Here is a 1,153,433-nt window from a genome sequence, read left to right on the forward strand (position 1 = left end):
AGGGCCGAGGGTGTCGGGTTAGTGGTTGAGGGAATCTCAACATTCGGAGGGGGGGACGGGGGTGATCTCCATAAATTGGAGATCAGTTCAGTTCAGGGTGTGGGTAGGTGGGTGAACTGCCATTACAGCACACGTCTAGAAATTTGGTATGAAAACGCAAACACCCATCAAATTAGTCCTTTAAAAGGTAACCCACATAAGAAAACAAGGAATAGTTAAGCCTACGTATCTGCCTGGAGCCACATTTAAAAGAGGCAGACTATTCTAGGTGCATGACTAATATATATCAAAAAGATTCTGTTCTAGAACTGTTTTGTTTCATGATATATTGCTTCTAAGTGGCTGCTTGGAGTTAGCATTAAAAGAAACATGCATAATAGTAGCCTTTGGTCTTGTAATGAAATCCCGGGAGCTGGCTGGTTCCAGCCCTGTGACCCACGTGATTCTCCTTACCATCAATATGTACCCTTCATCTCGGTGAGAGAAGCCAGAATGGGCACACAGCCAATGTAAAGTTTTGTTCCTTAGTTGTGCAAACGTGTTCTCATCTCCCTCGGCTAGATAGGGCATGTTGGATAAAATTGCAACGTAAGGACAAGCGACAGGAGGCAGGTTCAAGGTGTCTTATTGCACCCCATACTAGGACCCTAGATGAGCATTGTACTTCTTTCACCCCTCCACCTCCCTCCTCAGCGCCCACCTCTAGTCCTGATAGCATTGCTCAGCCCCTCCTTGCACACTGGACAAAGAATGAATAATCATGACAGGTGATTGTAGGCTATGAGGCAACTGTGGGCACATGGCCCCCCTCTTGGAGTTATTTGCCCTAGTGTCAAATGGCACTATGGAGGTTACAATTGAGTCCTGCTTGCCATTCACTGCGAACGTCATGCTCCTTAATGCAGATTCAATCATGCCCAGGCATGGTAGATAGGTTCCAGGCTTTCCCTTGCCAATGGCATACGTTTGTCACGCAAGTCATGAGTATCTTCACACATCATGGCCCACCCCCCAGTGCTCCCACCTTCCCCAGGCTTGCGGGACATAATCTTTTGGCTTTAGGGATCGGTGCCACCCTTTTCCTTTTGCTCTCTGTTCCTTCTGCTTTTGTACGGGTTCCATTGCCCGGTGGGGGGCTGGGTAAGTGCACTGACCCCTCTTCCACTTGCTCAGCTGGCTGGGGCTTGCTATGCTCTGTTCTCAAGTTGGGGCGGGATACATCAGGCCCCAGTGAGTGCTCTGGCTCTGGACTTGTCAGCGACCTAACCTCACATGGGGTTGGCCCAGAGTGGGACAGAGTTAGAGAAATTCAGTGTTCTACTACATCGATTTCCTTTTTTACTGGTACCACTGCTCTCTTGATGAACCAATCCAAGGCGGCACCCGGCAGAATTATGGCTCCAGGATCTGCTGCTTCCCCATATTAGTCACAACAGACCAGTGCACTGAGAAAGCAGATGGTAGAAAACAAGGAGGTTTCTAGGGGAACAGTACCTTCATGCTGAGCCAGTTAGGGCAAGGGAAGGGAGGGCTGCGAAGAGATCGAAAGCCCAAGGGAGGTGGTCCTGCCCTGCCTCTTTCTGATGCTGATGGGCACAGGATTGGCCCGTGCTTGGGCGAACACGGCCTACGAGGCAGGGGAAGCAGCCGTGCTTTATATAATATTTCGTCCCAGACCTAAAAATAATAATAAAAAATATATATTTATTCAACTGGTCACACATGCTATAATTAAATTATGTCCAGTCTGGAAATAATCTTGCTTTGTGCGTAAGTCTTTCACATACTAAATAAAATAAGACCCTTATTTATACCTAAGTAGACAGAGACTCTGTCACAAATTTGCTAATATCTCGTCCTCCTCATTACAAGTGCTATTGACTAAAATGCCTTTTTAATATGGTAGAAGGGACATCCCTTATGTTTGTGACACAGTACCATGTCCAGCAAACGTATTCTAAATAAGGGACAGTGTTTTATATTTATATATGTAAGAGCCCTCAAATTCATTAGTCTAAATTTGCCATGATGCACAGCCAGGTTGCATGTGGGTGATTTAACCACATATGTCAAAGTTTCATTTGTTTTAAATAAAAAAAAACGCACACACACACATATATAACTATGGGCTATATGTGGGAACAATACTAATAGCGATTACCAAACAGCGATTTTTTGCCAATCGCTATTTGGTAACCAATCAATCAAAAATAATGTTTATTTAGACCGATTATGGAACCCATTTTCCTTGAAGGAAAACTAGATGCATTTAAAATTATAAAAGTGAAAAGTGTCATTTCTATTTTTGAAGTGTAGGCAGTGATTCATGGGTCCACTGCCTACTCTTAAAAAATATGTATTCAACTATTCTCAAACTTAGAAATGGCTGTAAAGTATGAATGTTTTGCGGCCACATTTTGGTCACAAAACATCCGTACATACTAATGCAAATCTGTATTTGGAAGGAATGCTCTTCCAAATACCGATTTGCAAACCCAATTGTGATTTATCAACAGGTTACCGAATCACAGCTTGAGCTTTGTACAATTAGAAAAGGCATTTTTACATTTGCAACCAGCCCGATTTTGCAAAAAATGTTTCTTACATCTAGCCCCACGTGCCTTATTTAGCCCTTAGCCGGCAGCCTACTGTTCTGCCATGTGGCGAGAGGTCATGGCTTCTAGTATCCTGGCAGAGGATTGTGCACATATTAATAGATAACCGCCTGGCCAATGGGTATTGCCTTGCTGTGGATGGTGCTGCAGCCACACACTACTTTCACTGTAGTGAAGTATTTTAAGTGTGAACCAAGCTTAAAACACACTCTTTTCATATATATTTTTAATGGCAAGAAATAAACTTTCTAAAGCGTGAAAAAGATAATTTAATTAAGATGAAAATTAATTAAAATAACAGTTATATTTCAAAGATTTCCATGAAACTTAAAACAATGAGATGAAAATGACACGCATTTTAATAGTGGAAGCTGCACTAGGCAGCCATAGTTATTAGTGTAGGCTGCCAAAGTTTTCTTTTAGCTAGAAGTGAACTCAACAATGTTGAAATGTGCACAAAACAATTTAGAAACTTGGCCTTAATGTGACATGCTTAGAAATGTTCCTCATAACAGTTAAACCAGAACATTCTGCAAATGTATTACATTTTGCTGATAAACATCTGATTGAGATAACTAAACTTCCTATTTACCCCTTATTTCACATAATGATTGAATAGAATAGTGGCACATTTTAAAACAGTATTTCTTGTTTCGTGTTAATGAAATGCATTACTAAGCAGTATTTAGGAAGCTGACATTTCTCTTCTTTAGCATAGTTCATTATGTTCACGATAAAACTTTAACATTAGAAGGTTAAACTGTGTTCGATGCCAATGGCAACTGAGGTCTAGGAACCAAGAAGGTACGTACGTAAGATGTCTGTAACAATCTTTGTGATGAAACTTTGCAAGCCTGATGTTATTTCTAAGGGTGGGCGTAGTTCGCGAAGTAGCACTTCGCGAAGCTACGCAAAGTGCAGTTCGCACTACGCGAGCTACGCGTAGCACTTCGCGAACTGCGAAGTAACATGTTCGCACTGTGCAAGATGTTGTTTTCAATGATTGCACAGTGCGGACAAGCAACCGGCACTGTGCAATCATTGAAAATGGCATCTTGCACAGTGCGAGCTGTAGTTTTCTGCTGCTCGAGTAGATTTTTCCTCGAGCTGCAGCTTTCTCAACGCGAACTGGTAGTTTCTCATCGCGAGCGGTCGCGAGCATACGCGACCCCTCGCAATGAGAAACCTGACCTTCTCGCGGTGGGAATCTCGCCGGGAGGTTTATTTTCCATGCTCGCGATCGCGAACAAGGAAAAAGTCTCGCCAGGATGTCATTTTGCTTGCTCGCGGTCGCCAACTTGACGTTGAGGACCGCGAGCAAGCAAAAAATGACCGCAGCACTACGCAACACTACGCTACGCGTGTTCGCACTGTGCTACGTGCAGTTCGCGTAGTGCGAAGTAGCGCGAACTTCGCAAACTACGCGAGCGTAGCGTAGTGCTTCGCCCAGGCCTAGTTATTTCATGGGAAAGGAAGAGCTGAACTCACTCTCAGACGAACACTGTTACCAAATTGGATCTGAGGAGGAGAAAGCTGATACACAATTTGCAACCTTATTTTTTACCTTTTATATTAGTGCATGTTCCTAGTTAGAAGAGGGGCATTTTTTTTAGAATGCTCAATGCTTTTCCACACAGCTATTCCCAGAGACCCATTCCCTTTTTGACAGTTGTGGCTACCGCTGCTGCTGTTTCTCCTTTGCATTATTATTGGTGCTCAATTTTGACAGATTGCTACTGCAATTGTATGCTTCTGCTCAACTTATTGAAACTCGCCTGAGTTTCATGTGCTACTCTTTATAGGAAGTTCTGCTGCTTTAATTTGATTTTGAGCTTTATGCTGTCACATCTCACTCTTTTCCTTTGAATTCAAAGTCTTCATGGGTTCCACTAACTTTAAATTCGGATTCTGTTTTATAGAAAATGAATTTCAGTCCTTTCTATAACAAGCTTAATGCATAAATTGATTATTTGTTCTAACCATTCTTTTGATGAGATTTCTGTAAATTTACTTTATTGACAAATTTGAATAAAAAGATACTTACTAATCTCTTCATGAGAAATAAAACGTTTCAAACTATTTCAAACTCTTATCATTGACTGAACTTAGAACTGTTATTGTGATCTAATTTTATGCTGATGAAATAGCTCCTGGTTCAAAATATGGTGGCAAAGATCTGTCACCTGAAGCGAGTGCTACTTTGAAGCTAGCACGTGAACAGAGCTTAACCCTGAAATTGATGGTAAGACAAGGTTGAATCATATCATTTAAATTTTGCCCCATCTCCACGCTGTCAGTTTCCTGGTAGCAGAGATATGGTTCACACGACAAGGAGCTGTAAAATAATTGCCCAAGTTACAATCAAATACCCGAAATCCAGTGTCCAAAGCTTGAAAAACTGACAAGGGGCAATTTTCAAAAGTGGTTGATGTAGCGTTGTCTATTGTAATTGTGTTTACTGGGGTATTTTTGAGTTGAGAGAGAATGGTTGGATGAATGGAGATGTTTAATGTTTATATGTAAAGGAGTTTCAGGTTGGATATATCCCGGAATAGATATATAGCGAGGCAAGTGTGGAAAGCTCTTAGGTAGCCATTGTCGAATGGTATTTCTTGATTGCAGGGGTTTGTGGTGTAGAGTGTGAGGTACGATCACCTACACAATTAAGATAGGGACACTAATGGGCTGTTGTGATTGTTCTAATAGTGATTGATGTTAGTAGAACCTGTAAAATAAATCTGATGTTTTAAAAACAGAATCAAAATATTGAATTGCAATTGTTTTACCATTTGAAATTGTGAGAATCATGGAATGCTTTAAGGAATTTAGGAGTTATGTGAAGGGTGATGTTACAATTCCACTATGGGAAGGTGAAGAGGCACCTGCTGAGGGTACGCTTGCACATTACATGACAACTGTATTTGGAATATACATGTTTATGGCTTCGTCAATGGTGCAAAATTACTGAGAAGGAAGGTTCATTAACATTTTTTAAATATGGTAGCTTTGAGATTAGAATTTTTGAGAGATTAAAAGAGAAATTATATCAAATTAAACCACCCCCTAGACCCACTTAACATGAAGATTTTGGATATGTGGGGGAAAGTTGCACGAGAGAAACAAAGGGAAAACTATCAGAACAATAAAATAAAGAGCAATCCGAAATTATGCAGCTGCTCGTGGGATGAAGAACAGCAGAGACGGAGGAAAGCAATAGTAGAAGGGACTAGATTGTATACAGCTATTTCCACATAAGTACCAGAGAAGGTGAAGAAGACAAAGACCCCGGAAAAAGATAAAGAGAAAAGTGAAAAAGAAAACGCGATAGATAGTTAGTGTTGCCCCCTAGGTTTTGGGGGTCAAGTAGTCTTATAGAGACAGAAATAACTTCTCAGAGCAACCCTTCTGCTATTTTCAAAAATGATGGTTATAATTGATGAACACGAGACATATATAGAAATGAAACAAATAATAATGTTTTCTAATCCTTTTATGTATACACCAAACAATGTTTATGATCTGAATATGAAAAAAAACAAAATGTTTAGCACTCCTGTTTTAGACACATTTTCATAGTTCACTTTATTTATTTGTTTCAGCAATCATTCGTGGTACATTTGCAGAATGTTGAACATTTAAGAAGAGCATTTCGACAAGAACATCTTTTTGTAGTTTTGGAAGTACATGGACGTATAAGTTCTGTTGGTAGAGGCTTTAGAAATTTTGTAGATTTTAGCATCCCATCAATTTCTTACCAACCAAAATCACATAGATCTTTCCCTACATATGCATGATCCAAAACATTTACACATCTTCTGATCAAGTAGAATGCTCTTTTACTATGCCCACGCAGAGAATATGACATCGTTGGAAGGTCACTTAGCGGGACTGATCTTTTGAACACACTGTAGCAAAGATTGTCAAATGTGTGAAAATCAAAACTTGTTTTCCACACACACTAGGTATTATTCTATGTCTTTAAAGTCACATTCTTCTTCTTTCTCAGCAAATCCATTTAGAAACTTCACAGGTTCAGCAGTTATAGCTCCAAGCTTTGTTCCAATTTTGCTCCAAGTATCACCACCCATAAAAATATGTGCCTTGATAAGAACACTGGGTATCTTAGGTCAAGTTTCTTATACAAAATATGAAGCTGGATTAATTGTCTTTTATTGTCTGCTCCATAACATATCCATAACTCTGACAATCCTTAATTTATGAAAATTGCAACAAATCTAAGTAGCATAATAATATATATGAGTCATTTGACAGTACAATGACTCGATTGGAACCATTTCAAACAGCCCAGTCAACATTTGGCACAATACGAAGGTCAGCTTCCTCCAGTTTTCTGTTAAGTTCTTGAACAATATGACCTGTACATTTTAAATATATCTCTGCAGGCACCAACATTGACAATCATTCCACTTGCCATAATATAAAATTCAGTGTTCACTGAAGCATCAGCAATGTTTTTGCGAGTTAACATCTCCAAGTTCATCTTGTTCAATGTTGATGACCAGAATTTATCAAGTTACACAGGTATAGGTGTTGAATTTTTGATGCAAGCAAGGTCAGTTGTTCCACTTGTAGACATTTGTCTGATTCACTCACATTCTTTGACAGATAGTTCAAAATAACTGTCAAGGACAATGTGCAGTTCTTGCAGGAAGGTGTCCCTTCCTGCACATAAACAATCATCCTTGCAAAGCAGGCAACCTTGCATCATGGTGCAAGGCTGCCTGTGTTGGCGCACAGCTGTTCTCTTTGCACCAGCGCTGGGGTGAGTTCAGGGGTGCCCTGTATGCCTGTAAATATGGCGCATCCCTTCTGCACATAAGCAGGCATTAATGGCATTCTATGTGTGCTACAGAATGCAGCACACATACAGAAAGCAAAATAACGGTTAGAAATAAAAGTATTTCTCCTAGTTGGCTCACGCTAAAGCCTACTTTTGAAAGGTGTTAGTTTTTGGCGCAGCCTCAGATTTACTACTACTTGTGAATCTCGGGTAGTGCTAAAAAGCAATGGGTGTTGCATGGGAACGCCTACAGCAACACACATTGCACTCCCCTTTGATGGAGAAATCTGTGTCAAAGGGTGCGATATTTACCAGGTGGTGTTAAGCCATGCAAAGTGGCTTAGTACCACCTCGTAAAATGGAGCAGGATATTGCATGAATGGAGCATCGTAAGAAGTGACGCTCTGATAGCGCAATGCCATTGTAAATATGCCCCATGTGCATAAAAACAAATGATGGTGTGTGGCCATGGTGGGTCCTGCTAGTGTAGTGCCTTGTAGGTGCTTGATATGAATGTCGAACTGCCACTCTGTCTGAATCGGGAGATATTGGATTGCAATGCAGTGAGACACGTCTTCACACAAGGACAACAGACACTACACCTAAACATCAACTAGCTACACATTAAATTCTTAACAATCATAATTGTTTTGGTATTTTTGGAAATGTTGTATTTTTTTTCTTAACACATATGTAACACATCAACTCCACACCCCAAAAAACACACGTTGCCCCTACCCCCAATTGTTTTCCCCACCTCTACAAAACCCCTAAAACTACTACCCCTGCATGATAACTACACTAACTACCCTAAACTAAGCTATAAAAACATTAAGACTATGCACGGGAGAAGGATAGAAAGGCTCCCTTCTGCTGAAATGTGGCTAGGATCTTTCCAGTATCTGATGACTTCCTGGAGCAGTGTAATTGCTTGGTCCATCTTGTGCTCAAGCACCGTGGCCCTCAACATTAAGTGTGACAGGTCCTTCTTAATGACCTGTGGGCTGAGGTGTAGGGGCTAATGGTTGTGAGGGTTTGCTGGTGGAGTTGCAAGGTAGGGACTGGTGGTTGTGATGGTTTGCTGGTGGAGGTGCTGAGTACCGGTTCTTTGGAGGTACCTTGGCCTGCCTGACCATCTTTTCCCATGGTTGCCTTTTCCAAGATCGGTGGCCCCTGAGGGAAGAATTTCCATTTGCTAAGAGCCTTCTCCTCCTCATGTTGCTTCCTCATTGCCCTGTCAGCCTTTGTGGCTCGTAGTATGTGGTGGTACCAGTGCTTCCTGAGGTTGTGTTGCCTCAACTGCTCTGGGATCATAGTGTCTGTTTAAGCAAAAAAGGAAAACTGTGAGTCAAAGAGTGACACAGAACTGTGGTGCAAGGAGCCGGTAACGTGATCTTCCTACGTCCCCACTAATTGGGAAACCCAAAAACACAGAGAACAAGCTGGCTCAGCACACAATTATTATAATGCACAGTTTTAAAAGTTTACAGTAGTACACAGAAGTCAATATTTGAGCATTAACACGGCGTCTTCCAAATGAGTCAAATAAGCCATTGGGTTAATAGAGACATATTCTTCTTTTATCCTTTTATACTTTTGTTTATGATTCTTTTGTTAAAAAACCCAACACAGAAGTCATAGCCGACGCGGCGCGTTTTGTTCCAACTTGACTTCTTCAAGGCTATAAAAATGCATACGAAACAAACATTAATATATAGATTTAAAAACACAATATTTACAAAATATTAACAAACAAATTGTTTCATGATTCTTTTGTGAAAAAACACAACACAGAAATCATAGCCGAGGCGGCGCGTTTCATCACAATGGGGCTTCTTCAAGGCTATAAAATGCATACGAAACAAACATTAATATATAAATTGAAAAACACAATATTTACAAAATATTAACAAACAAATTGTTAAAAAACACAACACAGAATTCATAGCCGACATGGCGCGTTTCGTCCCAACGGGATTTCTTCAAGGCTATAAAAATGCATATGAAATAAACATTAATATATAAATTTAAAAATACAATATTTACAAAACATTAACAAAGAAATTGTGTTTAGTACATGCATGGGAATTTTCTGTTAATATTAGGTTTTCTGTAAATCTTTTTATATTTAGCTTTTGATATATGTAGCTGATTTACACTATTATATTCGTATTGGGTGACGTGGCTTTTAATTTCAAATGTGAATGATGAGCTATATGCCATATTGTAGGTGCACTTAATTTTCTTGAGGATAGCACAGCCACAACATTGTAATGGAGGAAACAAAAACAATCAATTTCTAGATTTGTGGAATGATGTAAAATGATATAACATAAAAGGGATTGTGATGCTGTTGTTAAACATGTCTGGCTGCCTCTTCTTTCTGCATGTGGAAATGTCAATCATTAATGTGACTTGTGTAGCATGTTGATCAATTGTATGTTTGTAGGTATAGAGTTTCTGACAAACGTAAAAAGAAGTAATAGGTTTGAAAAGATTTGCTTTGCACAAATATCTGACAAAATGGTAAGTTATGCCCTAACTATACATTAGTTGATGAGGCAAAGTACATGTGGCATAAGATATAATAATTTTTTAAAGATGATATGATCTTAAAGGTGACATAGCAAGTGGTGCAATATTGTGTCAAATGTTATATATATGATTTTTAAATGTGGTACTGTTCAGCACTGGAATTATTTTTTAGGTATGAAGTAAAGCGGTCAATAGATTTCCTACACCTATTTAAGTCCTGGTTGTAAGTGATTTAACCAACAGCATTATGCTAGTTATAGCTATAAATATAGAAATTAAATTCTACATAAAAACGGGTTGAGACAGAGGTTTGTTGGTAATTATTTCATGGCTAGAAGCTCTTGGTGGTATTTGGAGTTTGACAGCAGGTCCACTGGTCCCTTTGAATACGGACTGTATTAAGTCAGCTAACCTTGTGGAACACATACATCCATATTTATAGGTCTGCACCTTCCTGCCAAAGATCACCGTAGTTTAGTTTGGGGCATTTCCAATGCAGGACCTCAGAAGTCAAAGGAACTTTCTTGAGCAGTGACTGTGTTCACTGTGGGCACTCATTACCTTTTTTTCTTAAAAAAAGATTGAAAATACAAATGTATTTTAGAATTAAGCCAAATAATACTTTGAAAACTTCAGACACCCTTGGAGTGCTGACCCAGTATGTGCCATGTTTTGAAATGATCTTGTTTGCGTGCGATAGTCTTTTCTCAACCAGTCCCAAACATGTTAATTATTTATTTAAACATATGCAATGAAAGTGTAGAACTGGGTGCCCATACTGAAGCCCAGACTTGAAAAACTTTCTGCTAATAAGTGCTCTTAGTATTGAGAGGAGACTGGACCTACCTACTGGCCGATCTGTCCAAGGTGCTTCGCCAGTCATCCTGACTTCGCGGCAACTAGTTTCTTCCACGCAGCAGCAAATTCTGTTCACTGGGTCCTTTTCAGAAGGGTATCCCTTCTCGTGAAGCTCTCATCAGATACTGCCTGCAAATTCATCTCGATGGAGATTTTTGACTTTCAGAAAAGTCAGAACGTGGACGTTTTTTATTGAAATTTCTTTTAAGTACGAAGGTAAGCGGAAACTGGGCCCAATCCATTTTATGTATCCAAACGTGCTCCATCGCGTTCGGCCATAACGTTCAACTTTACCCCGGTCTCACATAACAGGATGCCCACGGTTGGCGCTTTGATCTTTTAGGTGTTAGATTTACTAAAACTTTAAAATTCTTAACTGGTTCTGCTGATTGGATTGTTGTCGTTTTGTTGTTAAATAATTGATTATAATGTACACTGTTTTTTTTTTGATTTTTGTGGGATTCCTTTTGTGTTGTGTTTTCACTTTATTACTGTTTAAGTGCTGCATAAATACATGCTAACTTAGTAACTTTTGTGGTTCATCTTCACAAGGATTGTGACTGTTGCTTGAGAATGGCCCACACCCCCCTCAACCAAAAACCAAATTTCTTACTGCTTATTTTTTAGGCAACGCTGCAAGTGTTTATAGATGGTGAATGCACATCAGGTGTGTTTTGATGGATCATCTGCTTCATTTTGACTGGCATTTGCCATACATTTTGCTTTCAAGTTGCCGTCCTCTGGCACTGTTGTTCATCTGTCACACCATGGTGGTGGACAACTCTTTATATGGTTACATAACTTTGACAGACATATGACCGCCAATAGAGGGAGTTTTGTTTTTACAATCTTCATTTTTGCATTTTATTGCATAGTAATAAATAAAGACAAACACAGCAGCCCGTTAAACAAAATAACTTGATGGGTCTTTCATATGCAGTGATATCATTCAATATACCAGACACTAGTATATTTATGTTCTCAAAGTGCTAGTGCTAGGGTCACTTCTAAAGTCACCCAGTCCCCCCCACAAGTGGAGGGAGGTTGAACCTCTGATGGAGGAGGGAAGAACCACTGACAGACCTTCCTCTGTCATGATGGACAAAACCCTAATTCGGGTAACGCTCATCCACCAATCTGATAGACAACAGCATTCCACGAATGTGGAGAAACATAATCCATCTGAAAAACTCTAAATAAGGCCCTGAGTCTTACTTGATCTTTTCCAAAAGTTATTGCTACAATAATTAAAGATAACAAAACCAAAAGGTGTCTTGCACAGCAAATGTTTACTTTGTAGACTACAATTAAAACTACTCAGATTAAGGAGTCTTTTATAGATGTGCGCATTTATGGTTGGATTTTATGCTTTTTAAGTGTTAGCATCCATGTTTGCAAAAGTCCAGCGTGCAGAAAAGTGTTGTTGTCTAATAAGCAAAAATCACGTATTTGGATTTACTACACTGAGTCAATGTTAAATGAACCATGTCTCTGAGTTACCAAAGGGTACAGAGTTAAGCAATTGGTCCTATACACAAACTATGTATACAGGCACTAAAATTATAATGTAATAAATAAGATCCTTGAAAAATGCTTGAACGCTCACACACCTCTGTTAAAACAATTAGTACTTAAGATCAGTACTAACTACTTTCACAGAGAATTTGTATATGGTGGACAGTGCATATTACCTTAACCTTGTTTTAAATATATAGTATTCACTTTTCTCGTATGTATTAACCTTGCCATCGGTCATTTCACTTCTCCACCAATAATCCAGGATACTGCATATTGTAATGGTAGTATGATCTGAAATGTGCTACCTAGTGTCTTCCCAATCCGTTAGCAATGTCTGGCTTTGTGTTATCCCATCACAGTGTTTGATGCAAGTATCTAACTGTTGAAAACAAGTCTCGAGGATTAGCACTAGCATACACTTTAGTATATGATTCACTCTGAGCACTAATGTCGTCTTGCGCAGAGCAAAGGGACCCATTAATGGTATCATGGAATTCAGATGTTTTTTAAGTATTGTCTTCATATTTATTCTATTTATGCTAATATTCTATGTCAGAAGAGTATCCCTAAATATTTGAAAGCAGTGCACTCAACTACCAACAGCAATGAATTTAATTGCATCGAGTCTACACTCATTGTTGTGTATAAATTCGAAATGGGATGGTTTAACTTGAATCCTGAAACATGACCCATCGCTTTAGTATGCAGCCTACATTGTGAACTGTTTCAACTGGATTCCACAGCTATAGTAGCATGTCATCAGCATACTCTGAAAATATATGAGTTATGCTCTTGATCGTCATCCTATCTCTACAGTGTCTGCATCTCCCCCACTTGCCCCATCACCAAAGCAATAATCCGTGAAGGTAGGGGACATCCGTGTTGTGCCTTCTAGGCACTCAATATGATGATTTGAGTTTTCACTCTGGCTTTCACTGCAATATACAGTTGGTTCCCAGTCGGATACATAGGTCTGTTTAGCCAAATAGTACAGGGCTACATTCATATTATGCTAATAAGCTTTGTCAACAACTTTGTCAGCGTCTAATTTACCACCTCAAACAGGATCTGATGCATATATTCCATCAGTAGGAAGGACTTCCTGATACTCGATGAGCTGTTCTGGCCTCCCACAAACCCAGATGTATCAACAAGTATCAGTTCCCCAAGAACTATTTAGAGCTTCGCACCAAGATCTTCCCCAGTATTTTATCGTCCACATTTATGATGAGCAATGGTCTATACAAGTCATACTCGTCTACATCTTTTCCCATTTTAGATAGAACCGGTAATGTTGCGTCTCTCAATGTGTCAGGCAGTACACCTGTCTCTAGATCTTCATTTTACATTCTAGTAGCAGTTTTTAACTACTGAAACCCCATAATCCTTGTACAATTTCACCGGTAAGCCACAGCAGCGTCCAGCATGGATAGGGGGTGTGGCGGGGTTGGGGGCAAGGGGGAGAGGTCAGAAGGGTTAAAGAGATATATAAAAAAAAGAAAAAAAGTACCTTACCGCCACGTCACTTTGTCGTCTCTCCTCGCGTCAGGAATGAAACAGTATGCAGGCAGCCAGGTTCCCCTGACCAATCACAACGCTGCAATGCAGTATTGTGATTGGTCTGAGCGCCATGGTTCAGCGCTCAGCCAGGGACTGGGGGTCTGGGCATGTTCTCCATGCAGGCTGCCTGCATGGAGAACATTACTGTTTGGCCGGCCCGAGAGAGACGGGCAAATAGTCATTGTGCACTTAGGAGGGTGGCACAATAAGTGCGGCAGCCGTATTAGTGGCATTTTTTTTTTGTTTAGAGTTTTATATAGAGCAAACTAGACCCAAAGATATCGGGTATCAGAGCGCTTTACATAGGATCAGTTTCGTTGCACAGAAGACACATTCATTTTCGTTAGACACGGGGAGATTAAGTGATTTGCCCAGAATCACAGGATGTTGAGCGTCGTTGCCGAGACTTGAACGCGGTTCCCCAGCTTCGACGTTGACTGCTCCAGCCGTAAGGCTACTTCCTCTCCCCATTTAATTTTCAGGCCTTGGTTACATGTAGTACCATTTACTAGGGATATACAAGTAAATTATATGTGTCAATCAGGTGTAAGATACTTTTTCTATCTTTGAGACAGAGGGCACAATCATTTTAGCACTGGTTAAAAGTGGTAAAGAGCACAGAATACTAAAGCCAACAAAAACCAATCCAGCAAAACAAGAGGGATGAAGGCAAAATAGGAGAATACCATACCAAGGATGTCAGGTCTAACAATTGAAAAATGTGAATGGCCGAATAATTGATCACTGACTGAAGGGGGTTCACCCATTGCCCGATGATGTTTGCCATGCTGGGTAAATGTAACTTCTGAATGGCACAACAACTGATCCATTGCTGAAGTGCACTTTCCAGTTTTCACATGATATATGTTGAAGTTGGTGGAATTAAAATGTGAATGGCACAATAACTGATCAGTGGCTGAAGTGGGCTGACTTAGTGCCCTGTGATGTGTGTTGTGCTGAGTAGAAGTAAAATATGAATGGCACAATTACTGATCAGTGACTGACGTTGGCTGTCACATTACTGAATGCTATGGCGGCACAAGCTGCAAATGGCTGACTTCATTGTGTCACCAGCATTCAGCTCCTTCTTGTCACACAAGCACTTTCTCCTGGCATCGAGTACATAATGTGCTTTTGCCTTATTGGGTGTATTGCAACTTAAACTATTTTTTTGTTCATTTTTTCATACCTTTTTCGGAAAGGTTCTCTGCGGCATTCAGTTAGAAAATTGCCTTTTCCATGTTGAGACTTTTGGGGCTGTATTAAGTATTGGCATGCGCAACGCCCTTTAATAAGGTGCACCGGGCACACACAATGCCAATGTGCCCCATTATGGTGAATGCGCTGCCCTGGGGGCAGCGCATTCATGTGAATGCGCTGCTCTGTGTTTTCACAGTGTAGGCGGCACCCGCCTGTACTTTCAAAGGGGATTAGAGATCCCTTTGTAGGCGGGTGCAGTCAGTGACTGTAACTGCCTGCAAGGGGATGTCTGGGGGGTCCGTGGGACCCCGTTTACACCCTGCATAGGGCTGCTCTCTCTGGGCTGCTCTCAGGATGTGCACTGACAGTATGCCACCTTTTAAAAGGCGCACTGTCAGTGTGCCTTCTAAGGGCTTCTTTGACTCTATGCAAATGAGGGAACACCCTCTGTTGATAGCGCTGGCGCTTTAAGTGCGCCAGCACTATCGGTATTATAGAAGGGGATGCACAAGCGCCTGCACCCCCTTCTATAATACCAAAGTGCCGCGGGGGTGTGCAAAACAGGTGCAAACGCCTGTTGCGCCCCGGGCTCCCTTATGTAATACGGCCCTTGTTGTTGATCTCACTTTATTGCACTCTCACTCTTATAGCTTTGGATTCCCTTCTTCCAGTTCATAGCACCCACACAACGTTCTTGTTGAAGAGTATTCCTCCATCTTCCTAGGTTAGAAAGTTTTAGATAGAAAACATAGATGGCATCTCATTGGATGACTGGTTCTGGGGCACTAATTCAGATAATGGAGGACAGCTCTGATATTGAGACAGCATCTGAAGGGGTGGGTCAGGGAGCAGCATCTGGAAGTGTTTTTTCAGTCGGCAGTACTTCCAATGATAATTCATCAGACTTATAGTGATTTTGAGGAACATGTCCATGGCAGTTGTGATGTCCCTTTTCAAACACAATCAGCGCAGGAGAAAGCTAGCTACAGGGTAGTCCAATCCAAAGTGCACACAAGTACTGCATAGCATAGGCAGAATGCTCACCTGGCAGCCTCTTAAAATAGTTCAGCATTGTGCTTTATTTGTAAAAAAAAGTAAGTACTAGGGTCCTTATCAGGAGGCTACTGCAGCTTACACAACCGATTGTTCTTGCCGGCGTTACCAATGACAGTGCTACAATTCCTAACCATCACACTCCTAAATGTGACAGTTCAGACTATTCCAGGCCCCCAAAGCTATAAGAATGGCTTGGGGGGCAGGTATAGATAATTTTTAATGTACATTGATTTAATAAACAACAGTTATTTTGTTCATCTCTGAAGTTGATAGATAGCGCCACCATGTGGCAGACTGTCATAGGTGCTGGTGGTGACAATTGATTAGTAGTGCCGTGTACTAGAAACCACTGGCTCAAATTAAGCACTGGGTCAGCCAAAAATTCCCCCATTCATTGCAGATGCTGGATAAAAGGCCAATTCTGCAATTATTTTGCTTATTGACTACTTCATTTTTTTCCAGATGAAGACTTCCTTCAGGAAATTGTACACCAAACACATTTGCATGCAGATCAGTTTTTGATGAAGCATGGGGCTCTTTGGCACCTAACTCTAGAGCACATCTGTAGTTCCCCACTTCACTTGGAGAGTTGAAAGTGTTCTGGGTCTAACATGGTAATAGTGCCCGAACCAACTGTACACTCCTAGCGGTCTACTTGTATGGTATGGTCAACAACCTGGTTCACACTGGTCATGAGCAGGGACATGTTTTTGATTATGCATTATATGCTGTACTTCAATGATAATTCTGCTGCATTGCCCTGGAACCACTCTTAACATAACAGGTTGTTCAAAATTCAGCCAGTCTTGGAACATTTTTCTGTGGAGTTTCTAGAGATTTATACTCTGGTAATGATTATAGTGGTTGACAACTCCTTGATCTTGTACGAAGGCTGACTGCTGTTCAGGCAGTACATACCAAGCAAAACAACTTGTTATGGCATCAAGATGTATGTGTTGTGCAAGAGTGCTACTAGTTATGGGTACAGCTTGAGAGTATCTATAGGGAAGACTCCACAATAAATCCTGCAGGATTCCATTCCATCTTAGGAGTCGGTGAGCACATCGCATGGGAGCTTGCCAAATATCTTCTAAATAAAAGCTTTTATGTAGATAACTTCTTTTCCGGAGGCCAGCTGTTTAATTAACTGTATAAAGCTGGTACTGTGACTTGCGATACAATTAGAAATCACCGCAAAGGAATCCCTCAGGAGCTTGTTTGTAAGAAGCTCCAAAAAAGCCTAGCAGTGCATTGAGTTGCAATTAACTGCTCGCTGACAAATTCTCAGACAGACGTGAAATATACTTGCTCACTACACTTTTTTAAAAAACTTTATTATTTTATCTCAACAAAATTGCAATAATCAGTACAACAGTGCTCATTTTCCCAGTATTCATAACGTTGTCAGTTTCATCATACTTATTATTATTCAACATAGTGTAATATTTTGCGCTCACATACTACGGTGTGAAAAACAGGTTATATAACTAGATAATTTTCCACTTCTTTCAGCTCCACTCAGGTGCATATGGTACTTAATAGTTACCTTGTCCCTACCTTTTCCCACGCATTGTGTCTATTGTCCAATCTAATTCTACCATTTTTGTACGTGGAGCTCATTGACTGTTCTCTGCTGTTACCCTATCTCTCAGATAATCTCTCAGAGGCTGCCATATATCCCTAAACCTAGGTATACTGTGGGTTGTAATTCAGTATATAATTTGCTGTTTGTATTGCAATACATTACGTTTTTAAGCCTCTTTTCGAGTGTTGGCTTGCTCCTGCGACCCCAGTGAATTAATTATCAGAGATTATAAAGGAGAACTTTGCCAGACGCATATACCAAAAGTTCCTGATGCATTTGCCTTGTTTACAAGAAGGCAATGGTGCTCTGTTGTAGACATTTGAAGTGGATATTACCAAATGCCAATGAGTCCACAAGCAGAAGAGAAAATTATTTGTCTGATCACTTGGTTTCTATTAATACACAGCTGTGCCCCAAGGCATATCTGGTGCCCCTTCTTAACTACTGCCTTTTTTAGGAGTGACTGTCAGAGACACATATATTTTGGAAGCACTAGTACATGTTGATTGTTGGACTATGCCCTCTCAGCGGGGTCATCCCTAAACCTTTTGCCTATACCCTCCACTTTTTTGCTTAACTTTCTTTTTGTTTGCTTTAGGACTCTGTGCAGTTTACCCCTGCTAACCAGTGCTAATGTGCTTGTGCTCTCTCCTTTAAACATTGTAAAATTGGCTTACACCTGTTTAACATATTTAATTTACTTAAATGTCCCTTGTAGAGTAGTATACCATATACCCGGGCCTGTAAATTAAATTCTGCTAGTGGGTCTGCAGCACTTATTGTGCCACCCACTTAAGTAGCCCCTTAAAACATGTTCCAGGTTTGCCGTTGCAGCCTAAATGCTGTTTTAAACTGCCAAATCGACTTGGCAATATAACCCCCATGCCAAGTCTTGAACGCTGCTTTTATTTCATATAAGTCACTACTAAGGTAACCCTAGGTATCCCATAGGGCAAGATGCATTGTAATTAAAAGGTTGGACAGAGATACACTTTGACCAACATGAACCCTGCCTCATTCAGACCCTGCAGACCCAGCCGATGACCCGACCGGGAGTCAGCACACTGCCGGAGGTGGTGGGGATCGCTGTGACCCCTCCTGGAGCCATACTGGAGGAGAGGTGGTGACACGAGGCCAGATCAGCACTGGTGTCATGCAGCCTAACACATCGTGCAGAGTACTGAGGGAAACATCGAGTGGTGCCCACAGTTGATCCTCCCTGTGGCTGGGGACCCAGAGGGCTTCCACAAACACTGAACTGGTCTCCTTAATGGACTACACTGGACCTGAGCCGTGGCTGCTGTGCCGGGACCGACATACGGCCGGGGCGTGGTTGAAGCTCTACAGCTCTGCGGTCAGAAAGTGCATAGAGGCCGCATCACACGTTGCATTGTGGCCTAAATACAGTGCTCTTCTCCCTCTGAGAAAGACACAGAGAAGTGAGGGGTACTTAGATGATGACCTCCTGAGCACCTGAGACTGGGGCAGAATTGAGTCTTGGGGCCTACCCAATCTGGGAGACCTGACCCTCTTGCTGTATCTAACACCTGGGGCCTGTGCTGTGAAAGGAAGGGGATGCTTTTCCCCAAGACTCAGGTGAGGCCCTAGGTGGCCCCTGCCATCAATAGTTGAGCTCTGGTGAATTACCCCTCTACCATGCTACTGAGCCTCAGCTTTGATGTGGAAGGGAACCCATGACATCGCCAGCGACAGTACAGTATGTATACCCCTCTGCAGCCCAGCATGCTTCTACCTCCTGGGGGGAGGCTACCGCAGAGCGTGGTTCAGGGGGTCTGGACAGGCATTTGTGCAGGTTTTTCTGGGCGTGGACCCACCACACTTGCAGCTGTTGAACCTCTGCTAGCCTTCTGATGCAGAGGGACCCAGTTGAGAGGCGCTAGAGAAACATTTTTGGGCCAAACTGGGGGGGGAGCAGCTGAGCCTTTTGCTCCCTCTCCTCTCACAGCCCTCCGTTTTTCGTCCATGGGACGCACTAAGGGCTGACACAATGTGTCGCACCAAATCAATGAGGGACCTGGATGGGGGCACCCAGTCTGTCACAGATGCCAAGTCACCCTATGTAGAGGAAACTCAGTTTGAGGGCGATGAGCCTCCAGCCCCTCGCGGAGCACCTGACAAGTTGGACTGCATCCTGGAAGCCATTGCAGCAAAACGCAAAGTGCTCTAATCTAAAATTGACAATGTGGCAATCGACATGAACATCATGCACGACAATCACCGCAAATTGGTGGACAAAGTGAAATCCAATGAGGCTGTTCTACAGGAAGTGCACCTCAACATGAATGAGCTTCAAAAGCAGGTGGCATCTCTCACACAAAGATCACACTGCTGGATTAACGGGCGGAGAATGCGGAGGGCTGCACCCGGTGCAATAACATTAGACTAGTGGGCCCACCCGAGGGCTCAGAAGGATCTGATGTGGTGGAAAGTTTGGAACATTGGCACCGCACTGTGGTAGTATCTTCTGGCCTGTCCCAATTCTTTGTACTGTAGAGGGCCCACCGGGTGCCAGTGTGTCCAACCCCCTGGGGGCCCAACCACGCTCAGTGGTGGTTCCTACTCAACTATAGAGACAGGAATACACTGTTGTTGGTGGCCCGCTCAAACGGCCCCTTGCACATTGATAATGCCAAAACGCCCTCTTCCTGGACTACATCTTGGCGGTTCAACAACGGAGAGCTTCTTACTCAATGGTGAAACATTCACTCCGCGGCCTGGGCCTCCTGTACATGTTACTGTTTCTGGCCTGACTCAAGAATATCACAGAAGGCAACGATTACTTATGTGAAACCTTAACAGAGGCTTGGGCCTGGGTCGATTCCCATGCAGTGGGGGGAGAACGGGCCCCAGGTCTTCAGGTCTTCCAAGCATGCCCACAATGATGCAAGAGAAGGTGCAAAGCTCACTCCTTAGAGGGTCAACCGACATGACACCAAATGGACCTAGCCAGAGAGGGCACTCTGGAAGTGGCCAGCCAGCTCATCGGCACATACAGCCTGACACTGAGGGGTCAACACTCTGGCTCCTCTTGTGAAGGATCTGACTCTGACTCGGCACTGGCCTAGTCCACTTGGGGTCTGCTCTTGCTGCCTCGCTAGGACTTATGTTGTAACACTCTGGCTATCATTACTGAATTAGGCCTTCGAGACTGCTCCTGATCTATCACTGGATGGGGTGCCCCTAGGGCTAGGAAGTGTCTATGCACCCACTATTAATCACTTTGCATTACTGGAGTGTCTAACACCATTACTGGGGGCATCTCTGCCGACTGCTAGGCTGATAGGTGGGGATTTTAACAGTGTAGCAGATGTGGCTTTCGAGAGGTCCATCCCTGTCATTCCTAGACTCTCCCGCCCGGAGATTAGATACTTCTTTTCAGCAGTGGATGACGAATTGGGACCACGGGGCATCCCCATCGGTGGCCGACCCAGTCATGTACCCGGAATACTTAGCCCGTATGTACTCCGATCACAGCCCACTCATGGCGTGCCTGTGCTGGGCAAAGAGGCTAGCCCCTATCCCCACATGGCAACTCTGCCCGGAGTTACCACGACACCCTACGGCATGCGATCATTAACTTCTTCCCAAGTAACCAAGGCACGGCAAGCCGTCTGGGCCTTTTCTCTTATAATGAGCATGTGCATCAATCGCATGTAGAGGGGAGCAAGGCTGGGAGATTGCTAGCCTGGCTGGTCTCCTCGGAGTGGCGTTTGCTGGTCACACATGCACGCCAGGCTGCAGATGGTACAGTATTGCACACCCAATCGGACATCCACCGGAAATCTGTGTGGGGGCTCGGACGTTGAGACTGAAAACACGATTGATGGTTTTTTAGCCAGAGTGACCCTGCCATGCCTCCTTGACACTGTCTGACAGGACCCGGGCCAGCCTATCTCAGAACCTGAGATTGGGGAGGCTATTGAGACCCTGGCAATGGGGAAGATTCCCAGAGTGGATGGTCTCCCTGCAGAATTTTACCGGGCTTTAGCTCACTGTTGGTGCCCCAGTTATCGACCCTCTATTACGCTGCATGATAGGCGGACATTCTGCCATTCACCTGCCGGAAGGCTCTTCTGATCTCTCAGTTGAAACAGAGGAAGGACATGGAGGACACTTCCTCACACTGGCCTTTGTCAGTGGTCACCATCTACTACAAAATCTTCAGCAGGATTCTTGGCAATCCGTCCACAGCCCCACATGCATCACCTGGTTCACTGGGATCATAACAGCTTTATCCCCCACCCCAACACATCTTTGAACATTTGACGCCTCAATAGGGTACTAAATGAGTCTCCCCGTGATGTCGCCACAGGAACAGTGGTTTTGTTGGCAGACCTGCGCAAAGCCTTTGACACCCTGCAGTAATGCGCCGCATGCACACGGGCCCTGAGTGGGCTAGGTGGGTTACACTGTTGTATGCTGGAGCCAGAACCCGAGTAAAAACTGGGCTGAACATCCCTGACCCACTCAAGATTAACACTGCTTCATAGTTGGGTTTCCCGCCTACCCCCTTGCTGTTTGCATTAGCCATTTGCGGGGACTGTCCGACAGCAGGGACAAGGTATGGGCATAAGATTCCATGATGGGGAGCAGAACATCTCCCTATACGTGGAAGACATGCACCTCTTTCTAAGAGATGCCCACACTGGGATACCTTAGGGGGGAGCTCAATGCTTCAGCGGCTGGGGAGGCGACGGGATTATGCACCAGTTGTGTGTCTTCATGGTTAGTGAGGACACCATGGTTCCACCGAACATAGTACGGGGTAGTGGTATACTCTGGGAGCCTCGATTGTTCAGATATCTTGGGATGTGAACATTCCACAACAATTTTGACAGCCTTGGGAGCAACTTAGAAGGGGTGTTTTGATTGCAGAGGGGAAAAGTGGCATTCTGGCGCACATTGAGACTTCCCTTGAGGGTGCGAGTGACACTCACAAAATGTATAGATTTACCCAGATTGATTTACTTTTTTGTCAACCTACCCCTTGTATACCTCGCTCTTGGTTCCACTCCCTGGATACCCTGATGAGGGTGCTAGTCGAGGATGGGGACGTTGTAGGGACGTTGTAGGGCATTGCTACCACCATTCAGTGCTCAATGAGGGTAGGCAGATTGGGTATTCCTAATTTTGAACTATATCACTTAGTGGTGCAAATTACAATTCCTGACCCGCCGGTTCACGGGCTGCCACTAAACAAAGTTGAGACCCTACGGAACGGACCTGCGCCACGGCTGGCTGATACCACTCATACTGGGGGAGTGGCCTACTTGTGGACGTCTCCTAAAACTACTGAGGATCACACTGTGATGCTGGACGAAGTTTACTAAGCTCTCAGATCAAGCGCGACCCCATTCCTGTCACTGGTGGGGCTTCTGACACTTGAGGGGTGCCTGCTCACAGTCTCTATGTTGTGAATCTGGGCCGCAGCAGACATTCTCACTGTGGCGTACTGTTATGAAGAGGGCAGATTGAGATTCCTGGACGACAAGGTGGTGAACGCAGAGTTCCCCATGTGGCGTCCTCCCCAGCCTGGCTACTCGCCAATGACTACCCCAAGGACGAAGCTTAGTATAACGCTTCTTTATTCTTCTGCATGTAACTGTGAACCCAACATTCTAAACCTGCATTCAATTAACTACGGTCTAATGCTTACAGTTCTAAGGAGTCCACAAGGAGCCACAAAGGCTCCATCATTACATATTCACACAGCACTACAACCCCCTCACAGTTCCTTACACATGCCAAAGTGATGGGAAAGATTCAAGCCTTGTGGAAACATGGACAGGTTAAACTGCCGGCACACAAGGATCTTTATAGTCAGTCGCTGCCAGTATGACTGATAGGTGGAGGGGAGCGGGTCGCACGGGAAGGGAGTTGTTTAAAAATAAATAAAACTTAAGTTAACTTTCCTTTGCGTTTGCCGGCCCGTCCAGCATCGTCCGTCTGAACAGGAAGCAGCCACAAGCAGCTTCCCTCCCCTCCCCTAAGCCAATCACAACGCTACAATGGCAGCGTTGTGATTCGCTGGGATGCTGACCCCTCAAGCATCTACGGGGAGGCCATTTTCTCTATGTCGGCTGCATACAGCCGGCATAGAGAAAATGCAGAGTGCGTATGACTGGTTTGGGCGGCCCTGGAGCCGACCAAACAGTCAGAGCACTCAGAGTGGGCAAGTCACTCCTCCCCTGGACTCTAGCAGATCCGCCCGCCCCCAACCAAGCATACCCTTCTGCTTTCTCGCAGTGCAAGAAGCAGAAACATAAAATGGTATTTAAAATACCATTTTATGTTTCTGCTTTTCACACCGTGAGAAAGCAGTGGGGCGATGCTGCTTTGACATTCGGGGAGGGCCGTAGGGTTGCCGCTTGGCTTTATAAATCTGCGCTTTTTCGGACAAGGCTGGACCACACACGGCTCAGGGGCAGGTGGAAGACAGTTTTAGGCTGGGAGATGCATTATGGTGAGTGGGTTCGAGCACGGCTGTATGATAGAAGCACACATGGTTTAACCATGTGTGCCTCTACCACGCAGCCCAGCCACAAATGCGTCTTAACCACGCATTCCTTTACCACGCATTCCTTTTACCACAAAATTTCGTGGTATAGGCATAAATGGTAAAGGGGTATTTTTTAAATTTTTTATTTTATTTTATTTTACAGAGTTTTATATAGCACGAACTTGACTCAAATCGGGAATCAGAGCGCTTTACATAGCACCAGTTACATGAGGACATATTTATTTTTGTTAGGCAGGGGGAGATTAAGTGATTTGCCCAGAATCACAGGATGTTCACCGTCAGTGCAGAGACTCAAACCCAGTTCCTCAGATTCCAGGTCGACCGCCCTAGCCGTTAGGCCAACTCCTAGTATAGAATATGTGGCTAAGGTAGCCACTACCCCACCTCCCCAGACCACCCCCAACCCTGCCCCCCTGCGCTGTCCCTTAAACTTCCACAACCCCTTCCACTGCCCTCAATCCTACCAGACCCCCAACACTAAGCACTACCCCAACTACCCGTTCTCCTCCCACCGCACTAAGTCCTCCAACCCTACACTACCCCACCCCCTGCCATCCCTTATACTACCCCAATCGCTTCCACTGCCCTAAAACCTACCCTACCCCTGCCCTAAAAATGAACCCAACTACCCATTCCCCTAAGGCCTAAAACCTTGAACCCTAACTTACAGTACCCTGCCCCGCCAACTCCCCTGTGCTGTCCCTTAAACTACATCAACCCCTTCCACTGCCCTAAAACCTACCCTAACCCCCTCCCAGCCCTAAAAACGACCCAACTACCCATTCCCCTCCCACTGCCCTAAGGCCTAAAGCACTACACTACCGTGCCCCACCACCCCGTGCTGTCCCTTACACTACCCCAACCCCTTCTACTACCCTAAAACCTACCCCGTCCTAAAAACTAACCCAACTACCCATTCCCCTCCTACTGTCCTAAGGCCTAAAACCCTGCACCCTAACTTACACTACCCTGACCCCCTGTCCCCCCTGTGCTGTCCCTTAAACTACTCCAACCCCTTACCCCTTACACTGCTCTAAAACATACTGCGACCCCCTCCTAGCCCTAAAAAAACCCACTTATCTCACCTCAGCATCATCCTCCTTCCATCTTCCAGAAGCTAGACTGCATACTGCCTTAACTACACATATGCGTGGTTACGGAATATGGGGGTTAAGGCAAGAGTGGTAGAGCTTGCATAGCCAGAATGTGAGTAGTTCAGACTGTGGTGTTCTGACTGTTTCCCCTCGAGCACTGGAAAGGGTTCACACGGTGTCTCGAAACACGTGTTTCCGTTACACATAGTTCAACTTCCTGCATATGACATACCTGACACCACACCATCTTAACACAGTCAAGGGCACAGAGGATCAGTGGTGTCCCCGCTGCCAGGCACCTGATACTGATTTCATACAGATGACCTGGTCATGCCAGAGAGCTGTGAGATGCTGCCAGGGAGTGGTGTCTGACCTGCAACATGTCTTGTGTCGCATCGACTTGGGGGGACTGGCGGTCTGCCTCCTCAGCCTGTCACCATCTTCATAAATGCCCATAGGTATTCGCTAGATTTCCACACCTGTCACTAGTCTTGGCCTGATGTGCCTGGCCATGCACTGGAAGTCTACAGAGGGGCCTCTCCATGGCAGGTGGCGATCTGAGGTAGAGAACTCGGCTCAGAGACTTAGTTAAAGGCAGAGAACAGTAGGGGTCTGCGACGGCATCCTGTATCTAATGACTGGGTGGCCATCCTCACTGACTTCAAGGAGACAGAATGGGAGAATCAGGCTCAGGTCACAAGCATAAACATAACGGGATCACAGCAAGCGCACATGGGGCAGATGTGGATAGAACAAAGAACCTTGCAAAAGTGCATACATGCTGCAGCTGAGCAATAGCCCATTGCACACTCACCCCTCCCGTAAACTGATGGAGCTCCATACACTTTGCCATGTCCATTGTAGAGGGGGAGTATGAATATATAATATTGGTATGATGGGGAGACTTTCCATGGTGGATCGAGGAGCCAATATGTAATACCCGAGGACATATGCAACCACACATTTATATAACATCTGTAAATTGCTGAGTAACCTAGAGGTGGACCTCAATACTTCCTGTGCTCCTTTACTTCCTAAGAGATGCTATTACTATGTTATACTTGATGTAAAACTTCATAAAGAATCTTATAAAAACATAATTAAAAGGTTGGACATGTACGTTTAAGTTTTACTTGTCCTTGTAATGAAAAACGTCTAAATTAGTCTTTTGCTACTACAATGCCTGCCGCTTCCACAGGGTAACATTGGGTTGCCTTATTAAATTTGCTAAGTGCTAACTTTTGATTGGTAACAGGTAAACATTTTGTGTTTGGTGTCTGAGATGTAATTTAATAACCGCTTTAATGGTAAGATCTGATTTTAAGTTATCATTTTTAATGGCACTTTTCCCTAGCTATTTGGTGCTTGCACCCTGTTCCTGGGTCACATGACTGGGTGTTGTTGACAGTTGGACTTTGTTTATTCCTCCCAGACAGCCACACAATAGAGAGATTAGGTGTGCCATGATGGGCCATCAACTGGCAGGATTGGGAACGAGGACCTGGGCACAGCCCCACTTGCAAATGGAGAGGATGTGCTCTGCCTTCACACAAAGGAATTTTCACCACTTCATTGTTCATGCAGTAAGCTTGGAGCCAGGGCAGGGGAGGCAGAAAGCCTCAATAATTCAAAGGGAATCCTCTAGAAACTCCTCCTACTTCAAAGAAGGCATCAGGAACTGCAGAAGGATCCCAGAGGACTGCATGCTACTATGGCCTGCTGTGTACTTCAGAAGACTGCTTTGCTGCACCTTAAAGGACTGCTTTGCTTCCTGGAGCCCTTTTTGAACCCTAAGACCTGCCCTGCTGCTTGAACACTGTTTTACCACTGGAACCAAGGACTACCAGAGTGACTCTAAGGGCTAGTTGGCTGGTCTCTTGATCAGAGCCCCAGGGACAGAAATGGCTCCAACTATCTTGAACCCGCACCTGGACCCAGCATCAGTGAGTCCTAACACACCAAAAGGTACCCCTCCAGTCCTGGATGCTTTTTCCGCGCTTTCGAAATGTTGATTGATTGAAAGGTGCCAAGATAGCTGAAATCCAAAACGTGTCTCTTACAAACTTTTTTGTTCAAAACTGCGCGTCTATCCGCCTAAGGTGCATAGCCAGTCGGCCTGACTTTGCGACAGCTCTCACTACATTATTGTCCGCAGTAGAAAATCCTGTTCAGCAGTCCTTTGCCAAAGGGATATCCAGTTTGTTGTAACTCACACTCCACTGCAGTCAGTCATATTTTTTTTACTTTGACCTGGTCTCACGCGACTAGATGTTCACAGTTGAGGCTTTGATCTTTTAGGAGCTATTGTTTACCATACACTTTAAAAATTCATAACTCCAGTTCTACTAATTGTATTTGTGTGGGATTTTGCTTGTGATGTGTTCTCACCTTATTACTGTTTGGGTGCTGCATAAGAATTTTACTTAAGTTAAACATGGCTACTTTTGTGCCAAGCTACCAGAGGCTTAAGTAAAGGTTAATTTAGTGACCTTTGTGGTTCACCCTAAGTGGGAGTCTGGCTGTTGCCTGAACAGGGTTAACACCCCATTCATCCAACAATCCCAATTCAAACATTGATGATATCTTTGGGTTGTGCAGGACTTTGTAAGGACATAACAACCGATTACTGAAGGTGCTATGGAGATTTTAAAAAACACAAAGGATCAATTTCTCCTTGAACAAGTGCCAAATTAGTGTGAAGTATGGTGCGCATATCATACCAGCAGAAGGTGCAGTTGGTGACATTTCGATATAGGTGTCGGAGGGTGCTGACGCCAATATGGCAGTAAGATTTTATAGTATTTCTATACTGGCAAAATCCACTGGCACAAGTTGAGCTCAAGAAACAGAATCCACAATAAAATATTTTTCTCTCTCTTTTATATATACAATCCTTAAAATCTGTATTGCTGCTAAAATATTCTTGGTGATTTAATTTTACTCTTACATTTATGTATTATTTATTTTTCTATTACAGGTTTATCATTTACTTCCAGTTTTTAATTGTTTACAGGAGCGTTCCTCTGCAATTCATTTGCTATGGACTGTTAGCAACACTTCGGTAAGCAGCATGTATTTAGTTGACAATGAAGAATAACAATTTTGCTCATTATGATAAATTGAACATGTTTTTCCACTCCCTTTTGTGTAGATTTGTTAAATATGTAGCTTAGGCCACAAGTCTAACTACCCACGGCAACAGTAAATCACCTCTTATACATGCCATTTTTTAAACTTACTGTGGCATTTTATTTTGCCCTTAATGAACTTTTCCCATCAATTTTGCGAAGTTGAATTTGAATAATAATGTGTGTCCTGATGATGATCCACAGACTAATTGCCCAGTATCCGTTGACATATCATCTTATTAAGAGTGGACTAATGAGCAGTCAAAACTATGTCATTGTTAAACATTACCCTTCTTGTAACAAGAAGTTTTTTTTATCACATATCTAGATGTGTTGTACAATTTTTTTTTTCACAGCACAAATAATAATACATCTTTTTCACATAAAAAAGTACTACACAAGATGGTCTTTTTGGACAATATATGGCCCAAATAAGTATACCATTGACTTAGCCTGTATACGCTTATCATTTGAATGTTATTTAACTTTCAATAGTTCCATATGAAGCATTGTTTTTTCATATACCTTAGTTCAGTTCTATTAATGCGAAGCCCAGATTTTGAGGGACCAATGCTAATCCTTGCCCTCTGAATTCATAGAAGAGGCTTGATGAGCAGATAAGCATCTAGCACTGTGTTTCAAAATTTAGTTGCACTGTGAGACAAACTCAATTATGCTTATCGGACTTGCAAAGTTAGAGAAAGAGAGGAGGCCTTGCTTTCTTTCCTTGTAAGAGTATGAATTGAGAACAAGATCAGAATCAATTGGATAAACACTGAAGTTCTGTGTAATATATGTGGAACATTTTATTATTGTATTTTCTTCCATTTGCTCAAGTAACAGGTACATACACTTTTATGCATTGTGTAGTGTGTGATCATGTGCAGTAGGACCCTTGGGGTCCTAAGCGGACTCCTTACCAAGTTACATAATCAGTTGGAGGTATTTGGGTGTGGTCAACAAAATTTATGGGCCTCATTACCAGTTTGGTGGTGCAAAAGCGAGGCGGTTCACCACAGCCCCACTCCCGCATCGCACAAAGCCGAACACTGCCCGCTTGCCAAATTATGATACAAATCATAGTCTGGCAGGCGGGCAGTGCAGCGGTCCCGCAGCGGTGCAGTAAATAGGCTCAATGAGCCTTAAATTCTGCCCCGCCGTGGGACTGAAACTGCATGTTCCAGCACGGCATAGACTGTAAAGTCCGTGCCGTGGTGGACCTGGGGGTGTGCTTGCACACAGGGGGGCACATGTGGTGCCCCCCTGCATGCACCTACCAGCACGGTGCAAGGGAGGCTCTGTAGGGCCCCCTTTGTTTCCCCACTGCCAGCTTTTTCATGGCGGTGCTGACCGCCATGTTAGGCTGGCAGTCGGGAAACGCAATATATATTCATGGCGGTGCTGCAGCAGCACCACCAGCATATTCTGAGCCCCTGACTGCCATGCCACCACCAGGGAATGCGGTTCCCAGGCGGTTGCGGTGGTCCAACAGCCAAACTTATAATATGGCGGTAGCGGTGACCCAGCAAGTCTGGTGGTCCAGAGACCGCCAGACTCTTAATACGGCCCTATGACATAGTACGTTCAGTTAACTGTTGTATGCCGAAGAATAAAGACATGCATTACCGAGCTTTTTGTGTGGCATAGTCATTTGCGTACTCCAGAGTTGAGATGGATGATACACTTTGCATAAGCCCTTCCCCTGTTCAGTTTTATTTTCATGGTAGCTGCACTTCAAGAGTTAATGAATTTTAAAGGTAAATTCAATGAACTAAAAGTATACTATTTTCAAGAGCAGATTTTTTATATTTATCATTAGTAGTCACCATCAGTATTGATACAGACTTTTAGGTGAATATTTACAAAGCCCATCAAATACAGTCATAATTTTAATGTGTTAATTGATAACATCTTGAATACTCATTGGATTATTGTTTCACAGTCATCAGTTGATGTTGGTATATTTATTCGAGTGCACAGAAGCTTTCATTGTCAGAATCAACATTATGCCAACCAAGGTGTATTTAATTTCTTTTTTTAGCAGGTAGGAAAGAAAGAATTTAATAACTGTTTGTTTATGCACCAGCAGGTTTTTGCATTTAATATTTATGCATATAGGTACATTAGGAATTCTATGCAAATTAGTACATGTAATTGTGTAATATTTTTTTCGTTAAACTAAAATAGAGCAGAGGCAGATAAGTGATATGTTATTTACTTATTTTGGATATAGATATGGGATAGTTTTGGAAATTATAGCGAATAAGTGTTTGTGTAATGTATTACACAAACAGTTGGCCAATCACATTGCCAACTGCCAATCACATGGCCTTCCGTAAAAAACTAAAGACTCTGCTATTTCCCTAAATTCGTCTCCTGGTCCTTGATCAGACCCATAGCACTGGGACACTCCCGGGTAGCCATGCGCTCTACAAGTGTCCTTTCATTCAATCATTCATTCATTATAGCTGTGTATGATTGCCTATGACAACATGTTGTAGTTGGGAACTTGTTCTTATTACATTTTGTAATTTTTCATCTATTTTGCGAGTAAGACGTACATTTTCTTTTCATAATTTCAGATGAAGATCACTGTCTTTCCAGAACATTTTTGAGCATGATTCTATATACCTAGTGGGTTGTTAATGTCATACATGCATAGGATGTCAGTTATTTCATTATCTGCCAAAACACAGTGTTGACATATTTTGTAACACAACCTTACACTTTACACACCTCAGTTTAATTAAAAGCAGTTTGTTAGGATTAAGAGTAACCAAATAAGTAGGAGTGAATTTGTGATTCAAAGGTATTTTAAGGTAGATTGTTTTTTCTATTTTTGTATTGTGTGTACGCAACTTTCTGTATAAACTTAGTCTATTTCTTTGTGTTATAGTATTTATAATACAATAAAATATTTTACCTGGATTATTGTGTTTATAATAGAATAAAATATTTAGTCTTGAAATATTATGATGTTTTTAGTACACTTTCTACTTATTATGAGATTGTATGTGCATATGTAATTAATGACATGTATTATTATGTATGTGAGAGTCTCGAAGTAGAAGTTTTTTATTTAGTCTAGGTCGCTGGGTATTTGATGTGTAAAGCCTAGTCAGAAATTCTTATTGACTGCCCACCTGCCCGGCCCAACTAATCCTCTTCAGAGTTTCCACCTTTCATGTACTTTGGCAATGTGGGTATAACGCAGGAGGAAAAGGCCTCTTTTTCACACCTTTTCCTAAGGGAATGTTGATCTGAGTACTTTATGGAGAGATATGTAATGTACATCTACATGCATAGTTTGAATATTAATAAAACATTTAACTTCTTAGTTCTACAATTATATTTAATAAATAGGTCTATATTGTTTCCTAAATAAATATTAGCTCTAAAGAAATTATTTCATAACATAGGGCTTCATTGGGATGGCTCATCCATTCAGAAAAGGGATCGCCTGGGATCGCAATGTCTATTATATGTATTGTGGCGGGTGCTGCGGGCTGCAGCACCTGCCACAGGCATAAAATATACCTGAAACATATCCCTGCACTACGTGGCAGGCACCATGCAATGCCTGCCACATGGTGCAGGGATATGTAGGGGGCACCATAGGTGTCCCCAAAACAGAGGCCCGTGGGGTCAGGGGGCCCGTAGCTTCTGTCTTTTCATGGCAGGTTTACAGTTGTGAAAAGGCCGGCAGAAAGGAATGTCGTAATGCCTACGGCGATGCCTGGCAGGCACCGTCACCATTGTAGGCATTACTCCTCCTCCAACGGCCCGTTGGATCCGTGGTGGTCAGTTTTTCCGACTGCCACACATCCACCCACCATTATAATGTGGCGGGCAGGTCGGAGGTTACAGATGGCTGAGGCACCGCCACTGACGGCCTGTCAGTGGAGGTCCCTCTACCATCCTAATGAGGACCTTAGTTCTAAAATGTGCACAAATTTGAAATTCTAAAATGAATAACTAATTCATGTAACTTATTTCAATTGCAGTCTTTTGGTGAACTATGTAGTCTCATGAAAGCTTCTGTTTAGGCCTGTGTCCTTTGCCTTTCAGTTAACTGTATAAACAAATGATTTTAGCATTCACTTCCAATATTTTTAATAAAATCATATGTTCAGAGTTTGATTTAAATTATTGAGCAGTATTATGAGTGCATACAATAATTATTACATTATTTCCAAGGTGATTGCGTTCTTTCTAATCAATGAATTCTCTTATGAATGAGCGATGTGCCTTTTAACTGTCTCTACTTGCAACATCTGCATGTTAATCACAGTTTCAGTTAATACAGAATGTGCAGCCAAACCACAATCTGATTATACCATTAAATCTATGAGTCCAGCAAATTTTGTAGGAGGATTCACAGGTAGTTATGTTATACAGATTTGTAGAGTGCACTATCACCAGGGAGGGTATTCTGGCGCTGAGCAATGTAAGTCTAGCCAAACCCAGGGCCTAGTGGGACTACTCACAAAGCCAGGTCTTCAACATTTTGTAGAATTTAAGAAACTCTTATGAGTAGCAACTGCTCATAGCATGCTTTAGGAGTGATGTAGGAGAAGGCTTGACCACAGGATCTAGATTTCTATATGCGTGGGATGTGTTCAAATAGGAATCAGGATAAGCTGAGGTGTCTGGAAGGCTGGTGCTAATGTATTGCCATTCATTTTTAACCCGTTATTAAAAAAGAGTAAAAAAGCCTCTCTCTGGGTGCTAATGGTATGACAAGTTGTACTTGTTGGAATAAATGCATATAAGACTTTGAGGCCCTTACTGGGGTGGTAATGTTGGAGAACTAGAGGCCTTAGATTCTGTGATCAATGGAATTGGCTGTAACCCACATTGTAAAATCTTCTTTTATTTTGTCACACTAACTATATATTGTTACTTCGTAACTACGCTTGCAGTTTGAGCAACTTCTGGATCCATCACTTGGGTTGGAATTATAATGTAGGGTAGTCCATCTACCATGTTTGCACTAATCTGGCTGTCCAGATCCAGCTGGAGCAATTCTGTTATCCCCACTTCCTTGAAACCACTGACGGTCATGCAGGGAATATCAGTGCTGGTCAGCAGTAGATTGAGGGAGGGTGAATGAGAATGATACAAATGAGAGAGAAACAGAGACGTCAGATATCTTCACCTCTACTGTTCATACTGCATGAGCCAACTTGCACTATTGAGTCATTTATATGTACAACATGAAATCATTCTTTTAGTAGTTGGTTAATGATATTATAGTTAATTAATCCACTATGATATATGATATACCTTGAGCCAATCTGTGTATAACCCACTCTCTGTTACTGCTGATAACTCTATGACGTCCTAGAGCTCAAAGATAGAAATCATTTTTTTAATAAATGCATGAAATAACCTGAACTGTACTATATGTACTCATATCTATAACTACCTTCAGTGAGCTAGAAGTCAATTCTGTTATCTGAATGATTCTCAATACAACATATAGAGTATTCATTAGTATTGCGCTTTCACTGTCAGCAATACAGTTCCTTTCTCCACCACTGGCAATACCTTAACACCATACACGATTCAAGTGATTAAAACATTTATGTTTCCACACTGACAATACCCTAGTGTCATGCATAATTCAAGTGATTTAAACAAAGTATGAACAATACAGAGGATTCACTAACACCTCCATGAACAGGTGCAATATAGTTCATAATCCAAGAAAGGATCACTCCGGTGTATAGAGTTCTTAATCTTTGAAAGTGCAAATCAAAGACTAAATCCTTGGTTTTAAATGTTTATCAAGAATACGTATCTGAGAACAAGGTTTTTGACAACTCTTGAAGAAAGTTTCGATGTCAGTATAAGAGGCTTGAAATGAGAGTCTTTCATGATTGCGGCATTGCCCCCCTCAATGCTCCTGATCTCATCTGATCTTGCAAGCTAATTAGTGGGAGCCGGATTAGTAGTTGGATGGGAGACATTGTGAGTAGATTGTGACTAAATGTACTTTATCACCCACTTTATCCCCAAGTCCTGCAACTTCTTCCTAAGAGTTAGTGCTCGGGGTTCCATTGGAAGTGCAAACAGCAGCGGTGAAAGAGGACATCTCACCCTAGTGCCCCACCTTATATTCTATGTTTTCCAAGATAATTCCCCTGGTTTGCACCCTTGTTGTGGATTCTATATATAGTAGTTGGAACCAGCCTAGGATCTTGAGGCCAAACTCGGTGAACTCCAACACTGTCATCATGTACTGTCATTCTGTCATTAAATTACTGAGTTGCATCCTGCAATAAAAATACATTCCTCATACCTCAGCTATTCCACTACTCTGCAGAATCTGTTTGCTAGGGCTTTAAATAGGATTTTGACATCAGTGTTTATCATAGATCGTAGATATTGGCCTATGTAATGCAGGACCCCTTGAGTCTTTATAAGGCTTTGGTATCACATCAAAAACAACCTCTTTCATTGTATTAGGTAACCTGCTGAGTCGTTTCAACTCTACATATACTTCTATTAACTTATACACTAGCTGCGATTTATATGCTTGATACAAGTCTGCGGAGCAACCATGTCCTCTCTCTGATTTTCCCCATTACATCTCCTTGATTCCTTAAAGTATTTTATCTTTCATAAGGTCTGGTTCTAGGCTTACCATCTGCTCACCTGTGTATCTGAGTAGATGCCAAGTGCATCTTCATTGTTTTATTTATGTCAGCCTATGTGATCCCCAGGGTCCAATTAGGTTTGGTTAAGGATAGTATGAGCTGGGTCAGCTTCTCTCTCTTTAGCAACCAGGATAACAATTTGCCCTAATTGTCCCCCTCCCAGTTATTTTAAGGTGAGTTTATTTTGAGTATCTCACGTTTTACCAAACTCCCTTTTCCCTATCACATATTCAAGTTTGCTTTGAGGGTGCATGGACTCCATCTTCTGCAAGTGACCAAACCCCCTCTCTTACACTGTTGAACTGTGTTGAAATTACCTTATGTGTCCATATAGTCTATTCATGCAACCACCACACAACATAAGTATCATGGCTTCCCACTCATGTGCCATTGTGTCTGCAGTATCCAAGTCGTCCTGCTAGTATTTATTTCGTAATTGATATGCATATGCTTGCTAAGGAAGCTGAGTCAAGCATTCCATCAGGATTTAGTAGTTTCCATGTATGGATTCTGGCGGGTGTCCTATTAGTTTCATATTCTGCTAATTGAGGAGAATGCTCAGAGGGATATCTATTTAGGGATCGGATGTCTTTCATTTTTGCACCAATGTTTGTCCAGTCTACTGTAAGTAGTATGTGTTACTGAATGACATGAGCTTTCCCTATCTTTGGGGTGAATTAGGCTCCAGATGTCCAGGCATCCCTGTTTGTTCATAACTTCAGTGGCAGTAGCCACCATAGCTGGTTTTGTATGCAGTCTATGAGGATTCTTGTCTAAATCGCTATTGAGAATATACTTAAAATCACCTGCCCAAAGCAATGTAGCATCTCTATATGGGGCCCTTAACTCCAATCTCCAGAATAGTCAGAAGACGTATTTATCATCCTGGTTTCATGAATATATATTTATGTGACGAACTTCCCTTCCATTTAGTGGTCCATCAATGATCTCCCCTCTATGTCAGCTTCAGAGTAATGTAGCTGAAATGCCATTACTAGTGCCATCCATATCAAATCCTCTTAAACAAAGTCAGAATATGTGGCTAAGAACAACTGGCTCCCTCTTTTTTCCTGTACTGTGAACTCCACTACATCCGTTGGGCTATTCCCACTGTACATGTCCTGTGGTAAGTGTGCTCCATATACCTTTTCATTCAACCCTTGCGGCCCGGTATATTCCATGTGATCATATTAATGGTCTTAGCCATCACTCTGCATGTTGCTCGACTCCCATGATCCTGTGTGTGCTTGATGACTCACCAATAATACATGCACAATTTCCATTTTTCCAGTCACAGCTGATGGCTGCTTCTTCTGCTGCCTATCCTAAGAAATCCCAATCTATTCATTTAAATGATGTGAACTATCTCTCCCACTAAACTGTGATTGGATCCCCACTCTATAACTGGCAGTCAGAATAGCGAAACTTAACAATTAATTCTTCACTTTCTGCACCACCATTAAGCTTAACAATGTAAACTTAAACCTTAACTATATGATGTTTTGTTGCAGAGGATTTCAAACCCTGCGCCTCTGTTGAAACCTGATCAGGGGCCAGATGGTTGAAACAGAGTGTGCCTTGCCTTGCACTCCTTTCTTGTTGGTGTGTGCTCAGGTCTCCCCCTCTTCCATTGAGGAATGTTTCAAACCCCAAAGGGGTATAGTCTCCAAAAGCTCATGTCCCTCAGCAGACCCCTTTATCCAATTGTTACTTCTTCTCTTATCGAGTATTTGAAGCATGACAAATCTGGTTTATTCAAAATTACATTCCAATATGGTACTACATATTTAGTCTGCATCGAAGTTTCCATCAGTGTCAGTTCCAATCCATTGTATGCCAGGTGATGTTGCAAACAATTCTGTATGTATGATTCCAGTTCCATTAGTGATCTTTAGGTCCCCAGCCATTTTGCAAGCTGCTATGGCGGTGTCCACCTGAGTCGCCTGGCCTAGCATGCCAACAGCCCTAGTCACCAATCTTGAATCTTTGTAAGCATATGTTCTTTTGTGCACTTCTATTAGTTTGGTTGGTAAGTCCAATGTTTTTGCTGGAACCCAAAACTCTTACCCATTGGGGATTCCTCCTGCCCATTCTGCCCAGATCCAACCAGTCCCACATCTCCTCCATTGAAGTATAAAAATGTATCCTTTGTAGCTTTGCAGAGAACAGTAACATATATTAAATGTCCATGGCTCTAAGTTTTTGTTTCACAGATTGATAAGATTTCCTACATTTCTGAACCTTCTGCATATAATCTAGGAATATTCTTATTGTGCAGCCTTCATATTTCATATAACCCAATGACCTCGGGTCTTTATAAGGCTTTACTACACGTCTCTGTCTGTAAAATTAAGAATTTTGGCAATGATATCTCAAGGTAAGGCCCTGGGCAGTGGCAATGAAGTCAAGACTCTGTGGACTGTTTCCACCATGAGGCTGCTCGAAAGGCCAAGTGTGTCACTGATCCACTAATAGATTATTTCTGTATGATATTTGATATACCTTTTTACATCCTCAACTCTGAAGACAAGAAGGTGTACAAATTCAGGCAAGGATTTGACTTTTGACTTCCGTTCTGTGTCTTCTGTTTTCAGTTCATCAACTGTCTTCTTTGTCGCTATACATCTCTTTTTTACTTTACGCAGATCTGCTCATAGCAAGTTCACTTCTAGGAAGATAGTGAGGAACTTCGATTTTCGATTGAGATCGTATCGACCCGCCATTTTGTGCTCCGCCGCCATCTTGTGTTGCTCTCACTCAGGCAGCACGACGGTCGAAGTCTTTTTCTGCTTTTTCTGCAAGCTTTGTGTCAAAATTAACCTTCTGCATCTATTTGCAAAGCTGGTGTTAGGTTTGGCCGAGTACACTAATCCCTGTCTGTTTTTTCTAATCCCCGTCTCAACTATCTGTTGGTTCACACTATTCTCCTTTGACTTTATCTTATCGTCTGGCCTTCGCTGTCCTCTGCTAGCATTCTCTCGTTTCTCAACTGTCCTCCAATACACACAAACGTATCTCGCCACCTGCAAGTTAGTTGTAGATCCGTTAATGAATTAGTTTGAAGGAGGGGTGACAAACACAGTTGAAGGAAAGGCTTCTTCGAGTCATCTGACACTTGTTTTTAAACTTTTCCTATTGGTTCTGTCCTGTTCTCCAACTTTCCTTATTGGCTCTTTCTTATGTACTCTGGGTGTGTATTTGGTTAATGTATATTTTTCATATATGCTATAAAAGGTTGTACGCCACGGAGTGAAGTGGCAGTCTCCTGAGAACCTACCTCGTGTACTTCTGGGACAACTGTACTAGCTGCAGCTAAATAAATCTGATCTTTAACGCCGACAGAGTGTCCCCGTGTCTCTGTGTAGCTAAGCAGGAGAACCCAGGAGATTAAGGCGTACCCTGCGCCGCCAGGTCCAAAAGGTTCTGGTTCTTCAATAGCATCTATTTTGTTCTTTAGGGTTTGCATGGAGTTTTCAATATGTGCTAGGATCTGACCTCCCCTTGGATCTGGTATCAAAGGCAAGCCCTGGGACTCCATTCCATCCTCCATTCTACCCCTCGCCCCGGTTGAATCCTCAATCAACTTTGTTTGCTGCAAGCTCACGTGTGCCCTGTCTCTACCCATATTGACATTCATGCTCCACAGAAGTGAAGCGTATGCATAATGCGTGCGTAGCTGCACCTTCTACCCTCCTTTGTTGCACTTCAGACTGACTAAGGGTGGAGCCACACAGTGATGTTCTTATAGCCAAGTTAGATGGAGCCCAACGTCAGAAATCCCACTTCAAGAGTAGTTCTCAAATATTCTCTGGGCATAGGGTAACCCTGGCACACTAATAAGGGAACCGACTTACAATTGTTCAGGTATCTCCAAGGGCATGCCCAAGGGCAATGACGTTTATTATAAATACAGTCCCAACCCACCCTGGTAAGAAAAATACAGCTTAATTTAATGAACAAAAGAACAACAAAAATCCAATAAGTATAACCACAGTTATGAGTTTTTAGAGAATAGACTGAAATGTAGTGCTTAAAAGCATAAAGTGCCAACCAGGGCTATCTGGTCACGCTAGACTGGGTCAAACTAAAATGTTCAGCCAGCTGCAATGGAGCGTGGTTTGGATACAGGGACCAACCTTGTCCAGCTGAAATGTACCTTGTTTGTGTCGTCGATGAAGAACCGATGTGTGGAGCAGAGGAAGCGATGGGTCATTGTCGATCCTTAGGATGAAGGCTTGTAGACATAGGTTTGTGCCGAAATGGTGTGCCTTCCTGGCATAACAAGGAGAAACATCTTTATTTCTCCTCGTTATTTTCTTGTTGCATTTGTTCTGCATTATGCAGCACACATACAGAGAGGGAAAAGCCACAAAGGATCGTTTTTTTGCACTAAGGTATCCCTTCCTGCACAAACCTATCCTGACCTTAACAAAGAGATGCCAGTTCAAGATACTGGTCCATGCCTTCGAAGCCCTCCACAACCATGGACCAGCATATGTCAACAACCGACTGAACTTCCACCTTCTCTCCAGACACCTGAGCTCCTCCTCTCTCTGCCTCACCCACACACCCCCTATCCACCGCAGCAACAGTGGACGCTGCTCCTTTTCCTACCTCGTCATAAAGTCTTGGAACTACCTCCCACTTCACCTACGGACCTCATCCTCTCTGCTGGAATTCTGTAAAAGACTCAAGACCTGATTGTTCAACCTAGCCAACTGCAGCATTACTCTCAGCACTTCGATACCCTCACTGGTTAGTAGCCACGCTTTAGAAATCCAGATTGATTAATTGATTGATTGAACGCAGGCACTCTTGCATTATGGCGTAAGGATGCCTACATTGGCGCTGGGTAGCCGCAAGTGCACCCGAGCATGGAGAGAGCAGAACTGCATCATGTCTTTGAAAATATGGTGCAGTACTGCTTCCTCCCATTAATGCAAAGCAGTGCAGCACCTTCACTTGCTGCGCTGCATTGCATGAACTTTTTGAAAATATGCCCCTGTTTTTTTTCCCTATGGCTCCAGCTGGCCTGCAGTTTACCACCTGTTGTCCACCAACCTGTATGCCACAAATCCTGCTCGTGATGGGTGTACCCGCTGTACCCTCAGGCACACATGCACTGCTCACACTAGAGCTTTCCTCACTCTCAGCCAGTGAAACTGAAACCAAAATGGCAACATTTGAAAATTATGTTTCCTTCAACACATATGTTTACTGCTCCAGGCTCTTGATCAAGTCTCTAATTCGATCTGGTGACTCCACCTGTACATTAGCTATAGATCTATATACACATGGTGGATGTGTGAGCTCAAAGTAACTCAACAGAACGTGCTAAAGCTTATAAGATTCTCGCCGGGCGCTGTGGCACGGGCCCTGTGTCCCCGCCACTGTGGTTGGCTGGGCTGGTGACTTACTGAGGTAGGCGGTTTGAGACCCCTGAGGTCAATGATGGTGTCATAATGCCTATAGGTGACTCCCTGACACTGATGTTGTCTCTGTGCTGTCCCCTCTTCAGCTATCACTCGACACAGTAAGTGGACAGCTTCTGTGATATTTGTAACACAATGGGTAATGGGGTCAAAACTATTTGGACTGTTATCTGTAGGCTTCTTACCTTGCAAGTCAGATCACATATAGTATTTTTATTTTTTGGCTCTCTCCAGGTTTTTTAATGCTTGTTCCGATGTTGCACTATCCCCACCAAGGACACTGTGGAAACTAGCCGCAGGGTAGACAGTCATGAAGGTGTTATATGACCACAGCAGGAGGATGTGTAGGTGTAGCAGTGATAATGGCACTTGTAATTAGTGTTTGAGCATTTTTCCTCCTGTGCCTTTGTTGCACCAGCAGAATCCGTTCCTGTACCAGCAGCAGTTTCTCCACCTATCTGGGAGGGTGAACTGATCTTTGCCCCCTGCCTTCTGCTCTCTGCTATGTGTCTGTCCATATGGACTCTTTGAGTACTTGGATGTGTAGGGAGACAGAGTTGTGACGTGTGTGATCACCTGACCCATGCAATAGTTGTTTTCTACTTCTGTCATGCTCACTTTGCAGTTTACTTGTGTCTTTGCCCTATAGGGGATTTCACTTATTCATGTGTTCTACATTGTTATGTTGTGCATGTATGACTGTTGACATATTGCTTGTGCAACCCTATTTTGTCACTCTTTTCTTATGCGAAGTGGGAATGCACACATGCACTGCAAGTCCCATGATGCATTGTGTGTGAACATTGTGACTCCAGCCATGAAGTACACGTTGCATGTGAGTTGTTTGTGAGATGTGTGTAGGTATATCCAGGTGTGCATGATTGTGTGACCTCTCATGTTTGTTTGTAATTGTCTACTTGGTACTTAACAGCCAGACACGCTCTAACGGGCACTTACTTGGTGGAGGTATCAGTATGTCAATAGTACTGGCACCTGTTACTGCTTCTTATTGGAGTTTGCTGGCAATCATCTCCTCCGCTGGTGTGTGTAGAGCTTGGTTTATCTGCTAGGACCACTTCCAAAACAATAAGCCTCCACTCTCCCGCCTGCAAGTTTCTTCTTGATGAGAATCCTCAATTCGTAAGAATGCTTGTGTGTTACCTCTGTGGTCCTGTTGGTCACTCCTACAGCACTGATTCTTTCTCTGACATAGTCTTGGACTAACAATTTGGTGGCCTCAGGTATAGCAAGGAATGGCTTCCTAGAGAGCGACACACTGCTCCACGAAGATTTCAAGCTCTGTATTCTAAACCTGAATTTTCATTCACACTTTTCCTTAGGTAAATCTTGATGGTTGTGGGCAAAGCAGAGAACCTTTGATCCACTCCTCTCTAGTGGCCTAACACAAAATGATGGGACTAACTGCAGAATGTGATGATCAGCTCCTGAGTCTCCTGTGTGTCCTGGTTTTGGAATGTTCTCACTGTTGCTATGTTAGAAACATGGAATGTGGAATATGAAGGGTCATAGAATGTGAGCAACTGTTCAGTTGACAGTTGCAGGGCTTGATGTTGGATGGGGTCGTTACAGCTGTACTCAATAAATCCTTCTTGAGCTTACCTCACGCTGCTGCCTTCTTTCTCTTTTATCGCCACTCCGATCTTACATTTGGTGATGAGGATGGGATTCATAGTCAAGTTTTTGAGAATGCCGTTTGGCCTTATCTCAGCAGCCTCAGTCTTCCAGAGGGTCATGGAACGCATTCTCAAGGGTGTTGAAGGAGATAAAATATATCAGGACGATGTCCTGGTGTTTGGTGTGGACTCTCAAGAGCATGATGTTAGGTTGAGATTAGTACTGAAGAAGTTGAGTGATGCTGGATTAACTTTACGGGCCAATAAGTGTAAATTTGATCAAGCTGAAATCGAATATTTGGGTCACCAAGTCTCTGCGAGTGGAATTAAGCCTAAGGCTGCATTTGTTGACACCATTTGCAATCTCAGATCTCCCCAAACTAAAGACAAACTCGTGAAATTCCTGGGAATGGCGGAATTTTATCACAAGTTTGTGCCTAATTTCGCAGGGGTCACAACAAATTTAAGAGATCTTCTAAAAAAAAGATGTGACTTTGCTTGGTTGAATGTGTGTGATGAGGAGTTCTTACATCTCAAGAAATGTCTTAGTAATGCACAAGATACAGGGAGTTTTGATCCGAGAAAGGAGTCTTATTTGATGGCGGATGCCAGCTCTAAAGGTTTGGGTGTGGTCTTGTTTCAGAAATCAGAGGGAGTAGACAAAGTTGTGTTATTCTTGTCCAGACCTTTGAGAGGGGCAGAGTTCAACTACTCCGTTGTGGAAAGAGAGGCCCTAGTTATTTATTGTGGTGTCCGCAACTTGCATACATTTCTTTGGGGAAGCAAATTTGAAGTTCTCACGGATCATAAACCATTGAAAGAAGTTTTTGCAAAGAAAATTGATTTTGTTTCGCATCGAATTCGAAAGTGGGTTGTTGCGTTGCAGGAGTTTGATTTTGTTGTCTCATATCTTCCTGGTGTATGTAACATTCTTGCTGATTGTTTGTCAAGGTTGGGAAATGATCATGAAGATGTGGTATACAGTGATAGTTTTGGTGGTGAAGAACTCGAAGAAGAAGTTGATGTGTGTTTGATTGGTGATGGTATTGTTTCTGAAAGTGATTGGAGAGAGGATTTAGTGAAGGATGTCCTTTTACAAAATGTGTTGACTATGGTTTCAAAGGGTTGGTGTGAAAAGAAAGTTTGTGATGAAGAGTTGATGGGTTTTTGGCAGGTTAAGGATGAATTGTCGGTTGTGGATAGTCTGCTCATGAGAGGTAGCAGATTGATTCCTTCGCGTACCTTACGGGATAAATGATTGAAGAGTGCCCATGCCAGCCATATGGTTATAGTTAAGACCAAGGAGAGGCTAAGAGAGGCTTATTGGTGGCCAGCAATGGATGTCTGGATTGAAAGAGAGGTTAGAAAGTGCACAGAATGTGCATGCAGCGATAAGGTTTTATGTTTAAAACTTTTTATTGAGACAAAACAAACCATGGGGGAGGGGGATAGGAGGCAGGATACATGGAATACAGTCAAAGAAGAGGGGGTGCATCTCCAGAGGGTTGGCAATAGGTGGCGCGGTGGCTCAGAGGGAAGAACACAGTAACTGAACGCTAGAATTGCAAGCTGTGGAATCCCACGCGCGTATCCGAGACCCCAAAGCTGAGCAAGAGCATCCCCCCCCATCAACACCTCAACAGAACACAATCCCCCCCCCTCCCATCCCCCATCCTCCCAGTAACAAAACAACAACCCTCCCCCCTCCCCCCCGTCCTATGGTCCCGCATCAAAGCAGCCCTAGCCAGGAAGCCCCGCACCCCCCCCCCTCCCCGGGGGTCCCCATCTCACATGTAAGCTAGTCCGCCGGGGTCACCGGCGGCCTCAGCCTGAGAAGCCTAAGGTACCTCGGGCAGGTGAGCTCCCGGAATTCAGTGGACAGCAGCGCTAGAAAGGGTTGCCATAGCTCTTCAAATTGGTCTATCTCCCCCGCTACCGTAAGCGACAGCTTCTCCATCCCCAGCACGTGCCAGAGCCTATGCAACCAACCGGTGATGGAGGGGACGGTGGATGTGCGCCAGTGGATCAGAATGTTCTGAACCGCAGACCCCAGCGCTATTGCAATCTGCCTACCCCTGCGGGACTTCAGTGGATACATGAGGGCATTGGGGAGGCCCAGCAGGACATACGCCGGGAGACGCGGCAGCTCTATCCCAAAGTGCTCATCCACCTCGTCCAAGACTTCTTTCCAGTAGGCGGTCAGCACTGGGCAATCCCATAGAATGTGTGTAAGGGTACCTTCCTGCCCGCAGCTCCGCCAGCACCCCTTGTCAGTGTGTTTATGCATTTCATACAGTCTCTCCGGGGTGTAGTACCAGTATGTGGACACCTTAGTGAATGTTTCCGTAAGGCCCGTGTGATATGCAGAGTGCCGAGCCCGATACGCAATTTGGTCCCATTCCTTGTGGCTGAGTGTCCTACCCAATTCCCTGTGCCAGCGCTCCCTCCCCGGGTTGTAGTAGTGAAACGGCGGGGGTTGTAGGTGTTTATACAGATCAGTGATCAGTTTAGCGTCGGAGGTCCGAGTAGCCAACCACCGCTCGTACGGTGTAATTGGACGGGCAGCGGTGGCACGTACCTGAGGCTGGAGGGCCCAATGCCGAACTTGCATGTAGCGCAATCTGTCCAGCTCCGTCAGGCCGAACTCCTGGCGGAGTTGCTGAAAAGGAACCACGCCTTCCGGACCATAGATCTGGAAGAGTGCCCTGCAGCCCGCCCGTACCCAGTGGGAGAAAACCCCCGGCTCCATCCCTGGGGAGAAGTCCGGGTTGCCCGCAATGGGCGAGAGCGGCGAGGGGAAGGTGGTGAGGCCCCGGGTTTCGCAGACCGCGTCCCACACACGCAGGGGGACCCGCGTAACAAAGGAGGCGTAAAGATTAGGGGGGCGGTGCGTGCGGCGCAAGAATGGGACCTCTTGTAAGGTGCGGCCCGCCACTGCCTGGTCTTGAAAAAGCCAATGTTTGTCGGACTCCCACCTGCTCCACTCCACCAGATAGCGAAGCTGTGCCGCCTGAAAGTACTTACGGAGGTCCGGAATGCCGAGACCCCCCGCTTCCGGAGCGAGCGTGGAGAGGACTCTCTTCATGCGTGGCCTGCAGCCCTGCCAGACAAAGCGGGAGATGTCAGCCTGCATTTGTCGGATCCAGCCCACCGGGGGCTGGAGCGGAAGGGCTCGGAAAAGATATAGTATCTGGGGCAGCACCGTCATTTTGACCGCCGCGATTCGCCCCAGCCAGGACAGCAGGCCTTTATTCCATCGGCCAAGCTCGTCCTTGATCTTCCTGCTGAGGGAGGCATAATTGGCCGTAACCATCTCCGATAATGTAGGCGCCAGCAAAATCCCCAGATACGGCACCGTGGACGAGGACCACTGCATGGGGAAGAGCCGTTGAAGATCCCTCCTGGTGTCCGCAGCCAGGGACACGTCTAATGCCATCGACTTGCTCATATTCATTTTGAAGCCGGCCACCCCCGCAAAGGCGTCCAACTCTCGGAGGCAAGCAGGTAGCGACCTCCTAGGGTCATCCAAAGTCAGCAGGACATCATCCGCGTAGAGACTGACGGTGTGGACGTACCGGCCCATCCGGACCCCGACAGCATCCGGATTATTACGGATCCTCTGAGCAAACGGCTCCATGTAGAGGGCAAACAGGAGCGGCGAGAGAGGGCAGCCCTGCCGCGTGCCGCGCTCGATGGCGAAGCCACCAGAGCTACACCCGTTTACCCGCACCGACGCTGAAGGATGCTTATAGCAATTAAATACCATGGTGCGGAACTTATCGCCGATTCCCAGTTTCGTGAGGACCCGCTCAAGATACGGCCAGTGAACTCTGTCGAAGGCCTTCTCCGCATCAACGGACAACAACATCCGCTCCCCCGAGATCCTCGAGGCCTTCTCCAGAACATGCGCCACTCTCTTGGTGTTGTCAACCGTCTGTCTACCGGGCACAAAACCAGCCTGGTCCGCCTCCACCAAGTCGGGGAGGTGTGGACCCAGCCTGGATGCGAGAATCCCCGTGTACAACTTGAGGTCGACATTTAGGAGCGAGATGGGCCGGTACGAGCCGCAGAGGGCCCGGTCCTTCCCAGGCTTCGGGATTACCGCGACCGTCGCCCTCAGGAGATCCGGAGGGATGGCTCCCGGTTCGGAGAAGGAGTTAAACAGCCGCGTAAGGACAGGGGCCACGGTCGTGCAAAAAGTCTTGTAGAATAGCGACGTGTACCCGTCCGGGCCCGGGGCCTTGCCATGTTTCAGCCGCGCGATAGCCGAAATCACCTCCTCCACATGGATGTCCCGCTCCAGGTGGTCAACCTGAGCCGGGTCCAGTACCGGGAGGGTCACCGACTCCAAATAGCTATCGGCATCCCGTGGCGAGGAGGGCTCCTCAGCATACAGCGCCTCGTAGAAGCCGCGGAAAGTCTCCGCTACCTCCGCGTCCCCGGAGACAACCCCCCCGTCCGCACCCACCAGTTCTTTCACCACGCTGCGCTGTTGCGCGACCCGGAGCCGGTGTGCTAGGAGCTTGCCACATCTGTCCCCCCCAGTGTTACTACACTGGGGGGGACAGATGTGGCAAGCTCCTAGCACACCGGCTCCGGGTCGCGCAACAGCGCAGCGTGGTGAAAGAACTGGTGGGTGCGGACGGGGGGGCATGTTTCAAGCGTAAGGCGGCGTACTCCGCCCTATCAAGATCCAGAGCCGAGAGGAGCTTCCTCGCTGCCTGCAACTGCCTCCATACCCTCGGCGCTCCCGTACGGCGGTGGACCTGCTCAAGCTCCCGGACTTGGGCTGTCAACTCATCCCTCTTCAGTTGCCGCTCCTTATTCTCGGCTGCAGAGATAGAGATGAATTCCCCCCGTAAGACGGCCTTCAGTGCCGCCCACTGTGTCGCCTGCGAAGTGTCAGTGTTGCTGTTGTGAGTGAGGTAGTCCCGTATGACCTCCCCGACGCGTTGTACCACCGATTTTTAGCGATAAGGTTTTGAAGTGTAGAACTCAACCCATGGTTTTGAAAGAGAGATCAGATGGGCCTTGGTTGGACGTTGCATTAGATATTTTGGGGCCTGTTAAAATAAGGTATTGTGATCTGTATGTCTTGGTGTGTGTGGATATGTACTCACGCTGGCCAGAAGTTAAGGTGGTGGGTTCAGTTGAATCTTTTGTTGTGATGGAATTTTTGGATGGTCTTTTCGAAAGGGAAGGTTTTCCTTTTTCTTTGCTTTCCGACAATGGTGTACAATTCACCTCAATGTGGTGGAAGAGTTCCTGTCCTCTAGGGACATTTCAACACAAGAAAGCAGCTCTCTATCATCCTGAAAGTAATGGGATTGTTGAGAGGTTTGTGAAGGTGTTGAAAGAAAACATACAACAGGCCGTAGCGAATGGAATTGATTGGGAGGAAGCCATAAAAAAAAAGTGAGAGAGTACAGATTTACCCCACACTCTTCTACGGGTGTGTCCCCTTTTCACTTGTTCAAAAAGAGGGTGGCGAATATGGAAGTTTGTCCCTCTTCGGTTTCCTCTAAGAGACTATTGGTTGATGAAAAGTATGATTGTGTGGAAGGCTGGAGAGAAAGAGAGGGTGCACTTAAGGAGAAAAGGATTAGATGGTATGATGAAAGGAAGGCGGTGAAGCGCACACTTGTTTCTGTGGGTGATTGGGTGAAAATAAAATCTCCTCGCTTGGGCAAATGTAGCTTGAAATTTGGTGTACCTTTTAAAGTAATAAAGATTTTCAAGAACGCCATTAAAACCAGCGACCATAGAGTTTGAACTTAAACAAAGTGGCTAAGTGTCAACCAACAGAAGAGTCTGTAAGTTCTAGTGTTGTTCCACAATAAATGTCTCTCAGGCCACGCCGCAGAATACTTCAACGGCCAGCCAAACTTCAAGATTATGTTTAGACATCTTGACATTGTGCAGAACATTATTTAGTTTGTTTAAGGTTTATTTTGTTATTCTTGTTTTCATTGAGAAGGGGGAGATGATGTAGTGTCCTGATTTTAGAATGTTCTCACTGTTGCTATGTTAGACACATGGAATGTGGAATACGAAGGGTCATAGAATGTGAGCAACTGTTCAGTTGGCAGGTGCAGGGCTTGATGTTGGATGGGGTTGTTACAGCTGTACTCAATAGATCCTTATTGAGCTTACCTCACGCTGCTGCATCTTTCTCTTTTATCGCCACTCCACTCTTACATCTCCCATATCTCACAGATATTCGCAGAGGTGTAACGGAACTTGAGGGGGCCCCACTGCAAAGTACTTGGAGGGGGCCCCTCAGAGAGTAAAGAGCTCTCAGTCCCACCCGTGCACAGGGTGGAGTGGCCCCCCTGGAGCTCAGGTCCGCCCTCACTGAAGGGTCTGCAGGGGCTTTTGTTACGCTACAGGATATTCATTGACTCTGGTATGAATGGAGTCTCATTGAAGGGTTGGGGGCCGTCTGTATGTCACGCCCCCTGCTCCTCTCTTTACTCACACTTCACCTGCCTCATTTTCTGGTTTACTGATAGCGACAGTTACTCCCAGTGGGACATATGGAGTTTCTTAATTTTATCAATTCGATAATAGCTACACCTTATTTTGCTAACATGAATCACTACGAATAGTTTTTCCAGTCCACGGTGGGGTGCCATATTACAATTTGCGACTGATATTATACGAGTTCCTAATTTCTGCAATATCTCAATTGCTAAATTTGATGTTTATACTCAGACCATCAATCGTTTTTGAGAGCATATTCATGTTATGAAGATACCAATCGTGGATTTAAATTTTGTGAAAGAAACAAAAGAGGTGCCACCTTTAAAAAAATACCAACTGAACCCAATAACTGGTGTCAGAGTACAATTGCAATCAAACAGACTTTTCTTCATCACCAAGCATAAACCATTTGTAACTGGACAACTACCAGAGGCTACTCCCATGATTTAAACGGTGTACTTTCCAGTGGTGACCACTGTGTTCGGGTGGGGAACCGTTCCCCACCCCACCACAGTGGTCTCCCCTGGTTTTTAGTGTGCACTGATTTATGTTCATTTTGGATTTTTACCTGTTGAAGGAAACATCTGCGACAGTCCACTCATGTTCTGAATGAGCTCGGCTGCATTGCCCATGATGGAATAAACACCTCTTCATCAGCTTGGCTGTGCGCTCACCAAATTCACATTTTGACTCCACTCATCTCACACAAGCTCAGTGGCTTTTATCCTCCATTTCCAGAAGAAATTTGCTCCAGTGTCCACAAAAGGGAAGCCAGGCATGCTAATTGCTTCGAGATCTTGACCTGTGCTTCAAGCAGGCATAATTTTATGTGTCAATGTCTCTTTTGCTTTTCATTGTATGGCTGACTCGGTTGTAGATAAACACAAGCAAATCATAACAGGAAATAAACAAACTACTGTCTGCGGGGGCTTTTTTTGTTGTTAGGGTCTGCAGGGGACATTTGAAAGCATTGACAGTATTTAATTCACTAATCCACAATATGGTGTTATATACACATTCAACTCTCTTTAAGCAGAGCAGCAGCCTTGAAAAAAACATTTGTTTTGAAAGCCAGCCCCATGGGAGATGCAATAATTAAATCCTTTTTTGGGATTATTCTCCATGAGAACCCATGACAAGTAAATGATGGTAAACAGTGCTTGGAGCACGATCTTCAGACTGATCCCTGGGAGCATGCCTTCTGTCCAGAACCTCTAATTACCAGCACTTAGAAATAATATATTTATTGGAAGATAGGAAGCTGCCTCATGCCATGTATAGTATAGTAAGTTTAGCCTGTGGTTGTTTGCTAGCTTGACACCTTCAGTGCCCTCCTGGTTCCCCTGGCAGCGGTGTAAATGAAACATTTCTCATAATAGCTCGGATCAGCTTTGCGGATGTATAGGGAGAGCTCTGGTTTAGAATAAAGGCACAAATGAAGCAGTTGGATTGGCTGGCTAATATTCCCAAAGTCTCTTGTTTGTTTTTCGGAAGCCATTTAAAATGCATTACAGTGGGTGTGCACTGTGCTTTGATTAAGCCTCTGTTGCATGTCTTGATAAGAAAGATTTCTTTTGGCATGTGAGGAGTTTCTCTGGCTGTGTCGCAAGACACGGTTTCAGGTGTCTGTAATGTATTTGACCCATCCCTAAATACGAGGTTTGGCACACGATGGAAATTTCTAGAATTTTCCATCGAAAAATGGGAACTATGAAATTGACAATTCACAAGGGATTTCAGCGGTTACCACCAGGGAATTTCAAAGTTACTTACCTGAGAATACCTAATGACCTGAAGAAGTCCACTTTGTGGACGAAATGCATTGGCTGTACCACCTGGATTATGGAAATAAAAGAAAAAAAAAATAAAGTAAAAAATACAGAAAATGGAAGGAATTAAGCGAACTTTGTTTCATTTATGTAGACAACAGAGGGGTATGAAGAGCTATATTTCTAACGAGGTCCTACACCTGTGCTCCTCCTAGGCGAATGTACTGTAATGTCACATCTTAGCGACCTCACACACCCAGTAGAGTGTCATGCTTCATCATGGGGCGCTCCTCATGAGGCTGGCACTACAATGCTTGACGGGCCTGGGAGCTCTTTATCGGAGATCTTTTGATCTGTAACGCTGTTTAGATGAATGCAAGTGGAGGGGTCGCAAAAACGAGGGTGGTGACAAAGTGAAAGACAAGAATAAAAGAGTCTAAGGGAACCAGGTGGAAGTTTTATGGGGTAGTGGTCCCTTGACCCAGTAAAAACGATGGTGGTATCCTAATTCGGCAAGCTACCCTGATAGTTAGAATGTTAACTCCTACGGTGCTCATGACGAGCCCAACTCATCATGAGTCACAGTGGAGCTGTGCTCATGACGAGCTGGGCTCGTCATAACGGCTGCGCTCCGCCCACGCGCGATTGATTCCCCACCTGTGCGGGCGAATTAATGAGTGGGCGGAGTCGTGACGAGCCCAGCTCGTCATGAGCACAGCTCCACTGTGACTCATGACGAGCTAGGCTCGTCACAAGCACGGCGGCGCCGTGCTCACCCCCCCTGCCCCCCCGCACCGTGGGGTTAAAAGTAAGGTGGGGTCGACATGTTTCATACCTATGTTGCTAGGAGGGTTAGTAGGCATTTCATCAGGAACTAAATTAACTAAATCCTACCATATATAAATCTGTGGGCCCAACTCAAGGTCACGGCCACACACATGAGCAATACATACTGCACCTGAATCAATGCAGTTGGGCAGATTCCACCTAAAAGAAACAATAGATGAGAGTGGAAAGTCATGTAATGCTTTTTGAGGGGAAGTTACCTTCAGTCTTCTAACAATCGTTAACCCGCTAGTAATCGTGGTCATTATGTCAGCCTGCCCCCCTGTCTAGTGAGCATATTCTCCTAATTGGGGTTTCAATCAATACAAACATTATGCCACACATCTCAGATAACATCTCGCGTTAGCCAAATATATTTAATAGTGTAGACAAGGGTACAAAAGAGAGATGCACAGAAAATGAAGGTAATACATTTCAATTTAAAGTGTATAGTCGATGCATGTTAAAGAGGAGCATTTCATTGCAAGTGGTCAGAGACTGTTTACCAATAGGGGCAACCTTTACATCCCTAAGAAAGGAATTGTGTTGTGACAGTAAGTGTAATTTGTGAACAACAGTAAGGGGAATATTCACAACATTCGGCGTACACTAACGCTAACCTCAGTTAGCATTAGTTTTTTTATCGCGTGAACCGCGGAAATTTATCGCCGTGTTATTCACAACATGCCTCTAACAGGCGATCATTTCCACTACCGGGTCAAATGTACGGCGTTAAGGTTAGCATCACGGCAATAAAAATCCTGACGCTAACGTGAAAAAAGTGGCGATGGGCCAATTAGCGACCAGGAACGGCACACTAATCAGCGTCAGCGCACCTTTTTTCACGTTCGGCACGCAAAACCACCATAAAACGCCCGCTATGCAGCCCAAACACACACACACACAAAAAAAAGGAAACAGGAAACATATCAGAAGAACCATGGAGGAGCCTGGACACAGCACAGAGGCCAACAACAACCCCACAAACACCCAGGAGGACCAGCCAGAGACCATGGGGAAGGCCAAGGAGAAGAGGAAGAGGAAGACGCGGTTCAGTCAGCAGGAAAACCAGGTCCCGATTGCGGAGGTGACCGAACACCAACAACTGTTTGTCAGCTTCACTGTGAAATTGGCAACCAAAAGCGCAATATGGCAGTCCATCGAGGCCAAGGTGAATGCTGTCGGAGAGGTCAGGAGGACAGTGGACGACTGTAAAAAGCACTGGCATGATGCCAAGTGCAAGACCATGCTGAAATTTGCAGCCAACCTGAAAGCAGAAATGCAGACTGGAGGTGGGAGTCCAGCTCCACAGGTGGAGGTGGGAGTCCAGCTCCAAAGGAGGAGCTTCATCCGTTGGAGGAACAGGTGTCCCAAGTCATTAGTGAGAAGACGGTGGTCGGAGTTCCGGGACAGGATACTGATTAACACGACTAGACACAACAGCAACAGGGTGAGTACCAACCAGGGACTGGGGGGGTGGGGGGAGATGGGCCCAATGGCATTCATGCACATGATCAGTCACACACACATCCACATGTCAAGTATCAGCGAGATGAGGCCCTGTGCAGATGATTTGAAATTGTTTGATGTTGAGGCAAGGGGGCCATGTAGACATCCTGCCACATCTCCAGTAAATGTGTCCCCCCTGCATGTCCATGAAATGCAGTCCTGTGTACACATTGATGGCTCGCAGCGGGAGCCCTATGGGGCGATGGTGCATGGCAGTTGTGCTGTTTGGAGGGCAGGATGGAGGGGAGTGGATTTGGAGATACGACGTGCTGGAGTTAGGTAAGTAAAAAATACATACTACCATTTACCTTGTGCTTACTGCATAGCTAACTTAGCGTAGCAGAAAGTGCAAGTTAAATAGTAGGATTCATGAATTACTTACCTAACTCAAGCACGTCGTGTCTCCAACTCCACTACCCCCCATCCTGCCCCTCACCTGCCCTACATCAGCACCAAGCACCACCGCCCTGCAGAACTTCCACTAACACATGCAGCGTCAGATTCACAAGGATGTGGCAGAGAGAGGCGTTAGCCTACAAAACGTCATTTAAAAATGAAGGTTGGTTCGTGTACAGGAAGCTGTCCCTTCCTGGACATAAACAAACCATGGCATTTAGCTTTTCCCATGTGTGCTGCACAAGGCAGCACACATGGACAATGCAATAACAAGGAGAAATTAAGCAGTTCACCTCTGATTGCCAACTTGAGACAAAGGTTTTCCTGGTCTTAAGGGTTGTGTTGGCTCCAATTTAGGCTGCCCTTGTGAATAGGGGGCAGTGCAAATATCAATGTGTGTTGCGGGGGAACGCCCACCACAACACCCACTGCATGCCCCTTTCACGATAAACACAGCGTGAAAGGGGGCCTATTCACAAGGCAGCGTTAAGCCCCGTTAAGTGGTTTAACGCTGCCTTTTGATTAAGGCGAGGCCCTTATCGCCACCACAACGTCACTGAAAGTGACGTTGTGGTGGTGATAGGAACCTGTGAATATGGCCGGCAATGTCACAACAAACTGATCATGCAGCCAAATGTCTCAAACGTGCATATCCCACAATGCACACAAACAGCATACTTCACTCAAAAGGTGATGTAATACAATGAGCAGGGGGGCTATGCCTACAACGCCACAGGGAGGGGACAATGCATATGAGGAATGTGCAAACCAAATATGTACTGCATTACTTGTCTGTGTGCCAGACTCACAGAACTACAATGTCCTTGCAAAGAAGTAAGACAACTAAAGCATGACAACAAGCAAGGATGGCAAAGTAGCGACAAATGAAGACAAGTAGCAACATGGCACACACACCCCTTAGGTAGAATTGCTCACCTCCACCCCAAGTGTACCCATCTGCCATAAAGATAACACCATTCCACATCAGTCCTGGTGTCAGTTGCTCATGACACCATTATGTACATGTAAACCTAGCTGTTTGTTAAGTCAACTGTGTCATTGACCAAATATGCAGTCATGGTTGTTATCAGCCACACGCAAATCCATGCATTGAATATCCGTAACCAGGACAGCATCTATCATCCATGTGACCAGCTGTGTGTCACATACACAAACATCACCCTGCCATTTGCTTCTGTTGGCAGGGTGGTGGTGACAAGACCTGAGCACCACACAAATGCAATGGAATTCTACATCCATCTAATCCCGGCCGACTTACACATCACACGTGTGGTCAACTTAGGGGGCTATTGTTGCTGACACTGTTTGTCCAGCCAGGAACAACAATAGAAACTCACGCAGCACCATACTCATAACGGGTAAGCCAACAAGAGGGCAGTAAGCAATGCACACAAGACAAATCACAATAGACAAAGCTGCCTGGATGCACATGTATACAGCATAGTGCAGCTCACATTGAAACAACAAGTAGGCCTTAGTAGCCAATGCGCCTTAAGGGGGCCCTCCTCACAATTCACTAATCTTGCAATCAACCGATGCACATGTGTAGTACAGAAAAGGTGCGTGTCTGTAAACCACACAGACAATGCAAGTGACAGTGCATGATGAATACCATGCTTACAACCCAAACATCTCCACATGGTGCAGGCCACATCACAGAAGTGGCTGAGTGTGGCCCACATCTTTAAAGGAGCAGCTTACACTCTGACACATCCACGTGTACACAACAACCCTGACGTAACAAAAACCTCTACTTAAAAACAATGCACAATTGTCACAACTCTGACCATGACACATATTTAGCCCACCTTGCAACATCTCAGCGTTGGAAATGTACAGACGTAGAGGCCCACTGCCTGAAAGGGATAAGGGGCAGAAAAACAAAAGCTGCATGGGAGAGTATCCCACAATGCAGCACACACATACAAATTGGAGTACAACCACATTGACTACACTGTGGGACAAACTGCATCACTTTCACAACTGAACACATGACACAACTAGTGCTGCCTGTGTGTATAAACTGCCCAATCACATTAGTCATAGCTGTAAATTGTGACATGACAATGTACAAGTACAACCTCATACCTGTGATGTAGTCCAATAACCCAACATCCAGCAAGAAATAGGCAGACCCTCCCAAACAGTCACAATGTATATTGTCATGTAGATTGTCATGAAATCGGCCTGTAAACTCATCCAATGCATGATCATCCATGAAACACACAGTTAAAATGCTTCTCCCATTTACATTGAAGAGGGACATACATCACCCCCTTAAACAGCAGCCTGTCCCACTCTTCACTGATGAAGAGGATGAATTCTCCACCATCAACACGGACACCGTCCAACAGCAGCTAGACTCCATCAGCACCCCACCTCCAGGAGCAGGGCAACCCAGCTTCATCGTGCAAACCGCACCCCCTGCACAAACCACACAGCAGCAAGCACCTACCACCACGGCTGTCTCCTAGGACCTCCCGGACCCAAATCTTGAATTCCAACGCCGTGTGTTAGAGGTCCAGCAGGAGATGGCCCATCAGGTGCGGTTGGGGTTTGACAGCCTGGCGGCCAAAATTGATTCAGCTTGTGGATGTCTGAGTTCCATCCGGGACCACGTACAAAACATCACGGACACCCACAGTCCTGCTCAATGCTCTCCAAAACTCCTTGGCTGACATCGCTGGAGTCATGACTCAGTGACAGGAACAACTGTCCAGTCAAAGTGGTTCCAGCGATGGCAGCCAGGAGTTGGGCCGCATGCTGAGGATAATGGAGAACATGGAGCGGATGCAGGTGGAACAAATGGCTGCCACAGCTGCACACCAGCGAGATGTAGCAGGCATCTTCCATTCCCTGCAGATCATCATCACTGCATTGCTGCAGCAAGGTCTGGCGCAGATGAATGATGCTACTGCTGCTTCTACATACACATCTCTGCTCCCTGATGTTCCTCACAGTGCTGCAGCCAATAAACCACCACCCACATGTGAGGCACACAACACCTCAGAGGACGAAGATGAGGATGAGTCTGCCTTGTTGCAAAGAAGGAAGCGGTAGCATTCATATAGGCAAAATGGCCAGTTTCTACTTGGTTCTGGGCTAAGCATCATGCCACGGAATATCACCTTCCACTGTCTCCCAATACACTCTGTGACACTCACCTTGGACCTCGACATGGACTGTCATATTTCATTTGGTTATCAATGACACAACAATCAGACTGCTGACTGAACTATTCCTCATCCTTTGGACTTGCCAGCCATAAAGGACTCTGTCTGGCCATCCACTGGGCATCAATGTAATGTGGGGATTGTATGGCCAAGTACTGGTCCAGTCTCCAACTATGTCAACAGACATGTGAATAAATATCTTACAATCACACAGATGTCTGTTGTCCATGATCAATCCAGTATAGCAGTCTCGTAAAATGTAGAAGCAGTGAATCCACCAAAGGGAACACCCAGGGAAATAATACAAAAGTCACTCTTTTACTATGATCCTGATAGGCAGTGAGAGGACTGGGTAAGTGTGGACCAGCTGTGCTCCCATTGCTCCAATACACCAATCAAGCAATATCCCAAGTTAGCCCCACACCCATGAAGGAAATAGGATTGGTTTTAAAAAGGCAAAATCTGTTGCAGGCCACACGTAGCATCAGCCTTTATAGTTGCTGAGAGAAAAGCTCATGGCATATCTACTCACACAGGCTGGACGAAGCCTGTTGTGAATGTGCACATGGCATTTCATATCCCCAGATGGTGCACACCATATACACATTGATGAAGAGACGGAAGGGCAATAGTCTACCAGCCACTAATGGAACCACAATGTCTGCCTCAGTGAAGTAGAGTTGGCAAAAGGGACTCACCCCAAAGTGTAATGCGTCAGTCAGCCCCTTCCTGTTGACAAACAAACAATGCTTACTGACTTTGGAACCCTCACATGGTGTGACCACTGTGAGCGGCTAGGGCAATGTGACAAAGGATGCGTGGTGCTCTGCACTGAGCGTATAGTGAGAAGCAGTGCAACCATTTCAAGGGTGGCATCACTATGAGCCAAAAGGTTACAGCTGTGAGAATATGCCATGACACTGGCACAAGAGGGAGCAATGCAACATTTCACCTTTTGTGGCCAGCAAAACTGTGTGCATGCCCAAAAACGTAAAAGGTGAGAAATTCATGACTTCACAACTTCAAGGATTCTCAAAAGACATATAGGAGAAGTCAAGTCATTACATCTAACTGTACTATACCTAAATGCCTGTTGTGAATACCGGAAAACTTAAACTCATGACTTATTCACAGATGACTTCTTAGTGAATCCGGACCACTGTTCTGCCATATGCATTTCCCAATGGACACACAGAAAGCCTACTACTTGCATGGCACGGAGGTTCTGCCTCCATGCACAGGAGCATATAATCCAGAAGAATCTGACACACTTGCACGACACAGCAAGTGTGCCAAGGTCTGTGCAATGTAGATGGACTCTGCGCAAGGAGCATGTGAGATGCAGGGCTATGATGCAATCTGTGGTACCCGGCGCATACATCCATCTCCATGATGGATAACAGTAGCTACTAAAATTTCCTCTCAATGCCATGTCCCGACCTGTGTTGTAAATGCACAACAATGTGGTGGCCAATTCTGTGAGTCACACTTAAGATGTAGAACTTTCCAAATGACTGCCCCTAGGCTAGGCTGCAAATCCTACTTGCCACCCTGTTAACCATGCAAGTTTACTGTGCTAACATCTAAGGTATCCTGACACAATCCATCCTGCTAAGTTACATGTCATGACCACACTTACACATTCAACGGAGAGTCCATTGACGATATGAGATGCATACAAGGTAAAAAAACACTCCACCACATCACCCCTGACATAAGTACAAGCCAAAATCCAAACTATTAACCATTTATTGTGAACATTAAACAATTTCCCTATCCAACACTAACTATAATCATTGCTAATGCTATTCTAAAATAAACTAACTTAAATTAAGAGAAAAAGTACCTAAACTATCAACCCTAACTAATCATAAACACGCAAAACAAATCTAAGACATCAACCCCCCTCCCACCCTCAAGGCACATCATGAGACAAGACAAAGACATCTAGGCTATACATGAACTAACTACACATTTAACCTAAACAAAGATATATATATTTTAAATTTGTTTTTCCAAAAAAGACATCAACCCCCACCCAAAGGAAAAGGAAACTTATCCCCAAATACTATACTGTATAAAAAGAGTAAAACTACCTTCAAATCTAACACTAACTATGCCTACACTTAAAACTACACTACCTAACACCAAAATAACTTACCTAACAATACCTAAAATACAAGTGCAAACATTGGGGGAAGGGAGAAGAGGGGGATTGGGCAGAACATGTCCAGACATCATGGTAGTCCCAGTTGTTTTTTAATGTCCTCAAGGTGCCTTGTCTGCTCGGCCATTTACCGCCTCATCTCAGCCAGCATGACATTGTTGTCCATTATGAGCCTGCAGTGCCAGACAGTAAATGGAATCACCTGTGCCAGGTGGGATTGTCCCTTGGGTGGGGGTTGTTTTAGGGGTATGGGACACTGACTGTCCACGTTGGGACCCACCACTGACACCAGAGGGGCCTGAGGTGGCTTGTGTGCCACTGCCTTTGCCATGTGTTGCCACATGGGTCACAGATTTCCACTTGACAGCCGCACGGTCCTCCTGGTACCTCCGCGCCATGTTGCGGTAGCCTTTTGCAACCTTCTTGATATGCTGGTACCGCTCCTTCCTCACCTGGAATGTGTGTGACTCAGCTGGCTTCATGTTGTCTGTAAAATGTGAACAATGGGAAATTGTGAGTCCTTTAGACTATGTCAATGTTCTCTATTCAAATCTATAATACAAGATCACTTCAACATGGGAGCCCACACTCTAGCGTAACTATGTGAAGTCAAAGAGTGATGTGGACAAAAAACTTTGGAATCCTGGATCACTGACTACATGGTGTGGAGACTGACATGACAGTGCATGACATGGGACATGTTCTGTCACAACCAAATTATGCTGACAGTGTCAAATGATGTTGCATGACATTCCATGACTGAGGGTGATAGGTACAGGTACAAGGAATCGGAGGAGGAGGCATTATCCCTCGGTGTGTAGCACTACCCTCATCCTCTCCTGTGACACATTGCTGCATCATATGTACAATGCTCATGTGCAGCCCTGTGTGTCCCCCAGCAACTGTGTGCAGTTCATCTAGTCCGCTCTAACATAGGCACTCTTGCACAAGAGTGCAAGGGTGTCTGTGTGCAGGGGGGCTTGTTAATGTGTAGGAAAGTTACCCTATCTGCATAGGAGCAATCCTGGGACAGCCCTACTCAAACTTTCATCTGTGCTGCATAATGCAGCACACGTGTAAACAGGTTGGGTGGCTGAACACTGACTTGTACATGATGCACTGTCCCTCTCTCCACCACTACTTCACAATAGGTGACACGTTGCAGCTAGAAAGGGGGAAACATCCTTTCCTTAAATTTGTCACTCATGCATGTCTTCGATCCACTAATATCACTCCGTATTAAAGCCAAAAATGCGTCCCTTTACAACGCAAACTGTTACAATGCATTCACCATTGTAACAGCACCCTGTAGTCATGATGGTTATATTGTTGTTATGGGTAATACTTTCTCACAGATAGCGTTCTTGAGGTCTGCATTTTATTAAATATGGCACTGCAATAAATGCTGAGCTAAAGCACGCAGGGTAAATGCATGCAGAGTAATGTTAAATTGTGATAGAGGAGCTTGTACACCTGATCCAGATTTGGTCTGGGAATGACCCCAAGGAGACTGCTTGACAACACCATTGCAGTGGCCAAACATGCCAGTGAGATTCATAGGGCCATCCTTGCTAGGTGTTTGTGCGACATGCCATTGATATGCTTGGCTCATAGCTATGCACTGCCACGTCTGTGAAACTGGCATGCAGCATACCTATGAAATCACAGTGTAGACCTGTGTCTGAGCAAGCACGTCATGAAAACCACTGCCTCCTTGTGCATGATAGGGCACATTTGCACAGTCAACTCAGTCAAGGATGAACATGCATTCCATGTCTGATGATACTCATCGGCAACAACGCTTACATGTCTCCTCTCCTATCAGTGCACTCTGTAATCTACATGCATGTGCTGCGGTGACAGAATCCATAGACCTTGTTTCCATGTGTAGTACTGACTGGGGATGTGCAAAGTTACAACTGGGAGACAGATGCATTGCTTCTCCTTTACTTGCAGATTTATACACACTTCTGACTTCTACAATACATCATCACACTGTACATGGTACATGTGATACACACCCATACTGCATACTACAACGTAGATCATTTGACACAGACATTCATCACACCGCACTGTGCCACTATATGATGTCCAAACTCACCTGTGGTGTGTGGGTCCTTGAATCTGTCAATGTCCCCCTGTGTGATGATATTTCGTCCAGCTGTGAGACAACAAAAGTAATTAGTGTTAGTACCAGACGTTAAATCACATGTTGCATATTCATCATACAAATCTTCACCATAACTGAAAATGCTACGTAACTGTAGTGTTGCATTTCATGTTGGCTACATGATTGGGTCTACTTTGCCTGCCATTCACACAAGACCTGTGAATGCTGAGTCTGGCCAAACAAGACAATAATGCAAGCAAAAATGCACATACTAATTGTGTGACACATTCACAAGGCCCCATTTCTACAGGCAACAGGATGTAATACATGCTCTGTGTACAAATGCAGCGCTGCTGATCGCACACGGCACTTTCGCAGATGTTGGTGGTGTAAGTCACTCTGGAGATCTCCTATTTCATATGAGCATTTGTACAGATCTCATAGATTGTCACACTGAGACTATGTACAGGGGCAGCATAGCTAACGTACCACAATTTATGAGGGCAGCATTTTTACACTTCATTTTGGCCAGCACACAGGTCACAGACCAATGCTTTGTATTGTTCATGTACAGTCACCCTTCCTGTACACAAACAATATTTATCCTGCACCCATTTTTGCATAGGTGTGCCAGCTTTGGCACAACACTGCTAAGTGTTGCTCCAGCGCAGTGGGTAACACAAACTTGCACCCTATTATTGTCAATTTGATATCGCCTTGTGTCTCTGATGTGCCATCATTATGCGTTAACGCATTACGTCTCCCGCCTCACGCTGCAACATTTTTGCACTTGGACACCAGTGTGTCCCACATGGCATATTTTGTTTTTCTTCACAGTTTTCGTGAATAAATTTAAATGTAGAACTTACCACACTCTAGGCCACCGATGAGTTCCACGTAGTCCAGGAGGTCACCCTCCCGGGCCAGGCTATCCTGCCAGCGGTGCTTCCACTGGCGCACAGTGCGGTCAACTCCAAATACGCGCAGCATCTGCGCACGCACACACTCCCACCTCTGCTTGCGCACACTCACTGGGTATCCGGTGAGGATACAGCCTCCCCTCTCCACCATCAAGGGCAGGAAAAACTTTATGAGCCATAGGAAGCCCCCCAAAGCCCGCTTTGACATCCTGCCCTCCCTGCCCACACCCACCATCTCCTTGCACACACCTAACACCACTGCCAAAAATAAAGAAACCCTACTTAATACCCCCATCAACTACAAATAACTTTACCTACCCCAAGACAAACACCCGACAAGATTGAGGACAGGAGACAATAAAACACGTAAATACAAGGACACCACACTTCACAAGGACACAATCGACAGGACATAGCAACACTCTCAAACTCTCAAATCTGCAGCACACACCACTAAACACCTCCAACACTCTCCACAATCACCAGCAATCTGCTTAAAAGAGAAACTGAAAGTGCACAGCACTCCTCCAGGAAACAGGAAGAATGCTGACATCACTTCCTGTGCAAATGCGGCCCGTTTTTTTACTTAGCGATGAAAATCTGCACGCAAGAAGCCTTTGGGGTGACATTTCATATGTATCAATGTGTTTAGCGATGTATTTCCCATTGCTAGTATGAAAAAAACATCACATTTTCGGAAAGTGCGCAGTTTTGCACGCTAAGTGCAACTTCTTACACAGATGAACCTTATTTAATGAAATGTCATTATTTTAAAGATAATTATGACATTTTAATTTTGATTGGACTCCAAATGACACCCTAAATTTCATAATTTACCCCAAATGACACCCTAAATTTCATAATTTACCCTAAATGACACCCTGATATTCATAGTAGACCACTATTGACATCCTATATGTGATTAGAATCCCCATATGACACGCTGAACAGTAGATTTCAAAAACACATTTGACACCATAACATGTCTAGTTTAGAAATAATGTCACACTGAACAGCATTCAGATATTGTGACCACTTAATGTTACACTTACACGTGTCAGAGTGATGTACTCATGCAGATGATAAACATGCACACATGATATGTGTGAAGGGTTTTATTTTTACATATACTGTGCTTAGGGTCATTTGGAACAGATATTTGATTGGTAAGGACAGTCACAATGTGACCTGCTCATGTGAAGAAATTGTCTATGATTCTGCTCCTTCGTGCTGTTCTTGCTGCATAAGCTGTGGGGTGTGCTCCACCTGCCTCATCTTCCTCATCATCCGGAATATCGCCCGGTGCATCCGGCACTTTGATCCATGGTGCATTGGTATTTACACATATATTGTACAATATACAATACAATACACAACATGTTATGATCATCTTGCACTCTATTTCTGGGCTGTACAACAGTCATCCACCTGTGATGTAAAGGCACCGGAAACGTGACTTTAGCACGCGAAATGTGCGCTCCACAATGCCCCTAGTGCATCCATGGGCAGAATTATACTGCCACTGGGCCTGGGTGTTGGTGGCTCGCAGGGGTTTCATCATCCATATGGTGAGTGCATATCCTTGATCACCTGTAACATGTGATGGAGAGATGTGTCCATTAATAGTTATGCATGCTGTGTGGGTACTGTTGATAGTTTTGTGGTGTGTGATTGGTGCTACTTTGTGGTTAATGATTGCCATGTGTAGCTTCTGGCCAATTGACCAGCATCAATGCAAATTACATTGCCTCACAGATGCTCGTACCTCCCCCCAAGCATATTCACTTGTGTGCGCTGCGCGGTTGCATTACTAGCACTGCAACAGTGCACCGATGTCAGGCCTGTCTGCACATGTCCGCAAACATAACACCTACACAAGCCGGGTCCCTGGCTCTCATTACGTCTGACGCTGCCTCCCATCTGCACTACTCGCAGTCAATGCCAGGAGAATATTTAGGTGCCAATGGGCCACACCAGACACGGCTCACGTTCTGTTCAGCTCTTGCCGCTGCAGCTGCTAGACATTCCCCACCCCCAACACCTGCAGTTTTTGGTCCAGACCTGCCACAAAGCAACAGTCAGCGGCACCCTCAGCTGCAGTGCCCACAGAGGGCGGAAACACTTAGGATTCACCGTCAACATCATCACACACCACGTCATCTCTTCCATGGGCTCAGCCATGATCAGAGACTCCACCTCACATACCACAAGTACTCCAAATCCATTACCCTCTGGCAGATGCTTGCTAACATCGAACTGAGACAAATCTTCTCGACACTGATGCACAATGCAAGGCACACCTTTAACTCCATCTTCACATGTGGAAACTGCGTCCACTTCATCAACACCACTCAACGCCCATGGTGTGACCAGCACAGGGTACAGTTCCTCGTCATGAAACCCCATGACACACAAACCCACAACAGGTGTCATACAGACCTACAGGAGCAGAGTCAACGGGGATCTGGTACATTCCAGCATCAACAGCAACACCCACACTTCTGCAGGCAACATCAACAGCCCAGGACAGATTTTTGAACCATGTATCTCCAACTGCACAAACACACTTGCCCCAATATGCAACTCCAACATGCAGCGTGCTATGAATGCCACATCGTTCACATGTTATGTTATGTTATTTGGTATTTTTATAGCGCACAGCTGCCCCAGCAAAGGTGCGTCCTGGCGCTTTGACAGATGCTATAACATAACACACAATAAAAGGAAGAAATTAACTAGATACCGGGAACAGGAAGGTTTTAATCGCCTGCCTGAAGGTGAGTAGATCTTCAAGAGCACGAATGTGTACAGGGAGCGAATTCCATAGGCCTGCCGCTAGCACCCTAAAGGAGCGGCCACCCATTCTGCTCAGCTTGGAGCGTGGACAGATGGCCAGATGAAGCCCCTCCGATCTCAAGGATCTCGAAGGCATATAGGGTGTAAGAAGAGGAACAAGTGCCGGCGGCGAAAAAGATTTCATAATTTTAAAGGCCAGGCACAGCGCCTTGAACTTAATTCGCTGTCTGACCGGAAGCCAGTGCAAGGCCGTGATGGTGCCAGACACTGAACAATGTCTGGGAAGGCCCACAATGGCACGTGCCGTGGCATTTTCTTACTCTTTGGAGCCTAGAGGCCTCCGCTTGATTCACCCCTAACAGCAATGAGCTGCCGTAGTCCAGCCGAGAAAGTATTGAGGCCTGGACTACAAGCTGTCTGGTAGGGGGATCAAAGTACTTTAAGACCGGCCTAGTACCACGTAGAATTCCGTAACAAGTAGCAGCCACCTTCTTGGTGTGATCTCTGAAGGTCAGCGCAGAATCTACCCATACTCCTAAATTTCTCAGTCCAGCGGCTGGAATAGGAGTGACACCAAGCTCCGGTGGCCACCACTGATTTCCCCATAACTCCGCATGCTTACCTAGAACCAACACCTCCGTTTTGGCGGCATTCAACTGAAGGCAGTTGGTGCGAAGCCAACCGGCTACTGCCAAGAGACCCGCACGGAATCTGGGGGCCTCCACCTCAGGGTCTTCACTAAGTGTCACCGCTAGCTGTGTGTCGTCCGCATATGAGGCCATCGTGAGACCCCACTGTTTGACGACACCAGCCAACGGTTTCACATAGAGGTTGAACATTGTCGGGCTCAACGAAGATCCCTGTGGTACCCCGAGCTTCAAGGGATAGGTGGCAGATTGACCAGGTGGTATAGCCACTTTAAAGGAGCGGTCTGCCAGAAAAGACCGAAACCACTGGAGAGCGACATCCGTCACTCCCGCCTCCTGTAAGCGTTGGATAAGTATATGGTGGGACACAGTATCGAAGGCAGCGCTTAGATCTAATAATATAAGCGGTGCAGTATGACCTGAGTCAAGTACCTGGCGAAGATGTTCCGTGATGTAAAGTAATGCCGTCTCGGTACTGTGTCCTGACCGGAAGCCGTTCTGACTGGAATCCAGAATCTGGTTACGAACCAGATGCTCGGACAGAACAGAGTTGACATGGGCTTCTGTTACTTTAGCAATCCAAGGCAACAGGGAGATAGGTCGATAGTTTTCTGGCAATCGGGGGTCAGAGTTGTTTTTTTTTAATATCGGAGTGACCACTGCCTGTTTCCATGCCGCGGGTACCGTTCCACAAGACAATGACATATTGATGAGATTCAATATGGGGTCACGGCACAGCGGGGAAAGTGTGTTAATGAAGGCTGGCTTTAACGGGTCCATAGGAGAGCCTGACTTGACCTTAAGGCTGAACCTGTCAAAGGCCTCAATAGACAGTTCAGGTAAAATGGCCAAAGGCTCAAGATCTGTCGTGACAGAGGTAGAAGCCAGTCGATCCTGGTGGAGTGTGTCGAACCCATGATAGATTTTTGCCACCTTCTCCACAAAAAAGGAGGCCAATTTATCACAGTGCGAATCTGTGCAAATCACCTCTGATGAAGATCTGTTTTTCATAAGGTGCTTCAGTACCTTGAAAAATAAATTTTGAAGGATTGGGGCTGGTAGCAAATTCATGAGCGTAAAATGCAGCTCTTGCTCTGCAGATAGCTCTATGATAGAGCTTCAACTCAGTGAAATACCGAGTTTTCAGCGCAGGGTCATAGGAACGTCTCCATTCCCTCTCTGTTTTTCGGCAGGATTTCTTCAGTTCTGCGAGAGACTCATTATACCAGGGGCTCGGTGTTTTTGTCCGGCCTTTCGACCACCGCAGAGGTATGAGAGAATCCAAGGCATCTGTGATCCAAGCGCAGAACTGTTGATATCCTTGATCCACATTAGTAAAGGTACTCAGAGGTTTTCGCTCTAATATGCCGTAGAATTCTTCCAACGTAAGCTTATGCCAAGGCCTTTTAAGAATAGGCCTGTCTGTGGGTATAAAAGGCTTATCAAGGACCGGACAGAAAGCTTCTACTAACAAGTGATCAGTCCACCCCATCAACCTCGGTTCTGACAGCCTTAACCCATCTAGTGTGGAAAAGAAGGGGTCAAGAATATGGCCTCCCGAGTGGGTTGGAAGGGTAACGAGCTGAATCAGTTGGAGAGCTTCCAAATCCGCCAACAAGGAACTCACGGTAGTGGAAGACCCATTATCAAAATGGATGTTGAGGTCACCCAAAATATTAAAATTGGCACAGCCGAGTGCTATAGGACTGACCATATCGGCCAGCGCAGACCTAAAGACCGAGTCATTGCCGGGGGGACGGTATACAAGTAGGCCACTGAAAGTAAATTGATGGGAGAAGGCGACTTTAAAAATAGCGCTTTCACATGCGGGTAATTCTGACGGCTTCCATTCCGCCGGAAAACAGGACTTGACTGCCATAGCAATACCACCACCTCTTGTGGTCCTGTTAGAAGTGAAGATGGTATAGTTCTGGGGGAATGCAAGATTCAATATGGCGGAGTCGGAGTCCTGAAGCCAGGTTTCTGTCATTAAAAAAACATCGGGATCCTCTTTCTCTATCAGGTCGTAAATAGACAAATGATGCTTTACAAGTGATCTAACATTAAGGCACCAGATACGAAGATCTCGCGATGCAACATGTAAACGTGTGACTGGGATGGTATCGTCCAAGGAGCGTATTTTAGTAGGGCTCATCAGAGACCAGCTTTTACAGGCGCAGCTGTATGGGCCAATTAAAGGGTCCACAACATGAAAGATGACAGATGCATCTGCAGACGTCTGGAGTAGAACTTGAGCTACATGAATGGAAACACCATCAGCATTTGGCAACACCTGGTGTGCCACCGCCTTTGCCAGCCCAACACACAACAACTCTAGATACCTAGGCATCATACTCGACTCCTCACTCTCCATGTATAGACAGGTCTACGCATTGGCCAGCAGCTGCTTCGACAGGCTCTGCATCCTACATGCTGCCTTCACATGTTTCCCACCCCCGTCATGTAGGACAGTCAACAATGCTGTCGTTGCTATCCGGCTGGACAAAGGAAACACACTATATGCCCACTTGGACATGTCTGTGCTCTGCACAATCAAGACTGTCCAGCACACCACTGCCACACTCGGCCTTGTGCACATTCTTTCTTCGTAGGTCGAGTGCCTACTATGCACATACTTGGTTGCCACCTCTCACCACATTTGGTAATGTGTGGCAGAGGGCCTATGGCTTTGGTGATGGTTTGTCTACATGGGTGACCCCAGTTACCAGAGTTACTTGTGTTGTTGTGTCTGGTAGGTGGGCATGTAGATTGGCATGTTGTATGTGAGTTTGTAACATGTGCATTCACACAGTTGTGTGTTCCATGATTGTGGAGTTGAGGTGTGTTTTGTGTTCAGTTAGTACTTACCAACAAGCAGTGCATTTCCATATGAGCCATCCTCAAAGCGCTGATTGATGATGGACTGGCGGAAAATGTAGGAATCATGCACACTGCCTGGGAACTTGGCTATGACATTTGTGAACAGGCCCCGGTGAGCCACTATTGCCTACACATTGATGGAATGTGTGTGATTTCTGTTGCGGTATATGTGTGCAGTGTCAGCAGGAGGGACAAGTAGGACATGTGTGCAGTCAATTGCACCCAGCACATGCGGGAAGCGAGCTATGGCGTAGAACCCTTGCTTGGTCTCAAGCTGTTCCTGCGCAGTATTGGGGAAGTGAAGGTGCTGGGGTATCAGGCTGATGATGCCATCCAAAACTGTTGTGAGGAACTTTGATAGGGCTGGCTGTGAGACTCCTCCGACTCAGGCTGTTGGTTGGAAGTTACCAGAGGCCAACAGGTGCAGCACAGCCAGCAGCTTTGTTTGCAGAGGGATGTTGGTTATCCGCTGTGTTGGTGCCATCAGCCTGTGGGCTGTCTGTGTCAGGATGCAGAGGATGGCTGTCCTTTTGAGCCTGTAGTGGGCAATGACATCCTCTGGCGTTAGATCTGTGAGGCAGATGCGTCGGCGATGGACACGCTGTCTTAATCTGCGCAGCCTGTGTGGTGGGCCAGGGGGAGGTGGCAGTGGCGGTGGTTGTTGTGGCCTTCTTGGGGCTCCAAGCTGTATGATTAGTACCTCCATGGCATCAGTGGGTGTTGAGATGAGGCTCTGGGATAGTCTCCCTTATGTACAGCTATTTTTCACAATTTTTAAGACCTCCTTTTTTCTGGTCTTAAGTTCCTGCAGCTAATGGCCCTTAGCAGCTGTTTTTTTATAGGATCGCCGGCCCGGGCCATCGTTGTGACTAGGGCGATATGAGGTTAGCGTGCCTACATAGCATATCATTAGTGATAATTATCGCTAACATGATATGCGCTGTTGTAAGCGGTTGCTAACGGCAGAAATCTGTCGCTAACGGCTGTTATCGACAGCTTGAGAATAAGGCGATATAAATATCGCCGCTTTAGTGGCAGAAAAGTGGCGCTAATGCGCCGATATCGCCTTGAGAATATGCCCCAAAATGTTTACCCAGAAGTCTTATCCGACAATCTGGATAGAAAAACCCCTCTGGTAAGGCAGAGGTCCTCCAGCTACACTAAGGGAGAGACTGGTGGGAATCAAACAAAACAGACAGTAATAAACTATCAACTTAAAACATAAAAAACCGGACAAAGAAGGATATTTATAGACCTACTCTAGCATTGAGTACAACTCATATGAAAGTTGTGGGAGAGTGTCCCGGGACCTACCCTCCTCTGCCGGCATTTAGGTGCAGAAGGAACAGATGCCAGGGGATTATATGGCATGTGAAAGAACATCACATGATGCGATAGTAAGGAGTGACCCAGTGATTGTGGGCCCTATGGGTTGTAGATGGGATGTAGATGACTGTGAGCCCTTATGAGTGCCATATTCAAGAGAATTTATTTTGTTGATTAGAGGAGGAAGGGGAGGAGTGACCCGGTCCTCTTGAACTCCGTAGGTGGGATTTTACAGAGTGGCTTAACTTTGGGCTTCTGATGACTATGAGCCCAAATGGGGGTGCATATAATAGGAGTGAAGACCGTTTTATACTGTTAGATGCAAACTGCTCTATGATGACTGTTGTAATGTAAAAGGTTGTTGCAGTCTGTAGGTTTCTTAAAAGTGGTGGTGGTTAGGTGTCCGTCATTGATTGTGATCAGGAGGTCTAAAAAGGTTACCTCTTTGTCAGAGACTTCTTTTGTAATTTTTAGGAAAGGATTAAGGGAATTTACCCACTTATACAAAGCTTCAGAGGTACTGTGGTCACAACTCCAGAAGACCAGGATGTTGTCTATGTAACATCGCCACGTTTTGATGATAGCCAAAAATGGGTTAGTTATGTTGTTAATGTATATATGTTCAAATAAAGCCACGCACAGGCATGCTAAACTTGGGGCAAATGTACTGCCCATGGAAGTCCCCTGCATCTGATGGAATAGTACGTTTTGAAATTGGAAGAAGTTTTCTCTCATGGCACTTATTGCACATTCTATTATGAAATTCACTGGGGTCGGTGAGGTCCACGTTTCAGCCAGTAAACATTACTCAATCACATTGAGTGTGGCCTCCTGTGGGATGTTTGTGTATAAGGCCTCCACATCCAAGGTCATCAGCAAGGTAATATAATCAATGGTGTCCATCTCATCGATCAGATTCAAAACATCTTTAGTAACCTGTAAGCAGGAAGGGATCTTCTTTACCAGGAGCTCTAAGAAGTGTTTGCAAAATTTGCTCAGTGGTTCTAAAAGGGATCCCCTACCTGACACAATTGGTCTCCCTGGAGGGGGAAGCACACCTTTGTGTATTTATCGGTAGGATGTAGCAGTAGGGTGTTTTGGGGTCGGTGTTTACCAGAAAGTCTGCTTTGCTGTGAGAAATCCATCCTTGTGATACAGCCAAACTCACAAGGGATTGAATCCTGATCAAAAGGGCTGCTGTGGGGTCAGGCGGTTACAGTATTTTCCATCAGAAAGTTGGCGGAGGAATTCTTGATTGTAGTCGGTATTTTGAAGGATCACAATGGCTCCCCCTTCATCCGCGGGCTTAATCATGATTGAGTTGTCATTGGACAAGGTCTTGACAGTCTGGGTCTCCTGAGACGTCATATTATGGAAAGGATTGTTGTTTTCCAGATAGTGTATGTTTTTATGAGGTTTTTTTCAAAAGTGAAGATTTCACATGGTGTGACCCCCTCATGGGAAGTGAATCTGGAAGGTGGTCTTAGGCCAGAATCCTCTGTGTTGGGCAATGTCTTGTCCTTAATGTACGCTCTGAGTCAGAGTTTTCTGAAAAAGCTGTGTAGTTCCTTATTCAAATGGAATGAATACTCATGCGAAGTAGGTACAAAGCCTAGTTCCTTTTCCAATACTTTGTGTTCCAATGGTGTGAGGGTTCTAGATGATAAGTTGACCACTAGTTGCGTTGGTTTGTCTTACATCTGTAATGACGTCTGAGGTTCCAGTGATTCTTGCCACTGGACTCGCTTTTGTCCTCCCCTTCTTTTGCCTCTGGCCCTGCCCCAACCTCTTCCTAAAAAAGGTGGTTGGGCCATGTTATGTTGATAGAAAGAGGGGTATTGTTGTTGGGGGGTATGGTGAATTCACACCTCCTCCAGAGACAACAGACTATTTAGAACGCCGCAGTTTGACTCGACCTCCCCGATGGACCCACATTACTCCTCATCTCAAAGAACTCAACTAGCTCCCAGTACAGAAAAGATGATAATTCAAGCTGCTGACCCACGCATACAAGGCCCTACGCAACCAAGGACCCGCCTACATCAACCACTGCCTGACCTTCCACCAACCAGCCATACAACTATGCTCTGCGTCCCACTCGCGGAGTGGAGGACGCTCCTTCTACCTCTCAGCGAAGACATGGAATGCACTCCCGCCTGCAGCTCTGGACCTCCCCTTCTCTACCGGAATTCCAAAAGGTGCTTAAGACTTGGATATTCAACTGAGCCCCTCTGACCCTCCAAGTATACCCTCTTGGGTGATAAGCTACGCTATACAAATCAGCTGATGTATTGATTGATGAGTACAACACTACCTATTAGTGTGACATTTTCTACAATCTTTTGAACCATGTGAAAAAAGTATTCAACAAACACTGGAAATCATGGTCATAATCAAGTGACATTATGGGGTTTACCATTTGTCACAGATGATTACCCAGGCAGAGCCTGCAGTGTGTATCAACACATAGAGGCTTCCAACACTACAGACTAATTAGAAACGCTTAGGAGCAATAAACACACACCAATTGTAACAATGAGAACTTTATCTGTACCATAACATGTACCTGTGGCCTTTGGTATATAGGCCTGACCACAAGAAGAGTTAGAATTAGAATACATATAGCAGAGCACCTGGGGTAGGATTCAGTATTCCTGTTTGACAACAAAATTTGGGGAGAAAAGGCCCACATGGGATAACATAAAATGGACAGTCATATTAAAAATGAGACCCGTTGTTACCATAGAATCAACAACACATGATTTACAAGTGAAACAACTATGCTGCGTGTACAAATTATGGACACCCACATAACCGGTCTCAATGATGAGGCCAAACGTATTTTTTCACAAGAGGTAGACCATAGAGCAAATCGTTTACCCTTTATTTAGGCACATCATAGCATCTATGTATCCTATTTTTAAAAAATGAGAAAGCAGCTGCTGCAACAGTGTATATATATCATACCCCTTGTGATGGCCTGATTGAAATGAGATGCAATGTGATTCCCATCAGCCCAAACCAGAAAGAAATGACATTTGAGTGGTTCATAAAACCATTAGTAATATAAGATAACAAAGAAAATGTAATGTACTGTGGCATTAAAAACAGAAACTAATCCAAATAAAAACAAGTCAATCAGACTAATAAACAATCAGCCTTACACTTACACATACAACAAGACAACTTTAATTATTAAGTAAACCGTTTTAAAACATGGTCCACAAACACCACAAAGCACCCTATAAACGGAGAATCATTTTATACGCTCCCTGACACCTTCTTCAAATTTTCTTAATGCCCTGCAGTTAAACATTGCTGGCATGTAACAGCTAATGCGGGACAAAGGCAAATATTATGAGAAAGAGTTTCAGACTTATATCCAGATAGCAGCATGAAGCACTGTCATTGACTTTGCAACTAGCTTGGAACTCTTGCAGCGAGTTATGAGTGAGGTGCCAAAGAGGGCAGCCTTCAATTATCTCATATGTGATACATACTGGTTTATATCAATCACTGTGATTCACTTCGCATTTACATTGGTTTAAGTATGAATCATATTGGATGTGTCTTTGTGTTTACTGCACTGGTTCACACACATTTTATTGATTTTCATTCACTATATAGGTTGGTATACAAAAACATTTGATTGAGAAAGCAATATGTTGGTTAATGCAAAGCTAATCTACTGAAACACCAATAAAGCACATTAGTTTATGTGAAAAAGTATATGGATTAAATAAGGTGTGCATTTTTTAAACACAACAAATCGTTTTATGTTCCCAATAAACAGCTTTATACCAGGAGCACACTGCTGTTTGAGTTCAGTTCAAAACGAAGTTTATTTGGACTATACAGTCCTTAAACATATACAAATCTTTATAAAATACAATTCACTCCTGTGTCTGATAAGTGCATTAGTGTATGTACAGCAACAAAATGTATGCATAACACAATGGTCTGCTTGACCAATGTATTTGTATTGATTTGTAGGCAAAGCCTACTGGTTTGCCTTTATAATGAATTGGTGCCCTACATTTGTGCATACATAACATTCTGGTTCACATGTGTGATGTATTCATTGGGATGCACATTGACACACATGCCTATTGTACTGATTGTAGGAGTAATACATGGGTGCCAATGTGTAATGTACTGATTGATATCAAACTATTGGTTAGAAAGCATTATATATTGGCTTGCATTCATAATTTACTGGTAGACATGCAGAATTGCTTGGTTCGGATACATAATATATTGAGTCACTCTTGCAATATACTAGTTTGTTCATGCATTATATTACTTGCAATGCACCACCTATTGGTTTGAAAGTATTATATGCTAGTTTTATACTTTTGTATGCTCCCTAAACAACAGGATTTGATGTTCTAGCCCCCTGGCACGAAGTTCTCAGTCAATGTGCCAAACTGAACCAGAAAATAAGTTGGTCTGCAGCCAATACACAACCCACTGAGTAATGCTTGCATAAGATTTGTTTCTGGTAATGATCACTCCCACGAGACAAGACAGGGACAATCAGTGAAACCCCAAATCCTCTTTCATAAGAGAATCACACCAAAGGAACAATAAAAACAGAATATGCATTAGAATGTTCATATTAAAAGCCCAGTTGAGTGCATACCAGTAACGCATACAATAAATGATTCAGCACTGTGAAATGCAAGAAGTAGTCTAATGTTGTCATTATATCTCTAGCAGTAACATCCTTGTTTGCTAGTTCTAGGCTAGCTCTAGCAGATTAGTAACAAGCATACCGTGAGTTTCAAAGATGGTGTGGACTCTCAAACCCGGTTCACATCAACAGGACAATAAAATCCCACCACTTCCAGGTGAGATTTTTTCCTCTAATTAAAACTTTACTCCACTTTCTTGTAAAAATTGCACACTTTCCGGTCAGGAACACAATGGATTGAAACCTATTCTGAATTTTAATAATACATTTCTCATCTCTGGGTTCTTCATTGCCCTGTAGATCAAATGTATTTTCCTAGATTCCGCTTCACCCAGAGCACGCAATTCCTTTTTGATAAAATAAAGGAGAGTCTATGATAGATACATTTAAATTAAATTAAAGTACCTACCCATCACAGACACTAACGTTCTTAGCACCTTAGCCCACCCATATTCACTTTTAATTATTTCAACTTGGCAGAGGATGGCTATGTTATGCTGGTCGGAAATTATAAGCTTATTCCAAAAAGTTCACATTTATAACATGGCTCTACGACATAACATCACATTGACTTCCACCCTCACAGCTTTCAATATAAAACATTTGGGTAAATGCAGATTTTTTAAACAATGACATTCAGTTTTATCTCAGTCATGTTCCCCACTTAAAAGAATGTCTGAGCCATATAGTAATTATGGTGGTTCCAAAGCTTTTTAATCTGTTAGCACCGGCTTTAGAGAGGACCCTCAAAATCTCCTCTGAATTTCTTTTGCCCTGCAATTGTTGACAATGCACAAGATTTTAAAGAGTCTAAGTGAATTGTAATCTAATTTATTATTAAAATTCATACCTAAGTGTCTGTAGAAAGAAACATGAATCTCACCAATGAGCCAAGAAAAGGGCTATGTCTGAGAACCAAATACCAAACCTTTATTTTTGTACATATTAATTTAAAAAAATGTATGTTGTTCATAATATTTAGAACATTCAGTTAGTGTTCTTTGAACTTCAATTTGTGCTATATCCCTTATGAACAAGTCAATTCCTTAAAGAAGACATAGACCATAGATGACAACCACACCATCCTTGGAGAAAATGAGGGTATTTTTAGCAAGGAAAGTGGAGATCTGCGACATATAGTGCAAATGGTGTGGGGGCTTGCCCTTCCCAAATGCTCAGGTCTTTTACTGCCTAAGGAGCAAGATGGGGCCCATGTTTGCAACTCTTGCATTTGCAACACAGTCTAGAAACAATGCTTTTATTAGTTTAATAAGAAGCACACATACACCACAATTATTTTTTTTATCCACTACAGTGTGATTATCCCACCAGAAAGAGAATTTGCACACGTTCAAATCTGCAAACTTAGTTTTTGCAGCAGTGAAATCTACAGCAGAGAATGGATGAATTCTTATCTGCTTATAACAACTCGAGCAGTAGAAAAGTATGTGGCAGTTTAGCAGTGACAATTTAGCAATGTAGTTGTTTCTTGTGAAGCTGATGGTAACTCATAACTACAACATTTACTTTCTTCATTCACAGTTACTATGTAATTGATCCATGATTTTAAAGAACAACTTGGTTCTGCAAACTAGATTACATATTATCCATTCCTTAAAAGTGTATTTTATTCAGAAATGGTTTGCTTTTGCAACATAATCAATGAGCATTGCACTCCGGAAATACCGCATTACATTCTGAGTATGTTTTTGTTTGGAAATTAATAACGTTCCTAATGGGCTACTGCATTTGGCTGTGCTCAAAAATACAGGCTGATCTTCTAACAAACAGTGTACAGACATATAATGTGCCATTGAAAATACATGCCATAGGAAATGATACCACTGCATTTCCTTTCATTATGTACAATCTTTGAATCTTTGTACATTTATTGGTAATGAACTGACTCTATAGATGAGCCAGGTTATACTTAACATGCCATATGGAGAAAGGGGAAAGAGTGCATGTCCTTAGTCTGAGATCAAAGAATATATGGCACGCTGTTTAAAATGTACCCAATAAGGCTAAAATGAACTATGAACCGGTGTTTTTATTAAGGTTCAATGGTACCCGATGTGCCTTCAATGCTTGTAATGTAGTAGTGATCTTGTTCTTTTGCATGACTCTAAGCTTCTCATTCACAATCTTAAATGCAGATGATGTGAGTTCTGAAACAGAGTACAGCAGATATACCTAGCTGTTTCTCTTGAAGTATATGAGGATTTTTGCAAAAGGGACAGTACTACAAGTGTAATCAAATTTCTCTTAGATCTAGTTTATCTCCTTAGGAAAACATCACATTTGTATTTTCCTAGAAATATTTAATTCTTTGTGCAGTTCTAATTAGGGCATGATCATGAGACCACATTTGGCATCATTTACCCACACTATATCATGCAACTTAAATCTTACCACATCTTTTTCTGCCTTGTTGCCAAATGGACCTGCAACCCATTTGGAAAATTGTTGGTGTAAAATTCAAATACATGTTGTCTTAGATTTATCAGTTACTGTGTGACACATACAATGTGCTAGTAATGCTTTTACCTTTGATGCTCTTACATAGCTTCCTGTGTTCAATTAGGAAAATATGAGTAACTTTGGCTAAGGGGAAGGTAAGGTTGCTAAGTAGTAAAACAAAAGAATGTAGACTGTTGTTTGGTGTCCTTCAAAAACACATACTCTCTTTGGAAAAAAACATGCAGGAAAAAGAGTATCCCCAAATCTTATGTATAGGAAAAATTTTGTTTTAAATGCTTAGTCCTTTTATATATAAATACCAAGAAATGAAGTCACACATTATTTTATACCTATTAAAAATACGGAGATCAAAATTGCTACTTTTGGTTAAAATAGTACTGTTAGGGTTCAATTGATATTTTGATGATGCTTCAAAATAGGAAAGTGTTGACATGAACTCAGGTAAACTTTCCCAACTTGGAATCAACAGTGCTCCAACTGCAAACATGGAAACACTACCCTGTGGATATCTAATATGTGTTAGAAGCACTCTGCATACCTATTGCAACTAAACCTATCTTTGTTGTTATCCGTGTTCGAATACAGATCAGCATCATATAAAGGATAGGACTGTAGATAGAGGGAGATTTCGGACTGTATCTCTATTCTATTTGCTGCCAAAAGGTCCTTGTGAGACAATTTAATTAAGGTTGAGACAAAATGTTTGGGAACCAGAACTCTCTCTGCTGGTCCTAGAATTAGATATCATTGCGTTGCACAAAGGGCACCATCTTGCAATTGGATCGCTGTCAGGGTAACAGCAGAAGCACTCTTTCTAGATTGAAGAAACATGGCTTATTTTCCTGTTTGTGATGTAACTGGACTTGGCTTTTCCACATCTGGCAAGGTCCTTCCATGCATCACTTGAACAAAAAATACCATAATTGTGATCCATATAGCAAATGTGATAATTTTAAGAACTAGTCAAATACAAGTCCACGGGGCTGTATGTATCAACCAATTGTATGCATGTACATAGCCCACCTGATTCATCAATTTAGATTCAGGCATATCCCAATTGAATATGTATGACTGCAAGCTTTTATCTTCAGCTTGTTGGTCTATGAAAGACACTTCACACTCAATCAGAATCTGCACCTGGTGTATTTCTCAAACATTAATCATTAAATTCAGTTTTTTCAAAGTAACTTGCAGCTCCAGCAAAGGTGACGTAGGTGGTGCAGACATCATTACAAAGGTAAACACCACACCATGTTTTGTTTCACTTTCACCCACCACAGTGTTAACTGTTTGCTGAGCTGTGTTCTGACTCATTTGCAATTCACAGGGAGAGTTTTCTGGCTCTGACAAAGTCTGTGGTGTTTGCGGCAGTAGCATTTGACAACTGTGCAAGATGAATCATTTGGAATAACTTCCGGATCTTGAAATGAACCGTGTCATTATCCGCGATTGTCTTACACTTGATCTAGCAAGCAGCATACCGTGGCTAAACTATGTTAAAAAATCTGCAATTTACTTGGGGAGATCTGAACTATTTACTGCCCCAGAAAAGCTCCTAAAAGAAGATATGGTCTGGGCCAAAAGTACTTATCTTAAGATATCACAATTTGAAAGAGAGGCCAAGGAATTAAATAAACCCCTTGTGCATGCTCATCAATTGCTATGTACATCACAAACGATTGAGCCATATCTCACTACCGTAACTTATCAGCATCATCGTTTTCTCTTGGTCCGATTCAGATTGAATCAGCTGCATTTAATTTTTTCTGAATCAAGGGGATGGAAAAAGCTGGAGGATATGGCAGTATGTACATGCGACAATTTTTCTACCCAAGACTCGATGCACCTTGTTTTATTTTGTGATCACTTTTTGCATATCAGAAAACGGTTTATATTACCTATTTTAAAAGGCAAAGGTTTCACTCAGGCCAGACCGGCTTTTATGTATTTACAAATGTTAAACAATGTCTGGGAAACTTTTAAAATAGCTAGTTTTTTAACCACAGCTGTCAGGCTAAGGAGGAAAGGAAAATTAGTACCCCTGTTAGAAATTGTATGAAATTTTTATTTATCTTTTTATCAAGTGTAAATTGATGAATTAGATCAGGTCTTTGATATTTTGTGATGCATCTGATACTGTAATACCAAGGAAAAATTGTATTGTGTATTTATTTATTCTTAGTATGCTTTTATGGTTTTAATTAACCGAATAAAGGGAATTTGACTGACATGGAATGACTTGACAGAGTCTATCAACACCCTTCACCTCTTCTTAGATCCAGGCAATTTTGCTAAAATTCCCCCTTCTTACACCATCTGTAGCTATTTGTGGCATGGACTGTCTGCAGATGTGTGCAAATATCTATTTTTTAGCCAATTATTTTGCAAGAATTTTCATGTACGTAATAACCAGCTGACAGCATCAGAGGTGGAGGGGACAGAAGGCTTAGCTTAAAACAAAAATGTGGGGATTTTTAGCAAAACCTGTAATAGTTCCGCACAAGATTGATCACAAAGACGTCCACCCTCTGGAAGGTCAAGAATGTACATCATCATTCCAACTAGCATTTTACAAGGTATGTGGTTTAACATATGCTCGCTGAGCTATGTTTTTTGTTTACCCCAAGATGAACTATTACTTGATAAAGGCTTATAGGATCTTTTTATTATACTGTTCAAATTAGGTTAAAATAGAATACTTCTACCTTGGTAAGTGCCTCTAATAATACTTAACAGGCTGCTGTCCAAGTAAAGGTATGCAGCTCACCCATTGCTACTAAGGACAAGTCTTTTGTGCCTGTACGAACTATGACTTGATACTGTTACCAAGTGACTGCAGGAGTGTGCCACTTCCAGTATATATTTATATTTTATTACTGGATGAAATGGAGTGATGTGATTGATATAAATTATTTAAAGGAGTTTGGTGCCTTTGTAAGCTGCAATTATGGTCATGTTATTGTAGAAGGGTTAAGTTACCTGATTTAGTCTATGCTGTAGTACATGTTGTCTGTTTGCTTTCGGCATTAATGGCTTTCAACCACATTCTTGGAATGGTGGCAGAGTGGCTGAGACTCTGACACGTGCTGACCCTGTCCCTTCATGAGGTACTCGGTATAGATCATGTCAGGTAGATCAATTTGATCTGTTCCATCCACCAACTTTTGGTATTGTGACTTTAAGAAACAGATCATTTCTAAGAAAGTAAACATACTTCACAGTGAAGCCAGTTGGTACTGTTGTTTTATTGTATGACTGCAGTGCCGACAATATTTTTGTATCAATTTTAGTGTGTGACCACATTTCTACTGCTAATTTACATATCTGAATTGCAGATTTTGCAGCTTGCTCAGCAGCTGTGTTACGTTTAGAGTGGATTACTTCATTCTGGTCAGAAACTGTATGTGGCTGCCAATAGACATTAACGTTTTAAGGCAACCATCTGTACCCACAGCTTCTAAGCATTAATCATTGCCCCTCATGAGTTTATGTGATAATTGGATTCCCAGTGTGTCAAACCTATTATAACATTATAACCATACACACAGAATAATGAGTCAGAAACAATCAGCGTTGGAACTAAAAGGCCTGTTTTTTGTAAAGGCAGATGTAGTGCATTTAATTCTGCAGCTTGTGTAGGACAATCTCCTGAGGGTTCTGCTCTGCCGTGCTCAAGATCAAGACAGGACGCTGCCGCTCGCTCCTTCAGGATTACATCCCTGTAACCACTAAGGATAAACACGTGCAAAGACTTTCTTAGTCTGTGGGAACATAGATACCCTGAATTCCATTCGCCCTACATAATTTCTCTATTTTTGTTTCTTTACCTGCAATATCCCAAGGAAAGGCTCCTCTTTCTTTATTTTGGGTATTCTGACTGGGTTTTTCATCATATTCTGGCTGGAGCACCTGGTGCTCTCTACCTGTGATTTGTCTATGTAGGATAGCCATTCCAAGTATCCAAAATTCCCATATAACCATGTAAAAATAGGATAGGGACTCCCTGAATGCTCTGCTCTCTCAGCTTGGATGGCTTATGCCACCACATAAATACTACGTTCAGTGTCCTGAGGAAGGTGGCACAACTATTTCAGTTTTTCTTCTCACCGACACGCGCATCGGAGAAACTCTTTATAACAATTGTTCAAGATTCAATTCAAGATAAGCTTTATTCGGTTGGGACATACAACCATAAAAGCACAATGTATAGCACGTAACATACCAAAATACCATGGTACAGATCCACATACAATATTAAAACATATACAGTTATCATTTTACAGTATCCGACAGACTATGGTTATCTTCTCTTAAAATAAATAGTAAGCACAAAATAGCATTGCATATTTACATTCGGGGGAACCATCGGGACTTTTCAATGTCCGGTATATAGTACGCAAGTTAAAGCAGAGCTCCAGATGTAAACAATGGACTCGTAGCAGCGTAACCTAGTATTAAAAGCAATAGCGAAGGATCAACTTGCAAAAGCTTAAGAAGTACAATAACTAAAGTGCAAGGTGCGTAGCAACATGATACAGAAAAAGGAAAAAAAAAGTGCAAATGCTAAAGTGCAAAGTGCAGGAGCAATAGGACTGTCCCTAACTTAATAAAGGATAAAGGTTCACATTAGAACAGCATACTCTTTCTTATTTTAATTGCACTTAAAATAAATGTAGCAGTATAAAAACATACATCAGGGTCGTTGAGTGCAAAAAGTAAGGTCATAGGAGCATTGATGGTATTGATTTCATACTTTTTAAACAGGGGCTTGAGATAGACAATCCTTAAAGGCAGAAAAAGTTCACATAAAAACAGAAAGGGCAAAGTGCTTTGTTTTGTGGACCCGTCACAAGGACAAGGGGTAACTGGGTGCTGGTTCACCACAGGGAAGGCAACCAGATGGTGCACAAGGCCTAATCTCAATCTGGTTAATACATAACGATGGGGAGATCTTGTGACTAAAGAGAGGTAGGATTGGAAACCCAGCGTATCCATATATTGGTGGTAAAACTGGTACGTGGTTTGTTTCTTGATTAATTCCCTCCTACATGCGCTCTTATGTGACAAAAAGATGTTCTTTAACTCCTGTTTAGATGTAACTGGTGTCTCGTTATGCTTACCCAGAACAGATAGATTAAAAATGTCCCCATAAGTTTGAGTTAAATATCTCAACCATGGTATCTGTAAATAATTTTCCAGGCATAGACAGTCGTTTATAATGGACTTAGTAAAAGTTGTCTCATCTTTAGACCATATTGAACGCCAAAGCTGAAGCGGTCTCAATGCTATTAAATCACTCAAAGAGTTAAGACCAACCTCGCAATGAATAGGTTCAGAGGGGGCAGAGACGGGGAGACATAAAAGCTTTTTTAAAAAGGAGTTCTCTTCCACCTGTAGTTCATGGCAAGGTTCTGATCCCCAAATCCCGGCCCCGTAAAGGGCGACCGATGTACATCTAGCTTTAAAGATATCAATCATGTCTTTAATACGACGATCCCCCAAATTAATGGCAAATTTAAAAACACCATATATACTTTTCTTCAATTTGGCCCGGACCTGTGATATTTCATAATTCCATTTCCCTTCCGATGAGAAAGAGATACCCAAATAACAGAACTTATCCACATTTTCTATTTTATTACCCTCGATAAAAAACAGTTTCGAGCTTTTATATTTTGGGCCACATACCATTGTGAAAGTTTTGGTTTTGTTTATTACCAGCTTCCTCTGGTTGGTAAAAGCTCCGAACCCATCTATTAACCTCTGGAGGCCAACCGGTGTTCTTGATAACAGCACGGCATCGTCCGCGTAAAGCAGGACTGGTACTTCTTTTCCTTCCACTAGCGGTGAATCCGCCTGTATCCTCTTAAGTATAGCATCAACTTCGTTAATAAACAGAGTAAAGAGTAGTGGGGCTAGTTCACAGCCTTGGCGAATGCCGCGTTTTACGTTAAAATTAGGGGTACATTCGCCTTTCTGGCCATATCTAACTTTGGTTGAAAGATTTTCGTACATCCTGGCCAAGAAATAAATAATCGATTTCGGGGCCCCCAGATTGAGTAAAACGGACCATAAAATTCCATGATCAACCAAATCAAAAGCACTACTTAAATCAATAAAACATAAAAAATCCGACCCTGCTTGGCTTTGGTATATTTACCAATTAAAAGCTCCAAATTGATACATTTTTCCAACGTGCCTAACCCTTTTCTGAAACCATATTGCGCCTGTGACTTAATTTCCAAAACCCACTCCTCCAGTCTTAACAATAAAACCCTACTCATGATTTTTACTGAGGAGTCGAGTAGGGAGATTGGACGGTAGTTCTTTGCTTCTGATTTGTTACCTTTTTTATAAATAGGGATGATAACGGATTCCCCCCAAGAAGAAGGGAAACCCTCGGTTACCGCTGCGTTAAAAACTCTGGTAAGTATTGGTCCCCATAGTTCTGGTATTGATTGGTACACATCAATAGGGACACCGTCAACACCCGGTGCTTTGTCTCCTTTACTATTTCCTATTCCTATCAATAACAATTGTTAACAACAATAGATTGGTTATATCGATACATGTATAAGACATGTACTGATTGATTAATGAAGAGCTACATTATATGTATATCAATGGATACTTATGCCAACTTATAATTGGCCAAATAATGTTGTATAATGAATGTTTAGGACTCTGAACAATGTTTAATGCATGGATTGGATAGTTTTCCTAAGCATGATTGTGTATAGCTGGCTTGATGTGTGTGTGTGTATGTTTTGTTTTGAAAGGGAGCCTAAAAGAATTTAAAATTGAAGAATTGTTTAATATAAATGAGAATGTAATAAGCTATAAAATATAATTTGAGTAGGTCTGTTTCATGACGTTGATTATTTACTGATCCATACCTTTTTGAAAATTAATGGAGAAGCGTGTTTTCCTTGTTGCCACTTGATTAATTATCCCCTGGTGTTGTCTTCTCCTATTATCAGTGGTCAGGGGCCCTCTTGTTTTCTAGATTTAGTTCCATATATATGACCGTTTTTCATGGTCGCAAACGGGAAAAGCGCAAAATAGGTCTGGCCCATGTACAAACCCTATTTTGCGATAGGCATTGAAAATATTTTTTAAGAGCAGGCCTTTAAGGAAAACGGACTGCATTTAAAAAAAAAAAACTGCTTTATTTGAAAAGCCGTCGCAGACTTTGTGGTCTGCTGACCCCAGCAGGCCACCATCACTGGGAGTGCTAGCTATTCCTAATGGAGTCGCAAATTGCACCTGCCTCATGAATATTAATGAGACAGGCAATTTGCGACCCCATTAGGAATCGCAAACAGTGTCTGAGACACTGTTATACATTCCTATTTGCTAGTCGCAAATTGCGAGCCGCAAAACGATGCAATTTGCGACTCGCAAATTGGTAGGGCGATACATCTGGCTCTTAGTCTCCTAAGGGTTTCAGGTCTATGTGTGTAACTTTATTCTCCTGGTCTTCAAATACTCTCTCTACCAATGCTGATGTACCTATCAGTACCTCATGGCCCAATCAGGCTGCTCTAATCTAAAACTGTGTGATTTTCATTTAAAGGTCGACACATGGGGCCCGATTCACAATAGTACTTACATGTAGTTCAGTCACGAGTATGGAGTCTCTGCAATTGTAGCAGAGACTCCGCACTTGGGGCGTACTCTCCGCACTCGGGGCAGAATCTCTACACTGCAGTTCTAAGTGCGGATATTCCATCCCAAGTGCGAAGATTCCATCTCAAGTGCGAAGATTCCGCCCCAAGTGCGAAGATTCAGGGATAGTGACATGTGTGAGGTCCTGTTTTGATCTAAAAGAAACTATATTTATGAAACATAGGTACATTTCTCTGCTTAATGCCTGTAATAGACTCTCACACATCACACACATTATAAATAAATGAAAGCAAAACGACATTTAAAACAATCTATTTAAGAATTATTAAAGTCCACAAGGGCAGACATTCTACAGAACAGAGATGTCTCTATCAGGGAGCCCCCTGAAAGATTGGGGCCCTGGGCCAGAGCCCACTTTGCCCATGCCTTAAAATGCTTCTGATCCCAGCATCCAGTGCCTCTGTGTACATTTCTAATAGATGCTGCACTATCAAGTCTTTATACTCCTTGTAAATTTCATCTGTAGGCCCATCAAAACCTGGGGCCTTACCAACATCTAAACTCTCTATGGCTGTGGTAATTCCCTCAAGATTAAGTGATTCCAATAAAGGTGGTCTATATCCATTGTCCACCCCTTCTAAGGCTATTTCACCTAGACAGTTTTTAATAGGGTTGCAGTCAGGATCTATCTAGCCCTATAGAAGTCCATGTAAAATCTGATAGGTTCTTGCAGTATCCTTTCTCTGGAGCAAGTCTGGTAATTGCCTGTTGTTTGTATAATTCGCCCTGCATCCTGGTGAATGAAGTAGCAATGCTGTGTCCTGCTCGTTCTTTCCTTGTCTCCATATCTATTACCATTTTGTGTGCTAAAGCTTCTAGGCCACTAGTGAAGAGAAAGTTCCCATTATTACTTCTTCCCTGAGTGGAGCTTCAATTACAGTCTGTGGGGCCAGTCTTACTCAGGTAGTATTATATAACAGGAATGCATTTTTGAGCCCAGAAAATAACTGTGCTCTTCCATCCAAATGTATGTTTTATTAATTAAATCTGGTTCACTTACTGCCCATCTGGAGTTTCAACCTAAATAAAGGTATTTGTTTACCCCAAGTCCTGGAGGGGTTTGAGTTTTAGATGAGGATTTGTCATTTCTGAGTATACATTTCAAATTTGTTAGGGGTCAAAAAAATCAAAACGATAAAAACAACAATATATTATCAAATTGTGGCCATCCATCTGAATTTAAATGTAGTAGTGTGTGTAGTTAGTTTCTATAACAACATTGAAAGGGGACATATAGGTGATATTTTAAATTCACTCAGCGATGAATTAAGTAAAATAAAGGTCCCAAATGGTGTTGATATGATTACTCTTTGGGGTGTTGATTTTAATGCTAGTATGTGTTCACATGCTGAATGTGGGCGATGTGGTGTACATGAGGAAGAAAAAGATCCTATGTTACATTTTGTGCATTCTGAGAGGGGGAGAAGTTTAATGACTTAATGGCTCTACATGACCTGGGCTTTTGCAAATATGTTGTGTTCCCCGCCTGTCAATTTCACTCATACATTTATTGGCAGAGGATTCAAATCATTCATTGATTTTATAATTGTACCCAATCGCTATGCATCATGGATTAATAGTTTTAAAATCCATTCTAATGTTTTGATCAACCATTTGCCCTTGATTATTGATTTAGTTATTCCGAAGCAAGTTAATCATCTTAAAAATAACACTATAGCATGGATGCAAAACATTGCCCTGGCTCGTCAAAATGGGTACTCCCTGCGATGGGGTAAGATAAACCCGAGGAGGTCAATAAACGTATAGTTGTTAATGCTTATGAACATATAGTAGCATGTTTACAAGATAGTATAGATTATGATGACACCTTGAGGGCCTTTTCCCTTATTACGCTAGAGATTCAAAACTCCCTGAGAGCCCAAAATAAGGTACCCCTGGTTCGGATTAATGGCTGGTTCGATTAAAAATGCACCAAAGCCTATACCCAACTGAAAGCAGCATTACATAAGACAGAGAAAAACCAAGAAGAAATTAATGGGTGTTAGGAAGGCGTATAATTTAGCCAGAAAAAATAGGAAAAAAAGAACTGAAAGACCAGGCATGGGACACGCTGTATGAAGCATCATTGAGGAAGGATTGCACTTCATTCTGGCAGGCAGTTAATGGCCCATTTCTTTCTAATAATGACGATGCTAGGGTTGAAGTTGCAATTGATGAAAAAGTATGGATTTGCTTTATTTCTAATGTATACGGTATCAAGGGGATTAAAGAATTATCTACTGATGCGGAACTAATAGAACAGGAAGGCGCGGTAGGCTTTACCCCTATTGAGTTACATATAACAATGGATGAAGTTACAGCGGCAATTAATGCTAGCAAAGGAGGTAAAGCCCTGGGGCCAGACGGTGTACCGATGGATTTATTTAAATCCATCTCATCATTGTGGTCCCCGCTGTTGACTCGGGTTTTAGAGGCTTGCTGCGCGAAGGGCTTCATAAAGTCCTGGTCAGAATCGGTGATTATTCCGATTTTTAAAAAAGGGGAACGTGACAATCCTGCCTACTACCGACCTATTTCTCTTTTAGATTCTCTAGTTAAGGTAGCAGGCAGGATTGTTCTGAATAGATAAAAAATATCTGGGCTGAGGACAATAGCATTTTAAGCACGGTACAATATGGTTTTAGACAGGGGTAAGGGACAATCGAGCAGGTTTTACATTTTATTGTTTTAATGGGAAAGTATACTCAAGCCAAGGAGGGCAAACTGTATGTGGCATTTGTGGACCATTCGGCCGCATTTGACTGCGTTATACATAATAGACTCTGGGAAATCCTTTCGGATCTAAATGTTGATCCACTATTAGTGCAATTTTTGAGACAGATGTATTCTGGGGCATCTGCTAAGGTGAGGTATGGATTGAAGGGCGAATGCACTGCGCCGTTCCCCGTGGAGAAGGGAGTGAGGCAGGGCTGCGTCCTGGCCCCATTTTTGTTCTCCTTATATACTAACGCCTTAGAAGAGAAACTGGTGGCCAGGACACGAGATCCTCTACAGTATAAAAACAAGTCAATTGTGTCCCTGCTCTATGCGGACGACGCAGTGCTTAAGGCCAGGACGAAGATGGGCCTACGGAGTGCTCTTGCGGCATATATTGGTTTCATGGATGGTCGGGAGTTAAAACTTAATATTAAGAAAACCTTTGTAATGACATGTGGAAAGGGGAGAAACAAATGTAAAAGTTTGGTACTGGGGAACGACAGGATAGATGCAACTGATAGATTCTCCTATTTAGGTGTTTTATTGGAACACACTGGCTCCTGGCACCCGGCGGTCAAAAGTAGGACTCTCCTTTTGAAGAGGTCAATTGGAGCTGTGGTTAACTTTGCAAAAAAAAGGCAAGTATCGCGATGTATGGGGCAGGAGTCTGGGGTCACCATGATGTATCCCCAATACAAATTGTGGAAAATATTTTCTTAAGATTTATTTTAGCAGTTCCGCAGAGCGCTTCAGTTTTGAATTGCCACAATTAATTGGGGATCCCCTATATTTCTGACATGATTAAAATGCAACCCTTGCTATTATGGCATAGAGTCTGGACGTTCACAAATACAGGGTTGAATAGGGAAATTATTGGAGACTCCATGAGTCTATGCTATGCAAATAAGATCACCTGGTTGAATTATATTAGAAGATTTTTAAGAGATTTGGATAGACTTGATTATTATATTCATCCTGATACTATGAGCTCCATTTCCAGGAAGGACTTTAAATTGTTATGCCAGTCACACTGAGAATCCTTAAGAGCTGGAATGGAAATCAAGAAAGGTACTGTGATTCAGCACCAGCTAACCATGGCAACTTTTAGTATACAACTATATTTGGCTTGGTGGACAGGAGGGTATGACAGGTATTTCCTTACCAGATTTAGGTTTGATAGTTTTCATCGGTTAGTTAGTTTCCCCATAGTAAAAGATTGGACTAGAGATTTATGTCAATGCCCATGCGATGAGATGTCTACCCAATCAACAATACATGTGATTTTATTTTGTACATTTTACTACAGCGAAAGAGTAATATGGATTTTACCAGTGTTAAAGAGAGATGGGTGGAAGCAATGTCGTCACGCTTTTTTATACTTACAAAAGTTGGAAAATGTTTACTGTGTGGGAGTTATGGCTGGATTTCTGAAAAGTGTATTTAGGAAAAGTATAACTGCCTAAACAGGAAGTTGGTCAATATAGATTATTACTTCTATTTCCTATAGACTGATAGGATCGAGATCTCTGTATACATGGAACTATTTGTATGTATATGCCTGAAAGTATTTTTTAACTATGTTACCTTTATGATTTTTTAATTTGAAAAATCGAATAAAGTATATATTTGACTTGATTTGCATTTTTGAGCCATGGTCCAGGACCACCAATGTTCTTCAAAAGGATCCTTTATTTCTGAAGCATCTTGTCACTTAGTATTGTCAGTCTTTTTTCATTTGGAAGTTTTGCTTCTGTTCTCATACTTTTCGTTCCCTTTTTCCTTGATGATAGGAGCATCCACATTCATGTGTCTTGGATGAAAGGGCACAAGTATGTGAATCAGGCGTCCAATACTCCAATGCAACAGAGAATGTTCATCAGAGGACTGATATCTTTTTAGGGCTCTGATATCTTTTATCTCTTCCAAATCATAATCGCATTGGTCTTCTTCCCTGTAGTAGTATCAAACCTTTACATATGCAGGTTTTTGAGCCAGCACCCTGATATCTCCGTGTACCTTTGATGCACACTTCATTATTAGGTTTAGGTTCAATTGGGGGTTTTTTGTGGCTTAGTTCACAGATTGAAACATATATGTGAAAGACATTATAACCTGTTGGTTCGATGCTAATGTCAACACGTGGAGAGGCATCATGCCCCTCTCGAATCTGCTTCCGGGACTTTGGCACTACTGCTATTTAAGCAATACCATGTGGTGTTGTATATAGAATGGCAAAAATACTTCCCAAAGACTGTGATTATTGGAGATTAGGCACCATCCTTGTAGGGAGGCACATATTCATTAGGATGTATTCATCTTGTGGTGTGGAATGGGAATACAATTCTTCTAGCTGGTGTATTTTCCTGGTAACCCAAAATGTAGTCTTATTCCTCTTAGCTGGGAAATACCCTATTATAGCATTAATAATTTGCAGATTAATGGCATGTGCTTGGACATGTGTTGGTTGTGTTGGAAGTATACTGGCCTCCACTGTGCCATGGTGTTGCAAGACTTGTTGTCTTAGTAGCTGATAAATCCCTGTCACTTCACTTAACATGTCTATTGTTACATCTACGTTTTGTTGATTGCTGGCTCAATGTGATGCATTTATGACTGTTGTTGGCGATGTTTGTTTGAGTAATGCTAGGGGTCGCAATGTACAGCCTGTGTGAAATGTGAAAGTCATCCCTTACACAGGGTCAGATGCTTAGTGTATGTTATTGCCACTTCTATGTACCCAGAAGGATTGTATCATGCTGAGGATTTTATTGTATCATACTAAGTAAAAGCTTGCTGCATTAGCAGCTTTTATTGCAGTCCAGGCATAAAACGCTTTAGTTGTAGAAAGCACCTCTGATCCAGGGGGGCGTGGCTTGGACGGCAGTGGTAATGGCTGCCTGATCGGTGCACGGGGGAACAACCTTTACAACGCAACTTTTACAACGCACTACACTTACAACGCATTTTTTACAACGCACAATCCATTACAACGCATGACATTACAACGCATGACACTACAACGCATTTTTAAAAACTACCTTTACAACGCATTCCATTACAACGCATACTACCATTACAACGCATACCATTACAACGCATAATATTACACTACACTATCCAACACTTTCCCTACTGTTGCCCCCCCTGGAGTTAGAATAGTAATTTTTACCCCTATACTATCCAACACTTACCCTACTGTTGCACCCCCTGGAGTTAGAATAGTAATTTTTACCCCTTTACTATCCAACACTTACCCTACTGTTGCACCCCCTGGAGTTAGAATAGTAATTTTTACCCCTATACTATCCAACACTTACCCTACTGTTGCACCCCCTGGAGTTAGAATAGTAATTTTTACCCCTATACTATCCAACACTTACCCTACTGTTGCACCCCCTGGAGTTAGAATAGTAATTTTTACCCCTATACTATCCAACACTTACCCTACTGTTGCACCCCCTGGAGTTAGAATAGTAATTTTAACCCCTATACTATCCAACACTTACCCTACTGTTGCACCCCCTGGAGTTAGAATAGTAATTTTAACCCCTATACTATCCAAAACTTTCCCTACTGTTGCACCCCCTGGAGTTAGAATAGTAATTTTTACCCCTATACTATCCAACACTTACCCTACTGTTGCACCCCCTGGAGTTAGAAAAGTAATTTTTACCCCTATACTATCTAATACTTACCTTAAATGCAATTTAATATTATGCGTTGTAATGGTATGCGTTGTAATGGTAGTATGCGTTGTAATGGAATGCGTTGTAAAGGTAGTTTTTAAAAATGCGTTGTAGTGTCATGCGTTGTAATGTCATGCGTTGTAATGGATTGTGCGTTGTAAAAAATGCGTTGTAAGTGCATGCGTTGTAAAAGTGTGCGTTGTAACAACATACATCCGTGCACGGAGGAGCAACCTCACTGCAAAATCTGGAGCTAAAGCGACGGTTCGAGGATGCGGAGACCAGATTTCAATCCATGAATGTATGCGGCGTAAACTGCGGCAGGAAGAACCGATGGTTATTGCCCTGGAAGTCTGCAAATCGCTAATAAAGATAGCGGGACCTGTCGACTTGAAACCCACAAAATGGCGGTGCTTGGACATCGGCATAATGCAGGAGAATAGGGGATATTAAGACTGTGCGGCAAAATCCTTCTGCCCTGATACAACCCCGACCCCAGAAGGTGGGTGATTACAACTAGCGGTGCATAAATTGTGAGATTTTAAGGATCCAGTCTGCTAAAACAAGCCGCTTATGTCTGCACTGCCTCACCCTGCTATGGCGCCGAATGTTTCACTAAGCCCGTACTTTATAACACCTCCGGCGCTGCATTCCAGAATTAGATCGTAAAGATCTGCTCTTGCCTGCATCCACATATCCTACAGCTCCTACTTCTGCCGGCACGGAAAGTGAGCACTGCACCCATACCCACTGACTACAGGGAAGAGGAACGCCTGAGCTTAAGATGGCGGTGATGCTTCAGTGATCGGGATCGGAAGAGAAGACAAACGCACGTGTGCTGTTGCTTGTGTGCTCCTGCAGTTACTTCTCTGCTCTACTGCGCTGCCTAACTTTTAAATGCAAGCGCGCCACGGAGAAGTTTGTAGACCTGTTCTCCTGATACCCGGTCTCTGTTCAAATGCGCTGAACTATTCCCAGAGGCAAAGTGCTCATGTGGAGCTAAGGAAGTCCAGACTGATAATCACGGCACTACGGAGGTCTCTGTGCTTTCAGAAGTGTGCTGAAAGGCGAGGCTTGACCCCATAGGTAGCATTGGTCAATCTTTTTTTGTTCTGCCGCCTTTGCCTTTGCCAGTATTGCCGGGCCGCTTATGTGGCCAGTATATTGCCAGTGTTTTACCAATGATGATTAGACACCGTTGTTGCTGATCAAACATACTAGCCTTGTTGTCCACCATTGACATTGCCACATGAATTGCCATCCACATTACCTTCAATTTCAATTTCATATACCTCAAACTCCTTTGGTAGTCAGGATGGCGTCCACCACCAGGCAGCCTGAATAGCCAGTATTACCTTTCCGATACATGTTTGGTCTCGTCTGATAAGATGGAATAACGAAGGCCTCATTCGGGGGTGACCTCTCTGAGAGATAATATCTGTATAGGAGGCTCATGTGCACTGGGGATACTGCTGGGTCCTCTTGATCATCTGCTCCCACTTACATGCGTACTGGAGGGGATAAATCCCATACCAGCCGTCTCCAGATTCTCCACAGGTCCCAGGTTCCAGCGCAAGATGGCTGACAAAGAAGCTAGAGCGCTAGTCAAAAAGTCAAAAGCCGAACCGACGGTCTGAGACTCTCCAATCAAAGCCAAATCAGATATAAGTAGTACAATGGACATGATCTTAAGGAAATTGGCTGAAGTATATGACTTAGCAAAATCTACTAAACAAAACACAGACTCCATGCAACTTGAGCTCACCGCCATCAGAGCAGACATGAGCACAATCAATTCAAAAATTACCGATGCAGAGCAGAGAATTATTGATGTGGAAGATATAGCCTCCCAGACTAGCAAAGAAGTAATGTACCTCCGTGATATCACATGCAAGCTTAAAAGACAGGCAGCTGAGTTGGAAGACCACAATAGAAGAGGCAATATACACATTTTTGGACTTCCGGAGGGCTCAGAGGGTGCAGCGGGATCTTGCAGAGCATTTTTAGAATGCTGGATACCCATGGTTATTGGCATAAAATTCCCTCAGCATTTAGAAATGGACAGGGCACATAGGATCCCAACGTTCAACTCCTCAAACAGGAAAATGACTCGTTCAATGATATGCAAACCTTTGCGTTTTCAACACATGGAGGCCATCCTTAACTTCGTAGGAAGAACCACCAAGTTTCCTGGGAAGGCCACCGGATAAACTTCTCGCAGGATTATTCAAAACAAACAATGGACACAAGGAAGGGGTTTCTTCTACTGAGAGACAAATTGAGAGACAAAAATGTCCAATTTTACTTTGCAGGCCCAGCAAAATGTAGTATTTTTGAAAATGGCAAGCCAAACTTCTTCCTGAACCCTAAGGATCTGGCAAGACATTTGTAAGCTTCCCCGGTACAAGAAATGGAACTCGCTGCTGGGGCCTCAAACAAACAGAAGTCATGATATCCTTTGATCTAGAATAGCTGTTTTATTCTACTCTTACTTACGTAAATGTAATGGGTGTCTAGTGCTCTTTGCCTATAGTAACGTTTTTTTTATACTGGGCTCATTGACTGGGCATACTGACATAAATGTTCATGTTTGTGCGCACTGGAACCCTAGTGTGCTTAGGTAGATTGTAACTTAGTATGCAATGTACCCGTGGGAACAAGTTGTTGAGTACGGGTGGTGTGTTGTTCACCATTACTACATGCGCTTCAGCTTCCTAGTTTGATGGTTATAAATATCTCTGTTTACGTATTGACGATATAATCAGTAACAATGGTTGGCTCCACAGTCTATGTTTTTTACAAAATATTGAAATATCAATATTTTAATATATATGAAATTTCACAAACATATTGAAATGTCAAGTTTTGCTTTATTGCTCTCCGAATAAGATTGGAGCCTGTTACTATGGTTCTATTGGTTAACACGATTTATATGATTGAATATTATGTACAGGTTGCATTTTCTAAGGTTAAATAGTAAGACCCCGGCGCTATTTTAGTTTGCATTAATCCAGATTAGATCAAATCTAGTTTAGACCCTCCTGGCTACCAGTTGACGGACCTGCCGTCGCAGCTCCTACTTCCAAATTCTTTAGGTAGGGGTGGGTGGGAGGCAGGGGAGAGGAGGGACTGGGGGAAAATGTGTGGTTGTTTTCTTTTTATTGTATGTCCTCTTTTTCTTTTCTTTTTCTAAATATATTTTGAAATGACAGGTATGCTCTACTCTAGGTACAAGCTCAGGGTCAGGGCCCTTATGGTCCGCAAAGATAGAATCCCCTGCCGGCTGACTGCCCCCATGACATTAAGTGCGCTACAGAGGGGTTTACGAGAGTTGTCTCACACTCACACTAGCGATATGTAGCCAATAATAGACCAAGTGATGGTTCAGAATAAAAATATAGTAGAAGATCTCAACATAGTCTCTCTGAATGTGAAGGGGATCAACCACCCTATTAAGTGTAGGAAAATCTTCGACTACCTGGCCAAAACCAAGGGAGATATTATTCTTCTCCAGGAAATGAAACTCTCGGAGGAGGATGTTAGTTTTATCAAACACAACTGGATTTTCCATATTTTCTGTTCACCAGCAGATCATAAGAAGAAAGGTGTTATTCCTCTCATAGCCAGGAAATCAAATATTGCTAATATATCACACACAAATGATGATGAAGGGAGAGTGTTAGACACACACTTAAAAAAAGTGGAGGATGTAATTCATGTTCTCAATATTTATGTCCCTAACTCTGATGAGCCCATCTTCTGGGAAAAGATCGCGAATACCATTGGAAGTTTCCTCCAAGTTGAACTCGTCATAGTAGGTGGGTATTTCAATTTGCCTCTAGATCCCCTAATTGACCGCCAATCTAAATGTAGATACCAAACCACCTGTTCCCATGAGGGTCTTCATAAAATATGCTTCAAATTCAACCTCAAGGACGCATGGTGCCTTCAGCACCCAGACACGCGAGCTATATTTTAATATCAGGCTCCTATACCCATCTTATTGACCAAACGGGCATTGCCTCTATACTAGTGTCAGACCACTCCTGTATTAGTCTCAAACTAGCAGGTACTCACCCCACACTTCCCCCTAAACGGTGGCGCTTTAAAGAGGAGGTACTTTCCGACCCAGCGGATAGAGAGAAGTTAGAGAATGCCATCCATGACTACATTAAGCACAATGACCTCCCAGATACAGACACATTCACCTTGTGGGACGCGCTTAAGGCAACCATTGGGGGGTACTCATTGGGATTAAAGCAAAAATTAATAAGAAACTAAATTCAGAATTAAGCGCTCTGAAAAAAGAGATTAAACTCTTAGAAACCTCACATGCCTATGCGATAGATAATAAGGATTTATTGGACCGACTAGTAAAGAAAGAATATGAATATGTTAAAATTGTAAGTAAGCGGGTGGGGGTGTGGATCAACAAATTCAAAGCCCTCAAACTCTGCGACGGAAACAGAGCGGGGAAATTATTAGCCTCTTACCTGAAGTACAAGCAGAGACAGTTTACTATCTCTTCGATAAAAGATTCCACCAACACCATCCAAACTAAACAAAAAGAGATCCTGAACGCATTTAAAACCTTCTATGAGGACCTTTATAAGAACAAACAAACAGTAAACTCGGCAGAGTGTACCAGATATCTAAAATCTCTAAATCTACAAAGTCTATCAGAGTCAAATGGCGAAGCTTTGAGTAAGCCCATCTCAGTAACAGAATTAAATAACGCTATCAGATCCCTGAAAAGTATCAAGGCCCGTATGGCTTCTCAGCTTTCTTTTATAAAGCATTCGGAGAGTCTGTACAACCAACCCTGTTAAAAGTTTTTAATACCATTGCCAAGGAGGGACGCAAGCCCAAGTCAATGAAAGAAGCCAATATCATTGTCATACCCAAAGAAGGGAAGGATCCCTTATTACCTAAAAACTATAGGCCAATTTCACTGATTAACGTGGACTGCAAAATCTATGCAAAATTTTTAGCAATAAGACTGAATGGGGTTCTCCCAAAGTTAATCAGTAATTCCCAAGTTGAATTCCTCAGAAACCGAATGTCTAATGACAACACCCGCTTATCGTGTCATATACTTGAGCAAGCAAAGATGAAACCTGATCCTTCTATAGCCGTCACTCTTGACCAAGAAAAGGCGTTTGATAGAGTTTTGTGGTCATTTCTGAGACATTGCATTCTGTCTTTTAACCTAGGTAGTCCATTCATTAATATGGTTATGGCGATGTATTCAGCACCCACCGCATGCATCGCGATCAATGGAACATTATTCGATGCCTTTACACTCGAACAAGGTACTAGACAAGGCTGTCCCCTCTCCTCTTCCCTCTTTCTCCTAGCTCTTGAGCCATTAATCCAGGACATTAAACATAACCATGAAATAAAAGGAGTAAGCATTAAGGATTTCCAGGTGAAATTGACAGCCTACGCAGACGACATTCTCATAGTCACAGAGGATCCCGGATCGTCCATTACAGCCCTGATGCGAACCATAGATACCTATTCGTCCCATTCCGGATATAAGCTGAACAGAGACAAATAAGAAGTTAAGCCTCTCAACGCCCATTGCACTAGAGAGATACTAGGTTACTCGGGCCTTGCCTGGCAGCCGGGATTTATTAAATAGTTAGGGATAGAATTCGGCAGTAATATCCTTGAGACTCTACATCAGAATGAATCCACCACTCTGGGGGAAATTACAGACCTTTTAGACGCATGGTCTCCAAGATTCATCACATGGTGGGGTACAATTGAGACCATCAAGATGATGATCACGCTATTAGTGAACTACCTAATAGGCATGCTTCCTCTTACATTGACGGAGGAGTTCCACCATAAGCTAGACATTCTTATCTCCAAGTTTCTATGGCAAGGAAAAAGGCCAGGATTGGTCTGAAAAAACTCAGACTAGACAAGTCACTTGGGGGGGTAAACCTAGCAGACTTTAAGCTTTACCAAACAGCATTGTTAGCTAAACAGGGCTCGTACTGGTTCGCTCCACCCGTGGGATATACTCCAGTCTGGCTAGATATTGAGAAATCAGATATTACATCACTGTATTTAGACACTTATTTACCCATGTCTTCTTCCATTAATCTTTAGCTATACATATATTACAAATATTTATTTTTCATAAAGACACATATGTCATCAGTGATGTAATATCTGACGTCATCAGCAGAGGATTGCGGTCGCGTGAGTTATAGTTGCCTGCACTAACTATAACGGGGGAATTTCATTGGTTTTTTACGAGGGAAATGTCCAGCTAACTATAACATGTGTGAAACCTATGGTTTTTTAAGTGAATTTGCAAGGTTTTTTAAATGCTAATTCATAACTATAACGTGTGTGAAACCTATGGTTTTTTCAGTGAATTTGTACGTTTTTTAAAATGCTAAGTTATGTATTTATTAATGTTTTTAAATCGCGAGGTGCGCGCACCGTGCGCGCACGGTGCGCTTCGCACACTGTGCGAGCGCTGTGGGCGCTCGGTGCACTTCGCGCACCGAGCACCCGCGGTCCGCAGTGTGTGCAGTACACACGCGGTGCGCGCACCTCGCAATTTAAAAAACAAAAAAATATGTTTTTCTCCCTTGGGGGTCCTTCTGTGACCCCCTGACCAAGGCTAGGGGGTCAGGAACTGTCCACTCTGCCCCCTTTTCACGTTCTCCACCTTTTTTTTTCACCCCCTCAGACTGCGAGAGACAAAATGGCGGCCGGCACTTCCTGGTTTCGACCGATTCGAATGTTTACCGACATCTAACAACCAATCAGAATTGCGCTTGCGCACGGCAGGGTGCGCGCACAGTGCGCGCACGGTGCGCGCGTATAGATATTGATATGCTTTTAAATGCTATTTTCTCAGGAAATACTGAACAGATTTATACCAGACCTGCAAAAGGCACTTCCTTTACCTTATGTCTACCTCTCTGCCAAATTTCACGTAATTCTGTTCAGCCGTTAGGGCTGTAGCTGCGAATAAAGGTCCTATGGAAAAATGCATGGGGAAAACGCGTTTTGGGACCCCCCCTTTTTCTCGGCCCCCGCTTGACGAATCACCCCGAGACTTTCAGGGTAGGAGCTGAGCGGAGCGCCCCATTAGTTTTGAAAATTTCGCGAGGATTCGTCAACCGGCGCCAAAGTTATTCAAAATAGAATTTTGAGATTTCCTATGGAAACTAGGTTGTAACTATAACTATCTACTGGCGACCGCCAGTAGATAATATATATAGGAAGTCATGATGACAACAATATTTCATCCATCATTGTATCGTGTTTCGTATTTAATTTTTTGGGAGCATTGTGTTTATATTTGTGTATGTTATGTGCATTCATTTGTATTGAAAATAACCAATAAAAACTTTTGAACACAAAAAAAAGCACCTCTGATCCTTAGTTGAGTGTGATTTAACCTTCTATTAGTGCAATTCCACTTCTTGTTAAATGTGCAGTAAGGGTGTTTTGCACACTCTCTGCAATGTCTACTTCATTGGCCATTGCTTACAAAAACGAAATCGGTACTAACAATGTTGGTACTATCTTTTGTACCCGTTAAGTGCCTAGCAAACCTCAAGTGGCCAAGGGAACACCTTTTCTAAATCTGACGAGAATTTTAAAATACCTTCTTATTAGTTTGTGCACCACTATATTTTTTGGGGTACAAAGTCCACAGGGCCCTATAGGAGACAGGCTAGATGCTGGGTGCCATGTTGTGATGCCCTGATAATTTAGAGGGGACATGCCCTATAGATTTCCTGAGCTCCAAAAAGGAATCTGTGGCCATTTCGGAGCATAAAAAAACTGTTGTGTGTCACTCAAAGTCACTGTTCACACAAATGTTAATATTTAACAGTAATTTCGAATTTAATATGTTCTATCCTTTTACAAATCATCATAATAATTTGGGTCCTAATAATAAAGATCTAAGTAATTAAATATACGAATTACAGTGACAACCCCAAGCACCGATAATCACACATCCATAACCTTTTAATCCAAATTCCCCTAAAGTAGTATCTTTACCTGCTTTACAACTCCTTGTATTAATTCATACTGTTGGTTGAGTCATGTAAAGGCCTGCTTACCTGTTTGCCAGTAGGCTTCAAATTGGGTCCCAGTTTGACAACATCTCTCCCCAGCAACCTATCAGTCCACTTGCCCTGTCCAAATGCTAAGGGTTTTAACGCTCCTTTTGTCTACTATAGTCTTTAGAGCAAGTGGAAGCCCATCACACTCAGATCCACCATCTGCAGCGAAGGATTAAAACAATGTTTCTATTACTTCATTAGGAAAAACGCAGATGCTACATTTCATGTATCTCTTCAATTCCAGCAGCAGGGAACGTGCACAATGTCAACCCTGCAAGCAGACTTTTAGCCACTGGGAATTTTGCATCAGAGTATGGAAAAAACATTTTCTGGCAATTACAATATGAGTAGCAGAAAATGTGACAATTAAAACTTAACAAACTGTTACCTCCTAAAAAAAAAACATATTAGCATAGTCAAAAATTCTGGCTGAGCAGACTTTATTATCTAAAATCAAGCGATCCCCAATTGATCATGCACAAACATAGACCATGGTATCATACTTCAAGACCTGTGACACATGTAGCATCATCAACATGTATGAAAATGAAGACTCACACTTGTGAAACTACTTGTGAGAACAGAGCTCTTAACAATTGTGTATTGGAATTGAGAATACTCCAAGAGACAAATGCTGGCCTGCAGGTCTTTGTGTGACTCCCTCCATTGCACCCACGCTAACCTTTAGTCATGCCCTTGCCTGCCCTCTGATATTTTTAACCAGTCTAAGCCCTACAGTCAGACTTCTGCTGAAGTAGATAGCTGATAACAGAGGTTTGACCCACGTATGGGGGCTCTTCATGGTTCATAACTGGTGCATAGCTTGTATGGCAGCAGTTTGAGCACCGGCAGAGTCGTTTCCATGTCTGCTGTTAGCTTGTATTAGGCTATCAACTGCAGATCTTTTCCTTTCCACTGTTCTTGCTCTCTTCTAAGGAGTTGGGCGTGGGTCGACTGGGTAGCAGGGCAAGGTAAGCCTGCCCTGATGGTGACCACCCTGGTGTTGGGTACAGCTGCAATTTTTTAGGAAACCTGCTCAGCATTGGTTGGAAGAAGGGTGGAGCGATGGCTTGGCGGTCTGGAGTATTTGTGGGATAAGTGTTGGGATGGAAGAAAGTAAAGACATCTATTCATACTTTGTGACTCCTGCTGCTTGGAACTGTTTAGAATCTTGTGATATAAAGACTTACAGATGCCATACTCTCATAGAATAGGTTCTGGCTTCTTTGGTCATCATCCATGCACTTTAACATCTGTACCATTTAATCAACTGTTATTCACTATTTTTTTCAATGGTATTACTTTGTGAAAAATACTCACTAATTAATAGAAGTTTAAAGATTGAACCCTTTAAATGTTATCTTTTAAACCCATGGCTGAAGATACCAATTATCTACTTACTGAAATGGGCACAGTGCACCAGTGGGCTCCAGTTGGCATGAAGCTGATTAAACCAAGCAGTTAATCTTATTAAGGGAAAGTGTAATCATTTCAAAGATAAAAAGTATGCATTCTCATAATACTCTTTCCCTTCCAACTCCTGAGATCTGGGAGAAGCCAGGATTTTAGTGAGAAAAAAAGAGGAAACGAATAGTGAGAAAACGTGGAGAGCAGATTAGCTTTTAAAGGGCTTCCTTTGTGGAAGTCTCAAATAGATCTGACTCAAAACCTTTCACATCTAGCCATGCCTATACAAAGCGCTGAGTCAAAACGCCAGCCAGGCCCAGAGAGATTATAAAAATGTAAATTTGGCGTCCAGTGAAGCAGTGAGTGAAGCTGTTGGAATCAGTGAATTAGCTGCTGAACACAGTGAAAGAAATTGTGGTAGTGTAAGCCGCATAAATGTGCCACTCATGTCCCCCTTAAAACAAGGCCCTGCCTTCATCAGAAAGAAGTAGCTAGAAAAATAAAATAACCCTCACTAAGAACTCTATTCCCAGTGACTCTGAGTGAGAGAGTAAGGCAACAAAGCCCAGCACTCATTAATTTCCCTCAGGAAATTCTGGACACACAGTGGCCAAATTGTGCACTTTCAACCTACATTGTCAGTGAATTTACTCAGCAATCCATCTGTTCCTATTCCTCTCTGTCTCCCCTTTCCTCATCCATCTTTCATTCACTTCATCCACTCTTTATTTCCTTCATTGACACACCAATTCCATCCGTCCATCCATCCATCCATCTTCTCATTCTTCCTTCTCTCTATATACTCCTCCATCCATTCATCCCTACGTCTCTACATCCATCCATCCTTACTTCTATGCTACCATCCCTACTTCTCTCATCAATCCATCATCAATCACCCTTATTTCTCTTATTTATCTCATCTAGCCATAATCATAACTCCTCTCCTCTCCATTCATCCATCATCTTTACTTCAAATCATCTTTCTTTCTATCATTTCGTCATTTAATCCATCTAACTACCTTTCATCCACTAGTCCGCCCCTTTATCCTTCCACTTCTCACAAATAATCCATCCTTCCATCCACTCATCCATATTTGCATTAATTCCTCCCTTTGTTCTTTCCTTCATTGTGTGCTCTCTGGTTGCATTTGTTCCCCCTCCCCACAGTCCATCATGCTGTTACCATCAGCATCTCCAATCATTATAAAAGTAAACATTAGTGTTATTTTAAACCTTTTAAGTCAGACACACTGCCCAGTAGCATCCCCCATGCCGTTGATCCCCCACTTCATTACCTTGCTTAAATAGTTTAATGAATGAGGCTGATTTGATGGATGGTCAAACAAAGGTGGTGAAATTTAGGCAACCTCTGTATCCAGTATTGGTAAAGAACAACCACAGGTTAGCCTTCAAGTTAAATAAACGATGAATGATATAAGTGAATCTTTTTTAACCATCTGAACCTCAAATACGAATTTTGCCCCCTCCTCCTCTCATCATCTTCTTCACTACAAGATAAACTCTTTTTAATGCAAGGGAAACTTCAAGGTATTCTGGAAGCCATAGTTGTAGTGAATACAAATATGTTGGAATTACTAAAGGATATCTCTTGAGAGCTACAGAATTAACAACAATTCAAGGTAGAGGAAGGGAAATTGATGGAAGAAATACGAAGATGAGCAAAAAAAGTTCAGCTTAAATGAAAGACACCTTGCATGACCCAGCAATGGATTCATCTCCTTCAGACTCTTGGATGTCAATGCTAGTTTAAAGAAGATGTTGAATATATGAGTGCTTAATATTTTTCTCTCGTTTAAACCAAATAATGTATACTACTTGGAAGAGGAACCTGCGCTCTGCCGACCTCGCCATGGCAGAGGCCCCCTGCATCCAGCAGACACAGAACTGGCGGGAGAGCTTTCTCCTACATCGCAGCCAAGACATGGAACGAGCTCCCTGTGAACATCAGATGCTCCCCGACTCTGCACACGTTCAGGAAAGACCTCAAGACCTGGCCCTTCAACTCATTCCAGAGCCGCCGCCCCCCCCCCCCAGCGCCTTGAGACCCTCACGGGTGAGTAGCGCGCTATACAAGCCCCCGGATTGATTGATTGATTGATTGATTGGATATGGCTGCAAAAGTGAGAAGAAAAAACACTACGAAAAAGGTGAGAAGAAAAAACGACTGTGACCTTGGGTGAAAGCACAGTATAAGAAGGTGTTATAATGAGCATGTTTTTTGCATGTGCTGGATCTTTAGACATAAGTGTTGAGTATAAGATGCACATTTATTCGTGTCAATATTCATTGCAATTTGATATTCAACCTTGCTTTAATTTATTCATGTTATTTTGTATAAATCGAGCTCTCCATTCTAATGTTTTCAAATAATGAACAAAGTTTAATGGAGCTGACCATTTAATTTGACATTTTTCGTTTTAAAACAATAAGCACAATTTCCTAGGATGTGAGTCAATGTAAGTAAGTGAAAGGGTGTCAAGGTCTTTTCTACAACTCGTTTATTCTGAAAGTTTCTAAAGTGATCAGATATGTTATGTAAACTAAGAACAATGTGTGATGAGATAGAGAGAAACTTGGACCTGGAGACTGAAGGCAGAGGCCATACAGAACTGTATTACCTTCCTTTGCTGATGGTTAACAAGAAACACATTTAGCCTTCACTCAGTGGGCTTATCAGCCAGCTTGCCAAAAAAGATGTGAATAGCAGATGCTGCTATTTTACTGCACATTGGTTTATTGTTCAGACAGGTATGTGGGTGTGAACCATCTTTGAAACTCAAATTAGGCCCCTGTTTTGGCACTAAGTTTAGCTTAGTTAGTTCAGTAATGATAGCGTGGTTGTAGATATTAACGTAAAGAAAGCTTTATGATATTGCCTACATGTTACAATACTATTTGTTATTTACAGATTTGTTTAATATTATAGCCACTATTTTACTGATTTTTATAATAGTTCCTATTTATATTGTATGCAGTAGGCTAGGGAGGTTATTTAAAAAATACATCTTTGAAGTATATCCCTGGTCCCCTAGTATTCATAAGTTTGCCTTTCAATGACGGAAGAGGGTTCAATTTGATTAACCCTGTGATATCTCAGGGGATTGATTAATTGTTACCTAGAATTCATCTCACTCAAATGGTGCTCAGTGGATTGTGGGGTGGTTGCAGTCCAGTTGTTTTTTTCTTTCGGGTTGGCACGTTGGTAAAGTCCTTAGTGCCAGGGGGCCTGGAAAGCTTATTTCCAGGTTGTGTTCTGGAAAATCCAGAAAATGTACCAGGAGGGCCAAAAGTGGAATGGACTGTTTGAATATGCAAATCCTATTTGACTACCTGGCAATCCAGACCTTCTGTTTTGGCAATCAAAGCTTACCAATTTTTTATATATTTGTCTCAACATGATAGTTAAGGTCAATCAAACCAACTTTATTCGGTTTTCACATATAAAACCATAAAAGTACTCTGATATTTAAAAAATAATGCATGGTATTAAAAAATTCATAACATAATTACACAATTCATCACATGATGGACCAGACTCCCTGAAAATCTCTTATAATATATAGCCAAAATACAATATAAAGTGCATATTCCCTTGAACATAAAAGTAAAAGCAAACCATTAGAAGGATGAGTCCCGAGGCCTTATTTGATCTATATGTATCATCAGGGTGACCAGAATAAGAACAAACCCTAACAGCTACTGACATTCAATCAAGGCTGGCTCTAAGCTTCACTGCAGATTTTAGGAAATTAAGGACAAATGGAATAGAATCTCAATGCAACAGCTGTAATTAGATAAGAGCTGGACGGGCCTGCTTAAATCCAACCTCCTTAAAATAGGGGTAATACAAACTTTCTGGGGGATCACATATTCTGTCCTCTACTGCTCCCCCAGTGGCGAGGCCAACAAGAGGTGAAAGAGATCCAGCTGAAACCTGGTCAGTAAAAAGCATTCGTAAGTGCTAAAAGATCCCAGGAGAAATGGCTCAGTCTATAGTGTTGTTTTCAATATTAAAATTTTTCGAATACTAGGTTTCCTCAATTCCAGCTCTTCCCTCTCTAATTTCCTAAGCCTGCAGAAGGACTCCCTTGTCCCCCCAGGTCCTTTTTAGTTACAGATTTAGGGTTTGCATATAATTCTACTCTTCCTAATCTTTCAAAACTATTCTTTATGTATCTGAGCCAGGGTATTTGATGGGCATAGTCAAGGGTCATACACTCCTTCAATATCAATCGACTCAAAGTCGATCCTTCATTCAGCCAATTTCTCAACCAAAATATTAGTGGGCGGAGAGCCAATATGTCACACAGATAGGGCACCCCCAGTTATTCATGTACCACCATGTTGGACATTCCATGGGGCACACCTAACAAACACTTCTCAGCTACTTGTAGCTCGTCCACAGTGACATACCCCCATATTTCACTGCCAAAAGAGGCTTTTGCGACACACTTAGCCTGATATATCTTTAAAATAGTTAAGTTATATTTTGGAATTTAAGTAATAACCACAAAGGGTAGCAATTATTGGCGATACAGGAGTACTTCCATTATTAGTAGAGTACCCTCAAGGATTTCCAACCAGATTAAATTAAATTAATTAACCAACACTAACTGGCGATGCTGTAGCATGCTTGGAAATCTTGTTAAGAACTGGGGTAAGAAAAAAGAATAATTAAGTATCATTGCCAGTGTCAAAAGGTTTTGATGTGTCTTGTCAGCAACTGCAAAGCAAAACTTCGAAAATGAAAAATGTATCCAGGCGTAGATCGGCAAAAGTCACTTTTCACAAAATAATATTATCTAAACAATAATATAAGAGGCTCATCAAAAATTAAAAAGAATGTTTACTGAAGTAGTAAATGGGAGACAATGACAGAAGTAATACTGGAAGGCACCCAACAATAATTATAGAGATCAGTGAATAATAAATACAATACAAATGCATGCCACTACCACACATATTAATGGAGGAAAATTGGATTACCAACCAAAATAACCTTCATGGGAGGCCTAATATATGAGTTCCATCCTTATTGCATGTAATGGATGCCTCCATTTGTAACTATTTTCCATGAAGGAAATGAAGAACGCCCCTTAATCAATGAAGTTGAGCCAAGCAGGTGGTCTTGATAACTGTCAAGCAGCCATACTTAACATATATAGATTGTTGCAGTGAAATCTTAGCGATTGTTTTCACTTGACAGCCCATTTGGGGCAAATTCCATTCTCTTGAAGAAGAGCTGTAGTGAAACACATTTTGGCAAAGCAATAAAAGACTGATTAGTCGCACTGGTGTAAACTTAAAGGTAGCTGCATACATAATTTTATCTCACTTAGAGGAGTACATTAGTAACAAGGACGTTTTAACAATCGAGCTGGGAGACTTCTAGGAAGGCCACTTCATGGTTCATCATAGTTTTGCTCTTTGAAAACCAGTTGAGGTAAATAAAAGATTATGTTGTTGCTTTGTTGACTTCTGAATGTCATTTAATTTGGTTGTTCATGGACTTCTTTGGGATAATTTAGGTGCCTGGAAGATTCAGGTAGGCATATTATCTATCATCAAGACACTCCATACTCTCAATTGGGCACAAGTAGAAATAGATCATGCTGATCTCTCAAAAGAATTGCAATATACCATGGACTCCACCAAGAAAGTGTGATTGCCCCAGCTCTCTTTGAGTTATATCTGTTAGATTTAACAACCGCCTTAAAATAAACAAATTTTCTTTCCCGAGAGATGGGGGAGTCCACATCCTGTCTCATTTGTATGTATATAGCCTGCTTTTATTACCCATCATTTGCAGTGGAATTGCAAAGGAACCTTTATGCAGTTTGTTACAATTGTAAAGTAAATTGAGTGTAAATGTAAAAAACAAACCAAGCTAATGTTTTTTGGGAAAATCATATTTATTGCAGATTTTTGTAAATTAAAGTAAATTGAGTGTAAATGTAAAAAAACAAACCAAGCTAATGTTTTTTGGAAAAATCATATTTATTGCAGATTTTAGTAGATGATAGAATGCAAGAAGTAAATTCATATGAGTATTTAGGATTGTGCTTTATGAGGAGCCTAAAGTGGAGTGAACATTGAGGATCCCTTAAAATTAGAGAATCACTCTCTCTCTTCAGGAGCATTAGTTAAATGTAATCATGAGTATAGTGGGTATTCTCTTGCCACATTACTTAAAGCTTATGTTTGCAAGATATGCACTTTGATTCTAAACAGCTCTTAACTATTGTCTTTACCCCAAAGTTTCATGGGACGCTATAGAAAGTAGCTATTAAATTTTCTCTCAAGGTCAATGATATAGACAATGAGATGTGAATTAAATCTCACTCCTGGGTGGAAATGACATGGGTATGCATGTTATGCTTTCTTGATAAATTAACTTTAAATGAAAATGCTAATAAAAGCATGTGCTTATGCTGGAGGGAGGCCCAATCCAGGGAAAGGAAATGTGAAAAAACGAGTAAGCCACATAAATAACTAAAAAAATAAGCATGTGCTGTTTGGCAACATAGATAATTCTGAACCTTTCCCAACCAAAGTAGCTCGGATTTATGTACACCCCTCAGAAATGAAAATGCATTTTTAATAAAGGAATGATCAATCACCTTAACTTCAACATACTTAAGGTTTGAAGAATTCTTACGTTAAATCCATTGTTACATTTTGTGTTGTTGACACAGCTTTTTCAACAGATGGGGCAGGCAAAACGTGGCTGCTAACATGAGGTAAGACTTTGTAAATTAGAATGCCCTTAATTATGCTACTGTTCCTTCTTTACATGTGCTTTGTGTTTTCATATTTACCATTTTAAGAAGTCTTATCTAAATTCATTATAGCACATGATTCACAAGCTGTATCACATAAAGTGAGCACTGGGAGCACTAAGTTAAGGAATGGGTCTGGATCACGCAACATTTTAACTGATGCTAGTTTATCTGCTTGTCTGTATGTTAAGGCGGTGCTTGCTTAAAACCCCTTTTTACCACTGTATTACGAAAACAGGCTTCCAGAGGTGGTAATGCTTGACAAGAACAATTGTGCATATTTGTTGCATGATATTTTGTTGTGGTGGTGAGGTGCTCTGTTGTTTTTTGTGCTGCTCTGTTTTTTGTGCTGTGTTGTTGCCTTGGAATTTTGAGTTATGCATTCTGTTTTGACTGTTGCGAGATGCCATGCTATGTTTTAATTGTGTTTTAACCTCTTTAGTTGGGCCATCAACCAGTTGCCTATCACCACACTAACTTTACAGTGCAGCAGTTAGCAAAGGGTCAAAGGCTGCTCAAGAAAGAAAATGCTTCTGTTTAAAACACCAGAAGCCTCCCTTGTACGCCAAGTCTGATTTTGATTTGTTACTTACACATTTGATCAGTGCTGTGGGGCATAATTATTCCCCTAAGCACTGATATGTACAGGAGAGGCAGGGCTGGAAAGGAGACAATGCCTCATTTTCCAGTACTGTTTTTCCCCAGTAAATCCCTGCTTGGGAGAGAGATCGCCAATGGACACCAGGGAGTTGATCTTTTTGGGGGGAGCAGGCCCTTGACGTCAGATATTACATCACTGATGACATATGTGTCTTTCTGAAAAATAAATATTTGTAATATATGTATAGCTAAAGATTAATGGAAGAAGACATGGGTAAATAAGTGTCTAAATACAGTGATGTAATATCTGACGTCATCAGCAGAGGATTGCGGTCGCGTGAGTTATGGTTGCCTGCACTAACTATAACGGGGGAATTTCATTGGTTTTTTACGAGTGAAATGTCCAGCTAACTATAACATGTGTGAAACCTATGGTTTTTTAAGTGAATTTGCAAGGTTTTTTAAATGCTAATTCGTAACTATAACGTGTGTGAAACCTATGGTTTTTTCAGTGAATACATATATATATATATATATGTATATATTATCTACTGGCGGTCGCCAGTAGATAGTTATAGTTAGGACCGTGTTTCCATAGGAAATCCGCAACATTCTATTTGGAATAACTTTGGCGCCGGGTGACGAATACTCGCGAAATTTTCAAAATAGGTGGGGCGCTCCGCTCCGCTCCTACCCTGAAAGTCTCGGGGGGATTCGTCAAGCGGGGGCTGAGAAAAAAGGGGGGTCCTAAAACGCGTTTTCCCCATGCAATTTTCCATAGGGACCTTTAGTCCAAGGTACAGCCTGAACGGCTGAACAGAATTACTTGAAATTTGGCAGAGAGGTAATCCTCAGGTCAGGGATGTGCCTTTTGCAGGTCTGGTGTCAATCTGTTCAGTAGTTCCTGAGAAAATCAAAAGTAAAATCATATATATATGTGGGCGGAGCCTAACCACACATCTCATCCTGAGATCTGATTGGCTGTCAGCACTTCATCCAAGAAGTGTTGGCAGCCATCTTGGGACCAATATACATGATAGCACCTCATTAAAAAGCATTGCAGTTAATAGAAGGTTTTAAGACTTTAGTTACATTATAAATCATTTGTTGATGGTACCATACTCATTTTAGGAATTGTGGTATGTTCTAAGGTGATTTCACCATGTGAAAAAGCCTTCTGCTGGGATATCATGATTGAGAGAAAAATATTTTCTCATGCTTTTCCCACAGAGGTTTGGAAGGTGATCTATAAGCTAAACTGAGAGCTTATTTTCTGTAAATTCACATTATCTTTCTCAGTCATGTGAGAATGAAGTCTGACATTCTCAGTAAAACATGTACATCCAACAAGGGCAGAGACTGTCAGTTGATTCCTTTGTGTTCTACTGCAGCTTCCCAGAGTGTTCCAAAGAACAACTAGAGCGCTAACAGTCCTACTTATGATAAACGTATGGCACACCTGAAGCCATCTTGCTTGGATTAAAGTGGTAACTCTTAAAACATTTAATTTAAAAAGGAACAAAATGAGGGGGTTCATTTTTCCATAAAAAGTATGATCAGTGCTGCAGAAAGAAAAATGAGGGCACATTTTGAGTGACTTCTCAAATCCTCTTCTATTTCATTAAAAAATTCTGACATGCAGACTGAAACATGCACTTTCAATACCAGCAGCAGTTTTCCCTGGTGAGCAGTAGCTGTACTACAGTGATCTAATGAGCAAAAAGAGTGCTAACATTCTGAATTTATGGCAAATGTGTGACACATCTGAATGCCTTCTTGATGGAATCAAAGTAAAAAACTGAAAGTATTTCCTACTGAGGAGACTGCAGTAAATGAGGAAATTAGGAAACTTCATTACAAATAAGTCTGCTGCCAAGATGGCCACCAGAGACAAAAGAGCCCAGATGTAGCCCAAGTATAGCCCAATGACAGAATATCCCAGAGTGTTCTTAAAAACAACTAGAGCGCTTACTGTCTTCATTATGACAAAAGTATGGCACACCTGAAGCCATCTTGATTGGAATAAACTGGTAACACTTAAAACATTTAATTTAAAAAGGAACACAATGAGGGGGTTCATTTTGCCATAGAAATTATGATTAATGCTGAAGAAAGAAAATGAGGGCACATTTTGAGTGACTTCTCAAATCCTCTTCTATTTCATTAAAAAATTCTGACATGCAGACTGAAACATGCACTTTTAATACCAGGAGCAGACTTCCATGGTGAACAGTAGTTTTACTACAGTGATCTAATGAGCAACTAGAGTGCTAACATTCAGAATTTATGGCAAATGTGTGACATATCTGAATACCTTCATGATGGAATCAAAGTAAAAAACTGAAAGCATTTCCTACTGAGGAGACTGCAGTACATGAGGAAATTAGGAAACTTCATAACAAATAAATCTCCCAAGATGGCCACCGGAGACAAAAGAGCCCAAATGTAGCCCAAAATCACCCAGATGTAGCTCAAATATAGCCCAATGACAGAAGTGTGCAAAACACTTATTATTTTGTGTTTTTGCAGTGTTATATAGTGCAGACTTGTCAGGTATTGGAGTGCTTTACATGAGCATTGGTTACATCACACAAGAACAAATTCATTTTGGTTGTAGACATGGGGAGACTAAGTGATTTGACTAGAATCACAGAATGTCGAGCTGAAGCAGAAACTCCAACCTGGTTCCCCAGTTGCAAAGTCTGCAGTTCTGGAAGTAACACCACATCCTCTCCCCTAAGTCCAACATTTAATCAAGTGCTCAACTGGATAAAAAAACATAAAGGTAACAAATAATTTAAAAGTGCTTTCTCGCTATTTGAAAACTCAGAAAATATGTCCTTATTATAGTCTTTTAGAGCACTAACCATAATTTTGATGCCAATAAGACCCTCTCATATATGTAATTTCTAAAGGAAATGCTCTAGGTATTACAGTTTTGATTACATCAAGATGACGTCAGGCGTTCCACACTTTTGTAATAAATATAGAATGTTAGCAATCTAGTTGTTCATTAGGATACTTTTGAGAGGCAGAGGCCAGGGCACAGACTCTGAAAATTTAACCACACTGAGCAGGCAGGAAGGGCCGTGGCAGCACAACAGACTATGGAGGGCAGTGGAAAGGGGGGCAGGGGCAACAAGCCAACAATACAGGACTTGCAAGAGAGGCTGTGGCAATGTAATAGACCGTTGTGGGCAGAAGGAAGAGGCAATGGTAATACAACCATACATGCCAACAGACCCGATTCAGCCAGGAATCGTCCAATGTTTTTAATCTCAAATGGGCTTTATTTTATCTGTCTCCTGTCTACAATCTCCTCTTTTTCAATGTAACTCAAAGGGGAATATCAATACCCCAGTTTTTTTCCCAAAATCTCCCTCTTACCAAGTTCAAAATGTTTGCAAGTAGGGTACATTGGATCATGGAAGGAAATGGGGTAGGGACATGGACTTGGATAACAGAGGACAGGAGGGACATGGAGAGGTGCACCAAACTGACCCTGCAGGGCAGGCATCAGGGTTGCAGCAGCACAATACACCACACAGGGCATGCGGGACGGGAGTGCAGCACAACAATCCATAGAAAGCAAGAGGGAGGGGACAGGACCATGCACATGGACAACAGAGAACAGAGAGGCAAGAGGCAGGACCATAATGGACAGACAGGAGAGAAAGCTGCAGCATAACAGACCATAAAGGGCAGGAGGGATGGATCAGGGGCATTACAATGGAACAGACAAGCCAGGAGGGAGGGAGTAGGGGTCTGCACATGTAAACAGAGGGCTGGGGGCAAGGGGGCAGGGCAGGAGCAGCAAGATAGCCATGGAGGTCAGGCAGGATGGGCACTAGAAGCAAGACACACCATGAAGAGCAACAGTGAGACTGTGATGGCATACACACAGACCATGGAGGGAAGGTGGGAGGGGTTCAGGGGCAGCTAACTGACCACACAGGGAAGGTGGGAGGGGCCATGGCAGCACAGAAGACCATGCATGGCACGTGGGAGGGTTAGTGGTAGCACAATGGCTATGATGGGCAAGAAGGAGGGTGCAGGGGCATGCACAAAGGACGATGGAGGTTAGAAGGGAGGGTCAGGACCTGTGCACAGACAAGAAAGTTCAGGGGAAGGGGCCTCACAACAGACCGCACGGGGCAGGCAGGAGGAGCAGTTGCAGCACAACAGACCAGGGAGGGCAGAAGGGTGTGGCAGTACAATGGACCATGTAGGACAGGAGGAAGAGGATAGGGGCATGGCATGTGGACAGGCAGGGTGGAGGTGGCAGGGACAGGTTACAGTCATCTGACAATGCTAGGCAGGTGGGAGGGGAGTGGCAGCTCAACAGAACACTCAGAGTAGATAGGAGTGGCAGGTCCATGGAACATGGTGGGCAAAAAGGATGGAGCAGGAGCACGCACAAAGACATCGGAGGGCAGGGGGAAGGAGAATAGGGGCAGCAAGCTAAGCACAGAGTTTAAGCAGGAGGTCAATGATGGGGCATAGAATTGGGCAATGGAGGGCAGGAGGAGTGGACTGGTACATCATACTAAATTGAGGGCAGTGGCAGCACATCAGACCATGCATGGCAGGAGGGAGGAGGCTAGTCCATGGATTCACACAACAGAGGATAGGGAGGAGGGGGATGGGGCAGCAAGCTAACTTGTTCAGAGAAGGCGGGTATTAGGAACTTTATTGTTTTTAAAACGTGTGTCTGTGCGAACTACTTAAAATATGAACAAGTATGCAGCATAATCTCACTTTTATTCAGGAAGAAGAGGACGTTTGTGACTGTGACTCCGGGCTCACTTGGCAGAAACACCCCCTGACCCTCCACCCCCTATCGCAAAATGTAATGCCCGTAAAAAGGGTAGGTGAACACAGTGTTATATAGAACATAGTCCTGGGAGCATGATTGAAAATGAAAACTAGATATAGTGTATGGTATAAACTATGCACCAAAAAGTGTGATATAAGATGAACCGGGCGTGAAATATAATATGCAATACATTGTGCGCAATGTCAGATTCATTAGAGAGCGCGAGATAGCACAGGCACTAGCGCGTGCTATGCGATATGCGCCTTGGAGTGTAATATGCACAGGGCAGTGTTGTGTAACCTAACTAGTCTCTAAAGTTGTAATATAAAATATGTGCTGGGGAGTGTAACGTTGCATATGCACTGTGACAAAGATATGGATCCCAGATTGTAATATGTATGGCATAGCACTGTGCATTATAACATAGGCATCGAGGAAGGCACGTTAGATGGGGCAATATAACCCGTGCGAAGACAAGTGTGGCATGACATATTCACGGGGTGGTGTTACAGTGCACATGGGCTAGAGAGTGTCATAGCATATGCACTAGCTAGTGGAATACAACACAGAGGTGTGTGGCACTCAGCAGGCAATGGTGGGTGTAACACAGCATTGGGCTCTGCCAGGAGCGCGCTGTGACTCTCAAGTGATGTTCGTCCCCTTTCCAGAGAGTAAAATAAAAAGTATTACACATCCGGCAGTGGATGTGTGTTTTATTAACTGTGAGGGGGGTTTCTTGCATAGTTTGTCGAATCTTTGTCAAATCCCCTTTGAATGGCTTGGTGTGCATGTGTATTAAATGTGCCCGTCAATAGCTACCCATGTTTGTATAAATAAACGACAAGGGTGTCTACCGGGATTAGGCACGGTAGGGCATCAGACATGTCAGAGCTTCACTAGTGGTGTGAATACATTCCACGTGGATTCATTGTATGCATAGTCGCCTTTTAATGAATATCACGCAAATCGTCATGGTGATAGGTACGTACTGTTTGTCCAGCATGTCCTAGGTGTGTCTATAAATATATATTTTTTTAAAATAGTAAAAAACAGTGGCCGGCCCTGGGGATTGGGGTCAAAAAAATATTATTAGGAGACAGGCCCTGGGGGATGGGGTCATCAGGGCCAATAAATTAGAATAAGAAGGGGAACCACACAGCCCCCCTTCTTAAAAAATTTAAATAAATAAAAGACTGGCATCGTGCCAGAGGCCACGCCCCCTCCTTGCAGCACTCTGCAAACGCGCCCTCTGGCGAGTTGTAAGTTGGGGAATTAATTCCTCTTCAATACTGAGGGTCCCTGAGGGCCAACTAGCCCAACAGGCATCTCCAGTATGCACCAGGGAGCTGCGCTGCAGACAGGTGTTCTGAGGCCAAGCCCCTTTTTACACCTCTCTGCAACGCAGCTCTATGGCGCTTACTGGAGGTACCTAGTGGTCTAGTTTGACCCTAGGGACCCTTAGGATTCAAGGGGACTTAATCTCTCAACTTAGAACAGCCACAGGGCGCGTTTTAAATTGGGGATATAATTTCCCTTCAATACTGAGGGCCCCTGGGGGCTAACTAGCCCACCAAGTGCTTCCAGTAAGCGCCACTGAGCTGCATTGCAGAGAGGTGGTCCAGGCTGTGCCACTTTTTACACCTCTCTGCAACGCAGCTCTGTGGCACTTACTGGAGGTACCTAGTGGGCTAGTTGGACCCTAGGGACCCTCAGGATTCAAATGAACTTAATCTCCCAACTAAAAACGGACACAGGGCGTGTTTACACAGTGGTGAAGGGAGGGGACGGGGCCTGAGTTAACGTGTGCAAAAATGCCCTGTGGCCTGTTTTAAGAGGTAGTTTTTATCCCCCTGCCCTATTATATACTAGGGGCTTACAGAGGAGGTCATGCTAATCACAGGGGGACCCCAACGCATAATGTTCCCTAGTGTATGTAGGTGTTTTCACTGTATTCTAAGTGTCTTTTAACATAGCACTGGCTCAAGGACTGGTTAGTCAGACTCAGTTACCACCAGTATCCGTCTGAAAAAGTTGAGGGTACAGGATGATTTTGCAACAATTCTTCTTTCTGCTCTTCTTTTTGTTCTTTCTGCACGTTATCCTTCTTCCTGCACTTTTCTTCGTCTTTGAGGACTTCTGTTGCTTCTTTCTGCACTTCTTTTTTTTCTTTCTGTGCATTTTTCTTCTTTCTTCACATGTCCTATCTCTGTAGGCATAGTTAGAAATTAGCATTTCAAAAACCTGTGAAATTCACAGAAAAAAACATAGGTTTCAGGCACGTTATAGTTAGGAATTAGCATTTAAAAAACCTCAGAAATTCACTGAAAAAACCATAGGTTTCAGGGGTGTTATAGTTAGCTGGACTTTTCACTTGTACAAAACCATTGAAATTCCCCCGTTATAGTTAGTTCAGCTAACCATAACTCGCGCGCCCGCAATGCACTGCTGATGACGTCACATATTACATCACTCATGACATGATCAGTGACATCACTCATGACATCACTGATGACATCTCAAATGACATCACTGATGACATCATCCTTGTGAAAGAGTGGCAGACCTCCTCTCACCCTAATATAACCTTTGATACACACATTCAAAAATAGAGACTAAACTTTTCAAAACAATGGACATACCAATACCAGTTACAACAACCTCTTCAGTAATTCTAAGATCCACATACACATCCACTCATTCACCAACAGTCCTATACAGTCACTCATACATGTATTCACTCATCATATGTACGCATACACCTATACATCCTGTTACACAATGCCACTCATCCATAGTGTTACTCACACACATAGTCACTCATGCTAATAAAGAATCAAACATACATTTATTTGCATATACAGTTATACACACACCACCACACTTACTTCTACGGAAACTTACACATACTTAGTCTTTTAAACAATCACTTATAGAAACACATACTTATTCATACAGGAACTCTTTCAATCTCTCACTCTCACATATACTTTCTTATATACACCAATAGTCACATATACTAGTTTAAAACATATGTAGTTACTCATAAAGACACTATTGAGACAGTCATTCACTCACTAACACACCCATGCACACACTCATACACCCATACAGTCCTGCACACATGCTGTCTTCAACAGATACAAAGAGTGAGTCACTCATTCCTGCACCTATGCACTACGTAATACCCCCACCGAACCATGCAGACACTCAGACTGATACTCAAAAAACCAACTAATAACCTATATAGACACCCATGTAGCTACTCACCAACCCATGCAGCCACTTATACACAAAGTGAGAGACTGATACAGATATTTACATATTTAAACATTACTCACTAAGCCATGTATTCACTATGATACACTTAATCAGTCAGTTACACAATCAATTTTTCAAAAACAAATCATCAATTTAGACACTTATATACCCATTTATTCTTCCATCGACCTTGAGATATACATATATAAAAAATTTAATTTTCAGAAAAACACACATTCACTGGATGATGTCATCAGTGATGTCGTTTGAGATGTCATCAGTGATGTCATGAGTGATGTCACTGACCATGTCATGAGTGATGTAATATGTGACGTCATCAGCAGTGCATTGCGGGCGCGCGAGTTATAGTTAGCTGAACTAACTATAACGGGGGAATTTCAATGGTTTTGTACAAGTGAAAAGTCCAGCTAACTATAACACACCTGAAACCTATGGTTTTTTCAGTGAATATATATATATATATATATATATATTACCTACTGGCGGTCGCCAGTAGGTAGTTATAGTTAGGACCCTGTTTCCATAGGAAATCCGCAACATTCTATTTTGAATAACTTTGGCGCCGGTCGACGAATCCTCGCGAATTTCTCAAAATAGGTGGGGCGCTACGCTCTGCTCCTACCCTGAAAGTCTCAGGGGGATTCGTCAAGCGGGGGCTGAGATAAAAGGGGGGTCCCAAAACGCGTTTTTCCCATGCATTTTTCCATAGGACCTTTAGACAGGGCTACAGCCCGAACGGCTGAACAGAATTACTAGAAATTTGGCAGAGAGGTAGTCCTCAGGTCAAGGAAGTGCCTTTTGTAGGTTTTCTGTAAATCTGTTCAGTAGATTCTGAGAAAATAGCCTTTAAATTAATATATATATCTGAGCCAGCTTACGGTACGCTTACCGTAAGCTTACCGTACGCGTACGGTGGCGTGCGCGAGCGCGATTCTGATTGGCTGTTACATCTAAGTAAACATTCGAATCGGTCGAAACCAGGAAGCGGCGGCCGCCATTTTCTCTCTCGCACTCTGAGGGGGGGGCTGTAAACAAAGGCAAAAAACATATAAAGGGGCTGTTTAGACAGCGCCCATGCACATAGCCATGTTAGTTGAGTCCTCAAAGATCCCCCAAGGCCAAAAACGGTAAATTTTTATTTTTTGAAAATTTCGCCGATTACGCTTACCGTACGCGTACGGTGCGCTTACGCTAAAAATTTTAATAAAAAAACACTCTCTGTGCATGGCGTATTATTGTCATCACTTACAAATTAAATTTAACAGATTACCTATCACAAGGAAGCGCATAATATGTCCTCCATGTGCGCACGGTGCGCTCCGCGCACCGCGTGCCCACCTTGCGTGTACGGCACTAACTGCGTAAAGTGGGCGCGCGGTGCGCGAAGCGCACCGCGTGCTCACTGTGCGCGCACGGTGCGCGAAGCGCACCGTGCGCGCACGGAACGAACTGCGTTAAGTGGGCGTGCACGCCACGAATGGCGTAAAGTAACTTAGCATTTAAAAAACCGTACAAATTCACTGAAAAAACCATAGGTTTCACACACGTTATAGTTAGGAATTAGCATTTAAAAAACCTTGCAAATTCACTGAAAAAACCATAGGTTTCACACATGTTATAGTTAGCGGAAATTTTACTGATAAAAAACCAATGAAATTCCCCCGTTATAGTTAGTGCAGGCAACTATAACTCACGCGACCGCAATCTTCTGCTGATGACATATGTGTCTTTATGAAAAAAAAATATTTGTAATATATGTATAGCTAAAAATGTATGGAAGAAGACATGGGCAAATAAGTGTCTAAATACAGTATTAGCATCAGCAGAGGATTGCGGTCGCGTGAGTTATAGTTGCCTGCACTAACTATAACGGGGGAATTTCATTGGTTTTTTATCAGTAAAATTTCCGCTAACTATAACATGTGTGAAACCTATGGTTTTTTCAGTGAATTTGCAAGGTTTTTAAAATGCTAATTCCTAACTATAACGTGTGTGAAACCTATGGTTTTTTCAGTGAATATATATATATATATATATACTACCTACTGGCGGTCGCCAGTAGGTAGTTATAGTTATGACCTATCATCCATAGGAAAAGCGTTTTTGGATTTGCCAATATCTTTGGTGCCGGTTAAAGAATCTTTGCGAAATTTTCAAAACAAATGGCCTGCTCATGCCAGCTCCTGTCTTGAAATGTTCGGGGCTGAGAAAAAATGGGGGTCGCAAAACGCATTTTCCCCATGTTAATTTCCATATGAAAAATTGGAACAGGCTACAGCCCGAACTGCTGAATGGAATTACACCAAATTTGGCAAAAAGGTAGGTCTAGGTCTAGAAAGCGACCTTTTTTTTTAAATAGTGTAAATCCGTTCAGTAGTTGCTGAAAAATTCAAGAAATAAAAATATCGATATCTGAGCACCCAGGAGGGTTCGCGAACCCACCCAGGCACGAGCTTCACTCTGATTGGCTGCCAAAACTCCAAACCGGGAAGTGTTATCAGCCATCTTGTGACTCGGTAACCGAGTCATAAGAAAAAGGGTGAAAAAGAGATGAAAAACAAGAAAAGGGGACAGGGTAGAAACACTGTGACCCCCTAGGCCTGCTCAGGGGGTCACACCAGCGCCCGAGGTCCCAAAAAAGCATTAAAAAAAAAACAATTGGCAGAATTTGCGCAGGGTGTGCGAATCCTGCAGAGAAAAAAAGAAAATGAAACGCACTTAATTTTAGTGAGCCACCGGGTGGGCCCGGTCCTTGCGGCAATGCCAAAATTAACTAGCGAGGCCCCCGCAGCCCCAGCTATGCTAATTATATGTGGGGGGCACGCAGCCCCCCTCAGCCCCAGGGACCGCCACCTCCCCGAGGCTTCTTTAATTGGATGTAGGGGGCTCCCTTCTAGTGGGGCGATGTGGTCCTCTTGTGTCCTGAGGATCTCAGGACACAAGTGGGCTTCGTTCCACGAGCAGCAGTGTGCCAAGAGGCGCGTTTGTAGAGTGGTGCAAAAAGGGGTGTGGCCTCGGACCACCTCTCTGCAATCCAACGGTGTGGCGCTTACTGGAGGTACCTGGTAGGCTAGTTGGCCCCCAGGGACCCTCAGTATTCAAGGGGACTTAATCCCCCAACTTAGAACGCTCCAGGAGGTGCTGTTTGCAGAGTGGTGGAGAAAGGGGTTGTGGCCTGTGTCCCCCTCTCAGCAATCCCACTGTGTGGGACTTACTGGAAGTAAGAGGTAGGCTGGTTGGCCCCTAAATGACCCCCAGCAGCGAAGGGGACTTCAATCCCCATCCAAGAGCGCGCCAGGGAGGGCGCTTGCAGAGTGGTGGGCAAATGGGGCTGGCCAGTTATGAGAACCCAGCAATCCTGCTGTGGGGTACTTACTGGAGGTAATAGGAGGGGTAGTTGGCCCCCAAGGATGTCCTTGGGGGCCAAGTACCCCGCTTGTTACCTCCAGTAAGTCCCACACAATGGGATTGCTAAGAAGTCTTCGGAGGCCATGCCCCCCTTTCTCCACCACTCTGCAAACGTGCCTCCCGGCAGACTACAGGATGGGGGATGAAGTCCAATTTACTCCTGAGGGGGAGAGGAGTTGGCCTAACAGCCAGGGCAGTCGACCACAAATCTGGGGAACTGGGTTCGAGTTTCGGCAATGACGCTGAACATCCTGTGATTCTGGGCAAATCACTTAATCTCCTTTTGCCGAACAAAAAAAATGAATGTGTTCTCATGTAATGCAACTGGTGCTATGTAGAGCGCTCTGATACTCGATTCAAGTCAAGTTCGCGCTATATAAAACTGTAAAACAAAAAGGGAAAAAAGCCCTCCTGATACCTCCTGTAAGTCCTAGGCAGCGGAATTCCTGAGCGCTGGTCGGAGGCCCAGCACACTTTCTCTACCACTCTGCAAACGTGACTACTACTTAAAGAAGTATTTTTCTGCACCTCTGACTTAGAGGTAGTTTTAATCTCCCTGCCCTATTATGTACTAGGGCCTTACAGAGGAGGTCATGCCAATCACAGGGGTACCCCAACACATAGTCTTCCCTAGTGTATGTAGGTGTTTTCACTGTATTCTAAGTGTCTTTTAGCATAGCACTGGCTCTAGGCCTGGTTAAGCCGAGTCAGTTACCACCAGTACCAGTCAGTAAAAAGTTGGGGGCACAGAATGACTTTGAAACAAGGCCTCTTTCTGCACCACTGTTGGTTCTTTCTGCATATCTCTTATCTCTTTCTGCACTTTTCTTCGTCTTTCTGGACAACTGTTGCTTACCCACTCACTGATTCCTAGGTCCACACACACATCCACTCATTCACCCATACAGTCACTCATACATGCAGTCGCTCATCATTAGAGCACTATTATTTGCACTCATACACCTATACAGACACTCACACATCGCCACTCATCCATAGAGTTACTCACATACCTAGTCAATCACGCAAATAATCATTCACACTCCCATTTACTCACCTATACAGTTATACACTCACCACCTCACTTATTCATACAGATACTAACACATACTCTCTTATACAATCACTGATACAAGCACACACTCATCCATACAACCACTCTCACAATCACTCACTCTCACATATAGTGATTTATATACTCCAACACTCACATATACTGACTTTCACATATGTAGTTACTCACACATGTACCACTGAGACATCCATTCACTCACCAACACACCCATACACACACTCACCCACCCACCCATACAGCCCTTCACAGATGCACTCTTGAACCCATACACCCAGTGAATTACCTACTCACACATCTATGCACAGGGTCACACCTTCCCACCCACCCACACAGACACTCAGGCACCCATACAGATACTCAGACAACCAATCAACAATCCATATAGACACTCATGTAGCTACTCACCAGCCCATGCAGCTTCTTACACACCAACTGACGGACTAATACAGACATTTACACAGTTTACTCACTAACCCATGCATTCAGTAAGACACGTTTAATCACTCACTTATACAGTCAGTCATGCACCTACTAAATCATCCATTCAGACACTCATACAGTCACTCATACTTCAATACACCTTAGCATCAATATATATAAAACATATTTTAACTTTATAGAAACACACAGTCACTGGATTATGTCATCAGTGATGTCATCAGTGATGTCATTTGAGATGTCATCAGTGAATTCCCTGACCATATCATGAATGATGTAATATGTGATGTCATCAGCAGTGCATTGCAGGGGTGCAAGTTATAGTTAGCTCAACTAACTATAACGGACACATTTCTCTGGTTTTGTACGAGTGATATGTCCAACTAACTATAACGTCCCTGAAACCTATGGTTTTTTCAGTAAATTTCTATGGTTTTGCAAATGCTCATTTCTAACTATAACGTCCCTGAAACCTATGTTTTTTTTGTGAATTTATATATATATATATATGCACACACACACACACGCACGCACACACACAACATCTAGGGCACAAACAACTTGATAGTAAATGTCCTTTTAATAGCAATTGTCATTTTAATTAAACAGCTTTACAGTACGTCTTTACATTGATTTTCACACGAGTGATCAGTCACAGAGTACAGCATATGGGTACCATAAAGCACTGTTGTTTCACACAACAACCCATGTGTTCTTTGACATTGTTACAGTCTGAGCAAAGGCAGTTACTTTTTCAGACCTGTGCTCCACCTTTTTGCCTTCTACCATAGATTTTAATAAATGTAAATGTGTTCTCTTTTAGGTTTAAATCTTTTATTGGCATTTCAAAAATACACTAAAGAAAAAACTTCAACAAAAGGAAAGAACAGCACCGTGTTCAGTTTCAGGTTGATGCGTGAGTCTCACAGTTCTGTACTGCACACTTGGACAAGCTACAACCAATTTGGGAAATGTGTTCTATTTTAAATTAATTTGCTATATGCTAACTCTGAAGAGGTATGACATGCTTTGAAACTCAAAACAAAAGCTTACTTAACTGTGGCCACTGACACGGCCAGGGATCAACATAGGGCTACACTCAGTAAAGCAAAATGATTATGCTTCAAATTAGAACACCAGGGGCCCTATTACATATAGAGCGCACTTTCCCTGTGTGCTCCATGGCGCACCTTCAAACAGGTGCATCATGCACAAATAGGGAAAGTGCGCCCTATTATGTTGAATGTGCTGCCCTAGGAATAGTGCATTCAAGTGAAATACGAAGCAGCTGTTTTAAAGCTGCTCCGTGTTTTCACTGTGCTGGGGGCAACCTGCCTGCACTTTTAAGAGGAGAGAGGAGGAGGAGTGAGTTACTGCACTCACCTGCAAAGGGATGTCTGGGGGGTACAGAGGACCTCCTTACTCCCTCCAGAAGGCTGCAATTGGAGGGTCACTGACAGTGTGCCACCTTTATGTGGTGCACTGTTAGTGCACCTCCAGACAGCTTCTTTGCTTTTGCGCCTGTGTCCATAATGCGGTGCGGGCGCAGAGCAAAGTGATTGCTCATTTGCATGTGACAAAGGCCCATGCAAATGAGGGAAGGCCCTCTTGTTGTAGCGCTGGCTCTACATGGCGGCAGTGCTATCTGTATCACAGAAGGGGCCACACAAGCGTAAGCGACCACTTGTGTAATACCAAAGTGCCCCGGGGGCCCAACAGGCATGTGTGCCCGCTGTGTGAACATCCTATTATACTGCCCTAGAGGCTGAATAATCAATTCACATTTCCTAGATGAGTCAGGGTTGTCTACTCAACTTTATATCAGGGCATTAGATATTGACACCAAATTTAGTAATCCCGTGCTTTGTGTTTCATACTGCAGAGACTGACGGTGATCGCACGCTTTTGTGAATGGAAGAAAAAGTCACAGAGAATCAGTGTTACTAATTTCAAAACCTGGAAGACATTTCTCAAACAAGATATCTGGATTGTAGTTCTCCTTCGCATTAGTGAGTCCATGAACCATTTAGCCAAAATATCACTCACAAACTGTGTGTATTTGTTTCTCTCTTCATTACCTTTTCCAACTTTATTTTTTCTCTCCGGCTGTCATTCTTAGTTTCTTGTATTTCTGGCAGTTTTGGGAGAATGCATTGGTTAAAAAATATACATCTCTAAAGAAATTGAGCATTTCTAAATCAGAAATTAAGCCCATATATGCTTCCTCACTTATGTTATATTTTTCATTTACAAAATATGATCTGGAGTAATGTCTGTTTTCTACTAGGGCGCTACAGCTATAGGTGCGGGCAGGTGCTCCAGCAGCCCCTCACCTGGAGGTAATTCAGAAAGATAATGGAAACTGATGGGGCTTTTCGATCAGTTTGCTTTTCACAGTAGCATTAGCTGTTTGTCCAAAAGTCCTTGGCAACTAAAACAGAAAACAACTTTAAACAAACCATTGCACATTTGATTACCATCTATATCTACGTTTACAGTATGTGGCTTCAAAGCAATGGTATTAATAACTTTTGTCACTCTTGTGATTAGGTCTCATGGAGGATGAAATAATTTTGCATGTGAAAGGCACCAATGCTAAGAATGGCTCATTTTTTAAATATAAAAATACTTAAACTGAGTCTCATTTAAGGATTTAATTGTGAAATGTCGTGGAAGGTAAGTTTCAAAATGGGATGAGAAAACAAACCAATACACATTTATTTGCTACAACCACTCTGATTTCATAATGACCTATTTTTAATTACTCACTTTGAATAAAAATGGGTAACGTTAATTCAGATATTGAGGAATATTGCATCATAATGTGCCATTGAAACACATTTTTCAATAATGCCTCAGACTACCATCTCTTCTGTTTCCTTCCTTCCCATGAACATACGCTTCCCAGTTAAAGTTTTCATTCATTTACTAGCCAGCACCCAAACTCAGATATCTTTCCTACAAGAGAAAAAATACATTTTGAAATTCAAGAATGTAAATTTTGTACTTTTATTCACACTGTATTTTTCTTTTACCTACATTTCCTACTGGCGGTGGGAAGTGATTATTCCAGGGAACTTTATGAATATTAACAAACATACACATCTGTGGTTATTTACAAACAACATTCCATCTTCCTTGACCCTTAAAATGGTTGAAAATGTACCCTCAAGGGCAGCAGGAAATTCCTTTCCAGGCTGGAAGGTAGACGGGACCACTAGCCACAGATGGTGGTGGTGCAATGGAAGGGAATGAATTATCTATCCCAGGGATAATATTATCTCTGTTGTGAAAGAACAAGACAAATATTTTGCAAGTGTGTTTGCACTTGTTCTGTTTCGTTCACAGAATCAAACATGGACACTTTGTGGATACTTTTGCATGTGAAAAGGGGTTTTGCAAAACTTTTCCAGCATTATACATGGGAATCTGTGGATATTGTAGGTTTCCAGGACTAACCTGGAAAGGTTTCGGGCATTACATACGCTTGCAAATATGCACCCATGTGATTTTGAGGTCTTGCAGGTACAGGTTTCCTTCCATTTATATAAATTGTACCATAAACTTAATTGAAAGTCCTATTCATTTTTGGTCTTCTGTGCATAAATATCTTGTTGAAAAATGACACCCACATTTCATGCATGCCTTGTCACCAAAAGTGCAGAATGAACACATTTCTTGTGATTGCTTTCATCCCACTTACTACAAGACAATCTATGTCTGCCTGGAAATCTGGATAACTGACCCATGCTGTATGCATATAAACTGTCTCCTAAATTTAATTCAAAGGTTAATAGTTGAAGACTCTTTGTACCAATGAGCAAATCTATTTATAAAACTGACACTCTATTTGATGTAAGTATAGAAAGTCTATAAAACTATTTGCAGTCCTTATACATTCCTTTGACAAAGAATTCCAGACTTTATGTAGCATGGTAGTTGGTTTTTTACTTCTTCTGGATACAGTCACACAGTCAATACAGTGGTGCCAGTAATGATAAATATCAGATGATGTAGCTCAGTAATGACAAATAACAGATGATTCAGCCAACACATATTTCATCCAAATCTTTGGACTTTTTCAAGGCTTTGTCTGGGAGGGTATTAACATCCCAAAAGTATATTAATAATAAGTAAAAGAGATTCTTCAGGACAGTAGATCAAATTTAGTTTGGAACAGATAGACCTGTTATCACCATGAATCTCCAAACCTGGGAAAAGTAGAACCGCTAAACAGCATGAAATATTCCCATTATGTTTGGGCAACACAGGCTAGATTTCCAAATTTGGCTATCTATCCCGAAATCAAATTATGCCAAGGATCTGCCCCACAATGATAAGGGAGAACACATCCAAAGTAGCAAGTGTCCAAGTGATCTACAGCAAAAGCAAAATCCTCTGGACCTTGATAAGTCCCAATGTACACCGTATATAGTGTGGCGTGCCACAGTAGTTGGCGTCCACACGTAGAAGTAACTTAAATATTAAAGTATCTAAGATATAGCGACCTGAGATTAACAATGCCCTGGAGGCTGAAACACTTAACAAAATCCAACTCTAACAATGTAATCTATGTCCTGAATTGCCCTTGTAATCTTCTATACAAAGGCATGATGACTGGGAAAATGCTCAGACGAATAACTGAACATAGAAATACCATAAGGTGCAGAAAAGGTAACTTCGAACTTACCAAGCATTTCATTGAACACAAACGTACTGCTGATAACATTGAATGGTATGTAATTGAGAAACCTGACCCAAGAAACACAAATATGGACAAGGCTCTTCTGAAGTATGAGCAACATTGGGTGTATTGACTTCACACTGGCACCCAAGGACTTAATGATGAAATTACTTGGGTTGATCTCAGAAGATAAATAATGCATGAGGCAAATGAGTATACATCCTAATTTGTATAGAGCTGCATATCCCATTACATTCATTAGAAGGGTTTACAAGCAAGTAATTCCCTCCTATGGCCTAAGAACATAATTGATGTGTCTTTCCTCTCTGGACAACTTGTAGGAGCTCAAACTAAATTGTTAACATAGATCATTGAAGTATGATAAAAAGAAAGGGAGTTGTCAGTAAGTGAACCTACAACTTCCATAATCATTCACCATTAACAATGATGCGAAACCGTGATGGATGGTATGGGGTCACGTGGATTGAGAGGAGCATACTAAAGGGGTGTGGATTTATTGGGCACTACATTTCCCACCCTCCCCTTCTCCTTAAAGGTTGATGAAAACCTGTGTGTCTCTCAAAAATACTCAGAGATCAGATACGGTTTATTACAGGCTGAGCAGTTCATTTCTTGACATTTTAAAGAAATATGATCCCCTCAGGATCAAACAGGGGGTCACAGTGAGATCCCCTGGTCTCAATCATGTAATACCAAACCCATAGATATGGGTTGGCCACTGCATACATGTGACAGCTAGACATGCCCCCTAATAGTGGCAGCTAACAATGAGATAAAAATGCCACCAGTATCTCTATAGCCTCCTACCCAATGGCTTTACTCTGGGGCCAGGTAGGACTACATAGGGCAAACCTTTTTGATGAAATAAGAACTACCACAATCAAAACACGAAATCAGATTTCTGATTGGGCCAGGCAGCACTACCTTAAGATAACAAGCATATCCAAGTCCCCTAATAGTCATTGTGTGCTGGGGCTGTTTAATAAATCACAGTCCTAACCCTACTAGGAATGCAGATTTTTGCTGTATTGTGAAATATATCTAACACATATATTCTGCAGTGTGTCACTATAGGAGTCACCCGCCCCTAAACAGACCATGAGGCACAGGGTCTCATTTCACTAGGTAAAATTACCTTGTGACTCTTAAGAAGAGGTAGGTCCCCTCATTCATTCCTTAAAATGTTAGCACTATAGGTATCCATATAAGATGCCTGATGAGTGCCCAAGACCAAGCTAGGGACATGTTGGCACTACAGAGGTACGTAATGGTCATGGTACCCAATAATGTTCTTGAGTATACATTTAATCATTTATATATATATATATATCCCCTGCTTACTACCTAATAAAGTATTCTTTGTGGTTTACCCTGAGGTATTTTAGCTGATGGAAAATGGATCCCAGGTAAATTGTCCAGAATAACTAATTTCAAAGAGCTCCCTCAAGATAGTTCCCATTGAGGTTGAGTCTGCTCTGGTAGTACTATCTTACCATGGTGGGGTAAGATGGTCTATGATGAAGTATGCCACATCAAGTGGGTGAGACCACCTCATCCAACTCCACTCTCTGGGGGGAAAAAGTTCTAAATTAAAAAGTTCGAAACAGAAATAGAAATATTGGAATATTGCAGGCACAATTCTGTCCCATCTATTATTGCCCCTGGAGCTCGGTGTTGTCTTCAATGTTCTAATATTAATTATGTCATCTCAGTTTTTTAGTCTTCTTATTTCTTTTACATGATTCACAAAATTTCAACTAAATGCACATTTCATTCCATTTAATTGGAAACTGTATTCTATTTCTTCATAATCAGTTATGATCTAGTTTAAATAAAGACATTTACAATGTAAAAAGTGTTTTTTCGTTACAAGTATCTAACGAAAAAGCTAGACATATAAAATCCATGTAAAATGTATCCTTCTTGGGGCTTGCATTTACAAATGATGATTGTAAAAAATGTCATTAAAAAACTGACATTTTTTTACAAGCGGTCTTGCTATGTATTTAATTATTTTATTGCATAGTTGTTCTCTCGTAGAAAGATCAGTGGTCCAGTGTATAAGTTTAGATGCTTCTGAAGCATTCTTATCAACAGTCAATAATGTTAGTATATGTTTTAATTATGTATTTGTTTAAATTGATATCCCATTTATATGTGTTTTGTGAATTAGAACAGGAAAGTGTGGATAAGTTTCATAATAGGAAAAAAAAATAGGGGATTACAATTTGGAATAGCTATGCATACTTACATTTTAAGTGGAAAACCTTACTGACTGTAATATGTTTTCTGACAATTTCACCAAGTTACTGAAGGAGTCTGGATTTTCGACTGTCTATTCTTAGCAACCCAGTAGAAAATACTTTTACTTCTGCTTGGATCCTTGCCTATGTATTAAACAGTTTTGACATTCGCCTCTTGGAGCCTTATCTAAAGCATTTTTTTTTAGGTTTGATGTGTAATCACATTCGCGCCATAAATGAACATATAAGGCACAATTTACAAAGGTAAATATACAGGGACATTTACGCCAACGAGTAAATCTCTTCCGAAAGCAATGCAGCAAATCTACACAGCAATTTACACCAACTAGTAGCACCAGCTGTAAACTTCCTTTTCATAAAGCTAATATTGTGCACTTCTTCTATCATTTTTGCAAGGCAAAGGTGAGGGGGGAATAAACATATTTGCAGTATTTATGAAATCTTGCCTCAAGGTGTGGTTGTTTATTTCACACTTACCCTACCCCCTTACATGACAGAGTGAGGACATGTAGAACTCAAAACTGAACTGTAATGTTAATACAAGTAACTTACAAGAGTATTTTTGCAGTACATTTACTTCTACTAGCATTGGTGAATAGGAAAATAGACATCTCTTGAGGAACACAATACACACTTGCCAAACATTGCCCATACCCTGGGTTCTGCCCTCTTCCCCTCGTACTGTAAAATATATTGAAGCCAGACATCAGTTAACACTGCATTGTGTGTCATTGTGTGTGTGCGACATGTGAAATGTTGGAGAGGTAGGCTTGTGACATATATATTTGGCTTGTTAGTCTTTATGTGTGAAGGTGTTTGCACCATTCATGGGAAATATATTGTATTTCATATGTCTTCTAAAGAGGTTTGGATCAGCCTCCTTCAGCAATTTGCTTCTTTGACTTCTATGAAGAATGATTAAAGAAATATTAAACCAATTGGTTTTGCTACTCCCTATTTTCGTTGAAAATTGGTTGGATCTAGTAATTGCTATCTAATCCTTACCATATTATACAACCTGGATTTAAAAAAATTGGGGACCTATTTAATCTATAGATTACTTATGTGAAATGGTGGTAGAAGTGAAAGTCTGAAAACGTATCTGGGATTCATAAGTACCAGCTAATTATTACTCAATAGCTTATACCATGAGTTGCAGGGAGGATGTTGGTGTTGATAATCTGCTGCTATTTTTGTTTTTCAGGATTATCATAAAGCCTGGAATCCCAAAATGATGTACATACTCAGGGCCTTATTATGAGTTGGGTGGTGCATAAAATCACCAAGCCCGTGGGAGCAGGACTACCACCGCCACACTGCAGGCCCACCAGTCGGATTAAATGTTTGGCGGTTGCAAAACCACAGGACTACTGCACTCACCAGGGATCCAGGATCCTGCGGGGTAGCAGTGGCGGTCAGGCTGAGTAATATGCTGGGGGTGCTGCTCCGGCACCGCTGAGTATATTACGAGTTGCCTCACCGCCACAATTTCTATGGCAGTGAGCCCGCCATGAAAAGGGTGGTGTTGAGCCAACTAAGGGGGCCCTAACAGGGCCACCTGCCGTTCCTGGGCCTTAGACAGGCATTGCTGTGACACCGCCGCAGCACTGCCTGCCCGCCACTATGGGCTTGGCGGTCCTCCCGCGGAGTGCTGCCATGACGGTCCCCAGGAGGATCGCCAAACTCATAATAAGGCCCTTAGACCGTTATTCAGATTTGGGCAGACAAAATACACCATCCCAAACATGTTGGTTGTCCTGTTCATCATATTACAAGTGCATTTTATCCTATCTTACTTAAAAATATGGCAGACAAGATATCTGCCATGTTTGGATGGAGTATCCTGTCAATAAATCTCTTAATAAGGCTCTTGGTCTAAATGGTCTGGCCTTTTTAAAAAAATGGAAATGAAGCCTTTTGAAAATTTAATTTACCTCAGAAATGAATCAATCTTCCTCATTGTAGTGCAGAGTTCAAGCACCAGCAGCCTCAATTAATCTAAAACCCAGATGCTAGCTTCCATGGTCTTTTGTGAGCACAACCCACATGCACAAAATAATAGGCAGTAATGTTTTGCCAAAATGATTGCTGATGAACAATGCAGCTCATTTAGGGTTCGGTGAAACACTTTGGGAACCTAATAAGCACAGCACTCTGCTCATTCAGTAATTTGGCATGGGGCTATAGTCACTCTGTTGAATGTACAGTCTATGGATCTGGGCAGGTAAATGTCTTTTTGCCATAGCTTCTTCAATGATGCTGCAGAAACTAGCATTGCACACCTTTGTTGGCCACATGATGTATGCTACTCAAGGCATGGGTTTATGTGCAGGTTGAGGAGGTCAATTAATTGAGTGTTAGTTACTAGGGGTCAAATACAAGGGGAAAAGGAAAGCCTGTTTCAGGTGTTGCCGGTGCAGTTACTTATTGTCTCATGGTTTTGAGTTCATAAGTTCTTATTTGTATGTTCCGACAGATTGTGTCTAATCACAAAGGTGAATCTGTATGACATTTTGTACTTCAGTTTATTCATTTAGGCTGCTTTGGAAAATACTGAATTTTGGGATTATTAATTTCCTTTCTCTTTTAGAAAGGTTTCAATGTTTTTTCTCTTGGGGTATTATTATTTATATGTTACAAGTTATAGTGGCGATTCACAAAGATAAGTACCACTTGTGAGTAATTTATATGTGCAGCTTTACTCTTACACTTTTGAGTAACTTTATTGCTTTGATATTCACAAAATCTGAGTGTAAAGTTTCTCAAAAGTGTTGACTTACATGTCTCCACCCCCTCAGAAAGGGGCTAAGTCAAAAGTATAAGTTACTACTAGGGTGCCGATTCCGATCCTGTAAAACCCGGGTACAAATGGTCGTACGGAGCGTTTTCTCCGTACGACTCGTACAAACCAGCAAGTACGATTCGTACAGAAATACCATTTCTGTACGAATCGTAAAAAACACCGTACGGCTAAAAAATACATACAATTCCGATCCTGGACAGCACGTATGCGACATCCGCACTGAGTCAGGCAGCGTTTTACGGACCAGCAAGTACGATTCGTACCCACAGCACTTCGCACGGCTATATTTTTACAGGACCCAAAAAGTGCCAGAAAAGCTAAGTACGCTGCGATGCACAAGGAAAAGGGGGCCCGCTACGCGCCGTACACGCCATCACCCACATCGTACGTGTCATCATGTACGGTGCGAAACCCAACATTGCATATGTATGGACCGTACCCCCAGACCCCCCGTATGTACGCGCCGTACCCCCAGCCCCATATGTACGCGCCGTACCCCCAGCCCCCCGTATGTACGGGCCGTACCCCCAGCCCCATATGTACGCGCCATACCCCCAGCCCCCCGTATGTACGCGCCGTACCCCCAGCCCCGTATGTACGTGCCGTACCCCTAGCCCCCCCTGTATGTACGCGCTGTACCCCCAGCCCCGTATATACGCACCGTACCCCCAGCCCCGTCTGTACATGCCGTACCCCCAGCCCCCCGTATGTACGCGCCGTACCCCCAGCCCCCCGTATGTATGTGCCATACCCCCAGCCCCGTATGTACACGCCGTACCCGCAGCGTGTAGCACTGGGGGTACGGCACGTACATACGGGGCTGGGGGTACGGCGCGTACATACGGGGCTGGGGGTACGGCGCGTACATACGGGGCTGGGGGTATGGCGCATACATACGGGGCTGGGGGTACGGCACGTACATACAAGGGGGCTGGGGGTACGGCGTGTTCATACGGAGGGGTGCTGGGGGTACGGCGTGTGCATACGGGGCTGGGGGTACAGCATGTACATACAGGGCTGGGGGTACGGTGCATACATACGGGGGGCTGGGGGTACGGCGTGTACATACGGGGCTGGGGTTACGGCGCGTACATACGGGGGCTGGGGGTACGGCACGTACATACGGGGCTGGGGGTACGGTGCGTACATACGGGGCTGGGGGTACGGCGCGTACATACGGGGGTGGGGGGTACGCGCCGTACATATGGGGGATGGGGGGTACGCGCCGTACATACGGGGGTGGGGGTATGGCACGTACATGCGGGGGGTACACGCCGTACATACGGGGGTGGGGGTATGGCGCGTACATTCGGGGGGTCGGGGGTACATGCCATACATACGGGGGGTGGGGGGTACAGTGCGGACATACGCGGGAGGGGTGGGAGGCTGGGGGGGGCCGTATGACTCATACTCCGGGCACAAGTGTACCCGGGGTAGGTTGTCGTGCAAAGTTCGCTCCGTACGGGACGCTTGTGTATTCGGGACGCCGGTACGGATCGGACTTGTGCGCTCGGACTTCAGTTTTATGACTCGTACATAAAACTGTCCGGAGACGTCTCGTAAACTTTTCCCGAGGTCATTCGTATGTATTTTTCACGTACGAATCGTAGTTCGCCGTTTGTACGGGACTTGTGCGATTCGTACGTAAATAAATACGGTTACGAATCGGACGGTAAATTTTTTTAACGGATCGGAATCGGCACCTAGATGTCGTCTAGAACCACACATGGTCAGCCCGTGGCACTACAACACCTTCCCATAGGAAATAATGGACATATTTTTTATTTAAATTAAATAATTTAAAATAGTTAAAAATATGTATTTTTATATTCATTGTTGAAAAATATATAGAAATTGTAGATTTTTGTATGGAATTATCGAATTAATGTAACAGTACATTGTATTATATATAATTGAATAACTTTGAATTAATTTATACACCTCTTTTAATATTTATTAATGCATAACATACAAAGTTTTTTTTAATTGGAGTTGGGAATATAATTTTTTTAATTGAAGCGTGAGAAAAGTAATTTAATGTAATTAATATATTTTTAAATAATGTAATTTGTAATCCAATTTTAGTTATTACTGCTGTAACTTTTTTCCTTAGTTCTACAGCTGAAACAAATATATAACTCTAATTTACAATAATGTAAATATGTTCACAAACTTAATACACTTTTTTAGGTCGAGCTTAGGCAGGGCGCATGCGCCGACTGCAAGTCCTGGTGTTTTCAGTAAAATGACTTTTATCCCACCTGCTGCTTGCTGTAGGTTGACTCCAGCGTTGCTCTTTTTTGCAACCTCATAATTAATTCACACACCCAATACCTCACTTCCATTGGAGGCAGAGGAGCACCAGCCAAGTACAGTTTTACTCCTCTTTCATTCTTTATTTGGTGTTTTTCGAGAACTTCTCTTTTTTAATTGTTACTTGCCCATCGCAATTAGCACCTCTGCATGAACAGAGTGGAAACGTGCACTGTTAACGTTCAGTACGAGACGCTGTGTTTTCTTTTAGATATGCCACTTCATCTACATTCACCGACTTCTTGGGGCTTTGATTCCCCTCTTTCACGGACAGTAACACTTTGCAAGTTGAGAGCGGCCGTAGTAGGGGGTGTATGGAGTTGGGAAATGTTGTGCCTTGTTTACTGTGCGGTGTTTGCAAGGAGAGGAAAGGCTGTCCACTCATGAAATGAGACTCTTTCCTGTTGCAATTAGCACTTATGCATGGGGCGTGGCTTGAACGCCGAAGCGTAATGGCGGACCCGATGTAGGCTCTGCAGCGACGTGGGACTTTTATCATCTTAAGAGCCTCATTTGAATGTTGTTCCTGTTTACGGAGGGCGGACATGGTATGGTGACGATGCTGTGAGTCCTGATACCGCTTTAATATCGGCCCTTAACAACGAGTGAACCCATATGCTGCGGAGGTGATTTCACCTCAATGAGTCGCGGGCGCCCGCCATTTTGTATTGCGGCGCCCGCGTTCTTCTTTTTCCGCTCATTTCATGCGTTATGTGTCCGATCCTCGCATATTGCCTCCAATTTAGTGCAAATATGTAAAAGTTATGAGTGCTCACCCCAGTCTCTTTTTTGGTGTGTCACTTTGTTCCAACATATAAATACGAAGTGCTGCCTGTGGTCTGTCAGAAGCAAGGATGATTTCAGTGTATTTTTCTGCATAAGTGGATGTTATGGCAGCTTATAACAGAAAACACCTAAAGAAAGACATTTTCTTAGCCACTAATGTCACTCAGCGCTCCTCCCACTTTATGTCATGACAAATTCTTCTTTTTTCTGCCAACTGTTCGCTTTATGTCCGGGCTTATATATTGTTTTTTTTTTCTTTTTTTTTGCTTCACCTGGAGCGGCATTTTCTCATCAACGTATGCCTGCTGAGATGTTTTTGCTATGTTCTTCTGGAGACTCTGATGTCATTATTGTTCATTCATATTTTTACACTACAATGTGACACCTGTCGAGTTCCATGACACTATACATTTCTTATTAATATAAGAAATATTTTCACTTTATTTTTTAGATACATTTTTCTAACGCTGAGCAGCTTAAGTTGATTTTTTCACTATCGTCACAATGGCCAGTGATACCCATGCTGTTCGTTCTTCCTCCTCCGGTACAAAGCCAAAAAGACATAAAAATGATCCACCGTCTCCTATTCTCTCCTCCCAAAATCCAGTCCTGGACTCTATATTAGATGAGGTACGTGGTCTTCAACCCTTTATGTCCACGACTAATGAAAAGTTAAAGCAAATTGAGGAGAGATGGATTGCTATGGAGGGAAAAGTTTTGGAACTCGAACAGCGTGTAAGCGATCTACAAGACATTTCTTCAAAGATTCCAACATTGGAACAAGAAATCCATAAGTTAAAAATCCACACAGAGGATCTTGAAAATAGTAATCGGAGAAATCATCTGCGCCTTTATGGACTTCCGGAGAATGTTGAAGGTCCTGATTTGGTAGCCTTTCTACAGAAATTCCTTCCGGAACTTCTGGATCTTCAACCATCGTCAAGCCTCCTTAATATACAAAGAGCTCACCGACTGGGTCGTCTTCACCCTAATGTCAATAAACCACATGGAATCATAATGCTTTTCTTGGAATTCACCGAGCTCATGCAAGTTTTGAAGGCTGTAAGACTTAAACGCTGTCTTATCTGGTCAGGCCATAATCTCTTCATATCTCAAGATATTTCCAATGCAACAAATGCCCGACGCAAAGAATTTCTTGCTTTACGAACTCAGATGAGACAACTTAACATTCAATATGGAATTCTCCATCCATGCCTTTGTAAAATTACACATGATGGTCGGTCACGCTCCCTTGATGATCCGGATAAACTTAAACTCTTTCTTCATAATCTTTCCTCCCAGGGCATGGATACAAATACTTGACTTTTCTTATATTTTAGGATTGCTAATTTGATTATGAAAGGTTTTGCCTGTTGGTTATCTTCTGATTATCTGTTCTTATTGTTTTTATGAGGTTCTTATTATTTCTTGTACTTATTTCTGTGGTCCGTGTCCTTTGGTGTCACAATGCTCCTCTTTTCTCGGTTCTCCTTCCTTTACAGATTTGGATGTCAATCCTTGATCTGTTTACTTGCCTCTCTCTTCTGTTTCTTTTCTTTCCTTTCTTTCTTTTTCTTTCCCCTCTTTACTGTTTCTTTTTACGTTTAGTTATATTTTTTGGTACATGTTTTCATTCTAACGTAGCTACTTCACTATCACGTATTAAACGATGTCTTTCTTCTTCTTTTTCTGTTGTTTATGCAGCTGCGTATTCCTGTTTCCTTATGTACCCCCAAATCCAACAACATGGTTAATGTGGTTTCGTGGAATGTACGTGGTCTTGGTTATCCTGTTAAACGTCAAAAGGTATTGTCTCATTTAGCTAAACTTAACGCCCAAGTTGCTTTTTTACAGGAAACCACTGTAATGATGTCGAATCTCTCAAGCTAAAACGCCAATGGGTTAATCAAATCGTTTTTTCTCCTGCTACTGAACGTCATGGTGGTGTTGCTATATTGTTTCATAAATCTATTAATGCCCAAATATTATCGTCAGATTGTGATTCTAATGGTCGTTGGGTGCTGGTTGATGCTATCATTAATAAATTGCAAATTACGTTTTTCAACATTTATGGTCCTGTTAAACCAGATCCGGATTTTTGGCATTCTATAAAATCAAAACTAGTATCTATATCTAATTCTAATGTGGTGATTGGTAGTGATATTCAACAATTGGCTGGATCCTTTTTCAGACAGAAAATCCAATTGTAAATTTAAACCAGATAAAACCCACAAATCATTACAATCTGCCATTTCTTCCCGCCCTTTATTTGACGTATGGAAAACATGTAACCCAGATGTCTCAGAATTTACTTTTTTTTCTCCTGTTCACCATACAAGGTCTCGTATTGACTATATCTTAATTTCCAAATCACTTTTACCCTGCCTCCATTCATCTGAAATTGGTTCTATTTTTATTTCTGACCATGCTCCCGTTTCCACCTCTATTGACCTATCCACCACCATTTGCAAGCAAGGACGCTGGCGTTTTAATAATCACCTTTTATCAGATCGTATTTTTATTTCAGAAGCGACTTCTTTTATTAATGAATTTTTTGTTCATAACAATGCTTTAGATCCCTCAATTCACAATAATTGGGATGCGTTTAAAGCATCATTTAGAGCCTTCACAATTGCCTATTCCTCTAAGAAAAAAAGCAAATGAGTGCTAAATATAAAGAAACCTTATTACTAATCAAAACTTTGGAACATAAGTACTTTTCATCCAAATCCTCCAACTCACTCCAAGAGTTGATTAAAGCTAAATCTACCATAAACAAAATTGCCACTAAGGATGCATGTAACATCCTTCTTAAGGTTAGATCAAAATACCATGGAGGCCAAAACAAAGCAGGGAAAATGTTAGCGAACTACTTAAAAATCAAATCTGAACATAAAAATATTGGCCCTATTTGATCAGAAACGAACAATAAACTTCTCTCATCCGATTCTGATATTATTGATACATTTCAATCATACTATAATTTTTTATACACAGAAACTACTAATCCCTCTGAGGAAGATTTTATATCCTTCTTTCAAACTATTCCTAAACCTAAAGCTCTCCCTGATCACTCGAGGAGGATATCTCCCTGCAGGAAATTTCCAATGCTCTCAAGTCCTTGAAAAAATCTAAGGCTCCTGGTCCTGATGGTTTCCCAGTCTAAATATTTTTAGCCTTTTCTTCAATTTTTGCTCCCAATTTATTATAACTTTTTAATTCATTTTTATCCAATTCTAAAGCCTGTGGTTCTTTTTAAGAGGCCCTTATTATTGTTATCCCTAAACCAGACAAAGACCCCTCCTTTTGTAAAAATTTTCGCCCCATATCACTAATTAATTATGATTGTAAAATGTATGCAAAACTTTTAGCTACCCGCCTGGAGAAAGCCATTCCTTTACTCATTAACAATGATCAAGCTGGTTTTGTCAAAGGACGTTTAGCTTCTGACAATGCCAGAATGTTCTCCAACATTCTCTCTCTTAGTAAAAAATTATCCCTCTCCCTTAGCCGCATTATCCTTTGATGCAGAAAAAGCTTTTGATCGAATAAACTGGGAATTCATGATTCACACTCTACAATGGTTTGGATTTGGTCCAAAATTGATTTCGTATATTAAACTATTATACACAGATCCAAAAACATGTGTTTTTGTTAATGGTCTCTTTTCTCCAAATTTTTTATTTGCAAAGAGGTACTCGCCAGGGTTGCCCTCTCTCCCCATTACTTTTTCTGTTGTGTTTGGAACCCTTTCTCAAACAAATTAGAAATAACGCCCTTATTACTGGTTTTACATTGCAATCCCACCAAATTAAACTGTCTGCATATGCAGATGATATTCTTATTTACATGTCTAACCCTATTTCTTCGTTACCCCCCTTTTTACATGAAATTTCATTGTTTTCTAGTGTTTCTGGCTATAAATTAAACTTCTCCAAGACTGAGATTTTACTTTTAAACTCCTCATGCTATCGACATATGTTTGATTCTACCAATTTTACATGGTGCCCTCAAAAAATTAGATATTTAGGAACATGGTTTTCCTCTAATATCCGTAACATTTTATCCCATAATTTTACTGCTTTAAAACTTAAAATTACTAATTTGTTGACTTCTTGGTCTCCTTTATTTTTATTTTGGTGGGGCAGACTAGATACAATTAAAATGATGATTGTTCCTCAGGTACTATTTATATTATCAATGTTGCCATTCAAAATTCCCATTTATTTTTTCACGCAGATAAATTCTATATGTTCTAAGTTCTTATGGTATAATAATAATGCATGCATTGCATTACCCAAATTAAATTGTCCCAAAACCGAGGGGGGGGGGGGTTCGATTTCCTGATTTTAGACTATATCATAGTGCTTTTTTGATTCAGCAATATTATGCTATGTCCAAAGATTATCAAGATTTACCTAAACCTTCTTGGGTTACTATTGAATGTTCATTATTAAATGAATTCTCCTTACAGGATGTTATATTTATGACCAATTGTACTTTTATTTCTAAATATCCAATTTTGAAATATTCTCACTACCTTTTACATACACTCTTTTTTTAAGTATTTTGACGCTTATCAATCTTTCCTAGCCTCCTCATTATGGTATAATAAATACATCAAATTTCGTCATAAATCTTTCTACTACAAACATTGGAAAGAAAAGGGCCTTTTTTATGTCAATCAGATGATTGTTAACAATGTAATTTTACCTTTTCATCAGTTGCAACAGACCTTTAATCTACCCGATTCATGTATTCAACAATATAACAATTTAGTTCCACCTCTCCAGAGATGTTTACAAAATTACATATCTCAGCCAACTCCCACTTCATTCACACCAGTCACACCCTTATACCAAGTACCTAATGATACTATTCCAAGTGCCTCGTTCATATATAGGTCTTTATCTTTACCCACTGGCGCACAAAATAAATCTAATGTTGAGATGGAATGGGAGCGGAATTTATCCCTAACTTTATCTATCTCTCAATGGGACAAATTATGGCAAAAACTCTTCAAGTCTTCTAAAGTTGCAAATATCACACAGTCCCTATATTTTATTTATAACAGAATTATTCTCACTCCCCTTCTCCTTCATAAATTTAACAAATCACTCTCACCTTCTTGTTGGTCATGTCCTAATGCTAAAGGTTCTTTAATACATTTACTTTATTACTGTCCTAAGGTTCATGTTTTTTGGAAAACTATTTGGTCAAAATGTCTAAAGATTTTTTCTTGTAATATTCAATTTAACATCCAAAATGTATTTTTAGGCTCTCTGTCTCCAGATTTTGAACATTCTCAATTTTATTTGACTTATTTATTGCTGTCGCTTTTAAAGTTATATTATCCTGCTGGAAAGACAATTCTAAACTATCCTTTCTACTTTGGTGGAATTTAATATGTGATAAACATAGAATTGCATCGATATCTTATGCCTCAATACATCTGCAGATTAAATCTGATTTACTATGGCTACCGTTTACAAATTATCTGTCATCAAATTCACCTTCTTTATAATTCTTTTTTCTCTATCCAATATTTTTTCCTTTTCTTTTTCCATTTTTCTTCCTACTTTCGTCTTTTTTCTAATCCTTTTCTTACTTCTTTTCTCTTTTCTAACAAAATGTTCTAAATATAGTCTTTTCACCCATTTTTTTACAGATATACAGTGTTCTCTTTTCTAGTTCACAGTTCAGGCTTGTAATGCATATGTGTAATTTTTTCATAGTTTATTTTGATTGTTATTCTGAATTCCTGTAATCGTATGTTCACATAATTTTCAATCTACCTGTTATACAAATGTTCTTATTATATAATTATATACTCATACCCTCATCTGAACGTTCATATCATATTTGTACCTCTGTGTTTGTTATTGTCAAATAAAAAAATTATTTAACTAAAAAAAAAAAGCACTTATGCATGAACAGAGCGAAAACGTGCACTGTTAAACGTACAGTACGAAATGCAGTATTTTTTAGTTGTGCCACTTCATCTACATCCACTGACCTCTTGGCACTTTGTTTGTCCTCTTTCAAGGACAGTAACACTTTGCAAGTTGAGATCAGCCATAGTAGGGGGGTGGCATGGAGTTGGGAAATGTTGTGCTTTGTTTAATGTGCGGCGTTTGTGAGGAGAGGTAATGATGCCCCTGAAAGAGAGAGGAATGCTACCATTATTGCATTGTATTTAGCCTTTATAGCGTGCTTAGCCTACAGATGTTGGTGAAGCTCAAAGCTCTACGCCTGAGCAGATTATTGGTAAAAAAGACACTTTGCACTGACCCCAACCCCCGTACTTCATGTCTTCATGATGAGAACATCACTTGATATGCATCATTGATTTCCAGAGGCAAAACAACTGACCTTGCTGCAATGTAGAGAAAATGAATCTGTCACCAAATGTAAATGTAAATGTAAATGTATGTGTCTTGTAAAGTGCACTGCTGCCCTGAGGCGTCCTGGCGCTGTAGACCGCTGGGGAACCCGTCCTGGCTATCCCTGTGAGATGGTCCCTCCAGGGTATCTCCAAGGTGAAACCAGGCATCCCCGGCGAATGTGGGGGGCCGTTGTGGAGATGAGGCAAGCTAATGCCCAAAGTCGCCGAGTGGGATCCCTGGTTAGAGTAGGCACCGAAGCGAGAATTATCGAGTCCGCTGGCCCTGGTCCACGACCCTGCCGCGTCAGGGATTGAACCCTGGTCCCTGGCCGTCCTCTGCTTCTGGGTCTGCTTCCTCTAACCAGTGAGCCACACCTCTCCATAATGCCTCAGGATCATGCACAGAGGCAGGGGAATATGTACCTGTTTGGAGAGTGAGTGACCAATATCTTCTTGCACTGTAGTAGAGAGGTGTAACATATGCTCCAACACTTTCTATTTTATCTGCTCCATGTTATGTCCTTATTTGTCTGAAAAGCTAATTGTCAGAAAACAAGTCCTGAACATCCTGTTTGTCCTTGTATTTCTTTCTGGCATTCCAACCATGCTCTTCTACAATGGAACACTGCACATACAGCCTACAAAGATTTTAAAGGCATAACATTGCACAGTAAACAGGCATAATAAACATACCACAATAAAGATCTCATTACTACAAGAGGTCAAATAGAAAGAAATAATGTCTGTTTTGTGTTTTTGGTCATGTAGAAAAGAAGCACTAAGATTAAATCAAAGCATTTCTTGGAATCATTACACGTGCAGTGAGGCTGCTACTAGGGGCAAATGCGTATGCCAACGTTTGCAATTATAATGCATTTTGGTAGTCGGTATTTTTTTTAATTGCAACTACATACAAACGAGTGTACTTTTTAGGCAACCCTGTGGAGGTGGGCATTCTTGAAACCTACTTTTCAAGGAATTGGTACTTGAAATCATGTTTTATCTCACGACATTAGATTTGTAGTACACTTATAATCTACTTTAACATATCAATATTTTATCTATTTGATATCTGAGATGCTGTGTTTAGTAATTTATTAACAACAATTCATACAACTTAATTTTATAAATGTTTTCCATGATTTTTCATTGACACGTGCCAGCATGAAGTCATTGGTTTTAAAAAAATATATATTTATTGGATTTTAACTATCTAGCTGACATGCGTAAGAGGAAGGGAAGTTTTGGTGGTCAGGTAAATGGTTCCATAGAGCAGAAATAAAAAGAGAGGCTCAATCTGAACAAAGTAAATTATTGACTGCTGCCTTTTTTGTATTCAAGATATTAGGTTGGAAACCAGAATTATCTTTCAAAATCTGGAGCATTTGGTAATATGAGCATGCCCCGCTACCTGTGTGGGGGAGCGAATCTGTGGGTTCAAGTGAGCTAACATTGTGCAAATGTCTGTGTTGATTTCAAATCTTACAGGTCATCTCTTTGAACATCTTTTTGACATCAGTTTCCTTGCCCCTGTGGGCGGAGCCAGCCAATAGCAATACGTCCCTTGCTAATCCTCCGTTCTTTTGTTTACCATCCATCAGTCTCAGAGGGTCAGGAAATCGTCGATCGTCTGTAATTAAGTGGTTTTCTGTACCATATCTGTGAAATCACTCGGGCAGATGTCTGGAGCACATTTTGCCCTTGCTCCATTCTGCCCCTCCAACACAAAATGGAAGCTGACTTCAGTCAATTCACTGAGGGTAATCAGGGGCATTGGTTCACATAAGGTAAAGAGTAGGAGGCCTTTCACCTACCCCTATTATGTCACAATTGAAGTATCTGAAGAGCCGGCGTTGTCCGTGTATCCTTTCTCAGATAGTTAATCACCCATTCCCATCACTCATCTCCAAAACGGCCGACTGAGTTCACGCCGCGCTAGTTCCTGCCGCGGACAGCAGACGATCGAGCAGTAGATTAAATCCTCCTTCCCCCTCCTTTGGAGATATTTCTCAGTATCCATTAACACTCGGAAAACCTCGTGGTTGTCCTGATTTCAGAAAGAAATACCTTCAGTCAACCCGACACCGTTCCACACACCCGGTTGGGCAGAGTTCCCCGTTCCTTAGATTAAGTCAAGTGTTGGTCCTGACGAGAATCCCCCCCAACAAAGGGATTCGAAACGCGTAGACCTTGGTTTTTTCTACTGCCAATCTTGCGACAAAACAGCATTAAGCCTCATTATTATGCACAGTAGTGATTTGATGCCCTTTTTGTAAAGATTTATTGAATGAAGATCTCTGTCTTATGTTGTACGTTAGTGTGGTTGTACGAGTAGTATGAGTAGTATGAATGCTGTCCTCATGGGTGAATGTACGAATGAATATAGTGGTGTCTAATTGTTTCTAATGATGTCATCATCAAGTTAAGTGTTTTCCATGTCTTTTGTAATGAATATGTATTGTTAAATTCAAAATGTTTCTAAACGTGAACTAAAAAATTTTTCACAGGATTAAATCCAACGGAACAATTGGTTGTCTGTGCCCCTGTTTTATTCCGGGAACAGAAAAATTTCAGGCAAATTCACACGCAGCATTGGCTTGTCTTTTTGTTCTTATATCATAATTGGTTTGGCCTTGCTGCCATACGAGCCAGAACCCCTTTTGGTTTTCTAGGTACTCTAATCTAGTCCATGCCACTCACAATTCTGTGTTGGAGTGGGTGCAGAAACCTAGGGTTACTAGTTAAGTAACTTTTTTTTTGTTCAACTCTTGCTGCCTTTTCTCCACACTGGACCTTCACCAAATAATTTCCATCACTTGAAATCTCATCCATATTTTCACTGCCTGTAACGTGGCATATTTTCCACATTCTAAAAGAGGCTTCTTTGTTTTATTTTCATTTATACCTGCTCTTCTTTCTTTGACTCTTCATTTGAGTTTTCTCATCTTGATTTGAGTTTCACATCAGCACCAATAACTCCACATTACTCTCCCAGCAAATCCCATTGCACCATATCTGGTGACATTTTCCTCACCCTGATCTCTGGTTCAGTGTCATCTGGCACAGGTGATGTTTCGTTTAGCCACTCTCCATTCCATTTACATTCAGGTGATGTTTTGTGTAGCCACTCTCCATTCCATTTACATTTTTTTCAAGCCCTATCCAACCTTCTACTCTTTCCCCCAAGTTATGGTAATCTGCAACTCCATTTGATTTTGTATGTTAATATATGTTAAGTATGCAGAATTATGTTTATTGTGTGCTCAATGATTTTACAACGAGTTTGCAAAATCATATTTAAAGTGAATACTTTAATATGTATGTGTCAGTAAATGCATAGGTGCACCTACGACATTTCTAAAAAGCCCACATCTGACATGATAACAGGAATTCAGAATTATATTGCTCATTACCCTATGTCTGCACAGCCATTGGACATCTGTGCGCAAAATGAGCACTACAAAATTTGACTGAAACCTGTTTGAACATCAACTTTACCTTTGGACACAGATGGTTAATGCAACACAAGTAGACCATTCCACTACAGAACCTTTGACCCTTCTTTGGATTACATGATAGCTGGCTTGCCTTAGACTGTTGTAAATTACAACATAATTTGCAGAATTTTCTATTTACTTGTAAAGGTCAGGAAATGTACCTTAAGAATAAAACCATCATTGACTCGGTCCTTTCCTAGGTAGGGAGAGAAAAGAAGTAGGTGATGAAAACCAAATTCTTATTATATAAACTAGGGTTTCCAGTTGACTTCATGTGATTAAGACCCCCTATTAAAGTCCTAGGCTTTCCTTTTACAACCTAGAGCATTTTGGAAGTTGCAGTCTTAGTTCATCTTTATTAAAACCCTTACACTAAGCTATCATATTGCAGTGGTTTGTTCGCACTAACGGAACATGGTGTGCATCCCAGATGATATGGAGCCACCCAGTAAATTGATCTGAGTTGTTTATTTCTTTAAAACCTGAAATCCACGATGATTCCAGTGCTGCAAGTTCCACAGATGTGTAGCACCATATTTGGCTACTAACTTATTATATCCTTTTTTCTATAAATACATTAGATCTAGATTATCCCCAGCATGAATAGCATGAGCCAAAAACAAGTGAACATGTGAATCATACAACAACACGCTATGGTGATATGAGAAAGTGGCATTAATAATATTTCACATAAGAATTACACTGCTTTAATGAAAATTGGTACAACATGTCCTTTACAAGTTTGTTGGTAATGATGACCTTAATAAATTGTTTTAAGTTAGACAATTTTCTTTCTTTTTGTTTATTCAATCAAGTCATCAAAAGTAAGTGTTTGGCTGAAGATGAAAACATCGTAAGACTGTTGTTAGACATTCCCTTACATTCACAAATACCTTAGAAATAACAGTGAACATTGAGCTTAAAGTCAACATTGTCAAATAAAATGACAACGCCTCCCTGCAAAATTTGCTGAGGAACCCTGAAAGATTGAGCATGTTATGCAATCTCACAGAAATACAAAGGCCCTGGTGAGCAGCAACCAGCAGAAGGATAAATCAGCACCACAGGAGGTTTAGCAGTCCATATTGTACTCTTCCTTAAACTCCAATAAACACCATGCCAACCCACCCTCTTATGAATATTATCAAAAATGTACACCATATAATTGCAATAGGACAATCCACAACTCACATCAGAAATATATTGTCAATGATGCTTATCTTTCTGGGCTCTGATGCTCTTGAAAGAAGTCATAGCTAAACTGTGACTTCTACTGCTTTAAATCTATTATTTATTCAATGTAATGCTAATTAAGTTAGATGTTTGCTAACATCTCAATATAATCCATTTGAATTCATATTTCTTGCCAAGTCCTAAAACTGGTGTTGAGCAAATCAAAGATATCCCCATTTCTTTACATTTTAAATGGCCTGAAGCTGAAGCTACTCCCCTTTGTTCTGTTCCACCTTCAGTCAGTGGTAAACAGCTGCAACATCAAAATGCCCCAAAACATGAACACAGAGATTTAACATTTCCAACAACATATTAAGCTCACAGGTCGGAAGAAAATATCTTCTGAATTTAACAACTATACAGTTTTTTTCTTAGACCAACAAACACTTGTACGTGAAGCAGATTGACAATGAAATGAATGGCATAAAGGATTGTCAACACCTTTAAGTACTGTCTTTTTAGAGCAGTTTTGCAGGCTCTGTTCCACAATCCCTCATTGTTAATACTGATCTGAGGTTCTCTAGTCTTATGTGTTCTTCATTCCACTCTTCTGTTGTACAAGCCTCTGATGAAAATCAGCATTCTTCCAAATCTGAAATGCTCACTTAAAATCCAGGCACTGTGAAAAAACACGAGACACATCTACAGAGTAAGCATTTGTAAAAGCAATTACAATAGCAGCATCTAAAAAATATAACAGTTAAAAAAGCTCTTGAATTGTGCTAGAGCTCTTTTTATGTCAAATATAGACTCACACATATGATTTAGAGCCATGTTTTTTAGAGTTTAGTTATCCTCAGTGCACAATCCTCAAACTAAATCCTATTTAATCTTTCTTCTGCAGTCCTTCAGAGTGCTTTCTAGAGTATTGATTGATCAATAAACAAATGTTGCTTAAACCACACAAAGACTATGCCATTGAAAGGTTCTGTATGCTGAATTGAACCACAACACCTTGAGGGGGCCACTCGAAGTGGAATTTACAGGTGACAAGTTTAACAGTATTTAATGCATTTCATGTCTTGATGTCGAGGTGTTCTCCTATTTCCACATAATGTGATTGATACTTTTAGAGGTTTCACATTTTGCTTCCATTCATAATGACTTGGCTAATGAATATATTTTGCCATTCTTGATATTGTAACCATCAACTTCATTGCTTAATGGTACTGAACGTTTGATCGTCCAAGAGAACCATTGGACTAAGAGGAAAACCCTGAAGTTCCCACTTGATATCTGTCCTTTCCTGCATATATCCTGGGTTCCTTTGTACCCATAGTAGTAATAAGGATATCCAATGCTTCTACTGTTGCTGAAGTGTGGGAAATGTATCAGATTGTGTGCTGCAGACCAGCTTTATATGGTCACAGCCACAAATTGAGCTTCACCAACTTAATCAATGAACCGATGCATAATATGCACATCTCCAAACATAGTCCTGGTTGAACATTCCTCATTCAATCCTCTGTTGAGAAGAATAGAGCATTGCTTATTGAATTAGGCCTTGTTTCACCTTGACAAGGACTTCACACATTAGTTGTTGAGTGTGTCATTGAAAAGTTCTCCATGCGAATTCTTACCACTTTCTCCTCAGGGGGTGGTCGTAACAAGAATTTACAGGTGAAAACTTGGTGGCATGCCTTACGAAAGTTCTCCGAAAGAAAAGCATAGATGATCGGGTTAATGCACGAATTACCATAAGCTAGGCAGTGGGAGATAATGCGAAAGATAAATGAGGCATCATTCAGTGGGAACTCCCTGAACACAACCCATAAAGAGATGATGTGGTGGGGCATCCACGATATCAAGAACACAGCAACCACAAGCAATACCGTCTGTGCTGTCTGGAAAAAAACAAAAATAGCACAATAAATTAGTGACTGTCTTGTTAGAAAAAATAAACAGATTTTCAGTACAGAGCGACAAGCAAGCCATGACATTTAAAATTGTCTACCATTTAAACATTTCAGTGACTGAATACATCTGGTGCATGCACTTTTCTTGAATGCCCAGAAAATAGTTTGAAACAATAACCTTCAAAGGATGTTGCAACTAACAACATTAAATTGACTGTCATGAATACATTTACTCTGTACATTGTAGGTTTGGAAGTATACACTTGAGTCGTTTACGTTCAAAACGTGGAGATGTGCTTCTTTAAGCTCAGATACATTTTGCAGTATAGATATTAAGCCTTTTCTGCAATTAAGTTTATGTTATACCAGTGAAATTAGATAATGCAATTATCTTGAGCAAGGATACTAATAAACACCTTTTATCATCACAGTGCATAGGTTAAACTGGTATGACCCAATTTAGGTTATGTTTCTTTGACTAATGGGCGTTCCTTGCATTTAACAATTGTAATAGCATATTACACAGTCCATCTGCATATATATCATGCATCAAACAAGCTTAGATTCTCCTTGCATACATGTTAGCATTAGCATCTGGCTAGAAACAGCTTATTTGTATAGACATCACATTGTTATCAATTGTTTAAAAATATACAGCGTGGAGTACAGGACAAGAGTGGGCTTTGCTTCAGCCTCCTTCAGACATTTGCTTTCATTTGTGTTTCGTAGTTTGCCATTAGTTAGATGGGCTGTCTATCAAGGTTAAGGCATTTTAAGGGTGGTTATAATGTCCTATTTCTGTTCAGATTAGGTTTTGGTGAGGGTGAATCACGTAATCTTTTTATTACATCACAGATGCAACATGAAGCTGATATTCTTCTGGATTCCATTCTAAAACATGGCCCGGAAATAGGTTGTCTAGACACCGTGCCACCAAGGACTAAGTCGATATGCCAACCTAAGACAGATAACCCGATGGATGGCAAGCACTCCACAACCCACTAAGCATTACTTGAGCGTGATGCGATCTGAGTAACGATAAATCCTGTGAGATATCACAGGGATAGTGAGTAGAACCCAAACCCTCTTTCATCATCATCATCATAAATCTTTGATTATTGTTAAATAATCATAAAAGCACATACAAAAACAGGTAGAATATACAAGTACAAATTAATGAAAAGCACATGTATTATAATTTAACACATAGGAACAGAAGAGAATTTAAAAATAATTAATTGAATTGCGTTGTACTGCACTTTTTAAAAAACACCCCACCTCATAGCAGGCCACTGAATTACTCAGTGTTTGCAGGAAATAAAATGCAGTTTTATACTTGAATTTGCCTAAATCACAAGAAGAAGATATTCAGCCTCATGCATCAACAAAGACTTTTGCGATTCCTTAATAGCGATTTTTAAGGAATCGCAATTAAGGAATTGCAAAAGCCTATGCATGTAGGAATCGCTATAAAAATAGCGATTCCTTAAAATTCCTTAATGGCTAGTCGCAAATAGCGAGTAGCAATTAAGGAAAGCCGTCCCATTCATTCCTATGGGCCTCAAGGCCCATAGGAATGACTTGGAGATTGCATGAGCAAATTGCGAGTACCAGTAGGTACTCGCAAATTGCTCATGCAATTTCAAAGGTGCAAGGGTGTCCAAATGACACCCTATTGCACCCCTGAAATTGTTCTGTGCACAAATGTTGCACACACACATGCTCTAAGGGCATGTGTGTGCGCAACATGAAACTTTGAAAAATGCACAAAAGTGCATTTTTCAAAGTTATTGCAAATTACCATGAAGTTCAACTTCATGGTAATTTGCTCCCCCTATTAGCAAAATCGCTAATTTTTTAACTTTAATGCATTGCATTTAAGGAATCTCAATTTGGGATTCCTTAAATGCAATCGCAATTTAAGGAATCGCTATTTACTGATTCCTTAAATTCCGATTTTTGCATTTGGTTGATGCATTGGGATTCGGTTTTTTTTACTCGCTAACGGGTGTTATTAGCGATTCGGTATTTTACCGACTGGATTTTGGCTTGATGCATGAGGCTGATTGTTGTTTAATAGGTTCATAGTATTGACAAAATAAACCAAAATTCATATCTGAGGGGAGATTTCATCAAACAAAGGCTGTGTAAAATAGATACTGAATCAAATTGATCCAGTGGGAAGAAAATGCAGAAGGCGCCTGTGCAGGTAAGAGTGGTGGGGCGGGGAGGGGATGTGGGGGTAAAGTCGAAAGTTGACGTTGAGGTAAAATACATTTTTTAAAAACCACTTACCTTGCGCATCACCGACTTCACGATGTGGTGAGCGCAAGGTAAGTGTTTTTATTTTTATTATATTTTACCTTGTTGGCAGTCGACTCCCCCTCAACCCCGCCCCACGGCTCTTACCTGCATGGGCCGCTCCTGAGAAAATGTAGATCCTAAACGTACCCAGGTGAAATTTAGTCACAAGCGACTTTTCCCAAATGTTTTTAAACAGGCTTAAATAGGGTTCTATGGCCTTACATGTTTGGGTGATGTCATAAACTCACATTGTACCTTTCTCCATCTACCTCCCCTCTCTATAAGCATTGGAGACCTCCATAAAAAAGTTTTTTTTGCGCTTGTGGCTTCCACGTTGATAGTAAACTCAGATAAATTATACCAATCTGATCAGCAGATGGCTTTAGTTATGTTCTCAATATATTGCAGCCAAGGGATCTTATAGCCGTGGTCAAATGCTAAACAGTCCAAAATCTCATTGTGGTTGAAGCTAGCATACAGATTTCCCCATAAAGAAATCCAGCAAGGGGGCTAATTTAATATGCTACACTTTGTAAGTAAAACCCAGTTCCTCATTGATGCAACAGTAGGGGCTTGATGGAGATAGACCTAGCAGGTGTCCATAGAAGCGGTTCTCCTCCTGTTGTAGTTTGAAACTGTTGCAATAATCCCATTTGGAGCTCAAGACTAGCAGACATTTGGGTTTAGAAATTTCAAGGATACATAAAGTGGGTTTACTCTCAATGTTCCTTGCCAAATCAAACAGAGTGCTTATAGAGTGGTTAAATTGAAGGGATCTGTTTGAGATACAAGGGCGCCATGTGCTGTTGGAGTTATAGGTAACTCCCACATAAGGAAAATAATAATCCTTCAATGTGTGCTTTCCTTTAATAGAGATAATCTAGTTTGGCAGGTTCGTTGAACACAGACCATATGATGAGTTTTCGAGATATTGGTCTTGAGATCCAAGTTGTCCATGAAAAAATTAAAATGATCAATTAACCCTCAAAGGGGTACTTTAGAGTAAGACTGCATCAAGGAAGATGTACCACAGCTTGGTTTGCTTAACCCAATCAAAGGCACTGCTGAGGCCCATAATTGAGAGATAAGTTGTCCCCCTCTTAGTGATTGTATATTTGTTAATCAACAAGTGTAAAATCAGACATTGCTCTTGTGTGCCAAGCCCCTCTCTGAACCCTTATGGAGCCATGCATATAGCATTCGTATTTGCTACCCAATCCTCAGGATTGTATGTCCCAATACTTTAGCTACTGAATCTAGCAATGATATAGGCCTATAGCAGAGGGGATACTGTATGTTTCCACCTTTGGTTACAGGTACAATTACTGTCGTCTGCCATGAGGTAGGTATCCCAAAAGTAGCTGCTGAATTAAAAAAATAAGTGATTATTGGGGACCGGAGGCCAATGGTTTCCTTATACAAATCCATAGGAACCCCATCTGGGCCATTGGCCTTATGTGTGGGACTAGCAGAGATGGCAGAAATAATATCTGGTAGCTCAAACCTAATACTTAATGGAAATGGCAGGGATGTATCCTGTGGAACAGCCCCACTGTCAGAACCAAATGAATATATAATTTTAAAATATTTTACTGAGCTGGCAGAATTTTTATTAGTTCCCAGCCCATCTGAATAGTTGAAATTATGTTTGCTCGAGTTAACTGTTTTCCAGTAATTACCAGTGTCATTGACTTGAGAGACTTTTTCCAAACTGGCCCAGGTTTCATCTTAATGGCTGCCTTCCTCTTCTTGAATTTAAATTTATACATTGTTCTTAATCTGACTATGAGGCCCTGGTCTCAATGTTTACAGTTAAGGATGGAGCACAGCCAATAGTTCACCTCCCTGCAATCTTTATTAAAGCAACTAAATTACGGGTTTCTATTGCTTTTGACAGCACATAGAAAGATAGTTTTACAATAGTAGGTAATGGTAAATTATCCAAGCCCTGAATACCAGAGGACTTGACTGCGGCAATGCACTCATGCAGGAAACACCTGTAAGCCCTTAAACAGGCTCCAAACCATTCAAAATGCTGCAGTGAGGCTCATCCTCAACCTATCTTCTCTCTCCTCTCTCTCTCCTCTCTCCTCTCTCCTCTCTCCTCTCTCCTCTCTCCTCTCTCCTCTCTCCTCTCTCCTCTCTCCTCTCTCCTCTCTCCTCTCTCCTCTATCTCTCCTCTCTCTCTCTCTCTCTCTCTCTCTCTCTCTCTCTCTCTCTCTCTCTCTCTCTCTCTCTCTCTCTCTCCCTCTCTCCCTCCCTCCCTCCCTCCCTATCTCTCTCCCTCTCTCCCTCTCTCCCTCTCCCCCCCCGCCCCTCCCCCCAAAGCTTCTTTCAACATGGAAAGGAACACTAGGAGTACAGGAATATATTCAATATCAACAGTAACGGTTATGAAAAAAAGTAAATAGTGACAAAAATACTCATCAGAAGTGTGAGTTATTTAAAATATTGTCACTGTGATTATATCATAAAGCTTCTGTATATTGATATGTCCAACCACAACTTCCTCTAGGATAACCAAACTAACCTTAGCACCAAAAGCGGCCTACTTTTAGTTTCAAATATAGGTCACACCTGCATACTTCTTCTGAACAATAGAAAAAATTGTAAGGAATTAATCTGCATCTGTTATTCTCATGTACAGGCAAGCAGATAAGCCCACATAGTGAAGGCTGGATGTGGCTTTCCCATAGCCTTCAGCAAAGGAAGGCAAATACAGCTTTTTATGACCATCAAGCTCATGTCCCAAACAAAGTTCTTTTCTATGTGATCACACTGTGTTCTAGGTTTATACCTTGTATCTGAACAATGTTGAACAATTTCAGAATAAACAATTAACAACTTTGGCAACCTTTTACTTACGTACATTCTGTGAAACCGTGTCTATTGTTTGAAAACAATAAGTGATAAGTGAAGTTATCAGCTTCTTTGAAACCCTATTCATTATTTAAAAACAATCTTTGGAAAAGCGAATTCAATGCATACAGAAAAACATGAATATATTCAAGCAAACTTAATTTTTAAGTTTTTATAAATAACAACATGAATACATCTTTATGTATATATAACGTCTAAACCTAATTAACCTGCATATATAATTCAATTAGGTGGATACCTTGAAGAAAAAATATATGGTTATTATAACAAAGCTCCTAATTGAGACTCAGTATGTGTTCTAGGATGTATTTACTTTGTTGATATGACAATAATTGAATTACTGATTTATGGCTTTTTTTGTTTAGCATGAGCAGACTTTTTAGATTAATTTTTTTGCTGTATTGATAACATGTTGTTAGATATATTTTTTTGTTAGCAAAGTAGTTCGCGGAAATAAGCTTTCTTGAAAATGCAATAAAAATGCAGTAAAAACGACGAATTTTTCAAAAGCATCTAATATGCAACATTTTGCTGCATATGCCTTTTAATTTCACCATGTGTATTGCAAACACCATATACCAACTCCTTTTCATAACATATCTTTTAGGGTACAGTTTATTAACTCAGCTAATGCAGTCTGTTCAGCAAAGGGGCTCTACTTCCAACTTTCATACTGATATAGTCGAAAATCTTAAGTATGGGATTTCCTTACTAGGACTAATGAGAGCAACACACACAAGGTCATCCAGCTATTATCTAACACTTACCCTAACAAAATGTCAGACTTCTTGGGTTTGCCAATGCTTGTTACAATAGAGTCTCCAACCATTATCCAGAATGTGTCTCTTGCCTAATGAGAACTGTGTTAAATTTTATAAGGAGAAAAGTGCACTAGTAAAACTATTTTGGATTTTTATATTGTTTTGCAACACTATATTATTCTGTGGACTCAGTATGTGTTGACCTGAAACATTGTAATTGTATTGGACAAATTGTCTTGATGCATTGTAGTATTTTCCACCTTGATGTAATTACCTGTTGCTTTATGTTTGTTTAAGCCCTGTTTTTTCATACACGGTAAACTTACTGCAGTGATAGTAAGTAATATTATGACTATAGCACTGTTACTATAGATAAAGCACTCTGTATAAAACTATTGAGGTCCCTCTGCCCTCCCAACGTTCAAATTAAAAAACAAAAGCAACCCATTTTATAGGTTCAACCAATCAGTTAACTTTGAGTTTGGGTAGCAGATTATCATCATTTTACCAATCGGGAAAGCTGAACTTGCAATCTCAAATAGAAGACTACCCCTTAGTCAGTCTTAATTTGTAAAAAAACAAAAATACAGAAGTGCAGAGGATCAACGTTTTTCTCAGACGCTTGCTATCAGCACTGCCATAAGCTGTAGATGCAGAGTAATATGGCTGCCTAGACTGATTCCACCTCATGCATTTGTCTTTAACCAAATTCCATGTGCTGTCTCTTTATTTGGCATTTGCTGTGTTTTATTTCATCCTCACTTTCTTTCTTTATCATTGTTTTCCCATCTTTCTCTTCCTTCTATACATGTTCTCCCGTGCTCTAGGTCAAAGTCTGATAAGTCCAAATTCCCAATAATGAGTGTCATGCCCATCAATTGCAACAAAATGACTCAAATTAAGCAGTACCCTTAGGAGACGCATTTTGAGTGAATTATTAAAATATGTAATTACCTGTTATAATGCTATATACTGTATTTAGGATCTAGTTTTGACTTTGTATCTCCCATTCATAGAGTACTATTGTGTCCCTGATAGTGCCCCATGATTGATACTTGATGGCAATTCCATGCATTGACTAGATTTAATGAGAAAGTCTTCTTAATGTTGCACCTCAAGCTCCCGCAATCAAATGTGAACTCATTACATATTATTTCTACAACCATCCCTCCCCTTGTATATTCGTGCTCCCTGTACTTAAGTTATGCCTCTATTCAAAAATTTTCAGATTGGCCTTGCACCGCTCTTATTTCGATTTCGAGTGAAAATAGTTTGCCATCTTGGGAGCTGTGCTCTGAGCTGTCTCTAATTGACCAAATTCCTTCTAGAAAGAAGGTTTGGAGCGCCAGGCCACTAAAAACCCCATTCTGCAAATGCTTGCTTCTGGAGATATTATTAGGAAACTGTCTGAGATTCTGCCACACTTTGCAGATGTAATAATAACAAGCATTTGGAAGCAATTGGTCTCGCCTTTGGGACCTTATATGTATTTAGCAATGCAGCATATTAGCCTGGGTGCTGAAACATCTACTGTTCTTTAACATGGAGGGAAAGTAAGCACCAAACTGCATGGCATGCCAGGTATGGGAACACATGGAGAGAAATATTGCCTTTCAGCTGGAAATGGTACAGTCCAAAGCTCTGTTTTTAATATAGAATCAGGGCCTTCGGTGGTCATATCACTGAAAACACAAGATTTAAAAAAAATATTATTTTCTACGGGTGCTCGTGGGAGAACATTTCTATGGAGTGGAATCTAGAGAATGCTAGAGTGATTCTAGTATTTTACAGACCTCTGCTGGTCGATTTCTATCAAGAAAATTAAATAGAGGCAGTTGCTTGAAAAATTTAAAAAATAAAGTCCCTAAGCAGAAAGCAATTCTGGTATTTTACTAACCTTTCCTGGTTGTTTTCTATCATGACAGTTAAAAAGAGGCAGTTGAACAAGCAGAACGCAATTCTGGTATTTTACTGACCGCTACTGGTCGTTTTCTATCAAGACAGTTAAATAGAGGCAGTTGAACAGAAAAAAAGTCTCTAAGCGGAAGCAGACAAGTCCTAGGGCTGATCACCAGAGCCCACAAAGTACATACACATATAAGTTTATATTAAAGTATATACAAGAGGTCTCGAATGCTCGACCTAAGAATGAGGACTTTCAATATAAATTGATAATTGCATTTACACTCCTGGATATCTATTGAGTCCGTTTTATTATTTTAAATTATTTTAACTCTAATACGCATTTTGTGGACAGCCCTTCCTTTTTTGAGCCAATTTGACTCATTCTGAGAGTAACAAAGGGGTAGAGAAATAAATTGAGAGGGAAATGCAATGTGAATGACAAAAAGACATATCCATGACATTTCCAAGACATATCCATGAGGTTGTCTGCCTCAATAGATTTTTTACTTCGTTTTTTTTGAGGGGGGGCAGGGAGGTTCATAGGAATGATAAAGGAATCCTCATGGTCAGGTTATGCAATTGATTTTTTGCAGGGCCATTTTCAGAAACCTTGCTCTTCTCTTCATCTAGTGTACTTTATGGCAATTGGTAGCATTATTTGCAGCACTTTGTGGTAGTAAGATGAGTTGCTGTACATTGTGGCACTCAGTTGGGTAGTGTGTGGTGATTTGTGATAGTCGATGCTATCTTGTGGTAAATAGTATATTGCTCCCCACTAGCCAGGACACTGAGTATTCATCTGAAATGGGCCATTTTGGCCATTTAATCCTCTTTGATTCTGGATAGCCCTGAACAAGCAGTCAAGGCTCATCTCAAAAGAGGTTTTATAAGGTTAAGCCATCATAAAGTACAACACAGTTATCGCAGTTGCAATAAAGATGTAAACATAGAGCATTCTAATATGTTCTAGCTCATTTTTAGACGGATTGGAGGTCAAATTGGAAACATATAGAGGTTACGAGCCCACTGCGCAGCCTGGTTAGCCACCACCTGTTTCTCTGCATCTCCCATATCAGACCGGATGAGCGTCCGCCCCATGTGCTCCTTAAATTTCGTCCAATCTCTATCCTCAGGGCCGCATACCGGTGTCCAACTACTTAATAATGCGGGCATTGAGAAACATGATGGGGGTAACAACAGAGGGAGCAGGCACTAGCGTCATTGTCGGCTGCGTCGTGGGGGTAAGAGCGGGAGAGAGAGAGAGACTGAAGCGATAGGCATTGCAGGAGTACTGACAGTCACAGTTGCCACCGATGGTGAAGGCAAGGAGATGACGGGAGGTGCCATAGCCAAGGCAGTCTGGTCAACAATAACAGACAGAAACAGCAGAGGCAGAAGGACCAGGCAGCCGGGAACCCTCTGTGGGGCATAAGGGGGTGGGGGTCAAGTATCTAACAATTGTTCCACAAATGTATCTTTCTCTTCTTGGGCTACGTAATACTTATCAATCTTCAACCGGAATCTTCAGTCCTCACATTCAATTCCTATCTCTTGCTTTTCCCTTTCATGCGCTACAGCCTTGTGAGTCAGTGTTTGCATTCTCCCTTTCTGGCCTCTTTCTCTCCTTTCATTTGTTCCTGTTTAACCTCCTTTTGCCACGTTCTGAGGGAATCAAACATAGACTGTCTACTTCTTTTTTGCAAACAGCTTCTCCTGTAAGAAAGCAATTTTTTGTTCATCAAAGGTGCCCGTCAAAGGCCACTGCAACTCGGCACTGTCCCTCGTATATTTGTGCCATAGTGTACTAAACAAAATAGGGCCAAGGCCATGCTTCACATACATTTCAAAATTCAGAGTGCCTTTCCGAGGCACTGGCCGACTCTCTTCCAATCGAGCATCAGCAGAACAACAACAACAACAAGAGACCCAAAATTTACTACACCCAGGCAAATATACCAAATCTGTTATGTTGCCAGGCAAAGTGTACACAGACACTTTGTGCCAAAAGCGGTCCTCAAACCCCACCAAATTCAAAGGCGGTCCTCAAACCGCACCAAATCCAAACCAAAATGGTACCATATTCACAAGGAACCAAAACAAACTCACCTGGTGCACAGAGGTCAAACAAATGTATTCTCCACTGCCGACTCTTTGGACCAAATGGTCAAATCCAAGGGTTTTGCAGTTCAGGACCCCAGCCGGAATGACCGCTGGGCGAGGCACCGACCTGTCAGACAGACGGAGCAGCTGCGAGTTCAAGCCTCTCCCGTGCAGGGATCCCTGGTCCGCCTGTCCGACCCGACAAAGGCCTGACCTCCCCACCTGTCCGCGGGCGAGGATGGGTCACCCAATGGGATCCCTTTTCGTGCGCCAACTGAAGGAAGTGACTGTAGGAGAGTAGAATCTGGCTCTTATGGTTACCCCCACTTTTTGCTGATGTATCACTGTTTTGGACTTAGACTGACTGCTATTCAGGACCCCAGTCTATCTGCTTTCTCCTGTAAATTGATTGCATGTACTTTAGGTACACTCCAGATTGGATTCTGGGCTACCCTTATCAGTCCCTAGTATATGCTATACCATGTACCCAGGGCAAAGTTACCCCAAAGGCCTCCCAGTGGCTGAAGCATGTATTGTGCCACCCCTGAGAGGCCATTCAAAATGACACCACAGGTCTGCTACTGCAGCCTGTGTAAGGATGTGCATGCACCCCTTACTTAGATATAGGTTCCCTATATCTATTCTAAATCACTACACATATAAACCTATCAGTCACCCCTATGGCAGGCCTTAACAATCCTGAAGGTAGGGTGCTGGGTTTTACGTGAGAGGGTGCCCCTGCATGAGCAGAGCCCCTCTGCAGCCATCGGAGACCATTCTCCAGGGTTGTCTGTGATGCAGCCAACTATATATATTTAAGTGCATTATAACCTTGCGGTAAAGGCTAACTTTAAAACGGCTGTTTAGAAACATGTCATGTTTGGTGTCAAACACCTTGGAATCATACCTCCCTGCCAGTAACTGACGGGGGAGGTATGATTCCACCCTCCTAGAGGGACTTATGTGGAACACCGGTATACCACATACCAGCTTTCTCGACCTGGGCATCACAAAATGGATGTTGCCAGCCACAGACACGAGTCTTCCCTCCTGCTGCCGAGCCGAGCTCGAGTAGGGGAAGGCCTGACAATAGGTTTCCTGTCACAGGGAGGTGTGACCACCTCCCAGACAGGCTTTAGTGTATTGGGGCTGGGTGGGTGCACCCTGAGAGTGCCAGAAAGTCTGCACTGGGGGCACATTTGGTGTCCCCATGCATAGTCCGGCTCAAACCAGTTGCAGGAGCCATTTTCTCCTGCTCTGGCGTGAAATTGAACAAAGGACATGGGTGTAGCCACCCCTCTGTCCTGCCCCTCCCCTAGGAGGGTCCTCAGAGTCCGTCCAACCCCTTCCCTGGGTATAAAGTGATAAACCAGATTACAGGACTTTGGATTTTACCTGGACTAAACTCTGCAAGCAGAAACCAAGTACTTCTACGGTCTACACTTCGCTGGACGACACAAGAATCTCCCTTGGAGTGAAGGAGTTACTCCCCTGCAGCAGCAGGCACCTAAACGCATCTGATCGGTTTGCATCTCCTAAGCTCCTGAGGACTCCGAAGATTTCTGCAACACAGGAGGTGGGTTCCCGAGCGTCTCTGAGGTTGATCTGCTCTCTCAGCAATCCTGAGACTAGTATCCCTCGTGGGGACCATGCAACCCGAACCCCTGTGCACTGTATACTTTTGCAGCAGCATATGCTTTTTGGCGATCCCTGAGGCTGTGCTTTGGACTACGTGTAGTCCCGACCCCTTAGTTCACTGGGGGCATGTGATTGCCAGGCAAAATCACCACTCAGCTCACTTGGGGGCCTATCATGAAGATGTACGTGCAAGATGAACGTGTAGTCCCGACCCCGAGCAGCATTTCCACTTAAGATCTCCAGCCTCCACTCCACGAGTGCTCTGTGGGCTGGTGCTTTGTGAATTTGCTTGAGGTACCCTCACGATCCCTGGTCTGCTGGCCTGTGGGTCCTGGCGAGGGTCACTTTGATTTCCCTTTGCTTCCCTGATTGCTCCAGATGTGCCCTGACTTCCCATAGTTTGGAGGGTCTCCTGGACCTTGCTGGTCCACACCGTAACCTGTTTCCTCTGCCCGAGTGGGTTGCCTTTGCCAAGGCCAATCCGGACACTGACCCCTCAGCACTCGACATCCTTCATGGGACAGCTCACCTCCGGACTTTGTCTCTTGTTCCCCGTGGCTGCAGAGTCAAGCATCCTATCTTCACACCTGAAGCACCCGACATCGGTGGGCATTCGTCTATTGAGCCCCTGGTCACCCTGAAGTGAACCTCTCTGCTTTCAGGTTCTTCTCACCTTGGATCCAGACTTGGATTCCACCGGACACTTTTCATATTCCCGGCAGCAGCACTTCTTCGCATCTTGTCACTGAAAACGATGAGTGTTTCCGACACCACTAGACCCCTATGCACCCGGCTCCTCTGGGATAGTTAACACGTGTACCTCAGTACTCACAAGGGTGCTGGCCTTAGAACCTTCTATGTTCCAAAGGGTTTTCTTGAAGCCCTCTCCGACGTGTCCTTAAACTGTTATTTTCCAACCACGACTTTCCCATAGAGTTGTATGGACCACACGTCTGTGTTCCCACACTGCACCCATCCTCTGTGGGCTTCCTGTGTCACTCCTTTGGGTGGTTCCTTGGCGTCCCAGCGATTCTACATGCTCTAGGCACTGTGTCTATTGAAGTTGTTGTAGTTATATCATTTTTTTAGTATATGGTTCGGTCTCCCCCTGGAGCCCGCCGTGTATTGTGCTATTTACTGTTGTTCTATTTATTAAGTATTGTGCGTTTTGTGCTCTAATCTCGTATAGAGATTAGTAGAGAATGTTTAGTTATTGATAAAAAAAAAATTATATAACACTTTTGCGGTTCTCCTTTCATTTGGTCACTCAGGAGGTTCTTTTCTGGTAAAACAAGCTGCTTTACATTCCTTCAAGACTTAGCCTTAAGGCTGCTCTCCATAGCTACAACTAGGATAGCTTTCTATAAAGGTTATCTTTGACCTAATCACCATAAGGGTCGTTTGGACTGGTGCAAGGTGCCCACTTTAATTAGTGGACAGCATATACCAGGCCAACTTCTCACAGTGACCCGACTAGAGCCACCCGGGTCACTGGCGACCACCTCTCAGCCTTCCAAACAAATGAAGAGTCGGTCAGACAGAGAATACAAACCAAGTATATTTATTTAGGTACACTAGAGCAGAGTCCAGTGTGGCCAGCCTCCTGGGATTGCTGCTGAGGGACTGACTTCAGCTAGCATGGTGATACATTATGTACAGTTCAGAATCAATGATGACACCCTCAAACTGGAAATTTCTAGCTCAAACCAGGTACAGAAAGATAAGCTTTGATCCTGAGATCGGGCACACACTATCTCGGTGCCAAGGTTGTTCTGCCTGTGCCCATTGCTGGACCAGTGGGGCCAGGCCTATATCTAGTGGGAAAGGTATGCACTAACAAGACAGTGTATTCATTAGTACAGCAGGGTCCAACCTTTAAGAAAACAAAACTCACCACAGCTGTTTCTAGTAGGGACAGAGAAAAGTTAACTTAGCAAAGCAACATGTTGCAACACAACAAAGGTATTTCATTTTATTCCGAGAACTACAAAGTAACAATGGCAATGCACCTCAAAACATTGATAAAACTAAGGACTCCGGCTGGGCAAAATATATAATGTTTGCAATCTTTAGATTACCCCAAACACAATTATGATCCTGAAAAAATAAAAGCACAACAAATACCATAGCATTGTTTGAATGCATGGTTCAAACAATGTTCACAGATGTCATGTGATCGCAAACAGTACACCGCATATTGTAGGATCAGAAAAAGTTATATTGTTTAAGATTCCAAACATTTACCATTTGTGTTCCAACTGATTGCAGTCTTTGAACACAATCTGAAACTGAGAACTAGGGTCTCAGTCCAAATACAGTGTCACAGCAACCTGCAAGTGCACTGATAAGTGTATCAAGTTCAGGATATCGAATTAATTGGGACTTTAAAGTAATCAGAATTACCAGTTTAGTATGAGAAGGTGTCAGGTTGACAAAAATAGGGACTTTCCCTCGCCATGCCTACACGCCCTAAACATATTCCAATGACCTAATGTGCCAACGCACATGATGGAAGAACTGTGGGTGTGTCTGGAAGAGATTTTCTTCAGCAACGTAGGTAAAACAAATTGCTGCTGCATCATGTGCAGAGTTGAACATTGGTTAGGTGAAAAGGGTGGGGGGATGGACAGGAGTTACGAAAGTTAGGCTTTATTCTTTAATCTGAAATGTTCTCCGTGCCTACTCAAATGTGAGACTGATCTATGTTTAATTATGGTATGTGAATCTGTGTCAGCATGGACGCCAATAAAAATCTTGTTTTAGTAAACATTGGGATATTCCATGACCTGGACGTCCTGGTCGGCAGCACCTTGCTCTGGGCAAGTGGTGGTGGGGGGAAATCCAACGTCGATGGTGAAGAAGGAAGACTACAGTCTGCCCCACAAGAACGACTATGTACAGACACAAAGGGTTCACTCTAGACGATTCAGGCCCTTCCAGTCTGTCTACAGGGCAATCCAACCGGGTGCCAGACTAGTGCAGCAGAGTAGGGTAAGTTGGAAAACAAAATAGTAAAAGTTAGTGCACTGAGGGCATGTGATTGCCAGGCAAAATCACCACTCATCTCACTTGGGGGCCTATCATGAAGGTGTACGTGCAAAATGAACATGGCTCAGAGCCTGATCCTATTCAACTGCAATTGTGTAAAGTGATTTTTTATTTATAACCATGATAGCGGAAATTGCATTTATGTCAAGATGGGAAAGTAAACAGTGGTCTGGGATAACCAATGAAATGCAAATTGTACGGGATTAGGAAGCTGTGACAGCTACCATGCCTGTGAATGGACCCCATGACAACACTTTCAGCTATAGTTGTGCGGTGTCATGCTACTGATATCTGGGGATGTCCACATCAGTCAAGCAATCTCCCTTACTGTGAGAAATTGGGTTGTATATTGAGGGGGATGAAACCCTACTCAGACAACAGCCACGATCCTCATCAGGGTGAACCACAAAAAAGTCAGTAAATTAACATGTGCTTAACCCATTGGTAGCTTGGCACAAAAGCAGTCAGGCTTAACTTAGAGGCAATGTGTGAAGTATGTATGAAGTGCACAAACAGTAATATAGTTAAAACATAATGCAAGAAAAATCACACACCAATTTAGAAAAACAGAGAAAATTGTATACATTATTTGACACCAAAACAAAAAAAATCCAATCAGTAGAACTGGAGAATTGCAATTATAAAGATTTAAGATAAGTATAGAGCCTAAAAGTACAAAGCAACACTCACAGTTATCTGATTGTGCGAGACTGGGTGAAAGCCACAAGTTCAGGCCAACCATGATAGAGTGCGGGAGGGATACACAAACAAGGTTAGTCCCACTAAAAGGTTGCCTTCTAAAGTCCAGCTCAAAGAGTTCAGTTTGTGATAGAGGAGGCTGCACGGAGCAGGGAGAGTGTTGTGGATGGTCATCACTATAGCACAGAGACCAGGCCGGTTGTCACAGATGTTTGTCGCTGTAGTACAAAGATTCTATCAGGGTCGCAGACAGTCGTTGCTGGAGATTCATATTAGCGGTCATTGAGGGGTGTCGACGTTGTAGTGTGAAGGGTGGATCTTGCAATGCCGGATGTCACTTTAGCGTGATGAGTCGGGTCACCGGAGCTTCACATTGGTGGTTGGTTTAAGCAGCAAGTTCTTGGTGAACGGGCCTGTTCATGCTCACATAAAGCCCAAAACGCCAGCATTTCTTCTTTTTGTTCATGAGGAGCTCAATGGATGCCACACCAAGGGTTCGGGACCTGGGAGGCATCTCTTGGGGATCAAGAACTCACTCCTGCAGAGGCCAGCAGGGCTCAGGCGGTTCCTGTTACAAGTCCAGTTGCAGTAGGTCAGCTGAGCAGTTGCAGAAAGGCCTGTTATGTCCTTGTAGCTCATAACAAGAGGTCATTCAGCTGACCCTTGCAGTTACTTCAGCCTGGGATGAAGGGTGCAGGTCCAGTCTTGCTTCTCAGCAAGCAGTACAGGCATCAAGCAGCAGGGCAACAGGGTGTACTTCTTCTCTAGTATCTACAAGTCCTGCAGCAAACTGAAGGGTCCCCTTTTTAGGTCTCGCCTGACCCAGCGCATGCGCTGGTCTGGCGAGACTTATTGTGAGGGCTCCAAAAAGTGCTACCAGGCCAGCCTGGAGCTACAGTGCATGTGCGGGGGTGCGCGTGCCACACTTTACCGCAATTACGTTCACTTTTGCGGCCGCTTTGATGTTTGATCGGGATCGCGATCACTTTAGCCAATAGGTCTCGCTTTTGGGACCTTATAAGTATTTAGTTATGCAACTGTTGCATGGCTAAACACTTATAAGGTCCCAAAGGCGAGACCTATTGGCTATGCCAATGCTTGTTATGCCTGTTGCCCACTCTGAAGTGCGAGAAGCTTTTGGAGTTTCCCCCTACAGAGGTGTCTGGAATTTCCTGCCTTCTAGTCCTGGTCCCAGTCTGTCATGGGGCACAATAGGTTAGTATGAAGTCGTTTGTATTTAAGCTGAACCGGTACCTTTAAAGTGAAAGTATGGTAGGTGACAGATAAGCTGCCTCCATCAAACCATAGATAGCCCATCCAAGCACACCTAGTTCTTCTATTGTGTGGCTTTCTGGGAGAAATACACATAGCCAACTGAAAACTTCACCTAGTTCAAATTATTATTGAATGTAATACAGTAACCCAATGTTATCCTATGAGAAGGGTGGGCCACACAGTTTTTCACTACCAGGACATGTAAAGCTTATAAGTACTTGTCCAAACTTTTAATTACAATGCATCTTGTCTAGGGCCTACATTGGGATGACATATGTATTAAAAGGGAGTTTCAAGGCTATTTTGTCAAGTTGAATTGACAGTTTAAAACTGGTATGAGATAAGTTTAAAAAGGCTACAAGTGGGTGGCACAATAATTGTTCAAGCCTATGAGTAACATTTAATTTACAAGGCCTGTGTATATATCATGCCTCTTTGCCAGGGATTGACAAGTACATTAAATAGGTCAACTGAGTGTAAGCCAGTTTCACCATGTTTAAAGGAGAGAGCACAAACACTTTAGCGCTGGTTACCAGTGGTAAAGTGCGCTGAGCCTAAGGTCAACAAAAACAAATTCAGCAAAACAGGAGTGAAGGCAAAAGGTTTTGTGGTGACCCTGCAGAGAGGGCCAAGTCCAACACTTTCTAAAAGTGTTTTATATCATTCTATGTAGAAGCACGAGGCAAACCCAGTGATGTATAGTTAAAATACCACCATGTCTAAATATGTATGTATATGCATTTGTTTAGTGCACATCTAGTCAAAAGACAGCAGAGCACTGAACAGGGTCAAAGTCCAGCATATAGTCAACGAGTGATAGGAGAGGTTGCTGGGTACTGGTAGCTGAAGTGTACCTCATTGCTTTGTGATATAGTGTTCTTCAAAGAGCCTTCACATCTTTCCTAAAATAAAAGAGTATTAGGGCAGTCCTGATGAATACTGTTTTGAAATCCAGTTCCTGGATGCATACAAGGAAAAAGCCTGTGGCCTTGTTTTTTTCTTTCTTGTAGTACTGGACCTCCAGTCTGATGGTGTCCTGGCTGGAAATGTGCCAAGAACCAAATGCACAAGCAAATATGGTTAGCTTGTCTGCAGTAAGCGGGGGTGTTGGTCATGATAGCTACTGTTTCTACTGTTTGAAACACAAACTGTCTCATTTTATGGTGTCCCCACTCACAATTGTTTACTAAGTATATGAGATGTAACACTTAATTTAAGGCACTTTTGGCCTGTACCTGGAGCTCTATAATTAGTGGTTAGTGACCAAAACGATTTAACATCTTTCTGCATCAATGCTTTCATTCATTAAAGGATGAGACAGTGCTCATTTAAAGAACCTTGCCTCTTTAAATAAGTTAAAGGAGGCAGAATTAATAGTGTCTGCAGAATTTTCATTTCAGGCCAGAGGAAACTTTGGTCTACTTCAGACAAATCAAGAGACTTGAACAAAAGGATGTTCCTTGTGAAATGTCACTTTGACATGCAGGGGTAATTAGCTTGACATTTTCTGTTGAAGTTCCAGACAACCTGTACAGCCACAGAAGAGACTCCGTTACAAACGTATTTCTTTTATTGCCAGGCTGAAGATAACATTTGTTTGATTATTAAAAACGTTACCATCTGTGCGCATTTTTGCTACAGTTACAAGTTAAAAAGAGACAAAATAAATGTCCTCAGTGCAACTCAAAAGTTAAAAACATCTTTACTAGCTTTATTATATTTACAGTTTCTAAAATTTCGGATGGGGGCACTTTCGGATGGGTGGGAACTTCAGTACAGAGCAGAAGAGGTACAATTTGATGTTTCATTCATTTTCTTTAGTCTTTGAGATGGAGTGTCTATTATTTTGCATTTGTCACTGATTGCCTTTACATGATAGACTAGGTGTATTATACTCTTTGAGATCTACCTAGTTGGGTTTTGGGGCGAGGTAGGCCTCCTTCAGGTGGTCATTAAGTCTAAACAGGCTTACCCCTCTCCTTTTCTGTTTTTATTATCCCCATTCACCCTACCAATAAAGGGGTACTGTGGGTGAACTAGGGAGTTTTATCTTAATGCTGAAAAATCCCCCTAAGAACAGTAAGACAACCTGTTTTTAAGTGCTCCCTGGAATACCGTTGAGCCCACCCTGACCTTCAGGAGTCATGGTGAACCCGATGATGAAGCATGCCACTATTAGAGTGGGTGAGGGTTATACATAAAAAAGAGGTTCTCTCCTCTTTCCACCTCTTTTAAGCGGTAACAACTCAGATACTTACTGTCCTTCTCTCTCCAGCATTCTCAAATTTCAGTGAGTGGATAGCCACTTTGTGCATTCAGGTTTTAGTTACAGGAGACAATTATTTCAGTAGCCTGTCAATTGTGGATCTACACCCTTTAAGTGCTAGTCCCCAGCTTTTGGCAAGTGCAGATCTTCAGTTTTAGTAGAATTGGTCATTGCAGGAATTTCCAGAGTGGTAGTAAATATTCGCAGACACAGAAGGTGTGGAGGAGAGGGTCTGAGGATGTGGCTCCACATAGTCTGCATGTGCGATCTAAGATGCAGAGGAGCCTGCTATAACAAAAGTCCCGGCTTCAGTCTAAATCTTCCATGCAAAAGCTCTCTTTTGTATTATAAGATAGTATTATAAGGTAGGGTCAGATATTATTTAGTGTTCAGTGAGTCATAAACCTTGGACACTGAACCTGTGCTAGCATTTTTTATTAAAATTGCCCATCTCCTCATTTATGGACAAGAATTTGATTTGCTTTTATATTATTTTATTTAGTTGCTTTACTGGGAGTCTCTTTTCTAAGATTTCAATGAAGAAGAGGTCATTAGAGTTCATAATAAATAGCTGTGCTATGGGATGGCTGCTCGTGATATTACTTGCCACAATGGGTCTTTGAAGAGTTCTGGTGATGCACTTCTCAATGCACACCTGCACAATTCGCAGGCACCATAGTAACTTATAGTTGAAAGAGCATCATAATAAGGGCCGTCATAATAAGAGCTTCTCGCGCTAAGACATTCCTAGCCCTATGAAAATCTTGCAACCTGTAGCTTGCATCCATTCTCTGAAGAGATACAGGGTAGCACATATCTGATTCCAACTCACCACTCTCCTCTACGAGCCTTGAAAACCAGACTAAAAATGTTAGTCTTCCAGAAATAAAAAGTACACCGATAACCCAAACAAGTGTGCAGTAAAATTATATATCTTGTAGAAAGAACCAAAACATGCATCATATCATGTGGGTGCTTTCTTAGGGAAGTTAAGAGAGTTTCTACTACAGTATCTGTGTCAGTGTATAGAAAAGAAGGCCCTTCATCTACCTAGATTGACCTCCAAGGACAACACTATTCTGAGTGTGTGGAAGTGAACATATCAAAAACAGCTGTGAGCAATAATCCTCTGAATATATAATCTGAAAGCATGCATTAACACTGCTGTATGTGTTCATACTGGATGTGGCATCCCCCCATCCATGGTGTTCTGTGACAAATGTGTCTTCAAGAGAAGTGCAGGTTCTCCTTGAGGCTGTTAGCTCTTGTATAAATGCTTTCATCTCGGGGCTGTGACTAAGCATGCTTCCATCATTGTACAATAAGAAGGTATTATATTTGGGCCCATGCCCAACAAGTATCATAGAACATATATTTTTTCGAGAAATGTAGAACATATAGATTGCATGAAGCAAATGCATTAGTACTTCTTAAAATGTTGTGCCTAATGTTTTAATTTATTCACTGGTTAGAATACTGATCCACTAGCTTTTTAAATCCACAAACAATTCCTAAGACCTCCAAATTCCCTCTGATCCCAATTGCATCACATTCACTCCAGCCATAACCATCAACATATTGTTTGTGTAAAGTTCATGATCCATTATATCTGATTCCTACTGTTATCAATACAATGGCAGTCCTGTTTTCCACAATCTCATTATATGCGATTGTGCAAATTCTAAACGCACTAAAACATACCTAACTCTATTTTTATATACCTCATACCTCAATCTTTATCCTCCAGCATGCAAGTGTAATGCCTTCTGATTGCTATTCTAATATGTTGAGATAAACCCCCTGATGATGGTTAATTCAGAACAGAATCACACCATGTGGTCACACATTCTCATTGCCTACTCACATCTGTGGTTTTAGGAGGCAATCTAAACATGTTGTTTAGTCTGTTGTGAAATATAAACAGTGCATACTAAAACAATATCTGACAAAGATTTTTCCTTCATAATGTGCCACAGTTAGGCATGCTTGTTATAAGCTAACCAGCATAATTAGTTTTAATATCTGGGTTACCAGCAGATGCAACTCTGATTTTAAAGTTATTATCTATTAATCTCCTGCATCACAAAATGCAAGCACAAGAGATTATCTTAAAATACTTTTGCATCTGAAGATATTTTAAAATAGCCTTTTAGTCTTACTGAACCAACAATTATGTGAAAGATTTATTAGGATTTCAGTTTGTCAATCGATTTATTGCCTAAATAGTAACACGTTTCTAACCTTAAAATATCCACCTCTAAATGTCTGAGGGGGCAGAGATGGATTTTTTCACAGAGGGGTGTATCCAGTCTTCCTTTCAATTTACATTAAACTGATTATAATTACATTTGCAAAGAATCTGAATAATCTAGGTTTTCTCATATCCTTAAAGACCTGTTAGAAGTCACAGTAGCAGGATCATTTAGGATCGTAGGAGAGTGAGTTCTACCTGTAAATAGACCTGTTTTTCTTGCTTTTGAGCCTCTGTTGTGGAGTGGGACTCCCAATGGAGTCTCACCCACAATAATTCTCTGTGTAAAATAGTTTTGATCTGTGATCTTCGGTGCCTACAGTTTAAAATAAGAGTATATGCTTTGGGCAGCTAGGGGAAAATAGGTTCTGAGCAGGTTGCACACATGTACCCTTAGTGAGGAAATTAATGTGTCACTTAGCCTCAACCCTGCACACAAGCAGCCCTGTGGCAGATGGGTCCCAATACAACTATTATGATTCAATTGGAGACCACAAGGAACTTCACCATTATGTTTGGGTAAAGTGTACACTATGTAATTTTCACTGTTGATTTACATGTAAATTGGGTTTTAACTGTAACTTCACAATGGGACATGATACAAGGATCAGTGTTGCTGCTCTGCACATATGTTATTGGGTCCAGTAAGTTAGTTATTTACTCGACTGCACCTGCTGGCAGAGCAAAGGCAATAGTAGACGCCAGGCCAATTCCATTAGGTATCTCCTGCTAGTGGAATCTGATGTGGTTGGAGTCTCCATAGTCCTTATCTAGCAATAACTTGCAAATGAAGTGGAGGGGTGAGAGAAGTTTAGAATAGAAGGACTCCGACTACTGTCTGTTAATTTCAGGAGTATGTCCCTTGAAGAGATCTGGAGAGAACAAGTGGGTCAGGGTGGGCAGGGGTTGGCTGAGAGGTAACTCTACCTCCATTTTGGCTTGAGTTGCCATTAGCTAACCTATCAAGAATGGAACATGGCTCAGGTACTGGGGTCATTCCTTTTAGTCACTGTAAGTGGTAGAAAGATGATGTGGCACAACAAGGCTGTGTGGATTCCCCACCAGTCAAAGGGAAACCCCATTTTTCCTTCTTAAGTTTCTGTGCAAGCTTAAAAGGTTGAGAAGGGGCATGGAAGAGTGAAGCAAGGACTAGTGTAGCTGGTGAACTTATGTCAGCAGTTTGGGGCTGCAGTCACTCCTGACATGTACTATGGACTTCGTCGGCTCTATCCATGGCATGTGATACTAGCTCCCTGACTCTCTCCCTTGCCCAATGGAGGACTGAATTGCCGAGCCCTTAAAGGAGGTGACCCCCCTCATGTCGGACTACTCCTGCTGTTGTCTTATTGTAGTGATTCAAGCATATAGAGTGCAGACTCTTGTTGGAGTACACAGTGACCCTATAAGTCATGTAGGACTTGGGTGGCACTGGCAGGGGAGTGCAGCAAGGAGAGTGGTCAGCTGTGCAGGACGTGGGGTTGCTGTGAGGAATACCCATGGTCAGACCAGAACAACAGTGGGACTAGTCAGGAGGGCAAATGTAGGGCTTTGTAGTTAAGCTGTTGCTAAGGAGGAAGAAATGATAGTGATAAATATTAGAAGAAGACTGACAGAAATGTCCTCATTAAGCAGTATATTCTAGGTTAGAAGTTCACTGGGGGTGGATCTGGTGACAGAAGTGTGCCACCAGGAACAGAATGCCACCAAAACTATGTCAAATGGTCCAGCAGGGAAGAAAATATTCTAATTGATATTTTTCACTCTTCTTGTGGCATTTTTAAGTCTGAAGTAGGAGCCGTAGGCCTGGGGGCACCCGATGTCACAGATATCTCCAGTGCAGCCATGTGTCCAACCAGGGACTCTCTGTTTGTCTTCATTCTCCCCAGGGGATCTCAGCTTGAGGCCACACTGTTTCAAAAGTTGGATTGTGTACTGATGTGTAAACGTTGCTTATGATCCATGCTTCAGAACTATCAGGAGATAATACTCCAGTAATTTATTGAAGTGTGGCTGCTAACCCCAATATTTTTCGTCGTGAACTTTGATCACGGGATCAAGGCTCATGCCGAAACACATCCGGAGTTAGCAGCCACACCTCAACGAATCACTGGAGGTGCTGCAATAATGTAGTGTAGGTGGAGTCTCTACCACATTGCACTTTCATTCTTTCATTATATATACCCTGTTAAACCTACTCGATAGTGCTAATGTACTACGAATACATGCAGATTAAATCTCTTCACAATGGGCTTTGCATTTAAAATGTCATTATTAATACACATTTTTGTATAAAACACATTTTAAATATTCATATTATCCCCAACTGGAATGCACATTTCTCCAAACATTGACAGACATGTGTACAGTCTCAAGCAAACAATGAATATTAAATAGACGATGCTCAAATGCTCTAATTCCTTCTGAAGAGTACTAAAATCAATTACTAAATCATGTTCCTGCCTCATAGTTTGTAAATGTCACCAGAACCCAGAACCCCACAATGGGGATGTAGGCCCCATAATACAGAATCACATAGTTAACCAATATGTGTGTGAGTGTGTGTATATATATATATATATATATATATATATATATATATATATATATATATATATATATATATATATTATCTATTGGCGGTCGCCAGTAGATAGTTATAGTTAGGACCGTGTTTCCATAGGAAATCCGCAACATTCTATTTGGAATAACTTTAATGCCGGTTGACGAATCCTCGCGAAACTTTCAAAATAGGTGGGGCGCTCCGCTCCGCTCCTACCCTGAAAGTTTCGGGGGGATTCGTCAAGCGGGGGCTGAGAAAAAAGGGGGGTCCCAAAACGCGTTTTTCCCATGCAATTTTCCATAGGGACCTTTAGTCCAAGGTACAGCCCGAACGGCTGAACAGAATTACTTGAAATTTGGCAGAGAGGTAGTCCTCAGCTCAGGGATGTGCCTTTTGCATATATGGTGTCAATCTGTTCAGTAGTTCCTGAGAAAATCAAAAGTAAAATCACATACATATCTGGGCGGAGCCTAACGACACATCTCATCGTGAGATCTAATTGGCTGTCAGTGCTTCATCCAAGAAGTGTTGGCAGCCATCTTGGGACCAATATACATGATAGCACCTCAATAAAAAGCATTGCAGTTAATAGAAGATTTTAAGACTTTAGTCACATTATAAATCATTTGTTGATGGTACCATACTCATTTTAGGAATTGTGGTGTGTTCAAAGGTGATTTTACCATGTGAAAAAGCATTCTGCTGTGATATCATGAACCATGTTTGAGAGAAAACTATTTTCTCATGCTTTTCCCACAGAGGTTTGGAAGGTGATCTATAAGCTAAAATGAGAGCATATTTTCTGTAAATACACATTATCTTTCTCAGTCATGTAAGAATGAAGTCTGACATTCTCAGTAAAACATGTACATCCAACAAGGGCAGAGACTGTCAGTTGATTCCTTTGTGTTCTACTGCAGCTTCCCAGAGTGCTCTAAAGAACAACTAGAGCGCTAACAGTCTTACTTATGACAAAAGTATGGCACACCTGAAGCCATCTTGATTGGAATAAAGTGGTAACACTTAAAACATTTATTTTACAAAGGAACAAAATGAGGGGGTTCATTTTGCCATATAAATTATGATTAGTGCTGCAGAAAGAAAAACTAGGGCACATTTTGACTTCTGAAATCCTCTTTTATTTCATAAAAAAATTCTGACATGCAGACTGAAACATGCACTTTGAATACCAGCAGCAGACTTGCCTGGTGAGCAGTAGCTTTACTACAGTGATCTAATGAGCAACTAGAGTGCTAACATTCAGAATTTATGGAAAATGTGTGACACATCTGAATGTCTTCTTGAGGGAATCAAAGTAAAAAACTGAAAGTATTTCCTACTGCGGAGACTGTAGTACATGAGGAAATTAGGAAACTTCATAACAAATAAATCTCCCAAGATGGCCACCAGAGACAAAAGAGCCCAAATGTAGCCCAAATATCACCCAGATGTAGCCCAAGTATAGCCCAATGACAGAATGTCCCAGAGTGTTCTTAAGAACAACTAGAGCGCTTACTGTCTTACTTATGACAAAAGTATGGCACACCTGAAATCATCTTGATTGGAATAAACTGGTAACACTTAAAACATTTAATTTAAAAGGAACACAATGAGAGGGTTCATTTTGCCATAGAAATTATGATTAGTGCTGAAGAAAGAAAAATTAGGGCACATTTTGAGTGACTTCTCAAATCCTCTTCTATTTCATTAAAAAATTCTGATATGCAGACTGAAACATGCACTTCTAATACTAGCAGCAGACTTCTGTGGTGAGCAGTAGCTTTACTACAGTGATCTAATGAGCAACTAGAGTGCTAACATTCAGAATTTGTGCCAAATGTGTGACATATCTGAATACCTTCTTGATGGAATCAAAGTAAAAAACTGAAAGCATTTCTTACTGAGGAGACTGCAGTAAATGAGGAAATTAGGAAACTTCATAACAAATAAATCTCCTAAAATGGCCACCAGAGACAAAAGAGCCCAAATGTAGCCCAAATGTAGCCCAAATATCACCCAGATGTAGCCCAAATGTAGCCCAATGACAGAAGTGTGCAAAACACTTATTTTTTGTGTATTTGCAGTTTTATATAGTGCAGACTTGTCAGGTATTGGAGTGCTTTACATGAGCATCGGTTGCATCACACAAGATCAAATTCATTTTGGTTGTAGACATGGGGAGATTAAGTGATTTGACCAGAATCATAGAATGTTGAGCTGAAGCAGAAACTCCAACCTGGTTCCCCAGTTGCAAAGTCTGCAGCTCTGGAAGTAACACCACACCCTCTCCCCATGGATGCAACATTTAATCAAGTGGTCAACTGGATAAAAAAACTAAGATTACAAATAATTTAAAAGTTCTTTGTCGCTATTTGAAAACTCAGAAAATATGTCCTCATTTTAGTTTTTTAGAGCACTAACCATAATTTTGATGCAAATAAGACCCTCTCATATATGTAATTTCTAAAGGAAATGCTCTAGGCATTACAGTTTTGATTACATCAAGATGACGTCAGGCGTCCCACACTTTTGTAATAAATATAGAATGTTAGCAATCTAGTTGTTCATTGGGATACTGTTGAGAGGCAGAGGTCAGGGGCACGGACTCTGAAAATTGAAGGCAGGTAGGAGAGTGCAGAGGCAACAATTTGACCACACTAGGCAGGCAGGAAGGGCAGTGGCAGCACAACAGACTATGGAGGGCAGTGGAAAGGGGGGCGGGGGCAACAAACCAACAATACAGGACTGGCAAGAGAGGCTGTGGCAATATAATAGACCATTGTGGGCAGAAGGAAGAGGCAGCAGTCATACAACCATACATGCCAACAGACCCGTTTCAGCCAGGAAACGTCCAATGTTTTTAAGCTCAAATGGGCTTTACTTGATCTGTTTCCTGTCTACAATCTTCTCTTTTTCAATGTAACTCAAAGGGGAAAATCAATACCCCAGTTTTATTTCAAAATCTCCCTCTTACCAAGTTCAAAATGTTCGCAAGTATGGTACATTGGATCATGGTAGGCAGGAGGAATTGGGGTAGGGGCATGGACTCGGATAACAGAGGACAGGAGGGACATTGAGAGGTGCACCAAACTGACCCTACAGGGCAGGCATCAGGGTTTGCAGCAGCACAATACACCACACAGGGCATGCGGGACAGGAGTGCAGCACAACAATCCATAGAAAGCAATAAGGAGGGGACAGGACCATGCACATGGACAACAGAGGGGAAAGAGGCAATGGTAGCTAGCTGACCATAATGGACAGACAGGAGAGAAAGCTGCAGCATAACAGACCATAAAGGGCAGGAGGGACGGATCAGTGGCATTACAATGGAACCGACAAGCCAGGAGGGAGGGAATAGGGGTCTGCACATGGAAACAGAGGGCTGGGGGCAAGGGGGCAGGGCAGGAGCAGCAAGATGACCATGGAGGTCAGGCAGGATGGGCACTAGAAACAAGACACCCCATGGAGAGCAACAGTGAGACTATGATGGCATACACACAGACCATGGAGGGAAGGTGGGAGGGGGTCAGGAGCAGCTAGCTGACCACACAGGGAAGGTGGGAGGGGCCATGGCAGCACAGAAGACCATGCATGGCAAGCGGGAGGGTAAGTGGCAGCACAATGGCTATGATGGGCAAGAAGGAGGGTGCAGGGGCATGCACAAAGGACCATGGAGGATAGAAAGGAGGGTCAGGACCTGGGCACAGACAAGAGAGTTCAGGGGAAGGGGCCTCACAACAGACCGCATGGGGCAGGCAGGAGGAGCAGTTGCAGCACAACAGACCAGGGAGGGCAGAAGGGTGTGGCAGTAAAATGGACAATGGAGGACAGGAGGAAGGGGATAGGGGCATGGCATGTGGACAGGCAGGGTGGAGGTGGCAGGGACAGGTTACAGTCATCTGACAATGCTAGGCAGGTGGGAGGGGAGCTCAACAGAACACTCAGAGTAGATAGGAGTGGCAGGTCCATGGAACATGGTGGTCAAAAAGGATGGAGCAGGGGCATGCACAAAGACATCGGAGGGCAGGGGGAAGGAGAATAGGGGCAGCAAGCTAAGCACAGAGTCTAAGCAGGAGGTCAATGATGGGCCATAGAATTGGGCAATGGAGGGCAGGAGGAGTGGACTGGTACATCATGCTAAATGGAGGGCAGTGGCAGCACATCAGACCATGCATGGCAGGAGGGAGGAGGCTAGTCCATGGATTCAGGCAACAGAGGATAGGGAGGAGGTGGATGGGGCAGCAAGCTAACTGTTCATAGAAGGTGGCTATTAGGAACTTTATTGTTTTTAAAATGTGTGTCTGTGCGAACTACTTAAAATATGAACAAGTATGCAGCATAATCTCAATTTTATTCAGGAAGAAGAGGACGTTTGGGACTGTGACTCCGGGCTCACTTGGCAGAAACATCCCCTGACCCTCCACCCCCCATCGCAAAATGTAATGCCCGTGAAAAGGGTAGGTGGACGCAGTGTTATATAGAACATAGTCCTGAGAGCACGATTGAAAATGAAAACTAGATATAGTATATGGTATAAACTATGCACCAAAAAGTGTGATATAAGATGAACCGGGCCTTGAAATATAATATGCAATACATTATGCGCAATGACAGATTCATTGGAGAGCGCGAGATAGCACAGGCACTAGCGCTTGCTATGTGATATGCGCCTTGGAGTGTAATATGCACAGGGCAGTGTTGTATAACCTAAGTAGTCTCTAAAGTTGTAATATAAAATATGTGCTGGGTAGTGTAACATTGCATATGCACTGTGACAAAGATATGGATCCCAGATTATAATATGTATGGCATAGCGCTGTGCTTTTAACATAGGCATCGAGGAAGGCACGTTAGATGGGGCAATATAACCCGTGCGAAGGCAAGTGTGGCATGACATATTCACGGGGTGGTGTTACAGTGCACATGGGCTAGAGAGTGTCATAGCATGCGCACTAGCTGGTGGAATACAACACAGAGGTGTGTGGCACTCGGCGGGCACTGGTGGGTGTAACACAGCATTGGGCTCAGCCAGGAGCACGCTGTGACTCTCAAGTGAGGTTTGTCTCCTTTCCAGAGAGTAAAATAAAAAGTATAACACATCCGGCGGTGGATGTGTGTTTTATTACCTGTCAGGGGGTTTCTTGCATAGTTTGGTCGAATTTTTGTCGAATCCCCTTTGAATGGCTTGGTGTGCATGTGTATTAAATGTGCCCGTCAATAGCTACCCATGTTTGTATAAATAAACGACAAGGGTGTCTACTTGGAGAGTACCCACCAGCGGGGGCGCCGGGATTAGGCACGGTAGGGTGTCAGACTTGTCAGAGCTTTACTAGCGGTGTGAATACATTCTATGTGGATTCATTGTATGCATGGTCGCCTTTTAATGAATATCACGCAAATCGTCATGGTGATAGGTACATACGGTTTGTCCAGCATGTCCTAGGTGTTTCTATAAATATATATTTTTTTAAATTAATAAAAATCAAAGGCCGGCCCGGGGGATGGGGTCCCCGGGGCCATAAGTGGCCTGAGGAGGGGGGCAACACAGCCCCCCTCCTAAAGAATAAAAAAAAAAAAATAGGCCATGACCCGGGGGTTGGGGTCCCCGGGGCCGATTAAGGCCTTGGGAGGGCCAAATTAATTTTTTTCAACAAAAAAATGAGGGTGCAGGCCCTGGGGGATGGGGTCTCCAGGGCTAATAAATTAGAAAAGGAAAGGGGGCCACACAGTTCTCCTTCTAAAAAAAAAAAAAGACCGCCATCGCGCCGGAGGCCACGCCCCCTCCTTGCAGCACTCTGCAAACACGCCCCCTGGCCAGTTGTAAGTTGAGGAATTAATTCCCCTTCAAGACTGAGGGTTCCTGAGGGCCAACTAGCCCAACAGGTATCTCCAGTATGCGCCAGGGAGCTGCGTTGCAGACAGGTGTTCTGAGGCCACGCCCCTTTTTACACCTCCATGCAACGCAGCTCTGTGGTGCTTACTGGAGGTACCTAGTGGGCTAGTTTGACCCTAGGGACCCTTAGGATTTAAGGGGACTTAATCTCTCAACTCAGAAAGGCCACAGGGCGCGTTTACACAGTGTTGAAGGGAGGGGACGGGGCCTGAGGTGACGTGTTCAAACACGCCCTGTGGTGCGTTTTAAGAGGTAGTTTTAATCCCCTGCCCTATTATATACTAGGGGCTTACAGAGGAGGTCATGTTAATCACAGGGGGACCCCAACGCATAGTGTGCCCTAGTGTATGTAGGTGTTTTCACTGTATTCTGAGTGTCTTTTAACATAGCACTGGCTCTAGGACTGGTTAGTCAGACTCAGTTACCACCAGTATCCGTCTGAAAAAGTTGAGGGTACAGGATGATTTTGCAACAAGGCTTGTTTCTGCTCTTCTGTTTGTTCTTTCTGCACGTTATACTTCTTCCTGCACTTTTCTTCGTCTTTGAGAACTTCTGTTGCTTCTTTCTGCATTTCTTTTTTTTCTTTCTGTGCGTTTTTCCTTCTTTCTTCACATGTCCTATCTCTGTAGGCATAGCTAGAAATTAGCATTTAAAAAACCTTTGAAATTCACTGAAAAAACCATAGGTTTCAGGGGCGTTATAGTTAGCTGGACTTTTCACTCGTACAAAACCATAGAAATTCCCCCGTTATAGTTAGTTCAGCTAACTATAACTCGCGCGCCCGCAATGCACTGCTGATGACGTCACATATTACATCACTCATGACATGGTCAGTGACAGCACTCATGACATCACTGATGACATCACTGATGACATCATCCTTGTGATAGAGTGGCAGACCTCCTCTCCCCCTAATATAACCTTTGATACACACATTCAAAAATAGAAATTAAAATTTTCAAAACAATGGACATACCAATACCAGTTACAACAACCTACTCAGTAATTGTAAGATCCACATCCACTCATTCACCAACAGTCCTATACAGTCACTCATACATGTACTCACTCATCATATGTACTCATACACCTATACATCCTGTTACACAACGCCACTCATCCATAAAGTTACTCACACACATAGTCACTCATGCTAATAAAGAATCAAACATCCGTTTACCTGCATATACAGTTATACACACACCACCACACTTACTTCTACAGAAAATTACACATACCTAGTCTTTTAAACAATCACTTATAGAAACACATACTTATTCATACAGGAACTCTTTCAATCTCTCACTCTCACATGTACTCACTTATATACACCAATAGTCACATATACTAGTTTAAAACATATGTAGTTACTCATAGATACACTATTGAGACAGTCATTCACTCACTAACACACCCATGCACACACTCATCCACCCATACAGTCCTGCACACATGCTGTCTTCAACACATACAAACAGTGAGTCACTAATTCATGCACCTATGCACTACGTAATACCCCCCACCGAACCATACAGACATCAGACACTTATACTGATACTCAAAAACCAACTAATAACCTATGTAGACACTCATGTAGCTACTCACCAACCCATGCAGCCACTTATACACAGAGTGAGAGACTGATACAGATATTTACATATTTAAACATTACTCACTAAGCATGTATTCACTAAGATACACTTAATCAGTCAGTCAGTCAGTCAGTCAAAGTACTTTATTTCGATAAATAAATATCATAAAAAGGCATAGAAACAGTACAATCGATATTACATAAACTCTAAAATTCATATTATCTAAAATGTTTAAGAGAGGGGTCAGTAAAATAAAAACATCATAAAAGCATCATTTAACATAAAACATTAATGTTCTCCCAAATACACCAATGTTACATTTCATATAGACAATTAAATAGTAGACCAATACATTATATTTAAAAGATCTGATTAATAGCAAACTTCGTTTTCTTAGCCCTGACAGCGCCCACTAAAAAACTGGCAACGTGGAACACAATCCTGGGGGTCTGCAGTAACTGTAAATACAAAAGGGCCGGTTTGACTTGTATAAACCCCGCCTCCTTTAAAATTGGGAACAAATATTTCTTTCTTAAGGCCGTGTAATGATCACAGAACATCAGGAAGTGCATTGTGTTCTGGATCGAAAAATCATCACAGTTACACGGCGTTCCATTTTCTGGGGGACACCAAGTTTGGAAGTGACCAAGAGTCAGATGAATCAGGTTAAACCGAAAACGTGTAAGTAGAAACCGGTGAAAAGGTTGATTAACAATGGACAAATATAATTCCGGCCCGCATGGGTGCTCAAAATAATACTGGCCCGCACCGAGGGTTTCTTGTATTCTACTTGTTCTCTTTCTAAACATAACAGATCTTTCAACATACTTTTGATCAGGCCAATATCTTTGACTGTAATTGATTCCGGGGAATAAAAAAGATCCAGTCTCCCCACTCTATCAAGGCAGTTTTTGATGTAGACTAGCCATGCTATTTTATTTACTTTGTCCAGCTGCAGGCAATCTTTTAGAATGGAATGGTTGAGCGGAATTTCTTGGTTCAACCAAGTCTTAAGCCAGGCTAGAACAGGGGCCAGTTTAATCAAATCAGAGATGTAACCCACACCCAGTTCAGTATGAACGATATGTGTGGAAGTAGACTGAGGGAGAGAGAGAACCGATCTTAAAAATTTGTTTTCCGTAATCTGTATACTCTCCACAGAGCAATGGCCCCATAACGCACTTCCGTACGTTGCCACTGTAAGGCATTTTGCTTCATAAATTTTTAACAGAGTAACAATTGGCCTAGCACCCAATTTGTTCATAAAACCCCGAACAGCAGAGGATGACTTTACTAGTGCGACATTTCTGTTTTTTATCTGGTGGCCCCAAGTGCCTTTCTCATCAAAGGTAATCCCTAGGTATGGAAATGTTGTTACTCTAAGCAATTCTTGCTTCCCACAGGTAAAAGTTTTGGGGGGTTTATTGTTATTACCCTTACCCATGGTCATAACCTGAGATTTTTTAGCATTGATCTTTAAATCCAAAGAGGTCATAAAGATCTCAAAGGCGTCCAGCAATCGTTGGAGGCCAACCCCAGTACGAGAGAGCAGGACCGCATCATCAGCGTATAGGAGAACCGGGATGCCAAGCTTTCCTATCCGTGGGATGTCCTGAGAAGCATCTTTTAATGTAGATTCCAGGGCATTTATGTAAATAGTAAAAAGAAGGGGAGCCAGGATGCATCCCTGCCTAACTCCCCTTTCTGAGTTAAAATGGCTAGTACATCGCCCCGCAGAGGTAACTCTAACTGCAGCTATTAGGTCAGTATGTAGATCAGCTAGGAGGTTAACTAGAGCCTTGTCCAAACCCAAGTCAAGTAAAATTTTCCACAGTTTAGATCGATTGACAAGGTCAAAGGCTGACGAGAGGTCCATGAACCCCAAATACATGGACCCCTCCTTCGCCTTCGTGTATTTCTCTATTAATAAATACAAGTTTAGGCCTTGATCTATAGTGCCTCTTTTCTGTCTAAAACCATATTGTACATCTGCAAGGACCCCTTTCTCTGTGAGCCAGTCATTTAGTTTAGTTAGAATAACACGACCCAAAATTTTCACAGATGAATCGATCAATGAGATCGGCCTATAACAGGAGGGGTCTTGCCTATTACCTTTTTTGAACACTGGAATAATAATAGATTTCTTCCAGGAAGACGGGATTTTATCAGATGCGAGAGTATTAAAAACCTTACATAAAACCTTAGACCAAAATTTAGGAAAACTTTTAAAAACGTCCCCTGGTACCCCATCTGGGCCCGGTGCTTTGTTTTTAATGGTCTGATCTATAGCCATTTCTACTTCTCTATCTTCAAATATCACTACATCCTTGATAGGGCGGGGTTCTCGGCCTTCGTCTTCTATAATTCTGTCATCAGGGCCAACAATCGAGTATATCTGACTAAAATGTTTAGTCCAGCCCTCATCTGGGATATTTGCCTCCAAAGGAGTGTTAGTTTCTCCAGAGAAAAAGGGTTGATTTATTACTTTCCAGAATAAACCACTGTTTTTTAAGGTTTCAGGATCTAGAAGTTGACTCAGGGCGTTATCTTTCAAGGTCTTTTTCCTTTCTAGGATAGTTTTTTTATACACTTTCCTAGCATTTGCGATAACTGCACGATCTTTAGGGGTAGTTTTTAAAGCATTTAATAGTACCCCATGCGCTTTAGAGCATTTTTTGTCAAACCATCTATTGCCCTCTGGTGCCTTCTGGCTGGATTTAACCTGGAGACTGCGGTTAATTTCTATGCAGATCTGGTCAAATGCCTGTATGACCTCCTTTGGATCAGGGCTTTCCGATAAGCATATAGAGACTTCATCGTCCACTTTAGCTAGGACCTCTTTATGAAATGTTTCAGGGACTATTTTAGTCCACTTCAGTCTTCGATTCTGGTCTTTTACTTTAAGGTTTAAGCCACCACTTATTATTAACGATTTGAGAGAAATTAATTCAGTATTCTTAAAAACAAGAACAACAGGGTTGTGATCACTAAAAACTGACACCTCAGTACGATAATTTAACACATAATTTAACAAAAAAGAGGACAAAAAAATATAATCTATAATAGTACCCTTTTCTTTGCCTTTAAACGTAGGGGACCTATTATACCCATCACCACAACTTGACTCGTATAAATTCCATTTTGCAAGAAAAAACTCGAGACTATCACCCTGCCTCGTATGTTCTGGGTGAACAGTTGAGGAGAGGGGGGGGCCTTCATCATCCCCCCTAATGCATGGTAAGGTACATGGGTGTATGTTAAAGTCCCCTAGTAACATTATCTCAAAACTATTAGCATTTCTACCATAGACTGACAAAAATGTGTCCAAAACATCCAGATTTTGACTGGTGCATTCACTAGCATGGGAATTATAAAAATTTATAAAAAGGATCTTGACCTTGTCATAAGAAGAAAGCTCAACAATTAGACAATTTGCTGAGCCCGAGGGGCACTGAGTGAGGGTGCCTTTAATATCCAATTTGAAAAGACTTAATAGGCCCCCCTTAGGTCTTCCTGCCATACTATTGGTGGCTGGGATACAAAAATGACAATAGCCATCCAACGAAAAACTGTTCTTTAAGTCCCAGGTCTCTTGTAAGGCAATGACATCAAAGGATTTTAGTGTCCTTTCCCATTCTGCTATCCCAGTCTTACTCTTTAGGCCAGCGATGTTCCATGAGGCGATCTTAAGGGACTGTACTGGAGACTGAGAAGAACTCTCCAAATCAATGGGCAGTCAATCATTTTCCTCCAGAGTAGATAGGGCAGCATACCGATTTTGAAGGGGGATGGTATTAATGAGCTCCCCGTTGATCAGCTGAGCACGATTTAAATCCCCACTGACTTGGGACCGGGACATATTCACAGAGATATTCTGGGTACGAGCAACCATTCCTCTACCCTTCTCATATAAAGGATGCCCCTGCACATTTAGCGGACGACGTTGGGTATTAACCACCTGATTATAAAAGAAGCCGAGAGGTCTAGCACAAACCGCATTTACTGTGGCTGGCAAGTTAGCAGCTCTGAGGAGAACTGTTGCCACGTGTTGCGGATGTCTAAAGTTTATGATGATACAGTCACCTCCTAGATTTTTAGGGCCATTTCCAATCCAACTAACTCTACGGGTAAATAGGATGTCGTTAGCAAAGGCACATGGGAATCCACAATTCTTGTTCAACCACGCAAGTGTCTTGTTTTTAAGAGCATGGTATGTTTCTACCCCTGGGCTATTCATACAAGGGTCATCCTCTGGGACATTTGTTAGAACCACAGTATATGGTGCGCACTCTGGCGGAAGATTGATAAAAATATGACTCTTAGAATTGCCTCTTCCCACAGAGAGTGCCCTTCTTGTAGTATCCCCAGTGCTCCTTTGTGTTAAATGTGGTAGACTAGATGTATTTTCAGCACCTGCTGGTGATATGAGCACAACTGGGACATTCGGCACAGGTATGGTTAATGGAGCCTGAGCAATAGGCCCCGTGCTCTCTACCCTGTTACTGACCCTGGGGGGTATGGCTGGGTCCGCTAGGCAATTAGCCATAGGGCCTGTTGAGACTCGCTGAGGGCCCGAAAAGACAGTGGACCGAGTCAGACAGGATTCGACAAGGCCTTCAAGGCTAGTGACTCTAAGGAGCACCGATTCAACCTTAGCCACCAGGGGACTAATCAATAGTTCCAATTTTGACTCTAGCATTTTAACTAAAAAATCAATTTGACTTGAGTGTAGGCTCGTACCCTCTATACTATTAATAGGCTCAGTAATGTTACCCCTATTTGTAGCTTGGTTAGTTTTTTTAGGCTTCCAACCCCCCACTTTCTTAACAGGCCCCTTCCTACAAGTACGCACAGCTCTCCTATAGGGAGATTGAGTTGGAGAGGACCTTGGTGATGGTGTCCGCTCTTGTACTTGACTAGATTCGGGACAACAAGCCTGCTCTGTCACAGGCACATCAGTGTTTAGATCCTGCTCGATATTAGATGTGGTCGGGGCACTATGTATCATTGGTGAGGGGGATAGACATTGCCTTATTGGTGATGTTACTGGACTAACCCTACTTAATGATAATCTCCTATCATTATTAATTTTGCTAACTACCTTGACAAGATAATTGTCCAATGTCCTTGGGTCCTTGGTAGTGACCGTTTTGGAGGACCTCAGCTTAGACATGGTAGTAACAACAGAGACACCAACTAACTGATAAAAAGATCCTCAATGAGTTAGCCGGTACCCAGATAATCAAAAGTCCAGGTTTCACTACCTTGAATGTCCGCAACGACAGACCTGTGGCCCAGCCCGGCCTCCTCCGGCCCGGACGGCCACAGACGGTCCCGCCCTTGTCCCGGGCTTCGCCCGGGCGCGGCCCGCGCGCGTCCCGCGCAGCGAGGCGGCTCCCCGCCTCAAATAGCGCCCCGGCGCCGCCTGATGACAGCGGCGGCAGGCGTCGGGCGCTGGGGATGCTGGGGATGGTAGTTTTCCAGGGCCGTTCCCCTCACGGCGAAGTCAGGAGCTGACAAGACGTTGCAGGTAAGGACCTGATGCTGGCCGTTCCCCTCACGGCGGGCTTGGATGAAGAGCAAGCGTGGCAAGGGCTGGTGGCGCGTCCCGCGCAGCGAGGCGGCTCCCCGCCTCAAATAGCGCCCCGGCGCCGCCTGATGACAGCGGCGGCAGGCGTCGGGCGCTGGGGATGCTGGGGATGGTAGTTTTCCAGGGCCGTTCCCCTCACGGCGAAGTCAGGAGCTGACAAGACGTTGCAGGTAAGGACCTGATGCTGGCCGTTCCCCTCACGGCGGGCTTGGATGAAGAGCAAGCGTGGCAAGGGCTGGTGGCGCGTATTAATCAGTCAGTTATACAATCAATTTTTCAAAAACAAATCATCCATTTAGACACTTATATACCCATTTATTCTTCCATCGACCTTGAGATATACATATATAAAACATATGTAATTTTCAGAAAAACACACATTCACTGGATGATGACATCAGTGATGTCATCAGTGATGTCATTTGAGATGTCATCAGTGATATCATGAGTGATGTAATATGTGACGTCATCAGCAGTGCATTGCGGGCGCGCGAGTTATAGTTAGCTGAACTAACTATAACAGGGGAATTTCTATGGTTTTGTACGAGTGAAAAGTCCAGCTAACTATAACGCCCCTGAAACCTATGGTTTTTTCAGTGAATATATATATATATTCACTGAAAAAACCATAGGTTTCAGGCACGTTATAGTTAGGAATTAGCATTTAAAAAACCTTAGAAATTCACTGAAAAAACCATAGGTTTCAGGGGCGTTATAGTTAGCTGGACTTTTCACTCGTACAAAACCATTGAAATTCCCCCGTTATAGTTAGTTCAGCTAACTATAACTCGCGTGCCCGCAATGCACTGCTGATGACGTCACATATTACATCACTCATGACATGGTCAGTGACATCACTCATGACATCACTGATGACATCTCAAATGACATCACTGATGACATCAATGATGACATCATCCAGTGAATGTGTGTTTTTCTGAAAATTACATATGTTTTATATATGTATATCTCAAGGTCGATGAAAGAATAAATGGGTATATAAGTGTCTAAAAGGATGATTTTTTTTGAAAAATTGATTGTCTGAGTGTCTGTATGGTTTGGTGGGGGTTATTACGTAGTGCATAGGTGCATGAATGAGTGACTCACTGTTTGTGTGTGTTGAAGACAGTATGTGTGCCGGACTGTATGGGTGGATGAGTGTGTGCATGGGTGTGTTAGTGAGTGAATGACTGTCTCAATAGTGTCTTTATGAGTAACTACATATGTTTTAAATTAGTACATGTGACTATTGGTGTATATAAGAGAGTATATGTGAGAGTGAGTGACTGAAAGAGTTCCTGTATGAATAAGTATGTGTTTCTATAAGTGATTGTTTAAAACACTAAGTATGTGTAAGTTTCTGTAGAAGTAAGTGTGGTGGTGTGTGTATAACTGTATATGCAAGTAAATGGATGTTTGATTCTTTATTAGCATGAGTGACTATGAGTGTGAGTAAGTCTATGGATAAGTGGCGTTGTGTAACAGAATGTATAGGTATATGAGTACATATGATGAGTGAGTACATGTATGAGTGACTGTATAGGACTGTTGGTGAATGAATGGATGTGTAAGTAGATCTTAGAATTACTGAATAAGTTGTAACTGATATTGGTATGTCCATTGTTTTAAAAATGTTAGTTTCAATTTTTGAATGTGTGTATCAAAGGTTATATTAGGGGGAGAGGAGGTCTGCCACTCTATCACAAGGATGATGTCATCAGTGATGTCATTTGAGATGTCATCAGTGATGTCATGAGTGATGTCACTGACCATGTCATGAGTGATGTAATATGTGACGTCATCAGAAGTGCATTGCGGGCGCGCGAGTTATAGGTAGCTGAACTAACTATAACGGGGGAATTTCAATGGTTTTGTACGAGTGAAAAGTCCAGCTAACTATAACGCCCCTGAAACCTATGGTTTTTTCAGTGAATTTCTAAGGTTTTTTAAATGCTAATTCCTAACTATAACGTGCCTGAAACCTATGGTTTTTTCAGTGAATTTCAAAGGTTTTTTAAATGCTAATTTCTAACTATGCCTACAGAGATAGGACATGTGAAGAAAGAAGAAAAAAAAAAGAAATGCAAAAAGGAGCAACAGAAGTACTCAAAGACGATGAAAAGTGCAGGAGGAAGGATAACGTGCAGAAAGAACAAACAGAAGAGCAGAAAGAAGCCTTGTTACAAAATCATCCTGTACCCTCAACTTTTTCAGATGGATACTGGTGGTAACTGAGTCTGACTAACCAGTCCTAGAGCCAGTGCTATGTTAAAAGACACTTAGAATACAGTGAAAACACCTACATACACTAGGGAACACTATGCGTTGGGGTCCCCCTGTGATCAGCATGACCTCCTCTGTAAGCCCCTAGTATATAATAGGGCATGGGATTAAAACTACCTCTTAAAACGTGCCACAGGGCGTGTTTGCACACGTCACCTCAGGCCCCATCCCCTCACTTCCCCACTGTGTAAACATGCCCTGTGGCTGTTTTAAGTTGGGAGATTAAGTCCCCTTGAATCCTGAGGGTCCCTAGGGTCCAACTAGACCACGAGGTACCTCCAGTAAGTGCCACAGAGCTGCGTTGCACAGAGATGTAAAAAGGGGCACGGCCTAGACCACCTCTCTGCAATGCAGCACAGTGGCGCTTACTGGAAGCACCTGGTGGGCTAGTTGGCCCCCAGGGTCCCTCAGGATTGAAGGGGAATTATTTCCCCAACTTAAAACGCACCACAGGGATGGTTTGCACGCGTTAACTCAGGCTCTGTCCCCTCCCTTCCCCACTGTGTAAACACTCCCTGTGGTAGTTTTTTAAGTTGGGAGATTAAGTCCCCTTGAATCTTGAGGAACCCTAGGGGCAAAATAGCCCACTAGGTACGTCCAGTAAGCACCATTGCAGAGAGGTGTAAAAAGGGGCACGGCCTGCACCACCTCTCTGCAACGCAGAGCAGTGGCGCTTACTGGAAGCACCTGGTGGGCTAGTTGGCCCCCAAGGTCCCTCAGGATTGAAAGGGAATTATTTCCCCAACTTAAAATGCGCCACAGGGCGTGTTTGCACACGTCACCTCAGGCCCCGTCCCCTCCCTTCACCACTGTGTAAACGCGCCCTGTGGCCGTTCTAAGTTGAGAGATTAAGTCCCCTTCAATCCTAAGGGTCCCTAGGGTCAAACTAGTCCACTAGGTACCTCCAGTAAGCGCCACAGAGCTGCGTTGCATAGAGGTGTAAAAAGGGGCGTGGCCTCAGAACACCTGTCTGCAACGCAGCTCCCTGGCGAATACTGGAGATACCTGTTGGGCTAGTTGGCCCTCAGGGACACTCAGTATGGAAGGGGAATTAATTCCCCAACTTACAACTGGCCAGGGGGCGCGTTTGCAGAGTGCTGCAAGGAGGGGGCGTGGCCTCCAGCGCGACGCCGGTCTTTTATTTATTTTATTTTTTTAAGAAGGAGGGCGGTGTGGCCCCCCTTCTTTTTCTAATTTACTGGCTCTGGGGACCCCATCCCCCAGGGCCTGCACCCTAATTTCTTTTGTTGAAAAAAATAAATTTGGCCCTCCCAAGGCCTTAATCGTCCCTGGGGACCCCAACCCCCGGGTCATGGCCTTTATTTTTTATTTTTTATTCTTTAGGAGGGGGCTGCGTTGCCCCCCTCCTCAGGCCACTTATGGCCCCGGGGACCCCATCCCCCGGGGCCGGCCTTTTTTATTATTTAAAAAATTATATATATCTATAGAAACACCTAGGACATGCTGGACAAACCGTATGTACCTATCACCATGACGATTTGCGTGATATTCATTAAAAGGCGACTATGCATACAATGAATCCACATGGAATGTATTTACACCGCTAGTGAAGCTCTGACGTGTCTGACGCCCTACCGTGCCTAATCCCGGCACCCCGCCAGTGGGTACTATCCAAGTAGACACCCTTGTTGTTTATTTATACAAACATGGGTAGCTATTGACGGGCACATTTAATATATATGCTGACGACACCCAGCTTCTATTCACCTGTCGTAAGAGCGAAGAGTTCGATGGAGAAAGGATCTGCGAGTGCCTTGGGGCTGTCTTTAGCTGGTTTTCACACAACAGCCTCAAATGCAACTCGGACAAATCCGAAATACTATTCTTCGGATGCCCATCAGAACCAGATTGGCAGGGATGGTGGCCTGCTGACATGTTCCCTCCCACTCAGTCCTCTAAGTGGGCTAAGAACCTGGGGGTTAAAATTGACAACGAGCTCTCGCTCAAATCCCAGGTTTCCACTCTTACGGGAACATGCTTTGGGATACTCAGAATGTTGCGCAAGTTCTTTCCCCTTCTCTCGGAGGAACATCGGAGGATCACTGTTCAGGCACTCATAGGGTCCAGATTGGACTATGCAAATGTCCTATATCTGGGTCTGCCTGAATACCTCCTCCAGCGTTTGCAGGTTACTCAGAACGCTGCTGCTCGTGCAATTTTTGGCCTGCACCGCCGCACCAGTGCCTCCAATCTCCTCGTATCCCTTCACTGGCTTCCGGTGCGGAAGAGGATACTTTTCAAGGCCATGACTCTCGCCTATAAGGCCTTGCATGGCAATGGTGCCAAATATCTTCAGAGGAGGCTGGACTTCTATCGACCTGTACGATCCCTCAGGTCAGAAGCTTTGGCTTTGGCTCGGGTACCACGCATCAAAAGGGCTCGGCTAGGCGGCCGGTCCTTTAGCTTTCTTGCTCCGCAGCTATGGAATTCCTTACCGGTGTCCTTGCGAAACACCGCTAACCTGCTTGCCTTCAGAAAAGACTTAAAAACCTGGCTGTTCACTGGATAATCTGCCCCCTCTTTAGGCCCCTGCTCTTTTCACTGTTATGTTTTCCAGCTCTTTCTTTGGTCTGGAGCACAAAAGCGCCGGGACACTCCTTTGGAGTAGCCGTTGCGCTATAAAAGTCCCATTTAACATAACATAACATAACATAACATAACATATACACGCACACCAAGCCATTCAAAGGGGATTCGACAAAAATTCGACCAAACTATGCAAGAAACCCCCCTCACGGTTAATAAAACACACAGCCACCGCCGGATGTGTAAAACTTTTTATTTTACTCTTTGGAAAGGAGAGAAACCTCACTTGAGAGTCACAGCGTGCTCCTGGCTGAGCCCAATGCTGTGTTACACCCACCAGTGCCCGCCGATTGCCTCACACCTCTCTGTTGTATTCCACCAGCTAGTGCATATGCTATGACACTCTCTAGCCCATGTGCACTGTAACACCACCCCGTGAATATGTCATGCCACATTTGCCTTCGCACGGGTCATATTGCCCCATCTAACGTGCCTTCCTCGATGCCTATGTTATAACGCACAGCGCTATGCCATACATATTACAATCTGGGATCCATATCTTTGTCACAGTGCATATGCAACGTTACACTCCCCAGCACATATTTTATATTACAACTTTAGAGACTAGTTAGGTTACACAACACTTCCCTGTGCATATTACACGCCAAGACGCATATCGCATGGCACGCGCTAGTGCCTGTGCTATCTTGCGCTCTCCAATGAATCTGTCAGTGCGCACAATGTATTGCATATTATATTTCACGCCCCGGTTCATCTTATATCACACTTTTTGGTGCATAGTTTATACCATATACTATATCTAGTTTTCATTTTCAATCGTGCTCTCAGGACTATGTTCTATATAACACTGCGTCCACCTACCCTTTTCACGGGGATTACATTTTGCGATGGGGGTGGAGGGTCAGGGGGTGTTTCTGCCAAGTGAGCCCGGAGTCAGAGTCACAAACGTCCTCTTCTTCCTGAATAAAAGTGAGATTATGCTGCATACTTGTTCATATTTTAAGTAGTTCGCACAGACAGACATTTTAAAAACAATAAAGTTCCTAATACCCACCTTCTCTGAACAGTTAGCTTGCTGCCCCATCCACCTCCTCCCTATCCTCTGTTGCCTGAATCCATGGACTAGCCTCCTCCCTCCTGCCATGCATGGTCTGATGTGCTGCCACTGCCCTCCATTTAGCACGATGTACCAGTCCACTCCTCCTGCCCTCCATTGCCCAATTCTATGGCCTATCATTGACCTCCTGCTTAGCCTCTGTGCATAGCTTGCTGCCCCTATTCTCCTTCCCCCTGCCCTCCGATGTCTTTGTGCATGCCCCTGCTCCATCCTTTTTGCCCACCATGTTCCATGGACCTGCCACTCCTATCTACTCTGAGTGTTCTGTTGAGCTGCCACTCCCCTCCCACCTGCCTAGCATTGTCAGATGACTGTAACCTGTCCCTGCCACCTCCACCCTGACTGTCCACATGCCATGCTCCTATCCCCTTCCTCCTGTCCTCCATGGTCCATTTTACTGCCACACCCTTCTGCCCTCCCTGGTGTGTTGTGCTGCAACTGCTCCTCCTGCCTGCCCCACGCGGTCTGTTGTGAGGCCCCTTCCCCTGAACTCTCTTGTCTGTGCCCAGGTCCTGACCCTCCCTTGTATCCTCCATGGTCCTTTGTGCATGCCCCTTCACCCTCCTTCTTGCCCATCATAGCCATTGTGCTGCTACTAACCCTCCCGCTTGCTATGCATGGTCTTCTGTGCTGCCATGGCCCCTCCCACCTTCCCTGTGTGGTCAGCTAGAACCCCTGACCCCCTCCCACCTTCCCTCCATGGTCTGTGTGTATGCCATCATAGTCTCATTGTTGCTCTCCATGGTGTGTCTTGTTTCTAGTGCCCATCCTGCCTGACCTCCATGGTCATCTTGCTGCTCCTGCCCTGCCCCCTTGCCCCCAGCCCTCTGTTTCCATGTGCAGACCCCTATTCCCTCCCTCCTGGCTTGTCTGTTCCATTGTAATGCCCCTGATCGGTCCCTCCTGCCCTTTATGGTCTGTTATGCTGCAGCTTTCTCTCCTGTCTGTCCATTATGGTCAGCTAGCTACCATTGCCTCTTTCCCCTCTGTTCTCTGTTGTCCATGTGCATGGTCCTGTCCCCTCCCTATTGCTTTCTATGGATTGTTGTGCTGCACTCCCGTCCCGCATGCGCTGTGTGGTGTATTGTGCTGCTGCAAACCCTGATGCCTGCCCTGTAGGGTCAGTTTGGTGCACCTCTCCATGTCCCTCCTGTCCTCTGTTATCCGAGTCCATGTCCCTACCCCAATTCCTCCTGCCTACCATGATCCAATGTACCATACTTGCGAACATTTTGAACTTGGTAAGAGGGAGATTTTGAAAAAAAACTGGGGTATTGATTTTCCCCTTTGAGTTACATTGAAAAAGAGGAGATTGTAGGCAGGAGACAGATCAAATAAAGCCCATTTGAGCTTAAAAACATTGGACGTTTCCTGGCTGAAACGGGTCTGTTGGCATATATGGTTGTACTACCACTGCCTCTTCCTTCTGCCCACAATGGTCTATTATATTGCCACAGCCTCTCTTGCCAGTCCTGTAGTGTTGGTTTGTTGCCCCTGCCCCCCTTTCCACTGCCCTCCATAGTCTGTTGTGCTGCCACTGCCCTTCCTGACTGCCCAGTGTGGTCAAATTGTTGCCTCTGCACTCTCCTACCTGCCTTCAATTTTCAGAGTCCGTGCCTCTGGCCTCTGCCTCTCAACAGTATCCCAATGAACAACTAGATTGCTAACATTCTATATTTATTAAAAAAGTGTGGAACGCCTGACGCCATCTTGATGTAATCAAAACTGTAATACCTAGAGTATTTCCTTTAGAAATTATATATATGAGAGGGTCTTATTTGCAACAAAATTATGGTTAGTGCTCTAAAAAACTAAAATGAGGACATATTTTCTGAGTTTTCAAATAGCGACAAAGAACTTTTAAATTATTTGTAATCTTTATGTTTTTTTATCCAGTTGACCACTTGATTAAATGTTGCACCTAGGGGAGAGGATGTGGTGTTACTTCCAGAGCTGCAGACTTTGCAACTGGGGAACCAGGTTGGAGTTTCTGCTTCAGCTCAACATACTGTGATTCTGGTCAAATCACTTAATCTCCCCATGTCTACAACCAAAATGAATTTGATCTTGTGTGATGTAACCAATGCTCATGTAAAGCACTCCAATACCTGACAAGTCTGCACTATATAAATCTGCAAATAAGTGTTTTGCACACTTCTGTCATTGGGCTACATGTGGGCTACATCTGGGTGATATTTGTGCTGCATTTGGGCTCTTTTGTCTCTGGTGGCCATCTTGGGTGATTTATTTGTCATGAAGTTTCCTAATTTCCTCATTTACTGCAGTCTCCTCAGTAGGAAATGCTTTCAGTTTTTTACTTTGATTCCATCAAGAAGGTATTCAGATATGTCACACATTTGCCATAAATTCTGAATGTTAGCACTCTAGTTGCTCATTAGATCACTGTAGTAAAGCTACTGCTCACCACGGAAGTCTGCTGCTGGTATTAAAAGTGCATGTTTCAGTCTGCATATCAGGATTTTTTAATGAAATAGAAGAGGATTTGAGAAGTCACTCAAAATGTGCCCTAATTTTTCTTTCTTCAGCACTAATCATAATTTCGATGGCAAAATGAACCCCCTCATTGTGTTCCTTTTTAAATTAAATGTTTTAAGTGTTACCAGTTTATTCCAATCAAGATGGCTTCAGGTGTGCCATACTTTTGTCATAAGTAAGACAGTAAGCGCTCTAGTTGTTCTTAAGAACACTCTGGAACATTTTGTCATTGGGCTATACTTGGGCTACATCTGGGTGATATTTGGGCTACATTTGGGCTCTTTTGTCTCTGGTGGCCATTTTGGGAGACTTATTTGTTATGATGTTTCCTAATTTCCTTATTTACTAGTCTCCTCAGTAGGAAATACTTTCAGTTTTTTACTTTGATTCCATCAAGAAGGCATTCAGATGTGTCACACATTTGCCATAAATTCAGAATGTTAGCACTCTAGTTGCTCATTAGATCACTGTAGTAATACTACTGCTCACCAGGGAAGTCTGCTGCTGGTATTCAAAGTGCATGTTTCAGTCTGCATGTCAGAATTTTTTTATGAAATAGAAGAGGATTTGAGAAGTCAAAATGTGCCCTAATTTTTCTTTCTGCAGCACTAATCATAATTTCTATGGCAAAATGAACCCCCTCGTTTTGTTCCTTTGTAAATTAAATGTTTTAAGTGTTACCACTTTATTCCATTCCAGATGGCTTCAGGTGTGCCATACTTTTGTCATAAGAAAGACTGTTAGCGCTTTAGTTGTTCGTTAGAACACTCTGGGACATTCTGTCATTGGGCTATACTTGGGCTACATCTGGGTGATATTTGGGCTACATTTGGGCCCTTTTGTCTCTGGTGGCCATTTTGGGAGACTTATTTGTTATGATGTTTCCTAATTTCCTTATTTACTACAGTCTCCTCAGTAGGAAATACTTTCAGTTTTTTACTTTGATTCCATCAAGAAGGCATTCAGATGTGTCACACATTTGCCATAAATTCAGAATGTTAGCACTCTAGTTGCTTATTAGATTACTGTAGTAAAGCTACTGCTCACCAGGGAAGTCTGCTGCTGGTATTGAAAGTGCATGTTTCAATCTGCATGTCAGAATTTGTTAATGAAATAGAGGAGGATTTGAGAAGTCACTCAAAATTTGCCCTAATTTTTCTTTCTGCAGCACTAATCATACTTTCTATGGCAAAATGAATCCCCTCATTTTGTTCCTTTTTAAATTAAATGTTTTAAGAGTTACCACTTTATTCCAACCAAGATGGCTTCAGGTGTGCCATACGTTTGTCATAAGTAGGACTGTTAGCGCTCTAGTTGTTCTTTAGAACACTCTGGGAAGCTGCAGTAGAACACAAAGGAATCAACTGACAGTCTCTGCCCTTGTTGGATGTACATGTTTTACTGAGAATGTCATACTTCATTCTCACATGACTGAGAAGGATAATGTGAATTTACAGAAAATATGCTCTCAGTTTAGCTTATAGATCACCTTCTAAACCTCTGTGGGAAAAGCATGAGAAAATAGTTTTCTCTCAAACATGATTCATGATATCACAGCAGAAGGCTTTTTCACATGGTAAAATCACCTTAGAACACACCACAATTCCTAAAATGAGTATGGGACATCAACAAATGATTTATAATGTAACTAAAGTCTTAAAACCTTCAATTAACTGCAATGCTTTTTAATGAGGTGCTATCATGTATATTGGTCCCAAGATGGCTGCCAACACTTCTTGGATGAAGTGCTGACAGCCAATCAGATCTCACGAGGAGATGTGTGGTTAGGCTCCGCCCAGATATATATGTGATTTTGCTTTTGATTTCCTCAGGAACTACTGAACGGATTTACACCATTTAAGCAAAAGGCACGAGTCTGAACTGAGGACTACCTCTTTGCCAAATTTGGTGTAATTCCATTCAGCACTTCGGGCTGTAGCTGCGTCAACAGGTCCTATGGGAAAATGCATTGGGAAAACGCGTTTTGGGACCCCCCTTTTTTTCGGCCCCCGCTTGACGAATCACTGTGAAATTTTCAGGATAGGAGCGTACCGGAGCTGGCCAAAAGTTTGGAAAATTTTGCGAAGATTCATCAATCGACGCCAACGTTATTCCAAATAGAATGTTGTGGATTTCCTATGGAAAATAGGTCCTAACTATAACTACCTACTGGCAACTGCCAGTAGGATATATATATATATATATATATATATATATATATATATATATATATATATATATGTATATATATATATATATATATATATATATATTTATATATATATATATATATATATATATATATATATATATATATATATATATATATATATATATATATATATATATATATATATATATATATAAATATATAATTCCAAAGAAGTCGTTATCCAAAACTCCTGAATAACTTCCAGCGGCACACCAGAGGACGAGTTCAATAAAGATTTATTGCCTCAAAAACAAAACAGTACGACGCGTTTCGGCGAAGCCTTTGTCAAGCAATTTGACCTGTGCCCAATTCCCCATAGAAATAGGGGTTACCGTTTGTAAACAGAAAAACAATACTTTCCACAGATCAACATGATTAGAAAACAGACTGAAAAATGCATTGCATGAACTTCAGCAATGTGATAATACAGGAAATCAAGAAAATGAGAGATCAACAACCAAGATCACAATTTGATAACCTATCTGGCCCTCAGAGGAATGCACTAAAGACGCTTATGGACGATAAGAGTATCATCATTAAACCCTCTGACAAGGGTGGAAATGTTGTCATTATGAATGTGGAACAATATAATCAAGAAGCATGTAGACAACTATCAGACACCCTATGCTATGAAGAAATCAGCTGGGACACATATAGAACATCGATTTCAAGATATCATGACATGTTAAAATCCTGGTGGGAAATAGGGATGCTAGACAGGGCTGAATATCTTTTTTTTAAAACTGACAACCCACGAATTCCCTGTTTTTATCTACTCCCTAAGATACACAAACATCCCACTAGACCACCAGGTAGACCTATAGTATCCTCTAATGGAGGTTTGCTAGAAAACACCTCAATTTTCCTGGATTATTTTCTGTCACCATTCGTAACCAGATTAAGATCCTACTGTCGCGACAGTACTGATTTTTTACGTCGCATTCACGACATAACGTGGGAGGAGAGCTATCATATGATAGCACTTGATGTGTGCTCACTCTACACCTGTATTGAACAATCGAAGGGAGTAGAAGCGTGCATGTATTTCCTGAGGGAGAGACACATCTCTCTATGGGACCACACACAAATGTTAAAAACAATGATGTTGTACTGCCTAAACGAAAATATCTTTCTCTTTGATAAGACACTTTACCGCCAGAAGGCAGGGACTGCCATGGGTACTTGTTTTGCCCCCAGTCTGGCCAATCTCTTCCTAGGCTGGTGGGAGGAGCAGATAGTCTGGGTTGAGGCCAATGACAGATACACTGAACACATCCCCATCTGGATCAGGTATATCGACGACCTGTTCCTGATCTGGGATGGTCCGGTGGATCTGGCATTGGAGTTCATACGGGAATTAGGCAACAATGACCTTAATCTCAAGTTCACTGAGTCCATCAGTCAGTCATATTGCGAATTTCTCGATGTTGCCATTACCATCGATAGAGGGAAAATGACCACGAACCTCTTCCGTAAGAAAACGGCTGGCAATACCTTATTGCACGCCCATAGCAACCATCCGGCCCCACTAAAAAACAGTATTCCCTATGGGGAATTCCTTCGGGCTCGAAGGAATTGCAGCACTGACAGTAATTTTGAAAAAGAACATACCATCATGATGGACAGATTTAGGCAGAGAGGTTACAAGGATGGGATCATTGAAGCCGCTAGCAAAAAAGTTAAAGCAATTACCCGTAATGAGGCACTTTTCTCAACCAAAGATAAGTCGAAAGACAGCAGTGGACCACCGAGATTCATTACCACTTTTAATGGCAGATCCAATCAGTTAAGGACAATTATGAAAAAGCACTGGGGACTCCTAGAGATGGATCCCATTATTGGGCAACACGTGGGGAAAGCTCCAGCTATAACCTATAGGAAACCCCAATCACTTCGAGATTGTTTGGTCCACAGCTACCAGCAAATACCCACCACCCCCACTTGGCTGGGAACGGCTAAGGGTTTCAAAAAATGCAATTCTTGCAAGGCCTGCAGGAATAGTACCAACAGAGACAGCTATTTCACCGGACAGGGTAGAAAAAAGAAGAAAAGAGTAATCAACAAATTCATAACTTGCACTAGTGAGTTCTGTGTCTATATCCTAGAATGTCCTTGCGGCCTACGATACGTAGGAAGCACAAAACTCCAACTCAAATTACGCGTGTTACAACACATGAGGGCAGTAACCAATGCCGATTTGAATTATCCTGTCGCTAGACATTTTCATGAAAAACATCAGGGTAATTCAAATCTTCTCCAATTCTTCGGCATTGACAGGACCCTGTCTCACCCTAGAGGTGGGGACCGGGAGAAACTCCTACGTATCATGGAATCCAAGTACATCATAGATCTGAATACAAAAATCCCACATGGCATGAATTATGGGGAAGAACTGGCAACCCACATAGGTCATAAATAATCTTTCCCTCATTTTTCTCGTTCTCCATTTCTGTATGTGTCAGCACTTTTGCTGTTACACTTCACTTGATTGCACTTTTATGAGGGGTAGTTTTGACAGTGATCGCATCATGGGGCAGTTTCGGATTAGTCCTATAATAGCGACCCAGATTCTGTGCCCTATGCACCATGAAGAGTGCAGTAGGCCTGTATACCGGTAATTTGGTTTTTCGGCCTTACTGCGATCACATTTCTCCTTACCCTTTAATCCTATCCTTTTTATACTTATTACACACTTATCACTCAACGATTCATATATCGTAGTATCACTGTAAATATTCTCATCACTAACAAATGTACACCTTTGCCCTTACAGAAAAACATACATGTCTATTTGAAAGGCAGTGGAATGCAATAGAAGTGGTCATGCCTTATACTAATATGTTATTGGTTATTAGGTACAGGGTACATTACCCCTGGTAATCTCTGGTCCACTATTTTATATGTTTGTTGTGTCCATATCCTGCTATATATGAAATGTCATAACGCTTCCCCTATCAACTGCAGATTTTATTGTATGATAAACATTTTGTTACTGCACGTCATGCGCTGGGTACATTACCCCTTGTTATGTTGCCATTGACGACTCACACAATATAATGGGTACATCACCATTACATGAGCTCGAATTAACCACGATGTATACATCCACGTTTATTTATTTAAGGCACGTGGGAGAGGGTTGCAAACATTTAATTTAATTTAATTGTATGTCGACATTTGCGACCGCAAGCTGAATAGTACTGAGTAGCTGTGAGCTCGGTGGTATTTTTTCCAACGCATTGTGTTTTCTGAGCACAATTCCGTGTTGTTGAAAAACATTGGCGCTTTAAGATGCAGTGCTAACGTATTATAGGATATTGTCCTTTGATTTCTTTATTTACAAAGTTCATGCAATGCATTTTTCAGTCTGTTTTCTAATCATGTTGATCTGTGGAAAGTATTGTTTTTCTGTTTACAAACGGTAACCCCCATTTCTATGGGGAATTGGGCACAGGTCAAATTGCTTGACAAAGGCTTCGCCGAAACGCGTCGTACTGTTTTGTTTTTGAGGCAATAAATCTTTATTGAACTCGTCCTCTGGTGTGCCGCTGGAAGTTATTCTGGAGTTTGGGATAACGACTTCTTTGGAATTATACATAGCGGGACTGTGCTCGCTGCAGGCACCGGCGTCGTCAGGAGGGTGAGCGGCTCTTCACAGTGACCTTTGAAAATATATATATATATATATATATATATATATATATATATATATATATATATATATATATATATATATATATATATATATATATATATATATATATATATATATATATATATATATATATATATATATATATTACCTACTGGCGGTCGCCAGTAGGTAGTTATAGTTAGGACCACGTTTCCATAGGAAATCCGCAACATTCTATTTTGAATAACTTTGGCACCGGTCGACGAATCCTCGCAAATTTTTCAAAATAGGTGGGGCGCTACGCTCCGCTCCTTCCCTGAAAGTCTCGGGGGGATTCGTCAAGCGGGGGCTGAGATAAAAGGGGGGTCCCAAAACGCGTTTTTCCCATGCATTTTTCCATAGGACCTTTAGACAGGGCTACAGCCCGAACGGCTGAACAGAATTACTAGAAATTTGGCAGAGAGGTAGTCCTCAGGTCAAGGAAGTGCCTTTTGTAGGTTTGGTGTAAATCTGTTCAGTAGATTCTGAGAAAATAGCCTTTAAATCAATATATATATCTGAGCCAGCTTACGGTGCGCTTACGGTACGCTTACCGTACGCGTACGGTGGCGTGCGCGAGCACGATTCTGATTGGCTCTTAGATCTTAGTAAACATTCGAATCGGCCGAAACCAGGAAGCGGCGGCCGCCATTTCGTGTGTTTCACTCAGAAAAAAAAGAGTGATAACAAGAAAAGGGGGCAAGGAGGAGAGTTACAGACCCCCTAACATTTGTAAGGGGGTCAAAGAAGGACAGAAAAGTACAAAGAAAACATTTATTGTTTTTAAAAAAAATCACGGGGTACGCGTACGGTAAGCTCACCGTACGCGTACGGTAGAAAAAATAAAATAAAAAAAGAAATGAAATGCAGATTTAAGTGTTTAGATATTAGGGGGCTCTAAAAAGAGCCGTTGTGTTTATGAAGTGATTTTTAAGTGGTACCTACAAGTAAGTACCGATGCAGAGTCTAAGGTTCAAGAGGAAGACTCTGTTCCCTTCATCATTGAAGTGCACACCATCTCCTCTATAAATGTCTTGCATGTCGTAACGCAAGTTGTTGTGGTAAATGGAACCCATACCATAGTCACGGAGGAAAGCAGAAACAGATTTGTTGACGTGCTTTCTTGCTTTGTCAATCTGCGGACAGAAATGATTGGACCAGTTCCATTTTTGCCTTTGGCATATGTTAGAAAACACAAAGGCAGTTTTAGGGAAAAGTGAAAACAGTTGTGCAAAGGTGTCCTTCATAAGCATTTCCAGACCTACCCCAGTCAAAGTGCCTAGGTCATTGCCACCACAGTGCACTATTATGAGGTCAGGGTGTTGGTTTTGCATGAAGGATTTCACCAATGGCATCAATTGGTGCCACTTTAACCCTCTCTGACCAATCCATTTAATGTCTACATTTGGCAAAGCAAGGTCTCTCACCATACCTGTTTTCTCTGCAAACTTTTCACTCCAGAAGACATAGCTGTGCCCTACAATCCACACTGTGAACATCTTCAAAGGAGAACTGGATGCACTCAGGAGGTGTAATTCAGTAGAATGGTAAAAAGAAATGAAAGACAGTTTGGAAATGGAGGCATACATATTTTTTTCATAAACAAAAGAACTGATTGGCTGTTTCATACCATTCTAGAATAAAAACTAGGCTGTATGTGTAAATTAATAGAAGCATGTTTTGTATTGGTACAGAAAAATGTGTTACCAAAGAACAGTACTATGGATTTGCTGTTAGGTTTGAAAAGTCAAGCACTCTTGCTCTGTGGAATTGAAACATTGTTTGGCGAACTTCTGACCTAACTCCACACAGCAGTGTTCCATGAGCTGTTGCTATGGTAGCAGGCAGAAGTCAAGTTGGGGCAAGGGTACTAGGCAGAAGTCAAGTTGGGGGAAGGGTACTTTTGGAAAACGGTTGGTTTTCAACCAATAGAAATGTGTGATTACATTTGAAAAAAAGGGGGAAGCACTGAGATTTGAAATTAACATGTATATATGTGGAAAAAGAGAGGGAAAGTTTGCCATTATCTGGTTCTGCTGAGAGGAGAGAGGTGTAAAGAACAGAGATCCTGGCTCTGATAATCTGCTGTTTGAGTGCCACATTTCTTTCACAACTAACTAATTTTAAAGGTCAGTTTAGAGTTTGAGAGGGGATGTATATGGTAAATTAAGAAATGAATAATAGAAATGCAATTCTTTTTGTTGAAGTTGTGTTTATTATTTTGTGTTTTGGGAGAAATTTAAATGTGAGGAACAAGTAAAATAATATGGACTATGTTTTCACAATAAATTAAGGTGTACTGGTATAAAAAAAGAATAGTTTAAGGGTTTGAGGTTGGACTCAGTAATGCAAATACATTCAGCATCACTAAGGCTGGTTGCCCTTGCTGGAGTGTAGGCAGTCACCCAGGTTACAAATGGTGCTGGTCTGAAAAAGCAGTTTGGACATGTGCTTTTTAAAAAATCTGAAAAGTGGATTCATAATGTGTCAGTCTGTAAAAGTGATTATCACTTGCCAAAAAAAAGAGCAGTAAGTGTGCTTTCAAATTGGCAAAGAAATTTCGTTTTGTGACTAATGTGAAAACATGACTCTGTGTGCAAAGAGGAATTATAGGCAGAGATTTATTGCGTATTGCTCTGGTGATTTCACAGTTGCATTAGATGGAAAGGGGGAGCCATTTTTTGGTGCAGAAGCAGACTCTTAGCACACAGCCAGCTGCTTACCATGTGGAATCATGCACAGTATTCACAAGCGAGTGGGGTTTGAGGTTTCAGTCAGTAATGCAAATACATTCAGCATCACTAAGGCTGGTTGCCCTTGCTGGAGTGTAGGCAGTCACCCAGGTTACAAATGGTGCTGGTCTGAAAAAGCAGTTTGGACATCTGCTTTTTAAAAAATCTGAAAAGTGGATTCATAATGTGTCAGTCTGTAAAAGTGTTTATCACTTGCCAAAAAAAAGAGCAGTAAGTGTGCTTTCAAATTGGCAAAGAAATTTCGTTTTGTGACTAATGTGAAAACATGACTCTGTGTGCAAATAGGAATTACAGGCAGAGATTTATTGCGTATTGCTCTGGTGATTTCACAGTTGCATTAGATGGAAAGGGGGAGCCATTTTTTGGTGCAGAAGCAGACTCTTAGCACACAGCCAGCTGCTTACCATGTGGAATCATGCACAGTATTCACAAGCGAGTGGGGTTTGAGGTTTCAGTCAGTAATGCAAATACATTCAGCATCACTAAGGCTGGTTGCCCTTGCTGGAGTGTAGGCAGTCACCCAGGTTACAAATGGTGCTGGTCTGAAAAAGCAGTTTGGACATCTGCTTTTTAAAAAATCTGAAAAGTGGATTCATAATGTGTCAGTCTGTAAAAGTGTTTATCACTTGCCAAAAAAAAGAGCAGTAAGTGTGCTTTCAAATTGGCAAAGAAATTTCGTTTTGTGACTAATGTGAAAACATGACTCTGTGTGCAAATAGGAATTACAGGCAGAGATTTATTGCGTATTGCTCTGGTGATTTCACAGTTGCATTAGATGGAAAGGGGGAGCCATTTTTTGGTGCAGAAGCAGACTCTTAGCACACACCCAGCTGCTTACCATGTGGAATCATGCACAGTATTCACAAGCGAGTGGGGTTTGAGGTTTCAGTCAGTAATGCAAATACATTCAGCATCACTAAGGCTGGTTGCCCTTGCTGGAGTGTAGGCAGTCACCCAGGTTACAAATGGTGCTGGTCTGAAAAAGCAGTTTGGACATGTGCTTTTTAAAAAATCTGAAAAGTGGATTCATAATGTGTCAGTCTGTAAAAATGTTTATCACTTGCCAAAAAAAAGAGCAGTAAGTGTTTTCAAATTGGCAAAGAAATTTCGTTTTGTGACTAATGTGAAAACATGACTGTGTGCAAATAGGAATTACAGGCAGAGATTTATTGCGTATTGCTCTGGTGATTTCACAGTTGCAGTAGATGGAAAGGGGGAGCCATTTTTTGGTGCAGAAGCAGACTCTTAGCACACACCCAGCTGCTTACCATGTGGAATCATGCACAGTATTCACAAGCGAGTGGGGTTTGAGGTTTCAGTCAGTAATGCAAATACATTCAGCATCACTAAGGCTGGTTGCCCTTGCTGGAGTGTAGGCAGTCACCCAGGTTACAAATGGTGCTGGTCTGAAAAAGCAGTTTCGATATGTGCTTTTTAAAAAATCTGAAAAGTGGATTCATAATGTGTCAGTCTGTAAAAGTGTTTATCACTTGCCAAAAAAAAGAGCAGTAAGTGTGCTTTCAAATTGGCAAACAAATTTCGTTTTGTGACTAATGTGAAAACATGACTCTGTGTGCAAATAGGAATTACAGGCAGAGATTTATTGCGTATTGCTCTGGTGATTTCACAGTTGCATTAGATGGAAAGGGGGAGGCATTTTTTGGTGCAGAAGCAGACTCTTAGCACACACCCAGCTGCTTACCATGTGGAATCATGCACAGTATTCACAAGCGAGTGGGGTTTGAGGTTTCAGTCAGTAATGCAAATACATTCAGCATCACTAAGGCTGGTTGCCCTTGCTGGAGTGTAGGCAGTCACCCAGGTTACAAATGGTGCTGGTCTGAAAAAGCAGTTTGGACATGTGCTTTTTAAAAAATCTGAAAAGTGGATTCATAATGTGTCAGTCTGTAAAAGTGTTTATCACTTGCCAAAAAAAAGAGCAGTAAGTGTGCTTTCAAATTGGCAAAGAAATTTCGTTTTGTGACTAATGTGAAAACATGACTCTGTGTGCAAATAGGAATTACAGGCAGAGATTTATTGCGTATTGCTCTGGTGATTTCACAGTTGCATTAGATGGAAAGGGGGAGCCATTTTTTGGTGCAGAAGCAGACTCTTAGCACACACCCAGCTGCTTACCATGTGGAATCATGCACAGTATTCACAAGCGAGTGGGGTTTGAGGTTTCAGTCAGTAATGCAAATACATTCAGCATCACTAAGGCTGGTTGCCCTTGCTGGAGTGTAGGCAGTCACCCAGGTTACAAATGGTGCTGGTCTGAAAAAGCAGTTTGGACATGTGTTTTTAAAAAAATCTGAAAAGTGGATTCATAATGTGTCAGTCTGTAAAAGTGTTTATCACTTGCCCAAAAAAAGAGCAGTAAGTGTGCTTTCAAATTGGCAAAGAAATTTCGTTTAAGGGCCTAATGTGAAAACATGACTCTGTGTGCAAATAGGAATTACAGGCAGAGATTTATTGCGTATTGCTCTGGTGATTTCACAGTTGCATTAGATGGAAAGGGGGAGCCATTTTTTGGTGCAGAAGCAGACTCTTAGCACACACCCAGCTGCTTACCATGTGGAATCCTGCACAGTATTTACAAGCGAGTGGGGTTTGAGGTTTCAGTCAGTAATGCAAACACATTCAGCATCACTAAGGCTGGTTGCCCTTGCTGGAGTGTAGGCAGTCACCCAGGTTACAAATGGTGCTGGTTTGAAAAAGCAGTTTGGACATGTGCTTTTTTAAAAATCTGAAAAGTGGATTCATAATGTGTCAGTCTGTAAAAGTGTTTATCACTTGCCAAAAAAAAGAGCAGTAAGTGTGCTTTCAAATTGGCAAAGAAATTTCGTTTAAGGGCCTAATGTGAAAACATGACTCTGTGTGCAAATAGGAATTACAGGCAGAGATTTATTGCGTATTGCTCTGGTGATTTCACAGTTGCATTAGATGGAAAGGGGGAGCCATTTTTTAGTGCAGAAGCAGACTCTTAGCACACAGCCAGCTGCTTACCATGTGGAATCATGCACAGTATTCACAAGCGAGTGGGGTTTGAGGTTTCAGTCAGTAATGCAAATACATTCAGCATCACTAAGGCTGGTTGCCCTTGCTGGAGTGTAGGCAGTCACCCAGGTTACAAATGGTGCTGGTCTGAAAAAGCAGTTTGGACATGTGCTTTTTAAAAAATCTGAAAAGTGGATTCATAATGTGTCAGTCTGTAAAAGTGATTATCACTTGCCAAAAAAAAGAGCAGTAAGTGTGCTTTCAAATTGGCAAAGAAATTTCGTTTTGTGACTAATGTGAAAACATGACTCTGTGTGCAAATAGGAATTACAGGCAGAGATTTATTGCGTATTGCTCTGGTGATTTCACAGTTGCATTAGATGGAAAGGGGGAGCCATTTTTTGGTGCAGAAGCAGACTCTTAGCACACACCCAGCTGCTTACCATGTGGAATCATGCACAGTATTCACAAGCGAGTGGGGTTTGAGGTTTCAGTCAGTAATGCAAATACATTCAGCATCACTAAGGCTGGTTGCCCTTGCTGGAGTGTAGGCAGTCACCCAGGTTACAAATGGTGCTGGTCTGAAAAAGCAGTTTGGACATGTGTTTTTAAAAAAATCTGAAAAGTGGATTCATAATGTGTCAGTCTGTAAAAGTGTTTATCACTTGCCCAAAAAAAGAGCAGTAAGTGTGCTTTCAAATTGGCAAAGAAATTTCGTTTAAGGGCCTAATGTGAAAACATGACTCTGTGTGCAAATAGGAATTACAGGCAGAGATTTATTGCGTATTGCTCTGGTGATTTCACAGTTGCATTAGATGGAAAGGGGGAGCCATTTTTTGGTGCAGAAGCAGACTCTTAGCACACACCCAGCTGCTTACCATGTGGAATCATGGACAGTATTCACAAGCGAGTGGGGTTTGAGGTTTCAGTCAGTAATGCAAATACATTCAGCATCACTAAGGCTGTTTGCCCTTGCTGGAGTGTAGGCAGTCACCCAGGTTACAAATGGTGCTGGTCTGAAAAAGCAGTTTGGACATGTGCTTTTTAAAAAATCTGAAAAGTGGATTCCTAATGTGTCAGTCTGTAAAAGTGTTTATCACTTGCCAAAAAAAAGAGCAGTAAGTGTGCTTTCAAATTGGCAAAGAAATTACGTTTTGTGACTAATGTGAAAACATGACTCTGTGTGCAAATAGGAATTACAGGCAGAGATTTATTGCGTATTGCTCTGGTGATTTCACAGTTGCATTAGATGGAAAGGGGGAGCCATTTTTTGGTGCAGAAGCAGACTCTTAGCACACACCCAGCTGCTTACCATGTGGAATCATGCACAGTATTCACAAGCGAGTGGGGTTTGAGGTTTCAGTCAGTAATGCAAATACATTCAGCATCACTAAGGCTGGTTGCCCTTGCTGGAGTGTAGGCAGTCACCCAGGTTACAAATGGTGCTGGTCTGAAAAAGCAGTTTGGACATGTGCTTTTAAAAAAATCTGAAATGTGGATTCATAATGTGTCAGTCTGTAAAAGTGATTATCACTTGCCAAAAAAAAGAGCAGTAAGTGTGCTTTCAAATTGGCAAAGAAATTTCGTTTTGTGACTAATGTGAAAACATGACTCTGTGTGCAAATAGGAATTACAGGCAGAGATGTATTGCTTATTGCTCTGGTGATTTCACAGTTGCATTAGATGGAAAGGGGGAGCCATTTTTTGGTGCAGAAGCAGACTCTTAGCACACACCCAGCTGCTTACCATGTGGAATCATGCACAGTATTCACAAGCGAGTGGGGTTTGAGGTTTCAGTCAGTAATGCAAATACATTCAGCATCACTAAGGCTGGTTGCCCTTGCTGGAGTGTAGGCAGTCACCCAGGTTACAAATGGTGCTGGTCTGAAAAAGCAGTTTGGACATGTGCTTTTTAAAAAATCTGAAAAGTGGATTCATAATGTGTCAGTCTGTAAAAGTGATTATCACTTGCCAAAAAAAAGAGTAGTAAGTGTGCTTTCAAATTGGCAAAGAAATTTCGTTTTGTGACTAATGTGAAAACAAATGTAGTAATATATTTAAATAAAATAAAGGAATTTTTTTTTAGTTTTTTTCAGGTATTGCTGAAGAGCAGTGAACAAAATTTAAGATGCCTACAAAATCCAGAGTAAAAAAAGACCACAAAAAAAACCTATATTTGAAGACAACTGGAGGACCTAAGTTAGTTGAAGATGCTCATGTTGGGAAAAAGAAAAAATCTTCTGGTAAGCAGACAAAACATTTTCTAAAGAACATATTCAAAAAAAGGAAAAATGTACAAAATGTCTGTACTGGAAAGAATGATTTCAATCGAAAAGGACAGGAAAAAATTGAGAATTTAGTTAATGCAAATATACCTTCTGCAACTAAAAAGATTAACTTAAACAGAAAAACAGCGTTTAAAGAGATACGTAGAAAAATGTTTCAGAGAAGAGTTATGTCCAATTTGATAAAGGATGTGAAGAAATATAAGCAAAAGGCTAAGTTTTATAAGAGAAAAAAAGAAATTGAAGCCATTGCAGCAAAGGCATTAGAATTAAAAAGGAAACTATTCATTTTAATTTTGAATAGGATGCGTACATTAGACAAAATGGTTAATGTACTGAAATCACATAGCAAAAGGAAAAGAGTAGTGAACAGAACAAACTTTTCTAAAGTGTTTTTAGGAAAATGGATGCATAGTTCAAGTAGTGAACCTTTTTTTAATGAAGAGAGTTATTTTCAAAGTAATAGTTTGCTGCATGTAGTTGACACCAGAGGTCGTGCTTATGAAGTGAAAAATGGTTGCATAATGGAGAAGGAGATAATGGTTCCAAGAGATGAGGTACAAGTGATGGCGGATGAGGCTATGGGGAGACGTCCTAAAGCCCCAGTGTACACTTGGAATTGTAGTAGTATTTGCACTGTGCGTCAGGAATCTATTGATAAATTTCGTGAGTTTCTAAGAGAATATAGTAAAAAAAGTGTAAAACAGAAGATTAAGGTGCTTCAAAGTTTGGATCCATGCAGAGTGAGAGAGAATACTGGTTTGCAGGGTCATTCTCTGGCTTGTCTATCTAGAAAAGTGTGTAATAGTGTTTTCCATCATTTTAGGATGCTGGCTGTTCATCATACTGAAATGAGAAAGTTTGTGAGACGGTTGTATTTTGCTAAAAGTCCAGCAATAAAGTTAGATGAATTGAATAGGGCTCTGTTCCGTGGAACGGTATCAGATGTAGAGAAGGTTGTTGATGAAATTCAGTTTTGTTACTTTGGTCCTGAACAAAACAGTGCAGAGAAGGACACAGTAAATGAGGAAGAAGTGGAAGAGAATGTAGAACCCTCTGTAAGTAAGACATTTAATGATCACATAACAAAATTTGCAATAATCTCTAATGAAAGACCAAATATTACTTGTATTTGTTGCCGCAGAACTCATTATAGAAAACAAACCAGGTATGTTGATCTCTACAGAAAGAGTGAAAATGAAGATAATTATAAGTGGAAGGATTTTGCCACATATATATTTCTTGAAAATTGTTTTGAATTGGGTGAAGTTCAGCGTATTTGTAAATACTGTTACAACAAGTTAGAGGAAAATAGAATGCCGACCAGAGCTGTACATAATAATTTAGAATTGGATGCTATTCCTGCTGAACTTTCTGAATTAAATACATATGAGTCTATACTCATTCAATGTGTTCATCCGTTCCAGACCATAGTACGTATGGAGCCCAAAACTGGTAAATTACTCCTTCAGATTTACTGAGAGGTTTAAAAGGTAGAGTGGTGTATTTGCCCTTGGATTTGAAAAAAAATATGGAAACTATTGATGCGGATACTTTGGAAACTGAACCATTCATTATTCTGGTTAATGGTGTACCTACAAAGAATAAGAAGATTTGGCAGGAGCTGGTAGATGTACGGAAAGTACAAAGAGCAAATTTGTATTTGAAAAGGAATAACAAATGGTATGAATCAATTTATATAGAAGAAGAAGAAGAAGAAGATTTACAAGAAGACACAGAAACACCAACTGGACAAATTGAAAAAGTGGACAAGTCAAAGGAAGAAGAAATTTATGAACATTTTAGCATACATCCTCTTCATTCAAAAGAAGTTATGGGAGACAATATTGATCTATTTCAGATGAAGAAAGCAAAAGGAACTCCCGTGAGTGTATGGGAGGAGAGCTTGGAAGCTCGATGTTTTCCCCAGCTGTTTCCTAAAGGAAAATGAGGACGATACGATGAACGTCCGGAACAGATTCCAGCTTCTGAGTATCGGACTACAAGACTATATGCTGAAGATCCCAGATTTCGACAAAGTATTCCTTATTTGTTCCATCTTTTATTTGAAAGCGACTTGTCTGCATTGTCTTATGCAGTAAATCACATTTTAAAAAGTGGAGTACATTTGCAAAATGTGTCTGCTAAGGATTTTATGGAGAAAGTGCAGCACCGAGATGATCATTTGGAAACACAACTGATCAATCTGATGGCTTGTCAGCGTGGGACAAATGAATATTGGTACCGACGCCATGGTGAATTAAAATGCATGTTACGGAATTTAGGAACACCAACATGGTTCGTTACCCTAAGCTGTGCGGAGTACGCTTGGGATGATTTACTGGATTTTCTACGAGAGGCAAATTCAAACATTAAAAACATCGAATACAAGACAGCAGGAGAACTGTGCTCATTGGATCCGGTTAATGTTTGCAGATATTTCAATCATAGATTTGAGGCTATGATGTCCTTCATCTGCAATAAAAAAAATCTACCTCTAGGAGAAGTAGTGGATTTCTTTTGGAGAAAAGAGTACCAGGCAAGAGGTGCTCCTCATATTCATATGCTGTTGTGGATCAAGGATGCCCCAAAGTTTGGAACAGATACTGATGAAGCAGTGTTATCTTACATTGAAGAATATGCAACATGTGCTATACCAAAAAGCACAGAAGAGAAAAAGTTAAAGGAGCAAGTTTTACGTTTCCAAAGTCATCGGTGTGGAAAATACTGTCGACGGAAATACAAGAGCAAAGATAAATACTACACTAAATGTCGATTTGGATTTCCTAGACCTGTTCTTTCAAATGGAAGAGTTAACAGTTTTATGTCATCTGTGAGACATACTATCACAAGAAAATCACCTAAGAATACCTACAACCTTAAAAGAAAAGAAGAATCAAAAAATATAAATGACTACAACCCAGTGATTTTATCCATGTGGAACGCTAACATGGATATAAAGTATGTAGCTGACAATTCCATTGCTGTTGCTCGATATGTAACGTCTTACATTACGAAATCAGAAAAAACAGAATTGAAGGAAATGTGGGAAGAGATTTCTCACGAGAAAACTGTCAGTAAGAAGCTGTACAGTTTCAGTTTGAAGATCTTATCGCATTGAGAAATTGGATCCTACGAATATTCAGATAGGTTATCTTCTGCAAGTCTCTACTCGAAATCAAGAAGAATAATTTGGGCAAGTTTAGGCCTTGCAGCAATGAGAAATCGGGTACTGAAATCTGTTGGAGAAATTGAATATTTGGCCGAGAATGACCCAGAAAGTACAGATATTTTGAAATCAAACATGTTGGACACATATTATCCCAAGAGAAGTCATCATCTGGAGAACATGTGTCTCTATGAAGTGCTGCAGAACTACATTTATTCACGGAAAGCCACAGAAGACATCAACAATGGAAAATATAAAGTCATTGGTGAGGAAGGATGTTTGGTGAAGCAAACAAAAGGAAGTTTGATAAATCACAGGAAGCTGAGTTGCGACACTACTGACAAAAAGGAATTTTACTACTTGGCTCTTTTACAGCTGTTTAAACCATGGCGTACAGAGGATGAACTACTGGGAGAATTTCAAAGCTATGAAGATTCTTTTAATGCTTGCAAAGACAGCATACAATGCAATACATTCACAACTTATCTGCAAATGTTAAATGAAGAAATTGAACAGGAAACTACAATTGCAGCAGAAATAGCTAGAGACAGTTCTCAGGACAGCCAAAGTTCAGGAACACTCAGTCAAGATCCCCTAGGACAACCAATCGTTGAAAATGAAGCATCAATAGCCATGAATGAAGTGGAAACGGCTATGAATCAAGCTCAAGGAGAATTTATAGACTTACAAAATTTGGAAAGACAACTGAACGAAGAGCAGCAACAAATTTATGAAGAGATCAGAAAAAAAATTGATCACGGATTTCTACAGGAAAAAAAAGAGTGCTCATGCACATCATTTCATCCAATCAGGATGTATGTAAGCGGACAAGCTGGAACTGGAAAAAGTTTCCTAATAAAAGTCATCAGAAGCTACCTACAGCAAAAAACGGATTCTACTTTGTCTTGTGTGGTTACTGCTCCAACTGGGTTAGCAGCAAATAACATAAAAGGAATCACTTTACATCGTTTGCTAATGTTACCAGTGGAGCATGAGAACAAAATACAATACAACAAGCTAACTGGAGAAGCATGTGTCATGCCTGTGCTCGAGAAGGAATCGACACCGCGAGTCTACTTCCGGATTCCACAGAATAAAAACCCTCATTTCGGGCAGCAGGACGCTTCGCGTTCTAGTGGTTGGAGTAATACGTCACTTCCGGGTATTCTCTTCCGCATACGGAGTCTGTCCGTTTTCAGAGTAGCATCGCACCGGATCTTCTGCTACCTCCGTCCTTGCATTCTTGTCGGAGCGTCAGGACCCGGAGTAGTTCAGCGTTTGTGGGACTGTGGGACCGATTCTTCGCAGGACACGGAAACACCCATTGCAGGCGGTAAAGCGCTCAGGCACAGTAGGCTTTATGGCAGCGTTTCCTAACGGGCTGCCTTCTTGACTTTTGTTTAGCTACCAGTCGCCTTCCTTGGGATTACAGCCTCGCAGAGTGGGAGTGAGGGGCTTGTTTTTACACGCTGCGACATCTGCACCTTCTTATATGTTTGTTTGCCACGATACCTCTAAGCTCGGCTGGGCTATCCTTTATGTTTTATGCTGTGTTATTCAGCATTTAACACATTATAGTTTGTGTTCTTGGAACATTTAGCATTGACAATAGTCAGTAACCATTATATGTGACCACCACTGAAAATTGTGCTGAGAATAAGCACCTGAAAGGATATTCATGGTTGTGCAGTTAACAACCAGAGATTATTTGCTGTTTGACAGTCCGTGTCACCGCTCTATCTATAGGGTAAGAAGTGTGGAGATACTATCTATATTTAGGACTAGCGGTTCTAGACCATATGCACTAAACCTTATTGTTTCTTTTTAGGAGCCTTACACAGATCGTTTACACTTGTTCCTATGTGTTTGCACGTCCAAGGAAGAGGGGAGTCTTACAGGTAGATCCTAGGTTCTTGGTAACAACATTACTGGGTTGCTTGTTTAACTGTTGGTCTGCTAACGTGCTCTTTTGTCTGCAGGACTTCATTTGGATCTCAGTGGTGACTCTCCGGGTTCTGAGCGTGTGCTGGGCCTGCCTCCTTTTCTTTCTTCCCTTGTCTCCCCTCTTCCCCTCTATCCACGGGTTCTGCTTTGACATTGTTGGGCAGGCCGGTGGTGGAGGGGCGTGGGGAATAGTCATCTGCTTCCTGCTTCCTGTCCCCGCAGAGACCTCAGGTGAGCCTGACAGAACGCGAAGCCCACGTGGATTCTCTGCCTGGGCAAGATGGAGGAAAACAAGATAACCCTCGGAGACCTGGCTCATATGATAGGAAACTTGCAGAAGGAAACACAGGCTCTGTCCCTTAGAGTAGATACGTTGCAGAGAAAAGTAGTCAGCGAGACAGTACAAGGAGCTGAGGGAGGCATTCCTGCCTCCTTCTCCCCTCAGGCGGGAGTTAGTAACCCAGTAATTCAGGTCACCACTCCTCCCACTATTCCATTAGCCCCACCTGAGAGATTCACGGGAGACCCTGCTCGTTTTGCGGCCTTTATCAATCAATGTCAACTGCACTTTATGTGCAAGGCTGCTTGTTTTCCCACCGAACAAGCCAAGGTGGCTTTTGTATTGTCCTATTTGGGGGGCGTCGCAGCTTCTTGGTCTATTCCTTTAGTAGAAAGGAACGATCCTCTTTTATATAATTATAATCTCTTTAAAGAGGAATTAAAGAAATTGTTCGACAGACATTCTTTTATACAATCTGTGGATTCCGAATTGTTAAACTTGAAGCAAGGTACCAAGGATTTGGTGACGTACATAGCTGAATTCAATCGGTTAGTAGTAGAAGCAGGGTGGCCTGAAGAAAAAAGAAGTGCCTTGTTCTACCGAGGACTAAAAGACGAATTAAAGGACGTGTTGTCCCAAGTAGTGGAACCCCCCCAAGAGTGTAAAGCTTTGATGGATTTAACGGTAAAATTGGATCATAGGTTGCATGAACGGAAGAGGGAGAAGGGGCGACCAGAGACACGGCTTTTGACCTATCGGGAGAAACGCACTGAGACCGAGAAGTCTGCTACAGAGGCAGAACCCATGCAGATCGGGAGTTTGAGAGGTCCTCTCAGTAATGAAGAGAGACAAAGACGTCGTGACCAGAAATTATGCCTCTATTGTGGTAAACAGGGACATTTTTTGAGAGATTGTTCAGTTAAACCCAAGAAAGCAAAGGAGCAGGGAAACTAGAGAGCCTGGGTTCTAGGGGGACAAGAATTTCGGGCGTTTCAGGGTTTATAGTCTCCCAACCTGTAGTGGTAGAATCCTCTTGTACCTTGCTCTCTCATTTTTTTTGTAGAAGCCTTGATGGAGTGGGGAAGCCACCAAACCACAGTACGCACTATGGTTGATTCTGGTGCTACAGGAAATTTTATGGATATCCAGTGGGCCGCTAAGAGAGGTATTCCTAGTAAAGCTAAAGCAGTTACAGAAGAAGTACGAACCATAGATGGGAGTTTTATTAAATCAGGCCCCATCACACACAACACCATTCCTGTTTACATGAGAATAAACGAGACACATACAGAAACTCTAACTTTTGATTTGATTGCCTCTCCACAGTTTCCTGTGGTGTTGGGGGTCCCTTGGTTAACACAACATAACCCCACAATTGATTGGAGTAAGAGAACTCTTTCCTTGGATTCACAGTTTTGCGAGGTACATTGCTTTAGGCCATGTAAACTCGCAGCTCCTTTGTCCAGTTCTTGTCCAACCAGTGAGCCTGAACTCCCTTCCTGTTATGCGGATTGGAAAGATGTGTTTGATAAACAAAAAGCCACAGCACTGCCACCCCATCGTCCATATGACTGCAGAATAGATCTAATACCAGGGGCTCAATTACCATGTAGTCGTATCTATGCGCTAACAGAAAAGGAGAACATTTACCTGCGTGAATATTTAGATGAGATGCTCCGCATAGGCTTTATCCGTCCCTCTAGGTCACCAGCATCCTCTCCTCTCTTTTTTATCCCCAAACGAGAGGGAGGCCTCAGATGTTGTATTGACTACCGCAATTTGAACACCAATACCATAAAAAACCGGTATCCCTTACCGCTGATCCCATCGTTGTTGGATCAAGTCAAAAACGCCAAGATTTATACAAAGCTGGACTTACGAGGGGCATACCACTTAGTGCGAGTCCAACAAGGGGACGAGTGGAAGACAGCTTTCCGCACTAAGTTTGGGCTGTATGAATACTTGGTTATGCCCTTCGGGCTTTGTAATGCCCCAGCCGCTTTTCAATACTTCATAAATGAGGTATTGAGAGACATGCTAGACGTCTATGTCATTGCTTACATAGACGATATTCTGGTGTATTCTTCTTCTGTGGAAGAACACATAGGTCATGTACAGTCAGTATTACAAAGGCTTCGAGATCACCAGTTGTTTGCTAAACTAGATAAATGCGAATTTCATTCCTCCAGGGTAGCCTTTTTGGGTTTCATTCTTACTCCTACAGGGGTATGTATGGACCCTAAGAAAGTCGAAGCGATAACACAATGGCCATCTCCCAAAACCGTGAAGGAAGTCCAGACGTTTTTGGGGTTCGCCAATTTTTATAGGCGATTTATTGACAAATTCTCTGACTTGGCCTCGCCTATTACCAGATTATTGAAGAAAAATGTGGAATTCCAATGGTCCCCTGCGGCGGAAGCCGCCTTTAACACTCTGAAGCACGCCTTTACGGCAGCTCCCATATTGAAACATCCAGACCCTTCTCGTCCTTTTTTAGTGGAAACGGATGCATCTCAGACTGCCATAGGAGGCATTTTGTCTCAGAGGGATGTTTCCTCGGGATATTTACATCCTGTTGCCTTCTTTTCACACAAGTTGTCTGCAGCAGAACAGAACTATTCTGTAGGAGACAGGGAACTCTTAGCCATAAAACGCGCTTTTGAAGAATGGAGGCAATATCTATTAGGAACCCTCCATAAAGTCACAGTACTCACAGATCATAGGAATTTATTGTTTTTGAAATCTGCAAGAGCCTTGTCCACACGACAACTACGATGGACATCGTTCTTTAGTGAATATGACTTTGTCATCCAATTTCAGGCTGGAAGGAAACACGGGAAAGCTGATGCCTTATCCCGTTTGGGGTTTGATACAGTCGAACCAACCCTTGACCCGCCTCCTATCATTACGGCAGATCGTATCATAGGGGCTTTAACGCCAGCAGAAGACTATATCCTGAAAGTGCGAGAAATCCAAGGCTTAGATGAGTTACGGGAATGGGAACAACAATATCAAGGGACGAGACTTGATGGATTGTTGTATGTACAAGATAAACTGGCCATCCCAACCGCTGAACTACAAGAGCAAGCTTTGGATTGGTGCCACAGACACATCCTGACAGGGCACCCAGGCTATAAGAAAACCCTTGATTTAGTACGTCGCTATTTTTGGTGGCCGTCATTAGCAACTGACGTACAGACTTATGTTCAACAATGTCATGTGTGTGCACAAGGCAAGAGTTCGCATCAACCTCCAGCCGGTCTTTTACGACCCCTGCCAACCCCACCTAGTCCCTGGCACACACTATCCATGGATTTTATAGTTGAGCTCCCTAAAACAGCACAAGGGCATACAGTGATTTGGGTGGTAGTGGATATGTTGACTAAGTTAACACACTTCATTCCTCTAAAACAGCTTCCCACATCTCAGGAACTGGCACAGTTAGTTGTGCAACATGTGGTCCGGTTGCATGGATTACCCTCTGTTTTAGTCACAGATAGAGGACCTCAGTTCATCTCAAAGTTTTGGAAAGGGTTGGGAAAGCTATTACACATTGACATGAGGTGTTCTTCGGGGTATCATCCACAGACAGATGGGCAGACAGAGAGGATGAACCAGTGTTTGGAACAGTACTTACGGTGTCAGATGTTGCAAACCTCAGATGATTGGGACTGTTTCCTATGGGCTGCTGAGTTCGCCATCAATAATAGTATTCATGCCTCCACCAAGTTCTCGCCATTTTTTACATCTTATGGTTTCCATCCCCGCTTTTTACCTACGCATGTTACTCTTACAGCCCCTGTCCCTGCTGTCAAAGAGTTCATCACACACATACAGGAGGTACATAAAACGGCAATAGGAAACATTGAAAGGGCTAAAGCAGCATATAAGGAGAGTGCAGACGCGCATCGTCGCCCCAGTCCTGAATACAGGGTAGGAGATAAGGTCTGGCTGTCCACCCGCCATGTTCCAATCAAAGGGGCCAATAAATTCACCCCACGATATATTGGACCTTACGCGGTTATTGAAATCATCAATCCGGTGGCTTTGAGATTGCAGCTTCCTGACACCATGAGGATCCACCGGGTATTTCATGTCTCTCAGCTGAAACCTGTCGTACCAGGTACTGAATTACCACTCCTTCCAGCCCCTCTCAGCATTGACGATGAACAAGAGTATGAAGTAGGGGCGATCTTGGACTCTAGAAGAGTACGTGGAAAACTACAGTACCTCATTCATTGGAAAGGGTATGGCCCTGCAGACAGAACTTGGGAACCTGTTGGTCATGTTAACGCTCCCCGTTTGTTACGTCTGTTTCATCGTAAACATCCTTGGAAACCCAAACCAGTGGGGGATTCCATAGGGGGGATATACTGTCATGCCTGTGCTCGAGAAGGAATCGACACCGCGAGTCTACTTCCGGATTCCACAGAATAAAAACCCTCATTTCGGGCAGCAGGACGCTTCGCGTTCTAGTGGTTGGAGTAATACGTCACTTCCGGGTATTCTCTTCCGCATACGGAGTCTGTCCGTTTTCAGAGTAGCATCGCACCGGATCTTCTGCTACCTCCGTCCTTGCATTCTTGTCGGAGCGTCAGGACCCGGAGTGCTTCAGCGTTTGTGGGACTGTGGGACCGATTCTTCGCAGGACACGGAAACACCCATTGCAGGCGGTAAAGCGCTCAGGCGCAGTAGGCTTTATGGCAGCGTTTCCTAACGGGCTGCCTTCTTGACTTTTGTTTAGCTACCAGTCGCCTTCCTTGGGATTACAGCCTCGCAGAGTGGGAGTGAGGGGCTTGTTTTTACACGCTGCGACATCTGCACCTTCTTATATGTTTGTTTGCCACGATACCTCTAAGCTCGGCTGGGCTATCCTTTATGTTTTATGCTGTGTTATTCAGCATTTAACACATTATAGTTTGTGTTCTTGGAACATTTAGCATTGACAATAGTCAGTAACCATTATATGTGACCACCACTGAAAATTGTGCTGAGAATAAGCACCTGAAAGGATATTCATGGTTGTGCAGTTAACAACCAGAGATTATTTGCTGTTTGACAGTCCGTGTCACCGCTCTATCTATAGGGTAAGAAGTGTGGAGATACTATCTATATTTAGGACTAGCGGTTCTAGACCATATGCACTAAACCTTATTGTTTCTTTTTAGGAGCCTTACACAGATCGTTTACACTTGTTCCTATGTGTTTGCACGTCCAAGGAAGAGGGGAGTCTTACAGGTAGATCCTAGGTTCTTGGTAACAACATTACTGGGTTGCTTGTTTAACTGTTGGTCTGCTAACGTGCTCTTTTGTCTGCAGGACTTCATTTGGATCTCAGTGGTGACTCTCCGGGTTCTGAGCGTGTGCTGGGCCTGCCTCCTTTTCTTTCTTCCCTTGTCTCCCCTCTTCCCCTCTATCCACGGGTTCTGCTTTGACATTGTTGGGCAGGCCGGTGGTGGAGGGGCGTGGGGAATAGTCATCTGCTTCCTGCTTCCTGTCCCCGCAGAGACCTCAGGTGAGCCTGACAGCATGCTTGGAAGTTTCAAGAGTATTGAAGAAGATGCAAGTTCTCATTATTGATGAGGTGAGCATGGTATCAAACTTAATGCTTGCCTTTGTGCATTTAAGAATGCAGCAAATTCTGAAGACAGACTATGACGTGTTATTTGGAGGAAAACACGTCATAGTTTTTGGAGATCTTTAGCAACTTACTCCAGTTAAAGGACAACCAGTGTTTAATACTGTGACACATGAAGACACGAAGAAGTCATTGGGAAGCATCGGTAATACAAATATTTGGTCCTTCTTTGAGTACAAGGAACTTACTACTAATATGAGGCAAGCAAACGATGAAGAATATGGAAGTATTCTGAAAGATATCAGAATTGGACTACTCACTGAAACTGGCAAAAAAGCATTACAGAGTCGGCTGCTACATAATTTATTTCCAAAGGAAGAAATAGTTGCAGAGAAGATATACAAGAACATTGCAGAAAACAAAAGTGTCATCTGCTTAATGCCAACTCTACGTGAATGCTCAATATTCAATGAGGAGCTTTTGAAATTGGAAAAGGAAGATATCAGGAAATTGGGAGCAGTGGACAAAATTGAGGATGGAAGAATTACTGTCACATTAACAGGCACACTGAAAAATAAATTGGATTCACTAGAGAAGAACATTTCCAAAACAGCTGGGTTAGAAAAAAATCTATATGTTTGCATGAACTGTAGAGTATTTTTAAGGAGAAATTTGGATGTTGAAAAAGGTTTAGTTAATGGAGCTATGGGAAGAGTTGTGGATTTTATTAATTATCAGAAAAAAGATGGAATTGAATGTTTAAAAATAAAATTTGATCAGATAGAAGAAGTTAAAGACATTTGTCGTTGTTCAGTTCGTTTCATGCTTGTGAAAGACTTATATGTACGTAGGAAGCAGTTTCCGTTTTCGCTAGCATATGCTGTAACTATTCACAAGTCTGACTTTTTTTTGACTGACTGACACAAGTCTCAAGGATTGACTGTAGATTGTGCATTTGTGAACATTGGTTCAACTGTGTTCAAAGAAGGTATGGCATATGTTGCTTTGTCACGAGTGAAAACATTATCAGGTTTATTCATGATAGACTTTGATGATTCAAAAGTTAGTGCTGATACAAATTGTGTAAAGGAGTATAATAGATTAAGAAGAAGCTATGCTCCTCATTTAGGTCAGTATCCTGTGTTGGAGAAACGTGTAGTTTCTCGTAAAAGGAGAAATGAGAATATCTGTAATGAAGATGTAGAGAGGAGGAAAAAAAAGAGGAGTGATGTAATTGCAAGCAAAAAGAATAAGGAAAATGAAGAACAGGTTGTAGGATGTTATTTTGAAAATAGCTCTGGTGTCAACTGCTACGCTAATGTAGTGCTGAATGTTGCATTTTATCTGGAAAGTTTGCAAGAGCAGATAATAGTAAATCAGGGAAAAAGATTCTGTTCTGTGCTGAGTCTCCTTTTTGAAAAGCTGAGTAATGATAAAACTCAAATAGAAAGTGCTACTGAAATTAGAAAACTTTTAGATGTATGTTCAGGACGAACACAGTTTTCTCAAAATGTACAGCAAGACGCACAGGAATTCTTGATTTATTTTCTTCAGGTACTGGAAGAAGAAGGGGTTCCCATTGAAAATGTATTTGGTCTCTCTTATAAAGGGGAACATAGTTGTGAAAACTGTTATAATATATGTGGCTCTAATGTTGATTCTGAAAGGTTTATTTATTTAACATTGCCAGAGAGTAAAACAGTCACTTTTGCTAAATTATTTAAAGATGCTAATCATAGCATGCAATGCGGTGAGTGTAAATCTGACATGTTTTCAACATTAATTTTAAAGGAATACAGACAGTATGTAATTTTAATGATGCAACGCTGTAAAGCTGATGGTTCAAAATTAGATACTTTAATAAAGAAGTTTACAGGACAGCAATTATCAATTTCAGGAAAAACTTTTGTAACAGTTGCAATAATTTTCCATGAAGGACCTACTGTTACTTCTGGACATTACACAGTTTATCTTAAATGTGAAAAAGGCTGGACACTGTGTAATGATTCCCAATTGATTTTTAAGCAACGTTTGCCTTTTGATTTAGCAAATTCCTATCTAATCTTCCTGAAACCTAAATTTTAGAGAGATTTGGCAACATCTGGACAAAACAATTTTACCATTTTATTGGATTACCATTTGGAATTTACAAATAAAAAGATTTAACAAATTATCATTTGGCCTAATGGAAAGGTAACCAATTGTAATGTGGAATTTTTCCATTTTTTAAGGAAGCTTTGGAAAACCAAAAATTTAGAAAAAATCAGTAACATCTGCACAATTTAGGAATGTTATTGGATTGCCATTGGAAATTTTTTTTAAAAAGATTTTTAAAATTACTATTTGGCCATGCGGAAAGGTAAACAATTCTATTGTGGACTTATTTAATTATTAATTAATCTTTCGGAAACCAAAATGTTACAGAGAATCGGTGACATCTGTACAATTTAAACTTTAGATTTTTATTGGATTACCATTGGAAATTTAACCAAAAAAGAATTTTAAAATTACTATTTGGCCTAAAGGAAATGGAACCCGATGTATTGTGGAGTTATTTGAGATATATTATTGTGATTATACTTCTGAAACAAAAATATCAGACGGTATTTTAAAGAAATAAGTATTGATATTAGATGATATTTTTTAAGAATTTTTTAAGAATATTATGCATTTCTATAAAGTTATGTTTATGCAAAAAGAGATTGTGGGCTTTTTTAAAACAATCTTTGAGATTGTTAAATTTTTTTTTGCCTGCTGTTAAATGATGAATGCAATTGCTTTCACAATTTATAGTGAAATGCAATATTTTCTGAAAACAGCAAAAAAAAGGCAAAAATATTTTTTGAAAAATATGTAAATATGTGTACTGTATTATAAAATGTTTTATTAAATATTAATACTTTTTTCTTTTTTTTCAGATTGAGATAGAACATTTTCGAAAACTAGAACCATTTTTAAAGCAATTAAAAAAAAATGTAAATGAATAAATCTTTTTTTGAGTGGGTATGGTAAGTCAATAATATCATGGTCCCTTTTTTCCACTTCTCTACAATCACATTTTCAGTTTTTAATTGTAGTCTCTCAAGGACCTTGTAATGTGATAATTGATTTTTAGTGTTTTTAAAAAAAAAAATAATAATTACGCGTACCGTATGCGTACGGTAAAAAAAAAAAAAAAAAAGTTTTTAAAAACATATATAAAAAATAGATGAAAGGTAAGGTTGGCTCTTAAAAGAGCCGTTGTGTTCATGCAGGGACAGAGGAAAGAAAGATTGGGAATATTAGATGGTACGACAAGTGTGCTGATCTATTTTACTGTTCACTAGGGAAATACTGGTCTCCCTATAAGTAATTAGATCATGACAAGTGGCGCACCGTACTTCAACCCTCGCAAACCGAGGGTTAGTTTCCAGAGGACCAGTAAAAGGAGATGCTCCCCCCACAGATGAAGGGCTCACCTGACCTGCAGAAGAAGGACTCGGCCCTGCAGATGATGGTCCAGGCTGAGCTGCTGTGGATGTGCTTGGTTGATTTACTGAAGGGTTACCTTCAGTAAGTCGAGCATGTGTCCTTCTGTGTACATCCTTAAGGTGTCTCATCATGGTGTGATTCCCAAAGGAATACTTCCTGTCAGGATTCCCTCTTGAAAGTACACGCTTACACAGCTTACAAGTCACTAAGGGTGTATTTACCTTTTGCTGGCCTTCTGGAAAAGTAAAATACTCCCATACGTAAGAGGTCTTTTGTTTCCTCGCTCTCTGCCTCAAGGTAGTGCTGCTAGCCTCACTCTCAGAAGAGCTCTGCTGTTCTGCCATCGTATCACAAAGACAACCCAGCTCCTTCTCCTAAGGGATCACAAGCAGAAATGAGGGGAATGGGTGTGGTGTAGGAGAGTTCTAGAACTGAAAGTAGTTTTAACCAATCAAAAGTTGTGTTTCATGATCACATGACCTACCGTACGCTTACGGTACGCTTACGGTGCGCTTACGGCAAAAGTACGCATGCGCGTAAAAAAGACACGCGCTCGCGCGCATGCGCATAACAGTCACTCCCCGACACTTCCGCGTAACGTGCGCGTGTAGCGTACACGCGTACGCGCCCCACGCGGAGTACGCGCGGCTACGCAAATTGCGTAACTATACGCAAACAGCGTAGATAAATTACGGACATTGCGTAAACCGTACGCTTACCGTAAGCTTACCGTACGCGCACTAAAAAAAAATAAAAAAAAAAAGGAAAAAATGTATTGCTAATAAATTTTACCTGTTTATTTTATAAAAAATGTAAAATAAAAACATATTGTATAATTTTAAAAATTTAACCATAGTCTTTAAAAAAGGATAGAAAATTAAAATAAAAATATGTAAAAAAAAAAGAAGAAAAAAAAAAAAATTAGCATTTAAAAAACCTTGCAAATTCACTGAAAAAACCATGGGTTTCACACACGTTATAGTTAGGAATTAGCATTTAAAAAACCTTTGAAATTCACTGAAAAAACCATGGGTTTCACACACGTTATAGTTAGGAATTAGCATTTAAAAAACCTTAGAAATTCAATGAAAAAACCAAAGGTTTCACACATGTTATAGTTAGCTGGATATTTCACTCGTAAAAAACCATTGAAATTCCCCCGTTATAGTTAGTTCAGCTAACTATAACTCGCGCGCCCGCAATGCACTACTGATGACGTCACATATTACATCACTCATGACATGGTCAGTGACATCACTCATGACATCACTGATGACATCTCAAATGACATCACTGATGACATCATCCTAGTGATAGAGTGCTAGACCTCCTCTCACCCTAATATAAACTTTGATACACACATTTAAAAATAGAGACTGAAATTTTCAAAAAAATGGACATACAAATAACAGTTACAACAACCTATTCAGTAATTCTAAGATCCACATACACATCCACTCATCCACCAACAATCCTATACAGTCACTCATACATGTACTCACACATCATATGTACTCATACACCTAAACATCCTGTAACACAATGCCACTCATTCATAGAGTTACTCACACATAGTCACTCATGCTAATAAAGAATCAAACATCCATTTACCTGCATATACAGTTATACACACACCACCACACTTACTTTTACAGAAACTTACACATACTTAGTCTTTTAAATAATCACTTATAGAAACACATACTTATTCATACAGGCACTCTTCCAATCTCTCACTCGCACATATACTTACTTATATACACCAATAGTCATATATACTAGTTTAAAAAATATGTAGTTACTCATAAAGACACTATTGAGACAGTCATTCACTCACTAACACACCCATACACACACTCATCCACCCATACGGTCCTACACACATGCTGTCTTCAACACATACAAACAGTGAGTCACTCATTCATGCACCTATGCAGTACATAATAACCCCCACCGAACCATGAAGACACTCAGACACTCATACTGATACTCAAAAAACCAACTAATAACCTATATAGACACTCATGTAGCTACTCACCAACCCATGCAGCCACTTATATACAAAGTGAGAGACTGATACAGGTATTTACACATTTAAACATTACTCACTTAGCCATGTATTCATAAAGATACACTTAATCAGTCAGTTACACAATCAATTTTTAAAAAACAAATCATCAATTTAGACACTTATATACTCATTTATTCTTCCATCTACCTTGAGATATACATATATTAAACATATTTAATTTTCAGAAAAACACACATTCACTGGATGATGTCATCAGTGATGTCATTTGAGATGTCATCAGTGATGTCATGAGTGATGTCACTGACCATGTCATGAGTGATGTAATATGTGACGTCATCAGTAGTGCATTGCGGGCGCGCGAGTTATAGTTAGCTGAACTAACTATAACGGGGGAATTTCAATGGTTTTTTACGAGTGAAATGTCCAGCTAACTATAACATGTGTGAAACCTTTGGTTTTTTCATTGAATTTCTAAGGTTTTTTAAATGCTAATTCCTAACTATAATGTGTGTGAAACCCATGGTTTTTTCAGTGAATATATATATATATATATATATATATATATATATATATATATATATATATATATATTCCAACTCAAATGCCAAACAAACTGTCGAACTCCTTACGTGACGGTGCCTCCTTCGTGCATTTGGCTTGCACGCAATTAATTATTCAGCAAAAGTCCCTTCTTCCAGGAACGTGACGAAGGAGGCACCGTCACGTAAGGAGTTCGACAGTTTGTTTGGCATTTGAGTTGGAACATTAAATGGAAACTGCCAGAACCGCCCCAGCCAAATGAATAATGTACCTGCTAACGATGGAGTTGGGACATGACTACATGGAAAAGCAGTGATTACTAAAATCGGCGCTTTCAGGTACAGAAATTCTGTTGTGCAATGAGTGGCTGACAAAAGGCAGACAATAATAGCATCACAAATAGAACTGCACCCTGAATAAAACGAACAGTGGCATCATCAAAGAAAAATGTGTGAGGCACGACCAGTTAACCCATTACGAAAATGGAAGCTTACTTTGAAGGGCAGTATATGAAGTAAAAACATCACCACTATGGGATTATAATGGAATCAACTCACACTCCATAATGGCGGCGAGAAAAACAACGAAGGGACTATGATGAGAATGCAGTCCTTTTTCCCTTGCCATGGTAAAAAGAGGGGGAGCATAGTGTGCTATTTAAACCTTAGAACATTATCGATCAGTTTCATCATACAAGCATTTGATAAAGGCCTGGCGGCTGAAACGCGTCATGCTGATGAAATAAATGTTTTAATACAAGCCTGTGAGTGCTCCTGTCACGTTCCTGGAAGAAGGGACTTTTGCTGAATAATATATATATATATATATATATATATATATATATATATATATATATATATATACACTCCACAACTCTCCACCAATCCAGGACGCTCAGAGTGCTGCAAATAATTTTAATGGCAGGGCAAAAAACTACGCGTTTCAGCTTTATGCCTTGTTCACGCTCGTATGTATACAAATTCACCATGTTTGAATACACTTCCTTGTTACATGTTCAAAAGACGGACTTATCGTACCAATGCCTCCACACCATTGTTAGTATAGCGGCCATCTTAGAAAGGTACAGATATCCTTATTGCTAATATATTTAACATCCTTAATGCAGTAAATATCAATAAAAGAATCACATACTCTTTTGAACTGAATACAAGTATCATCCTGTGTACGAGTCCACAATTTAAACCGCTTGTTGCATATGATGTTATAAATGTACGAATAATGATCACATGATGCCCAATTTTTCTTCTAACAGAGTCATATAGCTCAAGCTAGATTTAATATGCTGTATGTATAGCTAATTGAAAGTAGCGTTCTATATGCCTCCGTTGTCATTCGGTATACACCATCCAAGTATATTCACTGGCACGTGATAGGACCAGTTGTCTGAGCGGATGTCAATGTCAGCGAACAATAAAGATACACTATTCAATCTTAGTGTCTTAACCCTATTCCCCAAGTGGGTTATAGCATAAAAACAATATATCTACATACATCTCCATTTTTGCCCCAGTGGGCATATTGCACACATTTCCATTGTAAAGTCATTATTTCTATTAGACATACTAAAATTTCTCAATAAATACGGGCATCCATATGCGATCCAGTAGGTCAATTCCATTCATCAACGTAACTTCTCACACTGTGATATGACAGTAACAAAAGGAAGTGCAAACCTGGAAAAAAAAATATGTTAAAATTAATATTATAAACAAAACTGTCTGCGGACCAAAGTTCTTAGTAAATACTTAATCATATAAATGAATTGCCAATTCCTCACTTAAGTTTAACCCCTTTGGTGCCAAACTTTCCAAGTCGATAATGTACTTCAATTACAATTTTCTCAAGGACAACTCTCTATTGCCCCCTCTCAAACCCAGATTCACATTGTCAATGACCACCATGCGTACTAGTGTGTCATCTTGCATGTGGCTCTCATAAAAATGCCGAGCTATGGGGTATTGCCTGTTGTTATTTCTAATAGCCCACAGATGTTCCAATACTCGCTTTTTTGCTTGATGTTTGGTGCTACCCACATACCATCTATTACATGGGCACATCAAAACATATACACAGTATGTTGTGTGGCATGTGAGACTCTTCTTAAATCTAAACTCCCTCTTGGAGTTGGGTACTGTCAACGTGTCACAATCTATACTCCCTCTGCATGCTTTGCATTTATGACAACATCTGAAGCCAGGTCTCCCACTGAATTTGTCAAATTAAGTGACATAGTTCTGACTGAGCGCATCTCGAAGTGACCTTTCTAAGATGGCCGCTATAGTAACAATGGTGTGGAGGCATTGGTACGATAAGTCCGTCTTTTGAACATGTAACAAGGAAGTGTATTTAAACATGGTGAATTTGTATACATACGAGCGTGAACAAGGCATAAAGCTGAAACGCGTAGTTTTTTACCTTGCCATTAAAATTATTTGCAGCATTCTGAGCGTCCGAGTTTCTTCCTGGATTGGTGGAGAGTTGTGCAGTGCATTATAAGGAGTATCGGTATCCTACCTCGGACCGCCCACGACAGCCCGATTTATTGCACCGATATTTGTGGATTGTGGATTTATCTGATATCGGGCTGACCCCCTACGGTGGTGACATCGGTAACTGGACATTCGACTGAATGACCGTAGTACATGCGGAGACACTGGGCGAATGGTGAAATACGCGCCAATTACCGGTGAGCACGCATGAGCTGGGAACACGCTGGGAGTATACGCTATTGTGAGGGACTATCGCTCTGACACACGGGGTTAAGGAGCACACCTGTTTTGGTTGTTGCACCCGACTCCGTTGTTGAAGACTGTATCCCTCCGATACTTGCCTCCTTTGGTTAGCGTGTGTGCCGAGGGGAAGGGAGCGTGGTACAACTTGAGACAACGCAGTCTCAGTACCTGCACAGAGTACTGGCTGTAATATTTGAATATGGCAAGTGGTTTAGATGCTCGGAGGAAACAAACTGCGGACAATTTTTTTTTTGCTCAAATTGGATCTAGTGGCAATGAGTCTAATCTCACATCAAGTATAACTGAGGAAATTAATTTGCAAACTCTCTTTAATACTTTAGAAAAACTTCATAAAAAAGAACTATCAAAGTGGTGGGAAGCAGAATCATTACAACGATATATTGATGTTAAACGTGTACCGAGAGGTCTTCGCATTTTTACCATTTCCACGTATGAAGATCCGGATACGGATATGTTAGATGAGTGGTCCAACAATTCGTCTTCATGTTCAATGACAATGATGCAAATCTTGATCAAATATGCAAAAAAAGACCGTGCTAAATTAATTTTGGAAATTGACAAAAGTTTGCAAGAAATCAGTCAGCTCATCATGAAGGAAGCATTGGATGAACATATGAAAAATTTAATGGTGAAAATGGATAAATTAGAAGAAGAAATAACTGCCAAAAAGCAAAGAAAGTTTCTCCGTGATTATAAAGACTATGAATCTGGGCGGACATTAACGTTCCATAGGAAATATGATCATTTGTTTGAGAAAAAAACAGGAAAAATAGTTTTATCCAAAAGTGTGAGCAACACGATAGAAGTGAGTGAAAGTGATATCTTGGATGGGAGTCTATCGGATGAACCAATTTCAGCTATTAATCAAGAAACAACATATGATTCACTAAAGAAAACAAAGAATTTTTTATTACAATTCCAAGTGATGAGTCAGAACAGGACAGACCTTCATCAAGAAGGAGGGGCACAGAGGGGACGAGGACGAGGAAACAGAGGCAAAATAGGAGGAACAGACAGGCCAAAAAGAGGAGGAAGAAGCGGAGACAAAGCCCCGATGGGAATGGAAACAAGGGGCAGGAAACAAAAAACATGACCGTTATTAACCTCTCTCAACGGTCCCTTTCTAGGGAAGAAATGGAGACCTTATCTCTTGGACTATCCTTCTGCCCATCCCTCAATATGAATTTTGCTCAAACCAGGATAGATCTTTTTCTTTTTTCAAGAAAAGTCAAGTTGAAGAAGTGGTTTAATACTAAACCACAGAAACAGATGACTGAAATCAGCAGGGACAAAGTGAGTAATCTTGACATTGCTGATATTGAAATGTTACATGAACTACATTTATTGGCTAATGACGAACAAACTGCAGATATTTTGACCCCTGAATGGGATACTTTGGGGGAAGACTTGGGGAGTAATCCTGGGAGCAGATTCAAACCCAAATCAGTGTTTCTCCTAAATGTACAATGCGATGCAATTGATGTATTTGAGAGTATTACATGATTTGCATAAAATAAGATATAGGAAGATCCCATGCAACAAGAAAAATCTATCAGTAAGACAAATTACTGCTATTGATGATTTGAAAGCAGACAAGAGCATTGTGATCCGATAATCGGATAACGGGGGGGAACGTGGTTGTCCTGGACAAACAGTAATATCTTGTGGAAGGTCTGAGACAACTTAGTGATGAAAAATATTACTGTATGTCAAATATGACTGAAGTTTTGAAATCCTATACCATGTATAGAGAAAGTTTGAATGAGTGGAGAGACAGAGGTTTAATGGAATGGGAGGAGTACAATTATTTATATTGCGCTCATCCTAAGATTCCAATTCTCTATTTACTCCCTAAGTTACACAAGGACCTAAATAATCCTCCAGGGAGACCGTTTTTTACCCTGCCAATAAAATTATTTGCAGCATTCTGAGTGTCCGAGTTTCTTCCTGGATTGGTGGAGAGTTGTGGAGTGCATTATAAGGAGTATCGGTATCCTACCTCGGACCGCCCACGACAGCCCGATTTATTGCACCGATATTTGTGGAATATATATATATATATATATATATATATATATATATATATATATATATATATATATATATATACTTAGTATAGAATCTCAGCTGCTTCTGCTTCTTTTGCACATGTCCTAACTTTTTTTAAAAAGTTGTAGGGACTTTTTTAGGTGTTTCACTCACAATGGACAGTCCGTTTTCCGAAAGAGATGAATTTGAGGAAAGGGGATAAATTGCTATATTCTGCACATAGTTTATTGGCACTTTTATATTTAGTTCATTGATGCGTGTAGGAAAGTTATGATGATTGTTTTTTTTGATCACACGTTATTTGTCTTCTTTACTAGTCTGTTGCCTATGTCCATGATCACGTGACACAGGAAGTGAAACTCACTTGGCTTATTTAAAATTGTATTGGCAGCCGGTTACTAGTGTGTGATCAAGGGCACGGCTGTGCCCGAAACGCGTCACTAAGCGAAGGAAAAGAATAAAATCTTCCTGCCAGCAATCGGGGTCCGTTCTCCTTTGTTCGCCGCTGCTGCTGTGGTTTGACAGCGGAGGTTCGAGGAGTTTAAGCAGTTACGTATATATATATATCTGCAAGAGAGTGTTACTCCAGGTTATTAGATAGATACTCACTCACAGACACAACCTGCTAAAACCTAAAAGTCGGACATTTCTCAGAGACAGAAGATTCATACAGAGTTACTAGGGGTGCTTTTCAGCAGTACTTATATCAAATCATTCAGACTGTAGGTGGATTGACATTTCCTCATCCATGTTATGTCCATTAGGGAACTTAGTACACATCCATGTCTGAATCTCTCTTGCAGATTTTCTATAACGGTTCACAAAAAAACAAAAAAACTGTTTTATAATGTTTAATTGTGTTTTAAATGTCCAGAAAGTGAGAAACGATATCTTTCTTCTCTCTTCTTACCCCATTCTTTTTGTTCTTCTCTTTACAGGAGGAAAGGAAGGGACCATGTCTTGCAAGGGGCAACGGGGTCCCTACCCTTTTCTTCATTAGCCCTCCAGATATTGGTGTTTTGACTACTATCAAGTAATTTATTGAAGTTCCCAGTCTAGATTAACAAATGATTGTTTCATTGCTGTACAAAATAGGCATATAAGAGAATGTGATTTCTAATTCTGCCTAAACTTATTGAATAGAATATTAGGATCTCTTCCCTCTCCGTCTTCCAGATGAATTCTTCCTTTTATAATTATTTGATTTTCACTTATGGGTGGTGTACAGGAAGTTTGAATGAATAGGGTAAGCACAACATGCCACTTACGTAGTTCCGATGAAGACACTGGACGTTAATAGAATAGTTTTGAGTACCATCAACATAAGTAATAATCTTTACAAAAATCTTTTTCAAAAGGACTTCCATATAGAGCATTTGCGACCACGTTTGAAGCCACTTTCAAATTGTGATATCACTGGAAATTAATTTAACTAATGCTTTCTGCCACTATTAGGCGAGATTCTTCTGCTTGTGGTTTTTGTAATTACTTGACCGAATTAAGTTCCATGTTAATAAGAATTGAGGATTATTAATTACAATAAGATTTCTTTTCACTATTTATTCGTAAACATGACGGTGGTCACTTTAGAATTGTGATACTGTTCATAACGTGATACAAATGAGATATCAATTGACTATTGCCACTATTAGGCGTAATACTCTTGTTCGTGTATTCTCATGCTTGCGTAAAGTTATATTCAAAAGTCGTCTACCAAGCGTTATGAAGGACTATTCCTTAAAGCGTTACATCAACACTCGAGGTGCCATATCTTGAGCGCTATTTTTCCGAATCTAAACTACACTGTGCAGCTAAAATGATTTCAAGCTATTGTTTTACCATTTAAGATTTGTCTAATTCTTACATGCAACATGTGCAACAGATTTACATCGGGTGCGAATTTAGCGCAAGTAGACGGAAGAGTAACCAAACCACAATTGAGGTATATTCTACCATTAAGGGGAACCAGTAGAAACACCAATAAAGAGGTAACCTCATGAATGTATGTCATTTTACTGCACTTGTTATGACTGATAACACATTTCAAAATGGCGCTTAGTTGAATCTAACTTTGATGACACTATGTTTTTTCAAGAGTCCTTTGTTTATGTTATTGACACAGTAACGGAACAGTATGTATTGTGGCAAAGTTGGCTGACACGCTGTGTGAACAAGCCCGTTTGCGGGTGAAACGCGTCACAGCTGGTTTATGATGTGAATAAACCTACCTTTGTTGATGTGACCACCCGTTTCCCTGGTATGGATTTTTTTGCTCCACGAGCGCGTTTGGAACTCCGTTTGTGATTTTATATATATATATATATATATATATATATATATATATATATATATATATATATTTATATATATTTCAGCTGAGTCATTCTAAAATGAAAGCCTTTATTCTCAAACTGAGGTGAACCAAATAAACAGAAAACTTTGGTGTACCCAACTTCCTCCAATATACCAAAGACAATAACCGAACACTCGGCTCTTAAGTGCTTCAGGTGGTCAATAATTGTTAGACCTGGCATTCTTGGCGTGGTTTCCTCTAACATTTTGCCTTCAGAGATCCTTTTTAGCTAACTTCATTTACGGTGGACTCTGCACACTCTACCACTGCTAACCAGTGCTAAAGTGCTTGTGTTCCTTCCCTAAAAACATGGCAATATTGGCTTATCCCCAACTGCCATATTTCATTTACTTATGTCCCTAGTAAAGTGGCACTGCCTGTGCCCAGGGTCTGTAAATTAAATGCTACGAGTGGGCCTGCAGCACTGACTGTGCCACCCACTTAAGTAGCACTTTATACATATTTTCAGGCCTGCCATTGCAGACTGTGTGTGTGCTATCTGAACTGCCATTTGACCGGGCAAAAATAAACCTTTTGTCAGGCCCAAACCTTCCTTTTTAATAAATATATGTCATCCCTAAGATAGGCCCTGGACAGCCTCAAGGGCAGGGTGCAGTGTATTTAAAATGTTGGACATGTACTTTGAAATTTTACACGTCCTGGTAGTGAATTCGTTTTTCACTACCGCAAGGCCTACCTCTCCCATAGGATAACATTGGCATTTCCTTATTACGTTTTTCTAAGTGTAATTTCCAAATGGGAACAGGTAACCCCTTTATGTTTGGTGGAATTTAAAATCCTAACTTTTAGTGAAGTCAGATTTTAAATTGCAGTTCTGAAAATGCCACTTTTAGAAAGTTGGCATACTCTTGCCTTAGCCATTTGGTGCTTGCATCTTTCCTTTGGGTCACATGACTAGGTGTGGGTGACAGTTGGGCTTTGTGTATTCCTGCAAGACAGCCACACACAATGGGGTGCTTAGGTGTGACTGGATGGGCCATCACTGACAGGATGGGAGGGAGAAGCTGGACCCAGCCTAATTTACACTTGAGTAACTTGTGTCTGACTCTTTCACAAAGGACTGCATACCCAATTTTCTCAAGTGTTGTTTTATATTATGTGAATAAATCTTTAGCTGATTGAGCATAGCACAACATGACATAGTGTGTTATCCAAGGTCCTGTTAAAAAGCTGGCATATATGTTGATATTATGTTTCAAACAACTTTAATAATAATTTGCTTTTCATATAGTGTTCAATATGACAGCTTTTACCTTTAAAGGGTTTAGCTTGACCACACAGCGATCTGCATGGCGTATTTTGACAGTTTTAAAAAAATATGTATAGAGTGGGATTTGGATCCACTTAGATGAGCCTTACTCTCTCTCACAATTGGCTATTTGTTGTATTATTCTGCCTTCCAGGAAGTGCTTCCATTGAAATGCATGAGGGAATATTTTGCTTTTGAAAAGTACAATCATCGCGCTGTTTTTTGCTGTCAGTTCTTTATCCCATATATGCATTCTAAACAGAAAGAAATCCCTTTAACCTCTTCAGTGCCCATGACGAGATAGTCTCGTCCTGGAGCACGGTTGCGCTGTGCCCATGACGAGACTATCTCGTCATGAACCCCACCCACTAGTGCAACGCCCGGCACAGGAGGGGGAAAGGGCGTGGCACTGAAGGGGTTAAGCTAATTTTTCCCTAGTAGTGGCAAAGCCAATAGGGAATGTTTTAATGTGATAAACAGCATTTGTGCATGCTACACATATAAACAGCATTTATGAATGCACGTATTTACATATGTGGCTACATTGAAGCCAGCCCTACTGGATTTTCCAATATTTTTATTGACCCAATATATTGGTATTTGATTTGTCCACTTTGAAGAGAGGTGTTGGTGCAGCCTGATTCCAAGCTGTGGCCTACTGGTGACATACACGTCAGCATCAAGTATGTGAGCACTTTTGAGACTTTTGAAGAATTATGGTCTGTAACTTAAATCCTGATGAAAACATTTTTTTAAAACTATTTTCAAGTGATCAGTAGTGACTATAACCCTAATTGTGGTATGATTTGGGAAGAAATACATTTAGCACTGAAATCGAAGTTAAGCCTGTGCAAAATTATTCAACATACCAGACAGTTTTTTGTTCACACATTTTGGTACAGGCAAAAACACAATAATCCTTTTTTAAACTGGGAATGGGGAAAAATATGGTGGCATTTGATTATCCTCCATTTTGACCTAAAGAAATTGCAATGATGCAATAATATTGGACCCATGAAAACCGAATCCACAGTATTGGTATTTTTGTGTGCAGCAATACCACATGATTACCCTAGGCACTTGCAATTAGCACCTCAGGAGCAGTGGTGGCTCCTACGCTAAGGCGGAGGAGCGTCACCCCACTGCTTTATGCAGTGTAAAAAAGGAAAAATAAAATGAAAATGAGAATAGGTTATTATCATTTTATTTTTTCGGTTGTGGCATCTTTGTGAGACGGTTCTGCTCTCAGAACATGCCCACCCCTGCAGCTCCTGGCTGAGCACCTTGTCACGGCGCTCAGACCAATCACAACACTGCATTGCAGTGTTGTGATTGGCTGCGGGGAGCGCGGGAGCCCTGGTGCTTCCTGCTTCCTGTTTCCCCCAAGAAGCCAGGAAGAGGACGCAGGAGAGGTGGCCGGCCGGGATGTAAGTGATTTTTTTTAACCAGACCCCCCTGCCCCTTCCCACCCACCCTGCTCCACTGATGCCTCCAGGTAGCAGCTGCCACTGCTCAGGAGAGTATATAGCTCACAGTACAGAAATATTTTCTCTAGAGTACAGAAATCTCTTCTCTAGTGTGATTAAATCTTCTTTCCACTAGTGGTATGTAGGAACACTGTTGTTTTTTAGCCTCAGCAGACAAGGCTAGATTTATAGTCCATTTACTTTGTATGTTTATTTGACTCCTGTGAAAACAATTTGATCCTTTACAAATGTTTATTTGCTGTCACCAGTAGCATCAACCTTTTTATATTTTTAGTTTTGACTTGGGAGCTCACTTCTCTGCAAAATATACTTTGGGAGAGCTCTGCTCAGAGGTCTAATTCTCACTTACCTGATGCTAATTACTGTTTGGTGTATCATTCCATCTCCTATGGAAAGCTTGAGTAACAATGCACGAGGGGCTGTTTTACATGTCAAAAGTATAATATACTATCACACAGATGCACTGTATAATAAAACATTTTTTTTGCTTTGGTTTTTTCAGTGCAGCAGGCTTTTTTTTATTTTAGTAGGGATGCAAAATGCAAGTCAGAATTATTGCTTATGCCAATGCTTCTACAGGCCTAATTAAAGCCCACCATCCTCAAGTACAGTTTTAGGCCACCCCACGCATAGTCACATATCTAAATTTCATGGACCATGATCCCTCAACACTGCCACATAAAGATTCAGGTTTTTTTTATTCCTCTGGGATGTAACTCAAGGTGGGCAATACATATTTCATAGCCACCTGGCATAATGTAAGTTTTTTCTCACAACAAGGTCGTAGTTTAAAGTCTAAATATAGACATAATTAGTACCGCAGCATTGGAAAGTAAACCAATAGGCCTAGTTGGAAGTGCTTCTTCACTAATTGGGAATTTTGTATGGGTGTTTTTACGAAACGGTAACTAATTATTATAAATTCATGGATAAATAAATGGAGAGTGGCTAAATTCTTGGATACACAAATTACATTAATGTTTGTTTTAATTGCATTTCAATTCCAAATTGCAGCACCCCAAATCCCATGTTAATACTGGGTCTTTGACTGTTCCCAATACACATTTACTTTATATTTTAGTAGTGGTACATAACTAATTCCCTAATAATCTGCAAAATCAACAGAAGGGCACATCACCTCAACCCTAACATGCAGTATATAAAATATTTTACGTCTCAAAGTACTGCAAGCTGGCCTGATGCTTTGCAAATCGTATTCCACTTGATTGCATGATGTGATCCTGAGTAGATCACTTCCCCTATTATCAGTTCCCCGGCCATGACATTTAGGAGGTGGAAGAAGCAAGTTAATCCCCTTATATGGAAAAAATGGTTATTTAATAAATGTGGAAAGCAGAGAAGCAGTATGGGGGGGTCTATGGGATGGGACACCCCTTAATAAAATAATTACTTTCCTGTTCTTGACCTGGCAGTGTCAGTCAATAGGCTGTCTGCAGCAACAGTGAGATCAACTCATGCTTTTAACCCCTTGCATGCTGCGGACAGCCCCCAGCCGTCTGACGTCACGGTGGGCGTGTGCGGAGGACGGCCGGGGGCCTTCCGAATCCTGCCCACTAATTAATTTGCCCGCACTGCACGAAAATGTGCGCAGCGCGCAAGTGGTTAAAGGTACACTCATTTGTGATAACGAAGAAAAAGGAGGCTCAGTGAAATAAAATATTTCCCTATGATCACACAATTTGTTATAATGAGGAAGCAGGGATTGATTCCAGAATTTCATGGTTTCACATTGCGTAATTCAGCTACTAGAGAGGTATCTCTTTCCATGGCTCAATTAACATCAGAGGTCACTGCTTTGTTGTTAATTCTTGGTGTTTGAGCTTAGAACGTGGGGACGGGTAAAGGATATGAAAGCCTATTCATTTTAGGCTCGAAGGTCCAAGAGGTCCTCACGATCAGACAGGCATCTGGCTCAATTTTTCAGTAGCTCACACATCTTTAAGGCTAGGGCAGGGATTCCAGAGTGAGCTATGAAAATTTGTGTGATGCGCAGGCAGGGTCGAGGGCATAGATCCGATTGGTCCCCTGTCTGTCACTCACACCACAACAGTGTGACACCTGCAGGGTTTTAATTGTACTGGGTCTTCTCAGGTCTCAGAAGCAGCAGTTATTAATAAGTTCGAAATGGGTTCCTGTCTGGGTGTAAATTGGTCCTTTACAGCCATAAACAATGCTCAAATTCATGACGACTGTAGAAAACCTTGAGGCAATCCATAACAGTGATGCAGTACCTGTTTACATTACATTGTAACTTCATCTTGCATTTCCTAAGAGTATTTGTTTTTTCTCCATATTTTGTGTTTTTGTTTCTGTGGAGGAAGTGAATAGAGTAGACTACATGGTACAGACTGTTCCACAGTGGACCTAGACTGACTGGCTTTGCTTTTCCAAATAACCAAAAACTAACGCCCTTAATCCAGTCCATTATGCTTGTCCATTGTACAGTCGCGTTTTCTGTTGACCAGATTTCGATTGGGAACACTGCATTTTTTAGTGTTTAGTGGCCTATCCTAAACAGGCTGGCTGGTGTGAGAGACTAGCCCCCTGTCCTTGTAATAATCTGTCCAGACAGAGTACAATGCATTTTATGTTGTTCTGTTCCCTGTACAAATACCCTAGAGCACGTTTTTATTAAACCTATATTGAATGTTATTAGGCCCTGCTCTTATCAAGAGGGCATGCCTATTTAAGGGCACTATCTACGGCTGTAATTTCTAGTGCAGTACTACGTTTTATTGGAACTGCATTTATAATCAGGAAACGTTATGAAGTGTGAAAATGAATCTAATTTTATTCATTTTACTAAGAATCTTCTATTTAGTCAATTGTACAAACTGAGGTGGGGATAGCTATGATGATTTTAAAATTTATTAATTTTGCTGGTTTATTAAGATCTATGGAAGGGAATATGTGCGAATTTTGTAATTGTTTTTAGATGTTTTATTGTGTAAACTTTTATGATTCTAATGAATCAAATACATTTATTTGAATGAACGACTGTCCAGTGGCGCCAACCAAACCCTATTTTACTGGGGTACACCTTGTGGAGAAATCTCAGAATCACACCCCCTAACATTATTGACTAAACTACACCCCAAGCTGTAAGGAACCTGTGCTAATCCCCTTTTTTTCAAAACTTTTTGTGGAAGCTCCTGAATCCCCTAATCTTCATTATGCAGCAGGTCGAAAGCTGCACTGGACAGGAGTCCTGAGCTGTCTAGTTTAGCAGCAAATATTTAATTCAAAATCTCCGTATCGATTGCGGACGTTTTTATATATAAATATCATTTACAAATAACATAGTACTGAAATGATTGTTTTGTTCTCTCTTTCAGGACACATGAATTAAACGCCTCCGAGTTTTCGCTTCTTATCACTCACAGGTTCAGTCCTGAGCTAAGGTAATCATGTTTCCAAATTACTTGCATTTAGTGCAGAATGCAAAACACATGGAATACTCACCCTTACAGAAAACAGAGGAGCTCACAGCACCAGCTGCTTCAATTGATGGCTACAGTGTTACAGGTAGGGAAATTATACGCAAAGCTTTGTTACTCATTGAAACACATTTACAAAAAACCCGTTGAGTGTCCAACACACCGAAAAATAATGACGCATTTTAAAACACAACTGCAGTGTCAAGTTGGACAAAAACAAAGTTACTTATTGCAACTCTTACACGAAGCACGGTGTAAATAAATAGGGAGCATGCTGTTTATCGACACTGCCCTGCAAAAACGTGAAGGCCGAGTATTGTCAATCATGACAAGTTATAGGAGGATTGGAGTAGAAACAAACGAAGGACAAACGACTGGGCATCTTTAAATACCGTTAGTAAACATTGTATTGAAAAATCCAGATGCAAGACGAGCTAGGGAGAAAAATTTAGACCGACATGGAGGGTGGATTACTGCTTATAATGACCTCTTTGAAGGGTGGTGGTGGTGCAGAACTTGCTGCTTTCTCTCACTGTGGCCAGTCTGATACTGTTCTCCCCCCTGCTCGAACTAGCATATGTGCTCCTTTCATCTTCTCTATTGTTTCCTGGGTCCCTCCATGGGACACTATGATCCCCCATCACTGTTCATGGTAAACGTGACTCAAATTTTCACTGCCTTTATTATGGTTTGTCCCAGAGACCCGTCCAGTGTATGATCACACCTACATCTGATGTAAAACCTGAATGCATATAGATTGTTTCCACATCTTAAGCCATGGAGTGGCCATCTTAATTTCATTTGTACAGGAGGGTGGTTTTAGCCTTCATCCATGTGTTTGGCCCTACATATATGTGCCTTCAAAGAAATCCAGAATTATGATCCACATTTGCTGCCCAGTCTTGGAAGGTGTTGCTCAGGATCGAATGATGCCTACCTCCGGCTCACCCCAACTGAAAACACTTTTGGCATTGGGAACTCGCTAAGATCACATCTGCCTCATTGGGCGCACGCCGGGCTACTTGTGGGAATGTTTTGCATGGATTTATCAGTTACTTCTTATCAAAAGACACAGTGTCGACGAAAAATAGATATCACCAAAAATGTAGAGTCAATATCACAGCCTTTGGGTTAGTGAACCTTAAAGGAAATAAAAAGAAGTAAGAGCTTTATGTAGAGTTTGGTGGATAGGATACTCAATCGCTAACATGATAGATGTCCTTTCACTGAATTACAAGTGCATTGTAGCTTATTGCACTTGTAATATGGTGGATGGGATATCTCACATTTGATGGAACATTAAATCCGTCAAACTCTAAATAAGGCATTAGTATGTGCCTAGTCCAGTGTTTATTGAGCAGTCCTGCATAGTGTGATCAGCAGGCACTATGGGCATGCCTATTTGGTGCCTTGCAGTACTGCATACACAGAGTATGGCTGTAAGACATTCCTTAAATGCTGTGCACACCTTACTCAGAGATCATGAGTGCAGGCAACCCCTCTGTGTACTAGCTACTGTTTTGAAAGATCTTAAATTAGGAGGTGCATAGTAGATGTTAAAATGACACCATGGCCTGTAGTTCGACCTTTGAGGCTTTGCTTTTAAATACCAGCCATTCCCTGGAATAAAGATTATTTTAATGCTAATGAAAACAAAAAGTGTTTTCTCTGTTGAGAGATTCTGAAAGGACACTTCCAAACATTTTTCTTGAGCACACAGTCATCAGACAGAATTATTTCTTCCTGCATGTTTCAAATTTGGCAGAAGTTCCCCCAAGACAAAATCAGCCAATGTATGTGTGAGTAAATAGCTACTCAATGAGAAATAAAGGGTGAATTCCCGCTGACATGGTGTCATGACTCGGTCAGATATTTAGGTATACAAATACACAGAGAGGTGGAACAGATGCTGCCGCTAAATTATGGTTCGGCCATACACAACCTTGAAGCGCAGATTGAGCACTGGCTATGGCTCCCACTTTCTATGTCCAGCAGAATTGCACTAATGAAGATGGTTGTTCTCTCAAAATTCCTATACATGTTCCACAACATCCCAACTCCGCTCCCAGACAGTTTTTTTAAGACCCTCCGGTCACACCTTGTCCGGCTCGCGTAGGAGGGCAGACGGCCTAGGATACGATAGGGCACCATGACTTTGCCATATGAAAGGGGGGACTAGGGGCCCCGGACTTCAGATTGTATTATCTTGTTGCGCAAGCCAGCTTTGCCCATTCATGGTACCATCCAGATGCGTGCATCCTCTATGGGAAGCCGGAGTCTGACTTGGCACTTCTGCTTCTGCTCTCCGCCATTCTACCCCAGGGCTTACCTCGTGACCCTAGGGATATTCAGACTGTGTCTACTATGAGTTGGGCATGGCACGAACTCTCGCGGATCACAGGGCATGGCTCCCTGTACTCCGATATCCCTATAGCGCACAACCCATGGCTCCCTCTTACAGAAAAAAACTTGGTGTTGCAGGTACTTAAATCCCATTCCATGGTGAAGTTTGGCAACCTGTTCCCGGGTGGGCATATATTTGACAATGCTGGTAGAGATAGGGTGACTAGATTGACCTTTATGGACCAGTTTTTTTGGTGCACAGGGCGCTGTTTGCTAAAATATCAAAATTCTCGCTGGAGCCGCAATCCTTCGGACCTCTGTCCCTTGTTATAGCAAATTCCGATGGGGCTCGATTGATCTCGAAATTATACAGGGCCACCATGACCCTGATCCCGTGCCACGATACAAAGATTCGGGCTGCCTGGGAATTGGACTTAGGGCATCCCATCTTTGACAACCAATGGGCCTTCTGCTGTGCACAAATGACGGGAATCTCCCTCAATAGCAGGCAGAAATTGATACACTTTAAATACCTATGGAGGGCATACATGACCCCTGCCAAACTCCACGCTATTGATTCTTCCCGGCCTCACAACTGTAGAAAATGTAACAGCCCTTATGCCGACTTCCCCCATTTGGCATGGACTTGCCCCAAGATTGTGGAATTCTGGGTATCTGTCTTTGAAACACTATCGTGAAAGACACAGCTGGAAATAGCTCCCTACACGGAGGTTGCGCTCCTGGGATAGGTCTATAACATACCCAAGAAATTATGGATTTATTGCTCTCGCGCTGCTTTTAGCTAAATGCGAGATAGTGCTTCGATGGGGCAGTAAATTAATTCCTACTAAGAATGCGTGGCTGGCCAGTCTCACTTTTTGTAACACAAAATGCGAACTATATGCCACACTACTTCCACCCAAGTCCCGACCAAAAGATATCTGGGGCCCACTCAAGACGTATTTTCAGAATTTGGACCCTGGCGCCTCTTCCCAAACTCCTGATGGCATAGTTCCGACTGGCGTGGGTTGAATGGACTCCATGGATGTTTGCACGGTTTTCATTGCATTAGGTGGTGGGAGACTTGCTTGCTACTGGATAATGTGTCGAGAACAAAGATTAACATGTGATGGTCATATATTGAAACTTTGTGTTTTTCTTATTTTATTTCTGTGTACAAATATATATGATAGTGTCTTCTGAGTGAAACTGTTAACGTATTTCAGCAGGAACAACTGTTAAGACAACATTGACTGTATATGTCGTAATAATGATAAATAAAGATTTTTAAAAAAAAGAAATAAAGGGTGAGCCCAATTTAGATAATATCACATGCATCTGTGATGCTTGGCAGGACTAGTTCTTCTCAAACCTGTCAATTCATTTATGTAAACTCTGTTTTCAAAAGGCTATCAACAAACACAAATAGTACATACAGTCAAACTCTCAACTTCATACTGCCGATTAATCAGTGACGGCTTTTTCGCTAAGGCGGAGGAGCATTACTCCACTGCTAGGAGCAGCAAAGAAAGTAAAAAAACTGAAATTATAATAACGGAATGTTATTAACATTTTATTTTTTCCTCCTGCTGCGGCAGTCCATGAGGGGTGGGCGGAGCTGCAGGGAAGGAGTGGTAGACACTACTGTGAGCAATCACTGTTTGGTCGGCCCTCTCAGGCCGCCCAAAATAGTCATGCGCACTCCCATGTTCTCCATGCAGGCTGCATTGCAGCCTGCATGGAGAACATGCCCAACCCTACAGCCCGGCGCTCAGATCAATTAAAACGCTCCATTGGAGCGCTGTGATTGGCTTAGGGGTTAGAACATGACTGCCTGCTTCCTGTTCCGACCTGGAGTCGACATAGGTGAGCAGAAGAGAAGATGCGGGACCTGGCAGCGACAGCAAGGTATGTTTTAAAAACATACTTATTTTTTTAGCAGCCCCCAAGCCCCCCACACTCTAGCCTGCCACCCCAGCCACAACCGTGCCGGGCGCCCCTGCAATTAATCAACCTGTCTAAAGGCCATAATCTCCAGCCTCTTCTACATTGGGACTAATTCTACATCTTTTGTTGTTTTCAGACACGACCATGTACACCACCTCCCTCTCCAATAGTGCTGCTAGTCTGGACGCAATGTCTGAATTTACAGCTTCCACTTATAGAGACTCACTGAGACAAAGAATAACAATTGGAAACACTTGAGCCAAAGCATGTTAACTGTTGGGAATTTGTCTGGGCTGCATTCAATTTAATTTTATTTAGCTCATCTGTGCTCTGGCAGATGGAAACAAAAATAAGTAGTTCATCTTTGCCTGTACCTCAAGTTAAAATCTGGTCTGAATTGCTAGGCCTCCTTCCTCTGCATGGGAAGAAAGCAGCCCTAAATGTGTCTGTCTTACTGGGACTTAACTGTGGCATACAGATTGAGATTCTAGGCACACCTAATTTGGGACCTCTGTCAGCGCCCACAGATTAACATTAGGGACTCTCATTGAGATAACTAAAGATTAAAGAACAGAAGTGATTTGTTTAATAGTGACTGGGGATTCCTTCTGATTGCTTATTATTTTATTGCTTCTACCTCATACGTAAAATTACAGAAGTGACCAATCATATCATAATGAGTCTTGTCTCTGTCGCAAAGGAATAGCTTTTTGCTACTGACTAGGCCATGTCCCCGCTCCGCTGGAACACTACCAAGCTCAGATGCACTTAAGAGATTGGAGTATTAGTTGGGGGGAGGTGAATATCCACCTCAAATAATAACCACAACCCTAGTGAGGGTGAACCACAAAAGTGATTATATAAACCTGTGCTTAATTCACTGGTAGCGTAGCACAAAGGAGTCAGACTTAACTTAGAGGCAATGTTTAAAGTGTGTATGCAGTACTCAAACAGAAATTAAGCGAAAACACAAGACAAGAATAATCCAAAAGCAAGTTAGAAAAATAGAGAATATTTCATAATAAAATGAAAAAAACACAATACGTAGAACAGCAAATATGAGTTTTTAAAATTTGAAATAAAAACAGCAGCAAAAATGACAAAGCCCCAACAGCGGGGTCATGCTAAACTAGGTCAAAGTCATAAGTTAAGGCTCATCATAATGGAGCACGGGTCAGATAAATCAACAAGGTTTGTCCCCATGGAAAGTTTACCTTTCGATTTAAACATTTTTATAGAGAAAAAGTGGTCATCGGCAAGTTGTTGGCAGCGCAACTACAAGCTGGATCCAAAGTACAGATTGACGATGGTGTATTGCTGAAGAGCAGGGTCCCGGTGCTGTCATCAACAAAGGTAGGGAAGCTCAGAGTGGGCGCAGTCCAAAGTCTGTGCCCAGAAAGGCCTCGACGTTGATTGGCTTCGCCCTGGTGTTGGTATTGGTGAAGCCTCCTATGTACAGATGTAGTAACTTTTCTAAAAGTCAGATCTCCTTCAGCACGGCAAACCAGTAAGCTGAGTCTGACAACTGATTTGACGTCAAAGGCTGTGACTTCGCCAGTAATCCCGGTTTCCATTGGTTCTCCAGGTAGAAAGTTGGCAAAAGGTTTCTAAGTCACACATCTTTCAGTTTGGGGACAAGAGGGGTACAATTGAACACCAGCCACAGAGGCCAGCAGCAGGGTTCAGGGGAGGGTCAGTTGATACTGGTCAGCTTACTAGTTGCAGGAGGAGAGGTGTCTGGAAGCTTGTTGTTACATCCATGTAGAACAAAGAGGAGTTCACACAACTGACCCTTAGAGTTACATCTTGGGTCCTCGATTCAAGGCAAGCAGGTCCGGTATTCCTTCAGGTCTCAGACAGCAGTACAGACCTTCGTTGATCCTCATAGGTCCTGGAGTTTTCTGAGGAGGGTACTGGGGTTGCCACATTTATGCCTAATGCCAGCCTGTGTATGGGAGAAACTCCTGACCACACCCTAAACAATGAGGTAAAGGTTCTCTAGGGTGACTGTCGGAGGAAGGGTTGGAAATGAAAGTTAGGAGGCCGTATAGGGTGCGTAATGGTAATAAGAATTTATTAATACTCTTAGTCAGTATGGCTTGGATGGCTGATAAGAACGAACAGTTGAGACACGTTGGGATTTGAGACTGCTGCACCGTCCAAAATTAGGGTGGGGAGTTCCAATTGCTGGTCGAGAATGGAGTGCTTCTGTCGTTTGGGGTCTTGAATTCTTCTCTTGATCTCGGTGGTTCCCCAGGATACTCAAAAGGGAAGACAAGAAACAAAGTGGTGGTGAATTCTCAGGTTTTAAGTATTCTTGGTTCTACGATACCCTTCACCACTCCAGGTGCAGATAGTGCTATACAATAGCTGACGACGGTGTGATACGTGAGGTAGGTTGTGAGGGTTTTGAAAAGAAGGTTGTGAGGGGAAAAGTGGAGTTCTTTTAAGCAATCTCTAATGATAGCAGGGGTGTAGGAGGGGTTTGGTTTCATGCTGCTAGGACAATGAGGTATACGGCCCTTTCTTTCCTTCTGGCTAAAATTATTCAAGGCCCAAGCAAACAATAATGAAATATAATCCTCAAGGGAATGAATAAAAAAAAAAAAAGAAGTCGCAAACGCAAACTGACACAATAACCTAAAATAAAAGCGGGCTGGTCTGTTGCTAACAGACGTACGCCCCAGCTCCGACAACCATCTCTCTCCTCCCTCCCTGGTTTCCCTGTATCCTGCCACTCACCGCCAATGCCGTAACTCTCCTGAGTTACGGCGGTATACGCGTGTCTCCCGGGGACGTCCACCAGTCCTTGCTCCACGTCTCTGGCTCTTCGAGAGTTGCGGCGTGTTCCGTCCTCTGGGTCTCTGCTTCCGAATCGTCTGGATTCCCCAGCGTCCAGGGATCTTCCTCCTCGGCGTCTTCGGCTCCGCTGTCCCCGTCCTCCGCGACTTCCGCCTTCACCCCGTCTTCCCGCAAGAGGTCTCTTTTCCCTGCCTCTCTTGGCTCTGATTGGACGTTTTCACCGGCTATCTCCGCATCATCCTGTAGAGGAGAGGGCGTGAGGACTCTGTTAATCCTGTGTATGCCGGACCCTTTTCTCTCCGTGACCAAGGGCTGAGCACCGGGGTAGGCGTAACTTGATCCCCATCCGGGCTCTTTCTGACAGTGACCCCACTCACTTTTCAACACTTCCTGTGGGTTTTACTGTAAACTATCCCACCGTTCACCTGTTTGCCTCAAACCAACATGGTACAACATTCCCCCTGTGCAGAGCGCCCCATTATAACCCACAGGTGTGGCTTTGATAAAGACAAAACCATCCCTTGCAGTTATGCAAAAGTAGTTCTGGGGCATCTCCCCTCTCCCACTGGGTTTGGAACCAAGCTCATTAGGAAGACTCGGGAAGAGGCTGGGCACAGCCTTCAGGCCATCCTACTCAAGGAAGAAAAACACCTCCCCACTCCCAAGCCCTTTATCTTCTGTCTAAGAGCAATACACATCTCACCACAGGGGAGCCATCAGCAGTCAGGTGACACTGGACTCCGGAAGAAACACCCTTTTGTATTAGGCAGAAAAATGACAACTGTCTAAGAGTGTAATTTTTTTTTAAAGTAGCTAAAATCCAACTGGACTATTGAGTTGGATTTCAAATTACTATTGAAAAGAGTTACTGAACCATTTTTCTAGGCAGTCCCAAACTGTGTTTAGTAGTTAATAAGTGTAATAGTGTAAATCAGTGTTAGCTTATAGGTGAGACAGCCTTGCCACAGTGAAAAACAAGTTTGAGGCCTTTTTACTGCCAGGACATTGTGAAAAATGAAATAAGTGTGTCCTGCTTTTTAAATACCAGGCACCCTGTCCTACAGGAATGTAAGGCCTACCTTAAGGATGACTTGTCAGTATTAAAAAGTAAGGCTTAACCCTGACAAGAGGTTGATTTTGCCAGGTTGAATTTGTAGTTTAAAACTGCCCACCCAGGCTGTGGTGGAAGTTCTGGAGAAATGTTTTACAGCGCTACTTTAGTGGGTGGCACTATGAGTGCTGCAGCCTACTAGTAGCATTTAATTCACAGACTCTAGGTACATGTAGTACCATATATTACACGTAAATTAAAGGTGTCATTTAGGGGTAGGTATACTAGTTCTAACAGGTTTAGAGAGGAAAGAACAAGCAATTTACCATTGGTTAGCTGGGGAAAGTGCTATGGCTAGCAAAAACAGGTTCAGCAAAAGAAGGGAAAAAATCTGAAGGAAAGGCACTCAAAAGATAATCATCTCCAACACACCTGGCCTCATAGACAAGGCACAATTTGAATCTGTAGGCATAGCTAACTTTAGAGGTAATTCAGGACTTCTCTCTCCAACCTATGGAGTCTTATCGAGGCAACAAAACAAACAAGCATTTGCAATGCAATAGGTCTCGCATTTGCCAGAGTTTAAGCTATTGGCATTATAAATGACAATGCCTTTTATTGATCTGTTTTGCTGATTAACACATAAATAAAAGGCATTATCATTTACAATTTAAATAGCTCAAACTTTTGTAAATGCAAGACATATTCAAAGAAGCGGCCACCATTGTCCAGGGCTGCTCAGAAAGTGAAAGCGCAAATGCTGCAGGAAAGCATGTTTGTGCCTACAGTAGGAGAAACTCATTAAAGAAAATAGCGCTTACAGACTAAAAAAGATGAACTGTGTAACAACCAAAGTAAAAGGGCCAGTCCTCATGGGAGATTACAAATTAAGACAAGGTGGTACTAAGGAGGGACTAACAAGCCTATTAACAAATCAGAAGCCAGCATTACTTAGGACAATGACACAAGCCAATGACAAATATTGGCGGAGCTTCCATGCTATACTCCAATAAAATATGTTGCAGAGCAGCGCATGTGCTGCCCAGGCTCGACCTTAAAACCTTGGCATTTGTAATGCCAATTACTCATCTCCAACAAATGCGAGACCTGTTGCATTTGCAAAGCTTGTTAATGTACTTCCACCGCTGCATACAATCCTCACTTAGTGCATCTGTTGGACTACAGTTAACAAGCAAATCCTGGGACCTACCGAGACTATACAAGTACCGCCAATGTGTGCACACACGCTAAAAAACCAAAACTGTCAAAAGGTGTTGCAGGCCCTAGAGTGGTGTAACGCAAAATAATGGGCCCCCCTCAGTAGAATGTAATGAGGTGCTCCTGCGTCTCCCATAATTTACAGATTCATTAGCCTTGGGTTTAACGGGGGGCCCTGAAGTATTGGGGGGCCCCTGAAGGTCCGCCCGCCTGCATCGTTGGGGATTTAGGGGCCTGTGCTACGCCCCTTTGCTCATGGACACTGTTGATGATATTGCCTCTTTATATTACGGAAAAATAGACACGCCTATGTATATACTCAAAAGTGAAAATATGAGTTCAAATCACACACAAAATGCCAGAGTATCTGGAGATCTTTGTCATTAACCAGCCTTTGCCTCCCATCACCAATATTCTAATTCAGTATTCATTTTAAGGATGCTAAGTCTGCATGACAGCCTCCTTCCATATTGCTTTGCTCAATATTGTATATGGGGGAACGGGATGTGAATGCACACAGAGGCAGTCCGGGCTCCCCTGAACTCTATGCAGTCGCCATGTTTGAGGAACCATCTCTGGTGCAGATCTGTTGACCATAGAACTACTTGAAGTGGTTTCACTAGTTCACAGTTCCTTGAGCCACATTACAACTACACCAAGTACTTCAAACTGACTGACTATTGTAATCTCGAAGTGGATGAAAGTATTAATGAGGAAACATTGTGCTGAAAGAATCATGTAAAACATACCACATCTGAAGACCATCACAACCGATCACTTCCACTGCGCAGCCCCCAAGAGAAGACACAAATACACGCTTCTCTCCCAAAAGCTCTACGCAAATGGCTTTACCCAAATTGTTCCCAACTTGTGCTACTGAGGCATAGCTGGAAGTCAACCCCGCTGACATGTTCTGTTCTCATGTCAGTGGCATCACTTCACCACTAGCGCCATTACAGCAGCGCTGTGCTTCAGGAGGTAACGAAGAGCGCGACTCTGGTTGGACAATTGGACTCTAACAGAGAAAAGGGCTTAAACCAGCTGTATTAAGGGCACCTGGATATAGATTCGTCATTGCGTAATAAGTAAGCCACACTGGTCTCTTCTATAGCCCTTAGGCCATAATAAGGCTGCTTCAAAGCACTAGGTATTGGAGGAATGTGAGAGGGAGGATTAGGAGTCTTGCAGTACTCTGAAACAGGATTTGGGTGGCATAACCTTTGCAAGAACACCCAAAATGGCATTTTCCTATCTACCCTATTTCCTGTTCCTTCCTTAGAATGTCCGGTCTCTCCCAGTGCTTCGAGGCAGCTCAAGCACTATTTAACATTCAAAAGTGACAATGAGAAAGACTACCCGCAGTGAAATCTTCAAACAAATTAGATTCATAGGGTAGATGGGAAAAGCAACAAACTTCCAATGCATTATAATTATAGGGTTAAAAAACACTTAAAGCCATCTCCCATCCCATAATTGTAATGGGGCAGAGAATAATGGAAATATGCACAATGTTATGAGTTATGCTCTAAAGCCAGCATTAGTGAAGCCTGTTCAAATTCAACAATTGCCACAACGAGCCATGGTCCTGGTTAATAATAATAAAGAAATAAAGAACAACTCGGTGAAATGCCCCAACTAAAACGGCATAAACACAAAAGAAAGCAAGAGTGGCACAAAAACGAAAACATCTAAACACAAACTGCATCTTGTAAACTTTAATAAAACTCTTTCCTCATAGTTCGAGATGTCTGTTTCAAGGCGGATGTGACGCTATCAAGGTTACCTACCACATCTGAAAGACAGTGTGAGGTAGGCATTTATATTTTACACATTGAAGATAAATATGGCTGTTTTCAGCAGGAAATATGTAAATTCTGACAAACCAAAGGCCCCAGTGTCTACTAAAAGGTACAAAGGAGACCATAACAGACTCTAATCTGTAACAAGCTGCCAAACAACGGACAGCGGGAGGGGGGCGGCAACAAAGGGAACGGGGAAACAGACAGCGGGAGGGGGCGGGAACAAAGGGAACGGGGAAACAGACATCGGGAGGGGGCGGGAACAAAGGGAACAGGGGCACTGACAATGGGAAAGGAGGAGAGGATGGAGAACACACTCAACGGGAGGGGGGGCGGAACAAAGTGAACGGAGAAACGACAAAGTGAACGGAGAAACGGACAGCGGGAGGGGGGCGGGAACAAAGGGAACGGGGAAACAGACAGCGGGAGGGGGCGGGAGCAAAGGGAACGGGGGCACTGACAATGGGAAAGGGGCGGGAGGATGGAGAACACTCTCAACGGGAGGGGGGCGGAACAAAGTGAACGGGGAAACGGACAGCGGGAGGGGGGCGGGAACAAAGGGAACGGTGACACTGACAACGGGAAAGAGGGCGGGAGGATGGATAACACGACCAAAGGGAGGGGGGCGGAACAGGAAAAGAAAATGCCAACACTTCCAAACTCAGCAGCTAGTGGTGAACGGCGGTGGAAAATAAACAAGGAAGTAGTCCCAAATTGAGTAGATAATGCGGAGCAGCGGAACTAAACTGTAGTTGGTCAGTGCTGCTTCCTGCTCAAAGGAAGCAAAACGGAAGTGACGTTTCGGACCACCAGCCAATACATGAGCTACATAAAAAGAGCAATGCCAGATGTAACCAATGGCAAGTGACAAAACAAAGTGAGATGCAATGGGTGGAGTTTCAGTAGTAATACTTATTACTTAATGCCTCGCAGAGGCAGCGCATGCGCTGCTTTATGCGAGACCTAAAAATGGACTGATGTGCTTTAGCAAGCACATCCTAATCACTGGATACTCTTCATGGCAACATTCAGTTCTGTTGTTTGTATTTAAACTCATTCTGTGCCTTTAAAGAAGGGCAACAGCTGCATTGCTAGGTCACATCCGTTCAGCATGGGAATCCAAACCACTCCAGATATTTTTTAGTCCTCATTGGTCAAGTTCAGCTTACGTCCATGGGCACAGCAAGCTTTCAACTCAGGACTAGGCATACCCATCCTCCCAAAATAAATTCACTGTGATGACAAAACAGAGAGATGTATCAAATTAAGGCAACATTTATTCTGTAACCACTGAGAATGCTCCTTGAAATGTTTTACATTTTTCTGTGCCATTTCAGATGAGTAAACGTGAGCTAACATTTCTTCAGGAGCAGGTCGTCTAAACTGCTGAACTGCATCAATTTTTATAATCAAGTGCCTGTAGCCATATTTTCAGCATTAATGAGGTGCTATTTGAATCCCTTGGCACAGCGAGCATGCACCTCACACATAGACATATGTTTTCCTTTTAGAAAGACTCATTGAACAAAAAAAGTGATCTCTTCTAGAGACAATAAAAAGAGAAGGCCTGCCTAAATTACTAGTTTACAATTTAATGCAAAGCACTGTACGCTTTTCAAATCTAGAGGGTAATTTTGTGTTCGATCCATTTGGTGTGAATTTTATGTTAGTCTTTCACATTCTCAGGACCTGAACACAAGTAGTCTGCTGGGTTATCCAACAAAGTGGCCGAATGCTTATCACAATATAAACTATTGATGCTGGGAGATAATTCCACACTATGTTTACCTCAAAAGCCTATTTTTTACGAAAGTAGACATTCTACAATTGAGGTTTATTAAAGTCACAAAATATGCATCCTGCAGTAAGCACCTGGCAAAACTGGCAACTATCCACAGACATTGTGCCCCCACTTTTATTTCAATAATACAGATCAGGACCACAACTTGGCAGATCTTCCTATGGGTGTATTAGTGCAGTTGAAGTAACCCACCCAACTAGCCATCATTTCCCAACTCTTCTCTTGAGCGTCCTTGCAAGGGGTCTGAATGTTATCTTCTCTCCAGTAATCCTCTGAATAAACCCGGGTCATACTGTTTAAGAGAGTCTCAGGTTTGTCCTGGAAGTGCTCATAGAATTGTTTAATCAACAATTTCGTTTCTGTAATGTTTTCACAAAACCCACTTCTAGCATCAGTATTATTTGAAAAATAGACCATTATTTAAACTTGACACATATAATGAAATTATTTTCAAAACTTTATACAGCGTATGACTACTTTTACATTTTTATCACATTTCATCTTCACTTTTTTTGCAATTCCTTTTGGAGTTTTTTGTAGAAAACACCAGTACAGTCCAACAATAAGAAACATTCTATGACACATTGACAAAAATTAGCAAAGGACAGCCCCGTCTCTCCAGTGGTGAAAAATGGAAGAACAATATGGATGTCCGGGGGGTGTAGACCAATTCAAGCACTTGCCAGTACAATTGTCCATCTGAACAATGTAGAGTGGAGCAAAACATGGCAGAAAAAACAAACAAAAACACAACAATTCAAAACTTTAGTTCTCAGTACAGAGAGCAGGGGCATTCCGAAGAACAGGAAGGTGAAAAAAGGAAGAACTGGATGTGTGTGTGGGGGGAGTGGTCAGCAGCAGTTGAAGGCGGGGGGAGGAGGTATGGAAAGGGGTCCAGGTATGGTAGGGAAAAGTTGAGGAGACCGAAAATATGGAGGCCCATCACCCAAATGTCCAAGGGTGAGGGAGTGAGGCAGTCATCTGAAAAACTGTGGCAAGTTGCGATCTACTGTAGACAAGCAATCGTGAGCGTTTGTAAATAACAACAAGCCCTTGTGCTAGGGTCCAGTAGGAAAATGTGGGGCCACCATAGACCATTGAGATCTATTGGGTCATTGGGCTATTGAGTTGTCAGAGGCTGTTGCCGCTGGGGGTTGGCTTCATCGTCGCCCAAGAAGGGCGCCCATATGGGGCAGAAGACTTCTATATGATCTTGAAGCTGGTATATAATCGGCTCATACATTTCTACTTTCCATGTCTTGGTAATCTATTCATCACAAGTAAGCAGTCGTGGTGACCTCCAGTGCCATAGGATGCAAAGCTTAGCTGTAGCCGGTCAGTAGTCTGCGTGCATGGCCTTTAAGTCTAGAGTGGGCTTCGAGGTCATGCACCATGACCAGTGCTTGCGGAAGGGGTTGTTGCAGGTCATCGGAGCAGCTAAGTATGGAGCTGAATGGGACCATATCCAGAGTACAGCTGAGCAATCATAAAGGACGAGGGTGATGTCGCAGTCAGGAGTGGTACATCACCAAAATCTGGAGTGTTGGAGGAGACCTAAGGTCACCAGTTTCAGTGGCGTCCCATACCAGTCCTAGACTGTCTTAAAAAAGCAAAACTTCATCAGGGATTCACAAATCCTCCTGTCAAGGCTAAACCTTCCTTTTTAATACATATAAGTCACCCCTAGGGTAGGCCCTAAATAGCCCATCGGGCATGGTGCAGTATATTTAAAAAGTTGTAGAAGTATGTTTTAATTTTACATGTCCTGGTAGTGAAAAACTCTTACATTTATTTTTCACAGCTGCAAGGCCTGCCGCTCCTATAGGATAACATTGGGTTACCTTATTACCTTTAGTATGTGACATCGTTCAATTGCAAGCAGGCAGGAAAGTTGAGTTTGGTCTCTAAAGAATTGTAATTTAACACACTCTATTAATGGTGAAGTTGGATTTTAAGTCAAAATTTTGAAAATGACAATTCTAGAAAGTTGCCATTTTCTTGTCCGTACAATTTGACCTCTGCAGCCTGTTTCCTAGGACACATGACTAAATGAAGGTGGCAGATGATCTTTCTGTATTTCCACCAGACAGTGAAACAAAGGGAGAACATGCGTTGGCAGGATGGGCCATCCCTGACTTGATAGAGATGAGGATGTGTCACCTGTCACTATTGCACTTCAATGGCACTGGCTCAGCTCATACACCAAGGACTTCCCTAAAGCCTATTGTGCTCCCAGACAGGCTGAGATCAGGGCAGGGAGGCAGGAAATTCCAGACACATTTGTAGGGGGAAACTTTAGAATCTTCTCCCATTTCATAGTGAGCATCAGTTTAAATAGTAGACCCTCAGACCCAATTCTTCAAATCACATCTGGACCTGTGGAAGAATCAGAAGAAGGACAGCTTTGATGCCCTGCCACTCTGCTGCAAGAAAGACTGCTCGACTGCTCTGCTGCCTTGCCTGAAAGAAGGACTTCTCTGCTGCCCTTCTACCTGAGGAAGAATGTCTGGGCCTGCATCTTGAACCCAGAAAACCCCAGCGGGACTATAAGGGTTAGTTTACGGGCCCCCTGATAAGAGTCTTGGGGACAGAAGAGGCTCCAACCTCCTTGGATCCAGCGTGTCTGCTGCGAGTCCTGCCCCCAAGTGGTGCCACCCCAGTCCTGAACCCTTGGCAGTGGATCTGACGGTGCTCTGGCAGCCCGGCTGTTATACAAGCACAGGCTCTCACTAGAACCACTGCTGATGTGATGCAGTACCTCGTAGCTCTTCAGAACTGCCACTGCTTGATGCATCCTTGGAGAAGGACCTTGCATCGCAGCCCACCACTCCCCAGTAGCGCTGCTGTGCGACGCATCCTCGATTTCAAGGCCTCGCATTACAGCCCTGAATCACCACAGCCCGACACATCCTCTATGTGGCGGCACAATGTTCGGCAACCGGGATTTAAGGTACTTTGTTTAGCGGGCGTAACTTTATCCCTGTATCTGTTCGTGCTTCATTGCAGTTGGGCTGAACTTGTGACTTTTTCCCCATCCGGCAATGTAACACAGTTGGAGCTTTGTGCTTTTAAGCACTATTTCTAATTACATCTAAGCCTGGGCGGAACTAGCGGAACTCCGTGAAGTGCAAAAAAAAACTCCGCTGCACTACGCAGAGCTCCGCAAGCCGCGGAGTTAATTAGATAAATGCTGTTTGTGATGATTTTCAGCACCAGGTGTTTGTCCGCACTGTGCAAACATCGCGAACAGCACCATGCACAGTGCAAGTGGGCGCTGCTTCCTTTCGGCCGCTTGAGTAAATGAAAATCTCACGGGAGACAGATTTTCCTCGTTTGCGCTCAGCCATTTGACGTTGATGAATGCGAGAGAGGAAAAATCTCTGCTCCGCTGAGTTTTTCGGAACTCCGTGAGCTCCTCGTAACGCGGAGTGCAGAAAACTCCACAACTCCACGAGGGCAGCAGAGTTCACCGCCAAGACTTACTTAAATCTTTAAAATTGCAGATCTCCAGTTCCATTTATTGGATTTTTGTTGTTTTGGCGTTATTACTGTCTGAAGTGCTGAATAAATACCTTACATATTGCCTCTAAGTCAAGCCTGACTGCTTTTGTGCCAAGCTACCAGAGGGTTGAGCACAGGTTAATGTGGGGTTTGCTTGTGATTTCACCCTGACAGAAATTGTGGTTAGTGCTTGAGTAGGGTTTCAACCCCCTCAACTAGCAACCCAATTTCCTACACTCCTAATCACATTTCATCTTAAATGTTTCCAAAGAATTGTCAACACACAGCAGAAGGATTGTCAACAGGGTGAAACCACATAACTGACAGCAATACATTTTTAGGTTTGTGTTAGCCAAGACCATTTGATTATTTTACTAAAATTACATGTGTCAAAACTTACTTATGAGGGTTTTCAGCCAGCCCTCTCATCCAGTGGTCTGTTATTATGCCATTCACTTTTTTTCTTCTGCCCACTAAAGCAAACAGTGTGGCACAATGGGTCAACCCAATTCAGCAAATTGTTAACTTCCCTGTAACTGACAGAATTCTGCCCTTTCACAACACTCTACAAAAGAGCCTTTTCATACTTATGAATATCTGTTGGCTACGTTAGCACTTTAAAGAATGACCTATTGATTGGGGGCATGCCTTGATGCCGGATGAGATGGCAGTGTCCCGCTGAGCCTCCGTGGGTCAGTGCATGGAGCGGCATAACGGAGGCAGCTTCCCCCATTACAAATAACTCTCAATCATGTATAAGTGCCGGTAAAGTGTGGGGCAGATGCCGCATAACTATTTTCCTGTGCTTGGGGGCGCATAAATACCTGGTTTTTGCTGAAGCGCTAATTTTCCTAACAAGCAGCCCCCATTTCGTTTATGAACGACGCTTGCTGAATGTGAACAAGTTCATTTTTGTTTGCACGCTGAAGGAAGTGACCCGAAATGGGCCACCGAGTCACTCATGACCACCTCCCGGCCTTCCCAGAAATGAAGAGTCGAGTGGACAGTGGAAAATACAGTCTAACTCTTTTTTTAGTAAGTACACTGCAGTGGAGTCTGGTCTGACCAGCCTCATGGGATAGCTGTCTAGGAACTGACTTCAGAACACTTGGTAACACAGAATAAGCTTTCCAACACCTCCCAAGTCCTACCTCTGGTGGAAAAATACAGCTTGGGCTAAGGCTGAACAAAGAAGGCACAGAAGGATGAGCTACCACCTGCAGAATGGGTACACGTTATCAGACTACCAAGGTTGTCTTGCTTGGTGTGAGCTCTCTCTAGTGTGGGAGCATAACTGTGATCAGGGATAGGCATGCAAAAGAAGAATAAGCTATTCATTAGTACATCTGGGTTTTGACCTTAAATACGATAAGAAGAAATAACTGGACAGCAGCTTTCTGCTGAGGCATGCGGAGAGGGGCACAGAGGCTGGGTTTCGGTCACAGCGCAACATGGCGGTTACATGGCAGAAAATGGCGTCTTAGATGCTAACTTTAACCAGCACAATGGCAGAAGGGACTTGTCACACTCATTTGCAATAGCAGTCAATACAAAAAAAGCAACATGAATGCTAACATAACACAGTATACAGCATAAGTGATGGGGCAATGACACATTCAATTCCAATGAAGCCTCTCAGCCTCATTTGCCTGTACATCGTGAGGATAACAAAAATGAGGAAGAAAGAAGGAAATAGGTGCAGTGTTTTCTTCCAAGTAAAGCAGCCTGATGTCTAGCTGATAGAGGTAACGTATGTGTCTCCTCTGAAGGTTTCCATCTAAATGTGCATTTATTTCACTAAAATATAAGGACATATTAATATCTTCTCCTGCTGCATTGCTTCTTCCCTCAGTTTGACTGGCTTTATAATGTGAACCTGAGTTCCTGTGTTGGGGCACATACATGTGTTTACTTTATAACTCACTTATTCTGCCACTGACTTCAGTTTATGATAAGATTAAGGAATCTAAAAGAACCCCTCAAGCTCCCTACAGGCAGATTTCTCAAGCGCTCACCTGGGTTTTCACCGCATATTAAAATGGAAGATTCTTTATCGCAATAAAGCTCCACTTCCTCATCTTACTTGACCGCACCCGTCATTTCTGCGCAATCGAATCCTGTAAATCCTGTAAAGCCCTCAATTAAAAGACTTAAGAAGAACCCACCGTCCCCCACAAAAAGCCCTCCCAATGCCTCATTTGACTTACTGTTGGAGAAAAATGGGGCCCTACACCCCTTTATGGAGGAAACTAATGTCAGGTTACAGAACCTCAGCGATAGATGGTCTCATATGAATTATATTTTTTTCATGAGCAGGCAGCCACATTGCACAAATAGTTTAAGAGTAGAAGGAACAACCTTTGAATTTATGGTGTACCTGAGGGCATAGAAGGGACAAATCCTCTTTTATTCTTCAAAATTATTTTGCCTCACCTATTGAATTTACCTGAGGGCTTGCCACTCAACATCCAGTGGGCACATAGACTGGGTCATCCCTCTAAGGTTGCGACCACTGCTTTTTCCTTTGACTTTATAATGTTGTAATTTTGGATGATATTACATGGTATTTAAGTTAACTTACCCTAATGTTATTCTTAATGCAGGAGTGTTTTCTTGTCACCCCATGTTCCTGTCTCCTGTTTCATATTCTACTGCCCTTTGTGCACCTTGTTACCCTCTGAGATTTGGACATGTCGTCTTTTCCATGTGGTCTTCCTCCCATGCTCATCAAAGTACTTGTAGGTATGTTCACCTTTTTTTGTCCCCTTTTTGTTCTTTCCTTTTCTTTTCAGCCTCCCCGTACTTTAATTCTTTCCTTTTGCCTCATTTCTTTGATTACATTTTTTTCTTCTATATCTGTTTCTTTCATTGTACTGAACTTATTGCTGTATCCCATTCTTTTTATGACGTGCTAGACTCTTTTTTTATCCTTTTTATCTATTTCAAAAGTATGTCTGATTGTATTCTCCATTTTGTATCTTCTAAATGGTTTTGAATTCCCAATAAAAAGACAAAGATTCTTAACAATTCTTCCAATACTTAATGCTCATATTGCTTTCTTGCAAGAATCCCACGTCACAGAGAATTAATCTATGAAAGAATTCCTTTCTTTGTTAGGGATTTTTTTTTACCTTGAGTTTTTGAGGGAAATTCTGTCCCCGTGCTGCTGTTCCAGTTGGGCCCCTCTCCTTCACTGGAGGCTGTTATACTCACATCTGATTTCTCAGATTAATTAGTTAAGGAGTAAAATTTCTCATGGGTATCAGGAGATCTGGCCTTGAGTGGCGGGGTATTTACATCTTTATTTCCAGCATCCATACCCCCTGAGGAACTCTTATTTTCAGTTATTTCCAGGCTGTCCTTAGGTATTGTCTTATCATACTTGGGGCCTCGGATTGGGCTTGTGTGAGCAGGATCTTCAACAACTAGGGCCAGTTCTATGGTAGAGTTTGACTGGTGGTTAGGTCTGGTTTCCACAACAAAGGTATATGTAGCGCTACCAGTGGTTTGCTCCTCACTCCCCTTCTCCTTCTTCAGAGCCCTTTGTGAGCCTGCCTCTGTTGAACAGAAGATATTGGTAATTAAAGACTGACAAGCCACAAGATCCCGGAGGTTTTTCTGTGGAGCTTTCTTAATTGTCTCGCTTTTATCTGCCTTCACGATGTATTCCTTCCCCTTACCACTGCGGCCCTTTCTTTTTGCCCATATTATCTGAAGGCAGCACCCTCAGCGAGGTAGGCTGAATGGCTGCCACAGTTATGGCCATACATGGTTGAGTACTCCTTGTTTTAGCGAATTTCCCGCCACGTCCTGACATGCCTGATTGTGAGATGCAATGTCTTATAATTATTGAGGATTTGATACAAAGTTTCTTCCTCTGCGAACGGTGTTGGCACCGCAGTGCGGGGAAGTCTATTCCGGACAGCCGTTCCAGGGTCAGTGTGTGTTTTCTTTTTCTCCGCAGACCGATCAGGAACGCAGAGAGCGCTGGCATCAGCTGTTCCGTGACAGTCTGCCGGAGGACGCAGCAGATACCTGAGCGAGCAGTGCTGATGTTGGGAGCAGCCTCGCACACGTCACACCACTTGTCCCGTGGGCTCAGCGTAGAGACGGATCATATCCGTGTGCTACAGCTATCTCTACTACCGGGTAATCCAACAGTGGCATTTTAGTGCAGCATCAGGTAATTCTTGGTTGTATGAGGGTCCAACCGGAGGAGCGTCTCGAGTGAGACGTTACTCAGACACCATTTTGCCTCTCTATACCGGAGAGAATGTCTGGCAGCAAAAAAATTGTAAGGGCCCATCAGGAAAGTTGGCAGAACCTGTGAGGAAATAGAAGACAGAATGGCCTCTGTGGTAGCCAGGACCGAAAATTTGGAAAAGGATGTTGTCACTCTAAAGGCACAGAGTGACGCGCATGAGGGGATAGTGAAAGATCTAATGTGGAAAATGGAGGACCAAGAAAATAGGCAACGCCGTAATAACCTTTGTTTTTTAGGTATCCCAGAGGGAAGCAAAGGAAATGACCCCAGGAAATACATGGTCTCCCTCTTAAGAGGGGCTTTTCCAGAACTGAGTACACCTGGGACTGGGACAAAGAGATCCAGCGAACCACAGGTACCCCCATATGCCTCCAAAATGCCCCACACACACTCCAGAATGGCCCCGGGCGCTGCTCCTATACTTTGGAAACTTTTTACTGCAGCAGTCTCTCTACAACTTGGCTCAGCCAACAGCAAAAAATGAATTTGATGGAGTGAGCTTTTTCACCAGGCCAGACTTCGCTCGCGGCACCCTGAAACGCAGGTGGAGACTCCGACAGCTCTTTTCTCCTTTTCAGCAGCTGGGGGCAGAAGTCTATCTGCAGAACCCAGCGCAACAAAAATTGTCTTCAGGGGGATGACTCGCAGATTTATTTAAGAAATTCAGGCTCAAACATATTTTAAGGAGATTTCCGGCAGATTTGAGAATGGGGTCTAATGGAAGACAGATTCAAACATCAAGTCACCTAGGCTTTGCCTTTTTTTTCTTTTTTTCTTCTTGCCCATGGCTATGGTGGTTTTCAGTTTGTTGAAGCTTATTAATGTGGCTTACTTTAATAGAGAGTGACTTATTAGAGTGTTAAGATATAACTCACAGCTTTGAGGGTGGCTAGGGGGAAGACACGAGGAGCGACAAGGTCACGATTGCTTAGATGACATCATCCTGGCTTGGCCCGAACCAGGTCACCTTAGTTATAGGTGGTGGGAGGGGGAGGGGGGCTTCTGGAATGGGGGTTGACACGAGGGGGAGATGTCCTATAGGTATAGTCTTTTTTTTGCATCTCAGATGGGTAAAATATGTGTAGCCACCATCAACATTTGTGGTCTGAATGACCCCAAGAAGAGTCGCCATACAGCAGCAGGGCTTCGGCTACTGAAGGTAGATATTGTCTGTAAGCAGGAGACTCACATTGAAAGGACTCAACTTCACCTTTTGAACTAACTAGGAAATGGATTGGTTGGGGGGATGACACAAAACACCCGGACACGAGGGGTGGCGATCTTGACTTCCAACGCTACCTTACAATTATGGCGAACATCAGCTGACCAGCTAGAAAGATGGGTAATAACTAAATGTCATAAAAATAATGGGGAATCACTTACTATCTGCTCAATTTATGGTAGTATCCTGGATGATCTAGGAGTATTTGAACTAGTAAATAGCGAACTTGCCGCTTGCCCGCTCCCCGTTATTCTCTGTGGGGATTTCAATATAAATATACCTGCCAATAAAAAACTGAGCTCGGAAGGTAACTGGTCATATAGTGGCAGGAAACCTAAAGTGTTCAGGGCATTAAGGACACTATGTATAGACCATGGGCTGTGCGATGTCTGGAAATGGCAACATTCATTGAATCCTGGCTTTACCTATTTTTCTTTTCCACACAGTGTTCATGCTCTACTTCACTTCATACTGGTGTCCTACTCCCTGCTTCATGATTGCACAATTGAGACATTCTTTCTGACCATATCCTCTAGTGATTGAGATCAAGGGAAAGGTGCCCAAATCTAGGGATAAAATCTCTAGTTTTGAGCGAGCCTTTCTGGGGAATGAAGAATACTGTCACATGAGGAACTGGATCCCACTGTTCCTGAAGGAGAATCTAGGGAGCACTAGAATTGTATGGGATGCATTTAAAGCTGGACTATGGGGAGAAACCCTTAGATTCTCTCTGTCCTTATATAAAAAAAACGACAGCAATCATATGATATGCAAACTAGGCTGGCAGCGGCTGAAGAGGATTTGGTTAAAGTACTTTAATTGGGTGAAGATGTGGAGGAAGCGCAGGCAAAGGTGGTGGTTGCCAAATCGTCTATCATGGAAATAATTGCTAAAGAAGCCACAGATAGACTAACAGTGTGGAGAGAGAAAACATACGAGTGCAGTGAACAGGTAGGGCATCACTTGACGATAAGAGCTAGACAAAAAATGCCACAAAATTTAATACAAGAGATCAAAGATACAATCCTGGGAGTAGTTACGGATCCAGACGGTATTCAAAATGTGTTTTACTTATACTATTAAAACCTATATCAAGAGGATTCATTAGGGGATCCTAGAGAAATTAAGGCATATCTAAATTCAATTCCGGGAAAGCTATTCTCTCATGAAAATCAATTACTGTTAGATGAGCTCCCACAATGGATTGAGATACTACTGTGTATCAATAGCCTCCCCAACTGCAAGGCTACAGGTATGGATAGCATTCCCGCGGAATTTTACAAAAAATTCTTGCCGCAACTTAAAGATTGTATGACCCAGCTGTTTATACATGTATTTAAGGGGGGCAGACCTCCAAACTCCTGGTCTTCTGCAAAAATCATGATTTTTTCTTAAAAAAACAAACCTGTAAGCGAGCCCTGCTCATATCACCCTATAACACTTATCAGCAGCGATAGCAAGATATACTCCAAAGTCTAATTTCTATCCATCAGCATGGATTTCTTCCAGGGCGGGGGACGACTGCCCATATTAGGAGGGTTATCACACTTCTAGATGTCACTACTTTCCCAAGGACCCAATGGCGTTAATTCTACTAGATGCAGAAAAGGCCTTTGACAGGGTCTCCTGGCATTTACTATGGGAAGTCCTGTCAAGGGTAGGAGTTAGGGAAGGGCTATTGCAGGCTATTAAAATGCTTTATTACTGCCCTACATCTAGGCTTTTAGTTAATGGAGCACTCTTGGACCCATTTACCATAAAAAGAGGCACCCGACAAAGCTGTCCGAGCTCACCCTTGCTATTTGCGGTATATATCGACCCTTTTCTATGTCAGTGAGACCTATTGTGACACATGGTTGAAACAAAAGTTGTGGCATGTGCTGACGACATTGCCCTTGTGACCCCCGACCCAAATACCGCTTTATAGGAAACGGAAGAAAAAGCAGATAGGTATGGGAAACTCTCTGGGTATGCACTTAATCATAATAAAACGCAACTAGTGGTCAATGGGAATTTGATGATCTATTTTACCAGAGTGGCCAAGAACGCAACCTATCTAGGGTTACTATCTCAGCAAACATGGATCACATTGTCAAAGATAATGTAGATCCTCTATTAGTCAAAATTAAATAGGATTTGTTGAGACTACACAATCTTCATCTATCTATCATTGGAAGATGTAATGTCATCAAAATGTTATTCTTTCCTAAGTTTTGGGATTTTCTGCGAGCAATCCCATTGGAATTCTCAATTCATTGCCTGAAGAAAATAGAAGATCTATTTTCCCGATTCATCTGGGCATACACCAAACCAAGAAGGGCTTACAAATTCCTCACATTACCTAGGGTAAGAGGGGGATGGGCCTTACCGAACCTAACACTTTACTACTGGGCCAGCACATTGTTGTATTTTATATGCATCTTATTGTTCAAACCCATTCACTCCTCCTTTCTCTCCTTCATTGGTACCTTACTCTATCTTTCCTTCCCTCTCTCTTTCCCCCCTCCTTCCTTCCCAACTATTGGTACAACCCTACTGTTGGCCAAGAGGCTACCTTAGAATGTTCATGACAGAACCTGTTCATGCAGAGCAGCTGCTGGACGTGGATTTGTGGAGGTAAATTAAAGACGTAACTTACCTTCACCTGCTGCCTTCTTCCTCTTTGTAACACTGGCGACGATCACTCTGCGTAAGGGAGCAGCTTCTACCTCCTTCCCTTCTGCGTACATCCACAAGTCCTGTACTGCGCAAGAGAGAAGATTTACCTTGTGGCCCACAAGGTCAGGTACCTTTGATCCATTTGTTTGACACACCCGGCAGGATATTTGTGACAGACTTAGTCCGTGACTCAGTCTCTGCCTGTCGAGTTTGGAGCATTTCCACAATGGAACGGACTTTGTGGCAGTTGACTGGTACTCTGCTGTTCCTGGTGGAGTTTGCTGATCCTGTTTTTTGCCCCTTTTCGGTGCTGCCACGGGCGGAGAAGGGAGCTTCTAGTCTGTTCCTCCCTTGTCGGAACTTTGGAACTTTTTTCCCTTCATGCGCAGCTGTTTAACTGCTTTATCCTTCGTTTGGGGGCTATCGGATATCCGAGTAACTTATGGGAAACCTGTTGCAGCTCAAAAAAGAAACTTTTTGGGGCACGCATGTCTGGGAGCTCCGATCAGCACAGTAATTGCGGGCATACTTGTTCTCCGTCACCTTCCTGGATCTCACCGACGGAGAACAGGAGGTCGAAACACATTTCCGGGAGGCATCGGAGTTCATTGTGGCCTCGCCTCACCCACTGCCACGCCTTCAGTTCCAGTGGACAGTGTGGAGTATTCTGAGGGGGTGTTTCAGAGGCGTGTCTTACCTATGAATAGGCGTACTTCCGTCTGATCGGCCGCATCAGACTCTCGCTGTCCAGTTACGGACTGAGGAGAAAAGCGTATTGCTTTTCTAGTCAACGCTGTGCCGTCTGCTTGTGTTTTACAGCCTCATATTTTGCTTGCCTTGCCTGCATATCTGGGACACAACGGTGACAGGCACACCTCTTCATTTCTTGCACTGCCGGTCACGTCTTTTGGGAAGACTTTCCTGTGCTGGCATTTTGTCTTCAACACATTTGGCTGTCACACCTCCAGTGTTTTCAGTGACAGGCACACTTTTACAGCAAATTGATGGCAAGCCTGTCACCCTTATTTCAGTGATAGGCACACTAAAAATTGATCTCCAGCATATTACAGCTTCAGTGTTTCAGTGACAGGCACACTTCTACTACTTTATCCAGCTATTGGTTTGCAAGCCTGTCACCCTTACCACAGTGATAGGCTCACTACGAGTTTTGTTTATCTATTTTTACCTGCTCACACGGTGACACGCACATCCTGGCGTGTGCCACATCTGCCGCAGTGATAAGCACTAATTAAATTTTTAATATTTTCCTGAACTTTCAGCAACATCTGACATCCTCTAGCTTTTCCTATGATGGCCGCAAGTATGGCTCAACCCCCGCCATTTCTGAATGAGTTTGGGGAACCAAATAGCCCCTGGAAGGAATGGGTGAAAGTTTTCAACTCTTATTTATTAGCTATCGGGGGGAGGGAAGTTTGGCCCAATAAGGATTGCATACTAAAGGCACTCACGGCAGGAACATTTTTGACACACTACCAGACATACCCCAACGTTCAAATGTTACTGATGAAGAAATAGACCTTTACAATCTGGCCTTACTCAAGTTAAAATTACATTTCGGGGACAAGGTGAACATTGTCCTTGAACGACACAAGTTTTTTAGCAGGGTCCAAGGTAAGCAGGAGAGTGTTTCTAATGACATTGCTGTGCTAAGAGTGTTGAGTGAACTCTGCGAATTCGGAGAACTTAAGGATTCCCTTATTAGAGACCAAGTCGCTAGGTGTACTAACAAGCCTAGAATCCAAAAAAAACTGTTATGGAAGCAACCTAATCTACATGAAGCGATCGAACTAGCAAAATCAATAGAACACACAGCGTTATGCATAAAAGAAATGAAAACACCAACTAATAACAAACAAGTGTCAGAAACTGCTGATATATCTATAGAAGATACAGTTTGCAAGGTGAAAGAGAAAAGTCCTGATCACTCATGCACTCATGAATTGAGTAGACTCAAGTGTTATCGATGTGGCAGTAGCAACCACTTAGCTAACCACCCTAATTGCCAAGCAAGAACATAGACTTGCAGAGAGTGCAACAAGAAAGGGCACCTAGCTAGAGTATGCAGGAGTACTTTCAATAAACCATCTGTTGTTATCGACACGTCTGAAAACAAAATGCAGAAGTGTGAAGAAAATTGTTTTTCAGATTCATGAGTGCAATGGGGTAAATCAGATTAAGTACTTCCAATGTGAGATTGGTTTAGATGGAAAATGAATAAAGATGTTTGCGGACTCTTGCTCCCAGTAAGAGGCATGGTGAAATCTTGTATCACTTTCAAGGACCGTTCCACCACTGGCAAGATCTACATTGTGGAAGAAGGGTCTAACCTCCTGGCTTGGCAACACCAAAAGGAACCTGGTATCACTATGGACCCTAACGATCCAGAACAGGCAATTGTCATTGACCAAGAGGCAACAGGAACAGAGATTTGTAGGTAGTTCCCTGAAGTGTTTTCTAATAAGTTAGGGCTTCTCAAACATTTCCAACACCGCATCAAGCTAAAACATAATGCTAGACCTACAGTACACAAAACTAGGCCCATAGCACACCTCCTATGGGACCCACTTAAGCAGGAGTTGACCAAGTTACAGGAATTAGGCATCATCCAACCTGTCGACTAGTCCGAGTGGGTTGCCCCCATTGTCATTGCTAAGAAGGCGTATGGGGAAGATATCAGACTTCGCATTGATCTTGGAGATCTTAATGACAGCATACTTATTGAGAGACACCCTTTGCCCCGCATGCACAAAATCCTTAGCACAATGGGTGGAGCAACATGCTTTAGTGTCCTGGAGCTGTCTATGGCATACCACCAGGTGTAATTCTAGGGAAGTTACTGCACTCACCACCACCATAGGCACATTCATGTTCCACAGGATGCCATTTTTTTTGGGCCTCAGTGGCTGCTGTATTTCAGAAGATCATGCAGCACATTCTAGAGGGATGACGTTTTGATTTATGGTGCCACCACAGAAGAACACAATAAGTATCTTCTCCAAGTACTTTCAAAATTTAAAGAAGCAGGTCTTACTCTCAAAAGAGAAAAATGCCAAATAGGAGTAGATGCTGTTGATTATCTTGGACACACTATTACCAAGGAAGGTTTCAAACCACAAATGTGCCTTGTGGAAGCAGTAAAGAATGCCCCTGCTCCCACCACAAAACAGGAACTGTTGTCCTTCTTAGGGCTGGCAGAGTACATGGCTAAAGACGTCAAAAATATTACTGACTTAACAAGTAATCTCAGAGATCTGACAGAAAACCACATACAATTCAATTGGCTAGAGGAGCACCAAGTAAGTTTTGAAAAAACTAAATGTGCCATACTCTCCACTCCATACCTTTGGAATTTTGACCCTAATAGAAAGACCATTCTCACCACTGACGCCAGCAATAAGGGTCTTGGAGTCACTCTATCACAGATCATTGAGGGCAAGGAACGTATTTGCTTCATGCACCCTTCATGCACCCTTAACAAGTCAGAAAAAATTACTCTGTACTCGAGAAAGAGGCACTCTCATGCTTCCGGGCTATCAAGCATTTTACATTTTATTTATGGGGCATCAAATTTACAGTGCGTACATATCACAAACCCCTCATATTTATGTTCAACCCTAAAGGAACTTTTAACAGCACCCCCAGGGTGGCAACATGGGTGCTGGGTCTAGAAGGGTTCTGTTTCAAGGTTGAATACGTGGTGGGTGAATACAACACAGCTGCTGACTTCATTTCATTTTTTTGTTCATATCCAATTTGGTATAAGGGACCACTGTTTTCTGAAATAGACTTCCTTTCAAGAGCACCCCTCAATGTAGAGGAACAATATGAAACCACAGAGTACCCAATCTTAGAAATTCAATTGTCCAGCATTAGTCCTGCTGAATGGTCTGCTTGCCAAAGCCAAGATTCTGTCCTGACCCATTTGGAAAACTACACATTGCAAGGGTGGCCTAACAAGCGCAACAAAGTAGATCAGGAATTAAGTAAATTCTGGGAGGTCAGGCACGAAATAAGTCTGCATCAAGACCGCATGTAGCGAAACGACAAGATAATACCACCGGCAGGATTAAGGAGCAAAATCATTGACCTCGTTCATGAAGGTCACCTCGGGTGTACTCAGACCAAATCCAGACTCAGAGAACGCTATTGGTTTCCTGGTATGGATTCATTAGTGGAATCAAAGTAAAGGACAGTTATGTATGCACAAACAGTGACAAATCTAATGTTACCCAAAAACACAATTGTCTCCAGTATTGATTCCATGTAAACCATGGGACAAGCTAGCTCTTGATATTATAGGTCCCATAAACAAAAAAGGAGTTACAAAACACTTTACATTTGTGTTAACTGATTATCAATTTCACTGGGTGGTCATCAGGATGGTTAAACTTACAACTACAGAGACACTCATAAACTTCTTAAGAGACACTTTCACATCAGACGGCATTCCCTCGAGTATAGTGATGGAAAACAGGGTGCAATTCACTTCAACATCTATGACTTTGTTCCTTGCTAACTTAGGCATCACTCAATTTAAGACAGCTCATTACTGTCCCAGGGCTAACGGCCTAGTGGAAAGGGTGAACCGTATGGTTAAAGAGCACATCCAACTTGCATGCATCAACCAGTTGCTAGTTGAAAGGGTTCTACAAGACATGTTATGGGCCTACCATACTACACCAAATCAAGTCACTGGCATCTCCCCATTTTTGTCCCTCAGAGGGAGACAACCTGGTACTAAGTTCTTCCCTAATTGGATAGATGGGGGGAAGCTGTGGAACACAATGTGAGTGTAACAGGCACAAAGGTCAATACTCACCAATCTAAATATAAACGTTACTATGATATCAAACATGGTACCAAGAAACAGGAGTGGGCGGTAGGTGACTGGGTATCTGTAAAAAGACCAACATGCAAGTGGGGAAAATGAATCCAAGTTTTTCGACCCTATGAAAATTGTGGAAGTAAAACAGAACACTGTTACTCTTGAGAACGGCCAAAGCTGGAGCATGGACAGATTATCAAGGTCCCCTGCCCCAGTCTTAGCCCTAGCAAGCACCTCCAGCTTTGCGGATTCAGTAATCGAGCTTCCGCAACACCGTAAAGAGACAATGTAAAACCCCAGTTCTCTCTATGGACCTTTTTATCAAGTGTCTCCTTTTCTTGTTGATTTTCCTATGCATAATTTTTCTCCTTTTCAACTTTGGAGGAAGATGCGTTTCCCCCTCTCCTTCCTTTCCCCACTATTGGTACAACCCTACTGTTGGCCGAGAGGCTACGTTAGAATGTTCATGACAGAACCTGTTCATGCAGAGCAGCTGCTGGATGTGGATTTGTGGAGGTAGAATAAAGACGTAAATACCTTCACCTGCTGGCTTCTTCGTTTTTGTAACACACACTTTTGCATAACCTAGTATTAGTACAAGAGAAATTTATTGGAGAGATACTGAAGAGGTCCCGACCCCCCCTTGAACTTATAATTGGGGAAGAAGCTTGGGGATGGTTGTGGCGCTACCTAAATGATAATCATTACAAAAAGGTTTGCTTTAAGACATTACAGGGTGGGTTCAAAGTTTGGAAAACTATTAGAAGATTAATAGTAATTGGTCGGCTCAATTTTTATACACCACTTACAAGCAATCCAAATCTACCTGAAATTTTTAAAGATGATACGATTAAAAGATGGGGAGAGCTGGGACTGACAAAACTCAGATTCTTTTTTTCTCTCAACGGTATTGTCTCCTTCGAAACTCTTAGAGAAATGTTTGAGATAGACCGGAGAGATTTCTTCAAATACCTCCAAGTAAGGAATTTTTTATATATGAAAGGTGGCAGACCAATAGGATTTTCCAGAAATAATATAGTTGAGAAACTGGCAGAGAACAGGGACTTGTCAGTACAGGTTATCTATAATTTTTTTAACTCACTGTTGAAAGATGATTTGGAACAGTGGTCGTTAAAATGGAAAGAGAAAATTGGGGTACCAGAAGATACATTCTTTCAATCATTTAAAATGGCATAGAGTATTCTAATTCCGGCCCGGCTACAGGCACAATATTACAAGACCTGCTTTTCACTATATTATACCTCAAATAAGATAGCTAAATGGGGGAGTGGAAAAGGGACATTCTGACTCCGGTACGCATTATTTCAGGCAGATCTGGTTCACATTTTTGCCTCCTGCAACACGTTTAGTAAATTAAAACAAATTAGTTAAGGAAACTTTAGGAATAGAATTTTCCCTGTCTCTGTGCTTGATACTGCTGGGGGTGGCTCAAACAATACGGGGGAAAGCTGGAGAATATTTGATGTTTATTGGTATGGCGATTATCTGTTTATGTCTGCGTGGCTGGTCTCCTATTCCCCTAGATTTCAGCAATGGCTTTCCTGCCTGCTGGCAAATTATAATCTAGAAAAGGTTGTCTATGCAAGGTGAGGGATAAACGCATGAATGAAACGCTTAAAAATGTGGGTGCCACTGACTAGATGGGTAGCAAAAAAACGGTAATCAATAAGAAGGAAGCTAAGATGGTGATGGTATGGCATATAGCCCTGTTTTTGGTCATGAAGCAAAGGAAGTTACATGAAATATATGAATTATTGGAATGTTTGGCTCTTCTCGGGCTTCTAAAATGGTAAATCTGAACTAGGAACACTATATAAGAAAATATATAGGACTGTGTAGATTGTATAGAAATAGAGTCCGAGGTTCTTGCCAACCCCTGGATGGCTGGTGGGTGGGATAAGGAAAAAACGCATAATTGTTTTTGATGATGAATTTCAATGTATGCTTAGATTTATCACATTATGCAAATAAAAAAAATGATAAAAAAAGAAGTTACATCTTATGCTTTAGTTTCTGGCTGTAAATTGGACCATGATGAATGTGAAATCTTACTCTTGAATAAGTTCACCTTTAAACAGAAGTTTTCTTCTTCTAATGTTAAGTGGCAATCCAAACAACTTGAGTACCTTGGCCTTCAATTCACCCAGTGCCTTAATACTTCTATTTCCATTAATATTGATGCTTGCATTAATAAATTCACATCTTTAACCAGTAGATGGCATCCTCTACCCTTATCCTGGTGGATTCGACTAGACACCATCAAGATGATGTTTATTCCCATTATTGTTTTCACTATATCCAACATTCCTTTGAATATTGCTCTTAAATCATCCAAGAAATGTACTCACTATTATCCTCGTTTCTCTGGAATAACAAAAAGCCTTGCATGTCTTTCCTTAAACTAAAGCGAACTAAGGCTGAGAGTGAAGTGAATTTTCCTGATTTCACTAAATACCATAAAGCATTCCTCTTAAAACAATCTGAGCATTTTTATTACGCCTTCTTTAACATACACTCCATTATTGGTAGATCTGGATGCGCATTCTTAGCGCCATTTCCTTTTATGAATTCTTTACCTTCATGCAAAAGCACCCAAAAAACTGATCTTTCTATCACTTCACTTCAATCTGGAAATAGGTGTGGATCAAAATTAGGAAATCCTTGTGGGCAGAAAACAATGCAAACACTCTTTTTCATTTACAATAGACTTTTTCAATCAATCAATCAATCAATCAATCAATATAAGCTTTATTTCGATAAAAAAAGAATATCTTAAAAGCTGAACAATCCCAAATAGGCAAATAAAATGTTCCAAAGTGCAATTTTTAGGTACAGTACACAATAAGACAATTGATTAAGAAAACTTTTTTTTAAAACAAGGTCTTTAAAAAGAATTAAAACTTGTATATACATTGTACATGTAGGGAGGAAAAAATGCTTATACTAAAAGACAAGCGCCACTATGGCGTTTAGGTTATTTAGGGATTGATGCTCAAACTTCTCGCTCTGATGCTCCATGCCCATCTAAGAAATTTGGCCGTTGCACAGGCATGGAGATCTCTTGAGTCAGTTCTTAAAATGCGTAATGCTGCTTGGTGACTGCGATAACTTAACTCCCTACAGAGTGGTTTCAGCCAACGCCCCCTTGGTGTTTTATAGGCCGGGCAAACAAACATAAAGTGTGGAATTGACTCTATGGCAGCCTCACAGCTTGGACAAGAGGGGAGAGTTTGGTAGGGTGGCTTCCACTGCGCAGTAAATTCACGCAAGGGGAGGATACCTGCCCTGAACTTGAAATACAAAGCTCTATCGTAGGGGCTTTGTATTAGGTCCATGTAAGGTTCAAAATGCATTATATGCTTATGCTGCATAAATTCATCTGTTAACCTTCCAACTCTAGGGTTAAGGAGGTCGTTCATGATAACCCACCACCAGTACGCCTTCTTGATTTCTGCCTTTGGTGGGGAGGTTCTATTGATCCAAGCCTCTTTGAGGCCAAGATCATATAGAAGCTTTTTCACACCTTTTAACCAATCAATCTTGTGCCACCCACCCATGTCCATTACCTCTCCAAGCCCTCCAGCATAATTAGCTAACTCAGGTGACTGCCACAAGCGGGCCCACAGCAAAAGGGGACGCAGTCTTGCTATGTCTCCGAACGAGTGGCAACCAAGGTCATATAGAAGGGGCTTCGTGGGTGTCATCTGGGGGAGAATCAATAGATCCTTCAGGAATTTGTTTTCTGATCTGCAGATTAGGTCTGTGTTAGATAGACCCCACCGTTCGGCACCGTAAAGTGACGATCTTACAGCTCTTGACTTGTAGATTGTTAGTGCAGGGGCAATTGGTTTAGTTAGTGAAGAACGATGTTCTTTAAGAATGGCCCCCACCACCCTTTTGTGGCTCAATAGCATTTTCTGCACATGTGATCTCCAAAGCATGGATTCAGAGATACGAATTCCCAGGTAATCGAATGTAGCAACTCTCTCCAGCAGGACGCTATTAAGTAAAGGAGGGTTCCTAATTTTTTTGGGTGGATTTAGGATTAGGAACTTTGTTTTCTGAGTATTAATGGCCAACCCTCTGATGTTGCAAAACTGGTCAAAGCTATTTAGAAGCGTCTGCAAGGGGAAACAGCGTTTACAACGCTGGTAATACCACGCGGGTAGGTTACAACGCGGACGTTACATCGTCCACGTTGTTACCACGCATGGCATTACATCGCAAGTCATTTCAACGACTTGCGCTAGATGGCGCACAACACCAGGGAATATGTTGGATTTTAAATCCAACACATTCCCTGCTGTTGCGCTAGCTGGAGTAGGAATAGTAATTTATACTATTCCTAAGTCCAGCGCGCCACCTAGCGCAAGTCGTAGAAACGACTTGCGATGTAAAGCCCTCCGTGGTAACAATGCAGACGATGTAACGTCCGCGTTGTAACCTACTGCGGGGTAATGGATGGCGTAGTAACGTCATACATCCATCTGCAAGCCCTTTGGGGTTTTTGAAATAAGAAGGGAATCGTCCGCGAACAGGAGAGTGGGGATTTTTTCCACCGCCAGTGCTGGTGCATCCGATGGTATTCGCTGTAAATACTCAACCACCCCATAAACATACAAGGAAAATAGGGTGGGAGCTAGCACACAGCCCTGGCGGACTCCCCTATTCACCGGTATCGGAGGTGTTATTTGCCCTTGTGAACCCCATCTTATTTGGTGCATAATTGTCTTCGTGCAGACGAATCAGAATATTAAGAATATATCTAGGCAGCCCCTGCTCTGACAGGACTTGCCACAGGCGCTCACGAGGGACCAGGTCAAAGGCAGTCCTTAGATCAATAAATGCGAGGTAAAGACTGCCTTTGCCTAGCTTGACCACCTTCCAATATAAAAGCAATAACCTGAATGCCTGTTCAATGGTTCCTGTGCCTGCTCTAAAACCAGCTTGATAGTCAGAAAGGATCCTGTTTTCGTCAGCCCATGCAAGGATCCTCTCTAGCAATACCCGGCCAACTATTTTCTGGGTTGTGTCTATCAAACTTATCGGATGGTAGTTGGCAGGGTCGTCCCTACCCCCTCTTTTAAAAATAGGTACAACTTCTGCTCCCTTCCAAGAGTCTGGGATAGGACACCCACGATCAATGGCATTGATTAAAAGTGCGATGAATTTTGCCCATTTCGCCGATTCTGCTCGGAAAAGGTCCTCTGGCAAGCCATCTGGTCCAGCTGCCTTAGCCGGGACTATTCGCTGAATAGCAGCTTCAACCTCCAAATCGAAGAAAGGATCTATATTCAGTTCCTGGCCCAGAGCCCAAGGATCGATAATTGGGCCAACTAAGGTGATTTCCTGTGGGCCAGAATATAGATTCAAGAAGTGGTCATACCATCTCTTACTCGGGATGTTATTTGTGATTAGCTCGCTATCAGGGCGAGCCTTTCTTCTAACCAAACTCCAAAAAAGGCTAGCATCCTTCCCTATGCTGGCTGCTTTTAATGCTTGCCAGTGCTGTTCCTCCCAATCTCACTTCGCTTTACGAACTGTCGTATTGTAGTCCTTTCTGGCAGTCTGAATCCTGCCAGGGGACTTGCCTTTAACGGCCAAGATTAGGGCGGATTTTTTCCGTCTACAAGTCCTCGTGTACCATGGGTTGGTGGTGTTCCTGCTCAAATTACAGGGTTTGCTGCCCGTAGTTGTACAAAATAGGAAACCCAAAATACTGACCAAACCCTCATAGATTGAGATTACCTTCTGTGTACCATCTAGATCTATACTGGTTTCTTGAAGGTCATTCGTGGCCTCTATCAGGGTCTCCTTTATGATAGATAATTTTCCCTCATCCATTGCTACCTTTTGCCATTTAAGGCGCATTCCACAATTCGAGGGGGTGACCTCCCTTGATGTCATGTGGTCCTCTCTACTCACGTTTTCTAAGTTAGAGAACCATAGGGGATCTAGCGTCAGGGACAGGAAGTTATGGTTGCTATCGGTAGTAGGTACGACCTCCATATCTATTAAATGTCTCCAAAGATTTTGGTTTAACAAAATGTAATCGATGCGTGAAGAGAAGCCCACCCTATTGTAAGTGTGTGCTCCTAAGGGGTCAGAGGGTGATCTTCCGTTAGTGGCCCTGAGACCATACTCTAAAGATATAGAGTTTAGCTGGATGGCTAACTGGGTCCACCTTTTTATCGGGGGTAGGCTCAGCAGGGGGAATCCCTGTTTCACATCGTCCTCCTCCGATCCCACCTACTTCAATCTGGAAATAGGTGTGGATCAAAATTAGGAAATCCTTGTGGGCAGAAAACAATGCAAACACTCTTTTTCATTTACAATAGACTTTTTCTAACTCCCACATTCTTACATAAGATTAACCCGGACACTCCAGATATTTGCAAGACATGTTCTGCACAACAAGCCAACCTGGAACAGTTAAAACAGTTGCTATTTACATGTCCTTATGTTTCCACTTTTTGGATACAAATTTGGGACCAAATCAAATCTATATTTAATTCCAGCATACCATATTCTATTACCAATGTGTTTTTGGGAAACATATCTGATGCATAGGCAAATGTTTCATTTAATGTGAAAATGCTGGACCTCTTGTTAGCAGTTACTTTTCAGCAAATAATTCGACACTTGAAGGATTTTATGCAATTGTCAACTGAAGTTTGGTGATACGCAATCTGCTACAATCATAGATTGGATGCTGCTTATAAGCATTCTATATCTCTTGTTTCTAATCAACACAGTTTCTTGATTACTCAGCCAATTTGTCGTTTGCCCCTCTACCTAGTGCTCAAGAAGTGCTTTAACCTCCCTGACTTCCTAGTCTGATAGTATTATTTTCTCTATATATAATGAGCCTCTTGTTAAATATTTCATTATTTATGCTCTGCTTACAATCAGACATGTGTTTGTTTTAAATGATTCATGTACATGCTCTCCCCTTTCTTTTCACCATCCATTAGTTACTTAGATTTTTGACTATTCAAATGTATTACTTTTTAAGTTTACTATGATTGTATCATTTATTTCAACAATCAACTTATTCTTTAAAAATGTCCAAATGATTATGTAGCTTATGTACTCACGCATGGATGTTCAAACCAATCTTGGCACATTCCCATGGAGCAAACCAACCTGAAATGCTAGGATTCATGCACAAGAACACAAGCAGCACCATGGGTTGAGGTATTTGAATTTGTCAGTGGTAAAACCTGTCAGTGGTGTTTTATTTGCCAACAGTAAAATATGCAGTGCTTTTTATGTTAGGATCATTTTGCACCAAATAATATTTTTGCATTGCTAAAGTGTTATTTCAATACATAAGATATGCAAAACCAATTAAGATAATCACTAACAGCTGATACCACCAATACTTTCTGATACTAGCAAGGCATACTGCTTGTAAATGTGACAGGGCCTATTCGGTGGCCTACAGCTTGCGATCACAGCCACAGAGAATTTGGGATCCTTCCTACCATCCCCCAATGGAGACTTGCTCTCAAGGGAATACTTACAATATAGTGTATTTTCCCAGTCTACCTTTCCTCAAAGACTGGTTAGGCTGAAATGTGTTCAGCTGCAGTATAATTTGACTTATCTGGTTATCTGGTTAAAACAAAACGTCCATCTTTTCCAGTTTTTACCCTTAAAAAATATGTACACATCCTTAAAACGTTATTACAAAGACATTCTCTTGAGTTTTAAAGGGCCATCCAGTATAGAAACAAAAAACATTTCTGCTTGCCCAGTCCTGTATTTCCAACAATCACCAACAGTAGACATTCTACAATGTGCGTTTGTTTGACGATGTTAGCTGTGCATTCGAGATCTGTTGTGAGATCTTTCACAGAAGGACTCCTTTAAAACAATGAAACCATTATTCATGGAGAATCATTAGAACCTTCAACACAATTAAAAGGAGATGGGCTTCATACATCATTTTGCAGGCCGATGAATATGGCCAAGTGGAGCATTGTGCCACGTCAAGGGGCTGACACATCAGCCACTCTTTCCACTCCTAGTCTGTACACCCGAGAGTTGCACACAGTGTTTCATTTGAGTCAGTGATTTCTATTAAGGGGCACTAGCACTTATTTTTGCAAACCAGCCTTTATTTTTCCACATCGCATATATTTACTAAGTGCAAGAAAGAGCAAACCACCCAGAACAGAAACCATCATAAATGTAGAAAGCAGGAACCTGCAACAGTGAGATAAAGGGGTAGGCAGTGTCTGCTGGTGGATTAAAGAAGCATGAGGTAGATGTAAGACTAGCAGGCTTGGTATTCGCTGCTGACAGTTAATTGCATCTGCCGCAGGATTCTGAGCAGATCTTTGGGACTCTTTCTTATACAAATTAAGGACTGGTCGCACAAGTACATCTTTCCATTTTAATCAGGATCTCCACCTGAAGTTTTACGAAAAGAAGCAATTTTACTTTAAAAATTGAGCTATGATTACACTTGTTAACTGAGATGTGTAGATTGAAAGCCCTTGTGCCATTGAGATGACACTCGGCTATGGGGCAGTAAGGGATTCACATTTGCAGATGTCTTCTCATCACAGTAATAGTGACAAACCTTTAACTAATGAAATTTCAGATAATAGTGTTCCAGATTTTTTGTCTGGGAAAATGAAATTGATTTCATTATGAAAAAACTATGTTTCAGCTCTCACACAATTTAATTCCTTCATTGTGATGCAGGCAGGGCTTTTGTATGGAAAAATAAGTCAGAGAGTGAGTTCTTTCTTTGAGTGTGTTTTCACTTTTTTTTTTTCGGTAAGGCCAAACACAATAGTGGAGCCCTCTTCTTTTCATGAGTGCTAATGAAAAACGTAACTGGTGTCAGCTGGGAAGGGTTTGGGAATAGAGTACCGCAGTCAGAGAGAAGATGGGAACAAATTAACTATGATTGCACATAATAAGTCTTCAGTAAGGCCCTTAATTCTAGAATGTTGTAATAAAATGATGTATTAATTTTATTATTTGTGTTTGTATAATGCATACCTAGCCACAGGAGACAGTTCATCGATTCACATGGGACAGGGATACCTGACAATGTGTGGTGAACAGAGATTGGAAGGAAACATATTTTAATGCATCAAAGGTATATATGTGCAGTAGAGGAATGCATGTATGGTGTGCATCTGTTGGTCCTGGCCCTTTTTGCAGGGTCTCCCCCAGATTTATGTCTTCCGTTGCTGAACCCATTTTAATGGGCATTATGACTTGTGCACTTTTTCCATGCTATCCAGAGATAACGTTCCTGTGCTCTCTCCATAAAACATGGTACAATTTGCATCTACCTGGTTGGTACATCTACTTTACTCGTAAGTCCCTATTAAATGGTACTGCATGTAATCAGAGCCTGTAAAATAAATGCCCTGGTGGACTTGCAGCACTCATTGTGCCACCGACTAAAAAAGCTCTCTAAAACATGTCTCATGCCTGTCACTGCAGTCTGTAGCGCAGTTTTAAACTGACATTTCAACCTGGTATAATAAAACTTTTGCCAGGCCTAATTCTTCTTTTTAATAGAGGTAGGCTCTTTAAAGCTCCTAGGGCAGGGTGCATGTTATTTAAAAAGTAGGAGATGTGCACTTAAGTTATGTCCTGCCAGTGAAAAACTCTTAAAGTTGTTCTTCACTGTTGTACGGCTTATTTTTCTCTCATTGTCTAACAGTGGGTTACTTTATTACATTTAATACGTGCTAACGTTGGATTGGGAGCAGATAGAGATATGCTGTTTAGACTCAAATGAACTGTAATTTGAATTCCTCCTAAATGGTAAAGTTAGATTTTAAATCACATTTCTGATACGGATACTTTTAGAAAGTTGCCATTGGTGCAGCGCAATTTTTACCCCACCCTTACCCGTCATAGATACAGAGCCTAAACTTGCACTTAGCACGTTTCCCGTGTGGCCTAATGACAATTAGCATGAAATGTGGCAAATGACATAATTATTGAAGTGCATTCAATGTAGAATGAGAGTATCCATACATAACATTGTATGTCTTAACCGTAATAATTGAGAGATAGACTTGATGAATAAACCATCCTCACATATTTAGAATGTGTTTACTTTAGAAACGATAATGGATTTATGTAATGTGTGCACTAATGTTTCACATATATTTTATATGAAATGTAGGTCTTAGCCATACTTACACATGTGTATTAAAGATTTACTGTATGTCACATGCAATTGTCATGTGTTTCCTTAAGGGCCCACTTTGTTTACTCATATTTTAGTTTGCTTGCACATTTAGGCTGCTTTGCCTTGCCACGCAACACTTGGCATATTTCTTTTTGTACCACAATAATATTTTAGAAAAGCACTGCACATATTTTTGTAATTGGTTCAGACTGTCTGAACATCTTGAACAAGGCCAAACCTCACTATACCCGGTCCTTTTGTGATCGGTTAGCAAACGTAGCTTGACACTTAGACACAACAAACATTCATATCTGCTGTTTTCAAGAAGACACCTTGTAACATATACACAGAGGCATGCCATTTTGAAAATAGAGAGAAGACATTCGAGCAGAACAGAGGTACAGAAGAGAGAGAGAGATCCACCGCATGATATACAGAACAAATACCTAAGCAAAGCAGGTATGGGGTTCATCACTAAATCCTGAGATCTATAATATAACACTGTGTTTCCATAGTGAGGGTATGCTGAGGCAGATAAATAATTCACCATGTTATGGCTTCTTAATTTTTATAGTTTACTTGTAATGCTTCTCACTCTGTTATGATGCATATGTTTTATTATTGTAGTGCAGATGTTTTATAATACAGTACAATACAGTCAATAAATATTGTAAACTTTTCTTGTGTCTTTTTGCTTATTATGGAAATGCATGAGTGAGAAAATGAAAGTTTGATGATCTGTTTCTATGATTCCCTGAGGGGACTAAAGTGTTATGTTATGGGGTGCTAACTTACCTGTTACTCTAGAAAGTTTAGAAAGGCAGGTAAAGCACTATAAGGTAGTCTGGAAATTTGCTAATAGGTACTGATGTGGTATGGTGACTCAGTCCCTAAATACTGACGTTCTGTGGTCCCAGGGACAGTTCTATTTATACAGAATCCCTGCAACACAATGTAAATCTAATGTACTGTTAAGTTATATTTATTTGTGTTTAAATGTGCACACACATATTAAATGGGCACCATTAATTTAATGTTCAAAATTTGCTTTAAGTAAGCCTCTCTTCCATTCTGCATAAAATACTGTTTTCCATTTCTGCTTGATTGACATTCCCCTTGCGGGTGCGTTCAAACAGATTGTTAGTTTGAGAATAGATACAACACTGTATTAGCGATAGAGAGTAAGCCTGAGGAGGAGACCTTGATGAAGGAACATGGAAAGCTAGAGCATTAACTAAAGTGTACTTTTCAGAAATGTTACAACATGGCTTGGTTGAGCAAGGACGATGTCGTTCCCATGTTCAGTGTGGGACATTTTCAAATGTTACAGCATACAATGTGGGAATGGAAAAGGACAAAGGAATCCCTGATGATGTAAACAGAGGGGTTGTACCTGATTGATTTTAGTGTGAATAATTGGAGTCTACACTGTCTGGTACACAAGCCACTTTTCCTTGGACTTTGAGAGGTTTTTACACATATGCTTATTCCCTATGATTCTTGCGCGGAGGCTTTTGGGAACATGATGTACACGGCAGCTCCAGCCGTGAGAGGTTGCACCGCCGATAATACCGGAGGAAGGTCTGTGTGGCTGTGCACCTTCACAGCCTGTTCCAGCACAAGAAAATATGCATTTTGGGGAAGCGGATTGACGGACCTGAAGCCCACCGGAGGGCTGTGAATAATTTTATTTCATGTTGGCAGATGAAGTAGTGCTGAAAAAACGGACCCCACCAAAGGGGAAGAATCAGGACTACCATTCCCGGCATGCTGTTCACTGGAGGACACGTGTCTGTAAGGGTCATATATATGGTAATCCAATGCCTGTTTTCCAGCTTGCCAAAATCCCATGATTAAGGTGCAGGTGGCACTGAAACGCGTAGGGATACCAATTGTTTGGGCTGTTGAAACCGTTTCCTGCAATAAAGGTTCAGGTGAACAATTTCTTGTGGAGTGCACTTCTAAAGCGCGGAGGCTTTTGGGAACATGATGTACACGGCAGCTCCAGCCGTGAGAGGTTGCACCGCCGATAATACCGGAGGAAGGTCTGTGTGGCTGTGCACCTTCACAGCCTGTTCCAGCACAAGAAAATATGCATTTTGGGGAAGCGGATTGACAGACCTGAAGCCCACCGGAGGGCTGTGAATAATTTTATTTCATATTGGCAGATGAAGTAGTGCTGAAAAAACGGACCCCACCAAAGGGGAAGAATCGGGACTACCATTCCCGGCATGCTGTTCACTGGAGGACACGTGTCTGTAAGGGTCATATATATGGTAATCCAATGCCTGTTTTCCAGCTTGTCAAAATCCCATGATTAAGGTGCAGATGGCACTGAAACGTGTAGGGATACCAATTGTTTGGGCTGTTGAAACCGTTTCCTGCAATAAAGGTTCAGGTGAACAATTTCTTGTGGAGTGCACTTCTAAAGCGCGGAGGCTTTTGGGAACACAATATATATATATATATATAATGCTCAAAGTGTTCCCACAAGTATATATATATATATATATATATATATATATATATATATATATATATATATATATATATATATATATATATATATATATATATATATGTGTGTATATATCTATATCTATATTCACTTAAAAAACCATAGGTTTCACACATGTTATAGTTAGGTGGATATTTCACTCGTAAAAAACCAATCAAATTCCCCTGTTATAGTTAGTTCAGATAACTATAACTCGCGCGCCCGCAATGCACTGCTGATGATGTCACATATTACATCACTCATGACATGGTCAGTGACATCACTCATGACATCACTGATGACATCATCCTTGTGATAGAGTGGCGGTCGCGCGAGTTATAGTTATCTGAACTAACTATAACGGGGGAATTTCATTGGTTTTTTACGAGTGAAATATCCACCTAACTATAACATGTGTGAAACCTATGGTTTTTTAAGTGAATTTGCAAGGTTTTTTAAATGCTAATTCCTAACTATAACGTGTATGAAACCTATGGTTTTTTCAGTGAATTTGTAAGTTTTTTTAAATGCTAAGTTATGTTTGTATTATTATTTTTTTTATATATTTATTTTACAATAAACTACATATTAAAAAAATTTTTTTGTTTGTTTTGGTTTTACGCCGTGCGCGCACGGTGCGCGCACCCCTGTGATTTTTAAATACACAGCGTTTTTCAAACCGCACCTTTATCCCTTATTCGCCAGCTGATTGGCCAATCGGTAAGCTTATATAAGCACTGTCCCAAGGTCTTCTGGGACTTGAAGTGCGGATTCATTCTCCCCATATGGGGGCTGTGTGGCCAGGTCCCCTAATCAACCCTCTATGGGTCCCGTGAAGTGTGAGTCCTGAAATTCTCAGTGCCGCTGTTCCCGGAAGACTTGGCGGGATGCCAAGCCTCGGCCCGCTGATTCTGCAGTGGTGCACGCTCCGCGGCTGGGAGGCCACGTGAAATATGATGCTCAAAGTGAACCAGCCTAGAAAAAGGAATCTTCCGAAGCGCGTCGGCTACAGCCTGTGACTTGAAGGACCTGCATGGATTTCCTGCTGTTGGAGTGCATGCTAAACTTGTGGGAACACTTTGAGCATCATATTTCACGTGGCCTCCCAGCCGCGGAGCGTGCACCACTGCAGAATCAGCAGGCCGAGGCTTGGCATCCCGCAAGTCCTTCGGGAACAGCGGCACGAGAATTTCAGGACTTACACTTCACGGGACCCATAGAGGGTTGATTAGGGGACCTGGCCACACAGCACCCATATGGGGAGAATGAATTCGCACTTCAAGGCCCAGAAGACCTTGGGACAGTGCTTATACAAGCTTACCGATTGGCCAATCAGCTGGCGAATAAGGGATAAAAGGTGCGGTTTTGAAAAACGCTGTGTATCCGGTGAACCAGCCTAGAAAAAGGAATCTTCCGAAACGCGTCGGCTACAGCCTGTGACTTGAAGGACCTGCGTGGATTTCCTGCTGTTGGAGTGCATGCTAAACTTGTGGGAACACTTTGAGCATCATATTTCACGTGGCCTCCCAGCCGCGGAGTGTGCACCACTGCAGAATCAGCAGGCCGAGGCTTGGCATCCCGCCAAGTCTTTCGGGAACAGCGGCACCGAGAATTTCAGGACTTACACTTCACGGGACCCATAGAGGGTTGATTAGGGGACCTGGCCACACAGCACCCATATGGGGAGAATGAATCCGCACTTCAAGTCCCAGAAGACCTTGGGACAGTGCTTATACAAGCTTACCAATCAGCTGGCGAATAAGGGATAAAAGGTGCGGTTTTGAAAAACGCTGTGTATCCGGTAAACCAGCCTAGAAAAAGGAATCTTCCGAAACGCGTCGGCTACAGCCTGTGACTTGAAGGACCTGCGTGGATTTCCTGCTGTTGGAGTGCATGCTAAACTTGTGGGAACACTTTGAGTATTATATATATATATATATATCCAAAAAAAAACAGAGAACTCTGGGTAGTTCTCAAGTTTTGGTGTAAAGCAGCTCCAATATAGAGCACTCTCAACACCAGTGTCACTCTTAATTTACTCACCTCAAATGTCTGCTTTTCTATCAAAGTCTTTAAGCGTAGGATTAGCACAGTGCCATCCACACCGAGATAGAAAGGGACAAAGTATTTTGCCATTTCTACAGAAAAGTCTTTAAGCATATGATTATCACAGTGCTATCCATGCCGAGCTGTAAAATGGCAAAAGCCTTTTACCACTCCAGGCACAGTATTACAGCTTTGTATTGATAAAATACCATCAAATCCAAACAGAAATGAATAAAAGCTACCCCTGACACGTGTTTTGCTCTCATTAGAGCTCTTCCGAGAGGTATAGCTTTGTCCAGACACAAAGGCGCACCCAGTATAAGTCTAAATAAAACCCTTTCAGACATAGAGTGATGCATAAATTATGCAAAACAAGAAACAGAGAACTCTGGGTAGTTCTCAAGCTATGTATAAATATATGCATATTTATATTTACTTTTTATTTTTTCACTGAAGAAAAGCAAAGGTTAGAGTGACGTTATAGTTATGTGGTGAAATAAAAAATTAAAGTTTAAAAACGACTGAAATTCACACCGGTTATAGTTTACTGAGCTAAATATAACTGTAAATTGTGCTCCTGCAATGCTCTGCCTATGACCTCACATATTACATCACTATACAAAGTACATATTAAATCACATCATTGATGACATCACTGGTGACATCTCAAATGACATCATTGATGGCATAATTTAGCTGTTGCTCTACAAATTGCTCTATAAACCGCTAGATCTTAGAACAAACACAAAGTCTGATTCAGTATGATAACAGTTATATGGTGCCCAGTTTAGCTATCAGTGAAGTTTTAATTGCAAGTTGTACATTGTACTTCATTTAAACAAGGTAGAAACTGAGAGCCATAAGTGTAATTTGCAGATGTATGTTTTGGGTTATTTCAAAGGTTAGTTGCCAAAACGGGCGAAAATCTAAAGCTTCTCCTTACATTTTTCACCTATGGGTTTCTACGCATAAATTAATGTTGAAGAGTTCTGATGTAGTGCCATTATAATTTCTATATATACAGGAGGTTTATAAAGTTTAGATATTTATTTCTATAGGTTCAGTAAAAATTCAAACAATTTACCCATTGTAAGATGTATAAGCTATGGGTAACTCACATACAGACAATTCTAGTTGTAGTATGATTCTTAGCGTAATTAAAGTAGTGTACGCAATTCTACTCATTTTAGAAATATGTGTAGGGCACTTTGAGATACTACAAAAGGTTGTCCAAAAGGCCTGTTTGTGCATGCTTCATCATTGTCTAATGTATTGATGTGAAGCAGTTTACCTTAAAATCTGTCAGATGAGGTACTAAACAGGCATATCTCATTAACATAAATAATGTCTGTTTTTCAATAGTATTCAAGGCTTAATAGGTTGCTTGTCTCGTTAAAGTCTACAGAGCCATTATGTTTCTTTCCCACCGAAACCAGTAAAGAAAGAGCATGACTTAATGTGGGTGATTTGACAGATATGCTTCATATGAATGTTGCAAATGGTAACGCCCCTTATTAATAAAGAGGTTATAGAAAATTGGGTCTATGTTTATCTGAATACCTTTCAGTATCCATTGGATGACGTCATCAGTGGTGTCATTTGAGATGCCATCAGTGAGTCACCAATGATATCATTTAATATGTCATGAGTGATGCACCACACCCTAACAAGTGGCCACCCCCGTCAATCATGGCCTTTGGCCTTGTGCAGAGTGGGGTTGGCCACATGGCCTGGCCTGCATACAGTCCCTGCTCTCAACGCACCACGGGTGGCCAACCCTCCAACAGGCACTGCCTTTTTTGAGGTTTGCCTCAGGGCCTATACTTTGGCCAGGCAATGCACCTACCCTTCAAGAGTGTCAAACCCCACCCCATCAAACATGGCCGTTGGCCATGCATGATGTGGGGTTGGCTTCAGTGCCTGGCCTGTGTGTTATCATTGATGTCATAGGAGATATCATCAATGTTGTCATGCAACATGTTATAAATGATGTAATATGTGAGATCATAAGCAGTGCATGGTGGGGAAGCAATTTATAGTTAGTTCACTGAACTATGACTGCTAAATTTAAATTTGTACGGATTTATATACATTTGTTTTTATCCCATTTCAACACCTAACTATAATGTCTCTAAATCTCTGCTTTTTTCAGTGAATTTCTGAAGTGTGTTGATCATACTCAGGCAACACTCCAACTGCACACGGCCTTCGGCCACGCGTAGGCCCACACTCCATAGGTGGCCAAGCAACAGCAGCCTGCCTTCCATGGTCAGCTTGCTGCCTCTGCCCCCCTCCTGCCTGCAGCCTGTTCTCCATCTTTGTGCCCCTGCTGCCTCCCCCTGCCCACCTGGTCAGCTTGTTGACCATGACCTGTCCTGAATTGCCAGCTTGCTGCTTCTGCTTCTCTCCAGCCTGCCCGCCATTCTCCGCCTGTCTGCCTACCCATCGTGGTCAGCTTGATGCAACTAACCATGCCAGCTTGCCCTTCATGGTCAGCTTGCTGCTCCTGCTTCCATCCTTCCTGCCCTACTTTCTAAGTGTGCATGTTCCCCTGTCTCCTCCCTCCTGCCCTCCATAGTCAGTTGTACTTCCACTGCCTATGCTGGCTGCCCTCAATGTTCAGATTGCTGCCCCAGGCTCCCTCCTGGACCTCTGTTCTCCATCTGCATGCCTCGGTCCCCTACCACCTGTTCTCTATGGTCAGCATGCTCCCTACGACCATGCTGGGCTCCCCATGTGGTCAGCTTGCTCTCTCTGCCACTGCCCCAGGTTTACTCCCTTCCCTAAATTCTCCATATGAGTGTGTAACGCCCTGAACGTCTCAGGATCGTTTAACAGACACGATAATGAGAACGCAACCACTTGTGAAGGTTTAGTTATTTTAATGAAGGCAAAAATAATACAAGGCATAAACAAAGGTTATAGTCACTGGAATCCTCCAGGCTAAGTACGTTACCAGCCCACAGCACGGATGGTCCTAACCGTCCTCTGCATTTACGCCGATCCCGGCGTATGCCAACAGAGGGCAGAAATGAAATGGCCGACAATGCCAATCGGTAGGCTGTGAGGGGGCACGAAGAGTGTTGGGGAGAATCGAGGAGTCAAGGAAACACCCAGCCGGGGTCTCTACCTGAAGGGAGCAGCCGCTCAACCTCTTCCTCAGACTGCACCGGGACGCGGAGTCACCTCCTGGTGATGCGTCACCGATACCCCAATCACAAGCAAAGAAGACTGAACCGAGAGCAGCCGCTCGATCGATCGATCCTGTGGACTTCCGAGTCTGTAACGCGGCAAACACCTCCTGGTGTGCGTTACAGCTGGCAGTCCCTGTATCTCTGGTCGGGCTGGGAGTTACAACTCCAACCAGCAAAAGCGCCACTGCGCTTTGACTCAGCCGAGTCAAAAAGCGAAGCTCAATGGTTATCCGGTAGAGCTTCCGGGTCCTTCACAGGTGACGATGGGGCAAGACACGGCCCAGGGAGTAACGACTCGACCTACCTCCGTTCTTGCCTTACTGGAGCTCCACTCCGGAACACTGCTCTTCACTAAGCAGGTACGTCGGTGTAAACACAATATCCGACAGCGTTGTACCTCCCGGTTCCTCCCTTTATAGGGCGTGTTTTCCTTGAGTTATGTAACAGCTCTCCTGTTTACATAAGGGCGTGTTTTCCTTGAGTTATGTAACAGCTCTCCTGTTTACATAAGGGCGTGTTTTCCTTGAGTTATGTAACAGCTCTCCTGTTTACATAAGGGCGTGTTTTCCTTGAGTTATGTAACAGCTCTCCTGTTTACATAACCTCTCAACCGCTAAGCATCCTGGGAGATGTAGTCCGTTTTCGCTGGTTACCGTTTTCCTCCCCTCGCATGACAGGAATTCTTGACAGAGTGCTTTTTAACCCCCCACCCCCGTTGCCCATTGTGCTGGCCCTTCCTATGCCAGCCTGCCTTGTATGCTCAGCTTACTTCCCATGCTCCTTCCCCCTGCCCTCTGTTGTCCGTGAAATTGCCCCTGCACCCTCCCTCCTGACCTCTGCAGCCCATTGTGATGCCTCAGCCCCTGCCACCTGCTTGTCTTTCTTTTAGCCTTTCGAAGCACCAAGCATCATTTTATGACAAAAAGAACATCCTAATTTCTAAACGAAATGATTTAGGTTTTCAGATTTGATTCCATCAAGATGGATTCAGGTGTGTCACAATTATGTCACAAATAGAATATTTAGCGCTCAAGTTGTTAATTACAGCATGGTGGGAAGCTGTAGTAGCACACTAAGAAAATAACTGATAGACTTCTGATGAGTTCAAAAGTAAATGTTTCAGTCTAAATGTTACAATGTGCTACTTACATGGATTAGAAATACATTTGAGAATTCATAGCAAATGTGTCTTCTTTTTAGCTTACTAGAGCCCCAACCATAATTTCTCTGACAATACAAACTGCCTCATTTTGTTAATTTCTAAAGAAAATCCTTTACATTTTTAAGTTTTGAATCCATTAAGATGGCTTCAGGTGTTCCACACCTCTGTCATGAATACAGAAAGTTAGCTCTCTTGTTTTTCATTATAACAGTGTGGGGATCTGCAGTAGAATACTGGGGAGATGACTGGCAGATTGTTGCTGGTGTTGAAAGTACATGTGTCAGTCTGCATGTCAATAGGTGTTACAGACATGAATGAGAAATATGCTTGGGAACTCATAGAAAATGCATCCTCATTTTAGCTTTCTAGAGCACTAACCATAATTTCAATGACAAAACAAAATCCCCTCAAATTGTTCATTTCTAACGGAAATGCTTGAATTTTTCCAGCTTTCACTCCTTGAAGATGGCTTCAGGTGTGCCACATGTCTATCAAAAATACAGAATGATAGTGCTCTGGTTGTGCATTAAAAAACTGTGGAAGAATGGGAAGGCAGCCCCGCTGCCCTGGTGCATAAGGAATGAAGACTGCACTTGCTTCTTGCTGAAGTGAATCCTAGCCCCCAAGTGGTGCCACCCAAGGTCCTGGACCCTTGGTGCTAAAGGGGCCTCCTCCTACCAAAATCCAATACTGGGAACTTAAAAAAATGTTTGGCAAAAACTGCCGATCCGATGAAGGTGCATCACCAGTGGGATTTGTTTTGCTGCTACTCCCTCATTGTTCCTTTCTACAGCAGCAAATCCCTTTCAGTGGGATCTTCCTACAACAGTATCCCACCTTGTGGAGACTTTTTCAGCTACGACCTCCAGACTTGTCCATCTGGGGTATTTCAAACTCCGGAAAAACTAAGGACGAAGGTAGAAATCTTTACCGGGCTTGACGATGACCAGCACCCCATTGATGATGATGACCTCCTTGACCTAAAAATCCAGCTTTTCCCGCTAAGAGCTTTTCCCGCCATCATCGATAGTCTCAAAGAGACTTCATCCAGTGGCTTTCCGCCATCGACAACTCATCCTTGGTGTCCTTCCCCGCTGAGACTCTACCTTTTCAACAACTTTTCTGAAATTTCTTCCAAGTCTGAGACTAGGCCCAATCCAACCCTTGTATACGACCCGCGCTTCATCACAATCAGCCTTAACGTTTGACTTTGCTCTGGTCTTGAGCGACCTGATACCATTAGTTGCCGCTTTCTTCTTTATATCATTAGATTTCACTAAGAACTTTAAAAAATCATAGCTTTGGTTCTACTAATTGGATTTTGCTAGTTTTTGTGTCATCTTATTTATTAAACTGTACTCTATTTTTCAAAAATGGTTTAGGATCACTTTTGTGTTGTATTTTCACTTTATTACTATTTGAGTGTTGTGTAAATACTTTACACATTGCCTCTAAGGTAAACCTAACTACTTTTGTGCCAAGCTACCGGAGGGTAAAGCACAGGTTAATTTAGTGACTTTTTGTGGTTCACCCTGAGAAGGATTGAGTATATTATCTGAGTAGAACTTCCAACCCTCTCAACTAATAACCCAATTTCTAACAGTGAAAATTTTGCGTTCCAGCTGCTTGGTGTGAATTTAACAAACTAAAGTAAAGTAGCTGGGAGGTGATTCCACACTATGGCTTTCCACAAAAGCCCAATTCATGTGAAAGAAGGCATTTTAATATTGAGGTTTATTTTGGCCACAACTTATGCATCCGCAGTAGGCAATTAGACAACTATTCACTAACACTGTGGGCCCACTTTTAACTCACTAATACAGAAGAGGACCACAACATGACATATCTCCTCAGGACTTATTATTGCGGAAGAAGTAACCCACCTAACTGGCCATGATTCCCCATCTCTTCTCCTAGGTTTCTTTGAAACGGGTTGTGATGGTGTCTTTTGACACTTTTAAAGACACTCCCTGGTTTATACTGGAAGATTACCTGGGAGAGCTGAATCAACCATTTATTATTAGCAGTGGAGGCTCCTCCTCTAAGGGGAAGGAGCGTTGCCCCACTGCTTTTAAGCAGTGTAAATAAAGCAAACATAAAATGATAATAACAACATTATTGTCATTTATGTTTCTGTGTTGCTTTGTGGGAGGGTGGGCAGGTCGGACTGCTCTACTCTCAGGGAAGGGAAGGAGTGGTTTGCTCACTCCAAGCGTGCAATGAATGCTTGGCCGGCCCTCTGGGGCGGGCCCAAACAGTCATGCGCACTTCTCATGTTCTCCATACAGGCTGCAGTACAACCTACATGGAGAACTTGCGCAGGCCCCCATTCCCTGGCTGAGCGCCGATCCACTGCGCTCATACCAATCACAACGCTGCATTGCAGCATTGCGATTGGTAAGGACAGCCTGGGTGCTTCCTGGTTCCTGTACCACGCCAGCGGACTCCTGAGAGGAAAGACGCAGCGGCAATAAGGTAAGTTTTTTTTTTTTACATCCCTTCCGCTTTTTTTTTTTACATCCCTTCCACGCTCCTCCCCCCGCCCCACCACCCCCGATCAGTGCTGTCCCCACTGATTATTAGTCTCTTTTAAAGGTCAAGATTATTATTGCTATCTTTCTCAAATGTTTTCACAAAATCTACTTTTAGCATCAGAATTACTTAAAAACAAGACAATTATATAAAATTGACACATATATGATATAATGAAATATTTTCAAACTTGTATACAATTTATGACAACTTTTACGTGTTTATTACATTTCGTCTTAAATGTTTCCCAAAGGAAGGTCACCACACAACATAAAGAGTCTGACACCACTACACTGCCAGCATTACATTTTTAAGTCTGGTGTTAGCCAAGACCTGTTATGATTTTACTAAAATTGTATGTATATCGCACACTTTATCCACTAATCTGTTGTTGAAATTCACATTCTTTTCCTCACACTGCAGCAAACAGCGTGAGGCAATGGGTCAGCCCATTTCAGTCATTGGTAACTTCACTGTAAGTGACAGCATTCTGCCCTTTCACAAAGAGCACCAGGGGGTAGACAGAAACATCCCAAAACAGACAGAAGAGTTTGTGCACACTTGAGAATGCTCGTTAGCACATTTAAGAAAGAACTATTGTTGTTCCAATTGATTCTATAGCTAGCTACTCACTCACAGACTGAAGCCCAATCAAATCTTGCCTCATTTCCATGGAGCAAATCAATCTGAAAAGCTAAGCCTTGTGCTCTCAAGACAAGAACACAAGCAACATCAGAGGCTGAGGCATTTGAAATTGTCAGTAGTAAAAGCTGTTAGTGGTTTGCCTACAGTAAGGTATGCAGTGTCACTTATGTTAAGGACCTGAATGCATGGCTTAATATTTTATTGCATTGCTAAATTGTTACTTCAGTACATAATATTATGCACAACAAATTAAAAATATCGTCACCAGTTCATACCACCGATACTTTCTGATACCAGCAACACACATCTCCTTGTAAATATGCCAGGGCCTATTCTGCGACGTACAGTTTGAGATCCCAGGCACAGAGAATTTGTTATCCATGCCTACCATCCCCAAATGGAGACTTGCTCAGAAGGGAATATGTTCAATATAGTGTATTTTCACAATCTACCTTTCCTCAGACAAAAACTGATTAAGTATATATGTGTTCAACAGCAGCATAGTGTGACATATCATCATATTAAAAGAAAAACGTCCATCCTTTCCAGCCTTTATCCTTACAACAGATCTACAAGTCCTCAAAACATTAAGACATTCTCTTGAAGTTCAAAGAGTCATCCATTGTAGAAAAAAACAGAACTTTTTTCCCAGTCTTGTATTTCTAACAATGACCAACAACTGGCATTCTTGAATGTTTGTTTGTTTGATGATGTCAGCTGTGTTTTGGAGATCTATATAGTGACATCTTTCATGCGATGACCCCTTTAAATCCACAAAACGATTTTTCATGGAGAATGATCATCTGAAATAAAAGGAGATGGCCTTTGAACATTATTTTAACAGGCCGGTGTGTCTGCCCAAGTGGAGTATTGTGCTACTGGACTGGGGCTTACGCACCTACCACTCTTTCCGGTCTGAGTCTGCACACTTGTGAGCAGTAGCGGCTTCTACTGGACCCGGGTGGTGAGTCGGGTGGGTGGGGAATTCAACGACTCAAAAAGAATGGGAAAAAACGTGCCTGTAAGGGCCGGCAGCCACCTCTCCTCTGTCCTCCATCATCTTCTTTCTTCCTGCAGTCCCGGCTGGAAGCACCCATATTCCAAGCTTTCTTGAGCCAATCACAACGCTGCAATGCAGCGTTGTGATTGGTCTGAACGCCGAACCGGGGAAGGAGAGTCTTTGCATGTTCCTTACCAGGCAGTTTAATGCAGCCTCGGTGGGATGATGTAAAGTGCGCAGGACTGTTTTGCTGGCCTTAGAGGGCCAGCCAAGCAGTTGTGCGCAGTTAGGGAGTGTAAACCACTCCTCCCCCTGCTTCTTGTCAACCTCGCCACGCCCCGAGAACCCCTGACTGAAATAGGATTATTAATATGAGAATAACGATAGTTATTATCATTTTATTTTTCCTTTTGTTTAGTGACACGGCGCTCCACCGCCTGAGCAGAGGAGCCGCCACTGCTCGTGAGAGTCACACAGATGGATTTATTTACAAGTCCCGTGCGCCGCCGGTGCCTCACTTTTAATATGAGAAAAAGTGATGTACCGGCAATGCAAGTGACTTGTAAATATGCTCCATAGTGTTTGATTTGAGCCAATGTTTGCTGGTGTGAACCATTGGTACTTACTTTTGGGACTGGCACTCATCATTCTACATCAGATATCTACTGAGCGCAAGACATGGAAACACACACAAATCAGAAAGAGAAAGAGGGCAAAACCATCACAAAATAAGAAAGCAGGAACCTGCAAGAGTGAGATAAAGGGACAGGGAGTGTCTGGTGGTGGATTAAAGAGGCATGAGGAGGATGTAAGACTACCAGCCTCTGCTATTCGGTTCAGGCTTCTGAGCAGAGCTTTGAACACCAGCACTCTTTCTTTTACTAATTAAGCACCGGTCGCACAGGGCCATCATTCCATGTTAATCAGATCCGCACTGGAAATTGCAAGAAAAGAAGCCATTTTACTTGGAAAATGGAGATATGATTACACTTGTTAACTGAAATATGTAGATTGAAAGCCTTTGCTGCACTGAGATGAACTCGACTAAGAGGCAGAAAGAGATTCACGTTTGCTGATGTATTCTGATTAGTACTAAGAGTGACAGACCACTACTTAATGACATTTCAGATAATAGTGCTCAAGCTTTTTTTCTGCCTTGATGGAATTGATTACAATTTATTTCCTTCATTTTTATGTGCTTTTTAGGCGGGAGAGTGAGTTCTTTCCTTGAGTGTTTTCTCGTGTTTTGTTCAGTAAGGCAAAACACTTTAGTGGAGCCCTCTTCTCTCCGTGAGTGCTAATGAAAAACACCATTCAAGTATGTGGAATGGAAAGGATTTATGAATACAGTAGGAACGCTCGCAGTCAGAGGGTAGATGGAAAAAAATGACCTGTGATTGCACAGAAGCAGTCCTCAGTAAGGGCCTTCTTTCTAGAATCCTGTAATGAAATTTTGTATTTATTTTATTATTTGTATTTGTGTAGCGATACTCATCATTTGGCGATGTAGCGCGTGCAACGAAATTCGTTTTATTGTATTTTTTCGTTACTTACCTGAAATCGGCCGTATGCCACATTTTACAACCCCCCACTCTGCCCCTCCCCGCTCTACATCACCGCCCCGGTAGCACGCCCTATATGGGCCGTGGCTGTGTGAGTGTAGACCTAGGAAATAGTGGGTGGTATGTAGTATCTGGCATTGTTGTATGTATGGTTTCAAAAATAGTAGTCTGTATTTTAGAGTGCGTGTATCAGTATGTGCATCAGATTATCAGGTGGATGATGTCATCAGTGATGTCATTTGAGATGTCATCAGTGATGTCACTTACCATGTCATGAGTGATGTAATATGTGACGTCATCACCAGTGCATTGCGGGCGCGCGAGTTATAGTTAGCTCAACTAACTATAACGGGTGAATTTCTCTGGTTTTATATGAGTCAAAGGTCCGACTAACTATAACGTCCCAGAAACCTATGGTTTTTTCAGTGAATTTCTGAGGTTTTTTAAATACTAATTCCTAACTATAACGTCTGTAAAACCTGTGTTTTTTTCAGTGAATTTCAAAGGTTTTTTAAATGTTAATTTAATATTTAAATATTTATAAGACCTATTTTTTTTGTAATATTTTCGAACTCTATAATCCTTTTTTGTTTTTAATTTGAAAAATATGTAATGTTTTATATCTTCCAAAAAAAAGTATGTATATCTATTTTGTTTTTTTGGGGAAAACTGAAGTCCAGTACCGGTAGTGTACCAAGCACCATCAGCACGCGAATCCTATCAGCCATATTGCTAAACTCGTAAATGATGCGCATTTCGTATCAGACGGGTTTGTGGCACCGCGTCCCGCGTAACATCATATACGTATGTGGTCGCGCCAGCTGCTACTTTGGTATGTGACGGGTACGCAGTACCAAGCCGCACCTTACATCATGTACGTATGGGGTCACGCTCGCTGCGCATTGCGTATGCGATGAGTGCACGCTGCCAGGCCCTGTGTTACGTCATAGACGTATGGTGTCGCGCCGGGAACGCAATTCCCTCATTTTTTTCATCTCAAAACTATATCTAAATAAGTTTAAAGTGTATATGAGAACAAGCGATAATCTAAAATATTTTAAACATTTATATATTTCTAACTGTAATAAATTTATATTATGGTAATATTTTCTCAAAATTGCATCGGGTGCGGCCTCCTTGCGCGCTCGCGGCGCCATTGCCATGTGACCTTAAAGAAGAGCATTTGATTGGTTCATAACATTTCCCATTGTAACAGTTGGAGGACCCCACCCATTTTCGCCATTCTCTCTACAGCGTTTGATGAGAGACTCCTTTTCTGCTTACAGAGCTTTTTTTAAAACGTTTTGCTTTGTACACATATCTGACAGTACACACAACATGCAACCATCATCTTCACCAATATTCATGCTCTGTAAAGCAGCTGTGATAACCATGCATCTAAAAACTACATAACAGAACTTTTCCCCACTGCCAGAGGTAACATGGTTGCATACGCTGTCCACAGCACAATGTAATGTGGTACGGCCCATGGGCAGTATCATGCATACATAATGAACACACGGACACAGATAGATAGTGGAAGTGGGTACGGGCACGTGAGCTCGACTCCTTTTTATTACCAGGGTCACATATCCAGTGAGGTCTGTGCTGGATGCGTGTGGGGTGAGTGTAAACCAGCCCTCAGGGAATGGTTGCTGCTAGCATCAACTACAACAGTAATCATTGGATCACACACAGAGATTCAGTGATAAAAGGGTCAATAGTTTGTGCTGCAGTAAGGTAGGGACACTAGATGTGAAATAATACAGAAAAGATTCTATCGTAAATCAACCATAACTTGTGGTATACTAAGATACAGGCAGTAGATCTGAAATAATACACAAAAAGATTGTATCATAAAGTGTCCATCAGGTCTAGTACACTTAGATAGCCACATCAAAAGCATTCAGCATGTGCACAGCCAGCGATGATGCGTGCTGCGGGCCGGCTGTACTAGGAGCAATGTCTGTTGCCTGCAACACTAAATCATCTGCAATAGCGACTCGATCTGAATTGTAAACACTGCTGTCTGCAGTGTAGGCCAGAGACCGGTCAGCAAGGGCCCACAGCCATGTGGCATTGACTTGAGCTGTCCTGTTTGTCGTTACCTAAGCACCAATAACCGTGTGTGGACCCTGTGATGAAGCGTATGCGTGGGGCAGACAGAGCGCACTGGAGCAATGTCTGTTGCCTACAACACTACATCATCTGCAATAGCGACTCAATCAGAATTGTAAACACTGCTGTCTGCAGTGTAGGCCAGAGAGCGGTCAACAAGGGCCCACAGACACGTGACGTTGACTTGAGCTGCCCAGTTTGCCGTTACAGAAGCAACAAAAAGCGTGTGCGGACCCTGTGATGATGCATATGCGTGGGGCGGACAGAGCGCACTGGAGCAATATCTGTTGCCTACAACACTACATCATCTGCAATAGCGACTCAATCAGAATTGTAAACACTGCTGTCTGCAGTGTAGGCCAGAGAGCAGTCAGCAAGGGCGCACAGCCACGTGGCGTTGACTTGAGCTGAACAGTTTGCCGCACGTGAAGCAACAAAAAACGTGTGCGGACCCTGTGATGATGCATATGCGTGGTGCGGACAGAGTGCACTGGAGCAATGTCTGTTGCCTACAACACTACATCATCTGCAATAGCGACTCAATCAAAATTGAAAACACTGCTGTCTGCAGTGTAGGCCAGAGAGCGGTCAGCAAGGGCCCACAGCCACGTGGTGTTGATTGAGCTGCCCAGTTTGCCGTACGCGAAGCAACAAAAACCGTGTGCGGACTCTGTGATGATGCGTATGCGTGGTGCAGAATGAGCGCACTGGAGAAATGTCTTTTGCCTACAGGACTGCGTCATCTACAATAGCGACTCGATCTGAATTGTGAACACTGCTGGTTGCAGTGTAAATTGAAGGCAGTAGTGAGCACAGTCTTCCATAAATATTTTTTCTCACGTCCTCTTCACAAAATACAACAACATAAATTAAACAAAACTCTGCAATAAATAAATCAAAACAATTTGAATTGCGATCTCTGCTGTCCACTGTGTACACTGTTATTAAGTGTTCTTTACCACTACCAAGAAGAATTTGGTCATTGTAGTAGACCTATAAGTCATCTTAAAAAACTTCTTCAAGCAAGTATACTAAAAGGCTATTGTGTATATTTCAATAGATGTTGTAGTTATTTGCCTACTGGAGTCAGTAATTAAACAATCACCACTCGATCTGAATTCTGAGCCCTGCTGACCGCACTGTAGGCCAGAGGCAGTGGTCATTAACGCCTCACAGCCATGTGCCGTTGGATTCGGAAGCATGCAGTTGGTTGCACCTGATCGGAGTGGGTACACAGAAATCATCACAAACGTTATCTTCTGACATCCTCAATCACAGAATCAAGACCCCGTTTCACTGTTCCGACCTGCTGTACCACGGTGTACTCCGTCGACTGCAGTCAACCAAGCCCAATAATCATGTGCAGCAGTTAGCTACGGAAGCACAGAGTCTGATGCACCTCAACGGAGGGAGTTCTGTCAAAACCAAGCAGCAAGTAATATCGGACATTGTCCATTTTGGGATCTAGACACCGTTCCACTGTTGGGACCTAGAGTTGGTTGCACCTGGTCGAAGGGACTACCTTCATCTCCACTCTCAGATACAGTTCTAACATCGTCCATTGTGGGATCAAGACACCGTTCCACTGTTGGGACCTAGAGTTGCTTGCACCTGGTCGCAGGGAGTACCTTCCTCTCCACTCTCAGATACAGTTCTAACATCATCCATTGTGGGATCAAGACCCCGTTCCACTGTTCGGACCTGCTGTACCGCGGTGTACTCCACCGACTGCAGTCACCCAACCCCAATAATCATGTGCAGCAATTAGCTACGGAAGCACAGAGTCTGATGCACCTCAACGGAGGGAGTTCTGTGAAAACCAAGCAGCACGTAATATCTTACATCGTCTATTTTGGGATCAAGACACCGTTCCACTGTTGGGACGTAGAGTTGGTTGCACCTGTTCGAAGGGAGTACCTTCATCTCCACTCTCAGATGCAGTTCTAACATCGTACATTGTAGGATCAAGACCCCGTTTCACGCTTCGGACCTGCTGTACCGCGATGTACTCCAGCGACTGCATTCAGCCAAGCCCAATGATCATGTGCAGCACTTAGCTACGGAAGTACAGTCTGATGCACCTCAACGGAGGGACTTCTGTGAAAACACACAAGCAGCAGGTAATATTGGACATCATCCATTCTGGGATCAAGACACCATTCCACTGTTTGGACCTAGAGTTGGTTACACCTGGTCGAAGGGAGTACCTTCATCTGCACTCTCAGATGCAGTTCTAACATCGTCCATTGTGGGATCAAGCCCCGTTCCACTGTTCGGACCTGCTGTACTGCGGTGTACTCCACCGACTGGTGTCAACCAAGCACAATAATCATGTGCAGCACTTAGCTACGGAAGCACAGAGTCTGATGCACGTCAACGCAGGGACTTCTGTGAAAACCCACAAGCAGCAGGTAATATCGGACATTGTCCATTCTGGGATCAAGACACCGTTCAACTGTTGGGACCTAGAGTTGCTTGCACCTGGTCGAAGGGAGTACCTTCAGCTCCACTCTCAGATGTAGTTCTAACATCGTCCATTGTGGGATCAAGACACCGTTCCACTGTTGGGACCTAAAGTTTGTTACAGCTGGTCGAAAGGAGTACCTTCATCTGCACTCTCAGATGCAGTTTTAACATCGTCCATTGTGGGATCAAGACACCGTTCCACTGTTGGTACCTCTTCGACTACTGTGTTAGTAGTATACAGAGCACTTCACGGTGCTGGGCCTCAGGCTGGGCGCTGTCTGCCTGTGTCGCGGTAGCCAGCGTTGATCTCAGGAGCCTTCCCAGCTCGCAGACTTTGGCCCAAAAGCTTCCGCCGGTACGTGGTGGGCCCTCTTTCACATACGACGGTGTCGAAAGGTGAACTGTGGGGCATATGTGTTTTGCAGTGGCCATGACGGTTTCTGGGTAGCAGCAGGCTGGGAGCATTATTCCCGCAGCCACCTTCGCTCATGGCATCAGCCTTGTGGCAGTGTAAGCTGCGCAGACCTGACAGACATGTTCGCCATTCCGGAAGAGAACCACACCCAGAGAAACGTGCCTTTTATTCATACCCCTACGCTAGCCTTGCGTACGCCGAGTAGGCCTGGGCTAAATTTCCGTTCCGCTCGCGGAAATTGCGATAATTTGACATTTTCGCGTTCCGCGGAGAGCGCGAAAATGTCAAAATTTCCGCATTCCGCAGCTTAGCGATAATTTGGTTCTTGCTCGCGCTGTAAAATAATACATTCTCGCGCGCGATCGCCTTACCTGAATCCCCGCGTTCGCCGACAAGTTTTCCCGATCCGGTCGCGTTCTCCACGAGATGTTGAATTGTTGGTAGACATTTGCGCTGTCTCGCGACAGTTCGCTCCCGCAGTAACGTCATGCGTTGCGCGATCATGTCTTTCTTCTCGCGATCATACACCGCGAGAAGAGTGAAAACCAGATGGCCGCGCCCGCAAGCAACCGCATGGGTAAGTTGGCGAGCCGTGACCATGCAGAAAATACCGCGAACGGGCGGGAAAAAAACTTCCGCATCTTCGTGATATTTCTGCGTGTTTGCGGAGATTTTAAACATTTTCGCGATAATTTGCGAAAGTCGCTTTCACAAATTCCGCCCACCCCTAACGCTGAGCCAGCCCACTACGCTAAAGATTTGGGGGGGAGGGGGCACGTACGCGCTATGTTTTCGTAATCTTCCCTACTAACTGTACTATCATGGTTGCGTCCACAGTCGACTTCACTCAATAGACCATCAGTGTATGCTGACGTGTAAATGTCTGTGCTCTGCATACTCAAGTCTGTCCGGCACATCCCCTCAATACTTTGCATTGTACACTTTTATAATCGAGAATTACTTGCCACCTTTGCACATACTTTGCTCCCATCTCTCCCCGCATTCTGCATTGTGTGGCAGAGGTGCCATGCCATGTTTGGTTTGTGTACATGGCTATCCACGGTTCCCACAGTACGTAGTGTCGTTGTGTCTGCTAGGTGTACATTTTGTTTGTCATGTTGTATGTGATTATATCAGGTAGCGCGTTTATTCACAAGCAGCGGCTTCTCCCATTTACATATCGCTGTCTTAAAGAGGATACCGAAGTTTTTCTCACAAGTGAAAAGTCGGACCACAATGGCAATCATTCTTTACTATGCAAGAATGTCCAACTGCACGACGCTTCTAAGCTTACAGCCCCCAATCGTGCGTGCTTTCTTAAAAGCACGCCAACTCCCACAATCAGACCAACATTCACACAGCTTTCTAACAGCAGTTATCTGCTTCGTAATAACATGGACTGCTACGCAATGTGAGCTGGCATACCGTATGTCCTTCCTGTTTCAAACCGGATAACTTCCTCTGGCAATCTCTATTCCCACCCACACAAAGTAACTCCCAAAGTTCAACTTGACCTTCAATACCTACTTTGAAAACAGATTTTATTAAACGGAGCAAATTGAAAGCGCTTTTGTTTCAAACAGAAGTGTCCCTCACTTCTCCAAAAGTAATTTATCGACTGCAGATAGCATGAACTTCAAGTAAAATACACTCCCTTTTAAATACGAACCTCCCATTACACTTTGTGAATTGTTACACAATTTTCAACACATCTGACATTTAAGGTCTGGCACACTTTTTTAACATTGTCTCCTCCGGCCTTCTCACAGGCTTTCAAACAGTTTTTAGTCTAATACCAGACTTTATTCATTCGATCATCTCTGGAATAACAGCAACAGTTCCCATAATTCTCACTCTGTTTGCGTCCATCCTACTACTATTTTAGCTTCTTAAAAATAGCTACGCTCCCTGTGTTAACAAGCATGTCTGACAGAATATGCCTCTACGCGAAGCTACATCAATACCGTGAAAAAATGGAACAACTTTTCGGCTGCCTGCCTCTATCTATTATCGGAGCCAGCTACAACATGACATTTATTTTTGCATACTGCGTGCAACCATCTTTTTATTGCAAAACCTGCCCAATTGACTGGCGAATGGATCTATGCCTTGCCAACATCCCAGAAAACGCTCCAGATATCCAGCAGGTAATGGAGTATCTTGAAAACCATGAACTTGATTGTTCGGGCAGTGGAGCAATGGCAGATGCAACGCAAAAAGGTATCCTGGCGGAATGGGATTTCTGCGCAGCCGCGAAAGTTCTCCTGAAACGTGCGATCTTTGACAACATCGCAGATTGCCTGCCAATTCAAATTGCCGCTCCAACATTCGAGGAACATTACTGTCCCTTCGAGGATATGAATTGGATCGCTTCGCTTTTCTCACACAATAGCAACAATCGCCTCTTGGAACATTTCGCATCTCAAGCCACTTAAGAACTTCCGGACTGCAATCTCCAAGACTTGTAAGAAATTCACTTTATTCTTGGATTTATTTTTTCCAACTTTTTTGACTTTTTTCTATTAAATTTTTTAATATACTTCAATTGAACTATTTTCATATAATAACTTTCTAAGTATGCTTAGGCATTTGAACTCTGTTTTCATTATTGGCCCTTACCTCTCCACACTAACCAGGGATGGATGATGTATGGCCTAAGCAAATACGCTATTTACTTGCTAAATTAGCCTAAACCCGACATCCATTTTGAAACCATATCTATTCTTTGTACACACGTCTCTCTGCCTGCCTCTTATCCAGGAAGCCCTTTCACACAAATTAGCTCAGCCTCTGCTCACGAACTGGCGATCAAGATAAAAAAACACGGCATTGTTTAGGAACTGGTTGGCACAGTGTGGTAATCGTATCCTACCTTTATTTTCATTCTACAATTTACAGTCATTCATGTCTAATAGGTATTGTTTATGTCACATGGAACTGTAACATGTAATGTGGAATTGACTGATCCAGAAGCTTAGCTTTGAATACAGCAGAAGCGGTTGGAGTTTGCCTCAGCTGGGTGCCTTAGCTCTTGCACCAGTGGTTCCATTTATGGCACTTACATAAAGACAATTTTATATAACTTGCAGATTCCATCGCTTTATCCCACACAGCCACTTTCTTAAACACACCTGATTTCACCATTTGTCTTCTGTGGCATTGCAACATTCTGCATGATATTCTTCACGATTATTTCTTTATTCCTGCATGCTAAAACACTCCATTCGAGTCTTCAGACCAGTAGGGGTGAGTAGTTTGCTTCCCACTATAGTCTAAATCCATATTAACACCACTTGCACAGCTATGCTACAGCGGCCAGTATGCTACAGCGCCAGGAGCACATCAGTTTACAGCAATCAGCTCACAGTTTCCTCCCCGAGTGTACTCGCACCTCACCTCAGGACCATCTCACTCTGGGCAAAACAGCACTTTCACACCGGTAGGGGTGAATACATCGCTTCACATTCCCTGTGTAACACACCCTAACCACCCCACAGACCTCCTACCCTCCTCTTTCCTACTCTTTTCGCCCTTTTTTCCCCTTACTCACTTCAACGGAATCACAAAATGGCGGCCAAAACTTAGTAGTTGCAACCGCTCGCAGCGCTCACAACCAATAAGCAGCAAGCTCGTGCTCGTAACGCCTAGGCCAATCAGATGGCAGAATTTCCAAATATCGATATCTGTACATTTCAATATTTCTCAAATACTACTTAACGGATTTACACCAAATAAACAAAAGCGTGCTTTCTAGACCAAGACCCTTCTCCCTGGCAAATTTGGGGTAATTCCGTTTACCCGTTCGACCTGTAGCCTTGTCTAAAGTTTCCTATGGAAATTAACATGGAGAAAACACGTTTTGGGACCCCCCTTTTTTCTTGCCCCCCCCTTGACGAATCACACCCAAACTTCCCAAATAGGAGCTGATATGAACAAAGAATTAGTTTGGAAAAGTTCATGAAGATTCATCAAACAACGCCAAAGTTATAAGCAAAACAAAAAATGCTTTGCCTATTTATTCTCTAAAAACAGCCATTACACAGTGACTTGTCATCGCCATGTACCATGGTACACTGTAAAGTTACAGCGGTATACCATGGCTCAAAATATAACTGAGGCATAGCTGTATTATTGGATTGTGGTACCCGTGTGTCACGCATGGTGTTGCATGGGCAAAGCAATACTTAAGTCAGATTTATGAAGCAATGCAAGGTCACCATGCGTGGCCCTGCGTTGAATGGTAAATCTGGATAAACGCAAGACAGCGCAATTTGCCGTTTTGAATTACTCTCAACACTATAATCTGCATTGCTGCTAAATTTCACATACATCCATACACCATGCTTTTAGACCTGACAGCCTTAGCGTAGTCTTCCTTCAAACCTTTTGCCTGTTTGCCTCATATTTTGCTGATTCCTTTTTGTTGGCTTTAGGACTCTAAGCACTTTACCACTGCTAACTAGCACTCTCTCCCCTAAACATAGTTTGATTGATGCAGCCACAATTGGCATAATTAATTTACTTATAAGTCCCTAATAAAGTGCATTACATGTGCCCAGGGCCTGTAAAATAAATGATGCTAGTGGGCCTGCAGCACTGATTGTGCTGTCCATTCAAGTAGCCCTTTAAACACGTTTCAGGCTTGCCACTGCAGGGCGTGTGTGTGCAGTGTACACTGCCATTTCGATGTGGCATTTAAAATCTCTTGCCAAGCCTTAAACTCCCCTTTTATGACATATAAGTCACCCCTAAGGTAGGACCTAGGTAGTCCATAGAGCAGGGTGCTGTGTAATAAAAGGGTAGGACATGTACTTTTATGTTTTGTTCTGGTAGTGAAAAACACCCAAATTAGTTTTCACTACAGTATGGTCTACCCCTTTCATAGTATAATATTGGGAATTCCTTAATACACATAATGAGCTGTCATTCCTGTTTGAGACGGAGTAGATCTATCATGCTTTATATCTATAGATTTGTAATGATAAATCCTCTATAATGGTAAAGTCAAATTTATCATTACAACTTCGAAAATGCCACTTTTAGAAAGTTGGTATTCTAAAGCTGTTAGCCTATTTTGTGCCTGCAGCCTGTCTCTGATCAGTCTGGGGTGGGTGACAGCTAGACTTTGTGTATTCCCACAAGACAGTCACACACAAAAGGAGCTTAGATGTGACTTGATGGATCTTCCTTGGAGGATGGGAGGGAGGAGCTGGGCATGGCCTCAGACTTAACTCTGAATAGGTTGGGTCCTGTCCACACACAAAGTGCTGTATACCCCTCTGTAGAGAGTCTGGAGCAAGGGCAGGAAGGGAGAACCACTGTGCACTTCAAAGACCCTTTGTTGAAGTCCCCCCCACTTTAAAGGCACAACTGAGCATAAGTACTGGGTCTCTGACCCCACCAAGATAGGACACTTCTGGACCTGAAGATACCTTGCAAGAAGGAGGACTGCTGTGCTGAAGGACTGGCACTTTGATGTAATTCTGCTTTCTGCTGTGCTGATCTTCTGCCTGCTGCCCTCTTCCCCTGGGTGAGAAGGACTGGACCTGTCTCTCTTGCCCCCAGAACCAAGGGCTAGCTGGATTGTCTCCTGATCCGAAGTCTCAGCGACATAACAAACTTCAATTCACTCTGCCCTTACACATAGGAAGCAGCGCATAGCCAGCGGAACTGCAGCATCTGAACCACCGCACCACTGCCACTGCAGAGAGAAGATCAAGCATGCCCTCGACTGCATGAAGAAGCTTGATGCATCGGCTTCTCTGTTCCGGCGTATTGTCTTCGGAACCGACTTATCCCCATTGTTGCATGGAGAAATATGACTCATCGCCTTGACTCAAGGATCAACACCGACGTATCGCTTAGCTGCACCCCGCATCTTCGCTGTTGTGACTAGGATCAAGGTATTTTTGTTCAGAGGGCCTTGCGGGGTCCCTGTATCTGGCCTGCACTCCATCACGGTCGGCATGAACGTTTGAATTTGTCCTGGTCCAGTGTGACCAGATATCCCAAATCGGCGCTTCTTTGCTTCTAATCAGTATTTTCACATTTAATCTCTAAAAATTCCTATCTCGACTTCTACTTTTAAGATTTTAATCGTTTTGGTCTTGTTTTATTTATAAACACGAGTTTTGGTTTTCTAACATGGTGTGGAGTCTTTTTGTGGTGTCTTCACTTTGTTACTGTTTGAAGTGTTGCACAAATACTTTACACATTGCCTCTTAAGTTTAGCCTGACTACTCTGTGTCAAGCTACCAGAGAGTGAGCACAAGTTAATTTAGGGTGTGTTGTGACTTACCTTGACTAGGATTGTGGTTCCTGGCTGGAAAAGGTGTATATCTCTGCCAAACAGAAACCCAATTTTTAACACATGCCTACCTTACTCCTCTCCACTATACCTTATTCCACTCTACGCCTCTCCACTGTACTAGATTCCACTCTATCCTATTACGCTGTACACAACTACACTGTACACCACTACGCTTTATGCTCTTATACTGTACACACCTCCACTGTATGCCACTCCAGTCTATGTCCCTCCACTGTAGCTACTCCACTGCACGCTACTCAACTGTACGCTATTCCGCTGTATGGCATTCCACTTTACGCCACTTTACGCCACTCCACTCTACGCTATTCCATTTTATGCCACTCCACTCTAGAACATTCCATTGTAAGCTATTTCACTGTCTGCAAGTCTAGTTTACCCTACTCCACTTTACACCATTCCAGTGCATGGCACTACACTCTACGCTTCATTCTACGCTATTCCATTTGAAGCCACTCCAATGTACGTCACTCCACTGCATGTGATTACACTCTACCCCACTCCACTGTTCGCCAATTCAGTTACACCACCGCACTGTGAGACATTCTGCTTTATGCTATTCCACTCTATGCTATTCTACTCTACGCCACTCCGTTGTGCTCCACACTATGCTATTCCACTGTACGCCACTCCACTCTACACTTTTATACTGTACGCAACTTCAATGTTGCCACTGTACTGTATGGTATTCAGCTCTACCCCCCCACTGTATGCCACTCCATTGCATGCTACTGCACTATACGCTATTACACTCTACACCACTCCACTCCAGTCTATGCTACTCCACTGTATACTACTCCACTATATGCTATTCCAGTCTACGCCACTCAACTCTACGCTATTCAACTTTATGCCACTCCATTGTCAGTTACTCCACTCTCCACCACTCCAGTGTACTTTCCTCCACTCTATAATCTCCATCACACTCTTTGCCACTCTATTAGACTCCATCCCCAGACACCCCACTGTCAAAATTTGTACTCAACTCTATGCCCCTATACTGTACTGTACAACACTGTACTCCACTACAACAGTTTCCAACACTGCACAACACAGCACTCCACTCTACTGTAGGAGCAGCCACTCCAATGTATAAAAGTTTCCTCGACTCCATGCTACGCCATTTCAATGTACACCACCCCACTCTACGCTAATCCATTGTACCCTACTCCACTCCACTCTACGCTATTCCACTCTATGCCACTCCACTCTTCTTACTAAACTGTATAGTATTCCACTGTATGTTATTTCACTGTAAGATATTCCACTTTACAGTAATCCACTCTGCACCACTACATTGTATGCCACTCTACGTTGCTCCACTATATGACACTCTCCTCCACTCTTTATAACTCCACTCTATAAAAGTCTACTACACTTATTGGTATTCTACACCATTCTATTCCCATACACTTCACTGTACAACTCTGTACTCCACTCTATGCCCGTACACTCCATTAAGCAACATGCTATTCCACAATTTGACACTTTTCTATACAACACAGCAATCCACACTACTGTATGAGACCCCATTCTAATTTGTAACAGTTCACTATCTACGCCACTCCACTCTACACTACTCCATACCACTCAACTCTATGATACATCGATTCACTCTATTGTACTTTACTCCATACTATGATACACCACTTCACTTGACTCTACTCCACTGTACAAGACTTTTCCTCATTCTATGCTACTATACAACAATCCACTCTACACAGCTCTACTGTTTGGCACACTACTGTACTCTGGCCAACTCCACTCTATTCCACTCTTCTACACTGTATGTCACTCTCTGAGACTTTGTGCCTGTCTTTACCCCTACATTCCACTGTATAACACTATATTATACTGTATGCCACTGTACAACACTCTACTCCACTTTGTGGCACTCTACAATACTCTAGTCCACTACACAACACTCTGCGCTACTCTTCATATGCCACTGCACCCACTTTACTCCACTGTACTCTATGACACAGTGCTACTCCACTACTTCACTGTAGACCACTCCACTCTACGCCACTTTATTCCACTATACTTTATAACACTGTATGCAAATCCACTATACCTAACTTTGCAGCACTGTACTGTTCACCACTCAACTCAACTCCACTCTACAAAACTCACCTGGTCTTTATGCCACTCTACTTTACTAAAGCCTACATCACTTTCCAATATGGCCTGACACACCACTGCACTCTACTGTACAACACAGTACTCCAGTTTATGACACTTTACTCAACTGTGTTCTACACCGCTTCACTCTTCTGCCCCAATACCACTATAGTCTATGACACTCCACTCTATGACACTTTACTTCACTCCACTCTACACTACCTCACTCAAATGCACTGCACTCCACTGTATTCCACTCTACTACTCTATATCCCACTCTATGCCCTTGTACTGTACTCTGCTCTATGTGGCTCCACTGTCCAACACTCTTCTCCACTATATGCAACTCCACTCTGCAACACTATACTACACTCTATGACACTCTACTCTATGCCCATCTACTTTAGGCCACTGAACTACACTGTATGACACTCCATGACACACCACTCAATTTCTCTCTTCACTATATAACACAGCAGTCCACTCTACAACACTCTCCCCATTGCACTCTACTTGATGATACTCCACTCTACAACACTATATTTCACTGTAGTCCACTCTAAAACACTCTACTCCACTATATGACAGTCTATGACACCCTACTGTACTGTTTGACATGCCAATTCACTGTACAACTCGCTGCTCTAGTCTACGATTCTTGACTCCAGCAAATGATCCTTTATTACACTGTACAATACACGACTACACTGAGCTCTACTCCACTGTATTCCAATCTACAATACTCCACTATATGACAATAGACTTTACAACACTCTTCCCCATTGTACTGTACAACACTCCACATGACAATTTTCCACTCTCGACACTGGACTTTATGATTTGAAACACATTTTTATTAATATTTTTCAAAAACATTAAAATTCAAGGAAAAAAACAAAGATTAAAGCTTAGTTATGGTTAGGAAAACTTTTTTCCCTGCACAAACCAAGCTTAAACTACACAAATGATAAAAATCTAGCCCACCCGAAGCCAAAACCACTTTAAATGTGGAAGGGCTACCCTACTGCCTGAGCCTTTCAAAGGCTCTGGGGACCCCATCCTCTCGGGCCAGTTTGTTTTATGTGTGTAAGGGGGGCCTCGCTACCTGAGCTGTAGTACGGCTCCGGGCATCCCATCCCCAGGGGTTGTATGTCTTGTGCCTTTAGCGGGAACCAGTAATGCTCCTGCGAGTGGGAGCAAATATTTCCTTTTTTCCCAGCCTGCGTTCGTTACAGGAGCAGAATTTTAATACACTCCTGCAAGGAGGAAGCATACTTGTTGTTGGCTACTGCTGCACTCAGGATGGGTGTTGGCTGGAGAGCCATCCGGGGCCACAGAGGCCTTGAAGCTCCCCTCGTGGACCTCAATGTATTTTAGAGATGTGGGGGCCCCGGGTGGGCACCGGGGCACCCACCAAAACAAAAAGCATTGGCAAAGCCAATCGGTCTTGGCGATTAGAGAGCTATTGGCTTTGCCAATGGACTATATATATATATATTTTTTCTCTTATTGTGCTTGGTTGAGTAAATTTGTGTTACTCATCAATTATAACATGAAGAATTGTTAAATAATATGGCTCCTCTTTAATAGATGTGTCTCAGGTGAGTGCATGTGTCTATGCAGCTCTTTTGCACAATGGAATGCGCACTTTACATCTAGACTGTGAAGGAATTCAAATGTCATGAGCTCGAGTTCCACCAACGTCACTTTTGAAAACAAAAGTTTTACAATATAAAAAAAATAGTGGTGCATGTCTTGACGTATGTATTTTGATTAATTTTTAGGTCTCGCGCCTAGCGTTGAAGTGCGCAGAACTGCTTGCGCAGCGAGAGTCCTTTTGTCTGCGGTTCCGAAACGGAGCCTGGAATTGCACACGCTCGTGCGTGTGTTTTTACTTTTCTGTCCTGCTATTGGCCATGGCGTGCGTGTTTTTTACTAAGACTGCACGCAATAGGCCAAAGGCGGGCGCATTTCTCCACCCATGGCCTATTGGTGTCTATTACGCGCACCAAAGGCCATGTGGTTTCAATTATCGTGCCCAGACTCGGACGCGATAATTGAAAGCACATGTCTCGCTGTGACGCGTGTGCACCACTCGCGGGATTGTTCTGTTTTGGATCCATTTCCCAGGGAAGCAAGTTGTACCGGCCTCTTCTCCGTCGCCACCAGGCTCCGTTCAGCAGACGCTCCGGCCCGTCAGGGGTCGGATGGTTCAGAGTGTGCCGGAACCTTCTAGACGTCAATCGGAGAACACATCAGCTCCACTCCAGGCCCCATAACTCAGCAGCAGGGTGGGCGAGGCTGCGAAGGGAGGGGAACTCCTTCACTTTCACTTGCCTTGATCGTAGCGCCCCTCTCCACTCTGCAACTTTGGCTGTGCCTTCTTAGGCCACCACTGCTCGCTCTGCCAGCCACCGGAATCCATCACTAGGCTCTGCACAGATCGCCCTGGACTTTTCTCCCGGGACCCATCAGAGGTGGGGGACCCGGTCACCGGCATTGCCTCAGCATTTGATCCCCAAAGCCGTCAGTCTATTGTGGGGAAGCTCACGGCTGATTCTCAGCTCGGTTACTGCTACCACGTAGGTGAAGGGCTCAGATCGGCTGCTGCTGCCATCTTAGGTCGCCGCAACTCAGCCCCAGCTTGCCTTCGCTGTTATCCTTGTTACTTGCAAATATCAGGGCCGGCCCGGTGGATGCACTCCTAGAGGCGAAACGGAAATGGACTGACTCACTGGGACATACGCTCACGGATAAAACCTGGGAATGTTGTTGTGCACAAGGTAATAAAATTTAAATACTTGCATAAATACTACTAGTATACCCTCCAGCGTATAGCGAGATTCGGTGTGGGCAGTGCTTTTAATGGGCCGGTACTCACCGGTACTGAGTACCGGCACTTCTCATTTTTACCGCTCCGAGTACCGGCACTTCTCTGCTGCCAAGGAGAGTACCGGTACTCATCAAAGGTAGGATCATTGTTGCTTTGGCTCAGGCGCACAAACGAGGCTGTCTGACAGCCAAAGCGCCTCTAGCCCAAGCTGAGCCACCTTAAAACAATTAAGCAGGGCTCACCTGCATAATGTCCTGTGTTCACCGCCACGCTGTGTTTGACAGAGTAGGGTCCATTCACGCCCTATGCTGTCAATCACATTCACACCATGGTGTGCATTTGTGCACACACTTGAATCCAGGCATCCCGCTGACAGCAGCAATTAAGAAAGCCATGGGAGATAACGGGTGTAAAATGGCCTTTATCCCACCTCAGTCTTTTGTGCAAGTGTCTATCTTTTGTGTGTGTGGGTGTTTGCCTGCTTGTGCGCGCATGTTTGTGTGGGTGTGAAAGAAAAACAAGTGAAAGAGGGAGGGAATCCAGACACTAGGGAGGTATTTTAAAGGACATTTTTGGAATGCTTTGTGTGAGCATTGCTGCTTGTTTCTGTGAGTGCGCACTCAAGAATATATAAGTATTCGGCCACAAAGTAGAAGTGTCTTATGTCTTGTCCTTAGCCCCGCCCCTAGCCCCGCCCACTTGCTACACTCACAGCTCATTTTAAGAGTACCTGCACTTATTTTTTCCCATTTCAAGCACTGGGTGTGGGGGAGGGGAGTAAATGTGTGAGGTGTGGAACTCAGTTGGCTGATTTCCTGCATGTGGTGTGAGCCTGTCCGCGCATACGTTGTACTGGCAGGAATTCATCCAAAGTGTGACAGACTTACTGGGTGTCGACGGCTTGCAACTATTTGTTTATGCAGGCTAAGAGGCTCGGCGTCATCCAATGAATGCAAACGTAGATACTACTGTCAAAATATTGACTTCGTAATGCAGCGTATTGCCAGGATATTACTGACCAATTAGCAGAGAAGACCCCCCCCCCCTCTGCCCGTCCCTAAGACATATGGTCTTGGTTTCGAACTTCCCTTTGCGGCACTGACAGGCTCTCCGTTCAGGCTGCACAACCTCCAGAGACTCCCAAGTGGTGCTGTTTGTTGCTTCACTGTGTAAAACGTATGTGTTAATCGGGGACTACTTGTTTCTTTAATTTAATACTAATGTGTGGCGCGGCGCGGCGCGCCGTCACTTTAGTATAGCTGCCGACCCGGCCGCTTTTATTTCTGTATGCATAGCGTGCTTTTACTCTGGGTGCGGCTGACTGCATTTGTTTCTTGTTTTAAAACCTGATTACAAGGGAACGTAATTGAAAGAGCAACAGAGCATAATTGTTATCGATGCCACGTGGCCAGTGTGCCCAATCAAGTGCCATGGTGTGTAAACACGGTGTAATGTGAAATTGGTCTCAGCCGGGTCCCTTGAGTTTAGCACCCGGAACTTTCGAGCTCAGTACATCTGTGAGGCGAGCAGAGATGGCGCTCTATTCTTGGGCACAGAGGGCCTCATGTAGGTAAATAAATTTTACCGGTTCGTAAATACCGAGCCGTACCGAATCGGTAAATTAGAATCGGTAAGTTATATGTAGGTAAAAATTCGGTAACAGTTACCGATTCGGTAACATTCGGTAATCACGAATCGGAATTCACCGAATCGGTAAATACCGAGGTGGTATTTACCGAATCGGAAAATACCGAGGTGGAAGTTACCGAATCGCAAAATACCGAGGTGGTAGTTACCGATTCGGAAAATACCGATTCGGTATGTACGGAGTCGGTAAAGAAAATCACATGACTTGACGAAACAGCGAATCCAGTGCAACGACAGCCCACCCAACCTGGAACTGCCCACACCCAGGCAGGTGTACTCAATTAGCCGAAGTGGCCACACCCAGGCAGGTGGACATAATTAGCCGACCCTGGAGAGGCTTGGAGTGCAGAGGAGAGGCAGGGAGCAGTTGCATGTGCGAGCGGGTAAACGAACAGCATGTCCAGCCAGAGAACACAGAAAGACGGAGGGGAAAGGAGGAGGAAGCTGAAATTTAGCCCCAAGGAACTCCAGGTGCTGGTGGAGGAGGTCGTGAAGCAGCACCAGAAGCTGTTCGGCAGGCAATCCCTGCAAGTGCCTGAGGTGGAAAAGCGCAACATATGGCTGGCCATCCAGGCGCAGGTCAATGCTGTGGGAGTGACCCACAGGGACATTGAGGTCCTCAAAAAGCGCTGGTATGACCTGAGGATTGTAACCAAGAGGAAGATGGGCGACATCCAGAAGGAGGCCAGCCAGACCGGAGGTGGAACCAACAGGGCACCTGCCCTCACCGAACTGGAGGAGCTGGTGGCGGCCACAATCGAGCAAGAGAGCGTCGTGGGTCTTGGGGACGCCGACAGCTCTGCCAGAGCCGCAACACACCAAGGTAAGACGAAAGCACAGCAATGTATCCCCCCCTACCCCATCCCACATCCCCCAAATGTGAAACGAGAATCACACTGCAGTCCACACGTGTCAGTGCAGACAGGCAATGCATTTCGGGAGATGTAGTCAGGGCAACACTAACCATGACGTAAATGTTACAGGGCAACAAGGCATGTCACGCACTCGAGGCACAAGGAGACAGGGGACATGTTGGAATGTGAAATTATTTATTGTGCCGCTTGCAATGCAGCCCTTCGGGGACACTGAGCCAATGTTGTATTTCTGTCCACAGATGTGACATCATGCAGGACAGGGCATGCTGCAGGAGAGACGGCACCACGGCAACATCAAACACCTCCAGCCAGCACAAGTACAGACCGGGGAGCAGGCCCACTGGCAGCCGCACCACCAACACAGCCAGCATCGCCGCACACAGAGCCAGCATCACCTCACCGTGAGCCAGCATCACCACCACCAGAGCCAGCCTCGCCACTCATGTTCGATTCACCGGCCACATCTCCGCTTGCATGCGTGAGACAGAGGAGGCGTCCAGCAGCCAGGCTACGAGCCTTGGACACCTCGTCAGACGACAGCATGGGCCCTGAAGACCGCACCGGGCCCCAGGAAGGGAGCCATGCCACTGTGCCCCACACCTCACAGGCAGCACAGACGGAAACAAGAGGGCGCCGCAGGTCGCGTGTCCAGAGTCCACCAGCACCCACTGACGGCCATGGTGTCTTCTTTGGGCTCGAGGGCCAAATGTTAAAGCAACAGCGCCTGCAATCAAAGGCAGTCATGTCAGTCCAGAGGCACATGCGGGTGATGAAGACAAGCATAGTCAACATGGACACAAACATTGGCGGCATGGCTGCGGGCATTCGGGACATGTCCCAGTCTATCCAGCAGTTGTGCAGCAAATTAGATGCTGACATCGAAGCACGGCGCCGGGAACGCCAGAGAAGGGACACTACCAGCAGGGCACTCAACCGTCTGGCAACTGCCACTTCCCTACTGTGCCGGCGCTCTGTGACGATGCAGGAGGGCCTAACACAGTGCTGCAGCGACCTGTCTCGGGGGATGGTGCAGGTGACAAGTGCACTAGGGGTGCTATTGACGAGTCAGGCGTCGACAACTGCTGCAGGGGATCCTGCGGAGAGCATCGACACCACCAGCAGCATCACACCCCCCGTCCCAGAAACACGCAGGAGCAGCAGGCGGCTTGGGGTTGGCTCTAGTGAGGATGCACAGGCCGTGCAATCCACCACTGCAGCGCGTATGCGCAAACATTGATGTCGCCCTGCCTAGCCACTTCACAATGGGTGACGTAACCCTGGACATACTCCTTGTATAGATGATATATTGCCAGATTGGCCTGATCATGTGTTCATGGCGTGGTGCCACATTAAACTACGTCATGACTGCTCACAACTCGCTGTGTCCCCTTACTTACTCAGAAATAGTTGGATGTGATCTCTGCCCGTCTCTCTCTCCCATCGATTGCAGTTGGCACTCTAGCCGCGTTGCCCTCTGGCTGGCCTGACTCATCCTCGTTGTCCTCAAAATATGTTAGTTCCACATCTGTACCTTTTTTCGTGGCAAGGTTGTGCAGCATTGCACAAGTGGCAATGATCTTGCAGCAGGTGATGGGTTTGTACTGGCGTGCGCCTCCGCTCTTGTGCAGGCAGCGGAACCTGCTCTTCAGTAGTCCAAACGTGCGCTCCACCACATTGCGTGTTGTTTTGTGTGCCACGTTGTATCGTCTCTCACTCTGGGTAGCTGGGTGTAGGTAGGGAGTGAGGATGAATGACCGGCATGCATATGCACTGTCGCCTGGATGGGTGAAAGGGAACCATCAGTAACATGCCTCTATACACTATGTTTGCATGTTTCAAGGGGCGTCACTGTTACTTACCTAGCAGGTATCCCTCTCCGAATTCTCCGGCACTCAGTCGTGTGTAAATCCCACTATTCTGGAAGATGTAAGAGTCGTGGGTGCTCCCAGGAAACTTTGCAACAATATCTGTGATGATGTTCCCTGCATCACAGATCACCTGCACGTTGATGGAGTGGGTGGACTTCCTGTTCCTGTAGATGTGCTCTGTATCTGCTGGTGGACAGATTGGGATGTGGGTACCATCAATACAGCCGAGGACATGGGGGAACTGTGCCATGTGATAAAAGTCAGTTTTTGTTTTCTGCAGTGCAGCCTGTGAGTTCGGGAAGCTTATGTAGTGGTGCATTCTCTGCATCATGGCATCCAGGAACTTCCTGAAGAAACGGGACAGGCAACTTTGGGATACCCCACCCACCGCAGCTATCACCACCTGATAACTGCCGGATGCCAACAGATGTAGGCTGCAGAGCACCTGCACATGTGGGGGTATGGCGTGCGCCCTTCTAACTGGCTGGTCCAGGAGTGGGTGTAGGTCCCTGATTAAGTCCATGATGGTTTCGGGGTGTAGCCTGTACCTCTCATGTATCTCTGCATCAGTCAGCTGGAATAGTGTGATGCGCTGTCTGTAGATTTGTTCCTCCCGTCGCCACACCCTCAGTCCTGCTGCCTGTAGACGTAGGCGCCTTGCAATGACGTACATAGCGGCCATGTTGTCCACGCTGTTGAATTTTGGGTTTGCTTTTATCCATTGTTGATGGTTACCACCTGCTTTTAGTCCGTGTTAATTACCGACTCTTAATTACCGATTTTAATGGATTTCTTAATTACCGACTGCTCCTACATGTCATTTTAAATTTTTACCACTTCATATTTACCACTTCATGTTTACCGATTCGTTAATTCTGTATTCGGTAAGTATGAATCGGTATTTTAGAATTCGGTAACTATGAATCGGTATTTACCGCCTCATATTTACCGAAAAGTGGTTTTTGGACTCCTACATCTCACTTGTCTGTATACCGGTCGGTAACGGCATATTTACCGAAAATCGGCCGTTACCGACCGGTATTTCGCTACCTACATGAGGCCCAGAGTGCGGTACGATCTGTTTGGAACACAAACGGGCCTTTTATAGCTGCACCTAAGAAAGGTACACTCGGATTAAGCAGTTTGAAGTGCAGGACGGAATGTGACCAAAGGTTTTGGTCTTAACCTAAACCGGAGGAGCAAACACTGTTCACGGAACGAGTCAAAGTCTGCAAGGAAATTAATATTACCTCTACCTCACCCTAGCCCTACCTCTGGCCTGGAGCTGTATTAATAAGGTCAGGATTGTAATTTGTACAGATTGGCATTTTTAACTTAATAGCACTGTGAGTAACACTTGTTACTATTATCCTTTGTAATGGGACTTAATTAACCGGCCATTTAATTATATACAGTCTGAATTGGCCATACTGGGACTCGAACTATCAACCTGCAGATGTCCGATGCGAGCATTTAACTCGTTGAGCCGCCTTGCTACTTGGTGTTTCACTGACCCACCCCCTCACCCATGCCCCCCCTGCACAGTGCTCCAATTTCTTGCCGCTGCTGTGTGTAGTTCTCATTTTCATACGTTTTATTGGTTATCATTAAAAATCTCTGCTTATTTACGGCCAAGCTCTGAGTACAAGGGATATATAGAAATTCCTGGCAAGGGGCTAAGAAGGCTTCGCCATATTCTACTCGAACATGAGCAGCACACAGAGGAAAGTTGTTTTGCACAGTACTAACAAACTAAGGATTAAGAAATGGACCGGGAAATAAATGTTCATTATAATCCGCTTAATTCGGTTTTAACTGCAGAAGTTGTCACCGCAGGTCACACTGGGCAATTATTAGCAGCAGCGAACTCAATGCAAATTACCATATACTATTAAAAATGCATAATCACCTTGTACAGCTGCTAAAATATTAATGTGATAATAGACAAGCTGTTAGTGCTTTTCCTAAAGTCATCTGCCTGATTTGTTATTTTTATTTTTGGCGTAGTCGGACATTAATGTCACTAGGGGTAAGTTTTGCATGGGTATTAGAGAAATTGAGAATGGCACAGACTTGCATAGTATTTTTACATTTTTGTGCCACATTCAGAGCGCCCATTATGCTGCACTTTGGTGCATGCATGGCAGACTCATTACATTTTAAGCAAATTGTTATTTCCCTCTGTAAACTGATAGTTGTTCATGCACAGTACAGTGGCACTGGGAGAGCTCTGCATCAGAGTCACACAAAACACATTTTTCACTCCACCAAGGACCAAACTATTGGCTTTGTCAGTGCTTGTTATGGAAGGGGAAGTTCTGGTATCCCGCTCACAGCTCTTACTTCGGGCCTCCCCCTGGCACTTGTTTAAACAATGCCGGTGATGTCACAGGGACATTTTAAGCTAGAGTAATATTGTGTAAATCGGAATTATTTGGCTGTATTACGTTGTTTATATTTTTTGTCTGATTTTCGTGTAACATTGGCAAGCAGCACACACACTCAAGGACACACATTCATGCATAATTGATATCCTCAATGTGTGCCACAGCCCTTATTGGACATTACATTTGTAAATAAGGGAACAACCCTCGGCAGGTCAGCAGAGAGAAACAAGCATTTGCAATGCAATAGGTCTCGCATTTGCGAGAGTTGGAGCTATTGGCATTGTAAATGACAATGCCTTTTACTCATATGTTTTTAAAACCTGCAATCGGTGCATAAACACGCAATTTGAACGTATAGTCGTTGCTTACGAGAAGCAAGGCTGGCAGTAAAAGAGACATGTCAGCCTTGCTTCGCATGGACTATAAGTACAAAGTGCTTGTTTACGCACAGCTTGCAGGTTTTCAAACACATAAATAAAAGGCATTGTCATTTACAATGTCAATAGCTCAAACTTTCGCAAATGCAAGACCTATTGTATTGCAAATGCTTGTTTAAATAAGTAATAGTTAAGAAAAATTGTTGGAACGTATGCAAACCTGCTCATGAACAGCACAAAGTTTGGAACTGTTTGGGATGAGTTCTCACATTCTACAGTGATGCTGGACAGGAGTCGTGCAGTATCACAGCTTTGATTTTCACAGACAGCTGGTGATGTCTATCAGGACAGCACATGGGCAAGTCTGTGTGGAGACTTGTCAGATTCTAATCACATGGAGACCCTTTGTCTAGGTTTATCATAAATTCATTTTGAACAGATCATTCAAAGAAAGTTCGGTACAAGCTTAATGACTTTCAGAAGAAGTCTCACATATGGTCTTTGTTGTTCAATTGACAAGTTGAATTTCTTCATTTTTCAGTGTGCTTATGGCTTTTTGGTGTTTTATGTGTGACTTTCTGAGTGCCCTTAATGGTGAGTAGTAGCAACACAGCAGTGGAACATGAAACGGGGGAGGAGGGCAGAGGATTGGCATAAAAAGCAACAGGGAGGAGGGGTGAGGGTGTTGTGGGATGGGAAGAAGCAACATATACATGGGGAGGTGGGAGGGGGTAGAAGGAACTAAAACAAGCAATGAAGCGGGAGGGGGTTAGAGCACAGAACAGGCGCCCTGTGAAAAAAGCGTCTAACATTTTATCTCGATCTTCAAATAAAGCCCGGCAACAACAGCTGCAAAGCCGTTAGTCTGATGCAAGCAGTCCCAGTAAGCAAAATGTAAATAAACAAGCAACTGCAATGCAATAGGTCTCGCATTTACGAGACTTTAAGCTATTGGCATTGTAAATGACTATGCCTTTTATTTAGTTTTTGAAAACAAAAATAAAAGCCATTATCATTTGCAATGTCAACAGCTCAAACTTGCGTACATGCGAGACCTATTGCACTGCAAATGCTTGTTCTGTCTGGGACTAGTAATCAGTGGGCAAAGGAAAGAGTGATAACTTCTGGCTGAGCAGCTTAAAGGAAGAAGATATGTTCTATCTTGTTTTGCAGCGTCTGTAGAGCGCAGCCCGATGGGAAGATCAGTTTGCTCCATTTATCTGCCCGAACAGTTCTAGACATTGCACATCAAACCGTTTATCACCCTCATGTGACACGTAATATTGATTGATTGATTGATTGATTGGAGTACTTATAGAGCGCAACTATCACCCTACGGGCATCTTGGCGCTTGCATTGGGAACCCGTCCTGGTTTTTCCCTGTAAGATAACCCGTACTGGGCATCCCCAAGGTGAAAGCCAGGCATCCCGCCGCGGGGGGCCGTTGTGGAGATTAAGCAGGCTTGTTGCCCAGAGCTGCATAGTGTGAACTCGTGCTTAGAGTGGGCACCGAAACGAGAATTATCGAGTCTGTGGACAATTGGGTTCTGGACCCTGCCGCGTCGGGAATCGAACCCAGGTCCCGGGCCTGATCTCTGCTTCAGGGTATGCCTCCTCTAACCAGTGAGCTACACTTCTCCACCAGAAGAATATTACCAGGGCAGGCACTTCTGTGGCACACGGCTGTAGTATGCGAGGCTAGCCAACGCTTTTTTTTTCCGAAGAAAACAGCTCAGCTGCACTGGTACATCACTTCACCCAAACAAGGAAATTACAAATAAATAAAACAAATAACTCAAATGCCAGTACAGTTAATCTTGTAAATCTCTCTCGCCATAAAGGGCGTACACGTGAAGGCTAGAAACGGTGACTTTCGCAGACACTTTCAGTCCGGGCAGGTTCGACTCAAAGCACTTGAAAAGCTCCTTCTACAACAAGCATTGGCCGCACGGCCGTGAAATTAACGCCGCGTGGCCATGAAAGAGAAAGTGAGCTACACGGGTAACATGGAAGGGGGGGGAGGGCGGTGAGTGCTAAAGCAACACAGGGGAGGCTGGCATATGGTGAGCACTATCGCGGCCGCTTTGATGTTCTCAGTGGCCGCGCGGCTCACTGAGAACATCAAAGCGGCCGCAAAATGATCACGCAGGCTGCCAAATGGTGCGTGCGCCCGGCGCACATGCACTGTAGTTGGCGGCCTGAAAAGCACTCGTTTGCACTTCCAAATCCCGCTTTCTATAGCTCTCGCCAGAGCAGCGCTAGAGCGCTGGCTCAGGCGAGACCTAAAAGCAGTTTTTAATCACCCACACCTTATTCAAGCAACGAAGCAGGAAGAGTTTGGAGACATTTAACCTCGGTTTTTGAATGCACAGCAAATGTAATGAAATAAGAACACGATTTACAAGCATGTAGGAGCAGCAGGTGAAAACATGCGTGCTTGTGGTTGGTGTTCTTTAATAAAGAAAGAAGTAGTTCCTGAGACAGATCCTAAAGTGAAAGCAGTGGAGGGATAGTGTGATTGGTCCCTGGTCTCAGGGAGGGGTAAACACTGCAAGAGGCATGACAAATGCATGCCATGGACCAACGGGGAGAAAGAATATGAAAGCGACGCTAAAGGCAGCCCTTGGGAAGCCTTTGGGCGGGCTGAGGCCCCAAAAATATATACATCTCTCAAAGAGACAGTGCAATGTTGTCTAGCTGAGACATAAAAATTGTCCAGCTTCTGCTGGCACCTGCAATGGGTGTTGGCCGGGGAGCCAGGTATTTCACATATATGGGTGCTCCATGTGGGCACTAGGGCACCCATAAAAAAAATAGTGCCTATCTCCCGCAGGCTTCCGCAATTGGTGCTGCCCAGGAACTTGGCAGGGGCCGATGGGACCTCGGGTGTGAAATATTTATATTTTGTTAGCTTTAATATCTCAAAAACTACTGATCGTATTTACAAAAAATCACAAAAAGCACACTTTCTGGTCCAAGATCTAGCTTTCCGTGGTGTAATTCCGTTCATCAGTTTTGCAGTATTCAATTTTCCTATAACAAAAATGAACGGGGAAAACGCAAATTGGGATCCCCTTTTTTTTCTCTCCCCCGCTCCCCACCCACCCCCCCACCCTCACCCCCAGTGGATCAACCTAAAACTTTCCGGGATGGAACTGAGGTGGATGAGACTTTTTTGGAAAGATTTTTGAAGATTTGTCAAACAGCACTTCAGTTATAACCAAATCAAAAAATGTTCTCCCAATGGAACCACTGATATATATATATATATATATATATATATCCATATGAAACTGCCCTAACATTGAAGTGCCACTCACAGACGTTCAACATCCTTTATTCCTTGACGGTAGCGGGGAAACAGCAACTTTCATTCAGCAAAGGCAAGGGTCCAAACACGTTTCAGGCTTTCACAGCCCTTGGTCACTGGTTGCAGTTGGAGGCGCTACTTACAGTTCCACGCCGTATTTGCAGCGCTTATGTACGATATCTGCCATAGTGGGCGTGGCTTTGTTGCATCTTGGTCTTAGTAGTCTCCATTTAACTTAAAATCCTACAGTAGGTATGCTGTTCAGGAAGGCACCACATCCTGTCACATCAGTTTGTGAGTGGCACTTCAATGTTAGGGCAGTTTCATATGGATATATTAGCGGCCCAGCTAGGGTCGCAAAGTGCCCCGCCACAGAAGAGTGGCTCCAGTATGCTGCGAAAGGTGCAGCGTCGAGAGGAACAGCGAGACCAACCTTGAAGGCAAATACAAGCTGGGATGTGGTGCCTTCCTGAACAGCATACCTACTATAGGATTTTAAGTTAAATGGAGACACTACGTGTAGAAACTACTAAGACCAAGAAGCTACAAAGCCACGCCCACTATGGCGGATATTGAACATAAGCGCTCCAAATACGGCACGGAACTGTGAGTAGCACCTTCACCTGCAACTGCAACCAGTGACCAAGGGCTGTGAAAGCCCGAAACGCGTTTGGACTCTTACCTTTGCTGAATGGAAGTTGCTGTTTCCCCGCTACCATCAAGGAATAAAGGTTGTTGAACGTCTGTGAGTGGCACTTCAATGTTAGGGCAGTTTCATATGGATATATATATATATATATATATATATATATATATATATATATATATATATATATATATATATATATATATATATATATATATATATATATATATATATATATATATATATATATATATATATATATATATATATATATATATATATATATATATATATATATATATATATATATATATATATATATATATATATATATATATATATATATATATATATATATATATATATATATATATATATATATATATATATATATATATATAATCTACTGGCAGTCGCCAGTAGATAGTTATAGTTACAACCTAGTTTCCATCGGAAATCTCAAAATTCTATTTTGAATAACTTTGGTGCCGGTTGACGAATCCTCGCGAAATTTTCAAAACTAATGGGGTGCTCCGTTCAGCTCCTACCCTGAAAGTCTCGGGGTGATTCGTCAAGCGGGCGCCGAGAAAAAGGGGGGGTCCCAAAACGCGTTTTCCCCATGCATTTTTCCGTAGGACCTTTAGTCGCAGCTACAGCCCGAACGGCTGAACAGAATTACGTGGAATTTGGCAGAGAGGTAGCCATAAGGTCAAGGAAGTGCCTTTTGCAGGTCTGGTGTAATTCTGTTCAGTATTTCCTGAGAAAATAGCATTTAAAAGCATATCAATATCTATACGCGCGCACCGTGCGCGCACTGTGTGCGCACCCTGCCGTGCGCGAGCACAATTCTGATTGGTTGTTAGATGTCGGTAAACATTCGAATCGGTCGAAACCAGGAAGTGTCGGCCGCCATTTTGTCTCTCGCAGTCTGGGGTGAAAAACAAAGGTGGAGAACGTAAAAAGGGGGCAGAGTGGACAGTTCCTGACCCCCTAGCCTTGGTCAGGGGGTCACAGACGGACCCCCAAGGGAGAAAAAAACATTTTTTTATTTTTTTTTTAAATCGCGAGGTGCGCGCACCCTGCGTGCACTGCGAACCTTGGGCGCTCGGTGCGCAAAGCGCACCGAGTGCCCACAGAGCGCGCACGGTGTAAAACCTGAAAAAAAAAAAAACCATAAAAACATAACTTAAAAAAACGTACAAATTCACTGAAAAAACCATAGGTTTCACACACGTTATAGTTACGAATTAGCATTTAAAAAACCTTGCAAATTCACTTAAAAAAACCATAGGTTTCACACATGTTATAGTTAGCTGGACATTTCACTCGTAAAAAACCAATGAAATTCCCCCGTTATAGTTACTGCAGGCAACTATAACTCACGCGACCGCAATCCTCTGCTGATGACGTCAGATATTACATCACTGATGACATATGTGTCTTTCTGAAAAATAAATATTTGTAATATATGTATAGCTAAAGATTAATGGAAGAAGACATGGGTAAATAAGTGTCTAAATACAGTGATGTAATATCTGACGTCATCAGCAGAGGATTGCGGTCGCATGAGTTATAGTTGCCTGCAGTAACTATAACGGGGGAATTTCATTGGTTTTTTACGAGTGAAATGCCCAGCTAACTATAACATGTGTGAAACCTATGGTTTTTTAAGTGAATATATATATATATATATATATATATTACGCTCCAAAAGTTCCACAACCAGAACAAAGGACCAGCACTCCGGTTAGATTCAATCCCAGTACGGATTTATTAGTGCAAACAGACGCGTTTCAGCCGTAGCTTTCGTCAGTGTCGGCTCGCGTTCAAAACGGAAATTGATTTTAACTCATTCTGTAAACATGAAAGAGGGACCAGTACTCTCTAACTTGGTCGCCATCTTTGAACATGCAAAATCACAATTCATTCATAATATACATTCTTTGTAATCAAATTAAACTTATAATTCATTAGATTTCTTAACTTTAAATTGCATGTTACACAATTGATAACTTATTTCTCAATGAGGCATCTCATTCCATCATATTAGGTGAAAATAAAGCCCTGTATGGGCATACTCTAAAATTATATGTTCACAATTTCATCAGTGCACTTCAAACGAGACATCTCATTACTTCATGGATCATACTTATACAATTTTTACAGTTGTTCCTTAAATTTCTGTTCAGCTCAAGTTTTGGACCACAGTGAAAAAGTAGTTTCTCATAAGTGGGTAATTAATTCCTCCCCTGAATTCAGTCCCTCAGGTGTTTTTGTTTGGAGTTCTATAATATACCTGGATTCCAGGCGTCTCAGAGCTTTCTCCCTTTCTCCACCTCTGATGTCTTTAGGTATACAGTCCAAACTGAAGAAACTGAGGAGAGTTCTATCGCTGTTGTGGTGAGAGGCAAAGTGTCTTGCAACTGGGTAGTTGACATCCCTATTTGCAATTGCCCTTTGGTGTTCTAGGATGCGCATCTTAACCGCATTGACCGTACTCCCGATATAGCGGTAGTTGCAGGGGCATTCTAGGCAATATACTACAAATGGTGTGGTGCAAGTTATAAATTTAGTAATCTTTTTTGGGATTTCACATCCCGGAATGGTGTACATGATAGTCTTCCTACTTGCTTGGCACGCCTTACATTTCCCGCAGGGAAACGAACCTTGAAGGTCCCTCGATCCCAAGGAGGAGACAGATGTTTTTTTTTAAATGACTCTGTACCAATAGATCTTTTAGGGATCTTGATTTCCTAAAAGTAATCTGAGGATAGTCAGTCAGAGAACTACCTATAGTAGTGTCCATTCTGAGAATCCTCCAGTGCCTTCGTAATATTTGTCTTATCCTCGTTGCTGATGAGGTATAGGTAGTAATTAATCTTAAGCTTCCTGCCTCATCTTTCTTTTTGGGACTGTCTTCTAACAAGGTTGGTCTTGTCACTTCTTTCACTTTTAGTTGTGCCTCATTCAATACCTTTTGTGAATACCCTCTAGCTTTAAAGCGTCTAACGCTATCATTAGCTGCTTGGTCAAAATCTTCATCCATTGAGCAATTCCTCTTGATACGTAGCAGCTCGCCATACGGTATGCTACCTATCAAGTTTCTCGGATGGCTGCTCTCGCCATGCAAAATGGAGTTGCCTGCTGTGGTCTTCCTATACAGTGATGTCTGGATCATTCCAGCCTTAACAAAGACCCTTATGTCTAAGAAGTGTATTTCCTTATCACTGATTTCATGGGTAAATCGTAAATTCAATCTGTTTACATTGAGAGCAGTATATATATATATTCACTGAAAAAACCATAGGTTTCACACACGTTATAGTTAGGAATTAGCATTTAAAAAACCTTGCAAATTCACTTAAAAACCGTAGGTTTCACACATGTTATAGTTAGCTGGACATTTCAGGAAGATTTACATGTACATTTGAAATAGAGGTATCCATCTCGATCATTTTTAGCTTTTTTTAAGCTTTTTTATTATATTTTAATTTGCATTAAGTCACAAATGAATAGATAGCTTCCTTTATCTATTAATTCGAAAAGTCATTGTCATAAGGAGATTTTCAAATATTGATAGGACACAAATAATAAGTTTATTATGGATTTCTCTATGGTAAAGTACTGTAATGCACTAGCACTTTGTTGTTATTATACTGCGGTCTTTGCACATAAGGAGGTATTTGCACTTTATTTAGCATTGTTTGCACGTAAGTTTGCACTGAGCAAAGCACTAGCACTTTATTATTATTATAACATCTATTGAAATGAAATTAATCTGTATTATGAAGTATGTGTCCTACAAAGATATTACTATGTGTCTCTTTTTCTCCTTTGATTTTGGATGTCAAGGTCCCAACAGTGGATTGACATGAAATAGTCATTGCGATTTGCCCGACCGAAACAATGAAAGATGAACAAATTGAATTTGGGATAGGGGCACTCGCCCAAGGAGATTCTATAATGACTTTGCAATGATTATGAACATTGGATTATACGAGCTTTGTACTGCTGAACCAATATTTTAATGCACTTGTGTTTCAAATAATGTCGCTCTCTCTATTCTCTTTAATTGAATGCTTTGATTAATAGTAAATATATGAAATATTGTGGGCTCTTTTATAATCAAATTTATTTGATTTTCTTGAATTAAAGCAAATCATGAAAAGAGAGAGCTTGGCACTATGCCAGGAAACAAACTATTGTGTTTTGAATCGGCATTACATGAAATAAGTAGTAGTCTGTTTTCCATGTTCATTTAGGAACCAATCATGTGACTCTGTGACTTAGGTTTAAATGTAATTGATTTGTTCGCGTTAAACTGTGTGAGCAAGGCAGTTGTGCCGAAACGCGTAGCGAAAAAGAATAAATACCCAAGCCGGATGGCTGAAAGCATCTCCAGTGTCGGTGTCCGATTTTTAAAGAAGTCTGGTTTGGTTGGAATATATATATATATATATATATATATATATATATATATATATATATATATATATATATATATATATATATATATATATATATATATATATATATATATATATATATATATATATATATATATATATATATATATATATATATATATATATATATATATATATATATATATATATATATATATATATATATATATATATATATATATATATATATATATATATATATATATATATATATATATATATATATATATATATATATATATATATATATATATATCTATCTATACTGGCGGTCGCCAGTAGATAGTTCTAGTTAGGACCGAGTTCCCATAAGAAATCTGAAAATTCTATTTTGAATAACTTTGGCGCCGGTTGACGAATCCTCGCAAAATTTTCAAAACTAATGGGGCGCTCCGCTCAGCTCCTACCCTGAAAGTCTCGGGGTGATTCGTCAAGTGGGGGCTGAGAAAAAAGGGGGTCCCAAAACGCGTTTTCCCCATGCATTTTCCCATAGGACCTTTAGTCGAAGGTACAGCCCGAACGGCTGAACAGAATTACTTGAAATTTGGCAAAGAGGTAGTCCTCAGGTCAGGGATGTGCCTTTTGCATATATGGTGGGATACCTTTCTTCTGCCGAGACACATCGTGAGAGTAATAGCCAAATCAGGACCTTGGAACAGGGGCTGATTTCTAAAAACCCCACTGGACGCCACAAGCAGCTACTCCTCGCGTTTCCTGCTTCGCGGGAAACGCTCGCACCGGGACCAGCGAGTAGTCATTCCCAAATTGACTACATCTCCCATAAGGCAGTGGGGCACCTTGAACATCGCCGGCAACGCCCAGAGCCGACCAGGTGCTTTAAATCTGCACCGGAGGAATATCCCTTGGGATACCTTTCTTCTGCCGAGACACATCGTGAGAGTAATAGCCAAAGCAGGACCTTGGAACAGGGGCTGATTTCTAAAAACCCCACTGGACGCCACAAGCAGCTACTCCTCGCGTTTGGGAAACGCTCGCACCGGGACCAGCGAGTAGTCATTCCCAAATTGACTACATCTCCCATAAGGCAGTGGGGCACCTTGAACATCGCCGGCAACGCCCAGAGCTGACCAGGTGCTTTAAATCTGCACCGGAGGAATATCCCTTGGGATACCTTTCTTCTGCCGAGACACATCGTGAGAGTAATAGCCAAAGCAGGACCTTGGAACAGGGGCTGATTTCTAAAAACCCCACTGGACGCCACAAGCAGCTACTCCTCGCGTTTCCCGCTTCGCGGGAAACGCTCGCACCGGGACCAGCGAGTAGTCATTTCCAAATTAACTACATCTCCCATAAGGCAGTGGGGCACCTTGAACATCGCCGGCAACGCCCAGAGCCGACCAGGTGCTTTAAATCTGCACCAGAGGAATATCCCTTGGGATACCTTTCTTCTGCCGAGACGCATCGTGAGAGTAATAGCCAAAGCAGGACCTTGGAACAGGGGCTGATTTCTAAAAACCCCACTGGACGCCACAAGCAGCTACTCCTCGCGTTTCCCGCTTTGCGGGAAACGCTCGCACCGGGACCAGCGAGTAGTCATTCCCAAATTGACTACATCTCCCATAAGGCAGTGGGGCACCTTGAACATCGCCGGCAACGCCCAGAGCCGACCAGGTGCTTTAAATCTGCACTGGAGGAATATCCCTTGGGATACCTTTCTTCTGCCGAGACACATCGTGAGAGTAATAGCCAAAGCAGGACCTTGGAACAGGGGCTGATTTCTAAAAACCCCACTGGACGCCACAAGCAGCTACTCCTCGCGTTTCCCGCTTTGCGGGAAACGCTCGCACCGGGACCAGCGAGTAGTCATTCCCAAATTGACTACATCTCCCATAAGGCAGTGGGGCACCTTGAACATCGCCGGCAACGCCCAGAGCCGACCAGGTGCTTTAAATCTGCACCGGAGGAATATCCCTTGGGATACCTTTCTTCTGCCGAGACACATCGTGAGAGTAATAGCCAAAGCAGAACCTTGGAACAGGGGCTGATTTCTAAAAACCCCACTGGACGCCACAAGCAGCTACTCCTCGCGTTTCCCGCTTCGCGGGAAACGCTCGCACCGGGACCAGCGAGTAGTAATTTCCAAATTGACTACATCTCCCATAAGGCAGTGGGGCACCTTGAACATCGCCGGCAATGCCCAGAGCCGATCAGGTGCTTTAAATCTGCACCGGAAACGCGCACCGCGGGACGCGCCGGGCAAAGGGCGGGCCCTCTTAGGCCCTCAGAGGCCTGAAGAGACTGGACTGGGCCAGGGATTCTGGTTGTTCCATCACATGATCATCAGTCACATTGCTACAGCTCGAACCCCAGTGCGAACCTCTGATAACACGTTAAGCAACTCTAACATTTTACACATAAATGCGGTGGTCCATAGTACTACTGGTGCACATTCTGAATTCCAAGACTGTAGTGTCCTTGACCCTCAGGGCTTGGTAACCATAGGAAGCACCTTGTTAGCCGCACAGCTAGATATTCAGGCAGATAGTAACAATATTCTAACAAGAAGGAAAAGGGAGGGAGCTATTCCCAAAAATAAAAGTAAGCGGACTTATAAAAAACATCCTTCTATTAAAACCGCCAAAGTTGTAGAGATAGGGGAGTGTAATGAAAATGATATAGTCAATGTAAGGGCTGCAAGGGAAAGTCAGGGTCATGAATCTGGGAAAGAAGGGGCTGGCCCCAAAATACTACCGTTGAATATTATAGATGATATTCTTATAGACAATTCCCTAGCTGACATTCTATCAGATAGCCCAACAGCTATAAGTATAGGGAATGAAGATCTACTCCTACCATCCCTGACAAAAATCTTTAAGACCCTACTCACTCCTATAGAAGTAAGATTAGATGGGATACAAAAACAACTTACAGAATTGAAGAAAGAGATAAAAAACCACTATACTAGCCAGTCAAAAAAGGTAATTCAGGTACCAGCCCCTATTAGTAAAGTGCAGACATTAAAAATACCTGATAATGAAAGGGAAAAAGGCAGAAAATCAGTACCTAAGGTCCCTACGCCTAATCTTACCAATATTGAAGTAGGTAAAACCAGTGCAAAGTCTCCCTTGGCACATGGAACAGTAGTTAAAAAACCGGCTCTTCACAGTATACCTACACATAATGCTGATAAAACGCATATAGAAAAGCGTAGGAACATTAATCTACCCCCAGAAGCGTGTGATTACGTAGTCATTCTGACTGGGGTTCTGGAATTAGCCCCTACAACTATAGAACCGTATGGGGCGCTCAAAAATAAAGTGTCACATTGGCTAAATACCAATTACCCATTACCACCAACAATAAGAAGTAATATTTTAATGGTAGAGAGGGCCCCCTGGGTAGGTTATAATAGAAAAAGAACACAAGGAGACTGCGTGGTCGTATCATTCGAAGACCCTCGGTCAGTGGGACACATTTGCTCGGGGGCGCCTAGAAAAAATGGTTCATTGATTGTGGCAAGACCCCTGGCTTATTTTTATACGCCAATGGAACAGCCCGATAATAGATGGAGCTGGACCAGGGACACAAACCAAGCTAGGGGTGGAATTGGGCGCGAGTTGTACAGGGACTCGAATTCTAATAGTTGGGAAGTGGGGGGGGATGACGGTTGGACTGTAATACAACGTAGGGCAGGGAGGCCTCAATACGGTAGTATGCAGTACCGTGGAGAATGGATGGGCCCGCAGTTTGCACAACCCTTCATCCCCTGTTACAATAGGTTCAGTGGATTGGAGGCTGTTGATTGACTCACAGTACATGGGGAGGAACATAAATTTATTCTCTGTCCATCTGTCTCACCGGTCACTTCTGTTATCAGTCCACCTAGGTCATTAGATCATTATGATAGCCCGCCTCGATTGCTGTCACCCGGTATTCAGGGGGAAAATAACTTATTTATAAAAGAGCTTAAGGAAGTTCCAGGGCCAATATTAGGAGCCGACCGAATAGACCAATTAGAGCTAGGTGAACAGAACCGTATTAGGCCAGGAGCATCTAGGAGGCCAAGTAAAATCTCACCAGCTGGTAGTAGCAGCCTAAATCATGGCCCCTCTTTAGTTAGGGCTGTTTCATGGAATGTTGCAGGAGTGGGCTCAAAAATAAGTGACCCTGATTGGAACCATTATATAAATTCTTTTGATATTTGTGTTCTACAAGAAACATGGGCTACAAAATCCATGCACAGGGTTGGGTATAGAACCTACCAGTTGGATGCAGTTCCATCAGTAAGAGGCCGTCCTTCAGGAGGGTTGATAATATGGGTTAGTGTGTCTATTAATATAGCCATCCAGCAGCTAAGAATTGACTCTTTAGATATACTCGGACTGGAAATTGTTACCGATGATAAACGGGTGATCCATCTTTTTAACGTATATAATAGACCGTGCCCATCTCATAAGGAGTCACCATGTATTGACAAACTAGAGTCAATACTGGATACTCTGGACCCGGAAACAAGTACGATCATATGTGGGGACATGAATTGCAACTTTGAGCCCATTGTAGGAATGAACAATTTGTATGAGGATGAAGAGAATGCTAATGGTATACCATCCTTATCTAGTAATGGGGTTGCTGCTGGTACTACCCTAGCTTTCCAAATCACAAGGGTATTGACAAGTCATGGATTGAGGGCATGAAATGGGCGTTTACCATCTGATAGTCCCAAGGCACCTACTTTTCTGAGACGCAACTGTCAATGTATAATTGACTATGTTATTGTTTCCTCGGACTTGTGGCCATATACAAAAGACCTGACGGTCAAAGCAAGATTTGACAGTGATCATCGTCCCCTCAAAATTAGTTTTGTAAAGAGTTTAATAATGGGGTTGGAAGCTAAAGAGGGAGGATACCAAGCAGCCCCAGATAATGTTCTACTAAGCAATAACCGACGGTCTGTTAAATGGGCATATATCCTAGAGCAAGAGGAGTTAATGGCGAATATTTATAGCTGCCTTACCAACATATTCGATACTTATAACCCCTCTAAAAGTGAACCTGGTCAATTTCTTAAATTACATAAAGCGTTCTTTAGTGAATTATTAGAACTCATGACAAAAAGACCAAAAAAAGGGACGGGTGTTGTGAATTTTCAGCCTGTAGGTAAATCATGGTTCAGTAAAGAATGCCGAATAGCAAAATCTACCTTGATTGAAACGGTTAAAACCAAAAACCCACTGGCAGTCAAAGAAAGCAGGAAATTATATAATAAGGTGCTGGCCAATGCAAAGTCTTTATGGGACGAGGAATTATGGTCCTGTGTGCTGTCGGCAGCCAAAATGAAGGACCAAAAGTTATTCTGGGAAACAGTGGCTAAGGGCAACAAAAGAGAGAAGGGCTCAAGAGAGGTCTTTCTTGATGAGGCAACTTGGATTGACCATTTTATGAATTTGTATGCCGCTCAAGGGGCCGAAGGTGTAGCGCAGGAAGAGTACGCTCTGTCGCTTGTAGATGCCGAATCCACACAAATAGTTTTTGACTTACAGGAAACAGAACTAGCTATTAATTCAGTCAAACATGGGAAGGCTCCAGGGCTTGACAAAGTAACAGGCGACCTATTCAAGCACGAATTGGACGTCTGGGTACCATATCTTAATCATTTGTGTAATACTGTTGCGGCTGGGGGAAGCAATCCCGGACACATGGAATGGAGCGGAAATTATTACTATTTTTAAAAAGGGCGATAGAAGTAATCCCGCCAACTACCGCCCTATAAGTCTTCTAGATATAACCCAAAAAATCTATGCTAGGCATATATTAAATCGCATCAACACATGGTTGGAAGATGAATCAATTTTTATAAAATATCAAGCTGGGTTGAGAGCAAAAATAGGAACCATTGACCAAGTCCTAAGGTTTTGTTGTTTGTATTGGAAATATGTCACCCTCCGCAAAGGCCACTTGTATGTGGCATTTGTTGATTTACGGGCGGCATTTGACCTTATCCCCCGAGAACTTCTGTGGGAATCATTGAAAACCCAGGGACTTTCAGTAGATTTATTAAAATTGGTCATGGGGCTACATACGGATAATTATGCCAAGGTCAGGTGGGGTCCAACTGGGGAACTCACAAAAGCTATTCCGATAAAGAGGGGAGTACGCCAGGGGTGTGTACTGGCCCCGACCCTATTCTCCCTGTATGTTAACGACATTCCGTCTTATATTGAGAATAGTGACAATGATTGAACGGGTTTCGTCCCTCCTTTTTGCGGATGATACCATCCTCATTTCCCAAACACCACGGGGTCTCCAGAAACTACTGGAAAGGTTTCAGTCCTATTGTATCTCGAAAGGTTTAGAAATTAATATTAAAAAAGCGAAATACATGGCTCTGAGCCCGCATAAAAATTTTAGGAAAAACGTAATGTTAAATGGACAGAAGCTTGATTATGTGCAGAATTTTACTTACTTGGGTGTATCTATAGATTCATCCCTAGCATGGAGACCACAGCTAGAAAGGACCAAGATAGTCTTTAAACAAAACTGTCTCCCAATCCTTAAGAGACACAATAAATGCTTGAACAAGGCAGTAACCCCTGCCCTAGAGATTTTTAAGTACAAGGTACAATCAGCGGTACTATATGGGGCAGAATTATGGGGACCCGCATGTAGAAGCACATTTGAAAACCTTGAGAACAAGTTCCTTAGGGGATTGTTAAAACTATCTACTAATACCACATTGACACCCCTCTTTCTGGACCTAAACATGAAACGAACAGACCAACACGCAATATTAAGACCACTATTGCTGTGGGTCAGACTGTGGACGACTTCAGAATTACTCGACTACAAGGAAGGCTTGAAAGAAGTTATGGAACTTGATAGCTGTAATAAAGTATATTGGTTTAAGCATGTTAGAACTTGTTTGGGTATGATAGGATTAGCCCATTTTTGGAATGATCCTGAGGCTATGAACCCGTGCTCTAGGAAAATTGTTAAACTGTCATTTTGGTCATACGTGAGCTACGCGCCAGTGTACATAAAAACCCATGGTCCATTGACTGATAATTTTTTATTGTTTAAAGATGCAGCACTTTTTGAATCCTTCTTAGATGAGATCCATCCGCCGTTATCAAAAACCTTGTACCTAAAATTTAGATATGGTACACTTAGAACCAAGGCACTTGAAAAAAGCTGGGCGAAGTTAAGTAGTGATCTCTGTACTTCATGTACTCATGATGCAAAGGAAGATGATTTACATATACTACTCTTTTGCTCCAGCTATGTAACACCAAGGAAAAAGTGGATAGTGCCGCTCTGTCTTAGAATTGGTTCGAGATCTTATAAAGAGGCTGGCAGAATCCTAAAGACTGACACCAGCCAGGTGATAGTATTCGGAGTCAGTAGATTTCTTCTTGCTGTTAACTTCATTAGAACAAAGTTGGGCCTACATTTTTAATATAAATGCACAACTATTGTTCATCCAACATCTCAAAATGAGTAGGATGATTATGTACTTAAATCGCATGTCTAATTATCCAACCTTGAGGAGTATTCAAAAGTTTTAAACTTTTTAAATTTGTTATTGGCAAAACTTTTTAAAATTATGCCCTAGTGGCTAGTGATTTAATTATTCTTTCTAATAGCTTTTAAATTGCATCTACTATTAATTGTATTACTAATTGTTGTATAATTTTCGCCCATGTAAATTTTGCCTCCTAAGAAATCTTGTAATTAGATATTGTGTACCCGGATGCAATGAATACACAAAGAAATAGGTTGGCTTATTTAATCCTGTTATCTTTTTTGTCTTAGGAAGTGTTAAATTGTAAGAGAAATGAATGTTTTTATTGTATCTTTTATGATGTTAATGCGTCGAAATAAAGATCTAAATGAAATATATGGTGTCAATCTGTTCAGTAGTTTCTGAGAAAATTGCAGTTAAAAGTACATAAATATCTATAGGCGCGCACGGTGCCGTGCGCGAGCGTAATTCTGATTGGTGGTTAGATGTCAGTCAACATTCGAATCGGTCGAAATCAGGAAGTGTCGGACGCCATTTTGTGTGTGGCAGTGAAAAACAAAGGTGGAGAACGTGAAAAGGGGGCAGGGTAGAGAGTTCCTGACCCCCTAGCCTTTGTCAGGGGGTCCCTGAAAGACCCCGAAGGGTGAAAAAAACATTTTATTTTTTTTTTCAAAAAATCGCGGGGAGCGCGCACCGTGCGAGCACCGTGCGCGCACCGTGAAATTTTTTTACAAAAAATAAAAAACATTTTAAACTGTTTATAAGTTTATAGAAGATATTAACTATGCTGTTCAACTTTATCTAAATTAAAAAAAAAGAGCTGAGCCATTCCATATTACAGGATACAGTCAATCTATAACTATATACATAGGTAGTTTATTGTAAAATAAATATATAAAAAATATAATAATAAATACATAAATTAGCATTTAAAAAACCTTACAAATTCACTTAAAAAACCATAGGTTTCACACACGTTATAGTTAGGAATTAGTATTTAAAAAACCTTGCAAATTCACTTAAAAAGCCATAGGTTTCACACATGTTATAGTTATCTGGACATTTCACTTGTAAAAAACCATTGAAATTCCCCCGTTATAGTTAGTTCAGATAACTATAACTCGCGCGACCGCCACTCTATCACAAGGATGATGTCATGAGTGATGTCACTGACCATGTCATGAGTGATGTAATATGTGACGTCATCAGCAGTGGATTGCGGTCGGGCGAGTTAGTTATCTGAACTAACTATGACGGGGGAATTTCAATGGTTTTTTACGAGTGAAATGTCCAGCTAACTATAACATGTGTGAAACCTATGGTTTTTTAAGTGAATATATATATATATATATATATATATATATATATATATAAAATTTAAAATAAAGTAATGTTATGGTTGAGTGAATGTGTCAGTGACATTAATGTTGAACTCGAAAAAAACACAAAACTTCACCAGTTATATTTAGCAGATCTAATTATATCTTGTACCCCCGCCATGCACAGCTTATGGCTCATTTAAAATGACATCACAGACGACATCTCAAATGTCATCACTGATGACATCATTCAGGCTTCTTCTGTACATATATCTCTATAAAAAGGTATGGCAATAGAGCTTTGAAAGTAAGATCTAAGTAGCTCAGAATAATATGAAACATCATTACTGCTATTACACATACAACCCTGATAGGTGAAGCAAGCTTGCATTACGCGCAACATTGACCCATTATCCTACACCTCGTGGGTAGCCGAGTTTATGTTCACTATGAACCACAGATAAAATGGGTAACCTGTATTGCACATGGTGTTCAATGTCCATGCAACTGTTCAGAGAAGTTTCTCAAGATACTCAAGCCCTGCTCGAAAACTAATATCTTGCTACAGAAAGTCTTTCTGTATCAAACCCCTTACAGTCAATGAACCAACATTGAGAAGTGAAGTTGATATGAGTAGAAAAGTGGGTACTGTAAACAGTGTTTACTCTATGGAGAGAGTTTACAGAGAAACTCACATGAGAAATACTCCACAAACTGTTAAAAGTATTTACTAAGAACATGGCTCACTATATGCAAACCATATCCAAAGAGACACTATTCATTAAAAAAATCCAAGGTCTGCAAGGTGGCGGACTGACCTTGATGGGGGTTGCTGCGGTTCCTCATCCTCCGTGCTCTTTGGCGTTGGCGGCGATGGCGCTGTAATTGGATGCTAAAACCTTGGTTTTTCTGTTTGAATCACCCCCGCTAATGGTATGAGGCTGGTCGACGCTAGAACTTTGCTGAAATCAACATTGGTGCCGGTCATATACCATGTAATGACCCGATACACTCACTGCTCTAGCTTCTTTGCTGGCGTATCTTTGGGGCAGCGTCAGTGTCAAAGTTTGAAGAAGAAGATCATGCCCCCTAAAGGAGAGAAACTGGGTAAAGGGGTGCATAAAGACCCCATGACCACAACCGTGAGCTCGAAGGGGGCCCGCGGAGCTCCTGATGTTAAAGCACTGGACATAGCCGCGTCTGGGCACGCATTGAATCCAGGACGGCGGGGTGCTCTGACGAAGAAAAAAAATGGCGTTTCCAAGGATGCCTGCGCAGCTGGTGGGACCCGGCTTCGAGCAACAGCGGCAGCTACGGAGGGGTCGCTGCACCAGCCAACATTAGTGGGGGCTTTTTCCCTGTCCTCGCCCATTCTTTCCCCAGCCCAGAGCAAAACAACAGCAAAAAAGAACTAAGTGGACATAGCGGATACAGGAGAAAAAGGAGAACTCACCCAATCTGGTTTGCTAGCAGGGCTGCAGGTAAAACAAGGAATGGAGCAAGATCTTCAGGTGAATCCGGAGCTACTCTTGGCTAATCAAACAGAAACACTGCCAGTAATACAGTCAGATTTAAATAAATCAAATGAGCCAAGAGGCCCAGTAGAGACAGTAGACACAGCAGATTTAGTGAAACTACCGGACCCCCTGCAAGCGACGCTTTCCCCACGGACGATCTCTGGGTCGTCAGATAGTACGGAGGCCATAACAGTGAATGACACAGTGGTAGAGGGGTCACCTGAGGCACAAGAAAAGAACAGGGCGGAATCTGAAGGAGTAAACTGCAATGGAGAAATCAATACTGGTGCTTTTTCGGGTGGCTAACACGCCATAATTTCTGTAGTCACTCTGGATAGTGACTCCAAACTATCACCATGCCTCCCGGCTATGACAGCGCATGGCTCCCCCGAGGCGGACAAATTCTTTTCCCTTAATGATGACTCTGATTCGCCAGTCCTTAGTGACTCCAGCATAACGGATGATACGGACTCGGGAGAATCCTCTACTGTTCAAAAAGCACTCCACAGTAAGCCAATCCCACAAAGGCGTAGAGTAAGATCTAAGGCAAGTCCCGCAAAAACTGAATCTACCACAGTGCGCAACTTGGAATGGGATTACTCAGCTACACGCTTGGTTTATGGGAATGGTGGGCAGGAGGCATCAGGGGGGTCAGGGGTATCCTCTGGTAGTGCTGCCATTCCGTCATTGGAGTTAGTATATATGACTTTAAAACAAATGCAGAATGAAGCCAGAACCGAGAGCAGGAAGTCGCTCCAGGCAACAAAGAAGCTGCAGGCCTCCATTCGCAAAGTAAACAAACTCTGCACTGAAATAGCTGAAAGGGTTACACATGTGGAGGACAGAACAGTTGCTTTGGAGGAGGTGGTGGAGAAGCTACAGGAATCTAAAGGACAGCAGGAAAAGCAAGCAATGGACATGTGTTGGAAGCTCGAGGATTTCGAGAATCGGTAATGAAGAAACAATGTCCGTTTACTTGGGATTGCCGAGAACGCAGAAGGAGGAAACATAATGCCCTTTGTTGTATCCTTGTTAAAAGGGGCATTCCCGGAACTTGCACATTGGAATTGGGACCTGGAGGTCCAACGTGCCCATCGATTTCCAATGATACAGAAGCGGAACCACCCAGCCAGGCAAGAAGATCGTCCAAGGGCAATATTGATTTATATTGGCAACTTTCTACTTTGGCAGGCCATAATAGACATCGCAAGACCAGATGCTAAGCGGTCCTGCGAAGGTCATACTTTTTTCGCACGCCCGGATTTCTGCCACGCTATGGTGGAGCGGAGGTGGAGGCTCCGATAGCTTATTTCTGCTTTTCAAGGACAGAAATGTGAGGCCTACCTGCTCTACCCCACTCGCCTTAAGGTCATAGCCAGGGGCTGAGTTCGTATATTTTTGTCAAAAATTAAAGCTCAAGAATTTTTCTCAGAACGGAAGAACTCTAGGGGAAGCGGGGATGTTGTCTGCGGAACCCTGTCTCTGCTGGTTAAATTTCTAGATATTAATGCTGAAAAGTTAGGGAGGGGTAATAGCAGAGTTAATTATTATTAATCAACATTATGCACACTGCCATATATTGATATTAGTTTTGCAAGGGGGGGGGTCTCCACAGGTGTCTTTTACTTTTGGTGGTAGTACATATGGGCATGGAGCGACGTTTAGCTGCCACACATAGGTCATGCCTGACCTATTTGCCTTAGTGGGAGGCAGGGGAGGAGGCGGTGGAGGGGGGTTTGGTGCAGGGGAGGGTTTGAGGTTTGGGGGGAGTCGGCCACAGCACAGTAGTATATAAGTGGAAATTTGGTAATAAAAGTTCAGGGAAACATTTAGGAGGGTTTTGTTTTGCAAGGAAGAGACGCTCAGGTCGGCATCTAGGGAAAGGTGACGCAACAAGTTTATACCTAAGGAAATCTACCCCAAAATTTTTTATGAGTCTTATTAACCTTAGAATCGTTACAATTAACATATGTGGGCTTAACGATCAGGCTAAGCGACAAAGGGCGGCTATTATTTTGAAATCTATGCACATTGATATTTTATGTGTCCAGGAGACTCATATAGAGGGTAGTAGAGGAGGGGTCTTAGAACAACTTGGGTTTCATTTACTGGGGGCCACCAAACAAGGCACTAAGACTAGAGGGGTCGCTATCCTTACTCCTAGGAATGATATAATTGTTAGAAAAAAGCTTTTAGATAAATGGGGTCGGTGAGTCATATTGGATTGCGATTTTGCCGGGGAGTCTTTCACCTTGTGTTTGGTGTACGGCTTCACTGCCGACTATTCAGAGGCTTTGGAATATTTAGATGCTGAGTTAGTTAATTAGCCGACCCCACTATTAATGTGCGGTGATTTTAATATTAACGGCTCGGTGGGCTGTGGGGCAGTATGAGAGATTTATATTCTGGCCGTAAAAAGAAGGTCTTCAAGGCTCTCACTAATATAGTTCGAAATCATGGTCTCATAGACCTTTGGTATTATTTAAATGGTCATGACCCAGGTAGTACTTTTTTTTCTGCCCCACATAAGGCAGTCTATAGACTTGATTATTTTTTTGCTTCACACTCTCTAGCGCACCGGGCCAAAATACAGAAATATCCTAGGAAAGAGGGCTTTTAACAGATCCTGATTACGTCTCCCATATGAAAGGCTGGATTAAAACTTATTGGGATCTACATAGATATAGTGCTAGCGCTGGGGTTGTTTGGGACGCTTTTAAAGCCGGGGTTAGAGGGGAGACACACAGTTTTAGCCTGTTTCGACAGAAGCGGGAAGCACAACAGGTGGAAGTATTATATAAAAACTTAACTAGAATTGAGGAGGAGTTGGAAGCAGCTGTAAATCTAGGAGTAGCAATGGAAGATATTTTGCTTAGGCTGGCCTGGGCCAAGGTGGAAATCGGAGATCATGCTGCCAAAAAAGCAGCAGAGCTTTTTTTTAGCAAAAAGAGAACACTGCCATGAATTTAGTGAACGGGTGGGCCATACGTTGGCAGCTAGAATTAGGCAAAGGAGTGTAGCCAGCGAGATAAATGAGATCAAGGACGTATGCTGAAAGTTGGTTACGGAGCCATTCGGTATCCAGGAAGTGTTTCGGAAGTTCTACCAATGATTATACGATGCAGGCCCCCAAGCACAGCAGATTCTAACCCAGGGCTATCTCAATAGTATACCATTGTGCAGTATTGACTCAGAGGATAGCATAAAACTTGAGGCCACCTTGACGCAAGATGAGATCTATTGCGCCCTGATGACCCCCCCCCCCCGCCTCTGGAAAGGCAGCCGGACCTGACCAGATTCCTTTGGAATTTTATAAAATCTCCTTGGAAGAAGTCGGGCCTAACCTGGTCGAATTATTATGTCTTGCACAATCCGGGGGCTCGGTTCCTGATTCCTGATCAGGAGCAGACATTCTCATAATTTAAAAAAAGGGTAAACCACCTCGGGAACCAGGGTCATACCGGCCAATTACCCTCATAAATTGTGATGTTAAGATCTCATCTTGGCAACTAGACTAAATACCATCATAGGGAAGGCGATCCATTCGTACCAACACGGGTTTATCCCGGGGAGAGGTACCACTCAGCACATTCATCGTGCAATAACTTTATTTGATGTGGCAGAAGTTTCAGGAGACCCTATGGCTATGCTGCTCTTGGATGCAGAAAAAGCCTTTGATAGGGTCTCTTGGAACTACCTCCTATGGGAGGCTATGAGATGGTTTGGCCTTGGGGAGGGGTTTATCAAAGCTATTAGTTGTTTGTATAAAGTACCTACCGCTCGTCTCCGAATTAATGGGAAACATACTGCACCATTTCGAATCAAAGGGGGTACTAGGCAGGGGTGCCCCTGTTCACCCCTTTTATTCGTTATCTACATTGACCCCCTAATTCGGCGATTTGAGTCCTGTCGGGAAATTGAGCCTGTTATTTATCATGAGATTGCGACAAAGGTTCTCGCATATGCGGACGACGTAGCCTTGGTCACCCCTAATCCTTTAGCAGCAATAACGGCAGTTGAGGAGTTAGCCTTAGCTTTTGGTGCGATCTCTGGCTACGCCCTGAATAATCAGAAGACCCAGATTGTAGTTAATGGTAAGGTCTCCCTCTCCGATCCGCAAATGGTAGTCTCAGCGGTATACCTTGGGATTACTATAACCAAAGATCTGAATAGTTTAGTTGATGTAAATATTGACCACGTGGTTCGGAAGGCTAAAAGTGATCTCGATAAATGTCATAATTTGCATTTATCGTTGGTTGGCCGGTGTAACGTGATTAAAATGGTATTCTTACCAAAAATATTGTATTTGTTCAGGGCAATACCTCTAGAATTTGGGAAGAAGTGGTTTACTGTGTTAGATAACATGGCTAACCGATTCATTTGGGCGCATGGTAAAACAAGGCGGGCCTTACGATTTATGACTCTGTCTCTAGATAGAGGGGGTTGGGCAGTCCCAGATTTTAAATTTTATTACTGGGCGGCGGCTCTTCAATGTATGTGCAGGATGTTGGGTGGCAGACTGGAGGACCCTACTTCCGAACTTAAGCCTCCTGATATATACAGTCTACATGTGGGGGAGGATGCAGCAAATTGTTTTTTGAAATTTAGCGAGCCCAGCTATTACAAGAGAACTACATTTAAGACTATGCAGGCAGCCTTTAAAATCTGGGCTGCCCTTAAGAAGAAGACAGGCCTTGGAAGGGTGAATTTCTATACCCAACTGTATGGTAACTCTACGATGCCAGAAATTGTTTCGGATTACATTATGGCAGAGTGGGCAGAGAGGGGTTTTTTGAAGTTTGGGGATATATTGTGCTCAGATGGCATTTGCCAATTTAAGGACATTCAGGATAAATTTGGCATTGACATTTTGGCATTTTTTTAAAATATCTCCAACTTAGGAGTTTTTTGAGTAAAAAGGTTGGCGGGGTTAACGGAGTCGGTAAGGTGAAAGCCATTGATGTAATAAGAAGCGGGGATGGCTGCTCTATTAAAGGGATTTACGCTGAACTAATAGCAAGTAAATCAGATGATTTAGAAAAGCATTGTAAAAAATGGGAAGACTGGTTGGGCATCGATTCGGATAATTTTACCCAGTCTTTAGAACTGGGGCAGACAGTTTTATGCTCCGCTGGGCTACAGGCCCAGCACTACAAAACAGTTTTTTCTCTATATTATACTCCGGCGAAAATTGCACAATGGGGAGAGCAGGAGGGCACTAGTTGCCCACGGTGTGAATCTGCAAACGCGGATCTTATCCATATGTTTTCCACTTGCCCTCGCCTTGATTTGCTAAAAACGTCTATCATGGGTTTCTTCGAATCTACCCTGGGTTTAAAAGTTAAGTTAACCCCAGCTTTAATGCTTCTCGGGTTGATAACAGACAGGGGTAAATCATGCCCTATGGTTTTCTTTTTTGGCTATGGCAGTATTACGAATCTGTGTAGCTGCAGGCTGGCTTGATCAAGCTGCCCCAACATTTCAGTTACGGCTCGCTCGGCTCCTCTCAGTATTTAACCTTGAGAGGGGAATATATGAAAGGAAGGGCAAAAGTTCGAAATCACTTGGTAGACGAATATGGGCTCCCATCTACAGCTGGAAGGAAGCCTTGTCTCACACAGGCCCATAGGTCTATGTATTAAAATGACAGGTATCTTGTAGTTGGGTTATAATTTTGTTGATAAATTTGTGCACTCGGAGTGTCTTTCCTATTAGTTATATGTTGGTAATTCTGTTTTTGATTTTTTCAGCTCTTGCTTCCTTTTTCATATTAAAGAAACTCTTTGGTTGGGGTTTATACCTGTTAAAATTTTCCAAAACGCAAGGTTGTTTTGTAAATTTGGTTTGATTATTCCTCATTCCTAACCGTAAATTGACATATGCTGTGCTTTATATTGTGAAATCAATAAAAATATTTAAAAAAAATTAAAATCCAAGGTCTGAAGGCACTAGAGGTCATACTACCTGCAGCCTTAATACTCTGGTGAAAACTTTACAGGTATCCTATCTTTTGAAGCAAAACAAGCAGATGATGTTGCCTAACGGCTAAAGTGTTCGGCCTCGGAGCTGGGCAACTGGGTTTGAGTCTCGGAAGGGACGCTCAACATCTTGTGATTCTGGGTGAATCATTTAATCTCCCTGTGCCTAACAAAAATGTATGTTTCCGTCTGTCATGCAACTGGTGCTCATGTAAAGCCCTCTGATACCTTTGGGACTAGATTGTGCTATATAAAACTCCCCCCCAAAAAAACATGCACATAGGTTGATACCTGTGCACACTATCTTCCATGTTATGTAAAAATGGTCATGCTGTGAGGATTCTGTTTAAAAACTCAAGACTGCTTACAATACTTAGTATGTAGTATGCAGAATCTTTGCCCTGATAAAAAACTTTTGGGCAGAGCGAAAAAACGTGTGTGTCACATACTGGACACAATTTGTTAACTGTTATCTGCACAGAGGTACTCTTCAATACTAAGATTTATTACATGTTCAGTACTTCTATACATCTATGATGCATTAGAAGCACATGCGTTTTGCAACCAATTACACTCATTAGCTGGACTCAGTCTGTAAAAAAGTAGGTAACAAAGTACTATGGTAGGTACCTGGCAGACAATCACAGTGCTCGCTTCTGCAAGACTCTCAGAGGATTGGTATGGCCCAAGGGAAAAAAGATCCCTGGGCAATTCAGAACTCTCTATTTTTAAACTAGTGCTCCCCGAGACTCTTACAAGCATTTTGCGGACCCAACCTTCCAGATATACAAATATTTTTAAACCTTAATTTCTCAAAAACTACTTAACAGATTCATACCAAGAGCACAGTCTGCGGACCATGATCTAGATTTCTGCCAAGTTTGGTGTAATTCCTTTCACCAGTTTTTGCTGTTTTCGTACCTAAGGAAGTCTGGAAAATTCATGGGGACTTTGCGTTTTGGAACACCCCTTTTTTCTTGTCTCCCACTTGACGGATCACCCCTAAACCCTAGAAGGCCAAGCTAGATAAAAAAATTGCACATTTTGGGAATGTTTTGTGAAGATTCATCAAACGGTGCAGAAGTTATTAGCAACACAAAAACGTGTTCCCTATGGAAACACTGACCTAATTATAACTTTTATAAATTAGCGATTGCAAGGCATCTGTTCTAAAGAAATTGAACAGGCAAAGGTAGGGAAAACCTCAAAAAAGGAACTTACATCACAACACCATAAAACAGATGTGTTTTAGGAGTGAGAATTTGGGAATAAATGCTGCAATTTGAGCAGAGCTTCAACATTTGAAATAGCTGATTAAGAAAATGTTTTGTGATTTTCTTTTATGTGTTCTCAAAAACATTGGGTTATAACGTATGGTTATAACGAACAACAAGAGGTGTTAGAGTATTTTGCAACTATTACATATATGTCTTTCTTGTTATTCCATAACTACTATAGAGGCTGTTGAAGAAGAGCAGTAACCCTAAAACCATCTACGAATATTCCTGCACACCTACACCCCACAATTCTGACTTTTTATTCAGACCTCAAGGTTTCAGCAGAATAAACACACCTAACCCTTCTAGGAATATTTCTGGACAACAAAAGCACCGTGCAACAGTGATCCAGAGTTAGAATCTTTTACCAGATCTGAAAACTACATTGTGTAAGTAATACACCTCACATGCTCACATCAACCTTGTGCGGTGTACTCAGAACCACACAACATTTCCAAAATCAAACTTCTTATTGAAGCAAAGTGCTCAAAAGAACCAAGAACTAATGGGATTGTGACTATAGCATTTAATTGTAGAGAGCTATAGTCTCTGGAGAATTCCCCAACACATAAAATCTATCCCCCCACGACTCAGACCTCAGGGTTTCAGCAGAGCCACACACCTAGTCCCCCAGGATTCATGTTAGTGAGTCCCAGCCAAGAGTCCCAGGACTAGTGGGTTTGGAGTAGGAGCAGAAATTAAAGGTTGTTTCCCATATATTGCTTTAACAGCATATCCTTTGGAGATTAGGATAATTAAATCACTTATCCTCTCGTCAAGAAATCACCAAAGCACAATTTATCTAAGCCCCCGATTATGGAGATTATTCCGCAATATATTGACAGATCAAGTGTTGCCAGCTGGTGATTCGAAAAATAATATAGTTGAGGCCACAAATATACAGCTGATGGTTCCCGTAGCAGAACCAAGTCCACAGATTATTCTACAGGTTTAGGATTTGAAGGATTGTGAGCTATGGAGGACCCCAAGGTTTTAGCTGAGGCATTAAATAGACCAGTTCTCTCGAAGCTTGCGACCAGTTTCAGTCTATCCCTTGCTGTGATCACATTATCCCAGAAGAAATTATTTTGGCTTTACAAACATAGTTCACTGCCAGCTTTAAAGAGATGTTAACGATCAAAAAGATAAAATGAAAATGTACTTCAAAAGCTTCAAAATTAAAATGATGAAGGGGTTCAAATAGTCTGAAATTGTAAAGAAACAGTTTAAAAAGCTATTGAGAATCAGCTGTGCTCACTGTGAAGCATAGTTTGGTATTATGCCAACATTGTAATCCTTTAAAGAAACAGTTCTCTAGTCTGGTTAGTAATGGTGTAAAAAGCATGCGATTCAAAGTTGCCATAGAAGGTAGTTTCTAAAGTCTGCCTTTTGTTATGAAAGTAAAAAAAAGAAACTACAACCACTGTTAGAAGTTTCAGTGTACCCAGACCAATCCTGCTCGTCTTTTATTCCCAGAATTAGCAATTTTGCATCTAGAATGACTTCCATCGCTACTATCCTTGTCATTATCGCTACCACCATTGCCCAGTATCCCTGAATCAAGGGGCAGTCCCAGGGGGTATGAATAAAGGACCCCTTGCTCCTGCAGCCCCTCCTGCACAGAGGGGACTCCGCTTTTCCTCTTCTTTGCAGGAATGCTTGTGCATAATAAACCCTGTGAAGTATTTTAAATTGGACAAGCAGGAATCACACCCTGATAGCCACCTCATAAGGACTCTGAAGGGCCTCCGCCCAGTCATCATCTTCAAGAACCCCCGGGTCTTCCTCCCATGTCATCTCAGGGAGCCCAGTAGATCGCTTGAATTATTTATTATTTTGCTATAGATCAACGACACTCCTTTGTGCGATACTACCTCAGTCAGTATTCGGTCCTCGAGCAGCGAGGGCTCAGGCAATTGTCCCCCATCCATCAGATGGCATCGCAGAGCGTGTCATAGCTGTAGATACCGGAATGGCTCAGTCTCCGCCAAGTCGAATTTCCCTTGGAGATCATCAAATGGTACGTAGGACCGATTCCTCCAAATATCCCCTGATATATATATACCTATGAGCTCACACATCCGGAACCCTGTCAGCCCCTCTATTTCCAATAGCAGTGTGCTGCACCAAAGAGGCGTCTGACCGATGAGTTTTCCCTTCCAGACCAATAACCGGTTAGCCTGCTTAAACACATCGAATACTACTTGTATATGGCATGGCCGGCAGCCATCTCCCACTGAACCATACAGGAGCCCCCCAAACCTGCCGTGACCCATGGCTGCTCTGCCTACCCTGTATGCCGGGTCTTGTTGGTTGGCAAACACCCAGTCATTCACGACCAGGAGTTGGGAGGCCCAATAATATTTTAAAATATCAGGGACTGCCAGTCCTCCATCGTATACCCCTTGCTGTAGTTCGGCCAATGCTATCCTGGGTGCTCCCCCTTTCACAACAGTTTATGATCCTCGGGATCAATGCCCCTAAATACAGCTGGTGGAATCCGGAAGGGCATATTCTGCATGATCTAGAGCAGTCTTGGCATACTCACCTTAAATAGGGCTGCTGTATCCATTAACATCAGTGGCAGGGATCCCCAGTGTGTCACATTTCCTCTAAGCCTTTCCAATTGTTGCTCAATGTTCTTCCTAAGGAACTCCAGTGGGTCCCGCGTTATGTAAATCATCAAATACCAGAACCCCTCCCGGCACACCAGATTTAGACAGTTCCAAGGCAGGTGGGTACACCATGGACTTGGACCAATTGATCGTATACCCAGAGTGATCATCAAAAATACGAAACACCTGTATAACCCGGACAATGGAAGAATGAGGACGTGCAATGTACAAAAGAACATCGTCTGCGTAAAGGGATATCTTTTCGTCCATCCCCCTGGTGCCTCTTTACCCCAGATCGATAGGTCCTGTCAAATCCATGTCGCACCCCTGTCTCATATGCCTCTGGAGTTTAAAGCTCCGTGAGAACGTGCCATTGACCTTGACCCTAGCCATGGGGGCCCAGAAGAGCAATCCGACCCACGCCCTAAATTTAGGGCAATACCACAAACATGTAATTTCACTCCACTGAGTCGAATGCCATTCTTACATCCAAAGCAATTGCCATTGCCAACAACTCTTTCTGACCCGGTGAGGTGTAGTACCCCATACAGGCACCTCAAGTTGAGCTGAGTGCTTCTGTTGAGGACAAACCCGACTTATCAGGGTGGACAAGTGAGGGCAGGATCCCCTGCAGTCTGGTAGTCAGGGCCTTGGCCAATACTTTGGCCTTCACATTCAGCAATGATATTGGTCAGTACAACCCACAGTCAGTCCGGGGCTTACCCTCCTTAGGTATGACTACAATCGTAGCCGTTCTTTGATCAATGGGGAGGCACCCCCTGGAGTTAGCTTCCTAGAACTTTGCTAATATTGGCCCAACCATCACTCTTGCTAAACTCTTGTACAATTTGACTGGTAGCCCATTACGACATTGAGCCTTGCCCAACTGAAGCTCAGTCAGTGCTCTTGCTATTTCTTCCTTGGTCAGGTCTACTTCCAAGGCCTTGCAGCCCTCCTCTGACAGCAGGAGAGAGCCATGTTTCGGAGAAAGTCCCTACTGTCTGCATCAGTCATGGATGTCCGGGAGGCGTATAACCCCTCGTAATAGGTAGCAAAGGCCTCCGCTATAGCTGCATTGACCCCCACATTGTATAATCTAAGTTGTGTTGCTAGCGCATGCTTTCTTGCAAGGTTCTCCACCAAGGTCAGTAGTTCCTCTTGGTGCAGTTGCAGTCGGTGTTTGTTCGACCCCCCCCTCTTCCTGTATCACCCTTTCCAATTCCAATATCTGTCTTTCAATCACTGCACACTGCAGCAGAGTGTCCATCTTCTTGCCCCCTATTATTGCCCGGGCCCCCCTCTAATTATAGGTTTAAAAGCCTCCCATGGAGTCACCACCGAGTTAACCAACCCCTGATTTTCTTTGAAGTGCAACTCAGAACAGTTCCATACTTTATTCCCTTTATCCTGTATCTCCCTTTCTGTCAGGTACCAATCATCAAGTCTTTTTTGTCCTCATATATGCCACCATTATATACTCTAGATAGGGACCCCATATGCCTTTCACATTGTCAAATTGATACCACCCTGGACTCAATGCGTAGCAGTCAGGGGTCACCCAGAGGTAGGCTGTTTCCTTATCCTACTCCCCTATCCTATGATGGAATACCTCGGACCAGGGGAGGACAGGACCAACACAGACCTCTGGCATAATCATCGGACCGTTATATCGACAACCAGGCCACCAATTCCGACCACACATTATCCGTATTCTCTGCTTGGCACGCCATGTCCATCTTACTGACTTCTATAATGTTTCGTAAACAATCAGTAAACCTGGGGGGGCAGCTGACTTTCATTCTTTACAGATCTCTCTCCTTGCTATACCATCACATAGAATATAAATTGTGAGGAATAGCTATTAACGTTATAGCCAGGTGGTAAGCCAAAAAAAACTAACCTCGGAGAACATGTAATAGTAGTTGTTAAAACCTTCCCCAGGAAGTCAACGCTCTCCTTCCAGTATTCAAGAATCTTTGGACATACTAAAAATATATGTATATCGTCGGCTGCCGGGAGTTTACAGCGCGGGCAACAATAACTCTCAAGTGTGACCTTGGACAGTTTAGCGGGAGTCCAATACACCCGATATACCGTGTACAGATGATTTCTCCTTAGATTGGCTGGTTTTATTAAGCTCAGAGACAAAGAGAAAGAATCTGTCCAGATCTTACTTATTGCTTCGGGGCTATCTGATATCAAATTACCCCAAAGACTCGCCAGCTCACAGTTTAACATTTCTGTTGCCCCCGTTAAAGCCCTATACCAAAATGAAACCTCTCGTTCAAGCATCAAGTCTTGGTAGCATCCGGTAGCCCGCGGATAGGCCCGACAAGCAGACCTCCACCGGGGAGTGGTCTGCTATTCCTCTTGCCAGGTGCATTGTGGCAAAGAACCACAGCACCTGGGTTCGGAGCATGAGCAAGTGATCTTTTCTTGTAAATCACCATGTTGTGCTGAGAAATAAGTGTATTGGCGGCCCTCTGGGTTGTATTCCCTCCATAAATCTGCCAACCTCATTATGGACACAAACTGAGCCAGGAGACCCACGCCTCCTCCCCCATAGTGCCACCTGTTTGATCCATACCCGCATTCATATCCCACCTATCCGCAGTATCCCAGGGGGGAGCTTCGACAATAGGCCTCCCAAGTCAGGAAGAGTGTTATGATTGGTACTGATGGAATTGTTGATGTAATGTGGAATCTTCTCTATGTCATGGAATGGTGTGATGCATGGTATGATGCATCACTCATTCCAAGTGGTGAAGGGGAGATTGAGACGGTTGGTGCTGCTTTATGGATCTCGCTGTACCACTTAATAAACCATCATCTTACTTTCTAAGCGGATCTTGACCATCATTACACTGGCGACGAGAAGACTATGCCTGATTGGGGACAGGTAGCACGGCGAAGCACCTATTCCCCTGCAATGACTGAATTTATGGATTGAATTTCTAACGTCTCATCATCAAGTTCTGTCGGAGCCGGAGTGGCAGAGACTCGTGTACGGCTTGTAATCGGCAGAGGAGGAGCGCACCACTTTCCGTGAGTTTACTGATCAAACTTGGACAATATTGGGTTATTTTACGTTGAAAAGGAAGAAAGTACCGTTATCTCCACGCGCCCGTCTTCGCGTGCTGGCTTGTATTCTGTCGGCTGGAACGCACGTCTTGGTACGCACGCTCCTGTGCGCCTCGTCATCACGTAGCTTCACGGCATCAGGGGTTACCTGGCAACGCCTCAACGCTCCCACGTAATTGGTCATTCTACAGTGTCGAGTGTTACCCTGGCAACGCCACAGACGGAGACACGAACGAAGCTTTAAGCAAAAGCACACGCGCAGTGAAATATTGCTGGAGAATAACAACAACGAGCTGTTGTATATCTTTATTGACAGTTGGCATATAAACAAGGAACATGGAGTTTATAATGGAGTTCTGACAGATCCTGATGGAATTTTGTAGAGAACAAGTGCATATTATTTCTTTAACAAATTTATTTTGACTAGTTCCAGTGTTCCTACTCATTAATAAAAATGGCGTTAGCCTCGTCTTCTAGTATGTCACAGCCACCACCCTTTTTGTCAGAAGAGGGTGATCCCATTCTTTCCTGGAAGAGGTGGAAAAACCTTTTTGACTCCTACATTGTGGCCATTGGTGGGGAGAAGTTTTCGGCTGTCAGGAAACAAGCTATCCTTCTTCATAACTTGGGCGTAGAAGGAAGAAATACTTACGACAGCATGGACATCATTCCAGTGGGTGAGGGTGATGGTGGTCCTAGTGATGTGTATGAGATGTCTCTGATTATGTTGGAAAAGTATTTCGGTCCCCGTATCAACGTGGTTCTGGAGAGACATAAATTCTTCACTAGGATCCAGGGTCCAGTAGAGCGTGTAGGCAGCTATGTGGCAGCTTTGAAAACTCTCGCACGCACGTGTGAGTTTGGTGATCTCTCGGATTCGCTAGTAAGAGACCAATTAGTGAGGTGCACCAACAGTGTTCGAGTCCAGGAGAAACTTCTATCGAAAAACCCCTCTTTGATTGAAGCTGTAGCCATTGTGGAGGGGATGGAGAACACTTCCAAGTGGGTTAAAGAGATTAGGAAGAACAAGGAGGAAAAAAGTCAGAAACCTAATGAAGTGCATGCCATAGAAGAAGAAGATAATTTCGAGACTTGCAACAGTTTGGCAAAGATTTCTGCTCCTAGTAGTAGCAAGACTATTGAGAAAGACACGCACGTGCGTGTTCCTTTGAGGAGCACTCAAAGCAGGGTGGAACGTGACAGTCACTCTGTTGGAGGGGGTAGTAGTTCTCCTCCTGATAAAGCTACATCTACTGTTACTAAACCTAAATGCATGAGGTGTGGAAGTTTTTCACACTTCTCTAATTACCCACATTGCTTTGCTAGAGAGGCGGTGTGTAACAAGTGTGGTGTTAAGGGGCATTACGCTAGAGTCTGCAGAGCTTCTGACAAAGCTCGTAACCCTCAGAAAAATGTGGAAGTAGTGCGCACCATTCTTTTGAGTGTTAGAGCTGATGATGGGAAAATAGATGCTTATAGCATAACTATGCCCAAGTGTAAAATAATGGTTGATGGGTTTAATTTTTCTGTTTTGGCTGATTCTGGATCACCTTTTACCATGATTGGTAACAAACAGTGGGATGAGTGTGTAGGTCTTAACAATGTAACATTGTCAAGGCCAGATATCAATCCTGTCAGCTATGGGGGTTCCAAGATCAATGTCCTAGGTTATGTTCAAGCATCTATCCAATTTAAAGACAGGTGTACCATGGGCAAGGTTTATGTGGCAGAAAGGGGTGACAACCTGCTTGGGTGGCGGCATCAGCGTGATCTTGGCATCATGCTTAACCCTTGTGCTAAGGATCCTGAAAATCAAGTTATGTTGGTAGATTCTTGGGATTCAAGCTGTGAATGCTTTGAGAAATTCCCCGAAGTATTTTCGGATAACCTGGGCTGTCTTAAGGGGTTTGAGCATCGCATTGTCCTTAAAGAGAAAGCTATCCCTTGTGTGCACAAGGTAAGGAGGGTACCGAACATGATGATTGAACCACTTAAAGTTGAGTTACAGAGATTGCTTAATTTAGGGGTTATTGAGGAGATTGAAGCCTCGGAGTGGCTTGCCCCCATTGTTCTTGCCCCTAAGGATGGGGGGGCAAGTGTCCGAATGTGTGTGGACTTGAGAGGGCTGAACGAATGGATTTGGGTAGATCGCCAACCTTTGCCCAATATAGCCGAGTCTCTTAGTGTTCTTTCTGGGGCCAAAATATTTAGTGTGTTGGATCTATCCTCGGCCTACCATCAAGTTGTATTGCATAAAGACTCAAGACACCTCACATCTTTTGTAACACCTATGGGAGCTTACCGTTTTTTGCGAATGCCCTTTGGGTTGGCGTCGGCTGCGGCATGCTTCCAGAGGGTCATGAAGATGGTATTAGGGAAAATACTTAATGTGATGTTCTTTCAAGATGATATCTTGATATATGGAGAAGATGAGAGAGAACATTGTACAACCCTTTACGCAGTATTGGAGAAACTGAGGGATGCAGGGCTCACAGTTAAGAGACAAAAGTGTCGTGTAGGAGTAAGTTCAGTAACATACTTGGGTCATGTAATCTCTGGGAAGGGGATACAACCGAAGTTGGAGCTAGCAGAGAGTGTAGTGAATGCTCCTGTTCCTCAGGACAAGGACCAAGTGAGGTCGTTTTTGGGACTCGCTGAGTTTTATTCCAAATTTATACATGGGTTTGCAAGTGTTGCTGAGCCAATCAGAGTCCTGCTTAAAAAGGGGACACAGTTTACCTGGTCTGATGAGTGTCAAAAAGCTTTTGATTGTATAAAAACTGGAATAGGTAAAATGCCTACCCTAGGACATTTCGATGTTAATCGGAAGACTATCCTTACAACTGATGCCAGTCTTAAAGGTTTAGGGGCTGTGTTGTCACAGGTTGTGGATGGGGAGGATAGGGCGATTGCTTTTGCCTCTAGAGCTCTTAAGGATGCAGAGGCAAACTATTTGTGTATTGAGAGGGAAGCCTTGAGTGTGTTCTGGGCGGTACAACATTTCAGGTTTTACCTTTGGGGAATTCCTTTTGTGGTACGAACGGATCATCGTCCTTTGGTGCAAGTTTTTTCGTGCAGGCATAATGAGAACATTACACCCAGGCTCAAACGCTGGAGTGAAGGCCTACAGGAATTCAACTTTGTTGTTCGGTATATACCTGACATGAACAATAAATCTGCGGATTGCCTCTCTCGTTTGCCAGTTGGCCAATCCACAGATTGCAGTGAAGTGGAGTGCATATCATGGGTTGCTGAGCCTGCTTTTTCATCTGAAGAGTGGTTGGAGGGCGTAAATAGTGACAAAGAATTTGCTTGTCTGAAAAGGTGGGTGAGTCATGGATGGCCTGATTACAGGGGTTTGGGTCAAGATATGAAATCTTATTGGGCTGTGAGAGAAGAGTTGTCGTTTTGATGTGATAACTTCATGAGAGGTGATAGAGTAGTTCCTCCTTGTGTGTTCAGAGACAAAATAATCAACCTTGCTCATGAGGGACATTTGGGCAGAAGCCTGACGAAAGCCCGCGTGAGGGAGAAAAACTGGTGGCCTGGTATGGATCGGATGATTGAAGGGGTGGTTAAAGATTGTACGTCTTGTGCCTCCAACGACAAGTCTCACATTCCTAGCAATGCTCCTCTGTCCCCTGTTGAGGTTCCTGACAAGGTGTGGTAGAAATTAGGTCTGGACATTGTTGGGCCGTTTGAGCTTTTACCTTCTTTTGAAAGGTTTGTTCTGGTCCTTGTGGACTACACCTCTAAGTGGGTAGTTACCAAATGTGTATCAGTGGCCAATACTAGGACGGTAATAGACTTCCTTAAGGATGTCTTTGTGTCTGAGGGAGTTCCTAGGTTCTTAATTGCTGATAATGGAGTGCAGTTAGTTTCCCATGAAATGTGCAGCTTTCTTAAAAGACTTTAACATTATCCATCAAAAGACAGCTTTATATTCGCCTCAGGCCAATGGTTTAGCTGAGAGGATGAACAGGGTGGTCAAGGGTTGTGCTCAACGGGCTCTTGAATCAAAGGTACATTTTAGCACTGTTTTGAGAGATACTTGGTGGGCTCACCGCACCACACCTAATGCTGTTACTTTAAAGTCTCCTTTTGAAGTTTTGAGAGGGAGGAAAGCTTCTTCCAAATTAAATCCTAGTTGGCTACCTTCTAGTTTGGGAAGGGAAATGTCTGCTGAAACTAGAAGAGCTAGGATTTCTGATTATCAGGACAAGTACAAGTCTAGTTATGATTCCAGAATGAATGTTAGGTACAAGAAATGGTGTGTAGGAGACCATGTGTTGGTGAAGAACCCTAGACATACTTTCAAAGGTAGAACGGGTTTTTTGGGTCCCTTTACCATTGTAGCCATCAAAAAAAATGTGGTAAAGGTTAACACGGGCTGCTGGTGGAGTATGTCTAGGTTGGTCAGGCACACTGGTGGTTCCCAGATTGTGGAGAGTTCTGATCCTTCCAAGACGGGTGGTAATCATTCAGAAGGGGAGGGTCTTGTGGTTGAAAGGGAATCTGATCAGTATCCTTCCAGGTGTAGGAGGGTGCCTGTTAAGATGAAGGACTATGTATTGTACTAATGTTACCTTTAGTTGAGTACTGTATCAAGACCTACTTTTATTTTGTATTTTCATTTGATGCTGTGTTCTTTTGTTGTTCCTTGGAAGGTTGTTTTAACTTTCATTGGAATAAGTTCTTAAGGTCTTTTGTATTCTCTTCATTTGGGTGGGAAGGGGATGTGTTATGATTGGTACTGATGGAATTGTTGATGTAATGTGGAATCTTCTCTATGTCATGGAATGGTGTGATGCATGGTATGATGCATCACTCATTCCAAGTGGTGAAGGGGAGATTGAGACGGTTGGTGCTGCTTTATGGATCTCGCTGTACCACTTAATAAACCATCATCTTACTTTCTAAGCGGATCTTGACCATCATTACAAAGAGTCATCCCCAGGAGCTGCGGTAGCACGTAGACCGAGCAGATATTTATAGCAGTCCCCTCCCAAGTCTCACTGAGGACCACAAATCAATCGTAATTAACATGCCGCACCTACTGAGGAACGAAGGGCAATGATTTCCTCACAAGGATACCCACCCCCTGGAATCCAAGGTATATCCTGCATGGGCCTTTAATACATATCCTATTCTATGTAAAGCTTTGTAGTGAAGGCCTCAGGAGGTGAGTCTCCTGCAACAGCACCACATCGGGGGTATGGCAAAGTAAATGTTGCAAAACTAGCATGCGTTTGATGCCACTCCCCAGCCTGTTAACAATCCAGGACCATATTTTCAGTTCCATGGAAGCATTATGTGGACCCCTTGATGACATCCTCTATAGAGTACCCCCTCAATCTCTGGCAAATGGCACCTCCCTCCTATGATACCCGGAGAACATGCTGTGGGTCGAGGGCCCTCCAGATTCACCATTACAAGAGTAAAAAGCACCATACTATGAAGCTTTTGTAAACCATAAACTAAACTATAAACCCCCTATCTCCCCCCGCTACCCTGCTTTGTGGACATCGAACTACCCTTATCCCCAACTCGCAGAGCGCCTGTCGCCTCAAACAGAACATCCTGTAGTGGGGTTGAGCCACAGTTGCCTGGTCAATGGCCTCACGGATAATCAATATTGTAGTTTGAAACATCCCCCATAAACCACGGTTTAAATGTGCACACCCCAACCCAGAGCAGGTCACACATTGCACTCCCAAAAGTTTGGTGGCCATTCATCCGGGATAGCCTCTTCCTGCACCCACCTGCCTTTAACCCATCTCGTACGGCACTCCCCGTTTTACATTACATGGCATTCTTTTCATAGTAGTCCACCCTCAGGTGTGCTCACAAGCCTTGCGAGGGAATTATCACGATTTTAAAGACAACTATGTGTACTTTGATTAAATTAAATGTCAGAGGTACCTTCCTAGGAGGCTTTATGTTCCTGAACTTCCACACAGGTTTGGGGAAAAACGAAACTAATGTTTCCCCTCTGCCAGTCACGTACAGATCAGAGAATGCAGACATGATAATGAAGAAAGGTGAATGACAATAACTTGAGGTAACACAGAGGTACAGGCAATCTTGGAGAAAGGCTAAAAGTTTGGAAAAATACTCAAGATTTGGCACTTTGAGCAGACTATGACTGAAATGTTTTGTGAGAGCATTAAATTATTTCTCAGAGATAAGAAGAAGGCTTTAGGATTTCCAAACCGATATATATCAACAATAAAGCAAAGCAAAAATATATTACCAATTATTTCATACACGAAGGTATTCAACTAAGACTGGAGCACATTGAAAGTTAACTCACTAGACGTCAGTTAGCTAAACTCTGTCTCAATTCTCTATGAGGAAAATCTGCCCAGCGTACAAACTTGGCAAACACTCAAATATTAACAGATCCTCATGAGCTGTAAAAATACCTTTTTGACTCATGTTATTTGTCTACGGTTGTGAGCTTATGAATGATAATATGGCTTCGGTGTGTTTAAAATGAACAAATGAGTACCTGATTACTATAACAATATAAAGTTGGTGATTACATGGTAGAATATAAATGAATTAGATCCTAGAGAACACAGTGATGTATTTGTGTCAGCACATCCTCAAATATACTATATTGAACATCCAAAAATGTACGGTGCAAAGGAATTACACTGAATAATAACAATAAGATAAAAATCTATTTTAAGTGACTAAAGGATCTGTTTTATAAGGTCAAGAGTAGCCATTCATCACTCATAGCTCACAGCACATCTTGTCTAGTGTTGTTTAAAAACCTTAGAGACAAACAAATGACAGTTATTTTATTGCCAAACAAATGTATCCTTGAATTGTCAGGTTTTTGTTGGCAGCCTTTAATGAAACGGAGGAACCCTACGATTACTTACTGGTAGGTTAAAAAACAACCAAATCTAGAAGACTACTGACATCAGACTGGAATATTTCCACCCTATCTCCCAGTTGCTAACAAACTCAAAAGTAAGTTTAAACCCTATAAAAAGAATCACTAGAGAGTCCCTGGTAGCATTTTACAATCTGAATGCTATAATATAAGTCACTATATCAGCACATCTACGTTGCAATATAGCCCTCTTATAATTATTAGTTAAGTCGAGCACACAGCAAAGAAAGGCAACTTTGTGCTCCACTTTTGACGATTTAGTGGCTGCTACTTCAGAGATTGCCCTAAACTATATAAAAAGGTAATGTTCTGATATCAGATCATTAGTATCAAGATCTGAAGAAGAAGAATTATCTTATTTAAAACCTTAGTAAAAAAGTCCTAGTTTTAATTTCAACCCCGATATTTTAACCTGGATATCTAAGAACTGTGGTACCTTGTGTTGGTTCTGTGGTTCGCTGGTGTAATGGAACCACAGCATGAAGCACAGACTTGTATGGGCTGTGAGTTTCACTCACCAGGGGCTGGTTTGCTATATACTCCTGGGTTCCTAGCTGTTGATCCTTGCTTATTCAGTTCCAAAATGGCAATTACCTGCTTGAGTATTTGCAGCTGCCTTTTAAAGCTTTTCCACAGCCTGTTTTATTTCCTGTTTATCTCCCTTTTATATCATGGCTGTTTCTTTCTTGATTCCTTTCTGGTTTTTCCAGCCATTTGTGTTTTCTGTGATGTGATGTTTGCTGATTTGAAGGTGTGTCTGACGGACCCTTGCTCCTGGACTCTTGGCCTTGGGCTGTTGTACTGTTTTTGAGCCCACTGTTCGCCGGACCCGCTTCGCGGGTCCCGCTTCATTGGAATTGCCGCTGGGGAATCTGTGGAGAGGCTGTGCAGTCTGTGTTGTGCTGGGGCTCTTGGGCAGGGCTGCGAGCGTTTTTGCAGGGACTTCGTCTCCCAGGAGTCCCTGCCTGGCCGATTGAGAACACCTGGCCCGCTCTCCCTGTCAGCCCCGCCCCCTGCGCGTCACGTCTGATCTATAACAGTGGAGCTTACTTCCGCTGCGCGGGAGCACGCGGGAGCGTCCCGGGAGAAGCCCGGGACAAGAGCGGGACAGTCTGTGGCCGTCAGGGGCTGAAGGAGGCTGGGCTAGGCCCGCTCTCTGACATTGCGCCCTCTGACCACTTGTTACAGTACGTTCCCTGTATCTAGAGACCTCTGGTGTTTGTTTATATAGTATTGTTCTTTTTAAAGCTCGTTGGCTGCAAAGTATGTCTTCTCCTTCAAATACCACTGCCCAGATCTCTACTCAGGCCGAGGTGGGGTCAGCCACTTTGGGTCCTCTAGACAAATACTTTAGTCGGGTAACCCTAGATATTGACAAAGAGATCGCTTTGGCGGAGAGGCGTGCCGAGCGTAGGTTATCTATTGAACTCCTTAAAATTCCTTTGGAGAAACGGCCACCTCAGGGTTTCCCGGCATTGGTTCCTCCCCTGTCATCCCTAACCCTGCCAGCTGTACTGGAAACGCCTTACGCCTTTCCCCCTTCACCAGAGTTGTTGGCTGGCTCGTCTGTGGGTCACGATGTGCCCATTTTGCCTTCTACCTCGTCCATTATACTAACTGGTTTACCTACAGGGCAGGTGACCACTGCCCAACCGAGTGTGTCAACTCACGTGGCTAAAACTAAACCAAGTAATAAAAGAAGCGCTGCCCCGAAGAAGTGCTATCTTCCTAAACATCCGAAAAAAATAAGGAAGGTTGGAATATGTCTACGCCCTTCCTGCGAGTCTATTAGGGCTGGCTCTGGTGGGGTTAAGATTGTCAAAGACGGAGTTGTTCCGGCTAGTCCTGTATCTAACACGAATGATCCCTCAGCGATGGTGTTGACTGAGACCTTATCTTCTGCTCCACCCCTGCTCCACGAGTTGGAGAGGCTGATGAGGTCTCTCTTGACTCCTATTGAGGAACGAGTTAAAAAATTGGCTGATCGGTTAGATCATTTCGAGCAGGCTACTCTAGATAACTTTTTTTCCACCAAATCCCTAATCAAGTCCCACCCTAGGATGGGGGACAGTATCAATCTTCCGAAACCAAATGGTCAGGCAAATGGTGTGTCCATCGCTGAGCCTCCTCCCCCCCCCGTAGTCAGCATTGCAAGTAGGCCTCAGTCGAAGGGACATATCCCCAAGACTAATTTAGATTTGTCGGACCGTCCAAGTAGTAATACCACTAAAAAAAACAAGCTGCCTGATACTGTGGCTATAGGTAATAAAGATAGCTTCAAAAGTGGCAATCCTGTATCTAATGGTTCCCAACCCTCACCAAGCATTTCAACACCTCGTCTTGGTGTTCCTGCTAGGGGTAACAATGACAGTTCCAAAACTAATAACACTGTATTGAATAGTTCCCAACTACCACCAAGTATTCCAACATCCGGTCCTGCTGCTCCTGCCATTATCCTGCCTAACACCCTCCCGATGAAGGCACCCCGTAGGATACCTCCTATGAATCTCACTCCAGATTCTTATCCTTTCGTGGCTGTCCTTACTAATGTACCACCTTTGTTGGCCGGGCAAAGAGAATCCTTCCAGATGCTAAAAAACAAGGTAATGCACTGGTTAAAGGTAAATAGACCACTGCCCGGGGAAGTGGACGGGCTGATTATTGGAGTGAGAAGGACAGACTGGATAGGTTGTACTCCTAAGCACTTGGGGGGGGGGGGGAGGGGGGAGTGTATAGTTGTTAATTTTCAAGATCCTAGGGTGGCACGTCTGATCACGAAGCAAAATTGGGGCACAAGCAGTGGTGGAATTGGTGTTGTTGATCTTACATTCTTTTATCCAAGACCAACAGGTGTTCAATTTGGTATGATCAGTGAACTAGGTTGCTATAACAATCTCCCCTCCCCCAGGGTTTGTTCCTTTCACTGTACCCATACAACGGGGCAACTTTTATAATGGACCAACGTACAATCGTTTTGAAGTGATGAAAGATCCGGGGTGGGTTTATTGACCAAATTCCGATTATTCCACGAACAGTAGGGAAGGTATGACCCGTTGGGATATATGTGGGAAGCCTGTGTTAACTGTTTTGACTAAAAATGTGGAACCAAATGAAATGAGAACTGGTTGGGAGACTGTGATTTTGGAGGAAATATGTGGGGAGTGTATTTCAATTTCTGGGGACTCTGAAAATGAGGAACTAATTACACTTAGCACTGTTGGCACCCAGGAGGTTGATCACAACACTGAGGATACCACCCGAGAGAGGGAGGGATATGACGGAATCTTAACAAACGACTTTGGGATGTCCTGTGTAGGAGCAGTACCCATAGACGGCTCCAGTCTAGGGAAGTTTTTTCATGGAACATCGCGGGGCTGAGTAGCAAGTTGATGTCCCAAAACTGGATGGATTTCGTCAATGGCTTTGAAGTTTGTTTATTCCAGGAGACATGGGCTTGTGACCCTATATTTCTTCCTGGTTACTTAAATTGTTCAATCCCGGCCAGTAGAGGCGCTAGGGGTCGACCGATGGGAGGCCTTACAATCTGGATAAGGCAATGTCTTCAAATAACAATCAAAGTGGTGGATTTGGGTTGTAAGGACATCCAAATGCTAAGAATAGCCTCAGAAAAGTGGGGAGGGATAGATATATACAACATCTATGCCAGGGGCAGTACCACTGGGAGTTCACCCATTCTAGAGGCTTTGTCCACTTTTTTGGAATCGCAGTCCCTGGGTAACAAAGTTGTAGTAGCTGGTGACCTAAATAGGACTTTCGAACCATTGGATAGTTCGGATGATCCCCTAGGGCAAGAGGAGGATACGCAATGGGGTGTTCCGACTTTAAATCTGGCTCCTGTTAAGCGGTGGACGAAAGATATATTACAACTGAATGCCATTTGCCTGGAACATGGGTGGAGAGCCCTAAATGGGAGGACGAAGGGCGATAGGGAAGGTGCCTGTACATTCGACAATGGTCATAACCAAAGTCGGATAGACTATGTCCTTTGCAGCCTCAATTTGTGGCAGTTCGTATGTGACATGAAAATCGAGGGTAGACTGGAAAGTGACCACAATCCCCTCTGTGTGACCCATAACTGGTGGATGGCCATATCAGGGAACCCTCAATTAAGTGACGGCCCAATGCCTATCATGGCTAATGACATGCGCAGACTTAACTGGCCGAGTGTATTGGTGAATGCAGAATCTATGGACTTTATAAGTTCCGAGGTGGATACTGCAATCGCTGCTATGGAGGCTGCAAACCCCGTAATCCCAGGTTCTAGGGAAATAACGGACATACACAATAAACTCTTTTCCCTTTTAAAACCGCATTTCTTGAGGTCCCGCAAGATAAATAGGAAACAACCACCCAAACCAGCTAGGTGGTTCAATCATCAGTGCAGGGAAGCCAGGCTAAGCTTGGGAAGAGCAATCAGGAATAGGGACAGGGCAGCGATTAGCGAGGCTAGGAAGCACTACAAGGTTAGCGTATCGCTAGCAAAAAAAACATGGGACGAAAAGTATTGGGTAGAACTAAAGGAGGCCTCGGGGGCTAAGGATTCCAGGTTATTTTGGAATATTGTCAAGTGGGGTAGAGGTGGAACTCCAAATAAACCCGACAATAATGTCGCGGAGGGTGCCTGGGTGGATTATTTCAAACCCCAATATGCTGAGATTACCGAGTTTAAGGATGTGGAAGTAATTTCAGCTGTATTCCCCACTGGGAATTTATTTTCCCTTAAAGAAACTGAAGTTGCAATATGCTCTGCCCAAGGGGGAAGGGCCCCGGGTCTAGATGGGATACCCTCTGATGTTTTTATAAACGATAAGGCGAGGTGGGCTAGGTATGTATTCCTTTTGGGAAATGCTATTGCGAAGGGAACGGCAGTCCCAGAGTTATGGAAGGGAGCAAATATTATACCCATATATAAAAAAGGGGATCGGTCCCTCCCGGCCAATTATAGGCCGATAAGTTTGATTGCCACTATCCAAAAAGTGGTAGGGAGAATGGTGGTAAATCGACTAATGGACTGGGTAGATGAGAACAACGCCCTGTCCCCTTATCAGGCTGGTTTTCGGCAGGCTACAAGCACAGTCGACCAGGTGTTTTGCTTTGCTCTGCTGCAGTGGGGGACGGTGGTGCTCGGCGAGGGCAGCCTGTATGTTGCCTTTGTCGACTTGCGGGCTGCCTTCGACCTGGTACCGAGGAGAAAGCTCTGGGCAGTTCTGAGCGAAATAGGCCTTCCGGCTGAGTTACTCACTCTGATAATGAGGCTGCATGAGTGTAATTTTGCCAAAGTTCAGTGGGGTATGAATGGTGAATCATCTGCCGACTTTCCGATTGAACGTGGAGTACGACAGGGGTGTGCTATGGCCCCCCTGCTTTTTTCCCTATTTATTAACGGAATTGTGGCTCGGATGCTGGATGCCAGTGTCGATGCACCCTCGTTGGCGGGCCTCAGGGTTCCGATCCGGATGTTCGCCGACGATACGCTAATTTTGTCTAAAACACCGGCTGGCTTGCAGCGAGCTTTAAACATCTTCGATCTTTTCTGTGGGGAACATGGCCTGGAAGTTAACGTGGGCAAGACCAAGCTGATGGCCTTCTCACCAAAACGTAGACTCCGGCCTAAAATACTTCTGAACAACTGTGAGCTTGAGGTGGTTACTGTATTTACCTACCTTGAGGTGCAGATAGCAAACAATCTAAAATGGTCTCAACATATAGAAAAGGCGCTCCTGAGGCATCAACAGATTTCGGGGGCACTTCGGGTGGAACACAAAAAGTCTAAATCAAAGCCTATAAAACCAGTCCTGGCAGTATATGATGCCAAGGCTATTGGGTCTGCCCTATATGGGGCTGAGCTGTGGGGTTTCGAGAGGATTCTCCCCTTGCAAATATCGGAGAATAGGTTCCTTAGGGGAATCACGGGTCTCCCTCAGAGTACACCATTAATCCCGCTTGGTCTTGATTTAGGGAGAAGATCAGTTAGTGACCGAGCGCGATTGCGCCCGATTCTCTATTGGAGACGCCTCTGGACTATCCCAGAGATACGGCATTATGCAGAGGGGTTCCTTGCCATAATTAAAGCTGACACCTTTCATAAAATAGTCTGGTTAAAAAATCTTAGGACTGCTGTAGGTGACCTCGGCCTCTCCAATCTATGGGATAATCCATCTGGGGAACCCTTTCCAAGTAAAAACATAATTAAAAGCTTATATTGGGACTGGATAGATGGCAGACTCTGGAGTAGAACGAGATCAGACACAATGGCGGGGCGTTTCTTAGAAATCAAACTGTGTCCTGTATTGGAACTATACTGGGACAGTATTACTAACCCAGGGGATAGGAAGCTTTTCTTCCAGTTAAGATCAGGTGCCCTTCCTCTGAGATCACTGACGGGTAGGTGGAGGAGTTCAACCACCTCGTGCTGCCCTGTTTGTGGTGCAACTGAGGAAAATATAGGTCACTTTCTATTCCTGTGTAAAGCTTATGCCACCCCGAGAAGAGTTTGGTTAGCTCCTGTTTGTAGAAATCTAGGGACAACCAGGGGAGTTGAGGCGCTACGAATTATGTGCACCACCACTGATATGCCTATTGTTCTGGGTACAGCAAAGTATCTGGGGTGGGCATGGTCCATTAGACGGAGGGCAATTTCTATTAATGTAATATAACTGGGGTAAAAAGTAATCTCTGTGTAAATGTACACCAAAGATTTTTAGTGTTTATGTATGCACAACTGTTTTAACAGTATGTATAAATAGGAACATTTTTAATGTGATGTATTTTAAATGTATGTTTGTGCTTTTATGAGTATATTCCTCGAATAAATCTTTGAATACGTAAATGTCCTTTTCCTATTATTTTACTATGTAAAGGCTTCAGTCAACTAAGCTGTGTTTCTTCATTTGTTTCCTAGCTCTCTCCAATTGCTGGTCCTGAATCCTCACTCCTATAGAATTCCACTATCAGAATCCAGATTTCTATTTTTTTCCCAATCCTATGAGGTTTTCGTCTAGCAGGAGGTTTTTTACACCTTTGGCTTTTTTCCTCCTGAGAAGGTGGAATCTTCTTAGCAGTCCCTTGCCAACCTATTTTCCAGTGTGTGGTGACATTGTGGCTTCTTGACAGTAGAAGACCTGGACCCGGATCACAGGTAAGCATCCAGATCTTAAAAGTTTCTAAAAAGAAACTCATTACTCAATTTGGAGGATTTAGAGTATCTGTGTTGGGTATAGCTATTCTGCTAATCATCATCCTTTTGCACATAGTTAGATAGAGTACATCCAAAAGATAGTGTCACAGCATCAGGTGCTAGAGTGGGGTCCACAACGCACGCAGACTGGGACATAAGGAAAAATCTAATCCAGAGAAGTAAACTCAGAACCATAAACATTTAACATACACAGCAAAGCCAAGCTGCATTTGACTGTTCTTCATGACCTTTCAACCTACTTTCTACGGGGATTGGAAGAAAGATCATAAACTTTATATACGTCTGACTCCAAAACTCTATGGCCACCAGCCCCTCAAGAACCCTTGCCATTCTGTGACCCTTTTGTTCACGAATTGTTGAAGAATATCTATCAGCGGTGCAGAAAAATACTGCACTGTTGTTGAATAAAATGGTCATCAAAAAGACACTGACTCATGGAATGAGAAAGGAGTTTATTTACTGTGCGCAACTAACAGATCAAACCTCTCTGACTTAATCTGTGTACCTACACACCCACAGGCTCTCATTCAGCAGAAACCCATGGAGGCTGGGAAGTTTTTATGCAGGCCATTATAAAAATCAACATTCCATTTTCCATTGTATGAAATGAGACCTACAGACAGGTTTTAGATCCTTTAAAAGATTCTAGCTCTCGCTCTTTTGTTAGCCCAAAGAGCCTGTACCACTTATTTTTCAACTTTACATCCGTCTCCACATCACTATTCTTTCCGTAAATAGCTCCACTAAGGATGGAGAAGAGTTGAACTCTGGGACCCAAGTAGAAAAGTTTCATGATGGAGATATGGCCACCTGTTTAATATTGCTTTAGATGACTCATCAGGTAGCAGACTTTAAATTTACATATCTACTGGCACACAGTGTACCAAGACAAAGAAAGAACATAAGTGTGCTATATTTTGGTAGATATGGCACTGTTCTGCTCTCTTCCTTTCATACAATGCCATGCAGCAATATGCCTTGCTGCGTGAAATATTGTATATCTGTCCACAGGTGTATATGCGATGCTCAGGAAAAGCTGCAAAACTGCCAAAGACAATTACCTTTTCTGACTTTAAAAACATATGTGCCCAATAATTTTCTTCCATATACTAGATATCTTCGTTAAAAACAAGAGTAATGTAATGTGATATTATGTAACATGGATTTATGGAGCGCAAACATTGTCACCAGTGAGAGAATCCAGGCACTGTAAGAGTAAAAGGCCTTTTTAAGACCAAGATCAGGAGGGAGCATGTCAATTGAAGTAATACCTAAAATGTCTTTACATTTATATGAATGCTTATGAAATAGAATATTTGAAAAGTGTCAATTTTTTCAGTTTTTAAAGATAATCAAACAAAATCTGTCTGTTAATTGATGTAAAGCACATTTTTAACAACAGAGAACGCCCCTGTATTTATGTTAACTTAAAGTGGTTGTTTTAATTCTATGTCAGCTTTCATATTTCCCTTTTTGATAAGGTTATAGTGACTGCTATCTTCTATTTTAGGACTCAGATCAAAAGCTAGCTACAAGAACGCCAGAAAACCATGCATTTTTTTCCAGTTATTTAAAGAACCCAAGATATTCACAAACAAAATTGTCATCTTTAAAGATTGGTGCATTGAACATCGCAGTAATCACAGCCCCATCATGAAACAACACTGCGTAGGTAATGACATGGTGTTTTAAATTGAAGCCCAATCGGAGGCCTTAAAAAAGAGGGTGATGGCGACAGCCGTGGCATTAAGAAATCTGAAATATAAGATCTCTGGCACAAGGTTCTCCTCGCTGTCTCGGGTGATACAGGCAAAACTCATACTGTCTATCACCTACGGAAGTGAGGCCATGAGAGGAAGAGATGCAGAAATATTGGATGGCACCATAGCAAGAGCACTACGAATGATTTACGGTTTGCCGAGATACACATCATCTGCACAATTGAGATTAGAGTTTGGGATTCAAAGACAAGAGCTGGCCCGCAAAGGAGCATACATTAAAAGCTGTTATAAAATTAGAAAGGGGACCCCAGAAACCCTTTATGCCTACTTATGGAAAGAACTGCAAGCTAAGGAGACAGGCTCAGCCAGACGCTACCTGGAAGACTCACTCGATCAACTAGGCCTATGTGGTCTCTGGGAAACATCTGGGACATACGTGAGCTTTAAAAAGCTAGTCAACAATACCACCAAAAGAGTGTCCCTTATAGAAGCTTAAAGCCATCCTGCGAGAGAGAGCACATGGCTGGTACACTATTCAGAGTTATACCAAAGCTATGCCCCAAACATACCTTCATATCTGCTTTTCCAAGGCCACCAAAGAGAAGTTCCTGAAATACCACCTAGGTATATCACCATCGGCGTTTCACTTGCCGTCGTGGCTTCACCCCCGATGCCAGCAACCTGTTGACTGTGCGGGGAGGAGGAGGAGGATATCCTGCACCTCCTGACTATCTGCAGGGAGCATCAAGTATTACTTAGACCATTTTTTAACAGGAAAAACATTTGGTCTTGCAGACAAGCAGTGATAGCAAGTTTCTCTAGAGAGGATGTCCAGCTGTGTTGCCGTCTGGTAAAATTCCTGACTATCGTGGACACAAAAAGACAAATTAATCAACACGCGACAACAGAGTAGCATGTCCAAACTAACTTAAAGGCTACCTCAGGCGGACGAGGATCTTATCAAAAGTGCAGTATATTATTAGCCAACTTAGCCACAAATTAAATGTTGTTGCTAATATTGTTTTCTAATTGTACAAGATGGCTCTTGAAATCCCACTACTGCTACTTTTGCACGCCCATTTTGACTATATGCGGGGGCCTCAGGCGACAATATCCTACTGACGTAATATCCTTGTGACGCTATATTTTTTAAATCTTAACCCATTCTTATCAATTTTTTATGCAAAACTATATTAGTGTAAAAACACAGAAATCTGACTTCTTTTCGAATTCATTCTACTTGTATGTAAATTATTGCAACAGTTTTAATTAATCATGCAAATAAAGAAATACTATTCAATTTTGTGGATTTGAGTCATACACCCCACTAAAGGCAGTTTAGTTAACAAATCAATAATTATGAACTTTAGAATTTGTTGTAAAATTTGTCAGGGAAATGGGCCCCTGCAGATATACTCAATATCCTCAAAGTTACTCATTTGACAGTTGCAGTTCTTCAAGGTGTGCCAACCTGATGATGATGGGCGACACTTTCAGTCTCTTTATGAATAAACTGGCTGAAAGTGTCACTAATATATTTGGCCAGCATCTCTGGTAAGATGGCAAAAGATATTTGTTGCTGGAAAGTGTCACCAAATTTCCATTGGTAATTATTTTATCTTGCAAAACTAGATCAGAATGTATATAGCTGAGGAGGTCAAACTGTTTACTTCTAGATGCAAAGGTATCTTTAAAAAAAACGTTATTGTCGCCTTCCAGTTCTAAATCTTCAAAATGGGAAAATGTGTCCTTTTAGAAGAGCCCTGCTGAAAGTTGGGTATCTAGGGCGTCATTGCTCTAATTTAGAATTCTCTTAACTTAGGCTCCAAAAGCATGAATATTATCGTTTTGGGTAGCAAGATGGTCAACAGGGAGGATACTTTGTTAAAAATAGTAGCAATGGGATAAATAATGGTTGGACCTTTGGCATCCACAGCTATATTAAGCACATCTGCTTTTGTGATTTTACAGATCAGGTGTAAAAGAGAATTGTTGAAATCTATACACATGTCTGAAGATCCAGATACAAAGACTCTATTGGTACCTGGGGATGTTACAGTTGTTAGAGGTGGGACTCCAGTGGAAAAACAACTGCTTTCAATACTGATCTCTGTGGGGTTGAGGGAAAACAAGTCTAACTCTGACTTGATACATTCTCCGGAGACTCAGTGTACAAAAGCCATTGAGATTGAATTTGACTTTAAAAAACATTTGTGCAGGAAGATGTTTTCCTCTTCTTTTAAGACTTCTTCTGCCTTGCAGATCTTAATTTGTGAGAAACGTTTGAAGTGTGCCCCATTTGCCTATGGGGCATGGGTCTCCTTCGGTGTGCTGCTTTTCCCTTCCTTTTCGTACCAATCTTGGGTTGGTACAGAAGCCCAGATCCTTCTTGGTAGTGTTGGTTCATGCACTCTGAAATGGTTTATGTAAACAATCCCACCATGTCCTGTACGGTTGTTAGATCTGGGGGTCTCTAGTTGGCAGAGGTAGGTACCTTTGACCAAATAGGGACCCTTGCTTTTAGTCAGGGTAAGGGGAATACACACCTTAGATAACTTCTGCTCACCCCCTGGGTAGCTTGGCACGAGCAGACCGGCTTATTCCAAAGGCAATGTGTAAAGTATTTGTACCAACACTCACAGTAACACAGTGAAAACACCACAAATGGACACCACACCAGTTTAGAAAAATAAAATATCTTTATCTAAACTCAACAAGACCAAAACGACAAAAATCCAATATACAGAACTCAGTAAAATGTCTTAAAAAAGGGTTGTTGCAAAAATAAACTTGTAGATCACAAATGCGACACTTTAGTCTCAATGTACCTGCGATGCGTAACGCAAAATAAACAAAAGGGTTGCAGGGAAGGCGATGCGTAGGTTCTTCCCGTGTTCCGGTTCTGACGCGTTAAGATGGCGCCTCGATGCTCGGTGACGATACGGTGCGATGAGACAAAATGGCGCTCTTGTGGCGATGCGACAACGTAGATGCGATGCGTGCACGCCCGACGGCCGTGCAGCGAACTCGGTGAACTTCTGAGCCGCAACAGGCCCTGTTACATGCTTCTCCGGTGATGTGACGACACCCTCAGTGACGGCGACAAGCTTCTCCGGTGTTGCGTCAGCGTTCAGCGATCAGCGGCACTGCGCTTTCACAGCGATGCGACGGCCCTGCGACACGCTTCTCCGGTGATGCGACGGCACCCTATGTGGCGGTGGTAGGCTTCTCCGGTGATGCAATGGCGAATAGTGGCGACATGCTTCTTGATGATGTGACAATGGCTGCTGCGGCGGCGTCACGTTTCTCTCCCATTGCGTCACGCTTCCAGCTCGCAACAGCACACAGATACAGGCCCTACTGGCAGACTGGAACTCCCAGCAAGGAAGTTCAGGGAAGCTGGGGGTGAAGACCTTTTGTGGCAGGCCCTTGGAGAATTTTCTTCAGATGGACACAGCACTCAGCAAAGTCCTTCTTCAAGCAGGAGACACAGCACACAGCAAAGTCCTTTAGATCTCTCCTCAGTAGAAACAGCAAACTGCAGGCCATCCCTATGTGGGAATCAAAAATAATTGTTGTTAGCATGAGCTGAAGCCATCTTGTTAGCAGCATCCATTTTGTTAGCCTTGTGATTCTTCCGTCTTCACTGTTGCTTGCTTCTCTATTCTGCTTGAGTCATCAGCTTTAGTTGACTCTTTCTGTACTGAGCCAAAGCAAGACGTGCTGAGAAAAGGCCTGTAGCTGCTAGAATGCACCTAGCTAAAAATGTAACTGTCTACCATTTCCTACTGATGTAAGCAGTTCTGTTCCCCCTCCCACTTTGCTGACTAAGTAATATCCATCTGCCCATGTTTGTTGGTAGTTATTCCTGTGTATGCTTGTACCTTCTATTTGTAACTACATGCTTACTCTGCAACAAAGGGTGTATAAAAGCACCATGGTCTGTGACTTCAATGTACTACCTCATACAGCACTTGAGCGTGCTGTATTGATGTAGTCCCACTCATGAGTGATTAATAAACGTGTTATTTGAATTCCAGCTTCAGTGCCAATCTCTTCTTTGTTAGTCTAAGGACCCGTGGACAAAGATAAGGGTGAACCCTGCACCGGTGTGCCCCTAAAAAGGCACATTTCCACACCTAGACACACTTGGGCAGCACTTCTCCTCAGTCTCTTCAGCTGATCTTCGTTGGCAGGGATTCCTCTTGATCAGTAAGTAGTAGTCTAAAGTTCTGGGGTTTCAGCTCTGATATCTATACCCCGAAAGTCTTTGTTCTCCATTTGTGAGGGGTCCTGGACCCAGTCCAAACCACTGCAGGGTGCCTTCTGCCAGTGCACCTTTTCTTCCTTTGTGAGTGTGGACCAGGGTCATCAGATACCAGAGGAGGTGGAGCTAACATTGTGGAAGGCAGGAACAGCCCTGTTCAGAACCCGGTGCTACTCCTCCCACCACTCCAAATGCAGATAGGTCTATTCAGTCTAGTGCTGACTCACCCAGCCTCCTGCAGCCACCCCAGCCCCTTTCACTCTCAAACCAGACAGTCAATCCACAAACAGGCAGAGGCACACAGAAAGGTTGAACAAGAAAATAGCCACTTTCTAAAAGTCCTATTTTCAAACACAGAATTAAAACCATCCTCCCTAAAAGATGTGTTATTAAATTCCGAGTTCAGGGATACCAGACTCCAATTTTCTATCTTGCTCCTATGGGAAGATATGCAGGTAAACATGATATATAGCCTTCCCCATTCTAGCCTATGGGCAAGATACCTTCCAATAGTGAAAACCAAAAATAGCTGTATTTCACTGTCAAGACATGTGACCCACACTAGTACTTGTCCTGCTTTCACGTTACACTGCACCCTGCCCAGGGGGTACCTTGGGCCTACCATAGGGGTGTCTGATGTGTAAGTAAAGGTAAGGGTCAGGCCTGGCAAGTGGGTACACTGGCCAGGACAACATGGCAGTTAGCAACTGCACACAGGCACTGCGGTGGCAGGCCTGAGACACCATCTTAGGGCTACTCCTGTGGGTGGCACAATCAGTGCTGCAGGCCCACTAGTAGCATTTGACTCACCAGCCCTGGCACACTCAGTGCATTTTACTTGGGACCTACTGGTCAAACAAATATGCCAATCATGGACAACCAATCACAATTACAATTTACAGAGAGAGCATATGCACTTTAACACTGATCAGCAGTGGTAAAGTGCCCAGAGTTCTATAGTCAACAACCACAGTTCAGGAAAAATAAAGGAGGAAGAAGCAAAAAGTTTGGGTATAACCATGCAAAAAGGGCCATTTTCGGTGTTTGCAGTAACTGCTTTAACATGGGGGTTTGGCGATTTCTAATTCTTTTCTTAAGAAGCAGTGCTCTTCTGAGCAAACTTTGAAAAAAGCCCCCCCCCCACCACCAGTCCAGCTCGACATATAATTGGGGCCTTTGAAAGAGAGGGGGCTCCGTATTTTGCCTGATTATATTCCCCATATAGGGATGGTTGTCTGTATGTTTTCATGAAAATTGTGTTAATATCCTTTCAATGCTCGCTGTTGTTTCATGGTATTAAATGAAGCTTGATAATCACTTCCTCATACGTCCTGCAACTGATTATCAAAACTAACAAAGGTTCAAAGTGACTCTAAGAAACTGGCACATAATCATGCTTAAAATACTGAGTATTGTCAGTTGTGTTATTGTCACGTTTGACCTGCCCACATCTAAGCAAAAGGCAATAGCGATCACCAACCCTCTGTGGTTCTATGATATCACTGCAAACATGGACAGTTTAGAAGTCACAGTTAACATCCGACCACGACGAATGTAATGGTACAGTGCTTTTTACACGGTGCACTGTTGCTAAACCCCTAATTAGCTTGCGAATGCAAATGCTGCAGCAAGGAGTGAATAAAGTGCTGCATAACTGTAAACTTAGTCTCAGCTCTAGTAAAGGTATTTTAGGTTCGGGGTTCTGGCTAGCCGCTACCCAAATGTTACATTGTCTCAGGCAATCCCATGAAAGATTGATTATTTGCACCTTTACCTGTCCATGTGGAAAGCATTTTCTACCCTACATAATCTTTGTGGATCATCAAGGACTTTTTGTAACTCCTGAAAAAACCACCTGAACATCTTCACCTTCATATTCTTTTAAATAGAAAACATAAAAGCCTTCTTTAAGCTCAACCTTTGCCAATATAAATGTTTAATTGCACAAAGACTGCTGATAACGTTCTGTAAATACATCTTTCAGCTTGCAGATCCCAACATGCTCATCTTCTTTAGAAGAGGTTTCTATACCTTTCCATCAATTGATCACCTTACAATGTCCTCCAAACATCTAAAGCATTCTGTGAAGTTACTTAATCAGGTGTGGTCTTGTTAGTCCTATGGTAACTAGCATTATAAACGTCTTTAAACGACTGTGATACATCCACGCAGCAAATTTAAATTATTTATTAGATCCACTTTCACTTCAGTACCAGTATTAAAATAATGGATTGAATGCTGTTCTTTTCCAGAAACCACTTCAAGTTTTTGAAGTGCTCCTCCTTTGCTAAACATGAAACTAAAGACTGCAGTAACACTTTTGTTTTAGCTTCTTTGCAAAGGTAAACTTAGATGGAACATATATGGCAGTGAATATGTATAATGCACCTTTATTATGATTAAGACAATTCTGAAGGCAAATTAGGTCTTCCTACCACTGAAAATCCATAGTCTGAGCAGCCTTATGTACAGAATGTGCATCATCTGTAGATTGACACTTCTTTGACAAAGTTCTCTCAATGGGCTCTTCTTCAGTCTCGACCCGTCTGTTCAGAGATTTAGTGATTCCCAAAACTTTCAAACACAATTTTATTATAATAAAGCTTCCTCAACAGTGCATCATCCGTGTTACTCTACTGTGCAGACCATAAAATGAAAATCAATTGTTTTGTGTAAGCTAATTAGTTAAAACATGATAAACAAAAAGTGGAAACACATAGTTTACATTGTTTAAAAAGGTTGTGGATAATAGAGGTGCGTCCGTATTCAGACAGCCTGCTACTTGGCCAATCACTTTGTATTCCGAGTAGGACATTGTTGCAATCTTAGTATAAGGTGTTATGTTATGGTATGTTCCACCTCCCCCTCCCTGCCTTCCAAGTGGTATAACCCAGGGGAGTTCAACTTAGAATGTTGGAGCTACTGTTGTCATTTCAGTGAGAGCGGATGGTCAGAATAAAGACTCTTGACTAACCTGTTGTGGAGTCGCAGTTTCTTTTGAATTCCAACATTGGCGACGAGCTGTGAAGGGGGCAGCTGACCATCTACCCTGTGTATTCTCTCCGGACTGAGGACTGGTTATGGCACCACTGCTGGGAATTTCTTCCACATTCCACCAGTGATCGTGCTGATCGCGCATCTGTGCTGTGCTGCTTGTTGAGCCAACTCGTTTTTCTACTGAGTAAGGAGCCTATTGCAGTTGGGGCTCGTTGGAACTTTCACCCTGTGAAGTTTGCGGATCTTTTGAAGAGATTCTGTACTCACATCCTACCGTGGGGGTGTGCGGCAAGCTAGCCATCCCTGCTCCAGTGGTGTGTGGAGTGTACATCAGCACGTCCCAGCCGGCTGATTTTCGAAGGACGGCGGAGTTTGGAGTGTGTGCAGACACGTCAGTCGGATCTTTCCTGCAGAAGTCAGGAGCTTCAGACGAGGTCGATTATTCCCTGACGGAGGAGTGTGGTGTGTGCGCTGCCACGTCCCAGTCAGAGCTTCCTTGCAGAGGTCTGGAGCTTAAGACTTGTGGAGAATACTGCCGGCGGCGGACGTCCTGTGAGGTAATTTCCTTCTCTGAGGGGCCGGCGCGCCAGCTACTGAGGGCCGTTCTGCCAAGCGGGAAGGTCTTAGTGCACTCTGGAGGTCCGGCGCCCTAGCCGTGTGTGGGCCGTCAACTTTACATTTCATCAGAGGAGTGAATGCGTCAAATGCTGTGGGCGATCATGTGGATGTCTCCCTCAGCGTGAGTTCCTGTCGGGAGCCTGGCGTTTCAACCGCCTCAGAGCGTTATCGTGTGTACATCTCTAGCGTTCACGCTACTAATCAGGTGTTACGGTGAGGAAACAGTCAACTTTACCATTTCATGCTGGTGGCACTACGAGGATTGCTGCAGCCATATGTAAGGTTATTTATTTGAGGGACATACAGGGCCATTAAAACTGAGACGAATCTGTGGTTTAGCAGTATTTCTGAGGAGTGCGTTTCGTGGGTGCTCACTTGAAAGACTGGTTACATGTCAGTGAGCTATCTGGGGTAGTCCAAGGAGTTGTTCTGTGTTCCTGCGCCTGTGTGTTGTAGGTTATTATATAGAGTGCTTCCTTTGACTGTTAAATTTTTACCGAGTTCAATTCCATTTTTGTGATGGGCACGCCGGGCATGAGTCAACCCCCATCTTTTTTAAATGACTGTGGGGATCCAGAGATTCACTGGAAAGATTGGGCTAAGCTATTCGAATAATATTTAATTGCAATGGGTGGTGAAAAGTTCTCAGCATTACGGAAACAGCACATTCTTCTGCATAATTTGGGTGTTCATGGGCGCAAAGTTTACAAAACTCTACCTGAACCCGAAGTGGAAGATGAGGACGAATGTGATGTGTTTGATATCACACTGATGAAACTTGAAACACATTTTGGAGATAAGGTTAACGTAGTTCTGGAACGTCATAAGTTTTTCAGCAGAGTACAAGGGAAGTGTGAGTCGATCAGTAACTACATTGCAGCTCTAAGGGGTCTTACTCAGCTATGTGAGTTTGGGGACCTAAATGACTCTCTCATACGAGACCAATTAGTTAGGTGTACAAACAATAGCAGGGTACAAGAAAAACTTCTGGCAAAAAATCCTACCTTGAAGGATGCAGTGGCGATTGCTCAATCTATTGAGCATACCGCGAAATGTGTAAAAGAGATGAAAGTTAGAGAAGAAGTTGTGGCATCAGTTCAAGTGGAGGAGCAGAGTAGCGAAGTGCTTAAGTTATCAGACAAATGGAGCAACAAAGATGTTCAAGTCTCTAAATTTAATAAGGAAGTGCATAATTTAAAATGTTTTAGATGTGGCAGTAGCAACCATCTTGCGAATAACCCGATGTGTACAGCGCGAAGTGTCCTGTGTAAAAAATGTAATAGGAGGGGGCATTTAGCAAGGGTGTGCAGAGAAGGGGTAAGCAACACTGTCAGTGTGGTTAGTACTGGTGAGGAATCTCATGCAAAATATGTGTTTCAAGTAAGAAATAGCGCTGCATGTGGGAAACAAAACTATCCTAAATGTGTTGTACTGTTCAATAGCAAACCGCTAGAGGTTTATGCAGATTCGTGTTCACCTTTCACGTTGGTAAATGTAAATGATTTTGAGGAGTCACTGGGTGGGTGTAAAGAAGTGTTAAAGTCTCCTGATATCTCACCAGAAGGTTACACTAGAGATCCTATTCCCCTGGTTGGCATGATGAGTAGCCAAATCGATTTCAAAGGAAGATCCACGGTGGGGAATGTGTACATCGTAGAGAGTGGTGCCAATCTTCTTGGGTGGCAACATCAGAGAGAGCTGGGAATTATTTTAGATCCCAACGAGGAGAACCAAGTCATTCTTGTTGATAGATCTAGCAGTGGGAAAACCTACAGGTTACGTTTCCTGAACTCTTCACTGAGAATCTAGGCAAGTTACGTGACTTCCAACATAAAATTAAAATCAGACAGGGTGCTAAACCGGTGGTTCACAAAACACGGTTGGTACCTTTCCACCTTAGAGAGACGCTGAAGATGGAGTTGGATAAACTGTGTGAGATAGGAGTCATACAACCCATTGAAGCAACAGAATGGCTTGCGCCTTTAGTTTTGGCGTCTAAGGTTAATGGGAAAGGTATTCGCCTATGTGTGGACCTTCATTCATTAAATGAAAATATTTGGGTAGAGAGATTTCCTCTCCCCAATATAAATGAAATGATAAGTACCATGGGCAAGGCTTATTTTTCTTCAGTCATAGATCTGTCCAGGGCCTACCAGCAGGTGGAGCTGCATCCTGAGTCGAGACCTTTGACGGCATTCACTTCGCCTTTTGGGGCATTTATGTTTGTAAGGATGCCGTTTGGCCTCTCCTCAGAGGCCTCCGTTTTTCAAAAAATAATGCAGCAAGTGCTTAAGGGTATGAAGAACACTCTCTGTTTCCAGGACGACATACTAATGTATGGGGAGACAGAGGAAGATCATGATGTTACCCTCAATACAGTGTGTCGTAGACTATCAGATGCTGGGTTAACGGTACAGCTAGACCAGTGTAGGATCAAGGTCACTTCAGTCGACTATTTGGGGCATACCATCTCCAAGGAAGGGTTTAGGCCCAAGCACAGCTTAATTCAGGCAGTCAGGGATGCCCCGCATCCATCGAACAAGGAGGAGCTTAAATCGTTCCTTGGGTTGGTGGAATACATGTCAAAATTTGTCAGAAATTTTGCGGACTTGTGTAATGGCTTACGTGATCTGCTAAAGAAAAACACTGCATTTGTTTGGGAGAAGGAACACAGCAAAATGGTTGAAGTGATAAAACAACGCATTTTGGATTCTCCAGCTCTGGGGTCGTTTGATCAAAAAAGAAAAAACATTTTAAACACGGATGCATTAAGCAAGGGGTTGGGTGCTATGTTATCCCAAAAAGGAGAGGGGGAAGAGAGAGTCATAGCATTTGCATCCCGTACCTTGAGTGATTCAGAACGCAACTACTCAGTCATTGAAAGGGAGGCGTTGGCATGCTTTTGGGCGGTGCATCATTTTCAATTTTTTCTGTGGGGAACAAAGTTTACTATTCATAGGGACCACAAACCCCTAACTTTCATGTTTTCGTCTAGACATGCACAAAATATGTCTCCCAGGATAAGCAAGTGGGTTCTAGGTTTAGAAAACTTCTGCTTCAAAGTTGAGTACTTACCAGGCCCAGAAAATGTCATCGCGGATTGCCTATCAATGTTACCACTCGAGGATACCCATGTTGAGGAAGCATTAGATGTACCCATTTTGTCAATGCATTTACCCTCTCTAACGGATGTAGAATGGGACAGGGGCATGAAGGAAGATAAGGCCATGGATACGTTAAAAGACCTCATCGTTAAAGGTTGGCCAGAGAAGATTTCAGAAGTTCCTGACCATGTTAGAGACTTTTGGGAGGTGAGATTTGAACTTTCTTTCATGTCTGGTCGCATGTATCGGGGGGACAAAATCATTCCACCCGAGGGTTTGAGGAACAAGATTATAGATTTGGCCCATGAAGGGCATTTGGGTAGGAGCCTCACTAAAAACAATGTGCGAAGCTTTTTTTGGTTTCCTAAAATGGATTCCAAGGTTGAATTGAAAGTTAAAGAGTGTGTCAGTTGTGCTAGAAGCGACAAAAGCAAAGTTAACCACAAAGCTCCGCTGGCTCCGGTCACTGTGCCAATGATTCCGTGGACTAAACTGGCTATGGACATCATTGGTCCTATGGTAGTTCTGGGTCCACAGAAGAGATTTATATTCGTTCTGGTGGATTACACCTCCCATTGGGTAAACTAAGTTCACGTCTTCCACCACAACGAACAGTCTTATCTCATTTCTGAAGAACATTTTTGTTTATGAAGGCATCCCTGCCACCCTGGTAACGGACAATGGAGTGCAGTTCGTTTCTGAGACAATGAGGGAATTCTTGGAGGAAAACAACATAAAGCATGAAAGAACTGCTCTCTATTGTCCCAAGGCTAATGGGTGGGTAGAAAGGGTGAATCGTATGATCAAGGAACACATACAGCTAGCCATCACTAATGGATTCAACGTAGAGGACTCATTGAGAGAGTCCATTTGGGCGTATCACACCACTCCCAATGGGGTCACGGGGATATCCCCTTTTCTATTTCTCAGAGGGAGGGAACCAAGTACCAAAATGAATCCAAGATGGTTGAGTGGGGGGAAAAGTGTGCTACCTGACTTAAGCCAAAGTGAAGAGAAAGTTGAATTACATCAACAGAAATACAAGTTATGGTATGACGAAAAACATGGAGCAAAGAATGTGGAGTTAAAAGAGAATTCTCCTGTTTTGATTAAAAAACCGGGTCATGTGCAACCAGGATTGAGCAAGTATGGTGTACCCCTAAGGGTGGACAAAGCAGGTAGAAATGTAGTCCGTTTGGAAAATGGACAAACATGGAGTAAGGACAGAGTTGTGAACACTGCTTGAAGTAATGTTTTTGTTTATATCCCTTCATGGGGAGATGTGTTGCAATCTTAGTATAAGGTGTTATGTTATGTTCCACCTCCCCCTCCCTGCCTTCCAAGTGGTATAACCCAGGGGAGTTCAACTTAGAATGTTGGAGCTACTGTTGTCATTTCAGTGAGAGCGGATGGTCAGAATAAAGACTCTTGACTAACCTGTTGTGGAGTCGCAGTTTCTTTTGAATTCCAACAGACATCTAGTGCATTCATCAGTGCACTGTTGATAGATGCTTTGAATGACAAATGTTGCTATTTGTGTTGGGTTAAAGTATTAATGTCATAAAATAAACTGCCCTTCTCTTTGTGCCCATAACTTTTGATAAAGAGTACACTAACAGCATTCATTAATTCATACATTTCACTGTCAAATAGTACATATCCCATATTATTGAAATAATCCTCAAGCAAATGCTGTAAGGCATGTTGCACTCTGACCGTGAGTCAATCCATTAATATGGTACTTGGACAATTACCAATATTGATCCTTTGTAAGTAATCAGGTGTTTACACGTACATTTGTCTATTACACTGTGGAAGATCTAGGGGAACACAACATTTCAAATACATGAAATCTGCATGTTGTATTTCTGCTGTTTTTTCTTTCAGCAGCAGGTATAGCAATTTTGCAATGTATATGTATCCAGGCCTTACATCAGAGTCAGACTGCTGCCAGCTGTTCTGCAACTTGTCCTAAAAGGTAAGCAAGTAATCATAAGCAACATTGACACATACCCATAGCAGTTTCCATAAAACAGCTTTTGGGAGGGATAAACAATTCAGAAAAAGGTCTATTTTAAAAAACAAAAACATCACACATGTTTTATCTATGACGTTTTATGACAAATCTTTTAACAAAAGTTGAACATCAACCTTGTATCTGCTCTAGTATTCTCTAAGGGTGGCACCGTGACCAGACCGAATCTCTCTAAGTGTTTTTGACAAGATCTGATTCATGTCGGAATGCATAATGGTCCGGACATATAATTCAACAGCCGTAGCAATATGTGAGGTTTTAACAAAAAATATATACAGCAATAGTTCCTGACGTGGATTTGTAGACATCATGTTCTTAACAGCCCATTTAAAAATTGCAAAACCTTTAACCTCCAAAATGTCATTGAGGGGTACAGCTAAAGCTTTTTTTTCAAAATTGCCAATATCATCAAAACAAACACATACCTCTGCTTTTGGTAGTGGAACTTTCATTGCGACTTGAACGGTGTAAGCAATAAAAATTAACAAATGTAACTTCTGGGTCAGTGATCGCTGGTGATGTCATTTACAAGGTGGGATTTCTGGGTCAGGTTTCATAGATAGTGTCATTTCAGGTAAAGGGGGGATTGGGGACATCATTCTCAATAGAATAGATGGGACATTGATAGCAGTGAGGCATCCCTGGCTGGATATTAGGGATGAATAGAGATACCAAACCTACTTTTGGCTCTGGGAAGAATGTTGCTGCTCCAGGTATCACTTGTAATGTAACAGACATGGGGACTGTATAAAGCATAGTTAGTAGGCATCCCAATTAATGTAATCAGTCATCACTCTATGGGGGCAAGATGAGTGTGAGTGGCATGTATGGGATATGCTCCTATATGTACAGGAGTAGATATGTGCTGGTTAAGGAAAGTGGCGTAATTGGGGAGTCATAATCTAGTCGAAAGTAAGAAGTGTTTTGTTTGTATCTGACTGAGTGTTGGTATTCCTTTGAACATGCAGGACATAGAACGGCTAAAGGTATATGGTGAGGAGAATATGCCCATTAAGGTTAGTGAGATGGAGGAATATCTTGGTCCGCCATCTGCCTGTATCCTTGAAAACCTCCTCTTTACCAGACTCCTCTCCTCCTGCTATATCTTTTTCAGACTCTTCCCATAGAGTACGTCCACCCCATCAAGTCCACCACTCAGCACGTGGATTCAGACTATGTAGTTCTCTATAGTGCTCCACTTCAAAGGTAACCAAATATTCTGTCTTGACCTCAGTGAAGTTTCTTCTGAATAAAATGGATAGCATCCTTGAGGGTATAGCTGTTCTCTTGCATCCATGCATCGTGCAAGAAGGATTGGGCTGAGCCCCTTGTGTGGACTGTCTTTTTATGATTCCAAAGGCAATGTTTATCAGGTGTGTGTGATGTGTGTAGGCGGTTTTCCTATTCTCTTCCATTCATAGTCCTATATAGTGTAGACATAGATCCATGCCTACATTATGTAGTACTAGCTTACAGTCTTACACCGAAAATACAAATGTAAAATTATGCTGACAACTCTTTCCAAGTGTTATTTCAGTTATACATGTCCCCACCCCTCATGTAGAGGGTGGAGACACATACCTCATTTACTGGATGTACACCTCTGCTCTGTGATGCTTAATTGCTTCTAGACAGAGATGTATTCTCAGGTTTAGGCTTAAACCTACAGGCTCCAATGTTTCTAGGGTAGGCCAAAGAACAGTTCACGGTGTTACATATGACCTACAGGCAGCAGCAGCCAGTACAGGTAAGTGCAGTGAGGCGGGGCAGGGGGGATGTCGAGAGACAAGGGAATAGGTAAAATTAAATAAATAAGTAAATCATATTCCTTCGTCTGTCAACATCCTCCCCCACTGTGTTTAACTGCTCCGGCTTATTCTGCCTACAGAACTGTTTATTTGAAGGCCCTCAGTTGAATGGGAAGTAAAATACACATTTATGGTACCTGGGGATCATCCAGAACAAGTACTGTTTGCTCCTGATAATCCCAAAATTTACAGAAAGGCAAACCAAGAATCAATATTTCTCAGGTGCGGTCCCTACTGCACTAATACATTCTGCCCCATCCCTCTGTGAGTTCAGAAAGACACTGAAAGCACACCTTTGTAAATGTGTTTTGGAGTACAATTTATTTCTCTTCTTGTTTGCCTGACCAATGGACTGTGTAAGTATCTCTAACAAATGAAAGGAAGGTTTCCTTTGTCGTTATAGCAATTGTTATATCTTTTATGTATTTGTCTTCATTTCTGCAGCTCTCTGCTGCCTCCTAGCCATTGTTTGCTTTTAATAACATTGTAATAGAAGTACAGAAATACACTGATACCCAAAACAAATAGAAAAATTCCTTGCCTGACAGGGTGGTAGACAATGTTTATTTTTTATATCCTTTTATTGAAAGCATATGCCTTATAAAATATGATTTTTAAAGTTAATCAACTTATTTTCAAAAATAATTAAGTGAAACATTTAATAAAAATAAACAATTATTATAAGTTCCTTTTAATGAAATGTTCTTCATAGTAATTAAATACTAATATGTTAGTCAGGATGTTCTAAATCTTTGATTGAATGTAATATTTATAAATTATATAAATACAGTTTAGTTATTTAATTATATAATAAACCTTTAATTTGATCAGATAATATTCTGCAACATTGTATTTTATTAGTTCTAAGTTCAACATTTTTATCTTATATAAAAAAATATATATTGAATCACTTTATTATTTTCACTATGCTTTACCATGAAGAGATCTCCATCCTAGATGGGAGATCTCCACATTGGTAAGAAAATGTACTTGTGGTAATTTTACGCAGGTAAATTCTGTCGAAGATGTCTCTACTCCCTTGTTCAGGTGCTGTAAATATGCAAGTCAAAGAAATTGGATGCAAGAGCAACCCTTAAACCCATGGGAACCTGGTTTACAGCTATCTTATGCTACAATGGTTCACATAGGTGTCACGTAGAAAAAGTTATAATGCAATAAGAAAGAACAAAAGAAGTCTCAAGAAAATAAAAAAATTGACACCTACCAGGCTCAAAGGGGAGAGAATGTAGCCTAATGACCTCGACACTGTGGAACCGGTTTCAAGTCTCGGTAGGGACGCGCAATATCCTGTGGTTCTGGGGAAATCACGTATTGTCCCTGTGCCTAACAAAATTAATGTGTCTGTCTGTAATGCAACTGGTGCTCAAGGAAAACACTTGGATACCTTTGGGTTGAGGTTGCTCTATATAAAACCTAAAACATTTCTTTTATAAGTTCTGGCACATTTATATAACAAAATAAAACAAAAACAACAAAAACACAAAGAACACCACTTTAAAACAAAAATAATTTTTATAAATCGGTGGATCAAAGGACGAAGCACGTGTCGGAGGAAACTGGTTGCGCCAGGATTTTCAAACAAGGTAGGGAAACGCCGAATGTTTTGAGAAGGAGTGTGCATGGTTTAGGCAAAGTAATTTGACGAACTGCTTAAACATCAAAAATTTAGCAACAAGACCCGCCCACACATTTGCACCATGTCAGCCGGCGCGCTGAGGAGTCGCGAGGCGCCGGCCACGGACATGTTTAATGACTTTCCCAGTGGGGAAACAATAACAACATTGAATTCGAATTCGGCACCTATAGCCAACCAAAGTGTTAAGGAGCTATTTAAAAAATTAGAGAAGCTCATGAGACTGGAGCAATTAAAATGGTGGGAGCATAAATCACTTACCCGGTACCTTGAAGTCGGAAGAGTCCCAACGGGGTTAAGAATAATGCTAGCCCCAAGCAACGAAAACCCAGACCCTCGAATGCTAGCAGAGTGGGCTGAAACTAATCTTGACTCTTCACGACGCCTGGTAGAAATCCTGGTAAAGTTTGCCGAAAGTGACCGATTGACCTTACAAACCAATATTGATGGGATCAATGAAGAAATCTCTAAGCTAGAAGAAACGGAAATAATACCTAAACTTCGTAATGAGATGCTTGTTAGATTACAGAAAGAAGAAGACGTAATAAAAAAGCGAAAGACCTTTAAATTCTATCGGGATAAATGCGACTATGAACAAGGACGTGTGTTCACATTTGCAAAAAAAATTGACAATGTAAAAACAACCAACATCACAGTCCCAATGAAAAATGTACAACCCAGTACTAGTGGCAATCCTAACTTGCAATCTTCAACATCGGAGCTAAGCTCTGCCATTAATAGCGAATCTGACAACGATCAGGCAAGGGCTTAAAAAACAATGGGGTTTCCAAAACCAACCCTGGCGCAGGAAGTCGATTACCTACGCCAGGACAGACGACAAACTCTCAGATCGAATGTGCAACATGCAAGCACATCACGAACAGGAACCAAAAGCGGAGAGCAAGACGCCGATGTTGCATCAAACGAAATGCCAAGCTACAAGAAGAAAAAAACAACCAAAAAATGGCAACGCAGATAGCGGCAAATGATGCTAAAGCAAGTACAATAATTAATCTAACAGGTACCAAACTAAGCAGTGATGAGATGAAAACGTTGTCACTAGGATTATCTTATAGCCCACAGGCAAATTTCAATTATGCGACCACAAGGATTGATGTATATAAGTTTATACGTAAACTCAAGCTGCGGAAATATCATACAATGCGAGGAAGTAATACAGATACCCAAGCGGATGTGCAAATACCACCTATAGATAATCCAAATGAATTATCAACACAGGAAGACATGTTACTGAGAAATTTAGAGGAACTACATGCGGAAAGTAACGTTTGTATGCAATCACCCCACCATGATGATTTAGTAAGAAGTGCAAGTGAACGCACTCCATTCAAGCCCACATCAACATTTTGCCCCATCATGCTGAGAGATAATTTGGACCTATTCAATGAAAAGGTCACAATGGAACTTAAATCCCTTTACCATAAAACAATGCACTCAGCGAGGAAGTTTAACAAGCAAAATAATGATTATCACAGACTGATAAAAAAACTTCAAGAACAAAAAAAGATCATTATTCGACAGTCTGACAAAGGGGGCAACATTGTGTTATGGCCATACGAAATGTATATGGAGGAAGCGCTTAACCAACTTAACAATGTGGATTGCTATAAACGAAGTAACCTACAAACAGTAACCACTGCACGTAATGAATTCTACAGAAAACTCGTGGCATGGAAATCAGCTGGTTTACTTTCTAATGATGAATTTACATTTTTTTTAAATGACCACCCAAAAATTCCAGCTATTTACTTTATCCCGAAAGTTCACAAGTGCATCACCAAACCTCCGGGCAGGCCATTTATATCAGCCTGCGGCGGTTTATTGGAGAATACCTCACGATATGTAGACTTTTTCCTGCAAAACCACGTTAAAAGTCTCCCATCGTACATACAGGACACTGGAGACTTTTTAAGAAAACTCAGTGGGGTTGAATGGAAAGACGACTATCTACTAATAACTTTAGATGTTACAACGCTCTATACCAGTATTAATCACCGCGATGGCATCAGGGCAGTTGAATACTATCTAAATACAAGATCTGAGGTTATGCACTTGCACAACAAAATGTTATCTACCATGATTTTAACCTGTCTTGAAAATATTTTATTTTTATTCAATAACCAGATTTTTAACCAAATCACAGGTGTTGCGATGGGGGCCTGTTTTTCTCCCAGTTATGCGGGTCTCCATATGGGATACTGGGAGGAACAGGTCCTGAGAACTGAATATTTGGAGATTTTAACAAGCCAGGTTTTATGTTGGTATAGATTTATTGATGATATCCTTTTGATCTGGAAGGGAACGGAAGTAAGTGCTCAGAGATTTGTGAACAACATCAACTGTAATAATTTTAATCTAGGTTTCACAGCACAAATGAGCAGCGATAAAATGTGTTTTCTGGATGTGGAAATATACATTGCAAAAAACAAGGTGGAAACGAGACTACACAGAAAAGTAACCGCTGGGAACTCATTCCTACATGCCACCAGCCATCATCCTGCCCATTTGATTAATAGCATCCCCTATGGGGAAATGCTCCGTATTCGTAGGATATGCAGCAATGACAATGAGTGCAGGGTAGCTCAATTGCAGAGTAGGAATAGGTTCCTGGACAGGGGCTATTCAGAAAATATACTTGACACTGCTATGGAAAAGACTGCTACCATTGATCAATCTAATGCACTGATAATACGTAATAAACCATCAAATACACCTGATGAGTCTTCAACAAGACTGATTTTAACCTATAGCCTACAACACAAAGCCATACGTAAGATCATGAACAAAAATTGGTCATTGGTAAAAAGTGACTCAATCTTGAGCAACCAAATTACCCGGTCACCATGTATAAAATTTAGGAAAGCTCAGTCCATGAGCAATTCCTTAGTAAAAAGTAGTCCGGAAGTACTGGTTGCCAAAACTTGGTTGAGTCAAAAAAATGGTTTTACACGCTGTAATACATGCAAAGCGTGTAGATATAGGGTTAATAAAACAAACTACATTACACCTTTTAAACCCAATCCAGTATCTATCACTAAAAATCTGAACTGCAGAACAGAATTTGCAGTCTATGTGCTGGAGTGCCCGTGTAACCTGCAATATGTAGGGAGTACGAAATTGCAGGTACATAAACGAGTACTCCAGCACCTAAGAGCAATTACAAATATTGATGTTACTTACCCGGTGGCTAGACATTTTAAAGAATATCATGACAGTAAATTGGATAATTTGAAATATTTTGTCATAGATACTATTCTCCCTCAAAAGTGAGGAGGCAACCGGGAGGCTTTGCTCCGCAAATTAGAAACACAATACATTTAAGAACTGGATAGGAAGATACCCCAAGGCCTGAATTCGAGTGAGGATTTTTATACATGTCTGTGATTGTATTTAATTCTTTTAAATGAGATTTTAAAAAAGATCTTAAATCCATTTAGCTGCTGCTTCACTGAAAATTTCTTTTATATCTTCCCATATTTCCACATAATTTTACTTTAGTATATCACGGCTGTGACTCCTAATAGGGGTTTATCAACACAGTTTACGGCACATGCACTTTAGGCAAATCTTAATATTGAAATCATCAGCAATTATGGCCACTTGGTCGACACTATCAGGAATTAATACATTGTTTACATTACCCATTTGCTAATTTGCACATATTTATGAACCAGACCTAATTTTACATTTTATTTGGTTTGTGTTATGGGTTGAAGGTCTTAATGTTTGAAACACATTATATTTGTTTTAAATGTTTTTACCATTAATATTGCTTTTAATATTATAGGATGGTTGATAATATTTATTTATTACCGTCTATGTTATTGAACAGTATTTAAAGAATGGTAAACGTATGTACCTGTTTATTTGTAACAAATTGCAGATGTTTTCTATATCTATGCCTCATGACGTGAGAAACTATGCACTGTCACTTTAAATTCTGGGAAGCACTCCACATGCGTGTCATGTGATCAAGGGCACTCTGCTGCCCGAAACGCGTCATGGAGGTGGTGCAGGTCGTTTAATTACAAATAAACCACAATATTGCACCGAATTTGGGTCTGCGATCGTCATTTGGATGGTACAACAGTGATACTAGACGAACAAACAAGCAATATATATATATATATATATATTACCTACTGGCAGTCGCCAGTAGGTAGTTATAGTTAGGACCTATTTTCCATAGGAAATCCGCGACATTCTATTTGGAATAACGTTGGCGTCGATTGATGAATCTTCGCGAAATTTTCCAAACTTTTGGCCAGCTCTGGTTCGCTCCTATCCTGAAAATTTCACGGTGATTCGTCAGGCGTCAGGCGCGGGCCGAGAAAAAAGGGGGGTCCCAAAACACGTTTTCCCCATGCATTTTCCCGTAGGACCTGTTGACGCAGCTACAGCCCAAAGTGCTGAACGGAATTACACCAAATTTGGCAAAGAGGTAGTCCTCAGTTCAGACTCGTGCCTTTTGCTTAAATGGTATAAATCGGTTCAGTAGTTCCTGAGAAAATCAAAAGTAAATTCACATATATAGCTGGGCGGAGCCTAACCACACATCTCATCGTGAGATCTGATTGGCTGTCAGCACTTCATCCAAGAAGTGTTGGCAGCCATCTTGGGACCAATATACATGATAGCACCTCATTAAAAAGCATTGCAGTTAATAGAAGGTTTAGTTACATTATAAATCATTTGTTGATGGTACCATACTCATTTTAGGAATTGTGGTGTGTTCTAAGGTGATTTTACCTTGTGAAAAAGCCTTCTGCTGTGATATCATGAATCATGTTTGAGAGAAAACTATTTTCTCATGCTTTTCCCACAGAGGTTTGGAAGGTGATCTATAAGCTAAACTGAGAGCATATTTTCTGTAAATTCACATTATCTTTCAAGCCTACTTGATGGAATCAAAGTAAAAAACTGTAAGTATTTCCTACTTAGGAGACTGTAGTAAATTAGGAAACATAACAAATAAGTCTCCCAAAATGGCCACCAGAGACAAAAGAGCCGAAATGTATCCCAAATATCACCCAGATGTAGCCCAAGTATAGCCCAATTACAGAATGTCCCATAGTGTTCTAACGAACAACTAGAGCGCTAACAGTCTTACTTATGACAAAAGTATGGCACACCTGAAGCCATCTAGATTGGAATAAAGTGGTAACACTTAAAACATTTAATTTACAAAGGAACAAAATGAGGGGGTTCATTTTGCCATAGAAATTATGATTCGTTCTGCAGAAAGAAAAATTAGGGCATATTTTGACTTCTCAAATCCTCTTCTATTTCATTAAAAAATTCTGACATGCAGACTGAAACATGCACTTTTAATACCAGCAGCAGACTTCCGTGGTGAGCAGTAGCTTTACTACAGTGATCTAATGAGCAACTAGAGTGCTAACATTCAGAATTTATGGCAAATGTGTGACATATCTGAATACCTTCTTGATGGAATCAAAGTAAAACACCGAAAGCATTTCCTGCTGAGGAGACTGCAATAAATGAGGAAATTAGGACACTTCATAACAAATAAATCTCCCAAGATGGCCACCAGAGACAAAAGAGCCCAAATGCAGGACAAATATCTCCCAGACGTAGCCCACATGAAGCCCAAACAGAAGTGTGCAAAACACTTATTTTTTGTTTTTTTGCAGTTTTATATAGTGCAGACTTGTCAGGTATTGGAGTGCTTTACATGAACATTGGTTACATCACACAAGATCAAATTCATTTTGGTTGTAGACATGGGGAGATTAAGTGATTTGACCAGAATCACAGAATGGTGAGCTGAAGCAGAAACTCCAACCTGGTTCCCCAGTTGCAAAGTCTGCAGCTCTGAAAGTAACACCACATCCTCTCCCCTAAGTGCAACATTTAATCAAGTGGTCAACTGGATAAAAAAACAATTAATTTAAAAGTGCTTTGTCGCTATCTGAAAACTCAGAAAATATGTCATTTTAGTTTTTTAGAGCACTAACCATAATTATGATACAAATAAGACCCTCTCATATATGTAATTTCTAAAGGAAATGCTCTAGGTATTACAGTTTTGATTACATCAAGATGACGTCAGGCGTTCTACACTTTTGCAATAAATATAGAATGTTAGCAATCTAGTTGTTCATTAGGATACTGTTGAGAGGCAGAGGCCAGGGGCACGGACTCTGAAAATTGAAGGCAGGTAGGAGGGTGCAGAGGCAACAATTTGACCACACTGGGCAGGCAGGAAGGGCAGTGGCAGCACAACAGACTATGGAGGGCAGTGGAAAGGGGGGCAGGGGCAACCAACCAACAATACAGGACTGGCAAGAGAGGCTGTGGCAATATAATAGACCATTGTGGGCAGAAGGAAGAGGCAGTGGTAGTTCAACCATACATGCCAACAGACCCGATTCAGCCAGGAAACGTTCAATGTTTTTAAGCTCAAATGGGCTTTATTTGATCTGTCTCCTGTCTACAATCTCTTTTTCAATGTAACTCAAAGGGGAAAATCAATACCCCATTTTTTTTTCAAAAATCTCCCTCTTACCAAGTTCAAAATGTTCACAAGTATGGTACATTGGATCATGGAAGGCAGGAGGAATTGGGGTAGGGACATGGACTCGGATAACAGAGGACAGGAGGGACATGGAGAGGTGCACCAAACTGACCCTACAGGGCAGGCATCAGGGTTTGCAGCCACACAATACACCACACAGGGCATGCGGGATGGGAGTGCAGCACAACAATCCATAGAAAGCAATAGGGAGGGGCCAGGACCATGCACATGGACAACAGGGAACAGAGAGGAAGGAGGCAATGGTAGCTAGCTGACCATAATGGACAGACTGGAGAGAAAGCTGCAACATAACAGGCCATAAAGGGCAGGAGGGACCCATCAGTGGCATTACAATGGAACAGACAAGCCAGGAGGGAGGGAATAGGGGTCTGCACATGGAAACAGAGGGCTGGGGGCAAGGGGGCAGGGTAGGAGCAGCAAGATGACCATGGAGGTCAGGCAGGATGGTTACTAGAAACAAGACACACCATGGAGAGCAACAGTGAGACTATGATGGCATACACACAGACCATGGAGGTAAGGTGGGAGGGGGTCAGGGGCAACTAGCTGACCACACAGGAAAGGTGGGAGGGGCCATGGCAGCACAGAAGATCATGCATGGCAAGCGGGAGGGTTAGTGACAGCACAATGGCTATGATGGTCAAGAAGGAGGGTGAAGGGGCATGCACAAAGGACGATGGAGGATAGAAGGGAGGGTCAGGACCTGGGCACAGACAAGAGAGTTCAGGGGAAGGGGCATCACAACAGACCACGCGGGGCAGGCAGGAGGAGCAGTTGCAGCACAACAGACCAGGGAGGGCAGAAGGGTGTGGCAGTAAAATGGACCATGGAGGACAGGAGGAAGGGGATAGGGGCATGGCGTGTGGACAGTCAGGGTGAAGGTGGCAGGGACAGGTTACAGTCATCTGACAATGCTAGGCAGGTGGGAGGGGAGTGGCAGCTCAACAGAGCAATCAGAGTAGATAGGAGTGGCAGGTCCATGGAACATGGTGGGCAAAAAGGATGGAGCAGGGGCATGCACAAAGACATCGAAGGGCAGGGGGAAGGAAAATAGGGGCAGCAAGCTAAGCACAGAGGCTAAGCAGGAGGTCAATGATGGGGCATAGAATTGGGCAATGGAGGGCAGGAGGAGTGGACTGGTACATCATGCGAAGTGGAGGGCAGTGGCAGCACATCAGACCATGCATGGCAGGAGGGAGGAGGCTAGTCCATGGATTCAGACAACAGAGGATAGGGAGGAGGTGGATGGTGCAGCAAGCTAACTGTTCAGAGAAGGTGGGTATTAGGAACTTTATTGTTTTTAAAATATGTGTCTGTGCGAACTACTTAAAATATGAATAAGTATGCAGCATAATCTCACTTTTATTCAGGAAGAAGAGGACGTTTGTGACACCCCCTGACCCTCCACCCCCATCACAAAATGTAATGACCGTGAAAAGGGTAGGTGAACGCAGTCTTATATAGAACATAGTTCTGAGAGCACGATTGAAAATTAAAACTAGATATAGTGTATGGTATAAACTATGCACCAAAAAGTGTGATATAAGAAGAACCGGGCGTGAAATATAATATGCAATATATTGTGCGCAATGACAGATTCATTGGAGAGTGCGAGATAGCACAGGCACCAGCGCGTGCTATGCGATATGCGCCTTGGAGTGTAATATGCACAGGGCAGTGTTGTGTAACCTAACTAGTCTCTAAAGTTGTAATATAAAATATGTGCTGGGGAGTGCAACGTTGCATATGCACTGTGACAAAAATATGGATCCCAGATTGTAATATGTATGGCATAGCGCTGTGCGTTATAACATAGGCGTCGAGGAAGGCACGTTAGATGGGGCAATATAACCCGTGAGACGGCAAGTGTGGCATGACATATTCACGGGGTGGTATTACAGTGCACATGGGCTAGAGAGTGTCATAGCATGCGCAACAGCTGGTGGAATACAACACAGAGGTGTGTGGCACTCGCCAGGCACTGGTGGGTGTAACACAGCATTGGGCTCAGCCAGGAGTGCGCTGTGACTCTCAAGTGAGGTTTGTCTCCTTTCCAGAGAGTAAAATAAAAAGAATTACACATCCGGCGGTGGATGTGTGTTTTATTAACCGTGAGGGGGGTTTCTTGCATAGTTTTGGTCGAATTTTTGTCGATTCCCCTTTGAATGGTTTGGTGTGCGTGTGTATTAAATGTGCCAGTCAATAGCTACCCATGTTTGTATAAATAAACGACAAGGGTGTCTACTTGGAGAGTACCCACCGGTGGGGGCACCGGGATTAGGCACGGTAGGGCGTCAGACACGTCAGAGCTTCACTAGCGGTGTAAATACATTCCACGTGGATTCATTGTATGCATGTAATGAATATCACACAAATCGTCATGGTGATAGGTACATACGGTTTGTCCAGCATGTCCTAAGTGTTTCTATAAATATATATATTTTTTCAAATAATAAAAAACAAAGGCGGCCCCGGGGGATGGGGTCCCTGGGGCCATAAGTGGCTGAGGAGGGGGGCAACGCAGCCCCCCTCCTAAAGAATAAAATAAAAAAAAAAGACCATGCCCCGGGGGTTGGGGTCGCCGGGGCCGAATAAGGCCTTGGGAGGGGGGCCACGCGGCCTCCTTCCAAATTTTTTTTTTCAAAAATAAAAATTAGGGGGCAGGGGCTGGGGGATGGGGTCCCCAGGGCCAATAAATTAGAAAAAGAAGGGGGGCCACACAGCCCTCCTTCTTAAAAAAATAAAATCAATAAAAGATCGGCATCGTGCCGGAGTCCACGCCCCCTCCTCGCAGCACTCTGCAAACGCACCCCCTGGCCAGTTGTAAGTTGGGGAATTAATTCCCCTTCAATACTGAGGGTCCTCGAGGGCCAACTAGCCCCACAGGTATCTCCAGGATGCGCCAGGGAGCTGTGTTGCAGACAGGTGTTCTGAGGCCATGCCCCTTTTTACACCTCTCTGCAACGCAGCTCTGTGGCGCTTACTGGAGGTACCTAGTGGGCTAGTTTGACCCTAGGGACCCTTAGGATTCAAGGGGACTTAATCTCTCAATTTAGAACGGCCACAGGGAGCGTTTACACAGTGGTGAATGGAGGGGACGGGGCCTGAGGTGACGTGTGCAAACATGCCCTATGGCTCCTTTTAAGTTGGGGAAATAATTCCCCTTCAATCCTGAGGGACCCTGGGGGCTAACTAGTCCACCAGGTGCTTCTAGTAAGCGCCACTGAGCTGCGTTGCAGAAAGGTGGTCCAGGCCGTGCCACTTTTTACACCTCTCTGCAACGCAGCTCTGTGGCGCTTACTGGAGGTACCTAGTGGGCTAGTTGGACCCTAGGGACACTCAGGATTCAAATGAACTTAATCTCCCAACTAAAAATGGCCACAGGTCGTGTGTACACAGTGGTGAAGGGAGGGGACGGGGCCTGAGTTAACGTGTGCAAACACGCCCTGTTGCACGTTGTAAGAGGTAGTTTTAATCCCCCTGCCCTATTATATACTAGGGGCTTACAGAGGAGGTCATGCTAATCACAGGGGGACCCCAACGCATAGTGTTCCCGAGTGTATGTAGGTGTTTTCACTGTATTCTGAGTGTCTTTTAACATAGCACTGGCTCTAGGACTGGTTAGTCAGACTCAGTTACCACCAGTATCCGTCTGAAAAAGTTGAGGGTGCAGGATGATTTTGCAACAAGGCTTCTCTCTGCTCGTCTGTTTGTTCTTTCTGCACGTTATCCTTCTTCCTGCACTTTTCTTTGTCTTTGAAGACGTCTGTTGCTTCTTTCTGCATTTCTTTTTTTTCTTTCTGTGCGTTTTTTCTTCTTTCTTCACATGTCCTATCTCTGTAGGCATAGTTAGAAATTAGCATTTAAAAAACCTCTGAAATTAACTGAAAAAACCATAGGTTTCAGGCATGTTATAGTTAGGAATTAGCATTTAAAAAACCTTAGAAATTCACTGAAAAAACCATAGGTTTCAGGGGCGTTATAGTTAGCTGGACTTTTCACTCGTACAAAACCATTGAAATTTCCCCGTTATAGTTAGTTCAGCTAACTATAACTCGCGCGCCCGCAATGCACTGCTGATGACGTCCATCACTCATGACATGGTCAGTGACATCACTCATGATATCAGTGATGACATCTCAAATGACATCACTGATGACATCATCCTTGTGATAGAGTGGCAGACCTCCTCTCACCCTAATATAACCTTTGATACACACATTCCAAAATAGAAACTAACATTTTCAAAACAATGGACATACCAATACCAGTTACAACAACCTATTCAGTAATTCTAAGATCCACATACACATCCACTCATTCACCAAAAGTCCTATACAGTCACTCATACATGTACTCACTCATCACATGTACTCATACACCTACACATCTTGTTACACAACGCCACTCATCCATAGAGTTACTCACACACATAGTCACTCATGCTAATAAAGAATCAAACATCCATTTACTTGCATATACAGTTGTACACACACCACCACACTTACTTCTATAGAAACTTACACATACTTAGTCTTTTAAACAATCACTTATAGAAACACATACTTATTCGTACAGGAACGCTTCCAATCTCTCACTTTCACATATACTCACTTATATACATCAATAGTCACATATACTAGTTTACAACATATGTAGTTACTCATAAAGACACTATTGAGACTGTCATTCACTCACTAGCATACACTCATCCACCCATACAGTCCTGCACACATGCTGTCTTCAACACATACAAACAGTGAGTCACTCATTCATGCCCCTATGCACTACGTAATACCCCCCACCGAACCATACAGACACTCAGACTGATACTCAAAAAACCAACTAATAACCTATATAGACACTCATGTAGCTACTCACCAACCCATGCAGCCACTTATACATAAAGTGAGAGACTGATACAGATATTCACATATTTAAACATTACTCACTAAGCCATGTATTCATACAGCATGCATACTCAACCGGCTGGATACACACTGAGTACACTTAGACAATAGTGTACAGTGAAAGCAGGCCTGTTGCTTAGAGTCGGCAAAAATGCAGCAAGCAGAGCTAAATAAAAAAAAGTCCTTTTTATTTGAATGCGCGCACATAACTTGTATCCACAAATTGGTGTGCTGATCTGCCCACGCAGAAGGTGCACAAGGCATCCAAGGAGACTATGGGTCTCAATGCAAAGCGGCTGGAGGTATCTGCACGGTCAGTCTTGAGGGCTAGAAATGTACAGGAAATGTACATTCCAAAGAGAGACAGGCTCTTGCACCCTGAGTCAACAGTGAAAACTAATTATGGGGAACAAAGAAAAATATATTGAATAACACTTTAAGACTATAGGATAGCTAAAATTCCTATCTGTGCGGGCACAGCTGAGATTTTCACAGAAAACCGAAGATTACAATACCAACAGTCTTCAACATTTCCAGCAAAGAGGTCATGTATTGAATGGGCTTGGAGCCTTGACCACAACATTTTGGTGGGGAGTTGAAAAGCTGGAATTGGTAGCTAGTGTGATTTGTTGGCACTGTTGGGTACTATATGGAACTCATACTGATGCTAAGAACTTCAGACCCGTAAGGTTCCTAATTCCGCATTTGTTAGCAAGACCAGATGCCCTCTGTGTAGCCACGCAGGGACCATGGTGCGTAAGTTCAGAGGGTACAACACACAGTAAAATAACATCACAGCAGTCTCTATCTATTTGGCAAATGTTTCCAGTACTTATATGCTGCCCCAGCCTTCCTTAACTCCTTGCGGATTTCTTAGAGAGTACAATTTGAATTCACCCAGAAACTGCAAAAGTGAGGACAGCTTTATAGAAGTCTACCTTGTAAACCATTCCCAGACTAGTCCATTCTCCTTGCTTTGGTGCCAGTGACCTCTATAGGAGACTCTTGGTGACAGCCAAGGTTCCCCCGACCTCCTCTACACACACTGCCAGTAATTATGCTAGTTTAAATGCTGTTTGAAAGCCTTTTTTACACAATAGTTGTTTGAGCAGCTTTCCACGAGTCACACTGCCTACCGTTTATTTTATCTTTATGCTGCACAATGGGCTGCTGTGCACCAACGCAGGCACCTTTGCACCATGGTGCAATGGTGCATGCATTGGCGCATGGAATCCCTTTGTGTACCAATGCAGGGGAGTGCTAATATTGTTGTGAATATGATGCATCTCTTTGCTTTGGTAGTAATGCACCGTGTCCCAGCCAAATGCCTTGTGGTGCTGTGCTGCATAGCTTGCTATTAAATGTGGGCCATTGTATTCAGATACTTGTAGATCTGGTTAATCCTGTTGTACATTCAACGACAGGAGTCAGTTCGCCAAGTGGAACGTGGACTGGTGGAAAAATTTAGACATGGCAGGTAGGGACAACATGGAGCTTAATTGGCCTGGGCAATGTCTAGTTGGCCTGTGCCATTTACTTTATGTGGGGTTTCATGGAACAAGACCCAGGTTGCAAAACATTAAGCTGCACACAGCACACTGGAGGACAGGTAAATAGCTGTCTGAAATCAACATCATGACCTATGATACACAGTCAGTCAGTCAAGTCAACTTTATTCGGCTAGTTAAAGCCATACAAGTGCAACATAAAACATCTATAAGCATTAAACATCATGTATGCATCATATAAGGCCATTAGTAATTCATATCTTTATGTATTTAAAATCCATTAAAAACATCATACAAAAGGTAATAAAAACCACAATTATGACTATTAAGCAGCATTAAATAATGGTCCGCGTAGACAAACTATCAACTTGTTCAGAGGGGTTAACTCTACGACATCCTGTTCCTACATCTAATTGCAGCAATTAAAAAATGTGCTACCCCAAGCAGATTATAGGAGAACTTAACATTTGCAAGTAAACCAAAGCTGGCCTTACTTGCACAATGTTTTGAACCCTAAGCAGCGGGAGGATGTACTTTCTGCGTAAGTGGTCATAGTGGGAGCAAAAGAACATATTGTGCAGAGTGTCTTGCTCTGAGAAGTTGTCACATGTGCACCTATTTGATTAATTTAATTTAAAATAACCTTTCGGAAAGGCCAATAGCCAGGGTACCATATTTAAGCGAAATCTTGTTAGAACAAAGAGATGGTAAACTTTATTTATATAGGTCAAATATGGTTGCATCTGCTGTCCCAGGCTCAGTATCACATACTTTCTCATCGAGGGCTTAATTAGTTCCTTTTCCTCCCTTAGACATTGACATCTGTCTAAAAACTTCAATTTAATCGCTCTGATAGCAGACTTAGTCAAAGGAGTAGGAGACATAAACAATTCAGGGCAGCCTAGCTTCTCCGTCTGATCTTTAATGTATTTAAGCCATGGGATTTTTAGTGCCTTCTCCAAGGCTAAGCAATCCTGGATTATTAATTGACTTAAGTTTGGGGTTGATTGAGCCCAAATTCTCATCCAGCGGAGAAGTGGGGCAACCGCAATCAAGTCTGAGATGTAACCCACTCCTATCTTCTCATGTACGTTAAAAATTGGAGTGGATGCTGGGACAGATGGTAGTTTGCGCATAAAGTTATTTTCTGCCCCTTTTTTTTTCCTTTGCGTCCTTGTAGCCCCAAATATCACTACCGTAGGTAGTCATAGGAATGCACTTAGCATTATAAATCTTTAAAATCGCTGGGAACGGCTTAGAACCTATTCTTTTTACGAAATCTAATGTTGCCCCTGCTGCTCTAGCTAAAACATTATTTTTGAGTGTGTGTTGTGCACACCTTGAGTGTGCGTTGTGCACATATTTACATATTTACATTCGTTGTGACTTATCCAAAGACTCTTGTTGGCTCTCATTTGCTTCACTGTCCTGTCCAGAGATTCCAGTCACCAACTCCACTGGGATGACAGCTGCCACCCACTCCTCCGGGGCATCCAGGGCATCCAACACCTCCTTGTCTGTTTGTCTTTCTCCTCCAGTCTGTAATGCTGCCTTGAGGTTTGACGCTAATTTGGCCTCCGTTCTGTGCTTATAATCATGCCATCGCTTCTTGCATTTGGTAACTGTCCTCTTTGATTGGTCGACACAGTTTATTTCCTGTTCGATGGACTACTATGTAACCTATTTTGTCCATAGTGGCAACTTGGAGCTCACAAACAGCTAAAGTTGATGATTGGTGACCTCAGTGACCAGTATCTCGTTTTCCTCCTCACAGGTTGACTTGCGGCTATTTTGCGGCACCTATTTCATTTTATATGACATAGGTTACTGCCTTACGCCACGGTCCGCCAAATTGTAAATATGGCGCAACAGTAGCGTTTTGCGCTGTCGCACGGCAGCGCATTACATTTTGACGCATCGCTGTGTTGCGGAAGAGATGCATCAAATCTTGTAAATACGGCTGCAGTTTTATCTATTTTTTGTATCAGGTTAAAAGATAAGGGCTGAAATTCATTTGACTGATGAGCCCGACTCCTCATCAGTTAACATGTTCTTAATATAGACCTCCATCCGAGTCATCCTTTTTTAATTTTCATGAAATTGCCTAAAATACGTTTTGCACCTATCTTACAACATAGCAACACATCCTCTTCACTAACTGATGACTCCAAAAAGGACACTCATTTATCAATATCTTACAGAGGTAATGCACTGTTACCACAAGACTGAGGAGCCTTTTATTGGCTTCATATGGTTTTTGGATAGATTTATTGCAAGCTCTTCCATCATTAAAGAAGTCATGATGAGGATTGTCTGCCAATAATTTCAAGGCCATTAGAAAATGGATGAGACTCGAAAGGTTTTACTTAGCTGTCAATATAGGTAGTGTAAAGCAAACCCAATTAATCCATGGGTGCAGAGGTCTCTGTTACTCAAGCAATTAAGGATCCAGACAATCATTCAAATTCAAATTTGTACATTTAAAATATTTGAAAAAGTTTGCTTTGAGATAAATCAAGTTTGAATACAAAATGTTGGGTTGGTGACAAAAATAAGAAAAATACCAAGGTCCCAGGCACAGCTCCTATCAGAATTATCAGAGGGTGGTAAAATAGGTGCCTTTAAGAGAATTAATCTTTTGAGTTAAATCTTTGTAGATGGATGGATTAGGCTTCCACTGAACTGCAGGAAAAACCAGCGGATGCATGTAGAAGTACTTATTATTCAGGAAATTATGTGTATGTGTTAGACCTGTCAGCCTTAGGGTAGTCTACTCCCAAACATTTTGACTATTTACCTCCAATTTTATCTGAAATCCGTTTTTGTTGGCCATAGGTCTCTGTGCAGTTGACCACTGCTAACCAGTGCTAAAATGCTTGTGCTCACTCCCCTAAACATGGTTTGATTGGCATACATCTAATTGCAGGGCTTAATTTGAGCCAGTGGTTTCTGGTGCTCGACACCAGCACTTAATTGCCAGCAACGGCACTTATGACAGCTGCCACATGGTGCTGCTGTTTATGTAATTTAAAGATGAGGGGAAAAACAGTTGTTCATTAAAAACAACTAACACCTGCTGCCCAAGCCATTCTTAAAGCTTTGGGGTCCTCAAACAGTCTCAAATATCACACTTGTAGCAGTGTGATGGTTAGTAGATGTGTAAGTACTGTCATTGGCAGTGCTGGCAGGGGCAATATGTGGTGCAAACTCGGGTGGCATCCTGATGAGGGCCCTGGCACTTATTCCTTTAGAAATTAAGCACTGCCTAATTGCCAACTTTAATTTACTTGTTAGTCCCTTGTAGAGAGGTATACCAATTAATCAGGTCTTGTAAATTGAATTCTACCAGTGGGACGTTAAGTAAGGTCTGCACATCTGCTCAGGTCCCCCTCCCAATCGCACTCCATCTCGGTGCTCAACCTCCGCTCCACGTTTAAAAACTTGATTACCCTCAAACCACCTGTGCGGCTGCATGCCACTCCCCCCATCACAGAGTCGTTAATCACAGCGTACCTTTGGACTGGGTGCTTGATATCGCAACCTACACCTTGCGCAAACCATGACCCACGTATTAGGCCTCCAGCCTATATACTTTTCAGTTCTAGGCTCTATGTTCTCCAAGCTTATGTTGGTTTTCAAACATTTTAACTCGCTCTCAAGCATACCACTTTGTGTCCCGATGATGATTCTTTGTTTTCTTAAGGATTGAAATGTCGTTGACTCTATTACCCAGATACGATTATAAAATGTTGATACTGTTGTACACATGAGCATTGGTACTCCAGAATTGTGACTACAACCATTGTGTTTAGTCTGGCACACATATGCCTGAGCCTTTAAAATTGACTGTCTTTTCGTTTTGGTTTTTGTTCCCATACAATTGTCTGATATTTATGCACAATAAATACATATGAACTGTCCATTGGGAAACATATATAGGTTAATTTGTATCTGTAAATACATGTATATATGTATATGCTTTGCATGAGGGACCCTTGTTCCTTTACAATCACCAGTAGGCCTGCAGCACTTATTGGGCTACCCACTTAAGTAGCACTATAAAACATGTTCCAGGCCTGCCATTGCAGCCGGAAAGCAGTTTTAAACTGCCATGCTGACTTAACATTTAAACCCTGTTGCCAAGCTGTAAACTCCCCTTTTATTACACGTCACCCCTAACATAAGCCCTAAGTAGCCATAGGGCAGAGTACTGTGTTGTTAATAGGTTGGGCATGTACTTTTAAGTTTTACTTGTCCTGGTAGGAAAACCCTGTCAAATTAGTTTTTCACAACAGTAAAGCCTGTCCCTCTCATAGGATAACATTGGGGATTCCTTATTACATTTAACACGATGTAATTCATAATTGGGAGAAGATGCATATATCATGTTTGGAACCTACAAAATTGCAATAATAAACCCTCTTTAACTGTAAAGTTGGGTTTTTCATTAACATTTTGAAAATCACACTTTTAGAAAGTTGGCATTTTCTTGCCCTTTGTGCCACTGTTGCTTGTTAGGGCTCACACCCCAGTCAGCCAACAACCCAATTTCTCACAGAATGCAAGTCAATAAACTTATGGGAGTCCATTTGAAAGGAAGATGCTATGCAAGGTGGTCAGAAAGACAAACTTGTTAGTAGTTTATGTGGAGCAGGCTGCCCCTCCCCTTTGGAATGTTGTTTGAGGTACAAGTATCAAATTGGAGGATAGACAATAACCAGGAAATAACTAACTGAACTATTTCTGAAAATGCATACAGTATTGCAAGGAAACCACTGTGCTTAGATCATTATATTGAACAATATTTCAACTGAATTACAACCCTACCAAATTACAAGGTTGGTTCCCTGATGCCAGTGAAAACCGCCAAAGATGCATAGACAAGTAGGTACATGGAGATGTGAAGTATGATTGTCCTGAATTGAAAATATTTTAGCATAGAACTGATAATATCCTGCATTGGGGGGGGGGGAAATGAAACACTAAAGGCAAAGGGGCAGAGAAGTGAACGATATTCATAGAACATCTTAGAAAGAGGGATGGCCACTTGCTCGAATGGAAGAGGATGCAACCCACTTTAGCAGTGAACCTATCACGCAGACTGCTCACAAGTGACATAGTCAACAAAAGCCTTTCTTTCTGCCCCTCAGCCACTTGTGAAATCATGCAACGAAAAGTGGAAATTAGAGCTCAAACAATTCTACACCAATGTATTAAAGAAACTATCCTCAGCATTCAAAAGAGTATTTTTGCAGCAGATGGACTTACCACATACTCATTGCTGGACTGGACCCTATCTGCATGGTTAGCCCAAACTTTTTACCTTCAGCCTTCCTGTTTTCTGAATTTGGTTTTGCTGGCATTAGATCTTTGTGAAGTTTACCACTGCTAACCAGAGCTAAAACATGGTGAAATTGGCTTACACCTGAAGGGAATATTTAATGTATTATAAGTCCCTAGTATATGGTACTACATGGTACCAGTGCCTCTAAATTAAATGCTAACATTCCATGAGACAGGGTGCATTCTATTTAAAAATTAGAACATGTGGGATTAAGTTTACATTCCTAAATTGATTTTTCACAACTGCAATGCCTACCTCTCCCATTGGTTAATAAATGAAAACAACGTCATTCAAATGGCTTAATGCCTGCAGATTCATTAAGCAACTTACTAAGAACTAGCCAGTTGCTCCAGTGCTTTTACGAATAAAGGTGAATCATCTCCACCACCTAGTTGCCCTACAGTACTTATAATAGGATTGATATCTTACTTCTCCCATTAGCACACATGCTACCAAAAAACTCTTGGCCATTTGTATGAGCTTTTTGGATTTCTCTTCAGCTCAGAATGAAAAGTTACTGCAATAGTTTTGCTCTGACTGGAAGAGCAACACATGCAATGTCTCATAATGTTTAAATGAATTGACTTAGCCAAATTCTAACTTCAGAAACAAAGTCAAAACAAACCAATGCAGATGTGCAATCACCATCCCATAGGTGCTATTAGGTTTCAGATAATTAAACATTTTTTTAAGGAGACAGGCTGCAACTGACCTGGCAGCCTGATTGTGACCACACCCAAAGGAAACATACTCACAGCTAGTGGGGCCACTGTTCTATACACTCAACTGCACTACTGAGCATCCCTGCAACTGGATGTAAAGGTTCTACTGCTGTAACAATTAGCTGTCATTGTCTCAGTTACTAATAGCCTGAAACCCAACGGTGCCTGCCAGTCCCACTGTAGTGGATGCTGCAGAGAGTGCTGAGAAAAGCACCTTTATTAAAACACATGGCCAAAGCCACAGTAGAGGCCAGAACTCCAGACATCCAAAGCAACCAATGGAGAACATTTCAGGGTACTCTAGGGCGACCCCCTACATATCATATTGTCAATGAGAAAGGCTTCAAAGTCGTGTATTAATGGCAGCTCTTGATCTGTTACATCAAGACCCTCTCAATGCGCTTTTATTCGCTTCTTGCTATGACAGAGCACCTCATGATTTTGTTTTTCAAATGACTGTCCAGCACAACAAATATCAGAGGTGTCCATTGAGGGATCAACAGGTAGGTCAGCAAGTCACAAAACAGCAATACTTCCTGCTTTAATGAAAAACTCAAGTAACATTGAGCTATCTTGAGTCAAAAGGTGCTCATTTACGTTCCTGTGACATTGTGAATCTTGAGTTTCTCTTCAGTAAGGTCGGACAGCAGTGGACATTACCGAGCCAATGTTAGAAATGCAGAGGACATTAGCACCATGGCAACCTACAGCCTTGTGCTGGAGCCCTTAGTTAGTCAATTTACTTGAAGCCACTTCACTATTGATTCATTGTACAAGGGAGGCCTGCAAGAACAGAAGTTTGTTGCAAATAAAATGCTTTGGTTATTGAAGATGCTGAACAGTGTGCAATAAACTGAAGGAACCAAGGCTCAGATTTACTATAATTTTGCGCTTGTGCAACACAAAGTGGGCACCAGGATAAACATTGGGCTAAAGAAAAAGCGTGCGATTTTTCTATGCATTATTCATGTCATTCCACTCATGCGATTTTCCCATGGGTGTTTATCTGCATGTAGAAATTTGCACTGGAGGATGTTCTTGAGTGCAAATCTCTCTTAAGATACCATTCTGTAAATTCTGTGCCATGGCGCAACAATTAGCGTTGCACAAAAACCATTTGTGGGGCATCAGTGTGGCCAATTACATAATCGGCCTATAACTCTGCAAATATGGTGCATTATAGGTTTTTAACCTTCATGCAATGGAGTGCAGCAGACTTTCACGCAGGGGTGTGCACACTTTAGTAAACCTGGGCCGAAGGCTGGAATACAGTGGAATCATCTGATAAAATACCTCTTAGGTGATACAACCATACTAATAACTACGCAAACCTACAACTTCATAAGATCCCTCTGTAGGGAAAAGTCCTAGAGAGGGTTAGGCAAACTAAGTTTTTCAACAGTGGTGCAAAACGATAGGTAGTCCCTTGGGGCGAATTTTGGGAAAGGGATCCTGTCTGGTGGGGTATTTTTCTGAGTTGCCCCCCTCAAGCTCCCCATGATGTCCCCGGTAGCAATGACAAACCCCAAAATATTCTTTATCACCTCTCATTATCAGAACTTTCAATCAGCCCTCCAGAGAATAGAGAAGGGAGCTCTTATCATTTGCCCCATGCCTTTCTCCGACAGCCAAGAGATCTTGTGATTTTCCTATCCAACAAGGGCCTATTATCAGACCCTCTCTCCTGTCTTTAACACTCACTTTATTCGATTAGTCCCACACCGGTTAAACATGACAGCTGAAGCTTGTTTCGTTATCTGACCCTTCCAAGAATGTCTCCTTGCTGGGCCAAATGTCTCATGGGCTCCCACATAGTTATGAACTCAGTCGATGAAGCCTCAATTATTCCACTACCCACTATGCACAAGAGTTGCAGGGGCTTGACACCTCCTCATCTTCCTACGCCCTGTCTCGGTCCCTTGATGTGGAGCTTCAGGCTGCAGCTTGACCCATCTGCCTGGGCAGGGCTGAAGGTGTCTGTAACCATCTACCATTGAGATAACTTCAGCCTTCCTAGGACAACCTCTTGAGTTCAGCTCCACTCTTTCTAATGGGAAGCAAGATAATAGATCATCTCAACCAACCATGCCAGATCCTCCGTGACTTCCGCATAACAGTTGGAGCAACCCTTGCGGGCTTTGGTGTGGCACTGTTAGAAATGGGATTTCTGGTTGGCTGAGGCTTGCGCCAAAGCCAGGCAGAAACCACCACTCTAGTCAGGGCAAGGAAGTTACACGCCAAAGATAACCCCTGCTCACCCCCTTGGTAGCTTGGCACGAGCAGTCAGGCTTATCTCTGAGGCGATGTGTAAAGCGTTTGCGCGCGCACCCAGCAACAACACCCAAGGCCCACCACAAAGGAAACTCCACACAAGGTATTCTATAAAAATAACCTTTGTATTATACACAACACATTAGATAAAAACACACACTCTACAATGTGCCAACAGGCACGGGCAGAATTTACAAGGGATTATATGTACAGGGGACAGGGCCACATGGACCACTGTCAGGAATTAGCACTCTTAGAACATAACACAAATTACCAAGTGTACATGTAGAACATAACCAGTATCCACTGGCGCAATAATGACCTCAGCGTCATCACACTAGCATCAGGTATAAAACCTATCCTGCATCTATCACAGGGGCATAAATCACATTATGCAATTCTCCTTGGTCTAACTCATTAGACCTAACCACCTAGCTATAACTATACTAGGGGCGCACCTCGCACAGGGAAGTACATTCTCCCTACCATCAACCTAAGCAGGTAAAACAACCTTCTAGGCAGAAATAACCACATTTAGAGGTATCAGACACAGGGTGCGCAAAACAGGCTATACACAATACATTTCCTAGCACCCAAAAGCACATTAGAGTCCAGGTTGCGCCAGAACCTAAACGTAGCAGCTGCCCACTACTTGCTGGGCAGCTGGGGACAAGCACAGGGCCTAAACGCTGCAGCTGGCACTAAGTGCTGCGCAGCTGTGGTAGGCAAATAGGGGCCTGGGCTCTCAAATGGCCCATGACACAATATCCAGCACGTTGGAGCCACCTAGGCTCTAAAGCAACATGTCCCCCTGGAGCACACAGGCTCCTGAAATAATTGTGTGCCAATATGGAACAGGAACTTGCCCCAAAGTACTGTGGAGCGCACTGGCGGCGAAATGGAAGGTGTCCCCAAACGCTGGAGCCCTCTCTGGGCTCTAGAATAATCGTGGCCGCCTCGTGGGAGCCTCGGGGCTCTAAACAACAACAAAAGCACCCTAGAGCCTCTGTGGCTCTGTAACTAATGTGGGAGTGGCCCGCTGCCATCTGGGGCCACTCAAAACACGGCAGAAATGCCCCGGTAACGTTGGAGCGGCCTGCTGCCTCCCGGGGCCGCTCTGAGTACCCAAACGAACTGCCCCCGTATGCGTTGGAGCCTCGTGGGCTCTCAGGCAGAGAATGCTGTCCCCTTTGGTGGAGCCTCCTCGTGGGGGGGGGCTCAGACACGCACAGAGACCACCCCGAGCCCTCTCCTTACCGGGGTCTCCTACGTGCCGGCTCTCCTGAGGCCGGGCAGCCGAGTCGCGCTGCCTGGCTCTCTCCACGGCCGGCTTGTGGGGCGTTGTCCAGAGCGGGGTAGGCTCCCGCCTGGCTTCGTGAGGCTGCGAGGCTTCCCAGCTCCCGGGTGCTTCTCGATGGAGCCTGCGAGGCTCCGGAGCTTCAATTTGCCGGCAATGGCTGCACTTCCCCTTCCGTCCCGCGGCCCCGCCCACAACCAGGCGGGCCGCGGGCTCGGCGATGCATTTCAAATGCAGCTCGGGCCGCGGCGGTGATTTCTTTTGCGGCGGCAAAGTGAGGGGTAGGCTCCCTCGGTTATTTAAATCGAGAGCGGGGTGGGCACCCGCGATTAAACTACAATAAGCGGGGTGGGCACCCGCATTAGTCATAAACTGGAAACGAAGACGCAGGGTGGGCACCTGCATAAAATTAGCGCAAAAGCAGCGGGGTGGGCACCCGCATTAGTCATAAACTGGAAACGAAGACGCAGGGTGGGCACCTGCATAAAATTAGCGCAAAAGCAGCGGGGTGGGCACCCGCGAGACCAGTATCACGGGGGAATCCCTACGTCGGGATTCCCTCGGCGGCGATCGCAGCCCAGCGCTGCCAAGGCCCACATGTTCCTCCTTCCTGGGGGAAAAGATAGCGCTTTTCAGGCGCTAGGTCAACAGAAGGTCCTGGAGGCATCAGGGGGGCAATGTAGGGCCCAGGGGCCAGCACACAGGGCCCTCCAGCAGGGAGGCAGCCCCCATGGCGGTCCCTCCTGGGCCCCACCAGCAGCAAGCCCCCTCCTGCCAGGAGCCAAAGCAGAACAAGCAATAAAGCGCTCACCAGGCGCTAGAAGTAAAGTCCTCCAGTGTCCAGGGCATCCAGGGGCTGGGCAGGGCCCAGGGAGGCAAGCCTTCCCCTGAGCCCCAGCAGCAGCACGCCCCTGGTAGATTCAAGTGCAGAACAAGAACATTTTGTAAGGGGACACAGCCCCTTTTTATACACCAAATCCCTTTGTTCTGGGTTCAGGGTGAGGGGGAAAACCAGTCGCAGCTGGTTGGGGAGCACCCTTGATGTGCTCAGCCCCTCACTCTATTCACTGGCAGGGCTAGGGTCATTAGACGCACCACAGGGGCCGGTGCCAGCATTGTGTGGGGGAGCCCTGTCCTATTCAGGACCCAGGTACACTCCTCCCCAGCCATCTACATGCTAACTCCCCATTCACCACTGGGTGACTCCTCCTGACTCTGGGGAATTCCCTAGTCCGTCACCTGACCTCACCAGCCAATCACCAGACACGCCACACATTTCAGACTGCACACTGAAGTGCCCACTTCTAGAAGTGGCACTTCCACACCAGGTACACGCACGCCGCACACATCAACGCGCAGCATTCACTCCCACGAGTCCGCACATACCAAACACGGGCCTGCCCACCCCACGCATCAGGAACTACCGGGACATCTACATTCCCCCATGCATTCCTATGGGAGGGCAGGCCAACCTCACAACACGCACGCACTTTACCCTGGGACACAGCGGTAAAGTGCGCAGAAACCCAAAATCACTACACCAAGTTACCAATTACAAGCAAAAAGTTTCGGGGGGAACCTGCCAGAAGGGCCAAGTCCAACACAACCCCCTTCCAGCCAAAACGCAGGGCAGACCAATCACCACCGTGATGGTCTTCCCTGCTTGGGGCGATAGAACACGGACGCAGGCCCGCACTGCAGGGACACTCTCCGGTTCTACGCCCTTCTCCATCAACATGGTTCCATCTGAAAAAAAACAACCGAAAAGAACTCAGGCCCAACTAGGCTACCCCACTGGTACTACCTAGTTGTCCACGGCCAGGACCAGGCCCTAGGCCACCCAGATACCACTGGTCCTTGCCAAACCCAGAGTGGGGGGTAGTAACCCCTGGCATACAAGCCCTTCTCCACTCTCCCTCTCAGTGTAGTTCCCAACTACCACTGATCCTTCAACCTAGGGTCCGCACCCTCAGGCTGACCAGAGGTCACGGGCAAGAATGCCCCACCCTACCTCTACTTCTGGGGTTCCGCACCCTCCCAGGGAAGCACCCACCAGAACACAACTCTCCCACCAGTTCAGGACCTCTCTCCACCAACTGGTCTACCACCTGGGATCCAAGGGGTCAGAGGCGAGGACTCCCTCCCTCTGCACCCCCTTCCACTGTAGAGCAGGGTCTCTTCACCTAAGATGAGCCCCACCTGCCCTCAGGACTACAGCTGCCCTTACGTCCAGATCCGGAAACACCGACTACTGGCTCCCCAACCGAGGGACGTACCCTTTGGTCAGATGCCTGGCGAACCAGGACTTAACGAGGGTGACACATACCTAATGGGTCGTGTGACAGTCTGCCTGGCGCTGATCTCACGACCTCCTGTCCATCTGACAGTGCGTGCAGACCCCCCAGGACAGAAGTGGCGACACCACGGTCACTCAGTGGCGACACAGCCCTCCCGGCTGGTCCCTGACCTACTGGTTCCCACTGGGGAATCCCTCCCCCTCTCACCCCTCCCTCTGGACTTCCGCACCCTCCCAACTGGAGCGGTACCGCCAGACACCAGGACTACTGGAGCTCTGATTACAGACGCTCCACGCCCTCTAGACACTGGGAGATCCTCCTCAAATGACCTATTGGTACAGCCTAGGCCCCCGACCTGATGTTCCCTAAAGAAACCATCCAGGCCCTGACACTGGGCTTCGGGCACCTGGAGACACGCAGTCCCACCCACTCCTTCTCCGCAGAGACAGGCCGTGAGCCCCTACACCGAGACCTAGCTGGGCTACTCTGAACCTCTTCCACCACGCTGGGCTGGAAGACACCTCAGCCACTACTTTTGGAATCACTCCCCAATGCAAGTTCCCAATCCCAGAGAACTCACACCCAATCAACCAGCAAGCTCCTTATTTCAGAGAACTCACACCAAAGTATTCAGCAAGCTCCTTATTTCAGAGAACTCACACCATTCATCCACACTCACACCCCCCAGACTAGTAAGACAGTTTCTACCGCCCCTGATTTTCTCAACCTGACCACCACGTGACACAGGTACTATTACTCTGGGAACTGGGAATGGGACATTCACATTCATCCAGCGCATTACACATTCATCCCCAAACCCCTCCCAAGACTGGTAAGACAGTTTCTACCGCCCCTGATTTCTCAACCTGACCACCACGTGACACAGGTACCACTACCCCGGGAACTGGGAATGGGAATACATACACTGGACACACATCTGCTGCCACCACTGGATCCCACCCTCTGGTGAATCCAGAAAACACAATGCACTAAGGGGGATGATCTACCCTCCCGAGCTAGGGACACCTAACTCACAGTGCACAAGAACACATTTCCAAAGAAATGACATTTAAAAGCAAACTTTAAAACAATAATCCCTATACCATGTGATTTATCTAAATGCAGAGTTTTGTAGTGCGGCCAGTTGCTGCTGCGGTACAGCGCAAACGCAAGTCCAAATCCCACCGCTGATCACCAATGTTAGAAATGGGATTTCTGGTTGGCTGAGGCTTGCGCCAAAGCCAGGCAGAAACCACCACTCTAGTCAGGGCAAGGAAGTTACACGCCAAAGATAACCCCTGCTCACCCCCTTGGTAGCTTGGCACGAGCAGTCAGGCTTATCTCTGAGGCGATGTGTAAAGCGTTTGCGCGCGCACCCAGCAACAACACCCAAGGCCCACCACAAAGGAAACTCCACACAAGGTATTCTATAAAAATAACCTTTGTATTATACACAACACATTAGATAAAAACACACACTCTACAATGTGCCAACAGGCACGGGCAGAATTTACAAGGGATTATATGTACAGGGGACAGGGCCACATGGACCACTGTCAGGAATTAGCACTCTTAGAACATAACACAAATTACCAAGTGTACATGTAGAACATAACCAGTATCCACTGGCGCAATAATGACCTCAGCGTCATCACACTAGCATCAGGTATAAAACCTATCCTGCATCTATCACAGGGGCATAAATCACATTATGCAATTCTCCTTGGTCTAACTCATTAGACCTAACCACCTAGCTATAACTATACTAGGGGCGCACCTCGCACGGGGAAGTACATTCTCCCTACCATCAACCTAAGCAGGTAAAACAACCTTCTAGGCAGAAATAACCACATTTAGAGGTATCAGACACAGGGTGCGCAAAACAGGCTATACACAATACATTTCCTAGCACCCAAAAGCACATTAGAGTCCAGGTTGCGCCAGAACCTAAACGTAGCAGCTGCCCACTACTTGCTGGGCAGCTGGGGACAAGCACAGGGCCTAAACGCTGCAGCTGGCACTAAGTGCTGCGCAGCTGTGGTAGGCAAATAGGGGCCTGGGCTCTCAAATGGCCCATGACACAATATCCAGCACGTTGGAGCCACCTAGGCTCTAAAGCAACATGTCCCCCTGGAGCACACAGGCTCCTGAAATAATTGTGTGCCAATATGGAACAGGAACTTGCCCCAAAGTACTGTGGAGCGCACTGGCGGCGAAATGGAAGGTGTCCCCAAACGCTGGAGCCCTCTCTGGGCTCTAGAATAATCGTGGCCGCCTCGTGGGAGCCTCGGGGCTCTAAACAACAACAAAAGCACCCTAGAGCCTCTGTGGCTCTGTAACTAATGTGGGAGTGGCCCGCTGCCATCTGGGGCCACTCAAAACACGGCAGAAATGCCCCGGTAACGTTGGAGCGGCCCGCTGCCTCCCGGGGCCGCTCTGAGTACCCAAACGAACTGCCCCCGTATGCGTTGGAGCCTCGTGGGCTCTCAGGCAGAGAATGCTGTCCCCTTTGGTGGAGCCTCCTCGTGGGGGGGGGCTCAGACACGCACAGAGACCACCCCGAGCCCTCTCCTTACCGGGGTCTCCTACGTGCCGGCTCTCCTGAGGCCGGGCAGCCGAGTCGCGCTGCCTGGCTCTCTCCACGGCCGGCTTGTGGGGCGTTGTCCAGAGCGGGGTAGGCTCCCGCCTGGCTTCGTGAGGCTGCGAGGCTTCCCAGCTCCCGGGTGCTTCTCGATGGAGCCTGCGAGGCTCCGGAGCTTCAATTTGCCGGCAATGGCTGCACTTCCCCTTCCGTCCCGCGGCCCCGCCCACAACCAGGCGGGCCGCGGGCTCGGCGATGCATTTCAAATGCAGCTCGGGCCGCGGCGGTGATTTCTTTTGCGGCGGCAAAGTGAGGGGTAGGCTCCCTCGGTTATTTAAATCGAGAGCGGGGTGGGCACCCGCGATTAAACTACAATAAGCGGGGTGGGCACCCGCATTAGTCATAAACTGGAAACGAAGACGCAGGGTGGGCACCTGCATAAAATTAGCGCAAAAGCAGCGGGGTGGGCACCCGCATTAGTCATAAACTGGAAACGAAGACGCAGGGTGGGCACCTGCATAAAATTAGCGCAAAAGCAGCGGGGTGGGCACCCGCGAGACCAGTATCACGGGGGAATCCCTACGTCGGGATTCCCTCGGCGGCGATCGCAGCCCAGCGCTGCCAAGGCCCACATGTTCCTCCTTCCTGGGGGAAAAGATAGCGCTTTTCAGGCGCTAGGTCAACAGAAGGTCCTGGAGGCATCAGGGGGGCAATGTAGGGCCCAGGGGCCAGCACACAGGGCCCTCCAGCAGGGAGGCAGCCCCCATGGCGGTCCCTCCTGGGCCCCACCAGCAGCAAGCCCCCTCCTGCCAGGAGCCAAAGCAGAACAAGCAATAAAGCGCTCACCAGGCGCTAGAAGTAAAGTCCTCCAGTGTCCAGGGCATCCAGGGGCTGGGCAGGGCCCAGGGAGGCAAGCCTTCCCCTGAGCCCCAGCAGCAGCACGCCCCTGGTAGATTCAAGTGCAGAACAAGAACATTTTGTAAGGGGACACAGCCCCTTTTTATACACCAAATCCCTTTGTTCTGGGTTCAGGGTGAGGGGGAAAACCAGTCGCAGCTGGTTGGGGAGCACCCTTGATGTGCTCAGCCCCTCACTCTATTCACTGGCAGGGCTAGGGTCATTAGACGCACCACAGGGGCCGGTGCCAGCATTGTGTGGGGGAGCCCTGTCCTATTCAGGACCCAGGTACACTCCTCCCCAGCCATCTACATGCTAACTCCCCATTCACCACTGGGTGACTCCTCCTGACTCTGGGGAATTCCCTAGTCCGTCACCTGACCTCACCAGCCAATCACCAGACACGCCACACATTTCAGACTGCACACTGAAGTGCCCACTTCTAGAAGTGGCACTTCCACACCAGGTACACGCACGCCGCACACATCAACGCGCAGCATTCACTCCCACGAGTCCGCACATACCAAACACGGGCCTGCCCACCCCACGCATCAGGAACTACCGGGACATCTACATTCCCCCATGCATTCCTATGGGAGGGCAGGCCAACCTCACAACACGCACGCACTTTACCCTGGGACACAGCGGTAAAGTGCGCAGAAACCCAAAATCACTACACCAAGTTACCAATTACAAGCAAAAAGTTTCGGGGGGAACCTGCCAGAAGGGCCAACTGTCCTCTAAGGAAACAAAGGTGCTTCAGGTATCCTAGCAGTGGGAGCTGCATTTCTGGCATCACCAGGGTCGTTTGAGATGAGTGGCAAGTTGGGTGGAGTGAAAAGCTCTCCAATCTTTTGTCAGGATTTAGAATGTTACTACCAGATTCCCTCTCGGTCTGGCCATTGCATTGATCAGCTTTCCATTGCTCAGAGACAGAGTACGTCCCCTCAAGACCCAGTCAGTAAATGTAGGTGTTGTGGGCATCTGAGGTCTTTGTTGGGCTCTGCCCTGCAAAAGGAGAGCTCCCTCCAACTTCTATTAGACAGGGTTTGTACAAGGACATTGCACACACTGTGCCCATCAGATCAAGTAGAATTGTGACTTGGGCGTTAGCCAATCGCAATGTAAAATCTAAATTACTGAGTAACTTCCTAGCAAAAATCTAAAGCTACAGGTAAAAAATGATTTGCTTGCTGGGGTTGATTGTGCAAAAATAACGATTTGTGTTTAGCTAGTCATTACTATAAGAATAACAGTACGTTTCTACACCGCATCTCTGGATGGAAAGGGTAAATAACCATACAGATACCTGCCTTTCAGACATGGAAAGATGATTTAATCTGTAGTCATTGTCAGAGATGGCTCAATCATTTGTGAATTTCAGACAAATAAGATATGTGGCATATGATTGCACTAATCACAATTTTAATCGAAAACCACCCTTAAAGGGTGACCAGCAAACATCTCTGTGGGAATCAAAACTTTTAAAATGGGCTGAGAAAGAGGGCAAAGCTCTCCATTCCTAGGAAGCCAGGGGAGGAAGCAATGTCCATGTCGACGAATGGGACACTATTTTGCCTACCCTGTCCAGAAATGATGATGGAAACCCCCTTTGGACTGCACTGCTTTTAGGAACACCCTTGCATGAGGTGATGAGAACACAAAGTCTCATCACATGTCTATGGCGGGTTGGCTGTCGTACAGTGGAGAGGCTTTGAAGCGATGGCAGTCGCCACCCAGGCCCTCACTATTCTACCCAGGCACTTCATCACTGTCATCGATAGGGACAGTAGAAGGGTCTCATAATGCACGGTTCTAATGTCGGGAATTCATGTAGTCAATTTACACAGATGGTTAATCTCTGGACCTCAGACAGTTGGATCAAGAATTGTCAATGCCACACGTCTGGCTGTTTTGTAAGTAAAAGTGTTTCACCATTGATTGGCGACTTTCTGAATATAGTTTTGTGGATGGACGAGTGGGTGAAAGCAGGAAGTACACAATGGCTGATGAATGAGTAGAAGAATGAACAGATGACTGAATGAAGGAGTGGGTCAATGTCTGGACAGGTGGCTTCCAAAACGGATTATTGCGGGACTGATGAATGAATGAGTGCATGGGAATGGGACTTGTTCCAAATCCGTACATAGCTTGGGATTTAGTAAGCCCACTCTCCATGTCCGACTCCACATTTTATCCCATCTAGACCCCATGGTGCACACTTTGTGCAGCCCTGATTCATATTCTGACTAAAAGGTATCACTTCCTCCTTCCCCGATAATCTCCTCCCCTTATTTTACCCTATTTATATCATTCTTCTGTTTCAGGTCTAGTTCTCCCTAGCATGAAAGTCTGTGACTCACTCCCTTCCACACTGAGCTCTAGTTTGGCATTATGGTGATAAGTATTTTCATAATGTGGGTATCCATAATGCTCACAATGACCAGGGGCATGATGTTGTTAATTCTTGGCATTCACTTACAGTACCAATGACTTTAGCAATGCAGGCACACAGGTAACTTCATTCATGGTAAGTGACTGTTACAACCACCAACTGGTTTAATTTGGGCCCATCCACATGTCCATGATATGTGCACCCATCAGTGGTTGTGGGAGGTGGTGTATTGCCCCTCCCTCTTTGAATGATGACATAAACCCTGCAAGCTTCCTCGAGCCAAGCTATCACCATGACATACTTAGTGAGCATCATCTTTTAATCACTACAGGTTCTGGCCATAACTCGGGCACAAGACATACAAAGTTAGTAGACTCATTGGAATAAGCAATGCAGAGTGACATCACAGGCCTTGATGTGTCGGAAAGTGATGCTGGAGTCCGAATCTCACCTCAATGATTCCATCTGCATGCTCAAGGCAAGCGATGGAGAAAAAAAGATGCCAGTAAATGAGGTCTCGCGACATTCCCTCCCTTTTGAACTTTATTCAGTCTGTCGCAGTTCAAGTTGTGTGCCTTTTTGGAGGTCGATAATTTAGGGATCTAATAGTATATCTTGTCTTTTATAAAACGGTAAAACTTGAGCATCTTGTGTTGTGAAAAGAAGTCCTTACTGTTCAGAATATGGTGCGCCTGCACTGCTCCCGCAGACCGACAAAGGAGAGAAGGCACACGGCAAGAAAACAAAGAACACGGTAAAATGTGTTTGTAAATGTTTAAATAGAAAAAGAAACGAAATGCCCATTCGTATGAGGTGTCTATTGCATCTGGACAAAGGTCTTGTCACACTGTTCCAGAAAAACAATTAAGAAAAGACCCTGGTTAACTCAACAGCACAGGCCTCTGCCCTTTGCCCCTATGCAGTACCGTAAAAACCAGCTGTTACTGTTACACAACTTACTGATGCTATTGTTAGTAACATTGGAAGAATCAACTATGTCAGGAATGCTCATGATGGAAGCGAATACCCAAGTGACTAAGATGCGTGCCCACATCTGCCCTCCCTATGAAAATGCCATCTGAACTGTAAGGCACAGTTGGTATGTACGCGTTATTGACTGGCTCACTTGCACTGTCAATGACAGCATATTGCCTGACCACACGTGCACATTCACAATAAAGAAGGGCACTTCATTGACATCACTGTTGGGCCAATACAACTCTGTGTCAATGCTTTCTTTTTGTATTCCCATTGTTTCTCTTTTATCATTTTGTTTAGCCATTCTCTTGTGTTTAATCTGTCTTCCCTTTTATTTGAGCAAATAAGAATCATATTTTCATGTGATGTGCATTAAACCTGAAAAGGGGTTCTGTTCCACCTCTAAGTACACCTGCCTGTAATGAAGCACCTGTACTGTTCTGTTCTGTTAAAATGATCTAGGAGGACTCTTTTCATTCTATATTTCATTGCCTGTATGTGGTTGACACCCTTAGGCACTGGCATGTTTTCTATTTGTTTTCCTTTTTTTAGTGGCATATATTTCCAGTATTTTCTCACACCCAGGACCATTTTGGGGGAGAAGGAATAATGCAGATTGTGATGCGATAAATATAAGTCATCTACTTGCATCCATATTTCTAATTTTCCTTACAATTGACCGATCTAGATGACAAGAAATTCGAGCCATCATTTTTAGATTTATAGAGGAACATACCTTTTGACACAGTAGGGACACACGATCTATGGTGGGACTAAAAGAAGGCCATACTTGCCTTTCCTTGACTCCAGGTTGTTCCTTATCTAGTCCTGACGAAGACCCTGTTAGACGCATAAAAGTTCACACTTCTAAGAGGGTCGAAACATTGATGGTTCATATGTGGCCTGTACCGAAACTCCAACTTTGTGGGCACTTAATGATAGATAAATATTAGCTAACTTATGAGAGACCAAATAATTTTGATATGATGGGCAGACCCATCGAATATTGTCAATTGTTCTTATTTTTTATATGTGTACAGTCCCTTATGTTTCTTTGAAGCATTGCATGAGCGCCTTATTTCCTTAGTAGGTATGGTGCTCCTTGTTGTTTGATCATATGATGTATTGTTACTCAGTGACTATAAAATACATGTCATGCATCTAATAACTGTGTTGCTTGGACCTATATGTTTATTGATTTGTTTTCAGATATGACTTAACTTCATGAGCCTTTGTGCAAATATTACTGGAGGAAATTGATGATGTATTTTGTCCGACAGAACCATCTTTGAAAATAAAATGCAAGTCGCAAAAAGCAACATATGAATTAAGTAGAATGATGGGAAGATTAGAGAGAGCCATTAAATAATGGAGTGAGGTTATGAAAATAGGCTTTGAAGACTTAACAAAGGCTATACAAGGTCTGGCCACTCACATGCTACTTCACACAGGCATCAACAGAGACACACACATATGTGTCTATATACATTTGGATGTTCTGTGGAAGGGTTGGGTATAGTGACAGCAATAATATGTAAGAGAACAGCACACATGCAGGTTGAGCTAGTACACCCCAGTAGTGATGTTGAAAAGAACCTAGCAATAATGCCTTAAACCCTTGAAGAATTAAAAACTACTAATACAGAAAATAGGCCTCTACGGTCTTTAGGTGAAACTAAGGAGGGCTCAAATGAGAGCAGTATATCTGTTGTTGAGTCTGCTATGTCTAGAAACACCAGAAGTCAAAATGTGGAAACATTAGGAAGGAAAAACCAGCTTTAATAACTACAAAGTACTGGACATGAAAGCAGTAAATACTTACAAAAAAGTTGACCACCCTTATACCAACATTACGCATTATTTGTTTATTTTATTTCTGTAAAATTTATGAACACATTTGTGATGAAAAATCAAAATTATATTGCATATATTCACCATTTTTATCAGAATCTGTGAAAAAAAACGGAATATCTTTTGTTTAGTAAGTATCGCATCTTGAGTTTTGTTTTTCTTTACATTTGGTAAAAATTGAATTTTTGTAAAATCATCTCGATGTCCACTTCCCCCAGTCACTCTTGCAGCATCCAGTCCTGGAGATGGCATGTGAGGGAGGATTTCTTCATTCTGTTTGCAATCATTACTTGGTGCTTCCATGGGTAGCTTCCTATGCACAGCTAAATTGTGTAAAATAACACATGTGGCTATAATCTTACAGCACATTGTAGGGTCATACTCAGGGGGAACCCCCAATTTTGATGGAGAGTTCTAAATCTGCCTTTAAGAATTTCAAAAGTTCTATCTATAACACTCCTTGTTTGTCAGGAAGAGGTGTGGTGCAGCGGCCAGGGCAGCTGACTCCAGAACAGGGGACTCACGGTTTGATCCCCGGCGCCAGCGGCAGGTTAGCCCAGCACCTTGTGACTCTGGACAATAGCTCGCTTAATCTTCCTGATGGCCCCCAGCGTCGGGACACCTCGCATGAGGTAGCTGTGCGCTTTACAAATGCTGGTATTATGCTGGTCTGTGAGCAGCATTGTATCTTCTTTTTCTAGGAATTCAGGTTGTAAGTATGGAGTCGTAAGCCAAGGCTTTAAGGAGTAGGACCTATCACCTGAAAATTAACAAAAGTGGTTTAGTGCCTGTACCCTAATACATTTGAAAAAATATATAAATATGTTCATAAAAATTACCCAACAATCAGCTGTCTCCAAACTCTCCTCTGGAGAGCCGCTCATATAGTACACAATGTCTAAATATATAGAAATCATAAGTGCTCCCATGGTATTGTGCATCTAGATCTATGATGAAGTATTTTTCATGTTATACTACTTATATGTGAAATAAATGCTAACTTTTATTTTTTTTACACACATACCTTGTGTCATAGGGTGGGCATGGGGTGAGCAAATTAAAATATGTGTAAAGTCTACACAACCAAGCACTCTATAAAATACAATTGTACTGCTTTCTAGCTCTGTAGTAATGCTAGGGAAAGAAATGTGGGAGCTAATTTGAGACAACATTGCCTCTAGAAATTCTTGAAAACCGTACATAAAGTACTGTGCGAAATCCCACCTGCAACAGCCACAGTCTATTGCTGGCTACCAGAATTTAACCGGTGTAAGCCACACATTACCTGAATGTGTTTAGTTATTGCTAGACTGTGCTTGGTAGGCCAGCTTAATACAGGGACCAGTTCATGATTGAAGTTCAGAAAAACCTGTTTGGTAAACCTGTATCTAGTATAAACATTCCCATCGATTTGTTCAAATTAATTCACGGTCTGCCTGAAAATCCTTTCTCTCCTCTGCCTCTGTAACTGTTGAGTACCCTGAAACTACAGACTAAAGTGTCATTATTGTGAAAGATTGGACGGCATTTTGGGACCCTTTTTAGGTAGAGCCTGAGCCAGTGCGCAAGCGCTGCTCTGGTGAAGATCTGTGGTAGTTCAGTACAGGAGAGAAGCCACGCCCACTCCCCCGTCCATATTTTTAATTGGCTTGTGTCTTTGTCCTTCGTAAATCCTGTCTTCTGATTCCTAAATAGGGTTGTTAGTCCCTCATTAGTACGACCATGTCTTCATATGTAACCTCCCATGGCTTCTGGCCCATTACTTGGTTGTTACACAGCACGTGTACTATTTCCTTTATTTCCCCAGGACTGCGATTTTCTGGCAGAGTGAAGTCACGAGCAGTGCCAGGAGCGGACTGCTCCGGTGAGTGGGGCAGCTCTTGTCTGTCAGATGCTCTGGAGTCTCGAAGGTTCCTTTGATGGGAGGCTGCTTCAAAGTGTCTGAATATCTTTGTCTGTTGGTGGTTTGGCCTTTATGTTGAGGATTTCGGCACATAGGTGTCGGCACGTGCACAGTGCCAGGCCCACATGCTGCATATGACAGCACACATGGCAAGTGAATGAGAGAACATGCCACTCACACGGAAGTGAAAAAGTGAATGCTTGGCCATCCTTGCGAGAGTGGGTTTCGCACACACAGTACAAGGGACAATTTCCCCCTCCCCCCTTCAAGGTGTCCTGGTGAGCTCTACCTGCTCGTAGGGCAGATCTCACATCATGGAGATGCAGGCAGGTGTTACCTTACCGATGGTGACCCAGGACGCTGGGGTGCTCAAGGTCTTCACCCCAACTTCACAGAAGCTGCTGGTCCAAGGCAAATGTGCACATCTGGTTTAGAGTCATTTGGGGGCCTACACCAGTGCTTTGACGCCTCGTCAGGGGCAGTAAGCGCTATATAAATGAATTACAATACAACACTTGTCACAAGGAAAAGGTTTGAATGAAGGCACTGTATGAGGGGTGGTCTAGAGATGAGCCAGTCTCGGTGCTGAGCCCTACTGCCCGAACCCCAAGAAGATATTGTGGGATTTAATACGCTTCAGAAAGCACTGTCAGCTCTGTGGAGCCCTAGAAACTCTAGCACATCATTCAGACATTCGTGGGTTCGTTGTACAGTCACCCCTAAACCATCCATCGCCAGTCCTCCTTCGAGTGAGCAGGGAATGTAAGGTTTATGGGGAGGCGCTCCTGAATATATTATTTATAAGTCCTATTTTTCACTAGCACGTGGTAGCTAGTAAGATGGATGTTTGTAGTATATTTTGTTGTAACAATGTACATTAACATTTCAAAACATTCAAATCGTAATGCCACAAAATATGTGGTAAATTCTTCTATACTTTGCCTGTCCTTGCTGCATAATTTAGTCAACCAAGTAATTCTGTTCCTTAAATGCCACATAATTCCAGTGAGCCTGCTCTCTGTCCCTTGGCCTGGTGGTGCCTGGTGGTCCATGGCTTGGCCTCTCCCAGCCAATACCTGGCCGTGCCCGCCCTTCTTGGCTCTTCCTGGACTGCTGATGTCATACATCTTTCATGCTCCCTCTTCTGTGCCTGCCTCTCTCTGACTTTGCATCTTCTTGTCTGTGACTGCCTAATAGCTCTCCTTGTATAATGCTTTCCATGGCAGTACCTGTCTCACCATCTGCGCCTGGTAGTGTCCGCCCCTCCTGGCTCCACCAGAACAGCCGACATCTTTCATCCTCTCTCTTGCTGTGCCTTCCTCTCTCTGGCTTTGCCTCTTCTTGTCTGTGACTGCCTCATAGCTCTGACTGTATGATGCTCTCCATGGCAAGACCTGTCTCAACGTCTGCTCCTGGCAGTGCCCGCACCTCTTGCCTCCCAGGACCGCTGACATAATTCATCCTCATTACTCCAATGATGTCACTGTGCAGTATATCAGCTAATTTGCCTCCCTTTTACTTTTCAAGTCGCTTGACAGAAAAGGTGTCAGAGCTAATCGGGGGTGGTTCCCCCGCTATGGCGGAGGAGTGTCACCCCACTCACTGCCTTTGAGCAGTGCAAAGTAAAGGAAATATAAAATGATAATAACTTTGAGGTATCATTTTAAGTTTCCTTTGCGGGTAGACGGATGGGTAGGGGTATGCTGCTCTCGGAGAAAAGCTGGGTAGGAGTATTTGCCTACTCCTAAGTGCGCAATGACTGTTTGGTCAGTACTCTCAGGCCGTCAAAAACAGTCATGTGCACTTTCACTGTTCTCCATGCAGGCTGCATTACAGCCTGCATGGAGAACATGCCCAGGCCCCCATTCCCTGTTTGAGCGTTGAACCAGGATGCTCAAAACCAATCACAATGCTGCATTGCAGCGTTCCGATTGGTCAGGGGAGTCTGGGTGCCAGGCAATCACAACGCTGCATTGCAGCATTGCGATTGGTCAGGGGAGCCTGGCTGTTCTTTCTCACTTCCTGTCCCACGAAGAGAGCAGGAGCAGAGACGCAGGACACAGCGGCAAGGTAAGTGTAAATATATATATTTTTCCATTGCGCAACCCCTGCAACCCCTGGGCCCCCTGCTCCTCACCCCTCCCTTCGCGTCCACCGGCCACCCGCGAGTCATGCCGGCTGCCCCTACCTTATGTGATCAAGGGAAATAAACAGAGTTTTTTAAGAAGCACCAGTGAGAGAGGAGATTAGGCTCCGCCCACATGTTGATCTTCCTCAAGTATTTGATTGGGCATGGGTGTGCTTCTTCGAAAGAGTCCTTGTTTTTCACGTTATGCCTTCTCAGTTCATTGTAGTAGCCCAGCATTGTTTATGGTGACAACCTATCAGGGTCGGGCTGTCCTATAGGTCAAACAGGAAGTGCCCGATGGGGTGGTCTGACAGGTCAGTGTGTGGGCTGAGCTTTTGTCTGTTTGTGGGCCTCTTTTGAGGGTTTTTCAGATGGTTTTTACTGTTCATTTTCTTGATATTAAAACAAATACTGCCTGCAGCAAGCTCAAATCCATGCAGTCTTCCTTTTTTTTATTAACGATTTCATTTTGATATTTCATAGTGCATTGAGAAAAGACCATCATTTTACCCCAATTTAAGAGCCCCCCACCCCTAACCCCCTATTCTACACATTTACAAACAATCATTTCATAACAGTGGTACAGATTATATTACTGGGTTAATAACACGCTACATATAAGGTGGTGAATAAAACCTCGGGCCAGTATACATAGGAAAGATCAGATACTACTAAAGTGAATAGTGCAAAACTGTCTCAGTTCCTTGATTATAGCTACTCAATAAGTGGTCTCCACCTCCTAAGGCCCTTCCATTTACTACGGACCCTTTTCCTTGAAAGAATTGCTTTTTCCAAGTTGTAAGTTGTTATCACTGGGTTTAACCACTGTTTAAAGATTGGTGGATTCTTATCTAACCATGCCGAAGGTATACTTAATCGAAAAATGGTCATGGCTACAAGAAAACCAGTTCCCTTCCTATTGACCCTCTACCTCCAGCAGAGACTCCCAGAAGTATCACAGCGGGGGTCAGGGATACTTGAATATTTAACATAAGCAATTGATTTTGTCTCCCAGCCACTACAAATCATGGAGGGGATGCTGACATTAAGCTCAAGCCTACGAATAAATGGATCAATGTAGAGGGCGAATAAGAGAGGGGAGCATGGGCACCGCTGTCTAGCCCCCCTTGAGATCTCAAATGGTTCAGAAAGCTCTCCTGCCACTAACACCTTGGCCTCTGGTTTAAAAAATAGGGCCTCTATAGCTAACTGAAACTCGGGTCCTATGTATACCCTCTCTAGCACTACCCACAGGTAGTGCCAGGAGACCCTATCAAAGGCTTTCTCGGCATCCAGCAGGATCAGAGCCATAGGGTCTCCAGTTACCTGGACTGCATCAAATAGAGTAATTACCTATCAGATGTGGTCCGTAGAGCTTCTCCCGGGTATAAACCCTTGTTACAGTTCGGTTACTACCTTGCTGATCACGGGGGACAGTTGAGAGACAAGGTTCTTTGAGTAGATTTTAGAGTCCCCATTAATCAAGGTAATTGGTCTAGAGGATCCGAGTCCTGTTGCCATTTTTTTTTTAAAGAAAGATCACAATCTTGGCATATGACCATGAAGGTGGGGGGTTATTTCCTTTAAAGACATGAGTGAAAAGGCTGGTTAGGCAATCCCTCAGTTCTGGCGCGAATAACTTGTAAAATGCCACGGGGATGCCATCTACCCCCACAGCCTTTCCTGTAGCCAGCAAGGAGATAGCAGTTAAAATCTCTTGCCAAGGGGGACTCCACTCTAGACCCTGCTGCTCTTCTTCACTAAATCTCGGGACATGTGTTGAATCCAGGAAATTACACACATCAGTCACCCCCCTTGCTTGGATTCTAAATATAACACCTTAAGAAAACTTTTAAATGCTAGCCTTATTCCTACCGTATCGGATATAATAACTTGTACTGGGTCACGTATTTCTCTTACTTGATTTTGGCCGCCTTTCTGTTTTGCCTTTATGGCAAGGGTACGTCCAACTTGCTCACTAGATTCGTAGGCTTGCTCCCTCCAGACTGTAAATTTGTCAGCTACTTTTGCTATTGTCATCTCATTAATGGCCGCCTTTACTATCATGACCCCCAACTGGGCCTCTTGAATATTCTTTCCCTGTTGCGTGGCACTTATTGATTTCCACTCTTCCATTGCTAGTGTGTTATAGCTCCAGTATTCTCTGTTTCTCCTGTTTCACCCAAGTTGAGGTGAACTGGAGTGTTTCTCCCCTAATCCCTGCTTTCAATGCATTCCAAACAAGTTTTCCTCAAGGAATAGTGCTATCCAGCTCCTCATATGGCATAAGTTTTCCCTACTGAGCAATAGTGCTCGCTCAAAGCTCCAGTTATTGCCTTTTTTAGGATACCCCCTTTTTGATTACCAAAACAAGGGGATTATGTTCCGACATGTTCGGTCATGACCCATGGATAGATCTCGATATCACAATATTGAATTATAGATACCAAAAAAAATCTAATCAAGCATGTGACTGATGACGCATGGAAAAAAAGTATAGCCCGGTTCCGAAGGTCTCTTTACTTGCCATACATCCATTAGGATGTGATCTTTGCAAAGGTTTTTTAAGGACTGAAAAACGTTGTGTTTCCTTCTGCCATATTTATACTGTTCCTTGCAAGACCAGTTAGTGGATAGGTTAATGTTTAGGTCCCCACACAAAACTATGGAAGATGGCCAGGACACCAATTCATAAGTCAGCCTATCATGTATACCCAATTCATCTAAAATAGGTCCACATATTGAGCACAAGGTAAATCTACTAGTGGGAGAGCAAAATTCCGTAATGACCCATCTTCCAATTCTATCTGTGTGTCTCTGCATGAAAAACTGCATAGATTTTCTTTTAGCAAAAACTGCCACCCCGTATGTCCATGTATCTTGTAGAGTCCCTCTGACCAGGTTGAATCCCAATGTATCAAATAAAGACAGTTGAGCTCCCTCAATATGGGTCTCTTGGAGACAGATAACGTCGGCCTCTAGGGCTTGTAATTCTAGAGCTACTTTAGCCCTCTTTTTTTTATCGTTGAGCTCACAGGTATTCACTGAGGAAATTCTTAATTTACTCATGGCCTCCTTTTTTAGGTTCATACGCATCAAATTGATGCTGATCTTCTATAAATCTGTACCTGTTGTCCCCTTGTGTAGCATCCACCCAAATCCACCTCCCATGCCCAACCATTCCCTTCCCCCCTCCCACTACCAAATGAGCAATCAGGCCGCAAGCCTGAATGATGACGCCAGTGAGAGCATGCGTCCTCCTGTCGCCCCTTGCCATGACCCAATAAGGAACAGGATTAAGAAGCAGAACAAGACACTTCAGACTGAGACAATATCTAACGTAAACCAAGAAATCAAAACATTAGGTTCAAGAAAAAAGATACTTTTGTCTGACTTGACAGCCTGTTCTTAGTTTGGACTCTACCTGGAGAGGCCTGCTACAACCTGGCATTAGGTTGCCTATAGTCGTGCTACAATCTTACTGCTGGACCCCCACTAATTTCTTTTAAATATTCATGGGCTACAATCTCAGATGTAAAGCTACGGGTACGTCTTTTATGTACCACTTTCAAACAGGCTGGATTTTGCAGATAGACCTCCGCCCCAATTTGCTGAAATGGATTATACAATTGCTGCAGCTGCCATCGTCTCTCTACCATGGCATATGCAAAATCTGGTCTAACAAAAAAACGTGACACCACCGAACTTCTTTCTAGCCTTAGGCCGGGCTTGTTTGAATATTTCTTGGTGCAACGAAATTCCCTAAGTAAAACTAGGATGGCCCTAGATCTTTCAACTTCATTAGGGCGAGTTTTTCTTAACATTTAGGGGAATCTATGGGCACGTTGCATATCTGCCTCCCAATCTCATGTTATTTTTTCTGGAAAGGCACCCTTTAACTGGTTGATAATGTGAGCTCTGGCGTCTGCGCCTTCGACTCCCTCAGGTACTCCCAAGACCCTGAGGTTATTACATCTCTGTCTATTCTCTTGATCCTCAAGTTTCCCAAAAAAATTGGACCTAGCTGCTTCATGCAAGGATTCCTGTAGTTTCAAAGCGTTGACTCCGGTTTCCAGGCTTTCAGTTCATTCCTTCACCATCGTGATTCTGCCAGCGATGTCTGAGCAGGTTTTATGAATCTTTTTGATAGTTCCATGTAGTTATTTTGTACCTAGTCTGGCCCGGCGGATCGAGTTTCTAGCTTCTTCCCGCACCTGTTTAATTGTTTGAAGAATTACTACCAACGAGCCTTCCTCAGTTGAAGATTGCAAGGGCAAGACCGCCTCTGTGCTATTAAAATCTTTTGGAGTGCCTCCAGGATCCTCCCCCGAAAAGGCCAGCTGTGTTGCCGAGTGTTCCCAATGTAAGTTCTCCGTAGAGGTCTCTTTTCTACTAGTGTTAGAATCTTCGCCTCCACCTCCCCTTTTATTCTTCTTCTTGTTTTTCCTCCGCACATCCTTCAACGAGACTCTGCGTTGGGTTGACAGGAGGTGTTATTCATAGCCTCACTGGATGAAGAATATGAGACTAGCTCATCACTCAGGGAAGATGACGATTCCTCCATATTGGACAGATCTGATTTGTCTATGAGTGAGAAGAACGTCTCCCCAATGTCAGGCAATTTTGCTGAAGATGTAGGAAGCTTGTCTTTGCTAGCCTTGCACTGTCCTGGAATGGTTGTATGTTCCCCCACTGTGGCGCCAATATCCAACGTTTCATTATGCGCCGTTATAACAGGTTGGTCTGCATGTGGGGATTTGAAACATAAATCCTCTAGCTGTGACAGTCTCCCCAGGTCACGGTTCTCCCCTTTATCGCTATATCCATCACCAGTGTCTCCTTCGTGATTAGTCGTTAGGAGTTGGGTAGCACCATTTGACAGATCATTACCAGGCTCTAGTGTTGTATGAGACTCCCTGATTAGGGGTACCACTTCACCCTGAGATATTTTGGTGTTGTTTGGAGCCTCTGTCTTCCTGTGTAACAGAGGGGAGGGAGACATCCGTCATTCCCTCCTTATGCCTGTTTGGATTCTGGCCTTTAAGATCCATGGGGGGATTTTTATCACTGCTTGAGAATAGGGTTGATATCAAAGACTGGGATCCCTTTGGATCGCCTGGTAGTCCAATCTTTTTTAGTCGTTTGGAGTTCCAGACTCCACTAGTTCTACTGTCCTAACTGTTTGATTTAACGTTCTCCCCGCCTTGTGTCCCTTCCTGGTTTTTCCCTCCCATCGTCACTTTACCAGCGTCCTGTGAGAAGGGAGGGAATCCACTCGAAGTGCTGGCAGCCGTGTCCATTTTCCTGGAGCCACGGCCCGGCATACTGTATTTTAAGATCCTTGCCACGTTGATCCAGACCCGCGGCAGAATTCGCGAAATCCGATGAAGCAGCCACAGGGTGTATCCGGGTGGACCTGCTGCTACCTGGAGCACTCGATGGGTCCGCGACTCAGCTCTGTGCACGTCCCGAATACAATGTTCATAGAGGTAGAAACCGGACTACATGCTCCGGTATCCGCTGCAGAGCCTCCTTCCACCTTGGGGGAATCACAGCAGGGAGTGACGCGAACCCACGTCCTACGCCAGCGCCATCTTGCCCTGCCAATGTAGTCTTCCATATCCTGCAAAACACCTACAATCAAAATTGCAAACATTGGCCATTTTTTAAACTGTCAAATTCACTAATGGGGCTACTATTATTCTGATGCTCAGACCTATTTTCTGCCCCAGTCCTAACTGCAATTTACGAAGCCTTATTTCAGATGTCAATGGTCTGACCTATCTATTATGGTGGTCTGACTTATTTATTGTGAAAAGCATATGTGAAAACCAATAGGCTGTTAATTATGGGTTGTTATTATGCAGTGTGAAAAACCTGGAGACAGATATTTTGTTACTTAGAATCTCTCAGATTATCCTATTAGGGTTTTGATGCTGGTTAACCTGTTCTTAAGGTTAGGAAAACCTCACCGTGATAATCTTTGTTAGGCCCTCTTAAGAGGAGTTGTATATTGTTTTGCCAACTGGCATTGTGTACATATTTGGGATTTTAAGACTGTATGCTTGCTGGTTACCTTGTTGAAAGGTTCTGCTCAATGCAGCAGGCCTTATTTGTCTGTGGTGACTTGCCACTGCTACAGGCTGGATTTTTTTGGGGGGAAAGGTCATGCAGGTGCAATAGGCCAGATCAATTTACTATGAAAAATGATGGGAAAGGCAGTAGGCCTGACCTATATGTTGTTAAAATCATTCTGTGAAGTGGATATGCCTTTGATGCTGGATTGTTATTACACTGTGCTAAAGCCTGTGTATTTGTTTACTGTTCCAAGTTGGCTGACATGTCATTCTAAATGTGTCAGCCATGTTGGAATTTTAAAACAATAATATAGTGTGTATAATAGCATTACAATAGGCCAGCACACTGTTATGTTTAATTTTGTATTTATTTGTCATCACAAGTACATGCACACTGTGGCTAAGCAGTAGCATTTTTCTTTTTCTACTTATAGTCTTTTAAATGTATCCTGCATTTATTTGTTGTGTTTGTGAGTATTTTTTTGTGGACATGTGAATGAGGAGTGAGTCAGTGTGGTGATGAATGGACGCACAAGTGAAAGGGTGAGTGCAGAGTGATTTTGAGACTTACCAGTGACTGAGGAGGCCCTTCCAGTTGTCTGATCTATTGGCATTGCCGTTGTTTGTTCGGGACTCGAGCCTTGGCCAAGGTCTATGCCGCAATAACTTATGTCCGAATGAAGAGATTTATGAGGTCCACTTAATGGATGTAAACATCGGTAAGCGCTAAGCAAGCAGTGAAACTATGTTCAGTAAGGTCATGGTCAGTATGCGTATATATGTGTGCAGTAGTATTTGTGAGATGTAATGTCTGCCATTCATCACTGAATACATGTGTTAACATACAAGTTACAAAATGCATATATGATATTGGAGACATGCATTTAATGAATGTCTGTGTGCAGTCTAGTGGTTAGTGTGCAGCTTAAACTGTGTGTGATTGTATTGGTTGTGTTTATTCACACAGTTGTTCAGTGATGGGCTTGTATTCATTTGTGTGATCGGCCTGCAGTCATGCAGCTTGTATGCAGCGGTGCAGTTGTGTGTATGCAGTATGCTGTCTGTGTGCATTATTGACTGTTTTAGGAGGTGCAAGCGCTTGCATTTAAATATTGTCCATCCACCATTTTGTATATGTCAATCTTCTTTATTTCAACAATTCATCAAGGTACTTTACTCGTTGATTCTAGCGAACATGTTTTGTCTTGGTCTGTTGAGACCTTACTTCTTCAGGGCTCTGATAATCAGTCTGAAATCTTAATTTCTTTAGTTAGTCAGTCAATAGTTAATTGTTGTTTTGAGTCTCCAGGTCATCAGTGTGATCTAGGCTTCCCATCATCTAACTGATTATTTAAAAGTATCCTTCCGGCTTCGACTCATGTGCTAAATACAAGAAGAAGGTACCCCCACCTAACCTTACTTATTAATCGTTTTACGTCTTCAATTTGACATGAATGTGGCAATGGCTCAAGTGGATCTTGTAATCTATTTTAAACAATTTTTATTGAGAGTACAACTTCCAATCAAAACATTTACAGAAGTACATTTCCATGAGACAGTAGTGTCCATCATATGACAGTGAGTACATAGGTTTACAACATTTCTGATGTACAATAGAGGCTTAACAATGAACAAATATTGTGCTATTAGTCATCATCGTCTGAGGAAGGATCTATGGTCGGGGGGAGTGCAGAGACCTCCTCTAAATGTGTTCCATTTACCCCACAATCGTTCCCATTTTTTGGGTCATCCCCTGTGGACATATGTGGCCCTTTCAGCCACCATGGCCATGTCCATATCCTTACACCAGTCCTGGAGGAGCGGTGCTGCACCAGCCCCCCAATATCTGGCAATACTCAGGGTTTTGCAATACTCAGGTTTGTCCAGGCTTGGGTGGTGTGATTCAGGTCCGTCGGCTCCCAGATGTTTAAGAGACAATGTTTAGGCTCAGGCGGTACCAGGTTCTCACTAACCTGTGTGATTGTTCCCATCACTGCTGCCCAGTATAATTTAATCACAGGACATTCCCATACTGTGTGGTAAAAGGTGCCTATGTCACCACATTGAGGCAAGCAGAATTGATCGTTGGACTTTCCTATCCTACCTAATGTTACTCTGGTAAAATATGTCCTGTGGAGCACTTTGAGTTGTAGACTGCCACCACCCTCGGGGATTCTAGTGCCTCCTGCCAGTCGGTTTCCTCCAATTTGCCCACATCAGTTTGCCATATTTCCCACAGCAATTGCGTAGGATCTAACTGTTTATAAATGATTTTTCGGTATGTGAGTGATATTACTTTTTTGTCAATGTATTCCGTGAGGAGTCTGTCTTCCAGTGCGGAAGACTCTGAAAGGGTCGTGTCTGGCGGGATAGTCGTTCTAATGCATGCCTAACCTGCAAGTATCGAAACATCTCAGTGGGTGCCATTTCGTATTGGGTTTGTAATTGGGCAAAGGTGAGGATTGTCCCATTTTTCCAGAGGTCACCCAATCGCAAGATCACTATTGTGTCCCATTGTCTAAACCCTTTACTCTTACCCAGGCTGCCTAGTTTGCCCATTTCCCATAGCGGGGTGTGTTACGTTAGTATTTCGTTCCAACCCATGTGTCATGTTACCATGTGCCATGTACAGACGGTATGTGCGGTCGGTCCTATAAGATCTGATTTTTTGCTTTTTATTTTCAGGTGATTCCTCCCATCCCTAGAGTATGTCTGTCTAGTCGATATGCAGGGTCAGTTTGGGGCGAATGAAGCCATTGATTTATTACTGGTAGTTGAGAACCCCAGTAATATGTTTGGATGTGTGGGAGTGCAAAATTGCAGTCACACCAGCTCCTAACTAGGCCTGGGCGGTAAATTTGTTCCGCTTGCGGAATTTGGGTAATTTTGCGTTCCGTGGAGAATGCGGAAATGCCAAAAATTCCACGATCCGCGGCTTCGTGGAATTTTTTGCTTGTTTCCGCTTTCAAACTGTGTGTTCACGAGATATTTCCCCCCGAGCACGCACTCAGTGTTCGCGAACAGGTAAAAGCATCGCGAATGGGCGGAACAATCAATTCCGCGTGTTCGCGGAATTATTGCATGCTCGCTGAGATTTTTTACCATTTCGAAGAGCTTTGCGTAGCGCGACTACGCAAATTCCGCCCACCCCTACTCCTAACCAGCTTCACTGCTGCTATTCTAGCTGGCTTGCCGTCCCACAGGAGGTTATTCACTTCTGAGTCTATTGCCTTAAAGTATGAGGGGGGGGACACTGAAGGGGGTATTTTGGAGGGCATATAGAAATCTGGGGAGCACCATCATTTTAAAAAGTGTTGCTCTGCCCAGTAGAGTGAGGGGCAAAGATTGCCAGTGTTTGGCGTCTCGCCGTAGTCTCTGCAGTGGTTCCTGAAAGTTTTTGGCTATGAAATCATCGGGATCGGACGTGACATGAATATCCAGGTATTTGAAACCATCCGTGACTATCCTTACCGCACAACCCCTCGGTAATATTGGAGGGGGCCCGTGTAGAGTATACAGCACTGACTTTCCTCACTTGATGGTGTATCCTGACACCGTACCATATACTTCGCATATGTTTAGGAGTCTATTCAGGGAGCGTCATGGGGACGCCATGTATATGGGGATGTCATCCGTAGAAAGGGATATGCGGTCTTCCCATCCCTCAGTCCAACAGAGCCCATGGATGATTGGGTCTTTCGTTATCCAGGCTGCCAGTGGCTCTAGTACCAAGGCAAAAAGGAGTGAGGACAGGAGGCAGCGCTGTCTTGTTCCGTGTCCCGGGGGGAAATCCGCGGAGATATGTCCGTTTTCCACCACATGACATAATGGATTAGTACATAGCAGTTCGGACTCATGAACATAATTTTGGTCCAAATCCTTGATGCTGGAGAACAGCATAAAAGAAATGGCCATTCAACCGAGTCGAAGGCCATACTTGTTTCAAGAGATAGTATGGCGGCCTCTTCTTGTATAGTATGTCTGCGGCTTAGAACATTATGTAGGCGTCTGAGATTTAATGCTGTATTTCTCCCTGGCATAAATCCGGATTGGTCCGGGTGGACCAGTTTTGAGAGGTGTGGAGTTAATCTGTTGGCCAGTGTTTTGGCCAGTATTTTGGCCTCTGCGTTAATCAAGGAGATGGGACAGTAGGAGGTGCTCTCAGTGGGAGGTTTACCCAGTTTATGGATGGCTACTATCGTGGCTATGCGTTTGTCTTTGGGGAGTTCTCTCTTTTCCAGGCTGGCTTCATACATCCTAAACAGGTGGGGGGCTAGTTTAGCAGCCACCTGCGTGTAAAGTTTGATGGGTTTGCCGTTAGGATCTGGGGCTTTTCCCGATTATATTTTTCCCATAGCGTGTGTTAGTTCATCCTTAGTTAGGTCTGTGTCTAGTAATTGGGTATCTTCCTGTGTGAGTGTGGGTAAGTGTATATCTCGTAGGAACACTATTGCATCTTGTAAGTCAGTGTTGGTCGTGAGTGTATAAATGCTCTCGTAGTGTGCTGCTAAGGCGTCTACTATTTATTGTGGGTCTGATGTATGTATCCCATCGTCTAAGCGGAGCTCTGTCACCCATCTATCTGCTCCTGTTTGTTTGTCTAGCCAGGCCAGAAGCTTGCCTGCCTTGTCCCCGGCCTCATAAACCCTGTGGCGAACGACTGTGAGTCTGGTTTTGGCGTCCTCCCATAAGTACTCCTTGTATTCTTGTTGGTTCGTGTGTAGCCTATGTGTGTTAGTGTCAGAGGGATCTTGGTCATGCAATGATTCTAGTTGAGTCACTTCCAATTCCAGGGTTTCTATTACCCTCTGCTTTTTTTTTAATGACCTGAGATTAAGGATATAGCCTGTCCCCGTAGGAGTGGTTTGTACGCTTCCCAGAGGGTCAAAGGAGAGGACGCTGATGGCTCATTTTGTAATCTTATATTTAGCTAGTGTTCCCTGCCCCAATGACTGATTTAAATCAGGAGGTCCTTTATAATCTCAATGATTTTAACTCATGTGCTTACATCAATGTTTCCGTATACTGTAAAGATTATTCTTCCACAGTTATTCGAATGAGAAGTCCATTGTCCAAAGTCCGGGGTGTGGAATCCAGGTATCTCCAACTGTCCGGGGCTCAGCTGGGTTCACTCAGTGGAGGATCTCTGTAGGGGCCTGTGAGTTGGGATTAAGTCTTTACGTAGGTTACTCTACGGAGTCACTTCTTCCTGTACCCCGGCCCAAGGAGTTGGATGGAAGCAGATAAATAGATATTGATAAATCAGTGGAGCAAAGTGTAGCTCTGTTGACTGCATTAAGTGAGAGATGGTTCTGCTGTATGTGGCAAGTGAGGGGCACTTCTTTGACTGTGGCAATTGAGGGGTAGTTTGGCTGTCTCTCGGCCGAGGAATCAATCAGCTGAGGAAAGGGTCTCTGATAAGACAGTGTTTGGTGACTTCTCAGTGTCTGGGGCAGTGTCTACCTTCTATCAGTGCTGGTATTCATCAAATCAATGTCCAGGAGGACTGGGGTCACAGCCTGCAGCCCTTCCTGCTTTCTTTCACTAATCAATACATTGACCAGCCAATCAATTATATATTTTTACTCCTCTCACTAATCGATCCATTTATCCCAGGAGCCCGGGGGTACCGAGATGGATGAAAGGAGGGAAGCTGGAGGAGTGCTGGAGAGGGACACAAACCCTTGAAAGGAAAACCATGGTCTGGATGTTGAGATGAGGGCCCTGTCACTGGGGGCCACAGGGCACTAGTGTCTGGGTGGCAGTGCTCTTAAGGGCTGGCAGTAGACTGCTGTTGAGCCAGGTCCGACCTGGGCTGTGTCAAAGATTAAGATTATGGACACACAACCCAAGAACACACTACTCCAGGACACACAGCCCTACCTGCTTCCTCAATGGACATCTGACAGCAGACAGAAGCCAGGATGAGCAAAGTGTCAGTCTCAAGGGCCACAGAGAGGCATGTTTTAGCCCATGGGCCAATGTCCTCCTGCCCTGAGTCTTTTACACTTGTGAGTTGGTCTTCGAGGCACCTGAAGAGATAAGAGCAAAATACACCCATAAACTTGTGACCATCGTGGGGAAGGGCTTTGGAAAGCGCCACGAAGACCAAGGCGCCGCTGCACCGAAGAACGGATCGCTAACCTGGAGACAGGGTGTCAGCCCTTCTCCTGATAACTGGGCACTAGTCACTCGAAGTGGAGGTGTGGGTGGTGCTGCAGCACCCTGGTGTTTGTATTTTTAGGGCGAGCCTGAGCCAGCGCCCAAGCGCTGCTCTGGTGAAGATCTGTTGCAGTTCAGTACAGGAGAGAAACTCCACCCACACCCCTGCCCATATTTTTCATTGGCTTGTATCTTTGTCCTTCGTAAATGCTGTCTTCTGATTCCTAAATAGGCTTGTTAGTCCCACCTTAGTACAGCCATGTCTTCATTTGTAACCTCCCATGGCTACTAGCCACTTTACTTGGTTGTTACACAGCACATGTACTATTTACTTTATTTAGTTTCTCCCACATTAGGCATGAGGACGTGCTTTGCTTACGAGGGCCATGCCCGCTTTCACTTTGAGAGGGAGTGCTTATCAGCTCTCTGCTTCTCATAACCAGGCCGCCGTGCTTAAGGTTTCAGGCCGGCTTTCATGTGAACAAGAAGACGGGGAATTTATTTTTACAGTAGGTGCATAGCTCATTTTATTTTCAATTCACATTAAATAATGTAGGCCGCATGTCTTATTTATTTACTTTTCAATGTATGCACAGTTTTACAGGCTGAGACTCGAATGGGCTTCTCCAGGTCCAAAGTTGGCAGCTCTAAGGGTAATTTTTTTAATGGTTGCTTTGCTCCCGTCGTTGTTTCCACCCTCCCACCATCCTCCAACACAAATTCAGGCTACGCAGAAATTTGAGAGGCAAGAAGCGGGTCTTTAAGGTAGGAGGCTGCACTACGGAGCTCAGTGTGCTGACTTTTTTGTAAAATGGTTTTGCTCCCAACGTTGCTTCTGTCCTTTACCACAAATGCCACGTTTTCTTTAAACAGAGGGTTCTCCCGCCGCCGCTTCTGCTATCCCCCCACACACAAATACAGCGAGTGATAACATCGAAGTTTAGTCAAAGGCATACTGCACATTCTCTCGCTTTCAGTAATTGTTTTTTCCTTGCATGCATACTTTGTTATATTTATTTTTAATTGTATTTGTTTGCGTTCGAGCCACTGCTTGTTCTGCTATTATGCTGAGCACCTTCTTTTCAGAGATACTACTGGTAGCTGGTGATGTGGAATTTACAGCAGAGTAGTAAACTTGTAATTTTATTTACTAAGCCTCCACATTCTGTGCATTATCGCAGAGAGCATCTGGGAAATAATCAGGGAGATGCAAGTAAAAAAAAGAACTGTTCTTGTGTAATGTAAGTGGTGCTCATGTACAGTGCTGCAATCCCTTCGGATCAAGTTAGCAATATATAAAACTGCATAAAAACTTGTGCTTCAAACAAGAAATGGTGAGAAGACTAAAATATCTTGTTAATAGTGATGACACCAAGCTTTGTCCGGAGAATGTTTTGCTTCATTGCCCCTTTCGTTAGGTGTAAGAGAGACCCTTCATGCCCGCAGTCTCCACTTGTCCCCGGAAGAGCAATTACCTTCAGTGGCAGGGTGCCATTCACTGCTACTTAAACGTGTCAGCTAGAGACCAACCCAAGCTCCTTTTGCTGGTAGGCATTCCTAAATTGTTTTTGCACAGTCATGCCATGTGTGTTATCTGCACCGTTAAGTCAGTGCAGCTTTGCTGCTTTCCACCCATGTGCCTTTGTAAATCATAAAAATCCAAAACAAATCCAGTAGATATTTGTGGCACAGCAAATAAAAAAGTATGGGCGGGCAATTCCCATTGCGGATATCAAAGTGGACTGAATTTCAACACTTCTACAATACATTGAAACCTGCAAAATGCTTCCTATATCTGTACCTCTGAACTGTTAATGCCCAGTGATGCCCATTGTGGTATAAATCAAAAAACGTATTTAATGGTTGTTTCCAATTTTCGCTCATCTCCTGGAACGTTTTTAAAAATTTTACAACTTCTATTTTATTTTAATCCATATATCTTCATATTGTTAGCCTTTCATCTTTCATTTTCTTTGCTTAAAAATCTTTTTCATGTAATTCATATATTGCACACAACTCTCTCTCTCTCTCACACTCACTCACACCACTATCTCGTTCTCTCTTGAACAACTACAGCATTTATACTATAAGTTCCCTTCATATCTTTCCACACACTTTTATTACCATAATTTTAAATTAATAACCAAACACATACTCTCCTCCTCTTCTTTTACTATCTTCTACATACACAACCACAGCCTCTTTATGCATCTGTAACATTATCTCCCCTTCTATCTCTCTTTCTAACACACTATTTATAATTGTTGTCTTCAGTTCATTTAACACTTCATACACAAACTACATATCCCTCTCATTCTTAATTTCTTATTTATACACCTCCCAAACTATCTAATCACTATACCACATATTTACAATACACATACACTGCACACCACACAATTCCATATCTGATAAGAATTCAAAGCACATAATTCCACAACAAACAACATACATCCACTCCACTGCAAAAAAATAAACATAAATAAGAAACAAAATAATTTACAATGCCAAAAAGTAAAAATTCACAAATGCGAGACCGATTACATTGAGAATGCTTGTTATACTTTGCACTTGGTTGCCAGCTGTTTCAAATCCGTGGTATTTTGCACATGCAAAACTCAGAGTCTTTATGAATTTCTTAACTGCGAATGCTTTTAAATCAAAATAGTGAATCACTTTTTGGAAATCGCTTTTAGTAATTCACTAATATCTATTGCTAAAATAAGAAACCATTATTTATTTGGCACGGTGTGCAATATTAAGAAACGATAATGTAGAGAGGCTACATACATTGCTAACAGCCTATTTAGCAGTCACCAACCAGTTTGTGACTGGTTGCCGACTCCAACGATTTCTGCTTGCAGATGACATAAGTATGACAGAAAAAGTACATAAAATGGGGTCTCTTCCTTTGAGATTGCTTAAAGTACATCACAGAACATTGGTGACTGGGCCTGATTTTCTTCTTTAGCCCACAGAAATGGCAGAGAATTAGGAGATTGCATAAAATTGTAGGTGTTCAACATAGGTACAGGAGGGCTGGATTATGCCGGTATTTTAAGCTATGCAGATAAAATACATGTGCATGCAACAAATCTAAATAGAACTCATTTAAACATTGAGTGGTATTTCTGAGTACATGGCATTGATCTGGCTCTTTTGGAACAAGTTTGTATGCCTTTGTCGGCATCTCTTTTGAAACTTAGATGGAGGCAGCTTTAGGACTAGGGGCCAGATGTTTCAAACCATTTATGGGTTTCAATCCCTGCATATCACTAAATCACAGGGTTTGCAACCCCTACATATATTAGAAATATGCACTAAACATATTTTGAAATTTGATGTTTACAGAATAGCAAAATATGTTAAGAAATGCATAGTGACTTGAAATTTGGAAGTGGCATGCTTAGTACATTCCCTTCTAAATTAGTATTCAGAATGCTCATTATCAATAGTTTACAACTGCAGTTTTGGTTGCAATCCATCGATAGGTTATCAACTCCTCAAGGAGAAAGAGGTTCCCTTGGTACCCATTGGGAAAGAGGTTCCCTTGGGACCCATTCTACTTTGTGAAAGTAAAAAGAAAGTTTGTTTGAAAGTAGTATTCTTGGGGACCACTGCCATCTCTTTAGCACACTTTTAAAAAAATAGTTTTTTCCCAATGTTAATATAGAAAGTGATGCCTTCATTGATAAAATTTAAATCTAAATAATAGAATTGCCCGTTCTGAACTCCATATCAACTTCGACTCGCAAATATGTGGTCAAGCAGGCCCTGAGACCTGGGCCCAGGATTACTGATGGATAGGTCACAGGTGGAAGGGTGTGAAGTTGGCAGGCAAACACTCAGGCAGGAAACTCTCTATCAATCCCACAGATAGGTGCAGCGACATTACAATGGTCAGAGGAGATGGTGCGAGGGGCTGCGTGTGCTCCTAAAAACAAAATAAAGTCAGATGTCATGTGAGATAGGAACACATTGCCAATCGTGACCTAGCACGCGTAGTGATCATGCGCTCCCCATGCTGGGCATCTGGACACGGTATCCACTGGCCACACTGTGTCCACGTGAGGTCCACACCCACCTGTAGTAACCATTTGACCGTTAATTTATGACTCCAAATGCAGCAGCCAACATTCCTCACCATATATGGTATGCCAGAAACTTTTTTTACCTGTCCTGTTTTGCAAATAAGAAGAACATCTACTGATTGTAAATTGAGACAATCCTCAGACCTCGTACCTGTAACTGTTGTCCCGGCCATAAAATTTAATTAAACAAACTGTTCCTGTTTTGCCAAACGACCCTTGTCGTCCGTTTTTTCTAAGGAGTTCTAAATAGAGCAATACCTTTAAGGAAAGAAGTGTTGCATTTGAAAAAAGTTTACTTTACTTAAATATAATCAAAGGCATGGGGGTCAGCTTACCCCAGCAGGCCACCATCCAAGTGATTGTATCCAATTGAAATGAGTCAGAATTTGCAACCTTATGTTTAGTAATGAGGTAGGTCGAAATGCGGCAAACACTGAATGGTGATTTTGAAAACTAACCTAATAGTAAATATGTCGATTTGCAAAATCCGAACTGATTGGGAAAACAGGTGGTGAACAATTTGCTTCCAATTTTGTGAATCGATTTTTACTACACCTGGCTCTAAATTTGTCTAGCTGTTTCTCTATGTTTTCTAAGGTACAATATAATATTTAGCACATCTTAAACTCTAAAATGGTTACAAAGCATACATTTTTGGGAAATCAAAAGCATATAATTAAGTTTTTGCAATCCATTTACCATCATCCTAGTAGGATTACAAAACACACAGGACTGTGAAAAATGTGATTACAGCCTTCTCCACCATTAAAGTTTAATACAAGTTCCAAATAAGCCATTTAATCCCATTTTAGATTCATACTACTTTTCTGCACTCAGCCATGATTACAAAGTACGTATTCCTGCTTTTAGTTTAGTAGATTATTCATCCCTTTGTAATATCACGTTATCAGAGAACAGAATGCACAGGAAAATGGTTCATAATTTGTTATTAGCAGAATGCAATGTGAAATGTGAGTCTTATACAAAGTGCAGCTTTAAAAATCTATAAAGCCACATTTCTTTATACTCTCAGCTCTGCCTTTCCCAGGTTTTCACTCTTGGTTTATACATTTTGCCCTACTCTTATATTCAGACACAATCCAAGAATCAATTTCAATATATGAAAATATCCCAGTTAGCAACTTCTCCTCGAGTCCACACATGAAAAAACAATTAATGTTCTGCCTTTATGTAAATGGGATTACTGCCTTGCATCTAAAGTACTTTTGCTGTACGTATTTCCAAAATATTCACTCGACCCATGCGGTACAATCTTATTTATTTCAGTTGATGGTGGAATGTGACAACCAAGACAAAAATGTACCTAGGTCACATTCTGACCTAATATGGCCCACTTTAGTCAATTAGTTTGAGAAGTGAATAGAGTGAAGACGTTCAAGTCCTTATTTCATATATTGGGTTGAAAGAGAATATTATACATATATTATCCCTCCTACCTACCGTTCAGTTGACCTCAAAGGATTGCCAGATGTCCTTTAAAGTTGAACAGAGACACATCTTCTTAATTCCGGTTACAGAAACTATTCTGTTTTATTATAAAGACAAATTGATTTTTGATGAAAATGATAATGGTAAGCTCTCCTGTTTGACATTAAGTTCCTGGCGAAAAATAACATGCTGATGTTTGGGGACAAACATATGTTTACTAAAAATTAAAATCTGGTATTTCAAGACACAATAATGTGTTTTCATGAAAATTACAGAATTCTGTTGGTACTGGAAATGTAAATGTTGTATTTCATGGTGAAATGTCTGTATTTTGAGAAACCGTGAGGCTTATAATTAAGGCAACATTAATCATTTTTAATTTAAAGCTAATATTTGAGGGATATATCTGCGTGTAGTAGGTTTGTAAGGGAGTTTGGCTTCTGAGTACCAAATGCCACTCACAGTTGTGAAAGTTATTTCTATACTTGTGCGAGTCATTCCTTTCTATATGTAGATAAACCTTTCCATAGAATTAATGCCGTGACTAACTGGCAATGGCGCATGAACGATTCTTAGAGTGGGGGTGCTGGACATCAACATCCTCACACCAAAGGCATTGTGTTTTTGGAGAAATTCAAGAGCTAGTTAGACGCAAGAGTACCAAACAGCCTAAACTAATTTAGGAGCAGAGTGCAGACAGTGGATTTTTGTACCCATTTAATCCAATATATAGCTAAACATGGTGTGGTGAATTAATGAAATTTGCAGACCGCTCACGCTCCATCACAATGGCCTATTTGTACAACTTAATAACCAAAACAACCAGGGGAATAGACACTGTATTTGGCCTGAGAGAAAGCACAGACTTAATTGATTTTAAAACAAAAATCTGTTTTATGAACAACAGGGTAATTATGTTTGGGTCCTCATTTACCTGGGGGAATGGCCCCATGCAAATAAGAAAATGGTTTGCTCTTCTGTGTGAGCTGTATTACAGATATGGGTGCAGAGGCAAAGGAGTTGTCAAGGGGTGCAATGACTGAGCGCCAGAGAGGTGTAGTGCACAATCAGTTCCCCCGACCTGAGTGTGCCCTGTGGAATGGGAAGAGAGGTGATGTGGACCTTCCTAAACATCCTCCTGCATTTGGCGCAGTCACTCATTGCACCTTCCCGCAGAGCAATCTCTGACTCCTTCGAAGTATAGTCCAGTCGCTGCCTACAAAGTGAAACACAGAGCAGCAACTTAACCCCTTGAGTGCCCCGCCCTTTCCACGCCCTGTGCCGGGCGTTTCATTAGCGGGCGGGTCTCATGACGAGATAGTCTCGTCATGGGCACAGCGCAACCGCGGCCCATGACGAGACCATCTCGTCATGGGCACTCAAGAAGTTAAAACAACGGTTCCACATTTCACTACTTCACTGCCCCTAGGGCAAGCGTAAGTTCATGACGTGCTGGGAGCAGTACATTCATTATTATATGGTGCAGTGAGCTGGTTTGCACCTGGTGCACCCAGTGAAAGGTGCTCCAAGGCACATATCAGGGGAGTGTACTTTATCAGTAATATGGCCATGGTAAGAAGGAACACAAAGGTCCCAAAAAGTAGAAAAAGATGGGACCTCAAATTCGCCATCAACATTCCACAATTCCAACAATAGTCAAGAGAATTTACCCTTCGATAGTTCCCAAAACGTATCATTTATACTTGCTTTAGAAACATTTTGTTCACATGACGTGTTAACCAGGCATTGTATCATTCTGTAAACACTGAACCAAAAATGAAATAATGCATCAGGAGAAATAGTGGACACCAAAAATATGGTATTGGAAAAGAAAACATAAGAACTCCTGTGACCAATAGAAATACTGCTGTTGGAAGTACTGTTCTCCAAGTAAAATAGTGTCCCATGGGTGGCTATGAATTTAGATAGCACCACCCAGCACAGTATCATGGATTTCTGATTCCCTGAATAGTGGGTCAAGAATTAGTATACAAAATATTGTGTCAGATGGAGGTTCTGACCTAGCAGATTTGGCCAACCCAAGACATTTTATGGTTTCTGCCTCGGCTTGCCTTGTTGCTCCATGTTGGCTTGGTACCATATTTCCAATCTTTTCCTTTCACAATTCATTCACAGGGTGGCTGCTCCAAGCGGTTCCACTGAAAGCAAATATTGAATACAATTCAAGAAATATACCGATTTCTTAAATGTAAGCTTAAGGACGTTTAATATGGTATCTTGTCAACATGAAGTGATTTGACAACCGTATCCTTAAAACTGTCAGAATTGGCAAGGCACTTGCAGTACATCACAATTGCTCAGCAGCACAATCATTTAATTTTTCCCACACTAACAAGAGCTGGCACTTGCAAATATGAGCGTATATATATAGGATGATGCAGACGCATGTGCTTTTAATATGAGTGTTAGACCTGACAGCCTTAAGGTGGTCTCCCTCCAACATTTTGCTTTTTCTCTTCCACTTTTCTGGCCTCGTTTTTTCAAGTGCTTGTGCGTTCTCCCCTCCCAATGGTATTGTTGGCTCATACCCAATTGACATATTTAATTTTTTTATACTTCCCTAGTAAAGTGCACCACATGTGCCCAGGGCCTGTAAACTAAGTGCTACTAGTGGGCCTGAAGCACTGCTTGTGCCAGCCACTTAAGTAGCCCTCTAACCATGTCACAGACCTGGCAAAATAAATCTTTTGCCAGGCTCACACGTTCCCTTTTTATACATATAAGTCACACCCAAGGAAGGCTCTGGACAACCCAGAGGGCAGGGTGCAATGTATTTAAAATGCAGGACATATACCTATAAGTTTTACATGTCCTGGTAGTGAAAAACTCTCAAAGTCGTTTTTCACTACTGCAAGGCCTATCTCTCCCATAGGATAACATTGGGGTTACCTTATTACATGTTATAAGTATAATGTCCAATTTGGAAGAGATACAGTCTTTAAGTCCAGTGTCTCTGGAATCACAATTTAAAATCCAAACTTGTGTTGAAGTTGGACTTTAAATTGCAGCTCTGAAAATGCCAATTTTAGAAAGTTTGCATTTGCTTGCTTTGGCCATTAGGTGTTGTAGACTGGTCTTTGATCACATGACTGCATGTAGTCGGCAGTTGGGCTTTGTGTATTCATCCTAGACAGCCACACACAATTGGAGCTTAGGTGTGTCTCAATGGTCCATCTCTGGTAGGATGCGAAGGAGGAGTTGGGTACAGCTCACTTCCAACTGAATAAGTGGTGTCCTGTCCACAAACAAAGGGCTGCATACCCTCCTGTAGTGAGATGGGAGTCAGAGCAAGAAGGGAGGAACTTTGTGCACTTCAAAAGCATGTCTTTGAAGTCTTCCCCACTTCAAAGACACCACTGGGTATAAGTACTGGACCTCAGACACCACCACAACAGCACACTTCTGGACCTGTGGATACTCCGCCAGAAAGAAGAACTGATGTGCTGCTGAAGGACTGCCACTCTGCTGGTCTCCTGCTTTGCTGTGCTGATTTGCTGCCCTGCTGCCCGTCTGTCTGGGTGAGAAGGACTGGACCTGCATCACTTGACCCCAGAACTCAGAGTGACTTTAAGGGCTAGTTGGCTGAAGCCTCATGGACATAACAGACTTCTAACCTCTACACCTGGACTCTGCCATTTGTCAGTCTACCCTGCCAGATGGTGCCACCTCAGGCCTGGACCCTTGGATGTGGGCCTAAGTAATTGCCAGTGGAACTGACGCATCTTCTGTACCTTCACCACTCATCGGATCTGATGCAACCGCTTAGCTGCGCCTCTCATCCATGACACCGGACTTCACATCACAAGCCCTGTCAACAGGATCCTTAATGTTGATGCATCAGGATCTCACACCGCAGTCTCGATGCATCTCGGAACTGATGCATTACCTCAGCTGCGTGACACATCTTCAACGCAGATCCACGCAATGCTCCACAACCAGGATTAAACCAGGATTAAAGGTACTTTGTTCAGCAGACCTAACTGGTTCCATGTTGCTGGCCGTGCTCCATCACAGTTTGTCTGAGGTTGTTACTTTGTCCCAGGTCAAGTATGACTAGATATCCCTCCATAGCTCTTTGTGCTTTTTAGTGCTAGTTTTGACTATAAACTTTAAAACTCAATAACTCTAGTTCTCATGATTTGATTATTGTAATTTTGTTCTTGTTTTATTTATTAACGTCAGTTCTATTTTTCTAACCTGTGGGGTCTTTTGTGTGGTGTTTTCACTGTTTTACTGTTTGAAGCGTTGCACAAATACTCTACGCATTGCCTATCAGTTAAGCCTGACTGCTCTGTGCCAAGCTACCAGAGGGTGACTGCAGGTTAATTTAGGGGTTGCCTGCCCCTTACCCTGACAAGGATTGTGGTTTCTGCTTGACTAAGGCTCATACCCCATTCAACCAGTAACCCAGTTTCAAACATTGAGCTGCTAAAGTAAGCTGCACCAAGCCTGTCACTTATCAATTTAGGGGGTCTTTCCATCTGCCATGTGAGTTTTGCTAAATGTATATTAATCAGTTGATACAGCGTTGTATGTTGAAATATCAATACTTGATTGTGTGCTATATATTATGTATTAATTTGTAATAAGCATTGGAAATTGTAGAGACCTAACAATTGTTTGTATGAATGTGGTCCTTAATTAAACAGTATGGTTTATGTCACGAAGAATCTCTTTAAATTACCATAAAATAATATTCAAATAGTAGCACTAATTAGTTTTGTTTTTGTAGCAGCAAACAGTGTACAGAGTTTGGTAAGCACTAGCAAAGGACTAAGGTCATCTAAACTGAGGATTAATGGACCAGAACATGACTATGAGTGCACGTTAATGGTAAAATAGTTTAGTGGGCTAATGCACCACATGAATGGTAGAATAGTTTGGTGGGTTTATGCACCTTATGAGCAGAATGTAGAATGAGCAGAGTACAACAAATAGAGGACAAACCAGATACCAGAGGTCAAAAACTTAAATTATAAGGTTTGTTCAGGAGCAGTCATGACTATTTAGTCTGTAGCCACACTGTAGGGAACACAGTTCTTTGGCCCGCCCTGACACCATTAGAGGGTATTTACCCCTTCACTTTTTAACATGCACATCACCTCACCTTGTTTTGTTTCAGTCCTGAAGAAGGGCCATGGATCCTTGAGACCATATAGGCGCGAAACATGTCAACCTTCTTACCGTTAAGTTACCTGGGCACATTAAGCCTCTTGTGGTAACACACAACATACAGGTTTTTTTTTACTCTGTCAGGGGTACCGCCACATAAAGAATTGTTTGGTAACTCTTAGACAGTTTTAACACACGTTGCATGCATTACACCACCCTCCAAGAGGACCCACCCGCATGCATCAAACGGTTGTTCTCGAAAAAGATCTCTGCTAAAGTGACCCTTCGGGGGACCCGTGGGGCATTGCAGCGCCGGCCTGATGAGGAACAAACGCCCGATGATGAAGCATGACATCCTTCGGGGTGTGTGAGGGCAACAAGAGGCAAGACTAGTTCTCCCCTCTCATAAGTGGGTGCCAACACCTAGGAGTATCTACACTATTCTTCTCTCCTCCTCTTCCTTACTCCTTCATTTTTTCCTCATAGCGAGTGGGTGACATACTGTACCCCCTGCCGAAACACTGCCCCTTTTTTGATTACACTCAGACCCTTAGACTACATGTCTAAAGTTAGACTTCAGGTCTGAACTTATACTTCAAGTTGAAAGTTAGACTTCAGGTGCAAAGTTAGACTGCAGGTGTAAAGTTAGACTCTAGTTCTAAACTGAGACTTCAGATCTAAACTTAAACTTTAGGTCTAAGTTTGCCTTTGTAAATCGGGCCCTGTGTTTTGTAGAGCAAAGGAAATGGTGGTCAGCCTACAGATCGATATGCAAGCCTTCAAAAATAAATACAGAGCATATTTGCACATGTGCATTCTAGCTTGCTGACCAGTTTATACCTTAAAATGTGTTGCATTATGTGCTTGCAATCTAGAAGTGGGTGAGCCATCATATTCAATGGAAGAGCCAAGCCACATCTGAGCCAAAGATTTGGTTCGGCTTGAGTAGCCCATGCATGAGTTGAGCCATGAAAAAGTATGGTATGCAAATCATATAACAAATATCATGTACAAATATGATACTCTTCAAAATTCAGGAAAGTGTATTTCTTTAACATGTAGAACCATTTCACCTTAGTACATCTGATCATATCATTGCATTGAGATCCATTTATTAAAATTTATAGTTTTTAAACATAGACCTAAAAACATCCATTCCCTCTCCTCTCCTGCAATGACAACAATGCTGTTAACATAGGTGCAGGAAGTAGCGGTGTGGGTGTGCTGCAGCACCTACAAAATAATCATGCTGGGGCTCAGAAGATGTATGAGCAATAAAGATGCCTTTAAATGTTGTTTTTTCTGGTCAGATTTGCTGTGCCTTCAAAGGCAGAGGTCAAATGTCAGGCTGTGTCTTCAGACAAATTGCTGCTTTATTTTTAGCATGGAGGTTGGTGTTTACCTTTCTTTCTTTGACTGGAAAGTTAGGGCATGTTGTAAAGTGAACTATTTGACAATCTGACCATTTTGCTAGGGGGGCAGGGGTGTGAAAGGAATGGTTGTAGCATGTTAGTTTTTTTATTAGTCTTTTTTTTGACAAACAACATTTAAGTGTCTGTAAATGAATGACACAAATATTTCAAAAGCACAAATCAAGCAATGTTTTTGTTTCTTATTTTTAAGGGTGATGGAAACAAGGTTTTTAATAGGATCAGACTAAATCAAGGCACTTTATCTTGTAATGTGCGAACTCTAAATATTTGCCCATTTCAACGGCAAATGTGCTCTCTGTAAAATACAGTGCACTTCCACAACATGCTTTAATAATATATTCCCGTCAATTTGCTCCACAATTCACCACCAGCTACATATTACACCCTTACCACTCTCCTGTTATATAGGCTTGGTTTATTTGCTACAAATGTTCTTTGTGTGACTGTAATGGGCACAGAGGGACAGAGAAGAATTTTTGGTCAAAACAAAAGCTTCTTTATTGATTCGGTTTCACACTAATAAACACAAGAGGTTATACAGCTTCCGTCTTCTTGTCAGGGGAAGTGATGTGGTCTTCTCTTCTCTGTTTCGTTTGATGGTTGAGGGACCTCTGGAATTAGCTCGGCGCAAAAACATGCATTTTAGGGAACCGAGGCGTTTTATGTAACAGACTCACGGGAAGAAGGGGAGTGAGGGAAGGACACCAGTATACCACCACAGCGTGCTTTCTTTAGTTCACACTGTTGCTTAAACCAAGCTACCGGTACTAAAAAAAAAAGAAAACTAGTTTGGGCGAGGACCAGTCACCCTTCTCCTCCCGTTTCACTGGAACCTCCACCCACAGCTCTCCCCTTCCCAAACCAGTCCCGCATACGGTTACGTACCTCGGGTAGCGACGCTCCTACAGGAGCGTGGCGGGTCAGCTGGTGATGCTGGAGAGGGTCCGGCTCCCTTCTCTGCACTACTGGATCACGGCGTCCTGTAGTCTCGAATGGCGTCTTCTCTTCACTCCCCACAGTTGGCATGAGAGGTTGCGTCGGGTACTCGCTGCTCCTCCACTCCGGATGTCCTCCGTTAGGACTCCCTCCTGCTTCAGCCTCGCGACGGACAGCCTCCTTCCACCGTGGGTCATTTAAAAAGTCTTACTCCTCTGTTACGGCGATGTCTATTGGAGCATGTGACCCTGTCACATGACTGGAGGTGTGATCCAGGAAGTGTGGGGAATTAAAGGGCTTAACACCATCTCCTGTCGCGGGTGACTGCAAATAGAACACAGGGGAAATGTAAGGAGGTAAGGGATCGCTATCTCCTTCTTCCATGTCCAGGGGTGTTCCATCGTGACAGTGACACTAGGATTTTTCACAATCCCTATGAAGTTACTGATTTAACATTGATCCCCCAATCTGAAAATTATGACAGGACCACTGGCTATAAGTGAACCAAGAGGGAAATCATTTGGTATGTACACCCTTTAAGTGGCCTAGATTTTTATTATACATAGGACATAATTATTGTCTAATTAATCAAACACAAGAGGTGTTTTTGTAGAGTACACATCCTAAACTCACATATTTCAAGATGCTTTCATGAAATATTTGCCTAGGATTGCACACTTTGGTCAAGCAGGAATCCGGGATTGATTCCGGTTTTCTGCTTTTACGTTGTGCAGATCAGCCACTAAATGGGTATCTCTTTCTCTCTCCTCTTTTACACCAAAGGTTTGCTTTGTCTTCAACTCTTGGAGCATGAGGTTAGAGTATGGGTGGCAGGAATGAACCTCATGAAAACTCAGCTTGTTTTGGGCTCGACGGACCACAAGGACCTCTAGCTGAGACAGAGCTAGGCATCTGACTCGATCCTGCCTTGAGCCTTCAGTGACTTGTCCACCCCTTTGCATCTCAATTTGCAGTAGGAAGGAAGCATGCAGTAGCAAAGACAACCACATGAAACACTTGGGGGGCATATCATCAAGGAGGCGATATAAAATTGTCGCTGCTTTTGAGTCCATTTTCGGCCGAAAAGCGGCGATAATTTTATCGCCTAATCAGCAAGGTCTCGCTATCGCGTGAATCCTTTCATTATCGCCCTTTTCCCCAGCGGCCATCTTTGCATCTCTAATGAGATGCAAAGTGGGCGTTCCTGCCCTGACATAAATGGAGAAATGTCGCTGAGCGACATTTCTTCAATTATCAATCGGCACGCTAACCTGCAGAGCGACAAGCAAAGTAGCGATAACCTCTGTTATCGCTACTTTCCTTATGCCTGCTTCAAAACTGACTTAGCCATGATATCCTATTTAAGGTGGATATCATGGCTAAGTCTGCCCTGCCCTATCAACAAGCTATCGCCAAACTTTGTGAGATTATCGCTGTATTTCCAGCGATAATCTCAAATTTGGCAGTTAGCGCTTGGAATTTTATCGCTTTTGAGATAAGCGTTGCTAATAGCACGCTATGTCAGCGCTAAAATTCCACGTTACCCGGCGATAATTATCCTAGCGCTAAGTGTGCTTAGTGATAATTATTGCCGGTCCTTGATGATATGCCCCTTGGCAAGTAAGCCAATGTTTGTCCTGCTCCTCTTAAGTAGGTGTATGTGTTCATTGGGTGCTGACATCTGACAGAGGGCTGTGTGTTACAGGAGAAACAATTAACAAGCAAATGTTCACCAGAAGAAAAAAATAGACATGAAAAGAAAGAACTTCTAAAAGCAATACAGTAAGCACAACGATTTTGTTGAAAATGCAATGATAATGATCCTTGAAAGGGAAAGCAGTATTCATTGTTGCCGGCAAGTAGCAGATGGGAGGGACCCTCTTACACTCTATGGACTATTAAAATTGGTTATTGGTTCCCATGACTGTTTGCCAATTTCTCCCCAAAGCCTTCGGGGACATGTAGTTTTTGCTGATCCATGGCCGCTCTTGTATTAAAGCAAGTAAAGTAAATTTCATATGAGCTTCTGATCTGTCATATAAATCATCATCGATTGTAGTCATTAGCAAAGCGCTCAGGATTGCATCTATTTACGTTCAGTGGCCGACCAAAATGGCTTTCAGCGACCTAAAACATACAAATTCCCAAAACAAGAAGTTTGCTGAAATGTATCTCCAGACCACCACCATCTTTAAGAGCAGGAGGAAGTTTAATTTGAGTAGGCCATTACCTTAAATTGCCCCTGTTTGCTCCTAGGTTTTTTGTCATCCCTTGCTAAGCATATTAAAAATTGGCCATTTGTGAGATCCAAATACTAAAGATGAGAATATTAATCATCGCCCGCCAGTGAAGGACATATCAGAACGGAGTATGGCTGCCACCTGCTCAGAAGAACAGCCAGTGATTAGAAAATAAACGTCCGGGAGACTACAGAGAGAAAGCAAACGTTCTCCCCTCAGACATGACCTTGTACCTTGCAGTATTCTGTATGCTGTACAATAGCATTAGGATGCATACATTGGGAAGCTGTGGCTTGTCTTCACATAGATGCCATTGCCCAGTGAGAGAGTCTGTAATTGTCCAGGGAATGTGTGTTGCACTGCCATATTGATGGATAGAATGCATGTCTTAATCTCAGCCACTGGCAATTACTCTGGCTGCATCCCAATCTATCATTATTTTCCACACCATATCACCCCAGTTAAGACCTCGCCATATGCAAATCAGTCTTGACCCTGCTCCAATGGGAACAGTCCAGCCAGAACTGCCAAGCCAGGTCCTCCCTGAACCGGAACACAAGCAAACCAGCGCCGGTTTCACCCTTAATAAGGGAGAGGGTGTTGCCATCTTAGCTGCCTCCCTAATGGGGTAAATTAACCACTAAGGGTACGAACAACTCTCATGTGTTTTGGAATATGAATTCTCTTCAGACCTTTTCAAAGCAGACTGACCTGTTTCTGTCGCTTGTCTGCGCGTGACACAAGTTGCTGGATCATGGGCTTCATACTGAAGTCCTAAGTCAGAGCTTGCATTAAGAAAGTATTTTCCAGAATATATCAGTATATCAAATGATAGCCATCACACTTATCTTCATCATCACAGAGCTTACGTCCTGGGGCGACTACTTTCAAATGGATGTTAGCCTCTTGGCATCCCAAAACATACTTTTCTTAGCCCATTATTATAAACCTCCCATTGACCCTCAATTCGAGGACTCTCTTAATTTCGAAGCGGCTAGAAACAGAAGGCGAGTTCTCATAACCATCCCACCGTAAAATATTTATCATGATCAAGATTTTCTTTTTCTTTAAAGTAAGCTATGAGGAAGTCGCTGAGAAAACAGATGAGTAAAGTTCTAAAAACCACTGAATGCCTGGGTTTTCAGAGCGCCCAAACTCACATATTCATAGACAAAGATGTGGATAGGCTCACTAAGTTCTCTTTGTAATCACCTAAGTAGCTTTTGTGAAGGCACGAAAGAAGCCAAATGCAAAAAGTGTTCAGCCACAAAAAATCTACAGCCAGTTATATGAACAGGATTGTTCGTTCGTGATATCTGAGCAGCCGCAAACACCAATTTTAGGTGTAATTAAAAGCAGAAAGGGTGGCTTTTGTATGCAGTGAGGCAGCAACGATAAAATAGGAACTATTAATTAAATAGTGGTTGCAGACAGACTTTGAATCTGGAAATTATAGCGATTACACCTAACTTGCATGAACCCATATGAAAAAAAATGAATACAATTGAATAGTAAGTACATTTTTATTGTTTAGTACCAGCAAAGAACAGGAACAAATATGTGCAATTTAACCTTTTCATCTTCACTCAATAACTTAGCCTACACATGCGTTCAAAGATGAAGTGCAATGTATGGACCACAATGGCAGGACAGAATGTTGTAGTCAAACAGTATTGTTTGTTGGTATCTGGAAATGATGACGCAAGCGGGAGGAGGGTTTCCAAGAAGAAAGATGATATTTAAAGGACACTGTTTCACAGAAATAATGCCGATTTTTGAAAGACAAAGTTTTCCTAAAAACTTTGTGTGTGGTCTGAATCTAGACATGATCCCAATTTTAGACTGGCAAACCGAGCCATGTCTGTCTGTCTGTCTGTGTGTCTGTTTTTTAATTCGCTGGCTTGTTTCAAGGGGTCATTTCCTCAGGAATCTACCAGCCCAGGCAGGAGTGTCTCTCTCAGAAAGTGCTGTGTCATGCTTCTTTCACACATATAAGAACAGCAGGGCATGAAAGTAGATTTGCAATTTTCCAAAACAAAGTTAGCATGATAAGTAGCACAAGCATCCAATGTGTCCACTATCTCCAAGTGCTATAAATACGGAGTGACGCCATTCTGTGAATTTGCAAGTCACGTTCAATGCCAAACTTGTTATGCTTGACATAGTAGCTAAATTCAGGGGGAATTCATATGAATTTAACTTTCGCCAATGCAGTGACATTAATTACAGAATTGCAAATGGGTTTCTAGATTGCTTAGTGAGTGTAGCTCATGCAGTACTGCTTGTTCTTAAGTACGCCATTTTGCATGTTATTGGACAACAGGGCATCAATTCTATGACACACGTTCAGTCCAGTATCCCTAGGCTGTACACCCCAAGAACTCAATCGAAAGAATGCACTAAAAGGCCCGCCATATATGCAAACTATTGTGGAGTAAACATTTACCAAGCTGAATTCATGCATCAAATGTCTTCACAGATAAAATGGGTCAGTACCACCATATGCTGCAAAGTCATCGCTGTTGCACAATATAGCCGTGTGCTGATACTTACTGCATGTGCTTTTGGACTGTGGTAACTCTTCAGATGAGTAACAGCCCCAGCCACCACCCACAGCTTGAAGATGACAGTACTGCCACAGTGTGCAGTGCACTGAGGCAGGACGTGGGGGATGACATTTTCTCAGGTTATTTTCAACCACATGTACACATGATTGAAGCCACATTGATGCAAACGTGTACCCATAATATGTTTGTAGCACTGAGCGCATTTTAAGCACCTGAAAGATGCTTAGTCAGGATGAGGTTTTGCAAACAAATGGATATGAAAACTGTTTTGTGTTTCATAGAAATTATAGTTTTCACTTTTGATTGGCATGATACACAGTACTCTAAAGACAATGTTAAAAAACACACTCTTTTTATCAGGTAGGTAATAAAAAGGATTATTTCACTAACACACACTGGGGCCCAGATTTATTAATGGCTTGCCATTGCATCATGCAAGGTGGTGCAAGGCAACACAAGCCCTTAAATTGGATTTACTAAGCAACGCAGTGCCACCTTGTGTGACTCCGTGTGACAGAGTAAATCTGGATTAACTCAAGGTGTCCTGCACAAGAACAATCCCACCTGTAACGCAGGCGCGCTTGCACAATGGCACGATGGGTGCCTATCATGGCGCTTGGCAGCCACAAGTTTGGCAGAGAAGAGAGAGAGCAGGACCGCGCCATATGTCAGTAATTATGGTGCATTCCAGCTCCCTCCATTAGACGCAACGCAGCAAGTTGCCGTGTTGCATTCCCCTGCGTCATATCTTAGTAACTCTGGGTCTATATGTATTGACACCACCCCGGCCAAGTTGACTAAGGTGATGAGCTATCTTACTAATCGGCAACTCTGACATGGCAGATGTGGCTGCTGCTGAAGTGTATCTGATGAGAGGGGGCGCTGGAGTCTATGTGCTCTGCGCGTTTGTTAAGTATGTTTGATATACCATATCTCACTTAAACTAATCCTCTCCTCATGTCTGTGGATGCAGGTACCATCTCCTCATGAAGGTGTGCTGTACATCGACTCAGCAAACTGTGACATTGGCAAGCCGTCCTACCTGGTATAGAACCCAGGTCCACATGTACTAACACATTTTCCAATGATGAAGAATGTGTGCTTTTTTAGATCAAAACATATATTTGTTTTCAGCCTGATTTGTTTTAGATGGATGCGAGGTTGACAGCTTCCCCAAGAAAAAAAGTTTTGCAAAACTATGACAAAAAAACACATGCTTTGGAAAAGCCAAAGGCTACCGGCCAACGTCTCGCCTATTGGCTTTGACAATGCATGTTTCTTCATGATTGGTAAAATACAACTTGCCCAGTTTTGGCATTTCTGGGTCACATCCATGAGTTATTAGAACATAATAGCAACTAAGTAGGCTTGTACTACGTTTTCTGAAATAGCAAAATTGCATTTTGACAAAAAGAAAAATGTGGGAGAACTTAAGACACAAATGGAAAACATGGTGAGATGCCACGGCTGCAGAGTGCTCCATGAAGCTTTGCACATACACAGTAGCTTTGCAAACTAGTTCCTGCTAACCTACATCTGACATTGACACTCCCTTTCAGTTTTTGTGAAGATGATCCATCGATTCATGTTCCCATACTGTTTCCCAAACTGGCTGCATTAAGCAGCACACATAGAAGTTACAAAACTGCATTTAAAGATTGTTTATGTGCAGGAAGGGGGACCTTCCTGCACATGAACAATCTTCCCCTACAAACAAAGACCCTTGCACTTTGGTGCAAGGGTGTTTGCGTTGGTGCTAGGTGGCTAAATTAGCACCAGCACAGGGTGAAACAGAGGGCTGCAGCGTATTCTTGTAAATACAGTGCAGCCTTGTGTTTCAGAAGTGGTGGAGCACGGCGTTAAGCCAAGGAGGCTAACGCCATGCTCCGCAACTTCCTCGAAAAATGCCCGTGTTTATATGTTTGTTAAAACAACCCTCTTTCTAGCAGCTATGTCTGTGCGCGTTGTATTAAAATAAACAGATGACTATATATAAGGGCTCATCTTATTAGAAGGGAAATTAAATACAAGTAGCACAATTCTTCAGTTATATCAAGGAACATTTTGTTGTCCCATTGCAATCTATCATACAATATTTTGGTATTTAATTAAGCAATATGGATATTTTTCATAATACATCAGTAACAACTTTAGCATTTCATTTGAGCAAACATATGGTATTCTGTGTCTGTGGCATTTGCTTTGTAATCCTCCCAGTCTATAGGGATTATCTTCCTAATACTGTGAAATAAATTAACTCTCATGAATAACTAGCACTTGAGTACATTTAGAAAGTCATAACACTCACAAAGCATGCATGCATCCTGGGACATTGCCATTTGCTGCAATTCATGCAGTCACTTGAAGTAAATACCAGGGTAATAAACGTCAATTTAAGTGACACATTTTCTGATGCCTCTGTAGAGACGCTCAGTATTGATATCATTGGAGCAAACTGCAAATTGTAAACTGTGATCTACACATTATCTCTGATGCATAGACCCATTACCTCAATGTCCCTCACCCTCGACCCAGTTCCTGTGGCGGCTCCTGGAGGGAGTGCTGCGGGGCGGGGTGTGGGAGGGGCATGGTGGGGGATAGTAAACTACAGCATACGGCCGAACCGAGGTAAGTACATAAATAAATAAATAAAACATGCCAAAGGGCGATGCAGCATGCGCAATGTGATTCTTTTATTTATTTATGTACTTGCCTCGGTTCGGCCGTATCCCGTAGTTTACTACCCCCCACCCTGCCCCTCCCCCACCCCGCCGCCCTTCCTCCAGGAGACGCTACTGCCCAGTTCTTACCTGAGGTTAGTTACCCAATCAGGACAGGAAACAAAACAGAAAATGCTACTAGGCCACACCCACCCTCAACTGGGAACTTCAAGAGTGTATCCCTCCCCTAGTACTTCCTGTTTTGTTTCCTGTACTTCAGACTCGGACACTGAATGCTATGGAGTTTTTGCTGAGATTAGCTTCATTGCAGGAGTCTATTTCTTCCTGCTTGGCTTGTGAATATTGATCCTATCAATGCTACACTAATGAGGAACTTGTGGAATAGATCCTCGGGCATTATGATCGGTTTATGGTGAGGTAGGGGCCTTCTGGGCTTAATTACTATTTCTTAAGCTTACCCGAGTAAGGGGCGGCTGAAACAGTGGGAAAATCAACCCTGTACTCGTTGCAGACAGGGGATCAGGGTCGTGCTTGTACAAATTTTTATTCTATGAACCTTGCGCTTATTAAGCCATTCTCTGAGCATGCGCAGCGTGTTAACTGCTCATGTTCTCTGCCGGATTGCTTTCCATTCGCACCTGCGCACAATCTGCTCGGTAGGAGCAGAGGTTAGCGCTCGTTGTTTTTCAGCTCCACTACCCCCTGGAGCTAGCACAGTTTGGGGCCATTTGAGAGAGGCGTGCGGTGGTATTGGGCACCCGCTTATAAGTAAAGGACCAATGAAAGGTATTGGCAGATATTTGATCTGCCTTCTGTAAGAAGACCAATTTAAAGTTGGTCATTTACGACACCTACAAAATATAAGTATGGTTTTTGTTTATTGTTTTTAAGCAGAGTGACAAGACAATGGTCCTGATGAATGCCATGAATTTGTATCATCTGGCAGAAACATGTTGACCTGACTTAGTCAGATAGGAAACATCCTTACTCCTATCGTCACACTACTTATTTTAATTCCATCCGTAAGGGAGAGTTAATAAATAAAAAATTCTCTGTTTTGCTATGGTTTTAACACGGGGAACAACCTTTACAACGCAACTTTTACAACGCACTACCATTACAACGCATTTTTTACAACGCATAATCCATTACAACGCATGATATTACAACGCATGACACTACAACGCATTTTTAAAAACTACCTTTACAACGCATTCCATTACAACGCATACTACCATTACAACGCATACCATTACAACGCATAATATTACACTATACTATCCAACACTTACCCTACTGATGCACCCCCTGGAGTTAGAATAGTAATTTTTACCCCTATACTATCCAACACTTACCCTACTGATGCACCCCCTGGAGTTAGAATAGTAATTTTTACCCCTATACTATCCAACACTTACCCTACTGATGCACCCCCTGGAGTTAGAATAGTAATTTTTACCCCTATACTATCCAACACTTACCCTACTGATGCACCCCCTGGAGTTAGAATAGTAATTTTTACCCCTATACTATCCAACACTTTCCCTACTGATGCACCCCCTGGAGTTAGAATAGTAATTTTTACCCCTATACTATCCAACACTTACCCTACTGATGCACCCCCTGGAGTTAGAATAGTAATTTTTACCCCTATACTATCCAACACTTACCCTACTGATGCACCCCCTGGAGTTAGAATAGTAATTTTTACCCCTATACTATCCAACACTTACCCTACTGATGCACCCCCTGGAGTTAGAATAGTAATTTTTACCCCTATACTATCCAACACTTACCCTACTGATGCACCCCCTGGAGTTAGAATAGTAATTTTTACCCCTATACTATCCAACACTTTCCCTACTGATGCACCCCCTGGAGTTAGAATAGTAATTTTTACCCCTATACTATCCAACACTTACCCTACTGATGCACCCCCTGGAGTTAGAATAGTAATTTTTACCCCTATACTATCCAACACTTACCCTACTTATGCACCCCCTGGAGTTAGAATAGTAATTTTTACCCCTATACTATCCAACACTTTCCCTACTGATGCACCCCCTGGAGTTAGAATAGTAATTTTTACCCCTATACTATCCAACACTTTCCCTACTGATGCACCCCCTGGAGTTAGAATAGTAATTTTTACCCCTATACTATCCAACACTTACCCTACTGATGCACCCCCTGGAGTTAGAATAGTAATTTTTACCCCTATACTATCCAACACTTTCCCTACTGTTGCACCCCCTGGAGTTAGAATAGTAATGTTTACCCCTACACTATCCAACACTTACCCTACTGTTGCACCCCCTGGAGTTAGAATAGTAATTTTTACCCCTACACTATCCAACACTTACCCTACTGTTGCACCCCCTGGAGTTAGAATAGTAATTTTTACCCCTATACTATCTAATACTTACCTTAAATGTAATTTAATATTATGCGTTGTAATGGTATGCGTTGTAAAGGTAGTATGCGTTGTAATGGTAGTGCGTTGTAAAGGTATTTTTTAAAAATGCGTTGTAGTGTCATGCGTTGTAATGTCATGCGTTGTAATGGATTATGCGTTGTAAAAAATGCGTTGTAAGTGCATGCGTTGTAATAGTGTGCGTTGTAACGTCATACATCCTTTTAACACACTTTTGATATTATTTTGCACTCTGCCCCTCATTCATAAACACACATTGGAGTGTAGAACACCTAAAGCTCCTCTCCAAAGGGAGAGTTGTAGCCCACACAGTGTACCTTGCGGATACTGTGTGCAAGAGGGGACCCAATGATGAAGCATGTCACCGTCATGGTGAGTGAGGGTTCTCGTCTTTAAAACTTACATTTTTCTATACACTTTTTAGGTGTAGTCTATGTGCACTTTGAATTTCATCTTTAGTATATTCCATTACGGTACTTTTTGTGAGTTTGATATAATGGAGTGGTACCGGTTGTGGTTATAAATTCTCCGATTGACCTTGTTGTGAGATAACATAACCTGAATTAATATCCAACATAAGGAGCATCATGGGTTTTCCTTCTGAGGATGTGGCAGAGACTTCCAAAGATGCTGTCCTACATCAGTTCAAGAAGCCGGTGAATATGGGTGTTACTATCCATCTACACGTCCTTGATGTGTCCTCAATGAGTGGAAGGACCCTGATAAGATTAATCTTCCTCACTTTGTTTGTCAAAATTGTATCCTTTGGAAGGGATGGAGGAGGAGGAGCTTTCTGACTCAATGTATGTGGATTCTGTCATGGCTAGCCTTGTGGGTTGATTCTCGATGGCAGCGGTTAGTGTTCTCAAGGATTCCACAGATAAGAAGGTTGATGGAGCCCATGAGATGTTTACTCTGGTTCCCACTTGACCCTTTGTAGTGGGATTTATGGGCATATGGAGCTTACATACCACAGTCTTTATTGTTCGACTTTAAAGAACTTTTCAGATCTATGCAGGAGGGTGTATAAGGTTTCAAACTGTTGAAAGAAATGGAGAAATAGGCCACGCTCTTATTCAATATCTCATTTGATGCTGTTCGTGCAGCTGCACTCTTGTTTGGAGCATCTGTGGCTGCGAGGACGAATTTGTTTTTGAGGGACTGGAATAAAGACTCTGCTCAAAAGTCTGTGGTCTTGAGAATGCCCTTTAAAGGTGATAAGTAATTTGGTTCTTTATTGGAGGAAAAGCTTCACAAGGTATTTAAAGAAAGGAAGCATTCCTTTTGCAAACAAACTGTCTAGAGGAACTCTTTCTAGTTTAAGTCATGATCTTTCAGATAGCCTTCAAGGAGACATCAGAACATGGAGCAGAGATCATGATTCCAACCCGGATTCTCCTTCATGAAGTTTCAGCGTAAGGGAAACCAGATCCACACAATACCAATCAGCGCACTTGGCTATTGCAGGTTGGGGGTAGGAGATGGCCCGAGTACGAGGTTGGTTGCAAAATTCAGTATTTACAGCAATCGCGGCACTCCACAACCTCAGACAAGTGGGTTTTGTAGGTATTACAGAGAGGATAGAATATCGATTTTATCTCCCCGCGAGCCCAATCAGGAACCATCGTCACTCCTGTTCCAGGATCCTTCGAGAAAAACGTGGCCTTGCAGGAAGGCATTCTTTCACTGTTCAGGAAGAGAGCTATAGAGCAAATTGTTCCCATTCCTAAAGCAGATGAGGGAGAAGGAACATACTCAATTGTGTTTCTAGTCCCCAAGGCCTATAGAGGTTTTCAGACTGGCATAGCCCTGAAATCATTGAACATTCTGTGAAGAAAAAACACTTAAAAATGGAAACTCTATAAAGTATGCTTACTTTGGTAGAACCGAAAGCCTGGTTGGCCACTCTGGATTGATGGACGCCTATCTACATATCCCGATGTGCACCAGACATCAGAGGTTCCTCTGGTTCTGGTTTTGGGGCAAGCAATGGCAGTAATGGGTACTTCCATTCAGACGTTGGTCCTCTCCAAGAAGATGGTGCCCCCCGGGTTGCGCATATTCATCACAAAGTGGACTGCAGTTTGAGTCTTTGGGCGGAAATTCATCTCCTCTCTTTGTCAGCTGTGCACATCAAGGGTCTAGATAATGTGGTGGCTGGCACTTTGAGTCAGAGGTTCCACCTTCCCAGAATCTACAACTTTGGGAAAGGCCATATTCAAGGCCATTTGCAGGAGGTTTTGTCTTCCCTTCCAGGATCTGTTTGAATCCAGACTCAGCGCTCTTTTGCAAAGTTTTGCTCTAGGTTCCCAGAGGAGGGAGCTGGGGGTGTGGATGCGCTAACTTTGAAATGGCCAGGAAACTTCTTTTTGCCTTCCTTCCAATTCCTTTGGTCCAGAGGCTATTGTGCAGGATTCAAAGCAAAGACAAGGAGATGATGGACAGAGTGCTGAAACTTTTCAGACACCCACCCCCAGTCACAGATCTGGGTTGAATCCATCATTGTTCTTTAGCTCACTTAGCCACCCCAGTTCAGACCCTGCTATATGCAAATCAGTCTTGACCCTGTGCCTCATGGGAACAGTCCTGCCCGAATTGCCAAGCCAGGTCTTCCCTGGACCAGAAACAAGCATCCTGGGACCGGGTTCAGGGTAACACCCTTCCTCAGCCAGGCTAACTTGATGTAGTGGCAAAGTGACCAAGGGACCCACATCTGGGCATACCCTGCCAACTTAGGGCGAACAAAGAAAACACAAGGAGATGATGGACAGAGCACTGAAACTTTTCAGACACTCACCTCCAGTCGCAGATCTGGGTTGAGCTTCGTCCATCATCTCCTTGTGTTTGCTTTGTTTGCCAAACAAAAAGGAAGTGGGTGCCCTCGGTGGGCTTCAGGGCACCCACCCATTACTGGCAGGGCCCCAGTTGATTGGGTCCCCAGGCCCGAAATCAGCCCAGAGGGGACGTGCAGCCTCACCATTTACAATTGCCCAGGCCCCAGGGGATGGGGTGCCGGGGACCAATATTGGTCTAGGGAGGGGGCTGCATGCCCCCTCCTCATTGATAATCTGTCCGGGCCCCAGGAGATGGGGTCCAGGAGCCGAAATCGAACCAGGGAGAGAGACCACACGGCTCCCTCTCCAAATACTAATTGAATAGGCCCTGGTGGATGGGGTCCCTACTGCCAATATTTTCCCAGGAAGGGAGACTGCATGCCTCCATCCCCCATTTAAATATGCAGTGGGTACCCTAAATGGGCTCCAGGGCACCCACTATTTACTGGCTGGGCCATGGAGGATGTTGTCCCCGGGGAGGGGGGCTGTGTGCCTCCCTCCCCCTTCAGAAGATGACCAGGAAATGTGGTCCCAGGGGCTAAAATGGCTCAGTGAGGGGGATTGTATCCCCCTCCCCATTTACAATAAGTACAGGCCCGGGAGATGTGGTCCATGGAGCTGAAATACGGCCCGGTGATGGGGCCACGTACCCCCTCAAAAATTATGGCCGGGGCCTCTGGGGCCAAAATCAGGCCAGCGAGGGGGGCTGTCTACCCTCCTTACTGGCTGGCCACCTTTGAGGGATTGGCCACAGAGGCCCTGCGCCCAACTGCCAACCACGCACTGCCAAAGGCCATGTGCGGCATGGGGTTGGCTGCATATGGGGTTTTACCACAGGACCCAAGGCCAACCTCTCGTTGCTTCAAAAAATGTAGAAATACACAGAAAAAAACTAAGGTTACAAGGACATTTTAGTTAGGAAATAGAATATAAAACACCTTATAAATTCACTAAATAAAACAAAGGTTACAGGGATGTTATAGTTAGGCTCAGATTACACTCATACAAAACCAGTGAATTCAGCAGGTATAGTTAGCTGAGCTAACTATAACTTATGCCCCCCACAATGACCTGCTTATGATCTCACATATTACATCACTTATAACCTGGTCAGTGACATCACTGATGACATCTCATATGACATCACTGATGACATCATCCAGTCAGTGTGAGTGTTTTCTAAAGGTTTACGAGTGTTAAACTTATATACTAAGGTACTACAAAAGTTAATATAGTATACTTTCTGTACTGCTAATGAGGCATTACATTTTTTAACATAGATTATGTGAGCGGCTGTGTGACTGTGTATCCATGTGTGAGTGGGTGTCTGTGGGTGTGTGAACAGGTGTGTGACTAAATATATGGGTGTCTATGTGGGTGTGTGAGTAGCTGTGTTAGTGTCTGTATTGGTGAGTGAGTGTCTGTATTGGTGAGTGAATGGGTGTGTCAGTGGCTTTATGGGTCAGTAAGTGGGTGTGTGAGTGGCTGTATGGGTAGTTGATTGGGTGTGCAGGTGACTGTATGGTTGAGTGAGTTGGGTGTCTGAATGGCTGTATAAGAGTTATTGGCTACATAAGTGGCTGGTTAAGTGAGGTGGTGTGTGAGTGGCTGTATTGTAGAGTAAGTGTCTATGTGAATGGATGTATGGGTGAGTGATCAGATGTGTGAGTGCTTGTATGGGTGTGCGAATGGGTATGTAAGTGGTTGTGTGTGTGAGTGAGTGAGTGAGTGAGTGAGTGTGTGACTGCTTGTATTTGTGAGCGAGGGGCTGTGTTAAGAGGCTGTATGGGTGAGTGAGTGGGTGAGTGAGTTGCTGTGTAGATAAATGACTGGTTGTATGAGTAGTTGTATTAATGAGTGAGTGGTTGTGTGAGTGGCTGTATGAGTGAGTGAGTGGGTGTGTGAGTGGCTCTATGGATGAGTGAGTGGTTGTGATATGGACGTTATAGCTAGGTTCAGAATTTTCTGACAAAAAAACATGTAAATTCGGCAGTTATAGTTAAAGTTATCTCAAGTAACTACTACTCGTGCCCTAAGGTAACTATAACTCGCACCCTCGCTATGTACTGCTAAATCCCCTACATATTAAATCAGTCATCACATCTTCTATGATATCATTGACAATTTCACTGCAACATTGCAATAAATTATTGATCAGAAAACTATGCATGGCGGGGGCAAGAATTTTAGTTACCTTACCTCATATAATTACTCAAAGAGCCAGGTCTTCAGGTTATTATGGAATTCAAAATGTTAGGGGGTGGTTCGGATGTGTAGCTGTAGGTCGTTTCATTCTTTAGGAGTGAAGTAGAAGCGTGGCGCCAGATCTGGTTTTCTGAATGTGTGAGATGTGTGCAAGTAGGAGTCTGACAAACAAGAGGTGTCTGGAGGGTTTGTGACAGCAGATGTGATTTTTGAGGTCTGCTGGGCCAGAGTCATGTAATGCTTTGAAAGTGTGGGTGAGCTTGGATTGTGCTTGGCTAAGTATAGGTAGCCAGTGTAGCTCCTTGAGGTGTGGTGTCAAGTGTATGTGGCACAGGAGGTTGATTCTGGCCCCCACATTCTAAATGCTCCCCAGCCTCCTGGGGAGTTGATTGTAGACCCCGGCATAGAGGGTGTTCCCATAGTCCTGCTTGCTGGTGACGAGAGCATGGGTGATGGTTCTTTGGGTGTTGGTTGGGAGCCATTTGAAAATATTCCTTTACATTTGCAGGGTACGGAAGCATGAGACAGTGGCAGCAGTGTCTTGGGCAGTCATGTTCAGGTTGCAGTTGATGATGATCCTGATGTTCTTGGCTCCGGTGATCGGGTTGACATTGTTTCCAGCTATGATACGGTGCTCACGGTGAGGAGCTCTTCACGAAGATCAAAACTTTGGTCTTGTCAGTGATAGCTACAGACAGTATGACTTCATCCAATGAGTAATTTTCATCTTACATGCTGTAAACTTGTTCAGGGTGCTGGCCGTCTTATCCTTGAGGAAGAGGGTAAGTTGCATGTCATCAGCGTAGTAGAGGATGTTGATGTCATGAGGGCAGATTATGCTGACCAGAGGGGATCATGTAAGCGTTGGACAAGGTTGGATTCAAGGAAAAGCCTTGCCCACCACAGCATACAGAATTTGGCAGTAGTGCAGCCACATCAGCCACTGACTCTGCTCATTGTGAGTGATAGCATATTGCTTGGACACAAGCAGACATCAGCCTACAATCTAATTCATTAATCACCAGGGATTTTTAGCTTAACACATTTGAGGAAGGAGAATGTCACCTTTATTTGACTGAACAACATCATGTTTTCACCAATGGTTACCATTAGGCGGGAAGAATACAGGATGTTGGCTTGAGCAGTTGTATTAAGGAACAACGCATGCTACTACCATCCATGCTTTTACTACGCCGTCAGTACAACTCATGCATCGTTACCACACATGCATGTACCACAGTAATATTTACAACTCATATGGCTTTAACCTGCATGCCTTTACCAAGAAAATGTCATTGTAAAGGCATGGTTGGTATAGACATATGTGTGCTTAAAATTAACACAAGCACACACGATCACCCACAGCTGAACATATATAACTACGATGCTGTTAGGTCCCTTTGTTGAGTTTCAATGTCACTGATTTCTTTTTTTCTCATTGATCATTGGGAGCAGAGGACGGAACAGGCCCTGCTGCGTGATTGCTCTGTGGGCTGAGGTAAATAGATCGACTAGCCTGTCCCCTGAACCCTACAACGAAGCAGGGACTGGCCAGAGGAGCTCCACACAAGGCCTGACTAGTTCTCGGCCAGTCAGAGAGTGGAGGGTGGAACCTCGAGACCAGGAGTCGCAGAGGTGGCTTACATGGCCCGGGTGGCGGGAAGACTGTCCTTCCAAGCAATTAGGCCTTTTGGGTGAAAAGGCAACCCCCATAAACCCACATCAGGCGCTTTGCTGGGTTGGTGCACCCAACAATGAAGGACTGAAACAGAGGCACGTGCGAGGAAAGACGGCCGGAGTAGAGTATCACATCATCCATGTGCAAGCCTCACAGACTGGGAGCAACCCTTCAATAGGCCCTCAAATACACACACCTACGCTACAACACAGAGCTGTTGATTCCTCTCGCCGAACCAGCGGTACAGCTAAAAAGTCCTCAGATGAAGATAAAGTAAGGTAAAGTTAGGGGAACAAATATGGGAATAGAAGTTGCATGACACCCCGAAACAGAAATTACAACGCAGTCATAACAACGCATGTTCATTACCATGAATCCTTAACAACGAACATGCCTTTACCACACATGCCTAATTTCTTTGTAATGGAATGCATGGTAAAGGCATATTCTTGGTCAATGATATGTAAGAATGGATATTGAGTATGACTACGTTGTAATGGCTGTTCCCCACTTTGAGCACCATAGGTGATGAACACTTTATGCAGCTCTGGTAACTGCATTCTTCACTAAGGAGTTGAGGGACAGACACACATAAAAAATATCAGTCCCTGACTTAGGCACCTCATGCTTCCTGCCTGTGTGTGATTCATCATTAAAAGTCATCAACACTGTGCCTCTGGTGCCCAACCTGCCTCTCGCAGGTACGCCTACTGCACATTCGAGGGATGTGGATAGGTGAATCTCCTTCAAATCCGCAGCCCTTTCAGGAAATACCCAGGAACAGTCTAACAAGCAGACACTGAATGCTCTGATTACATTCTACAGGTTTCCCAATCTATTCTCCTATTCACCACAGAGGCAGTCACACAGTGGTGAAATTCAGTAGCCTGACTATTTTTTACTTTTTGCTCTCTAATACAGGACTCAAATGTGTTGGTCGCTAATTCAACATTTGCTACCCAGGTGGATACTGCCTCTAGACACTGCCTCATTGTGTCATCTTAATGTTCATACCATCTATCATTTTATTGAGTGACTTGAGGCAAGTCATCAATGCCTTCTTGCCTCAGGAAAGATCAACTGCCTATCCATTTGTTGCACTGCCCTGTGCTCCAGAACTGTCCTTCGTTCTCCCAGTTTTGTGGAAATAAGCTGTCATCTGGACTGAACCCCCTGTGTTCGCAACAACTGACGATCCTGTCTTCAGTTCTTCCTCATTGCCTCTTCTGCACTTCCCCGAAATTATTAGAAGGCTCAATCTGCTGCCAGCCTGCCCTGCATCCCAGAGGCGAAATGGCAGGGCCTTCCAATGGATTAGGTATCAAATGGTACATCCAGCGGCAAGACTTAATCGCGAGGATATGGTTCCCCAGCTACCGGTCCAGATGCAGATACTGTCCAGGCAATGAGCCCTGGTGGTCTTGCACTTCCAACAAGGTTTTTCTGGTGTGTATTTGATGGCTCTCACCCCCATCTTGGATATGCTCTGATGGCTAATGAGGAAAACCAGCCAATAGCTTCCGACTCAGCATCTCTCTTTGCAAACCCTGTTAACTGCAAGGGGCGTCCTTACCTGGGACACACAGAAACGCTTTTCTTCAATTTCAGTTTCAGTTATTTATTTATTTTGGGAGGGGTCATTTTTACTCTTTTTTTTATTGCAATCATATGCACAACACCTTTAACCAGTGGCATTTTTACTTGTTATTGATCTGCACTTGTAATCCTTACTGCATATATTTGCAAAAATCACTGGCAAGCTAAATGCCAGACATATTGGCTTTGCCAGTGCTTGTTAATTATCTTTTCCCAATGGTCATATTCGAGAATCATGCTGTCATGAATAAAAGAAGGGTGTCGTTCCTTTTTAAGGTCACCTGAACTCATAACATTCTCTGATTTAGATGTTTGCCATATGGGGAGGAGAAATCATAAATATAACGAGAACATGACTCAGGTGTCAAACTTACTGGGACAAAAGTCAATAGAAGTACATTCATTTTCTCCTATTGTGTAAAGCAGAGGACAACATGGCTGCCCCGAATCGTCTTAAAAGATGAAATGAAGTCGAGTTGCCAAGTAATACATTCTTTTTTTCCAGGAATTACATCAGAAGTTACCTACAGAGTGGCACTAATCAAGGTGCATTGTATGAGAGGTTAAAAAGGGCAGTGAATTCTGTCCTTCAAGTACAACGGAGAAAAATTCCTTTAAATCGTTTCTTGGAGAATTTTGGCTAAAGGGAACAGTTCTTGGACATACATTGTATATTTAAATAGAGGGAAATGGGTGCAGTACATCAGAGGACGTGTCCTTTCCCCCACTTCAAATGATAGTAAAGACAACTTAAATATGTCAATGTGGTACTTATATGAGCAAAGCGAATGCTTGAATTATTGGACTTAAGACAACTACTCGTAGAGAAATATTGAATTATGTACATACATTATGTACATTTTGATAATTGGATTACCCAGAGTGTGCGGATTTTGGGCAATTGCGCACCGATATTTCCCACAAACGATTAGTGCAAATATTACATTATACATCAGTCATTCAGTTGCAGATGCCTTTTGCACCTGTCAATCAGTGAAAAAGATGGAGCAAAATTGTACTTGGATATTTGGAAAATTGCCTGGCACCACTGCAATCTATGCATTCTTTTCCGATTTCTAACAACAGCCGCACATGGCCATTGCCATGACCTAGAAATAAATGGTATGCAGTAGAGTTTTCTTGTCTATTGTCCGAAAAAAAACGAATGAAGTACTAGGGTTGCACTGTATGAGTGAAACTTTTTCAAATCCATGGTTGGCGAATGTGAAATGCATTTTAATACTTATTTATGTTTTTTTTATCATGGGTATTTTGTAAAGAGTTATAAACTTAACAATAGTGCCATTTCAAACTAGAGACTAGATAATGCATTCTGTACTAAGCCCCTTAAAATACTGGGTTTGTTTTGTGAGATTACCAGGAGACACAAGGGGCATAGAAAAAAAAAATTAGGACAACCATTCTGCTGCCCAGACTGTTTTATTTATGAGGTTTAGCAGATTATTGCAAGTTATCTTGAATTCTATAAAGTCATTAAAAAAAGTATATCATCTGTATTTTCTCTTATTTCGAGTGCTAGAGAAATTAAATTAGGAAAGATTTTCAGTTAAATTGTTTTTACATTATCTTCCTACTATTTTGACCTTAGACAGTCACACATTTCAAATGGGTTCATAGAGTCAAGAAGTTAAAAATCACTTGCCAGGCTTGCTATATACCTCATTACAAAGCAAAGGTCATGGGAATATGCATAGATGGAGAAACCTCTCCTTCTTGGGAGGAAGAGTGGGCCCTATCAAGATGAACATAGCCCTCCAAATGCAATATGTAGTTCAGTGCTGATCAATGTCCCTTACAGAAAGACACTGAATAGAAATAGAAAGGTACAGAGGCAAATATGACTAAAGATGGAGAAGTGAAAAACAAACGAGAGAGCAAGGACCAAGTAATGGGACCGTCCCTGTTCCTGGGTACTTAGACGAGACACTGAAAGTGTTGGAAATATTCCACAAATTGGAACTACAAGACCCCGAAATATTTGGTCCTCAAATGCGCAGAACTTGTTTTGAAACATAACTTCTTTGAGTTTGAAGGGGACCTATTTTAACAGAAGTACGGAACGTCTACGGGAAGCACTTTTGCCCCCAGTGTAACTGGATTGTATGTCCTCAATTACGAACAAACCCACCTCTTCAGCATCAATACTCCATTCTCTCCGAACATAACATTTTACAAGAGGTACATTGATGCCATTTTCCTCATTTGGGAAGGCCCAGAGGACTCTCTCCAGACTTTTCTTACATGGATCAATGCATGCTACCCTAACCTGAAGTTCATGCATAATGTGAGTAAAGAAAGCATCACAGGGCATATTATCAAGCAAGGAGTTAAAATTATCGCCGCTTTAGCGGCAGAAAACTGCTGCTAAAGCGGCGATAAAGGGCTTGATAATATGCCGCAGAGAATTCCAATAGAAGCCCATGTTGACACAAGAACATGAGCTTCTATGGGAATTCTCAAGGGCATATTATCAAGCCTATTATCGCCGCTTTAGCTGCAGTTTTCTGCCGCTAAAGCGGCGATAATTTTAAAGCAGTTTGTTGATAATATGCCCCTACATTCCTTGACCTGGATATAACAACTACAAATTGGAAACTCGAGACCAAAACCCATTTCAAGGCACCGGCAAAAAATTCTCTACTTCATTACACCAGTTTTCACCCGAGAACGCTAAGAGAGAACCTGCCATATCGTCAATCTTTACGATTACGTAGACATTGTAGTGACCTACAAGATTTCAGGAATCAAGCACAGATACTGACCACTAAACTAAAGGAACGTGGTTATCCGGAGAGGATCAACACAGCAAAGAAAAGGACTCACAACCAAAATAGAGAGGGCCTACTCGAACAGAAACAGCAGACGACGGCAACAATTCCTCTGACATTTGTCACCACCTATAATCCAGTATCCAATAAAGTTTCACGGATCATACAAAAACATTGGAAAATACTGAATACAGGAAAAATGCAGTGGGACAAGCCTCTATTTTCTTCCAAAAGAGGCAAAAGCATAAAAGATAGCCTGATATCAACACGTCCTCAGCAACACATCAGGCAACCCAACACTGTATTAAATGCTTGGAGACTTCTTAATGTGACAGGTCAATTTCCGTGCGGAAATGTTAGTGTCTGTCACTTGACCAAACCTACTAAGAGCCTTAACCTATAACCTGGCAAAACATGGCATATATAAAAACGTACAAACTGTAATTCAATGAACGCTATCTACCTTATCACATGCCCTTGTGGGTTGAGGTATGTAGGAATGACAAGCAGCAAAATAAAGACACGAATTTGCGAACACCAGAGTAACATCCGATGCAAACGCAACACTACATGGATGACCAACCACTTTCTAGAAGTGGGACACATGACCAATGATATGGACTGGGTGGTAATAGAACAACATGAGTCAAACACCACAAATATTCAAAATCGCCTTCTCGAAAAAGAACAACGATGGATTTATCGCTTATCCACCCATACACAAGGATTAAACGATAACATTCCATGGAATAGCCTAAATAAGTATCCATGATAATCCTTGGACTGCTAAAACATCTCTCTAGTATAAGGGTCAGTTATGATACCAACAGCACAAGAGCAGTTTAAACCTAGATTTGCCTGGCTATCCGCCCCTTCCTTTCTCAAGGATCTGTTCATAGCATTGTAACATATTATGCAATGCTGCACTATTGTCATGGTTCATTGACTTCATAACAACGCTATAACTTTTGGGCATTCTAATTTATGCAGTCTCGCTTCTTGCCTTCTCTTTGGTCAGTTGACATTGCATTGTAATCAATGCTGCACCATTTGTATTGTTTTATTGTTCTTCGTCTTCATAACAACCCATCACAACTATTTGTTGTTGTTATTTCACGTTCAAAAACCAAAGGAAATGATGGACGGAGTGTTGAACATTGCAAGCACTCACCCCCAGTCAACTGATCTGGGTTTAATCCATCACCATTCTTTAGCCCACTCTGCCACCCCAGTTCAGACATGGCCATATGCAAATCAGTCTGACCCTGTGCCTCATGGGAACAGTCCAGCCCGAACTGCCAAGCCATGTCTTCCCTGGACCAGAAACAAGCTTCCTAGGACCGGTTTCTGGCATTTCAGCCGTCTTCAGCCAGGCTTGCTTGAATCCAGTGGCAAAGTGAGCAAGGGACTCACGTCTGAGCATACCCTGCCAACTTATGGCGAACAAAGCAAAAACCAAAGGAAATGATGGACGGAGTGTTGAACATTGCAAGCACTCACCCCCAGTCAACTGATCTGGGTTTAATCCATCACCATTCTTTAGCCCACTCTGCCACCCCAGTTCAGACATGGCCATATGCAAATCAGTCTGACCCTGTGCCTCATGGGAACAGTCCAGCCCGAACTGCCAAGCCATGTCTTCCCTGGACAGGAAACAAGCTTCCTAGGACCGGTTTCTGGCATTTCAGCCGTCTTCAGCCAGGCTTGCTTGAATCCAGTGGCAAAGTGAGCAAGGGACTCACGTCTGAGCATACCCTGCCAACTTATGGCGAACAAAGCAAAAACCAAAGGAAATGATGGCCGGAGTGTTGAACATTGCAAGCACTCACCCCCAGTCAACTGATCTGGGTTTAATCCATCACCATTCTTTAGCCCACTCTGCCACCCCAGTTCAGACATGGCCATATGCAAATCAGTCTGACCCTGTGCCTCATGGGAACAGTCCAGCCCGAACTGCCAAGCCATGTCTTCCCTGGACCGGAAACAAGCTTCCTAGGACCGGTTTCTGGCATTTCAGCCGTCTTCAGCCAGGCTTGCTTGAATCCAGTGGCAAAGTGAGCAAGGGACTCACGTCTGAGCATACCCTGCCAACTTATGGCGAACAAAGCAAAAACCAAAGGAAATGATGGACGGAGTGTTGAACATTGCAAGCACTCACCCCCAGTCAACTGATCTGGGTTTAATCCATCACCATTCTTTAGCCCACTCTGCCACCCCAGTTCAGACATGGCCATATGCAAATCAGTCTGACCCTGTGCCTCATGGGAACAGTCCAGCCCGAACTGCCAAGCCATGTCTTCCCTGGACCGGAAACAAGCTTCCTAGGACCGGTTTCTGGCATTTCAGCCGTCTTCAGCCAGGCTTGCTTGAATCCAGTGGCAAAGTGAGCCATGTCTGAACTGGGGTGGCAGAGTGGGCTAAAGAACGCCATAAGTTGGCAGGGTATGCTCAGACGTGAGTCCCTTGCTCACTTTGCCACTGGATTCAAGCAAGCCTGGCTGAAGACGGCTGAAATGCCAGAAACCGGTCCTAGGAAGCTTGTTTCCGGTCCAGGGAAGACATGGCTTGGCAGTTCGGGCTGGACTGTTCCCATGAGGCACAGGGTCAGACTGATTTGCATATGGCCATGTCTGAACTGGGGTGGCAGAGTGGGCTAAAGAACGGTGATGGATTAAACCCAGATCAATTGACTGGGGGTGAGTGCTTGCAATGTTCAACACTCCGTCCATCATTTCCTATGGTTTTTGCTTTGTTCGCCATAAGTTGGCAGGGTATGCTCAGACGTGAGTCCCTTGCTCACTTTGCCACTGGATTCAAGCAAGCCTGGCTGAAGACGGCTGAAATGCCAGAAACCGGTCCTAGGAAGCTTGTTTCCGGTCCAGGGAAGACATGGCTTGGCAGTTCGGGCTGGACTGTTCCCATGAGGCACAGGGTCAGACTGATTTGCATATGGGCATGTCTGAACTGGGGTGGCAGAGTGGGCTAAAGAACGGTGATGGATTAAACCCAGATCAATTGACTGGGGGTGAGTGCTTGCAATGTTCAACACTCCGTCCATCATTTCCTTTGGTTTTTGCGTTATTTCACGTTCAGCAAGTTTACATTCTGTCTTCATAAAAATGTCCGGTCTGTCTTTACTGACGACCGCATACATACATATTCACGTCATCCTCAAACACTGTTGTCTTTGTAGATGGAACTCTCCCTTTGCCAATAACGCATACTAGCTTTTGACATGCGGGTCATCCCAGCATCACGCAACGCGGAAACCAACATGCCACGTCACGTTCATACACACTGACGTATGCGTGTGACATATGGAATTTCCTGTGACACTCACTTTAAAACAACGGTGGTTTCCCGCAACTGTATCATTGCGATCCCAAGGAGACCGGAATACGTGTGGCAGCGGGCGAACTACTTTGATGAAGTAAGGTTTTTTTATCCTTGTTTAAAGGGGTTTTATCCTTGTTTAGACGCTGGCAAACTTTATATGTGTTACTAGACAGGGGCTATGTGCCTCTTTCATATACCGAAAACCACTTGCTGACACTAAAAGTTGTATTTCGGTCTTAATTACTTTCTCAACAGTGTGTGATCAAAGGTGTATGCTCCTCCCGGATCTGACAAGCTACGAGAATCACGTAGCAAATGTAATTATAACTTTATGACAAAAGCATAATATATATGCATGCAAATAATTGTACTTGTGCACAACTCGTAACTATCACTGACACGACTGATAGTTCACGTTAATAGCCATGTTACACGCCGCATATGGCCATTTCAAGATAAATACAAACTGAGTGACACAGGTAGTAACCAGTCACTAATACGCCAAACAAATTTAGGCATGCATGTCCACTAGAAAGCACATGCATGATCTGCTGCATACCGAAAGTGTGCTGCATGTCTGACGTATGAATGTTGACATACGTGATTGATCGACTCAAACAAGTGCCCTTGGCCACCACGCATAGGGGCAAGTGCTGGACTACAGTATAGAAGAGTAAATGACACCAATCTTGTTTTTAATTGTCTCATTGTTTATCCTTTACTTTTCATTTTTGTCTTACAGGTTTATCCTAGCAGTGGGTACGTAAGTATGGTCTACTCACAGCATGCACAGCACACCTTAGCATGTGTGCTGCAAAAAGATACACTTGGCTTATTTTTGCCACTTGCACTTTTTTCACTTAACACTACTTCACTTTTATGTGGTCCTGAAGAAACCCTTAACAATTTTTCATATAGGCTGAAACATGTCGACCAGCAGGATAATGAATACCAATTGTTAATCTTCATGTTTATCCTTACCTTTGTTTTTAATATATCCTGGGCCTCTGGGAATAAAAAATTGATCAGTAAGGAATCTCAGAGATATTTTTAATCTCACCACTTCACCACACACAACCGCAAAATCCAGCTCCACTGTAATCAGGCATTGTAGCACAGCTGGGTAACATTCGGCTATTCAGCTGGGAACCCGAAGATGAAGCATGCCACCAACTAGGTTGGTGGGTGAGGGTTCTACTTACAAACCATTGTGGTGCCCAGCACTATAAGTGCTACAGAGTTGTCTGTATTGGGTTCGTCCTCGTTGTTTATAAAATAAAGATGAAGAATGCCAATGGTTGCTAGGAGTATATTATGTGTTTTAACTGAAGAGTGTCTCTCCCAGCATTACAACATATGGACAGGCCACACAAATCTTCTACAAAGCCAAGTGGCTTTAGAGATCTGTGAATTGGGGAATACAATCAAATGGAGAGCACCTTATACAGTCCATAACCTTATGGACTTCGGGGCTGTTGTAATTGGATTCCGCACATCCAGTAATAACGGGTTTTTTGCTTTTTGGATCACCCAGTTTTGGATTTTTTACTGTGGATGAGTCTCACTACATGTTTCTCATCCATGGTAATCACATGGCAAATGGATTGCGAATCTTTACCGCCGGTATTTTTTCCTTTTAAGACAAGGCAGCTGCAACGCATCAAGAGCAAGGGGCACTTGGCTGGTTACATATGAGCATGGGTGCGCACACACATGTGCACACTTGTACGGGCTGCGCATGGGAGACTACTGTTATGCGCAGCCTGGTAACTGCACACAGCCTGGCACAATGGGGACTCTGCAGGATTAGATATTGACCTGGAATAGGCCTTATAAAGTTAGTGTAAACTAATAGGGAAAGTCAGTGTGATTTACTGTTTTGCCTATAGTGACACTTTATTATACACATCGTATTGTATTGTATAAGTTTTTGTAAAGCGCGTCTGCCACCCTACGGGTATCCTGGCGCTGAGAGACTATGATGACAAGAAGCACGCAGAACGAATAGCCAGTGGTCAGGATCGATGCCACCTACTCCTGGCGAAACAACCATGTCTTAAGATCTTTCCTGAAGCCCACGAGTGTTTTTGCCTGGCGCAGCTCTTGGGGGATCTGATTCCAGAGGCGGGCTGCCGCCGTGCTGAAAGCCCTGCCTCCCATCTTGGCAAGTTTTACTCTGGCGACAGCTGCCAAGCTTTGGCTAGTGGACCGGAGGAGTCTTTTTGGTTCGTACTAGGCGAATCGATCGCGCAGAGGTACCGGGCCAGTGTTGTGTAGAGCTTTATAGACCATGACCAGCGACTTAAACATGATTCTGTCTTTAACAGTAAGCCAATGGAGGTCCCTTAATGCCAGCGTTACAGATGAGTCACGCTGTCTACCAAGGGCCAGTTTGGCTGCTGTAGACTGTATTCTTTGTAATCCCTGTACAATGTATTGGGGGCACCCAGGTACAGTGAATTACAATAGTCCAGTCTACTCAGGATCACACTCTGAACCACCAGGGGCCTGGCCTCATTCGGGAGTAGCGGGAGAATTTGGCGAAGAGCTCTCAGCAAGGCTATACAAGTACCGATTATTTTGTTAGCCTGAGATTGCAGCTGAAGGTCTTCGTCCATCATGACCCCCAGGTTACGGACTGTTTTTGCTGCAACTATGGGGGCGTCCTCCGGCCGAAGCCGGAACTCGCCCAAAAGGTGTGTAGACATTTTGGCTGCGCAGCAATGCAGTAGTTCTGTTTTCCCAGCATTCAGCTGTAATGAAACACATAGGGAAAGAACTGTCTTAAAGTGCAGTTTCTCTTCCCTTTGGCCTACAGAGACCATTAACGTCTTGATTTTGGATATAACCTGTGCAGGAAAATCAATTCTGTAATTCCCAAAATGATATCGGTACACGTTATGGGCCATCCAGACTTGTCATGTTTCTCTTGGTCAACTCAGGATTAGACCCGAGGCCAGGCCTTTTGTCATCTGGCTGTGCCCAGTTAATTACTTTTCTCTCCAGCAGCAGAAAAAAAAGCCTTCCCACACAAAGGGACCAATAAACAGAACTTCACCCAGGTCCTGAGGAGCAAAGGGGTGGGGAAGAATGATCTTCCTCAATCAATCAGCTGTCACACTGTACTAGGAATGGGCCTTCCCAAGCCCTCTGAACAAAGGAGGAATCCCAGACAACTGGAGCCAACCGAGGAGGCGTTTCTCTTGGAACTTTGGTGTGCAGGACCCTGGCAGTGATGTCAGTGAGAGGCGGAGCTGAGACCTTAGCAGCAGATGTGACCAGTGACTCCTGGATGATGCCATTTTGAATTGTCCCAGCATGCTGTGCAGGAGGGTTGGGGCAGGGATGGAGAGATGACGTGGCACTCTAGGATTGGCCAGGGGTGCCTGCCTTCTGGAACCTTCCTCTCCCTTTTAAAAACCCTTGCACTCTTGCCAGGTGATTTTTCTGCACTTCACTGCTGGACCTTCGGGTCACCATGGAGAACTGTAAGATGGAGCCCCCTGATGACCACACAGGACTTAGGACTGCCTAGTTGACCCCAGGACCCGTAGGTCTCTCTCAAGGGCCAGTGAGGCTAGCCCCGTCAAATTCCTTGAGGACCAGTTGGGGGACTGCCTGGACTTTTGTGCCCAGAGCTTAAGAACTGGACGAAGGCTGGTTCAGGAAACCAGGAGAACCAGCTACTTGAGGACTGCACCGCTTTGAAGGTCAAGAGGTCTCCTGCAACTGCCCCTGGTGTATAGTGAGGCCAAGATTGTCATAATCGGCCCAACTGGGCTGAGCTATGGCATTTTAAACCTTGGAGACCTTTTACTGGTGATAAAGTGCATGGGGCTCCACCACCATTTCTAACTCTACCCCAGGGTAGGCCAGGGCCTGGGAGTCAGCGCACAAACTATTTATTTAATTTTAGAACGAAGGGGGCATGCATGGAGCCCCCTCCCCATCCTCACTTTCGTCCCTGGTGGCCCAATCAACAATACTGGGTGTTGGACTTGGCCCTTATTGTCCTAAAATTTTTCGCTTTTTCCCCTAGCCTTTTTACTGGCATGGTGTGTCTGAACTGAAAATAATAAATGTTGTGCAATGTTGTACGCACCTTTATTTCCACCATTGTAGAAATGCACCTTTGTAAAATGTCACTTTTAAAATCGAAGCCATTTCTGTCTGCTTGTGCTGCCTGCCTGAGGTGGGTTGGCGGTCTAGTGTTTGAAGTGACAAGGTGCTCTACACTCCCCCCAGAGTGACAGTTGAGGCTGGAACTGCCAGGAACCTTCTAGAAGCTTCCAGCCCTTTCTGCGTAGGTGGGAGGAGGGGTGTATATGTAGAGCAGTAGCGATGCCATGTGCTCAGACTGAGGGTGGACTTCACTGAGAGGGGACACTCTGCCAGGAGGTACCGCCGCAAGGGCCTGTGTGCTGGCCCCTGTGCCCATCTGTACCCCTCTGCTGTCCACAGGGCCACTGAGAGACTCTACTGGAGTGGAGACTGCTGTGCTAGCAGGATTGCCATCGTAATGGAGGATGGCTGTTCCCAGGAACTGCTGCTTCATTTTTGGGTGAGCTGCCCTGCTGCTTGCTGATCTTGCCCTGCATTAACTGTCTCCTGGCCCCTAGCGCCTCATGAGCGCTACATTTCAAGTGACTGGGCACCTCCTGCTGTCTAGCGCCTTGTGAGTGCTGCAGCGCTATCCCAGCCCCCAAGGACTTTCCTGCTTCTTAGCGCCTCGTGGGCACTATTGTCTACATTGCCAGAGAAGGGGAGCACTGTCTGTTGTCCCTGGAGCTGTTGGGCCTCTCTAGTGCCTGGTGAGCGCTGCCTCCAGCACCTGCCCAAGAGAAGAAGGTGCGTGGGACCTGCTGCGCATGCTGCCAGGGAGAGCTGGTTATTTTCAATACAACGCTCTGCTGCTAAAGCACTATATATCCAATTCCCCGCATTTTTGCTGCAGCTTGATTCTGTGGGACCCTGACGGCATTCCTGGGACCTAGCGCCTCGTGGGCACTACTGTCTTGTGTGGGACTTGGGATCCTCGCCAGCTCCCTAGCGCCTTGAAGGCACTATTTTCTTGGTTGCCAGAGGAGTGACGCCTGCAGCGTTGTGCTGTCAAAGCGCTATATTTGGTGGCCTGTACTTCAAGGAGGTGAGGAGCTGAAGCCTGCAGCGCTGTGCTGCCAGAGCGCTACTTTATTCTGGGGGACCCTGGACTTGGGAGGACTCTAGCGCCTCGTGAGCGCTACAGCTGTGCCCCAGAAGGAGGTGAGGAGCGTGGGCGCTACTATCCTGTATGCTGTATTTCAACCCCCCCTAGGAGAAGGCCTGTGGGACTCCCCACGTTATTGCTAAAGAGAGCCCTGCAGCCACCGAAGAAGCGGGAGCAGTGCGTGCTCCATTCCGGCTGCCCCCATCGCCTGCCAGCAGGAAGGGGCCTATCGGGGCACAGTGCCGTTGCCCAGAGATTGCGCAAGGACTCCAGAGAGCCCGGTGAGTAGGGCTCAGTCCCAGCTTGGTGGGGATGGTGTCGGGGCACATTGTTGGTGCTCGTCTCCCCCCGGTGCTGCTCTGAGGGCACCGTGGTGCCCGTGCTGACCTTATAGCAGCCCCGTCTGACAGCGGGCAGCTGCAACCTTGGGCATCACTGTGAATTTCAGGGGTCCCGGATTTGGGCTCCCAACTGCGCAGTGGTGCCAGTGCTCGTTTTTGGGCCTGTCTCCCAGCTGCCCTGAGAGTGCACAGGCAGCTGCAACGTATTGGGGGGCATTGTACTCCTCAGGAGAAGAGAGAGAGGAGTGAGAAACACTCCTGCCCTGCCCCAGCGCTTTGCGCACTTTGCTTTTGCTGTTTTTGCAGCCAGCCCTGACTTTGCGGGACATAGGGCATTTGAGCCCCGGAGGGAGGCCAGTTGGCCTGGGGCCAGTTTCTGAGTGTTGTGCCCCCGATTGGGGAGAACTGTGTTTATGCAGGCGAGGCCTATTGCCCCATATGATTTATTGCATAATATTGTTGCCAATGCAAACCTGTTTAGGCCTAATGCAATTATGCTCATAAGGTTGATGCCTAATGTATTTCTCCCAATGCATTGATGCTAATAAGGTTTTTGGCATGCCCACTGCTGATGGTGTTTATGCAAATGTGTTGATGCTTATTGATAATGGCTCATGTGTCAAGCCTCATTTTAATATGACTATGCCTGATGCCTTACACTGTTGGTAGGCCTAATGCTCACAGGTTTATGCCGAGTGATAATGCTTTTCTTTCCCTAAGGCCTGCACTGCTGGTTTTATGCATACTGGGCCTAGGACTCATGCGTCATGCATTTATGCTCATGACGATGTCTCATATGATGCTTTATGTTTATGCTTAAGGCTAGTTGCACTGTGTCTAAGTGCCTGATCTGGCCAGGAGGTACTGGCTGCTGTATGTTTATTACTGAGACTCGCATTTATTCTCCCTGTGCTTGTGATGACTCTGGTAGCGGCCCGATTGGCACTGCCCTGTAAATAATCCCCATGTAAAGTACTACCCAGTGCCAGTTGGCACAATGTATATGCACCTGTGATGGTTCTACAACGTGTTCTGCATAATACATATGCTGTTTTTCTCACCTAAACTGGTGTGGTCTCTTTTTGTAGTGTGCCTCGTGTGTCGCCTGTGTGTGCTGCGTGGATGCTTTACACATTTCCTCCGGAGTTTGGCCCACCCGCTCTGCACCCCGCTACCCCGTGTCTAACACTGGGGGAGCGCCACTGCAACCCCCAATGGCAGTGGGGTCGGGGAGCGGGCTGCCCCCATGACCTGAGCATGGGGGGGGTGCCCAGGTGCATCTAGGCACCCCCAAAGGAAGAGGAAAGAGGCATGTGGTGCGAGACCGTGTGCCAGAAAAATGAATTAAAAAAAACACTGCGACTCTCCCAGCACAGCGGGAGAGCCGCTGCAAAAATATTCACTGACCCAGGAAGAGCGCCCCCTAATGCCTTCTAGGGCTCTTCCATTACACACGTTTTCACTCTTTTTTTGGTGGCCCCATGATAGCAGGGGCACCGCCAATGAATTACAGGAAGTGTGGGTGGGGGGCTGCAGGAGCACAGCAGCTCCCCCTGAACAATGATTTAAAAGCACTGACCCTAAGTTTGCAGGGTCAATAAACCCATGACCCCTCCAGGATTTTCCTAATATTTTCAAGCCCTTCCAAGGCTGGAGCTTTTGCTCTACAGCTGGTAGAGCTACATCCTTAAGGGGTTGTGTTTATTATAGCAGTTATTATGGCCTGAAAGGACTGGAAGTGGTTAAAGTAAATCTATGCTTTGAAGTGCTCTCTAGGGACCTAGTCTATGGCTGCAATGCAATGCCATTACAATATGATGCCGTCTAGGGGCTGCCTTTATAATTGCAGCTTTATGCTGAAAAATAGATAAGCAAAATACACAAATCCATGTTTTGCCTAATATAAATGCTTTACTGGTTTTACACAATGATGACAATGATTACAGCTCACAGTGTAGATATTTTATTAGCATTAATATGTGCATTTACACACGATTATCGGTTTGATGATTGCATTTATGTGCAAAATTATAATTTTAACAAGGGGATTCTTGCTCTTGAACCTTATAATACAACCAATAGACTCACTTGACATGTTTGTGTGACCCCGTTAGGGGGTCAAAGGTAGGTATACAATGTCATTGATTCTATTTTTCATCTGCCAATGTACATATTTGCCAATTATTGCGTAGTATTTAGCAGTGTGTAATAAATGTACTTCTCTTTTTCCTAAAGAAAAAGTACTGACTGGACAATCATTTATTAAGTGTTATTATTCTGTGCCAGTGAATGGTGATTACTAGCTTACACCACCTTCCCTAAGTAGGCCATGGAGTCAAGCGCTACCATGGGGTGCTTGGTTCCCTGTAAGAGGATTGTAGACTTATTACTGGTGCAGGCCACACAACAAATAACACAATTTCCTAAAGGGGCTGATTCTCAAAGTAGCAGAAATAGCTGTAGTGCATGTTTGTAACAACTACTGTTGGGATTCGTAATCTGCAGATCTTATTTGCAATTAACATCAATGCATTCATTTTTTGTGAGATCATTCATCACTACAATTTATATATAGTTGTTGAACTTATTTAATTAAATGTTATAAAGTTTGTGCATTTTGACAAATGAAAATGAGAAATTTTATCCTGCACCGAAGTAGTTAGCTTTTAAATTGAACCTCATTAGCCTTTATGGCTCCTTGATAGAAGAGACCTATTTTTCTCCTTTTTAAGACCCCTTCAAATAACTGCAAATGAATGGGTGAATCCCTTTGGCAGGTGCCTTATTACTTTCTCATTATGTTATAACCAATGACGGTGGAACAACTGATGGGAGTGAGCTATTCACTACTGAGGGACGTATGATGAATTTTCAGGTTCCTATTTGCATATTAACAGACTACAAGGTTAATAGTCGGACGGATGGACAAGACAATCACCATCAGAATCAACTTTACTAACTGCATGATCACTATAGCAGACTGGATTAGATCCAACTGACTGAAGCTCATCTCCAACAAGACAGAAGTCCTAATCTTCGGAAAAAAAACTCTCAGTGGGACTAACACCCACCCACCATACCAGAAACCTGGGAATCATCCTGAGAGACAAACCGAACATGACATGTCAATACAGTGAGTTAGTCCTGCTTTCACATCCTACGCATGTTACAAAAGATCTTCAAAAGGCTGCCCCAGAACATCAGACATACCGTCATGCAAGTATTCATCACAAGTAGATTCGACTACGACAACACACTCTACACCGGGATCTCCAAACAGCTCCTACACAGACTCCAGACCATCCAGAACACCGCTGAAAGAGTCATACTCATCCACCCACATCGCACCCACATCTCACCACACCTTAGAAAGCTCCACTGACTCCCTATTCACAAAAGCAGGCAATTCAAACTCCCCCGTACACATACAAAGCAGTACACAACATTGAACCTGCTTACCTGAATAGCCAAATACACTTTCATTAGCCTGCCAGGCACCAATGCTCAGTATCACTCTCACTTGCTCACAACCCCCGCTTTCACAAAAACAGAACAAGAGGTTGATCATGTTCTTATATTGCATCCAGAACCTGGAACGACATCGCATAACACATCAGAGCCTCCATCTTGCTTCTGGATTGCCACAACAAATTAAAGACCTTCCTCTTCGACTAACTCTGCGTGGCCTCGCACCTACACATCTGCTCAAGCACCTAGACACCCTCACGGGCGATTAGCGTACTATACAAATCCACATTAAACAACATGACATAATATACCATATCATGACATAACAATGGTGGAGAGAAGATCCCTCATAAAAAGCCTAGACTGAGTATCCATACCACACAAAGTGAATGTGTCTGCAATGTGCCAAATATTTGCAAGCTTTCTTGGCCTTCATAGGCCAGATAAAGTCAGAAGGCCAGAAACTCTGCCTCTCACAATACCGAGTCAAACAGTTATAGTGGTCGCTGGCCTGAACCACAAAGAAATAATTAGTATCACTCACTTCAAAACCAGGCACCTAAATTCAAAACCACAGCTTTCATCACTATGAGAATGGCAAATATTGGAGGGAGTAGAAGCTCAGTTGTTGTGGTAAGCTGTATGTGAAAAATCTAGCCTCTCTTTATTCTTTCCTGAGTTATGAAAATGTTCAAAAGTGTTTGTTGTATATAGAATAAATACTCAATTATTAACATGAATAGCGTTAGTACATCACAGCAATGGGTTACAAAAGTTGCTTACCCAAGTTATGATGTGTTATAGGTTAATCATGTTACTTTTAGCCACGTCGTCTGCCATTGTATGTACCGTTTTAATGACTATCACGCAAGGCAAATACTGCATACCTTCTTCAAAAGTCTCCGATTACATCCTTTGAAAGATTAATTGAAAGACCTAGTTATCAGCTCCGCCAAGTGCCACGCATCATGGGTTAGTATGATGCATTTTTGTGCTGGTGCTCCCATCGCCACACTAAAATGCTATGTTATGCCTAATGAAGTGCCTCAGAATTACAAAAGTCACTCTAAGGCTAAGAGAGGATATGGATAGCATGCACTTGCTTTGCAATTTGTTGTAGTGCGAACCGGGCCCAGGTCAAGGAGAGGTGACTGGTTGCCTTGGTTAAAAAGCCATCTCAGCCTGGGTCTGACTTGTTTATTTTAGTGTTTGGTGCTTCCGCTGAGTAAAATACAAAGTATCAAAGATAAGGTTGCCTCCTGACCCTCGTCTCACTCACCGATCCATTGTATTGTGAAGGGACCCCGGTCGGCTTTGTATGATAGATTCACTGCAAATGTCTTTTATGGCTGCAGTGTACACCTAAGCATCAGTCATGACGCGAACAATTTTGCATAATTTGAATATTCTACTGTTCCCGGTGATCAGACGGTTGTGCGGGTGTTTTCTTTGCATCACCGGCTCAGAGGGCAGTTGTAGGCTGTGATGGTGATGTGTTTGTACTCAGCTCTTGGGCCTGACATTTGTTAAAAGGAGCAGCTGTCTCAAGGTAATGTTTCAGCATTGCAATCATGTTTTACTTTATCTTGCATCCTCGAAAACTATTTGAATTTTCAAGATTGTTGTTTCTATATATTCTTCTCTTACTCGCATCAGATCGATGCACTGTATTGTAGGGTCTCGGTGCATGTGGGTAGGTGGGTGCCAGCTATCTTCAGGATACTCCACCTTGTCACCTATGCCACCCTGCTGAAGCTGCTGTGCAGAGGTTCCTCTCAAGGCACAGGCCTATGTTTGCTGTGGGCAAAGACGGAAGGGATGCTTGAGACATGCGCTGACACAAGGCAATGATAACTCTTCCCTTGTGTGAGGCAGCCCATACCATTCACACCCGCTGGCAATGGGTTTTGGTGCTATATAGAAATCGATATATCACAGTGCAAACCAGTGTCGTAACACAGGCCCCCACAGCCCCTGCAGTGCGGGGGCCCCAAGCTCCAGGGGGTTCCCTCAGGACAGTACCCTGGCCGGAGATCTCCCTCAAGTTTCGTTTTTCAGATGAAGTCATTTCGGTGGTGTTTTTGTAAAACATGACTTTTGTGCAGTACATACTGTGGACTGAGTCATCTATGCATGGCTGGTTAATTCAAAGGTTATGCTCCCAAATCGTAGTTATTACTATGATTTACTTGTGGGAAAGTGTCACTCAAAGAGTCACCCATTTCACAGTAGAATGTCACATATGTGCACCCTGAAACCACAGGAACGTCATACATAAGCAGTTTGAAAACTTGACAGCTATGCATCTGCTCATATATCTGGCTGCATCCGGGGTCTTGGCCACTGTAGAGTTAAAAAGCACCAGCAGATTTGCCTCTGAAAACTTGCAGTGAGTGCTAGCGAGAGCTGCAGCAGGATAAATGCGAGTCAAGGGAAGACTTTAGCAACTAAGAGGTCTTCTCACCTGCGTCCCTCGTGACTACAGACTGACTGCTGTTCCAGCGATTGATGAGACAGAGTGTCTGCTGGCGGCTGAGCCAGTGAGTGTGACAGACAGTGACTCGCAGAGACTTTTCTCACCAACGACAATAAGTACTGATTGAACTGGTGGTCTCTAGTTGGCTGAGGTGGGTACCCTAGTCCAAATAGGGACCCTTGCTTCTAGTCAGGGAAAGGAGGGACACCCTCTTAGATAACCCCTGCTCGTCCCCCGGTAGCTTGGCATGAGCAGCCAGGCTTATCTCCAAGGCAATATGTAAAGTATTTGCAACCACACTCCCAGTAACACAGTGATAACACCACAAATGGACACCACACTGATTTAGGAAAATAGCGGTATCTTTATCAAGAAGAAATATGATGAGACCAAACGATAAAAAATATCCAGCATATGCGTATTCGTAATATTTCACTGGGCCGGTTATTAGGCCCACAATCACTTGTAGGTTCTTGCGGTACTAATGAGCAGTTCACGATGATCTAATGCAGTCCTAATGCAATGCTATGCAGTTCGTAATGTAGAAATACGACAGTCCTTAATGCAAGTACTAATGCAGTTCGTAATGCAGAATAATGCAGTTTGTAATGCAAGAATAATGCAGTTCTTAATGCAAGAATAATGCTGTTCTTAATGCAAGAATGATTCAGTTCTTCATAGAGGAATAAGGCAGTTCTTTATGCAAGCATAAGGCAGTTCGTAATGCAAGGAATAATGCAATAATAATGCAATAAGCCATTCTGCACGGTCAGCTCGGGCACCACTAGGCCCCAACAACAGAGACAACGGTCATAAACTTAACGGGGCGGGCCCGGTACCGCTGGGCAGGTACGGGCCGCCCGGGAACTCAGCGCGTCTAACACGGTGCAGTGGGAGAGAGATCGGAGCACTCCTGTACTCCTCCTGCATGCCTCCCCAGGCCACACACGCTTGCGGCTCCCGACTGGAGTCCAAGCCTTACCTGGGGGGTGCGCTGCCTCACTCTCTCCCCACTCGTCGGACGTCCTGCTGAGCTGTCCTGATGACGTTGCAGCTCCGTTACTAGGCAACGCTGTAGCCGGACGGGTTATGGCGCTGCCTTCTCCTTCATTGACGATCTTGGGCAGATTCCTCTTGGCGAACAACGATCACAAACCCTTTCACCTTGCAGCTTCCTTAGCTTCAAGAAATCCTTTAGCACGTTGCGGCTCAGGCCGGCGGCGGCGATCCTTACTCACAGCCTCAGTTATGATGACAAGTTACTTCAGGACACAGCACACAGCAAAGTCCTTTCAAGCAGGGGGACACAGCACACAGCAAAGTCCCTTGTTCTGCGCGCATGCACTGCAGTGGCAACCCTCCATCTTATGCCTATGGGAAGATATGCTAGAAACATGTGAGACAGCATTCCCCATGCTGTCCTATGGGCAAGATGACCTTGCAACAGTGAAAAACGAATTTGGCAGTATTTCACTGTCAGGACATGGTACACACCTCAGTACATGTCCTACCTTTCACATATATTGCACCTTTCCCAGGGGGGTACCTTGGGCCTACTATAGGGGTGTCTGATGTGCATAAAAAGGGAAGGGTAAGGCCTGGCAAGTGAGTGCACTTGTCAGGACAACAAGGCAGTTAACAAACTGCGCGCATCTATTTTTTGGGCTACTTGTGTCAGTGGCACAATTAGTGCTGCAGGTCCACTAGTAGCATTTCCATTACCAGCCTTGGCACACATAGTGCACTTTACTAGGGAATTTACTAGTAAGAAAAACATACCAATTATGGACAACCAATTACCATAACACTTTATACAAGGGGCACTTGCACTTTGACACTGATCAGCAGTGGCAAAGTGCCCATAGCATCTAAGCCAGCAAAACGAAATCCATCACAGCATCAAAAATAGAGAAGGTAGAGGCAAAAAGTCAGGGATGACCATGCCAGGAAATGCCAGGTCTAACAAGTACCCTTCCATTTATAGTGCTTTGCAGCACTTTTAAGCTCTTCTTAGGGTTTCTTGTTGCTCAAATAGGTGTAATTTCTTTTTTTTTTCCCCACATTTTTTATTGAGTAAGGCATTAGGTACATAAAATACATAATCTACTTCAGATCATTAAAAATAAACATTTTAGTAAAACAAATACGATAACTTCTAATTAGCAATATGCAAACTAGGTAGCCTAAAGTGCGGCAACCCACATGGTTGCAAATGGTTCTGAAGTGCAATATCCATTAAAGTGCAAGTGCATTTGTATCACAAATAACAATTATCATTCCAACATCGAGATCGACTTTTTTTTTTGTTTTTTGTTTTTTAAACAATATAACTGAGAGGCTGTTACCCTCATGAATCCAAAATAACCGTAAGTCGATCATCTAATAAAGTGCAATAGCGAAGAAAGTGCAAATGCATCCAAAATACAATGCCAAATGGCTACAATATCCAAAATATAAAACCAGTGTTAAAGTCCCTCTTTTAAGTTTTCTAAATCCATAAAAAAGTTCCAATTTGTTTCAAATTTTCTAATGGCCCCGATCCGTCTAGCATAAGCTTCTTCAAATTTTCGAGACCTCTTCATTTTGTTGAACCATTTCAAATGAGAGGGGGCTTCACTAGATTTCCAATTCTGTAAAATTAAGGAACGGGCTACCGTACAAGAAATGAATAAAAAAGCTTTCTCGGCCCCTGTTAACCTCACTTTGTCCCCACAACATCCAAATAACGCTGCCTCGGCCTCTACCAAAACAGTCTTCCCGATTATTAACCTAATAGCTGCAAAAATCGCCTCCCAAAAGGGCCTCAACCGTGGACATGAAAAAAAGATATGGTGCCATCCGCCTTCCCCATCAGCCTGGCAACGGAAGCACTTATTCTCCACTCCTGGAAATCTTTTTTTTAAAGCAGCCGGAGTTAAGTATGAAAGCCACCGAGATAGGAAGGACATCCTTTTAAAATTTGCAGCACGCAATGATTTATTTCCTAGAAGACACAGAGCCTCCCAATCATTCAATGAAAAAGTACATCCTGTCTCACGATCTATTTTAGCCAAGTGGCTCTCTAGGGCAGACGCTTGACCCTGTTTATATAGCAACCGGTACCAGTTCCCCACACCACTCACTCTGGCCCCATAAAGGGCTACCACCAGTTGATTTGGAGCATCAAAAATGCCACTCGTGTTTTTTAGAAAGTGAGCAATTTGCAGATATTCAAAGAAGGAGGGTTTCAAATGGCTCTCTGCCCTACCCATTACCTCTAACCAGGAAATCGCCCTGTTTTGAATTATGAAATGTCTTAGCTCAGAAAGTCCACAACTTTCCCAATTATTAATGTGTCTTAATCGAAACTGAAGGCCATGACTAGAGGCTTCTCTCAACTTTAAATAATGGAGACCAGAAGAGCCCGTCTTTTTAAAAAACGACTGAAGTCTAAAAGCAAAATCCTTCAATGTCTTATACCTAGTTTTTTTAGGAAATTTGGAAGTTTTTAAAAACACTTGAGTTTGTGAATCCGATTCTTGAATCATACTATCTAGAAAGAAGCTATCTTTAGTACATTTAGATCCCATCAGTCCAGACACTAGGTCTAGAAAAGCTGCTTCATAGTAAGTTCTCAAATGAGGCAAAGCTAACCCCCCTTGTGCAATGGGTAATTGGACCACTGTCAACTTTACCCTTGGTACTTTCTTTCCCCAAACAAATTCTCTAAATAAAGTTTCTAATTCTCTAAAAAAAGACATATTTATTTTGATTGGGACATTAGAAAAAAGAAATATTAACAACGGAAGTATAGACATTTTAATTAAGGAAACTCTACCCACTATCGATAAGGGGAGTATCAACCATTGTTCCAAAAGTTTCTTGATTTTCTCCCTCATTCTTAAATAATTCAGTTTATGTAGCTGTTGATACTGGCTAGACACATATATCCCAAGATATCTGATGGGATCAAGATCAGTTGCTTGCCTTCTTAAACAAGTTGGAAAAGAATTTACATTTGTATTAAGGGCGAGAACTTCGGTTTTATCTGCATTTATTTTATAACCGCCAATTAACTCAAAGTTCTTGACTCCCTATTCACAAAAGCAGTCAATTCAAACTCCCCCGTACACATACAAAGCAGTACACAACATTGAACCTGCTTACCTGAATAGCCGAATACACTTTCATTAGCCTGCCAGGCACCAATGCTCAGTATCACTCTCACTTGCTCACAACCCCCGCTTTCACAAAAACAGAACAAGAGGTTGATCATGTTCTTATATTGCATCCAGAACCTGGAACGACATCGCATAACACATCAGAGCCTCCATCTTGCTTCTGGATTGCCACAACAAATTAAAGACCTTCCTCTTCGACTAACTCTGCGTGGCCTCGCACCTACACATCTGCTCAAGCACCTAGACACCCTCACGGGCGATTAGCGTACCCTACAAATCCACATTAAACAACATGACATAATATACCATATCATGACATAACAATGGTGGCGAGAAGATCCCTCATAAAAAGCCTAGACTGAGTATCCATACCACACAAAGTGAATGTGTCTGCAATGTGCCAAATATTTGCAAGCTTTCTTGGCCTTCATAGGCCAGATAAAGTCAGAAGGCCAGAAACTCTGCCTCTCACAATACCGAGTCAAACAGTTATAGTGGTCGCTGGCCTGAACCACAAAGAAATAATTAGTATCACTCACTTCAAAACCAGGCACCTAAATTCAAAACCACAGCTTTCATCACTATGAGAATGGCAAATATTGGAGGGAGTAGAAGCTCAGTTGTTGTGGTAAGCTGTATTTGAACAATCTAGCCTCTCTTTATTCTTTCCTGAGTTATGAAAATGTTCAAAAGTGTTTGTTGTATATAGAATAAATACTCAATTATTAACATGAATAGCGTTAGTACATCACAGCAATGGGTTACAAAAGTTGCTTACCCAAGTTATGATGTGTTATAGGTTAATCATGTTACTTTTAGCCACATCGTCTGCCATTGTATGTGCCGCTTCAATGACTATCACGCAAGGCAAATACTGCATACCTTCTTCAAAAGTCTCCGATTACATCCTTTGAAAGATTAATTGAAAGACCTAGTTATCAGCTCCGCTAAGTGCCACGCATCATGGGTTAGTATGATGCATTTTTGTGCTGGTGCTCGCATCGCCACACTAAAATGCTATGTCATGCCTAATGAAGTGCCTCAGAATTACAAAAGTCACTCTAAGGCTAAGAGAGGATATGGATAGCATGCACTTGCTTTGCAATTTGCTGTAGTGCGAACCGGGCCCAGGTCAAGGAGAGGTGACTGGTTGCCTTGGTTAAAAAGCCATCTCAGTCTGGGTCTGACTTTTTTTTTTAGTGTTTGGTGCTTCCGCTGAGTAAAATACAAAGTATCAAAGATGAAGTTGCCTCCTGACCCTCGTCTCACTCACCGATCCATTGTATTGTGAAGGGACCCCGGTCGGCTTTGTATGATAGATTCACTGCAAATGTCTTTTATGGCTGCAGTGTACACCTAGGCATCAGTCATGACGCGAACAATTTTGCATAATTTGAATATTCTACTGTTCCCGGTGATCAGACACTTGTGCGGGTGTTTTCTCTGCTTCACCGGCTCAGAGGGCAGTTGTAGGCTGTGATGGTGATGTGTTTGTACTCAGCTCTTGGGCCTGACATTTGTTAAAAGGAGCAGCTGTCTCAAGGTAATGTTTCAGCAATGCAATCATGTTTTACTTTATCTTGCATCCTCGAAAACTATTTGAATTTTCAAGATTGTTGTTTCAATATATTTTTCTCTTACTCGCCTCAGATCGATGCACTGTATTGTAGGGTCTCGGTGCATGTGGGTAGGTGGGTGCCAGCTATCTTCAGGATACTCCACCTTGTCACCTGTGCCACCCGGCTGAAGCTGCTATGCAGAGGTTCCTCTCAAGGCACAGGCCTATGTTTGCTGTGGGCAAAGACGGAAGGGATGCTTGAGACATGCGCTGACACAAGGCAATGATAACTCTTCCCTTGTGTGAGGCAGCCCATACCATTCACACCCGCTGGCAATGGGTTTTGGTGCTATATAGAAATCGATATATCACAGTGCAAACCAGTGTCGGAACACAGGCCCCCACAGCCCCTGCAGTGTGGGGGCCCCAAGCTCCAGGGGGCTCCCTCGGCACAGTACCCTGGCCGGAGATCTCCCTCAAGTTTAGTTTTTCAGATGAAGTCATTTCGGTGGTGTTTTTGTAAAACATGACTTTTGTGCAGTACATACTGTGGACTGAGTCATCTATGCATGGCTGGTTAATTCAAAGGTTATGCTCCCAAATCGTAGTTATTACTATGATTTACTTGTGGGAAAGTGTCACTCAAAGAGTCACCCATTTCACAGTAGAATGTCACATATGTGCACCCTGAAACCACAGGAACGTCATACATAAGCAGTTTGAAAACTTGACAGCTATGCATCTGCTCATATATCTGGCTGCATCCGGGGTCTTGGCCGCTGTAGAGTTAAAAAGCACCAGCAGATTTGCCTCTGAAAACTTGCAGTGAGTGCTAGCGAGAGCTGCAGCAGGATAAATGCGAGTCAAGGGAAGACTTTAGCAACTAAGAGGTCTTCTCACCTGCGTCCCTCGTGACTACAGACTGACTGCTGTTCCAGCGATTGATGAGACAGAGTGTCTGCTGGCGGCTGAGCCAGTGAGTGTGACAGACAGTGACTCGCAGAGACTTTTCTCACCAACGACAATAAGTACTGATTGAACTGGTGGTCTCTAGTTGGCTGAGGTGGGTACCTTAGTCCAAATAGGGACCCTTGCTTCTAGTCAGGGAAAGGAGGGACACCGTCTTAGATAACCCCTGCTCGTCCCCCGGTAGCTTGGCATGAGCAGCCAGGCTTATCTCCAAGGCAATATGTAAAGTATTTGCAACCACACTCCCAGTAACACAGTGATAACACCACAAATGGACACTACACTGATTTAGGAAAATAGAGGTATCTTTATCAAGAAGAAATATGATGAGACCAAACGATAAAAAATATCCAGCATATGCATATTCGTAATATTTCACTGGGCCGGTTATTAGGCCCACAATCACTTGTAGGTTCTTGCGGTACTAATGAGCAGTTCACGATGATCTAATGCAGTCCTAATGCAATGCTATGCAGTTCGTAATGTAGAAATACGACAGTCCTTAATGCAAGTACTAATGCAGTTCGTAATGCAGAATAATGCAGTTTGTAATGCAAGAATAATGCAGTTCTTAATGCAAGAATAATGCTGTTCTTAATGCAAGAATGATTCAGTTCTTCATAGAGGAATAAGGCAGTTCTTTATGCAAGCATAAGGCAGTTCGTAATGCAAGGAATAATGCAATAATAATGCAATAAGCCATTCTGCACAGTCAGCTCGGGCACCACTAGGCCCCAACAACAGAGACAACGGTCGTAAACTTAACGGGGCGGGCACGGTACCGCTGGGCAGGTACGGGCCGCCCGGGAACTCAGCGCGTCTAACACGGTGCAGTGGGAGAGAGATCGGAGCACTCCTGTACTCCTCCTGCATGCCTCCCCAGGCCACACACGCTTGCGGCTCCCGACTGGAGTCCAAGCCTTACCTGGGGGGTGCGCTGCCTCACTCTCTCCCCACTCGTCGGACGTCCTGCTGAGCTGTCCTGATGACGTTGCAGCTCCATGGCTAGGCGACGCTGTAGCCGGACGGGTTATGGCGCTGCCTTCTCCTTCATTGACGATCTTGGGCAGATTCCTCTTGGCGAACAAGGATCACAAACCCTTTCACCTTGCAGCTTCCTTAGCTTCAAGAAATCCTTTAGCACGTTGTGGCTCGGGCCGGTGGCGGCGATCCTTACTCACAGCCTCAGTTATGATGACAAGTTACTTCAGGACACAGCACACAGCAAAGTCCTTTCAAGCAGGGGGACAGAGCACACAGCAAAGTCCCTTGTTCTGCGCGTAGGCACTGCAGTGGCAACCCTCCATCTTATGCCTATGGGAAGATATGCTAGAAACATGTGAGACAGCATTCCCCATGCTGTCCTATGGGCAAGATGACCTTGCAACAGTGAAAAACAAATTTGGCAGTATTTCACTGTCAGGACATGGTACACACCTCAGTACATGTCCTACCTTTCACATATATTGCACCCTTCCCAGGGGGGTACCTTGGGCCTACTATAGGAGTGTCTGATGTGCATAAAAAGGGAAGGGTAAGGCCTGGCAAGTGAGTGCACTTGTCAGGACAACAAGGCAGTTAACAAACTGCGCGCATCTATTTTTTGGGCTACTTGTGTCAGTGGCACAATTAGTGCTGCAGGTCCACTAGTAGCATTTCCATTACCAGCCTTGGCACACATAGTGCACTTTACTAGGGAATTTACTAGTAAGAAAAACATACCAATTATGGACAGCCAATTACCATAACACTTTATACAAGGGGCACTTGCACTTTGACACTGATCAGCAGTGGCAAAGTGCCCAAAGCATCTAAGCCAGCAAAACGAAATCCATCACAGTATCAAAAATAGAGAAGGTAGAGGCAAAAAGTCAGGGATAACCATGCCAGGAAATGCCAGGTCTAACAAGTACCCTTCCATTTCTAGTGCTTTGCAGCACTTTTAAGCTCTTCTTAGGGTTTCTTGTTGCTCAAATAGTTGGAATTTTTTTTTTTTTTTCACATTTTTTATTGAGCAAGGCATTAGGTACATAAAATACATAATCAACTTCAGATCATTAAAAATAAACATTTTAGTAAAACAAATACGATAACTTCTAATTAGCAATATGCAAACTAGGTAGCCTAAAGTGCGGCAACCCACATGGTTGCAAATGGTTCTAAAGTGCAATATCCATTAAAGTGCAAGTGCATTTGTATCACAAATAACAATTATCATTCCAACATCGAGATCGACTTTTTTTTTTTTTTAAAACAATATAACTGAGAGGCTGTTACCCTCATTAATCCAAAATAACCGTAAGTCGATCATCTAATAAAGTGCAATAGCGAAGAAAGTACAAATGCATCCAAAATACAATGCCAAATGGCTACAATATCCAAAATATAAAACCAGTGTTAAGGTCCCTCTTTTAAGTTTTCTAAATCCATAAAAAACTTCCAATTTGTTTCAAATTTTCTAATGGCCCTGACCCGTCTAGCATAAGCTTCTTCAAATTTTCGAGACCTCTTCATTTTGTTGAACCATTTCAAATGAGAGGGGGCTTCACTAGATTTCCAATTCTGCAAAATTAAGGAACGGGCTACCGTACAAGAAATGAATAAAAAAGCTTTCTCGGCCCCTGTTAACCTCACTTTGTCCCCACAACATCCAAATAAAGCTGCCTCGACCTCTACCAAAACAGTCTTCCCGATTATTAACCTAATATCTGCAAAAATTGCCTCCCAAAAGGGCCTCAACCGTGGACATGAAAAAAAGATATGGTGCCATCCGCCTTCCCCATCAGCCTGGCAACGGAAGCACTTATTCTCCACTCCTGGAAATCTTTTTTTTAAAGCAGCCGGAGTTAAGTATGAAAGCCACCGAGATAGGAAGGACATCCTTTTAAAATGTGCAGCACACAATGATTTATTTCCTAGAAGACACAGAGCCTCCCAATCATTCAATGAAAAAGTACATCCTGTCTCACGATCTATTTTAGCCAAGTGGCTCTCTAGGACAGACGCTTGACCCTGTTTATATAGCAACCGGTACCAGTTCCCCATGCCACTTACTCTGGCCCCATAAAGGGCTACCACCAGTTGATTTGGAGCATCAAAAATGCCACCCGTGTTTTTTAGAAAGTGAGCAATTTGCAGATATTCAAAGAAGGAGGGTTTCAAATGGCTCTCTGCCCTACCCATTACCTCTAACCAGGAAATCACCCTGTTTTGAATTATGAAATGTCTTAGCTCAGAAAGTCCACAACTTTCCCAATTATTAATGTGTCTTAATCGAAACTGAAGGCCATGACTAGAGGCTTCTCTCAACTTTAAATAATGGAGACCAGAAGAGCCCGTCTTTTTAAAAAACGACTGAAGTCTAAAAGCAAAATCCTTCAATGTCTTATACCTAGTTTTTTTAGGAAATTTGGAAGTGTTTAAAAACACTTGAGTTTGTGAATCCGATTTTTGAATCATAATATCTAAAAAGAAGCTATCTTTAGTACATTTAGATCCCATCAGTCCAGACACTAGGTCTAGAAAAGCTGCTTCATAGTAAGTTCTCAAATGAGGCAAAGCTAACCCCCCTTGTGCAATGGGTAATTGGACCACTGTCAACTTTACCCTTGGTACTTTCTTTCCCCAAACAAATTCTCTAAATAAAGTTTCTAATTCTCTAAAAAAAGACATATTTATTTTGGTTGGGACATTAGAAAAGAGAAATATTAACAACGGAAGTATAGACATTTTAATAAAGGAAACTCTACCCACTATCGATAAGGGGAGTATCAACCATTGTTCCAAAAGTTTCTTGATTTTCTCCCTCATTCTTAAATAATTCAGTTTATGTAGCTGTTGATACTGGCTAGACACATATATCCCAAGATATCTGATGGGATCAAGATCAGTTGCTTGACTTCTTAAACAAGTTGGAAAAGAATTTACATTTGTATTAAGGGCGAAAACTTCGGTTTTATCTGCATTTATTTTATAACCGCCAATTAACTCAAAGTTCTTGAATTCCCTTAAAACAATTTCAAGGTTGTCTTTATCCAGAGACAAATATAAAATTATGTCATCTGCGAAAAGTTTCAACTTAGGCATGCCACAAATAGGTGTTTGAATAGCAGGATTGTTTCGTATTTTAATTGCAAGAGGCTCTATAAAAAAAGTAAAAAGCAAGGGCGACAGCGGACAACCCTGCCTGGTCCCACGTTTTATTTTTATAGTCCCTGCTTGTTTCGAATTTATAATTACCTGGGCCGTGGCCCCCTGATAAATATTGCGGAGCATGTTGACGACCTGTATATTCTGTTCTCATCCATATGGTTTAAAACACATTTCATGATCATAATTGCAAATTCTCCCTACTAGTGTGAAGAGCCAATGAGGAAATCCAAATGTTTATATAATTCTCCCCAAGAGTTATTGAAGTAACCTACAATTTCTTGTCCATACTGTATAAGTTTAAGTCATTATATACTTGATATGCTTTTGAAGACCTCAATAAATGTGTAGTATGATCAGCAATTAACATCTATGATCAGTCAACATCTGACAAATACAACAATCGGGGATCTTTCTAATTACACATTTGTTTTAATAACACTGTTCATTTTAAGATGCAAAGACTGTCCTGGTTACTTTCACAACCTCATAAGCCTCCACCACGATTTCTCAAATGGTTACTGCAAAAGACAGATTTTGATTGGTGGTTGAATACTATCTAATCCTTCAGACTTTAAGAATGGCCCCTGTGGGGATATAAATTGCCTGTATGAAATTGGATCTTGGTGTACTGTCTCAGAAACCTAATATACACAACAGTAATTGTAGCTTTTTCAGTCACTTTCTCGGGAAACATCAATGCCCATTCCAGTTTACTGGATTAACCTCTTCTACTGCCTTCTGCCATGTTAAACTGTTGCTTAAATAAATACCAGACACATTCAGCGACAGCAAAAAATACATTACCATTATGATTGATTTCTGTTAATACTAGGAAAATGCGGTCGATTTAGTATCGCCTTAGAAAAATAACTGGCCATTCAGAATAGATTCTGTAATTCATTGTAAAAAGAGGACAGGGGATCACACACGTGTCTATTAAACATCACAAGGGATTTGTAAATGCTTCACTATTCTACCACACAACTAAAAAGACGTGAATACAAAATTACAGTGCAAATGGAAGCCTTTGAATGCATTTTAGGAAAAATGAATTATATTTATATTTTCCTTGAACTCTCACTAGAGGGGTAGGAGTGGCATGATCTTCTGGATATATCTCTCAGAAATAAGCATGTATTAAATATTTTTAGTCCCATGTTTGAAATTCAATTACACTTATTGGCTGTTAAATATTTCACTTTTGGGTTTTGCCTTTTTGCATACTGTATAAAACTGAAAAACAGAGGCACTGTTGTAAACATCAATGACGGCAAAAACGTGCATAGAACTAATACGCAAATATTTTCTCACAGTGTTTCAAAAATATGAATATAATATATGTGCAACATTTATTGTTACATTGTGAGAATACTTTAGGAATTCATTAGCATATGTGGCAAAAAAGTGTACAAATATGTAACCTAGTGCTATTAATGACTGTGGGCCCTATTACGATGTCGGTCTGACGAGCGTCCAGCTAACACTGTAGGTAGATGGAATCTGCCTGACTATTAGTCGGCGGTTTCACCCGCAGTATTAGGATAGGGCAATCGGAAACATCCATTTTTCTATTGCGGGTGGAAAAGGACCGCAGCACAAGCTGCAATTGAAAAATGTATGCTTTCAAACATCCCTGCATCGTGTGGCAGGCACCATGCAGTGCCTGCCACATGGTGCAGGGATGTTTAGAGGAGCATCACAGGTGCCCCCCAGGCCCCATAGCGGAAGGCCAAGGGAGAAGGGGGCCCTGCTAGGGGCGCCCAAAGTCACTTTGAGCCTGCCTTTTCATGGTGGGTGGACCAATAGGAAAGGGCAGGCGGAAAGCGACATTGTAATCCCAGCGGCGGAGCCGAGGCTGGCGCCGCTGCCATTTTGGGATTACAATTCCACCTCCCTCTCCGACGGAGCCCGTCTGAAGCGGAGCGGAATTCCCCTGCGAGTTTTCCTCCAAATATCAGTATCCTAATACGGCAGTCGGGCGCAAACCTATGATGTCGGGTGGAAAGCCTCAGATGAGCTGTCGGGTGGCTTTCCGCCCAACATCATAATGAGGGCCAGTGTTGTTACAAAATATATTGTGCTGCAACAAATGTTTTTTTAAATCTGAGCAAATAAGATACACAGATTTATAATATTTCTACATTTGGCCAAATCACCTGCAACCACAAAAAATCCAGCCAGCAAAACTCTGAATCACAATTCTTCAATATGAACTATGATGTGCATTACCTGTGATATTGCAACACAACTAGGGGAGTGTGAATTGACAATGATAAGGTTATGTCTGGTGATCTCTAGGGACACTAAAAGGTCATATGTACCTGTAGATAAATTCCCTACTTGGATCTAACATTCCAACCTAAAGAAGAGAAATTCTGGCACCTCAATTTTAACACCAGCTGGGTAAGAAGTATCCTTACCCTTAGCAAGGTAACAATATTTCATGGGTGCATGAGTGTCTGATCTTACATGTTGCTGTTTTCTAGCTCGTAATATTTCCTGCCATCACCACTGTGTCACTTGCCTACTTTGGTATTTGTGGCACATGTCACTAAGGAGCTATGTTAGTGCTCCAAGCACGTTGTCAAGTGTTCAGTGTACAGAGCTTGGTAATTCGTACCTTTGTATGGTTCTTAAGGAGGTGCTCACTATGTACAGACTATATACATGTGATATTATCCTGTCTACATTTTCTTTTTTCTTCTTTAGGTTGGAGTATTAGATCCGAGTAAGGAATTTATCTACAGGTACATATTACCTTTTAGTATCCCTAGAGATCACCAGACATAACCTTGTCATTACCAATTCACACTCCCCACCCTGAGATGGGTAGGGACACTTTATTCAGTTGGTCCCGAAGAAACGCCACGGATCCCTCCTGGACCAGGCAGGTGTGAAACATGTCAATCTTTTGTTCACTTACCTAGTGAGGAGACCACTGATTAAAATTTAACGGTACCCTATAGGTAGTTTGAATACACTTTTCGTCTCACACACACCATTAAATCCCCACACATCGCACTCATCATTACAGCTAAAAAGAAAAGATCTACTCTAAAGGAGCCCACTTGTGGGGCCTGTGGGACATTGCAGCGCTGTCCGCACGAGGAGCTAAGCCTGATGATGAAGCATGACACCCACATGGGTGTGTGAGGGCTACATCTTCCAATAAGGAAGATCCCCTCACTTTTCATTCATTCCATTTGTACTTCTTCAGAGGAACAGCTACCCTGCTTTTGTTTGGATACTCCAAAATGGGAGCATGGGTGCTGGACCTTTAATTGCTCCTGGTCTCCCCACTCTTGTGATTGATTAAAGTAAGAAAATTATAACTTTCTAAAAGTGGCATTTTCAGAATTACAATTTAAAATCCAGCTTCACCAGCAGTTGTGATTTTAAATTGTGATCCCGAAAATATGGGCAAATTGGAAGTTACACTTATAAAATGTGATATGGCAATCCCAATGTTATTCTATGGGAAAGATAGGCCTTGCTGTAGTGAAAAACAAATATAAGAGTTTTTCACTACCAGGACATGTAGGACATGTCCTACATTTTAAGCACACTACACCATGCTCTTGGGCTGTCCAGGGCCTACCTTAGGTGTGACTTATACGTATTAAAAAGGAAGGTCTGGGCCTGACAGGAGGGTTAACTTGACAGGTCGATATGGTATTTTAAAACTGCACACTCAGGCTCTGCAATGGCAGCCTTGAGACATGTTTAAAGGGCTACTTAAGTGGGGGCACAATTAGCGCTGCTGGCCCACTAGTAGTATTTAATTTACAGGTCCTGGGCACATGCAGTGCACTTTATCAGGGACATATAAGTAAATAAAATATGCCAATTTTCGATATGCCAAAGTTACCATGTTTTAAGCAGAGGGCACATGCACTTTAGCACTGGCTAACAGTGGTAAGGTGCCCGGAGTCCTAAGGCCAGCAAAAATGAAGTCAGCAAAAACAGGAGGTCTGAAGGCCAAAATGTCAGGTGAATCCAAGCATGGGATGCCAGGGCTAGAAGATGGCACCATGACTTTGGTTCTCTTGGACCTAGTCAACAACTGCATCCTCGAGAACGAACTTCAAAGAGGTAGGATTGAGGGTGAAGCATTGACATAGATGTGGGCCATCTCGATGGATTGGTGTCAAACACGTTCATTTCATCCTTAACGGGCGAGCTCTGACTTCTGGAGTCCCACAGGAAACAGTTTGTATCACCCTGGTTGCTTTAGCTATAGTTGAACTCCATTATTGAAAATCTTAAAACGCAAGGGACGAAAGTAGTGCTGCAACTAGGAGTGACGGAGGTGCTGCAGCATCACAGTTAACCATGAAAGAGATGAGATGAACAATGAGCAACTAAGAAACCTTCCATGTGTTTTTCTTTTGAGAGCATTTGATGTATATGTGAAGACAGGTTTCAAATAACGGTTTCTCTGCAAACTGCCACTAATTATTTTAACATGAACATCGATGTTATTTTTCTATGACAGTGAAGTGAGGGAATTTTATAACTTGAACCTGGAGTACTGGAGTGTGAAAGGAGATGGCTTTCAAAAAACAGGGTCAAATAAAACATTCATTTCCATTTCAACCACAACTAAACCTAAACTTTACAATCCCAGAAGCTTCAAAGTGTACCTGAGGCAGCAATGACTCTTAGCACCTCATTATCTATTTCCATCCGCAAACCAAGGATGTGAAATTTCCAATGCGACTGGTTTGAGATTGGGAATGTAATTTGTAATGCGGCCAATGTACAACCAGGTTACACTACTATTTGTATATTTGTGCACGGTTGTGAAAGGACCTGTCTAATGGATATTACTGAGGCACGTCACAGTCAGCAACCAGTATGATTGACTGGAAATGCAGAAATGGATGCCTGAAAGGGACAGCAGACATCGATCGCTGCATTTGCATTCCCAACGGTCCATTAAAGCGGCCAATGCTGCTTTAAAACCAAAACAATCCTGGTTGGTCCCCGAATCTTTGCAAATCTGTTACCACCCCACCTCTGGCGTCTGTTGACTCACACAATGCTTTTCCCCCGCAATTTTGGTCAAAGACTATTGATACATTCCTCTAAGAATTGGAAATAAAAGTTTGATGCCCCTTTCACAACCTCAACTATTTGCGATACAGAATGGATCGCAAGGATCGCAAAAGCCCTTTTAGAAGTTGGAAAGAATTTTCCACCTCGTAAAAGGTCTTTTGTACATTAAGAAAAGCCCTCTTCTGGTCTCAAAGCTTGTGATTTTGCGAATCGCTGTGTTTGTAATCTTAAAAGGACTTTATACAGCAAGTCCATTATCTTGAAGAGAGATGGAGGCAAGATTTTGGTATGAATATAAGAAGATCATTGCCAAAATATTTGCCGACTTAAACTTTACCAATCTTCTGATTAATATGCAAACACGTGAAGTCCCACCTTCAAGTCAATTGTCAAAAAAAGTAAGATGTATGTCTGTTGAATATAATAAAAATATCATGTCATGTAATATTACTTTTGTTATAGTTTTAATGGCTCAAAACTCACCAGGTAGTGTCTTGTATATACCTATACATATTTTCCTGTGATGGTGTAAGGGCACATTTTTGGTGATATCACTTCCTGTGATATCAATGAGGTTAAAGGAAATATGATATAAGGAGCCAAGATGTCACCAGTTCCAACTTTGTGTGCTGCAAAATTCTAACTCTATGGGTGTCAAGAACAAATATATTTAATACATTTTCATGGTCAGAGTTTCTGAGGAGGTAGGCGCATGGTTTGAGCTTTATCGTTAAGGAATCTATATAGTCATTAATTGTCAAATTTAGTTTAAGGGTTGTAATGATACCATAAAAAACCACCAATCTCGAGTAACTGTAAGATTTTGGGATAGACACATTATGAACCTAATTACTTTTGTTCTCAGCCTAAACAATATTGACCTAACTATTTAGGTAAACCACTTTGTGGCCGACAGCAGCAGCCTGAATGCAAACACAAACCTCCACCTTTATCTTTCCACTGAAAATATATCTAGCTCTGTTGCCACTGTCAAGCATGTATAGAGAATGATATGCCGGGAAACCTCCTCCCACCAATTTCCGTTCAAATCATAAATAATTTTCATTATTCCAAAGCCTCTATTTTTGATAACATATTGTTCATAGACAAAAACTTCAAGCGGACTGTAACCTTTTAACATTTTCAGGCTTCTAATTTTTCTCTTCTATGCGGATTGGAAATAATTGTGTGTGTGTGCCATTTTCGTCCTTTTCCAATAAAATGTGTGCTGTGTAGTGCTTGAGCTGTTTTATTTATTTGTTTGCGGTTTTATATCGCGCTTACCTTCTCGAAGGCATTGGGGCGCTTTACATGAGCAAAAGTTACATTACACAAAGTCAGGTTCATTTTTTTCATTTTTCTTTTCACGGCCATATGTACTAAGGTAAGTTTTTGCAATTACCAAATAGCAAATTTTTGTGATTCACTACTTGGTAATCGCAAACAGTAACACACAATTGTGTGTTTAACACCTTTTGCGATTCCCAGTGTGTCGCAGATAGACCTACCTGATTAATATTCATGAGGTAGGTCTCGGTTTGCAACCTATTGAGAATCGCAAAAATCACAGGGATGGTGGCCTTCTGGGGTCAGCAGGCCACCATGACTTTGATTGTTTTTCAAAAAAGCAATTTTGTTTTTAAATGCTGCCCATTTTTTTTAAAGGGAAATGGGATGCGTGTCAAAATTAAATGTTTTTCCAAACATTCACAAAGTGGAAGGGGTCCCTTGGCGATGCCTTCCCTTTTGAGAATGGGTTGCCACCTACTTGCAGTAGGTGGTAACATTTGTATGTTTTACAACTGCATTATGGTTGCAAAACATTCACAGATACTATTGCAATTCAGTATTAGGAAGGGATGCCCTAAACACGTCCCTTCCAAATACCGAATCGCAAACTTAATTTGCTAACATATCGCAAACTTGGCCTTTGCACTTCAAAATAAAGCTTTTTAGAGGTTGCAAATGGCGACCTCAAAAAAGCTTCGTACATCTGGCTCTTAGTGATTTGCGCAGAATCAGAGGATGTTGAGCGGATGCTGTTACTTGAATGTGGTTCCAAAGTTTCAAAGTCAGCAGCTTGGGCCTACCGCCACACCCCTCCCCGCGGACGGGGATGCTTGTTTGACATTTTCTAAAAATACATGCAGGTACCAATAAAGGGGTCCTGTATCCTACAACCAGTTGGGTCATTTGGGGGTTTGCCACAATTCAGAGATCCATTAGCTATCAACTTAGGATTTCTGTTGATTAATCCTTATGTTCCAGGGAGTTAGGGGGCATTAGGAAATTGCCAATGGTCATGGCCTTGTGTACATGAGGAATGTCAACTTGGTCTAGGCGTTAAGACCCATATGCTCTGTTTGCTGAATTATGCATTGCCAGGTATATTGCATATGAGAGGGTTCTTCATTTGATCCCCAAAACGTTGCTGTTGGAAGAGTAATGAGAGATTTGATCATAATCTTAAACATGTAAATTGATATTAGATGATGTATAGCGAAAACTGTTAACTCCAAGACTTCCATAGTGGACATGACACACCGTGATCGCAGGTCTGCATATCATCTTATTTGCTAACAAAATATTACAATGATAAATGACCTTCGAAGCCTATGTATTCAGTGTTTGTAAGTGAACAGTGCTCCTGAAACGAATTGCAGCTAAAAATATAGCGAGATGTGACTTTCATTGAGTGGTGATGTTATTTATTACTCTCTGATGTATCCCCTCTTTTTCGTTTCCCCTTTTCCTCTCCTTTTCTTCTTCCCCTCCTCTCATACTTCTGAACGCTATTGCGTTTTTGAATATCGATGATTCTCATACTTTCAGATTATGTACCTGCTTAAAAACTCGATTTGTCTTGCTGTTGCTATATGCTACTAAATTCAAAAACAAATTAAAAAATATATATATATATATAAAAGCCTGCCGTTCAAGCTACACAGAGGGGCCGATTCCGATCCAGGTCGGAAGGGCACCGAACGCGATCCGGCTGTAAAAATTTTGAGCCGTACGCGGGTTTTCCGCCCGACTCGTACAGGCTGTACGAGCGAGCCAGTACGATGCGAGCTACATGAAATTCACCGTCCGAGTCGTTTCTGGGTCCGAACCGCTCCGTACGTCTCGGTCGTAAGCTAACCGTGGCGTGCAATGGATGCGATTCACGACCGAGCCAGTACGATGCACGCATCGGACAGCCTGTGCGAGCCGGAGTGTCCGGCTCGCAAAAGCTCCCAGAGTCGAACTTCGGGGGTCTGCGTCGGACCCCCCTTCACCCGTAGCCTTACGAGTCGATCACAGGGGGCCCCCTTCACATGCATGTGTGGTGTAGGTGACACAGACGCGTCCACACTACAGGGGGGCGCCCTTTTGCGCAACATACATTTTTCGTCAATGGGAGCCTATGTACACATTAGACACAGTCTCCCATTGACTTCAATGGTGCTCCGAGGGACCCGTGTCCGTCAGCGCTTGTTCGCATCGGGCGCTCGGAGCCCCGGAGGACGAGTCAGTCGGAAAACCCTCCAGATCCGAGTCGGACGGAGGCTTTTCCAGCGAGATCGGAATCGGCCCCAAAGTGTTAAGTTCTTGACCTTTCCATGAACATGTTTTTTATAAGTAATAGTTGTCTAAATGTTTTCATCTAAAATTTAGCAAAATGTTACCTAGTACACAAGGACTACTATTAGCACATGATTAGAAATTATCCTCTAATGAAGGAATGTAGAAAAGCTCACATAAAAATGAACCATTCAAATGTGAAATTGACCTTTTTAACTTACTTATATTTTACCAATGAATGGATTTATGCTGAATGTTTTCTTTTCATTAATCAGATGTTTCGATTTCTACATAGACCATTTTAATCATTTGAATGATTTGATATTTAGAAGGTTAGAGATGTAGGGGCATATTTATGAGAGGGTTGCATCACATTTGCACCAAGCAAAATAGTACATATGTGACGCAAACCTCTAAGTCAGATTTTTGAAGCAATACAAAGCCACTTTGCGTGGCTTTGAGTGTCTCCAAAAATCAGGAGTAATGCAGTGCAAATTGTGTTATTCTGCCCTGGGAAGGTGTTCTATGGGCGTAGCGTGGGTGTTCCCATGCAGCTCCCATGGTTTTTGACGCACTTCCAGATTTACAAGACCTTGCAAACCTGGGAATGCGGTAAAAAGATACACCTCTCCAGGGGAGGCGCAACGTGGATAAATATCTTTATTTTTCCTTGTTGCTTCCTATTCCTATGTGAATACACAAGCAAAGAGGTAAACACCTCTCATGATTGTTTTTGTGCAGGAAAGTGCCCCTTCCTGCACAAAAACAATCTTGCCTGCAATGCAGGCACCCTTGCACTATGTAGCAGGGGTGCCTGCGTTGGCACTAGGCATCCCATTGTGTGCCAGCGCAGGGGGAAGGGACAGGAATGCGATGTATGCCTTAAATACGGCACATTCCTGACGTTTCCCAATGATGCAGTGGAGCTGCTCCACTTTTTCATAAATTTGCCCCGTAGTTTATTATGTGGGAAAGCAGTCTTGAATGAGAAAATATCCCACATAAGTTTAGAATTGTTACACCGTAGTTTCAAACCTAACATTGCTGTCTGTGCACTATTGTATTTCCTTGAGAAGAAGATATCCATTGAACACAGATTGGCTGACGAAAGAAAAAGCAACATATTGCAAAGCTTTAGAATGTGATGCCTATTATAGTTTGTGTCCCTGGAGTAGGTTACCATTATTTCACAACCCACTTGTCATTATGACTTTCCCAGACCCACCTTTCCAGATCCTTTGTACCCTGCATCAGTCCATGTTACTCTGAGACTCTACTGAGTTTCCTGAACCTCTCTTCATGGGAATTTGACTTTGATTTATGTTTGATTTATTGAATGGCCTATATACCTGAGCTTTGTGCTTAAAACTCTCACTCTCTCAAACTAGAACCCTTTATGGACTTAGACCGACACCATTCTCACTGGATTCTTAGAATAGGGATTCTTTCCTTTATGAACACCTTTAGTGCTTTATTCGAATATATTTAATTGCTTATTGATGATAATTGACTATTGATTTTCTAATAAGAGTGTAATGACTCAAACTGATGAATTTACGTGTAATCTAATAAAGATGACTTACTGAAAGAGTTAAATTAAAACCCTTAACTCATATCAAACTCTCATTATTAGCTGAACTTGAATTAGATATTGTGATTTTAATTTATATGATGTTCAGCGCTCCTCTTCTCTAAAACAATGGTAAAGATCCTTTGCCCCGGATTCAGAGTAGGAGTTAGCCCGTGTGATGTGAACTGATTCCTGCTCCAGCAATTCCAATGTGATGGGTTGTACTATTGTTGTGTTTTGTTCCATTTGTACTGTTTTGTTGAGCTGTGCCCTGTAATTGTGCTATGCTACTTTGTTTATGTTATTTTGTTATGTTCCATTGTGTACTTTGAATATATATTAACACATGCTATAGATTTCCAGCCAAAAGATGCCCATGGCTTAAAAGTGCATGTGAGAAGCAATCATTGACCACTGTCTTTGGTGGTATAATAGCGCTGCTTCTGTTCTTCAACTAACTAGAACACCAGTCAGCCCTAAACCGTTGCAGCAACCTTTCTTAGCTTAGCACTTCCAGTGCTCGCTTAGGGCCTGATTACGAGTCTGGTAGTCCAAGGACCGCCAGACTTGTGATGGTGTGGCGGTCCAGCCACTGCCGCACCAGCAGTCTGACCGACCTATTACAAGCTGGGTAGTCAGACCACTGCCACCGCCAGGGAACCGCCGTTACCTGGAGGTGACACGGTGGTCAGAGGCCGCAATATGCCCCCCTGTGTGCATGCACAACAGTTCCTGCACAGCATGGACTTTTCAGTCCATGCCGTGGAGAAATCTTGTGAGGCGTTCCAATTGTGGTGCATTTTTCAAAGGCACCAAGGCCTTTGAAAGACGCAACGCCCTGGAAATGCCACGCCACCCGCCAGATTACAAATAACTTGTAATCTGCCAGGCAGGCTGCAGCGAGTTTCGGCAGTGCAGGGGCACAGTAGTGGAGTACCGCCCACTCTAGCACCTCCGAAACTCGTAATCAGGCCGTTAATGTGATGCAGCTCCTTTTGCTCACAAATCCTCACTTACTCTTTGTAAACATTTGTGTTTCAGTGTTGCAGACATGGCTAGCACTTTAATACAATGGGAAGCCATTTATGACCATGCATTTTTTCTTGATTAACAATGTAATAATAGTCACTTCTTTTCTTGTGAGACGTCTCAAGTTTGTTTTTCCATGGATAATGTAAAGATTTTGTACCATCAGTATTTGAATGTGTCTGAAGTAAAAGGTGCTGGCGTAATTTGAACCTGTCAGTGATAAAAGCTGCTAACACTATTTGTATTTGTCTTTTATGTGTATATGGGACCCCTTACTGTTGTCGTCACATCTTACAGCCTCAAAATTATCTCTTACGCCAAAGATACCTAGCTTATTATATCCATCTCTGACAACATCACGGCCACCCAAACCCTCTTCAATGACTGCATGTTTGAGTCTCAGAATGGATGCAAAACAATCACCTTAAACTAAACAGTAATAAAACCGAAGTGATGCGGTTTGGCAAAACTACATTTTATTGGGCTGAAGACAAGAGGACACCCCTTGTCCCACCAATACCACAAGGAAATCTAAGTATTGTACTACACAACTTCAATTTGGTTGTTGTGGCATTCTGAGAATGCTCTGTAAAGTTTTCAGATGGATCCTCATCAAATCATGTAAAACTAACTCAGGCCCTTGTCACCAGCTGACTTGATTACAGCAATTCGCTATATGTCGGCCCTTCATCTTACCTCACTAAAAGACTTTAAACTATCCATAATGCACTCGTCCTCAACCTGCCAGCGTGGACGTCTGCATCTCATTTCAAAGTCCCACTTTTGCTTCTTGTTCGGGAAAGCACCCTTTTAAGCTTCTAAGCCATGCTTATAAAGCACCTCACAACACTGGCCCATGATATCGCTCTAAAAGAATCTTCTTTGATCAACCAACTCAGCTCCTTTGCTCTTATCTACAGCACCTGGCTGCTATCCCCAGAATTCATTTCACCAGGTTTGGAGGTTTTTCATCGTATTATCTGACAGCCAACAGCTGGAACAATCTCCCAAAGGATGTAAAACTGATTGCCTCCTCTCAGTTTTCGAAAATAAACTAGAAAACCTGGCTATTCTAGCCCAGTTCCCCATCTCAGTTCTGTCTGGCAGCTATATCTTAGCGCTAGGATACCCAGAGGGTGAGTGAAAAAAAACAGTCATGGCCGTACTAGCCTATAGGGCAATGAGACAGTGCCCGAAGGTCTGGCTTGATAGATCAGTGTGTGAGCTGGTTTTTGTAATGCGTGTGGGCCTGTTTTATGGTATGGCTGGCTGGTTTCTACTGTGGATTCCCCTGATATTACCAAAAGCATTGCCTGCAGCAGACACAATGTCTCCCATACTGTGCAAAACACTTACAAAGTGTGTCTTTATAGGTTTAAAACTGCCCTGATTTGCAAATGTGGCCAACGTTTTTTAGCTATCTGATCAGTTAAAGAACACAACTTTTATTTTTGTGCCAGAGCCTATTTTCTGTCCCAGTCCAACCCTGAATCCAGTTAAAATGACATAACATGACATAATATGACATGACATAACATTTGCCTGTGGTAAATTTTGAACTGCTTGATGTTAGCACCGTATTGTTCCAAAAAATGCATTCAATTTTATTGCCAGAGGGGTGTTTGGAGAAAATATTAAATAAAAAATATTGTGTTGCAGAAATATCGTGTCAAGAATATCAGGATTTCAAAAATATCGTGGACGGGAATAGCAGAGGTAAAAATACTGTTTTAAGTGCTATTTTTAATATCACATTCAAAACTATTGATGTAGTAAATACCACTGGATATAATATTGTTTTTAGAGTTAAATAGTATGTAATGTGTTGTATTTTTATTATTCTATGTGTTTACATTTTGTTATATGTTTTCATTGTAGATTTTTTTATTTATTCGTTTTTTTATTTATTTTTGAACTATTTTTAGTAGCAGAATGTTGGGCTAATAGGGGATAAGGATAAGGAGATTATTAAACAAGGTGCATTTTATTTTTAATTTTTAATTTTAGAATTTGTAAGATATGCTTTTTTTATTAATTGTAAAATGCATTTTATCAAGTGACATTTTCTATTTTATTTTAAAATGTATGTAAAATAGGATATATTGTAATGTTTTTTTGAAGATAAAATATGAAATAGTTAAAAACATTCAAAATATTTTTATACATTTTTATAGATTAGATTTGTTTTTATATAGATGTGTAAATTAAAATTATCAAATGTGTTATATTAAATTGTTGTAATTAGATAACAGCATGAAGCTAATATTAAGAAAGAAAAATATAGTTTATAAATTGTTATAATGTAAAAAATGCAATACCCTTGTATAAATATATTTAGAAAGTTTGCTTATTTGAACCACAACGAATTGTAGTTTATTTTTAAATTTATGATTTGTATAAATTATTAATTACAATTTTGGAAATTATATTACTAAATAAAATAAACGTTTTACTTTTTAAATTAGATTTTTTATAAAAATAATAGCAGTTAAAATTAATGTTTTATAATCTAATGTTTTGACTATTATATTTATTACAAAAGTGTGATAATGTGTAGTATTAACCGTGTATTTTGTGTTTCTAAAATATAATAATTCGGGCTCCCGGTTTTATGGTATTTATTTTTTTAACATTTCCGTCTGTATTTATCCATATTTATTTTTTGGGAATTTTTTCTGTATTTATCCACATAAATGTCGCAAGCAAAAGAAGATGCTGCAGCTAATATTTTTCCACATTTATTTGAATAGGCACTGCACACTTGTACTCAGATGGTATAGGTTTAGATATATTTATATATACATCAAATTAAGTAAACACAATACATTCATCTGAAAACATTGCCAAAATAATTTATAGAGAACATGGGCCTAAACAGACCTTGAGTAACTTGCATGAGGAAACCTTTACTGTGGGGCTGTACACCCTAGGGATCTTTAAATCCTGTTCTTATCTTGTCACATTTGATGTGCATTCAAAGACAGATATCAAATGTCAAAGCTGCATCTTTGAGGGAGCAACCCATTCTTTTTTCTCATTGCTGAACAAATTCCCTAGGATTATTTAGACCAACATAGGAATTATTTTGACAGATTTTTATTCCATCTTTTTTTAAGCGGAGGAGATCATTTTCCAAAGTATACTACTATAAATATCTATTTATAACTTGCTAAACCGCAAGGTGAGTGTACATATTTTTGAGGAGAGGAGAGTGCGAAATGCTTTGTTTCAACATCGGAAGTATTCTTCACCCGAGCACAAAGTACAATGGAACTGGGCCCGGAGGTATTGGAGAGCTTTACCCGAGCATCAGTTAAATTTTATCTGTTCATATGCATTGGCTTCTTCTTCCTGGGCAGCCTTTGGTGCCATGTAACCCGAGAGCCCCTTCCGTCTGTTCCGCCCCGAAAGCAGCCAATGCAGGGTACAGTGAGATCTTCAGTATGCATGGCCACTGCATTCCTGGAGCTGAGGGGCGCTCTCCCTTATGAAGATGGGAGGAGGCAGGTAATAAGGGTAGGGGATTCTTCCCGGACATTGCGAATGACGAAAAGGGGGTGGCTTTGCATAAAGATGTAACAACCTGTTGAACCCCAGTTAGTACCAAACATGTTTTTTTGGGGCTGGGGCATTTTCCTTGTTTCCATAAGGTCAATGCAGCATGCCACACCACTGCTCGCCACTCTCCTGATTCTGTTCAGTGGCAGCGTTTTCAGCAGTGCTCTAATGAAGATTACCATGTTGTAATGAAGATTACGATAAGCAATTGAGTTGTTTCTTTGTTGCTCTCGTATTTAAGGCCACCTATTTCAGCTTCCCAGTAGTCCAAGTTTACGAACTGGGAGGGGAGTAGTTCCTGTAGACAAGATGCCGCTGAAAGCGCAGACCCAAGTAAAGGAATGCACATTTCAAAAGGGGAAGGCGCCCGGAGGCAGAAGCAACAGTCTTCAACACTGTCCGAGCTCACCTTGATAAAGGGAAGCCCTCTCAGACAATGAAACGCTTCACACACCCAGAAGTGATACGGGGAGAGCATGCCGGATGGTGATGACTACCCCACGCCCCCCATGGGGCCTAATGAGTGATGAATGACCTGTGAAGGGAGAGTGCCAAATGCTGCTCTAAGAGTCCGCCCTCTTAGCAAGGCGCCTTTCATGTGCAGAGAGCAGCCTGCATTCCTCGATGCATCAGAAAAGTCAACCCTGAGCTGAAGCCCCTAGTCTGGTTTGTCAGTATTTTTCCGTTTATATGTATAAATACAGACGAAAGAAAAAAAGATTTCCGTCTGCATTTATATGTATAAATCCGTTTAAACGGAAAACCGGGAGCCTTAATAATAATCAAGGAAAAAAGTTTTATTTTAAATTGAATAAATTTGCATCTTTAAGTTTTTTTACACCATCCTCACGTTTGTTTAGATTGGAGTGGGAATAGTAAATATCACCCCTTTAGTGTCAAACACCTTCCCTAAGTTGGCTTATATTGTAGTGCGAATTATACATTTCACCCCTTTAGTGTCCACCACCTTCCCCAAATTGGTTTATATTGGAGTGGAAATAGTAAATGTCATCCCTTTAGTGTCCAGCACTTTCCCTGAGTTGGTTTATATTGGCCTGGGACTAGTAAATGCCATCCTTTTAGTGTCTAACACCTTCCCCATATTGGTTTAGATTTGAGTGGGAATAGTAAATATCCCTCCTTTAGTGCTAAACAAAGTCCCCACATTGGTTTAGATTGGCTTGGGAATAGTACATTTCACCCCTTTACTCTCCAACTTCTTCTCGAGTTGGTTTAGATTGCAGTGGAAAGAGTAAATGCCACCCCTTTTGTGTCCAGCATCTTCCCTGAGTTAGTTTGGATTGGAGTTGAAAGGGTAAGTTTCACCCTTTTAGTGCCCAACACCCTCCTCACATTTGTTTAGATTGGAGTGAGAATAGTGAATGTCACCCCTTTAGTGTTTGTAGTGGGAATAGAGTGTCCAACACTTTCCTTGAGTTTGTTTATATTGGACTGGGATTAGTAAATGCTACCCCTGTAGTTTCCCACACCTTTCCTGAGTTGGTTTATATTGGACTGGAAAAAGTAAATGTCACCCTTTTAGTATCCAACACCTTCCCCAAATTGGTTTAGATTTGAGTGGGAATATTGAATGTTTCTCCTTTAGTGTTAATCACCTTCCAAATTGGTTTGGATTAGCTTCAGAACAGCACATTTCACTTCTTTAGTGTCCAATATCTTCCCTAAGTTTAAACTGGAATGGGAATAGTAAATGCCATCCCCTTTTGTATCCAACACCTTCCCTAAGCTGGTTTATATTGTAGTGGAAGTAGTAAGTTTCACCCCTTTAGGGGCTGATTACGATGCGTTGAGAAATGACTCCGACCACTGGTTGGATCCGTTTCCTAATGCATCATATTCAGTCAGTCGGATTCCTTTCCAACTGACCCATTTTTGATGGTGTCGGTCTGAAAGGAATCCGACCGGTCATTCCGACTGGCCTCCGACGGGCTTGGAGAGCCCGTCCGCCAGTCGTAATGACTTCAGTAATTCGAAGGGCTGCTCTTCCCACCCGAGGGATTACAATGTTGGATTCCAACAGCCTTTCTATGCCAGCCTTTCCGACACAGAAAAGCTGTCAGAAGTCGACTTTGGGGGCCCCAAGCACTGCCCCAATGGGTGCACAACCTCTCGTTGGTACCCCTGATGATCCCTGCACCCCGTGGCAGGCACCTTGAGATGCCTGCCGCGGGGTGCAGGGATGAACTGCCCCTCTCTGTTTTACAATAGGAGCATGCATTCTGGTCGGAATGCACGCTCCCATTGTAAAGAATAGAAGTGCTACCGAACACTGTTCGGTTGCATTCTAATTGGTCGGTCTGGACCGCCGACAGGAGGTCGGGCGGTCCCACAACAGAAACAATGTGGGGGCGGACGTAATTAGGCCCTTAGTGTCCTTCGTATCCAACACATTCTCAAATTTGGTTTAGATTGTAGTGTGAATAGTAAATGTCACACCTTTGGTGTCCAACGCCTTCCCCAAGTTTGTTTAGAATGGAGTGGTAATAGTAAATGTCACCCCTTTAGTGCACTTCATCTTCCCCTGGTTGGTTTAACTTGGACTGGGAATTGTAAATGACATCCATATAGAGTCTAAGATTTCCCCCATATTTTGTATAATAAAAAGATGTTACTCATATTTTTAAAATTAAATTTTTTGAAAATGTTAGATATAAATATTGGCAATTTTAAAGTGAAGTAAATAAAATATTTTCTTTCTGTAGCTGTGAAAAAGAAAAAAAATCAGATTTTATACATATTTGTATGATGTACATTTTCACCTGTTATTTTTCATTCATTATAATTTTTTAACATTTTTAAAGCTTTTTGTACATAATTGTTTTAATAATTGTATATATTTTATACTATTATTTAATTTATACTTTACAATTTTTGGAACATATTTTACAACATTGTTTAACATGTTTAACATCTTTAATAGTTTTTAAAAAGATTTTACCTTTTCTACACACATTTTTAAACATAATTCAACATTTATTTATTTTTATTTTTTTTTTTTTTTTGAAAACCTTTATTGACAGTTCAATAGAGAACAAGTATGGGCCTACAACCCCCCGGGGCCGGCCGCTAAGCAATCAGAGCAAAAAAAAAAAGGGCAAGTGTAAACACAGGCAGCACATCGGGGAGCAGAGTCGTGATGCTATTACTGTGAACAGCGTAGGTAGGGCACCAGGAGAAAAAGGTTTTCGTTTTATAATGAAACGAGGCAGAAGGATCAGGTGCCAGACAATTTTCAAACAGCAATTCCAGGTATGCAGAGTAATAGACGTAAACGATTTACAGCAATCTATTAGGTCAATAGCGCAAACACAAGAACATCAGGATGAGGAAGAGTATCATAAGCAGTTGCGCCTGCAGTCCCCCGCCAGAACTCCCGGAGAGCACCCCGGAAATTGTGGTACACATGGAGCGGCAACGAGTCATAGCAAAGGAGGTGTATCACGCTGATCCCAGAAAAAGAAAAACAAAAAGAATCAGAGAAGAAAAAGGAGGCCATGGAAAAAGAGATAAAAGACGAAAGAATCCCCTCCCCCAACCCCCCACCCTGCACCTCTGCAGATGAGTACGGCCCCCCCCCCAGCAGTGTGCCTGTCGCCCTGGAACCAGACCCGAAATATAGGAGAAGAGGGAAAAAGAAGTAGGAAAAGAACCCCACCAGACGGGGGGGTGGAGAACGTATTAATAAACTGGAGGAGGGCCTTCAAAACATACCCCCGGCTTCTCCCTCCCGCACGGTAAGTTTCCCCCAAAGTGAACAATAAACAGCACAAAAGCGATCTTCTCAAGAAAGATGGGGAGCACTATGCACCTATTATGCTGTTAGCTATGCCAGGAGAGCACGCAACCCCTGAGCCCGCCCGTCCACTAGATGACCACCCCTGAAGGATCAGCCTTATCCCTGACCACTCTTTGGAATTCTGCCCATGCCTACCCCTCGACCCAGCACCATATCCGACGTTACAAGGTAGAGGATTGTCCAAAAACGTCCGAGAAGCGACGCACACAGATGGGGTGGAAGTCTCTGAGCATCAACACAGTCCGCAGCGTGGAGAAACAGGCTTCCCAGTGCTGCCCCAGGATATGCACTGCACTCAAGGTCCAGGAAGGCAGAAGCAGCCAAAGCAGACAATAGTTGCTGGAGTTGTCCCTGGGTCGCAGGAGGGCACGTACGGGACGAGGCTACCACATCCCACTCAGGTCTAATGCCTCCGGGACAGATCAGGCCCTCAGCTGGACGAACACACTGTAGCATACTGGCCTGAGTGTCCAGCCGTGCACCAACCTCAGGGGTGGCCGCCAAAGTGTCCTCCTGTGCGCAGTGTGGGTAGTCCCTACGTACGTGCGGACAGGCGGGCCGCCATTGCCCCAACGCCGACGCCACACCGTCGAGCTTACTCCCCAAGACCCGGACACCATGAATCAAGGAGGAGTGAAGAGCACCAAGGGCCTCGAGGAGGTCGCCGTACCCCAGCACAGCTCTCTGCGATCGCGCCGCCACACTCCCAAAAGTCGCACTCTCACAAGCCCGCTGCGACCCAGCGGACAGGATGGTAGGCTTCATCGCAACAAGATGGCCGCCAAGTATGCCCGACCCTCACCGGGGCCGGGACCCTGGGACAAGCGTCTCGATGGCCACGTCGCTGGTGACCGGGTTCCGGGGGCAGGCGAAAAGTTATCCGTTGCGTGGTCACGGGCAACAGTCGTCCCCACTACGGACCCGCTCCCGTAAAAAGCCAGGGGCGGCCCGCAATGATCAGGGCAGGATACGGGCGGCAGCCGGGCAGCTCACCATCAAAGGCAGGGGCAGCCACCGGAGGATCTGAGAATTGCCCCCACGGGCATGCACTCGGACCGCTACACTTGACAGTAGAAACGACCACGACGAAATGTAGGCCGAGTTTGGCACCGCTCCGGCGGACCGCCTCCGCCCAGTCACAACAGGCCGCTGTTGTTGAACTGCCACCCGGCCACGGCGTCCACCTGAGGTCCCGGCTCCAGGGCAGCACAGGCCGCAAAGTTCAAATGCTCGTTTCTCCGGCGATACCGCAGCCAGAAACCTCGGAGTCACGCAGTCGGGTGCCACTCTCCTTCAGAAACACGACCGCGTAGCACAGGTTAAGGATCTCGTGCAGGATATCCGTGCGGGATGCGGAGGTTCACGGAGCCGGGAGTCTACGCTGCCGTCCCGGTCGCCATCTTGGCTCCTCCCATAATTCAACATTTATAATTAGTATATATTAATTAATTGTATATATTTTATTCTATTATTTAATTTATACTTTACAATTTTTCAAATATTTTGTACAACATTGTTTGACATGTTCAACATGTTTAATAATTGTTTTATTTTTTTAGCAGTTAACATACATTATTACTATTGTTTCCATTGATTTTTACGGGGAGATAGTCTTTTTTTTCATTTGGCGGCCATGTTATTTTACCGCTAGCTTCTATTTTGCAGTCTACCTATGTTATTTTAGGTATTTTTTTCCAGGAGCCCAGTCGTGGTTAGGTGCTGGTGTTCAATGGAACTGGTAAGTCCTTTTTTAGGGAGTTTTAAGGGTAGGGGGATGTGGGATGGATGTTTAAAAGTTTGCTATAGTGTTGCTTAAGGGTTTCTGGTATGTTTAGATGGGTTTTTGTTAGTGTTTTGCACTATTTTGTCATCGTGTTTTTTCAAATTGTATTTTTTTATATATGATTGTTATTTTAAAACATGGGATGTTACTTATGTTTTCATGATTAGGGACCCAGCGTCCCACTCCAGGAGTGGCAAACTTGATTGCCGCCCCCCAGATTACGAGTAATTTTGTTGTCTAGCGGGCAGGTGGCCTCACTGTCCCATGGCAGCCCAGTTTAAAGGCTCATAGTGAGTCTTAGAACTGCACTACCAAGGGACTGCCAATGGACGCTCCTACACAGCATGGACTGAGCAGTCCATGCCATACAGGAATGGGGTGCATTCACACAGCGGGGCACAAGATGTGCCCCCTTGCATGCACCTCCATGCACAGGGGCAACAGGGGGCCCTGTAGGGCCCCTATTGTTTCCTCACCACCAGCCTTTTCATGGTGAGCTCTCCTCCATGAATAGACTGGCGGTGGGGAAGCTCGTAATATGCATGGCAGTGTCGCACCGGCTCTTCTATGCATATTGCTTCCCCACACCGCCACACCACTGCCAGGGATCGAGGATCCCTGGTGGTTGCGGCGGTCCCAAAACACTCCGCCACTGCACATCCACCACTGTTCGGCAGTCCGATGGACTGCCGAACTCGTAATCAGGCCTAAGTGTAATGTATGTGTATATTTTGGACTGTACGAGTGGGTTTTTAATGTTTCTTCTACAGGTATTTGTCTACGAATGATTTCGATGGGAAGGTGGAGTTTATAATTATTTTTTAAAGGAAATATGTTTTGGTTTATTATAAACCAAATGTTTTTACTTAGAGTTCCTTTTTTTGGGTTTCCTGGAGTGCTTCTTTTCGTAAACATTTTTCCTGATTTTTTTTATGGAATCTTCAGACTCTGGATTGGTTTGAGGGATTTCAATTGGGTAGTTAATATTTTTGCATTTTTGGGGGGCTTTTTTTATTTGTTTTCTTCATTTTTTGGTGGATTACAATTTTTTGTTATGTGGCGATTGCAAGAGATCTGCAGCTACAAAACAGAAAGTTTTATATAAAACATTTTTGGGTGGGAAATGTGATATTGTATTGTTTATGTTAAGTTGATATTATTATATGGAAATGTTTACATTATATGGTGTACTTATTTGATGTGATGAATAAAAAGAATTTAAGTTGGTGAGCTGTCTAGTATGATATTTATATTGTATCAGTGATTATTCTGTTTTTGATTTTATATAACTTTTTCACTGATGTAATAAAATATTCATATCATTATTAAAAAGAACACATTTGGCTTGTTGTGTTTAGAGTATGTTGTAGTTTTTGAGGTTTCTGGAAGGTTAATATGTTATGTTGTCTAGTCATTTGTTATTTACGAAGATTTTGAATTTACATTGTAGCATGTGGTATATTTTTTAAAGTTTGTTTGTTAAACTTAGGGCCAATTTGGGTAACAGATTTTTCTATTCGCAGTTCTTGGTAGCTGTGTTCTTTTTGTATTGCTTTGATATATGCATATAATCTAGATTGAGTTCTGTTTAGTGTGGATTGGAAGGCATTGTGCCATCCTTCCACTGCATTGTTTGTTTTTGGTTCCAGTGCTTGGGCACTGTCATAGACTTTCCACTACGGTATCTGGAATTTGGATTGGAATCTGTGTTCTGACCGATGCAGTCTGCCAACCCAAGTGTCTTTGAAATAGTCCATCAGGACAGTAAGTTTGTCTTCATTTTGTTGGTAGAAAGGTCTTTCTATTAGTAAAATATAGTGGCTGACTACCTCTGTGACAGGGACATAGGCTAGTGCTATCAATTTTTTGACATCAAAGGCAATTTGGCTATTAGTGGACTATTTTACACTTAGACCATCATTATGATAGTAGTCGGCCAGACCGCCGACCACCATTATATCGGGCAGGTGACCGTCCGACAATGAGTAGGCAGTTCCACCTGCCCTATTATGATCAGACCACCATGTAGCCGGTCGGAAAGTGCCTTTTTCTACTGCAGCTTGTGCTGTTGCCCAGGAAAAGGTGGGACCGCCATGAAAAGGCAGTGGGAAAGGGACATTCCAAACACTGTCTCCAATGTAGGGTTAGGAATCCGACCGCCATCCCACCGGGATCTTGGACCCCGACCTCTGCGGTTCGCCCTCAATTGTAATGAGTGCCTTAGTTTAGATTTTTGTGGTGTCGCCATATACTTTGATTAACGTGATAGTAACAGCGTATTATGACTGTGTGGAGGCATATTTTAGTATTGTTTAAATCATGGCTTGTTCAAAGTCTATGATTATTTTTTGGGGGTAGCAATTATATGTTTGTTGTTGTTTGTTGTTTTATGTAGTTTAGGAGTTGATAGTAGGTACTGCTTTGTTTATTTGGGAGTAAAGCATATATTAAAGGGATATTGGTGGCTTGATATTCATCATCATCAAATCTGTTTAGTTCGGATTCACAATCCATAAAACATGCAACAATAAAAAACATACTGTCTTTAAAAGTGGCAAAACTTCACATTTGGTAAATAATTAACAGAGTAAAAAAAGATCTAAAATTGGGATGATGATTGATACTTCAGAGTACTTTGCAAAATAGCAAATTGAGAAATTCACACAGTGCAAATCGCACTAAAGATAACAAATAAAAAAAGTAAAAGATAAAGTGCATTGGGATAAAATTCGGGGAAGTGAAGGAGTCAGCATAAAACGGAGCACTACCTTGTGTAGCTAAAGCTGAAAATATATATAGGATAGCTTGGCTATGTAGAGTATACGAACAAGGTTGGTTCCTTGGGCCATTTGCATAAAAGGCTCACCAGTGCGTCAATTGCTACTAGAGAAGCTGCCATTAGTGCTCACAAGGTGTCTTTTTTGTAGGAGCCATGCAGCATGTAGGAGTTTGGCAACGCTAACAGCAATCACACCTCTAGCATTAGAACTCAAAATTCTTAGGTTAACCTCATATTATCTAAATCCTTGCAATTGGCACACTGGTTTGTTTCCACTTCTTGCATCGAGATGTATATGCACTACAAAAGAAAAGAAGATGTCAAGGTTTCGTACTCAAACTTGCATGCTGGATGTGGATAGGAAGAGTCCCATATCTGAATTTCAGATTCAGCTGCTTCGGTAAGAGGCCAAGGATATTGTCAAAGAATGCTTAATATCCAAGGGTGTTTATATTGTTCTAAAAATCCATCAGTCAAGGTGCCTACCTTGAAACTCTAGACTTCCTCCCTCCATAGCTATTCTCTTAACCTTTACTTAATAAATTGTTTGGATATTGCAGAAGCTTTTCGCGGGGCATCCCAAAAGAAGTGAACATCTAAGCTGTAGAGCATGTTTTAATGTAGGTTAACCAAGGAATTCTTAGATGACCCTCAATGCTTAGTAGTTACTTTAATGGTAATCCATAGGCCTTTAATTCCTCGGTGGACCTAAGCCTGTGCCAGAACAGCAAAGGTCTCAGTTTCACAGTAAAGGAAATCGGATACTGTCCCATAACTAAAAGCAATGGAATTTGAGGAGTGCTCTGTGGAAGGTTTAATAAGGACCCAAGGAACTTATTTTCCACCATGGCTAGTCCATTGTCTCTTACGCAGCTCCACAGTTCCGAGCCGTATAAGGCCAAGTTTTTAGCTTTGAGATTTTGAATTTCAATGGCTGGGGAAAGAATTCTAGAGTTCATTCTCTTTGCTAATTTAAGAATGGCCCCTGAATCCTGGTGCAGTTTCAGCGTGCTCTTTATGTGTGGTCTACAGCTAAGATTGTGTGTCAGATTCACTCCAAAGTAAACAAAGTCTTGGACCTGCTTGTGTGATGCACTCTGCTCTAAAATGCTAGTTCTCATAGCCTTATATGGGCTTAGCACCATAAACGTAGTTTTGCTGACATTTGACTCAAGCCCTCTATCAGCACAAAACACTAAAAAGTTGTCAAGTGAACCCTGAAGACCTACAGGAGTTTTGGATATAAGGAGAGTATCATCCGCGAATAGGAGCATGGGGATTTTAGAAACACCTATTTTTTGGGTCATCATTGATGGGGAAATCTAGAAACTGGACTAGATCACTAATATATAAAGAAAAGAAAAGTGGGATTAAAACACAGCCCTTCTGGACTCCTTTCTCAAGTCTAAAGGAATCCGATAGCTCTCCCTTGTCCCAGTACCTAACACATGCATAGTTGGCTTTATGGAGTCTGATTGATATCGCTAGAATGTGTTTTGGGACCCCAATGCAGTCCAGGACCTCCCACAACTTGCAGTGGGGAATAGAGTCAAATACTGATTTCAAATCAACAAAAAACACATACAATTGCCTCTTCCCCAGTACATCTGTTTTTCAGTACATAATACAAAAACGGAACTGTTGGTTTAGTGTGCTGGTTTTAATTCTGAAGCCCACTTGGAGGTCGGATAACATATGATTCTATGTAACCCAGTCAGAGAGTTTTCCCATTAATTGCCAATAGAATAGCTTCTGAAGACCATCAATAAGGATTATAGGTCTATAACTGCAGGTGTCGTCCTGCCGGACCTTCTTGTATATGGGGACAATCTTGGTGCTTTGCCATGATTTTGTTATAGGTCCGGCATTCAGGACTGCATGTGACAGGACATTGAGACAAGGGACCCATATACCTGGCTCAGCTCCGTATAGTTTACCCAAATAATATCTGGGCCAGGAGCCTTCCTTGGGGATATGGTCTTCAAGGTCTCAAGGGACTCCTTATTGAATACCTCAACTTGTTCTGGTTGTGAAATTCAGTGTTTAGGCCCCTCTCTTGTAGCCTCACTTCACATGGCTCCATTTTCAGAGAGTATCCCCTTGAAGCGCTCAACCAATACCTGTAGTTGAAGTTGGAAGTCCACTGGTGAAGCAGCATGGCAGCTGCCATGTGCCATTATACTCCAAAAGGTCTAGGAATCGACTGATTTGGCTACATGCATAGGTCATTTCAAAACTCACTCTCCCAGCTTAATTTAGCAAGGGCCATCACCTCCTTGCACTTACTCCATGCCATGGTGATCATTCCATGGTTTTGATCTTTTATGGACTATATAATCTATTCCTGCTGGATTGGTAATAACTCCTTGATCAGACAGGAATCTGCCAGTGCAGGCTCCAAGGCACCAGCTCAGAGTCAGGAATTAGTTTGATAAGGCAGAATATCTTTTAACTAGGGGAATATTTAGCTTTGGGAGGCACCATATTGCATCTTCTTCATCAGTTAGGTCTACTCCTGAATTGTCAAGGGGTTGGAATGTTACATTGAAGTAACCAGCTATTATTAATGACTCGCCTACTGGCCCCCCTCCCAGGCCACTTCTGGCCCCGGGAACCCCATCCCCCAGGGCCTGGCCTCTCCGTTGGGGACCGTGGGGAAGCCTCAATGCCCCACGGTCCCAGCCGGCTCCCCGCCTCCTGCGGGAGCCGGCATTGCTTTTGCACAAGGGGAGCTGCTAACATGCAGCTCCCCTTGTGCAAAAGCAATTCTGCTTAGTTTTTGGAAGCAGGAGCAGGTTTTCCTGCTCTCGCTTCCAAAAACCGATGCAGAGTTAGCTATGACAGGGGGGGAGACGTGCTCCCGCCCTGCTATAGCAAACAGCAATGTTCGGGGGGTGGGCACCCAGGGACATTGCAGGAGCCGGCCCAGGGGGGTGGCGGTCCCCAGGGCCATCAAGGGCTCCAGGAGGAGGCCGCGCGGCCCCCCTCCCATCGTTTGCAAAGCCCCGGGGAGGTGGTGGTCCCTAGGGCCCGGGGGTCCGTAACAGACCCCTGTATTTGCATACAAAGTGCCCGGGGAGGTGGTGGTCCCTGGGGCAGTGTGGGGGGGTTCAAGCCCCCCACACAATTATTTATTACAGCCCCGGGGACGGGTGGCGGTCCCCGGGGCCCCTCCACCCTTATTTCATAATGCCCCAGGAGGTGGCAGCCCCTTGGGCTTGAGTGAGCCATGGAGGCCCCCCACCTCATATTTGATAATGCCCAGGGGAGGTGGTGGTCTCTGGGGCTGTGGGGGGGCCTTATGCCCCCCGCACATCATAAATAATGCCCTGGGAAGGTGGCGGTCCTCAGAGCTGCGGGGCCCCCGCAACATATTTTGAAATGCCCCCGGGACCTGGCCCACCAAGGGGCTTAAATACAATGAAGTGCAGGAGCCCACGCTTCATTTTTTTTTTTGTCGGCCGGATTTGTGCACCCAGCGCGACTTCTGCCTTTTTTTCAATAAATAAAAATGCTTGTTTTGGCCCTGGGGGTCACTGTGGGTCCCCCTCAGCAGGCCTAGGAAAACAGGGTGTTTCTATCCTGCCCCATTTTCTTGTGTTTTCTTGTTTTTTCCACTGTTTTCTTGTGACTCAGTTACCGAGTCACAAGATGGCTGCCATCACTTCCTGGTTTGGAGTGTTGGCAGCCAATCAGAAGTCAGCTTGGTGCTCAGATATCGATATTTTTCTTCTTTCAATTTCTCAGGAACTACTAAACGAATTTACACCATTTTAAAAAAAGGGCTCTCTCTGAACCAAGACCTACCTTTTTGCTAAATTTGGTGTAATTCCATTCAGCAGTTAGGGCTGTAGCTTTGTCTAAATTTCCCATGGAAATTAACATGGGGAAAACGTGTTTTGGGACCCCCCTTTTTTCTCGACCCCTGCTTGATGAATCACCCCGAACCTTTCGAGACAGGAGCTGACCGAAGCGCCCAATTCGTTTTGAAATTTTCGCGAAGATTCGTCAAACGGCACCAAAGATATTGGCAAAAGAAAAAAAGCTTTTTGAATAGAAACGAGGTCCTAACTATAACTACCTACTGGTAACCGCCAGTAGGTAATATACATACATATATATATATATATATATATATATAGAGAGAGAGAGAGATAGATATAGATATAGATATAGATATAGATATATCAGTGCTAGGTGTGGCTGCATTAAAGTAGTTAGTAATCCAACGCATCCACCACCGTTAACATGGAAAATCTGTATTGATGAGACTGAGACCTACCCCTACGAAACTGGGATTGGTCAGCAAGCTATGTGTGGCAAGTAACTGAAACCATCATCAGACACTCAAAAGAAACACACTTAAATGTTGTGTCTAAAGTTGATTGTTCACCTTGAGTGTAACCCTTCAATACAAAATAAGTACACAATTAAGTTACTAAGCACAGAACGTGACCTGAACTGAGACATTTTAAAGTAGCATGTATATATTTTGCTGAGTTTTGTCCTCTCAAGATTTGAGCATGAACTGAGTGTGTACTTGTAAAACACAAATTGGGTGGCTGCGTTATAATTAAATGGCAATGCTTGATTTTTAGAAGCTATCTCAAAAACTAAAAATGCATGTTGTGTTCAATGCAAGTAAGGTGCAAGGCAGTGGCAGGGAGAACTACAGTAAAAAGTGGCAGCCTTCAACATTTTGAACAAGTGCAGCACCAAGGATAGGATTGCAGAGTGCCTGACGCACACCCATCCAAAATCTTTTCAACAAGGTTTCCCTGCCTAGAAGCATTATTACGTAGGGCCTGATTTAGAATTCGGTGGATGGGTTACCCCGTAACAACGGTGAAGGACAGCCCGTCCGCTGAATTCTAAATCCCATAGGATATAATGGGATTCAGATTTCGGCAGATGGGCTATACGTCATTGTTGTGAAGGAGTAACGCGCCCGCTGAAATCTTAATCAGGCCTTTACATATTCACTCACTCATCTACTTATCCGTACATGCTCTGTGAGTGATGGAAGCTTGTATTACCGTACTCTGCTGAATATGTCCTGCGGCAAATGGAAAATTGCAGTTGCTGGCTTCTGTGAGAGAGGGAATCTTGTTTTGCAACTGCCATTCGGTATCTATTCCCTGAGTGAGCAACACTTGGAATTCTGCTTCCCGATTTGCATGTGTCCTATGCTGGGGACAGCTTGTACTGCTGGTGCCCTGTCTGCCTTCTGAAGGAGGGAAGCTTGCACTGTTTCTGCCCAAGGTGTACCTGTTCTATTAAGACGAGGTGTTTCCACTGCTGTTGCCCCATCTTATAAAAAAAGAAAGGCTATATTGAATGTATAATATGTGCATTAACCAGAGACTATTTTTCAATATTTGATGTGTGATATCTAGAGTCCTGAGGAAGGCGTCTGACATAGGGGGAATGTTGGAGTGCTGAAACATGTTGACGGAAGAGCTAAGCATAGCTCATTGCTCTATTCTCCTGTTTTTAATATTGTGGTAGGTAGACACCAATAAAAATCATTTTAGCTCAAGCACACATTTTTAACAAAGGTCTAACAGTTTAACTAAGGGAGAACATTATTTTCAACATAAGGGGCATGCCTTCATCCATAACTAGAAGACTGTACAACCAGTGAATAATAGTACTTTCAGATGCTTCCCAGTGCTAGATGTGGAACCCACTAATTAACTATACACGCTATGTAGGTGAGCGTTAATCATCCTGTATAAGTATCTCAAAGTATGGGAGGTCAAAAAGATGTTTACCTGCTTCTTGTAGCCATTTTGAACTTCGTGTTTGTTTATATCTGTTCACGGAGAGCTTATAACTGTCCATTAACTCCTCTCACTTCTTCTTTAAGCTACCTGTACTATACCAGTCCTGTATGTGTGAAAGAATCATATGATGTCCCTCCTGCTACTGTCCCCAATCCTTTACTTTTTCTTTGTTTTACGGAAGGTTGTGCTGATGCTGTTCTCATTGTACCTTTGTTGTGAAGCTCAGTCTGATACTTTCCACTACACAAAAGACAAAACTATTCTCATTGGCAGTGCTTGTTTTAATGCATAATGTGAATGAAATGGTGGTCCCTCAAAAATGTGTGTACAGAGTTTACTTTTGGTTTTACGTATGAAGCAGGCAGTTTTTTAAATGACTATAATGCTTTGTATATTTCCAAGACATAGCTGATAAGTGGCCTTGTATTCTGGGGTTTTGAACCCATAATAGAAGAGCTGAAAGCAAAACTAAAGGCCACTACAATGCAAGATGCTGTCAATAGTGAAAGCTGATGGCATCATATGTCATAGTGCCTCTTTGGGAAATAAAAGTGTCTTTTTGTCATTTCTCTAATAGGCAATCAATGGTTAAACAGCCCAGTGGGGGACAGGATAGATATACCTTTCAAATTCAAATACAAGGGTCTCACATTAATGGGCTAACAGTAACACGCTTCCATAAAACAAACAGCATGTAAAAGAGTTGTTATTAACTTAAACAATGCGAGCAGCAGAAGCACAACGTGTTCTAAGAAACACTGAAAAAGGATACACAATGACCTGACACCCCTGTTCCCAAGCCTGTCCTTCACCTAGAGGTTGGCTATGCTGTAGGTGGAGTGCCTGCAAAACCACTGTGAGGATCCCTGCACATAACATGTGCAGCACAGACTGGAGATGCTGCCCTGCTAGGGCCAAAAGTCACAGTGAATAAAAATCATTGAAATATACAATATATTTGAGTTTGTAAGGTGCTTTATTGAGATGTGTCTAGCCTAAAAGAATCACTGTGCATTAGTAATTCACACCAATTGCGATGATCATTTAGTTGTAGTATTGGTGCAGTATTGGGGTCTGGTCTTTTAGTAAATGTAGTGTTGCAGTAGTAATTTTACTGTAATTGTTGTACAGATGTATTTAAGTTTGTACTTGTCAAGACGTAAAGCTTGTGTTGTCATAGTTTGCAAATGCAATTGTGTGGTCTACTGTGGTGCTGTAGATCCAATACTGTGTTGTAGTGGTATAAATGTAAAATTGTAGATGAAGACCTGTAGCTGTAGTTTTGTTGTAGTGCTGTAGTGGTGTGTTCTAGGTGAGATGTTTACACCATGCACTTTCCAGAGTCAGTACCATGATTCCCCTGCCCCGGCCCCGGCTCCTTTTGGGCTACTTATCTTTTCTTTGCATGGTGTAAATCTGTAATTTTACCATGTAGCCATTTTATGTGCATTCAGTGCCTGTAACTTTTATTTTATATCATTTACTTGGTTTATTTGTGACATCCATTTCATGTGAGATACTTACATTTTGATTTGTGGGTGAGATAAATTCCATTCTTAAAATTACATGCTGTTCAGTGAGTTTGGGGCTGGTAAAAGGTAATGGATATGGCAACATTCACTTTATTTTCTATTTGCAAAATTTTAAAGAAATCAACAAAAACAGTCAGAATCCCATCTAGGAACAACCTTTCAGGCATAGAATGCCCTTTTGCGGTTGCAATCCCCGCAAGTCACAAAACCACAGCGTTTGCAAATCTCAGTTAGGAGAGGGAATGATGGGGCGTCCACCTCCAAATTGTGAGTCTCAATGGTATGTATCAATCGTTTGTGTCAGCAATTGTGGTTGCAAATCATTGATCAGTTACAGTCCCCTCAACAGAGGTGGTAACTGATTTGCCAATGGGAAGATGTCCCACTGGGACACCTTGCCCCTCGTGAATTGTGTTGGCAGCCTTAGGGGGAGTTGGCAGAGATCCAGGGATAATTGTCTGCTGTACCTGATGTTTTCACAAATGGGATTTTATTTATTTAAGGAACATAGGCTGCTTTATAAAGGTTTCCCATTTGGGAATATAAGCACAGGGATGGTGGTCTGCTTTTTCTTTTCTGGGGTTGCTAAAAGGTAACCTGCCTTATTAATATTCATTAGGCAGGTTGTTATGTGATCTCCAGTGAATGGACATCATGCAATGCAATCTATCAGTACATAGGTTGCATTGCAAAATAAATACTGATTGCAAATATTTGGTGCGCAAGTTGCAATCACTTTTCATGACCAGCCGACTACATTAACAAATACAGTTTGTAACATCATAATATGTTTTGTGCTGAAAAGCAAACATTTTTCAAAACATCCATTTAACACATTGAATTCTTTACCACCCACTTCCTGAGCAAAACTTTAAGGATTGTTGATATGATGTGCGGTTTGCTTATTTCACCTAATTTGACGTGGATCTATTTTTTAAAAGTGGTGCTTCTTCATCTCTTGTTTAGGTCATGAATTGATGTGATATTTTTCTTTCCTTTGTAATTTTGTAGCATGCTTTTGTCATTACAGAGTTATGGTTGTAATTACTGTTTCATTGTTGCTGTTATAATGTAGTTTTATGATTGCTGTTTTCGTGGCCTTATTATGGTTATCATTATTAATAAAATGCATTGAAGAACACTAGCTCATTTTTCAATTATCCAACAGCACATCTTCATGCCTGGCTTTATTTGAGAGATTCAATTTAACAGGAAACTGCATCTAAGTATCCTACCTACTATTATGCCCACCTGACCATTGTCCCTTACTCATCTAATTAACTCAGACATTCCCAATTAATTTCTAAAAATATCCTTCAACACAAAATCTTATAGCAAGGCTGCCTATAAAATATTATGCAAGAAACCATTTTTTTCATACATCGCAATAACTTATAAAAGTTATGATTCTTCATCTCTTCAAGCCAATAACCTCTGTGCTAATCAGAAATTATTTTTTATTGTTAAATAAATGAATTTCACTTTAAGATTTCATTAATGATCATAACCTGACCCTAACTGGGAAAGGTTTCAGTTTATAATCCGAGTCATCAAAAATGCTAAATTAATTTTCTATTCCTGTGCAATTGGACAATATTTATTTTTTAACATTCTTGTCTGGCAATCAGATGCTCACTGCTATGTATATTTAAAGTGCCTTATAATATGATGAGCTTAAAAAACCTAAATAAAAACATATCACTATAAACTGTAGGCTACCTTACCTAACGGGCATAGTATATTGACAATCTATGGTATTTATGCATTTAATACAACGAATTCCACTCTAAAGCTTGTCAGGAATCAATAAAAAAAAATCATATCAATAAGTGTAAAAGCACTTTTTGGCCTATGCACGCAACCCATTGTTCTCAATTCTATTATTGCTTTTTTTAGGTTTTAACTCAGAGTTCTCTGCTGATGGTGTTTATTATATTTTTTAAAGACCATATAATAAAATAAATCGGTCTTAGCTGCATGATTGCCTTGTATATGGCAGTCAGTGCTTATTCCTGATCACCCTTATGCACTCTCTAATACAAATGTTCACACATATAATTTTGCGGCCAATATCGATGAGCTCATCCTGGAAAATCGGGGCATAAACAATGAAAGGTGACATGCAGAAAGTAAACATGTTGTCTCATAGTTTGTTCTGATGTATGCATTTACCAAGCACACTACACAATATGTAAATTTTCTGTTTGGTAATGTGGATTCTGATAATCCCATGTTTACTCGCTGGCAATTTTGAACATGTTAGATTTTGTTTCAGACACACATGAATTTACAATTCCTAAGCAGTGTTTAAGATTCTCTTTTGTGTCTAAGGACGTTGTTCAGTCATTTATCCGAAGTGCTATGGGTTTTGATGAATCTTAAATGCGAGTTCTGTTTCTCGACACTTTTCCTGCTGGATTGCACATTGTTATTGCAGAATCAATTAAATGAGAGGGATGCCCTTGTTTCAAAAATCGTGTCTCCATATCAGAAATCTGAATCCATGTAACAATTAAGTCTGACAAACGGTGCCTAATAAATAAATACATGGGTGTCAATTTGTTTTATGTAAAACAGGCCCAAATGGATGTTTAATATCAGAAAGGAAGTTTATCTATGTATTACTATTATTCAGATCCTCAAATTAAAATAACCAGTGATTGTTGTTACAGAAATGTGTGAACCTCAGATATATTTATAAAATGCTGCATCATATGAATGACATATAAGCAAGAGATAATCAGTGTAGTTGAGACAGACATAAAACTACATGGCTGCTTCAGTGTTCAAGTTGAGGTCCCCCAGATTGTAGCTCTTTCTCAAAAGCTTGTGTGCAAATTTGCATAAATGAGAGCTAAGAAGGTCCAATGACAGTTTCATGGGTTTGGAGGAAAAACACTGCATTAATCATGCATAACCTCCCCCTTAATAGAAATTGATAACATGCTGAAACGTAATTCAAGGAAAGTATTGTGGCATTAAAAACCCTCAATTTAATACTGGAGTTCGGTCAGTATTACCTAAATTAACCAAAGTGCATCTAGGCTTCCAGAGTACATTGTCCAATTTGTTTTGCCTATTTCTAGTAGCATCACTGGATGAACTGAAAACCTCTACATATGAAACCATAGAAGTGGTCCTATATGTAGACATGTGCTATCGGAAGGAGGCAATGCAAGAAAGTATTGGTTAGCTCTGAGAGCTGGAGGGTGTCTGTTGTTGATCTATGACTTTCAGTATCATTATCAATAATTGCATGACCTAGCCATTTATTCAACAGTAGTTCCAGTTTCAATAATATATTTTGGTTACTTGGTACACTATATAACATTGCTCATTTAGCAGCTTTCCATTTTCTGTAACACACATAAATATGTCTATAAACGCTATGTTGCCACCTTTACCTGATGGCACACATTTTTGATTGCATTCATTGAATTTCCAAATGCAAAGATTAGATTATAACATTTTCTGTACAGCCAGTTTTTGAACCAACTACTATCAACAAGACCTTTGTAGAATACAACATAGTTGTGCTCTCCGATGCTCTGGTTCAGAAGAAGGCTATGTCATTTGTGCCCCCCCCCCCCTTCTTTTGAAACAGTCTTCTGTCAGTTTCTTACATCATCCTTAAGATCGAAATAAACTGCTCCTGAATATAATTTTGCTTCACCCTTCACTTTACCAGCACCTACGTAAGAAACAAGGGGGGTGATGGAGAAAAAGATGGCAAAAAGGATCAGTGCAATAAAGGAGCTGAGAAGGAGGGAATTAAAATACCAAACAAATGCAGAAAAGCTGGGAGGAAAAGAGACTAGTAAAACTGCAAAACGTAATAAGCTGGAAAAGGAGGCTTGCAAAAGAGATAAAGGGAGATAAAATATATCAAGATGAAAAATAATTTTGAAAAAAATCTCTAAAGGCAGATCTAATATCATCATCCCGGGAGAGTGGGGAACCATTGACTCTAATCACCTCGATGTTATTCCGTGCTTGGTCCGTTTTGGTTTTCCAGGCCAATAGTTTCCCCGCTCCTTCTCCATATTGAAAGTGTGCAAGTTTGCTGGCCTCCCACCTTTCTTGAACCCGCTGATTTAGAATCGAAGCTAGATGGCCCCTTGAGGAAAGTAAACTCTCAGACAAAGAAGAGCGGACCGCTTCTGTGTTATAATTATCCACTTGATCTAATTGGGTCTGAATCTTAGCAATATTTGCTTCGGCTGACATAACGGCCTCCCTATATTCCTTCCTCCTGAAAGCCATTTTATTTGTAATGAGCCCTCTCAGAAATGCTTTCAGAGAGTCCCATACAATTCCGATGTCTGCCGAGCCAACATTTACCCTTAAAAAGAGGCTCACCTCAGACTTGAGAAAAAGAACGTCTTCTGAGTGGGAGAGTAAGGAACGATCAAAGGACCAACTCCTCGCCGGCGCCATCAATAATGATATAAGATCCAAAGCTATAGCCGAGTGGTCAGACAAGTGAATTGGAAGGTATTTAATATCTTTAACAAGATCTACTAAGGAATGGCTAATTAGTATAAAGTCAATTCTAGATTGATGGTTGTATTTGTGATTTCTATAGGAGACACCCTGTTGTTCCCCTGCCCTTAACCTCCAAATATCTGCATATCCAAACTGCTTCATAGCATTTAACAAAACGGACCTTGATTTAGATGAAGTTAGGGATCGACTGTTGCAAGATTTATCCAGCGAGGGATTTAGGACAATATTAAAATCACCAGCAAAAACTACAGGTTCTGGAAAGGTCAAGAGGTGAGATAGAATTACCTCTAATGAAGACGGGTCGTCCTGATTGGGACCGTAATACCCCACCAGAGTTATCTGGGTACCCGAGATGGAAAGCGCAGCGATTACCCATCTACCTGCAGGATCGACTTTGAAATCTAATACCCTAGCTCTGAGATACTTTTTGAAAATAATCGATACTCCTCTACAAGTCAAAGACTGTGAAGTAGAAATTGCAAAGTCGATCCACTTATTGCTTTTGACTACTGCGTCGATTTCATCCTGAGTCAAGTGCGTCTCCTGCAATAAAATGACCTGTGCGTCTGAGTCTCTAAGATATTGTAATATTTTCCTAGCCCTGGCTTTAGTACGCAGACCATTCACATTCCATGATAATATCTTTAAATTAGCCAAAGCCATGATGTTAGATAACTGACCCTAAGAATACAAAACCTTGCGTAGGTGCCCTCATTTGTCTGACCTAACTTTATAGCAGACAACAACATATCTAAGATTTTCATATTCAAAGCAAAATATAATAGAACACTAAGATGGCACAAGAGGATTTTTTTAATCGTTTTACCCCGTGACCCTCCCAAGCCCCCCACCCTCACCCCACCCACCCCCCCATGGAGAACCCGTGGTGTATCTAACCGGATCAAATCCAGCAGATGGCACCCCTAACTCAAGCTCCCATGCTTCCCACCAACCCCTGAACCGAGTTAAGCTCAAAAAAAAAAAGAGTCCAGAGTAACCGTTTATATAACCGGAAGGTAGTTAGGAAAGTACACAAAGAAATTTCTTGTCCACCCTCTTTTTTTTTTTTTTTGTTTGTTGTTTGTTGTTTTTTTTTTTTTGTTTTTTTCCCTTTATACTTTTCCTACCACCTCACTCCCCTTTTCCCTTATCATTTTCCCTTCCCCCCTCTCAAATAACAGCATTCAAGTGATTGTACCTAGCCTTCAGAATCAAAATCAATCCTTCCTTAATTCTAACTTAACCCGTTGTCTTATTGCCTAATTCTAAGAGGAGCTCATCAGCAGCTTGCACTGTACTTATGTTAGACATTTTGTTGTTGAACATCACCCTCAAGACGGCAGGGAAAACCAACTGGGCGGTGGCTCCCAACTTTCTGAATGCTTCAAGCCGCCTTCCAAACTCCCACTGTTTTTCTAACGTAGCCCTGGATAGATCAGACCTAATAAGAAAAGTAAATCCCTTTCCAGGAAGAGATTTTTGCTTCAAGGCTAAATTAAGAATCCGCTCTTTAAGGGCGTAGGTGTGGAAGTTGACGAGGATTTTGCGAGGCTTAGGTCTTTGCTGGTTCCTCCTAAATGGGTCCCTATGGACCCTTTGAATGTCAATGGCCAGTTCTTCTGAAGACTGATCTAGACCCAACGACTCCTTCAATAGCTGCACCACATAAGTTTTAACATCAGAACCTTCTGAGCCCTCTGGTACATTAAGTGTGAAGACAAGAATATTAGTTTGAATACCATCAAAGATTGGCTTAGCAAGATCACCCTTCCAGCACTTTCTGCTGAGCAGAGCGAAACATTAGATGGTGAAATTTCGGAGGAGGAAGTCATCAAGGCCTTACACAATGCCAAAAAGGGGAAGGCGTCTGGTACAGACGTCCTCCCGGCTGAATTATATAAAGTGCTCGAGCGGGAACTTGTCTCTTTTCTGGTTCTACTATTTAATAACATCTTACTGGCTGACGGGTCTCCCCCGAAGTCCTGGGACAGTGCGTCCATCACTGTAATTTTAAAACCGGGGAAATCACCAACGGCATGTAGTTCATATAGGCCTATTTCCATTCTGAACGCAGATTATAAACAATTTGCTTCAATTTTGGCCAATAGACTAGCTCTTGTTGCACCTAAAATCCTGCATCCCGATCAGAAAGGGTTTGTCAAAGGGCGCCAGTTATATGAATTGACATATGACTTAATTGGGGCAATAGATCTGGCAGTTTTGGAGCCTTCCCCCTTGGCGGTCCTTACCCTGGACGCTGCCAAGGCCTTCGACAGAGTGAATTGGTTGTATCTGTCGGAGGCCCTGGCGGGGTTCGGGGTGGGACCAGTGTTTCGTCGGACAATTGCCCTTTTATATCAGAACCCAAGTGCTTGTGTATTGGTGAATGGAAGTTTATCTGATCCCTTTAACATCTCGAGAGGTACAAGGCAGGGTTGCCCTCTCTCTCCGCTCCTATTTGATTTGTATGTTGAACCCTTTGCCCAAAGCCTGAGGGATAATGTTAACATCAAGGAGTTTGCGTGTAGGGGCTGGGAGAGAAAAGTGGCCCTGTACACGGATGACATCCTTATCTATACTTCCGATGCCCATATGGCTCTTCCAGAAATATTCAAGCTAGCCTCTGCATTTGGAGAAGTATCTGGATATGATATCAATGCCACAAAAACTGAGATGATGACTTGGAGTATGGACCAGAGTCCGAGTATTGCCGGTATTCAGCCAGGAAAGAAGTTGAGATACCTGGGCCTTGATATTGTTGAGGATTTAGACCAGATTGTCAATACCAACTTTTCAAAGATAGTTAAGGACTGTCGTAAGTTACTTCAGTCCTGGTCTTGTCTCCCTCTGTCGTCACTGGGACGGTCTAATCTGGTCAAGATGTCGGTTCTGCCAAAGCTTTCCTTTTTATTTAGTACTATTCCCCTGTACTTTGATCCAATCCTTATCAAAACATTCCAGGCCGAGATTAATACATTTATTTGGAATAAACATCTTCCAAGAATCTCGTGGAAAAAGATAAGGAGGCGTAGGGAAAAGGGGGGCTTGGCTGCTCCGGACATCCAGTTGTATGCATGGGCGTTCCAGCTTTCCCATGCCAGAATGCTGTTAAAAAAGCCATTAGAGTTTGGTGTGGGAACTTTATACGCGACCCTGCTTGATGGAGAGGGGGTTAGTCAGTCTGGATTCCTTTTGAAATTTGGGGATCCGAAGTACTTCAAAAAGATTAAGTTGAAGATCCTACTGGGGATGGCAAGGACCTGGGCCCAGGTTCTAAAAGCCACTAAAATAGGGTATTATGGCAGTAGGACTCCCTTATGGGATCTCCCCGATCCCCCGACCTGGTTGTGTGATGTGCTTGCATTACCCATCAGGGAGGCAGGGTTGGAGTGTTGGGGAGACCTATTTGTTGAGGGTGAATTGCTTTCTTGGGATTGCCTGAGTGGGAAGATTGGTTCTGGCCTATCTAGGCTAAAATATCTGCAGATGTCCAGTTGGTATAGATCTTATATAGCACAGCCCTCTCAGAGAAGTAAGCCCCCAATAGGTGGCTATAGTACTTTCATAAATTTGTTGATCGACAAACCCCCTGCCAGGAAAGAGATCTCTTTATGGTACAATTTGATTTTGGAGGAGTTAGACGGGGAATTTCTGCTACCTGATGAGCTTTGGGGGTCAGATATAAGCAATACCAACCTGCAAGAGTTATGGGGAAAATCATGTAGAATGATGTGGGATGTCGTGAAGCCAGCATGGTTGCGCAGGAACCACCTTTATACTATCCACAGAGCGTACTACTCTCCCCTTCGCCTGTCCAAATTCACTCAGGGGAACATGGTGAAGTGTGCTAGATGTGGTCTCTTGGCTGCCTCGGACATCCACATGTTTTACGAGTGTCCATCTATGTCGCAGTTCTGGGAAGCTATTTGTAAGATTCTGTCAACTTCTGTCGATTTCAACATAGTATTGGATTCTCAGTTAGTGATCTTTGGAATCCTAGAGGGGGTTTCCAATATGGCGAAAAAGTTAGTCTTCTATGCAATATTGCTTGCTAGAAGGGAGATATGCAAGAAGTGGAAGGACTGTTCACCTCCCTCTGTTATTGAATGGTTTGCTTCTGCTCTGCAAGTCTCCAAGCTGGACTTGGTCAGAATAGGGAATCCTGAGAAAAGATCTTTTTGGCGCCTCCTGAGATGGGATCATTGAGAGTCTGGCTTTTTTTTTTTTTTTTTTTTTCCCCAGGTCCAATGATTAAGCCATCTATCCTATGTCTGGGTATGAGTAATGTCCGGATACTCCTGTTCAGTATTCTGGTGGATTTTCAAAATCCTCTGTAAGGTTATGCTATGTTGATCGTTGGTATGTCAAGCTATACTGCTATGGGACGAGGTTCTCGCTCACCGTTTGGTCCCCTCCAGTTGCCGACTGAGGTAGCATTTTGTTTGCTAACCTATCGATCACGCACATAGAACCTTGGTGGCGCATGAGGTCAAAAAAAAAAAAAAAGATGAAAAATAATTAAAAACCACATGTTAACAGATGAAATGAGATTGAAGAAGTAAAACAAAGGCGATTGAGCTTGCACCTCTATTTGAATCCACAAAAAAAGGTTGCGGGCTAACCAGTCCACAGTGACAGACATTAAGGGCAGTCAGCAGCAGTTAAACAGGTGATTGAATAGACTGGCTAAGGGATGTGAAAAAGTAGTGGTAGGAGGTTACCAGAGATGGAAGGAGTTCCAGGACCTCAAGAAAAGCACAGGAAGAATTTGTGGGGGTAGAAGAGGAGACAACCTCAGGTAAATCGGATGGGAAGACTGCATTAGAGATACTGAATTACTGAGATTATAATGTCACCAGAGTGGAAGCAGGGAGATATAGTGTTAAAGAGTGTAGAGCCGCAAATTAAAGGACAGGCAAGAAAGGAGGATGGGGACAAAATAGTACAGGTGCATTGGAAGCAGCGGGATCTCTTTTAGACATGGCTAACTGGCCATGGTCAGCTCTCAGAGACAATATTGCATTATGCGCTATGTGAATATTTTGTCACTTAATTACCTGGAGGAGAATAGAGACCTCCGCAGAAATATTGTGAGAATGGCCATGGTAAAGTTGGTAACAGAATTGCAGGGTGGAGGTTAGGAAAATATGATCAGAGTGGTGCCAAAAGAGAGGGTAGGGGGCTAAGGGCAGAGTGATGGAAGGGAGCAAGTTGTGAAAAGGAAGTGAGAAGATTTGGGAAGGAAGGAAGTGGAGAATTGGCCACTTCTGAGGAGCATTAGGAAGAGGACTTCAAATAAAGGAGATGTGAGAATAGAGAGGAGGAGGAGGGACAAAGGAGAGAAGTAACACTGAATAAGGCCGTGGATTTCAAATGGGGAAAGAAGTAGTGGTTCCTGAGAGGAGAATGGGGCCAGGATGGCTCAGAAAGGGAAAGGAGTTAGGGGTAGGACGAATGAGAGTATTAGGGGTTACAACAAGGCAAATTTATATCAGGAGCATGAAAGGGGATCAGGAGGAGAAAGCATGGTTCAGGTAGGGACAGGAGGATTTGTTTAGGGCTACGGACATATTTGAGGTGGGGCAAGGGAAGTTGAGCATTAAAGTTAACACAGCAGGCCTAGACAAAGGAGTAAAGGGGGTAGGGAAGGAAAAGTTATCAACCGGTATATGATGGAGGCTATGGCAGTTGAGCAAGAGAGTGAAGGGGGTATATTGGCAGAAGTGCTGTTAGAAAAAAGGGCTTAAACCATACAGCACTTACCTGTGTTCACACTCTGTTGGGGGGAATGGGCAGACAAGACAGTGCCACATCTGGGGGACATATGAAAGGAACCAGACAGGAAACCTAATAGGCAGCGAATTTGTAGAACTAACACTTATAGAACAGTTCTTTGTGTAATCTGCAGGGTACTAGTTCCATTCATTGTGAGATAGTTTTGCGTATTAAAAACCAATGGCCTATGTGTAGACTACAGGTCATACTGTCAATTAAAGGAGCACAAAAGTTAATGCACAATTTGCCCAGGTTTGTCTACAATATATTGATCACAGGTTCTAATCCTGATAAGGTAGGTCAGTGAGTTAGGCACTTAGTGCAATACTCTGTGTGTAACCTGTATATCACAAATTCCAGTATTAGCTGAATCCAACGGTCAAAGAGAGAAAAATATAAAAGGTGGAAAATGTATTACAAATATTTTACAATGTTGCAGCCATCACAAACTTTGAGCACATGAAATTCTGGCCCTACCCCACAACCATACACACACACAGTGTCTTTTGTCTATTTTACCTACCAAGGTCTTTGCCTTAAGACTGCCATTGGCTTTCAGCAAACAATTGATCAGCATGGTGGCACTTGGTAAAGGCAAACTGTATAAACCATTCAACTTTAAAGATTAATCTATTTCATCGGTCATAACATGTCCTACATGCAGTTGATTCTCAAGTATAATGATTCATCTGGGATGATCCCATTCTGATACCTAGTAAATATTTGTGATTTTTGTAAACATAAACACTGACGTCTAGGCAAGTAATCTATGGACCATAAATCTAACTGACGGTGTATTAATTGACTACCATGGAGATGTTAAGAGTTTGCATACTGTAGTCCTAAATCCTTAAATGTTATAGGGGCATTACGTGAGATGATCATCGCAAAAGTAACTTAACGCAACCTACCTACTCTATCGTGGGAAATTTACGCCGTGTTAACCAGGCATTCACAACACGGTGGTACCATGCGATAGTCACCAGATAACGCGGCAACTGACCGCGATAAAATCAACGCCACGCCGCAAAAATGTGAAACACGAACACAAAAAAAGCTGCAATGAGAAAATTAGAAAAAAACTGACAAACAAATGCCAAACAAAAGCCAAGCACAATGGATGTTGCAGGAGCAAGTACGGAGGAGAACCAGGACCCCACAAGCCCCCCGAGGGATCTGCCTGGGACCTCGGTGTCAGGGAAGGGCAAGGAGAAGAAGAGTAGGACGAAGCGCTTCAGTCTGCAGGAGAACAGGATCCTGATAACGGAGGTGGTCAAACACCATCAACAACTGTTCGTCACCTCCACTGTCTCATTGGCAACAAAAAATGGACTATGGCAGGCCATCGTGGACAAGGTGAATGCAGTCGGAGTGCTGAAGAGGACAACGGATGAGGTCAAGAGGCGCTGTAATAACGTCAAGCTCAAAACCAAGCTTAAACTCGCCAACAACCGGAAGGCAGCAATGCAGACTGAAGGTGGGAGTCCAGCGCCACAGAAGGAGCTGGATGACATGGAGGAAATGGTGTCCACAGTCACCAGTGGGGAGACGGTGGCAGGAGTTGGGGGTCGGGACACTGCTCAACAGGACCAGACACAACAGCAAGAGGGTGAGTAACAAGCAGGGACTGGGGAGACGGGGGAGATGTGCACAAGGGCACACATGCACAAGTAAGTAGAGCACAGCTGTGGACAAATCATGCCCCAGACCCCAACTCCCACCAAGAGAACTAAGTACCCAAGTATGCAACATTTCAGCACTGTATGAGCACAGAAGTCAGAGGCCCACTGCATGTAAGGGATAAGGGGCAGGCAAATCAGCGCTGCAGGGGCGACTCCCCCAAAATGTGGCACACACACTTCACGTTCACAGCACATCAACATTGACAAATGAAGTGGCACAAACTGCAACACGATCACCACAGAACAGAGGACACAACTGGTGCCGAGTGGGTGTAGACACTGGCCAATCTCAAGTGGCATTGCAGGGAAATGTGAGTTGATAATGTACAAGTACAAACACACAGCCGTGATGTTGTCGAAATGTCCATTGTCCAGCAGCAAATGGGTAGCCCCTCCGAAACAGCCACCATGTACACAGTCATGCTGTCTGTATGTAAACATGTACAATGCGACAGAACACATGTGAACACATTGTTAAACTGCATCTCCCCTTCACATTGCAGAGGGACAATCACCACCTCCTGCAGAGCAGTCCCAACCTCTCTTCTCTGATGGTGAAGAGGACCACGACACCTTTGACTCTGAATCCCTCTGAGAGTTCATTGACAGTCTCCGCAGCACACCTCCAGGAGCAGGGCAGCCCAGCTGCAATGAGGAGAACCTCTTCTTAAAATTGCTATGGGCTTCGCTTTGTTTGATCACGAGAGAGGATTTAGTCCATAACTGGCCATCTACAACATGGCGCCACTTGCACCACAAATATCCCTGCGGATCTGAGGCATATGTGAAGGATATGCAGTCCAACTTGTTACAAGCGCATTATTATATCCTAAGGGCCTTGTAATAGGGAGGATAGGATAGCTGCCACTTTTGTGATGAAGTAACCCTCCCACCATCTCTAAATTAGTTTTAAAGCCAACACTTTGGAGCGCAGCAACAAAACAAAGCCTGGATTCAGCATTGATTACAACCCTTCTTTCTTATATTCTAATAGAATTTATGCAATTTACTGCACGTGAAACCACTTGATTGCCATTTTAGTAGCCTCTGAAGTTTCAGTTATAGATAAAGCACCACTAAATACACTCCTTGGTTTAAATCAGCTCTTGTGAAACTCAAAGGAGCAATCAAAACAAAAGGGTTGCATGAAAATGGTACTCTCAGTATGAGTCTGATACTAAATTATCTTATATTTATCAATGAACTCTGTATAAAAAGGCCATTTCACAGGCTTTTAAAGGCTACTATTAAACAAGCATTGGCATAGCCAATCGGTCTCGCCTTTGGGACCTTATAGGCTTTTAGCCATGCAGCACACTATCCTGGGTGCTGTTCCTCCAGGGTTTGAATAGCTATACAATTACTATACACTGGGACATGTAGTCTGATTTAGGAATACAAAGAGAGCCAGCAAATAGAAAGCCCAAAAATGTGATTGAGGTTGCAGGCCTACCCTTGGGCAATTTTCTCCATAATAGTGAGAATGCCTTTACTCATTACCTGTAGCAGTTCTGCAGCCAGGGTGTTTTCCCGCACAATTATAGATTTGCTGTATTTGCCACATAAACCATCATCTGCAGATTTTGATAAGAAATGTTTTGTTTCTAGTGCAAACGTAGTGTTTCCGCACAGTGGAAGGCCCTTCACAAAGGTTTACTGGTCCCCTTTCCGTAGCTTGTTTATGTACTTGGGTGTTAAACTGGTACTAATTAGGTGAAAGGTTTACTCAGAAAGTGTTAAAATGTGCAAAAATAATAAAATAACTAAGTAATACTAACTAAATCTGAGGAATTGTCTGCTTTTCTTGCTGCATAATATAGTCAATCCTCCGGCATAATGTGGTCATCTCCTGCTGCATAATTCCAACGCTCCTGCCTGTAGCCTAGGATATCCCACTGTAGCTTACAACTGAAAAATAAAAGAGTGATGGAGAACCATACTTCCCTGAAATCATGCTCGCTTTTTTCCACCATCTAGCTTTATTAGTAACAGGACAGAGAACAGAAGGCCTTGCCACAGTGCACGAATGGTAAAACAATGGTAGTTATATTACAATACCTAGGAAATAAAGGATTCACTACACTGTTTTAGAAACGGTATTGTGTTTAAATTGTGCGCACATTGGCTGCTGGGATGTCATCAATGGTGTCTAGATGTCTTCAGAAATGAAACTGAAAATGAAGAGAGAAAAATAATAGAAAAGCCTGAACAAGTCGAGGTGCTTGAGAAAACAATAACGCTCTGGCCGCTGTGCCTCAGGAGATTCAGTGTTCAGAACCTCAAAAACATTCAAGGATCAAAAGAAAGTAATAGGAACGACTATTGTTCCTAGATAAAAGCTTTCTGTAGACACTTTTATAAAAAATAATTTATCAATAGCATGATGCGTGGCAGCTTAACTCAGCAGGCGACCAACGCATGCAGAGACTGAGCCTGCCGGGACAGTAAAATGGTTGTGGATTCCTCTGCACATACCGAGAGTATTTTCGTCAAAAGAGTAAAGTAAGTAGAAGCTTGGTTTATTTATATTTCCCCGCGAAATGGTACAATGCACTTTTCGGGACAAATTGCATGCATCAAAATAACAAAAGGATAAAAAATATCAAAAAGTTTCCCCACTTCGAAAGATCGATGAAGCACATAATTTCTGTGACCTGTGCCTCTCCCACGCTCACAAGTTTTGGTAAATAAATGGGGGGCCAAGGGCCCTGCCCACGTCACTTGGACCCTGAAACTAAAATGCTTGCCTGCAAGACAGTAAAGACCAGAGGACATAAAGGGAGCGGGGATGGTTCTTGCTTACTTTATTATACATCCATATGTGCAGGACAACAGGAAAATGGTTGCTCAGTGAATTATTTTGCATCTGTGGTGGATTGTCACTCGGTTTTTCAGGTCATACCGTCCCTTACCTGATGAAGTGCGCTTATGCCATAAATGTTGGTGTTGTTTAGTAGGTCGTTCTCGCTTTTGCCCTGTAGCATAACTACGGCATCTTCCAGATCACCAGCTGCGCAAGCTGGCAGAAATTTTGCAGCCCAATGAAGCGAACAACCTGGGACTTAATATAGATAACGGGAGGGGGGCGGGAACAAAGTTAACACGGACAACGAGAGGGGGGCAGGAAAAAAGTTAACACGGACAACGGGAGGGAAGTGGGCAAAAAGTTAACACGGACAATGAGAGGGGTCCGGGGGAAAAGTTAACACGGACCACAAAGAAAGTTAACACTGACAACAGGTCTGGGACTAAAGGCAACAAAATCTAAGGCGGGAGGGGGGTGGCACTAAAGTCAACACCGATGGCCTCCATGATAGCAGCAGTGCTTGGAACATGAAAGCCGAGGCAAAAGAAAACAAGCATTTGTAATGCAATAGGACTCGCATTTACGCGAGACCTATTGCATTGGAAACAGGAGTGCTGGGGGGCAAGAAGGCACAACCAGGAGTGCGGAGGGGGGTCTGGGGGTCGAGAAGTCCCGGACTGCGGGAGGGGGTGGGGAAGCACAGGAAGAAAATAGTTTTTGAAGTAAAGGGGCCAGTAGCCATGGACGGATACAAATGACGACATGGCTGTCATGAGGAGGGACTAACACGCCTAAAGCCAATCGGAAGGCAGCATTTAGGACCTAAGCCAATGAAAAAGTGGGCAGAGAGTGGGCAGAGCTTCCACGCCATACTGAATACTGCATGCCTCGCAAAGCGAGCAGTGCTTATGAACTGCCGCTATAGGCTCGACCTAAAAATATCTTAGTTTCCAAAAACTAACGAGAGGAAATATTTCAAACAATAAAAGAGTAGTTACCTCCAATCTAAATCCAACCATCACTCCCTCTCAGATTTTATGTGGTGAATGTGTTAAATTTCTTATAGACAAAATTATTCATATTCATCAAACTAGTTTTGCAGCATATGAAAACACTTATCAGACACAATATCCACCAGATACAGCAATAAGTATGTTGTCCTTGTTTCAAGACATTTCCTGTTTAGAGCTTGATACGATCATTAATAGCTGTAAATCAGGCTCACATTTGGATCCTCTTCCCCTCTTCACAATATACAATGCACAAGAGTCATCCTCTTTAAAAATAGCTACAGGACAAAAAATTAATCTCTCTCCATAATCTAGCATTCTGCTCTCAGGCTTGAAATGAGGATTAGTCAAACCATCTCTTAAAAAGCAAACTTGGATCCCATTCTCATTCCAACTATAGATGTATTACCCTGATACCTGCAGTGGCCAAATTTCTTGAAACTGTTGTCACCAAGCAATTTGGAGTGCCTGATTGCAGACTAAAAATAGCATCAGTGCACTGATAAAACCTGACCTGTCAGCAACATTTGACACCGTAAACCATGATCTACTAATCTCATGCATTCATGATGTGGGCTTCTCTGGGTTTGTGCTCCACTGGCTTTGATCTGTCCTGAATGGAAGAACTAAGAAAGATGCTCTTTGTTTCTTCATAAATTCCTCTTTCACTCCTCCTTTTGGAATTCCACAGGGCTCTGCACGGTCGCATCTTCTTTTTAATAGCCAACTTCTAACTCTGGGTCATTTGATTGGAACCTTTAGAATTCAATTCCATTTCTATGCCAATGGCACACATCAAATATGCCACTTCAATTGTAAATCTCAAACTACATCAACTTTGAAGAATGCTTAGTTCAGATGCTCGATGAAGAAAAACAAGCTAAAAATAAATCTTGATTGAAACAGGGATTCTTGTTGGAGGAAGTTTTCTCCTTCTATGGTCCCTCCAGTTTTGGCCACTCAATCTTGGCCTAATACCTTCTCCTGCAGAATCAGTTAAGATTTTAGTGTGTTCAGCTAGACTGCAAACTTAAATTAGATGTGCTGGCTTCAGAGGGAGTCTGTGGGTGCTCTTTCGAGCTCTTTTAAATTTCGACCCAGTAATGCCTTACCTTACTACTAAAGGGAGGGAGGCAGCTGTATCAGCATTAATCGGGTTACAATCAGTCTACTGTTATTCTGTATGCCTAAACATCAGTAAACTATCATCTAGAGGTTTTTCAGAACCGAGCTGCAGGATTTGAACTCATTCTCCTATATTTAGTGAGGCATCATCAGTACTGCAACTACTTCACTGGCGTCCAATTGAATACAGAGTAAAATGTAAAGTTCAGTATCATACACAAATGCCTTCATGACACTGTCCCTTTGTTTTGTAAAGCTAGACTTTGGATATACACACCAAGTCACACCTTCATTCAATCATCTCCAGCTTCTTACAGCATGTCGTTTCCATAAATTCACCTACAGAGGTTGTCCTTGCAGGTGACTTCAGAAAATGTTTTAAGACTTTCCTATTCCTTAGGGAAATGATTGTCAAAGAGACCTGTTCTGTGACTTCTTTTTAGCCCAAAGCGACCTCGGAGTCAAATAGTGCTCTAGAAATTAGGATTGTTTTTAATTGTTATTTTGCTCCTCATTCCTTCCATCATTTCATGTTCATAACCATTGTTGATTTACTGCTATTTAATATTAGGGGTGTGCGAAACTCACCTACTTTTCTTTCATGTAGTTAATTGATATTTCTGAAAAGTTAGTGAAATTATGCACATTTTGTGAAATGCAAATCCATCATTTAGAGCTGTGTTTGAGCTCATAATTGGCGAGGTGTACGACCCTTTCTAGCGGTCGCAAACGGGAAATCGGCCCATTTGCAACCGCTAACAAGGGTTGTGGTATGTACAAACTCTATTTTGTGAGTCGGTAACCCATTACCGACTTGCAAAATAGGGTTTGCGAGTCCTATTAGGAAGGGGTGCGCCAAGGGTGTCGCTTCCTAATAGTGAGTCGCAGGGAGATGTATGATTGTTTTGTGACCGCAAATGCAGTCACAAAACAATCGCAGTTTCCACCTACTTCAAGTAGGTGGTAAGCCTGTCGCAAACGGAAAGTTGTCCCCAGGGGACCTCTTCTCCTTTGAGAATGGTTGCAAAAATATATTTTAAGTACAGGTAGTGGTTCTACAGACCACTGCCTGTCCTTAAAAGATGAAAAGAAAACTTAACATTTTTTTCTTTTCAACGCATCCCATTTTTCTTAATGGAATATGGGCTGCATTTGGAAAAAAAAACGTTGCTTTATTTAAAAAGCAATCACAGCAGACATGGTTGTCTGCTGTCCCCAGCAGGCCACCATCCCTGTGATATATGAGAATCCTAAGAGGCTGCAAATTGCAAACTACCTCATTAATATTAATGAGGTAGGTCTTTAGCAACCCCATTAGGAATCGCAAACAGTGTTTGAGACACTGTTGTACATTCCATTTTGTGAGTCACAAAACGTTGCAGTTTGCGAGTCGCAAAATGGAATGGTCATACATCTGGCCCAATGTGTTCCTACCTCAAAAGCTCTCTTGTCATGTACATCATGGGACATTTTCCCTGTGAATGGGCAGTGGAGTAATGGTGTTATTTAGAGAATTTCATGTATCAAGTGCAACAAAAAAATCCAGAAATTACACCTGTGCTATTTAAAGTTTGACAGCCCTATGTGATACCAGTTCGGAATGTTGAAGGTGCTGATGGCATAGCATCACCAACTGATGTTACCTAAGGAAAACACTGGACAGCATTTAAGTGGTGAGGATTCAGCTACGGCGTGATTGGTAGCGTTTTGGTTAGTTTCACAGCAAACACATTACTTCAGTGTGTTAAAGGTATAAATATTATTCACTTCCTGAGAAGTTGTCTAATTGATCTCCTCTGATGCTAAGGAAACATACATGTAACTAATTTAAGATTTGATAAACTTTGAATAGGAACAAAAGTTATACTGTTGTAACAGTATGCTTCCTAGACTGTCGCCTGGACACCCTACCGCATATTTTTAGTATTTCACAACATACTACGACTCAATCAACTAGTTTTACTTTGTAAGCAATGAGCAAAGAGGTCCATAGAAACGTTAGTACCGTAATTACACAGAGCATGCTCTGTTCTATAATTATCTCTTTTTCCTGAACCAGCCTAGTGACCTGATTGTTGATGCTTTTGTGACCTGGAATAGGAAAATTAGAAATTGCCTCCTGTGTAATGCAAAAGTGTAAACAAAGCCTAATTTTGGGTGGTTGACAGAGTACTATATAGGGTGGCTCACAAGAACCCTTGAGAGGCTTTAAACTGTACCCCAACTGACACTTTCCTAACAGCAGGGCGTAGGTCAGAAGAAGATTGTTTATAGCCAATAAGATTGCAGGCAAAAATGTGCTATGGTGGAGTGAATACAAGTCAAAGGGCCTGATAATGAGTTTAGCGGTGTTGCAGCGGGCTGCTATTCCGGCTCCCTGCTAGCACACTGCCAAATTTATCCGCACACTGTCCAGAAGATTATGAGTTTATTCGTGGTCTGGCGGGCAGTGCTTTGGTAGTCCTACAGGGTGCCTTTCAAATGCTTATATCTGAGCCTTAGAAAGGCACCGCAATGGGAGCATCAAAGCACATCCCTGCACGGCATGGACTGTGCAGTGCATGCCATGCAGGAACAGGGGATGCATACTGACGGGGGTCAGAACATGAGCCCCCCTGCATGCACCCCCAGGCCCTGAGGCAACAGGGGGCCTTAGTTTCCTCACCGTCACACTTTTCATGGCGAACTCACAGCCATGAAAACTGTGGCAGTGAGGAAACTGATACTTGGCGGTGCCGTTGCGGCATCGCCAGCATATTGTGGCCTCATACCACTGCACAACTGCCGCGGGATCATGAATCTACGGCAGTTGCAGCGTTCCTTTTGCGGTCTAACCACCCAAGTCGTAATAGGTCAGGTGGACTGCCAGTCTGGTGGTCCATGGATCACCACCGCGACAACTGCGGTCCTATGGACTGCTGTCGTTGTCATAAAGCCCAAAGACACCAAAGGTTTCTGGAAAAGAATTAATCAGTCATACCCGCTGGAAGAACAGACCAAGGGATTAGGGGCTAACATCAGTGCAGATTAATGGGCTGCACATCTTAAAACAATGTATTCTTATTTGGGTCCTTCCCTCACTTACCCCACCAAAATCCAACCTGTGTTTCCCTTGAAAATCAGGTTTAGCTTAGACGAGGTACGTCAGGCAATTAATGATAGCTCTTCACAGAAAGCCCCTGCGCCTGATGGAGTCCATATGGACTTGTATGAGGAGGATCCAGATCTATGGAACCCTACCCTTATGCACATTATAAACTGTTCTGTCACCCATGAGCTTCCTAGCTCTTGGCATACAGCTGCAATTGCTTCAGTGTTTAAATAGTGATCTAGGCACGGCCCATGTTATTACAGAGCAATTTCCCTTTTAGACTTCACAGTAAAAATCATCGGACAAATTGTCTTGAGTAGGTTTGAGAATTGGGCAGAGCAGGATGATGTTATCTCCCCTATCCAATATGGTTTCAGGGCAGGGCTTGGTACATTAGAACAGAGTTAAAACTTAGATTCTTTTAATTTAATATTTATAAGTGCATGACCACTGAAGGGGCAGGGTTGATACCTCTCCTTCATGGATTTGAGCAGTGCCTTTGACGGAGTAAATCGGAGTAAACTCTGGATCATCTTGCTAGAGCTGGGGTTAGATCAAGATCTGGTTGATTTCCTGAGGGATTTGCACAGGGGTATCTTCACCTCTGTAAGATTCGGATCAGGTGGGGAATGCACTGATTCTTTTACGTTGGAGCAGGGTGTGTGACAAGGCTGCATCCTTGCACCCATTTTATTTTTGCTTTATATTAATGTGCTAAATGCCTGCTTGCAAAACCTGAGAAAGGACATGCCAATGATAAATTCTGTCTGTTCTGGTTTTGCTTTATGCAGATGACAATGTCTACCTTCTCGGACTCCCTATGGCTTGAGAGTTTTAGTCAATAGTTTTGTGAAATTTGTGATCTAGACCTTGAGATGAACATCTAAAAAATAAAGGTTTATGGTGTTCAACCGAAAACATCCAAAATAGGCCCTGTCAATCTAAAAGGGAACCCTATTGAGAAGGGTGATTTCTTTCCATATCTGGGAATAATTTTTGATTCTTGGTGAACTTGGTTCGACTGCACCACACACAGATGCCAAAGTTATGATGAATGCCATGGAGGTGCTTTTTGATTTTTTTTAATAAAGTGGGAAACACACCCAGTGTGGAGCTTATAGAAGACTTTGAGGTCCAGTTTTAATGTACGGGCTGGGGTTTAGTGGTATAGGAATGTTTTCAATCTGCAAGTTGAAGAGAGTTGGTTCTGCCGGTGATTGCTATGCCTCCCCCAATCGACACTTAATTTTTCCTGCATGAGCAACTGCATATACCACACGTGCAGGGTCTAATCAAAGTAGCACCTCTGTCTGGGCTAAGAAACATACTAGTTTTAATTGGGCCATCATCTTAGATTGCTTGGCATGTGATAAATGCTACAAAATACTTTGGTTTAAACATATTGAGTCTTCTGGCAAAGCGAGTGGCAACCCATATCTGTTTACGTCTACTCATTTGTTAACTCAAACAGACATTACTCGGGTTAAAAAAATGATTCCTGTCATTTTGTGTGGCTTCCAGAGAAATGGAGGAGTTTCTAAAACTAATGTTGGTACTACCTCATCGTTCATACTTCTCCAAACTTAGAGCCGTATCTGGTGTGGCTCAAGAACCCCTGGGAAAGGCCACATTTGTGGTATTTCTGGCAGGGAATCATTATATCCCATCCCTGTTTTCCAATTAGACAATATGATGTTGTGTCCATCTTAATTAGCCCTTGCGGTGAGTGTTCCGTGCAAGCGCTAGAGTACTTTGTCTTTTTCTGCTCTTACTACAAATCATTGACAAGGACATTTGTAAGGCCTGTTCTTAAACTATAGGGTTTTAGTAAGTACAAATCATCACTGTACTTTTTGCGCATGCTTCCAAATCAATGTGTCTGTTTTAACTTAATATGTTTTTAGAAAAATGTCTGCTTGTAAGCGAAACTCGATGAATTTCTTAACGTATCCTTTTTCAAGGTTTTAATGTTTTTTTCAGTGTTGTATCTTTAACAATGATGGTTTCTTTATTTATGTAAATGATGCTTTTATGATTGTTTTTAGTAATCAATTAAGCTAATATTTTATTGATACATAGGGCATGACTTCTCAGAGAAATTTCCAGAATTAAATCAAAGCTATTTATAGAAGAAAGATTTGTGAACCTGAGCCCATAACCTTACACTTAACAAGAAGGAAACATGTTTAAACCGATGTTTAACTCATTAATATAACAGACTAAAGACATTTAAGCATTAATTATTAACAGTGGTTTCAATGTATGGCATGGCCCAAAGCTTTCTGCATAATACAATAAAAGTAACACATGAAAGTCATAAAAAATCTATCACTGCTTAGCTGCATATGCCTGTCATATGCTTGGAGAATAACAAGATTACATGATGATCATCTACAACAAATATTTTTTTTTTATGAATAGTAACGGGTTGACCATGAACTGGACTGGACTGTTCCCATGAGGCACAGGGTCAAGGCTGATTTGCATATAGCTAGGTCTGAACTGAGGTGGCCAGTGAGCTAAAGAATGATGGTGGATTCAACCCAGATCTGTGACTGGGGGTGAGTGTCTGAAAAGTTTCAGAGCTCCATCCATCGTCTCCTTGTGTTCGCTTCAGACTTCTGCGTAAGGCAGAAGAGACACTAGCCTTAACTCAAGGATCCCTATCACACAAAGTTACTACCTCCGAATATCTGGTTTCATAATTCAGTTTTAAAAGGTGTTTGTTCCCAGTACTGCTCAACGTATGGACAAGGACATTGAAGAGCACTGGGGCAAAAACATTCTGTGATACGACCATGGTAAAAGCAGGGGCAGTTCATTACAGTACAACTCTTTTAGATACTTTTGTATTTAAAAATAGGGCTTTCCATTGTTATTAGATTTATGAAGAGCTTATTTTGATAATCAGAACTGATAGAATGTTAAAATCATGTGCCTATGCAGCTTGATGCAGAAATATGCATTTAACCTGCTACAAAGGTTCCACTGAGCACTTCTTTCCTAAACTGATAAAAGCGCTCTAGATTGTTCTTGTAAACGTAGAGAGTTTGCACTCCATAGCTTCTCTTAGGTCATACTGTTGTCATATTATCTCTTTTTTCTAAATATAAATCACTTTATACAATGTAACACTTCTAAGAATTATGCATGGAATAAGGAAGCAGAAATAAAGCACCTACTTTACTAGAAAAAGCTACTTTCGCAGTTCTATTGGGTTTACGCCATATTGCGACGCTCAAAATGCATTCCGAATTTATGTGACCGCCATCTTCACATCCAACCATTCACAGGTAGGGCAGGAGGAGGAAAGGATGGGTAACAGCAAGATGGGGTAGGCAAAAGGTGGACAAAGATACATCATACTGTGGGAAAATGAACGTATACATCAGAGTGGGAAGGGCACCAAGATGGCTAGTGATGCCGTAGCGCAGTAGGGACACAGAGACAAGAGGCGAAGGAAAAGGTGAGAGGTGACAGGGAGTGGACAGGATATGGAGAGAAGGGAGTTCCACACAAGGAGACAGGGACGCCATAGCTCAGAGATAAGGTGTCCGACATATTTACCACCTGCTCCAAGTAGGCGGTAAATGTGTGCTGATTTGTACACATTGCTTCCAACGAAAAGGGAAAAACAAGAAAAATTGGAACCGGTCCATGTTTTACTCCCCATTCCAGTCACAATAACTTGTAAAGCCTGGATATAGGTGTGGGTATATTAGCTGGAATCAGAGATTCCTTCACCAAGGTATCGATGCACCTATATTTGGGAATTTGTAATGGGGCCCTTTGTTCAGTTTATTTTCCCTGTTGATTTGTTAACGTTTATAATCATGAGAGCTTTGTGCACTCTAAATTTCTCATCTATTTATTTGTCGTTCTATGTAGTTTCATTGCAGGTGATGTAGAAGTAGGGATACTCTGGACGACCTCCAGAACTTGCACACATTACCAAGAGGCTATCAGCATCAGGAGGGCAATGAGGTTTAGCTGTCCGGGGCCATCTTCTTAAAATCTATTTCAGAAACTACTACATTGATCTGCCTACCGCATTTGGTCATGTCTACCTCGAAGTAGTCACCTCAATCTCCATTTCTTGGCTCCCTTCCGAGGTTGCGGGTCTAAGTCCTATCCACTGGCCAATCGCAATACTTGAGTCCCCCATATCAAACCGATATTCATTGACCAGCAACTGAAAGGGGAGCCCTATGATGAGTTAGGGTGCCCCTGAACCATACCACAGGTACCTAAGGGCCTGCGTTACGCCCTTGGTCCTGTCCATCTTGCACGGTATATAGAAGTCCACTTGGGGAAAGACACCAACAGCAGTGTATTGTCTCTTTTAAGAAAATTGAGCCGCAGAGCATCCCAAGCAATGACAGCATCATCCTGTTTTACCACACTGTGCTCTGATTATTTTAGCTCCAGCTATCTCCGTGAGGTTGACATTCTTCTAAACATGTTCAAGCGACACACAGCTCGTAATATCAAGGGGGTCAAAACGCCTACGAAAATCACAACATAATGGTACCACACCCCCAGTAGCTTGCATAAATTCGCTCTATCCAGTCACCAAACTGTTGGCGACAAAGCGGCACCCCAGGCACGCTAACACATATACTGTGGGAATGCCCTATATTAACCACATATTGGTCCCAGGTCCTGGATGATATTGACACTCATCTTGACGCTGATCTCCCAAGATTCCCGGCTTCAATCCTTTTAGGGCTTCCTAACGCTCTTACCTTCCCGCTGCGGTCACGCAGAGATAGGCAGATAGGCCTCGCACTACTTAGCAGTGCTGCAGAATATTCTCATGCACTGGGGCACTCAAACTCATCCAACACACCTGGGCTGGCTGCAGGGGCTTTGGTACATAATGGGTATGGAGCGCATTAGTCTCACAATAAAAGATCAGAACTCGTCATTCCCCAAACTGTGTAAGCCCTTCTTGGCTCTATTGATGACAGAATTCCAAGAACTGACCTGTCCCAAGTACCTATGCCTACTTCGCTTGTCGGACCCCGACAGAGCAACAATACATAACCCCTAACGGGAACGAGAGAACTGGGCGGCAGGATTCTCTCTAGCATGTTCACCATCATGATTCTATTGGTGCAACCAGGTCCGGGAAGATTGGGTGGGGGGCGGAGGGAGTTTGGGGGATTTTTGAGTTTTGAATATTATTGCTGTTATCATAGAAGGTGGTACTTCCACTGGCTGTATATGTTGGTTATTTCTGAAAATAATAAAGACAATCTAAAACTAAACACGTTCAAGGTATTGACATATTTCCAGCACACCAGTATCTGCTGCTTAGTGATCAGTAGGTCAATGAACCTTCACTCGGGTTACATAAAGTAATCCTTCCCACGTATGTGATTAACATATCAGTTACAGCTTTCCAGAAACTAAATATTCTTGGCCACTCCAATATCATATGATGAAAGTTGGAATCATCTATACTGCACCTTAAGCATAAACAGGTGCTTTCAGTCGTATCTTGTTAAGGTGTTTTGAGGTCGTTAAGGTCTGATGCAAGCAGCTAAATTGTTTAAATTGATAATTTCTGGGCCCATATGCCTGTTGTAAAATTTATTTGTGACTGAAAATGTAATTGTGAATTATACTGCCTGTTCAAATGCCCAGAAATATTCTTTTTCGCCCCTCTGTGTAAAATTAGAGGCCTTTATGTCAAACCTGCCAGGCTCTGAGCACATGACCAATCAGGTCAATCACAGTACTTTTCCAGAAAGAGGCAAGGTTCAAGAAACAAGAGCGAGCTCTGGAATGCCATTAAACCAACCATACGAAAGCCTACTAGAAACTAGAGCGAGCTCTGGAAGGCCATTAAACCAACCATACGAAAGGTTACTAGGAACTAGAGCGAGCTCTGGAAGGCCATTAAACCAACCATACGAAAGGTTACTAGGAACTAGAGCGAGCTCTGGAAGGCCATTAAACCAACCATACGAAAGCCTACTAGAAACTAGAGCGAGCTCTGGAAGGCCATTAAACCAACCATACGAAAGGTTACTAGGAACTAGAGCGAGCTCTGGAAGGCCAATAAAAAGACTACTAGAAACTAGAGCGAGCTCTGGAAGGCCATTAAACCAACCATATGAAAGGCTACTAGAAACTAGAGCGAGCTCTGGAAGGCCATTAAACCAACCATACGAAAGGTTACTAGGAACTAGAGCGAGCTCTGGAAGGCCAATAAAAAGACTACTAGAAACTAGAGCGAGCTCTGGAAGGCCATTAAACCAACCATATGAAAGGCTACTAGAAACTAGAGCGAGCTCTGGAAGGCCATTAAACCAACCATACGAAAGGCTACTAGGAACTAGAGCGAGCTCTGGAAGGCCAATAAAAAGACTACTAGAAACTAGAGCGAGCTCTGGAAGGCCATTAAACCAACCATACGAAAGGCTACTAGGAACTAGTGCGAGCTCTGGAAGGCCGTTAAACCAACCATACGAAAGGCTACTAAAAACTAGAGCAAGCTCTGGAAGCCATTAAACCAACCATAGGAAAGGCTACTAGAAACTAGAGCGAGCTCTGGAAGGCCATTAAACCAACCATACGAAAGGCTACTAGAAACTAAAGAGAGCTCTGTAAGGCCAACAAACCAACCATACGAAAGACTACTAGAAACTAGAGCGAGCTCTGGAAGGCCAATTAACCAACCATACGAAAGGCTACTGAACCTAGAGCTGAGATGCTGATTCAGCAAAATGTCAAACAGCGAGAAGTGATAACATGCACTCTTTGACTAGCCTTCTGTTAGGAATACAAAAGATGCTTAGCCAGGTTGGCCTTTAGACGTTCTGAAACTGTATGGGAAGATAACATTTAAGAAGTATACTGTGCAGCATAATGGGACATCATGCAGCAACGGCAAGAATAGTAAACTATATTTATCTATATGTGAATACTTTTGCATCAAAAGCAATAGCTTATACTGATTGTTCCCATTATTCATTAGTTTCATGCCATGTATGAAATTTGGGAACACTGGTCGGATTTGTCAGACTGATAAAGTTTGTTTAATCATGATAAAACGCATAACATTAACTTCAGGACTAATTATATGTTATTATAGCACATGCTTATCCAAGTGAGGTTTGAAAAAGTAATGCAAATATATATTTCTTGTTTTAAATCCTCTCGCCCTTCTGAGTGTTGTACAAAACAAGCATTGGCCACTTCATTAGAACTGACTTGTATTTTAGTCGTAACTGGCTGCAGTAAAAAATTAAACAATATATGATTGCTATCTATATACAATACGTATATGAGATAAAGAAATTAATGTATGATGACTCCATGTACTTTTGAGATGAAAATGAGTCCCTCTTACACTGCAATGTAAGCACTTCATAGGAAGCTGAATAATACACGAAACAGCCAATAGCATGAGGAGAAAAGGTAATACTCCTACTGGGTGGAGGACAAGCCCTCTCTATATGTATGTTAAAAAATTTGCAACAATATGTTTAGCAGACAGCTGTATTGTCAAACTAGACCTAGCCATACTGTCATACCTGGCAAACGGATGATGCAGGTAGGCGTGGTGTACACTATCAGGACGAAACAAACCGTGCAACCCGCAGCCAAGAGTAAGGACTGTACAGAATCCATGAGGTATGTAAGACAGGGGGCATTGTAAATCCTGCATAGAATACAATTCCCTTGACTCTGCGCAAGCGCCTGCGTGCACGTAGTAATGACAATACAATGCACGAAGGGGTAAGCTGGACTATGAAAAGCGCTTCCGCCCTACCTTGTGCTGCCGATTATCCCTGTTTATGGCAGCATACAGAAGTCTTGAGTCCTGCTTGACAAATGGCCGGTGAGGTAAGGATGCTCTTGCACTGCTATTGTTTTACTGCACTTTTCATTTGGATACTGGTGGTGTCAACTTAGGGCCTGATTACGATGTGGTCAGAAAGGGCTCCGACCGTCGGTCAGATCCGTTTTGATCGCATCGTAATCAGACAGTTGGATTCCTTTTGGACCGACCCATTATGATGGAGTTGGTCGGAAAGGAATGCAACTGGTCATTCTGACTGGCTTCCGACGGACTCAGAGAGCCCGTCCGCCAGTCAGAATGCTTTCAGTAATCCCAAGGGCAGCTTTTTCCGCCCAAGGGATTACGATGTGGGAGTCCAATAGCCTTTCTGTGCTGTCCTTTCTGACACAGAAAGGCTATCGGAAGTCGACTTTGGAGTCGCCCAGCAGGGCCCCCATGGGTGCAAGGCCTCTGGATGGTGATCTATTGATCCCTGCATCCCATTGCAGGCACCTTGAGGTGCCTGTCAAGGGGTGCAGGTACGAACTGCACCTCTTCGTTTTACAATGAGAGCATGCATTCTGGTCGAAATGCACGCTCCCATTGGAAAGAATAGGAGTGCAACCGAACAGTGTTCGGTCGCATCCTAATTGGCTGGTCGGGACCGGCGGCAGGAGGTTGGTTGGAAATATTGGTACCCACAATCAGTTCCATACATAGATAGGTGGGGATACAAAGATTTATTTTAGACTATTCATACCCATTAAAAAACTCTTCGTAAAATATTCTGGGCATTCGGCATGTGAACCAAGTCCAAATGTTGAAATGTATTAATTGCCAGAGAAATCTGATCCTCGTGACTCAAACTCTTTTTCCCGCACAAGATGAACTTCCGCAATTCACAGTGAAATTGTATTTGTACAGTCCTTAAACCAAATAAAAGCACTCCTCTATTTTTGGAGGAATGCTGATGATTATTGTACCTGGCAGGTTATTATTGAATTTGAATATTGTGTTTACTGAAGGATATCTGCACACAATATCACCCCACCTTTCAATAAGGACTTTCTTTGATTGCAAATACACAGTGCCAATGTCATTGCTAGTCTCTGATCATCTCAATTGCAGTGCCACGAGAAGGGTGGGGGGAGTTTATTTATTTACAGATTTATACAGCGCATAGCTGCCCCAGAGGTGGGCCGCCTTGACCTTAAAAGAACGTCCACCAGCTCTGACTCTTTGAAAATGAGGGATACAAGCCAATCCCGAGTTGGCAGAACGAAGGGGGCGATTCTGGATGTACTGGGCTAACAGGTCCATTAAAATCTGAGGGCCTTGTTGTGTCAGAAGTTTGTGGGCTAAACACAAGGACTTAAACTGAATTCTTTTGGCTATAGGCAGTTGTAAGGGGGGTATTCTTCCCCAGGTCCTCTGCTCTGCTTTCCATAAAGTTGTTGAGTCCGACTCCGCATAAACTTGCTTGCACAGGTGTAATACTGGGATGAATGCCTTTTTGTACACCACCGGTCCTACAAAAGCAATTCAAGAAACTAATATTCTTGTAGTAGGTAAGCAAGTACGTAGGTAAAACATTTTTGTATTGAGTGACAGAAATATTTACAATAATTATAACAGAAGAAGGATTTACCTATTACAATATAAAAAACGTATTCATTCAGAAACCAGGTGAGCCTGAAGTTATAAAATATAAAAACCCTGATTAGTCTTGCCTGACTTATTTTTAATTAACATCACAGTAACACAGGTAGTTACAATTTTACAGAGAGTTTGTTTACTAACCATTGTCTGTTTCAGATATTCTGATCTTGTAATAAACTATTCCAACTCATTAAGCACAATTTCTACACAAACTGTCGAGCCACCCCTTAATATACTTTACTATACAGCAGTAGCATCATTTGAGTGTCACTTCAAGCAAACTTTGGGCATATGTACAAGGAAATGGCGCAGCGCGGTGGTAAATTTTGCAGCGCCATTTCTAAAATGCAGGTATGCGCCGTATTTATACGAATACGCTGCACCCGTGTGTTTTCCCTACTGCTGGTGCTAAAAATAGCTGCCTAGCGCTAACACAGACACCCTTGCGCCATAGTGCACGGGGCCTGCATTGCAGGGATGATTGTTTAGGTGCCGCAAGGTGTCCCTTCCTGCACATAAACAAATCAATAATGGCGATTTGCCACTTCTATGTGTGCTGCATTCTGCTGCACACATAGAAGTGGCAAATCACCATTATTTAATGATTGTTTTGCTCTTTCTATGTGCGCTGCAGAATGCAGGACACATAGGAAAAGCAAAAACAAGGAGAAATAAAAGTATTTCTCCTCATTGCACCATTTTAACGCCTGCTATTGCATGGTGTCAGTTTTCGGTGCTGCCTGAGAATTACAGATCCTTGTAAATCTGGGGAAGCGTCAAAAAGCAAAGGGTGTTGAGGTGGAATGCCCACAGCAACACCCATTCCAATGCCCCTTTCACAAAGATACCCACGTGAAAGGGTACCATATTTACAAAGTGGCGTTAAGCCACAAAAAGTGGTTTAACACCATTTTGTAAATATGGTGCAGGGCATTACGCCACCCGAACATCGGTAAAAGTGACGTTCCAGTGGCGCAATCCCCTTGTAAATATGCCCCTCTGACTGCTAAGTCAATAGTCCTGCAAGCAGTCTCTCATTAAAGGAGGGAAAATTAATTTTCCCTTAAGGTGTTTCAATACAAGGCAAGCACAAAGAATGTGATTAAAGGCATCCAAATATTTGTTACTGAGTTGGCATCCCCCATCATCCCTTGCAGTTTTACGCCAGGACCTTTAATATTCAAGACTCTAGCATATAGAATATAAAAAACCACAAAAACAGATGTTTAACTCGTGCTGGCATTGTGCTGCCAAGATAGACCCGCCTAGTATAACAGTCTGTGTGCAGCTGTGCTTGCCTGTGTTGGCATGCGTGAGCACACGGAAACCAGACCTAATGGCAACGACAGTGCCTCGTTTTATGCTCCTAAAAAGGCCTACGCAGCATCACGGTGGCAGAATTGGAGGAAAGCTGACTGTTCCTTTGAGCCTTATTGAAATGAATGCCAAGTGCCTCTCAGAATTCAAGAAAAGGCGACAACAGCAATCATGGCCCCACGAGGCCCTTGCTAGGATCAGACCTGTCTGGGCCAGTTTAAGTGGCCATAGAATATGGTAGAAATGAACTGATGGTTTCTTTAAGCAAGTGGGAGTCGATTTCAGCTCTGACATTTTCCAAAACATGACCAGTCCTAGCCAATCACTCTTTTGTGGGGCTTTGCTTGTGCCCTTTGTAAGGCCCCCCATGCATTAAAGCATGACTCCTGTTACTTTATGCACTTGAGCATGGTCTTTTATGTGACCTGAATGAGGGGTCTTGGTTTCTATGGCAACAAACAGCAGACATTAGCATCCACCGTGCTGTCGGGAGATGTATTATAATTCCTCCTACACATGCTTCCTTTCTCTTCATTAGCAGTGACTATTTTACAGAGATCACCAGCCTAGCTTTTCAGGAAGCAAAAAGAATGATACACTGGAAAATATGAACCCCAGCACCATGTGGGGGGAGGAGAGAAACTTACCAACATTATGTGGTCCACATGCAGTCTTTTAGCTTCCGCCTTTTCCTTCAGCAGTGTTAGGAATATGACATTTCAGATTGCAAAGGCGCCTGCTAGGGAATTGAAATTCGCGTTTATTGAGTGAATGTATCAAATTATTTCCGTATCACAAAACCAGGCCTGTCAACTCACATGGTGCGGTCGGTGCTACCGTATGACACACCTCGCCACAAAGTGATCCGAAAAGTGGCGCATTGAGCACTGGCAAACCTTTCATAGAATAGGTTTCCAGCCCAGGTGAGAATACTTTGTACGGTGGGGGTTCCACGTAAATCCTCTCCAGGAATACATGACTCCGTGTGATATAAATGTTACCCATTGAATTGGGGTTAATTAAAGGACATTGTTCGTTAAATGTTCTACGTAATATTTCAAAAATCGGATTGATACATTACAAAGATACAACGCGCTCCTGGTTCAGTTTTTTATAAAAAGTTTTGTGTGTATGATGATTCCTTGGCAGCGGGGTCCTAAACAGTTGTATTTTGAATGTGTATATTCATACTGGTGCGATAATAGGATAGCCTGTTCCTCCTGTTGCTAGCAACATAAAAAAACAAGCATTTGCAATGCAACAAGTCTCGCATTTACGCGAGTTTAAGCTATTGGCATTGTAAATCACAATGCCTATTATTTTTGTTTTTTAAAACCCACAAGCGTCAGACAATGTTCACAGCTGAAGTGGGACGTGTAGACGATTCATTTGGACATATCAAAGTTATTGCTCAGAGAAAGTGACTTTAAAAAAAAATAATTTTGTATTACTTTGTTCCTCCGAAACAACAGACAATATACAGAAACAATCATACATCTCGTCCACCTCAGCCGAGGTGGTGAACGTTTTAACAATGATACATGCCAGCAATTAAGCCTAAGGTCTCATCGGTGGAGGATTCTCCGTCTTCATTGTTCTCTTCATTTTTATGAGCTTCATCATAACTCAACTGTAATTAAACCCCCGCCTCCACCCTTCCAATCCACCCAGAAATCCCCCCTTTCAATACCCCCCTCCCCCCCTGCCGGGTCTGGATAACTTGAGGTCTATGCATCTTATCATTCATGCTGGGTCTCCTTGTGTCTCTCCCCTTTGACCTGGGCCCGTCTTCCCTATGGAAGGCGTCTCCTCTGAGGTTTCTTGTGTGGGTTGTGGGGTCTGTCCCGCTATCTCTTGAATCATCACTCCCCACGCCATTAGCACCTCGGGCAGTTTGTTATCTCTCCTGGTGCTACGCATGTGCCCTTCTTCTGCCAGAGCCCACTCCCTCAGATCTGTCCTCCATTTCGCCAATAGTGGCCCCTGCTGGGTTAACCAATGGATCGCGATACGCCGCTTGGCTATAACAAGGCCCACAACCAGGAACTGCCTACTTGTCTTTCATTTAGGATCTCGGGGAATCAAGCCTAAGAGCAAGGCGCGCGGGTCCAGGGCAATTGTCCACCCTGTTATCCTGATCAGGTCCTCTAGGACCACCATCCAGTACGTCTGGATCGTTGAGCATGTCCGCACCATGTGTGGAAAATCCGCCTGAGCGTTACGACATCTAGGACAGTGTGGATCCCTGGAACTATCGATGGCCTGAAGCCGCCTGGGTGAGAGGTAGGTCATATGTGTTATATTATACTGGATTTTTTTGAAGCGATTGCATACCAACACTTTCCGCACACTCGTGTATCTTTTCCCATTCCTGTGGTGTGATCTCCTGCGGACACACCTGCTGCCATTTGTCTTTTACTTTTAAGGGGCAATTCTTTTTATCGTCCCTCAGCGCCCTGTAGAGGTGAGTAACAAACTTCCACCCCCCAGCCATGGTGATTATAGTGACCAGGGTTTGGGTGTGCCCCGGAGCCTCTGGAAACGAGGGCCACAAGTGCCGCGCCGTTCCTGCTATTTTAGCATATTGCAAAAACTGCCCCTATCCCAGCTCAAAGGTGGTCACCGCCTCCTGATAAGTGATGAATTTATTGTCCGGGGAGAGGTCAGACAGCATCAGGCAGCCCCCATCTTTCCATTTATCTGTTGACATAATCTGGTCTATTTGAGCAAAGGGTGGCACTACCCAGAAGTTTGCCTCTGGGGCAAACTGCCGTTTCCGGATTAGTCTTCGTACCACTCGGTTCCATATTGCCGCTACGAGTCGCACCAATGTTCCCTTTGCCCCCCTGCCCTCCAGAGAAGCACTTCTAACTGTCGGTCCCCGTAAGTCACTGGTAAGTCGGTCACTGGTAGGGTCAAGAAGGCTAAGATGGGAGGTAGGGCCTTTAGTACAGTGGCCCCGCGACATTGGAATGAACTTCCTCTGAATATTAGACAGGCTAACTCCTTGATGGATTTCAGGCGAAGTTTGAAGACTTGGCTCTTTCCTAGGGAGGGGCACATGGCCTCCTAATTCTCCATCCTTTGATCGGCATCTGCTTTCTATCTCTCCTCTCTTCTTTCGTCTCTGATGTTACACACTCTGTTGGTTCAGAAGTTTCTCTCCATCACAGTCCGAGCGCCAAGATACCCGTTGGGTGATAGCTGCGCGATATAAGTACAAAATACAAATACAAATACAAGTGCCTGCCAGCAGGAACCTCTCCCAGGAGGGATCCGTGTCCAACCAGGCTATAGCATGTTGTAGTTGTGATGCGAAGTAATAAAGTTCTAAATCTGGAATCTCTAAACCCCCCTTGCCCCACCTACGCTTCATGACCTCTATACTAACCCGGCATCGCTTCCCATTCCATAATAATAAGACTAGCAGTGCAGAGAAAGTGACTTATTAGGTATGGGGCATCCTACTCTCATACACAATATGAATTTGTGAAACATCAACATGAGAAAAGCGATTAGATGGATCAATATTGCAATTGTAAATATTGTAATGCAAATTAAAACGGAAACAACATAACGTTCATAAAATAGCATGTATGTTCTAAACAACCTGAATGAGTGTTTGCACCCTTACCTGGTTTGATGGTCATGACGGTATTACATGTATAGTCCCTGGATTCAAAACAGAGTGCTCTACATTAAAAGTAATTGTTGGAGCGATTCTGCGTGCAGTTTGGTTAGCAACTCTAGCTACTATTGCAGTAGGGCCGAAGCGTGTGCCCAGTTGTCAACCAGTTCAAACGTGTGTAAGATCAAGAAAGGGGCACCGGAGCAGTGAAAAGCAAAGCGCTCCATAGTGCTGGAAATGCATCCGAGCTAAATGAGGTGATTTCGGTAGGAATGAGACGTCCCACACAGAGCACGCCAGTGAAACTATTCACACCAGAAAGCCGTGCATCCCGGGCACAAGTCCTAAAAAAAGTAGTGGGGGGGACTCTCCAAGTTAGGTGGTGTCACAGGAAATGACATCACGGCAGGAAGTGACATCACAACAGGAAGTGACATCACATGAGCAGCAGGCGCCCAACATCCTATTATTCTAGGCAAAACTCACTGATATGCCTCAGGCATCGATGGATGTACACATCTAACCTTCCCCGGTCTAACAAAATGAGTGTGTGCCTGTAAGGCAACTGGTACTCATGTAAAGCGCTCTGATACCTTCAGGTCTAGTGCGCGCTGTAGAAAGCTTCAAATAGCACAAAAAATACCTATTTCTATTATGATGGAATTGTCAGATCCAGACTGCTGTAAACAAGACATTACACCCTTACAGGCTCTATGTGACAGTTTGGCGGATTTCTCTAATAATAAGGTTCATGCAATCAACACTGATACACCAGCCTGCTCTGATTACGTGTAGTCCATCACAGAATGATCATCTTTCTCAATGAGGAATTTTAGCTGCTGGTCAAACAATCTAGACTCCTTCGGGATGATGACTATGGACTGTCTTGTTATGCCACGTTCTTCTTGTCGATGGTGACAGCCACCACTAAGGGTGACGTGACCGGTCCACACTTGGAGCATAAGAAGAGGGAGAGAGCCAATGACAGAGAGCTTCTGTGCAATGGACAAACAGACACACACAGCAAAAGATTGCAGCTCCCTACTGCAAAGCAAACAAGTGAGACAGAGTCTCCGCACAGCGCACTGATTAGCGGCGTGATCGTCGCTCTAATTGCAGCTCCATTTTGAGTGCGCATCATGGGCACGTCCAGGGTACAGTGTGTGACACCCCTGATGAGTGACCAATCAGTGGCTGCACACTGCAGCACTAACTCTGCGAAGCTTTCCCGGGCCGTGGGGGCACAGAAATGTTCACGGGCGCCATGGAACAGTTTACCCCCCCCCAAGTGCGGGCGGCTCGGCTGCAGGCGCGATCTGTACAGCCTCAGTGCTGGTGAAGCACCTCGGAGCCAGCCTGGGCCGAGCATGGTGCCCATGATTGCCGCGGCCTGCCCCGCCCCGCGAACGGGCAGTGAGCAGCCAGGGCTCTGCCGGCCAGCGTCCCAGACAGGACTTGTCCTCCGCTTCTTACATCACTCCCACGCTCAGGCAGGCAGCAGGACGTGAAGTCATGCCCCCTAACTTACGCAAGTAGGTGCAGGGGCGTGGTGACCAGAAGTCCAATAAATTTCTGGATTCAGCCGCAATCACCCGGAAATGCGTGGTTGCTGCGCGCTCATCTTCTCATGCTTTTGATGAGCAGGGCAGGGCGGATGGCGTTTTGATGAGTAGGGTGGACGGCGTCCACCCTGTAAAATAAGTGGGGAGACACCGTCCACCTGCGTGGTACCCCAACACGTGCCCTGTGTGCATCGTTCCATATTGCATCCATGAACATGTTTATACTATTTAAGAAAGGAATGACAAATTAATATATACTATATATGTGCTGATCACATTGTGCAAGCCCATATATCCAGCCCTGGAGTAGCAGCCAAAACTATTAACACTCATTTACCGCGGTTTCAAACATAAGCCTGTTCAGGATTATTATTACTTAGGAGAAATTACAGGATATAATAAACAAGGCACAACGGGGTGGTGCGGGAGAGACAGCATCGAAGCAGGAGGGGTTGGGAAGGGCAAGGTCAGTGAAGAAGTACTTGGGTGCAAGGGACGGCGCGGAAGGGGTGTGTTGGAGGAGGGAAGACCATCTGAAACACGGGCACTCTTAAATCATACTTCAGTCTTAAAAATTCAACACTCTCCTCTCCTACTTACTGAGGTGGAACCCTGCGCTCCTGCCGCTGCTCCACATCTCCCAACAGAAAAAAGTACTGTGTGTTCAACTTGCCCGTTGTTATTCCCATTAGTGACCACACCGTCATCCGCTTCAGTCAACACGCATACACAGACGTCACCCAATGATTACACTGACACTTTCTTTGTGGGTGAAGAACTGCTGCAGGTTTATTTCATACAACATAGTATGATAATAAAATTGGGTTATCTTACGGGCGATCCAGGGCAAGCAGCCCCTTGCTGCTCCGCCCGCCTGGTGAGCCAGCACACACGGTGGGTCGATGCCCGGCAGTGTGGCACATAATTATTTACAGATCATCCACTGGGTCACGTGATCTGTCTCCTACTCCCGCCCCTTCCGACAGGGGCGGAGCGTGTTGTGGCACACCCCCGGTTGGTCAGGCCCCCCAACCGCCCGAAGGACTAACGGGGCGCCGTCGCGGTCTTCCCAGAACCCCCTTCGGCTCCTGGACCTTGGCTCGGGCACCCTTACTGTGCCGGACAGGGGTACCCTTACTGTACCGCCTGTCGCAGAGGTACCCTTACTGTACCCGTCTGCCTCCAGATCGCCCTGTAACTCCGCCTGCAACGCAAAAAGAAAACATTAAAACATTCCAATAACGCGCTGTGTCTGACACGTAGGGTAAGTGGAAAGGGTGGGATTACGCGTGTCCAGGCTGGAGCGGCGCGCAGGGAACAGAGGAGGAACTGGGCGAGAGGGCCTCCTAAGTAGGGGGGCAAGCCTCGCCCCCACCCCCAACGGCCCGCCTCCACCTACACACTATTGGGAGGTCATAACCTTCGTGGGCGTAACCTCGCGCGCGAGGCAGAAAGGGGGAAGGCTCCGACGGGCGGCCACTAGAGGGCTGCCCTGCTGATGTCCCACTGCTTGGGACGCGGGCAGCGGCATAGTGACCACACCGTCATCCGCTTCAGTTAACACGCATACACAGACGTCACCCAATGATTACACTGACACTTTCTTTGTGGGTGAAGAACTGCTGCAGGTTTATTTCATACAACATAGTATGATAATAAAATTGGGTTATCTTATGGGCGATCCAGGGCAAGCAGCCCCTTGCTGCTCCGCCCGCCTGGTGAGCCAGCACACACAGTGGGTCGATGCCCGGCAGTGTGGCACATAATTATTTACAGATCATCCACTGGGTCACGTGATCTGTCTCCTACTCCCGCCTCTTCCGACAGGGGCGGAGCGTGTTGTGGCACACCCCCGGTTGGTCAGGCCCCCCAACCGCCCGAAGGACTAACGGGGCGCCGTCGCGGTCTTCCCAGAACCCCCTTCGGCTCCTGGACCTTGGCTCGGGCACCCTTACTGTGCCGGACAGGGGTACCCTTACTGTACCGCCTGTCGCAGAGGTACCCTTACTGTACCCGTCTGCCTCCAGATCGCCCTGTAACTCCGCCACAGCTCTGGGGAGGCTACCGTCGCTGCCAGAGCCCCCCTCTCCTAATAGGTGTTACTGATGTCCCTTGCTAGCCAGTGCCTCTTGTACGTCAAGCAGGAACATGTCCATCCCTACCCTGGACAGGTGCACCCCATCTGCCTCATAATACCCCTCAAACCTCTCCTGGATCAAAGCATGTCTGATGAAGCCCATGCCCCTGCGCTCCATAAATTTCTGCATGGACCTATTGAGCCTTCTACGGGACCGCTCTACTGCCGCCGGGGACCTGGCCCCTCTCCAAATCCTGCGGGGGACGATTTCAGACCACCAAACCTCGCATGACCCCCCGGCCTGGCTAATGGCCTGCAAGTCAGTTTGCATTGACAGGAGCAGAGCCCTCCTCCCCCTGGCAACCAGGTCATTACCCCCTAGGTGCAAGATGATAACAGAGGGCGGAACCCCTACGACTGTCAGGCGCTGTTCAATTGTGCCGCGGGCTTCACTCCATTTCATGCCCGGGGAACCCAACCACACAAGCTGTGTATTAGCAAAGTTCTGCGACCAGTTCCTGTGTGCTGCCCAGCGTTCCAGCCTCGTGATGTAGGAATGGCCCACCAACCAGACCTGGTGACCTGTCAATAAAACGATGAAACGGCTTTTAGGTAGTCGTATCTTTATTACACACAAAAAATTCGATACGTTCATCATAATGGACAAAACCCAGAGCGGGAACAAAAGTCGGGGCTGCACCACAGCATTAAGGGCGGACATACCTCTTAAAACAGTCCGACTCCCATCGCCCCACCCCTTTTACCCCTTCCGGGCCCAGGCCGGCTTTGGCCGCTGAAGTAGCGGCACCAATTCTAAAGGAGTGCGAGGAGAACCTGCGCCCACACCCCGCTAGACCAGCTTTAGCCAGCGAGGCTCCTAGTAGACGGTCGAACTGAAATTTGGTGAGGGGGGATCCGTCCGCATGAACCAGGAAGGGACCCGGGGATGCTGGACGCAAAGCCAGGTATTCCCTGACCATGTGAACCGGGCAGTACCTGTTGTCCCCTAGGGTCTGTAACACCACCGTTTTCCCCCTCCCTGCCTGGTCTGTCTTTGATCTGCGAATCCGTAGCTCCAGTGATGCTTTGAGGGCCACATCCGCAATCCCCAGCGCAGAATCAGACAGGTCAGCTTTTGACTTTGCCACTAGCTCGCTGACCCTGAAAGCGCCAAAGAATGCCAGGCAGAAGGCCGTTGAAAACAGCCTGGCTTCGAACGGGGAGAAAGTCACCAGGGGTACCGCGTCTAGGAGGAGCTGGAGGTCTCTGAATTCAATGGGTGCCCTGGTGTCAGGTTGTCTAACCTCCTCCCTGGCCCAGCCCTTCAGGGCCGCCCTAATCTTGGATGATCCCGTGGGGTCGCCACTACCATCTAGCCTGGCGTCGTGGCGCACTGCTGCCAGGTGACCACTAATCCAGGAGTGCGATCTGCCATTCTCCTTGGCCCACACAACAAAGGCCTCCACCTGTTCTTCCGCCCCCAAGGCTGAGGCACCCAGTGCCTCCCCTACCGCTCTGACCGTCGCTAGCTGCGAGTCGTACTTCCTCCGCGTCGCTGGCGCCAAGGACCTCTCCCCCATCTTCCTCAGTCTCTCCCCCACTGAAGCAAGCGCCAGAGGTGGTCCGGGAATGGTGTCATCTCCAGCCTTGCCCGCGGCCAGGCCTCCCGGAACCGGAGCCACTGAAAGCGAGAAAGAGCGTCAGCTGCCACATTCCGTACACACGCGATGTGCCGCGCCCTACACTCGACGTTGCTGCGCAGACCCTCCCTGACTAACTCCCTCAGCAGGCTCAGGACTAGCGGGCACGAGGCAGTCAGGCCATTAATGGCGTGCACCACCGCCATGTTGGCTGACCAGAAGACAACCTTCATGTTGCTCAGTGTGGCCCGCCAGAGATGCAGTGCTACTACAATTGGGAAGAGTTCCAACACTGCAACGTTCTGCGTCACCTTCTTCTTGCGCCATGCATTGGGCCATCGCATCGCACACCACTCTTCCCCCAGAATCACACCAAAACCTTCCCTTCCAGATGCATCAGAAAACAAGCAGAGCTCCTGACTGGCTATCCATGGGGCCCTCCAAATCACCGTCCCATTAAAGCCCGTGAGGAATTCCGCCCACATGGCAAGGTCAGCCTTCAAGCCGGCGGTCAGTCTTACAAAATGGTGCTTCTGAGTTACCTTTGCCGTGGCCCCCGCCAGTCTCCTTGAAAACACTCTGCCTGCTGGAATCACTCTTGTTGCAAAATTCAATTTGCCAATCAAGCTCTGGACAGCCCCGAGGGTCGCTTTGTCCTTGCCCAGCAGCGCCTGGATATCCTGTAACAAGCCCAGTACCTTCTCGGCGGGGAGCCTCGACTCGCCCTTTACCGTATCTACCTCCACGCCAAGAAAGGTCAGTACTTGCGCAGGCCCCTCGGTCTTACCTGGGGCAAGGGGAACCCCCAGAAACTCTGCCAGCTCCTCAAACCGACTCAAGCCTACTGCACACTCGTCCGTCCCACTTGCACCGAAAAATAGGAAGTCATCTAGATAGTGGGTCACCTGTGTGATCCCATGAAGTTCCCCCAAGGCCCACTGAAGGAACGAACTGAAGGCTTCGAAGTAGGCGCAGGAGACAGCACAGCCCATCGGCATGCAGCGATCATAAAAGAACTGCCCTGCCCACTTGAAGTCTAGCAGATGTTGACTAGCTGGATGAACCGGCAGCAGGCGGAACGCGGATTCAATGTCCGCCTTCGCCAGCCACGCCCCCTTCCCTACTCTCCTGACCATGTCAATGGCCATGTCCAGGGAGCAGTATACCACAGAACAAATACCCTCGTCCAACCAGTGGTTCACCGAATTTCCTTCAGGGTATGACAGGTGGTGGATTAGGCGGTAGGTGCCCTGTTGTTTTTTCGGCACAACTCCCAGTGGTGACACCAAAAAATGGTCCAAGGGCGGGCTGCTAAAAGGTCCAGCTACCCTTCCTGCTGACAACTCTTTCCTCACCTTTTGGTCCACCACCCCGGGCATATCCCTAGTGGATTTCAGGTTCCTCGCATCTCTGGACTCCAGCGGCCCGTTGTAGGGAATCCTAAAGCCATCGATGAACCCCCCCCGCCAGGAGCGGTCTGTCCCGGAGCAGTGGATACCGCCTAATGAGTGGGAGGATATTTCCAAGGATGATGGGTGAAGGACCTTTGACAGGGGCCGTGGCGCTCTGTGGTGCACCCAGAAATGCGGGGGGCGTGACTGGTGTGGGGGGGGGGGGACTGACGAAGGGGGGGGCCCATGTGTGGTCTCAGAGTCGGGCATCAGTCCTGGTGGGTGCTGTGGGCTGCGGTGCGCTCTGGCTGGAGGAGCAAGAAGTGGCAGGGTGCTGCGCGCCGCACTTGCTGCAGCTATGTGCGAACTTACATGACCTCCCCCAGGTGCAGTTTCCCCCATTGTAAAGGCGGCACGTCCCAGAATTGAATCGCTTGCCCTGCCGCTGCCCCCCCCCCCACTGCCACCCCGAAAAGGCTGCTTGAATGGGCGCTTGGGGAACTGGTCCTTCTTTTTATCAAATGCCTCCCCCTGCCCTTTATATGCCTGGTCCTTCTTCTCCCTGGTGGGGCGGCACATGTGTTCCACCCAAAGCTGAATTTCCTTCTGGTCCCACCCCAGGTCCGGGCATATGGCCATTCTTTTCCTGAAATCCTGGTCATAGTAGAACCAACCTAACCCCCCAGAGAGCCTAGCCTCCTCTTGTATCGTGCTGGCATACTGCATTAGAGCCTCACTCTGTTCCGGAAATTTCTGCACTATGACCGCTGCCAATATATTAAATGCAGATGTCCAATTTTCGATCGTCTTGTCCGGCCATCGCTGATACCTGACCCTTTCCTCTTCCTTGCGGCCAATCTTTCTCGTGTCCACCCCAGCCGACCCATGCATAAGCAATGTCAGGATGTCTATATACTCTCTCCTCCAAATCCCTTCTTTCGCGGCCTGCGGCACCAGCCATGCCAGGGAGCAGCGGCCTGATGCCAGCGGTGCTTGGGTGACAAGGGGCTTCGGGACCTGAGTTACACCCTCCCCTCCCGGCGCCGCAACACCCGTTGCTATGGCAGGCATAGACTCAGCAGCAGCAGGGATGGGGGGTGTGGCAATCGCCTGTGCGGGTGGCGGGGACGCCAGTGCGCCGGCCGGGGGGGTGCTCGCTGCAATACTTGTGAAGGGGCCAGCATCCCCTGGTGTTGACAACCCCAAGGCTCCCCCCAGCTCACCATTGCGCCGTTCAACGGTTGTACTCTGCCCAGCCCAGACTTGGAGCACGGGCGCCTGAGCGGGTGCGGGGGCCGACGCCGGGGGCAATTGTGGCGGTGCGGCCAGCGCGTCGAGGTGGCTCTGGAAGACAGACATGAGGCCAAGCATCTGGTCCATGGCTTTGCCCATCTGGGCCAAGTCAGTGAGTCCTGTGGCAGAATCGTGTACCGGTGTTGTTGCGACTGCCGGGAGGCCGGAACGTGTTGCGGTCGCCTGCCGTTTCCTGGCCGGCTGGGCCTCTGGCATGTCTTTTGACGTGGGCTTACGCACCCTGGTGGACCTCCCGGGCTCTGCCCCCGAAAGGCCTGGGGCGCCCTCGGAGGGGGGGGGAGTTACGACCACGCCCGAATCCTCCACCCTGCGGCCCTCCAGAAAACCTTGGGCCCACGCCGTGCCCTTCTCTCGGGCGAACGCCATAAAGTCCGCCCAAACGCCTTCCTGTGGTGCGCTCGACTGCGTCTCCTCGACCGACGTTTCTTGGGAGAACAGTGGACCCGGTGTCCCGATATTCTCCATGGCGGGTGGGCTACTCCGAAAGTACAGCTATGCGCGTCCCTTAGCGCCTTCGCCTCCGGTCCTAGCCCTATACTCGCGGGCGGTCCCTCACCGGATCTGAAATTGGGGAAAGGAGCGGAGTTAGTACAATGGAAAAGCATCTTTCTTACACACAGAAGCTTGGCAGGTACAGTGATTGAACCTGCGACCATGGGAAGTGATGCACTAGTTATCCCCTAACCCCACCGCTAGTACCCGATACGCACGGCTTGTCTTATGGCCATGCGCATCGCAAAATTACCCTCTCAGGGTACATGGCTAAACGCATCCGTGCATAACCAGTGCACCGCTTCAGGTCTGGCGGCCACCCTCAGGGTGGAGACAGTCATTGCATCTACTTGCATTGCCAATAGGGTCACTTGTATGTGCAAATACAGCGCCAAAGCGTGTTATCTTGGCTTTTATGAATGTACTGAATGTAATTAATTGATTACAAGTACCACAATGAGAAAACAAATCTGGAAAGAGCAGGGTACTCATACATAAAATTTGGAACTCTATAATTTCTCGTCCACATCCTGTGATTCTGGGCAAATCACTTAATCTCCCAGTGCCTGAATGTGTAATGTAAATACGGTGCTATGTAAAGCGCTCCAATACCTTCGGGTCAAGTTCGCGCTATATAAATATGCAACAAAACAAAATAAAAACTGTGCATTCGTGAAACGCGCAGCAACAATGTCATTCAAACTATATGGCCCTGGTAGCGTAACCAGGAGACGATTGAGAGAGGTCAGCAGCGAGACTTTCCAGATAAACAAGCCAGATCATGTGAAAGTTGTTCCTGCTGCCCTTGAGGCGGTAAAAGGTCGAAGAGGGGCGAAGTAGCATAACAACCGTAACAGGCTCTGCAGTGTTCCGTAACCAGACAGAGTGCAACAGCCCACCTGCGACCTACATACGCCAAACCTTTCGGAACCAATCAGATCAAAGAACAGAGGAGGAGGCTGGTTGGAGTGGTTGGAGCTGATTGCTTTACGGCGGGCGTGAACCAAGAGAAAGGCGGATACTCGAGAGCCAATAAGCGAATACTCTTTGTCCTTCAGGTACAATCAGTCTGTTTGCTCAAAAGTAGCAGCCATGTTAAAATGCTACTTAATTTCACAAAGGGCATAGTAATGTGAAGAAAAACATTGTGAACGCAAAACTCTTTAGAATCATTGCTTTTTTTTTTTTTTTTTTTAGTTTAGAGTTTCTAAAATGGAAGTATTTCTGAACATAATTCCAGTTAAAAAACGTTTTATTCTGAATCGCTTTTTGCCAATTAATATATGCAAGTGTATTGCTAACGTCTCGGAAATAACGCTCGATTGATTCCCTGTATACAGCTCAGGTGCTATTCTGAAAGCAAGCTTGGTACTGAAAGCGTGCCGTCCGAATATACTGAAGGGCGCGTTCACCTCTTTGCTGTGTCCTCGTTTTGTTTTGTGTGTCTTACTGCAAGTAACAGTGACGTAGTTCTAGGGGCCCAGTGCGAAGGGTGCCATAAAGCGATGACGCGTGGGGTGGGCGTGACTTAGTGAGCTGGTGGGCCGGGCGCAGAGTCTCAGCTAGACCCTCTGCCAACACTGGCTGATCGCGCTTGCTTTGGTTGTTGCCGCTGTGAGCACCTAACTGCTGCCGCCACAATGGCCGGAGTACTGGCCCGCAAGGGTATTGACTACATGAAGAGCAAGGACTTCAGGGACTATCTTATGAGGTATGTGTCCGGTTGTCCAGGCAGCTCCTGGTTGTGTGCCAACAGGCCGGTATACAGCCGAGTACCGCAGTCTGACAGCGTGAAGGTCAAAGGACGGCCATGCAAGACCTCCCCCAAATGACATATATGCGATCTAACTGTGGATGAGAGGGTGTGCACACTGTGTGCATGCGTGTGTCTACCCCCCCCAGTACATACTTACAAAGCCGCCAGACCCGCGTCGCCGCGGGACCAAAAAGGGGGGGGGAAGCCCCGTTTCTGCTGCGTATCGCAGAAAATAACAGTAGGCAGAAAGGGGGAACGATACCGTTGAACCGGGCTCCAACGTGCTCTTGCCTGCGGGCCTCTGCTCCCTGCGCGCCAAATATCTCCAAGGGCGCGACGGCCACGCCGATCCCAGACACCCCAAATGGTCGCCGTGATCCGATGGGGCCTAAACTCAAGCGATCGACCAGGCACGCGCCGCAACACGACTACACTCTAGTGCCCCCTAACTTCTGTTGCGCTTAAGAGGTAATCATGGCCCCCAGCCCCTACCATCTGTTCAGAACAAAGGCCGAGCGTGGATGCACGCTTGCACTCGGGACGGGAGCGTGCCGGGCCGGCACTCGAGTATGTGCCTTCCGTGCCTTACCCCACCCGCAATAGCCCCACGACCCGTGACCCCCTCGTCCAACACAACACCCGCCTTGCCCCGCAGGGGCGCGGGCCACGGCTTGCGCCCCCCACACCCATGGCCTCCCGGGCCACAGGGCCCTGTACACCTGGTCATGCCCAGGGACAGGGCCGGGGTGGGAGAGGTCAGCAAGACTCACCGGACGTAGAAGAATTCGCGGAAGCACGACGTCGCTGGAGGGGGCCTCAATCAGGTACCGCGGTGTGGGACGGTCGAAATTACGCGTGTCCAGGCTGGAGCGGCGCGCAGGGAACAGAGGAGGAACTGGGCGAGAGGGCCTCCTAAGTAGGGGGGCAAGCCTCGCCCCCACCCCCAACGGCCCGCCTCCACCTACACACTATTGGGAGGTCATAACCTTCGTGGGCGTAGCCTCGCGCGCGAGGCAGAAAGGGGGAAGGCTCCGACGGGCGGCCACTAGAGGGCTGCCCTGCTGATGTCCCACTGCTTGGGACGTGGGCAGCGGCAATCCTGGAGCTGATTGTTTCCCTACGGACAGCAGCAGGCTTGATATTTATTATCCGTGCCCCCATCATGGCACGACTGTGGCACAACCGCCTCACTAATGATTTTTTAGAAAGCCATGTGCTGGGTTTCTGGACAACATAGAGCCCTTTTTTTAAGAAACATTTTAGTGAACATTTTGTGAGATGCCTGTTCGCGGTTGGCGTGTATGAAAGAGCGCTTTGTTTTCCCTCTAATCAGCCTTTTGGTTGTAAACGGCGATAAACCCACCGGATGCCAAGCTGAAAAACAGTGTTTGTTGGTGGCGCACTGTAACCGATCAGATATTCTTCTCAGCCAGAGCTGACTAGTAAACTGTCACTGAGAGAGTACAGTATTAAGGTTGGCAAGCCATCACTGCTGCTGCTCCCTGCTGCCGCCTCCTTCGATCCCTGAAGCAGCCGCCGCCCGAGGGGTTTGTGTTCAAACAGTGGGCTGCAAGAGCACAATCTGCTTACTTCGCCAGAGCCCGCAGCTGTTTACAGCCACTTTCCATAGCCGAGCCTCTACTAAATGCTCAATATGGCTGCGGCGCTGCTACCTATGCAGCATGGAAAGCGCCTCATGCACATGTCACCAAGCGAGAAGCCCAGCTTGGAGACCGGCAGTTAAAACATAAAAGCTGTGCGTGCTGCGGTCCATGAAGTAGGCCTGTGATGAATAAACGCACAAATGAAAATAAAAGGCGCATCCTACTAAAAAAAGTCCTGTGGCCAGCACATGAATTAATAACAAGCGGACAACAGGGCGCTTGGTAAACAAGGAAGTAGTCCCTAAATAAAAAGATAACAGCCCAGCAGCGGAACTAAACTGTAGTTAGTCGGTGCTGCTTCCTGCAAAACGGAAGCAAAACGGAAGTGACTTATCGGATCGCAAGCCAAAGATAAGCTAGCTAACAAGAGCAATGCCACAGTTAACCAATGGCAAGCGGCAGGAGAAATTATTCTCGATATTCTATTTACTACTGGTCTTGCGACAGCACATGTGCTTTCTAGACTCGACCTAATAAAAAAAACGATCCAACCAAATATTATCTATGCTGCTACAATACAAAAGCTAAAATATCAATTTTATGGCCATTAAAATAAAAAATACTAGTAATTATAAAATACATTATATAAGTCCATGTTCGTAGTAGGCCATACATTAAAAAACAGAACAAAAAAAAACGACCAGTCAATTGACGGTCTTCACTACTCAAACAGAAAAGCAGTTTAGTTTCCTTTCCTGAGTTCTAAACTGTTAATAACAGGCCTCAAGAAATATTTACGATCATCTGCCTGTTTATGGCAAATACACAAAATGTGGACTATAGTTTCTCTCAAACCCCTCCCTCCTCCCATAGTCAACTGTGAGAAACACTGTTGCCCCCAAGGCCCCTTCTTCAATATTCCTGTAGAATGAAAAGGGAAAATCTTTTGCCCGTGACTTTGCACTAAGTTTAATTTGATACACCACCACCTTCATTCAGTCAAACACCCTATTATTTTTGGGGAGAGGAGTTGGGCTAGGGCGGTCAACCTCTAATCTGTTTAACTGGGTTCGAGTCTCGGCAATGAAGCTGAACATCCTGTGATTCTGGGCAAATCACCTAATCTCCCCGTGCCTAACAAAAATGAATGTGTTCTCATGTAACACAACTGGTGCTATGTAAAGTGCTCTGATACCTTCGGATCAAGTTCGCGCTATATAAAACTTCGTAAAAAAATGCGTTGTAATGGCATGCGTTGTAGTGACATGCGTTGTAATGCATGCGTTGTAATGGCATATGATGCAAAGGCAGTTGCGTTGTAACAGCTGTGTTGTAAAAGCAGTGCGATGTAATGACTGAATTGTAATGGATGTTTCCCGAACCAGGACCCATGAGACAGGACCCATGACCTAGGACCCATGACCCTGCCCCCAGCACCAATGTACCAGGACCCTGGACCAAGGCCCCAGGACCAAGGCCACAGGACCCAGGTCCAGGGTCAAGGACCGAGGCCCTGGGACATAAGTCCTGTGACCCAGGACTGGGGACTCCAGCACCAGGTCCCAGGACCCAAACCCCAGGACTCAGGACCCAGAACCCAGGACCCATGCACCAGGACCTGGGACCAGGGCCATGGGACCCAGGCTCTAGGCCCCAGGATCCAGGACCCAGGACCAAAATCCCAAGCCCAAGGAATCAGGACCCAAGACACAGGCACCAGGACCCAAGTCGTGGGCCGCAGGACCGAAGCCCTGCGACCCAGGCACTCTACCAAGCGGCAGGCCAAAGGACAGAGGTCAGATGGGGAGGAGGCTTGATCCTAGGCCATCTGGTCTCTTCCTGAGAACCACCAGACCATAAGGGGGTCGAAAGTACCCTGTCCCTAGTAATCCGGTGGAAGTCTACTCTCCTTTCTTGTAATCCTTGCACTCCGAGTGACAGCGGGGACCAAAGGTGCTAATGCACCTCACCTCGTGGAGCCCTGGCTGGGCAAGCAAATGAAACCTCATCTGGACATCCAGGGCAGCCAGGCCATCCGGTCGCCCCTGTGGAAAGCATGGCATGCAACCAAATAGTCAGGCTCAGGGGACCCCGCCGACCGGGTGCTCGGAGCCCCAGCTTAGTCTCAGGCACAGGGCTCAGAGAGGGATCCTGATGGAGCTCCGACCCGTGGCCCAAGGGCACCTGAGTGCCCAGGCGAAGCAGGGGACTAGATGGCCCGGGGCCCCGGACCCAGGCCACAGGGCTTGGGGACCTAGGACCCAGGCCTCAAGCCCTAGGACCCAGGACCCAAGACCCAGGCTCCAGGACCCAGGACCCAGCCTCCAGGACCCAGGCACCAGGATCAAGGCCACAGAACCCAGGACCAAGCCCCAGGCCCAAGGACTCAAGAGTCAGGCTCAAGAACTGAGGACCCATGACCCAGGCCCCAGGACCAAGGCCCGGGGACCCAAGGCGTAGGACTCAGAACCCAGACACCAAGACCCATGACCTAGGTCACGAGACCCAGGAACAGGCACCAGGTCTCAGCACCTAGTACCCAGGCTCCAGTACCCAGGTTCCAGGACCTGGCACCAGGAACAAGGTCCCACAACCAAGTCCCCAAGACTCTGGATGAAGGCACCAGGCTCATGGACTCAGGACTCAGGCCCCAGTACCCAGGCCCCAGGCTCTAAGCCCCATGCCCCAGGCCCCAGGACCCAGGTACCAGGCCCTAGGCCTCAGGACCTAGGACCCATGACACAGGACCCAGATCCCAGGACCCAGGCCCCATGACCTAATCACCAGGGACCAGGACCCTGGTCCATGGCCCTGGGACCCAGGTCCAGGGCCCAGGACCCAGACCCCGGCCCGTGACCAAGGCTACGGGACCCAGGCCCCAGGATCCAGGATCCAGGATCCAGGATCCAGGCCCCAGGATCCAGGCCCCGGCCCCAGACCCCAGGACCAAGGCCCCAGGCCAAAGGTCTCAGGACCCAGGAGACAGGCACCAGGATCCAAGCCCTGCAACCCTGGCCCCAGGACCCAGGCACTTTGCTACACCACAGACCTTAGGATGGAGATAAGATTAGGACGGGGGCAGTTCAGGGCCATTTGGTACCCTGTCCCTAGTAATTGGAAGTAAAAATACCTCCCTTTCTTGTAACCCATGTGCACCAGGTGACAGAGGGGACCGAAGGTGTGAATGCATCCGACGTCTTAGAGCCATTGCTGGGCTCAAAGAAGCAAATGAGCCCTCATCGTAACTACCACGGCAGCCCGGCCATCTGGTCACCCCAGTGGAAAGCATGGCATGCAACCAAATGGGCAGGTTCAGGGGAACCTGCTGCTCAGGTGCTCGGAGGCCAGCTGAGCTTCAGGCACGGGGCTGAGAGGATCACCCTCTGACCCAGGACCCGCGGGTACCCTAATGCACAGGCGAAGTGGGGGACCAGATGGCCCATGACCCAGGCCCCAAGACCCAGGACCCAGGTCCCAAGACCCAAGACCCGGGACTCAGGACCCAGGCGCCAAGACCGAGGCACCAGGATCTATGTGCTGGGCCCAGAACCTGGGACCCAGGACCCGGGCCCAACACCTGGGACCAAGGCCCCAGGTCCTGTGCCCATGACCTGGGACCCAGGCCCCAGGACTCAGGACCCAGGACCAAGTCCCCAGGACCCCATCCCAGGCCCTTGGTGGTGCAGCAGGCATAATCAGAGCTTCTGGACCCGGCCATACAGGGGAAGCCTCCCTGGACCCGGACAATTGGTAATAGCACTTATTCTACACATTTTCTTTTTGTCTAGATTTTGGACCCTAGCTCAGCCAGCACCTAGGGACCAGTAGCCAACCTAAGGCTATCCAGGGTGGGCTGACTTGCGTGGCTCTCACCTCATTTTATTACCCGGATTCCCTTGTACACTTCAAACTTTAACTATAAAAATACATTTTCCTCACATTTCAGTGATGGAAACTTCTGGAATCTGCAGGGCGTCATAAACGTCTTTGCACCCAGCATTCCACCAAGTCTCCTGATACAAATGATTCCTCACTTGTATGGGTAACCTAGTTACCATAACAGGATACGGCCCAAAACCCAACATGGACGCAGTGCTTTTTTCCACCAAAACCCCTTTTTTTTCCAATGAGCCGATCGGCTCATTTCAGTTTCATTGTAATGATGTCAGTGCAACATGGGCGCCAATCGTCATTATACTAAAAAAAAAGAAATTCCTCTGGCAGCAAGGAAAGCGCTTCCAAGGGTGCAAAGAGAAATCCTGAAAGTGCAGAGCATGGAACTTGTTACGTCCTCCACACATGACCTTCGTGGTGGACGACGTAACCGTTACGTCATTGGCACAGAAAGGTTTAACAATCCTGGCAGGTTGATATAAACATTAAGCAATAAATAGCCTATTCTTTTTGTTAGTAGTAATAGTTAGATTTATTGCCAATAAGAGACACCTCGGTGCTTGACTTTAAAGTCTACTGAATTGAGGATGTAAATAGTCAACACCTCCAGTCAACAACCGTTTTTTTTAAATAGTTTTATCATTTTTAGTATACTCGAGGGGCAATTCCTGTGTAGCTGAGGTTTCTTGCAAACAACTGATATCAGAGAACCTGATAAAATACAAGCAAGAGAGGTTCTCATGATCTTCTGCACACCACTAATTCTCCATTAACAGATGTTAATAGGTTGGGCAGAGTCTTTGACATATTTGGAGGTAGGAGCAAAAATCTGTTTTAGCTTTATTAACAACTGACTTAACCAGCTCTAGTCAAACTGGGTCTTAGAGTTGATTGTTCCTTTCAGTGTACTGGGCCTTCTGTCATGTCTAACTTTGATGGACAATTGTCCGTCAGATATTCCGTCAGAATGTTGGAGGTAATGTCCAACACCACATTGACGCTAAACCAGGCCTAAAGTCAGCAATTGTAGAATTTACCCTGATATCTTCTGTTAACTCCCATTTGTTGCCATCATTTCATGATCTAAATACAATCAAAGTTATGCCTTTTAATTCCATGTGGCCTAGACTGGGGTGAACCTTCAAGAGTCCAATCATGTTACCTCTACCCAAAACAATACATATTTTATAAATAAATATTTGCTGTGAAAGATTTGTTAATTTGATTTGATTGTTTGTTTAGAGCCAACATTGTTCCCATTTGCCCACTGAACATGTAACTCAGGGTAAGTGGCTTTGATGCTCTCAAGCTACTGTGAGTCAGGTGTGGAGCTTGTTGGGGTTACAGCCAGCAAAAGACCTGAACAGGGTATTAGTTGTGGGACGATTGTTGGGCTCTGAGTTTTTTTGAATCCCTAACATTTTTATAAGGGGCACTAAAGCAGTATTATTTAGTGAGGCATCTATGATTACATTTATGGTCTAGGGTTGAACAATGGGGCCGTTCGGGCCAGATAATCAGTACTATTCAATTCCTTTAAGCATGTCAGAGTGCTTTTGAGTGGTTTGTGTCCATGGTTTAGGAAGGATTGGCGTTCTTTAGGAACCCAATCATGGAATGGGAGCAAGGATGGAGATCACCCCTCCTTGGGTGTAGGGATGCTAGGGTTAAAGTGGTTTGAAATGTGCTTCATATGAATACTGGTCTCAAGTGCCATTACATAATGGTTTCTGAATCGAAATTTACTATTGGGCTACCTTTTCCCTACCATTCTGGGCTCTTTGTCTTGGTTTAGGGTTGCATGTTGGAGAAGCAATAGCTTCTTGGACCCTTTTGCTAGTCTCATAAACTAGGAAAACTTTCTCACAGTTGATTGGTTACTCACAACCTACTTCATATAATCCACTTTTGATAAGGAGGTAACTGAACTCAGTGGGGTGTCTTCGCTCTTGGTGGATGCTGGAACTATATTCAGTTGTGGTTGAAATGGTGGCATTCGGAGCGTGGTTAATGCTAAGGTCTTTGCAGCCTACACCTTTTGATTGCCGGAAGCCCCCACATTAAAAGGGCCGCAGCTGACCAATAGATCTTACTACGATGCACTTTGTGGTTTGCTACTAATATGCTGTTTAATAGCATCTAAAAATAACCCAACATTTCTGGGAAGAAGGATAATTTATCCAAGATAATAAAGCAGTGCAGTTTTTAGATTAGCTGTTTACATCCCCCTTTGCCAAGTACACCAGAGGATTCAAGCAACCCAGCTTAGAATCAATGGCTGAAATATAAATAGTCAGGACCTGTAGTAGGCCAACTTGGATCTCAAATGTATCTGCATGTAGAGCAATATCCTTGCTATGACATTAATTGTGCTTTCCACATAACCCAAGTCCGCAAAAAGGAACTAGCATCTTCCGTGGATGCTATTAGAAGGAATTCACTCTCCTTAAATATAACTTTGTCACTGCCCCCAGGTACTGATGAGGTAATGACGAGTTAATCTGGAGACTATTAGCACCAACCAGGGTTTCAAAGCTATGACTTGGAATGGATGGGTCTTGGGAGAGGCCCTTGCAAAGAATTACAGTAGGAGATAAAAGCACAGTGGGCCTCACTGATGGTTCTGACCCCAGTTAGTTAACTAGGGAGACCCCATTAAGCTATGGAACATGAACAGCAAAGATATAAAATAATCCATTAGAATGAGCACACTATTGCCCTCATTATGAGTAGCCCAGAGCAATATCCGTATGCAAAGATGGGGAAGAATATTCTCAGAGCAGTTTGTTGTTGTCTGTGTTTTCCAGGGAGCTGCCCAGCCCCTTCCACCACCTGCAACATCCAACCAGCAGACGTCTCCTGCCACCATTTAAAGCTGGTGGTAAATGGCACCAGAAAAGGGACCATCATTATTTGACTGAGAAGGGTGAACGTCATATGGAAACGGATTCTGTATTCCTGAGACAGCATGTAGTTTACCATTCTAGTGGAACAACATGACATACCCATTATTGTGTGTGCGTACACTAGCTGGAATTTGTGATTCAGGGCCTCGAAATCCCTTCACCAAATAATGGGCAACTTGTGTTCAGGATCTACAGGAGCATCCAGTAAAAAAACACTTTCTATAGAGAGTATGGGTCAGTCCACTTAGTTCCCCAACGCGTAACTTTACGAACTGTCCCATGCACTAGGCATTTTATGTCTTGTAACAAATTACTTGTTGAATTTCAGTCACCAAATTAATCCTAATGGAAATATCAGTGGCTTGACCTTCTGCTGCAGACACTACTATGTTGTATGCAAGTTATGAATTTGAAACTCAGCTGTTCATCTTGGTTTGTATTAGAACATTGGTATGCTGAGGGCTCCATTAAAGACAATGAAGTAGTACAGGGCCCATCATGGCTGGTATTGACCATCTGCCCCAACATTTCAATGTTTGCCTTTCTATTTCTACCTTTTTAATTTATAACATATAACCCCCAGTTGATAGAATGTTCTAATAGCTATATTGCTCTTCCGCCTTGGGCTGTGACGGTTGTTGCAGGCCCTCATCCTCAACCAATCGTTAGCAGTAGACTTAAATGACAGAAATTGATATAGCTAAACACAACGCATAAGTAAATGCTACACATAACATAACATAACATTTCGATTTTTTTATGGAAAATGGTAGAACAACAGCAATTAAGAAATTCTGCAAACTTTAGATTTCTTAGATAAGCACATATATCTAAAATTCGCCAGACCTATGAGCTTTCCTTTAATTTGTAGTGTTGAATTTGAATTTCCAAATCTAATACCATTTATAACTCATCTATAGTGACCAATGAGCAATCAGTAATAAAGCAAATTACCCAACAGACTCTTCCTGCCAAACGCCAAAGGAACCTGAGCTGGTAAATCTGGCTGGACCTAACAGAAATGTGGAACAAGAGGCTGTATCGTGATGTGCTGTGCTGGCTCAGAACGAAGCTGACAGTCTGTTTTTATGCACCTGCAGTGCTTAAACTGAATTCATTTTCCCTATTATTTCTATGGGGTAGAGCTTGGTCTTCAGATAGTGCAGCTTTGAAACAGTGAGCAAGGTGTCCTCCTCCTGCTGGTTCTGTGCTGTGCTGTCTTAAACAATGCACTAGCTTTGAGAAATATCAGGTTAAATAAATTGACTTTACGCACTGCAGACACATAAAAACATGTTCTTTGCTCTGCACTGCTACCGTTTTTCCAGGAGATAGATCTAGGTTACAATAATTCCATGTATCTTCAGTCATAACTTTTTGTTTGCTTTTTGATATTTTGTCTTCATCAAGGCAAATGGTGGCTGGCATCTATGGGGAGTGGGGGGCGGGATCTGCACGTGCAAAAATATTAAAACAAATAAAAAAACGTACATGAACATGACATCCTCTGCACCCGATGTCTTCTTTCTCCAAATGCAGCCCAGCCAACAGGAAACTCCCTTGGGCAACCTGACACTGCTCTCATGCAGCATGAGAGCAGCACTAAGATTGGTGGGAGAGGTCTTACTCGGCGCTCCACACTACTGTGGAGTCTTTGGCTTGCTGTAACCCATCTATCTTAAGACTGCTGGGTCCAAGCTGTTTAAAGTGCGCATGTGTGGCTGGCCGTCACAAGACGGCCAGCTAAAAACACATGCACACTTTAAACAGTGCTGTGCCAGCCAACCCTCCTCCCTACTGAGTGACATACTGTTGTCACTCAGCAGCGGCCCTGCCCCCTTCCTGACGCTCTGTTCGGGGCGGGGCATGAAAAATAAAAGTGGAATAACTTACCATTTTATTTTTTCTCTGGAGGTAATTTAGAGGGGCGACACTCCTCCACTGCAACGGAGGAGCCGCCCCTGAAGGCATCACATATAAAGTCTATCTTTCACCCTCTTTGTTCAGGTACGACTCATCCGGACATACGTTTTTTACATCTTTCATTTTAATCTTTTATTTCCGTGTCGAGATTGGCATGTCCTGTTATTTTTTGGGGACATATCACTGTGACCTTGAGTGCTGGCAAATGTGTCGCTTGATGATGATGATGGATGATGATTGATAATGACTGATGACTAGTGGTAGTAGTATTTGCACACTGGATAATTTCTGGGTGTTGATGCTCAAACTTAATTAACATAATGTAGGGCCAATTCCACGGACAGGCAGAATCCTTTCTCAAATAATCAGCCAAGGCCATTAAGGAAAAATGTGCACAAGGAGGCTTCTTCCAGTTCTCAGTTTGTAGATTTATTCAAATGGCATGTTAATCATTACCATAAGTAAAAGATTAGTTATATTGGAAGCCAAATTCATCAATAAATGCTATAATACAATGTGTCTTTAAGAAATTAAGTAGCAACAGCACATATGGAAATAGCTAAATTACTAATAACAAGCCCAAAAACACAAGAGCTATATAGTATCTAACCCTCTCTAAATAACATCCAATTCTTTCTAGTACAACAGAAGAATGACAAAGTAAGAGTGACAGAATAAATGAATGCCTGAACTCCTCTCCAAACAGCATATCTTTTATAATGTTTCAGACAACTAAAGCACATCATTTTATAGCATGACATTTTGTAAAAAGTTGGCTCAAAAATGTTACTTGCACAGCAAACCTATCAAACTACCAGCATCCAGTCCACCTCATAAAACACCTACTTGCACATACTTTTCATGGACTTTTAATTCGCACAATTTAGTTGCACAGAGGAAATCAACAAGAAAGTAAAATGAATACAACCATAGCGACAGAATTTGCATCCAAGATTCAGCACATAACCTTGTAATGTTTCAAAAAACATTCTTTGGACCAAAGAACCTCGAGAAAAATGTTCCTTTACATGCACTGAGACAGACCATGGCAGCAGCTGAAATTTTATGATTTTTTGAAAAGCTCATACACAACATTTAGACATGCACTTTAAATAATGTGGCCTAGTGCGGCCTAGTTGTGTCGAGTGAAATAAACCTATGTTAAGCATTAACTTTACATATGGGATTACACGATTATGTACACCATTGGTCTGGAAGGATCACTGACAGAATATTGACAGTCAGAATATCGAGGTACAAAAATATCAATGTCCAGAATGTCGAAGTCCTATCTACATAATGGTAAGTACAAAAATATCAACAACAAAATATTGTTGTTAAAAATATTGTTGTTAAAAATATCGTTTTTTTTAATGTTTGAAAAATAATGTAAAATAAAGTAAATAATACATATATTTTTAAAAAAATAGTTACAATTATTAGAAAATGTTTAAAATTATAAGTAATACATATAAGTGCCGATTCCGATTCTGTAAAACCCGGGTACGAATGGTCGTACGGAGCGTATTCTCCATACGACTCGTATCCGGGAAATCCACCTTACAAACCAGCAAGTACGATTTGTACAGAAATACCATTTCCGTACGAATCGTAAAAAACACCGTACGGCTAAAAACTACCTACTATTCTGATCCTGGACAGCCCGTACGCGACGCCCGCACAGAGTCAGGCAGCGTTTTACGGACCAGCAAGTACGAATCGTACCTACAGCACTCCGCACGGCTATTTTATTACGGGAGCCAAAAAGTGCCGGAAAAGCGAAGTACGCTGCGATGCACGACGAAAAGGGGGCCCGGTACGCGACGTACATGCCATCAACCACATCGTATGTGTCATCATGTATGGTGCGTGCCCCAACATTGCATATGTACGGTGTGTACATACGCGCTGTTGGGGTACGCACCGTACATAGGCCAACAGTGCGTATGTATGGTGCATATGTCCGCACCATACCCCCCCACCTGCGTATGTCCGCACCGTACCCCCACACCCGCGTATGTCCGCACCATATCCCAGGCGTACCCCAATCCTCGCGTATGTACGGACCGTACATACGTGAGGATTGGGGTACGCCTGGGGTATGGTGCGGACATACGAGGGTGGGGGGAGGCTGGGGGGGCCGTACGACTCGTACCCCGGGCACAAGTGTACCCGGGGTAGGGGTCGTACAAAGTTCGCTCAGTACGGGGCCTTTTCCATGCGCTTGTGTTTTCAGAAGGGCGGTACGGATCGTACTTGTGCGCTCGGACTTCAGTTTTACGATTTGTATGTAAAACTGTCTGGGTACGTCTTGTAGACTTTTCCCGAAGCGATTCGTATGTATTTTTCACGTACGAATCGTACTTCGCCGTTTGTACGGGACTTGTATGATTCGTACGTAAAAAAATACGGATACGAGTCGTACGGTAATTTTTTTGAACAGATCGGAATCGGCACCATAATGTAAAAATTAAACATATATATGTATAAAATATAATATATATACTTGCTCAATAATATTTATAAAATATTTTAATAACGTATACATTGTTAAAAAAACATTAAAAATTATAAATATATATATAATATAAATTAAAAATCAAAAACATATATAAAAATTTAAATATTCATTTTTTTAAACTCTTTTTAAATACATTTTACAGTACATTAACTAAAACAGTAGAGAAAATATTGGATAGCGTAGGGGTAAAAATTACTATTCCCACTCCAGTGAGTGCAACAGAAGGGAAAGTGTTGGATAATAGGGGTAAAAATTACTATTCCCACTCCAGTGAGTGCAACAGTAGGGAAAGTAATGGATAGTGGAGATGTACAAATTACTATTCCCACTCCAGAGAGTGCAAAAGTAGGGAAAGAGTTGGATAGCGTAGGGGTAAAAATTACTATTCCCACTCCAGTGAGTGCAACAGTAGGGAAAGTGTTGGATAGCGGAGGGGTAAAATTTACTATTCCCACTCCAGAGAGTGCAACAATACGGAAAGTGTTGGATAGCAGAGGGGTAAAAATGACTATTCCCACTCCAGTGAGTGCAACAGTAGGAAAGTTGTGGCTAGCGGAGGGGAAAAAATTTCTATTCCCACTCCAGTGAGTGCAACAGTAGGGAAAGTATTGGACAGCGGAGATGTACAAATTACCATTCCCACTCCAGAGAGTGCAAGAGTAGGGAAAGAGTTGGATAGCGTAGGAATAAAAATAACTATTCCCACTCCAGTGAGTGTAACAGTATGGAACGTGTTGGATAGCAGAGGGTTAAAATTAACATACTTATCAATTCAATAATTATTATAATTGAACAACCAAGTAACAATTAATTAATAAAAAATGAATTATAAATACTAATAAATACATATTAATAATTACTTTATTATAATTAAATTACTTCCCACCCTATTGCCCAATAAATCTACAACCCGCTCCTAACAAACACAATTAATATAATTATCAAATAATTGATTAATAAATATTACTAACCAATTAATAATTAATTAATTATAAATTACTTATAAATACTATTAAATAAACATTAACATTTACCTTTTTTATAATTAAATTACTTTCCACCCTATTCCACTATAAACCCACAACACGCTCCTAAAAAAATAACACAATTAATATGATTATCTGATTAATATGAATTAATAACCAATTATTTAATCAATTATTAATAAATTAATTATAAATAATAATAAATAAAAATGTATAATTATTATTTATAATTAATTTACTTCCCACCCTATCCCCCATAAACCCACAACCCAGCTCCTAAACAAAATAACACAATTAATATAATTATCTATTAATTAATTAATAACCAATTAATAATTAATTAATAAATTAGTTAGAAATGATAACAAAAATTAATATTTGCTTCATAATAATTAAATAACTTCCCACCCTATTACCCTATAAACCCACAGGCCGCTGCTGCTAAAAATGTAACACATACATTGAAAAAACGACACTTATACCAAAAAATTACATCACATACTTCTAACACACATACTAAAATACAGAACACTAATATGAATATCAATATTGTTAACAACGATATTTTTACAAACGATATTACTGTCTTTGATATTAAAAAAAAAAGATATTTCTTACCTTACTGTCGATATTCTGTGCAACAATATACTTGCTGTCGATATTCTTGCACCTCGATATTTCAAACTCGATATTGTTGTAGTTCGAAATAAACAACTCGATATTCTGTCTGTCCTCCCACAGGCAGCTTGGCTTCATTTTAAATGTCAAGGAGGCAAGAAGGATGACATCAGTGCCTATTTTTACTTTGCTGCCCCTTGCATATAACAGCTTATCAAATTCCCATTATACTCTTGCCAAGCCACACTAGTGCCAGTTGGATGGTTTCCAGGTTCCGTGTCATGATGAGTGTTAAATATTGATCCGTATTTGACCGGTTAAAGAGATGTCAGGTATCAGTTGCCTCCTAATAAATTAATATTTAATTTCTGATCATCAGAGCTATTACTATCTTGATTTCGCTGCTCTTAATTGTTGAGGACCAGTCCGTAAGAGGAAAACTAGACTTGAGTGATCTGTCACCTTCTGGTCTCAACTGATCTGGTCACCATAGAATAAATGATGCTCATTTCATATAGATGTGTCATCGTCATTAACAATACTGTCATTTACAAGCACTTCTTCCAGTGTTTTTGCTGATGAAGCAGTGTTAGCCACTTCATCACTTATAGACAAACCGAGTAACGCAGGTAAAGCAGGGATAGAATATTCAAGGAATTCCCATTTTTTTCTACCTATATTAGGTTTTGTGGTTATATTATGTCTAGAATGATGCACAGCAGGCCATAGATATATAATTACATTCTTGTTCATACTCCTCCTTTAAAGTACTCCCAAGGCTTTTTCTTTATAAGTTGAAGGAATCAAAATAGAACAAATGGAGAAAGATTGCGGCGAAGGGGAGATGATGAACTCTGTTTTCCAGCCACAGGTAGCCAATACCTCTATCAGCGCAGTATTAGAAGAGACTAATAAAAGACTCCTTAATAGTCTTACCAAAGGCATCTTTCAGGCTGCTTCTATTCTCCTTTCAGTGAGAGCGATTGAAAAAAGGAACATCTAGAACATCTAGTAGAACTGATAAACTCTATAGGTTTAAGAGCCACAATTATGGTTTTCTTATCTCAATTGAGCAGGCTGTAGTTTGGCACTCTCAATGGTGTTTCCTACGTTTCCACTACAGACAGCTGTAGCCATCTATCCCAGACCACTTGTTCTATACTTAGGGGCCTATTAGGATAGGCGGGCGGACTTTCGTCCGCCCGCCACCCTAGCGGTGCAGGGACTGGCCGCCAGTGGTGCAGCGGTCCTACACCGGCAAGTTGGATGCCACCGCCACCGTGGCGGTGGCATCCTCCATTCCCAGCATTGGGGCGGGCGGTGCTCACAGCTCCGCCTGCCACAATGCTGGGAATGCAGTTTGTGCATTGTCATGCACAAGGTGACAGGCACCGCGTGGTGCCTGCCACCTTGTCCGTGACAATGTAGGGGAGTACCATAGGTACCCCCATGTGCACCCCCCAGCCCCCCAATACCCTGGGGGCCCGCACCGCTGCCCATGCTAATATGGATGGCGGTGTCTAGCAGACACCGCCACCATATCCAGCCCCTTTTCTGCCCGGTCGACTGGTCGACCGGCAGAAAACCGGCGGACGGTATTTCCGTTCGCCGGGGTTCCCCCGCCATACTAATATGGCAGGAGGAAATGGGTGGCGGGTGGGGTATGATGTAGGGCGGATCACCACCACCATGCGGGCAGTGGCGAGCCACCCTACATCATAATAGACCCCATAGAGTGGACTCTGGGTCAGCCCTTTGGTCATTAATGGATTGTTTTGAAGTCTATCTCAGCATCTGCTCTTAATATAATGGCTTTTCTCCCTATTTTTGTGTTTGTCCTGCCCAGGAGCATTTTGGTCACACAACGTTCCAATTATCTGAGATAGGAAACTAATTTTATTTTTTAGGTTTCAATAAGACTCTACTTTAAACAATCATCGGGAGAACACATCCTTATCTACTTTCTTGTCTCTCACCTTGCTAATTCTCCCATGCCAGAGCTCTGCCCTCTTCAAACATTACTACTCTCTTCTCTCCTTCTTTGCCTTCTCGACATCTCGCCTCCTCCTTTTTCCTGCTCTCTCACCCTGTATCCCTTGCCAGTACTCAGCACGCTTCTACGTCTTCTTCCCCATCCTCGTCCAATTGTTTTGCTACAGGCAGATGACTAGAACTCTGGCAGATGCCACATTGTCATGTTAGCAATTGCAAACATGAGAATATAATTGTATTTATGTAGCGCTTACTACCCCTGGTGAGGTGTTAGCAGATTAGTAATATGAGCTTTCTTTTGTCTGTATGGATTAGTTGTGGTAAGTTTATGCTCTTGTGTGTTTAGTAGTGTTTTGAGAGGGGATACAATGATGGGAATGGATTAGAAAAGGGGAAGTTGTAAATTGCTATTAGGAGTAGTGGACATGTGCACCAGTTACCTGGGTGAATTGCGTAAAAAGGATGGGGACGTTTGAAAAGAATGTATGGGAGTAGTAGACTTGTACACCTGTTAATTGTTGGTTGGCTGAATTTGCTATAAAAGAGGGGAAAGTTTAAAAAGGGTGCTTGGGAGTTCTTAGTAGTCAGAAAGGTTTGCGATGGAGGAGGGATGGAACAAAGGTGGAAGGGAATAGATTATTTGTTGTCTTTTTAACAAATTGAAATGAACTTGTACAGACATATATACACATACCACTTAGTAATGTTTGAGTAGCTTAGTGCAGATTCTTCACCTAGAGGCTTCTTATAGAAATCACTGGAGGTGGACATTTTAGCAAGCTTCAGTTCTGACAAAAATAAGGATAGCAGATATTTGTAGTGAAGAATAAAAAGGTGCCAACTGAAGCAACAATAGTTGAGTGCACATCAAAAATCCACATAGATAATCTAATGTGATGCAGTTCAACACCATTTAGGTGGATACATTTCTAATGTCTAAAATTAGTTTGCTGAGTGGATGCCGACTTGACCACAATACAGAAATACTGCATGCCTATTTGTTGTACCAAATGCTGGTCTCTGTTTATTTGTTGTAACAAATGCTGGTCTTTGGTCTACTGCTTATACCCAAAGAAAGTTAAAATTGAAATGAAAGAGTTCTGGAGATTTACTGTGTGTTCATATTTAGACTTGGAGTAAGAACCAAAGCCTCACAATTACTGAGTATGATATCAAACACACAATGAGAAAATACATAAATGATATAAACTTGAATGTCTTTGTTGTGTTTGTCACTCAGTGTCTTCAGTTTAAGAAGCTGATTAATCTGTTTTTGAACAGGTACAGAGATTCTTGGTAACAATGTGGAAAAGCACTTAAGTTTTATGAGAAAAGAGAGAAGCATTGCTGTTGGAAATGGCCCTCTCTACTGGTCACCCCCGACTATTCACCTTCCTCCCCTTTTTGCTGAATTAGTTTTTGTTGGCCTTAGGGCTCCATGCATTTTACTATTGCTTACCAATGCTAAAGTGCTTGTGCTTTTTCCTCAAAATATGGTAGAATTGGCTCATACCCAATTGGCATATTTAATTTACTTATAAGTCACTAGTAAAGTGCACTACATGTGCCCAGGGCCTGTAAATTAAACACTACTTGTTGGCCTGCATCTCTGATTGTACCACCCACTTAAGTAGCCCTTGAAACATGTCTCAGGGCTGCCATTGCAGAGCCTGTGTGTGCAGTTAAACTGCCATTTCGATCTGGCAAAATAAACCGTTTGCCAGGCCCAAACCTTCCTTTTTTAATACATATAGGTCACCCCTAGGGTGGGCCCTAGACAGCCCAGAGGCAATGTATTTAAAAATCAGTACATGTACATTAAGGTTTACATGTCCTGATAATGTAAAACTCTTACATTCATTTTGCACTACTGCAAGGCCTATCTCTCCACATTGGGATTGCCTTATTACATTTTATAAGTGTAATTTCCAAATGGAAAGAGCTAAGCCCTTCACGTTTGGTGTCTCTGGAATAATAATTTAAAATACTAGCTTATTGTGATGTCGAATTTTCAATTGCAATTCTGAAAATGGCACTTTTACTGAGTTAATCAAAAAATATATAATGACAGCTGTAGTGCACTCAATGTGTTCAAAGTATCAATTTAAACATCGTGTGCATAAAAATACTAAAGTTGGTGTGCTCGCTTTGGGGTGGTTCCACCTAACCACCAGTTCAAAAGAAGCAGATAAACCAGGACCCAGTAGTTCTGGACAAAGTAAGCACAACCGGGGGTACTCAAACATGAGTATCCACAAATTGCTCATTCAATAGTCTAAACGATGGAGACCACAATTACATTTAAAACAATCTAGAATCATGTGTTTAGAAAGAACAGTGATGATGAAAACAATAATAACCGATGTTCTCCAATCCTTCTTTATTCAGAAGAGAGTTCATGAAATAATGAAGAAGTTTCAAATTGAAGATTTCAAGTGCTTGATTTATCAAAGCAAGATTATTCCCAATGCATTTCGGGTGTTCTAAGCATCCTTCCTCAGGGTAAATCTACAATAAATGAGTACAAACATATGTTGTAAAGAGATATGTATATACATGACTGTCTCATTCAAACATGTGATAATAAAGCGGCCTTACAATTGCCGGGAGAAAAGCATTTAATAGAGAAAAAGATTAACGTGAGATTCACAAAACGGCCACCAGATGCTGTAACCAGAAACACCAGATTATTTACATAAATGAATGCTGAAAGCGGCCTATTGATTGTATAGTGGAAAAGAACGTGATGAAAAAGAAAAAGAAAGGACAAACCCGTAGTGATGAAAGGCAGGTGACGGCCATTATCAAAAAAGTCAACGGTGGTTTAAAAATTCATAAGAGTGAAGGAAAAAGAAAAAGCGCGTCTATTGGATATGTCAGATAGATGTGTTGACATTACCTTGGGGTGACAGTCATGGTGATAAACCCGTGTGAAACTGAGCTGATAGCCAATGATGGATTACCCAATGAAGCGATCAGCAATCTCTCACTAGCGAAAATATTGTGTGTATTGTCCCGATAGCTGTAAAGTAATGTGAATTACCTAAGTTACTCACATAATGGGTATAACATAGTGATGCGCCAATTGTAATGCGGTGAAAGTGTGTTTCTCACCTGTATATGCATAAAGCGACGGGTGTCTTACTTGGGGCTTGACAGCAGGTAACGGCCAGAATCTATTCAAAATGAAACGTAAATGCAGAAAAAGTGGTTGTATTAAAGTAACCATGTGCGCGTAAAAGATGGGAAACGCTCTGTGAAAATGAACTTACTCGAGTAAAAGTCGTGAAAATCCTGTATCATTTTCCTCGGTGTACGCGCTGGCGAGATAGACTGTGTCTATTACGTGACAACGTGGTGACGCATATGATTCTTAAAGACCAGTGATATGACGCGACGCGTCGAGTGTAATTGAAGTGGAAATAGGACGGGTAACCAACAGAAAAAAAAAAAACTGTGCAGCCATCTTTATGTGATAACAAAAGTATAGTGAAGATTAAACCGTGTAACCACACACCTCAATCTCAAAGCAAAAGACAGTGAAATACATAGATTGCCTGTTTTTAGATTAGCAAATGAATACGTGCTGGAAACATACAGTAGCAAGCGCTGTTAACATCCTGATGCCCGCCTGATACCAAAATGCTATCAGAGCTCTGTCGTTTTTATGAAAAAAGCATACATGTAATCAACATAAAATAGAAAACAATTAGACTAGAGCTTCAAAATTATTGCTAACAACCACATTTTACAGAGATGATTCACATGGTTGATATAAAAATAACAGTATGTTGCTCATATTGAGCGTACAGCACATATAAATGTAAGTCATCATGTACAATCAACATAAAACATGTAATACTGGCATAATGAGTCTTAACAGCAGGTCTAAATTAAAACCAAGAGGAAACACGTATCCAAAGAAAAACTGAGAGAATGAGGTTACATGTGCAAGCTGATAACTGCTAATAGTACTGCAAAATAATGACTAAGAAACACCATGTAAAGCCTGATTGTAGGTGGTGTCCAGTCGTGCATCTGGGGTATGTCAAAACTGCGATAAGGGACTTCAGGTTAGTATACAAGGCTGCCCCTAGAGAAAGCAAGAAAGTTCCAATTTGTCATTGAGACCTTTTGGAACCATGGTATCAAGATACCTGATCCAAAAGGTTTCCCTTTGTGTGATGTATCTAGACATGTCTCTGTCGGTATGTTTAGTGATAATCTCTAACACAGAGAATCTGAGTTGTCCAATAGAGTGATGTGCTGATATCCAGTGACTGGCTAATGGAGAATTGAGTGAACTTGTCCTAATTCTACTTTTATGTTCCGTGATACGTGTTCTCAATGTCCTTTCTGTTTTACCAACATAATATAAAGCACATGGGCAACGGATCACATAAACCACATTCTGTGTATTACAGTTTGCAGTGAATTTTAGTTGTATTGATTTGCCAGACCATGGATGTGATATGTTATGCCCAACGAGAACATTGTTACAGTGAGAACAATTGTGACATTTTTGCATGCCTTTGTGTGGACCAGTATCAAAATTGGGTTTGCTCATCAAGAGTTCTTTTAAATTCCTGGATCTTTTGTAAGCAAAAATGGGAGGATTCTGAAAAAGATTATGAAAATCAGGTTCAGATTGTAACAAATCCCATCTGCGTAAGATGGTTTTCTTAATGATGGATGATTGAGTAGAAAATGTAGATACAAACACCTCTCTTGGGCATGAAGGTTTCTCCATTTTGTCAAGTAGTCGCTCTCTGGGAATATCATTTGCTCGTTTAACTGATGCCTCAACTACCATATTGGGATACCCTCGGTGTAAAAAATTCTTCTTGGAGGACAACAATGAAGTTGTATACAATTCTTGGTTGGAAGAAATGCGCTTAATTTGCAAAAATTGAGAATATGGAAGATGTCTCTTTAGAGTGTCAGGGTGAAAACTACTGTACAGTAATGTATTGTTACGGTCTGTGGCTTTTTTGAAAACTGAAAACTAAATTGGTGCCTTGCAATTCAATATTAACATCCAGGTAAGAGATCTTCTGTGTGTCTAGATTGTATGTGAATTGAATCCTGGGATTGATGGCGATCAAGCCACTGAGATTGGATGTCAGTAGACTTTTACTGCCCTGCCATATGATGAATATGTCGTCGATGTATCGACGATACATAATTAAATGATCAGTCCACCGTGAATCATTGAGTATGTTTTCTTGTTCAAATTTCATCATGAATGTGTTGGCATAACTAGGTGCCCCTGCAAAACCCATGGAAGTACCATTGGTCTGTAAGAAAAATGTGTCTTTCCATTTGAAATAACTGTGGAAAAGGCTGAATTGCAGGATTTCCAGAAGGAAAATCTTGTCGGCCTGAATGTTGTCCTGTTGTAGTAGTGCCCACTCTATAGCCTCGAGGACATCTGTGCACTTCAAATGCATACCTCTAGAAGCTTATCCCAATTTAAAAGAAGGACCTCAGACACACCACTTCAGTACACTTATGGACCTGCAGATATTCTGCAAGGAAGGACTGCTGTGTTACTGAAGGACTGCCACTCTGCTGGACTCCTGCTTTGCTCTGATGACCTGCTGCCTGCTGCCTTATTGTCTGGGTGGGGAGGAGTGGACATGCATCTCTTGAATTCCGAACCTAGAGTGACTCCAAAGGCTAGTTGGCTGTCCTCCTGATCTGAAGCATCAGGGACATACCAGGCTTCCAACAATCTTGCATCTCTACCTGGACTCTGCCAGCTATGAGTCTCCCCTGACAAGTGGTGCCACCCCAGTCCTAGACCCTTGGATGTGGGCTTAAGGTGCTTGCCAGCAGAACTGATGCAACTTCTCGGCTGAGCAGCCCATCCCCGAGCAGAACTGATGCATGTCCTTGGCTGAGCAGTGCATCCTCGAGCAGAACTGACGCATCGCTGCTATTACATAGTTTGGGCCCATCACAAAGGTATGCTTTGCCCCTTCAGTCTTCGGAACCGACGCATTAGCGATGGTGCAGCGCATCTCCAGCCCAGGTACTTGCATCTCTCAGAGATGGCAGCCTCGACGATGCTGGACTTCGCATCGCAGCCTCGGAACTCCTCAGAACCTATGCATCACCAGCTGTGCGCCACTGCCCTGATTCCAGGACTTCGCATCGCAAGCCCTGTTGACTAGATCCTCGATGTTGATGCAAAAGGACCTCACAATGCAGCCTCGCCGCATCTCGGAACAAATGCATCGCTTTGGCTGCACAACGCATCTTCGACATGGAGCCACCCAATGCTCCACAAATAGAATTTAAGGTATTTTGTTCAGTGGGCCTAACTGGATCTCTATAGCCGGCCAGCAGTCCACTGCGGTCAGGCTGAACTTGTGACTTTGACCCGGTCCAGTGTGACCAGATATCCCCAGTTGGTGCTTGTACATTTTGGAGCTATTTCTACCTAAAACTTTAAAACTGAATATATCTGGTGTTAATGGTCAGATCTTTGTCATTTTGGCCTTGTTCCATTTATTAAAAATCACTCTATTTTTCTAAACCTTATATGGGATCTTTTGTGTGGCGTTTTCACTGTTGTTCTCTTTGAAATGTTGCAAAAATGCTTTACTGACTGCTCTATGTCAAGCCACCAGGGGGTTAGGCACAGATTAATTTGGGGTTTTCTTGTGCCTTGTCTTGATGCCATGTTCACAATTGCAAACAAAAGTCTGGGACAGCTATCACATGCGCCACTGTTGTTTGGTTAGGGACTCCTTCCATACCGTTAGGGAAAGCACTGGGGTATACTGAGGCCAGTATCATGTGCCTCCTGCAAGAAAAGTAAGGTATCATATCTTGGAGAGTACTTGACAAAGGGAGGTGGATGCAGGGACACACCACCCCTGTCATTGGTCAAGGCTGGGGTGAAATGCATGTGTTTTATGATTGTGCATGGTTAAGCGCCGAGGGGGGATATTTGCAGTGACACAGTCCAACCCAGCTCCCAACTCCTGAGTAAAGCTGTAGGAGAATGTATACATGGGATAGAGACAAGCAGGACAACCGGGGGCATGACTTTCAATAAGGGCAAAAAACTCTTTCTGGCCCTCAGGCAAAGCAGGGATGGATAGGAGGAAGAGTGGGCGGTACTAAACAACTCTCTTTGGCCAATTGCTAGGTCCTATGACAGGAAGAGATAGTGCTTAAGGGGTTGGGCCAAAGGCCTACATCACTATAATTAAGGCTGAATCAAGCATTCTACAGTATACCTAACCCACCAGACACATTTAACACCACACTAAAACCAACGCACATTCTACTGAATAAAACTTACAGAATAGGGCCAACAATTACCCAAATCCTTTGCACGGTTTCTGCAAAAGGGAGCACACAAATGTTCTGGGTAATGGCAGATAAACAAGACTGTGACAGCTACTTCTGCTGCAATGTATCCGGATATTGACAGGCAAGGATTGCCCTCTTTTGGATAAAACTTGACATTAACTCACCACCAGGCACTCAAAGAACACATAAAAATCACCACATGCTAAAAGTTAATAACTTCATTACGACGGGGAGCCTGCCATTAAGTAAAAAGATAGAGACCAAGTAATTCTTTACATTAGCCACTGCTAAGCCTAGCCACACATGACTTACAGATGTGCAGACTACCTCACCAATTACATAAATACATAATAAAGACAGATCTTGAGAGCGTGGTGTTTGGAAAGTGGAAATCTAAAACCAACAACACAAAGTGAAGTGACAAGCCAGAGATGTGAGGCCCTGCAGCTAGTGCGACAGGTGAGAAAACACAAGCGGCATTTTGCACTGCACGCTCTAACATACAGCTGTATCAGGGCAACACATTCTCTGATGCTGCATGAAAAGGACAGACTTCTTTAAGAAGTAAAGACCCCCTTTGTATCATCCTAGGAGAGCAGAGAGACAAGGTAGAAATGCTTTTGCAATGTGTTTGAATTTGTAGTTGGAAGGAAAGGAATTCATTTGTGTTTCATTAGAAACATGAAACTTACCTGCGCTGCAGCTCCCGGGGAGGGGAGCCTCAGAGGTCTCAAGAGGGTTGGGGCTGCGGCAGCAGTCCCTCACTCGTCACGGAGTGGGATGGGGTCGGTGAGACTGCCAACCCGATCCCACTTTATGATGAGGTGACACTGGTTGGCACTCTGCCCTGTGCCCTTCAAGGATTCAAATTGAGGCACCCAGGTCCGAGGCCATCAGTGACGCCCCCCCCCCCCCTTGTTACTGGCATGAAGGCACTTTTACAGGCTGAGGAGGTCACGCCATAGGGCTGTGATATCCTCAGCCTGTCAAAGTCCAGCTCAGGTAGCCAGGAGCCTGTACATTTAGGGCATATCTAGCTCCTGGCTGCCTGACCTGAACAAAAATGCTGTCTGTCTGGCTGACCTTTGATCAGCCTGACAGACACTTTGCTTGTCGGGAAAAAGATGGGGGGTGGCCCCTCACCCATACGGACAGGCCGCGGCTGTGTATCCCCCAGACTACACAATCTTTTGCAATATTATTCTGTTGCTATGAAAATGGTTCTTGTGAAAATGTGTGTTCATTATTCGATAAATAAATGAAAAAAAGAAGAGACAAATAACTACATAAATAAACAAATGCAAGAATATAAGCTCCAAGAAGAAACACACTCAAGCGTTTTTGGCTTCCCAGGGGAGATGTGTTTCTCTTGGAAATAGGAAGCTTACTCTGCACTCTGGGCAACTACACATGAAACAACTTACCCACAAAGAGCCAAACAACAAGCGACAGCATTGCATCAACTCTTGCCGCATGCATTTCATGCCAGTATTAGAGAGAATCAGCTGCTCAGATTATGTGGTAGTCAGTCAGTACTGATTATCAAGTTCACCAGAGCAGAGAAGCCCACACCATGTGAGGCACAATGCAGTATGCCACAAGAGAGGGAGGAGTCAGAGGGGGCATGTGCCGTAGACACAGTGGTTCTGAAGGCCCCCACCCTCCTGCTTCAAAATATAGTTATAGATTTAAAAAGCAAGTCTGATGTGTTTTGTTATCAATGATGATACACAGCTGGCAAGGGAATGCCACTAGGAGGCGCCATACGTTGTATGAATAACTAGGACTACCTGTTCTCTTTCCCTGCAGGACATTTATACTTGGAATCGCAGACACCCGACATGCCTGGACTAATACCAATGTCTGAAAAATGTCTCTTGAGGCGGGTGTGAACTGTAAGACACAGACACCTCAGCGGCGCACGACACGCTTTAGTTAATTTAATCATATTCGTGTTCTATAGCAGCTAAGACCCACTGGGGTGAACCAGCACGAATTATTATTTAATTAAAGTCAACATCCCCATGACGTCAGTGGCGCTGATGGTGCTTTGTTTGAAACCACGGGTTTGGCTGTTCTCCGTCTGTGTGGGGGCCTCTGGTGTCTGCACCTAATTTGCTGCTCTTGCTATAAACACCTGCCACCCCCATGACAGCCAGACATGCAGAAACGGGTGTCTCTAAGTGAGTAAATATGAGATTTGATACAAATCTATCTTGAATTTGCAAAGGATTCATATTGCAAAAAAGAGTGGGGTGAGTGGGGGGCACGTGAATACTTAAATGCAGGCGTGAGCCCAGTAAGATAGGACATTTTCAAAATGAAGGCCTGGATTTCCAATGCTGATCTTTGCCATCTGCTTTAACCACACACATGGCTTGTAAGTCTGAGCCTTCTGATTGTCTAAGTGCGTTTGTGTCAAGGCATCTCGACTGGTAAGTGTGTCAGTGGTCGGCGCGCTCTCAATATGTGGAGAGGCCTCTGCGGTGCTTATTTTGAGCTGGTGGCTCTAGTGGGTCTGGGCGGCACTCAGTGTTGGGGACTGGTACTTATTTTTCTGCATCAAACTTTAACTCGGTGGAAGAGAGAGAAAAACACAAAAGGTGAATAAAGAAAGAGGAAGAGAAAGACCATTAAAATAGTGACAAACGGAGAAAGCAGAGATGAAAAAGAACCTGCAAGGGAGAGAGAAACAAGCCGGCCTGTTTGGTGGTGGAAGGAAGAGTCATGAGGAGGAGTCAAGAATACAAAGCTTTGCTATTCGGCACCCTATATTGGTAGGACCGACCGCAGGATTCTGAGCCAAACTTTGGGTCCTGGAACCTATTGTTTTACAAATTAACCTCTGAGCCACCGAGGTTTGATGCAAACTTTTCTTCCTTTGGTTAGGAGCTTAGCAACAGGGCACATACCACGTCCAGGAATGGGTACTCAGTGGTGCTAATCTTGTGAAAAGAAGTGCAGGGGCCCACAGTTTGTCCTTGCAGCCAGCTGCCAGAACTGCACAATGCCGTAGCTGCCAACTGCCTAGACCTGATTCCACATAAAGCCTCTTTTTTCCTCCGTTTGCCATTTCCTGTCCCTTCATCGCATTCGCAGGGTGACTGCTTTCTCCATTTAACACTGTTTTCGAACTTTTCACTTTCCTTTTTTTGCCTTTTTTTTATCTCCAGTCCCAAAAAATGAGTGCTGGTGCCCACCACCGGCACAAATTAACCACTAGACATGCAGAATGTAGCAGGTGATGAAATATATCAAGGCCTAAATTAGCTTTGTCTGTAAATCGAACTACGGAGAAAGGACCTTTCCATCACATGTTTGTCATTAAGACCATGACATCATTGATATATAACAAAAACGTATAGATGGCATACAAAGTGCACTTGACCCCCCTCTCACCATTCCCCACTCTCTCATAGAGACACCTGAGTCAGCTTTGGTCTTCACAGTGTGTACGTTTATTATATTACCTTTCTGGCCAATTACTCCATTGGCCTCTCTTATTTATTTGTAAAATCTTTTAAAATACTTTTCTTATAAACACCACAGCATTCAAATAAATCTCAAAATTACACATTGTCATTGTATTTACAACCCGCTCTCCAAGGGGCCTTTGCTTGACCTTCGGGCTGTGCCAGCAGGCCACAACCAAGATAGCCTGCTCTCCTTAAGTTGACCGCCCTCCGGTCAACAGAGCCGCAGGTAAATAATCTGCCACCACTTGTGACCACCAACGGCTTCCAGGGTAGAGCTAGATAATCCAGAGCCACCAGCAGGTCAGCCCCAAATCTCTCGCCAGCCCGGAGCTCATGATGATTTCCAAGACCTGTTCTGGGGTCAAAATGGCACCGACTAACGGAGTCCCTGTCATTCCTCTTGCCCAGCATCCCGCCTAACCTAGAACCTTATCCTCAGGGATGGGTGGGTGGGGAACTCCCAATGCGACCTCCGACCCCGGCAGGAGAGTGGACAAAAGAGGGGGCGTCTACTGGCTCGTTGGCTTTTCAAGCCTCGCGCCAAAGGTAAATTGCTTCCGGAGTCAGCCTGCCTTCCTCCCTCCCTACGCACTTCCGGTTTGTAGGTTAGCATCCCCTTCCGGGTTATGTGACCCGGAAGGGATCTCTACGCAGTCGTCGACCCTTTGTTGCCACTAACGGCGCCACGCCCCCTAGGAGGGGTGGCGCCCTTCAATTGTTTCGTTATCACTCACTGCTTAGTTTGTTAAAATACATAAATAAATACATAAATGAATAAATGAATAAATAAAGAAATAAGTGCAGGGGCCCAAAGGTTTCTTAGGGGCCTCTGGAATGCTGGGGTTGCTGAACAACAAAGGTGCCTCATCTTGGTTTTCTTCCTCCTAACACCTGATATTTCCTGCCTCTGTAGCTTACGCTGCCAGATTCTTGTTCATCCCTGCTTTCTTTCTTTATCCCTGTTTTCCTCTCGTTCTGTGCCTCGTTCTTTCCCCCAGTGCTGCCTTTCTTTCTCTATCAACGTCTGATGATGAAAAATAAATCCCGGTCCCCAAATATGAGTGCTGCTGCCTATCTCTGGCAACCACAAGAAGGAATCAAGCAGAGCATCGCAGACACAGTGGCCACACAGGCCCTGGACCACGTCCCTGTGCCTCTGGCCTTGTCCTTACTATGCCTGATCTTAGTAACTACAAAGGCAGTGACAGGAACATAAACTATACAGTGTTTATCTTCTGTAGTTTTGCCTAGTTGTTCTTTCATTGGCCCATTAGCAGCAAAGGAGGTGCTTTTAATGGTATTAAGGGGGGCGGGGGGCGAGAGGCTTTTGGTGGTCAAAGGGTGAAAAATGAAAATTCTGCTTCCCGTAGCTTTCCAGTGAATCCACATATTTGCCAGCACCCGCCACTCCCTCTCACGCTGGTCACGACATGTCACGATGCATCTTCTTTTGCCTGCATTAGATCAGAAATATCCAAAGCTGGTTCATCAAAGCCCGAGTCGTGCTGCTGGGCCCACTGAATCCACTTCTCTTCAAGTGCCTGTGCAGAGGAAATGCAGTTTCTGAGTGAATTTCTAGGGGACTATTATAGAACAAAGATGCAAGTGTTCAAGGCAGCAATGACTCATGACAGGTGTCAGGCTGCCCTCACCTGCAACTGGTCCCCCTGAGAGGCTATTTTTATGCCACATTCATTTAGCATTTCAAGAAGGTCTGCTTTACTGTCAGGCAGCACTGGTATCATAAGTCTACATTTTATATCCGAAGGGAAATGATTTTAACTATCACCACGAAGGCACATGGCCAGGGAAGTCTGCAGTTCCCCGGCTGTCCTTCTGCGTGGAAAGTGAACTTCTGAGGGATGGATTTAGAGGTGAATGGTAATGCTCTATTACTTACCGGTAATCTTCATTACTCCAGGTCCCGTTGTCCTCGTCCCATTCATTTACAAAGTGGAGATAACCATCTTCCGACAGAAAAAAGAGAAGAGGAATGCTGGGACCCTAATACTGCCCCTCCCACCGGGAGTACATAAGCAGTACTTACCCAGCATCCCGCCTGTACAACCAAGCCAACACAGGAAGGCTGGCCGCTCGGGAGAGAGGGAGGGGCGTATGAATGGGATGAGGACAACTGACCCGGAGTAATGAAGATAACCGGTAAGTAATAGAGCATTACCCCCAGTCCCTTATGTCCTCGTCCTTTTCAGTTACAAAGTGGAGAATACCAAAGCAGAAAACCGGCCTTCCAAACCCACAAGCGCACTCAGGAAACCACATCAAACGCAGCAACCAAAGGGAGCACAGAAAAGGTGGGAACCGCAGGAAGCAACCAGCCAGCAACCTAGAACAGGACCGCAGGGACACAAAAAAGGACCGGACACAACCAAGAAAAAAACAGAAGGCCAGAGCCATGACAAGGAGGCCGCCAACCAGAAAAAAAACAGAGACAGAGCACCCAGGCAAAAAAAACAAAAGGACACGGCCAAGGGAACCTCTGGACAAGGACGACCAGCCCAGAACCACCAGGAAGGCCCACAGGACCCGGCAGCTGCACAGACACCGAGCAAACCCCGACCACCCCGGAGAAGGCCAAAGAAAGAAGCCAAGGCCGGTCAACAGCGCACACAAGCACCCAGACCAACAAGGAAGGAGGGAAGCACAGACCAGACAGAGGCCCACCGCACCAAACCGAACGAACCGAGACCAGAGGACGAACCAAACCCGCAAAGGAGGCCCAGGCCCCAGGAAAGAAAGGACAGCACCAACAGGACCACCAAAGACCACCCCAGCCCAGAGGGAGGAGCCACAGCAAGAGCCCAGGAGCCGACCATGAGCTAGACCGTAACCAAAGGGATAAGGACCGGGAAGGAGCCAAAGACTAAAAACCCCAGGAGGCCAAAGGCTCCCAAAGGGAGGAAGGTCGCAAAACGAACCAGGACCGGACAAAACACCACAGCGACAGGGGCAGAGGAGGCCGACCCAAAGACCACAGGCCAGAGACGCCCCCAGAAAGACCCCACAGACAGCCGACCAAACCACCGAGGCCAGCAAAGACCGGGAAACAACAACCTTGAACCAAACCGGCACAACAAGGGCAGGGACAGGGGCAACGCCACAACCCCAAACCCCAACAGGAAGGAAAAACAAGGCAGGGCGCAAGCCCAGGGCAACAGGGAACCCCCAGCAGACCCCAAACCAGGAGCAACCAGGCACAAATCTGCCGTATCCAAGAGGGCAGACAAGAACAGGAGCCAACAAGGCAGAGGACCAGAAAGGACCAAAGCCGGGGCAGAAGCCAAAGGACCGCACAGGCACCCAACACCCAGGCCCACACGCAGCAAGGGCAGGAGCAGCGGAAAGGCCCCAGTGCACACATCTCCCCACCAGAACCCAGAAGGCCAAATCCCAGCCAACGCCGGAAAGGAGACAAGAAAACGGCCAGAACCAGAGCAACAAAGCAAAAGGAACCTGGAAGCCAGGACCGAAGCCAAGCAACCTGTCAACGCAGGAGAACCCCCAGGCCCAACCAGCCCCAGAAGGAGCTATGCAGCGCCCAGCAGGCCTAAGCTAAGGACAGGGAGGCCGACCAAGACCACCATCACCGCACCGCCAGAACACACAGGGGTCCGGAAGAAAAAACAAAACAGAGGAAACTGCCAAAGCGGAAACCGGAGGCAGCAAAGAAGCCAGAGGGCCAGGCAGCAGCAGACCCCGCATAACCAACAGCCAGGAGGGCGGACCCCACAGAGGCAAAACGAACACCATAGAACCGCACCCCAACCAGGGAAGACAAGAGCGAGCCAGGACACCAGAACCAGCAAAGAACCAGGAACTCCCCACAAAACACACCACAGAGCTGTCAGAAAAGAGACAGCAGAGCCAGCAAAACCAAGGAGGCATAGCCAGAGGCCACGCCGAGCCACCACAAAGCTGGCAGAGCAGGAGCAACAGGAGGCAACCCTGGACATGCCAACCCAGAAGCACCGAACACCAGGAGCCACATAGGCCCAAACAAGGCAGCCACAGCACAGGGGTAACAGGGAAGACGGCCAACAAAGAAGGAGCCCCGGGGCAATAGGGGAAACCCGAAACCTAACAGCACCCAACGGAAACCCCAGGACCAGGCAGAAACACGGACACCTAACCAGAGGCGAACCAAGTCCAGGAAGAGAACTGCGGGCAGGAGCAGGCCCAGAAGGACACAACAGGACACGGCATGAGACCAACGGAGCATCACGACAGGACAGCCCAAGCGTGCACAGGCAACGATGCAGGGCCAAAGAAGGCAACCAACAGACGCCGAAAACCGCAGGACCCGGAAAGCCCCAGCAGACCCCCAGCCAGACACCCATGACAGGGAACAGACGAGACCAGGACCCCCCAGGGAGCAACAGCCCCTGGAGCCCAGACGGACCCCCAACCGGGAAAACCGCAGGCCAGAAGATGGGAAAAACAGGCACCAATGCCAAGGACACAGCGGCAGCGAACACAGCTAGGCCCAAACAGCAGGAGCTCGAACCCCAGGGGCCAAACAGGCAAATCCCCACAGGGAAGCAAGGAAAGGAAGAGCAGGAGCCCAACCACACCAGCCAAACCCCAGAGACCAGGGGAGAGCGGGAGACACCAAGGAGGGGAAGGCCACAGGCCAGAAAAAAACAAAGCAAGCCACAGCACCCAGCAGGCCCACCAGACACCCCACTAGACCGAGCAGAACCAGCGGCAGAACCAGGAGGGGCGGCCAGGACCCACCGCAGCAAGCCCAAAGGCAAGCTCCAGAAACACAGGAGGTGCGCAGCAGAAGCAGGGGAACATAAGGGAACCCCAGAAGCCAGGAACAGCACAAAGAGAGCACCAGAGCCAGGAGCAACCAAAGACAACAGCACCCAGCATGGAAAAGGCAAGAAGCTGGAGATAGCAACAGCCAGCCAGCCCCCATGAAACAAACCAAGTACACAGGAAGACCTAGGACAAACACCGGCAGCCCCAGACAAGAAAAGAACAGCCGCAAAGAAGGCAGCACCCGGGAAAGACGCAGCCCAGCAATGCCAACCCAGGAAACACAGGGAGGCCAGCCCACAGAACGGGACGAAGGCAGGGAAAGAGCCCCACACCGGACCGAAGGCAGCGGGGTTAGAGCGCCGCACAGAGCAACAGGCACGACACCCGGAAGCCCCGAGAGGAACCATGCGCAGCCCACGGGAACCAGGAGGAAGCGGACACCGCACCCCAATGCGGATCCAGCCACCCAAGGCCAGACCACTGTACCCGCACCAGCAACACCCCGAGGAGCAGGACCGTGCAGGCACAACAGAAAAGAGCGGGACAGACCCCGGCAGGACCATAAGCCCAGGAGAGAGCAAGCACCAGCGAGGTGGAGAAGAACAGCCGCAGCCGAAGAACAACTGCCCACACCAGACAAAGTACGAGGAGAACAGCGGCCACACAGGCCCAAGAGGACCATGGACCCAACCGCACCACTCAGGGAGGGCACCAACCGGCAAGCACAGGGAACCCCGGGAGGATACAAGTGTTGCGGCCCCCTTGCCAAAAGGGAGGCATGAACACAGCACCACCCACCACGCCAGCCGAGCACCCCGGAACACCCCCAAGGGCTGTGAAAAAAAGAAAGAACCGCCACCGGGACAGGTGCGGTAGGTTCGGCGCTATGATGCACCATGCTCTATGTTGCAAAGAGGTGCCACGCTGCCAGGAACCAGGATTGGACAACACACACCACCTGGCACACAGCACCCCACAGCACAGCAAGAGAGAGAGAGCAAGGCCGGGAAGGAAGCGAGACGGGCTTGGGGGACCATGAAGACCATGACTAACGTTGCAGCGCGGCACCGCCTGCACCAGCCCCGATCCAGCAAAGGCACAACCTCCGCAATCACCCAGGGACAGTGTGCCAGTACTGGGAACGAAACAGCGAGCGATCTGCAGTGGAGGCGCAGAAAAGGAAACTCACCCACACACAACCTGACCGCCGCCTGGGCTCCACCCGGGCACCGCAAGCGTAGGGGAGGGCGCGAGCCGGGCCCTGCAAAGGAAAAATAGGGCGACTGCAGCGATGCCCACAACTGCAAGACAAGACCCCCACAAACAGCAACGTCCCGCACCACCACAATGGGGTAACCAGCGCTGGTCCAACCGCAGAGGAGCAGGCGGAGACGTACGGCAGCAGGCACACCCACAGGCAGCAGAGTGCGGTACAGGAGCACCAGCAGAAAGAACAAAAACCCACCAAGCGGAACTCACCCGGGGAGGGGGCCAACACCAGCACCAAGGCCCCACCCGCTAGCAGGAATCAAGGGGGAAACGGCAGTAACACCGCAAGCGAGGCACGTCTCACCCGGCCATCTTCGGAAAGACGCACCCGTGACCCGGAAGGAACCGGGATCCCATTACCCAGCTGCAAAGGGCTGGCCGGCCAGGCAGGATTCCGGCAGGAACAGACACTGACTCCCAGCAAGCCCGGCAGGCCGGGAGACAGCCCAGGAAACTCCGCGCCCGCACAGCCAGGCAGCCGGGCGGGGGGAAGAGAGAAGCACCGCAACTCCAGTCCAGCAGGAGCAGCACCAGCACATCCACGTCCAACCTGTCGACAGACAGAAAAAAGAACAGGCGGGATGCTGGGTAAGTACTACTTATGTACTCCCGGTGGGAGGGGCAGTATTAGGGTCCCAGCATTCCTCTTGTCTTTTTTCTGTCGGGAGATGGTTATCTCCACTCTGTAACTGAATGGGACGAGGACATAAGGGACCTGGGGGTAATGAATCTGATTTGTTGTCTGTAGAGGACGTGCTAATAGCACCGAAGGATCCTGCACCAGGGGACGTGGCATGATCCTGTTTTCTGCGGACGACGAAGGGATCTGTGCGCATTTCTTTTTGGTTTTGGCATCTTTTATGTCTACATTAACTCGAAATATATATCTGAATTAGTGCATGTTTTCCTGAGAACAAAGCTTAGAATCGCAGGGCAATAATTAACCGTATGTGTTTCCGAGCTCTGCAGCCATAAAAACATGCATTAACTTGGCTAAACTTTGAGTTAATGAATATGCCAAAAATGCTAAATGCTCTTCTGTGCAGACGCAGCTTAGAAAAGGGCATCACAATATGTTCCCAGCAAAGCACTTATATAAACATTAATTATAATTTTTAGCATTTTAAGAGTGTCTAAGTGGTTCCACTTCTGCGAGTTGATGCCTATTATGTAGTATTCATGTACAACCAGAAATAATGCAATAAGGATATATATGCCCAACAGCACTTTAAATTGTTAAAGCAATGATTTAGCAAAACACAAATATAATTAACGGGCTATTATGGTATGATTTTATATTTTAATCTGATGATTGTAAATTATTTTCCGATGAAATCAATAATTGAAGTAGTAAAGAAATTTCCTTGGAAATTGGCAAAACACGAATTTTTCTGTTTTCAATTGTAATATTTTGTATATTATTGTGACAGTTTTATTAACTTATATCAATAAATTGAATTAATTGACCAGTGAATGGTCTTCCAACTGAGGTTTGTCACTCTCAAGGGCTAGAGACATGGGAGATGGGGCTTCATGGGTGCGACCAGCCATCGTTTGAGGGTGGACCACGAGTGGCCAAGACAAAAGGCAATGCAGGCAGTTCAAAGCTGCGAGCTTCTCAGAATGAATGTAGCCCCTCAGAGCAAGCACATCTCGACACTGGCAATGAACTATTTCTAGGATAGAAACATTTTCTCTTTCTTTTAGCATGTGTTAGTAATTGTTAGAACATTGGAACAGCGGGAGCTCCATTGACCTCAATGAAGTGGCTCACGTGTAATTGGGGCTGGTAAATGATGTCATACAAAATAACGGGGCCACACTGCAGAATGATGAAAGGGGCCCTGGGTTTCCAAGTTCTCACAGATGCTCATTGGCCTTAAGCTGACTGGCCCGCCCGAAGAGATGGAGGGCCTCTGAAGGGTTCGGGCCACCCTGTGTTGCGTTGCAGTGCAGTACTGGCCTGTGTAATGTCCCTGTGGCTGGTATAAGCCTCTGTTCCAGCATTCCAATGTTTGTCTTTCTGTCTCTCCCTTTTAAATATAAACAATTCAGTGGATGCAATGTTAAACTAGCTATTCTGCCTGAGGCAATATCATTTGTTAATGGCCTTCTCCCTCATTATAGGCCCTGGTCTTCGGGTCGGGCCTCCAACTCAGGGTTCAGGGCCTTACACCACTATAGCAATCTGCAGCAGACTATAAGGCCATATCAAGGTTTCAACTGCATGGCCAAACATTAAAATACTGGTGAGAAGGAAATGTAAGCATGATAGTACAATAATATTTTGCACATGAGCAAAGTAGTCTTAATGCACTTTTTTCTGATTTACTTCAGAGCATTCACTGGTGAAAGCCTTTACTTGTGTCCGTACGATTGTGCTAGTTGTGCAACCATACCATAGGAATTGATCACAAATGCGCAAGTGTGCACAATTTACTTGCCCATGGACACATTATATGTGCATTGGACTCGATTCACACAGATCCTCAAAAACAGTGCTAAAGTAGTCGTTGTATGTTTCCTTTTTCAGTTTATGCACATTGCTGTGTTGTATGGGATTCTCTAAAACCGGAGTGGAATGCATAGAAATCTATGCAAGTCATATATTTAGATCTCTAGTTCGCTTACCTATTTGGAATGTCATCAGATAGTGGAGCCAAAAGTGTCCCACAAAATCGGATTTGCGAATGGAATCTTGAAAAAAAAACTTGCACAAGGAAAATATTCCTCCATGAGAAGAATTTCTTCACATATCACAAATGGAAAGCATGAAGAAGCTAGGGGAATTGAGCATCCATATTTGCACACTTACTCTATCTTGTTTAAGAGTTTACAGTAGTGTCAATTTGAAATTGATGCCTACTGATGACACATTGTGCCATCTGGGTCACAAAATGTTGTTTGTTTCTATGACCAGTAGAAATTGCAGCTTGACTATAGCTACCATGCAGCAAGAAATTGCATCTGGGCTTTAGGCTCTGTGCCAGAAGAATTGTGGCTTGATCTTACATGCCATAACAGTAGAAATGATGTCATGATCTGAGGCGCCCTGCCCCAGAGTAGTGAGGCAAGTGAGAGGCCTAGTTGTGCTGCTGAGATCAACCAGTGTGTGCCAACACTATCCTTAAAGTCAAGCCTGTGTGTTACCAGGACATGTTTGACCTGAGCGGGCCAAACCGATCGCCTGCCAACCTGTTCCATGTGTGATCCAGACTTCTGCGGGGAACAGCAACCTCACCAAAGACGCACCTGCGGAGTGGGTGCCCGCAGCCATAGGGGAGGCCGCATTGGAGCTTCCGGGTCAAGGAGAATCCCAGAAGCAAGAGGGACGAGGGACGGATATGTAACTGGGATGGCACAATTGTACTAACCAGGCCTCTCACAATCAGAACTATAAATGTTGAGCTTCAAAAGATTAAGCCCGCTTTACAATGGTGGTGGGGGGCGGGGGGGTTTAACTGTACCTGAGTCCAATAATGCTATGACTTTGACCTTGGGAGGGAACTGCCATACCATAAGGAAGGTCGGTGTAAATAGCAGATAGAGCTGCCTCCAGACCTTGGCACCCGGGACACTACTTTGCATCTTGTCCATATTGTATGTGCTGTATTTAGTTCTACTGCACATTAAAGTACTTTTCTTATTGAAAGTAAAACATTGTGTTGGACAACTAGTTATTGTGCTGCTGTGTGTTTGTTGAGTCATGAGCTCGAGCACCTCACATTACCCCCCCCCCCCACCCCCCGAAAAGCTTGTGACTTCTCGGCAACCCTATCACACTATCACACAGAGTCAAATGCTGACGAGTTTGTACTTGGCCCACTTTGCACAGACTTAGTAGGATAGACCCTGGAACCTAAGAGGAGTCCATGTCATCAAATTCAGCACTGTTTTTAAAGTGATTCATTCCAGATGACTCTATGTCATTAGGAAAGAAAAAAAACATGTGTGTGTATATAAAGGGAGTGGTTTAAAAATATCACCTCAACCACAAGACGGAAATATAGGATAAAATTACACCTTACTCGTTATGTATTTTTTATATTACATGATTTATTAACTGGTTTTAGTACTCTCTAGGGAAAATTAGAGCATTTGAGTGTCAACTATTTACTATTAATTGTTTGCCTGAGACTGCAGTTATGTCTTTAAATGTTTTGAGAATTGTGTGTTTTTGGTCAGAAAAATGCACTAATATTTTAAATGTCTTTTAGGCAACAATTTGTATTATTATAAATGACGTGATTCAATGCAAAGCAGATTGCAAGGAAATTAAAAACATTAATTCGAAAATGTACTTTTCTTTTGTACTTCAATAGCATGAGCAGGGTTGATTATATAAGGAAAGAAAATGTTTATTTTCACACACTGGGGGGGTTTCCTTGGTAGTTGCTTCCATCAAAGCTAGGCCTGGCAGGGTGAGCTTGTCAGGTGTGCTGATTACTTTTTTAAGAGCAGCACTGAAAGCGTTGTGTTACCACAAAATGAATTGTTTACCTTTTTTATGTATTTAGAAAAGCTAAATATCCTGCAAATGAATTCAGTACTGTGAATTACTGTAAATAGTTCACAGTTAGACCCCTTGTCTGTGAAATAAAAACTTTGAAAGGACTGCCAAATATTCAGAAAGAAAGGTAAACCATGCAATACATATATATATATTATATATGTATTGGGTGCTCGGCTTGCCTGGCTTTGCACTGTGCTTACTTTACTAGCTGCTAAATTTAATGCAGATTAATTGAAACCCAAAGTTATTAGTAAATACAACTCTGATTGCATATTTGACCTCAACAGACCAGCTCAAAACTTGACATACCCAACAGTAAGCTAAACCCTCTAATCGTGTGGCAAGTTTTGTGTGGGTTCATCAAGATAGCCAAAGGAACCCTCCTTTCAGTCCCCCCTTGAAATCTCCCCACGCGTTGATGGGTCTGCATGAAATTGAGAAAGTCAAGAGTAGGCTAAACATGTCAAGTCTCTAACAAAGGAATTCCAATCAATCTTAAAGTCACAGCAACTTGTGATTCCAGCAACATAATTTACCTTCTCAAATGTCCATGTGGGCTACCATACGTAGGCAAAACCGAAAGAAAAATGAAAACTAGACTGATTGAACACAAAAGCAATATACGAACCCTCAACACCAAGTCTACTGTTGCGAAACATTTCCTGGAGAATAGACATAATTGCAGCCAATTGAGATTTCTCATTTTGGAACAAGTTCCACTACTACGAGGAAGAGACAATAGCGCTTTTTTATTACAACGAGAAATGTTTTGGATAAATAGACTTAATTCCGTTCATCCATCTGGAATGAACGAACGTGTTGAATATAGTTGTTATCTGTAAAAGACTTCTCATTTATGTGTTCTGAAATCAGATTTATGATACTTATTTATAACTGATACTGATTTATTTTCCTTCCCGTTTATGCGGGTCACTGTTTATTCTTTTACGTTTTTTTTACGTTGCATTATGTACATGTTTCAACACATTCTTACGTGTAATTATTCATGATTATGATTCACTGATATTGTATTTATTGGGTTTATTTCTGGCCTATACTTTCAACGATTCCTATTTCCCATTTCTTCACATTAATTTTTTAATTTTTTTTCTTCTCTCTTTTCTTCCAATACACACGCACTTTTACTTGGAGTTACCCTGACTACCGTACACAGACTGAGTCTTTCTTTACTCTCTCTTAATGACAAGGCACTCTACGCAAGTTTACGTTCCTATCACTTCCGGGTTAACAGGCTTTTATTTTCGGCTGCTCTCCTTCGGATTTGCATCACCTTTCGATGAGACTTCATCTAAGAAGCTTCAGCGGTTTTTTTTCAGGTATTTCTCCACTGACTTACCCACATGTTCCTTTTTCTAAACTTTTCACTTTCGCTCGTACTTTATTTCACTGGTTTTCAACTATGTAACATATGGTTTACCTTTTGGTTTCCTGTCAAAACACCCCGTTACGTTATCTTTTCATGTAATTATATTGGGTACTTTTTTCCACCAGCCTCTTTCCGTTAGCCTACGGTCCACTGATCTACGCCTCCCTATCGTTTAACATTCACCAAGTGAACACTTTGCAACCCTAAATTCACTCCTGACAATTGACGCTTCGGCTCATTTCACTTTACTAAACCCCACTTGTTTCTTGTCCTGGACCTTTGCTCAATTCCCCTATATTTTTTCTTGTAGAAATACACCCCCCTGACGAAGGGCGAGTCCCGAAATGCATCGGGGATATCTGAAAAGACCAGTTTCAAACCAGTTGATTTTCTAACAGCGTTGTTCACCTATATGGAATTTATAGTTTGAGTATGAGATGTATCATACGTGACTACAGATGAATTAAAGTCACTACAAGCAACTATACAAAGTATATACCTCTTTCTTAAGCGGAGTTCCGCCATTTGAGTGCTGACGTGAGGTCGTCTTTTCCTTAAGACGCTGCTTCTACACTATTCCGTTCACACCTCTGAGGTTAGGAGGTGGACTCACTAGCACCTAAGTTTATTCACCAGGATCAACTATTATATTTCTACTTTACACCTGAGTGCAACCGTATACTCTATTTTCACTTTCTAATTGCCTGCCACATCTGATGCAGATTCGTCAAACAATGCTAAAGTTATTAGCAATTGAATATCTTATTGCTTCCTCTTTAAATTCTGCGAATTGGGCCGTTTGTGACCACAAAAATACTTTTTTTGTTGTACAAGCCTAGTTTGCGATTCGGTAACTTGTTGCTGAATCACAAATTGGATTTTACAATTCGGTATTTGGAAGGGGCATCCCTTACTAATACTGAAATGGAATGGTATGTGCAAATGTTTTGCGACCATAATGCAGGTGCAAAACATTCTAAATTTATCGCCAATTTAAAGTTGGTGGTACCCCATTTGCAAATAGGAAGGGGTCCCCAAGGGACCAAGCCCAAACAACCAAGCCCAGGCTGCTTATCAGGTATAATACCAATACAATGAGAGTCAAACACAGGGACAATCTACCACCAAAGCCCTTGGTCTAGACACAAGGTCGATAAATCCAGATATAGCCAGCAATGATGACCAGCAATTGCAGCCACCTTTCACATTCAGGTAAATAGAACAATGGATGTACTCGACAGCTCTAGAGACAGATAGTACATAAAGGATGGCAAATGCCTGGATATACATGTGTCTGTGTAGAATGAGTTCTGAACACTCCTATACACAATTGCGTAGATGTCCATTAGGATCAACTGTCCTATCAATGGTTAAGGATGTCGTATGTGATGGAGTATCTGATGGAGTATCTACGCACCAGTCGATTTCAGAAATAAGATGATCAGACAAGATTTCAGATAGAGGCCCATGGTATACTGTCATTGAGGCCATGTGTGTCTGTTTTCAATCTAAAAATCCACCTCTGTTCTTTAGAAAACAGAAATCTTGGAATATCTGTTACATGCTGGGGAATCAAAGGACGTTCCAGCACAAGCCACCTCAAATCATCGGCCTTATGTTGTTTGGCCAGAAAATGGTCTGTCAGACAAGTAGACTGTTTCATACATCGAATAGTACTCTTATGCTCACTTATGCGGAGCTTTACTTTGCGTGTGGTATACCCAATGTAATTTTTTCAAGACTATTTGTTTTTTTTAAATATGGCACCTGGACAATTCCTAATAAACATATTTTTTGCCCAGGTAGCCATTTTTAACTCACATTCACATTACATCACTAGAGTCTTTGTAGTTTGAACACACACCTTGGCAGGAGTCCTTCTTTTTTGGGAGTACCTGGTTGGGCACCCGGCAGGGCCTGCTGGCTCGACACTGTGGGCCTAGACCTTGACCCCCTAAAGTCTCAGATGACGAAGCTCCGCCAGTAAGGGTGGGCTGATGGACTCTTTACTCCCGCCAGATGATGAGCAAACTATCTGAGGAGGTTTCTTTACACTCTTTCACAGCGTTCAGTGGCTTTCTGTTCTTTTTGAATGGACTTAGCACCTCCTGTTAGTTGTTTAAGTGCTGATTGGGGATTAGAGGTGTGGTAGTCCTTAAATTAATTCCCCTGTGGCCCCTTTATATATCGTGTTTTTGGTCCCCAAGGGACCCCCTTCCTCATTGAGAATGATTGTAAATATATTTTTAAGAGCAGGTTATGGTCCAAGGAACCACTGCCTACTCTAAAAAATTGCAACTTCAAAGTCTAACTTTTTTTGTAAATGCATACAGTTTCCCTTAAAGGAAAATGGGCTGCTTTTTTTTAAAAAAAGAAAAAGAGTGCTTTATTTTAAAAGCGATCACAGAAATGGTGGTCTGCAAACCATAGTGGGTAACAAATTGTGACCTACCTAATTAATATTCATGAGGCAGGCCTATTTGTGACCCACTACGAATTGCTAATGAAACTCAAGAATTTCACACATTAGGAACAGCAATTTCCTAATTGTGAGGGCAAAAAATCGCAATTAGGAAATCGCCATTTCAAACATACATACAGTTGCCCTTAGTTAGTCGATTTTCAAATTTGATGCAAATCTGTTTTAGATATTCTTAAAGGCCTACTTGCACCAACCAAGATTGACAGTGGTACCTTTTTCTATAATATACTATATACTCACGTTCTGGCAACAACAATCCTTTTATTCATGGCTGTAACGAACCCTGACGCGTTTCGGTCTATTGAGACCTTGTTCACAGGTGACAATAATTACTTCACACAGTTCAATTAGCAAATGTTGCAGTTTTTTCCTTAAGTGGCTTCCCTCGTGGGTTTAAGTGCATGCTGGAACTTGTCGTGAAAAAGTAAATTGTATTTCAGCCCCAGTAGGCAAACAAATCTTAAGTCATGTACAGTCAAGCCACAGTGCATTTTAAAGATCATTACCAGTTCAACACTAGCAGCATGTGGTATACCACGGGACATCAATCAGGTGCCAATATAGTAGCTGGTGACGTCAGCATAGGTGTCCTACTGACCGCCCAAAACTCACAAAGGAGTATAAAGAAGGCAATTGCTACTTGCATTACACCATTCCTTGCTCATGATACCATCTATGTGTACCCAGCTTCAGTGGACAGGTTTTGCCTTTCATGCATTTTTATGGCCAGAACACAACATCGGTGCAGGCTCAGCTACTGCTAGACATTTAATTAGAAACACAATGCACTGTGTCACTACAAGCCTCTATATACAGTCATCTCAACTCCAACGTATGTGTGTGACTATAGCTTTAATGGCCTTGGAGAGCACCTTTCTACAGGATGAAGACTGCTTCTGCATATTTGTTGCTAAACTCCACCCAAGTATTTGTGTTTAGCCACCGGCAGGATACTGGCTCCCCTTTTTGATGCACACATATGACTACTTCCCCCACAGGCCTCTGTGTCCCACCACCTCCATGGTACAGGCTTATCTTGTAATGCAAACATAGAATAGTGTGTATCCATCTCAAGGGTGCAAAATCACCCTTTGGTACACAGGGGTCACCCAAGCGTCTGCAGACATCTGTGCACAGCAGCTCCAAGTGTTTACCATTTGGTGCACATATTTGGCCAGAACCCTGTTGAGAGCACTCTACCTCACAGAGTAGGCTAATGTATATGTGTAACATAAACCATGACAAACTCTTTTCAGCTACCTTCATGGTGCTAACTGAGCCTTAAGTGAATGTATGTGCTACCTGAAGCATCTGTGTGTAGCAACCCACAGTGTGCATGTTCATCCATTTGGTCCACCAAATCTTTACATACAGCTGCCTGTGTGTGCAGGTTCTCACTTTAGTGGATGTATATAACTTTATTTTGGGTAAGAAATTGTTTTTACATATGTGGCATAACACACTATTTTAATACCCAAGATCATACTTTTGACTCAATACAATTCTTAGCACTCTGTTTCTCTCATCTAAAACGCACATACAGAGGGACCTTTTGCAGTGGTGTGCACTCTATACATCTAATCAGTTTGTCAGACAGTAAGCCTGTACCTGGGGCCAGGAGTGAACATTCATCAATGGTAGAGTGGATCAGTGAGCTCATGGACCTGCTGTTCAAGCACCCATAAAAGTCTACAGAGTGGGGCAAATACTTGAGATGAAAGTTGGTTGCAGTGAAAGAAAACACTAAAGCATAGCATAACATAAAAAGCATTGAAAATGTAAAAGCTTCAGCATCAGCAATAAAAAGCTAATACAACATTTGAGTGTGTAGATAATTAACATTGGATGCCATAAATGCATGGGACCTGCCTAGGAGGGGATCCTATGATTGCATACATTTATATTGAAATAAAAATAGATAATTAAAGCAAGATCAATAATATATGGTGGCTGTGCTCTAGTGTATGCGATGGCTCAATGAGTGGAACATTTACGCATGAAGCTGTGATCTGCAAGGTTACAATGTCCACCCCCAGCAAAGTCCACCCAGCCTTTCATCCTTCTGAAGGTTGATAAACTGAGTACCATTAGATTGGATAATAGGACCACCTATTATTCACAGCGCTAAGAAACAGCACACAAATTGAATAAAAATCTATAAAACAATTACTATTATTACTATTATTACAAATTGTTGTTTCCATCACCCTTTGATTCTGACAAACAATTTGTACTCCTCGTTATGTTCAAATGTTTTGAAACATTTGTAACGTTTGGAATTTGTGTAAGAACAAGAATTTGTGTGTTTTGTATTAGGTGTTGACATGGCATCCTTCTTTCACCCTCTTCCTGGCCGTAGCAAGGTTGTCATTAATTTCAAGCTACACACACACATATCACTTTGAAGACAAAAGTCAACACAGGTTTGTAAATCAAAGAATAAGCAACAACATGAAGGGTGAAATTGTTCCCTAAAGTCTGCTGACTTGTGATTGTCTTTGAGATGACCTGGGGCTTTAAGTGGACCGGGTCTAACCGGTACTGAGCACCGGCAGGTTTTTTAAAGAGCGCTTCGAAACGGGTCCCTATGAGGCTCTGTTTTGAGTCCTGGAACAGGCGGTCAGTTTTTTCCCGGACTGCAGTGACAACAGGCACATCCATGTGCGCGTGCTCACACTGCTCACTTCTCACTAGGGGAGACGTTACGGCATGACGTCATGCCAGGTGAGTGTGGTAGGGGAAGGAAAATCCATTAAAGGAAGTCATTTTCTCTCTGGATTTCCCTTCTTATTTTGAAACTCAGGGGCAGCAACATTGTCGTGATGTCACCAGGGCTTTAAGTGGAGCTTTTTCAATATTATATACAAGCCATAGATGCTGCTTATTTATCTTATGCAACTAACAACCATTGACAAAGCCAATAGTCCTGAATTTTTGTAGGTATGTTACTTGTTGTATCATATATCTGGATGCAATGACAGAATCAGCAAAATACAAGTCGGGCGGCACTATATGCCTTTAATTACATTGGCCACGCCCCTAAGAGAGACCCCACAGTTTTTTCATCCCACTTAAAACCCTGCACATAGGAAATCTGGTAGTCTATAAGCGGTATAAACATGGGGCCTTTCGGCTCCTTGGGTTTGAACAACATAATATAAGGGTGGCCACCAGCATCTGTGAAAGACAGTCATTATGTTGTTTGGAGAGATGGGGGGCCAGGTGCACGAGAGCTATTTTAAAGATATACTCTCGCCCAGGGCTTTCAATGGGCCGGGTTCTGGCAGTGCTCAGCATCGGCAGTTTTTAAAAGCAGGTGCCGAGACGAGTCCCCATCGGGCTCTCCATTTTTACTCTCAGGTTTAAAAAACACAAACCTTAACTCTGCAATAGTACAACCCCTCACTGAAACTTCGGCTCGTTTTTCAGTTTTATATAGTGCAAGCTAGAGCAGTTTGCTCTATTCCTTGAGCTCCAGTTATATTACACAAAGGCATATTCATTTTTTGAATCACAGGACGTCAGGCTTAACCTGTTTTCTCTGCTCAGCTGCCCTAGCCTTGCGCCACAACCTCGCCCACAAGAGCCAGGAGCATTTTCAATATAATATACAACGAAGGGATTGTTGCTTATTTATCTTTTACAACTTACAACCATTGACAAAGCCAATAGTCCTAGTTTGTGGTAGGTGTAATGTTACTTGTTGTGTTATATATCTGGATGAATGGGCAGAAGCAGCGAAATACCAGTGGAGCGGCACACTATGCTAAGCACAGATTTTTAGCTTAAGTGTTTTAAGCCACGCCCTTAATTACAGCGGCCACGCCCCTATGGGAGACCCCCCAGTTTTTTCATCCCACTTAAAGCCCTGAGCTGCAGCAGCACCTGCTGTACCCCTAGTTCCAATGCCCCCGGGTGCCAGGTATGGTGTGAAAGCTTCATTTAAATACATATGCAAACAACAACTTTACTCTTCTCATTAAACCCAGTGAACTGATCTTTGGAACTCTCATTAGAGCGACTGGAATAATCTCTCTAATGTCTTAATTAATTAGAGGAAAACATTATTTTACAACTTAATTACCTTTTCCAGTAAATTATGCAGTGGAGGAGTTCATTATATAATTAAACAAAAATTACATAAAATGACCACATAATATTTCATGCTTTCAATTGAGTTTCATCGCTTTGCAAAAGGATGTCTGGAACAAAAGGGTAATGAACCCTGGCAGAGGCAATTCCAGCTTCACACAACTTAGCCCAGGCCTGAGCATCATATGACATGGTTACTTTTTGAAAGAAGGGAGAGAGCAAAGAGATTTAATGCAGCTTCGCTCCTATTCCTTTCATGTAACTCTAAGTTTTAAAAATGTTTCCTCTCACTGATTTTTACGGTTTAACTTTAACAGGCTGTGGTCTAAATTAATTTCGAAATCATTAAGATTGCTCTAATACTGCATTGCTGTGGTCCAGCTTTTAATAAATGGGTTATGTTCCCATAAAGACGAGCTCTATATATGTGATCTTGAATGAAAATATGTGCAAGCACACCATTGTTATTCAAAGTCAATCTTTATTATAAAAGAACCAGGGAAGCAATCTAATTTATGAGGATGAATAAGTCATTTAATAGTAGATATAGCGTGAATATTTTAAAGTCTGATTTATTTATTATAATATGGTGGACATAAGTATGCCATTATTTTCCGCCGTCATCTCAAAACTTTCTGGGGACATCTCCATCATTGATCACATTATTTTAACTGGGCTGCCCAAGTAAATACATTTAAATCAGGAAGTGTCCAGCCACATGCTAGTATTGGCCAATACAGCTTTCATCTGCTTCTGGAATTCCTATTTCCTTATTAACACAGTGGATGCTAGTTTGTGATTTAGAACAATATTGTCACACGTGGGTTAGGAGAAGGAGAGGGGCATTGTTACTCCCTCAGGACTTCGCCTATTGTGAGTCATGGACACTCCTCCTACTCAACAATGGTATAAACAGCATTGTATCTGCATCTCTCCTATGTGCATGATTCACAAATGCCATTTTGTAGTACATAAAGTAGTAGAACAAAATGCAATTCACAAACCTACTGGTGAAGTTCTCCATCTCCGCATCTCCTATCTTTGCTCTGTGGGGCTTTCGTCACAAAACCCTTTACTACTTGGGGGCCGATTCGGATCCGGGTCTGAAGGGCACCGAACGCGATCTGGCCGGGAAAACTGAGAGCCGTACATGTGTTTTCCGCCCGACTCGTACAGCTGTACGAGCGAGCAAGTACGATGCAAGCTATGTGAAATTCACCGACCGAGTCGTTTCCGGGTCTGAACCGCTCCGTACGTCTCAGTCGTAAGCTAACCGTGGCGTGCAATGGATGCAATTTACGACCGAGCCAGTAAGATGCACGCGTCGGACAGCCGGTGCGAGCCGGAGTGTCCGGCTCGCAAAACGTCCGCGTTGGATCCCCTGTCACCCGCAGCCCTACGACTCGGACACAGGGGGAAACCCAAGGGTTCCCCCAACACAGGCATGTACGGTGTGGATGGCACCGATGCGTACCCACTGTAGGGGGCGCCCTTGTGCGAGACGTACCCATTCAGTCAATGGAAGCCTATGTACGCGTCGTACGACGGGCTCCCATTGACTTCTATGGGAGTCCGACCGAACCGAGTCCGGCAGCATACGGCCGCATTGCAGTCGCTCGGTCAGACTGCAGGACTCCGGCTCGGTCGGAAAACACTCCGGATCCGGCTCGGTCGGAGTGCTTTCCGACTCGGATCGGAATCGGCACCTTGGTAGTAAATGTGAAAGGGACCGGCGGAATGGTTGAGAAATGAGGATTATCTTCTACTAAAGTGGAGGAGTTTAGGGAAATTTAAGGAAAGGCTTTGGGAGAGCCATGTTAACACAAACACCCACCCACAGAGTAAGACAGTTGCTATTTACAAACAACACTTCTAAATTTACTAAAAGTGCCAGAAGAGATACACATGTACCTAGCCCAGCGTTGCGGTAATCACACATCAATCAATCAGTAGATTTGTAGAGCACTTCTTGTCACCTGTGAGGGTATCCAGGCACTGGCAGGAGTCAGTTGATTACCCAAATGACCAGGTTTTCAGTGACTTTTGGAATTCTGAAAGAGATGAGGAGGTCTGTAGATGAAAGTATAGCTCATTCTGTGTTTTCACTGCTAGGTAGGAGAAGGAGCGGCCTCCGCATCTGCTACCTCTGATATGGGGGGGTGAGAGTTAAAGAAATGGATGCTCAGCTCAGGTGTCTGGTGCACTGATGAAAGTTTAGGTGGTGGTACAAGTAGGTGGGTCCTAGGGGTGGGCAGAATTTGCATAGTCGCGCTACGCAAAGCTCCGCGAAACGGTTAAAAATCTCCGCGAGCACGCAAAAGTTCTGCGAACACGCGGAATTGCTTGTTCCGCCCGTTCGCAATGCTTTTTTCCTGTTTACAAATGCTGTTTGTGTGCTAGGGGAGAAATATCTCGCGAACACGCATTTTGAAAGCGCGAACAAGCCCAAAATTACGTGAAGCGGCGGAATTTTTGGCAATTCCGCGTTCTCGGCGGAACACGAAATTACCCAAATTCCGAGAGCGGAACGGAATTTTCCGCCCAGGCCTAGTCCGCAGTTCTGTAGGGCCTTGTATGCATGGGTCAGGAGCGTAAACTAGCATCTTTTCTGTACAGGGAGCCAGTGAAGTTCCCTGAGGTAGTTTGTGATGTGGGTTCATCTAGGGAGATCCAGGACGAGTCTGGCTGTGCATTTTGTATGATCTGTAGTCAGAAGAGGTGAGCAGCGATTCCTGCGTAGAGAGCTGTGCCGTAGTCCAGTCGGCTGGAGGTGAGGGCATGGGTGATGGTGCAACTTGAGCTTTGGGGTAGCCATTTGAATATGTTCTGGAGCATGCAGAGGATGAAGAAGAATTTCCAACCACTGGTACAGCAACACATTCCCATACAAAATGATGGAAGCAGGAAAAAAAAATAACACCCCTAAGGGTAGTTTTTAAATTAATGAACCTACTTTGACGTTATATGTTTGTGTGCGTGTGTCTATATGTATATGAATACATATGGATATACTACATATAATTATTACACATTTATATGGATATATGTAAATAATATATGTGTATATATTTTATGTTAAAATATTAGATATATAATTATTTGCTTGTTTTTAAAATGAATTAAACTATCAAACTTTTATCAGAAAATAAAAATAATCTAAATTAATTCAACAAATAACTTTAAAAACATATTACTATATATCAAATACAAATAAACATATTAGTGGGGATTTTGAAAGCATATTATTTAAAAAGGATTTATAGATTAATTCAAATATTTAAATTCATTATTTAATATACATTTAATTTGATGAGTAAATGTGGTCTTTTATTTTATTAGATCTAGGTTAATAATATTTTTAATCAATTTACTTTTATATTATCCATTAAAACATTTCGATATTTTTTGAAGAATAATAACTTGCAAGTACGTTTCTCTATTCATTCCAGTAGATAGCTTTTTGCCTCAGTGATCAAAACCTCCACCTACGTGTAAAAGGTTACTAGTACATTTACAATTGTAAATCCTATTGTAGGAGGCTCATCCCTCCGGATGTGAGGGGGTGAATCAGGTAAATACATACCTAGGTATAAATTCACACTTTGACATGGTGAATAGCAAAAAAGCGTATATATTTACACCTCAGTGCAGGAGTGTATTTACATGTGAGTAAATCAACAGTGTATATGTATTTTTGTGAATCAAGTCCTATATAATTGGGATAAAGAATACTTCTATGCCGACTATTTAATAAGTGTATAAAAACATGTCATATATTGAATTAGCGCATTCATTATAATCTTTTTTTGCATCTAGAGGGCTACTTTGGTGCCTACTAATACAGCTGAAGCTCTCTCACAGTAAAACAACTGACCACTAAATGAAGCACAAGGTTGGTGTCACATTGCTGACACTGTGCTAACAGCACTGATGACTGAAGAGCAGGTCAATAATGCTAGTTATTGCCACTCTCCTGCTTATGTGCTCTCCATTAAGTCAACTAGGTAGCACCCCAACATAACCAAATATAAATGCACATGCTGGTTTTCTTTAAAACCAGCTTTGTGAGATCCTGCTTATAAATTATAAATATTGGCAGGTCCCCTTCAAAGACCAGTGAAATAATCCCATGTTTACCAAACGCGGAGGCCGGTGCAAACACCAGCCAATTACAAAGGAGAAGTAGGTATTTGTTCTAAACCCAATCCATGAGGTATGTGAAAGGCATCACTAGAGCAATAACTACTGGTTAATTTATTCAACATAATTCTGCACACAGACATAACCAGGCCTACGTACCCCCTGGTTCCTGGTTAGTTTTAGTTAGGATGAGACACTTATTTGGTCTTCACTGGCTCTGAAATTTTTCTTTAAACTATAATGCACACAAATTGCATGTGGAATGAGTGCTGTGTGATATGTTTGCTGTGGCAACTACAACTCACAATGGATACCAATGATATCCCATGGTTATTTAAAGAAACATTTGCTTGCATGCTGGGTGTTGGACTTGGCCCTTTTGACAGGTTCACCCCTAAACCTTTTGCCTGTCTCCTAGCCTTTTCCCTGTGTAGTGTTGGTGGTTTTAGGCCTTTGGGCACTTTAGCACTGTGGCCCAATGTAAAGTGCGTGCGCGTTCTGAGTGTGTGTGGTGAGATTGGCCTGCCCTCCCATAGGAATGCATGGGGGATAAGGTTGTCCATTGTAATTCCTGGTATGAGAGAAGTCCAGGACCGAGTTTAGTATATATGTTTGTGAGAATAAATGCTGCGCAACGGTGTGCGCAGATTTATGGTGACTGGTGGAGAAGTGCCACCTTTAGAAGTTGGCATTTCTGTGTGCTATATGTCTGTCTGCCTGATGTGGAGTGCAGGTCTGGCTTGTGAGTGACAGGAGCTGAGGGGTGTGGGTGGCTCCAAGAGACAGGGTGAGTCAGCCCAGTGGTGAATGGAGAGATCTGCATCTAGATGGGAGGGAGGAGTTGTACCTGGGACCTGAATAGGACTGTGCCTTCCCTCCACAATGCTGGCTCCGCCCCCTGTGGTGCGTCTGAGCACTGAGACCCCACCGGACAAAGGGGAAGAGGAGCTGGGTAAACAGAGTGCTCCAAACCCCCCCATAACCAGTTGCATCTGGTTTTTCCCCCAGCCCTGTGCTGCGTCACAAAGGAAAATGTTCCATAAAAGAAGGGGCTGTGACCCCATGAATATGTTGTGCTTTTTGGTGCTGTTCCTGACTTGGGGGGGCCTGCTGCTGCTGTTCTCCAGGAGGAACTGCCACTAGGGACTGCCTCCCTGCTGGAGGATCCTGTGAGCTGGCCTGCTTGGGCCCAGCCTTTGCCCCCATTTCATCCTAAAGGGCTTACTTTGGACTATAGCGCCTGTGAGCGCTTTATTTAGCATTGGGAAGAGTGCTTTATTTATCAGTTTGGAGAAGCGCCCGAGAGCGCTTTACTTTTATTTGGAAGAGCGCTCCTGTTGTTCATTTGCAGCGCTGGGCTGCTGCCTGGGAATTCAAACAGCGGGTGCCCACCCCGCTGTATGCTCATTTTTTGAGCGGGTGCCCACCCTGCATTTCTGTGTATCCCGCGGGTGCCCACCCTGCATCTTTGCCGTAGAAGTCACCGCCGCAGCCCAGAAGTGGCAGAAACATTGCCAGGCCGCTGCCGACGCGACCCGGAAGCCAGGCGGCCCTGCCTGGTTGTGGGCGGGGCTCGCGGGCTCCAGAACGAAGTCTAGGTCCCGAGGAGGGGGACCGGGTGAAGCGAGGCACATTGTAAGAGCAGGGCTCCCGTGAGTGAGGGAGACTCACCTGTGCTGGCCGCCTGTCCAGAAACCCTGAGGCCCGGGGAAGGAGGCAGTGCAACGCACGCAGGGCTCCGTGTGGTGAGAAAGCCCTTCAGGTTGAGGAGACGAGGCAAAGAGCAACGTTGCCGCCTGAGACCAGAGGAAAGGATCAGAGGTGCCTGTGAGCCCGGTGAGTGTGGCTCAGCTGCATGGTGGATTGGGGGGAGTGTTGGGGCACATTGTCTTTGCCCGCCCCCCTGGGCCAGTGTGTGGGTGATTCTTTTCAGCTGCCCCACCTGATAGCGGGCAGCTGCAACGTGGGGCATTTTTGGTGATAGAGTCCCACAGAGGGGCTCAGGAGGCACGCTGGTGCCCGGGCTCATTGTTACAGCTGCCCAGCAATTAGTGGGCAGCTGCTACGTTTAGGCAAGTTCATTGCGCACTTTGCTTTGCTGCTTTTGCAGCCAGCCCTGACATTGTTGGACATAGGGCATTGGAGCCCCTGAGAGAGGCCAGTTTGCCTGGGGCCAGGTTCCATCTGTTGTGCCCCCGATTGGGGCACACTGTGTTAATGCTAATTATTGCCTAAGGTGATCAGGCTTGCGATGCTCAATGCATCTTGCGATTTGATGCCTACTGTGGTTTATGCTTATGAGATCATTGCATAATATGTTTTATGCATATGCTGAGGTCATTATTGTGCCAGTAGTTACTGGTTGCACTACACTTACTATTTGTGCTCTACGTTTATGATAAATCTTACTTTGACTATTTCTACTAAATGATGGTTCTGACAGTGGTCCATGTGGCCCTGTCATGTGTATATAGTCGCCTGTAAATATTGCCCAGTGCCAGTTGGCACAGTATATATTGTGTGATTACCATCTAATGTGTTTTATGATAATACAAAGGCTATTTTTGATATAACCTTATGTGGAGTTCCTTTTGTGGTGTGCCTAGTGTGTTGCTGCTGTGTGTGTGTGTTGCGCAAACGCTTTACACATTGCCTCTGGGATAAGCCTGACTGCTTGTGCCAAGCTACCAATGGGGTGAGCAGGGGTTATCTTTGGCGTGTAACTCCCTTGCCCCGACTAGAGTGGTGGTCTCTGCCTGGCTTTGGCGCAAGCCTTAGCCAACCAGAGATCCCATTTCTAACACTTTTAAAAATGACAAGATATGTTTGTGGATATTGTTTTAATGTCTTTTTGTTTGTTATCTTTTTACAAGGCTATGCTCAGCTGCAGAACTGCATGTAAGTTATGTTTTGCGCTAACATGTTACACATGTCACAAACTGACACTATATTACAATTCCATTGCCAGTTGTAGATTAGGGCTTCAAATCGGTCCTCTTGAATGCCACTGACCCTACAGGCCATCAAGCTCAAGAAACATGTCATACCAATTGAGACTCTAAGGATTATTATGTTCATTGAGTCCCTATTTTGCTTTTAACCTTACCATGGACCCATTTGATGATAAATCCTCTCCTTTCACAAATTTGCATTGGTAATTTTAAGACTCATCTCTTGATTTTGCCCAATCACCCTTCACCATCCCTCTGTCCTCTGTATAGAAGAGACGGCCTCATATGGGGGGAGTTCTAATGGCCACCATAACTTGTTGAACTTAGGATAAAAGATCTCCATAAAGCGCTCCAAAAGGATCTCTGTTGGGTACTGTACTCCCACCCAATTAGGAGCAGGACCCATTGATGGAGCATGCCACTTTGGTGGGTGAGGGTCCTTGCATCCTTACAAGGGATGCCCCTAAATCATGGACCACATCTTAAGTAGCCAAAAAAAAGGCTGCTCAATTAAAAACTACCTATAAACGGATGCAGTTCCAGAACGGCATACCTTGGTTATATGCTTCAGGATTTGAGAGGATGTATGACACACCGGCTCTCGTCCCCCTCTGTTTGTGTGTGTAGCTTTCTGCCTCTTAGCCTGACAGATGGATTTCTTACAATCAGTCTGTAACTGATTTTCCAGTCCCAGGCCAACTAGACAAAAGATGGAGAAATTCCACAAATATAATCCTAAAAAAACAAAAATGTCAGGTTTTGAAAATAAAGCTTAGCATTAGGTAGGCAGTGATCTTGGCATTTAAGGGCAAACCTTAGGCAAATGCACCAAGAAGGCCAACAATTTGGTTTAAAAAAAGCACCATCTACTGTAACCGGATAACCTCTGTTACTCTGCAGGGATGCTGCCATGTATGAACACATTCTGGAAAGAAGAAAAGTTTGAATACATTGATCTGCCCGACACGAGCCTCTGTTAATCCTTAAAATGTGTCCATAAATAAGCTAAAAGTACTGCTGATAAATATGTTAATGAATCTGAAGTAAGGTCCTCTTAAAACTTGAAATGTTGTGTTTAATTAACAAGTACACTGTCACTCTGTGAAGAGCAGCATTTCCTGATTCAATCGTAAACAGAAATAATGATGACACTCATTGACGCTAATAGCTTTGAACTTATAGTATTCTTTTTATGCTAAGACTTGAATTTTGCTTTTAGCACATATATTGTAATTATTTTAAATAATTATACAATAAAGAGAGTTTTTAACTGACACACATTGACGCATTGTTAGATATATTGCCCCTTCAACACATGGCTGCCATAATGGCTAGAATCTAAGATGCACTTAGATCTACTTCGGGTACAATCAAGTCAAGAAATAAGAAGCAATATAAACCATTCTCCGAGAACTAATTTATTCTTTTTTTTCACAGAGGCCTTAGCTGAAGTCTTCACTATTTTCTAAAATAAGAATGTCCAGCATCCCTACCTGGTGGTCTGATCTATGCCAGACTTTCCTAAGAACCACTGATGTTGTAAATATGTTCCACTTCCATTCACTATAGGTAAATTTCTTTTTTGTAGATATTATGAAATTCTAACCATGATGCAATCATATAGGACCTACGTTGGACAACCCTTTCCTAAAAGAAGCACGCTTTGGCAATGCCATTGGGTCTGACTATCTTATGGTGTGTTGTTGTGTGAGTGGGTCAATGTGAAAATCGGTCAAAAGTTGGATAGATGAGTGAGTGCACGAATGATGTAGTGAATGTTCAAGTCCATGGATAATTAATATCTGAGTGAATGGGAGAATGTGAAAGTTCATGGATGGTCCATAAATGGAGTCTATGGATGAATGTCTGAATAACAGAATGCAAGGGACATGTCTTGTTATGAAACTACATTAAGAATGGCTGCTATGTTTTCCCTTTGTAAGTACTATACAAGGAATGATGAATCTTCTTGAAAATATATGTCTTCTGTTATACAGAAACAAACAAGACTTCTAGCGTTTGAATAGATAAATGTGGGGCACCTTTGCATTTTGAGCACATTGGAACTGACACTGTCACTGCTTCACAGGTCCAAGGTAATTAAAGTGGGCAATTAACCTTGCCAACCAAGCATGAACCCTAGAAAACAAGTCCTTATTATTACATGAGGCAAATAAGCACTGAGGCCATCTTGACCCATGGGAAATACAGACGAAGAAACAAACAAGAGGGCTACACAATAATGACCATAAACGAGAGAATAAGGCCAGAGGCTTTTTCAGGCATGGACAAAATGGGCAATTGCCACCTTCCAATGCTCCCTATGAAAGTGAACTTTGTCTCTGTTCGGCCTGTCTCTATTCTATGAATCTATCTTTAAACCTTAATCCTTCTGCCTACCACTACCCGACTCAGTCTCTCTAACCAGTGTGATGAAATCATAAGGAAAGACATATTTCAACTGTTATGTGACCCTGTTAAAGTTTCACATATAATTTCATATTGTTTGCCATCATAGAGGGTATGAATTATCAGGAAAATGGGTAGCTGTGAGAAACAGGGTTGTTGGTTGACTGGGGTGTGTGCCCTGGTCAAGCAGAAACCACAATCCCTGCCAGGGTAAGGCACAAGGAAACCTCAAATTGATCTGTGCTCAACCCTCTGGCAGCATGACATAGAGCAGTTAGGCTTAACATAGAGGAAATGTGAAAAAATGTTTGTGCAACACTTCAAACCAGGTTAGAAAATTAGAGCTTAATTTAATAAATGAAACAAGACAAAAACAACAAAAATCCAATCAGCAGAATCAGTTTTATGAATTTGTTGAGAAAAATACCACCTAAAAGCATAAAGCTCCAGTCAGGGATATCTGGTCGTGTTGGACCCTGTCAAAGTCAAACATTGAGGCCGATCGTGCCAAGAGTTCCGCTGACACTGGAGAGGGTCGCAGGGAGCAAGGAGAGTGTTGCGAGTGGTGGTAGTGTGTCATAAGAAGCAGGTCAGGCATTGCAGATGACCGGGCTCGAGCTTTGTGTTGGCGTTCCTCTGAGGGTGATCGATGCTTGCTTTGTGAAGAGATGGGCTGGTGGCAGCTTGCACTGAACTTAGGTATGAGCGTCACAGTCTCGGTGTGAATGGGACTGTACGCGGTTGCCAAGAGCCCCCATGCTTGATTTAAAGAGTCCGTGAGCCACACAAATCAGTATGGTCCTGAAAAGCACCACTTGGGGGTCTGGAACTTGCTGCAGCTGGGTCCAGGAGCTGTTTGGGAAGCCTTGTTTGTACCTGAGACTCAGATCAGGAGGCCAGCAGACTAGCCCTTGGAGTCATTCTGGGGTCCTGGGCCCAAGATGAAGTTGCAGGTCCAGTTCTTCTTTCCCGGGCAAGAGTGCAGCAAGTCAGCACAATGGGCAGCAGTTCCTTTAGAGCAGCAGTCCAGTAGAGTGTCAGTCCTTATGGCAGCACAAAAGTCATTCTTCCTGGCAGAGTATTCACAGGTCCAGAAGTGTACTGAAGAGTTGATGTATGAGGTCCTATTTTTATACCATGGTGCCCTGGTAATCGATGGTGGGAGAAGGTTCTAGACAGTGACATTGAAGTGCAATGAAACCCCTGCTTCCCCTGCCCTGGCTCCAATCTGCCTGCAGTAACAATGCAGGGTCTTTAGGCACTATGAAGGCAGAGCACAGGATACTCAGTTGTAAGTGGGGTTGTGCTAAGATCCGCCCCTCCATCCTGTAAACAGATTGCCCATCCATGCACACCTAATCCCTCTATTGTGTGCAAGTCTGGGAGGAATTCACAAAAACTGTCAGTTACACCTAGTCATGTGACCCAAGATAGGCTACAGGCACAACTTTCAAAAATGGCATTTCCAAAATTGTAATTTAAAATCCTACCATAAATCCTACCATAAGTTAGGATTTTAAATTCCAATTCCAGAGAAACCAAACATGAAAAGATTACCTGGTCCAATTTGGAAATTACACTTATATAATGTAAAATAAGGTACCTCCAAACTTATCCCATGGGAGAGGTAGGCATCACAGTAGTGAAAAACTACCAGGACATGTAAAACTTAAAAGTACATGTTCAACTTTTTCATTAAACAACAGTTTGCCCTTCGAGCTACTTAGGGTCTACCTAAGAGGTGACTTATATGTAATAAAAGGGGAGTTTAAGGCTTGGCAAGGGGGTGTATCGGTCAAGTCAACATGAGAGTCTAGAACGTAATTCAGGCTGCAATGGCATGCCTGGAACATGTGTAAAGGGTCACCATCTGCACCCATCTGCGCCTGTCCATGCCTGGACCGGGACCCCCTGAAGATACATCGAGCTCTACATCCTCGACCTCACACGCCGCAACAAACTGACACTGTGCCGACCCATATTCCACAGTGGTACCTTTCACCTACACCACTGCCATTTCACCTGCCACACCACACACACACACCAGCCTGCCAACCAGTCCTACCCCAAAAACATACCACAGACTTCACCTGAACAAAAACACCAACTCGCATGTGCAATTCTCAACACACGCTCACTATACAAGCATTCCACCGAATTATGGCACCTCTTCACCATCCTTGCACCCAAAATCCTCTTCTTCACTGAGATCCGTCTCAACCCCACATCTGCTCAAGACATTATCATGGCAATCCCCAACGGATATAAAATCACTCAAGAGGACTACATCAACAAGCTGGGACAAGGAACAGCCATCATCCCCAAAGAGATCATACAGAGCTCCACCACTACCGACAACACCTGCGCCCCCATGGAACATCTCAACTTCAAGCTCTACACGGATGACAAGACAACCATCAGAGGCACCCTTGCATACCTACCCCCAGGCCCGTGTTCCAGGTTCTGCAACACTATGGCAGACTTCATTGCACTCCTAGCCGTAGACTCCAAGGACTACATCGTCTTCAGTTACCTGAATTTCCACATCGACAACCCCAACGACAACAACAGTGCACTCCTCGACAGTATGAGCAGCCTCAGATTGACCCAGATCATCCGTGACCCTACACACACCACAGGACACACACTGAATCCCCTTTTCACCTCCAGCGACTGCATCAAATACAACATATCACAGAACTCACATGGACCGATCACTCCATCATCCACTTCAGCATCTCCTGCGCCCGCACGACCACCCCCAAGACGTCCAGCACCCTCAGCCGAGGCGGAACAAAATCTCAGAGACCAGTTGGACAGACGCCCTCAACACTTCCAACCCCACTACCGCCATCAATCTAAAACAGGGAGTGAAGAACTTTGACGCCTGGATCACCAATTGCCCCAACTGCATCTTCCCCATCAGGAGCAACATCCAGAGAAAATACACCAAAAAAGGCTAGCTGGTACACTCATGAACTCAGAACAGTAAACGAGACAGCAAACAGCTGGAGAGGAGATGGCGCAAAGGACACCTCTGATAGGGCAGCCTTCAAGACCTACCTCAACCTCTACCATCACCTGAAGAGGGCAAATATTAAGACAACCTTAGCTGCATGCATTGAAACCAGCGCTAACAATACCAAGGAACTTTTCAATATAGTTAAGGAATTCTGCAACCTGTCTGCCAACAGAAACAACATCACACCTTCACAGGAGCTGTGTGACAACGTGCTGACTTCTTCCATGACAAGATCACAACCATAGACAGAAACTTTGCACCCTAACCCAAACCTACAGACTTCCTCGAGAGACACACCACCACCGCAACCGCCACAACCAAAGACTGACCACGTGGAACCTCCTCTCATCTCATGACACCACCTCCATCATGAAATCCATCCTCTTGGGAGCTCCCACAGGCCCAAGCCTACACCACCTCTTTAACCTCGGAAACAATAGGATCGGCCAGGAACTTACCACCCTTCTCAACACCTCGATCACCACTGCAACATTTCCCGATGCCTGGAAACATGCTAAACTCAGACTACTACTCAAAAAACCCTCCACCGAACCCAGTGAACTCAAAAACTACCAGCCAATCTCTCTAATCCCATTCCTAGCAAAGGTTCATCAACAAGTGACTCATGGCCCACCTGGAGCAGAACCAGCTACTCAACGCTTCCTAATCCAGCTTCTGCAGCAATCACAGAACCAAAACAGCCCTGATCACAGCCACTGACGACATCCGAACCCTCCTCGACCGAGGAGAAACAGAAGCTCTGATCCTCCTCAACCTCTCGGCAGCCTTCAATACCGTATCCCACCACACACTGATCAAAAGATTCCAACCACATTGGCATCCAATGGGACACACTCAGATGGATCACCTCTTTCCTCACGAGAAGAACCCAGAGGATCCACCTCTTACCTTTCACCTCCAAACCCAAGCAGATCACCTGCAGCGTCCCCAAGAGTTCATCCCTCAGCCTCACTCTCTTCAACATATATATGACCCATTGGCCAGCATCGTCAGATGCCATGGTCTCAATATAACTTCCTACACAGATGACACCCAACTCATACTCCCACTCACCGACATCCCCACCTCCACCAGAACCAACTTCCACAGATGCATGACAAGTGTCGGCAACTGGATGAAGAACAACGTCCTGCAACTGAACACAGACAAGATGGAAGTACTGATATTCAGCAATGGCAGCAACACATGGAATGACTACTGGTGGCTATCAGACCGAGGACCCGCACCAACACCCTCCGACCACGCCAGAAACCCTGGAATCATCATTGACTACAAGCTCACCATGAAATCAAATATCAACGCCGTCTTCTTCGCCTGCTTCCTCACTCCGTGCATGCTACGTAAGACCTTTAAGCAGCTATCCCTACACACGAGACACACCATGACACAGACCCTCATCACCTGCCGGCTGAACTACCGTAACACCCTCTATGTAGGAATCACGCACACCTCCTACAGACGTCAGACCATACAGAATGCTGCTGCCAGACTCATCCTTGGCCTTCTCCGACAAACTCCCATCACATGCTGCTGCCAGACTCATCCTTGGCCTTCTCCGACAAACTCACATCACATCACACCCCAGCTCAGGCAATTCCATTAGCACCCTGTATAAAAGAGATACCAATTCAAGCTGCTGACCCATGAACACACAGCTCTATACAATCAAGGACCCGCCTATATTAATCACCCCCTCAACTGCCAACAACCGTCACAAAGATATGCTCTACCTCCCTTTCACTTACCCATACTGCATGCTTCTACCAAAACAAAGAACACTCCTTCTCCCACATCACAGCAAACACCTGTAACAGCTTCCCCACGCAACTCCGTACCATCACTCAACTTCCTGAATTCCAAATGGCTCTCAAGTCCCTGCAGTTCGAATAAGCTTCCGGGACCAGGAAGTGCCTGGATGCCCTATCAGATGATAAGTCACGCTTTATAAATCCTCATTGATGGATTGAACGCCCCTGATGGGCAATGAAGAAACATGTATACAATTATTCACCACGCAAACTTGAACAAGGACTACTTTAGCACGTTTGGAAAACACTCAATACCCACATTCTCGGAACTATCATGCGGTTTTCTTTGTTTCCAACTGGCCTGCATTAAAGCTGCTAATGGAAAGAGGTCACAAAAATCATTTTCCTAATCAATTGCTTTGTGCGCTGCCTTCTAAAAAAGTTGGGTATTATATACGTTCACTGTAAAGCAAAACAGTAGATATCTTTTCTACATTCAACCTCGTTAAAATGACATTTATACGAGTAGACCACCCCTTCTTTCTCAGACCCTGACCTTTCTCAGCAAGAGAAATATTGTTATTGTTATTTTAATTGGGTCACAAAATGACACCAAATCTTACGACTGTGGCAACGTCGAGGGTGAGGACGAGACAATACTGACCTTCTCTTCCTCCGTTGTTTTAGCAATATCTCCTAGTTGGTGGATGGCATGCAACATCCACAATTAAGGCTCACACTGCAAACACAAACTAGCATTAAACGTGTCAATTAGAACTGCGACTAAGTGCCCTCAAGGGCAATTCCAACAAACAATCAACAGGGGCAACTAATGGGAAAAAACGTGTGGATCTGACTTGCGGTGTGCACTCACCGCAAGAAAAAACACACTTCTGCATCAGACCACTTGACGTTTAAATGTGCCATAAAATAAAGTAGCATGAAAAAGATAAGGAGCATTGGCGTGATTTCTTTGCATCCCAAAGTATTCATTGCGTATACATACGCACCAAGAGGAGTGAAGGGGTTAATATTTGAGGGCATTCGTTCACTGGGGCTCAAATAGAATGCCTCCTTTGGACAGGGAATGGAAGAGCATGCAATGAAAATATTTGAGTGCTAATGGGGAGTGATCCCAACAAAACTCTAGCCTGTTCATGTATTTCAGTAGCTCTGTGCCATCATCTGACATTGTTTGTTTATCATTCGCATATTCCATCTTCAGGGGCAACATGACAAGCACTGAAAAAACAGAATGAGTGCTGCACTTCCTCTAAATTCTAATCTGTTGTGCCGGTTCTTGACCTCTCAGTAGGTGGATCACCTAAGGCACCAGAGAAATGAGCTGGGGGCTGGTGAACACAAAATGCCCCAGTGGACCGATCCAAGTTGGAAGTGACACTTTTCTCAACCTGTGGCTGCAAGAGCCTGCCCCAAACAAACCAATGAATGAAGGAGGGGGTTGTATGTCAGAATATCAATAATGGAAGTATCTTCTGACATAACAATCATGGTAAAAACATATTTTACAACAATATCACTCCACTGGGTGTAGATTTTCTATTCTTTACTCCAAGAGGCAAACATTTTGCAAACCATATTTAGAACACAATATTGTTGTCAGACGCTATTTAGACCATGATATTCTGGTACTATGCGAGAGGGGACTGACCAAAAGATAAGAAAGAACAGCTCCTGAGGATTTTTCTTACCTTCAATTATAACAACTTTGCTTGTGCTAGACCTAAACATACACGCTATCATTTCTTTCCTTAAACAGTTTTTCAAATAGTGAATGTTGGCTAGTTGAAGACATAATTTAAGAACTGCCCTGCTTTTCCCTCCCAACAGGAGATTTACGTGCCATTTCCACCTAGACATGCCATAAATGGGATCAGTCTAGAAGGAACACATTTGAAGCCTTTACATTGCTTTAAAAATAGCAGGTGCTAAAACTAACTCCTTAGCCCCAAGCAGCTTCCTTCCCCAGATGGCACGGAAGTAAGCCAGTGAGAGCTAGCTTCTATATCATCCACCACCCCCCCCCCCCCCCCGGACCATAACATTTCAGTATGGGTTGCCTACCTAGTGCCACTTGGAGAGCTTGCTGGACCCTTTGCTCCTATCTTGGACACTCCTTGGGCAGTTGAGGGGGGGCTCTGTCTTCCTAGTACAGTTAGTTCTGTCTTCCTCTTCAATTTGCACCGGCTTTCTGGAATCCAATGAGGAACTCCAGCAAGGCGTTGAGTGTTTACATACCCTTTCCCTCCCCCTTCATCCTGCCAGGGGGGCTACAAACAACCTTAAAAGTGGCCGGACATCGCCGGGGGTAGGTGAGAATTCTTCCTCTGCCTGGGGCCAACATGCCCACCTGGATGGCACAAGTTCTTCCTTATCTTAGGACAGCCCTGCCCCAATTTGCTAACACTAAAGTGCTAAGTGGTCTTCCCCATTGGCAACCCGCTAATACCCTGGCCCTGCAAGGGAGGGCCTGGGACATTGCTTTAAAAACAGCAGGCGCAGTTGAAAACTCAAATGCTTGGAAAGTGAAAGTTACTCTTTTTCCAAACATAGGCAATTTGTTCGCTTTATCTGAATCTAAATATTTAACTGGTCTCATGAAGGAGAAGGAAAGTAAGTATTCTGGGTGTCAGCCTGGGTTTTTATCCCCAGGAGATTTTGTATGGCTGAAAAAAAGCTGTTTTCCAATCAGACAAAACAACTACAAAGAGTTTTTATAGAGAATTTCCCTTTAAAAGTGTCAATTAGATCCCTCATAACACATTTCCTTCTCACCCAAAGTTGTTATAAAGATCAAAAACTGTGGTAAATGCTCTTCAGTATTGGTTGCTAACATGAGTCCAGGTTTATGGAAAATAAACTGTCTCTTGGTAAATTGCCAAAGGGCAATTTATTCAAGGCCAACATGTGTGAGTATGAGGGTGGCAATAGTAGTACATTTCGTGTAATTTAATATGAACAAGGTAAGTCATTTTTCATAAAATCTTTATGAGGCATGATGTCCACAAACCTAGAGATCTTTCCTGAGGTCTGTATGCTATATCGATGAAACACCCAGTTCCAGTCCTTTTTATAATACGAGGATGATAGAATCTCAATCTGGACATTTGGGGTAGCTAGGTAGGTGGCCACAAAACAGTTTTCTTAAGAGATACATTTATGTACTGCTATACCTCCAGACACACACCCTCATTATCCAAGACCATTTCCACTCTTATGAGGGTTTCCTTGACAAAATTTCCATTCATTGTAGAGATTACTCTCTCAGGGTTCAGAGAATTTGTTCTAGGTATGTTAGACACATAATTGTGGTGATCCCCAAGATGGGATGACAATGCCAAATAGCGGAGTGAAACAGGGGGCCAAGGACTGATGCCAAAAGGTCGCAGTCCACTTTTTGCCGTATGTATCGATCTATTTCTAGAATTGGGAACTGTTTTCTGCTGTAGAGATGGGCTACTGAAGAGGCCCTTTGTTAGATCTGGCATTGGAGACAGTTTTAGCAATTTCTTCAGACTATTGTTATTTTAAAAAAAAGATAGTACTCAAGATAATTACAAAAAGTGACATTTTGTCAGCAGACTTTATTCATTGGTCTGTTAACCTGTCATTGACATTTTGCTTCTGCCCACCAAAGCATCCCGCATGGGGCCAATGGGTCGGTTCACCTTAACCATTGGATTCCTTCACTTTGAGTGACTTCACGAAACCTGTGTGTGTTATTCACATCCACTAATCTTCAGATTTGAAGCAGGTTCAAAGTGACTATTTATTGTATTTATTCCTCTATGTTAACTTTAAGTACTGTCTATTTATTTTACTTGATCATTAAGTGCTCAGTTAATGGTGATTTATTTTCTGTTTACTTTTATTAAGAGCCACTATTTGGTATTTATGTAACATTCTAATGTAGCATGGAGCAACTGAAAAGAAAATAATTGTATTAAAATATATCAGTGGTAAAGCGGTAACATCAGTGAATGTTTTTTAAAATTGAACATTGTGAGCCTAAGTCCCACAGGGCCTCTGCAATCGTGGCGGATGCCCCAGAGAAGTAGGGGAGTCTGCGCTCGTGGCGGAGGGCCCGCAGCTGTAGGGGAGTCTCTCCACTTGTGGCGGAGGCCCTGCAGTCGAAGGAGAGTCTCTGCACTTGTGGCGGAGGCCCCCCCAGTCGTAGGGAAGTCTCTTCACTCGTGGCAGAGTCCCCATAGTCGTTGGTGAGTCTCTGCACTAATGGAGGAGGCCCTGCAGTCGTAGGGCAATCTCCGCACTCGGGGCGGAATCTCTGCAATGAGAATTCTCTTGCAGAGATTCAGCCCGAGTGCAGAGACTCCCCCACGACTGCGGAGCCTCCGCCACGAATGCGGAGGCCCTTTGTGAATCAGGCCCTTTAATTGGAAGCATATGATGATCATGCTTAGGTGGTCACAAGAATTAATGTTATCTTTTTGTGGCATACATTACCGTAAAAATAATAAATAATGTTAACCATCAGGCCAGCTTGCCAAGGCCAGACCTATTGGCTTTGCCAATGTTTGATTAAACTTTGGAAGCTCCTTGCAAACATTGAGACATTTGACAAATGTAAAGTTGCGATTTGGGAGACTTCAAACCCAACCAAGCCTTTCTAAATCTAACTATTGCGTTAAGATAATTCCCGTGTTGCATTGTACTATGTGGTACAGCCGTAAAGTCCACCATTGTAGTGCAACTAGTCCAACTATCTAACTTATTTCTAAAAATGTTCCTCTGGCTACACAACAAGAATCCGCAGGAAGCCTGCTCTGTGGAATAACTGTTTCAAGCTCAATGGATGTTGTCCTACCACTGTAAGTACCTCAGGCGGCTGGACTCCATAATGCAATCTAGACTTGTTGATTCACTGAATGGTGAGATCTTTGATTGGTTATTTCCCAGGTCTGTTTTCATTTGCTCTACTCTAAGCTGCAAAAGTGATATTGGATTAGACCTTAGGCAGTATAAAGGATTTAACCGACTGCACTGATTGTTGTCATCTCTTCAAGAAAATCATTACTAGACTCGGCATTTTGTATTTTCAATTTATTTGCAGATGGAACGCTTAGAAGATTAAGTTCTACCAGAAGAAATGATATTTATGAAACCTTTGGAGAATAAATCACGTTTATTGGCACGTGCTGGGATGCAGGTTTCAGTTATGTCATATAGCAGCCTCATCATGTCTTGCAATCCCACATTGCAATCAGCCCTCTGTGATCTCTTGACCTGTATATTACAGCTCTCCCCTAACCCCGCTGTGTTCATTTACCATGATGCTTCTGCCTTCCTAGAAAATGGACTGAGCTGGTCACCTCAATTGCTTTTAGTCTCCATACTTGAAGGAAACAGGAAGAGTTAACATACTCACACACCACATGCCATCATGAGCACCACAGCTTTCACGTGCAATAAACTCAAACTCTGACCTCACCATCGATAAATAAGAACTTTCTTCAGCTCATCCTGGACAAAAAATAATAGGAATGACACAAAAAGGCCATCAGTCGCCCCCAACCATTTCTATTATACCTGATGCACACCTATGGGAACTGCTGTTCATTGACCATGCTCTGCCGGGAAATGGATCAGCTCATTATGTTCACAATATAGTACACTGCCCATGGAGTCAATTTCATACAGTGACTGACTCACTGAGCTACATATTCATGTAGTTACCTTTTCATACAATTTGAGAGTCATGAAAACAAAAGAGGACCAGATTAAGCATGGAAGTTTAGCTTAGGCAAAGTTGAAGACTTACTGGTAGTAGTTCCTAGTATTAGTGCTAAAATATTAGTGTAAGTAGCATATGATTAGTTGTAGTAGTATAAGTATTATCGGTTGTTGTAGTTCACAGAGAGCATATGCAGTAGTACTAAAAATAGCGGTGGGAAATGAAGTATTACATCCGAATGAGTGTTTGTAGTATTACTAGTTGACTTAGCACGAGTGCATGTAGTGATATTAGTTATAGTTGTTTTGGGACTACTTGAGGTAGGGTAGTAGTACAGTCATAGTATTAGGACGTATTTTAAAGGTACCAGTAATAATAAAAGAAGAAGTAGTGATTATACTAGTTCCAGCAGTACTATAAATATGGGTGAGCATGTGTCGAGCTCAACTTTAAAGTTAAGAAAACAAATTGCACGGCTGAAGCAGTGAAAGGACAGGGATTTTTTTATACACTTGCTTCTTGAAATTGCACGGGAAGAGCAGTGAAAGGACTGGGATTTGTTTATACACCGCTTCTGGATATGCGACGGATGGGGGGAGGGCTTATACAGAAAAGAAAAACTGGGGAGGCACCCTTATAATCCAATCAGGGACAGGGTAAGTACATACAAGAAACACAAAAGGTCCCTACTTAAAATAAATTGAATTCTAAGGTTCTACACAGTGCTGGTGCTCAGAGTGAAATAACAAATCAATACAATCATATGATATTCAATAATAATAATAAGTCAGTGCAACACAGAAAAATAATAACACACTAATAGAAGCATGTAACATTTAATCCACATTGATGCATAATCAAGGTTAAAAACATTTCATATTAAAATACAATTACACTATCACAAGAAAACAGAATAGTCAACGCTGCGTTTCAGTGGGTAGTAAATCATTCACCTTCATCAGGACAGTTTTCTAAACAACAGAAACATTATATTATTATAATCATTCTCATGTGTTGCTGACATCATATTTATTTTTATTTATATTTAACCCCTTCGATGCTGATGACGGAGCGGTTCCGTCATGAGCATCCGTTGGGCTGCGCTCATGACGGAACCGCTCCGTCATGAGCACAACCCCTGGGGGAAGCGCTGGCCCCCACAGAAAGGGATGGCAGGGGAAGAGTTTCCGCTGCCACCCCCGACCCCCCCACGCTTCCCCGTGACGTCAGCATGCACAGTGCGACGTCATCAGGAAGCGCTGGGACGCCTGGAAGCCATTTGCTTCCAGGCGTCCCAGCAGGAGGAGGTAGGTTTTGCTCTCCGGTGGGGACGCGGGGGGATTTTTTAAAGTATTGAGGCATCGGGGGAGAGGAAAGAGTATTTCCTCTCCCCTGATGTCTCAATAAAGGGCATTCCTGCAGCACGATCGCGCACAGTGTCTCGATCGTGCTGCAGGAATGCCCCCACTAGGCACCAGGGATGCTTTTTTCTTTAAAAGGAAGCGACCCCTTGGGCAAGGGTAGCTTCCTTAAGGGGGCAAAGATTTTAAAGACTTTTCTGCCCCCCCGGGTCAGATCTCCCACTAGAGCCAGGGATCTTTATTCTTAAAAAACGGAAGCGAGCCCTTGGGGAAGGGTCACTTCCAGGCCTTTCATTTTTTTTAAATGTGTACTCTGCCCCCCCTGGGGGCAGATCAGTCCGTGTATATGGCTTTTCTGCCCCCAGGGGGGGCAGAATACCCCACTAGACACCAGGGAGTCCTTTTATTATCTAAAGGAAGCGACCCCTTGGGTAAGGGCCGCTTACTTAGGGGGCACATTTTTTAAAAGTCTTTTCTGCCCCCCCGGGGACTGTTTGCCTTGTTTTGTTTGGCATTTCTGGCCCAGGTGGGGCAGAAAAGCCCACTGGGGATCTTTTTTTTAAAAAATGGAAGCGTCCCCTTGCAGAAGGGTCGCTTCCAGGGGCCTCATTTTTTTTTAATGTGTATTCTGCCCCCCTTGGGGGCAGATCGGCCCGTGTATTTGGCTTCTACCCCCAGGGGGGCAGAATACCTCACTAGACACTAGGGATGTATTTGAAATTAAAATGGAAGCAACCCCTTTGGCAAGGTTCGCTCCCAGGGGGCAGATTTTTTTTATAAATGTGGTTATTGTTATTTCTGCCCCTCCTGTGGACAGATCTGCCCCTTTTTTTGTGGCCTTTTTGCCCTATGCGGGAGGGGGGGCAGAAAACCCTACTAGGCACCAGGGATTTATTTCTTCTGCAAGGGGGGCATATTTCTGTCTGCTGTTTTCTGCCCCGCCCTCAGACAAGCTCACCCGATCCCTTGGTCAAGTTCACCCCCATTTTTGCACAGTCCTATTAGAAGGCCCATCAGGCAGATTGACCAATTGGGTAGTGACAGTGTGTTATAATGTTAATTATTTTATTTTTTGTGAATTTCAATTGTAATGCTTTTGTTCTCCCTTTTTGTTCTAGTTGAAAGCTTTTGCTCTTTAGACAGTTCCAGGTGGCGGTTTCGTTACTTTTGGTTGTGCTGTTTGTGTAGTTGCTTGTGTTTGGTAAGAGACTTTTTTTGTACAATGTAAACCTTTTTCATTTCTCTGCATGAATGTGTTTTTTGTAAATGATGTAAGAATTGCAGTATTTTTGGCTTCTGTTTTTTGAGTGTCAAAACGTTTTGCATTTGTGCTCGATGTGTATTTTGTTGTTTTGTGAGTAATTGGTTTTGTTTTTTTTCTTTCTAGTGGGATATCGTTTTTGCTGTCTTTCTGCAGAGTAGGTGCTGGTGAGTGTAGCGGTCTCTTGCAAGTGAATCGTATAATTTTTGAGTATATTGATCTTTGTGATAAAAACATAAATTATTTTCACTTACTTATTTTGCACAGTGTTGGTTGTTGTTGACTTGTTTGTGCAGTTTCCTTTCTTAGTAAGGATAATGGCTAGCCGCAGGATTACTGCTCAGCAGGTTGTTGGTATGCTTTTTGAGTCTTCCTCTGACCATGGTCCAGAGACTGATTCTGATTCTGAGGCAGAGGTGGGAGGGGAAGGTTCAGGCAGTGAGTTTTCTCTCCACATGGCATCATCGGATGATGAAGCTACTCTCAGTACGGATGAAGCTACTCTTAGTGCGGATGAAGTGCCTGTGTTAGAGGAGGACATTGATGTGCCGATAGTGCGGCAAGAGGCATCTGGGCTACAGCTTGGGGCTGCAAGGCTTCCCGTTGGTGTAGTGCGGCAAGAGGCATCTGGGCTGCAGCCTGGGGCTGCAAGGCTTCCCGTTGGTGTAGTGCGGCAAGAAGGATCTGGGGCTGCAAGGGTTCCCGTTGGTATAGTGCGGCAAAAGGCATCTGGACTGCAGTCTGGGGCTGCAAGTCTTCCCGTTGAAAGTGTTGACGTCTGGGTTGCCCCAGGGATGGTGCAGCCAGCATTGCCAGACTTTACTGGTGTTCCAGGGTGTAGAGTGAATACTGAAAACTTTTTGCCAATACATTTTTTTCAGTTGTTTATGGGTGATGTATTTTTGGCAGAGATTGTTGAGCAGACTAATTTGTGTGCCAAACAGTTTTTGAGGGACAACAGTGCCAGCCTTAAGCCCCACTCTAGAGCTACCCAGTGGACTCCCACAAATCTGGATGAGATGAAGAAGTTCTTGGGTTTAACGTTTTTGATGGGCTTGCTAAGGAAGCCATCAATGTCTTCATATTGGTCTACTAGTCCCTTAATGGCAACTGCTATATTTCCGGCAGTCATGAGTCGTGATCAGTATTTGCTTCTGCTTCGGATGATGCATTTTGTTGATAATGGTTTAGCGTTGCCACGAGATCACCCTGATTGTGACCGTCTTTTTAAGATTCGGCCTGTCCTTGATCACTTTGTTGATCGATTTTCTGAGATCTATGCTCCAGGGAAAGAAATAGCAGTGGATGAGTCTTTGGTGTTGTTCAAGGGCCGCTTGGTTTTTAGGCAATACATTCCTAGTAAGAGGGCACGCTATGGAATTAAGCTGTATATGCTGTGTGACAGCAGGACTGGATAAGTCTCTAATTTCAGGGTGTACACCGGTAAGGAATCCAGGATTAACCCCCCTGGTTGTCCGTTCACTTTTGGAGTGACTGAGAAAATTGTGTGGGAACTTGGTTGAGGATTTTTTAACAAAGGCCACCATTTATATGTAGATAACTTCTACACTGGTGTGCGGTTGTTCAGGGAATTGGCCAAAGTGGACACTGTTGCTTGTGGCACAATCCGCTCTAACCGTAAAGGTTTCCCAAAAAACTTGTTTGTCAAAAGCTTGTGCGGGGACAGTGCAGTGCGTTGTGTTGCGAGGAGCTTCTAGCGGTGTAGTTTTCAGACAGGAGAGATGTCTACATGCTGACTACCATCCATGATGAAAGCACTTCATCTGTGACTGTTTGGGGTCAGGTTGCTGAAGTGCGCAAACCTGTGTGCAATTTTAGACTATAATAGGCAGATGGGTGGTGTTGACAGAGTAGATCAGAGGTTGGAACCTTACGCTGCTCTTCGTAAGGCTTACATTTGGTACAAGAAGTTGGCTATCCATCTTTTCAACTTGGCAACCTTTAATGCTTTTGTTGTGTTCCAGGATTCTTGTCCTGAGTCAAAGATGACTTTTGCTAAGTTTCAAGAGTCTGTAATAGGCAGCCTTGTTTTAGTGGAACAGGCAAGTGTTCCTAGAGTTGGAGTGGTGGAGGATGTTGCTAGATTGAAAGATCACCACTTTCCTGATCACATTCCTCCCACACCCTCAAAAGACTTTCCGAGTAGGAGATGTAGAGTCTCTTGGCGAAGAGGTATGCGGAAGGAGACTCGTATGTACTGCCCCGAGTGTCCTTCTAACCCTGGGCTGTGTGTGCCTGCTTGTTTTAGAATGTACCACAAGCAAAATAATTTTTGGGAGCACCCATGATTGGTAAAGTGACCTGCCTGGCCTCTATTGTTTAATATTTTTTGTTCAGTTTCAAGTTTGGCATTTGTGTAGTGTATTTAGTTTCAGTTTTTGTGTTAGTAGATTTGTATCTATTTGCAATTTGTTTGTGTTTTCTTATTTATATAAAAAAAAATCCTAAATGTGATGGCGGTATGCGTGTACTGGTGCTTGGCTGGTGGTGTGGTGTGCGTGGACTGGCGCATGGGTGACGGTGTGGTGTGCGTGGACTGGCACTTGGCTGGCAGTGTGCGTGGATTGGTGCTTGGCTGGCGGTGTGCGTGGACTGGCGCTTGGCTGGCGGTGTGTTTGTACTGGTGCTTGGCTGGTGGTGTGTGTGGACTGGCACTTGGCTGGTGGTGGCCGTGGACCGGTGCTTGGCTGGCGGTGTGGTGTGCATGGCCTGGCGCTTGGCTGGCGGTATGCATGGACTGGCGCTTGGCTGGTAGTGTGGTGTGCATGGCCTGGCACTTGGCTGGTGGTGTACGTGGACTGGCGCATGGCTGACAGTGTGGTGTGCGTGGACTGGCGCTTGGCTGACGGTATGTGTGGACTGTTGCTTGGCTGGCAGTGTGCGTGGACTGGCGCTTGGCTGGCGGTGTGTTTTTGTACTGGCACTTGGCTGGCGGTGTGTTTGGACTGGTGCTTGGCTGGTGGTGTGCGTGGACTAGCGCTTGGCTGGCGGTGTGTGAGTAGTGACTAGCTGCTGGTCACTACACACACTGCTAGCCAAACGCCACTCAACGCAATCCGTGAGCTAGTGTGGTTGCTGTGTCAGGAATGTGGGCATGTGAAATTGATGGGCCCTTGAATGGCGCTGTCTGCTGGTGTGAGTGTTGTAATGTGCTGGGCCCACGGCTGGCGTTGTGAATGGTTTTGTATGTGTCCCACGTATGAAAGGTGTATGAATGGTCTGTAAAGAGGTTGGTGCCTTATCGTGGCTTTACAGCTCACGAGTTGTGAGTCAATGGTTCAGTTTCTCGTCCTTTTAATTAACAGTGCATTTCATTTTTGTGAAATCTCTGGTTAATACAACTGTATATACTGAACCATCACTCACCCTCATGCCAAATCCAACCAGTATGTATGTGTGCCTGAGGAATTGGTGGTTGTGCATAAAAATGTGTCTTTTCTCTTTTTGACAATCAGGGTGTACCTTGTCCTTTTTTGTGAATGTTGTAATGTGTTGGTTTTGAGCCTGGTGGTGTAAATGGTCTTGTGTGTATCATGTATGAAAGGTGTGTGAATGGCCTGTAAAGCGGTTGATGCCTTGAAGTGGCTTTACAGCTCACGAGCTGCGAGTCACTGGTTTCGTTTTTTGTCCATTCAATTATTGACAGTGCATTTCATTTTTGTGAAATCTCTTGTTAATACAATTTTATATACTGAACCATCACTCGCACTCGTGCCAAATCCAACAAGTATGTGTGTGTGCTTGAGGAATAGATGGCTGTGCAGTAATCTTTGTCTGTTTTGTCTCTCTGCCAAGCTGTACATTTCATTTAAGAATAACCTAACAACTGTAGTTTTTGTCATAAACTAAACACGCATGGGAGTGCATGGTGATGTCTCTCTTGTGTATCCCAACAAGTTATCTTACCCACAATATCCTGCAAACCTCAAAATGTGACTGTGACATTTTCCTTGCATTATTGTGCCCAAATTTTCACACGGCGGAAATTAACAACAAATTTCCAACCCCCCTGCATTTCTCCAAGTATCCCAATAGAAATGGTGCCTCACTTGTATGGGTGGGCCAAGTACCCGCAGCAGGGAAGGGCCCAAAACCTATTGCTGTGACATCAAAATAACCTATCACAAACCAACCTGGTTTTGCAAAGGGGGTCCCATGAGTTTTTGGTCAGAGGCTCGGCGGCCATCTAGGGAAACCTACCAAACCCACACATTTCTGAAAAGTAGACACCCGGGGGCTTCCAGGGAGGTATGGCTTGAGTGGATCCCCCAAAGGTTTCTTACCCAGAATCCCCCGCAAACCTCAATTTTAGCTGAAAAAAATCACTTTTTTCACACATTTTTGTGGGGGAAAGTTGTGGCATCACTGGGCTCACACAAATTTCCCACCACCCAGCGCTCCCCCAGATCTCCCGATAAAAATGGTGCCTCCCTTGTGTGGGAGGCCCAAAAACCCGCGACAGGCAAGGGCCCAAAACGTAGTGTGGTGACATCAAAATTGCCTATCTCAAAACCACCTGGTTTTGCAAGGGGGGGTCACCTGGGTTTTTGGCCCCGTGCTCGGCAGCCATCTAGGGCAACCTACCAAACCCACACATTTCTGAAAACTAGACACCCGGGGGCTTCCAGTGAGTTATAGCTTGCATTGATCCCCCAACGTTTCCTTACAACTATCCCCTGCAAACCTCAATTTTAGCTGAAAAAAAATCACTTTTTCACACATTTTTGTGTGGGAAAGTTGTGGCATCACCGGGCTCACACAAATTTCCCACCACCCAGTGTTCCCCCAGGTCTCCCGATAAAAATGGTGGCTCTCTTGTGTGGGAGGCCCAAGTACCCGCAACTGGCAAGGACACAAAACGCGATAGGGAAGAGCCCAATTGATCGGCAATGTTGATGTTGCCTCAAAGCGTTTTGTGTCCTTGCCAGTTGCGGGTACTTGGGCCTCCCACACAAGTGAGGCACCATTTTTATAGGGAGACCTGGGGGAACGCTGGGTGGTGGGAAATTTGTGTGAGCCCGGTGATGCCACAACTTTCCCACTCAAAAATGTGTGAAAAAAGTGATTTATTCCGCAAAAAATGAGGTTTGCAGGGGATTCTAGGTTTCCCTAGATGGCCGCCGAGCACAGGGTCAAAAACCCAGGTGACCCCCCCTTGCAAAACCAGGTGGTTTTGAGAAAGGCAATTTTGATGTCGCCTCACTACGTTTTGGGCCCTTGCCTGTCGCGGGTACTTGGGCCTCCCACACAAGTGAGGCACTATTTTTATTGGGAGACCTGGGTGAACGCTGGGTGGTGGGAAATTGGTGGGAAATTGAGGTGTGACCACGTTGCGTTTTGCGCCGTTTCCTGTCGCGGACATTATGCCGACCCACACAAGTGAGGTACCATTTTTCTCGTAAGACTTTGGGGAACCTGGGGTGTGTGGAAATTTGTGGATCCACACAGATTCCAGAACTTTCCACCACAGAAATGTGGGGAAAATGTGGGTTTTTTGACAATGTTTTAGGTTTGCAAGGGATTCTGGGTAACTGAACCTGGTGGGGGGCAGTCAAGTCCCCCATCCTGGATTCCCCTGGGTGTCTAGTTTTCAAAAATGTATAGGTTTGCTAGGTTTCCCTAGGTGCCGGCAGAGCTAGGGTTAGAAAACAACAGCTAGGCACTTTGCCAAAAAAGGGTCATTTTTCACTGCGAAATTGAGGTGTGACCATGTTGCGTTTTGCGCCGTTTCCTGTCGCGGGCACTAGTCCGACCCACACAAGTGAGGTACCATTTTTCTCATAAGACTTTGGGGAATGCAGGGTGGGTGGAAATTTGTGGATCCATGCAGATTCCTGAACTTTCCACCACAGAAATGTGGGGAAAATGTGTTTTTTTGGAATTCTTTTTAGGTTTGCCAGGGATTCTGGGTAACAGACCCTGGTGGGAGGCAGTCAAGTCACCCCATCTTGGATTCCCCTGGGTGTCAAGATTTCAAAAATGTATAGGTTTGCTAGGTTTTCCTAGGTGCCGGCAGAGCTAGGGTTCAAAAACTACAGCTAGGCACTTTGCCAGCAAAGGGTCATTTTTCACTGCGAAATTGAAGTGCAACCACGTTGTGTTTTGCACCGTTTCCTGTCACGGGCACTAGACCGACCCACACAAGTGAGGTACCATTTTTCTCATAAGACTTTGGGGAACGCGGGGTGGGTGGAAATTTGTGGATCCACACTGATTCCAGAACTTTCCACCACAGAAATGTGGGGAAAATTAGTTTTTTTGACAATTTTTTAGGTTTGCAAGGGATTCTGGGTAACAGAACCTGGTGGGAGGCAGTCAAGTCACCCCATATTAGATTCCCCTGGGAGTCTAGTTTTCAAAAATGTATAGGTTTGCTAGGTGTTCCTAGGTGCCGGCAGAGCTAGGGTTCAAAAACTACAGCTAGGCACTTTGCCAACAACGGGTCATTTTTCACTGCGAAATTGAGGTGTGACCACGTTGCGTTTTGCTCCATTTCCTGTCGCAGGCACTAGGCCGACCCACACAAGTGAGGTACCATTTTTCTCGTAAGACTTTGGGGAATGCGCGGTGGGTGGAAATTTGTGGTTCCATGCAGATTCCAAAACTTTCCACCACAGAAATGTGGGGAAAATGTGGGTTTTTGACAATGTTTTAGGTTTGTAAGGGATTCTGGGTACCTGAACCTGGTAGGAGGCAGTCAAGTCACCCCATCTTGGATTCCGCTGGGTATCTAGTTTTCAAAAATATATAGGATTGCCAGGTTTCCCTAGGTGCCGGCAGAGGTAGGGTTCAAAAACTACAGCTAGGCACTTTGCAAAAAAAGGGTCATTTTTCACTGCGAAATTGAGATGTGACTACGTTGCGTTTTGCGCCGTTTCCTGTCGCGGGCACTATGCCGACCCACACAAGTGAGGTACCATTTTTCTCGGAAGACTTTGGGGAACACGTGGTCGATGGAAAATTGTGGATCCACGAAGATTCCAGAACTTTCCACGGCAGAAATGTGGGGAAAATGTGTTTTTTTGGACACTTTTTTAGGTTTGCAAGGGATTCTGGGTAACAGAACCTGGTGGGAGGCAGTCAAATCTCCCCATCCTGGATTTCCCTGGGTGTCTAGTTTTAAAAAATGTATAGGTTTGCTAGGTTTACCCAGGTGTCGGCAGAGCTAAGGTTAAAAAACTACAGCTAGACACTTTGCCAAAAAAGGGTCATTTTTCCCAGCAAAATTGAGGTGTGACCAAGTTGCGTTTTGCGCCGTTTCCGGTCGCGGACACTAGGCCGACCCACAGAAGTGAGGTACCATTTTTCTTGTAAGACTTTGAGGAACGCGGGGTGGGTAGAAATTTGTGGATCCACGCAGATTCCAGATCTTTCCACCACAGAAATGTGGGGAAAATGTGGTTTTTGTGACCATTTTTTAGGTTTGCAAGGGATTCTGGGTAACAGAACCTGGAGGGAGGCAGTCAAGTCCCGCCATCCTGGATTCCCCTGGGTGTCTAGTTTTAAAAAATGTATGTGCTTGCTAGTTTTCCCTAGGTGCCGGCAGAGCTAGTGTTCAAAAACTACAGCTAGACATTTCGCAAAAAAAGGGTAAATTTTCATTGTGAAAATGTGGTGTGTTCACGTTGGGTTTTGAGCCATTTCCTATCGTGGGCACTATGCCTACCCACACAAGTGAGGTACCATATTTATCGGGAGACATAGGGTAATTCAGATTTGTAAAGCAATTGTTATTACCTATTGATTTTTGATGCATTTCTGCCTTCCAAATGAAAGACATTGTGTAAAAAAGAAGTCATTTTGAAAAATGACCGATAATTCTCATGCTAGTATGAGTTTTCCCAATTTCGAAAATGTGCAAATATGTACTGTTTCTAAACTCTATAATTTGTTCCCATTTCAGAAATGCATAGGTGTCTTTCACACCGATTTTTCCATGTATACATTTTCCCACAATAATTGCTATATACCCGGAACATAATAAAAACCATTGCAAGTTGCTGCTCGATGTAACCGTATATTGCTTTCAAAGAGCGGGCATAATTAGAAGAAGTTACAGGTGAAAACGTTGACACAAAAGGCTGTTTTTTTCAACTAATTTTCAATTTTTCCTATATTTAACTGTTAGTTTCTATAAAGAAACCTTGATGGATCTACACAAATGACCACTTGCTGAATTCAGAATTTTGTCTACTTTTTGAAAATGTATAGCTTTCCAGGATCCATTATTACTTTCACACCCATTTCTACCATTAACTGGAAGGAGGTTGAAAGCACAAAAAATAGCAAAAATAGGCTATGTCCCAGAAAAATGCCAAAAATTGTGTAAAAAATGTTGGTTTTCTGACAAAAGTCTGTCATTCCCTAAAAGCTGGGAAATGGTGATTTCAGCCCCACAAACCCTTTTTTGATAAGATTTGTAGGTAAAAACCCAGACGCTTTCATTTGCAGCCCGTTTTTCCCATTTTTCCAAAAAAACACAAAATGTTGCTGTATTTTGGCTAATTTCTGGGACCCCTCCAGGGGAACCCACAAACCCTGGGTACCTTTAGAATCCCCATGATGTTGGAAGAAAAGGACGCACATTTGGCGTGGATACCTTATGTGGTCAAAAAGTTACAGGGGCCTAAGCGCGCACTACACCAAATAGCCAAAAAAAGGCATAGCACAGGGGGGGGGAAAGGCCTAGCAGCGAAGGGGTTAACAACCTAAAACGACTACAAACTTTTATTTACAAACTTAATTTTCACTTTGTCATCACTCAAGCTACCAGAACATTTAATTTTGTTACCCACAACATCAGCAATGTTTTCCAGCATGTTAATTCGAGCACTACCCATCATCTATCTTCATTACAATGAGAAGCAACATTTCGTTAAAAAACATACCTAGAAATTAGGACGTTGCTAGTATTCAGTTTCACTAGGCTTTTTGATGAAACAATATGCTTTAACAATGAGGGATTGAGGATGTTCCACTCATTTAAAACCTTTAGGAGTGAAGAAATACACAGAGTTGTTCTCAACGGTAGCTCCAAACCATATATTTTTTTATATATAAAATATCCTCCAAGTGCTTAAGCGTATCGTCAAGTAAAAAATCAAACAATGTTGGTTGTGTTTGTTGGTGCCACCGTTCTATTGTTGTTCACTAATTGTGCATAAGATCTATATGGGAAATTAACAGAGAGCATTCCCCTAAATTATTCTGTTATTGAACAATGTGCCCAAGTGTAGTTAACATCATAGGCAAGCTTACCAGAAGTAAAAACATATACTGGTACATCAATAACACCAGCTGATGAGCCGTGATTGGATACACAAATCCCAGAATCAGAAACTTCACCGTTGTTTTGAGAATATAGGGCAAATAGGCTATTATCAGGGAGAGATAAAGAGGAAATGAAATAAAGGCACTCCACGTTACTGGGGCATAAATATCCTATATCTCATAAGATTATTTCAGTTATTACCTGATTTGGTTGCTGTGATGAACGTGCATCCAATAGTTTAAAACCGATAAGGAAAAACGTCATGTTATTTTTAGGTCTCTACCAGGTCTAAATGGTCTATATTACTCCAGTTGTTATTATTGTGGCTTAATCCACCTTATTGTGGTATTGGACAGGCCCCTAAGTGTGTGATTGCCTTTATTATTAAAGAAACTGTATGCATGTGTGCACTAGATATTCCATATTTCCTCTGCGCACCTCGTCTTTTATCTGTCCATAATTATATTTTATGATGTGGCTCTAAATGTCCCACAAACGGTTGTTACTTGCTGTCTTAATCGTTTAGCTGATGTTTGCAGGCTACATGAATTATTTATTTAGAACCCACAAAAAATGAAAACAACAGAAGGACTTGCTGCTACTATGCCTTGGTTGCATAGCAGTTGATCATATTAACCATATTTAGCGGTGGACTGAGATATTGCCATTCATTTATCCGATAAAACTAGCAAGTATCTTGTTTTTGTCTCAATATCACTGCACTACCTATCCGATATTCTATCTAGATCACAACATAGCTGCCATGGCCTTACGCTCACGTTTTAAAAATGATACGGCCTCCTTGCAGCCAACAAACAGCTTCAGGGTCAGGATACATGGAAGTGTGTGACCCAGCACTCCTTTTTATACGTCATTTCCGAAAGTCACATGGCGTGTGTTAAGGTAATAGAATGCTAGTATTGCGCATACATTTTTAAAAAAAAATTCTTAAACCTTGTGTCTCATATTTTTCATAAGTTTGTGACTATTATTTAGAGACGAAAGATTTGAAAAAGCGTTTTCAGAAAAAATCGGGCATCAGTCTTTGTAAATATCCACAGAGGAAGACCGTAAATCGAGCGGCCATCTTGGAACGGGATACACACTACTAATTTAAAATGTAATTTCATGCCTCAAGGTATATTTGTGGACACACTAGTTTCTACAAAGACTGCACTATTGATACTAGTGGGGAGATCATCATTAGATAAGCGTCTCCCAATCTTTTTAATGTTTAATCCTTTTCTTTTCTAATGCTCTCATCTGCAACACTAAACATGTATTAAGCTTCGCTAAAGAAGATGGCATTATTTGCAATGATGAATTCAACTTTTTGTGCAATGCCAATTCTATTATTCCTGCACTATATGGTCTCCCGAAAGTGCATAAAAACATAGAAGATCCCCCCCATGAGACCTATTGTCTCTAGTATCAACTCCCTGACTGGGCCTCATAGTAAATAAGTAGATATTGTTTTACAGCCTCTGGTAGTACAACAAAAAGCATACGTAAAAGATACCACTGCTATGATTAAGAAGATTGAGAATTTGATTACAATCCTGACTTACAGTGCCTCGTGACTTTAGACATTGAGCCACTGTACACTAATATCCCTCAGGACAATACCATACGTATGATTGAGAACCTCCTTAGTATCGAGGACGAAGATTTGTCCCCACATGCGACCTTCAATGTTGAATGTGTGACTATAATATTAAAAAATAATATTTTCTTATTTGAAAACGACTTTTACAGACAGATCAAAGGGACCAGTATGGGAGCAACTTGTGCTTCCAGACTGGCCTGTCTCTACGTGGCGCTGTTTAAGGAGAGACACGTCTTCAATGTATCGGCACCATTCTTTGAAAACATCACTCACTGGTCCCGATACATTGACGATGTGTTTTTCATATGGACAGGTACTGGAGAAACTCTAGCAGAATTTATACCATGGATCAACCTTGGAGATGCCAATTTCAAATTCACTTCTACTGTGAACAAAGATGAATGTGAATTCTTGGACATAACAATTAAACATGTGGATGGGCTATTAAATATGGAACTATTCACGAAACCTACTGACCGGAACACTATGCTCCACTATAATAGTATTCACCCCATTTGTCAAAAGGACAACATTCTGTTTGGGCAATTTTTGCGTTTAAAATGCAATTGTACAAACATTAAAGATTACGATAAACATGCTGAAAAACTGACTAAAAAGATTTTGAACAGAGGTTATCCGAAGAGACTAGTGAAGCATGCATATAAAAGAGCCAAATATTTCAATAGGGACTCTTTTTTGGAGAGTAAGCCCAAGACAATGACCGTGGATAATCCACCTTTAATTTTTGTCACTAACTATAGTAATATCAGTAACAAAATTAAAATCATTGTGAATAACAATTGGCACCTGATCACTAACCACAAGAAAGAGATCTTACATAAACCTATGTTCTCCTTTAGACGCAATTGCACCATCAGGAATTGTTTGGTGCATACCTACAGAGACATTAAAGATAACTAACAACTCTATATACCCAATGCCCCCCTACCAACGGGGACTTCTGCATGTAGTGGGTGTAATAATTGTAACAATATTATGAAAGGACCATCAATGGTCCACAATGGTCTCACCCATAAATTTAACAACTTCATGAATTGTCGTACTACAAATTTGATATATTTCATCATGTGCCCATGTCTTTTAGGGTGTGTGGGTGAGACCTCAAGAGAGATAAGAATAAGGATTAACGAGCATAAGTCAGCAATAAGAACAAATACAAAAACTGCCCCATTAGTTGAACATTGGCTAAAAGAACAGCACAAAATTGAAGATCTGAGGTGGTGTGGTGTAGGAATTATCCACATGAACATTAGGGGTGGGGTTCCAACCATAAAAAGAAAAAAGCGGGAACAATTTTACATGTCCCGTTTTAACACCTTTAGAAAAGGATTAAACAGTAAAGAAGATTGGGAGAGGCTTATCTAATTATCTAATTATGGTCTCCCCGCTAGTATTACTAGTGCAGTCTTTGTAGAAACTAGTGTGTCCACAAATATACCTTGACGCATGAAATTACATTTTAAATGAGTATTGTGTATCCCGTTCCAAGATGGCCGCTCCATTTACGGTCTTCCTCTGTGGATATTTACAAAGACTGATGCCCGATTTTTTCCGAAATGCTTTTTCGAATCTTTCGTCTCTAAGTAATAGTCACAAACGTATGAAAAATATGAGACAAAAGGTTTAAGAATTTTTTTTAAACTTTTTATGCGCAATACTGGCGTTCTATTACCGTAACACACGCCATGTGACTTTTGGAAATCACGTATAAAAAGGAGTGCTGGGTCACACACTTCCGTGTATCCTGACCCAGAAGCTGTTCGTTGGCGGCAAGGAGGCCGTATCGTTTTTAAAAGGTGAGCGTAAGGCTATGGCAGCTATGTTGTGGTCTAGATAGAATATCGGATAGGTAGTGCAGTGATATTGTGACAAAACCAAGATACTTGCTAGTTTTATCGGATAAATGAGTGGCAATAGCTTAGTCCACCGCTAAATATGGTTAATATGAACAACTGCTATGCAATCAAGGCATACTAGCATCAATTCCTTCTGTTGGTTTCATTCTTTGTGGGTTCTAAATAAATAATTCATGTATCCTGCAAATATCAGCTAAACAATTAAGACAACAAGTAACAACAATTTGTGTGGACATTTAGAGCCACATCATAAAATATAATTATGTACAGATAAAAGACGAGGTGCGCAGAGGAAATATGGAATATCTAGTGCACACATGCATAACATTTCTTTAATTATAAAGGCAATCACACACTTAGGGGTCTGTCCAATATCGCAATAAGGCGGATTAAGCCAGAATGATAACAACTGGAGTAATATAGACCATTTAGACCTGGTAGAGACCTAAAAATAACATGACGTTTTTCCTTATTGGTTTTAAGCTATTGGATGCACGTTTATCACAGCAACCATATCAGGTAACAGCTGACATATTCCTATGATATACGGGATAATTATGCCCCAGTAACGTGGAGTGACTTTATTTCATTTCCTCTTTATCTCTCCTTGATAATAGCGTATTCGCCCTATATTCTCAAAACAACGGTGAAGTTTCTGATTCTGGGATTTGTGTATCCAATCATGGCACATCAGCTGGTGTCATTGATGTACCAGTATATGTTTTTACTTCTGATAAGCTTGCCTAAGATGTTAACTACACTTGGGCACATTGTTCAATTACAGAATAATTTAAGGTAATGCTCTCTGTTCATTTTCCATATAGATCTTACGCACAATTAGTGAACAACAATAGAACGGTGGCACCAACTAACACAACCAACATTGTTTTTTTTTTTTACTTGAAGGTACGCTTAAGCACTTGGAGGATATTTTATATATAAAAAAATATATTGTTTGGGGCTACCGTTGAGAACAACTCTTTGTGTTTTTCTTCACTCCTAAAGATTTTAAATGAGTGGAACATCCTCAATCCCTCATTGTTAAAGCATATTGTTTCATCAAAACGCCTAGTGAAACTGAATACTAGCAATGTCCTAATTTCTAGGTATGTTTTTTAACAAAATGTTGCTTCTCATTGTAATTAAGAAAGGTGATGGGTAGTGCTCGAATTACCATGTTAAGTTATGCTGGAAAACCATGCTTATGTTGTGGAAGCTTGAGTGATGATAAAGTGAAAATTAATTTTGTAAATAAAAAATTGTAGTCGTTTTAGGTTGTTAAATATGAATAAAAATAAATATGATGTCAGCAACACATGCAAATGATTATAATGATATAATGTTTCTGTTGTTTAGAAAACTGTCCTGAAGAAGGTGAATGATTTACTACCCACCGATACGCAGCGTCGACTATTCTGTTTTCTTGTGGTAGTGTCATTGTATTTTAATATGAAATGTTTTTAACCTTGATTATGCATCAATGTGGAATACATTTGATATGCTTCTATTAGTGTGTTATTAGTTTTCTGTGTTGCACTGACTTATTATTATTATTATTGAATATCATATGATTGTATTGATTTGTTATTTCACTCTAAGCACCAGCACTATGTAGAACCTTAGAATTAAATTTATTTAAAGTAGGGACCTTTTGTGTTTCTTGTTGGGAGGGCTTATAACACAATGCGGAGCAGAGAAGGCAAGCTATGCAAGCAGTGAGCGGCGGAAAGCAACGTCTTTAAAAAGAGTTCTTGCAAACAGCACATGAAGAATGATGGCGTATCGGAACTGTAATTGGCTGGTGCTCTTCTCCCTTAAACGGATGTGAGGTATCGGCTACAGGAACAAATTAGGATGCAGGAAAGAAGATCAATGCTGCACTGAGCCTATGGGCAAGCAGCAGGAGGGAATAGAGGAGTACAGCAGGTCTTGCAGCAGCGCAAGCGCGCTGATTCTCGACCTGAAAAGTGTGTGAGGAACTAGTACTCTAAGAGGGTGGCAAATCTATTGGTAATCCCACCGATATGGCACTAATGGAGGGCACTTTAATGGAGATGATGTTAGATTTGTATTTAGGTTTGAAGGTAAAGTAATGTGGAAGTGTTTAAACAACTTTCAGAGAACTATGTTAAGTTGTTCAGCACAAACAACAGAACTAAGGGTTATCGAGGAGAAATCATAAACCTGAAAGGGTATTTTCCCACTCTGATTGCGCTCAGAAGGGAACAGTGACAAGTAAAATCTATGTGTCTGTGAACGGTGACTACATATTGGGATGGCCTCACAGAAATGAATTGTGAGTATTTTTGATCTGAATGTTTAGCCTCAAGTATGTGTGGTATGTAAGTTGATGGAGGGATGGAATAATGTTGCATGTGGCTATCTTGATGTATTCAAGTCTGATCTAGACTGTCTAAAGAATTATGCACACATGATTAAGCAGAAAAAGGATGCTGTAGCTGTTTCAGATAGGAACACAACAATGCCATTGAATGTGCTGGAGGTGGTCAGGGTTGAATTGGATATATTGTGCGAAGTGAGGAAGATTGCTCCTGTGTAATTCACAGAGTGCTTGTCCCCAGTTGTTGTGGCCTGAAATGTGAATGGAGATATACAACTGGGTGTGTATCTCAGGGAATTGGTTGGGATGTGGAGTAGATAACTTCCGTCTGCCTAACAAAGTAGAACTGATGTCTACTATATCAGGTGGTAGGTATTTTATAATGCTAGATTAACACCCACATACAATCTGATTAAACTGCACTGCTATTCTCAGGCACCCACATTGTTTATTACACCCTTGGGGGCATATACATTCCTAGGGATGCCTCTTGATTTTGTATCTGTGGCATTCATGTCCCAGAGGGTTATGGATTCACTATTGGGGAATTTGGATGGTGTGGAATGTTTCCTGGACAATGTTCATATCGACTGGTACTCTTGGTCACAACATAATGAGAGGGTGCACAAGGATTTTAGGAGAATAAGGAGAGCTGGGCTCACGTTGAAAGTGTAGAAATGCAGTTTGGATAAGAAGACATGTTGTATATAGGGTAATACTGAGTCTCCAAAAGAGGGGTAAGAAAAACAAAGGTCTGGTGGATGTCATCTATAATTTGGAGGTACCTGAAAACTGAGTAAGTGGCTACTCCGTTCTTATTATTTGGATGGTACTACATTGCTCTTGAAGGACAAATGAAGCACTCTTTAGTTTCCTGAGTGCCTTTTTGGGTCATGGTTATAAGTGTGTTGGTTACAGTTGTTCTATAGAGGAGTTTTCTGCTGAATAGTTGCCTGAAAGGTAATATAAAGAAGGGCTTTAAACTTTTTTGCATTACTTTACGTCAAAGGGGGCACTCCATGGGTGGCACATGGATGTTTCTTTGCAACACCCATGGTTTTTGATGCAAACCCCAATCTACTAACAATAGTAGAGAGGGTTTTGCACTCAGTATACTGTCTCTTTGAGGCAGGTGTAAAATGGAGAAATGCTTTTATTTCTCCAAACATTTATGACCTTGTATATGTGCTGCAATATATAGCAAATATTCAAAGTCTGAAACGTTTTAAAGCATGTCTAGGCATAGTATTTTGTACTAGAGTGGCACTATTCCAATACAAAACCTATGCTAAACATGATGCAGAAACCTTTGCACTATCGTGGAAAAGGTGTGGGCATGGCTCTAGGCAGACTGATTGTGTGCCAGCACTAGGGAGAGAGAAGGACGGTGCCATATCTTAGTTGAAATAGTGATTCACTGTTATCTTCCTCTCACACAATGCAGGACCACATATTTGGGTGCTGTGCTGCATAACAAGACACTTTTATACATCTGGGCCTTTGTGTGCCAAGTGATTTGTTCCAGCTTCAGAAGAGAACAAATCTCATTGATGATTACGTCCAAAATGTGGTGGCCGCAATTGAACTCCGGATCACAGAGCATGCAGACGTGATGCTCAGATGGACCTCAGTTTCTTGCCAGTGTAAACCCTTATGAAAAGTAAGGCTTGTGACTGGGAAATATCTGACTGCCATGCCCTTCTCAATAGAGATGTGCATTTATTTTCATATGCTCACGACACTCTACATATCAAAAGCAGATATAACATCAGCAGCTCCACAACCTGAGCTCTGAAGCATCATCTGGTGGATCAACAAGCAAGGCACATAATCCTACATCATATCTGTTCAGCTGATGAGTCTTCAACTTCTATCCTGGGACTGTTGACCCATTCTTACAAAGCCCAAAATGCCTATCCAATTTTACAAAGTCATTAGCCATCTGGGCTGCAAAGTAATTGGTGAGAAGTCATCGCAACTATTTCACAGAAGTAGCTGCTCCAACAATTCTCTAGGAAGAGCTATACATACCTTGAACCTTAGGTTTGCGCCTTTATGTTTCCCCTTTTAATTAGAATGTCAAAGAACGTATGCAGATGCGCTCTCTCACTTTTGCAGCACTCAATCTACCATCTTCCCAGACGTTTTGCTTTTTTTATTTACCCCCAAAGCGTGCAATATCTTATCAATGCCAGATTCCTCAACATCTGTTGCAGGGTCAGCAGAACAGGTTTAGTGAGGTTCCCTGGGAAAAACCCAAGTGAATGGAACGCAGCTCAATTAGTAATCCAAATGCACTCCTCAGGGGTACCAAGTTGTGCGACTACATGTTTTGCACGAATATCCACCATTCACTTGCCCTCCATTTGCTTGTACCCTGAGCCTCTATTTATAATGTGGAATATTTCATTACATGACAGTCTATCTCTTGCTCGTATGTTCATAAATTTGCACATAATGCAGTTTTTTTATTGTTTTCTCGCGTGTATTCACACATATGACTGTACTGCCTTTCTATTGGTCACATGCTGCATCAGGTATCACAAGTGGCACCTTCTCAAAGCTGTCTTGTGAAACATTACAAATACGATGCTTTGTGCTGTCTTAGGCAGAGAAAAGCAAATGCTTGGATATGAAGGACACAATCTAATAAGGCAGGTGGGTTCACAAAGTCTGATCTGACCTTACGAGCAAGGAACAGCCCGCCCTTACCAAACAGGTGTGTAATGATGTAGCAGGTCTTTTAGATGCTAATTCTCATTAGTAGACAGTGGCGCCCCACCGCTTTAACGCAGTGCAATTGAAAAAAAAATGATAATAACAGAAGTTATTATCATTTTATTTTTTGTATTCTTGTTGTTGCCAGATTAGGGCGGGCTGGGCTGGGCTGGGGTCCTGTGACGTGGGAATGGCTGCTGCTGCATCTAAAGTGCACATGACTTTTTGCCCAGCCTTCTCGGCCGGCCAAAAAGTCATGCGCACTTTTCAAGTTTTCCACCCAGGCTGTATAACAGCCTGGGTGGAGAACATGTCCAGGCTCCCTTTTCCTCTCTGAGCACCGAACCACGGCGCTCAGACCAATCACAATTCTGCCATAAGCAGCGTCTTGATTGGTCAGGGGAGTCTGGAAGCCTGGGTGCTTCCTGTTCCTGCGAGGAGAGGCTTCGACTGGCGATGGCGACAGGGACCGGCAGGTGCATTTCTTCTTAACCTCCCCCCCACTACCTTCCCCCACTCGCCACCACGTCCCCTACCAGTCACCACTGTTAGTAGAGACTCCAGGAAGGGAAATTATCAAAAACTACAATGTACCTCTTTGCCTATTATTCGAGTACTGTTCATTCTACGCTGCCACAGAAATTGGGATATTTGTTACTATAATGTTATTCATTAATCTGACTCCTAAAAAAAGATTCAAATACTGCTACTGATTTAGACTCTTTGTGTGCGTTCTATCTCTGGAGAAAGGGTGAGAAGAACTCAAGAACGTACATACTGTTTGGGGCAGCTGTTGTCCATTGCTAAAATCCTTTTACAGGTAAATTATAGGTTCACAGGGCACATGTCTGTTGTCCACGTTCGTGGTAGCAAAATGGTATACCTATGCTACCTGGAGTAAGGGAAATGGAGCACGGGTAACCAAGATTACTCGACAATGCAAAACCTATTCCTCTCCTTTGATGTTAATACTATTGTTTGTGCCAAAACAAATCAAATCATTCTCTATTTGGTTATACAAATATAATCATAAAATAATAAAATATACAACACAATCTCTTGTGATAAATCCATGTCAGATATGAAAAACTCACGTAGGTATGTGTCATTTTCCTAAAAGAACCTGTTTAAAAGCACTAGACATATTCAAATACTTATAAAATAGCATGAGCTAAAATTGATTAAAAATACATCATCTAGGAAACATTTGATCAAGCCATAGCCTTCTACGGTTAAAATGTCCACCAATAAGATCATGTGTTTGACAGCAAATTGCAAGAGAGAAGATGGAGGCACAGACACATTAAGAAGCATCATTGGATGTTCATCAATTTCCTACTGCGCAGAGCCATTTTCAAGAAATCTCCCAAAGCATAACAAACATATGAACCAGACAACATACGAAGAAAGTAAAAAGCAGGTCTATATTGGTAAAATCCATGATTTTTTTAATTTACGCCTGTCTGTCTGATAAACGTTTCAGAAAAAATAGACGTGACCAAAATTCATCACATGGGCAGATCAAGATACATTTCATACCAAACTGACCTAGTAGAAAGCATAAGTAGCATCTAATGCAGCCGGAGCAAAAGTTGGCTAGAAGTGCCCCTTCACAATAGACAGGTACAGTTCAGTGCCAGTAGGCTTAGTCAGCTCTCTCTATTAACTACCCTAAGCTCAAGTACAGCTCCCTCACTGTGATTCGCTATCCTCATGTAATAGTGTGTGGTGATGCATGCAATTCAGGCCTGCCTAGGGCTTCCATAGTTTTCTTGACATAGCTCAGCCACGGCATCCGAATCCCAAAATCAGAAGCAAAATAATCAGTAACAACTTCATGGTTAAGTAAGGCTTTCTCATTGCTCCAAATCGAGGACCAATTGAGGAGTGGATCGATCCACCCAAGGTCAGCAACATAGGACAGGCCCAGTTCTTCATGTAAAAAATAATGTGGTCTACCTGGGCCTACTCCCAGCAGGTGCCTGCAAAAACGATCCTCTTCCTGTTAAATTGTAGTAGACTCCTGGAAGTCACATATTCCTGCCCCATAAGTCAGAGCAAATATTTCATTTGATATATTTCTAGAAGGGGTAAAAGGGGCTTCCCACCGACTTTTCGACAGACATCATACAAAGCAGCAAGTGAGCGGTTAAAATGAAAGCAGAGATTTGAGATGCAGGGTAAAAAACGACTTCCGGAATCAAAGGTCACTCCAAGATAAGGAAATTCAGTCCCCCTGGAAATTAGATTTTCCTTGATGAATATGGGTCTGAACTTGATATTTTGTTGCCCACACACCATATAGTGGGTTTTGGATATATTGGTTTCAAGGACTAAGTTGTCGATAAACAGGCAAAGTTCTTAACTAGCCCCGTAAAACACTGGGCGTGTGGGAAAGTAGAACTGCATCGTCTGCATAGAGCACAGCTGGAACAGGGGTCGAATTTACCTTTGGGAGGTCCAACCCCATAGCTGATAAAAAGGGTGTCAGACCGTTTCTGTACAAAGGAACAAAATTGGTGCCAAGACACAGCGCTTTGAGACAACTCAAAGGTATTGGTACACTCTCCCTCCACACCATACCTGACCTTAGCCGATACTCTGCAATGTAGAGCACGTAAGAAATCGATCAAAGACTGGGACAAACCCATCACAGCTAGTATATGCCACCATTTGGAGTGATTTACTCAATTGAAAGCACTACTTAGGTCCACGAATGCATGATAGGGAGAACCTTTTTCTCTGTTGTATACTTTCCAATCAGTAAGCTCAAATTGTGGCACTGTTCCTGTGCCCCCAAATCATATCTGAATCCATATTGTGCCCTATTGGTTGGGGTAATACCCCACACATACGTGCACTTCCAGGTGGCTGCGAGCCTCATTTGAGCCTGCTTCCGCTATGGCTCAAATGAGGACAGATCCTAGATAGTTATTCAACATCCTCGAGGCTTGTTAGGAGTGCAAAGCTGTTGGTGGTGGGGATATTTGTGTGGGATATTAATTCAAATTCAGAATGCTTAGGGGGCAAAACAGACCAAATGGGCTGAAGGAGAGAAAGGTGTCTATAAAAGCAGCCCAGCGGTAAATTCATAATGCGGTTGTTTTGGAGATTCACCTGCGCCCATGGAGCACATTGTGAGATAAGCCGGCCGGCTAAATATGGATTCCTGCAGTTAATCACCACAAAGTCCTGCTTGTTTGTTTGGTTAAGGGACCAATCCACCTGACTCTACAGACAATGAAGATGACTTTAAACTCTGCAAGACTGAAGTTAATGTTGCGTGCTAGCCAATGACATACCTTATTTTTCAGATCACTATCGAGTTCAGGGGCAGGTTTCAGCCAAACAGGGAACATTCGTGGAAGTTTAAGATGTAAATTAGAGGCATCCTTCATCAGAAGCGGCCCTCCTGTTGTAATGACAGGGCCAAAATTCCTGATTCCTGGAGCAGCTTGCTGGGTTTCCCCACCCCCAGTAGATGGGGTTCTGCTCATGGGGGCAATTGAACAAATAGATGGAATTTGAGGCACAATAGGTCCTGTTCCTGTACCCAAGTCGTCACATGTGCTACTGGTGTGGGGGTAGTGTTTTCTCCCAGCAGCCCCTTACACCTTTAGGGAGTGTGTTGATATGGTCAATTAACCTTACAATCATCATTTACAAATTGACAATTTCTCCACCTAGGGAGAGATTTAGGCATTAAGCACAGCTTCAAACATCTCCATTAATGGAATCCAATCGAAACTGTTCGTTGTCCAGTTTTGTTCACCAGTTCCAAAATATTGGTCCTAGGTCTGAGTCAATAAGACTTTGCATGAGGTATGCTTTGGTCTTGGTTAAATCCCTTGGTGCCCCTGTTCTGCCATTGGAAGCCCCCTTACCTTTGCGTTTTCGCTTAGCAGATGGGCGCCCTTCACTGATACATGAGGAGTCAGGATCAATAATCTCCGGTAGGGAGTTTATAAGTATAATAATGCTGGCCGAGTATCTGCTGGTGCACTTAGGGTGCCAATCGCACTGGGATTGGGAAGAGGAGCATGGTGGTGAGATAATCAGAAGGTCATCTCGGTCCATAGATAGCTGTCTTTCAGACAGATTAATCTCTTCAGTGATGACCCCAACAGCTCTGGCTAAAATAATGTCCAGTATGGAACCTACTGGGGCACCTGAGGTTTATGTTTTGTCTCCGCCTCCTGGCAGCTTTCGCTTCCCTATAGAGAAGAGAACACAATCCAAGCTGTGGGTCAGGAGCTGCTTGTTATCCGTACCATATGCCAGCAGGCAGCGTTTGAATGTTATTTGCACTGTTTTCAATTCATTATTCAAGATCGGTAATCCCAATCCAAGATGTCTGCGCTGGGTACTGAGGGAGAAGAAGGTCTTGCCTGATTATGTGGTACAGAGGTTGGGTAAATCAAAATACTCACTGCCACTGTGACCGCGCCAGTGATCATATCAGGTGGATGCACACCGCTAAGTTCCTTACCTCACAGGTGGCTCTTGTTCTGCAGCTGCTCTCCAGGGACATCTTTTAGGAGTCGCCAAGGGTCGCTGCTGAGACCCCTGGCATGCCCCTTATGACCCCTGGCACTGCCTTTGTGACCCCTAGAATCCGCAGTGGCATAATCATTGCTAGGGACAGAAGCAGCTCGTCCTTATGGACGTCAGTGGGGGATTCACTCTGCTTATTTTTTGTCAATTTTTTCTTATATTGATAGTGAATATTTTTACATTATTCTCTATTAGTTAAATACAAAAAGGAGTACAAGAAGTTGGAATATGACTTATCCTGGCAGCTGAGGCAAGTAAAAACAAAAATGCTTTTAAATGTATGTATGTTTTGTGCGTACTTGCTGTTTTAAGTGTGTTTATGTGAGAGAGAGTGTGTGAATGTGTGTGCATGGGTAGGCAGTGTGTATGTATATGTGAGTGTGTGTGCATGTGTGAATACTTGTATGTGTAAGTATGTGTATGAGTAAGCATGTGTATGTGTATGTGTGAGTGAAAGTGAAGGTCAAAGGGCATGTGAAGTCACTTCCGCTACGCCTGGCATTCTGGGAAATTGATGTTCATGCTGCTCCCTGAGAGTCTTGTCTCTGTCCAAGACGTGACTTTCTGCTACCACAGGTGAGGCTGCACCAGCAACTCTCACGAGTCCCGTGAGGTCTGAAGTGGCCCATAATGCCTGGGGTCACCACAGGTTGTCATGGAATGCTGTACTTCCGTCTCATGATGTCTCATTCTGTCTCACTGGTGCAGCAAGTCAACACTGGCGGACGGGACCTGATTCGACGGCAACTCTGGCTGCGGCACGCCAGCACGACACATAAATGTGCACACATGCCCCGGTCCTCTGCAAGCAATCCTTGTTTATAACCAAAACAGTACGGTGGCTTTTAGGAGAGAAAAGATGACACATGAAAAATATACCAAATAAAGCAAGAAACTGAGTTTATGGTTCGTATGCCACATCACTTTAATCACTTGTATAAAACACCACTATGTGTCTACAATAGTTTAAAAAAATATATTATTACTGGATAAAATGATTCTCAAGACCCAAAAATACAAAATGAGTTTTCATTTTGACCTAATAAACAATTACATAATATAATCATATTTATATATTTAAATAATTTTTTATCTATCTACCCATTTACAGATCCATTTCAGGAGTAATGAAACCGATCAACAGGCTCATATGTGCTACTAAGTGTGTGATAATCGATCAGTATTGCAAAGTACAGACAGTAAACAGGTCTCAGAGGCCATTTTCTTTCTGCTCTGTGCTAAGGACTGTAGTGGAGACAAGGTTTTGTGTGCATACATTGCTATGTTAGCATAAGCGTTTTAGATGTTAACGCCATCTTGCCACTTTGCTGCTTTCGCACACGACACTACAGGTAGTTGTTATTACAAGTAAAACTGCTTGCTTGCTTTTTCTTCACATGAGAATGGTCTGTTTTTCACATCCCTAGACATGCCCCGCGACCTTAGTCTGAACTTTGTGTGCAAAAACCGTCAAGGTCAAATAACAATGTATGCTGTTGAATTCAGGTTGATCGGCCCACGCTCTAGACACAACAAGCACACAGCTGTAAATATCTGAAACTCGGGTGCCATTAATATTGCATTTGCATGCATGATTCAGACACTTGGAGAAAAACCTTTCCAGACACAGAGAGCAGTGCTGATCCTGTGATGTGATTCAAACCTAGAGACCTTCTATTATTATATAAAACTAACTTACTAGCCAGGGGAGGGTGGTACACAAGGTATTATCGGACCAGTTTCCACTAACATTGTAATATGATTTCTACCTTTGTTTTCTATGGTATTGTAACAATGCTGATGGTTTTATTTCTAATCATTTGTCTGCTTATGTTAGCCAAAATACTGCACCTTCGAGCACGTAGTTAAACATTTTAAACTTTTCCGTGTCTCTGATTACTCACGTTGTGGACTGATATGAGAAAAATAACGAAAAGGTGTTTCTGATTCCCACCATTCCTGAGAGTACTCTAAGTCGCTTGTTCTGGGTTGTCTAATCATTGGTAGCTTCGAGATGATACGGAGAACGAATGAGACACTGATGCTAGTCGGATAGGGGCTCTGGGTACTGAGGTGAGTTTTTTGGTACACCACAATTCACTAAGGTCCTGGTTGCCTGCGCATACTTTTGTGCATGAGCAGAATCCCTGCAACAGGACCATGATGCAAAAGGTAGCAAACGCCATGCCATGGGTACCAACTGGCAAGCTAGGAGTACCAGCAGTTCACTAAAGCTACCTCTAATTGACATCTATGATCAGTGGGTCATAAGAAATACACAATTTGGGGTGCAGAAATAAGTATGAGCACTACAAATTACACTTAATGCATTGTTTAATGAAGGTTATCAACAGTTGTTTTGAGCCACACAGTTGAAAGTAGTGCTTCCAGTATTTTCTTCCTTTCACACCCTGTGAGTTAGGCACACTAGGATTGCTAGACTTCCCATATTGCTCAACCAGAACTCTATAATCTTGATAAAGCGTTCTAATCCTTACATTTGTACACATTTCACGCTGGAGATATGTCACAAAATGTCATTATCTGCTTATTTAAAATGATAGCACAATCAGTTTTTCAGGATATTTCCTTCCAACGCCCAACATTTCTGCCTCTCTACACTTGAACATTACAATATCACCCTCCTGAGAAGACCTTCAACAATTTGAAATGCTCTGCAGATTTCACTGGGCCATCTCTTTGGATGCATTATATTAGTAAAAGTGCCTTCTGATTGTGATTTATTTATACTGGTGTTCCACTAACCTCCAATATACATCCTGTTGTCGATCTTGAACCACAGTGCACAAAATGCTACGGCTTCTATTTGAGGTACAATGCTTTGGATTGTTACTCAGCTATGGTCTATACTCGGTAGAAATTTCACCTTGGGTTCTCTGGTTCTTCACATAGAATGTCATTAGTGTGAGGCACTTTGTCATGTTCCTGGGGCAGTGCCCGTGGTGGGCTCCATTTACATCCCTTCAGTTTAGATGCTGTTGCGCTTCAATGTTTTTGAATAAATACACCACTTACTCCCCAGCCCCAAGATCTGTCGGTAAGTCGACTTGTCAGGGTAACTCTAGAAGGTGGAAGTAAATTTCATACTCGGCTACAATCTGACACATTAATCACTCACAATAAAATCAATGTTTAGTTAAAGCTGTATCTTAAAAAAGACCAGTGGCCTGTCTTAGAGGAGAATGGTAACAATAAAACTGCCAAAATACAGATCCTACACACTAAATTTCAACAACCTTACATTCTAGTTGAGTTGATAGTGGAAATCTAATTAATGGATAACACTCCCAGTTTGAAGGGGATGGATGTGGCATCCATAATTCTTGGTTTGGGACTCACCCACCATGCTGCACCTCCCTAAATACAGCACGGTGACTTGCCTAAGAGGGGGCGTTAGGATTTTTATTTCATCAAGCCGCACACATGTAGCGGCCACTACCACGTGCAGTTGCAAACTCGTCTCAAAGACATGAACCCACTCACTCAACAGCGTGAAAACTCCGCTGTACCTTTGTCGACCTTTTCAATGGCCCTACCACAAGAGCCAATATTTGAAGACATCCTGTTTGGGGCTTGTGTGGCAGCCATTGGACTTCAGAGGCCCTTCCATGATTTTTAAAACCAATCCCATTGAGATAATAGACTTATGTTCCTCAACCTCCCTTCTTTAGCCTCACATCATGACCTCTATTTGTAGCAAAGGTCTTTTAATGGATACAAAGAAAATATTTCATGCTTAAACCAAAAGACTCTCATGCATTGGGATCACAATGGTACTCACAAAGGGAAAAAATACCTTTGCTAACTTTTTATGAATTGGTAATGTAGCTTTAATATAATGAGACAATAATGGTAGTGACCACTACTATATAGGTATCAAACATTATATTTCAAGGGCACATGTAACAGATGTTATTATACAATTCCCTAGTATTTATTTTATTGACATTGTCAGAATTAAAGATTATGTCAACCCACCATTGAAAATTATGTTGTGCACAGGGCTCCACAACAGTTGCATTAACCTACTGAGCTTTCCTAATGAGCTTCTGCATGATAACAGCAGCCTATGCAGTGAGTGTACTCTTTTTATAGAGACTAAACTGGGCCATTTAACACATGGCTGGTTGAAGTAAATCTATCTCTTTCTGCACCATACACTAGATGGAAGAGGCAGCGTTACCTGCACAAAGGGTTCAGTAATGAAAAGCTCTCAGACTGCAACCACATTTTCGAAATGTCAAGGCTGCTCTTTAAAGGAGATTAATATGAGCTCCCACTGGTCATGAGCCGCGGAACTCTGTCTTCGTGCGCGGTGTCATAATAACCTACCAAAGTACTTAATCCCACTAAAACCTCAGTTCATGCACTTATGGAAAAATGAGCGCCCTGTCTGGAGCTCCGTGACCCAGGACTTTCATCCCCTGGTGCACATGGCAAACCTTTCAGCCCTCTCTTCTTTGTGCTTTATCCAAACACTGCACACAGAAATCGCGACTTTCGGATTCAGACCAGAGTTCATAGCGAAATGACAATGTTGTGCGCCTCTCCGGGGGTCCCTAATTGGTCGGGACCCAGACAGTGGGCATGGCCATGCATGCCGCATGTGCAGAACAAATGCAGACACCAGAAACGTCAAATTAGTTTTTTCCCTGTCGGCGCATAACTGCGGCGCGGGCCGCTCCACCCGCCTCCCTTTAATATAAACCAAACCAGGCTTCTCCCAAGTGCAGCTCATCCTACTAAATGAGGAGCTTTACTTTGCTGAATACATTTATACCAAAATTGAAAAGAGTGTATTTGGATGAAAATGTGTGTAATGTCAGAACTCATAAGATGATGTTTGGAGAAAAATGCATGAATTCCCAAAATATTTGACACTGGTTTAAAAGGTTGCTGTAAGGCAATCAACAACTGACCAGAGGTATAATTCCTCAATATCCGCATACATTCCGCATAGCTTTCAAGAATTTTTCCACACACAACGCATTATTATTAGGAAATGCATGATACTCAATACACTTCGAAAAAGTTTTTGTCCTGCCAGTAACTGTAAAGGAAACTTCTTCAGGAGTAAATACTCTACCTGCATTGTCCAGAACTCTCACATCCGAAGTCCATCTACATGTGGTGAGACATGAGAGCATGGCTAGTTTAGCCCACAACAGTTTCCTAGGCAATTGAACCTTACCGGCTAGCTTTCAAAAAGACTTAAGACCAAATTCCTGGCAAACGCCACTGTTGCCAGAAAGCATCCAAGCCATCAGGGACAACTGCTCTGATACTACCATTGCATACAGTTCCCCCTGAGGGCCCTGGAGCTTCTTCTGAGACCAAGGAAGAAGGAGAGGGGATTGTATGTCAACTCCAAGAGGAATGGGAACCAAGGTTGCACTTTCCACACAGGGGCGACAAGCACCACCTCTGCTACCTGTCACTTGATCTGAGTTGCTACCCTGGGGATTATTGCGAAAAGGGAAAGGCATAATTTAGGTCCTTTGACCAATCTTGAGAGAAAGTGTCCATCGCCTTTACTAACGGATCCGGACTCCAACTGAACAACTCTTCCAGTTCAGTCTGGAGTCAAAGAGGTCTACCCTGAAGGGACCCCAGTCATCCTGGGTCATCTTGAAAAGATGCGAATGGAGCTTCCAATCGCTGTAGTCTACCAGGTATCTGGAGTTGCAATCCACCACTTTGTTGGATTGTCCTGGAATGTATTGGTGTACACCAGACATCCTGTGACTCATGCAATAATGCCAACATTCCTTGGCTATCTCCACCAACAGGGGTGATCTCATGCCCACCAACTTGTTGAAGTACCTCACCGCAGATATTTTGTCCATCCTGAGGAGGATGCAACAAGACATCTTCGGGGAGAGAGTCATGATGGCATAGAACCCTGCCAGGAGTTCCAGGCAAATGATGTGAAGTTCTAACTCTTGTTTTAATTTTTTATATTGCGCAGAGCAAGAAAGGCATAATATACACAGTAATCAACAGGAAATTTAACTAACACTTTTCGATCAAAAAAACTAATTCATTATAAAAAAGGTGTGGAAATATGGATTTTTCTGATCAGTTATGTCCCCTATCTTGGACCCCAACGGTTTCATGTATGAATCACAAGTACATGTATGCTCCCTCCAGTTCCAGTCATGAAGACGCAAACACATGTGCGTCCACCGTCAACATGTCCTCTTTCAGATCCGCCATGAATAGGCCGGATATTCCATTCCTAAGTATGAAAGGCCACCGGCTTTATAAGGTTCACTTATGCCATCTTACAGTCCAGGCAAGTAGGCCCGGATTCTGTCATCAAGCTTTTCTTGTTTTCTGCCTCTAAAGCTCCAGCCTGAGCCTGCATCTGTGACCATGAACTTTGTCTCATTCCCTGCGCGGCTCACGAAGCCTGACATCAGCCTGTTGCCTGCCAAGAAACTGTATTTCACCTTCGAAAATTATCTGCTCCACTCCCTATCCAATGCATTCCTGTCTAGTAGTTTAAGTAAACATCCTGCCAGCTACCGAGCAAAGGCCCGGCTTCTCCGTCTTTATGCAAGTAATTCATAGCCTTATTATTATGGAAGATTTCTGCCCTCGCATCTAGTGTAGACACTTAGACGCTTGTACACGCACTAACAGTCAGTATAGTCAGTATAGAATAAGATTCTACTCTAAGAGACCTCTCTTCTGGATAACATAGTTCTTTAAACATAGGATGTTAGATATGATTTGGGATTAGGTTGACTTGACCCTCCAGACTTCTGTCGCCACATGTAGAGCTAAATGTCAAGTCCCCTTCACCCCCTAGTCGCACGTCAACCATACGTCATGCTGCTGCGCGCGCATCTCTGCCAAGTATTTCTGCTGACATTGCGAAATTATTTTATAGGTCCACCCATATGTGACATCATAACCAATGACGTTTTCCTTGTTACACCCAATTACGCCTCCTTCAGCTACGCATGTGAAATGTTATCTTTGCTATCAATTGTTACGCCTCTTGCATTGGCCTCACTGTAATGCCTATTGTATAAAAGTGAATAATTATCAACAATGTATGTACTTCACTTCCTGAACCTTCGTGGTGATGGAACCTGGAGCAACCGATTATAATCGACCATTGGAATAAAGCCCATTCCGAACCTCTAATACCACGGATTCTGCCTCTTATTTACTGAGCTATTTTATTATGTTTCTGTATCAAATTAAGTCCCGGTAATTAAATTATTTACCACATGAATGGCGCCCGAACAGGGACACATTCTCATCTCACGCGCCGGTGGTGCGTTGCAGGCCCGGTCTCCTGCCACAGCTGGACGGACAACAACGCGTACCAGCAGGATTTCCTGTATCTGCCTCCGGTCAAGCGGGGGCGACTGAGGCTGCGATCAACACCCAGACGAGGCGGTGAGAAGTGCGAAGTATCCCGACCAGAGCCTAGCTGAGAGAGCAAGATCCGAGGTATACAGAGGCCCACCAGTTTCCGAAGTCCCGAGTCGAGTCCAGTTTCCGAAGTGTTCGAGTCGAGTCCAGTCCGGTTCAAGTTCAGTTCAGTTTCCGAGGCCTTCCGTTCCGAGCTACCCGGTGAGTACCATTACTGGGGAGGCGTTCTGGCGTGCACATAAGTTGTGCCGGTCCAGACGGGTTTGGGTACACAAATCCGGTCTGCACTGTTTCAGCAGTGTATCTGTACTGTTTAGCAGTATATCTAGTATATCTAGTATATAAATTCAGAATAACTCAGTTAATGCCGAGTATTATGTTTAGAGATTAAGTTTTCCTTAGATCGTTATCATCATTGTTTGCTCATTTAAATGTTAAATGTTAAATGTGTTAATACGTTCTGCATATTGTGGTATGAATGACTGTTCATTATCGTGTTTATTGTATTAAGTTTGTTCAAAATCAAGTATCAGATCAGTTCTCAAAATGCCGCTCTTTTCGAAATTAAGACAGATCACAACTAGAAAAGGGGTACTCGAAGAAGCTGTTCCTATTCCTCCTAGGGACACTCCAGGGTACTTCATGTATCATAAACACGGCTTAGACGCTATAATATTTCTTGATTTATGGGTAGACTACACTAAGGAATTACCAGAAAGTCAGAGGTGGCCCGCGGCTGGGACCTGGGATGCAGAGTGCATCGTGAAAGTAGAGGAAGAATTATGGAAAAAGAAAGCTAGACAATCACAGAAAGACGCCATTGAATTATGGCGTAAAGAATCGTATAGACGTACAGAAAAAGCACGTAGACAGGAAGAGAAGAGTAAAGAGAATTCAAATGAAGTCCGAGAAAATCTATTAATTGAAGAAGGTGCACGAGTGAAATCAGAACAAGTAGACAGACAAAGACATGCCCTTATGAAGGGTATGTATCCCCTTCTGGCCGAGGGATTACCTAAGGCTACTGCGGGGATATCAAAAGACTTGCCACCCCCATTATTTCCAATAAAGGTACATCCCAAGGGGCATCCTAGAACCGCAGAAGATGTTTTCCTTTCCTCATATTTAGATGACGCAGCTCCCGAGTACGCAAATTCCGCCCCACATAAACCACCTGCCAGGGAGGTTCAACACCGAGATCCAGTATCTGTATCTCTACAGCAACAAATTCCGACACAAGTTCCGGCAAGCACATCTGTTTCCACATCTGTTCCTACAGCTACTTCTATAGCTGTGTCCACACCTATAGTTGCTGTATCGCGTTCAACGAATCCTTTCACGCCCGATACCCCAGATGGGGCTACGGGAGGTGCTACCAACATTTTTTCTACGCCACCCAGAATAAATAAACTTACCTTTCAAGAATCTGCACATTCACGTACCCCCAAACTCATAAATGCCCGCACGCTTAAGGAACTTCTTATAGATTGTAGATATGACCCTGTGCCCGGCAAAGAGGACGAAATGATCCTGGCATCATTACGTATCAGACGAGCCGCGGTGTATTTAGGGAAGTTACCAGGAATGACTGCGCACCTAGATAATATATACCATTTTGTCCAAACAGGGCGAGATTCTGAATGTATTAACAGAGCTATGGAATACCAGAAAGTGGAAATACAGGGGGAACTGTTACGTTTCCTCATAAATTGTGTGATCAGAAATCAAGACCGACCGGGGGTAGACCCGGAAGCAATGCAAATTCTTACCAGATGGAGCCAGAACATATCAGAAGGGAGACATGATAAGCAAAACTGTATAATAGCCATGTGCCGAAAGATCCGTAAAGAAATAGAACGCCTACATGAAGAGAGATTAGCGGTAGACCAGTTTGAACAAAATGAGGAGGAGGAAGGATCAGGACTGCCCACAGGACAGTCAGAAACCATAGCCTATGTAGGTAGAGGAAGATCTTGTAATAGTACTAGATGTTTTACTGACCCGATACGTCCAATATGTCTAGAAAATAACAGGAATTTTCAAACACCTATAATAAATATAAGGTCCCCCGAGCATTCGTTCCAAGCCGCTGACAAATTACTGCGAGAACGAAGGGGTTATCATTTTCTCGATTCTATGGATGAACAAGAATTAGCCAGGTCAGCCGTTCATTGGGTTGACAGTCCCGGAAAGTATGATGATGATACAGTGGCACACACATTTTTGAATCTCACCCCAGGTGAACAGCGTTTAGCTGGGATTTATATGATTCAACAACTTCTTATACTATATAAAGGCCAACATTCATATCCTGGTCCCTTACCTGATATATTGACTGAATTACTCACGAATAGATGGAGAGGTTCAGGTACTAAGCTAATTAAAGAAATACTAGAATCAAGAAAGCAGTACATTCTTTTCGTATGTCCAGAACATGTCTCACTGCCCATCAAGGAAAGACCGATGTATTACATGGACAGACAGAATCCCTTACGAGAAGTACACCCAATAAAAGGCGAGGACAATGAGTTTAAACGTGTATTTGTATATACGCCCATATCGAAAATAGAATTGTTAGAAATGAAGAAAGTGGTACCCAGTCGTGACAAAGACCCAGCGGGTTTCCACCGAGAAATTAAAGACATGTTACTCATGGGAGAGTATACCTATCCCGACATTATGACCATATTAAAGGTATTGATGCCTGCTGGCATTTATGAAAAACTCAAGGAAAAAGAGTGGGAGGTGGGAGACCAAAAGATAGATTGGACAGCATTAGAAAATGAAGAAAAGGCCCGAGGTCCAGGTTCGGGGCTTGGGGACAAAACTAAAGCACTACCAGGTTTACTAGTACAGGTACTGCCACGTTTATTAACCACGAAAAAGGAAGACTGGGGTGCAATTTCAGCCTGTAAACAAAAGCAAGATGAAGACACTAGTGATTTCTATGCACGATTTGAAAAATGTTTTGGTATAAATAGTGGCATAAAAGCAAGTAGCGAATCATACCCACATCTGTTTGTGACAAAATTAGTTGAAAATTCCTTGCCCCAAGTGAAGAATAGAGTATTAAAATTCGAGAGTACCTGGCAAGGTAACACCCCATCACAAATGTTACAAATGTTACAGTATCATCACAATAGAATTAGAGAGGAACAAGATCATGAACAAAGACGCATGAAAGACACGAAAATGAAAATGCTAGTCTCCCAGACAGTTCCAGCTGAAGGACATAAAAAGGGTATGACACATTCCGGTGATTCAGCAGGACCTGTAAAAGGGACATGCAACTATTGTAAACAACCAGGTCATTATGTACACGATTGTCCAGTCCTGAAGCGTAATATCGCCACAGGTATTACAAAAGAAAGACCACGGCCACTTAGACAGGATCAGAATGAACAAGGAGCCTTGCAGCATGCACAGTCCATGCCAGCTCCACAACAGTCTATACAGTTTGTGCCAGCTGCACCTGCGCTGCCGGTTGCTGCCACACAAACCACGACACGACAGCTGTACCAGACCGCACAGTACGACTATCCTGATTATCAACGATATGCATGAAACAGCCTAGAGAGGGAAGTTGACTTACCCCTTATCGAGATCCCTGTAGACCAAGAAGGACCTTATGTACATAGTGAATTATTAGGTCAAGACAGAAAATTTTTACTCGATAAAGGGGCAAGTCGAACAACCATAAAACGTAGTGAAGTTCCAGGGGCACCCCTCTCAGGCTCACAGAATATTTCCCTTGGTTTTTCAGGAAAACCTATTGTTAATGAAGTATCACAGCCTCTTCCACTTACGATAGGACCTTTGACCCGAACTACAGATTTATTGCTTACTAAATCATGTCCAGAAAACCTGTTAGGTATAAAAACACTGAAAGCTCTAGGAGCTATAATATGTTGTTCTCCGGAAGGAGTAAGATTGTTTTTACGTGATTTTAAAGGTCACTATGTGTCTAGAGACATGGATCCCCGACTACAGACTTTACCTACACATCTATGGGCACAAGGCCCTACTGATGTTGGTTGCATGAATATTACACCATATCGAGTTACACTAAAGGCAGGAGTGGTACTACCACGAATGCGACAATACAAGTTACCACCAGATGCTGTAGTGGCTTTACTACAAATCATTGACGAGCTCATTGCCCAAGGAGTGGTTGTAGAAACAGACTCCAATGTATGTAATTCACCGGTAATTCCGATTCTTAAACGAACAGATCCTAAGGCCCCGCCAGTATATCGATTGGTTATTGATTTGCGCGAATTGAACAAATGCATTGTGCCACAATTTCCTGTGGTCCCAGATATCTCGTCATTACTGACAGCTATTGATTCCGAAGCAACATTCTTTACTGTAATTGATCTCAAAAATGCCTTTTTCAGCGTCCCAATAGATCCGGAAAGCCAATATTTGTTCGGATTTAGTTTAAATGGACGTAGCTTCAAATTCTCACGCGCACCTCAAGGATTTACAGAAAGCCCCAGCATCTATAGCCAAGCACTGAAACGAGAACTCGACAGTATCCACATGCCAGTTAACACTGCCTTGCTTCAATATGTCGATGATCTGCTGATCACCGCCAGAAGCGAACCTGAATGTGAGAAAGCATCACTGACAGTTTTACAATTTCTAGCCGAAAAGGGGCACAAGGTGTCCCCTTCTAAGCTGCAATTCTGTGTCCAGCGAGTTGTTTATCTTGGACACTCGCTGTCCAAGGAGGGAAGGCAGCTTACACCCGACCGCATTCAGTTAATAGCTAACATGCCAATACCCAAGACACAAAAGGAGGTACGGGCTTTCATAGGCCTCACTTCATATTGTAGACAATGGACCCCTCAGTATGCATTTCTAGCAAAACCACTCATTCAGTTGACAACACAGGAGGCAGCCACATCGACTGTTCTCCCTTGGACTCAGGAACATACACAAGCTTTTGAAAGCTTAAAGAAAGCTTTATGTCAAGCACCGGTTTTAGCAACACCATGTTACAATAAACAGTTTACACTTTTTGTTACAGAACGCGAAGGTACTGCCTTGTCAGTACTCACACAGGAACAAGCAGGAGCACACAAACCATGTGCTTATTTTTCTAGTACATTAGATCCAGTAGCTCAGGCTTTGCCTGCATGCCTAAAATCAGTGGCAGCAACCGCTTTAGCAATCAGACAAAGCGATGCTATAGTGTTAGGACACCCATTGACAGTTCAAGTACCACATGCAGTAGAGGTTCTTGTGAATCGAACGCAAACACAACATTTGACTATAGCACGACTTACAGGGTATGAACTAACATTGTTTCAGCCACATATAGAAATCAGACGTTGTAACACATTGAATCCTGCCACACTTTTACCTGTAATCGGAACAGACCCACTAGCCCATGACTGTATTGAAGTTATTACAATCACGACGAAACCCAGACAAGACTTAACCGATGTCCCATTGTCAGACCCAGACCTGACGTTGTATGTAGATGGTTCATGTATGAGAAAAGATACAGGAGAACTAGTGGCCGCTTACGCAGTCACAACAGACACTGAAATCATTGAAACAAATTGCATAAATACCTTGTCCGCTCAAGCAGCAGAGCTCGTCGCTCTGACACAAGCCTGTATTCAAGCCACAAATAAAAAAGTCAACATATACACTGATTCACGTTATGCATTCGGAGTTGTACATGACTTCGGCGTGCTGTGGCGAGAGAGAGGTTATTTAACTTCTCACGGTGCCCACATTCAGCACGGACCCCTCATTCATGCTTTATTAGATGCAATACATCTACCCACTGCAATATCAATTATGAAATGTAAAGCTCATACGAAAGTTACTGATATCATTTCTCAAGGCAATGATTTAGCTGACAGAACAGCTAAACAGACTGCTCAAACTCAAACATCCGACATGACAAAGACAATAGTCCCGACGCCAACACATTGTATGACGGTTAAAGATCCTACTCTTGACGTAATTGATATACAGACACATGCTACACCAGACGAAATAAAGAAATGGATTGAATTAGGAGGGATCCAAACGGATCAAGGATGGTTGATGAAGGAAAAGTCTGTGTGGTTCCTTCCTGATTCAATGGTCCAGGTTATAATTAACACTGTACATAGTCCAGCACATCTAGGAGAAAAAGCTATGCTAGACAGCATTCAACACATTTGGTTCAATAAACATTTACGAGCTGCAGCCAAACAAAAAGTTCGTACCTGTATGATCTGTTGTCAGTTCAACCCAGGAAAAAGCGTTCCCGTAGAACAGGGTGGATTTCAGCCTCCTGATCACCCTTTTGAAGTCCTCCAGATGGATTATATCCAGATGGAACGATGTCGAGGATTCAAATATGTTCTCGTAGTTGTCTGTGCTCTTTCCCGTTGGACGGAGGCATACCCGGTTTCAGATTACACGGCCCCGACTACTGCCAAACAGTTGGTTCGAGAATTCTTCCCACGATACGGTTTACCACGTGTTGTTCACTCAGATAACGGCCAGCCGTTCTCATCCGAATTAATGAAACACGTTTCACTTTTGTTAGGCTATCAGTGGAAATTCCACTGTGTCCGACACCCCGAAGCAGCAGGTCTTGTAGAAAGACATAATCAGACCCTGAAAATTAGATTGTCCAAAATATGCAGACAGAAAGGTGTCGACTGGGTAGTAGCGTTACCAGTTGCACTCTTTTACACAAGAATGGTAGCACACTCTCGAACAGGGCTATCCCCGTATGAAGTGATCTTCGGCAGACCACCAAATATGTGGGGGACGCCTATACCTCGCAAAATAACTGATGTTGACTGTAATATGCTGACAGATTATTTGGCTTCCTTGATGTCTGCACTACAATCTTGTCGTTCGCAGGTAGCTGCAGCCTTTCCCGACAACACTGAGGTGAAACCCCATGACGTAATTCCGGGGGATCTCGTTTTAGTGAGGAACTTTGATCGAAAGACTCAGCTGGATCCTAGGTGGAAGTCACCGAAATTGGTCTTGCTCACCACAAGGACAGCCGTGAAGATCGAGGGCAGAAAAGGCTGGATACATTCAAGTCATATCAAGAAATTTCATGGACTACCATCGGACGTAAACACCACACCTTGTGTGTCTTCACCCATTGACTCAAAACTTCCTTTTGTTGAAAAGAGTAATTCCGAACTTTATAAACTAAAACTCAGGTCCAATCAGTCAAGCAATTTGATTGTTTAAGTCCTCTCCGAGGTGAAGCGGTTGAATTGTCTCTGACATGTATCCCTTGGACCTGAATAGAGAATACACCCGAAAAATGTTGAAACGACAGGCGTACTGTAAATCACTGCGTAGTCATTGTACAGTGACGTTATTAATTTTGTTTTCCTTAAGTCTTTTAATAATTACTGCAAGTATATTGTTGCATATATATTATCCTATTTTTAGACACGTTTATAATGTTACTGCTGAACATTCTTTTAGTGAATTACCTCCGCTTGAGTTGTCTTATAGATTTGCGCTGCGCAATAACACGTTTATTAGTATGTTACATCATTCCCATCAGGTTAGCAATGCTACAAATTGTTGGATATGTGGCCGACTCCCTCCCTATCAGAATTATAAAGAAATTCTACCTCTCTTTCCATACCCGTTCACACACAACGGTTCCTGTGGAGCATGGTTTAGCTTAATCAATTCCCTAGATTCGAATTCTGCAGTTTATCAAGATAACTGGGTATGGGGAAATTTGAATTTAGTTTTATTTAAGGTCTGCTATCCTAACAAGGAGGGATTTCCCCAGAGAACAGGAACTGATCTAGAAAATGAAGTGTATGGATTAGGTAATTTTACGCTTAATCTTATGATCCTAAATGTCGAATCCGAAGCTACTCCAATTTTGCCCGCTATGTCAATATTTCCAGTCAAAGGTGAATTATGTGTAAGAAAGAATGGTTCCATACATATGGGCCATAGTAGATGCACCACTGTAGTAGAATTTAGTGATCAAGGCAAGTCTACATTTAGAGCTTTCCGCCATTCCTATTTCATATGTGGTCAGACGGCATATGTACGTTTGCCTCTAGATTGGGATGGTACTTGCTACATTGGATTTCTTTTGCCGCCTGTTTTTCTAGCTCCTCCTGATTATCACAGAAATACTCATTTAGTATATACTAGAGTAAGGAGAGATCTCCCGATAGTCGATTACACTGAAACAGCATGGGAAAAATACACAGATTTCAATAAAGGTCTCTTTCCCTATATAGGTACAGTTACTAATAGTAAGCTGATACGTAGATTAACCAGAACCCTTGAAGCAGTAGTGAACGAAACTATTTCCGCCTTAGGCAATTTAACAGAAGAGCAGTCTGCTATGCGGATTGTTGTGCTTCAAAATCGTCTTGTCCTTGACGTCATCCTGGCCGATAGGGGCGGAGCTTGTAGGGTCATCGGATCAAGTTGTTGCATTTTCATACCAGAAAATTCGCCCTCTGTATATAAAGCCATAACTCGCCTTCATAAGATTGTAAGCCAGATACACCAGAATCCAGGCACCTGGACTTGGTCCGGTTGGTTTTGGAATGTATTATCTACCTTTGGATGGAAGGTCCTATCCTTCCTAGGTATTGGCTTTCTCATACTATTCAGTTGCTGTCTATGCCTACAATGTGGACCAGCGATTTGTGGTCTGTGTGCCACATCGTGTGTCCCATCACCAAGATTTCATTCGTCCCAGAAGAAAAAAGGAGAACAAATGATGCTATATGAACAGATCAATGGATTGATGAAGATTGATATCTCTTGACGGGCAAGTAGGGGACAAGGAGGGAATGTGGAAATATGGATTTTTCTGATCAGTTATGTCCCCTATCTTGGACCCCAACGGTTTCATGTATGAATCACAAGTACATGTATGCTCCCTCCAGTTCCAGTCATGAAGACGCAAACACATGTGCGTCCACCGTCAACATGTCCTCTTTCAGATCCGCCATGAATAGGCCGGATATTCCATTCCTAAGTATGAAAGGCCACCGGCTTTATAAGGTTCACTTATGCCATCTTACAGTCCAGGCAAGTAGGCCCGGATTCTGTCATCAAGCTTTTCTTGTTTTCTGCCTCTAAAGCTCCAGCCTGAGCCTGCATCTGTGACCATGAACTTTGTCTCATTCCCTGCGCGGCTCACGAAGCCTGACATCAGCCTGTTGCCTGCCAAGAAACTGTATTTCACCTTCGAAAATTATCTGCTCCACTCCCTATCCAATGCATTCCTGTCTAGTAGTTTAAGTAAACATCCTGCCAGCTACCGAGCAAAGGCCCGGCTTCTCCGTCTTTATGCAAGTAATTCATAGCCTTATTATTATGGAAGATTTCTGCCCTCGCATCTAGTGTAGACACTTAGACGCTTGTACACACACTAACAGTCAGTATAGTCAGTATAGAATAAGATTCTACTCTAAGAGACCTCTCTTCTGGATAACATAGTTCTTTAAACATAGGATGTTAGATATGATTTGGGATTAGGTTGACTTGACCCTCCAGACTTCTGTCGCCACATGTAGAGCTAAATGTCAAGTCCCCTTCACCCCCTAGTCGCACGTCAACCATACGTCATGCTGCTGCGCGCGCATCTCTGCCAAGTATTTCTGCTGACATTGCGAAATTATTTTATAGGTCCACCCATATGTGACATCATAACCAATGACGTTTTCCTTGTTACACCCAATTACGCCTCCTTCAGCTACGCATGTGAAATGTTATCTTTGCTATCAATTGTTACGCCTCTTGCATTGGCCTCACTGTAATGCCTATTGTATAAAAGTGAATAATTATCAACAATGTATGTACTTCACTTCCTGAACCTTCGTGGTGATGGAACCTGGAGCAACCGATTATAATCGACCATTGGAATAAAGCCCATTCCGAACCTCTAATACCACGGATTCTGCCTCTTATTTACTGAGCTATTTTATTATGTTTCTGTATCAAATTAAGTCCCGGTAATTAAATTATTTACCACAAAGGAACCAACATGGATTAGATACATGGACAGAGAGCATATTGCAACAGTAATCCGGCTGTATCTTAAATTATTTATAAGTGAACAGATCTTACTTGGTATTCTAAAGTGCTAGAGTGCTACAGTGACCAAATATAATCACACTAAAATTGTATGGGGACATATACATTTACGTAAAATCAACATAAGAACAAGGATAGTTAAAATCGTAATCCAACTATAGTTAAACTATAACCTTGATTTTAGGGCACTACTTAAAACAGTATCTCAACCGTTCACAAATGTGCAAGGATTTACCTGCAGAAATGCTGCAGTGTTAAAGTGCTGTTGTGCCTTTTCTTTTTAAAGTGCATATCAAGCATGCCAAAAAGTGCAATGTGCTGTAGAACTCCCAAGTGCTGAAGTGCAAAATCTATAAAATTTATATTCCGACCATGATTTCAAAATTCTCAAAGAACTTCCAAACAGCAGTAAACTTTCTTGTAGTGCCTACCCTCCTAGCATATGCTTCTACAAACATCATGGTTCTTTTTAATTTTGTTTAACCTTTTAGAATAAGAAGGGATTAGAGAGTGAGCAACAAGGGAACAAATCACTGTGACGGTCTCTTCTGCTTATGTCTGATCTATCCTTAATCTAGAAATACCAAAGAGGGCTACCTCAGCCTCTGGATCGAGCCTCTTCTGAATTGCCTGGCTTATAGCCGAGAGGATCTTAACCCAGAATAACTCTAGTTTTGGGCACGTGAAGAATGTGTGAAGCCAAGTCCCTTTGCCTTCAGCCTGACATCGGAAACATCTATTCTCCACTTCCAGATATCTTTTGCTAAGAGTTTTAGGACTATAGTATGCCAGTCACCGAGATAGAAAAGCCATCCTTTTAAAATTGGCAGCTCTTAATGCCTTACTCCCTAACTGGGCTATTGACTGCCGCTCCTGGCAGGAGAAAGGACAGTTAGTTTCCCATTTTACTCTTCCTAAGAATTTCTCAACCAAGGGGGACTCGTTACATTTTTTCAGCTGAGAGTAGAGTTGCCAACCCCTCTTAATTTGGCTCAGTATAAAGCACTCACCTGCTTTGTTGGGGCACCACTTAATGATAGATTATATCTATTTATAAAATGTACAATCTGCAGATACTCAAAAAAGCCGATCTTATTACGTTCACCATATCTATTTTGGACCTCTTGCCAGGAAATTACTTTAATATTCATAAAAAAGTGCCCCAGTTCTTCTAAACCACAATCCTTCCAACTTTTAAAACGACTAGAGTGTATTTGAAGGCCCAGATTTTTACATTCCACTAACTTTAAATAGTGGACTCCGGAAGAGCCGGCTTATTTAAAAAAGGATTGCAATCTAGATGCGAAGTCCTGTACCGTCTTATATATGGTCTTCTTCGGCATATTGGATGTTTTTTAAAATATCGGAATTTGCGAACCAGATTCCTGAACCATTTTGTCAAGGAGAAAATTATCTAATAGTCCATTTGATTCCAGTAGACGAGCTGTAAGATCTAAAATAGCTGCCTCGTAATAAGTTCGCAATTTTTGGCAATGCTAAACCACCCTGATTGATTTCAGCTGTAATATTGCTAGCTTAACCCTAGAAGCCTTCCTACTCCAGACAAATTCCCTAAACATTGACTCCAGCTCCTTAAAATAATTGGTATTGATTTTCAAAGGTAGATTTATAAAAAGAATTACTAATAGGGGAAGGATAGACATCTTAATTAGAGCTAAACGGCCTATTAAAGTGAGGGGCAGAAAGGACCACTTATCGAGCAATACTTTAATTTTATTCCGCATTGCTAGATAGTTTAAGCTGAATAGCTGTTCGTAGTGGTTGGAGATATATATTCCCAGATATCATTTTGGTTTCGCTTTCAAAGCCTGGGATTTGAAATTGGAGGGGAGAAAATTACAGTTGATATTCAATACTAAAATCTCGGTTTTGTTTTGATTTATTTTGTACCCCCCAATCAATTTGGATTGGCTAAATTCTGTTAGTACTCGGTCCAGGTTCAGGCTCTCAGGACTTAATTATAAAACAATTTAATCTACAAAAAAATACAGAAAAATACGACAAGTATCAAACCTAAAACATACTAAATACAGCATACAGTGAAAGACAAATACGTGCAATATTATTTAACGTTTCTCTGCACATGTGCACATGTGCCAGACCTTAGGCTATTGTATTTTGTATGTTTTATGTTTTATGTTTGATCCCTATCGTATTTTTCTGTAGTGCTGTTTCATCACTTACGACTTTCAGATGGCCGATGATTTTGCATTTTGATTTTAGGTTTCTCCATGTTTTGAAATAACTAATGTCAACAGATATAACACATGTTAGCGTGCTCGAGGGTGATTCTTTATTTCTTATTCACCCTACAGAATTGTGCCCTGTATGTAACTAATGTTGATTTTCTCTTTTTTTTACCCCTTTTCCTCCTTTCAATTTTTCCCTTACTTTCCTCCTGTTGTGTGGTCATTGCTGCCTGCTACTACACATGGTGCTGGTACATATTTGATCTCAACTTACATGATGTTTATTTTGCACTTTTGGGAACCTGCTCTTTATTCCCTGAACCACCTACCCCTCACGGGCCTCCTGCCTCCCTTCATGCCTTACCCTTTCTCTCTTTTTTTCCCTTTTCTTTTCCCTTGATTTTCTTATTTTTCGTTTATAATCAGCCTTCAAAAAGCCTTGGCCAGCAGGCCTTGTGGCGAAACACGTGCCGGCTGTGTCTTGTTAGTAGTCCGCATCCATACTAGAAAGGATGAATAAAAGCTAGGAACCAAATTACCTTTGGTCTTGTTATATATTTTATCAATGATATTTCTGGGATTGCATCAACCCTGAGATTATAGTGGATTCTAAAGGCACCAAACCCAGTGTAAATATTGAGACCTAATTCAATTTACCATATTTTTTGCAGTCTCAATAAAGTTGGAATTCCGGCCTCATATTTTCAATGGTTAAATAACACTAACAACACTGTAAACATACATACACATTAAAAATAAAACCAAACCATAAAAATCACACACTAGCATTAAAACACACACCATCAACAACAAATAAAAAACATTAATAGTGAGTCAGTGATCACTGAAACCAAGTGTTCACTGACCATAAGGATTCCAATCCTCTCTTATAGGAAACCAAGACACATATTATACTGAGAGGGGCGGTCTGAATACTGGCCCTTCAAACAAACACTGTTCACAATCCCCTCAGAGATTGTATAATAGTGTTTACACTGTGAGTTTCACAGCGCTCTCTCTCTCTTTTTTTTTTTTTACATTTCTTTACTGTGATTTTTACAATACACAAAAACTATTGTAATAACGTCCAAAGTACCCCACAACATACCTCATAAACACTAAAATAAATAAGATCCCATAAAGGAATAATACGATCATAGGAAAGGAAGAAGAGAGAGAGAGAAAATAAAAAAAAATAAAAAAATAAGGAGCAGAAGATTCATCACGTTTAACCAACACAGTTCAAGCAATACCTAGGGTATCCCTTCCTCACATAAAACAATAGACTAGTCCTATTCAATGTGAGAACATCTCAATACATGGCCCACCCACTAAAATCATATGATGCTTATTGTTCTGTTTATGATCACAAGCTGAAGGGGACCTATGACTGCACCAGTCACACTTAGGGCATCCCCTGCAACAAACAAGGTGATGGAAGAAATGGTTGAAATAATCTCAGCGACTGGTGATCACTCAAGCCACATAAAATCTATTGTTAATCACCCACTATGCCACTCTAGACAGAGACATGCCATATGCAAATCAGTTTTTCTCCTGCTCCAACAGGAATGGTCCAGCTTGAACTACCAGGCTTGGTCACCTCCAGAAGCCCAGACTGGTTTCGGCCTTTTTAGGTCTCTTCAGTGAGGTGCAGCATGAGACCTGTAGCACAGTGAGCATGGGACTCACGTCTGTGTATACCTGTTGCATTTGGGGAGTTCAAGCAAATAAACAACAGGTTTTGAATAAAAAGTATGCACACAGCTGTAATTTCCCCTCTATATATTTGCTTTTCCTTCTTTCTCCTACAGAGTTTAAAAGGTTAGTGCACTAGGAGTCACGTGATTTGATTTCTTACAAGCATTCAATTGACCATGAGATTATTTTATGTGCTGCAGCAATTTGTTTCCAGTTTCAAAACTGTTAAGCACTGCTTTTTTGTTTTCTGATTTAGTAATGTTTCGCAGTGATTTATTATTTCCAGAAATAATGCTGTTTAGCTGTGTGTTCGTCTGTTCTGGGCTAGTACTGTTTTTCTTTTCTTCTTTGTTTCTTAACTGGCCTTGCTTATCAGTAATTTATTGTTTCCTGGCTGCACTCTCACGCAGTACATTTGTCTATCTGTTTGCCGTACAATCTTCTGTTGTGGCCCAGCACTTTTAAGCAATGCTTCTTTGCTTGCAGAAAAAGCATTGTTTAAAGTGCACCTCCCTGTTAACGAGCTTCTACTGTGTTGCCAGTAGAGTCACTTGTCTTGCTTCGGAGGGCGTCGGAGCCGGAGGCGCGGACACTTCCCCGACCGTGCTTCTTGATCTGCACACAGTGGCGACTGGAGCTTGTGGAGGCAGCCCACTGCCTTCCGCCCTCACCGGACAGCGCTGGAGGGCCAAGGTGACACGCTCTTGTGTCTAGCAATGCTAGCAGTCTTCACGCTGAGAGGGCCCAGAAGCCCACAAGGCTACGAAGATCCCCAGCCTCGATTTGGGAATCATCCGCCTGGGTGGCCGAGGCCCGGGTTGGCGGGCTTGGCGGGTCCTTGGGGCACCCGGGGAGTGGCCGCATTGCCCTGCACCTTGCCATCGGCTCTGGGGTCAGGGGCTGCCCGTGACCCTGCCCCCCTACTACGCACTCTGCCGATCAAGCCCTCCGTCGATTCCTACGCCCCACAGCGCACATGGAGGTGGGCCCTGCCTCCGAAGGACGCCGCAACCTGCTGACGCCCAGTAAGAGTGAGCATTCTGCAGCCGCGTTGGGAGGGAGGCCACGCGACCCGCGACACGATCCCCCTGCATCTCGGTGGCTGTCGGGCGCACTGGGGTCGAGCGCCACGCATCTTGTACACTGGGAGAGGCGCTTGAGAGCTGGGGCCTCCTTGGACTATTCTGGCCTGGGACGCTGTGTGCCAGAGGCTTTGCGGTGGATGCCTTGGGCCCTAATTCCATAACACCACATGGCGGCAACCCACAGCCGCTGGGTCCCCACGCGGGGCCTGAACCCAGCGAGGATATCTGGACTTCTCGCCCCAGAATAGAGATTGCCTTCGCTTCTGGGACACCTTTGCAGTGGTCAGCAGTGGGGCTGCACGTCGACTCACGGCGGAGTCACGGTAGCGCACGCAGTTTGCCTAGCGCCCACTTTGATCTGACACACCTACCCCACCCCGGCTGTGGTCTTTCCACCTCCCATATCTCACTCCACAGCTCGTCGGGGGGCGCTTGATGAGCATGTCCCCTTCCAGGGCAAAGACGGTGAAACCCCTGAAGGATATTTTTGGACGCTCGTACTCCATCCCCAACATGGGGTCTGCGGCCCCCGAGGCTGCGGCCTCACTAAAGCCTGCAAGCACTGGTGCTGAGCCTATCACGAAGGCATTCCTGGAGTCGCTGTTCCTAACTCTCAAGGAAGACTTGCAATCTGTGAAAAATTACCACACAGCTGAGATCAAGGAGATTCAACGGGATGTGGATGACGTTGGGGATCAGGTGGCCGTCCTTGAGGAGAAAAGCAACACCGCAGTGGCTGAGTCAACTATGCTCCAGCAGGAGGTAATCCGACTGCAGGATCAGCACGTTGACATGCAAACTCACCTGGAGGATTTGGAAAACAGGTCCCGGAGGCACAACATCCGGATCCGGGGAGTGAAGACAACGGAGGACACTAGAGACCTGTATGCATTCGCCAAGGGCCTATTCCATCACATACTAGGTGCCTCCCACGAAACGGAGACCGTCTTGGACCGGGCGCCCAGGGTCGGTCCACCCCGGGCACCTACTGCTCACCCAGCCAACATTCTCATATGCGTGCAGGACTTTAGAACGAAGGAGGCCATCCTCACTAAGGCACAATCTCTCCATCCCATCTCTTTCCAGGGACACTCTCTGGTGCTGTTCCAAGACCTGGCCCTAATTACGCTTCAACGCCGCCGGCAATTTCGCCCTGTGACTGAACACCTTCGACAGCAAGAAATTCCATACTCCTGGGGGCATCCCTTCCAACTCATCTTTCGCCACAATGGCAAACTTCACGAGCTCCGATCGCTCACAGACTCCTGCCGTCTACTGGGCCTCACCGTACCGAGCGATGAAGATGACCAGCGTAGCGGCAGCTCGGGGTCTGAGATCTCCGCCTCGGGGTGGCAGAGTCAGAACCGGCAGAGACGCGTCTGGAAGCCACACAAGACAGAAATAGCCAGGGGTCCGCGTCGGATGCCCTGGCTGGAGCAGACTCTGGCGTCAAGTGAATGGGCAGGGGTCATCGATTTCTCTGCATGTCCTCCCTTGGATCCTGGGCAGACGGCGGGTGGGGCTGAGACTCCCTTCTTGGTCACACTATGGACCCCACTTTGTTGGCAGGCTGGTCATCCTGGGATGACGGACTATTCTCTTTGACTCTATTGGTTTCCAACGTTACTGTTGCTGTTTTGCTTTGGACTATTGTTTTTGGTGGGATTTTGAGTTTTTCGGGTTTGGGTCCCCTTGTCCACCCCCACTCACTGCGCCGTGGAAAACGCTCAACACTGGATCATGGTCCTCCCCCCTTTGTGTCTTCTCACCCGCTACGACACATATCCTACGCCATGGCATCCATCGTCTCCCAAACCTAGATGCCACGCAACTCTCTTAAAATCCTTACCCTAAACATGCAAGATTTGAACAACCCGGTCAAACGTAGGACCGTCCTTCACTATTTAAAACACTCCAAAGCCGATATATGCCTCCTACAGGAGATTCATCTTCTCCCCAAGGATCACCACAGGTTGAAATCTCACGCTTTTCCCACACAGATGTTCTCCTCTAATCCCACCAAGTCAGCCGGGTTGCCATATTGGTCTCCCGATCCTTTCAGGGTAGAGTCCTACAGAAGGAGGCCGAGATCAGAGGTTGGTTGCTCACGTATCAGTTCTTGGTGGGAGGGGTGTCCTTTATAGCGAGGTCCATATACGCACCCAACGAGGGGCAAGACAGGTTCTTTCATTACACACTTACTGAGGCGACAGCTGCTTCTGAACGATGCCTACTATTGGGGGGTGACCGGAACCTTGTCTTCGATAACGTTAGTGACCGCTCATGCCAGAGGACAGGCCAGACTGGCGCTCTCTCGCCTGCTGGGCAGGCCCGTCTTCAAGACCTGGGGATTGTCGATCTTTGGCGCAATTTCCATCCCCGCAGTCGAGCCTACAACTTTTATTCAGGCGCCCAAAACATACGTTAGGCCGGACTATTTCCTTAGTTCCTCCTCACTGCATGCGCTTGCGACTGACACCGAGATCCTGCCAGCCTCTCTTTCAGACCACTCCCCGGGCATTGCCACCTTTCAGCTCCCGCCAACACGGCAGCATCTTAGACACTGGCGCCGATGCGATACACTGCTCCATCGAGCTTCCGTAGTTGAACAGATTCAGAATGCGATCACAAATTACCTTTCCCTCAACGCCAATTCCGACACCTCTCTAGCGACACAGTGGGTGGCACTGAAGGCAGTTATACGGGGGAATTTTTAGCCATTTCCACAGCCAACAACCTTGAACGTAGTCGTAAACAGGCCGAACTCTCCCAGTGAGTCTCGGAACTGGAGCAAATGCACCAGCGGACTGGCACTTCCCGGGCCTGGCGTCAATTGTGTATAGAGCGGAAGCAACTCACAGCTTTAGACCAGGACAGGGCTGAATATGCGGCCCTCCGCCTCCGCTACTCATACTACACGGGCGGTGACTGATGCGGTCGCCTCCTAGCCCACAAACTGCGGGAAGCTAAGCAGGGACAGGGTGTTCAAGCCATCCGCTCTTCTAAGGGTGACCTCGTCAACAACGATGCTGCAATTGCGGAAGTCTTTCAAGACTTCTATGCGATGCTCTACTCGAGTGACCTGCTAGATGCCCACTGTAGTGCCGACACTCTGGAGCCAGCACACATACCCTCCCTCACCCAAGCACAGGCCGACTATTTGGATAGGGACATTGGGACAGAAGAAGTCATAGCAGCGATTTCTCGCCTCAAGCTGAGCAAATCACCCGGGCCAGATGGCTATTAGGCGGCCTTCTATAAAACATTCTGCAGCCAGGTGGACCCCCTCCCAAGAGACTTGTTCAACACCTTTGCACAGGCCGGGGTTATCTCGGAAGAAATGCTTCAAGCGTCAATAGTGGTTATCCCGAAACCCGGGAAAGACAGGACATCATGCGGTGCATACAGGCCGATCTCCCTTCTGAACATAGATATTAAACTCTATACCAGCATATTGGCGACCCGTCTCACACCCTACATGTCCCAACTAGTCGAGCCGGATCAAGCAGGCTTTATCCCGCAGAGACAAACAAGTGACAACACCAAACAGGTCTTGCACCTAATCGAAAAAGCGTCTCGCACTCAGGGACAATATATGTTACTGACCATTGACACGGAGAAGGCCTTCGATAGGGTGCACTGGCCCTACTTGGAGCAGGTCTTGACGCACATTGGCTTCGGTGAGAAACTACGCACTCGGATCCTCAATTGCTACCACTCGCCCAAGGCGACAATTCGGGTTAATGGCCATACGTCCTCTCGTTTTCCCATAGAAAGAGGCACCAGGCAGGTGTGGCCTCTTTCACCCCTCCTATTCGCACTTTATATGGAGCCCTTAGCATTACGGATTAGACGCCATCCCCTTATCTCTGGGATCAAGTTTGGAGGTGACGTACACACTATAAGCCTATATGCAGATGATATCTTGCTCTCCCTATCCAGCCCGATTCCTGCGTTGCGAGCCCCGCGCACTCTAGCTCATCTACAAGAAGAACACCCCATACAATGGTCAACCTCCTCGATTCCGTACCTGGGAATACAACTGGCCCCCTCCATACAGGCTACGGCCGAAACCAACTACTCCATACTCCGCGCGCACACACGTAAGGAACAAGGCCAGTGAAAGCACTATACTCTCTCCTGGCTCTGTAGGATAGCATCCACTAAGATGACCATCCTTCCCCAGATCCTGTATCTTTTTCAGACCCTCCCCCTTTGCCCTCCTTCAGACTGGATTCAACAGACCCAATCAGACCTGGCACACTTCATATGACAAGGCCGCAAACCCCAGTTTAAACATGCGATCGCCATTCTTCGCCGGAGAGGGGGGGGGCATAGGGGTTCCTGACCTCCAGCTCTATTTTTATGCCTGACAGCTTCGCTATTTAGTGGAATGGCACTGCCTGGAATTGGAGAAACATTGGTTGTTCCAGGACCAGGCAGTGGCAGCCATGCCTCTACAGGGCATTCCCTTTCTCCGTAAATCACATAGACCACCCAATCTCTATGCATCATGTGTCACAGGTATGATTATGGAGTCTTAAGATCGCACCAACACTGCCCATAACCTGACTACCTATCCCTCCCCCCTCATGCCACTGTTCGATAACCCAGAATTCCGACCTGGCATGGACACTAAGGCCTTTCCCGCTTGGCGCTTTTCCTCATGTCGGTCTCTGGGTCACCTCTTCGACTTGGAAGGGATCGTCCCATTACCACAACTCAAGTCATATTATGGCCTTCCTGAATCAGAGCGTCTGCCCTACCTACAGCTCCGACACTGGGCACTCCATCCGCACATCAAACCAGCGCTTCCTGGCCCCCTACGAGAAATGGCTCATCACCCGCACATACGATAAAAAAATCATTTTCGATCTATATAAAATGCTGTTATTATCCTCTACGCATACATAAAAACGCCATTCGAGCACGCTGGCAACGAGACCTAGGAAGGACACTCAGCCACAAGGAATGGGAAAGCATATATCATAGGGCCCGGCATTCAGCATACCACACAGGACTTACTGAGACACTGACTAAGATAGCCACATATTAGTACTATACGCCGGACCGTTTACATCAATTTGACTCACGACAAAGCGGCCTTTGTTGGAGGGGTTGCGGGGAGGTGGGCACCCGAGTGCATATCCTATGGGGCTGTGACCGAATTCAACCATACTGGTCCCAGGTGCTCGATGAAATAGACACCCACTTTGAGACGCAGCTCCCGAGATTTCCCACATACATTCTCTTGGGCTTACCCAATCCCATAACATATCCGCTAAAGTCCCGGAGGGGCCGATTGATTGCCATCGCATTAGGCGTGGCCACACAGAACATCCTGATACACTGGCGTACCGCCCAGCTCCCAACACTTTCCGGATGGCTACAGCGACTCTGGATGGTGTTAGGTATGGAGAAATTAAACCTCATGCTAGCTGGCAAGGGGTCTGACTTCCCAGAGATGTGGCAGCCTTTCTTGGCCCTACTAGTATCTGAGTTCCCAGAACTGACATGCCCCTGATACCTCAGACTTCTCCGCCTTTCAGACACACAGCTCCCACATGCTGATTCCTCACGGCGTTGTAAGCGACCATGTTGATTCACAGATTATTCTTTTTTCCCTTTTCTGGTGGACGAGGGGGGGGTGGGGGTGGTAATGTTGGGTTCCAGTTGTTCGTTTTTGATTTTCCCCCTTTTCCCCTTCATTGTTTATTCCCACAGACCCGCTCCGCTCATATTACCTCGGTAATGCTAACATTTGCGACACCTGTTGTCTATATTGTATTGACTCCACGGAGCTGGGGGTCTTGTTTCTTCTCTTGCTGGAAAATTAATAAAAGATTTAAACCATAAAGTCTTCAGAAACTTCTGTGTCATTGTTGAGATTTGTAAGCACAGCTATCAACCTAGAATGATATCTTCAAATGACCTTTTAACACATCATAGAATTTATCAACACCATGTACCATGCTCTAGCAAGTACATCTCATGTCTTGATATTTTGAAGACAGAATCTGAAAGAGAAATTGTGAGTGAGAATTTAATGAGCTTCAGCCTCACCATTTGGAGCACCTGCATGATAGTGGGGTGAAAGGATCTGACTTCAGACTGTGTCAGACCCTATATGGGGCAAGCAGAGGCTCCTTAGCCTCAGCAGTGAGGATGGGGAATGTTTGCCACTGATGTCCCAGTGCCCTTCTTCCTATAGTTCTGCAAACTGGGCCAAATAATACCCCTTCAGTACTTGACTCTCAGTGGTAGTGATGACTTGTTGTAACAGGTGTCTCATAGAGGCACTGTGAGGGTGCTCATATTCATAACTCAGCAATCGCCTAGCAGTGAAATAACTGGTTATCCAAACCAGTGCTTTACTTTACAAAAAGAAGAGTAGTTAATTGCACACTTAAAGCTAAATACCGCACACAATTTCTAACAGGTACAGCCCAGGGACTTTGTATGCCCTCACTTGTGCCCCTCCTTCTCTAAATTATGTGGGTCTCCCCTGTGGGTTAGAGTGTCTCAGAAGGCATGAATAAACTACTAGGTACAAATTACTCCTTTTATATGCAAAGTGCTCAGTTCAGTACAGTTCTCTTTATATAGTTTGTAAAGTCTCACTACACCCAGATCTTCCTTCCTTCAGGTAGGGCTGTGACAGTGGTTAACTAACAACGCTCAGTCTCTCTCACGCTTCTGGGAGATGCCCTGCACTTCATGCTGGTGCAGCCTACATAAGTGTTGGGGAGGTAGTGGTGTAGGACAGCAGTTGACTCCATCATTGGATCCCTCCAACTAGAAATACAGATAATTTGAAGTTGAGCTGGCCCCAGGGCACAAGGCAGGTCACGGTTGATTTCTTGCTCATTTCTGGGCACTGTTAGTGGTGTGTGATGCAGTTGGGTCACCCCACCCTTTGGCCCATTTTCTGATCACAACAGTCTGGAAAGCTGTGGGAGCACTTCTTCTGGTCACAGTAACATGGGCAGATGTGGGAACATTTCTCTTGGTCACAGCGATGTAGACAGCCTCATGGCCACAGTGGCATGCACAGCTGTGGATACACTTATCTTAGTCTGAGTCAAGTGGACAATAGTGGGCACACTTCTTTGGTTGTACTAGTGTAGGCAGCCACAGATCTGCAATTCCAGCCCAGAACCATGACTCAGGGAAGACTGATACAGACAAGCACCTTGGGCATACAGACTTCTCTCCTCCATCTTACTTCCCCTGATAGATTTCACTAGCATGGGAGTCTCGCTACTTCTGGCTCTTCCTGGACAGTCACACCTCCTTCAGGGTTGGCAGGCTCCTTACATCTCTCAACAGGCAGGGTAGCTTCTAGGAACTCCAGGTGAGATTGGCAGCTTTCTCCAGCAAGGGCAACTTTTCCAGTGATGTCCCTTCACCCTTGGGAATCTGGTTGTTAGCCAGACACCGACTCTGGGTGCACAGCAGTCCTCTATATACTCTCCAGAGCACTCCCTTGGAACCGGAACAACAAGTGGGTCAATGGCTCCCATTTTAATCCAGTAAAAGCATACAGCAGATGTTGATACACTGTCTGTATTTTCAGAATTGGTTTAGGGTGGGTCTCCTTTCATATGTCCTTTGCAGGCTGCTCTCCAGACACAGTCTTTGTGGTGCTCCTCACAGTAGCATAGCCTCCAGTCAGAAGCCCCTACAACAGAGATGTGAACTTTCTGCAGCTGGTTTTCATTAGCCACACCAAACAGAAATAAGGGGAAGGACAAAAGGCTGGCCTCAAGTAAGGGGTCCTTTTTACCTTGAACAACAGAGACTGCAGTACCGCCCTCACAATATCTTCCAAATGGTAGCGCTGCAGGAAGACTAATCAAAAACTCCTCCCAACAAAATGTCCAATTAAATAACTAAAGGAGGCTGGTCTCCTCTCTCTCCATTCCAGTATGTAGGTCTTCTCCTTCTAGCTTCAGGAACATCAGCAATCTGGTCACAACTATGGATTCACAAAACTCAGTACAGTGTATCTATCGCTCTCTGCATGCTAAACCCATTACAGGGACAGTAGTCCACTATCAATGAAATGATAGAATGCTTGTCGAACCTCTAAAAGTCACAGGACAGGCCCAGGACCTCCCTCCTGTCAAGGTACAGGCTAAGTCCTGTGTACACAGTGCATAAGTGTGTGGGCATGGCCAATAAAACGAAATCAGGATGCCAGATAGTCATGAATGGGCCTTCAGGGAAGGGGAACACAACTGCTCATCATGGAGGGGACATTCCCGTCCCAACAGAGCACGAGTGAATCTATATTTTCATGTTTGTAACACAGATGTCACCACTAGGATGGGTCCTAATGCTTCAACCTTTTGGAGGACTCTGTGAAGTCGAGTGGTTGATCGTCTCAGTGGTGGAAAAAAAACAAAGATTTTTGTTAAATTAAGTAACTATTGTATTGCCTAGGCATGTCAACTTCCATTCTGATCAATGATTGTGTATTTTGATGCACTTGGTGCATGATGCTGACTAACAAAACTTAATAAAGCATGTTTAGAAATAAAAAAGAAACAAGGATTTTAAAAAAGTTCAAGTGGCAAAATATTTTGGTCATCAACCGCTGCGGTGGAGGGCTTCTCTCGTCAATTCTCCCTTTGCAACCTTGCTACACATAGCATAACACAACATAACATAACGTAACACAACAGTTGGTATTCTTTTTGCAATTCCTTCTGACATATTGCACCATATAGATTGTCTTTCCTCTCTTTTACTGACAAGACACATAAGTTAGGCTGAAAGGACCACCTTTTTCTGCTCCCTAAATGCAATAAGAACTACTGATGGACAGAATGCAGAACAATGTCGTACATTCACCCCAGTACAGAGATCTGGGCCTAAATCCATCGTTTTTTTGCTCACCATGCCATTACAGTTTGGACCCAGCCATATGCAAATCAGTCTTGACCCTGTGCCCAATGGGAACAGTCCAGCCCGAACTGCCAGGCCAGATCCTCCCTGGACTGGAAACAAGCATCCTAGGACCCTAGGATAAAATATATTACCCAATATCTTTTCTCACTAACTCTTTAAATACAAAGTTTACGACGAAGGGGTCGAATGGCCTAAACCGATTCGGAGCCTATGTTTCCGACCGAATTGCACCACATTCCGAACGACCAAGTACGATGCGAGGTTCTCGTCAGCGTTAACTTAGTCATTTCCGAACCCAAACCTGTCAGTCTGACTCGTTCAGGGCAGAATCGTGCCGCTCAATGGACCCGACTTCCGAACGAGTGAGTACGATGCACGATTTGGACAGCCGTTTTGACTCGGTCACAGCAGGACAAAACGGCTGTTGGAATTGGACTTCGGGGGGCCGTAGCAGCCCCCCTTCACCCGGAGCCACCGAATCGGTCACGGGGTGGTGCCCATGGGTCCCCCTGATCTAAGCATGCACATTGTGGCGGTCACCATGAGGGGCCCGTCACAGGTTGTACGCTTTTCCCCAACAACCCCTTTTTGCTATGGGAGCCTGTGTACGCGATCAGTATGCAGGCTCCCAAAGAGTTCAATATGAGTCCGAGCGAACCAAGTCCATCAGCATACGGATGCATTGTACTTGGTCGGTAGGACTCCCACAGCGCGATTTGCTAGGAAAACCCTCCGGATCCGAGTCGTACGGAGGGCTTTCCTAGCGAGATCGGAATCGGCCCCTAAGTGTTGGTATGTAGGGATTATTTTAAACAAAGTGAACAGGGTGTCTGCATTTCTTAATCATGGCTTTCATAAAATGAAGCTGAAGAAAAGCTTTTCTTTCCTCAAAAAGCATGAACGTGTTGGAAGTATAACTTCTCAAACAGATGAGTCTGAGTACAGCTTTCTCCCCTTGCTTCAGAGAGCAGGAAAGGTATGGATGAATCAAAGTTACTTTGATAAAAATGTAATTTTGAAGCTAGAACTTGTCGAAATAATTGTAAATTTGTTCGTTTACATGTACATTGAAATATTTAAATCAGATCTTTCAATTGGAAGATCCTACGAAATGTGTACATTTAAACTGAGATATAATTACAAATTGTTTTGTAATTGAATTTATACAGCGATTACTAACCCTAATGAGACATTGAAGTAGTTTATGGTGGCTAGCATGCTCCTCGGTAGCCCAAAGTTGGTTAATCCAGTAGTTATTAATTATTGTTGTAGATTTGTTGGTTGTTGCTTTAGTCTTGTAGAAAATTGAAATTTATGCACCATTTTCAAAAGGTAATGTATTTTGTTAATAGGAGTTAGGTGTGATTATTAGAGTGAGACAATGTACGTGAAAAAGAGGGGTGTGGGAATAGGGTGAAGAAGAATACATATTGTGAGATAACAGAGTTTTTTACAGAATGAAATAATGTGATTTATGGGAGCTGGATGAGTAAGTAGATTAGGTGTTAGGTATGTTTATGCTTTGTAAGGAGGGGTATTGTTATTTTACTGAAATTAGTAGAAAGCAAGGAGGCAGCCATGTCCAAGGATTGGATAAACTCAGAGCCACTAAGGCATGCAGAGGATGGAGTGTAATGAGAGTATCATTCTGATTGGAAGGTAGGAGAGAGAATAATCCCTAGCTATAAACCAGGTTTCTTTAATGCAGAGCTTTTTGGGATGTTTGGGTAGGATGCAATCTGAGGAAGTAGAAACACTAGAAAGAAAGCCTGCAAGTTGATTAGCTGTGGGCCGGTGATATAAGTTGTTTCATCTTGGGTTGCTCCACCTCAAACATAATGGCACCAACATTGTCCATTCTCTTTCACATGGATATTGAGCATCACTGAACCTGTCAGATTTGTTCCTTTTTTTCTTGTTTTCCAGGGGTATGTATGAATAGTGGGTTGTTAGAAATGTCTGTTGTGGACAATCAAAAGCATTTACATTGATCATACTGTTATGTGTTTGTTTCAGAAAGGTGCATGGTTAGTGGTTGAGTTTCTAGGGGGGTTTGGTTCTCTCTTGTATTAGGGGTTGTTTAAGTCATTTTACTGATTAAGCACTTCCTTGACCTTAAGGCATGTCAGGTCTCACTGTGTTAAGTGCTTACATGGACAAACACATAGGCAGACGAAAATTCAAGAGGGATTAAAAACAGCAAAAGATAAGTCAGTGACTATTAAAGCAAACAATAGGCGCACTATTAATAAAAGTGAAATATCTACATGTTGACCATTACGACTGGCTGGAGTCAGGCAATACTTGTAATAATCTATGTGACCTGCAGATTGCTTAATGAGAAGGTCAGACACAATATTGAGGGCATATCCTCAGTTGAAATCCAAACTTGAGCACAAAAAACTTTAAAATATTTGGAGTTGCCACAGGATCAGGTGAAACTCCTACACACAGGATAAGTCAGATAGGATAAGTGGCTCAGGTCGACCACCACCATTCTCCATATACCGGTCCATGAAACCCATGACTCTCTTCTTCATTCAGCAGTTAAGGTCACTACACACCTAAAGTCACTCTTGAGTAAGGGTTGACTGCTCCCAAATTGTTCACCATATACTTGTGCATGTCTTAGGGGAGGGTTTCCTCGCCCTGGTGGGATAAACCAGGGCAGGGACAACAATGTGGTGGCAACATTGGATGCATATGTTTTGATTTGTGCATCATTTGTGCATCACTGGCATGAGCCACAGCCCGCTAGAGGAAAGGCCCAAGACTACAACAAGTGTCATAAACTAGGAGCTAGGATTATTGTGTAATGAAATGATGAATTGTGGTCCACTTTACTTTGTAGTTCAAAAGCATGTTGTTTAGTTAACTACTGTTGTGTATGCACATGTGTTTAAATGTATATCAATACAATGTTTATATTACTAAAAAAACATAAAAGTACAACCCTAAAACATAACATAATCCTCCTCTGAGTTTTAACATTTGTGTAAGTTTCAATTTCAAGCTCATCAAACATAGGGAACAAATCTGTGTAGGGTTTGAATGTGCAACTGAAAGTAGGTGCATCCAGCATGCCATCAAACTCACCTTGGACACACCTACTCACAGCCGTGTGGGTATACCAGAAGTCATTCATACGCAGAGCGCTGCTTGGTATGCCATCATCCACTTCTAAGCTGCACACACACCCCTTATAAGGACAATGCCAGAAGACAGTAACCTGCATATGTCATAGCAGAAAACAATGTGGGACAGCGTTGCCACATTGGAATTGGAATCAAATTATTCTGATTTCTTTTTGAGAACCATGAAGTGATGCTTGGATTTGAGAGTGACAAATGTATTACTCCCTGATAACCCTGTCCTGGAAAAAAGCCAAACACCACCAACACAAGTAACACCAGTGGACTGAGGAAGTCACTCCAAGCTTCTACATACCCCAGACATATCTCCACTTCAAATTTGTGCAATCTGTGACCAGTAATACTGAGAAGAAGAGACAATTTTCTATTTTTATGACCATCTCAACGTATGTATTCCAGCACAAATATTTTACATCAAGAATGCTTTGCTGCTGGACCTAAATATTGCTCACACATCTTCAACCTTGACTGGTAAAAATGACAAAACCAAAGGGGATGATGGACGAGTGTTGAACATTGCAAACACTCACCCCCAGTCAACTGATCTGGGTTTAATCCATCATCATTCTTTAGCTCACTCCGCCACCCCAGTTCAGACATGGCCGTATGCAAATCAGTTTGACCCTGTGCCTCATGGGAACAGTCCAGCCCGAACTGCCAAGCCAGGTCTTCCCTGGACTGGAAAACAAGCATCCTGGGACCGGTTTCTGGCTAATCAGCAGTCATCAGCCAGGCTAGCTTGAATCCAGTGGCAAAGTGAGGAAGGGACCCATTTCTGGGCATACCATGCCAACTTAGGGTGAACAAAGCAAAACCAAAGGGGATGATGGACGGAGTGTTGAACAAAATGATATTCAATGTATGATATGTGTTTTGCTCATATCTCCCTCCTGAAGCTTTGAGTATGCAGCCCTCTTAATGTACAATAAGTAAAAGTAAATGATATCTGGGAATTACAGAATTGAGTCCAAAGGTAGAGAGAGACTTGGTTGTGAGTGTAAACGGGATTGAACCATTCACTGAAGGCAGTCAGACGTTTGCCTATCTCTGGACAAAATAAACAGTCTGTAACGGCCATGGCTTACTACAGCTCCTGACATGCATCAGTTTGTTCAGTGAAAGGTCATTGCTGGAAAGACAAGACGGATTCACTATGCCATTTTCCCTTCATAAAAGTGCTATTGTCTTCAGAAATGTTGGATTTATGCATACCTGGCTAAACATGACCCTGCCGGTGCAGATCCATTTACTACTGTTTAATGGCTCATAATTCCCTAACATTAAATGGAAGTTAATCCCACCGAAGGAATAAGTGACTCATTTCGTGGTTTGACTTGTAAGTTTGTGAATGTTCAAAAACTCTTCAGTATGTGAGGATTCATAAACTACCCTTCAACCATTTCTCCCCATCAGTGGTCATAGATTTACCCAGCAACCTGCTGGATTAAATTCCTTCCCAAGTTGGGGAAGGTAACAAAACAATCTCAATCATTCTTGAAGTGTAGTGGAAGGGGTTTCTCAACAGTAAGAAATGCTTTTCCCATGGTGAAAAAAACCAAAAGATTAAGAAAATGTGATAGTGCACAGTGATGCTGCCTCTCTTCAATGAGCAAAGGCACACAGTTCCACATTGGTGAAATGCCTGTGTACAAACAAGTACTGTAACTTTCCCAGGAGTAGGCCTGGAATTCTCAGACTGGTGTAGCTTTTCAGATGTACTACTGGGATTTTATTTTTAACCACAACTCTAGAACCATGCAGGAGTATATGGATGGGTATATATTTACACATTTCCTTGTTAATGTGGGCAATTGTGTCAAGGAAACATGAAATCAAAGGACACTTAGTGATGACCATTTCTGGACTTGCCATTCTGCTAATTAAACAATCTAGAGGCAAGCTGAAGGCAAATTCAACCCTCTGGGGCTTCACTGCCCTTAAGAAATGGAAACTCTGCCTGCCCAGTGAAATTTTAATAATTATAGATGCAGTAGCGACTGATGACCTTTGAAAGTGGGGGGGACACGTAAAAGTTAAATATGCTGATAACGGACGGTAATTGCTTTATAAATAGAATATGCCCAGGTCACTTCTGCAATACGAATTCTATTTTGGAGCATGGCATAGCTGCAGTATAGAATTCGCAATGCAGAGGTGATAGGGGCACATTCTATTTATTAAGTATTTACCATTGATGGAGCGCGGTTTTCGCGAAATAAAAAGCTGCTCGAATTGAACCCTCAGTAACAAATATTAACAGTGTGCGGTGAAAAACTAATGCTGAAAAGTGAGTAACATGAGGGAAAATGCTACTGCGCAAGCGCGTACTCAAGCACTGGACTAGGCCGCAAATGCTTTTGGACAAAACAAAAATAAAAAGACTAATGCTGCTTTTGTGCACTTTATTAACGTTTGCTGGGAAAATAATATTAACTTGAGATGTGCATGGATAAATGCAGCATTGGGGGGTGCGTAATGGAAAGCAGTATAAGTGATTAATAATGCCTGTGTTTGTTTTCCATAGAAGCATGGTTTTCTGCTCAGCAGAAAATATTTGGGGTTAATGAAAATAAGAAATAAATCCAGAGAAATAGAAATTAAATGAAACTGTGAAAGTGGAAGACGAGTGTCCTTCATGGGTCCTGTGTGCCTGACAAGAGTCAACAGCAAGAAACTGTTTCTTCATCGAGTAAAAAAACATTTCCTTAGAATACGGCACGGAAGGACAAATGTTATACAAAGTTTGCTACATAACCGGCATGAAGGAAGTGAACATTTTGATAGTGGCTTGAATATGTATTTCCTGGGGTGGAAGCTGACATGATGAATAAATAAACAATAGGACATTGAATGAGATAGTCATGACGAGTGTGGTGTGACAATACACCCCTTTCCTTAACCAATTAAATGTAGAAAACCCAGAAAAACCTTCTGTTCTGACACGGGTGTGGGTTGGACATTTGGGTTTTAGGGTATAATTGAGGTTCCTGGTGGGAGGGGTTTAGGTTAGTCTGTCAGAGGTTAGATGGTGGTTTGCTTTTCTACCTGCTTGAGGAGAGGCCTTATTTTCTGTCTCCTATTCTTGGGCTGGCTGTTCCTGTCTGCTGATTCCTGACTTAGTCTTTGCCTTTTCAATTCTACTTGAGGGACCTTACTGCTCTCATGGCCAGGGAGTAGATTTCCTAATACAACTGGGCTAATAGACAGAAAACTGAATTTCGCATAATCATTTGCAAATGTATTACTCCATCACCCTGATGGAGATGCCACTTGATGACTTTAGAAATGACCGCCAAGCTGGCGGTTTTTCTAAAGCATTGCCAGGATCCACCATCACAGTGGTTCCTGTCAATGCTGGAGCCTTGCATCAAGCACGTTTATTTTCTTTTTTAACAACAAAATCCCCAAGTCACCATATGTCATTTGGGGCCTGTTGGACTTGGCCCTTTTTGGCAGGTTCACCCCTAAACTTTTTGCCTTTTCTCTCACATGGTATTGGTGGTTTTAGGTCTCTGGGCACTTTAGCATTGTGGTCCAGTGTAAAGTGTGTGCGCTCTCTGGGTTACATTTGTAAGGTTGGCCTGCCCTTCCATAGGAATGCATTGGGGATTCCCTGATCAGTGTGTGTCAGTGGTAATTCCTGTTATGAGAGGAGCAGTGTGGTCAAGTCTGGTATGTGTGAAATTGTGAGAATAAGTGCTGCACAATGGTGTGAGCAGATTTATTGTGGTTATTTTAGAAATGACACTTTTAGAAGTTGGCATTTCTGCGTGCTATGTGTCTGCCTGCCTGATGTGAATAGCATGTTTGGCTTGTGAGGGACAGGGGCTGGGAGGTGTGTGTGGCTCCAGGAGGGGCAGGGTGAGTCAGCGCTGGGCTGAATAGGACATCTGTGCTGGGAGTAGTGGGAGGGGTAATCCCTTGACTCTGAATAGGATGGTGCCTGCCCTAGTGAATACTGGCTTCACCCCCTGTGGTGTGTCTGATCACCTAGCCCCCACCTGACAAAGGGGAAGAGGAGCTTGCAAAACAAAGTGCTCCAATTCCCCCCTGAACCAGTTGCATCTTGTACCCTCATGCCCCGCACAACAGACAAAGGAATCCTGAGTATAAAAATACGGGCTGTGACCCCATGAGAAGGCTGTACTTTGGTGCTGATCCTGAAGGGGCGTGCTGCTGCTGGGGCCCGGGGGGGGCTGCCATGAGTAGGGGTGGGCGGAATTTGCGTAGTCACGCTACGCAAAGCTCAGCGAAATGGTAACAAATCTTCGTGCGCACGCAGACATTCCGCGAACACGCGGAATTGCTTGTTCGCAATGCTTTTTTCTTGTTCGCGAAAGCTGTTTGCGTGTTCGGGTGGGAAATATCTTGCGAACACGCATTTTGAGAATGCGAACAAGCAAAAAATTCCACGAAGCCGCGGAACGCAGAATTTTGGGCAATTCCACGTTCTCCGCGGAACGTGAAATTACCCAAATTCCGCAAATTCCGCGAGTGGAACGGAATTTACCGCCCAGGCCTAGCCATGAGGGTTTGCCTCCCTGGGCCCTGCATTGCCCCCTTGATCTCCATGGAGTTCTTTTTTTATATGGGCAGAACCTTTGCTGGGACTTGTTCTTCCTTGAAGAAGACTTTTGCTGCATTTTTGCACCCTGTGACAACTTTTATTTTAATTTGATGGCCCTGAGAGAGAGAGAGCGGCGCTGCAGCCCTTGGAGAGGGAATCCCCATAGTAGGGATTACACCGTGATGCTGGCTGAAGCGGGTGCCCATCTTGCATGTGTGCCCACCCCGCTTTATATTCTTTAATTGAGAGGGAGCCTACCCCTCATTGCGCCAGGAGAAACGAAATCACCGCTGCGGCCCGGCACGACAAGGAAGACAGGCGCGTCTGCCTGACTGTAGGTGGGGCCTCGCAGACGTCATTTCCGCCTTCCCCCAGCTGGAAGAAGGCGAACCAGAATACCCTCCATTCCTCGCTGGGCTCCCCTGAGCTGAGGGAAGCCCCGCGTATGTCCAGAGAAGTCCCGGGTCCCAGGAGGGAGCCCGGGTGAAGTGAGGAGACGCCGCCAAGATGTTTGACGCGGCCGCGACACTGGAGAAGAGCCGGAAGCGAGGGAGGAAGACCGGCGAGAGAGAAGCTCCAAGCCCGGTGAGTAAAGGCTCCCTCAGTGTTGTTGGTGCCTGTCCGAGGCACAGCGTCGGGGCACATTTTCGGTGCCCGCCCCAAAGGGGGGGGGCCTCCTTGTTGTTAAAAGGCCCAGAGGGGCCCGTGCCTCTCGAGGCACATTTCCAGTGCTTTGGGCATGTTTAGTGTCAAGAGCCCGTGTGACTCCAACGTTGGGGGCCATTTCTGTTTCCTCGGAGTCCCGGAGTGGGGCTCAGACGGCCCGTGTAGGGCTCGTGCCTATGGTTTTACAGTTACCCCGCTGGACAGTGGGCAACTGCAACAATGTGGGGCAAATTTGTTTAAAGAGGGCCAGTTGGGCCCTGAGGGCACTATTGTACCAGGGCCCCTTTTACCTGATTCTCAGCTGCGCCGCACCAACGTGGGCAGCTGCAACGCTTTGCGTATTTGTCCAAGGGCACAGTGAGTGCCAGGCCTTCCTTAGCATCACAGCTGCACAACAATCAGTGCCAGCTGCAATGTTTAGGCCACAGTTCTTTGGAGGCCTTGATGAGTAAGTTAGGAGTGAGATGCACTTCTCTGCCCCAGCGCAATTGCGCACCTGCGAACTTCGCTGCATTGGCAGCTGCCCTGACTTTGTTGGACATAGGGCATTTGAGCCCCTTTGAGAAGGCCAGTTGGCCCAGGGCAATGTTAGGTTTATAGGGCGCCAGGCCCTAATGTGATTTATGTGGTGCTAGGAAAAGTGATTCCTGTATTGTGATTTACGCACCCTGATTTATGCCTCTAAATGTGGTTTTATGATTATGAGGTTTTGCATACTGTGTTTATGTTTGAGTTATTCTCTACTGTGATTGATGCCCCTAATGTGAGTTATGCTTAGGAGGTTGTGGTCTAATATGTTTAGGCTTATGAGGTGGGCGCAGAATATATTTCATGCCTAATGTGATACTGTGCATAATATGGTTTGTGTTACAGGATGATGCTGAGTACAGTGGTTGCCAGTAATTACTGGTTGTGTTCTAAGTTTATTATATGTTCTACATCTACTAAGTTCACTTTGTGATGGTTCTGACAGTGGTCCAAGTGGCCCTGTCATGTGTATATAATCCCCTGTAAATATTGTCCAGTACCAGTTGGCACAGTGTATATTGTGTGATTACTATTCTAATGTGTTTTATGATAATACAAAGGCTATTTTTGATATAACCTTGTATGGAGTTCCTTTTGTGGTGTGCCTAGTGTGTTGTTGCTGAGTGCGTGTTGCGCAAACGCTTTACACATTGCCTCCGGGATAAGCCTGACGGCTCGTGCCAAGCTACCAAGGGGGTGAGCAAGGGTTATCTTTGGCGTGTAACTTCCTTGCCCTGACTAGAGTGGTGGTCTCTGCCTGGCTTTGGCGCAAGCCTTAGCTAACCAGAGATCCCATTTCTAACAGGGCCAATGGGGAATACAAAATCATCGCTAAAATGATGAGAGCCTTGCCTGGCATAATAGTGTCCATTTGTTCAGTGCACATTATAAGCATCTTTGGCACCTTTGGCAAAATGATTCACACCTTTGGCATACTGCTGGTCATGGTATAATAGGGTTCATGCTTGGCACAATGTGGTCACGCATTTGCATTTTGAAGTCCACATCTACAATATTGCTGGCATTACCTAAATGGTTGTCTCTCTTTGGCATTTTGTCTCTATCCTTGGTGTGATGATTTTGCCATCTGGCATGATGAAAGCCATCCTTTGCCCAGTGGGCATCCTTGGCATTAAACACAAAAGTTGATGGGAGCAATGCTTGCAAATAGTATAATCACTGGCAATCACAGGTGTAGTATCCAACCCATTGTTTTTCCCTACTGCGGCACTGTAGACAGTGGGCCAACTTATGCAAATTAGTTCTGACCCTGCTCTCTATGTGGACAGTCCATCCTGAACTGCCAGGTGTATACTCTCCTGAAGGGAACACAAGCAACCTCAGACTGGTTTCATCATTTGTAAGCCTTTTCTGTGAGCTATAGCTTGGATCCTATGTCACAGCCATCAAGGTTCCATGTTTGGGCATTCACTTGTCTACTTAGGGTGTGACATAAAAACATAAAAGATGAAGGAATGCTTAAGGGCAGTCTGTCCACTAACAATCGCTGGGGGTAGCATTCCAACCTATTGTTGGAATTATACAGCTCACTCTTTTCATAAATCATGTCCTATAATAATGGCTATTGTTAATATGATATTTCCCACTTTTTGATGTGATCACCATTCTTGGAATATACTAGGCACCGCCCTTGGCATAATGCAAGCTCTGACACTTTGATGCTTTTCTTTGATTGATAGCACCTTATCCTAAAATAATGTTGGCTCTCCTTGGAATGATGTGGTCATCCCCTACGTTTGAAATCCATCTGGGACAATGTGGTATGCTTGGCACAATGGCGACCTTCTTTCACAGATCGTGGGCATACTTGAAATAAGTGGCACTGATACATGCAAGTACATTATGTAAATGGCTGGTATTTTGGAACAAAAACACTGTCTCAATGAAAATGGCAAGTGTTAGCTTATGCAAAATTAAAGCCTTATATATATAACAGCTAAACACATGTAGGCCATAAACTGACAACGTGTGTTTAGGGAAAAGATTACCAAAATATATTTAAAACAAATATTTGAGTAAAACTTGTGATTATGACTGATATGCTTCCTTGGTGCTTGGAGCTATTTCATACCTGCTGGCAGGCTTTCTATTATGTATATGGAGAATGTTTTATGCCATTATCTTCTTCTCTTGTGGCACAAATGCATTCGCATTCAGTACATCTAGGGCCTAATTCACAAAGGGCCTCATGGCGAAGGACCCGCAGTCGTAGGGGAGTCTCCACACTTGGGGCGGAATCTCTCTTTGCAGAGATTCGCCTTGAGTGCGGAGACTTCCTCACGACTGCGGGGCCAGCGCTGCAAGTGTGGAGGCCCTTTTAGAATCAGACCTCCAGTAGTTTATAACAGGTACACGATTGCAATGGTGGCAAATGGAAGATTTGCTGCTTTGAGAAATAGTACTTCGATGTATTATGGGCCTGGGCATCTAAGATTGGTGTAACATATCCGCCATATGTGGGCCAGTAATATGGGAAATTCCACTGCCCTGTGAGTCTGCATGATCTGCCTAGCTATGTTGTTTATGGCCTTGTTTATTTACCACCCTCTCCCTTCCAAGAAGATTCTCATTTACAACTCATGACTGAGAATCTACATGGAACGGAGACTGAGAATCTACTTGGAAATAGTTGTCTAAAGTGAAATGTATTAGTGAGAAAATGTGCTATAAACCTTTTGTAAAATAATTGGCTTTGTGGCATTGCATATTTTGATTTTTTTCAAGCTGGGCTTATTTGCATCACCATCTTGCTCAGTGCAATTGCGTCATGCAGTGACCATTGCAGATCAACTGGGTGTAAAGAGAGAGCTCTGAAAATGTATCAGTACTGAGGTATCAGTGTATAGTGCAAGCAAAACAGAAGAGTGCTGTCAAAGAGTTACTGATGCCTCAGTAATGAGGTAGCAGTGCCTGGTGTAAATCAGTTCTGAGGTACACTCTGAGGATACTATTTGTTCTAGTGCTTAGGATGTGCACCAACATTTCTGTGCTACAAATGTCTTTACCTGCTGTCCAGCTAGTGCCAGGCTTATGAACAGGATCACCATAACTAGTGGGTAAAAATTGGCACTGACTTTTTGCGACCTGACTGTCGCTTTGCAATGTGACCTATGTACTAATAGTTTATTTATTTAACAGAAAACAAGGGAACCCAATTTAGGTACACAAGGACCTTGGGTATCAATTTTTAACATAGACAACGGTCCTTGTAATTAGTAAATCAAGTTAAATAAATATAGAATGGAATCCAATCTATATTTTAACTATCCAGCCGGATAGGGAATTAATCCAATTTATTCTAAATTAGCAAAGCACAATTTATACATAGTGGGGTACAGTCCTATACCGAGAAACATAAGGGTGAGGTAGTTTGTGACATTGGGACACAAGAAACAAAAACATTTTAGGCAAAACAAAACAAAAGGGCTTGTTATGATTATAAAGAATAAAACAAGTGTGATAGTAAGCACCAACGTGGCACTAGTATGAGCAAAATTAGTAAGTGTACACATTGTTTACAAAGGTCGACGACGTTTCGATCCCGTTTAAAGAATAGAGGGATTATCATCAGGACAAACAATAATTGCCTAAACAGTTTACATGTAATGAACAAAAAATTGTGACATTGAGAAGGAGGGAAGGAAGAGGGAAAACATTGTTCAGCATGACCAAAACGCTTAAAACAAGTGGCGCACAGTGAAAGTGAGAGAGTCAGTCAGTCTTTGAGAGTGAGAGAGTCAGTCAGTCAGTGAGAGTGAGAGTCAGTCAGTCAGTGTGAGAGAGTCAGTCAGTGAGTGAGAGAGAGTGAGAGAGTCAGTCAGTGAGTGAGAGAGTCAGTCAGTCGGTTAGTCAGTGAGTGAGAGAGTCAGTCGGTCAGTGAGAGTCAGTCAGTCAGTTAGTGAGAGTGAGAGAGTCAGTCAGTCAGAGAGTCAGGCAGTCAGTCAGAGAGTCAGTCAGTCAGTGAGAGAGAGAGTCAGTCAGTGAGAGTGAGAGAGTCAGTCAGTTAGTCAGTTAGTGAGAGAGTCAGTCAGGGAGAGAGTAAGAGAGTCAGGCAGTCAGTGAGAGAGTAAGTTAGTCAGTTAGTGAAAGTGAGAGAGTCAGTCAGTCAGTGAGAGTGAGAGAGTCAGTCAGTCAGTGAGAGAGAGTGAGAGTCAGTGAGTCAGTGATAGAGAGTGAGAGTCAGTCAGTCAGTCAGTCAGTTAGTGAGAGTGAGAGTCAGTCAGTCAGTGAGAGTGAGAGAGTCAGTCAGTCAGTGAGAGAGAGTGAGAGTTAGTGAGTCAGTGAGAGTGAGAGAGTCAGTCAGTCATTGACAGTCAGTCAGTCATTGAGAGTGAGAGTCAGTCAGTCAGTCAGTGAGAGTCAGTCAGTCAGTCAGTGAGAGTGAGAGAGTCAGTCAGTGAGAGTGAGAGAGTCAGTCAGTCAGTGAGGATGAGAGTCAGTCAGTGAGAGTCAGTCAGTGAGAGAGAGAGTGAGAGAGTCAGTCAGTCAATCGGTGAGAGTCAGTCAGTCAGTGAGAATGAGAGAGTCAGTCATTCAGTGAGAGAGTCAGTCAGTCAGTGAGAGTGAGAGAGTCAGTCAGTTAGTGAGAGAGAGCGAGTCAGTCAGTCACTGAGAGTGAGAGAGTCAATCAGTCAGTCAGTCAGTGAGAGTGAATGAGTCAGTCAGTCAGTGAGTGTGAGCCAGTCAGTCAGTCAGTGAGAGAGAGTGAGACAGTGAGTGAGTCAGTCAGTCATTGAGAGTGAGAGTCAGTCAGTCATTGAGAGTGAGAGTCAGTCAGTCAGTGAGAGTGAGAGTCAGTCAATCAGTTAGTGAGAGTGAAAGAGTCAGTCAGACAGTGAGAGAGAGTGAGAGTCAGTCAGTCAGTGAGAGAGAGTGAGAGAGTCAGTCAGTGAGAGTGAGAGAGTCAGTCAGTCAGTCAGTCAGTCAGAGTGAGTGAGTCAGTCAGAGTGAGAGAGTCAGCCAGTCAGTGAGAGTAAGAGAGTCAGTCAGTCAGTGAGAGTAAGAGAGTCAGTCAGTCAGTGAGAGTGAGTCAGTCAGTCAGTGAGAGTGAGAGAGTCAGTCAGTCAGTGAGAGAGTCAGTCAGTGAGAGTGAGAGAGTCAGTCAGTCAGTGAGAGTCAGTCAGTGAGAGTGAGAGAGTCAGTCAGTGAGAGAGAGTGAGAGAGTCACTCAGTCAGTGAGAGAGAGTCAGTCAGTGAGAGAGTCAGTGAGTGTGAGAGAGTCAGTCAGTGAGAGAGAGAGTGAGTGAGAGAGTCACTCAGTCAGTGAGAGAGAGTCAGTCAGTGAGAGAGTCAGTGAGAGTGAGTGAGTCAGTGAGAATGAGAGAGTCAGTCAGTCAGTGAGAGCGATTAAGAGAGTCAGTCAGTCAGTGAGAGTGAGAGAGCCAGTCAGTGAGAGTGAGCGAGTCAGTCAGTCAGTGTTTTTTTCACAGCAGAGTAAACATAAGGGCTGTAGAAAAACAAGGGAGGGCGAGGATGAGACAGGCAGGGGAGCGAGAGTAGAGCAATGTCAACAAGCACATGCCTAACTTGCAGCTCAACCGGATGTTTGCTGAACCTCTATTAATGTGTGAATAAAGAAGCTAACTGCTGCATTGTAGAGTCCAGGCTGGTTACTACGCTAATGGGATTTCATAACACTAGCAGCGAGATTAAAGAATTCATGCTGTGAAAAAAGCAAAAAGGAGAAGAACAAATAAAGAATTGAGTACCCCACCGGTGTCTTCAACATCAGAGAGTCTCCTGGTAAAGCTACAAGTTGCCAAAGAAAAAACAGACTTCAGCTGTGCTTTGCCTCTAGTGTCTTCATCATCAGAGTTTACAGTGAGAGAGAAAATAACCTGATTTCTTACACCAGAGTCCCACGTCATTTTACAAGGTGCAATTTACCTACACCCGAGTACCAATGCGTGAACGCCTTTCTTGGCTGTGCTAGTCCAGTAATTGCTCTGCCCTCGAATCTGCCAGGGTTCGTTTGGGGCTTCAGCATTCCTGCTGGATGGAGCTTGTGCAGGGAGCGGCAGGAAATACAGATTATGGGACATTGGTAGAAAGGAAGCAGAGTGTTCTTTGTACTGTGGTCGTGCACATTAAAGTGCCCAAAATGCGCGGAAAAGATATCTCCAGGAGTCCTTTGGTCAAAATTACAGCGCTGTTGTGCACTACGAAGCAATCAAGTGTGTTAGCAAGCTGTGTACCGTGTTGTGAAGTTCACAGCAGAATAAACATAGGAGCTGTAGAAAAACAAGGGAGGGTGAGACAGGCAGGGGAGCGAGAGTAGAGCAATGTCAACAAGCGCGCAAAGTCACGCTAATTGAAAACAGATGGCCCCTGCACACCGCCGCTCGCTCCCGTAAGATGGATGCCACCACAAGCACGAGTGCTTGAAAAGAGCAGACTGATTTCTAAAGGTCACTCCTAGAGCAGCGCATGCGCTGCTCTAGGCTCGCTGCTCTAGGCTCGACCTAAAAATGCTGCTTTAAAACAATGTTTCTGCTTAGGAAAGACATTGGAGAAGCAATGAGGGTCCGCTGGATCACAGGTTTCTCTCCCTGGTACTCAGGATTCCCATAATGTGCAGCTGTCCCATGGGTACAGATTCTCCATTACAAACCAGTTCCAATTCCTTTAGGTAATCAGTAACTTTACAATTAGGTCACAAACCATAGAAAAATTGCATGCTGACTTGCACTTGTGAAGTGACATCTCTTTCGCAGTCGTGTTCCGTGCAGGTAACAGTAGTGGGGCGGTGGGACCGTATAAGGGGGGATGTCAAGGGACGATGCTGAGGTCAAATTAATTATTTAATTTTCCCTCAGCATCGTCCCTCGAAATCCCCCCTTACCCAGCCCCACCACTTACCTGCACGGACCGCGGCTGCTCTTTCACGTCCCCTCTTTATTGCGATAAGTCGCAACCCGGAAAAGCATTTCCTGATCATAAATGGGTTTTCGCCCATGGCCCTGTGATTTTGCGAATCGCATGGTTTGTTACCACAAAATGGGTCCATACAAGGCCTCAGTTCAATCAATCCCATGTGTATATTTGTGCTACTTTTGAGGAAATGCTCAAGGGTATTGCAAGAGACTTCGAAGTCTTGACATTTAGTATAGTATATTTGAAAAAGTGTGCTGCAAAATGGATCCTTCCACCTTAGTTGTTCTGAACTTTTCTTTGGAGGAAAACTTTGCCAAATCCCGTTGGAGAGGGTTCTGCTCTTTCCCTGGGATTACTCGTTGTTCTCGCTCACAATGCTACTTACCCAATTTCAATTCTTATGCTTGCTGGAGGAGGGACCAAGCAGCCTGACCAAGGGCTCGATTTAGAAGCGTATGGCATCTCGCGATTTCTTGAAGAAGTGCTGAACCTGTAGGATGACCCACCCTCAGATACTCTTGTGGGTTTGGCCCCAGGGCCGGCTTTAGGGCAGTGCGACTGGTGCAGCCGCACTGGGCGCTGACCTGTGGAGGGGGCGCCGACTTCAGGGGGGTGCTGTGTTTAGCAATAACATATGATTGGAGAGATGAGAAGCACTTTTGCCGGGTGGTAGGGAGAGATTCCGTGGAGGTGCTCATGGGGTGTGGGGGCGCCAAAAATGATTGTCGCACCGGGCGCCACCAGCACTAAAGCCAGCCCTGTTTGGCCCCCTCCAGGTATCAGACGATTTTGCAACCCTCCTCTAATCGAAATCAGCCCCACATCTTCTGTTCCTTAGCTCAGTACATAAATGCCAGTTGCACATTTCACCTACCCTGACATGCAGCACTTAATTAAATGGATGTCATTAACTCAACGAGGGATGCTGTCTCCCTCCATGTTTAATGTTCTCTTTTCTAAGTCAGCAAACAATTTAATTGTTCTAAACTGAGAGGGTTCCTGGAACTCTTAACTCTGTTCATATAATTATGAATTATCCAGTAACCCCATTATCTGCTTTGCTTGATCACAAGAGCAACATTCCTGGCTCATGTGGATTTACCAAGTCGTAGGCTAGATTTCAGAAGCTATCTCATTAGATAAGAGATAAATGCATTTCATTAGTCACATTCCCCCCGGTAGCAGTGGAACATTGAATTTGGCAGAATTATGCGGCCGCCGCCCCCTCAGAAGCTTTGTGTAATTGCCAGCTAATGTACATCCTTTTTGCAAAGGCTGAGGCTCATTCAGGTGAAGGTAATGTGTTTACAGGTTCTTGACCAGGTTTTTGCACATTAAAATTGTTTAATTTATAATAGGTTTTAAAGAAAATCTATCATAGCAGGTGTGCTGTTTAAACATCTTTCAGGCTATGACACACTAGCGCATAGACGTCTCCCGGCAGTAGTGCGCTTTATCAATTCACATTTCATTTAATTTCATTTCACAAATGGATTTTTAAATACATTTTAATTTCTCTTTCATCCATGTTGCACTGCTTTCCAGCAGCAGTTTTATCCGGTTTGTTGGTGCCGCTACAGACATCTTTAGCTGCCTGACGACCTCATGTCATCAATTTTTAAAAAGCCGTACAATAGGGAGAAGTACAGAAAGAAGGAGTGTGGCCCATGGGTCAGTCCCTATCAGCCATTTGCTTTCCTCTGTTTTCCAGGCTTTACCGTGATTGAATGGGGTGTTCAGAGAAGTCATATTCATTTGTGGATATATGCTCCTATTATGATGAGGGTATGCGGCATCAAGTTATCCTTTTATTTGATTGAAGATTCAATATGACATATGGCTTACAACTGGGAGTCAGTGGGACCTCTGTGACGTGCTATCACAACTACATTTTAATTGCTGATTTATGGCTTTTTTGTATGACCGGTGTGTGCTGTATGAAGGCCTTGGCTTGTGAAAAACAAACAGTGCTAGTCACTAAGCGCTTTTCCACCTTTACTATTTATACGTTGCTGTCATAACAACATTCTATTGGAGTTAGGTTCTTTGCTTGTTCACAATGTACAGCTGTGTACACAAAGTGGCTTTCTTAAAGGGGCAACATAAATATTGCCCCTCTAATAACCATACCTACTGTTCAATAATTTGCTGTGTTTCTTTTGGGATGGCCTCTTACACCATCTTCGTCTTCTGACTCCATTTGAGGGTATATCTTAACTCTGTTAATTGAGTTTGCAGAGCAGAGGGGCTCCTCACCAGGCTGTGTGCCTCTTTTAGGAGCACCACTTACGCACAATCTTTATCTTATGACTCCATTTGAGGGTATATCTTAACTCTCTTAATTGAGTGCACAGCAGAGGGGCTCTACACCAGGCTGTGTGTCTCTTTTAGGATCACCCCTTACACACAATCTTTATCTTATGACTCCATTTGAGGGTATATCTTAACTCTGTTAATTGAGTTCACAGCAGAGGGGCTCTACACCAGGCTGTGTGTCTCTTTTAGGATCACCCCTTACACACAATCTTTAGCTTATGACTCCATTTGAGGGTATATCTTTACTCTGTTAATTGAGTTTGCAGAACAGAGGGGCTCCTCACCAGGCTGTGTGTCTCTTTTAGGAGCACCACTTACGCACAATCTTTATCTTATGACTCCATTTGAGGGTATATCTTAACTCTCTTAATTGAGTGCACAGCAGAGGGGCTCTACACCAGGCTGTGTGTCTCTTTTAGGATCACCCCTTACACACAATCTTTATCTTATGACTCCATTTGAGGGTATATCTTAACTCTGTTAATTGAGTTCACAGCAGAGGGGCTCTACACCAGGCTGTGTGTCTCTTTTAGGATCACCCCTTACACACAATCTTTATCTTATGACTCCATTTGAGGGTATATCTTAACTCTGTTAATTGAGTGCACAGCAGAGGGGCTCTACACCAGGCTGTGTGTCTCTTTTAGGATCACCCCTTACACACAATCTTTAGCTTATGACTCCATTTGAGGGTATATCTTTACTCTGTTAATTGAGTTTGCAGAACAGAGGGGCTCCTCACCAGGCTGTGTGTCTCTTTTAGGAGCACCACTTACGCACAATCTTTATCTTATGACTCCATTTGAGGGTATATCTTAACTCTCTTAATTGAGTGCACAGCAGAGGGGCTCTACACCAGGCTGTGTGTCTCTTTTAGGATCACCACTTACGCACAATCTTTATCTTATGACTCCATTTGAGGGTATATCTTAACTCTCTTAATTGAGTGCACAGCAGAGGGGCTCTACACCAGGCTGTGTGTCTCTTTTAGGATCACCCCTTACACACAATCTTTATCTTATGACTCCATTTGAGGGTATATCTTAACTCTGTTAATTGAGTGCACAGCAGAGGGGCTCTACACCAGGCTGTGTGTCTCTTTTAGGATCACCCCTTACACACAATCTTCATCTTATGACTCCATTTGAGGGTATATCTTAACTCTGCTAATGGACTTGCACAGCAGAGGGGTGCTACACCAGCTTCCATATTTTTTTAGATTAAGTTGATAATTATGGGATTTTCTATGTACAAGAACTGGGGAAACACATACACAAAAATCCATATCTAATAGCTTTATAAATGCTCTTCATCCCATCCCTTCCTCTCTGGGAACCCTTAAGCATCCGCTTGATTATATAAAATACACTTAAGTTCTTCCTAATGACCCGTACACCTGAACTGCGTCAGACACTTTCCGATGAGACTTCATTCTAAGTCGCTTGTAAGTATGGGTGTAGATGTGTTAGTGTGTTAAACATCACACTCCTTTCATAGGAACCAGGAAGGGTCTGATGGGTTGGAGTAATACCCGCAACAGAGGCATTTCTAATCAGTCAGCAGAGGTCACGCCCATAAGTTCTTCCTAGTGACGGACACTATCAACTTTCAGATGGGACTTCTTTATTAGTCACTTGTCAGTATAGGAGTAGAGATATTAATGACTTGAAACACCACACTCTTTTCACAGGACCCAGGAAGGGTCTGATGGGCTGGCACAATACCTGCAACAGAGGCATCCCTAATCAGTCAGCAGGGGTCACAACAGTGAACCTAATGCCCACCTTGAAATGCCTAGAAATGCCAATACAGAGCATTGTTACACTAGATGGCCTTGAGCAACCAATGTGGTTTATAGCACACGTGGCCTATTTAAGCCATGCTTGCTCTGTGCAGACAGTGCCCACAACTTTCCCTGACTGTAACACCATCAGTTAGCCTCTTACTTGCTGAACTGAAGGCAGTGTGTGAGGCAGGAAATTGTTTTCTCTCCCAAACCGTAACAGGACATTGAGGTGGTGGTCTCTCCACAGATCTTAACAGGAGCCTCTGCTTCACTCCTCCGTTAGCCATCCTTGATTCTTCCCACACTGGGAAATTAGTAGACATCAGACTCCTATACCATAGGACATCCAATCTCAATCCCAAAGATAATGGTAGTTAGAGATGGGAGAGTGGAAGGAGAAAAGTACCCCCAATTATTGTGTGGTATTCTTGCACCTTTAGCATTAACCTTGGCCAACTGGATAGCTCACAGGCGTTTTGTGTAGTCTGGGTGTGAAATAGTGTGACAACAGATTACCTGAGGCCTAGTAGGTGTGCATGTGCTTGACGACAACGTGAACGTTTGAAGGCTCCTTATGATCTGCATTTAGGAACAGGCTACTAGAGGATTCTGTAAATGTAAGCCAATGGTCGTGCATGAGGACTGTAGACTTGCCTGTATGATTGACAGTGAGTAGTGTAGAAGTTAAAGAGACTGGAGCATGTCAAATACATTAAAAGGTGAATGTGGCAGTGAGAGAAAGCTGCTTCCACCAGCTGGTATTAGGAGGTAGGTTGTAGCAGATACTAGGAGACAGAAAAGTAAAGGTGAATCTGTACAAGTTGGAAATACTTGTTTAGCAGGGAGTGCTTAGCTACACTGGTGAAGGCAGCTTTGTTATATGACGAATAACTGGAAGAGCAGTCTACTATACTGCCCAGGAACACAAGAGAGAGCGGTGGATCATGAAACTCACATTCAGTCTCTTTTTGTTCATGAAGGAAAGAAGTAAAAATACATCTTTTGTTTTTCCACATGCAATGGGTTACTGCAGCTGTGTTGTCTAGTCCCTATGCCTCTGTCTCCTCTCAGCTGCTACAATCCATGTGGTGGCTGTCATGTTCATTTTGTTGCACTATTGACCAGCGTGTATCCCTTCCCAAAGAGCTGTTGACATTTTCTGAGCAAAATCTAACCTTTCATGGCTCGGTCCCACATGCTTCCAGAAAGAGCTAAAGATTCATCATGAAGAGACAACAGTGCTCATGGCAGGGTGCAGGAGATGTCAGAGTGGACCCAGAAAGGTGAGCTTAGAAGGATACATGTGGTAGAAAGCACATACTTTGTTATCATCGGCATATCTCTTTTGTGCAGTCTTCAGGGTCATAGTCTTAACTTCAGAAGCCATGATAGATGAAGTGAGAACCACATATCCTTGCAACACCATGCCCCTCACCAAATTTTGGTAAAGGATGGGGCATAGATTTTCCAACACTTTCCTGAACTAGTATTAGGAGAGGCATGTGGAAATGGAGGCTCTTCTATTGGTTCAGAGGCAAACACAATTTTGGGGTAATTTGTCTTGCTTATGCAGCAATTTAGTATGTTGAGCCACTCAATGCTTGTTCTCCAGGTCTATTATCTGAATCCATTCTCCTATCAGTATTTCCCATCTTTCACCTTTGTAATGGGGAAAGATGCTTTTTTTCTTAGTTCAGCAACCCTAATTGTTAAATCATCTCTTTGTCCAGCCCATATATTCAAAGTCATCCTAATGAAAACAAAGCTGCATTCCCAGCTAGACCTATCATTAGCGGCTACTTGGAGTTTGGCCTATTCCCAGGAGAACTTACAATTGCAAGCATCGACCTAATCTAAAAGAAACTGTCTGGAAGCCAATGTTAATAATAACACAAAACAACCTCGGGTCCATGTTAGCACACAACAGATTTACATCAAACAGCACATGAAACAGTGGAAGGACTGGAGTTACTCAAAAAATCCCCTGCAGAAAACCAATGTTCCTATAAATCACACATTTACAAAGGTCATCTCTTCAGCAAAGTATAAAATCTGCTTACATTAAAAAAAACTCTTTCCTTTGACTCCCAAGAAGGTTTCCGTCCAGGTAGCAGAACATACTCTACACTTATTGCAACATTAGATGACGCCAAGAAAATACAGTAGGTGCACACATTTGCTATTGAAAATTTCTACTGCTGTTAATGCAGTCCATCATCCCACTCTGCTCTGGAGACAGAGATTCAAAGCACTATCCTGTGCAGAATTGACTCTTTCCTGACCAGCAGATCCTGCATTCTATTTCTTCCACTTATCTGCTTTAAACATTTTCCCTTGACTGCTGGAGTTCATAAAGGATCCCCCATTGGTCCATTCATCTTTAAAGAATAGTGCAAACTTAGATTTCTTTGCCATTGACCAATGCCTTCTAGCTACAGATTTTTGGATTCAAACAAATTACCTCAAACACAACACATCAACATCTGATGGAAAGGACCACTTACCCTTCATTCACCAATTGGCAAAAAGACTTGGACCACCTCCTAACCCATCACTCCATGTAAAGAATCTAGCATGATTATGGACACAATCTTCTCCCTCATCCAACAGGTGAATCAAGACTCCAAGGGATCTTCTACAAGCTAAGATTTCTACAACACCCCTTTCGTTACTTAAGATTACACTAAAAGGTATATGCTATCAGCAACCTATTTCTCTCCCATGTATGTTGTGTCAACTGCATTACCTTGAAACACCCCAGCAAATGATTAGAAAGCCACAATTCAGAATACAAAAGGTTGCTGAGAGATAACTCCCTAAAACTTAATTTCAGGTCGGGCTTTTCAGCTGCACTTCAGTCTGCACACTGGCTGGTAGTGGCTAGAAGTATCACACTCAAAGCAATGTGTATAGCTTATTGTCCCATTCATGGCTCCTGTCCTCACCCTAATTCAGGAAAAACTCTGAACCTAATTCCAGTCCAGAAAGCTTCGATGTAAGCTGGCTCCACTCCTCTTTCTCCCTTCCTTCAACAAATCTTTTTTATATTGCATATTATAAGACCGTATGAGCATACATTGAGATTCATATCATAAGGCAATTATGCATTTGTAACTTTTTTACCCTGCTCACCCGACACCCGCTCACTCACCCCGCCCTGGGGAGTGGCCACCACCTCGCATTCTGTTATCCTGCATTTCACACCATTTTATATGCTGACTCCAATTTGCCAGTACAGATTTAATCGATGTTGCCAATTAGAACCAGTCAGACCTATAGTTCATGCATTTTGCAACATCTTCCTTTACTTGTGAGCCATATATGTCATGCCATCACCATGTTTTAATTTCTTCTTTATCAGTTACCCACTTTCCTCTATCCATCTAGTCAATGGTGCCCACATTTTTGAGCCTTTCCTTTGTGAACGTATTCCCCTTCTTGCATAAATAACCTTTTCAAGATTATAATTTGCCAACAGGTGGGAGAGCCACTGCTGGAATCCGGGGAGGTTGGGTTTAGCCATACCGATGCAATACAAAGACGGTGAATCGCCATTCTTATAAACACCGTTTCCTCTACAATTTTCCCCCGTGTATCTTGCGCTACCCCGAGCACTATCAGAGATGGAGGGAGGGAGCATTCCACCCCTAAAGCTTCCTTAAGGAAATTGGTAATCTCTTCTTTTAGCTTGATAAGCGTGTTACAGGTTGCGAAGATATGGATCTGGTCTGCTTGAAATAGTGCAAAGTGGGGGCAAAATGTCCCTTTCCCAGCCCCCCATTTGGCAATGTTTTACGGAGTATAGTACAGTGAAAAGCAAGTTTTGTAATACTGTGCCTGTAACCGGGCCAGAATTAAAACACTCTGTGCCAATTTGGGTGAATGAAAGAATAGATCTTCTGATACCCCCATTTACTCTTTCTGTTTTAGCACCCGTTCATCAATGTCATCTTTCATTAGTGAGTTGAAAAGATTGTGAATTACCCGTATCAACAGATCCCTATTTTCTATTGGTTTATCAATTATATCATTGCTAGCGAATCCTATTGGTCCGCCAGCTTTCTTGTTTAGGAAGTCCCTTATTTGGAGGTATTTATATAAATCCCTTCTATCTATCTCAAACCACTCTTTAAGATTTTCGAAAGAGACAAGACCGAGTGGAGAAAAAAAAGCTCAAGGTTATGTCAGTCCCACCTCGCCCCACCTTTTAACTACGGGGCCTCTGAAGATTTCTGGCAGATTTGGATTATTAAAAAGTGGTGTATGAAAGTTAAGTCAACCGACTCCTATCAGTCTTCGAACAGACTTCTAGATTTTTAGCCCCCGAGTAGGGTTTTGAAGTGGACTTTTTTGTAGTGGTTGTCATTCAAGTACCACCAAAGCCATTCCCAAGCTTCCATCCCCATTATAAGTTCTAGTGGGGCCGGAACCTCTTCCATGTCTCTATCTTTCGGCTTGTCTTGTATTTATACTAGGTTGTGTAATAGTGTAGTAGCCCAGTAGTAGAGTCTTATATTCGGTAGGGCAAATCCCCCTCTTTCCGTTGGTAATGTAAGGAATTTGTAAGCCCTTCTTGGTTTGGCGTAAGCCCAAATGAATCAGGAAAAAAGATCTTCTATTTTCTTCAGGCAATCAGATGAAAATTCCTTTCACAAGGGCAATGTCATCGGCATATGCAAGAGCTTTAGTTTCCCGGCCGTGTGTTACAATGGGTCTGATAACCTTGTTATTTTCTAGTTGTCTAAGAAAAGGGTCGGCTGCAAATAACAACGGTGAGCATGGACATCCTTGTCCGTGCCTCTTGTTATTCTAAAGGGATCTGAAAGTGCTCCGTTAACAAATAGCCTTGCCATAGGGTGGAACTTCAGCATTTTAATAGCCTGCTGTTACCCTTCTCCAACTCCCACCCTTGATAGAGTCTGCCATAGAAAAGATCAGGAGACCCGGTCAAAGGCCTTTTCTGTGTCAAGCAGGATTAATGCCATTGGGTCCTTGGATATGCTAGTGGCATCTAAAAGTGAGATAACCCTCCTTGTGTGGTCTGTTGTTCCCCGCCCTGGGATAAATCCATGCTGTCGGATAGAGATTACCTTATAGATAATCGATGCCATACGGGTGGCAAGGATTTTTTAGTAGATCTTACTGTCACTATTAATCAGTGTTATGGGGCGATATGAGCCAGGCTCGAATGGTGTTTTTTTTTTTTAGGAAAATCACAATTTTTGCATGTGACCAAGAATCTGGAGGTCTTCCACCCTTAAATATATGTAAAAATAGCTGGGTACAATCTTTGAGTTGCGACAAGAATTTTTGATAAAATACCAGATGAATGCTATCCAGGCTTGTAGCCTTACCATTGGGGAGGCTATTGATACATAATAAAATTCCAATCCATTCTGGGAGCTCGTCTAACAGTAGCTGTTTTTCCTGGGAGAATTGCTCCACAGGGATTGAGTTCAGATATGCCTTAGCCTCTCCAAGGTCCCCGGGTGAATCCTCTTGATATAGCTTTTGATAGTATGCGTGGAAGACATTTCTAATTCCATCAGGATTTTTAACCATACCCAGCACATGATCTTTGATTTTTTGTATTATATTCTGTGCTGCTTTTTGTCTAGCTCTGATTGCCAAGTGATGACTTACCTGATCACTGCTCTTGTATGCTTTCTCTGCCTTCAACAAATCTGATATAGGAGTAAACACCTTCACAGCCAAACACCTGTCTCTTTCCTGTTGACAACTACTATAGCCTTAGAGCTCGCCGTACCATCCATTAAAGGCCCGCTCAAGTGTTTAACAAGGAGTGGGCCTTTTATAGCCAGTAGAGCCCAACAGAGGGCTCTAAGGCTATTAAAACATTCTGCTCTAAAGGTCAAAATTTTCCAAATGTTAAAACAAAGGCCTCACGGAGCGCAAGGGGATTGAAATCTCCTAGAGCTCCATGAGGACTTTTGTTCACAGCAACAACTGTGAACAACCATTGGAATGTTGGAGCTGCAGGCTTCTACCAGCTTTAGAAGCCCGGAACGCTGCATTGTTTTCAATGGAGCTCTCAACATTCCAATGTTCTAATATGTTATAATTGGCCTTTAAAAAGTAGGTATCAGAGGAGGAATAGTGTTCAAATATATGTATTTATACCTACATCTATTTTAACACTATTCCTCACCACCTCATGCTGATAAACAGCAAAGATGGCACACCATGTTTAGCGCATGTGCCTCACCCAATACCTTCCACATAGGTTATTCTACAACCAACAATCTGCTCAACCCCGCACTCTGAAATGAGTGTGAATGATCCCAATGCAAATTGTAGCACAGTGCACCCCCATCAGGAGCATGAGGTGCTATATAAATACTACAATGTAGTCCAATAGCTCCTGGTGTGTCTGAGAAATAAACGCCATGTGGAAGGAATCCTGAGCTGTAGGCATAGGAACAAAGCAACAGCCTTAATTATAAGTAAGGTTGGGACCTGCACTATTCTTGTTGCTCATTGGCGTAGCAGCATAGATATACTGCGGAACATTTCTTCGAAGTCACTCTGTTTGCCACTCTACTTGTGAACACGTGGTGGACAAATCTGAGTGTGTGTTTACCACACTGTTTTATTCCTTCCAAATCAGAGTGGTAAAGTGGGTTCAACTATCAGTTATATTTTTATTCAGTCGTGAAAATAAGGAAAAAATGCTAAGTCATTGGTTGAGAGCAGGCATAAAAATGGTACACAATGTGTTGTTCTGATAATGCATTGATGATTAAGGTGAATGCAATCATCCCTAAATATGAGGGTAGATATGTGACAAAAAAATTCCATCAAATGGGTGACCTTGGCTGTTGAGGTACGTGTGGATTGTAGAAGATATATGTGCCCAGTTGCTGATTTTCTCATGATGATGAATATGTCATCCTATAGTTTCAGCCTCCAGCAGTGTTTTCTTATGGGATCTACAGTTTTGCAAATAGGGCATGCCTTTTTCCAGGTACATTGTAGGTCCTCTCATTCATTTTATAGCACATCGAACTCCTAGGTATGATTGCAAATACCTTGAAAAAGAGTAAGCTGTTTTTCTACATAATACAGGAAGGAATGCATTTATCAGTTGTCCCTGTTGCTTTGTCTTCATATGGAATATCTCCCAGAGAAGCAAAAAAGTTAAAAACAATGGCATTAACACTACAGGCATTTTCTTTCTGTTCATGGGGGTCATTGTTTGTTTCCACCTACACCGCATGCTGGATCCGAACTGGGAAAATCTTGAGGACCGCTCTAAGTAGGATGGATCTCCCAGTGCATGAAAGATGGGGATACTGTGACTGACAGACTGCCAAGATTGATTGGCTCCTGGCACCACCAGCGGTGGCTCCGCGGGATGTTAATCAATGGATCTCCCATCCATAAATGAGAGAGCCGAACTGTAAGTTTGGTGGTTTCGGAGATCTGCCTATTTCCAGGTCTTCACCCATCCCATTAAACTCTAAAAGACTCCTTATGGTGTTAAGGGGAGCTTGTCATCAGCCCAGCCTCATTCATTTTTTGAGAGAAGTTCATTAATTGCTCTCATTACCCTACAATCTTTCATGTGTCAAATTATTGACCACCTGAAATTGAGGAGTGTGTAGTTCTTAAGGTTTGTGTAGGTCAGCGCCCTGGTACACTGCACAGAACCCTGGCCACTGAGCAACATCTTATCTTATTGAGCAGCATTCCTGGCTTATTTACTGCTTAACACTGAGCTTCATCCCTGCCAGGTTTAGCGGCACTCAGGATTAGTGGCTAGTATCAGAGACGTTTTAAGGCATGGGCAAAGTGGGCTCTGGCCCCAGGCCCCAGCCTTTCAGGGGGGCCCCCTTATGGAGCCAGCTATGTTCTGCAGAGAGCATTACCCTGGTGAACTGGGTAATTTTTAAACAAATTCTTTCAAATACTGTTTTACTTTAACTTATTTTTAATGTGGGTGATGTGAGAGAGTGTATAAGGGACATTTTGAAGAGAAAGGTTGTGTTTACCTTTTGTGCAACATCCATAATAAAGTTATTTTAGCTCAAAACAGGAGCTCACATATTCCAAATGAGAGGGCGTCACAGAGATTATTTGCAGTTATATTAGTGAGCTGCTGCTGTGTTAAAGATTGAAAACACAAGTCACTAATCCCAAATATTAGATGTAAACACATTTAAAATTTGGACGAGTGTGCTTCTGCGCTGTCAGTGACCTGGCCAAAGAGGTCATGAAAAATCTGAAATTGGATCTTAAATTAAAAGTTGTTCTGAACAGGGGCCCCCAAAATTCGTTTGGCCCAGGGCCCCCAAGATCCTTAAGATGTCCCTGGCTAGTATAGCTGTTACATCAGGCAGCAGTCACCACACACTGAGTAGCACCAGTGCACGCTGAGCAGCATCCCTCACATGCTAATCACAGGTTCATTGAGAATCAGCCCTGGATGATAGAGAAGCAAACCTGTCACACTGACCAACATCGGTGGCTCCTTGTTGAGGCCCGAAGTATAGTCAGGTATAGTGAAAACACAAACTACTTATCACACAAGCTAAAACTGTATTGGGAGGCTTGCTCTGCTTTGTTTAGACTCCAAAACAGCGGTGGCTCCTCCATTTGAGTGGAGGAGGGTAACCCCACAAGCCCCAGAGCTGAAAAATAAAATGCTATTAAAGTTTACTAATTGCCATTTTATTTTTCATCAATCCGTCCCAAACTAAGTGTGAGGATGGGGAAGGGACAGTGTTGCTGAGTGGCAGCAGCAGGGAGCTGTGTGCTTTAAATTGCACGTCTCTTTGGCCGGCCGTTTTGGGACGGCCAGACAGATATGTACATTTTGAAGTACTCTAACCTAGCTGTCTTAGACAGCTGGATTAGTGAAAGCACAGACCTCCAGTGCTCTTAGGAGCCTGGAAAGAGCCTACTCTATCCAATCCTGGCACTGCTCTCATGCTGTGAGAGCAGCGCAAGGATTGGGTAGTGCAGTTTCCAGGTCCAGAGCTTCCAGGAGGAGAGAAGACACCTGAGGGAGGACGACGTTGTGTGGCTAGTTAAAAAGGTAAGTCAATTAATTTTTTGAATTTTTTTAATACACCCCCGCTCACCACCCTCAGTCCAAGCCAGCTGCCACTGCTCAAAAGCCTCTTTTAAGCAAAATGGGAATTCTGAAACAGTCTTTCTTGGGAAGGGCTCTTAAAACCTGGAACTCCCTCACTTCCACTATCAGGACCAGTCCTTCTATGGCTCTTTCAAGCACGAACTGAAAGTCTGACTCTTCCATAGTCTGTTTCAATCTTGACTGAACTATAATATCAAACTGATTTCGCCTTCAGCACCCACCCTTTCCGGTGGCCCAACCTCCAGTACATAGGTGTCGTTTATTTTCATTTCAGAAATAACGCATATCACAAGTCTGCCGTACTGCATCATTTACTAATATTTGCAAATATGTCTCCTGTATCAACTCCTGATTTGCGTAAGTCACACCTAATGTGAACTTCTTTAAATAGGGTCCTTTAACTATTGCTTTTAGGTAAAATAGAAATGCTCGGCTGTCGTATGGGTCTGGTTCAAGCGTTATATATCTGTAAATAATAGAAAAACGTCAGTGTGCAGCACCAGTGGCCGTCTAAGTGTAACACAGGTCTATTGAGAAGCACCCCTATCTCACTGCTTACTGCCCTTGTTACTGGAAGCATGCTACCATATATGGAAACACTTATGTGACTGGCAGACCTCTGGCATAGTGAAAAGAACTGTGAGGCTATTGACATCACCCTGGATTATAGACCAGCATGCTAGTAATATCTGCAGCACCCAGAACTAGTTAAGCATTACCCTTCTGTGTATTGGCTCTCCCAATTTCATACAAATGCAGCACTTCAGCATATTATAATAGCAATTTTTTGTTTTATTTTATTTATTTTATTTTACAGATTTGTAGAGCGCATGGCTGCCCATGGGCGTCCCAGCGCTGGTAGACAAGAACCTGGTGGGGGATGTTTTTATGGGAACAGCCATGTTTTAAGTGCTCTACGGAATGAAAGAAGGTTAGGTTGGGCTCTGAGATTAGGGGGGAGCGAGTTCCACAGTTTGGCAGCGTTGAATGAGAACAGTCGGCCGCCTGAGCGGGCTTTTCTGATCCTTGGAACTGAGGCTAAATTGCAGTTGGAAGAGCGGAGAGTTCTAGAAGTGGTGTGGGGTGAGATAAGATTTTGGAGTATTGGAGGGGCCTTGCCATACATAATCTTGTGGGTCGTGCAGAGAGCCTTGAATTGAATTCTCTTGTGTATAGGGAGCCAGTGAAGGGCCTTCAAGGACGGTTTGGCTGAGAAGCGACGATGAGTACCTGTGAGGATGCGGGCTGCCGCGTTTTGGGCCATTTGGAGTTTTGCTAAGACTTTTTTGGGGGCCCCCAGGTATAGGGCGTTGCCATAGTCTAAACGAGATAGTACAAGGCCGTGGATGAGGATTTTGCGGGATTGAGTCGGAAGTAAGGGTAGAATTTTTCTTGCCGATCTTAGCAGACCGTGACAGGTTCCAGCGGTTTTCCGTGCTTGGGCTGAGAAGTTGAGTTTTTCGTCTAACCAGATGCCCAGGCTCTTAATTTCTGGTTTGGGCACAGGGGGGGGGACCCATGGTTGACGGCCATATGGAGATGGAACTGTATAAAGATTTGTTGCCTAAAAACATGATCTCAGTTTTTTCGTTGTTCAATTTGAGATGGGAGCTACTCATCCATTTTGTTATCTCGATCAAGCAGGTATGCAGGTTGGGGATGGAGCGGTCTTGCTGATTAAGGGAGACCACAAGTTGGGTGTCGTCGGCGTATGTCAGGAGTTTGATGCCATAGGGGGCGACGACCTTCTCAAGGGGGGACATATAAACATTAAAAAGGGTTGGGCTCAGAGACGAGCCCTGTGGTACCCCGCAGTTGATGGCTGTGGGTCTGGACGTAAAGGTGCCGTCTCTCACCTGAAAGAGTCGGTTGTTAAGGAAGGATTCTAACCAGGCCAGAGCCGTTCCTGTGACTCCAATGTGTTTGAGTCTTTGGATCAGGGTAAAGTGGTTGACGGTGTCGAATGCGGCGCTCAGATCCAGGAGGATCACTGCCACTGATCCCCCTGAGTCTATGATCTTCCTTGCCTCTTCGACTACCGCCAAAATTGCGGTCTCGGTGCTCTGGCCTGGCCTGAATCCCGTTTGGGAGGGTTTCAGTAGTTTGTTGGATTCGAGGAAGTAGGAGAGATTTTGGTTAACATGTTTCTCAGCTATTTTACTGGTACCAGGGAGTAAGGAAATTGGCCTATAGTTGCCGAGTTCTAGTGGGTCAAGGTGGGGTTTTTTGAGCAATGCTTCCACCATGGCTCTTTTCCAGCTGGGGGGGACAATACCTAGGGAGAGAGAGTCGTTAATAAGTTTTGTCAGAGTAGGTAGAATAGTGGATCCGACTAGTTTCAGGATGTTCAGTGGAGCAGGGTCGGAGGGGCTGCCACTTTTAATAGAATTGAGTATGTGGTGAGTGGTATCGGTTGAGAGCGGAGTGAAGGCTGACAGCTGATTGTTGAGTGGGTTGACGTCAGGGGGGGCATTGAGGACGTTCAAGGGGGAGGGGGGGAGTGAGTTAATAATTTTAGTGATTTTAGAGTTAAAAAATTCTGCAAGTTCATTGTAGCGGGTGACTGACGGTTCCACCAGAGGGGGGGGGTCAGGAGTTTTGAGTAGTTTCCTTGCTATTTGGTAGGTTTCCCGAGCTGAGTTGAGCGATGATTTAATTTTATCCTCGAAGTGGTTGATTTGTGCGACTTTGATTGCTTTTTTGTAGGTGGCAAGAGAAGTTTTATATTCGGTTTTCCTGGAGTGGACGAAGTTTTTCCTCCATTCTTTTTCTGACCTTTTGCAGGCTTTTTTTAGGAGTCGCAATTCATCATTGAACCAGGGAGAAGTGGGTTTGTTCCGTGGGTTACGGGAGACTTTTTTGGGGAGAGTTTTGTCTAAAGTGTTGGCAATCCAGGCTGAGAATTCTGCATCAGCGCTGATAGGGTTATTATTGGGTGCAGGGAGGGAACTCTCTAGGTGAAGTTTCCAGGTTTCTACATTAAGTTTAGACCAAGATCGTGAAGGTTTGTTGGGGGGGGCGGTAGTGCGGGGTGCACGGGAGATCTGCCAGTGTAGAGGAACGAGGAGGTGGTCAGACCAAGGGACTGGAATAGGATCACGGATAGTAAGGTCGTGAATGTTGGTGAGAACTGGGTCCAACAAGTGTCCCAATGTGTGAGTGGGTAGGTGACCTAGGAGTTTCAGTTGAAGGGTTTCGAGATCTGCTATCAAGTCGGCGGTCTGTTTGACTTCTATATTATCGAAATGGATGTTTAAGTCGCCCAGGATCAGGCATGAGGAGTTGGTTGCGGTCAGGGTGTACGAGTGTTCTGTTAAGGATTCACAGAACTGGCCTAAAGGTCCTGGGGGACGGTAGATGAGGAAACCTGATATGGTTTGGCATGGGGAGACCTGGATAGCAAACTTGACGTTTTCACAGTCAGCGAGGGGGCTGCCCTGGAGACGGCATGAGAGTTGGTCTTTATGGATTATGGCAATGCCACCACCTCTTCCTTTAAGTCGGTCTAAGCGCTGTATGAGGAAGCCCGGGGGAAGGGAATTGACAATGTCAGGGTCTGAGTCCGGTCCCAGCCATGTTTCGGTTAGGAAAAGCACTTCTAAGTTGTCGTGTTCCAATAGAAGGTGAATTTCAGTCGAGTGCTTAGGGAGAGATCTGCAGTTGATGAGGGCCATGCGTATCGGAATGGGGGGAGGGGATATAGATACAGGGAGGTTAAGACTATATGGGCAGTGAGCGCATCTGGTAGAGGGGTGGTGTAACGCCCTGAACGTCTCAGGATCGTTTTAACAGACACGATAATGAGGACGCAACCACTTGTGAAGGGTTAGTTATTTTAATGAAGGCAAAAACAATACAAAGACTAAACAAAAGTTATAGTCACTGGAATCCTCCAGGCTAAGTACGTTACCAGCCCACAGCACGGATGGTCCTAACCGTCCTCTGCATATACGCCGATCCCGGCGTATGCCAACAGAGGGCAGAAATGAAATGGCCGAAAATGCCAATCGGTAGGCTGTGAGGGGCACGAAGAGTGTTGGGGAGAATTGAGGAGTCAGGGAAACACCCAGCCGGGGTCTCTACCTGAAGGGAGCAGCCGCTCAACCTCTTCCTCAGACTGCACCGGGACGCGGAGTCACCTCCTGGTGATGCGTCACCGATACCCCAATCAAAAGCAAGAAGACTGAACCGAGAGCAGCCGCTCGATCGATCCTGTGGACTTCCGAGTCTGTAACGCGGCAAACACCTCCTGGTGTGCGTTACAGCTGGCAGTCCCTGTATCTCTGGTCGGGCTGGGAGTTACGACTCCAACCAGCAAAAGCGCCACTGCGCTTTGACTCAGCCGAGTCAAAAAAGCGAAGCTCAATGGTTGACCGGTAGAGCTTCCGGGTCCTTCACAGGTGACGATGGGGCAAGACACGGCCCAGGGAGTAACGACTCGACCTACCTCCGTTCTTGCCTTACTGGAGCACCACTCCGGAACACTGCTCTTCACTAAGCAGGTACGTCGGTGTAAACACAATATCCGACAGCGTTGTACCTCCCGGTTCCTCCCTTTATAGGGCGTGTTTTCCTTGAGTTATGTAACAGCTCTCCTGTTTACATAAGGGCGTGTTTTCCTTGAGTTATGTAACAGCTCTCCTGTTTACATAAGGGCGTGTTTTCCTTGAGTTATGTAACAGCTCTCCTGTTTACATAACCTCTCAACTGCTAAGCATCCTGGGAGATGTAGTCCGTTTTCGCTGGTTACCGTTTTCCTCCCCTCGCATGACAGGAATTCTTGACAGGTGGTCAACGAGTATGCCATGTAGGCATGAGTCATGTACCTTTTTATTAAGGTGTAGCAGGTCGTCTTTTTCATATCTCCGAGTCTGGCTGCTGGATTTAGTAGTATGGCTTGGCTCTGCGCTCTGCCTAGCGCGGACGAGCGCAGACGAGCTTGCCTTAAGCGCGCCTTCGGCGCGCCATCGTCGCGCCCGCTGCGCTCGTCCGCTGCGCTGCCTGAACTGACACATGGTTTATAGGTGGTGTTGGGAGGGTGGGCGTGGCCAACAGGAGTGGGCGTGTCCCGTGTCTCCTCGAGGCCGGTGATGGCGTCTAGCGAGCGATTTCTGCCCCTAAACAGTGTTAATATCGACTGTTTGGGGAGGCCAGGTGAGTGCTAGGAGAAGGTTTGCGCGTGGAATAAAAACAATTGGCACAGGTTTTAAAACGATTTTGTAGTGTGGCTCCCGGCTTTCCGCCTCAGGAGGTTCAAATCTAAATGCGGTGCTCTCAGTCAGCACTCGTATTTATACTTGGTGGAGGGTGGGCGTGGCCAACAGGAGTGGGCGTGTCCCGTGTCTCCTCGAGGCCGGTGATGGCGTCTAGCGAGCGATTTCTGCCCCTAAACAGTGTTAATATCGACTGTTTGGGGAGGCCAGGTGAGTGCTGGGAGAAGGTTTGCGCGTGGAATAAAAACAATTGGCACAGGTTTTAAAACGATTTTGTAGCGTGGCTCCCGGCTTTCCGCCTCAGGAGGTTCAAATCTAATCAAATCAAATCAAATCAAATTTAGTTTGTTGCTCAGAAATTGTGGTAGAATGTTAACTGACAGAACATGGATGGTGTGACAACTATTGACAGCATATGAAATTGATGTCAGGTCTTCTGAGGTGTGATCAATGTTTCGTTCCACAAATCTTTCAAGTAGGCAATAAGGGACAGATGCACTAAAGCTGTTTATGGTGGCACACTCTGGAATTTGTAAAATCACAGGGTTCGCAACAGCAAAACGTGATTTTAGAGTTTCCTAATTCCCTTCCGTAATTTGGAAATGTTTTTCCTGGTTTGCAAAAGGGGTTTGGAGATTGGTACAAAATCACAGTTAGAGGTGGGTCCTTCCTTGCTAATTACAAATAACATTAAGATGTATCAATGGTTTGCAAATGCAGTTGCAAATCATTGAAATATTGCAGGCTCCTCAAAGGCGGTGGTAACAGATTGGCAAAAAGGAAGCTGTTCCTATTGGACAGCCTCCCCTTTAGAAATCATGCTGAGCAGCCTTGGGGGATGCAGGCAGGGGTCCTTGGGACTCTCCCTACTACTGAAAATGTCGTCCCATTTAGGATTTATAGTTTAGAAAAAAGAAAAAAACCAGGACCAGTTATATTAGGGAACTGGTACAGCTTGAAGAAATTGATTATTTTTTGAGACTGCAGATACAGGGAATGTCTGCATCTACTTGCAGGCCGCCATTCCTTTATTTGTACCTAATCATGAGGGGAGTCAAATTCTGAGGTTACTAATTTATGTTCATTAAGTTGGTTGTGCTGTGACCCTCTCTGACTGGAGATTTTGCAATGTGACCTATTAGTACTTATTAGTAAACAGATCACATTCCACAATTTCCAGCAGGTCGCAAATAGTCCATGCGCAGATTGCTAACACTAATTGAGACCTCTTTCTTTGTCCATCTGGCCCTATTTCCTGTGTGTGCAAGTGCCCTTCTATTGTGCATTAATCTTTCTACTAAACACAAAACTGTCTCATGGGTAAATAAGAATATTTGGTGGTTGTAGTAGCCCTGACAACTATGATAGGGGTTGGAGTAAGGAATTTTCTAATTATCCATTTTAGAGGGATATCCTTTTAGTAAATATACCGCAATTAAATTATTTTAGACGGCAACAGATTTCTGTTCTTGTCCATTTCACTCTTTGGTAGTCAACCCTCTGAGAGTCATCACACACAGTCCACCAGCCACATAGCTGTCCTGCTTAGGTGACTAGGGAGCTAACAGTGTTATTCAAATGTCCACCACAGGGAGAAGTGGATTTTCCTGATATTACAAATACAATAATTGAAACACGTTTCAACCTCTTCTGTTTCGCGCATCTAAAATCACAGGTGCATCATGGAAAGTGGTAGTTCCTTGTCCGACAGTCTCACCTGCCGATGTAGGTCACATGCCAATCTTGTTCATGTCTTAAAGATATTAAGCTGCAGTACAAACATTATGATAAGACAACCACACAAACCATTCCATATGAATGTCAGTAAAATAGGTATAGTGCCCTAGTATGAGTCAATGAATCGATGACTTCCTGTTAATTTATATCACTCTATTACTCACTTCTCACTGATAAATTCTCATTCTTTGAGCATGTGTCTGTATTGTAGAAGGCACCCCACCTGGATAACCCCTTATAAGACTTAACATTAGTACTGCCACTCTTTGACTTGTACGCCCTTGCACCTGATGTCTCCCTGGAAACCTTGTTTGGTGGATCCAACGAGGACCAACAATGCCTGAAAACACATACCCAACAGATAAAGATAATAACTTCTTTTTATATAACTCTTTACACCTCACTTCTGCTGTTCTGAGTGCTGTAAATAACAGGTGTTACTATCACAACGCTGAATTGCACTATAATACATGGGAGCCTGCAATCTCTGTATAAAAGCCTGTCTCTAATTTCTTTATTCCAGGCAGGTTGTGATGCATCCAGTCTACTGTAATAAAGAAATGGCATAGTTGCTCAACTATAATAGGTCATTACAGCTGACTGCTGACGTCACATTGCCTGCTGCCAGGGCCAGTAGCCAGGGTGACAGACAGGATACAGAGCATAATGATTGCTTTAGTTTAAACAAGGAAAATGGCAATTGCCTTTTATTTCCACTGATATGTTTTTCTAAAATAAAGCGCGATCAAAAGAAAGAAGATATTTATTTACAGCGTTCATAGCCAACACAACTGTGGGAGGAAGCGCGGTAGAAAAAAACCTGTACTTTTATTATTTTGAAGCACTGAAGTTATAATTCTTCTGTCATTGTGCAAACAATTGCAGGTAGCAGCACATTCATTAAATCTCAAGGGTTTAAACAGTCACCTTGAAGCCAGGTAGTGCTGTAGTTGGAAGAATTGGCCACAATTAGTTAGCCAGGACACCCACATTCACAATGCAAAATCGAAATTCACACTGCATATGCTTCTGAAAAAACATTGAACTAGCCACAGTAAATACACTGCTGCAAGGATGCTGAAGGTAACACCAATATCCAATGGTATACATACGATGCACCAGCTACCATCCATACTGTTGCATTATATGAAGGAATCTAGATACAAGGATCACACCACATTCTGGTCAAGGCAGAGCTAAACTGCATGTCCTGTGGCTGCTAATCTGGAACCTGAGCAGCAGCCATTGATTGCTTCAAGAGCCAATCACAGCAATGCCAGCTTGAAATATGAATTTAATGTGAATATCCGGCGATATCACGCATCTCTTTACATCCTGGTACTTTTCAATGTGTGCTTTAGCAAACGTATCTTTAACATGCAATATAATATGAATCTTGTACATTACCTTTACCATACATGTATTTACCACACATTTTGTAACCGTTTCTTATTTCTTATTGACAAAATAAAGTCCTAAACTAAAACTCAGTTAAAAGTAATAATGCACGTTAATAAATTAAACTTGTTTTCAACTTCCAGGAGGATACAATTCTGAACAAAGATGGCACCAACTTGGTTTGTTCAGAGAAGGTCAGAATTTACTTTTGATGCGTTGTCACAAAAAATATGGTTCAGTAGCACAATACATGTTTAAGAAACGTAGATTAAGGGACATGTTGTTTTAAAAAAACACCACTGTGCATAAACTTTATATATTTTGTGTCTACAATTTTGTTGTCAGTTACTGCCAACTTCTGAAGTGACAACATAACACTGATGGCATGCTGTTGCACAGAAACGCACCTCGACATCCAAGAGCCGAAAAGGGTAAGCGTGACAATGAAATAAATATACGACATGAAATAGAACAAGATACATCGTTTAAAAATCATTCCGAAGTTAAAATGCTCTCAAAATCGTTTATGCGGAAGTACACGTCTATAAATAGCATTAACGGACCAAAGAAAGCAATCTACCGAAGATACCATGAATAACCTGTTGAAGTGAACGAGAAAAGTCAACAAAAATTCAGTATCTTCACTAAAAGAATGCCAAGATAAATAAAAATAGTGTGACCATAGAAACACTAGTTTTCCCGCCATAATCAGGTAATACTTGTAAAAGCTCTTACTAATCCTCTCTTTTGTTTTAAGCAGCTAGGAAGAACTGACATAAATTAACACATTAAAGAAATAATTAAATAATGCAATATCACTATTCTCTTTCTATTTCAGATAAAATATAACATTTCTTCCTGCCAATATTAGAGGAAAAACATAATCAGAAAAGGCCATAAGAAAATTGGTGAGACTGAAATAAGAATCATATCAAAACAAAATATATGTCAGACAAAGCATTGTGAAACAAAACAGTAAAAAAACTATTTCTGATTTTAAGCAGGTAAAAATTAACTCTTGTCAAGAGGGTACCTTTAGTATAAGGAAAGACCCTTCGAATCAAGGGCTCTTTGGAGATGTGTAGACTTCATCTCAGCTCATTGCATAGGAAAGGGAGAGAGGTTACAATGAGAGATTTTATTGAATGAACTACAGGACATAACCACCCTGCCTCTGCAACAGAATTGAAAGTAAGGGAAAATGTCAACCAAAGAAAACCTATGGGAGCCACATACAATGAGCCCTGTGATTCAGTGCTAAGGCAGGTTGGAAGAAATCTCCCAATGCGTGTTACTGGAGATATGCCCACCATTCCAAAATTAAAAAAGAATAATAAGTAGACAAAGATAAGCGAGGTGCCTGCCACATGGGGCAGGGATATGTAGGGGGCGCCATAGGTGCCCCCTAAATCCAAAATCAAGGACCAGGGGAGGAAGGGGGTCGTGCTACAGGCCCCCAATGTCCCGTTCTGCCAGCCTTTACATGGCGGGTGAACCGCCATGAAACGGCTGGCAGGGAGGGACATCGTAATCCCTGCGGCAGTGCCTGGTGGGCACCGCCACAATAGCATGGATTGCTAGGCCCTCCACCCCAGCAGCGGGCTCAAGAAGCCCGTTGGATGCGTGGCAGACGGTGTTTCCGACCGCCATTACAATGCCCGCCATTGTATTATGGCAGGCGGGAAACCTCTCTCCGCCATCGTAATCGGCCTCTAAGAGTTGGAATACCCATAATCCCAAAACCAGGAGCTTCACAAATTATACTGGTTTACATAACCAATGTAATTTAAATCCAACAGAAGTTCAAGAAAAACTCAGTTTTTGTGAAAATCAATATGTATTAAAAAATGGCACATTGAAAATGGGTATAATGATATAGGGAGGTAAATGTAGACCGGGTATACACCCACAAAAACACCCACTCCCCCCAAAAAATGCCTACAGATTAAAGAATTCCCCACCCTTATTCCCAAAACCCTAGCATCACACTGCGAACGTGAGTCGAAAATATTTTTTACATTAAAATCTATTTTAGTAAATATGCAAAGAAAAAAATAACAGTATAACATATAAAATAAATACCCTCACCACCCAAAAAATAGTATCTAAAATGTTGAAAAAAACTATCCACCCATATTCCCAAAACCTTAGAATTCCACCTCTGAAAATAAGAGTCTTAAAAATACTTTTTAAATAAAAATCTATTTTTAAAAATTATAATGCAAAGAAAAAAGTAAGATCATAACCTCTAAAATAACACCAATAAATAAATAAACACAACCCAAAAATAAATGGCCACAATTTAAAACATTCACCACCCTTATCCCCTAAAACAGCAGCATTCTGCTTTTAAGAACGTATGTCCAAAACTACATATTCTTTTAAGAAAAATATATTAAGAAATGTACATACAAATGACGGACTAGCATAAGATCTACAATAAATAACCACACCCCAATAAATAAATACGCACAAGCAAAAATAAATTGCCACAATATAAGAAAATCTCCACCCTCAACCCCTAAAACTCTAGAATCCCACTACTTTAAATTACAAATATGATGCAAAGAATAACAGCTTAACCTGTAAAATATATAACCACACCTCAAACATTAAATAAAAGTGATGCCTAAAAAAGTAAATACCCCAAAATAACTTCTTTTGTTTTTTAAACCTGTCACCTCCAACCCTAGCTTCCTGCTCTAAGACCAAGAACCAAAAAAATACATTTTTAAAATTTTAAACCTATCAAAAACCTATGAATTCCCACACTACAAAAATATATCTCCACTTTCAAATGAAGGAGAAAATCCCCAGAATTCCCATTTGACCCTAAACCTGTACTTTCCTTTACTCTGGGGATGAGCCCCACAGCCCCCCCCCCCCCTTTTGATACAACCCCTGAACCCTTATGTTTTGCTAACCATATTTACCTAATTGCATAGTAAAGTCATGTGTGGTAAAGGCCTACGTGGTGAAGACGTGTATGGAAGAGGTAAGTGCATGTTAAGAACTGCATGGTAATGGTACTTCTTTTTTTTTTTTTTTTTTTTTTTTATTATTCATGACAGTACATTAAAATTCGTACATCACATACAGATTTTGGCAGTGGAAAAGTATCATTAATTAATTGAAAGAATACAAAAAAAAGAAAAGAACATTATTCCTTAATAAATAAATCTCGTATCTCCGACTTCAATCATTCTCTAAAAAATTTGTTAACGATCCCCAAATTAATAAACCAATGCGTTTTTTCCTAGCTCCCCTCAATGCATATAAATTCCACTCAATTTCATAAATACGATAGAGCTTTGATCTCCAAATACCAAAAGTAGGAGCGTCTGGAGATAACCATTCTGAAGCAATACATAACCGTGCCACAGTCATTGCGAGAAATAAAAAATACTTATAATCTAGCAAATAGCTATCCATTTTATCCTCTGTACCCAGTAGCATAAGTGTAGGTGAGATTTTAAAAGGACATGCTAATAGCAACGATATAAATGATTCAATTCCCTTAAAAAAATCAGAGAGTTTTATACAATAAAAAAAAATATGCGCAATATCAGCGTCCGGATCCCCACAACGAAAACATTTTCCATCATATTTGTTTCCCCAACTTGCCATGCGTTTGGGAGTATAATATAACCTAAACAGAGTCTTATAAACTTGAGCTTTTAAATTAGCGGCAAGACAAATTTCTTTTGACAATTTTAAAGATTCAGATATATCAATTTGAGGATCTCCCAACTGTTCTATCCAATACTGATTATATTTGTGTAAATCATCGTTTCTGTATTCCATCAAAGCTTGATAAAGTGAAGCAATCCTCTTTTGAAGACGAATCCCTTCTAGTATATTATTGGGAGATGCCGCTATCTGATTTTTAAAGCAGAAGTCTCGAAGTTGGAGATATTTAAAAAATGAGGATTGGGAAAGCTGATACTTCTCTAACAGCTTGGCATATGTTAAAAATATTGCTTTAGTGTCATATAAATCACCAATTTTGGAGATCCCCTTTTTGACCCATATTTTCGCATTGTTGTCCCAAAAAACTGAGGGGAGTATTTTATCCGCATCGAAAGGTGTGTAATATGAAATTTTACCAAAATTAATCAATTTCTTAATATTTCTCCACACTCTAAACGCTGAAACCAATACCTTAAAGCGAGTATGCTTATAGTAATGACCTTCCAGTTCCTTTAATAAACAGCCTTTAGCATGCTCTCCCACCAACAAAAAGAAAATAGAAGGAGCTTCCGCCTCATTTTTTGGGGGATCGCCAGTCAAAATATAGCTCATTTTCTGCAGAAAGCAAACATAATAATAATACAAAAAGTCAGGCAGATTTCGTCCACCTCTTTCTTCTCGAAGAGTTAACCATTTCATACCTCTTCGGATCTTACCAGGAGCCCAGAAGAATTTTCCACAGCTAGTTTGTAATTGCTGTATCTGTTTATGAGGTAATGGTACTTCTAATGCAATTTAAACTAATGAAAATGTATGCTATTATCATGTAGACACAAGCTATAGGCTTCAAATTAGAATCCATATTTTAAAAGCAAGTGAGAGCACTAGATTTTCATAGTTACATGCATTTAGTTAGGAATACTGCAGAATGTATTTTTTTTCATGAAACGTAACCTAGGTCAATTATGTGAGATATTATACTTTCAATGAAGCAAATGATTTGGCATGATTTAATAGAAAAGATTAGTATTTCAATCTTATAATAGGCATAGATTTTATAGAATATAATAATGTATTAAAATGTTTAGTTTAATTTCTGCAGAATGCTTCAAATAAAACAATCACTTACTGAAATGTGTGAGAGAATAATGACCCAATGAAAACATGTAAAAGCCTAACAATGAAATGTAGTTTCTTACGTGAACTTCAATGATGAGAATCCTACCAATGTTTCATTTAATGTTGCTTTTGAAATGCTCATATCTCCTTTTGACTGCTGAAAGTAGGGAAGCTGTCTGTTACCATGAAGACATTGTGAACCGATTGAATGTTCAAGTGCCAGGCAAAGAAGATTGTTACATCTATAGATATGAGAAATGTTATATAAATGGGTTTTCCTAGTGTAGAGAGAGACCCCAATTTTCTGTTCATATGATCCTGACTTCCTTGCCGAGTCCTTTGCTGATGCTTCTCACATTTACTCTAAGAGAGCCAATCTAGTTTCCCTGCCTGAATCTATGCTGCTCTGAGATTCTACTGAGTTTCATGAATTTCTCTTTATGGGAAGTTATTGCTCCGAGTGAAATTTAATGTTAAGAGCTTTCTGCTTTCACCTGTCAATTTAGACACTTTTCACTTATTGCTCAATCTTAGTATAGAGACCTTTCCTATAAGGAACACACTTGAATTCAATTTTGCTGAATATTAATTGTCTATGATTATCTTACTGAAGCTGAGTAATATTAAAGAGATATGTTAAGAATTCTAATAAAGATTAAAGGATTTGAGACAGTAATAAAGCTTTGGAACTAACGCCAACTCTCATCATTGAATCCTATGAAATACATTTGAACCGTGATGAATAAATACTACAAAAGTCTAACCGCCTTCCGAGTGAATTGGTAAGATTGATACTGTAAATCATATTATTTAACTAAAGCCTGTGCTCCAACAGTAGTATGTGGTAAAGTCCACGATGTAAAGGTTACATAATATTTAGTGCTTATTATAAATAAACAGATTTATGGTATAGAGAGACCCATTGTAAATAACCAAACCCATCCTACACCCAAAAGTGAAACCTTAGATCTAGACTAGCAACACCACTAGCCATCTTTCCTTTAAAAAGGAACAGTATTGGTGGAAAATCATTCTCAGTACAAGCATGCAAACTGTAGAACACCCTCTCTAAGAATATATGGCTGAGTAGTAACCACAAATATTTCAGGAAAGCAATAAAAAGCCAGACTTTTTCCCAAAACATGACAAGCTCCGGAAGACCACATACTGTTTTAATGACAAACCGAACAAAATGTTGTTTGGTGGTATTAAATATTGCAGTGTTATGCCTAATGAGCCGCTCGATAGACAAGAAAATTATTGGTGGGGTCCCGACTCTGTTATACATCTGTGTCTGGATTAATATGGTGATCCAACTACCCAGATACCATCTACAGCAATCCATATATAGTTATCTTCATATATATGTGGTATGTACCTGCATGGCAGGCTCCTGTAGCCCCATGCAAAACCATTGGCAACACACTTTCAGTTATAGACCAGTAGGGTAAAAAGTGTTTTAGGGCTGGCAAAGGATACAGAAAGTGCTATGCAAATTGCAGTACAATACACCCAACGGACTTATGTAACTCAGTTGGTAGAACTTCTTGTTTATCATAGCTAAAATAGTTTATCATAGCTATTTGCTACAGATGTCAAGCTTCAGGTGCACAAATGTGATAGTAGCATTTTTCTGAACATATGTAAAGAAGACTCAGTGGTCTGTATGCAAACTTGGGCTGTCTAGCATATGCACAGCAACAGTATGCAAACAGCTTTATTCTAACAAACTACCCTACTGCCAGATCCCATCTTTGAGACTGTGGAACTCTAAAACCAGTAGTGATTCTAGCAAACGGAATAACATAATAATGATAAGTATTGGAGAACCACCTGAAATTGAACTTATGCTCTACTGTAACAGGTACAATATGATTAATGGCAGTTGGTGGCCGACCGTAAACAGCAGACTCAAACTGCAATGAACAAAGCAAACTAGTTTGTGTTCACCCATGGAGGGAGTGATCTCCCTGAAAACATCTTTGAAAAAATGGGACCAAATTGTGAATTTTGCCACAGAATTGACAAATACGTTGGTTAAAAAGCCATAGGTTCCACAGACTTTAAGGAGAAGCAGCAAAGGCGTATTCCAATATTTTCAAGGAATGCCAAGTAAGCTGACACTCCTCAATAGTGGCAAAACAGTTCATTTTTCAACCTAATTGCTGAACAAATTGACCTAAAAGCTGTTTACTTTATAGACAGATTAAGTAATCTGGGGATTTAATTTGACATGGCCCCACTTTTCAAGATACATTTGAGGTTCTTTTAACCTTTCCCTTCCACATACATGCCTTTTTCCATACTCCCTCTTTCAAGTAGATTCTCAGTCATATGATATGATTGACAATCTACTTGGAAGAACTAGATGGAAAATTTAATGTAACTCAGATGTCACAATTCCACTTTAAGGACAGCAGAGCTATCAAATGTTAGATTTCACAGGTGCAAGCATCTCTCACTCAGGTTATGAGGCTTTACAGGTTTAGACAACAGACAAAGGGCCCGATTATGAGCTGGGTGGTCCTGGAGTGGGCCGCAATGCCACGGCCCTACTCCAGGACTGCCAAACAGGGCCGCTGCCCACCCACCAGTTTGCGAGTTTTTCTGGTGTGCTGGAACTGGGGTGTATGCACACAGGGGGGTACAAAATGTGCCCCTCTCTATTCACGCCCATGCATGGGGCACTAGGGGGCCCGTAGGGTCCACTTTGTTTCATAATTGCCAGATGTTTCATGGAGGAAGAACCTCCACGACATCGCTGGCAATACTGAAACTATTAATATGCATGGCGGTGCCTCAGCAGCACCACCAGCATTTTGTAAGCCGCTGACCAATGCAGGACCACCAGGAAATGTTGTTCCCTGGTGGCTGTGGCGGTGCAATGGCAGTCTGACCGCCAAAGTTGTAATACGGCTGTCGGACTGCCTGTGCGGCGGTGGCTGGACCACCACTGCTTTGCCCCATGAGTCTGGCGGTCCTTGGACCGCCAGACTCTTAATCAACACAATAGAAACAATAGCAGCTAGTGCCTTCTGTCATCAAGCAAATCTCAACAGCTGTAGGTGTTCCCAATTCAGAGAAACAAGATTTAGGACCTGATTTAGGTCTTGGTGGACATTTTACTCTGTCACAACGGTGACGGATATCCTGTCCACCTAAATATAAATCTCATAGGATGGAATGGGATTTACATTTTAGCGGACAGGATATCCGTCACCGTTGTGATGTAGTAATCCACCAACATCTAAATCAGACCCTAAGTGTACAAAACAGGAGTATCTTACCCACAGGAGTATCTCACCCAGAAGCACGCCTGCCTTTTAATGAGTTGGTCAACTTCAATGTACAAGATTGGAATAGTAACATCAGATAGCACTGTAAAACTAAAGAAGGACACTGAAAAGATAATGCACACAAATACCAGTGATCAACATATTAACGAAAGGCATTCATTTTGTCACCAATCACCAGTTTGACATTTTCAAAATCTACACTTTGTATTCCCCAAATACCAACTTTTTTATTTTTAGTAAACATACAAGTTTAGTCGCCACTAGATTCCCATTTTCATCAAGAATTTACAGATGTTACCCCTCCACATTGTCAGATCTTGTCCAGATATCCTTACAGAACCATCATGTGCCAGAAATGGCCTACAAAAACAAAGAGTAGTCATCAGATGTCAAAGGTGCACATCTACTATTAGGGGTGTCAAGTAGAAGCTGTTTATTGTCTTTGTATAAAAGGTGTAGTCACCCTTATGTTAAGCTTAACATTGTGTAGGGAATAGTTACCTTTATGAGAGACTTAACACCAAGAGTAGCCAAAATATGTTACTGTTGGGCACCATTATGGTAGAGGTAGCTAAAACAAAAGTTGAAGGCCTCCATTATACCTGGTATGGCTACCATATTCTCAGCAATGCCTACAATATGTCATAAATGGTCACCATTATGCCAAGGACTTGTAATGATATTTTTGTCTTGACCATATAATTGTTATTTTTTTTTTTTTATTTTTTTTTTTTATTGAGCAGAGAAAAGAGGGTGCAATGTACATGGTTTCAAGCATTACATCTGAATGACAACTGAAGATATGTAAACAAGAAGACTTGAAATGGGAAATCGAGATAATTCCTAAGATCGATGCTATGGACATTTCACTCCATTATATCATATAATGAATCGATACTAAGGTGCAGTGCAGGATATAACAACTCCATGGCATGTATATATCTAGATAAATATTCGATCTTGGACAAGAGAAAAATGCTACTCATGTCTTCAAATAGAATTTTTTAAAAGACCCCAAATAAAGTGCAAATGCAATAACAGCAAATCATTGCCTTGATAGAATACAGTACAATGAGCATCGCACACGAAGATTAATTCCACATAAAGTGCAAATACAATATCAGCAAATAATTATGTCAAGAGAGTACAGTACTTAAGTCCTAAAGTACAGAGCATATAATTGTTTGATGTGAATTTCTGTACGTAGTTTTTGTCTCCCGAATATGCTTCTGCCTATTCAGCTCCATTGAACTAGGTTATAGTTTAGGAAAGTGCAGTATTCAGACCCCTACATGGATTCCCCGTGATGAGTAAAAACCCATTGAGTCCCACACTTTTATGAACACCATCCCTAAATGAATTGCCCTCAAAGTGAAACTCTTCATAAAAATATATGTATGATCATGGGGTACATCCCACAGACTTCTGTATCGAATTGATAAAGTAATCCCCACTTATAATCTCTGAATGAGCTCCTTGTAATGATAAATATAATGTTCCTTTTTCTTGCAAACATTCGTATTGAAATTAAGAATCTGGTTTGGGTTTGAATTCACTGCAATCACAGGTATAGTGATCTAGTATATGAATGCACGCTATTATTATATTAAGACAGTTTATTCTCAGTTGAGTACAAACTTGTGTAAATCAGTCAGAAACCAATTCTGGTATATATCCCAATCGGATTTCAGTGAAATCTTTTTATTTGTGCACAGAAGGCCTGATTAAGGTGTTAGGCGGTCCGAATGCCCGCATCCGCGGTCACCAGCAGACCACAGCGCAGGTGGTCTTCAGTCCCCCCTATTACAAGTTTACCACAGCACAGGCTGTGTGGCTGTGGAGATCTTGTGTTGGTGGTGATTATTTTTTCATATGTATCGATGCCTATGTAAACATTTTGGCTGCATATATGTCAAATGCACAAATCTGCATGATACATGTGGAACAATACATTTTACCCATTGCCGGAGACTGGCTCATATGTGGGCAGTCTAGGCAATGGGTATATGGCACAAAAAGGACTCACCTCTATATTGCCACAAACAGGGTTGTAATCTTCGGAGTGAAGATGCTGCTGTGAAGGGGGGACCTGAAGAAAGGGATCCACGTCAAACTCTGATGGGAAGAGAAGTAAAGGGGTAAGTACGCACCCCAAATCCCTTGTTTCCTGAAGTTGAAGCTGGCAGTCCCACGGTCGTGGTCGGCTCTATGGAAAGCCAACTCGTAATACGGATGGTGGTTAAACTCCTCTGTAACACCCTATGGCATCTGCTTTTCCCCGGCGGTGTGCGGTTTGCTGGCGGTGTCGGCGGTTCAGCCACGGTGTTTTCAATAGAAATCCGTCCAACTCGTAATAGCGGCGGTCGGACCACAACTGTGGGTACGGCGGTTCAGGGACTGCCAAACTCGTAATAGGGCCCAGAATGTCCTTTCTTCTGTAATCAGTACTATTCCCTAGCTCTCCTCACTGAAGTAATAAGGAGACAACTGATCATATTACAGACAGTGTACTCTAATCATTCACTCTTTAACACAGTCCTCCCTGCACTCTCCTTGTGAGTGTTGACGAACAACACACTTCCCACAGTGTTACTAAAATGGGATCCTGATGGTTCACTTGTGATCTATTGACTGAATAAATATTAAGAGTGAAGCAGGTGTTTGTCCAAAAAATGCAATTTGTGTTTTACAGTATATCTGTGGAAACAGCCCCAACATGATGGAATGACATACTTACGATGGCCAAACAAGTTAACGCCATCACCTCCTCCTGCTGCTTCATCCTATGTATGCTCCGCAAAATATTCCAATGACTCCCCACTGATACGAGATGCGCGGTCACTCAGGCCCTCATCAGCAGCTGACTAGACTATGGCAACACACTCTACGCCGATATAACAAATCAACTCATAAAAAGACTCCAGACCACCCTGAACGCCATCGCCAGACTCATCCTCAACATCCCACCCCTCCCCCCCCCCCGGTGCACACATCGCATTCCACCTCCAAGTGGTACACTGGCTACAAATCCAGAAGCAATGCCAATTCAAGCTGCTCACCAGCGCATACAAAGCCCTCCGCAATGTCAGACCTGACTACCTCAACCACCTCAACTTCAACCAACCCACCAAGCAACTGCGCTCAGCACACTCCACCTCGCACAAATACCCCACATCCAGAGATGCAAATCAGGAGGATGCTCCTTCTCCTACATCGCCACCTAATCCTGGAACAACCTTCCGAACCACATCAGGACCTCTCCACTCCTGCTCGAGTTCCGCAAGAAACCGAAGACCTGGCAATTCAACTAAGAGCCGATTCGGCCTGCTCATCTACTCCAGCAGTTGGATATCCCTTAGGTGATAAGCGCATAACATAACATAAGCCAGAATTACTCTCTTATCTTGTTGTGACTATGATGTGATAGCTTTTCAGTTTTTACAGCTCACTCTAGATTTTTTCTATATTATGACTTTTTTCTGTATCAAGCTTTTCCTTGTAACAGTAAGTTTTATGTAATTGCTGCTGGTTGTAGGAAATTGGCTCTTTATATGACACACCAAAATGAGGTATATCGTGCAAAGAGTCCAGGGGTTCCCCTGTGAGTGGACAGGGGCTTGCTCTAGCAATCTCAAGGTGCTCTTCTAGGGTGTAGTGTGGTCGAGAAGCCTTAAGCTTATCAGAGAGGAGTGTTAGACATCTGCAAATATACACAATGGTCAATAAATGATGCATACAACTTAATAATGAGATCCCCACCAATTTATAAAAATAACATGTATCGTTATATATGTTTAGGCACCAGAATCAAAATGACTGTGTAAGTACGTTATGCAAGAGAAATACTTTTACGTTTAAAAAGTCAACACAGTGCATTTTTCAGAAGCTGAAATATTATCCTTTGGGGGGAAAAACAAGTAAGGCATTCAGGTACAGTAAGCGACTTACAAGACCAATCTCCAGGACTTAAGGTGAGTATAGGGCAAGGTCTAATGCATCATCAGCAAGTCTCCTCCTGGGCACTAGGGCGGCTGGGTGCAGGGGTACAAGACAGCATTGGGTGCCCAATGTTAGTCAATGGGGACCGGTCTGCAGGAAAAGAGGCTGCAAGTTTTGCTTGGGAGGCCAGTAGGAATTAACCAACAGATGGGCTTAGGCCTCATGATGTTCGGGGAAGTGGGGACACCTTTGGTCCTCTTCTACATGGGCTGGGGCAATGGGTGCAGAAGTGTTCTTAAGCATTGGGTCTTTGTAACCAGGAGAGGTCGTGGTTGAGGAGGCCTGCAAACAGACGCTGCAGTCGGTGGTGAGAAGTCCACAGCAGGTAAACTTAAGGTGGGCTTCGAGTGTTGAGGGTCAGGGGACCACTTTGACACAGCTGGCCCACTTCAGCTCAGGCTAGGTGCCTCGGGTGCAGTGGTGCTTTCCGGCATCATGTTTTTGTGGTTTGGAGCCTCACAGCTTAGGCTGTGGTACCTGCTGGATGCAGGGGAGCAATTCTGCTTTTCCACAGGAGTTGTTGATTCCTGGGCGTATTGCTGGCAGGTCTGCTAGGCTTTGGAGACACAGCAGCAGCAGAACAAGTCGTCTTTTGGTGCAATAGGTGAAGTCAGCAGGCAGGACGGCAGGGTTGGCACCAAGTCAGTGTCTGGATTTTTGGTTCTTGTTCTTTGCAACTCTATACGTCCGTCTTCTTCTTTCAGGTTGGCAGGATCTGATTTTCTGGTGCCAGGACTCCCCTAAATACTGAATTTAGGGGTGTTAGTGGGTGTAGGGTAGTAGCCAATGGGATACATTCCCCTTGGGTCACCACGCCCCCTATATGAACACTTCCTGTGTGAAATGGGCATAACTCTGTTTCAGAGTTCCTACGTTTGCCATCACCAACATGGCCAACCCTGAAAAGTCGTATCCACTTCAGGTAGCCCACCTCAGGGTGGTACTAGTTTGAGGGCAGCTTTGGCTTTATAATCAAGATCAATAGGGAGCTCCCTTAGTTGCTGGTCACCTTGGATGCATAGCGCCAGGACACTCCTTGGAGTAACAGAGTGCTTTATAAATAAATATTACATTAAATTACATTACTAGCCTGTCCAGTTGCCTAAGGGCTCTGGACAAAGTGGGTTGGCTTCCTCTTCTGCGAGGGAACCAGATTTGCATACCAAAGGTGGTGGGTTCTTTGAAGCTCCCCTGCCTTGGAATAAATCAGCAGGTCATCCCATGGGAGGGGGTTTAAACACTCAGTGCTCGAGCAGGCTTTGTTTCTGACCTCCTGTGAGCAAAGGCCCTCACCCTTGGGGGTCAGAAGCTTGTCTCTGGGTGCAGGCTGGGGAGAACCAGTAAATCAGCACACCAGTAGGTTGTAAGTTTTCAGGGAGCACCTCTGCATGCATGTATTAACAAATCCAACACTGGAATCAGATTGGGTTTGTTAAGATGAGATGTTTGATACCAAACATCTTTGCATTCAGTGAAGCAAGGGGTGCTAAAGGCCTAATCACTTGGGGATCAAGTGACCAGTTGTCTTGTTTTGGGGGAAGGAACACTTGCCCTAGGGACCTGGTTAGCAAGAACCCAGTGCATTACAGTCAACTTTGCATCAAATACCAGTCAAAAAGTGGGGGGACTACTGCAACAAAAACCCAGTTTCCTATACTAATGTATAGGTGGAATTACTCATTTATTTATATTTGCCCTAATGAATGGTATGTAAATGTTTACATTGGCGAGCTCCTTTTCTCTTTATTTTTATTTGAGCCAGGCAAGTTTTAATGGCCTTTAATGCAACTGTAGCATGAACACTGACAAGGCTTCTCGACTGGTTTTATTCATACAGTATGCACATGGATACAGTTCATGTAGCTTGTTCCAAATTCAGGGGTACCTTGCTGTGCTGCCATACGCCAAAATAAAAGGGCACGAATGCACCATATTTAAGCAATACGGTGCATTCCTGTCCTTTCTCCCTGCGCTGGGGTCATTTTGGCAGCCTAGCGTCAAGGTAGGCATTCTTGCACCATGGTACAAGGGTGCCTCTGTTGCATGCAGGATTGTTTTTGTGCAGGAATGGGCCTTCTTCTATGTTTGCTGCAGAATGCAGCACACATGGAAAAAGGAAAAAAACGAGGAGAAATAAACATATTTCTCCTTGTTACACCTCAACAGGGGAGACATATGGATTTGGCACTTCTCCACGTGTACTTGAGTATGTAAATCTGGGGTAGTGTCAACTTCAGTAGATATTGCATGGGAAAACCCACAGCAATGCCCATGGAATGCCTCCCTGGGCACAGCGATGTGCGCTGCGTCGCCTTACTCATGATATATGAGGCCACTCAAAGCAACGCAGGGCTTCATAAAGCGAAGTGAGACCCCTCTGTCACACATGTACCACTTTACATGGTGCAAAAGTGACATTTTAGTCCCTTGTTTTTATTTTTTTGTATTCATGTCAAGCAATTCTGAATGTCTATTATATGTTTTTTAAGTCCTTAGAGATGTGTTGACCCTAGACTTTATTGAGGTTTGGTAAGTTGATGGTTTGCATGGTTTCTGACATTTACACATACATGTGCCTAATGTGAGCCTTATTTTGTTCAGGTTCTGAGGAATACAGGGTTACCCCATGAGCTATGACTGTAAGCATTTCTCATATGCAGACATTTGTATTGTACCCCTTAAGAGGGAAGGGTGTGCTTGTTGGGCGATGGGTGCCCTTGCACCTCTATGTATAAGCCAATTCTGTGTGTAGTGCATGCACGTGCTACAATCACATACACTCTTGGATCCAAAGACTATATTGTGCTTGCCAGTACATAGCCACTTCTTTTCCATCATATCCTATCAGACCTTAGCACTGCAGGAACTGAAAGGTAGCAAACACCCAGACCAAAGCATAAGAAAAATAATGTAATGGCAATCCAACTGAGTTCCTGCTGGACTCAAACTACTAACAAGAGAAATGAGCTACCGAACGTATGTGCCTATCAAAACAATTTGAACATGCAGTTATCGACTGTAATCGGTCTTTTACAATAGATCAAAGTGAACAAGACAATTGCATTAGCTCCTCTAACCGGTAATGTCGTGGGAGTGACAGACTCCCTCGAATCCCGATTCCATTCCCGGACCTATGATTGTTGCCAGAAACATATCTTTAATCCATGAAGTGAGGAAAAAGAGTAGCTTAAAGTATGCATAGGCTCAAAGGCTGGCACAGAGGTACCATATTAAAATCAATCCATTTCAAAACCAACAAGCATTAGCAAAGGCAATATATATGGCCATAGCATGCTTGTGCAATGGTTATTTGGGTTTATATTTTTAACACAAGCATATGCCAAAAAAGAAAAGTAAGAAAAAAAAGAGTTTGCTGCTTAAATGTATCTACCAAGTGCTTTGCAATAAAAAACTGTTACATTTAAAAACATCCACTGATGTGGCTAGTTTACTAGTAGCATTTTTTAGGTCGAGCATTCGAGACCTCTTGTATATACTTTAGTATATACTTTAGTATATATACTTTAGTATATACTTTAGTATATACTTATATGTGTATGTACTTTTTGGGCTTTGGAGATCAGCCCTAGGACTTGTCTGCTTCCGCTTAGGGACTTTTTCTGTTCAACTGCCTCTATTTAACTGTCTTGATGGAAAATGAGCAGCAGAGGTCAGTAAAATACCAGAACTGGTATCTGCTGAGGGGCTTTCTTTTTAAAAAAAATTCTGGCAACTGCCTCTATTTGACTTTCTTGATAGAAAACAACCAGCAGAAGTTAGTAAAATACCAGAATCACTTTAGCATTCTCTAGATTCCAGTTCGAGCACCTGTAGACAATAATATTTTTTTCAAATCTTGTATTTTCAGTGATATGACCACCGGAGGCCCTGCTTTTATATTAAAAACAGAGCTTTGGACTATACCATTCCCCGCTGAAAGGCAATATGTCTCTCCATGTGTTCCCATACCTGGCGTGTCACGCAGTTTGGTGCTTACTTTCCCTCCATGTTAAAGAACAGTAGATGTTTCAGCACCCAGGCTAATGTGATGCACAGCTAAATACATATAAGGTCCCAGAGGTGAGACCGAATGCATTGCAAATGCTTGTTTAAACAAGCCATTTAGTTGTGCCATGCATTTTACCATTATTTTCTATGAGGACGACAAGAAGATTTCATCATTCAACAAAGCACGTAAATTAAAGTCAGCTATAATGTCATGTAAACACTTTATACCATACCAGTAACTTTAAAAAAGGAGACAGGGAATACTTCACCATCTACCTGGGCACCTGATGTGTAATCGAAATACATAGCTATTTTTAAAGATAGTGTACGCAAGTAAAATTAAAAAGCACACTTTGAAAGAGTTGTGTGACTGAACAAAAAGTAACTATTTTTAAGTGGATGTGCACAATGTGCACGAGCTTTGAGTATTCTCTCAAAGTGAAAGGAGCCAATGGTAAAGTGGGCTTACCCACTGCTCCATGGTATGTTCTCTGGTGGTTGGAAGCACAATGTGAAGAACATTAGCGGCCTTGAACCATTCTTGTCCCCCAGAAAGTTATGATACAGTCTTTCAGTTTTAATTTTACTTTTATGACTTAGAGTACACTGCTGTTCCATGAGCACGCTTTGTTCTTGTTAGTTTGCTTGAAATTTGATCAAATAGTTGTTATTTTTTTAAACATAAGCACCTTGTTATACAGCCTTACAAACATGGACACATGAAATAGCAGGTGTTAATAAAGTTCAGTTCAATTTAACTCACTTTATTTGAGAGAAACGTTTGCAAGACTGGTGTAAACCTGTATTCAGATCTCAGCAGAAGGCACCTTAACTCACTGGGATATCGAACTGGCAACAGCTAGGCAGGTGGTGGCCATGGATTCTTAATCACCAACTTATGACTATAATGTTTATATTTATTTAGTTGTGCTGGGGATCTGGTAAAAGCCTGCATAGTGATGGTAGCTGCTTCAGGGAGTGAGGTGAGTCGGAATACGTAACAACAATCGAGTTAAGCAGGCACCATAAATGTCCATGAGAACTTTGTAGACTCCAGATTAACCTGCCAATCATACACCTGCTGTCAAGGAGTAGACATTTGCCCTGGTAGGCTCATGAGGAAGAGGTTGGGGTGCTTTCTTACCTTCCACAAAGACAGGTAGGTAGCAAGAGTTTTAGGGTACAGGCTTTGTGAAGTTAGCATCATACTTTTGCCAGCTGAGTGGCTGTGGTAGGGTCTAACTGGCCACATCTGAGTGGCTGTGGTAGGGTCTAACTGGCCACATGTGCATACATGTGGTGGGGCAGGGTCTTTCATTTGAGGCCTCGGTGAAAGGGCCATCAGTGGCTCCTGGGCCTCCAGGTCCAGTGGCGGCTGGCATTATTCGCGGGCAGCGAGAAGGGTGCGGGTGCGGGGGTGGATAGGGTGAATGGGAAAAAAAAAGCAACACTTACCTTGCCACGCCGGTCCCACGTCTCTGCTCCTGCTCTGCTTGTCAGACCAAGGCACAGGAAGCAGAGAAAAGGATCCCCTGACCAATCACAATGCTGCGTGGCAGCATTGGGATTTTGTAAGCACCCAGGTTCCCCTGACCAATCACAACGCTGTTGCAACGCTCAACCAGGGAGGAGGGCTTGGGCTTGTTCTCCATGCAGGCTGTAATGCAGCCTGCATGGAGAACAGGGAAAGTGCATGACTGGTTTGGGTGGCCAGAGAGGGCTGAACAAACAGTCATTGCACACTTAAGAGTGGTCAAACCACTCCTCCCCGGTCCTAGTCCGAGAGCAATGCAGCCACGCCCACCCACCTGCCTGCCTGCCCACAAAGGAAACGTAAAATGATAACAACTCAAAGTTATTATCATTTTAGATTTCCTTTACTTCACTTCTCAAAAGCAGTGGGGCGACGCTCCTCCGCCATAGCGGAAGAGCCGCCCCTGTCCAGGTCATAGGCAGCCCAAAAACGATGTGGTTTCAGTCTTCTACAAAACTTTAGGATCTCTCCATTGCATTATGCAATTTCATGAGTGAGTGTGATGGCATAAGTTATACCAAGAAAAGGACTCAGCAATGCTGCTATCAATGAACCTGATTCTGCTCTCGTGGGTAATGTCTATCTTCTAAGACAATGTATATCATCGTAGCAGAAAACTTTATTCGATTTTTCAAGAAAATCATAAAAGTGTACACAATAAAAACTGTACAGAAGAAAAAGTTAAATAAAGGTCTAAAACACAGCCCCTGCAATTTACAATAGGCACGGTAATAATAATATGATTAAAAGTAGAAATCTAACAATACAGAGTAAGAGCATTCACTGTGATTGCTCTGACAAATACTAGTGCTGCATCTTGTCTGATTTATCCTGAAAGGGCCACACTTTCAAAAGAGAAGCTTCCTTTATTTGCATGGTAATATGTGCTCATGTAAATGAAGGAATTTATTTTTCCCTTAGAGGTGCTGTGCTAGAAGGAAACAAGGACATGTGTAAAGAGGAACATGGGGGTGCACTGAAAGATCACCATCAATGAGGTGAAGTGCGCCCCAAGGCAAGGCACCTTTCGGAAGATGCTTGGATGGTCCTGGTGGCCCTTCCACAAAGGAGTGCAGTCATGGACATGGTTATACCATATGCAAAATGCACATCTACCATGTTTACAAATAGGATTTGGGCATTTTTAGAATGGCCAAACATGTTAGGCATTGGTGGTTCATCTGTGAGGTAACAATATTCAAAAAGTGCACATGCTCCTACAGCCGGAATGGCTGCCTAATATTGAGTGCCATTATAAACAAGACTAAAGATGACAAGTATTATATGGTTCACGCTTTATCCTATATGATACTCAAGTCAGGTCAAAGAATGATACTAAAGTGGGCTGTCCTTGAAGAAATACAGGAATTTTTTCACCAAATAGTCTGTGCCAAGAAGGCATTATTTTTATTTAGGATGTGGGTGGTATGATCAGACTTCCTCTTACCCAAGATTAACTATTCTTCAGAACTTGATAAAATGTAAAAAAAAAAATCACTAATTAGAAAGGAAATAACTTAGTCAGTCATTTGCAGTACAAGGTCCTGGACTTCTGTATAAAGATGTACTTCACCCATAGTCCCCTTCACCTACGCCCCTCCCCTGTTGTACTTAGTAATCAATCAGCTTTGCCACATCTGACTAAGCTTTTTTCTTTCTAATGAGCAAATGCTTAGCGATTGGAGCAAGAGTTCAGGACTAAAATTCTGAAGTCTCAGTACAAATTCCATGATCTTCTTGAGACGGCGCAAAATAGTTTGCATTTATGTGCACTGTATTTAAATCTCCCTGAGGACTAAGGGGTCTGCACGTGCCTCAGCCTTCCTGTGCTTCTCTAACTAGACCCTCCCTGAGGACTAAGGGGTCTGCACGTGCCTCAGCCTTCCTGTGCTTCTCAAACTAGACCCTCCCTGAGGGCTAAGGGCTCTGCAGGTGCCTCAGCCTTCCTGTGCTTCTCTAACTAGACCCTCCCTGAGGACTGAGGGTTCTGCATGCGCCTCTGTCTACCTGTACTTCTCTAAGCTTCCTGAATATTAAGGGCTCTGCAGGTGTCTCAGCCTTCCTGTGCTTCTCAAACTAGACACTCCCTGAGGACTAAGGACTCTGCATATGCCTCAGTCCTTATGTGCTTCTCTAAACATCCTGAGGACTAAGAGCTGTACCGAGTGCCTCAGCCCTTCTGTGCTTCTCTAAACTCCCTTAAGACTAAGGGATGTACACAGTGCCTGAGCCCTTCTGTGCTTCTCTAAACTCCCTGAGGACTAAGGGCTGAACACAGTGCCTTATCAGCCCTTCTGTGCTTCTGTAAACTTCCTTAAGACTAAGGGATGTACACAGTGCCTCAGCCCTTCTGTGCTTCTCTAAACTCCCTGAGGACTAAGGGCTGCACACAGTGGCTCAGCTTTCCGGTGCTTCTCTAACTAGACCCTTCCTGAGGACCAAGGGATCTGCACGCATTGCTGTCTTCCTGTGCTTCTCTAACTAGACCCTCCCTGAGGACTAAGGGCTCTGCACGCGCCTCTGTCTTCCTGTGCTTCTCTAAGTAGACCCTCCCTGAGGACTAAGGGCTCTGCACGCACCTCTGCCTTCCTGTGCTTCTCTAACTAGACCCTCCCTGAGGACTAAGGGCTCTGGGCGCGCCTCTGTCTTCATGTGCTTCTCTAAATAGACCCACCCTGAGGACTAAGGGCTCTGCATGTGCCTCTGTCTTCCTGTACTTCTCTAAGCTCCCTGAATATTAAGAGCTCTGCATGTGTCTCAGCCTTCCTGTTCTTCTCAAACTAGACACTCCCTGAGGACTAAGGACTCTGCATATGCCTCAGTCCTTATGTGCTTCTCTAAACTTCTTGAGGACTAAGTGCTGCACCCAGTGCCTCAGCCCTTCTGTGCTTCTCTAAACTCCCTGAGGACTAAGTGCTGTACCCAGTGCCTCAGCCCTTCTGTGCTTCTCTAAACTCCCTTAAGACTAAGGGATGCACACAGTGCCTCAGCCCTTCTGTGCTTCTCTAAACTCCCTGAGGACTAAGTGCTGTACCCAGTGCCCCAGCCCTTCTGTGCTTCTCTAAACTCCCTTAAGACTAGGGGATGCACACAGTGCCTCAGTCCTTCTGTGCTTCTCTAAACTCCCTGAGGACTAAGTGCTGTACCCAGTGCCTCTGCCCTTCTGTGCTTCTCTAAACTCCATGAGGACTAAGTGCTGTACCCAGTGCCTCAGCCCTTCTGTGCTTCTCTACACTCCCTTAAGACTAAGGGATGCACACAGTGCCTCAGTCCTTCTGTGCTTCTCTGAACTCCCTGAGAACTATGTGCTGTACCCAGTGCCTCAGCCCTTATGTGCTTCTCTAAACTCCCTTAAGACTAAGGGATGCACACAGTGCCTCAGTCCTTCTGTGCTTCTCTAAACTCCCTGAGGACTAAGTGCTGTACCCAGTGCCTCTGCCCTTCTGTGCTTCTCTAAACTCCATGAGGACTAAGTGCTGTACCCAGTGCCTCAGCCCTTCTGTGCTTCTCTACACTCCCTTAAGACTAAGGGATGCACACAGTGCCTCAGTCCTTCTGTGCTTCTCTGAACTCCCTGAGAACTATGTGCTGTACCCAGTGCCTCAGCCCTTATGTGCTTCTCTAAACTCCCTTAAGACTAAGGGCTGCACACAGTGCCTCAGCCCTTCTGTGCTTCTCTAAACTCCCTTAAGACTAAGGGATGCACACAGTGCCTCAGCCCTTCTGTGCTTCTCTAAACTCCCTGAGGACTAAGTGCTGTACCCAGTGCCTCAGCCCTTCTGTGCTTCTCTAAACTCCCTTAAGACTAAGGGATGCACACAGTGCCTCAGCCCTTCTGTGCTTCTCTAAACTCCCTGAGGACTAAGTGCTGTACCCAGTGCCCCAGCCCTTCTGTGCTTCTCTAAACTCCCTTAAGACTAAGGGATGCACACAGTGCCTCAGTCCTTCTGTGCTTCTCTAAACTCCCTGAGGACTAAGGGCCTCATGTAGGTAGCATACAAGTTACCACTTCTTAAATACCGAACGTTACCGAATCGGTATTTAAGAAGTGGTAACTCGTATGTAGGTAATCCTTCGGTAAATATTACCGAATCGGTAAAATTCGGTAATTACCGAATCGGTATTTACCGATTCGGTAATGAGGCATACCTTCCCATTGATGGGAAGGTATGCCTCATTACCGAATCGGTAAATACCGATTCGGTAATGGGGGGAACACATGCAAGGGTGGCAGGGTGTCACATTGACACCCTGTTGCACCCCTGATTCGGCCATGTGTGCACATGTGGCACACATACATGCCCTAAGGGCATGTATGTCTGCCACATTGCACACTTCTAAGCGCTATCACATGCGTTTACACATCCATACATTATTTACCACCAACTATTAGTTGGTGGTAAATACCGACTCAAAACATCACCCACACACTCCCCCTACATCTCATTTTTGTATTCGGAATTTACCGAATCGGTAAAATTACCGATTCGGTAATTTTACCGATTCGGTAAATTACCGAATACAAAAATGATCCCACTACATACCAAAAGCCAAAATACCGGTCGGTAACGGTATAATTACCGAAAATCGGCCGTTACCGACCGGTATTTGGCTTCCTACATGAGGCCCTAAGTGCTGTACCCAGTGCCTCTGCCCTTCTGTGCTTCTCTAAACTCCATGAGGACTAAGTGCTGTACCCAGTGCCTCAGCCCTTCTGTGCTTCTCTACACTCCCTTAAGACTAAGGGATGCACACAGTGCCTCAGTCCTTCTGTGCTTCTCTGAACTCCCTGAGAACTATGTGCTGTACCCAGTGCCTCAGCCCTTATGTGCTTCTCTAAACTCCCTTAAGACTAAGGGATGCACACAGTGCCTCAGTCCTTCTGTGCTTCTCTAAACTCCCTGAGGACTAAGTGCTGTACCCAGTGCCTCTGCCCTTCTGTGCTTCTCTAAACTCCATGAGGACTAAGTGCTGTACCCAGTGCCTCAGCCCTTCTGTGCTTCTCTACACTCCCTTAAGACTAAGGGATGCACACAGTGCCTCAGTCCTTCTGTGCTTCTCTGAACTCCCTGAGAACTATGTGCTGTACCCAGTGCCTCAGCCCTTATGTGCTTCTCTAAACTCCCTTAAGACTAAGGGCTGCACACAGTGCCTCAGCCCTTCTGTGCTTCTCTTAACTCCCTGAGGACTAAGGGCTGTACCCAGTGCCTCAGCCCTTATGTGCTTCTCTAAACTCCCTTAAGACTAAGGGATGCACACAGTGCCTCAGTCCTTCTGTGCTTCTCTGAACTCCCTGAGAACTATGTGCTGTACCCAGTGCCTCAGCCCTTATGTGCTTCTCTAAACTCCCTTAAGACTAAGGGCTGCACACAGTGCCTCAGCCCTTCTGTGCTTCTCTTAACTCCCTGAGGACTAAGGGCTGTACCCAGTGCCTCAGCTCTTATGTGCTTCTCTAAACTCCCTTAAGACTAAGGGATGCACACAGTGCCTCAGTTATTCTGTGCTTTTCTAAACTCCCTGAGGACTAAGTGCTGTACCCAGTGCCTCAGCCCTTCTGTGCTTCTCTAAACTCCATGAGGACTAAGTGCTGTACCCAGTGCCTCAGCCCTTCTGTGCTTCTCTAAACTCCCTTAAGACTAAGGGATGCACACAGTGCCTCAGTCCTTTTGTGCTTCTCTAAACTCCCTGAGGACTAAGTGATGTACCCAGTGCCTCAGCCCTTATGTGCTTCTCTAAACTCCCTCAAGACTAAGGGCTGCACACAGTGCCTCAGCCCTTCTGTGCTTCTCTTAACTCCCTGAGGAATAAGGGCTGTACCCAGTGCCTCAGCCGTTATGTGCTTCTCTAAACTCCCTGAGGACTAAGGGCTGCACACAGTGCCTCAGCCCTTCTGTGCTTCTCTTAACTCCCTGAGGACTAAGGGCTGTACCCAGTGCCTCAGCCGTTATGTGCTTCTCTAAACTCCCTGAGGACTAAGGGCTGCACACAGTGCCTCAGCCTTCCGGTGCTTCTCTAACTAGACACTCCCTGAGGACTGATGACTCTGCACATGCTTCAGCCCTCATGTGTTTCTCTAACCAAACTCTCTCTGAGTACTAAGGCTTCTGCACGTGGCTTAGGCTTCTTGATCTCCTCTAACCAGACACTACCCCAGTGCTCAGGGCTCTGCACATACCTCAGCCCTTATGTGCCTCTCTAAACTCCCTGAAGAGTAAGGGTTCTGCACGTGCCTCAGACTTCCTGTGCTTCTGTAACTAGAGACTCCTTGAGGCCTAGGGCCTCTGAACGTGTCTCTGCCCTTATGTGCTTCCTCTCACTAGACACTCCCTGAGCACTAGGGGCTGCACACAGTGCCTCAGCCCGTATGTGCCTCTCTAAACTCCCTGAAGAGTAAGGGTTCTGCACCTGCCTCAGACTTCCTGTGCTTCTGTAACTAGAGACTCCTTGAACGTGTCTCTGCCCTTATGTGCTTCCTCTCACTAGACAGACACTCCCTGAGCACTAAGGGCTGCACACAGTGCCTCAGCCCTTCTGTGCCTCTCTAAACTCCCTGAAGAGTAAGGGTTCTGCACGTGCCTCTGACTTCCTGTGCTTTTGTAACTAGAGACTCCTTGAGGCCTAAGGCCTCTGAACGTGCCTCTGCCCTTATGTGCTTCCTCTCACTAGACACTCCCTGAGCACTAGGGGCTCTGCACGTGCCTCAGTGCTCTCTCCCAGTCCTCTGTTTCTTTTAAATACACATGCAATGTTGTCCCTTTTGTGTGCTGGGCCCCGTCATCACTTGTTAACACAGAGAGGCACAAAGGCCCTGGGCTATAAAAACTCTGGTTAAAAAACTGTAAGCATTAAGCTCCTGCTGATGACGTCAGTGCCGGTTGAAGAAATGCTCAATAAGCGTGATACGTTAGAGTGATTTTTATGGCGCACGTTTGTCATTACCGTGGCCTCATAGTGTTAAAAGATCTGGGCCCTACCATGATGGGCTTTTCTGGCGCACAGCTGAGCGCATGTTTTATGCGCCTGCAGGGCTTAAAGTGAATTCATTGAACCCGTTATTTCTCTGAGTTAATGCTGTATTTTCAGATAGAAAACTCAAGAACAGCAAACCAGGTTTGAACTCTCCATTTCAGAGCTACGCAATCTGAAAATAAAGCTCTAACTCAGAGAAACATGGGGTTAAATGAATTCACTTTACCCCCTGCGGGTGCGTAAAAAGGCGCTCTGCACTGCGCCAGCAAAGCCCACCATGATGCGACCCCCTGCACTGTGTGAAGTGAATCCATTTATCCAGGTATTTCTCCGTGTGAGTGCATTATTTTAGAGCGCGCAGCGCAGAGCGAGGCATTAACTCAAATAAATTGCGGTTTATATGACGTCACTTTATACTCTGCAGCGCACAGAAGAGGCGCTCGGCGCTGCCCTGCGCCGACAAAGTCTTTCATTAAAAGGCCCTGTGGTTATTTAGTAAATATCCGCAATGTAATTAAAAAATCGGCGGACATGGAAAATGTAACTCAATTCAGACAAGTTCAACACATTGCTGTGTCTCTATACAAGTGTAAAAGGATGTAACTGTGTGCAGTCATTGGCTGAATCCTCACCACACCCTGCCCAGGATGGCCCAGTAATGTTGCTTATACCCTATTCGCCGTTTTTGTTATGTTCACTTGGACCACAGCTGCACATCCGTCTCCAAGCACAACACCGGGCCTCTTCTTGGCCTCTCTCTCTCAGGGCAATAAGATGCAATCACCATAACAACAGCGTGATTGCTGCAGGCTGCTAGTTCTTCCCGGCCTTCTGCTGTCTGCCAGCTCTTCTGTAGTCAGGCACCATGGATGAGAGGATGCTGTGCTGTCATGACCCCTTGTTTCACCTTCTCAAGGGCACAGAAGAAGCATGAATGGTGGGTGGCAAGACTTTCCATTTGATAGTTACAGTGCTCCTGGTCATAGGCTTATTTGCCAGCACAGAGATTGACATTAATGACTCAAACAGAAGAACCAGGCCATCTTGTAACATGTGTAGGATTAACTGTGAACTTGGTAGTAACTATTGCCTTTGTTTGGTCTTCATTGCTGGAATATTTGTGTTATATATCTTATGACGCTCTTTCCTCTGTGGTTTGTACCAATAAAAGCTGTCAGAAACGTCACCTCTTCGGACATTCAGTGGCTATGCTCCCTGTCTCCGTGCTGCACATATTTGCATTATCTTGTCTTCTATTATAAATCCACTCTATCATATGTGCTGATTGCTATTATGTCAATTAGGCTTCTACAGCAAGACTTTTCATTTGATAGTTACAGTGCTCCTGGTCATAGGCTTATTTGCCAGCATAGAGATTAACATTGATGACTCAAACAGAAGAACCAGGCCATCTTGTAACTCGTGTCATAGAAACTGTGAACTTTAATAGTAGCTACTGCCATTGTGCGGTCGTCATTGCTTGAAGAAGTGAAGGCAAATCCTCTTCTCCTTCTAGGTAATTAACTTGGTGTGAGGCCAACGTCTCAGAAGCAAAAACAGAATTCAGCGGTCAACGTCTCAGAAGCAAAAACAGAATTCAGTGGTCAACGTCTCAGAAGCAAAAACAGAATTCAGCGGTCAACGTCTCTGAATCGAAAACAGAATTCAGCAGACAAATTTCGTAAGCGTCTCAGGGTTTCAGTGGGCAATGCCTTTGCTTTTTGCCTCCAGGGGCATCTCGGCATTCTAGGACGTAAGGCAAGGCCACTGGAATTATGTGGCAGGGTTGAGTAAATTATACAGCTAGAAAAGGCAAATTATGCGACGAAATGCGGCATATTTTGTGTTAGTATTACCTCATTATTTTGACATTTTTGGGCAAAGGTTTCACCTCATTAAGATGACTTTGGCATCCAAATATGGAAATAAGCAACAGAAAGGGGACTAGCTAACCTTTCCCAAGGGCATTTCAGTGCGCGGTCATACATGTTGCTGTGTTTTTCGTAACGTTTGATCTGTTTAAACCAGAAAACTTTTTTTTTTGCTGAATTCTACAGATTATACAGCAGATGAATTATGTGGCAAATGTGGCAAACCCATAATTATGCAGAAAATGCTTCAGCTGCAAAAACTGCATAAATCCAGTGGCACTGACCTACAGGTCTCTGGTGTTATCCATAGCTTCTGTCTGTGGGAAGGTCTCTGACACCTCTTTAAAATAAGGCCTGGGAAATATGTACATTACGTCTACGTAAACAAAGTAATTTCAATAATTAGGCATTACTCTTGTAATGTAAAATTGTCGAAATTAAGCGATTATGGAATCTTGAGGAATTAAGGGTAATTTGGGGCAAAAATCCTACCGTAGGAGCACAGGAACAACAAACTAAGTGAGAGCGAGCGGCTGCTGGCTACTGCTGTTCCTGTCCTTTAGCATTTAGCCAGTTTTCTTGGTGCCAAATGCATCTACTGGCCCATTTTGGATGCGAGTCTGCAGTTTGATCTCAGAAAATTGTGCTACATGATAGATTACGCATCTCATGTAATTACAAGTAATTTTGCAGTAATTACAAGCAATTACACTAGAGCGAATTATGTCAGTGACGCCTACCCCTATTTAAAATCAAGCTAGTGTGCATAATGCACACTGTGAGAAACAGTGAGATAGTTTGACAAAGTAGTGTCTTCTTTCACTACAGCACTGTCTCAGTGTGGACAAGTTCATGCATGAGATGGGGATGGTGCATATTTTTTATTGCAATTGGTCACACTGTCCTCTCTGCTGCTGTGATGAAGACCAGAGCTTTACGTCCAATCAATCAATCAATCAATCAATCAATCAATCAATCAATCAATCAGGGATTTGTAAGCGTGCTACTCACCCGCAAGGGTCTTAATGTGCTGAGGAGGGGGGGTTCCGTAGATTTGTCTAGCCGAAGAGTCAGGTCTTGGGGGTGTTCCTGAAGGTGTTCAGGGAGGGGGCTCGTCTGATGTCTGCCGGTAGCTCGTTCCAGGTCTTGGCAGCCATGTGGGAGAAGGATCTTCCGCCTGCTCTGCCACTGTGGATACGCAGGGTTTTGGCCAGTGCGAGGTTAGAAGATCTGAGGTTTCTTTTGGGTACGTGGAAGTTGATTCTGTCGTTGAGGTATTTGGGTCCGACGTTGTGTAGGCATTTGTAGGCGTGAGTGAGGATTTTGAAGGTGACTCTTTTCTCCACGGGGAGCCAGTGGAATCTTCGTAGGTGCTGGCTGATGTGTTCGTGTCGGGGGATGCCGAGGACCAGTCTGGCAGCGGTGTTCTGTATTGCCAATAACATAGTATGCGTCCAGTGGTTATTTCATGATAGGCTGCCCCCGGATCAGCGCAGTGACAGGCGGCATGTGTATGTAAAGTTAATTCATATAATCGGATGTTTCTCTGAGGTAAGGTTTCACCTACAGTCAGTACAGCTGGGAAACAATGAGCATGATCAGCCTATCTTTGCTTCTGAGAAGGTCTGTCTAAAATAAGGCACTAAATTAGAGAAATATCTGACTAAAATAATTGACTTTATAAACTCTAGGTGCATAAAAACAAGTGCTCTGCCTTGCGCTGAGCCGGTGCAGTCTGTAACGATAGTCCCCAGGTGTTGATAAGTGAGTCCAATGACAGAACCAGTAGGTAGAACTGCCGAAGGTTAGAATTTTAATTCATCCACCAAGGTCCTGTGCGATCTTTGGCAGTTCATGCTATTTCACTGTAAACAGCCGTAATTCATTCATAATTGACAAAATTAGGAATTGTGATTTCCAAAGTGCGATTTTTACAAAACCGCAATTAGAAAATAGCAATTCTTAATGTAAGAAACCTTAGCCCTTTAACGTAGCAATTACCAGTGGGTAGGAAATTGACCTACCTCATGAATATTAATGAGGTCGGTCGCAGTTTGCGAACCATTAGGAATGATAGCCATCACAGGGATGGTGCGCTGATGGGGTCAGTAGACAACCATGTCTTTTTAATAAAGCAATTTTCTTTTTAATGCAGCCAGTTTTCCTTAAAGGAAAACAGGATATGTTTCTAGGCAAAAAACGAAATGTTTAAGTTTAATTTTCATTAAGCTTAATTTTTTAAGAGTAGACAATGGTCCATAGGGCCACTGTCTGTACTTAAAAAATATTTTGGTAATCATTCTCAAAGGGGAAGATGTCCTATGGGGACCCCTTCCCAATTGCAAATGTTTGTCATTCCCTTTCTGTAGTTGGTAAAAAAATAATGTTTTGCAATCGTAATTCTGTTGCAAAATATTAGTACATACCACTGTGATTCGGTATTTGGAAGGGTCGCCCTAAACACACCCTTTCCAAATACTACATTGTAAACAAAAATGCGATTCGGTATCAAGTTAACCAATCGCAATTTGACTTTTGTACATTTCAAAATGTTTTTTTGTGGTGCAAACGGCCCAGTTCTGCAAATTGGGCTTTTCGCAAGCTCCCAAAAATATTAGGCCCTGAATGCTTTTCAATGAAGACAGTATTGCTTGCTTTTAATGTATTTATGTCGCAGTTAGAACATCTGGAGCCTTTCCTACAGAGAATAAAAAATAATATAAAATGCTTTTGAAACTACATTAGCTCCTCTCCACTGGCTGTTTGCATCAAAGGAGGGTGCAGATAGCTGTCAAGTGTAAGCACTGTTCTGAAAGTAATTTGCAATTCCATTTCATCTATGATTCCCCTTTCCTCATCAAATAGTTCACGAATGTCAACAATTGCAGTAGTGAAAGCATTCAAGAGCAAATGGTGGTATAATTCCTGGCAGAATGAACACTGTAGGATTGTTAAGCAGACAGCCTGTCCACCTACTGCATGTGGGCTCAGGGCTTGCTTTGGGAGGGCAAAGCAACAGCGACAAGGTAAGTGCGTCAACAGGTGGCGGATATGGGTGGATGCACAGAAAATATGCCAATTATGGGCTGCAGTGACAGGTCAGGATATATTTAACAAGAGTGGTTATACTGGTACAGTGCACATGGGACTCATATGGCAAGTGTTTTGTGAGACTGTGGGATGTGAGGAGTGACATATTCTGATATTTGAGTCAGTAAATCACACATTGTTATTTATTCGCTAGACAGCTGAGTAACTCCAAACAAATGGTATGTTTCTTAATGTGCTGAGTCCATTGCCAACAGCCGTGATGGACCATGTTGCAGAGGGTGTGGGTGTGTGTGGGGGGGGGGGCGTCTGCTATCAATGTTAAGTCACTAAAGACCATAGTGGTTGTGAAAAATCCGAGAGGCAGATAAAGAACAAGTGTGGCAAATGCATTCAGCAGGAGAGTGTAATTGTAGCACATTGTAACAAATATATTCTTAAAGGGTTTTGTGGTCATCAGCAAACAGCACGTTTTCTATAGAAATGGCCACTAAATTTGCATAGACATAGAGTTTTACTTATAAAACTATGCAGCGCACAAACGATAATGTGAAGAAGTTGGGTTTCAGTGACTGTTGCATGTGTGCATCACCAAGTGAACTGATTTGTTTTGATCTTATTAAAATCTTTGTTTCCATCAACCTTCACAATCACAAGGTACATTGGCACTGAGGCCCAGGATTCTTTAGGGCCTCAGCACCCTAATTATGGCAGTATTTTACTACCTAAATAGGACGGGGAGGGACACTTTCCATGAGTGCATTAAGCTCATGTCACTCTTATTACACCACTTGAATGACTGATATGGAGCATGTAATCTAAAGTGTGGGATAGCTCAGAGAGATAAGGTTTCTCTGCTACAATTGAATGTAGTCTACACGTCTACGGTTCGAGTTCTTGCACGTCTGAATCGCATTTCATTTTTCCATAAACCTAGACAATAAAAAGTGTGGCTTCTGGTTAAATTATCATGTGTGGTTGCATACATAATGCAAACAAATGGTGCTCTGAAAATATACATCGACCAGTAAAGAAACAACCCAGGCATTCAGAAGCGGCGGGCTTCTGAAGGAAATGTGAGCCCCAGCACCTATTCTTTTACAAATTAAGCACTAGGTTGGCTCCAAGCTGGAGCACTGACAACATGGGCACATTGAAGTGTGTGATCTCAGCACCTGGCTGTCATCATCCTTCCTGAAGATGCAATAATGACAGATAAAAGGGTACGCCCAGCCTAGAAACTTCCTCTCCTTGAACAGCAGAAACCACAGCTCCCCCTTCATTCTACCATCCACCAAATCGCAGAGCTCAGCAAGACTAGTCTGAATCTCCTTGTTAAACAATACACCTCATGGAATTTACAGAGATAGCCTGGTCTCTCCATCCTCACTTCAGCGCCTGGGACTCCGCCCTCCAACTACAGGAATGCAGGAAATATACTACCTATTGTCTGTGGAAGCTTTCCTCAACCTCGTTCATGAGACGTACTAAACCAGAGGTATCCAAATGGATCGCATACAGCATTTCTAACTAATACTGTGTGTCCAACTTTAAGGATAAACATCAGATATCCCTCTAGCATTTGCAGAATCTCCTATTCAATGTTTGCATTATTTATCCGGTATATTCTCTCATTTTGCTATGATCATGGGGCCACGGCTTCCTATGAGGGCAACCTTAAGCTCTCAGTATTTCCTAATATATGTATTTAGCTTGTATTTATGCTTCCAACCCCTGAGTTGATGAGCTATCCTTGCTGAATTGGTGTGTTGGCCTAGCAGAAGCTTAGGGGTGAACAGACTTTGTTAAAGTACTGAATATAACACTATCTCACTTGCAAATAATGATGTTTCTTACCACAGTTTTGCATCCTGAAAGTATATGCTGTCTCTCAAAAGTATACTCTATGCTCCCAAAATCCTACCTGAAAATGTTGACTAGACTTAAACCTTCGTATTGCCGCTTCTCTTTTTTCTTTGAATGCAGGGCCGGACTGGCCGTAGCGGGCACCGGGCAATCCCCCGGTGCGCCGCATGGGTGGGGGCCTGTTTTGGGACCCTGGGGGCCGTTTTTGTTACAGGGCCGTTTTTGCAGCATAACTGCAAAATCGGCCCTGTAACAAAATCGGCTGAAAACCGGCCCTGGCAAAGAGCTCGGCCGCACCCCCAACCCCCGGGAGGGGGCGGCCGAGCACTTTGTCAGGGCCGGTTTTGGTTCCCAGTCCTGCCCTGTTTGAATGCTGCTACCCTTACTTTTCATCCACTGCATGCCTCCTGTCTCTCAGTACAGCCGACTGCACCATTATTATATTTCTGCAATATGCTTCATATCAAAGATCTTAACCTGTCTTTTTTTGGATGTCATACCCTGAAACCTAGCAATACTCAATTTCCCCTAGTATTTCTACTAATCCCATCATTAGGCTGCATGAACTCACTGCCCCCCTCCACCCTGAAGAACCACGGCCTTATGGGCCTGGCGGCGCAGGGTACGCCTTAATCTCCTGAGTTCACCTGCTTTGTCGAACAGAGACACAGGACACTCCGTTAGGCGTAGAAGATCAGGTTTATGAGCTGCAGCTAAGTACAGTTGTCCCAGAAGTACACACGGTATGTTCTTAGGAGACTGCCACTTTACTTTGTGGCGCACAATCTTTTATAACGCACATATTCGCAAAGAACACTCCCAATGCATACAGGGTTAACCAATGAGAAGAATGTGAAAACAGGATATTAAGTAACTCAAATAAGCCTCCCTTCCAACTGTGTTTGTCACCCTTCCCCACAAGTTAATCAGTGGTAGTGTTTATAATTCGACTTGCAGGTGGCAGGACACATTTGTATGCCCCGGAGGACAGTTGTGAAATGAGAGAATACGAGTAAAGAATAGCGAAGGCCAGAGGATAAGATAAAGTCAGGAAAGAATGGTGCGAAACAATCAGATAGTCGAGACGGGGATCAGTCAAACCAGACGAGGATTAGTGGAGTCGGCCAGGCCCTGACACCTATTTTAAACAGAGGCAGGAGGTTGTCTGACACGTTGCAGTAGAAAGAGGAAAACAACACCTCGTTCACCGTGCTGCCTGAGTGAGGGCAACACAAAATGGCGGCGGGACACAAAATGGTGGTTAAATGCGAACGGGATCGGAAAACTAAATTATCTCAACCCCCCACTAATGATCACACCAAACACCTTCCAATTTGATCCACCACAAAGACAGTGGATCAAATGAATAGAATGGTGTGCTTGAGAGTAGAAGACTAAGCTCAAAAACCTCCGATAATCCATAACCACTGAATTAACTACTAACTTTGGGTTCCAGGACTGCTTGCTGCCCAGCGTAAAGAGCTTCAATGCCTCATCATGGGTAGTAAGCACTATATAGGTGTAATTACTAGATAATAAAAAATAGTATAATACAATTCAAGGTACCCTTGGGGGCAGGGTGTGAAGCGAATGTACCAGCTGGAGATCCAGAAGGATGCTTATGAGCACCCACTACCAGTGCAGCTGAAGAACGGTAACTATACTAGGGTGCTCATCCAGGATTGCTTCTTAGACGTTTTTAAATAAATGAAGAAGAACAAACTGACTATTAACTGCTCAAGAACTGAATTATTGCAGCTATGGCTGACTGTGCCATCACAATCTCTTACCTTCGCCAAACGTTTCAGCAGTGTCAGTTGTCAGAAATATAAGGATCCACTCTGACTGTAAGTTCCTCATGGAATGACTGTTCCCATTCACTCAATATATTTTATGAGGATTATAATCATCATTTGTATCTTTTTCCTTAGGAAAATTCTATGATTCGCAAAACACTGCAAATATATGAATGTGTTGTCCATTTCAGTAGCATAATGAGTGGGGTCAGGTAAGGAGAGTGTTAGACCTGGCATCTTTTGGCATGGTTTCCCCTGACTTTTTGCCTTCTGACCTCCTGTTTTTGACTGTGTGCTGAACTTCCTATATGCTGGCTGTAGTACTTTGTGCACCTTTTCACTGATGACCAGTGCTAAAGTGCATGTGCTCTGTGTCTAAAATGTAATGTCATTTGGTTTCTCCATGATTGGTATATTTGATTTACTGATAAGTCTCTAGTACAGTGCACTATGTGCCCAGGGCCTGTACATCAAATGCTACCACTGGGCCTGCAACACTGATTGTGCCACCCACATGATTAGCGCTTCAAACAGTTCTCAGGCTTGCCATTGCAGAGCCTGTGTGTGCAGTTTTAAACTGCTATTTTGACCTGACAACATAACCTGCATGTCAGGCCTAAACCTTCCTTTTTATTACACATAAGTCACCCCTAGAATAGGCCCTGGATAGCCCATGGGCAGGCTGCAGTGTACTTAAATGGTAGGACATGTACTGTTTAAGTGTTACATGTCGTAGTAGTGAAATACTCTTAAATTTGTTTTTCACTTCTGCAAGGCCTGTCTCTCCCATAAGTTAGCATTGGAGCTGCCATGTAACATTTTACAAGCATAACTTTCAATGGGGAAAAGATAGCAAAAGTAAGTTTAAACTCTCCAGGCTCACAATTTAAAAACAGATCTTTTAGTGAAGTTGTTTTTTTAATTGCAGGTCTGAAACACCCGTTTTAGAAAGTTGGCATTTTCTTATTTTAACCATTCTGTGCCTTCTGCTTGTCTCTGGAATACACATCTGGGTTAGGTGGCCACTGGGCTATGTGCATTCCCTCTAGACAGTCACAGACAAAGGGAGCTGAGGTGTGCCACTCACTTCCTGATGGCCCATCACCAGGCTGATGGGTCTTCCTGAGCTAGAGTGAGAGGGAGGAGCTGACGCATGCACCTGAATAGGGCTGTGCCTGTCCTCACACAAAGGGTTGCATACCCCCCTTTGGTGAGTCTGGAGCCAGGGCACGAAGGGCAGGGTCTTGTGTATTACAAATACCTTTCTTTGAAGTCTCGCCACTACAAAGGCTAAACTGGGTATAAGTACTAGACCTTTGACAGCACCTACTCAGAACACTTCCGGAACTGAGGATATTCTACCAGAAAGAAGAGCTGTTGTGCTACCAAGAGGCCCATTTTGGCTTGTCCTGTTGTTGTGTTCAGTAATGTTTTTGGCCTACAATATTGAATTTGCATAATAGTAACAATGACATCAAAAGGAAGGTATTACATCTATTCAGCCAATGTATCTATGATGAACCTGCAAACGCTTTTGTTTTTCATCTCCGACACAAATATATAAATATTAAGACCATGTAAGCACCATACTGAAGCAAATGAAATGTAGAGTAAGTATCTAAACTGATTATTCGACCTCATTTTAGGAAATCAGCTTAGCTACTTACAGTCTGCCAGGGTTCTCTTCCTTGGGATCCAATCAGCACAATTGAAAATTCTCCTGTTTTCGGTGTGTGATACCTTCAGATATATCCAAATACATATGCACCCTGCATGTGTGTAAAGGCAGAGATTAAAAGACAAAGCGTTGATTTATGCTATGGAATTCCCAGTGCAATGGTGCATTTCTATACCTCAATCACTTGCAAACAGGTGTAGCCAAAATCAGCTAAGCACATCCCTTTTCTAGGACATTAGCTCTATTTAGTAGAGTCGGTCTATTGGAGAAGTCCTGGACCTGTGGGTGGTACAAGGATCTTCCCAAGGATGGTCCACAGACCCTCAAAGAAGCCGTTTTCAGAAGATAAAGAGCCCCCATGATGGCATTTCACTGCCGTTTCCACATCTTGGGCAAGGTCCTTGCTGGTGGCATGCCCGTCCCACTGTTATCCAGGCTGGCACAGCTGCTGGTTTCCATTGATTTATTGACACCATACAGAGGTGTACTCGTTCAGTGTGCTAGAACCTTGGCGAATACTCCAGGCAGCATTGCTCAACTGTCTGTCTGTCAACCAGTTACAAACATTTGCTGCTATAAGTAGCAGAAGTCGATCTACTGCCAGAAGGGTGAGTATGGGGCATGGGGAGGACGCATTTTGTGCATTTTTCAGGAATATGATCGAGGTAGGTCTGCATATGAGGCAGCACATAGGTATAGGAGGCAGCACTTGGGCATGTGAGAGCTGTCCTGTAACATGAAGCCAGAGAACATGAGGCTCTTCAGAGGTGGAGACATGCAAGTCTACACCGAGGTGGACATCTACACTAACAAATGACGAAGAGCATAAACGGATCTATTTACACCTAGGTACCAGTGTAAATTTACATGTGAATGGATCTACACATGTAAATCTACATTTATGAATATGGCCCTTAACCTCCCCGTCCCTAAAAAAATGTGTAATGATTATGTACCCTGGTTCTCTTCTAAAGTGTTTAAGTTCACCCTGCATAAAACTGCAAAAAACATTGATGTCTCACTGGAAGGAGAAAAAATATATGATTTCTTAAAGCTTATATTTATTTTTGAAAGCCTTACATATGATCTTTGATTGAAAAATCGATTTCGTCTTTGGTGTTTATTCGAAAAAAGCGCGTCAACTTTCTTATCATGGCCCAGAGAGACACAATTATAACAAGAGGGTAGAAACTAATAACCTTAATTAGTAGCAACTTTCTAACGTCATCTTTTAACATCTCAGCTTGTGTTATTTTTTTCCTCAATTCCTACCTCTTGTGCAGAGGTTTTGGCATTGAATTACCCATTTAAAATTGAGGAAGCAAGAACGAAACACATAACAAAGATCAAACGAGCCATTTCTGTAAAATGACTTGCCAGTATAGTAGTCCGCGGCCAGCTCATCATTACCACACAATTGCACCACCTCAGGAAATACCCAGAAAACTCACGTGTGTAAGACGTAAAGGTCACTGAACACCACATTCTCGGGGGTTTAAGCAGTATCAGGGTAGTTGCACCTTTATGGGTTAGGCTATGACATGCTGAAAACTAGAAGTGGGCGAAATTAGCTTAATTTGCTTTCCAGTAATTACATAATATTTCGACATAATTATGCAAAAGACAAATTCATCATTTGGTGCTACATCTTTGTCGGAAATGCGTTCTCATGTCAAATTTTGATGGCACAATGCAAATTGCTAAAACCAATGTTTATAAGGTATGGGGTCAGCAGATGCGCTGACGTAGTTGCCTGGCTCTTGTTCTGCACAGGGCCTTCGGATCAGGCTAAATTTGGCAAATTCATGAGAACTGCTCGAAGGGCTCTAAATAAAATAAAACCAGATGCAACCTGCGATGCCGAAACATATCATACTCAGATCATGATACGCTGGACAAGTATGGCATAGCTTGGACAGCAAGAGGAATGGAGGTTGCAGAACGTAACTATTAACAGCAGGCTGGAAAACAACACAAGTCAGGAATATTGCTGGCATAAGGGGACATGAACATTAAGGCTTCTCCCTCTGAAACTGGGGTACGGGGGTCCTAGGACACATGGAGGTGTAGCATGTCGACTCTTTGCACACAGTCATTGCATACAAAAGGTGCACGGTCAATTTTTTATTGTAATTTTAAGTCATGTATTTTAGCACATTGGTATTGTTTACAAAAGGAGTGTGCCGTGTCTTTTAATTTTCATTTTGTGATAGTGAGGTGCAATTTGCAACGATTTAAGTAATTACCCAATAACATTATTCATTCAGTCATTCATTCATTCAGTCATTCAAATGCATAGTGTACTAAAATAATAGTGCAAACAAACAAAAAAGTTGGGCAAATAACAGCCACCCATGTTCTGTTGTTCCTGTGTGTTTGCGGCAAATTTTTACTATGAATGGCATGTTCGCAAAATTACAATGAATGGCGCATAATTGTGCAAAGTTGCGTAATTTCAGGAATTTCACCTAACAAGAGTAACACAAAATGTGCATAATTATGCAAAATATGCTGGTGTAATTTAGATGTCACCAAAACATAGTGTGAAAGGCATATCTTGTGGTGCTGACAGCCCAGAATGATGAGTAAGACTCAGTGTGAAGGGCATGAGTGCAGACTTATTTCTGCATCCCCCTTGAGGAGACTCAAATCAAGAGGACACAATGGGGATGAGGGACCTTTCACCTGTTAGCCACCTGTGGCCATTGAAAGTGCAGCAAGTAGCCTGACCGCAACAAAGCTGTCACCACCAAAGGTGCCACCACTTCCTCTGCCTATGCCCTCCTCTGTATTGGCAATCAATGTGTGGAGGAGGTGATGAACCATCTACTTTTGAGGCCACAGGAGCGGGACAATAGTGTGGGATGTCACTGCTCAAGCTTTAGCTGAAAATGGAGGGCTTGAAAGTACCCCAACAAATAGCCCGTGCAAACACATTTGTTGCACCCATTATGGTGCAGCTGGTGTCCCTGTAGCTGAATCACCACCGGAACTGGCACAGAGGGTGGTGGATATGAAGACAGAGAAGATATCTCTACTGACAACATGATTGTTGCAGGTCTTGGAGGCTATATCAAGTTCATTGATAGGTGGAGGTTGATGATGCCCCTAGTTTTAGGGTTCAGGATGATAGAGAAGATAAATAAAAATCTCTCTCACAGCCTACTCCAAATTTTGAACATGTTATCAACAAAAAGCAAAGAAGGTAGTAATTGCAAAACAAACCAATGTAGCTTCACCCTCACAATGCTAATTAGAATATGATGCTAATACATCTTAATATTGCTTTAACTTCATAAATGTTCTTCACATAGGCAAAGGAAGTCATCACATGATAGAAAGAGAAACTACTGAGCATAGGAGCTGGTGCAGGTGTCTCTGGTTTTCATGAAAACCAGTCGAAAGATCTTCAAACTAAAATACACGACAAAAGTTTCACTACTGAGCTAACAGGAATCCAACTTTCTCACTTAAAAGTGTCAAGGTGAAAACAAGGGGTGTAGCCTGACAGAAGAGAAGGCCTGATCATCTTAGTATAACATGGGTAACAAACAAGAAACTAGTGTAAGTAATGCTTAAACTAATCTTAGCCAGTGGCAATCGCTTGGGACTCTTTTCACATCATTGTTTTTCACCAAAATTTGCCAAGCTGAGACCACCTATTTGCAATCATTCTTGGCCCTGCTTCAAAAGGCGCAACTCAGCCTGCAGCGTCAGAGCAGGAGCCTCTCAGATGGAAACACAAGAAACCCCGGACCAGTTTCTGCCTACTTAGGCCAGTGAGGTATAGTTTGATTTCTAATTCCAGCATTCCTCCTATCACTGTGCTGGTTGGCGGTTGCAGCTGATGCCTTAAATGTGAAGGGTATGCACAGATGTTGGTCCCATGCTCACTGTGCCGTAGACATTAAGCTATATCCCACTGATGAGGCCTAAGCAGGCAAAAAATTATTTCAACATTTCTTCTATAACAACATTGTTTGTTGTCCCAGTTATGCAAAGCATACAATCCACTCTTTTCCTACTTTACCCTGGTTACGTCACACTCTAAAGGGAAGATAATGCACCTGCTAATTAGCAGGCCCTACGCTAACTCTAATTTTTTGGTGCACAATTTGTACCTACATTTTGAGGGTCTTTTACAATTGGACCCTAAGTATATTTGATGTTATTGAAGCAGGCACTGCAACAAATAGACAAATAAATCAGAAGGTAACTCTCTAAATCAGTATCACTTTATCTTTATAATTCTCTATTTAAAGCAATTATGCTTTGAGACGAAAATCAGAGTGGCAGACTGACAGTGCCATGCAGCATGTGAATAACTGTTGAATGGGTGCAGACTGGATTTGCACCTATTTTAGCACTTACTTTCATTGGTAGCTCAACACAAAATGCACTTGCTCCAGTTTTCCCACTAACGTTTCCCACAGGTTTGTGGCTGATGGTAAGTTACCACGCAAACTAATATTCAAAGGGTATTAAAACTGGCACAATGGATTCGCTCTATTCAGTTTTACTTACCACCAAGGTTATAACAAGGTTTATTGTTTTCAGCATAAGCCATAACATTCACATTTAAAATGAAAGATTTGCATATGATATATAAGATACAAGCATGTCATAACCAATCCATGTAAGGTAAATGCAGTATAATTGCTAAAAATACTTAACAGCAAAAACACTAATCACAAACTTCCATTCTCGGATTAATCACTTCCTAATAACACTTAATCTAATGAATAATTAACAAAACAAATGTGAAGATGCCTAATCGGAAGGAGCTATATACCAATTACAGTCTCTCAACACTAAAATTCATCACTGCATCAAGTGCATCCATACTAGCTATTTTTTAAAATTAGCTACCCAGACCAAATGAAGAGACTGAATGCATTGATATGAATCTATCTCGTCATCCCGCAGTCTTTGTTCCCGCAAGGAATCACAATGCGGTTGTTACAACGACTGCGTTGTGATTCCGCATACCATTACTCCGCAAGTCGGAACAACGACTTGCGGAGGGGGGGCGCTGGATGTTGGAATAGTATAATTTACTATTCCAACTCCAGTCTATGCGGACACTAGGGAAGGTGTTGGATTTTAAATCCAACACCTCCACCCCCCCCCCCCTCCGCAAGAATTTGTTCCGACCTGCGGAGTTATGGTATGCGGAATCAAAACGCGGTCGTTGTAACAACTGTGTTGTGATTCCCTGCGGGGACAAGGTTTTGCAGTAAACGTTGTTTACCCATTGATATACGTTGTTGTACTAAAAAATTTAAAATGATGTATGAGCCATTTAGGTTGAGGAGTTAATGTTTTAGAACAGAAAAGCATGCAATGCAGTGTTGTATCTCAACCTCCACATTCTGTTATGAGCGCCCCGTGCAGGTAAGAGCGGTGAGGCGGGGTGGGGGTGGGGTTGGGGCTAAGGGGTGGTACTCAACAGGTGACGATGAGGCAAAATTAAATAAACAATGAATTTTCCCCGGTCGTCGTCTTTCGAGTCCCCCCGTCCCCCCCCCCCCCCGGTCTACCGCTCTTACCTGCACGGACCGCTCCTGCATTCAGTTGCACAACTGGTTGCGTTATAGTGGGCCTGCTCCGTTTTTCCAAGTACACTTTGATCAGAAGAAAATACCAAGGTCTTAAGGTCCAGTTCAGTCAAGATAGTGCTCAAACCTACCGTCACAATCGGGTGAAAAAACAATTAATACGCAGTACCATTGTTATCGGCAGCAAAGGAGTTTGCACCTGTTATTCTGTGTCTCATTAAGCAGATCAAAGGAGTCCATAAGATTCTATGCTCCTTCGGTATGTAGTGATAGGATCAAGGCACCCCTGAGCAGTAAATAGATTCCTTGGTGCTGAAGCGGTCTGGGGAACGGGTAGGCTAAGCAGCTTGCCCCACAAAATCATATTTTAAATACCAATGACGTCATAATCAACTCACTAAAATGTAACACTATAAAAACCGGTGCTCCTCAGTGGGTGGGCAGGTCTGTTCCCGCAGCAGCTCCAGCATTGGGACCAATCTTCCCGCTCAGATGCTGAAAGGTTTCCCACCCTGCCCCGAGCACAGGGACTTCACTTGAGAAGAGTACAAGCAAGACACAAAAGTGGCTGAAAAGCAAACTAGTTGACCACAAGGGCCAGGGTAACCCTCATGTTCACATATCTGCCTCAACATGCCCACCTTGGCTCGGGACTCATCTCTGGCCGGGGTGGGGCCCGTACTGCCCCAATGGAGATAAAGAGACGAGTCCCTCTAGAGCCCAGAGACTAGACATCAGCAAGCAGGGGTCTCAGCTGAACTAAAATTGCAGGTGGGTGCCCTCAGCCCTTAACAATGGTGAAGATATCATACGGTGTATCGGAGGGCATGTCTGCTGACAGATCAGGAGGAGCCAAGATGACGGTGGAGCAGGATGTGCATTCTGTCCCTTGGTCCTGTCCACCTTGCAGAGGGCCCTGAACCTGCAGTGAAGCTGTCCATCAGTAAAATTGGAAAGCAGGGCAAAATGCAGGCCACAATGTGTGCCATTAGCCTGTGAACCATGGAGGACCATGAGGCTTATGGAGAAAACCCAACAATGTTCCTGAGAGGTTATACTAGAGCAAACTTGCAGACTAATAAGCAATCCAGACTAACAGATGCTAAGTCAGTGGCGGGGCACACTCTAAAACATATCCAAAGATACAGACAGGACCTGCCTGCACAAGTATATATCAAGGAACAATGGTTCCTGCGGACAATGTATGGGATACTCAATAATAGTTATGCACAATGGCAATAGTTATGGGTAAAAGTATACCCAAAGAGAAAAATAATTATACATGCACTTAAAACGCACCTTTTTCTGCCCCTACTAATATGTCAGAAGGCTGTTAATAATTAGTGTATACCTACTGGATGGTCATTTTTGTACATTACGAAACCTTACTTTATGTCACAAATTGTCACTCTTTGATATGTTGGTACTAAGTTCACTTGGGATATCGAGGACTTTCTTTATTTACATCATAATACAGTTGTAATATTTACATCAACAGCATTTAGACTGTAATTTATATTCTGTATAATTCTTTTTCTCTTTCGGTATACTGTTACCCATGACTATTGCCATTGTGCATAACTATTATTAAGTATCCCATACATTCTCCGCAGGAATCATTGTTCCTTGATATCTAATAGATACCCTGATTTCTTGTGAGTAGGGTGACCCTTGTTTCTCTGAACGCTGCCTGCACAAGTGTCAGTGACCACACAGGCAGGATTAGAGGACATAGATCAGCAAGAAGGCAAAGACCAGCAGCAACACTCACCCCATCATTGACTGAGGACAGAGGAAGTCAGTTTACCATTCTAATAACAGAAGAATTTCAGTCAGCAAGTCTGGGGTATATAATTTGAAGGAAGGCACAGATCAGTATGGGATGGCACATGTGTACACACTACTTCCCATTTAAGAAATTAGCACCGAGCGAAGGCTGAGAAAAACTCCAAAGATGAACAAAACAATGACCTCAGTGAAGGTACATGGTGAAACAATCATGCTGTCAAAAGCAGAAGGAATTCTGACTGGGATCAATCATGCCAGGCCCAGAAAAGTACTTAGATGAAAGACAGAGATCACATATGGCTTCCAGCAGCAACTCCAACACAACTCCACCATCAAGAAGCAATTAGCTATCACTGGCACACATAGTTTGACACAGAAGTAATAGACAATTGAAGCTAACAAGCTTGTTACACAAACAAGGTAAAATCAATCAACATGCCACAGAAAGCTATTTGCCACAATAGCGAGAAGCCAACAGACCACCTGCACCAAGGGAATGAGGAAATAAAATCAGACCTCCATGAGATCATCATGTCCAGTGCTTGAATGATCATGTAACACAATCTTGGATGACAGTGAACCATTAGATCCTACAGAACAAGGCTCAAAGCTTTTGCCTGAAAAGGAGCATTTCTGTGGAAGCAAAGTGAACAAGTAACCACACAGAACTTGCCCAGCAATTAAGCAAGTGGGTGTACCTCGCATCACCTCCAAAGCAAACCAAGAAAAGACGGCAAATGCCCAGGCAAGCCCAGACATTTGTAAGAATCAATAGACCATTGAGTTCAACAGTAACGCTGGTGGCAATTATAAAATAATATTCTATTCGACCTCAGCTGTGGATACCAGCACTAAAAATACATGGCCCAATTCATCACAGGAAAAATGGAATCGGGAATAACTAGATCTGGCAGACACATCGGGCTTTAACAGGATGATTGCCTTCCAAACTGAAGAGCCTCATCAGAAACCCATATACTTGCAGCCAAGATAGAAACATACTACAACATAGCGACTTTTGATCCCACGCTGCCTCAACTTTCACTACCACACTACTGATAATAGTAGAAAAAGCAGCAACAAAGCAAACACTCAGCAGAAGGGAGCATCCGCTCACAATGCAAAACATACAAAATCTACTCCTCACCATCCACAAGAGACTAAGGGCCAGATATATGAATGGATTTTATGGTTCCAAGCCCTTCAATTCAGTAAATCGCAGAGTTTGTCACAAGAAAATATGTTTTTCGAGGGTGCTTAACCCATTTTATAACGGAGTTATACGGCACCCGCCGATCGCCTGAGGAGAACAAGGAAAGGGGAAAAAAATCAAAAGGGCGACTTAATGAAGGTTGGCAGCGAGGGAGATGGGACATCAGAGGGGAGGAGGAACGTAGTAGATGGGGAATTCTCACTGATATCACCCCTGTTTACAAGCCCCATAAGCTCCCCAAACTCCAAGAGAAAAGGAGCCACAAGCGCACTTCCTGTGACCAAATCCAGTCTTCAGCCTAAAATCTATACGGAATTCTCATTTATTAAATATCCCGGATCCATTCTCTGCTTTAAAAGCTCTAGTATGAGCGACTTACCAACTCCATTGCAACCAAGCAAGGCAAGTACGGATGCTTCCCTGCAACAACCACCATGGGAAGGATCAGGCGATGACGCAACTCTCACAAGTAAAGAGCGGAACAGCGCGGCAGAAAGTAAAGTTGCCAGGAGAGAAGATTAGAGTAAGGGCACTGGAAGGAGAGGCTCTGGGAATCAAAACACGCAGGCCATGGGTTTGGCCCAGGAACAAGGTTGCAGTCAGAAGAACTCACCCGTAAGCCAGAACACCAAATCACAAGGGGGAGACCCCAAAAACCCAGAGGAGAATAGAGCGGTGGGCCATGAAGTGACAAAAACTCAAAATCTCAGTATAACGACAAAAAACTCGAAGAAGCCCTTGAGTGGACATCATACAAATACAGATAAAGATTCCTCTAATGCTGAATTCTTCGATCTCTGCGGAACCGCAGAGTGTGGCCAAAAAGTAAACAGAGTACTAAAAAGACATGAAAGAACGGAGGGCAATATGACAACTCCACCTTGGCACCACCCTCAAAAGTGCGAAGGCAACATTAAAGGCAAGAACAAGGGCAACATGTTTAATGGTGAACACTTGCACTGCGAAGTTCCACCAAAGCAAATAGAATCAGCCGCCCGTCAACACACATTAACGATAGAGGAGTCTTTGCTAGGGCCCCCAGAAGTAAAGAGACAGAAGAGTCTAGGAATAACCGGAAAACAAACAGAAAATGTAGACTCGAAGCACCCAAACCTCTCACCCAACCAAGATGATAATGGATGGGGAAAGAAAACAACTAATACAGACGCCCTCCGGCTTGAGGAAATAGTAGCGCGAAGAAAACAAAAAGACACCAACTCAGTCCCTTCGAGTCCCCGTCCCTCAATTAGTACACCGGCAAAATCAACATTGAACAGTGGCCCAGAAACCTCATATCTCACCCCTGAGGAATGGGAAGAGCTTGTAGTTTCATATTCGGTCCCTAAGCTGGAGGACCCGTCAAGAGGGGTCAGTCTCTCTAATATGGGAACCTCCAGAAGGGAAACAACCGAAACAAAAGAAGACATTTGGTCCTCACTCTTACACACAATGCAACTATCTGTAAATGCCATTTAATACCAGTCAGACAAAATGGACCTACAACTCTCTGTCCTTAACTCATTGTCAATATTTGTATCTAACATCGACGGCAAGTTAGCTGAACTAAACAACCTTGTCAAAAGGGCTCAAACCGAGACCCAATTTACACAACTCAACTGTTCCTGCGCAACAATAATAGACAAACTGGCAACACTCCCAACGGCTATGGATCATCTTCTCTCAGATATTAGGCTGGTTGTAAAAAACAACTGTCCAGATATTTTGGCAAATATGGGAGCAGAAGTATGTATCCCTCCGTTATTGGAACCCCAGCACCTAACAAATGAAAGCAAAAAACTGCCCCATGATTCCGATCCATGCAGGGATGAGAAAAACAAAGCGCCGAACAGAAGCCACCAAAACCAGGGAGTTCAACCACCCTTAACCCTAACACCTTTGCCGCCAGGCAAAAACCCACAAAGAGAACCTGCTACAGAGGACACTCTATCTGGGAAACATGGGAGGAAGCAGAAAAGAAAAGGTAGAAACCAAAAAAAGAATATAATCACACTAACCTGGGGAAAGAACAATAACAGCACGAAAACGTCACCTCTCGCACTGCAAGCCACCCAGATCAAACTGGAAGAAGAATCGGAAGAGGAACACAACCCCCAAGAAAGGGGTATTATGGATGGAGGAAAAAAACACGAAGGAAAAGAACCTCCAGAAAGAGATCCCTTAAGAAAACCCCTCCCGACAGAGAAAGCAACGAAAACAAACTGCCGATGGGGTACCCAAAGCACCCGAACCACAATAAAAACACCTAGCCCCACAGGATTAGCAACAGCGAGAAAAAAGAGGAATACAGAAATGAGTGCTCTCACACAAGCTGGAGGAAAGGAAGAAATCGACGGCTCAGGGGATGAACCAAACCTCCAGCATAATAACCCACTTGAAGCGGATGAGGTAATAGGCAGCTCCATGCTAGTCTTCTACCCGGAGTACAAATCAAGGGGCACAACCGACACCCTAAACAGGGGAAATATTCTCCGCTTACTTAAAACCATTGATAGCTTAAAAGACATCCGCTCCAGCGATTTGGAGTCAGTTGAGTTCATAGAATCATTAGAAACTCCAGGGGTAGAAGCAACAAAAACAATATGGGCAACGGCCAAATTTCTCGAAAGATTGATAAAAGAAGAAGTAAAGTTCAACTCATGGGGCATAAAACTCCGTCAACTCCCTAAACCAAAATACCCGGACGCCCTGATCCTTGACAGTTTACAAAACAAAACTAACGAATATCCCTTGACGATCTCAGTACTTCGAGGAGCCCGGAGCAAAACTGCTGAGAACTTAATTCATCAAGACCAGCCCAAAAAAAAAAAAACCTTTACTAACAGCCCAACTTTGCAAAATTAGAGCTGGCTTTCCAAATCCCTTAACGTTAAAAACCAATGACACAATAATGGAATAGAGGGGAACGAACACGACAACCTCAATCTGTGTTCCTGGAACATTAACGGCATAGGTGACAAATTCCTGGATGCAGAACTAACAACATACTTGCACAAATTCGATATTATTATATTACAAGAAACATGGACAGATTCGCCCCCGACCATTCCGGGATATAATCTAAACTTCCTGCCCGCCACACAGAGCTCACCGTTCGGCCACAAGAAGGGAGGCCTTGCAATATACTGCTCGCTCAAGACCTTCTTTGCAGCAGTACCCCTGGCATACAATTTACCTCCCCCAAATGCAATACTGACTTTGCTTCTGACAATCCGTGAACAAAAAAATGAAAACATACTCCTAACAAATCTCTATTTACACCCTAAGGAGAAAATTAAGGGAGCACAGCAACTGAGGGAAGAATTAACAAAACTACTGGAAACTGAAAACTCCAACAACCTTATCGTCAGTGGGGACTTTAATTTAAACAGGCTCAATAACCCAGCTGCAGTGCCTACAGTATGTGAGGACACCTTTGCATGGGAACCATGTGAACAAGACAAAACCTCTGGCGGCAGCAGCTCCAAAATAGCGGGAAGACTGTTGGAAAAAATCGAAGAGCTGGGCTTACGTGCCCTCAACGGCAGATTTCCAGGAGACCACCCACAAGTGGCCACATTTCATAATTTGAAGGTCAGTTCTACAATAGACTTCACATTCCTCTCTCGGAACATGTACCAAATGGTGAGTGATTACCGAATCGGCACGATGGATTACAGTGACCACCTCCCCCAGGAAATCACCATTGGGATCCCAGCGAAATTAAAACCATTGGCCGTCAACACAATTGGCCCAGAATATACCCTCAACGAAAGAAGGATAAAATGTAAAACCATAAATCCGCAAAAACTCCAAATGCAAGCAAAACAAGCATTTGAAGAGGCACAAATAGCATGCATAGATCCAATTGAGAGGTGGGTGCGGTTCACGAAAACATTATGCGGAAGAGCCGGATTAGATAAAAATGCTCGGAAAAAATGCAAGATCAATACACCAAGAAATAAGAACGATTACAACTTTAGTAACAACATCCAGGTTAAAACCCTAAAGCGTAAGATTAACCACCTCCTACGCAAAGTGAGGACGGTACCCACCGCATGCCACGAGCTAAAACAGCAAAAAGAAATCCGCAGAAAACTAATCTGGCGCCTAAGAAAAGAAGCAGACGAAACCTTTTGGGGAAAATTCCTCTATGATGCCAAAACAAATAACAATGTACAATTCTGGCAAAAGATCAATACCAGGATTGGCGAGCGAAACAACGGGGATTGAATCTTGCCCTACAGAAAAAGCTTGGGCAAACTTTCTCGGCAAACACCTAAACGAAGACCAGGAAGGGTGGAAAGGACCACACATCCCTAAAAAGGACATAGAAGAATGGGCACTACCACACAATGACGCCTCTGCACAAAATGAAGGAATTGTGATAAACAACTTACAGATCCGTAAAAGAATCTCTAAAGGGAGACGCAAAGGTGCACCAGGTCCCAACGGCTTTCCCCCTATGGTTTTCAAAGAAGACCCTGAACACTGGGCTAAGGTCCTTATACCAATATTTGATAGAATCCTGCAGACATCAACAATTCCAGAGTCTTGGAGGGGTGCAATAATCTCCCCAATTTTCAAAAAAGGTGATAGGAGCAACCCAGGAAGTTATCGCCTCATAGCCCTGCTCGACAACGAGGCAAAATATTATGCAGGCCTTTTACTCGAGGAACTAACAGCATGGGTGGGCGACACAAAAGCAATTCCATTCAATCAAACTGGCTTTTGTAAAAGTATGGGCACGACCACAAACATACTTTCTTTATCACTTCTGATTGACCATGCACTCATCACAAAACAACCACTATTTCTGTGCTTCATCGATTATAGTTCCGCTTTCGATCATGTAAACAGGAACATCCTCTGGCAAAAACTAAAGAAAATGAGAATCCCCTCACTGCTACTGAACCAACTAATCCTTATGCATAGTAACACCTGGGTACAGGTCAAATTAGGTGAAGGAGACTTTCTGTCTAAAAAAATTCCCACAAGCATTGGAGTGAAACAAGGATGTGTCCTAGCACCGATGTTATTTAATCTCTTTTTGGCCGAATTATCAAACTTGCTGAACAAAAGCAACTCTCACGCGCCAAAACTGGGAGGGACACTGATGTCAAACTTACTCTATGCGGATGATCTGGTGCTAATTAGTCAGACCCCGATAGGCTTACAGCGACTATTAAACATAACATCTCAGTATTCTATCACAAACAAACTCAAAATCAACTACGAAAAAACCAAAGTTATGTGTATTACTAAACAAAGAAGGAAAATAACAAACAACTGGTTTATGGATTCAAAAAAATTGGATATTACTACCAAATACAGATACTTGGGGGTCATCATAGACGCCAAGGGAAGCTTTATACCTCAACGCGAGGAAATAAAATAGAGAGGTCTAATGACAGCAGGATCCCTAAGAAACCTCAAAAATAAGATCACTGGACCAACCCTCTCTCCTCTACTAAAGGTGATACAGGCAAAACTGATACCATCTATCACCTACGGCAGTGAAGCTATGAGAGGAAGGGATGCAGAGGTTTTAGATGGAACAGTAACTAAAGCAATGCGTATGATCTTCAGCTTACCAAGGTATACATCACCAGCGCAAATTAGGCTTGAATTTAGTCTTACCAGGGAAGATCTGGCTCGTAAAGGAGCATATCTAAAAATCTGGTACAAAATTTCCAAGGGAGAAGAAAACACACTACACACCCTTCTATGGAAGGAATTGCAACACAGAGAAAACTGTCCAGCAAGGCTTTTTTTGGAGGACGCATTAGAATCACTGGGGCTGCACCAACTATGGAATCTACGAGGACCAGTGACGGGCCTCAAAAAAGCGGTAAATAACATTGTTAAAAAGGAATCACTTTTGCAGGACAAGATTCAACTGGCGGAGCGAGCGCATGGCTGGTTAACCATACAAACATACACCAGCCTTAGACCACAATAATACCTGCAATCCTGCTTCCCCAAAAGAATAAAAGAAAAGTTTTTAAAATCTCGTTTACGTTTACTGCCGTCGGCAAACCACATAGCACCATGGTTACGCCCTGCCCTGCCAGCAAAGTGTCGCCTTTGTGGCAATGGTGCAGAAAATATCTTACATCTTATCACCAACTGCAAGGTCCTGCTACAAGAGCGCCAAACAGCTCTAAAGCCAATCTTTAATGAAAAACAAATAAGAACTTGTAGGCAAGCTGTCTTGGCATGCTTCTCGGGCGACAATGTCCAACTGAGTTGCCATCTTGTAAAATTCCTGGAAATTGCAGAAATCAGATTCAAAATGGAAGAACACCAAGAAAAACTGTAATCAGGTCTTACAACATACCTAAGCCTGCAAATCTCTAAGAAGGGAGTAGGCATAATCCTGAAGATAAAAGGAAAATACACAAAAGGAAACCAGCTCTACACCCGACCCCTCAGTGGGAAAACAAAACTTGGTCATTAAGGACCACTACGGAGCAGTGAGACTACCAAATCAGCATAGAACATAATAACGTGTGGAGAACACGCCCTCGCAATACTGTCATTACGGACCGATACAACCCAATCCGAACCCTGACAGTGTAATACCAACCAGGTCAAGCCTGAAAAGCGTACAGGATACGCAAGAATTGCTTTAGCTCGGCACTCTTTGTACTCCCCCAGCGCTGGAACTGATTTTAGTACTCTTAAACTTTGAATGCAGTTTTTAAACATACAGCCATCCTTATCTTATGATGGGCACTAAAGATGTATTAAGCTTTTTTTTGTTTTTAAATGATCTTTTTGTAATGGTTTTAATTAACTGCACAATAAAAAATATCTATCTATCTATCTATCTATCTATCTATCTATCTATCTATCTATCTATCTATCTATCTATCTATCTATCTATCTATCTATCTATCTATCTATCTATCTATCTATCTATCTATCTATCTATCTATCTATCTATCTATCTATCTATCTATCTAACCCATTTAGTGATTCGGTAGCATGTTACTGAATCACTATATGGGTTAAAGAAACCTTTAGGAATTGCTATTTGGAACGGGCGTGTTTAGGGAGTCCCTTCTAAATAATGATTCTTGATGGTACTCAATAATATTTCGGTCACAAAACATTAATATTTTGCTGACTATAGAAAGGTAGGGGTAACCCATCCACAAACGGGAAGGGGGCCCCCCCAACGGATCCCTTCCCCTTTGTGAATGGTCAAAAGACATTTTTTGGAGTAGGAGGTGGTCCATGGGACTACAGCCTACTCCTACAAAAAACACTTTTTTTAAAAAAACACATCCTATTTTTCTTTAAAGATAACAAGCTGCATTTAAAATAAAAATTTACTTTATTTAAAAACAATCACAGACATGGTGGGCTGTTGACTGCAGCAGGCCACCATCCGTGTGAGCGCAGTAAATCATTGTGGGTTGCAATTTGTGATGTACCTCATTAATATTCATGAGGATGGTCGAATTGCGACCCGCTCTAATTCAGTATTTTTGTAAACTGACCTACTAGTACATAGGTTGGTACGCAAAATACCAGAGATTCGCAAAAAGTTCGTGCTCAAATTGCGACCACGTTTTGCTAATCCTATCATAGTGCAACTGGCCCCAGATGACCTGCAAATAACACTAAGCTCACCTCAGACAAACTACTAAAAATCAAGAAATTGGCTTGAACCTTTCATTGCTGAACTATCAAACCTCGCACAAACCTTGAAGATGTATTGGAAACATAAGAAACAAACCCCAAAAAAGGAAATGCAATGACCCTTCAAACATCCCCATTTCGAGCCACTTGAGGCAAACACACAAACTACATGCGGCTGTCAAAACTACAAATGATTGCACAAATGAAAATGGCAGTTAGGCCAACCAGCCAATGGAAGCAACCATACCCCATGGGAGGAAGACGGATCAAAGACCAGAGCCAGGAATGTTCAACCCCAGCAATCACTTATTCACACAGAATGTTAAACAATATGAAAAATGAATTCTGAGGATTCATCAGAGCATGAAAGACTTAAGAATAATCTTGATATGGGAAGAGCTTGGTAGCTCATCCACCACTATAAACACGAATAAAATCGTAAACAATAATGATCCGTGAAACTTCATCTTCACTGAAAAACAAAGCTACAGAAAGTAAGTAGTCCTTTCGAAACAAGGTATATGACCGGCTAAACATGAGACTCGCTGAAGGCATCGCCCTTGGGAAAGCTCTCAAAATGATACCCAGCGTAGCCAACTATGAATGCAGCAAAAACGACGACCGCATTATGATAGGAGCAGGCTTCATACCTATCATACCATACATGAAGCAGACACACTTTCACCCACCGATCATCAGAAACCAAAATAGGTATGCCATGCACAGTATTCCCAAACCATAAACAAAATTGAAAAATAGGGCTATTAAGTAAGGAATCACTTAGGGGCCCATTACGATGGTGGGCGGACTTTCCGTAACGGTAAACGGGACTGACCGCCAGAGGTGCGGCGGTCCTGCTGTGCCCATTAGGATGCGACCACTACCCTGGCGGTCGCATCCCACATATTTAACATTTTGGTGGTCAGTGCTGTAAGCAGCGCCCGCCACAATGTTAAAAATGCATGTTGTGCATTGGGATGCGCAACTTGACAGGCACCGCGTGGTGCCTGCCACCTTGTGAATGTCAATGTAGGGGGTACCACGGATATCCACCACATGCAGTCCCCCACCCCCCCCCGGGGGGCCCGCAACGGGCCCCCAAAGTACACTTCATATGCCTTTCCATGGCGGAGTCTCCACCATGGAAATGCATGCACACCGCACACATCATAATATGGATGCACCGCCACCATATTATGGGCCTTTTCCGCACGGCAGGAAATTGTGACTATTGCCTGCCGGCGGAAAAGCGGCGGACGGCCTTTCCCCCCACCGCGGTACCCCCGCCATGCTAATCTGGCGGGGGGTAAATGGCCATCCGGCTGGGTGTTTTGGCAGGCGGATCGCCACTGCCAGTCGGGTGGTGGCGATCCGCCCGCTATGATAATAGGCCCCTAAGTTCAACATTCGCGAAAAATAAAGGGCATAAATCCCCAACACAAAAGTGAACCACCACAAACACACCCTAGAGAGACCTAAATCAACAGGAGACTACTTTAGTCAAGAAGTGTCGCTTGGGAAAGGGCCCTGCAGCCAAAGAATGTCCAACATATGTGTACTCTTTCTGAAATATACAGCACCTTAAGAAGATAGCCCCCTTAAAAGCTCCGGGACTTGACAAGAGTCCAGGGGACCTCTTTCATACTGAGCCAAGTGTTTGGGGCCCCTACTTGTGGATCTTTTGTAATGCTATATTGCAGGGAATGGCCATCCCTGCAACATGGGCTGGTGCAGAAATCCTCCCGGTTCATAAAAAGGGTTCACCACATCTTCCCTCTAATTATAGATCTATAAGTTTAATTGATGTTAGCCAGAAAATCTTTGCTCGGGTATTGCTGGCCCGTCTTTAGACCTGAATGAATGAATTTAAAATATTAAGCCCATACCTAGCCTGCTTTAGGAGCAATAGGTCCAACATAGATCAAATATTCAGACTTCAACTCTTGTATTGGAAAATAGTGACCATAGGGGGTGGCAGCCTCTATCTAATCTTCTTGGACCTAAAATCTGCGTTTGATTTGGTACCAAGAGATAAACTGTGGGCTATTTTAAGTGACCTGGGGGTCCCACCCTATCTTTGTTATATGTTGAGGCAATTGCATGAAGGCAATTATGCTCAAATTAGGTTCGGTAAATATGGAGAACTTACCACACCTCTAGCTATTGAAAGAGGGGTAAGATAGGGCTGTGTGCTCGCGCCCACCCTTCTTAGTCTATTCATTAATGCACTTGTAGAGACATTGAACGTGGGGAAGGAAATTGATGTGCCCAAGATAGTGAGTAGTAAAGTACCAGCAATGAAGTTTGCCAACGATACTTTATTGCTCTCAAAGTCACCCATGGGCATCCAGAGAACCCTTGACAACTTTAATGTCTTTTGTAAAAGTAGGGATCTTAAGACCAAATATATGGTCTTTAATTCAACCAGCACAAACCGCCCAAATCCCTGCCTATATGGCACTCTGTTGGAAAGGGTGTCCGTTTTTGAATACCTGTGGGTCATTTTGACTGAGAAAATGGACTAGGAAATTCAAATTAATAAAATAATCCTAAAACTAGTGCAGACGACGGGGGTTGGACAAGTTATATTAGGAATTCCTTCCACAAACCTATAGAACCGCTCCTGGAAATATATAAAGTGCAAACAAGGGGCGCTGCAATGTATGAGGCTGAACTGTGGGAGCATTGTTCTGTTCGAACTATCACTAGGTCCGAGAACACGTTTGCAAGGCAGTTATTTGGTCTCCCCCTCAGTTCTCCCCTTATACCACTTCGTTTGGACTTGGGGGTAAGGCCAATAGCTGATGAAATTGCTCTCAGACCTCTGACATTCAGGCGTCGCCTTTGGGTAACCCCGGAACTGGTAGCTTACAGGGCTGAACTAAAGGAGGTTTTAGGCTTGCAGGGTGCTGGGAAACTATCGTGGCTAGCCCATGTCAGGGATTAATTTATGGATATGGGCAGACCGAGCTTATGGTATAACCCTGAGGAAGCTTGCCTTACAGTCTCCAGAAAAGAACTGGCTTGGAGTTATAGTGAGGTTAAAAATGCGCACCTACAGAGATGCCCAACACTAGGTCCACTAACACTTGCGTTCTTGCAAATTAAAGACCAGTACATCCTAGAATTTACCTTGGATGAGATGCAGCCGGCATTATCAAGAAAATTGTATATTCAATTTAGGCATGGGGTTGTCCCGCAGCGCGTCTTCTCCAATAAATGGGCAGGGACAACCCCTCTAGGCTGTCCTGCCTATAGCAATGGGTACCAAACATTGTGCAGGCTGTTGAAATTCAGTACTCAATCGTCAGCTGTATTTGCGGTATCTTGATTTTTACTTTTTATGTGTTGTGTGTGCAAGTCACTCTTAAAAAGCAAGTCACAGGACTAAGTTGAAAAAACTCTTTCATATTTTTAAGAGGGCATGCTCTATTTTTAATCAATTTTATATTTGTGATTTTATAGTGTGTATTTAGTGTTTTATCAACATGAAATGTATTAGGGTCTTCTCGGGCCAATTATTGAATATTTTAGCAATAGGGCACTTCATCGTATTGTCATGTATTTTTGTTTATTTCTTGGGGTGTTGGACCTTAGTTAGCAATTGTAACATGGGACACTGGGGTCCAGAGTTTACGTACTGGAGGATTATTTTAATGTACTGTAAACTTATTGCATCTTCACTTTTATGGTCTAATGACCGCAATAAAGTATTGGATTGATTGAAAGAATATTGTGCCTGAGAATATGAACATACTACTCTGTACCTCAATACAATGAAAAGTAACTTACAGAACTTTTTAATACCTTTTTTTAATGTTATCGTTTTTAGTATAGTACTTCAAAGAGCCCAGTCGGGTGGCAGCAGTGGCAGCCCATAATGTGCAGCAGGAGTGGGCCCACACACAGACACAGACACACATTCTGTTTCACACATGTACATACATACACACACCCAGCACATACATATGCATACACCCATTAACAGCATGCATGCAGGCACAAATACTCTAACATTCATACATACAGACATGCATGCACACACCCAACATTACAAAAAAAACGTACGTGCAGCAACAATCTTGGAAGGGAAGCATCTTTTTCCTGGACGATAGGACGGAAGCAGGGCCGGACTGGCCGTAGCGGGCACCGGGCAATCCCTTGGTGCACAGCACGGGTGGGGGCCGGTTTTGGGCCCCTGGGGGCCGGTTTTGGGCCCCTGGGGGCCGTTTTTGTTACAGGGCCGGCCCTGGCAAAGTAAACGGCATCCCCAAGCTCCAGGGGGCCGGCCGAGTACTTTGCCAGGTCCGGTTTTGGTTCCCAGTCCGTCCCTGGACGGAAGAAAGATCTTGTCACCTCCACTCATTGCCTGACCTTATTAAAGGGTATCAAATGAGAGTAGGACCTTCCTTACAGTGTCTCAGAGTTGGATGGGATTAGTAGAAGTTGCTGACCCCACCCCACTCTGTGCCGATTGTCAATGATGATCACTTGACCCTGGGCACTTCAGGGCTTAAACTTGAAGTGCCCAAGTATTAGCCTGTCAGTGATGCTCCCCCTCATCGTGAGGGAGAGGCTTAATGTAGACTTTGCCGAGCAGAGGCGGTCACACCCACCAGGCTGTAAAAACCCCAGGCAGACAAGCCCCGGCACATTTAGCGCATGTACAGCGCCTGGCTGCCTGACCGAAACATGTTGAGTGTTTGTCAGGCTGACCTTTTTTAGCTTCATGCGTCAGAAAAAGGTGGAGCGGCAGGGTCCTTCTGCCCTAAACGACGAGCCGCTACTGACCATCAAAACAAGCTGGAAGCGCGAATGAATCGTGCCCCACTGACCTTTCATGAAGGCTGTCTTATTGGTATTACCGAAAATGAAGACTTGTGACTGAAATATGATTTTTGGCCTTAAACATACTGTAGAAAGACTTCGTCCGATCAAGAAGATAGCTTCACTCATCTTTTCCACACCCATTTAATCTTGTGGGCATTTCCATATTTGTGTTTGTAGCTTTGGGAGAGAACAAGGGCACTGTGACACAAAACCCTGTACAGAACTAGGTATTACCTACAAAAGCTTTCAAGGGCCCATACTATCAAATTGTTTTTGGACCTCAGTGGCTGTTATCCCTAGCTTTTAGCAAACTTGGTGCCACCAATTTGGGAACATCCATTTTTCACCCACGCATTAATCACCCAACCAACGTAAAGTAGGGTATTCCAGGTTCGTATGCGTGCCTGGCCCATGCCCTTATGGAAACAACAGTGCCCATCTGCTTTCGCCACGTTACTTAAGCAAGCTTAAGTGCAAAAATAATATTGATGCGCATGCGCACTGTGCCCCGAAAGGTGGTGCAAGTCAGTGCTCCCCTCCCCTTCCTTTTATGGGACAACAGAGGACCCAAAACTACTCGTTGCCTGTCATCCGGGACACACTCCAGAGTAAGGACAATGGTGCCCCTGTAGATACTCCAACAGTGAGGCAGTGCTAAAATATCAGACATTACAACACAGGACTTTATCCTGAATGTTTTTATCCTGTGTGTTTTACAATACATTGAACTTAACCACACAGGGCTTTACAATGCATGCAAACTCCCCTTTTCTCCCTTTTTTATTGCTGGGTAAACCCCCACAAACGCTCCGTTTTTTAATACCCCCTTACCTCTACCCACCCTTAACCATAAAATCACTCTTACATCACTTTACTTTTGCGTATCCCTAAACCTTAAAATAACCCACTCTCTCTCTACCAAAAAACACAATTACCTACCTTTATCTCTACCCACCATAAACCCTAAACTAAACCTTACCTCCCTTATCTCTACCCACACCTAAACCCCCTTTTTCTAAATAGCATCTAAAAGTATATATCTATATTTGTTGCCTGTGTGGTAAAGTACCATGGGGTAAAGGATGTGTGATAAAGATAAAAACTCATTATATGTATTTATCTGTGTTGTACTTATCTGCGGGGTAAAGACAATGTGGGGTGATGACTGTGGGGTAAAAGTAACATACCCATATGTTGCGGTCCCATAAAGGCTTGTCCCGTAATGGTCGGGTTCTTCCTGTACAAATTGAGAAACTTTGAGACAGCCACTGTCCAGTGATTCTCTGCTTCACAGTTGGCAGCATGTTTGCCCAATCACTAATTCAGCCCATTAACCCAGCACAAATATGTGCTTACAAATAAGTGAAACAGAAGCACTATAAATATTATTTACTTATTATAATTTGTGGCACTGTGAAAGTGACTGGATGGCGAATTACATTAACACATTGCAAACCCACAATGTACACTGCAATATTACCTAGTCCTCCCTACACAAACACTTCACCTCCTCTATCCTGTTTTTACTCCCAATTATAGGTGTGTATTTGAGAATACTGAAATGTTTTTGCTATAAAAAAAAAGCTAGCTTTATCCATGTTAATGGAAAAGGGGGAAGAAGGCATACAATGTCACCCTTAGGACTGTGCACACATGCTGCTGTATTGCTTTTTTAATTTGAGGACCATCTCTCTTCCTCTACCTCTCATCACCCACAAGAAATGGAACTCACGGCATGTGCAAAGTGGGAAACGGCCGGAACAACGCCGGCAAAGCCATGCATGCCGTTCCAACGCAAGTGCAACCATGCTTGCCTGAACAACGCATCTGCCTTAACCACACATACGTGTGGTTAAGGCAGATAGCAGTATAGTGTTCAGGATGGATGGGGAGAGGAGAAGGAAGCATCAGAACAGAAATCTCCGGACGTAGACAGATAAGTGGGGCTGGAGCTGGGCTGGGAGGAAGAGGTAGTTTTTAGAGGTAGGGTCACTTTTAGGGCTCAGGGCAGGTGTGGTCGGGGTGCTTTTGGGAAGAGGGCTTGGTTTTAGGACTCAGGACGGGGTAGTTTTAAGGACTGGGTTTGCGGGGAGTTTTTAGGAGTCGGGTGGTTTTAGGACTCAGTGGGGGGGTTGGGGTACTTTTTTAACTGGGGGCAGGGTTTTAGGCCTCTGGGCAGTGGAAGGGTTTTGAGTAGTTTAATAGACAGTGCGGGGGAGAGTTAAGGGGCTCAGGGTGGGGGGTTAGGGTCAGGGTAGTTTATGGTAGGGGGCAGGGTTTTAGACCTCATGGCAGGAGTAGTTTTAAGGGCAGGGTAGGGTCTAGGCCTTAGGGTGGGGTGTGGGGTAAGGGGATACAATGTTTGGGCTTAGGGCAGGAAGGGTGGGTGGGGTCAGGGTAGTGGAGATCTTAACCACACATACCCCCTTACCAAGCATGCCTTTACAATGAAATTGTGTGGTAAAGGCATGCTTGGTAAAGGAATGCGTGGTTAATACACATTCATGGTTCAGGCTGCATGGCAGAGGCACACGTGGTTTAGCCACGCGTGCCTTCGTGATACAACTGTGCAAAGTAGTTCTACTGCTGAGACTGTAATTAAAAGGCCCTGGTTAGACCTTGTTATCCTCATTTTATTGTCAACCATTAACCACATAAGTGGCCAGCTGAAGTGTGGGGCCCTGTCTAGAACTGGGCCGGGGCAATCAGCCCCAACATTCATTCCCTTGTCCAACTTTCTTGTGGAACACTCTCTCTTTGACACTTTGTCAAACAGTCTCAATCTTCCAATGAGGGCGCAATCATGGCCTTGCATCTGACTTGTAATACAGACCCAGTTGTGAAGATGAATCCATGAAGAAGTGCTTTTGAACCACTAGGGGTAAATAATTAATAATTAAAAATTAAAATATCATTGTTGTGATACACATTACAAGAACGATGGCATTACAGAATATGTACTTGGGTAGCAGGGGATCTCCAGAACCACCACATGCAGGTGAGGGAAAGTCATTTTGATCCACTAGCTGGGGGAGATATTTTTTGAGGGAGCGTTGATGAGGAAAGTGTGGATGTTTCGCGCAGTTTTCTGGGGAGTGTATTTCAGTGAAACAGTCACCATGCTGCATATCTCGTACAATGTATTTCAAAATGTTATACAAAAGTGTGTGAGGTTCAACATTCCACTACATCCTGATACACTTGCCACTGCCCCACAGGGCATACATAACCACATGTAGAGTTTCTCCTTTTCTTTTTAATACCATTAAGTCTGCTCATACTCCAAGCCATCTTGAAACTCTCCGTGGTAGCCCCAATCCTAAATGAGTGGGTGCCAAAACTGCCTGCGTACAGCCCCCTTTTACCAAACATTTCTTCAGCATTTCCAACATCTGTCTGTCTCTCACCTTCTCTCCACTTTCATGAGGAAATACAGGGTCATTGGTTTCTCCCCTCTTTCTAGCATAACGTGCAGATAACCAAACCAAGCATATAGCTATTGCTCCTTACAAACTCAACACAACTTTCATGCCTGATGTTCTCACATTATTAGCACGGTTTTGTACCAATAGTATCAATCTGCAGCCAACATGTGGCATACTCCTTGCTGTCAGTTCCCCTAGAAATCTAAAAAACACTTCACCCAGTGTTCCCTGCCTAAAATCCTGTTGATCATTCTCACTAAGAAGTTATTGTCAGCCACAAAAAGGGCCGGCTTTATGGCAGAGTGACCGGTGCAGCAGCGCTGGGTGCTGACCTGTGGAGTGGGTGCTGACTTCAGGGGGGACGCTGTGTTTAGCAATAACTCATGATTGGAGAGATGGGGAGCATGTTTGCCCAGTGGTAGTGAGAGAATCTGATGTAGTGGGGGCCGCCAAAAATTATTGTTGCACCGGGCGCCACCTTCTCTAGGCCCTGGCCACAAATGTCATCTTTCCCACACTCAGTGCTTTGCCCTCTTACCTAATTGCCAGCAATACTATGTGATATATTTTTCAAGTTCTTTGGCCCCTATTCTGTACACCAATGCCCTTTCCAGTAGAGGCCAATACCCAATAAGTCAAAGAGGGTGAACTTTCACTGTTTGCACCTGGCGCACCTGTTTAAAGGTGCGCCTTGGGACAAACATGAAATGTGCATCCTATCTGTGCTAGGGCCCTGTAGTGCCAGAGGCACTCCCATGTATTGGGACCACGTGATGACCTTTGACAACCATTGTTTAATTGATTTTATGTGTTTTAATCCACTTTGCGCTTGTATTTTGTGTCTCCTTAAAGCTTCAGAGTGGGAGTGTTTCACAGAGTAGAACAGCCTTGCCAGGAACAGAATGTGTGGGATGTGCGTTTGAAAGCATGAGAGAGAGAAAGGTGTTGGAGGCACTTCTCTGCCTCGAAGTCTATTGTTATAGGAAGTGGTGTCAAAATGTGCATTATGTTGTACATTGGGAATTGAACTGTGTGATACTATAGGCCGTGGTGCCCAAATGTGCATTATGTTGTACTTTGGGAAATGAAGTGTGTGATGCTATAGGCAATGGTGCACAAATGTGCATTATGTTGGACATTGGGAAGTTTTATGACTTTTTACTATTGACATGTCCTCATGCCATCTTGAATTCTGACTCTGTCTAGCTTGAACTATGCACACATAAGCAGGCCCCCAGGTTACTCACGTTATTTAGGTTATTAATATTCAAGATTGTTTTCTTTACTTTTGGAGATGTTTTCTACTTTCTCAAGCTTCACTAAGATAAGGGGTTGGAACATGTGGGAGTGCAGAAGAATATGTGAGAACTCCTTTGCCATTGGAATGCTTGTGGGAGATTGGCAAACTCCAGTAAGATTCCTTGGTGCAGAGGAGGTCTTCTTGGAAACTTCTAGTGCATTGAGAATATAAAACTGGGGTTTCTTGACTTAGAAAGCGGGATTTTGTTTTGACCTGAAGGGTCGGACGCATCTTATTCAGTGTGGCATTTCCTGGCTTGATGAGTCTCTTGACCTCGGCTGCAAATCCCCTAGTCTGGTGTGGGCTAAGATGAAGTTATTGCAGCCTGTGATGTATTTTCTCTGATTATTGCCATTGTGATGTGTGAGTGTGTCTGTGTGCACATTCAGGTCTCCAGTGGTCATAATCATCTGATGCATTCTCTGTATATATCTTTATATGTTGTAATTCTTTCCTTTTATTCGTTCTGTCTGTTTACATGAATTTAACAGTGCCTATTTCTTGCAGTGGACATCCAGTATTACTATCATTATTATCTGTTTGTATTTTATCCCATGCATTTAACAGTTGCATTTGCTTACTTATATATATACATTTACATGTTGTTTCATTTGACATCTGGGAAAGCCTTTCTGTTAGAGAGTGTTGCACAAAGAAGACCCCACGCTTTATTCTGAAAACTGTCTTTTGATGTGCCTCATTTTATGAGACTGAAACCCCTTTCCAGGTGTTTTCTTGCTTTGCAGTGTGTGTGCATCCAAGTGGGAGTGCTGTTTTGGGAGTGGGAAGCAGGACAAGCTCCAGGGGCCTATGTTAGTGGGAACCCTGAGGTTCTGAGCCAGGTCCCCCCCTTTGCATTAGTTCCCTATTTTCACTTATTAAGAACTTAAATATATAGATATACATGTTTGCCCATATTGTCTCCTTGGTACTCAACTTCAGATGACCTCGTAAAGGGTTCACCACTTCAATGTAAGGAAGTTTGACATCACTGACCAAGGGCCCCCTTTCTCCATTATTGTCCCCAGTGCAATTGCCTCAAATGTTGTTTATTCCTGGGCACCTTTGCCCCAGAGGTACTATCCCCATTACCACTTCTGCTTCAGGGCCAGTTTGGGCACTCTCTACCACAGTACCTGCTTGTTGGGCTCAACCATTCCCTCTGACTTGTCTCACTGAGTTAGGATGAGGAGACAACTACAACCTTGGACTGACCCCTTTCTCTAAGAACTTGTTCCAGGAGTCCAAACATGCCCTTTGAAATCACTCAAAACCGCCACTCAGATTTCAGTAATTCGCCCACTTGTTGTTCCCCACACAGTCCTTGCTTTAATCTCACCAGGTCTTCCTTGTTCATGTCATGTTTGCCACCACCCACCTGCATACTCACTTTCAGGTTCCTCCCTATTCTGGCACCGACTCTCTGGGTCTCTTTTCCCGAGCTACATCTCTCTTGGTAGAGATACAGTTGGCTGTATCTCAGAGTTCTCTGACTGACTGTGACATCCCATCTTTCAGAACTCTGATTGCTCCTTCTTTCCACTGATGTTCCATTAGCCTCTTGCCCACAATGAGATGTAACTGCTTCTATATTGCCTGTTTTCTTCTATCTGTTCCCACCTCCTGTTCTAGCCAGCTTGCTATTCACCAAGTCTTCACTGTCTATAGACACCTCATCATCTTCCCGCAGTTCCCCAGTGTCACTTACCAGGCAGCAACCCTGCAGTCCCACAGTCTTCTTCTGCTTTATGAATCTGTTCTGTGCAAGGTCCATTTTGTGTACCATGGCCACAGTATATTTAAATGCAACACCAGGCCCCCACATCAACAGATTCCCTCAACCCGCTTCCCTAACTCTGTTGTCCATTGCCTTCGGTGATCTGTTACACCAGTATTATTGTGGCAGTGGGTGCCCAATGCCTCCGCCATCTCTGTCCCTTGGAAGCTGATGACCCCTGCTAACCACCGCTGTCCGCAGCGCTAAGGATGTACACACACCATGTAACCTTCCCCCTCTCACTGGGACCCCGGGCGGAAACCCTCTGCACTCTTGTTCTGAGGTGCCCACTCAATTACTCATGCTCAGTAACTCCTTCCTAGGTGGTAACTGCATCAAAGGACTAGGTTCTTGCCCAGCAGTGTCATCTAACTGTGACACCACCGTCTCCTTTGTGTGGCAGAGGTTCCCTGGGCTATCTTGCATCCTTGTCCTTTCTGTGACATGGAGTGCAATACTCTAGGTGACCTTTTGCCTTCTGAGGCGTCACCTTCAGTAACGCAGCCAGTGCCAATGATAGCCAGAGTCCCTTTCTCACTTAGGTGCACATTTACTCCTGTGCCTCTGACACTGAGCTCCTCTTTTCAATACCTTTTGCTGTACTTTCTTCCAGTGGGAGCCATCTCTGGTGCCCTCAGCCCACCCGCACATTATGGGTGGGGGAGGAGTTTGCAGGCCAAACCCACTTCGAGAACGCCAGTGACACCGCCTGTTTGGGCCTACCTTCATCTCATGGTGCCACGAGGTGCCACTGGTCTCCAATGTCCAGCTGTCTGTTGCTCTACGACCTCCTCCACATCATGCTGCAATAAAGCAGGTTACCCGACATACTTCTAACAGCAGAGCAGAGGGAAAATATTTCCTCTCTATACTGCAAACAGGATGATATACGTGTCAGCTGCACGGCCACTGCTCCATATCTCACGTTTCCCTTGTTCTGCCTTTCCCAATCCCCACGAGCGGAGATTGTGGTTCCTTCTCCTCCACCTCCATGTTCTTATAGTGCTAATGACTAAAAAGTCATAACTGAATTAAGGTGACTATTGTGATGTTGGGCAGACAGACGTGTTGCTATGTGATAGCAGTATCTCTTGACTGAAGAGCGACACTGTATGATCCTCATGTTCTGCTCACGTTTTTGCTTTGCTTGTACTGCCCGATAGCAGGAGGCGCTCATTTCAATCAGCAGGCTGATGATTTAATTTCTTGCAAACCAATTTTCTGCCTGGGAGAGCTGGAAATCAGACACAGTGAACAGTGCGCAATGCTGCTCCATAACAGAACAATGACACACACCACCATGATTACTAGGCAATCAATTTGTCCTCTTCATCTCAAGAGCCGTCAACCTCAACGTCACTAAGGAGACTGATCACCCTGCAGATCCCGATCAGGAAGTAGGCTGCTTCCCGCCATCAGATGAAAGCCTGGCCAAGCTCTGCTTAGTGTAAAAGGCGTAGAGTTACATTTTCCTTTCATCAATTTTCAACGGATGCATTTCAAGATCTGATGCCGCTGCGTGGTGCACAACAAAGGATTTATCCGGCTTGACTTGGATTAAGGTTGACCCAACCAATTTTGGAAGGGACCCTTCAGAATATATTGTACTAAGGTTCATTATTTATACTGTTGCCTGGGGATTAAGTGGGAGTCTCGGAAGCGAGCCACAGGCGATGCAAACCCTTGGGGTACCAGACCAAAGAAACAGACACTCTCAGTTCCAGATTACCAAAAAGGCAAAGTAGGCACCAGCCTATGTGCCCCACTCCGTTTAGAGGCACGCAACAATGGATCAAATTTATATTGAACTGATCTTGAAAGAATATTACAATCAAGCTTTCTTAAATTGTTAACCTACTGAAAAATGTCACCAATCGTCAATGACGCAAGAATGAGTGAACTTAATTGCCATTATAGCCACTGAATTCAACGTTTTGCAAAAGGTAGACTCCCAAGTTATCCTGAAAGATTTCACCAGAAACAAATGAGGAAAGTGAATATTTAAAGTTTTGTTGGTTTATAAAAATTTGTTTTAAAAAAATGTAATAACAATAGTGTAATAAAATTGGTTCATTAAAATTGTTGTTTGGTAAAATTGTAAAATTCAAAACGTATTAGGAGATAATTTGCGAGGGGAGCCCCCGAAATTCCGAGGGTTCAATCTGGCCCTGGACACTCTAGTATGGAAATAGTGTTTTTTGAAGCATATTAAAATTAAGCATATCAGGTGACTTCCATGTCAACAAGTAGTCATTGATTCTGATCTCAGTAGTTGTTTAACAACCTAATATATTCTGGCACGTGCAGTCTGGGATCTCTTAGGTGGATTTATCTGAACTAGCACACATATGAGTAGAGATTTGAAAAACAACAGCACAGCACCAGAGCACTGAGTGTCTGTAATAGTAGGTCATCTGGCAAATATGACTGAAAAGCGTCTACATAGAGTGTATGTCGAGGGAGGCTACTTTGCTTCTATGGGTGATTTATTTTTGGATTCTGCTGTCCTCTCTCATTTAATTCAGGCCCCTGCCTGCTCCATCATGTGATATAAGACCGCTTTATGACAGCAGGCCATCATCTGTCCATCTCTGGCCCTGACAGTGTGCAGCCGCTCTGTAATAAACACTTAGATGCAGCGCAAATTATTATTTATGGAAGAGTCTTTGTGTTAGAGAGATCCTGATGGCACTGTAATTGCAAATAAACACCTCCTGCTCCTGTAATAACGACCACTAAACCACTGAAAGTGCACGGCTCAAGTAAACAACACACTGCAATTTTGCTTGTGCGCCTTATAGATAATGTCACAGGTCCCTGGGGACCTGGGGGGGGCGAAAGGAGTGTTGGATGTGTATGGAGAGGCACACAGAGCAGAAAGGGAAGCTAATTTTACTGCCATAAACATCACTGTGAAGGCCACATTTATTTATTTAAGGTTGTAAAACCATTGGTACTTTATTTTACACTAAAATCTTGCAGACTTTACAGATGCAGCTGTGATATTTGTGTGAGTATGCACAACAACAAAGGGCATTTATTAAAGTGGACTAGCTTGTTTGGTTTCTAGGTGAGCTTTGTACCAAAACAGGCTCTTTTTTGTTCTTCGGGGCAGAATAGTTCAGAAGCATTTAAACAGAAAATTCAACAAAAAGATAGCATTAATATAAGTATGCATTGCGGCACCAACATGCACAAGTCAGAGGCAAATAAAGGGGACTTTTGAGTACGCAGGCAACACTGTGGGGCAATTGCTTCTTTTGCCCATAACAAATATGCCGGAGCCGATCACTACCCCGTTACTACATTTCAATTAGCTCTCCTGAATGGGACGGTGGCCTGCTGGAGACATTCCCTGATGAAAGAGAAAGAAAGACTTCATCACCCAGATGGATGGGTAAAGGAAAGTCCACAGAAGTAAAAATACAAACTGTGGTCCATCGCTCATGTGTTCTAGGAGTGCCATGCCCCCGTGAGGCTGCACAGTGCACTCGGGTGTACTGAACACTCACTTGTGCAAAGCAGAGTCGGCACACATTTAATTTGAAAGTCTGGGTTTGAAAAGCCAGTGCATCCCTTTACATTGGAGATCTACACTGAAATGAGGCCAGACCCGATCCCGAGAACAGCCATTTGTTGAGTCTGGCCTAGAGATGGCTTTAGCTGTCTTGACAGCCTCTTGTAATCAATCAAATAGGTAAATAAAAAATACATACATATATTCAAACATAGAAGGACTTTGAACCAGACTTTTCTATCTCTTGGTCTGTTCAACTGTCATTCTCATTTTAATCCTGCCTACTACAGCATATGGAATAGGGCACTAGCTCAGCCTACTTCAGCTATTGGGTCTCTTGTACTATGAGTGACATCATGCTCACACGTGCACATCTGTTTAAAAAAGTAGGGATATCTCAGCTGGGAAATCTCTCTTACTATTTCTTAATGTTTTTAATGTGCTAACGAAAGTCACTTTCATCAGTTTCTAATTTCGGTTCAGCTATTTGTGTCTCCAACACATGTCCAGAGCACTTCCATTTGTGTGCCACTGCCGAGCTTGCAACATTTCGTCAGGCAAGTACGGACCATTAAGGCTTGATTGACCATATGCGCAGTATCTTGTTTAACCAATCTACCATGTGGATGCTTGTGAAAAAATAAAAGGGCCATATGCATCTTCAAGTGTTTACTCTGTCTTGACAGAATTTTAAAAAAGTACTGCATATAAAAAAAAAGTTTTCGATATGTCACAGTTTGTCTAAACAGACGTTATCACCGTTCTACAATGGATGCCACCAATGTGCATCAGCGTGATTTCAATGTTTATAATCCCTGCTAAGTGTCACGCATCATGAGTCACTCTAACACATTTTGGCAAATGCCCCGGTTACTTACCGGTAATCTTCATTACACCGAGTTAGTCTTCCCCGCCACATGACTAAAGAAGTGAGCTTCAGCTCCACACACAAGGAGGTAATTCAAGGCACCACCGCAAGCAACAGAGATTGTTAACAATTATGCATGTACTGCGCTGCTTGCTTGGGGCATCGGAGTGAGTGGTGTAGCACAGTGAAAGTGTGGGACCTCAGAGTGAGTGGTGTAGCAGAGGGAAATTGTGGGACCTCAGAGTGAGTGGTGTAGCATGGAGGGAACGTAGGACCTCAGATTGAGTGGTGTAGCATGGGGGATCGTGGGACCTCAGAGGGAGTGGTGTAGCATGGGGGGATCATGGGACCTCAGAGTGAGTGGTGTAGCATGGGGGATCGTTGGACCTCAAAGTGAGTGGTGTAGCATGGAGGTATCACGGGACCTCAGAGTGAGTGGTGTAGCATGGAGGGAAATTAGACCTCAGATTGAGTGGTGTAGCATGGGGGATTGTGGGACCTCAGAGTGAGTGGTGTAGCATGTGAGGCTTGTGGGACCTCAGAATGAGTGGTGTAGCATGGGGGGATCGTGGGACTTCAGAGTGAGTGGTGTAGCATGGGGGTATCATGGGACCTCAGTGTGAGTGGTGTAGCATGGGGGATCGTTGGACCCCAGAGTGAGTGGTGTAGCATAGGGGTATCATGGGACCTCAGAGTGAGTGGTGTAGCATGAGGGTATCATGGGACCCCAGAGTGAGTAGTGTAGCATGGGGGTATCATGGGACCTCAGATTGAGTGGTGTAGCATTGGGGTATCATGGGACCTCAGAATGAGTGGTGTGCGCATGTGGGTATCATGGGACCTCAGAGTGAGAGGTGTAGCATGGGGGTATCATGGGACCTCAGAGTGAGTGGTGTAGCATGTGAGGCTTGTGGGACCTTGGAGTGAGTGGTGTAGCATAGGGTGAGCGTGGGACCTTGGAGTGAGTGGTGTTGCATAGGGTGAGCGTGGGACCTTGGAGTGAGTGGTGTAGCGTAGGGGGAGCATGGGACCTCAGAGTGAGTGGTGTAGCATATGAGGCTTGTGGGATCTTGGAGTGAGTGGTGTAGCATGTGTGGCTTGTGGGACCTTGGAGTGAGTGGTGTAGCATAGGGTGGGCGTGGGACCTTGGAGTGAGTGGTGTAGCGTAGGGGTAGCATGGGATCTCAGAGTGAGTGGTGTAGCATTGGGGGTATCATGGGACCTCAGAGTGAGTAGTGTAGCATGGGAGGATCGTGGGACCTCAGAGTGAGTGGTGTAGCATGTGAGGCTTGTGGGACCTCAGAGTGAGTGGTGTAGCATGGGGGATCGTGGGACCTCAGAGTGAGTGGTGTAGCATGGGGGTATCATGGGACCTCAGAGTGAGTGGTGTAGCATGGGGGATCGTTGGACCTCAGAGTGAGTGGTGTAGCATGGGGGTATCATGGGACCTCAGAGTGAGTGGTGTAGCATGGGGGTATCATGGAACCTCAGAGTGAGTGGTGTAGCATGGGGTATCATGGGACCTCAGAGTGGGTAGTGTAGCATGGGGGTATCATGGGACCTCAGAGTGAGAGGTGTAGCATGGGGGTATCATGGGACCTCAGAGTGAGTGGTGTAGCATGTGAGGCTTGTGGGACCTTGGAGTGAGTGGTGTAGCATAGGGTGAGCGTGGGACCTTGGAGTGAGTGGTGTAGCATAGGGTGAGCGTGGGACCTTGGAGTGAGTGGTGTAGCGTAGGGGGAGCATGGGACCTCAGAGTGAGTGGTGTAGCATGTGAGGCTTGTGGGACCTTGGAGTGAGTGGTGTAGCATGTGTGGCTTGTGGGACCTTGGAGTGAGTGGTATAGCATAGGGTGAGCATGGGACCTTGGAGTGAGTAGTGTAGCAAAGGGTGAGCGTGGGACCTTGGAGTGAGTGGTTTAGCGTAGGGGGAGCATGGGACCTCAGAGTGAGTAGTGTAGCATGGGAGGATCGTGGGACCTCAGAGTGAGTGGTGTAGCATGTGAGGCTTGTGGGACCTTGGAGTGAGTGATGTAGCATAGGGTGAGCGTGGGACCTTGGAGTGAGTGGTGTAGTGTAGGGGGAGCATGGGACCTCAGAGTGAGTGGTGTAGCATTTGAGGCTTGTGGGACCTTGGAGTGAGTGGTGTAGCACGTGAGGCTTGTGGGTCCTTGGAGTGAGTGGTGTAGCATAGGGTGAGCGTGGGACCTTGGAGTAAGTGGTGTAGCGTAGGGGGATCGTGGGACCTCAGAGTGAGTGGTGTAGCATGTGAGGCTTGTGGGACCTTGGAGTGAGTGGTGTAGCATGTGTGGCTTGTGGGACCTTGGAGTGAGTGGTATAGCATAGGGTGAGCGTGGGACCTTGGAGTGAGTAGTGTAGCATAGGGTGAGCGTGGGACCTTGGAGTGAGTGGTGTAGCGTAGGGGGAGCATGGGACCTCAGAGTGAGTAGTGTAGCATGGGAGGATCGTGGGACCTCAGAGTGAGTGGTGTAGCATGTGAGGCTTGTGGGACCTTGGAGTGAGTGATGTAGCATAGGGTGAGCGTGGGACCTTGGAGTGAGTGGTGTAGTGTAGGGGGAGCATGGGACCTCAGAGTGAGTGGTGTAGCATTTGAGGCTTGTGGGACCTTGGAGTGAGTGGTGTAGCACGTGAGGCTTGTGGGACCTTGGAGTAAGTGGTGTAGCATAGGGTGAGCATGGGACCTCAGAGTGAGTGGTGTAGCATAGGGTGAGCATGGGACCTCAGAGTGAGTGGTGTAGCATGTGAGGCTTGTGGGACCTCAGAGTGAATGGTGTAGCATAGGGTGAGCGTGGGACCTCAGAGTGAATGGTGTAGCATAGGGTGAGCGTGGGACCTTGGAGTGAGTGGTGTAGTATAGGGTGAGCGTGGGACCTTGGAGTGAGTGGTGTAGCGCAGGGGAGCATGGGACCTCAGAGTGAGTGGTGTAGCATGTGAGGCTTGTGGGACCTCAGAGTGAATGGTGTAGCATAGGGTGAGCGTGGAACCTCAGAGTGAATGGTGTAGCATAGGGTGAGCATGGGACCTTGGAGTGAGTGGTGTAGCATAGGGTGAGCATGGGACCTCAGAGTGAATGGTGTAGCATAGGGTGACCGTGGGACCTTGGAGTGAGTGGTGTAGCGTAGGGGGATCGTGGGACCTCAGAGTGAGTGGTGTAGCATATGAGGCTTGTGGGACCTCAGAGTGAGTGGTGTAGCATAGGGTGAGCGTGGCACCTTTGAGTGGGTGGTGTAGCATAGGGTGAGCATGGGACCTCAGAGTGAGTGGTGTAGCATAGGGTGAGCATGGGACCTCAGAGTGAGTGGTGTAGCATGTGAGGCTTGTGGTACCTCAGAGTGAATGGTGTAGCATAGGGTGAGCGTGGGACCTCAGAGTGAATGGTGTAGCATAGGGTGAGCGTGGGACCTTGGAGTGAGTGGTGTAGCGTAGGGGGAGCATGGGACCTCAGAGTGAGTGGTGTAGCATGTGAGGCTTGTGGGACCTCAGAGTGAATGGTGTAGCATAGGGTGAGCGTGGGACCTCAGAGTGAATGGTGTAGCATAGGGTGAGCGTGGGACCTTGGAGTGAGTGGTGTAGCATAGGGTGAGCATGGGACCTCAGAGTGAGTGGTGTAGCATGTGAGGCTTGTGGTACCTCAGAGTGAATGGTGTAGCATAGGGTGAGCGTGGGACCTCAGAGTGAATGGTGTAGCATAGGGTGAGCGTGGGACCTTGGAGTGAGTGGTGTAGCATAGGGTGAGCGTGGGACCTTGGAGTGAGTGGTGTAGCGTAGGGGGAGCATGGGACCTCAGAGTGAGTGGTGTAGCATGTGAGGCTTGTGGGACCTCAGAGTGAATGGTGTAGCATAGGGTGAGCGTGGGACCTCAGAGTGAATGGTGTAGCATAGGGTGAGCGTGGGACATTGGAGTGAGTGGTGTAGCATAGGGTGAGCATGGGACCTCAGAGTGAGTGGTGTAGCATGTGAGGCTTGTGGGACCTCAGAGTGAATGGTGTAGCATAGGGTGAGCGTGGGACCTTGGAGTGAATGGTGTAGCATAGGGTGAGCGTGGGACCTTGGAGTGAGTGGTGTAGCATGGAAGGACGTGCTTCTCAGTAGACAGAGTCAGAGTCGGTACTTAGCAGCCTATCAACAAGCTAGCCTAGGACACCAATAATATTTGTTCCAACCACCAGCAAGCACAGGAAAAGGAGAGAAAACAAGTTTCGAAGGGGCTCCATCATGGTTGGCAGCGCTGTCCAGGGGTGAGGGAGGAGTCTGACAGTAGGTTCTGTACTGCACATTATCTCCTTGTTATCGTTTCTTTGCTTTGCCCCTCCCGTCCATCACTTCTGACCTTTCTTCTTTTTATCACGTCCCTCTCTCTACATGTCTTTTTCTCTTCCTATTCTTACTTCTTTCCTCCCATTCACATTTCGCTCTCCTCTTTCTGCACCTGTGTCTGTCTCTGTCATTTACTTTAAAAAAAAGAATTTCCTAAATTGATTCTCTCACGCTAATGCTTTTTCGTTCTCTGTCTTCCCTTCCTTGTTATTCCGTGTCCCTCCGTATATTTTCCTCTGTCTAACCTTCCTGCGCTATATCTCCCTTTCTCACGGAGGAAAGAAGTCACTAGTGCAGCACGTGCAGAGGCGGCGGATCCCAGAGCTGTGTGTTGGGACACTGGTGCTCTAGCTGTATCTCCCTCTCCACGTGCAAGAGTCCTTTCTCCTTGCTTGCATTTGGACCCACGATGTTTTCTACACCACTGCAGCATCACTCTATCGGGCTCCATCCTTTCTCTCGCTCTACTAGTCACCCTCACTATCTGGTTGGCTGTGAACCCTCTTCAAACACACTTTCCTTTCTTCCCTCTCTTCGCTCTCTCTTCCCCTTCCCTATTCTCTCCCTGTGTTCCCTTTGCTCCTTTCATCTCGCAATTTTTTCATCTTTTTCCTTACATCCCCTACCTCTCTGGACCACAGTGTGTGTAGTAGTAGTAAAATTCCTTCATTCGGTTAAGAAATATAACCATAAAAGATACACATAGCCCAAGAAACATTAAAAACAGATCATAAAACCATATATGATAAAAACATGAGTTAAGAAGAATCACACAATAAATCAGCTGTAATCATCAAACCATCATTCTAATCCAATACGTTTGTTAATCCCAAACGCACCTTAGAGATACAAGTGGGGCAGAGACGCAACTAGAGCCAAATATCGGGGCGGGGGGGGGGGGGGGGGGGTCTCTAAGCAAGAATGTGGGGGGGGGGCTAATTCTTCCAGCAATAGTTAGAGTGGAGATGCAGGGGCTCAAGAAGGGATGGAAAAAAACCAAAGCCTCATTAACAAGCGAATGGTCTTTTAAAGTCCTGTGAAGTACTCGAGTGCGGTTGTGTGTGTGCCCAGGAAGCTGTCTCATCCCGGGCTACCACACACACCGGAGGGGGGGAGGCTGAAGCCCTTTGAACCCAATGGGCGTTGCGCGCCTGAAGTGGGGTCTCCCCTGTAAAGCAGGACAAACCAAATTACTGCCATGGCTCCCGCATCTTTATTACACAATTTAAGAAGTTAGAGACACACTTGCAAGGTGTAACATGGTAGGTCTAACTGATGAAAATTTCAATTTCTTTAAAAAAAGGTATTACAAATCGTTTACTGGGTACGATAAAATAAGAGCAAAACAGGACAAAGTGCTCGATAGTGAGGTCGGACAGGTTATCACATGTACAGGGACCTGGTGTAATTGGGGGGAACCAGCTCTTTGGAAAGCAGACCATACATACAAAGAGGTTGAGTATAAACCTAGTTAACAGCTGGTGGTGGTAGACATTAGACACCCAGGTCAAATATGATTCTTTGGTGGGTACTGGTTGTATTATACAGTGTGCACGGGGAGCTGGTTTAACCAGATCATCATTCTCCGTAAAAGACTCAACGTGGGCGATAAAAGTGCGATTAACCCATGCGTAATCAGTTTTGGAGACTTTGTCCAGGGTGGAAAATAAGTCGGGGTGGCCTAAACTGGTTAATTTCTCCTTTATATACCCAAACCAACGTATTGCCTTTACATTGTCTAAAGAGAGACAAATCCTAATAATCATGCAGGTCAAATAAAGCTCACTTTTATACCACACTGAGATCCACCTTAGTAGAGGCCTTGAAGAAATGCCATCTGAAATATATTTGAGGCCTATCTCTTCATGAACTACAAAGATGGAAGTACTCTGTGGGACCCCCAACAGGCAGATCGCAAACCTATTCTCCTCAGCCTGGAATAACTGACAATCATTATAGCCCCAAATGCTGCCATCATTGGCTGAGGCTGGAACACACTTTGCTCTGTAAATTTAAAAAGGTGTTTGATCGTTCCCCCTGCCACTCTAGTACCAAAGCCCAGTACCGCTCCCCACATGCGTGCGAACATGGATTTTTTTGATTCTTTAGATAGTAAAACCCATGTGGTTCTACTATCAAACGAAATACCCAGATCATTAAAAGTAGCTACCTGGCTAATTTTGCACTTGTTACAATAAAATGTTTTGTGTTTGGAGGGTTTACAACCAATGACTATATTGTAGAATATTGTACAGTTCTTGGAGAGGTCGAGATGATTCATAAACAACGAGAAAGTATCAAGTAAAAATGGCAGCTCTACTGCGGTCCTCTATATGAGGACTGTGTCGTCTGCACATAGCAGGACCGAAATTGCCCTCTGACCTCACAGCACTTTTCGATTAACATCTCCTTGAGGCGTTTGATATGAATGGTAAGCAAAAAAGAGGCCAATATTCATCCCTGCCTGACACCCCGGGTAACAGGAAAGGACATTGTACAGTGGCTGTCAGCACCAAACCTGATGGATCCTGACATGTCCCTGAGTAAATCCCCCAGAAAAGACCCCTAAGGACAACATCAGTACCCATAGTCTAGTATGAATAACATGGTCGAATGGGGAGGGAAGGTCCATGAAACTGAGGAACACAATACTCTTCTTGCCTATGGTAAATTTCTGAGTTAAGAGTTAAAGGTTCAGTGATTGGTCGATGGTACTGAGGCCAGGCCTGAACCCATTTTGCTGCTTAGAAATAAAGTTGTTCTCTTTGTTCATTAAGGATAACCTATCCAGATCCCCTGGCCAATACCTTAATGTTGGAATCAATCAAGGAGATGGCCCTCAGTGTGACTTGGGACTTGGTAGCAGTACTGGGCTAGAGATTTAGAAAATTTCAATAACGTAAGGAAAGCCTCGGAGTGAGGACACAACCCCCGTCCCCACCATGTTTGAGGATGGAGCATGTACCTGCACTGTCAGCAGTCAGAAGAGCTGAATGCAGAGGACCTATAGAGGGTGGGTCACCTCTCCCTACTGCAAATGCTTGTGGCTCTGTACTGTCTAGACATTTTCAAGAATGACAGCAGAATATATACTGAGGAGCCATTATACGGAGAGAGTGCTGCCCCAACGTCAGGAGCATCGTGGCTCTGCACTAGTCTCTCCTTATGTCTGTTAACCCCTTCTGTGCCCATGACGAGCTGGACTCGTCATGGAGCACAGTCGCGCTGTGCCCATGACGAGTCCAGCTCATCATGAGGCATTCCCTGGGGAATCCCTCTGGTGCGGGCACTAGAGGGATTCCCTTTCACTGAAAATAGCCTCGGGAGCTGGGGCAGTAGCCCCCAATCTGCCCCCCCCCCGAGGGTGCAAAAAGCCCACTAGACAGCAGGGAATTAAAAAAAAAAAATAGGGGTGGGGGCTGCCCAAAATGGGCAGGCCCATGCCCCCACCTCACCCCCAATTATCACAGTCTTTCTGCCCCCCTGGGGGGCAGGTGCGGCATTGGCCCCTAATCTGCCCCCTCGGGGGAGCAGAAAGCCCACTATACACCAGGGATTTGTTTTCAGTTTTTTTTTAGGGTGGGGGCTGCCCGAAACAGGCCCGCCAATGCCCCCACCCACCCACCACCATTACAGCCTTTCTTCCCCCCTGGGGGCAGATGGGGGATTGGCCCCCAATCTGCCCCCCCCCCCGGGGGGGGGCAAAAAGCCCACTAGACACCAGGGAATTAAAAAAAAAATAATAATAGGGGTGGGGGCTGCCCAAAATGGGCAGGCCCATGCCCCCACCCCACCCCCCAATTATCACAGTCTTTCTGCCCCCCCGGAGGGCAGGTGGGGCATTGGCCTCTAATCTGCCCCCTCGGGGGGGGGTAGAAAGCCCACTAAACACCAGGGATTTGTTTTTAGTTTTTTTTTAGGGTGGGGGCTGCCCGAAACGGACACGCCAATGCCCCCACCTACCCGCCATCATTACAGCCTTTCTACCCCCCCTTGGGGGCAGATGGGGCATTGGCCCCTAATCTGCCCCTTCGGGGGGGCGCAAAGCCCACTTGACGCCAGGGATTTTTTTCGTGCAATTTTATTTAGGGTGATGGATTTTATTTAGGGTGGAGGCTGCCCGAAACGGGCACGCCAATGCCCCCACCCCCGCCACCATTACAGCCTTTCTGTCCTCCGGGGGGGGCAGATGGGGCAGTAGCCCCCAATCTGCCCCCCCCCCCCAGAGGGGCAGAAAGCCCACTATCCACCAGGGATTTTTTTTGCGCAATTGTTTTTAGGGTGTGGGCTGCCTGAAACGGGCACGCCAATGCCCCCACCCTCCCCCCCACAAAAATGACAGTCTTTCTGCCCCCAGGAGGCAGATGGGAGCTGTAGCCCCCAATCTGGCCCCCCCTGGGTGGCGCAGAATGCCCACTAGAAACCATGGATTTTTTTGTTTTATTAGGGTAGGGGTAGGGGCTCCCCAAAATGGGCATGACAATACCCCACCCCACCACCAGAGAAATTCCAGTCTTTCTGCCCCCCCGGGAGGGCAGATGGTGGCAGTGGCCCCTGATCTGCCCCCTGGGGGGGCAGAAAGCCCACTAGGCGCCAGCGAGTACGCAGGCTTTTTTTATGCGTGGGGGCTGCCCAAAATGGTCATACCAATGCCTCCACCCCCACAAAAAATAGCCACAGTCTTTCTGCCCCTTTAGGGGCATATCGGGATGAAACTCCCTTCCCCGATTCCCCCCAGGGCGGCAGAAAGCCCACTGGGCTCCGAATTCTTTTTAGCAATGTGCATACCTGTGGATTTTGGGCCCTAGAGCTGTTGGCATGTAGGCAAACCTAGCAAACCTGTACATTTTTAAAACTAGACACCGAGAGGAGTCCAGGATGGGGTGACTTCACTGGTTCTCACCATATTCTGTTACCCAGAATCCATTGCAAACCTAAAAATGTGTCAGAAATAACGCATTTTCCTCACATTTCTGTGGTGGAAAGTTCTGGATTCTGCGTGGGTCCACAAAATTCCACCCACCCTGCGTTCCCCAAAGTCTTCAGAGAAAAATGGTACCTCACTTGCGTGGGTAGGCCTAGTGCCCGCGTCAGGCAAGGGCCCAAAACCTATTGAGGAGACATCAAAATTACCTATCACAAAACAACCTGGTTTTGCAAAGGGGGTCCCATGAGTTTTTGGCCCCGGGCTTGGTGGCCATCTAGGGAAACCTACCAAACCCACACATTTCTGAAAACTAGACACCCGGGGAATTCCAGGGAGGTATGGCTTGCGTGGATCCCCCAACGTTTCCTTACCCAAAATGCCCTCCAAACCTAAAATTTAGCTGATAAAATCACCTTTTTCACACATTTTTGTGGGGAAAGTTGTGGCATCACCGGGCTGACAAAAATTTCCTACCACCCAGCGTTCCCCCGGGTCTCCCAATAAAAACGGTGCCTCACTCGTGTGGGAGGCCCAAGTACCCACGACAGGCAAGGGCCCAAAACATATTGAGGCGACATGAAAATTGCCTACCTCAAAACGACCTGGTTTTGCAAGGGGGGTCACCTGGGTTTTTGGCCCGGTGCTCGGCGGCCACCTAGGGAAACCTACCAAACCCACACATTTCTGAAATTTAGACATCTGGGGGATTCCAGGGAGGTATGGCTTGCGTGGATCCCCCAACGTTTCCTTACCCAGAATGCCCTGCAAACCTCAAATTTAGCTGAAAAAATTAACTTTTTCACACATTTTTGTGTGGGAAAGTTGTGGCATCACCGGGCTGACACAAATTTCCTACCACCCAGCGTTCCCCCGGGTCTCCTGATAAAAACGGTGCCTCACTCGTGTGGGAGGCCCAAGTACCCGCGACAGGCGAGGGCCCAGAACGTAGTGAGGCGACATGAAGATTGCCTACCTCAAAACGACCTGGTTTTGCAAGGGGGTTCACCTGGGTTTTTGGCCCGGTGCTCGACGGCCACCTAGGGGAACCTACCAAACCCACACATTTCTGAAAACTAGACACCCGAAGGAATTGCAGGAAGGTATGGCTTGCGTGGATCCCCAAACGTTTCCTTACCCAGAATGCCCTGCAAACCTCAAATTTAGCTGAAAAAAAATCACCTTTTTCACACATTTTGGTATGGGAAAGTTGTGGCATCACGGGGCTGACACAAATTTCCTACCACCCAGCGTTCCCCCGGGTCTCCCGATAAAAACCGGTGCCTCACTCGTGTGGGAGGCCCAAGTACCCGCGACAGGCAAGGGCCCCAAAACGTATTGAGGCAACATGAAAATTGCCTACCTCAAAACGACCTGATTTTGCAAGGGGGGTCACCTGGGTTTTTGGCCCGGTGCTCGGCGGCCACCTAAGGAAACCTACCAAACCCACACATTTCTGAAATTTAGACATCTGGGGGATTCCAGGGAGGTATGGCTTGCGTGGATCCCCCAATGTTTCCTTACCCAGAATGCCCTGCAAACCTCAAATTTAGCTGAAAAAATCAAATTTTTCACACATTTTTGTGTGGGAAAGTTGTGGCATCACCGGGCTGACACAAATTTCCTACCACTCAGCGTTCCCCCGGGTCTCCCGATAAAAACGGTGCCTCACTCGTGTGGGAGGCCCAAGTACCCGCGACAGGCAAGGGCCCACAACGTAGTGAGGTGACATGAAGATTGCCTACCTCAAAACGACCTGGTTTTGCAAGGGGGGTCACCTGGGTTTTTGGCCCGGTGCTCGACGGCCACCTAGGGGAACCTACCAAACCCACACATTTCTGAAAACTAGACACCCGAAGGAATTCCAGGAAGGTATGGCTTGCGTGGATCCCCCAACGTTTCCTTACCCAGAATGCCCTGCAAACCTCAAATTTAGCTGAAAAAATCACCTTTTTCACACATTTTGGTGTGGGAAAGTTGTGGCATCACCGGGCTGACACAAATTCCCTACCACCCAGCATTTCCCCGGGTCTCCCGATAAAAACGGTGCCTCACTCGCGTGGGAGGCCCAAGTACCCGCGACAGGCAAGGGTCCAAAACGGAGTGCGCCTCAACAGGTAAGGGCCCTAAACGTAGTGCGCCTCACTACGTTTTGGTCCCTTGCCCGTGGCGGGTCCTTAGGCCTCCCACACGAGTGAGGCACCGTTTTTATCAGGAGACCCGGGGGAACGCTGGGTGGTAGGAAATTTGTGTCAGCCCCGTGATGCCACAACTTTCCCACACATAAATGTGTCAAAAAGGTGATTTTTTCAGCTAAATTTGAGGTTTGCAGGGCATTCTGGGTAAGGAAACGTTGGGAGATCCATGCAAGTCATACCTCCCTGGAATCCCCCGGCTGTCTAGTTTTCAGAAATGTGTGGGTTTTGTAGGTTTCCCTAGGTGGCCGCCGAGCACCGGACCAAAAACCCAAGTGACCCCCCTTGTAAAACCAGGTCATTTTGAGGTAGACAATTTTCATGTCGCCTCAATACGTTTTGGGCCCTTGCCTGTCGCGGGTACTTGGGCCTCCCACACGAGTGAGGCACCATTTTTATCGGGAGACCCGGGGGAATGCTGGGTGGTAGGAAATTTGTGTCAGCCCTGTGATGCCACAACTTTCCCACTCAAAAATGTGTGAAAAAGGTGATTTTTCAGCTAAATTTGAGGTTTGCACGGCATTCTGGGTAGGGAAACCTTGGGGGATCCACGCAAGCCATACCTCCCTGGAATCCCCCGGGTGTCTAGTTTTCAGAAATGTGTGGGTTTGGTAGGTTCCCCTAGGTGGCCACCGAGCACCGGGCCAAAAACCCAGGTGACCCCCCCCTTGCAAAACTAGGTCGTTTTGAGGTAGGCAATTTTCATGTCGCCTCAATACGTTTTGGGCCCTTGCCTGTCGCGGGTACGTGAGCCTCCCACACAAGTGAGGCACCGTTTTTATCGGGAGACCCAGGGGAACGCTGGGTGGTAGGAAATTTGTATCAGCCCAGTGATGCCACAACTTTCACACACAAAAATGTGTGAAAAATGTGATTTTTTTATGCTAAATTTGAGGTTTGCAGGGCATTCTGGGTAAGGAAACGTTGGGGGATCCACGCAAACCATACCTCCCTGGAATCCCCCGGGTGTCTAGTTTTCAGAAATGTGTGGGTTTGGTATGTTCCCCTAGGTGGCCGCCGAGCACCGGGCCAAAAACCCAGGTGACTCCCCTTGCAAAACCAGGTCGTTTTGAGGTAGGCAATTTTCATGTCGCCTCACTACATTGTGGGCCCCTACCTGTCGCGGGTACTTGGGCCTCCCACACGAGTGAGGCACCGTTTTTATCGGGAGACCCGGGGGAACGCTGGGTGGTAGGAAATTTGTGTCAGCCCGGTGATGCCACAACTTTCCCACACAAAAATGTGTGAAAGATGTGATTTTTTTCAGCTAAATTTGAGGTTTGCAGGGCATTCTGGGTAAGGAAACGTTGGGGGATCCATGCAAGCCATACCTCCCTGGAATCCCCCGGGTGTCTAGTTTTCAGAAATGTGTGTGTTTGGTAGGTTCCCCTAGGTGGCCACCAAGCACCGGGCCAAAAACCCAGATGACCCCCCTTGCAAAACCCAGGTCATTTTGAGGTAGGCAATTTTCTTGTCGCCTCAATACGTTTTGGGCCCTTGCCTGTCGCGGGTACTTGGGCCTCCCACACGAGTGAGGCACCGTTTTTATCGGGAGACCCGGGGGAACGCTGGGTGGTAGGAAATTCGTATCAGCCCGGTGATCCCACAACTTTCACACACAAAAATGTTTGAAAAATGTGATTTTTTGTTTCAGCTAAATTTGAGGTTTGCATGGCATTCTGGGTAAGGAAACGTTGGGGGATCCACGCAAACCATACCTCCCTGGAATTCCCCGGGTGTCTAGTTTTCAGAAATGTGTGGGTTTGGTAGGTTCCCCTACGTGGCCACCGAGCACCGGACCAAAAACCCAGGTGACCCCCCTTGCAAAACCAGGTCGTTTTGAGGTAGGCAATTTTCATGTCGCCTCAATATGTTTTGGGCCCTTGCCTGTCGTGGGTACGTGAGCCTCCTACACGAGTGAGGCACCGTTTTTATCGGGAGACCCGGGGGAACGCTGGGTGGTAGGAAATTTGTATCAGCCCAGTGATGCCTCAACTTTCACACATAAAAATGTGTGAAACATGTGATTTTTTTCTGCTAAATTTGAGGTTTGCAGGGCATTCTGGGTAAGGAAACGTTGGGGGATCCACGCAAACCATACCTCCCTGGAATTCCCCGGTTGTCTAGTTTCCAGAAATGTGTGGGTTTGGTAGGTTCCTCTAGGTGGCCGCCGAGCACTGGGCCAAAAACCCAGGTGACTCCCCTTGCAAAACCAGGTCGTTTTGAGGTAGGCAATTTTCATGTCGCCTCAATACGTTTTGGGCCCTTGCCTGTCGCGGGTACTTGGGCCTCCCACACGAGTGAGGCACCGTTTTTATCGGGAGACCGGGGGGAACGCTGGGTGGTAGGAAATTCGTATCAGCCCGGTGATGCCACAACTTTCACACACAAAAATGTGTGAAAAATATGATTTTTTTTTCAGCTAAATTTGAGGTTTGCAGGGCATTCTGGGTAAGGAAACGTTGGGGGATCCACGCAAACCATACCTCCCTGGAATTCCCCGAGTGTCTAGTTTTCAGAAATGTGTGGGTTTGGTAGGTTCGCCTAGGTGGCCACCGAGCACCGGGCCAAAAACCCAGGTGACCCCCCTTGCAAAACCAGGTCGTTTTGAGGTAGGCAATTTTCATGTCGCCTCAATACGTTTTGGGCCCTTGCCTGTCGCGGGTACGTGAGCCTCCTACACGAGTGAGGCACCGTTTTTATCGGGAGACCCGGGGGAACGCTGGGTGGTAGGAAATTTGTATCAGCCCAGTGATGCCACAACTTTCACACATAAAAATGTGTGAAACATGTGATTTTTTTCTGCTAAATTTGAGGTTTGCAGGGCATTCTGGGTAAGGAAACGTTGGGGGATCCACGCAAACCATACCTCCCTGGAATCCCCCGGTTGTCTAGTTTCCAGAAATGTGTGGTTTTGGTAGGTTCCTCTAGGTGGCCGCCGAGCACTGGGCCAAAAACCCAGGTGACTCCCCTTGCAAAACCAGGTCGTTTTGAGGTAGGCAATTTTCATGTCGCCTCAATACGTTTTGGGCCCTTGCCTGTCGCGGGTACTTGGGCCTCCCACACGAGTGAGGCACCGTTTTTATCCGGAGACCGGGGGGAACGCTGGGTGGTAGGAAATTCGTATCAGCCCGGTGATGCCACAACTTTCACACACAAAAATGTGTGAAAAATATGATTTTTTTTTCAGCTAAATTTGAGGTTTGCAGGGCATTCTGGGTAAGGAAACGTTGGGGGATCCACGCAAACCATACCTCCCTGGAATTCCCCGAGTGTCTAGTTTTCAGAAATGTGTGGGTTTGGTGGGTTCGCCTAGGTGGCCACCGAGCACCGGGCCAAAAACCCAGGTGACCCCCCTTGCAAAACCAGGTCGTTTTGAGGTAGGCAATTTTCATGTCGCCTCAATACGTTTTGGGCCCTTGCCTGTCGCGGGTACGTGAGCCTCCTACACGAGTGAGGCACCGTTTTTATCGGGAGACCCGGGGAACGCTGGGTGGTAGGAAATTTGTATCAGCCCAGTGATGCCACAACTTTCACACATAAAAATGTGTGAAACATGTGATTTTTTTCTGCTAAATTTGAGGTTTGCAGGGCATTCTGGGTAAGGAAACGTTGGGGGATCCACGCAAACCATACCTCCCTGGAATCCCCCGGTTGTCTAGTTTCCAGAAATGTGTGGGTTTGGTAGGTTCCTCTAGGTGGCCGCCGAGCACTGGGCCAAAAACCCAGGTGACTCCCCTTGCAAAACCAGGTCGTTTTGAGGTAGGCAATTTTCATGTCGCCTCAATACGTTTTGGGCCCTTGCCTGTCGCGGGTACTTGGGCCTCCCACACGAGTGAGGCACCGTTTTTATCGGGAGACCGGGGGGAACGCTGGGTGGTAGGAAATTCGTATCAGCCCGGTGATGCCACAACTTTCACACACAAAAATGTGATTTTTTTTTCAGCTAAATTTGAGGTTTGCAGGGCATTCTGGGTAAGGAAACGTTGGGGGATCCACGCAAACCATACCTCCCTGGAATCACCCGGGTGTCTAGTTTTCAGAAATGTGTGGGTTTGGTAGGTTCCCCTAGGCGGCCGCCGAGCACGGGGCCAAAAACCCAGGTGACTCCCCTTGCAAAACCAGGTCGTTTTGAGGTCGGCAATTTTCATGTCGCCTCACTACGTTGTGGGCCCTTGCCTGTCGCGGGTACTTGGTCCACCCACACGAGTGAGGCACCGTTTTTATCGGGAGACCCGGGGGAATGCTGGGTGGTAGGAAATTTGTGTCAGACCGGTGATGCAACAACTTTCCCACACAAAAATGTGTGAAAAGGGTGATTTTTTCAGCTAAATTTGAGGTTTGCAGGGCATTCTGGGTAAGGAAACGTTGGGGGATCCACGCAAGCCATACCTCCCTGGAATCCCCCGGGTGTCTAGTTTTCTGAAATGTGTGGGTTTGTAAGGTTTCCCTAGGTGCCGGCAGAGCTAGGGTTCAAAAACTACAGCTAGGCACTTTGCCAAAAAAGGTTCATTTTTCACTGCGAAATTGAGGTGTGTCCACGATGCGTTTTGCGCCGTTTCCTGTCGCGGGCACTAGGCCGACCCACACAAGTGAGGTACCATTTTTTTTGGAAGACTTTGGGGAACACGGGGTGGGTGGAAATGTGTGGATCCACGCAGATTCCAGAAATTTCCACCACAGAAATGTGGGGAAAATTTGTTTTTTTGGGGAATTTTTTAGGTTTGCAAGGGATTCTGTGTAGCAGAACCTGGTGGGAGGCAGTCAAGTCACCCCATCCTGGATTCCCCTGGGTGTCTAGTTTTCAAAAATGTATAGGTTTGCTAGGTTTCCCTAGGTGGCGGCAGAGCTATAGTTCCAAAACTACAGCTAGGCACTTTTCCAAAAAAGGGTCATTTTTCACAGCGTAATTGAGGTGTGTCCACGTTGCATTTTGTGCCGTTTCCTGTCACGGGCACAAGGCTGACGCACACAAGCGAGGTACCATTTTTCTCTGAAGACTTTGGGGAACGCGGGGTGGGTGGAAATTTGTGGATCCACGCAGATTCCAGAACTTTCCACCAGAGAAATGTGGGGGAAAAGTGTTTTTTTGGCAATTTTTTAGGTTTGCAAGGGATTCTGGGTGACAGAACCTGGTGGGAGGCAGTCAAGTCACCCCATCCTGGATTCCCCTGGGTGTCTAGTTTTCAAAAATGTATAGGTTTGCTAGGTTTCCCTAGGTGCCGGCAGAGTTAGGGTTAAAAAACGACATCTAGGCACTTTGCTAAAAAAGGTTAATTTAGCATTGTGAAAATGTGGTGTGTTCACGTTGGGTTTTGAGCCATTTCCTGTCGTGGGCACTATGCCTAGCCCTACAAGTGAGGTACCATTTTTATCGGGAGACTTAGGGTAATTCAGATTTGTAAAGGAACTGTTATTACCTATTGACTTTCGATGCGTTTCTGCCTTCCAAATGAAAGACATTGTGTAAAAAAGAAGTCATTCTAAAAAATGACTGATAATTCTCATGCTAGTATGAGTATTCCCAATTTCGGAAATGTGCAAATATCTACTGTTTCTAAACTCTATATTTTGTTCACATTTCAGAAATACATAGTCGTCTTTCATACCGATTTTTCCATGTACACATTTTTACAGAATAATTACTATATACCCGGTACATAATAAAAAACCATTGCAAGTTGCTGCTCAGTTTTTGGCTCTGGGTTCGTCGGGTTCTTGGTGAACCTACAAGTCCTATATATCCCCACAACCAGTAATGTCCAGCGGATGTAACGGTATATTGCTTTCAAAGTTTTGTCAAAATTAGAAGAAGTTACAGGTGAAAACGTTGACTCAAAAGGCGCTTTTTTCAACAAATTTTCAATTTATCCTACATTTAACTGTTAGTTTCTATAAAGAAACCTTGATGGGTCTACACAAATGACCCCTTGCTGAATTCAGAATTTTGTCTACTTCTCGAAAATGTATAGCTTTCCAGGATCCATTATTGCTTTTGTATCCATTTCTACCATTAACTGGAAGGAGGTTGAAAGCAGAAAAAATAGTAAAAATAGGCTATGTCCCAGAAAAATGCCAAAACTGTGTAAAACATTTTGGGTTTCTGACAAAAGTCTGGTATCCCCTAAAAGCTGGGAAATTGTGATTTCAGCCCAACAAACCCTTTTTTGATAACATTTGCAGTAAAAAACCCAGATGCTTTCATTTGCAGCCCGGTTTTCCCATTTTCCCCCAAAAAACCTACATTTTTCTGTATTTTGGCTCATTTCTGTGACCCCTCCAGGGGAATCCACAAACCCTGAGTACCTTCAGAATCCCCATGATGTTGGAAGAAAAGGACGCAAATTTGGCGTGGATACCTTATGTGGTCAAAAAGTTACAGGGGCCTCAGCGCGCACTACCCCAAATAGCCAAAAAAGGGCGTGGCACAGGAGGGGGAAAAGGCCTGGCAGCGAAGGGGTTAATAGACTGTGTGCATGTGCTAGGGTCCACAAATCACGAAGGGATGAGTGAGTGATGAGTGAGTGCTGTATACTGAGAAGGCAGGAGGGTTCATGTTACTCTCATTAGTTAACGGAGTCCTTAACACAGTGTCTCAAGGATGTGGGATGACACCAGGGGCTGTATTGCGTGTGCAGTGGATTTTCTTTGTTGGCGCTGGGTGCAGGTGCATCCAGCGCTAACCAGGAAAATGCACCACATTATGGTGAATACGCTGCCCCCAGGGCAGCTGCGAACTCGCTCTGCCCTACAGGCAGCGCATTCAGGAGAAAAACAGAGCGGCTGCTTTAAAGCCGCTCTGTGTTTTCACAGTGCAGGCAGTAACCCACCTGCACTTTTAAAGGGAATTAGAGATCCCATTGCAGGCGGGTGCAGTAAGTGACTGCACCCACCTGCAAGGGGATGTCTGGGGGTTCATGGGACAACCTTTCTCCCCTCCTGAGGCCTGCCATAAGGGGGCACACTGACAGCGCGCCACCTTATACGTGGTGCACTCTCAGTGCGCCTCCTTACAACTTCTTTGCCTCTGCACCCACGTCTGTAATATGGCACAGGAGCAGAGGTAACAGGATTCCCTCATTTGTGTGGGGCCACACCCGCATGCAAATGAGGGAAGGCCTTCTTGAGAAAGCGCTGTCTCTGTATGAGCGCTAGCACTTTCAGTATTACAGAACGGGACACACAAGCATCTGCGGCCCCTTCTATAACACCAAATTGTCCCGGGCACGCGCAAAGCGGGTGCAAACGCTTGTTGCGCCCCCGAGGCATTTGTATAATATGACCCCAGGTGAGGCACTAATCTGCAACACAAACCCTGACTGTAATTTGCATCAAACAACCGTGTTTCTGTTGTATTCTGAAATTTGCAGTTGTGCTTTTAATTAAAAAACACAGAACTAGGAGTACCAGATTTCAAATCCAAAAACTCAGTGAACGTCTCACTAGTTTCTACGTTCAGCTTCTCTCACGTCTACACTGGCGCCACGGTGAGTCATGAAATGGGTCGGGGAGACCACAACCAATTGAAGGTACAGGATCGAAAATAGTTACTCAGAAGAGCAACTGTTGCCTTCTCCCGGAGATGCATCCTCTGGGAAAGGCCAATAAAGTTTGTATCATGGGGTGGGGAATAACAGTTATTTTTTTGCAGCATGAGCAGGGAAGATTTACTAGCCTCACCGTGGAGAAACCCAACATTTTCACAAAGGCGGATTTTGTTGGGTGAATTGGCGTCTCATGTTGCACATCTGTTGTCGAAGAAACATTTCCATTTCTGCCCCTTCTCTACCCACCCTGTCCTCCGCCATCTTGAGGGCGGGAGAACAAATGTCTTCATCGACCCTCCATCTCAGCAGCCTGTCAGAAGAAGAGCATCAAAGAAAAACATTTTCCTTTTTTTCTGAAACCTAAGATGTTTTTCTTTTAGGCAACCTTCTTTATTTGTTTCTGGTAGCCGGCTCTCCTGTAACCTAGCGGGATTGATGCATTTATTCATGTTAGCTGGGATAGTGGTATCCGGAGGGTGCTGTGGTGACATGTAATGATATAAAACACTGTTCAAGCTTCAAGCCAACACTGGCACCACACTTTGGCATAAATCTTTCGCGCCGTTCTAGAAGAACAATTTATTCTACAATCTACCTATAAATATAAAAACTATGTTTAAAAAGTAATTTCAAATTCGGTAAATCTTTCAAGTTATTTTCAAAATGTGCCAGTCCTTCGAATCCTCAGCACGACATGCGATTTCTTAGTCACCGGATTCTTTACCTTATTAACTACACCTGCCTGCCTGGAAGCATAGTTACTGTTTCATTATAATTGTGTACAATGGTAATTTTACATTTTGTTTTTAAAAGTTAGTAAGCTAACTGCAAAAGACCCTTAGCAAGTGATTTGGAATACTCAAAGGCTTGTCTTCTACTTGGCAATTGTGTCCATGTCTCAACTTTAGGTAGCTGGCTGCTTTTGGGAATGGGCGAGAGCTGCGCCGCCTTTGCCCCGACTGTTTGATCTTGGGCACAGCATCCCTGCTGCCTCAAGCAGGAAGGCACTCCTACCCTTTGTTTCTCTATTTCTGACGTCATTTCGCTCCAGAAAGCCCGTTCATTTCTCACAGTGGGTGCCAGCAGTCTGCCCCATCCCTTCACTCTGAACCCGGGAAGCACCGACAGTTAATAAATAAGATTTTTTTGTGACCCAGGTTGAACCCTAGTGACGCCTCTGCCAGGTTCGCTCTTTCCATCCTCCATGGGCATTGGTGATAAATGAGACCGCTGAGATTCTGCTGCGTTGTTGCTTGCGGCCATCGTGTGATGCTAGCATCCTCTCCTTGGGCGCTGTGTGTATCACTTTACATATTCCAGCATTTAGATTAGGGCTTCATCCACTCTCTGCACACTGGTCTAGTATAAACTCTTGAAAGAATTCGGATGGGTTGTGCGGCTGTGGTTGGCACAGCAGTGTTCACAAGTTCATATTGTGTTAGACAGCCTTTATCTCTTAGGTTTGAGACACACATTTTTAAACCCAATTCTTTTAAAGTATAACATAAGCTTTAGATTGTTAGCTGTGGCATTTTTATTTTTAATGCAACATATGGATGTTACTAGTACTTTAGCTAGATTTTTAATGGCTTTAAAATATTTTACATTTTGAATGTGATAGGTATAAAAATGTATTTACGACCATTTTATATTTAATGTTTAAGAGACATATCCTTTAAATAAACATAAATGTTGAACTGAACTACGTTGTCAATTCCTGTTTACAAGGGAATGCTCACACTATATTGGGCAGTAGAAATGGCAACGCTTAGTAATTACAATCACTAGAAGTGCGGTATCATGCACTACATAAAAATCAAGTTATTTCTTTTTTATTATAATACTAGTGGACACACCTTTCAGAACCACCACTCACCCACTAGGTGATACGTCATATGTAAACATTTTCCTTTCACTAATGGAGCATCCTCGATTCCCTTTTATTATAATCTGTTAGAGAAACCTTTTCTAAATACAAGTCTTGCACTGAGGTTTCCCAATCCTTTTGTGGCCCAGACCCTTTGAGATTATTGGCTGGCCTAATCACAAAGAATTTCCATAGCCCACCCAAAATCGTGACTATATATACAAAAGTGAAAGCTAAACGTTTTCCTCTTGTGGCTGGAAGATCCCATAGACGTTAAAATAGAGTAAGTCAGAGGGAGGGAACGAGACACGTGCTTAACGTGTCGGAGGATGAAACTGAGAGGAAAAGGACAATAAAGCCCCGTCTTCAGAGAGGTTTGAGAATGAAGAACTCAACTAGTGAAGTAACCTATTATCAAACCCATCTTGGCCCTGCCAATGATCAAAATGGTCAACTGTGTCAAGGCAAGAAGGATGAGTGTAGACACTTCTGCTGTAAGTCACCCGCCCTTTCAATATCAAGATGGCAGATGGTTGAGAATGTCTCTCATTAAACTGAAATAACAACAGAATTAATCTCAGCCAATGGCAATCGCTCAGGCTGCATCCCAATCCCTGTTTTTTTGCCTACTGTGCCTCCTCAATTTAGACTCAACCATATGAAAATCAGCCCTGACCCTGCTCATCATGGGAACTGTCCACCCCAAACTGTCAAGCCAGGTCCTCCCTTAATTTAAATACCAGCAACCTAGGACCAGTTTTTCGCAGATAAGGCCTCATCAGACAGGTATACCTTGAATCCAGTGACACAGTTCTAGGCTGCATCCCATTCCCATTTCGACCTTGATCCTGCTCCTTAGGGGAACAGTCCAGCTGAGGTGAAATAATGGGCGAAAAAAGATGGATTGGAATAATGCTCCAAGTGATTGGCAGTGGCTGAGATTATTTCAAGCATTCCATCCATCACCTTGTTGTTGTTGCAGTTGATGCCCTAAGTGTGATGAGTTTGCCCAGATGTTGGACCCCTGCACAATGTGTCATTTGGAACTAAACTATACCCGGCTGAAGAGTCCATAACAAAGGTGAAACCAGTCCTGGGTTGCTTGTATTCAGGTTCAGGGGGGACCCGGCTTGACAATTTAGGCAGAACTGTAGCCATTGGAGCAGGGTCAAGATTGATTTACAAAAGATCTGGGTCCAAGCTGAGGAGGCATGGTGTGCAAAGTAACGATGGACTGGGGTACGCCACGAGTAATTACCAGTGCTGAGATTAACCCATGCATTCTATCCATCCCTTTTTGTATACTTAAGTGTCTCAATAAACTGAGACATGTCATATTTATGAATGCAGTCGTACTTGCATAGCAGAAACCATGCCGGGGGCAGCAAAGTATTGAACTGCAGGCTTTAGCAGGGGCTGGACTGGGAAACCAAAAGAAACTCTAGCAGAAATGCTACAGCCAGCCGTGCTCCCTTCTACTCCTCGCATAATCCTTTAATCTCCTTGAATAATCTTACTCTTTCCAACCATCCATTCTTGATCTTTCCTTCTTTACTCTCCCTCTTTTCCCTCTACAATCTCTTTCTCTCTACCCTCAACCTCTCCCCCTCTCATTCAGTCTCTCTTTAAGCCTCCCAGTGCCCGCTGCAATTAACCTCGGGAGATGGAGACAGTGAAGAGACATCAGGAGCGGCCTTGGGTTTTCAAAATCTTCTTCCAGGGGCTCCAGCCCACTAGGGAAAATGCCTAGCTGGACTTAGTGGAAAAAAGGCCCGTCCGGCCCTGGCTTTAGCCCTGAGATATGATTCAAGAGTTTTTACAAACCTCATTTATTGGTTCCTGTGGTCTGGAGTCGTAGTGCACAATGAATAGATATCCCTTCAGTTTCCTTCTGAAGTGCAGGAAGGTAGAAGCCAGCCTATAGGGGTTCCCAGTTTATCCATAAATCCAGCAAGGCATTTATGTCATCGGCTGGTACCTGAAGAGAAGACATCCTCTCCCTAAGTGTATCGCCAGTTGCAAACAAACACTCTGGCATTGGCCACACATGCCTACTTGTGTTCCCAGGCTCCATCAAACCACATGTGATCCAGTTCTTGTCGACTCTATATCACCCAGGTGCCTCAGGGGATCCTGTGATAGCTGCCGGTTCCAGACATGTGCAAGTTAGCCGGGTGTGTAAGATTCAGTGCACTGCGCCTGTTGAGTTGTTTCACATGACTGGGGTTGTGAGATTTACGAACAGGGGCAGTGGCAGGCAGGCACGTCCGCGTGATCCAGCCACTGACCAGCCTCTGTGCTGCCCCTGTGGGCTCTGTGTACCTAAGGCACAGCCCTCTCACCTCCTACAACCAAGCCTGGGCTTGACACAACTCCCGGGCCCAGCCAGGTGTCTACGCGATGCAGTCAATACAGACGCAGGACTGCGCCCCACGGGCTTTACAATGCACCCCTGGGGACGATCGATTGGTCTTCACTTAATTGCTCTATTCGCTCATTTTGAAGCTCCCGAAGGTTCTACAAAATGACAACCTGCTTGGCAGGCACAGTGTTTCTTGTAAACAAAAGAATCCAGCTACTAATAACCTCGCATTGCTAGTCTGAATTATGCTTCTGTTTGCTGACAGGTTTAATTTAATTGCTTCTTGTCTTTCCCCTTTGTTCAGAAAATATCACATTTGGACTTGAGAGGCACACACAGAACTACAGCACATTTTCATGTGCTGTCACAATTATTCTTAATTGCTGAGTTGGTGTGGGTGGCAGTGTTGCATAACTGCAATAAACACAGACACAACACAACAAGTGTTTCTGTTCCATTTAGAGGAGCGTGCTTGCCTGCTCCTGTAATTTGTCATCTCTAATCGAGTCACTTGCCAGCTCCCTGCAGAGGGGCCTCAGTTTAAGTCTGTGAATAATAAAACAAAATATACTGGTGCTTGGCTTTGAAGTTATTGGAGAACGAGGCTGAGTGGGCGACAAAACAATGTATAATAGACCAAGGAACACGTCTGTACAGCGAAGGTTTACAGTACTTGGATTTTAGAACCAGACCATGGTAAGGTTTGAGGACAAGCGGCTGCAAGTGGTTTGATTCGGTTTGAGCCGGATTTGTAAAGCACAGCAAATACCCGAAGGCATCAAGGCGCTAAAGTCCAGAGGTATAGAACAACCTAGAGATGGATAACAACATTATTGCAGTGCAAGGGAACTTTATAAAATAAACAGCCCTGTCTTTAGAGCCTTTCTAAAAAGAGAGAGCACCATGATCGCCGAAAGGGAAAAGGAAGCGAATTCCATGATCTGGCTGCCACGACTGACAACCAGTTGCGGCTCCTCCGCTCTGGCGAAGGAGCGTCACCCACTGCTTTCAAGCAGTGTGACAAGAGGAAACATAAAATGATTGTACCTTTCAGTTGTTATCATTTTATGTTTGTGCTGTTTGCAGGCGGGCGGGATGCTCTGTCCTCGATGCAGGGCAGGAGTGGTTTTACCCACTCCTCAGTGCGCAATGACTGTTTGGTCGGCCCTCTGGGGCCACCCAAACCAGTCATGCACACTTTCCCCATTCTCCATGCAAGCTGCATTACAGCCTGCATGCAGAACATGCCCAGGCCCCCATTCCTGGGTTGAGCGTCAAACCAGGATGCTCAAAAACAATCACAATGCTGCATTGCAGCATTGTGATTAGTCAGGGGAGCCTGGGTGCCCACCAATCACAACACTGCTTTGCAGCATTTTGATTGGTTAGCAGGGCCTGGTTGTGCTTCCTGTTCCTCGAGGAGAGCAGGAACAGAGGCGCGGGACCCGTCGGGAAAGTAAGTTAATTGTTTATTATGATTTTTTATCTTATGCGCATTCTTGCACGACCCCCTCCCCCCGTGAGACCCTGCCACCCGCGAGCCATGCCAGTCACCACTGCTGAGCACGCTCTACCACCCCATCTTTTCTTGTGAACCATAGGCAAGGAGACATGATTAAGATGAAGAGAGTGTAGGTTTCTACCTGGGATGTATATTAAACATTTCCATGATGCCTGCTGGGCTGGCATGATAAAGAGCCTTGTGAACTACACAGAGGGCCTTGAAACTGATACGTTTGTTTAACAGGAAGCCAATGCAGCTTACAAAACCCAGCAGAAGCCAACTGACATTTGGGAATATCATCTAAAACGATCTAAAAACAACACTGAATAGAATGTTTCTGAGCTTCTGTGTGCAGTCCATGACCCGCCAGACCAACGCCGTCGCCTCCACCTGCTTCAACTCCCTCCGCATCCTCCGCAAAACCTCAAAGTGGATCACCCCCGAATGCAGAAAGACCGTCACCCACACACTCATAACCAGCAGATTAGACTGTGGTATTGCCCTCTACGCCGGAATCAACGAAACCCTCCTACACATGCTCCAAACCATCCAGAACACCGCAGCCAGACTCGTCTTCAGAACCCCACGACATGAGCGCATGACCCAGCACCTACGAGACCTCCACTTGCTCCCCATTGAGAAGAGAGTAACTTTCAAGCTACTCACCCATGCTACAAATCCCTCCACAACATTGGATCCAAACACCTCAACGAAATAGTCTCCTTCCACGTACCCAAAAGGAACCTCCGCGCCGCTGACCTCGCCCCCGGAGAGACCCCAGGCATCCGCAGAATCAGAGCAGGTGGAAAAGCATTCTCCTACGTCACAGCAAAAACTGGAAACGAGCTCCCAGTCAACATCTGACGCTCCCCCACTCTGCACATCTTCAGGAAGAGCCTCAAAACCTAGCTCTTCGACTAATCCGGAGCTGCACCACCTGCCCCCCCAGCACCTTGAGACTCTCACGGGTGAGTAGAGCACTTTACAAACCCCTGATTGATTGATTGATTAGTCACAAGACAGCAGGACCAGTGAATTCTTTTGTTATGGTATGTGTATTTGTACAGCACACAACTCACCCGGGAGGGTATCCTGGCACTGAGATGCTGAAAATGCATTGACTGGGTCAGCAATGGCTTGTTTAAAGCCAGGGCTTCTAAAAGCTACATGTTGTTGGCCAATTTAGAATTCTACAACACTAAAATGAGGTGATGTGTAAAGTTGAGTGATTTTTATCCATAGTTCATTGTTCCCAAAGGAAATCCTTCCCTTGGGCTATAATTTATTTTCCAACAGGGACCCAAGGTCCTCCCCTTCTTCCTGCTCCATTTATTCAATGTAATGTGTGGTCAAGGTAAGTAGATCTGGAGTTTATAGCGTCCTCCCCAGCCCAGGAGTATGCAGAATGAACACGCCACACACAGAGCTCGTAACTGACGTCTTTATTCATCAGCGTACAATATTCAACTGAACTTCTTACAATTTCCTAACCATTAATAACCACACCTTAACATCTCCCCAAATGGTTATGTAATGCTCTCATTGAGTCCCCCCAGAACTGTAGGGTCCTGACGCTCATAGTGTTAAGACACTACAGAGATAAGATTAGTAAATTTATACTTCCATATGTATGCTTACCCTGATATGTTTTTAGTCCATATTGTGAAGTAGATATTTGTGAGATCAATATTATTGACCTCTACATTGTGACACACAGTTCACAGTGTGACCACGTTTCTTATTGCACGTAGTTTTGGCTGATAAGCGGACTGAAAAAAAGAGCAGAAATTGATTTGACCAGCATCACACAATAAGTCACGTAGACCTTAACTGAAACTTGCCACTCTTGATTCTAAGGCTTCAATTTAGCCATTAGACCCTATCCCCTCATTCCCTCCGCACTACAATGAATTCATACTTGGCTTTCCAAACAGGTCTGTTTAAGTCAGATGTGAAACATGGGGCTAGACACAACAAACCCACCCATAAGCAGTCATTAGGTAGCAGAGGAGCTTTGCATGGTTGCAGAAATACATGTGCTCCTGGATAATGTGCTATGGTGATGGCTTTCCCAGATATAAAAATGTTGTTTTTTATGCATGGCACCACAAGAAGGTGTGTAAAGTCCTGGAGGAACTATACCCTAACGTTTTTCACTTTTTAACATTATAATCACCAATTGTCATCATTTGAATAGGTTTTCTATCAGACAATGACTTTTGTTTGTGCCAGAATCCATGGTTCAGTGATATTTGATCATGAAGATGACATTCGATAACCCTTGAGGAACTTAGACAAAATACCCAGTTTTCTGAAAGGGTATTAAATCCACAGAAACACTCAACCTTGCTGCATTGTTATTGGCTAGATTTTCAAGAAAATATTTGCTCAGTTTTACTAATTTCACAAGAAGAGTAACTGTGAGATTTCCAGATAGAATCCAGCCAGCATGTCCTGACATGATGGTTGTTTTATTGTACCATCTATTTAGAAGACCAGCGTTTCTGAATCTGGCCATCATGCTGTGATTCTTCACAGAATTTGTGCTTTAGACATGGATGACCAATAAGACACCAATCAATGGGCCCAATGTACAAAACACTGGTCCCAACACACTGGTCACTAATTGCGATCAGTATGTTTGCGAGCAGAGCTGAATTTTGCAAACCAACCGATTTATTAATAGGTTGATTTGCAAAATTCCCTTTCGGAGTGGGTCGCAATCTAGTGTACTTCATGAATATTAATGAGGCAGGATGCAAATTGTAACTTACTCCAATTGCATGCCATCACAGGAATGGTGACCTTCTGGGCTCAGCAGACTAATTCTGGGGTCAGCAGGCCACGATGGCAGAGATCACATTTAAATAATGTAAGATTTTAATTTTAAATGCACCCATTTTCTTTAAATTAAAACAGGGCTGTGTTTGAAAATTGCCACTGCCTGCTCCCCAATAAACTTTTAATTCATAGTGAGGAAGGGGTCCCATGAAGACCCTTTCCCTTTTGGAAATACATTCCCGCCCCAACTCCGGATTAAGCAATTTTTCAATGTTTTGCACAACATTGTCACCTCACAAACCCATTTGTAATCTCATTATAAGGTCCAGTAAAAGTTTACTGAATCCGAAAATGGGTTTAGTATATAGTAAAAACATATTTTATGGTAGCAAACACACCTGTTTTGCAAATCACAGTGTTTGTGACTGCAGAATAGGTTTGTACATCAGACCCAATTAGCCAAATAGTTTTTCTTATAAAAGCTCTTTAGTGTATATATTTAAGTCAGCATAAAAGTAATACATATGAATACCACCAATAGGCACAAAAGAAGAAGTAAAACTCTTATTTTCCATATGCTTGTATCCTCTCGCCCTCAGAAAGTGGAACTAGTAGAGCAATTCACTGCGTGTAACAAACTAATGAATAAAACACAATTATGCATTTTAACAGTATCAGTGATGATTTTACCACCACCATTACCATTCAGGTCAAACAGTGTAATTACTTAAACTAACAGAAAACTCTATGTGCACCCACAATTGTGCATCTCCCCTTTTCCTGCTTTCGCCTGCTTCAGCATCTGTATAGTCAGTCACCATAACTACACAACTATATAGAACATTCAGAAGTATCATCATCAATGAACAATCAGAACAATTATTAAGAAGAAATAGTTTTGTCTGTTTATAGCGGAGCCACCGGTGTCTTCCAGAGCATAGCAATGCTATGCATATCCAGGAGCATCCCTAAGTTATTACAATTAGCCCCATGTTTAGTTTTTGTTGATCTACTAAATCAGCTCAGGAGACAAGTCCTCACAGTGGAGTCTAGGTCATTATCCCAAGTGGTTGATCAAAAGATAAGAGATACTGTGCTGTCTTGAGGACAGTTGGTTATGTTCTCAGAATAGGTTCCCATCACATCTCACATCTTGTTCAATGTCATAAGTGAAGGTTAGACGATCCCTTGTAGCTGATCGGTTCCTCTAACATGTCTACCACACTAAATCCACGGCTGAGGCTACACACACACACACACACACCTGCCTAGACACCAGCACACTGTGTAACGTAATGATGAGCATCATGTATAACCTCTCCAAATGTATATCTGAGATCTTTGACAATAAAAACACATACGCTTTATTCAATGATAAATGATTGTAATACACCTCTCCACCAGATGGAAATTCACTACCTGTCTTGCGGTAAGCAAGCGATGAAACGCGGAGCTCCATAAAAAAATTTACTATTTCTTGTAAAGAAAAGTTATTTAGAGATTTTCTTCGAGGACATTGTAAACATGACACACTTTAATGCAACTTGTATAACAATACTGTAATGATGCACCTTGTGCAAGAACAAACTGTAACACTGTCATTTTGTCTAATCTTCTGGGGACATCTCAGACATTTTGTTTTATTCTATGTTTGGTCAGAAACACCATATGTTGCTAGTAATTAGCCGATTCTCGCCAATTATTATGTTGTCAACCTCACAAAACGCTATTTAGTTTGCAATTGTGCTAGCAGCACACATACAGAACAATTGTGTGGTTCGGTCGACAGCACGGCTATCTGCAAGACCTATTGTTACCAAATCTTTAACATATAAATAGAGAGGACTTTGGCTGCGATCAAATGGACATTTTCTCTCACCGAATGCTATTAACTGCTTAGAGTATCATTCCTCTGTCTATGGAGCGATTGCATTGTAATGCATGAGGAACAGTGTACATATCAAAAGTAGTATGAATCATCATGCATTTAATCATTTCTCTCATACGTGTGTTGTGTATAGAAAGCAATTATGCTTTTACGGTAATGCAGACTTTTTTAGAAACAAACCTTTTATATATTTCAGTCAAGACTCAAAATGCAAATCAGACCTTTTGGCTTTGCAAATGGTTGTTACCTTAGATAATCAATACATTCCAAAGACCAAATGATGAACTTCTTCAAAACACACCCAACCATCTAGTGCCTCCCAGACCCTCATATCAGTCTCACCACCTCTCCGGCCTCATCATCTTGCACCTCATCCAACGATCATATTGAAACCAACTAACATAGAACAAACTCTTAGATCCTTCAAAAACTTCTCCAGAGACAAGCTAAAGAATGAACACATTTCTTGTGCTTGCACCTCCAGGTATGATTTCAACACCCTTCTGAAAACCTCCAGCACATTTTTGGAAAACCATGTGAATACCTACTCTCCAACGAACACACAAATGTGCAATTCGAAACCTTCGGTACAATGGTACTCCAAAGCTTTTGTAGACAATAAACACTCCATCTGTGGATCACAAAAAAATAAAAAATAGAAGAAAAGCAACCCCCAACTATCTCATGCTACGGAGGTCCCTCTGAGTAACACACACACAACTTATATTATGATCCAAAGCCAACTACTATACTAACACCAATAATGAAGCTCCAAACAGAAGCAGAACTATTTTTCAAAAACAACCACCTATCGAATAAACCCATTACTTGACCCTTCTAATAGTTCACTGACAAGTGCAATGCCATCAACCACTTTGTCAATGAGAATATCCAACAGCATATCAACACCCACACTGTCCCGCTGTATCCCGCAAGGTTATCATTCAATATTCTGCCTCTTAACATCCTCACTGACATCCTCGACTCCCTATAGGTCACCACCTATGAAGATGTGCCCTTACCCTCATGCATCATTAAAGCTTTTACTGGAGAGTCCCTCTCATTCTTACTCAGCATCATCAATCCTTCCGTCACTCAATGCATTTTCCCTGAAGTACTCAATACACTACAGACCTTTACTCTACTGAATAAGCCCACACTAGGTTCCGACGACTTTGCCAACTTCTGGCCCATCACTCATCTAACCTATATTGGCAAGATCATGGAAAAAGCAGTTTGTGCATAGCATCAAAATCTCATCAACACCAATCATCTCATTCATAAGTATCAATGTGGCTACAGAACATGCTGCAGCATGTAGACAGCTTCCTTACAAATTATAGCTGATAGCAATAGATGAAGGTGAACCTTGACTCGCAATATTACTGGACCTCTCAGCTGCCTTTTATACTCTTGACCTCTGCACCCAGACCCAGGTCTTGAAGTCTTGAATTGGACTCACAGAAAATGTCCTTCACTGGTTCTCCTCCTACCTAGCCAACAAACACCAGTTCATTCACATAGGGACCTCGGGGTCCCAGATAGTCCTTACAACCTGCAGCATTCTTGAGGGTTCCACATTGTCCCCTGTTATCTTCAACCTCTACATGTATCCCTTTGGTGCTCAACTCACAAATAATAGAAACGTTCATCAATATGCCCTGTAGGTCTCCACTGAACCAGGCATCATTTGCAGCTCACCCAGACCTGGATGTCCAACACCTACCTGAAGTCTAACCCCACAAACACATAATTTGTACTAGTACCAGTCTATTAGTCAAACCTGGTTCAACGACTTAAAGTTGGAGGTAATCTAACCACAACTTTCATCCAAAGCCACGTCTTTTCAATTCACTCTTGCCAATGATTTCATTCTCACAGAAACACATCACCATGTAAAGAAACATGACCTAGTACCAAATCTTTCTGCTAAAAAAAAGTAATATACTTTCTCCCAGAAAGCAACTTTATTATTGCTGTTAAAACTCTCTTACTCTGACATCTATGTGGGGCAAAGCCTTGTTCCACAAACTCCCAGACACCCACTAGGCCTGTACATGAACCAGCATTCCTCATCATAGGCCTGAAAACATAACCATGTCATACATACCTTAATGGAACTCCCCTGGTTGCGCTTGCCAACCCGAACCATCTTTAAAACCAGCTGCATGATCTACAAAGCTCACATAGCCAACACTCCTGCCTGGCTGACAGGCTCACTATCGCTGGAGTGTATCAGCACATGCACAGCGAAGACACTATCAGTCTGGAGACAAAGAGTGTAAAAAGAAAAAAAGCAAGATAGCAGGCCTTTTTCATCTATATTCCCAGGATCTGAAACAAAATTCCCTTATCCCTCAGGGCTGCCCCAGCCGTGCTCCAAATTAGAAAAGCCCATTACGCAGCAATGGGGGAGCCCAGCACACCGCCGGAACTGGGTCATATAAGGTACAGAAGAGAAAATTGGTCCAAATGGGAATGGTTAAAATTGGAAAATCATTTTAACCCAAATCAAACAGATATTCACAAAAGATGATGATCAATTCCGTGATTTAGAAAAGAGCTGAAAACACAACCCTTTGAACAACACTACATAACGATGCAAGACCAGTTTCACTCTCAGAAACCAGCTACTTTTCCAATCACAAGTTGACTGTGTCTTTAGCTTGGACCCTGTACAGTGCTGCACTGCTTTTCTTATGGGTTTCCACTGTATAAATGCCTCAAACATACATAAATACATTTGTATACAAATTCATACATACAAGCTTACATGAATGCATTCATACATCAATAAGTACCTGTAACAATTAAAGGGTTTATGAACAATATGTTGAGGGACACCTGGAATTTTGTTGTACTAATTCTTGAGTACCAGCAACATTTCATTTCACTGACCACAATGCTTTAACAACAGTCTTGGTTATCTCGCTTTTATGGATTTTGAAGCTAGCTACATCCTGGTTAAATATTCTTCTTAATCGTCCTCAACTTATGCTGATGCTATTAAGATACTGTAAAGTTAATTCCTCTAAAAAACAATTATACAGTTCAAACCGGTTGCATTTTAAATATACCTATGTTCCCTGATCTGGATCACTGAGCTCATGTAATGGAGCATAAAATCTGTTTTCATCCTCCAGAGCTTTTTGCGCTGTATTTTTAGCAATGTCAAGACATCTACAGTTTCATATGATCTTCCAGGTCAAGGTTGTTCTTAGCAACAACAACAGTTGCAACAACAGGGACAAAGAGGGAAACAACATAGACAAAAACATAAAACACCAACAAGAATGAAAAGTATTGTAATTATATTAACAATTGGAGGAACAACAGCACTACTGTTAATACTAATGTATCTACTTTTACTACTGCCAATATTTCCACCACTACTACAACTACTACTACTACTACTACCACGAATAATAATAATACAAGTATTAAAAAGCAATTGACCGTTATTCCTTGTGAATAACAGAGGCTAGTATTACCCAAATCAGTTCTTCTTGACTTTACATTTTATCTGTTTTCCCCCGAAAAGATTATTTTTATTCACAATGTAATTGTAAAAGTCGGAAATTAGAGTCACAACTAAAGATGTGAACTGAGAAATTTCCCTCTTGCAGAAATGTACTCTTTCATAAAATTAACCAGAGAGGAACTGTTCTGCTGTCCCTCCACAGTCCTTCATTCTACCTGTTTTGTGATCTCCCATGGCCTGGCATTATTTTCAGTAATGTTGTTAACAGTTGTGGACTGGGAAGGCCCTTGGATGTGACTCTGATGCAAGTCTATGTTGATTAGAATGGGCTGCTGCTCCTAACCAATTGCCATAGATGAAACACTTCCTTTCAACTTTGCTATTGCCTATTATCTTTCAATAAACATACAGGTTGTTTGATTAAGGGAGTGAAAATTCTGTAACAGACAATAAAAAATAACATCAGCTCCTTTACAGTGTTGAAAGAAAATCTGACTATATATTGACTCATGCGCCTTTAAGGTTCACAGATATTTTATGGTGTTGAGGAAAATGGACCCTTTTGTCTACAACACATCTCTACCACCGTCACGAGTAAGTGTGCATCTCTCAGCTCAGGACCATTTTACTAAATCCATAAATTAGACTCAAACTTCAAATGTTAACCTTATTTGAGTTTAGAGACATTTGTTTATTTGCTAGTGGAACATCCAGTTCATCTTGTCGGTCCATTTTTGTAAAGGGACTAGCCAGGAGCCAGTACAAAGCTTCACCAAAATATTTCTATAAACAAAAAGACCCTGATTAAATAGCAGAAAAAACAGAAGCACCACCACTATGTATGACAGAGACTCAGGAAGATTCATTTTGTGCAATATGATATATAATTTGAATCAATCTTTCCCAGATACTCTCTTTGTGTGCGTGCTCATGTGTGTGTGTCAATGCAGGTTTTATCTATTCCTTATTCAGCCACAAATAGATTACTGCATCTGTCCATTACCTTAGGGAAATGCACAGATGCATATTCAAAACCTACCCGGAAATGAGCAGTTTCATAAATAACATACCCTTCTTGTCTCACCAGAATCTTGGGCCATGCCTTCTGCACTTCAGCTGCTACCCTTAAATATGGAAGAAAGCACCTTTAATCAATTTACCACTTGTTACTCAAAGCTTTGAAACCCAAACATGTGCCTACTTATACAAATGGCCAATGGAGGCCAAACTCTTGTACTGCCCCAGGAAGACTAATATGATTTGCATTCCATTATGGTATACGGTGCTTCCCCGAGTAGCATCTCATAGAGGATCATCCTACTATATCCTTTATTTTAGATGCTCACATATGTATTCTATGCAGTACTTTGATTGGTTACAGGCTCGGATACATTGCCTTTCGAGACCATGACCAACGTGTAGCTCCTGTGAACTAAGAATATTAAATATAGTTTCTGTGAGTTAGCCCAAGAGCATTCCAAAAGTGAAGTTGGAATATATTGCAACAGGGCAACTCTTCAAGGCCTTGTATACAGATGCAAAGCCATCCCATTTCAAGTGACGGCTTGAGTGAGTTCAAATTAATCCAGTGACTTTGCCATTATACAGCAGCTTAAGCACTTACATCTTGCCAGGAGTAATCTGAGACCTACATTGAAGGTTGCATTATATCGATTGAGACATGTTCATTTTAAGACAGTGACATTAGGATCTATAGCAAAAACTCTTAAACTTTCTGGCCATAGTTTACTTGCATATCCCTAATTATGCTGATTAGATTATCCAATGTTCTCATGATTTATATAAACTCCTTAATGGTTTTGTAACTCACCAGGAATGTCTTTGAGTGTTGACTATGCCTTCCCAAAAAGCCCTGTGTCTTTCAGTTACCTACTGACCTATCTTCTGAGTCTGTAGTGTCACCAGGGCAAAAGGTATGAGTACTTTTGAGTTCTGTCAGCATCCCGTGGGAACCAGCAAGGACCTCATGTCAGATGCAGCTGATTTCTGAAATCAATCAATCAGGAATTGTAAGCGTGCTACTCACCCATGAGGGTCTCAAGGCGCTGAGAGGGGGAGGTCCGCAGATCTGTTTAGCCAAAGAGCCAGGTCTTGAGGGTCTTCCTGAAGGTATTCGGGGAGGAGGCGCGTCTGATGTCTGTCGGTAGCTCGTTCCAGGTCTTGGCTGCAATGTGAGAGAAGGATCTTCTGCCTGCTCTGGCGATGCACGGGGTTTCGGCCAGTGCGAGGTTGGAAGATCGGAGGTTTCTTTTGGGTAAGTTGATTCTGTCATTGAGGTATTTGGGTCCGTTGTTGTGTAAGCATTTGTAGGCGTGAGTGAGGATTTTGAAAGTGACTCTTTTCTCCACGGGAAGCCAGTGGAGACTTCGTAGGTGTTGGCTGATGCCTAGGACGAGTCTGGCAGCGGTGTTCTGTATTGTCTGGAGTTTGTGCAGTAGGGACTTGTTGATGTCGGCGTAGAGTGTGTTTCCATAGTCCAGTCTGCTGGTGATGAGTGTGTGGGTGACTGTCTTCCTTGACTCAGGGGGATCACACAACATTTTTATTGTGGATATCAAGTTTTTTGTTTTTTTATTGTCACTTAGGTTTTTGATGGGTGACTGTATGTGTCCTGTACTTTTATAGCTAAAGCTGTTGGGTATCGTGATATAAAATTGCATTATGTTTGTATTTAGCTTCTTTTCAGTGAATATATTTCGAAAAACGTGTTTTAAAATCAGGTGTTCAGCCATATACTTTCAATGGTTTCTAATAGGCTTATTCTCCCCCTGTCCCTCTTTTAATCCTTCTTGTGAAGGTTTACCTTGCACATTATTTAGCTTGCACCAGAACTTTAGGACTGTTTGTAATTCATGGGTTTTTGGAAAAATGACTCTAGTGTTGCTCACATTAGAGATATCACAGTTGGTAGCGAGCACAATGGAGATAATATCTAATTTCTGTCATTTCAACTCTATTCAGGCATTTGGTGGAAGGTAAGGCTTCGAGATCACATTGTTAAATATCATGAGCTTTAAGCAATATGACTTGAGAAAGTCCATTATTTTGGATTTAGTTCTGCGAAGAGGGATTTCATAACTGGGGCTCTATTATTAGAGCAAAAATGACTTGTCAGTGGGCCCCACCGCCTTGATCTCCTCTGACCAAGTCACCCCCGGTATCATTTTGCTTTTATCTGGGTAATTGGTTCACACTGAAACCAGCTCTAAAAATCTGAGCCCAAATTACAATGTATTCTTCATTTCTATCATGCAGTAGTTGAAAACTTGGCAACCCCCTCTGAGGATCACATGTGCTTAAATCAACAAAATTGAATCCAAATAGTTGTTCTAAATGCTTCTTTTTTTTCAATAGAAATGCAAACAGTCAACATGTATTTTGCTGCACAGAGGAACTTTCTCAATAATACAGGTTTAGTTATGCAAGTTTGAACATTAATTCTAGACGCTTTTGATAACAATGTTGTCTTGGCTACCACTGATCTTGCTGTTCTTGTCTGTTATGCTATCTATGACCAAGTTGTTGCCATTCTTAAGACCGGCATCTGGCAGCGTTTTTGCACATCTTTTTTATTTTTACTAAAATCTGCCTGATCATTGTTTGCAATTTTATGATATACTCAAGAAAGCCTTCCAGAATAGGGCTTAGAACTTTGGTAATGGCTGGTCCGGATAGCAAACCAATCTGTATTTTCCTTATTTGAAAAGAAGAACTATTGTGCCCTCACTGGAGGCCTCATTCTCAAGCTCTAGAAGTGGAGAATAGTAGTAGACTCATGTATATTGTTGTGATTTGCAATTTGTTTCACCTTATTGTCTTGCGGTAACAAACAATAGGATGCAGTTGACCACCAGAAACTAGACCAACCCAAAAATCGAAGGGAGGAACAGGGTAAAGATGAGTGATAGTGGCCAATCTCCACATCTCAGAAATAATGAAACAAGTAAGTAGCTGAGATGGGGTATCAGGCCCTGAAGAAAATAACAGGACAGAAGATCTATAGACCCTGGTGTCACAAAAGAACCTGCCTCCCGTAACATTTCCCAAAACCCTTAAATGATAGATAGTTCACACAGTCCAGAGGTAACCACAAACACAGAATCCACAAGAACAGGCAGTGCTCTGAGCTAGTAATAACACAATAAACGGTTGCAAACTCTTACAAAACCAGGACGATTTTTATGCTCTTACTTAAGAGAATTTACTAGTTGGCACTTAGCTATATTATAACGTGTGTGAGTGTCCATTTTGGAATGGAATAGTCACTGCTTTCGCTCACAGCCATCTTGTTTTGATTACATGTCACATGATTACTATCTATTTCGGATTGGTTTTCTATCATGTGATCAATGGCCATCTTGGTTTGGTTGGCTGTTGTGCGACCGGTAGACATTTTGAATAGGGAAATCTTTTACATTGCATGAGGAGGTTGTTATGTTACTTGACACAGGCAATTACTGCATTGGAGGTCAGAACCTGGTCCTGCAGGATGTGGCATAATTTTAACAATGTTGGTGCAACTTCCTCTCCAAGTTTGCATTGACTGCCAGCCCTGTGTAATGTGTGAGTGGGGAAAGGTAGAGGGGTACCTCAGGGTATTCCAGCCAGTGGTTAATTTGTGAAAAATAAGTGATGGTGCTCTCGTCAAGAAGCAACTTGCACCAGTCCATTGGTCCTTTTAGCCCACCTATAATAGAAACAAAACAACTTAGCATGAAAGCTTACAAATGGGGAAAGGATGTGATGTAATGGCCAGAGCTGCCGACTTTGGAGCAGGAGAACCTGGTTCGAGTCTCGGTATAGGCTCACCATCCTGTGATTCTAGGCAAATCACTTAATCTCCAGGCGCCTACAAAAATGAATGTGTCCTTAACTGGTGCTCATGAAAAGCGCTCCAATAACTTTGGGTCAAGTTCACACTATAAGCACCGGTGTTGATTAAGTACCGGTGCCTAGCACCGGAATGCACCGGCGCAAATTAAGCACTGATTCCAGCACCTCTCCTTGTACAATGCTGTGCCGTACACAATACGCAACTGAGAGCTCAGAAATTGTTGTAATCTGGCTGATATCCACACAGAGCTCTAGCTGACCTTCTGGCTCATTCTATCCATATTCAACAAATTCTGTATCCCTCTCACGCTCCTCTGTGAGAAAGTCATGCTGACTGACAACCCTAATCTGCTGTGACTAAAACACAGACTCACTTGTTACTCTGTCCCTTTTCACCATCGGTGGATGAATGCAGCCATCTGTAATGCTCTCACCCTGGAGTTTTGCTGGATAGGTTTCATAGTTAGTCATGCTTACCTAAGCAGATTTCCACTAAAGAAGCAATATATATAAGACATTGTAGCAGATCTACGTAGTGTGATAGCTAGGTTCAACTACTCTTATTTTCACATAAAAGATGCTTGTCTCGACTGGATTAGCCTAGTTTTCCAATCTGGTTTATTTCACGTGGCAAACTATTAATATCTGAAAAATGTAATTTATCTGAAAAGGTTGTGATAACCAAGTATTGTGGCATACAGCTGGTTTGAATATACCTGTAATAAAAATAAAAACACACCCCTTTCAACCAGCTCTATGCCCCAGCTTCAGTAACTTGGCTATTTGGCAGTAATGTGGGATTCAGGTTTCTCTGTTGACCATTCACACCTTCAGGTAACCCGTTCAAAAGTAACTATGTCAGTGAGGAAACAAAGAAACAATTGTGGAGATGGGAGTTTCACAGCTTAGACATATGCAGCATTCCTGAAATATTCAAGAGTTCTTGATCAACAAGTATCTTTTAATAGAACTCTGCATCAACAAGCATGATATGGTAGCCAGTGTCTTCCAAAACGCAGCCTATTGCTCGGAAATACGCCGGAACCTGTGGATATATATATCACAATTCTAAATATGATGATGCTGGCTGCTACTTGTCTTCGAAAGCTCTGTCATGAAGCACCCTGAAGTCATCTTGTGCTGCATGAGACACTATGTTTCCACAAATATTACTCTTATAATATTTGGCTTACTTCATTTTATATATATAAACATATATCTATTCACTCAAAAGCGGCACATTTTAGAAAGTCCACCATGCAGCAGCACAGATGGATAAAGGTGATCTGAGACTCTTCAGGATATTTAAACATCCGTTCTTTTTATTTTCTTTTGTATTTTGAAAATGAATATTGCAAATTCATGTGGTCTACACCAAATACAAGTGACCATGACTGATGCGTTTCGGATATATATATATATATATATATCTATATATATATACACACACACCATCACTGATATACTGTACACACACACGATCACTGATATACTGTACACACACACGATCTCTGATATACTGTACTAGTGTATCATACTAATATGTAACAATTGCATTAATAATCGTAGATTCACATCTTTTTTACTTCAGTGCAAAGATCAAATCCATGTTCATTACCATTTTACCATTCAATTTACCATACTGCACAGATTTAACCCCTTTCATCCTGGTTTTGTTTAAATAAAACACCATGGCATAGACCACATATTTAGTTGAGCAGAGTATAGTATGCTATCTCTTATCATTGTTGATGGAGGGGAGAGGAATCATAGCTCACTTGAAGCTTCGCCTGTCCTGAGTCATGGTCTCTCCCCGCACTTTTGCAATAAATAGCATACTACACTATGTGCATCTGCATATCTGCATAGCTACTCACTATATATATATATATATATATATATATATATATATATATATATATATATATATATATATATATATATATATATATATATACTCTATCTATCTATCTGTCTGTCTGTCTGTCTGTCTATCTATCTATCTATATATTTTTATTACCCAGTGAGTTTGAAGGTTTTTTCTTACCTTCCTCTTGGATCGCTCTGATTTCTTCGACATGTTCTTTACTTTTTTGTGGAGATGGTACAAAACCTTTAAAAGAATATGAAACACCAAAAATTACTTCAACTAGTGTGGAAATTGAATATCGCCAGAATAGGATTTGAGCTAAAGAGTCACAGCCAATTGCACATATCATATGTATTTCTCTTCTAAAAACTCAGCACTTGTTGTGGTTTTGTGTCAAAATCTACAGGGCTCCCTTGGGTAGAAACAATGCGTATTGTAGTTAGCCGTAGTCACTTCAGCATAACATATAATACATTTCTGAAAGCAAAAACATTTCTTAAACAAAAGGGAGAAAGAAACAAGAACACAGAGAAAGTATTTTTCATTAACTTATGTATCAGAATTGATAACATTCGTTATGTAAACCAAAATGTATAAAACAAAAATACATTGCAGAATTTTATACTTCCAAATTCATACAGTGATATACAATAGTGAAATAGTGGTGCTCAGTGGTGATATAGATACACAGTGCAGAGTGGTGGTGGTGGGGGATGCGGTTTGTTTTGAAGGGCCAGATTAAAGAAGCAGTAGCAAATAAATTAAACAAATTATATAGTTGATAGCGACTATGTCCTGCAATCTGTGCCAAAATAGATCGTCGACGTTTCAACCCTATGGGCGCTTGGTAGAGTGTAACAAGCGGGTCTTCATCAGGACTGTGGAGGAGGAGAGGCCGCCTATGGGAGGGGTATTACAATAAAGAGTGTTCAAGTTCCCATTATTCAAAAGTAATTAAATAAAGAAATTAAATAAAGAATTGAAATGAATTATGTAAGCTCACCCTAGAGTTTCAAGGGTGGTCAAGGCAATTGATTGAAGGGATTTGATTACTATAGCTGGATGTCTGTGAAAAATAAAATGGTATTGTAAGTGCTAACTCAGATGTGAGTAAAACACAATAGCTTAGAATAATTCTAAAATCTTACCAACTGTGATATGAATTGCACAGAATATCTAGAGGAAACAAGATAAGGAGAAATTAATCACTAAAACCAGAAAAGGATTTGAGAGTGGTATAGTCACGGGACAATGGTAAAACTCACCAAAGAATGATTGTATTCTGGTAACACGGAGTCCTCACACAACACTGCTTCCTGGTTGCGGAGCAAGTGAGAAATGAGCTCTTAAGTACTCTAGGCCAAAGCTCCAGCTGGGAGCTTGATGATGATTGGCAGGTGTGTTCAAAGAAAGCATCACAAGGCCTCACTGGCGGGTCAAAAGGCTACAGTTGAACTGTAGCTAAAACAATCAATTAACTTCTGCCCGGTAAATATGTGCGGACGAAGTAAAGGAAAAATGACGATTTTGATAGTTAAACCCGAATCGCTTTGGCAAATGTATTGGGTAAGGGAAAAAAGTATTCATGGTGATACAACCTTGCATAGAGACAATTAATTGATTCGAAAGGAGGGGCCTACGCAGGCAAGTTGGGTGTGGCTACCACCGTCAGCTTGATGATTATTGACAGGAGTGTTCAAAAAAAGGAAAAAAGAGCAACCAAAGGGTTTCATTGGCGCTAGGGAGGATTGCAGCTGAAAACGGCTGAAAGAAATCAACTAAGCTTCTGCAAAGCAGATACATGTATTCAGGGAAAAGCAGCTTTATAAAAAATACATTTCATCAATTCTGAATGCGGATGCAAATCTTGCCTAAAAGTTTTTGAGGCTTAGAGAGGTATTCGCTCTCAGTGATACCATGTGTTTCATGCAATGGAAACACAGTGATTCATGCAGGAGTGACAAGAGTATCATGAGAAAGCACAATAAATGATAGAAGCAATGGATCTAAAGCACTCCGAAAGTACAATGGTATTGATAGTCATTAAATAATTTTTATAAACAACACTGGTTTTTTTTGGACATGTAAAAAGAAACATTTAGTGCTAAAATCAGTTTAACATAACAAAAACATGTTATTTTAAAAGACATTGGTACTGTGGGGGTTACTACATGTAGGTAGTTAAGAACATACAGTAAGAGTCCCCTTATGTAATGTGTGCAATTGTCCTTAAGCAGGGCGGGGGACTGGGGAGAACTAAAGTTGGCCCATCTGTCTCAAAGTCTCCTCCTGTTCATTGAGCCCCTCGGTTACTGAATTAAGTGAATGTATCCATTTGCACTCTTTATACCTCAAAGCTTTAACAGTGGAACCACCCCTGGGACTGGGCAGTATCCTCTCGAGTATAAGCCATTTAAGACTTGTAGCTGTGTGCATTTTGTTTGAAAAATGTTCAACTAGGGGTGCTCCTGGGACATTGCATCTCACCCTGCTCATATGTTGCAGTATCCTCGTTTTTACCTTCTGGGTTGATTGACCCACGTAAACTTTTTCACAGGGACATATAATGGCATACACAACATTCATGCTGTTGCAATTGGTGAATGCTGGAAGTTTGTAGGTTTTTTGGTTGTGTGTAAAAAACACACCTTCGATGGTAAGGGGGCAGGCTTTGCAACTCCCACATTTGTGATGTCCTATCAGTGGCGGTAATCCCATCTGGTCCCTGATGTCTGGTGCTTTTGGAGTAAACAAGGACAACAGAGGAAGACAGTCTATATAGTAACCATCGTATTCCGTGAGCGTATCGCAGAATGCAAAAATGAGCTTGCTCTGATAATCATTGCATCACTTCCTAGCCATAATATTTCAGTGTATGCCATTTTATGGTCAATAATAGCATGTGTCCTGAAGTAAGGGATAAAATACTGTTTTGTATATCTGATATAAAAATTGCAAAAAAGCAAAAAGTGTAAAGTTGTTTGTTTTAGACCATTTCCGCAAGGGCAGGGCAGATGTTCAAGATTTTTATTAAAACCGAGTGGAAAGCAGAGAGAATATTTTATGCTCCCGTCCCTAAGGCGAAAGAGAATGCTCCTGTTCCATCTTCCAATGTTCCTTTTCAGATAATCCTGTGGGGAGACTTTATTATAGCCCGGGCAGGACGAGATGGAGATATATCTGCTTATTGATGGTTTGGGAAACTCTGAGCGTTCTCTGTCCCTTCGGAATGAGTCATATAGTAGCTCTCTCACTGTCTTAATGTTCGTTCTCTCTGCGTCATGATGATGGAAAAAGGTGTGTTCTAAATCTACACTAGATAAACTTTCTTTTACAGCATTCAGCCATGGTATAGAGCAGCCCCTATCGCACTTGAGGCAATCACTGATTATTTCCTGTGTTAAAATTGCTGCCGGGTTTTGCCATATCTTCAGCCAAAATAAAGCTGGCCGGGATTTAATAAAATCCTCAACATAGTGCAGGTTTAACTCTTTGTGGCATATGTAGGTGGGTGAAGATATTTGTGCCCCCAAAACCTTCCTGCAAAATCTGTTTTCTTCTGTTTGGATACCGCTACTTTTGGTGTACCCCCACACCTCAGCACCATAAGTTGCGGTAGGTAGGCATTGGGATTTATAAATTTGTATTAGGGGCAGCATCACCTCAGCCCTCTTTGGCTGTTGTAAACTAATGATAGAGTTAACTGCCTTGGCAAGTTTGTTTCTGCCATGTGCTACATGTGCCGACCAAGAGCCCGTGTCTGAAAAAATCAGACCCAGATACGGGAAAGTGCTTGTGCTTTTTAAGATGTTATCTCCTGAAACTATGTGATTGATGCGGTATTTGTTAGGCCCGCAAGACATGATATATGACTTCTTAAAGTTGGTACACAGATCCAAACCAGCCATAAAAGAGACAAAACCCGTAATTAAAGTGCGTAGTGCTTTCGGTGTACGGCCCATCAAAACCGCGTCGTCAGCGTATAGGAGTACTGGGAGTAAATTACCATTGATGTTCGGCACATCGCATGAAAGATTAGACAGGGATTTATTTAATTCATTTATATACAGAATAAAAAGTAGGGGGGCCAAGACACAACCTTGTCTGACCCCTCTGCCTATTAAAATATCCCCGGAGACCTCTCCCTCGTTATTTATCCTAACACGTGCTTTTAGGTCTCTATGCAAGTGTGCCAAAAAATGAACTAGTGTCTCATCTAATCCATAGTTTAAAAGAATCTCCCAGAGTTTCGTGCAATTTACGAAATCAAACGCTGACGATAGGTCCATAAAACCCAAATACAGGGGGACTTTTTTGGCAACGGTATACTTGCCTAAAATGAGATTTAAATTCAAACATTGTTCAACTGTTCCCACATTACTTCTAAATCCCAGCTGGCAGGGGTGGAGAATATGATTTTCCTCTGCCCAGAGCCTAACTCTATTAAAGATCACCCTGCCCAGAATCTTCAATGTATTGTCTATTAGAGATATAGGGCGGTAACAACTGGGATTTGATCTGTCGTCCTTTTTAAAAATGGGTAGGATAACGCTACTTGACCAGGTATCTGGGATTTTGGTGTTAGACAAATTGTTAAAAACATTACACAACAAAGGGGACCAAAAATCTGGTTCGGATTTAATTAAATCAATTGATAGTCCGTCAGGGCCAGGGGCTTTATTCCCTGCGCTTTGATTAATAGCATCTTCCACTTCAGAGATGGAAATAGCAAATGCTGAAGTGACTACGGCTAACTACAATACGCATTGTTTCTACCCAAGGGAACCATAGTTCTTTATATATTAAATACCCAGGTTCCTAGAGACACAGGGTCACCCCATTGTGTTAATATATATAAAATCTACAGGGCGGCAACATCTTTCCATGGACTCAGAAATATGGGACTCTAGGATTTTTGCCAGAAGGAATGCCCTTGTATCGAAGTAGCCCATGGCAAATCATGACAGCAGCACAATGGAAAGGAGCATAAAACAAGACTTCATTAAAAAAGTTAATACATTCAAGTATGTTCTAAAGTATGCAATGCTAGTAAAGAGTAGTTGATAGGGAACCAGGTGAGAACAGGGACACACAGCCTCTGATCGCTGATGAAATGCTCGCTTTGTCTGCCTGGCCAATCCTGGCTGTGCTCTCATGCTATTTCTTGCAATAAACAACACAACACTGATGTCACCATTGGCTAGGAGGTGTGGGCTGTTGTCCCTGCAGCCCCGCACACAGCCCAGACAGGCAGGCAGCATGGGTTCAGAAGTGTTACAGAACATGACCAATTACTGTGTCTCTACTGTGCAGAAACACAGTGTCTCTGTACTTTTGTTTAGTGGCATGCTCCCCCTCATACATTGCACAACTGAGTGCTCTGTGTGCCAGGGTGTGGAAGTTAGAGCACTTTACAGTTTGCTTTGTCTTTTCTTTCAGGTCCTCTGAGTACGTCAGCAGTGCGGGACTACTCTCGCCGTTGCATTGCGTGCTGACGGACATCCAGCAAATTCAGTAGTATAAAGTACTAGTAGCAAAGTTCATCCTGTGACAACGCTCCCTCCTTTTCAATTCTTGGCAACAATGAGATGATAAACCCCATTACTTTCAGTTAGTCAAAGTAATAAATCATTCACCTATAGGAAACAGTGGGTGAGACGCGCCTGCTACTATTTGTGGTTGTCTGATGAGCTAAGTATTTGGAAAATGCCGGTTTGTGAAGCATGTACCAACAAAAGGTCCTCTGGTGGTCTTGAGTTTCCAGTTGGTAATGAGAAATTCAGTCTCCTCGTAGGAATGGTGGTATTTGTCGTAGTCAAATGCTTTAGTTTAAAAAACGCTTCTTGTACATATCAATAGTGGGCAGAGAGGCGTGTTGGTGAGAGTGAGCACAGTAAAGAAACGCACTATATTTATATAGTGTCAGCAGTGCTTAATTTGATCCAGTGGTTTCAGGTGCTCTGCACTGGCACTTAATTGTCATCACCACACTTATGACACTCTTGCACATGGTGGCGCTGTTCATCTAATAGAGATGAGCAGCGTAACGGTTGTTTATGAATACAATATACATAAAAAAATGTTAATACCTGCCATTCCAGCCATTCCTTTAGCTTTGGGGACCTGGAATCATCTAAACTGTCGAGAGAGAGGGTTAGTAGTTGTTTTGGTACCATCATTGACAGCGATGACGGGGCAATGGGTGGTGCAAGCTGCAGTGGACTCCTGGTCAGGGCCCTGGTACTTATTAACTTACAAATTAAGCACTGTCAGCCACCAATATGAGATAGAGCCACATGCATGATGTTTTTAAGTAGGGAGTGCTTCACTTAACTGCCCTACCAAGCGTGACAAAAAACGACCAGGAAACATAATTGCTAAACCTCCAGGACTCAAAGCAGCAGAGCTTCTGATACACGATTTATATGAAATAATTAAAACATCCATTGCACAACCAGCTCTCCTTTTCATATTTTTTTTATTTGCTCAGTTTGCAAAATTGTTAGCCTGTTCCATCTAAAAACACACTTGGCATGAGTGAAATTTAATTGCCTCTATTGTTGTACTGTGAACAATAACATGCAAAATATCCAGCTTTAAAAAATGTTATTTTTCACAAATTCAATGATATATTGTGCTTATGTTTAGAGCTTGACTTGCCTTATGTTCCAGCCTTCTATTTATGGAAGCTCAGCGCTGCTGCTGGTGCCTATGTCACTTCGCCCAGTTCACTGAGGTTTACTACAGGAGGTGCAGGAGGTTCAAGATAGAGAGAAAGAGAGGGAGAGGGGGATAGAAGGATGGAGAGAAAGCGAGAGATAAGAGAGGAGGAGAGAAAGACAGCTGCTGCAAATGTAAAGTGGTAGGGCGGTGCGGGGGGAAAGGCGGGAAGGGGAGTTGGGGAATACAAATAAAATAAAAAGACTTACCTGCTGCTCCCACTGATGCTGCCGGCTGCCTCGGTGCTCCTCTTGTTCTGACAATCCATGGGCCACAAAGCACAGGCACCCAATCCAGATGCTTCTCTCATGCTATACGTAGCCTGAGAGAAGTGCCGGAATTGGCCTGGGTGGGATGGTCTGATGCTCGCTCAGTCACAGGGAGCCTGTTCCTTTTCTCCATCCGGCTGTGCAACACAGCTGGTTTGGAGAAACATAAATGCACATTTCAGTTTAGCCGTCCTAAGACGGCCGGCGAAACCGACATGCGCACTTACAATGCCCATCACTCCTCCCCCTGCCATGGCCTGGCCCCGCCCTAGACTCCATCTTTCAGCTCAGTCAGACAGTGATACATAAAATGATAAGAATATTGTTTTATTATCATTTTATTTATGATCTGCTGGCTCTTAGTAGTGGGGCAACGCTCCTCCGCCATTACAGAGGAGCCTCCCCTGTAACCCAGGCCGGCCCTACTTATCTTTGCCATTTGCATTTGGTTTCTTGTGATTCGTGGCACTGGCATTATCCGAGTAATTAATTTCATGTTACTTTTATGGTGGAAAAGTATCGAAAATTATGCAAATGAACTTGCGTAATTTGAGCAAAAAGGCCTACTGCAAGAGCACAGAAACAGAGCACGAGCGACTGTTTCTCTTCATTTTCTGATCATTTAGACCTATTTTCTCAGTGGAAAATGCATCCCCTGGTCCCTTATGGACTCAAGGATGCATTTTGCACCAAGAAAATCGTACGAAGCACAGAGCTAAGATCATTGCATAGTTCTGCATATTCTTACATAACTTTACTGTAATTTTGCGCAATTATGCTACAGCAAATTATGCGAGTTAGACCCACCCCTATTACGTACATGGAAACCCCCATTTTTGCACTGTGTGGTCTTATATCACATCAAATGGACAATGAGAGGGAATTTCATGTTGTTTAGCATGTTACCCATAACCACTGTGTGTACTCCCAACCCCACAGCCCAAAGCCACACTCTCTACTCTCACGTTGAGAGTGGAGAGCAAGCACTTTGCTGACATGTCAGTGCGGCTTTAATTTTCCCCTCTCAGCGAGGGTCCAAAGAGACCTGTGTTGATAGGGGAGAAAGCAGTTGGCACAGGGACAATTTGGCCTGTTTTCTCCCGCCTCCCTCAGGTTTATAAGTACTTGGAAGAGACAGTAGAAGCCAGAAAAGATTACCAACTGCTATACACCCACCATGTTCTGGTCTATAGAGACCCGGGCAAGGCAGCAGAACAAAGGGAAAGTGAGTGCTTCCCCTGTGAGATGTTAACCACTATGGTGACATCAAAGTAGTGAGTTACCATCCGACCTGGCTATTCACACTAATGGTTTCCATGGAAGAGCAAGGGCCATGGCATGACCACAGATAGGTGTCTTTAACCCAAAACGTAAAATGGCACAGCATTGTAGTGGTGGTAAAGGCAGCCAGCCTTTCTACAGTCAATAAAGCACCTTAGCACAGGATTTCCTGCATGTAAGATTAAAGCCATAAAATGCAGATGCAAGTCCTTATTTATTTGTAAGGCTCCATGCAGGTACTAATGATAACATGTCCACCCCATTGGTGACGTATGATGCAAGTGCCTATAGTAAGCCCTCCTCCTTTTGAATTTACATAACTGGACTCAGTAGTACAGCAGCAAGGAGCCTATATTGTCGATAAGTGTATATGTTCATGTCTATGATACATTTCTTGATGTATGCCTATATTTGCCTTATATATCATAGCCCTTTCAAATATATTGCACCTACTTTAAATAGCCCTAAATGATATGCATATGGATCTTTTAAGCCACTTGGGGCCTCATGTAGGTAGCCAAATACCGGTCGGTAACGGCCGATTTTCGGTAAATATGCCGTTACCGACCGGTATTCAGACAAGTGAGATGTAGGAGTCCCAAAACCAATTTTCGGTAAATATGAGGCGGTAAATACCGATTCATATTTACCGAATCCCAAAATACCGATTCAGAGTTACCGAATACATAATTAACGAATCGGTAAATATGAAGTGGTAAATACGAAGTGGTAAAAATGAAAATGACATGTAGGAGCACTCGGTAATTAAGAAATCCAAGAAAATCGGTAAATTAGAGTCGGTAATTAACACGGATTGAAAGCAGGTGGTAACCATCAACAATGCATATGAGCAATCCCAAAATGCTACAGCGTGGACAACATGGCCGCTATGTACGTCATTGCAAGGCGCCTACGTCTACAGGCAGCAGGACTGAGGGTGTGGCGACGGGAGGAACAAATCTACAGACAGCGCATCACACTATTCCAGCTGACTGATGCAGAGATACATGAGAGGTACAGGCTAGACCCCGAAACCATCATGGACTTAATCAGGGACCTACAGCCACTCCTGGACCATCCAATAAGAAGGGCGCACGCCATACCCCCACATGTGCAGGTGCTCTGCAGCCTACATCTGCTGGCATCCGGCAGTTATCAGGTGGTGATAGCTGCGGTGGGTGGGGTATCCCAGAGTTGCCTGTCACGTTTCTTCAGGAAGTTCCTGGATGCCATGATGCAGAGAATGCACCACTACATAAGCTTCCCAAACACACAGGCTGCACTGCAGAAAACAAAAACAGACTTTTATCACATGGCACAGTTCCCCCATGTCATCGGCTGTATTGATGGTACACACATCCCAATCTGTCCACCAGCTGATACAGAGCACATCTACAGGAACAGGAAGTCCACCCACTCCATCAATGTGCAGGTGATCTGTGATGCAGGGAACATCATCACAGATATTGTTGCAAAGTTTCCTGGGAGCACCCACGACTCTTACATCTTCCAGAATAGTGGGATCTACACACGACTGAGTGCCGGAGAATTCGGAGAGGGATACCTGCTAGGTAAGTAACAGTGACGCCCCTTGAAACCTGCAAATCATAGTGCATAGAGGCATGTTACTGATGGTTCCCTTTTACTCATCCAGGCGACAGTGCATATGCATGCCGGTCATTCATCCTCACTCCCTACCTACACCCAGCAACCCAGAGTGAGAGACGATACAACGTGGCACACAAAACAACACGCAATGTGGTGGAGCGCACGTTTGGACTACTGAAGAGCAGGTTCCGCTGCCTGCACAAGAGCGGAGGCGCACGCCAGTACAAACCCATCACCTGCTGCAAGATTATTGCCACTTGTGCAATGCTGCACAACCTTGCCACGAAAAAAGGTACAGATGTGGAACTGACATATTTTGAGGACAACGAGGATGAGTCAGGCCAGCCAGAGGGCAACGCAGCTAGAGTGCCAACTGCAATCGATGGGAGAGAGAGACGGGCAGATATCACATGCAACTATTTCTGAGTAAGTAAGGGGACACAGCGAGTTGTGAGAAGTCCTGACGTAGTTTTAATGTGGCACCACGCCATGAACACATGAACAGGCCAATCTGGCAATATACCATCTATACAAGGAGTATGTCCAGGGTTACGTCACCCAATGGGAAGTGGCTAAGCAGGGCTACATCAATGTTTGCGCATACGCGCTGCAGTGGTGGATTGCACGGCCTGTGCATCCTCACTGGAGCCAACCCCAAGCCGCCTGCTGCTCCTGCGTGCTTCTGGGACGGGGGGTGTGATGCTGCTGCTGGTGTCGATGCTCTCCGCAGCATCCCCTGCAGCAGTTGTCGACGCCTGACTAGTCAATAGCACCCCTAGTGCACTTGTCACCTGCACCATCCCCCGAGACAGGTCGCTGCAGCACTGTGTTAGGCCCTCCTGCATCGTCACAGAGCGCCGGCACAGTAGAGAAGTCGCAGTTGCCAGACGGTTGAGTGCCCTGCTGGTAGTGTCCCTTCTCTGGCGTTCCCGGCGCCGTGCTTCGATGTCAGCATCTAATTTGCTGCACAACTGCTGGATTGACTGGGACATGTCCCGAATGCCCGCAGCCATGCCGCTAATGTTGGTGTCCATGTTGACTAATGTTGTCTTCATCACCCGCATGTGCCTCTGGACTGACATGACTGCCTTTGATTGCAGGCGCTGTTGCTTCAACATTTGGCCCTCGAGCCCCAAGAAGACACCATGGCCGTCAGTGGGTGCTGGTGGACTCTGGACATGCGACCTGCGGCGCCCTCTTGCTTCCGTCTGTGCTGCCTGTGAGGTGTGGGGCACAGTGGCATGGCTCCCTTCCTGGGGCCCGGTGCGGTCTTCTGGGCCCATGCTGTCGTCTGACGAGGTGTCTAAGGCTCGTAGCCTGGCTGCTGGACGCCTCCTCATTCTCACACCTGCAAGCGGAGATGTGGCCGGTGATTCGAACATGAGTGGCGATGCTGGCTCTGGTGGTGGTGATGCTGGCTCTCGGTGAGGTGATGCTGGCTCTGTGTGCGGCGAGGCTGGCTGTGTTGGTGGTGCGGCTGCCAGTGGGCCTGCTCCCTGGTCTGAACTGGTGCTGGCTAGAGGTGATTTATGTGGCCGGTGTGCCGTCTCTCCTGCAGCATGCCCTGTCCTGCATGATGTCACATCTGTGGACAGAAATACAACATTGGCTCAGTGTCCCCGAAGGGCTGCATTGCATGCGTCACAATAAATCATTTCACATTCCAATATGTCCCCTGTCTCCTTGTGCCTCGAGTGCGTGACATGCCTTGTTGCCCTGTAACATTTACGTCATGGTTAGTGTTGCCCTGACTACATCTCCCGGAATGCATTGCCTGTCTGCACTGACACGTGTGGACTGCAGTGTGATTCTCGTTTCACAATGGGGGATGTGGGATAGGGGTAGGGGGGGCTACATTGCTGTGCTTTCGTCTTACCTTGGTGTGTTGCGGCTCTGGCAGAGCTGTCGGCGTCCCCAAGACCCACGACGCTCTCTTGCTCGATTGTGGCCGCCACCAGCTCCTCCAGTTCGGTGAGGGCAGGTGCCCTGTTGGTTCCACCTCCGGTCTGGCTGGCCTCCTTCTGGATGTCGCCCATCTTCCTCTTGGTTACAATTCGGAGGTCATACCAGCGCTTTTTGAGGACCTCAATGTCCCTGTGGGTCACTCCCACAGCATTGACCTGCGCCTGGATGGCCAGCCATATGTTGCGCTTTTCAGCCTCAGGCACTTGCAGGGATTGCCTTCCAAACAGCTTCTGGTGCTGCTTCACCACCTCCTCCACCAGCACCTGGAGTTCCTTGGGGCTAAATTTCAGCTTCCTCCTCCTTTCCCCTCCGTCTTTCTGTGTTCTCTGGCTGGACATGCTGTTCGTTTACCCGCTCGCACATGCAACGGCTCCCTGCCTCTCCTCTGCACTCCAAGCTTCTCCAGGGTCGGCTAATTATGTACACCTGCCTGGGTGTGGCCACTTCGGCTAATTATGTACACCTGCCTGGGTGTGGGCACTTCCTGGTTGGGTGGGCTGTCGTTGCACTGGATTAGCTGTTTCGTCAAGTCATGTGATTTGATTTACCGAATCCGTACATACCGATTCGGTATTTTCCGATTCGGTAAATACCACCTCGGTATTTACCGATTCGGTAAATAACACCTCGGTATTTACCGAATCGGTAAATACCACCTCGGTATTTACCGATTCGGTGAATTCCGATTCGTGATTACCGAATGTTACCGAATCGGTAACTGTTACCGAATTTTTACCTACATATAACTTACCGATTCTAATTTACCGATTCGGTACGGCTCGGTATTTAAGAACCGGTAAAATTTATTTACCTACATGAGGCCCTTGATCTATGGCCAAATTCTCATTTCAGCATACGGTTGTATTATATATAAGCAACATGTTCAAAACAAGTCAGTTTAGCATGCAATGCACTGAGCCACAATTGCCCTACATTTGTTCATCAAATTGTCATCCTGAGAAGTACAGTGATTATGAATAGTACATATAGTTACAATTTTCAGGCAGTGTACAAGTGGCAGTGAAGTCATTCCATACCTGCTGCATCTGCCACATTTTAGTTGCAGGCCTCCCTCCAGGGTTTTCAGGTGGGATCTGTACTGGAGGGAATACCCAGCTTTTGAGGTACATTGGCTCTCTATGAGTCACGTTAGGTCTGCAGCCAGGCTCCCATTAGTGGGCCCTGGCCAGTGGCAAACCATTCATTTTGGTCAGTGGGCCTCAGCTCCACTCATTGTAACAAATCCCTTGCTATTATTTAGAAACAGACTTTAAACAATTTTCCCATGTGACTTTGCACATGTGATTTGGTGCACTTTTGTACCTTCCACACAATATATCCACTGTTGTCCAATATGTGATGTAAGGAATTGGTTTATCGTTGTGGGGGTAGAAACCCCACTCAGGAAACAACCACAATCCTTGTCAGGATGAACCACAAAAGCCATTTAATTAACGTTTGCTTAACACTCTGGTAGGTTGGCACAAAAGCAGTAAGGCTAACCTTAGAGGCACCGCTGTAAATTATTTATGCACCACCGAAAACAGTAATAAAGTGAAAACACCACATAGGAAAAATAAAGAGGTCTGTTCATGATGGAGGAGGACACGAGAAGCAGGAGAGCATCATGTATGGTTGTTGTTGCAGTTTAAATATCAGGCTGGGCAGCACGGGCTACCATCGTCATGGTGCAGAGAGCTGGTTGGGTGTCGCAGACAGTCATTACTGGAGCTTCGCTTTGCTGATTACCATGGGCTGCCACTGCTGTAGCCTGAAGAGCAGATCTTGCATTGACAGTTGTCACTTGCAGTTACTATAGCGTGAAGAGTTGGGTTCACTGGAGCTTCAAGTTGGCAGTAATCATGGGCAGCAGAGCCTTGGCACAAAGGGGCCCGTTCACAGTCGCGACAAGCCCAAAATTCTGGATTACTCCTTTTTTACAGGAGTCGCTCAACCGATGCAGACAAGGATCAAGGACATGAGGAGGCACCTCTTGGGTATCAGGAATTCACTTCATCAGAGGCCAGTAGGACCCAAGCAGGTCTAGTGCAGCAGGGAAACTAGGCTGTTGCAGGGAAGCCTTTGGAGCTTGTTGTGTATCTATAGCTCAGAAAAGAGATCAGCAAACTGACACTTGGAGTCAATCAGGTTAGACTGGGAAGAATAGTGCACATCTAGCCTTCCTTTTCAGAGAAAGAAACTGTCCTTAAGCAGCAGGGTAGTCCTCTGAAATCAGTAAATGTAAGGTGTATGTGGGGTGAGGTACAACTTCGACCCCAGCTATCCTGGCAGGATGGCCCATCCTGCCCATAACTAGTCCGTTTTGTGTCACTGACTGGGATGTATACACAAACCTCAATAGCAGAGCCATTCACAATCATGTGACCCAGGATACTGGTAGAAGGCACAACTGGTTAGGACTAGAAAATGCCAGATTCCTAATAGTGGTATTTTTAGAATTGTAATTTAAGTTCTGACTTTACCATTAAGGAGGAGTTTAAATTGCAATTCATTTGAGTGTAAACAGAATATTTCAATCTGCTACTAAACAAAAGTTGTCACTTATTAAATGTAATAAGGTAAACCCAGTGTCAGTGAATGGGAGAAATATGCCGTACAGTAGTGAAAAATGACTTTAAGAGTTATTCATTGCTATGACCTGTAAAACATCTGTCATACTTTTGAAATACAATGTATTATGAGCCTTTAGGGCATAAAAAAAAGAAGATTTAGGCTCAGCAAAAGGTTTATTTTGCCAGGTAAAAATGGCAGTTTTGAATTGCACTACATGCTGCAGTGGCAGGCCTGAGTCATGTTTTAAAAGGATACTTTAGCGGGTAAGACAATGAGTCCTGGAAGACCACTCGTAGCATTTAATTTACAGGCTATGAATACATGTAGTACCATTTACTATGCACTTATAAGTAAATTGAATGTGCCAATTAGGTTTAAGCCAATTTTATCATGATTGAAGAAGAGGTCACACGAATGTTAGCACTGGTTAAGTTCAAAGAGACCTTATGCCAACAAAAACGGGTTAAAGAAGTAAGGGACAACCCAATAACCCCTTGTGAACTTCAGTCTGCATACACAGGAAAAACAGAAGATGCAAACAAGGGGACATTTCAAAACAACACATATAAAGAACTTTTGAGACAAAATTGAGCATCTATCACTCATTCAGTTCTTGTTATGATTGCATGTATTTATTTATTTATTTATGCATTTTGATAAAGCGCGGACTTTGCCCGAAGGTGTCAGAATGCTGTACAATAGAACCAGTTACGTTACATGAGAGGAATGTTACAAAATAGAACGTACAAAAATAGCAGGACCCAGAATCAAACACAGCAGGCAAGAGGAACACAATATCAAACACAGCAAGCAAGGAATGTACAAAAAATAAATAAATATACAAATTCACAATGACTAACGAACTTCCTGGCGGGGTCTGAGAATGAAGGAATTAGTTCTGAAAGTGTCTTTGGAATAGAAGAGATTTGAGGTCCGCTTTGAAGATCCGGATGGAGGTGGTGGCATGGAGCAAAGGAGGAAGCGAGTTCCAGATTCTCACCACATTACCTGAGAACGATTGAGCCATCAATTTTTCCCTTTTGAAGGAGGGGGGCTCAAGCAGGAACTTTTCCGCATTCCGAGAAGGTCTCGAGCCTCTGGACAATTTCAGTTTATTCGCCAGATAGCGAGGGGAGGAAGAGTGCAAGGCTTTGTGGGTGATGCAAGCCGTTTTGTAAATAGCTCTAGCCTCGATGGGAAGCCAACGGAGAGAAGACAGGATAGGAGTGATGTGGTCACTTCGTTTGGACCCTGAAATGAAGCGAGCTGCTGAATGGAGGACGGATTTGAGGGGGGGAAAGGTGAGATTTGGGAAGGCCAGTCAGAAGAGAATTACAATAATCCAGTCTTGAGAGAACTAGCGATTGGACCAAGGTTTTTAGGTCTTTCTCCGGGAAGAACCGACGAATCTCCCACAGAAGGCGCAGCTGATAACGTGCGTTCTTGGCAATGGAGTTGATGTGTGAGATTAGGTTGAGTCTTTTGTCAAGTATGACACCTAGGGATTTAGTGCAGTCGACAATGATGGGTTTACTGTTGAGTAAATTCAGCTGATCCATATAGGATTGGACAGGAGGCGGGGAGAGAGAGGTAGATAGGAGGAGGAATTCAGTTTTGGAGGGATTGAGAATGAGTTGGTGAACTAACATCCAGTTGTGAATAGAGTTGAGAGTAGAGTTGAGTAGTAAGAGAACTTGTGAGGAAGACACCTTGAGGTAGATTTTTATGTGTTATCTGCATAGAGATGGTGGAGGATTCCAGATTTTCTTAGGAGGTTCCCTAATGGTTCCAGATAGAGATTAAACAGAGTGGATGCAAGGATGGAACCTTGAGGGACGCCTTGACCAACCACCAGTGGAGACGAGAGACTGTTCGCAATCTTGATCATTTGGGATCTGTCCGAGAGGAATGAGGCGAACCATTTAAGCACTGTGCCTTCCACGCCCATTCTTTGTTTAAGAGTGTTAAGGAGGGTGTTGTGATTAACAGTGTCAAAGGCTGCAGATAGGTCAAGAAGAATCAGAAGGCACAATTCCCCCGAATCGAGTATATGCAGCGCATCATTGATCACTCGCAGCAGGGCTGTTTCAGTGCTGCAATTTTGAATAAAGCCAGACTGGAACACGTCAAGGAGATTATTGTCCATAATGTGTTGGGAAAGTTGTTTTGCAACACATTTTTCTGGCATCTTTGAAAGAAAAGGGAGATGGTGATGGGGCGGAAGTTATTGAGGTTGTTCGCATCTGCGGAGGTTTTTTTTAGAAGGGGGGTAACCTGTCCTGTTTTGAGGACAGCTGGGAGGGATCCTTGACTGAGGAAGAGATTAACTAGCCTGGTCCAATAAGAGAGAGTATTGGTATAGAAATCAATGGCGATGACACTAGGTATGGGGTCAGAAGAATGGTTGGAGGGTTTGGTTTCGAGGATGCATTTGAGGAGGTCATCTTCCGAGATGGCGGCAAAGTTCTGCCAAGTGACTAAGGATTATCGCTCCTCAATGGGGATGGGGTGGGTGACCTGATCCACCAGTGATTTGACCTTTTCATCAAAGAATATAGTGAATTCAGTTGCTTTCTTTGAAGCATCCTCAGGTTTGATGGTTTGGAGAGAACAGTTTGGGTTTTTGATGAGGTCGAAAAGTTTTTTGGGTCTGTTTTTAGCTGAGTCGAGGAGGGATCTGAAATGTGATGCTTTTTCATGGAAGATGTGCTTGTGGTATTTGGATCTTGATGAACGTAAAAGAGAGAGATTGGAGGTGGATGGAGATTGTCTCCAATGTTTCTCCAAGATTATAAGGTTTTTTCTTTCGTCATAGAGAGCTTTATTGAACCAAGGTGCTGAGGGGGTGGGTCTTTTCCTTTTGCTTTGGAGTGGAGCGACATTGTCGATTTCGACTGCAAGGATTGAGAGGCAATGGGGAGTGAGATCGTTGACATCCGCGTTAGGGTCTAGACTAGGAAGTGAACGCATAGCAGAATCACACAGAGTCTCAAGATCAATGTTTTTAGTGTTGCGGAACCAGGTAAAAGCCCTGTTAGGTTGGCCGAGAGTTATAATGTGCGAGAGGTGAAAACGGAAGGGAATGAGGAAATGGTCTGACCAGTCTACATGGATAGGGGGAGCAATGGTAAGCTGGTCTGATTTAGAAATACCAAGGTCCAGAATTGAGCCCTTGGCGTGTGTAATTTCCAAGCAGTGTTGGACAAGATAATTAGCTGAGAGAAAGGTTGCAAGCTTATTGGCAGCCGAGTCTTCCACGGAGCCTCAGTGGAGATTGAAGTCACCTAGGAAGATCTGCCTGTCGCTTTGTGAATATTGGTCACTAATGAAGTCAGTGAGTTCCTCCATGAAGGAAGAGCAGTTACAGGGTGGGTGGTAGATGGCATGGAACCTGAAGGGTGAGCCATGATGAACTTGAAGTTCTAGGGATAGGCATTCGAATGTGCGGAAGAAGATGGTGGTAAACTCAATTAAGAGAAGTAGAGTGTTTCCAGAAATGTACATGTAAAATAATCAGTTTTACAGATTAGAATGAAATATAACAAAGGAAAAAAACATAGACAAGTGAAGTTGCATGACCTGCTTCCAATTTAGTAGATGTTGTGAGATTTATGTGTTCTAGCACACACATTCAGATGACCCTAAGAAAGTTCTATAAGAAACAGTTCTTCAAAAGTCAGGTGAATTCTGATCCACTTCTGCCAAAGCAAAGTCCTTTGGTGGTGAACCTAAAGAAATTAGCAAATTAAATAAATCTGATTGTAGCCTTTACCTGCGACAAGCAGTGGAAACACGTCAATGTTTGGAGCTCTCAGTGAATAAGTGAGAGCACCAACATGACTATGCTGAGATAATAGTTAAACAGCACCATGAAGTACTGTCCACAGAAGACTTCGTCAATAAATATTTTACATGTAATGTGGGTGCACTTTCCTTCTCTGAATTGAGTTTATGTGCAATCACATTAAGAAATGAATGCTTAATTTTTAGTTATAGTTCTTTTTATGTGTTCTTTGACTGATTCCCTTTTTTTGCATATTCTGCTTTGGCTGTGTTTACAACAGAAGGAAAAACTCTTTGAAAAGGGCCAGGTCCAACAGATGTAGAGAGTCCAGCATTTTTAGTAGTTTCTTGATGCAGTAAAAGGCAGTGGAGGCAGAAAATGCCAGTGCACTCCTAAGAAAACTTTAGGGTCCCCAAACTATTCAGCACTGTGGTTGGTGCACCATGTGGGTCCTATTTTTAGGTCAAGCATCAGTGTGCATGCGCTGTCTGCAAGACCTGCTGTAATCACTCCACAGGAGTGAAATTACAGGTGCTGCTTGCCATTGGCTGACAACTCCATCGCTTCTTCTTATTAGCCAGTGCTCCCGATGCATCACTTCCATTTTTAAACCAGGAACACCGGGCAATTACAGTTTTCTTACACCGTAGGTTTTCGCTGGACTATTTTGTTTTCTTACAAGCGCCTCATTCTGCGTTTTACTTTTAATGACGACCGTGGAACTTTCTTTAGACGCGGCTCATCTAAAGAAAGGTGTGTGGCCGCTATTAAAGTGAAAGCGCATAATGGGGGGCTTTTACAAAAAAAGCATTTGTTTGCCAAGTTGAAAAACAAATGATTTTTTTTGTAAAAGCACCCCATGCCATGCTTTCACTTTACTGGCAGATGCGCCCCTTTATTTAAACAAGCCCCGTCTAAAGAAAGGTGTGTTGCGGCCATTAAAGTGAAAGCGTGGCATGGGGTGCTTTTACAAAACAAGCCTTTGCAATTTAATAAGTCTTGCATTACTAAAGGTTTGAGCTTTTGGCATTGTAAATAATAATGCAACACCAACAGCTCAAACTTTTTGTAATGCGAGACCTATTGCATTGCAAATGCTTGTTTGTTGTTGGTGTTGTTGGTGGCCTTCCCCGGTTTGAGAAGAACGACATTGGCGCCAGCAGTTTGAAAACTAGGAGAATGCTTCTTTGAACATCAAAAGTGCTTTAAGTGAGGAAGCCCACGGAAGATAAGAAGTATATCTCTCACACTCTCTGGGGAACTGTGTACGCTAACTATCTAGATGGAACCAAGATAGCCTCTTAGAAAACGTGGCCTTTACCTGCTGCATTGCATATAAGAAAAATAAGAACATAAGGAGAACCATACATCTAACAGATTGAAAAATATTAACTCTTGTACAAACTAACCTATGATAGGCAACAGAGCCTAATCCAAAGAGTTTTTTCCATCATGCTGTAAGCTGACAAACGGATCAGTCCCTTTTGAACCAGAGAGTTTGCTTCGCTGGACTATACATAGAGAACCCCTCCTTACCGCCGCACAGACTATAAAGAACATTTTTTAAAAAAAGATATTGGTCCTGAAGAAGGAGACGGGAAATTTGCATACAGTCTCCGAAACGTGCGTAGACTGACCAGCAACCACATATCTGAGAGACCCATAGTAGAAACTTTGTGTTAATGCCTTAACCAAAATCTTTTCTGTTTCTCTCGAATCTTATCAATTCCTGAACTATAACTCAAACAGGATCTTACACCAGATGTGGTTTTTTAGTTTTATATATTTTAAAAAAAGGAAACCTTTTGTGGTATGGTTGACAGTATGCAAGGGTGGAGTGACAGGTGAGAATGATAGTGTGATGGTATGTTTTCGTGGGGTTTTTCTCTTAAGGTCTTTTCATTTGTCTCTCTAAATTCAATTATTCTTCTTAAAGAATACCTTTCACTGGTACCACAGACCTCCATGATGCAAAGACCTGAAAGGTGGCCCTCTTTACTCTCAAGACCCACATCTTACCAATTACTTTATCCTGCTCAACATTTAGTTTGTCTCCCAGTGCAACACTTTATGGCGAATCAGGCCTCAAAACACCTGTCATGAGGTTGCATAGTCCCTGGGCACAAACCCCTCAATTTTACATGCTCACGTTTAAAATTGACATCTTTTTAAATGACTTTTAACACACATTTGCTTGCACCACCTATAATGGAAAATGCTCTATAAAACTGGTTAGCTTACACTTAAACTTCTTTGTAGGCACATTATCAGCCCTTGGAACATTCTGTACAAAGACTTGGGGCCACATGCATCAAGGAAAAACCGGTCGCAAACGGGCAGATTTGCAAAATCTGCCCCTTTGCGACCAGTATTTTTGCATTTGGAATGCATCATCCCAAACGCAAAAATCGCAATTTAAGTAATCGCAAAATTTGTGCTTACTAAAATTGCAATTGCATTTAAGGAATTACAAATTGTGATTCCCTAAATGCAATGAATTAACCAGTAAAAATTAGCGATTTCGCAAATAGGAATCGCAAATTACCGTCAATCTCAAGTTGATGTCAATTTGAGATTTCTTTGGAAAATGCACTAAAGTGGGTTTTTCAAAGTCCCATGTTAACACACACACATGCCCTTGGGGCATGTGTGTGCGCAACATGTGGATACATTGAAATTTCAGGGGTGCAACAGGGTGTCCTTTTGGCACCCTTGCACCCTTGAAATTGCATGCGCAATTTGTGAGTACCTATTGGGTACTCGTAAATTGAGCATGCAATTCCCATTCATTCCTATGGGCCTCTAGCAATTCCTTGATTGGTGAGGTCAGCTGCGATCGTTAGGAAGTTCCCCGCTGTGACAGACCTCACCAGACACCAGATCAGCTTCCCTAATTCCCTCGCATACGAGTCCGCACACGCGGCCCATGCTGACACTGCCCTTGCTGGCTTCATGAATGCTCCATTTTCAGCAGATCTCCCGCCGACCCCTGCAAGACATCTGTGAGACCGCCAACGCAACTCCAACTGTTCGAAATTCTGTCACAGCTCTACTATTAATTGATCATAACTCCTCTAGCGCCACCGTGCACCTAAGCTTCCTATTGACCATCACACTGCAGCACAACCAATTTCTGGTCAATCACTGAAGTGCAATTGAGCACTCAAGAGACTGCTCGTGCAGCTCCACCCTAAAATTGCCACTCGGTCCACCTAGGACGTACCGCGCATATTTCAATGCGACACCTGCATAGTCATTGCAGGCATATGTACACAGGCATGTTATTTGTAATGTCCTGAAGATGATCCTAGTATGTTCTCTAAGGATCGAAACGCTGTAGACAACTTGTACACCTTATACACTTCCTTATTTTTCTATTACTTTGTGTAACGGTGTCTCTCCTATTATTTGTTTGTCCTATCAAAAGGTGGTTTAAACAAACAATTTGCTTTGCCTGAGCCATCTGCTTTATGTTGTACGTCCTCTTCACTATAGTTGGATGCAGACTTGTGTCCCACTTAAATTGTTCCTTGCTTATTTTTATGTATAATTACCTGATTGAATATTAAATACCTGTCCAGCTGGACAGCGTTTAAATATAACACTGATTGGGTCTATATTTACTGTTTTCTTTCATTAATTTTTGTCTAGGGACCATTGTCTTTAGAAATAAAATACACATCAATTAGGGCATACTTTAAACCCGATTTTCTCAAACTCTGCCTTAATCACTGTGAAAGACTCAGTTCTGGGTCATCTGGTCAGATCATTTTATCAAACCTTTCCAGGTACTTCTACCAAAGCCTGCTACTGTGTCTAAAGGCATTTTATCTTTTGAATCTCGTAAATTGACCAAATTAGCAACTGAGGCTCTGCTGAATGCACTTTTACAATCTGAACCTGTGGCAGGAGAAGATGTGGATGAAGTCATCTCTGGTATTGAGAGTTGGATCACTGTGGCCCTGGATAGAGTGGCACCTATTGTCCAGATCTGAGAAGCCTCTAAATGCCTGGAGCGGATATGTTGGAAGGTGTACAGAGCCGAAAGTAAGGCTAAGTATAAAGCGGCTCTCAAACACCATCATAAGCAGATATGCAACACATGCAGGGCATTTTACGCTCAGAAAAGTGAGGCCTCAACAAACTCTACAAGAGGTATTTTCTCTATAGTTAATTCCATGTCCTCTTTGGAGCGTGCAGCGGTCTGCAATAATCCTTCGATCAAAAGTTACAATGTGATTGCACACTTCTTTGCGAGTAAAGTGTCTAAAATCTATGACTCTTTTCCTTTGGAAGTCAGAGATTTTCCTTTTCCTGAAGCTCGGTTTGACGCTCCTCCCCTAGCAGATGGTCTTTTTAGTTTTAATGTTCCTTCTCGGGATAAGCTTAGGTTTTTTTGGGATAAAGTTTAGTTAGGGTTCCTTTTGGATCCGGCCCCCTCTAAAATCGTATGGCAGGGAATGGAAGCCATCCTGCCCCACTTGAGCAATCTGATCTTCATGCCCTTTAGTCTGGGCCAAGTGCCTTTGAAATGGAAACATGCTATTGTTGTGCCCTTGCTGAAAAATCCTTAACTAAAGACGGAAAATTTAAGAAGAATCTTGCTGCGGCCCTTTTTTGCTAAAGTGGCGGAAAGGCCTGTAAATAGCCAATTCATTAAATTTATAGGGGCCAAGAACCTGTTGCACACATCTCAGTGAGGCTTCCGGGCATATCATCCACAGAGTCAGCTTTATTGCTGGCTTCTGAATACCATAGATACTGTACCAATGGAGGACAGACAGCAGTGGTAATAATGTTAGACCCGAGGGCGGCATTCAACACGTATCTCATGGCCTTCTTTTAGATCGGATCGGGGACTGTGGTGTCGGGGGCCATGCCTGGCATCCGTTCTACAAGACCGCACCTTCCAAGTTGTACAAAAGCCTTTCTCCTCTGCTAAGGGGGTGCCTCAGTACTCCACATTGAGCCCTACACTTTTCAATCTATACATGCGCCCCCTTGCAGAGATAATCGGACAACACAATGTGACCATTGTGTCTTATGCCGATGACACTCAACTGATTATCACTCTATCCCAGGAGGTTGGAAATGCGGCGGCCCAGATTAAGCTGTGTCTAGCAGAGGTGGCTGACTGGATGACCAGCAGTTGCCTCAGATTGACTGCCAACAAAACCGAGGTCCTCATTGTTTGTAAGTCCCTCTCCATCAGGACATCGGCCTGATGGGCTGATGTATTAGACTCAATCCCAGCTTCAAAGGAAAAGGTTAAGAACCTGGGAGTCTGGTTTGACTCTAAATTGTCTTTTGGGCACCAGATAGCCCGAGTCTCAGGAAAATGTTTTGATATTCTCAAAATGTTAAGAAAGATCATGGACTTTCTCCTTCTAACTGCTAGGAAAACCATTGTGCAGGCATTGGTGCCCGCACAGTTAGATTACTGTGATGTCCTCTATGTGGGGGGAGCGAAAGGGAGATCTCAGAAATTGCAGAGGATTCAAAATGGAGCGGCATGCCTTGAGATGTGCACCTTCAGGTCCAGCTCTTGCCATCTTGCACTGGCTGGTTCTCAGTGAGAGAACCTCGTTTAAAGCTTTGAGCTTCTGCCATAGAATTTTTAATGGCAGAGGCACACGATACTTTGCATCATTGATGAAATGCCATTTCTCGAGTTGCAGTCTCAGGTCATCATGTACCAATAGGACGGTTGTTCCTCGGGTGAAGAGGGCCAGGATGGGTGGTTGCCTTTATACCTCAGGATGGAACCTTCGGCAAAGACCTTTTGTAAGAAGCTCAAAACATGGCTATTTCAATTTCCTCTGGAAGAAGGTCATGTTGGGTAAGGTAGAGGCTGTACTAGTTCACAGGCTTTGTATTTATTTATAGGTGAGGACTGTTGGGCTGTAGGTTTCTGTGTTTTCCTCCAGGGCGGGAACATGCCATTTGGGCGTAACCATGCGCTTTATAAATCAGGTTATTATTATTGTTAGGAGGTTCATGCTCCAACATCCAACGATAAGTATCGCCGTGTTCAATGTTCAATGTTACAGAGTAGATTTTGTCAATTGTTTCATTTTTTTTCAGTCATCAAACTATCACATTTTAAATTTAAAAGATAGCTGTTGTCGTTTCTGCCTCTTTTTCTGAAAATGAGGGAAAAAATTCAAACCTTAAAAGAGATAATTAGTGTTGCTCACTATTTTGGTGCCATTTAAACAAAATCTTCAACTGCGCGGCAGTGGGTACTATTCCCAACATACAATTGTTAAGCTCCAAATTACTAATTACGCCTTAAATAAAATGTCTACAGTACAAGCTGTACTGTGATGCAAAATACTACAGTGGCACATGGAACCTGCTCAGCGTACATTTTATTCACCTATAGCATACAGTATTAATCAGGTTCTGACACTTTATTTTTTTTCTTCTGCAAATCTTGAATAAATCAGTAAAATCATATTCAAATTTCAGACTTCACCATCTAAATTGATGCATCCACACAGTTCTCCCTTTGGCTCTGGAGAGTGTTTACATATAAATGATGATAACACCCGAAAAGGCCAATATGTGGCCCACGTGCCAACCTAAATGTAAAACTATTTCGTCCATGTCCTGTCGTTGGGTTATGACATGTGCAAAACAGTGCGAAGGAGGGGAATAACATGCACAAAGACCGTTTCACTCGTTATTCCCCATTGTTAAGGACGAAAGTTGGAATTTAAGTGAAAAGGTGACCCTGATACTGTGCGTGAACAGCATTTCTCTGGCCATAATTATTCCTACCGGATTTTAGAACGCCACATGTTTTAAAAACTTTACATTTATCTGTTCTTTTCTTTAAAAAAAAGAAAGACGGCATTTGAATCCTAATGTACATAAGATTTCTCATTGCTAATTCAGAAAGCAAAATGTGAGCCCAGAGAAGTATGGCGGGCGCTCCTCTCATCTGCTGCCTTTTCTCCGAAGTGAGGCGGTGTGTAACCAGGTGACCCGCCTCCATATGGTCTCAGCGCACGTGCTAGGTAACCTAATCACCTACGCCAATTAATTACAGCAAAACCCATCAAGTACTACGCTTCAGTGATTAGGGCTGATTCATTTCACTGAACTCGACGTGCACCTTCCTGTTGTCTCCCAGTGTACATGAAGTCATCTGGAATCAACGCGATTGACTTGTGGAGGGAAAGTGTGGCACAGGCAGGCTTCATTCCAAAGCAGCGCTGGAAGTATATATTACATACCCGACATCCCCTGATGGGGTTAAGGCGTGACAGCTGAAATGGGGGTAGGGCACGAGGGGTGGAATAGCAGAGTCTTGCAGGCAACTTAAACATTTATATTTTTGAAAGCTCTACCCCAAATAAATTAGCAACAAGGACACATGTGAAAGTAAAGACAACCTTTGAGACCTCTGCCCTCAGAGGTGGCAAAATCAGTGCCAGCTAGTCCTTATGGGTTTGAGTTTATGCATGCCCTCTCCTTGTTTTCTGCCAATATTTTATTTACACTAATAATGAATAATAATATATTTTTCACTATAGTGTCATAAACAATGTAGCACAATTAGGTGGAATGGGACAGCTAAGGGAAGTTAAAAAATGCTTTTATGTGAATGCTGTGTGTATGCCTGCAGGTAAGTGTGAGAGAGTATATCTGTGTGAAAGTGCGTGAGAGTCAGTGACTTGTAGTAACTGATAATGTATGAGATTGAGTGTCAGTAACTGAGTATGAATGAGTCATGGCTAAGTGAAAGTAACAGTGACTTCAAGTGATTAAGTGAGAATGAATGAGTTTGAGGGAGTGTCAGATATTGTAAATGTGAATGACAGGAAAAAGACTTAGTGAGAGTAAGAGTGAGTGCAAGTGAGTGCAAGTGAGTGTGTCAGTAAGTATGGTGAGGCAAAGTACGAGTGAATTTGAGTGAATGAATGAGAATGTGGTATTATGCTTGTGAATCTGCCATTTGTCCTGGTGTAATAGGACATTGGATTATTAGTTGTGGAGGATGCGAGGACTACGCAAGTAATAGGTCCACAATTGTCTCCTTTGTGGGAACAAAGCACTCCCCTGCAGCACTTGACTCTCTCAGAGAAGCAGAGCAGTCCAAGGGCTTCTCAGAGGAGGTGGTGTGGGCTAATAATCGCCATTTGCTGGCATGTAATAATAATACTCAATAAATGATTGTCTAGTCGCTGCTTTTTCTTTGAAAAAGGGAAAGTACAATTATTACACACTGTGCTAAATACTATGCATGAATTTGAACATATGTACCTCAGGCAGATTGAAATACCTTAGGTGAATTTCTAAAATTAGATTTGATCCCCAAAATAAGAGTAGCCCCCACCTACACCAGATAGAACATCACAATGTGGGGGGTTAACACTTTAAAATAAGCGGGCCGATTGGCTTTATCATGGGATCACCACATTACAATATAAGGTAAGCCTATTGTCTTTGTCAAGCAGTCACCAGGTCAAAATATAAGGCAAGCATATTGGCTTTGTCAATGGGTCATCACATTACAATATAAGACAAGCCAATTAGCTCTGTCAAGGGGGGTCACCACATTATAATATGAGGGAAACCTATTGGCCTTGTCAAGTGGTCACCACATTAAAAGACCACATGTTAAAAAGCACCATCATGTCTGTTAAATCTATAACCATGATTAAATGCAATCATGATTGCCAATAAAGCATTGCAATGTTTATTAAAAAAACACTGTCAGCAACAGACAGCCAATACAGCATTTAAAATTAACATAACGTGTCTGATATTTTCTTGTCCTACTTTAAGCCACATAGAATGCAACTATAGAACCAACTATTACAAGTCCCTACTTTCCCAGGGTGTAGAACACTGGTTCAAGTCTTAGAAATGCTTACAGAAATGATGTAATGTCTCCCCAGGTCATGCATTTTGGGACCGAGGAGACACAGGGTTAATTTTCCAAGATTACTCAAGGGGGTGGGGACTGCTAAGCTCCTGCTACCTCCATATACTTCTAAAATCACATTGGTGGTTTCCCTGCTCTCCTCGGTCAAGCACAAGAAGATGCAGGTGTGCTAGTTAGCCATTTCAGCACATCATGGGGCGCTCCAGCCGGAGCAATGAATATTTTATTAGCACCTTTCTCACTGGGTTTGGGACAGGGAGGGGTACTTCGGTCCCTGATCAGTGCCAAACTGAACTTTGAACGATTGCTGATGGCACTAACTCAGATTCACTGGATTTATTCTCGATCACAATTTAGCATTGATTGGGGTCTTTGGATAACTCCTGGTCAGCCGCGGTCGGTAGTAGGAGTAACTGCAGGGCGGTGACGTGGGGAGGGGGAGGGGCAGGGTGGGGGTAGTAAACTATGGATTACGGAGGTTTACAGGTAAATTAACATATAAATTAATAAAACAAATTTCGTTGCGTGCACTGCATCCCCAAATGCGATGCAGTGCACGCAACGAAATTCGTTTTATTAATTTATATGTTAATTTACCTGTAAACCTCCGTAATCCATAGTTTACTACCCCCCACCCTGCCCCTCCCCCTCCCCACGTCACCGCCCTGCAGTTACTCCTACTACCGACCGCAGCTGCTCCTGGTGGGATATCTGCACCCTCATATGTGAAGTAATCTATGAACCGTACTCCACAGGGTGCTTAATTATGATGTAAGTATGGTCCTGAGAATGGTCTCATTTATTAATCACCCAAGAGACCGAAACGTCAACGTGTTTCCACTACTTGCCACCTCAAAGCTCCAACCAAATTGACTTCATCTGTAGATATTTCTCATAACGACGGATTCTGATTCTGCAAGAGTGGACCAGCATATACTTGACTCCGTTGCAGAAAACTGTTTTGAAGAACTCCTTCAGGGACATCGAAGTGATGAGTGCTAGAAAACATAGGCCCTTCATCATCTACTGGGTTGGAAACAGGGCATGCAATATAGTTGATGTAATTAAAAATAAAATAAAGTAAACTATTGTATTTCATATGTACGTCTCTAGATCTATCTTCCTTACTTTAATTGAGTCAATAGACAACGATGACAGGGTGTGATTGAGGTTTGTTATGAATGGTCAACTCTGTCTTAAAAAACAAACTTGTATTTGTGTAGATTGTTGTTGACGTATCCCCTTGTTCGCATTTTTTTGCTGTTGCTGTGTACTTCGCCCCAAACCTGCAAGGGCTTATTGGGTTCCCGTTTACTTTCTTTACTTATCTTTCCAAAATTGGCATTTCTATAAAAAACAAAATATAAAATCTGATCCCACTATTAAAAAGGGTTTTAAATACAATGCAAAAGAGTGGAAGAAGTATTTTTCTATCTGTTCCCGATCTGAAATTAGCATTTAATAAATATAACAAGGTAGCCCAAAGATTCACTACGGCTGCAGCAACCTTGCTACAGTGAAAATCGGTTTTGGGGACATTTCACTGTATGGACATGTTCAACAATAATGTCTACATGCCCCACTTTTAAACATCCTGCACCCTGCCTTCATGGGCAATAAGGACAACATAGGGTGACTCATTATTACTTTAAAGGAATATTTAGGCCTGTCAAATAGAGTATTTTGACAGGTTGAATTTGCAATTTAAAACTACCACAGGCAGGTTACCTGTGTACAGGTACGAGGCTGCGCATGACTGTAATCTCTCACGCGCAGCCTGTACCAGTGCACACACATGTCCACGTGTAACAAGTCTAGTGCCCATCACCTTTTCTGCACCACAACAGCCTTATAATGCAAGGTGGAAACTAGCGCTAAACATGCACAGTACCATTTATCATGAAATTACCATTAGTGAGACTCGGGTAGTGAGTCTCTCCCATTAGAATGGGCCAAAAACCGGATCTTCCAAAGCAAAAAACTGCGATATAAAAAAGGGGTGGAACGCATTTGCAACACCTGGCATAGTGAAGGTAATTACTATCTTATGAAGGCCCCCATGGCAAAATACCGGTAATGGCTATCCTTAGCATGAAAGGCACTTGTGACTAAATAGTGGTAGACTTGAAGACATTTTTGGGGCATAATGATAAAATACTGGTACTAGCATACTGGACGTAATTAGTACTGGAGGTTATTCTTACCATAATTGTAAAATGCAGGTACTTGCACACTAGACCTACGCATTTGCATATAGGACACATGTGGAGAAATGTTAAAGATGTCATTTTTGATGAAATCCTTGGCATGGGGCACACATAGCATAATGCTGAGAGTAGCAGATTTGACCTGATTATTACTCTGAGGGAGGTCAACTGTCACAAATGAGATGGGGGCCACCATGACAACATGCTTGCCCTGACATATTGAGGTAATTTTTTACATAAGGGTCATCCATGGTATATAGATGGCATTAATGGCAAACATCTGGCTGTGGTATATTGTATATAATGGTTGGTCTAAGAAGGCACGCATGACCAAATGCAGGCCCTGGCACAATGGAGGTCATTTTTGATATATGGGGGCACCCATAGCATATTTCGAAAAAAATGTGGTCCACACCTGGGGAGTGTCAGGACTCATTGGTTTCAGCCACGGCCTGAGTCGGGATGAGGGAGGGATTCAACTGATGACCACGAGGGAAAAATAAATAATACATTTTCCCTTGTCTTCATCTGCCGTAATCCTTCCCACCCGGCCCCACCGCCCCAGCGCGCTTACCTGCACTGGCCACGGCTGGTTGGTTTGGTATACCATAAAAGGACTTGAATATTTAAGGAGTGCACTTTCAGTGCCATTGGCTCGTTACCAAATTTATGTGAAATTCATGTTTCAAAATGCACTATTTGGCCCCATTTTCTAAAGTTTTCTCTGGGGTAGGACCCCCCAGGCCCTCTTAGAAGAGGCGTGGCTCATTTTTGCTTGCTGCAATTCTGTGCTAGGAGTACATCCCAGAACTATCAAAGGTCATGTCATCAGCCTAATATAGGTGGTAACTAGAATAGACATGTGTGTGTGTTCTGTTGTCGAAGTAATCATGCAATTAATATGGAACTTCAGTGATGTTACTAATTGTGATGCCTTCATGGTTAAGGTAATGTGATATGTATGACCTCACAGGAAAATTCAGGGTAAAAAATCATATGATGTTACTACCTGTGTTGTCAATAGGGTCACAGGGTGAGTGGTGTCACTTCCACTACCCCTGGAATTTTGGTGAATCGACATTCATGCACAAAAGGCTACTTTTTAAAATATCTTACGTCAGTAAGGTACTTGTACTGAGGTATTTGTGTAGCCAGCAAATTCCACTATCCAATAACAAGGACATAACTATGGTGGTTAATGCAGCCGGCCAGAAACAGGTTTGACTGAACAAAAAATTACAAAGATTGTCAGGGTGCCTGCTGCAAGGCACACTGCTTAACGTGCAGTTCACTTGTCTGTATTTTATGCAAAAAGCTCAGAGTTACTGTTTTTGCCAAGGTGATTCTTGTGTTCCCTGCAGGTCACAGTCTGCAACTCTTGTAACATGGCTTAGTTAGTTATGAACCAGCATCAATGAGGGGCAAGACATAAGCTTAGCAGCATAGTGTTTTTCTTAATCGTTCGTTATCCTTAAGTTGCTAAAAAGGGTTCCTTTTGATAGTAAATAAAAAGTTAGAGTAGGTGCTCTATAAATGATTATTGGTTTCATTACTCATAATGACAGATACATCTGATCTCCTCACAGTCCAAGTTCATCTCATGCATAGTATTTGGAACCATCAACAGCTGCCTCCAAATCATATGTTATCTCTTAAGTACTTGTGAAGTGACAAGCTGAGTGGGTTTGTTTCCTCAGTGGCATTGTCATCAAGGTGTGAAGCTCGAGTTGGCATCCAACCAGGATGAGAGGCAAACGAAAGGAGTGCTGCTCACCCCTTATGTGTGCCATTGTTGTTGGGCTGAGCTGGAACTGAAAATAAGAGGACTCCCTCGTTCCCTGCTGGTTGTTCTGATTACAAAGCTAAGTGTAGGCTCTGCTGAATGTGTCTCAGTGTCCAGAAACTGCACCAGGATAAAGTCAGCATATTTTCCAAGGCCAGCTGGATCTGGCTTGTTCCCTCTTTTTACAGAACTGTTTCCAAGTCACCCTCATCTATTAGAACATTTCCACCTAATTCACTCACTGGTGTTTCAAATAGAAAACTGATTAAGTTCCTAAAAGAGTTTTTATATTAAGGACTATTCAGTGCTCACAATATATTTGTCTTTTTCTTAGCTAAGTGTGATAGCAGATATTTAATTATTATCTGTTAATTTGGCTTTTTTGAAAAGATCAGTCTTGTCTGCTAGGTGCCTCAGATGGCTCTACAAGATTGGTGGAACGCAGTACCTTGCTGCTCAGAATATGCAGTGCATGATGATTGTTCACGTGTACTGTTGTGTGAATCCAAGGAATGCAGCCAGTTCCATGTAGTGTCTTCTGTGGTACTGCCTTGAAGCCTTCTGATGAGGTGGTAAAGCCTTGGTAGTTGGGGAGAAGACAAGAGTTGTTATGGCTTCTGGTGCTGAATGGGTCTTGGAGCTGGACATGGGCATTCAGGTTCAGTGGAAAGTGATTATCAATAGTGGTAGAGTCTGGAAAACCAATGGATCATTCGTAAAATGTGGTTGGGAAAAGGTGAGACTTTAGTCCTCTGGAGAGGGAGAAAGCTTGGAAATAACACAAACTTTCTATATCTGGCTTTGGGCATGGGGAGTACATTCTCTGAGACAAGCCTAGGGTTTCTGGGCAGATGGCAGCACCGGAGAACCTTGGTGGGGATAATCTGGAGAGATGCCATGTACTACTTTGTTAACGTTGTGTCCCTCTTCACACAGGAACGCTTTCCCTTTAAATACTCTAGATATACACTTGAAGGACGGGGAGGTTATACCCTTGTGCGCTATCATTATGAGCACAGTCAGAGCCGGCTTTAGCCCTGGTAGTGCCTGGTGCTACAGTCTTTTTTGGCACCCCATGCCAGCATGACCTCCTCCTCAGATTCCCTCCCTACCACCCGGTAAAAGTGCCCCTCATCTCACATACATTTCATTTGTTTTAAAGCACTGGTAAAGGCTGGTTTTACTAATCCACTCACCTATCCACATAAAATATAGATCTTCTCTTTGCAGCAGGCATATTAACCCTCTGTGCTACTTTATGGCAAGTCAAAACTGCCACTAGACAAAACTCCAGTCTCTCTCTAGCAGAAGCATTAATCACAAGAAGTGTTATCTTGACATTTGTATTCCAGCCTGCAAGCTGGCTGCACAAGGAACTCTGCAGCAGCAGGTGCTTTTCAATTGTAAGTTATTGCTAAACATAGCCCCCCCACCCCCTTTCCCAGACTGAGGTCAGTGCCCTCTCCAGCCGGCCCTGAGCACAGTTATTAAACTGAGGCTCGAGACAGAGGATCTGATGATGTCTTACACGCTAGATAACACTTCTCCCTGTGAATGTGATGGTTCATATGGTTCTTTAGTAAACATTTCTTAAAATGTTCAAAATAAATATTTTTTTATGTACGAAGGCTGGGAAGTAATATGATTTTTCTAATCACAGTTCAGGCAGAGCATCCATTGCCGAAGTACAAGATTCCATGAGCTGCATTTTCATAAACCTCCAAAAATCTAAAAGAGAAGATGAATGTGTGATTCATATTCCATGCCCCTTCAATATTTGATATTTTGATGCAGATCGCCAACAATTAATGGCGATTTTTAAAAATAAAACCATTGGCTGAAAATTAAACAGAACAACCTGTCCATCTTATGTACTGGCAGAATTAGCCAATGATTTAAGAATATCCTTGCAGGCAAGGGACCTGCTAACCACATGGAAGGGTAAGTGTCTACTCTGATGAACCCTCTAGCACCCTCAAAATAGAAACATATTCAATCACACTGCGCGCACTGTTTTTCCCCAGACAAGAAAGAGATGAAAAGAGCATCAGGTGGCAAGTAACTAAATGGAGACACAATTGCAACCTTTAGCAAACAGTTAAATGTTGATTAACGGTATTCCCCTATCATAAATCTTTTCTGGGTGCAAAACCTTTTTTCTCGGCCAAAACTATCAATTCGACCAGACACGCTCTAAAACGGTGCTTGATCTCATCAACCCTTCCTGACACAATGAACACAAGCAATGATCGTTAAATAGTTGCAAAAAAACTGATGCAAGTTTTGCCAACAAAAATTGGATGAAAACGTCTGGTACTCAGGTGACTACTAACATCAGTGGAACCTTAAATGCACTATTCACAACCACAAAGAGTACATTCTTGGGTAGTAAAAGTACATTTAATAATTAAGCAGAGTAAACAAATATACCACAGCTTCATTTCCGGGAAGACCCCCTAATTCTAAACCTGATGGGTAAGATCAAGCTCACAGGTAAGAAATATGATGGTCTACCCAAGCGGGCGATGACCATCCATCCAGACCTTTTTGGACACAGCGTCAAATACTTAGTGATTGCCTCCCTACAGCATTGGACTCCTATGCTAGTTAGAAAATTGCCCTTGTTTTTCATGTCTTGAAGAAAGACCCTTTTAGTCTATATGTTATGTTATGTTATATTAAAACTTTTGTAAAGCGTGACAGCTGCCCCAGCTAAGAGGCGTCCTGGCGCTGAACAGCAAAAGAATGGCCACGCACGGAAAGGCATAGGAAGGCCTACAGAGAAGGGAAAAGAAAAGTTTTAATGGCTTTCCTGAATTGGAGGTAGTTAGTAAGCCCTCGATTATGGGCCGTCAAGGAGTTCCTGAAGATGGCAGCTCTGTTCCGGAAGGAACGGCCTCCAGCACAAACCCTTCTCACGCGGGGGATCACTACCTGGCATTGTCCCATAGATCGGAGCGATCGCGTGGGAGTGCAGGGTAAGAGAAGGTCCGTCAATATTTGCGGGGATGCCAATTTCAGGATTTTGAAGGCTATACACAGTGCCTTAAACTCGATTTGCCTGGCCACAGGCAACCAGTGGAGACGGCGAATGGCACTTGTCACTGAGCAGGTTCTGCGCAGACCGAAGAGGGATCTAGCGGACGCATTCTGGACTCTCTGTAGCCTTTGTATTTCTGACTTGTTGACTCCCAGGTACAATAAGTTGGCATAGTTGAGTTAGACATAATCAGAGCCTGGATAATGATCTGCCTCGTTGGGGCATCAAAGAAACCCAGGATGGGTTTGAGTCCACGCAACAGACCAAAGCAGGTTCCCGCCACCTTTTTGGTTTGAGTCTGAAAGTTGAATGAAGTGTCCATCCAGACCCCTAGGTTCTTCACTACAGGCTTAGGGACAGGGGCAGCGCCTAGACTCTTTGGCCACCAGAGCTCGTTCCAACGGTCATGGTTCCCTCCCACCAACAACACCTCGGACTTGTTGGCATTCAGGCTTAACTGTAGCACCACCATGAATTTACCCAGTTTAATTACAATTCTTGAATAAAACAGTTAATTTAGAAATGCAGAAGTAGCACAGGCTCCCCGATGATTTGCAATATGGTTTCTGCCCTAGACATAGGGCTGAAACTGTGGTCTTGGACATTGTTGCTTCATTACAGATGAAAAAGTGAGACAGATGATTGGTCCTGAGCTCTCCTGAATCCAGTCATTCCTAATGGGCTGGACAAACAGGGATCTTTGAAAGTTAAGCAGAGAGGTCTAAGCTGTATGGTGCCATAGGGCCCACATCTATCCCCATTTCTATCACCTATACTGCTTAATGTTTATAACTACCCTCTATTAGATTTGATCTCAGAAAGGGGTTTAAGCATCTAGACCGAAGCTGATGATCCACAAATGTTAGCTAAACTCAATGGAGATTACAGACAGAATGGAAACTTAACCAAGGGCCACTCCACAATGCAGTTGATGGGTGAACTCTTGTTGGCTTCAGTTGAATGAAGCCACGGCAGACAATATTTTGTGGGGGGTTTAAGCATCAGGATTTCTAGACAGTCTATCTAGGGACTTAACCCTAGACTTCTCGGCCGGATTCCCGAACCCAGGCCTATCATGATAAATTTGGGCATCGTGTTGGACAGTGAACTGACCTTAAGACAGAAGATAGTAGAAGTTCCACTGAGCATTTTTTCCAATTGTCCCATTTACCTGAAATTATACATTTCATCCCCTTCCTATATTACTCTACTGTGAAAAAAGCAGTAGTCATTTCAAGGATAGTTTAGGATACCATCCTCTGTGACGGATCCCTGCATATCTTGAAAATAATGTATGATTGGCTTGAAATGCTGTGCTAGTGCTAACTCGGAAAGTATGATCTTATATCCCAGAAGCACCTTTCCCTACCTTCGTTGAAAGTAGAGGGTCATATCAAATTAAAAACCCTTTACCTGCAGCACAAAAGCATATATGGTTAGGTCCAAGATTTATAAACCCAGAACCCTTCAATCAGCCAGAAAAATAACTGTCTGCGCGTGATTAGCTTCAAGAGGCAAAAATGGGTGGAAGAAGCTTCTTGATCCTATACCCAGGTACTGTAATGACCTCCCAATAATATGTGATTGGAGGGCCAATATCATAGAATTCTGCTCCTCCTTGGAAAGTCTTTTTTTTAAGTTATCTATTACTTGCTAGCCATCTATCCTCTGCAACTTTGACACAGCTTGGTGCCTGAGTACTAAAAGGCATGTGGTGCACAGTATCCCAAAATAATTCCTCTATCCGTCATGCCAATGTTGTATAGTGCACACCAAGCCAGTAAGATATGCTCTAAGACTATCACAGAAGAATAACACCACAGACACTATCTGAAGTCTGATGTCTCTAGATAGCCTATGTCTGTAGATTAAAACAGGAATACCTAACGATTTTCTCATTTATATTATAAAAGGAGTTACATATGCAGAGAAAATCCAGAAAATCTGTAGAAACTAGATCAAAATGTGCATTAACATTTCTAAATATTCCTCAATGTGTATGAAGCAAACAAGTTGAAATATTCAGTGTCTTTGTCCCTTGTTCACTTACATTTCTTCGACTACCCTTCCACGTCTGTGATCAACAAAAATACCTAGACACATCCCCTTAAATGAATGACAAACATTCTGCTCCACTGGATAAGAGAAAACATCTTCTAAGGGTCGCAGTAACTGGGTCGCTGCAACCCTCTACTCTCATTATGTGGGTGGCCGATGTTCAACCCAGCCTGCAAATGAGTCGAGCAACGGTTAATTTGTAAATAAATAAGTTCCGGGGCTCTCGTCAGGAGGCAGTTTTCACCAGCCTATTTCTCCCGTTAGTGCCGCCTAAAACAGAACTACCAACCATGAGAGTGGGGAGAGGATGTAGCGTAATGACCAGAGCTGCCAACTTCGGAGTTGGGGAACCAGATTCGAGTCTCGGCATCAGCTCAACATCCTATGATTCTGTGCAAATCACTGAATCTCCCCGTGCCTACCATAAATGAATTTGTCCTTAAATAGTGCTCATGAAAAGTGCCAGTTTTGACAGCTAAGTGCTGGTGCTGAGCACCGAAGGCTCAGATAAGCGGTGGAGTCGAGCCACCTCTAAAATAAAATCAGTATCTCTGTCAGCTTTTTTAACCAATACTGAGAGCAGCCCCACCTCCCTGGCTCCAGTTATGGTTTCTTCAGAGGTCTTTGGGGCAGTTCACGCACTTAAAGACAAGACATGACAGATACCTGGTCGAGCAGTGCTCCATTTTGGATGTACATGGAGTAAAACGCTTTTTATGTTCGACAATATACGAATTAGGGTTTCTGAGCTGGGTGTTTCGTACAAAAGGATGGGCCATTACCGGCAGTTCACTAATCTTCAAGATTATATTCTCTACTGAAGTGCGTAAGCAGGTGCAGTGAAAGCCCCCTCAATAAACAAAAACATAATTCTACTTTTATCCCACTGACTGACATTGTGTGCAGTGAACAGTAAAACCGTATACTGTCTTGTCAATGACAGCTACATTTCACAAAAGACAAAAAAATTATAATAACATTCACTGTAGTTTTTGGTCTGTGAAGTTCACCAGTAAAAACTGCAGCAAATTAGAAGGCAAAAACGTAGGACAGTGATTCTTTGAGCAAAGTGGAAGAGGAGAGCAAATTGTTCTTCACGAACAGGAAAAAATGGAGCAAAGTTTGTAGAGTATTTGTGCATTAAACTCAAAAGGAGTGCTGGACATCTGGGGAAACGTGGTAGGAGTATGGGAGATGAGCTAAAAAAATAGGGGGCACCGTGCTGTAGGGATCACTTCTAGATTACAAAAACTTAGTAGTGGAATGACAGAAATTAATTATTGTCCAACATTTTACATTAAAATACAAAGTTTAAGACATAAAAGTGATCAGTATTTTTACACATCAAAATGTTTTTTTGTTTGGTTTTAAAAAAAGAACTCAGAAAAGAAGAGTCGAAAAGGGAGGTCTAAAATGTCGGCATGTTATAACTAAATATGTCTGAGGGGCTTTGGGGAATGTAACTTTCATAATTTAGGGTTGCTCTTTTTCTTTACCTTGGCGTAGCAACAGGTGATGATCATCAAAGGCAGGAGGTAGCCGATGAGGAGGATGGTCACTTTGTAGGTCTGCTTGGCTGATATATTGTCGCCCCAGTACTCCCAGCAAAAGGAGCTGTTGGGAGCCTCCTTCTGCTCACTCATGATTGATTGGTGTTGGGCCACTGGAATGGCAATCACCGAAGAGAGAATCCAGATGATGCTCACCCCGATGGAGGCATTCTTCTTGTTTCGGATGCATGGGGATCGCTTGGAATGGACAACAGCGATGTACCTGTCGACAGACATGGCCACCAGGGTGAAAATGCTCACCAGCATGCTGACCATCACAAAGTAATGCACAAATTTACAGAAGAAAGCTCCAAAGATCCACTCGGGCAAAGAGTAGATGGTCGCTTGGAACGGGACGCAGAAGAGGAGGAAGAGCAGGTCTGCGATGCTAAGGTTCAGGATGAAAATGTTGGTGGTGCTCCGCGATCGCCTGGATTTGATCCGCCCAATGACTATCATGACCAACGTGTTGCCGATAATCCCGAGCAGAAATATCAACCCGAAGACCACAGGAACAATCACCACCGCTACACCGCCATCCATTCCCGTCTGGACGCAGTCCCTGCTAACATTTTCACAGTAAATATCCTCAGGGTCCTCCGAATAATTGAACTTTCCATTCATCGCTGGTCCTCTGGGAGCTTCAGAGCGTCTCCCCGCGTAAGGTCTACTGGTTGAGTAGAAAAAATGGACAAGTCTTTTGATGAGAGAAGAAGAGTGCCAGGTCAAAGATAAAAGTGTAAATAAGAGCAGGTTGGAAGCTGATGCATTGTACTTCTCTCCTTGACACACATTGTTCTTGGATATTGTTGGTCCTTTATTTATTTTTTCCCTTGAATCAACCGGTGTTCAATTCTAGGCAGCCCCTTGCACTACTCCCGGGAAGAACAGTGCGGCTCTGGCAGGCAGAGTGGACTCTCCGAGAGCTGCTCCCCGGCGGAGCCGAGCCCACCTCTCACAGCCCCCCCCTCCCCGGGTTTAAAGGCGCAGGGACTGCACGCATGCTGGAAGCAGAAGGGATGCAGTGCGCGGTTTCTCCGCTCCGTTCTGCTTGCCACTGTTAATGTGATATAATTGGGACCTGACCTAACCTCCGGGCGGCGCCAGCACTATGCATAGTTCATTATCCAAGTAAGATTTTACCTGACAGATAACAAACATCTTTCTGTCTAAACTGGCTGGGTTTCTATTTATCTGCAAACACTCGCTCGGGTGCAAGCAGATTCCTCTCTTGCAGATGTTCTCATCGAGTAGTGCAGAGAAATATATATAATTTATTTTGTTCAGCTGTTTTTCCTTCTTTCTGGAGAATCGATGTTTCTGTGTTTCCTTTCTGACAGTTTGCCTCAAGACAGGCTCACGCACTGACGCTGTCCCTCGCGCTCAGTTGATAAGAGGGAAGGAAAGCGCAGCAGCGAATCACACCGGGCACGTCTACATACGGGCGATCATGCCAATCTCTTATCTGTCAAAAAAGGTGCTTGTGCCAGACTTGGATCGATGCCAAGGTAACCCGCAGGGCACCCTGCTGGACATCACACTCAGAAGTATGTACATGTTGCAAATGTGGCACCTTTTGAAAATAAAATCTTTCACTGGAAAAAAGTAATTGTGCATAGATAAGGCTGTGCTGATGCTTTTATTGATAAGGAAGGTGTGAACTCATTATCAGACTGGCACGGCCTCCCACGGGGCAAGGTCCAGTCGGCTCAAATGCTTTATAGCAGACAGCAGTGGGCACACTGTAACACAGCTCAGACGCATGAAAGCACAACAGCTGTTGTTCAACTGTCTGTACTTCTGCACATTTTGGACTACAGATGACAATTCACACTGACACAAAACTTCCCCTCCACGTGCCACAGTCCCCAAAATTATAATGCATCATGTTTGGTATTCCTATATCTAGAAGACAAAGTTACATACATCAAGAGCTCGGGTCTCCAAACTTTTCAGTACTAAGACCTACTTATAACCAATGAAAATCATCCTGAGCTACTAGCATTAGTAGTGTTGTACACACTAGACAAGATGACTTTAGTGGCACACTATGCACGATTACCAGCCGTGATAACCTCAGTGCAGGATTACCAGCAGTAATGTAACATGCATTAGTAAATGCATTAGGTTTCTTTTGTGTGATTAATTGTGAGCTTTTTTTGTTGTAAGTTGTTGCTTGCTGAGTATTGTACAATATAAGTTACAGAAAGTCAGTTAAAGTTTTATGACTTGTTTATGTATAAAAAGGCAATATACTGTGCTGTTACTAGTGGTATTATAAAGTGAGGAGATTAGATAAATGTTGGGGGACAAATATAAACAAACATGTACCTGATTGTAGGCTTGAAAGTGGTGCAGATATGGGGAGAATAGGTAAAGGGGGATGAAAAACCATACCTGTACAGCGTTAGTGCTGTTTTCGCAAAAAACAAGATTACAAAAACTAGATGAAAAGGTGTTGTTTGGTTATTGTCCTTTTTGTAAACAAACTTTACTAGCTTTTCAGTCAACTACAACCAAACATTGTCTTCATATATGACACTGCGTTGAGCATTATGGAAGAAAGGTGGAATTAGTGGGTGATGACGGAAAAGAAGAGAACATTATATGATAACAATAATGTCCAATCATACAATGCCGTTGTGCATGAGTAAAACAGAAAATATTTGCCCCTGCGTGTCCTGCAGGGCTTAGGTGATTGTTTACCGTCTAGTAAATATACACCTCCCTCCCACCCCCCCCCCAACTTTGGTTACTGTCCATTGTCATTGTTAAGATAAACAAATGAAAATTAACTTTACATTTTTAAAATGAGCACTTGAGAAGTTGTGCAATATAAGTGAAAGAAACACACTGAAAGTAGGATTATTGTGTTATTGAGATGGGCACTTTTTTAAATTTTATTACAGATTTCTTTTGCAAAATCTTTTTTTATGTTGCACTGCCCATTTCTTTTTTTATTACTGTGGAAAAACTTAAACATGAACATAAACTCTGAAACAATAATGAGCATATAGTAAAATCTGCACTTGCATTGTCATTGGCACTGTGTTACTTATGGTTTACATTGTTTCTTTATTTAAACAGTAAACTGTGACATTTTCAATGATTGTGCTCTATACTTTAAAGTTTGTACGTTGTAACAAATACAGTATTTGTTTCAAGGCATTTGTTATAATATGCCCTGGTACCACTGCATCTGCTGCACCATTGAAATCATGACCCTAGTGTCTGCTAGAAAACTGCATGTTGCCTGTTTAGGAATGTGCAGTTGGTGCAGTTTGTGTTCTTTATATCATATAAAAACAAAAATATAGGAGGCTGTTTAAATTACTCTGGAGTACTCAACCACTTTTTTAGCAGTTATTGAGCTAAAATACCATACCTTAAAAGTATACAAAAGAATATGGCTGTGTTTTACATCCACGCAAAGATGAATGGCACAATTTGCCTTATTAGGAAATAACTCCTGCTTCAGTTTACAGACTATAGTTCGATTACCATGTTGCTTATTCACATGGTCAACGGAAAATAGAGCACATGACATAACATGTTTTTGGTCCTACAACAATGCAATCTTCACAGTAAAGGCCAGTCTGAAAAAAAGCCAGTCTTACCACCTACCTGCTTACTAAGCTAAACGCTCAGTGTTAAAAAAGTGGAGAACACATCAAAGAACAAAAAAATTGTTTGTTTAATTTAAAAGTACAACCAAAGGAAATGATGGACGGAGTGTTGAACATTGCAAGCACTCACCCCCAGTCAACTGATCTGGGTTTAATCCATCACCGTTCTTTAGCCCACTCTGCCACCCCAGTTCAGACATGGCCATATGCAAATCAGTCTGACCCTGTGCCTCATGGGAACAGTCCAGCCCGAACTGCCAAGCCATGTCTTCCCTGGACCGGAAACAAGCTACCTAGGACCGGTTTCTGGCATTTTAGCCATCTTCAGCCAGGCTTGCTTGAATCCAGTGGCAAAGTGAGCAAGGGACTCACGTCTGAGCATACCCTGCCAACTTATGGCGAACAAAGCAAAAACCAAAGGAAATGATGGACGGAGTGTTGAACACTGCAAGCACTCACCCCCAGTCAACTGATCTGGGTTTAATCCATCACCGTTCTTTAGCCCACTCTGCCACCCCAGTTCAGACATGGCCATATGCAAATCAGTCTGACCCTGTGCCTCATGGGAACAGTCCAGCCCGAACTGCCAAGCCATGTCTTCCCTGGACCGGAAACAAGCTTCCTAGGTCCGGTCTCTGGCATTTCACCCATCTTCAGCCAGGTTTGCCTGAATCCAGTGGCAAAGTGAGCAAGGGACTCACGTCTGAGCATACCCTGCCAACTTATGGCGAACAAAGCAAAAACCAAAGGAAATGATGGACGGAGTGTTGAACATTGCAAGCACTCACCCCCAGTCAACTGATCTGGGTTTAATCCAACACCGTTCTTTAGCCCACTCTGCCACCCCAGTTCAGACATGGCCATATGCAAATCAGTCTGACCCTGTGCCTCATGGGAACAGTCCAGCCCGAACTGCCAAGCCATGTCTTCCCTGGACCGGAAACAAGCTACCTAGGACCGGTTTCTGGCATTTCAGCCGTCTTCAGCCAGGCTAGCTTGAATCCAGTGGCAAAGTGAGCAAGGGACTCACGTCTGCGCATACCCTGCCAACTTATGGCGAACAAAGCAAAAACCAAAGTAAATGATGGACGGAGTGTTGAACATTGCAAGCACTCACCCCCAGTCAACTGATCTGGGTTTAATCCATCACCGTTCTTTAGCCCACTCTGCCACCCCAGTTCAGACATGGCCATATGCAAATCAGTCTGACCCTGTGCCTCATGGGAACAGTCCAGCCCGAACTGCCAAGCTATGTCTTCCCTGGACCGGAAACAAGCTTCCTAGGTCCGGTCTCTGGCATTTCAGCCATCTTCAGCCAGGCTTGCTTGAATCCAGTGGCAAAGTGAGCAAGGGACTCACGTCTGAGCATACCCTGCCAACTTATGGCGAACAAAGCAAAAACCAAAGGAAATGATGGACGGAGTGTTGAACATTGCAAGCACTCACCCCCAGTCAACTGATCTGGGTTTAATCCATCACCATTCTTTAGCCCATTCGGCCACCCCAGTTCAGACATGGCCATATGCAAATCAGTCTGACCCTGTGCCTCATGGGAACAGCCCAGCCCGAACTGGATTAAACCCAGATCAGTTGACTGGGGGTGAGTGCTTGCAATGTTCAACACTCCGTCCATCATTTCCTTTGGTTTTGCCCTAATTTAAAAGTACTCCAGAATAATAGATACCTTCTGAAAAAAGAACAGCAGCAAAAATCCCAAACAAGTCACCAACCACACTTGTTTTCAAAGACGAACTTTGGTGCAACGCAACAACAATGCTCAGAAGCTGGAATTTTCGAATTCACGGCTCTTGAAACTATGCAGCCTCCCTTCCTAGCCAGTAGAAGGAACAGCTGCAATCACAAAACTTGAGGAATACCTTTAGAACAGGTACATGACCATGTTTACAATCCACTCTCTGAGGCAATTGTCTGTCTGCAGTGTTATATGTGTTATATAGAAACTGTCCCAAAAGATAAAGGAGGTTAAAACATCCCTTTAGAGCACCACGGCGCATGCTCATGGAAAGCACTGCAATCACGTTTTTTGGGTTTACGCTACATAATGCGCCAACAACAAACACATGACAAAACAAAAAACAATTGTATTACCGACAAACAAATACCACAGAAAAAAATGACAGTTTATTAGCAGAACAATATCATAAAGAATGTGGAAATAAGTTAAAAGTTTCACCCACTAAAGCAGAGTTAAACAAGTGAGTTTAAAATGTGTGCAGTCAGGGGAAGATAAGCATCGGTAAATAGTAAGAAAAAAGTTCCATAACTTTTGGGCCCGATGCCATTGCACCTGCTGCACCATTCAAAGCATGTCCCTAGTGCCTGCAAGATAACTGCACTTGTGACTGCCTGTTTAGTTGTGAAATATATCAATAATCTGTGTTTAGTGGGGTCCCTAGAGCTTTAAACCACAGTGCCACCACACCTGCTGCACCATTTAAATCAAGCCCCCTTTAACTGCAAGGTAACTGCAACTGTGACTACCTGTTTAGCAGTAAAATATTGCAATATTTGGTGTCTAGAGGAGTTCTAACAACTTTTGGACCCGGTGCCACAGTACCTACTGCACCATTCAAATCATGAACCAAGTGCTTGTAAGATAACTGCATTTAGAGGAGTTCTGACAACTGTTGGGCTGGGTGCCACTGCACCTGCTACACCATTTCAATCATGACCCTATTGCCTGCAAGGTAAATGCACTTGTGACTGCCTGTTTAGTAGCAACTTATAGCAATATTAGGTGTTTAGTGGTGTGCCTAGAATTTTGGTATTGGTGTCACTGCAGCTGCTGCTCTATTGTAATCATGAACCTAATGCCTGCAAGATAACTGCATTTGTGACTGTCTGTTTATTAATAAAATATAACCAGGGCTACTGGAGTTATACCTTTGTGCGGTTACGGTGATTTTTGCATAATCGTAGATTTGCAGCATTTACCACTTAATTGTTTATATGCTGCATAATCTTCAGATTTCAACCCATAAATGTGTTTTACCTAGCTCAAATGGTTCAAAAGTTGTTAAAAATGCACGAACATGTGTTTCTGCACAGTGGAAGACACTTTTTGTAGCGTATTGCTATCTAATGTTAAACTGATACTAATGAGTTACAATTTATGAATAGACAGTGTTAACAAGCTTGAACAAGACAAAATAATGAAATAATACTATGGCAAAAGGTGCCGAATAATGCTGCATAATTTGCCTTTTCTTGCTGCATAATTTACTTAACCCTGCAGGATATTTTGACCCTCCCCTGCTGTTTAATTCCAGTGGCCCTGAATATAGCATTATTTGGTGTTTAGAGGAGTTATGACAACTTTTGGTTCCGGTGCCACTGCCCCTGCTGCACCGTTCCAATCATGACCCTAGAGCCTGCAAGATAACTGCACTTGTGACTGCCTGTTTTTTGTAAAATATAGCAATAATCGGTGTTTAGTGGTGTGTCTAGAGCTTTTGGTCCTGCTGCCACTGGACCTGCTGCACCACTGTAAATATGACCCTAGTGCCTGCTAGATAACTGTATGTGTGACTGTCTGTTTAGTACTAACATTTTGTAATAATCTGTGTTTAGTGGGGCCCCTTTTAACTGCGATTGTGATTGCCTGTTTAGTAGTGAAATATAGCAATATTAGATGTTTAGAGGAGTTCTGACAACTTTTGGCTCGTTGCTACTGCCCCTGCTGCACCATTCAAATCATGCCCCTAGTGCCTGGAAGATAACTGCAGTTGTGACTGCCTGATTAGAGGAGTTATGACAACTTTTGCTCCGGTGCCACTGTACCTGCTGCACCATTTCAATCATGACCCTATTTCCTGCAAGGTAACTGCACTTGTGACTGCCTTTTTAGTTGGAAAATATGGCAATATTATGTTTTTAGTGGTGCCTAGAGCTTTTGGTTCTGGTGTCACAGCACCTGCTGCATCATTGTAATCATGTCCCTAGTGCCTGCTTGCGCTTGTGATTTTTGTTTAATAGTAACATTTAGCAATATTCTGTGTTTAGTGGGGTCCCTAGAGCTTTTGGTCCCAGTGACACTGCCCCTTCTGCACCATTCAAATCAAATCCCTTTTAGCTGCCAGGTAGCTGCCAATGTGGAACTGAGGCCAAAGCTAGGGAGACAATATGGCATCCTCTTAGGAGAGGATGTGGTGAAAGGGCAAGAGCTGCTGTCTATGGAGCTTGGAAATTCTGAGACGGCTTAAAATCCTTGATTCTTGGCAAATCACTTAATCTACACATGTCTACAAAAATGAATGTGCACTTGTGTAAAGTAACTGCTGCTAACGTAAAGTGCTCCAATACTTTTGGATGGTGTTTGGTGCGATTTAAAACTGCACACACAAAAAGTAACTGCTGTTTATGTAAAGCGCTCCAATACCTTTGGGTGGTGTTGGAGCTACATAAAACTGCACCAAAAGAAAAGTGAAAAGCAGATTAAGGAGAGGAGGGGATTTTGGGTAAGAGGGGATCTGTGGAATGGGTGTTCAGCTTGGTGGGTGGTTGATCAGCAGCCAACAGCAAATGCGAGTTGCCATGGGGAGAATAAGTGATTTGCCTACGTTTACTGTGTCCTCGTAAAAAGTAACTGGTGTTAATGTAAAGTGCTCCAACACCTTCGGTGGTGTTGGAGCTACATAAAACTGCACCAAAAGAAAAGTGAAAAGCAGATTAAGGAGAGGAGGGGATTTTGGGTAAGAAGGGATCTGTGCAATGGGTGTTCAGCGTGGTGGGTGGTTGATCAGCAGCCAACAGCAAATGCGAGTTGCCATGGGGAGAATAAGTGATTTGCCTACGTTTACTGTGTCCTCGTAAAAAGTAACTGGTGTTAATGTAAAGTGCTCAAATACCTTCGGTGGTGTTGGCACTATATAATACTGCACAAAAAAAGCAACTGGTGCTAATATAAAGCACTCCACTACCTTTGGGTGGTGTTGGGGCTTTATTAAACTGCACAAACAAAATGTGAAATGCAGAGTTGGGGAGGAGGGGATCTGTTCAACGGAGTTCAGTGGGGCAAGCAGCGATGGGTGGGCAGTGGATGGGCAACCAACAGCAAATGCAGTCTACCACGGGGAGATTAAGTGATTTGACTGAACAGAATGTTGAACTGAGGCAGAGGCTCAGCATCGTGTGATTGTCCTTGAGCACCGTGACAAGGCGTTCAGCCAAGGTCTGGAGGGGTGGGCACGTTCTCCATGCAGGCTGTAATGCAGCCTGCATTGCGAACAGGGATGTGCGCATGACTGCTTTGGGCGACCTGAGAGGGCTGACAGAACAGTCATTGCACACTTGACTGGTCATACCACTCCACCCCTGCCTCGTAAGTAGAGCAGCCCCACACACCCTCCCGCCCGCAAAGGAAACATAGCATGAGTACATCAGAAAGTTATCATCATGTTATGTTTCCTCTTCTTGCACTGCTTGAAAGTAGTGGGGTGACGCTCTTCTGCCATAGCGGAAGAGCCGCCACTGGGGCTGCGACACCCACAGGTGCTAAGCCTGCGTCCAATTCGACCCCCGGGCATCCTCTTCTACGTGCACCACCTTCTCCTCACCTGGACATTGACACCGTGGCAATCCGCTGCACTCTCTCCAAACCTGGGACTCAGCCAGCAGGACCCTCAGTCATGTGGGATTCCACAAGCCTGGGTGCAGCAGTCGCCACCAAGTCTGCTGGGGAACCTCAGCGCAACTCAGGGGCCTCACCCTTCACAGCGTCCGGCCAGCATAACATCCTCCGGCCTGTGATGCAGAGAGGCACGGCTCACCATTGGTAATCTCCTACGTGCACCCCTGTGTAGCGGTGGAGCATGGTATGCAATGCAGACCTCCATACGTTGGTGCACAGAAGCGCTGCTCCCATTCACAGCTCCAAGGGGCACCAGGCGGTCTTCTCACACAGGTCAGCGACATGTCCCCATGCGACCTGGCAGCACCAGGTAAGGGCGATCACCGACTTCTCAATGTCTACCGCCAAAGCCCAGCAACTCCACAACACCTCTGCATCCCGCTCCGAGTCCCAGACGCAGGCCCAGCGAGGCCTCCAGGCCCTGGACACTGTCCGCACTTTCAAGGTTTTGGATGCCATGGTGTTGCAAGGAGTGCGCAATGATAAGTGATGCTTCACTGGTTTTGCCCAGCGATGCACATCTTTTCATGAATGTAGCCCTGAGTTTCCTCTTCCCCTGGTACTCTAGCTGGTCATCTTGGCTGTTGGGGGTTTGGGGAGGTTATTGATCTGTGCTGCAATTGGCCCTGGCTGCTCCATTCTGCATTGCATTGGATTTATTTCCTATTTTCGTTGGAGGTGGAATTATAGGCGATTTTGGCCTGCAGAGGCAAAAACGTCATGTTGGGCTGACTAACGTGAGTTTTTTTTTGCCGCTAATGGGCCTTTTGTCCGCTAATGGGGAGAGGATGTAGCCTTACGTCTAGAGCGGTCGACTTTGAAGCTGGGGAACCAGGTTCGAGTCTCGGCAACAATGCTTAACATCCTGTGATTCTGGGCAAATCACTTAATCTCCCCCTGCCTAACAAAAATGATGAATGTAATGGAACTGGTGCTCATGTAAAGCGCTCTGATACCCGATGTCTCGGGTCTAGATTGCGCTATATAAAACTCTATTTAAAAAAAAGTCAGAATTTGTATCGCCTTCACGCTAGTGTTAGCGGCAGTTTTCACCACGGCTACCTGAAACTATCGCCATGTAGCAATGTATTATAAATACATCGCTAACAGGGCGATAGTTTTGGGTGATAGGCCGCGTTAAGAAAACTGCCGCTAACTAGTGGTAGCGTTAGTTAGCGGCAGTTCTTGTACATATACCCCTTTGTTTTTTAAGTGAACATCCCCACCATGCTCTACTTAGGCAAATTGATTCACTCATAACATGTTCAATTACATCACTGATAACGTCTCAAATCACATCATTTTTGACAGCACTTGGCATGGGGGCACAAGTTCTATTTAGCTCAATAAACCTTAACTGTTGAATTTCAGTGGTTTTTTTGTTTGAAATGTTCTATTTTAAATGGCATTTTTACCTAACTGTAACATCACTTTAACCTTTAGTTTTTTCAGTGAATTCCTGAGTTGTGTTTATTGTAAAGTAAGATATTATTACCATAAGAAATGTCCAAAGTCGCCCGGTGCCATCATCAAGCCGATCCTGGTGGTTCTTTGCAAGGCTTATGGCAATACATTAATCTAAAACAGGTTGGGGTAAGCAGCTGCAGTCATGTCACCAGTGCTGAAAGAGAGAATATTTTAACAAATTTTGTAATTTAGAATATGAAATTCACCTTTTCCAAGTTGGATACCGGATTGGAATCTATAAAGTGAGGGCTGAAATTATGAAGAGTCATATATCAGGCCTGCAGAAGTTCAATTTTCTCCAAGATCTACCTCGGACTGGAAGTTGTGGTTTATCTTGCTGGATTTTCTCCTTGAAACTGATTGTAAACTACATTTGTAATCAGACCACATAAGGGGTGTCATACTTTTATTTTGTATTATAGTGAGAGGACTAAAGAGTCAATCTGCGGAATGCGTAGGGCCTTTTAGAAGTAGTAATATATTCATTATGGTACCGGAGTTAACTTAGAATTGGGCTTCTTTGTTAGATAGATCATCTGCATGAATGTTGTAGTCCCTCAGGACCACTAGGTGGTCTGTTTTTCACCATTGTTGCTGAGAGAGATAGTATCAGGTTATGTATAGGCCCTGGCGCTCCGTAGATCAAAGTGCATATGGAAGATTTCTGTTATGAGATTTTGATTTTAAGGACTAAAATAGTCTATGCTACTGTGTGGGAGGGCGGGCCGGATAAACAGACGCGGAGGCTGAATATAGTGAGCCAGTGGATAGGTTTTTATTTTGACATCAGGTGATATGGCCGGTGGTTCAGATATCAGGGACTCTTGATGTGGTCTTCGGATCTCTTCTGCTTCGTCTTCTTCTCTGCGGTCTTCTCCCCCGGTGGCTTGCTCCAGTCTGGTCAGGATGGATTCCCCAGGGAGGCTCATGAGAGGGAGAAAGAAAAGCGGAAGGCCGTCAGGGCTTTTGTTCTCTTTTGAACTCTTCCAAGAGAGATAGATCCGACACCGCACCCGTGTGGGGGTTGTGGGGTTTGACCAGTGAAGGGCGCTCCACCCAGGGACCAAAAGGGGGCTTTGAGGAATGAGGAAAGGAAAGACCCGATCACCATCTATTGTCACCACCCAGGGGGGGGGGGAAAGGAGTTTGCAGCTTTGAACAATCAATGAGGGAGGAAAGATTGAGAGACGTTTCGATACTGCAGCACTGCACCACCACCGCTACAACACACTACACCCTGTGGTCCTATCACCACCCACCTCCCAGTTACGCCTGCCCGTCTACCACCCTCTTCCCCGTCCCGTGTCCCCGCCGTTTAGCCACTCACCGGCCCCGCCGCAACACTTCCTGGTTGCGGCCGCTCTCCAGCCTCCTCCTGTGGGGTCCACCAGTCCTCGCACCACGCCTCGTCCGGACCCTCTGCGGTTTCCTCCTCTTCGGTCCTCTGCAACCTCGCGCTTACTCCTCGGTCCTCCGGCTCCTCGGTCTGCTCTTCCACGCTCTCTGTTTCGCTTCGGTCCTCTTCTCGTTCTCGTTCCGCCTTCGCTGCTTCCTCCGTCTCCCGTCTCTCTCCGGCACAAGTGCGCCCGACTCCTCTCTCGGTCCTCCTTTTCACCTGCAGTAAAGAAGGACATCCGGGTTTAATCCCTCCCCCTTCCGGGTCACTCCTGTCGGAGCCAGGACCTGCTCGCCTCTGAGGGTCACGGGGCGGAGTCCGCCTCCGGAATGGGAATGGCCGATCGTGGGAGTTCTCGAGGACTGCTTCCCCAGGCTGAGTCCACAGGTAGGAGCGGGGAAGGGGCGTCGGCCTTGCAATGTCCGGGGATCTCTCACATACTGATAAGTGGAATATTACAAAGTGGAGATATTCAAAATGTATTTTTAAAAACACGCTGCTTTTGGCGATCTGTATGTTTTATTGGCTAACTTAATGGTATGGCTTGTTGAATATTGGGCAAGAAATCTCCCTGAAGCCATGTTCACGTTACAAAAGAGTCTAAAGTATTCTCCAAAATAGGTTTATTGACTTCTGGACAATGCTGACTGAGGGAGCACACATCAGTAAGCGCAGAAAAATCGATTTTAACTGAGGTTAATGGAATGTCTTGATATGGTTCCGCCTGTTGCGTCTTACAACAGGTGGCATATCTATGCTTGGATCAAAAGGTTCTGAGTCCCAAGGTGAGGCATCCTTACTTCTTACATACAACACCTTGTGGAAGCACTGTACAAACCACTGGGATGTGTGTCCTATCCATGGGTGGGCAGAGCCTGCGGTGTTACACTACACTGAATTCCATGGAGTAGCATTAAAACTCTGTGGAATTCTGTGGAATTCCACGAGCAGGCGGAGTTGCTCCACTCGCCCACCCCTACTGCTGAGCCGAGCACACACTGCCTGCTGAGACCTCAACAACTACTGTCTAGGAACCAGAAGTGGGAGGCCCTCTATGACAGCCTCCCCCACAGTTCTCTGCAGATGCCCGCCTCTCTTCACTGGGTTCGGCGCGGAGACGGGAAGCTGATTACAGCATCCGCTGTAGTTGCAGTGAGGGGGTACCCTGTGCAGTGGCAATGAGAGACGTCAATCCTGCCTCTGGTGCTATAGGGAATCTCTGACACAGCGCCACTCTCTGGCTCTAGGGCAGCGGTCTCCACTGCTCTCACTCACACCATACCACAGAAGTCCATCCCTCGTATAGCATGGTCGCTACTGCTCTCTCGGACACAATTCCTTTCTCTGATACAACAGCAGTCCATCCCTGGTAGAGCACTGTCTCTACTGCTCTTGAGTTTTTCTGACACATCACCACTATCTGACTCTAGAGCAGGAGTCTCTACTGCGCTCTCTGACATGGTACAACAGCAGTGCGTCCCTGGGAGAGCCTGGTTTCTACTGCCCTCTAGTCTCTGTGGGGACCACATGCACTCAAAAACAAGAGTTTGGTCCAACAACATTCGGAAAAGGATCGATTCACAAGATGCTGCCACAATCATATCAAGCATCTAGTCTGTGTGTGAGTGGGAGACCTTTACTCCACCAGACCGAAAGATTGCTCTTATAGCCACTGCCAGTGCTGCATCGACCCACCTCTCTGTGTGGTGGTCAACTTTATGAGCTCTGCTGGGGGGGTTGCCCAGCACACTCGCTGACGGCCATATTCCTGGGCACTCACACTAAGTGAACTTACCAACGAAGCAGCGTCAGCCTGGTACCTGCCTGATGATGAGCCGCAAAAAGGGAAGATGGACTACTACTTACTGAACGAAGAGGGGCCCTTGTTCCAATAGAGGAAATGCACCTTCGGCTCCTCGCTCTGCCATCCGCCCTGGAGAACGGTCAGTGCTGCGGTCTAACGTCATCCCACCTTCTAGTGTTGAGCTCTCTGAGAAGGTAACTGAAGAACAGCTTCACGGGCTCGTTGCTCCTGCCTGAGATCATCCCATTTACTCAGCCCTGCAGTGGCTTTGGTGGTGCAAGCTGCCGCCATGAGCCACCCGATCTGTTGCTTGCACCCCGGGCGATGCAGCTGCTGAGTGCATGAAATGTTCCTGCTGACTTCCACCTTGACTGTCTTCCTTCTGAGTCTCTGTATCTATGCACCAGGCTGCCACCTGGAGGAGATAAGAAGGGGGTTAGAGTGACTTGCGGGGGTCGGTGGCTTACAAGTGCACAGATCAGTGTATGGGATAGTTTTGGTGCTGGTAAACTCTGCTACACAGCATAGGCGCAGTGTTTGCCAAACTCTGCCCTCCAAGCAGAGTGCGGAGTAACAAAAACTCCATTAACTCTGCCAAAGGGACGGAGTTTACCGTCCACCCTTAGTCCTATCACCCATTTTCTCACGGAGTCCCTCTTTTTGTCTGATAAGTCCTATATACCCAAGTACCAATGTTTTCGTCCTCTTCACAATGTTACAGTTACAATACTTCCCTTGGCTTCAGCAGAAGACGAAGAACTAGAGTGGACCCTGCTGCATGGGTCTAGCTGTAGTTAGAGGGGGTTAGATGGGAACATTTTGCAGCTTTGGTTTTCAAATCCTCTCTGACTAGGGCTGGAAGTGTCATGGCCTGTCTCAGCATCTGGGCCCAAAATCACTCCACCATCCTTAATAAAGGAAATCCAATGCTCCTAGATATGGGCAAGATTCTAAGATCCAGGTACATTTTTTCACTTCTCTTCCTCCATTCTCTTCAATGGGGCATCAACTTACCCAGTTGTGTTTCCTATTTCATGAGAATAAATGCCTCATCTTCTGCATTGCGGCACCTTCTATGGATACCAGAGTATATTTTTGTGCGCAGGTCAGACAAATTCATCACCAAGCTTCTAAATGCTCCAAAGTTACAAAAGCAGAATCCTCTATAGAACATATTGTGATTGGAAATTGACACCTTCTTTGATTACTAAATTTGACATTGAAATCGTCCTATCTACTGAAAACAATTGAAGGGGCCATCTGGGGAATAATACCACATTAGGTGTACAACCCCGATATCACCAAGCAAGGAGACATTCCAGACTCCTTACTGGTTATTGTTGGTAACGTAAGATTGGATAAGGTTTTCACTGGAAGGCCCCTTTAATACTTTCTGAGATCAAGATCATCTGTGAGATGTTGGACATTGGATATTTCACTCGTACAAAACCTGAAAAATTCAGCCGTTATAGTTAGTTGAGCTAACTATAACTTGCGCCCCCATAATGCACTGCTGATGATGTCACATATTACATCATAAACCAAAGGAAATGATGGATGGAGTGTTGAACATTGCAAGCACTCACCCCCAGTCAACTGATCTGGGTTTAATCCATCACCGTTCTTTAGCCCACTCTGCCACCCCAGTTCAGACATGGCCATATGCAAATCAGTCTGACCCTGTGCCTCATGGGAACAGTCCAGCCCGAACTGCCAAGCCATGTCTTCCCTGGACCAGAAACAAGCTTCCTAGGACCGGTTTCTGGCATTTCAGCCGGCTTCAGCCAGGCTTGCTTGAATCCAGTGGCAAAGTGAGCAAGGGACTCACGTCTGAGCATACCCTGCCAACTTATGGCGAACAAAGCAAAAACCAAAGGAAATGATGGACGGAGTGTTGAACATTGCAAGCACTCACCCCCAGTCAACTGATCTGGGTTTAATCCATCACCGTTCTTTAGCCCACTCTGCCACCCCAGTTCAGACATGGCCATATGCAAATCCGTCTGACCCTGTGTCTCATGGGAACAGTCCAGCCCGAACTGCCAAGCCATGTCTTCCCTGGACCGGAAACAAGCTTCCTAGGACCGGTTTCTGGCATTTCAGCCATCTTCAGCCAGGCTTGCTTGAATCCAGTGGCAAAGTGAGCAAGGGACTCACGTCTGAGCATACCCTGCCAACTTATGGCGAACAAAGCAAAAACCAAAGGAAATGATGGACGGAGTGTTGAACATTGCAAGCACTCACCCCCAGTCAACTGATCTGGGTTTAATCCATCACCGTTCTTTAGCCCACTCTGCCACCCCAGTTCAGACATGGCCATATGCAAATCAGTCTGACCCTGTGCCTCATGGTAACAGTCCAGCCCGAACTGCCAAGCCATGTCTTCCCTGGACCGGAAACAAGCTTCCTAGGACCGGTTTCTGGCATTTCAGCCGTCTTCAGCCAGGCTTGCTTGAATCCAGTGGCAAAGTGAGCAAGGGACTCACGTCTGAGCATACCCTGCCAACTTATGGCGAACAAAGCAAAAACCAAAGGAAATGACATCATGACACTTTTGGCCCCGGGTGACCCCATCCCCCAGGGCCTGGCAGCCTTGCTTTAAAAAAAAAATAGATTTGGGGAGGGGGACCGCGTGACCCCACCCCAGAGGCCAATTATGGCCCCGGAGACCCCATCCCCCAGGCCTCCCTTTCCGTTTAAAAAAAAAATAAAATAAATAATTAATTATAGGGGGGGCCACCCGGAGTTGTTGTTGGGGAGTGCTGCTGTGCCGGAGGGCAAGTTGGAGCTTTGAATTTGTACGCGGTAGGTCCGGCTGTGACGGCGTGCACCACCCCGCAAGAAAGGGGCCACGGGGCCTGGAATCTTCTGGGCCTCATATGGACCAACAACAGGGATTTAAGGCTCACCAACTCTTTGGGGGCCCATCAAGGACCCTTGACAGTCAAAATTCGTGCAACCATCATCGGACTAATCAAGTTACGCACCACACAATACACAATGCAATGCGTTTCACTCACCTGAGCCAGCCCATCCATGGGCGTGTAATTATAAATAATGTGGGTGTGTCAACCAAGCACGATCTCTTCGTCGAAGCCTCCGATGAGGGCGGATGCCCAAAAACGCGTCAGGCAAATTAGTACCAACATGAGGACTGAAAGGACAAAGTGGACAGTGAGCTTGTACCGGAATTGTTGTTGAGGAGTGCTGCCGTGCCAGAGGGAAAGTTGGAGCTTTGAATTTGTACGCGGTCCGCCTGGCCGTGACACCTTGCACCACCCCGCAAGAAAGGGGGCCACGGGGCCTGGAATCGTCTGGGCCTCGTATGGACCAACAACAGGGATTTAAGGCTCACCCACTCTTTGGGGGCTCATCAAGGACCCTTGACAATCAAAATTCATGCAACCATCATGGGAATAATCAAGTTACGCACCACACAATCCAGAATGCAATGCGTTTCACTCACCTGAGCGAGCCCATCTATGGGCGTGTAATTATAAATAATGTGGGTGTGTCAACCAATCACGATCTCTTCGTCGAAGCCTCTGATGAGGGCGGATGCCCAGAAACGCGTCAGGCAAATTAGTACTGACATGAGGACTGAAAGGACAAAGTGGACAGTGAGCTTGTACCCGGAGTTGTTATTGGGGAGTGGTGCCGTGCCTGAGGGCAAGTTGGAGCTTTGAATATATATATATATATATTACTCCGATCCTCCACAAACAATCCGATAAAGAAGGTGGGCTGTATACCAAGTGAATTTTATTTTTCACTTGTTACCAACAAGTACACGGTCTCTAGGATGAGTTTCAGCTTCCCGCCTTCATCAACTGGTGAGTATCCATCTTGTTTTTAATTTATAGTGATTTACACATATTGCAGGGCATGTTCGTAATAGACATGGAAGAGTTCAGACAAAATCATGATCATGTTAACGGCACATTGTAAATGGATAAACAACACAATTCAGCCTCAGTAGGCAAAGGGCATTATCTTTTATAATTGTAAATCATTTTTAAAGTAACTTTTTAAGACATTTTTCAAAAAACATTTCGGTAGTGTTAGAAATAATTGGAGCATTGCCAAAAAAAGTCACACATTAAACATCTTTGTCTCTGTGGTCATAAAATAGAAAATTCACTATTAAATATCATAGCTAAGTCTGTGGTAGGTCTATTATAAACAATCACAATTCCAAATATATATATCTCCTAATGTGTAATTCCATGGTCACTTCTCGATACCTAAATGACATAAGACACTAATCAAGTGGGAACTTGAAAAACGAACCAATCGCATTTGGAGTTTTATTTTGGTAAACAAGGCCTATTTACCATTGACTGTTTCTTCATGAAATATCTAAAATCATGGAATATAAAATGCAGAATTAATGTCTAATAGAATATTCAATTTGAAAAAAAATCCATTAAAAACGTTGTTCCTAACAAGCCGATTTTGAAACTTATTGCAATTATATGTACAGCTCAGTTGCTGTGGATTGCTCTGGCAACGGTGAAACATTTCTTCCATTAATTTCAATCAATCTAGGCCCCCCGTTAAAAACAGCGTTTTTTTTCAGTGCGCCCTTTCTCATAGTCAAATCAAAGTTCCCATTTTTTAAAGTAGATCTAAAAATAGTCCTCTGTGTATTTACAAGAGTGTATATCGAATAAGCATTGGCAAAGCTAATAATCTGACTTGCATTTTGAGTCTCAAATATTCTTCTAAACGATTGCTTTGTGTATAAAATAAATATGTAAGATAAATAATCTAATGAGTGATATTTTAGTGTACTTTTGAGATGAAAATGCTTTCACATACAATGTTATATAGGCCCTCCATAGGAAGAGGAATGATACATCAAATTTCCAATTGCGTGAGGTGAGAGAGTGATACCCCTGTGGGTGAAACCACAGCCCAATTAATGTATGTTAAAAAGTTGGCATCAATAGGCCTTGCAGACAGCTGTGCTGTAACATCAGACCTAAAAATGGCTCAAGGTCCCAGGATGAGTTTGAAGGTTAATGGGTGAAAAGAAAGGATGTTTTTATGTTTGTCATTGAACACACACATAGCCTTAATATCCGATAGCAAGTGTATGATTAAAAGGTATTGCGTCATTTAGCCGCATGACAAACACATCAGTAGACCATGTCATTCGTCCATGAAGAGCTTGTAAAGCACATCTTCCTGCCAGAATTTTTCAATGTAAGGATTCGTTAAAATCGTCAATTTTTGTAAAAAAATGAAAGGCCCCTCTTTTTACAGAAGGGCCTGTGGAACGTACAACAGCCCCATTGTACCTGTGTCCTTTTATTGGTGCCTGCGCTGACCTAGGTAACCGTAAATGGAAGGAGAGTTGTTTACTTCCCCTCTCTGCTGAACGCGATGACTGGAAGATGAAAGGCAGCTCAGGCCTGAAAGCCGGCTGTGAGGACCCTCATACAGGCCTCAGAGAAGTGCACCAGATATCTGCGTAGGACAAACTAACCTTTAGCGGCAGATTTCCATATGTCCCAGAGTGCACTGCTCTGGCTTGAAAGCCGGCTGTGAGGACCCTCATGCAGGCCTCAGAGAAGTGCACCAGATATCTGCGTAGGACAAACTAACCTTTAGCGGCAGATTTCCATATGTCCCAGAGTGCACTGCTCTGGCTTGAAAGCAGGCTGTGAGGACCCTCATACAGGCCTCAGAGAAGTGCACCAGATATCTGCGTAGGACAAACTAACCTTTAGCGGCAGATTTCCATATGTCCCAGAGTGCACTGCTCTGGCTTGAAAGCCGGCTGTGAGGACCCTCATACAGGCCTCATAGAAGTGGACCAGATATGTGCTTAGGACACACTAACCTTTCGCGGCAGATTTCCATATGTCCCAGAGTGCACTGCTTCACTGTCTGTGTGTAGGTTAAAAGAGGCGAAAGTCGTGTGCCTGGGTTAGGAAGTGTGAAGCTAGGAATGGAAATCAGCCCTTCAAAATACTGCCGTGCCTGCATGCCACCTCAGTTCTGTGCTCCAGTTCGCCCAAGGATGGGTGGGTACAGGGTTTCTTTCATAACCAAATCTGTTGAAAGCCTGAAGATTGGTGGGGGTGTTCGTATCTAAAGCATTATGTCAAAAAGGGAGGAAAACAGTGAATGACTGAATATATGGAGAATTAAATTCTATGCCATTCAGGATGTCTATGTGCGCATTTATTCAGTACACAGAGTATGCAAAAAGAAGCTTCACAAATGAGCAGCAAGAGTGTTGTTTTAAAGAGGCAAATGCAGCCTTGTATAGTGAGAATGTGACATGGCACAAAGGTGCGTTTAAAATGGTTGTGAAAAGGGAATTGGAAAATAAATCTGTGTGAGACTGTAAATCAAAGATGAAGACTGTCACAAAGAGCAAAAACAAAACTTTGGCTGATCTTCAATCCATAACTATAGAGAAAATCTCTTGTCTGACCTATATTTCTCTTAAATATGGCCTCTTAGGGCTCATATGCAAGACAGATCCCAAATACCAGTGTCATACACCAAAAATGCATTCAAAAATATAATTTATTTGTGTTTTTTTAAGTGAAAGCAATACAATTTTTTTTATATAAATTCTAATTTACTATTCTTTGTTCATATCTGATCATTATTTCCAATTATATACTACAATTCATCTGACAACAGGTATGCAACAGTTACCATTACATCAGTGCAGGGTCTTTGACTTCTTTGTGAGTAATGATTCCTTCAACAACGAAACTTGACATTAACACCACATACACAATAGATACCATAACATAATTACAAGATCTTTTGGGGACCTAATGGAACAAGCCAGAAATTCTTTATTAAAATATTGGCAACGAGAATGACTTTAATCGCTCAAGGTTTGGTTCATAAGGATCAATGTGGCTTTTTACCAGAGAGATTTATCACAAAACAACACAAATTTGTTTACTCAGGCGATTGACTTTTTTAAAAAAAATACCAAAACCAAAGCGGCAATCATTATGATTGATGCAGAAAAAGCCTTTGATTTTGTGAACTTGAATATTTTTTTTGCTATACCAGAAATTCGATTTCCCTTTGGATTTTGTAGACTTGTTAAAGAAATGATACGATAAAGCAGAGGTGAAAATAGTAGTCAATTCACAAACTGCTGGCTTTGTCGAGATCCAGAGAGGGACCCGGCAGGGCTGCTCGATGTCCCTGGTTTTATTTGCCCTGTACATTGAGCCATTAGCGAATCGGATACGCCGAAACCCCTAATTAAACCACCAGTATTAGGGGCACTCAAATTGAAGTTTTTTGCGGACAATTTAATCCTCTATCTAGAAGCCGACACAGCAAATAATAAGCAAACTTTTTATACGATTGAAACATTCTCCAATTTGGGGGGCTATAAAATCAATGAAAACAAATCAGAGATCTTATTATTCAATTGCCATGATCAAATATTACCCCAGGCCCTTCGCATCCAGGAGGCAAAAGGCAATCCTATTCGATACTTACGTATCTGGGTCTCTCACGACTACTCACAGCTCCATACACTCAATTATACTACAACTCTGAATAAAGTCAGTAAGATTCTAAACAGCTGGCATCATTTACCTCTTTCTATAATTGGAAGAGCTGCACTCATTAAAATTATGGTATTTCCATTATTTATTTTTATCTTTTCAAATGTTCTTATTAAGATTCCACATAACAATTTTTTTTTAAATTGACCAATTAATACGGAAACTTATTTGGTCTGGGAAGAAATCACGGACTAAACTAACAACACTGCAGCTGACTCTGGAAGAAGTTGGTTAAGGGTTTCCCCAAATTCAAAAATATTTCCAAGCCGCCTTCTTGCACTAGTGTGGATGTGCAATCTCAGTACACAAATACGGGCCCGATTTTTATCTTCATCAAATGTTATTGGAAAAAAATACAGACTTAAAATCGTTCATTAATATCCCCAGGCTACCCAAATGCTACAGATACAAGACTCCCTGTACAATTCTTGATAGATTCAATCAATTGAAGAAAGAGTCTCAATGTACATCCCTACATACAGAAACTAAATTAAGACACTGTGGGGATTTAGGAGTTTCTATGGATTCACAAACATTAAAACATTGGGAAAGGCTAGGAATCCATCAAATAAAAGATATAGTAATACAGGGAGAGATGAAGTCTTGGGAGCAAATTAAAGAAGATAGAACAGAAGGAGTCTCGTCCTTAGTATTTTCTTATCTTCAGATCTCTAGTCCAGTAAAAAAGCTATGGCTTCCCGATGGTCCACTTTCTGAAGCCATAATTCATGCATTATATGTCAAGCAAATGTCAGGAATTGAGAATTTGTACCATATCTTGCAGCAACATATCTATGATCAAATCGTCCCAAGAGCTCTTTTAAAAATACAGGAAACCATGGGGTGTCATATAGAGGCAGCTCAATGGAAGGATTAGTCCTTCCAACAGATGGTCCAATTCGGCTATGGGGGGGGGCGAATTTCAAACGAATGGAATTTGTTTCCAAGTGGCAACTATATTATACTCCCAATAAATTGAAGAAAATGTTCCCCGAAATGTCATCAAGTTGTTTTAGATGCGATCATTTAAGAGGAGACTGGCTTCATATTTGCTTCTCTTGCCCTAAGATTATTGGACTAAGATCTTCCAGTCTGTCAGTAGGTAACTTAATCATAGCCCAGATTAACCCTGGGTGGAGCTGGCGGAGTTGCTCTACGCGGTGTTCCACGGAGTTCGGCAAAAAACTCAGTGGAATTCTGCTCCGTGCCTCCACCCCCCCTAATTAAATATATCTTTTTTTTACAATAAATGAGATATAAATAAATACACTTACCTTATATGCGGCGTCTCTGGGCTGCACTCCTTCTCCTTGCCGCGTGCAGTCCTACCACGACATACGTATGATGTAGGGGTTTGCAGAGACCACAGCGAGGAGGAGGGGGGCAGCCCGGAGATGCCGCGTATATGGTAAGTGTATTTATTTATATCTTATTTATTGTAAAAAAAGATATATTTAATTAGGGGGTGGAGGCGGGGAGCTAAAGGTGGGGGCCCAGGGCTCAGAACTACGCTCTGCTGCGAAATAGGAGTTTTCCCTACACTCCGCATTCTCCGTGTAACGCGGAGTAGGCAAAAATCCACAGGCTCTGCCAGCGGAGCGGAGTTCTCCGCCCACCCTTAGCTTAGATCCCCATCCTATGTCTATTTTATTTGAGATCTGTAATCTAACTTTAACTATGCGACAAAAACAGTTTGCTTTTAATGCTTCTTCAATGGCAAGGTCCCTGATTTTACAAAACTGGAAATCACCGGATCCACAAAGATTTGCACAATGGGTTGTCAAAATGAGAAGTACGAAAGAGAGAGAAGAACTATATTACCTTAGGGTAGGGGCTATTCAGAAATGTGCACAAATCTGGGGGAAAGATAGATTTTCATTTTTTAGTAGGTACTGTAGCTAAGGGGGGAAGAAATAGATTGGGATAACTAGTAGTAGATACAAGAACTTTTGTATATTACATTTATCATTACAATTTGTCTATTCTATGTATTTGTACTATTCTGATATAGATGTCCTTTTAAGCAACCAAGAATCATATTGCACTTTATTATTTATTGTATTGGAGCTATGGATTTTTGAGAGATTTTTTTGTATTATAGGTCTGTGATTAATTGAATAAATAAAGTTTACAAAAAATTCATGTAGACAGTGTTGCTTTGAGTGATGGGTGGTGACTGGATACAGGATTTATAGGACTGTTTTGAGGTTGGGGGTAGCAGGATCTCAGGTGTGTGGTTCTGTTCTATATGGGTGCCGGAACATGGCGCTAGGTATAATGCTCTGTTGTTTGGTTTTGGGTGTTGACGAACACCAGCTGTAAATGATCTGTTGGCAGCCGCGTCCCGTGCAGGTAAGAGCGGTGGGGCCGGGTGGGGAGAGATTTCGGCAGATGACAACGACGAGGGAAAATTAAATAAATAATTGATTTTCCCTCGTTGTTATTTGTTGAAATTCATACCCCCTCCACAAGGCCCCACTGATCCTACCTGCACGGGCCGCGGCTGTGTGTTGGAAGGATGCCATATATTGCAATCTGTATTTTTGGTTGATGGTAGGCAAGTCTATTTTTGGGAGAAGGGTGACAAGAAGTCTGATATGGGGATCTATTATGGGACTGTCAAAATGTATGTTTGAGCGAAATATATGGGAGTGTGGATATTGGGGTTTGCTTTGGGTGGAGGGTCGCATGCCCCCAGGTAAGTTACGTATGTTAAATTTATATATATAGCATATGTTCTCAAAGGCTCTTAGAAATTTAGAAACACAAATTCACAACTTTAGTTAAAACATAAAAATCAAGAACAAGGGGTCAACAGAACTGGCTAGTAAGTTACTGGTTAAAAAATCAACCTTTCATCATTTTCCTAGACTAAATAAGAAAAACTTCTGATCGGAGATGCAGCAGCAGATAATTTTTAATCTCAGGTGTGGTGATGGAGTATGGTATCACCAAATGTAGTGATTCTGGCTTTAGATATTTGCATATTTGCAGTAAGAACTAGGATGCAGTTTGCAGGCTTTTGGAAGTTGGTACCAAATGAACACTGAGGGTTACATAGCCGAAGTGTTCTAGTAGATGTAGATCAAGGTTTAGGAAAGAAGGTGCGAAGCACAGTTGTCTGCTTTTGGGTGGTGGCAAGCAGGTATGGTCTGTCTTGGGTGACAGGATATCAAACCTCGGGACATATTTGTGTGGGAATGCAGAACTCCAAGTATAATGGCTATTTGGCAAATGCACAACACCAGGTAAGTGGTCTGCTTTAAAGGGTGGCAGGATATCAGATTTGGGCTGTTATGGGACTGTCGGGGATGATGAGAAACCTACTATGGGGATCTCTTTTGGGGACCACCAGATATGAGGTGGAGGGATGATAGTATAGAAATTATGTGAGTTTGCTTTAGTTATTGAGTGGGACAAAAGTCCAAAGCAATTTTAGAGAGGTGGATGATTAAAGGTGTCAGCTTTAATTATCGGGATTAAAAAGGCAGGTATTGTTTGTTTGGAGTAGTGGCTGTAGTGTATCACCTAATAAGGGTTTTGTTTTTGAAGGACAGTGGGTAGGAGGATGTCAGGTATGGGCATTATGGAGGAGAGAAGGCACGTGATAGGAAACCATCTGGTTTGGAGTGTGGTGTATGTCAATATGTTTTAGGATGTAGCAAATTCTAGGTATGATGATCTGTTTTGGAGAGTAGCAGGGTTCCACATACTGAATCTGTTTTGAGGAAGTGGCAAGACAGCAGTTATTGGCTGTTGATGGAGGTATGGGTTGATTGTTGAGCAATGCGAGAGCAGGATGTCAGGTAATGGCTATTGGAGGATTGGGGAGGGTGGTGAAAAGTAGGCAAAATTATTCCTAAATTATTCCACACACTTTGCAACTGTGGCTGGTGTTCTAGAATATATACATATATATGTGTGTTTTTATATATATATTCTGGAAAACAGTTGAGTGCCTTTTAGTTCTTTTTGAACTGTTGGTGAGAAAAATATTTAAAAAAAGAAAAAATAAATATTAAAAAAATAATATATATATACATCTCTTTAACTCGTAACACTTCCGATTTGAAAAAATATATATATTTAATTTATTTCACTGAAAGAAGCAAATTAATGTTATAGTTAGGTGAAATGTTCAATAACAACATAACATTTTAAACTCTGAAATTCACCATGTATAGTTATAGTTATCTCAAGTAACGATAACTCGTGACCCAAGTTAACTATGGGTTCGACCCAACCCCTTCCCAAGCCTTTTAAAGCACTAGGGACCCCAAACCCAGTGCCATTGTTTTCAATAAAAGGGGAGGGGCCACGTGGCCCACTCCCCAAGTCTTGTTAGGCCCTTGGGACCCCATCTCCCAAGGCCACTCCTTAAAATAATGCAGAGGGTGGCCACGCAACCTCCCTACCCGAGCTTTGTTAGGCCCTAGGGACCCCCATCACAAACGGGCCATGCTTTAAAATAAATTGGAGGGGGTCCACACAGTCCCCCTCCATGAGCCGTTATATGCCCTGGGGACTCCATCCCCTGGGGCCTGTTCCAATAAAAATGGGTGCCCTAGTGCCCACCCAGGGCACCCACCATACAGTTGTTGGGTGCCACAGGCAGAGCCCCAAGGCTCCTGCAGCCCCATCCTTCACCCCGCATGCAATGGGAGCTGGCATTGCTCCCATCTGCAGGGAGCGGCTACTAGTGTCCTCTTAGTGGGAGCAATATTTTGATCTGTTTCCCTGCCCGCATCAGTGCAAGCAAGGAAACAGATCAAAAGTCTGCTCCCAGCCAGTGGGAGCATTTTCAAAGCTCCCGCCAACTGGAAGCAGTCTTTGTATTTTCCCCCACATGGTAGGAGCAGAGGTTTCAGTCCACGTGCTGGCAGGGAAACTGCTGTGCCCTGGGGTGGGCTTTTTGGGGCACAGCATTTGAGCCAGTCCCAGGGGATGTGGTCCCTGGAGGCAGTAATGGCTCAGGGAGGGGACCTCGCTGACCCTCCTCTAAAAAACACACCAGGCCCCAGTGGATGGGATCTCCGGGGATGCAAGCGGCTCGGGGAGGGGTATTGTGGTTATTTTCTCTACTCCTAAATCAAATTATTTCTGATGCATCAATTTCTTGAGCTCCACAATGATTCATTCAATTTCCCGTAGGAGCATGTTCCGGTCTTTCCAGGAATACTTAACCAGGGTTCTCATCATATTAAGGGTGCATTCATTAGGGTTGGTTGCTCATTCCTCCAAGATATCTGGATCGAAGTCCTGATATGTCAGGACGGTAAGAATTCTCAACCCCACTGGACTCTTCCGCAGTCAATATATTCTGTAGAAACGAGTCTTCCCACCATTTTGATAGCTCCTTCCTTTGAGCTTTTTCCATTTTGTCCTATAGTTTCTTTTTAGAGAGTGCTCCTTCAGTGACTGTACCTGAAGTACCATTGCCTGTGTGCAAATCGAAGGTATGTAAGTCAAACAATTTCTTTCCTGTCTGTCTCCTCTTGCTGTTCATCTGTACTGACATCGCTGCACACACACTCACCTGAGTCCAGGCTCTCAGGAGGCTAGAATCCTGTTACATAAGAGGGTTCAGCCCACAACATCCACTGGGTTTGAATATGGATGAAGAACTGGCTGTGCATTTGGGCTGAGTGAGCTACCCAGTGAGAATGGACAGGGGTACCTGAGCTGTTGATGCACCTGTCCTAGAGTGTCTCTAATGATATTTGCCCTCTTTTCTCTTCTCGTTTTCAATAGTAAGGTTTTGTATGAATCTGTTTTTTATCCTCCCTGTATTTCACTTTTTAAAAACAGGTTTTTTTATATTCATTCACAGGTGCACTGTTTTGGTGGGGAAGACTTGGGACTCAAACAGGCATCTGAATAAGCTAATCAGGAAATATCTTGTTTACATTCACCTATTTTTGTCTGTAACTTCCTTTTGTTTGTAGATGTGGGGATGTATGATGGCTAAGAGGCCCGCTATCCAATAGACACCCAGGGAGTATTGTATGGTGTCATATGGATCAATGTTCTAGGTTACTCTGGGCAGACACATTGAATATGACATATTATGCCTGAGTGTCTGTCTATTAATATTGGGTCTGCTTGTTCACATATAACCTTGTCATTCTTTGAGATGCTTTATTAGAATTATGCCACTGGCACCATCACTGGCCTTAATGTAGAGTGTAGCGTGGTTGAGATCTCAGAGATTGCTGTCTCTCTCCTCTTTTGCTGGTTACATTTCATGGTTTTGATTTAGTTTGTTTTCTATAATTTGGAGTATGTAATTGCTTGTGTTGGACATAAGCAGAGGGGCATTACGTAATGGCCCACTTGGGCATAATGTCAGCTGGGTAACAGAGTAATTTTGTTACCCAAATGATTCTAGCCTTATGTTAAGCTCTGTTCAAATATGCATGATGACGCCCATGCATTTCAGCTTATTATGTTATTTGTTGGTCCCTCCTTTATTTCAATATCACTGGTAAAAGTATATGTTTGGTGCTTTAACTGAATGAGAGTTACTCGTGATCAAAAGAACTTGTGTTCTTGAAATGCGTTGAGTGTTTCACTGCATGTGAGTTTCTTTGGGATCTGCAAAGGATTGGACTGCATGTTTTTGGACTTTCCCACACCTGAGCACATGCTGCAATTGGAGGGGACAGAGGCATGGATGGGTCGCTGTGCTTTTGGAATATATATATAACAAAGGTTACACAGACATTATAGTTAGGCTCAGATTTCACTCGTACAAAACCATAGAAATTCAGCAGTTATAGTTACATGACCTAACTGTAAATTATGCCCCGCAATACTCTGCTTTTGACCTCATTTATTGCATCACTCATGACATGGTCAATGGCATCACTGATGACATCACTGGTGACATCATCCACAAAACCACTCGCACACCCATACAACCTGGTAGGTATATATATATATATTCACTGAAAAAACCATGGGTTTCACACACGTTATAGTTAGGAATTAGCATTTAAAAAACCTTAGAAATTCAATGAAAAAACCGAAGGTTTCACATATGTTATAGTTAGCTGGACATTTCACTCGTAAAAAACCAATGAAATTCCCCCGTTATAGTTAGTTCAGCTAACTATAACTCGCGTGCCCGCAATGCACTACTGATGACGTCACATATTACATCACTCATGACATGGTCACTGACATCACTCATGACATCACTTATGACATCACTGATGACATCACTGATGACATCATCCAGTGAATGTGTGTTTTTCTGAAAATTAAATATGTTTTATATATGTATATCTCAAGGTCAATGGAAGAATAAATGGGTATATAAGTGTCTAAATGGATGCTTTGTTTTTGTAAAATTTATTGTGTAACTGACTGATTAAGTGTATCATAGTGAATACATGGCTTACTGAGTAATGTTTAAATATGAAAATATCTGTATCAGTCTCTCACTTTGTGTATAAGTGGCTGCATGGGTTGGTGAGTAGCTTCATGGGTGTCTATATAGGTTAGTTGTTTTTTTGAGTATCAGTCTGAGTGTCTGTATGGTTCGGTGGGGGGTATTATGTAGTGCATAGGTGCATGAATGAGTGATTCACTCTTTGTATGTGTTGAAGACAGCATGTGTGCAGGACTGTATGGGTGGATGAGTGTGTGTATGGGTGTGTTAGTGAGTGAATGACTGTCTCAATAGTGTCTTTATGAGTAACTACATATCTATTAAACTAGTATATGTGACTATTGGTGTATATAAGTGAGTATATGTGAGAGTGAGAGATTGAAAGAGTTCCTGTATGAATAAGTATGTGTTTCTATAAGTGATTGTTTATAAGACTAAGTATGTGTACGTTTCCGTAGAAGTAAGTGTGGTGGTGTGTGTATAACTGTATAAGCTAATAAATGTATGTTTGTTTCTTTATTAGCATGAGTGAGTATGTGTGAGTAACTCTATGGATGAGTGGCATTGTGTAACAGGATGTATAGGTGTATGAGTACATATGATGAGTGAGTGCATGTATGAGTGACTGTATAGGACTGTTGGTGAATGAGTGGATGTGTATGTGGTTCTTAGAATTACTTAAGAGGTTCTTGTAACTGGTATTGGTATGTCCATTGTTTTGAAAATTTTAGTCTCTATTTTTGATTGTGTGTATCAAAGGTTATATTAGGGGAAGAGGAGGTCTGCCACTCTATCACAAGGATGATGTCATCAGTGATGTCATCAGTGATGTCATTTGAGATGTCATAAGTGATGTCATCAGTGATGTCATTTGAGATGTCATCAGTGATGTCATGAGTGATGTCAGTGACCATGTCATGAGTGATGTAATATGTGACGTCATCAGTAGTGCATTGCGGGCGCGCGGGTTATAGTTAGCTGAACTAACTATAACGGGGGAATTTCATTGGTTTTTTACGAGTGAAATGTCCAGCTAACTATAACATGTGTGAAACCTTTGGTTTTTTCATTGAATTTCTAAGGTTTTTTAAATGCTAATTCCTAACTATAACGTGTGTGAAACCCATGGTTTTTTCAGTGAATTTGCAAGGTTTTTTAAATGCTAATTCCTAACTATAACGTGTGTGAAACCTTTGGTTTTTTCATTGAATTTCTAAGGTTTTTTAAATGCTAATTCCTAACTATAATGTGTGTGAAACCCATGGTTTTTTCAGTGAATTTGCAAGGTTTTTTAAATGCTAATTCCTAACTATAACGTGTGTGAAACCCATGGTTTTTTCAGTGAATTTGCAAGGTTTTTTAAATGCTAATTCTTTTTTTTTCAATTTTTTTAACATATTTTTATTTTGATTTTCTATCCTTTTTTAAAGACTATGGTTAAATTTTAAAAATTCTACAATATATATTTTTTTTTTACCATTTTTTTTAAACTAAACAGGTAAGATTTATTAGTATAACAGTGGTTTTTTTTTCCCCTTTTTTTTTTTAAAATATTTTTTTAACGTGCGCGTACGGTAAGCGCACGTCTTGCTTTCATAACGTAAGATTTCTACGCTGTTTGCGTTCATTTACGCAATTTGCGTAGACGTACGTCACGCGCGCGCAGCGCGTAACGCGTACGCTGCACGCGCATGTTACGCGGAAGTGAAGGGGCGTGCCTGTTTTGCGCATGCGCGCGTGCGCGTGTCTTTTTTACGCGCATGCGTACTTTTACCGTAAGCGCTCCGTAAGCGTAACGTACGCGCACGGTGGGTCATGTGATCATGAAACACAACTTTTGATTGGTTGAAACTACTTTCAGTTCTAGAACTCTCCTACACCACACCCATTCCCCTCATTTCTGCTTGTGATCCCTTAGGAGAAGGAGCTGAGTTGTCTTTGTGATACGATGGCAGAACAGCAGAACTCTTCTGAGAGTGAGGCTAGCAGCACTACCTTGAGGCAGAGAAGGAGGAAACAAAAGAGCTCTTTCATATGGGAGTATTTTTCTTTCCCAGAGGGCAAGAAAAAGGTAAATGCACCCTTAGTGACTTGTAAGCTTTGTGGCCGTGTACTTTCAAGAGGGAATCCCAACAAGAAGTATTCCTTCGGGAATCACACCATGTTGAGACACCTTCAAGGTGTACACGGTAGGACATTTGCTCGACATACTGAAGCTAACCCTTCAATAAGTCAACCAAGCACATCCACAGCAGCTCAGCCTGGTCCATCATCTGCAGTGCCGAGTCCATCTTCGGCAGGTCAGCTGAGCCCTTCATCTGTGGGGGGAGCATCTCCTTTTTCTCATCCTCTGGAAATCAACCATCGGTTTGCGAGGGTTTTAGTTCGGTGCGCCACTTGTCATGATCTAATTTGTCATTGGGAGACCAGTGTTGCCCTAGTGAACAATTTAATAGATCAGCACATTTGTCGTAACGACTAATATTCCCATTCTTTCTTTCCTCTGTCCCTGCATGAACACAACGGCTCTTTTAAGAGCCAACCTTACCTTTCAACTTTTTTTTATATATTTTTTTAAACTTTTTTAATTTATTTTTTTACCGTACGCGTACGGTACGCGTAATGTTTTTTTTTTATTTAAAAAAAAAACACTAAAAATCAATTATCACATTACAAGGTCCTTGAGAGACTACAATGAAAAACTGAAAATGTGATTGTGGAGAAGTGGAAAAAAGGGACCATGAAATTTTTGACTTACCATACCCACTCAAAAAATTATTTATTAATTTAAATTTAATTTTAATTGCTTTAAAAATGGTTCAAGTTTCGAAAATTTTCTATCTCAATCTGAAAAAAAAGAAAAAAGTATTAATATTTAATAAAACATTTTATAATACAGTACACATATTTACATATTTTCCCCAAAAAATGTTTGCCTTTTTTTTGCTGTTTTCAGAATATATTGCATTTCACTATAAATTGTGAAAGCAATTGCATTCATCATTTAACAGCGGGCAAAAAAAAAATAACAATCTCAAAGATTGTTTTAAAAAAGCCCAGAATCTCTTTTTACTTAAGCATAACATTATAGAAATGCATAATATTCTAAAAAAATATCATCTAATATCAATACTTATTTCTTTAAAATACCGTCTGACATTTTTGTTTCAGAAGTATAATCACAAAACTATATCTCAAATAACTCCACAATACATCTGGTTCCATTTCCTTTAGGCCAAATAGTAATTTTAAAATTCTTTTTTGATTAAATTTCCAATGTTAATGCAATAAAATTCTAAAGTTTAAATTGTACAGATCTCACCGATTTTCTGTAACATTTTGGTTTCCGAAAGATTAATTAATAATTAAATAAGTCCACAATACAATTGTTTACCTTTCCTCATGGCCAAATAGTAATTTTAAAAATCTTTTTTGAATAAATTTCCAATGGCAATCCAACAACATTCCAAAATTTAAATTGTGCAGATGTTACCGATTTTGTCTAAATTTTTGGTTTTCCAAAGTTTCATTAAAAATTGAAAAAGTCCACATTACAATTGGTTACCTTTCCATTAGGCCAAATGATAATTTGTAAAATCATTTTTTTTGAAAATTCCAATGGTAATCCAATAAAATGGTAAAATTGTTTTGTACAGATCTTGCCAAGTCTCTCTAAAATTTAGGTTTCAGGAAGATTAGATAGGAATTTGCTAAATCAAAAGGCAAACGTTGCTTGAAAATCAATTGGGAATCATTACACAGTGTCCAGCCTTTTTCACATTTAAGATAAACTGTGTAATGTCCAGAAGTAACAGTAGGTCCTTCATGGAAAATTATTGCAACTGTTACAAAAGTTTTTCCTGAAATTGATAATTGCTGTCCTGTAAACTTCTTTATTAAAGTATCCAATTTTGAACCATCAGCTTTACATCGTTGCATCATTAAAATTACATACTGTCCGTATTCCTTTAAAATTAACGTTGAAAACATTTCAGATTGACACTCACCGCATTCCATGCTATGATTAGCATCTTTAACTAATTTAGCAAAAGTGACTGTTTTACTTTCTGGCAATGTTAAATAAATAAACCTTTCAGAATCAACATTAGAGCCACATGTATTGTAACAGTTTTCACAACTATGTTCCCATTTATAAGAGACACCAAACATATTTTCATTGGGAACCCCTTCTTCTTCCAGTACCTGAAGAAAAAACATCAAGAATTCCTGTGCGTCTTGCTGTACATTTTGAGAAAACTGTGTTCGTCCTGAACATACATCTAAAAGTTTTCTGAATTTCAGTAGCACTTTCTATTTGAGTTTTATCATTACTCAGCTTTTGAAAAAGGAGACTCAACTCAGAACAGAATCTTTTTCTCTGATTTACTATTATCTGCTCTTGCACACTTTCCAGATAAAATGCAACATTCAGCACTACATTAGCGTAGCAGTTGACACCAGAGCTATTTTCAAAATGACATCCTACAACCTCTTCTTCATTTTCCTTTTTCTTTTTGCTTGCAATTACATCACTCCTCTTTTTTTTCCTCCTCTCTACATCTTCATTACAGATATTCTCATTTCTCCTTTTACGAGAAACTACACGTTTCTCCAACACAGGATACTGACCTAAATGAGGAGCATAGGTTCTTCTTAATCTATTAAACTCCTTTACACAATTTGTATCAGCACTAACTTTTGAGTCATCAAAGTCTATCATGAATAAACCAGATAATGTTTTCACTCGTGACAAAGCTACATAAGCCATACCTTCTTTGAACACAGTTGAACCAATGTTCACAAAAGCACAATCTACAGTCAATCCTTGAGACTTGTGAATAGTTACAGCATATGCTAGAGAAAACGGAAACTGCTTCCTACGTACATATAAGTCTTTCACAAGCATGAAACGAACTGAACAACGACAAATATCTTTAACTTCTTCTATCTGATCAAATTTTATTTTTAAACATTCAATTCCATCTTTTTTCTGATAATTAATAAAACCCACAACTCTTCCCATAGCTCCATTAACTAAACCTTTTTCAACATCCAAATTTCTCCTTAAAAATACTCTACAGTTCATGCAAACATATAGATTTTTTTCTAATCCAGCTGTTTTGGAAATGTTCTTCTCTAGTGAATCCAATTTATTTTTCAGTGTGCCTGTTAATGTGATAGTAATTCTTCCATCCTCAATTTTGTCCACTGCTTCCAATTTCCTGATATCTTCCTTTTCCAATTTTAAAAGCTCCTCATTGAATATTGAGCATTCACGTAGAGTTGGCATTAAGCAGATGACACTTTTCTTTTCTGCAATGTTCTTGTATATCTTCTCTGCAACTATTTCTTCCTTTGGAAATAAATTATGTAGCAGCCGACTCTGTAATGCTTTTTTGACAACTTCTGTGAGTAGTCCAATCCTGATATCTTTCAGAATACTTCCATATTCTTCATCGTTTGCTTGTCTCATATTAGTAGTAAGTTCCTTGTACTCAAAGAAGGACCAAATATTTGCATTACCGATGCTTCCCAATGACTTCTTTGTGTCTTCATGTGTCACAGTATTAAACACTGGTTGTCCTTTAACTGGAGTAAGTTGTAGAAGATCCCCAAAAACTATGACATGTTTTCCACCAAATAACACGTCATAGTCTGTCCTTAGAATTTGCTGCATTCTTAAATGCACAAAGGCAAGCATTAAGTTTGATACCATGCTCACCTCATCAATAATGAGAACTTGCATCTTCTTCAATACTCTTGAAACTTCCAAGCATGCTTCTCCAGTTAGCTTGTTGTATTGTATTTTGTTCTCATGCTCCACTGGTAACATTAGCAAACGATGTAAGGTGATTCATTTTATGTTATATGCTGCTAACCCAGTTGGAGCAGTAACCACACAAGACAAAGTAGAATCCGTTTTTTGCTGTAGGTAGCTTCTGATGACATTTATTAGGAAACTTTTTCCAGTTCCAGCTTGTCCGCTTACATACATCCTGATTGGATGAAATGATGTGCATGAGCACTCTTTTTTTTCATGTAGAAATCCGTGATCAATTTTGTTTCTGATCTCTTCATAAATTTGTTGCTGCTCTTCATTCAGTTGTCTTTCCAAATTTTGTAAGTCTATAAATTCTTCTTGAGCTTGATTCATAGCCGTTTCCACTTCATTCATGGCTATTGATGCTTCATTTTCAACGATTGGTTGTCCTAGGGGATCTTGACTGAGTGTTCCTGAACTTTGGCTGTCTTGAGAACTGTCTCTAGCTACTTCTGCTGCAATTGTAGTTTCCTGTTCAATTTCTTCATTTAACATTTGCAGATAAGTTGTGAATGTACTGCATTGTATGCTGTCTTTGCAAGCATTAAATGAATCTTCATAGCTTTGAAATTCTCCCAGTAGTTCATCCTCTGTACGCCATGGTTTAAACAGCTGTAAAAGAGCCAAGTAGTAAAATTCCTTTTTGTCAGTAGTGTCGCAACTCAGCTTCCTGTGATGTATCAAACTTCCTTTTGTTTGCTTCACCAAACATCCTTCCTCACCAATGACTTTATATTTTCCATTGTTGATGTCTTCTGCGGCTTTCCGTGAATAAATGTAGTTCTGCAGCACTTCATAGAGACACATGTTTTCCAGATGATGACTTCTCTTGGGATAATATGTGTCCAACATGTTTGATTTCAAAATATCTGTACTTTCTGGGTCATTCTCGGCCAAATATTCAATTTCTCCAACAGATTTCAGTACCCGATTTCTCATTGCTGCAAGGCCTAAACTTGCCCAAATTATTTTTCTTGATTTCGAGTAGAGACTTGCAGAAGATAACCTATCTGAACATTCGTAGGATCCAATTTCTCGATGCGATAACATCTTTAAACTGAAACTGTACAGCTTCTTACTGACAGTCTTCTCATGAGAAATCTCTTCCCACATTTCTTTCAATTCAGTTTTTTCAGATTTAGTAATGTAAGACGTTACATATCGAGCAACAGCAATGGAATTGTCAGCTACATACTGTATATCCATGTTAGCATTCCACATGGATAAAATGACTGGGTTGTAGTCATTTATATTTTTTGATTCGTCTTTTCTTTTTAGGTTGTAGGTATTCTTAGGTGATTTTCTTGTGATAGTATGTCTCACAGATGACATAAAACTGTTTACTCTTCCATTTGAAAGAACAGGTCTAGGAAATCCAAATCGACATTTAGTGTAGTATTTATCTTTGCTCTTGTATTTCCGTCGACAGTATTTTCCACACCGATGACTTTGGAAACGTAAAACTTGCTCATTTAACTTTTTCTCTTCTGTGCTTTTTGGTATAGCACATGTTGCATATTCTTCAATGTAAGATAACACTGCTTCATCAGTATCTGTTCCAAACTTTGGGGCATCCTTGATCCACAACAGCATATGAATATGAGGAGCACCTCTTGCCTGGTACTCTTTTCTCCAAAAGAAATCCACTACTTCTCCTAGAGGTGGATTTTTTTTATTGCAGATGAAGGACATCATAGCCTCAAATCTATGATTGAAATATCTGCAAACATTAACCGGATCCAATGAGCACAGTTCTCCTGCTGTCTTGTATTCGATGTTTTTAATGTTTGAATTTGCCTCTCGTAGAAAATCCAGTAAATCATCCCAAGCGTACTCAGCACAGCTTAGGGTAAGGAACCATGTTGGTGTTCCTAAATTTCGTAACATGCATTTTAATTCACCATGGCGTCGGTACCAATATTCATTTGTCCCACGCTGACAAGCCATCAGATTGATCAGTTGTGTTTCCAAATGATCATCTCGGTGCTGCACTTTCTCCATAAAATCCTTAGCAGACACATTTTGTAAATGTACTCCACTTTTTAAAATGTGATTTACTGCATAAGATAGTGCAGACAAGTCGCTTTCAAATAAAAGATGGAACAAATAAGGAATACTTTGTCGAAATCTGGGATCTTCTGCATATAGTCTTGTAGTCCGATACTCAGAAGCTGGAATCTGTTCTGGACGTTCATCGTATCGTCCTCCTTTTCCTTTAGGAAACAGCTGGGGAAAACATCGAGCTTCCAAGCTCTCCTCCCATACACTCACGGGAGTTCCTTTTGCTTTCTTCATCTGAAACAGATCAATATTGTCTCCCATAACTTCTTTTGAATGAAGAGGATGTATGCTAAAATGTTCATAAATTTCTTCTTCCTTTGACTTGTCCACTTTTTCAATTTGTCCAGTTGGTGTTTCTGTGTCTTCTTGTAAATCTTCTTCTTCTATATAAATTGATTCATACCATTTGTTATTCCTTTTCAAATACAAATTTGCTCTTTGTACTTTCCGTACATCTACCAGCTCCTGCCAAATCTTCTTATTCTTTGTAGGTACACCATTAACCAGAATAACTAATGGTTCAGTTTCCAAAGTATCTGCATCAATAGTTTCCATATTCTTTTTCAAATCCAAGGGCAAATACACCACTCTACCTTTTAAACCTCTCAGTAAATCTGAAGGAGGTAATTTACCAGTTTTGGGCTCCATACGTACTATGGTCTGGAACGGATGAACACATTGAATAAGTATAGACTCATATGTTTTTAATTCAGAAAGTTCGGCAGGAATAACATCCAATTCTAAATTATTATGTACAGCTCTGGTTGGCATTCTATTTTCCTCTAACTTGTTGTAACAGTATTTACAAATACGCTGATCTTCACCCAATTCAAAACAATTTTCAAGAAATATATATGTGGCAAAATCCTTCCACTTATAATTATCTTCATTTTCACTCTTTCTGTAGAGATCAACATTCCTAGTTTGTTTTCTATAATGAGTTCTGCGGCAACAAATACAAGTTATATTTGGTCTTTCATTAGAGATTATTGCAAATTTTGTTATGTGATCATTATATGTTTTACTTACAGAGGGTTCTACATTCTCTTCCACTTCTTCCTCATTTACTGTGTCCTTTTCTGCACTGTCTTGTTCAGGACCAAAGTAACAAAACTGAATTTCATCAACAACCTTCTCTACATCTGATACCGATCCATGGAACAGAGCCCTATTCAATTCATCTAACTTTATTGCTGGACTTTTAGCAAAATACAACCGTCTCACAAACTTTCTCATTTCAGTATGATGAACAGCCAGCATCCTAAAATGATGGAAAACACTATTACACACTTTTCTAGATAGACAAGCCAGAGAATGACCCTGCAAACCAGTATTCTCTCTCACTCTGCATGGATCTAGACTTTCAAGCACCTTAATCTTCTGTTTTACACTTTTTTTACTATATTCTCTTAGAAACTCACGAAATTTATCAATAGATTCCTGACGCACAGTGCAAATACTACTACAATTCCAAGTGTACACTGGGGCTTTTGGACGTCTCCCCATAGCCTCATCCGCCATCACTTGTACCTCATCTCTTGGAACCATTATCTCCTTCTCCATTATGCAACCATTATTCACTTCATAAGCACGACCTCTGGTGTCAACTGCATGCAGCAAACTATTACTTTGAAAATAACTCTCTTCATTAATAAAAGGTTCACTACTTGAACTATGCATCCATTCTCCTAAAAACACTTTACAAAAGTTTGTTCTGTTCACTACTCTTTTCCTTTTGCTTTGTGATTTCAGTACATTAACCATTTTATCTAATGTACGCATCCTATTCAAAATTAAAATGAATAGTTTCCTTTTTAATTCTAATGCCTTTGCTGCAATGGCTTCAATTTCTTTTTTTCTCTTGTAATATTTTGCCTTTTTCTTATATTTCTTCACATCCTTTATCAAATTGGACATAACTCTTCTCTGAAACATTTTTCTACGTATCTCTTTAAACGCTGTTTTTCTGTTTAAGTTAATCTTTATTGTTGCAGAAGGTATATTTGCATTAACTAAATTCTCAATTTTTTCCTGTTCTTTTCTATTGAAAACATTCTTTCCAGTACAGACATTTTGTACATTTTTCCTTTTTTTGAAGATGTTCTTTAAAAAATCTTTTGTCTGCTTACCAGAAGATTTTCTCTTTTTCCCAACATGAGCATCTCCAACTAACTTAGGTCCTCCAGTTGTCTTCAAATATAGGTTTTTTTTGTGGTCTTTCTTTAGTCTGGATTTTGTAGGCATCTTAAATTTTGTTCACTGCTCTTCAGCAATACCTGAAAAAAACTAAAAAAAAATTCCTTTATTTTATTTAAATATATTACTACATTTTTTATGATCTTTTCAAATCTTAAAATACTATAAACCCCTTTCCTATAAATGAAAATCACAATAACACCTTCACAAATTAAATATCTAAAAACAATTCCTGTGTGCACACAGAGTCATGCTTTGAAATTAGGCAGAAAACGAAATTTCTTTGCCAATTGCAAAGCATACTTTCTACTACTTTTTTGGCAAGTGATAAGTACTTTTACAGTCTGACACATTTTGAATCCACTTTTCAGATTCTGAAAACAGCACATGTCCAAACAGCTTTTTCAGACCAGCAACATGTGTAACCTGGGTGACTGACTACACTCCAGCAAGGGCAACCAGCCTTAGTGATGCTGAATGTATTTGCATTACTGATTGAAACCTCAAACCCCACTCGGTTGTGAATACTGTGCATGTTTCCACAGGATAAACAGCTGGTGTGTGCTAAGAGTTTGCTTCTGCACAAAAAAAATAGGTCCCCCTTTCCATCTAATGCAAATGTAAAATCACCAGAGCAATACGCAATAAATCTCTGCCTGTAATTCCTCTTTGCACACAGAGTCATGTTTACATATTAGTCAGAATTCGCAATTTCTTTGCCAATTTGAAAGCACACTTACTACTCTTTTTTTTGGCAAGTGATAAGTACTTTTACAGTCTGACACATTATGAATCCACTTTTTAGATTCTTAAAAAAGCACACATCTCCAAACAACATTTTCAGACCAGCAACATGTGTAACCTGGGTGACTGACTACACTCCAGCAAGGGCAACCAGCCTTAGTGATGCAGAATGTATTTGCATTACTGACTGCAACCTCAAACCCCACTCGGTTGTGAATACTGTGCATGATTCCACAGGATAAGCAGCTGGTTGTGTGCTAAGAGTCTGCTTCTGCATAAAAAAATAACACCCCCTTTCCATCTAATGCAAATGTAAAATCACCAGAGCAATACCAAACAGCTTTCTCTGACCAGCAACATGTGTAACCTGGGAGACTGACTACACTCCAGCAAGGGCAACCAGCGTTAGTGATGCTGAATATATTTGCATTACTAAGTGCAACCTCAAACCCCACTCGGTTGTGAATACTGTGCATGATTCCACAGGATAAGCAGCTGGGTGTGTGCTAAGAGTCTGCTTCTGCATAAAAAAATAGCTCCCCCTTTCCATCTAATGCAAATGTAAAATCACCAGAGCAATACCAAACACCTTTCTGAGACCAGCAACATGTGTAACCTGGGTGACTGACTACACTCCAGCAAGGGCAACCAGCCTTACTGATGCTGAATGTATTTGCATTACTGACTGAAACCTCAAACCCCACTCGGTTGTCATTACTATGCATGATTCCACAGGATAAGCAGCTGGCTGTGTGCTAAGAGTCTGCTTCTGCACAGAAAAATGGCTCCCCCTTTACATCTAATGCAAATGTAAAATCACCAGAGCAATAGGCAATAAATCTCTGCCTGTAATTCCTATTTGCACACAGAGTCATGTTTTCATATTAGTCACAAAACGAAATTTCTTTGCCAATTTGAAAGCACACTTACTACTCTTTTTTTTGGCAAGTGATAAGTACTTTTACAGACTGACACATTATGAATCCACTTTTCAGATTCTGATAAAAGCACATGTCCAAACTGCTTTTTCAGACCAGCACCATGTGTAACCTGGGTGACTGACTACACTCCAGCAAGGGCAACCAGCCTTAGTGATGCTGAATGTATTTGCATTACTGACTGAAACCTCAAACCCCACTCGGTTGTGAATACTGTGCATGATTCCACAGGATAAGCAGCTGGGTGTGTGCTAAGAGTCTGCTTCTGCACAAAAAAAGGCTCCCCCTTTCCATCTAATGCAAATGTAAAATCACCAGAGCAATACGCAATAAATCTCTGCCTGTAATTCCTATTTACACACAGAGTCATGTTTTCACATTAGTCACAAAACGAAATTTCTTTGCCAATTTGAAAGCACACTTACTACTCTTTTTTTTGGCAAGTGATAAACACTTTTACAGACTGACACATTATGAATCCACTTTTCAGATTCTGATGAAAGCACATGTCCAAACTGCTTTTTCAGACCAGCACCATGTGTAACCTGGGTGACTGACTACACTCCAGCAAGGGCAACCAGCCTTAGTGATGCTGAATGTATTTGCATTACTGACTGAAACCTCAAACCCCACTCGGTTGTGAATACTATGCATGATTCCACAGGATAAGCAGCTGGCTGTGTACTAAGAGTCTGCTTCTGCATAAAAAAATACCTCCCCCTTTCCATCTAATACAAATGTAAAATCACCAGAGCAATACGCAATAAATCTCTGCCTGTAATTCCTATTTACACACAGAGTCATGTTTTCACATTAGTCAAAAAACGAAATTTCTTTGCCAATTTGAAAGCACACTTACTACTCTTTTTTTTGGCAAGTGATAAACACTTTTACAGACTGACACATTATGAATCCACTTTTCAGATTCTGATAAAAGAACATGTCCAAACTGCTTTTTGAGACCAGCACCATGTGTAACCTGGGTGACTGACTACACTCCAGCAAGGGCAACCAGCCTTAGTGATGCTGAATGTATTTGCATTACTGACTGAAACCTCAAACCCCACTCGGTTGTGAATACTATCCATGATTCCACAGGATAAGCAGCTGGCTGTGTGCTAAGAGTCTGCTTCTGCATAAAAAAAAATGGCTCCCCCTTTACATCTAATGCAAATGTAAAATCACCAGAGCAATACGCAATAAATCTCTGCCTGTAATTCCTATTTGCACACAGAGTCATGTTTTCATATTAGTCACAAAACGAAATTTCTTTGCCAATTTGAAAGCACACTTACTACTCTTTTTTTTTGGCAAGTGATAAACACTTTTACAGACTGACACATTTTGAATCCACTTTTCAGATTCTGAAAACAGCACATGTCCAAACTGCTTTTTGAGACCAGCACCATGTGTAACCTGGGTGACAGACTACACTCCAGCAAGGGCAACCAGCCTTAGTGATGCTGAATGTATTTGCATTACTAACTCAAACCTCAAACCCCACTCGGTTGTGAATACTATCCATGATTCCACAGGATAAGCAGCTGGCTGTGTGCTAAGAGTCTGCTTCTGCATAAAAAAATACCTCCCCCTTTCCATCTAATGCAAATGTTAAATCACCAGAGCAATACCAAACAGCTTTCTGAGACCAGCAACATGTGTAACCTGGGTGACTCACTACACTCCAGCAAGGGCAACCAGCCTTACTGATGCTGAATGTATTTGCATTACTGAGTGCAACCTCAAACCCTTAAAGTATTCCTTATTTTTACCAGTACACCTTAATTTATCGTGAAAACATAGTCCAAATTATTTTACATGTTCCTCATATTTAAATTTCTCCCAAAACAGAAAATAATAAACACAACTTCAACAAAAGGAATTCCAATTCTATTATTCATTTCTTAATTTACCATATACATCCCCTCTCAAACTCTAAACTCACCTTTAAAATTAGTTAGTTGTGAAAGAAATGTGGCACTCAAACAGCAGATTATCAGAGCCAGGATCTCTGTTCTGTACACCTCTCTCCTCTCAGCAGAACCAGATAATGGCAAACTTTCCCTCTCTTTTTCCACACATATACATGTTAATTTCAAATCTCAGTGCTTCCCCCTTTTTTTCAAATGTAATCACACATTTCTATTGGTTGAAAACCAACCCTTTTCCAAAAGTACCCTTCCCCCAACTTGACTTCTGCCTAGTACCCTTCCCCCAACTTGACTTCTGCCTCCTACCATAGCAACAGCTCATGGAACACTGCTGTGTGGAGTTAGGTCAGAAGTTCGCCACACAATGTTTCATTTCCAAAGAGCAGGAGTGCTTGACTTTTCAAACCTAACAGCAAATCCATAGTACTGTTCTTTGGTAACACATTTTTCTGTACCAATACAAAACATGCTTCTATAAATTTACACATACAGCCTAGTTTTTATTCTAGAATGGTATGAAACAGCCAATCAGATCTTTTTTTTATAAAAAAAATATGTATGCCTCCATTTCCAAACTGTCTTTCATTTCTTTTTACCATTCTACTGAATTACACCTCCTGAGTGCATCCAGTTCTCCTTTGAAGATGTTCACAGTGTGGATTGTAGGGCACAGCTATGTCTTCTGGAGTGAAAAGTATGCAGAGAAAACAGATATGGTGAGAGACCTTGCTTTGCCAAATGTAGACATTAAATGGATTGGTCAGAGAGGGTTAAAGTGGCACCAATTGATGCCATTGGTGAAATCCTTCATGCAAATCCAACACCCTGACCTCATAATAGTGCACTGTGGTGGCAATGACCTAGGCACTTTGACTGGGGTAGGTCTGGAAATGCTTATGAAGGAGACCTTTGCACAACTGTTTTCACTTTTCCCTAAAACTGCCTTTGTGTTTTCTAACATATGCCAAAGGCAAAAATGGAACTGGTCCAATCATTTTTGTCCACAGATTGACAAAGCAAGAAAGCACGTCAACAAATCTGTTTCTGCTTTCCTCTGTGACTATGGTATGGGTTCCATTTACCACAACAACTTGCGTTACGACATGCAAGACATTTATAGAGGAGATGGTGTACACTTCACTGATGAAGGGAACAGAGTCTTCCTCTTGAACCTTAGACTCTGCATCGGTACTTACTTGTAGGTACCACTAAAAAAACACTTAATAAACACAACGGCTCTTTTTAGAGCCCCCTAATATCTAAACACTTAAATCTGCATTTATTTCTTTTTTTTTTTTTTTTACCGTACGCGTACGGTGAGCTTACCGTACGCATACCCCGCGATTTTTTTTTAAAATCAATACATTTTTTTTTGTACTTTTCTGTCCTTCTTTGACCCCCTTACAAATGTTAGGGGGTCTGTAACTCTCTTCCTTGCCCCCTTTTCAAGTTATCACCCTTTTTTTTCTGAGTGAAATACACAAAATGGCGGCCGCCGCTTCCTGGTTTCAACCGATTCGAATGTTTACTAAGATCTAACAGCCAATCAGAATCGCGCTCGCGCACGCCACCGTACGCGCACGGTAAGCGCACCGTAAGCTGGCTCAGATATATATATTGATTTAAAGGCTATTTTCTCAGAATCTACTGAACAGATTTACACCAAACCTACAAATGGCACTTCCTTGACCTAAGGACTACCTCTCTGCCAAATTTCAAGTAATTCTGTTCAGCCGTTCGGGCTGTAGCTGTGTCTAAAGGTCCTATGGAAAAATGCATGGGAAAAACGCGTTTTGGGACCCCCCTTTTATCTTAGCCCCCACTTGACGAATCCCCCCGAGACTTTCAGGGTAGGAGCGGAGCGTAGCGCCCCACCTATTTTGAAAAATTCGCGAGGATTCGTCGACCGGCGCCAAAGTTATTCAAAATAGAATGTTGCGGATTTCCTATGGTAAGAGGGTCCTAACTATATATATATTCACTGAAAAAACCATAGGTTTCACACATGTTATAGTTAGCTGGACATTTTACTGATAAAAAACCAATGAAATTCCCCCGTTATAGTTACTGTAGGCAACTATAACTCACGCAACCGCAATCCTCTGCTGATGCTAATACTGTATTTAGACACTTATTTGCCCATGTCTTCTTCCATTAAATTTTAGCTATACATATATTACAAATATATTTTTTTCATAAAGACACATATGTCATCAGCAGAGGATTACGGTCGCGTGAGTTATAGTTGCCTACAGTAACTATAACGGGGGAATTTCATTGGTTTTTTATCAGTAAAATGTCCAGCTAACTATAACGTGTGAAACCTATGGTTTTTTCAGTGAATTAGCAAGGTTTTTTAAATGCTAATTCCTAACTATAACGTGTGTGAAACCTATGGTTTTTTCAGTGAATTTGTATGGTTTTTTAAATGCTAATTTATTTATGTATTATTTTTTATATATTTATTTTACAATAAACTACGTATTAAAAATTATTATTTTTTTTTTTTTTGGTTTTCACCCTGCGAATTATTATTTTTTTTTTGTAAAAAAAAAAAATTTTTTTGTGTTTTTCAGGGTGTGCGCACTGTGCGCGCACCCCCGCGATTTTTTAAAAAAAAAATTTTTTTTTTTGCCTTCGGGGTCCTTCAGGGACCCCCTGACAAAGGCTAGGGGGTCAGGAACTCTCTACCCTGCCCCCTTTTCACGTTCGCCACCTTCCTTTTTCACTCTCGCACTGAAAACAAACAAAATGGCGGCCGACACTTCCTGATTTCGACCGATTCGAACGTTGACTAACATGTAACCACCAATCAGAATTACGCTCGCGCACGTTAGGGTGCTCGCACGGTGCTCGCACGGTGCGCGCACCCTGCGCGCATATATATATATATATGCTTTTAAATGCTATTTTCTCCGGAAATACTGAACAGATTTACACCAGACCTGCAAAAGGCACTTCCTTGACCTTATGGCTACCTCTCTGCCAAATTTCAAGTAATTCTGTTCAGCCGTTCGGGCTGTAGCTGTGTCTAAAGGTCCTATGGAAAAATGCATGGGGAAAACGCGTTTTGGGACCCCCCTTTTATCTCAGCCCCCGCTTGACGAATCCCCCCGAGACTTTCAGGGTAGGAGCGGAGCGTAGCGCCCCACCTATTTTGAAAAATTCGCGAGGATTCGTCGACTGGCGCCAAAGTTATTCAAAATAGAATGTTGCGGATTTCCTATGGAAAAGGGGTCCTAACTATAACTACCTACTGGCGACCGCCAGTAGGTAATATATATATATATATATATATATATATATACTCCATCACTCCTCAGCTTTTCTGCACAGATGGAGACGGACCACAGTACGGTGCTTGAATATTTATATATATATATATATATATATATATATGTATATATATATATATATCTAAAAAGACTTCTTGTATCTCTACAAAGAGCACACAAATGAAGACTGAAGCATTCACTTCTCTTTAATGCATTGAGCCTCCCACGACCCAGCAACTAAAAGAAATGTATATATATATGTCTATATAAAAAAAATAATCCAATCCCCGATATTAAGTCCACTTTTCATGCAAAGTTACATCAATGGCATGAAGATTGCCTCATAGATGATGTTGAGTTACAGTACCTTAAAATAGACCATCCAATCATGCCAACGTTATATGTACTGCCCAAGGTACATGAGTCTTGAAAAACCTCTTGGCCGCCCAATTGCCAGCTCGTGTGGATCTCTTCTTGAAAACACCTCAAGGTTCATAGACATTTTTATCCTCCACTATGTTGCAGATCTACCATCGTACATCCGCGACACCTTGGATTTCTTGAAACGGATTAACAACACTCTGTGGAAACCAAGTTACATCATGGCCACGGCCGATGTGGTCTTGTTGTACACCTCAATAATTCATGAAGATGGTCTCAAAGCATGCTAGTATTTTTTTAGATCAAGGTCCCTGAACTTACTGAGTCACACTAAAATGCTTCTTGAAATGATGTTCTTTTGCCTTACCAACAATGTTTTTATTTTTGATGGCACGTTCTATAGGCAGAATCAAGGGACTGCCATGGGGACATAATTCGCTCCAACCTATGCAAACTTGACTATGGGCTTTTGGGAGGCAGAATGTTTGTGGTCAGAGAGTAACAACATCAACTTGGAGAGGGTGGAGCGATGGGTCCGCTTTATTGATGATCTCTTCCTCATATGGGAGGGAGAAGAGGATGATCTGAAGGATTTTTTGTCATCACTCAATGACAATTCTCTTGATCTATAGTTCACATACACATATAGCAGGAACTCTGTAGATTATCTTGACATACTGATTTACATCGAGAACGAACGAATATGCACCACCCTCTTCCGAAAGACCACATCCTGCAAAAGCTTTCTATCAGCGAACAGTGCACACCCAAAAGCCCTAAATGGATCATCCCGTATGGAGAGTTCCTGCGGGCTCGCAGGAATTGCTCAGAGGAGGGGGAGTACAAGAGACAAGTGGACCTAATGTTCGACTGTTTTTTGTGGAGAGGATATCCTGTCATGGTTGTGGAAAATGCACGTTTAAGAGCTACCAACATGAAGAGAGAGGATCTACTGCTGCCCAAAAGCACTGAGACACCAACTGAATCCACTGCTGAAATAACAAGGTTCATCACAGATTTTAATAGTTCCAACATCAAAGTAAAAGAGGTAATAATTAAACACTGGAATATTTTTAAAAAATGACCAAGATCTTAAACCAATCATTGCACAACATGCGAACATTTCTTACAGAAAGGTACAGTCATTGGGCGACCTGTTAACACAGAGTTACTTTACCAACAAAAATGCCCAAACAAGTAATTGGTTATCTCACAAGGGGTTTGCCAAATGCCATAAGTGCAAAGTCTGCAATTATGGGTGGAATATGGTGGAAATACCTATCCAAGGCTTCAAAAACCCATCAAATACGAGGATCACTTGCGAGACTATGCATGTGGTGTATTTGCTGGAGTGTGGATGCAGAAAAAGTTATGTTGGGAGTTCTGTGAATAAACTCAAGTTATGCATCCTCCAGCATCTGCGGGCCGTGACCAGCAAAGATTTCACGTATATAATGGCCAAGCACATTTAGAAAGAGCATGATGGCATCTTCGACACAAACCACCTGTTTTACTCCGGCATTGAATATATCCCAATAAAGATCAGAGGAGGGGATAAAGAATTGGCCTTGAGGCATGCCGAATCGCGATGGATTGTGAATTTGGGCACAGAAAATTCTTGGGGCCTTAATACGGACGCTGAACTATATACCTTTCTGTAAGATTATTGTGTTTGAAAGCAGTTTTTACTGGATCATGAACCGATGACAGCAATGACTCTCATTTTTCTCCCCCGTATAGGTCTTTGTATCTTAACCAATATTAACGCTACGATCTGATCTCTGAAGTAATGCTTGATTATGGATAATACTTTTTTATGGATATCCTAAGAATACACATGTCACTTGATGTATAACAGAGCACTGTCGCACTTTGCACTTTACCAGGTTTGAGGGAAATTATATTGAGCACCTTATGTACATTGATTCTAGGAAAATGGTTGAGTAAGGAAACAGAACCAGGAGTAAGTGTTCTTCATGGCAGTTTGAGGCACTTTTAAGAGTCATGCACCATGCACTTTAATGGGAAACAGAACCAAGAGCAAGTGTTTTTCTTGGTGGTTTGAGGCATTTTGTAGAGCTATGCACCATGCACTTTATTCAGAATGCTTTATGCCTGCATGTGTCACTTCATGAGCAGTAATTTGCAGTACGAAGTAGACTTCTTCTCTATATAGGAAACTATAGTAGTAGGATTAAAGAACTAGCAGTTATATCTGCATTTTAAGATTAAACATGCAAGGTGCAGTTTCACACATGTTAAACATGTGGTGGAAATCAACCATACACAGTTTAGCATGAGCTCGAACCAACCTGTTTTTCTATGCATTGGAATAAGTGATTAATATAGGAGTACATCATTATGGTTTATAATGCATTGTAAATCTACTGTTATTGTATATATATATGAAGAAGTGATCATTTTGTGCTTAATGTATATTTGGTATATCCAGGGAAAAGTATTAACTAATAGTGGATTGGTAACACCACTAGTTGCAAATCAGCCATGTATAAATCCGGAGGATGTGATGAATGCTTCATCTTCCAAAGGATTCACACACTCATATATTAATCTTTTTGTTATGGAGGTGGATACTTTATCCCGACAGAACTTTACTCTAAAAAGTAAATGAAAGAGCATCTCTGATGCAGCAGTAAGAATAGAAAAACCTTCACTCCAAATCAGATTAATTACCAACAGGTCCCTGACTGTGTGTAATTTATAAGGTTAAATGAATTTCATTTATTGTTTACAATGCTGCATGATATAGCTTTCATGACATCTGCTTGGTATAGTAACATGATGAATTCATTAACCTAATAAGTGGCTGTGTTCCCTTTAAAAGTGATATCTGTTTTTAATTGGTGGTGGTGAAAGGGAGTGTTTTCCCTTTAAATTGACACTCTGCACAATACTCTATGACCCAGTAGAATGCACCGTTGCACTTTGCTTGTTATGGCTCCGTGAGGAATGAGGAATTGAAAAAATAATACGAGTTACCTCATCACGAAGGATTTGGTGGTGCTGTTCTTCTGCTCGCCCTCGCGACGCGCTGAATATTGGAGTGCGGTGTGCATGGAGGTGAAAAAGGAAATATATAGATATATATATATATATATATGTGATCAATGGCATTCCAGTGCCCGAAACGCGTCATACGGCTCATGTAGAAATACATTGTTTGTGCCACGAAGTTTGGGTCCGTGACTCTCTTTCCGAGGTACAAGGAAGTAGGAGGGAGTCTACTTGGGATATATATATATATATATATATCTATGTATATATATATTCACTTAAAAAAAATAGGTTTCACACATGTTATAGTTAGCTGGGCATTTCACTCGTGAAAAACCAATGAAATTCCCCCGTTATAGTTACTGCAGGCAACTATAACTCACACGACCGCAATCCTCTGCTGATGACGTCAGATATTACATCACTGTATTTAGACACTTATTTACCCATGTCTTCTTCCATTAATTTTTAGCTATACATATATTACAAATATTTTTTTTCAGAAAAACACATATGTCATCAGTGATGTAATATCTGACGTCATCAGCAGAGGATTGCGGTCGCGTGAGATATAGTTGCCTGCACTAACTATAACGGGGGAATTTCATTGGTTTTTCACAAGTGAAATGCCCAGCTAACTATAACATGTGTGAAACCTATGGTTTTTTAAGTGAATTTGCAAGGTTTTTTAAATGCTAATTCCTAACTATAACGTGTGTGAAACCTATGGTTTTTTCAGTGAATTTGTACGTTTTTTTAAATGCTAAGTTATGTATTTATTTATTTTTTTAAGGTTTTTCACCGTGCGCGTACCGTGCGCACACGGTGCGCTTCGCGCACCGAGCGCCCACGCTGCGTAGTTCGCGGAATTTTTCCGTTTCTACCGTGCGCGTACGCTACGCGCACTCCGCGATTTTTCGTAAAAAATTTAAAATACATTTTTGCCCTTGGGGTCCTTCTGGGACCCCCTGACCAAGGCTAGGGGGTCAGGAACTGTCCAGCCTGCCCCCTTTACACGTTATCCACCTTTGTTTTTCACCCCCTCAGACTGCGAGAGACAAAATGGCGGCCGACACTTCCTGGTTTCGACCGATTCGAATGTTTACTAAGATCTAACAACCAATCAGAATCGCGCTCGCGCACGGCGGCGTGCGCGTACGGTAAGCTTACGGTACGCGCTCGGAGCGCGCCTATAGATATATATATTGATTTAAATGCTATTTTCTCAGGAAATACTGAACAGATTTACATGAGACCTTCAAAAGGCACATCCCTGACCTGAGGGCTACCTCTCTGCCAAATTTCAAGTAATTCTGTTCAGCCGTTCGGGCTGTAGCTCGGACTAAAGGTCCTATGGAAAAATGCATGGGGAAAACGCGTTTTGGGACCCCCCCTTTTTCTCAGCCCCCGCTTGACGAATCCCCCCGAGACTTTCAGGGAAGGAGCGGAGCGCCCCACCTATTTTGAGAATTTCGCGAGGATTCGTCAATCGGCGCAAAAAGTTATTCCAAATAGAATGTTGCGGATTTCCTATGGAAACACGGTCCTAACTATAACTATCTACTGGCGACCGCCAGTAGATAATATTTATTTTTAACAGTCCCGCTCATCCAAAATGAAAGCAGGCGCCGACACCGTGGAAATACAACACCAAGTTTATTTTCAAAGAGACCCTGGCGCGTATTGACGGGCTCACACAATCGAGCACCATTAAGGCGCCATTAAGGTAGGTCCTTAAATGTTTTATCACACAGAGTGGTTGTCATGGCAACATGGTAGCATCCTAGACATGAAAGAGTCTTTGTTACTAATGACAAACATAATAAAACATAAATATTAAAAAAAATATTAGGAAGACTTTTAGTCAGTCCCTTAAATGACACATAATGGTGTGAATGACAGCTATATGAGAGATACCGAGTGGTGCAGGGCAGATTTAGAAACATACAGGGAATGGGATATTTCACCCACAAATAATATGAGACAGTATAAGGCGTCCATAGTCGGGGTGCCACAATAGTAGTAAGTTGGGACGATTGAAAATAATGCTCTAGTGAGCTAACTAGCAGAAACAATACCTTCTCAGCATCCCAACACATAAATCATTGACAGAGATCAAGCTCAAGTGGGGCTAGTGTCCCCTTCAAAGGAAAATGTATCATCAAACATTACCACATTGAGTCAAAATGACCCCTGTTTCAAAGTCACAGCATTGAATATCATCATGCAAATATGTCAAACGCCATACGAATGTGTACTTAGATATGACTATGAGCTAAACAATAAAAATAAAATGTAACACATCAAAAAAGTGTAAAAAAAGAAAAAATATCTGAAATTGTACTTTACACCTGTTCTACGGGAGAGAAGAGATACAGCTAAAAATGTACTATTATCTCCTCATCTGAGTTCAGTCCCTTTGGTACTTTAAAGTTCAACATTAATATGTACCTCGATTCCAATCTCCTTAATAGGAGCTATCTGTTTCTCCCTCTAGGGCTGTTGGGGACAGAGTCAATGACAAAATACACCAAATCCTTGGCATTGCCTTGATGACATTAATCAATATGTCTTTCTACAGGGTAGCTTTGGTCATCATTGGCTATTGCTCGAAGGTATTGCAAGATCCTGACATGAACTTTATGCATTGTGCTGCCCACATATCGTTTTTGGCATGTACACTCTACCACATACACTGCAAAATCGCTTTTGCAATTTTATGTGCCCCTGATTTCAATCAGTGTTACTCTGAGAGGTGACTGTATGGTCGTCGTGTTACGGTCATATTGGCACGACTTGCACTTTGAGCATTTCTAAAATCCTCTTTTGGCTTTAAGCCAATCTGGGCCACCATTGGCTTGTGGCAAGTTCCGCACCAGCTCTCTACGCATCGATTTTGCCCTCCTGAAAGATAATAATGGGGCATGTAGTACTTCTGAGCCTATAATGGGATTGCTTCTCACAATGCTCCAATTCCTCTGTAGGATAATGCGTAATCTGGCATGCTAGGCTGAGTACCCCATGATAAGTCATACTGGGCCCGGGTGAACAGATTTTTTCTTCTTACTGCTACCTATACCAAACAGCATCTCCTCTCGGCTTTTTAGTATAGCTTTGGCCTCTGCTGCCCTTAACACATCCTCACTGTAACCCTGCACTTTCATTTTGTTGAATACATTTTTTTGCACTACACCCAAAGCTTCCTCACTACTACAACTGCGCTTCATGCGAAGACACTCCGCAAAGGGGATACTATTTTTGAGTGTGGTCGGATGGAAGCTGCTGTCAAGGAGGATGGAATTTCCAGGTGTTGGCTTTCTGTATGTTTTAGTGTGGAGCCTATTGTTTTCTACATAAACCACAAGGTCCAGGAAATGCACTTCATTCTTGCTAATGTTACATGTGAAGGTGAGATTCAATTCATTGTTGTTAATTTCTTGTGTGAATCTCTACACTGATGCAGGTGACCCTTTCCACAAGATGAATAAATCATCAATGTACCTGGTCAGAAAGACCACAATCTCTGACCATTCCCTGGCAAAATTGACCTTGAGTACCTGCTCCTCCCACCAGCCCATTTGCAAATTAGCAAAGCTGGGGGCAAAGCAGGTACACTTAGCTGTTTCTTACGTCTGTTTGTAAGTGTGTTGGTCATACATAAAGCGGTTGTTGTCTAGACACCATTCCGCCATGCTGAGAAGCATGAGTGTATGCTGGTGTAAATGAATAGGTTTAGATCCCAAGAAATGTTTCAGTGCTCTAATCCCATCCACGTGTCTAAAACTGGAGTAGAGAGCTGTGACATCTAGGTTCATGAGTAGATACTGCTCATCCCAGGACACGTTATATATCTAACACAGGAGGTCTCAGGTGTCTTTAATGTATGAGGGTAACTTACATACATATTCCTGGAGAAAATGATCTATGAATCTAAAAGTGTTTTCAAACAGCCCCCCTATTGCAGAGATTATGGGACGACCTGGAGTGTTGCTAACATTCTTGTGTACCTTGGGGATTAAGAACAGAATTAGACACACACACACACACATACATACACACTGAGTATTACTAATGTAATGACTCCGTATGTGGTCACCTGCGAACTACCAACTGATATTCTGTAATCAGCATACACTACACTGAGGATATTTAACTTAAATTTAGACATAACAATCTTGAAAGTGTCCTTAAATAAGCTAACAAATTGGATAGACATTTTCCCTCCAAACTAAACATAAAAAAACTGCATTCTTTCTACTTGGCTGTATAGAACACGCTCCACCTGTTCAAATATGACTCAGAAAACTCTAGTCACTTGGTATTTCCCCCACATTAGCCATATTTGTAAAGTCAATTGGCCCCATTTTTGCCAATAAAATAACTGCTTCATCGCACATATCAGAAATAGCTAAAATAACCTCACTGTTCCTACAAAGGAACCCAAATAAACTATCCCTCTCTCTGCTTCATAACTGTAGTACAAGCCCTAGTTAAAGTGCTGTGGAAATATGGATTTTTCTGGTCAGTTATGTCCCCTATCTTGGACCCCAACGGTTCTATGTGCATGTTACAAGTACATGTATGTTCCCTCCAGTTCCAGTTATGAAGACGCAAATACATGTGCGTCCACCGTTAACATGTCCTCTTTCAGATCCGCCATGAATGGGCCGGATATTCCATTCCTAAGTACAAAAGGCCACCGGCTTTATATGGTTCACTTATGCCATTTTTCAGTCCAGGCAAGTAGGCCCTGATTCTGTCATCAAGCTTTTCTTGCTTTCTGCCTCTGAAGCTCCAGTCTGAGCCTGCATCTGTGACCATGAACTTTGTCTCATTCCCTGCGCGGCTCACGAAGCCTGACATCAGCTTGCTGCCTGCCAAGAACTGTATTTCACCTTCGAAATTATCTGCTCCGATCCCTGCCCAATGCATTCCTGTCTAGTAGTTTAAGTAAGCATTCTGCCAGCTACCGAGCAAAGGCCCGGCTTCTCTGTCTTCATGCAAGTAATTCATAGCCCTGTTACTATGGAAGATTCCTGCCCTCGCATCTAGTGTAGACACTTAGACGCTTGTACACGCACTAACAGTCAGTATAGTCAGTATAGAATAAGATTCTACTCTAAGAGACCTCTCTTTTGGATAACATAGTTCTTTAAACATAGGATGTTAGATATGATTTGGGATTAGGTTGACTTGACCCTCCAGACTTCTGTCGCCACATGTAGAGCTAAATGTCAAGTCCCCTCCACCCCCTAGCTGCACGTCAATCACACGTCATGCTGCTGCGCGCGCATTTCTGTCAAGTATTTCTGCTGACATTGCGAAATTCTTTCATGTAACCGCCCTCTTATGACATCACATCTGATGACGTTCTTTAAATCACTCCCAGTTACGCCTATTTTTGCTACGCACGAAATGTTATCTTTGCTATCAATTGTTACGCCTCTTGCATTGGCCTCACTGTAATGCCTATTGTATAAAAGTAATTGATTGTCAATAACGTATATACTTCACTTCCTGAACCTTCGAGGTGATGGAACCTGGAGCAACCGATTATAATCGACCATTGGAATAAAGCCCATTCCGAACCTCTAATACCACGGATTCTGCCTCTTATTTACTGAGCTATTTTATTATGTTTCTGTATCAAATTAAGTCCCGGTAATTAAATTATTTACCACATGAATGGCGCCCGAACAGGGACACTTTCTCATCTCACGCGCCGGCGGTGCGTTGCAGGCCCGGTCTCCTGCCACAGCTGGACGGACTATAACGCGTACCAGCAGGATTTCCTGTATCTCCCTCCGGTCAAGCGGGGGCGACTGAGGCTGCGATCAACACCCAGACGAGGCGGTGAGAAGTGCGAAGTATCCCGACCAGAGCCTAGCTGAGAGAGCAAGATCCGAGGTATACAGAGGCCCACCAGTTTCCGAAGTCCCAAGTCGAGTCCGGTTTCCGAGGTGTTCGAGTCGAGTCCAGTCCGGTTCAAGTTCAGTTCAGTTTCCGAGGCCTTCCGTTCCGAGCTACCCGGTGAGTACCATTACTGGGGAGGCGTTCTGGCGTGCACATAAGTTGTGCCGGTCCAGACGGGTTTGGGTACACAAATCCGGTCTGCACTGTTTCAGCAGTGTATCTGTACTGTTTAGCAGTATATCTAGTATATCAAGTATATCAATTCAGAATAATTCAGATAATGCCGAGTATTATGTTTAAGTGATTAAGTTTTCCTTAGATCGTCATCATCATTGTTTGCTCATTTAAATGTTAAATGTTAAATGTTTTTAGTACGTTCTGCATATTGTGGTATGAATGACTGTTCATTATCGTGTTTATTGTATTAAGTTTGTTCAAGATCAAGTATCAGATCAGTTCTCAATATGCCGCTCTTTTCGAAATTAAGACAGATCACAACTAGAAAAGGGGTACTCGAAGAAGCTGTTCCTATTCCTCCTAGGGACACTCCAGGGTACTTCATGTATCATAAACATGGCCTAGATGCTATATTATTTCTTGATTTATGGGTAGACTACACTAAGGAATTACCAGAAAGTCAGAGGTGGCCCGCAGCTGGGACCTGGGATGCAGAGTGCATCGTGAAAGTAGAGGAAGAATTATGGAAAAAGAAAGCTAGACAATCACAGAAAGACGCCATTGAGTTATGGCGTAAAGAATCGTATAGACGTACAGAAAAAGCACGTAGACAGGAAGAGAAGAGTAAAGAGAATTCAAATGAAGTCCGAGAAAATCTATTAATTGAAGAAGGTACACGAGTGAAATCAGAACAAGTAGACAGACAAAGACATGCCCTTATGAAGGGTATGTATCCCCTTCTGGCCGAGGGATTACCTAAGGCTACTGCGGGGATACCAAAAGATTTGCCACCCCCATTATTTCCAATAAAAGTACATCCCAAGGGGCATCCTAGAACCGCAGAAGATGTTTTTCTTTCCTCATATTTAGATGACGCAGCTCCCGAGTATGCTAACCCCGCCCCACATAGACCGTCGGCCGGGGAGGTTCAACGCCAAGATCCTGTATCTGTATCCTTACAGCATCAAATACTGACACAAGTTCCGGCAAGCACGTCCGTTTCTACATCTGTTCCTACAGCTACTTCTATAGCTGTGTCTACACCTATAGTTGCTGTATCGCGTTCAACGAATCCTTTCACGCCCGATACCCCAGACGGGGCTACGGGAGGTGCTACCAATATTTTTTCTACGCCACCCAGAATAAATAAACTTACCTTTCAAGAGTCAGCACATTCACGTACCCCCAAACTCATAAATTCCCGCACGCTTAAGGAACTTCTTATAGATTGTAGATATGACCCTGTGCCTGGAAAAGAGGACGAAATGACCCTGGCATCATTACGTATCAGACGAGCCACGGTGTATTTAGGGAAGTTACCAGGAATGACTATGCATCTAGATAATATATATCATTTTGTCCAAACAGGGCGAGATTCTGAAAGTATTAACAGAGCTATGGAATACCAGAAAGTGGAGATACAGGGGGAACTGTTACGTTTTCTCATAAATTGTGTGATCAGAAATCAAGACCGACCGGGGGTAGACCCGGAAGCAATGCAGATTCTTACCAGATGGAGCCAGAATATATCAGAAGGGAGACATGATAAGCAAAACTGTATAATAGCCATGTGCCGAAAGATCCGTAAAGAAATAGAACGCTTACACGAAGAAAGATTAGCGGTAGACCAGTTCGAACAAAGCGAGGAAGAAGGATCAGGACTGCCCACAGGACAGTCAGAAACTATAGCCTATGTAGGTAGAGGAAGATCTTGTAATAGTACTAGATGTCTTACTGACCCGATACGTCCGATATGTCTAGAAAATAACAGGAATTTTCAAACACCTATAATGAATATAAGGTCCCCCGAGCATTCGTTCCAAGCCGCTGACAAATTACTGCGAGAACGAAGGGGTTATCATTTTCTCGATTCTAAGGATGAACAAGAATTAGCCAGGTCAGCCGTTCATTGGATTGACAGTCCCGGAAAGTATGATGATGATACAGTAGCACACACATTTTTGAATCTCACCCCAGATGAACAGCGTTTAGCTGGGATTTATATGATTCAACAACTTCTTATACTATATAAAAGCCAACATTCAGATCCTGGTCCCTTACCTGATATATTGACTGAATTACTCACGAATAGATGGAGAGGTTCAGGTACTAAGTTAATTAAAGAAATACTAGAATCAAGAAAGCAGTACATTCTTTTTATATGCCCAGAACATGTCTCACTGCCCATTAAGGAAAGAACCACGTATTACATGGACAGACAGAATCCCTTACGAGAAGTGCACCCAATAAAGGGCGAGGACAATCAGTTTAAACGCGTATTTGTATATACGCCCATATCGAAAATAGAATTGTTAGAAATGAAGAAAGTGGTACCCAGTCATGACAAAGACCCAGCGGGTTTTCACCGGGAAATTAAAGACATGTTACTCATGGGAGAGTATACCTATCCCGACATTATGACAATATTAAAGGTATTGATGCCTGCTGGCATTTATGAAAAACTCAAGGAAAAAGAGTGGGAGGTGGGAGACCAAAAGATAGATTGGACAGCATTAGAAAATGAAGAAAAGGCCCGAGGTCCAGGTTCGGGGCTTGGGGACAAAACTAAAGCACTACCAGGTTTACTAGTACAGGTACTGCCACGCTTATTAACCACGAAAAAGGAAGACTGGGGTGCAATTTCAGCCTGTAAACAAAAGCAAGATGAAGACACTAGTGATTTCTATGCCCGATTCGAAAAATGTTTTGGTATAAATAGTGGTATAAAAGCAAGTAGCGAATCATACCCACATCTGTTTGTGACAAAATTAGTTGAAAATTCTTTGCCCCAAGTGAAGAATAGAGTATTAAAATTCGAGAGTACCTGGCAAGGTAACACCCCATCACAAATGTTACAAATGTTACAGTATCATCACAATAGAATTAGAGAGGAACAAGATCATGAACAAAGACGCATGAAAGACACGAAAATGAAAATGCTAGTCTCCCAGACAGTTCCAGCTGAAGGACATAAAAAGGGTACGACACGTTCCGGTGATTCAGCAGGACCAGTAAAAAGGGACATGCAACTATTGTAAACAACCAGGTCATTATATACACGATTGCCCAGTCCTGAAGCGTAATATCGCCACAGGTATTACAAAAGAAAGACCACGGCCACTTAGACAGGATCAGAATGAACAAGGAGCACCGCAGCATGCACAGGCCATGCCAGCTCCACAACAATCTATACAGTTTGTGCCAGCCGCACCAGCGTTGCCTGTTGCTGCCACACAAACCACGACACGACAGCTGTACCAGACCGCACAGTATGACTATCCTGATTATCAGCGATACGCATGAACCAGCCTAGAGAGGGAAATTGACTTACCCCTTATCGAGGTCCCTGTAGACCAAGAAGGACCTTATGTACATAGTGAATTATTAGGCCAAGATAGAAAATTTTTACTTGATACAGGGGCAAGTCGAACAACTATAAAACGTAGTGAAGTTCCAGGGGTACCCCTCTCAGGCTCACAGAATATTTCCCTTGGTTTTTCAGGAAAACCTATTGTTAATGAAGTATCACAGCCTCTTCCACTTACGATAGGACCTTTGACCCGAACTACAGATTTATTGCTTACTAAATCATGTCCAGAAAACTTGTTAGGAATAAAAACACTGAAAGCTCTTGGAGCTATAATATGTTGTTCTCCGGAAGGAGTACGATTGTTTTTACGTGATTTTAAAGGTCATTATGTGTCTAGAGACATGGATCCCCGATTGCAGACTTTACCTACACATCTATGGGCACAAGGCCCTACTGATGTTGGTTGCATGAACATTACACCATATCGAGTCACACTAAAGGCAGGAGTGGTACTACCACGAATGCGACAATACAAGTTACCACCAGATGCTGTAGTGGCTTTACTACTAATCATTGACGAGCTCATTGCCCAAGGAGTGGTTGTAGAAACAGACTCCAATGTATGTAATTCACCGATAATTCCGATTCTTAAACGAACAGATCCAAAGGCCCCGCCAGTATATCGATTGGTTATTGATCTGCGCGAATTAAACAAATGCATTGTGCCACAATTCCCTGTGGTCCCAGATATCTCATCATTACTGACAGCTATTGATTCCGAAGCAACATTCTTTACTGTAATTGATCTCAAAAATGCCTTTTTCAGCGTCCCAATAGATCCGGAAAGCCAATATTTGTTCGGATTTAGTTTAAATGGACGTAGCTTTAAATTCTCACGCGCACCTCAAGGATTTACAGAAAGCCCCAGCATCTATAGCCAAGCACTGAAACGAGAACTCGACAGTATCCACATGCCAGTTAACACTGCCTTGCTTCAATATGTCGATGATCTGCTGATCACCGCTAGAAGCGAACCCGAATGTGAGAAAGCATCACTGACAGTTTTACGATTTCTAGCCGAAAAGGGGCACAAGGTGTCCCCTTCTAAGCTGCAATTCTGTGTCCAGCGAGTTGTTTATCTTGGACACTCGCTGTCCAAGGAGGGAAGGCAGCTTACACCCGACCGCATTCAGTTAATAGCTAACATGCCAATACCCAAGACACAAAAGGAGGTGCGGGCTTTCATAGGCCTCACTTCATATTGTAGATAGTGATTCCCTCAGTATGCATTTCTAGCAAAACCACTCATTCAGTTGACAACACAGGAGGCAGCCACATCGACTGTCCTCCCTTGGACTCAGGAACACACACAAGCTTTTGAAAGCTTAAAGAAAGCTCTATGCCAAGCACCTGTTTTAGCAACACCATGTTACAGAAAACATTTTACACTCTTTGTTACAGAACGAGAAGGTACTGCTTTGTCAGTACTCACACAGGAACAAGCAGGATCACACAAACCGTGTGCTTATTTTTCTAGTACATTAGATCCCGTAGCTCAGGCTCTGCCTGCGTGCCTGAAATCAGTGGCAGCGACAGCTTTAGCAATCAGACAAAGCGATGCCATAGTGTTAGGACATCCATTGACAGTTCAAGTACCACATGCAGTAGAGGTTCTTGTAAATCGAACGCAAACACAACACTTGACTATAGCACGACTTACAGGGTATGAACTAACACTGTTTCAGCCACATATAGAAATCAGACGTTGTAACACATTGAATCCTGCCACACTTTTACCTGTAAATGGAACAGACCCACTAGCTCATGACTGTATTGATGTTATTACAATCACGACGAAACCCAGACAAGACTTGACAGATGTCCCATTGTCAGACCCAGACCTGACGTTGTATGTAGATGGTTCATGTATGAGAACAAGTACAGGAGAGTTAGTGGCCGCTTATGCAGTCACAACAGACACCGAAATTATTGAAACCAAGTGTATAAATACCTTGTCCGCTCAAGCAGCAGAGCTCGTCGCTCTGACACAAGCCTGTATTCAAGCCACAAATAAAAAAGTCAACATATACACTGATTCACGTTATGCATTCGGAGTTGTACATGACTTCGGCGTGCTGTGGCGAGAGAGAGGTTATTTAACTTCTCACGGTGCCCACATTCAGCACGGACCCCTCATTCATGCTTTATTAGATGCAATACATCTACCCACTGCAATATCAATTATGAAATGTAAAGCTCATACGAAAGTTACTGATATCATTTCTCAAGGCAATGATTTAGCTGACAGAACAGCTAAACAGACTGCTCAAACTCAAACATCCGACATGACAAAGACAATAGTCCCGACGCCAACACATTGTATGACGGTTAAAGATCCTACTCTTGACGTAATTGATATACAGACACATGCTACACCAGAAGAAATAAAGAAATGGACTGAATTAGGAGGAGTCCAAACGGATCAAGGATGGTTGATGAAGGAAAAGTCTGTGTGGTTCCTTCCTGATTCAATGGTCCAGGTTATAATTAACACTGTACATAGTCCAGCACATCTAGGAGAAAAAGCTATGCTAGACAGCATTCAACACATTTGGTTCAATAAACATTTACGAGCAGCAGCCAAACAAAAAGTTCGTACCTGTATGATCTGTTGTCAGTTCAACCCAGGAAAAAGCATCCCCGTAGAGCAGGGTGGATTTCAGCCTCCTGATCCTCCTTTTGAAGTCCTCCAGATGGATTATATCCAGATGGAACGATGTCGAGGATTCAAATATGTTCTCGTAGTTGTTTGTGCTCTTTCCCGTTGGACGGAGGCATACCCGGTTTCAGATTACACGGCCCCGACTACTGCCAAACAGTTGGTTCGAGAATTCTTCCCACGATACGGTTTACCACGTGTTGTTCACTCAGATAACGGCCAGCCGTTCTCATCTGAACTCATGAAACACGTTTCACTTTTGTTAGGCTATCAGTGGAAGTTTCATTGTGTCCGACACCCCGAGGCAGCAGGTCTCGTGGAACGACATAATCAAACTTTGAAAATCAGATTGTCCAAAATATGCAGGGAGAAAGGTGTCGACTGGGTAGTAGCATTACCAGTTGCGCTCTTTTACATGAGAATGGTAGCACACTCTCGAACAGGGCTATCCCCGTATGAAGTGATCTTCGGCAGACCACCAAATATGTGGGGGACGCCTATACCACGTAAAATAACTGATATTGACTGTAATATGCTGACAGATTATTTGGCTTCCTTGATGTCTGCACTACAATCTTGTCGTTCACAGGTAGCTGCAGCCTTTCCTGACAACACTGAGGTGAAACCCCATGACGTAATTCCGGGGGATCTCGTTTTAGTGAGGAACTTTGATCGAAAGACTCAGCTGGATCCTAGGTGGAGGTCGCCTCAGCTCGTGTTATTAACGACAAGGACAGCCGTGAAGATCGAGGGCAGAAAAGGCTGGATTCACTCAAGTCATATCAAGAAATTTCATGGACTACAATCAGATGTGAATACGACACCTCGTGTGTCTTCACCCATTGACTCAAAACTTCCTCTTGTTGAAAGAAGTAATTCCGAACATTATAAACTAAAACTCAGGCCCAATCAGTCAAGCAATTTGATTGTTTAAGTCCTCTCCAAGGTGAAGCGGTTGAATTGTCTCTGACATGTATCCCTTGGACCTGAATAGAGATAACACCCGAAAAATGTTGAAACGACAGGCGTACTGTAAATCACTGCGGAGTCATTGCATAGTGACGTTATTAATTTTGTTTTTCTTAAGTCTTTTTATAATTATTGCAAGTATATTGTTGCACATATATTATCCTATTTCTAGACATGTTTATAATATTACTGCTGAACATTCTTTTAGTGAATTACCTCCGCATGAATTGTCATACAGATTTGCGCTGCGCAATAACACTTTTATTAGTATGTTACATCATTCCCATCAGGTTAGCAATGCTACAAATTGTTGGATATGTGGCCGACTCCCTCCCTATCAGAATTATAAAAGAATTCTACCTCTTTTTCCATACCCGTTCACACACAACGGCTCCTGTGGAGCATGGTTTAGCTTAATCAATTCCCTAGATTCAAATTCTGCAGTTTATCAAGACAACTGGGTATGGGGAAATCTGAACTTAGGTTTACTTAAAGTCTGCCACCCCAATAAGGAGGGACTTCCCAAAAGAACAGGAACTGATCTAGAAAACGAAGTATATGGATTAGGTAATTTTACGCTTAATCTCTTGATCTTGAATGTCGAATCCGAAGTCACTCCAAGTTTGCCCGCTATGTCAATATTTTCGGTAAAAGGTGAATTATGTGTAAGAAAGAATGGTTCCATACATATGGGCCATAGTAGATGCACCACTGTAGTAGAATTTAGTGATCAAGGCAAGTCTACATTTAGAGCTTCCCGCCATTCCTATTTCATATGTGGTCAGACGGCCTATGTACGTTTGCCTCTAGATTGGGATGGTACCTGCTACATTGGATTCCTTTTGCCACCTGTTTTCCTAGCTCCTCCTGATTATCACAGAAATACTCATTTAATACACAATAGAGAAAGGAGAGATCTCCCAATAGTCGATTACACTGAAACAGCATGGGAAAAATACACAGATTTCAATAAAGGTCTCTTTCCCTATATAGGTACCGTTACTAATAGTAAACTGATACGTAGATTAACTAGAACCCTTGAAGCAGTAGTGAACGAAACTATTTCCGCCTTAGGCAACTTAACAGAAGAGCAGTCTGCTATGCGGATTGTTGCGCTTCAAAATCGTCTTGTCCTTGACGTCATCCTGGCCGATAGGGGCGGAGCTTGTAGGGTCATCGGATCAAGCTGTTGCATTTTCATACCAGAAAATTCGCCATCTGTATATAAAGCCATAACCCGCCTTCATAAGATTGTAAGCCAGATACACCAGAATTCAGGCACCTGGACTTGGTCCGGTTGGTTTTGGAGCGTGTTATCAGCCTGGGGATGGAGAGTTCTATCCTTCCTAGGTATTGGCCTTCTCATACTATTCAGTTGCTGCTTATGCCTGCAATGTGGACCAGCGATTTGTGGTCTGTGTGCCACATTGTGCATTCCACATCAAGATTTTCGTTCAAAATCCCGGAAGAAGAAAGAAGAACAAATGATGCTATATGAACAGATCAATGGATTGATGAAGATTGATGTCTCTTGACGGGCAAGTAGGGGACAAGGAGGGAATGTGGAAATATGGATTTTTCCGGTCAGTTATGTCCCCTATCTTGGACCCCAACGGTTCTATGTGCATGTTACAAGTACATGTATGTTCCCTCCAGTTCCAGTTATGAAGACGCAAATACATGTGCGTCCACCGTTAACATGTCCTCTTTCAGATCCGCCATGAATGGGCCGGATATTCCATTCCTAAGTACAAAAGGCCACCGGCTTTATATGGTTCACTTATGCCATTTTTCAGTCCAGGCAAGTAGGCCCTGATTCTGTCATCAAGCTTTTCTTGCTTTCTGCCTCTGAAGCTCCAGTCTGAGCCTGCATCTGTGACCATGAACTTTGTCTCATTCCCTGCGCGGCTCACGAAGCCTGACATCAGCTTGCTGCCTGCCAAGAACTGTATTTCACCTTCGAAATTATCTGCTCCGATCCCTGCCCAATGCATTCCTGTCTAGTAGTTTAAGTAAGCATTCTGCCAGCTACCGAGCAAAGGCCCGGCTTCTCTGTCTTCATGCAAGTAATTCATAGCCCTGTTACTATGGAAGATTCCTGCCCTCGCATCTAGTGTAGACACTTAGACGCTTGTACACGCACTAACAGTCAGTATAGTCAGTATAGAATAAGATTCTACTCTAAGAGACCTCTCTTTTGGATAACATAGTTCTTTAAACATAGGATGTTAGATATGATTTGGGATTAGGTTGACTTGACCCTCCAGACTTCTGTCGCCACATGTAGAGCTAAATGTCAAGTCCCCTCCACCCCCTAGCTGCACGTCAATCACACGTCATGCTGCTGCGCGCGCATTTCTGTCAAGTATTTCTGCTGACATTGCGAAATTCTTTCATGTAACCGCCCTCTTATGACATCACATCTGATGACGTTCTTTAAATCACTCCCAGTTACGCCTATTTTTGCTACGCACGAAATGTTATCTTTGCTATCAATTGTTACGCCTCTTGCATTGGCCTCACTGTAATGCCTATTGTATAAAAGTAATTGATTGTCAATAACGTATGTACTTCACTTCCTGAACCTTCGAGGTGATGGAACCTGGAGCAACCGATTATAATCGACCATTGGAATAAAGCCCATTCCGAACCTCTAATACCACGGATTCTGCCTCTTATTTACTGAGCTATTTTATTATGTTTCTGTATCAAATTAAGTCCCGGTAATTAAATTATTTACCACAGTGCCATTGACAGTGGCAATGCCTTTCTAGTTGAAATCACCATAGGCAATCTAGCACCACTTAAAGCCATTTTCCTAGCTGCTGCATGCCTCATCCAAGGTGTGAAAACATCTGAGCACAGCACAACCAATTGGTAAGACATTCACCAGCTTCCAGTCAAGGCCAAAATAAATGTCAAAATGGTCTGCATCACACATAAAGCTCTCAACCTCGAACTATCCAGCTGCCTCAAAAATAATCTACACTCTGTGGCTGCAGAGGGAGACACTGGAGGAAAATACAGCCTCCTAGTGGAATCACAAAGACTAAACATTTGAGAACTCTCAATCAGGTCTACTCATGCCATGATTACCGAACCTGGAATAGACTTCCTGAAAATCTCAGATTCTAGTTGAATTTGGTGAATTTCCAGATAGGTTAAAAAAACGTATTTTGTGTTCTGTGAAGTGCTGCGCTGCCAGTTTGGCAAGGCATACTCTATATAAATGTATGTAATACATAAATAAAGTACCAACGAGGAGTGAAATGTCCACTTGTAGTGGTAGATCATTATCGGTCCCAGGAGTACAGTTCTGCAATAATCTATCATCATCTTTGAAAGTGGAGGAAAATGTTATGGTATTCAAAAAGAAAAACCTAAAAATCTGCCTGATTGTTTCACCCATTGAAAAATAAGTACCAGGAGCCTATAGACGTCACCAATTTTTCACAGTACCTAATTTGAGCTGGTGGTTGCCAGTGGGGGCCACTAACACTTATTGTTGGGGACTGGTGATTATTTTAGCTCATCAGCTATTGATCAAGAGCAAGAGGGGCGAAAAGACACGGATTGGAAATATGTAGGAAGAGAGAGATGGAAAAACTGTCCCAAAGTTAGAAAGCAAGAAACCTGCAAGAGAGAGATAAAGGGGTAGGGAGTGTCTGTTACTGGGTTAAAGATTAATGAGCTGGTTTAAAACTATCAGCTGTGGTATTCAATGCCCCAACATTTAATTGCACAGCTGCAGGCTTCTGAGCAGACCTTTGGGCACTGGCACTTTACAAATTAAGCTATGCTTTTCATAACATAACATGGTTTTACCATTTACCAAATGACTGGAGCAAGGAAAATCAACCTTGGAAAATATGGTGAAATTGCCTTCTTCTGTCATGTGACTCAGTAAACCTCTTTCTCGGTTTTGTTACATTTTGTCCCAGATTTAGTAATACTGGTGCCATTGCAAAGTGATACAAAGTCACACAAAGGCAAACAGCAATGCATTGGTATTTACTTTCCAGTGCAAAAGGCATTTAGTGCTGGATAAATGCACTTTTATCACCACAAAAAGTGCTTTGAGCAGCTCTGCTTTGCATCAAGGGGGAGTTACTGTGGTGTTACATTGCAAAAACCTATAGCGTTGGACACAAAGCCTGATCTACTAAAAAAGCCAGACCAGGCTTTGAGTCAAAACCTAACGCCCCCTAGAATCAGATGCTAATAAAGAGAAAGGCTTTCCTTTTTCAAAAAACCTCACACACTGGCTATCTGCTGCAGTTGTTTAAGGATAGGAAGGTTTATTTGAAGGGTATTCTTCCAGTGCAAATTCAATGCTAGACAGTACATAACCTCTGGTTGCTGTGCTGCGTTGCAGTAGCCAATCCATTTTGCATCTGCAAAATGAGGTGATTTTGCAATACTAACTCTTTCTTCGGCATGTACATACAGAGTAGTTATGCATGCCCGTTTACTTTTATAAATTGTACTTATTTTGTGGATCCTTATTTGCGCCTTTTTGTGGGCACGGACACCTTGGCATGAAAAAAAGCTTTGTAAATTAAACACAATATCTATTTCATTTTGTGTTGAACAATAAAACACATGGATCATTTGGTAGAGACCAGTAATATCTCAGTGTACAATTATAAACTAAATATCTGATTGTCTTCTGACAGGTTACATAGCTTAAATTTCAAGATAAATGCTGCGGAATGTAGAAAACCATTTGAGAAATAAATCCTTTCTGATGACAAGCAGCATCTTTCATTGCTATAAATAATTGTATATTATTGCTTGTGCCTTGGATACACAGAATCCTCTTTTCTTTTGTGATGAGACAGTTTGAGAGCGTTCAAATTCAACAACATCCTTGGAAATGTTACTCTGTAGCAAATCCACAGCCACTTTGTATTTTGAGAATGAAGAATCATTATCTGAATGTCGCTTGAACAATTTAAAACTCCTTGCTGTCAAATAAGGGAACACGCTCTACATTACAAGCTTTTACACCTCTCATCAGGCGGATGCATATCTCTTTATTTGTTCATGTGGAAAACTTAACATCCACTTTTTCTCGAAAAAGTGGGTCATTTGCGACTTACATTCTCACAGGTTGAAATATTCAATATCCAAGTTCAAAGCAAGGTTCATTAATTGTTAGTGAAATGTTAATTTTCTTGAATCAGTGTCACAAGATTTAAAGATCTGTTACTACAAGTGGGCTGGGAAATTCCGACCGCCTGCACAAACTCTGTTTGCGAATGGGCCGAATTATGCCGAGTTGTGCGGACTTTATCGCACCTGATAATTACCACATTTTCATGCTATGCCCCATTTTTGGGCAACTCTTGTAAAATGTCATATTTATAGTCAGATAATTTCTGACCCCTGCGGAGTCGGATTTTATCTGGAGAGATAAATATTGAATAACCCGCAGGGGCACTAGTAAAGAGGGTCTCTCTCAGATACATCTTTAGGCATAGACTATTTTTCAAACATATTTATTTGTATTGCATTTTAAACTCAAAAGTTTGGATGTGGTGTCCGGAGTGATGACAATGGTGTTGGGTGCAGACAAAATTCAGTTGTAAAATGGTTAATGATCTCTTTCTCTCTCTCTCCAATCTCTATCTTTCACTTACTCTCCTCAACTCTTCCTAATGTCTACTAGCGCTCATACTCAGCTGCACCGTTAGCCCCACTAGCCACCTAACTACCGTTTGTGGTTGCACCATGTTTGTACTTTTCTTTAATGCAGGCAGAGGCGAAATCTCCATGATCTCTATGTGAGACTTCACCTTATAAGAGGTTTGCCCCTTATTCCTGAAATTCTTGCTTCTACAGTGGTTTTCATTTTAATTAAAATGTCTCCACATGTGAACTCTCAAATAATGGGACTATGGCTTACAGATCTTCTGGAGATAAGGTTGTCAATGAAGCAATTTTGCACATATTTTCAGTGTTAACATAACACTATTTTATTAGAGAATGGAGAATCACTTTTTATTTGTCTTTTGTTTTTATTTACCAGTACTCAGCTACTGCAGAGGTGTCGGGTTTTCTGGACCGCGGTTCTAAGCCCGTATTGATTTGCTCACCTGCTTTCCTGACTTCTACCCCATTTAAATGCCGCCTATATCATGCTCAACTCAGCGCGTCAGTGCAGATCCTCCTGAGCAGGACCTCGACCATACTGTATTTCCTTGTAGGCACTCTGCCATTTCAGGATGTGCCTGGATCCCTGGGCATCTGGGTGCCATCTTGAAAGGGAATAATCCTCCCGTTTTTTACTTGTTTTATGTTTATCACCTTTTATTTGCCTTCTGTTTTTATTAACCAGTACTCAGCTACTTCAGAGGAGTCTGCATTTAGTTGTGGGGGTTTCTGGACCGCGGTTCTAAGCCTGCATTGATTTTCTCACCTGTTTTTCTGCCTTCTTGGTATCTATCCTCTTTACGGACCGCCTATATCATGCTCAACTATGCGCATCTGTGCCGCTCCTCCTGAGCAGGAACTCGGCCATACTTTTATTTCCTTGTAGGCACTCTACCATTTCAGGATGTGCCTGGATTCCTAAGCATTTGGGCGCCAACTTGAAAGGGAGTAATCCTCCTGTTCTTTACTCGTTTTAGGTTTATCACTTTTTATTTGCCTTCTGTTCTTATTTACCAGTACTCAGCTACTGCAGAGGAGTCTGCATTTAGCTGTAGGGGCTTCTGGACCTCGGTTCTAAGCCTGCATTGATTTGCCTACCTGTTTACCTGCCTTATTGGTATCCACCCCCTTTAAGGGCCACCTATATCATGCTCAACTCAGCGTGTCAGCGCAGCGGATGCACTCATCGGGCATGCTGCTGGCGCGCCTTTAGGCAAGCCCGTCTGCTGCCCATTTCTCCATCCACACTGCTGTGCGCAAATCATATTCTGGTAAGGATTTGCGTGAATTTAATACCCTACCTGTTACTTGACCCAAAGAATGTGTTTGCTATGATCCTGGAAAAACGGGCATCTGAGAAACCGGAGGGCTATGCAAACTGCGGCTTCTCCCCTTTGCTGGACCTAGCACCTCACACACCTTTCTCCTCCAATCTGCAACACAGAACAAGAGCCGCTAGAGCCCCTTGTATAATGCGCTGCGCCCACATCCACACCCGGTCTCTGCCTAAACACAAGCTAGATATCACTGAGCTGATAGATGCTCAGTACCTAGATATGGTTTTCATCACAGAAACCTGGGGCGACCAAGCTGCAGGCACGGATTTTTGCACTGCTGTACCTCAAGGTTTCACTGTATTTGGACTTGACAGAACACACGAAAAAGGAGGCGGACTCGCGTTAATTTACCATGACACCCTCAAAGCCTCTTTTGAACCCCTATCTTCTCAAGACTGTGAAAGCCTTTCTTTTTAATTTAAAAATAGCTAAATGTCTTTCATTTAAAGGAGCACTACTCTATCGCCCGCCAGGGGGGACAAATGGTTTACCTACCTCACTCAATTCCCTGCTTAAAACTTGTGCTATCGAGAATTCAGTCCATATCTTGGGTGATTTTAATTTTCCATCCATTAGACCATTCACTAGACGGTTGGGAACAATAACCGTTCCAACTACCGTCACACCTATATTTTAATATCATATAGTATTCATCTCACATTAAAGAATTGCTACTGATTACTATAATGATTTTTAACTTCACTCACATAGTCACGGGCCCCCACTCCTCCACTTAGAAGTGCATCCTTGTCGTCAAGTGTATGCCCGCCCTCCATCAAACGAAGGTTTTGGAGGGCGAGGACTGGTCAATGATGAAGCATGACACCAGGTGGTGTGTGAGACCAGTCCGTATCTTTTTGTGAGATGCCCACACCTACGACGTTCCTGTAACTCGCTTGGGTTATCACACTAGGAGCAGCTCTTTTGTGATGAATATTTAATATTGGAGGCTGCTGCTCCTAGAACCCCATGCCTCTCGTTCCCTCCTCCACACATCCAGTGGAGTTCTCTTGTGATTTGATTTTAATTTTCACCTTGAAGCCAATACAGATTCCAACACGGCCTCTTTACTCGATATTATGACTATGGCAGGTCTAAGCCAAATAGTTAAAGGCCCTACACATCAGGCTGGCCACACCCTAGATGGAATTTTTACCAACAGCGAACTCACCGTGAATAAAGAGATCTTGCCACTAACCTGTACGGACCATTCAGAAGTTATTTTTGAACTTAACAGCCCTTCTACTGAAAAGGCCAATAATTTGAAGCAATCTATCAGGACTTAACATAACTGGAAGCAGGCTGGTAATAATTTGTATAATAATATGCTTAACCTCCAACTCTCTCTTTCTCAAAACAAAGTATAGGAAAACGTGGAATTAGCCGCCTCCCAATTTAATTACTGGCTCACATTGGTAGCCAATAAGGTAGCCCCTTATAAACAAAACTCAACAAGAGGAAATCCCCAACTGCTCCGCGGTTCTCAGAAATCCTCAGAGCTAAGAAACACAATATTAGAAGATAGGAGAGACGCTGGAGATCTAACTGTAATGTAAGCGAACTCTCCAACTGCAAATCTCTACCGGCTGAATACAAAATCTGATGTTTACGGAGAAGAGCTCCTACTATGCCAAGCAAATTGAGGAGGCAAAAAACTCCACCAGGGAACTTCTTCAGGTTGTGAATAATAAACTGTCCGTACCCCCAGAGAAAAATGCTTTTGAGCACTCACAAGCCTTCTGCAACTTATTAGCACAGCATTTTAAAAAGAAAGTAGAGCAAATTTATGTCACCTTCAACAACAAGACACGTTCTGAGGTGCGTGCTTCAGCAAATCTTCGTCCCCCCAATGCTCCGGCCTTTACAGAATTTAAACCAGTCATCAACGATAAGGTTATAATACTTATCCAGCGGACCAAATCAGGCTCTCCCCACAGCCCGCTTCCTCCCATTATGTTCAAGCAAGCCCCGGAGATTCTTGGCCCTAGTCTAACCGCCATCTTCAACTACATGTTTACACAGGGTGTTTTTCCCTCTATTTGGAAAATGACATCAATCTTACCCCTGCTGAAAAAACACAGCCTCGATCCTACTGATCCAAATAATTGCAGGCCCATCTCACGTCTTCCTCTTCCAACTAAACAGGTGGAAAAAATATGAATGACCAGTTAACTCACTATCTGCAGAAGAACAACTACCTAGCTGAGACCCAGTTTGGCTTCAGGGCAGAACACAGTCCAGAATCTGCCCTGATAAAAGCTAAAGATGAAATTAGAGCAGTCTTGGATGTAGGAGGCTCTGATTTTGCTCGATCTGTAGGTGGCATTCGTCTGAACTCAATCGGCATCTCGGATTCTGCTCTCACACTGGTCTCTTTTCTATCTGTGAGAACACAATCGGTTGCCTTAGATAGCTATGATTCCCCTTCTTTTGTTCTTCCATGTGGGGTTCCACAGGGCTCTTCATTGAGTCCCACTCTCTTTAATATAAGTTTCGGAATTAGCGACACTTATTAGATCCTTTGGCCTGGCACTAACTTCCTATGCAGACGACACACAAATCGTCTTGTCTGTTTTTAAAAACAGTGTGCCACTGATGCAAAGATTTAGGGAGGTTATGTTGGCAATCAGTTCCTGGGTGAGCTCACACTGCCTCAGGTTAAACCCAATAAAGACCTAGATAGTCATCTTTAGTAATTTCTCCCCAAGCTGGTCACAGAACTGGTGGCCAGATGAACTGGGGCGGCACCTGTTCCAGCTTCCAAGGCCAAGAACCTAAGTGTGATCATAGATAAGAAATTGAATTTTGAGGCACAAGTTAATGCCTTCTCATCATCTAGCTTTTTCTTACTTAAGGTGATTAGTAAAATCTTACCTTTTATCCTTATGGATTGCAAGAAAACCGTAGTCACGTCGCAAGTCCTTGTCAAAGGATAGGATAGGATATATGTTTATAGAGCGCTCGATTGCCATGGCGTCTTGGCGCTAGTGTATGAAGAAAGGAAGTATGACCTGTATTACCGAAGGACTATATGGTAGTGAACAGCCGTGTTTTCAAGTTCTTCCTAAAGAGCTGCCGATTAGGTTGGAATTTCATAGCCATAGGCATTTTGTTCCATAACTTTGCCGCACAGTGCGATATAGTTCTACCACCTCATCTTGCCCGTCTGATCTTAGTAATTGTAATAAGACCCAAATTAGAAGATCTGAGGGCACGTGGGGGGATATAAGGTGGAAGCATTCTTTGGATAGCCTCCACACCTCCACCATGAAGTGCTTTGTGCACCAGGCATAAGGCCTTGAATTCCACCCGCTGTTGGATAGGAAGCCAGTGCAGTGACGTGATTCCTGCCGAGGTTGGTTGTCCTTTGGAAATGTTTAGAAGTAGTCTTGCTGCAGCATTCGCTAGAGACTTCAGTTTTCTCATCTGGAACTTGTCAATGCCCAAAAAAAGGGCATTGCAATAGTCCAGTTAAGAAAGGAAGAGTGCCACCACCACCGTCTTTTGCAGTTCTTGTGAAATAAACGGGAAGATTTTTCGCAATGTTTTAGTAAGAAGAAACAGGATGAAGTAAGACTGTTTACCTGGGCAGAAAAATTTTGTTGGGCATCAAAAATAACCCCGAGGTTCCTGATCTTGGGGCAGGGACACGGGCATTCTCCAGCCTCCACCGACCACCAGGAGTCATTCCACAGGGGCCGGCTGGGGCCAAACTCAATCGCCTCAGTTTTGTCAGTATTGATTTTCAGGAAGCTGTGGGCCATCCATGTCATGATCTCAGTGAGACAAGCATGAAACCTGGCAGCTGTGGCCTCAGGCTGGTTGTTGATGGAAAAACAAGCTGAGAGTCATCAGCATTTGAAACCAGGGCAAAACCATGCCTCCTGACAAGTCTGACCTACGGAGTAACGTAGATGTTAAACATTGTCGGGGACAGGGCCGATCTCTATGGGACACCACATGGAAGATGGAAACTATCCGATTGTAGACCATCCCAGCGCAACCTCTGCTCCCTCGCCTCCAAAAAGGAGGCGAGGAGGGCCAGGGCAGTACCATCCACCCCCACATCCCTCAGCCGCTGCACTAACACCGTGTGATTCACGGTGTTGAATGCAGCCAATATATCTAGGAGTACGAGGACCGCCCTGCCCCCCCCCCCCGTCCACTATTCTGCAAATCTCTTCTGCTACAGTAATCAGGGCTGATTCGGTAGAGTGGCAAGACTGAAAACCATGCTGTGTGGAGTCCAGTAAATTATTAACATCCAGATAATTTGTCAACACCTTATTTACTGACTTCTCCAGTATTTTTGCTACCATTGGCAGACCAGCAATTGTGCGATTGTTCTTTGGTTCGGTAGGGTCCAGGGTCGGCTTTTTTTTTTTTTTTTTTTTGAAACCGTTTATTGCAGTTTATAGAAGTTACAGGTATGGGCCTACAACCACACGGCCGGCCGCTAGAGCATCAAAAGCATATTACATACATACAGCAAAAAGCTTTCTCAGCGGTGCACAGTAGGAAGACAGGAGTGATCAATGGTGCAGGCCTCACAGCTCCATGCCCACAGTACGGTTCCATTTTCAATGGTGCAAAACAACATAAACAAACCACAACCGCAAGGCAACCCTCGATCCAAAGTGACAACACGTGCTCCATAAGTGGGGGATCCAAACCAGCAGCAAAATTCTGAAGAGGGGGACGGGAGTAGATCAGGGACTGGGGGACCGCGCGCCCGCGGCCAAGGGAGGGGCGCCATCTAGGGAGACGGAGCCGGCGAGGCCGCCGGTAGCAGCGGCGGCTCACAAATACCCCTGCGGTAGGCGTTCCAGGGGCCCCAGAGTTTCATCCACGCCCCAGGCTTACCCCTCGCCACATACACCACCTTTTCACGAAACATACACCAATCCATATGCTCTTTCCAGGCCGACACCGCAGGGGGCCTCTGGGATCCCCACAATTGGGCAATATCACGCTTGGCTATCATGTATCCCAGAGTCACCCACCGCGCCTGCGGGACCGAGTAGTCATTTGGTTCCCAGACATTCAGCAAGCATCTCCTCGCTTCAGGCAGCAGCGCGACACGCGTAACCATTCGTAGAACCTCATGCACACCACGCCAGAATCGCTCCACCTTCGGGCACTCCCACAGTATATGCATGAAAGTCGCCAACGCACCACAGCCACGCTTACACATTCCATCACCGGCAAAACCCATACGTAAAAGCCTTGGCCCCGTCACGTAGACCCGGTGAAGGATCTTGAGCTGGACGAAACGAAGGCGAGCCGGGATGGCCACCTCTTTCGGAGAGGCCACCGCGGAGATCCAATCCTCGTCGTCCAGCTCCAGCCCGTCGGCAACCCAAGCCTCGCGGAGACTAGTCAGCAGACACGATCTATCGTTAATCAATTTTTTGTATATGAGGGAGATCGTGCTGTCCGGGACATGGCCATCTAGCACTCTGTCCTCCAGGGGGGAAGACTCCGGAATGGATGCAACATCCGGGAAGACGGAGCCCAGCGCATGGCGGACCTGTAGGTACCGAAAGTACTCACTGCCCTGCAGCTGAAACTCCGCCTGCAGCGTCTCAAAAGTTTTGAATCCCCCCCTCGTCCAGAGATCTCCCACCGTGCTGATTCCGATCGTGTCCCACTTCTCGAAGCCCTTCGACGTCCACAGGGAGCCCAACCTCTCAGATGCATACAGCGGAGACGCTCGGGTCAAACGGTCCTTCCACCCCATAGCTGCATTAGCCGCGTGCCAGACACGCACCATGACACGCGTCGGTCCCGTCAAACGGGAGTCGGGCGCGCCAGAGTAGAGCGCTCGATTATAATCGCCACCGGGCAGAAGCGTCCTGTCCATCTCAAATGCCGGGTTCAAGGCGGGCCCGTAAAGGCCATGATTAATTGCAGCTAGTTGGGAGGCCCAGTAGTACCGTTTGATGTCCGGGAGGGCAACCCCTCCATCGTACCACGGGAGCGTCAATTTAGCCAGAGCAATACGCGGCCTCCCGTCCCAGAACAGGCGCCGCTGGAGGCCCTCCACCTCGCGAAAGTAGCGTGCCGGGACCAGGTCCATGGTATTCTGGAGGGCGTAGAGGAAGCGCGGCAGAGACATCATTTTAAATAAGGCCGCTCGGCCGAGCGGCGAGAGCGGCAGACGCCGCCAGCGCACCACGTCCTCCCTCAGACGCTGGAGGGGGGGCAGCAAGTTCCGCTCATAGCGGGCCTCCGGGTCAAGAGTGATATATATACCCAGGTACCGGAAACCCTGGGAGGCAATCTGGATCGGACAGTCCCGTGGCAAGACCGGGGCCTCCCCGGAGAGCACATAGACACAGGATTTCGCCCAGTTGATGACCAGGCCTGAGTTGCGACCGAAGGAGCGCAAAACATCAACCAGGACGATCAGTGACTTGCGCGGGGAGGCGAGATACAAAAGGATATCGTCAGCATAGAGGGACACGCGGTCCTCATGCTCGGGGGTCCAGCGGAGACCACGGATAGAAGGGTGCCACCGCAACCACTCCGCCAGGGGCTCCATGGCCAGGGCGAACAGGAGAGGCGACAGGGGACAACCCTGTCGCGTGCCCCGCCCCAGCGCGAATGGGGCAGATACTCGCCCGTTCACCACCACCTGCGCCAACGGGCCCGAATATAGCAATTTGACCCAGCTGACGAAACCCGGGCCGAACCCAAACTTCGCCAGCATCGCCCAAATATATGGCCATTCGAGCGTATCAAACGCCATGGTGGCGTCCAAGGACGCCAAGATGGCCGGCTCCCGCACAAATGGGACACGCGTGAGCACCCCGTGTAAGCGCCGCAGATTAAGCGCCGTGTTGCGGTGTGGTATAAAGCCCGATTGGTCTTGGTGGACCAAATCGCCCACCACGCCAACCAACCGGTTGGCCAACACCTTGGCGAGGATTTTGGGCTCCGCGTTCAGAAGCGAAATCGGCCTATAGGATGTGACCCGCTCACGGGGCTTCCCCTCCTTATGGATCACCACAATTGTAGCCAGACGCTGGTCCGGCGGGAGGGAGCCCTGCGAGTGGGCCGCAAGGAACATCGCGCGCAGGTGGGGCGCCAACACATCCGGGCGTAGCTTGTATAGCTCAATGGGAATACCATTGGGGCCCATGGCCTTGCCGGATGCAACCGAGCGAATAGCCGAGGCAATTTCGTCCGAGGTGGGCGGGGCATCCAGCGAATCCCTGTCCTCCACCGTAAGGGAGGGCAGTGCGATGTCCCGAAGCAAGGCATGGGAATCTTCCTCCGAGCAGGGAGAAACCGGGGAGTAGACTTCGCGGAAATAATCCGCGAAGCAGGAGACAATGGCTTCCGGCTCAGTGACGCACACACCATCCACGCTCTCAATCAAAGGCACCACGCGGCTCGCTCTTTCCCTCTTGTCCAACCACGCAATCAATTTGCCAGCCTTGTCACCCACATCATACAATCGCCCCTGCTGCTCTCTACTGAGGCCCCTGGCCGCCTCCGTGACGAGGGCCCGATAGGCCGCCTGCTTTAAGTGCAAAACATGCAACTTGGCGTCTGTTACCCCGCTCCCCAGGTCACCCTCCAGTTCTGCAATCTCGGCCTCAACCCGGGTCACCTCCTCCCGCTCGCGCCGCCGGGCATTGGAAATAAAGGAGAGGGCCTCCCCTCTAAGAACCACCTTGAAAGCCTCCCACAGGGAGATGGCAGACGGGACCGACCCCACATTCTCATCGAAATAGCGCTGTAAGGATTTGATCAAGTCGGCACGAATGGTGGGGTCGCGCAAATACCAGGCATTGATCGGGGCCACTCTGCCATCCCCCCTCGGGAAGACATCGAAATGCAACAACAATGGGGAGTGGTCTGAGATACCCCGTGCCAAATGGCGCACCTCCCCCACCCTCCCTGCCTGGGCCGCCGGGACAAGGATGTAATCAAGCCGCGAGAGGCTACCATGGGCCCCCGAGTGGAAGGTGTACTGTTGCAATACGGGATGCTTTAAGCGCCAGCAATCCACCAGGCCCAGCGTGTCTAAAAGGCCGGGCAGCCACGCCTGTGCCCGGGGGAGGTCCCTAGGGGGATGGCGATCCATAGACCCAGAGGCAACCGCGTTAAAGTCCCCTCCAACCACCAACAGGCCACCCGGAAGGTCCAGAAGGAGGCGCCCCAGGTCCGCAAATGTAGTGGCTTGTAACCCAGGCGGGACGTACACTGATATAAAGATAAACACTCTACCCTCCATTCGTCCCACCAGAACAGTGTAACGTCCCCTCTCATCATGGCGCACCTCGTCAATCTCCAACGGGAGCGAGTTCTTGACCATAATACCCACCCCCCGCGAGCCCGAAGTGAAGCCGGAGTGGGCCGCCAAACGATATCCCCGCCGATTCATTGCATGAAAGGTGTTACCTATAAGGTGTGTCTCCTGCAGGAAGACAACATCTGGAGAAATACGTTTTAAATACTGCAGGACCACACCACGCTTAATCCTATCCCCCAGGCCGTTAACATTCCATGACAACACAATCAAATCCCTACCCCCCATCATACGTCAAAACAATCGGTCGCCCCCCACCGAGCATCTTAAAAACAACAAAACAGTTGCGGGTTTGCCTTGCGGTGCTAACAAACAACACACCCCCCCACCCCCCGGTCCCAACAGAACTCCCCCCTCCCTGCACCCCTGCATGAGCCCAGACAGCCCCCCCAAAGTGCAGTGTGCCTGTCGCCCCATAGCTAAGTACTAACTAGTCCCCCCGAGGAGGAGGGAAGCCCCCAGCAGACCCCACCCGACCTCCCTGGGAGGGGAACATACGAAAGCAATATATGGTAAAGGAACAATATCCAGAGCAAGGCCTATACAGTCACCCCTCAATTCTGATCCGGCGGGCCCTCCCCGCCAGCCGCGCCCCCCCCACCCCGATCTCCAGGCAAAGTATCTAACCAGTCCCCAGCCACCTCGGGCCGGTCGAAGAAGTGCGTACGGCCATCCACCTCCACCCTCAGCTTAGCCGGAAAGAGCATTGAGTACTTGAGGTTTAGGTCCCTTAGGCGACGTTTAATACCAAGAAAGCTCTGTCGCTGCTTCTGGACCGCCGGAGTAAAGTCTGGGTAGAAGTGTACATCCATGTTGTCCAGCCTGACCGGTCCCTGTTGCCTGGAGGTCTGGAGGATGGCGTCCCTGTCCCTGAAATTAAAAATCCGGGCAATAATAGGCCGCGGCGGTGCACCGGTCTTAGGGCGGCCCCCAGGGACCCGGTGGGCACGCTCCACCGCAAAAAGCTTACTCAGCCCCCGGGGCTGGAGATGGGTCAGGATCAGTTCTTCCACGAAGAGATCTGCCGCCTCCGCCTCTCGGCCCTCCGGCACACCAATAATGCGAACATTGTTCCTCCGGGCCCGACCCTCGGAATCCTCCAGTCGCCGGTCCATCAGGGCGCTCGCCTGGCCAAGCCGGCGCACCTCCTTCTGGAGGGCCACCACGTCCGTAGTGAGGCCCGTTGTGGTGTGGGCCAGGGAGTCAACTCGGTCGTTCGTTTTTGACAAGTCTGCCCTCACAAGGCCCACATCCACCAGGACCGAGTCAATTTTTTGCGCCAAGGTATCGAAACGCTGGTCCACTGAGGCCTTCATCTCTGCGATGGCGCCCATGACGTCCCGGAGGGTCAGATCCACCGGTTGGGCAGGCGCCTCCGTCGGGCCCACCAGGGATGACCGCGATGTCTCCGGAGAACCCTTCTGGAGCGTATAGCGATCCATACTATTGGCCTGGTGCGCCGTGCCACGGCGGGTTGTCTTCATCTTCGCCCGGTCGCCATCTTGTTTGGTGGACATGCTGGCCCTTCCACCGTCGTGCCAAGATCTCCAAACGGGCCGCCACACCAAATCACGGGTGTCAGGGGGGGGGGGCGGGGGCGACCACCGGGCCGCGGGTCAACCCACCGCCGGCGGGTCAGCCGGGCACCTGGACAAGGCAACACCACCGCACCCCGCTCCGCAGCCCGACCCCGCCAGAGGCAAGGAGGGCGCAAAAGCGAAAGTGAAAGTGCGGGGTACGCGAGTCGCCCAGCCCCGCTCGCCGCTGTTATTCACTTCGTCCCCGGATCTCCCCACTACTCCAATCCGGGGGGCCGGCGAGGAGAAGGCCGCAACCTTCAATCGATGCTCCCACCGGTGTTCGGGGTCCGATTCGAGCCCAAAAAACGGGTGGCGCCTCAGCTCGGGTCCACCGACACAGTCCCCTCAACAAGGACAGGATATCGCCAGGATTAATTCAGGAGGTCGCGGAGGTCCTCGGGAGCCTCGCACCTACGCGGCCATCTTGGTTGCGCGCTAGGCTCCTCCCCCGGGTCGGCTTTTTAAGAATTGGCCTAATAGATACTTTTTTCCAGATTGCTGGGTAGTTACCCCATCCCAGAACTTGGTTAACAAGAGGGGTTAAGTTTTCACAGATCTTCCTAGCGGCAAGGTGCATAATGGCCGGAGGGCATGTGTCTATAGGTGAGCTGGATTTTATAGAGAGGAGGAGTTTTAGTACCTCATCATTAGTGATTGTCTGGAAGCAGGATAGTCTACAGTGGGTTGATCAGACCTCACCAGGTAGTTGACATTGCTTATCCTGAGTCTCCTGAATGCTCAAAAGGTCACTATAGATCACTTGCACCTTATTATGAAAATATATGGCCAGTTTATTACACATGGCTTGATCTGGTTTAAAGATGTTGTCCTGCTGCGGTTTAGCCAGCAGTTTGACAGATTTAAAAGGTTCCGTTGTGGAATTGCCAGCATTTTCTATCTTAGTTGTAAAGAATTGCTTTTTTGCGGCAATAATTGCTTCCTTATACTGTTGGACAGCTAGATCATAGGTTATTTTCTTTTCATTGCTATAATCTTATCTCCAAAGATGCTCAGTTCTCCTGCAATAAACTTTTAGTCACTTGAGTTCCGGGCAATACCGAGGTGATGAATTCTTAGATCTTTTTACTGTCACCAATTGTTCAGGCGCCACCTGCTCGGCGGCTGCCAGAAGCCAGCCATAAAACTGGGAGGCTGCTTCGTTATTATCCTTCACTAGCGGGGTTGGGAGGTGGCCAGGGGCCAGCTCTAGGTCGGTGCCTAGAACTTTGATCCAGCGTCACATTTTTACCTTGGATGGCTTACTTTGGGTGCAGTGGTTATGCTGCATGACCTTGATGTTGAAATGGACAGCCTTATGGTCTGTCCATGGGAGAGTTGATATTTTAATCATGTTAATATCAGAAGTGTTAGTAAAAATGCCATCCAAAGTGTTGCCTGCCAGATGGGTGGGTTCGGTTACTAATTGGTTTAAGCTGAATGCTGCAAGATTATCCAGCAGTCTGACAGTGTCCGAATTATTTGTTAGTTCTGTATGATAGTTAAAATCACCCAGAATTGTGAGAGATTGGGAGTCTGTATAGGACTCCACAGAGCGTCAAAAGAGCTTAGGAGAAAGCCGCTCTGAGCCCTGGTGGACGGTATATGAGTATCCCCTGAAAGGTCGAGAGATTATTTAGTTTTATACAGAAATGCATCGCCTCCGCTGGTAGAACTGAAATTGCTTCCACCTGCACCTTTAGGTGATCTCGTTAATAATAGCTATACCCCCCCTTTTCCTTCCTCTCTATCTTGCGAGCTGACAGCATAACCCTTAGGTAGTGCGATGTTCCAATCTGAACTTGATGTATTGTCCGTCCAGGTTTCTGTCATGAAAACTATATCAGGGGTGGCTAGCTGGATCAGATCTTCCAGCTGGTATTTATGCTTTATCACCAAACTGGAGTATTGCAACTGCCTCGATCTTGGTATGCCCGAGAAGCAGCTATGTAAGCTGCAAATGATTCAGAATGCTGCTGCTAGGTTTTTGGTAGGAATTCCCAAGTTTCAATCAGTCAGAAAACATCTTCATAAGTTGCATTGGCTTCCAGTTAGGAGCCGCATTGCTTTTAAGGCCCCCTGCATTACATATAGGGCACTTCATGGTATGGGTCCTCAGTTCCTGAGATGCTCATTACACTGATATGTCCCTAAAAGACATCTTCGCCCAGAGGGAGCAAAACTGATATCTATCTCCAGATTTCACAAAGCTAACTGAGGTGGCAGGAGTTTCATAGTAGCAGCCACTAAGCTCTAGAACAGTCTCCCTGTTGCCATTAGAACTCTTCCCTCTCTAGCCGCCTTTAGGAAGGCCCTGAAAACGTGGTTGTTTAATAAATAGAGGACCTTGCTCATTGTGGACTACCACTGCCAAGACACCTTTTGGTGTTCGTGCGCTTAACCAATTCCTTATCATAACATAGCATGAAGTTCCGTAAATGTGACAAATTTCTCCAGAGTGTAGGCAAAACACACCCAGACAGTCTGCAAAGTGGACTCCTTGGCAAAGGTTACCCTGTTGTTGAAACATTCTACAGCAGGAGATTCTTAGGATATCCAAGTCCCACAACCCCTCTCTGTGCAGGAAACATTTGCGGCAGGGGAAGTAGATGGTGGTGGTTAAGGGCCAGGACGGCAGCAGAAGATTGCATAATGGCTGCAAGAGGGTGGAATCTGCTGTGCAACAGGGACAAGTGTGAAAGTAGATACTTTGTGACCTTCTGCAACAGCAGGAATGCTCTTAAATCCACAACAGAACCCTCACATTGTCAAGAAATGCACACGTTTCATTCATAAACTTGATATAAATGCCAGAGTGACACATATTTTTGCAGTGACCCAACTTTATGAGCTTGAAGTCTTTTTGATTTTAATAAATTCTGTAGCTTTCAGTGATGTTCTCATACCATGTCACTCTTAATTTCTGGGCTGTGTCTTTTACAATATTATAAATAAAAACACATAGAAATAGTTTGATTTGATCGTGTATAGAATTTGTGTAATGTACAATAATCACAACAACCCAGGGCAGCCTCATGAAAAAACTCTCAAACGTCGTCTGTTTTACACACTCAGGTATTTATTCTGAATTTCACTGCACATTACACAATCTTCACTGAGTATAAGGCTATGACAAACCCCACCCTTTCAGATCCATCCTGTACAACTATTCGTTAGACGGTGTACACAAAATAAGAAATTTTTACTCGCCTGATTGATAGTACCAATTACTGACACTAACATCATCGATGCAAACTTTGTTTATTTACTAGTTGAATCTGTGACAAATTACTGGCTGCTTAAACAGAGTATTGCAGGTAGCATAATTATGTGAACAAGCAGTTCAATGTATTGACATTCCGGTTTGGAATACAATCAATCAATGCAAAAAGATCTTGATTGGGTGAGTTCTAAATAATTTGAAATGTTATGACCCCATCTGATAAATAAACGAATACAGGTTGACTGACCTAGCTTTATCTCAAATAATTTCTGTAGTCTTCTGAACAAGAAATACATGTCAACGACTTGGTGCAACTTCCTGAAACTATAAAGTGATGCTTTCTGCCCATATAACCTTTTCAGTTTTAGTATCTCCACGAATTCAACGGATCTTGTAGATTTATTTATTTATTTTTTTAAAACCTTTATTACAATTTCGAGAAGATACAAGTATGGGCCTACAACCAACAGGCCGGCCGCTAAACGCAGTGTAGACCTAGGCACGACTTAACATGCACATCAATGAAGCAGCAAAAGAGTTACTAAAGTGCTAATCATCGCAGTCAGCCACAGCCGCAGTCCCAAAACAAGCAGGAAAGGTTTCGTATTTTTGAAAAACAGAAAACATCAAACTCACAAGGCAGAGGAGGTCAATGGCAGAAACATGTGCTCCTCGTATCGAGGGAGTAAACCAACCCGGGTAGACAGAGGGGGGGGAGGGGGGCAAGACAGAAGCGACAAAGTCGCATGTCGCAGGAGCATACAGGAATGCGTGGGCTAGGGAGACAGAGCGGCATCCATCTCACGCGTCTGGGGCGGGGCGCAAATACCTCCACGATAGGAGTTCCAGGGACTCCACACCTTAATGCACTTCCCAGGCTTGCCTCTCGCCACATACACCGTTTTCTCTCTAAACATACACCAGTCCATGTGTTTCTTCCACTCGGAGACCGTTGGCGGCCTCTGGGAGCCCCACAATTGTGCGATGTCACGCTTCGCTATCATATAGCCTAGAGTCACCCATTGCTTCTGCGTCACATTGTAATCAGTCGGCTCCCAGACATTCAGCAAGCATCTACGTGCCTCCGGCAACAAGGCAACATGCGTGACTTCTTCCAACACCGCATGCACTCTGCACCAAAACCGAGTCACCTCCGGACACTCCCACAAGATATGGAGAAAAGTCCCCAGTAGCCCACAGCCTCGCTTACACAAACCATCCACCGAATACCCCATACGCATCAGGTCAGGCCCCGTGACGTACACTCTATGCAGTATCTTAAGCTGGACGAACCGCAATCGGGCCGGGATAGCCACCTCTTTCGGGGAGGCCACCGCTGACACCCAATCCTCGTCGTCCAGTTCTATACCGTCTGCAATCCATGTCTCCCGCAATGAGGCCAGCAAACCCATTCGATCATTGATAAGCTTTTTATAAATCAACGAAATGGTGCTATCCGGCACATAGCCGTCCAATACTCTGTCTTCCAATGGGGAGTGCTCCGGAATAGCCGCCACGTCTGAAAACACGGAACACAAGGCATGATGAACTTGAACATACCGATAGTATTCCCTATCATTCAACTGGTATTCCGTTTTCAGCATGTCGAACGTCTTAAATTTCCCTTTCGTCCAGAGATCCCCGACCGTGCTGATACCAATCGTATCCCACTTCTCGAAGCCTTTCGTAGTATACAGACAACCCAAACGCTGGGACGCGTACAATGGCGTAGCCCGAGTCAAGCAATCCCTCCACCCCATCTCCGCATTTGCTGCATGCCACACCTGCACCGCGACCCGCGTCGGGCCCGTCAACCGCGCATCAAGGGACCCCAAGTATAGTGCTTGATTATAGTCTCTGCCTGGCAGTAGCAATTTGTCCATCTCAAAAGTCGGGTTCAAAGCAGGGCCATACTTCCCGTGATTGACAGCGGCCAACTGGGAAGCCCAGTAATATCGCTTAATGTCAGGGAGGGCGATCCCTCCGTCATACCACGGCAGGGTCAGTTTGGCAAGAGCAATCCGCGGCCGCCCATCCCAAAACAATCGACGCTGGAGACACTCCACCTCCCGAAAATAACGGGCCGGCACTACGTCCATAGTGTTCTGCAGGGCGTACAAAAAGCGTGGTAGCGACATCATTTTGAACAATGCTGCCCGGCCGAGCGGCGAGAGCGGCAGCCGCCGCCAAAACGCCACATCCGCCCTTAGGCGCTGAAGGGGGGGGAGAAGATTCCGCTCATACCGGGCCACCGGATCCAGGGTTATAAAGATACCCAAATACGTGAATCCCGACTCCGCAATCCGGATAGGGCACCCCCGCGGAAGGGGGGGGCCTCCCCGGAGAGAACGTATACACAAGACTTAGCCCAGTTAATTACCAATCCGGAGTTGCGACCAAAGGAGCTCAACACGTCCACCAATACAATGAGCGATTTACGCGGAGATGCAAGATACAAAAGGATGTCGTCCGCATATAGAGAAACACGATCCTCGTATTCCGGCGTCCATCTAAGGCCACGTATCGAGGGGTGCCACCACAACCATTCCGCAAGGGGCTCCAAGCAAAGCGCAAAGAGAAGAGGCGACAGTGGACATCCCTGTCGGGTAGCCCCTACCCAAAACAAAGGGAGCCGACACCCGTCCGTTGACCACTACCTGTGCCAGTGGATTGTCATAAAGCAATTTCACCCAACCGATAAACCCCGGGCCAAACCCAAACTTCGCCAACGCCGCCCAGATGTATGGCCATTCCAAGGTGTCGAACGCCATGGTAGTGTCCAAGGACGCCAAGATGGCCGGCTCTCGAATGAACGGGGCGCGAGCAAGGACGCCATGCAGTCGCCGCAGGTTCAAAGCGGTATTGCGATGGGGTATAAAACCGGATTGATCCTGATGAATCAGGTCGCCCACAACCCGGATCAGACGATTGGCCAGTACCTTGGCGAGGATTTTGGGCTCCGCGTTTAACAAAGAGATAGGCCTGTAAGAAGTACACCGATCCCGCGGCTTCCCTTCCTTATGGATAACAACAATAGTAGCAAGACGTTGGTCAGAAGGGAGGGAGCCCGCCGCCTGAGCCTCAAGGAACATGTCCCGGAGATACGGGGCAATCGCATCTGGGCGCAGCTTATACAATTCGATGGGAAGTCCATTAGGACCCATGGCCTTACCCGAGGCAATGGAGCGAATGGCCAAAGCAATCTCGTCAGGCGATAGGGCCGCATCCATCAATACTTTATCCTCATCAGATAGGGAAGGCAGAGTAATGTCTCGAAGCAGCAGTCGAGAGTCTTCCTCCGATCGCTCTGAAACCGGAGAGTAGACCCCGTGAAAATAATCCGCAAAGCAATCAACAATGCCACCGGGGTCCGTCACACGCACACCATCCACCCTCTCAATCTCCGGCACCACTCGACTCGCTCTCTCCCTCTTATCCAACCAGGCAATCAACTTCCCTGCCTTATCACCCATATCGTACAATCGCCCCTGTTGCTCCCTGCTCATACTCCTAGCAGATTCAGTTACCAGCGCCTTATAGTCGGCCTGCTTAAGCTCCAGCACATGCAATCTGTCATCCGTAACACCTTGCTCCAAATCACTCTCCAACTCGGTGATCTCATTTTCTAGCCGAACAACCTCCTGCACCTCGCATTTTTTGGTGTGGGAAATGAGAGATAGGGCCTGGCCCCGGAGCACCGTCTTAAAGGCCTCCCAAAGGGAGACGGCGGATGACACCGACCCCACGTTATCCTTAAAATAGTGTTCCAAAGACTTAACCAGGTCGGCACGAATCGTGGGGTTCCGGAGGTACCAGGGGTTGATCGGAGCCACCCTCCCCTCAGCCCCCAGGGCGATATCTAGGTGCAGCAAAAGGGGGGAGTGATCAGATATACCGCGCGCCAAGTGTCGCACCTCTCCGATCATCCCCGCCTGGGCCGCAGGCACTAGCATATAGTCAAGCCTCGAAAGACTACCGTGAACCCCGGAGTGGAAGGTATATTGCGCTTGTCCAGGGTGTTTCAACTGCCAGCAATCTATCAGTCCTAGGGTATCCAGAAAGCCCCCCAGCCAGTTCTGGGCCCGAGGGAGGTCCCTAGGGGGGTATCGATCCTCAACACCGGAAACCACCGCATTAAAGTCCCCCCCCAGTACCAACACCCCCCCCCCGGAGCCTAAGCAGCAAGCGCCCCAAATCAGCGTAGGTGGCCGTCTGCAGGCCCGGCGGCACGTAGACCGCGACCAGCGAAATCAATCTACCCTCCCACCTCCCCACCAGCGCAGTGTAGCGCCCTCTGTCGTCGTGAAGCACCTCATCCACCACCAGCGGGAGAGAGGTCCTGACTAAGATGCCCACTCCCCTCGAGCCAGAGGTGAAACCAGAATGGGCCAGGAGGCGATATCCTCGTCTGTTCATGGCATGAAAAGAGTTCCCTATGAGGTGCGTTTCCTGCAAGAACACAATGTCAGGCGAAATACGTTTCAAGAACTGCAGGACTACCCCCCGCTTTATCCTGTCCCCCAGCCCATTCACATTCCAGGAAAGCAGTCTCAGTCCCCTACCCCCCATCCCTCCCAGCACAAAATATCCCCCTCCCGGGGAGCACAATCATAATAGCACAGCAAAAAATAGTACCCTGCCTTATGAAACAAACAAACAATCCCCAACCCCCCCCATCGACCCCAACAAAACTCCCCCCTCCCTGCACCCCTGCGTGAGCCCAAACAGCCCCCCCAACATGCAGTGTGCCTGTCGCCCCAATATGAAGAAAGGAAAAGAAAAAACCCCAGAAGGAGGAAAGGGCCCCAGCAAGCCCCCCGCAACCTCCAAATACCACGGGGCAAAGCGTTACAAACTGGAGTCCAGTGCAGCCACAGGTGCAAAACGTTACCAATACAGTCCATCACCAGGATCACAGTTCCATTCCTACTCCGGCAAACCCTCTCCGCTCTCCGCCATCCGACCCTCCCGATCCCGACTCTTGGGCAGGGCATCCAGCCACTCTCCCACCGCCTCCGGCCGGTCGAAGAAGTGGGAGCGACCATCCAACTCGACCCACAGCCTAGCCGGGAACAGCATCGCATACTTGAAGTCCATGTCTCTCAAGCGCCGTTTGATGGCCGAGAACCCCATCCGTTGCTTTTGAACCGCTTGTGTAAAGTCTGGGTAAAAGCTAACATTAGAGTTCTCAAATCGTAATGGCCCAGCCACCCTCGACGCCTGCAGGATAGCGTCCCTGTCCCGAAAATTAAAAAGTCGGGCAATGATAGGCCGCGGGGGGGCACCCACCTTGGGCGCACCCCCCGGAATCCTGTGGGCCCGTTCCACAGCGAAGAATTTGCTCAGCCCTTTGGGTGCTAGATGAGTCACCACTAGATCCTCCACAAAAAGATCTGCAGCAGACTCCTCCGACCGTTCGGGCACGCCGATAATGCGGACGTTGTTCCGTCTGGCCCTGCCTTCGGAGTCCTCAAGGCGACGCTCGGTCAGGTCACTGGCGAGCTGCAACCTCCGCACCGTAGTCTGCAAGGCAGCCACATCTACCGTTAGGCTCGACGCTGCTTGGGTCAATGAGTCGACCCGGTCGTTGGTTTTCGACAGGTCCTCTCTGACCAAGGTGACATCAATCAGCACCGAGTCCAATTTGTTAGCCAGAGTATCCAATTGCTGGTTCACAGTCACCTTCATCTCCTCAATGGCCCCCATGACATCCAACAGGGTCAATTCGGATGAGGTGCCCGAGGCCTCCTTGGGCGGCTCAGGCGATTTACGCGATCCACTAGGGGATCCCTTTGGCTGTGCATAGAGGTCCATATTGTTGGCCTGGGAATAGGCTCCCCTCCGGGTAGACTTGGGTTTCAGTTTGTCGCCGTCCGCTCTCGTCGTCAGCGATCAGCAAGGTCAGCACCCTCCAGCACCCGGAGGAAGGCCAGGAGATCCGGGCCGCTAACTGAAAGAGGCCCGTTTACAGTTCAAGACTAGGCCTTGCACTCCGTACTCCGCGCAGCTCTCCCAATGTCCCACGCATCAGTCTCGGTAGCTCAACTCGAAACCGAAAGTGAAAGCACGGGGTCCGGGGCAGGCCCAGCCTGGCATGCCGCTGTTGTTCAATTCGCAGCCGGACACCTCACCAACCCGAGTTCGGCACCAAGGCCGGAGAAGGCCGCAAACTTCAGATCGCCAAAAAACACGTTCCCGGAGTCCAATTTCGATTTGGAAAACGAGTGGCACCTTAGCGCAAGATCATAAACAAAAGCCCATCGAAAAAATCTGGATTATGACAGGATAGACGTGGGAGGTTGCGGAGGCCCTCGGGAGCCACAAGCCTACGCAGCCATCTTGGTTGCGCGCTAGGCTCCTCCCCCGGATCTTGTAGATTTGTTGTCAACCCATATCTATCCCGTTCAATTTTTCTCTATTTTTAAGCCCTCCAGTTCTTTAGCTACTAGCAATAAAAAGTGCTTGAAGCTGGAGGGCGACTGGAGGGTCCATTTTTTAGTCATCTGTAATCAGTGATTATGGTCACATTTTTTATATCTAACTGAACGATAGTTTTTTGAGAGAAGCTTCACATTTTCAACCACTGTATGGTAAAGGACTATCATTGCTTTAAGCTTTTTTGATATGAACTTTGTTCACCATCCCACCACCTTGTTGCTAAAGGCAGGTCTATGAATAAGGCAGACACTTCTTATAATGCAAGACGTTTATTGATTTATAAATTGTTAATATGAGAGGTCGGTTTGAATAGATTAGTCCCTTGTGCTGTGGATCTGAGGAGAATTACTTGGTAATTGTATGAATCTTTTTTGGCCCCACATTATGAGTGGCCATCAATTTCCCAGGGAAACATGACTATCCATGCAAAACGTTATTAGGAGACCTTCATCAATACAACATGCAGCATTACTGTGTTGGTTTTCAGGGACAAATTTTCCAAACAAAACCAGGTTGAATTTGTCCCAGGACAAAGACACAGAATGAATGAATTATATGCTTGAAAATGGGACACTAACACTGAATTCCACATCCTATTCCTCGTTCTATGAGATGAGATCCTGTGTAGGATCGGCTGTATCCCTTTAGCAAAACTACGATGCAGAACTACTGATGTTGTTAGCATCAGTAATACTGGAAGGGGCATTGCCACCTGGGAAACACCATGGGACATCTGATGAAGCCCCCAATAGTTGATTGATTTGTTGCAGATTCCTGCAAACAAATATCAGAATTCTTCAAGATCATTCTACTAAACACATCGAGTGAAATAGTACACCACTATATGTGGCCAGTCAATAATGCACTGGTTATCTAGAAGGATGCCTGCATGGATAAGACTATCAGGTGACGGTGGCAACTATTCAACTTGTTATCTTTTGCCAGGCAAATCTCTGGAGAGGCCAACCTCGGGTTTGCACGGGTACCAGGCCCTATTATCCTATGGACTGCCTTTCAATTATAGTAGCCTTAATAGTAAAGGCCACTATTGGGACTTACATCTCCATACCTTTGATATAAGGCACCCTGCAACCTGGGCTCAGGAAGCCTTCCTTAAAGGTGTCTGACATGTTAAAAATAGTACATTGATTTTGCTACACATGGTGAGAGCAAAGTTGAGTTCAAGCAGCTTACACTGCTCCCACAGTCTGTAGTGGCAGGCCTGCTGTCAGTAGTTTACTTTGGTCCCTCAGGGAGGTACATACAGTGCTTCAGGCCCTGGTGACCTGTTTAACCCCTTGGCTGCTAGGACTTCCCCCCCCCCCCCCCCATGGTAAGCCTTTTTTGGCTATTTGGGATAGTTCGCGCTGAGGTCCCTGTAACTTTTTGACCACATAAGGTATCAACGCCAAATTTGGGTCCTTTTTTCCAACATCATCGGGATTCTAAAGGTACCCATGGTTTGTGGATTCTCCTCAAGGGGACCCAGCAATTAGCCAAAATACAGCTAAATCTTTTTTGGGGGGGAAAAATGTTAATAAAGGGCTACAGGTAAAAACGTCTGTTTTTTTCCCTGCAAATAGTATCAAAAAGGGGGTTGTGGTGCTGAAATCACCATCTTCTCAGCTTTTAGGGACAAGTAGACTTTTGTTAGAAAACCAAAATGTTTTACACATTTTTGGCATTTTTCTGGGACATAGCTTATTTTTGCTATTTTTTGTGCTTTCAACCTCTTTCCAGTTAATGGTAGAAATGGGTATAAAAGCAATAATGGATCCTGGAAAGCTATACATTTTAGAAAAGTAGACAACATTTTGAATTCAGCAAGGGGTCATTTGTGTAGATCCTTCAAGGGTTCTTTATAGAAACATTGAAAATTAGTGGAAAATAACAGCCATTTGTGTCAACGTTTTCACCTGTAACTTCTTTTAATTATGACAGCTGTTTGAAAGCAATATGCTGTTACATTCGCTGGAAATGTCTGGTTGTGGGGATATATAGGACTTGTAGGTTCACCAAGAACCAGACGAACCCAGAGCCAATAACTGAGCAGCGGCTTGCAATGGTTTTTTATTATATACCGGGTATATAGCAATTCATTTGGGTAATCTATACATGGAAAAATCGGTATGAAAGACACCTATGTATTTCTTAAATGGGAAAAAAATATAGAGTTTAGAAACAGTAGATATTTGCACATTTCCGAAATTGTGTGTACCCATACTAGCATGAGAATTATAGGTCAATTTTCAAAATGACTTATTTTTTACACATTGTCTTTCATTTGGAAGGCAGAAATGCATCAAACGTCAATAAGTAATAACAGTTGCTCTACAAATATGTGTTACCCTAAGACGCCCGATAAAAATGGTACCTCACTTGTGTGGGTAGGCCTAGTACCCGCGACAGGAAACGGCTCAAAACGCAACGGGGACACACTTTAGTTTTACAGTGAAAACTGACCCTTTTTTAGTAAAGTGCCTAGCTGTAGATTTTGAACCCTACCTCTTCTGGCACCAAGGGAAACCTAGCAAACCTATACCTTTTTGAAAACTAGACACCCAGGGGAATCGAGGATGGGGTGACCTGACTGTCTGTCACCAGGTTCTACTACCCCGTATCCCTTGCAAACCTAAAAAATTGTTTAAAAAACCTACATTTTCCTAAAATTACTGTGGTGGAAAGTTCTGGAATCTGCGTGGATCCACAAAATTCCCCACACCCCGCATTCCTCCAAGTCTTGCAAGATAAATGGTACCTCACTTGTGTGGGTAGGCCTAGTGCCCGCAACAGGAAATGGCCCAAAACGTTATGTGGACACACCACATTTTCACAGTGAAAACGGACCCTTTCTTTGCAAAGTGTCTACCTGTAGATTTTTAACCCTAGCTCTGCCGGCATTCAGGGAAACCTAGAAAACCTATACCTTTTTGAAAACTAAATCCCAGGGAAATCCAGGATGGGGTGACTTGACTCGCTCTCAACAGGTTCTATTACCCAGAATCCCTTGCAAACCTAAATATTTGTAAAACAAAAACACATTTTCCTCACATTTCTGTGGTGGAAAGTTCTGGAATCTGCGTGGATCCACAAAATTCCACTCACACTACATTCCCCAAAGTTGTCCGAGAAAAATGGTACCTCAATTTTGTGGGTAGGCCTAGGGCCCGCAACAGGAAACGTCCCAAAACGCAACATGGACACACCACATTTTCACAGTGAAAACGGACCCTTTTTTTGCAAAGTGCCTAGCTCTAGGTTTTGAACCCTTACTCTGCCAGCACCTAGGGAAACCTAGGACACCTATAAATTTTTGAAAACTAGACTCCCAGGGGGAATCTAGGACGGGGTGACTTGACTGGCTCGCGCCAGGTTCTGTTACCCAGAATCCATTGCAAACCTAACGTTTTGTCCAAAAATCCACATTTTCCTCACATTTCTGTGGTGGAAAGTTCTGGAATCTGCGTGGATCCACAAAATTCCACCCACCCCGCGTTCCCCAGAGTCTTCCGAGAAAAAAAATACCTCAATTGTATGGGTAGGTCTAGTGCCCGCGACAGGAAACGGCCCAAAACACAACGTGGACACACCACATTTTTACAGTGAAAACTGACCCTTTTTTTGCAAAGTGCCTAGCTGTAGATTTTGAACCCTAGCTCTTCCTGCACCTAGAGAAACCTAGCAAACGTATACAGTTTTGAAAACTAGACACCCAGAGAAATCCAGGATGGGATGACTTGACTGGCTCTCACCAGGTTCTGTTACCCAGAATCCCTTGCAAACCTAAAAATTTGTCAAAAAAGAAACACACTTTCCTCACATTTCTGTGGTGGAAAGTTCTGGAATCTGCGTAGATCCACAAAATTCCATGCACGTGGCATTCCCCAAAGTCTTCAGAGAAAAATGGTACTTCACTTGTGTGGGTAGGCATACTGCCCACGACAGGAAATGGCCCAAAACGCAACGTGGACACACCACATTTGACAGTGAAAACTGAAAATATTTTGCAAAGTGCCTAGCTGTAGAATTTGAACCCTAGCTCTGCCGATACCCAAGGAAACCGAGCAAACCTATACATTTTTGAAAACTAGACACCCAGGGGAATCCAGGATGGGGTGACTGGTCTGGCTCTCACTAGATTCTGTTACTCAGAATCCCTTGCAAACCTAAACATTTGTCCAAGAAAACACATTTTCCTCACATTTCTGTGGCGGAAAGTTCTGGAATCTGTGTGGATCCACAAAATTCCACCTAGCCCACATTCCCCAAAGTCAAATGGCACCTCACTTGTGTGGGAGGCTCAAGTACCGGCGACAGGCAAGGGCCTCATGGCATGGATGGCCGACTCAAGACTCAAGCTTAATGCCTCCAAAACCGAGGTGATGTTGCTGGGAAATCTCTGCACCTCCCTCCCCAAATGTATGTGGCCGACTTGTTTAGGAGATCCTCCGACCCCGAAGGGATCCATAAAAAGTCTCGGCGTCTGGCTTGAACCGGAGCTGTCGATGCACACTCAGGCGAAAATAACTGCAGGGTGTTGCTATGGGCTGCTCCGCTCAATACGGAAAGTTATGCCCTTACTCCCATTAGACTCTAGGAAATTGCTGGTACAGGGCCTTATTCTGTCAAGACTGGATTATAACAACGCCCTTTTCCTGGCTGCACCGGAATACACCTTGAACGTGCTCCAGAGGGCACAGAATGCAGCTGCAAGACTGCTGACGAACACACCTAGAAGAACGTCAGCAAAACCGGCCTTGAAAGCGCTCCATTGGCTGCCCATAAGAGCGAGAGTGAAATTCAAAGCGCTCTGTACAGTGTTCAGAGTCCTCCAAGGCACAGGCCCTCCGATCCTCAGAGATCTGATCCGCCCTTACAAATCAGTACGAACGCTCCGCTCTGGCGAGGAAAACCTGGTAGCTATCCCGAGAGCAAAAAGAACAAGGACCGGAGGACGCCGCTTTTCAATAAACGCGGGTCAGCTATGGAACTCCCTCCCAACATCAATGAGGAAAGAACCTAGCTTGACCAGATTCCGAAAATCCCTTAAAACGTTCCTTTTCCCCCAGAATGACTAACATCTCTGGATGCGGCTCAGAGGAGGTCTGTCTGTGTGTACACGTAGCGCTGGGACGCTCAAGGGCAGCCATGCGCTTTAGAAATTCTTTTTCATTTCATTTCATTTCATATTGAGGCAACTTCAAAATTACCTATCACAACCTGGTTTTCCAAGGGGGGTCCCATGAGTTTTTGGCCCTGGGCTCGGCGGCCACCTAGGGAAACCTACCAAACTCTCACATTTCTGAAAACTAGACACCCGGGGTAGTCCAGCAAGGTATGGCTTACGTGGGACCCTCAACATTTCCCTACCCAGAACCCCCTGCAAACCTCACATTTTGTTGAAAAAATCAATTTTTTCTCACATTTCTGTGTGGGACATTTGTAGGATCACCCGGCTGACTCAAATTTCCTACCACCCAGTCCTGGTCTCTCAATAAAAATGGTACCTCACTTGTGTGGGTAGGCATAGTGGCTGCAACAGGAAATGGCCCAAATCGTCCTGTGGAAACTTCAAAATTACCTATAACAAAACTACTTGGTTTTGGGGGGGCACCTAGGGGTTTTTGCCCCAGGCTCGCCGCCATCTAGGGAAATCTACCAAACTAACACATTTCTAAAAACTAGACACCCTGGGGAGTCCAATGAGGTATGGCCTGCATGGAGCCCCAACGTTTCCCTGCCCAGAATCCCCTGCAAACCTCAAATTTAGCTAAAAAAAAAAACATTCTCCACATATTTGTGTGTGGAAACACCGTGGCGGCACAAATGTCCTACCCCACAGCATCTAGTTTAAAAAAAGGTACAGGTTTACTAGGTTTCCCTATGTGCAGGCCGCGCTAGGGCCCAAAATCCACAGGTGGACACATTGCTAAAAACAAGTCTGTGCCTAGTGGGCTTTCTGCCGCCCTGGGTGGAATTGGGGGGTGTTGCCCCGATATGCCCCCTAGGGGGGGGCAGAATGACTGTGGTTATGTTTGGGGGGTGGGGGCATTGGTATGCCCATTCTGGGCAGCCCCCACCCCACGCATAAAAAAGCCAGCGTAATGGCTGGCGGCTAGTGGGCTTTTTGCCCCCCCCAGGGGCAGATCAGGGGCCACTGCCCCATCCACCCCTCGGGGGGGCTGAAAGACTGTGGCATTTTTGGGGGGAGGTGTGGGCATTGGCATGCCCATTCTGGGCTGACCTCAACCCTGAATAACAAAAAAGATCCTGAGGCCTAGAGGGCTTTCTGCCCCCCTGGGGGGCATATAAGGGGCTATTGCCCCAATATGCCTCCGGAGAGGGGCAGAAAGACTGTGGTAATTGTTTTTGGGGTGGGGGCGTGTGCCTGCCCATTTTGGGCAGCCCCCACCCCCAACATCAATAAAAAACAATCCCTGGTTTCTAGTGGGCTTTCTGCCCCCCGGGGGCAGATTGGGGGCTACTGCTCCAATCTACCCCCGGGAGGGCAGAAAGACTGACATTTATCTGGGGGTGTGGGGGCATTGCCATTGCCTTTTGTATCGGTTAGCCCCTACACCAAAGTCAATAAAAAAATCCCTGGTTTCTAGTGGGCTCTTTACCCCCCAGGGGGCAGATTGGGGGCTACTGCCCCCCTTTACCCCCTGGGGGGCAGAAAGACTGACATTTCCCTGGGGGGTCATTGCCATGCCCTTTTTGGTCAGCCCCCACCCCATCAATAAAAAATATTTTTAAAAATCCCTGGTTTCTAGTGAGCTTTCTGCTCCCCCGGGGGGGGGGGGGCAGATTGAGGGCAACTGCCCCTATCTGCCTCCAGGGACAGATAGACTGACATTTCTCTAGGGGGGTGGGGGCATTGCCATGCCCTTTTTGGGGAGTCCCCACCCCAACGTCAATAAAGAAAAGAATCCCTGGTTTCTAGTGGGCTTTCCGCCCCCCTGGGGGGGCAGATTGGGGGCTATTGCCCCTATAGGCCCTCCAGGAGGGGGCAGAAAATCTGTTGCACCCAAACAAATATGGGGGGAGCAAAGGCCCTTTCCCAAGGGGCCATTTCCCCCTCTCTGGTGGTAGTGGGTGGATCGGGGGGATGCAATAGCCCCACGAGCACCGAAACAATGAAACTGAAACTAAGCTTCAGTTTAATTTTCATTGCAATGACGTCAGCGAGCCATGCGTGCAATCGGCATTGGAATGAAAATGCTAATTTGCCTCAGGAGGCCAATAAAAAAAAGGGAAATCCCTCTGCTGTCTGCAGCAGAGGGAGTTAGTGCCCCTGTTCTCATGACGGAATGGTTCCGTCATGAGCACAGGAGCACTGGTGCTCATGACGGATCCATTCCGTCATGAGCACCGAAGGGGTTAATACCCATGCCCTGGGTACCAATGGTACCATATACTAGGGACTCATAAGGGGATTAAAGTCCTTGCCAATTGGGGTTACCAATTCACACATATCAGTTTTAGGGAGAGTGCACTAGGGCCTGGGCAGCAGGCTCCAGTGCACTTTCAGAGTCATAAACATAGAGCTTTGGAGCAAAAGGTGTGTGTTTGTGTGGGGGATTGTCACCATAGCAAAAGGGCACTTTCCTACAATAGAGCTGTTAATTCACTCCCTACCAGTAAAGCTGTAAGAGAAGATAGGATACCTAACTAATTTTACTAAATAATTGTAGATCTATTAGTAGCTTTCTATTTTATGTAAAACTGTAAAATGAAAGGGTCTAATCATTCCTCAACATGATTAGCATCGATACTATAGCACTGACTAATTAACTTTGTGATCCACAAATTGATCTCTCCTTATTAGTCCAGGTGCCACAAATCTAGACGCTCTCTACAAATACTCATAATCTCGTGGACATTATAGATTATGCTGACATTTCTGAAACTCATGCCAAGCAGGTTTCCGTCTTGGTGTGCTGGGAGTTTTTATTCGAAGTCTTGTAGATGCTAAGATTTGTCATACACTGGCATTTCTGAAAATTAAATATAGAATGGAAAGCAAAGAAGGACATTAAAAAGTGAATGGGAGTCCCCTGACCATATTGTTGTTCACATATTTATTGAACCTCTAACCCTGTGAATCAGTGGATAAAGAAAGATAGCTTGCAGCCCTAAACAAAGTAGTACCAATGATTTTACCTGGGCACTTATGAATGAAAGTCTTAACCAAGCCCATCTGAAAGGTCGGTGTAAGTTGGACTCGGCCCCTTCTGTAGGGTAGTCCCCAAACTTTATTTTGCCTTCAGCCTCTTGTTTTCTGAGCCGGTTTTGTTGTTTTGTTATCTTTTAGGATTCTGTGCACTTTACCACTGCTAACCAGTGCTAAAGTGCTTGTGCCTGATCCTTAAAACATGGCAACATTGGCTTATACTCAATGGGCATACTTAATTTCCTTGTAATTCCTCAGCAAAGTGGCATTCCCTGTACCCAGGGCCTGTAAATTAAATGCTAATAGTGCATCTGCCTCAGGCCTGCCATTGCAGCCTGTGTATGCAGTTTTAAACTGCCATTTCGACCTGACAAAGTAACCCTTTTGACAGGCCCAAACCTTTAATTTTAATACATATAAGTCACCCCTGGGGTAGGCCCTGTACAGCCCAGATGGCAGGGTGCATTGTATTTTAAAAGCAGAACACATACTTTTAAGTTTTAAATGTCCAGGTAGTGAAAAAGACTTAATTTTATTTTTTCAGTACTGCAAGGCCTACCTCTCCCATAGGATAACATTGGAGTTACCTTATTATATTTTGTAAGTGTCATTTCCATATTGTAATTGGTCAGCAGGGTGTTTGGAATCACAATCTAAAACCCCAATTCAATGTGAACTCACATTTTACATTGTAATTTGGAAAATGCCACTTTTGGAAAGTTATCCTTTTCTTGATCTTAGTCATTTAATGACTGTAGCCTGCACCTGGGTCACATGACTGGGTGTAGCTGACAGTTGAGCTTTGTGTATTCCTTATGACAGCCACACACAATAGGAAGTTTAGGTGTGCCTGGATGAGCCATCACTGGCAGGATTGGAGAGAGAAATGGGCACAGCTCCACTTACACTTGAATAGACTGTGTCCTGCCTCCACTAAAGGACTACATACCACCTGTGTTTAGTCTGGAGCCAGGACAGGGAATGAAGGATTCCAGGAAACTTCAAAGGGAACCTCGAGAAGCTTCCTCCCCACTTCAAAGGCACAACTGGGAAAAAATACTTGACCTCAGACACCAACTCTCCAGTACACTTTTGGACCTGTGGATACTCTGCTAGTAAGAAAGACTACTGTAGTGCGACAAGGACTACCACTCTTCTGGACAGCTGCTGTGAAGGACCTGCTGTCCTGCTGTGCAGACCTGCTGCCCTCTTGCCTGGGGAAGAAGGACTGGACCTGCAACTTCATCTTGTTCCCAGGACCCCAGAGTGACTCCAGGGGCTAGTCTGCTGGCCTCCTGATCTGAACATCAGGGACATAAAAGGCTCCCCAAACAGCTCCTGGACCCAGCTTCAATGAGTCACTGATCCCTAAATGGTGCCTCTCAGGTCCTGGTCCCTTGGTGTGTCTTATGGGCACTGAAATAAAGCTTTAGGACTCTTCACAAACCCGATCGGGCCCATGCGCACCAAGACCATGCCGCTCACACTGAAAATCAGCGCAATGCGCCTCCAGACCTTCTATTCAAACTGCAACATTAGCCGCTCACAGGGGACTGCCAAAGTGAAGCTCTAGTTCACCTGTCCACGATGCTTGGCCTGCTCTTCGCACCACACGGACAGCCTTCCCTGATGTTCTCCTTGCTCCTTCAGGCCCTCTCCAATATGTACAGGACTTTTGGCACCAAACTTAAGATGATACGTTTTCAGTGGGACTAATCTTAACTGAGTACGACCAGCGCTCCATTATGGTCAGCCTGAACCTTTGACTTTGACCCAATACAGCGCAACGAGATAGCCCACAGTTGGTACTCTATGATTTTAGGTGCTATTTTTCTCTTTAATATTTAAACATATGTGAGTCTGGTTCTACTGATTGGGTTTTTGTCATTGTGTTCTTGTTTTATTTGAATTTTTTAGCTCAGTTGTTCTAACTTGGGGTGGCATCCTTTCTGCCTGGTGTTTTCACTGTTTTATTGTTTGAAGTGTTGCACACATTGCCTCTAAGTTAAGACTGACTGCTCTGTGCCAAGCTACAAAGGAAGTGAGAACAGAATAATTTGGGATTTACTAGTGCCTTACCCTTCCAAGGACTGTGGTTCCTGAATGACCAGGGCTCACACCCCTGTCAACCAGTTAAACAATTTCCTACACATATCTAATAAGATGTTGCCCTGTTCTGCTCTCTCTGCGCTGGCACTCTTTAGGCTGCCATGCACCAACACCATAGACAAATACGTCTGCATTTTCGGAAGCACTGTTTTGGGTTTGAAAGGGTCCTTTGAGGCATTTCTCACTTTGTATGTGTGCTGTACAATGCAGCACACATGCAAAGTGGGAAAAACAAGGAGAAATGATAACATTGCTACTCCTTCTGCCTGCCTCGAGGAGGAGCAGCATTTTAGCACAAATACCTGTCTACAATTCTTTGTAGCTAGAGATTTGAGTCAAAACCCAGGGGTGGTTGCATGGGAATGCCAAATTACTAATGCAAAAAGAACTATTGATGGACAGAAAGTAGAACAATGTCATACATTCACCCCTGTGACTGGGAGTGAAGGTTTTGCCAATGTGCAACATTCCGTCCATCATCTTGTGTGTTTTGCTGTTCGCCCTTGTGGGAAGGGTATGCCCAGACGTGGGTCCCGTGCTCACTACGCCAATGGAGTCAAGCTATCCTGGCTGAAGAGGGGTGAAACCCCGAAACCGGTCCTAGGATGCTTGATTCCGGTCCAGGGAAGACATGGCTTGGCAGCTCCGGCTGGACTGTTCCCATGAGGGACAGGGTCAAAACTGATTTGCATATGGCCATGTCTGAACTGGGGTGGCGTGGTGAGCAAAATAATGATGGATTAAACCCAGATCTGTGACTGGAGGTGAATGTTTTGCCAATGTGCAACATTCCGTCCATCATCTTGTGTGTTTTGAATGTCAAATTACTACCCATAGAGTTCTGACCTTGACGCAAAGTAACACAAGGCAGCGCAGTGCGTAGCTTCACTTTGGGCTACAATCCAACGCAAATCTAGATTTAGAGCATTGGCTGTAAATCGCATCACCCACGGCACTACATATCGAGCTTGCATTACAAAAGTAATGCAAACTGAAAGCAAAATGTTTGCAAATCTGGGCCTCTGTGTACATTACTCGCACTTCTGAGAAAATCTAGAGCCCTGATAATTGGGAATTACATTAGATATAGGCTTTTGGTACATTTCTTTATCTGTGTACAGCAGTTCAAAGTATCATTCTTCATTCGCCTTGCAGTGCAGTTGGACGTCTGAACTTTACCATGACAAAACCATTATCCATGAGCACAGAGGGTGCTTCGTTTATTTATACCCATAGCTACAATGACTAATTCTGCATCAGTAAAGTGCACATGGACTGCACTCTTGCAGTGACATCCCTGCCCTAGCGGATGGGGATAATACTCTATCAAGCTCGTTATTGGATTTATTATATTTACATGGCAATGTTCTTTAATACTGTATTTTAACAAAGGCAAATTACAAATGAGAAAGGCTAATTTCATTGGTAAATGTACTGGAAGTGCATCTCTGTGTGATTAATGGCATTACAATGAGGTGGAAATCGTCCTCCCATTAACTTACTGATATCAGCCTTGCAATGATTATACTGCCCAATGTTTTGAGCATTTCCTCGACAAGCCCATGGCCCGTATACTGCACCTGTCCTCACACAGATAACACCTGACCTAGGTTGGAAAACCATGCCACCCTTCTCTAAATCAGGCCGCTAAAGTTTCTCGGCTCATTTAAGCAAACCAGCCCTCTTAAAATAGGATATTTTTTCACCCCGTATAGGAGCACACATCCCATGCTCCTAAACATCATCCCGGATGCATGGTGTGACATGTTCCTATCCAAGCTCCCCCTCGAGCAAGCCTAGGAAATGCAGAGAAATATCAGGCTTGAAGAACCCTTCTCGTATAGCATGCCTAGAAAACTCATTATTAATGTCCACAGTAAGGACTTTATCATGATCCAAGTCAAAGCCCGGAACTTGCTGGCCTGCTAAGAAATCTTGGATCGCTTTACTATACCTCCTCTAGTCTCTTCACCTCCGATGTCTCCGCTGACAACCCCCACACCACACCGGCAGTCATCTCTATTGGCCTAGCGCCACCCCCGTACTGCTGTTTGCACACTCTCATGCCCCTGAACTTCCTCTCCATTCCCCAATGTCCTGATCAGAGCCGGACTGGAACTGAAAGCAGCCCTGGCAATGTTGTCGGACCTGATTAATTGAGTATAGGCTTTCTCACAAAGCAAAAAGTACATAGCAAGTACACTTCCCAGGCCTCACCTGACATAGTGCATGCGCTGTTGCCTGCCAGATCTTAAAGAAGACTGAGAGCCGGCCCATTACTTACCACATTGGTTTGCTTCATTGTCACTCTCATTTCCTTGAATCTAATTGGTCAGTGCGTACTGTGCACCCCGAAGAGAGTCCGGTGTGTGGTTAACAAGTGGTGGCTGATGTGCTGAGCGCAGAGCAGGGGCTCAGGTGCACAAAGCTTTTGCATCGGTAATGGCAGAGAGACTCAATTTTTTAGACCATAATGTCACTTGGTATCTACTTTGCCCCTTTTCACCCAGGGGATCCATATTCTAATGTAAGGAACGTACTGGGAAATATTTTCCTACAGGATTTGACAGATATTTTTAGGCTTCGTTGCCAGGCAGCCTGTGTGTTAAAGACCTCTAGTGGTTCATACCAAAAACTTTTAAAGTGGACTTAGAGCCCGACCATTGCTTACCATTGGGTGGCCTTATTATCACTCTGATTTGCTTCTTATTCGAAGGCTTACCTTTCTCTTAGATAGTCCTAGATATTTTGCCTTGAGCCGCGACTTCACTGCACCATTTTTCACAATACAAAATATATTTTCTTGCTCTTTTGGAAGGCCCACCAGCTGCCATTTATGGCCAGGCCGCTCCAGAATCAAAAGTGTTTTTGCATGCCTCTGTTGCTCCGTGGCCTCCAACACACTCCCCATGGCTTTCGCCACATCACACATCTCACACAATCTCTTCCATACCTTCTCCACCCATCTGGGTCATTTGCGTATTTTGTTTTAATTTTTTTACGCCATTTCCTACTGGCCTTCAAAATGATGCAGCATCTGCAACATTGCACTTTTAAAATAAAATATCCATGCTGCACAGCAGCCGCTATACTTGCAGCATGGCTTAAAAGATTGCCTAATCCATTAGGGTTAATAGGCAGGACCTATTGGATTTGCCAATGCTTGTTTAGTTGAGGCAAAGAACTTCTGCCCAATCAAATGCTGTATTCAAGGGAATATCAAGATGTGGGCAAAGACAAAGCCCTTCTTTCAGTAATGCTTCTAAAAACACTTGTTCAGTTGATTATATAAGGTCCAACAACAGCTGCACTACCAAGCCAGACCCAATAAGCCCTCGCTCAATGACAATGTGTTCCAACGTCGATATGTTTATGACGGTTATTTAATTAATAAATGCCACTTTGTGGGTGCAACATAAACAAAATGACTCCTGTAAAGGATATATATATATATTATCTACTGGCGGTCGCCAGTAGATAGTTATAGTTAGGACCGTGTTTCTATAGGAAATCTGAAAATTCTATTTTGAATAACTTTGGCGCCGGTTGACGAATCCTCGTGAAATTTTCAAAACTAATGGGGCGCTCCGCTCAGCTCCTACCCTGAAAGTCTCGGGGGTGATTCGTCAAGCGGGGGCCGAGAAAAAAGGGGGGTACCAAAACGCGTTTTCCCCATGCATTTTCCCATAGGACCTTTAGTCGAAGGTACAGCCCGAACGGCTGAATAGAATTACTTGAAATTTGGCAAAGAGGTAGTCCTCAGGTCAGGCATGCGCCTTTTGCATATATGGAGTCAATCTGTTCAGTATTTCCTGAGAAAATTGCATTTAAAAGTACATATATATCTATATGCGCGCACCGTGCGCGCACGGTGCGCGCACCCTAACGTGCGCGAGCGTAATTCTGATTGGTGGTTAAATGTCAGTCAACGTTCGAATCGGTCGAAATCAGGAAGTGTCGGATGCCATTTTGTTTGTTTTGTGTGCGACAGGGAAAAAGGAAGGTGGCGAACGTGAAAAGGGGGCAGGGTAGAGCGTTTCTGACCCCCTAGCCTTTGTCAGGGGGTCCCTGAAAGACCCCGAAGGCTGAATTTTTTTTTTTACATTTTGTTTTAAAAAACGCGGGGTGCGCGCACGGTGGAAAACATTTTTAAAAAAACAAACATTTTAAACGAGCCATTCCATATTACAGGATACAGTCAATCTATAACTATATACATAGGTAGTTTATTGTAAAATAAAAATATAAAAAATATAATGATACATACATAACTTAGCATTTAAAAAACCTTGCAAATTCACTTAAAAAACCATAGGTTTCACACATGTTATAGTTAGCTGGACATTTCACTCGTAAAAAACCAATGAAATTCCCCCGTTATAGTTAGTTCAGATAACTATAACTCGCGCGACCACCACTCTATCACAAGGATGATGTCATGAGTGAAGCCACTGACCATGTCATGAGTGATGTAATATGTGACGTCATCAGCAGGGGATTGTGGGCACGCGAGTTATAGTTATCTGAACTAACTATAACGGGGGAATTTCATTGGTTTTTTACGAGTGAAATGTCCAGCTAACTATAACATGTGTGAAACCTATGGTTTTTTAAGTGAATATATATATATATATATATATATATATATAATTTGCTTCAGGACAAAAGGGCCCACTTCGCCCCTCTTCAGACGTCTTTAAATGAGACCTCTCACTCTCTGATTTTATACATTACTACACAGTTTTCACATACACTTCTTTTGTCAAAATGGCCATAAATGCTATATTTAAAGCGAGATTGAAAAATCAATCTCAGTCAACAACAAATGGAGTCCCCAGGGGAGAATAAGAAGGTAGAAATACGTTTAGCAATACAGGGGTGTAGAGATGGATGGCTGCACAGACAAAGATTGGAAGTATTTCAGCATCTGCAGAAAGAAAGTGCAAATAAAAACAATTTTTTAGAAAACTTAAACTGTTTACACAAAGTGAGCAAAGAAATCACGTAGAAGGTCAATGACTTAGCAATCAAATTGGCTGACACTCAAATATATTGTGATACTATAGTGTAGAAAAAGCTCATCCTGTCCTGACGTTCAGCAGCATTTGAGCCATATATATGATATGTCCTGAGGCACACATTATTTATGCGTCCTGCAAACCCAGTAATGCGGAATGTCAGCAGCCAATTAAAGGGCTCCACAAAGAACATTCGCTCGGTCCAGTTTGTCTTGTTTGATAATTGGATGGGCTTTGTACCTCCTGGGGTTCTCACCTGTAATGCACGAGCTCGAGCCTGCTGCAAATGGAAAGCAAATTGCCTTTCAATGCATCATTAGCGGTGTGTTATTGAGCTGGTGGCTCAGAAATAGTAAAGGCAGAAGACATCCCTGGCTCAATGAAGAGCCGGTTAACGCGGGAGTGAGTGGACAGGTTATATGTCAACCGAATGGATTTTGTGATGTTTCTTTTTGTTTGCAGTAATTGTTTTTTGGAATTTCATTAGATCAACTGTATAACTTTAGTGTCAAGCTTTGTTCTTTAACACTAGAGTAGGACATTCACAGATAGGCCAGGCACAATATAAATGTATACATCATGGAACTAATGTGCATCCATCTTACTATATAGCTCAATAACACAGCATAATGACATGTCACCATATCCATATTGTAGCGTTCCGCCTTCCAAAATCCGCTATTCTCTTTCAAACCTCATAGGAACCAGACCCTTGCCCTACACTTACGATTAGGAAGGACACCCCATAGGACAGTATCAGGAAGGAGAACTAGCCCAACCCTGCTCCTTAGTAACAACAAGCATTTGCAATGCAACAGGTCTCGCATTTACGAGAGTTTAAACTATTGGCAATGCAATACCTTAAACTCTCGCAAATGCGAGACCTATTGCATTGCAAATATTTGCTTTACTAGCGCCCATGCAGCGCTTTCACATTTATGGAGGCCGCGCCCCTTTCTTTAGACAAGATGCATCTAAAGAAAGGGGCGTGTCCTACATTAAAGTGGAACCGAGGCATAGGGGCTTTGCCCAGAAAAACGCATCTGTTTTGTCAAGTTGAGAAACAGATGTTTTTTAGGTGTTTTTTTTGGTAAAAGCGCCCATGGCGCGCTTTCACTTTGTCAGTCGCGTACCTTTCTTTAGACGTAGTTTGTGTAAAGAAAGGGGCACGGCCTTCAAAAATGGGAAATCACCGCATGGGCACTAGTTAACAAAATGAATACATAGATTAGTGTGGCCGCGAAATGGGGGCTGCGCTGCTAAAACAACTAAATAAAAAAACACGGACGCTATAGTTAAAGCAAACCACCATTAGTAAACATTTTAATAAAAGCACGCGGCTGTTGCGAGGTAGTGGGTGGAATAGGGGGAATAACATTAGATAAAATAGTGCTCACCGACCTTTAAAGCAGACCATGTGACACCAGCAGTAAATGTTAAGTCTTTAAGGGAGGTAACAAAGGCAGATAAGGCAGTACCAAGGAGGGACTAACAAGCCTAATACCCACTCAGAAGCCAGAGTTTACGAATGACAATGACAAGCCAATTCAAAATGTGTGGGCAGGGCTTAAACACCATACTTCAATACTGCATGCCTTGCAGTAGCGCATGCATTGCCCAGGTTCTACCTAAAAACGCAGTCGGGTGTACAGAAGTGGATGTCGCACTGACTGCAAGCAAAAGTAGTTAGGGTAGCTTCTGCAATCGACTCAACCCTTCAATAACCGTAACAATGTGCCTAAAAAAGGGATTCATATTAGGTGTCTACTTTAGGGTAAAATGCCAAGACTGTAAAGCAAGGGAGCAGCAAAGGCTTCAAAGATCCCATAAAGCATGCATTGGTCTCACTTTAAACACCTAAAATGCAAAGTACTGTGGTACATCTTGTTCATGTGATTAATACATGCTACAGATTAATGCACGAATTACGTGAACATCATCTGTACTGTCAAATTTCTCAATCTCGCACCATTAAAAGATGCTCTGCCTGCTATCAGAAACTGCAATATCCACTTCAATGAAGAAGGAAATAAGCAGCTAGAAGGGACCGAAAATTAATATCACCCTATTAAACAAACCATGTCCCCAGGCTCAAACCAAGATTGGTTTAAAGATTTAATGGGGCGTGGGGTGAGTTTAAGGGAGAAACCTCAAAAAGTTCAGACAGTACATTCTCCTAATATGTGGCAGACAACTAGCATTCAAATTGCGAAACCATATGGCTGTCATCTTTACAAAGACAATACAGAGAGCGTGGGTTGTTTACAGCAGCAGGGAGGGTGCTGGTGGTGGAGGGTGGAAAGGGAATTGGAAGCAACACAGAGGGTGCCGGTGGGAAAAGCAAATGTACAAGAGAGAGCAACATGGAGATGGTGTGGAGAAGCACACAGGTTAGAGAGATGAACACAGAGTGCAACGTAAGTCAGATAGGTACACAAGGGAGACAGCTGGAAAACACAGGCACTCTCATGGAGTGCTTAAACAAAAAGAAAGAAGTAGTGGAAAAACACAAATAATGAGTCCAAGCTCCAGGGAAGGGACCAATACAAGAAGGAAACCCCACACAAGCAGATGAATAAGAAGCAATCAAATGAGTGTTCATAAAAACTACCAATGGTAAGCATCAGGAAGGCTCTAAAATCCACTGTAAACTAACAATGTTGAGAAAGAGAAAAAGAGAGAAAGAGAAAGAAAGAAAGAGAGAACCCTCTCAAGGAGACAGTTCATCAATGATGAAATAGTTCAAAACTGTTACCCCCTCCAGCAGTAGCGATATAACTGCACAGAGAAGACCACGAACGCCTATACACTGGACATTTATGGTACACATCTGAAGAGTCGAGAGAAAACAACATATGCTTTTCTTTACATCACAAATCAAATTGCTTAGTAAAGATGGAACAGACAACTCGACTATATTTGTTAATGGGCAGGAAAAACAACCTGTCACATGAAAGGCTGCAATAAATTTGAACGTTGGCACAGCGCTGCAGTTCATCAACATGACCATATGAAAAGCAATTTTAAATTAAACTTGTATGTGAAAAAATAGTTTAGGATAACATGCTGTTAAATGACAACCCCCTCACCCCGCTGTTCGTCAGAAAGAGCTGGCAACATTTTTCAAAGCTGGTAAAGGTCAATTACAAAAAAAGCTCTATCATTCCAGGGAGCTTTTCAATTTATTCCAACGAGGTAATAAGTGGCAAAAGCGCTTCTAAAGTTTGCAATTTTCTCAGAACTGTGCACCTAAAAGGCCGTCTATGCTAAAACAAAGAAGAAGCCATATATTAAGTATTGACAAAGGCAATAGGTTTGGCGCATACACACACCAAGTCACTCATACAATAAGACAGAAATATACAGATGGATGATTGGATGGATGGGAGAATGAGTGCATGAATGGAGGAATGGGCACTTATTTTAATACATAGACTTATGAGTGGTTGGATGCACAATGGAGGGTGGATGCGCAAATGCTAGGGTGCAAGTTACTAGATGAAGGGGGCGCAGAGGTGAGTCAGGATTCATGCCTTGAGTGGAAGGCTAGATGAAGACATGGATGAATGAAGGTCTGTGGAAGGATGGTCGCCTGGGCATGTATAAATGATTGAGTGAGGGATGGCTTGGCAGATAGACGCCAGCTGATGATGGACCTAGAAATGGAGTGAGGGATTCCAGGGGGATGGATAATTACTGTAAATCATTTCCACCTCTCCTTTCCAAGTTCTTTACCTGCTCCTGGCAATTACAACTTCCTCCTATGCACTACTCCCTTCTATTAACCGAATAACTACAAGTGGATCCGACACCTCGTTGGTGTAAAGATGTAGAAGGGTGTGAAAACTTGATGGGAATTTAGATACCCAGACTTCATAGGCAACACAAAAAGAAGTGGTATAAGTAGCAAACCAATACAATATGCGGAACAGGGAAGTAGACCCCCCACATTGCACAATTAGTACCTTAATACAGACACTTGTAGACGACTTGAATCGGGTTATCAAAAAACAAAACATCGCACCTTTGGCAAAACTGAGCTGCAAGAAGTGCCTTTCACATAAGAACAGCCATGAAGTCATTTTCCTGGTCCGTAGTGGAAAGCAGCACTGACAAAAGCGATTAATAGCCGAGATGAACCCACAGTGAAAAGTTGTTGGTGTTGGCCGCGCGCGAGCGGCCGGAGACGCAAAATGTGGTGGGGGAGGGGGAGAAGCGGGAGTTGTGTGTGCGCGTGCGTAATCGTGATCGCGATCGCTCTGAAAGCGAAAGCGATCGCGATGACGCACGAGTTTTCAAAGTGCTGCTGGCGGCCGGCTGCGCGCATGCACGATCGCGTGAACGCGAGCATTAGGCCAGCCAGCAGCACTTTGAAAATCCCAATTATAAAATGTCTCTCCGAGCCAGTGCATGCGCTGGGCTCAGCGAGACCTAAAAACACCATAATCTGCACCAATGCTTTCCAATATAATAACAGGAAATCACATTCATAAGGAAGCTTCGACACCTCTACTATCCTTCTGTACCAGAGTGAGAGAATGGCTCCCACACCTTCATAACATGGTTCAACTAACCTTGAGTTTATAAATCATGTGTTGGTAGAGACACGACTCTGGACACCTGGCAGCCATTCATCAATCCCTGTTGGGACTCAGGGTGTTGTCCAATGACATAATATAAAAATCACAGCAATACCCAAAGAGACTGCCAGCCATCTTTGGCTGTGTTTAGACTGACCCATACCGTCATACATATCATGCAAGAGTGGAAGATGTGTAGGGAATTTACCAGTGTAACTTTCCCCACCCTGCAAGTAAGAATGGCCTACACTCCCTGCCAGTAACCACCAACTTCAGGGCATTGCCATCATATATGCATTACATCGCAATCTATCCTCCACATCACTAACACTCCTCATGGGGCAAAAGACCGCATTTGTTTAGGTGGAGTAGTGTACAGTAAAATGTGTGTAATGTCTTAAAATATGAATACTTTAGTCTAGACTCTCCATGCAAACCATCCTGTGTGAAGATTAGTCCTACGAGGAATATTCACTTTGCAAAATCATCTGCCAGCTAGATCTGAGTCCCTCCTGTGTGGGGGCACAGTACAGGATATCAACTAGCATACCGTATATCCTGGAAATTGCTCAGCCTAACTTACCCAGTTTCTCAATCAGTGCCGACTGGGAACCGAAAACGACCCTGGGGTGGGAGGGGGAATTGAGGGGGTAGAGGGGCAGGGTGCAAGTGGAAGAAAAGCTTTATGCAACTTTTGTTGCTGGGGGCCGCTATTGCAGCTGCGCTGCAAAACGGGCCCCAGGTAACAAAAAGGCCCCCCAGGGGTCTAAAACCGTCCCCCACCCGGCAGCCCACCATGGAAACGACCAGTGCCCTCTACGGCCAGTCCGTCTCTGTTCTCAATATAATGTCGGGCAGATGAGGGGGAGAAAGGTGGTCTAACTCTCTGTGATTGAGTCCTTAACGAGTGTATATATACATGATGCCACTGCTGATCCCTCCTTTAACAAAATTCATCTACCAACATCTGGGTGGGTTTCAAGGAATTCCACTGTATCAAATGGTCCAGCCAGGTTCCACTTATCCTTCGTCTCACAGGTACAAACAACATCAATAGCTGCATTATTCCAAAATGTTGCAGAGGCACCGAGACAAAAAACTATTTTACCTAAGTATATGGTATCTTCCAGCTAGAGAACATACTCAGAATTATCGGGTTATTTGTCACCTTACTAGGGAGGTGGTACCACATGTATCAACTGTAAATCCATTCACATAGGGGAGTTATCGGCAATACTGTCCATGATAATCTCTACACTCTCCAGTGAAGGGAGTAGGGCAGACCCCAGTAGAAAGTATTTTAATCAGTAGAGAGTTCCATGCACTTGGGGTGCTGAAACTTTAGACACCCCAAAAATGTACCTCTATATATTGCCCACAATTGGATGATTCGGAGGCAGTGTTAAACCTCAATTTCATGGGGCACTGTGTTCCCGATAATAAGGCACCTCCCAACATATACAAATATCAGAAATTCAGTCAATTAAGTAAAAGTGTCCACTTAATGAGTGTGTTCTAGATCAGCAGGATATTTAAAGGGTTTTATTACAGAAAATAAAAACAAGGGGTGCACAGTCAATGCCATAAAGGCTCTCAGCAAATAGATTAATACAGAGAACTGCAAAATCAAAAAGGATTTCGATTGGGCAGCAAAATCGGAGAAAAAACGAAAAATGAACAGCATCCCTAGCAGAACAGGAAAGTCTCTGGCTCACCCCGATAATCAAGGATTTGTCTATATTATTTTCACACATGAAATTAACAGAGCAGCAGAGTCACTGTGGTGTGATGAAGAAAGTTACTTTCATAGCAAATCAGAGCACAATTGTACAAAATATCATATTGTTTTAGCAGCTAAGAACTCTCCCACTACACCAATAATTATTTTGCCCTCTATAGTAACGCCATCCGGAGATGGTGGAACAAACTAAATACATGAACACTAGCATGCTATATGAATAAATAGGGTACAGTGAACGAGCAGCAAGACCTTGATGTAATAGTTACCGTTTTGTGACTAAGGAGGGGGAAATTATTCAAGAACAGAATAAACAATGACAGCTTAAAATAAAGAGATGAAATCTTTCTTGACTGTGTGTTGCATAAATAGTGAGGAGAGGGATGAGTGTGGGGGGAAACACAAGAGAATACATTTTGGAGAGAATGGCTGTCAGGCCCTAATTGAGGCCTAGTTAACAAAATGTGAGAAAAACAAACTTCTGAATATCATAGAGAATTTGTGTTAAAGAAATCTTTAAAATATCAGTGTGTAGACGTAAATTCAAGTATAAAATCACATTTTGAACGTTGTTAATAATGCACAAAAACACAAACGTATAAAAATTGTCGACACATTAGCGCTCCAACGCGGTCTGCCTGAATGTATGACTTTTTCCTGGTTTCGCACAACCAGGTACCTGCAGTTGGCACTTTCTGCTTCTTAGCACTATTTTCCCTAAAAGCTAGCTTTAAAAATCAACATCTCTGGTTCTCCTGATTGGATTTTGCTAATTCAGGAGTAATTTTATTATTTACTTCATTTATTTATTAAAATTTGCTCCAAATTTTTTAATTGGTTTGGGATTTTCTAATGTTTTGTTTTCACTTTATTACTGTTTGTGTACTTTACACATGGTCCCTAAGTTAAGCCTGACTGCTTTGAACCAAGGTACCAGAGGGTTAAACACAGGTTGATTTAGTGACTGTTGTGGTTTCCCTGACAAGGATTGTGGTTGTTGCCTGAGTGGGGCTTCCACCACTTTCTACCAATAACCCGATTCTTACACCCACCCTTCCTTTCAATTGTGGCACTGTGGTCCCATCTACTGTGGTAGTATCTGAATAGGGACATCTAATGCAAAGTACTCTTATTACCCATTCCTGCTTCACTTTGTCCACATCTTTAAGGGGCAGGTGGGTCTCTTCCCACAACTTGATAAGCCATTACCACTCATGTTCACGATTCATAGCGGGTGTAGTTGTGAGTTCTCATCTCTTGGATAAAACCAGGGGCGGCTCCTCCATGTGGGCGGAGAAGCGTCGCCCCACTGCTTTCTCGCAGTGCGAGAAGCAGAAACATAAAATGGTATTATAAATACCATTTTATGTTTCATCTTCTTGCACTGCGAGAAAGCAGAAGGGTTTGGTTGGGGACGGGCGTGTGGGCATTTCTGCTCAAGGGCAGGGGAGGAGTGGCTTGCCCAATGTTGTGGGCCCTGACTGTTTGGTCGGCCCTCTGACCCCGACCAACCCAGTTATGCGCACTCTCCCTTTTCTCCATGTAGGCTGCATGAAACCTACATGGAGAAAATGGCCTCCCCATGGACACTTGTGTGGTTGGTATCCCACCGAATCATGATGCTGCCATTGCAGTGTTGTGATTGGCTTCGGGGAGGGAGGCTGCCTGCTTCCTGTTCCTGCAGAGACAGGAAAGCAGGAGCAGACCGAAGACGCGGAACCCGTGAAGGTAGGTACGTTTTTATTTTTATTTTTTTATTAATTATTTAGCCCCTCCTCCCCATACAACCCCCTTCTCTCGCGACCATTCGCCCTTCCCCCACCCCACGTGACCCCGCACCCCCCACCTGTGTGCCATGCCAGCTGCGACTGGGTAAAACTATTATCTGAGTGGATTACAAGATGAGGTTAAGGTAGGTGGGCGGATACACCTGATACTAGGTTCCTAGATGGAAATGAGATGGAAGGAAAAACCCATGCATAATCTCGGACTTAACCCTAAATATGTGGTTCCTCTCCCATACCAAACCTAATGTAATTTACAAAGATTCAAAACGCTGAACTATGAACTTTAATCTATGGGCAGAACTCCCATCTCAACTGATTGACAGATTGCTGGTTCAAACACAACCGTAAACATTGAAAAGGAGACTTGAGCCCATTCCTTGAAAAATGAATAGTATCACTGAGATTATTGCCTCTAAAGCGACATATCTCGCAGCACCCAGATCAGAAATAAAAAGGAGCACATGCATGTTGCCCCAGTGTTCCCAACCATTATTCACTAGAAGTGATGCAACAAACAGCAAACACCCCCTCCTTATTATGCACATATAGGCTGTATTCACTATGTTAACACAATCTGCTTTTATCCCCCTGAAAGTTAAATTCAGCAGCTCCATGTAACCTGTCCTCTCATCTAAAGGGAAGCAGACAGAGTGAAAGCAGTTAGTGTGAGAGACAGAGACATATGGCAAGTTATCAGTGAATCTCATAATTTCCTGACTTTAATGACGGCAATCGCACCATTGTAGATAGGATACCTGAGTAAGTAAAATAAGGCTTCAGTATCTCCTTCAAAGGGGAATAAGATGTTCCTCTAACTTGGAGCAGAGTTGCCATCACTTTATTCAAACCCTCATGGTTTCAACGTCAATGGTGCAAGGTCCCTTCCATTGTACTGTGAGCTAGTTCCAGAATGTCATTCATGCCAAAGTCATTGGTGCCTCCTTCCACTGTGTTATCGTCCTGGGGCAAGAGTTATCTTCTGGGACAACAATGATGTGGTCTGAAAAGTTCTCCAAATCTTCAGGTTCAGAAAATGCTCTTGTCTTTCCATTCACAGTTAAAATCATAACTGCTAGTTTCCCCAAGCCATATTTAACAATCCCATTTCTAAGTCATGATATTAGAGCCAGAAATTTCTTGCATTTTACAGCAGTTTCCCTAAAAAAGTCCACTATCACAAGGTTTGTCATAGCTGTGAGGTTGAAAGGACCCCTATTCTTCTTGGGTGACAGTAGAATAGTCTGTAAATTTTGGTGACATGGCATACAGGCTATCACCTCTCTTGGTCTGTTTCAGGCTTGTCTGTTTACATACCTAAATCGGTGGATCCTTTGGAATTCCAGTCGCTTTTGGAAATCAAGCTTGAGCAGGTGCAGAAGGAGATATTTGCGAAACGATTTCATATCATCTATTTCCAATTGTTCTGGTATGTTAAACAGGTAAATAACGTGTTCTCTACATCCATTAGTTTCTGACACAATTTCCAGATCTCCAACACCCTGTCAGGATCTTCATTTGATTACCTCGCTACCTCTTCTAGGCATTTATAAGTAATGTCAATCCGAGTGTATACAGACGTCAGATCCAATCTTACAGATTTCTCTTTCAAGGAGAAGTCAGTCAACTTAATATTGGAGGAGCTCATTGTGGGAACGGATACCTGAGATTTCTTTCATATTTGTCTCTATTGTTATCCCAGACATGTTCCCTGTAGGGAGCTGGTGGGTAGATTGTTTATTTAAAAAGAAGACATTGGTGAAAATTAGTTGTATGGCTTATTTAGTCGATTACTCAGGAAGGCCTACAGCAACCTGGATAATTCCAGCAAAGAACTGGTCAGCAGATCAAAAAGGGCTGTGCTGACTGCCCAAATATCCCCCATACACCCCAATGACATTGGCACCTTCTCTTCTACTTCAAAAGCTTTGGGAACTCCAGGATGTCACATCACTCACCACCAATTACAATCCCCTTCTACAAAATTTGTTATAATGGATCTTAGTGCTGCTAGTCACTCTTAGGCATCTTTTATGAAATAAGCAAATTTTGTAAGCCCATTCCTCATTTATCTTCATAGCAACTATGTTTGTACTTTGTCCGTCACCAAGTGTAATTCATCCTTGCCAGGCCTCCAGAGAACGAATAGTAGCTTCAGGATCTATTGTAATACTAAGGGTGGCATATCTCTGGTGCCCACCATGTGCTATAAACAAAAATATGGCATGCAGACCCAGGCATCGGTGCTCTATCAATATTGACCTCTAGTGCACTTTAGGGTTGAACATGCACCACAAGAGGTAGAGGACACCACAGGCACTTCACATGCCAGGATAGATACAATGGGGAGACAATACATAGACTTAAGGCACCCCAACTCACAGGCCCAGGCATTCTGGTGGTTTAAGGTGTTTTGATATGCTATGGTGAAGTAGTTGAGAGAGTTGGGGCCTGGAGTGATATGATGGTTGATGGTGCAATGTAATGTAGCAAAAGGGGTTTGTGGCTTACTATTGTGTCATGGGTGCATTGTGTTTTTTAGTGTACAATGAGGCATGATACTGTGTTTTAAGGCAAGTAGCAGAGAACAGAATAGTAGGTAGAGCAGAATAATACACATGATTACGGGGTCTAGTCCTGTGTGCTATAGCAGGGCCACCTGCTCATTGCCTGATGGGGTCTCAACTCTTAAAAGCTGAAATCCACTCACCAGTGTTTATGGAGTGGTAGGATGGAAGCAAGGTTCTCCAAAGTCGGTCCTGGAGAAAATCCCCATTTAGATAAATGCAGTTATCTTGGAAATCTGGCATGGATCTGACCGTCCAAGACTGACATTGGAGAACCCTGGCATAAAGTATTGAGTCAAGAACAATCATTGTTTGCCCAACCACTTGAGTATCATAGTCTTATTGTCATGGTTTGAGATGCATTACACTTATGCGTACCTGAATACAAGAAAGAGCCACACTTGCAGCTTAGTCCTTCATCCTTACACACCAATTCGTCATAGATTAATGGTATATTGGCTTAATCACTCTACACCTTTGCACAATGTAAGGTTATATTACAATGGCATGGATCATCGAAAGAGAAGGTTGAGGAGAGAAAAGGCATATGGGCAAAGCTCGCACTCTTTGGCACAGCTGATGCAGAGATGTGGGTGAGATGTCACTTTCTACTTTATATAATTGTGGACATGGTGAGGAAGTTGGCTCTGAGGCTCACATCGCCAACTGCCCTCTCAAATGCCATTCCTGCCCATGTCAAGATACTTTCTGCACAGCCTTCCAGAGGACTACTTATAGAGTTGACACAATTCCAGATGTCTGCATCAGGTGCTGTACTGTACCAATGCCACATGCAGGAATTCTGCACCATGCTACAGTCTCTGCAGGATGAGTAACGTGGTAGTACAATATGATGCTATCCTAAATTTCCCAAATACCCTATTTGCACTCATGTGGCCACTAGAGCTTCAATGTACGGGGACCAAGTTCTCCTTCATAAACAAACCTCCATCCGACAGTCCTCCTACAACTTCATCACTAAGGTGACAGGTCAGGCCTCTATAATTGGGGACAATGTAGCATTCCCACACCGGGTGACTGGTAGGCAAATGGCCTCCTACGAAGCTTTACAAATCTGGCAGATAAGATTGCCTCAACCCATTATTTCTTACTCTATGGAGCAGTGGCAGCCAGACTCCATCGTGCATGGGATGAGTGGAACCTGAACCCCCAGGCACAATTGCCTGTCTTTTGCACCAGGACAGGACGTGTGCGGGCGATACCCCTCCTCTACAGGTCCCTCATATCCCAGGCCAAGGCCAGAGCATGCACAAGCATGGGGAAATGAATTTACAGGACTGCCCACTTATAACTACGGTTGACCAATGACTCTCACAATATGATGGGGAATTCTCATATTAATGTTGAGTGGACGGACCCGAAGGATGGGGACCTGTTCTGTAGGGCTGCCACAATCCATGCGCTGCTATGTTGGAGATGCAGTGTAGAAGCCTAGAACACCTACCTATGCCCTCCTGCCTTGAGCCTTAGTGTCGTCCTATCTTGCTCATTACTGTCACCCCAGTGGTGATTTGTTTGTTTAAGTTATATATATGGTTTATAGTTTAATTGTTATCTCCCTCCCCGCACCTATCCCTGTGACTCAGTTCATACATATGTGCTCCCACGATTTGGCTCTTTCAAAATGTATCTTCGATCACTCTACATCTCTTTTGATACACCACTATTTCTTGACTGTCAATACTGTGTTTACATGAACATGGGCCTATATATTGTATGTTGTCTCTCCTGCTGACCTGGTGCAGAACAAAACCTCAATAAAATGTGTTCCAAAAAAACCAAACCTACAATATGTATGGTGTACTGTATTAACTTCTCATCAGTATTTTATAATCAATTGTGAGAGAGATCCTTCAATCTGCTTTTGATTGCACTCGATGGGCTTGTCCCCTTTGGGAGTAAACAGATGGCAGTGTGCTGCATGTTGTCCTGAGGATACTCAATAGTGGTTGCCACCCAGGGCAGAAATGCTGAGTATAACTAACTGGCCTTAGCTCAAATTGGGACATTATTGGAAGCTATGATTCTTTGTCCTTTTTTTTGATGTCATGTTCTACTTATGCTCGGCCTGCAGCACTTTTCTGCACTCTGTATCTTTTTACTAGAGCACCCTTGTCAGCATGCACTGCACCATCAGCACTACATGTACTGTGCAGATATGGCTATTCAAATGTGTATTGAATTTATATTTCAATAAATATTTGTGATTATTTTGCTTCAAGTTAGAAATTGGGTTTCTGGTTGGCTGAGGTATGCATCCTGTCCAAGCAGGAACCACAATCCTAGACAGGGTCAGTCAGATGCACATCATAAATTAACCTGTGCTCACCCTCTGGTAGCTTGGGAAGAATCAGGCTGGCTTAATTTAAGAGGAAATGTGTTAAGTATTTGCTCAACACTTCAAACAGTATCACAAAGAAAATACCACAGAAAGATTCAGTTACGGCAACTTATCACTCAATATAGGAACAAGGACGCACAGGCATTTTTATTAAATCCAGCAAAATTGAAAGTTGTTAACAAAGATCAAGTACGATATTTCACTTCTGAAGCGCTGCGAAAGCGCACTTACATTCACTTTAGTGATTGTTGATTGCTGATTTAGCTATCATTATTGTTTTCCTCGTTAAAAAAAAAAAAGGGGATAACTACATGCAGTGGGACCCTCATGTATCTCTATATATGAGAACTTAATGTACTTATCTGCGGCTGGGAGTTGGTCGAGGAAGCTGGATCTTTGCTCCATCGCCGGGACCTTGTGTCCCAAAGCCTTGTTTTTGGGGAAGGAGGGTGGGAGGGGCCGGGCTTCGGCTGAAGCCTTGGGGGGGAGGGGTCGCACTCAGGGTGGGGCTGGGGGGGCGGTGTGGAGGGGGTTGAAACTGTATAAAAAAGTTCATGGTTGGAGTAGTGTGAAGCAAGTAATACATAATCTAATGATGTTTCTGATGATAAGAATGAGATCTATGACAAACCAAATTGATTTATGGAGATTAAAGCATTTGCGGCTCTGGAGTGATTATGGCAGCATCAGCAACTAGGTGTGGAATGACTGGCTTACGTATAGGTTCATTTAATGTATGTGGTCTTAACAATCGTGACAAACGTCAGCGAGTCGCAACTGAAGTAAGGATGTTACATCCTGAGCTACTTTGTATACAGGAAACTCATATTCCTTGGGAGAGGAAGCATTTGATAACTGAGATTGGATACTCCATTTTAGCATGCACACAGCAATCTACAACGAACAGGGGAGTAGCAATTTTAGCCAACTCTACAATACAGGGAACAGGCAGAACCATGGCGGATACACACGGTAGATGAGCTATCACTGCTGTAACAATTGGTGCTCAGATATACACTGTATGCTCAATCTATGGCTCCAACTTTGATGAGGCTGAGGTACTGGACACACTAAACATAGAATTGGCCCTCTGGCCCACTCCCTTGATTATTTGCGGAGACCTCAACATACACACAGAGGCACAAGGCCTTCGCATGGGTGGTATACAATACAGCGGTAGAAAACCTAGAGTATTTAAGGCCTTGTCTAATCTCATGTTGGATCATGGCTTAGTTGATGCTTGGGGGTCAGAATCAGGGGGTACATTTTATTCTCACCCACATCGCAAGCTGGTCAGATTAGATTATTTTATCCTTTACCCAGAGTTGGTAAATCTGGCATCAATTGCGATAGCACCAAGAATCACTTCAGATCACGGACCTTTAACTCTGAACATATTTGCGCCCAAAACTGATGTTAAACCCAGGTCCTTTACTTTTTTTTTTTTTTTATAAAACCTTTATTGTGCATAAGAACCCAAAAAATCAATACAAACATGGGCCTACAACCACCAGGGCCGGCCGCTAATGTTATACATGTTCAATGACATCAAGGAAGCGACAGGCCCCTTGGGGCTCAGCTGAATTAACAAAATACTGAATGCACCTCAGAGATTATCAGGATACATAAGTTTTATAAGTATAAACAACAAAAACTTAAAATAGAACAAAAAAAAAATAAAAAAATAACAAGGCGGAAACCATCGAAAGAAGGCGTCTAACCACAGCCGGGGGACCACACGATACCTAATCCACCCTCAGGTGGTCAATGAAGATGATCAGGGGGGGAGGGGGGCAGCGGGAAAGCCAGAACTATCCAAAGGTCATATGTAGCAGTCCGGGAACCACAGGATCAGGGGGACAATGCAGCATCAGATGTGTCCACGAGGGGGGGTGTGCAGATATTCCCTCGGTACGCGTTCCACTGACCCCAGATTCTATCCCATGCCCCCGGCTTACCCCGAGCCACATACACAGTCTTCTCTCTGCACATGCACCAATCCATGTTCTCCTTCCATACTGACACGGTGGGAGGCCGCCGGGAACACCAAAGCTGTGCGATGTCCCTCTTAGCAATCATGTTCCCAAGGGCCGCCTAACGAGTCTGAGCCGCATTATAATCATTAGGCTCCCACACTTTCAGCAAACATCGGCGAACCTCAGGCAACAGAGCTACCCCAGTGACACGTTCCATGACAGCATGCACCTGGCGCCAATACTCCGCCACCTCACGGCACTCCCAGAGAACATGGAGAAAAGTGGCGCTGAGCCCACAGCCACGCTTACAGAGCCCGTCTGCAGAAAAACCCATCAAAACCAGACGAGGGCCCGTCACATAGACACGGTGGAGAATTTTAAGCTGGACAAGACGGAGACGCGCGGGTATGGCCACCTCCTTAGGGGAGGACAGCGCAGACTGCCAGTCCTCATCGTACAGTTCCACACCATCCCCGATCCACGCCTCCCGAAGACGCACGAGGAGATCCGCCCGATTGTTTATTAGTTTTTTATAGATAAGGGAAATAGTACTGTCGGGCAAGTGACCGTCGAGTATACGGTCCTCGAGTGGCGAAGACACAGGGACTGCAGTCGCAGCCCCGAAGACCGAGAGCAAGGCGTGCCGAACCTGAGCGTACCGAAAGAACTCCCTCTCGCTCAACTCGTACTCCCTCTGCAGCGCCGCGAAGGATTTAACCGCACCCTTCACCCAGAGGTCACCTACTCTGCTAATGCCAATCGTGTCCCAATGCTCAAAACCTTTCGTCGTCCAGAGGCTTCCCAATCTTTCAGACGCAAACAAAGGGGTTGCACACGTCAAACGATCATTCCAGCCCATGGCCACATTCGCATCCTTCCACAAGCGTACTGCAATCTTAGTGGGACCGGTTAGGTTCCTCACCGCCGATCTAGAGTAAAGCGTTCTGTTAAAGTTGCCGCCAGGCAACAAAATCTATCCATTTCGAAAGCCGGATTCGGACCAGGTGCGTACGTTGCATGGTTAATAGCAGACAGCTGGGAAGCCCAATAGTACCTCCTGATGTCCGGGAGCGCAATGCCCCCGTCATACCAGGGGAGGGTCAGTTTTGCAAGAGCAATACGTGCACGACCGTCCCAAACAAGTCTCCTCTGTAAGCTCTCCACTTCCCGGAAATAGGTCGCCGGAATAATATCGAAGGAGTTCTGAAGTGCATAAAGGAATCGGGGAAGAGACATCATTTTAAAAAGTGCCGCACGACCGAGGGGAGACAAGGGCAGCTTACGCCAACGAGCCACGTCTATCCTCAATCTCCGAAGTGGAGAGAGGAGATTACGCTCGTAGCGGACAGCCGGGTCCAACGAGACGTACACCCCCAGGTACATAAAGCCGGAGTGAGACGCCTGAATGGGAAAACGAGAAGGCAAGAGAGGAAGGCCACCGGAGATAGCATAGACACAAGATTTAGACCAGTTAATGGTGAAACCGGAGTTCTTGCCGAAGGAAGTAAGGATGTCAAAGAGCACATTGAGTGACTCACGTGGTGAGGTGAGGTACAAAAGAATGTCGTCCGCATACAGCGAAACACGATCCTCGAAGCCAGGGGCCCACTGGATCCCTCTTATCGACGGTGCCCGACGAAGCCAAGCCGCGAGCGGTTCCAAAGCCAGAGCGAAGAGCAGGGGAGACAACGGACACCCCTGCCTAGTACCCCTCCCAAGGGCGAAAGGCTGGGAAACCCGCCCATTTACAACCACCTGTGCCAACGGAGCAGCGTATAAGAGTTTAACCCAACGAATAAATCCCGCCCCGAAGCCAAACTTTGCCAGAGCGGCCCAAAGATACGGCCACTCTATCGTATCAAAGGCCATCGTGGCGTCCAAGGAAACCAAGATGGCCGGCTCTGAAAAATATTCCGCCCTGGCAAGTACGCCATGTAAGCGCCGCAAGTTAAGAGCCGTATTCCGGTGCGGGATAAAACCGGATTGATCCGGATGCACCAGATCACAAATAACAGTAAGCAGGCGATTAGCAAGAACCTTGGCAAGGATTTTCGGCTCGGCGTTCAATAGAGAAATAGGCCTGTACGATGCACAGCGGTCCCGAGGCTTACCTTCCTTGGGAATCACGACTATAGTCTCCAGACGTTGGTCATCAGGGAGAGAACCAAGGTCAAGCGACTCCGAAAACATACGACGGAGAAATGGCGCAATTTTGTCCGGGCGCAATTTATAGAGTTCAATCGGGAGTCCGTTAGGGCCCATAGCCCTGCCTGAGCGATGGGAACGAATCGCGGCAGCAATCTCGTCGACCGATAATGGGGCATCTATCTGTTCACGTTCATCCACCGACAGGCAGGGCAAGGCAATATCCTTCAACAAGTGACGAGAGTCAGCCTCATCTCTATCAGACACCGGGGAGTACACCGCACGGAAGTAGTCAGCGAAACACTCCACAATCTCACCCGGGTCAGTCACACACACTCCATCCGAAGTCTGAAGCACGGGGACCACTCGATTCACTCTCTCCTTCCTGTCAAGCCAAGCAATCAATTTACCCGCCTTATCCCCAGCATCATACAGTCTACCCTGCTGTTCCCTATACATTGTCCGAGCAGCATCCGTAACAAGTGACTTATATTCAAACTGCTTCAGGCTGAGGGCGTGGAGCCCGTCCTGAGTGACACCCGTCTCCAAAGCAGCCTCCAACCCCGATATCTCAGTCTCCAACGCAACCACCTCCCCGTTCTTAGCTTTCTTGGCCACAACGATCAGGGATAGGGCATGCCCTCGGAGAACCGTTTTGAAAGCCTCCCACAAGGACACTGAGGACAAGACTGACCCCTCATTCTCAAGAAAATACTGATCAAGCGACTTAATGAGACCATTGCGAATCTTGGGGTCGCGCAAGTACCAGGGGTTGATGGGGGCGATCCGCCCAGCGGACCGCATCCTGGTATCGAAGAGGAGCCACAATGGGGAATGATCGGAAATGCCCCGGGCCAGGTGCTTAACCTCCCGGACCCGGGTGGTCTGGGCCGCGGGCATAAGAAAGTAATCTAGTCTGGAGAGACTCCCGTGGGCCCCGGAGTGGAATGTGTACTGACTATGTGTCGGATGTATCAACCTCCAGCAGTCCACCAGACCGAAAGTATCCAAGAACCCGCAGAGCCACGCCTGGGCGGCAGAGAGGGCTCTGGGAGGGTAACGATCCAACTCACCAGAAATCACGGAATTAAAGTCCCCACCCATAAGCAAGAGACTATCAGGAAGTCCCAGTAACATACGACCCACATTGGAGAAAGTGGAGGTCTGGAGGCCCGGGGGAACATAGACCGAGACCAGTGAAAGGGTCTGCCCCTCCCACCGTCCACTCAAGGACGCATAGCGCCCTCTATCATCAAGAGTGACTTTGTCAATCTCAAACGGGAGGGAAGATCGCAGCAAGATGCCCATCCCTCTGGATCCAGTGGTGAAACCAGAATGTGCAACCAGTCGATAGCCCCCCCTGTTCATAGCATGACATACATTGCCCACCAAGTGCGTCTCCTGAAGAAATACCACATCAGGGGTCAATCGGCGCAAATATTGCAACACAACCCCACGTTTGATACGATCCCCCAATCCATTGACGTTCCAAGACATCAGTCTCAATCCGTCCCCCCCCATCCCAACACAAGAAGCTGGAGTCCCCAGGCACGCAGCCAGACACCTGAAACTGAGAAGGAACCAGCACACCGCCTTGAAAAGAAAAAGCACACAATCCAACAACAACTTCTGCCCTCCCACCCCCACACCATTGCAACTCCCCCCACCCTGCACCCCTGCGGACTATAAAGCCCCCCCAACTTGTAGTGTGCCTGTCGCCCTAACAATCCCATCCTACAAAAATACCCAGAGGAGGAAAGGGACCCGTCCCCGCCCACACCCAAACAAACAGTATTAAACAGAATATACAATTGAAGTAGAACCCAGCTGAACACAGAAGGAAATGTCAAGGTTGAGGACCAAGAATCAGTCCTGCGGAGGCCCTCCACCCTCGGCACCACCAGTACGCCCAGGTCGTTCGCCCCGGTCCGGCAGGGAATCCAACCAGTCACTCACGCTGTCCGGGCGCTCAAAAAAGGTAGTTCGTTCTTCATATTCCACACGAAGCCTGGCAGGGAAAAGCATAGAGTATTTGAGTCCCAGGTCTCGAAGACGGCGCTTCACCCCCTGAAAGCCCATTCTTTGTTTCTGAACGAGTTGGGTGAAGTCCGGAAAGAAATTAACGGAGGAATTCTCATATTTAACTGGGCCGTGCACACTCGAGGCCTGCAAGATCGCGTCCCGGTCTCTGTAATGAAAAAGTTTTGCAATGATAGGCCTCGGGGGAGCTCCTGGTCGAGGCCTACCGCCCAGGACACGATGGGCACGCTCCACGGCGAAGAACTTGCTCAGGCCTGAAGGAGCAAGATGAGTGAGGATGAGATCCTCGACCATGAGATCCACCGGACGATTGTCGGAAGTCTCTGGCACACCTATGACGCGGATATTGTTGCGTCGTGCCCGGCCTTCGAAATCCTCCAGTCGCTGGGACATTGTGTCGTTTGCCGACTTTAGATCGCCAAGAGCTGCCTGAAGGTCCGATACATCCGTAACAAGAGTGGATGTCCTCAAGTCCAGCGTCTGAACCCTCTCGTCTTAGAGAGGTCTGCCCGAATTAATGTAACATCAATGGCAACCGTGTCGATTTTACGGGCCAGAGCCTCGTACTGCTGGGCGATGGTCTCCCTTATGCTGTTGATTGCGCCAATAACGTCCTGCAGCGACAACTCCGTGGGGACGGACGGGCCACCACCGGAGTCCTCCACGATGGCACTGGCCGGCCCGAGGGATCCTTTACCCTGGGTATAACGATCCATAATGTTACTCTGGATTGGTCCCCCACGCTGCGATGTCTTGGTCTTCCGCTTCTCGGGATCCCCCTTGCCCGCCATGTTGGACGATGCTCACCGGAGGACAGGTGTCAAAGGGGGCGCCAGCAGATCAGACACAGACAGTCCGAGAGCCCGCTCAGAAGAAATGAGAAAAAGGCACCAATCAGTCCAGTACCCAGGCAACAGAAGAGAGCAAAGGCGCCGAGCGAAGACCGAGTGTTGCCCCAGCCGCGCGAAGTAGCACCTCGATCAGGCCACGCAGAAGTGCAAAAGCAAAACTGAAAGTGGGGGTACGGCCACTGGCAGGGCTCCGATACCGTTGTTGTTCAACTACTCCCCGGCCCCACAGTTCACCAAAGCACCGGGCACAGCTTCCAGGTGGGCCTCCGAAATGCAGGACGCTGTATTTCAGGTCTCCCAGGTCCGATTTTCGTTCTAAAAAGAGTTTTGGATTCAGCCAGGGTTCGTCTTCCAGAATCCATCCACAAATCCAGGATAATGTCAGGATAAGTTACGAGGAGCGGCAAGGGTCCGGGGAGCCCTGCGATCACGCGACCATCTTGGATGCGCGCTAAGCTCCTCCCTCAGGTCCTTTACTTTTGATCGTAAATTATTGATGGAAGCAAAATATGTGAGCCACATGAGGGAATGGATAAAACAATTTTTGACTATTAATCACAACTCTGCCCCCTGTGGGATAGTCTGGGACTAGTTTAAAGCAGGAATACGGGGTGAGACCCTCAGCTTTGGGTTATATAGACAAAAAGGGATAAAACAGGCTATGCAAATATTGTACGCAAACTTGGTTAATGCTGAGGCAAATTTAGCACATGGGATAAGCCAGGGCACATTGATAGATTCTTTGCAGACGGAAGTGGCTAGGTGTAAGGCCAAAATTAATCTCCAATTGAGTAAGGATATAGCAGCTAAACATAAACTTAAACGCGAAATCAGCTATGAATATGGTGAAAAGGTGGGACATTGCCTCGCACAGAGATTACGAACTAAGGAGAGAGCGCAACGTATCGATACAATAATGGATGCACAGGGTATTACCAGGGAAACACCAAAAGAGATTCTCGAAGTATTCCATGATTTATTTTTATTTTATTTAGGGTTTTGTAAAGCGCGTAGTAACCCGTAAGCATCCCAGCGCTAAGATCAGGACAATCAAGAGGTTGATGTAAGGGAGGAGATTAGGGGAACAGGTAAGTTTTCAGAAGTTTTCTGAACCGGAGGTAGTCTGGTTCCACCCTGAGATTACGGGGGAGGGCATTCCACGGGCGGGCTGCGTTCACAGAAAAACGTCTTCCGCCAGTGCGTGCCCTCTTCACTCTGAAAGTGGTGATAAGGTGTTCATGATCAGAGCGCAGGGATCTTGTGGCTTTGTAGGGCCTGATGAATTTCTTGGGGATGGGGGGGCCTTTGTCCTGCAAGAGTTTGTGGGACAGGCAAAGAGCCTTAAATTTGACTCGCTCTCTCACTGGGAGCCAGTGAAGATGCTTCAGACATGCTTGGCCGATGATCTGGCCGGAGTGTTGGTAAGAATCCGAGCTGCGGCGTTTTGGATCCTTTGCAGTTTGTTGAGGGTTGCTTCGGGGGCCCCCAGATAGATGGCATTGCTATAGTCCAGCCTAGAAAGGATGAGGCCCTGGATGAGCAATTTCTGGGAGGCAGGAGGGAGCAGGGGCAGGATTTTCCTGATAGATTTAAGGAGCCCGAAGCAAGTCCCGGCGATTTTTTTGGCTTGGGTCTTGAAGGACAGATCTTTTTCTATCCAGAATCCCAAGCTCTTGATCTCGGTTTTGGGGACTGGATGTTCACCCAAACAGAGAGGCCAGATGTTAGGGGGAAGGGAGAGGCCCTTTTGGCCAAGGAGTAGGATATCTGTTTTTGCTCCGTTGAGTTTCAACGACGAACAGTTCATCCATCCCTGAATTTCTGATAGGCAGCTGTGAAGGTTAGATGGTTCCTGGTTGGGATGTGATAGAGACACCACTAATTGCGTGTCGTCCGCATAGCTGATGATTTTTATTCCGAACGGGATGATCACCGCCTCCAGTGGGGACATGTAGACATTAAATAATGTCGGGCTTAATGACGAGCCCTGGGGCACTCCACACTGGAGGGGGGTTGCAGGGGAGCGGGAGTCGTTCTCCCAGACCTGGAAAGAGCGATGGTCTAGGAATGATGCGAACCAGGCCAGGGCAGTGCCATCCACACCGATGTTTTTGAGTCGCTGGATTAAGACCTGGTGGTTAACAGTGTCGAAGGCCGCACTGAGGTCCAGGAGGATCACTGCCACTGATCCTCCTGCGTCCAAAATGACTCTGGCCTCCTCCACTGCCGCAAGCAGGGCGATGTCCGTGCCCTGACCTGGGCGGAATCCGGTTTGCGAGTTTCTGAGCAAGTTGTTGGACTCTAGGAACTGCGAAAGCTTTTTGTTGACTAGCTTTTCAATGATTTTACTGATTCCAGGGAGGAGGGAAATTGGCCTATAGTTGGCCATGTCCAGGGGGTCAAGTGAAGGTTTTTTAAGGAGCGCCTTTACGACGGCCGCTTTCCAGCTGGGGGGGACTATTCCCTGGAGCAGTGATGAGGTCCGTTAAAGGAGGGGCGATCGTAGGGGCCACTTTTTTTAGAATGCGTAAGGGCACCGGGTCGCTAGGGGAACCGCTTTTGATGGTAGCTAGCGTCGTTAGAACCTCTTCAATAGTTACCGGGCCGAGAGAGTTTAGGTGGGTAGTGGCTGGGTCCGAATTAGTGCCGCCCTCATCGATGAGACTGAGATCGACAGCAGGGAGGGAGGCGAGAATTTTCTGAATTTTCTCGTCAAAGAATTTGGCCAAATTGAGGCATTTATCTTCAGAGGTGTTGGCGTCTGGAAGTTTCTCTGGTTGCGGCTCTGGGACTTTGAGTAATTCTTTTAAAATGATAAAGGTTTCCCTGGCGGAGCAAGAGGAGTTTTTTATCCTTTCATCAAAGAATGTGCTTTTGGTATTGCGAAGGGCGAGTTTGTAATTTTTTAGGGAGGTGCGAAACGCGGCTTTTTTTCCTATGGATTTGTCCTTTCTCCATGAGCGCTCTGTTCTTTTGCACTCCTTACGTAGGAGGTTAAGATCAGGAGTGTACCAGGGAGCCGGGTTCACTCTTTTGACTCGTTTTAAACTGGTGGTTTTGGGGAGGAGATCATCCAGTGAGTGGGTGAGCCAGGTGTTGAACTGATTGTCCGCAGTGACTGGGTCGGAGGCCGGATGGGGAGGAGTAGCCCTGAGTGTAGCGGCTCATTCTTCTGGCGAAAGTTTGTGCCAACGACGATCGGTGACCCGGGTTTTAGAGGGCAGGGTGGGTGGGACAAAGAGATGCCAGTGAATGGGTATAAGGAAATGGTCTGTCCAGGGTAGGGGAAGAGGAGTGTGGGTTTTGAGGTCAGAGATGTTGGTGAGAATGGGGTCCAGGAGGTGTCCTTTGTTATGGGTGGGCTCTGAGTTCACTAGTCGGATGCCATAGGACATGAGGTCCAGGAGAAGTTCGGAAGCAGTTATGTCCTTGGGGTATAGTAGGTGGAGATTCAAGTCCCCCAGGATTAGAAAGTTGGAAGTGGTGGTTGCCATATGGGCCACTGTGTCAGCAAGAGCGCTAGGAAATTTGGCTGGGGCTCCCGGCGGGCGGTATATCAATAGACCAGAAAGGGAGGTTGCAGGGGATATCTGTAGGGCAAAATGGCAACTTTCGCAGTCGTCTATATTACCGTCATCGGTTCTGCAGGAGAATCGCTCTCTGTAGATTATTGCCAGGCCACCTCCTCTACCTAGGGGTCTTATCTGAGAGTGTATTTGGTAGCCAGGTGGTAGAGCGTTGACAATGTCAGAGTCAGAGCCGGGGGTGAGCCACGTTTCTGTGAGGAACAGAATGTCGATGGCATGATTGTGTACCAGAAGGTTAATTTCGTGGGAATGTTTAGGAAGGGACCTGCAGTTAAGAAGGCCGAGCTGTAGGCCGTGATGTACTGCAACGGTAGATACCGGATTGCAGAGGTCACAGTTAATAAAGGGTTTTTCTCCTGAATAGATGTAGTTACACTTAGAGTTTTTCGAGGGGTTAACTGCAAGGAGCCTGTCTCTGGGGTAGGTAAATAGGCCAGCAGTGGGAATGGGCATAGTGACTGGGCCTGGGGCCGGCTGGGCCCGGACGGGCCCAGACGGGCTTGCCTTAGGTGCGCCTTCGGCGCGCAGAAGGCGCGCCCGCTGCGCCCGTCCGCTGCGCGTACGTACAAAGCACATTACTTATAGGCGGTGTTAGGGGCGTGGCCTAGTGCGAGTGGGCGTGGCCTGAGGTCAGGCTGGGTAATGGCTGCAAATGTGAATAATCGGTCACCCGCGGCAGCGTTTACCTCGGCTGCGTGGGGTCAGAAGATGAAGAGAGATGCCCAGGGGAGCACGAGACGAGGTAGGATTAGGTATATATTTTAAAAAGCGATTTGCTCAAAGTTAAAATAACAGCGTTCTGTAACACACACACAAACAAAGCTCCCGGCTGTGCCTCAGGAGTGTCGCAATCTGATTACTACAGCAAACTTTATACTGGGGAGGCCCCCGATATGCTTGATGGGGGGAGGCTTTTACGAGATAATATCGCAGCAAAGCTAGACCCCACTATCGCTGCTACTTTGGACACACCCATTACTTTTGATGAATTAGAAGGGGCGGTTAACAATTTAGCTTCTGGTAAGGCTGCAGAACCAGACAAAATACCCTTAGAATTCTATAAGATATTCTTTACGGAAATCAAAACTGACTTACTTGTTACCATACTTCAAGGACAAAAGGGTGCTCCTCCGCCTTCTTGGAAGGAAGCTAATATAATCATTTTTAGGAAAAAGGATAAACCTCCAACCCTTCCTGGCTCCTACCGGCCCATATCATTGGTTAATGTGGATGGTAAAATATACGCCAAAATTCTGGCTGATAGACTCGCGAAGGTTATAACATCCTTGGTATCCATTAGACAACACGGATTCATACCAGGGCGGGGGACCACTAACCACATCAACCATGTATTAACAATGATCGACTGGGCCAATGTAAAACACGCTGAATTCGGACTCATCCTCCTCGACGCAGAGAAAGCATTCGACCGGGTGGCATGGGATTTTCTCTGGGCAGTCCTTCTACATGTGGGCTTGAACCCGGCTTTTATCAAGGCCATTCGTGTTTTGTATCAAAACCCAACGGCAAAGATTTGCATCGCGGGGAATGAGTCAGAGGCGATCTTGATCTCTAGAGGTACGCGCAAGGGCTGTCCCTGTTCACCCCTGTTATTCTTTTTATATATTTACACATTTTTAAATATGCTTGAAAGCTCCCCAAGAATAGACTCTATGGTCTGTGGGCTGGAATCCTGCCGAGTGCTTGCCTATGCCGATGACATAGCGGTTGTTACACCAAACCCTATGGCAGCAATACAGGTAATTGAAAATCTGGCCAGTAATTACGGCACTGCCTCCGGATATAAGCTAAATACGGCCAAAACACAAATTTTGAGTTTAAATCAACCAATTATCAACGACCCAAGAAATATGACAGAAGTAACCTATTTGGGGATTAAGTTACGCACTTGTTTAAAATCAATGGTTGAGGCTAACTGGGTTGGCATAGAGAGGGCGACTAAAACACAACTAGATCGATGTGAGTGTCTACATCTCTCCCTAGTTGGACGCTGTAACGTCTTAAAAATGGTGATTCTACCAAAAGTTCTCTATTTTTTCCGAGCTGTTCCGCTTGAGGTCACTCGCACACAACTTCAAAAACTACAGTCAATATGTGCCAGATTTCTATGGGCACAGGGGAAAGCCCGCAGAGCTATGCAATATATGACACTACCTCGAGAAAGTGGAGGCTGGGCGGTCCCTGATTTCACACTATATTATTACGCCTGCATGCTTCAACATATGCGTATATTACTATCTGGGGAAGAGGTGGCAAACATTGCGGAATATCCATCAATATTTCAAATTTTGTTAGGCACTGACGCCAATAACGCTTCTTCATATCTCTTGAATTAAACTATTACAAGCGGACAAGATTTAAACTTCTAATGGCAGCCTTCAAAATATGGAGAACCATAAGGAAACGATATAAGATTACAAAAATCTCGTATTATACACCAACAGCAGCATCGCTACTACTCCCGTCTGTTTTTTGGGATAAGATCGCCAAGAAGTGGAGGGAACTTGGCATAGCCTGTATTGGGGATCTGTATTTGGATGGGGCTATATCATCATTCACCGATCTCTCCGGGAAATATGGTATACCCAGAAATGATTTCTTTAAATATCTGCAATTTCGGGACTTCCTATCTAAAAGGGGAGGGATAATTGAACCTAATCCTTTAGTAGAAGGGATAAGGAAGCGGGCTCGCATTGGTATGTTATATAACATTCTCCAACAGACCCAAGTGGATGATCTTAACAAGCATAACCTGCTTTGGGATATTAGGTTAGGGAGAATAGGCACTAACCTTGAAGAGTATATTAATGCTGCGGCAAAGGTTTTTGTGTCAGCTAATCTCAGAACGCAATATTATAAAACAATGTTCAACCTTTACTATACACCTGCTAGAATGGCCAAATGGGGAGGCTCAAATGATGGAAAATGCTTTCGATGTGGCAGCGAAGCTGCTGATATTGTGCACATTTTTTACACATGCAGAGAATTAGACACCCTTTTCTTACATATTGAACAGTTTCTTTTGGAAATATCAGGAGTAACTATCAAACTATCAGTTACGGACATGCTACTAGGGATGGACACAGAAGTTATATCTACACATCCTCGATATAAAATACGTTACTTAATTTTCTTAACTACTGCTATTACTAGGCTATGTATTGCCTCGTGTGGCTTCAAAAAGAGGTACCAATGTTTGAACAGTGGCGGGCAAGCTTCTTTAATATATTTTATTTAGAACACAATATATATGCTGTGAAAGGCTTAACCAAACAAAAGCTTGGCAAGGAAATATGGGGGCCAGTAATAGATTATATGAGAGATTGAAAATTCTATTCTTCCTCTGTAATATGGTTGTACGACCTCTTTACTTTTTTAAATGATGCTACACTATTTTATTTTGTTCTTTAGCTGCCAACTCGCTAGCAAATCTGCATTCGCTTATACTGGATTATGTAAAATCCAAATACTGATAACTTATCTATTGATTTTGAATGTATTTAATTTTGTATAAGACAACTTGTATATCATGAACTGAAAAAAAAAAATTTTAAAAAAAAAAGAATGATTCTGCACCAGTTTTGAAAAAGACCAAAATGACAAAAATCCAATGGGTAGAAGTCGAGAAATGAATTCTTAAAGATCAAATGTAAAAATAGCGCTTTGAAGCAATAAGCACCTATGGGGCTTATCAGGTCGCACTGGACTCGGGCTAAGTCAGGAGAACAGACTACCCGCAATGGAGGGTGGGCCGGATACAGGAGCCACGCAAGGGCTGCTGAAAAAAGTACCTTGATCCTGGTTGCAACAGCAAGATGCGGGGCGTAGCTTAGTGATGTGTCGGTGTTGATCCCTGCAGTCCAGGTGATGCATTGATTTTCACCATGCAATCATGGCGATGCGCCGGTTCCAAAGACGATGAAACAGAAAAGCCGAGATGCGTTGGTTCTGAATCCCGATGTGGTGGGGTTCTCCACGCAGTCAAGGGGATGCGTTGATTTTCTTCCACCGCAGAGGTGGCAATGCAGCAGTTCCGATGCATCTGTTCTAGTGGCGATGCACTGGCTCTGAGTGTGATGCACCGGTTCTTTTCCCACAACAGCAACAATGTATCGATTCTGCTTGATCCAGTAGAGGATGCGTCGGTTCCACTGGAGCAAAGCACCTGGATTCACTTCCAATGAACCAGGAGCATGAGGTGAGACTTTGAGATCCCTGAGTCTCAAGGCGGGAGGCAAGCCAGCATGCCCTTGGAGATCACTCAATGCAACAATGGCGCAGAACCGGTTCCGAAGACGAAGCATCAAAGCCGAGATGCGTTGGTTCCGAAGCTGATGAGGTAGCAGTCTCCACACAGTTTAGGGGATGCTTCAATCTTCACATACTGCAGCAGCGGCGATTCAACGGTTCGGATTCGTCGGTTCTGGGGGCGATGCTCTTCTGAGTGCCATGTGACGGTTCTGTTCACACAACATCAAGGATGCAGCCATTCTTCTTCATGCTGCAGAGCATGCATCAGTTAACTGGAGCAGGCACCTGGATCCACTTCCAATGGACCAGGCTCTGGAGGTGAGACTTCGATATCCCGGAGTCTCAAAACAGGAGGCAAGCCAGCATGCTCTTGGAGATCACTCTTGGTTCAAGCAAGAGTTCAGTACTTCCTAAGCAGGGGCAGAGGGTAGCAGGCAGCAGGGCAGTGCAGCAGAAAAGCAGTTCTTGCAGAGCAGCATTCCAGCACAGTGGCAATCCTTGTATCTTGTAGTAGTTTCTTTTTAGGTCCAGAAGTGTCTGATTTCAGCATGCCAGTAGCCATTGCCACTCTGGGGCTGGGGGCAGATGGCGCTGCAGCTCTGGAAGCCGACCTTACCGTAACAGGGGTGCAGGAGGCCATATCTTTAGTTGCGGACGGGAAAAACACCTGGACCAAATGGAATCCCGGCAGAGTTCTATAAACAATACTCCTGGGACCTCACCTACAGAACCTCTATAGGGAGGTGGGCAAATCCAAGACCCTCCCCCAGATCTCTGGAAGGCCACTATAATGGTTATACATAAGGAGGGTAAGCCCAAGGTGAGATGTGGATCATATCACCCAATCTCCCTACTAAACATAGAAGTGAAATTATTGGCAACTGTCTTAGCATCATTATTATTGCAGGTGATATCCTCCCTTACCCACAGCGATCAGGCTTGCTTAATACCAGGTCAGGTCACTAGGCTGAACCTACGCCGATCACACAACTGGATGGAGGCTGTGAAAGAATGAGAATCTCCACTTTCTTGTCCCTGGATCCTGAGACACTGTTTAAATTTGGATTCAGACCCAAATTTAGGAACTGAGTGTCAGTCCTGCACAGTGACCCGGTAGAAACTGTGAGGGTAAATGGGATGGAGTCCTCGGAATTCACAATTAGAAGAGGGACACTGCAAGGCAAGCCACTGTTCCCACTTCTCTTTGCCCTCACAGTCAAATATCTGGCCTGTAAGATACGTGCACACTCAAAGGCTTCCGAATCTCCCCCACTGACTCTGTAGAGGAAAAGATTTCCCTCTACACAGATGATATTCTGTTATACATGAGGGAACCCGCAACATCAATCCCAATCATCTTTCAAACTTTAGAAGAGTACGGAAAGCATTCGGGTTATAAAATTGATTGGGGTAAATCGCTGCTATTCAACCTAGGACCAGCTGGAAACCTGCTGGGACACTTAACTGTTGCATCCGATGGCTTTAAATATCTTGGAATATTCCGGATACCAAACAGGAAACTATGCCATACTCGTAATGTAGGGAGGATACTGTCCAACTTCAGGAAGGATGCTGATCGCTGGAGGGACCTCCCCCTTTTACTGATGGGGCTTGTGGCCCTATTTAAAATGATCACCCTCCCACAGCTGTTGTACACCCTTCAGAACGTCTACCACCCACTCCCACTTCCAAGAGCTACATTCACTTGCCTTAACTGTTATGTTATGTCATGTTATTTAAATTTATATCTAGGCGCAACAGCTACCCAAAAGGGTTTCCCGGCGTCCGACGGAGGCAACAACAGAATAGTAGAAAGGAGCTTACTGATTAAAAAGCCAGGTTTTTAAGGTTTTGCGAAATAATGTGACATTCATTTGAGTATGAAGAGACAGCGGAAGACCGTTCCATAGAACAGGGCCCAAATATGAAAAGGAACGGCCGCCCATACGGGCGTGCCATGTTTAATTCTGAACATATAGTTCAGAGCTTTAAACTTGATCCGATTCTCAATTCTCAGCCAATGAAGATCTCTCAAAGAAGCAGAAGTAGAAGCAGTTCTCGGAGTCTGACAAAGCAATCTGGCTGCTGAGTTTTGTACTCTCTGAAGCTTTCGGATAACATCTTTATTGGCTCCCAAATAGAGGATGTTACCGTAGACCAGTCTAGATGTAATCAGAGCCTGGACTACGGGTCTCTGAGTTGGGCTATGGAGCATCCACACAATTTTTCTTGGCCACTTTAGAATGGTGAAACATGTTGCAGCAACCTTCGTGGCTTGATGACGCATAGTGAGTCGTCAATAATAAAGCCAAGGTTGCAAGCATGATGAGAAGGCTGAGGTACTGCACCCATTTCTGTGGGCCAATGTTGAGGACCCCAGAGCTCTTTATCTTTCCCCAGTACCAAAACCTCTGTTTTTTCACCATTCAGCTTGAGAAAATTGGCATGCATCCAGGATGACACTTTGCACAACCCTGCCCGAAGAGCAGAGGGCTCTGATTTTTTTCCTGCAGAAAGTGAAAAAGTAATCTGAGTGTCGTCAGCATATGAAAATACCGACAACCCAGCTTCTTCAACAACCGTTGCCAGGGCTCTAACATATATGTTAAACAACAAAGGACTAAGAATAGACCCCTGGGGGACTCCATATGGGGATGGATGAATCTTGGAATTTGCTGCAGAAGAAAAAACCTGAAACGTACGGTCAGTAAGAAAAGATGTTAACCAGCTAAGTGCAGGACCAGTGACCCATATAGATTGTAGAGCCTTTATCAGGACGGCATGGGACACCGTATCAAGGCCGCACTTAAATCCAGTAAGATAAGTGCGACCGTATTGCCTGCATCCAGATTTTGGCGCAACATTTCGGTTACGCCAAGAAGAGCCGTCTCCGTAGAATAATCGGTTCGAACACCGGTTTGAGAGGAATGTAAAATCTTGTTATTTTCAATGAACTGAGATAGTTGACCATTAATATGCCTCTCCAAGATTTTAGAAAATACAGGAAGCAAGGAAATTGGCCGATAGTTAGATGACACAGTAGGGTCAGCGCAGGCCTGTTTCAATAATGAAATAATCATTGCATGCTTCCATTCCAGAGGAACCAGGGATTCCTTTAAAGAAGTATTTAGGAGTTCCATAATGATAGTAAGCATTGACAGGTCAAACTGCTGCAGCACAGAGATAGGAAGGGAATCACAGGGAGAGCCAGATTTGATGCGGTCCAGATGCAATTTAAGGGACGTCATGTCCAATAATGTCCAGTTCTCAATTTTATTGTTGGTATTTATATCAGACAAATCTTTATCAATAGATGGCAAAGTTAAATGAGTAAGGGTTGATGATATTGACATAGAGAATGGTGACAGATTCTCAGTCAAAGTAGAATATATTGCTTCAACTTTATTAGTAAAGAATTGAGCTAGATCTTCACATTGTGTCTTATTGAAACTGGGGGGAATGGGCTGAGTAGTGGCACCTGATAGTTCTTTTACCATTTTGAACAATGTTTTAGAACAACTCTTGGCATCGGATAAGAGTGAGGAAACATATTTAGCACGCGCCGTTCTGCAAAGAGATTGATATTCCCTTTTAGCGTGCAAGTAAGCAGTTTTGGCTTCAGAGGCATAGGCCCTTCTCCACCGTCTTTCCATATTTTTACATTTGTTTTTCTCAGCTTTTAACAGGTCTGAGAACCATGGAGCTGGAGATCGGTGGTTACTAATCCTCTTACAAGAGGTAGGTAAACAAATGTCTGTAATTTTAAGAATCCACTCTTGAAATCTTGCTAGATCAATGTCAAGATTATTTATGAAAATAGGGCAGTGTGATAAAGAAGTTTATTAAAATTAGCTATATCCAGCTTTTTCCAATTCCTTGTTAGTTTTGAAATACCGCGAGGCGCCACATGCGTATTGTCAGTAATTGTTAATTTAAAATCAACCAAAAAATGATCGGACCAGCACAAGGAAATTGCTATAGAACATGCAATATTGGATAAATTAGAAAAAAATAGGATCCAATAGATGGCCAGCTTTGTGCGTAGGTCCAGAATTATGAAGTAAAATGTTGATAGCTGCTAAATCTGAGATAAGGATGTTACTAGTATGCAAGCAGGATCCTCTAGATGGAGATTGAGGTCCCCTAGGATTAAAAAAATCGCTGATCTGAGCAAAAGAGGAGAGACCAAATCAGTGAAGTTTGTGACCCAGGGACCGGCAGGCCCAGGGGGTCTATAAATCAATATCCTTGAAAAAGTGAAGTGCGGAGTTAAAGTCAGCTCAAACAATGCAGCTTCGCAGTCAATGACCTGGTAGTCGTCAAACTTGCAGCTATATATATATTTTTATAAATTATGGCGATCCCCCCACCTCTTTTATCCTCCCTAACCTTTCTAACTATAACATAGTTAGGGGGCAAAGCGGCAGCTATGTCCGTACCAGAGCTATTATTTAACCATGTCTCTGTAAGGAAAATAGCGTCTGGTTGTTTGTCCATTAATAAATCCAAAATATCAGCCTGATGTTTAGAAAGTGAGCGACAGTTTATATTGAAAAAGAGAAATTCCTTAGTAGATGGTAAATTATCTTTCAATTGCGAGTTAATAAGTTGTTTGTTGGAGGTAGAAGGTGTTGGAACATTAGATACCTCGTATAATCCTAGGTGCACTGCTAGATTACAGTTCGAACAGGAGTCGGTCTCTTTCTCAAGGTTAAGAAGCGTGCAGCCAGAGTGTGGATTAATACGATAATCCAACAGTTGTTAAAAAATCCCTATTTATTGAAGCAGGGGTCTTGGCCCCGGGTCCCGGCCTGGCACGGACGGGCGCAGACGTGCTTGCCTTTGGCACGCCTGCTGCGCGCGTCTGGGTACCCATGGTGATTTTATAGAGCCCCCTGTGGCGGAAATGATGGAAGGGAGGTGGAGCTGCGTCCCGCTACTGAGAACGGTAAAATACGGCGAAAGGATTAAGTACTGCTGGAGAAATAAGACAGAGCAGGTGAGTGCAAGTATGCCTCATTGAAAGTCACGTACCAATAAGGACTATGCTAAAAACACTTAAAAGCAAAACAGAATGACTACAACAAATACCGAAGGCAAATCGGCAATTCTGCACGCTGTTGTCAATATACTGAAATATAAGGTCTTTCCTGTGGAAGGGTGGGCACCCTAGGATAGCTCTTAAGACCCTTCAATGCAATCGATTTAATGGTAAAATTACCCACCCTGATACTGAAGCTTACTATTGGGCCACACATCTAATTCCAATGAACAACTGAATCCATCCACCTTAGGATCACCCCATCTATAGATTGGAAAGGGCTCTATTAGAGCCCCGTTCACAACTACACTATCTGTATGGTGGTAAGGGTACTGGGAGGCTGCTTCCTGCCACCTATGGGACACTGGAAGTTTGGGATAGAGGTTCCAGAGCAGGGATTGGTTTCCCAAAGTCACAAGGGAAACCCTGTTGTGGAAGGGTTCCTGGTTTAAGAAAATGGGCAAACTTCAAGGGTTTGATTCCTAGGACTCGATTGGGATCTCAACGGTTGGAAATATTTTGGACATGGGTAATTCAAATCATTAGCAACGTTTAGATCAGAAAAAATCTACACAAGTCCCAATTCCTCAAATATGCTCAACTGAGACATGTCTGGTCGGCGGAAGGCCTGGTGGGCCTGACATATCGGAATATGCCCCACTGGAAGGGAGGCTATTACAGGAGGAGTTGACAAGGGGAGGGTGCTCCTTACATATAAAACTTTAAATAATAACATGCCCAACAACCTAGATCAGCTTTGTGGGAGGAGGGAGTGAGATATAGGGGAATTTGAGGATATTGACTGGGAGGCAGCTTTAATGCACCCTAGAGAGATAGCTATAAAATTCCGACTGCGCCTGATCTAGTATAAACTTTTACACAGGATTTATTATGCTCAAAACAGACTGCATTTCATGGTAAGGGCAGCAGACCCAACATGCGTGCACTGCCAGCAAGCACAGGGTGATTTTATCCACACAATATGGGGTGCTCCCTCATTCAAACCTATTGGTCCGAGATTCTTACTGAACTTGGTGCCATGCGTGAAGTAACACTTCTGATGGAACCCAAATATGTAGTTTTGGGAACCTCAAACTATGTTGATGTATCACATCCACAACTTTTTGCCTTGGGGCTAGTAGAGCTGTAACCAGGAGATTGGAGGCAGCGGAAGTACCCACCATTCACGAATAGAGGAAGGGAATGGACCTTTACATGGGTGCAGAAAGGGTCACCTATCACAGTCGGTGGTGCCAGCGGAAATTCCGCAATTTGTGCGGTCATTGGATAAAGTACCATGGGCTTGTCCTGCTAGTGGGACTTGAAGGCCCCTCCACAACTGCAGAACCGACCACGAACTGAGAGAGGAATGCCCTGTCGGGCATGGATCGCTGTGAAGACACATGGGCTAGCGATTGGATATATTGTGCACTGTCTGTCTTTCAAAACAGATTTTATTGATGTTTGAATATGAGTACGAAATGAATGCAGTCATGTATTTGTTGTTAATGCTTGCAACACCCAACGGGTGTTCTTGTACTTCATAAAATAAAAATATATATATATATAAAAAAAATGAAGTGTATGATTTGGTGGGGTCATCGGCCCAGTACTTATAACCAGTTGTGACTTTTGAAGTGGAGTTGACTTCAACATGGGGCTTTGAGGTGCAGAGAGGTTCTCCCTTCCCAGCCCTGGCTCCAGACTTAACACAGGGGGGTAATCAAACCTTTGTGTGGGGGTAGGATACTGCCAATTCAGGTGTAAGTGTCAGCTCCTCTCTCCCATTCTGCCCAAGATGAGCCATCAGGATGCAGATGGGCACTCAGTCACACCTACCCTTCCTTTGTTTGTGGCTTTCTAAAGGGAATGTACAAAGTCCACCTGTTACCCACCCCAGATGTATATTGAAGACAGGCTGAAGGCACACAAAGCTTTAAGAGCAGAGAAATGCCATATTTTTAAAAGTTGCATTTCTAAAATAGTAATGTTAAATCCAACTTTGCCAGAAAAGAGGTTTTATCATTACAATTGCAATGTTATTAAACATGACAGAACACTCCTTCTCAATCAGGAATTACAGCTTAAAAGTGTAATAAGGAATTCTCAATGTTAACCTATGAGAGGGGTAGGCCTCACGGTAGTGAAAAATGAATTTAGGTGTTTTTCACTCTCAGGACATGCAAAACTTAAAAGTACATGTCTGTTATATTCTCACTTTTCTATTATTCAGTGTTACATCTCTAAGTGTACTGTATGTTAAAGCACTGTACTGTTTATCAGACAATGTCAGGAAGAATGTTAGTGATGGTTGCCTAAGTACACAGCCTGTACATTCTAGGTTTTGAACAAGAAAGGGGCAGTTTGCCGTCAGCTGTACTTGAGTCCTTTTATGAAATTGAGTACTTAGGACATCATATTTCTGGCGAGGGAATCAGGCCTAGACGGAGTTTGTTAGATGCTATTATTGATGCCCCCGTTCCAGTTGACAAAACAGGTGTCAAGTCTTTACTAGGACTACTAGAATATTATTCTAAGTTTATCCCAAATTATCTCTCAATTGTACGCCCGATTAGTTCATTGCTTAGGAAAAGGGGTTTCTTTTTGTTGGTCGGATCAATGTGCTGCAGTTTTAAGTACTGTTAAAATTAAACTTGCCAACAGTGATGCTCTTAAGCCTTATGATCCCTGTTGACGCGAGTCAGGTAGGTTTGGGGTGTGTAGAGACTCAAAATTCTCCAAGCGGCGAAAATACTGTTGCCTTCGCGTCTAGAGTTCTCAGAGATGGGGAACTTCATTATTCAGTAATTGAAAAAGAGTTACTGTCCTGTCTATGGGCTATTGAAAAGTTCCGTTCCTACGTCTGGGGAAGACGTTTTTTGTTAACAACAGATCACAAACCACTCGTTAATATTCTTGGTGCAGGCACGTGTAAATGCTGTTCACCAAGGATTGTTAGGATGGTCTCCTGTCTGATGCAATATCAGTTTGATGTTGTGCATGTATCTGGTGGAAGAAACATTAGAGCGGATTTCTTATCTAGGTTTCCCTCTAGTGTGAATAGAAAGGAATCTCAAATGGAGGATGAGAGTGAAAATGATTCTGATGATTGTTTCATTGCTGCAATTGACTTGTCCGAGCACAGTCTTGGAACTGAAGAGTGTTGGCTTGATGCTCTTTCTCATGATGAAGTGCTTCAACAGGTGTGTGAATATGTGAGGGGTGGATGGCCGAGAGAGCGTGTTTTGCCACATTATTTGCAACCTTTTTGGAAAGTGGAGTCTGAAATTTCGATTGAAGGTGGTGTTTTAGTTTGTGCCGACAAACTCATTCCTCCACACAGTTTAAGAAAGAATATCATCGTTAAGGGTCATGAGGGACATCTGGGTTTGACACTCACTAAACGCAGAGTCTGTGATTGTTTTTGGTGGCCATCTACGGACAGTGACATTTATGACGTGGTTGATATTTGCTCTATTTGTAGGTGTGCTGACAAAGGGTTGAAAGTTGTCATCCTTCCCCTTCATCCCATTGAATATCCTCCTGTTCCTTGGTCCAAGATAGAATTGGACATCATTGGTCCTTTAGAAATTTTACAAGGAGGATGTCGTTTTATTTTTGTTTTAATTGACTACACTTCGAAATGGCCTGAGTTAAAGTTTGTTAAGGATATCTCTTCTTCAAGTGTGATTTCCTTTTTAAAGGAAGTTTTTATGTGAGAAGGATTTCTGGAAACATTAGTGACTGATAATGGGGCTCAATTTATCAGCACAGAATTTGAATTATTTTTGAAGTCTTCCAACATTAAACATGTTTGTAGTTTGTTATATCACTCACAGTCCAATGGTCTGGTAGAACGCATGAATAGAGTTGTAGGGGATTGTATGAGATGGGCGAAATCTTCTAACTCTGACATTCTCAATGCTATTAATAGCATGCTGTTGTTCTACAGGATCACCCCCCACTCTACAACTAAGATTTCACCTTTTGAATTACTAAGAGGAAGAAAGGCTAACACTAGCTTCAAGCCGGGTTGGATGACCAAGTGGATTAAATCTATTCATGATGTTAATGGCCTTATGGAAATTGTAAGGGAAAATGTTATTGTTTCTCAAACCAGACAAAAAACCTGGTTTGATGAGAAGAAGTCTGTTAAGAGTGTGGCAGTAAATGTGGGGGATTTGGTTTGTGTTAAATCTTCCATCCATGTTAAAAAGGGTGAGAGCAAGTTTGGACCACCTGTCCTTGTTATCCGTGTTGGGAAAAATGCGGTGCAGGTTGATGGTGGTAACTGGTGGAACGTAGGAAAAGTCATAAAAGTTAAAAGTACATCTTCCAATGTTTTTCTATCTCCGAAGAATGTTGATCTTCTTGTTCCATCGCCAAAGGTTGTTGATCTCCATGGTCCTCTGAGAAGAAGCACTGGAACGAAAATGATTCCTAAAAGGTATCAGTTGTGATTCATGAAAGTTATCCATTGTTTCGTATAAGAGATATCTATATTATTCATTAAAGTTTTCATTGTCATGTTATGATTCTGTGATGTTACCTGTTATTATGTTTATTTTATTTTTTAATTTTTAATTTTCTTTTGTGTTTTTATTGAGAAAAGGGGATATGTTATATTCTCACTTTTCTATTATTCAGTGTTACATCTCTAAGTGTACTGCATGTTAAGCACTGTACTGTTTATCAGGCAATGTCAGGAAGAATGTTAGTGATGGTTGCCTAGGTACACAGCCTGTACATTCTAGGTTTTAAACAAGAAAGGGGCAGTTTGCCGTCAGCTGTACTTGGGTCCTGTTTGCTGTCTCTGCTGTGTAGCTTGTTTGTAATAAACTTCATCAACTTTATTCACCACGTCCAAGTTTATTACTACAATGTCCTACCTTTTAGTTACACAGCACCCTGACCTATGGGCTACCTAGGGACTATGTTAGGGGTGACATGTGTAATTAAAAGGGGGGGTTTAAGGCTTGGCAAAGCGGTTTAAATGTCAAGTCGACATGGTAGTTTAAACTACATACACAGGCTCTGCAGTGTTAGGCTTGAGACATGTTTTTAAGGGCTACTTGTGTGGGTAGCACACTCAGTGCTGTAGCCCACTAGTAGCATTTAATTTACAGGCCCTGGGCAAAGCTAGTGCATTCTACTAGGGTCTTACAGTTAAAATAAATATACCAATTGTGGATAAGTCAATGTAACCATGTTTATGGGAGGAGCACATGCACTTTAGCACTGGTCAGGACTGATAAAGTGCTCAGAGTCCTAAGGCCAACAAAAACAATGTCAGAAAAAGAGGAGGAGGAAGGTAAAAAGTATGGGGTGACCCTTCAAAGAGGGCCATTTTCCAACACTTGGTCTTACTGATATACATATTGGCTATAAATACTGATTACATCTTGGATCATTTAATTATTAATATCCAGAAATAGAGAATATGATATGCCTACCATGCATGCTCCAATAATTAAATTATATTACATAAATGAATCTCTGGCAACCGCTGTCCTATACCATATATATGTTTAATACCCAGGCTTTTGTAGAAATATTGTGTGAGTCTTGTGTTCTTTTAATTAATTGAATAGTTTCAGTATTATTGATAAACTTGTATTCTTACTGTCCAGGGCTACTTTCCAGTTAATTATTTATTGCTGTTATTGTTTTGGAAACTGTAAAGTTTTAAACAAAGAGATGTGTTATCAACATGTGATGATAGAATTAACTGTTTACTTTTGTATTGTAAAGCTAATGAACATAAACACAAAATTATTTAAATGTAAAGAAAAATCCTTATCATCTTTGCGAATTGGCTCGAGAAGGGCTGCCACTGTAGGGCAGAGGCTGTAAATGTATGAGGGAGGGGAGTAGGATGTATGACAAAGAGATATTGGAAGGGTAACAAAGATGGAGGATGGCAGCATGTTAATGAATCAACAGATTTGTGTGTCTATTTCTTTCCAGGTGCTCTTCACAGGGCATTACTCATCCTTGCCTTTTTTATTCCCTCCTTAGATGCAGCACCATCATATCCTACTGATATGTGATAGGGTCAGGAGAAGGAAGTGTTACTAAAGAGATTAAGGACTAATTGGGTGACTCATGCTCTCCCGCCAACCTACATCTACAAGTAGCTAACGCATAGATTAATGACTATACAGCCGTATGAATGCATGTAACACATGAAATGTATTTGGGGACTAATCAATGACCAGGTAGGGTGAATGTACGGTGACTATTACCTTTTACACAGATACAAAAATGGTATTTAAGAGATATTTCAGAAAAAACCTTGGTGGTGAGACCATAGAGGATCATCAACCACCGAGGTAACCGGTTGGCGGTCTCTTATTCTTTTATCCCATTCCCCTCAGTGACTGACCTGGGTGAGTGGTTAGTCAAACCAGATCTGACAGCATGGTAGAAAGAGCAAGTTCAATTTGTTGCACTGGGGATTAGGCAGGAGATCGGGTTTACGGCAAATACCCAGGCTGCTATGTCCCCTTCCATGATGTATCTTCAAGTGATGGGCAATTGTAAGTACAGCAATTTGAACACAAAGAAACTAGAGATACAAAAGTCATGCTCAACCTGTATGTGGGAAAAGTCAAATTTTAGCATTTTCTTTCTGAACTGGTCATAAACATAAATTAGGCTTTAACCTAATCTCTGATTGTTATTTACTTCTTGATGCAAACCTAACAATTTTTGTTTCTCTGCCATTTAATTGTGGAGGGATAGAAACATCTCCTGTTCAACACTACTCCAGCACCTAACTTAAAACCAAATCTTTCACAATCACTTAAACCAATTTCCCTAATCCTAACACAACACTAACCTTCCATAACCATATCCTGAATTAGCAATACCCTAACCTTACCTTAACACTAAACCTTAGTCTAATGCTTAACATATAACACCATTCTTTACATTATCCAATACTCTAATAGTAACTTGTGCCTTACTTTAACGTGCTACACCCTAACCTAGGAATAATGTTAAACAACATATTCAGATGCAAAGAAGACATTGCTAGGACAATAAATGAGGGTGAAGAAGCATGGACCAATGGCCAGACCCAGCATCCAATCTCTTCTACGCATGGTCAAAGGCTATGCACAGTAAGGATTGCTCACAAATCGGAAGTTAACTGCATGGAACAGATGGTTGTGGCACAGGATTAAAAAACTCCATAAATTCCCTGAAAAAACGAATAGTGAAAGTGAAGAAAATATGGTTAGCTTTGTTTATAGTTAATTTATTAATATGAAGTCTTTGGAAAAAACACATCTAAAGTGAAGCTGTGTTAAAAATCAAAACCTAAAAACCATTGAATTTCACAAGTTAGGATTAGGGAAACCAATCGTAACCTAGGGCACCATGAATCATGAACCCACTTTATTTTAAAACATAAACAGCAATATTGATCATGACTACAACAGCTATATAGCACTGCAAAAGACCCAAGAAAGGCAAAGAAATTAACTTTCTCCTTACCACACATCATGAATTGCCCACCATTATATACCACACAACTGCTATAAAAAGTAAAATACTGAATATCATACTACAACACACCTTACCTGATTTAGAAACACTCCTATGTAATACAAACATTCCACCTACAAACACACATATACTGATAGATACAAGCACAAAGAAAAACGTGCAGTCAGTCTGGCTACAAGTATGAACAGATACACTATTATACACACCTATACAAACATCTAAGATGCTATAAGGTATGCTTTACTACATGCAAAAATAGCATTTTGAACCTGCATTCCAATATATTATGTAATCACACACAGGACAACATATATCTATATAAATAATATACAGTCATTCAACTGTTCTTACAAAACAATAGAGCGTTTATGATATTGCAAAATAACATTGATAACCAATTAAATGTGTTCTGTTTTATTTAAAAATAATTTCAGAAAAGAGTAGATGCAAAACAACACATTAAAGAAAAAATATTTTACTTATATAGTGTAAGTATCTAAGTTCACCATCCAAGTTATTAGTAAAAATAAAAACTAATGTCAATAGCAGTAACATTGGGGGATGTCCTCAATAATATCATGGACATATCATTAGTGGTATTGTCAATAAGTGATGCCATGTGTGAGGTCAGAAGCAGAGCTTGATGGGAGCACAAGTTATTTTGTTTTTAGATTTAGTTTGTAACTATAACTTCACTTTAACTGTATTGTTTTGTGGAAATATATATTTAGTTTATGTTTCACAGCAGCAATTTAAGATTCAACTTCATCAGAGACTCATTATGCATGATTGGTGAAGATGATATGTTTATAATCTTTCAGCATTTCTGGAGAGCCTTAATTTCTTTTGAAGGACATTCTTGTTCATGCTGATGATGGTCAGTCTCTCCACATTTTAAGGAGACACAGAGTCCTTCTGTTAATCAAAGTTCCCCAGCAACACTGAAAATATTTTTTGAGAATACACTGGCTGTAGGACATGGTATATATTGTATTACCAGCCAGCTAACTTCTGGCCACTTTTACATTCTCCCATGCCAATACATCAACGGCTCGTGATCTACTGGAAATTTAGTTTGGCAATCCAAATCTAAATTTGCCTGTAACACCATTCTTTTGTCATAGGTAACTATTGATCTTGTGGAGTGAGCTTGGTGTAAGTCGCGGACATCTGAGAATGAGCCTATGAATAAGGACACCTCTACTGATGCTGGAGGTGTTGCTTTTATTGTGAATGAACTGCAACCTCTAAATGCATGCAGCAGTTGCTGTTGTGAGCTCACAGTGATTCACAAATGTAGACAAGCATTGAGCCAGAAGAGTAGCACAGAGTTCAATTTAGCAAAATATTATCTCTTGCTACAGCCTATTTGTTAGTGGCTAGTGATTGAGTAAGGTCTTGATAAAACCAGTAGCTTCATCATCCTTATTTGCATGAAGTATTTGTAGTGTTGTTCCTTTTGACAGCATATGTGAAAATCTGGTAAAAGCCAGCATTTTGTTGATGTACATTGTTCAGCAGTCAAAATAATTAATGACATTTCTTTAGAAGGCATGTCACTTTTCTTTTGCATCACTTAGTCATTGAACTACTTTTACTGCTCAAACCCCCATTGCAGCATGTAAACATGATGTTCCAGTGGGTGAGGCTCTTCTTTATGAGGCCCTGAACAGATACTTTATTAGTGTGTTGAAAGATCCTATACTAATACTGGATAATAAACACATGGCTGAATTGTATGTAAACCTGTGGTAGAGGAGCAGTATGTCAGGGATTGCTGTTTGTTTTTGAGACTGTCCTGCAAAATCAGGTTGATGAAATAGACAAACCATAGCACTTGGACATAGCATAGATAGTGTTACTGCTATTGTCAGCGGCAACAAATGCATTTCTAGGTGCCATGGGTCCATTCAATTTGTAGTGATTGAATTCTTCCAGGATGTTGGCAGTTGTGTGCACATTATCAGTGAATAACATTATAACCATTGCATGTTGAGGACTGCCTTGATAAACAGTCTGGTGGCAGATGTCCTTTTGTTGATGCCTTTGAAAGTCACTCAGTGTGCAGTAATACTGTTATGTTCTGTAACTTGACTACTGCTTCACATGTATGTTGTGATATAAATAGTGTGCATGACTCTCTACTTTGATGCTTAACCATCCAATATTAGCATTACTTTGTGCAACTGTGGCAGACCAAGAGTTAAAATAAATGGGACCAGCTTTCAACCTTTCATTTCAAACAAACAGTTGCCAAACAGATCCAGAACACCCCTCCTTCCACCATAAACGACAGAAGGCGGCCGGCCACCAACATTTTATACAACCATCCATATTATAAATTTCCCAGTCTGTAGTTCTGGTGGCACAGTGTTTCCTTGCTAAACAGAGTTCTGATAGTGCTTTTTATTTTTTATGAAGATGTGGTGATTGAGCAGTTTGGAGTGACTAAAATCATTTTCCTTGTGTCAGCAAAAGGGTACTAATACTGAAAAGAGGCTATGAGCAGCATGCAAATGGCTTGATGTCATGACGTCTGGGGCTCGGTGGCCTTGTGACCACCATCTTGATCACCGTCATCGTCTCATTCATTCACTCCTGAATCTGTAACTAAATCAGCACCTTCTTTTGGTGCATTTCTATATTTTGAATATTTGATTTTGAAATGAACTAAGTGGCCCACTGTGCAAAGATGAGTGCTCAGCTTCCCGTGTTACATGCCAGTGTGGCATATTGAAATTTGTTCCCAATTTATCTTAATGGTAAATAAATCCCAAAACAGAAATGAGGTCTTCTTTATGATGTCAACCCCAGAACTTATTTTAGAGACAGACTCAATGGGCTTGGTGCAGACATGGACTATGGTGGGAATTTTTGTTCCTGTTTATTCTGAATTCAAGATGATGACAGGATTTGGCAGTACTTTAGTAGTATGAATAGAGGGCATGTTCACATAATTAGTGCTACTCTCAACATGAATATTGACAGCTTCATCGTCATCAATGTGATGAATTCCCAATGTCCTTTTTTATGTGTCGGCTCTAGACTCAAAAAGAGACCTGTTGTATATACTTTGGGGGCTTCAGCCCGGCTAAGTGCTTGCCATTTGCTGGCTCCCTCATTGCTCGGTTATTCGTGCTCCCAGTTTTCCGATGGCATGCATGCATCATACCTCTTCCTGTCTGTAGTCCTCACCAGGAGCAGCAAACAATTACTGTTAAACGTACCCAGGGGCCATTTTAAGGCATTTGTTTTGTGAATACTTTTGATATTACTTTAAGAGCGATACTCAAATTGCTACTGTTTTTAGTTGCCATTCTTTGTTTCCTACTCATGCCACCTCGTTATTTCTTTATTAATATTTGCCTCTCGCAGTCCCTCTGAGTTGCTCTCTCACTGCTTGTTCTTTCACTGTCTGTTGCTGCATCTTCTCTCTGTCTACCACTAGATTTTTTTTTGTTTAACTCTTTTCTAGCGCTAATTCAACCCGAAGGGATTGGAGTGTTTTACATAAGCATTAGTTACTTTACACAAGGATACATTAATTTCTCTGTCGCCCCGGGGAGATTAAAGTGATGTGGCCAGAATCAAAGAATGTTGAGCCGACATTAAGATGGGAACCTGGTTCCCAAGCTCCAAAATCAGCAGCTCTGGGTATTACACCATATCCTCTCCCCAATAGTTGGGCAATGATCAGTACAGACCTAGGGGCAGCATGTCCTGCTCTGTTTAATAAACTATGCCCAGTGCAGGGGCCACTCCATGGGCCCCAAGTGAGAGCAGCGCTGCTTGTCCAGGGTCATGGCGAGACTAGCTCCTAGATGACATGGGCCTTGTTACGCTATGGCGAGGACATTGATTTCTTGCTTTTAATGTGGTGCTGAGGACAGAGCAGGGGGTTCCCAGCATTTCACCCTGTCGTTAGGGCAGTATCTCTACCAAAACAGTGTGTGCTGGCAGGGCCGGAGGCGAAGGGTTTTGGTGGGCACTGTGTCGAATTCGGCACACTATGCCCACCTTTGCAGAGGTTTTCATGGGCGCTCAAACAACGTAATGTGATGTAAAAGGTAGCACCTATTTACCACTGTAAAGGCTGGGTACTCAGTGCTAAAGTGCAGCACAAACTGGAGTAAATGTGACCACCTTGTGCCGTTGGGTCCCAAGCTTTGCCTTCCTCCAGCAGGCTCCTCAGCATGCTCTGGATTGTGCTCATATGCCTGCTCTGCATGTCCTGCAGTTAGCCCCCAAGAATGCCCCATAATTCGGTTATAAGTGTAGTGCCCTGCTGCGCGCTGCATACTCTGTAGTGAGCCTGCAGTGTGCGTGTAAGTATGCTCTGCATTGTGTTCTGTAGTGAGCCTGCAGTCTACTTAAAAGTTTGATTGCAGTGTGGTCTGCACTGTGCTCTGCAGTGAGCCTGCAGTCTACTTAAAAGTTTGATTGTAAGTGTGGTCTGCACTGTGCTCTGCAGTGAGCCTTCAGTCTGCTTAAAAGTGTGATTGTAAGTGTGGTCTGCAGTGTGCTCTGCAGTGAGCCTGCAGTCTGCTTAAAAGTTTGATTGAAGTGTGGTCTGCACTGTGCTCTGCAGTGAGCCTTCAGTCTGCTTAAAAGTTTGATTGTAAGTGTGGTCTGCACTGTGCTCTGCAGTGAGCCTTCAGTCTGCTTAAAAGTTTGATTGCAGTGTGGTCTGCACTGTGCTCTGCAGTGAGCCTGCAGTCTACTTAAAAGTTTGATTGTAAGTGTGGTCTGCACTGTGCTCTGCAGTGAGCCTTCAGTCTGCTTAAAAGTTTGATTGCAGTGTGGTCTGCACTGTGCTCTGCAGTGAGCCTGCAGTCTGCTTAAAAGTTTGATTGTAAGTGTGGTCTGCACTGTGTTCTGCAGTGAGCCTGCAGTCTGCTGAAAAGTTTGATTGTAAGTGAGGTCTGCACTGTGCTCTGCAGTGAGCCTGCAGTCTGCTTAAAAGTTTGATTGTAAGTGTGGTCTGCACTGTGCTCTGCAGTGAGCCTGCAGTCTGCTGAAAAGTTTCATTGTAAGTGTGGTCTGCACTGTGCTCTGCAGTGAGCCTTCAGTCGGCTTAAACGTTTGATTGTAAGTGTGGTCTGCACTGTGCTCTGCAGTGAGCCCGCAGTCTGCTTAAAATTTTGATTGTAAGTGTGGTCTGCACTGTGTTCTGCAGTGAGCCTGCAGTCTGCTGAAAAGTTTGATTGTAAGTGAGGTCTGCACTGTGCTCTGCAGTGAGCCTGCAGTCTGCTGAAAAGTTTGATTGTAAGTGTGGTCTGCACTGTGCTCTGCAGTGAGCCTGCAGTCTGCTTAAATGTTTGATTGTAAGTGTGGTCTGCACTGTGCTCTGCAGTGAGCCTTCAGTCTGCTTAAAAGTATGATTGTAAGTGTGGTCTGCACTGTGCTCTGCAGTGAGCCTTCAGTCTGCTTAAAAGTTTGATTGCAGTGTGGTCTGCACTGTGCTCTGCAGTGAGCCTGCAGTCTACTTAAAAGTTTGATTGTAAGTGTGGTCTGCACTGTGCTCTGCAGTGAGCCTGCAGTCTGCTGAAAAGTTTGATTGTAAGTGTGGTCTGCACTGTGCTCTGCAGTGAGCCTGCAGTCTGCTGAAAAGTTTGATTGTAAGTGTGGTCTGCACTGTGCTCTGCAGTGAGCCTGCAGTCTGCTGAAAAGTTTGATTGTAAGTGTGGTCTGCACTGTGCTCTGCAGTGAGCCTGCAGTCTGCTGAAAAGTTTGATTGTAAGTGTGGTCTGCACTGTGCTCTGCAGTGAGCCTGCAGTCTGCTGAAAAGTTTGATTGTAAGTGTGGTCTGCACTGTGCTCTGCAGTGAGCCTGCAGTCTGCTGAAAAGTTTGATTGTAAGTGTGGTCTGCACTGTGCTCTGCAGTGAGCCTTCAGTCTGCTTAAAAGTTTGATTGCAGTGTGGTCTGCACTGTGGTCTGCAGTGAGCCTGCAGTCTGCTTAAAAGTTTGATTGCAGTGTGGTCTGCACTGTGCTCTGCAGTGAGCCTGCAGTCTGCTTACAAGTTTGATTGTACGTGTGGTCTGCACTGTGCTCTGCAGTGAGCCTGCAGTCTGCTGAAAAGTTTGATTGCAGTGTGGTCTGCACTGTGCTCTGCAGTGAGCCTTCAGTCTGCTTAAAAGTTTGATTGCAGTGTGGTCTGCACTGTGCTCTGCAGTGAGCCTGCAGTCTGCTGAAAAGTTTGATTGTAAGTGTGGTCTGCACTGTGCTCTGCAGTGAGCCTGCAGTCTGCTTACAAGTTTGATTGTACGTGTGGTCTGCACTGTGCTCTGCAGTGAGCCTGCAGTCTGCCTACAAGTTTGATTGTACGTGTGGTCTGCACTGTGCTCTGCAGTGAGCCTGCAGTCTGCTTACAAGTTTGATTGTAAGCGTGGTCTGCACTGTGCTCTGCAGTGAGCCTGTAGTCTGCTTACAAGTTTGATTGTAAGTGTGGTCTGCATTGTGCTCTGCAGTGAGCCTGCAGTCTGCTGAAAAGTTTGATTGTAAGTGTGGTCTGCATTGTGCTCTGCAGCGAGCCTGCAGTCTGCTTACAAGTTTGATTGTACGTGTGGTCTGCACTGTGCTCTGCAGTGAGCTTGCAGTCTGCTTACAAGTTTGATTGTACATGTGGTCTGCACTGTGCTCTGCAGTGAGCCTGCAGTCTGCTTACAAGTTTGATTGAAGTGTGGTCTGCACTGTGCTCTGCAGTGAGCCTGCAGTCTGCTGAAAAGTTTGATTGTACGTGTGGTCTGCACTGTGCTCTGCAGTGAGCCTGCAGTCTGCTGAAAAGTTTGATTTTAAGTGTGGTCTGCACTGTGCTCTGCAGTGAGCCTGCAGTCTGCTGAAAAGTTTGATTGTACGTGTGGTCTGCACTGTGCTCTGCAGTGAGCCTGCAGTCTGCTTAAAAGTTTGATTGTAAGTGTGGTCTGCATTGTGCTCTGCAGCGAGCCTGCAGTCTGCTGAAAAGTTTGATTGTAAGTGTGGTCTGCATTGTGCTCTGCAGTGAGCCTGCAGTCTGCTGAAAAGTTTGATTGTACGTGTGGTCTGCACTGTGCTCTGCAGCGAGCCTGCAGTCTGCTGAAAAGTTTGATTGTAAGTTTGGTCTGCATTGTGCTCTGCAGCGAGCCTGCAGTCTGCTGAAAAGTTTGATTGTAAGTGTGGTCTGCACTGTGCTCTGCAGCGAGCCTGCAGTCTGCTGAAAAGTTTGATTGTAAGTGTGGTCTGCATTGTGCTCTGCAGTGAGCCTTCAGTCTGCTTAAAAGTTTGATTGTACGTGTGGTCTGCACTGTGCTCTGCAGTGAGCCTGCAGTCTGCTTACAAGTTTGATTGTAAGTGTGGTCTGCACTGTGCTCTGCAGCGAGCCTGCAGTCTGCTGAAAAGTTTGATTGTAAGTGTGGTCTGCATTGTGCTCTGCAGTGAGCCTTCAGTCTGCTTAAAAGTTTGATTGTACGTGTGGTCTGCACTGTGCTCTGCAGTGAGCCTGCAGTCTGCTTACAAGTTTGATTGTACATGAGGTCTGCACTGTGCTCTGCAGTGAGCCTGCAGTCTGCTGAAAAGTTTGATTGTAAGTGTGGTCTGCACTGTGCTCTGCAGTGAGCCTGCAGTCTGCTGAAAAGTTTGATTTTAAGTGTGGTCTGCACTGTGCTCTGCAGTGAGCCTGCAGTCTGCTGAAAAGTTTGATTGTACGTGTGGTCTGCACTGTGCTCTGCAGTGAGCCTGCAGTCTGCTTAAAAGTTTGATTGTAAGTGTGGTCTGCATTGTGCTCTGCAGCGAGCCTGCAGTCTGCTGAAAAGTTTGATTGTAAGTGTGGTCTGCATTGTGCTCTGCAGTGAGCCTGCAGTCTGCTGAAAAGTTTGATTGTACGTGTGGTCTGCACTGTGCTCTGCAGCGAGCCTGCAGTCTGCTGAAAAGTTTGATTGTAAGTGTGGTCTGCATTGTGCTCTGCAGCGAGCCTGCAGTCTGCTGAAAAGTTTGATTGTAAGTGTGGTCTGCATTGTGCTCTGCAGCGAGCCTGCAGTCTGCTTACAAGTTTGATTGTAAGTGTGGTCTGCACTGTGCTCTGCAGTGAGCATGCAGTCTGCTGAAAAGTTTGTTTGTAAGTGTGGTCTGCACTGTGTTCTGCAGCGAGCCTGCAGTCTGCTGAAAAGTTTGATTGTAAGTGTGGTCTGCATTGTGCTCTGCAGTGAGCCTGCAGTCTGCTGAAAAGTTTGATTGTACGTGTGGTCTGCACTGTGCTCTGCAGTGAGCCTGCAGTCTGCTGAAAAGTTTGATTGTACGTGTGGTCTGCACTGTGCTCTGCAGCGAGCCTGCAGTCTGCTGAAAAGTTTGATTGTAAGTGTGGTCTGCATTGTGCTCTGCAGCGAGCCTGCAGTCTGCTGAAAAGTTTGATTGTAAGTGTGGTCTGCATTGTGCTCTGCAGCGAGCCTGCAGTGTGCTCCCCATTCTTTCACTGTCTGTTGTTGCATCCACACTCTGTCTCCCGCTAGCTTTCTTTGCACTTTTTTTTATACTGCTAATTCAACCCAAAGGGATTGGAGCACTTTACATGAGCCATAGTTACATTACACAAGGATACATAAATTTCCCGGTAGCGCTGGTAGTATCTTTGGTTGCCAATCACATAGTTCTTTCACATGAATAGAACATCCTTTCAGTCACAGATGGCCGCTGCGTTCAGTAATAGCTGTGAGCACGCTTGTCAGCTGCCTGCCACATCACAGCTTGTAGAAGCTGATGTGATTCTCACAGCGCCTTCTACCAAGACAGTTAGATATATAAACAACATATAAGATACAGGTCGCTCCTAAGGTAAAGGTGTGCTAATGCACACCCGTAGTGTCGACACAAAGTGAAATCACTGGGATGTGCATAATAAACGAGCACAACTTGTATTGCCTGAAGTGCAGGCATTTGCTGAATTCAGGGTATATTTTACCAAACTATCTTACTCTGGGAGCTAGAGGCCAGGGGTGGTGTAAATAGAATGTTACTGTGCATCCAAGCAAGACAACATATTTATTTACGGTGAATAACCATCTTAATGGGATTTGGTGAAAGGGTGCCCTTTCATTTCACAATCAGAGTTTGAATTTTGTGTGGGGCTGGTATCCCTTTTGTTTCAGTGTGTGTTACTAGCGCTGCCACAGAATCTGCCTCATAGCGCTGCTTAAATCAATGTGTATTATTAGCACCGCCACAGAATCTGCCTCCCAGCGCTACAAAAATCAATGTGTGTTAACAGCGCTGCTAAAAAAATCTGCCTCACAGCTGTGCCTAAACCAATGTGTTTTAATAGTGCTGCCACAGATCTGCCTCACAGTGCTGCTTAAAACAATGGGGCCTATGCATCAACAATGCCATTTGCGATTCCTTATTAGCGAAAAATAAGGAATCGCTAATAAGGAATAGCAAAAGGCTATGCATGTAGGAATCGCTATTCAAATAGCGATTCCTTAATATTCCTTATTACCGAATCGGTAATACCGAATAGGTAATAAGGAATACCTACCCATTCATTCCTATGGGCTTGGAGGCCCATAGGAATGAATGTAAAGCCAGTCTGTATTAGCGATTCGGTATTACCGAATCGCTAATAGCGGGAGCACTTTCAAGGGTGCCAGGGTGTCAAAAGGACACCCTGTTGCACCCCTGAAAATGATATGTGCACATATGTTGCACACACACATGCTCTAAGGGCATGTGTGTGCGCAACATGAAACTTTGAAAAATGCACAAAAGTGCATTTTTCAAAGTTTTTGCAAATTACCATGCAGTTCATCTTCATGGTAATTTGCTCCCCCTATTAGCGAAATCGCTAATTTTTTTACTTTGATGCATTGCATTTAAGGAATCTCACTTTGGGATTCCTTAAATGCAATCGCTATTTAAGGAATCGGTATTTAAGGAATCCCTATTTAAAGAATCGCTATTTAAGGATTCCTTAAATAGCGATTTCTGCTTTTGGGTTGATGCATTGGGATTGGGTATTTTTTACTTAATACCGGGAGCTATTACCGAATCGGTATTTTACCGACTGGATTTTGGGTTGATGCATGAGGCTGAATGTGTATTAATAGCGCAGCCACAGATTCTGCCTCATGGCGCTGCCTAAAGCAATGAGTGTTAAAGCTCTACCACAGAATCTGCCTCACAGTATTGCACACCTGGGCAGTGCGTACAAGGCAGGAGGCGAAGGGTTTCTGTGGACAGTGTGTCCCATTTGGCACACTCCACCCACCTTCGCATTTAATGTCATACTGAGTAACACAGACCAAATTGTCTCGCATCCAGAAGCAACCGAACGTAGCCACTAATTGTGACCGGGTGATTTCCATTCTCTGGGATTATGGTCACTGTGGAAACAAAATGACAGCCTGCGGTTTACAGGAAGGCTATTTACTTAGAGAAATGACCCGAGTCCTGACATCCACATTATATGCCAGCAGTGCTTTAAATGGAAATATAGGATCAGACGCTGTATCTTCACTGCTAGAGTGTCTGCACAATGCGTTGTTGGCATCGCAGTATTTTTCAGTATTCCCCCGACTAGGCATGAAACCTACACCCTCACACTCCCTGCTCACTTACTTTTTCTCTACAATGCAATTTCTCTACAGAATCACATCTGCCGTAACCAGAGAGCTCAGAAATACTAGCTTCTGTATGTGATCTTTGATTTGTAAAATAATGCACTAGAATTATGCTGCACTGTGCTGCAGACAAATAGTTACTGTGCGATGCCTGCCATTTTGATGGACTCTTGTTGACTTCCTTTCTGGGCTTGTACATTTAGCTCACCATCCTCGTATTAAATCCACACTCAAAAGGAACACCACATGAGTATGTGTAAACGCACACAAAACACACATGCACAGGCACCTGATGACACCAAATCATGCACTAGCACTGCTATATCATACAACCACGTGTGTAAACACACAGAAACAGGCACACATGACACACAGCCACAGGCACCTCTTCCAAAATTAATGACACATATTTGAATACAGGCACACGTGACTCATCCACAACCTCACAAACATTATTTGATGGATGAAGTGTCCTTCCGTGAATAAAAGTGTGGAATCCCTCGCCACCTGCAGTATCTCATAACCGAGCAGCAACAGAATCACCACAAGGCGCTTATAACAGCTTGTACACACAGTCATTTCCCACAACACTCCTTGCAACATGTGCAGTAAATAGAGACCTGTTGGCTTATATCAGGTGTTAGAAATGGGTGTCTCTAGTTGGCAGGTTGTTACTCTGTCCAAGTAGGGACCCTTCTTCCTAGTCAGGATAAGAGGGATACACTTCTAAAATAACCCTCTGCTCACATCATTGGTAGCTAGGCACGAGCAGTCAGAATTATCTCAGAGGCAGTGTGTGAAGCATTTGCATATAACCAACAGTAATACAGTGTAAACACTACAAAAGGACATTGTTGGACTTGGCCCTTCTGGCAGGTTCACCCCTGAACTTTTTGCTTTTATTGGTGACCGGGTGGTAGTGATTTTTGGTTTCTGCACACTTTCCCTGTGTCCCAGAGCAAAGTGCGTGCGCACTCTGAGTGCATGTGGTGAGATAGGCCTGCCCTCCCATAGGAATGCATGGGGAATGTATGTGTCCCTGGTAGTTCCTGATGCATTGGGTGTGCAGGGTCGAGTCTGGTATGTGCGGACTCGTGTGATTAAATGCTGCGCGATGATGTGTGCGGCGTGCATGTAGCTAGTGTGGAAGTGCCACTTCTAGACACTGGCATAAATGTGCAGTGACTGCCTGTCGCGTGATTGGCTGGCTGAGGTCATGTGACGGGCTAGGGAATCCCCAGAGTCAGGAGGAGTCACCCAGTGGTGAATAGGGAGATTAGCATGCTGATGGCTGGGGAGGAGTACACCTTGGACCTGAATAGGGCAGGGCTTTCCCCACACAATGCTGGCTCCGCCCCCTGTGGTGCGACTGATGACCCTGGCCTGCTCTCTGAATAAGGAGAGGGGCTGAGCAAAACAAAGTGCTCAGGAACCAGTTGTAACTGGTTCGCCCCTTCCCTGCACCTTGAGACAAAGGTGAACCTGTGTATAAAATGGGGCTGTGACCCCAAGTAAAATGTTCTCTTGCTGATCCTAATTTGAGGGGGGCCTGCTGCTGGGCCTGCTGCTGCTGGGTGCCAGGAGAGACCGCCACTGGGGACTGCCTCCCTGCTGGAGGGCCCTGTGAGCTGGCCCCTGGGCCCAGTCCTGGCCCCCTGCATCTGAAGACTTTGTTTCTGGACCTTCCCCATCCTAGCGCCTTGAAAGCGCTGCCTTTGTAGTGCGGAGCGCTGTGCTTTTGCCCCAGGAGGACTGCTGGGGGCCTGCAGCGCGAAGCTGCATCATGGGGGAGCCTTCCCCGCCGCCTGGCGGCTTATTGAAATCACGAGCGGGAGCCCACCCCGCGTTTTGCCGGTCCAGCGGGAGCCTACCCCGCTTTATGGGAATCTAGAAAGCAGCGGGTGCCCACCCCGCAGTGATGTATCTTAAAAAGGGAGCCTACCCTGTATTGCCGCCGCCGAATCCCTGAGGGCCGCCGCGCTGCCCGCGGCGACCCGGAAACCAAAACAGGCAACCTCTGATTGTGGGCGGGGCCTGAGGTGACGCGGAAGTTGGCGCCGGCTGGAGCGGGGCTCCCAGGAGGAAAGGGAGAGCCCCGCGTGGCGCGTTGTTCGGCTTGACAAACGAGTTTAAAGACCCAGGCGGGAGCCTACCCCGCGCTGGGCCGGACCGGGAAAGAAACGTCGCCCTCGTGACCCAGGCGGGAGCCTACCCCGCGCTGGGACGAGCGTTGGAGCAAGTCCCCCGGTGCCCAGGAGAGTGGTGCCGGCGTCCGGAGGTTTCCTGAGTTCCAGAGCGGGACTCCACCATAACGCCGCTGGTGACCGGGACCAGCGCCTTCATCCCGGTGAGTGGGGGCTCTGGCCGGGAGGGTGCACGAAGCAGCCTGGGTAGTTGCTGAGCACTGGTGCGCTCCAACGGGGCCCACACTATCCAAAGAGCCTGCGAGGCTCCAACGCGCCCCACAGCTATTTCAGAGCCTGCAAGGCTCAGGGGGGCATCTGTGTCGTTAAAGAGTCCCCCGAGTGGGACTCCACCGAAGGCAGTGTTCCCGAGCCCCGATGGGCTCCAACGAGGCTCTCACGTCGTTTTGGGGGCATTCTTCTGTTAGAGCCTAGGTGGCTCCAGTACTGTATATGGTTGTGAGAAGGCACAGTGGTGCCCCAGCAATTTCCCAGCTGCCCAGCACTTAGTGGGCAGCTGCAACGTGTAGGTTGTGCCTTGTGCGCCCTGGTTTGCGCAGCCTGCGCAGCCTTGCCTTGACTTTGCTGGATATTGGGCCTTTCTGCACCCGTGAGAGGCCAGTTGGCCTGGGGGCGGTTTCCCTGTGTTGTGCCCTCCCCTAGGGTACCTGGCGCCGTTTGGCGCAATTGTGTATTCCTGCACCTCTGAATGTGTTTTTATGCGTCATGTGCCATGTGTTTACACCTCTGAATGTGTTGTGATGCATCATGTGTAATGTGTTTCTACCCCTCCAGGTATTGTGATACTTAGGTGGTTGTTCTCCCTAGTACAGGTGGTGCTAGTGAGGTCCTGGTTCCCTGCGTGACATTCTCCTAGGGTGGATAGGGTTGCGTAGGTGGTACTTACCTGTTACCAGTGGTTACTGGTTGTGCGCTACATGTTCTATTTTGTGCTACAGTCATTTTATATCTTATGTTCTGAGTGCTAAGTTCTAAAAGTGCTAATTCCTGACAGTGGTCCATGTGGCCCTGTCCCCTGTACATATAATCCCTTGTAAAATTCTGCCCGTGCCAGTTGGCACCGTGTAAATTGTGTGAATATTATCTAATGTGTTTTGGTATAATACAAAGGCTATTTTTATATATAACCTTGTGTGGAGTTTCCTTTGTGGTGGGCCTTGTGTGTTGTTGCTGGGTGCGCGCGCAAACGCTTTACACATCGCCTCCGGGATAAGCCTGACTGCTCGTGCCAAGCTACCAAGGGGGTGAGCAGGGGTTATCTTTGGCGTGTAACTTCCTTGCCCTGACTAGAGTGGTGGTTTCTGCCTGGCTTTGGCGCAAGCCTTAGCCAACCAGAAATCCCATTTCTAACAGACATCACACCAATTTTTTGAAAAATGAGAGTTGATGGTGCCGGCGTCAGTAGGCCAGGGCTGCGGTGCAGGGTGAGAGCGGTGCATCGTGTAACTTACAAGCAGTGCCCTCGAACCACAGTGCAGGCAGTGGCATTGAGGTCGGCATGGAGCGTCGTCATCAGGGATACAAGGACGGCAGTTTGAAGCGAGGCAGTGTGAAGGGCAGTGCCCACTGGTCACGTTGCAAGCAGCGACTCTGTGGCGGCATCGAACGGCGTTGTTGGTGAGACAGTGGCGTAGCTAGAGCTTGTGGCGCCCGGGGCTATCCCTCAGATTGCCGCCCCCCCCGGGGGGGGGGAGGGCATGCACATCAAAGAGGTCCGAGAGACACGTAGTATCGCCGCTAATAGTTACCTTGATCATGCAAGTTACATGCACATACATGACACGGTACAAGGCTACACAGTTGAATACACCGGTGACTGGCAGTACAAAAGAGAACACACAGCTATGCTGCCACTCTGCCACTCACTATATATCCCCTCTGAAAACGTTTAGCTCTTACCTCACTCAGCCTCCAGCAACACTCCACAGTGGTGGCAGCCAGAGCCAGGGTCTCTATGGCAGGGGTTGGTTCACGTCTGGGGACGGAGGGCATGAAAGAACCTGGGAGGACAATGCACAGCAAGACACACTCCGGACAGGGAGGGGACCTCATGGAAGAGGACGCGATGCAGGAAGAAAAAAGAACGTGCAATAACATGGTCAGGCTTGTGTCAGAGTGCAGCGGTTGGTAATGAAGGAGTAGACGCAGGCAAATTGGTAGACGGACTGTAGATGCACATACTTAGGGGGGCGACCAACAGGCGAGACAGGAAGAGAATGAGGAGGGCCAGTGTGAGGGAGAGAGGCCAGGGAGTGATGAAGAGAATGGGGAGTGTGTGAGGGAGAGAGGCCAGGGAGTGATAAAGAGAATGAGGAGGGTTTCCAGAAAACGGCATTAGCCGCTCGGGCAACCGGAGAGAGGGCTTCATTTTCCTAATGGGCTGGAAGGGCAGCCAATGGTGGGAAGCTGAGAGCCGCCTGTCCTGTGGGCTGAGCCTGTAACCTACCCCCAAGTCGACCCAGGGCACGGGAAGGGAGCCACTGCCGAGAGAGACACGGGCTGGGAGGCAGTGCCAGGGCAGGGCTGCTCTGTGGAGTGCCATGCTGTCAGCTTCAGACATCCATTGTTTGAATGTAAATGGTCGAGGATCAATCAAGCCCCTGGGTCCAAGCTGTTACATTCTTCCTCAATGTGGAGTGGGATTTTAATATGTGTAATAGGTCTTTATTTTGGAAGTACTGCTCAGATGCTGGAACTACAAGATTTGTCTGTTAACATTATTATACACCCAGTCATTGATCGCTTATGGAATGCTTTCTGAAGCCCCATGCCTCTTCTCTGTGGAGAGCCATGCTTTCAGCTTCAAACCGTTTAGAGCTGTGCTCACCCATTATTTGAACGTAAAGGGTTGAGGATCTTTAACACTGTGTGACCATTCAACCCTTACCATACATATCACGTCACCGCTACGTTCTCATCGAGAGGGCCGGGAAAAAATGTAGCCCAGGGCCATCATTGGTAGAGCTGGCGCGCACTCTCCAAGATTGACGGCCCTGGAGCAGGCTGGGATGGGACCAACAAGTTACAACAGTTTTAAACTGGGCCACCCGGCCGCGCGCGCCGTTGCGGCCGCGGCGGACTTTATAATTTATTTGTGACACTGTGTCCCTAAATAAATTATAAAGGCCGCCGCAGCCGTAACGGGCACCAGTGCCAAGCGGCCGCCCGAAATATAGTGCCGCCTGGGGTGGTCCGCCCCCACTGCCCCCCCCAGCTACGCACCTGCATTTCCTTGTGACAGTGATCGGATGCAGTGTACTGGTAGGTGTGACATGCACCTATTTGTTAGCGCACTGTCACTTGTGTAAGAAGAGGTACACCGCACAAATAGTGCACAGCTGAGGTAGTGTGCGGTATGAATAATAGTACAGAGTTGTGCTGGCGCACAGTTGCTGGTGTCAGTGCACTGGTGCAATAGCGTCCAGTTAGAGCACTGCATAGTGTTCGTGCCAGAGGAGCTGTCAGCATGGCCGATGCTCAGATGTGGGCCCGGCTCCGACCAGGTGGCTGCACATGACCCCATTCACCATTAGTTCCATGCGCAGCTGTTCTTCACCCCTGTCTTGCACGATTCCTTTCCTGGCACCATCCCCCCAGGCTCGGACGTCTCTAGTCTGCCTCTGATGGGACCTGCTGCAGGATGGCTTAGATCAGTCTCCTACTGACTCCGGCCAGCTCACCTAACCAGCCCCGGCCGATGACTCAGGGGGAATACGCAGGGAGGGGGGCAGGCGTTTAATTAAATGAATAAATAAAATAAAAACAAACTTACCAGGCATCTCCTCCACCGGTCCTGCGTCGCATGTCATCACGTCTCCTCTCACAGACGTGGAACTAACTTCTCCCCACTCTTTTGCTTGACTGGCAAGTGGCAAATCAGAAGACTGGATGCGACTGGGGACGGCTACTCGGCTGTATCCTTGCATTTTACAGGGCATGTAGCGACTGTACTTCACCGCCCAAGCAGGAGCCTATCTTCAGACTCCTGCACTACACTAGGCATGCGCAGCATACCTAATGTAATGTCAAAGGAGTGGGGTGCTAAAATAAAAAGCGCTCTTCTCGCAGATGCGCAGTCGGAGTCTGGACTCCTGCTGCTCAACTCACCTGCGTGCGTTGTTTGTTTGTTGTTGACTCATGTGCACTTGAGGCTGTGATGCAGCTGCCAGCACAGGTCAGGCCGGAAATGTAAACAGACAAATTGTCAAAGCTGTCAATTCGTCTGCTTACATTTCTTGCTGCACAATTGCCTAGTGGGGCGATGCTCCGGCGCCCCTATGGACCAGCCACCACTGACAGTAACAGCGAGAGTTACAAGGGATTGCATTGCAGGTTGAATACTGATGCTCCCGTGAAACTTAGGAATTACCCCGGATTCAGTCATTTCTGTAACTGCATTTTTCCCCGCTTTAAAAAGTAAAAGACCTCATAATGATCCCCATAATGTATATTGACTACCGAAAAAAGAGGTGGGTTTTGCACAGATTTGACATGATTCCAGTTGGAATGAAAAATGTTCAATGATTAGCCAGATGCTTCAAATGAAAATTTAAAAATAACATAAAAAAGGGAATGTTACACATCTTTACATTAGAGCAAATTAAAACAAGCATTTGCAATGCAATAGGTCTCACATTTGCAAGAGTTTGAGCTATTGTCATTGTAAATGGCAATGCCTTTTATTTATGTGTTGGTTTTAAAAACACATAAATAAAAGGTATTGTCATTTACAATGCCAATAGCTTAAACTCTCGCAAATGCGAGACCTACTGCATTGCAAATGCGTGTTTGTAAAAACATCCCCTGCACTGCTTTCACTTTAATGGCGGCAGTGCCCGTTTATTTAGTTGAGCTACATCTAAAGAAAGGTGTGAGAGCGCTATTAAAGTGAAAGTATGGGACGTTTTTACTGAAAAAAAGCATTTTTTTGTCAAGGTGACAGGCAAATAATTTTTTGGGTAAAAGTGTCCCATGCTGCTGTCTCTTTAATGGCGGCCACGCCCCTTTCTTTAGACGCAGCTTCTCTAAAGAAAGGTGAGCAGCCGTCATTAAATTGAAAGCGCAGTATTGGGCGCTTTTACAAAAAAAAAGTATTGTTGTTGTGTCAAGTTGACAAACTTTTTTTTTTTGTAAAAGCACCCCATTCCGCACTTTCACTTTAATAGCTGCTGCATCCCTTTCTTTAGACAAGCCGCGCCTAAAGAAAGAGGCGAGGCTGCCATTAAAATGAAAGTGCGGAATGGGGCACATGAAGACAAAAAAGTGACAAGTAGGAAGAAAAAAACCATGTGCCTCGTTCGGCTCCACAAACAACAAACCAAAGGCACGGCCGCCATTATATCAGCTGAGGCGTGGTGTGCTATGAAAAACAGAAACTGAATGCGTTGCGAGAGAGCATGTCCTGCCTGCAACAGCAGGCAGGAGAAAACCATTTAACCAAATAGTGCTTAGAGGCTCAGTGGCATCCGCCACATGCAAAGAGAGGGGGGAGTGCAAGGGGGGTGGGAGAGTGGGGGGGCGCAGGACGACGAGGGAGTGTTTACAGTAATGAAACAAAAAGTTACGCTTACCTGCTGCAGGTCGCCTCCTGCGTCACATTTCGGTGCTGGAACTTCCTTGTCCCAGCAGACACTGTGGCTCAGTTTCACACGGACGTGCTAGACAGAAAGCCCTGATTGCATAATTTGCTTACTTTACGTTCACAGAATTGAGGAATAATATGCATGTATTGGGAATTTGTGAAAGCAGAACTTCTTTCAATATGCTGAAATTTCGCCATTTAAACAAGCATTGGCAATGCAATAGGACTCACATTTACGCGAGACCTATTGCATTGAAAACGGGAGTGCGAGCGGGCGCGAGAAGGCACGAGCATGACTGGGAGTGCGTGGGAGGGGGGAGGGGGTCCTCAAAAAGTCACAGACTGCAGGAGGGGGGTAGGGAGTGACGGGAAGAAAGTAGTCTGTTCAGTAAAGGAGCCAGTAGCCACGGAAGGATACAAATGACTGTCATGGCTGTCATGGGGAGGGACTAACAAGCTTAAAACCAATCAGAAGGCAGCTTTTATAACCTAAGCCAATGAAGAAGATGGGCCGGAGAGTGGGCGGAGCTTCCACGATGCTTCCACACTATAGTGTATACTGCATGCCTCGCATAGCGATGGCAGCGCATTCACGCTGCAACGCTAGCCGAGAACTAACAAAATGAACACAAATAATCTTCACTATGTACCTTCTGGAAATCGTTTATTACATCCTGTTTAACCTTTGTGACGTGTGGGTTGTATTGGATTGCACCCTCAATAGCCCATTGGGCAGTATGCCGAAGCTAACTTTGTGAGAATTTGGATAGTAAATAACTAGAAATGCTCCAAGGTAATTAGAAACGTTTAATTTAAAGATATATTCCTGTTGTTCATTGATTGTCAACAAGGTTCAATCTGTCTTTTATTTTAGGTGCTTTATCATCAGGACTGGTGACGGGCCCATGCTAAGAAGAGTTAGTGGCCTATGTTGAAGGATGTGGGGTTGTAGAATTAATATTAGATTATTTTTTATGCTTTTTTGAGAACTGAATTTGAGAACAGTTCCAGAACTTTCCATCTGAGAACGAATTTTGATCTGGAAAATAAATCTGATTTTGTAAATTAGCTGTATTTTCTGTGCTGTCTGCAATTCTTGAACCACCATGATCTGATTGGCTGTCATTGATTGAAAGTTTTGCTCTGACCACCATTATGAATGCAAGATGTTTACAAACTGATTCTGATCCTGCATTGTGGGGACAAAATCTCATGAGGGCAAGTGTGCGCTGGAGGGCACATCTAACCATAGGTTGGAAAGCGCCCTTGTTGGCAATTAAAACTAGTAACTATTGGTATGCAGTGTTTCAGAGCCAAACCAGCAGTTCTGGAACCTGTTTGAGAATCATTCTCAAACAGCAATCATCATCATCATCATCATCATCATGTAAAACAATGCAAATATAACAGAACCAAACTGTCTTTGAATTCAAATGTGATGTTAGAGGCTTTTTGGACACCAGGACCTACCATGCGCAGCTGGAGGCTGTGTGGCTATGAGCAGTGGGTTCATGCGCATATGGGCTGAATGCAGGCATGGGCACAGGGGACATCCAGCACCTAAGCTTACTGTGAACAGCCAAGGAAGGCAGTATGCAGCAAGTTCAGAGAATACAGGAGCTTGATGAATGGCATAGCCAGAGACCACAACATGCACCAAGAAATGCACAAACAAAAGCAAAGAACAGGGGTGCCTGGGGGCACAGCGATGTGCATAGGGGTGGCAGGAATCTACACCCTGTGGCTAGAAGCCATAATATATAACAAAAGGTAGTATACTGCTGTACCAGGAGCGGTTTGTGGCCCAGGCTCATGCTCTACAACAACATCTTCCTCTGTTCAGCTGAAGACAATGTGCATGAAGGTTAGTGTTGCAGGAGCTGGGGGTAGCATGTGCTGGTAGCCATGCCGTTTGCCCAACTAGTTCAGATTCAAGGGGGGCTGGTTGCAGAATTCAGCCAGAAATCTCACCCTACACCTAAAACCCATGGTGCACATCAGGGGACCTAGTGAATCATATTATGTGGCCGTAGGATGGGTGCAAGGTGTGGTGAGAGGCCGAACAATGTGGACACAGCTCTGAATGTGTAGCCAAATGTCTTGCACAGTGGTTTCTGGAGGACTTGGAAGCTGAGTTTAGGGCATGGTAGATGATCCTCTCCTTCAATCAGTGGAAAATGTGCATGATGGATTATGTGCAGCAGGTTAAGCAGAAATAAATGAGGCACCACATTCTGAATGTAGTTGGACCAAATTTCCGACATGATCTTGTACTAATGCATTTAATATTACAAAGTGGAGAGGTAGACACAGTTGTGACTGGAGGCTACCCTTCTCCTCCAGATCTCACTGCATATGATCAAGACAATTACACAATAGTTATTGTGATATGGGTACTGGGCGCCAATCACCTATGCACAAGACTTGCATTTAGAGACAACTGCAGACAATTAGCATGCTGAGCAGAGCAAAAGGTTGCAGTCTATTTTGCCACAAGATCAGAGCCTGCACCCAGAGCCTATTAGACAAAGTTCATGTGCAACACAATGGATTCAGGCACCAAGGATGCAGGATGCATGCTATTACATAAGGCAATTACCTTTACCCAGAGCCCAATGTGCACCAACAAATACTTTATACATTTCTGGATCTTGTGCCTTGGACACAGCGAGTACACCATTTTTGAAGGCCACATTATTTTCCCAGAACTTGAGGTACAAGGTCTATGTAGGGTACCCTAATCATTTTATCTCCATTCTGGCCCCCAGCCACGCCTTTTCTCCCTTTCTCTACTCTCCACACACGTCTGTACCTCTCCTCGACTTCGTTCTCTTCTTTCCTTCCTTCATTTCTCTCTCCACTCACCTCCACTCCCTGCTTCCCCCTGCTATTTCATCCACCTTTTCTCTCTCTCTTCCTCCTCCCCTTCTCCTCTTTCATTACTTCTCCTCCTATGTCTGTATCTATACTACCCCTTCCTCTATCCTTCACCACCAACAACCATCTCCTTCTAAGTTTCCACATATGTTCCCTCTATATTGCAGATTCTCATCTTCATTCACTTTTCTCCTCCTCTCCTCCACTTTCTTTTCCTGTCCTAGCTGACCATCCCTGCTGCTTAGCCTTGCCTACCTTTCCCTTTCCTTATCCCTATCTGCAACTGCCCCTCACCCACTACCTCTTCTTCCCTGTCTCCACAATACCCGTTCAATCTACCCCTCACAACCACTACTGGCACTCCCACTACCTTCCTCCCCCTCTTCCCATCACCATTCTCTCATTCTATATTCATTGCCTTTAACAAATACCTTTCACAACATTCCACAACTCTCTTTCATTAGCACCTCCTGCCATCCACCCCACTCACCACTGGCTCCTTATCCCCAATCGCATCCTCCATAACCCTATCCTTATTTCTTCCACACTCAATCTTCACACTTTCTATCTACTTTCCCCTGCTTATTTGCCATCACCTCCTGGCCCTTCTATTCCAAACACCTTTGTAAAACTTTGCCTTTTCTATAACTTAATTTCCCTCAGAACTTCTACCTCACTATAACCCCCATATCACCCTACATACAACCATACCTGTCACTGAATGATAAATGATGAATCAGAACATCAGACAATGTAATTACGTAGATGTGGAGTTCGGAATAGTTAATATACACTTACTTATTACCATTTAATATTTTGTCCCGCGGTATAAGAGTACCGCAAAAGCATTCAGCAGTACAATCCAAACAAGCCTATCTTTTGCAAGACCTGACCATGTTTATTCCATAATTATGCAGATAACACGTGCATTGTTTTAAACCTATCCTCCTCTTCTAGAGTCGACCTGCCCCAATTTCATCCCACCTACCTTCCAATTCACTATTCAAATAGCTTAGCCTTGATTAGACCTCAATCAAAAACACAATAGGGATTTTTTTTTTTTTTTTTAAAGAACACATTTGGCACGCTTTATTTCGCATTTTAAATTAAAGGGAAAAGTACAGGGGGACATTTTTTGCCCGACTCTAAACATGGACATACACATAAATAGTAAATACTGGGCTAGCTTCCTCCAGTTATTAAAACAAGTTGGTATACAGTATTAGCCATTTTCGGGAATTAAGCTTTAGTGGTTACATAGAAAAAAACACATTTGGTGGTACAACAACAAGAGCTATAATTGTGCTAAATCTGGAATATTGCAATACTAATTAAACGTTAACACCAAAACAAACTGTCTGTCTGTTGTAGCGAAAGAATTGTAAACAACTGAAACATCATTCACCCCAAAATGTGTTATTTTAATAAAGTTGTTAGCTTTTCATGTTCACAGATCTAACGGTCACAACATACAAGATCACCGTGACGGAAAAAAGCAAAAACAACAGGAACAATGTACCTGGTATCCGGCAAAGAGAGAAGGCAGCACCTAGGATTTAAACTGTGTGCATATGGGAACCGTGGCATAACGTCTGCCTTTTCGTGGAGAGTTTTTGAATATTGATTCCCTTAAACAATGATGTCCCACTACCCAGAGCCACTAAAGCCTCAGGGTCGATGGCTTCTCAAATAGGGGGAACCGACCTCAGTGTCAACTTCTGCCTCCCTTTTCCTGCCGCCTCTTCCCCCATTTTTCTGCAAAGTGTACTTCACCCACAAACACAAATTCTCTTACCTACTACTGCAGAACTGCACTGTCTACTCTAAAACGAATTATCGGTGACGCAGCAGAGACTGCCACTGCCCGTGCCCCAGGCCACAAGGTCGTCAGGAGAGTGCGTAGCGGTGAAGCGCGTGACGCGTCACCGCTACGTTCTCATCGCGAGGGCCGGGCAAATGTAGCCCAGGGCCGTCATTGGTAGCGCTGGCGCGCTCTCCAAGATTGACGGCCCTGGAGCAGGCAGGCTGGGATGGGCCAGTCAACATATGCGCGTCGGGGCGGCGCCGCGGCCGCGGGCAGAAATTAACTTTACGTAACGGTCTTGATTCATTTGGTAAATTCAGTCCTGGGCAAATTGCAGGCAGCGCCAGCCGCCCTACATATAGTGCCGCCTGGGGCGGTCCGCCCCCACCGCCCCCCCCTAGCTACGCGCCTGTGGTGAGACCAGGGTTGCAGTGCAACGTGTGGCAGTGCCCTCTGTGGTGCCTTTAGGGGACGGAGCCATCCACTGCATCAGTGACGATGTCGGGTTGCTTTTTCCTCCATTGCAGCACAAAACGCACAGTTCCCAGTGCTGGTAGCAGATGAACTTGAAGTCTTTGATGTTCCTGAGACTTCTTGAACATCGGGAAAGGTCTAACTCAAGTCCTTGGAGAAATTCAAACAAAGAAGTTGCAGAAAGTTCAGTCCAGTCATTTCTCTGCCCAAAACAGAAGCAACCTCTGTAGGCCAACACAGCAAAGCACGCCTCAAAGTGGTAGTTCCTCCTCACAGCTTCTCCAGTTCTTCTTCTTGGCAGGTTCCTTGGTCCAAAAGAGTTTTAAAGTTCTGGGGACGGGGCCCCAATATATATACCACTTTTCCCTTTGTTCTCTTGTGGAAGAAAGTCTCTGTGTTTAATTCAAACCAGTTCAGTACTCTCTGGCACAGCTTCCTTACAGGAGGTGGAGACAGCATTGTGTAAGGCAGACTAGGCCTATTCAGGTGCAAGGAAATCTCCTCCCACTAATCTAAATGCAGCCCAGGTCTATTTAGCCCAGCCTTGACTCATCCAGGAAAGGCAGGACACACTTCAACCCCCCCACCCCCAGTGGTTGTCTACAGTGAATGCACATCCTTAGCCCGTCACTCCAAAACCAGACAGTCAATACACAACCCAGCAGAGGCACACCGGATGGTTAAGCAAGAAAATGCCTAGTTTCTAAAAGTGGCATTTTCAAACACACAATTTAAAAGCCATCTTTACTAAAATATGTATCATTAAATTCTGAGTTCAGGCATACTAAACTCCAGGTTCATATCTTGTTGCAATGGAACAATGGAACGTTAAGCCTTTTAATAGTGAAAAATGAAATTCACTGTATTTTACTATCAGGACATATCACACATACCAGTACATGTCCTACCTTTCACATTTATTTATTTGAAATGTTTTCTAAAGCGCGAACAAGACCCAGACGGGTATCAGAGCGCTGTGCAAAGAGGAAAAGTGACGGTGACGTGCAGAGACAGTATAAGTACAATACAATAAAGCAACATGAGAGGAACCTGAAGCATAAAGCAAATGAGGGTACTAGGGGAAGAAGAGGTAGTAAGTGAACAAACAGGTAAAGGCCCACCTAGATGGGGCTGAGCCGTTTCTGCATGGAATTGCTTCCAAAGAATGACGAAATACATTTTAAACTCCAAGTAAAAATGATTGTCAAGTACAAATTTCAAACACAAAGTGAAATTATTTGTCAAGCATACATTTCAACACACAAAGTAAAAATTATTGTCAAGCACAAAAGGTAAGTGTCTAGCAAATGACATAGAGGCTATTTTTGATGAAGTTCTTCCAACAGTAGCCATTTGACCTGTTGGCTCTGATCTCTGTTGGAAGGGCATTCCAGATTCTTGGAGCCAGCCCTGAGAAGGTGCGATTGTAAGTTCTTTTTTTGTTGAATTTCGGTGGTTTTATTAGTAGGGTATTGGAGCTTCTTAAGTTTGGCCTGGATCCGGAGAGCTCGAGTTTTTTTGCCAGGTAAACGGGGCTATTGAAATGTATAGCTTTATGTGTCAGACAGGCAATCTTGAAGCAGATCCTTGCTTCAATGGGAAGCCAGTTAAGCTGGATTAAGTCAGGTGTGATCATGCTTTCTGGTGCCTGTGATTAGTCTGGCAGAGGCATTCAGAGTAGCTCTTAGCGGACCTAACCTAGATTTAGGTAGCCTAGCTAGGATCACCAATCCGTATTCTACTCGTGAGATAACTAAGGATTGGACTGCTGACTGGATGTCCTGCGGAAGTAGGAACGGTTTGATTTTCCTAAGAGTGTTGAGCTGATGATTGTCACTCTTAATGGTGGCACTGATGTGACCTTGCATGTTTAGAAATTTATGTAGGGTGAGTTGAGTCCGGAGATTTTTTTGATCCAGTTTTGCATGGGGGCCTCGGTGTTGTGGGGGGTAATCAGGAGAAATTCAGTTTTCAGCCCCTGGGCACACGTAGTGCACTGTACTAGGGATTTAGCAGTAAATTAAATAGAAAATCATGGAAAGGCCAATCCATAACACAATTCACCTTAGGAGCACTTGCACTTTAACACTGTTCAGCAGGAGGAAAGTGCGCAGAGTCACTCAACCAGCAAAAACAGAGTCAAAATCAGGAGATCAGAAAGCAAAAAGACAGGGGAAACAAGCCAAAAGATGCCAGGTCTCACATGAGGTAAATCGGGGAGAACACTGTGCCCAGGTGTGAGAAGGTGGCATGGTATATGATGTACACTTATGTAAGTGGACACCTTGCACCAATCCAGACGACCCATATGGTGATTTAAGAGGTCTTAGACAACCTTAGAAAGCTCTCTAAGTGGTAGCTGTGGAGAGCAGCCTTCAGGCTTAGTCCAGGAGGAGTGTAAAGCAGCTTGTTTCACCAGAATGCAATCTTATAGTATAGATTAAGGGAAAAAGAACCTCACAAAGTATTTATAAAAATATGTATTCATTATATGAGACACTCTAACAAATAGAAATATCTTCTACCCGGAGATATGCACAATGCACACAATACTTTAGCAAAGAAACACAGTAAATAGCACGTAATACACAGTGGGCCCCAGGGGGGAACCAAACCATATACTAAGAAAGTGGTATAAGAACCATGACTCAGGTCAAGATAAGGTCAAAAGGAATTAAAAGTGCAGGGAACCAAAGGACCCACCCAAGGTGAGTAGATAGGGACCCAACGGAGAGCGTGTGCAGTGAGGGAACACAATTGCATGCTCCGTGTAACTCTACGTGTAAGTCGCAGTTGGATTTTTTAAGATTAAGGACCCTTCCCAGTGGACCCTGAAGAAACCCCATGGAAGACAGAAGGTTGGAGGGCCACCCCACCCATGTATACCTTAGCACCCTCGTTACCTACACCAGGGAAGCTGGGTGCATACGTGTGAAGTGGTGTCGGAAACTGAGGTCAAACCCAATGGAGGACTTCAGGAAAGTGCCGCTGCTGATGAAGGAGAAAGTGTTCGGTGGAATCTGAAGGTGGATTGAAGATGAGAGGTACCTGCAAGCAGAGGGGACAGAGGCTATGTCACTCAAGCGTGACCAGGAGACTTGGAAGACGAATGCCCCCGATGTCGGGTGTTGCAGGATGGGTGATGATGACCTGGACTCTGCAGCTGTGAGGACCAGGCGATGCCGAGGAGGACCAGGAGCCGTGCACAAGTAGTCCCACAAAGGATGTCGAGTGCGGATGGGTCAGTGCCTGGCGGGAGCACCAACAAGCCTTGGCAAATGCAGCCAATGCAGAAATTGAAGAAGGAGCAATGTTGCGACCAGCAAGGTCCAGGGGACTCCCACAAGCAGGAGAGTCAGGACCAGACCGAGCAATCAGGGGAGCCCAAGAGAAGAAAAGATGACCCTCAAATGCACCCACTGGCTGGGAGCACTGGAGTTGCGAGAGCACCTCAAGCAGCTCACCAAAAGATGCAGGCCACGATGCACATGATGTGGTGTGGCCCAAGATTCTGGTCACTGGAGGTGCTTGAGATTGGGGCTACTGGGAGCCCGAAGATCTTCTTGGAAGGATGTCAACAAGCCTTTGCAACTGCAAGTTGACACGGTGCACAGGGGTTCGGTTATTTAACCCCCACAAGGGATACTAGGATCAAACTTGGTGAGAGGTCAGTGCAGGCCTTGGGAACTGTGGAAAACCACTACCTGTGTTGCAGAGCCTTTGTAGTCCAGAGGAGCTCAGGATCAGCAGACCAGTCGACTTAGGTGCAGGGCCTGTGGATGCAGGGAAGTGACTGCTTCACTTCAAGGGAGATTCCTTCAGGTGTCTTTGGTGCCCACAGGCCTTGGAAGGGTCATGTATGGTGCACAGGCACAGACAATGCAGCAGACTGAAAGGGGGACGAAGTTGAGCTTAAACGAAGTCCAGCAAAGTCCAGAGTGCCCATATGGTAGAAGAAGAAGTGGTGTCTGATCTGAATCTTATCCCATGACGAATCTAGGGACCCACCCACAGGTAAGTCCTTAAGTACCCTTAGAAAAGGTTTGGGGCGATTCAGGGGACCCTCCCAGGGGAGGGTCTGGAAAGGTGGAGGTTACTCCCATGTCCTTTGTCCAGTTTCGCACCAGAGCAGGAGCCAACGACTCCCAGGACTGGTTTGAACTGAACTATGCAAGGAGGCACCAAATGTGCCCCACATGCAGACTCAGTGACGCTTGCAAGCGCACCAACCTGGTCACAATACAATAAATCCTGTCTGGGAGGTGGTCACACCTCCCTGTGACAGGATGCCTATTGTTCTGCCTTCCCCTGCTCAAGCTTGGCTCAGCAGCAGGAGGGCAGAAAAGTGTCTCTGGTCGCAACAACCAATTTGTGCTGTCTGGGTCTAGAAGGTTGGCACTAGGAACACTGAGAGCCTAACGGAGGGCTCTTCCAGTGCTTGGAATCATACCTCCCACACTGTTTACAGTGTGAGGTATGATTCCAACATGTTTGCTTGGAATAATACCTCTCACACCATTTACGGTGTGGGGGTATGATTCCAACATGTTTGATACCAAACATGATAGAATTCGTTGCAGCCAGTTTCGAGATGGTCATTGTGTAATTACACGGGCCCCTCTATATGGTATATGGCTGCTTCACTGACAACCTGGGAGGATGGACTCCGTAGGCTGTAGGGGTGTCCTACTCATGCAGGGGCACCCTCTCACTTAGAACCAAGCACCCTGACTTCAGGATTGCAAAGGCCTGCTATAGGGGTGACTTACAGCTTTTAAGTGCAGTCACCCTAGATTTAGGAAACCTATATCTTTAGTAAGTGGTGCTAGCACCAGCTTACACCAACTGCAATGGCAGGCCTATAGTTACATTTTGAATGGTCTCCCATGGGTGGCATAATACACGCTTCAGCCCATGGGGGACCTCTGGGGTACCTATGCCCTGGGTACCTTATTACCATTTACTAGGGACTTATAAGGGAACCCCAGTATCCAATAAAGGATGTACCTAAGTACTTGACATAACAATTTAAGGGAGAAAGCAGAGAGACTGGGGTCCTGATTAGCAGGATCCCAGTCAGACTAGCCAAAACAGCTTAGCACTAGGTAAAAAGTGGGGGTAACCATGCAGAAGGATCCTACCTTTCTACACCAGGGGGACAAACGCTTTCCCAGCTCATCACTCTCACTCTCTTGTTTTTCTCATCCTGATACTGCTCGCTAATATGTCCATTCTGCAGGGTCCCACAAAGCTGCTTGCTGGCACCCATTGTGTTGAATCCAGGAGATCAGCTATCAATAATGTAGCAGGTGCAATGGCAACAGGGCCACATGTTTGTAGGGGTGCAGTGCCTCTTTTACTACCCTACCAATGAAAGAGGGGGTCAGGGGTATTTTATGTGCTTACATTTGTGCCATTGCTTCCCCAGTGGGTGAATCTGTGCCATGTTGCTCATAGTTTCCTGTTTTGCTTGCCTCCAGACAACAGCTGGCTATTGCTTTACCTTGATTGACACCGATGACGTCTAAGGCTACATGTGCATTTCGCAGATCCATGATTAATAATCTAATGCTGGCCAAAAGACAGCAAGTCCAAGTAACATGAAAAGCCACAAACTTTTACTTTTGGGTTAATTGAAATGCTGCTCAAAGGAGTCCACATCAGTCAAATAAAAAACAAAATCCCCTGCACACACAGACATGTCTAAAACTGGCTGCAAACTAATATTTGCTTAAGCCTTTTCTTCTTGTCTTCTAGTGAGGGCCACTGGAATTATGCGGCAGGAGCGGGCCAAATTATGTGGCAGTCTTGATTAAATTATGCAGCAAGAAAAGCAAATTATGCAGAATAATGTGGTACATTTTTTAAACGTATTACTTCATCATTTCGTCATTTTTAAACTTGGAAATACTGTCTGGACATAGGTTACACCTCATTAGTACCCGGTTAACACTCAAGTATAGCAATAAGCAACAGAAATGTGACTAGTCCAGCTGTGCAAAAGGCTTACCACTGCACAACAACCCATGTTGCTGCATTTTTAGTAACTTTTTAACCGTTTGATCTAGAAACAAAACTAGTTTTTGTGCAAATCTGTAGATTATGCGGAAGATGATGGATTATGTGGCAAATCTATAATTGTGCAAAAATCACCCAGCTGCACAATCACATAATTCCAGTCACCCTGACCCTAGTTTTGAAGACAGATTTCTATTTGGCAGAGAAGAGAACTGTCATGCTCGAAGTTTGATGTTAACCTGTTGCACAATGTGTTATATTTGGCTTATTATGTGACATTCAATGCTAGGCCAAAGCCAGCTGCCACACAGCTCACAAAGCAGAGGCAGATTGTAAGGAAGTGAGGTATCAAATTTGTAAATGTTTTAGCCATGTTGTACAGCAGCATGGCTGCTGTACAACATGGCTCCACTTTCTAAAAGCCAATACCTCCCTTAGGCGAGAACTATTGGCTTTTTGCACAACATACCTTTAAGGCACGCTGAGTCGCGTACTGTTCGCCTCTGTGTTTCTCATATTTCTAAGTTTGTTTCATTAGCTTAGTTGTCATGTTGCACCTTAAAAAACACAAATCTGTCTCTTTCCGTGCAATTCAACCAAATAGTTTCACTTGACCAATCCCTTATTCCTAAAATGTGTGTCTCCCTGTTACTTTCTTTTTGCAGTTCAATGTTTGATGTTTTACCCCACACATTTCTGTTTAACATTTGTTCTTATTTAAGACACAATACTGTCACAGTTACATCACTTAAGGGACCACATGTGGCTCAATGACATTCACTTTGACAACACCAATAGCTCAGAGCTCGGAAACTACTGAGACCTATTCGATTGCCAATGCTTGTCATAAGCTTCTTTATGCGGTGTTTGTTGGTTAATTTCATGTCACCATCTTCTGAAGAGCGGCTTTAGAAGTCCAAGATGTTGCACTTCTTTTTCTTGGAAAAGAAGGTATTGATGAAAAAGAAAACACAATAAAATAAACATTCTTCTCTGCTCACACATTTGATGTGCTCGAGTCTTGTTCCTGTTCTTTTTTCTGTCTGCCTCTGAGCCTGGGCTGCCATCACATTGACAGAATGATTTTTTTAACCTCTAAAGGGCCAATGATTTTGATTGATTTTGATGATGGTAGATTGGATTCAGGAGCACTTCCAACATGTGGCTGACTAGGAGAGGGTGCACCAAATGTTCCATGTTGCACACTTAAGCAAAAGAATGACTGTGCATTAGTGAAGCCCTTTTCAGATGTGTAAGTCATCTCACTGCCCACTTTCTTGGGAGAAACAACTTTCTCAGGTGCCAACTTACCTTTTCATTCTTGATTAGCTGGGAGGACCAGAGTCAGGATCCTCACTAGGAGGGAAGGACTGGACTCTCCCTGAGCCACATCTTGTCTACCAGAAGGCAAGAAGAAATGTGAAGAAAGACTGTCAGACTTTCCCACTATAGTCGATGGAAAACATGACGTTAGACATAATAATAATGCCCTGTGCTGTAGTTATATTTAAATCCTTCATGAAATGTGGGTTTTACAGAGCATTTAAAGTTAGGTACTAAAAACCAACTAAACCAAGCTTGTGTGTTAGCAATAAGTCTGATATACTCCAAACTCCAACCTCACCCACATAGACCCATGACAAAAAACTCAGACAGCCCAGTGAGAAAAAACACAGGAAAGTACTAAGGGCCTGAATACGAGTTCGACGGTCTTGGAGCTTGCCGCCCCGCCAGCGCCCCGCTCCAAGAAGGGCAAACTCGACCGCCGGCCAACCGCCAGATTACGAGTTATCTCATGGCCTGGTGGGCAGTCCATTGGCATTTCCATGGCATTGCCTATTAAAAAAGCACCACAATGGGAATTCCAAAGCCTATTCCTGCACAGCATTGACTGGAAAGTCGGGGGGACAACATGTGCACCCCTGCAGGCACCCCATAGCCTTGAGGCAACAGGGGACCCTGTAGGGCCCCCATTGTTTCCTCACCACCACAGAATTCATGGCAGCCTTACGGCTATGAAAACTGTGGTGGTGAGGAAACTCCAAATGATTATGAGTTCCGAACCCATGGTGGCAGTCCACCTGTGGAATTACAAATACAGCAGTGAGACCACCACAGGACCGCTGCAACCACCAGGGATCATGGATACCGCAGCGCCCCCGCCAGCATATTAGGGCCTCTGACTGCCATTCCACCGCTGTGGGATCCATGATCCATGATGGTTGCAGCGGTCCTCTGACAGTCTTACTGCTGCATCCGTAATACAGCGGGTGGACACACATACAGCCATAGGGCATAAATCCCTCATGAAACAAAGAAATCAGCAACTTTGGAGACAAAACAATATTAATACCTGGGGGACAGCCAGGGCCATGAGGCCCTGGGAAAGCAAAAGGAAGACTGGCAAACTGCTGATTAGAAATCTGGAAGAATAATATATGTTGCTTACTCACATCACAAGGTCCCTCACACACCAATACAATAGGTAGTATATACAGGAAAACTGGGAAAATACAATATTAATGCCTCAAGCCAAACAGTACTCCTGGGATGCAGAGGAGAGCAACAAGGAGACTTGAAAAATGAAATAGATATGTTGAAAAAAAATATCTTTGGCTTACATACAGCACAGGCCCTGCATGCACCAAGGCAAAAAGCAGTAAACTATAGACAAATGAAAAAATCAGTAATATTATCATAAGGAGGTCAAGACAAGGCCCCCGGGGCACTCAAGTCAGCAACCATGAGACCAGTAAAGTACAACAAAATATAATGGATAATGAATAGCAGAATAGATAGTGGCAGGAAAGCAGACACTGTGAACAAAGAGAAAATTAATGCTTAAGATCCACCCCTTGTCCCACCACCACCTAATACATTCAGAGTAAGGCTTAAATTGTCATGAATTATAGGCAGTCCAGGGACTGGTAGCACCACTATACATGATCATTTCCAGTGTCAACCACCAAGAAACAAAAATAGAATCTAAATAGAAAAAAATATATTTATATCTGGTTCTGCTATCTCTTCATCAACCGTCAGCCCATCTGACAAAATAGCTTACAAAATATGTATTCGATGTTCTTGAATAGTGCAAGGGGTGATGCAGACAAAGCATAAGTTATATTTTCCCTTCAGTGTATGAATTCAAAATAACCAAGCAGTTTACAAACCGCGGTGGAGTTTAAAGTACAGAAACAGGAAGTTGCTACTTATTGTGAGGTATGTATATGGTATTCCTACAGCACACACCTATCCAAAAGGCAGGGAAGTACTGTACATGGTCAATAACAAGTATAAAGTCAATAAGTAAAATCAAAGAATGAGGATGGTTAATGGGTTATGATGTGATGTTCTTTAAATTGATGTGTCTTCAACTCTTCCCTAAATTGAAGCAGTGTTGGGGCATTCCTGATGGATATGGGGATGTTATTCCAGATCCTGGATGCACATATGGAAAAGGCCTGCAGCTTTGTTGTTTTCTTTTATACTTTTCTTGCTAACAGTCACCAGAGATGGTGAGCGTGTTTGCAAGATAAGCGGTGCAATAGTCATGATGGTTTTGTAATGGTGTAAATGGGAATCACAATGAAAGGAAACATTTTAAGGAAAAGATCATTATGAGGAAAGATCCAAAATTACATTAAACTTGTGTGGTGTTTAGGATAGTGACGGTTTTTGGGTTAATGCATAAGTGATGTTTATGGGGCATGGAGGACTTTGAGGGGTCAGAGATGGCTGGAGGTCAGGCATAGAAAGAGGTTTTTAAGGTTTAGTGATGGGTATAGTTTAGGGTTGGTGAGAGTGTTTAGGGGTTAGGGATTTGTGGTGTTTATGGGTGGTAAGGGGCTTTTTAGGGTTCAAAAACAGGTGGAGTTTAGATGTTGTGAGGGGTGTTAAGGGTTCAGGGATGGTAGGGTTTAGGCAATGAAAGGGGTTTTTAGGGTTCAGAAATGGGTGGAGTTTAGGGATATTGATGGTTTTTAGGGTTTAGGCATGGTTGGAATTTAGGGGTAGAAAGGGATTTTAGGATTCAGGAATGTGCAGTGTTTAGGGGTCAGAGATAGGTGTAGTTTAGGTATATTGAGTGTTCCTCAGGTTTCAGGGATGGGTGCGGGGTTAGTGGCAGAATTGGCTTTTGCGGTTCAGGGTTTAGTGGAGTTTTACGGGTCAGGGATGGATGTAGTTTGGGTGTGGTGAGAGATTTTTAGGGGGCAGGGATGGATGGTGTTTAGGAGTCTGAGGGGGTCAAGAAGTTAAAAGCTTCCAAAGTCAACAAAAAGATAAGACCTGCAACCATTGCAATTACATCTTGAATACAAACTATGCAAAAGCCAGTTTTGAAAAAAAAAGACATTCAGCAAATTAATTTCTATGAAATGGTAAATGCCAATCATCCATCAAATTTTCATTTAACAGTTTAGGCAAAATGCTTTCTCAGTAAGGGTATTACATGGAATTGTTTTTTCATTAAATTACGTACAATCAGTAGAGTTCCATCAGGGTAATACGGTCATATTTCTTCAATCCCAGGATCAGCCAATGTGTACTCTCGAATTCAGTGGAGCTGTGTGTACCACCATCCAAAAGTGAAAGTACGAATTGAATAGTAGTTAAGAAATCACTTTCCGAAAGAAACCTTTTTGCTTTCTATAGAAGAGAGAACTGATACCAGAGTTGAAGGTGAGTTTGGTGTCACTGGTGGATCCAAGTGACCTAGCATTAAGAGAAAGTTAGATTTCAAAGATGCCAAGGTGCATGTTATTGAGCCAGGTTCGAACTATTTCTTTCTTGCTGTTTTTGGCAACTAGCAGGAATTCTGTCTTGGTAGGGTTGAGCTTCGGATAAGCGCAGGACTTCCAGGTCTGGATGAGATGCAAGCAGTGTTTGAGGCATTGAATTTCTGGAGGGGAGAAGACTTGTATATCATCATCATGTTGGTGAATTTTGATGCTGTTGTCTGTAAGCATAACATGAACTGGTGCCATGTAGAGGTTGTATGCAGTCCTGGGGGGACTCCACAGTTGATAGGGATCTTTTCGGACTTGGAGGTGCATATGTGAATGAATTAAAGAAAACTGCACATAATTGGAGCCTCTAATTCTGAAATGACATTTGATTAACTCTGAGGTTTGGTGCTGTTATTTCGTAATGTGTATTTTTGTTGCAGCATCAATCAATCAATCAATCAATCATGGTATTTGTAAAGCGCGCTACTTACCCGTGAGGGTCTCAAGGCGCTGAGGGGGGGGGAGGGGAGTTGCGCTACAGGTCTTGAGGAGTCTTCTAAAGGCGAGTAAGTCTTTGGTCTGCCATAGCTGGGTAGGTAGGGTGTTCCAGGTCTTGGCGGCGAGGTAGGAGAAGGATCTGCCGCCTGAGGTTGTTCGTTGGATGCGGGGGACGGCAGCGAGTGCGAGGCTGGCGGAGCGGAGCTGGCGGGTGGGGGTGTGGAAGCTGAGTCTGCTGTTCAGGTAGGCTGGTCCGGTGTCGTGGAGTGCTTTGTGTGCGTGGGTGAGGAGTTTGAAGGTGATCCTCTTGTCGACGGGGAGCCAGTGTAGGTTTGTCAGGTGGGGGTGATGTGGCTGCAGCGGGGGACGTTGACGATCAGTCGGGCGGAGGCATTTTGGATGCGCTGTAGTCGTCGTAGGTGTTTGGCTGAGATTCCGGAGTAGAGTGCGTTGCCGAAGTCCAGCCTGCTGCTGACGAGGGCCTGTGTCACCGTTCTTCTTGTTTCGGTCGGGATCCACTTGTAGATCCTGCGAAGCGTGCAGAGGGTGTTGAAGCAGGAGGAGGAGACGGCGTTGACCTGTTTGGACATGGAGAGGTAGGAGTCGAGGATGAATTCTAGATTGCATGCGTGGACGGTGGGTGTCGGTGCTGTCCCGAGAGTGGTCGGCCACCAGGAGTCGTCCCAGGCCGAGGGGTTGGGTCCGAGGATGAGGACCTCCGTCTTGTCCGAGTTCAGTTTCAGCCGGCTGCTCCTCATCCAGTCGATGGCCTTCATTCCGTCGTGGATGTTGGTTTTGGCGGTGCGCGGGTCCTTGGTGAGGGAGAGGATGAGCTGAGTGTCGTCGGCGTAGGAGATGATGTTGAGGTTGTGGTGGCGGGCCACTTGTGTGAGGGGGGCCATGTAGATGTTGAACAGCGTAGGGCTGAGGGAGGAGCCCTGGGGGACACCGCAGATGATGTCGGTGGCTTTGGATCGGAAGGGTGGGAGGCGGACGCTCTGGAATCTGCCGGAGAGGAAGGATGTGGTCCAGCCGAGGGCCTTCTCTTGGATACCGGCTTCTTGGAGCCGTGTTTTTAGAGTGCGATGGCAGACCGTGTCGAAGGCGGCCGAGAGGTCCAGGAGGATGAGGGCTGATGTTTTGACGTTGTTTAATTGGCGCCTGATGTCATCTGTGGCGGCGATGAGGGCAGTCTCGGTGCTGTGGTTTCGTCTGAATCCGGATTGGGATGTGGATTCTCTTCTATCATTTGCTTTCTGATCTTATTATGAATGAAACACTGGTAATTTACGCATAGCTGTGTGTACTGCTATATTCACATCTTTTATGTTTTTATTCCTCAATGATTATCCATTATTCACCACGAACTGAGCATCTCCTCGACTCTCATTTTTAGATAGGCTATTTGGCTTAACATCTCTAATCAGCACTAACACATAAGCTTTATTCTTTCTTCAGTATTTTATAGTGCAAGTGGCTCATATCAATGTAAAGAAATATTTATCTCACCTGTTAAATAGACTATGAAATTGTTATGATACTATTACGTTTACTTATTGTAAGCAATCGTGTTTTTAGTTGAGGGGGTGTTAACCCTTCTCAAGCATCAGTGACAATCATTGTCTACTATGATGGATCATGGTATGGCTACATGAAAGGAGATTGGGCCCTGTCTCCGCTTACCTTCAGACTTAGAGGGCATTTTGAAGAAAAGTTTCTGAGAAGGTAAAGTTCAGAGGGGCAAGGCAGCTAGCGGTAACTAAGCAGGCTGCAACATTGTTGGGGAGTTTCTGGACAAAGTCAACATGAAGATTACTACATTCGGACTTCGTAATTTTTTCAGAAGATGAAAAACTCCAGTGGGACGAAGGCACAGGCTGTTGTCGACGATGGCTCCACAAAGACGAAAACCCTTCCTATAGGGAGACGCTGAACGAGATTTGCTGGTACAGGGAAGAACGTGGCGGGAGCTACTGCAAAGTCAGGCCAGCCAGTGATGAACAGTGGGTGGACCAGCAAGCAGGTGTTGGTTCTCAGATCACTTTCTTGTGGAAATATTTTTACGTCCCATTTTAATTTAGCTAATTTAAATCAGGTCCTCCATTGCTACTGGTCAGCAGTTCCTTGTAAGTGAATCATACAAGAAGAGTTGCAATGGAGTCCCTGATTTATATAGTAGCAAAATTAAAATCCGCCATTGAAAACCATGGAGCCAAAGGCCAATCAAAGGTTTGTGAGACTAAAGAGATTTGTCAGTCCCTTTGTTACAAAACCATTACAAAGAATTTGAACACCACGTTCTTGTCAAGATATCAAGTAACAAGAGAGTGGATAACAGTTCTGGGTCCTAAGGAGAACCCTGAAATAATTACCGGTGTTCCAAATGCGTTGACAAACATCTGTGCATCCAACGAGCAAAAAGACTGCCACTGAGAATCAGGGCATAAAAGAATGTAAAGTGTTGTCTAAACTTATCCTGTTAACAGCAGCCGTGCGGAGGTTGAGGTGCACCGTCCATGTATAAAGAGCTAACGAATTCATTGTCGTGTAATGAAAAATTTCATTTTTTAGCTCTTGTTTTGGATAATTGAAAAATCAGAACTGATTGATGGTTGTTTATTTTGTTTGTTTGTGCACTGTTTTAAAGATGTGTGTTTGTATTATGTTATTTGTGTCCGCTGTTGTGTATAAATAATGTTAGTGGGAGGGGATAAATTCATGACATGTTTTGTACTATACTTCTGTGTGTGATCAATAATAAAATAATTTATATGACATTGAAAATAAATGGAGACCACTTTTATTGATTAGAGTGTTCCCGAAAAAAACTGAGATTGTGAGTAGGCCTGGGCGGTAAATTTCGTTCCGTTCGCGGAATTTGCGATATTTTGACATTTTCACGTTCCGCGGAGAGCGCGAAAAATGTCAAAACTTTCGCAACCTGTCGCGAAACGGAAGTATTTTTCTTATTCGCGCTTTAAAAATGCATTCTTGCGTGCGTGGTCGCGACTTACCGGGTCCCTGCGTTCGTCAACGAGTTTTCCTATCCGTTCGCTCGCGCCGCAAGATGTTGGATTGTTGGTAGCCGGTCGCGCTATCCCGCGAGAGTTTGCGATCGCGAACAGGAAACAACCATCGCGAGCAAGATGGCCGCGCCCATTAGCGACCGCATGGGCAAGTTGGAGATATATTTCCCCGCGAGCACGCAAAAACACATCGCAAACGGGCAGGAAAAGCAATCTCCGCATCTTCGCGAAAGTTTTGCATGCTCGCTGAGATTTTGTGCAATTTCGCGATAATTGGTGAAAGTCAATTTAACAAATTCCGCCCACCCTTAGTTGTGAGAAGGATTGGTCCGTATTGGCATTGTTTGTTTGTGTACATTTCTAAAAGTGCCATTTTCAGAATTGTGACTTAAAATCTGACTTTATCATTAAAGAGGGTTTTAAATTACAATTCGTTAGAGCCCAAACATTACATTTCTACCTGTTCCCAATCATGTTAGCATGTGTTAAATGTAATAAGGTAACCCAATGTTATCCTATGGAAGAGGTATGCCTCAAAGTAATGAGATCCACACTACCAGGGCATGTAAAACTTCAAAGTACATGTCCTACATTTTAAATTAAACACACCTTACACTGTGGGTTGTTTAGGGCCTACCTTATGAGTGGGTTATCTGTATTATAAAGGGAGGTTTATGTCTCGCAAAAGGTTTATTTTGCCAGATAGAATTGGCAGTTTAAAACTGCACACAGGCTGCAATAACAGACCTGGGTCATGTTTAAAAGGGCTACTTTATTGGTGGCACAATTGGTGCTGCCGGCCACAAGCAGCATAACCCTGGGCAATAGTTCCAATTTATTAGAGACTTATAAGTAAATGAAATGTTCCCGTTGAGTATAAGCCAATTTGACCATGTTTAAAGGAAAGAGCACAACCACTTTAGCACTGGTTAGCAGGGGTAAAGTGCACAGTCTTAATGCCAACAAAAATGTAATAAAAAAAACAAGCGGGGTGAAGGCAAACTGTTTGGGGTTGACTCTTCAGAGAGAGGCAATTCCAAGCCTTCTGTTTTATGGTCATGTTTAGGTATAAAATTAACAGATGTTATTATTTGCTTGTGATTAGATTGTTCTTAAAGTGTGTTTTCCCTAAAATCAAATACCTGCTATAAATATCGATTCATTCTGCCTCAAAGGTAAATTAGGAGTGAGAACCACCTTTTTTGGCACTGTATACATTCTTAGACCCCAGAACCTACGAAGAGTAAGACCAAGTTAATGACGAGGGTCTAATGTGAGAATAACAACATTTGGACCAAACATATTGTATGCCTGTTTTTACTATAATGGCGTGGGATTTGAATAAACTCACCTCATCTTCAAATGCTGCACTGTAAACAATGGAGCTGCTAATAACGAAGTTAGAAATACTAATTACACCATTAGCGTTTATGGCTGTTTTCTGAATCATCCGCATCATTAAGCTTTAAATACCACAATTGCACAGGTGCCCAAGTCTTTCCATGCTCCAGTCTAATGAGTGTGTTTTCAGCACATTAGTTTGGTATGTTTGAAGTTGGCCTAATTTCAGTAGCAATAAAGCAAATGGATTTCAAATAAAGCATAACAAAACAACGTTGGTGCATGACTCTGGATTTAGGAGCATTGTTCATTAATCATACATCAGTGATGATTTTAGGATTTTGCCCCCAATTATGCAATACTATGATTTTGCATCCAGTGAAAAAAAAATTAAATATATATATATATATATATATATATATATATATATATATATATATATATTACCTACTGGCGGTCGCCAGTAGGTAGTTATAGTTAGGACCCCTTTTCCATAGGAAATCCGCAACATTCTATTTTGAATAACTTTGGCGCCGGTCGATGAATCCTCGCGAATTTCTCAAAATAGGTGGGGCGCTACGCTCCGCTCCTACCCTGAAAGTCTCGGGGGGATTCGTCAAGCGGGGGCTGAGATAAAAGGGGGGTCCCAAAACGCGTTTTTCCCATGCATTTTTCCATAGGACCTTTAGACAGAGCTACAGCCCGAACGGCTGAACAGAATTACTAGAAATTTGGCAGAGAGGTAGTCCCTATGTCAAGGAAGTGCCTTTTGTAGGTTTGGTGTAAATCTGTTCAGTAGATTCTGAGAAAATAGCCTTTAAATCAATATATATATCTGAGCCCGCTTACCGTACGCTTACCGTACGCTTACCGTACGCGTACGGTGGCGTGCGCGAGCGCGATTCTGATTGGCTCTTAGATCTTAGTAAACATTCGAATCGGCCGAAACCAGGAAGCGGCGTCCGACATTTTGTCTCTCGCACTGAGTGTTATTTATCAAACATGATGCCCAAAAACATGTTACGGGGCTGTTTTGACAACTCCCTCCCACATAGTCATGTTGAGGGAGTCCCCAAACATCCCCCAAGAGCAAAAACGGTTTTATTTTTTTTTCGGCAATTTCGCCGAGTACGCTTACCGTACGCTTACCGTAAGCGTACGGTAAAAAATAGAAATAAAAAAAACACTATCCACACTTACCCCACCCCCTGTGCTTTTGGTGGCCGTAGGCCACCAAATGTACAGGGCTTATTACCTCAGTAAAAAAACTATATTTTGGCAACATGAAATTATAAAATCGAAATAAAAAAAACACTATCCACATTGACCCCACCCCCTGTGCTTTTGGTGGCCGAAGGCCACCAAATGTACAGGGCTTATTAAAGTTGATAAAAACCGTGCACGGAACGCACTGCGTTAAGTGGGCGCGCACGCCTCGAATGGCGTAAAGTAACTTAGCATTTAAAAAACCGTACAAATTCACTGAAAAAACCATAGGTTTCACACACGTTATAGTTAGGAATTAGCATTTAAAAAACCTTGCAAATTCACTGAAAAAACCATAGGTTTCACACATGTTATAGTTAGCGGAAATTTTACTGATAAAAAACCAATGAAATTGCCCCGTTATAGTTAGTGCTGGCAACTATAACTCACGCGACCGCAATCTTCTGCTGATGACATATGTGTCTTTATAAAAAAAAATATTTGTAATATATGTATAGCTAAAAATGTATGGAAGAAGACATGGGCAAATAAGTGTCTAAATACAGTATTAGCATCAGCAGAGGATTGCGGTCGCGTGAGTTATAGTTGCCAGCACTAACTATAACGGGGCAATTTCATTGGTTTTTTATCAGTAAAATTTCCGCTAACTATAACATGTGTGAAACCTATGTTTTTTTCAGTGAATATATTATATATATATAAACTGCCCACATGGCAGCATTTCATTATATATATAGAGAGAGAGAGAAAGAGAGAGAGAAATGCTGCCATGCATATATATATATATATATATATATATATATATATATATATATATATATATATATATATATATATATAAACCACAGTTCTTTTCGCCGAATCCTCAGCTAAGACAAACGTGCAGACCACAACGTTGAGTTCCAGTAAGGTGCTTTATTGCATAGAAATGTGCATTGGAACATTGAAGCAAGTGCCCAGCCTGACGCGTTTCGCATGCGTTTCCGCGGTCTTTTATCACATCCTATATATATATACACACCCACACCGATCTTTTTTTTTGTTTAAGAAGTTTTTATTGACTTTTCAGAGAGAGAAAAAACATATGATAAACACACCGATCTTTAAATCAAAGTATTCTAAATAAAGGCTTATTTAGGATCATGTGCTTTATTCCAACAGCATCCTATGATGTGTTTCAGCCACCCAAGGCATTGATCACCAGCTTTTGGTGGCCAAAGCACACCAAGAGATGCTGTTGGAATAAAGCTCACATTCACCACACCTAATCCTGAGTGAGTCTTTATTTGGATGAAAAAACTGAAATACAGCCTTCCAGACAGCAGTTTGCTAAAGATATCTTGGGGCAGTGGCTGCTCCTCCGCTAAGGTGGAGGAGCGTCACACCACTGCTATTTCAGCAGCAGGGCAAAAAATAAAAATACAATGATAATAACAGGACGTTATTATCTTTTTATTTTTCTATGCGGGAGTCCGACGGGGCAGGACTCTGACGCCAGAGCAAGGGCGGAGCGGTTTTCACTCCTCTAAGTGCACATGACAGTTTGGCCGGCCCTCTAAGGCTGGCCAGACCATCATGCGCACTTTGCATGTTCTCCATTGGGCTGTGTTGCACAGCATCGTGGAGAACATGCTCAGGCTCCCAGGCACTGCCTGAGCGTCTAAACAGAACACTCAGACCAATCACGACGCTGCTTCTGCAACGTTGTGATTGGCTGGGAGAGTCTGCTGGGTGCTTCCATTAGACCTTCCTTTTAGGATGGAGAAGAGACGTGCGATGGCGGGAAGGTGGCGTGGTAGAGAAGGTACTTTTTTTTTCTTTTTTGACCCCTCCCTAACCACCCCCGCCCTACCACCCCTGTTCCGAAGCAGCTGCCACTGTCTTGGGGACATTTAGAAAATGGATTTAGGAATGCATTCTGCCCATTGCTTGCCACTGGCTTTGTGGTTTGTAGCTCACGTTTTCTTGCTTTCCATTTGTTGGCTTTAAAGCAAGTATGTTAAACATACAGAACAGACTTGCCATACATGTTAGAACTACACATGGTACTGCAAAGTAAACATCTTTATATTGACAGAACAGGGGGCATCTTTGAATAGCACATTTTGTCATTCATTTATATAGGTTTCACAAGACAATTCTAGACAAAATTGCTTTTTAACATCAGTGATAGTTTACTTGTTGTATGCCTGTTAATGTTACTTACACTTAAAAAAGTTCACTTGAACAGTTGAATTTGTCTGTATAACATTAATGTTCAGCAGCAGAACGACGATGCCTGGCTGTGGGTGGTTCCTTTCTCTGACATCGAAGAAAATCAATGACCATGTTGTTAGTGATTTTTCGACCCCATGGTGCCTGGAAATTGTGAAACGAAAATAAAATTATTGGTGGCTGCTGCGGGCTTTGAACCCCTGCTCCAAATGTATGGATAAATGCTGAATCAGGCATGAAAGTGATAGAAGCAAAACTACCCCTGGCCGGAGGAAAACTAAGGAGCTTGAATGACCTGAAACTGCATTGCTGCCTGAAAGGGACAACCCAATAGAATGTCCATTTTGAAGTCAGGCTTGCATCTGAGTTCTGAATAAAAGTGTTAAAGAAGAAAGCTTGATGCATTGAAAAATATGTTTTCTGTCTACAATGCATATATGAGATAATTTGAATAGTCTTACGGTACTGTTTGGATGTAAAAAAGTCCCTTGCCCATGGAAGCTGAAGACATCCAAAAGGCCAATGGAAAGACAGAGTCTAAAATATTTCTGTGGGCTGATCCAAGATGTGAATGGCGATATCTCCAATCAATGACTGGAGGCAGGGGTCATGTGTCAAGGAAGCCATTGGCTAAAGGAGGCTTACCATAGCTCATTATCTGTTGATATTATAGTCTTTAAAAAAAAAAAGGCACTTACTTAGCAGCCAAGTGACTGTCTTTATGGCTATTTAAAATGCCCAGCAATCTGACCATTAACAATCTCAGTGGGTCAAGATGTGCTAAATCTTGCATTTCAGATCCAACATGAGTGATGTGAGCTTCCACATTGCACTGAACCCACAGCCAACCTTACATTAACAACATATAGGTTTGAAGTAGATCCAGGTATAGGAGAATGGAGCAAGAGAGGGAGACAGAGTCACTGAATATCGTTGGATTGCCTAGTTGTAAAAGTGGGCTTCATCTGCACTGCATGTGCATTGATATCGAAACACAAGAGGCTTTTAGTATTAATGCATTGGTGACATTTGCAACTAACTTTTGATATAATACCTGATACCTATTGGCACTCTCTGTATTTCACACTCCTAGATCTGATATGAAACACAATATTTCTTCTGAGCTGTAATATAATTAAAAATGCGAACAACAGTTTGAGCTCATATATTTTCCTTTCTTAGAAAACAACTTCAGTATTGGATCATATCCTTCCATAGAACTTTTAACATTCATTTTAATGATTGATAGCTGCAACATGGAAAGTATTCATTACTATTATGTATGGTTCACCTAGACATTGCAAGTCTTATACAATTTGTAATCAATACCTTACTACCATACAAGAGGTAGTTTATGTCAGATGTGATTCCACTGGCTTCTATTAATGAAGTGGTGTAAATAAAGGTGATTTCACAAGCCTGATGGATGTCTCTTTCCATAATAAGTTCAAGGGAGTAGGAGATCTTAATGGATGGCTCCTTTTGAAAGGCATCTGATTTAACAGCAAAAGGAAGTCTGTCAGCAGGGTGTATTAGGATAAGAAGGGAGGTGAAAACAGCTATAAGTTAAGTTAATGCTTCTTCATATTCTTCTCCACAAAAAGTCTCACTCCGTCCTGGGGCAACTGAATTATGAGTTGTATGATGGTGGAAAAGTAGTGTAACAGAAATGATGGGGCCCCACCTACAGATTGAGATAAGAGGACTGAAACTCCTATATCTCATGGTTTAATACTGGAGGCCTCTGAAGGGTTGGGGGCCTTCCTGGGCTGCAGGTACCCCATGATTTTGAATAAACGGTCCAAATCCACTGAATTTCTGTACTTTTGTTTACTGTTCCTAGAGGAGGTCATTCCAAGACTTCTGTTCTTCACAGGGTGCATATGGACACCTTTGCCTGAAATCTGCAAACCTGGTATTCGGAGCCTCAAATAAATACTTTTCAGCCTTGACATAAAACAAATGTTTTCTGGGTCTAGTGAGTATTTCATTAACTTGCCTTCGATGTTCCAAACTTTGTGAGCAAATCAACATGGCAGAAGAAATGCAAATGTGTTGTTTAGATCATTTTTTTTATTTTAATGAATAATTACCTTTTATTTATGGATGGATTAATTAAATAATTAATTTCATCTTCCCTGAATGATTTTCTCTTTCAACCTGTACATTTTCTTTTTGTTAAATGTTTTTTTTCTCTAATAAAACACGAAAACAAAAACAGCAGAGATAGGGGGACCAAATTCAATCTTTAAGGAAAAAGAGTATATTTATGAGAGCACTCGTATAGCAATAGCAAGATGAAACACAATACCCTGACCCAGAGAGATACCTCTTAAAATAAACTTGTCTTAAAATAAACCCTCCAAGCAATAAGAGAGCGAAAAATAAACCTACATATACTAAATAGTAAAAAAATAAAAAAATGTGGGTGGAAAAAAACACGGCAAAAGACAAAAAGAAAAAAAAAAGCTGACAAAAAAAATACCGAGGCGGACATGTCCTGTAGGGCAAGTACATTAGCCAACCAACCCCGAATGGGGTGCTAAATCCAAATGAGCTTTTTATGCAAAAATCATTTTTAATTAGGACCATCTCCAATCTGCTTATGCTCAAGAATTCACGTCACCAGATCCAAGGATCGGGAGACTCACTAGAAAGCCAAAATCGTGCCAGAACCGTTCTCGCTAGCTAGATAGAAAAGAAGTATAAACCCGATAGATGGGGGGGAATAACTAGTGGATGACCCAAAATAATCAACTTCGGATCCCCTACCCCTATTGGGTTTGAAATAGCATAAAGCTTACCAAATGCAAATTCCCAGTACAGACGCAGTGCGGAGCAAGATGCAAAGACATGAACCGTATTGGCTACAGCCGATCCACAACGAAAACACCGATCATCTTATCAAAGCATTATTACGAAGAGATGATGGGGGTATAATACCAATTGCAAATACATTTCAGGCGGTGTACTTTGATACGAGATACATTTAAGGCTCGATGAAACAGTACATTACAGTACCTAAGGTCCACAACTGTTACTTCAGTGTAGAGGAGAGAACTCCATTTATCTGCATGTGTCTGGAATGGCTTGACCATATTATTCTGTGATGACCAATAGTTCACCTTATAGACCAGCCCACTATTTCTCTTAAAAGGAGCATTCCTGATAAGCTGTTGGCCTGGGCTATCAATACAGTGACAATCTTCAGCTTTAAGACTAAAGCTAAAGTGCCTCATCTGATGGTAACTAAAGAAGACAGTGGATGGGAGAGAGTACTGTTGTTGTGTACTCGAAAACGAAGAGAAAACATCTGTTTCAAATAGCTGTTCTAAGATAAGTAGGTTGCCCCTTCCCTAGGCATCGCTGAAGCCCTCAAGAACACAGTAAGGGACATTAAAATTATGGCCCAGATATGTAAGCTGATTAAATCGAGTTACCTGAAAAAACTCACTTATATGATTTCTAGATAAGAGGAAAAACTTTTATAGTTTTAAAACAGGTTTGCTTAAAGTATGAGGTATCCACAATCCCCACACCAGGGGGTATGGAATAATCCAAAGGTAAGAACTTATGGAACATGCGCCCCTGAGACTACTGACCCCATCCCAATACTAGCAGCATACGTGAAAAAAATGATGAGAGATAATAGAACCGAAGAATTGGGAGTGAGATCCCACCATCTTCCTTAAGTTGCTGTAAAAACAGAATTTTACAACGGGGCTTCTGATAACCCCATATAACCTTCTACCATAAGGCCTCCACTTTAGTGAAAAAGGCCATGGGAAGAAAGAGAGGGATACATCGAAAAAAGTCCAAATACCAAGGGAGGATGATCATCTTAATGAGGTTACAACACCGATGAGTCCCAAATGGAGACGATTTCACTACTAGAAAACATCAACAGAGTGTTGAAACAGCTTCCCATAATTATTCTCGAGGATCTCAGGGATATTGATAGTAGAGATAACCCTCAGATAGACCAGTGACTGGACTCACCTCACGTCCTGTACTGATGGAACAACATTTGATAATACCTGGGTCTTGTCAAGATTCAACTTATAGCCAGATACCTCCCCAAAAGCCTGAATGTGCGGAAAACTAAGGAGCTTGAATGACCTGAAACTGCATTGCTGCCTGAAAGGAACAACCCTATAGAATGTCCATTTTGAAGTCAGGCTTGCATCTGAGTTCTGAATAAAGTGTTAAAGAAGAAAGCTTGATGCATTGAAAAATATGTTTTCTGTCTACAATGCATATATGAGATAATTTGAATAGTCTTACGGTACTGTTTGGATGTAAAAAAGTCCCTTGCCCATGGAAGCTGAAGACATCCAAAAGGCCAATGGAAAGACAGAGTCTAAAATATTTCTGTGGGCGGATCCAAGATTTGATTGACGATATCTCCAATCAATGACTGGAGGCAGGGGTCATGTGTCAAGGAAGCCATTGGCTAAAGGAGGCTTACCATAGCTCATTATATGTTGATATTATAGTCTTTAAAAACAAAAGGCACTTACTTAGCAGCCAAGTGACTGTCTTTATGGCTATTTAAAATGCCCAGCAATCTGACCATTAACAATCTCAGTGGGTCAAGATGTGCTAAATCTTGCATTTCAGATCCAACATGAGTGATGTGAGCTTCCACATTGCACTGAACCCACAGCCAACCTTACATTAACAACATATAGGTTTGAAGTAGATCCAGGTATAGGAGAATGGAGCAAGAGAGGGAGACAGAGTCACTGAATATCGTTGGATTGCCTAGTTGTAAAAGTGGGCTTCATCTGCACTGCATGTGCATTGATATCGAAACACAAGAGGCTTTTAGTATTAATGCACTGGTGACATTTGCAACTAACTTTTGATATAATACCTGATACCTATTGGCACTCTCTGTATTTCACAATCCTAGATCTGATATGAAACACAATATTTCTTCTGAGCTGTAATATAATTAAAAATGCGAACAACAGTTTGAGCTCATATATTTTCCTTTCTTAGAAAACAACTTCAGTATTGGATCATATCCTTCCATAGAACTTTTAACATTCATTTTAATGATTGATAGCTGCAACATGGAAAGTATTCATTACTATTATGTATGGTTCACCTAGACATTGCAAGTCTTATACAATTTGTAATCAATACCTTACTACCATACAAGAGGTAGTTTATGTCAGATGTGATTCCACTGGCTTCTATTAATGAAGTGGTGTAAATAAAGGTGATTTCACAAGCCTGATGGATGTCTCTTTCCATAATAAGTTCAAGGGAGTAGGAGATCTTAATGGATGGCTCCTTTTGAAAGGCATCTGATTTAACAGCAAAAGGAAGTCTGTCAGCAGGGTGTATTAGGATAAGAAGGGAGGTGAAAACAGCTATAAGTTAAGTTAATGCTTCTTCATATTCTTCTCCACAAAAAGTCTCACTCCGTCCTGGGGCAACTGAATTATGAGTTGTATGATGGTGGAAAAGTAGTGTAACAGAAATGATGGGGCCCCACCTACAGATTGAGATAAGAGGACTGAAACTCCTATATCTCATGGTTTAATACTGGAGGCCTCTGAAGGGTTGGGGGCCTTCCTGGGCTGCAGGTACCCCATGATTTTGAATAAACGGTCCAAATCCACTGAATGTCTGTACTTTTGTTTACTGTTCCTAGAGGAGGTCATTCCAAGACTTCTGTTCTTCACAGGGTGCATATGGACACCTTTGCCTGAAATCTGCAAACCTGGTATTCGGAGCCTCAAATAAATACTTTTCAGCCTTGACATAAAACAAATGTTTTCTGGGTCTAGTGAGTATTTCATTAACTTGCCTTCGATGTTCCAAACTTTGTGAGCAAATCAACATGGCAGAAGAAATGCAAATGTGTTGTTTAGATCATTTTTTTTATTTTAATGAATAATTACCCTTTATTTATGGATGGATTAATTAAATAATTAATTTCATCTTCCCTGAATGATTTTCTCTTTCAACCTGTACATTTTCTTTTTGTTAAATGTTTTTTTTCTCTAATAAAACACGAAAACAAAAACATAGCAGAGATAGGGGGACCAAATTCAATCTATAAGGAAAAAGAGTATATTTATGAGAGCACTCGTATAGCAATAGCAAGATGAAACACAATACCCTGACCCAGAGAGATACCTCTTAAAATAAACTTGTCTTAAAATAAACCCTCCAAGCAATAAGAGAGCGAAAAATAAACCTACATATACTAAATAGTAAAAAAATAAAAAAATGTGGGTGGAAAAAAACACGGCAAAAGACAAAAAGAAAAAAAAAAGCTAACAAAAAAAATACCTAGGCGGACATGTCCTGTAGGGCAAGTACATTAGCCAACCAACCCCGAATGGGGTGCTAAATCCAAATGAGCTTTTTATGCAAAAATCATTTTTAATTAGGACCATCTCCAATCTGCTTATGCTCAAGAATTCACGTCACCAGATCCAAGGATCGGGAGACTCACTAGAAAGCCAAAATCGTGCCAGAACCGTTCTCGCTAGCTAGATAGAAAAGAAGTATAAACCCGATAGATGGGGGGGAATAACTAGTGGATGACCCAAAATAATCAACTTCGGATCCCCTACCCCTATTGGGTTTGAAATAGCATAAAGCTTACCAAATGCAAATTCCCAGTACAGACGCAGTGCGGAGCAAGATGCAAAGACATGAACCGTATTGGCTACAGCGATCCACAACGAAAACACCGATCATCTTGTCAAAGCATTATTACGAAGAGATGATGGGGGGTATAATACCAATTGCAAATACATTTCAGGCGGTGTACTTTGATACGAGATACATTTAAGGCTCGATGAAACAGTACATTACAGTACCTAAGGTCCACAACTGTTACTTCAGTGTAGAGGAGAGAACTCCATTTATCTGCATGTGTCTGGAATGGCTTGACCATATTATTCTGTGATGACCAATAGTTCACCTTATAGACCAGCCCGCTATTTCTCTTAAAAGGAGCATTCCTGATAAGCTGTTGGCCTGGGCTATCAATACAGTGACAATCTTCAGCTTTAAGACTAAAGCTAAAGTGCCTCATCTGATGGTAACTAAAGAAGACAGTGGATGGGAGAGAGTACTGTTGTTGTGTACTCGAAAACGAAGAGAAAACATCTGTTTCAAATAGCTGTTCTAAGATAAGTAGGTTGCCCCTTCCCTAGGCATCGCTGAAGCCCTCAAGAACACAGTAAGGGACATTAAAATTATGGCCCAGATATGTAAGCTGATTAAATCGAGTTACCTGAAAAAACTCACTTATATGATTTCTAGATAAGAGGAAAAACTTTTATAGTTTTAAAACAGGTTTGCTTAAAGTATGAGGTATCCACAATCCCCACACCAGGGGGTATGGAATAATCCAAAGGTAAGAACTTATGGAACATGCGCCCCTGAGACTACTGACCCCATCCCAATACTAGCAGCATACGTGAAAAAAATGATGAGAGATAATAGAACCGAAGAATTGGGAGTGAGATCCCACCATCTTCCTTAAGTTGCTGTAAAAACAGAATTTTACAACGGGGCTTCTGATAACCCCATATAACCTTCTGCCATAAGGCCTCCACTTTAGTGAAAAAGGCCATGGGAAGAAAGAGAGGGATACATCGAAAAAAGTCCAAATACCAAGGGAGGATGATCATCTTAATGAGGTTACAACACCGATGAGTCCCAAATGGAGACGATTTCACTACTAGAAAACATCAACAGAGTGTTGAAACAGCTTCCCATAATTATTCTCGAGGATCTCAGGGATATTGATAGTAGAGATAACCCTCAGATAGACCAGTGACTGGACTCACCTCACGTCCTGTACTGATGGAACAACATTTGATAATACCTGGGTCTTGTCAAGATTCAACTTATAGCCAGATACCTCCCCAAATGCCTGAATGTGCGAAACTACTGCTCTAAAACCGCTCATTGGAGCAGGTGTCAAAACAGCCACATCATCAGCATATGCAAGAATTTTAACCTAATAAAGGTGCAGTTTCAAGGGCAGAATCTCTTCTGAACACGTAAGAGATTGAATGAGTGGCTCAATATATAGTGCGAATAGCTGAGGGGAATAGCCTACTGGGTACCACAAAGAATATTGATGAGTTCTGAAGCTAGGCCTGTGCAGCAGATCCATGCCTTAAGACTGGTATCCAAACACTTAGCTGTGGAGCCCATGGACCTCCAAAATTCCCCAAAGGAAGGGCCAGGGGACCCAGTCAAATGCTTTCTCTGCATCCAGACAGATCATACCGACTTTACCCCCACCTGAAGAAGCAACCTTGAGAGCTGAGATTGTTGTGTTCCAGCCTGGGATGAAACCATGCTGGTTTTGATGGACCAATGCAGAAATAATCACAGATAGCCGATTCGCCAGGACACGTGTATAGATTTTAATGTAGGCATTGATTAACGAGATTTGGATGGTATGATCTGCAGAGAGTGGGGTTCTTTCCCCTTTTTAGGAAAAATGACTATATTTGTCTCTCTCCATGACTCTGGAACCCAGTCAAAAGACTCAAAGGAAATAAACAGATCCCTTAAAACTGGAGCCAAAATCTCCATTAAAATGGAATAAAACCATTATAGAATCTGGTCAGGGCCAGATGCCTTCCCACTGGCCAGAGAGGCATTTTCAACCTCTAGAAGAGTGATAGGTACCTCCAATTTAGATTGCTGACTAACAGTCGCCTTTTGGTCAGAATATTGACTGATATACCGAGGGATCTCCTTGATGGAGGCAGAGCAGTCTTCGTTATAAAGATCCTGATAGAATTGACGAAAGACCTCATGCTGAGGCTAAATCGGTAGTAAGGACACCATTCATATCAATATTCTGCTGGATAGTATTTTAACTAGTTCTGGCTCTAACCTTGAAAGAAAGAATTTGTCCCATTTCTTCACTATTTTTAAAATAAGCCATCTGGTATGCCCTGCCATTTTTAACCACCCTTCTCCAGATTAGTTTTTTTTATAGAGGCTTTAAGACTAGTGGACTGTTTCAGGAGCTGAGCGGTCCGAAACGCACACTTAAACTTGATACTTTGTCCCAACTCGATTTCCAGTAAACCATCGGGCCGCTGCCTCTTTCACAAGCAATAACCTCCATTGCCTGATGCAAATTGGAGGGTCTGTCCATGACAAGACGCCTTAAGAGCAACCCAGACCACACGCAGCAGTGCAGGTCCGATATTACATTCTAGAAACTCACTCATATGAATGTCTATTACCCTAACAAAATCGGGTACAAGCAGTAGTCTACGCTCAAAGGTCCAGCCCCAGGGACCTGATGTCTGAGTAGGTTCACCGGTTAAGATAAGTAACAAAACTGAATTGTGATCCGATAGAACACATGGGTTAAGTAAAACCTTGGAGGAGGAGATTAAAGTGTTACTGACCAGAAGCATATCCAGCCTTGACAAGGCTTATGAGGAGCAGAATAGAACGAAAATCCTTGTTCTTTTTAAGGTGTTGAAGAAGCCAGATACCAACCAGCACATATGTGGAGATTAACTCGTTACTGCCCCCGAAGCCAATACTTGCCCTGGCAAGCTGGATCATTATGAAGCAAGTTAGAAGACACAAGGTGGGGTATGGTCTGAGACACAGAGCCTCCGACAGGACATAGCGTCATGCTAAGATCCCCACATACAATATAAGGTAGAGCCCAAAGATGCAGCTCAGACAGTAAAAAGTCCAGAATCTTTGGTTCATCCGTAATTGGTCCTTACACTACACAGAAAGTGAAGCGATCCCTAACCATCTGGATAGTCACCACCTATCATCGCCCCTCCGGGTCAGTTTTGTGTCATAAAACATGCCAGGAACTGTCACATGCCAGGAGCGCCACACCCCTCTGAGTGGAGGTAAAACAAGAAGTGGAGAGAACCTGGTAACCAAGCTCCCTTAACAATACCGTCTCTATCTGAGACGGATGCACCTCTTGCAAGCAAAGGATTTGTGGTCTACATATATTCCGTTCTTCCCGAACCAATTTACGTTTCTGTGGCACCTCAATCCCATTAATATTCCAGATTAGTATAGGCAACTGCCCACAAGGACTGCCACTGTTTCTAATTGGAACCATAATAAGATACAATTCTCGTGATGCTCCTCCACCATACATATTGAGATAGACAATATCTATAAATATGCTGCCATTACAAATTAACCATTTTTTTTACCATGCTCAGAATTACTCAGGATCAGATTATCATAGATAACACAAAAAGAGCTCTGCTTATATAAACCAAGGTCCCCCTCTGCCACCTCTTTACTCTCCTGAACCCAGCCCCGGTTCCCTGAGAGGTAAACAACCTCCCATAACTCCTTAGAGCCAAGGGCAAAAACACCTTCCACTGAGGTACTACTATTTATATAGCAGAGCCACCAAAGTGCCTGCCCCACCTCCAGCACCAGAATTTATGAAAAAAGAGAAGCCCCCTATCCCCACCGAGAGACAAAAGGAAAAATAAAGAAACCCCCCTCCCAGACAAGACCCCGGTGCAGCAAGAAGGAGAAACAAGCATTGGCATAGCCAATAGGTCTCGCCTTTGGGACCTTATAAGTGTTTAGCCATGCAACAGTTGCATAACTAAACACTTATAAGGTCCCAAAAGCGAGACCTATTGGCTATGCCAATGCTTGTTTTAACTGCTGCAATCTATTGAAGCCTCACGGAGAACATCAAAGAGGCCGTGAAAGTGATCGCGATCAAACATCAAAGCGGCCGCGCGGCCGTGAAAGTGAAAGCAATCGCGGTAAAGCGTGACGCGTGCGCCCGCGCACATGCACTGTAGCTCTAGGCTGGCCTGGTAGCACTTTTTGGAGCCCTCACAAAATGTCTCGCCAGACCAGTGCATGCGCTGGGTCAGGCGAGACCTAAAAAAGGAAGTAAGAACAGGCAAAAAACAGAGTAAATCAGTAACATTCAGGTACATTCAAGTAACAGTGAATGGGGAAATACATGGAATTATATAGCGGAAGAATGGTAGATACGAGAAAAGGAGAGGAAGAAGAAGGGGGAGAAAAAAAAGGAGTGGGGACAGAGAAGGAGAGACCTTTCCGCTTCCCATAAGCCAAGTCAAATTTAAATCCTCTTCTAGCCTGCCACACCCTCAGCTCATAACAGGAACCGTTAGTGTACCCCAAAAGTGCAAACTGCAAGCATAAAGAAAGAAAAACAGGAACATCAGCACCCCTCAGTTAGCCACTTGGCTAGCAGCTCCCCAACATTTTAACCTTCGTAGCAATACAGAGTATGGCCATCCTTTCTAATCCCCAAAGTTGCAGGCTTTATAAGGCAGACAAAAGCTCCCAGCTTCTGAAGTGCCGGTATATGCTCCCGGAGTTGGCAGTATCTAACCACAGTTTGGTGGCAAAAATAAGAACAGAGAAAAAAAACTATCCCATATGCTTTGAACAGCACCTTAGGTATTGCAGATCGGAAGATCTCCTGTCGAGTATGAAATTTCAAATATAAATTAGAATAGCCTGAGGGTACAGAGAAGGCTTACTGGGAGGTCTACATGGAAAGCGAAGTGCCCGCTGGATCACATAATCACAGTCACTATACCAGTCACTTGGTGTGAGAAGTGCCTCTTGAAGCAGACAGATCCATAAGGCCTAGGGGGTTATACCCTTCTGCCCCTTTTGGGATCCCTAGTACTGGCAGGTTATTCCAGCGAGACCTATTCTCCAGATCTTTCACCCTGGATGATAGAGCTGTGATCTGTGAGTCGTGTTGAGTGATAATGGTGCTGTTGGAATCAGCCACCTCTTGGAGAGCTGTCTGGGAGGCTTCAACCACTACAAGTCTTGACTGAACAATGTCCATATTTTTGGAGAGCTTTCGGAAAACAAACTGGGTTTTAAGATGGGCAGCCTTCAAGGTGAGTGAATCCTTCTGATAGTCCTCTCTGTGCTGCAGAAGGAGATTCTAGATGGCACCAAGTGTAGGAACTTCCTGTGGGGAGGCCCCAGCTTGACAACCTGCGAAGTAAGATGCATTTCTATCAGTGATCTGGGTTGCAGGCAAAGATGACTCTGTTGGTTGTGTGGCCTGAAGGTGGACTGATTTGCAAGGGTCAGCTGTGTCCCTTCTGTGTCCCAGAACAGATCATCTTCCTCCTCTGGCAGAGAAACTGGATCTATTACACCCTGTTCAAAAGCTACGGCAACCAATTCCTCAGCCTGGATGCCCTGCCGGCACCCAGGCTGAGCTGAGATAACCAAACAGGCAGAGTCCAGGGACAGCACACTCAGGGATTCAGAATGAGTGCCACTAACAATCATGGTCAGAATTGAATGGGTAGCTTTGTCCAGACCCTCCTTCCAGTAGCTATAAGATAGATCTGAAAAAGAGACGAACACCTCTTTGCCGTCGGGACCTGTCAGAGTGGGCTTGGTGCTTTCTGACCACAAGGGCTGCAAAAAAGGGGAAGCTGGAAACAGCAGTTGAGGTGGCAAGACCTGATGAGTCATTAGAGAGCCTATTTCAGCAAGAGAGTTCACAGAATCTGGGTGCGACTCAGGCAGTTCCAGTTGAGGTAGCAATAATGATGAAGAGACTTTGAACCCTGACTACCAGATCTGCTTTCTGTTTGATTGGAAAGGGGGGAATACAAAACATGAAAAACAACGTTGTTACCCAACTTGGCCATCCTCATGACAGAGGAGATAGATGAGCCTGTGGTAAAAAATGAGTCCATTGCACGTCGTAGATGCAAAGTTGTGGTGCCTTATGGGAGGTGGGAAGCTAGGTCCTGAGTGTTACCATGTAATGCCCTGAACGTCTCAGGATCGTTTAACAGACACGATAATGAGAACGCAACCACTTGTGAAGGTTTAGTTATTTTAATGAAGGCAAAAATAATACAAGGAATAAACAAAGGTTATAGTCACTGGAATCCTCCAGGCTAAGTACGTTACCAGCCCACAGCACGGATGGTCCTAACCGTCCTCTGCATATACGCCGATCCCGGCGTATGCCAACAGAGGGCAGAAATGAAATGGCCGACAATGCCAATCGGTAGGCTGTGAGGGGCACGAAGAGTGTTGGGGAGAATCAAGGAGTCAGGGAAACACCCAGCCGGGGTCTCTACCTGAAGGGAGCAGCCACTCAACCTCTTCCTCAGACTGCACCGGGACGCGGAGTCACCTCCTGGTGATGCGTCACCGATACCCCAATCACAAGCAAAGAAGACTGAACCGAGAGCAGCCGCTCGATCGATCCTGTGGACTTCCGAGTCTGTAACGCGGCAAACACCTCCTGGTGTGCGTTACAGCTGGCAGTCCCTGTATCTCTGGTCGGGCTGGGAGTTACGACTCCAACCAGCAAAAGCGCCACTGCGCTTTGACTCAGCCGAGTCAAAAAGCGAAGCTCAATGGTTATCAGGTAGAGCTTCCGGGTCCTTCACAGGTGACGATGGGGCAAGACACGGCCCAGGGAGTAACGACTCGACCTACCTCCGTTCTTGCCTTACTGGAGCACCACTCCGGAACACTGCTCTTCACTAAGCAGGTACGTCGGTGTAAACACAATATCCGACAGCGTTGTACCTCCCGGTTCCTCCCTTTATAGGGCGTGTTTTCCTTGAGTTATGTAACAGCTCTCCTGTTTACATAAGGGCGTGTTTTCCTTGAGTTATGTAACAGCTCTCCTGTTTACATAAGGGCATGTTTTCCTTGAGTTATGTAACAGCTCTCCTGTTTACATAAGGGCGTGTTTTCCTTGAGTTATGTAACAGCTCTCCTGTTTACATAAGGGCGTGTTTTCCTTGAGTTATGTAACAGCTCTCCTGTTTACATAACCTCTCAACCGCTAAGCATCCTGGGAGATGTAGTCCGTTTCCTCTGGTTACCGTTTTCCTCCCCTCGCATGACAGGAATTCTTGACAGTACATCCTCCCTCTCAGCGGCTCCCCACGGGTCCAGCGCTGGCAGGAAAACGCCAATGGAACAAGGAGACCAAGCGCGGAGCATGAACCCCTTCATCCGGTTCCCATGACTGCTCCTCCGGGCCATAGCCTTTCCACGCAACCAGGTACCACAGCTTCCCCCTGCGCCATTTGGACGCCCGTATGCCCGACACTTCATACTCCACCTCCGACTCCACGCATACCGGCCTAGGTGTCCCAGACGGCTTGGAGGGTGCTGGTTTGAGCAATGATACATGAAAGACAGGGTGTATCCGCAATGACTGGGGCAAGCACACCTTCACGTTCACGGGACCCATACACTTGGTAATTCGATAGGGGCCCATGTACTTGGGATGGAACACACTGTTCTTTCGAAACCTCATGTTTCTTGTGGATATCCAGACGTAGTCTCCAGTGCGGTACAGTGGCCCGGGCCTTCTCTTCCTGTCTGCCGCAGCCTTGTATCTTCTCTTGGCCTCTATTAGGACAGCCCTTGAGCGCATCAACGTGTCTTTTATGTGTGCCACCCTGTCCGCTGTGGCGGGAATCCTGTCCTCTCTGAACGGATGTAGAAATGGCAAGAACCTGGGATGTTGGCCATAGTTGCTATAGAACGGAGATGACTGTGTGGAGCTGTGAGTGGCGTTGTTATAGGCGATCTCTGCAACCCATAGCAAGTCGACCCATTCTTCCCTGCCCTGGTCCACAAAACATCGCAGATACTGTTTGAGCGTTTGGTTCAGGCGCTCGGTTTGGCCGTCCGTTTGAGGGTGGTAGCTGGTGGACAGGGCGGTCTTAACATGCAGCGCAGTGCACAAAGTCTTCCAGAATTGCGCAGTAAACTGCGAACCCGGTCCGACACGATCACCCCAGGTAATCCATGCAGTCGTACCACATTCTTTAGGAGTAGTGACGCCAATTCCCCGGCCGTAGGGACTCTCTTGCAGGGGATGAAGTGCCCCATTTTCGTCAAGTAATCCACCACCACCAGTATTGCCGTCATCCCCTGGTCTACCGGTAGGCCCACCACGAAGTCCAGTGATATGCTATCCCATGGTCTATCCGGGGTCGGAAGTGGATGTAAGAGCCCTTGGGTTCGGCCATGGTCGGCCTTCATGGTAGCACACGTAGGACACTCCTGTCCCCACCTCCTGACATCCACACTCATGGTTGGCCACCAGAAATGCCGTCCCATGCTAGCCACCGTTTTTTTAAAGCCCAAATGACCTGCGCATGGAGAGTCATGGCACCAGATGAATGCTTGTTTCCTTAGCCTAGGCGTGGGTATCAATAGGCACCTGCCCTTCAGGGGTATCCCGTCCTTCAGCTGCCATTCTCTGTGACTGAGGAGCCACCTCCGCCATGCGAATGACCTGATCCCTCTCTTTATTCCCCTCAGGAAAGTATCCGGTTGGATAACCCCCAATACCATCCTCGGGGAAATGATGGAATGCTCGGTCGCAGGCAATGGTTCCTTAACTGCAGATTGACGGGACAGGGCGTCCGCCTTCCGGTTTTCCGTCCCCGGCCGATATGTGATGCGGAAGTTGAACCCCGCAAAGAAGATCATCCACCGCAGCTGTCTGGGAGAAAGGTGTCTTGTGGCCGTCATGAACTGTAGGTTCCGATGGTCCGTGTACACCGATACCACATGTCTTGCCCCCATCAACCAATGCCTCCATTCGGTGAAGGCGTCCTTGATTGCGAGAAGCTCCTTCTCCGCAATATGGTAGTTGCATTCGGCGTCGTTGAGTTTGCGGGACATGTACGCAACGGGATGAAGCACCCCTGTGTCGTGGTTGCGTTGGGACAAGATAGCCCCCAGCGCCACATCCGATGAGTCCGCTTCCACCACGTAGGGGAGATCCGGATCGGGGTGAGCCAACACCGGCGCCTTACCAAAGGCGCTTTTCAGGGCCTCAAAGGCTTTGTTCGCTTCAGGGGACCAGACAAACTCCTTGGACTTCCTCAGTAGCTGTGTGATTGGGGCCACCAATCCTGAAAATCCATCTATAAACCGCCTGTAAAAGTTGGCGAAGCCAATGAAACTTTGGACGTCCTTCACGCTTTGGGGCACCGGCCATTCTTTCACCGCCTTGATCTTTCGTTCTGCCATCTCCTGTCCCTCTGGACTCAGCATCACTCCGAGGAATTCCACGGATGTGACGTGGAAGTCACACTTGCTGAGTTTACAAAACAGCATGTTTTCCCTCAGCTTTTGGAGCACAGCTTTGACGTGGTGTACGTGCTCCTCCACACTGGACGAATAGATGAGGATGTCGTCGATATATACGACCACGTAGATATCCAACTCCTCTCTGAATACCTCATTCAAAAAGTACTGAAAGGCTGCCGGGGCGTTGCACAGACCGAACGGCATGACGAGGTACTCAAAAAGGCCAAACCTGGTCTTAAAGGCGGTCTTCCACTCGTCTCCGTCCCTCATGCGCACCAGGTGGTATGCCCCTTTCAAATCCAACTTGGTGTAGATACGAGCTTTCTTGACCTGTTCCAGGAGTACACTGATGAGAGGCAAGGGGTACCGATTATTTACGGTTATCGCATTCAATGCCCTAAAGTCCACACAGGCTCTCAGCTCCCCATTAGCCTTCGGGATGAAGAAGAGTGGCGAGGCGGCCGGAGACTTGGACGGGCGGATGAATCCTAGCTTGAGGAGTTTATCCAGGTACCCCCGGAGATGCACATTTTCAGGCTCCGTCAGGGCATACAGCCTGCCGCTGGGAACGCTGGCCCCTGGCACCAGGTCGATCTGGCAGTCAAACTGTCTATGTGGTGGTAGCACTTCCGCCTTCACCTCATCAAATACATCCTCAAAACTGTGATAAGCCTGGGGGAGAGCCACATCTTTTTCTGCCGCTGTAGCCACCGTCTGACTCCCGCTCTCATCTGCGTCAAGGGATTCCGTTCCTATTCCACAATGCAGGATGCAATACGGTGACGTCAGTTCGATGCGATGTGTTGGCCAATCCACAGAGGGGTTGTGTTTCTGTAGCCACGGCAATCCCAATATGACGCCATATTGGGGCGCTCGGATGATGTTAAAATCGATTTGTTCCAAATGGTTCCTCCCACATCTCATCGGAAGGACCCCCGTGTGCTGCCCGATGGGCCCCGTCACCAATCGCCTTCCGTCTACAGCATAGACGTCTTCGGGTACAGCTTTGGGAAGAAGCACTAGCCCTAGCCTGCATGCCTCGTTGTGGTCCATAAACATGCCAGTGGCCCCTGAATCCACCATGGCCACAACGGGTATCCACTGGTCATGCACTCCCACGTGCACCGTGAGAAACAGGTGTCGTTGTCCCTTAGTGACCGAGTTGGAAAGTGAAGGGATGGATGAGTGACTCCGAGATGCCCCTTCTTTGGTCTGGGAGTCCTCTAGTTTTCCGCCGGTACGTCCACCACGGCTGTTACCGACCGGTTGGCCCGATAACGTGACGTCTTCGGTTTGGCAGGGCATTCACGTACGTAGTGGCCTTTTTTGCCACAATATAGGCACAATCCTTGTTTACGGCGTGACTCTTTCTCCGTGGCTGTGAGGCTCGCTCGTATTGCGCCGATGTCCATGGGTTCTCCCTTGGATGCGGTGGAAGTTTCAGGACTTCCCACTGTCACATAGGATGGAAGGGATTTTCCTTTTCTCCCATGATCCCCCTTTCTTTCACTTAGCCTATGTTCCAGCCGTAATACCAGGTTGATAAGGCCCTCACATGTCTTGGGTTGTGGGTCAATATGAGCCACGGCGTCCTTGAGCTCATCGCACAGCCCGTGATGGAAGAGCGCCGTCTGTTTAGCAACAGGCCACTTGGTTTCCGTAACCAGCCTTCGGAACGCGTTGAGATACTGCACCAGGTCGTTGGATCCCTGTCTCAACTCAAGCATTTCACAGTCCGCCGTGTACGAGTCAGCCCTTCTGTCGAAGACCTTCAGGAATTCCTCGCGAAAAGCACCCCAATCACATAAGATGGGGTCGTCCCTGCTCACCAGAGGTACGGCCCATTGTGCTAGTTTCCAGCCAAATAGGATATAAGGAAAGCCACACGAGCCGGACTCGTGGGGAACGCCCTTGGTTTGCACGATAAATGTAGCGCCACTTGTGTGAGGAATACCTGCACTGTGTTAGGATCCCCACTGTACCTCTCTGGTGTTGCCAAGGGGACGGCTACCGGCATTTCCACTACTACCGCAGGGGTCTGGTTCGTTAGGGAGGTGCTGGGCGTGAGCCGGTCCAATTGGATAGCATCCAGTCTGGCTTTTACATTGGCTGTTTCTTGCCTGGAGGCAGCCAATTCAATTTGCACGGTCGCTAAAGCAGCCAGCACATCATCAAGTGTTGCCATGTCTGTTATCGACCGGGAGACAGTTAGTGTTATTAAGGTCGGATATTTTGTAACGCCCTGAACGTCTCAGGATCGTTTAACAGACACGATAATGAGAACGCAACCACTTGTGAAGGTTTAGTTATTTTAATGAAGGCAAAAATAATACAAGGAATAAACAAAGGTTATAGTCACTGGAATCCTCCAGGCTAAGTACGTTACCAGCCCACAGCACGGATGGTCCTAACCGTCCTCTGCATATACGCCGATCCCGGCGTATGCCAACAGAGGGCAGAAATGAAATGGCCGACAATGCCAATCGGTAGGCTGTGAGGGGCACGAAGAGTGTTGGGGAGAATCGAGGAGTCAGGGAAACACCCAGCCGGGGTCTCTACCTGAAGGGAGCAGTCGCTCAACCTCTTCCTCAGACTGCACCGGGACGCGGAGTCACCTCCTGGTGATGCGTCACCGATACCCCAATCACAAGCTAAGAAGACTGAACCGAGAGCAGCCGCTCGATCGATCCTGTGGACTTCCGAGTCTGTAACGCGGCAAACACCTCCTGGTGTGCGTTACAGCTGGCAGTCCCTGTATCTCTGGTCGGGCTGGGAGTTACGACTCCAACCAGCAAAAGCGCCACTGCGCTTTGACTCAGCCGAGTCAAAAAGCGAAGCTCAATGGTTATCCGGTAGAGCTTCCGGGTCCTTCACAGGTGACGATGGGGCAAGACACGGCCCAGGGAGTAACGACTCGACCTACCTCCGTTCTTGCCTTACTGGAGCACCACTCCGGAACACTGCTCTTCACCAAGCAGGGACGTCGGTGTAAACACAATATCCGACAGCGTTGTACCTCCCGGTTCCTCCCTTTATAGGGCGTGTTTTCCTTGAGTTATGTAACAGCTCTCCTGTTTACATAAGGGCGTGTTTTCCTTGAGTTATGTAACAGCTCTCCCGTTTACATAAGGGCATGTTTTCCTTGAGTTATGTAACAGCTCTCCTGTTTACATAAGGGCGTGTTTTCCTTGAGTTATGTAACAGCTCTCCTGTTTACATAAGGGCGTGTTTTCCTTGAGTTATGTAACAGCTCTCCTGTTTACATAACCTCTCAACCGCTAAGCATCCTGGGAGATGTAGTCCGTTTCCGCTGGTTACCGTTTTCCTCCCCTCGCATGACAGGAATTCTTGACATACCAGCTGGGGGTCGTCCACTGTACCCTGAGTGCTTATGGTAGAAGCCGGAGCTCCGATAGTGACTTTTTACCCTCTTAATTCACAGCAGGTGTTCATGCCTGCCAGGAAGTACTTGCTTTCTCTCCACCTTTAGAGGAGTATTTGGATTTTTTAAGGTATCACTCCCAGCTCCCCCCGCTTTGTCCCCACATTGATAGGCATCCTTATTTGGATACTAAACACAACAATAGCAAGAACAAATGCTGCTGGAGCCATAAAACCCAGAGCAGAGCCTAGATTGAATGTGTGCCACCCAGGGGATCCACTAAATGTCCACAGAGAGATATCCACCAAAGAGACTGGCATAAGAAGGAGTTAAATCTAACAGTTAATAAGGAAGAATCCAATCTGGAAGCACTTTTGCTGCTTTGTCGAGAAGACAACCTCTTTCCCCGCTTGGGGTGAAGAAAACGTTTGATAGGGAGCTAAAAACCTGGTTCTCTGCTGCCACCCAGTCCAGCACTCTGTATGTGCTTGGAAAAAGCCATGCAGATGTTTCAGCTTTTTTCCCTACAGTCTGGGTGGGTGGAGGAGCCCAGCACGAAGTCTTAACCTCAGGAGTAGCCTTTCTCAGCCAGAAAGTGTCAGTTAGAACAACAGGGAGAGTCCAGGAGGGGGAGGCAAGAGCCAAGGACGGCTCCCACTACAGCCAGCCCTCTGCCAGGACATCACCAGATGTGGGTTGCCTGCCCAGCAACGGCCAACCCTGCCGAGAGGCCAACAACCAGCCGTTGAACTTCCTGATAACCAAGGAAATGCACAGCAATCACTGGAGGAGGCGGTTGAACCAGGGGAACCCCAACCTCTCGAACGGGGAGGCTAGGGGCATCAAAATGTGAGCTCAGTGGCCTCGGGGAGCCGGACTGCCATGCTGACTCAGCCGCAGTTGGCCATCTTTCTCACCAAAGGGTTATCTAGATCTGATGCCAAACTTCCAGTTGGCTTAGAAACTTGGGGATTGCTATGTCAAATGTTTTTGGGCAGGAGAGAGGAGGGGGAAGATTCCACGGGTAGTGATGGGTGAGCATAGCGGTGGGGGGGTGAGGCTGTGTTGGGTTGTTATGAACTGAATGCCTTTGTCTTGGTATGTTTACCATGATGATGGTATGTGTCTTTGTTTACCCTACATTTTTGGGGGAATGTGGCAATTGATTTCAACCGAGTGGCTCTGATGCGTGCGTACTCCGCCTTGTTGAGTTGCTGCTATTTTGCTATTTTGTTCATTGTCATGTGTTTTTAAACGACAAATAAAGGTTATAAAAATGTTTTTTATAAAAGATCTGATTTCATAAACCACGACAAAAGAACATATGTGTGGATATCAACTCCTTAGGGAAACCAGAATTTCAAGGAGCACCTGTTAAAGGTTCATAGCAAAAGACTAAGGATGGTCTAATAACCGAGACCCAGCTGCAGCCACCAGAGTTGCAGCTTTGTGTGATTACCAAACATTCACGCTATGAGGATCACTGAGTGGTGTTTTTTGCTACAGGGGCTCTGTTGATTCAATTCACACATCATTTTCCAGTATTTAAAATGTGTAGATTAAGCTGTAGTCCTAGTCATGGAAATGATGCACTAGCATAGATGTATCTTCTTCACTGGCTGTATTTTTACCACTGACAGTATTTACTACCATCAGTACTTCCATACTCCTAGTGGTGATACATATATGTAGCTCTGTCAAGTTCACATCGGTTTGTGACAATTTCTGCAGAGCAATAATTTACGATGATATTTTCCTAATACGAACCAAGGCATGGTGCCTATTTGGGTTACACTGACACTCGTAAGGTTATGGGGCTCAGAGAAAATAAGTCTTTTGGGGCATTCCTTGGATACAGTGGGTCAAACCACTGTTGAGCACCTACTTATATGAATGAGCACGTTCTGGGTTTGTTGTTTATGTGCAATCTAAACAACAAAACTGAGTCAAAGATGATTCTGAGATTTCCGACCAAACTTTAATGTCTCAGAGAGGTAAAGTTGCTTGGGAGTCAGTCAAGCTGGAATCCATTGGCAGTACAGGCTGGGTATCCATTTTGAACAATTGAGTCTAGTAGACACAAGTTGAACAATTGAATCATCCTGCATTCAAATGAAATACTGGGAAAAATGATTAGCACGCTCCAAAAGGAGCAAACCTTTTCTGCTACCTTATGCTGGGCTTAAGGAAAACTAGTCTTTTCTTGCCTGTAGTATTATTATTATTATTATTATTATTATTAGCATTTGTAGAGTGCATAGCTACCCGAAGGCATCCCAGCGCTGGCGTCTAGACAGGGGTTCCGGCGGAAATTTATGAGGCTCATTGTTGGAATAGCCAGGTCTTGAGAAGGTTCAGGAAAGGAAGATGACGGGATTCAGCTCAGATGTGAGGGGGCATTGTGTTTCAGAGTCTAGCCACATTGTAAGTAAATGATCTGCCTCCGCTTCTTGACATTTTTATTTTCGGTTTGGCTGCTAAATGAAGATAACTGGATCGGAGGAGTTTTCGGGGTGGTATGGGGTAATGAGTGGTCCATTGATAGCTAGGTCGATACCCCAGTAGGTCCTATGGGCTATGCACAGAGGCTTAAATTTGACTCTGCCAGAGGCAGGTAGCCAGTGGAGTGTCTTTAGGGCCGGTGTGGCCGATCTACTTTTAGGTACCCCCAGCAGTAGTCTAGCCGCACAATTCTGTGCGACTTGGAGTTTTCTTAAAGTTGCTGTGGGTGTTCCAAGATATAGGGAGTTTCCATAGTCCAAACATGATAGGACCAAAGCCTGTATCAGGGTTCTTCTAGCACTCATTGGAAGAAGGGGGAGGATCTTGCGGAGTAATCTAATGACACCGAAGCATGCTCCTGTAACTTTTATTGCTTGGTCCACAAATTTAAAAGAGCTTTCCAACAAGATGCCCAGGCATTTTATCTTGGTCTTTGGGGATGGGGTAGGCCCCAGGCAATTAGGCCAGATCTGTTTGGGGTCCAGGCCGGAGGTGTTACCAGAAGCATTCACTCTGTCTTTCCACCATTCAGCTTAAGGCAGGAGTGTTCCATCCATGAAGCCACTTCCCCCAGGCCGGTTTCCAGAACAGGCGGGTGGTTACGTTGGCCATTGAGGGAGATTACCAGCTGGGTATCCTCTGCATACGTGACAATTTTTATCCCGTAAGGCAGGATGATGTCAGCTAGTGGTTGCAAATATACATTAAATAATGTGGGGCTCAAGGAGGATCCCTGAGGGACTCCGCAACCAATCGCCAGAGCCCTAGAGGTGCATTCCTCTGAGAAGACCTGGAAGGTTCTATTCTCTAGGTAGGATTGGATCCATTTAAGTGCCTCACCTGAGACACCTCTCCTCCTGAGTCCCTCCAATAAGATTTTAAAATTCACAGTATCGAAGGCTGAGCTCAGATCAAGGAGGATGATGGTCACTGCTCCCCCTTGATCGAGGGTCAATTTAGATTCCTCCACTATGGCGAGCAGGGCAGTTTTCGTGCCATGTAGAGGTCAGAAGCCTGTTTGTGTGGGGTGTAAAAGGTTGTGGGCTTCCAGAAATTCTGAGATGGTTGAATTAACATGCTTTTTAAGGGCCTTAATGATCACTGGGAGCAGGGATATTGGGCAATAGTAACCCAGGTTGTACGGGTCCAGGTTTTTTTTTTTTAGTAGGGCCTTCACCATGGCATGCTTGCAAGGTGCCGGGACCGAGCCGGTGGCCAAATACTGATTCATTATTTCAAGCATGTGGGGAAATATCACTTTTCCTGCTTTGCAAAGTACATGGGGGGTGCAGGGTCTAGTGGGGAGCCGGAATTTATTTGCAGTAAAATTTCTGATAGTTTGGCTAAATTTAGCTGGGGAAGTAAATTGAGCACGGATTCAGGGCCGGGCGGAAACTTGTCTATTGCAAGGATGTCTCTAGGGCAAGGCAGAGTAGATGTGTTTTATTTTGCCAAGAAAGAAGTCTGCTAACTCATTACATCGCTCAGGGAAAACTACAAGAGAGGCTTCTGTTCTTGGAAGTTCTAAAAGGTCTATTACCAAGCGGAAAATCTATCTAGGGATGTTGGCTGCTAAATTAATTCGCTCTTCAAAGTGCGCAGCCAGGGCGATTTATATTTCACTTTGGTAGAGTTTTATGGCTTCTCTGTATTTCTTCTTGCTAATGACATTATAGTCCCTCCTCCACTTTCTCTGCAATCTTTTACAATCCTGTTTGAGTGATGGAAGTTTGGGGGAATACCAGGGTGAGAGTTTCTCTCTCACTTGATGGCGGGATTTAAACGGGACAACCATGTCCAGTGATGTCTTGATCCAGGTAGTAAAATTATCTACAGCTGCAGTGAGGTTAAGATTGGATTCAGGTTTTAGACATTCTAGAGCTGTGGTCCAGGCTTCTACTACTAGTTTGGCCCATGGCCTGATTCTCTTGGTGGTACTTTTAGTATCAAGGGGAAGGGGTGGGGAATTAACATAGATGGGGATCAGAAAATGATCGGTCCAAGGCAGAGGGGCGGGGTCGCCAACCGATGGTTCGTTATTATTGGTAAATAGTGGGTCCAGCGTGTGGCACAGTTTATGGGTGGGGCAAGTAGCGTTTTGCGGGAGTTGAGCTGCTAATAGGTCCGTAGTCATTTCTGATGCATCGGCCTTGTCAGCATTATTGAAATGGAGGTTGAAATCCCCCAAGAGCTTGATATTTGGGGTAGTGGCTACTAGTGTGGCTGCTACATCCGGTAGGGATTGGAGGAATAGCCCACGTTCACCCAACGGGCGGTAAATGAGCACTCCGGAGAAGGACTGTACCGCAGATGTTGCAATGGTAAAAAAGATACTCTCACAGTCAGCGACAATGTTGGCTTCAACCAGACATTTGAATTTCTTTTTATATATTATTGCCACGTCTCCCCCTTTCTTTCCCTCCCGGTCTTTCTGTTGGATATTGTAGCCAGCAGGGAGAGTCTGCACCAGGTCTGAGTCAGACTCGTTATGGAGCCAGGTTTCCGTTAAAAATAATATATCTGGGGTCTCATCTTCCAGGAGCGATTTCAGTTCAGTGGAGTTTTTAGGTAGAGATCGACAGTTTAGAAGAAACATTTTGAGTATGCCGGAGCATTTAGTCTCCGGAGTACTTTCTTTGGAAGGGAGAAAACTAAAAATGCAGTTAGGAAATTGGGGCCCCTCCCTGAGGCAGCCTATGGAGTGGCAGCATGTGTGGAGGCAGGGGTTCCTTAGCTTGAGTAGGAGGCTGCTAGAATAAATTATTTTACCTGAGTTTTGCGGGGCAGGGGTTCTGGCCCCTGGTCCCGTGCGGGTGCGGATGGGCACAGACAGGCTTGCCTTAGGCGCCCCTTTGGCGCACCAGGGTGCATCCGCGCTGTCATGCAGCTGATGAGGCTTCAAGCCAGAAGTCCCACCCCGTGCTCCGCCTTCAAGTCCACCCCCAGCTCCTCCTGCCCCCTCCACACAAACGGAAACCATGGTGGACTGGGAAACAGGAGAGAGTAGTGATGGTACGCTATTGCCTGTGGGCCAAGCAGAGGGTGCAGTCGAAAACTATGCACCTTGTTCATGAAGCCTTGCACAATGTTGCAGTTGAATACATATCCAAAATGTTCCTCGGTGACCACCAGATGCATACAGCCTTGTTTTTGTCCGGCAGCCTGGTTTTTGTGCCTCCGGGTGATCTCTGCCATCAGGAGCCTCGCCGCTATTTTATCGGTGAATGGTTCAGTTCTGGACAGCCATTTTGCGCCCTTCTAATGGCCCTCTCTGCAGCCAGACCACTCCAGCCGGGTGAGTGAAGCCGTCCCTTGGTGCTGCGATGCTGAGACCCCGACCAGACAAAGGATCTGTATACTGGATTTTAATGGGACCCCTGATATTTAACCTCTTTTCATAGCAGGTACGCTGGATTTCTTGATTTAATTTCTACTACAGGCTTAATGCCCCATCCCCCCTACCCTTTTTGTTAACCGTTTCCTGCATTTGTATTACTTCTGTTACTACTGGAATCTTCAGACAGCCGAGCCCCAGCAACATGACTATTGCCCAGTGGAGCTGCCTAGGTAGCTGTAGAGGAGATTGGCTGTGGTTCTCCCCCTCGGCCGTCACCTACCCTACGGACACTGGCACCGTTACTTGCCTCACCTGCCTTACGGGCGTGGACCACGGTTGCTTGGCATCCCGTGATGCCTTTCCCAGCCTGTTTGTTGACTCGTTCACCCTGACTCTTTTGTGTCCCCTGAAGTACTTTTCCCCCTTGCCGGTCTGCCTGACCTGATCTACATCCCAACCCCTTTACTATCCCCCCCACTACCTTTTATGCTCCATGTGACTTTTTTTCTATGTTATGCTATGCTTTAGTAACTCAAGTAATTATGTTTCACTGTTTTCTTTTCCATGTTATGTTACGCTCCAATAACTGATGTAATTATGTAACACTGTTCTACCTCATGTTAAGCGCTCTGATACCTCCGGGTCTAGCCAGCTCTATATAAAACTCTTCAAATAAATAAATAGATGCCTATGGTCAGCCTCCCAAAACCATCTCTTGCTGCTTTCATTAGGCTACAAATGGTTTGTGAAAAGGTAACTACACATTCAAGCTTCTACCCTGTGGAACTCATTCCCATTGCAGACTCACCTCAAAGTGGGCATTAGAAAGTAGCACAAACTCATGAAGTTTTACCACTTTTGCCTCAAATATGGGGTAAAATAAAATAAGACTACACTCTGTGTTGCTACATCTTCTTTCTCCATCCTTCTTTCTTTGTGTACTGTGAAACAACTATTTGGTTGTACAAGTGCTACACAAAAACCTGAAATATAATGATGTAAAATGTAATGTAATAAAGGAACTGGAGTGTCCATAATTTTTTACACATTGAGCATTATATGAGACTGTAGAGCAGTATTTATCAACCAGACACAAACTGCATTTTGTAGTATATTTAGTAGTGGTACAATAGCACTACGCGCAATCAACAAAAAGTTATTTACCAACCTATGTCAGGGGGGATCACTGCTTCCGATTCTCCTATCTTTTAAATGTGTAGATCCTGCACATGTATCCCCACATTTTAGTATCAATTGTGGGAGGGACAGTAGGAGTAGCTGTAAAGTGGGAAATACTTACTACCGAATGGGAGGGGTTTAGGAAGTGTTCAGGAGGGGTTATGAGAGGGTTAAGGAGGGGTTTAGGGAGGGACATGCACCACCTACAAAAGAGAAAGCCCATTGCTATTCACAAACTCCATTCCTAACCTTCCCACAGCCAAAAGGACCCAAAACAGTTGTAAATGCACTCCATCTCAGACCTGAATTACATCCAGCACCAGACATAGCCAACCACATAAAAAATAATGGACACATGGGCTTAAAATAGAAGCCCGTAGGAAATAATATTAAAATAATTTTTTCCACTTCTTAACAATAAATGTACATTTAATTTAAAGTTAAAACATATTTTTTAAATAAAATAAACTAATTAAAATACATTCTATGCATGCATTTCAGTACATTTGTATACATATTAAATAAATACAAATATTTTGTTTGGATGGGAATTTATATTTTTAACAAATCATTGAAAAACGAATTTTTCATTTAATTTTTCATTTTCATTTAATATATTTAATTAAATATTTCATTCAAACTTAATCTACTCGTGCAGTAGCATTTTTACAAACGTTGTTATAAATTTAAAATAAATACATACAATTTATTTACTTTGAGATTTATCATAAAAACATTTTCACAATAATTTTTTGGAGTTTTTAACTTTTTAACTTTTCCCCATACTTTATCATAATAAGAACTCACACACTGTGGGTGGGACTTTCACTTTCGCGTGAAAAGGTACTTGTAGTAACTTTACATAAAAAAATGAGGCTCCACTCCCTGCATACAGGGGTAGAGATGTGCAAGTCTACACTTTGTAGTAACTTTTTACTCGGAAATAGTTTCTACAAAGTGTAAGGGTAATTTACTTATGTAGATCTACTCACATGAAAATGTCTTTGCGAATAGGCCCCATAGCTTTTGCAATGTAAAGAGAAGGCTGTCAATAGGGTCCATTGCTCTGGAGAGGGTTAAAGAAGCCAAGAGCTAAAAGAAAGAAAGACACACACACAAACACTGAAGTGGTCTGAATTTCTTGAAATTGTATCATGATGTAAATGGGCGCAATTGAATGCACCATTTCTAAAACAGCACAAATCACACATTCTTGTTAACAAAAGATGAACCTTCAAGTGCAGTCAGGACAGACTAACCTATAATAGAATAGCTATTTTTGACATGCTGTAGACTTAAATGAAACCAATGTTACAGTTCTGCCAACGAAATGAACACTCTACAAATTGTACTGCAGGCCAGAACACCTGTGTACCTCACTTTTCTGGATCGTTGCCCTGTAGATATAAAGGGTGGCTTAGAACAAGAGTCCATTATGTGCCACACTTTGAAGGTTGCACATTAAAATTGTGATCTAAATATCTTTTACAAAGATTATATCCAATGAGATGTTTTGTTATTAACTCTAATGAGGAAGTATTTTTTAAAACAATATTTAGTATACAATGTTATGTAAAACAATATTCTGCTACCACACCCCTGAGGGGAAACGTATTTCTGTCTCACACGGTCTTTAGAACCTGAAGGCCAGATCAGAGGAACTTGACAGGTCCCATGGTCATTCGGGGAACTCGAAGTGGCAGTATGCCAGAATATCGAACAGAAAAACATTGTGTCACAAAAATATCGTAGCTATAATATTGACAACCAAAATGTTGTGATGGTGAATATACAGAGATAAGTGCACATCTACATACCTTGACAGAATATATCTCATAAGGTTACATATAAGGGGACTTAAGTATAGAAAATCTGACTCCTGCCTTTATAAACCTACGTTTACAATACTTTTGGGTAACAAATATTTTGTCTGCAATATTTTTGTACACAACATTTAGAACTCAATGTTCTTGTACATTCACATGATCAATACACGGCTTGGTGAGGAGCCCTCAAAATTTTGAGACGTTGAAAGAGTTGACTGTATTTATGCGCAGGGAGCTGTTAATATATTTAGGGTCTGGGCACTTCCTGTGCACTTGTGAGTTGTGTTTTGTTGAAGGAGAGGGTGACATGCCATATCCACCCTTGGAGAAGAGGTGAGATTGTGTTTTACAAAGACATCGAGAGGAGAGCAATTTAATTTTTTAGGTCGAGCCTAGGCAAAGCCCATGCATGTCTTTGAGACAGGCTTTACACACTCTGTGGGCTTTGAACATGGCCAGAGCTTTTCATTGGTTGTTTCGTCTCCCTTTCGAAATTCCTTTGGTGCCATTGGTGAATAGTAAGGTGCCGATCACGATCCGGTAAAAAAATTCCCCGTGCGACTCGTATCCGGTCTTTTTACCGTACGAATCGTACAAGTGCCGTACGAACTGGCAATCACGATTCGCATGGGGAAAAGACCATATGAATCGCATTGGGAATAATTCCCCACACGTCCTCGGGTCGGAAAAAGTGTCCGACACGTCCTCGTACGATTTACCGTACAAACGTGAAAAGCGAAGTCCGACCGGGGAATCACGATCCGTCCCGGGCGTCCGAATGTACAACCGTATGGTTAAAAGACCGTCCGCACCGAACTCCTATAACAACCATGGAGACGTCCAAACAGGTGCCCGGTACGTGCCGTACCCCCGCCAGCCCCCGCATGTACGCGCCGTGCCCCCGCATGTACGCGCCGTACCCCCCCCCAGCCCCCGCATGTACGCGCCGTACCCCCGCCAGCCCCCGCATGTATGCGCCGTACCCCCGCCAGCCCCCGCATGTACGCGCCGTACCCCCGCCAGCCCCCGCATGTACGCGCCGTACCCCCCCCAGCCCCCGCATGTACGTGTCGAACCCCCCGTGTATGTACACCCGAGTACGTGTCGAACCCCCCGTGTATGTACACCCGAGTACGTTCGAGTCGTACCCCCACCCGTGTATGTACACCCGAGTACGTGTTGAACCCCCCTGTATGTACACCCGAGTACGTTCGAGTCGTACCCCCACCCGTGTATGTACACCCGAGTACGTGTCGAACCCCCCGTGTATGTACACCCGAGTACGTGTCGAACCCCCGTGTATGTACACCCGAGTACGTGTCGAACCCCCCGTGTATGTACACCCGAGTACGTTCGAGTCGTACCCCCACCCGTGTATGTACACCCGAGTACGTGTCGAACCCCCCCTGTATGTACACCCGAGTACGTTCGAGTCGTACCCCCACCCGTGTATGTACACCCGAGTACGTGTCGAACCCCCCCGTGTATGTACACCCGAGTACGTGTCGAACCCCCCCATGTATGTACACCCGAGTACGTGTCGAACCCCCCCGTGTATGTACACCCGAGTACGTTCGAGTCGTACCCCCACCAGTGTATGTACACCCGAGTACGTGTCGAACCCCCCCTGTATGTACACCCGAGTACGTTCGAGTCGTACCCCCACCCGTGTATGTACACCCGAGTACGTGTCGAACCCCCCCGTGTGTCGAACCCCCGTGTATGTACACCCGAGTACGTGTCGAACCCCCCCGTGTATGTACACCCGAGTACGTGTCGAACCCCCCGTGTATGTACACCCGAGTACGTTCGAGTCGTACCCCCACCCGTGTATGTACGGTGCGTACCCCCAGCACTACGCGCTGGGGGTACGCACCGTAGATACACGGGTGGGGGTACGACTCGAACGTACTCGGGTGTACATACACGGGGGGGTTCGACACGTACTCGGGTGTACATACACGGGTGGGGGTACGACTCGAATGTACTCGGGTGTACATACACGGGGGGGTTCGACACATACTCGGGTGTACATACACGGGGGGTTCGACACGTACTCGGGTGTACATACACGGGGGGTTCGACACGTACATGCGGGGGCTGGGGGGGTACGGCGCGTACATGCGGGGGCAGGGGGGGGTACGGCGCGTACATGCGGGGGCTGGGGGGGGTACGGTGCGTACATGCGGGGGCGGGGGGGGTACGGCGCGTACATGCGGGGGCTGGGGGGGGTACAGCGCGTACATGCGGGGGCTGGGGGGGGTACGGTGCGTACATGCGGGGGCTGGGGGGGGTATGGCGCGTACATGCGGGGGCTGGCGGGGGTACGGCGCGTACATGCGGGGGCTGGGGGGGGTACGGCGTGTACATGCGGGGGCTGGGGGGGTACGGTGCGTACATGCGGGGGCGGGGGGGGTACGGCGCGTACATGCGGGGGCTGGGGGGGTACGGCGCGTACATGCGGGGGCTGGGGGGGTACAGCGCGTACATGCGGGGGCTTGGGGGGGTATGGTGCGGACATGCGGTAGCAGGGGGGGGGTACGGTGCGTACATGCGGGGGCTGGGGGGGGTACGGCGTGTACATGCGGGGGCTGGCGGGGGTACGGCGCGTACATGCGGGGGCTGGGGGGGGGTACGGCGTGTACATGCGGGGGCTGGGGGGGGTACGGTGCGTACATGCGGGGGCAGGGGGGGGTACGGCGCGTACATGCGGGGGCAGGGGGGGTACGGCGCGTACATGCGGGGGCTGGGGGGGGGTACGGCGCTTACCGGGCCACCTACTCTGGTCGTTTCGCGCCGTACTTCGCATTTGCGGCACTTTTTGGGTGCCGTGAAAATATTGCCGTCCGGACTGCTGTCGGTTCGAATCGTAATTCCTGGGTCGTGAAACGCTGCCTAGAAGCGTCCCGACGTCACGTCGCAGCATTCCCGGATCACATTCGTATGCATATTTTCGTCGGTCGGTGTTTTTTACGATTCGTACGGAAATGGTGTTTCCGTGCGAATCGTAATTCCATGTTTGTAATGTTTTACAACCGGGTACGAGTCGGACGGAGAATATGCTCCGTCCGACGGTTCGTACCCGGTTTTTGCCGGATCGTGATCGGCACCTTAATATTTGTCCCACCATTTGGCTGTTTTGTTCCTGCCCTGGATACTACCCCTGCTACATGGATCCTTTCACTATTAGCCGTATATTTAGTTTTTGCACAGTCCTTTTTAAGTAGCCTTTGTTGCAACTGGCTTCTATCTAACACCATTTGCAAGCGCCTTTGGCTTCTTCTTCACTATACTTCTCCATTCTGTGCCTGGCTCACCTTCGCCACTTCTTCCGCTTGTCGCTTATGCCTGCCCTGTTTATCTGTGTCCATCCCAGCTTTTTCTACCCTTCCTGCTCCCCCTTTCTCACACCGGACATCAAGGAAGAAAGTGTACTTTTAGGTCTCGCTGCTGCTGGCAGACCTGATTCCTCATGATGCGGCCTTTATTCTCCCTAGGGAATTTCAGGTCTGTCCACTAACTCCACCCCGGGCCCTAACTGGCTCTCCACCTTCCTCCTCTTCCTGTGTTAGTTCTCATTCCCTCCAACCCCCAACTCCTGGACACTCTAGCTAATTCACACTTTCAATACTGAAGTGCCTTATTGACCGTATTGTTAGCGCTTTGCTTGCTGCATCCTTCCTTATAAGTTTATGACTAGCTGATGTTGTGATGATGTGATGAATGTCTTTTCTTTCACCTTAGCGACTTTTTCTGCTCCTCTCACTCACTAAGGTTCCTTGCTCCGCCTTCCTCTTCCTTGGCCCTCCTCCATCCCTCCCAATCTCTGATTCTTCGTGCCCTCTGTGTCATATCTCCCTTCCGTTGTCCCTCCCTCCTCCCATCCAGCAATTCTGCTTCTCCTCTATGGCCTATCCTCTCTTCCTCAGCCCCTCCTCTCTCTCCTGTGCCTCTTTAAAGTGGCATGTGCTGGCACCCGTCTGGCCTGGGCTGGGGGTGCCACCTGCCACAGCCTGTCCTCTTCCTTGGCTCAACCCTACAGCAGAGCGACGTAGGTGATGGCCTCTATGGAATGATAGGCTCCGGCGTGAGGTACTGTCCATCTATAAAGTGTGTTGCAGGCTGTGAGTGACCAGGTGCCCCAGGTGTATATCTATATGGGAGTAACCCTGGGCGTAGTACTACGCTATGCTAGCGGAGCGTGCGTAGTTTGCGCTACAACGCACTACGCGAATTGCATGTAGCACAGTGCAAAAACGCGTAGCGTAGCAGGCAGTTTTTGCTTGCTCGCGGTCCTCAACGTCAAGTTGGCAACCGCGAGCGAGCAAAATCAACATCCCGGCGAGACTTTCCATGTTTGCGATCAGCAACATCAAGTTGCCGATCGCGAGCGTGAAAAATAAACCTCCCGGCGAGATTCTCAACGAGGGGAGGTCAGGTTTCTAATTGCGAGTGGTCGCGTATGCTCGCGACCGCTCACGATGAGAAACTACCAGTCCGCGTTGAGAAAGCTGCTGCTCGAGTTCAAATCTACTTGAGCGGCAGAAAACGACCGCTTGAACTGTGCAAGATGCCATTTGCAATGATTGCACAGTGCGGTCAAGCATCCTGCACTGTGCAATCAGTGCGAACAGCAGATCGCCTAGCTACGCGTAGCGTGCGTAGTGCAAAGTGCACTTTGCGTAGCTACGCGTAGCGCTTCTACGCAAACTACGCCCAGGGTTAGAGTTGAGCAGTCTGTTGGCGCGTCTTTCTTTGAGCACTCTGCTCTAACGTCGAGGTTTGTGTATACCCCTGTCCCTAATCAAACCCTTAAAATCTCTCTTCTCTTGTCTGAAACTAGAGTTTTGTGACACTTTTTTAAGGTTATCTCAGGGGATGTGTGTGTGCCTTCACCCATGTGACTGTAACCTCTATGTTAGTAAATTGGTGTGTAATGGATCTTGCGACTGTATCTATGCATGACAATATGTTTGGTAGACATAGCCTTGCATGTTTCTGGACATCCCTCCTTGAGTTTCTAATCATGACCATCTGATGGATGGAAGTGTATCTGCATTAGGTTTTTTGTATGCTTTCTAATGTGACTTTGTGGTGAATGTGTGCATCTTTAACCCTTAGTAAACCCATTGTGTAACTGAGTGATTTTGTTTTTATGATTGGCGCAGCAGGGAGAGGAGCAGGCAGTGGGGACTTTTGGTACAATATTTACATTTTTTCCTGTGGTTCCTCTGAACTGGATCTGAGTGCAGGGTGCTTGGGAGGCCCCCTCGTACCAGTCCTCTTTCGCTGACCCTTTTATGCCCATACATGATGCTGGTGAGGGGAAACCTGTTCCTTTTACTGACCCTTATATTTAACTTTCTTGCAGCTTGGGGTCAGAAGGGCGCGTGTTGCTTGCAGAGGTGACCACAGCTGGATATTGCGAATGCATAAACTGCTCTCCCCGGGTATTGCATATTTCTGCAGATGGACAAGCAGCGTCAGAGCATTTGGAGCCTACCTGTTAACAAGCTGGGGCTGAATTCTGACCTCTTTGGGTGTGTTCGGACCCCAGCAAGTGAGTGGAACCTTCTTAAAAGTGGAATTCGTTTTAATTATTCACTGAATATGTTCGTTCTTGGGATTCTGTCACCTCTGCTGTGGCCCAAAGGTATTCCCATCTTTAAAAAAAGAAAAAGTGTTTTTGAGCTCCACCGTTACAGAGTTTGCTGCCTTGTTTTTGCGTGCTCTTCTATTGCAGCACCACACACTAGACACCCTTTGCTACTGGTGAACTGGAGCAGTGGCAGAATACTGCCAGTCCCCGGTGACAATGGGAGTGAGCTATTCACACCTGGTGTGGGGCATCTCCGTATCCCTGGCAATGGAATTCCGAATTTATAAAGCAATAGTGAAGTATCAAGAGCTTATGAAGGAAGCAACTTTTAGAGCAGCTTAAGTAAAGCTCACTTCCCTAAATATATATTTGTCTTTTGCTTTTATCCATATTGTCCTACATTCTTGGGTACACAGAGGTTGTAATTAGTGGTGCTGCAGACCCACTAGTATTGCTGTATCGGCATCTGAGATTTATGTCAAAGTTGTCAGTGCCATTAAAGGGTTCCTGCCTAACTGCCATGCTGGATTTTGTTAATTTTTTTTTGTACAACGAGAACCGCTGCCCTCCTCCCGGGGGTACGCCATGGGTGAGTACACACCCAATGGCATGGGAACAGAGGGAGGGGATGGCAACAGTCATTATGCTATATAATTGCTGTGTCTAATCGTCCTCTTCATCATCCATTATAAGTTGTTGATACCCAATCGGTATTTGTTCTTTTTAGATATCTTTTGAGCCCCAATCTGGCCCCATGCACTCAACGGGGTGGGAAGGGATGCTGGCAGTCAAACAGCAATAACTGTTGTTGCTGTTTGACAAGTGTCCCTTCCATTGTTGAGCTCATGGGGCGATTGAGTATTGTTTTGTATGTATGTTTTCCTTTACACTTATTGATAAGACCTATTTGGTGTCACTAATAGGAGTGGTACTACGGATCATTGTTATGGTCCTGATGAAAAGCCTTGGGGTAATGGCTTTAAGCATGTTGACCGTGAGATACACACACATGGACGTGTGCCTCTCCTTTCCCCTTTTGAACAATACCAGCAAGAGGATTGAATAAATATTTAGTTCTTACTTAGCCAGGTATTTTTTAACCTTAGAGTAGACCCTCCCACTCTTCTTGGTTGTTAGGTTGGAAAATTGATGTGGAACCTTAGGAGAGTTGCTATGTTTCAGAAGGAAGGGTAAGGTGTGACCAAACCGAGTTAGAATGGTGAAGGCTGCACCGGTTGGCTGCTGATGGATGACAATTCCTTTCATAGGTCTTAGGTGTGTGATAGGGGTGATGCAGCTGGTACAGGTGGGAACCGTGGGAGAGCTGTTTGTGTGCAGCTTGAGTGAGCAGACCTCCTGCATGGTAGGGGACTGTGCGTGGGGTTGGGTAGCTGTTCGAGTAATATCTATGTGAGGGAGGTTGAAGGAATCACAAGTTTATTGCAGGCTCTATATTGTTCATGGGATTACTTCGTTTTGTTTTTCGTTGTTTGGAAGGAAGGGGATGAGTTATAATGTGGGCTTTTCATTTACAGTTGAATATGGTGTAGAATGTTATATATGTCATCAGTGATGTCCTGGGGTTCTGGGTGGTGAGGTCGAGGGGTTCTGTGGTGGTTTGAGTGGTCGTTGTGAAGGTGTCTGGCTTGACAGGCACAGGTTGTTCATCTGCCATTAAACATAAGAAGAAGACCCAAGAGTGTTGTGTCTTAACTATAACACATACCGAGACATTTTGCCCTCAAAACTATTATGTATAGCTTTCAGTAGTGTGCAGAAGGCATTGGAAATTGGGTCTCACCTCATGTAACTCCTTCTGTCCAGTTCCTAAGCATCCAAACAGACACCATACCACCTTCAGCCTTAAACAGTGATCCCAGAACGTGGACTCTGCCCATACCATAAGCGCTTTTCCTGTGCCTACATACACACTATGCCTAGCCTTTGGGAATGTACATTGGGCGTCTGGCAGAGGGTGCTGCGTTCTATGGAAACATGAAATCACTTAGGGCACCCCTGCTACGGTGCACAGTTTTTGGCAATGCACAGCAGGCATTAGCTGCAGGGAATGGACTAAGGTTATGTTCTTCAACCCTTGCCCTAGCTTCTGTGCCACTTTTGACACTGATTTATTTTAGGCTAAACATTCAACTTTCAAGCAGGTTCTCAAACTTCTGGTGGTATTTTAAAGTGACCATAAACACTAGCAGGTCATTATGGCTGCTGTTAGTTGCCCTGCCTTCCTCTCACACATTAATTGTTGGAATAAAGTGAAACAAAACAGCAGACACTGCATTACCAATTTCTATTCCCAATACCCTTTTTGCTATTAGACATGTTTTGGCAGAAAAAGATAGGGAGTCCTGGACAAGGAGACACACCCAACACTCAAAGCAAATACCAACTCACACATGGCGGGAACGAGCGTGTATCCTGAATTTGGTTGTTCCCTATCCACCCTCCGTGTCTGATTTTTGGTTTTGGTGCTTAGGCCAACTAGCACTTTAAAATTGCCATTTTCGACTAGTTATTTCAGTTCTCTTCATTTTATATTGTTTTACTCAAGCCGAAGGTCTTTTGCAACCAGAAATGTCTTTAGCCTTATGCTTCCTCTACCATATATCCAGTTGACTTGTGTTTGGTGCTGAGCCCACTATGTTAATCTTGCACCTTGAACTATGTCGCTTCTGCATTACTTTACAGTTAGGTCTATCAAACCCACTTTCATATTTGTAAGGACGTGTGAATTACACCCAGATACCATGTAGAAAATGCACAGTGTACTTTAAATCAAAGCACACCTTAGATCAGATTTGTTTTGATTGCTTACCATTATGATGTAGGGGTGGCTGCTGCGGTACAGAAGTGGTGGGGCAGTGGGGGTAAGGAGAGGAGGAGGGACACAGATGGCGAATAAAAAAGAGAAAATTACATACCTGCCGGCCGCCGCTTCTCCTCCGTCCTGTTCTGACTCCTGCAGCACGGAAGCACACAGGCTCCCGGACACCCTAAGCCAATCACAATGCTGCATGACAGCAGCGTCATGAATGGTCTGAGCAGCCTGTTTGGCTGCTCACACAGTGCTTGGGAGCCTTGGGCCTGGTGGAGACATTGTGTTTTTATCATTTTATTTTTCCTTCCTGCACTGTCAGAGAGCAGTGGGGAGATGATCCTCCACGTTAAAGGAGGAGCCCCCACTGTTATGATGTGATTCCCTGATAATAGCGTTTATGATGGTAATAATTGCTCACATCACCGGCGCAATACTGTGCGCTACACTGTATGAAGAGCTCTGATTGCTGGGTTGTATACATTTCTTTGTATAATTCTTAATATTTTTTACTGCAATTTCAAGATATTTTTTTTAATGTTACAGTTGCCGGTAACTTTTGTGGCATTTTTGTCGAATAAAGTTTGAAATTGATAAATGCCAAATACTTTCCTCAACCCTATCTGCTGCTAGATATGTTGTTTCTGAAGCAAAGTCAAAGGAAGAAGCAAGTCCATTGACAAGGGGATGGAGCAGTAGGACCATGCAAGGAGACAGACGGGTCCACCCCAGATGCCAAAGGGAACTTACAGAGCATCATAAAGATGGTATGAGAGGCAGCTGGAGTTCATGGCAGGGTATGGCTGCTGATTCAAGTCCTGGGCACTATGGAGAAGGCAAGCGATAGAGATGGAGGTGATCAAGTCAACACATGAGTGATAGGGCACTAAGGTTCCCCCTCGGAGGGAAATGATGGGGAGTTCAAACTGAAGTAAACAAAGAAAAGGCAGAGAGCAGAGATAGGCAACACAAGGTGCAAGCAAACAGGAAGCAAACACAAGGATTAGCCAGGCACCTCATCTGAAGCCTCATGGCAGTGCTGGGACAAGGCATCGCTCCAGAGGGAGGAAGCGATGAGCATGGGAGTTCAAATAGAATGTGACTGAGTTTTCCAACATTAGTCAGGGCTCCAAAATGGAGATGAGTTCATGGGGGAGGGGCCAGTACTCAGGTTGGGCATATAGCTGATACAGCAGCCTACAAATGGTAAATAGGCAAGTGGGTCTGGAGTTTGCAGCAAATCAGGACAGTAAAATGTCCCAGACAACAGATCTAGGGCTAACCACTGGAGGGTTGGTGGTCAGCAGATGGAGAAGCACAGGCTTCCACCATAGGTGCCACAGTGGTGAGGTTTTCTGGACAATAAGGATTGTAAGAGCAGGCCCAATCACAGAACTTCAGTGGGCTGAGACAGGCAATTGGGGCACTAAGTGGCATACACAAGGCAAAGGTTTGGGCCTGGAGCAGGGCTGCTGGCAACCCTTAAGCTGTATATCAACACGCCATGCAGCATACAACCCAGAGCAAGCACTGTAAGCGTAGCAAGGATGGCAGGCCAAGTTAATGGGGCAATACAGCACCCTCAAGGCATTCCCACAGCAGGCTTAACTTGCAAAGGAGTCAACCATTAAAGGCTGGGACAGGATAGAGAGCACAAGCAACCAGCAGCTGTGTGAGTCGGGTAGCAAGCAGTTACATGAGACAATCACCAGGTGAACCCCCGATGGCAGAAACAGCGGCAGGGCAGTCAGCATTATTCACTTTACAGTAAAATAAAAAATTATGGCAGAAGGAGTACAATGATATCTTCACACTCCTTGCGATACAGAGCGCCTGTTTAGATTTAGGGAAAAGAAGAAGATTAGGAAAGAAATGAACCTGGACAATAGGTTACAAGCATTTTGCCTGCTGGCTTGCATATGAGGGTTTAAGATAAAAAATGCAGACATGGCCAGTCATGGAGTAGTATCATGGGGACATCACAGGGTACCCCCACAAAATAGTGGAAGCAAGGGAGATGTAACAAAGATGGAGTAGTTATTTCCATGGGACCCCATTAAAGGATAATCTGAAAAGTAGAAGCCTGCAAAAAAGTACATGCCTTGTTCCATTGGTAAAGGGAAAAAGGGTACCAGTTCCATATGTTGGAAATGGGAAATGGGAGAGCGTACATGGAGTCCAGTTTCCAAATTTGAAACTGTGGCGGGCACACGATTAGTAAGTGCAAAAGCTTATGAGGCTCATTTGAGAAGAAAGACAACCTCAAGAAGTAACAACTCAAAGTGCCGCTCACCACTCCCAGTAGTGACCAGGATCAAGAGCAGGGGAAGGACCTAGGAGATAATCAAGGGCAGGTGAAAAGCGAGCAAATCATAACTCACGGCTGTCCAGATCACCCGTTTCCACAGTAGATCTCTGGAAACACTTCAATAACTATCCTATAAAAGAATATGTTCAACAGCTGAAGAAGTGTTTTCGTAGGGGCTTTTAAAGCCCATATGTGGGGCCCAAGAGCTCCAGAGTCCAGACCATGTAAAATCTTGAAATCAGCACTTGAGCAACCTGATATAGTGAGAGAAAAGATAACAAAGGAGATGAGGAAAGGCAGGGTAATGATCCCATTGAAAGAAATGCCTTTACCAGAGTTCATAGTTTCCCCACTGGGAGTGGTTTTCAAAAAGGAAGCAGATTAAGTCAGCCTCATACATCACATCTCACACTTGGCTCAGTGGACTACACCAGCATATGTGAGGCCATAAACTGGGATAGGTTCAGAGATAAAGGCACCTGAATGGCAAAAGCAGTTGTAGAATCTCAATTTTCCATGCTTTCTGTGCACCCAAACAATTTCAGGCTGCAAGCTTGCACATTGAGGCTCAGTACTTCTATAACATGTGCTTACCTATGGATGCTAGCGTCATGCACTTACTTTGAAATATTTACCAACTTTATTGAGTGGGCACTGCAGTTAAAGCACCCAGTGGGTGCAAAATTGCATTATCTAAATGATTTCTTCTTGGGGTAAACACAAAGAGAGAACAGGTGTCTAGTCGATGCCTTCAAACAATTAGTGTTGCACTGGTGATAGACAAAACGGTAGTCCTAGCAATCTCAATTACATTCTTATAGATAGAGATCAATTCAGATCTTGGGGTATGCAGGCTCCTTAAAAATGAGAAGCCTTTAGGGATATGTTGCTGGTGCAGCCAGGAAGATCAGGGTATCACTGGGAGGAGTCCAAAGTTTATTGGGCAGCTCAGATGAAGCAACACCACATTCGCATAAACACTGGGCTGAAGCAGGATCTACTGTTGCAGGAGAAATTTCTGACTGAGTTTAATGGTATGTTCATATTAAGCCCGGGCGGGTAACTACGCTCTGCCAGCGGAGTGTACGTAGTTTTGCCTAGTCTGCGTAAGACTAAAACTTAGGGGTTATGGGCAAAGAAGGACGGCGAGGAGGAGGCAGGTGAGCAGCCATGTCTAGGAGGAGGCTGCCACGGGGCAGGTAAGTACCTTTTTTAATTACTTTTAATTACTGTGGGAGGGCGCGGAGAGGAGCGAAGTTCCATGGAGTTGCTTTCCAACTCCATGGAACTTTGCGTAGAGGCACTACACCTGCTCCGCCCAGGGTTAGTTCATATACATAGGGAGCCATGCATCTCAGTTCAACAGCTAGAATTGTATAGAACGCCACAGTGAGCGAGAGCTGGATGCGGGAGGCTTAACCAAGAATATAACTTTGCTAGAACTCTCCTCTGTAGCAGTAGGCTTCCACCAATGAAAGAGTGGCTAAATAAGAACAATATTGCACTGAACAATGAGAGTATAGTTCAGCTTATAAACAATGGGGCAGCAACATGCTTCACAGTGATCGTTTTGTTGAGGCAATTGTCATTAAGCTCAGATAGAACTGATGGTTTATTCAATGGTGGATCCTCTCTCTTAGTTACAGTGGAACAAGTGCTGAAGTTTGTTATCCCATGTAGATGAGTAGATAACGCAATTCCCACTGGACCTTTGGAATCTGGTAGACTTGACCTATGCACCTTAATCAACAGTGCCCTAACACCTCACACAGTCACCGGGTATCGTAAGTAAATAGCCACATTTCAGCAGGTCACATGGGTGCAAACATTGGGAGATCAAGGGGAAATGCAGATGTGCAGAGTGTTTTGTCAAATAGGTCTTTGAAAAAGTCAAGAGGAGAACATGGGCACATGAATACCTAGCAGCAGCAGCGCACGTCACAAAGATGGAAGGTGGAGATGACCACTCACAGAAATACTACCAGTGGGCATCAATGAACAGTTGGAGATACATTCAGGTAGGTCAGAAGGATAAGAAGTCACCAATTAATTTCAACAGGCTAGTCTACTTAGTTAGGGGACATGGAACAATATGCTACTCACACTTTGAGCCAGTGTGGGGTAAGCGTAAATCAGATAATTCAGTGTAGCGTAATCATGCCAGACTTCCGAAGAATTATGCAAGATTATGCTTGAATTGCACAAGAAGAGTAACTCTGTGGTTAGCGCTATTCCCTAGAGCAAAAATGCCCCCTCATGTCCGAAATTGACGCATGAATGTATTTTGTCCTAAGAAACAGTGCCAAATGCAGCAGATCAAGAATAGCAAGCATGAGCAACTGTTTACATTTGCTAAATGTGCTCTTGGCGTAAGTTTTTGTTTCTTAAATTATTCCTATTTATGCAAGCAACCACATGGTGCCTGGCACACGGTGAATGGATGTTTGCAAAGATCCATTTTTCCAATGCGGGTGGTGCTGCAGCACTTTTCCGGCCACTGCACAAGCCGCAATGGAAAAATTGATGTTTCCAACCACCTCATGGACGGTCACATCCCAATTCATTGGATGGAACCGCCAACTACTAGTCGCTTGGTTTCCATTTTGATACCTCCTCCGTTGGCCCCGCTCTGCGCAACCAGGTAATTTCGACTTGCCATACTTATCTGGAGGTACTGACCTTGTTTGTTACTGGGCATCGTAATAAGGGCCTTATTTTGGCATAAAAAGTACCTTATATTGAGGCTAAGAAAACCAAAAAAACCGACCAACTAGGGAACGAAAGAGACCTGCTTGGATTGCCTCACTGATCTGCATTCCTGCCCGGTTTGCCTGTTGAGTTCATACCTGTCAAAAAGACATCCTGGAGGAAGCCCCATGTTCAAGTATGCAGAGAGAGACTGTCTGGGCCTACAGAGCCTGATTCACAAACTGCACCTTGTAGTGTGTTTTGTAGTACTACTTAAGTAATACAAAATGTATTACAAAGTCCTATTCACTTTTGTAGTAATTTACACTTATTAGTAAGCTTACTACTTTTCAGTGTTCACAAACTGCACTTTTGTAGTAAGACCCTATCTCCATTATTTACTATGGGAGGGTGTTGCAGTACCATGTGTAGTGTTGGACTTAAAGAAAAAAGTACAGTTTGTAAATACCGAAAAGTAATAAACTTATACAAAAGTGTAAAGTTACTCTTAAGTGTGATCCTTGTGAATCAGGCCCTCTGAGTGAGAAAATATGAGCAAATAAGAGCTGGTGATGTGGAAAGCCTTAGATACAATTGGACTTTGAGCAGTACAATTTGGTATGCACTCATTTACAATAGTACAGCAACCACTGCAGCAATATACGGCAGGGATAAGGATATAATCGAGAGGCAGGGAAGGTAGGACTCTAAAAGCATTCAAACCCTACAGTAATCAAGAACAATATTGGATTATGCTCACCAGCCATGTGTGTTTAATGTCTCTTTAGCAGGGTATAAGGATGGCAGGATAGAAGTGTGAGTCATTTGTCATTCCTACATTGCGAGGGCACATATATAGGCAAACAAGGGAATGTTCAAGGGGCAATGGTTTTGGAACACCAGGGTTAAACGGTGGGACAAATATTATTTCAGTGATATAAATACAATCACACTCAACCTTCCAATGGTTCTACTGCTCAGAAACCATAAATTCAAATGAACAAATATACGTAAAAAGGGAGTGCTTAGGAAGTCCCAAAAAAAATGTTCATCTAAATTTAAATGATCTCAATACAACGTCAGTCAAAATTCTTACTCCGATCATGCAACTTCTTCTTTCAGGTCCAGCCAATGCATACAAGTTGCTTGGGAAACCAAGTAAGTGGTATTCCAAATTCGGTCTGATCTAGTGATCATTCAAACACTGATATTCTTCTCATAGATTTCACTATAATGCAAAAGCCAAGGCATGACATTTGAAAGCAAACATTCTTTACAAAATTCAACAGCAGCACATCCAATGCATTTGGTCCCTAACAGGGACTTCATCAGGGATTAGAAAAATGATTGTTCTTCTCTCTTTTAGTGACGCTTTTCTAGATAGAGATGTTGCTTAAAAATGCAGGCGTATAGTGAATGTATCACCAGTGGGACCTGCTACATTAAGCAGAATGACACCAAATCCAATCTACACGAATTCTTATCATCATAAATGGTGGAGCATGTCAGGTATGAAGTGGGCCAAGCTATTCCCAGAGAATGCTGAGCTGCAGATGCTTCACAGGCAGCCAGTTGGGTTGGTGGTTCACCCCAGCATCAAAACAAACATGTTCATTCTGAACATCACAAGGGTTCTGGAGTTAACAGGATGTCAATAAGATTAAAACAAAAGTATCAGGTGAGCTGAGGGGAGTCAAAAAGGTATGGAAAGCACATAGAGGCTGTCAGGATTTGCCTGACCTGCACTTCACTGGGTGCAGGCTGTGGACGTCATCATATATGAAGGACTACCTGTGTAGTCCTTCTAGGGTGGATGCCTAAATTATGCGTGAGTCATTGAGAGATTGCATACTCGTGTGTGAGCCGACAGCAATCTCGGAAGCGGCATATTCAAAAGCCAAGTCCAATTCAGAAACTGCGTCTGGCTTCTAGTCCTACTACTAGAGGTTTTTTCCACGCGCTGTTTTCTAGAAATCAAATTCCTGTTGCCCCCTCTTCCTGCATCCCTGTTTTCCCCTCTTCCCTGCACTTAACCTACAGTTCCTTCCCTCCTTAGTTGTCCCCGCTCTGCTCACCGTGTTAATTTTGACTTGCCATACTTACCTGAAGGTACTTACTTTGTTACTGAGCTCCGCTCTTCGCTTCTGACATTTCTTCAGCCACCAGCAATCCCTTTTGGGTCTCTTACATCTTCCAGTTCTTGGCTGGATTTGCACATCACATCCAGCGCTTCCTCAAAAAACAGGAGTCTCTTACCTTTTTTCAATTCCTGGGTGGCACCACTCCTTGCTCTTCATTTGTTGTGGGGTTCACTTGTCACCAGCGTCCTCTCTCTCGACTTGGAAGCATCTGCGATAAAGGAAACAATAATGATAATTATCAACCATGTCAGGGCACTAAGCCTTAGGCTCCAATGAACTTTATAGCACAAATTGTACAACCATAGAGAGACTATAATAGACAAAACAAGCTGGTGAATCAGTCCTTTAAGTCTGTACAACTGAGTACGGAATTGTCATGTCAGGATTGCGATTCCCTTGCTTACTATAACCGCTTTGCCTAGTGTTTCCCTTGGAAGAGTAAAGACTTTGGTTCATGCACCTTTCATTTAATGGGTGAGTGATGGCTGAAGGGGGTACTCAAGTTCATACAATGTGGGTGGGTGTTTTTCTATTAAAATTCTGATTGTATTGCTGTATTTTCATAGGAATCATGGAAGCAGGCAGATTGGGTCTTCATGCTGAAATGTGTGTCCAATGACATGCCAAATCCAAGAGCTGTGTCTTCTCATTCTCCCTACCCTCTGCATTCCCTACCCCTGTTACCCTTTGGCATAATCCACGTACACCTATATCCTCTTTGGGTGTTGGGAGTTGCTCTTTGGAGGTATCGGGAAGACTTTCTTTGCTTTTGCAGATTTCAGACCTAAGGTGAGTGGAAAGTTGACAGTGATGTGGTGGTTAAACAACGACGATCTACCCTCAAGCAGATCAATTTCTACATAGCAAGGATGGTCAAAGGGTATGTTTGCACATTACCCATGTGGGCCTAGGGATGCCAAACAGATGGGTCACCAAGTGGAGACGAGAAATATGTCAGAGGGGGCTACAGCAGAAAGCATTTGCAGCCAACGTATGCGTAAGCTGGCTGTTAGACATTGGAAAAGGTAGACAGAGAGTTTCTGGTAACGGTGAGATAGGATAGGAGACAGATCACTTTAGCAGGAGGCCTCTTGGAAGGGGATGGCCTTTGGTAGGTTCAATGACATAATATCGATTAATACAATATCAAAACACAGAAATATCACCTTCCTATTCTTGACTAACAGAACTACAAATATCTTTGTTAAAAATAGCGATTTTACTTATCTCAAAAACACAAACAAAGGAAACAAAGATATTGTCAGCTTTAAATAAACATAATATGTCAAACATAACGCTTACTATAATATTGCTAAAATAATTACATTATCAAAAATAAACAGGAAAAAAAAACTTTTTACATTAAATAATCATTTAAAACACACATTAAACACTATATGCACAAGTTTGAGTATAAGAAATATATAACATCACCATAAGATTTATAATTCAATATATATAATAAAATATATCACTAAATGAATAACAAAATACCTGAACTAACTACAATCATAAAACAATCTAAATAATATATATATATATATATATATATATATATATATATATATATATATATATATATATATATATATATATATATATATATATATATATATATATATATATATATATATATATATATATATATATATATATATATATATATATATATATATCCACAAATCCCGGAAGTGCGGGGCTTCAAACACGGCGGTCCTGGATGGGCTCCGGTGGCCCCAAACATTCAAGACGCAGCTTTCCGAAAGATGACGAAAAGAAATCCAGGACACCCAGGGATGCTATTAACAAAGTTTTAATCCAGGCAAAGTGTTAGCCTTCACCAACGCGTTTCGCAATAAGCTTGAAATGGGACTGACGGAAGAGTATGCTTACAAAATCAGGGCGCCATCTTACAATGGTGTATTGTAGCGAGTTTGTCAAAATATAAGATTTTAAATGTAAAGACCATGTTGCATTTTACTGTATCATTAATTCTGAACAGTAACTCGAGTTTAAATAAACAAAATCATTCATTTTATGAAATTCTCGTCATCTAAACAACAATACATTAATACTCGTGGTCTGAAATATAGGCGTAAAAAGCCCTGGTGGATAGAAGCAAAAAGCATATTAGCGTGAAAGTGTACCCAAATAACACGATTGAATTTAGAGTATCTTATAATAAGCAAACCCAAGGGACTGCGATGGGCACCTGCTTCGCCCCCAGCTATGCGAATTTATTCATGGGCTGGTGGGAGGAGTAGATGTCCCACAAATGGGATATGCAAGGAGACAACATAATACCATGGGCCAGATTTATCGATGACATCTTTCTGATTTGGAAAGGTGACATAGCATCAGTTAATCGATTCATCGAGACGCTTAATGACAATGAGTTGAATTTAAAATTTACATCACACATCAGTAAAACACATATTGTATTTTTAGATGTGGAAATACAAGTCAAAGATCTAACCCTTGTCACTAAATTACACAGGAAGGAAACTGCTGGTAATAGTCTCTTGTACGCACAAAGTGCCCACCCATCAAGTTTAATCCAAAGCATCCCTTTTGGAGAGCTTATACGTTTTGACAAACTCGCTACAATACACCATTGTAAGATGGCGCCCTGATTTTGTAAGCATACACTTCGGTCAGTCCCATTTCTATTTCACTGAATGCGCATATGTAAAGAGAACATGTTTGCATTGTAAATTACACCGTGAACAAGCTTATTGCGAAACGCGTTGGTGAAGGCTAACACTTTGCCTGGATTAAAACTTTGTTAATAGCATCCCTGGGTGTCCTGGATTTATTTTCGTCAACTTTCGGAAAGCTGCGTCTTGAATATATATGAATATATATATATATATATATTACCTACTGGCGGTCGCCAGTAGGTAGTTATAGTTAGGACCACGTTTCCATAGGAAAACCTCAACATTCTATTTTGAATAACTTTGGCGCCGGTCGACGAATCCTCGCGAATTTCTCAAAATAGGTGGGGCGCTACGCTCCGCTCCTACCCTGAAAGTCTCGGGGGGATCCGTCAAGCGGGGGCTGAGATAAAAGGGGGGTCCCAAAACGCGTTTTTCCCATGCATTTTTCCATAGGACCTTTAGAACGAGCTACAGCCCGAACGGCTGAACAGAATTACTCAAAATTTGGCAGAGAGGTAGTCCCTAGGTCAAGGAAGTGCCTTTTGTAGGTTTGGTGTAAATCTGTTCAGTAGATTCTGAGAAAATAGCCTTTAAATCAATATATATATCTGAGCCCGCTTACGGTACGCTTACCGTACGCTTACGGTAAGCGTACGGCGGCGTGCGCGAGCGCGATTCTGATTGGCTGTTAGATCTTAGTAAACATTCGAATCGGCCGAAACCAGGAAGCGGCGGCCGCCATTTTGTGTATTTCACTCTGAAAAAAAAGAGTGAAAACAAGGAAAGGGGGCAATGAGGAGAGTTACAGACCCCCTAACATTTGTAAGGGGGTCAAAGAAGGACAGAAAAGTACAAAAAAAACATTTATTGATTTTAAAAAAAATCACGGGGTACGCGTACGGTAAGCTTACGGTAAGCGTACGGTAAAAAAATAAAAATAGATAAATGAAAAGCAGATTTAAGAGTTTAGAAATTAGGGAGCTCTAAAAAGAGCTGTTGTGTTTATGAAGTCATTTTTTTAGTGGTACCTACAAGTAAGTACCGATGCAGAGTCTAAGGTTCAAGAGGAAGACTCTGTTCCCTTCATCATTGAAGTGCACACCATCTCCTCTATAAATGTCTTGCATGTCATAACGCAAGTTGTTGTGGTAAATGGCACCCATACCATAGTCACGGAGGAAAGCAGAAACAGATTTGTTGACGTGCTTTCTTGCTTTGTCAATCTGTGGACAGAAATGATTGGACCAGTTCCATTTTTGCCTTTGGCATATGTTGGAAAACACAAAGGCAGTTTTAGGGAAAAGTGTAAACAGTTGTGCAAAGGTGTCCTTCATAAGCATTTCCAGACCTACCCCAGTCAAAGTGCCTAGGTCATTGCCACCACAGTGCACTATTATGAGGTCAGGGTGTTGGATTTGAATGAAGGATTTCACCAATGGCATCAATTGGTGCCACTTTAACCCTCTCTGACCAATCCATTTAATGTCTACATTTGGCAAAGCAAGGTCTCTCACCATATCTGTTTTCTCTGCAAACTTTTCACTCCAGAAGACATAGCTGTGCCCTACAATCCACACTGTGAACATCTTCAAAGGAGAACTGGATGCACTCAGGAGGTGTCTTTCAGTAGACTGGCAATATGAAAAGAAAGACAGTTTGGAAATGGAGGCATACATATTTTTTTAAAACAAAAAGAACTGATTGGCTGTTTCATACCATTCTAGAATAAAAACTAGGCTGTATGTGAAAATTAATAGAAGCATGTTTTGTATTGGTACAAAAAAATGTGTAACCAAAGAACAGTACTATGGATTTGCTGTTAGGTTTGAAAAGTCAAGCACTCTTGCTCTGTGGAATTGAAACATTGTGTGTCGAACTTCTGACCTAACTGCACACAGCAGTGTTCCATGAGCTGTTGCTATGGTAGCAGGCAGAAGTCAAGTTGGGGGAAGGGTACTAGGCAGAAGTCAAGTTGGGGGAAGGGTACTTTTGGAAAAGGGTTCGTTTTCAACCAATAGAAATGTGTGATTACATGTGAAAAAAAGGGGGAAGCACTGAGATTTGAAACTTACATGTATATGTGTGGAAAAATAGAGGGAAAGTTTGCCATTATCTGGTTCTGCTGAGAGGAGAGAGGTGAACACAACAGAGATCCTGGCTCTGATAATCTGCTGTTTGAGTGTCACATTTCTTTCACAACTAACTAATTTTAAAGGTGAGTTTACAGTTTGAGAGGGTATGTATGTGGTAACTTAAGAAATGAATAATAGAAATGGGAATTGTTTTTGTTGTAGTTACACATGGTGGTTTTGCTGGAGCAGAATTTTCTGTTAGAAAATTCTGGGGCTTTTTGAAGCTCTGGCATGTCTATGCGTTTTATTAATTTATTAATAATTAACAACTAATTATTTGTCTTGTGCAAGTGTGTTTCACTAATCAACCTGTTTGTCCTAACACAAGAGAAGGTTACACGAGGGTTAACATGTGTGTGCTGTTTATGTATTCAAAATAACGTGCAAGTTTTTCATGTTTAAATGTTGCTGTGTGCCATTTATTTTAAGCACAAAACGCTGTCTGAATTAATGCTCTATATGTCGCAAAGCTAGATAAATGCATACACATAAGGGTATTAGTGGGGTTAACACTGTCTAATCATTATGATGTAGTAATCTTTATTTTGTCTCTTTAATTAAAGATGGTCTATTGTGGCCTATGGAGGCCTTTATGAAAATAACTGAGAATAATTTGAAGCCTGGCTGAGCTGTGGTGCAGGCGAAACAAAATCTTTGGTGTATCAAGGGAGACCCCTGCTGGAGTTCAGTTAACAGAGAAACTGACGGTAGTCCTTATATGGAAATTTCCGGGAGGACATCAGCAAGCTTGGAGGATCTCCAAAAGAAATGTTCGTCCTTGGTGAACAATAGAGCCTTAGAAAGAACTCTGTGCAAAAGCTGGTTTGCCGAGGGAAGTGAACTTTAACAGTTACAAAACTTGATTCCTTTTCCGAGGATTGCGTATTAAAACTTTTCTTGAGCGGAGATTTCAGGATGTTGCAGAGTTACATCCCTTCCTTCTCGTTCTGCTCAGTGATACAATTTTTCCTTGATTAATTCATGTGGGTATTCATTGTATTTTGCATTATAAAATGTTAGCTTAGGGAGGGCTCTCCCCACACTTTCTTTCGTCGCCTTGCTGCGTGAACTTGCGTTGTTGAGGACTGATGCTAAGGACCTTATCCTGAAAAGACTTTTCTGAGAGACTGGTCCTGACCCGTTCTGACACTAGTTAGAATAGGTAACTATGAGAAATGATTTATTCTGATTTTATTCTGACTAATTTTAGATAAAGCAATATAACTTTTAAACATGGTGTTGGTTGTTTCTTTCCTTGTTGTTTATTGAATACTTTTTGATTATTGTTTATAGATTGTTTATATTATGTTAGGCAACCACTAAACTGGTCCTATCGCCTAGATATAGATGCAGGGTGCATTAGGAGTTTTCTTCCCACAGGTTTGCTGCTGGTAGAGTATCGGAGCGTATGTTAGTGAAATGGGCCCTAGTGTATGATGAATGTATGTGCGTGCAACTGCGAAATTACTCTATCTATGGTAGTGGGCATATTTTAGGTACCCTGATCTGTATCAGTTTCATAATGTGTCAGTGTGTAAAAGTGATTTACACTTGCCCCGAAAAAAAAAAGAGCAGTAAGTGTGCTTTCAAATTGGCAAAGAAATTTCGTTTTGGGACTAATGTGAAAACATGACTCTGTGTGCATAGAAGAATTATAGGCAGAGATTTATTGCGTCTTGCTCTGGTGATTTCACAGTTGCATTAGATGGAAAGGGGGAGCGAATTTTTTGGGGAAGAAGCAGAGGCTTAGCACACACCCATGTGCTTGCCATGTATAGTCATGCACAGTATTTAGAAGCCAGTGGGGTTTTCAGGTTTAAGTCTGTAATGCAAATACATTCAGCATCACTAAGGCTGGTTGCCCTTGGTGGAGTGTAGGCAGTCACAGAGAATGCACATGGTGGTGGTCTGAAAAAAAAACAGCTTGGACACGTGCAATTAAATAAATCAAAAATAGTGGTTTCATAATGTGTCAGTCTGTAAAAGTGATTTCAAATTGTAAAAAGAGATTTTCACTTGGCCCGAAAAAAAAAGAGCAGTAAGTGTGCTTTCAAATTGGCAAAGAAATTTCGTTTTGGGACTAATGTGAAAACATGACTCTGTGTGCATAGAAGAATTATAGGCAGAGATTTATTGCGTCTTGCTCTGGTGATTTCACAGTTGCATTAGATGGAAAGGGGAAGCGAATTTTTTGGGGAAGAAGCAGAGGCTTAGCACACACCCATGTGCTTGCCATGTATAGTCATGCACAGTATTTAGAAGCCAGTGGGGTTTTCAGGTTTAAGTCTGTAATGCAAATACATTCAGCATCACTAAGGCTGGTTGCCCTTGCTGGAGTGTAGGCAGACACAGAGAATACACATGGTGTTGGTCTGAAAAAAAAACAGCTTGGACACGTGCAATTAAATAAATCAAAAATAGTGGTTTCATAATGTGTCAGTCTGTAAAAGTGATTTCAAATTGTAAAAAGAGATTTTCACTTGGCCCTAAAAAAAAAGAGCAGTAAGTGTGCTTTCAAATTGGCAAAGAAATTTCGTTTTAGGACTAATGTGAAAACATGACTCTGTGTGCATAGAGGAATTATAGGCAGAGATTTATTGCGTCTTGCTCTGGTGATTTCACAGTTGCATTAGATGGAAAGGGGGAGCGAATTTTTTGGGGAAGAAGCAGAGGCTTAGCACACACCCATGTGCTTGCCATGTATAGTCATGCACAGTATTTAGAAGCCAGTGGGGTTTTCAGGTTTAAGTCTGTAATGCAAATACATTCAGCATCACTAAGGCTGGTTGCCCTTGGTGGAGTGTAGGCAGTCACAGAGAATGCACATGGTGGTGGTCTGAAAAAAAAACAGTTTGTACACGTGCAATTAAATAAATCAAAAATAGTGGTTTCATAATGTGTCAGTCTAAAAAAGTGATTTCAAATTGTAAAAAGAGATTTTCACTTGGCCCTAAAAAAAAAGAGCAGTAAGTGTGCTTTCAAATTGGCAAAGAAATTTCGTTTTAGGACTAATGTGAAAACATGACTCTGTGTGCATAGAGGAATTATAGGCAGAGATTTATTGCGTCTTGCTCTGGTGATTTCACAGTTGCATTAGATGGAAAGGGGGAGCAAATTTTTTGGGGAAGAAGCAGAGGCTTAGCACACACCCATGTGCTTGCCATGTATAGTCATGCACAGTATTTAGAAGCCAGTGGGGTTTTCAGGTTTAAGTCTGTAATGCAAATACATTCAGCATCACTAAGGCTGGTTGCCCTTGGTGGAGTGTAGGCAGTCACAGAGAATGCACATGGTGGTGGTCTGAAAAAAAAACAGTTTGTACACGTGCAATTAAATAAATCAAAAATAGTGGTTTCATAATGTGTCAGTCTGTAAAAGTGATTTCAAATTGTAAAAAGAGATTTTCACTTGGCCCTAAAAAAAAAGAGCAGTAAGTGTGCTTTCAAATTGGCAAAGAAATTTCGTTTTAGGACTAATGTGAAAACATGACTCTGTGTGCATAGAGGAATTATAGGCAGAGATTTATTGCGTCTTGCTCTGGTGATTTCACAGTTGCATTAGATGGAAAGGGGGAGCGAATTTTTTGGGGAAGAAGCAGAGGCTTAGCACACACCCATGTGCTTGCCATGTATAGTCATGCACAGTATTTAGAAGCCAGTGAGGTTTTCAGGTTTAAGTCTGTAATGCAAATACATTCAGCATCACTAAGGCTGGTTGCCCTTGCTGGAGTGTAGGCAGACACAGAGAATACACATGGTGGTGGTCTGAGAAAAAAACAGCTTGGACATGTGCAATTAAATACATTTTTAAAAAAGGTTTCATAATGTGTCAGTCTGTAAAAGTGATTTTCACTCGGCCCGAAAAAAAAAGAGCAGTAAGTGTGCTTTCAAAATGGCAAAGAAATTTCGTTTTGGGACTAATGTGAAAACATGACTCTGTGTGCATAGAGGAATTATAGGCAGAGATTTATTGCGTCTTGCTCTGGTGATTTCACAGTTGCATTAGATGGAAAGGGGGAGCGAATTTTTTGGGGAAGAAGCAGAGGCTTAGCACACACCCATGTGCTTGCCATGTATAGTCATGCACAGTATTTAGAAGCCAGTGGGGTTTTCAGGTTTAAGTCTGTAATGCAAATACATTCAGCATCACTAAGGCTGGTTGCCCTTGCTGGAGTGTAGGCAGACACAGAGAATACACATGGTGTTGCTCTGAAAAAAAAACAGCTTGGACACGTGCAATTAAATAAATCAAAAATAGTGGTTTCATAATGTGTCAGTCTGTAAAAGTGATTTCAAATTGTAAAAAGAGATTTTCACTTGGCCCTAAAAAAAAAGAGCAGTAAGTGTGCTTTCAAATTGGCAAAGAAATTTCGTTTTAGGACTAATGTGAAAACATGACTCTGTGTGCATAGAGGAATTATAGGCAGAGATTTATTGCGTCTTGCTCTGGTGATTTCACAGTTGCATTAGATGGAAAGGGGGAGCGAATTTTTTGGGGAAGAAGCAGAGGCTTAGCACACACCCATGTGCTTGCCATGTATAGTCATGCACAGTATTTAGAAGCCAGTGGGGTTTTCAGGTTTAAGTCTGTAATGCAAATACATTCAGCATCACTAAGGCTGGTTGCCCTTGGTGGAGTGTAGGCAGTCACAGAGAATGCACATGGTGGTGGTCTGAAAAAAAAACAGTTTGTACATGTGCAATTAAATAAATCAAAAATAGTGGTTTCATAATGTGTCAGTCTGTAAAAGTGATTTCAAATTGTAAAAAGAGATTTTCACTTGGCCCTAAAAAAAAAGAGCAGTAAGTGTGCTTTCAAATTGGCAAAGAAATTTCGTTTTAGGACTAATGTGAAAACATGACTCTGTGTGCATAGAGGAATTATAGGCAGAGATTTATTGCGTCTTGCTCTGGTGATTTCACAGTTGCATTAGATGGAAAGGGGGAGCGAATTTTTGGGGGAAGAAGCAGAGGCTTAGCACACACCCATGTGCTTGCCATGTATAGTCATGCACAGTATTTAGAAGCCAGTGGGGTTTTCAGGTTTAAGTCTGTAATGCAAATACATTCAGCATCACTAAGGCTGGTTGCCCTTGGTGGAGTGTAGGCAGTCACAGAGAATGCACATGGTGGTGGTCTGAAAAAACAGCTTGGACATGTGCATTTAAATAAAAGAAAAAAAAGTGGTTTCATAATGTGTCAGTCTGTAAAAGTGATTTCAAATTGTAAAAAGAGATTTTCACTTGGCCCGAAAAAAAAAGAGCAGTAAGTGTGCTTTCAAATTGGCAAAGAAATTTCGTTTTGGGACTAATGTGAAAACATGACTCTGTGTGCATAGAGGAATTATAGGCAGAGATTTATTGCGTCTTGCTCTGGTGATTTCACAGTTGCATTAGATGGAAAGGGGGAGCGAATTTTTGGGGGAAGAAGCAGAGGCTTAGCGCACACCCATGTGCTTGCCGTGTATAGTCATGCACAGTATTTAGAAGCCAGTGGGGTTTTCAGGTTTAAGTCTGTAATGCAAATACATTCAGCATCACTAAGGCTGGTTGCCCTTGCTGGAGTGTAGGCAGACACAGAGAATACACATGGTGGTGGTCTGAAAAAAAAACAGCTTGGACATGTGCAATTAAATAAATTTTTAAAAAAGGTTTCATAATGTGTCAGTCTGTAAAAGTGATTTTCACTCGGCCCGAAAAAAAAAGAGCAGTAAGTGTGCTTTCAAAATGGCAAAGAAATTTCGTTTTGGGACTAATGTGAAAACATGACTCTGTGTGCATAGAGGAATTATAGGCAGAGATTTATTGCGTCTTGCTCTGGTGATTTCACAGTTGCATTAGATGGAAAGGGGGAGCGAATTTTTGGGGGAAGAAGCAGAGTCTTAGCACACACCCATGTGCTTGCCGTGTATAGTCATGCAAAGTATTTACAAGCGAGTGGGGTTTTCAGGTTTCAGTCTGTAATGCAAATACATTGAGCTTCACTAAGGCTGGTTGCCCTTGCTGGAGTGTAGCACTGTGGACATGGGCTTTTTAAAAAATCTGAAAAGTGGTTTCATAATGTGACAGTTTGTAAAAGAGATTTTCACTTGCCCAAAAAAAAGAGCAGTTTGTGTGCATTCAAATTGGCAAAGAAATGTTGTTTTATGACTATTGTGAAAACAAATGTAGTAATATATTTAAATACAATAAAGGATTTTTTTTTTAGTTTTTTTCAGGTATTGCTGAAGAACAGTGAACAAAATTTAAGATGCCTACAAAATCTCGAGTTCAAAAAACGCTAAAAAAAAAACTATATTTGAAGACAACTGGAGGACCAAAGTTAGTAGAAGATGCTCATGTTGGGAAAAAGAAAAAATCTTCTGGTAAGCAGAAAAAACAATTTCTTAACAAAATATTCAAAACAAAGAAAAATGTACAAAATGTCTGTCCTCGGAAAAATGTAACAAAACATAGAGAACAGCAAAAAATTGAGAATTTAGTTAATGCAAATATACCTTCTGCAATTGAAAAGTTTAACATAAACAGAAAAACAGCGTTTAAAGAGATACGTAGAAAAATGTTTCAGAGAAGAGTTATGTCCAATTTGATAAAGGATGTAAAGAAATATAAGCAAAAGGCAAAATATTACAAGAGAAAAAAAGAAATTGAAGCCATTGCAGCAAAAGCATTAGAATTAAAAAGGAAACTATTCATATTAATTTTGAATAGGATGCGTACATTAGATAAAATGGTTAATGTACTGAAATCACAAAGCAAAAGCAAAAGAGTAGTGAACAGAACAAACTTTTGTAAAGTGTTTTTAGGAAAGTGGATGCATAGTTCAAGTAGTGAACCTTTTTTTAATGAAGAGAGCTATTTTCAAAGTAATAGTTTGCTGCATGCAGTTGACACCAGAGGTCGTTCATACGAAGTAAAAAATGGTTGCATAATGGAGAAGGAGATAATGGTTCCAAGAGATGAGGTACAAGTGATGGCAGATGAGGCAATGGGGAGACGTCCTAAAGCCCCAGTGTACACTTGGAATTGTAGTAGTATTTGCACTGTGCGTCAGGAATCTATTGACAGATTTCGAGAGTTTCTAAGAGAATATAGTAAAAAAAGTGTAAAACAAAAGATTAAGGTGCTTCAAAGTCTGGATCCATGCAGAGTGAGAGAGAATACTGGTTTGCAGGGTCATTCTCTTGCTTGTCTATCTAGAAAAGTGTGCAATAGTGTTTTCCATCATTTTAGGATGCTGGCTGTTCATCATACTGAAATGAGAAAGTTTGTGAGACGGTTGTATTTTGCCAAAAGTCCAGCAATAAAGTTAAATGAATTGAATAGGGCTCTGTTCCGAGGAACGGTATCAGATGTAGAGAAGGTTGTTGATGAAATTCAGTTTTGTTACTTTGGTCCTGAACAAAACAGTGCAGAGAAGGACACAGTAAATGAGGCAGAAGTGGAAGAGAATGTAGAACCCTCTGTAAGTAACACATTTAATGATCACATAACAAAATTTGCAATAGTCTCTAATGAAAGACCAAATGTTACTTGTATTTGTTGCCGCAGAACTCATTATAGAAAACAAACTAGGAATGTTGATCTCTACAGAAAGAGTGAAAATGAAGATAATTATAAGTGGATGGATTTTGCCACATATATATTTCTTGAAAATTGTTTTGAATTGGGTGAAGATCAGCGTATTTGTAAATACTGTTACAACAAGTTAGAGGAAAATAGAATGCCGACCAGAGATTTGGCAGGAGCTGGTAGATGTGCGGAAAGTACAAAGAGCAAATTTGTATTTGAAAAAAAATAACAAATGGTATGAATCAATTTATATAGAAGAAGAAGAAGAAGAAGAAGATTTTCAAGAACACACAGAAACACCAACTGGACAAATTGAAAAAGTGGACAAGTCAAAGGAAGAAGAAATTTATGAACATTTTAGCATACATCCTCTCCATTCGAAAGAAGTTATGGGAGACAATATTGATCTCTTTCAGATGAAGAAAGCAAAAGGAAATCCCGTGAGTGTATGGTAGGAGAGCTTGGAAGCTCGATGTTTTCCCCAGCTGTTTCCTAAAGGAAAAGGAGGACGATACGATGAACGTCCAGAACAGATTCCAGCTTCAGAGTATCGGACTACAAGACTATATGCTGAAGATCCCAGATTTCGACAAAGTATTCCTTATTTGTTCCATCTTTTATTTGAAAGCGACTTGTCTGCACTGTCTTATGCAGTAAATCACATTTTAAAAAGTGGAGTACATTTACAAAATGTGTCTGCTAAGGATTTTATGGAGAAAGTGCAGCACCGAGATGATCATTTGGAAACACAACTGATCAATCTGATGGCTTGTCAGCGTGGGACAAATGAATATTGGTACCGACGCCATGGTGAACTAAAATGCATGTTACGCAATTTAGGAACACCAACATGGTTCCTTACCCTAAGCTGTGCCGAGTACGCTTGGGATGATTTACTGGATTTTCTACGAGAGGCCAATTCAAACATTAAAAACATCGAATACAAGACAGCAGGAGAACTGTGCTCATTGGATCCGGTTAATGTTTGCAGATATTTCAATCATAGATTTGAGGCTATGATGTCCTTCATCTGCAATAAAAAAAATCCACCCCTTGGAGAAGTAGTGGATTTCTTTTGGAGAAAAGAGTACCAGGCAAGAGGTGCTCCTCATATTCATATGCTGCTGTGGATCAAGGATGCCCCAAAGTTTGGAACAGATACTGATGAAGCAGTGTTATCTTACATTGAAGAATATGCAACATGTGGTATACCAAAAAGCACAGAAGAGAACAAGTTAAAGGAGCAAGTTCTACGTTTCCAAAGTCATCGGTGTGGAAAATACTGTCGACGGAAATACAAGAGCAAAGAAAAATACTACACTAAATGTCGATTTGGATTTCCTAGACCTGTTCTTTCAAATGGAAGAGTCAACAGTTTTATGTCAGCTGTGAGACATACTATCACAAGAAAATCACCTAAGAATACCTACAACCTTAAAAGAAAAGAAGAATCAAAAAATATAAATGACTACAACCCAGTCATTTTATCCATGTGGAACGCTAACATGGATATACAGTATGTAGCTGACAATTCCATTGCTGTTGCACGATATGTAACGTCTTACATTACGAAATCAGAAAAAACAGAATTGAAGGAAATGTGGGAAGAGATTTCTCACGAGAAGACTGTCAGTAAGAAGCTGTACAGTTTCAGTTTGAAGATGTTATCGCATCGAGAAATTGGATCCTACGAATGTTCAGATAGGTTATCTTCTGCAAGTCTCTACTCGAAGTCAAGAAGAATAATTTGGGCAAGTTTAGGCCTTGCAGCAATGAGAAATCGGGTACTGAAATCTGTTGGAGAAATTGAATATTTGGCTGAGAATGACCCAGAAAGTACAGATATATTGAAAACAAACATGTTGGACACATATTATCCCAAGAGAAGTCATCATCTGGAGAACATGTGTCTCTATGAAGTGTTGCAGAACTACATTTATTCACGGAAAGCTGCAGAAGACATCAACAGTGGAAAATATAAAGTTGTTGGTGAAGAAGGATGTTTGGTGAAGCAAACCAAAGGAAGTTTGATAAATCACCGGAAGCTGAGTTGCGACACTACCGACAAGAAAGAATTTTACTACTTGGCTCTTTTACAGTTGTTTAAACCATGGCGTACAGAGGATGAACTACTGGGAGAATTCCAGAGCTATGAAGATTCTTTTAATGCTTGCAAAGACAGCATACAATGCAGTACATTCTCAACTTATCTGCAAATGTTAAATGAAGAAATTGAACAGGAAACTACAATTGCAGCAGAAATAGCTAGAGACAGTTCTCAGGACAGCCAAAGTTCAGGAACATACAGTCAAGATCCCCTAGGACAACCAATCGTTGAAAATGAAGCATCAATAGCCATGAATGAAGTGGAAACGGCTATGAATCAAGCTCAAGAAGAATTTATAGACTTACAAAATTTGGAAAGACAACTGAATCAAGAGCAGCAACACATTTATGAAGAGATCAAAAACAAAATTGATCACGGATTTCTACATATAAAAAAAGAGTGCTCATGCACATCATTTCATCCAATCAGGATGTATGTAAGCGGACAAGCTGGCACTGGAAAAAGTTTCCTAATTAAAGTCATCAGAAGCTACCTAAAGCAAAAAACGGATTCTACTTTGTCTTGTGTGGTTACTGCTCCAACTGGGTTAGCAGCATATAACATAAAAGGAATCACCTTACATCGTTTGCTAATGTTACCAGTGGAGCATGAGAACAAAATACAATTCAACAAGCTAACTGGAGAAGCATCCTTGGAAGTTTCAAGAGTATTGAAGAAGATGCAAGTTCTCATTATTGATGAGGTGAGCATGGTATCAAACTTAATGCTTGCCTTTGTGCATTTAAGAATGCAGCAAATTTTGAAGACATACTATGACGTGTTATTTGGTGGAAAACACGTCATAGTTTTTGGGGATCTTTTGCAACTTACTCCAGTTAAAGGACAACCAGTGTTTAATACTGTGACACATGAAGACACGAAGAAGTCATTGGGAAGCATTGGAAATACAAATATTTGGTCCTTCTTTGAGTACAAGGAACTTACAACTAATATGAGGCAAGCAAACGATGAAGAATATGGAAGTATTCTGAAAGATATCAGAATTGGACTACTCACAGAAGTTGGGAAAAAAGCATTACAGAGTCGGCTGCTACATAATTTATTTCCAAAGGAAGAAATAGTTGCAGAGAAAATATACAAGAATATTGCAGAAAACAAAAGTGTCATCTGCTTAATGCCAACTCTACGTGAATGCTCAATATTTAATGAGGAGCTTTTGAAATTGGAAAAGGAAGAGATCAGGAAATTGGAAGCAGTGGACAAAATTGAGGATGGAAGAATTACTGTCACAGTAACAGGCAAACTGAAAAATAAATTGGACTCACTAGAGAAGAACATCTCCAAAACAGCAGGATTAGAAAAAAATCTATATGTTTGCATGAACTGTAGAGTATTTTTAAGGAGAAATTTGGATGTTGAGAAAGGCTTAGTGAATGGAGCGATGGGAAGAGTTGTGGGTTTTATTAATTATCAGAAAAAAGAAGGAATTGAATGTTTACAGATAAAATTTGATCAGATAGATGAAGTTAAAGATATTTGTCGTTGTACAGTTCGTTTTATGCTTGTGAAAGACTTATATGTACGTAGGAAGCAGTTTCCGTTTTCTCTAGCATATGCTGTAACTATCCACAAGTCTCAAGGATTGACTGTAGATTGTGCATTTGTGAACATTGGTTCAACTGTGTTCAAAGAAGGTATGGCATATGTAGCTTTGTCACGAGTCAAAACATTATCAGGTTTATTCATGATAGACTTTGATGACTCAAAAGTTAGTGCTGATACAAACTGTGTAAAGGAGTATAATAGATTAAGAAGAAGCTATGCTCCTCATTTAGGTCAGTATCCTGTGTTGGAGAAACGTGTAGTTTCTCGTAAAAGGAGAAATGAGAATATTTGTAATGAAGATATAGAGAAGAGGAAAAAAAAGAGGAGTGATGTAATTGCAAGCAAAAAGAAAAAGGACAATGAAGAACAGGTTGTAGGATGTCATTTTGAAAATAGCTCTGGTGTCAACTGCTACGCTAATGTAGTGCTGAATGTTGCATTTTATCTGGAAAGTTTGCAAGAGCAGATAATAGTAAATCAGGGAAAAAGATTCTGTTCAGAGCTGAGTCTCCTTTTTCAAAAGCTGAGTAAAGATAAAACTCAAATAGAAAGTGCTACTGATATTAGAAAACTTTTAGATGTATGTTCAGGACGAACACAGTTTTCTCAAAATGAACAGCAAGATGCACACGAATTTTTGATGTATTTTCTTCAGGTAGTGGAAGAAGAAGGAGTTCCCATTGACATTTTTTTTGGTCTCTCTTATAAATGGGAACATAGTTGTGATAATTGTTATAATATATGTGGCTCTATTGTTGATAATGAAAGGTTTATTTATTTGACATTGCCAGAGAGTAAAACAGTCACTTTTGCAAAATTAGTTAAAGATGCTAATCATAGCATGAAATGTGGTGAGTGTAATTCTGACATGTTTTCAACATTAATTTTAAGGGAATACGGACAGTATGTAATTTTAATGATGCAACGATGTAGAGCTGATGGCTCAAAATTGGATACTTTAATAAAGAAGTTTACAGGACAGCAATTATCAATTTCAGGAAAAACTTTTGTAACTGTTGCAATAATTTTCCATGATGGACCTACTGTTACTTCTGGACATTACACAGTTTATCTAAAATGTGAAAAAGGCTGGACACTGTGTAATGATTCCCAATTGATTTTCAAACAACGTTTGCCTTTTGATTTAGCAAATTCCTATCTAATCTTCCTGAAACCTAAATTTTAGAGAGACTTGGCAAGATCTGGACAAAATAATTTTACCATTTTACAGGATTACCATTGCAATTTTGTAGAAAAAATATTTTTAAAATTATCATTTGGCCTAAAGGAAAGATAACCAATTGTAATGTGGACTTTTTTAATTTTTAATGCAATTTTGAAAAACCAATAATTTAGAGATAATCGGTAACTTCTGCACATTTTAAATTTTGGAATGCTATTGGACTGCCATTGGAAATTTTTTCAAAAATGATTTAAAAAATTACTATTTGGCCATGTGGAAAAGTAAGCAATTCTATTGTGGACTAAATAAATTATTCAAAAAATTTTCGTGAACCAAAATGTTACAGAGAATCGGTGAGATCTGGACAGATTAAACTTTAGAATTTTAATGGATTTCCCTTGGAAATTTATTCCAAAAAAAAAAAAAAAATACTATTTGGCCTAAAGGAAATGAAATCAGATGTATTTTGGAGTTATTTGAGATATAATATTGTGATTATAGTTCTGAAACAAACATATCAGATGGTATTTTAAAGAAATAAGTATTGGTATTAGATGATATTTTTTTACAATATTATGCATTTCTATAATGTTAAGTTTAATTAAAAAAAGAATCAGGGCTTTTTTAATACAATCTTTGTGATTGGTATTTTTTTTTGCCCGCTGTAAAATGATGAATGCAATTGCTTTCACAATTTATAGTGAAATGCAATATATTCTGAAAACAGCAAAAATAAGGCAAAAAGATTTTTTGGTAAAAAATGTAAATATGTGTACTGTATTATAAAATGTTTAAAAAATATTAATACTTTTTTCTTTTTTTCCAGATAGATATAGAAAATTTTCGAAAACTACAAACATTTTTAAAACTATTTTTAAAAAAAAGAAATGAATAAATATTTTTTCAGTGAGTATGGTAAGTCAATAATAATAATTGTAGTCTCTCAAGGACAATGTAATGTGATAAATGATTTTTAGTGTTTTTTTTAAAAAATAAAAAAAAAGTACGCGCACCGTACGCGTACGGTAAAAAAAAAAAAAAAAAGTTTTTAAAAACATATGTAAAAAAAAGATGAAAGATAAGGTTGGCTCTTAAAAGAACCGTTGTGTTCATGCAGGGACAGAGGAAAGGAAGCATGGGAAAATTATTCAAAGCGACAAATGTGCTGATCTATTTTGTTGTTCACTAGGGAAACACTGGTCTCCCTATGGCAAATTAGATCTTTACAAAATGTGCAATGAATATCAACCTTCCGAAATCGAGGGTTCATTTCCAGAGGGCCAGCAAAAGGAGATTCTCCCCCCACAGATGAAGGGCTCACCTGACCTGCAGAAGAAGGAGTAAGCCCTGCAGGTGATGGTCCAGGCTGAGCTGCTGTGGATGTACTGGCTCGTCTTTCTGAAGAGTTACCTCCAAAAAGATGACCATGTGTCCTTCTGTGTACATCCTGGAGGTGTCTCTTCATGGTGTGATTCCCAAAGGAATACTTCCTGTTAGGATTACCTCTAGAAAGTACACGCTTACACAGCTTGCAAGTAACTAAGGGTGCATTCACCTTTTGCTGGCCTTCTGGAAAAGTAAAATAATCCCAAACATAAGAAGGCTTTTGTTTCCTCGATCTCTGCCTCAAGACAGTGCTGCTAGTGCTAGCCTCACTCTCAGAAGAGCTCTGCTGTTCTGCCATCGTATCCCAAAGACAAACCAGCTCCTTCTCCCAAGGGATCACAAGCAGAAATGAGGGGAATGGGTGTGGTGTAGGACAGTTCTAGAAATGAAAGTAGTTTCAACCAATCAAAAGTTGTGTTTCAAGATCACATGACCTACCGTACGTTTACGGTACGCTTACGGTACGCTTACGGCAAAAGTGCGCATGCGCGTAAAAAAGACACGCGCTTGCGCGCATGCGCATAACAGTCACTCCCCGGCACTTCCGCGTAACGTGCGCGTGTGGCGTAAGCACGCACGCGTCCCACGCGCAGTACGCGCGGCTACGCAAAGTGCGTAACTATACGCAAGCAGCGTAGATAGATTACGGACGTTGCGTAAACCGTACGCTTACCGTGAGCTTACGGTACGCGTACTATAAAAAAAAAAAAAAAAAAAAAAAAAAAAATCTGGTAATAAATTTTACATGTTTATTTTAAAAAATATATTAAAAAAAATATTTAAGGATTTTAAAAATTTAAGCATAGTCTTTATAAAATGAAAGAAAATTAAATTAAAAATATGTTTGAAAAAAATGAAGAATAAAAAAAAAAATTAGCATTTAAAAAACCTTGCAAATTCACTGAAAAAACCATGGGTTACACACACGTTATAGTTAGGAATTAGCATTTAAAAAACCTTGCAAATTCACTGAAAAAAACATGGGTTTCACACACGTTATAGTTAGGAATTAGCATTTAAAAAACCTTAGAAATTCACTGAAAAAACCATAGGTTTCACACACGTTATAGTTAGGAATTAGCATTTAAAAAACCTTAGAAATTCAGTGAAAAAACCATAGGTTTCACACATGTTATAGTTAGCTGGACATTTTACTCGTAAAAAACCAATGAAATTGCCCCGTTATAGTTAGTTCAGCTAACTATAACTCACGCGCCCGCAATGCACTGCTGATGACGTCACATATTACATCACTCATGACATGGTCAGTGACATCACTCATGACATCACTGATGACATCTCAAATGACATCACTGATGACATCACTGATGACATCATCCTTGTGATAGAGTGGCAGACCTCCTCTCACCTTAATATAAGCTTTGATACACACATTCAAAAATAGAGACTAAAATTTTCAAAACAATGGACATACCAATACCAGTTACAACAACCTCTTCAGTAATTCTAAGATCCACATACACATCCACTCATTCACCAACAGTCCTATACAGTCACTCATACATGTACTCACTCATCATATGTACTCATACACCTATACATCCTGTTACATAATGCCACTCATCCATAGAGTTACTCACACACATAGTCACTCATGCTAATAAAGAATCAAACATACATTCACCTGCATATACAGTTATACACACACCACCACACTTACTTCTACGGAAACTTACACATACTTAGTCTTTTAAACAATCACTTATAGAAACACATACTTATTCATACAGGAACTCTTTCAATCTCTCCCTCTCACATATACTCACATATATACACCAATAGTCACATATACTAGTTTAAAACATATGTAGTTACTCCTGAAGACACTATTGGGACAGTCATTCACTCACTAACACACCCATACACACACTCATCCACCCATACAGTCCTGCACACATGCTGTCTTCAACACATACAAACAGTGAGTCACTCATTCATGCACCTATGCACTACGTAATACCCCCCACCGAACCATACAGACACTCAGACTGATACTCAAAAAAACAACTACTAACCTATATAGACACCCATGTAGCTACTCACCAACCCATGCAGCCACTTATACACAAAGTGAGAGATACACTTAATCAGTCAGTTACACAATCAATTTTTCAAAAACAAATCATCCATTTAGACACTTATATACCCATTTATTCTTCCATCGACCTTGAGATATACATATATAAAACATATTTAATTTTCAGAAAAACACACATTCACTGGATGATGTCATCAGTGAGGTCATCAGTGATGTCATTTGAGATGTCATCAGTGATGTCATGAGTGATGTCACTGACCATGTCATGAGTGATGTAATATGTGACGTCATCAGCAGTGCATTGCGGGCGCGTGAGTTATAGTTAGCTGAACTAACTATAACGGGGCAATTTCATTGGTTTTTTACGAGTAAAATGTCCAGCTAACTATAACATGTGTGAAACCTATGGTTTTTTCACTGAATTTCTAAGGTTTTTTAAATGCTAATTCCTAACTATAACGTGTGTGAAACCTATGGTTTTTTCAGTGAATATATATATATATATATATATATATATATATATATATCGAGCCACACTCTCAGAGGTTACTGGGACACTTATACCGCGGTGCCATCTCAGGGTCCGAGAATCCCTGTCTCAGATTGAGTTCCACAATGCAACAACGCATCTGATGCACTCCTTCCCAAATGAAAGTCCAAACACAGTCTTGCGGCTTCACGGTGATTTATTCATCAAAAATCGAGCCACTTTTATAAAAGTGGCTCGATTTTTGATGAATAAATCGCGTTGTTGCATTGTGGAACTCAATATATATTAGAGATGGTCATTAAAATTTACTAAACGAAGATCCAGAAAGAGTGCGGCTTTTCTTTGTTTTTGAAAATACTTGTGAGGCTGTCCTACCTCACGGCCGGCACCAGCTTGAAGCGCTCCCCCCGCAAGGACACTTTGCTCATTCATATATATATATATATATATATATATATGTATATATGTATATATATATTCCCACAAAAGTCCAATATCATGCGCTCTCAGTCACCAAGAAAATTCAAATCCAAAAATATCGACAGGGGTGTTTATTTCTCACAACGCGTTTCAACTCGTTGCAGAGCCTTGATCACGTAGGAAAAGTGCTGTACACAAAGAATAGATAAAGTTTTTTTGAGGTGAACAAAGAAAAAGGACAACAACGTTATATTCACGTACCATTGAGCCAAATTTGGCAGACATCTTGGAATGGTAATATGGGCACGAGTTAACAGGACATAATGAAGCGTTAAATACATCTTAACTGAAGCCAAGTCCGTTATATTATAATAAAAGCACTACTACCACTGATCCATCATGCATCTTTGCAGAATTGTGGACATGTATATCTGATTGTCGATAACATGATCAAGTATTAATTTTCTTTCTGACATGGTCACGGTACCAATTATTTTTGGGATGCACATGCTTTTATTATAATATAACGGACTTGGTTTCAGTTAAGATGTATTTAACGCTTCATTATGTCCTGTTAACTCGTGTATATATAGTTATATATATATATATATATATATATATATATTCTGCTCCAAAGGTTGTCCACCAGGTGAGCAGCACTCGATCAGCAGCTTTGTTTATGATAGGATGGGAATATGGTCCGGATAGCACACAAATCTTGTCCTGTATGGACCCTGCAAGTGGACTCGTCCTCAATCCTGTTTGCCGCTACTGGCCCACATTACTGACATGTGTGCTATCTGGACCATATTTCCCACAATGCACAGTCTCCTTCGAGCTTCCCATTGGTGGGAGTGCAATATGAAAATGGCGAAGTAGGTTCAGCGCTTGCACACACCGTCTCCGTTAAAGCCTCTGAAGAGAAGCATTTGGAGCTTCGAAACGCGTCAGGCAATTCCACTACGGAGCGGCTTCTACAAGCGGATCCTCGTCCATGCCTATCATAAACAAAGCTGCTGATCGAGTGCTGCTCACCTGGTGGACAACCTTTGGAGCAGAATGTAACACGCGGCCGTCCTGCCGCGGAGCTTGCACCACGCCGCAATGTTACGGGAGCCACCTGACATGGTAACCATCATGTCAGTAATGTGGGCCAGCAGCGGCAAACAGGATTGAGGACGAGTCCACTTGCAGGGTCCATACAGGACAAGATTTGTGTGCTATCCGGACCATATTTCCCACAATGCACAGTCTTGTTCGAGCTTCCCATTGGTCGGAGTGCAATATGAAAATGGCGAAGTAGGTTCAGCGCTTGCACACACCGTCTCCGTTAAAGCCTCTGAAGAGAAGCATATGGAGCTTCGAAATGCGTCAGGCAATTCCACTACGGAGCGGCTTCTACAAGCGGATCCTCGTCCATGCCTATCATAAACAAAGCTGCTGATCGACTGCTGCTCACCTGGTGGACAACCTTTGGAGCAGAATGTAACACGCGGCCGTCCTGCCGCGGAGCTTGCACCACCCCGCAATGTTACGGGGGCCACCTGACATGGTAACCATCATGTCAGTAATGTGGGCCAGCAGCGGCAAACAGGATTGAGGACGAGTCCACTTGCAGGGTCCATACAGGACAAGATTTGTGTGCTATCCGGACCATATTTCCCACAATGCACAGTCTCATTCGAGCTTCCCATTGGTGGGAGTGCAATATGAAAATGGCGAAGTAGGTTCAGCGCTTGCACACACCGTCTCCGTTAAAGCCTCTGAAGAGAAGCATATGGAGCTTCGAAACGCATCAGGCAATTCCACTACGGAGCGGCTTCTACAAGCGGATCCTCGTCCATGCCTATCATAAACAAAGCTGCTGATCGAGTGCTGCTCACCTGGTGGACAACCTTTGGAGCAGAATGTAACACGCGGCCGTCCTGCCGCGGAGCTTGCACCACCCCGCAATGTTACGGGGGCCACCTGACATGGTAACCATCATGTCAGTAATGTGGGCCAGCAGCGGCAAACAGGATTGAGGACGAGTCCACTTGCAGGGTCCATACAAGACAAGATTGTGTGCTATCCGGACCATATTTCCCACAATGCACAGTCTCATTCGAGCTTCCCATTGGTGGGAGTGCAATATGAAAATGGCGAAGTAGGTTCAGCGCTTGCACACACCGTCTCCGTTAAAGCCTCTGAAGAGAAGCATATGGAGCTTCGAAACGCGTCAGGCAATTCCACTACGGAGCGGCTTCTACAAGCGGATCCTCGTCCTTGCCTATCATAAACAAAGCTGCTGATCGAGTGCTGCTCACCTGGTGGACAACTTTTGGAGCAGAATATATATATATATAAATATATATATATATATATATTACCTATCGGCGGTCGCCAGTAGGTAGTTATAGTTAGGACCTATTTTCCAAAGGAAATCCGCAACATTCTATTTGGAATAACGTTGGCGCCGATTGACGAATCTTCCTGAAATCTTCTAAACTTTTGGCCAGCTCCGGTCCGCTCCTATCCTGAAAATTTCACAGTGATTCGTCAAGCGGGGGCCGAGAAAAAGGGGGGTCGCAAAACACGTTTTCCCCATGCATTTTTCCATAGGACCTGTTGACGCAGCTACAGTCCGAACTGCTGAACGGAATTACACCAAATTTGGCATAAAGGTAGACCTTGGTTCAGACTCGTGCCTTTTGCTTAAATGGTGTAAATCCGTTTAGTAGTTCCTGAGAAAATCAAAATCAAAATCACATATATATCTGGGCAGAGCCTAACCACACATCTCATCATGAGATCTGATTGGCTGTCAGCACTTCATCCAAGAAGTGTTGGCAGACATCTTGGGACCAATATATATGATAGCACGTCATTAAAAAGCATTGCAGTTAATAGAAGGTTTTAAGACTTTAGTTACAATATATATCATTTGTTGATGGTACCATACTAATTTTAGGAATTGTGGTGTGTTCTAAGGTGATTTTACCATGAGAAAAAGCCTTCTGCTGTGATATCATGAATCACGTTTGAGAGAAAACTATTTTCTCATGCTTTTCCCACATTATCTTTCTCAGTCATGTGAGAATGAAGTCTGACATTCTCAGTAAAACATGTGCATCCAACAAGGGCAGAGACTGTCAGTTGATTCCTTTGTGTTCTACTGCATCTTCCCAGAGTGTTCTAAAGAACAACTAGAGCGCTAACAGTCCTACTTATGACAAACGTATTGCACACCTGAAGCCATCTTGATTAGAATAAAGTGGTAACTCTTAAAACATTTAATTTAAAAAGGAACAAAATGAGGGGGTTCATCTTGCCGTTGAAAGTATGATTAGTGCTGCAGAAAGAAAAATTAGAGCACATTTTGAGTGACTTCTCAAATCCTCTTCTATTTCATTGAAAAACTCTGACATGCAGACTGAAACATGCACTTTCAATACCAGCAGCAGACTTCCCCGGTGAGCAGTAGCTTTACTACAGTGATGTAATAAGCAACTAGAGTGCTAACATTCTGAATTTATGGCAAATGTGTGACACATCTGAATGCCTTCTTGATGGAATCAAAGTAAAAACCTGAAAGTATTTCCTACTGAGGAGACTGTAGTAAATGAGGAAATTAGGAAACTTCATAACAAATAAGTCTCCCAAAATGGCCGCCAGTGACAAAAGAGCCCAAATGCTGCCCAAATATCTCCCAGATGTAGCCCAAGTATAGCCCAATGACAGAATGTCCCAGAGTGTTCTAACGAACAACTAGAGCACTAACAGTCTTACTTATGACAAAAGTATGGCACACCTGAAGCCATCTTGATTGGAAAAAACTGGTAACACTTAAAACATTTAATTTAAAAAAGGAACACAATGAGGGGGTCATTTTGCCATAGAAATTATGATTAGTGCTGAAGAAAGAAAAATTAGGGCACATTTTGAGGGACTTCTCAAATCCTCTTCTATTTCATTAAAAACTTCTGATATGCAGACTGAAACATGCACTTTTAATACCAGCAGCATACGTCCGTGGTGAGCAGTAGCTTTACTACAGTGATCTAATGAGCAACTAGAGCACTAACATTCAGAATTTATGGCAAATGTGTGACATAACTGAATACCTTCTTGATGGAATCAAAGTAAAAAACTGAAAGCATTTCCTACTGAGGAGACTGCAGTAAATGAGGAAATTAGGAAACTTCATAACAAATAAATCTCCCAAGATGGCCACCAGAGACAATAGAGCCCAAATGCAGCACAAATATCACCCAGATGTAGCCCACATGTAGCCCAATGACAGAAGTGTGCAAAACACTTATTTTGTGTGTATTTGCAGTTTTATATAGTGCAGACTTGTCAGGTATTGGAGTGCTTTACATGAGCATTGGTTAAATCACACAAGATCAAATTCATTTTGGTTGTAGACATGGGGAGATTAAGTGATTTGACCAGAATCACAGAATGTTGAGCTGAAACAGAAACTCCAACCTGGTTCCCCAGTTGCAAAGTCTGCAGCTCTGGAAGTAACACCACACCCTCTCCCCTAGGTGCAACATTTAATCAAGTGGTCAACTGGATAAAAAAACATAAAGATTACAGATAATTTAAAAGTTCTTTGTCGCTGTTTGAAAACTCAGAAAATATGTCCTGATTTTAGTTTTTTAGAGCACTAACCATAATTTTGATGCAAATAAGACCCTCTCATATATGTAATTTCTAAAGGAAATGCTCTCGGTATTACAGTTTTGATTACATCAAGATGACGTCAGGCGTTCCACACTTTTGTAATAAATATAGAATGTTAGCAATCTAGTTGTTCATTGGGATACTGTTGAGAGGCAGATGCCAGGGGCACGGACTCTGAAAATTGAAGGCAGGTAGGAGAGTGCAGAGGCAACAATTTGACCACACTGGGCAGGCAGGAAGGGCAGTGGCAGCACAACAGACTATGGAGGGCAGTGGAAAGGGGGCAGGGGCAACAAACCAACAATACAGGACTGGCAAGAGAGGCTGTGGCAATATAATAGACCAATGTGGGCAGAAGGAAGAGGCAGTGGTAGTACAACCATACATGCCAACAGACACCATTCAGCCAGGAAACGTCCAATGTTTTTAAGCTCAAATGGGCTTTATTTGATCTGTCGCCTGTCTACAATCTCCTCCTTTTCAATGTAACTCAAAGGGGAAAATCAATACCCCAGTTTTTTTTCAAAATCTCCCTCTTACCAAGTTCAAAATGTTTGCAAGTATGGTACATTGGATCATGGTAGGCAGGAGGAATTGGGGTAGGGACATGGACCCGGATAACAGAGGACAGGAGGGACATGGAGAGGTACACCAAACTGATCCTACAGGGCAGGCATCAGGGTTTGCAGCAGCACAATACACCACACACGGCATGCGGGACGGGAGTGCAGCACAACAATCCATAGAAGGCAATAGGGAGGGGACAGGACAACAGAGAACAGAGGGGAAAGAGGCAATGATAGCTAGCTGACCATAATGGACAGACAGGAGAGAAAGCTTCAGCATAACAGACCATAAAGGGCAGGAGGGACGGATCAGGGGCATTACAATGGAACAGACAAGCCAGGAAGGAGGGAATAGGGGTCTGCACATGGAAACAGAGGGCTGGGGGCAAGGAGGCATGGCAGGAGCAGCAAGATGACCATGGAGGTCAGGCAGGATGGGCACTAGAAACAAGACACACCATGGAGAGCAACAATGAGACTATGATGGCATACACACAGACCATGGAGGGAAGGTGGGAGGGGGTCAGGGGCAGCACAGAAGACCATGCATGGCAAGCGGGAGGGTTAGTGGCAGCACAATGGCTATGATGGGCAAGAAGGAGGGTGCAGGGGCATGCACAAAGGACTATGGATGATAGAAGGGAGGGTCAGGACCTGGGTACAGACAAGAGAGTTCAGGGGAAGGGGCCTCACAACAGACCGCGCGGGGCAGGCAGGAGGAGCAGTTGCAGCACAACAGACCAGGGAGGGCAGAAGTGTGTGACAGTAAAATGGCCCAAGGAGGACAGGAGGAAGGGGATAGAGCCATGGCATGTGGACAGGCAGGGTGGAGGTGGCAGGGACAGGTTACAGTCATCTGACAATGCTAGGCAGGTGGGAGGGGAGTGGCAGCTCAACAGAACACTCAGAGTAGATCGGAGTAGCAGGTCCATGGAACATGGTGGGCAAAAAGGATGGAGCAGGGGCATGCACAAAGACATCAGAGGGCAGGGGGAAGGAGAATAGGGGCAGCAAGCTAAGCACAGAGGCTAAGCAGGAGGTCAATGATGGGCCATAGAATTGGGCAATGGAGGACAGGAGGAGTGGACTGGTACATCATGCTAAATGGAGGGCAGTGGCAGCACATCAGACCATGCATTGCAAGAGGGAGGAGGCTAGTCCATGGATTCAGACAACAGAGGATAAGGAGGAGGTGGATGGGGCAGCAAGCTAACTTTTCAGAGAAGGTGGGTATTAGGAACTTTATTGTTTTTAAAATGTGTGTCTGTGCGACTACTTAAAATATGCACAAGTATGCAGCATAATCTCACATTTATTCAGGAAGAAGAGGACGTTTTTGACTGTGACTCCGGGCTCACTTGGCAGAAACACCCCCTGACCCTCCACCCCCCATCGCAAAATGTAATGCCCGTGAAAAGGGTAGGTGGACGCAGTGTTATATAGAACATAGTCCTGAGAGCACGATTGAAAATGAAAACTAGATATAGTATATGGTATAAACTATGCACCAAAAAGTGTGATATAAGATGAACTGGGGCGTGAAATATAATATGCAATACATTGTGCGCAATGACAGATTCATTGGAGAGCGCGAGATAACACAGGCACTAGCGCGTGCTATGCGATATGCGCTTTGGAGTGTAATATGCACAGGGCAGTGATGTGTAACTTAACTAGTCTCTAAAGTTGTAATATAAAATATGTGCTGGGGAGTGTAACATTGCATATGCACTGTGACAAAGATATGGATCCCAGATTGTAATATGTATGGCATAGCGCTGTGCGTTATCACATAGGCATTGAATTAGATTGGGCAATATAACCCGTGCGAAGGCAAGTGTGGCATGACATATTCACGGGGTGGTGTTCCAGTGCACATCGGCTAGAGAGTGTCATAGTATACGCACTGGCTGGTGGAATACAACACAGAGGTGTGTGGCACTCGGCGGGCACTGGTGGGTGTAACACAGCATTGGGCTCAGCCAGGAGCACGCTGTGACTCTCAAGTGAGGTTCGTCTCCTTTCCAGAGAGTAAAATAAAAAGTATTACACATCCGGCGGTGGATGTGTGTTTTATTAACCGTGAGGGGGGTTTCTTGCATAGTTTGGTCGAATTTTTGTCGAATTCCCTTTGAATGGCTTGGTGTGCATGTGTATTAAATGTGCCCGTCAATAGCTACCCATGTTTGTATAAATAAACAACAAGGGTGTCTACTTGAAGAGTACCCACCGGCGGGGGCGCCGGGATTAGGCACGGTAGGGCGTCAGACACGTCAGAGCTTCACTAGCAGTGTAAATACATTCCACATGGATTCATTGTATGCATAGTCGCCTTTTAATGAATATCACGCAAATCGCCATTGTGATAGGTACATAGGGTTTGTCCAGCATGTCCTAGGTGTTTCTATAAATATATTTTTTTTTTAAATAATAAAAAACAAAGGCCGACCCCAGGGGATGGAGTCCCCGGGGCCATAAGTGGCCTGAGGAGGGGGGCAACGCAGCCCCCCTCCTAAAGATTTTTTTTTTAAAAAGACCATGACCCGGGGGTTGGGGTCCCTGGGGCCGATTAAGGCCTTGGGAGGGCCAAATGAATTTTTTTCAACAAAAAAAATTAAGGTGCAGGCCCTGGGGGATGGGGTCCCCAGGGCCAATAAATTAGAAAAAGAAAGGGGGCCACACAGCCCTCCTCCTTAAAAAAATAAAATAAATAAAAGACCGGCATCACGCCGGAGGCCACGCCACCTCCTTGCAGCACTCTGCAAACACGCCCCCTGGCCAGTTGTAAGTTGGGGAATTAATTACCCTTCAATACTGAGGGTCCCTGAGGGCCAACTAGCCAAACAAGTATCTCCAGTATGCGCCAGGGAGCTGCGTTGTAGACAGCTGTTCTGAGGCTACGCCCCTTTTTACACCTCTATGCAGCGCAGCTCTGTGGCGCTTACTGGAGGTACCTAGTGGGCTGGTTTGACCCTAGGGACCCTTAGGATTCAAGGGGTCTTAATCTCTCAACTTAGAACGGCCACAGGGCGCGTTTACACAGTGGTGAAGGGAGGGGACGGGGCCTGAGGTGACGTGTGCAAACACGCCCTGTGGCATGTTTTAAGTTGGGGAAATAATTCCCTTTCAATCCTGAGAGACCCTGGGGGCCAACTAGCCCACCAGGTGCTTCCAGTAAACACCACTGCTCTGCGTTGCAGAGAGGTGGTGCAGGCCGTGCCAATTTTTACACCTCTCTGCAACGCAGCTCTGTGGCGCTTACTGGAGGTACCTAGTGGGCTAGTTGGACCCTGGGGACCCTCAGGATTCAAATGAACTTAATCTCCCAACTAAAAACGGCCACAGGGCGTGTTTACACAGTGGTGAAGGGAGGGGACGGGGCCTGAGTTAACGTGTGCAAACAAGCCATGTGGCGCGTTTTAAGTTGGGGAAATAATTCCCCTTCAATCCTGAGGGACCCTGGGGGCCAACTAGCCCACCAGGTGCTTCCAGTAAGCGCCACTGCGCTGCGTTGCAGAGAGGTGGTCTAGGCCGTTCCCCTTTTTACATCTCTCTGCAACGCAGCTCTGTGGCGCTTACTGGAGGTACCCAGTGGTCTAGTTGGACCCTAGGGACCCTCAGGATTCAAGGGGACTTAATCTCCCAACTTAAAACGGCCACAGGGCGTGTTTACACAGTGGGGAAGGGAGGGGACGGGGCCTGAGGTGACGTGTGCAAACACGCCCTGTGGCGCTTTTGAAGAGGTAGTTTTAATCCCCTGCCATATTATATACTAGGGGTTTACAGAGGAGGTCATGCTAATCACAGGGGGACCCCAACGCATAGTGTTCCCTAGTGTATGTAGGTGTTTTCACTGTATTCTGAGTGTCTTTTAACATAGCACTGGCTGTAGGACTGGTTAGTCAGACTCAGTTACCACCAGTATCCGTCTGAAAAAGTTGAGAGTATACGATGATTTTGCAACAAGGCTTCTTTCTGCTCTTCTGTTTGTTCGTTCTGCACGTTATCCTTCTTCCTGCACTTTTCTTCGTCTTTGAGGAATTCTGTTGCTTCTTTCTGCATTTCTTTTTTTCTTTCTGTGCGTTTTTTCTTCTTTCTTCACATGTCCTATCTCGGTAGGCATAGTTAGAAATTAGCATTTAAAAAATCTTTGAAATTCACTGAAAAAACCATAGGTTTCAGGCACGTTATAGTTAGGAATTAGCATTTAAAAAACCTTAGAAATTCACTGAAAAACCATAGGTTTCAGGGGCGTTATAGTTAGCTGGACTTTTCACTCGTACAAAACCATTGAAATTCCCCCGTTATAGTTAGTTCAGCTAACTATAACTCGCGCGCCCGCAATGCACTGCTGATGACGTCACATATTACATTACTCATGACATGGTCAGTGACATCACTCATGACATCACTGATGACATCTCAAATGACATCACTGATGACATCATCCTTGTGATAGAGTGGCAGACCTCCTCTCCCCCTAATATAACCTTTGATACACACATTCAAAAATAGAAACTAAAATTTTCAAAACAATGGACATACCAATACCAGTTACAACAACCTATTCAGTAATTCTAAGATCCACATACACATCCACTCATTCACCAACAGTCCTATAGAGTCACTCATACATGTAGTCACTCATCATATGTACTCATACACCTATACATCCTGTTACACAACGCCACTCATCCATAGAGTTACTCACACACATAGTCACTCATGCTAATAAAGAATCAAACATCCATTTACTTGCATATACAGATATACACACACCACCACACTTACTTCTACAGAAACTTACACATACTTAGTCTTTTAAACAATCACTTATAGAAACACATACTTATTCATACAGGAACTCTTTCAATCTCTCACTCTCATATATACTCACTTATATACACCAATAGTCACATATACTAGTTTAAAACATATGTAGTTACTCATAAAGACACTAGTGAGACAGTAATTCGCTCACTAACACACCCATGCACACACTCATCCACCCATACAGTCCTGCACACATGCTGTCTTCAACACATACAAACAGTGAGTCACTCATTCATGCACCTATGCACTACGTAATACCCCCACCGAACCATAGAGACACACAGACACTCATACTGATACTCAAAAAACCAACTAATAACCTATATAGACACTCATGTAGCTACTCACCAACCCATGCAGCCACTTATACACAAAGTGAGAGACTGATACAGATATTTAAGTATTTAAACATTACTCACTAAGCCATGTATTCACTAAGATACACTTAATCAGTCAGTTATACAATCAATTTTTCAAAAACAAATCATCCATTTAGACACTTATATACCCATTTATTCTTCCATCGACCTTGAGATATACATATATAAAACATATGTAATTTTCAGAAAAACACACATTCACTGGATGATGTCATCAGTGATGTTATCAGTGATGTCATTTGAGATGTCATCAGTGATGTCATGAGTGATGTCACTGACCATGTCATGAGTGATGTAATATGTGACGTCATCAGCAGTGCATTGCGGGCGCGCGAGTTATAGTTAGCTGAACTAACTATAACGGGGGAATTTCAATGGTTTTGTACGAGTAAAAAGTCCAGCTAACTATAACGCCCCTGAAACCTATGTTTTTTTCAGTGAATATATATATATGTATATATATATATATATATATATATATATATATATGTATATGAAGTAGAATCGTCTCAAGGTAGGAATCCGTAGGAAACAGACGAAGCAAACCCAATTGATGGTGCAATATTTTTATCTATATATATATACAATCGTATTTATAACTATCAAACTACATATCAAACATTATAAATAAAACCTATGTTGCCGTTTAGCCTACAAGGACATAGCTGATAAAAAATTCAAACTACAACTAAACTGACCAATAAAAAGAAACTATAAAAAACTGATCCAATAAAATCAGATGAACAATGACTTCAACAATATAAAAGGCATGGAAATTTTATCAACTAAGGGCCTAATTACGATGTCGGTCGGAAAGGCTCCGAATGGCATTCGGTTTGACCGAACCCGTGTAGGAAGCCATATTTCCGACCAACTCAGAAACATTTCCGACTGACCGATTACGTTACATAGTCGGGCAGTCATTCCAAATCCGTTCCGACCAGTATTCAGAGAGTCCGAGTCGGTCTGAGCCAAATCGTAGAGCTCTACGGGCTGGGTTTCCAACTGACCGATTACGAGGCCAGATTCGGACAGCCATTCTGACTCGATCTGTCCCACACGGATCGGCTGTTGGAAACGGACTGTGGGGGCCCGTGGCAGGGCTCCTTCACCTAGAGGGCTCTGGTTGGGGACCGTGGGGGTACCCATGGGACCCCTCTCTCCAACCAAGCACAGTGTAGCAGGTACCATGGGGTGCCCTCCACAGGCTGCTAGGTTTTCCAGAACCACCCCTTTTGTCAATGGGATCCTGTGTTGTCGGTTGGAACACAGGCTCCCATTTAAGTAATTGGGAGTCTGACCAAATGGTGTTTGGAACCATTGTAATCGGTTGGTCAGACTCCCCGAACCCGAGTCGGTCGGAAACGATTCTGACTAGGAGTCGGTCGGAATGCTTCCTGACCAACATCGTAATGAGGCCCCAAATACTTCAAAAACGATAAACCGTGCAAGATGCGGAAACTCTGTCAGATTCTCTGACCAGACCCTTAAAAACAAATATATATATCTGGACCTCTACCTTGCCAAGTAAGCAAAACTTATTTGTAAATAAAATAATGAATGTAAAATAGAAAATAATTAACAAAACACTCTCCAACTTTAATGTCAATACATGTACTTTCTAGGATAAAATGATATAACTTCAAAAAGGACTAAGCTGCCGAAAACCACCCCAATCACAAATCAGCAAAAAGGTATAACAAAGTAAGTATATATAAATTAGTTTAACATAAAAACTCACCCAAAAAGTGAGTAAAAATACTCTTAATGACCTTAACCTCTGCAAACTACAAACAAATAAACATTTAAAATGAAACCGATGCTCTTTTATTTTTGCAACAGAAAGGAAAGTATCTGCTCCACATTACAGCACCCTATACAGCAAACATACATGTAAATATAGATAAAAGAAGCTGCATAATTCCATATGTAAATAACAAACTGATAAACTTGTAAAAATTATATTTATGTATACTATTACACTGCTGTCAGATGCAATGACACAGTGAGCAAAATATAACATTTCAGAAAGGAAAGCAATTAGTAAGACACATAGGTGCCGATTACGATCCTGGAAAAACCGGGTACGAACCGTCGGTCGGAGCGTTTTCTCCGTCCGACTCGTACCCGGTTGTAAAACTTTACAAACATGGAAGTACGATTCGCACGGAAACACCATTTCCGTACGAATCGTAAAAAACACCGACCGACTAAAATATACATACGAATGTGATCCGGGAATGCTGCGACGTGACGTCGGGACGCATTCTGGCAGCGTTTCACGACCCAGGAAGTACGATTCGAACCGACAGCAGTCCAGACGGCAATATTTTCACGGCACCCAAAAAGTGGCGGAAAAGCGAAGTACGGCGCGAAACGACCAGAGTAGGGGGCCCGGTACGCACCGTACCCCCCCCAGCCCCCGTATGTACGCGCCGACCCCCCCCAGCCCCCGTATGTACGCGCTAACCCCTCCAGCCCCCGTACGTACACGCCGCCCCCACCAGCCCCTGTACGTACGTGGCGAACCCCCCGTGTATGTACACCCGTGTACGTTCGAGTCGTACCCCCGTGTATGTACACCCGTGTACGTGTCGTACCCCCGTGTATGTACACCCGTGTACATTCGAGTCATACCCCCCGTGTATGTACACCCGTGTACGTGTCGTACCCCCCGTGTATGTACACCCGTGTACGTGTCGTACCCCCGTGTATGTACACCCGTGTACGTTTGAGTCGTACCCCCCGTGTATGTACACCCGTGTACGTGTCGTACCCCCGTGTATGTACATCCGTGTACGTGTCGTACTCCCCGTGTATGTACACCCGTGTAGGTGTCGTACCCCCGTGTATGTACACCCGTGTACGTTCGAGTCGTACCCCCCGTGTATGTACACCCGTGTACGTGTCGTATCCCCCGTGTATGTACACCCGTGTACGTGTCGTACTCCCCGTGTATGTACACCCGTGTAGGTGTCGTACCCCCCGTGTATGTACACCCGTGTACGTTCGAGTCGTACCCCCCGTGTATGTACACCCGTGTACGTTCGAGTCGTACCCCCCCGTGTATGTACACCCATGTACGTGTCGTACCCCCCGTGTATGTACACCCGTGTACGTGTCATACCCCCCGTGTATGTACACCCGTGTACGTGTCGTACCCCCCGTGTATGTACACCCGTGTACGTACGACTCGAACGTACACGGGTGTACATACACAGGGGGGTACGACACGTACACGGGTGTACATACACGGGGGGTTCGCCGCGTACATACGGGGGCTGGTGGGGGTCGGCGCGTATGTGGGCACATGTCTCCATGGTTGCTATGGGAGTTTGGTGCGGACGGTGTTTTTTCCATACGGTTGTGACTTCGGACGCACGGGATGGATCGTACTTGCGCGGTCGGACTTCACTTTTCACGTTTGTACGGTAAATCGTCCGGGGCAGTGTCGGACACATTTTCCGACCCGAGGACGTGGGGGGAATAATTCCCAATGCGATTCGTATGGACTTTTTCCCATGCGAATCGTAGTTGGCAGTTTGTACGGCACTTGTACGATTCGTACGGTAAAAAGACCGGATACGAGTCGTACGGGGAATATTTTTACAGGATCGTAATCGGCACCTAAGGCTACACCTACAACCAAGAAAGTACATCGATGAAAAATGTGATTTGGAAATGTAACAAACATTATTCAAATGCATGGTATGGGAGGGCCACAACAAAAGACGATGTTGTAATTAATGTAAGGGAACACAACCAACCACCAAATGTGACAGAAATAGAAGTCAGGGAGGTATTGCAGGATATAAGAGAGACAAGCACAAGCTCCCAGGAACACATAACCAAAATCCTGAAATACATACTACCTAAAGTTCCCCCAACACATTACAGGCCAACTGCTACCTATATCCACTGCAAAATGCTTAATGGCACAAACTGAAAAAAGTCACCAGAAATACTCCTCCAGCCCCTAGAAGTTGAAAAGATATAGAAATACCTGTACATTTAAAAATCCCATAATGAGGAACTCATCCTTCTAAATGATAACTTAAACAATGATAAATAAATCTTATTATTTTCTACAGTACATAACGTACTAAAACTAAGCCACTTTCAAACCTGAATGATAGCTGGGACCTTCTAAATGTACCCCAAATTATTCACTCAGAGACACACAAAACATGGTGAATATCACAACACAAATACCCCTTTTATGTTTGCTCTACTACCAAATTAACAAAGTTTCACTTACTATGAACTCTTAAAACATATTAAACATAAAACAAATACCTACAACCCACAAAAAATAGTAACTGAATTTAAACAAGCCATGATTCAAAACATTTAAAAGTTTACACCCACACAGCCATACAAGGCTGTTACTACCATCTACAATTTCAATCAAAGCATATGCAGACACCTCCAATAATCTGCACTACGTGTAGGATATGCTACAACCATCCAATTTTTCCTTGAAATAAAAAGATACTACAGCACTAGCCTTTATCCCTGTCAAAGATGTAGCTAATCACTACAATCTACTAATAGAAAACCTTTTCTACCAACAAAATGAAAACAAACTAAGCATTGTAAAGGATTATTTCTAAGCCAGTTGGATTGTGAGAATGCATCACTTCGGCCACAGACGCCAACTCAAATTCCAAATACCATGAAGGAATGTCTATGACAGCACTCTTAAACAGGAAGCCAAAACAAACAACGCAGTGGAAGGATGGCACAAGGCCTTCCAATACACACTAGGCAAAACCCAACCTACACCCTATACATTTATAGAAGCATTAAAAAATGAGAAAAGCTACCAACAACTATGAATGGAGCAATCTGTAACCCAAATTGCATCTAAACTTTCTAAAACAAATTAAAACTGCACAACATGCTATAATTTAAAGTAAACTCTTCATAAAACAACAAAGGAGTAGATTACTTAAAAATAATAGCCAAAGCATATTAAAAAATAAAAAAGTAACCTATAAAAGTCCCAAAAAAGATAACAAAATCCTAACCAATCTGACAAATCATTTTTGAAATAGATAATCATTTTTGAAATAGATAATGAAGATAACATTTTATGACATCAGACAAAACATTAAATACAACTCCAATCTTAAACATGGGTAAATCCTCCGCAATGGCGGAAGAGCGTCACCCCGTTGGCTCAGAGTCTGCATTTGAAAAATAAAATGATATATTATAAATGTTTTATTTTTTCATTTGCCAGTTCTGAGCTAGCATGTGCAGGGAGGGGTGGGCTGGGGCCATGGAAAGGAGGAGGAGGACTGGTTTGAGCACTTATAAGTGCACATGTGTGTTTGGTCGGCCGTCTCAGGCCAGCCAAACACACATGCACACTTAGGTTACTCCAACATGGCTGTATTAAACAGCTGAGTTGGAGAAACAGCACAAACTCCCTGCCATGCCATCAGAGCAGCACAGGGATCGCACAAGTAGTCTCTGCCTGTGTCCCAGGGTCTGCAGGGACCAGGAAGCAGCAGAACACCGAGGTGTGATGAGCGATGGGGCTGGCAGGTTCAGGTAAGTGTTTTTTTTATTATTACCCCCTGTGTTCCCCCTCCAGCGCTCCTCCATGACCCCTACCCACCCCACCACTTCCTGATTGTGTCGGCCAGCAATAAGACTGATATAATAAAATATATAAATAACTTACATGAGAAATCAAAATCTCACCAACCATTAAGTTCAAAGAATAAATTAAATCCATCTAATTAAATAAATTCAAATCATAAACTACACATTTCCAAATAACAATCACATAATAATTACACAAACATATATACAATATTTGTAAAGCGCGAACACATCATCCCTTAAGGTTTCAAGGTGCTATGGGCCATTGGGGAAATCAAGTGAGCTATTGCCCAGAGTCACATCATGCTGAGCTGAGCTGCCACTGCTGCCTTCGCCGGGAACTGAACCATGATCCCCGAACTCTGGAGTCAGCTTCTCTGGACGCTGGGACACACCTCTTCCTATAAATTTCCTACCCAAAACAAATGAAATAAACATGATTTACTGTTCTGTAGCTTGCAGATCCTATATGCATGCAGTTGAACATAATAAGCCACCAAAAACAGAAAAAATCTAATGCAAAAAGCCCCCAAAAAAGGCAGAAATAAAACCAATCCATTAGAGATCCCTTGAAACAATCCTAAGTATCTAGGAACCATAGACATTGTGAAAAAAAGTGCTTAAAGAATGAAACATTCCCAGAAACCTGAACAAATGAGGAAATAAAATAAAAAATATTGGTTTATTGCAACCAAAAGAGATTAACTATGGTAAATTCCAATGCCCATAGGATACGTTGCAGATGAAAATCTGCAAAGTGAAAAAGAAAACCCATTTGCAAAAAATATTACATTCTCAAAAAATTCATATGCATTTTACATAATGATCATAAAATAAGTAGCAGAACACAATATAACATAAGACAATGATACATTAATGAGAGTGTACGAAAACCCCAAACTACCCACTACTAAAAAAACACTACTATTGACAAACATATAAAAAAAACACAAACAACACTATAACTAACCTCTAGACTTCCAACTACAAACACCTAACCTGCAAAACACAAAAAAAGACTTACCTTTTCTGATGAACACCAGCACCCTTCCATGACCTGCATTCCGGAAAATAGACAAAAAATTACACAAGGTAGCGGAACAAAAATAGCAGCCTAATGAAAGTAAATTCTCTCCATAAAAATAAATGGGAAATAATTTAACAATGCTGAATGAATGTATTAAAAAAAATTAAATAATTAAACGTGAAACATGTTAAAAAAATTGCATTAAATGTTAACAAATTGTGACGTAGAAATTAAACAAGAAATACAGGACGACTTTCTGCGGGTTTTGAGAGATGCCCAGCGAGTAATTATTCCTGATTCTTGGCGCTTCACCTCTATCATTCTGTTAAAGAAAAAGGATAAACCTGAGCTGAACCCCGCCTCCTTCCGTCCGATCTCATTGATAAACACGGATAGCAAAATTTATTCAAAGATCCTGGCGAGTAGATTGGCTTTGGTTATAATCCCCCTGGTCTCTATTCGCCAGCACGGATTTATTCCTGGAAGGGACACGGCGGATCATGTCCGCCGTGTCATTGCTCTCTTGGATTGGGCGCAGGTTAAACATTCCCCTCTTGCAGCTATCCTGTTGGACGCCGAAAAGGCGTTTGACAGGGTAGCTTGGGAATTTTTATGGAGAGCTCTTCGGTGGAAGGGCTTCTCCTTGAACTTTATTCAGGCTCTCCAATCACTCTATATTGCTCCTCAAGCAAGTCTGTCAATCTCAGGCAATCTTTCAAGACCATTCGCAATAAATAGAGGTACTAGGCAGGGCTGTCCCTGCTCCCCGTTGTTATTCGCTTTATACATTGATCCTTTTTTGAGTAAAATAGAGCTATCCACTAGGATTCTATCTGTTGAGATCAATGCAGTTGACTTTAAGGCATTAGCTTATGCCGATGACATTATAATTATAACAAGGGATGTGTCTCTGGCATTCTCCGCTATTAAGAATTTAGCGCAGTCATTTGGACGGCTTTCAGGTTATAAACTTAACGTCCAGAAGACTCAGATTATTCAGTCTCATCTATGCCACCTACGGAAGTCCCGGTGGTACAGACTGCAACATATCTGGGGGTTAAAATCTCGGCAGCAGTAGAACAAATACCAGATATGAATATTCTACCTATTATTGATGCTGCCAATCTCACTCTACGTAGGCTAGACAATCTCCATCTTTCTTTATTTGGCAGAAGGAATGTGCTAAAGATGTTGATCTTGCCAAAATTTCTATACATCTTCAGGACTATACCCCTGGAGTTTTCGAAGGCTAGTCTTAATAGCGCAGAAAGATGCTGCAACAGATTTATGTGGAGCTATCATATGCCTCGAAGAGCTGCTAAATGGATGATCCTTACATTGGACAGAGGAGGTTGGTCAGTCCCTAGTCTTTCTTTATATCATTGGGCCGCTTTACTTCAACATCTGGCTCCTCCATTATTCAGGCTTTGCAGCTCACTTCTCTTATCCTGCAGTCCTTCTATTTTCGAGATCAGCTTAGGACAAGAGGTCAAGGGGGTACTTCTTAAGGTCCTCGAGCCGAGTTATTATAAAAAAACAAAATTCAAGGTCATTATAGCTATGCATTCTGCCTGGAGGAAGATCTCTCGAAAATGGGTAATACCTAAAATAAATTTTTACACCCCATTGACTGCTGCTAGGCTGTTACCATCAATCTTCCAAGACTCAGTCACAATTAGGTGGGGAACTCAAGGTATTCTTACGCTAGGGGACTTACTCTGTGAGGGTAAAATGGCCTCTTTTGCATTTCTAAAAGATAAATATGCTTTGGCTTCTTGTGATTTTTTTAAGTATTTACAGCTACGCAGCTACATAGACCGTCTTCTGATTAACTCCCCTAATGCACTAAGTAAGAATGCTCTCATGGAGTCAATCTTAAGGAGGACTCGTTTGAGTATCCTTTACCAAACTTTGCTAAATGGTCTTCCTGACGATCTTTTGTCCCAGACGGCTAAACTAGGAGGCAAATTTGGAAAGGCAAATATAGATATTGCTTATGCATTGGATCTGTCTAATTCTGTATTAATTTCTGGCAGTTTACGTTCACAAAGTTATATGGCTATGTATGATTTATATTTTACCCCAGCCAAGATCTCTAAATGGGGTGGTGGTGGTGCTCAGGGGTGTCCTAGATGCGGTTTGGGGGCAGCTAATGATGTTCATATGTTTTTTTCATGTACTAAACTGCATAGCTTTCTTCAGGATATCCAAGTGTTTATCAATAATTCACTGAACATTCAGGTAGAACTTTCTCCCGAATTAGTAATTATGGGCTATGTGACAGATCCAAGTATGGATAGATCATTTTTTGAATCTGCCTTTCTCTGCATTGCAATGTCTGTTGTTCGCTTATGTATAACTTCTGAATGGATCAGCCACTCAGCCCCGTCCTTTTTGAATTGGAGAGCGAGAATTCTGGCCCTCTATAATTGGGAATCAGCAGTCATTTTAAAAAGCGGGAGAAGAAGGCGGGATAAGGGTCTAAAGATTTGGGCCCCTTTTTCGATTTGGTATAGCAAGTAAACTGGTTGGGCCTATTGCTATTTCTTTTTTTTGTTGAGACTGTTTGTTTTTGTGTTCTGGACAGTGATTTTATATTTGGTACTGTGAACCATGATTGTCTAAACTATGTGTCCTTTTTTTTTTTTTGCTCCTTGTTTTGTCAAGCGAAAATTAATAAAAAATTAAAAAATAAAAAAAATAAAGAAATTAAACAAGAGTATACAAAATATACAAATATTTAATATATAATGCAAAAAATAATGTAATAAAATATGTATGTATGAGAAATTTAAAACAAAAATTAAAAAATGTTACACAACAGAAAAAGTGGAAAATGTCCAACAAACCATGCTATTTAAATATGATTTACATTTTAGTTTAATAATAACAATGTATTAAACATTGAATACATAAATAAAAGTTGGAGTCAAGCTATCCTGGCTGATGACGGCTGATAGCGAGAAACCGGTCCTAGGATGCTTGATTCCGGTCCAGGGAAGACATGGCTTGGCAGTTCGGGCTGGACTGTTCCCATGAGGCACAGGGTCAAGACTGATTTGCATATGGCCATGTCTGAACTGGGGTGGCGTAGTGGGCAAAAGAATGATGGATTTAACCCAGATCTCTTGACTGGGGGAGAATGTCTGCATTGTCAGCATTCCGTCCATCATTTGTTTGTTGTAACGCTTTTCGCCCTAAGTGGGATGGGTATTCCCAGACGTGGGACCCGTGCTCACTACACCACTGGAGTCAAGCTATCCTGGCTGATGACGGCTGATAGCCAGAAACCGGTCCTAGGATGCTTGATTCCGGTCCAGGGAAGACATGGCTTGGCAGTTCGGGCTGGACTGTTCCCATGAGGCACAGGGTCAAGACTGATTTGCATATGGCCATGTCTGAACTGGGGTGGCGTAGTGGGCAAAAGAACGATGGATTTAACCCAGATCTCTTGACGGTGGGAGAATGTCTGCATTGTCAGCATTCCGTCCATCATTTGTTTGTTGTAACGCTTTTCGCCCTAAGTGGGACGGGTATTCCCAGACGTGGGACCCGTGCTCACTACGCCACTGGAGTCAAGCTATCCTGGCTGATGACGGCTGATAGCCAGAAACCGGTCCTAGGATGCTTGATTCCGGTCCAGGGAAGACATGGCTTGGCAGTTCGGGCTGGACTGTTCCCATGAGGCACAGGGTCAAGACTGATTTGCATATGGCCATGTCTGAACTGGGGTGGCGTAGTGGGCAAAAGAACGATGGATTTAACCCAGATCTCTTGACTGGGGGAGAATGTCTGCATTGTCAGCATTCCGTCCATCATTTGTTTGTTGTAAAGCTTGAATCCAGTGGCACAGTGAGCAAGGGACCCACGTCTGGGCATACCCGTCCCACTTAGAGCGAAAAGTGAAACTGCAACAAATGATGGATGGAATGCTGAATGGTTCAAACGTTCTCCCCCTGTCAAAAGATCTGGGTTAAATCCATTGTTCTTTAGCTCACCTTGCCACCCCAGTTTGGGCCCAGTCATATGCAAATCAGTCTTGACCCTGTGCCTCATGGGAACAGTCTAGACCAGAGGTCTTCAAACTTTTTGATACCGAGACCCCCTTGTCAATCTTTTTTAAATGTAAGGACCCCGTTCTGACAAACATTTCTAGAACCTGGTACTCCTCATCATTGACAACTATAAAAGCCCCCAATTCCCAGAGCAAATTGTTTTTACGGTGTGGAAATAATATTAAACAGGGTTTAGCAAACCAAAGGATGGTGAGCATGTGGGTGCAGTCAAAGGTGTAGCTAAAAACAAAGGGCTTTGTTTATGAGGAATTGGCGTAGGGCAGTGCCACAAATCTTCTTGCGGCGCTGCCCTATACCAATGTGAAAGGGCAGGAATGCACCATATGTATTATATCCGGTGCATTCTTATCCTTTTCCCTTGCATTGGAGCACAAATTACTGCCTTGCACCAACATATAGTGGAATAGAAATGGTCCCAGAGCATGCATAAAATTGAGAAAGATCAACAAAACAACTATTGCAACAATTTTAAGGCAGAACCATAGTGTTATTTAATCACACTTGGAACAGGCACATAAATGCATATGATAAATCACACTATTTACAAAAGTGCGGGGTGCCACGGGGAAGGGGAGGGAGTGACGGATTAGGTAGGGTAGTAAGGTAAGTGACATAAACAAGTTCATAACAATGGTACAAGTCAATTGCTGGGCACCTTACTGTCGTGCCAAATATTCAAGAGTCATTCATTGACAGAATTAAATGTTATTGCCAAATAGCCATATACAAGTGAAAGTACACAGTGCTCAACGCACTATTGAGGGTACTGGCATGGTGGGATATCGACGTTTCGACCCCTCTTCCAAGGTAGGTAGATTAATTCCTTACAGGTGGGGTCTTCCTCAGGACAAAGAGGATGGTGAACCGGGGAAGGTAGGCACCTATGCAAAGATATGGGTGGGAATTTAAAAAATGATAATGCCAAGCGAAGATTCAACTGCAGGGCTGGATATGGATATAACTGCCATATTTACCAGTTTAAAGAACGGGCATCTAGTCAGTGACAGCTTGGCATCTGGGCAAAGAAGGCTCCACAGTCGGGTGGGAGTGAAAGTCACCTAAAAATGAATTTAAAAGTGACAATAAAGTCAACAATGGAGTTGACTCGAAGAGAGGGAGGTGGGTAATGACTCCAAATAAATATAAACTCACGTGTATTGCTTAGCAAAAGTGGGAGGATTAGATTACTCCGTCAAATCACACCGCTGCGTGAATCGGTATGTTGGGTGAAATGAATCACCGGGAAAACAGCCTCTAAAAACCAAATGGAGAGAGCGCTCTTTAAATGGGAAACCTGATAGGTAGTCCAAAACTGGAGGAATACAAAGCAAACAGGACCTGGTCCCCCATCCTATCATCCGTATGCTAGGATGGCAAAGAGCGGGACTAGCAATTCAAATAGATAGAAAAACTAAACAAACATAGTTTAAAAAGGACAATCCAGCGAGAATCGCTTTGACCCAATGCGTGGAAAAAGCGCAATAATCAGTATACATGCAGGGGGATAATCGTGTTGGACACGAGGACCTAGTGACGGGACTAACAATTAAATAGAGGTAAATACTGGAAAAAGCCGTAATACTAATGGATAAGACAAAATTAACTGTTAATATAAAAGCGGACTGATCGTAGGAACAAGGACAAATTCTAGGTCGAGTTAGCCAAAATATAGACGGAGTATCATTCAGGCGGTTCCCTTACCTTGAGACGGCGTACGAGTCTGAACCCGCTCGACTCAGACAGCTTACTGACACCGCGGAGCGGCTCCCAGATAAGGAGAACGCTGAAACCGCGTGACGTTACACCGGGTGCAGCAGCTGGATGCTGCCATCAACGGAAGAATGGAAGAAAGACCATTCGGGTAGTTCGAAAGCGAGGTTAGAAGAATTAATATAGGTAAATAAATCCCGAAAAGAATAAATAAAATAAATAGGTGTGTCAAATGGAATATGTGTGTTGATAATGATTGGGTGAGTGGAATGCATCACTCGAGGAGCCTCGTCGAGGCCCGGGGGATCGGCATGATCGGTCGTACTATGGTTGGGAGACGAGAATCAAATTGTGAACAAGTACGTAGGGGATCCTAAAAAAAGGGACGATGGTAATATGAAGGAACATAATTGATTAACAAACATATGGGCACATTTGGATTGCACAGATGTACCGACTAAAGGGCGTGCAGCCAAAAATAATGATCTGTTATTGGGTAAACAAACAGGTAAAGTGACTATTGTACAATAGGTGCATTAATCGAAAACGTCTCAACGTTATAAGATGACACATTGAACCAGAAAAATGTATTGATTCACTTGTAAAAAATATGAGAAAACATAAACAGGAGTGAAAGAACATTGGTTGTTAGAAAGCAGGCATATGAGCTTATATCAATTAACATTTTCTGATGAAGATGCAAGAGAACCAGATGATAATTACATTGGGAGAGAGACGTCAAATGGTCATGTAAATACATGTGAATAGATATTGGCTTGCTGGATAAGACAAATGATAGTTCCAATAGGAAAGAAACAATCGAAAAATTCATGTGCATTATATGTACATTCGTCATAAATGTCTCACGGTCAACATCATAAAGTGTCTCAGAAATAATGTTGACAACAGGTTAGATAATGGGCTGGGGAAGACAGAGCAAAATGAACCTTGTTCATGAGTTACCGAAAGTAGCTAATTGAGCATTACTCGGGTCTTGTTCGTTCAAACCAGTTAGAATAGTGTCAAAGCGTATCATCATTTTTGACTCTCTAATGAGCAGGATAGAGGATATATTGCCTCCCCGAGGTCCCAGTTCTGTCTTTTCCAAGACAATCCATTTCATTTCATCGGGGTGGTGTCCCAGTTGGTGATAATGTTCGACTAGAGGTGCACCTGTCACATTGCATCTTATTCGACTTTGGTGTTGAAGAATTCTAGCCTTGACTTTCTGCTGTGTCTGGCCAATATATAGTTGGTCACATGGACACAGGATCCCATAGATGACGTTGCTGGAATTGCAGTTAGTATGTGATTGCAATGTAATGGTCTGATGTTTATATACAAAGTTCTTTGATTGCATAGTTGTGGGGCATGCTTTACACGACCCGCACTTGAAGTGACCTATGATTGGTGTGAGGAAATATGAATTTTGTGATCAGTTATGTCCCCTATCGTAGACCCCAACGGCTCCATGTACATGCTATAAGTACATGTATGTTCCCTCCTGCTCCAGTTTTAAAGACGCAAATATATGTGCGTCCACCGTCAACATGTCCTCTTTCAGATCCACCATGAATGGGTCAGATATTCCTTTTCTAAGTATGAAAGGCCACCGACTTTATGTGGTTCACTTTCCACATTTTACAGATTCAGGCGAGTAGGCCCGAATTCTGTCATCAAGCCTTTTCCTGCCTTCTGCCTCTGAAAGCTCCAGTCTGAGCCTGCATCTGTGACCATGAACTTTGTCTTACTCCCTGCGCGGCTAACGGTGCCTGATCCAGCCCGTCGCCTGCCAAAAACTGTATTTCACCTTCAAGATTATCTCCTCCGCCCCTCATCCGATGCATTCCTGTCTAGTAGTTTAGGTAAACATTCCTCCAGCTACCGTGCAAAGGGCCAGGCCTCGCTGTCCTCATGCAAGTAATTCATAGCCCTGTTACCATGGAATATTCCTACCCCCTCGCATCTAGTGTAGACACTTAGACGCTTGTACACGCACTAACAGTCAGTATAGTCAGTATAGAATAAGATTCTATCCTAAGAGACCTCTCTTTTTGGATAACACAGTTCTTTAAACATAGGATAGTAGATATGATTTGGGATTAGGTTGACATAACCCCAGACTTCTGTCTCCACATGTAGAGCTAAATGTCAAGTCCCCTTCTCCCTCTAGTTGCACGTCAATCACACGTCATGCGGCTGCGTGCGCATCTCTGCCAACTATTTCTGCTGACATTACAGGATTCTCTTATGGATCCACCCACTTGTGACATCATGTATAATGACGTTTTCTAGTTACGCCTATTCTAGTTACGCATGCATATTTTATTTTGTCTTATCAGTTGTTACGCCTACTGCATTTGTTTTACTGTAATGCCTTTTCTATAAAAATGATTACCTGTCAATAATATATGCCCTTCCTTCCTGAACTTTCGTGGTGATGGAATAGAACGCCTACAATTCGAATTGTATTCCTTTGTATAGGAATAAAGCCTTTTAAAACCTCTAATACCACGGATTCTGCCTCTCATTTTACTGAGTTATTCTTAATAGACTTTACTGCATAAAAAAATAGTACCGGTAACGAAATATTTACCACATAAATTGGCGCCCGAACAGGGACACTTTCTCATCTCACGCGCCGGCGGTGCGTTGCAGGCCCGGTCTCCTGCCACAGCTGAACGGACAAAAACGCGTATCTGCAGGATTTCCTGTATCTCCCTCCGGCCAAGCGGGGACGACTGAGGCTGCGATCAACACCCAGACGAGGCGGTGAGAAGTGCGAAGTATCCCGACCAGAGCCTAGCTGAGAGAGCAAGATCCGAGGTATACAGAGACCCGCCAGGTTCCGAAGTTCCGAGTCCAGTCCGGTCCAGTCCAGTTTCAGTTCCGTTCCGAGGCCTTCCGTTCCGAGCTACCCGGTGAGTACCATTACCGGGGAGGCATTTAACGTGCACATAGTCTGTGCCGGTCAAGACGGGTTTGGGTACACAAATCCGGTCTGCACTGTTTTTAGCAGTGTATCTGTACTGTTTAGCAGTATATATAGTATGTTTTGCATATAAATAAATATAAATAAGTATTATCTAGTGTCAGTATTATGTCAGTAACTAGTTTTCTATTAGTTATAATTGTTCGTAAAACTGTTAAGTGTTAAATGTTTTGAAATACGTTCTATATACTGTGGTGTGAATGACTGTTCATTATTGTGTTTTCTTGTATAAAGTGAGTTCTAGTAATAAGGTCTAAAAATGCCGCTCTTTTCGAAACTAAGACAGATCAAAACTAGAAAAGGTGTACTCGAAGAAGCTGTTCCCATCCCACCTAGGGACACTCCAGGGTACTTTATGTATCATAAGCATGGCCTAGATGCCGTATTATTTCTTGATTTATGGGTGGACTACACCCAAGAATTACCAGAGAGTCAGAGATGGCCCGCAGCGGGGACCTGGGATGCAGATTGCATCATGAGAGTAGAAGAAGAATTATGGAAAAAGAAAGCCAGACAGTCACAGAGAGATGCCATTGAATTATTGCGTAAAGAATCATATAGACGTACAGAAAAAGCACTCATACAGGAAGAGAAAGGTAGAGAGAATTCAAATAAAACCCGAGAAAATCTATTACTTGAGGAAGGTACCCGAGTAAAATCAGAACAAGTAGACAGACAAAGAAACGCCCTTATGAATGGTATGTATCCACTCCTGGCCGAAGGGTTACCTAAGGCTACTCCGGAAATACCAAAAGACTTGCCACCTCCATTGTTTCCGATAAAAGCACATCCCAAGGGGCATCCTAGAACCGCAGAAGATGTTTTCCTTTCCTCTTATTTAGATGACGCAGCTCCCGAGTATGCAAATACCGCACCACCTAGACCGCTTGCCGATGATGCTCATCGTCAAGATTCTCCGTCTGTACCTCCACAACAACAAGCTCCGACACACATTCCGACAAGCACATCTGTTTCTACCGCTTTTCCCGCAACGACGGTTGCTGTCTCACCTTCAACAAATCCCTTCACGTCCAGCACCCCAGACGGTGCTACAGGAGGTACGACAGACATTTTTTCTACGCCACCCAGAGGAAATAAATTTTCCCTTAGAGAATTAGCACACCAACGTACGCCCAAACTAGCAACTCCCGACATGCTCAAGGAACTTCTAGTAGATTGTAGATATGATCCTGTACCCGGTAAACGGGACGAAATGCTGCTGTCATCATTACGTATTCGACGAGCTGCAATATATTTAACGAAGCTACCAGGAATGGCTACACATTTAGAAAATATATATCACTTTGTCCAGTCAGGACGAGGTCCTGAAAGTATTAGCAGAGCCATGGAGTACCAGAAAGCGGAGGTACAGGGACAACTGTTACGTTTCCTTATAAACTGTGTAATCAGAAATCAAGACCGGCCTGGGGTAAATCCGGAAGAAATGCAAAAACTTGTCACTTGGGGCCAGAATATATCAGAAGGGAGACATGATAAACAGTTATGTATAGTAGCTATGTACCGAAAGATCCGCAAAGAAGTAGAACGAATACACGAAGAAAGATTAGAGATAGACGCCGCTGACCTAAACAGAGAGGAGGAGGAGCAAGAATCAGACCAATTAGATACAATAGCTTATGTAGGTAAAGGAAGATCCCATAATAATACCAGAGGTTTTAACGACCCAATACGTCCAATACGTCCAGAATGTAATAGACATCTTCCAAACCCTATGCTAAATACGAAATCCCCTGAACACTTATTCCAAGCCGCTGATAAATTACTCCGAGATCGAAGGGGATACCACGTGCTTGATTCCATGGATGAACAAGAATTAGCCAGGTCCGCAGTACAATGGGCTGACAGTCCCGGCGAATACAATGATGATGTACTTGCACACACGTTTTTGAATCTAGACCCATATGAACAGCGTTTAGCTAGTATATACATGATTCAACACCTCCTTATATTATATAAAGGCCAACACTCCGATCCAGGACCCTTACCTGACATATTGACAGAACTACTCACGAATATATGGAGAGGGTCAGGTACTGATTTGATTAAGGAAATTCTAGAATCCCGAAACCAATATTTAAATTTCGTATGCCCAGAACACGTTCCAGTTCCCATTATGGGAAGAAAAATGTATCACATAGATAGACAGAATCCGTTACGCGAAGTGCACCCAATCAGAGGTGCCGGTGATAATTTTACACGCGTGTTTGTATACACGCCTATAACTAAACTAGAATTATTAGAAATGAAGAAAGTAGTACCAAGCCATGACAAGGACCCAGCAGGTTTCCACCGTGAGATAAAAGACATGTTACTCATGGGAGAGTATACCTACCCCGACATTATGAAAATATTGAAAGTCCTATTACCCGCCGGTGTTTATGAGAAACTCAAAGAAAAGGAATGGGAGGTGGGAGACCAAAAGATAGATTGGACAGCATTAGAAAACGAAGAAAAGGCCCGAGCTGCAGGAGCAGGGCTTGGGGAAAAGACTACAGCACTAGCAGGATTACTAATACAGGTACTGCCACGTTTATTAACTACGAAAAAGGAAGACTGGGGTGCAATCTCAGCCTGTAAACAAAAACCAGATGAAGATACTAGTGATTTCTATTCCCGATTTGAAAAATGTTTTAGTATAAATAGTAATCCAAAAGGGGGGGACAGGGGGCTATATTTAAGGAGGTCCAATGCACGTGCCCCACAAGTCTATATCCAAAAAGGGGTACAGAGTTCCTCAAGTACTGGAGAGTAGAGATGAAGTAATCAGAGGACGGCCAGGGAAATTTCAGAGGACGGCCAGGGAAATTTCCCTTGGTGGAACTAATGCTCTCACACACCCAGCAAGCTAGGTGTCATGCTTCATCATATGAGCATTGCCCCTCGTCAAGTCGGCGCTGCAATCCTTGACGGGCTCCCGAAACCGGGGCTCTTTGTCGGGGATCTTTTGTTCCTGCTGAAGTGTGCATGGGTGTGAGGGGCCTAGTGGAATAAATGTAGCAGAATGTTTAAGTAAAAAGGGTTAGTCAGTCCTAAGCTATTTTTATTCAACAGGTAGACTACCCTATTAAAAATAATAATGTAGAGAGGCTAGGTCCTAGAATATCAAGTTCTAGACGTAAAGCTCTACTCTAGAGTGATCGACATGTTTCTTGCCATATATGTCAGGAGGATCAGGGCAATTCATCAGGATCGGGGACTGTCTACATAAAAAGTGGTAATGTGTGTGCTACAAACCACGTCCTAGGCTGCTTGCCTGTGAAGAAAATAATGACATCAAGGATAAAGTCAACAACATCTCTACAACGAGTACATCATTTTGCAACAAAGGTGTTTCCAGAATCACCGTGCACAAATGTGAGTGTGGCACGCTAATTACAAGGTGCACAATCTTCAAGAATACCGTGATCGTGAAAGGGGTGGGTGGTATCAGATTTACTAATACATTGGTGGAGTTCTAAAGGACAGCAAGGAATGACTCACCTAATGCGTTAACTAGAAGAGCTAGCAACGGAGCTGGCGGCTTAAAAGGACACCGATTGGGTCCTGGAGTAAAAAAGGGGAGGGGGATATAAAAACAAACAAACAAGCAACCAAAACACTTGAAATTCGGGACCAAACACAAGAGATAGTGATATGGGTCATATAGAGTACTCATGTTTTTATCATGCAAAGATTCTAACTGGCCTTCGAATAATATAATGCAGGGTGACATTGGTCGGGGTACAATATCTCGCTCATTAACCCTGGTGTACTGTTGGTCGGGTTGGAAGGCTTAATCTAAAACATCGTATCGCTAATTAACCCCGGAATACTGTTGAACGGGGTACAATGTATCGTTAATTAACCCTGGTGTACTGTTGGTCGGGTTAGGAGGCTTAATCTACAACAGCGCATCGCTAATTAACCCCGGTGTAATGGTGTTCGGGTTAGAAGGTTAATCTAAAACAAGGGGGTATCTAATCACGTCAGGTAGAAGTGGTCCACCGTATTAAGGAGAGGACCCACACTACGCCGTTACTCGCGGTAGCAATGAGTGGCTAAAAATCCGTCGAAAATGAATTCAAGGGTGGGTAACAGACTAGCATGAATGGAGTGAAAGGATGTACTCACCAGCGTCAACGAACGCTTTTTCTTTAGACCTACCCAAGCCGTCAGTGTCCGGGGTGGTGAGGATCAACAGCCACTACAGCAAGATATACCCAAACTGAAAGTGAAATTCCTGTCACGTGTCGTCGCGTTGCGTGCTGACGTGTGTTTAGTTACTATGGAAACGGGTCAAGTTTCGTCGCGTTGTGTGCTGACGATATTGGTTACTCAGGAGACGGGTGAAAGCGCCAGATAGTATGGGGGTGTGTAGTTACACAGCGAAGGCGCATTCAATATCATTTGATGTTAAAGGAGTGTGACTCATGGGATCCCATGTGATAAATACTCGTAAGAGCATGGCCTTTCTGCAAGTAGCATCGTGGAGCACGTTAATTGGTCAAACCTCAATAAGTCAAGGGGTCGAATGGAGGGACCAGGTTAAGTAAGGATCGAATGATTGAAGGGGTGTCCTAGTCTAGGTACTAGTGTCTAGATGAGCAATAACCTACATCTACCATGTGAAGCTGCTTAGGACTGACTAACCCTTTTTACTTAAACATTCTGCTACATTTATTCCACTAGGCCCCTCACACCCATGCACTCTTCGGCAGGAACAAAAGATCCCCGACAAAGAGCCCCGGTTTCGGGAGCCCGTCAAGGATTGCAGCGCCGACTTGACGAGGGGCAATGCTCATATGATGAAGCATGACACCTAGCTTGCTGGGTGTGTGAGAGCATTAGTTCCACCAAGGGAAATTTCCCTGGCCGTCCTCTGAAATTTCCCTGGCCGTCCTCTGATTACTTCATCTCTACTCTCCAGTACTTGAGGAACTCTGTACCCCTTTTTGGATATAGACTTGTGGGGCACGTGCATTGGACCTCCTTAAATATAGCCCCCTGTCCCCCCCTTTTGGATTACTGGTTTTGCGCGGGCAACCCCCGTGGGACATTATCATAGGTTACCAGCTGCCTATTAATTATAGCCAGCCTGGACCACTAAGCTTTCCCCTTTTTTTCATTCTCCCCCCTTCTAAATGGACAACCAAGGTCTTAGCTTCGGAGATGAGGTTGTCTCTGATATTCTTGACAGAACCCCCTCTCTCCTTGGAGTTGAGGGAAGCGCAGCTTCAGGGTCCCAGTCGGACGACTGGAACTCACTAACTGCACTAAAAAGAGAGTGGCTGAAAATAACATTACATGGCGCTCTCATGACCGAATATTTACGTGCAAACATCGCACCTACAGGGTTGATTGTTAATAACTTCCCCAGACTCTTTCTTGATGACGCCACGTTTAAAAAAGAATGGTCCCTGATTGCATGGAAATGCACCAGGGATCTCCTGGTTCTCATCATCAACACAGCAAAACGCTTAGCGGATGCCCTTCTGGTTAGAATACAAATAGCTGAAAGTGCTCTGAAAACCAGCGTCCAGATCACAGCATACAAGAATAAGCTCGCTGAGATCAATGCGGAAATTTCTGAGAACAAGGATTATCTCATGAAGCAAAAAATAACTAAATTACAAAAAGATATCCTAAAGTTCGACAAAGAAAAAGTATATCCTTACCTCAAGTCAGATTACACATCGGCCAAAAGTAGTTATTCTTCTGATGACAATTCAGACAGGAGAAGTTCTTCTGACAGTAATTCCAGCACGGGCAGCTGGGGCTCTAAAACTGGCCGACGGAATCAACGCGCCAACTATCATTACAATGCTCCCCCCTTTCAGGGGCCCCCCATATTTCCAGGCCCCCCTCAACATCCTTATTGGCAGTACCAGCCATTTCAACAAGGACCTCCACAACAATTTTTCAACAACGGTCCTCCTCCTTTTTTAGACAGAGGTTGGGGCAGAGGAAGAGGTCGCAACAGAAGAGGTCCTCAGAAACAGGTTCACTGGCAAGACCCCCCCTCGGGAGGGATGGACACCAGGAGCAAAACGCAGAGCAAGAAAAACTAGTGGTTAATCTATCGCGACGTGATCTGTCAGACCTCGAAACATCACTACTACAGAAGGGGTTAGGTTTTGTACCCACCCCTAATACCGACAAATTTAGAGATGTCTGTGAGGTTCAAAAATTGTTCCGCAAGATAAGACTACGGTCATACTTTGGGGACAGACAAATCCATCAGGAGAATGACTCCGGATTGAGTAACCCCTCCACTTTTACACCTCACAACGCCATGGTCCCGGTTGAGATTTTAACATTTGAGAAGGCGGTACTGAAGGATTTATCACTCACTCCTTCCCCCACCCCGTTCCATAATTTATCTAGGAACGAAGTACAAACGGCTAACACCCTCGCCAATGACGACTCGATTATCATCAAACAGGCGGACAAGGGTGGGGCCATCGTGATTCAATCTAAAGATGACTATGATGTAGAATGTAAACGGCAATTGAACAATGATAGGTACTATACGCCTATATCCATTGATCCCACACCTCGTCTCGCGAGCACCATCGCGACACTGGTAAACGAGGCACTTACCAACGGGTGGATAAGTAAGAAGGAATCAGCGTTCTTAAATGCCGCAGAACCCAGGACCCCTTACTTTTACACCTTTCCCAAAATACACAAAGGCATTAGTCCGGTCCCTGGGAGGCCCATAGTCTCAGGGATAGGCTCAATACTTGAACCTTTATCCAAATTTGTGGATCACTTTCTTCAACCCCTGGTGAGAGATATACCATCCTTCATCAGAGATACAACGGATATCCTCAAAACTATTGAATCAATAGAAGACCCTAATGGTATTGACCTACTGATAACCCTTGACGTAGAGGCCCTCTATACGAATATCCCTCAGGGTGATACCCTTACAGTAGTAGAAACGGCCTTGAACACATTGGAATGGTCTTCCCCTACCCCGATCACATTCATAATGGACCTAGCGTCCATAGCGTTGACTGAAAACTTTTTTGAATACCAGGGGCAACTATACCATCAAAGCCAAGGAACTTCGATGGGGAGTACATTTGCTCCTAGTCTGGCCTGCCTGTATATGGCAGCCTTTGAGGAACAAATCATTAACACTAACAACAACCCATTTCAACACCATGTAGTTCTTTGGAAACGGTTCATAGATGACATTTTAATCTTCTGGAAAGGTCCCACTGAAACATGTAACACCTTTGTACAGCGGATCAACCAACAGAACCGTTTCCTTAAGTTCTCTCACACTATCTCGGATAACATGGTTGCTTTCCTGGATCTGAATATCAAACTAACAGAAGGACAACTCTCTACTAGTCTTTTTAAAAAACCCACAGACCGTAACAGTTTGCTCCTGTACCAAAGCCACCACCCCAAAGCCCTCCGAAATAACCTTCCGGTTGGCCAATTTTTACGTATCAGACGTAACTGTACCCTAACTAAAGACTACAAAGTAGAAGCTTCCACGTTGGCCACTAACCTCAAATCGAGAGGTTACCCTCATAAAGTGATCAAAGACTCCATGAAGAGGGCACTCAACAATCCCAGAGAGGCCCTTCTGGAGGTGCACAACAAGCCACCTGACGACATCATGACATGTGTTACCTCATTTACACCTAATTCGACCTCGACTAAAAAAATCATATTGAAACACTGGGGGATTCTCAACTCAGGAGACCTCTCAATCCCTAAACCCAGATTCGCATACACTAGAACAAGTAGCTTGCGAGACATGTTGGTACATACTAGACCGAGGAGAAAGGCTAACCCGTCACAGACCACACTTTGGGGACTACCACCAGTCCAAGGCCACTTTCCCTGCGGTACCTGTACCGTTTGCCAATTCACGACCACCACCAAGGAAGTCACGCTACTTGCCAATTTCAAATGGTACATTAACCCCTTCGGTGCTCATGACGGAATGGTTCCGTCATGACCCACGGTTGAGCTGTGCTCATGACGGAACCATTCCGTCATGACCACACCCGCGCAAAATTCCGTCAGCACAGCGGCGGAATCTGCGCAGCATCGAAGGGGTTAAGAAACATACTAACTGCAATACCAAACAATGCATCTATTTGATCACATGCCCCTGTGGACTACAATACATAGGGATGACGATGCGGCCAGTTAAAATCCGCATAACAGAACACAGGAGCAACATACGCTGCCAACGCACCACAACCAGACTCTACAGGCACTTTTTGGAGTCACACCACTCCCCTGACTCACTACATTGGATTATACTGGAATCTCACACCCAGATTTCCAAAGCTTCTCTATTTAGAGTAGAACAGAGATGGGTACATAGACTTTCATGTGATACCATTGGACTAAATGATGACATCCCATGGAGTGCCCTGCCATAATTGGCACTACCCTCCCCTTGATGGCTTCAGATACCCTAGCTCACATCCATGTCGTACGAAGACTGTTATTCCTCATCTCGCCGACATAACTTACTAGTAGTCTACACGAGACCCACTCTCAGATCCTGATTACCTTTGAATATATTACTATCACGCTTTACATGTCTTCGGTTTTAGGCAACAGTGATCTGTTATACGATCACATTGCAGCCTCCACTGCAGCTTCACATGGTAGATGTAGGTTATTGCTCATCTAGACACTAGTACCTAGACTAGGACACCCCTTCAATCATTCGATCCTTACTTAACCTGGTCCCTCCATTCGACCCCTTGACTTATTGAGGTTTGACCAATTAACGTGCTCCACGATGCTACTTGCAGAAAGGCCATGCTCTTACGAGTATTTATCACATGGGATCCCATGAGTCACACTCCTTTAACATCAAATGATATTG

The 1,153,433-nt window shown here is 43.6% G+C and overlaps 2 protein-coding genes across 2 annotated transcripts; one reads left to right on the forward strand and one right to left on the reverse strand.

The window, feature by feature from the left end:
• Window positions 1–143,883: 143,883 nt before the first annotated feature.
• LOC146776244 (galanin receptor type 1-like) lies at window positions 143,884–867,075 on the reverse strand. Its single transcript, XM_085636908.1, has 3 exons — window positions 865,939–867,075; window positions 828,435–828,500; window positions 143,884–146,269 (listed from the first exon to the last, which is right to left on the reverse strand). Exons 1-3 carry the CDS (start codon window positions 866,614–866,616, stop codon window positions 145,952–145,954), a joined length of 1,062 nt encoding a protein of 353 aa, XP_085493034.1. The 5' UTR covers window positions 866,617–867,075; the 3' UTR covers window positions 143,884–145,951.
• LOC146776245 (uncharacterized) lies at window positions 285,110–310,334 on the forward strand. Its single transcript, XM_085638988.1, has 3 exons — window positions 285,110–285,580; window positions 308,724–308,868; window positions 309,160–310,334. Exons 1-3 carry the CDS (start codon window positions 285,110–285,112, stop codon window positions 310,155–310,157), a joined length of 1,614 nt encoding a protein of 537 aa, XP_085495114.1. The 3' UTR covers window positions 310,158–310,334.
• Window positions 867,076–1,153,433: the final 286,358 nt, after the last annotated feature.

The sequence above is a fragment of the Triturus cristatus genome, chromosome 12 (assembly GCF_964204655.1).
Source record: "Triturus cristatus chromosome 12, aTriCri1.1, whole genome shotgun sequence".
In the NCBI taxonomy this organism is placed as follows: Eukaryota; Metazoa; Chordata; class Amphibia; order Caudata; family Salamandridae; genus Triturus; species Triturus cristatus.

Bases quoted from the DNA above. Each gene is read 5' to 3' on its own strand.
- LOC146776244 (XM_085636908.1), bottom strand. From the start codon at position 866,616: ATGAATGGAAAGTTCAATTATTCGGAGGACCCTGAGGATATTTACTGT. The intron at 828,501-865,938 runs GTAAAGAAAAAG...ATTCTTTTAAAG, and splicing joins TCACCTGTTGCTACGCCAAG to GTTTTGTACCATCTCCACAA. The intron at 146,270-828,434 runs GTAAGAAAAAAC...GTTTTTTTCCAG, and splicing joins CAGAGCGATCCAAGAGGAAG to ACAGCACAGACGGTATTGCT.
- LOC146776245 (XM_085638988.1), top strand. From the start codon at position 285,110: ATGAAGGTGCATCACCAGTGGGATTTGTTTTGCTGCTACTCCCTCATT. The intron at 285,581-308,723 runs GTTTGACTTTGC...GGCGACATCCAG, and splicing joins TCATCACAATCAGCCTTAAC to AAGGAGGCCAGCCAGACCGG. The intron at 308,869-309,159 runs GTAAGACGAAAG...TTCTGTCCACAG, and splicing joins CAGAGCCGCAACACACCAAG to ATGTGACATCATGCAGGACA.